Source organism: Periplaneta americana, chromosome 9 (genome assembly GCF_040183065.1).
Source record: "Periplaneta americana isolate PAMFEO1 chromosome 9, P.americana_PAMFEO1_priV1, whole genome shotgun sequence".
Classification (NCBI taxonomy): Eukaryota; Metazoa; Arthropoda; class Insecta; order Blattodea; family Blattidae; genus Periplaneta; species Periplaneta americana.
The window spans coordinates 8,800,516-9,844,491 of NC_091125.1; the positions used below are offsets into that span (position 1 = coordinate 8,800,516).

General features: G+C 35.5%; 4 protein-coding genes, 2 long non-coding RNA genes and 2 pseudogenes across 11 annotated transcripts in view; 3 read left to right on the plus strand and 5 right to left on the minus strand.

Moving 5' to 3' along the window:
• Positions 1–215,115, minus strand: part of Cht6 (Chitinase 6) — a 572,389-nt gene extending 357,274 nt beyond the window's left edge. For all 3 annotated transcript variants that reach the window (XM_069834392.1, XM_069834390.1, XM_069834391.1), the window contains exons 1-2: positions 214,980–215,115; positions 128,960–129,111 (exon numbers count right to left, since the gene is read on the minus strand). The gene's annotated coding sequence lies outside the window, so the exon portion shown is untranslated. The remainder of the gene's footprint in view (positions 1–128,959; positions 129,112–214,979) is intronic.
• Positions 215,116–260,521: 45,406 nt separating this feature from the next.
• Positions 260,522–342,770, minus strand: LOC138705766 (zinc finger protein 354C). Of its 4 annotated transcripts, XM_069834395.1 has the most exons (8): positions 342,183–342,560; positions 336,544–336,792; positions 332,177–332,349; positions 328,345–328,533; positions 285,482–285,592; positions 283,585–283,719; positions 271,226–271,308; positions 260,522–271,031 (listed from the first exon to the last, which is right to left on the minus strand). In XM_069834395.1, exons 3-8 carry the CDS (start codon positions 332,237–332,239, stop codon positions 270,659–270,661), a joined length of 954 nt encoding a protein of 317 aa, XP_069690496.1. In that variant the 5' UTR covers positions 332,240–332,349; positions 336,544–336,792; positions 342,183–342,560; the 3' UTR covers positions 260,522–270,658. The 4 variants fall into 4 exon arrangements, with proteins under 4 accessions (XP_069690496.1, XP_069690495.1, XP_069690497.1 ...); XM_069834394.1 differs by lacking the exons at positions 336,544–336,792; positions 342,183–342,560 and adding an exon at positions 342,653–342,770; XM_069834396.1 differs by lacking the exons at positions 336,544–336,792; positions 342,183–342,560 and adding an exon at positions 342,663–342,752.
• Positions 342,771–368,622: 25,852 nt separating this feature from the next.
• Positions 368,623–893,324, minus strand: Rab23 (RAS oncogene family member Rab23). The gene is made up of 7 exons (XM_069834397.1): positions 892,920–893,324; positions 458,355–458,438; positions 434,194–434,315; positions 417,721–417,883; positions 389,501–389,580; positions 382,569–382,753; positions 368,623–369,843 (listed from the first exon to the last, which is right to left on the minus strand). The coding sequence occupies exons 2-7, from the start codon at positions 458,385–458,387 to the stop codon at positions 369,716–369,718; spliced, it is 711 nt and encodes a 236-aa protein (XP_069690498.1). The 5' UTR covers positions 458,388–458,438; positions 892,920–893,324; the 3' UTR covers positions 368,623–369,715.
• On the plus strand, positions 496,507–502,064 carry LOC138705763 (uncharacterized). The gene is made up of 5 exons (XR_011333753.1): positions 496,507–497,037; positions 497,144–497,394; positions 497,657–497,781; positions 498,008–498,215; positions 498,420–502,064. It is a non-coding gene; the product is annotated as an uncharacterized lncRNA (long non-coding RNA).
• LOC138706840 (U6 spliceosomal RNA) lies at positions 676,758–676,852 on the minus strand (annotated as a pseudogene).
• Positions 871,158–875,835, plus strand: LOC138705764 (putative nuclease HARBI1; annotated as a pseudogene).
• Positions 893,325–894,064: 740 nt separating the features above from the next.
• On the plus strand, positions 894,065–895,465 carry LOC138705634 (uncharacterized). The gene is made up of 2 exons (XR_011333703.1): positions 894,065–894,329; positions 894,918–895,465. It is a non-coding gene; the product is annotated as an uncharacterized lncRNA (long non-coding RNA).
• A 51,886-nt stretch (positions 895,466–947,351) lies between these two features.
• Positions 947,352–994,410, minus strand: LOC138705769 (BAG family molecular chaperone regulator 2). The gene is made up of 2 exons (XM_069834398.1): positions 993,890–994,410; positions 947,352–950,235 (listed from the first exon to the last, which is right to left on the minus strand). The coding sequence occupies exons 1-2, from the start codon at positions 994,143–994,145 to the stop codon at positions 949,898–949,900; spliced, it is 594 nt and encodes a 197-aa protein (XP_069690499.1). The 5' UTR covers positions 994,146–994,410; the 3' UTR covers positions 947,352–949,897.
• Between the last annotated feature and the right edge of the window lie 49,566 nt (positions 994,411–1,043,976).

Genomic DNA, 1,043,976 nt, shown 5'->3' on the forward strand with positions numbered 1-1,043,976 from the left:
TTTGATTGTATTATCGACAGACCGCTGCCCTTTAGTCCGGAAAGTACTAATCCTATGAATAACTGATGTACTGTACCCTTATATTCTTTTTTTTCTCCAATATCTGTCGAATACAAAAAATCTGGTCAATATTCAATCTATTACACCTAAAACCACACTGATGATCCCCAATAATTTTATCTACATATGGAGTTAATCTTCTCAAAAGAATATTGGGCAAAATTTTGTACGTCAACAAAAGTGATATTCCTCGAAAGTTACTAGAGTAAGTCTTGTCTCCATTTTTTAAGATTGAAAAAATTATGGACTCCTTCCATTGTTCTGGTACAATTTCCTTTTCCCAAAGAGTAAGTAAACAGCAAGTGGTTTATAAATTTCGCTAGATAATGCGCTACCACTCTTTTGAATTAATTCTGCTGGAATTTAATCGATAGCTGGAGACTTGTAATTTTTCAGATTTTCTATCGTAATGTCGACTTCAGAAAGTGTGGGTTCGAGTATATGTGGCTCAGCATTTGTATGTGAATTTCTCCCGATCATTTCTATTTGGCGTATGTACATTTAGTAGTTTCCCAAAATAGTTTTTCCATCTGTTCAGGATTGAATGAGAATCTGCAAGCAAGTCACCATTCTCATCCTTGACCACATTTACCCTGCCTGATGTCCATTCTTAAATTCCTTTATGCCCTTATATCAATCTCTGTTTTTATTCTCACTACTTGTTTCTACCTCATTCAGTTTTTCCTTCAAGCAATGTCTCTTTTTATTCCTTGCTTCCCGTCTTTCATTGAATAATTATCTTTATTCTCCTTAACTGGATCCTGTAAGAAATTCAATTTTCATTGAAATCCGCCAATAATATTTTCATGTTATATCTACAGGTCTTGCTAAATGTAAATAAATTCGGTAACAGCCGATAAGCTGGCTCGCTGTATATCTGTTCCTCGGTGTTAGTCTAAAAAGCGAAATATATTTAAAATACAATATGTACGCTGAGGAGTAATGATGACAGTGATAATAATAATAATAATAATAATAATAATAATAATAATAATCTCAATTTAACTTCTTTCGTAGTGTAATTTTACTCATGTTCACTGTGACCGAATGTCCCCCCCTCGAAAGATTTACTTTAAGCTAATTCAGGTAGCAGTGCATCTTTGAATTCATTTATCAATTTTATTTGTTACTTACATAGTCATAACATGGTGGCTGTGATGTAAAATAGAGTAATGTCTCTTGAGATTCAATATCTTTAACAGATTTAAAGTCCTCTTACATATTAAATAGTTTGCACTTCTTTCAAATTCAATAAAGAATTCTCTTCCTAACTACACTTAAAAATAGGTGTAGAATAGTAGGTCTCCGCTTATCGCTTAGAATTGGTTCAGACATGTTATTCCACTGTAGGTCTATTAATGTAGTGGTTGGCGCTGTAACTCCACTGGTCTCATGGCAGCTTTGCTTATGAAAACTGGTAAATATAGCTCATTTTGTTTCAATTACACTGAACGGTAGGTAGAACGGTATCAATTTTCTCTCTGCTGAAATTTTTGTAACTCTTATAAATTCAGTTATCCTGAGTAGGGATATGACCATAAAATTCTCATATTAGCACAGTTGTTTTAGGAAGAGATTGTTTGATCCTTACATTTAAAATATAATTATAGAAACTCCTGAGTGATTCGAGAACTGGGCGCAAATGTATCACAATGTAGGACTAAAACAGATCCTTACGCACACAAAACTTGTTATACCGTCGAAACTAAAGACGAATGAGCGATATAGTATAGTGAAATGTAATACTATTTGAAGTTAACAAATTTTAATATCTGTTTTGTGTTGCGTTTATTTATGAACGAATGAAAGTCAGAGATGGAATAATTTTACAAATATACAAGTATTAATTATTCATTGAGATACCGGTACATATATTTATTGCTTAATTACATATTTGGATGAGCTACGTTAATGTACACTTAAATTTTATTTGGTCCATATAAAATACTAATTTTTACTAGATTTTATTTTTTTGTCCATGGAACAATCGTCTTTTTAAGAATATCTTAATAGACGAGTATTTCCCATGTACCAAAACTAAAATACGAATGGAGTAAAATTTAGTAATTTACCTTGGAGCTCACTGGAGTTGTTCATTTTCTTGATTTTATCCGAGTCGTTTTACAAACTGCTAAGAAGTGACGTTGTTGTGCTCATCATTACTCATATTTATTTCCTCTGGTTCTTAAAATAACATTCATGAACCATGTTACCTTTAATGTGCTTTTTTATCCTTGAACATTTAGGAAGATGCAGAATTCTAAAAAAAAGATGATTCTATACATCAAGAGTACTGGAGTGTTAGAGGGCTAATGGTTTCGTTGCCAAAGATCCAGGAATTTGAACAACAAGAACAATATTAATGTATTTTATTTATGTAACCAAAGATGCGCATTGGAGCCAACAAAAAAAATTAGCTTCGTACACAATCCACGCTATATGTATATTGGTTTGAAGTGATTTGTTAAGGAATTTATTCAAGAGTACTTAGAAATGACTATGTTCAACTAGTTCTTCTTACACCAAAAACGGTTGCTCCTTAGACCAAATAACCCTATTTGAATTGTGTAATTACTTAATAGCTTCATCTGGTATTGTATGACGCTATGATTGAGATACCTATAGTTAAATGTATTTATTTATAGCAGTAGACCATAATTGACCGATTATATTATAATGTCTCGCGCTGACAGTGGTAAGATGTTGGTTTGTTAAATACGAATATTTAATGTGGAGTATTATGCAATACAACAGAACTGTTACCTATAAAGTACAATAACCTTCTCAGTGATCACATCGTGTCCTTAGAGTGGTGTGTTATAATTCTGAGGTTAGTTTCAATTGCTCCTATGTGTGGTATGCGAGGATATCGACGTTTCACCTTATTTTGTTACATAGATTGGACAATACTAAATTATGTGTCCCATGTTCTAGCTTCTATACACTGCTGAGCGTTCGCTCACATAATGCAGGTCGACCGGGTGGCGCGCGATCGGCACGAAGGCCATGCAACACGTGGCAAACCGTCTTACTTTGATTATAAGAATTGTTGGAAATAATAACCTGCTGCAACACACCTCTGAGATCTCTTAAGGAGAGAATCGTTTGAGAGAGAGATAGAGAGAAATCAGTGCTGAACGTTCTCTCGAATAAGGGTGTAGCCAATACGTTTTAGGGGAAAAAAGAATAATTTTAGGGGCATATTTCGTTAGGCCTATATTTACTAGCAGAACCATCTGATTAACCAAGGATACAACTTTATTCAGCTATTGGATGAAATCATTTATTGTTGTAAATGAATGCTTAAAAATTACTTTTTCTACCGAAGTCACATATTTCATTAATTTGATGTTACACCCTTTTTCGAGGGAGGTCTTCAATTAACGAACAACTAGAGCGTATTACTAGAACTAGAGAGCGTAGTCGAGAGTTAATACGCAGTAATAATATGTTAGCATTCCATTGCGATCTAAATATCAATTACGCTCATTTTAATTGTATTCATATAGTCTAGGTAAAATGGATAAAATACAATAAATTCATTGCAAAAAATGGGATAATGAACCAAACGGATTATGTTGCGCTGCTGGGAAAGTTTTTTTTTTCTCGTAAGATTCAAGTGCTCCCCACAACCAATTAAGAATTACTTATAATAGTACATCCTTTATCAACACAGGTTTTAAATTATAAAGACAGTACAACACATTATTTCAAATGGTATCGTTTTGTGACAAAGCCATCTTCCAGCTCAGAGAAAAAAAGCTTCAATTCTTACAACTGTAGTCTGTTTCAGACGCCGTTAAGTCTAATATAGGCACCTTGCAAGCTCTTCTGGTGGCGACTGTTGTTACTAACTGCAGGACAGCAGCGATAGAGTTGTGCTTGAAGCGTATGAATATACTTAACATCTCAGGTTAAATGATCAGAAATATGGATGATCCTAAAAAGCGAGAAGGTAACGCAAATTGCTGTGCTCTTGAGTGTAATAATGCTTATAGGAACACACCAACCGATATTGTGTTTATTCATTCCCAAAACAGAAAACTGAAGCGCAACGACGCTAATTGTGGATCCAAGCAGTACGCAGACGAAAGTAAGTAAGGCTACACTGCTTGTAATCATAGTATTATTATATACTAGCCTAATATAAAAAATAGAATGTATATAGTATTATGTTTATAAATAACCATTAAGTTATCAACGACAGGAATTTATAATTTAAATTTTAAAAAGTACATAATTACTGAGTTCTTTACATATTATGTATAATATTAGCAACAATAAATAATAATATACTTATTTTTAAATGTATTCATATCGATATTTAATTCTTGATTTCAAGTGTTGATGGTTCACCTTGGAAACCAACACCCGCAACAAGAATTTGCGGTATTCATTTTCTTGGAAACGAGATCAGGACACCCCAAAACTGGCATACCGTTCCCAGTATTTTTACAAAAAATTACAAGAAAAAGACTGCCTCATCTCAACTAACTCCGCAAAGATACGAAAGAGACGTAAAAAGAAGAAGAAAAGATGAAAATTTAAGTTTTATGGAAGGCGAATGCTCAAGAAGTGTTATTTCGAAAAATGAAGTAGCCATACAGGCAGAAGTAAATGAAACCATTCTTAGTGATTTTGTTTTTTCTTTCACAATTGAATTGTGTGAATTATCTACTCAAGTGTCTATTCCATTACATGCCGAACTGAAGTCACATAAGAAATGTTATGACAAGAGTTCAGGAACAAATGATATGTTTAATGAAATGCAAGGTTTCCGAGATTATTCTACAATAAAATAATATCAGAGAGAACTACCAGACTTAATGGGACTGGCATTTATGGTTTCGAATATATTGTTAAAATTGCTGCCAACTGAAACACAATCATACCCGTAGAATCATAATAAGAAATATTTTCAATTCTATCATTTAACCCAAAAATAGGTTCCATAGATAGTCGAAACGCCCCAAGATGTAAACCATGCATATTCTTTTTTTCTGTTTTTATTAGTGGATTTCACATCGAAAGCTTTCGAAAAATTCTGTCCAAGAGTAAGATTAGTAAAGAAAATCATCTACTCATATTTTCAAATTAAAATGAAAACTGGATTGTCGTATTCTGCTATGAGGATGATATTCGGAGTTAATCGTACAATTATAATTATGATGTATTTTTACCGCCACTTTAATGTTGTTGACATCTACAATGGTTACTGTAATTTTGGGTTTTGGCCTAGCAGAGAAAGTATTCAGGAAACAATGCCTGCAATATTGAAAAATGTAGAGTGACAATTAATTGTTCAAAAGTGGAATAGCCACCCAACGTGGATCAGATGGTGGTCTTCAAATCTAAATGCTACCGTGGCAGATCGAGTGATACATTCATAGCAACTGATTGCGGATTATTGACGTTATTAGAAGGTGGTGATGAAGTCAGGTTTTCCCGGAATAATAACAAACCTCTCCGATAAAGGGATCATTGTTGTTACTCCACCGCATTTGCATGATGGTAAATTAACAGCTGAAGAAGTCGAAACTACTTACAGAGTTGCCAGTGTTCGAATTCATGTTGAAAGGTGCATTCAGCGAATTAAAATATACAGTATAACATTTTACACAAACTATCAATTGAACTGATTCCGCATGTTGATCTTGTTGTTTATTCAACTGTCCAAAGAGAAGTTTGAACCTCACAAGTGATATCAACAAGGCACCACTTGCACCACTTATGAGGCAACTAGGCCAGAATATCATGGGGTAGGGTGGCCAGTTCCTTTTCCCTTCCATTGCATATATCACCGACTAGATACATATTACACTAGTCAGACTTCAGATGCATACAAATAATATTGTTCTTCCTCTGACACATATCGTCAAGTGAGATGTACAGCCTGATAACAGTTGTACATATCAGCCAGAACCTCAATCAGAGGTAGTATGTTGATGATATTGTTCATATGTGTTGTGTTTTAGAGAATTTGCAGTCGCCCATTATTCAGGAAGTGTAATTAAGACTACTTTTAGAATTAAATCACATTAAAATACGTAATTTGTAGAGACATTATACACACATAAATATTACACACGTCATGACATCAAATATAAGTATATCAATGTTTTCGTAATATGACTGTTCACCCTCATTCAATGGTCTGAAATCTGATTTAAATGCCAAATAACACTGATATTTCAGGAACTTTGTAGTTAATATTTTACACTCCTCTAGCAGTACTGAACTTTCCACTACGTCTATTAAATAATTAAAGACTGGAGATTGCTGGGTTTGCAGTGAAAGACCTGCCCTTGGGCAGAACACTATGAATCAATGAACCCATTCTTACTAATATTACAACTTTTTATCGGCAGAAAGCCGCACGTAATTTCTATATCACACAGACTAGTCAATGACTGCGAGCCTGTAGTTAATTAGGAATTGAGGCACTGGGCGGCGCCACCAGTACGATTTTGAGACCCATGCACGGTGCCTATAGTACCAAGCTTAAAAGTAGAATAAAGTGAACACACTCCATAAAGAATTGTATGGTAATAAAAGTTGCATTCATAGTTCTAAATACAACTTTGAAAATAATTCAGGAGTAAATACTTATAACTCATAATAAAGTAAATTGACTAATAATAACAAAGCTGTCTTTGAAAAAATAATGGATATACAGGGTGATTCATACCACCAGTAACAGTCATTTATTTCGGAAACTAGTGCATTAAAAATTTTCGAGAAAAAAAATACTAAACCACATGTGAACTTTCACTTGAGCTTAATTTCATCAACCAGCTCTAACAGGAAGCAGGGTCAGTGGCGTATCACTTTAAAATTTCATATGGGAGTCTGGGTAAAATAGGGTACCGTTTGATAGCGCTCTTCAAAACAAACAACTGTCATAGGAAACGTTTTTATTAATTACTATTCTTTCAACGAGAAAACGTACGAAAAGGCAATGGGTGATTCGGACAACATATGTCATTTATTTCGGAAACTAGTGCATTAAATTTTTCGTGAAAAAAATATTTATAACTAAACGACATGTGAAATTTCACTTGAGCCTGATTTCATTAATCAGCTCTAACAGAAAGTACGGTCAGTCGCGTATCACTTTAAAATTTAAAATGGGAGTCCGTGTGAAATGAGGTACCATTTGATACAGCTCTTCAAAACGAACAACTTTCATAGGGAATGTTTTTACCAATTCCTACTATTTCAATGAGAAAACGTACAAAAAGATAATGCCATCAATATTCAGAACTGTTACAAGACGAAAATGTGAACAAGACAATTAATGTTGACATTTTACTGAGAGACTGGACAATTATTCCATTAATTTTTATAAATGTTCAAGCTGTCTGCAGTTATAAACAGCACACACCCGTACTCTTCTAACACTGTCAGTGACTTGTAACACATCGGCGTGGTCAAGTGACTGGCAGATCTCCCGGATTCGCTGTTTTATGTCATAGCTCTATCAAATGGTACCCTATTTGACCCGAACTCACATTTTGAAATTTTAAAGTGATACGCCACTGACCCTACTTCCTATTAGAGCTTATTAATGAAATCAAGATCAAGTGAAAGTTCACATGTCATTTAGTTACAAATATTTTTTCTCGAAAATTTTAATGCACTAGTTTCCGAAATAAATGACACGTGTTGTCCGAATCACTCATTGCCTTTTCGTACGTTTTCTCATTGAAAGAATAGGAATTAATCAAAACGTTTCCTATGAAAGTTGCTTGTTTTGAAGAGCTCTATCAAATGGTACCATATTTGACCCACACTCCCATTTGAAATTTTAATGTGATACGCCAATGGCCCTACTTCCTGTCAGAGCTGATTGATGAAATTAAGCTCAAGTGAAAGTTCACATGTGGTTTAGTGATAAATATTTTTTCTCGAAAATTTTAATGCACTAGTTTCCGAAATAAATGACAGTTACAGGTGGTCTGAATCACCCTGTATGTCAGTGAAATTTATTTATAACAAGTACAGCGAAGCGCACGGGTATGGCTAGTTTAAAATGTAATGTATTGTAAACGTTGCAGATTTTAAATTATTTGTCTTTGAGTGTAAAAAAAGTATACTGAAGAAGCTCAGGACAGGGATATCACCGAGATCCTCAGAGAGGATTTTTACTGCTTCGTTTTATCAAGCATCGGAGGGAACTTGTATTAGATGAGAGGAAGAGAGCATTTGGACATCACGTAATGTAACAATCTACGGATTGCATACTGCGTGCGTGTTCCCCATGTCGCAATGCTAATTGTTCTCACGCAGTGTGACGCCACCGTTTCCATTATTTTCAGACCTCTTTGCTTTGCTTAACATCTAGGTCGCGGCAAGAAAACTGACGAAAAATAAACAATAACACACATATGCAGAGATTTGAAAACATATATAAAATCATTATTGTCTTGATCATTGCAGAACTGAACGAATAATTCTTACACTGTGGAACAAATTTTAACTTCTGAGTTTTAAGCGTTATTTCCTAATTGCTTATGACACAAGAGAATAGAACATTCTCATTATACTCCAATTGCTTTTTGACCTTGCTGGAAAGTTTGAATTATGATAAGTATAGCTGAGAAGTAATCGAAAACTTCAAAATGATAGGGTTACTAATGGATGTGCAATAAAGTTTTACCAAGTTTCTGTGCTAATTTCGTCTCTGGGATAGCAGGAACACCAAGACGCACTACACAAATGAGACTTACCACAGCTGACCGAGTTCTGTGTGAAGACGAGTAACGTCAAGTTAATGGAAACCATTGGTGGTGAAGCCCAGGTGCTCTCTCTCCACTGATCATCATGTTGGACCTTATTAAATAATTTATTGGAGCTCTAGTTAAGGAATCGGCAGCCCTCAAGTATCTTCAAGAATTATTTCCTTATTTGTCTGAGACAAAGGCTAAAGTCGATATTTTCGTGGAATCACAGGTAAAAAGATCCTACAATGGAAAGAATTCCCAAAGTAGCTAGCTAAGTAGAGTAAATCTGATTTATGCTGTAGTTTGGAACTTCTTGGGCAATCACAAGGCCGAAAAATATTATTATGAAGCTGGTTGGGACTTGGGTGAAGAACTATAGCACAATCGGCTGCAGGGCATGTAACATTTAATTTTTTATGGTGGTACATATTTAGTTAGCCTGACGAGTTACTACCTTGGTTTGAATTGTAAATTATTTAAAAATAGCGTGTAAGAGGGTCTTAGACTAGAAATGTTTAGTTTAAATGTAGTTCTGTTTATAAGAATGCATAAGAGTGTAATTATTTGTCTTATTTGAACTGTTGTATCAGTGAAGCGTGGTGAGTCAGTGAAGTTATGGTTTTACAGTGCAGTGAATAGTTCCGATCAGTGATAATTTATAGTGTCAATGAAATGTGTTCTATAGTGTCAGTGAAATGTGTTGTACAGTGTCAGTGAAATGTGTCCTAAAGTGTCAGTGAAATGCGTCATAGTGCCACTACAATGAGTGAGATGAGAGTAAAGTGAAAGACTATTATCAGTAGGCTACCAATGTGAAACTTATGTAGGGCCTATACATATGTAGGTTGTATTGTACAATTAGGCTCACTCAATCAGGTTATTTTATGTATTATTATTAATTGTAATTATTGTGTTAAATTGTATTGTGTATTCTTATTGCATTGTGTATATAATTGTATTGTGTATTGTACAATTGTCTTATGTATTGTTTATATTGTGTATACCACTGCCACCGGGTGCTTGCCCACTTGCAGTGTAAATAAATACATACACACAGAGGATGTTCCTCTTGATAAATTCAAGGAGAGCATGGGACACAGCAAACTAGATAAAAGATTTGTCACAGCTACTTGGATCGTAAGATTTTACTATGTCACTATCATTCCTTATTCTATTGTAAAATTTTAACTTATTGGCACTACAAGTTAGATTGCAAGAGTTTTCACTTCTGACTGAACTGTAAAATATTCCTATTTGACCAGTGAGCATTTAATTAACTTTATGCTCGACCATGCCGAAATGTAATAATTATACACCTGGTAGTAGTCCTTTAATGCATGTCATTAAAGTACACCTATTCATTAAAGTTCAGGTTTTCGATTATTCTCGGATATGCAATCGAAAGACAACTAGCAAAACGTCACGCAGGCTGGAAATCCAATACCGTCGCATAAGGTTATGTTCTGTTACTATAATAATTAGCGTTAATTGTAAATAATATTCAAATAAATTCAATTTGTCATCTCGTTTTTCAATGTCGAATTCAATTTCAAGGTTATATCAAGTTTAACGTTTATCTTACGCTCTAAGTTATATCAAGATCGTCGACATTCGTTGCCCGGAAAAAATCAATACTTTCGCGTCTGCGCACATCTCACAATTTACGAGATTGTGACAAGGTCAGTTCGCTCCCCAGTCACATAAGAATAACATGAATACTTATGAATAGACTTCGTTGAATTGCCACACGCAGCATGCCATCAGGTTGCCGATGTACGATAGTATAGAGGAGGTGAGCGTCCGCCCGGTCTCGTAGTATAAGCAGTTCATGTTAAGAGTTGTGACCGGTCCAAATAGATTGAGCAGCTACAGCTAATGTATACCTATGTAAGCACTTGTTTTTGCATTACTGTGATTGGAATAGTCAAAGCTTATCATTTGTTCAGTGCAGACAAGAATTCAATCAGACATACTGCAATGAGAGTGTTGCTGTTCCAAATAATTGCCCCTGGAATACCCTTACCCCCGCAGCCAGTCTTGACCGGTTGGGGAACGTGGTTGGATGCTGTTAATTATTATGCAAAATAATGGAGGTAATTGATGCATTGGATAGCACAGACAGTTCCGCTGTTGCAGCTGTAAAATCATTGCCTTCTGAACAGCTATTGGAAGATATTCTGTTCATTGATCCTAATTTTAAAATCGTGCCCAAAAGCATCATCCTGTTAGAATCGTCTAAACTACAACTCTCAGAAGCCCTTAATATAGTGAATAAAGTATCACAAACCGTTATCCAAAATAATAATTCACTAATTTCAGAAAAAATGAAATCTAAGTTGAGAAACATTATTGCTAAAAATTCTGTCTATTCACAACTTCGTACTATAAATGATGTACTACCAGATCACGACAAGACATCTGAAGTTGGTGTACTAAAAAGTAGTGATTTTCCTTTCTTCAAATATGTACGTATTACATCGTGTGATGTTGAACGTACATTTTCCCAAAATAAAAACTGTTTAAGTGACCATCGGAGGAGGTTACTTTGCAGTCGCTCAAAATGTGCGCAACTCTTCACTGCAATGCACATATTCAAGGATGATGTGAGTATATTACATTAAATTTTAAGAGTTAATATATCTCACTATAAAATAATTGTGTATTTACATGTTTAGACATTTCCTACTTCAATGATCCATCATTATATTTCTTGAATGCGGGGTACAGGTTTTATTGTAACCGCAGTATACTGCTCAGTGTTTACATCAGAGGCATATTCCATCCGTTGCACGGCCCCTTCTCATACAGTATATACCGCGTGCACAGTAAACCTTGCGATTCTCGTGGCAATTCCACGAAGTCCACTTATGAATAATTTCAAGTTAGAAATATGGTCGAGCATAAAAAGTCGTATGAAACTTGCCTATAATGGTAATTAAGACGCTCGTATGAAAATTATGAAACTCGCTTGCGCTCGTTTCATAAACATCCTCGCGTCTTAATTACTATCATTATAGGCTCGTTGCATAATGTACTATTATTGTCTTAATGAGCCAAGTTTGTAATAATATCTGCTACAGCTAAGAATATTGAAGTTGATCTAAGATTTTAAATACATTTACGGCTGTGCAGCCCAACGGTTGATTAACAACGGTCTAGCCCACTCAGCCATCTTAAGGACTTGTATCGCCATTAAAAGTCTGTCTAATGGGAAGTATATTAGGCGTTCTAAAACAGAAAATAAAACAAAATATTACACCACATACTCCCTCATGCTCAGAAATAGCCGGAAAACGTAAACAAGATCATTTGCGCTCCGAACCTAGTGTTTGAGACAGAACACTAGTGAGGTTATGCTGACAAGTAAACACGGCAGACCCAGTTGCGGACTATAGGAAAGGAGCTAGCCTTATCATATTACCTCTGTACGACAATACATTTAAAGCCATGCAAAGAAAAAGACCACAAATTAATCGAATTAAGTCGTAGCTCCTATTCTACAGTACGCCACTGGGTCTGTCGTGTTTAATTATCAGTATAAACGCACACGTGTTTGTCTCAAACAGTAGGTTGGAGCACAAATGATCTGTTTACATTTTCTGGCCAATTCTGAGCATGAGGGTTCAATTAAGTAAGTATTAGCAGTTCTATTAGATATGTATAAACACCATAGAAATAATTATTTATTTATTTATCTATTACCATAACAAAAAACATCCCATTACTAAATACTTTCGCGTTTGTAAAGTTAGCTTTTATTCAACATTACTTTATTCCACTAGTGAGATAAAGACTTTATCTTGCAGATTAAACTTTATCTCACAGTTCATTAGTATTTTCCTAGTACCCGGGCACACACATATACTTTTCCATTCAACTGTTACTCAAGAAGTTAATATATTAGTTACTAAATGTCACTACCTCTACTTCTTTATTGCCATTTCTTAAATCTCCATATTCTCAATCTCCTTCTCGTTGCTCTATCTACCACTACGATTACTACGTCATAATTTGTGCATTGCATTCATATCTAATAAGTATTTTTTTTCTTTTTTTTTTACATTTTGTAATAATTTACCTTTTGGGATGCGAGGAGACTTGAACCTGCGAAGTTGGGTTTATAAGATTTAATAACGACACGCCTTAGTCAACTGAGTCACGATGATTAATTACGTTTTAATATTCCTCTTAAGTTTATAGAAGTAAAATGTGAAATTATTTTAATCACATTAGTCCCGTGAACACTTCTAAATAATCCCTTAAACTTCAAAAAGATGAAAATACATGTTTAAAATGAAAAAAAAAAAAATAAAATTATATAATTAATTATAATTTGTTATTTATCCAACGCTTAGATACCATTCTTCACTATTCATGGCCTCCTCCGTCATGACCTACCTAGTACACGTATCAATTCTAAAATCCATGCCATGATATCTGATTATATGAGGTCTTATTTTCAACATACTTTCTTTTATAAAACAAAACTTTTTGTTATGATCATGGATAAAATTACGTATGGTACTTGTGAGCGTGATCTTCATTGCGATCGTGTAATTTAAGCATTCTGCTGTCGCCTCGTGCTTAAATCTTTACACTCGCGCAATAAAGAAACACCTCACAAGTATCATGAATAACTATTATTAATTAATTAATTTATTTATTTATCTATCTATCTATTATTTATTTATTTATTTTCTATGTAAAGTGGAACATTATTGCACTAATGGAAGGACCTGTATTCTCAACACGAGCACTAAGCGAGTGCTGAAATTGCACGTGTGAAAAAAAAAATCACGTTATGCACAAGTTGTATATTTAATTGTCTTTGCTGACACAACAATTGTATACATTTTCCAGGAAAGTTTATTCTTCTCTGATAATTACAGCTTGGAAATTCCAATTTTCTGTTCCGTGCGCATGGCAGGTTACAATAAGGCCATGGATTGATAATTAACACTTTTTGTCCAATGGTGGATACTTCAATTTGCGTTATTCGTCCAAGCATCTCAATCTAATAGTGAAGCCTGCACCTCGTACTGTTCCCGCTAACTACAGACGATACGCAGTTCACAAACAACGCACACTATCATTCTGTGGAGCTGTGTAAAGTTGTAAATAGGTTGAAAAATATTGTTAATTTATATTAATAGTTCAAGTTTTGAACAAAGTCAGCTATTATCTTATCATTGTATTATTTACGTAATGTTAATTATATGCATGATTCCAAAAAAGTAAACTCCTCTGTTATTAAATAATTAAGCAAACAGGAGTGTGTAACAAGTTTATTTTTTCGTTAAATGTTGACGTCTCGTGCTGCTATGCATTCGATTGCGTTACAGTCCAAGTTCAACATCAGCATTACGATACGAACTTCCTAGCTGTCATAACAGAAATGAAGAATGTTCTTGAAAACAATTACGGGTTTAATATTATGTGCCCCATACGAGATACATTATTAGCAGGGAAAGGATTTATATGTAAATACATATTTACTTATAAAGCTAATATAATTTATATTTTGCATTATCTTTATGTTTCACAATGTGTAGGGTTGAAAAATCCTACTTTTATTTTCCATATTTTTCCATATTTTAGAGTTTAGTACATATTTTCGTTAATTTCCATATATTTTACATATTTCATATAAAACAGTCCATATTATATTAGGTTTAACAATAAAACAAAACAAAATTCCATTAACTTTTAAAAATACATTTCAACAATAGAGATTTAAACACATGTTCAGTAATCCCTTTAACATCAGAGTTATTTGAAAATTAGCAGTCCTATCAACAATGGGAAAGTAAGTTACAAAACTGTATTAATTTAATTTAAAATTTTTAACAGACTTCAGTTGTGCAGCTCAACAGTTAAATGCCAGTCAGAATACACATAGGTTCAGTTTTGTAAATCATACTATAAAGACGGTAAATATGCCAAAAGTACGTCATTCAGTCAATTTAAAATCAAAACTAACAAGTTACATTTCAGAATTTAAAGAAGATGGTTTATCAACTGACAATAAAATATTATTTTGTAATTTGTGTCAGTGTGCAGTATCATCTACACAAAAGTTCCTGGTGCAACAACACATTACAACTAGTAAACATCAGGCCAACAAACAACTAAATTCCAAGCAGAGACAATTGTTTTTAACACAACCAACAACATCGAATGTAAGATCTGAGTTTAACATCGACCTGTGCCGTTCTCTCATCTCTGCTGATATTCCTCTCTACAAACTAAAGAATAAGGTCTTCAGGGAATTCCTTGAAAAATATACTCAACATACAATCCCGGATGAGTAAACACTTAGGAAGACGTATGCTCCATCCATCTACGATGAGACAATACAGAAGATAAGAGATGAAATTAAAGATAGTTCAATTTGGGTTTCCATTGATGAGACTCCCGACAAAGAAGGTAGACTTGTTGGTAATGTAGTTATCGGTTTGTTAAGTGAACAATATTCTGAACGAATTCTTTTACATTGTGATGTTCTAGAAAAGTGCAATAACAAAACTATAGTTAAACTGTTCAACGAAGCTATGGGTATCCTGTGGCCAAAGGGTATTATGTACGATAATGTGTTATTCTTTATTAGCGATGCTGCCCCTTATATGGTCAAAGCTGGACAAGCATTATCTGTTGTATATCCTAAATTGACTCATTTTACTTGTGTGGCGCATGCATTTCATCGTGTGGCAGAAGTGGTCAGAGACAATTTCCCTAAAGTAGATTTGTTGATTTCATCAGTGAAAAAAGTATTTCTCAAAGCTCCCAGTAGAGTTAACGTGTTGAAAGAAATGTACCCTGAAATTCCATTGCCACCAAAGCCAATTTTAACTAGATGGGGTACATGGCTAGAAGCAGTTGAATATTATGCCGAACATATAGACTCTATTAACAATGTTCTCCTTGCATTGGACTCTGAAGATGCAGTCTCAATTGATACTGCGAAAACAGTTACCTGTGACATAAGTGTGAAGAATGACTTAGCTCACATTCAGCATACATTTTCATGCATCATAAAAACGCTCAAAAGTCTCCAAAATAGGCACCTTTCACTATCTGAAAGTTTTGAAATTATAAATAGTACTGTGGAACAACTGAATCGTGGTAGAGGTAAAGTTGCAGATGCAGTAAGAGCTAAGGTGGACACTGTACTTTCAAAAAACCCTGGATATGAAGAACTACAAAAGGTTGTTGCTGTGATGAGTGGTGAATCAACAGTGAAGATTAACTTGGACTTATCCCCAGCAGACATTGTGAAATTGAATTATGTACCAGTTACTTCTTGTGACGTCGAACGCTCTTTTAGTCAGTATAAATCTATCCTCAGAGACAATAGAAGAAGATTCACTTTTCAGCACTTGAAAGAAATGTTTGTAACCTATTGTTATGGTAACAGACAATAAAAATTGTGTTTTGTTGAAACTACATTGGAAGATAAGGTACGTCCATTATATTTTTTGTTTAGTTTGATTAAAATGTACCAATATTTAACGTACATAGTCATTTTTTTATAATTTTAAGTCCATATTTAATTCCATATTTTGGTAAAAATCCATATTTAATTCCATATTTTGGTAAAAATAACTACATATATATTTACATATTTCATATATTTTTAGTCCATATAAATCCGTTCCCTGATTATTAGATTCAAAAAGTTGTTGTTCACCTGATGACAGTAAGAAATACTGTATCATATTTCAGATTTGCTCCAGTAACGTCTTGTGACGTAGAACGAATAATTTAAGACTACGAAATAAATATGGTTCTTAATTTTTCTGAAAATCAAGGAATATATTTTCTCCTAATAAAATGAAAATGTACATTGTTATTTATTACAATGATGCTAAAATCATAATTGTATACTTTGTATGTCATTTTTATATGTATAGGTAAATTATTTTAAATTGAGTGTTATGAAGTTTATAATTACAAATTACTGTTTTTTTTTTTTTGTATTATCCGTTTATTATTTTCTTGTTCTAAGGCCGTGGACGATTGGATTTGGTTACCACCCGGATGTACTACATGTTTGTCGTTCTGGTGAGAGTTGCTTTACTGGACTTTCCATTCTGTTGTGATATAGTCCAAGCTCACACAACTTAACAGTTCAGGTACCAACTTCTTAGCTCTGATTAAAAAAATTGGAAATCTATTATAAATAAGTATAACAATTATAAATCTATTGGAATGAAAGTGGAAATTGATAAATGGTGTAGTTGCTTTGTCCAAGGCTTTGCACTAGCAATATGAAAAACCCGCTGGTACGTATCCTCATCCAGGATGAGATCATCTCATGAAATTTGATCAGTGTATGGAACCCAATCAGTATGATGATGAATTTGGAGCGCTACAGTGAGCAGAGAATTCAAGATTCGTAAACCAGCTGCAACGGCTATGGAGATCATCGTTCTTACCGCACTTTATCCCTGTACTAGTTGGGTGACTTGCCCATGACTCTCCAACACAAGTCATGTTGGAGGATACTCGTCGAGCTCTAAACCAGTTCTCGAGTCCAACGGAATAGCAAAAAGTCACAACTTCTTTATGTTTCGCTTTCAAACACTTATAATTGTGTCATCATATTGACTACTATAATTTACAATAGTTCATCTCTGCTAAGGCATGCGAACGCAAGGCCAGCAGGCGGCTGGTCGACCTCGGCCCACCATGGGATATCAGGCCAGGAATTTTTTGTTCAATTAATCGTAATGTAAATAATGTAAGATATATAATACACAGTAATAATTTGGTATCATTCGATAAGTCTTATAATAATAATACTTATTTTGCAATAGAGAACAGAAATAGGGTTCTTTTTATGTCATTCCATCAGACAGGAATATCGAGAGAAGAAAACTGAGAAGATACTGAAATAGCAGCATGATGATATAAATACAAAGCATGTTAAGGGGACACTATGTATGGTGAAATAATGATGAAAAATTAAGCAAATTCAGTCAAAAATCTATTTAGACAAAGCAGAGAAAGTTAATAATTTATTCTCATGACTATTTTCAAGCTTTTGAGCCAATATGAACTAAACATTTTGAAAAACTTTGTCGCAAGGAGCCTTTTCAGTGCGAATAGCCTATATAAATTAAATTTAAAAATATAATTTCAAAAATATTAGCCCTAATGGCACCAAATTTTCTACAAACGATAGTATTGTAGGCACGTGAGTGTAATTTGAAATTAATAAATTTTGGATGAAAATTGTAGAAATTGTAAGAACCACATAATTCTCCCCTCAAGAAATGAAATAAAAAAAAAACTAACCACTAAGTATTAACACAATTTCAAATAAAGAAGTCTCTGCAAATCAAAGCATAGCAGAATTGCTCTTCTGAGATCAGAGCATATACATATATCTACGAAATATATTTAATATGATATACAGTATAATTTGTAACAGTTACGTCAAATTCATTAATACGCTTCTGTAAATACCTACTTGATAAGTATATCAGTATTGAGGTACATTTGAAGCGAAGTATCCTTCAAGTTGATGGAAATAATATTTTTAGTTCTTTGGTAGAATAAAATACAACATAAATAATTAAGCGAAGAAAACTTTAATCCTATTAAGGCGCATGCTAGGGAATCAGTTGATTTAGTTATCTTCACAATATATTTAGCTGGTGTTTGTTAATTTGTATTTCAACAACAACACATTTAATATGAAACAAATTAATATAAAACTGTCAAAGAGAAAGTGATTTCTGGTTTCTTGGAACATCATGTAATAAACTGGAGATAATTCCGAAATCCGAAAGTTATGAAAAATATATAAACATTTTCTCAATCTTTGGATCGAATCCACGACCTTCTAGTTCGCTGTAAGTCTCCAGATGGAATGATCTAACACCAACAGTGTTATCAATTGTGCTGATTTACGAGGCGCATCCAGAAAGTAAGTTTACCTATTTTTAAAAAAGAAAGAATACACACTTTCAGGAAAACATTTATTGGCAACAGGTACAGCAATGTTTAAGCTATTTTTCAACATAGCCACCATCAGAATTGAGACACTTGTAGTATCGTGGGATCAACTTTTGTATCCCTCGGTCATAGAACTCTGCCGCCTGTGAATGGAACCAGCGTGTGACAGACGTCTTCAGCTCTTCGTCGTTGCCAAAACGCTCACCGGAGGACAGGAATTTCTTGAGGTGCAAGAAAACGTGAAAATCGCTGGGGGCAAGATCAGAACTGTAGGGTGGGTGATCAAACAACTCCCAGCCAAATTGCCAAAACAGCTGCTGTGCGCCGAGCCGTATGTGGATGAGCATTGTCATGGAGGAGCACAACACCTGCAGTAAGCATTCCACGCCTCTTGTTTTGAATGGCACGTCGCAATTTTCGCAGTGTTTCACAGTAACGGTCAGCGTTCACTGTTTCACCTCTTGGAAGGAAGTCAATGAGCAGAATGCCCGTCCTGTCCCAGAACACCGTGCACAACACTTTCCGCACCGACGGCGTCTGTTTGAATTTCGTCCTGACCAGAGATCCACTATGCCGCCAATGCATTGACTGCTGCTTGGTTTCCGGGGTGAAGTGCGAAATCCAAGTTTCATCGCCCGTGACGATCCTGTCAAGGAACTCGTCGCCGTCATCGTGATACCGTTGCAGAAATGTCAGTGCTGCTCCTAAACGTTGCATTTTGTGTTCGGGTGTCAGGTTTTTCGGCACCCACCTGGCACACACTTTTTTTAACAGCAGGTGCTTAGTGACAATCTCATGCAACAAGGATCGCGATATCTGCGGAAAATGGCTGCTCAGCTCCGTAATCGTGAAGCGACGGTTCTCCATGATGCACTGCCGCACCAACTCAACATGATCATCATTGATGAGAGACGGTCGCCCACTGCGCTCTTCATCATGGACACTTTGACGTCCTTCGGAAAGCTGCCTACACCAGCGACGCACCATCTGCTTACTCATGATGTTCGGCCCATAGACCTGACAGAGCTGCCGATGAATTTCAATTGGCGCAATGCTTTGTGCATTAAAGAACTTTATCACCGACCGAACCTCTTAGGCGGCGGGAGAAGGAATAAGACCTTCCATTTCGGACCACTGCTGCCACGCTACTGGCACCAGGCGGGACCTGTCCGGCTGGAATATGATTGATACGTCATAGATCCGTTACGCATGCGCAATTGACACGGCTAATTACGTTTACTTTCAAGGGGAAAAAATCGGGAAACTTACTTTCTGGATGCGCCTCGTATTATCCACAAAGCTGGTTGGAGGGTGTTTGGTTTATATACTTTCTGAATTGTTATCCGTAATCAATTGTCACTCAATGGATAGTGCGTGCTTCCTAACCAAGAATCCCAGGACGGAAGACCCATGTGAGGTCCGCCATCGGTTCAATGAAATGCCAAAACATCTAACATGATATTAGAAAGGGTGATTCACGAGGATTTACTGACATTCTGAACAAAAAATGTCATATAAACATTTTTGACCTAATCTCAATATTTTCAGAATTACACTACTTTGAAGTTGTTTGTAAAATACCATTATTCTTCAGTTTTAAGGGGTAAAAGAATATTATAGATAAAGTATTAACTATTCTGGAGTATCATTTCTTTAATTGGCTGGTATTCTGAATTCCATAGTTGTTTCATACAGATTTTTTTTTCGATTTTTAACTAGTTACAAAATTACATTTTCTTATGCATTTATCACAACAGTAATTGTTACAAATCACGCCACTGTTGTAAATTCTTTAAGACTGTACAGTAGGATGCATAATTAAACTATAAAGAATCAAGTTCTTACAGTCGTACGATTTGTAACAATTTTTTAGATAAATACGTAAGAATGATGACAGTTTTAGTTAAAAATTGAAACATAAAATCTGTACAAAGCAATGAACAACACATTTTTAGCTTCAGAACACTAATTTGACAGACATTGTTGTTTTCATATAAGTTAACAATGAATCAATTACATTAGGTTACTCTTCAGTCAATACTTATCACTTACAACAATGAATTATATTATTGAGTATAAAAATATATCAATCAATCAATTCACTTTCTCAATCAATTAAACAATTTATAGATCAATCAATCTCCGCATCATAGCTGGACTGAGCACTAGACTTTTTCATGAAGTACAGTAAAAACGATTTACAAAATATTCCGCAGGCTCTTCAAGGCCATCAGAGTATCCTTGCTGTGGCGTTGGCAGTTGACTGGTTGACCCTGACTCTCCAATTGGAGGATACTCATCGAGTCCTAAACCAGTTCACGAATCCGACTGGATAGCAAAATGTCACATCTTGCTTATTTTTCGCTCTCAACCTTTTATCATTGTGTCAACACATCGACTATACTTTATAAATAAAAATATAACATATTTGTGATACAGTAAATTAAACGCTAGAGCAATGTAAAATAATTAAATAAATTAAAAGTTTTATTATCTCTTAGCTCTTATAGAATATAATGGATTTAAATTTAGACAACAGAAAATAATAACAGCAGATTACAGACAGGAGAAATGAAATTTTTAAGATGATCTATAGTGAAAAATATAGGAATATCAACAATGTGATTAAATTTATATTTTAACAAACTACACGGCCCAGTACCTTTATAGTAGCAAAATCATAACTAGTGTCTACCAAATAGCAATTTAAGTGAAAATTGTAGGTCTATGTGTTCAATTGAATATGAAATGTTGTTCATGACTGAGTCTCGAGGGGCAAATTGGATTGAATGTTCTCTAAGTACATTTTTAAACAATATGTGTGTTCAAATACTACAGAATTTTAACTAACACGTACATAACTACAAAAAAATATATCATCATCGTCGTCGTCGTCTTGGTCACCGAGGATTAAAATAATCTACAGTTCCAACTTCTTATATCTTGTACAGAGTGGCTGTTTCATCTGTTTTTTTTTTTTCAATTTTTTATCAAGAGAAGAATAAAAATAACAAAAGAGGACAAAATGAGTATCACCAAGGTGACACACGCTTTGCCATCTGTTTTTTTCACGACTGTGTTTTTGCTGTATTTACAGCTGCTGTTATTAGGCCTTGAAAGAATTTTCACAAAGGAACTTGTTGCTAGGGAAACCATTCTTCTTAACATACAACTATTCTGAAATAGATCCATTACAGTGCACTTATTGTTACTTAGTTACCATTATGTATTTTAACTTAATTCTGCTACATAGTTTGTATTTCAGTGTTTAAGTAATAGTTCATAGTATTTTGTTGTTTAATTCGTAAATAACTCTTGTTTGCATGTAGCTCTTATCTAAATCAAATTGTTGAATTCTTTTTAAGTTCATACATATGTATGTATACTTTTTGCTGGTTGAGTGGAAGAGAAGGCCTTACTGCCTTAACTCTGCCAGCTAAAATAAATTATTATTATTATTATTATTATTATTATTATTATTATTATTATTATTATTATTATTAGGGTGCAGTTTTGCGAAGACTTGGGGATAATATTGCTCTAAATGTTCAATGCAAAATATATTTTATTTGCTATATTAAAAATATGATCGTGCAAAAATTGTACAATACACATTCGTGAAGTGCATTACAAAATCTAGGAAACTGAAAAATTCGATCTGATCATTTTTCAAACTTATCGTGCATTTTGTAATAAGCTCTTCCCAACCTTGTATGGTATCTTTTCTTAACACTTCAGTTTCATTATGATGTTTCGCTTTGCGTTATTGTTATTAGTTAATACTCTTAATTATTATTCAGAAGGCATACATGCAACTAAATGAAATCATTTACCATGCACCGTTTTCTTTGTATTGCACACTAAAACACATTCTTTGCAAACTGCATATATTTATTATTTTCTCTTAGGAAATAACTTGCTGTCGACACTACCTTTCCCATTTCATTCGCCAGTATATACTAAGTAATACAACAAATTCACGAATAAACGATTTTTGTAGCATCGTAATAATTCAATTTTATAGTCATATTGATAATATATTAAGGGAAAACAAATTTGAAACTATGGCTAAACGAGTTTGTAATACCCTCTACAACAGTGCCGCGAAAGAAAAAAGACAATCAAATCTCCAGGCTATGAAAGTGTAACGTTTCTTTATTTATTCATTTACAACAATTATTTTAGATAGGTATGTCTGGAAACGTATCTTAAAATAGCATCACTTAACTTACATTTTATATCTAGAATCCCAAATTATAATAAATATTACACAGAAAGGTCAGATTATTTTTCGGCCGGAAGAATTCGAGAACGGGCGCAGTGTGATTGTGCCTGCATCTCGGGATTTTTTCTCCGTAACGTTCCGCTCACTTTTACGTTCATTATGTGAAGCATGCAAAATTATTTATTGCGTAAACGAGAACTAACTTATATTATAAGAGTTGCTCAAAGTAGTGGGCGTCTTGACATACACATGCCTGACATTTTGTGATGAAATTTGCATCAACATGCAAAACATTTTGTTAAAACAGTTATATTACTGGTTGTTCTGTATGGTTGTGAAACTTGGACTCTCACTTTGAGAGAGAAATAGAGATTAAGGGTGTTTGAGAACAAAGTTCTTAGGAAAATATTTGGGACTAAGAGAGATGAAGTTATAGGAGAATGGAGAAAGTTACACAACGCAGAACTGCACGCATTGTATTCTTCACCTGACATACTTAGGAACATTAAATCCAGACGTTTGAGATGGGCAGGGCATGTAGCACATATGGACGAATCAAGAAATGCATATAGAGTGTTAGCTGGGAGACCGGAGGGCAAAAGACCATTAGGGAGGGCGAGACGTAGATGGGAGGATAATATTAAAATGGATTTGAGGGAGGTGGGACATGATGATAGAGAGTGGATTAATCTTGCACAGAATAGGGACCAATGGCGGGCTTATGTGAGGGCGACAATGAACCTGCTGGTTCCTTAAAAGCCATTTGTAAGTAAACAAGTAGGCCTAAGCTTATATTGTCTTTCAATTTATCCATGTTGTTATGAGTTACTACTACAGACTCGGTTCTTCAGGGATTCCCGTAAACAATAGTCGCATATGGCAAGGTCTGACGAAAGTGCGAGCCATGAAACTTTGAAGATAATTACGCCATTAAAAACTTTCGTATATCTTTCAGAGAACCGTCAGCAGTGTGGACTGTGGCGGAATCTTTGTGAAAATACCGATATTCTCTCTCAGTATCTGACTAAACGGAAAGAAATTTGAGATTATTTGTGTGCGGTACCCCTCTGAATTTATTGTCAGCTCAAAAATGGAGGGCTCTATTATTCTTCTAGCAGTAACAGGACATCAATTTTTGCATCATGTGAGGGAAATTCGTGAATTCTCTGGGGGTTTTCCGCGCCTTAGTACTGTTGTTTTGTGTAAAGGCATTACCGTGTGAATAAAACCACGCCTCGTAAGAGAAAATAATTAATTCTGGATCAACTGTACAGTCACCAATATATAGTCTGTAAAGTACCATTACAGAAATTCATTCAAATTATGTAGTCACATGGATGTAATTCCTATACGACACTCACCCTATCGGTTTCAGTTTTAACAATTTAGATGACCAGTTTAGCTGATCCTTTCGAAAAGCCTACTTCTTGAGCAAGACAATACTTGAATACCTTGAAGTCTCGTGGCCATTGAAAATCCGGAAACTTATTTATGAACTAGCTTAAAGTACCCGGCGTCGCGGGTTTTCTTTTTATTTGTAGACTTACGGAGATCTCAGCATCTCAACTGTTGAGAACCAAAACGAATTGTCTTTATTAAGCTTTCCTCATCCATAGAGATGAATCTTTACATAGCGTCACTTAGCGTACATGAATTAATGACTTTAGGCAAAATGCCTGACGGGGTTAACTCAATTTAAAGCAGCTGAAGAAGATGCACCGGAAATAAACATTACATCATGTGTCTTACGCTAGAGTGTTTTTGTTTTTAGTTAGCATTATCTTGAAATTGAGCTAAACAGAAACACACCCTTCGGTCCCCATACGCCCAATTAGCATTAACTCAATGTTTTACATTGATATGAAGCTATGCTGACATGCATTTCATGTAATTTCCTGTCCATATGTGGTTTCAATCGAACTTTAAGGACAGTTCCCAGTCTGACCCCTTGGTATGAAATTGTGAGCTAAAATTGATCTCTTTGTTAGTAATACCAAAAATAAAAATATATAATTTAATATATATAGGAGGAATTTTCAGGCCTTAATCAGTGTATGCCCGCTTATATCATACCCGGTTCTTAAAATATGACATGAATGTAACATCTCATAAATCCAGAATATATTATTTAACTAGTCATACCCAAGTGCTTCGCTGCACTTGTTAGAAAAAGTATAAATTAATTACATATTAAAATGGGATATTTGGTCCTGGGAACATCCGTGTTTGATAGAAGGATAATTTGTTTTAATATGTTACTTAAATGAAATTCTATTTAAATAATTAAAATACGTTCATATTGGTCCAGAGAGCACTCATTTGGTGCAAAGAAAATCCTTTTAATATATTTTCTGCATTGTTAATATATGCAAATAATTAAAATAGGATAATTTTGTTCAGAGAACATCCACTTTTGGTGCAAAGATAATTTGTTTAACATTTTTCTAAATTAGTCTTAAATGTATCCTTTAATAAATCACTTCAAATTAATGGCAATATAGAATGATTGTGTACGAAGATAACTGTTGGCCTTACTGTGCATTTTTATTTTCTTTTGTTAAGTTTATTTATACACAATTTAAACATCTGTGGCCATGTCGCATTTCAGAATGTGTGGGTATACCAGTAGACCGTTTGTACTCCTATTGAGTTCCTGTTTTTATGTAACTGATTATAGATGTTCATTAATGTTTATAGTATTGGTAATTCAGGCGGTGATGAATCATGGCATGTAAATTTACAATCTTACTTTTGCCTTTGTGACTAAGGGAAACCGTGAAAAACCCCAGTCAGATTGGTAGGCCACAAAGTTTGAACCCGTGACCTCCCGGATGCGAGTCTCAAACGTTACCGTCTGATGGTTATTGGTTATTAATGGTTATTACCGTCTGATCCAACTCGCTTGGTTGTGCATAATTCCTGACGAAAAAAAAAATTAAAATAAATGTGGTACATAAATATTATTTAAGAAAAACAGGAAAAGAATACGGATAAATTATGAGCGCAGGAATGGCATTTCGTGACACTTTTTAAAGTAACTCAGCTACAATGAGCTCAACGATAAAATACTAATTTTTACTTCATATGGTCCACATCTGTGGAGTAACGGTCAGCGCGTCTGGCTGCGAAACCATGTGGCCCGGGTTCGAATCCCGGTCGGGGCAAGGTACCTGGTTGAGGTTTTTTCCGGGGTTTTCCCTTAACCCTATACGAGCAAATGCTGAGTAACTTTCGGTGCTGGACCCCGGACTCATTTCACCGGCATTATCACCTTCATCTCATTCAGACGCTAAATAACCTAGATGTTGATACAGCGTCGTAAAATAACCCAATAAAATAAAATAAATACTTCATATGTGTTGTATTTTTGGTCGAGTAAAAGTACTCATCATTACGACAAAACTCTTAAAAATACTATGTTCTGTGGACAAAAAGAAACTGTACTGTATAAAATTAGAGTATTTTATGTGGACCAAATAAAGTTTAAATATACAATATTTCGACAAAATATCATGTTTTCTGTGCGTAAGGAACTATTTTAATCTTACCTCAGTCCTCATATAGCATTACATCCATCTAGAGAAACTATACTTTCAAATAGTGAAGAAATTATCCAAATCGGTTAAGTAGCTTCTGAGATTATTTCATACAAACACACAAACATTATCGTATATTAATCTTGATTAACATTTAAATATTTATATATTCCCTTCATAGAATACAAATACATATCCATATAAAATGGTATTAAATGAATAATATTCTCCGTTCGTAATGTGCAAAATGCCTTAAATAGACGGAATCATTTATTTTCATTTCATTATAGTACCAGGCGACACTGATAAAACTTATTCTTGGCTTAAAACTCGTGTATCTCGATTGTCAGCCCTATCAAAATTTTGCATGTAATAAAACATACCGAAAATCGTTTTTAAAGAACCTTTTGTCATCTAATATTTTTTACGAAAATTGATAATAAGCCAGATATTTCGATTTATTTATATCTCCTCTTTTAAAAATATTTTCAATGCCACATAGCCTAAAATCTAAGCTAGAACGAACTTAATTTATATTCAAATTTTCATAGGAATCCGTTTAGCTATTATCGTATGAAAAGGTAACAAATAGACAGACAGACAAAAATTTGATTTTCGATCTCACTTGGTTAAAGGTCTGCGCACACCGACGCGGGACGCGGGAGCGGTAGCGAATGCGAAACCGATGCGAATTATTGTGAGTACAGCGGGATATGAATCCATTCACACCGCAGCGACACAATCCCGCCTAGATGGCGGGACTGCAGCGTCCTACTCGCAGTTCGCTGCAAGCAGCGTTTTCCCGCGTCCCGCGTTCATTTTGGAATGGCGACTGAACAGTTAATAGAGTGTGCTAGGAGCGTTGCTTACGAGATTATACAAGCTGGCGCAGAAGAGCGTTATTACAATTTCTGCCGCTAGGTTCGCCTCGCAATGGTGAATAGTTCCATTACTAAGCATTGTGTATCGTAAAAATTCTTTGATTAATTTTGCATTACTCATCGAGTACGAAGATTATAGACATGCCAAGCATATTACAGTCATATTTGAGATTTATTGATGACTTGTTAAATAATAGTATGCCAGTTTTGAGTGTGATTTAATGGAATTTACAATTTTATTTCTCGTAAGTTTGGATTTGTTAAATAAAAAATTTTTCTTTCAAACTACATTCTTCATCTGGTTCATTTACTTTGGTAAGTTGATTGTTTTCAGTTCCGTGTTTTTCCTTCAGATTTCGTTTCTTCTAATTCGTTTTAATTGTGAAAGTGAACTACCGGTGTCTTCTACATTTCAGACATTATTATTATTATTATTATTATTATTATTATTATTATTATTATTATTATTATTACACGGTAGTTATTGGTGCAATAATAATATTAATGATTTACGTAAAATGTTATTCAAGCAAGAAAAAACAAGAATAGATATTGCAAAAAAACTATAATACAATGCAATAATTATCAACAAGTATAACAAAATAAAATATGTTAGCAATTTAACATACGTAATCAAGACAACCACGGATTGAATACCACTGTATTAGAGGATGCGTGCTAAAGAAAACTCTACAAATTTTTCATGATCAGTGAAAGCAAAGACTTTATACTAACAAGACGGACATCTTTGCGAAATATTGAGCGACATGAACAACAGTGCCTCTAGCGGCTTGACCTTGCGGAGAGTCAACAGTGTGCTCTGTATGTGCCATTAAGAGTCAGCTACTCAGTAATTAATTTCAATTTATTCATAATGTTTATGCAGTGTAGTAATGTAGTGTGTACAAAGAAAATCCGAAGTATGCCTGGAAAGTACTATGCAGTATACGGTTGCAATAATCAGGAAATACAAAAGGATTCCCGATCTTTCTTTCGATTTCTGAAGAACAAGCCACAGTAAGTATCTTGCCACTTTTGTAACGATTTTAAATAATAATTATTACAATGGAATATAAAATTTATATTTAGCCCTGTAGTTTCCATGTAACTCTGTAATTTTCCCGTTAAGTTAATTTTTTTCTGCTAATTTAGATCTTCCTTGTAGTAAAAGCAAATAAAAAGTTGATATTTTGTTATTTTCCCACTTATGCCGTAATGCGTTGGCAAATAAGGTGAAATGCAGAAAGGTCACAGCACTCATTTTCTATAAAGAGTACTGTACTGGAAATATGTGCTTCCTAATGCTGTTGCACTGTACGTACATTGTAATTTGTGTAGGCCTATAATTTACAGTTTCTTCAGTTTTTAGAGAGCAACTGGAACAATTTAAAAGCCTAGTTGAAACAATGCATCCAAATTCCTACTTGTGTAAATGTTATTTGTTGTTTGAATGTTTTTACTGAAATGTGTCATTGTACTAAATCAAAAGTCACTCAAAAAGGAAAGGGAAGAAGGAACACTAAAAAGTGCATCAAAGAATCCGAAAGCTAAAAAAGTAATGCATGATTAATGTTACTTACTTACTTACTTACTTACTGGCTTTTAAGGAACCCAGAAGCTTATTGCCGCCCTCACATAAGACCGCCTTGATCCCTATCCTGAGCAAGATTAATCCAGTCTCTAGCATGATTAATGTTATGCATTAGAATCAATAAAGTGAAGAAGAATTGTGTAACTTTTGTTTTTTAATAATTTTTCTTTTCAAATTGAGTTTCCTCTTACATTTAAACTAAATACCGAACAAAATATATATGTTACGAACTCTAATTTCCTCATCCAGTTCCGTAAATTAAACGAAGAGTTTGAATTCTCGTCTGAGAGCGCTAGGAGCGCCACATGTAAGATGTCTCCCTATTATATCGTGCGAAATACTGTAAGATGTCCGTCTTGTCAGTATAAAGTCTTTGGTGAAAGCCACAGAGCACGCAGTAAAGAATGAGAACATATTGTATGAAGAAAAGAATTTCTGAGTTTCGGTTAACCAAGGTTCTACTGTGACAGCAAGAGTGTAGTAGTATGAACGAACCTATGATAAAGATCAACTGCAAGAAGCAGAAGTACTTCTTCATAAGAAGAATCCTATTCGCGACTGCATCCTGCTTTGGTGTGAAGACAACGGCGAATTTTCGCAGCGATCGCGTTACTACAAGTTTCGCTGACCTTAATTATACATGTTAACACCAATTATTTTTAGCGAAACGAAAATTACCAGAAAATATTTCAATTACAGATTTATTATTAGTATAGATTGTTATTTTTTATTTTGTACAATAGAATACACATATAGTAAAATCCTAGAATTTCATTTCTTGTCCTAAAGCATATTATTTGGAGATACGTGGATCTAGTTTAAAATGAAGTGATTGTTTTATCCAGTTGACTTAACATATTATAGGGCAATTACAAATAATTCATCAGGTTTTAAGTAAAATATTTGCGAAATCTTTATATGCAATATGTTTGCGCTAATCATTAGTGCAACCCAAAAGCATAACAGCACTTTAGACATAAGATTGTTACCTCAAACATGATTTTGGTTATCAAAATGTCTCGATGAAACAAATGTTAGAAGCACAATAAAGCACAATTAAAAAAAATAAAGCATAAAAGCATAATATCTAAAATAGAGCATAATTCTTGAAAAATGAACTGCATGCTTCAATGCACTATTTACAACAATTGTGACAAAAATTAATATTAAAAATACTCATATTAACAATGAGAAGCTAGTTTTTCAACAATGGAAATTTCAAACTTAAGAATTTAAGTTATATTTTAAATTCTTAACTACAGTTATATTTGCAGAACAACAATTAAAATAACTTTACAGAGTACAATTTTAACGGTTTTATGGCCAGTTCACACTCTGAATTAGAAGGGTTCACACCTATTTGATACCAACATGCCGAAAACATCTGCAACTGCAATACAAAGAGTTCGTGAGTTTCCTACAGATAATTTTGTGGCTGAAAACAGAAAACGTTTGTGTACCTTATGTTCAGAGTGTATTAATTTAAAAAAAGTTCCATTGTACAGAAACATGTGAAAAGTTTTAAGCATAGATCTCAGAAACAGAGTGATTGAGAGGGTTCAACTTCAGGTGGTCCTAGCAGCATACGTGCCAGCACGATACCTCAAGTATGGCAGCGTTTGGAAAATCCAAGGATAATATGAAAGATTTTGTGGAAGCATTTACTTCTGCTGATATTCCATTACATGTCTTTCGTAACCAACGATTTCGTCAGTGGATAGCAACAGCTACATGTATGCAGCCGACTCTCAGTGAAACCACTCTAAGAAGGTATCTTGCAAAGTGTGCTGAAACTAAGTCAAAATGCGAGGAAAATTCTGTCTATCTAGTGGTTGATGAAACAACAGATATAAAGAATCGGACGGTGGTGAATGTTCTTGTTGCTACACTGAGTGTTGTGAATGAAAAACTCGTCTTGTAAAAACCAAAATTGTTCAACACTGCAATGCCGATGTTATAATAAATTTAATACTTGATACACTAGAACTTATTGGTGTTCACAGAAGCAATTTTATTGTTCTAATATCAGACAGTGCACCATATATGCTTTCTGCTGGCAGGCGACTGGCAGGAGTTGCACCTTAGCTTTTACATTCTACATGTTGGGCTCACGTATTGCATCTTTGTGCTGAAGAGATTAGATTTTCATTAATGAATTCATTGTAGCTGTTAAGGCTACTTTAGCGAAAACTCCTTCCAATCAACACGAGATATTTCCACAAACATACATGGAGTGCAAGATTCATGGAGTGAAAGACATTGTCCAAGTACCGTATTGCTGATTATGTTAACCTTTCAGATGAAAACCACGAGTCTGTAAAGAATACGATGTTGGATGTGGTCATTTTAATTGTAGCAAAAAGACATATAATGGAGAACGAAATAAAAAAACATGTTAATAGTAAATTTATTAACGGCAGAAAGTATGACGTTTTGTATGATAACGAATTAAATAATTCGATGGTATTCGGTTAAAGGGAGATAAGTCATATTTTGTGCACTTGGAGTTTTGTTTCCAAGGTGAATACACAAGTTAACTTATACAAGTGTGCAAGAAACAAGATAATATTGGCATTTGATGTGTTTTATTTGTGTATAAATTATTTGCAAAAAGGAACGGAAGTTAAATTTTCATTTATTTCACCTTATTTTTATTACTTATCTCCTTTTACCTAAAAACCATCCAATTATCTGGATGAATAACATAAATTCAGGATAGGAAATATTGAAGATCACTAAACAACAAGCAGAAACGAAAGTTACAAACGAAGAAGTCTGAAAATACGGGATAAACATAACACAAAATACCTAAGACTATAACATTACGAGGAACGTTCGTCCAATGGAAAATAATAACAAGTTTGACTCTCTAATATTTGAAAACTTGTGAAAATTGATAAATCTTGCATTCAGAAAACAAACATATCAGAAAATCTTTAAGCAGAATAATATGGCGATTAAAAACATCACAAAACTGAGCAAAGGTATGCCCGACCTTTCGGATTTAGTTCGACTTTTCGAGGGCCTGAACCAAGCACCTAGGCATTCATTGGCCCATTGTGCGCTCTATATTGCGATGACTGTTCAAGTTCAACTGGTGGCCTGAGTGGTGTTTATGAATTCGAAACCGATAGGCGGGCCATCCTGCCTCAGCCCTGACAGAGCCACTTACCAACCCAAGACGAGTAGGTGGTAAGCTCCAGGACCCGGATCAAGCCCATATATCTTACATCAGCATTGGAGATTTCAATTCAGTCTGTTGTCAATGTAATGTAGTGGGAGGTAGTGAAATGAAAGAGGAAAGCCGTACTAGGCCTCCCTCGATCGTCTGTTTTGACCATCCAAAATTCCATCATATCCAGGCCGGGGATCCAAACCTGGCCGCATGGATGAAAGCTGTTTACCTCGCCTTCGTTCATCGTTTTCTACGACGATTCGCACGTCTCTTGACATACGAGTAGAATTTGCATTTATCTGCCAGCATTTTTAAACCTATTATTATCCATTCTCTGTAAGTGACTGGCCCATTTCTTCAGTTTTCTTTTTCTAGAACTTTGGTTATCTCAGTAACATTATCTCGTTCTGATATAACAACTCAATTAGCAAAAATATTAAATTTGGCTCATGAATTTGTTGTAGATTCAAATTTCATTTTTTTTAAGTTGAAAATTTTAATCCACCGTCATTCAAATATTTATGAACAAAAGTGAACGCACGATGAAATTAATTTTATGAAAATATATTATCTGTGAAGAAAGCCGTCTTGCTGTGCAATAAAGTCACTATATGAAAATTTCGATGCTTGTGTTGCGTGTGAATGAATATATGGAATGGATAGCGGTGACGTCAACACCAGTTGTACTTTGAATTATTTACGTCCGTTCTCTAAATGAGACGTTCTAGATCTGTAGAATGAACATAATTTAGGGGCGGCTCTGCTTTCTAAATCCTCCGCATTGTTACACATACATACGTAGTTTGAGTTATATGAGAACGAACAGGAAATTATAGCGGAAACAAGACGCAAGACATAGGTGTACTCTCTGCAGGTGTACGCATAAGGTCTTGCCATTGTCCAGTTCAATGTAGGCCTACTTTTATAAAAAAAATATATATAGCCGTATATTTTGTGATCACTTACAACTTGTGATCTCCGATTTATTTATATTTATTATTATTATTATTATTATTATTATTATTATTATTATTATTATTACTACATGAAAGAAAGTTATTTTATGATGTGGCGTGATTTAATTACAATTTTTCTGAAACTGAACTGTAGTTTTTTTTTTTTACTTTAATAACATTAAATTTTTGTAGTATGTAACATACGTAAATTTTCATAGTCATTATCATCATAATCATCAATATTGTCATTTCACCATTTCATCATAAACATCATTAGCCTGCCATTCAGGTTCTGTCTTGTGACTCTTTCCGAATTAGTCCAGCCATGTTCGTCACAGTCCTCCATTATTTTTTCTTTTATTGAATTTGTACAAGGCAAATGTCTTTAATATATCTTCCATTCTTAACATATGTCCTTCATATAAATATATACCAGTGCTGTCCAAATGTTGGCCGACAAGCCTTATCAAACGACCCGGAAATCTGTCGCTTATTATAATGCAACTTAATGTTTCTTTTCTTTTTTCATCATATTGTTAACATTTTTCAATACGATTACAGGAATTTACATTCCTTTAAGAAACAATAGGTTTTGTTTCAATAATCTATTTATAGCATTTACTAATTAGTAACATATTTCTATTTATAAAGCGGTTTTGTATTATAATAACCTAGTTAATCGAACATTCGAAATATTTCTGCAGTTAAGGATTCTACACTATTTTCAACATACGTATTTACACAACAATGGTAATGGAAAATTAAGCTGCAGACAAAAAGTCTGCTTTAAGGTTCAGTTTAATATGTTCGAGCCAATTTTATTACTATTTTGGAAGTTTAAATGTGAAAGTTTGACAGAGGAGTGCATGTTATTGTTATTGGATTTCAAGCATTACTATTTTCTGTGTTAGTGCTTCTTTGAGATAGCAAGTTAAGGAAACAGTAAAAACGTCAGTGTTAGGTAATTAAATTTAATTTACTCTAAGTGTGGTATGGGTTCTGCTACTTTCTGAGATGAGTGTGAAGAAGCGTAAGATAGAGAATGAAAACAGGATGTAACAGGAATGGTCGGAAAGTTACTATGTCATTAGTGTCATTACGAATCACAAAGGAATACTGCAATGTTTGATATGCATATTTCGCTAACTTGTGTGATTTTGGTCGAAACATTACGTCAATGTTTGCAAGTACTACTTATTTGTGTGAAAGTGCATTCTCCATCATAAACTTTGTCAAAAATCGCTACAGAAGCTGCCTCGCATAAAAGTAAACTAAAAAGTAAATCCATGGCGCTACAGCCCGTGAAAGGCCGAGACCAACCAGCCGGTTGCTGGTCTTACGTCTACATGCCGAAGCAGAGGTGGACGATACCTCCATCCAGGATGGAGGTATCGTGTGGTTAACACGATGATCCCCCAGCCGTTATAGCTGGTTTGCGAAACCGGATTTTCGCTACCTATCGTAGCTTCCCAAGTGCATCACGATGCTGGATGGGCACCGGTCCCATACAATGGCCGAAATTTCATGAGAAAATTTCTTCCCCATGAGGACTCGAACCAGCGCGCATTCCGTAACGCGAGTTCGAGGCAGGATGCCTTAGACCACGACGCCAAGACGCGGGACGGCTGCCTCGCATATTCTTCGTTATCTTCTACATCTTCTACGACTCCCCACTACTAATGCGCCAAAATTTCTGACGACGCGGAAAATATGCGAACCACTACTATAGATCGACTGACAATATTTGGCCGACCTTTCACCCAGCCGCTAAATTTCAACTCATCATTATCAGCTTATTGAATTTCTCTCCGGTGTCTCAAGTGCTGTCGCCTACTCTCGATTAATGGTCAACATAAAATATTTTTCACTATCCTTAAATACATTTCATCAGACGTGGCAACACAGAATATTATACGAAATGTAAATATAAAAATTGGAAATTTATTCTTTGAAAAGTGGAAAAATTCAAATATCTTGGAGCAACAGTAACACATATAAATGACACTCGGGAGGAAATTAAACGCAGAATAAATATGGGAAATGCCTGTTATTATTCGGTTGAGAAGCTTTTATCATCCAGTCTGCTCTCAAAAAAGCTAAAGTTAGAATTTATTAAAACAATTATATTATCAGTTCTTCTGTATGCTTGTGAAACTTAGACTCTCACTTTGAAAGAGGAACAGAGGTTAACGGTGTTTGAGAATAAGGTTTCTAGGAAATTATTTGGGGCTAAGAGGGATGGAGCTACAGGAGAATGGAGGAAGTTACATAACGCAGAACTGCACGCATTGTATTCTTCACCTGACATAATTAGAAACATTAAATCCAGACGTTTGAGATGGGCAGGGCATGTAGCACGTACGGGAGAATCCAGAAATGCATATAGAGTGTTAGTTGGGAGGCCAGAGCAAATGAGACCTTTGGGGGGCCGAGACATATTATTAAAATGGATTTGAGTGAGGTGGGATATGATTGTAGAGTGGATTAATCTTGCTCATGATAGGGAATGATGGAGGGCTTATGAGAGGGCGGCAATGAACCTGCGGGTTCCTTAAAAGCCATAAGTAAGTAAATATTATTATTATTATTATTATTATTATTATTATTATTATTATTATATTAGAGTGTTTGATTAATATTGAAATATGTTAAAAAGGAAGTGCTTTATATTTTCTATTTGTGTTTATTCGATTTATGTTGCCTCATGAGTCACCATTTTATTTGTATTTATTTCTACGATTTATGTTACCTAATTACTTCAATTTATCAATAATATTACTCTTCACCAAAGAGAACATGGTTGTATGGAAGGCTAGTCATGTTATAAAATAAATAAACATTATGATCTAAATGAGGGGTTGGAAAGCAATGGTGGATCATTAATGTTTAGGTGAGGGGTTTGGACTTTTTCCATTGCTGGTTGTCACAATCAAAAAATTAAGACACAACGTTTCGAAGGGTGGTTCTCCCTTTATCTTCAGGAGGAAGGAAGGAGACAGTCATACAGAATAGCTGTACGTAACGATCCCAACAGTAGGTTTTTTCCTTTCTCTCCTTCCTTCCACCTGAAGACGAAGGGAGAACCATCCTTCGAAACGTTGTGTCTTAATTTTTTGATTGTGACAACCAGCAATGGAAAAAGTCCAAACCCCTCACCTAAACAAATAAACATTATGTTCTTCAGTTCAAGGTTCCACATTTATTGATTATTTTATACACTTTCCGTAATAATAAATAATTATGGTATTATTTTCAAGAGCTTTATGTAGCGCTTCATGGAGCCCGTTTCTTTCTATCTTCCTTTTTATTTAGCTGCAGTGTTTAACCACAGTCTAGTATATACAGTCACGAAGCTTAATACTTACTAAATATGCAAAGGTAAACAGTTGAAATATGCATCCATAGATAGTTGCTCACCACCAGGATCGCTACTATCGCCTCATCACAGACTCTTTCCCTAGCAGACCATAAAATGTATTGTACTTTCGATATCGCGTTCTTTTGAAAAAATTAACATCTTCCTTCCACTATTGAAATATGAAACACATAAGGTTTATATATTATTTTCATAAAATATATATTATATTTTATAAACTCACCTTCCTGCATCTTTCAGAAGGATAACTCTAACCTATTTTTCTTACAATTTATAGTACTACAAATGTCTCCTTGTCCCATATTATTATTCAAATTATTGCATTTTAGCCATTTACAGTTATTACAACCGATAACTAACTTTTCACAAAAATGAGAAATACGTCACAGTCAATGCTTTTTCGATCTAGACCAGGCCGCAATGTTTGTTCGGGTTTTCAAATTCAGTGTATGGAACTCAGTGAAATATTATATTATAACTTTATTGCTTATCATTGCTAGGCTTTATTTAGTGTAATTTGTCCATAAGTTCCGTTTACTTCTTGTTGCATAATATGTTGCAGAAATAATTACAAAAATTTGTTATTTTAACGTGAAGAGAATTTTACATGTTAACATAATCTGTTCGCGTCAACATTTCAAGTTTAGAATGGAAGCTATTTTGAGGTTTAATAAAAAAGAATTTATTTTGTGATTTAAATTTAGTACATCTACCTTCTTTAATTTTAGACAAAACATTTACCATACCACTCCTATGAAATTAGTGTACGTACAATTGTGTTACTTCATCTCTTAAGTAGTAATTTCAAAGGCATATTGGTTCCGTTAAGTTCAATGTTAATTGAAAAATGAGTTCTATTCAGTCAATACTTAACATAAACACAATAAAACATGTTATAATAACATTTACACAGATTTTAAAAACAAACGTTTTCGCCAATTTTGATTGGCATCTTCAGGTCGTGTAGGTCGAATGGAACATGCTATAAAAAGTGAACACTTGGTATATGACGTTAAAAACCAAAGTTACAACTGTAATATCACTTAAAAACAGAGAATAGAATATAACAAAAAGCTATTCTACACACATCGTGGAGGCTTTTTGCTATATTCTATTCTCTGTTTTTAAGCGATATTACAGTTGTAACTCTGGTTTTTAACGTCATATACCAAGTGTTCACTTTTTATAACATGTTCCATTCGACCTACACGACCTGAAGATGCCAATCAAAATTGGCGAAAACGTTTGTTTTTAAAATATGTGTAAATGTTATTATAACATGTTTTATTGTGTTTATGTTAAGTATTGACTGAATAGAACTCATTTTTCAATTTCTTAAGTAGTAGATAAATACAGTAATTCAGTACTCAATTTAGTATTAAAATACAGACAAATTGAATGTCCGCGGTATCATACATGACATTATGCTTAATTATAATGTATGACTGCGAATTTAAGAATATAAGTTAAATATAGTAAATATAACCTATAATTTCATATGACTGGCAAGGCATTGGAGATCGCTAAATTTAGACAGAAAGGGGCAACTGGTACAGTAAACATAACCTATAATTTCAACATATCTAAATATCCGTGCGGTGCAATTGAAAATTATTGAATCATGCATAAATGAATGTACAAGAATTTCGCAATATTTAATCGAAATAAAGGTAGGTATTACACATATGAACAACGTAATTTTCACACCATAAATAATATTACATCTTAACTCGCAAGTATATTATGTCTGAAGTGTCTCATAATCATTGTTTTAAATTTTATTAATGGAATTACACTACATTTTAGAGAAACATATGCTACTGTTTATGCATTCCAACTAATTTATATGGTTGAAACGCCGCCCTTCGTGATCGGGTTAAGCGAGTTACATGGTCTGTCTTACGGCCTGTATTAGATCATGATGGCTGTGGCACAATCTATTGTTCCTAGTACTCATAGCGCTCCAAGCGGCTAGCAACTATCGCGAGATTTGCAAAAAATCACACCAAGCTTCATGACTGTGGTTTAACGTTTACCTCACAAGTTAATTTTTTAGCTGTTAGTATCATAAATGATTTTATCAATTTTATTTCATCTGTCATATATAACAACATTGAAGGTTAAATAGGATTTTCATATAAAATAACTCCGCAAATAGCTGTAATCAAGTAAATAAAATTTGCAACCGTCATTTTGCAATGAAAAGAAGCACTTTTTTCTCGTCAATTGGCAAAGCCAAAGCGCTTTACTGCAACGCTTTTAAAACACACTTCTTTCACTTCCAAAATAGGTTCTAAAATTGACTTAATCTATCCAAATTTTTAATCTTCCGCCACCAATTTTTACTCGGTACTGTACTCGGATCAACCGAGTAATGACGTCACAGTACCTACTCCCAACCGAACCGCTCCGTCCCCAGCCCTAAACGGCACTAGCGCTCGATTTTCTAAGCCAAAGCCACAGAAGTTTTGGTAGTACAGTACAAGAATTGATGTAGACATCCCGGCCCTTGTGAATGCTGCCGATCGCCCTGATCTATCACATTGAAGAAGTAGTATGCATGTAAAATAGGTAATTATTCATTTATTGTAACATTTGTATCCTATCTATTAAGGTTTTGAATAAGGTTTGTTTGTTTTTAATGAGTAAATTAAGTTTTAATGACCTTACAAAATAGTCTTTATTATTCAACTCCCTTCTAGAAAGTGAAAATCTTTATCAGCAAAATAATGTAACTCAGTGGTCGCCAACTCGATGCCCTGTGGCATCATCTCAGTTTGCTCTGAAGCCCGCTGCGCTCGTGTTTCGCTGCCGCGGGCACGCGGAGGCTTGCGATGATGTCTCCTTTTTCGTGATAATAAATATTTCTCATATTGATTAAATTAAACGTAAAGTAATGTGAATGCCTAATACTAGTATTTACATATATGAAACCAATTGGTTGGTAAGTTAGGGATAAAATGAAAGCTAAATGAAACTAAATACTGTACTACAGTTTCGATTTCTGTAATGGTAATTTTACTGGATTTTTATTGCGTAGTCTACTAAATGCTCAATATTATGCACTATGATCTGGGCAGTGCATGAACTGAGAAAATTTTGTAGACTGTAGTCAGACCAATTAGCTACTTCTGTGGTGAGATTTATTTATTTTCATAAAGAAAAGAATGTTCATATACGAGTATGTATTGGATCCGAATATGCATACTCTGTCGAAAGCGTGCTGATGAAACCTGAGAAATCTGACTAATGGAAAATGTGAATGAAATTCACTGATTTTTTCCTGTTTTATATATCACCATCAGTTCATTATCACTAGGGTTGGATTTTGATGAAACTGCATCTTTTTTCTGGTAAGCCAGAAACAATGCTGCTTTAGTATTTATATGTTATGTGATAAGCTGAGTCTTTGAAACATATTTGTTACGGCATTTTTTACCTCTTACAACTCATAACAGCATTTTTTGTTTTATTCGGTCATTTTTGGGGTATTTTCATTTAATGTTGGCCATAAATCCCCATTATTTGTGTAAAATATTATTTATTTCCTTTCATATTTTCTCTACGTATTTTTGCAATTAATACCCATTATTTTGTATATTATTTTAATCGTTTTTTCTACACAAATATTGCCATTTTAACGTAATACACCCCACGTAATGAATGGATCAGTCCAACCACCCCTTCAATATAGAGTATACCTGCTAGTTTCGGATAAGAGTGGCCTTGTGGTGGACTACATGGAACTACATCAGGTAAAATAATTAATTAAAGTGTACTACTTACAAAAATTATGTAAAATTAAACAAACTTGAATGTTGGTACTAGAATTTAATTTAATTATTATTAGTCTAAATATTAATATTCCTACTAAGCCAATTATGTAAGATCAATTTTTATGGAATTTTTAAGGGCATTTTTGAAAGATTTTTAGTTCATAAATGCATTGTTTTAGGACATTTTTTCGTTATTTATAGGTCATCAAAATCCTAGCCCTAATTATCACATTATCAGTCTGTCATTTCTAGCTGAAGCTTAGCAGGAGCACCATCTACATCCACAATTGATGGGTCTATGATAGAGATATGGAAAAATAACATAACAGTACTTTCGGAATAGTTCCGAGAAAATAACAGTTCCAAAAAAGAACTGTAGGTCGGAAAACACTGTTTCAAAATAACAGTAGAAGTTTCTGACAGACTGTTCCTCATAGGAACTGGAGTACTGTGTAACGTACCGTCCAACCATCTTGTCAGCAACATTCCAGATACTCTCTCAGAGACCATAAAAGTTCCTGCCTAAGTTTTCTCCTTGGATGTAAACTAGTTCCTTCACAGGTGAGTATGTTGAAAGGAGCACGAAATTTTTTACTACAATGAATTTGCAGGGCGCGTTACAATACTGTATTAAACAAATTGATTGGCCATTTAGCTTCAGTTATATTGTTTGCTATAAATATAGCAACAAGAATAAAAAAAAATCAAAGTGTAAGGTAATATCTATTTAATTATTATTATCATTATTATTATTATTATTATTATTATTATTATTATTATTATTATTATCATTATCATTATCATTATTATTATTATTATTATTATTATTATTATTATTATTATTATTATTATTATTTCAAAGTTATTGTTTCATTATTTGAAATGAAGAAAAAATTATACACATTTATATACCGTATTGTATTGTGTTATAAAATTTTTATATAGTAACATTTGCCTTCTGAAGAATGCACTGGAAGGAATGGTGAACAGTAGAATAGTTCGGGGCGGTAGAAGATATCACATGATAGACTACATTAAGATATTATATGGATCATATGCGGAAATTAAGAGGAAAGCAGAAAATAGGAAATCTGTAGAATACTGGGTTTGCAGTGAAATACCTACCCTTGGGCAGAACACTATGAATGAATGAATGTAATTAATTAATTAATAGTAATTTAACAGTGCAATTCTAGCCCAACTAATCTCAATGTTTATTACAAATAAATTATGAAGCTTCAATAGAGACTATTGTCACGTATTAGTTAATATCCTTTATTTAACAGATGGAATGATAAAACTATAGCGACGTTTTATAGCGTGTATATTATATTACTGTTACACATGACTGTAACAGATGTCGTGGATCGAATTGCATTATGGTCTAAGATTTTTGGAAACGGAACTAGTTCCGAAATAATATAATATTTTGGTGATTACGTTGTGTCAGACGCTTTCTGTTATTTCTGAACTGTTTTTTGGAACTAGTACTTTCTCGGAAACGATACTCATGGAAAAGTTAAAAAAAAAAGAACGATTTATCCCAACGCTAGGCTACGAAAATCTTGAAATCTGACACCATACGTTCAAGTTTTGAAATTGTGAATGAAATTCTTCCCGAAGGAGACGACGACTATTGAGACATACTTCTTGAGTCCACTGCAAGAATGATGGATGTCACTTTCTTGTCTAAAATGAACCAAGACTCAAAGCATAGCTTAAGATATATAGAATGTACATACAGAGTCATATGGCATTAACACTGATAGTCACTGTCCAGTAATGATCGGAAAATCACAGTTAAGCTTTGAGCGCTAAGCATTTCAAACTTTCAATTGCTTCTCCTGCAAAATGTATTCCAAATGACATCCATCATTCTTGCAGTGGACTCTTCACTTCTAATCAACACTGCAGCTAGCTTCTGCCAAGAGCCGCTACTGAACGGGAGATTGGGTTGTATAATGCCGAGGATGAGGTTATGCACGCTTGCCTCGCACGGTAGCAGTATTGAGCGCCGTGTCCGCTTTCGGCCCATCACGACGTAACTTGAAGAATTAAAGTTTGTTTAATAATTTGTGAAAAATATCACACGGGTGCCCAAAATTAAATAATTGAGATTAGCGACTAAAAGCATTTGTAATATGAATTAATAATTAATTATTAAATATTTTTCAATTTTTTCTGCGGTCATCGATTGCCCTCTGTCAGAATATATTATATATTATTATGATGTACCGAAGTACATATGTCAGAATGTTCTTATAGGTGAAAACCACCTCTCAACTTCACACGAAGTAACTGGCGCATATTTCAGATGAGGAATGATACTCGGAACAATGTTCTCAGAGAGCTGCACACACTTACCTTTAAGTGGTATTTTGCTCATAACGGAAACAACTGTGTATGCTGTATTATTTTTCAATACGTCAATAAATTTTACTGAAACAAACTCGCCGATTACTCCCGGCACAACATTCTGTTTATTGGTTGCACCTTCCACTATTGACACATACACTTTGCATTGCACGATTTTACCATCACCAGTAAAGACATCGTCAATTGAAATCCTGTTTTCACTAGCGAAGTCATAGTCAATTGAAATCCAACCTTTCAACTTGAATGCTACTGGCGCCAAAGCAGTAGACTAGCTAGCTGTATCACCTGATGTCAGAATAAGCTTCTCAAGAAAATTAAAAAGAAACTACTGTTTTGTTTCAGAGTAACTGACTGAGGGTACTTGTGCCAAACGATCATACAAACAGGGCAATTTTCACTGTGTCCTTTACAGCGATAACAGTACAATGAGGAAATGACCCACTCTTCGCATTGGTATTTGTTCCTACTTTACCGTTACTTCTTAAGAGGTATACAAAATGTTAGCATGGCAAAGGGATGTTGAATTTTTGAGAGAATGCATTATTATTTTCAAATTATTAAATTATTTTTATGCATTAGAGACTAAGGGACAAGCTTCATAAACAATTTTCAAACGTATAATTTATGAATTAAGTCGATGGAAAATTGGTGTGATTCGCCGACATTTTAGTTTTCTTATAGCTACAGCTATAGGAACACACTATGTAATTAGATAAAATCCTGGATCTGATAATTAGGAATATTTAATCCAGACTTTTGAGATGGGCAAGGCATGTAGCACGTATAAGTCAATCCAGAAATATGTATAAAGTGTTAGTTGGATGACCTGAGGGGAAAAATCTTTAGGAGACCGAGACGTAGATGGGACGATAATATTAAAATGGATTTAAGGGCGATGGGATATGATACTAGGAACTAAATTAATGTTGCTCAGGATAGGGATCGATGACGGGCTTATGTAAAAGCGGCTATGAACCTCTGGGTTCTCTAAAAGCCATTTGTAAGTAAGTAGGATAAGGCTATAACTAATAGCCCCATGTTTCTTACACACAATTTCAATAATCGGAGACATAAAGGCCCGGTCAAACAGAACGCGGACTTGGCGGACCGACCGCCGCGAACTCTGTATTACGTTAGAATGCATCATCCTAGTCAAACAGCGCGCGGCCCAACGCCGCGGTCTAGTCTGGTTCGCGGCGGACTGAGAGGGAGTTGTGTTTTTCCACAGAGTTCGGGGCGGACATCTCGTAGAAAATGGCCGATGAAACGGAAAAATTAATTGAATTTGTGCGGGAATATGCTCATTTATATGATACGCGGCATCCAGTCTCCACCTCCATCGTCTCCTTTTTTCTCAATCAACTCATCGTGGTCAGATAATCCTAATTATATACATAATCCTTCCAATGAAATTAATTATACCGACTTGGAGGTAGCTACCACACCTCCAATGTCATTAGGTTTTTTGCCACTATTGTTTCTTCTGCAAAAGATTTGTACGAAAACGTACTGCAGCTCGTCAATAACCAGCAAGAGGGAAATAACAGTGCTTCTCAATAGTAATTTTGTCTGCGAAATAATACTGTTTTCTGAGCTGTGTTTTCTTTTCTATATTCATACTTATTTTTCAGTTGATTAGTAATAAATACAGTTTAAAATACAAACGAAAATCTTTTATTCACCTCAAGCAGATCGCTAGTCTTTCCTTCGTTCCAATCGGTCTCCTATAGTTTGTTGTCACTTTCAATATTTTTGGTTCTATAAGGTTATGTAATTCCTCAAACTCTTGTTTAGACATTCGAAAATAGTCGTAAAAACGGTCTTCAAACGAATTCAGTTCATTACACAGACTGTGAAATTCGCCTAGTTCATCATTTATTTCATGCACCCACTTCCTTTTCCTTTTCCGCTTTGATGAACGGCTTAAAGCGAACAGAAGAAGCAATTCTTCATCTGAGGAGCTGCTGGACATGTTAATTAATCCAGGAGAAAAAACGAAAGTAAAAGTACAATTTCAAACAAATTTAGAAACAAATCGAGAAAATACGATGAGTAGTGCACTTGGCAACAATTGTTTCCACACTGGTTCGTCCTGCACTGTCCACGTTGACTTCCTCAGTCCGTGGCGGACTGCGATCCTCCCGTCCGCGCGGACAGTCAGCGTCCTGTTTGACCGGGCCTTAAATTTCGAAGAACAGAATTATTATTATTTCTTTTAAACAGGCTCACGCCTATGTGCCAGGTTTTTAATAGAATGTGCCAATTAATAACAGTGTTCTACGTTTTGCACTTCATGCAAACAAACTTCTTAGGTTCTACATAGTTCTTAATATTCCGTTGGAAAAAATAGTGAAACTTGACGTGTCTAGACAGAGAGTATCCACATCTGTGCACTTATGCAAAATCGGGCTTTTACATTAATTAAATGTTGATAGGAGAATATCCTTTATTTTTAAGTTTCGTCCCTCCACCTCAATAGTAAAGGCATCCATGGCCTCCGGATATATTGCAATTGGACACCTCTGTTCTAGACTATACCTTCATCAGAAAGTAGCCTTACTGCTGTCTTTCAATTTTGTCATAATGCTGAATGGTAGCGGGATTTTTCTTGCTGCCAAACTTCCAGAACGAATTGAGTGCCCATTCAGCCTCCTATAATTTTTTTTGCAGGAACTTATTCGGGGGTAAAAACACAGTCGCGTCGAAGTGTGGTCTGATCACATCATATCATTATTGTGCCAAGAGCATCAAAGCATGAAGCTGAAAGCATGGAGTTCTACTTTCATGCTCCTCGTGCTTCTTAATTGCTTCTAAATGGAAAATTTTAACCAAATTCTGTTCATTTATTCCATTCTCTGCGTGGAATATTGGAGATTAAGATTTTTTTTTTTTTTCATTTATTACGATTTCAGTAATATTATGACTTCCTTTGTAGAATACCAGTTTGACAACCTAAAATTAATATTGGTTTGGATGAATTACTTCATTTGCATAATTCATTATATTTAAATATATTAATTTAATTCCTGGTTGAGTGTTAGAGGGGGGCCATATAGCCTTAACTCTACAAGGTTAAATAAACCATTATTATTATTATTATTATTATTATTATTATTATTATTATTATTATTATTATTATTATTTTATGTCATTAGGAAAGTTCAGGATAACAGACAGGATTTGGAATTGAACGGGTTATATCGGCTTCTTGTCTATGAGGATAACGTGAATATGTTAGGACAAAATCCACAAACGATTAGGGAAAACACGGAAATTTTACTTCAAAGCAAGTAAAGCGATTGGTTAGGAAGTAAATCTCGAAAAGACAAAGTATATGATTATGTCTCGTGGCCAGAATATTGTACGAAATGGAAACATAAAAATTGGAGATTTATTCTTCGAAGAGGTGGAAAAATTCAAATATCTCGGAGCAACAGTAACAATGACACTCGGGAGGAAATTAAACGCAGAATAAATATTCTTGTTATTATTCGGTTGAGAAATTTTTGTCATCTAGTCTGCTGTCAAAAAATCTGAGTTAGAATTTATAAAACAGTTACATTACCGGTTGTTCTGTATGGTTGTGAAACTTGGACTCTCACTTTGAGAGAGGAACAGAGATTAAGGGTGTTTGAGAATAAGGTTCTTAGGAAAATATTTGGGGCTAAGCGGGATGTAGTTACAGGAGAATGTAGAAAGTTACACAACGCAAAACTGCACGCATTGTATTCTTCACCTGTCGTAATTAGGAACATTAAATCCAGACGTTTGAGATGGGCAGGGCATGTAGCACGTATGGGCGAATCCAGAAATGCATATAGAGTGTTAGTTGGGAGACCGCAGGGAAAAATACCTTTGGGGACGCCGGGACGTAGATGGGAGAATAATATTAAAATGGATTTGAGGGAGCTGGGATATGATGATAGAGACTGGATTAATCTTGCACAGGATAGGGACCGATGGCGGGCTTATGTGAGGGCGGCAATGAATCTGCGGGTTCATTAAAAGCCATTTGTAAGTGAGTATTATTATAATCATTATTATTATTATTATTATTATTATTATTATTATTATTATTATTATTATTAACTTTATTGCCAATAATCTTCTTTCAATTTTTAAATTGTTTACCAAGATATTGAAATAGAATAACCTCATCTATTATTCGTCTATTAATTATTGTTTTGTATTCTATTATTTCACCTTAAGGAAACACAGATAATTACACTGACAACGTAAAACTATGCGAGATTTGGGCTTAGGACCATGGCTTTCACGCAACAATAAAGTCGCGCACCTTAGCGTTTGTATACACAGTAGTCGCCTATTTTACACCAGCTTACCTACATACAAGTACTGTAGGTACTAGGAATAGATATGCATAACAAACATAAATCAATCCTTAAAAATTAGAAAGAAATACGGTTAATACGAAATCATATATTACTATATGGAAAAATCGTACCGGAGTGAATAGGCGTCCGTAGCATACGAAGTTCTTGCCTTTAATGGCCGCATCAGGGAGACGGATTTTTACAAGTCGATATACTTTTTAACATATTACCTTTCTGTCCTTAATTGAGACGAATTTATCCAAAGTTTGTCACTATATACACATGTGTGTGTGTCTATATATATATATATATATGTATGTATATATATATATATATATATATATATATATACACATTTTTCCAGAGCCTATGAGTACAAACAATTACTTTTATTCTTTTCTTCATTCTTCACTGTCTACTCACAAGTACATTTTATTTAATAGACTTCTCCTTCTTTTAATGCATGAAACGTTTCACGAAAATACAAGTTTTTCAGCTTCGCATAGATAAAAAAAAATTATTTTTCGGCATGACGTTTTCTTCTCTGTCTCTGTAAATTAATTTGCCCTAAATAAATATGGAACAGAATTCTAAATTAAATATCTAAGATTATTTTAACTTGAAACAAAGAAAATAAAAAATCATTTCACTGAAAAATGATTAGGTTCTTTTTGAAAAGAAAAATACAATTTATTCGAAATGGGTTATAAAACGACTTTTCGTGGCATAAACAAAACAAGCATACTGGCGTATGCCTTAGAAAATTCAACAATTAAAAGTTAAAAAACCAAACCAAAAGCCACGATTCAATATTTAGTTTATCTTTCTCCAATCTCGATCACATTTTGCAGTCGAGTGGACATGTCCTGGACAAGCTTCCACAAATAATCACAACGTCATAGAGGGAGATTGGGCCAATTATTTCCGCATATTATTATGCTTCTTTACTTGTGCCCCCGTGGCTCAGATGGAATAACGATTGAATTCAGATGTCAACGTCTCAGGCTCAAATCCTCGTCGTTCCTTTTCATTTTATTGTGTTACAGGATAGTATAATGTAATAATATAAGAAGAAAAACGAACTCCAATATTATGCTACTGTATTTTTCCAAGTATAACATTAAATTTATATTATTTATATCGCTAACGAACAAGACAGTATATAAATGATAACTTAAATATTATTTATTTCGCTAAAGAACAATAACAGAATAGCTATAAATGATAATTTGAACATTATTTATATCGCTAAATAACGATAATAGAATATAAATGATAAGTTGAATATTATTTATAACGCTAAAGAACTACAACAGAATATAAAGGATAATTTGAATATTATTTATATCGCTAAAGAACGATAACAATATAAATGATAACTTGAATATTATTTATATCGCTAAAGAATGATAACAAAATAAATTTATACCTTGAACAAGGCTCGAACTCACAATCTTAGAACCAGTAAGCGAGCATCTACTGCTACTCTACGAAACGTAGATATCGAATGATTCCATAGTTCCGAAACTGCTTCGACAAGCGCGAACATCGTGTAACATCACCTTGATCCGAAGTGGACTTAGAAAATATTCGCTGTTCACGAGTGTGGCCACTTTTTTTGACATGGGCCTATAGCACTCGGGGCATTACGCGTTATCGATTGATTTCATATTTATTGATTCGGTCAATTTGGACCGAAGTTATGGCGGAACATTACCCAAATGCATGTTTCGCCATTACTTTGGTCTAAATTGACCCAATCAATTAAACGAGAGCTCTTTTGATAATGCGTAACATCTCGAGTGTTTCAAGTCCAAGTCCGTTATCGTAGCGCTATTAGATCTCGAGATATTTTAGTTTAAGTATAAGGTGAACAGCTTATCAATTATTATAATATATAAATATTCACTGAAATATAATTTTTTATGTTAATTGTTAACTCTCTATCATCTACCAGTGCTTTCTCGTTGTGTGACTGATGAACGTTTCTTGTCAACAGCATGACGTTGGAATTTATGTTCAGATTTCTGTCCAGCGACAGTCCCAGACTGGTTGATTAATAACCCGCACACTCGCAATCACATTGACATTCATACAAATTTCCTGACTCTTGACCGCCGCCTCACAATGGTCTAGAATGCAAATTTAGCGGGACATATTAATAACTTTTCAGCTACTTAACAGATTTTTATGAAATTTTACACAGTAGTTACAGGTAGCATATGTTATATATATATATATATATATATATATATATATATATATATATATATATATAAAATTTTAATGTACCAAAGTACATATGATATTTCCATGCAGATATTCTGCGTCATCATACGATGAAAGAGTAATGGAACGGAGAAAAATTCTCTCCGGCACCGGGATTTGAATCCGGGTTTTCAGCTCTACGTGCTGATGCTTTATCCATTAAGCCACACCGGATACCCATCCCGGTGTCGGACAGAATCGTCTCAGTTTAAGTTCCAACTCTTGGGTTCCCTCTAGTGGCCGCCCTCTGCACTTGTCATAGATGTCAATGAACGTAGGACCGAAGTCCACACATGTGGACGATTCTGTCCGACACCAGGATGGGTAACCGGTGTGGCTTAGTGGATAAAGCATCAGCACGTAGAGCTGAAAACCCGGGTCCAAATCCCGGTGCCGGAGAGAATTTTTCTCCGATCCATTACTCAGCATATGTTATGTATGCAAGCTCTCGTTACAAGGGGAACTACCCCTTATAGGGGGGCGCATTTAGACAAAATTAGTAACTTTTCTCTTACGTGACAGATTTTTATGAAATTTTACAAAGCAGTTACAAGTAATATATATGTTTTGTATACAAGGTCTTATTACGTTGGTATGAGGGGAACTACCGCTTATAGGGGGCACAGTTAGACAAAATTAGTAACTTTTCTCCTATTTAACAGATTTTTATGAAATTTTACACAGTAGTTACAGGTAGTATATATGTTTTGTATACATGCTCTCATTACGTTGGTCTAAGTGTAACAGCTATCCCTTATAGGGGGGGGGCGCAATTAGACAAAATTAGTAACTTTTGTCCTATCTAACAGATTTTTATGATATTCTATACAGTAGTTACACTTAGTACATTTGTTTTGTATACAAACTCTGTTTACGTTGGTATAAGCAGAAGTGCCCCTTACAGGGGATGCATTTAGATACAATTTGTAACTTTTCTTCTGTCTTAACAGATTTTTATACAACTTTATACAGTAGTTACAGGTAGTTAACTTGTTTTTTTTTATTTTATTTTATTGGGTTATTTTACGACGCTGTATCAACATCTACGTTATTTAGCGTCTGAATGATATGGTGATAATGCCGGTGAAATGAATCCGGGGTCCAGCACCGAAAGTTACCCAGCATTTGCTCGTATTGGGTTGAGGGAAAACCCCGGAAAAAACCTCAACCAGGTAACTTGCCCTGACCGGGATTCGTACCCGGGCCATCTGGTTTCGCAGCCAGACGCGCTGACCGTTACTCCACAGGTGTGGAATAGTCAACTTGTTTTGTATACAAGCTCTAATTCTCTGGATTGTCTTTGTTTCGACCTCATACTTGCTGTAATGGAAAAGTTTTCTTGGGCAGCCACGACTTTTTTCAGGGGTAAGTTTTCTATAAATTTTCATTACTATCACGATGAGAACTAATTTAATAAGTAGCTCACTAAGCCAATGTCCATTCTCTTGCTCTTCACCGACAAATTATCTTATGGGGGAAAATGTAACATTTTAGGTAGGCTACTACTGCACTTTTTGGACACTCAGGAAGCTTATTTGATACATAATTAACAAGCTGTCATCTTGAATTCCCTGAATTGTACTGCGGAAGCAGATTCGGTTCACAGATATTGAAATAACTGCAACCGAGAAAATTTGCACTACTGCACCTCGAAAGAATAATGTTCATAAATTATTACATCCTCAAATCTGCGCACCTTAAGACTAGATTTAAAATAGAGGTAAATACTGAAGGAAGTGAAAAAAAAATATTTTTGGACGAAACAAAGTTTTTTTTTTTTTTTTTCCTCTACCTTAGCAAAGTCTGCACTCAATGATTATATTTATTTTTTGTCCCGTGTCCATTGATGCTAATTTGACATATTATAATAACATTAAATGTAACAAAAATAAACAGTATGACATACCCAAAGAACTACTTGACATTTTGGTACTAAATATGAAAGGAATCTACCACAACAGAGTTACAGCACAAGGAAAACGGCAGACTCGATGCGCTTGCTGAGTAAGAATGCTGGGTGTCTAAACGTGGCATGTTACAGGCTTCTTATCTCGCTATGCAGCCACCTCCGCTGATTAAGATAATCAATTGAGTGTTACCCAGTTATATAGGAAAAATAATTTAAGGGTTTAATTTCATTGTTTTACATGTCATTTTTCTACATTTGTCCTCCTAAATATGGATTTTAGACCAGCGCCTGTTCGAATGCATCCGCTCTAAACAAACAGAAAACTGATCTACTTCAAGGATAATTCCCAGAGAGTCGAAGTCGGGACCACCAGGTCTGGAAGACAGTATAGGTACTGACCACCAAACCACGGATATAAGAAATATATATTTTAATCTACACCTACTTTTATTTGTTCATATTTAAATACGCTATAACAATGTAACTTTGATTGCGATCGAAATTCTACATCTGTCTTTCTTGGAAATATTTACAACAAAAGCAGATAAATTCATTCGCAAAAATCGAAGTAGTTCTTACCATCTTTGTAAATTTTACATCTTCTAGAGTTTCCTGTGAATTTCATTAGCAAAATAATTGCACTGACCGTTCGATATTGAACATTTTGATACATTAAATGCAGAGAATTACTTTGAGAATTAAACCAGTTCCTTTTATATAGGCATAGGCGTATATACTATATTACATACATACATACATACATACGTACATACATACATACATACATACATACATACATACATACATACATACATACATACATACATACATACATACATACATACATACATACAAATGACTTTATTAATTATTTCCATTGTACTTATTAGACTTGATGTTAGGTGACCTCTAGACGCTTCAGAATTATTTGGTCGTTGTAGTGTAATTTTAATCTAAATTGTACGAAAATAATTTTTAGCACTTAAATATTAATGTGTCAAAAACTGTTTCATTATCCTTTCGGTGATACATGATGTTGCTCTCGAATCTGCAAGAGCAAATATTATATTCCGAGAGTGACTGAATCGAATTCGTATTTCATATCACGCTTTCTCTAAGTCGAAACACAAAATCTATACTTGCAATTTTCTAAACGTCACATTTCTCCCTGAACTCGAGATATTTTTTAAAGCCTTATTCATCCAATAACTCACCATTATACTATAATTCTGCATTTAAAAGGTAAGTTACTAAATTATTATTTACTAGCCGTACCCCTGCGCTCCGCTGCACCCGTCAGAAATAAATATAAAGTAATTACATAATTAAAATACGACATTTGATCCAGGGAACATTCGTGTTTGATAGAAGGATAAATCGTTTAATATGTTACTTAATTGCATCCAAATAATTAAATTGCGATCATTTTGGTCCAGAGACATTCATTTGGTGCAATGACAATACCTTTAACATGTTTCTTAATTTTTATTACATGCAACCATAGCTTAATAAAGATTGACATCATTTAGATTTAATGTGTATATTTTATTTTACTTGTTATAGGTTTCCATTAAATTTTGGTAATAACTTAATTTTAACCCTTGTTTTCTACGTATTCTGTAAATGGCGCTTGGCCCACTATGGTTCTGAACCCTTCAAATAGCTTAAATTATATTATATTATATTATATTATATTATATTATATTATATTATATTATATTATATCAGAAGTTACTGTAATAACATTATAGCATTATGTCCATCTAGAGAAACTACACTTTCAAATGGTGAAATAATAATTAATTATACAAATCGGTTAATTTAGCTTCCGATATTACTTCATACAAACACATAAACATTCTCTGTAGGCTATGTATCATAGCTTTCGATTGTAGCTGTCCAAGGCCCCTTATAGACGAAGTCATTTATTTTTTAATTCATTACACGGCCTTAGATGGCAGTTATTTTAATTTTAAAACTCATTTATCTCATTAAATATCAGTCCTATCAAACTCTTTCAAGGAATAAAACTTATCGAAAATTATATTTAAAGAAACTTTTGTTATGTAACATTTTTCACAAAAATCAATAATAAGCGAGATATTTCGATTTATTTAATTCAGGCCCCCTTATAACCCCCCTTTTAAATAACGTATTTTGAATGCCATATAGCCTAAAATCTAAGTTATAACGAACTTAATTTATATTTCAATTTTCATCGAAATCCTTTCAGCCATTATCGCGTGAAAAGGTAACAAACATACAGACAGACAGACATACAAACAAAAATTTCAAAAAAGCGATTTTCGGTTTCAGGGTGGTTAATTATATATGTTAGGTCCAATTATTTTTGGAAAATCGAAAATTACCAGAAAAATTTCGGCTACAGATTTATTATTAGTATAGATTTAGAGAATATGAAATCCTCTTGCAGAAGGAAAAGTTACATTTGCTTCGATCAAATTTCAGCACATTTGAAGGACAAAAATAAAATTCTTTCTGTCATTTATTATCGTAATACACTGCTCTCTTAAATTGACTGAGCAAATCTATAATAATAATAATAAATCTGTAGCCGAAATTTTTCTGGTAACTTTCGATTTTCCAAAAATAATTGGTCCTAACATATATAATTAACCACCCTGAAACCGAAAATCGCTTTTTTGAAATTTATGTTTGTATGTCTGTCTGTCTGTCTGTCTGTCTGTCTGTATGTTTGTTACCTTTTCACGCGATAATGGTTGAACGGATTTCGATGAAAATTAGAATATAAATTAAGTTCGTTGTAACTTAGATTTTAGGCTATATGGAATTCAAAATACGTTATTTAAAAGGGAGGTTATCAGGGGGCCTGAATTAAATAAATCGAAATATCTCGTTTATTATTGATTTTTGTGAAAAAGGTTACATAACAAAAGTTTCTTTAAAAATCATTTCCGATAAGTGTTATTCTTTGAAAAAGTGTGATAGGACTGATATTTAATGAGATAAATGAGTTTTCAAATTAAAATAACTGCCATCTAAGGCGGTGCAGTGAAATAAAAAACAAATGACTTCGTCTATAAGGGGCCTTGGACACCAATAATCGAAAGCTATGATACATAGCCTACAGAGAATGTTTCTGTGTTTGTATGAAGTAATATCGGAAGCTAAATTAACCGATTTGTATAATTAATTATTATTTCACCATTTGAAAGTGTAGTTTCTCTGGATGGACATAATGCTATAATGTTATTACAGTAACTTCTGAGTGAATTGAGTACAGGTAAGATTAAAATAGCTTCTTATGCACAGAAAACTTGATAGCTATTCTGTATATTCGTTTCCTGTATTTCATTTTATCATTTTTCTTTTTCCTTCTTAGCTTTCATTGATTATTTACTTGAAATTTTTCTTTCTTCTGTAAACTGCCATTGTTTGTTTGTGTATTTGTTTGCCTTTTTTTCTTACTCTTTTAGTTCTCATCATCTATTTGTTCTTGTATTGTTTCGTATGCTTTGTCTAATGGCAGCCTCTAATTTGAGGAAGCTCTGATAAATAAATAAAAAAAATAAGTTGTACATTCATTTTAATCTCAGAGAATTAACGAACAACGAGAGTGTATTGATTTAGTATGCAGTAATAGTATGTTAGCTTAGCATTCCATTATTTTATAATCCAAATTTTAACTATGCTCAATTGAATCGTGTTTTTATTTTTTTTTATTTTAGTAGGTTATTTTACGACGCTTTACCAACAGCTTAGGTTATTGGATCGTGTTAAAATACATAAAATACATATGCATTAAATGCAATGCAAAAAAATTGGGTAATGAGCCAAGCAGATTATGTTGCGCTGTTGTAAAAGTTGTTCCTCCTGAGATTCAAGAGCACTCATAACAAATTAAAAACTTACTTATCGGAGTACATCCATTATCAACACACTTTTTACATAATATAATATAATATAATATAATATAATATAATATAATATAATATAATATAATATAATATAATATAATATAATATAATATAATATAATATAATATAATATAATATAATATAATATAATATAATATAATATAATATAATAATTATATACTTAAATTATTTAATTTATTTGAGGGGTTCAGAACCATAATTGGGCCAAGCGCCATTTACTGAATACGTAGAAAACAAGGGATAAAATTAAGTTTTACCATAATTCAATTTCGTTTGAAATATCTCAAATAATGATACCATGAAATTAATATTTTATAAGATTGACTCTGTACATATGCAAATAGGTCTATATATTTCGACAGACCTACAGTTCTCAACAGCTTTCTAACTTGTTTTCTTGTTTTATTTCTAAGGACTCGTACTCTGCTCAGATCCTGATAAACTGTAGCCTATATCTGATATCATGAATTCAAGAGACTTTAAGGTCTCACCAGATATCCTGCAAATGTGAATTTGCAATCTTTATTGAGATGTTGGCTCTTAGAATTATTTGTGCAGAAGGCAAGTAACTTAATTCGAAAAGGAACATCTGACTGTCACCGGCGCTTGGCGTAGCTCAGTTGGGTGAGGCGCTTGTCTGAGTTGCAATCGGACGTGGTTCGATTCGCGGTTGGGCTAATTACCTGGTTGGGTTTTTTTTTTTCCAAGGAAGATGTCAGGTATTTTATGGAGAATTCTCGGCTTCATTTCTCCAAATACCATCGACGCTGAATAACCGAGTTGTGGATACAGCTTCTTTAAATAATTACGTAAAACATTTGACTGGCAATTTGTCTTAGAGGGGTTTGAACCTTTGAATCTCTAATAAATGGCAAGTATGGCTCCTGTGAAGCCACTAAGGCCATCTCTATAATTATTTACAAATTTCTTATTCTGTGGGATTACATATAGTTTCAAAGTTTATAAGAATGTAGAATAATTTATAATATTAGAAAAATACTTCCTGGTGTAGAGTGAGTCGTATAAATGAACCTAATAGGAAGAGTTTAAATTAAGATAAAAAGAAAGAAAGAAAGAAAGAAAGAAAGAAAGAAAGAAAGAAAGAAAGAAAGAAAGGACAGAATGAACAAAATTTCTATTATCCTTGAGAAAGGCAGCAATTAAAGTCCATATTCCGCCTAGACATAGATATATCATTTTTCCAATCATATCTATTCGAAGACTCTAACAGTGACAAATTTATCTTATTTGTCTTTATCGGAGACATTGTGTCATAGTTTCCACATAATAAAGAAAAATGGATATATTTCTACTAAAATTCGAACACATTTCAAAGTTTAGGAAAAGTAAAATAATTTATAATATTAGCAAAATACCTGTCCGTGTGGCATGAGTTGTATAAATGAACCTAAAAGGAAGAGATTAAACAAAGATAAAGAAAGAATGAATGAATGAACAAATTGTCTATTATTCTTGAGAAAGGCAGCAATTAAAGTTCCAGACAATTAGTTTTCGTCCGTCGGTGTTTCTATGTGGATAGTCTGTGCATGTATCAAGCAAGCGATCCGATGTTCGATTCACAGCGTAGATAATGGAATAAATATATCATTCGCCAGGGATTGGGACTTCGTCTGTTATCTTGTGATTACCCTATAATGTCTCACCGATATTCCTGCGTCATATCGATCTCACGTCCAGGAAAATCCGGATTTTTTAAATATCTAGTGCACAGTCCGATCAAATATGTCTTTAATTTGAATGAAAATAGAGATTATAGAAAATAAAAAAAGAAAGATATTTAGTCTTTTAACGGTAGATATCAATCAGTGAGGTATGATTTCATGGTAATCTATGCGGTAGAAATAACGGCATAAAATTAGTATGGTCCTTAACGAGTACTGACATGCCCATATTCCAATTAAAATAAAAAAATGCAGATGCAGATACTAAACTAACACATAGATACATATGAGAAGATAATTTTGAGTTTATCCATCAGCTAGTTTATTAAGCGTTAGTTCTACAATCCTAAATCCTAATTTCATAGGATGGTGATTAACCCCTAGTGATACTTTGGTTTAAGTGTGGATATTAGTTGTGGAACTTTGGTAGGATGCACCAGTCTCCTCTTAACACTTAAAACTGACTAAAATAAATTAAATCTAAAGACAACACAAACAAACACATAAGTTAGGTCATCTAGAGTATGTCAAAGAACACTTTCTAACCAAAGAAAAATCCCTTGGAAGAGCCGAAATTGAGCTGGAGACCTCTTGGTGGGTAACCAGCGTTGCTAGCCACTTGACCAAGTATTATATCTGAATTAACTATTAAGGCCTCCTCATACCAACGCGGTATATTCGCAGCGGTGACGGCGACGAGTATTTCGCGTGTGCAGCGGCAACGAAATTCGCAGTTTCTCCACACCAACGCGAAATATTCGCAGCGGTGGCGAAGACGAAAATTTCGCGTACGCAGTGGCATATCATGTCGTAGCTCCTATGATTGTCAATCAATCACAATGTTATTTTTATGATTGGTAGGTCAATGTCTGAGGAAAGCATAGAAAAAGATAGAAATCAAAATCGTTTTTAAAAAGTGAGACTAAATAAGTACCAACTTCGAAGTGGTCTGTTCAAAGCAGATATTTGCACCTTAAAAAGTTGGTTAGCGGCAAACATTTTTATTTTTCACGTTAGATGGGGGTCAAAGCGAGTGAAATGTTGAGAAAGAATGGAAATTATTTTTAAAAGTTGCTGCTGTTCAAAATCTTTACTGGTTTCCAAGTTACGGCGAGTTAAATAAAAGAGCATTTTACCTCGCGAAGAACTTGAAACATCTTTTGTTTCTTAATACAGAAATCTTCGCTCTGATTTAAAATGTGCTTACAACATATTTCCATCGCTTACATTTTTTCAGTTAATCGTGTGTTTTGAAAAGTAATAATAAATATTGAAATAAATGTAATTAAAATAAATGTAATTAAAACATTTAAAAACGCAGTTAAATATTAAAATAAATGCAACTAAAATATTAAAATAAATTAAAATATTAGAAGGAAAGAATCAAAATAGCGGACTATGATACCTAGTAGTTAGAGAACCTTAGATGTTGTGCTTGCGGTTGCAAACGTTGTCAAAGAACTGACAGTTCTGAAGGAGAGAACACATAGAAAAAAGAAAGAATTGTGGATGAGGAAGTAGAGTCTACGTTTCTATTGTAACGTTTTTTTTTATCCAATACCACCAAGTTGTCATTTTGTCTATTATAATGTAATGTAATGCGTCTAACCTCCCCCCCCCTCAATAACAAAGGCTATATTTTTCGATTTTATTATAATGCGTCCTTCCAGAGAAGGAAGACAAGAGATGATGCCGAGTCTGAAATCTGGAAGGGATTTGTTCCGCAAGTAGTGATATTCGTATGTAACTAATAGAATTATCCTATTTATGTGTAAGTGTATTCTCTAAGTGTGCATGAGCAATAAAGGCAACTTGATGCAGCAGTGTCTGCTAGATGTATATTCTTGCTAATTATTCCTTTAGTATTTTTATTACTAATGGCGGGTACTTAACTTTTCGTTATTCACCCATATGAAGCCAGTTATGTAGAACAACTTACCGACAGAGTCGTTCCCAGGGTGCGCCATAGGAGGCTGGTTACGTTACACCCACAATGGGATAAGATGTCGACAGAGATTTGTTGGGATGTCACAGGAGAATCGGAGCTCTCCGAGAAAACTCCTATGTTACCTGAACGACGGCTTGCCTAACACAAGTTATAAATCGCGGATATTCCTGGAATCGAACCCGAATGCATAGGATTATAAGTCCAGCGGTCTAACCAACAGACCATCGTGGCGGCTAATCTTATAATATTATGTTTAACATTTTAAAATTAATTGCAAGTCGCTTATTTCAATATTATCTATACAAATATTGCATAAGAAAATAGAAATTTAAGTCCAAAACATTGATTTATTAATTGACCTGTAGTGACATTACACGCGAGTACTAATGTTAGGGAGTACTGCGCGAATTCATAAGGATTAATGAAAACAATGAATAGGCCTATTTATGTTTATTGAAACCACTCTTCATAATAGCTAATATAAAAGTTCCTAGAATATTTCATAGGAATAAAAACAAATATGAATGAAAATGGTTTCGGTAAAATTGTTATTAAATGTAGATTTATATTTGCTTTTAAGAATGAAACCTTTCGTAAAGGAAGAAAATTGAGATAATGATAAAAATTTGAAGTTTATGATTAGACGACAATAAAACGTATTAAACGTATTGATTACTAGATTAAACACCTTTCAAAATGCATGGTGGTATTTACCATTTGTAACACACTTCTTGAATAAATTAGTTTTGAACTTTAAATTAGCTCTCCTGAAAATCTTGACATTCCCCCTTTTCTTCCTGTAGTCTTCAAATGTAATACTCTAGTAACATTTCTGTACTAAACAATGTTATGATATTCTGAAGGGCTGATAAAAAGACAACAAAAATGCGAATATGCAATTATTGATTATAGATAGGCCGTATGTAGGCCAGATTTTTTCTCTTAAGATATGTTAAAGATGTAGGGGAGAGTCGGGTAGTATCGGACAGTGCGTTTCTTTCATCTGCCACCATATGGTAGTACCTGAATGACATGGTTACGTTTCTCTATGCCACATCACAGAAACGTAACTATGTCAATCAGGTACTATCATCGTTTGGTAGATGAAAGAAACTCACTGTCCGATATTACCCGATGTCCGATACTACCCGAGTCTCCCCTAAATAACTTACCAATTTATTTCAATTCCAATTGGAATGCATCTCATATTGTCCTTTTCTTGACGTACTTTTAATCCTCTAGAATAAATCGTATAAAACCGGACGTTTTCTTACAATTTCTCTCAGGACGCCATCACAAAATTCGCAGCCGGCGAATCTAAATTTCAACGCTGCAGTTTCGCAGACGTCCAGCGATACTTTCGCGTCTGTGTGGGCACACTCATATACTGCAATGTACACTGAGGAGGTGGCAACTTATCGAAGCAAAACATTCGCCACCGCTGCGAATATTTCGCGTCGGTGTGGGGAGGCCTTTATTCCGATAGCATTTTGTTGGCTCCATTACCACATTACGTTCAATTATTATTATTATTATTATTATTATTCATTATTACTTACTTAATTACAAATGACTTTTAAGGAACCCGAAGGTTCATTGCCGCCCTCACATAAGCCCGCCATCGGTCCCTATCCTGTGCAAGATTAATCCAGTCTCTATCATCATATCCCACCTCCCTCAAAACCATTTTAATATTATCCTCCCATCTACGTCTCGGCCTCCCCAAAGGTATTTTTCCCTCCGGTCTCCCAACTAACACTCTATATGCACTTCTGGATTCGCCCACACGTGCTACATGCCCTGCCCATCTCAAACGTCTGGATTTAATGTTCCTAATTATGTCAGGTGAAGAATACAATGCGTGCAGTTCAGCGTTGTGTAACTTTCTCCATTCTCCCGTAACTTCATCCCGCTTAGCCCCAAATATTTTCCTAAGCACCTTATTCTCAAACATCCTTAACCTATGTCCAAGTTTCACAACCACACAGAAGAACCGGTAATATAACTGTTTTATAAATTCTAACTTTCAGATTTGTTGACAGCAGACTGGATGATAAAAGCTTCTCAGCCGAATAATAACAGGCATTTCACATATTTATTCTGCGTTTAATTTCCTCCCGAGTGTAATTTATATTTGTTACTGTTGCTCCAAGATATTTGAATTTTTCCACCTCTTCTAAGGATAAATCTCCAATTTTTATACTTCCATTTCGTACAATAGTCTGGTCACGAGACATAATCATATACTTTGTCTTTTCGGGATTTACTTCCAAACCTATCGCTTTACTTGCTTCCAGTGAAATTTCCGTGTTTTCCCTAATCATATGTGTATTTTCTCCTAACATATTCACGTCATCCGCATAGACAAGAAGCTGATGTAACCCGTTCAATTCCAAACCCTGCCTGTTATCCTGAACTTTCCTAATGGCATATTCTAAAGCGAAGTTAAAAAGTAAAGGTGATAGTGCATCTCCCTGCTTTAGCCCGCAGTGAATTGGAAAAGCATCAGATAGAAACTGACCTATACGGACTCTGCTGTATGTTTCACTGAGACACATTTTAATTAATCGAACTAGTTTCTTGGGAATACCAAATTCAATAAGAATATTATATAATACTTCCCTCTTAACCGAGTCATATGCCTTTTTGAAATCTATGAATAACTGATGTACTGTACCCTTATACTCCCATTTTTTCTCCATTATCTGTCGAATACAAAAAATCTGATCAATAGTCGATCTATTACGCCTAAAACTGCACTGATGATCTCCAATAATTTCATTTACGTACGGAGTTAATCTTCTCAAAAGAATATTGGACAACATTTTGTACGACGTCAACAAAAGTGATATTCCTCGAAAGTTACCACAGTTGGTTTTGTCCCCCTTCTTAAAAATAGGTACAATTATGGACTCCTTCCATTGTTCTGGTACAATTTCCTTTTCCCAAATAGCAAGTACAAGTTTATAAATTTCGCTATATAATGCACTTCCACCCTCTTGTATTAATTCTGCTGGAATTTGATCGATACCTGGAGACTTGTAATTTTTCAGATTTTCTATCGCAATTTCGACTTCTGAAAGCGTGGGTTCGGGTATAAATGGCTCAGCAGTTTGTATTTCAGTTTCGTCGCGATCATTTCTATTTGGCCTATGTACATTTAGTAGTTGCGCAAAATAGTTTTTCCATCTGTTTAGAATTGATAGAGAGTCTGCAAGCAAGTCATCATTCTCATGCATTATTATTATTATTATTATTATTATTATATTACTATTATTATTATTATTATTATTATCATTATAATTATTACATATTAACATAAATTATGTAGATAAAATTAGAACACATCCAAGAACAAAAATATTAATGTCTGATTATCTTTCATTTTACTTCATTATTATTAAAAAACACATTAACTTTACAGTAGTTATATGTTGTCAAAGCTGTGCGTCAAAAATAACTTGGAACTTCACTCAGTGCAATTTCGGAGGTAATTAAGATTACTTAATTCAAAGATACCGAGAGTCAAACAAGTCTTCTTGTGTAAAACAGTGGCATGAGTCTTCCCTGACTATGTAGATCCCAAAGATTCCACAAAATTCCGAGAATCGAACTGGGTACGTGTTGAAACACAAACGCAGAGAAAGCGTGGGAGCCAGCCACTTCCGTGGCTTTGTTGTTATTACTTTACATATGAAGTGAAATTGCCATCCAGGTATAAAAAGATTATTCCTTTTCCCTTCATTAAGATGCGATCTCGAACATTTCTACCTCTTAGAACCGCTACGCCTCACGGTCTCCTTGTCTGCTAGACGTGCGTGATGACGGACCACATCCCACATACGTTAACAAAGAAACCTCGAAGCTGTTCTCTTCATTGTACAAAACTAAATTCGTATAGTGAACGAGAATGCTTTGGGATGAGAAAGCCTCGTGGTGTGATGCCACTTGTCACGACGAAACACGAAAAAGAGACATGATGAAACTTTTAGCTACTTAGATAGCTCAGTTGACAGAGTGATGATTTCACGGTAAAGCGGACAGGGGTTTAAATTTCGGTAATGGTGGAGTTATATTGTGGTGGACAAGGCTAAGTTTGCGACTTTTTCTCGGAGATCTCCCGTTGTCATTCCACCAACATTTTCATTCGCATTATCATTTTCTTTTTGAAAAAGATACCACGATTAGTGTTTGCATGACGTCTAATCGATCGTCCTCCATAGTAAGTGTTCCTCGCAGTTTGTCCGAAGATTGATAGTTGTCAGTGATGGTGGATTGTAGGCGACTCATAAATCTGCATACACGGCACCAAAGTCCCCCATTCTTACAAGACGACTCACGTAAATCTATGTTGCATGGCAAACAATGACTATACGGATCTGATGGCTGAAGAGGAATGTGAGTGTAGCGGGTGCTGAAGCCGAGTAGCACAGTCGACAGGCAACTGATTCTATCACGGATGCACATGGAACCTAGTAGCCTAACGTGCTTAGGAATGCTCCATTTTCCCAGAATCTGTGGGTATCCAGAGTAACGCAATCCTTAGCGCCGATAAATGCCGACATATCAGTCATTGCTATTCCAGCACCCCCTATTCCCGTATATTGTCGTATAGAAAATAGAGTAGCGAAAAATTGCGTGCTGTTGTGTTCCAAACTGTTCACAGAAAACTTTAAAAGGTTGGAGTTTGTTTTCTCTGCTACAAGGCGAAAGAAATAAGACAGAAAGGGGTGAAATTCATCCATTCATAGTGTTGTGAACGAGGTTACGTCTTTCACTGCAAACCCAACATCCTCAAATTGTTCCTTCCCCTTAGTGTCCTATACGATCCATATATATTAATCTTGTCTATCATCTGATATCTTCTTTTGCCCCACAACTTATTTTCTACTGAGATCAAGAAATCATATAAGCCTACCTGGTGCTGAAGAATTTAAATTTTCACAACTTATTTCAACATCTACGTAAAGATTTGTTATTTCAACTTCCCAGTTTCTCAGTTTACCTGACCATGGCAATAATTATGCAGTAACTGATTGTTAATATTTCTGATTTATTTTAAACTCAAGGAATGACCACAATGACTATGATGATACAGTAGCTTTCATGACGACAATGACGATGATTTGGGTAAAGACAATACCTGAATTTTTGTTTAAGTTGCAACACTAACATCACTGACTGTGAAAAGATATCTTCATATTATTTGTTAGAACGTCCTCGCAAAAATACAAAAAGAATTATAAAATATATTAAGGTTTGTACGGAAAAACATTAGTATTGTTGCTCACATTATTCAAATGAAATCCTTTAAAGCAGGTCCTTTGGTTTACCCTTCCCAAGAAATGTTTGATAGAATGAAAGCAAAAAATTTATTTAGAAGAAACAGCAAAAGTGTGATTAATAATCTAAGACAGCCATGGCGAAAATGCAACTCACGAGTACATTGTGGCTCGCAATGATAGCTGTGCATGTCTCTTGCTCCCCCAACCCCCACCCTCTCACTCACTGGAGTCAAACTCCGTTCCATTTGTATTTGTCTCTGACCTGCGAGTGGCGTATCGTCGCAATGTCTCTCTCGAAACCATGTACCTCTACAAAAAAGAAAGATTCAAGTAGGATGGGAGGACGCATTTTTTTGTTGCCAATATGATGAGAATATTAAATGTACGATTTGTTCACAAGTATTACGAGGAAAACGGTTGTATAACATAAAAAAGCATTATACTACATGTTACTCATGAAATATTAAAAGGTTTACTGCTGCTGCTGCTGCTGCTGCTACTACTATTATTTCGATCCTTTTTCAGCAGATGTACGAAAAATGCGGTTAGGTCTTCAATTTAAACTCACAGATTTACAATGTAATGTTACTCGTACAATGAAAGCTATTATGTAAGGACTTGACAAATGTTGAACTTTTCAAATCTTTGACAGAAAATAAATATCCAAAGCTTCGTTCTTTCGCTTGCTCTGTTGAAGCCATGTTCGCTACAACTTACGTTTGTGAAAAATTATTTTCAACAATGAAAATAGTAAAAACCTAATTTAGATTACGGACTGGTAGACAAATACCTTCGTGATTAACTACGACTGGCAGTAAGTGAAATAATTCCTGATTTTGAAACTCTGTCGCAGACACATTCTGAACACAGTTAACTTTAAATTCTGATAATGTCTCCTATGTTTTCTTGTTCATTTCTTTCTTTGTTACACGTACCAAACATTAGTTTGTAACCTTATACACTATAAAATTATATTTAAGTGCTTGACGTAAGGAAAATGAAAATCCATTAATAAGTCAGACAGTTGCTTCACTTCCCCTACGGGTGTCCGCCTCCCTCCATAGGTGCTATGCACGTTGCAGGATATACAGTGACTCGGCGCACGATTACATTTTCGCCACGGCTGATCTAAGGCTAGAGATTTAGCACCACAAATTCTCAATTAAAATTCTAATGGCTCTTTCCCAGAACAGCATAATATACACAGCTGTTGAAAGTTCTAAATTCATTCTTCAGAAGAAGGCTGTATTTTTAATTGGATTAGAAAATACAAAGAGAGGCCATATAAATCCCATTACATGTGGAAGCCGAAGCGTGGGCCCGAGATTATATATATACAGGTTGTTTAAAAAATACGGGGCATAATTTCAGGTATGTATTTCCCACATGTAGACAATCAAAATATTTCATTACAACATGTGTCCGGAAATGCTTCATTTCCGAGTTATGGCCTTCACAACATTGAAATTCACCGGAACGTTTTTCTTTCCGCAGGTCGTTGTCATTACAGAAGATGTTCAAAATGTCCACCTCCTGCTTGAATACAGACCTCACGTCGATGTCTCATTGATCTGCGAACACGAGCCCAATCTCCAGGAGTATTGCGTATGTCCTCAGAACATGCCAAAATTCGATTCCGAAGGGATTCCAAATCAGGCACCGGAGACGAATACACCAATGATGTTAAATGGCCTCACAAGTAGAAATCGAGAGGGTTCAGATCAGGTGAGCGTGGAGGCCAAGCAATTGGGCCACCTCTACCTATCCATCGATCAGGAAACCTTCGATCCAAGTACCGGCGAGCCGTACGACTGAAGTGTGAAGGAGCGCCATCATGCAAGAAGTGAATGTGTTGACGATTGATCAGTGGAGTGTCTTCTAAAACACGAGGTATGGTGTTTTCCAGGAAGTTTGTGTACGCCTGCCCCGTAATTCTGTTTACAAGTACATGGGGTCCAACTAATCAATCACCAATGATACAGGCCCACATGTTGAGGGAGAACCGCACCTGGTGATGAGATGGAACAGTTGCACGTGGGTTTTCATACGCCCATACATGCTGATTGTGGAAATTTGTTATGCCAACTCGTGTGAACTGTGCTTCATCTGTAAATAATAATAAGGCAAGAAAGTTCGGATTTACACCACACTGCTGCAAGAACCACTGACAGAACCTAACTCGTGCAGGGTAATCTGCTGGTGACAGGGCCTGTACACGTTGCAAATGATAAGGATACAATTGATACTCTTTCAACAGTCTCCAGACTGTCGTATGAGGAACATTGACTTGCAACGCTACCCTTCGTGTGCTGATAGAAGGAGTCATGTTCACAGCCTCCAGAATCTCCTCCTGTACTTTTGGAGTTGTAGATCTTCGTCGTCCCCTTCCCAAACCAGGAGAGTTAAATTTTCCATACTCACACAGACGGTAATGGAGACGTACAAACGTCTTCCGATCTGGAAATTGTCGCTGTGGGTACCTCTCCTGGTACAAACGACGAGCCAGCGCAGCATTGCCGTCCGCCTTACCGTGCATGAAGTGTATCTCTGCCAGCTCTTGATTTGAATACATTTCGCACAGTCTAACGCCTACACAACACTGAATGTAACCTTCGCCTCGGAATGAACTGTCAGAGTGCCCTCTTAATATCTCCTTTGACGGCAACGACCTGCGGAAAGAAAAACGTTCCGGTGAATGTCAATGTTGTGAAGGCCATAACTCGGAAATAAAGCATTTCCGGACACATGTTGTAATGAACTATTTTGATTGTCTACATGTGGGAAATACATACCTTGAAATTATGCCCCGTATTTTTGAAACACCCTGTATATTTTATTATTTTATTGAGTTATTTTATGACGCTGTATCAACATCTAGGTTATTTAGCGTCTGAATGAAATGAAGGTGATAATGCCGGTGAAATGAGTCCGGGGTCCAGCACCGAAAGTTACCCAGCACACCTTGTGTATATATATATATATATATATATATATATATATATATATATATATGTGAACAGTATGTATGAATAGGCGTTTCTTTCTAGCGGAACGTACTGGAACATTGTTCCGACACCTTTTTGTTGTATTTTTTCATCTCGCAACCGAGAAATGTGTAAATAATTAAGATTTTAATTTAATTTTTCTTTGTGCTCCACTTAGACCTTAAAAGTCTTAAAGTTAATGAAAAGAGGTTAAAAACGAGAAATTCCCGTACACTGAACAATAATCACCTTCCCGTCCGCTTTAAATTCTACATAGTGTCACCACCTTTTTTCCAGAAGAAAAGCATTGAAAGGAGGAATAGATTACATAAAAATAAACAAAAAAATGTATTATAGCTCTTTGAGATTAAGTGTATGGTTAATTAAATAATTACATCGAAGTTTAAGCACGCTGGCAACATCGCAATGTCCAAGATTCGGCACGGAGGCATTGAACTCATCCAACGTGAGATGTAAACAAAAGGCTACGTATTGCAAAATCAAGCGACTGCTTTGGCCCGGATTTTTCTGGACCAGATTTAGAATCTCCTCTTGTCTTTCAACAATTTTGTCAGTCGTTATCGACCCCATTTGCGAAATGTTTGAATTCTGCTGCCCGTTTCACAGATCAGCAGGCAGACAGCTATGATTACCGTACTGGAAATTCCATGAAAACGGGGATTCAAAACGATCTGAGTCTCAATGCCAATACTCCTAAAATGTGGAGTCAGATCGACTGAATCGTATTCAAATTTGCATGAAATGCGTATCATATTCAATACGCTAAGTGCGTGATCGATCGTATGCCAGCTGTTTTACAAACAACGAGCTCAGTTACGTGTGTTTAAAAGGCATGTTGTAACAGGTGGGCTTATGTGAGGGCGGCAATGAACCTTCGGGTTCCTTAAAAGCCGTAAGTAAGTAAGTATAGTGAATATTCAAAGATAAACCACACATGTTGGGCCAATTATACGGTGTTCATAGATTTGATAAGAAACGTAAAAAAATATATATTACAGTTATATGAACACTAATAAATATAATATAATTATTAAAAAATTAGTAAAAGTCAGACATGTTTAGGAGATGCTTCTCCATCCTCAGTGACTTTACCACGATGGCTGGTTCAGGTGATCGAACCGCGTTGTTGTTTGGCTTAAAGGAGACTGGGTTTCAAGGCCACCTTTAAGCAGATTTTATTAAACCAAATTTTTTTATTTAAAAGTTATATTTTAAGACGCACGTCGTAGTAAAAGTTGACCAATTTTTCTTCACTAGCTTTTTTCATATTCAAAGATAAACCACACATGTTGGGCCAATTATACAGTGTTCATAGTATAGTGAAATATAAATTTTCCATATTTTTTGGGCTAGAGACTTGAACTTTTGTACATACAGTCCTCTTAGTATCTAAATATAGTACCTAAAGTTTCATATTCCTAACACATATAGCTTTTGAGATATTCCTTTTTTTTATTAAAAATGCCCTTTTTGCAAGATCCTACTCCTCCTGTAAAAATATAATACTATACATGGAAAATATATATATATATATATATAATGTTTGTCTTATATATAAAAAGGGTCATCATTTCACATTTTGCGAGTAGGGCCTCGTTTCAAAAATAAAAAATAAAATGTAATGAAACTTCCAAATTTTTACAATATTTTGTGCTGGATAGGCTACATATACTGTAAGTTATATCGAATAATTAATTTTTGAAAATTTTAGAATATTACAAATCAACAATGACCAAGTGATTTAGCATTGTATATTGAACAAGTAAGCAAAATTTCAGCTTCCTAGTGCTAAATTTGTGGAACTCTTTGCATTTTTCATGCAACAAAATATGCAAAAAATAGAAACAGAAATGAGGTTAAAGTTTTACATGTATATTATACGGAATCATCATACATATAGTACCATAAACACCCAGCTTCATATGAAGGACATTCTGTCTGCCTCCTTTGCTCTAAATCTGGCTAACTTCACAGTACGTCGATACTGCTAAACTTCTGAACTGTTCGACATTTTGTCTTCTTTACACACGTCTTGGGATTCTGTGAACAGGGATTGCTCTTGAGGAACACTAGACATCATCTTATAAGATCCAAAATTGCTGCCGCATTAAGAAATAAGGGCTGGATAGTAGAAGAAGAAATCTCCTGTCTAGCTGAAAATGGGTCAACGAGACGAGTAGATATTTTAGCGTACAATGCTAACATTAAACAGGGCGCGGTTCGCTCACTGTCTTATGTGTGAGGGTTAAGATAGAGAGTACAGGTGTCCCCGAATCACCGTTCACTTCTGAGTTATATCTCGTAGTTGTGCATGGTGCGTCTGTAATGATGGTTCCATGCTACAAAATCAGGGGTGGTAAAAATTATATTCGTATTCAGATATGAGTTGTGGTTCTTTAAGTGTAATGGTGTGTGTTCGTCAAAATAAGTTGTGACGATCCTAAATACGACTAATAAAACTACCTTAAATTTCGTCGAATTTAATGAATGTGGTGTATACTACAAGCAATGCAAATGGTTTCTTAGTATGGTATAATATCACATCCCTAACATGTATCTATTTTTCTAATTCTACTCGTAAGAATTAATAATTCTGAAAAGTGCATCAGCCTCGGTTTTCCGCTTATATCTTGTGCGTCGCGATGAGACCGGTTACCAGTTCAAGGGCCCAGTGTCATCGGGTCTGGTTGTGATGGTGTAATGTGGAGTTCTAGTAAATGGGTATTTATCGTGTGTGTTCTCTTTGTTTGTGTATTTTAGTATGATTTTTCCTAATTGCCGCCTTAAGAAAATGAAAAATGTTAGGGATGTGACAATAATTGATTTACGCGGGTTTCTAGCAAATGATTCACGCACCTGATCCACAGTCATTTCGGCCACATGCTTTTTAGAATGTTTCCCTGTCGTTGAAATCAAGCTTACATTATCTCGTAAAGTTCTATCCCTCTCGTAAGTGGATTTGCTTGTAGGAGGATCCACATTCCAATTCCTCCTTATGCGTAGGATTGCCATATGGTAACATCACCAAAACCGGAGATTTATTATTATTATTATTATTATTATTATTATTATATTATTATTATTATTATTAAAAGTGAGTGAATGTGAATATGGTACAATGTGAAAACGATAAGAATTATAAACTGTAATGAAGATTTCATGCTATAAATTTGAAGTTATAAAGGAAAGATACAGCTTTTAGCTCCATCAGCTAATAATATCTAGTGGAGAAGTATATGGCCCACATAAATCTGAATGTCATAAAGTGGCGAACAGTACAGAAAATAGTCGAGCATGTGGTTTATCTGAGCCAGATGTTTCAGATATTAGTAGGTATTCATGAGACATTTATATATGACCTATTTCATTTTAACACGATGACTTAAATAAGGCGAAAGATGATAGTGATCCTATTTCTGACGATCCTAAAAGGTGGATTATAAATTAATCCCTTCACAATCATATCGCTAAATGAAGTTATGTTACTCGAAATATGGACAACAAGCCGCCGGAATAAATACGAAAACAAGAGCGACGACCAGGGTGCGAATTAACGGGGGGATGGAGGAGATTTCCCCCCTTGTTGGAAAGTTATCCCGTATGCGCCGCTGAACACGCGTAACTGAATTCAATTCTGCAAACCAGAACACGCTTTGAACTTTTTGCTATACCGTCCACATTTCTATTGACAAGGAACTAGACTGATAAATGCAAAATTTTGTTCATGCACCAATAAGATTCAAACGAAACATTTCACACAATATTGGCCATGCAACAATAAGCTTGAAACAAAAACATTGCACACATGAAATGGCCATGGAAAAGGTATGAAGCAAAATCTTGGAGAGTTTTTCTATTGATTGAACTTTATCTTAAGGAATTATAATGCAAGGTTCTGAAATTACAAGCTATTATTTCTGTATAGTCTTAGTGTGGAAACGGTGTACATCTATCTCTTTGCTTTATCTTAAGGAATTATAATACAAGGTTCTGAAATTACAAGCTATTATTTCTGTATAGTCTTAGTGTGGAAACGGTGTACATCTATCTCTTTGCATGGAAAATACAGCAATGAAGAGAAACAGTCTTCTGAAAAACCTGAGTGAAGTATACGTAATTCTTTTTCTATATATGAATAATGTTGGTATGTTGCAATATCCCTTGCAGCAAATGAATTGCTTATAACGATCATTCTACTGCAGTCCAGAAATATGTAAATGACTAAAACCTTGAGATATGTGGAAGAACAATATTTTTCAAATATAGGACTATATACCTATTCACACAAGTCACAATAGTCATTTAAGCGAATATAAAAATTGATCTTGAAAAGAATGATGGGCTTAATATGATGTGCCACAAACGAGATGCACTATCAGATTCACAAAGCTATTGTTCACTTCAGGGATGTCGAACAGCGCTCTCAAACTGTGAAACGATTAATACTGTTTCCTATCGTAGCTGAGCTGAAACGACAGTCGGTCAGCTCGCTGTAGCAGTGTTCTGTACGCAGTGTTTATCAACTCTGGCGGCTGGTATGGATATGGAACGACGATTCAATAGTGAGTGGACAGATAAATATTTATTTATCTTAAAGGGCAGAAAGGCACATTCCTTAATATGTAGAAAAGAACTTTGATACATTAGCCATCATAATATTAAAAGGCATTTTAATTCTACACTTCATGCTGAAGCTTATGCACCAGATAAGTTATCCGGTTTCACTCGTGAAAAGGCTGTAGAAGAATTAAAATCAAGATTGAATTCAGAAAACCTTCCATCATCATCGGGTGTTAGTAGAACAAGTTTGGTTCGTGCTAGCTACAAAATTTGTGAAATTATTGCAACGGCTTCAAAGCTATTTACTAACGGAGAATTTGTGAAAGGCTGTCTCATAGCTGTTGCAAAAGGGATATGTCCGGAATACGTTAATGATTTTAAATCTATATGTTTGTCTCGTAATATTGTTGCAGAGCGCGTATCATAAATGGGAGACAACTTGGAGGAACAACTGATAGCAAGAATGAAAACTTTCAATTATTACTCACTATAGCTCTTGATGAAAGTACCGACCGGAAAGATATGGCGCAGCTAGCTACAGTGTACTCATAAGGAGTGTCGACTCAGATTTTAATGTTCATGGCGATCTTGTAGATGTCATTTCACTAAAGGATCGAACTCGAGGAGGAGATATTTTTGAATCTGTAACAAAAACTATGAACAAATTTCAAGTCACGCTAAAAGCAATTAATTTTATACATCAAAACAGTTTACGTTTCTGAACTTGAAGTTGCACTGCTACAACACATACACACAAAGTTGATATTTTAAACATGATATTAACAACATTATTATTATGATTTACCTATTTCCGTCACTAACGAACAAAATTCATGGAATGGCCCAGTAGATAAAACTCTATTATTATTATTATTATTATTATTATTATTATTATTATTATTATTATTATTATTATTATTATAATCATCATCATCATCATAATTCATCCTCATGTGGGCTACACTCTTTGTTTATCAGAGTTCAAGTGCAAATCTAAACTGAGTTCCTAATCAATTGGTAAGATATATAGAAGTTATCAAAGTACCAGCCGCCGCAGTTTCGCTTTTGTTTACGATCATTCGGCCGGACTGCCTGCTACCTGTGTTCAACCGTTGCACGGTAAGGGAGGAGTGAAGGCTCTGCAGTTCACAGCTCGAGAGCGCTGTTCGAAATCTCTGGTTCACTTGATAACGTAAGCCCCAGTGAGAAATAGTGTCATATTTAAGATTTACTCCAGTCACGTAGAAAAAACATTTTCCGCATACATTTTTTTCTAATATAGAAGGAGGATTTGTTTAGATAAGCTGAAATGTACATTATTAAGTTTTGTAACAAGTGTAGAGACATAACACTATGTATTTGATTTATTACTTTTATACTTACGCGTAAGTTTTCTTAGACTGACAATTAAGAAGGTTTTAATTGAAAATTAGTGTTCTTTTTATATTTTTCCCGTATTTGTTTCTTGTTTTATGGCCATGGACCGACCATTGACACAAAGATAAGTTTTGTTACCAACCGACTGTAAATGTCGTGTGCTGGTTTGTTGACATTATAAGCTGCTTTACTACTGTTCATTAGAAAGAGATATAATCCTTGCTCACACAACTTAATAGTTTCGGTACCAACTTCCTATATCTAATTATTATTATTATTATTATTATTATTATTATTATTATTATTACGAAATATTTAATTAATGTCCATATTATTGTAGTATAATACTAAAGGAATTAACTATAATAAAGATACATCGTACCTCTGATTGAGGTTCTGGTTGATAAGTACATCTACTATCAGGCAGTGCATCTCACTTGACGATATGTGCCAGAGAAAGAACAATTGTTTGTATACATCTGAAGTGTAATTAGTAGGCTCCGTATTCCAGCTATCTAAAGACTGAAGTTAAAGACACAGTGGGTATATAGTACGCCGAACACAGGTAAGGCGCGTCTCGCTGCGTGTTCGTGGAGTACAGTCAACTCCCAACATTGTGAAGCTACACAAGTAAACACATGCTTGAGCCATGGTGTTCATTTTCGTCGTGATCTCTGCAGTGAATAATAACGTGCATTCGTAAGTTACGGAACTTGAACACATACGGATGTCACTTGAAATGATTTTATATTGCAAGAAATTCTTTCATTAGCACCTGGCGTTATTGGTGCATGATGTAGTACAAGATATTTCTATTGGCTGATATTTTTTCGTGTTTCATTAGGACACTGCATATGTCGTTAATCACTGAAAACCCACTAATTTTCTATGCAGTTTTCTAGAAATGCCCTAAAATGTAGATTATTTAATTTATTAATTGGGATGTTGGCATTGAACATCATGTTAGGCTACACAAATCCATGCTAAATGTGGAGTTAATATCTTCACAATTTTCAGATTTTGATGGTACTGATTCTTTTGGATTACGTTCAACACACTTTCTGTGCCTTATGGTATTGCACTGCCTTTCAGTGCACTGTTTTTTTTTCTTTTTTTCACTTTTAAGTTTATTTTACACAATGTATATGTAATGTTGTCTATATTGACAGTGAAAATATTAGTTCAAATATCCTCAATTATGCCCTGCAATATTACACCCTTGAGCGTCTTACCTAAGGCATTTTATCTCTGCAATGAACCTTCAATCAGTCACAAAGATGTAGTTATTTAAATAATACCACTAGTAAGGCAGTGATCGATAAGACTACTCGCCATGACTGCGTCCTGATTTTGACTTTCTAGAGGAAAAGGGTAGAGCAGGGGTCGTCAGCACAGAGCACGCTGGGGCTATCCTCTCTTACCCGCGGAAAACGCAGTGCACCATGGTGCACTCCGTAGCTGTTAGCGGGTATGCTCTCTATCTCTCCCTGCTGCACGACGTGCACACGGGACGGCACCGCGTACCCGTTGCACATTTCAGCGAGTGTTGACGACCACTGGGGTAGAGGATTCTAAACTATTTTGTATACGAACATACCTATACTTGCGCTGTGATGTCATATATACAGTATGTACTTCGATTGTGGTAACTTCATTTCAGTTTATAGCTGCAATACAGACCCTAGTAATTAGTGTAATATGTTTACTAGTCAGCGATGTATGCAATAGAGGGGGGAAACTCTAAGATATGGTTTTTTGACGATGCTCGCAACTGCCGAGGTTATATCAGCATCGCAGGTTTGCCAGAATTTTCTCCCGCAGTTATTTTAGGTGTCAGTAAATGAGCCGTTCAGAGCAGAAGTGGCATAAAACAAAAATGGGTAATGAGTAGGGCTAGGATTTTGATGAAATTTCATCTTTTTTCTAGTAAGCCAGAAACATAGCTGCTTTAGTATTTATATGTTATGTGAAAAACTGAGTATTTTAAGGCATATTTGTTAGGGCATTTTTTGCATTTTTTGCCTGTTTCAACCCATAAGAGCATATTTCGTTTATTCGGTCAGTTTTTAGGCATTTTCATTTAATTTTGGCTATAAATCCCTATTATTAATGTAAAATAATGTTTATTTCCTTTGATACTTTCTTTACATAATTTGTCCATTAATACCCATTATTTTGTATAATATTTTAATCGTTTTTCTACACAAATATTGCCATTTTAACGTAGTACACCCCATGTAATGGATCACTCAACCACCCCTTCAATATAGACTGCTCTATACCTGCTAATTCCGAATAAGAGTGGCCTTGTGGTAGACGACATGAAAACTAAAAGTGGCGCTACAGATCGTGAAGGGCCAAGATCGACCAGCTGACGTCCACATGTCAAAGCAGAGGAGAACGATCATACATGGAAACTACATCAGGTAAAATAATTAATTAAAGTGTACAACTTAGAAAAAATATGTAAAATTTAATTTAATTACTAGTCTAAATATTAAGTAGTACAAAACCTCTTTTCCTACTAAACCAATTATGTAAGATCAATTTTTAGGGCATTTTTTAAAGAATTTTAGTTCATAAATGCATTGTTTTTAGGACACTTTTTCATGATTTATAGGTCATCAAAATCCTAGCCCTAGTAATGAGTAATGAGTAAACATTCTGTAAAATACAGCGCAAAGTAGCAATTAATATTCAATTTATTTAAACTACTAGTAGTCACTGGATAGCAAGAAGGACATATTAATTGCTACTTTGCGCTCTATTTTACAGAATTTTAACTTTAAACCTCATTACCCAATTTTGACTTACACCACTTTTGCTCTGAACATGAGTGACTAGGTACCCGGGGTCCGACGGAACATGACTCCGTCTTGAATTACAAAGTGATTACTTACGCTTATCATATTACTATAATGTACCGAAGTACATATGGAGTTTCAGTGCGCTAATTCTGAGATTCCATATGGTAAAGGATCGGTGGAACTGAGAAGAATTCTCTCCGCACCGGGACTCGAACTCGGATTTCCAGCTTTACGTGCTGCCGCTTTATCCACTAAACCACACCGGGTTCAAGTTCCGATGCTGTATTGAATCTCTCTCATTTTAAGTTCTACTTACTGTGTTCCCCTATGTTGGCCTACCCTCGTGTTCCGTGTCACGGTGTGTGTGACAGTAAACACAATGTCCAACCTCAAGTACAGAGGTGCACTCATTATGAGTGATTACGTGGTCGGGGTCCGACGGAATATGGCGCGCCGTCTTGAATCACAAGTGATTACTTCGCTTATCATATTACTATGAAGTACCGAAGTATAGTCGTCGTATATATGGTGCTCACAATAGGCCAGAGTAGGACTAAGAGCAAGGATTAGTTCCGGGTCCGGCATTCGAAAAGAAACAAGTCAAACCAATCGTGTGAACTTACCGAAAAGTAGAAGACAGTGTTGTAAAACTAGATGTTGACAGAAAATCCTCAAGTAAAGTTGACTTCCGATATAATCAATATTCATTCTAATATTGCTTGAATCAAAACTCACAGACACCATCAGCCAGAAGAGATGCATCCATTTAGCAAGTTCTTTGTCGCCCGATCTGTGGAGCTGCTGTTGTGTACCAGTTGCGGTCAGTCACAATGAAAACCAGATCGGCGACACGAATCGGAGTGTGCTACGATTACCGGCACATGGAATGTAGGTTACTGCAGTGAAACTGAAAGTATCTCGATTCCAGGACATTAGGACTCGCAAGTTCCATTGCACTTAGCAACATAAAGTCATAGTTTTTATTTTAAAAATATCTATTGGAAAACATTGGCGTGTAACTGATAGTTTTCTTTTAAAATTTCAGACCACGAATCCGGGTTAGGCTAATCTTACATGAAATATTAATCATCTGATCTCTGGATCACATGCTTCAAATAATATAGTTTTCTTTTAAAATTTCAGACCACGAATCAGGGTTAGCCTAATCTTACATGAAATATTAATCATCTGATCTTTGAATCACATGCTTCAAATAATATAGTTTTTTTTTTTAATTTCAGGCCACGAATCAGGGTTAGGCTAATCTTACGTGAAATATTAATCATTTGATCTTCGGATCACATGCTTCTAATAATCATTCTCTTGCGTCTCGTACATGCTTAATACAGTTTCTATCTACTCGTGTATTCATCAAGAGAACGCACATTCTTGTATGCTTAAGCTTCTTTTTTGGCGGGGGGGGGGGAGAAAAGAAGGGCACGATTGCATTCATTAGTCCTTCGTTTCAACGTTTGTGTATGAAATCCACGTTCTGTTTCCAATTATAATAATTATAAATAAAATAAATACTTTCTTTTCGAAACTCTGCAATATTTTTTTAGTTTATTCCAGGGTTGGCTTTTGTGTTGGTCAGGAAACATTTTCGATACACATCTGGCGCATGATGTTCTATTTATAGCCTAATTTTTCTGTCACAATTTCGTAAACTATGCCTACTTGAAGAAATTACAATAGAAATTTCGGATAAGTTATTGTGAAACGAGAATTCCTATCACTTTCAGGTTCATATGTTTTGAATTATATCTTTAAACAAATGACATCAATATCTAAACTTAAAGTCACTCAGTACTTTAGGGCTACAAACCTAGGAAAGCTACCTGCTAATTTCTACAGTAATTTTATTTTTCGTTACAGAAAGTTATATTGCAAAATGAACTTTAGAGTTTATGTCATTGTTTTTATATCACTCACAAATCGCTCACAGAAAGACCGAACAACAACACAACAGGAAGAGAATGGCAAAAAGTTAAGAGATGACTCAGTTCAAGTTACTTTGCATATGCTATCCTGCCCTATATGTTGAAAAGTTGTAATTACAGACAGGATGCATCTCGTATATTTACAAAATGAAGAGTCCACTGCAAAAATGATGGATGTCACTTTCTTGTCGAAAATGAACCAAGACTGTCAATGCATAGCTTAAGACATATAGAATGTACATACAGAGTTATATGGCATTAACACTGATAGTCATTGTCGAGTAATGATCGAAAAATCATAGTTAACCTTTGAGCGCTAAGCATTTCAAACTTTCAATTGCTTCTCCTGCAAAATGTATTCCAAATGACATCCATCATTATTGCAGTAGACTCTTCAAATATTAATTATTAATTTTCTAGTGTCGTATTCGCAGGCCATGTTAGCCGCTTCTATAATGTAGAAATACTCTGAAGACAATGATTAAGACATGCAGATGATATGATAGGATGATCATGAATATGTGACGCCAGAAGAGGTCTTAAATCTAAACTTTACTTAAATTCGAGGCCATGGACGAACACAGGAATAATTCCCTTTAAGTAAGGAAAAGACCTCATGCACTGTAGCCTGAAGCTGAGACCACTAGACCATGAGGCTGGCCTCTTTGTGCATACTACGGTCTTTGATTGTAGTCTTGATAAAGGTATGGACATTTGTCCATAGACAATGCAGTATCCTATTTAGACGACCGACATCGTACCTATGCCAAGAGCATATTCTGTTTGGTGTTAGGGTTGTCATTCTCTGTAGTGACAAATTCTCGTTAGATCATGAATCTATCACGCTAGCGACGACCCAATGCTAAATATTCATAATAAAAGCAATTGCCCTAATCCATGTTTTGTTCAAGCGCTTACTCGAATATGTAGCTCCTTACATATAACAGGGGAAAGAAGTTGATGTATTCATGCTTTGATATTGATTTATAATACCAGTGTGGTACACATTTTGGATATAAAATAACATTAGAACCAGTTAATTAAGGCTGAAAATATAACAATTTATCCATTTGTAAATTTGCCTTAACATCTGAAATGTTTTGTAGTGAGAAGTCGTTTATGTTAGATATCGCATTTGTTGTCTTCATATTCTGTTTATTAGGCTATTATTTCAGCAGAACAGTAAGACTAATAATGAATAAAATTGGATTTACATAATCATTGAATCGATCCCTAGTAAAAAAGATACCTAATTAAATGAAATCTCAAAATGTAAATATTTATCTAATCACAGAAGTAACAGATCAACTATATCGTACCGATTCATTTGTTTATAATAAAGGAAACGTTGCATTCACATTCATTTTATATGCTTCTGACAATTAGTTATCAGAAATTACATAACTTTATAATCTAACTCGTACAGCATCAACTTTTGTAAATTAGATTCTCTTGGGCCGATTTTTATAGGCTAGTAAAGAAATCGAACATGCGTTATGGAGTGTAAATGGGTGGTACTGTACGTCACCTAAGTTTAATAAAAATCGATACATGAATATTAAACTAGCATTATTAGGAAACTCACAGACACACATACAAAGAGCCATCTTCTAGAGATCGTTTCCGTTTCATAAATGGAATTAAATACTGCAAGGAGATGCTATAATATTATAATAATACGAAAATATAAAGTCTTAATTGTTCAGTCTTTGACTTATTTATTATATAGCAAAATATCAAAAAGTTATTTTTACTAACACATAGGTAGTGAACGTTTTCGCCCTTATTATGAGTATCATCAGACTAAAATGTAGATATCTACTGTATATAAAGGTAGGTAAATCCATATTAAACATATTACAATAAACAAGTTTAAAAAGTTAATATAACCATCAATTAAAAATAAATGGTTAAAAATGATTGACAGTGTTACATGTGAAATTTGTTGGAAATTATACATATTTAATAAAAACGTATTAAAAAATTGTCTATATAAGACAATCATATTAATTTGAAATAACAATCAAGATAAAATATGAGACACACACCATGATCCATACGTTTGAATGGTTAAAATATGTGCATTAATGGGCACCAGAACTATGAACACAATAAATGTATATTCAAATATTGTAATTTGCAACTCTTCACATTCACAACATTCTACCTTAGTTTTATATTTTATTATTTTTATTTTTTATTCTTTTATATCAAGTTATTTCATTATTCCATGTGTGAAGACTTGCAAACATATATACTTTGCAACTTACAAGTGTATTTTAAATAATTGACAATAAGGGCTGTCATATAAGAATGCCAAAATGTATCATAACCATGTTGATTTTAATAAGGTTCAGTTTGCATGTCACTAAATATGTATTGTATTTGTAGAAATTATGTAGAGATTATTGATATTATTGATATTACCGAAATGTACTTCGTATCTGTTGATGTTGGCCCTGACCAACGAAAACGTTTATACATCTCTTAAACATGTAATGTAAAGGTTTAACACCTTAAACATATGTTGTGAAGTCAGTGACTGAAATAAATACTTTTAATATAATATATTATATAAGATGAGTTAAAAATTTTTACGAACCAATGCTTTTCTATCACCACTAGGCTGGTCATGGGTGAATTATCTGGCTAAATAACACTTATCTACAATACACCTGTATATTAACTAATTTATGACATACTTTTGTAATTTAAGAATTATCACATAATTTAAATATTTTAGTCATTCTGATTTACATGTATCTCTATTTGAACAATTATACACACTCACTGTCAACTTATCTTACTTCATAGTTTGTCACACACTATTTTCACTCTATGCTGTGCTTCTCCACCCATGTTCATTACATTAATTTCAGGATTTAGTTACATTTTTTCCTCACTTGTTTTTCCAGATATTTAATGACAGAATTCTTTTGCAGATATCTTTGTTCTTTATAAACTTTGTAGAAAGTATGCATATACTATTCAATTTTCTCCCCATTGCTACATAAACAAGATAAAGAAGTGGTCACTTACAGGTTTTTTTTTCCCACATTCATACAATTTGTTGCGTAAAGTATATATTTAATAATTCACCCATGACCAACCTAGTGATGATAGAAAAGCATTTTATCTTATACAGACAATTTTTAATGCGTTTTTATTTAATATGCGTAATTTCCAACAAAATTCACATGTAACATTGTCAATCATTTTTAATCATTTATTTTTAATTGATGATTATTTTAAACGTTTTAAACTTGTTTACTGTAATATGTTTAATACGGATTTACTTACCTTTATATAGATATCTATATTTTAGTCTGATGATGCCCATAATAAGGATGAAAACGTTCACTAATAAGTATTATTAAAAATAACTTTTTGATATTTTGCTATAATAAATAAGTCAGAGACTGAACAATTAAGACTTTATATTTTCGTATTATTATTACTATATGACTTATTGGAATACACATAAAAATGAACTCAAAATTCAAATCTATAATATTATGTTCCAAAGCAAACGATTAAACGGAAGGAAGAAATTTGTTGGAAAACATCGGACAACAATGTAGTCAGTAACTTTTACATAATAATAATAATAATAATAATAATAATAATAATAATAATAATAATAATAATAATAATAAAGTATTATTATTAATAACAATTTATTATTAATAAGTTTACTATACCGAGAGCTTTGACTACGTCACGAGGTGGGGAAGGTGTCTTACCTACAAGGTACAGTCATTGTACGCACAGAGCTCTCTGATGTTATATGTGCTGTCTTAAATAGTTTTCAATACCTGTGCATTTCCTGGCGTATTTGAATTTCCTGTCTTCTTCATATTCTTCTTTATTGGTCCTTCTACACTATTTCCTCTATTTACTTTTTTCCTATCGCAGTCCTTCTAATTAGTTCTACTTGTGTTTACCGTAAGTGCAAAGCATTTATTTGACTTTACGTTACAACAAAGTTTACGATATGCGGAAAAAAAGAAGTCTCGGCATGTACAATTGCGGCGATTTGTTGAGGAGTTCGGATCGCAGCACTTTTCCACGGATGGTGAAAAACCTGAATGCAAGGTATGTAAAGTCGATCTACTGGGCAACAAGAGATACCATGTACAAAAACACTACAACTCTAAATGACACAAGGAATGTTTTAAGTTGTTGAATTTGAAGAAAGTTGAAGCTATTCCCACGAGTTCAAATATGAAAAGCGATTTTTACCAAGACTTGGGCCACATGTTCGTTAGGGCAAATATTCCATTTAAAAAACTGAAACACCCATGTGTCAGATCATTTTTGCAAAAATATAGAGGTAGAACACTATCCCGACAATCTACTCTGCAAACGGGTTATTTAGCAAAATTTTATGAAGATGTCTTACGTGAAATTAGAGAAACCTTAAAAGATGAAAAATTGTGGGTATCTATATAAGAAACGACAAATATTGCAAACAGATCCGTTGCTAATGTTATTGTTGGGGCACTTCAAACTGAAGGTGTGGGCAAAATGTTTCTATTGACATCCGGAGAGCTAGAGAAAGTAAAACATGTTATCATTGCAGCTCTGTTTGAAAAATCAATGCGATTATTGTGGTCTGACGAAATGAAAGCAGAAAAGCTGTTTGAAAAATCAATGCGATTATTGTGGTCTGACGAAATGAAAGCAGAAAAGCTCTGTTTGAAACATCGATGCGATTATTGTGTTCTAACGAAATGAAAGCAGAAAAGCTCTGTTTGAAAAATCAATGCGATTATTGTGTTCTGACGAAATGAAAGCAGAAAAGCTGTGTTTGAAAAATCAATGCGATTATTGTGTTCTGACGAAATGAAAGCAGAAAAGCTCTGTTTGAAAAATCAATGCGATTATTGTGGTCTGACGACTTGAAAGCAGAAAAGCTTAATGAAGTATATTGTAGTGCACTTTAACAATTAATGCAGTCATGAAGAAGAGCAAAGTAGTACAAAGTAAAATACTATGTTTTCTATGTTGTTGTATTTATATACAATATATTGTTCTTGTGTAGCTACATTAATATCATGCAACACAGAACTATGTATGTTGTAAATTAAATGTACAATATAAACAATAGGTTATTTAATATTATAAAGTGAAATTATTGAATAGTAAAGATAATTTTCTGCAGGAACTGTACTCCAGTCGTCGTTATTGTAGCGACACGATGACATTCCCCCCCCCCTCATTTCCTTGCCCCCTAATACATTACGAGTCCATACCTGTGGAGTAACGGTCAGCGCGTCTGGCTGCGAAACCAGGTGGCCCGGGTTCGAATCCCGGTCGGGGCAAGTTACCTGGTTGAGGTTTTTTCCGGGGTTTTTCCTCAACCGAATACGAGCAAATGCTAGGTAACTTTCGGTGCTGGACCCCGGACTCATTTCACCGGCATTATCACCTTCATATCATTCAGACGCTAAATAACGTAGATGTTGATACAAAGTCGTAAAATAACCCAATTAAAAAAATACATTACGATATAGTGCATGTAGCAGTTAAGCCAACGGTTTACGTACACCAAATGCTCCCTCTGTTCATTACTATCCAAATATTCGTATATATCGAAAATAAATGTGGGATGAAATGTAAACGTCAGCAATACATATAACTTATTAGCAGGAATTCGAAACGGAGAAAAATACATTGCGAACAAGACTTCGGATTCTACAAACATGTCATATTTAATTCCTGTGATGCTAAGAATCTAATTACAGGTTCCCTTCTCAGGACTGTATTCCTCTAGGCCAGTAATCATCAACAAGACCGAAAGCGTGCAATGCTCCCGACAGGGCAAGGGGGCATTCCTCATCCTAGGCATTCACCGTTCAGTAGCGATCCTTTGCAGAAGCTAGCTGCAATGTTGATTAGAAGTAGTATATCTCAACAGTCGTTGTCTCCTCCGGGAGGAATTTCATTCACGATTTGAAGATTAGAACGCACGAAGTCAGATTTTAAGATTTCCATAGCGTGGTGTTGGGAAGTCGTTCTCTTTCCGGAACTTTTCTGCGTGTTCCGGATCCAAAAAGAGTTCTTATCTTGAATTATTTCTTTTTGATTACTTTGTAAAATAATGTAAACAAAGCTAACCAATCGAAGCTACCTAAGTTATTATTATGTGGCTTACTGCATGAATATATAGATCAAATTATAAGTAATGATATTTGTCTCTGTTTCATTGGGAACCATGAGAGGATTTAAAAAAATCAGTAGTTCCTTCTATATGCCGTACAGAACATGAAAGAGAAGTTATTAATGATTGCAGAATAATATGGCGGTCACATTTTAATTTCATATTACACACATTTCAAATAATGGAATATCTATTTTTTTTTTTTACAAAATGTTGTTTTCTTTTTTATAAAACTGCTTAATTCAACATATCCTGATTTTTAAATGAACTCAAGTGTAAAATGGAATCAACTTCAGACGTCTCTTACCGATACCTAGTTATTGGAAAATATTACCTATTAGGCTATAATATGCACTAAATGTAAAGCAAATCTTGTATAATGTAACTACCACTACCACTACCACTACCACTACCACTACCACTACTGCTACTGCTACTAATAATAATAGTAATAATAATAATAATAGTAGTAATAATAATAATAATAATAATAATAATAATAATAATTTTATAATCATATATTTTGTCATTTCTTCTTAAGCAATGAGGCACGCTGTAGCATCGCGATTAAGGTGCAACGCTGCAAGTCGGAAGGTGACGAGTTCGTTTCCCGATGGGGGCCATGAGTTTTTTTTTTAATTGATTTAATCATTCCGGCAGCACCGTAGCCGTGTTGTTTACTCAGCCTATAAAAAAAATGAGTAGCAGGGAAATTTCCTGATAGTAATGGCGACGGACACGTAGGACTGGACTAATATCACTACTGCCATTAATGACGACTGTCTGTACAGGTGGTAGCCACTTCCTACCACATTCTGGGCTTTCATGGTCTGTAATGTGGGTGACTTTATTAACAAGCTATATGGGAAGCACGTCGCTGCTGTAGATTTGTTGTTGTCAGTTAATGATTAAATTATAAACCTACCAACTTTCTCGCATAGGCTAATGCGTGAGTCACCCGCAATTAGCTCACGATTTCCGCTCTGTCGCATTGACACGATAATCTTCGGAATTTAGAGGTGATTGAGTAAGTTTCATATTTAATGTTATGTTTTCGACCTAAAATAATAATAATAATAATAATAATAATAATAATAATAATAATAATAATAATAATAAGCCAAGTTCCGATTACCGACGACAGGAGTCCGAACTACTGAACTCGTTGCATGTTTCCTGTTTGTTGTGATAGCAGCGACCTCAGCGTAAGAAGTTGGTGGGCATCTACCTCTAAAGTCACACATTATTTATATCACAGCGACAACAACAGATGCAACAGAAATCTACGTCCTACTGAAACTCAAATAACACTGAGACACTACTGAACATTGTTTGATATGATAGTTAAGTTACGCATGTGAACTCTAAGTAGTATCAAATATCACAAGCACTGATAAAAAAACAAGTTACTGTTATATATATATATATATATATATATATATATATATATATATATATATTTCCACGCTATTTCTCCCTCTGTTTTACTGCTTATATCACCTAAGTAGGCGACCTTTACTGTAACAATGAATCCTTGAAGATAGAAACTGTACTTTCGAATTGTCCACATACTAAATGAATTGTTCCAAAAACTAAATTATTCACATTTCAGCGCGTATATATATTAGTGTTGTGGAATTTAATCGTTTAATCGATCAATGTCTGTTGTAAGATTAATGGATCAAAAATATTTAATCGAATAATTGAGTCGATTAAAATTAATCGTTGTGGTTGATATTAATTATTATTTCATTAATACAAACTCATACTAAAATTCCGACAATATTTCTCTCTCGGAAATTGCTTACTTAAAAGCACAATAGTAGGCTTACTGTTATTTTGTAACTGTAAACCAGATAACGTAGTGAAAATATTTGCACAAACACTTCGGAAAGGGATGGAGATATGACAGTGATCTAGTGAACATCCATTGAAAGTTGAAACACAATCCGAAACTCTTATTAATTAAGCTTTATGGTTTTCCAAAAAAAATTCCACCTTGTTGCCAGTCTCTTCCTAGCATATGAAATACATACTTTTCTGGGATTCGTCTCCCTCATTCCTTATAAAATAGCCATGTCTACACTGTGTGCAAGTGAGAGCGTAACTGTCTTCTTCTTTTTCTAAAATCTGGTAATTCGGATTACAATGGAGGCCAGTCTTCTGTTTCGACTATTGTACTTTTGCAGGTGCTTGCAGTTTCTGTACTGAGTTTGTACATGACGGTTGTATGTTTAGTTTGATAAAGAAAACAAATCAGTTTTTGTGGTCTGTGAAAAGTGTAAACTCCATTATGTCATATGAGAATTTGAGAGGTGAACTCGGTGAAACGTTTGGATTTAAATTGAACGATCGCAGAGAAGTGCTTGACAGAAAAAACGTTTTTCGCGTTTAGAGATGCAGGAAACATTGTTACTAAATGTAGAGCGGCACTTAATTCGGAGAATGTGAATGCACTCACATATTTAAAATCATGGATGAAGCAGTATTAACTTAGTGAGTCTTCATGCTTTTTGCTATTTATGTTTGTCTCAAAAATTTCAGGAGAAATTAAGACAATAAATTATAAGCCTCATAATAAATATGTTAGTACGTAAATAAAATAGTTGTTTCGTAATATAACGATACAATATATACAGATATACAATATTTAATACTTATGCTTATCAACAAACACAAGTTAAATTTAACAATAATTGTGTATTACAGTATATTAAAACATTTTTTCAGCTAGATCAAACCTCGATTAATCTATCGATTAATCTCGATTAAATTCAAATAGTTAACCGATTAAATATTTTGATCGATCGACAGCACACACACACACACACACACACACACACACACACACACACACGTTCTTTATTCACTTTATTCAACTGTCCAACAAATACAGGTCTGCACCTCTCAAGTGATATCAATATGGCACTACTTATGAGGTAACTAGGCCAGGAGATAATGGGGTAGGGTGGCGAGTTCCTTTCTCGCTCCATTGCATACATCCCCGATTAGCTACCTATTACACTAATCAAAATTCAGATATATACAAACAATTGTTCTTCCTCCGACACTCGTCAAGTGAGATGTACTGCCTGATAAGAGATACATACATACACACACACACACACATACATACATACATACATACATACATACATACATACATACATACATACATACATACATACATACATACATACATACATACATACATACATACATACATACATACATACATACATACATACATACATACATACATACATACATACATACATACAGACCTAGCATGTTTCAAAAGTTCCGCATATTGTCTTTTACATTCAAACGCATAATTATTTCGAAAACGCTCGAACATGTCCAACCTCATATTTTAAAAGACAATTTTTCACAAAAACAAACATTTTTAAATGGCACCCTATGTTTTTATTCATACCATCTGAAAGAGAATCTTCATAAATATATGTAAACAGAAGATCCCATACTTTAAATAGAAATTTACGTTTGTAGAACGTGTTGAATTTACAAACAATACACATCTCGTAACACAATTTTGTTACAAATTGAAATGCGTAACTCCATTATCTGTCATTATAATTGAGGACAAAGCCGTTAGGAATTGATTTAAAACGAATGAATTAATTTCTCTGATGATTCAATACAGCAAATGTTCAATTAATTAATGTTCAAAATGTTTCGCAATTAGATCTGGCAATGATAAAGAAGGAGCACAAATTTCTTCTTTTTTTTTCTTCTATTTCTGCTGGTAGTATCCCTCCAATCATCGTTAGAATCTCTCTCATTTTCACTTAAGGATATTTTTATTATCTGTTAATTTCAACAATTAAACTGCTCCCATAACACCAAGAAACCCAATTATTTCGGCATATGTAGTTCACTGATTTCGCGTGTTAAATATTAGGTACTGTACCTAATATTTAACACGCAAAAGCAATAAACTACATATTCCGAAGTGATATAATGTTAAAAGTTGTGCAATCAAGATGTATGCCCAATTATTTATTTGGTTACCATAGCAACGATTAGTATAAAAATAATTGATAGTTTGTGTGGAGATACAGAAAAAAAAAACAATCAGATGATGCAAAAAAATATGGGATGCCATTTAAAAAAGTTTCCGATGACATCACAACAATGAACATAAAAATGGTTTCTCAGTGCTAAGAAGGTCCTTCAAAATAATATATAAGATTTGACTTGTCCGAACGTTTTTAAAAAAATACCCGTTTAAACGTAAAAGACAATATACGAAAGTTATGAAACACACTGATACATAGTTATTTAATATGACGTGGGAAGAATTTGGGGAGTAGAACAAAAAAGTTCATAAAATGATAAGTTGAATTTTTCTTTGTTTCTTAACTACTACAGGAACTTTATAGTTCATACGTGTTTATTTATTACAACTATCTTTATTACATCCATGTCTAATTCTACAGGTAGTGCTCAAAATGGCCACCATGAGATCTAACAGACCTACAGACTTGTAAGTGCCACATATATTGATTATCGTATTCTCTCCCATGTTCAAGCTGTCTGTTGTACTACTGCTGACATCCTTCATCAACACGCAGGCGAAGAATTTTATTGTTCTGAAGAGGCCTCGAATACATATTGGCTTTTATGTTCTCATAAGTAAAAGTCCAACGAATGTAAGAGTACCAATACGACGATGTATCACTTTATTAGGAAATCGCTGAGTTAAAATAGTTCTAACAACTACAGAAAAATGTGCTATGTTCCGTCATGCATTTTGAAGCTTCCACTATCGCTTTTTTCAATTGCCTGGGAGCAGAAATGAGCAGAAAGAATATATCCTAAACGATGCAATATAACTGCCGCCATTTGTTATGTTGAGCCTGAGCTTATTTGAAATGTACCTGCTAAAACGGTTTAAGTATATATTATCGTTAGTGCACTAGCTTTATTTATGGTGTGGTAGCTCCTTTACTTGTCTCTGTCTTGCGCATGCGCAGTGTCACATCATTGGACTTTGAAAATTTTCTTGCAGGACACTAGGTGCAGTTTCTACGGATTTTATAAGAACCTTCTCTCTTATAAGAGTCATATGCCTTTTTCAAATGTATGAATAACTGATATATTGTAAGCTTATCTTCCATTTTTTTCCAATATCTGTAGAATAGAAAAAGTGATAAATAGTCTAACTATGCCTAAAACCACAGTAATGATCCCCAATAATTTCATCTACAGATGGAGTAAATCTTCAACTATCGTATTTTAGTGTAAATAAAAGTAATGTTGTATTTTCATTATAGGGTTGATCAAAGCCTCTCGCTTGGCGTAGTTGGAAATTATACAGAATGTTACAAAAATTCATATTCACACAAAGTTAACCTGTGTTTTTAATGTGATACGGTACTCTATATTTCATTCCATAAATTTGTCGCACTCTTCTCCCTGATTCAAACTATAGAAGCATGAAGTACCATAATTTTGTATTCAGGTAACTGACAAAAGAAAACAACTTAAAAAACAAAACGTGCATTTATACTGCAGGATAACAGAGAGGGTTTGGAATTGAACGGGTTACATCAGCTCCTTGTTTATGCGGATGACGTGGTAGGAGAACATCCACAAACTATGAGGGAAAACATGGAAATTTTACTTGAAGCAAGTAAAGAGATAGGTTTGGAAGTAGCCTAAATCCCGAAAAGACAAAATATATTATTATGTCTCGTGACCAGAATATTGTACGAAATGGAAATATAAAAATTGGAAATTTATCCTTTGAAGAGGTGGGAAGATTCAAATATCTTGGAGCAACAGTAACAAATGTAAATGACACTCGGGAGGAAATAATATAGGTAATGCGTGTTATTATTCGGTTGAGAAGCTTTTATCATCTAGTCTGCTCTCACAAAAGCTCAAAGTTATAATTTATAAAACAATTATATTGGCTGTTCTTTTGTACGGTTGTGAAACTTGTTCTCTCACTTAAGAGAGGAACAGAGGTTAAGGGTGTTTAAGAATAATGTTCTTAGGAAAATATTTGGGATTAAGAGGGATAAAGTTACAGAAGAATGGAGAAAGTTACACAACGCATAATTGCATGCATTTCATTCTTCACCTGACATGTTTAGGAACATTGAATCCATACGTTTGAGATGAGCAGGGCATGTAGCACGTATGGGTAAATCCATAAATGCAAATAGTGTGTTAGTTGGAAGGCCGGAGGGAATAAGACCATTGGGGAGGCTGAGACGTTGATGGGAGGATAATATTAAAAATGATTTCAAGGAGGTAGGATATGATTGTAGATAATGGATTAATCTTGCTCAGAATAGGGACCGATGGCGGGCTTATGTGAGGACGGCAATGAACCTACAGGTCCCTTAAAATGCGTAAGTAAGTACAGTCATATCCTAATTAGTAATGAAAAGAATAAAAATCCTGATGCCTTGTTTTTAATTCAAAATCCTTTAAGTTAAATTTAAATAAGTTATTCCCTCATAAATAATGTTAGCTTGCATGTTACTATGAAAGGTATAATATTGATCCACGCAATAAAAAATGCAAATCTCCTTGCCCGGTCTCCAGATGTATGAAAACTACCAATGTAATCCCTTAGTGTACAGGCTATTATAAATTGTTGTAATTTGTTTAATGGTAATATACTTACAAGGGACACCTTTGACCTCGAACGATCGGAACCGCACGAAAACATGCTTTGAATAACAATCGATCATAAACAATCAGTGGTGTGTGTCATTTCCATGCAAAACTCCGCACTTGTCTGCTAGCGCCATTAGACGGTGGCATATTGTAGCTGCACTAACCAGTGCTGCAGTTGCGTGAATGGTATCGCTGCAGTACGTATTTGTCTCTTGGAGTGTTCGCAAGCGGGTTACTGTGTAAACTGTATACAGTAGGGTGTATCGAAAAAAAACTTTTTGAAAAATGAAGTGCTGAAAAGTTGCGACTTGTGGCAGAAAGAACGTAGAAAAAAAGAAAATGGTAATTCAACAATATCCTGTGTCTCCGCATCAGCTCTGAAGTTTCGCGAGCCTAATGCTCTATCGGACAGTGGCCAGAATGAACGGCTTGGCAGATCCCCAGAAGATACTCCTAGTCAGTAGGCCTACTAAGATCGGAGATCTGTTCCTCGCTAATTTTGTTGATCCAGGATACTTCAATGACTTTGAAATTCGTCACTGATTTTGTCTCACAATGGAGTAACTCTGTCCAGAACGCGTTCCTGGACCTTTAGTGATATCAGCGAAATGTTTCATGAGATAGTGGAGTGGAAGCTCATTTCCATGGAGAATATAAATTAATCGTTGGAGTGGTCTGCCTATTTCCTTTTCGATGCACACCATCGATCCGTTCTTTCTTCATGTATTTGTAGGGGCTCCATCTGAACCAAGTACTGCTACAGGCGATATATCAAATTTATTTGCCTTTAAAATTTGAAGTACTGCTCTTCCAATCTGATGTCCACGTCCAGATGAAAGAGAGACATATCCAATATACTTTGAATGTAGTTCTTCTAATAAAATTATAATTATGCTTCTCTTCTTTCTCTCGGCAATATAATCGGCTGTCCTTTCTCTCCTGTCCTTTCGACCATCAAAATATATCGCTCGAATGAACTTATTATTAGGTGTTTCTTCTTTCTGAATTTTATCTCCAATCTTCATTTCTCTCATGATCATCTATTATAAGACCCTTATTCCTAGTATATAGGCCTATTATTCTTGCGTCTTGTAACAGCTATCGCAATTAGAGTCGCATCTTTCCTCGAGGCGCCTGTCCTGAAGGCTGCTGAAGATAATTTTGGTAGAGACAAGCGAGCCTGAGCGGCAGAAGGCTTAGATTCGAAGTCAGAATCCGCACTGCTTCACTGCTGTTCCGAGTGGTGCGAAGGCGAAGACTCAGAGATTGTAACTGATGTCTGTTATCTCTTCCTTGGAATACAAGTCGCATTTCTTCAGATCGATGGCGAATGGACCTCTTCCCTTCTCTCTCTTGGTCGTCACAATGTCGATATTATCAATAATCATATTTCGTTAATTTTCTGGCTTATTAGAAAGGATAGTTCTATCGATAGAAGTTTTCTACTTAACTCACATTCACAGAGGCTTTTCGGATCCGGGCACTTACAAGTGCATATATCAAACAATTTTCGACCTTTATTAATAAAAGCCTGCTCATGCGCCCTTGAAATTGGTCCACTTTGTTAGTGCGATTTCAGAATATTCTGATATTTACTATGATACAATTTCATCTTTTCCACTACTCTACGTTTCCTGATGGTAGTTAGGCTTGCTGTTTTTCAAACCTCGATAAGTTTGTCGGCAGTAACATGAGCGATATCTTTTACTGAAAGGTGTTTTCAACCTAGGTTGTTTGTCTTTAACTCTCTGATCCAAAGAAAATGTGTTATCACATCCTTATAGGTTGGAAGTTGCGACTCTCTTATCGGTCCTGATGTACCGAACAAAGGACTGTCAGCAGTACGGCGAGTACCGAATTATTTTTTCCATCATGACAACACGAAGCATAAGAACTATTGCATGTACCACTAAACCACTGATACGATACACTATTTCACAGGAACAACAGCGATACAAACCTGGCCAGCGTAGCTTACCAAATACGACTGCTGGGCAGACGCTACATGACTGCCAGCATTCCCCCTCTTCTATCACTCCACGGAAGATACTGGTGCCAGATGCTTCTCTTCTTGTACCATCTTTGCTAACTTATGAAAGATCTGCTTGACTGGGAGTAGCTGTATACGTTTGCAGACTGTCGGTATAATAATTTTTACAAGTATGTGTTATAAATTCGAATCCTCAGTAGTGATGCGGAGACACAAGATATTGATTAAATTCAATTTTCTTTCTCCTGCAGTCTTTCTGCCACTAGTCGCAACTTTTCCCCACTAGCCACCTTCATTTAAAATAATAATAATAATAATAATAATAATAATAATAATAATAATAATAATAATAATAATAATAATGATGATAATAATAATAATAATAATAATAATAATAATAATAATAATAATAATAATAATAATAATTTCGATACAGCCTAGTGTACAGGGCAGTGATATCATGAAGAGAATTAATCCTACGGATGTGGTCCAAATATTAGGGACAAAGTTGCGACGTGCTAAATATGGAAATGACATCGGGGCCGAGGATATGGTGTTCGCAGATATATTATATAACATAATATTTCAGAAATATAATGGGGATGACACAGAAATACATGACATTACGCTGGATAGATATATTAATTTTGAAGGAGAGGAGGAACCTGAACCTGAAGGTGGCTGCTCAAGCAGCACACGACGTTCATCTCCAGAGCAACAGGAACAGTCAAGTCAAAGTGAGTACGAACTCTCTCCACCCAAAAAGTCGAGGTCCAGTGTATTAGAAGATATTGATGACGACATACTAGAGAACATTTATGAAGACTATTACAATCATGGCTTCAATTCCTGTAGCAAACTAATGAAGCGCTATAAGTGCATTAAAAGTAAATCAAATTGCTCATTAATTCTAAATTATGTGTCTAACAAACGGTGAGCAGGAGCTCGTTTCAAAGGAAACAGACTGTCGCAATTACAAACTATAAAAGAGCATGTAATTTGATAGTGCAAGGAGGTATGGATCTACAGTTCACTATGGCAATGTGCTGATGTGGGCTAAAATGGTTGGCTTGGACAATTTCCAAGCTTCCATTTCCTTTATCGACCATCTCAAGCGTGAATATGGCATTTCATCCAGGCATATTACTACATTTGTCACACGTAAGGACATAGAAGACGATAATAGTATACGTCAGAAGGCACAACAGTTTGTAGAGGAAGTGAACATGTTTGTGGAGAAAGATAACGTTTGGAACAGTGACCAGAGTCAATTCCAGTATGAAGTGTCTTCAGCATCAACACTGTCCCACAGAGGAGAGAAAACTACAGCTAGTGTGTGTCTCTACATAGCTCTACCCACAGCTATACAATTGATGGGCTTTATCAATGACAGGCAAACAAGTTGTACATCTGTTTCCAAGAGACGCGAGGCACTTTCGGCCCAAATATTTCAAAGAAACTTGAAACAACCTGTCCACGAAACAATCATGTGGAGGCAAGCAAAAGTGGAAAAATGACTAAAGATCACATGAAACGTTTTCTAACTTCAGTCCTTGGCGAACATATAACAAGTGAAAAGAGCCTATTGTTGTGTGATTCCTGGTCAGGTCATACAGATCGTACCATTCTAGATGAAAGTGTTCCAAACAAAGATGTAATGCCGAAGATATTGCCAACGAAAACGACAAAATATTGCCAACCCCTTGATGTTTACTTCTTTCGGCAATATAAGCCCTATATCAGAAGGATTACTGATTTTGTAAGACTACAATGTGCCAAACCATAAGTGAAGATACATGATCGTTATTTCATCATGAAACTTCACTCTGTGATTTACAATCAATTTGCTGCATCTACGTATAAGCCTATGTTGCAATATGCTTGGGGAAAGCCAGGTTATGACATTGACATACCAACATCTTCATTTAAAAATGTAATTAGTGTGGCTTTTGATATTGGTCTACGTGAATGTGAAAGTGATTTAGAATGTGATAACGTGGCTTTTGTGAGGTGTGCACATTGTTCTCTTCCACTTTGTTTTAAGCACTTCATCGAAATCCCGCATCTGCACTTTGAGGACTAATATAAGCACTATCAGGTGTGTGGTACCGCTGTATATGTGTGTTTTGCACTATTATAAGTACTTTAAGCAGAGAGTTTTTGGCACTGTTGATTGAAAATGTAATGATACACTGACGTCATTGAATTACGTATAATTTCGCTTCTATGGTATTGATATCTTGTTACTTTGTTTCTCTCTATTAAAATGTCACTTCAGGTAGAATGCAACGTTTTGCATGGAAATAACACACACCACTGTTTTGTTGATGATCGATTGTTATTCTAAGCATGTTTTCGTATGGTTTCGATCGTTCGAGGTCAAAGGTGTCCCTTGTTAGTACAACCATTATTATTATTATTATTATTATTATTATTATTATTATCATTATTGTTATTATTGTCATTATAGTGTCCTTCAAAAAATGACTTATTAAGAGATCTGTTTCGCGTGATTTAGACGCACATCAATTAAAACGTCTCAAATTACTAACAAAGGAGCTACCGGCGTACCAAACCAAGTACCCATAGTAAGTTCCAAATATAACTGTAGAAAATAACACGAGTAATAATAATAATAATAATAATAATAATAATAATAATAATAATAATAATAATAACAACAAATATCACCGTGATTCAAATAGTCGAATTTATAGCCAAAAAAAGAATATTCGGTACTAAATTAGATATTACTTCTCAAAATCTGAAATTGTGTACTTGAGGAGCTTATTTCCAAAAAGACCATTGTCCATTCCCACAACTTTGTGGGAAATCACGAAAAAGATGTTTAGGTCTAAAATTTCTTGCCAGCTAGCAAGAGACATTATGAAACCAAAGAGATTGGGTGCATTTAGAATCAAATGGGGGCATGAGATTCTTTGATTCCAAAGCTGGAAGTAATATTTTGTCGCAATTTAGCTGTTTGGAAGAGCCAGTTTGATTGCAATGGTCACTTTTAATTCAAGATTTTAGTGGTTTAGAGGCGTTCTGAAACCAACTCTTGACAGCTGTTTGTAGAGTTATATTGAAAGAATACATTGACACAGAAAGCTCATTTTCGTTATTAGGTGCACAAGAGACTTTTGAAAATGAGCTCCTCGCTTTTCTGTACTCTTTCCTTTGTGTTGAATTGTCTTAGGAGATGTATTATAGTCATGCTGGACTGTTGTCTAAGGATTTCCGCTCGTTCACAGCTCTCACAAGATTGAGAACGGAACGGTCCAAATATCCCATTTTTTTAAGGGAAGACAAGATAACAAAAATAGCCGTGTGTCCGGATATGCCGTTTCTGTGTATAGGCGGTCGCAATGATGGTGTTCTTGGGCTCGTCACGGAGGATGCTGCTCATTCACAAGGCATTGTTCTGCGTGTCTCAAGGACTCTTCTACAGGAGATGAACGTAAGAAGAGTGTGAGCTCAATGGTGTGGAGCTGATGCTTCCTCTTCAATTTCTTTAACGTTTACTTTCGTTTTTTATCATTGTGTTTAGAATCTTTTCAGCGAATATCAAAAGGAGAATTCCCTTTCTCTGCTGTTCGTAATCATTGTCTCAGATGAGAACTGCGTACTACACCATCGACTATCAGTTTCCAATAATGGGGCGAAGTTGTGAAAATAGCAAAGAATTAGTGAAATGGTGCCTTTTTCAAGCATTGTAAGGTGCCTAATTAAAATAATACGCAAAGGCATAGTTTGAAACTTTCACAGCGTTCAACATATTTTGCACAGTGCCATAGCAGAAACATACGTACGTTTCGAAATTTCGTAGGAAAAGGGAAAAGAGAACATAGCTATTGCATACGTTACCACGAACTACTATGCAGGACTGACCAGTTCGATCTCTTACTAAGGACTGGAGACTGAAGAGTAGCTCCAACATATAGTTCGTCTTTCCTTGTCTTCATTTATGATGGAGCCGATAACTCTAGAACTTTGGTTCATTTATTACAGAACAATTCAACAATATCAATGTAATGATCTTTGTTTTCCTAGATGTACTACGCGTCATCAAAGTTATATCATGTGCTAAGTGAAAAGAAAGTTTGTAAGTATTGCGGAAGAGTAAAGGTAGATGTAACGAGAGTTCACTAATAACATATTGAAAAGTCATCAACCTTTCTACTAATAATTACCTACCTATTCTGTGGATGAGTTCGAATCAGCAAATCATGAACATTATGAATATGCTCTAATCATGTCCATTCATTACAAGAATTGTAACATCAAAATGAAATATAAATATTTCGATCAGGAGGAGATGTCACAATTCAAGTCTCACATAGTTTGTGTGCTCTCAATTTTGGGTTTCTTGTCAGCCCACTTGAGGTGTGTGGATATAAAGGGAAAAATTGAGACTGTATCGGGTGTAATTCCTGGGTAGCTCAGTCGGTAGAACGTTGCTGCGATAAGCCAAAGGTCCCGGATTGATACCCGGCCCCGGAACAATTTTTTACCTTGAAATTATTCAAGTCTGCTTCACAGGGAGCTATACCTAAAACCCAGATTTGCATAATATACGTTAGTGTAGGTACGTTAACAGAAAACCACAATTCAAGTCACACACAGTTTGTGTGCACTAAAAGTTGGGTTTCTGGCGTCTTGTCAGCTCACTTGAGGTGTAAAGGAAAAACATTAGACGGTATTGGGTGTAGTTCCTGGGTAGCTCAGCCGATAGTGTGTTGGTGCGCTAAGCTAGAGGTCTGGGGATCGATACCCGGCTCCGGAACAATTTTTCCCTTGAAATTATTCAAGCCTGTTTCACAGGGAGCTATACCTGAAAGTAGGAGCAGATGTAATTCAGTGACTTCAGCATACAGAGTAATATTCCGTCAATGAAACAAAATGAAGATTACAACTTACAAATGACTTTTAAGGAACTCGGAGGTTCATTGCCGCCCTCACATAAGCCTGCCATCGGTCCCTATCCTGTGCAAGATTAGTCCAGTCTCTATCATCATATCCCACCTCCCTCAAATCCATTTTAATATTATTCTCGCATCTACGTCTCGCCCTTCCCAAAGGTCTTTTTCCCTCCGGCTTCTATATGCATTTATCGATTCGCCCATACGTGCTACATGCCTCGCCCCTCTCAAACGTCTGGATTTAATGTTACTAATAATGTCAGGTGAAGAGTACAATGCATGCAGTTCTGCGTTGTGTAACTATCTCCATTCTTCAAATGAAGATTATCGAATGGAAATATTCAGGAATTGTCTGGGAAAATTAATATATACACATTTATATACATTGCATATAATATATACACTGCTCATACACACATGAATGACTAAATGAATGAATGAATGAATGAATGAATGAATGAATGAATGAAGTGCACTTAACTTATTGATACATAATACATACAAACACATGTATATATGATCCTTCGCACGAGCCTGTACGGCCATTCGTGCTACAACTATGCACAGTTTGAATCTTCAGACAAAAAGTATTGAAATTAGTAAGAAATAATGAAATAACAACAATAATAATAAATATTATATTCATTATTATTATCATCATTATCATTTTTTACAATTACGAGTAATGCAATTTGATACCAAATTTAAATAAATAATCCAATGTAAGAAATAAAATGAAATAGAATTTATTAAATTCAATTTTCTAGGTAAACATACACAAACGAACGACTATTATAATACATACATACGAGTACATACATAGGTACTGCGCGAGCGTGCGTGCGTGTGTGTGCGAGCGCGCGCGCGCGCGGAGGCGAACTACTGAAATTTTCGCTCATCTGCTCTCCACCTTTCCCTAGTAACGAAGTTTTTATTTATTGTATACAATAATTTGATATATTGTGAATTCAGTGTTGTGTTCATTTCTGCAATAGATTCTCACAAGAGAAGAGAAAGTTTTTATTGTCTAACATTATTTCCGGGCATAAGAAGAACTGAAATTACATACATACTCTGATAATCAGGATGTCATTATAAAATGCAAGGCGACATAAAACTGATCCCGTACGAAGGAGCTTCTCGAAGATAGCTAACATCGTTGTGTTATTTGGTGCCGCTCTACCCATTAATGGCCGCAATTCAATTTTTTTCTTGTCAATTATTAAACAGTTTATTCCTTTTAGGTTTTTTACACTAAAAATTAGTATTTTTATTTAATTTTTTACAATTTATACGTTTTTAATTAGGTATGAAATTTCATACCATGGCCAAATGCAGGAAGTATTTGTACTATATTATGAAATCTTTTTTTTACTTGTTATTCTTGGTTCATCTCATACATTGTTGCTGAACACACATAGTATACATGTTATACATACTTATATTTTGTCAGTATTTTGAAATTGAAAATTCTTTAACAAATGATTTTAGTGTCTTTTTTTTTTTTTTTTTTTTTTTTTCATAAAACATTGCAACAAGTATTTTCACTGTTTTTTCTTCAAAATTAGAAACCTAGGCGTAACTTAACGCTTCAAATGATATTTTGTAGATCCACATTACACTTTATGCCTCAAATGTTCTACATTTCTTGCACTGAGCACATTTTCTCTGTTTCACACATGCATCTACCAAGAGTCCTGTCTTGTCATAGCGAGTTTCTTCCAGTACATGTTTGTAATATTTTGGCCTCGCACCTTTAGGTCTTTGCACAATCCTCCTGGTAAATTCCAAATATTTATATCTTTATCAATATATCTGTACACGAGCCATCCGTTCACAACTGCACCATTGAGGCAAAAGCGGAACAAAGGGTAGTAGCCCTACCATTTTTTGTTTCTTATACTAATTCGGTATACATCTCGCAATCGGTCGAACAAGTCGACGCCGCCCAACGACTTGTTGCAGTCTTTCGTTAAACTGGACATTGGGAGAGAAACTTTACCTTTCTTAGCTCGACTCCATCTCTTGCAGACTGTGAGACCTCTGACGTAGTCCTTATCTAAATTTGTAGGAACAATTACTTGATTTATTGTCATGCCACCGTATGAGTTATGACAGATTCTTTGTGTTGTAGTGTGTGATATGAACCTCGTTCTTTCTTCTTTAGCACATGTAGTGGAGCCTTCTCCACTCTGTCAAAACGAATGGAGCTGATAACGTATTGGTGCTGCTTTTTAAGACTTTCAAGAAGTGCAATGCTGTTGAAAAAATTTTTAATAAATATGGTGCTATTCTCAGGCAGATATTCACTGCACAATCTCTCAATCACACTAGCGCCAAGGATTTTACCTGGTTCCCTTACTTCATTTGCTCCTACATATGGGACAAACTTGATGAGGTAATCACTTGGAGTAGTCAAGCAACAGGACTTGAACCCATACCTAATAGGTTTCCCACGCATGAATTGCTTCATGTAGTGCTTTCCATAGTAAGGCTGCATGGTTTCATCAACCGAGAATTTATTACCTAATAGCTTCACTAGAGTTTGAAATTTGTCATTCATGTGCTGTATTATAGGCAATACTTTATAGACTCTGTCTGTTTTATCAATTTCAGAATTATCATTGAAATGTAGATACCTATGAATTTCACGGAATGGACCCCTTTTCATTGAATTAGCTACAAGGGCTTTGTATGTATCAGGTCGCTGCTCCTAATACATATCTCTGTGTGGAGCAGGGGAGTAACCAGATAGAATCAATATTACAATATACGTATAGATATCTTCATGACTCGTTTGAATCTGGGCTCCTTTCTGCATTGTATATATACTGTAGTAGTCTGCCAGCAAATCGTATCAACTAACTAATCATCAATAATATCTTTGAATATATCAATCGGTGAAGCATTTTGCCTCTAAATTCTAGAATAACAGATGGTTCACGTTCAATATAATGATCATTGTTACTAATAGAAGCCTCAAGGGATACTTCTTGCCACACTTTCGTATTTTTATCGGTAGACCTAATTCTTTTAGCTAGTTGTTCTGTAGTTGCAAAATGGCTAGGAATATTCTGCTTTACGAAAGTGGTATTGTCAACTGGTTCACTGTCTTCGAGCTGCTCGCGGATTATACCATCATCGAAACTCGACAATAACCTTCAAACTTTCACAGATTGCTTGAGAACTCCCCTTCCTATGTCACAGGTGCTTGCCGTCTCTCCTTCCAAATCGCTACCAGCATCGTCTTCGTCACACACAGCTGTATCAAGAGAAGGTTGCAAAACAAATTCAAGCTGATTTGATTGCTGTATAAGCTTAGCCATCTCATCACCTTAATCTAGATCCTCTAAAATCTTTATTATGGTCTCAGCATCGTTCTCTATGTTTCGTCTGAAGAAAATTAAATAAGTTTCCTTTATTGGCCATGGTATGAAATTCCATACCCCAATAATAAACCTCATATTCGAGGACACTAACACATAATATAATTATAATTATGTCTCTGTTTACTCTCTTGATCTATATTTATGAATAATTATTCAATAATAATTGTTTGAATTGAATTGAATAATAAACAAAAATACTGATGCGTCATCATGAAACATGTAGAAATACACGTCTGTTGACACACTGGAATTAAACCAATGAAGGAAATCAGCTTATATTAGTCTTTTTTATGTGTTGCCAACCTTCTACTACACAAGAAAACTTACCATTAATTCACAACTAAGAAATTTTCATTTATAAACTGGTATTATTTATCTTATGTACTTGGTATGAAATTTCAAATCATAGCCATTAATGGGTGTCGCGCAAGCTCGGCCCGTTCTGACGCAATACTCCGTAACTTAAGGAACCCGGTATTTCTCGGGCTTTTTCCTTTATGCTTCTCTTTTTAATTAAAGTGATGTTTACACTATCAGAGATCTCGGTAACTCAACAATAGAAAACCAAAACGAATTGTCTTTTATAAGCTTTTCTCGTCTTTACATATCATCACTATGAATTAATGATCTTCTTAGTCAAAATACCTGCTAGAGTTAACTCAATTTAAAACAGCTGAATATCAGGCACCGAAAAGAAAACATTTCATCATGTGCTTTACGTTGAGCTGCTTTTGTCTCTAATTAGCATTGTCTTTGAAGTTAAGCAAAGGAAAAAAAATACCCCTCGGTGCCTATACGCCCGCTAGCGTTGACTCAATGTTCCACATTCATCTGAAGCTGTGCAGATATACTATTTCATGTAATTTCACGTCCATATGTGCTTTTACTTGACCTCAAAGACAGCTGACGATAAATAGGGAATTTTCTTGACCCCAAACTGAACCCCTTGGAATGTCATAGTGAGCTAAAATTTACCTTCATATTGGTCGTACCAAATAATTATTTCATTTAGACTTGAGAATTTTTTACCCCTTGACCGCTGTACATCCGCTTATGTTTTACTCGGGTTTTACATAGAACTTAAAAGATGGCATCTCACAAATTCAGAATATATCAAATATTTTTTTATTTTATATACAGAATACAAATAAAATATAATCTAGGATAAGTATGTTTGGATACAAAGGGTAATATTTTCAGTTATGTATTTCAGAAATTAAGAGATTGTTTTTTCCAGTAGGCTTAACATACTGCATTCGGAACATGATTATTCGAATACAATTTCGCTATAACTCATTTTACGATATGAACAACAATATTTTGAGAGACATAAAATTAGAATATTAATACACTGTTATTCTCAGTGGGCTTACATACATTCAATACTACATTGGCAATATGGCAAACGTGTAATTGAATTGGTTTTTGATCCTATGCACAATTATTCTTTGTTTCCCTCTCTATTGAATATTAAAGAAATAATGCATATAATGCAATATTGAATATTAAACAAATAATACATATAAATGCAAATCTCGCTTTCAGATATAGGTCCCTGTAAAGCTGATTTGAATAATTTCAAGGTAAAAATTCAATACATATAAATGTTTGCTACATAGTCGACAATTTTGAAAACAATGAGCTTCTAAGTTAATGCCTGCAACTTTGAGCGACTGTTTTTGAACTTTTTTTTTTTAAATAGTCACTACGAATGCAAATCGCACTGGGAATTACAGTTGCTTAAAATCAAAAGGCAGTATCAGTAGGTGAGGATTAGGTAAGCCTTAATTTCCTTGCGCAGATGGTGTCTGTGGTGTTTTTAGGGGAATTGTAATGTCTTTTTCAACGTGAATTTCACATCAATTTTCTGCTAGAACCAGATAGTACTGAAACATTTTATTCTGTAGTACGTGAGGATGTCAATTCTCCTACGTCATTAATTTTAATCTATATAACCTTTAGAAGGATATGCCAAACTAATTGATCTTCAATGTTTGTATCGAGAGTTGTGACTTTTCCTATTTGTCCGATATCAATGACAATTGAAATATAAAGTTTAATTAAGATTGGTTCAATGGAAGATGAGTAGTTTCATAAAAGGAGGCAGACATTACTTACTACAGTTATGGTTTTTAAGGAACCTGGAGTTCCATTGTCGTCCTCACATAAGCCCGCCATCGGTCCCTAACCTGAGCAAGATTAATCCAGTCTCTACCATCATATCCCACCTCCTTGAAATCATTTTTAATATTATCCTCCCGTCTATGTCTCGGCCTCCCCAAAGGTATTTTTCCTTCCGGCCTCCCAACTAACACTCTATGCAATTCTGGATTCGCCCATATGTGCTACATGACCTGCCCATCTCGAACGTCTGAATTTAATGTTTCTAATTATGTCAGGTGAAGAATACAATGCGTGCAGTTCTGCATTATGTAACTTTCTCCATTCTCCTGTAACTTCATCCCTCTTAGCCCCAGATATTTTCCTAAACATTTTATTCTCAAACACCTTTAACCTCTGTTTCTCTCTCAAAGTGAGAGTCTAAGTTTCACAACCATACAGAACAAAGCAGGTAGACACACAGAGGAAAAATAGATAGACTGTCAAACTGGCACTAAACGCTCAATGAACGGTTACGATTTCTACTGAGACAAAAAAAAAATGGATAGTCACAGAGACAGCCCCACAGGTCGTCTAAGATTGACCACAAAGGAAAACCGTAAGTGCTGAGATCTCACCAAAGCTCAGTGTCAAAATATCCCCAAGTTACACCTTAATTCAAAAGACAACAGCAAACCCGAAACAAATAGAACTAGTTTTTAGGATAATCACTAACCTGTAAAATGTACCTATATGCAATAATTTGTGCATCTATTAATATCACGCAAGTCCAGTCGAAGTACAACAAACTAAAGATGGTAGCCTATCTTATATTTCATGACCGAAAAGAAAAGTGTAACTCGCATATTTTATTGTGTATGTTCCATTCTATGAGCGTAAAACATAAGTTGAAGACACGAGATTCTCTTACTCAGATTATAACAAACAAAACGATCACACAATATGAAATAAACAATGTAATAGCAAAGACGACAAATTGACACGACTATACAAAACAACTTCAAAAATATTCCACTTGTACAAAAAATAACACAGCCCCTTCACTCGAACACCATCGAATTGTACTAAGCATTCAGTATTGGACAGTTTGATAAATTATATAAAGAGATGTTTAAAAAAAATTAAGTTAGTTCCTATTACATAATGTGTACTGTATGTATTAATGTATAATACATGTAATAGGGCCTTGGACACTATGAATTTTATTACTTGAAAAATCCATTAAACTGTCCAAATATTACTGTTTTAATACAGTATACTGCAGACCTACGTACCGGTACTTTAAATTCACATTTAAGTACGCTATAACCAATGCAACTTTTGATGGCCTTCGGAATTCTACATAGGCCTAAATGCCCATCTTAGGAAAGTTTGAAAATACGAATGTATTTATTTCCCAAAATAAAGTAAATTTCTTTAAATTTACAGTTTCCAGAGTTTTCTTCTGAATTAATTTGGAAAATTGCACTCAGAATTCAATATTGAACATACATTATATTCAGTCTTTTTCTTCTTTTTTTAGAATTAGTTCAGTTATGACACACACACACACACACAGATATACATATATATATATATATATATATATATATATATATATATAAAGAGATGTTGGATAAAATATTGTATTATGCTAAGGAATTTAGGAGTAGTACCGCCCCTAGGCACTGCTAAAATTCCCCGTCCCCTCGCATAAAGAAAGAAACTAGAAAAAGAATTAGAGATCGTGGACTGGTCGACAGAACTGTTGCAAGTGTACACGACCCCATTTGTTTACACTACTTGCATCTTAGTCACAAGACACAAGTTCTCGCAATGTTACAGACCCTTCGCAACTCTTTCAACTGTTGAGAGACAGTTTTGTCACGGTGTTGCCTCTGTACAAACGCTCATTCAAACCTACTGAAGACAAAGCAACTACAAAAATGTCGTTCAGCAATTTGTCGCATCCAGGCACGGACTCCATCTAAATAAATTTGGGACAACCACTTCAGCCAGAAAATAAAACAGTTAATCTGTCTCAAAGAGGGATATGTGGCGGGAAGAAAGCCAAAGCAAAGTATTCTTTACTCGTGGCTACTTATATCCACAACAAGTAAATTAAACTTCTCTAAATCTATACAACAGCAAACTTTCTGTACAGATGGATAATAAAAAGAGACAAATAGACACCCAGACACCTCCTTATCTACCATGCACTACAACTTTCACAGTTTGCGAAGAAAAGTTCCACAATTAGAAACCAATCAGAAATGACAACTTGTGCTGATATTTTGTGCATTAATGAATATCTACAAAGCACCTTATTGATTTAATTTCTATTGACATCTTGTAAACCAGGCATGCCAAAACCCTGCACATTGTGCAGTAGTCTCTGTGCGATGTGCACTTTCTATTTCCCTACCTGGAGGGAGTGAATCGCCTTGGAGGGGAACGCGACAGGGCTATACAGACCTGCAACAGCATATCAGCTTTTCTTTCAGTAACGCAGTTTCAGTACGGGTGCTGATTTGGGTGTGTCTGTGAATGAGTTATAATAAATAAAGTGAGGAGTTCACAGATAACGAGGAAGAGAAATTACGAATCATATAACATAATTGTTACAATGTTTTCCTCAGCCAACAATAATTATTTGAAAATGAAAGGCTTTCATCAGCCCATGTCGAGGTAATAGTGTTGTGACAGTTTAGATCAGATTAGTAAAGTTCTCAAAATATATTGCCAGCGCTTATTTCTTAATCAGTACTCTCACGGCAAAACGAACTTGACAATGGCGTTGTTTTGGATTCTGTAGGCTACTAACACAGCCATCAAAGATTAAACGACTTACGACTTTAATGTCATAAGCTGGGAAGTGATGAGAATATAGTGAAGAATACATATGAGGCTCTTGAGGTTGTAAGGAGAGAAGAAAGCAACTATTTGCAAGGCGAAAAAATTTTCTGGAAAAATATATAATGGCAAATTTTCCATCTCACGTCATTATATTACGCTAATATGCTTACATTAATAAACCTTTAAGCCTGACAAATAGAATATCGTCGCTTCACAGCTTGTGAACTACACTTTTAATTTCTTTCAGTAACCCTTCCAACTTATCGATACTTGCTCTCAACGTTTTCCAAATAAACTATATGTGAATATAAATTCTAAGCTTAATAAATTTATATAATTTATTAATATTAATGTTAATTTATATTAACATACAGCAAGGAAATTATTTCAGTGTAAAACCTTTACAATACAATGTCCTACTGCATGTAATTAATTGGGAGTAGGCTATAATATTTTCTTCAATATTTGTACCAATAGTCCTCGACGAACAATGTCCTACTGCATGTAATTAATTGGGAGTATAATATTTTCTTCAATATTTGTACCAATAGTCCTCGACGAACAATGAAAGAGTAGAGGCTATTACTTTAAAATAATTAGTTCCTACTACGTAAAATGAAATACTTGTTCGTTTTTTGTTGTTTCGAAATTACTGCAATATTTTTTTCTTCAAATACTGTATAAAATCATATTAATAAATTATGCTTCACAAACCACTACTACGTGAAGTATAACTGAGTAAGCCTAAAGTTTCTTGTATTACAATGTCAAGTATAGACACTGATAATAACTGTGATTTTTTTCTTCTGCTAAGTGTGTTTATAATGTCCAAATACCTATTTAATCCAACCCTAGAAGCGCAGAATAGATTATTGTACACCCCTCCAGCTAAGAAAGGATAAGAGCAACGCTTGATTGATGCAGTCTGCACAGACCGGCGATCCGCGCACAAAACTGCACATTTAGAGTATGATTTCTGGCATGCCTGTTGTAAACTAATAGCTCTTACTGTCATTCGTCTTTTAAAAGAGGAGGTGTGGCAACATTTTGTACACATAAACTATCTTGCATTCTCATTTCTACAATATTAGAATTCTGCACAGACAAACATATCGAGGCTGCCGTCACTCTGATCACAGATTCAAAAACAGTAATTCTCGACATTTGTAGGTCCTCTACTGAACATATTTTCTCTCTGTTTATTTATAAATTACAATTAGTCTTAGATACTCTAATGAAAAAGAAAATAGTACAGTTCTGTGTCGTTACTTCAACGTAAAAGTTTTTATAAATTGTGTTCATAACAGAAGTAAGCATATTTTGGTTGATCTCCTCTCCTGCTATAACTTGAAATAAACCATATTCAGCCCCATCCGGGTGGACGGCGATTCCAAAACTATTATCGATTATATTTTCACAAACTTTCCTCTCCATGAATTAATGTCTTACAACTCCGAACGTGGAATTTCTGATCATGTGCACAATGTTTAAAAATCTATTTAAAATTCAAGTCCAATAAAACATATCAGAAATTCATTTGTGTGGGAGGGCTCCTTTTCCCTCGAAGCAATCAGTCATTTCAACATAATTTTTAAGTTCCGCAAACTGGAACTTTAAACGAACAAAACAAATTACAGAGACACAATATTCTCGGATTATTTCAGCCCTGTATTATGCTGTTTATATATTGCCAGATAATGGGAATGTCGCTTGGCCCGAAAAGTAACGCAGCGTATTGCTCGGCTACATGTTTTCATTTCAGAGGCCATCCATGTATTTGCTTTTGAGCGCTGCAAGCAATTTTTTTCTTTTTGTAAGGAAATGCAGTTTCAAAATTCGACCTGAAAAGGCTATTACAAAAAAAGTAGACAAGTTTAAAAATCTTTAAAACAAAAACTAATCATGGTACCTGGAAACACTTTGCACTGTTTTGTAGCGGAACTCTTGAAGTTTAGTTTCTGAAGTCACAAGTGTTCAATGTGTGAGCCTTGCGTCACTCGACACACATTAAGACGACAATCAAGTTCATTCCAAACCCGATGTAACATAGCTGCATTGACACTTGCCATAGCACTTCTGAAACGTTCTTTCATTTCATCTAAATCATGTGCAAGTGGAGGAACGGAAACTCTGTCTTTGACAAATCCATAAAAGAAAAAGTGAGATCGGGACTCCTTGGTGGCCAAAGTGCAGAGCGTTATTGTCGTCTGTAGCATGGTCAATACAACGCCGTGGTAGAATTTCATCCAGATAAAGTGTAACATCTGTGTGTCAGTGGGGCGGTGCTCCATCTTGTTGGAAGATAACGTTCAACTTTCTCTTCTGATACGAGCGATCTTCCCGGGCTCTTTTATTTGCACAAACAGCCTGTTGTCTCAATTTTCTGTGCCAATCATAGATCGACTGTCTAGTCCGCGGCAGTTTTTGGAAACCTGTTTTAAAACGTCGTTGGACAACAGCTACAGAATTACTTTTAGCAAATTGTAGCAAACAATATGCTTTTTCCACAGGATTCGTCATTTCTGCTATTTATGCTTCTACAACAACAATCACATATAGGATTAACAACTGCAACATTACTATGCAAAATTTCAGAATTTCTTAACATAGCACCGAAAAATATATGTTGATATCACATATAGTTTTTGTCTTGTAGGACTTCAAACTTGTCTATTTCTTTAGTAGTAGCCCTATACTTCTTACAATAAGATGTCAACAAATGCACAATGTGAACTGGTACGAAGACAGAATAACGCGTTCGCCTCGCCCAATAAAAGAGATGTGAAACATTATTAACGAAGAAAGTTAAAAACCCACTAGTAAAAATCTTCTAGAAATAAACGAATTAGAACACAATGGATTTAAAACTACCTGTCCCCTTTTCTATTGCAACGTCATTGAATGTACGAATTCTTAACGTTTCCACTCCTCTTATTCATTCATTCATTTACTCATTTACTTATTAACTTATTTATTTACTCATCTATTTATTTATTTATTTACCTATTTATTTGTTTATCTATTTAATTATGTATTTATTTATCTATTTATATTTATTTATTTATCTATTTACATTTATTTATTTATCTATTTATTTATTTATTCTGGTGTAGTTAAAGTCATCAGGCCTTCTTTTCCACACCACCAGAAATACAAATACAATAATAGAAATAAAAAGAAAAAAATCATATTATAAACAAATCAAGTCATACAAAAATATACACAGGTTGCAGTCACACAAACTTTAAATGAGTGATCAATTATCGTAATTAATTGTATCCTAACTAATTAACTAACATAAACAAGAAACTTGCAATTTTAATCTAGAGTAAAACAAAAACCACAAGTCAACACTACCTAAAAACCATTAAATAAGACAAAATTTTCCAATTTAATTTTGAATTGTGATAAAGTCCGGCAGTCCCTGACGTCATTAGGTAATGAATTCCAGAGGCGAGGTATTTCTACAGTATTGGAGGATGAGTATAAAGACGTTCTATGATGAGGGATAGAAAGACGTGCTTGATGTCGGTTTCGAAGAGTTGTAAGAAATTTAAAGCGCGATAACAGATAATTCGGAGTAGAAATATGCATTATTCTAAACAGAAGAGACAGTAAATGTATTGTTCTTCGTTCCTTCAGACGCACCCAGGAAAGTAACTGGAGGGAAGGTGTTATATGATCAAATTTACGAGTATTGCAGATGAATCGTATGCACACATTATGAACACGTTGTAGTCTCTCAGCTAAGAGTGAACTTACATTAGTTAGCAAGGAATCGCAATAATCAAAATGGGGCATTACAAGCGTCTGAATAAGATTCTTTTTCAGACTAAATGGTAGAAGTTCTTTCATATGAAACAAGGAGTGAAGTTTAGAAAATATTTTTTTGCAAGTGTGTGTTACTTGAGTGTTCCAATTTAGATCTCTATCCATAAAAATGCCAAGATTTTTAACGGTTTCACTGTATTTAACAATAATCCCATTCAATATTATATGTGGTATAGTACTACTATCAAGAGTGCTACGTAGACGATTATGTCCCATTACTATTGCTTGCGATTTCTCTGGATTTAACCTTAATCCAAATTTGTGTGCCCACAGTGAAATCGAATTCAAGTCTTCGTTTATTTTATTTACTGCGTCACTAGTCTCGTCAGGGTGGAAATCCAAATAAATTTGAAAGTCGTCAACATACATATGCAGTGTTTTATCATATTAGTCACGTCATTAATATAGATCATAATGAGTAAAGGTCCGAAAACTGATCCTTCTTGAATTCCAGATTTCACGACACGCCATTCTGAAGAATAATCGCTTGCAATAACACATTGTTGACGTTCGCGAAGGTAGGATTCAAATCAACTAACAGAACTTTCAGAAAGATTCAGAAGTCTTAATTTACATAATAGAAGGTCCGTGTCTACTGTATCAAATGCCTTACTGAAGTCAAGTAATGTCAGTAATGTTAATTTACGTTCATCCGTGGCTTCACGTATATCCTCATTCACTATGTCTACTAACGTAAATTATCTTCCTATTGTTACCTATGAGAATTCAATGGCATATCACGAAGTTTCGGAAAAAGAAGTTTTGCCAGCAATTAAAAAGCTATAGGGTACCTTCTCACCTGGTATAGACGAAATACCTCCGTTCCTAATTAAAAAGCTTGGTCAACTGATTTCTAGATCTCTCACCCCACTCATAAATCTGTCCCCTCTACAGGCGTGTTCCCTTCAAAGACGTTGTAGTTATATATCTAGACACACAATTGGCCCTGGTGTGCTGTACATGATTATTATTATTATTATTATTATTATTATTATTATTATTATTATTATTTTAGTAGGTTACTTTACGACGCTTTATCAACATCATAGGTTATTTAGCGTCTGAATGAGATGAAAATGATAATGCTGGTGAAATGAGTCCGGGGTTCAGCACCGATAGTTACCCAGCATTTGCTCGTAATGGATTGAGTGAAAACCCCGGAAAAAATCTCAACCAAATAACGTGCCCCAACCGGGAATCGAACCCGGACCACCTGGTTTCGCAGCCAGACGCGATAACCGTTACTCCACATGTGTGGACTTTCTGTACAAAATTCAACACTCTCGCGCAAGTGCGCATGACGCCATGTTTTGGGACCACAAATGATTTTTTCTATAAAGCATTCGGAGTTTGGAAAATACATTGGGTATATAGCCGTCTTCTTAGCGGACATCCCCCTTCATTGTAATATAACTGAACTTATTTACGTATTTTATAACATAGGCTATAATATAACATAACAGAAGTAAATCTAAATACTGTAACTAAGCATTGCTTTAAATATATTGCTTTATACTGCTCATAAATATTCTTATGTATTAGTTTATTTCTATTTCCAATGACCGAATACATGGAATATTTTTACTTGTGTTATTTTATGTACATTACAAAATACGTAAATAACTTATTTAAGTTATATTACAAAGAGGGGAATGGCCACTAAGAAGATGCCTATAAACCCAATATTATTTTCCAAACTCCTAACGCATTGTAATAATAATCCTCAGTGTTCTGAGAATCAGAGGCGATGCGGCCCTTTAGAACTTCCAGCTGTACACAATCATTAGTCACCTTATTCTTACATAATTCTCAGTGACAGTATATTCTGAAAATATGACTGCATGCATTGCTGGCTTCGTTGTTAAATCATTAAGGAAGTATGGTATTATAAATCTAAAGACTCAATTTATGATACCAGCAGTGAACAAAATATTCTCTTTTTTTTTTTTTTTACGAAAGAATAAGGGATCATACCATCATCTGGTATTATAGAAATATGCCGCTTAAGTGAATCAGTGATTATACAGATGTTGATACAGAACAATGGCAAATTAGATCATGTGCAAAATAATGTGATCCAACACTTCTACAATCTTTTTACAACTATAGGAAAACATTTTAGAAAATGGATTCTCAGATTCTTCCGAGAATCACATTTTAAACTTGTTAAACTGACCATAGAAACACATAAAGAGCTACCGGCCTAGCTCAGTCGGCTAAGACCTCCCGATTCGGAGTTGCGCAAGGGTGTGAGTTCGATTCCCGCTTGGGATGATTACTTGGTTTCCTATATCTACAACCGTAAGGCGAATGTCAGGTAATCTATGGTGAATCCTTGGCCTCATCCCGCCAAATACCATCTCTCGCTATCATAAATACCATCGAAATTAAATAACCTAGTAGTTGATACAGCGTCGTTAAATAACCAACTGAAAGAAAAGTACATAAAGAGCACATCTCACTACACACCTTAAAGTTACTGGTACAACACGACTTTACATAAAAAAGTTCTAATACAACATTTAACGAAGTCAATCTTAATAATAATAATAATAATAATAATAATAATAATAATAATAATAATAATAATAATAAATCAATAGGTAAGATGTTCTGTACATATATGAACTTGGAGTAAGGCCACAAAAGGAGAAACACTGGAGGAGAGAGATTCGATCCGGTGTTGTAGATTGAACTTCGACGTAGCTCAATGGTTAGAGCGCGTAGTACCATGGACCCGGGTTCGATCCCCGGCGCCGGAGCGAATTTTTCTCTAATATTAATATGAGTTTAGTTTTGGAACTATTATTTATGAGCTGATTCTAACATACCAGTTGTGAAAATCTGCAATATTTCGAAAAGAAGTAGAGTAGGGTTCTTGTAGGTACAAATTTTTCGCAAAGAATAAAAGTACTGTACAAATATTGTTACATGTCCGTTAGATAGACATAACGGAAAATCACTGAGGACAAGATATGTCCGATCACAGAACCCCACGGCACCCGTTTGGTAATTTATTTGCCTGGTGACCGGAAATTTCCACTCCTGTGATTTATTTCAACAATTTGATACTCGTATCTTAGTCTAACCTAGCATGGGGGAAATTCTGGGGACTCAAATTCCTGCTCATAGACAAAGATATTAATATACAATTAAGACTGGAAGCCCTACGGACCTGTATCATACCGACCCTAACATATGGCAGCCAAACCTGGTCGTTGACTAAAAAGCAAGCACAGAAGATACAGGTATGCCAACGCAAAATGGAAAGAAAGAGATTAGAGATTAAACTACAGGACAGAGTAAGAAATGAAGAACTGAGATTAAAAAGCGGTATCGAAATGGCCTGCAAGACAGCGAGAAGACTAAAATGGAAATGGGGAGGACATGTAGCGAGACTACCCGCCGACAGATAGGCATACGCCACTACAGTCTGGGACCCAAGGAGAGGAAGAATAGGAAGGGGAAGACCAAGAAGGAGATGGGCACAGGACTTCGTTAACGTGGACGCGTATTGCGAAAGACAGAGAAAAGTGGAAAGACATGATTTTAGATTTATAATAAGTAACAGTAGAACACAAAACAGTGAAGTGAAGTGAAGTGAAGTGAAGTGAAGTGAAGTGAAGTGAGGAGAAGTGAGGAGAAGTGAAGTGACTCAACTTTGAGTAAGGCCCACAGGGACTAGCTCACCCCGTGAGCAAAAGTAGAGCTGCCCTACCGATGGTAGGAGGCCCTTGCCTGCTAAGGATGTAATGGGCTTTTCTAATTCTAATTCTAATTTCTAATCTTATTTAGCAGTAACCGTTTGTGTACCGAATCCCGGACGCTACAATTATGTATATTTTACAGAAGAATTTAATAATTATTAATGCTGTCAAGCGCTTCTGATAAATTCATGAATGTAGTCAGTGTTTTATATCCTTAATTCAGGTCTTGATAAATTTTTCAAGAGCTGAACATACTGCCATTGACATAGATTTTTTTGGAGATGAAGTCATGTTGATTTCCATTTAAGCAGTTCTCATATTTGAGAAAGGAGACAAATTTGTCAGGCATTACTTTTTCAAGGACCTTCGAAAGTGCTGGTAAAAGGGCAACAGGGCTATAGTTGTTTGGATCTGTGTTCTCTCAACCATTGTAGAGGGGTTTATGACAGCTACTTTAATGTAGAAGAAAACCAAGCCCCTACAGCCGAGGCTGCGCAGAAGTTTAGAGTAAGGAAGCTTGCGTCCGCCGCCATGTTTTGGGAGAAGCACCAGGTACTATGCAATGTTGAATGTTTAATATACAGGATGTTTAAAAAATACTGGGCATAATTTCAGGTATGTATTTCCCACATGTAGACAATCAAAATAGTTCATTACAACATGTGTCCGGAAATGCTTCATTTCCCAGTTATGGCCTTCACAACATTGAAATTCACTGCAACGTTTTTCTTTCCGCAGGTCGTTGTCATTACAGAAGATGTTCAAAATGTCCACCTCCTGCTTGAATACAGACCTCATTGACCTGCGAACACGATCCCAATCTCCAGGAGTATTGCGTATGTCCTCAGAACATGCCACAATTCGATTCCGAAGGGATTCCAAATCAGGCACCGGAGACGAATATACCAATGATTTTAAATGGCCCCACAAGTAGAAATCGAGAGGGTTCAGATCAGGTGAGCGTGGAGGCCAAGCAACTGGGCCACCTCTACCTATCCATCGATCAGGAAACCTTCGATCCAAGTACCGGCGAGCCGTACGACTGAAGTGTGCAGTAGCACCATCATGCAAGAAGTGAATGTGTTGACGATTGATCAGTGGAGTGTCTTCTAAAACATGAGGTATGGTGTTTTCCAGGGAGTTTGTGTACGCCTGCCCCATAAGTCTGTTTACAAGTACATGGGGTCCAACTAATCGATCACCAATGATACAGGCCCACATGTTGAGGGAGAACCGCACCTGGTGATGAGATGGAACAGTTGCACGTGGGTTTTCATACGCCCATACATGCTGATTGTGGAAATTTGTTATGCCAACTCGTGTGAACTGTGCTTCATCTGTAAATAATACTAAAGCAGGAAAGTTCGGATTTACACCACACTGCTGCAAGAACCACTGACAGAACCTAACTCGTGCAGGGTAATCTGCTGGTGACAGGGCCTGTACACGTTGCAAATGATAAGGATACAATTGATACTCTTTCAACAGTCTCCAAACAGTTGTATGAGGAACATTGACTTGCAACGCTACCCTTCGTGTGCTGATATAAGGAGTCATGTTCACAGCCTCCAGAATCTCCTCCTGTACTTCTGAGTTGTAGATCTTGGTCGTCCCCTTCCCAAACCAGGAGAGTTAAATTTTCCATACTCGCACAGACTATAATGGAGACGTACAAATGTCTTCCGATCTGGACATTGTCGCTGTGGGTACCTCTCCTGGTACAAACGACGAGCCAGCACAGCATTACCGTCCGCCTTACCGTACATGAAGTGTATCTCTGCCAGCTCTTGATTTGAATACATGTCGCACAGTCTAACGCCTACACAATACTGAATGTAACCTTCGCCTCGGAATGAACATTCAGAGTGCCCTCTTAATGTCTCCTTTGACGGCAACGACCCGCGGAAAGAAAAACGTTCCGGTGAATTTCAATGTTGTGAAGGCCATAACTCGGAAATAAAGCATTTCCGGACACATGTTGTAATGAACTATTTTGATTGTCTACATGTGGGAAATACATACCTGAAATTATGCCCCGTATTTTTTAAACACCCTGTATATGTTTGATGTATCTTATAAATCAATCTGAATGGATAAATTAAAAATAATCATATTAACATTTAAAGCAACCACGTTATGGACATAATAAAGCTTAGTTAACGTTAGTTTGACATGAAACGAAAGAAGACTGGAACAAATTGATAGCGTAACCAAAGATGTTGTATAGCTATTTGACAACATACAGAGCGAACAGAAATATAAATGCATATTATAGTAATAGTTCAAATGAAAATAAATTTATCAGTATTAAAAATTATCTGCAAAACACTGTAAGCTATGAAAGGCAGAACAATAGGCCTATTTTGTAAACACTTGTTTGCTTTGATGTGGACGGAAACAAATAACTATTGTTTATCTGCTTCCATATCGCATAATATACACCTGTAAAATAAAAATATGTACCCAATGTTCAGTTTGAAATATAAGTAGGCCTACATTATTCATTAACTTATTATCACAGCAGTAGTATGAAATAAACGTCACATGCATGAATTAGTCATATAATGGAACTGTTAATTGTCACTGGAAATGTGTCTTGTTGTTAATTTTAGCTAGCTTGTAATTTCCCACTTACGAGTCCTTAAACATTTATTTATATAGTCCACGTTAAATTTAGTTAGCTTGTAATATGCTATTTATTTTAAAAATCCAATTAGACTACTGTCGATTTGGTTAGCTTGTGATTTGCTATTTATTTTACAAAATAATTTTACTGGTAATTTCAGTTAGCTTGCGATTCGCTATTACTTTAAATCCCATTTATACCGTTATCGTTAATTGTAGTTAACCTCTGATTTTCTATCTGTTTTAAACATTCATATATACTGATGAATTTTACTTAGTCTGCAATTTGCTGTTTATTATACGTTCATTTGTGTCTATTCTATTTTGTTTGTAACTACGATTTATCAATTAGTATATTATTGTTTAATTGCAATATTTTATCCTATATATATATTATATATATATATATATATATATATATATGTCCAAGCACTGAATCTGTGTAGTAAAAATTAAACTACTACCACTGGTCTCATTCCTACATGCCTGAGCAAAGCGAATGATCATGCAATCAATATAGCGGTAACGAGCACTGTGGTCCTCTAGCTATTGCAAGTGGCTGGATTTCGCTACTTTTTATTTATTATTTACAAATCTGTGAGCACGAAAGTGTGCTTTGATTATAGTAAATTATACTATAAATCACAGATGTATTAGCACATGATAACACAATTAAATTAAGAACTTTTATCACGAAGATTAATAAAGTTATCAATGTGATAACAGACCTGTCAATCAACCAAACAGAAATTCGTTTCCGAAAAGCATTCCTTTCCAAATAAAATAATTGTTTAGGAAATTTATTATCCTAAGATAAAAATTCGTAATTCTACATTGACTAATTCAGTATAAATTTGGGGAGAGGAAGTGTGCCTAATATGTGGAGCAATTTATTTTAGGTTTAATTATAGGAACGCAAAATATTGAACAATGATTTTAACTTCAAAAATGATTTCATACATCTTATAAGGAACATATTGGGTGTCAGGACTTTTTGTACAATACTTATTTAGGTAATTGTAGCAGGATTTGTAAAATAGTTGCATTCTCCCCATATTAGGACACTATGTACCTATTATGGGGAAGTTTTATCAATAAAAGAAATAATATAAATTTGACACTGTGGTATGTAGTTTCTGAACTCATTTTAAAATAATATAATATATAATTAATCCTTGAAGTAGAATAATCATATACCCTGAATATCAAATTTCAATAATTAATATAAAAATGAAAACCTAAAAAATTCTGAATTATAGAAAAACAAAGTTTTGAGTTAGTCAAGTCTTTTACACAAACCACATATAAAAACCTTGTCATCTGAACCTGCACGAAGTGTCTGGCTCCATTTGTAGCATTTGCAACAACGAATCGAGTCTTCACCTTTATTGTCTTCCGAAAACCCTCCAGCGCAGAACAGACATACGGCGCACAGTGGTCCGAATCGCTTAAAACCCGGACAAAAGTAATAACTTCTTTTCTAGTGGCCATATTAACTTGAAATTTGGTACACTTATTACTAATAACATGTATCTAACGTGTGCAAATTTTAATGTCATTTGGAAATGAATAACTACCCTTATTGAGGGGTGAGATAATTATGCGTTCATTAATAAGGGCCAAATTAGATAGTTTTATCACACTGCTGTTATTTTATTGCAAAACTCGATAAATGCAATAATTATAGTCATTTTATGTACACGATTTTATCAACAACCCCTAATATAAGGGTTGAAAAGTTACATAAGTTACGTAATCCACAAGTTTAAAATTATATATAATCTGTATAAGTTATAATCGAAATTCAATTAAGGATTGTATTTTTGTGGGTGAGTACATTCTTATATTTAGTAACATAAAGAATCCGTTAATATTTTCGTAGTTTTGTAGCGGTATCCAAAATGTTACGTACCATTTAATACTACTGGTAATATAACTTGTATGAACTTGCACACTTGTAAATTCCATTATATTATTGTGCTAAATTATATTAGAATATCTACAATTTTATACATTTTGTTATGGAGTTTATGGCTAAGCAGAAATAAAGTATGCATTTTGATACTTACAAAGGTGTTGAGCATTTGCATCTGAGAAGTGTGCCTTGGATGCACTGAGTAGTTTCATTATTGTAAATGCAGACAAGTTGAAATACAGAACTGTTTGAAGGTCGCAATTCAAACACCAATCAATCAATCAATCAATCAATCAATCAATCTTCTTAATGTATCCAGATGTTTGCTGACGACATAAAGTCCACTGTAGTCTTTTCAGTTTTTGTTTTCATGAGAAATGAGGTGTATATTTGATCGTTCATTGTAGATTTCTGTTGCTAGTAGCCAGAGTTGGGGTGTAGTCAATATATACCTACTGCAGGACTGTGTCTTCTGCAACTGGTACTGATGATTTTAATTTACTTCTTTTGTGGTTTATGGATGGACAGTATAGAAGAATGTAAATTCAATCTTCACTTCTGCCCAATCCGAAAAGATAAAATTACTCAGACATGCTATCTACTGTCCGTCCAATTGGTTTTGTCGCAGGGTTGTAGAAAGGGGGGAACTCACATAACAGTTAATTAGTTAACGAGGCCCTTTTATTTAAGTTATTTTAAACAGTTACACAATATTACGTAGACGTCCAATTCCTAACAGAAATTAATGTTTTCAGAAAAGAGCTAAGACAGCCCAGCCACTAGTCTTTACAGAGGGAAGAGCAGAAGCGAGTGGGGGAAACCAGGATGCTCGCTATCAGATATAAGTGTCAAAATTCTGCTAGGAGGCCGTGTGGTCCAATAAATCCTGAGCTTTCACTTCACATGCACTCTCATAAGCACTTATATTGATCGGATAAGTTGCGTCTTTTGCTTTCAGAACTGCATAATAGCTCGGATACAAGTCATGATTGTGTTTAATTGTCATTTTTCTAATAGACATGTATTGATGTTTCGATAAATTTGTACGTACTATCACTGATAACGCTTCTTCTTCTTCTGACAGTTTCGTAGCTTGTTTTCTTTTCTTCAGCCATGATTCACGAATTTTTTTACCTCTGGTAGGTGTCGTTGTGGTAATTTCTTTTAATAGTTTTGCTGAATTGTCGTCACCTCTAGCCCTCAAATTCATCACTGTGGCATATGAAAGCTCCTCTTCCTCAAATTCTTTATTCTTCCTCAAATCCTTTATTTTCCTCCTCTTACTTCTCTCACATAATTCTTGAAATTCTTTTGAAGGACGTCCAAACGTTTCTGAAGAGGAAGAAGCGGAAGGAATGCCTGTAAGTGGTAATTCAATTTCTTGTCGTAACCAGTCTGAATATTTAGGAACAAACATTTTTTCGCTGCGATAACATTTCTTCCAAAGCTGATGGCACGGAAGAAAAAAGCGCCTTCTTATTACACTTCGTAGAGAATTTGTGCCACGGTTGTTCAAATGTAATTCAAATTTGTTCTTCATATAATCCACAACATATTCTTCTTGTTGCATACGAGTCCCACTGTTCTTTCCTTGAATTATGTCGTAAATTTCTCGGCGATTCACACGTAAATTAATTTTTCATACACTGTATTCACACATTATACACTGAACTGAGACCGACAGAAACCCTCTGGACACTGAAAAGTCAAGGGCCTGTGCTGTTTACATCCAATAAATCATCCCTCAATATCTAAATATAGAAACATAAATTTTACTGCGTGCTTATCTCGCAACATGTGTTGACGGACCACGCGCATGGGGATGATTTGAAGGTCACGATTCACAGTTCTGCAGGGTTCCGCAGATAAAACCTTCAGTAACGAACTTATAAATGTCTACCAATATACAATATGTAAGTTTCACGGTGTACACTCGTGAACATTTTTTTAAAACTCTAAAACATTTTTTATTTTTTCGCAAAACACGAACATTAAAATTTGTATTTATTATTAGAACTTAGAAACAAAAACAATGATAATTATAATTTTTCCCTATACATAAGACCGTAATACATTCATAAAAAATATTCTCAGAATTTTATTTTGCATTGTTAAGGCAGACACATTGTTAAAAATTCAGTTACAAAATCGCAGAATTAATCACGAAAGATTTGTATCACTTTTGCTCGTAAGTATTGACCAGAACCTTTGAAGTATTCTTCGAAAAACACTTGGTCTCATTAGAATGACTATTGAGGATTATTATTGAGGTAATTTTGTATTTTTAATATGAAGTTTGAAAAATTACTTTTGTCCGGCTTTTTAGCGATTCGGACCACTGTGCGGCGTCTTCTTCATCTTCTGACAAGTCTACATCCGAATCCTCATGCTGGACAACACCATCTTCGGAATCAGAAGTGTCGGTAAGAAATGGAAGTCGCCTTTTCGACCTGCCACACTGTGATGGCGACGTAGGTCGATTTCCACGGGAAGTTCCTCCTTTAGCACGTTCATCTTCTCTCTGCTTCCTTTTCTTGGAATTCATGGGTTTCTTCTGTTCAGCTTCCTTCTTTTTACTCAGAGATACTTCAGTCGTTTGCTTGTACGGAGAGCTGGTAATAACTTGAGGAGATCCTGATCTGGAGCTGCTATTGGCTGTTTGACTTAGCAAGGAAGGCACTGGACTCACATCTGCTGCTTGAACAAGTGGAACTGATTGAGAATAAGTAGGAGTTGAATCAATTTCGTTAGCTGTTCCTCGCTGAAGTGGTGACATTTGTTGAATTGGCGATTCAGTTGTGTTGGAATGAGGAAAGTTATGTTGCCGGAAGACATTCCTATCGCACGGATAGAGTCCTGCTCTCCGAAACCCATTCAATGCACTTTCTACAGTAGCTGCTCAGGTAAAAGCTTTCCCAAGCAATTCTGAAACTTGGTAAATAGTTACAGCTCCGCCACCATTATGTCTAATCCATTGTTCTATCTCTTGGGCATAATAACCCTTGAAAAGTGACATGAAGCTCAAATCCAGCGGCTGCATCTTGTGGATTGCATGTGGCGGGAGGCATATTATGATGAGGTTATGTTCTCTGCCCAGCACAATTACATCTAAATTCCTCGTGTGTGAGCTGTGACCATCCAACACGAGCACGGCGGGATCTTGTGCACTAAGTTTGACGTGCTCAATAAAATTTCGCAGCCACTGTGTAATGAGCTCAGTCTGAATCCATCCTGAAGGGTGACAAGCGTAAATGGACCCTGGTGGAGCTCCATTCATCAGTTCCAGCTTCATATTTTTGTGTGGAAAAATTATGGGCGGGGAACATAGTGACCTGCCGCACTGAAACAAGTGCCAACTGCGACGAGACAGCCTCTTTCAGTTGCTTGTAAGGCAGATATCTGGCCGATCACCTTTGTGTGTTTATGTTGCACTATGCTTATTCCTGTCTCGTCACAGTTGTAAATCCTGTGAGGTAGATGTTTAATTTTTTCCATAGCGGGTTCAAAAATATCAATTTAATTATAATCACCCTGTACGTGACTGCAACAGCTAAAGCAGAACTTACATTACTTCGAAAGGAGCACACATATGAAGACACATTTTTAAAGATGGAGGTTGAGAAACCGGCCCATTTCTTAACATCCGCACACCCAGCTTATTTTTACGACTTTGTCAAATACACCAGTTGCATGAGCAACCACAATGTACAGATCTTTACAGATGGATCAAAACTATCTGAAGAAGGTGCTATTGATCAGGTCGGCCAAGAAATATACACACAGACGAATAAACTTTTACTGAATTCTCCATTGTGCAAGTCAATCAATTAGCTATTAAGGAGGCACTGATATGGACTAAACTTCAAAATTACAATTGTTCTATTTACAGTGGTTTTCAAACTGCCCTCATATCTATAGATAATAAGATTAACTTAAATCCTCTGGCAGTGGAATCAGAAGAAATTTAATACCTTGCGACAAACACATTTGCTTCTCATGGGTGCGAGGTTCACAGTGGACCAGCAGGAAATGAAAGAGCTGATGAACAGGCAAAAAGTGATATAGATTCAAACTCCAATTTCAGCTATAGTCTATGCCCTTACGCAGATACGAAAAGAAAAATAAATGAGTACATAATGAATAGATGGAGCAATCAGAGGCTATACAGTACAAAGGGTTCAGTTACGATAGAAATCTTTTTTCTTAGGGTCGACACCCCCTTAAGTGGCAACAAAATTATACCGGATTATATACTAACGCAATTTTTGTCGGGTTATGAAAAATATGGCTCTTATTTAGAACGATAAATTACATGACCACCTTTTGTTTCATTGTCCAGTATTCGAAAACAAAGATTTCTTTTGGGGCCTACATTTACAATTTTGTAATGTAATATATGACAAATCATTATTCATTGTGTTCAGGAGAACATGCTGCTATAAACAGTTTAGTAACAATATTATATGTAATATATTTAAGAACTTGTAATTAATTCAAATATAGCAGATACTGCATGTGTTAATTTTAAGTAGCATAGACTGGGTACCCACGTCAAATGTATTCTTATTATAATATAAACTATCAGTCTATAACTATGACCCTAATGTACTTTCGGGTAAAATAGAGTTCAAGAAATTGTATATTCAAATAAATAAATAAATAGATAAATAAATATTGTCATTATTATTATTATTATTATTATTATTATTATTATTATTATTTACTATTACTAGACTATTATTTCTTAAAAATAACAATATTTTGTAAAGACAAAAGTTAAAATCATGAGTATTTTACTTGTTCTATGGGCTTGCAGTATTCATCAAGTGTGGATTTAGTTAATATTCTTATTGCGTTGTTCTGTAAAATAAATATTTTGTTACTCTATGCACTAGGTATTTCCGTAAGATACTATTCAATTTCAATAGTGAAATGAAAATATGCATAATAACTTGATTTAACTTAAATTTTTGGTAAATATGTCCTTACATTTCCTAATAAGTTTAGTATTTAGATTCCATATGTAGATGAAATTATTGGGGATCATCAGTGTGGTTTTAGGCGTAATAGATCGACTATTGATCAGATTTTTTGTATTCGACAGATATTGGAGAAAAAATGGGAGTATAAGGGTACAGTACATCCGTTATTCATAGATTTCAAAAAGGCGTATGACTCGGTTAAGAGAGAAGTTTTATATAATATTCTTATTGAATTTGGTATTCCCAAGAAACTAGTTCGATTAATTAAAATGTGTCTAGTGAAACTTACAGCAGAGTCCGTATAGGCCAGTTTCTATCTGATGCTTTTCCAATTCACTGCGGGCTAAAGCAGGGAGATGCACTATCGCCTTTTTTACTAGAATATGCCATTAGGAAAGTTCAGGATAACATAGAGGGTTTGGAATTGAACGGGTTACATCAGCTTCTTGTCTATGCGGATGACGTGAATATGTTAGGAGAAAATCCACAAACGATTAGGGAAAACGCGGAAATTCTAGTTGAAGCAAGTAAAGCGACAGGGTTGGAAGTAAATCCCGAAAAGACTAAGTATATGATTATGTATCGTGACCAGAATATTGTACGAAATGGAACTATAAAAATTGGAGATTTATCCTTCGAAGAGGTGGAAAAATTCAAATATCTTGGAGCAACAATAACAAATACAAGTGACACTCGGGAGGAAATTAAACGCAGAATAAATATGGGAAATGCCTGTTATTATTCGGTTGAGAAACTTTTGTCATTTAGTCTTCTGTCAAAAAATCTGAAAGTTAGAATTTATAAAACAGTTTTATTACCGCTTGTTCTGTATGGTTGTGAAACTTCGACTCTCCCTTCGAGAGATGAACAGAGATTAATGGTGTTTGAGAATAAGGTTCTTAGGAAAATATTTGGGGCTAAGAGGGATGAAGTTACAGGAGAATGGAGAAAGTTACACAACGCAGAGCTGCACGCATTGTATACTTCACCTGACATAATTAGGAACATAAAATCCAGACGTTTGAGATGGGCAGGACATGTAGCACGTATGGGCGAATCCAGAAATGCATATAGAGTGTTAGTTGGGAGACCGGAGGGAAAAAGACCTTTGGGGAGGCCAGACGTAGATGGGAAGATAATATTAAAATGGATTTGAGGGAGGTAGGATATGATGGTAGGGACTGGATTAATCTTGCTCAGGATAGGGACCAATGGCGGAGCTTATGTGAGGGCGGCAATAAACCTCCGGGTTCCTTAAAAGCCAGTAAGTAAGTAAGTAAGTAAGTATTTAGATAATCTTGCAACGATTTATTTCTATAAAAATTGCAAATTTCACATATATTTGCATTGTGTAAATACAAATTAACATTTTGTAAATATATAGACCTACATATAGGTACACATAAACAAATATAGATACATAACAATAGATATAGATTATTATTATTATTATTATTATTATTATTATTATTATTATTATTATTATCCTATAATAATAATATTGGACACTTATTGTGTCTCTAAACAATTTTTGTACAGACTTTTGCCCATTGGGCGCTTTACATATTATTATTATTATTATTATTATTATTATTATTATTATTATTATTATTATTATTATAAATGGTTTCTTCTTATTTTTCGATGTTCTACTAATTGTGCCTCACAAATTTTTAGGAATTTGAACCTTATTATTATAGAATAATAATAATAAATAATAATAATAATGATAATAATAATAATAATAATAATAATAATAATAATACATAAATATAAAAAGGAACATAATATTGTTAGAAATATTTTAGGACCGAATGATGAGTGAGTATGCTCTGTTTGAGAAATTAAGTAATTAGGTAGTTTATATGAGCTAGTTTTGTACCGATCCACATACAAATTATTTTAATCAATTTCTTCTTATGAATATGCCTAGTAGTAAACAATGATATTCCTGTTTTCAGATTTAATAAAACATCATTAGCAATAAACCAATTCTGTGCCTGTAGCAATGATAAAGCAGGATTACTCGGAAGTTACTTTAAATTACCATGACAATTAAGAAGAGTAGTGTCATCAATGTAAACCTCTAATTGGGTATTCACATTGTTCATTTATCATTATTAGATTACTGCTACTCCTAAAGTCCACCACGTTGCTGAGTGGACATCGATGCAGTACACAATGGGACATACGGGTAATCTCTATAGCCTATTTAAGAAATTCACATCTCTCTTGACAGATTTCAATGAAACTTTGTATATTAGTCACAATTAGCAAACTCGTTTAGTGTACGAAGCCTGAAAACGTATTGATAAGGGAATGGAATGGAATGAAATTTACGGGATAGTGACACTATGATCCAGCACTGCGACCTGTTACGATCTATTGCGCTAACCTTCAAGCTAGACGCATTACAAACCTACACCGGCTGATTACACTAAGGTTCGCTGCGTGCCCAGGTTTCGAGCAGGCAACCCCTTCGTCACTAGAACAGCCCCCTCCGTGTCGCCAGCCGGCGATCGGTGATGCTATGGAACTATGACGAAATTGAGAAATGTTGACAGAATGATGTAGATGCTTAATATGGGGAAAAACGGAACCCCTAGAAAAACCCCCCCTACGACCTTGTCCGCCATGTGTATCACTACGGATCTTTCAATGAAAAATCTCAGACCTGACTGGGACTCGAACCCGGGCCGCCTGCGTGACAGGTCGCAGGTTCACCATTCATGAGTTTCTTCTGTTCAGCTTCCTTCTTTTTACTCAGAGATTCTTCAGTCGTTTGCTTGTACGGAGAGCTGGTAATAACTTGAGGAGATCCTGATCTGGAGCTGCTATTGGCTGTTTGACTTAGCAAGGAAGGCACTGGACTCACATTTGCTGCTCGAACAAGTGGAACTGATTGAGAATAAGTAGGAGTTGAATCAATTTCGTTAGCTGTTCCTCGCTGAAGTGGTGACATTTGTTGAATTGGCGATTCAGTTGTGTTGGAATGAGGAAAGTCATGGATACCGCAAGGAAACTATCCCTTTATTTGGGACAAACGTATACAAAAATAACTTCTCATCCAACAGATGTTAAAAAACACTTTATAGATCAGCTACAAGTATCATACTTGTTTTGTATGTAAAGTCTGATTACGTTTGGACGAGGGAAACTACGCGTTTATAGGGGATGATTGTATACAAGAATAATAACTTCTGTCCTATCCAGCAGATGTTCATAAAACTTTATACAATAGTTACAGACATAGATAAAATACTTATTATGTGGATATGTTGCAACCTTTCCAATTTTTGTATCAATAATTACGAACTGAACATTGTATAATTCTTAATATTAAAATATAAATTAAATAATTTATAATGAAGACTTACTTTCTATTAGACTGCTTCTGAAATGTTCATTAAGATATTATATTTTCAACTATGAATTTATTTTTATTTCCAGTTTGAAATTAGAATTTCAAAAGTCTTAATTTACTATGTACTTTTTTTTTTACTAACCATGACAGTATTTTGGACAAGTTGCACACTCACCTCATTCTGGTATTTCACTTCGATATATTCTACATGTCGTACCTATGCAGTCCGGTCAGTGCCCATTTCTGTCTACGAGTATGTGTTCGACAGCAATTTTCTATTAATAGATGAACATCATTATTCACTTTCTTTCCGTCTATTCCACGCCAAACGCCAAAAATATGTCGATGCACAGGATGCCAACTCACCAGGTATACCAACAGCAAAAAACACACTAACTATAGAAACGTGGTGATTTCTAGCGGGCACGTTTGTGATTAGATTGCTTTTAAGGCACCAGGAAATATTTTATTTGCAAGATATATATGAAATGTCCGAGAATCATTTCTATAGATAAAGTTTCTGAATGATCAGTTTCTTATGAAAGATAGTATATAATTATCATTTACTCTACAAATAACGAGTTCAAAACAAACAACCGACTTCATTGTTATAGTACCTCTTTCTGCAGTGGTTCCTAAATTCTTTGGACTCGCGAACCCCTTTCACAAAAATCTGAATTGAGTGAAACCCTTATTAATATCAATAATATTAAACAACTTCAAATTAATTTAAAGTTGCTGTAGTAACGGTAAATAGGTTTACTTTACGATTTTCCTCCAAAAATAACGCAGCAACGAATAAAATATCGATATTACATAAGTTCAAATAATTATACATTTATTGAACATGAAAAAATTAAAACCGAAATTAAATAGGTACCGGTAATTTATCGCTTTTAGCGCGGGTCAGAAATAAGTATTGCGCTTTATGATAGACTGCAGGTTCTAGTTCCTGTCACTTATTCAATCACATAAAGCCATAGCATAGCGGACTGTCTTTGTACCCGCCTGCCTGCTCATCCCTTCCATTGCCTAGTACGTATTTCCGTGTCCACAGTCAGAATCTTCTCCATATCTGTCAATCGATATCTAAATACATGCTTCATTTCAAAGAACTGAAAACAATATATAATCCATATGGAGTCATAGTTTATACAATTCGATATTCCAAGTGTAACTTATACAGTCACGAAGCTTGAGTTGTGAGGGTGCTAGGAACAATAGACTGTGCCGATACTATTTCGCATTGTCTGTAATGAGGCGATATTAGCGAACCTAGTGCTTAGCAACTATCTATGGATGCATATTTACTACTTATTGAGCTTCATGACTGTATATACTAAACTGTGATAATACCATAACAATAAAAACAATAACCTCAAAATCCGGCAGTAAAAAAAAAATTATGGCGAACCTCTTGCAAAATAGGAGGTTCGCAGAGGGTGTTCGCAGATTCACAGTTTGGGAAACGATGTCTTTCTGGATATAAGAGCTATTTCATCTCAAATCGACCGAAATATAGAGAAAATTGACCTTACAATTTATAAATACAATGAAACTTTTTTTGTACGTAGAGAACTGTGATACAATGCTTTGTGCAAAGTTTGAGGCATCAGAACTTCATAGCGTTTAAATTTAAAATATTTAAATTTATCGTATTTTCATAAAATCAGCAACTTTAAACTGTTGTAGCTCCGAAACCCTTTCACCCAATGATCAAAATCATGATTTATTTTGATGCTGAGATATTAAAAACAGAATTTCTTACTTTTTATGGAAATGGAGAAATTTAGATGTTTCCTCATTAAGACGCCTTTGCCAAGGAAAAAATATTTTTAAAATATATAGTTAGATTCCGCATTGAAAGTAAAAATAAACACATTTTTACTGATGGCATGTTGATAAAGTATTGAAAATATCACATAAAGAAAATAAATAGTACACGCGTGAACTAACCAGCTGACTGTGAGACGGGAGCTAGCCGAGATAAGCAAGGCCAGGAGACAAACACGTGATGTTTCGTCTAGTAGCGCATAGCTGGGCTAGCTTTATCACAAGCTTTCATAAACACAGGAGTAAAATGACGCCCAACGCTCGCTTATCTTCAGCTCTCGGCCAGTGCATGCGGTACTGCGCCGTTCAACTCCAGGCGTGTGAAAATAATCTATTTAATACCTCGAAACTTATTGCCACTAAGCAAACAATCCCGAATCCTTCTTAATAATGCAAGGTTCTTCTCAATTTTTTTTTTTTTTTTTTTTTTTACATTTTTACAAATTGTCAAAAAGCCTAAAAGTAAGTAAAATCAGATTATCTGTCTCTCTGTGTACAATAAAAATAAGGATTACTTCTTAACATAACCTACCAAAGTCAGCTTTAAAATGAGCTCCCGTTCAATGTTCTGCAGTAAATGGTTCCAGAGTTCTGAGAGCTGAAAGAGGCTTGTTTTTATAAAATACGCTAAATTTGTCGCTCAACAATACGAAAACCGTTTGACTTTCGATAGTATAGTTTTGAAAATGCACTCTCCTCAGCACCTGGTATAAATAGGGAAAAAATTAGAATATAAAAAACGAGGTTTTTTACTGATCGATTTCATATGGAATAGCCCATAAGAAGGCCTAAGGAACTTTATTTTTACCAGAAGACAATACTGTCAACACAGTTGAACTCTTTTAGGATGTTTCAATTAAATTAAAATTATCTATTTTTAATACTACAAAAATATAAATAAAAAAGTGAACATAGACTCTAACAAAGAAGAAAAGACAATATGTCTGTGAATACTCACGTTCACGCGCAGATCCGCAGGCTCGAGCTGTACTTCTCTGTAGACGTAGATGCTCTGAATTCTTGATTAACCAGCAGTGCCGTATGACTACGTGAAAGTGGCCGGTCACCCGCCACTCCAATACGTTCTAGATCGTTTGGTCGGTTCGTACACTGCATTGTAAATGAAGGAAAAGTGAAGGGTCAGTTCATTCTTGTGGCCGGAATGAAGGAATGCTACCGGAGAAGGCAGCATTCCAATCACATGCTATGCGAATATGTGAAAGATGATAGTGATGATGATTATTATTACTACTACTACTACTATTATTATTGTTGTTGTTAGCATTGTGATTGTTACAATAATCATAATTATCTGTATCCGTTTAGTTGTAAAGCACGAGTAAATTATAACTGTGTTGTAGTAAGTATGTGAGGGTCATTGTTCCGGCCAACCTTGAGAACACACGGTTATCCTTGTGCTCCATGTTGGCGGATGTTAATGCAGTTGGAGTCCTATATAACAGTACAGAGAGGGGGAGTTGTCTGCCTCTGAGCCCCTGAAGTAAGGACTGTATATGCACTTTAGACAGATTTTGTAAACACATGTAATGTAAAGCGGCGAAAATTAATTTTTGTTTGGAAAACGCTTCTTTAGTTGGAGTGATTTTCCACAAAAGTAAAGGTCTACCATAAAAATTATGCAACCCCATAAAATGTTGTAATAAATAGAAGAATAATTACATTATCTCCAGATCTTTCAATGTCATGTAACTTATAATAACAGCATCAGCAGCAACAACAAAATAATAATAATAATAATAATAATAATAATAATAATAATAATAATAATAATAATAATAATAATAATAATACTAATAATATGTAAAGCGCCCAATGGGCAAACGTCTGTACAAAGGTGCTTAGAGATACACTAAGTGTCACACTGTTCACTACACAATGGGAAGAATGTCTGTATGACTCTAGTCTGTACAAAATTGAATCAGCGATACTGATCTCTTTGTAATCCCTAGGTACTTAATTGTCATTTCGGCGCCATCGTATATCCTCCGCAGACGATGCAGTCATCTTTACTCAGTCGTCCTCCTCTCCTAAATACCATTAGTTCGATCTTCAATGCATTCACTGCTAGTTCGTTTTCATCTGCCCATTGGGTAATGAGATCCATTCCTTTCTGCAGATCCTTTATGTTATCGGAGGCTAGGACCATATCATCTGCATATATGTACACATTTAGGTTCTTTACACCCTAGAGACAGATATAAAGCATTATGTTTGTTTAACTTCACAATTACATTTTCAGTTCATTTTAGAGCAGTGAGACGAAAACAATAACCAGTAAATGGAAAGATAATCTAATATAAGAAGCTGAAATGGGAATTTTGAGGCCAGTGAAGGGCTGTACGAGACTAATACTATGTAAAAATCAGAACGCTTGATAAGAACGAACTACAAAATAAATGGTGCCATCAAAATTACACACCTTCTAATCTGTGTATACTTTTTGCATTCCGAAACAATTTAGATCCTCAAGCTATCGGTTACATTACTGTTTACGTTTAACAACCACATTCTTACATTCTACTTTGCATTCCATTTCACTCGAAAGGTACACGTTTCCGAGCTCACCTACGGTGTCGAAAACTCACTTTAAACGTATATTCATAGAAAACAGATACAGAGGAGAAGGAAGAATGAAAGGAATGAAGAAATAAATAAAGAAATAACGAAACAAAGAGAGAAGGATATTACATACGAGGGACGTCCAGAAAGTAAGTTTCCCTAGGTCGTCAAAAGAAAGAAAACACAATTCCATGAGCAAATGTTATTGTAGCAGATAAAACAAATGTTGCACTATTTTTTCACACAATCAACCCCAGAATTGAGACATTTATCACATCATGGAATTAACTTCTGTAACCTTGTGTCGTAGAAATCTGCCGCCTGGCATAGGAAACAGTGTGTGACACCCGCATGCAACTCTGCATCACTGTCATGCTTACCGAACAGCAATTTCTTGAGGTGCAAGAAAAGAGGAAATCTCTGGGGACGAGATCCGGACAATAAGGTGGATCACAACACCTGCACTGAGCATCCCGCACCGCTTGTTTTGAATGGCCCTTCGCAAATTCGGCAGTGTTGCACAGTAACGCTATGCGTTCACCGTCTCACCTCTGGTCAGGAACTCGATGAGCGGAATGCCCTTTCTGTCCCAAAAGACCTTGCACAACACTTACCGCTTCGACAAAATCTACTTGAATTTGGTCCTGGTTGGAGATCCAATGTGACGCCAATGCATTGACTGCAGTTTGGTTTCTGGTGTAAAGTGTGTAACCCACGTTTCATCGCCTGTGACGATCCGGTCCAGAAACTCGTCGCCGTCATCGTGGTACCGCTCCAAAAATGTCAATGCTGATCTCATGAGCTTTGATTTGTGTTTGGGTATCAGTTGCTTCGGCACCCACCTGGCACACATTTTCTTAAACAACATGTGCTTTGTGACAATTTCGTGCAATAAAGAGCGGGAAATCTGCAGGAAATGGCTGCTGAGTCCCGTAATCGTGAAGCGACGGTTCTCCACAATGCACTGCCGCATTTGCTCCATAAGATCATCAGTGGCGAGGGATGGCCACATCATGCGCTCCATGTCATGCACATTCTGCCGACCTTCTGAAAATTGCCTGCACCAGCGACGCACCATTTGCTTGCTCATGATGTTCGACTCATCACAACGCCATATCATCAGCAAATCTTATGCACTTTATTCTTCTTTCTTATATCATTACCCCTCCCATGTCCTGAAAGCAGTTCTTCACAAAATCCTCCAAGTATATGTTGAAGAGGGAAGATGATAGGGGCATCCTTGTCGTATTCCTCTCCCTATTCCAATTCTCTCTGAAATTTCTATAAAACTTTGACTTGTTCCTTCAGATAAAGGTTACAGAATAACCTCTTCTCTTTCCTATCCACACTCAGTTTCTTCAGGATCCTGATGCGTTTATTCCAATCGATTCTGTCAGAAGCATTTTCCAGATCCATTAATTCTATATTTTTCTCTTCATATATTTCGCCGATTGTTCGCAGCAGTCATTTTCATTGTTCACTATTTTGTACCATGTAAACAGATGTCTAGGCATTATAGCTCACAAAATTTGCAGTCCAGGAATTAAATGATTAATACTTTCTGCAGAAGCACATCCTACCTTGGTAAACAATATCTATCGGTACGTTTATCATTTTGACTCCTCAAATATCTATTAAGGATTTAGAAGTAGCTGCAATGAATGTTGTACGAAGAGTGTTTCCGAATGTAGAAGTACAAGCCCACTTGTTCCATTTTTCTTAGAGTCTATGGCGACATGCAGTTCAGAACCAACAGCAGATAAAATGTTCCATATAGAGAAAGCGGCCAGAGAGCTGTGAAGCCTTCTATCAATGTTATATTTTTAATTCATCTCAAATTGAGACCATTGTCGATAATTGAAGACCTCCCTCCAATAAGGGTGTAAACAACAAATCTATAATACACGTTTCAGGAGCAAAGGAAATAATTTCAGAGGCATATTTAGTTAAGTTTATATTTACTACCAGAACCATTTGATTAATCAAGGATACAGGTTTATTCAGACGAACTATCCAGGAGAACCACAGCATTAGATATAATACACCTGCGCTATCCTGAAGAAGAATGGTTACATGTATATACAGATGGTTCATTAATTAAGAAAGATGTAAATGTAGGTATAGGAATTCATAGCAAAATCTTTTCCTCTAGTCAGACTGTAGGACATTATAACAGCAATTTTGAAGGAGAAAGTGAAACCATCAGAGTTGCATTAAACCAATTGAATAACTTTATGAACACTTTTCAAAAGGTCGTCATATTTTGTGATTCCAGAGCTAAAATACAAGCAATAGTCAAAATCCATGATAAGAAAACAAACCAGGTGAAGAAAATTCAAAATTGCAGCAAAATAACAAGACGATCATTATAAAATGAACACCATCTCACTGTGGCCTTGGTGGTAATGAAAAGGCAGATTATTTACTCGCGAACAAAGGAACCAAAATCCAACAATTAAATAAATGAACAATTCCTTATTTTGGAATTAAACTTAAATGGCAAATTCAAAGACGAACTGAAACACCTCAATCAAGTATTTTGTGAGGGAGAAATTTGAAAAAATCTAACTGGCGACAACTCATCAGTACCAGATGGACCAAGAAGAGAGGCTATTGCAATCTTCCGGATGACTACTGGACATGACTGTTTGGCTGCCCGCTTGCACCGAATTTCTATCCTCCCATCTTCAGAGAGTCCTCTGTGTCATGACAGTGGCTCCATCATGAACAAAGAACATTTAACCAAATGTGCATAATTAATTGATTGTGGTCAGAACTTAACGACATTGTATTCGGAAGCAATACAGCGGATGACAAAATGTCAAGTGCTAAAATAATAATAATAATAATAATAATAATAATAATAATAATAATAATAATAATAATAATAATAATATGATAATGGCAGCGAAATGAGTCCAGGATCCAGCGCTGAGAGTTACAGAGCATTTGCTCTTAATGGGTTTAGGGAAAACCCCGAAAAACTTCAACCAGGTAACTTATATCAACCAAGATTTGAACTCGGGCCCGCTCGTTTCACGATCATACATGTTAATCGTTACTCCACAGCGGTGGACAATGAACTAGAGTTCCAGGTTACTGACCTCCATTACTTCCGGTAATTCATTCGAACTCTTCATATTAAAATCTCCATGTCTTCTATCTTTTGAAGCGATGTGCCTACACCAGCCGTGGCGAAAATGTGACTCACGAGCACATTGTGGCTCGCAATGATAGCCGTGCATTTCTCTTCCTTTCTACCTCCCACAACCCCCACCCTCTCACTCACTGGAATCAAACTCCGTTCCATTTGTATTTGTATCAGATCTGCGAGTGCGTATCGCCGCAATGTCTCTCTCGAATACATGTACAGTACATATACAAAAACGAAATTTTCAAGCAGGATGGGAGGACGCATTTTTTTGCTGTCAATATGATGAGAATATTAAATGTATGATTTGTTCACAAGTATTACGAGTAAAACGGTTGTATAACATAAAACGGCATTATACTACATGTTACTGATGAAACATTAAAAGGTTAAGTGTTGTTATTATTATTATTATTATTATTATTATTATTATTATTATTAGTATTATTATCTTTGTACGTCGATCCTTTTTTCAGCAGATGTATGAATAATGCGGTTAGATCTTCAATTTAAACTCACAGATTTACAATGTGATGTTAAATGAAAGCTAGATGTAAGGACTTGACAAATGTTGAACTTTTTAAATCTTTGCCAAAAAAATAAATATCCGAAGCTTCGTTCTTTCGCTTTCTCTTTTGAAGCCATGTTCGCTATAACTTATGTTTGTGACAAATTATTTTCAACAATGAAAATAGTAAAAACCAAATTTAGATCACGACTGACAGACCTTCGTGATCAACTACGATTGGCAGTAAGTGACATCATTCCTGATTTTGCAACTCTGTCAGAGAGACATTCTGAAGACAGTTAATTTTAGGTTGTGATAATGTGTCTTATGTTTTATTGTTCATTTCTTTCTTCGTTACACGTACTAAACATTAGTTTGTAGCCTTGTACTGCATAAAATTGTATTTAAGTGCTTGACGTAAGGAAAATGGAAATCCGTTAACAAGTCAGACAGTTGCTTCACTTCCCCTTCGGGGTCCGCCTCCCTCCATTGGTGCTATGCACGTTGCAGGTTACATAGTGGCTCGGCGCACGATGACATTTTCGCCACGGCTGGCCTACACCATAATGTTTCCTCGTGTTACTTAGCTACTCGCCGCTCCGTCACAGATTCCAGAGTGCACTAGTCATCTAAATTCCGGTCCATCAAGTAAATCTTTGGAGGTGTGGAGCGTCCACATAGCTCAGGGTTCAGTCTCCATTCAATTCTAAAAACTGCACTGTTTTACAGTCCACACGCTCCTTCTTACTTGCAACGTTTTGCATGTGCAAGTAAAACGTCAAGAAAGTTTTTGCGTCTGGACCGAGCTTAAGGTAGTTGACGGTTTTCATTATGTGCATTTTGTCATTACGTTTCCCACTGTTTCCACCCGCATCTTTTGTCTTTATATTTTTGCTGAACTCGTCATTCTGGTAATGAATATGTATCTGTGTAGTGGTACGTATTTTTATAACTTTAGCCGTTCTACGTGCCTTGCTGTAATTCAACTATCAATCCATCATTCAGCACCCTGGTTAAGTCAGTTACCAGACTTATGGAGACCACAGACCCGAGTTAAAATCCAGACGATGGAGGAATAGTATTTGTAGTGAACAAATCTGAGATCGTTAGGGTCTTTCTCGAGTTTGTACCGTTTTTCTCTCGTCGAAACAACGACGCTGTCCACAGTTTCCCTTTCATTATCATCTTCGTCCCTCGCCACAAAAAGATATCCTGTGTTTTCATGATGCCGAATCGGCCCTCGTCTATGGCTGGTGCTCCTCGGAATGGTAGATGGCAGTGATGGTGAATTCTAGATGACCCATACACCAAATGAGCGGCACAGGAGTCCTACAGAACCTCAGAAAGTAGTGCGATATGAAATATAATGAGTTAATATCTCCTCTTGGATAATATTAATAGGCGATGGAGCGGGACACGAAGCATCCCCAAGCGCTTCAAAACAGGAAGGAGAGAGTGATTAGCTAAGTAAATACAATACTAACTAGAAAATAGTTAGGCGACATATGGTTATTTTCTGAATTTTTACATGACTGGGAAGCAATCGATAAGAGTATTTTTCGTCTAGAGCGCAGAACATACCCACGGCTGCAGAAAAAACAACGTTTCCATGAGTTTTGATGAAAAATGAAGCAGATCTTCTATTGCGAGGGATGACACAATGCGGAACACGATTAAGTTGTAGATTAATATTCGTTTAATGCAAATTTCAAAGAGGAAATTATTTAAGAGATTCATGTGTTTAAACTAGGACGAGGGCGATTGACTTTTCTAGGCCATAAAAATCCCTTTATCATTCCTTCGCATGGGAAATGAAGTAAAAGAACCGGTATACTTGAATCAGAGGATTAAGAGATGTGGACACCATATATCGAAAATAATAATAATAATAATAATAATAATAATAATAATAATAGTAATAGTAATAATAATAGTAATAATAATGGTAATAATAATAGTAATAATAATAGTAATAATAATAGTAATAATAATAATAATAATAATAATAATTATTATTATTATTATTATTATTATTATTATTATTTACACCGTCATTAATTACGAATTAGGCCTTCTGATATCTTCCAACTTAGTAAAACTCGTAAATACTGAAATGCAATATTAAGTAACTGTTAATATTGACTTCTCCCCTGTTTCTTTTTGAGTATATTACTCGCTGCATCTTTATCTCTAGCTATTTTATTGTGTTACTTATACCTATCTGTTAATTAGCCTAAGTTGTTGCCGAATATGTCTACCATGTATACCACTGAGAATGATAAAGCTGTTTCGTTATTAATTAGCTTCCTCTTAGCACTTACAGTCCTGAGATTTCGCTCTACCGCAAAACCAGAACCCAACAGAAACAGGAGAATTAAAATTTTACTAATTAACATTCACTGCAGTCGTTGACCTCGGTAGCGTAGTCTGTATATCGCTGGCCTTCTGTGCTCGAGGTTGCGGGTTCGATCCCGGCCCAGGTCGAGGGCATTGAAATGTGTTTAAATGCGACAGGCTCATGTCAATAGATTTACTGACATGTAAAAGAACTCCTACGGGACAAAATTCCAGCACACCGGCGACGCTGATATAACCTCTGCAGTTGCGAGCGTCGTTAAATAAGCCACAATTTAAATTTAATTTTTCACTGCAGTCTTGTTAGAGAAGTCCATTCAGAGTAATTAAAATTGAGAGGCTAGGTGGTGGAAAAAGTAAAATGTGACAAAACTGTCCTTTTTTCATAAAATGTATCATTTCATTGCATGTAAGGTCCCAGTGGATAATAAAGCCCATCGAGAAATAAGGCCCAACTTTGAAATTCGCGGATCAAGGCTAAGAGGAAGAGTGATCACTCTGTAGTCTTGTTGGGGAAATATAACATCTGCCTAATAATTTGCGCGCAGCTTATGTTGGTAGTAATGGAGTAACAAGAAGAAAACGCGCCGAAACACTGTTGAGGAGACAAAACTATAATACTGGAAGTAAAGTTAAATGTAATAATATATTTCAATGCTCATAATATTGAAAATGTTATTGCATGTTATGCTTGAGAGATATTTCATCGTTCCAGATACAGGTACAAAATAATTTTTCCAAATCTCCATGATTTCCTGACAACTATTAAAATTTACAATACGATTAAATAAGTTAATTATATTGTTGAGTATGAACTTCCACTTCAGATTGCAAATATTTTAATAATAATAATAATAATAATAATAATAATAATAATAATAATAACAACAATAAAAATAAATATATAGGGAAAAAATTTAAGTAGGCTATATAAATAATTTACGTACAGATTACTACTTTGCTCGCAGACATTACATTTACTCTTATGTGTTTGTGAACTGCAACCACTTGATACAACAGTCTATAGATCTTTCGAACAATATTGGGATGAAACATTGCTCAGATACTGGGATCTTCATCCTGAAAGGCGACTACATAAAGAGAGATTCTCAGCAATATTTACACCTGTCTGGGATAAATGCATGACCGTACAAAATGTCGCCAATGGTTTCCGAGCCACTGGCATCTATCTTTTTGCGCCAGATGTTATACCAGAAACAGTGCTCCAAGTTTGGTCACTGAACGTCCACTGGAACAACAGGAGTCAGAAATACCAACAGCAACTCATTCACAAATTACAACTGAATCATCTTTATTTGGTATAGAAAATAAGGCATTTGGCTCCCAGCCTTCAACACCTCAATCAACTACGATAGAAGGTAGCCAGAGTGATGACATCAGGGTGCCAGCACAAGTGGAGTACAAATCAAAAATACTGATAAGATAACAGGTCCATTCGCAACTATTCCGAGCACACCGAAGAAAGTAGCAAGGGGGAAACGGGTAATCAGTAAAAAAGCATTAAATTATAAAGCAGTCACACTTACAAAGGAATTCTTTGTGAAAGTAACCAAAGAGAGCGAAGAAGAAAGATATAAAAAAGACAATAATAAAGGAATGGGAAATAAGAATCCAACCCCTAAAAGGAAAAACACTAAGGAGGAAGGTATTGAGAAAACGAAAACAATTGGCTTGAAAAAGACCAATATCTCCCAGTCGAGACATGATATTAATAAGGACTGGTAATTACTGTTTTGTCTGTCAATCAGCTGAAGCATTGGATATGAGACAGTGTGCATCATGTTCATTGTGGGTCCATGAAGTTTGTGTGGGCCTCACTACCTCTGATAAAGATGTCCTTGTATGCCCTAAATGTTTGGAATAGTCCGATTTTTTCTGTGACACACTGTTTCAGATTTTCAGAAGTTTATTGTCACTATTGTTTACAAATACGATTGTTCAGGTTTTCCAGTTCATGTAATTGTTGCTTCTATTCATTTCACTTTATGTTATTGTGATATTAACTCTGTTTCCTAATTTGATGAGTTAATTGAAATGTATTCTCTTTGGGCTCTATTACCCTACGGCATGGGCCTTATTAACAGACTACTCGGGAAATAAGGCCCAGTTGTAAAGATTTGCTAAATTTGGAATAACAGGGAAACATTTTGATATATCAGTCTGTTCTTTTTTGTATTTTGTTACATAAATAAGCATCTTTAGACATTACCTCATTAGTATATTTCTAAACCAACTTCAGTAGCAGTCATAATAAAAGATCCGTTAGGTGGGCCTTAATACCCACAGTGACCTTATTACTCTTTACAAAATTGTTCACGAATTATTTAAAAGTACCAGTTCTTTGCTAAGTTGTAGCTCATTTTATGTCGCAGGAAAATGCCTTTCTTCCACTGAAAGTAGAAAGTAGTTAATTTCGACAACGACAACAATACCGGTATATGTTTGCATTTATTCTTAGCATTATGAAGCATTCAGATCTAAATAATTGATTAAATGGCGATCTTACTCGTGTTAATTATGTAAGCATGTGCGGCTTACAGCTGTTTCGGTGCTACTTGACACCATCCTCAGACCCTTCTGTGTCTCGGCGCCATCTCAACTTCGCTGCCTGTTGTGTGGGTGCGTTCGTGTGATGAAGAGTTGTGTCAAATAGTATGTGTGTTCTGAAATTGATCTGTGTGTTGAGAATTTGATTAGGGTGTGTTTTAGTGTGTCTGTATATTTCATATTGTTCTAGTGTGTTGAGTTTGTGGTTTTTGGGTTGTATGTGTAGGATTTCCATGTCTGTATTTATGTTATTGTATGTGTGGTTGGTATTAGTTATGTGTTCGACATATGTAGATGTATTGTGTCCTCTGGTTATTGCTTTAATGTGTTCTTTGTATCGAGTTTGGAATGATCTACCTGTCTGTCCAATGTAGAAACTGCCGCAACTATTGCATGTGAGTTTGTATACGCCTGTGTGGTTGTATTTATTTGTTTGTGTTGTTTGTGTGTTGAGATGTCTTTGTAGTGTGTTTTCTGTTCTGTATGCTATGTTGTATTTCTGTTTTCTGAATGAGGATGCGATCGTGTGTGTTTTTGTTTTCGTATGTTAGTGTGATGTATTTCTTGTGTTCTTGTGTTTGTGTTGTGTTTTGTGCGTTTTTGTGTTTGTTGAGTTTTTGTTTTGTCTTCCTTATGATGTTGTCTATTATGTTTGGGTTGTAAACATTTTCTTGTGCTATGTATTTGATTGTGTTCACTTCTTCATTGTAGTGTTGTAAGCCGCACATGCTTACATAATTAACACGAGTAAGATCGACATTTAATCAATTATTTATATTCAAGTGTTAAAAGTAGTGTACGAAAGATTCAACATAGATCATTTAGATCTGTTAGTTGAATCTCAGAAATGAGTATAATCCGAACACTTCAACGTGTTTTTATTCGTGCAACACGACGACTTTTTATTTTCCATCTTAAACAAAGTACCTAGAGAAAAATACAAGGATTGGACCTTCGGGCTGCATACAGTGATCATGATGCACCATCAGACAATTGTTCGGTGAAATGCTTTTTTTTTTAGCAGTTGTTCCAGTAGGAGATGTATGAGCGAGATGTGCTTCCGATAACACCGAAACGGATGACAAATATTGTCAAATATTTTGAGGCAGCTACATTGAAATTACTGCAAGAGGATGTGGAGCTGCTGCTGAAGCTCCATAGGTATCCTCCAATCAGTTTCAAGCAGCTACAGCCAATGAGTCACTCACAAACAATATCACAGAAGCTAGACACAACTGCTTTTATCACATTGTGTCTAAAAAACATCCAACTCTACACGTACCAACGAATAAATTATCTAAAGAATGAGCAATGTGATGTTCACACTACGCTACAAGAGTTAATGTAGGCCTAAGACGAAGAATATAAGAACCCCGAAAAGGGATATACAGTAAGTTATAAGAACTTGAATAGATCACTGCAAAGTTAACTATCTAGGTATGGTAATTTTAAAGACGAAGGATGTGTTATTAATATTTGTGTGTCTGTTGCTATAATATGGCAATTTAAATTGAGTATTGAAGCCTTTACTTTGCAAAAAATATTTATATTATAATACACCTTACTGACTTGACGATATATCAGAGGAAAAAACCAATTGTTTGTATACATCTGAAGTCAGATTATTGTAATATGTAGTTAATCAGTGTTCTATGCAATGGAGGGGCAAAGGAACTGACCACCCTACTCCATTATCTCTTGGCCTAGTTGCCTCGTAAGTGGTGTGATGTTGGTATCACTTATGAGGTTCAGAGCTTCTTCGGACAGTTGACTAAACGACAATAACAACAACAATACCTTATTTAATCAATTACATTGTGAATTTTCTTTGGTGTAGTTTTATTTTCGATCTATTTTTTTTGGATAGGTTCTTCAGTGGTTGACTCATACCATGGTCAAATTTCATTTAGGTGAAAGCTCCCTGGTCGAATTAGCACCGATTCGGGGACTAAACAATTTGCAATTTTGTCTGAAGCACATTCAGATTTTGTGCTACTCGTGTGGTATGAATCAGAGAGGACTACAGAGACATCCTTGTGAGTTTGTGGATAGCGGAAACAAAACTGAGTCAGAAATGTCTCATAGGTAAGAGCAGAACATTACACATGATATAAACTGGTCCAACTTACCCAAAATATGAAAACTGAAATTATGTCTTGCGGACTTCGTTCTCTAATCGTACGTACATATCCAGTCCCAACCAACGGAAATGCGCTTGGAAACGTGAGATCTTCGTGTGACTCAGTCATGTCAATTGATGCCCATAGGCGCAAGCGCATGCTTTAGAGCTCAGGAGAGCCTGAGCGCTTTACAGTGGAAAAGAAAGAGACAAACGAAAGAGGTAGTATATGCCGCTTGGTTGAGCTTTGTACAGGGATGGCCAACCTGATTCAATGGATAAAGGGAAGAGAACTTATTAAAACTATATCCAATGTTAATTTTTAGATTTGTCTGAAAAATATAAATGCATTATAAAAATGTAAGTTTTAATTTTAATGCACATTTTTCACAAGTTTGTTTTTTATTCATAAAAATATTTTCTCAACTTCTTTAATAGAAAAGTAAAATTTTCAGATATAGGTCTATTTATTCAGTAGCCTTACAGGTAATGAAACAACGTTTTCGTAAATCTAATATACCGTAAATACGTTTTACTAAAGATAGTGTATTACAAATTTTGAAAATATTCGCATAGAAAATGTTTGTAAGAAAATGAAAATGAAATAAGAAAACAACTCCTGTTACATAATATACAAAAGATATGTGCCCATATGTTTTAAAAAATAATGTCTGCTCTATAGCTTCAGCAGGTTCCGAGAAAATAAGTTAATTTAATATTGTGGTGATACGAAGTTGTTCACCAATATCACCTTAAAAGCATAATGCGATATGAGTTTTGTTATGGAATATTAATTATACTTAAACAAATACAGTACCTAGGTAACTTTGCTTTGTACTATAATATTGTTTTGATTTGTTCATTAATTGATTTTATAAGGCTATAGATACCATCAATATCAATTCCAACTTATCATGTCATACTCAATCTCTTTTTTTTTGCGGGGGGGGGGGTGATATCACTTTCTTTATGAATGATGTGTTTCATCCACTTAGTAAAATATAGTTGTATTGCTATGGAATTAATGTGAGTAGTTCTTCTTAACTCTTTATTATCTTATTAACGTTTAAAACGCAACTGCAATATTAAGAAACTGGTGTTAGTACTTTTGTTTTACAGACAATATATGTAGATAATATCAAACAGAAAGAAGCCATACAAAAATAACGACATAAAATTTCACGTTCCGTTTGAAGTTTGTGCACCACTGTTTTCTTAATCCAACAGGCTGCTTATTCCTTCTTCCATACTAAGCGCTTGATGCCCGCGCACAACGTCAAGGTCAGAAAAATACGCTTTCTTTGACATCATTGGTGTAACTGATGCCGTTCAGTCGGTGATCTGCGGCATTATAATTCGTAATTTTCCGCTACATATATCATTCAAACTTAAAACTGTTCTTCTTTCATATGAAGTTAAGTTTCAACAAAGGATTGCCCTTCTGACATCAAAGAGGTTTTGGCAGAGAATCTTTTCTGTGGAAACAACTGGATTCTTTTTTTACGTATTTGGCACTTATTCCACTAGTGAAAAGCTCAGAAAGGTACAAACAATGCGGTCAGATTGAGGCAAATAGTCGCTCGCTTAGAATTACATATGAATAAAGAGACTGAACCTTCACCGCACTCTCACGCATTGACCATTCGTTTCACGTTACGACTTTTAATTAGAACGCACCGTTGCAGAGCCGACTTTCCAGCCCTGGGATTCGTGTACGGATCCCAATGAGCTTAACTACCAGAATGGGGTTATATGGAAAGCTAATACCATTTTAAATATCATGAGTCTTGATAGCTCACGACAACTGGAGACACGAATTAAAATCCCGGAAGTGGCGGAGCTGTATTCTGGTGAACAAATCCAAGGCAGAGGGAGTTTTCTCGCTGTCCTTTCTTTTCTTTTTTTTTTTCGTCATTCTGACAACTCTATCGACAACTCTCATTTCCATATCATCTTTGTCTAAAAATATAGGGTATCCCCGATTCGATCGTCAGCTCTGGTAGGTGTTATTACCGGATTTTTCGAAGATTGGTATGTGGCAGCGATGGTGGATTCTATACAACTAACAGACATGCAAAAGAGGGTTCGGACTCCATCCCCAAGGTCTAATCTTTCTTCTGACGGAGACATGACGACTCAGGGAGTTCTATGAGGTATGGCAGACTGCCATCAGACATATTGTATAGGGATGTAATGGTTGAGAGGAATGTTTGATGTGTAGGATGTAGGAGCGGGCTTAGCAAGGCAGCACAATTGGCAAGCAAATCAATTCATACTGGATAAACAAAAAACCTATTTGGGTATAAGTATCAGTACTTGTAAAAGCTTCATTTTCCGACAATTAATCACATTCATATCTGTGTCTATTTAAAATAACACATTTTTAAATCTTTTACTGTGTAAAAGAATCGCAATTAGAATGCATATTCTTCTTCAAATTGTTAGGTTAATATTTCATAAGGAAAACATTAAAAAAAAACTATTTTTTCCTTTTATCATTAATTTATGAATAACTATGCGTTTGTTATTTCATTATAATAATGTTGGTAGTAGTTTTATGAATTCATAGTTGGACCATATACCTTACTACCGGACAGCTAGCAGTTTTACGTGCGAACGACGCTGGTGCTGCTACCTAGGCGGCGGTGTGGTGATACTCGCGAAACAAGCTGTAATCAACTGCAATGTATATTGTTGCTTGGCTAGTTAATAGTTTTATGAATTAGTACTAGTGTTAAAATGTCAGGGTGTATATGTGCTGTTTATAATTGTTACAATTACAGCATTATAAATTGCTCCAAATCGTACTTTCGATTTCCGAGGGATCATAAAACGTGAGTCAACAACATTCTTTAGTAGGCCTACTGCCTTTGTCTTTGTGTTTATAGAAAAATAAAAATTAGCTTTTTTTATTTAGGCCTAATAAATTAACAGAAGTTAACATGTATTGCAAATTTTAAGGTTTTTATCAAATTAAGTTTTATTGTTCTCCACATGGCTTTATTAATTATTACAAGCATCAGATTACTATCAATTTTATCTTTGCAGTTGTCAGCAATGGGTAGGCCTATATAAAGCATTATTGTAAATTCATTCTTAATGTCAGAATTGATTTTGTCTCACTAAACCAAAGAAAAAATATGTAACAATTAATTACGGAAAGTAATATGAAGTATGCAATATTTCTCATAATATGCAGCTTTGATATAAGATAATAATGTTACATTAAATATTATTCAACATATCTTAAGTGTTTCATATTCCACATTAGTAACTCACGTTTTAAACAATAGTCTGAATCCCGCTATGTTAATATTTGTATATGTGGACGTAATTCCATCCCACTCCGCTAGATGTCTGGTCCGCGAAATTTCGCACTCACGCCAATGCTGCTAATATAGAGCTGTCAGTATTATTATAGTAAGGTATTTGGTTGGAGTATTGCATTTTATTTCTAGTTTTATAATCAGTTCTTCATCATGACTTTAGAGAATGATGGTTTTGTTATATTATCTTATTATATTTTCTCGAAACATGTATCCCTTCACTAAATTGTGGTTGAAGTTTATTATAATTGTATTACAACCACTTCAAATATTAGAACCCGATGAAACTTTATATCAATATTAGCTTTATGTTTAATAATCCAATGAAGATATTTTCATTGTATTTTTGCAGACCAATAGTTTCAATGTACCGTTTCATGTCAATTTCTAGAAACATCTGCTCAGGATGTATTTACAAAAGGTGATTGTTGACTTGTTATCCCATTTTTATTCCAATTATTAGAAATAGCTTTCATTATGCATTTATAAAACAGTGACGTCTATGCTCTTTTTATTCTAATTATTAGAAAGAACTGCTCATCATGTACACGAATGGTGGTCTTTTTTTGGCTCCATGTCTTGAAAGTACTTTCAAAAGCTATGATTTTTTTATCATTTACATCTTTTGTAAGTGGTTTCTATTAATTAAACTATCCCATACTTTACAAATAATACTTAATCTTTTCATAATGGTTAAGTTAATAATTATTCCATAATTAAAAATACGTATATACATAGGCCTATGTCTTTCATGTCTCACAAAACAATCTTCTGAACTTTGTCACTCTCTATGAAGACCATGTGGAAGAAAGTTGTTGAATGACTTAGTCAGCTGACAGTAACAGAATTGGGACATTGAACACTGACATTAACGTGAGAAAGATGTTCGTTATAAGAGTGCAACTGCTCATCAGTGTGTATTTCCAATACATACATACGTTAATTAGGGGCTACCTATATTGCACCTAGATTATATCAAGGTAGAAGCCACACATTATTTACTTTGGAAACGATAAGGCAAAGATTATTATTCAAACGACGATTGCACAAATGGACAGTGGATTATCAAATACAGTAAACCGTCACTATTTCGGATTAATGAGGAAAAGATCGGGTCCAAATTAGTGAAATTCCGAAATATATAAATATTTTATATTCTAAAATTGTTTTCTCTAAGGACTATAACAGTGTGCGTGTATACTCTTGTGGTTAAATAAAAACCAGATGAGCAGCAAACTAGATATTATGTGAAACACTGCGCACTACATTGTTAATGCAAAGACAACAAATATCATAACAATACAGTAGGATTAAGTAGATTAAAGTTACAATATTCAAAGTTATATTAACATAAAAATGGAAAATTCTGTATTGCAATTTCATACATTTGGAACAGTAATGTACCAATCATTTAGTGCCGCTATCTGAATCTTCATTGCTATGGTCCACAGTAGCCGAAGAGCCGCCACCGTTTGATATTGAAGCCACGGCAATGTTGTCATCCCCCAACATTTTTTGATAATGATTTAAAGAAGAAATTTATTTTTGATTGAGACAATTTTTTGTAGCCTATGGTTCTTTTATCATTTGCTGGTGCATCTCTTTTAACTTAAGATATTGACAATACTTTTGGTAGTTCGGATTAAAGTAAATGAATATGATAAGAGTATCCAATAAAATGCTATAACCTCAAATACTTGTCGACTTTGGACGATTCAATGCAAGAAAATTAAAATCCCTTACAATATTTGGTGTTTTACTACACGACATAAAGGAAGCCAAATTATCACCAATTCCAAATTAATGGACTTCGAATTAGTGAGATTTCACTGTATAACATAAAAGAACGGTAAGGAATTGGGCGTGAGCGTCAGTTCCTAAAACTTCACTTGGGTGCATTCAAGAGTTTTCGAATAGTATTCTACTTTGTGGTGATCGCAGTATTTTTTCTCATTGATAGAAGAACTAACCTAGATAAAGCTGTTTTCATTTTTATAGCTCTAATGACAAGATATTTAAATAACATAAATTAAGTGGTTAAATATTCATTTCAATGCATATATTAATTTGTTACCATATTTAATTTTACCGAGTGCAGTAAAATATAAAATGTGTTTCTCCTTATATCTATGTTATTGTACGAAATAGAACTATAAAAATTGGAGATTTATTCTTCGAAGAGGTGGAAAAGTTCAAATATCTTGGAGCAACAGTAACAAATACAAGTGACACTCGGGAGGAAATTAAACGCAGAATAATATGGGAAATGTCTGTTATTATTCGGTTGAGAAGCTTTTGTCATCTAGTCTGCTGTCAAAAAATCTGAAAGTTAGAGTTTATAAAACAGTTATATTACCGGTTGTTCTGTATGGCTGAGAGACTTGGACTCTCACTTTGAGAGAGGAACAGAGATTAAGGATGTTTGAGAATAAGGTTCTTAGGAAAATATTTGGGGCTAAGAGGGATGGGGTTACAGGACAATGGAGAAAGTTACACAACGCAGAACTGCACGCATTGTATTCTTCACCTGACATAATTAGGAACATTAAATCCAGACGTTTGAGATGGGCAGGGCATGTAGCACGTATGGGCGAATCCAGAAATGTATATAGAGTGTTAGTTGTGAGGCCGGAGGGAAAAAGACCTTTAGGGAGGCCGAGACGTAAATGGGAAGATAATATTAAAATAGATTTGAGGGAGGTGGGATACGATGGTAGATACTGGATTAATCTTGCTCTGGATAGGGACCAATGGCGGGCTTATGTGAGGGCGGCAATGAACCTGCGGGTTCCTTAAAAGCCAGTAAGTAAGTAAGTAAGTAAGTAAGTAATCTATGTTACTTTCAAGATTTCCCATCCAAGTGAGCTAAAATAGCTAAAATTGTACGTTTAAAGTTATGATATTATGTTCGAATTAAAAATAGATTAACATTTAACAAGACACTCTTGCATAATCTTCAGGTTTAAACAACACTTTAAAAATTGTATAAGGGAAGTAATAATATAATGGAAATTAATAGTACAGACAAATAACGTAGCTTCAAAATGGACATTAAATGGGTAGGGAATTAATTACAAGTGTTCAACTAAATAAGACACTAACTAATAGTCTTGTTAAATTATGACTTATAAGTTACGCGAATCAGCTTTTCCCGTATCTAAGACGTGATACATTTTCTTTGCTTCTAATAGAATATTATGCACAGGTCTACTGATTTTTATATCTTTTCATACACGCAGAAACATCTAGTGTCGCGGATAGCAGCTCCATAACGAAGGAAACCAACGTATTAGATCCGTTATCAAGATTGGAGAACATTTCTTTGTTACGCCTTTCCTGAAGATAGAACCGATACGGAATTCCTATTTGTTGGACATTTCTGCATCTATGACATGATGCAAAAGCCCACAAACTTCGCTCCACGTTAAATGCTGTGAAATGTTTAAATCACAAATGACTCATATTGAACTGCTGGCAATTAGAATTTTAGAGGCAAAACTTCATTTACAGTAACTAAAGGGTAACAATGTTCTAATTCCTAAACCATATGGACAATAGTTCACAGGAAAGCGTATTAAAAGTTTAGAGTCCAATGCTATTAGGTGCAGTATTATAATTTCTTCAGCATAATTTCTGTTATTTGTTGAAGAAATTATATAATATTTTAGTAGTAGCTTCCCCATATGTGTAAGAAATGAACTCGCTCAAAAAACTATTTTTGTTAAAAAACTATCTCATTCCTACACCTTCCTTATTATTTACATACAAAGTCTCTAAGCAGTTTCGGTACGATGTTTTGGAGAGCTCCCTCGTAAGTTGAAAACTTGTGACAAGAAAATGTGCTGTACATATGGGTCCTTCTTCATATCTCTTTCATGATTATTAGACATTATTTCATAAGAGAATATGTAAAGGACATTTTAGATAATAATAATAATAATAATAATAATAATAATAATAATAATAATAATTCACAGAATTTGTCCATCTTCTGTCTAGAATTAAGTAACAGTTTTAAATGCAATACCTTACAGTAATTCATGATACTTGTTAATATAATTAAACGAAATATTATTTAGTGAGTAATTTCTCTCCTATATTATAGGAGACTGTGATGACGGTAGATAACACTGCTATAATAATAAATATGTTAATGATATTATTATTATTTTAATACAAAAACAAGAAAATCATTATTGCTATCGTTTAACCCTTCGCAGCATAATTTTTTTTATGTTTTTCATATCATGGATCATAACAAAGCTTCGATAAGTTTTTTTCAACATTTTAAGTCTGCACACAATATTAAACACAGATGGCACCTCTATGTATCCTCAAGGGGTGGTTGTATGATGGAACATCTTTGCTATAATTGTAGAGAAAGAAAGAAAACGGTTCTTCTGAAGAACCACTATGCTGCAAAGGGTTAAAGCTGCGGAAATGTGGATGTGACGCAGAATGTAAAAAATAAGATGAAGATAGAAAGTGTGAAATATTGAAGTTTAAAGAGAGTAAATGAAAACAGCTTATTAATAAGAAAAAATAAAAATCATTGTTCAAAAAGTCGGACTAGTTTAGTTGACATAATGCAATGACTAAGTGTTAAGATTTCAGGCTGTCAGCCTTCGATCCCCGGTCAGGTATAGTGACGCTTGTGACGGACAAGGTCGCAGTTTGGGAGTTTTCTCTGGGTTCTCCCGTTTCCCCATATCATTCCGTTAATATTTCCCCATTTCGTCGTAATTCCATAGCATTTCCGTACGTCGGAAGGCGACGTACGGACGGAGTGGCCTAGGGAAGAGTAGGGTTGCTTCCCTGAAAACTGGTACTCAATGAACCTTAGTGTAGTCAGCCGTCTCGGTCTTGGAATTCGTCTAGCTTGAGAGCTAGTGCAATATATCTTCAAAGGTCGCAGTACTGGGTCGTAGTGCTCCCCTCCAGAAATGCCATTTCATAACATATTGCAGCGGAAAATACTTTGGCCAGAAAGCAAGAGAAAGACGGAGCACAAAATAGATCAAAGTCACGCTCTGTAGAATAAAGTACTCCAATTATGGAGAGTTGACAAAAGGATAAAATTGGTTGAAGCGGCAAAAGAAGCCTTTATTATTATTATTATTATTATTATTATTATTATTATTATTATTATTATTATTGTCCTTGTCGACATTGGAACCTCTTCTGTATTCACAGCACAACACAGTGGTTCGAAATGCGAATTTAACGGAACAAAATTAACTTTGGTCACTATCGTGAAAGTGTATTTAATTGACTATTTCGTTTATATGACGTCATTCCATTTTCGACCAATGAAGTCTAACCTAATGAAATTTCTAATTCCAACCAATCACAGTCACACTTTGCGATAATTTTTGCAGCTAGATTTATCGCTATCAATTTATCGCATGGTCGTTCTTTTGTTTCGTCGTTGTCGCCAACTGTTTCCCCGTAAATTGATGATCATGAATACATTAAGATGCAACTACACGGTTAAACTTTTCTTTGAACTTTAAAACAATGAACGCAAGATTGATATTTAATATTAATTAATATATTTACGCAGTGAAGACGACGTTCAAAACGGCGCACCATGCAGACACAAAATCTTCAGGCATCTTAATTGAACGTACCTTTTAAATTCGATTCTTTCAATATTCTTCCCAGATTGCATGCATACGCGATTGGAATATTGAACTGTGTAGATGTAGCTTTAGTTCCGTTACACACTACAGCGAGAATGCGTTTGTCGAGCTATAAAAAAATGCTTTCGTGTAGCACTGATTGTAATGGTCGAAATAAGGCACAGCTGACATCGGTCCTGCTCCCACAGGTAACGTAACCTATAAGGCTATAAAATTTGTTTGTTTTTTTTTTTTGTGAATGAAATGAAACAATTAATAGAAAGTCAGATGTTCAAATTTATGTAACATCATCGCATATCAAACCCAAAGACCTTGCATAGTAATAATAAGGTCTTTGACCAAACTGCTTTCCGTATGGCTTAATAAAATTCGTCTTTTGATTAGGCCTATCTATACAGAGATGGCTTTACTGTGTAGCAACATGTCTCGCTGTGAATACATAAGCATTGCTATATAGCTGTTCCCACTGTTACTGTTAAATTAAATTATGAATTCAGCAGATAATGAAAATGTATTTTTCTGTTATAATAATAAGAGAAAAGTGCAGTACATGTAATTAACATTGTTAAACCTGTATTTCAATAACAACATCTAATTTCTTTATTGCATAATCGATATTCATCTACGAGTATTTCAACTTCACAATGTCTGAATAGGTTATTAACATTTTGTGATCGAATTTTAGGGTTATATTATTTACATTTTTATTTTGTTCACGAAATAGTCTTAATAAATGTCACTCGAGGTTTGAGATTTCCCAGATAAATCTCAGACCTCTCGTGACATTACTACAGATAAGTTAGTATTGTAAACATATCGAACTTTCATAATATGTAATCTAAACTGCAATAAACAGCGACATATGAGCCCCATGTTGTCGTGAAGTTGGGCCTGCAGCCAACTGACCTTGCATGTAATGCGAGACAGTTACTCGATGTGCAAGAAAGAAGGGGAAGTGTTCGACATGTTAAAGGACTAAATGTCAAAATACTATTGCCAACTTTAGCTTAAGATATTTAGTATGCTTTAACGTAATATTGGATGGAATACGGGTACTCGTGTGTGCATGCTGATACCTAGCAGTCATTAAAGAAAAGTAATAATTCTGTGTTCATTATGAATATTGAAATAGGGTAAACATTGGTAATTTCGTGGCAGTGGTTATTTCGTGATACTTTTTCTTTGCTCTTGTGTGAACTAACCAATTGTGTTACGAGATCCAAATTTCCGCCAAGGGATTGCATATGTTGTCCAGTTTCCAGAAACATACACCTAAGCTTTGTGTGACTATTGTAGTTGCTTCAGTGAGCTTTTATGTTTGGAGAGAGCAAGTTTGCGTCGACTTCTCAGGCATACAAATTTTGTGGATGTTTGTAATTACGTTACTGGCTTATTACTAAAGGTAAGCATATGATATTTGGTACAAAGATTTATTGTATCTGCATGAAATTTTAGGAAATGTTTTTGGATTTTTAGATACATCTGTAGTCGCCATATAGGCTTAGCTTTACTGATAGAAATCTTAGCTTTTGAGGCGAAATTTTGTTGAGCATTAAGTGTTACAATTTTTAAAATAGTATAAAATGTATTACAATAGGATTTTTAGAAATCTGAAGACAAGATGTGATAACAAAAAAGAAAATGGAGACGCAATGGGTTCAGTATAGCTTCTGTTTGATTTGTTATCATGCTAAGTGCCAATGATAAGTGCTAGATGACTTGTAAGAATTGTGACAGAAGATGGAACATGGCTCCACTATTTTGGACCGGAGACAGAGGCAGACAATGGAGTGGCATCATGCAAATTCACCAAAGAAATAGAAATTCAAAAGTACACCTTCGGCAGGAAATGTTATGGCTACTGTGTTTTTTCGATTCAGAAGGACTCTTGCTTGTGGACATCATGCCACACGGAACCACCATTAATTCTGACGCGTATGTGGCCACTCTCAAGAGACTTCAAGTTCGAGTGAGTCGTGTTCGACGACATCGGGAGAAGCAGGATGTTCTGCTATTGCACGACAATACACAGCCATATGTCAGTCACAAGACCACAGACCAGATCAGAAAATTCGGATAGACAACACTGAAACATCCGCCTTACAGTCCTGAACTGGCACCGTGCGATTACCATCTCTTTGGTAAACTGAAGGATCCCTTCGCGGAACGAGGTTAGAAGATGACTCCCTTGTGCACGCTGCTACAGAGTGGCTCAGACGTGTTGGTCCAGACTTTTACCGTGCTGGTCTACAGGCCCTCGTTCCTAGGTTACGTAAGGCAGTTGAAAGAGACAAGGATTATGTGGAAAAGTGGCATTTTGTTCCTTAAGGATGCATCTACATTCTGTGACAATAGCAAAGCTGTAGGATAAAAATATAATTTTTAACAAACGTTATGCATTTCTTTTGGAGTTACCCTAGTAATATAGGCTATAGTAAAGTCCGTAATAAAAGTGTTCACCCTTTCAGGGCAAAGAAGATGCCTTTTCAATTTCAATTTTTACTTTGATTTCATTCTTATTATGTGTTGATATGTATTTTTATGTTTTCTTGCTATGAATATTAGACGGAATTACTATGTTTGAAGTCTTGTAACAATAAATGAGAATTTCATTTGACTGACTTTAATGAATTTTTCCACAATTCTTCTACCTCTCACGAAATTATGAATGTAATATCACGAAATTACCAAGGTTATCACGAAATAACCAACCTTTCAGCTTAAGTTGTAAAAGTGGTTTTTGGCACATATTCAAGAACCTATCCAATCTATTTATGTCTCCAGATTTGTACAGCAAGTTATCGTCTTTTAAATGAAAAAATCGGAATAAGGATATATTTACACATCTGCATTTTAAATTAGTTTTCATGAAATTATCACGAAATTACCAACGTTTACCCTATACTTTTAAAATGAACGGATCGGATCGGATAGACGAAACTTCTTTTGTATTACTTTATAACTACCCTTGAAACTGAAAACATTTAAGGTGCTAGGTACGGTAACCCGCGGGTTTACATGATATATGCCATTCTTCACAATACTGTAACAATTGCAGGCCTTACTAATGTAGGCCCTAATATTATTGAAGTTAATATACTACGTAATAATTGCATTAAATGCCATATATCTATAGATGTTTCTTTTCGTTCTCATTATGTAATAATTCCTGCATGTAATTTATCTATATTACATCGAAATATAAATTTCTTTCAGGTAAAATTATGTCGCGCATAAAAGTATTTGAAGTGCTGCGGGGAAAGAAAGTGACAATAAATGAACTGTGTGATTATGTACAGAAAATATTTAGATTACAGGGCAACCACATTTAAAGCTATCAAATGGACAATCAACTATTTTAAACCTGATTTTCGTACGTTCTGAAAACATTTGAGTAGGAAATAGCATACATTTTATTGAAACCCCAGATTTGGCTAATTGTGAAGTACAATTTCCTACACGTATCACAATATTATCGAAACCATTTTATGCAACAGCCTACTGTCTACTTTCAAAAGTAGGAATACTACGTAAATTTTTTCATGGAGATAGTGCCAAAACTAAGCGCAAATTGATAGAATCCCTTGTCTAAGAAACTTCGAAAGAAGAACTGTCTTTCGCAAGTTAGTTGGCTTTGAGAAAAAATGTATGCTACCTGTAACTCCTGTACAAAGTTTCGTAAAATATGTTAATATAAGAGGTTATTAAATTTCCTTGATAGCACCTTTAAAAAAGGGGTAGTTCCTCTTAGACATACGTAATCAAGAGTTTGTACACGAAAAATATACGCTACTAGTAACTTCCGTATAAATTGTCATAAAATCTGTTAGATAAAAGAGAAGTTATTAATTCTGTTTAAATGCACCCCTGTAAAGGACAGTTCCTTCTATATAATCGCAGTAAGAGTTTGTACATAAGATATCTGCTACTTGTAACTTCTGTACAAAGTTTCATAAAAGGAGATACGTTATTAATTTTATTTAAAAATGCACCCTCATAAAGGGATAGTTACTCATACAAACGTAATCAAGAATTTTTACACGAAAAATATATATGTTAATATGCTATAGGGGAAGAACTTAGTAAACTCCGTTGGTCTGCGCATGCGTTAATCTTAAAGAGTGACACAATATACTATTCACCTCCTCCTTCCTAATTTTCAGGAAATAACGGAAAAAGGCGTTACTTTCGTAGACTTTCAATGAAGCAGAATATTTTCGCATTTTTTATACTTGATAATAACTCAAAAAGTAATAGTTTCTAATAAGAAGAACTGCATGTTGAAGAGTATTGTTTGCAGATTTTTCATGTGTTTGAGTCTCCGTAATATAACAAATGTAAGACTTCTTAATTGAGATTTGTTTTATACTACTGTAGTGTGAGAAAATATGTTTTTGAGGTAGAAAATCGATCAGCGATAAACTTTTTTTCTTGAAGAGATAAGTGGGTAGTTGTATTGTATGAAATCGTCTAAATATATTCTACTTTATGTAAAAAAAAGCCATGTTAAAAGGATGAGTCAACAAGATATCATCACTTATTAAGTTTATGTCTGATTGCTGTCGGTCCATCAAATAGTGCGTACATAAACATTATCTTCAAAACCCAACCAAGCTTTAAAAATAAGCATTTATTGTTTTGATTGATTTAATTTACTTCAAGGGACAGACTGAAATGTTTAGTCAGTTGTCTCCTGTCTTTTCAATTTGATGTTTGTAACAGAAATTGGGTCCCCACTTAACGTAAAGTAACGATTGTGTGACTCCCTTTTCGCAGCATATGGTAAAGACAAATGGGAAGAATGTATTGAGCACGTTAAAAATAACAATTCAGGAAAAAAATACTATCAGAATCACAATTTTTCTTTCCGAGACAAAAAAATTATTTTATATGGATTTTGAATTATCAAATATAAATGCAATACGATATTTCCAAAATGCAAGAGTGAGTGGATTGTTAAGTCGTCAGTCTTGGATTGCGAGAGATATATCTTTGATGGGCGATCATAAGAGTACAAGTCAAAAAACCTTATTTTACAGAAGAGCAAAAAAACTGTTTAACATCGTACATGATTTTGAAGATACTGTTATGTGCATCAGAGAATGCGGCGTTCTACAGCAGGTTTTGACTTGTATTCTTTTTACCAGACATAGATATCGAGCTGATGATGACAAAACTGTACATATCTCAATTTCGCCAAAAATTGACTTGTACTCTTATGATCGCCCATCAAAGATATATGGGCATTCAACAACACGAACTCCGAGAACAGATAAGTTACAGTTAGTGGCTATACCATTAGTTCCTTTACAAGATATCCAAGAAACTTTCGATTCCATGTATGAAAATGTGCATGGAGACCTGGTGGATTTTTACGATTACGTCGATCATACGTCTTATGTAAGCGGTAGACGTGGTCGAGGAAGGAGACGAAGTATGCCCTCTGTATTTCCTCCTCCTATGTTGAATGTGAATGAAAGAACTTTACAGGAAAAGCACAGAGCAAACAATTTTGTTGAAGGATTCAATTTAAAATTTAAAAAAAACTGTCACTATCCATCATATGAGTGTATGGAGGTTTTTTCTTTTTTTTTTTTTTTTTCAAATATTCAACAAGAACAGCATGACAACGAAACCCTTATTTCCCAGCTCCAAGCCGGATATCCGGATATACAAACATCAGAGCTCCTTTCTATAGGAAATAAACCACAAATCAAGATATTGTCCGAAGATACCCACAATACAAAGCAAAGAACAATATTCCTCCATATCTTAGAGAAATTTCATACCACCTAAAAAGATACATTGAAACTCTAAACGAAGATGAAACCAATTAAAAATGTAATAATGTAACAAAATGTCTTTATATGATATTTCGGAACATTTACCAAAATTGTACATTTATATAAGCCATATTTTAAACATTAAATTCCGCCTAAGTCTTGAATTCTGGTCTTTTATTATTGTAGATATTTGAGGAGTCACAGTGCAAAACGTCACATATTCGAGGGTTCACAATTTCCAGTAGAACTTATTTTTTATTCTCGTTATATGAGGTGCCCCAGATTCTTGACAAGTGATGCCATTTGTAGGGATGGTCTTAGGAAGTAAATTGGGCTAAAGGAAAGAAATCAAACCATTACAGTTTCAGCTTTGGAGGAAAAAAATATTATAGATTTGTAACATTTTGAGTCACAGCTATGAATATATGCCATTTTGACCCGCACGAACATCTGACAGACAGTTGATTAGATTTCTCAAGTAGTTTTCACTCATGTCCAATCCCCTGAAACTTTCCCACATCTCAATAGATACTTTGAGACTTTAGGAATCAATATTTGCTCACTTCTAAGTTTGTTCTGGACGTGACAGTTTGGTCCATAAGGAACTGCAGAGATATGACAGTTTGCTTTGCATCGCACTTTTAAACCTTTGTTTAACATGCGAGAAATTACGTTTTGTACCACACCGATTGTTTTCAATTCTTCGTTTGTGCCAGCCGTTAGCATTCTGGTACATAACTCAAATATTTTTTCCACTGACTTTTCCTCTGTGACTCCTCATTTATGAGTATGAACTTTTATTATTGTGGAGATTTTTACATAGATATTTTTCTGTGGATCTTTTGACCTAGTATCAATTGTTGCTATGGGTGAATCCAGAAATGCATAGAGAGTGTTAGTAGGAAGGCCTGAGGGAAAAAGACTTTTGGGCAGGCCGAGACGAAGGTGGGAGGATAATACTACAATGGATTTGAGATGAGGTATGATAGTAGGGACAGGATTAATATTGCAATGAATCTCCGGGTTTCTTAAAAGCCATTTGTAAGTACAAGAAATGAATACATACACGGAAGAGTATACCAACATCGATTATAAAGGGACTTTACAAAATGACATATTTTTAAATGTAAAAGCCTTTCTATTAATGCACGTATGTGCTATGTATGATTTTGGTGACATGAACGTCAGATATGCCCCCACTTCCGAAATATTTGTGTGTAACGTGTAACCTTTGCGACGCATTTAGCTAAATCTATTGAACAAAATATTATACCATGATGCACAAAGAGTGTTTCTGTGAATCATTTTATTAAATTAGAATTATCGGTATTGCGATTGTGCTACATAAGTTTAGAGCGAAAATTCAGCAAATTTTATTGACCTTACTATTCACAGTAAACAAATGAAAACAGGTGTGGGCTATTTACACATTTTCCTCTCAATAACATCATCATCAATATAATCACCATCATCGGCTTTATAGCCAAGTTTCATAATTGTATATACTTATTTAAAAATGGCTTTTAAGGGACCCAGAGATTCATTGCCGCCCTCACATAAGCCTGCCATCGGTCCCTATCCTGAGCAAGATTGATCCATTCCCTACCATCATACCCCAACTCCCTCTAATCGATTTTTATATTATCTTCCCATCTACGTCTCGACCTCCCGAAGGTCCTTCTCCAGTGACCTTCCAACTAACACTCTATATGCATTTCTGGATTCACTCATACGTGCTACATGATCTGCCCATCTCAAACGTCTGGATGAGGAATACAATGGGTGCAATTCTACGTTGTGCAACTTTCTCTATTCTCCTGTAACTTCATCCCTCTTATATCCAAATATTTTCCTAAGATCCTTATACTCAAACACCCTTAACTTCTGTTCCTCTCTCAAAGTGAGAGTCCAAGTTTCACAATTATACAGAACAACCGGGAATATAATTGTGTTATAAATTCTTTCAGTTTCTTTGAGAAGAGACTGGATGACAAATGCTTCTCAACCGAATAATATAAGGCATTTCCTATATTTATCCTGCGTTTAATTTCATTCCTAGTGTCATTTATAGGCTATTTGTTACTGTTCCTCCAAGATATTTGAACTTTTCCACCTTTTCAAAGGATAAATTTCCAATTTTTATATTTCCATTTCGTACTATGTTCTGGTCACGAGACATAATCATATACTTAGTCTTTTCGGGGTATACTTCCAAACCTATCTCTTTTCTTCCTTTAAGTAAAATTCCCGTGTTTTCCCTAATAGTTTGTGGATTTTCTCCTAACATATTCACGTCCTCCACATAGGCAAACAGCTGATGTAACCCGTTCAATTCCAAACCCTCTCTGTTATCCTGGACTTTCCTAATGGCATATTCTAGAGCAAATTTAAAAAGTAAAGGTGATAGTGAATCTCCTTGCTTTAGCCTGCAGTGAATTGGAAAAGTATCAGATAGAAACTGGCTTCATAATTTTATAATATATTGAACAAAAGTGGAATATCGTCTGAATAGTGTAATATATAGCTAATCGTCGATGTATGCAATGGTGGGAAAGGAACTGACCACCCTACCGCATTACCTCCTAGTCTAGCAGCCTCATAAGTGATGTCTTGTTGGTATCACTTGAGGTTCAGAGCTATCTTCGGAGAGTTGACTGAACAACAACAACAACAATGAAACATTTTTTTTTTAATTCAGACCGGCCAGAGGCCGTTTACCAAAGTTATCAATTTTGTTTTCTGTTTTCGTTTTCATTTGTTGCCTTTGTTTTACTTACACTAATACAAACACAACACACATGCCCGAGGCGGGACTCGAACCCACAACTCTTCGGACCAAGCGATAGGGGCATGCCGTGCCCCTACCGCTTGAGCCATCCGGGCCGGCTAACATTCAATTCCATAATAATAAATATATTTCATTTCGAATAACACGAGCCTTAGCCTTCAAAATTCTAGATCTCTATTCAGTCCTATCCATCCTACATCGACTCATCTTTTCAAAAATTTCCCAACATGTCTATTTCCAAACATCTTTCCTTTCATGGCCATCTTAGGAAGGCTCAAATCTCCCATTCATTGAAGGTGTCCCGTGGATATTTCTGCTTCCTTATATTGTTGATATAATTCTTTGTTTGTTATATTTGATTCTCCAGGTAAAATTTTGCTCCCAATATAACTAATATTTAATCTGACACAGCTCCATAAGAATAAGAATAAGAATAAGAATAACGAATTTGTTCCATGTTCTTCTTTAACTGTGTTTGATTTGTAGAGCAAATTCTCCAAGTTCATTCAAATTCCCTTATCATGTACAGCAGCCATGTCAACTGATGCCCATAGGCGCAAACGCGCGCTTTAGAGCTCAGGAAAGACAGAGCGCTTTACAACGGAAAGGAAAGAGACAGACGAAAAGGTAGTATATACCGCTCGGTCGAGCTATATACAAGGATGTCCAGCACTGATTCAATGGATAAAGGGAAAAGAACTTATTAAAACTGTATCCATGCTAATTTTTTGGATTTGTCTGGGAAGTATAAATGCATTATAAGAATGTAAGTTTTAATTTTAATGCTCATTTATCACAAGTCTGCCTTTTTTATTTAAAAGGAATATTTTCTCAATTTTCTTTTACAGAAAAGTAAAACTTTTAGATATGTTTATTTAGTAGCCTTACAGGTACTGAAACAATGTTTTCGTAAATCTAATATAGGCTATCGTACATACATATTACTGAAGATAGTGTATTGAAAATTTTGAAAATATTCGCATGGAAAATGTTTGTAAGGAAATGAATTAACAAAGCAACTACTGTTACAACATAAACAGAAGATATGTGCGCATGTGTTGTAAAAAAAGTCAGCTCTATAGCTTCAGCAGATTTCGAGAAATAATTTAATATTCTGATGATAGGAAGTTGAGCACCAATATCACCTTAAAAGCATAATGCGATAAGAGTTTTGTTATGGAATATTACAGTTAAAACATATATTATACCTAGGTAACTTTGCTTTGTATTATAATATTGTTTTGATTAGTTTATTGATTACTTTTATAAGACTAAAGATACCATCAATATCAATTCCAACTTATCATGTCATACTCAAACCTCTTTCTTTGGGATATCACTTTATTTATGAATGATGTGTTTCATTCACTTAGTACAATATAGTTGTACTGCTATAGCTGTTATGTGAATATTCCTTCTTAACTCTTTATTATGTTATTAACGTTTAAAACACAATTACAATATTAAGAAATTAGTGTTAGTACTTTTGTTTCACAGACAATATAGATAATATCAAACAGAAAGAAGCCATATAAAAATAACGACATAAAATTTCACATTCTGTTTGCAGTTTGTGCACCACTGTTTTCTTAATCCAACAGACTGCTTCTTCATATACATAATCTTTCCCCCTACCTAGCGCTTGATGCCTGCGCACGACGTCAAGGTCAGAAAAATGCGCTTGCTTTGACATCACTGATGTACAGAGTGTTTCTAAATTAGACCGACAAACTTTTGGATCGGTTAGATAACCTTCTTTCAAACACTTTTTGTTCAGGAAACCATGGACTCGGACGCTTTGTTTCAGTGCAAGAGAGGTTTAACGCTACTACCTAGTTTGTTTACTCCGTCAGCGCAGTATCATTCTTCGACACAGTTTGTTTATTCCCTGAGATCGGTATCATGCATTAACCCAATTTGATTACTGCCTGTGGTTGATGAAACCCTTGTTGACTCTGAAGAAGATCTTGCAACACGCATTATCTGCGCAGTAGCTGAATTCAGGGAAATGCCTAGCGCCTTTGTTAGGGTGTTAGGGTACGACAAAGTATGGCACGTCGATGCAATGCTTGTCTGGAAGTCAATAGACGTGTATTCCAGCACTTGTAGTGATGAGACAATAAAGCAATGGATCCATACTGCCAATTTAAGACTGAAGTGAGTGTTTTTCCTTTACATTCGGTTTGTTTTCTTAGTGTTTTTCTGTATATTGGTGTCAATAAATTGTCCCTATATCATTAACGATTTGGTTATTCACTTTTCACGTATCTAGTTACTTCAATTTCTTCCTATACGATCAAACCATGTCATGACATAAACCTCTCTTGCTCTCAAAGGAAATGTCCCAGCCCATGATTTCCTTAACAAAAACTGTTTTAAAGAAGGTTACCTATCCGATCCCAAAGTTTTTCGATCTAAGTTAGAAACACTCTGTATATTAAATGTCCCGTTCTGTAGTGGAAGGCATTGAGTGATATGAATAAACGCGAGCAAACACTCATCACTCTAGAAAATGAAGGAAATATTTGTAATTAGATAAATAAAATGTTATTTCTCATTGGTGTTAATTCCAAAAATGAAAATTTGCACTCAAAAGAGTAATCACCAGAGTAAGCCCTCCATTTTTATATGATTGAAAAACGATTTAACTCAGTGCGACGAGAAAGCACTCTAGTTCTTAAAAGTTACCTTAGTAGCTGACTCTATTTGAAAGTGACGGTTGAATGGGAAAGTATAGAAAAAAACGTAGAATTTATTCGAGGCTGATTATAAAAATCTGTATAGATTCTAGAAGAAAACGAGGAGTGGCTAGCAGAACATTTTCTCGGGCAATCCCAACAGAAAAGAGGAAGAGCGCGACAAAAATGAAGAAAGAAAGAGAGTTTTGTTACATTACATAGGCGAACCAGGTTTCAAAACTGGAGTGGGTGTTGACGTACGTATTAATCAATGGGTTATAGGTACCATGTGCCTTGTTTGTAGCTGTAGATCTCAACGCGCAGCTCGCATTTCCTCCCCACTCGTCACTTGCAGACAGACATACGCAGTGGTTGTTTATTTATTTTTATTTTAGTAGGTTATTTTACGACGCTTCATCAACATCTAAGGTTATTTGGCGTCTGAATGAGATGAAGGTGAAATGGGTCCGGGGTCCAACACCGAAAGTTACCCAGCATTTGCTCATATTGGGTTGAGGGAAAACCCCGGAAAAAACCTCAACCAGGTAACTTGCCCCGACCGGGAATCGAACCCGGGCCACCTGGTTTCGCAGCCAAACGCGCTGACCGTTACTCCACAGGTGTGGACCAGTGGTTGTTAGCCACCATCAGTCTGTAATTGTGCATATCAACGCATGCATTGAAACGTGATAACTATTGCGAAAATATTCCTTCCCCACTCGTCTCCCGCTGTCAAAAACCACCGGTTGGTTCAGACTCACAATGCATGCGGTAAACTTAATGCTACCAGCTTGTTAGTGTTGGTTGTTTTTCAATGGCTATATCTGAAATCATTTAATCCATTTTGTTGTTTGCTTTCTACTAGAGACACTCAGATTTTTGGTTTGTTGCATCTCTTTGCTGAGTTTGGTACAGTTGTCAAAAGAAAAAGTGGCCGCTTTCTTGAAGCAAAGTTCCCTTCGGGTATCTTCGCTACAATTCGGAGACAGGAGATGTTACATTTGTTGGACCACGCTGCCTGATATCTACAGTTATAATTGAAGAATTCTGTGTGTTACTTGGTAGCGTAATGGTAGCGTTCCGGCCTCTTATTCGTGAGTTTCTGCGTTCGAATACAACCTCGTGCGTTTGATGTTCTTTTTTGTTTTATTTTTAAGAGAGAGAGAGACAAAATATACATAATTGCTTCTTTCTCTTTTACGAATATTGTAGTAATTAACATCAGGTTCACTAATGTATTATGCCATGACTTTACCATTATGGCATTGTGGCTGCAAATGGAAAGAAAAAAGATTTTATTCTCAACGCTGGCATAAACAAAACAAACTTACTGGCGCCTGCCTTAGAACATTCAAACAATTAAGAGTTCAAAAAACAAAACAAAAAGCCACGATTCAATATTTAATCTATCTTCCACATATCTCGATCACATCTTGCAGTCGAGTGGGCATGGAATCTACTAGTCTTTGCAAATAGCGACTGTTCATAGACACCACATTCCAGGCATTCTGAACATACATACATAAGTGGTCTGCCCATGGGCAGGTCTTTCATTGCAAATCCACCATTCTCCAATCTTTCCTATTTTCTGCCTTCCTCTTAGTCTCCGCATATGATCCACATATCCTAATGTCGTCTATTATTCTTCTCAATCAGAGACCCAACCAATTCCTTTTTCTCTTTCTAATCAGTTTCAGCATCATTCTTTCTTCACCCACTTTTTCCAACACAACTTCATTTCTTATTCTGTCTGTTCACTTCACACGCTCCGTTCTTCTCCACATCCACATTTCAAATGCTTCAATTCGTTTCTCTTCATTTCGTCGTAATGTCCATGTTTCTTCCCCATACAATGCAACACACCACACAAAGCACTTCACTAGTCTCTTCCTTAGTTCTTTCTCCAGAGGTCCGCAGAAGATGCTCCTTTTTCTATCAAAAGCCTCCTTTGCTCATGTTTGCAGTTTTTTTTGGGAAGGATAAATGTGGTAACTTCCCTTCGCTTTCCACACACCACTGTCTCTTTCGCATCTTATTAGATCCCAGGGGGCCCAAGAGTGGAGATGAGGAGAGTGGATTTGACTAATTGGACCCTCCAGACTTCACCGAAATTCACAGCAAGGGTTAAATATTAGTTCTATCAGGATTTTTGACCCGATCAGAGACCGGGAAATCCCAATTAGCCTTTGCCTCCCACATCCGGACTAGCTTCTACATATCATCAGAAAATCTTGTAGGGGGATTGGGCCAATTTTTCAGCAAATGTTTACACACTTGTGCCGTCGTAGCTCAGCGGAAGAAATTCGGAATTAGATGTTAACGTCTCAGGTTCAATTCCTCGTCAGTCTTTTTCATTTTATTGTGGTTCAAGATAGTATAATGTAATAATATAAAAAGAAAAACTAACACCAGTATTATGCAACTGTATTGTTCCATACCTAATATTAAATTTATGTTACTTATATCGCTAAATAACGATTACTGAATATAAATTATAACTTGAATATTATTTATGTCTCTAAAGAACGATAAAAATACAAATTACTTGAATATTATTTATACAGTATCACTAAAGAACGATAACAGAACATAAATTATAAATATCGGTTTGTTTAATTATTATAATATATTACATAATATATATTTAATTATTTAAATAAAATAACCTATTTTACAAAGAAAAATGGTTATTTGTATTATAATAATTACTTACATAAAATACAGATTATTTATATCGCGAAAGAACAATAACAGAATATAAATAACTTGAATATTATTTATATCGCTAAAGAACGATAACAGAATATAAAAAACCTGAATATTATTCATGTCGTTAAAGAACGATAACAGAATACAAAAATGATGACTTGAATATTATTTATACATGTCTAAAGAACGATAACAGAATACAAAAATTTATAACTTCAATATTATTAATATCCCTAAAAGAACGATAACAAAATATAAATAACTTGATATCGATAAAGAACGATAACAGAATATAAATGATAATTTGAATATTATTTATATCGCTAAAGAACGATAAAAAAATAAAATGAGAACTTGAAGAAGGCCCAAACCCACAACCTTCGAATCATTAAGCAAGCACTCTATCGGTAGTCTACGAGACGCAGGTATGAGCAATATGGAATACTTCCATAGTTCCGGAACTGCTTCTACAAGCACATGCATCGTGTAACATCGCAGTGACCCGAAGTGGATTCAGAAAATATTCGCTGTTTACGAGTGCAGCCACTTTTTTTTTGACAACTGTACATTGGAGAACATTTTCCTTTTCCAACCTAGTGAACTGCACAATATAAATTCTTCTGTCCTGTAGATTCCTAGCCTACAAAGGTGTGTTGGAAGGCAGTCTTGTTCTGTATTAAACTGGAAGTTTCCCGCGTCTTATTTTGTGAGTTTCTTACTATTTGCCTCTCATTATGCACTTATTTCTGCTCATTTCCTACTGTGTGATTTCTGATTGGCTTTATGGAGTATTTCCGTCTCTGATTTAGCTTTGATTTTGTTAACTAGTGTTTGTGTAATTAAGATTTGGTTAAATGATAGATCTTGTGTCTTTTTTGCTAGTTCATTAGCGTTAGCTTCCCCATTTATGCCAACATGTGAATGCATATTTTCCAGTTCGCATTTTCAAGAATTTAAATTAATTTTCTTATTTAAATTATATTTTTAATAGTAGTTCTTTTATTTGAAACTATGGTTTCCATTGCTAATTTCAAATCTATTACCAACACAACTTTATTATACATATTGGGTCTGAAAATTAATTGTTTCAATAGCAATTTGGTTTTATCACTAAGCTCGCATTTATGCTCTTCTGAATGAAGACAGATTTCCTCTTACAAGTCTAACTTTCCTGACAGACCATTAAATAAACTTAATGCCAGTCCATACTTATATTAAATTATTTGACTTTGTTAAGCTAAGAGATGAGATGATTGCTCTCTAATCTTCCTCTGAATATGAACTAATACCATATATTAATCTCAATATTATTCATATTTTCAGTGAATTCACTAAGTCTGTTAGTACCGGACACAATTGTACCAGCATTAAGAAGAATACATAATTATATCAGAGCAACTCAGTCACAAGCAATATTAAGTTCCCTTGGGATATTATTAATTGAAAAAGAACTGCTTTTGAAACTAAAATCATTGCCCTCATTTTAAGGAATTTTGTACTGAAAATTGATTAGCAGAATTCACATTTAAATAAACTGTTATTTCGTTAATTTGATACAAATTATTCTCTCAATTTTGATGTGTATATAGGCAAATACTTTATTGCATAAACTAAGTATAAAACTGAATATTTCAGCTGCAATTATTTCACCATCACCTGTAAATGTGTGTTAACCATTTCTTCATTTTCCATGAAAATTCCAGAGAATGCATCAATATTGGTGAATTATAGTTTATTATTTTAATTTTATGTTTTAATTGTTACGTTCTTTATTGCGTTATTTTGAGTACAATTTTTTGTGGTTAACTAGTGAACAGATCTAGTACTTTGGTATAGAGCTATCTCTATCGATCAATGTACATTTAAAAAATTGAGTTAAGCGGAATCCCCTTTAAAATTCCAGGACACGCCCTTGTAATTAAGTGGGCTTAAATGAACCTGTCCTCACAATAACACGCATGTTCTTATTGTTCAAGTATGGTTTTATTTATAAGAAGCCTTATTTTTGTGCTACTGAGAGTGAGAAAACAATTCCACGCTCGGGAAAAAGGCGGAGTTATTACAAGTTACGTATACTTAATCTGGGGATATGATGAGAAAATCGAAGTTTCTCACGAAGCATGCATTTCCTCAATGCATCCTTCATTCCTCCTGATTATCGTCTGGCCTAGTTTTAGGAAGAAAATAAAAGTGTCACCACATTACTGATGCCTATCTACATACTTTGAGGAATTTGAATTTACACCACTCAAGTCACTATCTCCAGTAAGGTTTGTGCGGTATCCAGTATTTTCTGGAAGACATTTCTGGGATATTTATTTATAATAGACCTCAATTATATTAACGAAGTTGTACACCTATCTGTACGGCTGGAGATCACTCAAATCTGTATGCGCCTTAGCAAAGAAGTGACGTCGACTCACTTATCAGTAGGATTTTATTTATCGACATTTTCCACAGCAGAGGATAATCAACGTCGAATTTCAACTCGGGTTAGTTAATTTTTTCTGGAGCCCTCTATCAGATACTAAGTTCTTTTACGTATACAGCTTTACTTCCCTCTCGTAGGAAGTTATACTAATATGTTTATCTCCCCAACTGCTTTGGAACTCGCACACCACTAAAAAACTAAGTTCATAGTAGGTATGTTGGTGGGAATAGGAATGCCAAAACGCTTTACGTACGAACTGCCCATATTATTCCTCTCTTCAGATATTATGATGATGATGATGATGATGATGATGATGATGATGATGATGATGATGATGAAGAAGAAACACACTGCAACGCTTGTGATGCAAAACTACACTTTGATCAAAATTTCTAGAAGATGATTACTGTTCTTTTACCAGTCAGCGTTCATGGACTCCTATAAGACTATTCTGGCGATCTACCTCTATCTAACATTAGACAAAAATCAAATTTTTATCGAGATTACCGCAAAGCATTACAAGAACGGAACACAAACATCCATGCCGCAAGACAGTTTCAATTTCACGACTTAAAATAGCATTAATAAAATAATAATAATAATAATAATAATAATAATAATAATAATAATAATAATAATAATTTCTATACAAGGCTTTCATTTCAAAACTTCCCAGTCTAAACAACTAATTATTTAAACTGAGTTCAATTTAAACAAAAAAAAAAAACACGTCAATTTAGATATTGAGGAGGAAGTCTGAAACCAGGTTTAATTTCATCTTAGATTTCACAGTCCATCCTCAAGTCACCCCCACTTTGAAATTTCAAATGGCACCTCTATATTTTTATACTTAAATATGAAAGAGCATTCAATTGTTTATACACCTCATTCATTTGTTTTCGCATCTTTTGTTTTCTATCGTCGCCTGGCAACCTGTATTTTTCTTATTATCAGTTAATTGTAGGATTAAAACACAGCTTATTTTGTGTAATTTCCTCAATTTAATCATTAAGGATGATTTATGTTCTCTCTTGAAGGGTATATACCATGTTAAAATAATTTAATATACAAACACAACCATTACATGAATTGCTCAATAAGTTTTTGTAGCTTTATTTTCTTCAGCTCTAATCAACAATAACAACAATCCAGATTGCCAGGCGACGATAGGAAACAAAAGAAATTAAAACAAATGAAGGACGTGTATAAACAATTGAATGCTATTTCATATTTAACTATAAAAATATAGGGATGCCATTTGAAATTTCAAAGTACGTTAGCTGGGGGATGGGGATGAAATCGAAAATGCAATTAAGCCTGGTTTCAGACTTCCCCCCTCAATATCTAAATTGACGTGTTTTTTGTTTAAATTGAATTCAATTTAAATAATTAGTTAATTAGACTGGGAAGTTTTGAAATGAAAGCACTGTATATTAAAATAATTGGCAAATCTGTTCACCTTTTACTTAAACTGATGTATCACGAGATCTAATGGAGCTACGATAACGTACTTGGGCTTAAAACAATTGGGACGTTACGCATTATCGATTGAGCCATAAGTTACTTGATTCGTTGAACTTGGATGTTTCACCATAACTTTGGTACAAATTGACCGAATCATGTAAATTTTGGCTAAATCGATAATGTATAATGCTCCGTGTGTTATAGGCCCATGTACATTATTTTAGCTTCATTAGATCTCGAGATATTTCAGTTTAACGTAAATGGTAAACGGATTATGCCAATTATTTTAATATGAAACTAATAAAGCTGAATTAGTAAGTTGTCTTTTGTTTTCATGCATTATTATGGAGAAAGTTTAGGAAATTGGAATAACGTACATGATTATAGAAGGTACTGAGTGCTAAAATTATGAAAGAAGGAAATGTGTCATTTTTCTAATTTTGTGTTTGACGTGACTGCGTAAACACAGCGAATTCTTTAAACCGAAGCGGGATTTAGTACAAGTTTGTCATTTTACATACAAGTAATGATGTTGAAGAAAATCTATACAAAAATAAACAAGTGAAAGGCGATTCGCGACAGTTCTACAGTAATAATTAAGATTGGTCTTGGTGTATAAACGAAAAAAGCTAGAAAAAAATGTTTAAACGACATACGACTTTGAAGAATTCATAAAGGCTTATCCTAAATAAGAACGATATTTCTTTTTAACTAGTGGCGGGTACTAAACTTACGTAATTCACCCATAAGAAGCCAGTTATGTAGACGAATTTACCGATATGGTCGTTGTCCAGGATGCGTCATAGGAGGCTGGTCTACGCTACAGATTATGGAGATTTGTTGGAATGCCACATGGGAACCGGAGCCCCCGAAAAAAAAAAAACCTGTGTTACCTGGACCACGGGCTTGCTCAATAGAAGTTATAAATTGGAGGCACGCCAGGGATCGAACCTGGATCCACGGGATTATAAGTCCAGCGCTCTAGCCACTAGACCACCGTTGCGGGATGAGCATGATATGACTTGCAGTAAAATGCGAGAATTGAAACGAAAACAATTATTTTCCTACATGTGTATCTTTTTTTCTTAAGAGCAATCATTAGTTTTATTATGTCATTTAACTTGAAGCAGTTACATAGAAAAAAAATATATATACTACATATATTATTGATGTCTACTGTTGGTCATTCAAATTCAGCACAACTTGAAACCTATGCATAGTTCCTGATCTAAAACCTTGGTTTGTTGAATCTAATTCTCACACTCTACAATTTGGCATGGATTCCATCATAATATGGAGTTCCCCATTCGCGATCTTTCCAATATAAGTTACATTACACTTAAATGCCCCTTAAAGTGTGCCGGACAGGCTAATGGGTGTAAAAAACAATAAAGTTTTAAATGCACAGAGCAAAATGTTTCAGGAGAGATATTTTTCTCCATCCAAATTATGTATACTACTCATGATAACTGTGACTGCATACATTAACTAGGGCCTACTCCACTTCAGATTTGAACATACGATTTTAGAGTAGATTATGGGGCTTCACACATACAAACTGTCTGGCAATTATTTAAAAATGACAAATCTCTCCCTTACAACATTTGTTGTTTTACACATTTCAATTATATTATTCAAGATAAGTCGTTATGAAGTACTCCTAAAAATAGGTATTGTCCGTACGAGTGGTTATGTCGCGTCCCGGTTTCTCCTCTCCCGTTTCCTTTACCCCTCAGTAAAGGCTAGTGGCTGGGCTGTAAGGCTCTTTACTGAAAATATTTTCTGTATGAAATTGGAAGTCTCTGTAATATTTAATCATGTAAAGAAAAGGTGCACCGTTAAGCGAGTAACTGTCACGTGATTTCTCCAGTCTCAACGATCCTACGACATAACCATTCGGACAGACAGTATAGCATTCCTTTGTTTACATTTCACTCCATATTTATAAATTTCTTCTACTTTATGATGCGTGATGCAATAATGCAACACAGTCGTAGTTCGGTTAGTTACCCCAAACATGAAACTGAGAATTCTGTTGCAGCAGATCTTGAAAGACTTGTGGTTGACACAGTGATCAAAAAGCTGATTCCCTCTAATTTTGTATCCGGTGCGATTCTGATTCCACAATTTCTTAACTATTTCCATAATATCATTATTCCCTCATTTCAGAATAGCCTCTGTTACTGTTTTGAGTAACCTTGAATATTGAACAAAACATTACCAGTTACAGTTAAGAGTTGCATAGAAAAAAGTTCTAAAAATAGGTAAGGAACTATTATGTCATTATCTTGTATATCTGTAATATAGCCTACACTCCCATCTTAAGCTATACAAGAACCTGCAATTCGCCCCCACTAACAAACCACATATCTTTCGATGAAAGAACACACCTCTGTCTGAGTAGATGCGGCGTGCTAAGTCACGTGCACATTATGTTCGTGTTAAAATGTTTTAATGATTTATTAAACATGGTGTTCCGCAGGGGTCAATTTTAGGTCCATTGTTGTTTCTAGTTTATATTAATGATTTAGCCTTGACCATAAACAATTCATCCCATGTAATTTTATTTGCAGATGATACAAGTGTAATTATTTCAAGCAAACAATACGATCATTTTATAAACACTTCTAATACAGTGCTGAATCTAATGAATGAATGGTTCCATGCAAATAAACTAGCACTTAATGTTGATAAAACCAGTGCAGTCAAATTTAGTACACACAATAATGCTCAGGTTTCCTACAGTATTCGATTAAATGGAACTCATCTCAAAGAATCTATAAGCACAAAGTTTCTTGGTTTAGAATTGGATAATCACTTGAACTGGAAAACGCATATAGAATGTATTACTCGTAAATTGAGCTCTGCCTGTTATGCATTAAGATCCTTATCTACTATTGGTGATATAAACTTACTTAAAATGTCATACTTTGCATATTTTCACTCTGTAATGAAATATGGATTAATATTCTGGGGTAACTCGTGTGAAGCTAAACACGTTTTTGTTTTACAAAAGAAAGCTATAAGAATAATGACCGGTGTGCATAAAAGGACCTCATGTAAAAATATTTTCCGAAACTTAGAAATCTTGACTTTACCTTGTGAATACATTCTTTCCCTAATGATGCTGTATATTTAGAACCAAGATAAATTCAGTACTAATCAAGACATTCATCATTTTAATACAAGACATAAATCAGATCTTCATCTACCCTCTGTTAGTCTAAGCTGTTTTAAAAAAGGAGTTCGCTATTCATGTATAACAGTCTTCAATGCACTGCCTAATTATCTTAAAGATTTGAAGAACAACGAGAAAAGGTTCAGAAAAGAATTAACCAAATTTCTACATACTCATACCTTCTACACAATTGATGAATTGTTTATGCTTGTGAATTGAATTATTCTACTTAAATGACATGTACAATTTTATATAGCTCAACTAAAATATGTTTTTATATTGACTTAATCTGTTTACTATGTATTGTATTTTTTGTTTAGCATAACTGATGAATTGTATGTACTGTAAATTGAATAGTATACTGTATAGGTCAACTGATGAATTGTTTAAGCTTATAAATTGAATTAATCTACTTCATATGAATTGTATAGCTTAACGAAAATAAGTTTGTAAATTGAACTAATTTGATTGTATATGTTTGTATAGTTTGGCTGATGAATTGTATATGTTCTTAAAATGATTACTAGTCTGTGTAGCTCTACTGATGAATTGTATATAGACCTACTGTAAATTGAATGGTAATATGTATAGCTCAACTGATGAATTGTTTATGATTATAGATTGAATTAATCTACTTGATATTAATTGCACAAATTTGTATAGCTTAATGAAAGTATGCTACTTTGTATTGTATATATTTGTATAGTTTTGGCCGATGAATTGTATATGCTTTAAATTGAATAGTAATCTATATAGCTCTACTGATAAATTGTTTGTGTTTGTAATTTGAAGTAGTTTGCATGATATGTATTATCAATTTCTGTATATCACAACTGGTTGAATTGTTTATGCCTTAAATTTAATTAAATTGTTTTGTATTATAATATAGCTCAACTTATGAATGATCGTTTGCGTTTGTAAATTTAATAATCTGATTGGCTATGTATTGTATACTTTTAGTAGAGCCATCGATGTAGCTCAGTCGGCAGACTCGCTGGGCTGCTGTTCCGGAGCTGCGTTCGGGCTTGGGTTGGATCCCCCTTTGGACTTTGGTTTCTTCCGAGGTTTTCCACAGCCGTGGGACTGAAGCCGGATGGTCTATGGCGAGTCCTTGGCATCAACACCTATGATTTGATTACCCCCTTTGATTTGATTACCTGGTTGGGTTTTTCCGAGGTTTCCCCCACCGAAAAGGCAAATGCCGGGTAATATTTTGGCGAATCCTCGGACCTCATCTCATCTCACTACATCTCGCCAAAATGTAAAAAAATTGTACAACATTGTAAAAATTGTAGAAAATTACTAAATTGTAAAACTATAAAAATTTGTAAAAATTGTAATTGTAATATTGTAAAATGTTGACATGTTCCACATCTTAAAGCTTCATTGCTCATGTAAGATCTATGGAATAAAAATAAATGAATGAATGAATGAAATGTCACTGTAGTGCGAGAAAACAAGTTGATAGGTCAAAGCTGCTGGTCATCAGTGTAGATTGTGATACAGAGAAGATTATTTAATTTAGAATTTGAGGATCATCCTACAACTAGATTTCCAAGAAAACAGTTTTATGTTGTATATTAATATTTTAAAATTATTAATAATAAAATATTACCTTATTTGCAGAAATGGAAAACGTGTGGAGAAAAATCTCCAGCTTAGCAGTAAGTTTGCAAAACTAATTGTGTTGGATAGCGACACTAGAGGACATCGCCGGTTCATCCTCTCCTGGCATTATAATACGCACAGGGTTGGAGGAGTGACATGGGAAAAAGAAGACTATTTCAAGATGGGAAACATAAGCACAAAGTAGTGTTTAGGGTGAAATCATGGCATCATACTGTCCGTTGGAGTCAACCAACGAGCTAGAATATTCCCTACAGTACCGACTTACATTTGGCCTACTGTACAATGTAGGAGAGAAAGGGTATTGTCTCTCAATCCATAACAAGCATCTACACATTGTGGGTCTCCTTGATTGTGAGATTGGCACAACACTATGTCACCACAGAGACATCACAAGACAATTATAAAATAACGGACAACCATCCAGTTCTATTTACAAATGATCAAGATCTCCCATTGCCTACGTCAGGTATAGAACCACGTACCACTTGAATAGCGGCGGTGGCCGGGTAATAGTGTAATAATAAAAAAATCATGTCTTAATAATAGTGCAATAATACAGGGACATCATTTTATTTTTACTTCAATTTTTATTGTACCTGAGTTTTTTAATGTACTTCACTCCCACCCCTTCTACTAATGAAGTTCAACCGTCCTCCACACAGATCTAAGACCGCATATACAGTCATAGTAACCTTACCATCACAGTACGTTCCAAAAATATGCTCGCGTTTTCCAATGACGAAAGAGCTTTCAACATTGCATCATTTTCGCACAGGTACTGTCGTCCATTTGCCTACGTCGCATTCCAGTTTTCCCCACCAGCTTCTATTCGCCTCTCTGTAAAGGCTAGTGGCTGGGCTGTCTTAGCTCTTTTCTGAGAACATTAATTTCTGTTAGGAATTGGACATCTACGTAATATTATACCCATACAACTGTTTAAAATAACTTAAATAAAAGGGCCTCGTTAAGTAATTAATTGTCACGTGATTTCCCTCCTTTCTTCGATCCTGCGACATAACCACTTGGACGGACAGTAGATAGCATGTCTGAGTAATTTTATCTTTTCGGATCGAGCAGAAGTGAAGATTGAATTTACAGCACGTAAGGTACTCTTTTACAGAGTAGGTAGGCCTACAGAATTATTTCAACATGAGTTACTAGTACGAAGGACGAAACTGGTAATTGGAATTAACACATTAGAACTGAAGCCTGTATCAAAATGAACCGCCACCATTTTGAAAAATGTGTTTAAATATCCATATTATGATTATTTTTCAATTTAACTTCATTCTCTATAGGCCCTAGTGTACGCTAATGTGTTATAGACAGCATAATATACACTGCATAATGAATACGTCCATATGGACAGCTCAGTTCGTGAGTAAAAACACTCACTATTAATACTGTACTGTATTCTGATTAAACAAAAACCCAATGAAAATTATCAAACTCAAAAGCGTGATATTTCCTAGTTTACGTAAATGGATGAACTACTTTTCTTCCCTCCTATACCTAGTAAAGTGATTTGTTTGTATATTACGCCATCGAACTCCAGTCGTGGAAGGGGCTAGCAACCGTTGATCCAAAGGTATAGCCAGGTTAATATCAGAAATGTTAGTAAAATAAAATGATGTCCCTGTATAAACTGCAAGCATAAATATCTTTCGCAGCATGACAGAGAAACTGATTTGAAACGCGTGGAACATGGTTTTATTTTTTCTGTCTTTCTTTCTTTCTCTCTTTCTTTCTTTCTTTCTTTCTTTCTTTCTTTCCTTCCTTCTTTCTTTCTTTCTTTCTGTCTTTCTTTCCTTCCTTCCTTCCTTCTTTCTTTCCTTCTTTATTTCTTGGAAGGGTCGAATTCGCATAGATTCAGGCACTTCGGCTCGTATTAACCCATTATGCGTACTATATCCAGTTATTTTCGAATTCCGAAAAGTAGCCATTGAATATCATTAGTAATCCGACGCTGACAGGCAGACAATCCTGCCTCAGCTTTTTAAGGTAGGATCCCAACCCGAGACGAGACTTTAGAATCCTAGGGTCCGGAGTTCTAAACATTTATAACCTATACCAGGATTGGAAACCAGTACAACCCAACCTATTTGTAACTATTGTGGATGATGGATGAAACAGGGAGAAGTGAAGAGGGTTAGTGGAACGAAAGAGGAAAATTGGAGCACCCCGAGGAAAATGCTCCACAATATCAGCTTTGCCCATCACAAATTCATCACGAACATTCAGGAGATAAAACCCGGCTGCCTGAATGGAAAATCGGCATACTAGTACTGACCCACAGACGAGGCTTGGAAGTATAATAACTAGACAGTGGATGCGGGATGACATCGTTGAATGTAGGTGTACATTTACTATGTTACATTGTTTTCATTCAGACCATTGGCTCAACAAGTTTTAAACGTAAACAGACGACGTCAACATGCTACTATATCTCCGTACAGTCAGAAGGAAAAGAAAAATAACGTACTGTAGTACATACTTTGCAAGGTTCAGTCCTCGTCATCATTGATGCAATTACCAGCGTTGCAGTAAACGACGACATATTCTCGTAAGTTGTCAAAGCTGAATCGTCTTCGCCTATCGCTTAAACAGTTTTTGTATCGAGAGAATTTCTGAAGAAAAACTATAAAATGGGGACCACTCAATTTCTTTAGAGGAATATTTGCACTGAGCATCATGTTGCACGTGTCGTTTAGACCCGCACAACTAAATGATGATGATGATAGCCTAATGATGATGATGATGATGATAGCCTAATGATGATGATGATGGTTCCTCAGATTTCATTTCAACGCATTTCCTGTGCCACGTACTATTGCAATGTTTCTCTATAGCCTGAGTTGTTCTGGTGTTTATTTCAATTTTACATACATTACACACGATATTGTCTTCGTGAATACATAAAATGTCACTCATACTTTTTAATTGCATTTCGCATCTCTAAGCGAATTTAACGTTTTGACTTCGACATTATGAATGGATCAGCACTACACTATTCAACTCGTACTAAATACTTGAGCAGGATAACATAACTGCACACAATGTGGACCGGGGTTCCTTCGTTATGTACGCTGCTGTACTCGCCAGGTACACAAAAGACGAACGACGCGGCACGTGCCATATACTCCGATACGAAACAACTTCACTTTTCCTAAGTCATCCCGCATACACTATCTGATAATAACGATATACGGTACATATGTGTCACGTTCACCACATTCATCTTCTCTAACCTGCTACTGTGATTTGTCCATTCATCCCCATGTCCACTAATAACCTCAAGCATGCGTCCAATGCCGTGAATGAGATTTGTGGACACTATAGTATCAGTGAAATTTTTCTGAAATATTTATCTTATGTATGGTAACCATTAACAGGAAATCTGTCGAATTGTGGCGAGAAATGAAAGTACCTCTCACAAAATTTCACAAACATTATGTAATATATCTACTGTGGATTCCATTGAGATTCGCTGATTGGAACTGGACCCCTACACTAACGAATGTGTTCGAAAAAAATGTAACTATTTGAGTTAATTCAGTAGGCTGCTCTAAGTTTTCCCACTTGATGCGAAAACGAATTTTGATAGTTTGCGGGAACTTTTGACTGGGATAGAGGCTGTGAATATTAGCTGAATGTGCACCTTCGAGATTACGGACTGCTTGTTGTTTTATTGTAATATATCCGTACCCGACATTCGCTTTTTACTGTATCTATTATTTATTTTTATCCTTGAAGCTGCGCCTGTATTCTGGCGTTGGAGTTTCTCCAAAGAATATTACCGTTTTCACCGGAGATGCTGGCCACGGACTTCGATCCGAGGACCTTAACAATAAAACTACAAAGGAAGGTAAAGGCGATTAGGGTTAGGCTATATGGGCCAAGCACAAATGCGTAGGAATGTGCGAAAGTGTTACTCAACACTGTGTGAGGAATCCTGTTCTGTTACGCAACCAGCTCACGGTATACCTTGTCGGCTATGAAGAGAAAGTTTGCTGCATGATGAGAGAAATTACTTTCACCTTTAAGGAGCCTTGTTAACACTGAAGCGTGACAGTGTTAAGAAAAGAGCTCTGCCGATTGTTCCAATAAACCAATGCTTTCTTCCTTCAGTTTATATGTGTTCCTTACTTCTTACATTTTTTACTTTCCACTCTTATTTGTCTCATTTCGCTTTCTCTGACAGCGAAAATAAAACACTTCATTTTAAACATTCTAAACATTCTAGTCTATTCAATTTCTTGTTTCATAATTTCTTTCTTTTCATATTTGTTCCTTCAATTACTCCATTTCTTTTTTCCTTCCTAATTTCACTCCTCTCTTTATTTCCTTCCATTTTTGTTTCCTTCGTTCTTATGTTCATACGTTCTTCTTCTTCTTTTCTTTCGTTATAATGAAGTACTCTATTTATTTATTTATTTATTTACTTACTTATTAATTTATTTATTATCCATATATTTTCCTTAGTTTTTATTTCTCCTTGCAATTCAATTATCTGTTTCTATCCTTCTTTCGTCTACTCATTCTTTATTCTCTTACTAGCTGAAAGCACCCGGCGTTGCCCGAGTTGTTCTTTTTGCTTCTTTTTTAAATTGAACTGGTTGTTAGACTTTTCGGTCATGCCAAAGAATCAATATATACATATATCATTTAATTTATATTGGAAGATTTTTTACCCCTTGACTGGTGCACGCCTATTTTTTTTAAATATGACTTGAGAAACTATATCTCACAAATTCAGAATATATTAGGCCTACATTAATTCTTATTTCAGACACAGAATACAGATACAATATAAACTCGCAATAAGTCACTTTTTAACATAGAGACTAATATTCTGAGAGACGTATACCAGTTTTTTAGAAATTAAAAGATTATTTCCACAACGCATAACATACTACAATGGCAACGTGATTATACAGTTAGAATTTCGCAGTAACACATTTTCGGACATTAACAACAATATTTTGAGAGACGTATGATATTATTTTTATTTTTATTATCTGACCTGACAGTGTTCTTTTCAGTCGGCTACATTCACATACTACAATACCAATATGACAAAAGTATCATTGGATTTCTTTTTGATGTGTGTAAAATCTTTTTTTTTTCTACTTCTTTGTATAAAATATAGTTGAGAATGTGAAAAACACGGAGTTTTTAAGTTAATGTCTGCAACTTTGAGCGACTGTCCTTGAGCTTAATTTTAATATTACCATTAAAAATGCTAGTCGCACTGAAATTGCTGTTACTTGAAATCGAAACGCATGTTAGTGGGGATCATAAGAATGCGTGGATAAAAGCATCTTCTTTCGTTTTGCCAGTTAATATTGTCACTTCTATTACTACGTTCTGAATGAGTTTTTTCACACCAATTCTTGTTTCATTGCATAATTTCAGTATTTCACAATAGTACTATTGGTGATTCAATATTAATTATTAAATTATATGGTAGCAATCCTTGTGGTTTCAAAGAATTCAAGAATTCAGTTGGATAAAACACAGTCGGCTCACTATGTACAACTGCATTGAGAAATTCATAATACGTTCCTGGGCTGAGTAAAGATATTTATTGCATGAATTATCTAGTTTTATTCTTCATGATGTGTAACAACAATGTTATTTAATTTCGTGTTATAATTTCCATGGCCTCGTGAAAGTCGATGTTGAATATAACAGACAATAATAAAGAATAATTTACTATAGAAAATTGCATTTTAATATTATACATGAATGTTTGATCGCATATAATTTAATTTTTTATTTTTTTATTAATTTAACTTCCATTTGCAGAATTTTAATGTAGCCTATGTTCTTCTCCTGGTTATGAAGGTTAAATGTGCAAACTTTGGCAAATATCGGCCAAAGCATGTAGATTTGTATAGAGTACGTACGTACATACGTACATATATACATACATACATACATACATACATAGCCACATTGACTTTTATATATAAGATTACGAGACATGCCCACATGCTAAAAATTCTGAACAAATTGCATATTAACCGCATAGGCCTACTATAAAATATTCAGTAACATTTTTCCTATGCTGAGAATATTTTTAGGCTTGTATATGCAGTACCTGACCGTTGGTAACTTGCCCCGACCAAGATTTCAACCCTGACAGAGTAGACAGTCAGACGTACTAACAGTTATTCTACAACAGTGGACTATACCCTCGCCTAGACAGCACCGACTTTTAAGTCGGTAAAAGGGGGCTAATAACGGCAAAGATTTTAAACAGAATCTTCTGATGCATGTAAGGCATCGAAGAATGTCATATATTTCTCAGTGTCGAAAAAATACATTTTCCAGAACTTACTGAACAGTGACCTCTCTATTTTTACCAATTTGTATTTTTATGTAGCCTATATTCTATCTCGCGGCTCAAGCGATGATTTTTCCGGCTACGTAATTTTGAATGGATAGGAATATGCCTCATGGAAACGAAGTAAAATTATGGCAACGAGAATTGGAGCATACTAGACATTCTGCAGCAACACATCTTCCTGCATCAAAAATGCCACTTGAATTTTCTGATTTTCAATCTTGAGTTTCATAGTGGAAATGCGACGATCTAACTAATTAGCAGTGCGCTTAATATCTGTTACATATTCATAACTATTACAGTAAACTTTACAGGCTCATTAAGTATAAAAACCTCTAATTATATTATTTATTCCTTATTAAAATACTGGTTCAGTTTTAAATTATTTCAAGCAATAGGCCTACATGTTTATCATTAATATACTATATATATATATATATATATATATATATATATATATTAATTTGTAGTCTTTATTTTTATGACTGCCATTATCATTACCAGTCAAATTAAGATCCAGTTTGGCTTCATCCAGCTCACTATGTGAAGGTCTTCCATTACGCCTGCAACTCAAATTTTAACGGTGTTACTAATAAACCGTGTATAGTTTTTATACGAGACTTATGCAGAGTTGAGACAGAAAACGTTACTAATAAACCACGCATAAGCGATTGATGTATAAACAGCCTGTAACTATACAATGGGAATTGCTTTGCAATAGTTATATACACGAAACCCCTTGTTTAAGCGTTGTATATGGAGAAAAAATGACCGCCCCTCTAACGGCTGTTCGTATCGACTGTCATTTTATGATGATGGTTGCCTTGTAACCACAGGAGAACAAACCAAAGAGCACAGAATAATTAGAATAATATTGCTGTAGCTTGTACTCTTTGACCAAAATATAGTGTGGTAATCGATCAGAGCCAGTTGTACTATCGATACTTAACACGGCACACTAGAGCGCTCAACGGGATGCAATAGAGCACCTCAGATATTCTATTACCTTTCGTAATGAAGTAATGACGAAATTATGATGTAGCTGTGTAACAGTTATACACGACGTATGTAGTGATTATTAGTAAGGAATTTACACACGACGTATAAATGAGCTACTCATTATATAAGTATAAGACAGTTAAACGTCTTAATATAGAGTTTTTATTAGCAAGACCGTTAGGTTATAACCTCTTATTACTGTAGGAATTGTTTTTGTTTATTGTCAAAACAATTGGAATACAATTATTTCCATATTTATTTTAATGTGTTTGTTCTGGCTCTACATTAAACTATTACACAATTCATCATTTCTATTCTAATCCTGCTGTAAAATTTCATTTCAGCTTATTTCAGTCCATTATTATCCCTTCGTTTGTGAGTCCAAATTTAACTGCCATACAGCATACAATTATTGTATATTTTCATTCTAGAATTTTCCCCCTAAATTAGGTCTCAGAGTGTTTAGTATTCCTAAGATATGTGTACGTTTTATAATTCTTATTAGCATATTTTTATTTCCTTATATGTCGCAGTCGAGGTAATTAAATATTTACCAGTTGTTCCAAGAATATGTAGTTTGCTTCCTTTTGAATTCAGTTTAAAAATGCAACTTTTATTGTTACAGTTACAATTCAGTCCCAATTGTTTTGGTATCATTTGTAGTGTGAATATTTCCCTCAGTACGTTGCCCTTTGAATTGGTTATTAAAGCCTGATCAGCTATAATTATATAAAATAGGTTAATGTTCATTTTGTAGAGTGGTATTTCTTTTATTGAAATTCGTGGTAAGTTGTATAATGTATTATTTCGATGGGTTTATTATCGTAGATAACAGTGAGGCAAAGCATAACACTCAATGTCAAGCCAACATAGCATGGCGACAAATGCAATTATTATGCAGTCTATAACGGGACTCCACTGAGAAACAATTTTACCGATGTCTCGTTGAAAGGTTACTCTGTCGTAACGATAAGCACGGTCTCAGGCTGCCAAATGTCAGGTGTCTCGTCTCTCTGCTCACGGTAAACTCTGACAAAGAGGACTTTACACTGACTTTGAATAAATCGATCCAACCTGATTTTCCAGTTCCTCCGTGTATATCGATAACGCAAAATTACATATTATGCCGATCTTCATGCAAATACCGTATCTGCACCTATTTTGAAAGTTGTAATTTATTTTAAGTTTTTCATAATATGATTTTTGTTAAATATCTCTCCAACATGCAAATAGAAAATAAACGTTAACACCACTGCTGTAACGTGCTTTTCTGCAATGTCACAAACACAATGAAATTTCATTTCATCAGCAGTATCTTCTAGTACTCGCGTTCGTTTTATTTCTGATTACCGTTTCTATTCCTGAACTACCTAAGTTATACATTTTTAACAGAGATGTAAGGAAGAAATGATCTGTGGTCTAAAAACTGTATTAAGATATAAGTAGAATCATTTAGGCTATGGCATTTTCATTTTCTACTCACATTGTAATGGTACGGATAATAAATTATTAAAATTCTATTTTCTATTAAGTTATTAAATATTACTTATCCAAAGAAGACTATAGAACAACGTAAATAATAATAATAATAATAATAATAATAATAATAATAATAATAATAATAATAATAATAATAATAATAATAATGCGGTAATAGCTACACATACAGTACAAGACTTTGAAATAATAAGAGGAAATGATATTGAGGGACAAGTTACTAGGACTAAATGACAGCTGTTAGCAGTATGGGATGAAGATGAATGGAAACAAGACACAGACCATGATTATCGGAAAGTAAACGTTCGAATTCGAAATGAGGCAATTGGAGAAAGTGGACAGTTTCAAATACTTGTGGTGTACTATGAAATGCAACATAGGTGCTGCCAGGAAATAAAATTGGGGACAGAAATGCAGAGGAAACTTTTAATAGACAAGGAAGCATCTTCTGCGGATATCTGGAAGAAGCGCTAAGGAAGCGTCTAGTAAAGTGCTTTGTGTGAAGTGTGGCATTGTATGGGCAGAAATATGGGCATTACGACGAAGTGAAGAGAAACGGCTAGAAGCATTTGAAATGTGGATATGGAGAAGAATGGCGCGTGTGAAATGGACAGACAGAATAAGAAATGAAGCTGTGCTGGAAATAGTGGTTGAAGAAAGAATAATGCTGAAACTGATCAGGAAGAGGAAAAGGAATTGGCTGGGTAAAAGGCTGAGTAAAGACTGCCTACTGAAGGATGCACTGCAAGGATTGGTGAACGGAAGAAAATGTTCGGGGCAGAAGAATGGTATCAGTTGAGAGATGACATTAAGATACGTGGATCATAGACGGAGACTAAGGAGAAAGCGGAAAATAGAAAAAATTAGGGAATTTTGGGTTTCCAGTGAAAGACCTGCCGTGGGAAGAACAATATGAATGATTAAATATAATTGTAAAACAGATAAGAGAAAATAAGGTTATGTGTTACCATGTCTTTTTCTTTACACCAAAAATACAAATTGTACGCTTTCCTGGTGATTAAGATTAGTGTTTTATTGTTATTTGAAAGTAATTTATTCCGATATATAGTAAAGTTTATCATAGTTATTAATAGACTTTCGCAAAGTTTACGTATTTTAACGTCATATAATATCTCTCATTTAAGCCCTCACAACAATGTTTCATTATTAATATATTACGGAAATTCTAAAACATAATTAAACTATAAATTGCACACTACACAAAATAGGTGTTTGGCGAATAAAAGCCACAAGTGTGAGTCGACAATTCCGAAAATGGCTGAAGACCGTAACAGGACACTAGGCATATTACTTATCCGGCTGATGATGATGATGATGATGATGATGATGTCCAGCTAAATGCCTAAAAGAATAACTGACGAATGTATATTAATAACCTTGCAATAAAATCTGCCACAATCTATTAAAACGTTGTTTTTAAAACATACAGTCCATCACAGTTCTGAAAATTACGAAAATTGAATGAAGCTGCTCGCATTGTGTTTCTTATAAGAGAGAAACAGTCAAGAAAATACAGACCATTTTTCATGTTTAGCGTTTTAATATTAGTAAAAATGACTAACTTCAACTCCTACACGTTTTTTTTTTTCTGTTAACCAACGTAACTCTAATTTCGGTCAATTAAAAAGTGGTAGTGAAATATTTGTAATTCCTAAAATTTCCAAAATTGCCCGGGGAAGCACTCAGCCTCCTATAAATTTGAGTACCGGTACCGGGTCTTTCGCGAGAGTAAAAGGCGGTCGAAGCTTTTTAACGACTATAGCACCTCATTCTAGTGCCGAGGCAATAGAAGCATGAATCCCTGTTCTCACGCCTCCCTACACCTTCATGGTATGTAAAGAGGCTATCTTTATGACGACCTTGTCATTTAAATATCTCTGTACATATGTCACAAGAGTTATATTTGTTTTTTTTTTTTTCAAAGATGGGATATGACAGTTCAGCGGCGGAGCTTGGAACTACAGTGCTATATTGCCAATATGGACTACCATGTCGCCAGCTGATGGAAGCTAGCAATTGACGTTAAGATGGCTGACGTTAAAATATTAATTGACAATTGACGCGAAGGTAAAAAAAAAATACAAAAATTGACAGAGAATCAAACACGAAACGTACCAATGCTAACATTGTGTGCACAATAAATTTCGCCAAGAGAGCTGTTAAGCACTCGCCACGTGAGAACGGTAAGTTTGGCAACTCAACCGTTGTTACCATAGCAACAGGCCTACCACGCTATGTGACATTCAGTTGTTTTTCCAATCGCAACGCTCCTGTCATGTCCCATCTTTCAAAAAAAATAAGTACAGTCTCTTTTCTGCTAACCTTGTGTAGATAAAGGCTGGTACACAATAAACCGGAAACGGAAACGACAACAAGAACGAGAAACGGAAATAATGTTAAAATGTATTTAAATGTGAGCATTCACAATAGTTAATTGTGAATACTCACATTTAAATGCATTTATTTTAACAATATTTCCGTTCTCGTTCTCGTTGTCGTTTTCGTTCCCGGTTTATTGTGAACCAACCTTGAGTCTTTGCATTTGCACGTGCATTACAAGAATATCACATTATTTCCCTTTGTGCAATTTCCGCATTGTAAGGAGAAATCCCCTCTGACCTCGTCAATAAGATAGAAAGCTAAACATAATATTGCTAAACAGTTGTATTACTGTATTTTTATATGGTATTAGCTTAAAGCACCCGGCGTTGCTCGGGGTTTGTTTTTTGCTTCTATTTTTAATTGCAGTAAAACTTCAATTCTGTGAATGGTTTAAGTGTACCGTGGCTTAGTAAACAATGATTATGCCACCAGCACATCATAGACGGTAAGCGATGTCTGTCAAGCGGACATATATTTAAACATACAATAGAAACTGCAAGTTATTCATCGAATTGCAAATGGCGAAAACTTTAAACACATCGCAAGTAATTACAAAATTACTACTCCCATGCAATATACAATGTCGCTACCTGCTGAGCTAAAATTTCCACTGAAACTCCAAAAACAAGCTGAAATAAATTACTTACATATGAAGTCGAAAGGGCGACTTCTGAATAAAGAAACCTTTATGTAAAATTCACCACTCATTATGCTGCAGGCACGACTCCTATCAGAGCCGTTTGTAAAATAATATTCATTTTTCTTTAACAGCAGAGTAAAACTTTACGTATAAATTTGTTAGGAACACTTTCAGTCCTAAAAATATTGTTGTTTAGTCAACTATCCGAAGACAGGTCTGAACCTCACAAGTGATACCAAAAAGCACCACTTATGAGGCAACTAGCCAGGAGATAATGGGGTAGGTTGGCCTGTTCCTTTTCCCCTCCATTGCATACATCGCCGATTAGCTACATGTTACACTAATCAGACTTCAGATGCATACAAACAATTATTCTTCCTCTGACACATATCGTCAAGTGAGATGTACTGCCAGATAATAGAGGTACATATCAGCCACAACTTCAGTCAGAAGATCTAGAAATATTACAGATCATAAAAGAAAAAACTGTAGCCTATATTTGACATATGAAGACATAATTTGTGTTTAGTATTAAAGCAAATTGATGGTGTTGAAAAGCAACATCGTATCTTGATATATAAAAAATTTGAATTTTAGAGGAAAGCGAAGAAATATATTAATGTCTTGATAAGAAACAAATGTCTGACATAAGAGGGTATTTAAATCTCTTTTTGTGGAGTTTGTATCCGTGCCTTGACTCAAGATGTGTTTGCAGAAAGTTCGGCAAATTTCTTTAATGGGATTCAAGTGAAATCTCACTGTGTTCATTTTTTTAACATACGAGGTTGCTGTTTAACATCATCGAAATGTTACATCATGAAACACTGCGTACTTATTTGTGGTACTATCATGATTATAGGTCGTTTTCCTAGTACGCCTGCATCGCTGCAACCTCGGCGAACCAAAAGAGGTGTGTTCTTTCTGTGAAGGATTTTATACAGAATTGGAGTTGTACTGTAAACTGATTTCTACAGTTTTCGAAGAACTCGGCAACTCAACCACAGAAAACCAAAATGAACTGTCTTTACCACACTTTCCTCGTCACTGAAGATGAATCTTCACATAGCGTCACTTACATATTTAATTAAACTTATTGCTATTCTTTTCGGAGAACTCGGCAACTCAACAACATAAAATCAAAACGAATTGTCTTTACTAAGCTTTCCTAATCACTAAAGATGAATCTTTACATAGCGTCACTTGTATTAAGAATTAATTACCTCCTTAGCCAAAATGCATGCCAGGGTTAACTCAATTTAAAATAACTGAAGACCAAGTACCGTAAAGAAAATAATTCATCAAGTGCGTATTTTTATCTTGTACGGAGAAGGGGTCCGAAGGCTTGCACTGCAGCCTGAGGCTTATAGTGCTTACTACTCCCATTCTGTGAATGACTGGATAGCCGTACGGCCGCTCTCTTGTACAAATATAGCACGCCGCACCGTTAACTTAACCGGGCTGTTGTATGAATAATGGCGAAATGAGTCAAAGGTCCAACGCCGAAAGTTACCGAGCAATTCTGATTCAACCGGTTAATGAAAATCCGGGAAAACCACAATCAGGTAATTTGTCCCAACCAGGATTTGAACCCGGACCCTCTCATATCACTGTCACACGTGTTAATCGTTACGCCACAGCGATGGATATCAAGTGCCTTGCTTTCAACTGTTTTTCTTTTTAATATTAGCATTGTCTTGAAGTTCATCAAAACAGAAACGCATCTCCACAGTTCCTACACGCCAGGGTAGCGTTGGCTTAACGTTCTACCACAGTCTAGTATATACAGTCACGAAGCTTAATACTTACTAAATATGCAAAGGTAAACAGTTGAAATATGCATCCATAGATAACTGCTCACCACCAGGATCGCTACTATCGCCTCATCACAGACTCTTTCCCTAGCAGACCATAAAATGTATTGTACTTTCGATATCGTGTTTTTTTTTTTTTAAATTAACACCTTCCTTCCACTATTTAAATATGAAATACATAAGGTTTATATATTATTTTCATAAAATATATATTATATTTTATAAACTCATCTTCCTGGATCTTTCAGAAGGATAACTCTAACCTATTTTTCTTACAATTTATAGTACTACAAACGTCTCCTTGTCCCATATTATTATTCAAATTATTGTTTTTTAGCCATTTACAGTTATTACAACCGATAACGAACTTTTCACAGAAATGCGAAATACGGCACAGTCAATGCTTTTTCGATCTAGACCAGGCCGTAATGTTTGTTCGGGTTTTCTAATTCAGTGTATGGAGCTCAGTGAAATATTATATTATTACTTCATTGCTTATTATTGCTAAGTTTTATTTAGTGTAATTTGTCCATAAGTTCCGTTTACTTCTTGTTGCATAATATGTTGCAGAAATAATTACAAAACTGTGTTATTTTAATGTGAACAGAATTTTACATGTTAACATAATCTGTTCGCGTCAACATTTCAAGTTTAGAATGGAAGCTATTTTGAGGTTTAATAAAAAAGAATTTATATTGGGATTTCAATTTAGTACATCTACCTTCCTTAATTTTAGACAAAATATTTACCATACCACTCCTATGAAATTAGTGTACGTACAATTGTGTTACTTCATCTCTTAAGTAGTAGATAAATACAATAATTCAGTACTCAATTTTAGTATTAAAATACAGACAAATTGAATGTCCGGGGTATCATACATGACATTATGCTTAATTATAATGCATGATTGCGAATTTAGGAATATAAGTTAAATATAGTAAACGTAACCTATAATTTTCATATGAATGGCTAGGCATTGGAGATCACTAAATTTAAACAGAAAGAGGCAATTGGTACAGTAAACATAACCTATAATTTCAACATATCTAAATATCCGTGCGGTGCAATTGAAAATTATTGAATCGTGCATAAATGAATGTACAAGAATTTCGCAATATTTAATCGAAATAAAGGCAGGTATTACACATATGAACAACGTAATTTTCACATAATAAATAATATTACATCTTAACTGTCTGAAGTGTCTCATAATCATTGTTTTAAATTTTATTAATGGAATTACACTACATTTTAGAGAAACATATGTTAATGTTTATGCATTCCAACTAATTTATATGGTTGAAACGCCGACCTTCGTGATCGGGTTAAGCGAGTTACATGGTCTGCCTTACGGCCGGTATTAGATCACGATGGCTGTGGCACAGTCTATTGTTCCTAGTACTCACAGCGCTCCAAGCGGCTAGCAACTACCGCGAGATTTGCAAAAAATCACCCCAAGCTTCGTCACTGTATATAGTAGACTGTGGTTCTACATTGTTCTGAAGTTAAGTTGACATACATTCCACGTAATTTCATGGCTATGTGTGCTTTCACTTGTCCTTCAAAGACAGCGACGATAAATGGAAATTTCCTTGTTCCCAATCTGACTCCCTTGGGGTGTCAGGTTGAGCTAAAATTTACACCTATATCGGTCGTACCAATCAATCAATATTATATATATATATATATATATATATATATATATATATATATATAATTTGTATTGGAGAATTTTTCACCAGTCGACCACTCTATGCCCGCTAATATCAGTTTATATAATATGACTTGAAAAATGACACCTCAAGACTTGAGAACATATTAATTATATAATTTTTATACAGAATACAGATACAACATAATCTTTTTCAGACGTATAATATATTACAGAAATTATCCTTTCCTTTAGGCTTAACGTACTACATTGGCAAAATAATGATATACGGTATATACTATCCTAAGTGTATATTTATATAATTTGGCATTTACACATTTATGAATATGAACGAAAATGGTTTTAAAGAAATAAATCAAGTACAACTACTAACGCGGATTACTTCACCGCGTTACAAAATATAGAGCTTTCCCTCTAGAAGGAGGCCATTGCCCTTAAAGGGACAAAATAGGCTATCATTATCTTTCATGTCACATTTTATAATTAATACACTACTATTTTTCAGTGGGTGCAGGTATATTCTCATAGCATCATGGCAAAAGTATCATCAAAATGCATTTATATATGCGTAAAATTATTTGTTTTCCCCTCTATTGCATATATATATATACAGGGTGTTTAAAATACGGGGCATAATTTCAGGTATGTATTTCCCACATGTAGACAATCAAAATAGTTCATTACAACATGTGTCCGGAAATGCTTCATTTCCGAGTTATGGCCTTCACAACATTGAAATTCACCGGAACGTTTTTCTTTCCGCAGGTCGTTATCATTACAGAAAATGTTCAAAATGTCCACCTCCTGCTTGAATACAGACCTCACATCGAGGTCTCATTGACCTGCGAACACGATCCCAATCTCCAGGAGTATTGCGTATGTCCTCAGAACATGCCACAATTCGATTCCGAAGGGATTCCAAATCAGGCACCGGAGACGAATATACCAATGATTTTAAATGGCCCCACAAGTAGAAATCGAGAGGGTTCAGATCAGGTGAGCGTGGAGGCCAAGCAATTGGGCCACCTCTACCTATCCATCGATCAGGAAACCTTCGATCCAAGTACCGGCGAGCCGTACGACTGAAGTGTGCAGTAGCACCATCATGCAAGAAGTGAATGTGTTGACGATTGATCAGTGGAGTGTCTTCTAAAACATGAGGTATGGTGTTTTCCAGGGAGTTTGTGTACGCCTGCCCCATAAGTCTGTTTACAAGTACATGGGGTCCAACTAATCGATCACCAATGATACAGGCCCACATGTTGAGGGAGAACCGCACCTGGTGATGAGATGGAACAGTTGCACGTGGGTTTTCATACGCCCATACATGCTGATTGTGGAAATTTGTTATGCCATCTCGTGTGAACTGTGCTTCATCTGTAAATAATACTAAAGCAGGAAAGTTCGGATTTACACCACACTGCTGCAAGAACCACTGACAGAACCTAATTCGTGCAGGGTAATCTGCTGGTGACAGGGCCTGTACACGTTGCAAATGATAAGGATACAATTGACAATCTTTCAACAGTCTCCAGACAGTCGTATGAGGAACATTGACTTGCAACGCTACCCTTCGTGTGCTGATAGAGGTGTCATGTTCACAGCCTCCAGAATCTCCTCCTGCAGCCTACTTCTGGAGTTGTAGATCTTGGTCGTCCCCTTCCCAAACCAGGAGAGTTAAATTTTCCATACTCGCACAGACGGTAATGGAGACGTACAAATGTCTTCCGATCTGGACATTGTCGCTGTGGGTACCTCTCCTGGTACAAACGACGAGCCAGCGCAGCATTGCCGTCCGCCTTACCGTACATGAAGTGATCTCTGCCAGCTCTTGATTTGAATACATGTCGCACAGTCTAACGCCTACACAACACTGAATGTAACCTTCGCCTCGGAATGAACTGTCAGAGTGCCCTCTTAATGTCTCCTTTGACGGCAACGACCTGCGGAAAGAAAAACGTTCCGGTGAATTTCTATGTTGTGAAGGCCATAACTTAGAAATAAAGCATTTCCGGACACATGTTGTAATGAACTATTTTGATTGTCTACATGTGGGAAATACATACCTGAAATTATGCCCCGCATTTTTTAAACACCATATATATATATGCCAGCTCGAGAGAAAGCTACATAGTTGACAATGTGGAAAACATGGAGTTCCTTTATTAATACCTACAACTTTGAGCGGCAGTCCTTTCCCTTTATTTTATTACAGCCTACTCGTACAGTTCACAAAAGGCTTTTAGAGAATTCGGAGGTTCATTTCCGCCCTAAAATAAGCCCGCCATTGGTCCCTATCCTGAGGAACATTAATCCAGTCTCTACCATCATATCCAAATCACTTTTAATATCATCCTCCCATGTACGTCTCGGGCTCCCCAAAGGTCTTTTTCCCTCCAGCCTTCCAACTAACACTCTATATGCATTTCTGGAATCGTCCATACGTGCTACATGCCCTGCCATGATCAACTATAGTAGAAAGTTGGAAGGCAGAAACTTGGCAACATGCGAGTCAGTCATCAGTCTTCTCAAGAGCGCGATTGAAGAAACACGTGGTATACTATTTAATCCTTGGTTTTGCGTATTGAAGAGTATCTACAATTTATGCTGACTTTTTCTTTTAAAGTTCAGACATAAAATCAACCAAGTATGGATTTATAAAATGGTCCTCAGAAACCTTTGAAGCAGCAGAAGATATATAACCGAAAGAAATGGAATATTAGATGTAAAGCCCATTTTTAGAGGTAGCCAAGACCCTGATTTTTTTTTTAGTTCTGAGCATATCAGATTATGCCTATTTCAAGGTACCCTAAAAGTTTCACTGTTCTCTTTGTATTTATTATTTGGTAGTGAAAGAAACCAAAATCAAGATATTTATTTTGACACTTTGAATCGAGAGGACTTACTCTTTCAGCGCTAGAGAAGGCCCTATGACTTTAACTCTGCCACGTTAAATAAAACCATTATTATTATAATAATAATAATAATTATTATTATTATTATTATTATTATTATTATCATCATCTTCATATTTTTAACTTTACATTGCAACAATTGTCTACTGCACTCTAATTCATCGATGTGGAAATATGCAAATCAAAAAAATTGTTGAAGTTACTCTCAAAAACTGGCTTTGTAAATGTAAATAATGTATGCCAATGTGGGTTGAAATATGTTGAACTTGCTCAGAAAATTCTTTCACTCATTATGAACGTAGTCAAATACAAGAAATGATATCACAGCTGCCAGCAAACCACTCTAGCAATTGTACAGTATGTGTTTGAGTATTGCACGTAATGTAATGGAATAATGTTTTCATAAACAATAATTACAGAACTGCCATATAGATGTTGGAAATAAGTTAAAAATATCTAATAGTAGTAAAGACATGACTCCTTGTAAATTTTCTACAGCGACTTTTTATAAATTGACATTATTGAAGTTTGAAAAAGTTGGCCTAGCCTAACTAGATTAATCCATTAATTCTGGCTGATAGCCAACGTAGTCCTATACCTAAACAAAGTACAATGTTACAAAATGTGTTAATATACACGCCCATGAATTTTACATGTTTCAATTTTTTTACATAGTATAATGGAATATTTTTATAAAATAATATACAACTACAGCATGTGGGAAACAACGAGAAAAATAATGAAAACATGATATATCCCTGACGAATCCTTGCATTAAAATGCAGCAATTTTTTTACGAGTTGACTTCATTCAAAATTTTAAAGCTATATAAAACGATAACTTTACTTTATTGCAAAATGTACTCGTATATATCTATCCATAATAAGTAATGTATTGTACTGACTCCTTGGACGACGTATGATTAACTTTTTAACTGTTCTCTTTCGATAGTAACTTCAAAACTCTTTGGTTCTGTTGGTGAAGTATGACAGAAGTATGACTGACATGAGTACACGACACAGTGTTGCCAAGTTGAGCCTTCCGACCTTCTATTATAGTCGACTGTGGCCGTGCCCATCTAAGACGTCTGGATTTAATGTTCCTAATTTTATTATGTCAGCTGAAGAATACAATGTGTGCAGTTCTGCGTTGTGTAACTTTCTCCATTCTCCTGTTATTTCATCCCTCTTAACCCCAAATATTTTTCTAAGTACCTTGTTCTCAAACACCCTTAGCCTTTGTTCCGGTCATACAGAGTACCGAAATTCAAACATACTCTGAAAATCAAGATGTCATTATAACATGCAAGGCGACATAAAACTGATCCTGTACGACGAAACTTCTCGACGATAGCCAACATTGTCTTATTTGGAGCCGCATTGTTAAATCGTTATTGGTACTGCTCTTTCACGTGGCGCAAGCTTAGTCAATTCTGACGCCCCACTACGTGTGACAGGAAATAATGCTCCAAAATAAACACTTTCTCCTCTGTTGTGAGAACCATTTTAGCAAATCTTCACTATATTATGTAATAACAACACAACAATGAGCTCAGATAAACAAATTTCACCCTGGATACGATAAGTACACGCACAGTATCAGTGCGAGAATTTAAATACTGTTCGTATTGGCGCAAACTAAGTTATAACTGTTTTATAAATTCTAACTTTTAGCTTTTTTGAACGGAGACTGAAAGATATTTGAATGTTTCCACTTCTTCAAAGAAAAATCTCCAATTTTTATATTTCCATTTTGTACTATGCTCTAGTCACGATACATAATCATATACTTTGTCTTTTTGGGATTTACTTTCAAGCCTATATCCTTACTTGCTTTAAGTAAAATTTTCGTGTTTACCTTAATCGTTTGGGAACTTCCTCCTAACATATTCACGTCATCCACATAAACAATCAGCTGCTGTAACCCGTTCAATTCCAAACCGTTTCTGTTTTTCTTGACTTTTCTAATTGCATATCGTAGAACAAAGTTAAAACCTAAAGGCCATAGTCCACGTTCTTGCTTTAGCTCGCAGTGAATTGGAAAAGCATCAGACAGAAACTGGCCTATACGGACTCTGCTGTACGTTTCAGTGAGACACATTTCAATTATAATCAAACAAGTTTCCTGAAACTGATGTACTGTGCTCATGTAGTCCCATTTTTTCTAGAATATTTGTGCAATACAAAAAATCTTATCAATAGTCAAACTATTACGCCTAAAACCACATTGATGATCCTCAATAATTTCATCTACGTATGGAGTTAATTTTCTCAAAGGAATATTGGACATTTGTACGATGTCAACAAAAGTGATATTCCTCGAAAGTTACTACTGTAAGTCCTCTTTTTCTTCTCAAAGTAGGTATAATGATGGACTCTTTATATTGTTGTGGTACAATTTCCTTTTCCCAAATAGCAAGTACAAAGTTATAAATTTCGCTAGATATTGCGCTTTCACCCTCTTGTATTAATTCTGCTGGAATTTGATCGACACCGGAGACTTGTACTTTTTCAGATTTTCTATCGCAATTTCCACTTCAGAAAGTGTGGGTTCGGATATAAATGGTTTAGGAATTTGTATTTGAAGTTCTTCCTGATCATTTCTATTTGGCCTATGTATATTTAGTAGTTGTCCAAAATAGTTTTTCTATCTGTTCAGGATTGAATGAATGTCTGCAAGGAAGTCACAATTCTTATATTTGATTACGTTTATTATACTCCTAGTCATTACGAATGCTAGTTCCACTGGAAACTGCATTTGCTTAAGATCGAAAGGCACGTCACTGGTTATCGTAGGGATAAGTGGGATAAAAACATCTTCTCCTTTCGTTTTTCCAGTTAATATTGTCCGTTCTGTTACGTTTCACATGAATTTTTTCCCCACCAACTCTTGTTTCATTGCATAACTTGGTTGGTCTAGCTATATTTCGCAGGGGGGCAAAGGCTAATTGGGGCTTCCCGATCTCTGATCGGCTCAAAAACCTTGATACAACTCATATTTAACTCTTGTGGTGAATTTCGGTAAAGTCCGGAGAGTCTAATCAGTCAAATCCACTCTTCTCACTTCCACGCAGGGGCCCCCTGGGATCTTTTTAAGATGTGAAAGTGAGAGTGGTGTGCGCAAAGCAACAAGAAGCTACTGCATTTATCTTTCTCAAGAAAAACTGCAAACTGGCTTGATGAATCTTTCCACGGTAAAATATTCCCCTCATTCGGATGTCCGGGAGGGGGATGCTGGGGAAGGACACATTATGAAGCAATCCAACAGAGGGAAGAAAAGAAGATTGATAATCGGAACGTTGAATGTAAGGACTCTTCTGCAAGCAGGTAAGTTGGAAAACTTGAAGGAAGAAATAAGAAGAAACAAAGTGGATGTGATGGGAATATCAGAAGTTAGGTGGGAAAATAGTGGTGAGTTGGTGAGAGATGAATTTAGGTTGTTTTATTCAAATGGTGAGTGCAAAGGAGGTCATGGTGTCGGTGTATTAATAGGACCTCGTGTGAAAGATAAAGTGATGTAGATGGCCGGATGATAATGGTGAGAAAACAAGGGAAGTAAATGGACGTAGTGCTAATGCAAGTTTATATGCCACATAGTGGATTAACAAACGAGGAAGTGGAAGAAAGCTATGACAAGATAGAAGAGCTAGTTGAGAAGGAGAAGAAGGGAGCAAGCCTAATCCTAAAGAGCGACTGGAACGCAGTTATAAGAGGAAAACATTGAAGAACAGTTGGAAAATACGGATTGGGAAAAAGAAACGATAGAGGAAAATATTTGGTGAATTTCTGTAAAAGAATTGGAATGATTGTTGGAAATACATTATTCCAACAACATAAACGAAGAAGATACACATGGACTTGCCCAAGGGATGAAAGGAGATAGATATGACACAGTGCATGAGTGTAGGTCACTAGAGGGAACCCAAGAGGTGGAACTTAAACTGAAAGGATTCAATCCAACATCGGGATGGGAATCCGGTGTGTCTTAGTGGATAGGGCGTCAGCACGTAGAGCTGAAAACCCGGGTTCAAATCCCGGTGCCGGAGAGAATTTTTCTCCGTTCCACTCATCCATCATCATATGATGACGCAGAATATCTGTACGGAAATATCATATGTACTTCGGTACATCGTAATAATATATGATATGCGAAAAATAATCAGTGATTTAAGACGGCGCTTATTTCGTCGGATCCCGGCCACTTAGTCACTCATAACGAGTGCACCTCTGCACAACGTGGACACTGTGCCACTGTCATACATCTATGACGCAGTGCATGAGGGTAGATCAATAGTGGGAGCCCAAGAAGTGGAACTTAAACTGAGAGGATTCAATCAGACATCGGAATGGGAATCCGGTGTGTCTTAATGGATAGAGCGTCAGCACGTAGAGCTGAAAACGCGGGTTCAAATTCCGGTGCCGGAGAGAATTCTTCTCCGTTCCACTCATCCATCATCATATAGTTAAGTTGATCATACGTAACATTAACCCTTTGAGTGAATCGACATTTCATAATTTTGCTAGAAGCGCCGATCACGATCTAATAGTGATATAGTTTCCATTTTTCTGTTATTCTCCAGACGACAAAGACCTCTGTTGTCTTGTGCTAAGAGCATAAAGGAAGGTTTAGTGGAACGGTTCACTTGTGTAAATTTACTTGGTATTTTTCACATAATACTACACAAAGGGGGTCGACACTAAGAGAGTTAAATGAATATGGGCTTATCACAGCACCTTGTGGAATTCCTTTTTCTTGTTTGTCTGTATTCACTTAGTGTAGTTTTTATTTTTCTTGCACAAAATATTTGGTGTGTGAAGACACAAATCCAGTGTAGCATTCTTCCAGAAATTCTTAACGATGTTAACTTATCTAATAATTTGGCTTTCCATATGTTATCGTAAGCACCTTTTTAAGTCCACAAAAAGAGCCAAAGTCGTTTTTCTGTTACCCACTGCGTCTTTCACGTCCTGTGATAAATTTAAGATGTGGTGAGTTTTGAACTAAACTTTCGGAATCCTGTTCGGTTTGATGTCAAATGGTTTGTTGTTTCTAAATATCAAGTCAAACGAGAACTAACCATTCACTCTATACTATTAGCTAAAATATTCGTCAGTGATGTGGGTTTATAATTATCTATGTTATCTGCGTGCTTTGGAATTATTATGGACTTCTTCCAAGATACAGGCATTGTTGAGTTCCAAACTTTATTTATAAATTGTAATACAGTTTCAACAGCAATTGGACCTGAATGCTTCAAAAACTCTAGAGCAGCGACTAATAAACTATTTCTCTGATATAATAATTTGTGAAAAGAAAACACTGAAATACTCAAAACTTCAACTCATTCATTCTATCTTTTGAGTAAAAAGATTCCTTTTGGACAAACTCCCAGTGAATTACACATTCAAAATTGCACCAAACACATAACGTTACTTTGAGGCAGAACAGATTTTTTTTTAATGACGACTTTGGTAGACTTACGTGGATAGAGCCACTATTTTGAGTTGTCAAGGTGGCGGTAATTATCCATTTGTATCACATGTGACGATTCTAATGATAAATTTATCATCTATAGGATTATTGTTAAACTTAAAACGAATATTCACTCTTTGTTGAATCTGTTCATGTGTCAATTATAATGCACAGATCTTCAACTTTTATATGATCTTCTAAGCATCTTAATGTGGCTATGTATTATATCTTTTGAATCACCAATTTCTTCTGACAACCTGCAAGTGCTTTCTTTTTCTTTCAAAACTCTCCGTGTATTCTCAATATTCCATACTTTAGGTCTTCCAGGACGTTGTAAATCTTTAATGCCTCCTTCTGCATTATTGAAACGCTAGAATAATCATTGTGCTACGCACTCACTATCGATACCTTTACTGTCAACTTCACATAGTCTTTGAGCAGCTGCAGCAGCTTTATAATCTTGTTTCCAATAGTGCTTTAGAAGGACTCTAACCTCAAATTTTACCACCTACATTTCATATTTTTGTATTAACAATTGACGACTGTCGTATGCTTACAATATGCAATAATAACCTTAGCGTCATGTAAATTTCATTTCCCAACTAGAGAAAATCCGTGAAATCTTATAAAACACCAAATTTAATAAACCGAAATTACTTGTACCTATGAGAAGATCTATTATTAGTATATTATTATTATTATTATTATTATTATTATTATCATCATTATTTTCATCATCATTATGTTTTATAAGAATTTAAATTGCAGGAGTTCACACAGAGTCGGTGAAATTTCGCATAAACCTAATAGGAGAAGATGATAATTATTGTTTGGAGTTTTCTATGGGGCGAGAAAAGATTAGTACGTTCGCTGGAGCTCTCTCATTCAGAAATAAGCATATGTTTCTTCTAAGTGCAGTACACCTATGACATGGACCATCCAGCTTTACTGTCTCTCAATGGGACTTATGTTTTAAGCAAATTTTGAAGATAAAGCCGCTAAATTAGAATCTACACCTGAGAATAGTAATGAGTACTGGACTCATCTAAAAAGCTGTGTACAGACAACAGCAGAAGAAACAATAGGATACACAGAAAGTGTGAGAATGAAGAAGTCTTGGGTCACAGGGAAAATATTGGAGAAAATGGAAAAATATCAAAACAGAAGAAGTAGAAGAAAATTCAGGAAACTTCACAAGAATTAAGAAGAAAAACTGATAAGCCAAAGGAAAACTAGATCAAAAAGAAGTATAAAGAAATGGAGGATCTAGATAGAAAAGGAAGATATAATTTAATGTACCGCGAAGTAAAATTAATATGTTTGCATTTCACATCTATAAGAACAGCAAACCTATGTGGTTGATAAGAGAACGAAATCGGAAATCAACTAACTGACAAACCAGGAATATTGAACAGATGGACGAAATATGTAGAAGAGTTATATGAGACAGGGCATCGTCCAGATGACTTGGGTGTAGAAGACGAAGCAGCCTTATTAGAAGACGAAGAATGATTTTCAGTTTTAAGGGAAGAAGTTGAACTAGCACTGAAGATTGGGAAAGCAACAGGAGTCGATGGAATCCCCAGTGAATTCGTGAAATGCTTGGGAGAAAACAAGAAGAAAATTCTGTCATCATTATGCAACGAGATATATGAGAAACGCGAATGGCTTCAAGATTTTACGGAGACAGTGTTGCTTCCAATACCGAAGAATAATAATGCCAATAAATGTAACTAGTTCAGGTCTATGAACGTGATATCACACTTAGAGAAGATTCTCTACGAATATTGAATCGACTTTATATTCCAAGATGGAAGAATAATTGGAGGAAGAGCAGTTTGTCTTCAGGAAGGGAAAAGATACGAGAAATGGGACTGGACTGCTACGAACGATCGGCGAAAGTGTATATAGTATTTGTGGACCTAGAAAAGGCGTTTGACACAGTGGATAGGAATAAACTGATGGGGATTCTAAAGAAAATTGATGTGGATTGGAAAGAGAGGAGGCTATTCATATGAAACAGTGAAAGTGAAGATAGATATTACAAAATGTAAGTGTAGCTGAAATAAATTTGAGAAGAAATGTCAGAAGGAAGGGAAATAGCGGAAGGAGTACATCAAGAATGCACTTTATCACTTACCTTGTTGCACATCTGCTTGGACGATTCAGTGAAGAACTATTTTCAGAACATAGGAGGAGTGATAGTAGGAGAAAGAAAAATAAAGTGCTAATGGTATGGCGTTGTCAGCAGAAGAGGAGACGGTACTAATGGAAATGCTACTAGAGTTAAATGACAGCTGTGAGCAGTATGGGATGAAGATAAATGCCAACAAGGCGAGGACCATGGTCATAGGAAGAAAACTGAAGAAGGTAAACTTGTGAATTCTAAATGAGGCAGTAGAACAAGCAGATAGCTTCAAATACTTGGGGTGTAGTACAAGCAGTAACATGAGCTGCTGCCAGGAAGTCAAAAGAAGGATAGCAATGACAAAGAAAGCTTTTAATAGAAAAAGAAGCATCTTCTGCGGACATCCAAAAAAGGACTAAGGAAGAGACTAGTGAAGTACTTTGTGTGGAGTGTAGCATTGTATGGGACAGAAACATGGACATCACGACGAAGTGAAGAGAAGCAACTAGAAGCAATTGAAATGTGGATATGGAGAAGAATGGAGCGAGTGAAATGGACAGACAGAATAAGAAACGAAGCTGTGTTGGAAAAAGTGGGTGAAGAAAGAATGATGCTGAAACTGATCAGGAAGAGAAAAAGGAATTGGCTGGGTCACTGGCTGTAAAGAAACTGCATTATGAAGGCTGCACTGGAAGGAATGGTGAACGTGAGAAGAGTTCGTGACAGAAATATCTATCATAAATGATTGACGACATTAAGGTTTATGGATCATATGTAGAGACTAAGAGGAAGACAGAAAATAGGAAAGACTGGAGAATGCTGAGTTTGGAGTGAAAGACCTGTCCTTAGGCAGAACACTACGAATTAATGAATATTCAAAGTGTTCGAGATGGAACCCGCTGCCACCGGCATAATCACATGTCGATTTAAAATGAAAGTACTGTACGTGGTCTACAGATGAAACGCAGCAACTCATGAGAAAATAAACAGAGTCAAATGATGATGTGAGCCGGGCCCGTAAGATCAGGAAACAAAAACTTCCACATGATGAATGTTTAAGTTTCGCTCATTTTCTAACCTCGTCTCTGTTACATCATGTTCCGTATTCCAGCGGCACAAACATCGGGAGTTCATCTCTTCTTATGCACGCGGTGTTAGCGTGCTAAAGGACCGGTTTTGCTGAGTCATTAGTTATTAGTAAGTAATTCTGTCACCTACATATTCTGTACAATTGTAATTGTAAGTTTATTTAAAGTGTGAGTTCAGCAGCCTGATGACTGGCCTTATTATTAGATTCTTTCAGATCCCATGTAGTTTACAAAACTTTAATCTCAAGACAAAGTTACAAACATTTCCTTTTCTCTTCTACCTGGGTTTATTACAGTTTTTGCCAATAGGAAAACCGTATACTTTATATCAGAGGCCTTGCTTATTAAACTTTAAGATCAATAAACAATAATAATAATAATAATAATAATAATAATAATAATGATTTTACAAAATTTAGAAATATTGCCCATATATTATGAGCTGATTGCGGCCTAGGGTCACCAATTCGCGAGACTGAAGTTTGGAATGCACGGAGTATGCATGACGTCATGACTCATGGGGTGGGATGGGACTGTGAGTACAGTTGGTTTCGTAAGAAATTACATTACTGCCTTTCTATTTCTGCTTGGTGTAGATCCTTGCAATCACCACACGTAATTGAGATCCTGTGAGTAAACAAGTATGTTTTATTTCTTTTCATTTATTTATTTGATTATTTTCACATGCATATTTGTGTTATTGTTAATTTAGCTGTTTTATAATTCACACTACTGAAGAACATGTCGAAAATTATGAACATCAAGCGTTTCCTTCAGAACGAACTTATAGAGAAGTTCGGAAAGGAATATTTTCTTATTAAAGGAAAAACGCACTGAATTTTGCAAATTGTTAAAAAGTATAAGTACAGACAGAACTCGATTCTTCGAAAAACAGTGTAATACCAAAAGGTACAGTTTCCCTGGAAAAGGATGAGACGATTGAATATTCCTAAGTTTCAGATGTAAGACACTGCGCATGATCGGAGACCAGAGCACCGATACACAAGATAACGAATATTGAGTTACTTAAATTCAGGCTATTTGGTTTGTTACTAGCATCGTTCCGAAATTCAATTAAAAAACTGCAAAAAATATGATAATATTACGTAAATAAAAGATAAATATATACATAAATCGTGTAGTTAAATCGACAATGGACCTTCATGACTAGATCGACACTCCGCACAGAAAGGAAAGCTTTCATGCCGTTTCCATAGCTCAGACGGTAAGACTTCTGCGTGTTGTGTAGAAGAGTGCGAGTTCGATTCTTAGTCTACACAACAATTTTTTTTTGTCTAAATAACGTTGAAATAGCTAAGTCACGTTGAAATATAGTTTTACAAAGTCCTGAGATTAAGTGTTAATGATCGCAAACAATACAAAATTACAAGTTATAATATTATAAACGTTAATCTAATGAATGCATTTATACACACACATATATACAATGTAAATGCATATATATTAAAAACTAACAATTAAAATGAAATTTAAAAAATATATAATAATAGACAAACTTTTACAAAGGTTTAGAGTCCTTAGGCTATGTCATTTGTTGAGTAATTATTACAATGATTTATTAATAGCTTTCCCATATGTGTAAGAAATGCACTCGCAAAAAACAATTTTTGTTAAAAGTATGGCTTTGGATTATTTCATTCTCACCCCTGCAGTTAATTTTAACTATTTTATCTACGTGTTTGCATTCAATTTTATTCATGTTATGATTGAATGTATAAGCACTGTTGCAGTTATTGACTAATTACATATATTAATAATAATTATTAAATACATCTGTTAAGTAACCAATTGCAGTATCTTTTGCAAAATCTTGAATGTTTAAGTTGTCAATAATATTTCTGTACTATATACTATAATACGTTAAAAGAATTTGCAATAGATTTGGGATCCTCTACTTTATAATCATTGGTTTTAATGAAAAAATATTTTCTTTCTTAGGATATCTACAAGTTTAAATTTAATAATATTATGAATAGGTTTAATTCCATTATCTGAATTTTGTACTTTTCTACTCAAATATATTCTATTTCCCTCTGTCATAATTTTTGATAAATTACACTGTACTTCTTGCAGTATTTAAGAACATGAAGATCATTACATTGCAACTCATTACATATAGATTCTCCTTTTTAATACATGAGATTTTGAAGTCCCTGCGTTATCTACATGTTTTAACTTTTGAATTTTTTCACAACATTGAGTGGAGAACATCCACTGAAGTGATTATGAAATTAAGTGAAAAATTCAATATATTTACTCTTAATATCAGTAGTACCAGTATCATATATGTTTTTTCAAGATTCATTTTGTAGACATAAATGTAAATAATCACTAGATACAGCAATTACGATCCTTTCTTAGTTTTTAAATTAATATTTTGAAATTGTTCAGTGACATTGGAAACACATAGGATTTGTTTATCATGGTCAGAAAGCCATTGATTATAGGTTCTGTCGAATAGGAATTCAGTCTAATTCTGTGTACAAAACGTTTATCAATGGCTGTGTTACTTCAGCTTGTATGCTATGGGAAAATGACCCTACGAATAAGGTTTCCAGTTTCAAGGAGTGAATTTAATTTACTTTTACGGAAAAGTTCCGAGAGATAATCTATGTTTATGTCACTACAGATCACAAATTCCATATGAGATTTCTAAAGTCTTTTCTTTACAAATTCAATGTTGGCTATAAATATTCATAAATAAGAAATATGAATGATTGTAGTTATAAGTCTGATTTACATTATAAAAAGCAAGAAGTTACATTCCTCGGCAAGATTCGAATTTTCGATGATTGGTTTTGTCGTCCAACGCACAACCACGGACCTATTCAATGCTTATGTTAATAACATACAATTTAGTTGTAGCAATGTGGTGTCATAACTTGGGGTTTGTTTATTTAATGTAATTAGATTTAATTTGATTAGTTTCGCAACAATTGGACTTCCTGTTATATCCTTTTCTTTAGATATTTAATTTAGGGTTGATTTATTAACTCTTACTATGCAAGATGCCTCTTATTTCAATAATTCTGTATCATGTTAAATAGTCATTGTCTACACTAAAGTATTATCGTCATCTCTCATTTCTCATCGTAATGGCGAACCGACGTGACATGAGACAGCGAGTTATAGCTCTAGTTGAGGCTGGATATGGGGCTAGATCTGCTGGCCGTTTGGTCGGTGTTCCTGGAAGTACAGCCGCGAGATGGGTTCATCGTTACCAAAATTTTGGGGAGGTCGAAAATCGCCCTATTCCTGGGCGTCCGCGGATTTCTTCATTGGAAGAGGATGCTCTTTTATTCGAGACAGTTCGACAGGACCCCTATCTGACTGCTAACGAAATAAGAGCAGCATCTAACTTTCCCGGCTCTTCACAGACTGTGATCAGCAGGTTGAGGAACCGCGGTATTAGGAGCCGGAGGGCTGCGCAAATGGAAATATTGGGGGAAGCACAAGCTGTCGACCGTCTTGCCTTCGCTACCAATCGAGTGGATTTCGATTGGAGAAATGTAATTTTCTCCGACGAAACAACCATCTCGAGTGATTACGAAGGTCCTGTCCGTGTCTATCGTGAGGATGGTCTCCGACATGATCAGCGCTATGTGCACCGACGTGAAAGATCGGGGCGCTTTAGCATATCGTGTTGGGGGTGGATGTCTTACGATGGACCTGGCGTTATAGAACGCATCGATGGCCGGTTTAATGCGGAAACTTACGAGCACATTCTGGAAAATATATTCCTTCCCTCCGCCCGAGAACGTTTTCCCGAAGGAACATTGCTGTTCCAGCAGGATAACCATCCCGTGCACTATGCTGCAAGCATTCAAAGATGGTTTCAAAGGAGACCCGAGATCGAAATCATTAATTGGCCTCCGAAGTCACCTGATTTGAATGTCATCGAAAATTTATGGGCGGAATTGAAAAAGAGAAGGATAGCCACCTATGCCCACCGACGCCCTCGAAATCGAGACGAATTGTGGGATCAAGTTGTTGACACCTGGGAAGATCTCGCCGGGGATCATAACTTATTCCACAATCTCGTGACATCCATGCCGGATCGACTTAGAGCTGTAATAGAAGCTGATGGCATGTGGACAAGATTTTAAGTTAACAGGTCTCTTTTTGTTTCTTATGATTTTTGTTTGAGGAAGAATACTTTTAACTTCCAAGTAAGATTTATTTTTTTTTGACGAGGTTCAGCCCACTTGTAAGACCCAGAAATTGGGCATAAATTATTCCATATTTTTCGACAAATTAGACAGTCGAGGAACTCTGAACAAATTAATTACACCTCAATAAAAAAAAAGTTTTACCTGGGATCGAACACGAGACGTTTCGGTTATACAATGGAACCGGCACGCTACTATATGAGCTACCGAGACAAGACAGTGATAGCAGCAGTCCAGAATGTAGATCCCTTAGCAGGCATTTGCCATTCGGTACAGTGAAGCAATGATATTTTGGGACTCGAGCTATGTTGTGAAATCCTGGCCTTAAATGGCAGTCTTCTTCGTGATCCTTATTCTGGTCCTTGTCCTTGTTGTGGTCCTTGTAACAATTCTTGTACTATCTGTCATGTTATGTATCCCTACGTCGATATCGAGTGAACCGCGCTGTAGAACTTTAACTTCCGACGACCAAGAATCGTCTCATTCTTTTTCAGGATAACTGTACATTAAAAATATTTAATTATACAGTCAAAACTGGCTTTCAACATCAAAATCAGACATAAAACATGAAAAAGAATTTAATCGAAATGTGTATAATGTTGGTACATGTCAATATCCCTTTAGCGTTTCTTCAAAAAGTTATTTTGAGTGAAAGTAGGAGATACTTTTCTTTTGATACGTTTTGAACGTACCTTGTAATTCGGACATTGAATTGTGAAAAAATGTATTTTATGTAAGTACTGTATATTTTTTTCTGCTCACACACAAATGATTATTTTACGATATATTGTTAAAACTTGTACAGTATAATGTAAATTGAGACATGTAATGTTAGACAATTACTTGTACTAGAAATGCACTGTCTATATTATATATGTAACGTGAACATTTATTTTGTGCCCTATTGTGATTGAATGTTTACATGTTGAAACAAGGAGTAGCTGCACTCTCAATCTCCCATTCCCCTCGATCTACACAACACAGTGGTCCATGCGATCGTAACTTTCAATGCGTTTCGGTACCCTACGCAGCACTCTGCTTATGAGTAAATTCTTCCCCTGATGATTTTTTTTTTGCCAAAAACCAAGATAGATTTAGGACTAATCGAAACATTCTTTTTTTGTACAAGATACAAATCAGGCCTTCATCTACAATCTGTTAGTGACATATGAAAAGGGAGTTCACTATTCATGTATTACGGTCATCAGAGCATTGTCTATTTTCCTTAAAGTTCTTTAGTGACATGAGAAAAGGTTCAGAATAGAATTAACAAAATTTATCCGCACTCTTACTTTGACCTCAAATGATTAATTGTTTATACTTGTAAAGTTAATTAAACTGTTTGCTATGTATTGTATATTTCTGTATAACTTTTGAGTTGTCCCACATCTCAAAGTCATAATGATGATGATGTAAGGTCTGTGGTATAAAATAAACAAATAAAATGAAATGGAAACGACTGTGGGGATCGCGAGATCAGTCTTAATGCATGAAAGAAATCATTAAAATATGCTATTATATCCACAAACAAGAGTCTGTGCTGTCACTGGTAAACACTTCGAGACTTTCCTTCCTGCTACGATGCACTCATGCTACGCTCTATCAACTCACAAGGTTATTTTGTATCAACGGAGAAAGTGGTCGACAAATTCCATGTCGATATTGTAAACGTTCCAAGCGCAAACATGTTCTAAACAAAGAGCCCGCGAGGTTGTGAGATTCATTACAAATAGCGTAAGCCTAGAGGTAGAGTTTTACTCTCACACAAAGCCAGTAAAACAGGTTCATTAGATCACACAGGATTTTCTCGTCAATTCATCACTCTGCAAGCATCAGGCTTATACAAGTATGAAATATATAAGCTACCTTATGTTTATTTGTTTGCCACATTCTTTCTGTTCAAAAGTACGGTCTGCGAGTTCAAGCGGTTCTCGAGGGCGATTTTCGTGATTCTTGTAGTTCTTCCAAAATGCCTACATAGAATCTCAATACAGACTATGTTGCTTCCTCAGATATCTGTCTCAATTTAATTGTGTCCTGGCCAATATAACACGATTTTCAGTCATCTTTTTTTCTGTTTATTTTCTTCCATGACTACTTTTATTTTGTTATCTGATGATTTCATCATTTGGTGGCTTAAATCTTCATCTAATTTCGATATTATTATTATTGAAACAAGCTTCCTACTTACCCAATATCGGCTAAAAGAACCAAGTACCTATACAATAAAAATTACTTTTCTGAAATAAAAAAACTTATAACAATCTCAAATTTAAAAGAAATTTCTTATAGAACACAAAGAAGACCCTAATAAACTATATAACTTAACAATGAGAGTAACGATGAAGAAATTACCAATAATGTTAATTAAGTCCCGCGCCGTGGCGTCTTGGTCTAAGGCATCCTGCCTGGGACTAGCGTTACGGAATGCGTGCAAGTTCGAGTCCTTATGGGGGAAGAAATTTTATCATGAAGTTTCGGCCAGTGTATGGGATCGGTGCCTACCCAGCATCGTGATGCACTTGGGGAGCTACGAGAGATAGCGAAATCCGGTTAAGCAAACCCGCTATAACGGCTGGGGGGCTCATCGTGTTAACCACACGTTACCTTCATTCTGGTTGGATGATTGTCCACCTCTGCTTACGGCATGTGGCCGTGAAGCCAGCAGCCGGCTGGTCGGTCTTGGCCTCTCCTGGACTGTAGCGCCACGGATTATTACTATTATTATTAATGTTAAACAAAATAAATACATTTTAAAAAGTAATAAATAACTGTTTAGTTACTCATTTGGGAGAGAATTGACCTACGATGACTAAGGATTCGGGTTCGAATTTCGTTGATGGAGGAGTTCTATTTGTGGTGGACAAAGCCAAGGTTCCTGAGGGTTTTTCTAAGGGTTCTTTCTTTTCTAATTGCCTACATCATCCGATAGTCACTCTCAATGTCAATATTCATCATAATTTCAATATTAACACAGTACGCCGTGATGTTTTGTCACTGGAGAACAGCTGGAATTATTCTGAGAAATCGCAGTACGCTTTCGGAAGGTGAATGAAAAGGCACTTTCATGAGACCCTTGAGTCTACATGGCACAATCGTCAGATGGCCCCACATAGCTAAGTAACAATATCTACAAAAAAAAATCACAATCAACCCTCAATAAACAGGCCGTAAGGCACAATAAGCCTATTCGAGAATGCGGGCTAGCCTTCCAGTCCCTCCTCCGTACAAAGAATAATAATATGGTCAACAAAATTAAACATTTGTTTGTTAAAGGATAAAGAATGGGTGATTCTTATCGCGTTTTTCGTGCTGATTTCAGATCTGTTTTCAAAATTTTGAGTAATGATACGAAATGTACTTCAGACTTTTCTAGTATTGATTCTAGTAACATTTTAGGCCAACATAAAATCATATTTATTTACCTAAAATGTATGTGAAATAGATTTTTAGGCTATTCTTGGCTTGAGAAACATCTCTTTTGAGTGTCCAGCAGTATTCTGATAGAATATTTGGGCTTCACTTTTCCTGTTAGCGCCTTTCCGTTTCAGAAAAATTCTGATGAAAACGCTCCCATGTTCGTCGCCCGCTATCTGAAGGTTTTGAAAAAAGAAAAAAAAGTTGGGAATCCAATAAATTATTTTGAGAAACATATTACACTCCATCACGTTATAGTTCTGAATAAGCTCGCTGACAAATTCTCTGTAATCTTCTGATCTGTGGTTGCTAGAAAGTAACAGTCTGTTCAATGTTACTTAGGTTCCCGGCATATAATTGCAACTAGAAAAGGCATGTCACGGGATCCTTTTAGCCAACTAGTTAGGCTAATAGAATTACATGGAGCACAACAGATTTTAGGAGCCCACTTCCTGTCCTCATCTATTTTGCAATCAAAAGAACATCCGAAATCTCTTTTAACTAGTGTAGTAAAACTCACTTGTGTGCTTTCAAAGTTAATTAACCACAAACGTAACAAAAATTGTTTCTGATTTTCACTGTATTTCGAGGTAGGCCTATGTTTCACTTTATAAGATACTTTTACCACACTTAAAATTAGGTCAAAGAAAACATGGGTTGTGAAACTTGTTTGAAATACTTTCTTTCCAGTAGCATATTAAGGACTGTATATAGCAATAAAAATAAATCAATTTTTCTAAAATTACAAAATAAAATGGAAGGTGGCAGAAAAATTCTGACTTCGTTTTAGGAATCAACAGGTGAAGAACAATATAAATAGTACATTTAACAAAATCACTGTTGACCAGTGATATAATTTATCGTTTAAGTATAGCATGAGACTAAAAGCAACCATTATCTTCTCTATAATGCAACGTTTAAAAAATACATAATGCTAAACCATCATCGTAAGCAAGAAATTAAAGAAAACAGTCAAAACATTTCATTATTATTATTATTATTATTATTATTATTATTATTATTGTTATTATTATCATCATCATCATTATTATTCTTATTTACTTACTTATGGCTTTTAAGGAACCCGGAGTTCATTGCCGCCCTCACATAAACCTGCCATCTGTCCCTATCCTGAGCAAGATTAATCCAGTCTCTACCATCATATCCCACCTCCCTCAAATCTATTTTAATATTATCCTTCCATCTACTTCTCGGCCTCCCCAAAGGAGGCCTTTTTCCCTCCGGCCTTCCAATTAATATTCTACATGCACTTCTGGATTCGCCCATACGTGCTACATGCCCTGCCCATCTCAAACATCTAAATTTAATGTTCTTAATTATGCCAGGTGCAGTTCTGTGACGTGTAACTTTCTCTCTTCTTCTGTAACTTCATCCCTCTTAGCACCAAACATTTTCTTAAGAGCCTTATTCTCAAACACCTTTAACGTCTGTTTCTCTTTCAAAGTGAGAGTCCAAATTTCACAATCATATAGAACAACCAGCAATATAACTGTATTATAAATTCCAACTTTCAGGTTTATTACCAGCAGACTGGATGACAAAAGCTTCTCAACCTAATAATAACACGCATTGCCCATATTATTTTATTGTGCGTTTAATATCCTCCCGAGTGTCATTTGTATTCGTTACTCTTGCTTCAAGATATTTGAATTTTTCCACTTTTTCGAAGGATAAATTTTCAATTTCTGTATTTCCATTTCGTTCTATATTCTCGTCACGAGACATAATCATATACTTTGTCTCTTCGAGATTTACTTCCAAACCTATCTCCTTACTTGCTTCAGTAAAATCCCCCTGTTGTTCCTAACAGTTTGTGGATTTTCTCCTAACATATTCACATCATCCGCATAGACAAGTAGTGATGTAACCCGTTCAATGCAAATCCTCTCTGTTATCCTGAACTTTCGTAATGGCACATTCTAGAGAAAAGTTAAAAATTAAAGGTGGTATTGCATCTCCTTGCTTTAGCCAGCAGTGAATTGGAAAAGCATCCGACAGAAAATGGTCTATACTAACTCTGCTGTACGTTTCACGAGACACATTTTAATTAATCGAACTAGTTTCTTAGGAATACAAAATTCAATATGAATATCATAAAACTTCCCTGTTAACCGAGTCATATGCCTTTATGGAATCTAGGAATAACTGATGTACTGTATCCTTATCCCATTCTTTCTCCAATATCTGTCGAATACAAAAAATTTGGTCAATAGTCGATTACTCCTAAATTCACACTGATGATCCCCAATAATTTCGTCTACATATGCAGTTAATCTTCTCAAACAGAATATTGAACATAATTTTGTACGACATCAACAAAAGTGATATTCTTCGAAAATTACTACAGTTAGTCTTATGTCTCTTCTTAAAAACAGGTACAATAAAATGGACTCTTTCCACTGTTCTGATACATATTCCTTTTCCCAAATAGCAAGTACATGCTTATAAATTTAGCTAGACAATACGCTCTCACCCTCTTGCATTAATTCTGCTGGAATTTCATCGATACCTGGAGACTTGTACTTTCTCGGCTTTTCTATCGCAATTTCGACTTCTGAAAGTGTGGGTTCGGGTATAAATGGCTCAGAAGTTTGTATGCGAATTTCGTCGCGTTCATTTCTATTTGGCCTACGTACATTTAGTAGTTGCCCAAAATAGTTCTTCCATCTGTTCAGGATTGAATGATAGCCTCCAAGCAATTCACCGTTCTCTACCTTGATCATGTATACCCTTGATTGATATCCTGTTTTAAATTCCTTTAAGCACTTATATAAATCTCTAATGTTTTTTATTCTTACTATTTGTTTTTATCTCATTCAGTTTTTCCTCCAAGTAATCTCTCCTTTTATGCCTAAGTGTACGACTTACTTCCCGTCTTTCATTGAAATAATTATCTCTAGGCCTATTTGCCTCAACTGGGTCCTGTAAGAATTTCAATTTTGCTTGTTTCCTTCTTTCTACCATAATGGACCAATCTTCAATAAACCACGGCTTCTTTTTCTTAGTTTCATAATAACCTATGCTCTGCTCAGCTGCAATTTTGACGTTATCTTGGATATTTTCCCACACGTTATTAACATCTAACTCTTCCTCAACTTCGTCGGAACTTCGTAAAACGGCAATATATTTGAAATTTGGACTTAATGTTGCTTAGTTTCCCCGTCCTTTAAATTTGGAATATTCAATTCCTAATATTAACTTGTTGCTCTACTCGCTTGGCTACTAATAGTCTTTCTCTTAATTCTCCAATTACCAAATAATGGTCAGAATTGCAATCTTCCCTCCTGAATGATCGAATGTCTACGATACTAGTATGTCTTCGTTTATCTATTAAGATGTGATCTATTTGATATGTGTCAATCCATCTGGAGAAGTCCAAGTATATTTTTGTACATATTATTATTATTATTATTATTATTATTATTATTGTATGTATCCAATGCCTACCCAATTCACTTTACGTGGCAGGACTGTGACACATTTTCTAGTTGCACACCACTTCGGCCGGTCAAGCGGTACATGATGTGTATCTGTTGAGAGTTATTTCTTCTACTAGGGTGAGTGGATGTGTAAGTGTTCGTGTAGTGTATTGTATGGAATTATTATTATTGCTCTTATTATTATTATTATTATTATTATTATTATTATTATTATTATTCCAAAAACCTTTAATTATGTATTTATTTTGTTTAAATAGCTCTCTTATGTTTCACCGCAGTCAACGCCAGCGTACAGAGTTAATTCCGTGTAGCTGAAGATATCCGAGTAAAAATAACTTTTGTATTAAAGAGAAAGCATGATTCATAAGAAATAGATACGGACCCTCCATTATCAACTCATTTAAGCAATAAAACCATGAATATACGTAATAAGTAATATATTTAAATATAACTTCGTCGTTTTAAAGCATTTGAAGCCAATGAAATAAATAATTTTGAAAAATAATTCAATTCTAAAAATTAAAATCTAAAATATTAAAATGTTTAATTGGACTATTCCAGAATTTATTTATAAACAGTCGGATTAAAATTAGAGTAAGTGATGAAATCTCAAACTTCTAAAGAAGCCAGAGTAATTAATTACATAAGGTACGACGCAATGCTATACGGTTACCCTAGCATTATATAATTTACTATACGTAAGTAAAGATTAAATTACTAGAGAGAAAAAAATTTCAAAAACATTTTTAAATTCTCTGATCGCACTGCCACTTACAGATGACAAACTTCGCTTGATGGGTTTGAGTACAAAAATTACATAAAATTTCAGACAGCATAACTTTAAATTTTGGCATAATGCTAATGGATATCGTAGGTCAGCCGTGGCGAAAATGTCATCGTGCGCCGAGCCACTGTGTAACTGCAACATGCATAGCACCTGTGGAAGGGGGTGGACACCCGAAGGGGAAGTGAAGCAACTGTCTGACTTATTAACGAATTTTCATTTTCCTTACGTCAAGCGCTGAAATATAATTTTATACAGTATAAGACTACAAACTAATGTTTAGTACATACAACGAAGAAAGAAATGAACAAGAAAACATAGGACACATTATCACAACCTATTAACTGTCTACAAAATGTCTCTGCGACAGAGTTTCAAAATCAGGAATAATGTCACTTACTACCAGTCGTAGTTGATCACGAAGGTATTGTCTGTCAGTCGTAGTCTAAATTAGGTTTTTACTCTTTTAATTGTTGAAAATAATTTTTCACAAACGTAAGTTGTAGTGAACATGGCTTCAACAGAGCAAGCGAAAGAACGAAACTTCGGATATTTATTTTTTGGCAAAGATTTGAAAAGTTCAACATTTGTCAAGTCCTTACATCTAGCTTTCATTTAACTTCACATTGTAAATCTGCGAGTTAAATAGAAGATATAAACGCATTATTCGTACACCTGCTGAAAAAGGATCGACGTACAGAGATAATAATAATAATAATAATAATAATAATAATAATAATAATAATAATAATAACAACAACACTTAACCTTTTAATTTTTCATGAGTGATATGTAGTATAATGCCGTTTTATGTTATACAACCGTTTTCCTCGTAACACTTGTGAACAAATCATACATTTAATGTTCTCATCATATTGGCAGCAAAAAATGCGTCCTCCCATCCTACTTCAAACATCCGTTTTTATAGAGGTACATAGTTTCGAGAGAGACATTGAGACGACGCCACTCGCAGGTCAGAGACAAATACAAATGGAACGGAGTTTGACTCCAGTGAGAGAGAGGGTGAGGGTTGAGGGAGATAGGAAGCAAGAGAAATGCACAGCTATCTTTGCGAGCCACGGTATGCTCGCGAGACGCATTTTCACCACGGCTATCGTAGGTATAAATTTCCTCAGAGCAATAAGTACGAAATTTTAAAACAAGTCAATTCTTTTCTCCACCTAATCTAATCTGTAAGGCATAAGGTTTTGTCCACGATCTTAAGCGAGAATGATGAATATAAGAATTGAATTCTGAAGTGGAGAGGAAGCTTAATAAACATAGGTTATTACTGAATAAAACAAATTACATCTCATAAGAGCCGAACTCAGATTAGAGTCCTTCACTACATCTAGCAGGGGGCACTTGGCAACATACGATATATTAAATAACGCTAAATTCTGTGAGTATGTGGAAAAATTGATGACAAAAGTTCGACAGCTGAGGGTGGAACTGGCCGAGGGGGAGGGGGCCGAGAAATAAGGGGAAGAGTTATTAATTAGTGTTGCAATGAGTAGTATCAACACTGAGCGAATAAGGTAATTAAGGTATATTGTTTTTTTTTTATTTATTGTTTTTTTTTGTCTATTTGCTTTTTATTGCGCGTATATATGTTTTTTATGTCTTACATTTATATTTATTACTTGGATTATTTATTGCAATTTCAATAAGGAATTGAATTTAACTGTTTATATAGCCTATTATATGTTTCACTGTATTCTTTTTCCTTTCATTTTATTTTATTTTTATTATTTTTGTGAAATTTGGTATGAAATTAGATTAGTTGTAATTGTGATAATTAATGATAACGGTAGTAATAATAATAATTTGTTGTTTCACTATTTTATTATTAGTAGTATTCTTTTGTTTTCTTTAGAACGAAAGGCCATACAGGCTCGTGAGAAGGACCTTGTGTACATGAGTTTGTATAATTTTGTACCAATAAATGCACTTAATTAATTAATTATTAAATGAGAACACAACACAAAATAACTTATTACCTCTAGTAAATTAGTTTCCGATTAAACATATTCAATAATGGCTTAATTCCATTCTCCTTCCGCCGCGTTCTCTTACAATCAGATGTAGAAGTGTTTGCGTGACATTGTTGAGCCGATAGTCCAGGTTTGCCATTAATTATATATTATATATATTAATAGATTTACTGTATTTCTACTGACAGATTTAAGGGCATATACCATTACTGCTTGTATTGCATAATATGTACGTGCGCGAATGCAGTAATTCAGAATGTTTTTGTTACCGTGAGTTTAACTTCATTCAGTCGGAATTATTATGAATTCAATATGCCTTCTTGTAGTGCTTTTGGTTGTTCTAATAGGCCTAATATCAGCAACCCTGATAACAAAAAGCTGGGGATATTTCTTCATAGATTTCATAATTGTAATTTCTCACCGTCATGGTTTAGAAAATGGAGGGAATACAACAAAAGGAACAATTTTAATCCTAAACTGGAGCTAGATTATGATTATTACATTTCACTGAAAATGACTTTGACCAGTCCCAATTATTAGAAATGAAATTTATGAGAGACGAAAACTCTACAGTCCCAAACTAAAGCCCGTGTCTGTACTTAATGTGAAATTTGAAAATTATAATTTAAAACAAAGTAGCCTATTAATGACAATACTTCAAATCACTGTGACAGACCGTCAACGTGAATACAGATGCGATCTGAGAAATATAAACTAAAGCAGAGAAAGGAGTTGGTTTAAAAGATTTTAGGTAACGAAGAAGAAACAATACAAGACATTGCGTGTGTTGAACTTTCCCATCACACGCCACAGCCAGATCAGAAAAAGGTATTAGATATTGGTATCCTGACAATACAACATTATATTATTATTATTATTATTATTATTATTATTATTATTATTATTATTATATCATCATCATAATCACCATCACTATTTCTAATCACTTCCAACGCTCATGAGCTGAAAATAAACTTTAGCTATCAACATTATTGTAGCAATAAACAAATTACATGTTTCGTTATACCTTAATTTCAAATGCGAAATTGAGATGGTTTAAAAACAAATCTATTGATAGGACTATTGTTACACTCTTACGTGTCTATTATAACACGACACTATATTCGTAAGTTGTATGTAAAGACGAGCAACTTCACTGAAGTTTATGTCTACTTTGGTTTGTACTCGATTACTGAACAATGAGAAGTAGCAAGAAATGACCACATGCACTCGCTCGAGTACTCACGTTTGCAGCTCTACTGCTAAGCTCCTCACAACAGTACAGCACTACAACGCTGAACTCACTCACAGTCACTGCATCTCCACTCTGCAGTGGAAAGAGAAGGTAAGGAGTTGGAGAAATCGTCGACACCCATTCCCCCCTCTTTATTTTCTCCCACTAAGTCTCAAGGTGTGGTGCATTCTTTACGGGATCACGATGTAGGGCGTTCTATCAACTCCAAAGGTTATTTGGGGATGGATTGCAGAACACAGTCCGCTGTTTAGAGCAAATTTTAAACCAGTTAATTTTATTAGTCTCCCTGTTTTAAAACATGGATTTATTATCCCCCATTGCTAATTATGAGTATGTACTGTAAGATTAGTGACGGTCGTCATTTCACGAAGGAGAATTGTTTGCATTCAAGGTCCTATACCGCACACACAAAGAATTTATTAAGCCGCTTCTGTAACTCAGTGGTAATGCGCGCTGGTTCGATTCCCAGCATGGTCGTGATGGAATTTGTGGCAGACTTTTAGAGAACTTTTCTAGAAGTACTCCCGCTTAACTCGTTCATTCCACTAATATGCCCCAGATCTCCCTCATATTTTCTGTCATATGCAGTATTTAAAAATAGACTGGGATGAAGTCTTGAGGGTCTCTGTGCTGATTAGAATTTAGCGACTTTGAGATCCGAAACCTGCGATTTATCACGTACTCGTCTTAGGGTTGGGACCTCGCCAGCCTGTCAGCTTCTTATTCATAATTGCCACAATCTGTCGACCTGGAACAATGGTCGTATATAGGGCGAATAATGAGTTAAAATGAGCCGCGTCTTTGGCTACAGTGCTAGCGCGCTGGCCATCCAGGCGACTCGGGTTCGATTCCCAGTCAAGTCTAGGAGGAATATGTGATGGACAAAACAGACGTTGCAAATCAAGCTTTCAGGTATAACTCCCTGTAAAGTTGATTTGAATAATTTCGAGGAAAAATTGTTCCGGGCCCAGGTATCGAACCCGGGACCTTTGGTTAAATGTTCCAACGCTCTACCAACTGAGCTACCCGGGAACTCTACCAGACACCTTGAAAGCGTGATTTGCATAATACACGTCATTGTTCGTTAACAGAAAACCACAATTTAAGTCACACAGAGTTAGTGTGCACTCAGTGTTGGTTGTCAGCCCACTTCGAGGTCTGTGGATATAGAGAAAAAATTGGATCGGTGTCTGGTAGAGTTTTCGGGTAGCTCAGTTGGTAGAGCGTTGGTACGTTTAACCCAAGGTTCCGGGTTCGATGCCCGGCCCCGGAACAATTTTTCCTCGAAATTATTCAAAACTGACGTTTCTGGGGTATACTCTCGTTTCACTCTTTCATTCCACCAACACATTCCATTTCTTCCTCGTTTTGTCTTACTTCTCCTTCAGTTAAAAATAGTTAATATTTTCGAAGAATCGAGTTCTGTCTGTACTTATACTTTTTAACAATTTGCAAAATTCAGTGCTTTTTTCCTTTAATAAGAAAATATTCCTTTCCGAACTTCTCTATAAGTTCGTTTTGAAGGAAACGCTTGGTGTTAATAATTTTCGACATGTTCCTCAGTAGTGTGAATTATAAAACAGCTAAATTAACAATAACACAAATAAGCATGTGAAAATAATCAAATAAATAAATGAAAAGAAATAAAACATACTTGTTTACTCACAGGATCTCAATTACGTGTGGTGATTGCAAACACGTAGAGCTGAAAACCCGGGTTCAAATCCCGGCGCCGGAGAGAATTTTTCTCCGTTCCATCACTCTTTCATCATGTGATGACGCAGAATATCTGCATGGAAATATCATATGTACTTCGGTACATCAAAATATATATGATATGCGTAATAAATCACTTTGTGATTTAAGACGGCGCCCATACCGTCGGATCCCGGCCAATCAGTCACTCATCTGAGTGCACCTCAACACATGTATGGACTTCGGTCCTGCGTTCATAGACATCTATGACGTAGTGCAGAGGGCGGCCACTAGAGGGAACCCAAGAGATGGAGCTTAATCTGAGACGATTCTAAACGGCGTCGGGATTGTATCCGGCGTGGCTTAGTGGATAAAGCATCAGCACGTAGAGCTGAAAACCCGGGTTCAAATACCGGCGCCGGAGAGAATTTTTCTCCGTTCCATCACTCTTTCATCAATTTCTTTTAACTTTTGTATTGCTTAAATATGGGTTTAGCGAACATTTTAGCACCCCATAGTGACAAAATTTAATCTTTCTTTGTTGATAATGAGAAATCTAGCGACTTTACAACTACTTTTTGGCGACTTTCCGTACACACTGTTGGAGACACTGGTTTATTTGTGCAATGTAAATAATGGCGGACAATAAGAAGAAGGTTGACTGTTCTCCAAATTGTTATCATGTTATGGTGTTTGATACTGCTAAACATAATAAAGATTTATAAAACGACAAATTGAAAATTTATGAATGTACCTATCACAATCATTAATAATTAATGGTTGTTATAAACATAATATAATTATAGGTTATGTTATTTGATACTGCTGTACACGATAGAGTCTTATAAAATATAAGATTGTTTGTGTATTTAGGCAAGAAATTGAAAAAAAAAAATATATATATATATATATATATATAAGTGTAACTACCATATCTATTAATATTAAATGGTTATTCTATTTGCACAGTCTGCCACTCGTATGTTTCAAACAGGCCTAACTGAACTTAGATCATCTAACTTAATCGGAGAAATTTCTTCAGTCAAAGTTGACTTTAGTTTGAGACAAATTAATCTCAGATTAGACTTTATACAACACAAAATTCCAAGTTCAGCTAGAACAAGGATCAATTTAACCTCTGATCTAAGATTAAATGGTTTATACAATCGGCCCTAAGAGTTTTACTGCAGTCATAATGGCATTGTAACGAGCAATGGTCGTACTTCACTTGAGAACCTGTTATACTGTATATAATGTTTGTGTTACAATATTCACTGTTTAAACATTCTGAACGATCTGTCTGTTTTAAATATCGTACCGGTATATGAATTATTTTCTTGGAAGATTATAGTGATTAATACTGTAGTTGTGTTCCCCATTATAACTACTAGAAGAATATATGCAATCTTTTGAACAAAGCCTGGCTGTCCCGAGCGCTCACGGAAATACCCGATTTCAACTTAGTCTCTCAGACGCAGGCCACTTTCATTTTGACCAAGTGTACAAAATGAAAACGGAAATGTCGTCGAGAATGATTAAAGCTGTATAAGCAATATACGAGAAAATGGACTTTTGTATGAAGTACGATCGTTACAAAGTTTCGAAAAATGTGGTTACTCGCAGAGGGATTAGATAAGGGTGCATAAATTCACCCCTTCTTTTTAATAGATTTGTAGACGACATACCAGAGATGGTCGGTAAGATCGGATATGATGCACTAATCTTAGACAGGATCCTCATACCTTCACTCTTATATGCAGATGATCTGATTTTGATATCTCGATCAATTAGACTGTTGCTACTAGAAGAGTTACTGTAGTCAATGAGGTATGATTTTTAATACAGACAAGACCAAGAAAATTACTTTTAAAAATGGATCTGTATATAGCAAGGATGAGACATCGACATACGCTGGGCACACAATGCAAAATGTTAATCATTTCATATATTTAGGGGTTACTTTTTCAATGAATTGGAGATGGACTAAGCATATTGGCATAACGTAACGCCTATATCCATACAACCCCTGACTCACTCAATGACGCAATACACAATCTTAACGAGGACCTTGAATCTATATCTGCATGGGCCAGAAAGTTTGGTTTGACTCTCAATGCAAGAAAATCACAAGCAATCCTAGTGGGATATCAACGTCTATTATGCAACATTACTCCTGCTCTTCCAGTCAAGTTAAACGACACAATAATCCCTTTTGCTTCCTGTGTTAAAAACCTTGGAGTTTACTTTGATACGCATTTAAACTGGAATAACAATTGACTGACTTCAATATCAACCAGTCGCAAATATTACAACGTGTTCATAATTCTTGTGTTCGCTTCGTCTGCGATGTCCGTCGCGCTGACCACATTACCCCATCCTTCCAAACTCTAAACTGGCTACGGCTTAAAGAACGTAGAAATTTTCATTCTCTTGTTCTCCTTTTCCAAGTCCTTCACACTTCTACACCTACCTAACTACCTTGCCTCCCGTTTCAGTTACCTGTCATCATATCATAATCTCTTCACACGCACGCAAAATAGCCGCATACTAGCCATACCAACACATAAGACATCATCGTATTCATCATCATACATAATCTCGCTCTCGCGCTTGTGGAATACCCTACTCAGTGACATCAGAGACTGTCGGAATTTAGTAGCGTTCAAAAGCAAACTTATTAAGCATTTTCTTACTGCCTAGCGTAGGTTTAATTTGTACTTAATCAATGAGAGAAATACATCTCTCTTCTTAACTTTTACAATAAACTGTCTAGCTTTTATTAATCAGTTAATCTTTTAGTACTTTGATTTTTATTGTATTTGTAAATTTAATATTAATTGTAATTATAATTGTAATTGTATTCCTAATATTGTAGTTGTAATCCCCTGGTAGAGGGGAAGAGAATGCCTGATGGCCTTATCTCTACCAGGTTAAATAAATAAATAAATAAATAAATAAATAAAAAAGAGAGGGGAAGTAATGGAATTAATCACTAAAATACCAGATATTCCTGCAATAACATTAGAGCTAGTGGAATTGTGTGATGTCATCTATATTATATAAAGCAGAAATTTGGGGTTGCGAAAATGCGGGAAAATTTAATAAAATACAAACGGATTTCCTAAAATGATTACTTAGCATTGGAAAAAATACAGCGGTGTGTTAGACGAGTTTGGACTTCAAATCGAAGAAATTCACATGAAAAACAGAGTGGTCAAGTACTGGCGGAGAAATGTATATGTGGATTAACCCCTTGTACGGACGATTTGTTAAAGATTTCAACAAAGAAAGAGATGGCAAAAATGATAGTTGTATAAACCTCTAAGAGTGGTAGATCATATACGAATGGGTTGGTTGTGGGAATAACGAGCAAATAATAGAATATGCGTTTAATTGATATCGAGAGGCAAGAGATTGAGATCCAATGCTCGAAAAAGTTCTGACTGCATTTACAATCAGACCTCATGTTTAACTGGGGTAGAAGACAGTATATAAATTCTTATAGCAATGCTAGTAGAGCGAGTTTGGTGTGGCTAAGATTGGGAGCATAGAAGGGTCATAAAATTGTAAATAAAGGTGAACATAAGCCTATCTGTCCATTATGTGTGGAAAAGGTTCTTGGGAATATCATCTATCGCATTGCTCAGTGGGACAGATTAGAGTCGTTCGCAACCGGTTAAGAAAAATATAAATTTATAGATTTTATTAGCGTTGAATATTCCACAAGCGAGAAAAACTGTAGTTTCAATAATTTTGTTGACTTGCATCGAACATTAAAACTTTTGATAGAAAATTTTGCAGACACATAAATTTAACGTTTTCTGGAAGACTCATTAGAATCGTATGGAATTTATATATTTCATTATACTTTCAACATTTCATAAAATCGCGAAGTGTAGAATAGCCTAAATATTTTTGTTCCTCTTCATCGAACCCTGGACCTTTTGATAGGAAACCGTGTAACTACAAGAATTTATTACTTTCTGAAAGAATTAGCACAATCGGTTGGAATTTGTAGGTTTTATTAACATTTTACAGATACCGAGTTTTAGTCCCTAAAATACATGTTTTTTTTTTCCTCCCCAATTTCGTATAGCTATGTACATTGACAAACTTATATTCTTCTGCATTTGACCATGAACCTTTTGACACAAATGTGTGGAGAGATAAAAAAAATTAACATTTTTAAGGCCTTAGAAGAATCGGTTGTAATTTATCATTTTTATTCAACTTTTCGTGTCTGAAAATCCCGCAAAATACAAATCGCAAGGTACATAACTCACATTTTTGTTCGTCCTCACCGAACACTGAAACTGTCCACACCTGTGGAGTAACGGTCAGCGCGTCTGGCCGCGAAACCAGGTGGCCCGGGTTCGAATCCCGGTCTGGGCAAGTCCCTTGTTGAGGCTTTTTCCGGTGTTTTCCCTCAACCCAATACGAGCAAATGCTGGGTAACTTTCGGTGCTGGACCCCGGACTCATTTCACCGGCATTATCACCTTCATTCCTTTTATATGCTAAATAATCTAGATGTTGATACAGCGTCGTAAAATAACCCAATAAAATAAAAAATAAAATAAACACTGAAACGATTGATAGAAAATTGTATAGACAAATGAATTTAACACTTTCTGAAAAAAAAGTGAGTACAAACGGATGGACTTTATAAATTTTAATGTAGTTTGATCATCTTATAATATAGCAAAGTGTAAAATAAAAATATTTTTGTTCCTGATCACTAAAACCTAGAACTTTCGATAGAAAACTGTGTAGACGCATGAATTTTATACCTTCGGTAAGAATTAGAAGAATCGGATGGCATTTATAGATTTTGCAATAGTGTTAATATTTTTGATAAACTCGCGAATTGTTGAATTAAGATCACAGTTACTGTTCACTGAATCCTGGAACTTTTGATAGAAAATCGTGTTGACACACGAACTTAACACTTTCTGAGGGAATTGAAGCCATCAATTCCAAAACAGCACAAATCCACATTTTGACGCTATATGAGTTATGGGTATCACTGGAATCGTCTTGCCATAAGCTTTCATATGACATTCAGAACAGCACAAAAATTCTCATTTTCAAACATGATTCTCGAATGATGATAATCAAAACATCACAAAGGCATGAATAAAAGTTGTTCTGACTCCCAACGCAGATACTTGTAGTGAGCGCGACTGTCTTCCAGAACAACACAAGTATACATCCTCCACCCGCTTTTGCTGAGCGGAGCTGCTTCCGCATCAGCTGTTACATTGTATTTCCGCGAAAAGTTTCTTTTTTGGATCATTTTATTAAACATTACGTTGACCGAGTGTAAAAAAACTGTATATTTTCATTGATGCATGTACAGCTCAAAACTGAAACAATACTGTTGTCAAATATCTATATCATTTAGTGGAAAGTGGATGTTTTCAATACATGAGACATGTCTTTTTAATGCATTATTTTACGACGCTGTATCAACATCTCAGGTTATTTAGCGTCTGAATGAGATGAAGGTGATAATGCCGCTGAAATGAGTCCAGAGTCCAGCACCGATAGTTACCCAGCATTTGCTCACATTGGGATGAGGGAAAACCCCTCAAAAACCTCAACCAGATGACTTGCCCCAACCGGGATTCGAACCCGGGCCACTTGGTTTCACGGTCAGACACACTGATCGTTACTCCACAGTTGTGGAGGGAGACAAAAGGTCACTCCTATTTACACTGCGATAGGGATTTTGCTCGAATAGAGTTAAAGAAGATGAAGCAGGATACTGTATACACTCCTCGGCAATGGATGGGTATGGAGAAGAGTGCAAGTAATATAAACATTGTTCACGTCCATCAATCCATGACTATGGATTACGAAACCTTCTTTGAAAAAGTGAAAGAATCTGTGCCACTTTGGAAACATGAAGAAAAGTGGAGAGTGACAGCATACAAGAATATTCAGTATCCCAGGACTAGTGACACAGACTTTTCAATTCAAACAAAATCGTGTTTCTAATTTGACAATTTTTAAGAGTAGTAGAAGCTTATTGACATTTCTGGCTTTAAACCAGAGGCCGTTTTAGGGTCTTATAAGCGCAGAACGCCCTCTCCAGCCATTGTACATAAATAATAAGAATATATCTATATAGGCCTAGACACACACATACATGAGACTATTTCTGGCATAAGTGCCAGTAGGTGTGTGAGTGCATTGATTGATTCCTTTTATTCCGATGTAGGCCTAATTTGTTAATTTGCGATATTTCTAGGAGATTAGTGAGAAGGAATATAATATACATATATACAAGGAATGGTAAACGGGAGAAGAGTTCGGAGCAAAAGATATCAACTGATAGACAACATTAAGGAAAATATACATACCATATGGGGAGATTAAAAGGATAGCAGGAAATAGCAAAGAATGGAAAATGCTGGGTTTGCAGTTAAAGACCTCCTCTTGAGCAGAACACTATGGATGTGTGTATGTACTCGTATATATATAGGGGAAAGTAGCCTATATCGTACCGGCGCCGAAATCGTACCACTATTAATATTGAGGAAAGTATTGCATGCAGGAACCATCTGAGGAATTTTTCATGAAATACAAATAGAAACTGACACTCGTTCAGTTTCCCGCCTTTCACCCAAGACAAAGCTGTATTAAATCGTGCGTAATAGTAAGTTCCGATTTATCATATAAGATTTTCTTGCTCTTTCGTAAGCTTTTATTAAAACAATGAGTTAGTTTAATGAGTGTGTTTTATTACACCTAGTATTTAAGATTGTTTGCATTATTTAAACGGTAAAAATAGTCACTGTAACAGTTTTGTTTAGGTTATAATCTGAATAGTTTGCTAGGAGTGCTAGTTTCCTAAATCGTACCTTTGAAAGGTTGCTCATATCGTACCAGTACGATTTTGGCAACGTGAACAAATAACGTTAGGTGCATAATATTTTCAAATTGCAGAATAGGTAATGACCAAACAAGAGTATGGAAAATCGGAACCAAGTGCTTTACTTAAGGCAGTGGATGAATTTCGATCCAGATTGAATGAATGTTGCCGTAAGTACAAAATCCCAAAATCGATTTTCAAGCGATATTTGATGTGCAAGGTAAAGAGAGGTCTGGATCGTCCTGCAAATGGATCCGTTAACGGAACGCTTTGTACAAATTTAACGTTGACAGAACGAGTTTCTCCCTAAACCAAAGATTCCAGCTCAAACGAGAACGAGAAAAAGTGTTCAGTAAGCTGTTGTGCTAACTTCAAGTCCCTGTAAGAATCAATTGCAGCAGCAGAAAACGAAAGGAAGAACGGGGGGGGGGGGGGACAACAAATCAGCTATCAAAAAGAACGAAAAAGGCATCTAAAATTATTGATGTTAATGTAAAAGAAGAGGACTGCTTTATTTTATCTGAGAAGAAGCTGTCATGATTCCTTACTCTCTGTGGAATCAATGGGTGCATGAGACATGTGCAGGAGTTTCTACGGCTCAAGAATACGTTCTCATTTTCTCTGTGGCGTGTAACGACAGAATCTGACAAGTAGGTACCTTTCATATGTGTTAAATAAGATTGAATCTTAAGTGACCCTTCGAGTTTTCGTTTCACTAGATCTTGATAATATTTAAAATTTATATATCACAAAAATCTTTGTATCTTAAAACATCTGTTTCTCATTTCTATTAATAAAATTCCATATTAAATGATAATAATGTAATGAAATATGTTATTTTTATGAAGTTCTTATTGTGAAAATTATGTCTTTTATAAATGGGTACGATTTAAGCAACCTATAGGTACAATTTAGGAAACTAGGCGCATAAATCGTACCACTTGCAAGAGTTTTAAATAATGTCCTTTAAAACAATTTATAATTATTTAAGAATTCTGAAAAAAATATATTTTGTGTCCCAAGGTACTGTCTCAATGTCTAACAGTACATGCAATTAAAATCCCTTCCCATTTCTAAATAACTGAAGAAAAACTGAAAAGTGGTACGATATAGGCAACCTTCCCCTATATATGCACATACATGCATATATAAATATACATTACTTACAAATGGCTTTTAAGGAACCCAAAGGTCCATTGCCGCTCTCACATAAGCCCGCCATCGGTCCCTATCCTGTGCAAAATTAATCCAGTCTCTATCATCATATCCCACCTTCCTCAAATACATTTTAATATTATTATCCCACCTATGTCTCGGTCTCCCCAAAGGTCTTTTTTCCTCTGGTCTCTCAACTAACACTCTATATGCATTTCTGATTCGCCCATACGTGCTACATGCCCTGTCCATCTCAAAAGCCTGGATTTAATGTTCCTAATTATCGCAGGTGAAGAATACAATGCGTGCAGTCTTGCGTTGTGTAATTTTCTCCATTTTCCTGTAACTTCAGCCCACTTAGCCTCAAATATTTTCCTAAGTACCTTATTCTCAAACACCCTTAATCTCTGTTCCTCCCTCAAAGTGAAAGTCCAAGTTTCACAAATATGCAGAAAACCGTAATATAACTGTTTTATAAATTCTAACGTTCAGATTTTTTGACAGCACACTAGATGACAAAAGCTTCTGAACCGAATAATACCCATATTTATTCTGTGTTTAATCTCATCCCGAGTGTCATTTATATTTGTTCCTCTTGCTCCAAGATATATGAATTTTTCCACCTCTTCCAAGAATAAATCTCGAATTCTTATGTTTTCATTTCGTACAACATTCTGGTTTCCACAAATGTGGAGTAACAGCGCGTCCAGCTGCGAAATCACGTGGCCCGGGTTCGATTCCCGATCGGGGCAAGTTACCTGGTTGAGGTTTATCCGAGGTTTTCCCTCAACCCAATATGAGCAAATGCTGGGTAACTTTCGGTGTTGGACCCCGGACTCATTTCAAATAACCTAAGATGTTGATAAAGCGTCGGAAAATAACCTACTAAAATAAAAACAATATTCTGGTCATGAGACATAATCATATACTTTGTCTTCTCATATATATATATATATATATACACACACACACACACACACATACACACACAAACACACATATACATACATACATACATACACACACGTACAGTACATACATACATACATACATACATACATACATACATACATACATACATACATACATACATACATACATACATACATACATACATACATACATACATACATACATACATACATACATACATACATACATGTACACATACTTTGTTGACTTTTAAGTTTCCCTTTCCGCTGGCAGAAGCGTCTGAACGTTTATGGAGACTTTCATGGGGTAGAGCTATTTTATTGATCTGCCTCTCTGTTGCTGTCGTGTGTCCTCTCAGACAGTATTCAAATTTCCAACTCGTGTTTGCGGTTTTGTTTGTGTTTTAGTTTGGTGGTTGGGGCTGGTGGTAGCTGTAGAGGAGTTTCTATAGTATTGTTCTGTTGTTTGTGTTCGTTGGATTTGCGAAGGTGTGAAGAAAGCTTAAAAAAGTGAAATTACTAGTTTTAAACCTGCGAAAGCAAGATATATTTTGAAGTATATATCTTCCATTGATGCACTGCATCGGCCGTAGTTTGAGCGTCTGTCTCATTATGGAAACTCAGGCAAAGATAATACTGCCTCAGAAAGAGATGCCTGGGACTCAGAGTGAACATTTTTACTGTCATGTGTCTTCTGAAATCTTTGTAAATATGACTAAACAAAAACTGAAGAGTTGCAAGCCACAAAATCGTTATAATATCTATACACAGAAAAAATTAAAGTAATAACTTTATTAGATTTAAATATATACAAAACAAACTGTTTACCTCAAATGTTTGTTAAGTGGACTTGTGCTTTTATGAAATTCATGGCTTCAATTATCAAAATTGATTGCATTTTTTTAGGTTTTATTAACGTTTTACCGATATCCACCGATGTGTATATACACATATCTAACAAAACATTCATGGTCCCATGCCGAGAAACAATTTGTTAGTGTAGGACTAATAAATTGGGAAAAGCATTTCTTTCAGGCGACGAAATTGCGATTTGTATAAACGTTAATAAAATCCATAAATCCCGAAAGATTCTGAAAATTCTTTCATAAAGCATTAAATTCGTGTGTCTACACCAGTATCTATCATAGGTTTCGAGGTTCGACGGAAACAAAAGAAATAGTGAAAATTCAGTTTTGCGAGTTTTTTAAACATGAAAACATGAATAAAAATTACAAATCCCAACAGATTCTTATAATTCCTTTAAAAGATGCTACATTCATGTGCCTGCAAACATAACTATCAAAAGTGTCACGGTCACATGCAGTGAAACATCAGTTTGTTAGTGTATAACTATGAAATGCAGAAAAAGGTTCACTTCAGGCGAAGAAATTGGGATTTATATGAACGCTAATGAAATCTATAAATTCCAGCCGATTGCGCTAATTCTTTCAGAAAGTGTTAAATTCGTGTGTCTACACCAGTATCTATCATAGGTATTCTGGGTTCGACGTAAAGAAAAAAATTGTGAAAATTACGTCCGCGGGATTTTTAAATAAGGACCCATAAATAAAAATTACAAATCCCAAACAGATTCTTCTAATTCCTTGAAAACATGTTAGATTCATGTGTCTACACACATATCTATCAAAAGTTTCATGGTTGCATCCAGATAAAATTAAGTATGTTAGTGTATAACTACGAAATGGGAAAAACGTTCGTTTCAGCGACGAAACTGCGATTTGTATAAACGTTAATAATATCTATAAATTCCAACCGTATGTGCTACTCCATTCACAATTTGCTGAATTCGTGTCTCTACAACAGATCTATCATAGGTTTCGACGTTCGACGAAAAGAATAAAAATTATGAAAACTTATTTTTCGCGAGCTCTTTAAAAACGAAAACATGAACAAATTTACAGATCCAAACAGATTCTTCTAATTCCTTAAAACAATGTTAAATTCATGTGTCTGCATACATATCTACAAACAGTTTTATAGCTCTCATAAAAGTGAATTTTAAGACATTTAAAGATATTACATGTAAAATTTGGGAAACAAACCTTCACTCCAAGTTGTAAGCCTGGAACATCCCAGTTACAAAGCGAAATATCATATTTTTCACTAAGGTATGGAAGACAAGGAAATAATTTGCTCGCTTGTCATTATTTATCTTCAGTGTCTGACTCGGGTCTCGCTCAAAGCAAATCGAAAGGTCTAATACTATCCCTTTCACGGTTCTCCTAATTATATCCACCCTTCTATGAGAATCATCTTCAAACACAATGAATAGCTATCCGCATGTACTTCCCATCCTCTCTTTCTTAGCAGGTTGGCAATTGCTGTACGGGGATCAAAATTTGAATGAAAATTACAAATCAAACACATTCAACTAATCCCTTATGATAAGTTAAATTCATATGATTCCACACATATCTATTAAAAGTTTCACGGTCCCATGTGAAGAAACATAAGTTTGTTAATGTATAACTACGAAATGGTGAAAACGTTCATTTCATGCGAAGAAATTGTGATCTGTATAAACATTAATACAATCTATAAATTGCAACCGATTGTGCAAATTCTGTCAGAACGTGTTAAAATCGAGTGTCTACACCAGTAGCTAACATAGGTTTCAAGGTTCGACGCGAGGGAAAGAAATTGTAAAAATTTAGATTACGCGAGATTTTTAAATAATGAAACGTGTATAAAAATTGCTAATCGAAACAGATTCCACCAATTTCTTCAGCAGAGATTATATTCATGGGACTACATAAATATCTATCAAAATTTTCATCGGCCCATTCAGAGAAACGTAAGTTTGTTAGTGCATAACTACGAAGTTCGACGTAAAGAAAAAATATTGTGGAAATTTAGATTTCGTGAGATTTTTAATTACTAAGATTTATTCAAAATCATCCGTCTTTAAGTGAGGTTGACCACAGGGATCCGCAATTAACATAAGTAAACTGTTTAAGAGAAATGATGTAATTAAGATTATTATTCGATTTGTACAGTAAAACAAAAATTTATGTGTTGACATACGATCGATGTGTAGAATTTGAAGAGAGGGTTCCAGGATTTCCACCACAATATTTTGAACCTCATAAAAAGGGAATTTTAAAATATTTAATGATGTTACATTTTTGTGCCTTCACACACATGTATAAAAAATTTCATGGTCCCTTGCAGAGAAACATAAGTTTGTTACTGTACAACTACGGAAAGGGGAAAAACGCTCGTTTCAGGCGAACAAATTGCGATTTGTATAAACGTTAATACAATCTCTGAAATGCAACCGATAATAATCCTCTCAGAAAGTGTTAATTTCGTGTGTCTACAACAGTAACTGTTATAAGTTCAGAAGTCCGACGCAAAGAAAAAAACATTCTGAATTTATAGTTTTCGCGAGACTTTTAAATATGGAAATATGAATAAAAATTACAAATCCCAAAATATACCTCTATTTCCTTCAAAATATGTTAAATACATGTGTCTGCACATACAAGCATTAAAAGTTTCAATATCGCATGCCGAAAAACTTACGTTTGTTAGAGTAAATACAGGCAATGGGAAAAACGTTAAGGTGAACAAATTATGATTCGAATAAACGTTAATAAAATCTACAAATTTCAACCGATTGGCCAATTCCTTCAGAAAGTGTTAAATTCTTGTGCCTAGACCAGTATCTAGCACAGTTTTGGACGTTCGACAAAAAGAAAAAAAAACTGAAAATTTAGCTTTCGCGAGAATTTTAAATATGAAAACGTTAATAAATAACATAAATCCCAACAGATACTTCTAATTCCTTGATAAACATGTTAAATTCATGTGTCTGTACACATATCTATCAACAGTTGCATTGCAAGCAGACAAATATAAGTTTGTTACTGTTTAACTACGTAAAGTAAAAAACGTTCGTTTCTGGAGACGAAAATGCGATCTGCATAAACGTTTATAAAATCTATAAATTTCAACCGATTGTGCTAATTGTTTCAGAAAGTGTTAAATTCGTGGTTGTACACCATTTTCTATCATAGGTTTTGTGGTTCGATGCAAAAAAACACAAGTGCGAATATTTAGTTTTCCCGAGATTTTTAAATAGCATTAAAAAATTCCAAAATCCAAATGGTTCTTGTAATTGCTTACAAAAATTAAACTCATGTGTCTACACACATATCTATCAAAAGTTTCATGGTTGCATGCAGAGAAACATAAATTTGTTAGTGTACAACTACAAAAGGAAAAAATGTTCGTCTCAGGCGACGAAATTGCGATTTGTAAAAACGTTAATGAAATCTATAGATTTCAACCGGTTGTGCTCTTTCAGAAAGTGTTAAATTCTTGTGTTTAGCACAGTTTTCGACGTTCGACCCAAAGAAAAAAAATTGCGAAAAGTTAGATTTCGCGAAAATTTTAAATATGAAAAGGTGAATAAATACCACAAATCCCAACAGATTCTTCTAATTACTTAAAAAGATGTTAAATTCGTGTATCTGCATACATATCTACAAACAGTTTCATAGGTCCATGCGGAGAAACGTAAGTTTGGTAGTATATACCTACGTAATTCGAACAACTTTCATTTTATGCGACGAAATTGCGGTTTGTATAAACGTTAATGAAATCTATAAATTCCAAGAGGTTGTGCTAACTCTTTCAGAAAGTGTTAAATTCGTGTGTGTCTGTAAAAATGTCTACCATAGGTTTCGGATTTCGACGGAAAGAAAAGATATTGTGAAAATTTATTTTTCGCGAGATTTTTAAATATGAAAATATGAATAAAAATTAAATCCAAACAAATTCTTCTAATTATTTTTTTAAAATGTTAAATTCATGTGTCTGCTAACATAGCCTATCTATAAAAATTTCATTTTCGCATGTAGAGAAACATAATTGTGTTAGTGTATGACTACAATATGGGTAAACGTTCCTTTGAGACAACGAAATTGCGATTTGTATAAACGTTATACAACAGTATGTGTTAATTCTTTCAGGAAGTACTAAATTCGTGTGTGCACTTCAGCGTCTATCGTGGATTTCGAGGTTCGAAGCAAAAAAAAAAAAAAAAAAAAAAATTGTGAAAATATAGTTCTCGCGAAATTTTTAAATACGAAATCATGAATAAAAATTGCAAATCCGAAACATATTCTTGTAATGTCTTAAAAAATATTAAATTCATATGTCTGCACACTAATTGTAATTTTATTGTTCATATTGTAGTTGGAATCTCCTGGTAGAGGGGCAGAGAAGGCCTGACGGCCTTATCTCTACCAGGTTAAATAAATAAATAAATAAATACTACTACTACTACTACATATCTATCGAAAGTTTCATGGTGGCATGCAGAGAAACAAAAGTTTGTTAGTTTATAACTATGAAATGGGAAAAACATTCGTTACAGTTGACAAAATTGCGATTTGTATAAACATTAATAAAATTTATAAACTCCAACCGATTGTGCTAATTCTTTCAGAAAAAAAATTGGTGTACCTACATCATTATCTATCAAAGGTTTCAAGGTTCGACGCAAAGAAAATAAAAGATAATTTCGTTTTAGCGACAATTTTAAATGTGAGAATACGAATCAAAATTACAAATTCCAACTGTTTCTTCTAACTACATTAAACATTTAAATTCCTGTGTCTGCACACATATCTATCTAAAGTTTCTTTGATCCATGCAGAGAAACATAAGTTTATTGGTGTATAACTACGAAATGGGAAAAATTTTCATTTCAGGCTACAAAATTGCTATTTGTATAAACGTTAATAAAATCTGTCAATTCCAACAGATTGTGCTAATTCTTTCATAAATTGTTAAATTCGTGTGTCTACACCAGTATCTATGATAGGTTTCGAGGTTCGACGAAAAAAATAAAAATTGACAAAACTTATTTTTCGCTATATTTTTAAGTATGAAACATGAATGATTTGACAAATCCAAACAGATTCTTGTAATTCCTTAAAAATATGTTAAGTTCATGGGTCTTCATACATATCTTTCAAAAATTTCATGGGGCCATTTAGAGAATGTTAAGTTTGGTAGTATATAACTACGAAATGCGAAATACTTTAATTTTAGGCGACGAAATTGAGGTTTGTTTAAACGTTAATATAATTTATAAATCCCAAAAAGATTGTGCTGCGTCTATCAGAAAGTCTTAAATTCGCGTATCTACATTACTATCTATCTTAAGTTTCGAGATTCGACGCAAAGAAAAAAAATTGTGAAAGTCTAGATTTCGGGAAAATTTTAACTCCTAAGATTTATTTCAAATCATTCGTCCTCAAGTTAGGTTGACTACTGGGATCCGGAATTAACTAACGTAAAAAGACAAAGGGAAATGAAGAGTAAAATTATTATTCGTTTTGTACATTAAAACAAAGATTTATGTTTTAACATACAAATGATGTTTTAGAATTCAAAAAGAGGCCTTCAGAATTTCCATCACTATCTTCTGAATCTCATAAAAGTAAATTTTAGAAGATCTAAGTACATCATATGTAAAAATTGGTAAACAAATGCTAGCTCCACATATGTAATATCCCAGATGTATAGCAAACTGTCATATTGTTCACTGAGGTGTGGAAGACAAGGTACATAATTTGCTCGCAAATCACCTTTTAACTGCAGTGTCTGATTCGTGTCTCGCTCAAAACAAATGAAGGGTCTAACACCATCCCTTTCACGGTTCTTCTATTGATGGCAATTATATCCACCCTCCTATGAGAATCATCTTCAGACACACAATGAATTTCCTCATGTACTTCCCATCATCTGTTTCTTAGTAAGTAATCAAATTGCTGTACGGGCATGAAAACATGAATGAAAAATACAAATCAAAACAGATTCTTCTAATTCCTTAAGATGTTAAATTCATGTGTCTGCGCATATATCTATCAAAAGTTTTATGGTCCCATAGAGAGAACCATAAGATTGTTAGTGTATAGCTACGAAATGGGAAAAACATTCATTTCAGGCGACGACATTGCGGTTTGTATAAACGTTAATAAAATCTATAGTTTCCAACAGATTGTGCTTATTCTTTCAGAAAGAGATAAATTCGTGTGTCTACACCAGTCTCTATTGTAGATTTCGAGGTTCGACGCCAAGGAAAATAATTGTAAAATCTTAGATTTCTCCAGAATTTTAAATATGAAAACGTGAATAAAAATACAAATCCCAACAAATTCTTCTAATTCCTTAAAAGGATATTAAATTCATATGTCTGCACACATATCTATAAACAGTTTCATTGTCGTATGCAGATAAATGTAAGTTTCTCAGTGTAAAACAAAGTAAAGGCAAAAAGTTCGTTTCTGGAGAAGAAAATGGGATTTCTTTCAACGATAATGAAATCTATAAATTCCAACGGATTGTGCGAATTCTTTCAGAAATTGTTAAATTCATGTGTCTACACCAGTATCAATCATAGGTTTCGAGGTTCGACGAAAAGAATAAAAATTGTAAAAATTTAGATTTCGCGAGATTTTTAAATACGAATACAAGAATAAATTTACAAATCCTAACAGATTCTTCTATTTCCTTAGAAAGATGTTAATTCATGTGTAAGCATATATATCTATGGAAAGTTCCATGGGCCCATAAGTTTGTTAGTGTATAACAACGAAATTCGAAAAACGTTCATTATAAAGGCCACAACATTACAGTTTGTATAAACGTTAATAAAATGTATAAATTACAACCGATTATCCTTACTCTATCAGAAAGTGTTAAATTCGTGTGTCTACACCACTATCTATGTTAGGTTTCGAGGTGCGACGCAAATTTAAAAAAATGTAAAATTTAGTTTTTGCGGTATTTTTAACTGCTAAATAACACTCACTTAAAATCATCCGTCTTCAAGTGAGGTTGGCCACAGGGATTCGGAATTATCAAACGTAAAATGATAAAGAGGAACAAAATAAGGAAATTTATTTTTCGATTTGTACATTAAAACAAAACTTTATGTGTTAACATATAAATGGAAATGTAGAATTCGAAGAGAGCTCTCAGAATTTCCATCACAATCTTCCGAACCACATAAGAATTTTAAAAGATTTAAGCACGTTAAATTTCTGTGTCTTCACATAAATCCATCAAAAGTTTCATGGCCCCATGCAGAGATAAATAAGTTTGTTAGTGTATGATTTCAAAAAATGAAACAGTTTCATGCGACGAAATTGCGATTTGTATAATCGTTAATTATATAAATTCCAACCGATGGTGATAATTCTTTGCCAAGTGTTAAATTCGTGTTTCTACAGCAGTGTCTATCAGAGGTTTCAAGGTACGACGCAAAAGTAAGAAATTGCGAAAATTAAATTTTGCGAGATTGTTTAAATATCAAAACGTAAATAAAACCTACAAATCCCAAAAGATTATCACAATTCCTTAAAAAGATGTTAAATTCATGTGTCTCCACACAAATCTATTACATGGAGAAAAAGAAACGTACGTTTGTTAGTTTGTATCTACGAAATGCGAGAAACGTTCATTTCAGACGACGAATTTGCGATTTGTATAAACGTTAATGAAATATATAAATGTAAACCGATTGCTCTAATTCTATCAGAAAATGTTAAATTCGAGTGTCTAAACTAGTATCTAATATAGGGTTCGAGGGAACACGCAACGAAAAAAATAATTGTGAAAATTAGTTTACGCACGATTTTTAAATATGAAAACATCTATACTAATAATAAATCTGTTGCCTAAAATTTTCTGGTAATTTTCGATTTTCCAAAAATAATTGGACCTAACATATATAATTAACCAACCTGAAACCGAAAATCGCTTTTTTGAAATTTCTGTTTGTATGTCTGTCTGTCTGGATGTTGGTTACCTTTTCACGCGATAATGGCTGAACTGATTTATATGAAAATTGGATTATAAATTAAGTTCGTTATAACTTAGAATTTAGGCTATATGGCATTCAAAATAGTTTATTTAAAAGGGGGGGGGTTATAAGAGGGCTTGAATTAAATAAATCGAAATATCTCCCTTATTATTAATTTTTATGAAAAATGTTACATAACAAAAGTTTCTTTAAAAATAATTTCCGATAAGTTTTATTCTATGCAAAATTTTGATAGAACTGATATTTAAGAATATACAAGACTTTTAAAATAACAATATAATACATTTTCACCGCCGCCTCAGAATATAGCGCTGTTCTTCCTGCAATATGTGCAAAATATAAAATTTTTGAGTAGGAAGAAAAAACACATTTATTCATTCCATGGCAATGGTCGTGAATTCTTACATTTTCGAAAGAAAGAAATATAATTACATATCACTATATATGCTGTATCACTATTTAAGTTATTCGAAGGGTTCAGTACCATAGTGGGCCAAGCGCCATTTACTGAAGACGTAGAAAACAAGAGTTAAAATTAAGTTATTAACCATAATTCAATGGAAACATACAGCAAGTAATATAAAGTATACACATTAAATCTAAATGATATGTCAATCTTCATTAAACTTGGTTGCATGTAATAAAAATTAAGAAACATGTTAAAGGAACTGTCATTGCACCAAATGAGTGGTCTCTGGATCAAAATTATCGCATTTTAATTTTTTTTTAAATATAATTTAAATTAAGTAACATATTAAACGATTTATCCTTCCATCAAACACGAATGTTCCCTGGATCATATGTCATATTTTAATTATGTAATTACTTTATATTTTTTTCTAACAGATGCAGCAGAGCGCACGGGTACGGCTAGTGAATAATAATTACAAATACCAACAGATGCTTCTAATTCCTTAAGAAAGTGTTAAATACATGTGTCTGCACACATATCAAAAGTGTCATGGTCCCATGAAGGGAATCGTAATTTAGTGTATATCTACCAAATGTGGAAAAACATTCGTTTCAGGCGATGAAAACGTTAATAAAACGATAAACTATAACCGATTGTGCTAATTCTTTCATAAAGTTTTAAATTCGTGTGTCTATACCAGTATCTGTCATAAGTTTCGAGGTTCGGCGCAAAGAAAAGAAATCATGCTAATTTAGTTTTGGTGAGATTTTTAAATATGAAAACACGAATAAAAACACAAGTCCCAACAGATTCTTCTAATTACTTAAAAAGGTGTTTAATTCATGTGTCTGTACACATGTCTACCAAAAGTTTCATGGTCCAATTCAGAGAAATAAAAGTTTGTTAGTGAATGACTTCCAAATGGGAAAAAGGTTCCATTCAGACGACAAAATTGCGATTCTTATAAACGTTAGTAAATTCTATAAAATCCAAACGACTGTACTAATTTTTCAGAATGTATTAATTTCGTGCGTCCACACCATTTTCTATCATATGTTTTGAGGTTTGACAAAACGAAAAAAAAAAAAATTGTGAAAATTTATGTTTCCCGACATTTTTAAATATCAAAACATGAATGAAAAATAAAATTCAAACAGATTCTTTAAATCCCTTATAGAGATGCTAATTATTTCAAAAAGTGTTAAATTCGTGTGTCTCCACCAGTATCATCATAGGTTTCGAGTTTTGACGCAAAGAAAGAAATTGTGAAAATTTAGTTTTCGCGAGATATCTAAATATGTAAAGAAGAATAAAAACTTCTAATCCCAAAAGATTATTCTCATCCTTAACAAAGTGTTAAATTTGTGTGTCTGCGCACACATCTATCTAAAGCTTCATGATCCCATGCAGAAAAACATAAGTTTGAATAATTTCAAAGGAGAAATTGTTGAGGGGCCGGGTATCAATCCCGGGACCCTTTGCTTAGATCATGAATGCTCTACCGACTGAGCTACCCCAAAAACTATACACGACACCGTCACAATTCTTCCCGTTATATCCACACAATGCAAATGGGCTGACAATACGTCAGAACCCAACTTTGATTGAACACAATTCTGTGTGAATTACATTGTGGCTTTCTGTCATAAGCCTGCTTCTACTTGAAAGTCTGATTTGCATAATATATTCGTTACTGTAAGTACCGTAATGTCCCATAACTATGGTCCAGGCACCCAACTATGGTCCAAAACGCATTATGTACTACTTAGTCCCCCAAGAGTTCGGTGTTTGCCATTTAAGGCGCCACTGTGATGGAATTATGTTCCCCATAGATGCTTCTATCTACCATTACACGTGGCAATGATATGGATGCTTAACAAGGTCAGTGTGCATCGTTCTATTGAATGTATGAAGACACGAAATCATTCATTTTGTGATTGTCTGTTTCATTAAGCTCTCCTCTGTAGAACTGGTACGTTATAGATATATGATTCTTTGTACAATTAAACCTGGCTATATAATGGTTACTTTCACGTAATAATTACACTGGCAGAGGTTAAGGACTCTGCGTGAAAAATGTTTAACCTCAAGGCTAAAAGTCAGTCCTCAACTATGTACCACAATTTTTCGTGGACCATAGTAGTATTTCATTTTGAAATATTTGTTTCAATAAAATATGATCAAAGTGATTATTTACTTCTGCAAATACGGTATCTCAGTATATTCTAAAACACCATTTAACATTATAGTCAAGTAAACAAAGAAACAGGCTGTTCCAGCATCAGTGGTACTAACACGAATGATAGTCCAGTAAAACGAAAACTTCAGGGTAGAAGGAAAACAACCGTCCCTGTAAGTGACTAGGAGAGCGATGAAATTGAATTGGATACAGATCATGATGTTTTCGATGTTATTTCCATATTTACAGACAGTGAGTCAGATATGGAAAAGAAGACGAAATCTGTTAAATTAATAATAAAGACACATAGTTACTGTATATGATAGTTATGGGGAGGAATTGTGGCCAGGGAAAGTTTTGGAAGTGAAGAATAATGGAGCTGTTGTTTCATGTATAGTAAGAAGCGGTAATTACTGAGGTGGCGAGAAATGGAAGACATTTTATTCTAAAGAAAGGAAAATATAATAAAACAAATTGAAGACCCCATATGCGTCTCGAAAAAGACAGATCTATTTTCAATTTCAGAATTACAAGAGAAGTGGAGATTCAAAGGATCGAAATAAGTCTAATGAATGTAGTTCTCAGTACGATAATTAAACATTATCAGTGAATTTATTTGCATAATATTTTGCTAAGAATGTGTTAGTTAATTTTGATACCGTACTTTTGTTCTTTAATATACACTCACTTGCAAAAAAACCGGGCCAACTACATTTTCATTAAAATTTTTGAAAATTGTAGGATTTTTAAAATAACTTGTAGGTGTGTTCAGGTTCATTTAGTTATTCATTTATTTTGTGATACGTAACAATGTAATACTGAATACGTAATAGCCAACAATGATCTGAAAAGAAGATTCGTTCTTCTTGTAATATTGTGTGTAAACTTCTCGGACTCAATTCGAGCTAAGCTGAAGATGTCTACAGACTGGTAAGCTCTTTTGAGGCAGTATTGAAGTACTTCATTGTATACAAATGTCACTAAGTCCTACCGATTCAGCAAAAGTGGTTGCATTGACAGAAGGTGGGAATAGTCAGCGTTATGAGGCTGCAGTTCTTGGGATTCCTCGATCGACCGTACAACAAGTGTACCATCGCTTTAGAGAGACAGGAGGTTATTTCAGGAGACCCGGTTCAGGGAGAAAACGAGTAACTTCGGCTCGTGACGACCATTTTATTGTCCTAAACACATTAATAAATCGCCATTCCACAGCTCTTGAGACCAGAAGAGCCTTCCAGAAAATAAGACAAGTTAACGTGAGTGAGAAAACTGCAACAGGACATCTGGATGAATATGGGCTGATTCCAGAACGCCAGCTAAATGCCCAGAATTGCTCCAGCAACATCATGTTGAACGATTACGCTTTGCTCACAATCATGCTAATTGGAACCTGAGGGAGTGGCGACGAGTGCTCTTCACAGATGAATCGAGATTTAGTTTACAGATGAACGTGAAAGAGTGTGGAGAAGAGAAGGAGAACGTTTTTCTTCATGTAACTTCAGTTCACGTGTCAGTTTCCAAGGTGGATCAGTAATGGTATGGGGTGGCATTTCGTATGAAGCTCACACAGAACTTGTTTTCATTAATGAGACTGCTCCAAGATACATCGAAGGAGGTCTAATTTAACATGTGGTACCATATGCCCCACTTCTTGGTGGAAAGTTCCTGTTAATGCATGACAATGCTTGCCCTCATGCTACAAGAATCGTGGATGAGTTCCTTCACGACGTTTGATTGAACAGGATGATATGGCCAGCAAGAAGTCCTGATATAAACCCTATTGAACATGTGTGGGAAATGCTAGAGAAGCAAGTTAGAAGTCGTCTAACTCCTCACAGCAACTTACAGCAGCTCCGAAATGTTCTAAGTAAAGAATGGAATAGAATCGACCAGACTGACGTCCAGAATCTGATCGAAGGGTTGATTCGGCGAATGGTAACAGTCATACAGTCACGGGGAGGCAATAGCCGCTATTACCAACATCTGGGTGGCCACAAAATCAGTTGAACATTTGGAAGAAAATTTATATACTTTGTAAGTTTTTACAGCTTTTAATTATATCCATTCTTTGGCGTTGAAAATAATAGCGCAAATGATAATGAATAAGTTTTTTTTTTCTGGGAAGCAATGTTTTCTTCATTTCATAAAGGATTTTCTGATTCTCACCTCATAAAAATTTGAGAAACTTAAGGTGGCCCGGTTTTTTTGCTAGTGAGTGTAGTTGTTCATTATTGCAGAAAAATGACTTTCAGATTTCACTTGTTTATTGAGTGTTTATGTTATGTGTACTAATAAAAAGAATCCATGTACTTTTCATTTATTTTTAAATATTTCTGTGCTAGATTATGTTTTTATCCTTAAATTAGAAACTCAATGTATTGATTTATGAATAATTACAGCTCCAGCTATAGTCCATTCATGCTTTAAAGCATGAATCTATAAGTGGACCATAGTTGGGCAACTCAGAATACAACTATGTACCAATGCTTATTATTTTTTAACACTTGTAATTAAATAACTTCAAACACATATGTCAATATTTATTTAATATAAACTTACAAGAGTCCGAAGCCAAACTTTCACTTAATCTGGATGAATAGTATTGAATATACAAAGAAAAATGTGACAAATGTGGACCATAGTTAGGGGAAACTACGGTACGTCAACAGAAAGCCACAATTAAGTCACACAGAATTGTGTGCACTCAGAATTGGGTTTTGGCGTATTGTCAGCCCATTTGAGTTGCGTGGTTCTAACGGGAAGGATTGTGACGGAGTCTTGTATAATTCCTGGGGTAGCTCAGTCGGTAGAGCATTCGTGCGCTAAGCGATCGATATCCGACCCCGGAATAGTTTTTCCCTTGAAATTATTTAAGCCTGATTCACAGGGAGCGTCTACCTCAAAGTCAGATTACAAAACAGAAGTTTGTTAGTGTATGACATCCAACTGGGTAAAACGTTCGATTCAGACGACAAAATTGCGTTTTCTATAAACTATAATAAAATCTATAAATTCCATCCGATTATACTATTTTTTTCAGATAGTGTTAAATTCCTGTAGCTACACCATTATCTATCACAGTTTTCGATGTCCGAAGAAATGAAATAAAATTGTGAAAATTTAGTTGTCGCGAAAATTTTAAATATGAAAACATGAATATAAATTAATAATCCCAACAGATTCTTCTGATTCCTTAAAAAAATTTTAATGCACCTGTCTGGACGCATAACTATCAAACGTTTCATGGGCCTATACGTTTGTTGGGTATAACTATGAAATGCGAAAATCGTTCATTAAAGGAGACGATATTGCGGTTTGTATAAACGGAAATAAAATATAAAAATTTCAACCTATATTGCTTATTCTTTCAGAATGTGTTAAATTCGTGTGTCTACACCACTATCTATCATAGGTCTCTAGATTCGACGCAAAGAAAAAATGTGAAAATTTAGTTTTCGCGAACTCTTTAGCTGCTAAGGTTCATTTCAAATCATCGGTCTTCAAGTGAGGTTGATCACTGGGTTCCGGAATTTAAAAAACGCAAGGAGATAAAGAGAAACGAAACGAGTAAACTTATTATTCGATTTGTACAGTTGTCAAAAAAAAAAAAAAAAAAAAAAAAGTGGCCGCACTCGTGAACGGCGAATATTTTCAAAGTCCACTTCGGGTCGCGGCGATGTTACACGATGCATGTGCTTGTACAAGCAGTTCCGGAACTATGAAAATGTTCCATATCTGCACCTCGTAGACTAGCGGTAGAGTGCTTGTTTAATGATTCAAAGGTTGTGGGTTCGGGCCTTCTTCGAGTTTTCATTTTATTTTTTAATCGTTCTTTAGCGATGTAAATGATATTCAAATTATCATTTATATCCAGTTATCGTTCTTTATGGATGTCACGTTATTAAATATTTTGTTATCGTTCTTTAGAGATATGAATAAAATTCAAGTCATCATTTGTATTCTGTTATCGTTTTATAACGATATGAATAATAATCATTATTATTGTACCTTCAATGGGGGTTAGCCCTATTTTACATATGTATGTTAGGGCTATAGTTTTATACACAAAAAAGATAAGCATAAAGAGAAATGGAAAAGAAAATTACATTAGCTTACGCGATGTAAACAAAACATAAACAATCCGTAAATTAGGCATTGCGATTGCAAAACAAATATCAGTTATCAATTTGAAACATACAAAAACATTAACAACACACATACGTAACACTTCTATAACACAAATATGCAGCTTTCCGTGCCATACATCATAAATTAATACACAATAGTCACATAAACACAATCAAACTATAATTACGACATTGCGACGACATCAAGCATCTCATAACTGACTCACATACATAACAAATCAAGCATCCGTTGCAACACATACACTTCAACATAGTAACCACACTTTCAAAAGTTGCAAATTTGGCTCCAAGAAGAATAAATAGGACACTGTTACTAATTACTATTCTTCTACAATTTCTTAAATACATCTGTAATAAATCTGTGAAATTCCGATGTGAATAATATTCACGTTTTTTATATTGTTATCGTTCTTTAGCGATATAAATAATATTCAAGTTATCATTTATATTCTGTTTTCTTTCATTAGCATTATAAAATAATATCAAGTTATTTATATTGTTATTGTTCTTTCGCAATATAAATAATCTGTATTTTATGTAAGTAATTATTATAACACAAATAACCATCTTTCTTTGTAAAATAGGTTATTTTATTTGGATAATTGAATACGTATTTTATAATATCTTATATTGATTAAACAAACTGATATTTATCATTTACATGCTCTTATCGTTCTTTAGTGACACTGTATAAATAATATTCAAGTTATTTATATTGTAATCGTTCTCTAGCGATATAAATAACATAAATTTAATATTAGATTTGGAAAAATCCAGTTGCATAATACTGGTATTAGTTTTTCTTTTTGTATTATTACATTATACTATCTTGAACCACAATAAAATGAAAAGGAGTAACGAGGAACTGAACCTGAGACGTTGACATCTAAATTTCGACATTCGTCCGCTGAGCTACGAGGGCAAAAGTGTGGAAACATTTTCGGAAAAATTGGCCCAATCACACTCTAAGATTTTCTGATGATTTGTAGAAGCTAGTCCAGGATGCGGGGGGCAAGGGCTAATTGAGATATTTCCCGGTCTCTGATCGGGTCAAACATCCTGATAGAATTAATATTTAACCCTTGCCGTGACTTTCGGTGAAGTCCGGAGGGCCCAATTAGTCAAATCCACTCTCCTCATCTCCACGCTAGGGCCTCCTGGAATTTAATAAGATGCGAAAGAGATAGTGGTGTGCGGAAAGCAACGGGATGTTACCGCATTTAGGCCTATCCTTCCCAAGAAAAACTGCAAACATGAACAAAGGAAGCTTTAAATAGAAGAAGAAGGATCTTCTGCGGACCTCTGGAAAAAGAACTAAGGAAGAGACTAGTGAAGTGCTTTGTGTGGAGTGTGGCATTGTATGGGGAAGGAACATGGACATTACGACGAAATGAAGAGAAACGAATTGAAGCATTTGAAATGTGGATGTGGTGAAGAACGGTGCGTGTGAAGTGGACAGACAGAATAAGAAATAAAATTGTGTTTGAAAAAGTGAGTGAAGAAAGAAAGATGCTGAAACTGATTAGAAAGAGAAAAAGGAATTAGTTGGGTCTCTGGTTGAAAAGAATAATAGACGACATTAGGATATGTGGATCATATGCGGAGACTAAGAGGAAGGCGGAAAATAGGAAAGATTGGAGATTGCTGGGTTTGCAATGAAAGACCTGCCCATGGACAGAACACTTATGTATGTGGGTATGTTCAGAATGCCTGGAATATCGTGTCTAAGAACAGTCGCTATTTGCAAAGACTAGTCAATTCCATGTCCACTCGACTGCAAGATGATCGAGATAAGAGGAAGATAGACTAAATATTGAATTGTGGCTTTTTGTTTTGTTTTTTGAACGCTTAATTGTTGGAATGTTTTAAGGCCGACGCCAGTAAATTTGTTTTGTTTATGCCACGAAAGATATTTTTATTGAGAATAAAATCTTTTTTTCTTTCCATTTGCAGCCACAATATCATAATGATAAAGTCATGGCATAATATATTAATGAACCTGTTGTTAATTACTAAAATAATCGTAACAGAGAAAGGAGCCATTATGTATAGTTTGTCTCTCTCCAAAACAGAAAAAAAAAGAACATAAAAACCACGAGGTTGTAATCGAACGCAGGACCTCATGAATAAGAGGCCTGAACGCTACCGCTACGCTATCGAATAACACACAGAACACTTCAATTATAACTGTAGATATCAGGCAACGTGGTCCAACAACATGTAACATCGCCTGTCTCCGAATTGTAGCGAAGGTACCCGAAGAGAGCGGCCACTTTTTCTTTTGATAGCTGTACATTAAAACAAAAATCAATGTGTTAACATATAAATGTAAATGTAGTCTTTGACGAGAGTCCTTCAGAATTTTCATCACAATCTTCTGAACCTTATAAAAGGGAAATTTAAAAGATTTAAGGATGTTAAATTCATGTATCTTCACAGATATCTGTCATAAGTGTCAAGGCTCCATGCAGAGAACATAAGCTTGTTAGTGTATAACTACGAAATGGTAAAAACGCGACCAGGCGACCAAATTGGCGTAGTGGTAAAGCATTGGGTAAATGTTCGTGAGATTGCAAGTTCAAATCTTGGTGGAGTTACTAAACTCCTTCTTTCTTTTTTGCCTTTTAAATACATCAGTGAAAATGTAACAGGTTTTCGTCATTTTTTATCCTTATAATACTTTTCGCTTTATTATTTTGGCTCCCATCTCTGGCCAACACGAAACTTAAAGGGAAGAGGGAACATAATTTGTTACAAATATACACGATACCTATCTGTGGTATAAAATAAGAGATTGAATTTCTTAAATAGAAAATAAAATCGTTAATTGTAGTGTATAACAAAAGAAATACAAAATAAAAGGAAACAGAAACACCACATCCTCAATATCCACTCCAGTAGCCTTCTGCATTTATAACGTTCCTGAGTCTGTTTTCCATAGAATTCACTATTCATGGGAAATAGTTTCTTTTCCTGCTACTGCCTCCCACGAAACGTCTCATAAATCATCTTCATTCCTCAGAGGTGGGTTGAAAAGTTCTTTCGTAAATGCGTTTTTACTCTAGACCAGACGTTTTCTATGGGATTCAAGTCCGGCGATTTCGGAGGCCAACATATCACATCGATATCTTGTTTCTCAGAAAACCACTCCTGAATCACCTTAGACGTATGGGCTGGGTGGTTGTCCTTCTGGAATTCAAGAATTCCACCAGGAAAACGATCCCTGCGTAAAAAAGCATTTCATGTTCTAATAATAGTTTGTATTTAGGCTCATTTAATTTTCCTTCGATACGGTGAATCGTTCCAGCTCCCTCTTGAGAAATCCATCCCCAACATGAGACACCTACCCTGCCACTTCTGGCATTGGGAGCAGTGTATTTTCCTAGTGTCGGGTACCAGATGGACAATAAACAAGAACAGGGCCGTCATAGCAGTGGAAAATCGAACCTTGTCTGAAAAGATAAATCTACTTCAGTTGCGGTCAAGATTTTCCTCCGCAAATGCCAGCCGATCTAGCTTATGTCCGTCTGTAAGGATATCTTTAGGAGAGGCCCTTCGCGATCTTATTCCAGTCCTCTTTAAATGGTTTCTAACATTCTGGATGTGGCCAGGAAAATTAACAACAGCTTTCAAGGTTGTGGAATTATGAAAGGGGTTCCTTTCAACCTCCTCAACCAATCTAGCATCTTTCTGTGGCGTGGAAATACGCCTTTTACCACTACCAGGTTTGCTTTGGAAAGTACCGGATACCAAATAATGTGTAACCCACCTCCAAGCACTTCGATCTGGGACATTAAGCTGTCGTCCAGCTTGAGCAGCTGAAAATCCACCCTCAGTAACTAGGTGGACTAATGCTTCCTCGTTCCTTCGTTTCTGTGTGCCACGGTGGTTGCTAGTCAAATGAACTTACGTCTAGCCCTGACCGATTAAAGGCTTCCACTTGAGTAAGTAGTGAGAATTTCGCTCGCTAAGTGACAGTGGTATTACAGTTTTTCGTGTTAATAGAAACTTTTGATGCTGCTTTCATATTAAAATGCTGTGTTGATTATTTTATGAATCCCTGCTGCTTTACACTCTATTGCCTAAGTAGCATTCAGTAAATATGTTGATGGTTAAATAATTGACAATAATTAATTTGCAAGTTGTGCTACAGGGAATGATTATTATTATACTAATTTCAATCCATGATCATCAGGGCCGAAACGTAGTAATTGTAAACAAGAAGAAAAACCATAATTCTGTGACAAAATATATCCTGATTTCCTAGAATTATAACCACAAATTTTCACCAATTTTGTAATTATCTCTAAGTAACATGAAGTAACATAAGAAAAATTATTTGACTATATTACACTAAAAAAATTGTAAAAAATGAAAGGACAAAACAAATAATTCAATACGGAAATTCGAACTCGAACTATCTATATAGAAGTTAAGTAGCTTAACCACTGCTCCACGCCAAGAATGCTATGGAGGTATTAAAATGCTATGTTAATTAATTTATTAATCTCTGCTGCTTTAGACTCTATAGCCTAAACAACATTCAGTAAATATGTTGACGGTTAAATAATTGGCAATAATTAATTTGCAAGTTGTGTTACATAGAATATGATTATTCTTAGGGGGCGGATGTTGATAAAAAGTCATCTTATTTTTTACATTAAGACCATACCTATTAATATAGAAATCATTTCTATGTTAATATCAAAGAAAAAAATTAATTTCTTACATTGCATTTTTGGACGTTTTTGAACTAATAGGTCATTTTTTATATTTCTTTCGGCATTTAATAATAATAATAATAATAATAATAATAATAATAATAATAATAATAATAATAATAATAATAATAATAATAATAATAATAGTTTTATTTTCCCTGGCAGAGTTAAGGCCATCAGGCCTTTTCTTCCACTCAACCAGGATCAAATCACATACAGAAAAAATACATACCAGTATACAAATATGAACTTAAAAATAATAATAAACATAATTAAGTAGAAAAGAGAGATTGAATACATACACACAATCAGTATTAACTTTGAAATAACAATAATAAAAAAATATATATGTTAAAAAAAAAAAAAAAGGAGACTGAATACATAATCACAAACAGAAAAATACATTCTAGTATACAAGTATTATTGGTCATTTTTAATACTTTCAAGAACTTATAGATCATTTGGAATGCATTTTACTTTCTTCTTTACCGATAGGTCTGTTAAATCATTTTCTAAGCAAATAGGTCAGTAGTAATTACCTACTAAATAAGTGAATAACAGTGAAGTTTGAGTTTTGTAGTTTGGAATAGACTCTAAAAGTCCATCCCTCATTCCACTGAAGGCTTCACTTCACACAACGGAAGTATTGTAAAATGCTTGACAACAGCTTAGTTTAAGTGAGGACTTTACCACAACTGTTCTTTTGTCGGTACGAGGGTGTCTTTAGAATTTATGTTTGGAAGGGGGGAAACTTTCACCGTGTCCTGCACAGGACTTGGTTCGGAAGGGATGTCTACTGTAGTAGACAATATTTTTAACACAAAGATTGCATAATGCACGCTGCTCCCACAATTTGTTTTGTCATCACACTCCCTCATTTGGAAGATCTGGTAACAAAAGAGGAGCGCGGAAGGATAAGGAGGCAGAGAATGAAGACACTGACATGAACCACCCCTGATTGAAACACACTGTAAACGCTCATTAAAATCTATAGTTTTCAATTAAAACCTTCATTTTGTCGCATGTTCTTTTCCTTTATCTTAGCTAAATTCCAGGAAGTTGCCTCCTCTCTCCAAGTTATGCAGGGCATTCATTGAAACGTGACAATTTTTAAGAAGTTGTGGTGAGAGTACGGTGACTAATATTTAACTGCCATTTTCTTTTAATTTCATGTCATTTTTTCGTTAGTTTAAGGGCATTTTAATGATCATTTTAAGTAGATTTTTAGGTCATCAACATCCGCCCCCCAATTATTATACTAATCTAAATCCATAAATATCAGGGCCTAAACGTAATAATTGTAAACAAAAAGAAAAACCATAATTCTGATAACAAAATATATCCTGATTTCCTAGAATTACTGTATAACCACAAATTTTCACCAATTTTGTAATTATCTGTAAGTAACATGAAGTAACATAAGCAGAATTATTTGACTATATTACAATAAAAGAAGTTGTAAAAAATGAAAGAAAGGATAGAACAAACAATTCTTTACGGAGATTCGAAGCATGCTGTGGAGGTAACCCAAATCAGCGCCTTGTATAATGGGGTTAACTAAAGCGGCGCACGGAGGTTTACGGTAGTGAACTGCGCGCTCACCCGAAGGGACTTCACTGCTCGAGAGACCGGCCACTTCCATTTTGACCAAGTGTACACAACGCAACATTATTGCTGGTGGCCTGGCTTCATAGCACCATGTCATTATCAAGACTCTTGAAAAATCCACGGAGACGTGAATTTCCGCCAGAATATCTATTCTTGTAAAAGATTTATCAATTTTATTATACTTAGGTTGATACTTATAAGTTTGTTTTCTGTAATTTCACAATTAAACATTGATAATGATATCACTTTCATCCAGTATGATTCGCGCACAAGCACTATGGAGCAAAACAACAAATATATGAAAAATGTTATGGAGTTGGTTTTTGATTTTATAAACCAAATAAAATCGAAGTCATTAAAATATCGGCAATTCCGAAACCTCTTACAGGATATGGGGGAAGAATGCAAGATTTCCCATAAATGTCTGTAAGATGGGTTAGACGTAGATAATATATTTCATCGTTTTTTTTTTTTTGACACACGGAAAGTAATTTCTGCTTTTATGAAGGAAAAGATGCAGTAATATTTACATATAACAATACAGTTTAAGTACTGGTAATTGTCGCCTATGTTTGAAATACATTTAGCTGACCTAGGATTTCAATATGTTAATAAATAATTAACTGTTAATAAGACATAGAAACTCCCTAGTTGGGGGACGGAAATTGGCTGCTAGATTTGGCATTCTGCCGAAATTTCAGAACACTTCAACAAATTAGATCGGTAGCTTCAGGAGTATAATAAAAATATCGTTCATATCTACGACAGCATCAATTCCTTTCTTTATTTGTAGACATATGGAAACAAAATTTATCAGGAAAGAACATATTCGTATTTAGTTTTTCTTGCTTACACTCATTCACCAATACGAGATATAAAATTACATCGACCTCTTGAATGAACTACAATAAACAAATTTCGTAACAAAAGATTCCTTCTATTTAAAATAATTTTCAATTGTATGAAAATCCTTTCGGCTTAGAAATAAAGAAAATAAGGCCTGAATTACAAGAGGAAATTGTACATTTCTTAAACGACATATTTTTGGAAACCCAATGTAAATAACTGGAAGATGTTAATATTTTCAATTGCTAAACAAACTATCACCATCATCATCATCATCTTCACAACACGGAGTAGGCAATATTGCCTGTTCCGGCTTCACAGTTTATCCCTCCATCATCCCTTAGGTCGTCCTACGTCTCTTCTTCCAGTCGCTTTGTAATTTAATAAGAGTTTTGGTAGTCTGGTATCCTCCATTCTATTTATATGTTGGAACCATCTATCTCTATGTTTCTTTATTCTTCCATTCATGCTAAAGATGTGTAGTTCCTCTCTGATATCTTCATTTCGAAAGCGATCAGATCTTGTACATCCTTTTGTTCTCCTTAAAAATGTCATTTCAGCACTTTGTATTTTATTTTGAATTCTTTTTGTGTTTACCCAAGTTTCTGATCCATAAAGAAGAAGAGGAGTAGCCATTGTTTTATAAAATTTAATTCTGGTATCTTTCCTTGTTTTATTCTTTAATGTCCAATGGATAGTGCCGCACATCATTTGAAATTTTGATACTTTTTTGTTAACATCATCTTCAGATCTATTTCTTGTATTTATGTCACAACCCAGATAGTTAAAATTTTCAACTTGTTCTAGCGATCTTCCTTCTAAAATAATCTTAGAACGTATTTGTGATTTTCCCCAAAATGCTAAAATTTTAGTTTTTTTCTGTAGAAATTATAAAATCATATTCTTGAGAGATAATATTTAAATAATACAAAGGTCTCTGTAGATCATCTTCATTATTTTGAATGATGACCACATCGTCAGCATGTAATAAAATATTCACATTTGTATTAAAATTTACTTTTATTCCTGGATTTACTAAAATTTTCCACTTCTGTATTAGATCGTTAATATAAATATTGAACAAAGTAGGTGACAATGTACACCCTTGTCTGACACCTCTATTTATAAAAATTTCTTGAGTTTTATTTCTACCAGTGTTTATTATGATTTTTGAGTTGCAGTATAGACTCTTTATTGTATTTATGAGATGTTGTGGATAACAGCCATCTTTCATAACAGTCCATAAAAGTCTCCTATTTACTCGGTCGAATGCTTTAACAAAGTCGACAAAGGCCACATGGGTTTGAAGGTTGAACTCTCTTCGTTTTTCAAACAACTGTTGTAATATAAATACATTGTCACTTGTGGAACATCCAGTTCTAAAGCCACATTGCTCTTCACTTCAAACATTTTCTGATATAACTTTAAGTCTTTTATTTATAATTTTAGCATAAACCTTGTATATTGAGTTCAACAAGCTAATCCCTCTGTAGTTCTCACAGTTATTTCGGTCGCCTTTCTTAAAAAGGGAAATTATTTCTTCTGTTGTCCATGCTACAGGTATTTTACAATTTCTCCAGCACTGATTTATTAAATGCAGCAGTCGCAAATGCAAGAGAATTCCACTGTATTTCAATAGTTCCATATTAATTCCGTCAGGGCCTGTAGATTTTCTATTTTTGGTTTCTTTAAATACTTCATCTAGTTCTTTTGTAATGGGATCGACATCTATAACTTCCACATTTTCATTTTCTGTTACTACATTATCTTCATTTTCTTGAAACCACAATTCTTTATAATGTTGCATCCACACATCTTGTTGTATCACATTCATTCTTGCCACATCTTTTTCTGATTTGTTTAAATGTTTTAAAACTTTGTATGAAAATGTTTCATTACCATGTATATCATTTTCAATTTCACTTATAAATTTATTCCATGATTGTTGATGTGCTTCTCTAACAATTGTTTTCGCTTTATTTCTTTTCTCCTTATATTTATCTTTTGCGAAGTCTGTTTTTTGTTGAAGCCATTGCAAATAAGCCTCCTGTTTATCTTTTATTGCTTCCTCTATATTTCTGTTACATATCCTCAATCCTTTTCTACTCCTTAACTTTTTCTTTTTTCCCAAAACTTCATTTGCTGCTTTTTCTATACAAGTTTTTATATTCTGCCATTCGGCTTCTAATATGCTATCAGTTGGTGTATTGAGAATATATTGATTCAACCTTTGTTGATATAAATTTCTTATACTTTCCTGGTTTAACAGATATATTTTATATACGTCTTCTTGCAATGGTCTTTCTTTAACTTTACTATTCTTTCATTTTGTCCACAATGAAAATCTTGCCATTACTAAGTGGTGATCAGAGTTAATATCACAACCTCTGTATACATGTACGTCCTGTAATTGTGGTCTCAATTTACCATTAATTAAAACGTAATCAATAATAGATCTTAATCCCCTTTCACTCCATGTATATTTATTTATATCTCGCTTTCTGAAGAAGTATTTGTAATTTTCAAATGGTTATTAGTAGCAAATTGTCGAAGTTCTTGACCCTTACTATTAATAACATCTTCTCCAAAAATGCCAACAATATCTGGAATAAGTGAGTTGCCTATTCTTGCATTAAAATCACCACTTATTATTAGAGAATCATTCTTATTAACGTTTTGGACTATTTTTTGCAGTGTATCATAGAAAATTTCTATCTCTTCCTTTTTAGCATTTGCTGGTGCATAAACACCTATTACAGTTAAATGGCCTCTACCAATTCTTAATCTTATAGTTAGTATCCTTTCATCCACATAAGTATAAAATTCAATTTTGGATTTCCATTTAGAATCTACCAGTATTGCAACTCCACTCTGAGCTCTTTTATTCTGGGGTACACCACTATATATCATTACATAATGATTTAAAACTTTTGTTTCTTTCAATTTTTTCCACGTTTCAGTTATAATAGCTATATGTACATTTCTAGCTCTAAGAATTTCTTCTAGTTCCGATTCTTTTGTTCCAAGCCCTTTAACATTCCAGGCTACGATGTTCAATCTATCCGAAATTCCGAGTCATTTATCCTTTTCATGCCTGTGTTGTCGTCTATTAAATCCGTCCGGCTGTGTCCTGTGAAGCTGTTGAGTAAGTTATATTCTCTGGAAGAGTTACCAGCACTTCGCAGAGGTTGACCTGGCAGGGCTGCTGCCTTATGGCTTAAGTCTAACCATGTTGTGTACTATCCCCACATGAAGGGTTGCCTCCTCCGCTGACTGTCCACCGTTGAGGTCTTCGCCCTTGTTACCCCGGGCATGGGCTCTCCATATTTATGTCCCCTGGAGAGAGGGTGTCCCAGTATTTTAAAGCCCCCAGGAACTGGGCTCCTTGTTGGTCCATGGGTCCTTATTACCATAGCTATTCGGACCATCCCACCATATCCGGTGGGATCCCCCATTCGCCACCTAGGGGACGCGCCCGATAAAGGTTACAAAGTCCCCCACGGGACAAATTAAAATACGTTAATCTGAGGTCTTATGCAGCCAAAAGCACAGCAATATGGCTCCAAATTTGTTTTTATAAAAAAATGAACATTTTAAAATCAAAAAGAATTCGTATTACAGCTGAGCTTCTTATTTCACAGCTAAAATTAGTCATATGTAATTTTACTCGTGACTTTAATCAATTAATCAAATGCCATTTTTCAATTGAATAACTGTCCCGGTTTTGTTTTGTTTTGTTATACTTTATCATTACCGTAGTTGTTCTACGAAGTTTGTCAAATATGAAAAACAAACTAAATTAAAACATACCAATAATAACCACTGTGTTCAACGTTGCACTCCGGCACTGCACATTGAATACTGTGGTAAGTAGAAGCGTACCCATCCTCCTTTCACCCTTTCCATTTGAGTGCTGAGCTTGTTGGGTTCTATTGGTGTATTCGAAAGGTACGTTTTGCCTATGTATGCTTTGAATGATAACACTGTACAACACGAAATTTGTGCTTTTTATAAAAATATGCGTATTCGATGTATTTTGTGATCGCAAAAACGAATCTGCAGTTAGTTTTTGTCCAGCACGTACTGTTTCTCCAAAATAAAAAGTTATTTAATGTTAGTGAAATGTTGCACTACTTTCGCCTTATGGGATGCAACATGTCACTGAAAGTACACTCTCTTGACATCCACCTGGACTTCTTTCCAAAAAAAACCTTGGTGCTGTAAGCGATGAACACGGGAGAGGTTTCATCAAGAAATATCTACTTTTGAAAAGCGCTTCAGTGGAAGGTGGAATGCAAGTATGCTGGCTGAATATTGCTGGTCAATCATTAGAGAGACTGCAGAAGCTGTCAACAAATGTAAAAGATAAAAAAAAAGACATTTTTATTTGTGAATTTTGGCCAAACAAAGGTTGCTTCATGTGCTAGTATAACAAATTTGTCTAAATAAGTGAAGTGTGTGTACCATAAAAATAGTACCCATATGTGTTAGAAAATTTTGGTTTTCAGAAATGAATTCAGCACCTCTCATTTAGTTAAAATTATATAGTTTCATCTGAAGGACAGAAACAAAGTTTAAATTTGTTGTCCAGTGTAATTATTGTTACGTGTGGGCCTTCCAGTAAACCTGCAGTACGTCACGGTCAAATTGGATGGCAGTATGGAACTTCCATGAAATCTGTCGTACAGCAATATACACCAACTTATGACCTGGCTGGAAGCCCGAGAAAATTTCGAATATAGCTTTTATTTATTTATTTATTTATTTATTTATTTATTTATTTATTTATTTATTTATTTATTTGTTTGTTTATTTATTTATAACATATATATGCCTTTTTTGTTAAGTAGGTTAAATTAACTTTCCGAGTTTTTAATACTTGCTTTCTTACTTACAAATGGCTTTTAAGGAACCCGAAGTTTCATTGCCACCCTCACATAAGCCCGCCATCGGTCCCTATTCTGTGCAAGATTAATCCACTCCCTATCATCATATCCCATCTCCCTCAAATCCATTTTAATATTATCCTCCCATCTACGTCTCGGCCTCCTCAAAGGTCTTTTTCGAAACTGTCAATAATAGTCTAATCTAATGACACTAGAAATCAGACGGATAACAGGGACAATCGTATTATGTTAAACAAAATAGAGGAAAAAACAAAGTCTGCAGCATAAACGTTATACAATGTAATATGTATGTTTTTCTATACACACACAACAGCTGATAGAAAGCCGCGTATTATTAATTCCACATCCCTCCACTACTGGCGTATGGCAGGGTCTCACCTTCTCTGTCTTTCACAAAGTAATTGCAGATGTCACGTGATCATGCATTGAATGTCAATGGTTATTCTAGAGCGGGAGTCGTGACGCGAGCTGTGAGCTGTTTGAGACTCGCGAGCTGAAGGAGCAGGAAGTGCCTCGCGATCGACCAGCTCCCAACGAGCGAGCTAGCTCGTTACTAGCTCGAAGGAGAGCAATGAGTTAGAAAGAGAAGACTCTTTCTAACTCGTTGAAGGAGAGAGTCGTTGAAGAGAGTCAGTTCATCAGCAAACGACCCATCACTATCTCCGTAGTGTAGTGTTGCTTGGATCGCACCATTATGGAGGATCGTACACTACGTATAAAATGGACCTATTTTGGATTATTTTACCTAAACTCCGTCTACAGTGTTTTATTTAGAGGATTTTAAAAATCTTATAAGAAAGTGATTAAAAATTAAATATAGGAAGATGATTAAAAATTAAATATGGAGGCATAAAATGATTTTTAAACACTTTGTTGTCTGCTTACACTGGGAGAAGGCATCATCATCTTTCTGTTCAGGAGAATTAGAAACAGAAGACCCGGAACCTACATCTAGCCCTTCCATATTTTGTTTCATCAGTGCACAATTAAGCTTTAAATTTAGGACTAGTTTACCATAATTTTCTGTAATTTTGTTTCCATTTTTTTTCATAAATAAGTGCACCCGATGTAGATTTTTAGGGGTTGGACCTACTAGGACCACTATCACTATCTTCTGATTCCATTGCCACTATTTCACATCAGAAATGTGACAATGACACGTAACTGTCCTGACACTACCACAAAACACAGCTGGAACGAAGAAGTAATGTTACAGAACGCAGACTTCCGTGTTCCTTTGTATGTAGGCTATACCGAAATATTCCTTTTCTTTTTCTGTTCCGGTGTTCTCAAAACATATATTCAACTTACTCTATGCTTACGTGACACTAACAACAGTAATTAATTAATGTTTAGTCTGTTGTGAGGTTTGGAGATATCATTTCCCTGAGATGTTTGGGAATAAACGGAGGAATCATTGTTTGTATCATTTTTGAGTAGCCACAAGTAATGAAATTCTTAGGCCCGGTTGCAGAAACACCGATCAAGATATGATTGGCAATCAAGGAGGGTTTGATTGGCCATCAGTTCTATTTCTGTTGCAGAAAGAACAATCAGTGTTTGATCGGAGATCAGTCTTCCATCAGATTTGATCAACAGATTTTTGCTGGTCAAGTCACTGATCATCGATCAAGTAGGCTATTTATGTTGTTCTGTTTGTAATGCAGTTACTGTAATTATATAGTAAATAGTTATAGCGTAACAATATTGTTTTCGACATAATGGATTCTTCTGATGAAGAAATTTTAGAATGAAAAAAAAATATTATTAAGAAGAAGGCGTTTCCGTGATGGACATGAATTGTCTTTATGTATAATGACAGAGAATTTGAGCAAAGATTTAGGTTAAGTAAGGATTCGTGTGTTTTGTTACTTTCAAAAATTGAAACAAATAGGCCTATATGCAGACAGACAAATCGAAACCTTTCACTTTCTCCTATGAACCAAGTTCTAATAATGCTGAGATTTTATGCTGTTGGAATTTTTCAGATGGTCTTGGGTTATCTTGTTAGGGTCCACAAATCAACTATTTGCCGAGTAGTTAGGAATGTTACGTATGAAATTGCTTTGTTATGGCAGGGTCTCATAAATCCCCAAACTTCAAACAGGGAACGATTTGAAATCCAGAGAGAATTTTCAGCCATGTCAGGATTTCCAAGAGTAGCCTAATATTGGTTGTATAGACTGCTCACATCCCCGTCCAATCACCTGGTTGAAATGATGCCGAACTTTATCGAAATAGAAAAGGTTTCTTTTCTGTGAATATACAGGCAATATGTAGTCTACACCATCATTGAAATTCTGGAATGTTGTAGCCCGTTGGCAGGGTGCTACACATGACAACACAATATTTTTAATGAGTAGGTTACGAGCTCCATTTGTAAACAGAGGGATGGGAAATGGAATTATTTTAGGTTATGGAGGCTATGCATATTCCAATTTCTTGTCGACTCCCCTAGCAAATCCCACAACAGAAGCCCCCTCACGTTTTTTTTTCTTTTTGCTTAATTTTTTTTCACTATATTGTAGTCTATATACAAATACAATCCGCCTGTTTCCTTTCTACAAAAAGCAACAAACCAGCAAAACATTCACTTGTTTTCCTAGTCACCGCCCACTTGATGCATTCGTTTCGCGACTTTTAAAGAGCATCAAATTGGCTGTGGTTGCTAAATAGCGCTGTTGTCAAATGTATTTCTTTCCCAAATCAGCAATTAGTAAATTGAGAGAAGTTGATTGGAGATTCACGTTTGTGCAACGCAACGAACAATCAAATAAATCAGACATCAACTGACTGGCGATCAGGGACTGATTTGATTTGCGTTTCTGCAACCGGGCCTTAATGCGTCACTACAAGAATATGAGCTACTCCATCTCAAATCGACCGAAATATAGAGAAAATTGACCTTGCAATTTTTAAATACAATGAAACTTTTTCTGTCCGTAGATAACAGTGATACAATGCTTTGTGCAAAGTTTGAGGCATCAGAACTTCATAGTGTTTAAATTAAAAATATTTAAATTTATCGTATTTTCATAAAATTAGCAATTTTAAACTGTTGTAGCTCCGAAAGCCATTCACCCAATGATCAAAATCATGGTTTATTTTGATGCTGAGAAATTAAAGTTTATATTGACATAAAAACAGATTTTCTTACTTATTATGGAAATGGAGAAATTTAGATTTTTTCTCATTAAGACGCCATTGCCAACGAAAAAAATATTTTTAAAATATATGGTTAGATTCCGCATTGAAAGTACAAATAAACGCATTTTTACTGGTAGTACGTTGATAAGAAAGTGTTGAAAATATCAAATAAAGAAAATAAATAGTACGCGCGTGAACTAACCAGCTGACTGTGAGGCGGGAGATAGCCGAGGGAAGCATGGCCAGTAGACATAAACACGAGAAGTGTCGTCTAGCAGTGCATGGCTGTGCTAGCTTTATCAGGTTTTCATAAACACAGGAGTAAAATGACAAAAGAAAGAAGACTGCATCCAAACATTTACTAATCAAATGTTGCTATTTCTTGCAGAGAACTTCCACGCCCCCTTCTGCAGAAGAATATGTTTTAGTTTAGTTTGGGGATACTTTTTCTGATATATTTTCTTCTTTTTCACGCCAATCACAGTGACTGTCTCGTTTAAAATAGTGCTTGTCAACACATTCCATTTCTCTCTTACCCGATTCTTCATTATTACTGTTGCTGTTATTTGTCTACCGCTACTCTCAACTTGAACACTGCAAGTTGGCTGAACATTTTCTTCTATGACTTCTCTTGATTGAACTGCGTTATCTAAAGAATGTGATTTATTTACATCTGCAATATGTACATAATCGAATTATGTTTTGGTACTTTTCAGGTACGTACGCCAAATTTTTCTGCAATCGAACGGGATACTTTCCGAAGCCCTTTAACATTGACCCTTTTGCGACGCGTAAGTTGACGGGGATTGAAGTAGCGGTCACCTGAGTAAGATTTGTCCTCCATTATAAGCAACCTGTGAAATAAATTTTGTTACAATATGGAAAATGTTTATATTACGGAAGTGCTCACGAAAGACACGCATTTAACTCAATAATTTGATCAATATTGTTTTGAAATACTTTATCTTACCATAATGGTTCCACAGGTACGGTATGCCTTAACGAATAACTTATAATAATAAATATAAACTTGAAAAATATTGGGTCACAACACTTGCACTTATAAAATCCACACGCAACTTGGCTACTTTTGCTCGCGTACTGGAGACTAAATATGTCACACCATTGTCTCAGAGAGTGGCATGACTACTCCTCCCAACGCTCGCTTATCTTCAGCTGTCAGCCAGTGCGTGCGGTACTGCGCCGTTCAAGTCTAGGCGTGTGAAAATAATTTATTTAATACCCTCGAAACTTATTGCCGTACCACTAAGCAAACAATGCCGAATCCCTCTTAATAATGCAAGGTTTTTTCTCAATAATTTTTTTACATTTTTACAAATTGGCAAAACGCCTAAAAGTAAGTAAAATCAGATTATCTGTCTCTCTGTATACAATAAAAATAAGGCTTACTTCTTAACATAACCTACTAAATGTCAGCTTCAAAATGAGCTCCTGTTCAATGTTCCGCAGTAAATGGTTCCAGAGTTCTGAGTGCTGAAAAATCCTTGTTTTTATAAAATACGCTAAATTTGTCGCTCAACAATACACAAACCGTTTGACTTTTGATAGTATATTTTTGCAGATGCACTCTCCTCAGCACCATGTATAAATAGGGAAAAATTAGAGTATAAAAAATGCGAGGTTTTTTACTGATCGATTTCATGGAATAGCCCATAGTAGTCTACGAAAATTAGACTGCCGCATGAACCTGGAGCATTATGGCATTATGATGGCATTGTTTGAACAAATCGATTATACAGAACTTGTAACTTAGAAGTGCTACATGCAGAAACTACTTTAATTGTATAAGTGTAACACTGCAGAAATGTATAGATCATAAGTGTAATACTGCATAAATGTATAGAGTATATAGCCTTATTTCATATTTCCAAGTGTATCAACAGTAAATAAACACATGAAAGAAGTTTTTGTCTCTCATTATCTCATATTAAAAGTTAACTGTCGAGAAGGGAGGCGTGTGCTGCTTTCCGAAGCTCAGGGAATCCATGAGAGCAAAACGTTTGAAAACCCCGGTTGTAATTGATATATATTTGGTTATGAGTACACAGGGTGATTCACGAAGATTGTACAATACGCTAGGATGTGATTTCTGGCATTATTCTGACGAAAAAAGTTTATATAAACATATGTCATATTTTTTAAATTGGGTGAGTTACACCCTCCTGAATGTTAAACATAAACGTAGATATTATGAAGGTTTAAGCATTTAAATTATTTACAACAATGGTATTGTGTGTATTATAAATCCATTAAAGAACATTCACGTTATTACTCACCTGAAAAATCTGTATTAAAGCCGATTGTCAAAGACCCCACCTTCTGCAGCAATACATGTTGCTTGCCTGAGTGTGAATTGCGAGCGCTGCATTCCCTGACTTCTGTTGTTCAGATACTAAGTAGATATGTTGAACCAGTGTTGAGTTATCTCTAACCCTGACCTTGATGTCACGAGATTTTGTGTCCTGCTATCAGCTTACTGTAACACATACAGCTCCAGACGACCAGAGACAGAGAGAGAGTTCACAAGACTGCGTGCTATGGAAGAAAGAAACATTATTTTATCCGAAACTATTCAAAATCGAACACATGTATATATGAAATTTTTTCATCAGAATGATGTCAGAAATCACATCCTAAAGTATTGCACAATCTTCGTGAATCACCCTGTATATATCTATGATCGCATTTAGTACAAGAATTTGGTTATCTTTTTGGATTTCATAATATTAAATAGAAGTTCTCTATTCACAATGTCAGAAGCTTTTTCATAATCTCTAAATAAAAGGTGGGTTTCCAGATTGAATTCTCTACGTTTTTTAATTAATAATTTTAAATGAAATGTTAGATCTGTGCATGAATGACCTCTTCTAAATCCATGTTGTTCCTCAGTTAAGAACTGCTCTGAATATGTTTAGTGTTTGAAATGATGTATTTTTGAGTAGATTTTATAGAAACTATTCAAAATACTTATTTCTCGATAATTTTTTGGTTTTCTTCTATCATCTTTTTTGTAAAAGGATATGGCAATTCCATTTCGTCATTCGTAAGGAATCTGGTGATTTGTGTACATTTTGTTTAAAAATGTCATTAATATAATTTTGAACTCTTCTGAAGCATACTTGTAGAATTCTAAATTATTAATATTAACTAGCAACAACAATAGACCTAAATTGATCCCTGGGGTACTCCATGTTTAATATTTCTGAATTTTAAATAAGTAACTTTGTGAATTTTTTTATTTTATTGGGTTATTTTACGACGCTGTATCAACATCTAGGTTATTTAGCGTCTGAATGAAATGAAGGTGATAATGCCGGTGAAATGAGTCCGGGGTCCAGCACCGAAAGTTACCCAGCATTTGCTCGTATTGGGTTGAGGGAAAACCCCGGAAAAAACCTCAACCAGGTAACTTGCCCCGACCGGGATTCGAACCCGGGCCATCTGGTTTCGCGGCCATACGCGCTGACCGTTACTCCACAGATGTGGACTAACTTTGTGAATATTTAGTATATTTATTTCTATTTTTGTTTGTTTGTTTGTTTGTTTGTATTTAATAAGTAAGATGTAAATCAACCTAACGTCCCATCTATTGTTAGGGGGCGGTGGTACTATCATCCACTCCTCCTCTTTATCTTTCTTATATTGGCTGCTTTCGCCAGGTGGACGGCACATTGAAAGGATTGGGTGTGCGCAGTGGAAGACTTTTAGAAATGAATAGTGTGAATTTGTAAAACAAATATAATTAACAATAATAAGTAACAATGTACATAAATGAAAAATGAAATAACAATAAACATGAAATAGATGAGTGAAAATAGGACAAACTAATCTGAAATGATATCCTCAGGATATGTAAATCATGTAAGTATCACAAGGCTGAGGCCAACACGCTTATAAGTGATTAAACCTTCTAATATGGCCGTCTCTCGACCATCAGTGACTAACCTATTAAGCATATGTTCATGAACCACTCTCTAAATATATATAAATATATATATATATATATATATATATATATATATATATATATATTAACTATCTGAGTATGAATCTGAACACAACACCCAGCCAGCACATTAACTTAATACATGATCTATTCGACCATAGATACCACTCAGTCTGACTAACCAAACTAAAAATACATGTACACTCAATAAGAGACAAACTCTACCCAGCATAAGGCATTACATGACAGATCACTATACATTACCCATTGCACATATTGCTCACATAAACTGTGCAAATAGCACTAACACAAATCTCTGCACTTTACAAAATGAACACCCAACGGAGAGAGAGAGAGGGATGGAGACAGATGCACGTAATAAGTAACGGACGATAATTCCAATCTCAATGATCATTTAAATAGCAACTAAACTCGACGCACATGATAAGAGAATAGCGGCGAAGGAAAGCAACAATCAAAATGGAGCAGGGAAAACACTAAAACCATATGTGAGACCGTAATCGCTGCCTTATCACTCTAACCATCTCGGAACATGAACTCACATTTCAAATCATATCTCCTTACATAATTCCCAATACAATTTACCTCAAACACATATATCTCACAAATATGTTACTAGATGCAAATACTAAAACTTGCCCCCAAGACGTATCACTAGCAAGTGATATTTCAAACTACGATCCACTAAAATCCCAAACACACACGACGCAATTTAACTACTCCACTGATCTATCTCCAGCATGTACAAAGCCCGAGTCACGTTGTCTATATCTGCCGCGTACCAAAATGCTAAGTCTTGTTAAATGTTTCTGCCGCGTACGAGAGCTTGAATCTGAGCCAAGTGTTTCCGAATATCTCCCGCGTACGAGAGCATAAATCTTGTTAAGTGTATCTGCCGCGTACCGGAACCCAAGTGACGTTCCGTGTATCTCCGTTAAAACAGGTAAACTCTCTCCCCCTCTATCCTCGTGAGACGTACTGACCCGGCCAATAGGATTATTTGGAAAGAACAAATGAAGGGATTGATAGCACTATCTATACTGTGACGTCTGAGAGTGCTCTGACAGATGAAGTGACGTACTAGGTGAACGGCCGTGGTAGTAGGCACGGCTCACTATAATGCCATAAAACTTCAATTATTTTTACCAATATATTGTAATCTACACAACATTTTAGCCAAGTCACAAATATCCCTCCGATATGTACTGTAATTTAGTACTTCATCCACCAGTCTATAAGCAGCATTATCTGTCGTTTTTTGTTTTCTAAATCCAAACTGTTCCAAAACTAATATATTGTTGGATTCGAGATAATGATATAATTTATTATACATAACTTTCTCTGACACTTTTGAATATAAATTTTGGTAATTCAATTATTTAAGTTATTTATTGAAATTTCTCGACACTTGGTCTTAAAAACGTACTGTCTCCATGGTAGGTAGAACCATTGAAGGTAGAACCAACTGAACGGTATTGTGATCGAATTATTATTTTTATCTTTCTATAAAGATGTAGAAGTTTATTTGACATTAATAAACATTGTAGGAGTGAAAATAAAGGGAACGCTCCACTTACTAGTGGTGGGGATGTGAAAAAACGGAAATGTCATACATATCACGACAGTTATTTGGACTTTGGCTTTACATTGACATATGTCAATGATGAAGAGCGACCATAGTATGTAAGCCTACTGTGTACGAAAGTTCTGATACCAGAGTGCATACTTCCAAGTAAGTTGGAGTGCCATTCATCGAAACATGGTTGGTACACCTCACAACTATTTTATCAAAAAATTAAAGGAATCAAAATAGGCTTACTTTTTCTTAGCAGGTGTCCATACAAAGCTATTTTTTTCTAACATCATACAAGATTGCATATAATGTCGAGAAGTGTAAAACCATTGTGGAACAACTAATTCTACTGGCTGCTATAGATATGTTGAACATTATGATCGGTGAGTCTGCGAGAAACTGCTTTCAAAGATGTCTTTCTATAACAATATTATCAGTCGCAGAATTCAGCATAATGACAAAGTAGACTAATTGAAAAGCAGAAGTGAAGGAATTTGGGTTGAAGCTGGATGAGACCACAGACAATAATATGGATGTAAATTTTACTAGCTTTGTACAGTTAGTACAGATGGAAATTACATTGTAGAAACTTTCCCTTAACTATTTCGAGATCCTGGACCGACGCTGGTATTATATCCGGCTGTTGTGGAATATTTCTAGTGCTTATTCGAAGAAAAGCTCTGGATGCACAGCGGAGAGATTGGATCATTCACAGTAATCGCTATGTCCTCCACTGAATCTGGCCTTAGAATGTGTAGTGAATGTGGTATACTTTATAAAAACTCAGCCAGTGAAAGCAAGGGTGTTAAAAAAATTGTGTGAGGCTAAGGGAGCTCAATACACGTCTTTGTTTTAAACTGCAATTTCACGATGGCTCTTTCTTTCCATACATTTGAATTACGACAGAAAATGAGGGCTTTTCTTGCAGAGAAAAGTATGATATGCAAAACACTTCGTGGAAATAGATTTTAGTAAAACTAGTAAATTTTTGTGATATCTTTGAGACATTGAATGCTTTAAATCTTTTTCTGAAAGATGGCAACATGCACATTTTAAAGGTCGAAAAGATTTCAATTTTCAGAAACCAAAAATTGTAACTATGGAGAAGAAATATGAATGAATATGGCGGCAATAATTACATCCCCTCGCTGCAGCAGTTTGTGATCTCCAAAGATGTTGATTTCTCTAGCAACATAAAATCTGTTTTTTGAAGAGCACATACATTAGGTTGTTTGAAAAATACTTTCAAAAAGATAAGGTCGTCAGGTTCGTATGAATTCAAGATCGTTCAGGGCCAAACCTTCTGTAGAAGCAGAATATCTTATTGAGCTGTCTTGAGACAATACATTGAAGGGAAAATTTAGTTTAGCAGCAGAGTTTTGGATATCAGTAAAATATGAATGTCCGCTGCTAAGTGATCCCATCTGCGATGCCATATTTATACGCAGCTGAGTTTTCGGTGGTTTCTCTGATAAAAAAAATATTGTACAAAAATCAATGTGGAACAAAAAATTAGGGTAGCTGTGTCTAGTTTGATTCCAAGATTTGAGAAGAGGTAAACTGTATGCAATCAGTATTTATTCAGTTATATAATTGTCTAAAATATGTACTTAAATTTTTACATAAATTGTTTGTGAATTTTAAAGAAGTCTTTAATTTATCTTTCTTAACCAACCTAGTTCACCAACTGTGCACTGCAACTGTTATTAGGCCCATGTTCTAACTTGGGCTCTAAGGAAAAATCCTGATATACTAAGGACATTGTGAACCAGAAAAAACTGAAATGGCACTCTTATTGTAATACAATTTGCTTAGCTTGCCTTAGTGCTTATTTAAATAGTAAACAATTTCAATATTCATTTAAATATTGGCCAGGGGGGGAAGACCATAATGAATGTTTGTGGGAAGGCCAGCAATTCCATGGGCAGCAGTACACAACTGGAGAACAAATAACTATTTAAAACATTCTCCAGGTGTACAAGACACATACTTACTTACTTACAAATGGCTTTTAAGGAACCCGAAGGTTCATTGCCGCCCTCACATAAGCCCGCCAGCGGTCCCTATCCTGTGCAAGATTAATCCAGTTTCTATCATCATATCCCACCTCCCTCAAATCCATTTAATATTATCCTCCCATCTACGTCTCGGCCTCCCCAAAGGTCTTTTTCCCTCCGGTCTCCCAACTAACACTCTATATGCATTTCTTGATTCGCCCATACGTGCTACATGCCCTGCCCATCTCAAACGTCTGGATTTAATGTTCCTAATTATGTCAGGTGAAGAATACAATGCGTGCAGTTCTGCGTTGTGTAACTTTCTCCATTCTCCTGTAACTTCATCCCTCTTAGCCCCAAATATTTTCCTAAGCACCTTATTCTCAAACACCCTTAACCTATGTTCCTCTCTCAGAGTGAGAGTCCAAGTTTCACAAACATACAGAACAACCGGTAATATAACTGTTTTATAAATTCTAACACATAAGACACATAACTATTTAAAATATTCTCCAGATCTATACAGTTATAGGACACATAAGAACTCTTACTCTTGAATAAAATTACTTATTCATAGCTAACTTAGCTACAAAAATTAACATGCCCTATTTTCTTTATTGTCCTGAAAATAAAAAAGAAAAAGACAAGAAAATATTACTGAAATTAAAGTACAATAAATCTACATTAGTTCTCATAATTTTATGCTGACAGTAGCTCCAAATTCGTCATTCTGAGGTTCTGTCTAAGGTCTATCCAAACCAAGAGGATCCAAACACATGAAAGTGTGGAAAATAAACATCTACAATTATTCATGTTAGAGCGTTGACATTGAAATTCATAATGCTCTCTTCACGCAGAAGCCAGCTAAAGTACCAGGCAAAGGTGTGCAGTGCTCCAACTCGTAAAATTTAAAAGTGAAAGTATAAGATAGCCAGAAGATCCCTATTGGGCAGTGGCCTCCTACTCAAGGTAGGTGGCTCCGTTGATCTCTCATGGTGAACTAAATCATGGAAGATGTCTAGTGTTTTTCCCTAACTTAATTGGCTATAAATTTAATTAATTAGATCATTCATTTACAGTTCTCTGCCCAAGGGCAGGTATTTCACTGCAAATCCAGCATTCTCCAATCTATGCTAACTGTGAAGCATCGCAGAAGTCTGTTACCATGATAAACTGTTGATAAACTGCGAGTTCTAACCCAGCCGAGGGCCAAGGATTTTTGTTAGGCAACAAAATTTGACCAAGTTATTGTTTACCTAATTTTTTTAGGGTTTATTGCTTTATTTTATGATACTGATTGTGATTACTGCATTCGGTTTTCCCTAATGTCAATATTTTAATTACAATAATGTATGGGTATGTTTGCTAACATCACTCCCATGGACGACATTTTTTACTGTCTATGATATTAATCCCACTACATATTCAGTGCATTCATTTTAAATAACAAAATATATATGTATAAGAGAATAAATTAGTTATGTCTATGTATATAAACACTCATATGTAGGACTTCTATATGTTGTAAAAGTTGGATGTATTTATATTCATTTTCATTTTTGTATTTGTATTTTATGTATTGTTAATATATATTAACACATGAAAGATATGGTACTGGCCTAAATCCTTGTATAAATTAGCTGATTTATAAAAGTTTCGAATATAGCGTATTATTTATAAAATGTTGTCACTTTTTATTGTGAGACAAGTCACACAATGTTATGCAGATGTTTATGCAAATAGGAACATTTTGGGAACATTTTTATTGTAAAAATCATTATGACAACAATGTATTCTTTGATGACATTTCCTTGCAGCACATTAGAACAAGCAATTCTTTTATTTTTCACATGTACCGATATGACTTAATAAATTAGAGTTATAGTTCGACAACTTCAAGTGAAATCCCGTAAAACACGCCAACTTCTGGAATCTCTCTCTTTCTTTCTTCTCTCTCCTTCGCTCATCATTCAGTCACCAATCACCACGTAAATATCTGAGAGGGTGTGTGTGGGCATCGCGACCAATAGAAGAACACTCTCCAGTATTACCACAATAACGGATTCTTCATTTTTGCCTCAACTGTCGGCTAGGAAGGTTCCATTATGCTAGCATTGCAGGCAACTAGTCAACCTTTTAATGCTTTTGTTAGCAGGTTTGACAAACTGCGAGTGGCCCTGCAAGTATAGTGCATAGTGCTCTCTCCCTTCCCCCCCGTGCTTTCTCACTTGCTCCTCCCCAAGACAGCCAGAGCTCACGTAGTAACTCGGTCAGGGTTTCAGTTCGATTTGTCAATCTATAATAATAAATCTAAAAATTCTTAAAAACAACTAAAATTAATAAGCTAAGTTGATATAATTAGTGACATAGTTAGCCATAACCTATAATACGCTCTATAGTAGTTTGAATAAAAACTAAAATAATGTATAAAACTGAATATTCAATATGTGAGCCACTGGCATAGCTGAGTTAGTTTGCACATTTGCCTGCTGATCCAAAGCTGTGAATTCAATTCCAACTTGGACTGATTATCTGGTTGTTTTTTATTAGGTTTTCTCCATCCATAAAACGAATGTGAATGTCAAATAATCAATGACGAATCCTCAGATTCATCTTATCAGTAATACCATAGACACTAAATAACCTAGTATTTGATATAACGTCAATAACCAAATAAAAAAATTGAACACCACCTTTATTAAAAATGTATGTGAGAACCACTTTTCCATTTATGTACATTTGGCTCCGAACAGCCCTTAGAAGATACTCCCCCCCCCCCCCCACCAATAAAGTGAATCTCCTGATGAAAGCGTTTACTGTGTTCCTCACTTACATCACCTAAATACTGTCTAAAGAAGTCAATATGAGAAAAAAAATAATGCATTTTGACTGACATTCTACATCAAGCACAGTATATACTCTATATATTGTAACTGTGTATCAAATTCTCAATCAGATTCTTGCAAATCTCACTTCGTTTCTTTCCTAAAAACCACTGCAGTAGCATTCTAGAAGCTTCCCCTGCATTACGTTCATAAAGAGTCATTGCACATATAAGTACTTTAGAATGTAGCATCAACTCGCATCTGAGGTTTGGTAAAAAAAATACCTCCTTTTATTTATTTATTTATTTATTTTTATTTATTTATTTATTTATTTTTTTTTTTTGCTTCAGAGAACTTGGAGAATATTTATTTGATAACGTGCAGAACTTCAGAGTTACTATCCAAACTTTTGGTCATCTGTTTAACGAGTCCAAGTTTTATAAGTAGTAGAGGTAACAAAATCTTCTCTGGACACAAGGGGTTCATGAATGAACGTGAAACCAATTCTTTCCTAGTGTAATGCTGATCGTCTGCCCTGCTATCCTACAGTCAGAGGAAGTACGAAGACTTAATGTGCCACCTTGAAGCCCCAGAAGAAATTCCAATATCTTAAAAATTTAAATTGTTTTAATTAACGATGCTCGCAACTACCAAGGTTATATCAGCGTCTCCAGTGTGCTGGAATTTTGTTCCACGGGAGTTCTTTTACATGCCAATAAATATACTGACATGAGCCTGTTGCATTTAAGCACACTTAAATGTCATCGACTTGCATCGAGATCAAACCCTCAACCTCAGGCACAGAAGGCCAGCACTATATCGACTGCGCCACCCAGGCCGACTCCTAATATCTTAAAAGTTCTATAAATGTTCCACTTATAGCATCACTATTTATGTTATTCCAAGAGCTACTTGACATTTTCATAACTCTCTTTGAGATGAGTTACTGCAATGGAAGGAAACTTGTTCCCATTGTACAGTAGGACAGCTTGAGCTATGTATAAAAGAACCCATTGGTCTGGTTCATGAGATATCCATATGGCAGCAAAGAGACTACTCACATCGCAACAATAACATAAGTTTCGTTCATTGGTAAAAGCAAGAAAAATCATTATGCCTTCCCCTATATTTTGTTATTTTGCAGGATTTATCAAGCAATTTATATTCCTGAAGACGGGATGTCAGAAGTTCAGCCTTTGATTTGGTTAGTTGCAACTCCCTTGTAAGGTCATCCAATTTCTTTTGATCAAAGAAATGTGGTTCTTTTGAAATACTCTCATCACTAATGTTGAAATCAATGTTGTCATTCGATTTTATTACTTCCTCTCGAGATATAGCAAATTTTGGTGGTGAGAGAATTGGCAGCTCCTGACTGTGTGGTACTGGTCCTGAAGCAATGGGAAATGGTAGGTATACTAGGATATAGAATTTTTTTCTATTCTTGGTACTTTCATAATATGTAATGTTCACCATCCAAAAGTAATAGGTTGCCGTGATGATTTGTAGACTCTCTCAATATTCGGGAAATTGCATTTGGTATATATATATACTTTCTTGTTCCAACTAGCCAACTCTCTAAGTAAGTAGACCAATAGCTACCACAAGACAAGAAGAGCCTTTGAAAAATTTGGTCTCCAATTGATGCTACAAAATAAGCTTGGTGAAAATCACAGAACTTTGTCGGAAATACAATTTTATGTTTACTCGTTCAGATTCGATATAATGTCCACAAACATAATAAAATATGTCTGCTAATAAATTATAACCTCTGGATATTGACATTTTCCATTTAAAAGACAACAAACAAAAGTACTTAAAACAGAACTTGAGCTAAATTCACAAACAAGAGAAAGACATTTTGTGAAAATCGGGGGAGTGTGGCTCCCTCAGATAGATGGCACCTTGGTGAGTCGTGAAATCAACAGTGGGGGTGTCTCTCTGGTTAAAAATGCAGCAGATTCGTCCACGTGAATAGTGAACAGATGCCAATGATCTGAGGAAGCCGCAGAGGAATATCATACGGAGGCAGAGGGGGTGTTCCTATTCATGCAGACTCTATCAGACCTGGATGCTGTGGCTGAATCGATAAGATGGCACCACAGAGTGAATCACGTGTTTGATGAGCGATCATAAGAACTTAAAAAAAAATCATCCCAGTAAAAAGGAGGTTACACAATAAGCCTTAAGGCTGCAGTGCTTGCCTACGGGCCTTCCTCTGAAGGAGAGAGAAAGAAACATAATTTTTATTACCTACTGATTGGTAAATAGATGGACAGATAGATAAAAGGGCGAAATGCTGGTCAAGTGAGTGACTGGAGGACTGAGTGATTAGGGAGATGTACAGATGAATAAATGTGTCGAAGTGTGGATACACTTGCACACCATTGTATTCTAGAAGAATAAATCTATGATTTTGTAACAAATTTTACTTCTGATCACAACAATATAATTTTCTGTAAAAAAAATAATGTAATATATCTCTTTTGGTAAAGGACATAATTCGAAGAATAAAATGTTACAAGTCCAGGTTTTTAATGAATTCACTTTCAATTTAATGTGGTTATGGGGTTTACTGTGCTTAGCACATGGAGAAAAATGGCGGACAAAACTTACTGGAGTAGTCCATCAGAGTCATGGTTCTTTGCATGCTGTAAATTTATACACTGGGCTTGCCAGCATTAATTTTTCACTCAAATATGTTAAGGAATATACTGCTCCTTAAAATTAATTACTCTTAGTCAGTCATGAACCGCGGATTCAAAGGCTGGCATGGTAATCACTAGACAATAATAGTTACAGAACTTGCCAATATGTCAATCGAAAGACTTCAATGTAGGGCTATGAATATGTTTGTGCTTTCTAAGAGTCTGAGATAGTGAAAAGCACTTGCTACAAACGTCACATTTGAATGGTTTTTCACCCTTATGAGAGCGTCTATGATCCATGACAGAATTTCTTGTTGTGAAAGCCTTCTCACAAATGTCACATTTGAAAAGTTTCTCACCTGTATGTGTTTGCAAGTGTCTTTTCAGTATTCTTATATTTAACAAACCTTTGCCACAGATTTTGCACTTGTATGCCTTCTCCCCTGTATGAATGGTCAAATGAGATTTGAAAATATCTGAAGTCGAAAACCTCTTATCACAAGTATTACATTTAAAAGGTCCTTCGTTCGCGTGAGTGCGTACATGTGCTGAAAGATTTTTTTGAAAATGAGAAACACTTGCCACATTCTTCACACTTGAATGGTTTTTCTCCCGTATGTGTATGCTTGTGCTCATCTATGTATTCTATTGTTGTAAAACACTTTTCACAAACGTCGCATTTGAAAGGTTTCTCGCCAGTGTGCGTGCGCGTATGTTTTTTCAGTGTGTCTAAATTAACTAATTCTTTGCCACAAATATCACATTTACATTTACATTTCTCAACAACATGCGTACTTAAGTGGCTTTCCAGATCGTTTGAACTTGATAAAGTCTTAGAACAAATACTACATTTGAATGTCCTCTCCTCTTTATGTATGCGTACATGTGATACAAGATTCTTTTCAAACGTAAAACTCTTGTCACAAACATCGCATTTGAATGGTTTCTCACCTTTGTGAGTGTATATATGATTCATAACAGAATATTTTGTTGCGAGAGCTTTCCCACAAATATCGCATATGAAAGGTTTCTCACCAGAGTGCATGTTTAAGTGCCTTGTCAATGATTCTGAACTTGCCAAGTCTTTGCTACACAAGTCGCATTTATAATGCTTTTTATCTGAATATATTTCTAACTGCGATTTTTTTTGTGATTATGTGTCATCGGTATGTAGACGTAAATGTCTGTTTCGAGAACTAGACTGTGCAAAAGTCTTTTCACAAATGTCGCATTTAAAAGGTTTCTCACCCGTGTGAATTCTGAAATGAATTCGGAGTGAATTTGGATATGCGAAACCTCTGGCACAAATGCTGCACTTGAAAGGTTTTACGCCTGTACAAGTTTCCAAATACGTTTTGGAACTGTCCGACGACGTTAAATCTTTGCTGGAAATATTACGTTTGAATGACTTCCTTCTTTCTCCTTGAATACAGATCTCAGGCTTTTGCTGGGTGGCTGTTGGCTCTTGCATCTCCAGGCCTTGTGACATTTCTTTATTTGACATTTCATTTTCCAGATTTCCAACACTAGGACAAAATGGTTATTTAATTTTACTTCAAATATCTAAGGTGGTAAAATTTTGTGTCATCACATGAAATCACGCTTATATCAATCTCGTTTCTATAAAGAAGGCATTTTGAATATATTAAAAATGTATGCCCCTCAGTCAGCATTGACTGAGAGGAAAGACTGGAAGTGAACATTTGCACAATACACTCACCTCTGAGTCAAGAAATCACTATTCCCTGTAGTTACTTCCAGGTTCAGCTCCTCTTTTATTGTGTCAACGGTCCACGATTCTTCCTGATAAAGGAAAATCAATATGTCAGAGAGGTGTCATATACTGAAGTTTGAAAAAGTTAAGAGAATAAGAACATCTACTTTTCAAATGCCCTATAAAGGACAAAGTAGTTCAAATTCGATATCATAACATGCCATGTGTAATAGAAAAAAGTAATTCTGATATTTGAAAGTAGAAAAGAAGAGCACCAGAATCGTCAATGACCAATAATGACAGTACAATAATTCTTATGAATCATGCACAATGTGCTTATAAGTTTCAGAGTTATAGTAATTCTTTGCAGTAGTCCTACTAATAGATTTTCGCCCTCTCTGTAACTAGTGAGTGTATGATACCTATTACAATCTATTTTTCAGTATATGAATTCCTTATTAGCACAATTTTGAAACAAAAGCTAAGTATTGCTTGTCTACTTGTTATACATCTCACCCAATAATGAATATATGAGAACCAAGAACTCTACTGCGATAATGGTCAGACTTAGGAAATGGATCTAATACAACAGTTGTAGTATCTACAGAAGTCATTGTAAGTCCAACAAAAAGGCAATGTAACGAATTTGTGACATCGCAATAAACACACAAGCAATTTTATGTTATATTTAAGAATTAACAAATTAGGTTCATACACAACAGGAATTTCACTTCCTAATTTAACTGCAGATTATTTTTTTTTTTTTATATAATTTCTATTCCTAAAGGATAAGTAAACTTAGAACAGGAAAGAATACCACGCATATTTACGACATGAAACTCAAAATTCGACCGCAATGATTTAACAAACTAAAGGATAGCCACAGTTCGAAGTAAAAAGTGACCTAATAAAGAGCTAAAACATGATGCAGCCTATTTCTTACTGTGTTTATATGGACAACAATCTGAAAGAACTGGAACCTTCAGTATATCTAGGAAATAGGACACCAGATGGCCACTGCTCAAAAAGAGGACATTGAGACCTGTAATGTAATGTAGGACTTTGCACCAAATTTTAGGACACTTTATCCAGCAACAAAATTTTACCTTGAACACTAATTAATTTGAAAAACATTAATTTTCTTATGATGAATAGGCAACTTCCTGCTGATGTAATGTTTGCCAATAAATGAGTTTTATTCATCACATAGGTCCCGCGCTGTGGCGTCGCGGTCTAAGCCATCCTGCCTAGGACTCGCGTTACGGAATGCACGCTGGTTCAAGTCCTCATTGGGAAGAAATTTTCTCATGCCTCAAACATTGAGTGTGACATCCACAGAATGTGCAGCCAGAACTTCATTTTTGATTTGGCCTTTGTTCTTGCTCAGGTAACTTTTCTCGCCATTTCAGGATTGGAATAAATAACAATGAACTTTAGTGTACAATCCATTGATAGTATGAAGAATGACGCTGCACATTATGGAAAGCTAGTGTCTATCACCTTTACTGCTTGCACCTTTTGAACAGATTTTGTTGTTGCAAAAGATTCAATGATATCCAATGAATCACAATCTCTGAGACTCTACTTATGGTTTTGTGAATTCAGATGAACCTCTAGACCTTTAACATCTCTATAAAATGATAACCAACTCTAGTTAGCTAGAAATAACGCAAACATGAAAACTCTAACCCATAAACTTATGAAACTTATACAGTAGATAATAAATTGCGTGCCTTTATTAGTTATGGACACCATACATCCATGATGAACATACAGGACATTGTTTCATTTTAATTTCAATGTTGTTCATAAGTTTTGTACTTTCCTTGCAATTTATCATTACATTTACACAACCTTTCAGGCATGTTATTGTCCCACAAATTAAACAAATGTTTATGTAGTTAATTTACTTAAATAAATAAAAATACAGTAAAACCTCGCTATCCCATGTAATACGCCTATTTTGTTCGGTCCCTGTACATTTCATATATAATGCCTTTATAAAATACCCTGTATGTTGCGCTCTAGTCCCGCATAATACGCTGTTTTAGTGGAATATATTTTAGATGCATTTTACAGATATAAAACATTTTGGCTATTGAACTCACTGGTGCCATTAACCTGAAAAGTGTTCTACCCTTTACCTGCGCATTAAAACCTGTACAATAACCCATCCTCTTGTTACACTCTCTTATTCGACTCTTTACCTGCACGCTTAAAGCCTACATACAATTACAATACCTCATCCTCTTGCTACCCCTCTCTCTCTCAAACATTCCTCACTCGGTCGTAATAAAATTCTGGAAATTCTTGCTGATCAGTTTGTTGTCCTTAGTGTATTGAAGTGTCTGTGAGTGTGATTACAGTGTTAAACAAACAAACGGTTTCTCTGTCAGAAAAATTGGAAATCTTAGAAAGTACGATGAAAACAGTACTCTTAAACAGAAACAAATTCTCTGATTCATTAGGAATCGCATCATTGACATTAAGGACGATAATAAAAAATTGCGACTCAGTCACTGCAGCTGCGACATCGGGAGGATCTAAGTGCAGGAAAGTGAAGTGTGGTAAACATGAGGACTTGGAGAACATTTTGGTCGATTGACTTCATCAGTCTCGAAGTGCAACCATACCCATAAGTGGCCCTATCATTCAAGAGAAGGCGTGCAAAATTGCATGCAAATTAAACTTCGACTTTTCTGCTTCCAATGGTTGGCTTGACAATTTAAACAACGACATGGAATTGTTTACCACTCGATTTCCGGCGAGTCAGGAACTGTCGGTGAAAGTGACGTTAGTGAATGGGCAAGCAGAGTCTGCCTAATCTGATTTCAAGATACGAACCGTGATATTTTTAATGCAGACGAATGTGATTTATTCTTTAAGCTCATGCTCGACAAATCATACGTTTTCAAAGGAGAAAAGAGTCAAGGGGGAAAATTAAGTAAGAAGAGGGTAACAGTGCTCGTTGATAGATCTGAAAATCTGGCACTGGTCGTGGTGGAAAAATGAGCAAATCCGCAATGTTTCAAACGTGTAAAGAACCTGCCATGTGTTTATAAGAACCAGCCACGTGCATGGATGACCAGCAATTTGTTTGTTACGTGGTTAAAGAATTTGAACAACAAAATGGTGAGTACATTTTTTTTTTAATTCATAGGGTTCCGATAATTCGTTGCCTGAAAGTAGTCCCCCATCTTAACGTAACTGATGATGAAGTTGACAATGAGGACTGGGTCGCTGTGCGCGAAAAACTGGGCGATATTCACTTGGAGGATTTCATATCTGTAGACGATGGTGTTGTGTCCTCTGATATTCTTGATTTAGATGAAATCATAGAAAATCATGCCAAAGGAAGAAGAGGAATCAGTTCAATCTGTTTCAACACGACAGGCGATGGCAGTGATAAGACAATTTATCAGTGCTTGTTCTGATGGTATGTCAGTTACTGTAAATTCATATTTAAATCGTGTTGAAAATGTGATTATCCATTGTAAGGGTTCACGGACACGGCAAACAATAATAAACGGCTTTTTTTCGAAATAATTAAGTGCAGTACATATTGTAAATGTTTTTGACGTACAGTAATTGCATAATGGAGTAATACTGTATTACTTTTTATGAATCATGTATTTCAATAAAGAAAAATGCTAATTATATACTGTATATAAGTCAAAACTAGTATACCTGCCTAATACGCGGTCCAGATTAATACGCGGTTTACACATGGTCTCTTGAACAGCGTCTTACTGGGGTTTTACTGTACACAAAAAATACATTTCCAGGTCTTCCAGGATATAAAACACGAGAACTGATCTTGAAACAACTCTTGCAGTGGCTGAGTGATTGACCTTCAGCCTGTTATGCAGGCAGTCTGGGTTCCAGTCCTGTTAGGCCTGGGATTTTTCATGAAAAATCCATAGTGACACTTGTGGAAGACAAAACCGCAGTTGGGGTTTTTCTTGGGTTCTCCTGTTTTCTCCTAAACATCTACATCATTCCTTCAATGTCTCTCCATTTCATCATCATTCCATAGCATTCCCTGAATGTCAGCATGTGGAGTAGGGTTGGTCTAGGGACAAATGGGTTGCCTGCTCGAAACCTAGGTATGCAGAAAACCTTAGTGTAGTCAGCCAGTGTCAGTTTGTGAATGCGCCTAGCTTGAGAGTGAGCAAAATAGATCTAATAAAATCGCAGTGCTGGGTTGTAGCTCCATAAATTCAATTCATATGCATGTTCAGGAAATGTAGGATCACCATATCAAGAATTGAAAATAAATCAAAATACTTTTATTAAGACATTAAATTTTGCTGATTAACAGATCTAATTATTATTGGGATGAAAGGAAAAATTACAGATCTAAATATACCTTTTAAGTGAAATATCTAATACACAACTTTACAGTATTAAAAAAAAAAAAACAAAGAGAAAATAAGTCTCTTAACAGAAGAAATTGTCGACCTGGTTGGCGAGTTGGTATAGCTCTGGCCTCCTATGCCCAAGGTTGCGGGTTCGATCCCCGGCCAGGTCGATGGCATTCAAGTGTGCTTAAATGCGACAGGCTCATGTCAGAAACAAAATTCTGGCACATCCGGCGACGCTGATATAACCTCTGCAGTTGCGAGCGTCGTTAAATAAAACATAACATTAACAGAAGAAATTACTGCTTGACCATGTTCCTTTCAATCCTATGCGTGAGAATATTCTAAGAACAGCAGTCAGGATTGTAGCAGAAGTGATCATACAGCAAACCATTAAATCAATGCGTCACATGAACAACCATATTCTTCAAACCCTTAAGAAATTTCAAGGCTGGAGTTTTAAATATGAAAATGATATAACAAATCATATACACTGTAGAGCACATGTGGTACAAATCAACACAGAACAGTCGAGATCAGAGTCAGTGTTTCAAAAAATTCTTTAATGGTAAGGTGTTATAAACATTGTGCTTACTTACTTACTGGCTTTTAAGGAACCCGGAGGTTCATTGCCACCCTCACATAAGCCCGCCATTGGTCCCTATCCTGAACAAGATTAATCTACCATCAGTTTCTACAGTTTCTACCATCATATCCCACCTCCCTCAAAACCATTTTAATATTGTGACAGCCGGGAAACGATCTCACGACCGGCAGAAGGAGGGCAAGGTCGGCCGTGGCTTGGCACGGCAAATGAAGTTGCACGCGCATCTGCTTCCTGGGGCATGTGCTGTGGCGTAAGGAGGAGAGGAGAGACGGCAACCGCGGCAGAGAGGGGGGAGTAATGCGCCTGCGACTGAGGGAAGAAATCCAGAGAATTCGAGAGGTGCCATCTTCTGGACATCCGTAGAAATTTCCAACATCGTACTTTCCTGAAACTATGGTTTAGTTATAAATATGACACGCGAGTGAACTTGAGTTAGTTGCAGTCGTTGCTAGTTTTGGACAGCAAGGCAGTCTTGTATAGCAGTGAAGCCAGCTTCGAGACCGGAGTTCGACTTGAGTTGTGTCCGTAACTGTGGGAGCCGGAAGTCCTGAGCTTGAGTGCAGTGGACCGCAGTTGGGGGACCTGAGTTCGAAGTTCAGTGGACTGTCTCTGAAGGTCTGGGGTTCGAGATACTATGAACTCGAGTGACTGAGCTAGAAGAACTAGCCAAGGCAAACGAACTGTGAACTGAGAACTGACAGTTCTGATTTGTAAATAGTGCTTTGTGAACATTAGTTAAGATTAGCACTACATTGTTGTTCTCAATAATCCAAGTAAATTGTCATTGTCGTCTGTGGAGTGCAATAACGAATACTGTGTTACTGTGTGGAGTGGAAATCCCATTGTTGACGGGAGTGTTTACATTCAATTATAGAAAGTGATTATTGTCGTAACAATAAAAGTTACATTCTCGTTTTGTATTAAAGTTACAATATTATCTTTCCATCTACGTCTCGGCCTCCCTAAAGGTCTTTTTCCCTCCGGCCTCCCAACTAACAGTCTATATGCATTTCTGGATTCGCCCATACGTGCTACATGCCCTCCCCATCTCAAACGTCTGGATTTAATGTTCCTAATTATGTCAGGTCAAGAATACAATGTGTGCAGTTCTGTGCTGTGTAACTTTCTCCATTCTTCTGTAACTTCATCCCTCTTAGTCCCAAATATTTTCCTAAGCACCTTATTCTCAAACACCCTTAACCTATGTTCCTCTCTCAAAGTGAGAGTCCATGTTTCACAACCATAAAGAACAACCGGTAATATAACTGTTTTATAAATTCTAACTTTCAGATTTTTTGACAGCAGACTGGATGATAAAAGCTTCTCAACCGAATAATAACAGGCATTTCACATATTTATTCTGTGTTTAATTTCCTCCCGAGTATCAATTATATTTGTTACTGTTGGTCCCAGGTATTTGAATTTTTCCACCTCTTCAAAGGATAAATTTCCAATTTTTATATTTCCATTTCGTACAATATTCTCCTCACGAGACATAATCATATACTTTGTTTTTTCGGGATTTACTTCCAAAACTATCTTTTTTACTTGCTTCAAGTAAAATTCCCGTATTTTCCCTAATCGTTTATGGATTTTCTCCTAACATATTCACGTCATCTCCATAGACAAGCAGCTGATGTAACCCGTTCAATTGCAAACTCTGAACTTTCCTAATGGCAAACTCTAGAGCAAAGTTAAAAAGTTAAGGTGATAGTGCATCTCCTTGCTTTAGCCCACAATGAATTGGAAACATATCTGATAGAAACTGACCTATGAGGACTCTGCTGTACGTTTCACTGAGACACATTTTAATTATTCGAACTAGTTTCTTGAGAATACCAAATTCAATAAGAATATCATATAAAACTTCTCTCTTAACCGAGGCATATGCCTTTTTGAAATCTATAAATAACTGATGCACTGTACCCTTAAACTCACATTTTTCTCCATTATCTGTCGAATACAAAATATGTGATCAACAGTTAATCTATTAGGTACGCCTAAAATCACACTGATGATCCCCAATAATTTCATCTATACATATGGAGTTAATCTTCTCAAAAGAATATTGGGCAAAATTTTGTACGACATCAACAAAAGTGATATTCCTCGATAAACATTGTGCTAAGTCTACAAAATCTCAGTAATAATTAGACATCGGATTTTTAGGCACTAAAAATTGCAGTTTTAGGCGCCTAAAATGAGCTCAAAATTTGTAAAATTAGACTCTATTTTAATGAAAATAGGCATTTTAGGCACATCAAGGTATCATACTTATTTCTTTCACTGAAATTTTTAGTTATACACTAAAATACGCACAAAAAAGTATGTTTAAACATTAAAAAAAGAATACTATATTATATTTATAAACAGAGCTGCACAAATTTAATATATTGAAACTAATGAAATAATGATTATTGATATCAAGATTACTCATTTTATGTTATTGAAATTCAGTTCCATGCTCAGACTTTATTATAATTATCTGCACAGTACATCACCAGAATTTTTTTCTAAATTCTCCACAGTTAACCTTTGCCTTTTGTCACTGAGAATCATTTTGAAAGCAGAAAAACTTCTTTCAACCGAAACTGATGTGAGAGGCGCAAATTTTAAATTAGGTACAATAGAAACATCAATACTTACTGGAACATTTACACTTTGCCCCGATATCACTCTTGATACTTTTTCCAACAATGAAAATCCTACATTCTTATTTAATACGTTGTCCCACTTATTTTTAACTTTTTTCCCAGTTTCGCCCAAAGCAGAATGTATGTTCACTTGAGCTTCCTTTACTATTGCTATTTGGCTACAAAGAGATTGTTTTTCACGTTCTAATTGTTCAATGCTTGCAGGTATGAAAGAAAAGTTTGATGTTATGTAGGCAATATCGTTTTTCACTCGTGAGTCATTCAGACAATCTTTCACTGCTTTCACACATGCTGCACTATCAGTTTCAGGTAATTTATCAATAACTGTGACCACTTCTTTAAAATACTTAGAATAATACACCACTGACTGAATCCAGGTTCCCCATCGTGTAACAATCGGCTGAAGTGGCAGTGGGATATCTGGAAAGTTCTCTCTGAATATTGAAATCCTGGATGGGGCTTTACAAAAACATTTTTTTGTGTTAGAAATAAACGAATTGACAAGAGGAAATTCATTCCGGATTGTTTCAGAAACCCTGTGAAGGCCATGTGCTAGACAGGTTATATGCGTGAGGTTAGGATAAAATGTTGTAAGAAGTGGAGCTGCAGCAACCATGTATGAGGCAGCATCAGTACAAAACAACAGAACTTTAGAACCGTCTATATTACCTGAGTATAAAGACTGTAGGCCTTTATTTACAAAATAAGCAATGGCTTGGCTATTCACTTTCGAAAGTTCCTTAACACATACGAGGTGTGGAATCGAAGGTCCATCAGGACTAAGTTTTCCTACTACCATATTTGCTATATACCTATTCATAGGATCTGAGGTTTCATCCACAGAGACCCATATGTAAGAATCACCTATATCCTCCCGAATGGAAGCTAAAGTTTCATTGTATATTCTGTCTAAGTAATTTTTTCTTAGGGTCGACTCAGATGGGATATTTTGTTTGCAGTATTTTTGTAAAAACTGTCTTAAAACCTGATTTTCAATTGCATTCCAGGGAATGTTAGCAGCAACAAACGCTCTGGTTAAATCAGCATAGAAATTGCTGCCGAGATTGGATGAAGTAGGCTGTGTTAGTAAAGTTTGTTGCAGTTGATTTTTCTGCTGAGCTTTAGCCTTATGAGCCGCTCCTTGCACATGCTGCTTTAGGTGGCACTTCTTTTCTTGCGAAATCTAAAAATGTAAAGTAAACTGAATTAAAATAAAATCCTAATTGTTGTATTGCCGTATTTATATCACAAAGTTAGTGGGTTCGAACAATCAAAATTTTAATGACCTGCAAATACTTTAACTATCGGAATTTAAAAGGTTAAAGTGTAGTGGTCTTAAAAAGAATTATACCTCAGGATAGCTCAGTCAATGTATAAATATTATAGGCCTACTCATTAAAATTAATAGAATTTATATATTTCAACTATTGTTACATACCTGTTTGCTACAAATCTTGCAGAATAGTATTTTTCCATCATAAGTTAATTCTGAATATTCTGTTAGCCATTGCCGGATCAATGTAGATTTTGCACTTATATTTTTTGGCATTATCGCGTTAAACTTCACAGGAAAACGTCCTACCGCTCAAAACTTCTCAACACAAATAAGGTGAGGGAAAGAGCAACTGTTAACGAGCATTCAAATGAACCGTTGTTATTGAGATTCAATTGGACAAAAATACAAAGTTCCACTTATTGTTGCATTTCCTGGTAGTGTTAACACTAGGAGGGCCATTCTTTTAAATATTTTGTAACGGTTTACCCTACTAATTCGCAGTTTTACGACTTTTCATAAATATTTCAAAAACACTCTTTCTCCAAAAATTGTGATTTTATGACACTCTGAAGGGCAGTACAGCTAATCGGTTTCAGACCGAAAACAGTCATTTTTATAGTATAGTATATCTCTGAATCGGTAGCAGCACATGTTGTGATTGTTGCCTGCTTCAAAACTAAGGTTGGTTCTTTGTCGGCATTTATGCCTCCAAGCATGTTAAATTCGGTGAAATCTATTGCGAGTGTCGTGAGATTCAAAACATTTTGTTTCCTTTATCAATGGTTTCATGGCCAGTGTGAAGCAAACTTTCCACTTTTTAAATGCCTTAAATTTCGCAGTGAATGTATGTATAAATTATAAAAAGTAAGAGTAAAATGCGAAACTTTACAGTGAGTTAGGCATTTTTAGGCGAATATTAACAAATTAGGCTCTAATAACCGTTTTAGGGCATTTTAGGGCACTATAAAACTCTTTGAATACCTTTCAATTTCCATGAAACACAAATATTAATAATTATTTTTACTTTTCTCCTAAAGAAACAAAATAGGCATTTGCCCTAGAATCCGATGTCTGGTAGTAATATAAAGTGAATGAATAATACACGTAGATTAACTTAAAATATTCTGTAAAGTATATGTAGACTTGCCAGACGTTCCAATTTATAAGAGATTTCCCGTATTCGAGTAAGAAAAATCTTGTCCCTTACAACTATCATATGGGACATAAAAGTCGTATATTTCATCTTCTGAGGTTTTAAAACATTCCTGGCTCAAGTGTCTATGTAGATTATTTTCAATTATAAATACGAAATGGAACAATAAAAGCGGTAAAAAATGTTCGAGTGCCACAAAGAGGGTGATTTTGTTATTTGAGGCAATTTCTTAGACGAAAAGAAAATAGGTAAATAAATTTACACAACTAGGTGATAATTCTTTTTTATTATACATACATACAATCAAAAATGCTCTAAGCCTATATAAAATACAGGCTTTTCCTACGAAATAAGTGAATTTTAACTCAATAGTAGGCTTATAAATAAATCTATTGAATTAAATCGAATATACTTTATTTTAAGCCAGTGTTACAGAACCCTCTCTGGCTTTCAAGAGGAAACAAGACATTCTTCAGTTTTCACTCCTATGGTTGCTCAAAAGTAAAAATTGAAAAAGGTAAGTGTACCGTGAGACATCCTGAAAATATGGCAAATTTAAGTATATGACTCTACAAGACTGGATTAAATGAGATAAATGGTTAAGGGAATGAATGATCCACCACTGTGGGATAACGGTTAGCAAGCCAGACTATGAAACAAACAAGCTCTAGGCTGCAGCAGCACTTAGTAAATGATTTCAAACAGATGTAATCAATCTGAGGAGGCTGCAGAATATCAACAGGGAGAATCTGCCAAACCTGGATGTTGTAGCTGAGTTGATAAAATGGCACCAAGAAGTGAATCACGTACTTACAGGACTAAGGACTTCAATAATCATCCCACAATAAAGAGATCAGTACAATAAGCCTAAGGCTCCAGTGCAAGCCTTTGGGCCCGTCTCAGAAAAGATAAGAAACAAAAATGGAATGAATTCAAAATATATTTAGCAGAGTAAAAACTTTCAAAATATTGTGGGAAATAAGACACAATATTAATGGTATAAACAAAAGATCAGGAAATGATGGAAATATCTGCCGAGTTAGAACAGGTAAAAATATCTGCACCATGAGATATAGAAGAAAAAGATTATCTTTCTCATGTCTTTGGAATTACCAAATGTCTTCATAGTAAAAACTCACGGGGCTATAATCCGAGTAAATATTCAGTTTTTCTGGACAATGAATATCAGGCCGTGTCTCAAAGCTACATTTTCAGCTGAAGTGAACTAGATTGTTAACTAAATAGCCGGATGTGATGTCAGAAGTCATGATCCAAAGCTACATAGTGCATAGCAATCAAGTCCGTAGTAGCTAGTCAACGAAAATGCTTGCTTGATTGATGACTTGTTCACTAAACAAACATGGATACCTCATCAGCAAATGGGGTTATGAAATCTGAAAATGCTTTGGAAGTGAACTAATGTAAATATAATGTAAAATAACACGTTAACTTTGAACACTGACATTGTTAGTACCTTCTGTACGTTTTAAACATTACTGTAATATATTAAGCCCTTATCTTTTCCATATAACGGTGATATAACTCGTAATGAAACTGCATTAGGACACTGCCTTCTTAATTTAGTGCTGCACTGTGATGTCATATTTTTTAGAAAAATAATCTATGAAGAAGGTCATGTTTCAAGCATACATTTCCAAAGCTCCCTAGTGTGTAGTTTACAAGTCACCTAGTTGCTAGTCACTAGTGTGTAGTATGGACTAGAGCTTTGAGACACGGCCTCACATCACAGTTATAACTGCTAAAACACTATAGTCGCGACGCTGTTATTTCCGGCGTGACTCCGCCTCTTTGCTTACGTCTTAGGAAGTGAAGGCTCTATAAAGTCTAGGTCGGTAGTATCGTTCGCCATTTTTGTTCTTTCGTTGTCGAGCTACCATACGAGGAATCTATTTGCCACACCGTTAAACATTATCATGTTGTAGCTCCTATGATAATAAATCAAATGCACTGTAATTCAGCAAATAATTGAGCGGCAAATAACGTCTTCGTGTGTTTTCTGCGAACGCCAACGAAAGAGCCAAAATGGCGGGCGATTATATTAAGTATTCATCGAGCCTTAAGAAATGAATAACGTCTTGATAAGCGACTCATAAGACGCACACGTTTAAATGTAACCGACCTGCAACGTGATTGGCTGCCGGAAATTAGAGTGACGGGACTATAATTATGAGCGTACTGATATTACTAAAGGCTATACTACTCACCACAAAGCACTCTTAGTGAAGTTCTTCAAAGGAACTGTATGTGATACACACAAAGGAATCATGCATAATAATCAATGAAGTCCACTCACCTCAGCTTCAGATTTTAAAGTGCATGGAATTAGCTCCGGAGTTTCCTCAAGCTTTATCTCCGATATGGGACCATCAGTGGAGTCCATGCACTCTACCTTTATCCAAGCCAAATGCAGATTCATGGGATTATCTCTCTATAAAACACACAGACAAAATAAATTACTTATTCTCGGTATGTGGTCTAAGCTCTGGATCTGCATGCCAGTCCTTGACTACTACGCAGAGTCTCAGCGATTGTTGAGATAATGTACATTGGCCATTCAGCGGTGTGACCCCTACACTACTACTGCTGCTGTTTGTCTCCACAAACGTTTGACTTCAGCGGATTAAAACTGAAGTACTACATATTAAATAACAGAATTTGGTACTCAGCTTCCTTACAATAGCTACAGGAAGTGTCGCCCATTTTCTCTTTATTTACTGGAACTATGTAGTGCTTTTATTAGTAATTTTGTTGTTCAACATGCAGATACTTTAGAAATTAATCCTGTTTTTCAACGTCTTTCGAGGACTACATTCCAAGGCATGAAGTTTTCTTTCAGTAAGCACGCTGGTTTTCCTGATTATTCACAGAAGCTACAAATCAAGTAAATTTAATATTGTGTTGCTACATGAAACTTGACTGTCAGGAAATTTAGACCTATGTCTAAACTTTCGCCTTGTTTCTTCACATGATCGATTATTCATTATGTACGTTTTGAACACGTATAACAAATAAACGTGTTCACCCAGTGAATATGTAACCATTGCACAACACAACAGAATAGACAAAAATAAACTGAACTGCATCACAGTCATCTCACAACTGGCTTGTGTGTGCTTATTGAAACCAAGCCACACATGTATCTACCTGCCAGCATAAGAGAGCTGCTTGCAGTGGCAATGGCATATGCAATGATTTGCTTGCCACATAATGTGCCACAATGTTCGCTGAGACTCTCTGTACTTGCAGCACAAGAGAAATAACTACTATTACTATTCTTATTCAAATTTTACATTTTCATATGATCATCAATATTCTCATATTTCATTTCAGCAGTATCTTTGAAGTTCTGGTCTAAGAATGATTAGTAGTCTCAACAACAAACTGTCAAACATTTAATTTGTTCTGAAATCATAATGTAAAACATGCAACATGTGCTATAATATTAAAAAATGTATATCCTGTCTTCCATTGGATAAGAAATTTGGGACATATATGGCAGTGATTTCCTGTACACTTATGTATGGCAGCAAAGAGAAAATAATAGGGATGGGACAATATTGCTTTTTGTCGATTCTCGATACCGATACCAAAATTTTGGCACTGATACCCAATACTCAGTTGTTAAAAATATTTTTGTAAATTTTTCTTCAGATGATACACAATGTACTGCATGCTGTTGAATGGTTAGACACAAATTACAAGTATTGTAACTAGTTCTACGAATCTACAGTATTCTTCTTTTATATTTACAGTATTCCTTATATAGTTATTTATAACTTAAGCTGTTTTGACAAGTTGACAGCTATAAGCTGTTTCTGTTATTCAGTATTCACTAACTGAACCGACTGGCAATAGGAAAAGGATAGAGGCAACACATGCATTGTAATGGGCAGAGAACAGGTATATTTCTGTTTGGTAGTCACTAATTGAGGGAACTGTAAGTAACAGGTACAATGATTTTTGCCTTTTGGAGAGAGGATCTTAACATAATCACTACGTGCTGAAATTCTTGGATTTAGGATTGAGTATTATTTGAAATGCAGAAATTGAGAGTATCGAAAAGTTATCGAGGACTTATCCTGATGTATTAGACATGCTTCAATAATATTGAGTATTGTAGGTATTGAGGTATCACAAGTATCAAGGTCCCATCTCTAAAAAATAAGCAATTAAAATACGTTCCAATTTACCTCTGACATAAGTTTCTTCAGCTCTATATCTGAATCATTACTCTCCTGCATAGAGAATGGATCAATTTCATGTTCCGTCTTCATAACATCCATCATTATTGAAAGGATAATCTGAAATTTACATTGCACATTATGACTGATGAAATAAGTATTCTTAATAATGTTGTTGTTCAGTCAACTGTCTAAAGACAGGTTGGAACCTCATGACACCAATAAGCCATCACTCATGAGGGAACTAAGTCAGGAGATAATGGGGTAGGGTGGCCAGTTCCTTTCCCACTATATGCAATATGAAGGGTGTTGGGGAGGGGAGAACAAGGAATGTCCATTTTTAGAGATTTTATTTTATATATATATATATATATATATATATATATATATATAGATGGCAACTGGGACTACACAGCTGTCCAATCATAAATTATTTAAAAGTGGAAGTGTCCCTGTAAGATAATGTTAAACATTTGGTAAATTGGTTAAAAACCATGAATGTCCAGGTATTAAAATTTCTTTTTCCCGATAATTATGTTTTGTGATATTTCTTGTTTTCTCCCAACATCCTTCATATACAATGAATAGTAGCTAATAAAAGGAAGAGTTGAGAATACAGCAACATTACACTTTTAAGCCTGTAATGCATTTAAATGCCAAAATATAAGGTAAATTCTTTTAACTATGCTTATTTACTTAACAGTCTTTGAACTGTATGCATTATTTGTCCACATTTGTTCGTTCTGACAGAGTTTTTACAGACTCCATTTACTCTGACTCCTTGCTGCCCTGGACCAGTACACTCCTGCGATTTTCTTGAAGACATCTGCCTGTTTAGTTGCTGGTCTGCCTCGATGTCTCCTACTGATGCGAAGTCCCACATAGTAAATATCTGTGCCCATCTGCTACTCTGAATATATATTTTTTACATCCTATCCTACACAGAACCTGCTGGGTAATATATTAGTTTCTTTGCCTTTATTTCAATGATTAATATGCCATGCCAGAACTTATTGGGGGGTTATGAAGAACAGATTTATTTATTATGCTTTCAGCAAGAGTATGTATACTTAACAGAACTAGTCAATGATTTAGTATAGTTCACTTGAAATCAGGTCAGTCATATTGGACTCCTATAGAGCTCAATTAGGTATTTATTAGAAACGCATTGGCCTTTGGTTGCGAAGATGACGAATTCATGACCTTTTTATGTTATGTGTTATTATTTTCATGCATTTTTGTCCCATTTTAATGTTTAAGTTATATGAAATTGGTAACTTGTTAAGAATAATGGTCACCTGGCACAGTATAGGTGGCATATCATACTGTAGGCTATATCCAGACTCATCATTTTGAGATATATTAGATGAAATTGCTAATCAGTTTCCTTTACTGTATTGTTTCATATTTGATGAATAAATTTTCAGTAGTGAGCACATGCCTATTTATTAGAGTCTACTAGAGTAACTTCATTGTGAAACCATATCCTACTAGAGTGGAACGCAGCCGGGAAGGCGGTTTCGAACTTTCGCCAGCGCAGAGAGAGACAGAACTATGAGATGCGGAGATGCCAAGTTACTTACTCGTAACAGCACGAAGCGCGACACCAAAAGCTGTGTTAAATTGCGAAACTAAAGTACTTTTTGCAGTTGTATGTAGGCTATCTTTATATTAAAATTGAGAATCCGTAAACATGTTCATTTCATAATGCAACCAAGAAAAAAATAAATTAATTTAACAATAGACACAGAATCAAAACAAAAACCATGGAATAATAAATACAAAATTAAAAACTATAATAAATTAATAAGTAGACAATTACCTGAACATTAATCGGAAATATCTCTGAGATCGTTTTCCGTATCATCGTCGTCTGCATTATCGTCTTCACTTTCTTCGTCACTATCTTCAAGATTGATGATGAAGGGCTCCATTATATCATCCCTACGAATCTCTCGTGCATAATCTTTCTCTTGCAATTTTTCCGCATGCCGTACACAGTTTTCCCAAGCCTCAATTGATATGGTTTCAACAGCCTCATGTGTCAATGTCTCGACGTCGGCGATTTTAAAAGTATTGTTTTTCTCGGCAACATACGATTTCATTTGTGCCCAAATGAATTCAATAGGATTGTAATGGCAGTGGTAGGGGGAGAGGCGAACCACTTGATGGCCATGTTGTTTGGCAATGCTGTCTATTTCATATGATACTGTCTTCGACTTGAATAGTTTTACCAACATGAGGAGTTCTTCTCTTTTCTGGGAAGATGTGTGAGGAATATTGTGCCTCAAAAGCCAAGACATTATATCTGCTTTGCGGGTATTGGTGGATGAAGCTCGGTCTAGTTGAACTGAATGAATACTGGCGTTGTCCATTACTATTGTAGAATTGGGTGGAATATTAGGCAATAATTTCTCCACAAACCATTTCTTAAAGAGTGAATAGTCCATATCTTTATGGTAATCTGAATTTGATGTCTTGGATTTTGAGCGGAATATAAATTTGCACTGCGGGATGAAGCCAGTAGCAGATGAACCAACATGCAACACAATGAGGCGGCCACCCTTACCAATTGGTACCCGTAGTCCTCCAGAACCATCACTCATTTGCCAACAGGCACTCCTGCTATGATTCTGATTTATCCAGGTCTCGTCTAAGTAGATTATCAAAGACTTCCCGGCTTCTCTTATCTTATGAATTATTCTTAAGAAGGCTATTCTAGCTGTAACAATGTCAATCCTTTCCAAAAGAAATTTCCTCCCGTCATTGCATTTTTTAAAAAAGAAGCCCATTTGTTTCAAAATCCGCAGTATCGAATCCCTACTGCCATTAAATCCCACTGCTTCTTTCATTTTTCGAACAAATTTTAATGCAGTAGGATATTCACCATTCTTATACACGTCAAATATTGTTGTACGCAGTACATGTTTATCGAAGTTATCCACGTCCGTGACTGGTTTTTTTCTCTTAGGATTTTTCCCTGGCGATTTGAACACTGCATTATTTTTATTTCCGTAGCTTGTTATTCTTTGCACTGTTCGTAAACCGATACCACATGCTTCTGCTGTCTTCTTTTGAGGTGTGGCAACGTCGCGTTCCTTACATTCACCACATCTCGCCGTCTGCTGCTTGATGCTTACGAAGTACAAATACACTTTAAACACTATTTCTCTCGCCTGCCGATGTAATACTTGCCGTTTTTCTCTTCCTGGATCCATGTTTCTATAGTACACACACAAATAATAACCTAAATTTGTTTATCGTAATACTTTCAATAAAACTCTTAAAACATCCACTCGTGAACCGCACACTCAGTCGTCTGTTACTGAAATGATTCTATTGGCTCAACGGAAAACACGTCATACCACAAAGCGCGCGAATGCTATCGCGCAACCGTCTTCACGCCGCCTTCCCAGCTGCGTTCCACTCTAATACCTAATATCCTAATGATTCTGACCTGACCTCTTCTGTAGGTCGACTTTTCAGAAAACTACACCTGCGTTTCTTAAGATGAGATACACAGTTTTCATTGTGTTCAGGCGCAGATCAGTCTATTTATAGCTTCTCTTTGGCAATCTGGAAAGCAACATTCCATCATTCTAGCCTCTGACCACCTTTCGCATACTAAGGACAGCATCTATATGGACTTTATTCGGGAAGGAATTCCACCAGAAGTGAAAATTTTTATTTATTTTATTGGGTTATTTTACGATGCTTTATCAACATATAGGTTATTTAGCATCTGAATGAAATGAAGGTGATAATGCCGGTGAAATGAGTCCGGGATCCAGCACCGAAAGTTACCCAGCATTTGCTCGTGCCAGAAGTGAAAGAGATGAGCATTTGGTCAGATGGGCCAAGCTCACAATTCAAAAACAGATACACAGCAGCCGGTCTTATAATTCTTGAGGAGAAGTATGGGAAGAAAATAGTGTGAAATTACTTCGCAACATCTCATGGTAAAGATCCTGTAGATGGAACAGGGGGAGCTGTGAAGAGGCAGGTGAAGAATTCCGTGTTACAAAGAGAACATGCGGTCTTTAGTGCGTCAGAGTTCGTCATGGCAGCCAAAAAAGTATTATCAGTGAATGTGACAGAGGCTTCTGTAAATGATATTGAGGTATGCAACCAAGGCATAAATTTAGAATATTATTTAAAAATGCGCCTACCATAAATTGCATATCTAAGGTTCATGCAATGAGGGTAAACAAGAACGAAGTTAAAACATTCATTTTGTCACAATGTCTCAAATCTGCGGAAAGTGTCACATATGAAAAGCCTCCAAGTTCCAAAAGAAAAAGAGATCCACAAATGGGGCATTTGTGTTAGTGGCGCTAGAAGGAAAAAAATAACTGAAAAAGTTCCGACATTTATTAGTGTGTGAGAGTGCAGTAGATGAAGGAATGTGAAAGTCACATTTTTTAAAGAGGTAGGAGAAGTGGTACTCTCTTTAGGGTAGGTGAAACTGACAGGTCATTTGTGAAATTCAAACAAATTCTGTATTAGCTGCCTGTGCCACAGTTAGAGATGAATGATAATAGAATAGTGTTATGTAATTACCTGTAAATATACTGAAAAATTAAAGTGGATTGCACTATTAGTCAATTAAAATAATGGCTAACTAAGAAGTTCATTATTCACATTAATTTGATATTTATGGGACTAGGAAATGAAGACATAAGTGAATAATAAATAATTAATCAATGAATGAAAGTGTTTCTTTTTTTCTATTTGCCTTCATTGTTTAAACAAAATTAATTTAATATCTAAGTACTGTTAATAATGAGATTTTTCTTGCATGTGTATTATTATTTTGTTTTTATGTATGGTAAGTTATGTTTTACTTAAAAACATATTTTTTTAATACTATTCACACCTTTTTCTCTAAGATGCTAATGGATCACTTTCATTGTACTGGTACCTATTTATTAATAACATAATTCTCCGTAACTGTTGTGATGCAAGTTACATTTACGTATTTTAGCCCTAAAATATGTGAGAGAAAAGGTGACTATGTAGCATGAGTGACCCAATAAAAAATTTTAATCTTAGAATTGTAATGTGTTAGAAGTATGATTATATAAACATAATAATCTTGAAACACTAATGGCTTCAATAAAATCTTCTAAGAAGATGTAGCCTACAAGAGCAGGAATTTGAGTTCTAACCTCTCTCTGTAAAGTATAATGTCCATTTTATGTAGCATGAGGTACCATTGTAAATGATACACTTTTCTGTTTCAGCAAAATCTAATGATTGAGAAAATATCTTACATATCAAAAGAAACAAAGTGCTTGGGAGATTAACACATACCGCTCATTCACTTTTTAATTGTTTCAGTTTGATTACCAGATTTAATACAAATGACAGATTACTGTCAAAATGCAGCATGAGTCATCATGGAATGACCTTGTTTTTGTTTTTTTTTTTTTTTGCATGTACCTAACTTAATTAAATATATGGTCACTCAATTTGTAAAATCGTTGTGTCATGAGAATAAAGATATGTGACAAAACATGTCAAATAGACAATTAGCCTATGTGAAACTGGAAATTTAAAAAAATATGACAAAATTGTCCGATTGCAAGTCTTGTCAGGATAGGTTTTATCTCAGATCACATCTATCAGATTGCTCAACCATATGGGCTTTGACGGCAACAACTTTGATCAATTACACTATGCTGCCATCTAGCCAATGCATAAGAAGTTACGTTATAACTCTCATTTGAATTGCATGGAGCAACTGTACTTCCATCACAGTCTACTATATACGGTCGCGAAGCTCAATATGTAGTAAAAATGCAAACATGGGTAGTTGCCCACCACTAGGATCGCTACTATCGCCTCATCATCACAGATCTCTCCTAGCAGATGACAAAATATGTTACACTTTCGTTGTCGTGTTCTTTTGGAAAAATTAACACCTTCTTTCCATTATTGAAATATTAAATGGATAAAGTCCATTTATTATTTTAATGAAGTATATTAAATTCCACCATAAACTTGAAGATACCTGCAAGAAATAGGTTAATATTATTTTTGTTTGTGCAAAACGAACTGAAATTTACTATAATCGCTTCACTCATTCAAGATTATAACGATAATGAACTATGAAACCAACAAATATTAATTCGCATTTCCCTTTACAACAATAATATAATAACAATAATAATGGAAATATGAATTAATGGGAGTAACTTACGTGTACCGGTACTTGTAATGTAGGCTTACGTAGTTAACGAAGTGGGTTGAGGTTAAGCAATAATAATCACACCAGAATTGGAAATAAAACGTGATCAATAAATTTTATTGTAACAGACTTACTTTTTCTACGTCTCTAGTAAAGTAACAAATAAAAATAACAAAAAAATTAACAGCTATAATTAAAAACATATCCTTTGAAAAAAAAATAGGCCTAAGTTGTCTGAAAATGTACAATTATTCAAGGAATCAGCTGATACAGACGTAGAATTAGTGCAAAGCTTTTGTTTCTCAGCTGCAGGTAATAACAGAACAGGTTTATTTAAAACATCAAATAAAGTTGGAACTGCATTCCAGATTAATTTATTTTTGTTTTCATTCATAAATTGTGTGTTTTCGAAATGAAGAGAGCAAAACTTTATATTATTATAAAGATATGCTTCATTCTTTGTCATTAGATCTTCCCTCCTGTTGTTTACAAACCACTTTTTGCATCTATAAGTAAAATAAGAAATAGATGTTAGGATTTTTCTTCACGAGCATCAATGCGAAATACGCAACGACCTAGCACTCGATGGAAATACGACTCAGTCCACTCTAAATCCAAAGTCGACCGTGAACAGTTTATTGTTTCTAGTTGCTAACCGCTTGGAGCGCTTTATCGCGAATTTGCAAAAAAATCACCTCAACTTCGCGACTGTATATAGTAGACTGTGCTTCCATCCAATGGTCGTTTCCAATCGACGGTGGCGATCCTGTTGGTTGTTCTCTTTTACATGTTACCGATTTTAACAAGGGGATGGGCAATCTGTTTTATGTGATCAGGGGTTTTATGAAGCAGAAAAGTGAAAAGTTGTCAGTTGTTCCTGTGCCAGGAAGTATAGTCTAGAAAACAAAAAATTGTCAAATTCTGTAAATTCTGAATCATTTACCTGTCAACTGATGAATTGAAACCAAACAGAGCAGACCACTTAACATAAAATCATGCACCGGTAATGCCATTAGATGCATCTAGGATGCCGTGATCATGATTTCCTCCCAATTTTCTTTGTTTCGAGTCCGACTCTTTTTGTTGCCGGTACGGCATTAATTTCGTTGAACATTATCCAACGTATTTATCATAATTTCTAGGTAACTGCCTATGGCCAACTTCTTGATATCTGTATCCGTCTCAATTTTGAAATTGCAATATTCCATTGAATGAACCATCACCAGTCCAGCACCTCTATCTCTATCTCTCTCTCTCTCCGTCTCCCAATGTGTGCTTTGTGTTATCTGTGTTTGCGTCGTTGGCGTTGCTCGTTAATATTATCGAGTCTCAAAATTTGCTCAGTACGCACACGATGCAGCTTTATTCTCAGTAGATGCAGCGCCAATGGGAACCCTTAGAAACCTAATCTCCTCTCCAAACTTAAGACGACCTATGTCCGAGTGGAGAGGGCAGCTTATTTTGCTGTAAATGTTTATATTAATGCAGGTGGCCGTGCATTAATAGCTCTAGACTTTACTAGTCAAACTGTCGGGAGCCCTTCCGTACAAGGGCAGTGGCATTTCCTCTAAGGTTAGTGCCCAGTTTAGGTGTGAGTGTATTCGAAAAAATATCCTATAAACATGCGTCCTGTTATCAATATTTTCTAGCCCCTAATTTTCGAATAATACACACACACACACACACACACCTAAACTGGGCTCTTAGAGAAAATGCCACTGCCCCTGTACCCAAACTATCTAGCATTTCAAATGCGATGTTGTCACAACTCTCTTGTACTGTCCAATACAGATTTCTCAGAGGTCGATATTGCAGTCAATGTGCAGTAATGTGTTGATGTAATGCCTTATAGGCGTGAGAGAGAGAACTCGTAGGTATACTAAAAAAAAATGTACTTAACTCATTACAGTGGCTGGGCTAATTCAAAGTCAGAATCAGATTTAGCTTGAGGGAGGACAAAAACGTGACCACTGACTAACAGCTAACAGGCACGCACTGTATGATTTATTATAGTTTGGGTCAGCCATGAGTCTGGAGAGAAGTGGGAGTGAGGGCGGCTAACAGGGTGCGAATTAAGGTATCTGATGAGGGAGGGATAGAATCTAGATAAAGAATACCGTACATAAAATAATTATTATTATCTTCATTCGATACGACTCCAAGGGCGCCCACAGGGAGTAGCCAGTGGTAGCAATTGCTACCAATGAAATTTTAATTTTTACGCGTTTTTTTTTCTCTACGTACTCGATACATGTGTTCTCAAACTCTCCATAAACAATTCAACAAAAGCGGGTGCTTTAAACTATGAATGCGTGCACAAGGTAATTTAGATTTCAGAACTGGCTATTTTTCATGTTCAATTTTCTCTCTCCTCATCCATCCATTTCCTCTGATTTTCTAACCATCTTGCTACCACTGAGATTGAATCATGCAGGTGCCCTTGTACGACTCAACACTTGGTCACAATGAATTGCTTGTCTTGCATCTTGATCATAGTAATAATAATTATATCCATGAGAAGGCTTAAGATAAGATGTGTAATTCCTAAGTTATTGATTGTTGCCAGTTTGCCGGTAATGATAATATATCAATATTATTTTCTTTGCTTACTATATAAAGTATACTCGTATTAAAAAAATTATATTTTGTGAGGGAGTATAGAAGTTATCTCTGGCAGGGATGTTAATATGAATTTATGAGAGGGGGATAACTTTCCAACAGGGGGGGGAGGAATCCCCTCACCCCCCCCCCCTGTTAATTCGCACCCTGCCGGCTAAACTTGGTGAGAACTATACAAGCTGATATTGATAAATTTATAGTATGGTCCAAACTTTGGACGATAAAGTTAAATATACGGAAAAAACAGAAACTATCTGTTTTACAAAGTGTTTTGTTAGGCGAATATAACCACTTCGTATTAACAATGCATTGCTCTATAAATATCTCCCTATAAAATATCTCAGAGCGACTATGGATAAACCCTATTTTCTATAGCACAAATACATACTGGTAAACCAAGTCAAATCATCATCATCATCATCATCATCATCATCATCATCATCATCATCAACAATTGGAGCTACAGACCCTTCCGAGTCTTGGCCTTCCTCAAAAGTCACCTTCATACTTCTCTTTCTCCAGCCTCGTACATCTAATATTTCTCTGGTATCAATTTGAATGGTACCTTCCCATCGTGCCTTCAGTCTTCCCACAGATCTTATATTATGGAATTTCCCATTCAAGATCTTTGCGGTATTCTTTCATTATTCATCCTTACTATGTGACCTGTCCATCTCAATCTTTTAATTTTAATATCGTCCACTATATTTAAATCTTTATATAGGACATTGGAGAAATATTGGTAACTTTTTTAACTAAACTTTTTACAAAAATTGAAACTGGAGATGATATTCCAGAAGATTGGAATATATCATATATTACCCCTATTTTTAAGAAAGGTGATAAAAAACTGTGCTCCAACTATAGAGGTATAAGTGTTTTAGCTTCAACAGCAAGGATTTTTAGTAAAATCATAAATTTTAAACTCAAAGAGACACTAGGCCGATTAAGAGAGGAACAAAGTGGATTTCGATGTGGAAGGTCATGTATTGATATATTCTGTATTAGGCAATTACAAGAGAAGATCCTATTAAAAAATGGAGAACTACATATGACTTTCATTGATTTAGAAAAGGGATATGATAGTGTTCCTCGACAATTATTGTGGACGGCAATGAGAAATATGAATATACATGATAAATGGATCAATATTGTTAGGAAAATGTATAGTAATACAAAAGCCAAAATAAAAATACAGAACAAATTGACAGAAAAAATCAGATTGAATAAAGGCCTTAAGCAAGGATGCAGTTTATCACCAGTTCTTTTTAATATTTATATATATCAGGCTCTTAACCCATGGTACAAGAAATGCTCTGAAATGGGTATTCCTATAGAAGATAAAACACTACATTCATTATTATTCGCCGATGACCAGGTGATATTTGCGGGGGATGAAGATGATATAATATATATGGTAAATAAACTAATGGAAGAATATAGAAAATGGGGACTAAACATAAATCTACAGAAAACAGAATATATGTGTTTAGGAAGAGATGTGGGTGACCTCATACTTGAAACAGGAAAAATTAAAAAATGTGAATCCTTTAAATATCTTGGATCAATAATCACAAATATAGGTACATGAGAGAGAGACATTCAAAATAAAATTGCCTTGGCAAAAAATGCTACCAAGACTTTCCATGGAATAATCTGGAATAAAAATATTACAAAAGAAACTAAAATTAAAATCTACAAGAGTATAATACAGAATATTTTATCATATGGAAGTGAAACTTGGTCCATGACAGAACTACAAAAAAACAAAATTAGAACAGTTGAATTCGACTATCTTAGGAGAAGTCTTCAAAAAACAAGACAGGATAAAATTAGAAATGAACTCCTTCGGAAAGAAATGAACGTCACCACATCTGTTGTTAAGAGAATAGAAAATCAAACTCTGAAATGGTATGGACATGTACAAAGAATGGGCAACGAAAGATGGCCAAAAAATATATATCAATGGTCACCCCCAGGAAAAAATAAACGTGGTAGACCAAAATTGAAATGGAAAACCCATGTCAGAGCAATAATGGATGACAGGAATTTGGAAGAAGGAGATTGGAACGATAGATATATATGGAAACTGAAGATGGCGAACCAATAAGTGGGAAAAAGCTGAAGAAAGAAAGAAGATATAGGACATACAGTTCTTTGTTCCATCTTAGATGCCAGCATCCATTATCTTGTATTAGTCCATAAATCCTCCTCAAAACCTTCCTTTTCAAGGAGTTCAATGCATCTTCCATAGATTGTGCTAGTAAATTAAGTCATTTCCTCTATTAAAATCAGGATATAGCTTATCTCAGTAAAAAAGAAATTACAGCTCTACAAACCCATCATTTTATCAATATTAACTTACACTACTCTTGTGTGAGCATACTATATGACGAAAATTTAATGCTTAAACAAATGCACATTGCGCAAAATAAAGCCATAAGATTAATATAGGCCTATGACAGCGATTGGTAAACTACTACAGTTCAAATCCACGAAAATCTGGAAATGCCATACTGCTACTTGAGGGAAGAACTCAGAAAACAAATTGAGAAACTTTTACACCACCATTGACTCAGACCGTATCCTTTAGCAGATAAAAATCAGAATTTTGAAACCTATGGTTATACTAATAATAAAAATGGTATTTTACATTTACAAACAAATTTCTATAAAATTGAAATTGAGGTAAAATTAATTTACCTGTGGTCGAACTGCAAGAATGGCATGAGTCCTTAAATGCAGAGAGCACGCATGTGCGAGTACACACAGAGAGAGGGGGGGGAGTGGAGAAGGTAGCGAGGGAAGGGAGGGGGAGGGGTGAAGAGGAGAGGAGGAGGGAATGGGGAGAGAGGGAGTTATATATACAGAGTGTTTCACGAGGATTTACCGTCACTACAGAGCTTATTTCCAAAGACATTCTGAGCAAAAAATGTCATATAAACGTGTCCTAATCTCAGTATTTTCAGATTTATACTAATTTGAAGTTGTTAGTAAAATACCTTTTTTCTTTAGTTTTAAGGATAAAAAAAATATTACAAATAGAGAATGAACTATTCAGAAGTATCATTTCTTAAATTGGCTAATGCTCTGAATTTACTAAAGATGTTATTAATTGGTCCAACAGAATAATATCTGTTCTAGTGACAATATTTGAGGAGAAAAATTCGCTCCGGCGCCGGGGATCGAACCCGGGTCCTTGGTTCTACGTACTAAGTGCTCTGACCACTGAGCTATGCCGAATTCAATCTACAGCACCGGATCAAACTCTCCTCCTACAGTGTTATATCCCTTTTGTGGCCTGACTCCAAGTTGGGCATATACACTGATGTTTTAGTAAATATGTCTAGCTAGCAGTGCATGATTCTGTACAGATTGCTGTGCACTTTACTGCGGAATCCCGACCATTAGTCACTCAGCTGAGTGCGCTCCTTGTATAATGGCAGTTGACTTGAAATATAAACATCAACGTACTGTATATGCCCAATTTGGAGTCAGGCCACAAAAGGGAAATGACACTGTAGGAGGAGAGTTCGATCCGGTGCTGTGGATTGAATTCGGCATAACTCAGTGATCAGAGCGCTTGGTACGTAGAATCAAGGACCCGGGTTCGATCCCTGGCGCCAGAGCAAATTTTTCTCCCCAAATATTAATGCTCTGAAGCTAGAAATGTGTTGTTAATTGCTATGTACAGATTTGTTTTTCAATTTTTAACTAAAAATTACATCATTCTTACCCACTTATCACAAAAATTGTTACAAATCATACAACTTCAGGAACTTGATTCTTTACAGTTTAATTATGCATCCTAATGTATAGTCTTGAAGAATTCACAAGAGCAGCGTGATTGTAACAACTGTTGTGATAAATGCGTAAGAAAATGTAATTTTCTAGTTAAAAATCGGAAAAAAAATTTTGTACGAAGCAACTATGGAATGCACAAGACATTTTTAGCATAAGAATAATAGCTAATTAAAGAAATGATACTCCTGAATAGTTCATTCTTTATTTGTAGTATTCTTTTACCCTTAAAACTCAAGAATAATGGTATTTTACAAACAACTTCAAATTAGTGTAGCTCTGAAAATATTGAGATTAGGACAAATGTTTATATGACATTTTTTGCTCAGAATGTCTTCGGAAATAAGCTCTGTAAGTGACGGTAAATCCTCCCTGTGTATGCGTGTGTATATGTGTGTATATATATATATATATATATATATACACACTTACTGGCTTTTAAGGAACTCGGAGGTTCATTGCTGCCCTCACATAAGCCCGCCATTGGTCCCTATCCTGAGCAAGATTAATCCATTCTCTATCATCATATCCCACCTCCCTCAAATCCATTTTAATATTATCTTCCCATCTACGTCTCGACCTCCCTAAAGGTCTTTTTCCCTCTGGTCTCCCAACTAACACTCTATATGCATTTCTGGATTCGCCCATAAGTGCTACATGCCCTGCCCATCTCAAACGTCTGGATTTAATGTTCCTAATTATGTCAGGTGAAGAATACAATGCGTGCAGTTCTGTGTTGTGTAACTTTCTCCTTTCTCCTGTAACTTCATCCGTCTTAGCCCCAAATATTTTCCTAAGCACCTTATTCTCAAACACCCTTAACCTATGTTCCTCTCTCAAAGTGAGAGTCCAAGTTTCACGACCATAAAGAACAACCAGTAATATAACTGTTTTATAAATTCTAAATTTCAGGTTTTTTGACAGCAGACTGGATGATAAAAGCTTCTCAACCGAATAATAACAAGCAGACATATTGAACTTAAAATTAACTGTGATTAAAAAAAACAAAGCGAAATTGACTATATTTACATGGACTGTTTTGCTTGGTTTTAGGTCCTCTAGCCACTCCCCAAAGATTATATCCTTATAGAATATATGGGAAATCTTTGGGGGGGGGGGGGTGGCTAGAGGACCTAAAACCAAGCAAAACAGTTCATGTAAATATAGTCAATTTCGCTTTGTTTTTTTTTTAATCACAGTTAATTTTAAGTTTATATATGTCTGCTTGTTACAAGTTCATTTTTATATACTGATAACTGTTTACAAAGTCCATGCAAAATTCTACAGATAGTGCTATTCAACACAATGACAAAGAATTTCAATGTTCTCAACAGGTCTTGAATTACTTTTAAATAAATAAATGTATCCATAAGAAAAATCCAATGAGGTCAGAGGAAGAAGCTGGCCAGGATAACTTATCCATTTATTAGGGAATCATCGGCTTATAAATCATTGTAAGAGGATGAGAAGAATGTGTGATGATCTGGTAAGCATCTCAAAGCTTCCATTAACCCTTGTTTTCAGTTGACAGGTGAGAATAATGAGTATGTACATAACTCTCTAATGTAAGAACTGAAGTACATGAAATAAAAAGTGTTTGTAATTTAAAAACAATGCAAAATTGACTTTTACATCAATTTTTTTTAATGTCCATTCCCCAAAGATTTCCCACGCATTAGTTAATATGCCATATTATATATATATATATATATATATATATATATATATATATATATATATAGACACACACACATAATACTGTATTGTGTAATGTTATACTAAGAACAATAGTAATACATCACATATTCATTTTGTATGAGGTCTCGCCCACCTCATTGAATACTACACGACTACTATGAAGTAGCCAATATGTATTATTACTATTTAATACGAGAAAAATTCGTACCGGCACCGGAAATCGAACCCAGGACCTCTCAGCTCTGTGTGCTGAGCGCTCTTTCCAACTGAGCTATGCTGGGACACAATCCACGGCACCGGCCGAACCCCTCTCGTAATAATTATGCATATAAGACTGGGCTCTAATAAAGATACATGAAACATATCATGGTACATTTGAGAAAGATCTTGGCACATTTTGAGCAATGAAGAGTGGGGAGGAAGTATAATATTGAATTAAATAAACTATATAGTGATCTAGACCTCGTTAAATATAGGCCTATTACAATTGGCAGAATGTATTGGTTAATATTAGAGGAGAAAAACTCGCACTATTGCCAAGGATCGAACCCGGGTCCTTGGTTCTACGTAGGAAGCGCTCTCACCATTGAGCTATGCCGAAGTCCAACCCATAGCACTGATCGAACTCCCTCCTCCAGTGTTTTTTCCTTTGTGGCCTGACTCCAAGTTGGGCATGTATGTTGACATTTTATTAACCCTTATATTCACAATGTATCCTATAGAATACAACAGGTTAATAGGCTATGTGCTATAATTTTAATAGAACAGAAAAAAATTGGTAGGATAATTAAATTTAACCAAAATTTCACAATACTATAATATTGTACAACATATAAAATATGGACATTGCAATAGTTGTTTTCTTTATAGTCTAACACGGTTTAATAAACTAGTGTAAGAAATGAAGTTTTGCCAATTTAAGAAAGTCAACTGCCATTATACAAGGAGCGCACTCAGTTGAAAGACTTGGTGGCCAGGATTCCATAAAGGGAAAAACAATGGAGGAGGGGAGTTCGATCCAGTGCTATGGATTGGACTTCGACGTAGCTCAATGGTGAGAGCGCTTGGTACGTAGATTTTTATTTTATTGGGTTATTTTACGACGCTGTATCAACATCTAGGTTATTTAGCGTCTGAATGGTATGAAGGTGATAATGCCGGTGAAATGAATCCGGGGTCCAGCACCGAAAGTTACCCAGCATTTGCTCGTATTGGGTTGAGGGAAAACCCCAGAAAAAACCTCAACCAGATAACTTGCCCCGACCGGGATTCGAACTCGGGCCACCTGGTTTCGCGGCCAGACGCACTGACCGTTACTCCACAGGTGTGGACGGTACGTAGAACCAAGGACCCGGTTTGAACCCTGGTGCCGGAGCAAATTTTTCTCCTCTAATATTAATTGTTACCATAACAGATTCTGTAGGACTAAAAAATAATCTTTAGTAAAGAATGTATTGGATTGGACATGTTCTAAAACTGAATTATATTCCAGTAATAAAGGAGTGCTTCTTGTCATATCAGAGTGAAAATTGTGAAAAGAAAAGTGAAACTGAAGAAAGCAGTGGATCATGATGATGAAATGATTATCAAGGGAAAATGAAGGAGTCACAGAAGTAGCCAATTGCATTGGAGGGAAGTATAACATGCGACATAAATCACATGAAAAATATTAGTATTGCCAAATACCATGAGGGAATGGATTTAGAGGAGAACAAAGGAGTATTGTGACTTCATATGATATACTATTAATGAAAGAATCGTCAGTGTACTAATGGACAACATATAAAGCAGGAAATAACCCAGTAGACCAAACAGAAGATAGAGTAACTCGATTTCAAGATGAAACAAGCAATGTTGCATTTCTAAAGATGAAATGAGAAGGCGGTGATGGCAACACTGGTGATGATATGTGAAGTCCTTTTTGCTTGAAACATCTTATTTGAAAGTGTTGTCATCAGTGTGAATGCGCATGATTTTTAGTGGTTTTTTTATAATTGAATCCACTGCCACAAATGTTGCATTTGGCTTTTCCTTGGAGTGAGTGAAAATTATGATTCTCTAGGCTAAATTTGATTCTGAACTTTATATAACTAAAATCATATTTGAAAGGCATCTCCCTGATATGTATAAGCATGTGATATATCAATGTTTCGTTGAAACCACTGCCATGGATGAATATATAATAGGATGCGAAACTTAGTCAGTTTTCCATAACACATACTAGAGGCACTGTTGTAGAAATTGATCTTGCTGCCACCTGTTGGGAGGAGGGGCGTTATTACATCTAGCAGCGCGCCAAGTAGCGAAAAGAGTAACTAATTACTGCATGCATTTAGCTGCAAACCTGGTGGCGAAAATGTTAAACTGTGCAGAAAGTATTCCCTCCCACCCTCATTGATATTCAAAACTAACCCAATTTAAAATAAAACATTTACATTTTTATTCCTCACAGCATCTTCTACTGAAAATTCTTACCAGAGACAACAGGAAGATAAAAGGGACGATCTATTTTACACTACCCAATTAAAAAAATAACCAGAGACAAAAAAATAAAGCGAAAGGTTAGATAATTGGGATTGTATTCTTTGGGTATTTACTGTACAGCGCAATGGAAAAGTCTGCAAGAACTACTTAGATAGTTCAATTTATTATATTACTATTACTTTACAATATATTCAACAACACTATTTTTACAACGTCCATAAACATCACTGTTTAACATACACTGCTTATACACACGTAGTATCACTTTATGTTCACTTATTAACAAGTTTCTGTCTGCCATCTTGTCTCTTCGAGCAATATCTCAAAAATAGAGAACTCTGGGTAATGTACCCAACACGTAGTTGTAATGTTCACCACCTACGACTTTGGGCGCTGATCATCTTATTTCAGCCCCCTGCCACCAGATGGTGCTGACCGCAGTTTCGCATCCTATTATATATTTATCCATGCCACTGCCACAAATGTCGCATTTATGTGGTTTTTCTCCTCTATGTAGGTGTAATTTGAGACTTCGTGGTATGAAAAACACTTCCCACAAAGATCCCATTTGAAAGACTTCTGCCCATTACGGATAGATATATGGTATTTCAAGGATTCAGTGATTGAAACGCTTCCCAAAATTCTCACATTTGTACAGTTTCACATCCATATGTATCCTAGAAGTCTATGGATATTACGAAAATGTGACGTAGCCATGTAGCAAATCTTGCACCACTAATGTCAGACTTAAATGGCTCCTTTCCAATATAAAAACGAAAGTGAACCTTTCGAGAACCTGATGTGTGCAAGTCTTGCCACAAAAGTCACAAGGCTTCTCGCCTGTGTGAGTACTAAGGTGAGCTCTGATGTCGATAAACCCTTGCCACAAAAGTCACACTTAAATAAACTAAGAGTGTGATAATGTGTCTCCTTAAACTGTCCTTTCTTATAGAATTTGTCGCGTATGTTGCATTGCCACACATAATTTTCAGCAAACTTCTCAATGGCTCTATGTTTTGGCTTCACACAACAGTAATATAAGAACTGCATAACTTTACTGTCCTGAGCCTCTCCAATATTGAGACAATATGGTTGCATTTCTCTGCAAAACACCAAAATATTTTAAAACTTTAAACAGAACAGATCCCCGTTATAATTATATGGCTTAGATTCTACAGCGTATTTTGATATCCTAAAGTGTAGGTTTATTTCAAATTCGTCTTTATTTTTCTTTCGTTTGCAATTGTGTGTGCTTGGATTTTGAACTGATGCATCAATCTTAAGAATCTTAAGGTATGTATTTTGTAATAATATTAATTAAATAATTTCTATTTTTCTCTTGCTTTCTGAATGTTCAAGTACAATGAAATCCAATAAATGCTGAAGTAAATTTCTAATGCATTTAATTTATGAAATTTTTCAAATTTCCAGGTTACAGGTCATTGCCACAGCAGCCGAAACTTTAGTAAAATTTAATATCTTTTCATACATTTTTAGTAGCATCCACATAAGTATAATTGCATTTCTCAATTTTACTGTCTTGAATTTCACATAGCTCAATTGGTATGGCATAGGGACTTTCCAGTTCGTTTCAGGGTTCAATTCCAGATAGTGGCAGGATTTTGCTCGCAACTAGGACAGCTCCAGGGTCCATTTTGTGTCTTGTCAAATGAAGTATGGGATCTTTCCAGATGTAAAAGGATCGGAATGTACTGCTGACATTACGTCGTTCTAGTGCCAAGGTCATGAAAGGAACTCTACCTACATGCTCCCATGCACTTTCATGGTGTGTAAAATTGGATTCCTATATCTTTATCTGTCTTGAATCTTCATGGAAGAAATAATACGAAGAAAGTAAGTGAAGATGGAATGTATTCTGTTATGCTAACGTTAATAATTATTTGCATGTTACAGTTCAATAGCATTTTAAAACTGATCTTATATGAATAACTACTAAGGTCAAAATAAACTTGAAGCAATAAGAATTAACGAGTTTCTGCCAAATTTAATGTAAATTGAAGGCCATTTCATTTAATTTCATTTTCCTTTGTGGTATGAAGAAAATGTTTTAGCACAAAGAATTTGTTTTGTTAACACTTAATGAATCAGGAGAAAATAATGAGTTAACAATTCTCCTGCATTTGCCGAGATACCTTCTGTTTCACTTTATTTTTGTTGACTTCCCATTTTCATGTCTTTTTTGTCATTTTCCACATTCTTTATAACATGTAAAATACGTAGTAACTACTGAAGGAGGGTGCTGGGGTGCCATCCCATGCCTCCATGGAAATAATTTTTAAGACGCTTCTTGGATGAAGAGTCAGTGCAAATAAATAGCAGTTTTCACCCTGCAAACATCTTCATTTTTTCAATGAAGAAATTCTTTAACACTTTATGCCCGGCCATGGTAATATTACAGTGTGTTTAAATTAGCCAAGATGCCAGACATGGTACTATTATCATTACAAGTTTAAAAAGGTACTACGCTAACAGTTTGAGTTTTCAACATGAATGTTGCACTGTACTGTAGGTCTGTCTTTCTAGTATTAGTTTTATATAGCAAAGACATCAATTTAATTAGACTTTAAGTTATGCCCTCTGGAACAATGTATTGCAGCTTCTTCAGAGCTCAGCGACTTATTCAAAGCTCATAAGCAAAGTTCGAACATTAGTTATGAGAGAAACATATGAGGTATAGTTATGAATCTTATGCCATATTATAGCTCTGTTCATATAGTATTAGTTTGATAAAGCAGAGGGCTCTAGCTTATGATATTTACATGCTGTGCCATCTGGAGTTCTGTGCTGTACCTCTGGTAACTTAGCATAAAGAGAAACATTTTTTGAAGTAATGTTTATGTCAGCATTCATATGATAACATTCTCCAACTGCAATTCTACGACCCCAGATTAAATTTACAGTGTGTCCCATTTATTTTGTGCATCTATTATAACTTTCTTGTTTGCATAGGTATTGGAATTTTTATTTTTAGGAGTTATGTTAGGACGAGGGGATAACATGAGTGTAGAGATTTGGTGCATATAACTACATTATGGTACAAGATACACGTGACGTCATCAATTTTTCAAATCACACTACATACTTTAATCATGTTACATTGATTACACACATTAAGACAAGTTCAAAAATCTATCACAATGTCACCTTCCCAATCAATAACAACAAAATGCAAAATGAATGCCATCAGAATGTGCCATTTGTTGTGGTACCCCATTCATCTTGTTTATTAACTTACACAAAACGAAAGACGACTGACGTCCGTACACGTCATGTGTTGTGTGTTTGCTGCCAAAACATGTAAACAAACCTGTAAACAAACCACAACAACTGTCGACGCCACAATCCACGTTCATTCAGTCAGTTGCTTTCCAACGTTCATACTGATCACGTCGTATGGTAGTTTACAGTGTTCTGTTATGATGTATTCTAAGGACGAAAATGTTGATATGCTCCTCATTTATGGGGAATGTCAACGCAACACCATGCAAGCAGAGGACCTTTACAGAAGGCGATATCCTGTGAGAAACCACCCATCTCGAATGATGTTCACTAGTCTTGCTTCCAACCTCTGTGAAACAGGGACTATTTTTGCTTGGAGAAGAAATCGTCGCAGAACTAGAACTGGTGACAATGGAGAAGTCGCAGTGTTGGCTGCAGTTGCAATGTGAGTACGAGAGGTATTGAACGTTTTACTGGCATAACAAAATCACGTGTCCATTACATACTTCAATGCCACAAATTTCATTCATACCACGTGTCTCTTCATCAGGAACTGTATGGTAATGATTTTCAGAACCATGTACAATTCCGTGAATGGTGTGTGCAAAAGTAGCAAACAAATCACAATTTTTTCTCAAATGTCCTCTTTGCCGACAAAGCACGTTCACGAATTATGGAGATGTGAACACCAGAAACATGCACTATTGGGCTGCAGGGAACCCACGTTGGTTTCGTCAAGTGGATTTTCAAAACAGGTGGAAGCTAAATGTTTGGTGTGGCATTGTTGGTTACATTATTGGGTCATACTTCATTGACGGTAATCTAGATGGTAGAAAATACCGTACATTCCTACGACGAATTCTGGCAGGTTTCTTGGAAATTGTACCATTGAGAGATAGAATGTCAATGTGGTACCAACAGGATGGCTGTCCATCACACAATGCCCGCAAAGTGCGTCAAGTTCTCCAGAGAAAATTTCCTCGTCGATGGATTGGTCGATTTGGACCTGTACAGTGACTCCACGTTGTACGGACCTGTCGCCACTCGACTTCTTCTTGTGGGGAACTGTAAAGGACAGTGTGTACCAGAACATTCCGACACCAGACGACATGCAGCAACGTATTCGACAGGCTTGTGCGTCCATTCAGCCAGTAACATGCTGGACAGTCATAGTCTTTCGGGGAACGCCTTCGAATGTGCATTAATGTGAATGGTCACCATTTGGAACATCTTCTGTGACTCTCAAAGTATAACATTATCACATTGGAAGTACGTTTTTGTTTCGTTTTGTTGTTGTTATTGATTATGAAGATGACATTGTGATACATTTTGGAACTCGTCTTAATGTGTGTAATCAATGTAATATGATTAAAGTATGTAGTGCTATTTGAAAAATTGATGAAGTCACGTGTATCTTGTACCATAATGTAGTTATACACACCAAATCTCCACACTCATGTTAGTCCCTCGTTCTAACATAACACTCAAAAACAAAAAGTCCAATATATATATATATACCAGTGGCGTATACTGGTTAAAGGGTTTGGGCTACCGCTGACCCTATTATTACACAAAATATATCTAACAATTACTTTAATTTTAATTACTAATGGTAAAACTAATAATACAAAATTATTACATTATGTTATATTATAAACTTTTTCTTTTGTAGCCCGCAAAATACGCCCCTGATATATACAGGGTGTTTCAAAAATACGGGGCATAATTTCAGGTATGTATTTCCCACATGTAGACAATCAAAATAGTTCATTACAACATGTGTCCGGAAATGCTTCATTTCCGAGTTATGGCCTTCACAACATTGAAATTCGCCGGAATGTTTTTCTTTCCGCAGGTCGTTGTCATTACAGATGTTCAAAATGTCCACCTCCTGCTTGAATACAGATCTCACATCGATGTCGCATTGACCTGCGAACACGATCCCAAAACTCCAGGAGTATTGCGTATGTCCTCAGAACAATTCGATTCCGAAGGGATTCCAAATCAGGCACCGGAGACGAATAAACCAATGATTTTAAATGGCCCCACAAGTAGAAATCGAGAGGGTTCAGATCAGGTGAGCGTGGAGGCCAAGCAATTGGGCCACCTCTACCTATCCATCGATCAGGAAACCTTCGATCCAAGTACCGGCGAGCCGTACGACTGAAGTGTGCAGGAGCGCCATCATGCAAGAAGTGAATGTGTTGATGATTGATCAGTGGAGTGTCTTCTAAAACATGAAGTATGGTGTTTCCCAGGAAGTTTGTGTACGCCTGCCCCGTAAGTCTGTTTACAAGTACATGAGGTCCAAATAATCGATCACCAATGATACCGGCCCACATGTTGAGGGAGAACCGCACCTGGTGATGAGATGGGACAGTTGCACGTGGGTTTTCATACGCCCATACATGCTGATTGTGGAAATTTGTTATGCCATCTCGTGTGAACTGTGCTTCATCTGTAAATAATACTAAGGCAGGAAAGTTCGGATTTACACCACACTGCTGCAAGAACCACTGACAGAACCTAACTCGTGCAGGGCAATCTGCTGGTGACAGGGCCTGTACACGTTGCAAATGATATGGATACAATTGATACTCTTTCAACAGTCTCCAAACAGTTGTATGAGGAACATTGACTTGCAACGCTACCCTTCGTGTGCTGATAGAAGGAGTCATGTTCACAGCCTCCAGAATCTCCTCCTGTAATTCTGGAGTTGTAGATCTTGGTCGTCCCCTTCCCAAACCAGGAGAGTTAAATTTTCCATACTCGCACAGATGGTAATGGAGACGTACAAATGTCTTCTGATCTGGACATTGTCACTTTGGGTACCACTCCTGGTACAAACGACGAGCCAGCGCAGCATTGCCGTCTGCCTTACCGTACATGAAGTGTATCTCTGCTAGCTCTTGATTTGAATACATGTCGCACAGTCTAACACCTACACAACACTGAATGTAACCTTCGCCTCGGAATGAACTGTAAGAGTGCCCTCTTAATGTCTCCTTTGACGGCAACGACCTGCGGAAAGAAAAACGTTCCAGTGAATTTCAATGTTGTGAAGGCCATAACTCGGAAATAAAGCATTTCCGGACAAATGTTGTAATGAACTATTTTGATTGTCTACACGTGGGAAATACATACTTGAAATTATGCCCCGTATTTTTAAACACCCTGTATATATATATATATATATATATATTGCGTAATGGATAAGCCGGGGATGAGTACAAATGTGCAACCCTCGCTGCCACGGTATGTAGCAAGTGTCGAACTGTGTGAAATTTTGAATGATTCAGATTCAGAATATGAGGTTGAAGAATCTAATTGTTTTGCTACAGAGCAATATTTTATTCTCCCAAAAACAGAAGAGCTAGAAACAGAATCTGTACCAGTAGACCCAGAAACAGAACTTGTAGGCCTACCAGTAGAACCACAAGAAGAAGAGAGGGGACGAAAAAAAAAACAAGCTGCTTCTAGAAATTCCACAGGAATATATTCAAAGTGGAACAAAATATTTAGTCAGTAAATAAACCTATATTTTCTGGAAATCTGGAACTGAACCAAGATTTGGAAATAAACGATGAAAGCTCTCCCGTTGATGTATTCATTTATTTGTTGACAATTCAGTATTTATGGAAATTCAGTCAGAAACAAATAAATATGCATGCCAAATAACAAATCAATATCATAAAAAATGAAGGCCGTATCAAATCAAAATCTATATACAGTGAAACCTGCCTTTGCGGTCACTTCATTTAAACGGCCACCTGGCCAAAAGGCCAATTTTCTCTGGAACCAATTAAATTTGCCATAAGATCAGTACAAATTCTCTCTTTATTTAGCGGCCACCTCATACTTAGGCCAGCGGCCGGGGTCTGTTTGGATTGGAACCTGACTATAACGGTCACTGTATAACAAAAAATTTTTTCACGGATACTGTCTGACCTATTTTTTCGATATTTTTTCGACGGTTAGAGGACAGAGAGCAATATCACGAGGACAATAGCTAAGTGTACAACAGTACACCCCCATATCTTGGGGTTAGTTGGTTACTGTTTTATGACTCTTTTGTCACTTTCCACTCCGACCCTGCACAGCTATAAATTCTTACTTGTTTTTAAAGGATTGAAACACGGACGTTTTCTATCGAAAATGTCACAGTATGTTTTAGGTCAGTAGTTAACCATTCGAATTTTTTTTTGTTTCCCCCCTCCCTCTTTCCATCTTTTTCTATTTGGACCAGCTTTTACGAATTTTTCTTCTTTTCATTCAGTTGATTCAGAGGAACTGTGAAGTTAGTTTGAGAGAGAAATCATGTCTAAGAACAAATCTAGAGTGGTGGTTAGAGGTGAGACGAAAAATGATTGAAGAAAGTGAGAAGGGAACATCTGCGAGAAGAAGGGAACATCTGCGAGAAAAATTGCAGAAATATTCAAATATGGAAGGACACAAATAAACGGTATAATTAAGATGAAATATTAAAAGAATGGGAAGAAAATATGCATGGTGGCCAAAAAAGAAGAGATAATCTGTGTTTAGTAATGTGAATGATTTCGTTTACGAATGGTTCAAGTGTGCGAGGGGGAAGAAAGCTCTTGAAATTGCTAAAGAACTCAATGTAAGAAATTTTGTTGCTAGTAATGGGTGGTTAGAGTGCTCTAGAAAACGGCATAACATTGCATTTCGTTCTGTGTCTGGTAAAGGAGGTGACATTGCAACCAATGTTATTGAAGAATGGAAAAAATAGACTGCCTTCAATTCTTGCGGATTCATCACTCAGACATTTACAATGTTGACGAAACAGGTTTCTTTTTCAGGGCCCTCCCTAACAAAGCTTTAAGTTAAGAAAAAAAGAGTGTAAAGGGAGTGGGAAGTTGACAAAAGACAGAATAACCCTGCTCTTTTGTTGTAATGCTCCAAGAGAAAAAGAAACACTCTTAATGATAGGGAAATCATTGAAACCGAGATGTTTGAAAAATGTTGACATGGGCTTATTGGGGGTGAAGTGGACTGCCAACAATAAAGCTTGGATGACATCATCATTGTCTGAGAATTAGCTATGCGATTTCAATTCCAAGATTAAACGACAAAATCACAATGTGATCCGTGAAATTGGTGTTTCTTCCCCCAAATACGACATCACACCTCCAGCCCCTTGATCAAGGTATTATCCAGTCATTTAAACTGAGGTATCTCAAGCGAGTTTTGAAAAGGCTAGTTGCAAGAATGGAACAGGCTGACATTAATGTGCACGATTGTTGTACACACACAGTACTAAAAAGTCAGTGAAATTCAGTACTTTCATGCTGATTCTTAAAAAATCGCAACTTTAATCAAGCGGCCACCTGATAAAATGGCCATTTTACAAGGTAACTTCAGATGGCCGCTTTAGACAGGTTTCACTGTATGCTCAATGGAAAAACGTATCTTTCAATGAAGTAAAAATATTTTTTGCAATAGTCATTCATATGTGCTTAGTAAAGAAGCCATCTGTAAGGGATTACTGGAATTCAGAGCCAATTCTACGTACTAAACACAAACAGTTGGGATGTCTCGGGATCGATTCCTGGCAATTTTCACAATGCTGCACCTAAATGACAATGAGAGACGTGTCGCCAGAGACCAGCCAGGCTACAATCCTCTCTACAAAATAAAGCCATTCTTGAATATCCTCACAGCGAGATTTCGAGACATGTACACTCCAGATGAAAATCTTACAATAGATGAGGCTATCTGGCCATTTCGGGGTCGAATATTTTTTTCGAGTTTATATAAAAGGGAAGCCTCATAAATATGGAATAAAAATCTATGAACTGTGCGAGGCTAACAGTGGATATGTTTACAGTCTCGAAGTTTATGCTGGTGCACATAAAACAGATATAGATTATAATACTGCTTTCAGTGTTGTCAATAGATTATGTGAACCAGCAACAAACAAATGGCACATAGTCTATATGGACAGATATTTTACAAATCCAAAACTTTTTGATCACCTGTGGACTGTTGAAACAAAAGCAGTAGGAACCATTATGGCAAATCGAAAAGAAATGCCAAAAGATATATTTTCAGAAAAACTAAAAAAAGGGGAAAAACTGACTGCACAAAGAGATCATCTCCTAGCTATAAAATGGGGTGGTGTATGAGATGTATATTTACTAAGCACTGCCCATGATGATCACATTGTTGAAACAACATCGAAAGGAGAACATCAAAAAATAAAATCCATTGCAGTTGTGGACTATAATAAATTCAAAATAGGAGTAGATAAATCTGACCAGATGCTCTCTTTCAGAGGAAATCGTTGAAGTAGTGGAAAAAGATGTTTTTTCACCTCTTTGATCTTGTGAATGCGCATATTTTGCATTGCAAAAAATGTGTAAAGAAATTGACACTTCACAACTTCATCGCAAAAGTTGCAGAGAGTCTCGTTACGAGTGTAGGGATGGAAATGACAATATAATCACGTCTAAGTACTGGTGGTAGGCTTGTTGGAAAAGAGAATTTTCCTCACAGGATTCCTGATACAGGATCGAAACAAAAAGGTCATACTCAGCTTACATGCAAAGTTTGCTCAGACAGAGGCAAGCATCACACTGGCAAGGCTACACAGAAGTACACGACCATCTATGGTGTGAGATGCGATGTGGGACTTTGCATCGGGAATTGCTTCGAAATTTACTGTACAACTACTGGGAATAGCAGTGAAAAGAAAATAACGCTAAGATAATTGAATATGAAAGAGTGTAATATTTAGTTCAAATGTGTGTTTTATATGTATATAATTAGTGTGAATTATCTATGGAATCTTGGAATGTGCCAAAATCTGCAACAACAAGACACTCTCAGGATGAAATGTAAGTACCAATATAACTATCATATACAAAAGTAGATATGTTTATTTAATACCTGTTAAAATTTCATATTTTTCTTTCTAAATTTATTGTTTTCTTTTCGAACCCTTAAAACTTTCCAGCACACAGTAGGTAACAGAGGTATTTAAATGGTTCTGGACTCAAAGCATTAAAGAAAGATATTCAAGTAAGAAATAAAAATTTATATCAGGCAGTGGAGTTCTAGATGTTTGTAAAAATAGAGAGGCCCGGATTGAAACAGGAAGTAAATGTCCAAGTGCAAGAAAAATTTAAAGGTTGGCCAAAGTGCATGCAAAATTAAAAAAAAAAAAAAAATCATGAAATTTTAATTTCGCACTTACTCGCAGAAACTCCTATATTTCACATTTTGTCGGGGATTAGAAAACCACTGTAAGGTATGAAATTCCCTCTCTAAAGCACAATTATGTGATTACATAGCATTTGGAAACTTTTCACATTTATTGTGACTGAGAAAATCTACCATCTCTAATATAATTATTAACGACAAATATTCTTGGGGTCAAAAAGACCCCAGATAAGTTGCATGAAATTCTAGAGCAGCTAAGTTGTGAGGGTTAATAACTTATCAAATTTCAACAAAATTCGCTTTATTAATATCTATCATTATCGTCATCTGAAACAGTTCGTGATGACCTCTAACAAGCAAACATTGTGATGGAGGCAGAAAAAAATTTAAATTTTTTTCTTCCACTGTTAATAATGTCAAAACAAGTGCTTATACAAATTTTGGCCACTCGACCGTAATCACGAGGCCGTCCACAAAGTGATTTTCCCTGGGGCCATTTGCAGAAAAAAAGCACAATTGCATGGAAAGATTTATTGAAACAGATACAGCAATTGTTGCGCTATTTGTCAATATATTCCCCACTGGAATTGACATTTGTCATACCATAGGATCAATTTTTGTATCCTTGTGTCATAGAAGTCAGCCACCTGGGATCAGAACCAACGATTGACAGCCGTCTGCACCTCTCTGTCAATCCCATGATATGACAAATGACTGAATTCCGATGAGAAATATGTTGAAAAATAGCTCAATAATTGCTGTGTCTGTTCCAAACAATGATTCCAATGAAATTGTGTTTTCTTTCTGTTAACAGCCCCTGGCAAACTTATTTTTTTTACGACCCTTGTAATTGCAGTCGAGTGGCCAAAATTTGTATAAGCACTCCTTTTGACATTATTAACATGGTGAAAGAAAAAAATTAACTTTCTTATCTGCCTCCATCAGGAAGTTGCTTGTAAGCCCAATGTCTTGCTGAGCACAAAGTAACGTGACCAAAGCTGAGCGGTTAAGCAATATGTCATCTTTGTTTTTCTCACTTAGCTTTGAAATCACTGTGCCACCACATTCATTTTCCAGAAAACTGGTCCATTTTACTACTGAAGATTTATGATATTCACTAATCATTATCAACATGCTTTGCAAGTTTTTCTCCTATTTTTTTTCAATTGCAAAATCCAGATTTAGTGAAAACATGTTCAGCATTGCTTGAATCAGATTGAACGAAATGGCAGCAAGGAAAACTGCATATTTCTGCTTAGAGTATTCAATGAATTTACACCTATCAAATCGTTTACTGTTAAAACTTCTGTTCTTATTATGTAATACCGTTTGTTTGTAAACTGACTCACATGGTTTGCATGGACCATTGTAGAGGGATGCACTGATATCAAATGGTTCGTCTATATTAGAAACATTTGCACTCACTTTTACGTCACGGAGTTGGGGAGATACCGATGCATTTATACCACATGGAGGTTTGTCTACATTAGAAACATTTGACTTTGCCTTTAAGTAAGACATTTCGGTTCACTGGTTCACAAATACTTTCATCGCACTTGCGCTTATCACGGAAAAATAAACTTCAAAATATTACATTGTTTAGACAAAACGCAACTAATATAAAAGCATTACTGGCATCAGCGACTAAACATTTGCTACTTACAACTGTCACGAAATGACGAATAATTATTTTTGTGATTATTATTAGACAGTCGACACTGTCAGATATACCACATTTTGAATGCAAAGATCATTGTTGGTTGTATAGAACTGTCTAAAAATGTTGATTGTGGTGTGCATGTACTGGATATACTATGCATGTTAAAAATACTTCCTTACTTACAGCTTTTAAGGAACCCAGAAAGTTCACTGCCACCCTCACATCAGCCCGCCATTGGTCCCTATCCTGAGCAAGATTAATCCAGTCCCTACCATCATATCCCACCTTCCTCAAATCCATTTTAATATTATCCTCCCATCTACGTCTCGGCCTCCCCAAAGGTCTTATTCTCTCCGGCCTCCCAACTAACACTCTATATGCATTTCTGGATTCGCCCATACATGCTACATGTCCTGCCCATCTCAAATGTCTGGATTTAATGTTCCTAATTATGTCAGGTAAAGAATACATTGCGTGCAGTTCTTCATTGTGTAACTTTCTCCATTCTCCTGTAACTTCATCCCTCTCATCCCCAAATATTTTCCTAAGAACCTTATTCTCAAATACCCTTAATCTGTTCCTCTCTCAAAGTGAGAGTCCAAGTTGCATGTTAAAAATATTTGTTCAAACTTTATTTCATCTTTTATATTTTTTAAGCAGAATAAATAAACTATGTTAAAAATAACATATTGTTACCTTAATTCCAAAACCTCGTAACTCCCTTGGATGTCGATTTTCACTTTTTGCGCGTTTTTGAAAGTATATCCACAGATCAATCTACTGACAAAGCACTGAAGCTTAATTTAAACAGTGGCAGTCCACCCATAAGGGCACTTGGGGCAGTGCCCTATCTAACCTTTAATGTTAACATTATTTCAGTATTTGAATATCGAAGAACATTAATAAGATATATTCTTTTTATTTATTCCCCATTCCTATTGTGATATGCATACAGTATTTGGATATTTTGCTTCATTCCTGAAAGTTAAGCAGCACTCCTAGAGTAGTAGAGCCTGCCTTCATCATGGAATGTAGGCTGCTCCGTCTTGATGAAAGTGCTCTGTGTTGGGATCTGAATTATGGAAGAGAAGGATGGCGGGGCGGAAGAAGATATATGCAAAAATAACAGTGTTTGGGGCACACTCTCCAGGACCCCACTATGCCAGTCTGTCTAGACAGAGAAAGAAACCTACACTTCATCTCTGTCATTTTGAAGAAGGGACGAGTTTCTGACCGTCCACTCCATATAGTGGTATTCACTCCACCCACCCAATGTAGCAGTACTTTAACGACATCCAGATTTGTTGTCAGGCAGTCATGTCAACTTTCCAGTTCCATTGTGTGTTTAGCTAAAGTAACGAGTGAATCACATGTGTTTTAGTGCTTGTAGTGCAAACGAAAGATTTGTGTATATGTGTAATTACAATAGGCTATAATTGTGGACAATGAACAGTGTAAATGAATTGAACATACCATTTTTTCCAAGGCGATATGAAGAAAAACTATAAATAAAAAGATTGGGACCCGATAGGACAACTTACATATAACTCAATTAGTGAATAAATGATAGGTAAACTCACTAATCAGCATTTCAATAAGGAATGGTACATCAAAATATGTTCCTGGTTATGTGGATGTCCAGTAAAAATTGAATTGTTTTATTTTCCATGCATTTTGTTCGGAGGCGATAGTAGTTGGATAAAAGTAGGGTAACCGACATGAAACATTCATCTAAAAGGATTTCTAAGCTCGAATCTTCAAAATCGCATATAAATAATGCTACTGACTTGGCACTTAAAGACAACGTCAACATAGATAGTCAACTTGAAACTACGTATTAGCAATTTGTAAGACTTCACAATCAAAAAGTAGATAAAAACAGACACATTATTTTGAAAATGAGTGACTGCGTACACTTTTGCAGTATGTTTGAACTCGCACTGTGTGGACATGACGAAACACAAGAATCACAAAGTCGCGGTATTTTTCTAGGCTTAGTGAATTTCATTTCGGAATTAGATACATTGTTGAGTGACCATCTAAATAATTCTACAGTATTCAATTTTGACAGCAGAAAAAGAATCTTTGCCATATTTCAACAAGACAACTATTGATAGATTTTCGCAACTGAAAACCAGACGAATGAATTTCTTGTACAAATAAGTTATTAGTGTAATTGAATGTAAATAGTGTAAATAATATGAACTGTGAATATATTACCAGTATTAGTTATGTGGACAAGTATCTCATAAATTGCAAGATCAAGGAAGGAGAAATACAACGAAAGGAGAAACACATTGAAGATGAAACTGTACGTATTGTAGCATCGTAGCTAGTCCAGATTTATTTAACATAAATAATCTGTTGGTCGTGATACAGTTTATGCATGTATAAATTTGTAATTAAGTATATTTACTTACTTACTTACTTACAAATGGCTTTTAAGGAACCCGAAGGTTCATTGCCGCCCTCACATAAGCCCGCCAGCGGTCCCTATCCTGTGCCCAAGTGCCAAATCTCAAAACCTTATTCCTTTGCTGTGGTCGTGCCAGAGAATCAGTCCTATTCCGAGGCTTATTATAGGGATACGTAACAAGCTGTTTTTTACGGTGATGGGTTGTTAGCCCTTCGCCCAACCCCCAAGCTGGAGGACCACCCCTTATCGGCTGTCCACGACTGCTTATTCAATATATTCGCAGCTACCCTCCATATCTGGAGGCCGTCTCCTCTATCCGCAACCTGAGGACGCGCCATGCCGTGGTGATAGGGACCCACAATACATGGAATTAAGTATATAGGTCTAATTAAATATATACACATAAATTGGACCTAATTATACAAGTAGCAGTAGCAGTAGCAGTAGCAGTAGTAGTAGTAGTAGTAGTAAATACCAATAATAATGTTGCATGAATATGAACATAGACCTATTTATATTGCGTGAATAACCGAATTCAAAATAAATTATTGAGATGCCCCACCAAAAAATATATGCACGAGCTGCCACTGAATTTAAAATACCTGCGCCAATATTGGGCTACTACGAAACCATTTAATTTCTTTCTTTGTGAATACACTTTCAAAATGTGCAAAAAGTGAAAATCGACATCCAAGCAAATTACGAGGTTTTGGAGTTAAGGTAATGATAAACAGAATAAATAAAACTAAAATTAATGTGAAATTAAGTTCATTAAATGTATTAGTTTGCTTTGTATCAAGTGAATACGCTATTTACTCAGCAATAAATAAGGAATTTTAAAATAACTATTTCATTAAAACTGAGGGGGCCCAGGCCCCACGGCCCAGGGTTAGAACTGCCTCTGATATTAGGACTTCGGAACTCAGTCACAATTTGTGAGAGATTATATACAGATAATATATTTGAATCTTTCAAAGACAAAACTTACACATAACTGAGTCTATTATTGTCAAACTTAAACCATTTTTCTAAGTATTCTATCACTACTACTGTCAGAAAAAAAAAAAAATTACTTTCTCCTTGAACTTTTTAACAGCAGAATCATTAGAGAATCTGCAAATAACTGAGGCAGCAAAAGACCCATAAAACTGCTCTTTCCTACGATTCATAAGACCGTTTTTCAAATCGTGCAATTATGTAGTTTTCTGATTGTTTTTCAATTTTCTTGCTGAAACAATACAGGGGTTTATAAAAAATTGTGGGCATTATTTCAGGAATGAATGCCCCATATCTAGATAAAAAAAAAAATTATTAAAACATGGGTCTGGAAATGCTTGGCCATCATCAGAATGCTTTTCTTGCCACAAGTGTTTACAAGTATCAGAAGATACTAATCTGAGACATTCAGGTAGTTTGCAATTCTGAGGCAAAGGGTACACTGAATGATACATGTGGTGATTGAAAATGTACTGTGCAACATGTACTCAAATCAAGAGCTAGCAGATGTGCACTTCATGTACTGTAAGGCGGACAGCAATTCTGTGCATGCTCGTCGTTTTTGCAAGGAGAAACACCCACAACGAAGATGTTCAGATTGGAGGACATTTCAACATATCCATCGATACCTGTATGAACATGGAAATTTGCATCTCATGGTGTCAGAAGAGGACGAGCAAGATCTACAACTCCAGATGTAGAGGAAGAAATTTTGGATACTGTGCACGAGACTCCTTATGTCAGCACACAAAGGTTAGCAGTGTAAATGAATGTTCCTCATTCGACTGTCTGGAGACTGTTCAAAGAGCAACAGTTGTATCTGTACCATCTGCAATGTGTACAGGCCTTGTCACCAGCAGATTACTCTGCACAAGTACTATTCTGCCAGTGGTTCTCGTAGCATTATGGCACAAATCCGAACTTTTCTGCCTTAGTGATATTCACAGATGAAGCACATTTCACAAGAGATGTGCACTACGTTCACCCCGAGAGTGAGGGAGGAAATTAATCTTTTGCTTTTCAACACCACATGCGATTGTGAGTTTTATGTCGAACTTTAAATAACTGGTTTTGCATGCAAAAAGTCTTCATTTCTATAATATAATGGAGGATATTTGAGCAACTTCTCTGAAATTCAGGTAAGATTCTCTCTTAGGTAATTGATTCACTAGTCATGAAACAGCAAGAATGTTATCTGTGAAAACTGGCAATCTGCTTGACAGACTGCAGTGCCAAGAGATAGCAGAAGTGCTCGTCACTTAGGCTTAACTCATTCTGTACTGTTTCGTTCTCACCAATTCCACCAATGCTAAATAACACACTAGTCGATACAGCATCTTTAAATAACTGACAAAAAGCAGAAAAAATGTGGAAGAAAATAGTAACTTTCTTCTGGTATTAGTGGTCATGTTGCAACAATTCCGTCATCAGGGACAAAGAACAGTTACTTCACAATGGTACACACAACAGTTTGTCTCCCAAAAATTTTTTCATGAAGTGCGTAAAAACTACCAAGAACAGGATTAAGGGGCATTAGATTCCATCATGTCAATGCCTCTGCTTACACAAGCAATGACATTTTTTAATTTTTTGAGAGAACTCCCATGAAGCTTGTCAGCCATCTTCTCTACAGGCCCAACCTGGCACCCTGTGATTTCTTTCTGTTCCCTATGGTGAAGAACCAACCATGTGGAAAGTGGTTTTCAAGCCTGGAAGAGACTTTTGCAGCATACTAGGCTCACCACCATTGAAGATATTGAGTGACGCCAATGCTTCAAGTCATGGTTCAGAAGGATGGAAATGTGCATACAGCCGGGGGGGAGGGGGGGGGAGGATATTTTGAGAGGCTGTAATGGTTTTAAAATATCATTAATATTTTTGGTCCATAACCAGAAACTTTCTGAGTGACCTTCATACTGCATGATGCATCAATTAAGAATGCAGAATTGCAAGTAAATCTTTTACTAAATGGTTACTCAGGTTTATAAAAAAAATATTCTTTCATCTGAAGACCGCTAGTTATCTGCATTTCTTCCGCCCACCCCCCCAGAGAGCTAGCTATATATTCTGTTGAAGACCAAGTCATGTATTTGTAACTGCACATTAGATCATTGTAATCACGTGGTGAGATCTGTTCCCTGTGCTTGAAGTCATACGAAATTACATTGTACTAAAATCTTATCCATTTGCCTGGCGAGGAAAATAGTTATAAATATCTTAGGACCATTTTCAATAGCAATGGTACTTCAGGAAGCAAAAAAAAATCATATGTTTCGCATTCAAACAGGTGCATAAAATAAAGTAATATTAAAACAAGCACACATGCCCAATCATTCTTGTGCCAATTACATTTTCTACTTCATTTTACTGCTTTTAAAAGTGACAAAATCATAGCTTTAAATAACATGAAAACCACTTCATAACTCGAAAACCTACTGCAGTGACCAACCACAGTTAAATATTCAGTTTATCATTTCATAATTGTGTTCATCTTTCTGTTCACAAGAAATAACTACAGAATAAAATGTTGAGTAGGCCTACTATACAGTATTCACTATGACTTTGTGAGTTTCCAAACCACACATTTTAATTGTTGTGATATTATCATCATCCTGCCATGTACTAGGCCTTGAGAGCTGCTAGTGTCCATCCATCTCTTCCAAGGTTGGCTGAGTGATATTATCCCAACAAAGTACTATTTAAAAATTATCTTTGATATTCCATTGTAATAAAATGTATTTACACATATAATTATGTAACATTTTTACAAAATTCTATATGTATGTATACATTTTTATTAGATGTAACATTATAAATAGAGATAAAATTGACTTTTATTGATCAACATTGTCCCTGAGGCTAAACCAATTCTTCGGTGAGTTTAAATGTTCTTCCACAAATGCATATTTATGTGCATAATGCAAAAAATAACCGACTTGTAAGCATTCATTTAATAGAGATAAACCATTATAGGAAGTTTCGGTCCAATGTTGTACAACCAAAGCTAACAGAAAGTGCAACAAAATTACTAGAATAAATTTATTAGAAACTTCTCTCGAACATCAACATCATTGAATACAAACAATTTCGCAGTTCTCTTGAATGGCGACGAGACATTCCTTTCAGTTATTCTAGCAGCCAGAAACTACTATGTGACATAAATTCTCTGTGTCAATATCATGAACAAAGAGCTGCTGTCTATTTGGATCAGGCGAAAGTTTCCGCATTTCAAAGTCCAGGTGCAAAAAGGTATGAGATGATAAAATGATATAATGTCTCCTGTCTCTCACTAATATATCAACTATCTTGGTTAAAATCGAATTACATTATTAATTTAAAAGGTTTAACATATATATACATTGACAGCAAAATTTTACATGTTTCAGAAAGTAACAGAGTGATTCTGAAAAAGATAGTAATATAATAAAATCAAAATAAGCTAAAAGAGATTGAAATGACATATTATACTCAGGCCGTTGTAACCTTGCACTTGACAGTTGTTATTTGTGTTGGCAATGCTTTCTATGAAAAAGTTGAACACTGTGCAGTAGCCTTTTGAGCCAATCAGAATGTCAGTATTTTCTATCTGCTGCATGCTGTGTTATATGGTGTTATTACCACGTGCTAATTTGTGTTTAGTATTATAAAGTTATAAATAAATTTTTAGCGCTGCTGTAAAATATCGCAAAAGAAACTGATAACTCCTGTAGTGACAGTCCTTTACATAAATAGTCAGACGTCAGAATTGGTGTTTAGGATTCGTAAGTTTTGCGAGCAGAAGGAATTTGTCCATATATATGGACAGCCCTCCATTCCTGCAGGTAATGTAATACAGTGGACACCAAAAACTTTAGGCCTTTCTAAGAGAGCAGTAATAAAGAACGGAATTACATCATAATTACCATTTGAATTAATGATGCAGAATAACAAACTCTGCATAAGTGAAGTCAGCTGTTGTGTAGTGAACATAGTGGCAGAGTCGCATCTCTTGTTATCAACTTTATGCAAAGTTGTCAGGTGTAATGATACAACAGCCTGGGTATAATGTCCTATTTCATTCACTATATTATTTGTATACTCTTTTATGGGAAAAGATAAGCTCTTTGGTTTTATGTGCACAGAAAGCTATCACAATTCTAACACATTTCGAGAAGAAACATTCTATTAATAACTTATTTCTTCATGATAGCGGAGTTGTAATGAATTAAGTTTTGATTTTTGGCGGGAATCTGTACAACCAAACAGTGTCCAGGCCTGTTCCTAGAATAGCATCAGGCACCCATTTTGGGAATGGAAATCGACATGCTACTACATGTGTATCATTCTGCAGCTCTTTGCTAAGTTTGAATTCCAACTCTTGCATCTGAAATGGATTAAATACACTTTTATTAGTCTGAAAATAGTTCTCTAAAAGTTTCCTTATGTAATACCTACTACGCGCTCAAGATAAATCTGCATCTGGAAAAAATGTGAATCACCATTCCCTCTCCCTCTGGCCTTTGTGACCTATGAGTAAATACTGAGCTGATAAAGAGGTGTTTACTGTTCGTGCCAGCGAGTTGTATGAGATAGTGGTGAATACACGTGTATATGAGGTGCTGCAAGTGTTGTACCCGTATAAATATTGTGAAAGTGTTAATATCATTTACTGTATTTCTTACACACATTATATATCGTCAATACATTATGATGGCGGCCAGCAGCTAAACGCACGAAACTTGCGCTCGTGATTATCCAGCTCTTAGCAGGTGTACAGTGTTACTAGCAGCTTGTGTGAATATATATTTTAAAGCATTCGTGTTTTTGTCAACATTTTTCACCACAATTTGAAGGAAAATGCCACATAAAGGTAAAGAATCCAGCAAAGAATCTATCAAGGAAATCGCGAAGAGGATTGCCATAGACATTTGCAAAAACGAAGCCATGCTTCATACTCTTGCCAACTTTGTGAAAGACTCAGTGGTGGCCAAACTTAGACTTGAAAGAAACACTGAAGTTATCAAAAAGCTGCAGTTGGCACTAGCTGAACGTGATGACAAGATCTCAAGTCTAGAAAAGAAGACTGATGAATTAGAACAGTACCAGAGACGGCAATGTTTTCGCATATTCGGCATGTTGGAAGAAGAAGGAGAAAACAATGATAACATCGCCATCAGTGTTGTTGCTCAGGTTGGTGTGAAAGTCGACCTACAAGACATCGACAGGAGTCATCACGTGGGCGACTGAATACGGGTAAACCTAGGCCTATAATTGTGAAATATGTTAGTTACAAAAAAAGAAGTGAGATTTTCTGTAATAAGCGCACCCTAATGGGGAGCAGTGTGACCATTCGTGAGGATTTGACTAAAATTATACATAAGTTGCTTCAAGATTGTATTCAAAAGTATGGCCTAACCATAGTATGGATTATGGACGGTGTGATTATGGCCAAGACGGACAGTGCTAAACTTAAAATTACTTGTGCTGCAGATATAGTGTAAGATAATCAGCACAATGCACGTAATACAAATTTAGTAAAGTTAGCCAATTTTTTAATTGTAATTTGAGACTAAGTTTATATTGTTATATATAATTAATTTTATTGTTAATAATTATTAGTTTTACAAATTAACTAAGCAGGGTTAAACTAGTGATTTTTAGTAACACTTAGAATCATTATAACCTGTTAACAATAGTACTCCATAGTAGTTTTAGTTATCTCATTTTAGTTTAGAACAAAATTTGTTCTTGGCTTAGATAAGGTTTTAAGTTGGCAACTATTACTATTAGAAACAGAAATGGTCTGCCAGTTTCTGACTTTGTGGAATGCAACGACCCCTGTTCACCCCCAAACAATAATGCATGCCCTCCAGTCAGTAACTTTCAGGTACAAACCAGTTCTCTAAAATCCACTCTCTCTCTCTCTCCACCCTCGCACTATACCTGGTCCACATTAACACTCAAAGTCTTTTAGCCCACTTCGACGAGTTCTATGAGATATTTTCTCCACTTAATCTTCATGCCTTATTGTGAATCGAGACTTGGTTAAAACCTTTCCTTTGTTCGGTTCTAGTCAACATAGATGGCTACACGTTATTGCATAATGATCGCACAAATAAAGGTGGTGGAGGTGTTGGAGCATATATTAGGTCAGATCTACAACCCAAAATTATATATTCTACCCCTAGTGAGTATTCTGCAGCCCCTGAAATTCTTTTTATTGAAATAACTGCATATTTTAAAAAATGTCTTCTTTGCGTAATATATCAACCTCCAAACATCAATAGAATAACAGATATTGAAGAGCACCTAATAAACTAATTCGGCCCGAACTATAGCCTACAGGTATGGACAAGTTAATTCTATATCAAAGATACTAGTTATATATATACTGCATGATTCATTATGAACACACTATTATCATGGGCGATCTTAATACAAATCTGCTTGCTACCCAATCAAACTGCACGACACAACTATTGACAACGTTCCAAGCATGCAACTTGACAGTGCTTCCCCTCAATCCTACTCACCACACTCCACATTCTGAGACTTTACTGAACGTAATGGCTACAACAAACTGGGACAAAGTACTGACACATGGAGAAATTCCTGCACTGGGAATCTCGCACATGATATTATCTACCTTGCCTAGTCCCTCAAATGCCCTCCAATCATTCGTAAAACAGTAACATATTGAGACCTAAGATACAATGACCAGACAGCTTTAATATCAGACACAATCATAATTCCCTGGCACACGATTTGGACTACTCCCACTCTAGATGACAAGGTTTCGATTTTTAATGATTACATTACCCAACTGTACGATAAACACGCATCACTGAAGTCGACACGAATGAAAAGACCAGCAGCCCCATGGTTAAATTCCTCAATACGCACTATGATGACTGAATGTGACGCAGCTTACTGTAAATACTGAAGGACCAGATCTGAGGACAATCTGAGTACAAAAAATTACGTAACAAAGTTACCCATGAAATAAGAAATTCGAAACTCCGACACATGCATGACATTATTGGACCATCTTCAAACCCATCAGCACTATGGCGAGACTTGAAAACAATGGGCATAAGGAGACAGAAGGACCAAGCAAACGACTTTTCTATTTCACTAGACACTCTTAATGACCATTTTACCACGAGACACTCACAACCAATTGACCCCAAGGAGAAAGAACACACAATGCATTAACTACTGCAAGCGACCTGTCAAACGAACGAGAAATTTTTCTTCACATATGTAACAGACTCAGACACAAAGAAAGCTATAAAATGGATAAGTACAAAAGCTGAAGAAATTGACTGCATCAGCATTGTTCTACTGCGTAAAATCATAGACGTAATATTGCCAACTGTGACACACATCTTTAATGCCTTGCTTATGACTTCGATAATCCGACCTTATGGAAGAAAGCTTATGTACGTCTCTTTCCTAAAAATAATAATTCTTCAAATCCAAACGATTATCGTCCTATAAGCATCCTGCCCACCCTGTCAAAAGCATTGGAATGCATTGTTCACAAACAACTGACAGACTTCTTGAACGAACACAATTTTTGATGAATATCAGACAGGCTTCAGAACTGGACATAGTACAAATACAGCATTACTTAAAGTTACAGAAGACAAACAAAAATTGACCATTTTGACACTTCTTGACTTCAGCAAAGCCTTTGACTCAGTTGACATAGATCTGTTACTATGCAAGCTCTGAGCCCTTAATCTATCAGAAAATTCAGTGTCGTGGTTTACCTCCTACCTTCAAGTACGCCCAACAATATGTGCGGGTCTGTGATTGTTTTTCTTCCTGGCGTACCTGGATGCAGGTGTACCACAGGGTTCAGTTCTTACGATCTACATAAATGACATATCAAAATCTATTAAACACTGTAGACATATCATATTTGCTGACGACTTACAAATATATATCTCTGCACCTACAATGGCACTAAATTATGCAATAAATGAAGTTAACAATGACCTAAAATCAATTATTTCATGGACGAAAAATTTTGGACTAAAACTGAACTCGGAGAAATCACAGGTAATTATAATGGGACACCAACAACTATAATAATAATAATAATAATAATAATAATAATAATAATAATAATAATAATAATAATAATAATAATAATAATAATAATAATAATAATAATCCGTGGCACTACAGCCCATGAAGGGCCTAGACTGACCAGCCAGCTGCTGGCTTCACGCCCACATGCCGAAGCAGAGGTGGACGATCATCCAACCAGGATGGAGGTATTGTGTGGTTAGCACGATGATCCCCCCAGCCATTATAGCTGTATTTGCAACCAGATTTCGCTACCTATCGTAGCTCCCCAAGTGCATCACGATGCTGGGTGGGCACCGGTCCCATACACTGGCTGACATTTCATGAGAAAATTTCTTCCCCCATGAGGACTCAAACCAGTGCGCATTCTGTAACACAAGTCCTAGGTAGGATGCCTTAGACCACGACGCCATAGCGCAGGACTCAACAACTATTAAGTAAATTAAAAACAGGTGACATCTCCTGTTAAAATGAATGAAACTATTATCCCTTACAGTAATAGAGTAAAAAATCTGGGAATCTGTATGGACAAAAACTTAAGTTGGAATACTCAAATCACACACGCATGTAAAATAATTTTCATGAAAATTCACACACTAAAAAGAATCCGAAATTTCCTCCTGTTGGCTCTCAAGAGGAATTTAGTACAGTCGCTTTTGATGCCTCATTTTGATTACTGTGACACTCTCTACACTGACCTTAACATGAGAGTAACAGACAGAGTATAGCGTGTTCATAATGTATGTGTTCGATTTATTTGCAACGTCTGTAGATTTGACAGTATCTCACCTTCACTAAATATGCTGTCCTGGGTCCATCTCAAAGAACGAAGAACTATTCACTCTCTCACATAACTCTTCAAGATTCTTCAGAAATCTAACCCTAGCTACTTAGCTTCTCGTTTTCAACACTTGTCCTCATATCACGAAATAGATACTCACTCACACCACATCACACTCTCCATTCCTAAACAAATAACATCCTCCTACTCTTCATCTTTAACCATCTATGCAGCTCATCTCTGAAACTCTACCACAACATGTCAGAGACTGTCGGACATTGTCTAGTTTCAAAAATAAACTAAAATTGCACTTTTTCAGTTCAGATTCCTTTCACTTATAAGCCCTTTTTTCTGCGACAGTTTTGTAAAAAACATGTTTCTTTTTCTTCCTTTTTCCTTTTTTTTTCTTGTTCTCTTAATCGTCAGATAAATTTATTATCATACTCTTTTTATTGTTGATTCTATTTAAATTTCGTATTTTTCTTATTGTATTACATTCCATTTGTTGTATACCCTATTAACTATTTGTACTAATTGAGTTGCTTTTATTATATTCCAATCTTTAGATCTGTATTTTACTTTCTTGTTTTCTATTATATTATTTTCATATTGTATAGTGTCGATTTTGTTATGCTATTATTTTTTGTAATATGTTAGTATCCTGTTCTTTAACTTTTTGTTAAATTTTCACTGCTAGTATATTTTGTCACCTGGTAGTGTGTAAGAGAAGGCCCTATGACCTTAACTCTGCCAGAATGAATGAATGAATGAATGAATGAATGAACGAAGGAACGAACGAATGAATGAATGAACAAACAAACAAACAAACAAACAAATAAATTATTATTATTATTATTATTATTATTATTATTATTATTATTATTATTATTATTATTATTATTATTATATATTACCTCACTCTTCGCATTATCTCTTGTAACATGACTTCATTCACGACGAAACAGTAGGTTGTATACTAACAACTAGAGCAATTAGAGCTACTAGACTCATCTCTTGCATTCACAAGACGCAAATTTAACTGGAGGAGTAATACATATTGCATGAAGGATTATTTAGCAAGAGACAGCAACAAAGCAAGGTCACGACTATGAATATACAAAATACAACACATCAAAATGTTTTGATCTGTACCAAGATAAACACAAGACCAACTGAATTTTTTATGTATTTGCAGTAACAGGACAATACTGACACTTTTCAAACAACGTAAACTGAAACATGTCATAAAGTTGTAAAAGTGCATTATTTTTCATCAAGTTTGTAACCCAATGTACATGCCAGATGCTCTCTTACAAAGCATTCATGGAAAGAGTGATTCTAGTACACCTATATCAAAAACCATTTTCACATTGGGCACACACGAAGACATATAAATCACAATGTTTCGAGTTGAGGCAAATTTCATGTTCTACTGTGTATATATAGTTTCCTCTATATTATGCAAGAATGAAACCTAGAAGTGTGTACAGAAACTGCAAGAGAATAACGCATTTTACAAAATGTTAGAGGTGTAATCAAATCTGATTTCGCATTTAATTTGTATGACAGAGTATTTCATATTCAGAATCACAGCATGTCAAATACATAAAATCATCACTTTCATGTTAAGGCAAAAAGTTAAAATTTGTTGTCATGTTTTTTAAGTATTATTTTGGAATGTTTTCTCCATGTTCAAGAAATTAATAATATAGTATTTCTAGATACTCACCATTTCCTCTACACCAAATATTACAATATTTGGATAAGGTTTTAACCTGAACTTCCACAAATCCTGACAATAGAACCTTGCATAACTTCGGAGTCCCATCTGGTAAGCTTTGAGCCTGGAGTATGCAACAAGCCATGGATTTAATTCCACACCATCAGCAGCAAAACCAGCTTTTGCAGCAGTAAGTACCTGATAACATTATGGATGACATACTTCACATCATAACTATTGTTATCATCAATATCACTGTCATTATAGTCATTATCATTACCATTCTTTATGCATTACACATTTAGCCTACTAACTATATCACTTTACTTACATTTTGTTCAACCCAATGTTTCTTCGGGAACTGTACAATAATTATTCTATTATCAACTTGTTTACAGTTTTGACATTTTGTGGTTAATCTTCAATCTCGAAATAATTCAACTTTTCACGCCATCTTACTTAATTCTTGTCAGTTATTGTTAGATATATGTCATCTGGAAGGGTATCCCCTATCAACGTGATAAAATTTGGCACTTACATATTTGTTTCTACAATCTTAGTGATCTATGTATAGTCACTGTAAGAAACTATTGTACTGTACCTCATAAAATCTGTATGAAAATGTACTCATACTCTTATTTGCTACATTTCTTACGATCAGAAGACTTTTTATAGTTTATAGTTAATACTGCATAGTACAGAACATAGTTATGGTGCAGTTGTGCAGTGTTCATTTTATATTGGAATAGAGACAATATAATAAAATTAATCACTGTCATATTCTGAAGGATGACAGTAAAACATGGATTGTGTTCACTTTATGTAATAGATGTAAATTTTAGGATTAATCTCTTATATGTTCAACACTCCGAAAACTTACAATTTAACTTCACAATATTTTGCTTTGGGGTGATACATACTTATAAGTTATTAGATCTCATTATCAAAGAGTCGTTTGTAACTGTTTTAGTAAAGGCAACAAGATTTTATGCTTTTAGCAGTTACATCATCTATAAATAATCTCCAATGTAAATGGACGACCATGATTGCCTTTGGTGAGTGATGAATCTGGCAGGAAGGCTTAATTATTAGAATGCAGAATGTGAAAAAGTGACTTCAGTCAGATGTGCATATTGTTCAGTTTCACTTTGTTTTGACCATATCATTGAAATCCCACACCTGCACTATGAATACTGAATAGTTCCCCCCCCCCCCAGTCTGCATGCTCCATTACTGTGGAGTAATACTACATGCATTGGTTTACCTTAAACTGTGTTCATATATAATTACTTTACATTGTTCTAAGAGTTATTTTATAGGCAATATAGATGGATGAATTTTGTACTTTTCTTTCATTGTAATTTGTCAAATTGTATATTGTTAGTAAATTTGATCAAGTTCTTATGGTATTTGTTCACTAGTTTGTCTTTATTCACTGCCCAGTATTCAGTCTTTACAACTGCCGCTTTCAGAATGTCTCTTTCTCTCTCAAGTAATTTACAATTGTATAACAAATGATCTATCGTTTGTTCGTCATTGTTGCATGGGCTATCTATTATATTATATTTATGTAGATAAGATTTTATATTTCCGTGCCCTATTATTATAGTTGTGAAGTTTGGGGTTATGTTAAGTTTCAGTTTTAACCGATCGTTTATATTTGAGAAGAGACCAGCCTCATGGTCTAGTGGTCAGAGCTTCTGGCTATAGTTCATGAGGTCCCGGGTTCGATTCCCGGTTAGAGCACAAGAATTTTTCCTTAAAAGGAGATTATTCCTGTGTTCGTCCATGGTCTGGAATTTAGGTTAAGTTTAGATTTAAGACCTCTCCTGGCACTACATCATCATAATCATCCTATCACATCATCAGGGTAATGTAACTCTGCCTTCCAGGTGCCCCAACCTCAGAAGTGGGTTACAATTAAGCCACAGCCAGGAGAGAAGGCCAGAAATGTCGAAAAGACAACCTGGTGGCATTGGATATTATAAAAAAAAAAAAAATATTTGAGAAGAAAGATTTTGTGATTTGTCCTTTTGCTGTGTTGTCTCATTCGTTTTGCCACTTCACTAAACTGAGAGTATGTATTTCACCTTTCACTGCACTTTTTGGTGTCTTGCTGTAGCTCTCTTGAATATCTTCGGAGCGTGCTGCCTCCTTCGCAAGTTGATCTGCTAATTCATTCCCCTCGTGTCCAGCGTGGGCCTTAACCCAGTTGAATTCTATTTTCCAGTTCTTCCTCTCTGCTTCCTTTAATTCTCTTCTAATTTCTTGTATAAGATGCGTATGATTTGTTTCGTTTCTAAGGGAGTCTAATGTTATCCTGCTGTCTGTAAATATTGAAATTGTTTGCTGTTGACTTTCCAGGGTCTGTACATGTTGAATAGCTTTTAATATGGCTATTTATTCAGCCTGATTGAACATTTGCCATTCAGCCTGTGTTTTAGCGCTTCCTCTAGGTTGCCTTCTTTGAATATAGCTATTCCTGCTCCAACACCGAGTTCACCTTTGCTCCCATCTGTGAAGATATTAATTACATTACAATCGTTGTCCTCTTTTACTTCTCTGATGTTTACGTGGTCAGCTGGATGTTGCCAATGTTTTAACTCCAAATCATGGTCAATCTGATTCCTGTTCTCGTGGTCATGTTGGTTACTGCTTCTTTTGACAACTTAGTAATACTCTGCTGTCTCCTCTATTTGGAATAGCTGTGCAACACTATAAGGTCAGTAGAAAGAAAGTTTGTTGTTCAAGTATCGTAATTATTTTAAGCAGAGGCTTTGTGGCACTGTTGGAGGGAAATGTAGCAATATAGTCACGACACTGAAATATGTGTTTTTGATCCTGTTATATAGATATTTTGCTTCTTTGCATTACCAAAGTTCTTCTCTTAGACCTTGAATAGGTGATCATTCAAATGTCTCTCGTGGTAAGACGAGGAGTTTTGCATAGAAATGACTCATCCACCGTTTTTGTGTTGAGTGATTTATAAGCATGTTTTTGTGTGGTTCTGAGCATTCGAGGTCAAGTACATCCTTTGTAAGTCCAATTCGGGCAGTGTCTGTTCACATGACTAGAGCAAGAATGTTTATTTTGCACAATTTACCAATTGAATATAACTCTGTCATAGATTAGCTATAACATTCGATCTATAAATAGACAAAAAAAGCAACAAACACATAAAACAAAGTAAAAACAGAGAGAAGTCGTGGATAAGAAATTCGTTCACATGTAAATCTAAGCAAAAGAACATCTCCTTTTCTGTGTTAAACTAAACCCATTGAAACAACAGAAGAGCATGATCTTCCATATATACTGGGATGCTGGATTCCAAACGAGCTAGAGGACTCCAACCAGACGATCATAAGAAAAAGATGATGATGATGATGATGATGATGATGATGATGATGGTGATGATTATTGTGTTTGCACTTTAGCTTAACAATAAATGTTAGAAAGAGGAAAAGATACTCATCCTTTCACTAGCACACAACGCTGTTTAGAGCCATAATTTAAAAGAGGATCTTGTATTGTGATTCAATAGAGATAGAGCTGTTGTTCAGGTCACAGCTCCAACTTAAAACAAAAAGAGAAAGGCCTTTCGAAGATGTTCCCTTGTTTAATCAAACACACTGGACATGAGGAAAGGTAGATTTTACAACTTGTTTCTGCATACAACATGTTCATAAGCTGTAAATGCATTATGAATGTAAAGTATTTTCAAATTTTTCTTCTATAAACATTTCCCTCTACAGTACGGACACCTTCCTGTTATGGACAAAAATAATTTCCCTCAAGTGAAAAAGATGACAATATTAAAAACTACTTTCTTACATTAACTTACAATCCTTCCATCTCCACTGCCTAAATCGACTAGTCTTCCTGACCGTCCAGTTAGTGCACACATGACATTCTTTATCTGTGCACTAGTTGCTGGAACATATGGTAGAGCGATTCGACGAAAAGCTGGTGAAATGAATGGAAGACATACAACACTGAGCACAACAGCAGTTCCCCCTGAAATATAATTAATGTATAAAATACGAATAACACACATAAAAATATTCCAATATTTTAAAGACAACACATGATGATGATAATGATGATGATGATGATGATGAAATTAATGTAATTTCATATAATCTAATTTTAATTTTACTTGTTTGCTACTTTTGCAAGGAACTATTTAAGCATACTTAAAATGAGCAGTCAGTGACATGGAATGCTCAAAATTAATGTAAGTTTGAGCAAATCCGTGTTCAAATGTCCATATGCAATATATACATACAATGAAAATTGTAGGTATGATTTAAGGCTCTCTACACTGTGTTCTACTTCTGATTGAGGTTCTGGCTGATACATGTACATATATTATCAGGCAGCAGGCCTACATCTCACTTGATGACATGTGTTAAGAGGAAGAATTGTTTGTATACATCTGAAGTCTGATTATTGTAATATGTAACTAGTCAGCGAAAATTCGTCACTCCTCTGGCAAACTAGCGAAAGTGACAAATTAGCGACCCTGCACTTAAGGTTTATATTGCACTATTAAATAGTGCAATATAGACCTTAAGTGCAGAGTCGCTTATTTTTCACTTTCGCTAGTTTGCCAGAAGAGGAACGAATGTAATGGGAGAGGAAAGGAACTGGTCACCACACCCCCTTCTCCTGGTTTAGTTGCCTCATGAGTTTCTTCGGACAACTGACTAAACAACAAATCTGTGTTCAATATAGTGAGAAATTTTTTAGCTTTTCACAGATGTAATAATATTAAACTTTTTCAGTTATGTATCTCAAAACAATTTATGTTCTAGAGTACCTGTAGCTCTCAGTAATTTAATCCTGAATTTTCTACATCAATGATATGATACAGAAATGAAAAATGTTCGTATCACAACTTGAAGTTTGCTGAACATTGCTTAAAGCCTTATCATATGGCAGCCTTGCTATCACTAAACCTGGGATTTTAGGGTAGAGTTGCCAGGGCTGGGCAGTATTTGAAATACATGATTTCAAATACATATTTGAAATACATTTGTATTTTGTAACTTGTAAGGATTTTCGAAAGTATTTTGTATTTTATATTTAAATACATAAAATTGATGTATTTTGTATTTCAAATACTCAAAATACTTTTTTCTTCTTCTTGTTCTTCAAGTTTTAGATTTCGATTTGAAGAATGAATTTTTGTCTTATTTGCCTACCCATTTCAGTTGTGCTAGCTATACACTTAGTTTTCTTGCCACAACTTGATTTGCTTAATGCCATGAAGAAATCTCCAACAGCATCAAGGATCCATCACCCAACACTTGCTAAATGTTTAGCATTATGGAATGCGTCTAGGAGACTCAAATACTCAGAAATTATATCAGATGTCTTGAAATATTCATTAAAGTTTCATTGTCCAACTCGATGGAATTCTCTTTGTGACTCAGTCTCTCAAATATTGCAATTCAAACATGATATAAACAGTATATGTGAAAAACTGGGATTGCCAACCTTCAAAGATGTTGAGTTCCAGTACCTTGAAGAATATTGTGCAGTTCTGAAACCCATTGCCGCCATAGTCCTTAATTTAATGCAAATGAGAAGACGTGCTATTACGGCCAACTTTTGTCCACATTAATTTCCCTTAACAACAGATTACATATTCTGTTACCTAGTAATCTACGCCATCTATTCCAAGTAACTCCAATCCTAATAAGTTCACTTTCATCAAGATTTAAAGTGATGTTTGATCTGATCCCAGAAGAAAATTGAGCTATTTTGGCAGCTTGCTCCACCCATCTTTGAAGATGAGATGGCTACCTGACATTTCCGTACTAAGTGATAAGAAGAGGACACAGAATATGTGTTGTGAAATCAGCTGAGCAGTTGTCTGCTACATCTTTGGTCAGTTCAGACAATGAAGACGATGAAAACCATTTTTATGTTTTCAACTCAAGTAAAACAGACTTTAAAAAGCAAAAAGAAAAGGACTTGTCTGCTGTGGAGTATGAGCTCACACAATTCTTCAATGGCTAAGGGACAACCCTGTGCACTCTAGAGAATTACCCAACAGTGAAACAAGCTTTTATAAATATAATACAAGTTTGTGTTCCTCTACGCCTGTAGAAAGACTGTTCTGTTTTGCAGGATTTATTCATTCATAAGCAAGGGAATCCTTATCTTATGAACATTTGAGGAACTAGTTATTTTCAAAGGGAGCAGTAATTATTCATATGTAGCATAATTTCATTGCTGACTGGAAAAAGGAAGAAGTTCAGTTACAGTATTTATATAAAACTTCGAGGTAAAAATACTTTTAATGTTAATATAATATTTTAGATTTTCAGTAATATTCTTATTTCTTTAGGCCTATATATTTTATCGAGTATTTGAAATACAAATGTATTTTGAGTATTTGAAATACAAATGTATTTTGAGTATTTGAAATACAAATGTATTTTGGTTAATTTTTTAAAGTATTTTGTATTTGTATTTCAAATACAATTATTTGAAGTGTTTTGTATTTGTATTTGAAATATTTGGATGTCAGTATTTTGCCCAGCCCTGAGAGTTGCTTATTTTGTTGCTTAAGCATTAATATAAAAAAATTTTAAATATGTCCACGTTTCACGAAAAGTCATGCTATTTTATGGAGTTTTGTAGTACCCTAAAATGCCTAATTGGGTCGATAATGCCTATTTCATGGTTAATAGTGCCTATTTTCCTAAACGGTAAAAACTGTCTTACAATTAGACTACTCAAACTCAACGATGCACATTCTATCACATCTCTAATAGAAAATGCTGACAGCTGTTTGTAATTTTCAAATTGTGATATAGAAGTATTGCCACTTATACACAACTCAGTGGGGTAGCATGTTGGAGAAAAATCCTGGATTTTTCAGTGCTGAGATGTGCGAATCTAGTCATGGATGTGGAAACTGAACCTCTCCCAGATAAAATTGAAATAAAATATATGTCAGTTTAGCTATGCTACCCTAACTTCTATTTGAGTAGACCATTCTTTCACAGCTTGTAAAATGACAATGAGGACAAAAGAGAAAGCATAAAGGAAAGTGAACTTCTGTTCATTAATTCTTCATTAAATATTTAAATACTCATAAATTCATAATAGGCCTATTATGCCATTACAGTATTCACTTATTGTTTTTATCTACTATTTAAATTGGAGTAACTTATTATGTTTCTAATATATATACAGGGTATAAACGATATACACTGCCAAAAAAAAATACTGATGATAGAGCATAACTTACTGAACAAAAAGTCTAATAAAATTTTTCTGAACTTTTGTAAAAAATGTTATCTGTGAGTCTAATGCTTTTGGAAATGATAGTAAACCGTCATTATTTACTTCGGTCCACCACATACATTGCAATTGTGGTGATATTACTGTTTACAAATCAGGGTACAGGTACTCTGTTGTCTCTCTATCATGGTGGTGTTAGTGTGTGCTGAACGGAAGGTCACTGGCAAAGACGCTCACATTTAGGCCTACTCGAACAGTAAATATTAGACTACTATCAATCCTAAAAACATTATATTTTAGGAATTAAAAACAAAAATAGAAGAAAAACAAAATTTCGCTACATATCATGCTTAGTAGATCGAGATGTACAGTCTATAATTTTGGCAGTTTATATCATTTGCACTTTGTTGTTGTTTAGTCAACTGTACAGCTATATCTATATATAATTCGATTGCTTAGTGCACACATGTGTTATGTACATTTTCCGGTCAAATTGAGTTAAGTACGAAATTGGAGTCCTTTGAGGTGTATCTTTACTGTGCACAAATGTGGGAAGTGAATACTGGTACTAAGAATTTCCTATGTTATGTTTATTTTTTGAGAATAGATGTTAATTGAAGTGTAATTAAGTATTGAAAATCGAAACTTTCCCTCAAAATTAAGAAATTAGCACTTACAACATGTGTGCACTAAGCCATTATATACCGGTATATATATATATATATATATATATATATGGTGATTCACGAGGAAAGGTAAAAAAAATTAGGATGTGAATTCTGAAGTCATTCTGAGTCAAAATATTCACATGAATATGGGTCTGTTTTTGAACAGTTACGGAGATATGGCTATTTGATTTCACAAAAACTTCTGGGATTCTATTGTATTAACTCGCATTTAGAGACAGATAACAGACAAATTTAAAGTTTATATTCGCATATGCATACATACCTAATATTCTAGATGTTGGGGTCGATGTTTCCGCACATTTTCAAAGGTACTTCTGCTTCAATGTACTGTTGCGCTCGGGCGTGAATCATGCTTGTTGCTCGGGAGAGTTACTTGTGGCTGTTCTTTATGCGGCGTGCAGCAATTCAAAATACGGTCAATTAGTGTCTCTCTCGTTTCCACCTTCCTTTGGTATACCAAGTCTTTCATTTAACCCCAAAGACAGCAAATACTCTTCGATCTAGTACCCTTCTGTTCGGAAAGCGTCATTCATATTCAGCGATGGCACACAAAGAACTTCCATCGCACAAACCATAAACATACACAATATTGGCGTATTCTGCAGTCGAAAATTTATAAGGCATCTTGAAAAACCCCTATCTGTGATGACAAGAGAGACAGGTCTGAACCCCACAAGTGACACCAACAAGGCATCACTCATGAGGCAACTAAGTCAGGAAATAATGGATAGGGCAGCCAGTTCCTTTCGCCCTCCATTGCATACATTGCCAACTAGCTACATATTAGGCCGGGAATACATGGGTGCGCCGCGGCTGTAATGCAACAAGAGTCGAACAGAATTCGGGACTTCGCTTGCTCGTTTGTACGCGATTTCAAGCACACACTGAGGCAAAAACGCGCACACCTCAAATGCCGCGTAGCGATCCGTTCCTCTCGGTTTTTCTCGCGAACACAAAGGGATTCGTTCCCGCAGTGTGGACAGGTTCGTTGCCGTTTGTCTCGTGAAGTGCGCACACCTCAAGCATGGAGTGGTCTGAAGTAAATTGGACTTCATAAATTATGTCCAATCTTGTGGAATCCTGGTGATATTGACTATTATAATGAAAACAATGGAACGTGCCAGTGAACACGCAAGATGAGACAGGACTTCAAAATGAGCGAAAAAGCAGGATAGTACAGAATTACTGGCAAACGCCGTTGGAATTAAGCAAGCTGCTGCTGGAACGTTAATTTTTCCTAATTGCTTATTTTTACGACGCTCTATCAACTACTAGGTTATTTAGCATCGATGAAATTTGAGATAGCGAGTTGGCAATTGACGAAATGAGGCCGAGGATTCGCCATAGATTACCTCATATTCGTCTTACAGTTGAGGAAAACCTCGGAAAAACACAATCAGATAACAGCCCAAGCGGGGATCGAATCCATGCTTGAGTGCAATTTCGAATCAGAAGCAAACACACTACCGCCTGAACCACGCCGATGGCTTCTGGGAGGTTAAAGATCACTGTTGAACAATGTGAAGTTAAATCATTTTGTACGTTCCTTTCATTGAAAATGATATCATATCGTGCGACTACTAGAAAAGGGATTCAGCAAGCTATTTATGAGATTCACGTGAAAGCAAAACAAAACTTCTTTGAAATGTCAACTTACTATGGGTAAGAACGTTTTCATTCATCTGCACCTTCATTTGATATCTTCTTCCCAAATGGGTTATCTTAGATAACCTACTCAACCATTTACTCCCTCAATGTCCTATGCCTCTGCTCCTGAACCATCACAACGTCCTCCGATTCGAGAGTTTTCTCAAGCAGACCTTTCAATTACAAAATCTCCAATTCCATTCTTACTACACTACACCCTGTCACTTCCAGATATGAATCAAATTCTCTTGGCTCTCTTCAACATCATCCAGCCAAAACTCTGTCCCAGAATGTTCATCACATAGACTACTCCAATAGTCAAAACCAGCATGTTTTAAATCTTCTGTTCTTTCGTAATATTATTTTTAATGAATTGAATAATAATTTTTGTAGTATTTGTTGATATACAGGGAGATTATTGTACTGCGGAACTCCACTCCACGGCATTCGTCAGTAGCTTATCAGCATCTGCCTTGCATTTCATATGCGCTCCGTTCCACAGCATAATAACCTCCCGTTATTTTGCATTGCTATGTTTTATTCTAAAATAATTTTCTTTTGATGATCTAAAATACTCGTTTTGACTGTACACATAAATTAAAAATATCATTTGGCAATCAAATTTTGATAATGCAAAAAAGAAAATGTTTGTAGTTTTATTGTATGTGTTTCTTTATTACAATGCGACTTCGAAATATTACTGATTTTTCTTGGTGTGGTATTTCGAATTTTTTAACTGTAATTTTATTCTCTCAATGTTTCATTATTTGTATTGCAATTAAAATATCCGCATTAAAGAACCACATTATGTTGGTACTATGATTTAACTCATCTTAATATTTTTCTTTAATGCGCTGACAATTGCTGGGCAAACTTCTGGGATTATTTGTCCAATAGCATGTTCTGAAATTCGCAAAAGTTATTGAAGGCTTGTAAGCAAATCCCCTGTCACCAAGAATCGTAAAGTCAGTGCGAACCTGGAATATTGACATATACAGACAGTCAACCAAAAATAGTGTTTTATATCATCCAAGTAGTCCTAAGGTTTTTATACTGGCCGCTGGTTTCTTGACAGTTTATAGCACTTAAATTACTGCCTAGCCGCTTCTTGTATAGCTCCATAGGTCTACGTTTCTTTCTGTTCAAAATGTATGCTGTTACTACCAAAGCTCAAATAGCAGTTAGCAAAGCTTCCTTGTTTTCCGTGGTCGTGCATTCTGTGAGATAGAATGGAATTAAAAAGGAGTTCCAGGCTTGCGCTCTACTCAGATGATTTGTATCGCGCACACTGCTTGTTCACGAGTGCACAATTTACTCTGCGCATTACATGTAATGCCGCGTTACTGCCGTGGCGCATCCTTTTATTCCCGGCCTTACACTAATAAGACAACAGATTTAAACAAACAATTGTTTTTTCTCTGACACATATCGTCAAATGAGATGTAATGACTTGGTAACAGATGTACAGTCGCTCCAAAAAAGATTGAGTGCACTCTTGATAGTGCATTTGATGGATTTCCGATTTTGTGTTTACACGAGCACATTTTCTACATTTTAAGGTATGTTTACATGTTAATCATGTCCTTATTGGAATATGGAAGAAAGAGAAAGAACACGGCAGAGATCTAGGTAATAGCTACGCAGTTAGAGGTACAGTACTGATTGGAATTGACCAGTGACAGTTGGAGATTGTAGGTTCAAATCCGCCTACCAAACTTTTTTTGTTTTAATTTAGCTCATTCCACGTTGTTATGAGAGATGTGGACGATACCAAAAGAGAGTATAAAAAATATTATGAGTAGGCCTATACTTTACTTATAAGTTTAAATAATTTTTGGTTATGGGCTCTAGAACTATACAAGAAAGAAAAGAAAAGAAAAAAAAAAAACAAGGGGAAAAATAAATTCCAGCCTTAAGACGCGATTTCTATCTCTACCCGAGACAAACAAACAAAAATTAATAAGATGTTTGTCGACCTTGTTGCTGCATGACCTCTCGAAGTCGATCAGGCATAGAAGCAGCGAAGTCTTTGAAGTAATTCTCTTTGAGAGCGAGTTTTTACCAAAGCATGAGTGCCATCAGCCAGAGCTCTTCCTTGGTTGTTGGTCAGTGACAGCATTTTTGAAGAGTCTTCTTCATTAGGCCCAGACATTCTCAATGGTGTTTAGGTCAGGAGAATTTGGAGGCCAATGTATCGCTTTGATCCTTTGCTGCCGATCAAACCACTGCTGAACTGTCACTGATGTATGAATTGGATGATCATCCTGCTGGAAGTAAATAAACTGTCCTTTGGGATAATTTAGGTGAAGGGCTGGAATCAACCAAAGACTCAGGTCTTGATATACCGTGGTATTGAGAGTTCCCGGAAGTATCAGTAGCATCCCGGCACTGTGATATATCATTCAACCCCAGCAGAGAATACTAAAAAGGTACTTCTATGAGTAGTGGCAACATATTTAGGATCATATCTGGCATTGGATTCACGGTATACACGGAGCTGCCCCACATCTGCAACTGAAAACGTGACCTCATTGGAGAAGTTTACATCCTTCTACATCCTTCCACACGAAGTTTAGCATTTCTGTGTTATATGCGAGATCAAATATTCAAGCATTTGTCAAATAGACCTTTTTAGAGATGACGTAGTTTTTAAGTCCCACATCCCTAAGTCAGTTGCGAACAGTCTGCACCGAATCAGGATATGAAGACAAAGACCTCAGTATGATAGCAGGTAGAAAGGGGTTCACCTCACCTGCTACCAAGAGGGCCTCATCTTGCCCCCTACTAGAGATGCATGGGTGGCCTGTAGAATGCCTCTTTGCTACCTGAGCACTATCCCGATAAAGTTTGGCCCATTACCTAGCTGTAGAAGCAGGTAAAACATGTCTCCGACCAGCCTCAGTTGCCAAAAACCCTGCCCTCACAAGAGCTAAAACTGCTGACCTTTCTGTGAACTCCACCATTTCATGGATGATCATAAACAAAGTTCTGCTGCCATCTAGCGACAAATATAACAACACAAAACTATAGGTTCACTGTTTTTAAATATTATTCAAATATTCCATTACAACGTACAAAAGAAACCTGCTCATCTATTCTAAACTTTCACATCTTAAAGCTGATGCTATGTATCATATAACTGAACGTTGACAGATAAAATCAAACTGTGTATTTCTTGATATAAGCGATTAAAATGGGCTAATTTAAAGATCATTAAATTAAATTCAACTGTTTGTTCTCCAGAATAATGTAATGAAGTTAGGGACGGAAGAAAAGACTTTAAATAACACTACATTATTTTCTATGGTGCGAACTGATCGAGATGGTATAACACATGCGCAGATGTGCCCAAGAGATACTTTAAAAATATTATGCATTCAATCTTTTTTAGAGCACTGTACATATCAACCAGCATCTCAATCAGAGGTTCAAGGGATGTTATCACCCCAATAATACTTGTGGAAATTCACTCGAGATACTGTATATGTCTTAACTTAAACTAAATTTTACAAACATAATTTCTTAAATGGACTCCAGACACAGATGGTTTTTCTCTTTGGTCCACTGAGAATTGATGAGAGAGAAAAGCAGGACAATTTCTCATTTTCTAGAATGCCTGACCAGACATAGGACACACACCTGAAGAGCAGGACATAACAGGCGAAGTTCGGACGTCTCCAAACCCAATATTACCATTGCAAATGAAACTAGTGCTGAGGTAGTTCCGGTGATTTCGAAAGTGAAAATCATTGAATTTATAAGATTTTTTTTTTTTGGTGGAGATGCAGTTGATCGTATATGCAGGACATAATACAAACCTAAACTAACCAAACCTGTCAGAGATTCTTTATGCAAAGTGTATAAGCGGATTATGAAGGGAACTACCTCAGCGCAAATTTAGCTGCATCACTTCCTCACCCCAGATTACATATATAACAGATTGACTGTCCCCATGTTAAAATCGGTAACATGTGGAAGAGAACAACCACCAGGATCGCCACCGTCGATTGAGAACCGCTAGATGGAAGTACGGTTGTTCATGCTATTCAAATGAGAATTATATTATAACGTGATTTCGTATGCAGAAGTTAGATGGTAACATAGTGAAATTGATAAAAGTTGTCATCAAAGCCTGTAAGGCTGATCAATCTGCTATAAATGTGAGCTGGGCTCAAACTAAACATTCTTCGTAACGATTATAGCTAACTATGTTCCAAACATTACTGTGTACACTTAACCTTAAATTTTACGTACCGCTTAAACCAATTAGTGCCAGTCCCGTTTTAGAGATTTTTTTTGTTGAAACATCTTCTATCAAATAGTTGTTCTCGAGAGACATTTTTGAATGACGTTAAAAAAAGATCCTTTTCTTCGGCTCTTTAATTACAAATACGCTCACTCTTATTCCTTTCCCTCTCGAAACAATATTATTGGCTGTACAAGTGCACAGCACAGCTGACTACACTCGTCACGGCCGTCTGGGTCAACCAAAACAAAAGAGAATCGAAAATTCGTGACTATTCCAACCTTCGAACATAAAATGTTAAAGCGCGATAACGTTATTTAATTATGTATATTTCGGAAAACTTCAATGCGTGTACGAGTCGATTTCCTCACTGCCAGCAATTTATCTTAAAAAAGGAGCAGATTTGTGTGTGTTTATCGAATGCGCATCATTACGCTTACGAATTCAAATACAGAAAAACAAATAGGCCTAGGCTTACTTCAAGTTACCAAATTATCCTATTCGTTTCGTGTTCCTGTTTCAGTTTTGCAATCGAATCTTCAATACGTCTCAGGCACTGCCATCGTGATCTAGACCAGGCCGTAATGCAGGATGTGTGACGTCACTCGACGGGTCGGGATTTTCTATTAGAGTATACGGAGCTCAGTGAAATATATTACTTTAATGCGTGTCGGTGCTCAATTTTATTTAGTGTAATGTCCGTGAATTGTGTATAAGATACCTTCACCTTCTTATTAAAATCCGATATGTAGTTTAACATAGTCTTTTCAATGGACAGCGCAGCTAACGTCAGTCTCTCTTCTCTCATCGTATTTCTAAGATAGGATTTTACTCTTTTCAAACACGGAAAGCAACGTTCTGGTTCGGAAGTTGTCATTGGTATGATGATAGCTATGCGTAGTAGTTTCACAACTTCTGAAAATGAGGCCTGCAAGTTCTCAGATAGAAGAAACTTCAAGAGGTTGACGGTGCCACTGATATATTTTTAATTCTTGTCTCTGATACAACACTGTGAGTCCGTTTTTAGTTTGTCTTTATCGAGCATTGGAAAAGCTTCACACATACATTTAGGTCATTTTCAGGAAATGAGCTTTTGTAACCTTAGCATTCAAATTTTTCTTGACATAGAAGAGAAGATACTATCAGATCTATGTACTGGAATCAGGTGTTAGTTTGTGTGATAATGAGGTCACATATTTCCTTGGCTGCTGTAACCCTTGTGAGATTCCCATCGACCTTGCTAGGGTTTTTATTTTCACAGTTCTCGCTGCTCAACTGTGCACTATTCCATATTATTGTCTCTATGGCATTAACAAAGCTTGATATGTAGATTTGAACCTTAGAAACATCTAACTGGCGATGTTGTAGTTGATTGTATAATATATCTGCATGAGACATCAATAAATGAAAAAAAAACTGAGCCAGAAATTGAATTCAGGATCTTCAAGAATACGCACCGAGCGCTTCCTTATTTATTGTGATGTTTGACGTTTCAGATTCCATTATGGCTTCAAAACATTCTAGCAATGGCTCCTTCTTCTCATGAACAACATTTACTGTTCTTATTTTAAAATTCCATCTTGTTGCCTCAGCTGATGGAGTTCTCTTTGAAACACATGAATCTAATACAGACTGCCTATGTGGAGATCGAGAGAAGAAAGCAGGAATACTGGATAAATTAGCAAATAATGTGCGAGCCTTTGTATTTTGTTTAGCGGCTATTTCCATTATGAGATTCAACTGATGGGCATAGCAGTGCACAAAATATGCATATTTGTAACAATCTCTAACTTTTGCTTGTATCCCATTTAGTATACCATTCATCACAGCTGTTCCATCATAGCTCTGTCTTTCTTTTGTTTTAAAATTATTTCTAGCTGTGAAAGTATGCACTGTGATATTGCATTTGCATCTTGTCCATTTGGGTTAAAGAAACCCCAGAACCTCTCCACGGCTTTTCCTTCTCTATTACAATACTGAACTGCAATCACAAGCTGAAATTTTTCAGATATATCTGTGGTCTCATCATCAAGAACAGAGACAAATTCGGTTTCCTCAATCTCTGCTAAAATTTCTTCTCTGAGTACGTTCAATATATATTCCAATAAGTTAGTTAATTTTGAATACTTTTTGATAGGCCTTTAAATGGCGAAGAGCTCTCCAAATGGGACTTGAACATCGAATCTATTTCACTTGTCTATTTCACCAAATTGAGAAATATTCCTTAATTGTCAGATCCTATCTTTTCATGATGATGTCTTAATTCTAACTCATTAGTTCCACAAAACTTGATACAGTCAATAATTCTAGACAACACTTCTCTGTTTTTTTCTCACACCATTGTTATGATGTTCAACAGCTGGTATATGAGCTGAACTTAAACTCTCCTGAATATTCACTTTTCCCAACACAGCCAAGTTCAAGGTGTTATTTGTGTGTTTCGCCGAATTTGCATGTTTATTAATCTTTTCATTTGGTTTTCTAAGATCGGTTATGCCTTTCTGAGTCCAGCTAGAATCGCCACCAAACAAAAGACATGGAAAACAGAATAGCGCATTTTTAATATCGCAGCCTGTCAACCACACAAACTTCTTATACACATCACAATTGAATTTCCTCGTATATTCTTTTTGTTGGCTTGTCGAACACTGTTTTATATCTAGACAGATGTAGATCTTCCATGACACTTAATTTCACATTTCTCCTTAATTGTTACGGTACTGAACTAAATAGTCTGTAAATATTGTACAGAATTAAACATTGTTGCACTTGTTATACCCACAACATTAAACAAAATGTATTTAAAACTGCTCACACTGCTTAAAAGTGAAAACTAAATAGAAACACTCCCGATATTCATATGTCTCCTACAAGCATATACACACTACTGACAAACTGACATTGCAAATTTTGCAGCACCTGTGACTTAATTTATGGGAATTGGAAGCAGGGGGAGGGGTGAAACTAACGCACAAAGCTTCCCGAGATTTCAGACTGGCAGCTCCAGGGAAGCAAGTGGCTTCACCCATAGTCTTGGTCTCTGGCTTCGGTCTGGCAGCACTAGGGGAGGAAGTGACTAACGATTGTGTGCATGTCAATTAGAGCGAAATTTTAAAAATTCGAGTAGCAAAATAGACTGTATAATAAATGTATTTCACAACATAAAACGAGACAATGAGCCACAAATGCTTGGGGGTGCTGCAGTTCCGCAGCCCCTCTTTGAAAGCCGCCCCTGTGTACATCTATTATCAGGCAGTACATCTCACTTGACAATATGTCAGAGGAAGAACAATAAATCTGAAGTCTGATTAGTGTAATATGTAGCTGATCGGCGATGTCTGCAATGGAAGGGGAAAGGAACTGGCACCCTACCCCATTATCTCCTGGTCTAGTTGCCTCATAAGTGGTGTCATGTTGGTATCACTTGTAATGTTCAAACCTGTCTTCGGATAGTTGACTAAAAAACGACAGTAGATAATTTAGGCCCTTAGATCTACATATAAAGTACATTCGAAATAATACAAATGTAATATTACATGGGTTGTAAATAAAGTAGTGGCACACTGCCAGGAATGGGTCATGCACATTCACATGCGATACGAGACAACTGGTGATTGTAGTTGGATATATTGTCCATGTATTGAATGATAAAACTGGTTGCTATGACAACATATGTTGTTATTGTGTGTGGTTAAATGTAGAGCACATTTTTAATTGGTCTAAAGCATGTTTACTAAATTGAGTAGTGATCGTGGATAAAAATCGAGGTAGCCTGTGATAGAAATGCACGCCAATGTCATCAAGGATTACTTGAAGCTTGTGGCAATGATGCACTACCGTATCGGACGGTTGCAAGATGGATCTCTGCATTTTGTAGGGGTCGAAATGAGACGGCACATGTGGCTCGCACAGGTCACCAGTCCATTTGTGATGAACAAGTGGAGTAGTGTGAGGCCTTCTTGCTGTTGACCATTGCTGAACTGTACGAGAATTATCCATCGAGGTTGGACTCAGTCATCAAACTGTGTGGGACATCCTGAAGAAAATCTTCACATGAGAAAAATTGCAGGACGCTGGGTTCCTCATAACCTGACAGAAGCACAGAAGTGGCACCGATATGCAATAGCTGAATTCCACCTATAGAGATACCATAATTAAGGGAATGTATTCCTGTTGCCATTGATGAGACATGGGAAAAGGCATACGAGCCTGAACTAATGTGTCAGTCTAATGAATGGCACCACAAAGGATCACCACGTCCAAAAAAAGTGCGATATGAACCCTCTAGGAGTCATGCTGATAGTGGCATACGACAGTGAAGGTGTTATCATTAGCCATGCTGTACCTCAAGACCAAAATGTCAGTGCAGCATACTAGCAACATTTTCTCGAATGCAACCTACGTCCAGCTATGCTGCAAAAAGGTGTACATTTCCTGAGATACAATCTACCTTTCATCTTGCATGATAATGCTCGTTATTTCGCAGGAGCAGTGGCTGAATTGCTACAAAGATGGGATTGAGAAGTATAGGAACATCCTCCATATTCCCCTGACATGAGTCCTTGTGACTACGACTTGTTTCCATGGTTGAAAGAACCACTTAGAGACAAGAGGTTTCCAGATGTTCATCAGTGCTTCATGCAGTAGGGCAGTCCAGCAGAGAGATCAACAGAAACTATCTTGCTAACTGCAACAGTTGCCACAAATGTAACAAAAGATACAGAAACATACTGGTGATTATATTGAAGGGACATGAATGTATTTTCCATGTAAGTTCAATAATATGTTCGTACTGTCCATGTTGCCACTACTTTATTTATAATCCTAATATAAAACATTAGTAATAATAATAATAATAATAATAATAATAATAGTCATTGTTAAGCATTATAATTAACTTATGATACAAGTCTATAAGTTACATTGATATCTCTGAATTTACGAGGGGGATCCAGAAAGTAACGACCGTTTTGTTGTAATAATAAAAAAATATATATTTATTTGAAAAAACAAAGTCTGTTACATAACTGAAGCTTCCTTTACTTCTCTACATAATCACCACCTACATTTAAACATTTGTCGTATCTGTTCACTAGCTTTAGAATTCCCGTGTTATACTCCTCTGCCGCCAGTTCATTAAGCCAGGTGTTCACTGTCTTCTTCAACTCTTCATCACTTCCAAAACGCGTACTACCCAGAAAGTCTTTCAGCAATTCGTCGAGTGATGTGCGCCTGTCTTGCAAGATTCTGTCGTTCACTTTAGTCTTCAGGTCTTTTGTGATGAGTGATGGGCGTCCGGGTCGAGTTTCATCGTGGACATTTGTTCGCCCATTGTTGAACATTTCGCACCATTTTCTCACATTTCTTTCATTCATTACAGTATCACTATACACTTCTTTCAATTGCCGGTAAATTTCTGCAGGTTTCAAATGTCGGGCATTCAAAAATCGAATCACACTCGTCACCTCACAGTCGGCGGGATTATCAATCACGTCGTTCATTTTGAAGTAACACAAAATGCACAATGGCGACTTGTTGCAACCAGTACTCACAACATTATGAGAACACATGTTAAGGAAGCCAGTTGACCTTCAAACAAGGAAGGGGAGTCAGCTGCGCGGCGGGTATGCGCGAACGGTCGTTATTTCCTGGATCCCTCTCGTATATAAAATAAGAAAGACAGTTGGCCTACATTACAGTAACATGAATCATATGAACTAAAAGAAAATCCCGTTTAAATTATTTACATGATTCTACATTTAAGTCAGTATTAATATTATATCATTTTATAAACATAAGTACAACTTAACAAATAATATATCTGAGATCTCACAATGATTTAGGTCTAAATCTATAAATTGTTTCATTCACAGTTAAACTATTGCTGTAACTATGGCTCCTCTAAGTGCAAAGGAAAGAAAACGAAGAAGCCGAGCTAAACAGAGTGAAAAAATGAAGTTAATAGAAAGAGAAAAGACTAGGAGAAGTATGCAGGCATTATGGACTAAGAGAAAGGATGATAAAAATATTCAGAAAAAAGAAAGGGAAGCAGCACGTTTGCGAATGCAAGCTATGAGATTAAGGAGAAAGGAGGCTGGAGAAAAGTCATTACCATTTATGTCACCATACAGGTGTCCAAGGTGTTCACAACTAGCAGTGAAATATGCAATCCGGGCCCTTCCATCAAGCCCAAAAAAGAGACAGAAAGTTGTTCAGGAATTATTTCTAAATAAAAGAGAAAACTGACTCTTCAAAGAGAAAGCAAAGAAATTCATTGAATGAAGAAACAACGACAATGGTTCACAACTTCTACCGCAGTGCAGTGACACTATAATATATCGACAGTATCCTGGTAGAAAGGATATGAAAACAGTGAATGATCGACAAATAAGTACAGAGCAGAAGATTCCAAAATGACTTCTTCTGTTTACTCTAAAGGAGGCATATCACCTTTTCAAAGAGAAATGTGGTGCAGACATTAAAATGGGATTGTCAATTTTCTGCAGTCTGCACCCAGAAGAAGTCCAACTTTATGAAGCTCGAAGACATGAAGTTTGCTGCCACCCTTATTGCAAAAATTTTAATTTCATTTTGAAGACATGTACTCATGAATCCACAGATACCCCTTTTATCCAGAGATTTCTTAGACAGATGGTTTGCGATATACACACTATAAACTTAGACTGTATCTTGGGTTCCTGCAATATTTGTAAGTCTCAATTGGATTTTTTTAAATTGGTTATTTTACGTCACTTTATCAACTGCTATGGTTATCTAGCATCTGAGTGAGATGAAGGTGATAATACTAGCAAGATGAGTCCAGGGTCTGGTGCCTAAAGTTATCCAGCATTTGCTCTTAATTGGTTGAGGGAAAACATCGGGGAAAAACCTTAACCAGGTAACTTGTCCCAACAAGGATTTTAACTCGGGCCGCTAGTTTCATGATTAGATGTGCTAACCTTTACTCCACAGTGGTGGATCCAGTCAACTGGATTCTGTTTTAGAAGGGATTTCTTTTAAGGTCAGTGACTCTGAAAGTAAGGATTCAATGAAACGCCCATGTGTAGGCCTAATGCTATATCAGTGGAAGCTGCAACAGGTAAAGTGGGATGTGATGACTTCACGAAATAAACTACGGTGTCAAACTGAGAAAATGAAGAAACATAGTTATAACATTTTTCGCCAATGAAAGGAATTATAGAACCATAAGAGTAGCTTACAACCTGGTATTACCCGAATTTCTCCATACATTTTAACCAACTCACAACGCATTTTCAACACAACTCTATTCATCAACTTTCAACTCTTAAAATAAACATTAAAAACAGATTTGGCAGAGAAGTTTGCAATAAAACATCAGAAAGAGGCTACAGCAGCGCATTGGAGAAATGATAGGATGCTTCCATTACAATATATACAGAAGTTTTGTATTACAGGGAGAATGTTGCTGAAAAGTTGCAGCATCAATCTTATGATGCAATATCAGATTGCAATAGGCATTTGTCAATTGAAGTTAAGCTGTTTAATCTGATTTCATGTAGAGTGGTCACTCTGTTGTTAATGTCATCATATAGAGTGACAGTGCAGCTGCTCATTTTAAGAACAGGTACAGCATGGAAGTACTTGCATCGTCTCCTTAGTATGTGTCTTCTCCAAATCACATCATGAGAAAGGGTCTCATGATGGAGTTGGAGCTGTGCTAACGCAACATATATGGAAATACAACATGAAGGGAGACAGTGTCTTTAATATATGCAAAGCTGCAGATTTTCATAAATTAGTCACTGAAACAGATTTGGAGATATGTTGTAAAAAAAAATTCAGCTGAAGCTAAGGAGTTAAAGGATTTCTTCAAAGACATTCCTCCTATCAGTACCATTCAGCAAGCTGACTGTGTGAGAGTGGTAGGAGACCTGAAAGTGTCCTTGTACCGGAACACAGGTGACTGCATGCCAATAAATGGTATTATATCACTGTCAAAAGAACAGCTGCAATCTAGATATTCGGGTAACTTGGAAGCTTCAAGGAAAAAAATATTGCAACAACCAGCTTGCTTCATACATTGAAATCGAGTGATTGGTGTGTTGTCACATGAAAACAAGAGATATTCAGGTGAAGTCACGCCAATTGATCTCATCCAGAAGAAAGTAGAAGTTTCAGTGATGAATGGATGTAAGTCTTGCTTCAGTTGGCCTCAGTCAAAGGACAAAATTTTTTGAAGAAACATTGTAAAAAAGGTGAATTCTCCAATAGTTGCTAACAAAAGAGGTTATTTTTACATTTCTTGGTGAAATTTAAATGGGTACTATGCATTGTTGTTGTGTTATATGTCTTCAGTAATTTTATAACCTTGGTCCGTCATTGGTTTGCTGTTTGGCAGTAGAGGTTCAATCACAAAATTCACATGGAATTATCTTAAGGACCTTCACATTCCTTTTGATTATGTAATGTCTAGTCTTATAAATATTATCAAGGATTCTCTTCAAATATTACATCATCATCTCTATTTCAATTAATCAACTTATATTTACCTTCAACAATTAACTTTCTTTTTTCTTTAATGTATCACATCACATTATTGTATATGTTTATTGTATTCAGGACGCTTGTGGTCACTCAAAATTCTTTGAGCTGATGTCTATAATTTAGAATTATTATTAGCACATTAAATTGTTTAATGATCTATCTTGACAGTGTTATTTAAAAATGTACAGGATGTTACATTAGTAACATTTGTTAAACTCAGCACATTTGTCTGAATATAATTGTTTTATTGTCTTATAATTGGTTTCATGTCTTAAAACTCTGTACTTAAAAAATTTAGGTATTAAAAAGAAGTCTGTACTATTTTGAATGGTATGCAGCATTATCTTTTCAATACTAATTGTCACATTAACAAAATACCGGTAATAAGTTAAATTAAATAAATAAATATTTTTTCCGCATTGTTGACTGTTCATAGTATGTACTGTAGTCATTTATTGTTATTAAATAGGTAAAAGTGTTTTTAGCATTTATGAAATCAGTGTATATAACCTCTTATCTCAATGGATACTTCAATGGAATGACCCTATATCTCCTTATCAAACCCAACTTAATCTTACCACTGCAGTCTAGAGACCTGCACAGTATGAAGACATTTTTGTCAAAGTATGAAATTTATTTTGGCAAAATATGAAAAATATATTTCAGTGCTAAAATATTTTCATTCATAAACCATCTGAAGCAGGTTTACATAATTATTTGTAAAATAAGCCCAGAGAATTAATATTGTTGTCCAGCAGCAGCTCAAGGGTCAAGTGGCAGATGAGGCTAATGTATTATTATTATTATTATTATCATTATTATTATTATTATTATTATTATTATTGTTATTGTTATAGCTAGGGTTCCTTATTGCTTATTAAGTCCACACCTATGAAGTAACGGTCAGCGCGTCTGGCCGTGAAACCAGGTGGCCTGGGTTCGATTCCCGGTCGGGGCAAGTTACCAGGTTGAGGTTTTTTCCGGGGTTTTCCCTGAACCCAATACGAGCAAATGCTGGGTAACTTTCGGTGCTGGACCCCGGACTCATTTCACCAGCATTATCACCTTCATTTCATTCAGACGCTAAATAACCTAGATGATGATACAGCGTCGTAAAATAACCAAAAAAATAAAAAAAATTCACTACATTAATCATTGACTATTACACAAAGAACACACTTAAGGAACGAAATGTAAAAATTATAAGCAGTCATTTCAGAAAGTCACCATTATGCCTTCCACTAAGGATGACACAGTGCTTCTTGCTTCTTCCAATAGGTGGCTCTCGACTTGGTGTCTAGCAGGGATGGTGACATCTCAAAACAAAATTATACTAAATGTGGGGCCTACGTTAGGGATTAGTGACATTAGATTCGAAATTAGTGACAAGTTAGGTTAGTTTAGGTGTATAATATTATTCACCCATAATTTTTTCGACCACACATCATGCTAAAAGCATACAGCTTATTTCGAATCTCAGTGCCGAGCAATCAGATGGCATCATGTCCTCCGAATTTCAGCGATGTTATTGATGCTCCAGAGCTGTAGCAATGCTTCCATCAGCTTGCAGAGGTGGTGGCTGTGTCCATCAGCCGCCATCAATCAGCGTATTCCGAATCTCACCGGACCGGTGGACAACAATGACTTCACGCTGCAGTGAAATAGGAACAAAACTGCTGGAAGAATCGATGGCTATCATGGCGACTGTATAAGTTGTTTTCTGTGCTACGCTAGCAAAATTTTGCGAAATTTCCGTACTGCCATCTCGTTCAAAGAAAAGAGAGCATATGCAATTTATTGAACCAGTAGTAATAACTGGTCCATTGACATGTTCGCTCATAAGCCATTAACATATTGTTTTTACATTGTGCTCATTACAAACAGTACAGCACAACTAAAGCAGAACACACCACCATGACACAACAGTGCATGATGTCATTCGTTTGCTAATTCCCGCTCTATACAAGAACCAATCAGATACACTGATGGAGACTGCCACTACCTCTGCAAGCTGATGGCACCGGTGCGACACTGGTGGAGCATCAGTGACGCCATCGGAACACTGTGAACACTGTGATGCCATCGGATTGCTCAGTGCTGAGATTCAGAATACGCTGAATGAATCTGATTAGTTCTTGGCAGGAAATGGCAGATGAATGACATCTTGCATTGTTGTGTCATGGTTGTGTGTTCAAAGAAGGGCATGTGTGTATTTGGGCAGGTTCGGTGAACACACAGCTCTCCTACTGATCACATTCAATCTCCACTATTCCATACAATAAATGCTAGCGATTTTCCTGTTATATTTCGAATGCAAATCAAGCTTTCAGGTGTAACTCCCTGTGAAGTTGATTTGAATAATTTCGAATGTTTTCTAATGGCGCAGACAGATTCAACCTTTGCCTTATTATGTCAAAAAACCAAGTTACATTCGCATGATCATACTTGTAATGAATGCATTCATAATATTCCCTAAGATTTTTTTTCAAGTAAATTTTCTCCCAAATTATGCATGAAAATTATTAGAATGAAATACGTAGGGTAGCCTATTTTATGATAGCTTTGTCACACCAGTCCTTCCCAGATATAATTAATATTAACATTACATTGGAATAAAGTATGCAGCAAAAGTAACAACATGCAAGCAACAGGAAATCAATACATAATCAATGTCATCGTTATATATTTATCATTCCAGAAGAACAGTCCTTCACAATGGAAAGGAACAGAACTAGTTGGGATTTGTGGTAGTAAAAAGCAGAAAAAATTATGAGGAATCGGAGAATAATAATAAAAAGAGTATTGTAAATAAACTCATATTAAATATAACGTCTCCCTTATTTCATTACAAACTTCAAGCCTGAGGGGGTAGACTTTAAGGGTCTTTGAAACTGAAGACAATGTTAAGTAACCACAGTAATACTAACAACACGGGGTTTTCCCTCAACCCAATATGAGCAAATGCTGAGTAACTTACGGTGTTGGACCTCGGACTCATTTCACCAGCATTATCACCTTCATCTCATTCAGACGCTAAATAACCAAAGCTGTTGATAAAGCGTCGTAAATTAACCTACTAAAGAACTAACAACACAGCACGAATCTTCTTACATACATAATCACACATAAAATAGTACTATGTGCCTATTTTATGTCTCTACAGCTAAGTGATACTTTCTTCTGTCATGCGACTCACAACATAGTCACAAAAGAATCTCCTGAACAATCATCATCCTCAAAAATTGTTATTCCATTAAAAATACACATTTATCTCTCTCTCTCTAAATTTTATAACCAGTTATGCACAGTAGGTGACTAAAAATTATGATGGATGGGAAATTCTCTGCGAACCTTTTTTGTTCTTGTCAGACAAAGTTACCAAGTAATAGCAGATGAAAAATATGAATACTCACTATTGTATAGTAAACAGAGAATTCAATTACACAACAGCTACAAAGGAAACTCTAGCTCATAGGTACCGGTACTGACTGCCAGACTGGCAGAAAACTTAACCCATTTTGATAGGGACTTGTGCATAATTTATGAAATCTGACATGAAAACACTGATTTGATGACAGTGAATCTCTTTAGTCTCTACTTTCTCACATCATAAATATTGTACAGCAAAATGATTTAACAGTAATGCATGTTTGATGAAAGATATTGTTGTAGCAGAAGATTTCTGTGTTATCTTATTATCACAGGCCTCAATTGTAGCCAGAGTACACAACGTGAGATATGTAAGGGAAACAGGAGAGGAGTTAGTGCCATATAGGCGTAAGAAAAGAAAATTGTGTACTGAATATTGAATAGTTCCTATCACTGCTACTGATTTGCACATATTTTAAACATCTTTCTTTTACTGTAGACTAAAGTTTCAGAATATACACGTTTCCTTTCCTTGACTCATAAGTCCATACTCTTAATTTTATTATGCAATAGAACCTCTCACCAACTATTTTCCCCATTTGGACTATTGTAATGTCAGAAGTTTTAAAAATTAATAAATACAATTATTTCTGTGAGTCATTTACTCAACTATTGTGCTTTCATCCAATCTGCATTACTGTCATATCATTTTGCTGTATAATATTTAGTAGAAATTAAAGGGATTCACTATCATCAAAGTCAGTTGTTCACTGAAATGTACAGTAGTGGCAAAAAAAAAAAAACCGGACCGACCCTTGTAGCTGATACAAAAGAATCCTGTGCTGTGTATTGTGTCAAACTGTGGTAATTTCAATATGGATAGTGAAGCCAGAGGTATGTACTGCTATTTAATGTAAAAATACGCACTTATCTTTGCCGAATAGAGGTAGAAATGTAATATTGATGCTAGATGAAAATAAAACTCTCAAAGTTTTTTCGTCTGTAAGTTTGAGGCACTGAAGGAAACAAAAGACATTAAGAATCGAACAAATGCAATAAATTTCATTCTTACAAACAAGATGGATGTGTTTTGTGGCTAGCAAAATTTGAATCTGTGACTCTGAAATCAGCTACAAGGGTCAGTTCGGTTTTTGTGCCACTTCTATACAGTCTTAGAAAAAAGTTTTGTCGTACAGATACTTTGTAGTTTCAGAAAGGAGGCAGTGTGCATGATCAGACATACGACGAAACAAAACTAATTTTATTACCTCAACTAGTCCTTCTCTTGTGAACCAGGTCGCTTGTCTTCTGATCATGTGCACTGCCTCCTTTCTGGGACTTACAAAGTATCTGTACGACAAAACTTTTTTCTAAGACTGTGCGTATAATAATAACAAGGACTTCATTATCTTCTAGAATTCCTTAAACTATGAACTGTATCTGAAGATTCGTAAATTTGCAGCGAAAATTAGTATATTACGATTTTCAGCAGCACATACGTACCAGTGAGTTTTCATGAATCTAACAAAGCCAAGATTAAGGGCCAAGCTATTCGAACATGATAAGCACCCTGCGCTTAGATTTGCTTCTTTATATAACTTTCGCGAGATGTAATAAGGCTGGTGTGAGGTAGAAATTGAAGAAGAGATTCTGGTGAAATTTTATTTTAAAAAAGGTTTATTTTCGCATAACAGTATTGCTATTATGGCGATAATGATGCAGTACTCCAGCTGTTTCGAAAGTTGTATACGTGAACTCAGTTATTTTTAAGCCATTCTGTATTGTAATGTACAAGAAACATTTTGTTAGTTATTCAAAATCGTACACATGTAACATCTTCTGCTATGAAATTGCATTTATTAAAAAAATGTGTAAACATACGTAGGTAGGCCTACAAGTTATTGCATCTCGACCTCATAATGTTAATTTTGTTCACTGTTGCCTTTGTTCACTCCTATTTGTACAGCATATAGTAGATATATACTGCAGCCAGGTAGTATACGAAAGAATCGAAGGTCGTTCATATGCTATTTCTTATACATCCCTGATGTAAGATATCGTATATTATGCTACTTTTAAAAATTACATTCTCAGTATAGACCAGTACATGAAGATGCATACTTTTATCATGAATATGTTCTTGTTGTTTTCTAATGCCAGGCATTTGACAATAAAGTCATTTGGCCTCTTGCACTCCAATATTTTTCAAAGATATTGTCATGGTCAGCCACTGAAGCACGGATTTTAAGGTGTTCCGAATCCATTTCTTGATTTGAATTGCACAATGAGCAGTTAGGGGACTGACATATTCCAATTCTGTGCAGGTGTTTGACCAAACAATCCTGGCCTGTTGCCAATCTAAATGCAGCTACAGACGATTTCCGTAGTAAATCAGGAATTGACTGTGGATTATGATGCAGAGAGTTCCATTTCTTCCCCTGAGATTGTGTTATCAAATTTTGTTTGTTGAAGTCTAAGTAGGTAGATTTAATAAATCTTTTCACAGAGTAATACGTAGATTTAGTAACAGGTCTGTAAGTAGCAGTGCTGCCCTTCTTTGCTAAAGCATCTGCATTCTCGTTTCCCAGGATTCCACAATGGGATGGTATCCATTGGAATACAATTCTTTTATTGAGTGATATTAATTGAGAGAGCATTTTAGTTATTTCTGCTGTATCATAAATATATTGGAACTAATCCTTCACTTTCCTTTTTCAACGCTATGACAGAGTCATTACTAATCAATGCTACATAAGAAATCCGACATTTCATGACCTTAAAATTCTCCAAGTTTGTTTCACGAATATGAAAAACCTTAAGTTATAAACATTTTACAAGAATCTACGTAAAGATTATTATTTTTTAGTCCTACAGAATATACCGTATCTGCTAATATTAATATTGATATTAATTTTACAAGAAGCTCAATAACTTCTTTAGTTACCTTCTTTTTTCCTTAACAGAGTTTAGGCTATACAGTTTGTTATGAGGCTAACTTTTAAAACTCATCTCTCCATCTACTTGTCAGTCTATCAGTTCCTCTGCATCCATTCCGTTTTCAAAACTGTGCTTGCCAAGGATCTTTAGAACAGACAATTCTCAAAACGTGATCTGATCTTTCCATTGTTTATAGTATCTTTTGATCTCCTACATTATATTATTTATACACAAATACATTTTCATAAATTTAAAATAATTGGACCTAGATTTATACTACACAATCCTGAGAGGTAGCATCAGTAATAGTAAGGATAGTTGTATTTTATTTAACAATGCTTTTAACTGCAGGGGTCATTCAGCATCGAAATTCAAAGTGAAAAATGTCCAACAAATTTTGCCTCTGGAAAATTTTACTTTTGGAGGCATAACTTCATATTTCTTAAGCAAGTTAAAGCTTTTTTCTTTTTTTGACACCTGGTTTTTATGATTAGGCAGCTGCATCATCCAATTTCAACCCTCAACATGAATGGAGGACCATATCTACCATTGATCAGCGGGTTGCTTCAATCTAGCCAGGAGGACTGTGATCACATATCCACTGACTATATTTCCTATTTGCCATTTAGGAAACGCTTTAATGCAGCCAATTTTGATGGAGAAGTTGAAGCTATATATTTTCCTTCAAAATTTATTTCCTTGGATTTATCATTGCAAGAATATAGTCATATTAAGTAACTCTAGAGCCACAATACAATCAATAAATCAACCAAAAATGGATAAATAAAAGAAATCCATTCAATGATTAAACAAATCATAGTTCTTCAGTGGATTCCTGCACATGTGATATAAGTGAAATGAGAGAGCCGACATTTTAGCAAAGAAAGGCACTAAAATTGAACAGAAACAAAACTATAATTTTTCATATTATTCAATAAAACAAGTTATTAAAAATAAAGTTAAAAATAGTTATAATGTCCAAATATTAAGTACTACAGAAAATTCCCATTGAAAAAATTTACTAGAAAGACTTTATTTAATTTCAGACCTACCACGTAAATCTTCTGTGGCCATGTTCAGACTTCTTACAGGTCATGATTGTCTGAGTAAACATTTACATAGGATTGGCATCCTGCCTACACCAAATTGTGTATTGTGTTCTCAAGAGGAAGAAATGATATGAATAATTTAACACACTATGAAACGCTTCAACAAAATAAAAGTCTTACATCTAAATACTGGGAAGCAAGGGAGAAAATAATTCGATTGTTAAATCAAGAGCATTAGATACCTATCTACAAATTTTGCCTGCCATTCTGTATCACGAACAAGGTTCTTTTACGTGCCATAAATTTACAACACAGGCCTCTCAGCTTCATTTCCCTTCTAAACGAAGTGATACTAGATTTTTGTTACCTTTGAAAATCCACTTTTTCGGTTGGATTCGAACCTAAGAATCTTGGATCCTGGTAACTGAAATGCTCCTCCCTTTATATCACCATGCTGAAATTTAGTGAAGAATTGTATCATAAAATCTAAAATAAATATACACTTAGTTTAACAGTTACACATGAAAATCTACGACTATGACTGCTACTATCACAACGATGATGATGATGATGATGATGATGATGATGATGATAATAATAATACGTTGTAGTGAAAAGCCATGCTTCTGATAATTTTATCTTGCAAAAAATATTTCTTCTTCTCCTTCCCTTCAAATATGGCCTGTTATGATCGCACTGTTGGATTTTCGACCCAGCATTTCATTGGACGACCTAGAGATCTTTTCCCTAATGAAACATGGCTTTTGGGCTCCTATTTACATGCATGCAATCAGATAATTATCAAATTATTAAGCTAGATAGCTTTAGATAAAGCTCCCTGTGAAGCAGACTTGAATAATTTCAAGGGAAAAAATTGTTCCGGGACTGGGTATCGATCCGGGACCTTTGGCTGAATGCACCTAGGCTCTACCGACTGAGCTACCTAGGAACTTGACCTGACATTGTCTCAATTTTTCCCTTTATGTCCACAAAACTCGTGTGGGCTGACAAGATGCCAGAAACTCACATAGACTACACACATACTATGTGTGATTTGAAATTGTGGTTTTCTGTTAACGTACCTACAGTAACATATATATTATGCAAATCTAGCTTTGAGGTAAAGCTCCCTGTGAAGGAGACTTGAATAATTTCAAGGGAAAAATTGTTCCGGGGCCGGGTATCGATTCTGGGACCTTTGGCTCAATGCACCAAGGCTCTACCGATTGAGCTACCCAGGAACTTCACCGGACACCTATTCAATTTATCCATTTATTTTGGTAATGTAGTATGTAATGCGTTATAGGTTCTAATTGTAATTCTTCCATTACATCTTCATTATGTTTTTGATCCCGTTTGGTATATCCTGCCGAGTATCTCAAGAATTTAATTTCATTAGAAGTTATTGTGCTTTCGTCTTTCTTCCTTAAGGTCCATACTTGACTACCGCAACAAGGTACTGGTCTCGTCAAGGTCTTGTATAGACAAATTCTAGTATATCTTTGTACTAAGGAAGGTTTCATAATATTGTTAATATTTAATTATCTGGTTAATACATGGTCTTCATATATGACGCTCCCCTAATACTGCAATCTCTATGGCATTTTCTGTTACATGCGTAGCACAGTTACAGCAAAATCAGCAGTTGTTCCTATGGTTAGTAACTTTAGTTTCTAATACCAATTTAGGAGGGAATTGTTTACAAATAACTTAAGTGTCATCCTGCTTCGATACTGTGTGTACCAAAAGTTTCCACACATAGGAAGACTGTTTTTTCTTTGCAGCTGAGACTAAAATCCATTGACTTGTGACGAGAGCATCAAGATCACCCTCCTGACTGAGTTGGCAGCATCAGGCATATTGCACAGGTGTTCAATGAGAAGCGTGACCCAAGAAAGACCACCCCCACGACACTAGTAAAATGGATCACAAAGTTTCAAAAGACTGGGAATGTAGGAGACCAGTCGATGGAATGCTATTGATGAGGGAACCAATGATGGTTAGTTAGCCAACAACACAGTAGCATGATGCATGACTACACTCACTAACACAGCTAGCTTCAAATGTATGCTACTGAAGATGGGATGCAGACACTAAATAACCCAAGATGTTGATAAAGCGTAAAAAAAAAAGATGGGACTCAAGGTCCCGAAACATGTATAGTGATCAAAAATGAATTCTAACCAGTTTTAAGAATCTTAAAATTTAAAGTGTTTTTATTACTGTTCGATCACATTTATATAAAGATTTTATATTTTATGAATGAAAACACTGTAGTATTGTACGAATATGTTTATATGTGAAAAAAAAAAAAAAAAATGTCGTGAGTTATTTGAAGTCTCCAATTTCGTATTTAATAAACTTTGGTTAACCATTTAGGATTGGTGCACCGTCTGTGGTTACAGAGACTAACTTATTTAATGGCAGTTCCATATGTTGAAAGGAAGCTTCAATGGACCTGAAAATATCATCTCAGTTATTGTCCTTAATAGAATGAGATCCAAAAATTTCTCAGTAATGTTGAGTCTGTGATCTCATTGAACAAACATAACCAGCTGAGCAGTGCCAGACACATCCATACATCACCAAGACACAGAGAATAACTAGTAAAATATTTACACAAATATTCTGATTGTTTCTCTATTTCTTGAGCAAGACCTTGTATATGGCCAATGGCCAATAACAGTATACTTAGACAATGAAATGGGCTTGTATTTGTATACTTCTGTGGGAGACAAAATGTTAACTGTTTCTACCACACATTCGTGTATAAATTGACATTCTGTAAATGGCAACATGTTTGTGCAATTTTTAGGGAAAACTGGTAACTAGCCTGCAACACCTGATTCGTTGTAGTAACCAGTAGGCTACCTGTTATTCATGCATTCATTCTGTAAGTAAAATAAATACTAATAATAAATCTGTAGCCGAAATTTTTCTGATAATCTTAGATTTTCCAAAAATAATTGGTCCTAACATATATAATTAACCACCCTGAAACCAAAAATCGCTTTTTTTAAATTTTTGTTTGTATGTCTGTCTGTATGTTTGTTACCTTTTCACGCGATAATCGATGAACGGATTTCGATGAAAATTGGCATATAAATTATGTTCGTTGTAACTTAGAATTTAGGCTATATGGCATTCAAAATACATTATTTAAAAGGGGGGTTATAAGGGGGCCTGAATTAAATAAATCGAAATATCTCGCTTATTATTGATTTTTGTGAAAAATGTTACATAACAAAAGTTTCTTTAAAAATAATTTGTGATAAGTTTTATTCCTTGAAAAAGTTTGATAGGACTGATATTTAATGAGATAAATGAGTTTTAAAATTAAAATAACTGCCATCTAAGGCCGTATAATGAAATAAAAAACAAATGACTTCGTCTATAAGGGGCCTTGGACAGCAACAATCGAAAGCTATGAAAGATAGCCTAAAGAGAATGTTTCTGTGTTTGTATGAAGTAATATCGGAAGCTAAATTAACCGATTTGTGTAATTAATTATTATTTCACCATTGGAAAGTGTACTTTCTCTAGATGGACATAATGCTATAACGTTATTACAGTAACTTCTGATATAATATAATGTAATATAATATAATATAATATAATATAATGTAATATAATATATGTAATGTAATATTATATAATATACTGTAATTTAAGTTATTTGAAAGATTCAGAACCATAGTGGGCCAAACGCCATTTACTGAATACGTAGAAAACAAGGGTTAAAATTAAGTTATTACCATAATTCAATGGAAACCTATAACAAGTAAAATAAAGTATACACATTAAATCTAAATGATGTCAATGTTCATTAAACTATGGTTGCATGTAATAAAAATTAGAAACATGTTAAAGGAATTGTCATTGCACCAATGAGTGGTCTCTGGACCAAAATGATCGCATTTTAATTATTTGGATGCAATTTAAATTAAGTAACATATTAAACGATTTATCCTTCTATCAAACACGAATGTTCCCTGGATCAAATGTCCTATTTTAATTATGTAATTACTTTATATATATTTCTAACGGGTGCAGCGGAGCGCACGGGTACGGCTAGTATACAATAAATGTAGAATCTCGACAAAACAAATAGTTATATAAAATAAAATTGCTATTAATGGACATTTAAAACGGGCTCTTGTTCTTGACCCTACTATCCGTTTCGAAAGGAACCTAAATCAAACCACTGAAGTTGATATTGAGAAGAAGTCTATATATGAACCTTGTCTGCCGTATCTTTCTCAAAAGTACAACGTCCCTCTTAAACAATGGTCTGTCATTGGTTTGCTGTTTGGCAGTAGAGGTTCAATTACAAAATTCACATGGAATTATCTTAAGGAACTTCACATTCCTTTTGATGATGTAAAGTCTATTCTTATAAATATTATCAAGGATTCTCTTCAAATATTACATCATCATCTGTATTTCAATTAATCCACTTATATTATTTGTCTTCAACAATTAACTTTTTTTTCTTTAATATTTCAAATCACATTATACTATACATGTTTATTGTATTCAGGACCCTTGTGGTCACTCAAGTTCTTTGAGCTGATGTCTTTAATGAATAAATAACTAAAATAACAATACTAAATCTAACCCATTTTGTTAAAATGATGGCTTGATATATTAACATATACCGGTACTATTTGAGGTTCTATTTGTTGTTTACTTCAATTTATATTTTAATATCAAGTATCTAATACTCACATCTGCAGATAATTCACTGGTAAGTTTCTTTCTTTCAGCATCTTGACAATTTCTATATTTTTTCTCGTGCAACACATCTAATGTATTTTAATACTACCCACTCTTTTCTTCTTCTTTTTTTTTTTCTTCACAAAACATGTTTTCTTTTTTACTATTATAATGCACTATGCATCACTTCCATGCTCTTTTCATTTGATGTTGAACTGGTTATACAATTTTTTACCTTCAAATGATTCCATTATTCTACTTGACTTAGGCATGAACAATTTCTGAACTAGTGCATACTAGTAGCTAGAAAGCAAAGGAAGAGAAGTAGCTCGCATGTGGGGAAATCTGCCAGTCATGTGTGCTAGCCCATATAGCCTTAATATGCGCTGCTGATGTAGAGTAACATAAATCGGTTGAAAATTTGTGTAAAAAACAAACATGGTAAGAATAGTTCCTATAAACATGTATGATTTTAAATTGTTTCAGAAAACAAATCACACTCCTGTGAACTGAGTCGTAAACAAGCAACCCTTAATAGTTCTGTTAGAGACATTGCTAGGTGCATATGATCTTCAGAATCTGACAATTTCAATTCATAATAGCATACAGATTTTTTATAATGTCGAGTACGCGAATATAATTTTTTTCTATCCATTGTGCGATGGAAATGCTGCTCCTGCTGTTGTGGAATGTCAGCATTGATTACTGCACCTGTCAATAATTTTGTAAAATCATAGTAAATAAGTTTATGTGTACGTTGACATTTTATGCTTGTATTGTATACAGTGAATTTATTATTGAGTTAATCTAGTACATTTTAGTAATCTTTCATTTTCGTATGCTCTACAGTCGCAACCTTGTTAACTGTCACCTTATTAATAAACATATTGTATGGGATACCGGTACCCTGATGAATAAACTGAAGGCTAGAGTGCCTCTTCTGATTGATGGTCACCGTAGTCACCTCACAGTCAGTGTTACCAAATTGTGTGAAGAAAATAAAATTCTTCTTAGCTTTGCTCCCAGATGCTACACACATTCTACAACCAGCTGATGTTTATGTGTTTCGACCCTTAAAGGCTGGTGGAAAAAATGTAATTGAGGACTTTTCATATGAGAATAAGGGACATGCAGTATCAAGGACAAATTTTGGTCAATTACTGGAGAGAGAGTGTTTGGACAAGGAGTCACTGCAAATTGCATTCAGAATGTTTCTGTAGATGTGGCATCTTACCATTTGATGCAAATGCAGTAAATTATTCTTGATGCAGTGAGTCATAAGTCTAGATCTATTGATGGAAATGGAAGTATGAGCATCAAGAGTTCGAGGAGCTCTATTTGCCGCACATATCAACTTTGTTCTCACTACACATATGGCGGGGTTATGGCAATGAGAAAGTTGGCGGAATAGAATTTTAAAGCCTTGGTATTTTTTTCGAAAATCAGCTTGTGTTCGGGATTCCCATTTTGATGCCAATGTGTCTGAAATGGGTCAAGGGGGAATACAACACCTCATCCTGTTCCTCGATATCGCCATTATTTTCAGAGATTAGAGACCGAAACGTTTTAGGTAGGCAAAAAAAAAATAAGGCTAGAAAATCAACGGATTTTCTCCATTTTATTGGTGATTATTAGTAAATATGCGGAGATGCTATAGTGAAAAGGGCGGGTCTCTGAGCCACTTCATTCTGCTTGTATTCAGAGCTTCTGCAGTTAATGAAAAATGGGTTGGAGATGAGGCAGCATCTGAATTCTTCTATATTTGGTTAAAATTGCGGAAAAGATGCATACAACCCATGAATCCAACAACATTGCTGATGATGCTATATTGATCTGTCGGGAAAAGAATGGAGTGCAGCAGAATGAAGAAGTACAGACAGAAAATACAGCAGAATGGAAAAAAAAATACTGACTAAAGGAGTTTGGAGAGTTTTTTCCGATACCTGTAAATGACTTTGAATGACGCCCATGTGCGTCAGGAGTCACACAACAACTGAACTGTGGCAAGAAGTGACAGTAAGTGACAGTGAGTGATTTCATAGTCAGAGTGCATGGTGTCTCACAGCAGCAATGCCCAAAACAATTGAGCCTTTTTGGGAGGGGTACATTCTGATGCCAAGTACAGTTACGTGAAAATCATAGGAGCCTGCAAAAAACGCGGTTTCGTTATTTTCAAGAAAGACATCTTCTGTGTACTTAATAAGAATGGCAAAGTTCGGATGGGATTCATTTCAGAGGGCAAAAAGCAAGCAAATTCACCTCCTGCCACAAGCTGTAACTCCCGAGATGATACAAATTAATCCCATCCAAGCTTTACCATCTTATTCAGGCTTCTATTATTTTCACTTGACTGTATTTAGCATCGAAAAGGGTCGTAATGTACTCTTCCCAAAAACATTGATTTTCTTGGGCAATACTGCTGTAAGGCACCATGCACTCTGACTATGAAATCACTCACTACTGGTCTGTCACCTCTCGCCACATTTCAGCTGTCGTGTGACTCCTGACGCACATGACATTATTCAAAAATCGTTTCCAGAGATTGAAAACAACCCTCTATACAGCAGAATGGAGAAGAAATGTAGATTGAGAAAGTTCAACAGAATGGAGAAGGAATGAGGAAGAATGGAGAAAATTCATCGTCTACTGCTGCAATTCAGTTTTCAATTGAAGAGGTGTATTCCAAAGTGTCCTAAGTCCTTTTTTTAAGATTTTAACTTACTTCATTCACGTTCTAATTTATTCTTTTCAAGCCTATATATATATATATATATATATATATATATATATATATAACTGTGCAAATTTATTTAATAGGCTCTCCTAAATCTTGACTTAGTGTCTGCATAATTATGTTTTTAAAATGGATCTAAGGGCGTCAAATTTATTTTATCAGTTTTTGTCATTTTTCTCATAACTTGTCATTTGGACTTAGGCCAGTTTACAATCCACCTTTTCAATTGCAAGTAGAAGTAGAACACAGTTATTTAGCCCTGAATTTCTCAATCGAGCTGTTTGGTCAACAGTCACCACCAGTGAAATCAACAAAGAAAATAAAAATGAGTTTACCATATGGTATTACATGTCATCAGGATTTTGATGTTGACAAGAAGAAAGGAAGAAATTCAAACGTGGAAGGAGGTGAAGAAGCTGGCACAGAATAGAATCTGATGGAGACACTTTATGGATATCCTATGCTGCTGCTAGGAGATGAAGGGGATGACGATTATTATTATGATCAATCAATCAATCAATCAATCTTCTTAATGTATCCAGCTGTTTGCTGACAACATAAAGTCCACTATAGTCCACTGTAGTCTATTCAGTTGTTATTTTTCACGAGAAATGAGGGGTAGTTTGATCGGTGTTCATTATAGATGCCTGTTGCTAGTAGCCAGAGTTGGGGTGTAGTCAATATATACTGCAGGGCTGTGTCTTCTGCAACTGGTACTGGGCACTCACCTTGTCATGGTGAGGGGGCTTAAACTTGTTAAGCTAACAAGTAACAAAGAGGTACCCACATGAGCTGCATTAACACCAACGCAGTCCCACTATATTTTTCACTGCTTATGATTCATGGAGTCCCGCAGTGTAAAATTCTCTGGAGGTAAAATAGTCCCTCAATCGGATCTTGAGGTAGGGACAGCACTGAGAGATGCCAAGAATCGTACTAAAGTACTTATTTGGAACACCAAAAGTCACACAGTTCAGTCAATCAGAACCAAGTTTAATATTGAAAAATGATGATGATGATGATGATGATGGTGATGATGATGATGATGATGATGATGATGATGATGATGATGATGAATAAGAAGAAGTAAACACTTGCCTTGAACGCACTCTTATGCCATGTCACTCTTTGGAATTAAATATTGAGACAGTTAATAAAAACTACATTATAACTTACTGTCTATGACACTTAAGAGACATAAAAATACAGAGTGTGACGAAAAAAAACTGGCAAAACTTCAGATATGGATTCCTCACATGTATAAAGAAAAAACTGGTTGTAACAACATGGGTCCGGAAATGCTTGATTTCTGAGTAGTGCTTGCAAGTATGATCCAGCACGTTTGTTTGCTGGGATTATTATGCAATACACTTTTAACACCTTGTATCACTTAAGAATTTTGTTATAACAACTTTCTAGTTTAATACTAGAGTTATTGTGTTATTAGCGGGCGAATTTTAGCATATTTGCATGTTTTCTTCCTTAGTTACAAATCATATGCTACCATTATATAAATTAATTTCAAGTTATTTGTAACCAAAGATCAAGATTTTATAGTGCATATATATATATATATATATATATATATATATATATATATGCATATTTAAGGGGTTCTGTTCAGTAACCTTTATATGAAACATTGAGTGAAAGTCAGGATAGGAGAAGAAATGTCAGGAGGAAGTGAAATTGGGAGAGGAGTACGTCAAGGATGTCCTTTATCATCTACCCTGTTCAACATCTACTTGGAGGATTTAGTGAAGAACTGTTTTCAGAACATGGGAGGAGTGATAGTAGGAGGAAGAAGAATAAAGCGCATAAGATTTGCTGATGATATGGCATTGTTAGCAGAAGAGGAAATGATAGTAAAGGATATGCTACTGGAGCTAAATGATAGCTGTGGGCAGTTATGGGATGAAGATAAGTGCAAATAAGACGAAGAGTATGGTCATAGGAAGAAAAATACAGAAGACAAACTTGCGAATTCTAAATGAGGCAGTAGAGCAAGTGGACAGCTTCAAATATTTAGGGTGTACTATAAGCAGTAACAGGAGCTGCTGCTAGGAAGTCAAAAGGAGGATAGCAATGGCAAAGGAAGCTTTCAAATAGAAAAAGGAGCATCTTCTGTGGACCTCTGGAAAAGGAACTAAGGAAGAGACTAGTGAAGTGCTTTATATGGAGTGTGGCATTGTATGAGGCAGAAACATGGACATGAAGACGAAGTGAAGAGAAGCAAATAGAAGCATTTAAAATGTGGACATGGAGAAGAATGGAACGTGTGAAGTGAACAGACAGAATGAAAAATGAAGCTGTGTTGGAAAGAGTGGATGAAGAAAGAATGATGCTGAAACTGATCAGGAAGAAGAAAAGGAATTGGTTGGGTCACTGGCTGAAAAGAAACTGCCTAATGAAGGATGCACTGGAAGGAATGGTGAATGGGAGAAGAGTTCGGGGTAGAAGAAGATATCAAATGATAGGCGACATTAAGATGTATAGATCATATGAGGAAACAAAGAGGAAGGCAGAAAATAGGAAAGACTGGAGAAAGCTGTGTTTACAGTGAAAGACCTGCCCTTGGGCAGAACATTAAATGAATGAATGAATGAATGAATGAATGAATGAATGAATGAATGAATGGATGAATGCATATTTCAGCTTTTCGCGCATATAAAAGCATATTTCGTTATTTTTTGTTAGCAATATGGTGCTTAAACCAAAATTAAGAATATGGAAAATCGGAAAAATGGAATACAGAAGAAACACAGACATTGAAACACATTACAAGAGTTATATTTTACTTATTGCAATCTGACAAAAATTCAAGCATTTCCGGACTCATGTTGATAAAATCATTTTTTCTTCCATACATATAAGGAATTCACACCTGAAGTTTACCCACTTTTTTCGTTACACCCTGTATTTTAACTTCTGACAAATTAAAGGTAGAGATTAAATTATATATTGCCAGCACTTAAAAGTTACTTTCAACAGTTTTTCATTGGAAATAATTTAATGTTGTATATTCGTTTTTTTCTAACACATGCAATTTTTTTTTCCTTTCTACATAAGAGGTAAAAGTGATAATTAAAAACTCTGTTATACTTCGTTACACAACAATTGTGTTAGATTTTGTATTTAATCTTATTTCATGTAAGACTATAAAGCCTACGACGTTACATTTTTAAAAGTTTAATCAATAATAGGAAGTAGTATTCAGTGAAATAATAATACATATGTTTGAACAGCTACGTTCATACTTGTAATATTCTCTTGTCCAACCCTAAAAGTTACTGTTGATTTTATGAAAGAAAACGAAGATTCTGACTGCATTTCAGGTTTGAGTGACAGTAGGAGGTTGAAGGTATCCAATGACAGTGCTCACTGTCTTTCCAAAACACAGTTCTTTTTATATTTTCATTTCTAGGAACTAACGATCAACAATTTCACAATGAGTAGCACACCCCAAATCTCTCGACTGATTGACAGGAACAATGTGAGGCAGGACATGTTAAGACACTATTCACTGGTAATCAAATTCCATACAAATTCAACTGTAACTTTTACAGGTAAAGAGTGAATTCGAGAATAACATAATAATAATGACGCAACTTGTTTCTGTATGAAGACAATATCATGTTATATTTATACGGTAGGAAGGTACAACTCTGCATACTTTGACTTCAGCAATACATGATATGGTAAAATAAGTTGTCTCTCTTTCTAACCTGAATCATTAAAAATTATATTTTCCCAGAAGAGTTTTTCTGGACACTATACCGGTAGTGATACAAAAAGGTCTTACTAATAAGGGTCAACGCAGATTTGTGTGAATCATTCACTTATGAACTGAGCTATCTTGGCTTTACAATTAAAAATATAAAACTACTTGTTAACATGTGGTTATGTCATTAACAATGTTAAATGCATTCTTATTACATTTGGACATATAATAACGATAATGAACAAAATAATAATGAAGTACAACGTTATTATATAAACGTGAGTCAAGTCGTTTGAGTTCTTTTGGAAAACTAAGATCCCCGCATTCAATGTCGTAAAGTACAGTGCTGCGCAAAAGCAGTGCAGCACTTCAGTTAGTAAATTATTGCGACTCGCTTCTCTGTTTACACTAACTCTCAGCAGCGTGCTGACACACAGAAGCACTACATCTCTAAGAGATACACACTTTAGTCTTCATTCATTCACCATGTCATAAAATTCTACAGGCATTCCTAAGTACATTTTTCTTCTTGTGACTCTTCTGTTTTCCGGGCCGCAAGATAATGGTTCCATTCCCATGGTGAGATTTTCCGTTTTGTAAGGTAGGGCTGAAGGCACCTGAAAAAGAAAGGATTTTATAAATATATTGTAAGTTTCATAAATATCATCTCCAGAGACGAGACTTCTTTCCTTCATTGAAGATTCTGTATTTGAAATAAACTACTATGTCGTATATTGATTTCTCCGTGTCTAGAAAATACATCAAGATGGGGGGGGGGGGAGTGTAAATTGTCTTTACTAATACCGGCAGTTTTATGATTTTATTAAGACATATTGAAGGAAGAGGTGAGCTTACAAACTACCCCTTAACAACAATCGAAGCGTTGGGCTGAATAACGGTCTATGTTACAATCTGCTAACTGTGCAATAGGAACAAAAATGTTACATCGTAATTCCGCTCATAAATTTACTATCGGATGGGCAACATAGACCGTTATTCCATCAACATGTTTTGTGTACTAAGCGAAGTATGGTATATGATTGTTTGTTATTGAAAGTCATATTATACATCATAGAAGTTTGCAACATTTTTAACTCCACAGAAATGCTGCTAGGGAATACAGACAATAAACTGTTTTATACAATCAGAATATTATGAAATATACAAAATTAATAAAAAGGTTAAATTATGAACAAATTGATTATGATATTTATTTTTAAATGCTATATATTAATATGAATTAACAACATGTTATTTATTAAAGTTACACTCAAAGTCATATTATGAATAAACATACAATATTGATGAAATAATACCACTATTATTAGAAAATAATTCCAGTATTGAGATGTAGAGACACCATTAAATTAATGCAAATTGTAACAATAACAAATGAATAAAGAAAATTATATATTACAGTTGAGAAATTATTGGGGGATGGAATTTGAACCCCTATCCCGAATATTCAGTATCCATCCAAACAGATGGCTTATCTGTTAAGTACAAATTTTTATTAATAATGAAGACAATACAATCACAGTTTTTAATGCTGACTGAAAGAGTTATACATTTTAAACAGCTCCTTTCTGACTTCAAGAGCAAACTGTGAGCACATCTCCTTACAAGAATTTCCACAAATCTGTTCCTGAAATGAAATACAGTACCTTGATAAAATTCTAAGATTAACTATAGTGGCAAAACACAACATAGACTAACTAACACCAGGTAAAGTGTAAATTAAAAATTGAGAAACAATTTTTCGTGACAGCTATGTAAGACTATACAGAGTATTATTCCATTAAAAACTGGATTTTGAAAAATTGTAACATAGACTATTACTCGACCCAGCACTTCAATTATTGCACTCTTGGAGCTGTCTTTAACTTAGGAGGGATTATTGCCATTATCAGAGGTACATGAGAGCAGGATATCCGGAGATTATAATGTCTTGTTTAGGCCTACTAACGAGTTCGCTTTACTTCTCCAGATAGACAGGAGAGTGTGTAGGTAGAAAAGGTCAGATAAATGCTATTCTTCTTGCAAATTTTCTCTTCCAGAATGGCTTGCAAGGAAGATCCATTATGGTCTGGTCCGGTTGCTGTGCTGACGTGAAAATTCAAGCTGTGCAGGTTTGATTCCTGGAGACATTCCTGACTAGATTCTGAACCTGGGTGACAGTTGTATACCACTCTGTAGCACCTGCTACATTAAGAACTTGTCGTCCTTCTTGGTTATAGCACCACTCTGAGCAGATTCTGACCTCCTTAAAAATGAATTTGTTTCTCTGGAGCGTATAACAGCTCTGTAAATACTTTCAATTGATACTCGAAGTTCTTCAGTGATATATACTTCAACCAGGGCAAGGGCTCTTGCAGAATCATCTGAACTTAACGGTATGTTGTTCGTATTGAAGCCTGCTTTCGACAGAATCAAATAATCAATGGAGGGTGACTTTTCCTTAATAAACTGTAAGAAACAAAATGTATTTTCATAAGAGGGTGGGGGAATCTGTAAAATGTTCACACAGATTGATGTATTGCTGACAATAATCCCACTCAGGTCAAAGATAGCAAAGAAACATTTTTACAGTAGTTGTAAAGGAACTGGTTCCCAAATTCGCTTTCTCTTTCAAAACGCTACATGAAACCATAAAATTGCCTATAAGCTTAAAGACAAACTTCACCTTGTCACCCCACTGTAATACTATTATCCGTATGGACCAATAATGAATGACCGCACCATGTTTGAAATCACTTTCTCATTTAAAATTAATAATCCACAACTCATTTTGTAAACTCTCTACAACCTGTAAATGCCCTTGCCTGAAAGAATTTGTAGATGTGAAATACCTGGGAATTATTGTTGATCAGCACTTGAAATGGGATAGACAAATCACCTTTTTATGTAACACGATCCGTAAAACAATTTACAAATTTGTAAATCTTCGCCATTACTTGCCTAGTCATGTATTACATTTGGTTTATTTGGTTATAGTTGAATCTGTTATTCAATATGGTATAACTGGATGGGGAGCCATTACAAAAACTGCTCTTTTTCTTCTAATTATGTTGCAAAAACGTATAATCAAAATATGTTTGAAAAGGCGGCTGGATTATCCAACAAATTTGATCCATTCCGAATTGAATGTTTTTAGAATTGACCAAATTTATAAATACATTTAATGAAATTCTATCATAAAAATAGAATGAAATTTGAAGCTCAGCCACATGATCATAATACAAGACGAAATGAAATTCTTAATTTAGTTGAACCTACTGTAAATGCTTCACACAGTACAAATTATGGTTCACGTCTATATAATTCGATAATCAAATTTCATCCAGAATTGACTACTTTAAGCAATGAAATTTTCAGATCCAGAATTAAAAAATTTATATGACAGACTTCCCTGTATTATATTATGTACCGGTACCATGTATTGTAAAACGAGTTTATTTCTATCCTAAGTATATTTTTTCTATCTTATCTTGGTTACTATATCAACATGACCGGTACTAATTATTCTACTAATAATAATTTAATATTAATCCACCAATCTCAACATCGTCTCTTTGTTCAGTCAGTTATTACTAGTATTATTACTAATTTTATTATCGTCTTTATGTGACCTTTTTTCTTAAGTATTTTGTCTACAAAGTATGTATATTTATGTAACGGAACTGTTCCCAAACACGAGCTTTGCTCTTTCGGGGCTCTCTAATGTAACGTTTTTATGTATATGTTATTATTAAATAAATCTAAATCTAAATCTAAAAATGTACATAGGTTGGATAAAAAGTTATGGCAACACTGCTGTCACGTGACAATGGTGCGTTCGAGAGCTGCCAGCTGTGTGGACATGAACAAGGACTGTTAGATGAGTTAGTGCAGCCTGCAGCGACAGTATTTTGTCAATCTACTGCAGTGTGTAGAATGTTGACTTTCATAGGGATAGTGCGAGTGCCCTAAGACCACGTTTACAAAACTAGAGCAATGTTCCTGGATCAAAATTGAAGTGATTCGAGGTCGTAATGCACAAGAATGTTTTCAGGAACTGCGTGAAGCATGTGTCGATGCAGTGTTGCCATATCGCACAGTGGCACGATGGGTTAAAGCGTTCCGGGAAGGCAGGGATGCCGTTCAGGACAACCTCCGTACAGGACGACCCTGCGTGGAGAACACAGTTCAACTCCTTGCTTCCCTGTTGGCTGATCGCCGATGGACTGCGCGTGAGTTAGGAGCAGAAGTCGGAGTATGTCACAAAACTGTGCTCCACATTCTGCAAGACATTCTGGGTTACCGCCAAATTACAGGATACCCCATGAAATTTCCGAGGTTTAACAATGGCACCGCTATACAGTCGCACAGGCCTTGTTGGACTGGTACCAAAGGAAAGATGACGACTTTCTTGGATGAATTGTCGCTATGGACGAAAGCTGGGCTAGGTCATACGAACCAACCAAACTTGAAACGTCAATCACATGAAAGGAAGCATCCAGGTTCTTCTCGTCCGAAGAAAGTGCGCCCTACACAAAGTGCTGTGAAGGTGATGTTCATTGTGGGCTATGACATTGATGGGGTAATACTGCACCACGCTGTACCTCCAAGGCAGACGGCAAACGCGGACTACTACTGCAGGTTCCTGCAGCACCACCTTCGTCCAGCCCTCAGGAGAAAACGACGACACTTGGTGGTACAGAATCCCATCATTCTTCATGATAATGCAAGGAGTCGCACCGCTGCTGCTGTCAAGGACCTCTTGCGCCGCTGGCAATGGGACATCCAATGTACTCATCCGATATGAGTCCATGAGATTACGATCTTTTCACAAAAGTGAAAGAACCACTGCGAGGGACCCGGTACAATGCCAGAGATGAACTTATCCATGCTATAGGGCGGTCAATATGGAACATCAACAAAGATGGAAGCGCTGATGGTGTACGACGCCTTCCAAACATTTGGAAAAAGGTAATAAATAAGGGGGGGTGACTATATACAATGTACATAAATGTTGTACCCCTGTGAATAAAGCCATGTCAGAAATATCGAACTGTTGCCATTACTTTTTATCCAACCTTAGTAGATAGCTTTACGGTACCTAGAATAATAACTAAATAAAATTGGACTATTCGTAATATTTTTTCAGCATGCTTATGTTTGTTTCACAGATGACTAAAATCACTACTACCTTGAGTGTGTAGCACTTATCTCTCAGAACACACTCCTGACTCACAAGTAGATAAGTTTTTACTTCATCATTATGAAGCTTTTTTGCTAATGGCGGGTACTTGCTTTACTTGACTTTCGTCATTCCCCATATGAAGCGAATTGTGTAGACCAATTTACCGACAGAGTCGTTGCCCAGGGTGAGCCATAGGAGGCTGGTCTCGATACATACGTGATGATGATGATAATGAGAATTGTTGGAATACCACAGGGGAACTGGAAATTTCGGAGGAAACCTCTGTGATAGCTGGACCACGGGCTGGTCCAACACAAGTTATAAATCGCGAGTACGACGGGGATCGAACCCAGGTCCACAGGATTATTAGTCCAGTACTCTAGCGGCGGCTCCTCATTATGAGGTACAAAGACTATGTAACAGAGGGATGCTGCAAAAATTAGATTTCGAGATATTCATGAAAATACTATTTTTATCATGCCTGATAATGAAAAAGTAGTTTCCCATGCATCTTCTATCTGTCTGTCCTTCTGTCTGTATATAGCAATTTTCCTAAAACTATTGGACGAATTTTCTTCAAATTCAATATCTACAAGTTAAATTCTACTTCAGAATAACACGCATGAATTGCGTTCTTTTTACATAAAAGTAATGGGTTTTTCTTCTTTTAAAGATAAAGTGATGAAAAGATATTATAATTATATTTACAATACTCTGTATACTCCCAAAAATATTCTTGTCAGAATAACTACATTACTTACTTACTTATTGGCTTTTAAGGAACCCAGAGGTTCATTGCCGTCCTCACATAAGCCCACCATTGTTCCCTATCCTGAGCAAGATTAATCCAGTCTGTCATCATATTCACCTCCCTCAAATCCATTTTAATATTATCTTCCCATCTACGTCTGGCCTCCCCAAAGGTCCTTTTCCCTCCGACCTCCCAACTAACACTCTATATGCATTTCTGGATTCGCCCATACGTGCTGCATGCCCTCCCCATCTCAAACGTCTGGATTTAATGTTCCTAATTATATCAGGTGAAGAATACAATGCGCGCAGTTCTGTGTTGTGTAACTTTCTCCATTCTCCTGTAACTTCATCCCTCTTAGTCCCAAATATTTTCCTAAGCACCTTATTCTCAAACACCCTTAATCTATGCTCCTCTCTCAAAGTGAGAATCCAAGTTTCACAACCATAAAGAACAACCGGTAATATAACTGTTTTATAAATTCTAACTTTAAGATTTTTTGACAACAGACTGGATGATAAAAGCTTCTCAACCGAATAATAACAAGCATTTCCCATATTTATTCTGTGTTTAATTTCCTCACGAGTATCATTTATATTTGTTACTGTTGCTCCCAGGTATTTGAATTTTTCCACCTCTTCAAAGGATAAATTTCCAATTTTTATATTTCCATTTCGTACAATATTCTCGTCACGAGACATAATCATATACTTTGTCTTTTGAGGATTTACTTTCAAACCAATTTCTTTACTTGCTTGGTGAACAAAATTAAACCTTTTATCTTTTTAAAGAAAAAATGGATGATCATTACACGCTTTTTCGCGCTGAATTCATATCTGTTTTCAAAATTTGTCCATCACTGAAGTTCTTGAGTAATCGTGACTTTAAAAAATATAATTTTATTACTATATAAAATCAATGCTGATTAAACTTCTTGTCTAGTAAAAGATATATTATTGTTTATTTTTAAAGCCTTACGCTGATTTCAAATTCTTTTACCAAGTTTTTCTATTGCTTGGAGTTTTTGAATTAATATTGAGTTTTTTTTACAATTATTAAATGAATGAATGTGCACGATATTTCCATTGCATAAATACATTCTATGCAGATTAAACTTTTATTTTTTAAGGAGAAAGAATTATTAATCCCTATATACTTTTTTCTGTTGATTTCAAATCGATTTACTAACTTTTTTCCATTGCCCATGGTTTTTGAGTTATTGCATGACTTATTTCAAGCCTCACCACTTTAATTTTCTTGAGTCAAAGTTAACCTGATGGAAAAGATGTAGGAGGTTCTAATCCATTCTAGACACAGGTCTAATTGATGATAACAGAGATGGATACATAACAGTATGTTTAGAGTTAGACCATGAAGTTATTCCATATATATACTGTATATTAATCAAGAAAAAGTAACAGTCTGTTGAATGATTCATAGGTTCCACTGTATCATCATCGGAACTGCAAAAGGCATATGACAGGATTCTTTTGGCTAGTCAGTTAATAGGGTTACACATAGGGATCTTTCAAGATACGGAATAGAGTGTGGTGTGCGGAAAGCAACGGGAAACTACCACATTATCTTTTCCAAGAAAAAGTTGCAAATATGGCATGATGAGTCTTTCCATGGTAAAAGATTTTGGATATAAACTATCCTTTAATTCGGACATCCAGGAAGGAGATACTGGGAAGGACACAGTATGACGCAAACCAACTGACAGAAGAAAAGAAGATTGAGGATTAGAACATGGAATGTGAAGACTCTTCTGCAGGTGAGTAAGTTGAAAAACTTGAATAAATAAGCAGATGCGATGGGTGTATCAGAAGTGAGGTGGGGAAAAAGAGTTGAGTTGGTGAGTGATGAATTTAGATTATTTTATTCAAGTGGTAAATGCAAAGTAAGTCATGGTGTTGGTGTACTATTGGGACCATATGTAAAAGATAAAGTGATATCAGTGCATTATGTAGATGACCAGATGATAATGGTGAGGCTACTAGGGAAGGAAATAGACTTAGTGCTAGTGCAAATTTACATGCTACATAGTGGATTAACAGATGAGGACGTGGAAGGAAAAAAAAAACTAAAATGACTTTCTTCTATTAACATTAACTTAATTAGTTAATACTTATATAAGTATACCAGTATTAAAATATGCTACAAAAATGATAAATTTGCTTTTGAAGGGAAGAAGAGTTAGGTGGTCCACGGAACTGTTCTGATTTAAAAAAGTGGACCCCATTTCAAAAAAGTCTGAGAAACACTGGACTGGAGCATTAATGCAAGAGCTGTGATTGGTTGTCGTGGAGCTATGAGTATGCGCAAGAAGCAGTATAAGTAGCAACGATGTTCAAGTCAATATATTTCGTAAATGAGGAAAAAGCGAAACGAACGACTAACACCACGTTTCTTAATGAACAAAAATTAGCTTAAATATCCATTTTCATTAAATTCAAGCTTTACGACCTGGGACAGTTCCCTTGTTAGTTATAGAAGATGAATCTGCCTATCAGAAGAATAAAAATGATCTTCTATTCTAAGGGTAGAAGTTGAGCTAGAGCTTAGGGAAATAAAGAATGAGGAAGCAACAGGGGTGAAGGAATCCCCAATGAATCAGTGAAAAGACTGGGTGAAATATAAGAGAAAGGCGAATGGCCCAAAAATTTCACGGAGACAGTGTTGCTGCCAATACTGAAGAAAAATAATGCCAAGAAATGTAACGAGTTCAGGACTATCAGCCTGATATTACACTCAGCAAAGATTCTCCTGCGAATACTGTCTCGACGTTTATATCATAAGATGGAAGGATAGTTAGAAGAAGAGCAATATGGCTTCAGGAAGAGAAAAGGTACGAGAGATGCAATTTGACTGCTATGTACAATTAGCGAAAGATATCCAGAAAAAAATGAAGGTCATATAAGAGCTCACAAATCTAGCCTATAGAGAATGGATATTAATCAGAAAAAAAGAGTATTTTCGGCGAAAAATTTTATTTTATTTTATTTTATTTTATTTTATTTTATTTTATTTTAGTCCCTAGACAGACCAAGGGAAGGTCAATTTATGTCCATACTTTTTTAGAACTATTGCTATAGTATAGAACATGTTCAGACCATGGTGTTCTCATTTTGTATCAGAAATAGTATAAAGTTAACGATTCAATAAAGACAATCAACTTTTTTTGATTGAAAACCTAATTATATGGACTAAATTTCGAAGTGGTCACAAAATAGCCATCCCTTGGTCCAACTTGTAACAATTTTATTCGAAATTATAAACATATGTTACAACAAAGGACTTATTATTCGAAACTGCAAACATATGTTGTAACAATGGACTTATTTGGAAACGAACATTATTATTACATTGTTGGCATTGCTGCATGGATTGAAAACCTCATTTTATAAACAGTGTTATTCTGTCTCTGACCGTGGTATGATTCAGAAATACGAGCAAATAATATATAATACGGAAAGTGAATCGGAAGCAGTTTTAGAACATCACGAGGAAGAAAGTGTGTTAGTGAACCTGAAGATGGAGTTCATCAGATTGAAGACATGGACTGTGATTATGATAATGGGAATAATGGTGATGTTGCAGAACCCAATTTTACTGTATCCACTTCAAGTGACAGTGAAACTGATAAGAATATTAGTGATGTGATAACAACAATAGTGCAAGTGTAAGAATTGTGAAGTATGTGACTAGAAGTGGAAGGGTTTATGTACCTAATCCGCCTCGTCCCACGCGAAGAACTGTTGCAAATATAATACGTGGAAAGCCTGGACTGCCACAAACTGGTCAAGTAACCACAATAAAAGAATCTTTTGGAAAGTTCTTTACTGTTGAAGTTGTGTCTAAAATTGTGCAACACACAAACGAGGGAGCAGAGAGAAGGAATGTCGAAGAAACAAGTCCAACTGAAATCCTCGCATTCATAGGTACTCTCATTTTCATGGGAGCAAATAACGACAACAACCTAGATTACCATGACTTATGATCCCAAGAGCTTGGAAGGTTAGTATACATAGCCAGCATGAGTCGGAACAGATTTCGTGATCTTCTGTCATCAGATTTGATGATAAAAACACAAGGTTGGTTAGGAGATCTAATGACAAATTTGCCCTTTTGAATGACATATTTCCCAAGTACTGCACAGCTGGTAAAAACACTATCATAGATGAAATGCTTTCCCTGTTTCGAGGCAGATGCCCATTTAAAGTTTTTTTTGAAAGAAAAACCGGGTAAATATGGGATCCTCATCACGCTTCTTGCTGACTGTGACTGTCGGTACATGATGGCAAACAAGAAGGAACAACTCCTGAATCAAGATGCCCTAGAGAAGTTGTCAAAAGGCTTGTTGCTCCAATAAACGACAGAGGTCATACGCGACTACTGACCAGTTCTATACATCAGTCGAACTTGCTGAAGTTCTGTACGAGTGTAAAATTACTTTAGTTGGTACCATGAAAAATAATCGCAAACATATTCCTGAAGAACTGAAAACCATAACTGGAAGAGAATTGCACTCAAGCAAGTTCGCATTCACTGACCCTGCATCTGGAAAACCACCTGTCACATTAATGTCGTATATTCCTAAACCTAAGAAGAACCTAATCATGCTGTCATCACAACATCAGGATGCCAAAGTTTCTGAAGGTGGAAAAAAAAAAATAGATATAAATTTATTCTATAACTCAATCAAAGGCTCTGTTGACACCATAGATCAAATGGCCAGGATTTATACTACTAAGAGAGGTACCCGTTGTTGGCTGCTATCAGTATTTTACACCCTAATTGATATTGAATGCATAAATTCTTATACACTGTACATTATGAATTTCCCAGACTGGTACAAAAAGAAAACAAACAGGCGGTGCTTTTATCTACAGAAACTGGGGTTACAACTAATCAAACCAAATGTGGAACATCGTGCTGCAAACATAATTGGACTGCAGAACAGTATCATCATGTCAATGGAAGCCATCCTCAAGAATAAAATTACCAAAACAATGCAGAATCAGCAGCAGTCATCAGGAAAAGGGAGGTGCCATACATGTAGCAAACAGTGTCGCATCAAGAGTGAAAAACTAAACAAATTAGCAAAAGCAACCATTGTTTGTGGAAAATGCAACTTGTATGTTTGTGGAAAACACAGTCAAAAGACAAACATATGAGTATGTGAATGAGATGGATGAATCTGAATGAAGATGTGAATAATGTATAAGAATTTGTTCACGCATTAACTTTCAATAATTAATTTAATTTGACAATTTTCAAGATGTAAAAAAATATCTGTTTCTTAATATACAATATTTCTTACTTAATTCACTTAATAAAGGCTAATAATTACTCAAAAATTGTAAATACAACCATAAAGGTAAAATATAATGGTGGACATTATTTAGTTCTCCCTTGGTCCAACATGTTACCAGCAAATAGGGATTATAAAGAATGGACACTGAGCGAATTTTCCTGTGTTTTGTTTCTCTGTGTGCAGCGTTTAGTTCCACTTTCAAGCGCTAGAGGTAGTGTAATCGAGCATACGCTAAGATAATAATTGAGAATAGAATTGAGACACAGGATCCAAACATCGCCTACCTTATTGCATAATCCAGTAATGCTTTGCTTCAAATAAATTCAAGTTAACAGCTTTTCCTTATTTCTCAGTGACAAACTAGTTATAATAATATTTTATATTTCAGATATAATAAATTATATTATAAAATAATATAATACATTATAAAATTAAGTATCGAATTCGTTTAATATTTGTATATACTGTAATATAATATAGGTATATGGTTTTACTTCTCATAAGAGTTTTGTTTTTCCATTTTCAGCGCTATCAAATCATTACATATTTTAATTGTTGTTGGGGTCAACGTCTCAACTCTGATTATAAAGGAACTCTAGAGTCTAGACATTACAGTTAATGACGGATTTATTATTTTATGAATCCAATTTATTTTATTTGAGTACATAATGTAACTAGATGTATTAATTATATGTGTTATATTTCCGCTGTGTCGACTGCTAGCTGGTGTGATGTCAGCACCAACTCTAGGGAGAAAGCAGAATCTCACGCTGTAGCTGGCTTGAAGGTCATTGAAATCAGTCCGGCTACATCAAAGGTACCGACGTGAAGTGTCCATTCTTTATAATCCCTATTCGCTGATGTTACCAAAAAGAGCTTGATCCACCTAGAATGTAATGATAGCCAAAAGAACATCATCACATTATAGTGTTATTTTTGTTGTAGTAAACAATATAACATCACCTCTTTCTGTTATTGGTTTTCTTGTATTATCATAAAAGAATTTTATTTGAAGGATGAAAGCTTAATACGATATTTTGTTGACTATTTGCATTAGAAACATGCGGTAAACCCCATTATTACTCATATTATAATTTTATTTAGTTTAATTTCTGCTACACTTATAGCTATTGTTACATTAAAAAATTAAACTTTTTGCTGAAAATACTCTTTCTTTCAATATTCATTTTTTATAGACTAGACTTGTGAGCTCTGATGTGCCCTTGAATTTAGTGAAAATAGCTCATTGATAACAGTAAGAGTATGTGACATACCATATTTAAGGCGGTAGTTTTAAGTGTCTCACTCTGTGTATGTGTGTGTATATACTGTGTGTGTGTGTGTGTGTATATATATATATATATATATATATATATACATATACATATATACATACATACATACATACATACAGGGTGCATCGAAATTAATAGCAAAAACTGAACACTTGAAAGTATACGATAATAGAAGCAAAAACGTTCCAGTGAGATAATTGTGAATATTTGGTTCCAAGCCGCCACTGACTTCATTCTTTGTAAACATCATAATGCTTTACTCGTTGCGTACAGGAAGCGGTCCGTGATGTGCTCTTGTTTATAAACTGAACATTGCCGAGAGGTGGAACACCTCCTCTTTAACTGATAAGAGTGTAACTTACAGTAAATTGTAACATGTAATGTTCTGAAGTATATTGTACTCCTTTTTGAGGTAAGCCATGAGTGAAATTTGAGCAAAATTAGATGGAGAAGTAAACGAAAAGTCTTCATTTCAAATAAATTTGTACTAACTAGGATTATTTCATAATGAAATCAGTGGCAGATTTGGTTACAAGCCGTTTCAGTTTTAGATATTAATTTTGATGTAGGCTACTCTGTATATATATATATATATATATATATATATTATCATATATAAATTGTTCTGGTACATAAAATATTATTTATTAAAGCTTCTAATACTATGGGTATTATAGGAAGCATTCCGACAACGGTTACATCATCAAAGAAGCAGGTATTTCCAAGAATGTGAATGTATATGATTACGAAAAAACTGTTTGAAATTCTCGTATTTTCAGTCGTTGCAGACTACTTACTGATGGTAAGAGGGTGCATGCCATTGGTAGCACCAGACAGAGCGTATTCTTCTTCTTGGAGGTGCAGCTCGGCCAAGCAGCAAGCTGCCAGATGTCGGAACACTGCGTTCACGTTAATGTCTTCTTTGACTGACGTTCGCAGTAGCCTGCAGCCAAGAGCTCTGGCCAGCAAGTCTGCCTCTTCCCTGTGAATCGAATTTCACACTTTAAACCAGAGGTTCTTAACCTATGGGTCGCGACCCAAACAATGATTGCTGTAGCTTCCCGAAAGAAATAAAATTAAAGAAATGTTAATTAAAGTACTTGGGATTATGATTATATTTTATAATTATTGCTTATTATGAAATATTACAACTCTATATTAATAAATAATTGCTACGCTTATTTACTTGGTTTTATTACAATAGCACTGTTTAACTTCAAAATAGGCCCATGGTTTGCACAAGTTAATTCCCAGTTAACTTTGGATCTTGGCCAAAAAAGGTTAAGAACCCCTGCTTTAGACCAAGGATTTTCCAATGTAAGAATATCGGTATAACAAAATAAATTTACTGGTACTGGTGACATTGCTAACTATAGTTTTTACCATTTCAGTGTTGCAAATGTGTCAGTAAGTGAGTGAATCCTCAGGGTTATTTAAGAAAATATACCAGCACTTATTTGAGCTTATTTCTATATCACTTCGAATAAGAGAGTTCATATAAAAGCGAGTTATGTATAATTACGCAGTTATTAACTACGTAATTGAAAACTTCTCTGCTCATCAAATGTAGACTAATTCAAATAAAATTATATGTTGTGCAGAGTAAAGGCACCAGATGATTCACATACATGCCGTCTTGTGCACTAAAGTGAAAAATTAGACGAGTTTGTCTATATTAGGATGAATACTGTTACTACACAAATATAAACCAGTTACGAATGATAGACAGTTAGAGGTGTACACGGAATATTTTTCATCAGGTTCATTTTAGAAACAAAATTGTTCCCGGACATACGTGAACTCAGAGGTTGCCAGAATCTTAACTGCGAAATTATGTAAGTTAGGAGACTTGTCATTAGATAATAATTCATATTATTCCCTGCCTGTTTTATCTGATATTTCAAAAGGGGTTCTATTCTCTATGACTCGTCTTTGTGTTTGAAATACGATAAATTGATCGGACTGAATTTTCAAGTAGACAGTAGTGATTGTGGGTTGGCTTTGCCATGAACTTATTATTGTGGCAGATTCTTGAAAACGTTCTTACTATTTAAACCTGCACAACGAATTAAATTAAAATAAATTGCTTTATCGCATGTAACAATTATTGTTTTATTAATATAAACCATTTTTAACAATCGTATTTAAACTCTTACCTATAATTTTATGTTTGCCAAAATTCTTTTGTTCAAGATGAAAGTACCGTCTGATATTATAATGTTTTATATAAATCGCTACTGAACACTTGAGGCATTGCTCTTTACCTTTATTCATACTAACAAAATAGTCTTGTTCCCATGTTTCTTGAAAATTAAAACGAAACCTACAATTTATTCGCCATATTCCACCACTTTATACACTCCTGATTAGAACGCAATGGTACCGGATTCAACCTTTGCTTACTGTACGTCCACGCAGACCAGTAGGATATTATTGTGGAGGGAGAAATGAAAGGGTGGTGTACAGGATTGTTTCCGATTTCTGATAGTGAATTTGAATGACATCATGTGCGTCAGGAGTCACACGACAGCTGAACTGTGACGCGAGGTGACAAACAAGTAGTGAGTAATCTCATAGTCAGGGTGCACGGAGACTCACAGCAGAAATTCCCAAGAAAATCGAGTCTTTTTGGGAGGGGTACATGACAACCCTTTCCGATGCCAAGTACAGTTAAGTGAAAATAAAAGAAGCCTGTAATGAACGAGGTTTCGTTATTTCCAAGAAAGGCATCTTCTGTGTACTTAATAAGATTGGTAAAGCTCGAATGGAATTAATTTGTATCATCTCGTGGGGTGCGGTGACTTGTGACGGGGGTGGATTTGCTTGCTTCTTCCACTCTGAAATTAATCCCACCCGAGCTTTGCCAGTCTTATTAGGTACACACAAGATGCCTTTCTTGGAAATAACGAAACTACATTCTTTCCAGGCTCCTATGATTTTCACGTAACTGTACTTGGCATCGGAAAGAGTTGTTATGTACCCCTCCCAAAAAGACTTGATTTCCTTGAGCATTGTTATTGTGATACACCGTGCACTCTGATTATGAAATCATTCACTACTGGTCTGTCACTCTCGCCGCAATTCAGCTGTCGACTGTGATTCCTGACGCACATGACATTTTCAGAGATCGAAAACAACCCTGTATACAGTGCCCGTGCAGAAAAATATTGCCCATGCCTGACTTATCGGTACTAATATTTGTACATAATATATAAAAAGATAAATATGTCTATAGATAGGACACAGTAAAAATTAACATGTTATTTATATAAAACATAAATATTTATTATTTATTACTCCCAGAAAAATAATCTCAAAATTAAACTCAGACAATTGCGTTTAGAAATATGTTACAGAAAGTATGAAATCAACTCGTTGCAAATCCGCAGTTCAAACGTGAAGGGGGTCAGTTGTTAAAATTTAAATCAAATAAAAAAATATATATATTTTATATATATTATATAGAATTTTTCTCTGTTCCACTACTCTTTCATCAAATAAAAATGCTGGAATTTTAGACTGGAAAATAATGTATGATGAAAACATGCACTTCAGTTATTAGAAGAAAAGCGCGCGCGCGCACGCACACACACACACACACACACACACACACACGCTCGCACGCACGCACGGGAGTCCACCGCTGTGGAGTAATGATTAATATGTATGACCATGAAACAAGCTGAACCGGGTTCAAATCCTGGTTGAAAAAGTTACCTGGATGAGTTCCCCCCCCCCCCCCCAGGGGTTTCTCTCAAACCATTAAGAGCAAATGCTGGGTAACTTTCAGCGTTGGACCCTGAACTCTTTTCGCTGGCAATATCATCTTCATCTCACTCACAAGCTAGAAAACCATCATAGTTGATAAAGAGTCGTAAAATAAAACAAATAAAAAAAACACACGCCCACGCGCGTGCCAGTTTCAAAAAAGTCAAGCACATTTAAATTGACTCCACGCTCTTTTCTCTCGACCAAACTCAAACACACTTTTCTTCTTACTCAAGGTTTTTAACAGTCTCTTAAGGGGAGAGGATGATATTTTTTGGTGAAAAATGAGTAAATTAAAAAAAAAAATATATTTTTTAAAATACTCTGTGATATGTGTGGAATGCATAGCATAACATTTTGTGGGTCTTTGTGCCCTTATCGGATGTTGAGTCGCCATTTTTAAACTTCCTGCATTATGGATTTTAAATCACTCGCCCACTTTTATTGTTGTTTCCGGTAAATTACATTTTCAAAAAAAAAAAAATTCTTTAAAATACCCTTCGATATGTATGGAATGCATTGCATAACATTTTTTGGGTATTTGTGCCCTTATCGGATGTTGAGACGTCATTTTTAAACTTCCTGCGCTATGGATTTTTAAATCACACGCCCGCTTTTATTGGTTTTCAGTAACTTAATTTTTTTTGCTACATTGCCAGACAAAAATGGATATAATTTCTGAACTGTTAAAGATACATGCATGAAATTCAGAACACACATTCTTTAGACTATTAGAAAACTTTTCTCTGTAACAGAAGTTTGTTAATTGATTTCATTTTAAAAATACGTCCGGTTGTTTGCAAGAAAGGAAATCAGAAAATTGTTATTAAATTTTAATTGTTTATTTTACAAACGTAGGGACTAATATCAAAATTCTGTTACAGACAGTTTGTAGAACATGCTTTTGCAAATACATTGCAAAAAACTGTTTGAATCTATCTTTAAAAATGGTTTAGATATATCGGTTTTAGTACAATCCCGCAGTGGGTATATTTTTTTCAAATTTGGGCCCCCAAATAATTTTTTTTTTATATTTTTATTTGGTTGAGTTGCCACAGCTATGAGCTCTCTACATACAAAAAATTAATATTTTACACCAAGTAGGAAAAAAACAGTTTAAAAAATACCATCCTCTCCCCTTAAGACATTCTTCAACATATAAAAACAAAGTAAATGTCAGGTTCGTGTAGCTCGTAGAAATTTTCGCACACCATCTGATCCGTAAGCTTACTAGAAAATCTCTCGAATTGGAAAACCTTGGCTGCTAACTGCCACTTAAGGGAATCAACTTATAATAATAATAATAATAATAATAATAATAATAATAATAATAATAATGATAATAATGATTTATTTAACCTGGCAGAGTTAAGGCCATACGGCCTTCTCTAACACTCAACCAGTATAGTACTAGCAGGTACTAGTACAACGCCTTGATAATATATCCTCTAAACAGCTAATTATTTTAAGTCATGCTTTTTTAAGCAAAAAAAAATAATAATATGAAGTTTTCAATTGAATCTGTGTATAACACAATTAGCATTGTGAACATACACTTTTGGAGACATATCTAGCATTTTATGAAACTGTTGTTCCTGGAATACATGTATTATATTTTCGTGAATGGAAATTACATAATCCATCTGGATTGCGAAGCGCACGGACTTAATGGCGCACCATAAACTAGGTTTTTGTTACTGGTATCAGGGACTCCCATAACGTATTTTTCCGTAAAGTACCAAAATGAATGTTTCGTATCACCACAATGCACACAACTTCTATACTCCTTATAGTCTGAAAGTAACAAGTTTTTAGTAATCATACAAACAGAGAGGCATAAGGTACTGCATATTTTTGTCTATGAGTCAGGAAATACGTCAGATAGGCGTTATATGTTACGTAGATTAATAAGTGAATATAATTGCCTACTTCAGAGTAGAGTAAAATAGACTCGAACTAGAGGCTGGCTAGGTTAGTCCTGAACACTTAACCTTCTGTGTTTTAAACGGTATGTCAAAATAGTGTGGTCCTGAGTCCTCAATTAGTTACAGGAAACTACTAATTATACTGGTGGTATTCTCCTCTACATTTATTTAGGCTATAATTAATATACAGAAATTACGATTATCTTCTGAAGTTTGATAAAATCAGATTAATAGATTATATTATATCAAGTTGTCTCCTCTTATATCCTTTTCTAGTTTAAGAGAGCAACATTTTGCGTCTCCTTATTTAGTTTCGCCTGGCCAACAAGGTCTTTAAAAGCAATTCCCGTCCAATCTAAAGCCTAACATGAGAAGAGGGCTTGCAAAACTCTGTTCGCAAAGAAATCTGGACTGGCAAGATTTCTTCAAATGCAGTGCGATCAGTTATGCTTTCCTCCGCGGCGTGGGGTTTTTGCTATGATCAAGCCCCCACTCGCTTTGCGCTCACTGGAGGGAGTAGCAAGCCTGCTTGCTTACTTGTTGACCTTGCAAAAGTATTGCAGCGGTCTTCACAATAGATTTTTCAATTCTCACTTTAAAAACTTTTAAATTACTGTCTAATATTGTCCAAGAATTGTTTGCTGACTGTCGCAGTCGTAGCGCAGCTGTTCCCGAGTGTGTGTTATGTTGTTCGTTTCTTAATTCGACGGTATATATAAAGTGTATTATGCCTCGTGAGTTTACAACGGCACAGCGTGTCTTTATTTACGATTCATGTGTTAACTCAGCTTGTGAAATTCGAAGACGGTTTCAAAAAAAATTCCCGGGTGTAGACGCTCCAAATTGTAAAACAGTCCATAATCATTATCGTAAATTCCAGGAAACTGGAAGTGTCAAGTCTAAGAAACCAAAAAAGCAGCGTAAGATTCTCACCGAAGAAAGATTACATGACATTCGTCATCGTTTAGAAAATCATCCTAGAAAATATCTTCGTTGTCTTGCACAACAAGTGGGACTTTCATATGGGTCTGTGCAAAAGGCTACTAAATTATTGCACTTCAAGCCGTACAAAATAACTGTGGCACATGCTCTTCAGCCAGGTGGCCCTGTACGTAGGCGCACATTGTGTAAGTGGATTCTGGAAAATTTAGCCTATATAATGGATAAATAGACTCACATTTAATTTTTTCTCAGACGAGGCCTGGTTTCACCTCCATGGTTATGTGTGTACTCAGAACAATCATTACTGGAGTACTGATAAATCTGACTTCGTACATGATGACAAAATAGGTGTATGGTGCGCCATCAGTGGTGAAATAATCATAGGACCATTTTTTTTTTTTTAAGAATACAGTTGATTCTGTTACTTATGTGAATACTATACTAACCCCCCTTTTCATAGAATTAATAGACAGGGAGAGTGATCATGCATTTTTTCAACAGGACTCGGCCACTGCTCACACTGCGAATATTTTCATAAGAGAAATTCACAATGTGTTTCCACACGAAAGAGTTACTTATTAGTAAGGATTTGTGGCCCCTCGGTCCCCCGATCTAACAGCCTGCGATTATCTACTCTAGGGTAAATTAAAAAATGCCGTGTACAAGACGAACCCGAACACCATACAAGAACTCAAAGATAATATTTGTCAGTAAATTGTCCGGATTTCTCAAAATGAATACAGCGAGTGATGAATAATTTACTAAAGAGATGCCAAAAATGTGTGGAGAATGAAGGCGGGCAGTTTCAACATCTCATTTCATAATTTGGTAAGTAATGAGCCTCTTAAATTTGTTTGTGTATTATTGTATAGTTGATTTGTTTTCTTGTTTTAACCTCCTGCTAATCACCGAGACCCGGCTAACTGGCTAACCAGTTAAAGAGCGGCGCGTTCGCCCATAGGCAAAACACTCTGGCGGAAAGCAAAACTGATCGTACTATACTCACAGATTATAGGCTCTACTGCAATGCTTTCTGCCTAGATAAACCTCCACAATAATCACACCTTCCTGGATTTCTTAAAGTGAATACTTACGGATCAACGACGCTCTGATCCAGCAGGTCTATTTTGTTCTGCACCAGCACAGTCGGGATTTCGCCACACTCGTCCTCTACCTGTCGAATTAAACAGTCCATTAGTGTCCAAACATCAACACTTATAAATAATGATGTAACAGGTTTAACTCTCTATTGCCCGAATTACAGCCTTCCACAAAGTAATACCGATAACATGGCGGTCGCGGTGTATGCAACGTCTTCAGAAGTCGTCCTTTCATATCTCATCTAGAGCATATTATGATGACAATGTGATATTCTATGCTTTCTTACGTAATGGTGCTGTGTGATGCCCATCCCAACGTTACAGGTTTCCATAGTTTCTCTGTATAGTTCAGGTCCAACAATGTGGGAATAGAGTAAAACCAGCAAGAGTTATGAGAAAACTTCCAGAAATAAATGGATAGATTAAACCAGCCACATTCATTAGCTAGACATGAAAATATGCATTGTACAGACACATACATAATTAGATAGCCTACTTACTGTACATAATACATATGTACATATACAGAGGTACAGACTGGTTAACTCTGAGCTGTCTATGAAGCAATTCAAACACTCCTCAGAGATTTTTTTTAAATATCTGTAGTGTTACATTTTGCGAAATTTAATGCAAGCTTATTTTCTTGCGTTTCTACTCTTTTACGATTATTTTAGGTCCCCATACATAAATTCGCCAAATACAGGAGGAAAGAAAGGAAGTGTCATTGTGAGTTGCGTCACTAACATGTTCATTGCAGCAGCTGACCCTCTGTATGGATTTGAAATAACCATTATTTGGCCTATGTCCTAGTTCATCTATGAAACAAATTAATTTTTTCAAACATGAGGAACCTGTCTCTGAATTATATTGGGTCTTTGAATCTCTCTTCGAATTATATGGAGGAGCCCTCTATTAATTTTATTGGGGACGCCACGCTCCTTCGTGGAAAGTGTCTTGTCCTCTAAAGTCGGCGCCTACACATTGCAGCAACTTGCACAGTGGCTTTATGAGACGATAAATACGAGTATATTGATAGTCGGAACTATTTCTCAGTGAAGCTTATTTCCTTCCTCTCACTTTATGAAGCTATTTTAGTACAATCAGTCCTATTTGACTTGACGAATAAGAACAAACCATGAAATCAACGAAATCCTTGAGAATGAGGACATAGTACGTTTTGTTAAAGCACAGCGCCTTAGATGGTTTGGGCAGGTGGAGAGAATGGCAGAAGAGCGAATGCCTAAGCGCATTTATAAGTCGAGCATGACGGGAAGGCGACTAAAAGGTAGACCACGTAACTGTTGGAAGGACGAAGTCGAAACAGACTTGAGAATTCTGAATGTTAGAGGATGGAGGAACGCTGCATTAGGCCGAGAGAACTGGAGGAGCGTCATGAAGCAGGCTAAAGCTCACCCAGAGCTGTAAGGCCAGAAGAAGAAGAAGAAGAAGAAGAAGAAAAAGAAGTCCTATTTGACACCCAGTCTTTACCGGTTTGTAACCTAGGCCCATAAGTTTTTTTTTTTTTTTTTTTTTCATCTGCTTTACCTTTCCTTCTATCCGACTTACACATCACTGCGGGTAGGGTAGGACGATTCATTGGATTACACATTAGAAATCTCAGAAAGCCGAAGCTTCCTGGTCAAGGGATCAGCAGGTAAAAGGCCACTGCCGAGGCATCATAGGAAAATCACAAGACAACGGACGAAAACCCAGTCTCGTGGATCGAACATAAATATTTTCCACTGCGGATACTGGGAATTGAACCTCGTAATGTTTGGTTGGGAAGCGTACCCGTTATTCACATAGCCACAACAGCGGACCATATAACCTGTAAGTTCCGGTAAAAATACCGGTATCCACTATTTTGCCGGTAACAATAAAGGTTTTTAATTATTACAGTAAGAGTAAAGGTATGTGCAAAACCGGTATTTGTCCGCATGTAAATTACTTCGGTATCATAACTCTGCTATTTCCTTCTTTCTTAAATACAAGATAGTGTAAATATCTCCAATAGGCCTACTTGACAGAAAGTTAAGAAATTAAATAAATAACTAGTGGCTTGTGCAGCAAATGGTGCAAACTAAGTTTATTAGACGTTCAAATAAATATTTTTCAGATTTATTTTCAACTAGCCGTACCCGTGCGCTCCACTGCACCCGTTAGAAATAAGTATAAAGAAATTACATAATTAAAATAGGACATTTGATCCAGGGAACATTCGTGTTTGATAGAAGGATAAATCGTTTAATATGTTACTTAATTTAAATTGCATCCAAATAATTAAAATGCGATCATTTTGGTCCAGAGACCACTCATTGGTGCAATGACAATTCCTTTAACATGTTTCTAATTTTTATTACATGCAACCATAGTTTAATGAACATTGACATCATTTAGATTTAATGTGTATACTTTATTTTACTTGTTATAAGTTTCCATTGAATTATGGTAATAACTTAATTTTAACCCTTGTTTTCTACGTATTCAGTAAATGGCGTTTGGCCCACTATGGTTCTGAACCCTTCAAATAACTTAAATTATCTTAATGTATAAAATTGAATGTGGGTATGTATGTATAAATGTGTGTGTGTGTATGTTCTCTATACAAATCTATACGCTTTGACCGATATGTGCCAAAGTTTGCACATTTAACCTTCATAACCAGGAGAAGAACATGGGCTACATTGAAATTGTGCAAATGGAAGTTAAATTAATTAAAATTGTAAAAAATAAAAATAAATAGATCAAATATTCATGTGTAATATTAAAATGCAAAATCTTCTACAGTCAACTGTTTTTTATTATTGTCTGTTGTATTCAACATCGACTTTCATAAGGCCATGGAAATGTTAACACGAAATTAAATTACATTGTTGTTACAGATCATGAAGGCTAAAACTAGATAATTCATGCAATATGTATCTTTACGCAGTCGAGGACCGTATTATGAATTCCTCGATGCAGTTTTGTAGATAGTGAGCAAACTGTTTTATACAACTGAATTCTAGAATTCTTTGAAACTACAAGGATTGCTACCACATAATTTACTTAATATTGAATAACCAATAGTACTATTGCGAAATATTGACCCACCAAAATTATGCACGAATAAGAATTGGTGTAAAAAAACTCATACGAAATGTAATAGAATTGGTAATATTAACGGCAAAAATAAAAGGAGATGTTTTTATTCCACGTATTTCTAGGATACTCATTCAATTTTAAGCAACTGCAATTTCAATGCCACTAGCATTTGTAATGGCCATATTAAAATGAAGCTCAAGTACAGTCGCTCAAAGTTGCAGGCATTAACTTAAAAACTGCGTGTTTTTCACATCCTCAACTATGTTTTATACAAAGAAGTGAAAAAGAAAAAAAAGATTTTACACACATCAATAAGCAATTCAATGATACTTTTGTCATGTTGCTAATGTAGTATGTGAATGTACATAAGCCCACTGAAAATAACATTGTATTAATTCTCAAAATATTGTTGTTCACGTCCCAAAAATGTGTTGCTGCGAAATTATATCTGTATAATCATGTTGCAAATTTAGTATGTTAAGCATTGTGGAAATAAAAATCTCTTAATTTCTAAAATACTGGTAGGCTTATACGTTTCTCAGAATATTAGCCTTTATGTTACAAAATGACTTATTGCGAGTTTATATTGTATCTGTATTCTGTGTATAAAATTACAATTAATATAGTATGTTTTGAATTTATGAGATATAGTTTCAAGCTATATTTAAAAAAACCTGGGTATAATATAAGTGAATGTACAGAGGTACAAGAGGTAAAAAAAATCTTCCAATATAAATTAAATTATATATGTATATATTGATTCGATGCTGAAACTGATCAGAAAGAGGAGAAGGAATTATATTTTCGTTGGGTTTTACTTTGTTTATAGTTTGATTTTTCTATTACTTTATTTGTATTTCTGGCGGTGTGGAAGAGAAGGCCTAATGACCTTAACTACACCAGAATAAATAAATACATAAATAAGTAAAAACAAATTAATAAATAAAAACAAATAAATAAATTTAAAACAACAGTTTAACGTCAGGCACATAATGAAATGTTTTCTTTTCGGTGGCTGATTTACAACTGTTTTAAATTGAGTTAACCCTGGCAGGCATTTGGCTAAGGAGTTCATTAATTCATGTAAGTGATGTTAAGTAAAGATTCATCTTTATGGGCGAGGAAAGCTTAGTAAAGACAATTCGTTTTGGTTGTGTACAGTTAGGTTTCCGAGATTTCCGAAAATTTAATAACCAGTTTAATTAAAAATGGAAGCAGAAAGGAAAACCTGGGCAATGCCAGGTGCTTTCAGCTAGTATTATATAATATTACATTACATATATTATATTATATTATATTATATTATATTATATTATATTATATTATATTATATTATATTATATTACATTATATTATATTATATTATATTATATTATATTATATTATATTACATTATATTACATTACATTATATTACATCAGAAGTTGCTGTAATAACATTATAGCATTATGTCCATCTAGACTAGAGAAACTACACTTTCCAATGGTGAAATAATAATTAATTATACAAATCGGTTAATTTAGCTTCCGATATTACTTCATACAAACACGGAAACATTCTCTGTAGGCCATCTTTCATAGCTTTCGATTGTTGCTGTCCAAGGCCCCTTATAGACGAAGTCATTTGTTTTTTATTTCATTATACGGCCTTAGATGGCAGTTATTTTAATTTTAAAACTCATTTATCTCATTAAATATCAGTCCTATCAAAATTTTTGAAGGAATAAAACTTATCGCAAATTATTTTTAAAGAAACTTTTGCTATGTAACATTTTTCACAAAAATCAATAATAAGCTAGATATTTCGATTTATTTAATTCAGGCCCCCTTATAACCTCCCTTTTAAATAATGTATTTTGAATGCCATATAGCCTAAAATCTAAGTTACAACGAACATAATTTTTATTCCAATTTTCATCGAAATCCGTTCATCCATTATCGCGTGAAAAGGTAACAAACATACAGAAGACAGACAGACAGACATACAAACAAAAATTTCAAAAAAGCGATTTTCGGTTTCAGGGTGGTTAATTATATACATATGTTAGGACCAATTATTTTTGGAAAATCGAAAATTACCAGAAAAATTTCGGCTACAGATTTATTATTAGTATAGATGAAGAAGACATTCTGAAAGTTATTTGCTTCCATAATAATGAAACATACTCCCTCTGAATGGTTTTTTTATGCCGAATACTTTTTCTTGAACCTAAACACCTTCAGTTTTTTAGTTTGAACGCCAAAATGCAAGTAACAATGTCAGGACAATCAGTCAGTTTTTCATGTGGGAAGTAAAGCAGTAGCTATTTCAGGTCATTGCGGGTTGTAGGTGAAAGTTAACAAATATGTCAGGTTTGCTATGCTTTCGAACAATAGACATAGCATCCTGGTATAACTGCTGCATGTTTCGTAAACTACCTTGAAATGTAGAGGGTAAAATCATTTTATCCTGTTAAGAGACCTTGCTGAAATGATCGGGAGATTACAAAATCTTGTAGGTCTTTTATTTTATCAGTAAGTAATACCTTTTGGTCTTTCCTTAGGAACTCTAATTTTTGCGCTCTCTCGAGCCAATATTGAAGAGAATCACGCATATAAACATCTACACCACACCGCCATTAAATATATGAAAAAGACCCAACCCCACTTGATTAATAACTATAAAATATTTAATTTTTAATAACAATATTATTATCTTACATATACTATATAGCCGCCACTCAGTAAATTATAGAAATCAAGATCTAGTTTAAGATATTCTCTACATCTACTTATATAACCCCAAAACGTTTCACTTTCATATCACCAATATAGCATTAATATGTATAATTAATGAAAAATAGTCACAGCATGGCATTAATTATAATAATATTTCATTTCTAATGGTAATAATGTCATCATACCACCTCAAGTTTTGTAGTTTTTAATATCCAATACACAGCTGTACTCAGAAAATTACACACCACAGAATCAGAACTGTAAATTATTTTTAGTAAGTCTTGAAGTTTTTAATAATTTAATTTGAGCTCTAAATATGTCAGCATTCTTGCAGATCATGGCCTTTGTGTAATATTGTTTACTGTAGTGTGTGTTTTGCTTTATTCTGAAATGCAATTAGTTAGTGACGACAGATGATTTTATAAAATAGGAAAATTATGTTGAAAACTTGACATTTCACTGAAAACTACTATTTTTCTGAAAAACTTTGGGTTCCAAGCTTCAAAATGAGGGGTCATATAATAAAATCCGTTCAGGCGTTTTCCCGCAATTTCCATTACCAGTTCAAATTATATATATAGATGTTAACATAAAATGATGTTGACATTATTGATGATTGATGAACAGTGTTCAACAACTTTGTTGTGGTCACATCTTTCTTAAGTCATAGGACAAATGCAAAAGGTACAGTAGTCCTGATCAGCTTACTTAATACCCTATGGGTGAAACAACCATTTTTCCACCATTTCTACATATGATAGTGGATTATGGTGATTTTCTAGTTCTGAGAAAGCTGGTAGTGATTTTCTGTTATGTTGACAGCAGTCACAACCGCTGACAGTAGTGAAATTTTATAAAATTAAAATAGTTCTAGATTTCTGAGCCGATTACTGGAAGCTAGTGAAATTTGAACATAGGGTAAACTAGGGTCTGTTGGACAGTGGGGCATATTGGACACTTTGTACATACTTTAACGTGTTACCTCGCCACTTGTGGGCACCACATTCTGCTAGAAGTCAATGACGGAAGTAGTCACGAGTGGGGCTACTTCCGTCATTGACTTCTAGCAGAATGTGGTGCCCACAAGTGGCGAGGTAACACCACAGTCTACTATATACAGTCACGAAGCTTGAGTTTTGAGGGTGCTAGAAACAATAGACTGTGACGGTACTATTTTGCATTGTCTGTAATGAGGCGATATTAGCGATCCTAGTGGTGAGCAACTATCTAATGTTTGCATATTTACTACGTATTGAGCTTCGCGACTGTATATACTAGACTGTGGAAACACGTTAAAGTACAAAGTGTCCAACATGCCCGACTGTCCAACGACCCTAATTTACCTTACTAATAATTAATTAATTAGGCCTATAGTCGGATGGCGGATAAGTGTAATTAAATATAATATACGGTGTGATACATGCACTTGGATGATTGACAGAAATGCCATTTCACATTTTAATTAATTTTTTTCGTGTTTAGATTTTTATTGCAATAATGCCTAAGAGAGAAAATAGCATGGCAGTGACTCCTCAAAAAAAGAAAGCGTGTGCCATTCAGACTGTCCTTCACGAATCTATAGTTCATATCTATATAATGAAATGAAGACAGACGATAATGAAGAAGGAATTATGCGCAAAGAGACAGCAATTATAACTATAACAGCAAAATTATTCTTAAGCATACATTTCAAAGTGGCATTCGGTTTTCAGAATGTGTACTAATTATTTCAAGTGATCAAACAAAATATGATACATTTTTAGGTTAAGTTTCGTGAATCGTAAAATGTTTAGAAAAAGCAATGAATTTCGTGTTCTCAGGCAAAATAGATTTTAATATTAGATCATAGTAATCTACTAATTACCAACATAATGTGCGAGAAGTTTGGGAGGAAAATATAGGTCTATTCTTTCACAAATTATTGAGCCATTTAGAAAACACTCCCAACATAAAGGCGGTATGTGGTAAATAAGCAAGACATCGTTATTGTTAATACTATATTGTTATTGTTATTATTATTATTATTATTATTATTATTATTATTATTATTATTATATTATTATTACTGTACATAACATTGTTTTTTATCCTTTTTGGTGGTATCTGGTATTAGTTGACATCACTGAAGAGACGGCCAAATTGGCCTTTTAGGAACTATTCTTACGTGATCCCAGTGTTATAGTTGGAAACAAATTTTAGGGAGTACTGTTGAAATCTCCTTGGTCAGACTAGACTCTGTATGGACTCGTACTGGACTTATTTTCTAAAGTTACTTCTTCGTCATGCATCCGCCATTGCAGACCTCCTTCCAGATCGCAACCACAATTGCATATAAGGCGAAAAAAGTATACCCTAATATTGGTGGCCCAACACTTTTTAGGAACAAAAGCCTGGAAATTCTTTTACTAGAAGAGTATTCCTTTTCTTAGCACAGATATCGTTCATTACAGTAGGCCTAATGTTCATTCACATTCTATAGTTGAAATTGAAATAGAGTCTATAATATGTAACTGGACTCAAGATTCATGAACGCACAAAAGTAACAAAATTTTCCTCCTGCTAACATTACGGCAGAGCGAGTTTTAAAATTAGAGAATCAGTGCAGTAGAATTCTTGAGATGCCATATAATAAGATTAGTTAGTGTAATGCAATGACATCTACGCAAGTTTTCAAAGTAGCGAATCAGTGTAGCAGACTTCTTGAGACGCCATGCCACAAAGTTAGTGTTAATTACCAGGACGTTATGCAAGCTTGAAATCAACAAATCACAACTGCTCCTGAAGTGCCAGAACATAGTTTTCGAATGAACAAGCGTTTAAGCCAGTGATGCGATTATTACTAGTAGTTACGGGCGCGAGCTTTTTTAAGCTCTCTCCATAAGCGCGGAGCTTTTCTGCCTGAGACACAAGGGTGTACAGCAGTGGCGGCTCGTGATTTTCGAACTAGGTGAGGCACAAAAAAATTACTTACGTAATACTACTTGTTGGTGGTGTTGTCGTCGTCGTCGTCGTCTGCGTCGTCATCAGTATGTGCTGTGTTGTTGCTGCTCAAGTTGGTTGTGTGTGATGTTGAAGACATTTTATATACTGGTACACTATTTACAAGTACACTTAGTCTCACTATACATAAGTGAACACTTATTTACATTTCGCAGATTATTTACACTTTACACTTTTGTCTTGTCACATTTTGTAGGTAAAATCCAATCTTCTATCTTTCATTGCGACGAATGTGTCAATTACTTTATTATTGAAATCAGGTATGTCCATGACCAGATTTCGTTCTATTGACAACATGGCTGGGGAAGATAATTTGTCTTGATGCATCGTGTTGCGCAAAAATGTCTTTATTCTTTTTAGAGTTGAAAATCATCTTTCTGCTTCAGATGTTGACATCGGAATTATTATTATTTGTAGCAGTTTTACGGTTTCTTCAAATATGCTAATGGTATTTGTATTTACTATAAATTTCAACATTGGAATTGCACCGGACACGGATCTGAACTCCTCCCTTCTGTACACCACGGCAAGCTCAGTTTCTAGTTTCTTTTGATCCAGAAAGGGGAAAGCTTTTACAGTTGATATGAGGTGTTTCGTTGGAAATGATGTACAGTACTCAGGAAACATTTCCGATACGAATAAGTTAGAAGCGCTGAGATGGCCAGTGAAACTGAATCTTTCACTTGCTTGTGTGATTATAACATCACAAACCTCCCTTGCTTCACGCAACCTATTTCCGGACATTTCTTCGTGGTTTCGTTTTCTGGACACCCCATTCCCTTCTTTCACCCCTGCAGATCTCTCTATATTGTCCCTTGTCATCTTGATGTGATTCTAAAAAAACGTTTATGTGTTCTTTCACTTGAACAGGATCTGTTACTCTCTTCTGTAGTTGGTTGAACGGAATGTCGACGTGTGGCATAATTCTATAAAAGAAATGAAGCCAGAATTTAAATTCTTCATCCGACAAAATTAACTTCAACCCACTAGCTTGTGAAATAGTGGAAAGCTGCTTAATGTCATTCAGCGATTGAATTTCATCCATGCATTCTATTAACTCTTTATGGTATTCATAAGCAGTAAGAACGGCCCGCGAGTGAAGATTCCATCTCGTAGGAGCTGCCCTTTGAAGACGTCGACCAACCACCTCATCCAGAACCTTAGTTCTCTGTGGTGATTTTGAAAAGAATGTACTTATTCCTTCCAGATTAGAAAAAATATGCTCACGCCACGGTTTATTGTAGCCGCGTGAGACATGACCAAATTAAGTTGGTGAGCATGACAATGCACATAAAACGCTTGAGGATAATGCTCTCTTACTCGTCTTTGGACACCCCGTTATTTTCCACTCAAAACCGCAGCTCCATCGTAGCTTTGTGAAATTAACTTATGTGGAGTGTCTCTTAATTGAGCATTAACATCTTTCAAAATGCAGGCGGAGAGGGGCTCTGCATCATGATTGGACGGGTTCAGAAAACGCCAAAATCTTTCTACCACATTATCATTTACAATGTAACGATATACCAGGACCATTTGAAAAATATTTTAAACATCAGATGTCTCATCTGCTATAACCGCCACAAAGTTGGCAGCTTTAATTTCTTCGGAAATATATTCGTGACAAACCTGAAGCATACAATCCAGCAAATCATTTTGGATTGTTTCTGAGGTTCCTTTAAATACGGTTGCTTTGTCTAAATGGGTTTTCAGCGACTCGTTCAAATCGACAAGTCCACGAAAAATCCCTGGATTAGTTGAAGTGTCCGACTCATCATGTTCACGCAGAGCAAGTTCGTAAGCACCATAGAATCGAACACAATTAATAAGCAGAGACAACACATACCTGTTTTCTCTTACTTTCTTGTTGTGAAGTTCAATTTGCTGACTGTAAGCAGAACTCAGTCGACTTGCAATATTCTGAATCCCCAGTACGGCCAAATCCATGACATTACTCTTGTGGTTTGAAGACGCAACATGTTTTTTATTTTTTCAGATAAATGTTTCAGATCCGTAACACCTGTTTTAGTCCATGAAATGTCACCTCCAAACAACAAACACGGAAAGCAAAATAGCGCATTTTTACCTCACAACCACACAGCCAGTCATGTTTCGAATAGATTTCCGAGTTGAATGACCTCTTCACCACCTTGCCTTTAACCAAATAACTTTGTTCTAATTTAATATCAGGATTCGGCCTACCCAAATCTTTAATTACAAGTTTATCATTCAAGGGATGAGTTGAGAATGGTTTATTAATCAAATAATTGACTGTATTCATTTTCTGTATTCCGTAACAAACAGTAAGATTTAAAACGACTAACACATTTTCACTGCACGCGTAACGCTGTCGCTGTAAACATCACTACCAAAAAAACACGACGAACAATGCGGTACCGCGGTTTGCTTTCTGCCTTCCCGCTTCTTTTAAAATTTATTACCAACACAACGGTTACTAGGGCATGCTACTGAGCTGTATTTGTAAAGAGGGAATTATGTTCTTCGTAATACCAGTGGTTACCCTGCTGATGGGCAGTTCAAGGCTCTTGCCCCAATGCAGGTTAAATTACTAGCGCTAAAAGCATCACAGTGGCCAATGGCAAGCAGCAAACACAGTGCGCATGCCTCACCATTACTAGCAAAGCTGGGCAAACTAAAAATTTTTGTACCTGCACATGCGCAGTCTGCTCATTTCTTTAGTTACACAAATCCGTGCAACAGTGAAACTTGTACAAATACGTAGTGTAAGTGATAGATTTGAACCGAATATTAGCAGACTGTTATTTGTTTAATAAATCGTGGTAAAATATAAACCTCTTTTTCCTCAAGAATGTTAGGGTAGGGCATATGCTCTTATGGACGGACCGCCCCTGGTGTACAGTACATACAACGTTGCAGACCATGACAGATCGCAAGCGAGATTACAATACAGATATTAATGATAAGTAGGAGGTTTAGTTTTTATATAATGAACATGGCGGTGAAGTAATTTATGTGTGCTGGTATAGTAATTCATGTTATAGAGGATCAAACCAGAAATAAGTAAAATAAAATCAATCGCTAAAAAAACTCTAAAACGAATTAACAAACAAAACTCCCGCAGTAACTAAAGTCAGTGTTTAATAAGTAAAAAATATATACTACATTATTTGTAAAAAAAAAAAAAAAAAAAAAAAAAAAAAAAAGTCAAACGTCAGTACGAAACACAACACAACACAGATGTAGACATTATTCCCGGAGAAGAGAGAAATTGATTTCAGAAAGGAAATAATGCTGAAAAATTAAGAAAATCCACGTTTTTTGTTTTTATAATCGTATTTATATTTGAGATTGTTTAAAATGATCGAACCATATAAATCATATATGGCCAAACATGCGTGAGTTGAGAGAATTTTTTTTTTGTTTTTGTTGTTTTTTTATGTTGTTTTCTCGACTTAAACATTTTAAGCAGTTTACCGAATAAAAAAAACTCCTTGCACAACAATCATTGTCATATTGGTCTGAAACTTCTCACAGAGGTTAATTAAATGTTGATAAATAAAATTTAATTAGCATTTATATGAAATATTAATATTATGTTTCTTCGGGGAATATTCATACTGCACTTAGATTAAATATGCTGTAATGGTAAATTCATACAGTTTAAAAATTTGTCTCTCTATTTGGACTGAGATCAAAAATCTAATTGATTTTTATTCCCATAACTATTTTCAACATTTTGAGCAAATATGAATTAAAAATTTTGAAAACTTTGATGCAAGGAGCCTTTTTAGTGATGTGAATATAAAATATATTAAAAAATATATAATTTCAAAACCATTAGACATAATTGCACCAAATTGTGTACAGATTATGGTATTGTAGATCTGTTTATATAGTTTAAATTTCACAAATTTTGGCTGAAAATTGTGGAAGTTTTAAAAATCATACATATCCCCTTAAATGATTGACCTAAAAAATTACGATGGCTCTTCAATAGCATAATTAAATGAATTTGTTTTTTTGTGTTATGTGCATCTCACAAATCACATTAAGAAACATCATTACATAATCACGACTGGAAAGTAAGGACTACATTTTCACAATCACTTAATCAATATACTCTACTTCAATCAATATTGTCATTATTTTTTAACAAAAGCTCAAAAGTAATTAGAGATCACACATGTCGAGCAGGTAGGCCCTATTAGTTTCTCCTAACCAATGAAGTGAAGTTTTTACAGAATAAAGAATTGCTTTTAGCAAAAAAATGGTTTACTTTTCCTATTTCTCTTTTTGTTCTTAAAACCCCTTTCCTTTGTCAGCTATTGTAATAATTGCTGCCTTTATTCGATGTATATGCATGTACATCCCTGATGTCTACGTTAAGACGCTATGTAGTGGATGCGCTATGCGCTCGTGATCAAGGTCGAGCTCTTATACCGTGATTGGGAGCTAATATCGTCTCATCCCTGGTTTAAGCGAAGGATGTAAAATGCTAGCCGCTACTTCCATGCCAGATATCAAAATCAAAATGTTTTTCAAATAACTAACATCCTTCATATGAAAGTATATTAAAGACTGTTTAAACATAATTAATATATTTTCGAGTTTATATTTTTTCCGGTACGATAACAGTAATTTTTTACTTTACACGGTACGGCGTACCGGCTAGTACCGGCCCAACTACAGCACTGCGTGATCCTCACTATACATAATATCCAATCTCCCATTTTCCGTACTCAGTACGAAACTCAACTTCACTAGATATGTATCCAGAAGCGCTGTGACTTTGATCAGAATGAAAGAACGACAAATCAAACTATGGAGTCTGTGCGTATTATTGACCATGGACACTCAACTCGCACTGAAGTCCCGTGCGACGTGTGCCAAGCAAGGTTCAAGGCGGAAACGGTTCACCGCAGTGACCTTGAGGGTTCAGTTTGCAGCAGTCCATTGAGAAACCCATGGTAACTGCTTTGTCACAAAGGATTTCTTTCCTATCAGCGTATTCCGAATCTCACCGGACCAGCCTTAGAGCATTAAAGTACTTTTATGTTGGAAGGGACCGGTGGACATCAATGACGTCAAGCTGGAGCGAAATAGGAACAAAACTGCTGGAAGGTTCAAGGGTTATCATGGCGGCTGTACGAGTTGTTTGTGTATTACACTATTAAAGTTTTTTTTTTTTTTTTTACAGTCGTCTCGTTCAAATAAAAGAGAGCACAAAGAATTTACTGTTTCTTGATCCAGTAGTAATAACTAGTCAGTTGACATGTTCATTCATAAGCCACTAACATTTTACATTGTGCTCATTACAAACAACACAGCAAAACACACATCTATAACACAACAGTGTACGATGTCATTCGTCTGCCAATTTCCGCCCTTTACAAGATCCAATCAGATTCACTGATAGAGGCTGATGGACAAAGACACCACCTCTGCACGCTGATAGAAGAGCTGGAGCATCAATGACGTCATCGCTGAAATTCGGAACACCGTTATACCATCTGGTCCATCGTTGTGAAGTAACGTTTAGCACGTCTGACCATGAAACGAGCGGGCCCGGGTTCAAATCCTGGTTGGGTCAAGTTACCTGGTTGAGGTTTTTCCGAGGTTTTCCCTCAACCAATGAAGCAGAATTGCGCTTTTGGTTCTTGGCCAATTGATGTGCGCCAGTCAGATTTCAAACTACACGTTAGCATGTTCGAGCACGTTTCAGTAAAAGCTTTTTTGACAACAGCAGCTTTGCTGTATTGTGAGTTTGCGCCCTGTACTACACTTAGTTTCATGTCTGACAGAAGTAAACATTGCCGGCAGAGGAGGAGAGAAGTATAATTGCTATTCAACCAATGGCAGAGATCTTATGCCACTCTTGTCTCGAAGTTGGACGGGGGTAGAACGCTTCAGTCCGCCCAACTTCGAGCTGTCTGGAATGAGACCTCTGCCATCGGTTGAATAACAATTATACTTCTCTCCTCCTCTACCGGAAATGTTTACACCTCCTGTTAGGCATTATGGAACTAAGTATATAGTGGACGTAAACACAGCTATGCGGTTTGCTACAAGAGGAGATCGCAGAGTCAAACAGTACAGATCTCCGAAACCAAATTTATAAATTATAATAATGTTTCAGCTTGGCTGCTCGGATCCGTACACTCAGGCACGCTTTGGCTCATTGTGTGTCCTAAGTCTATACAGAGTGAAAGTGAAATAATCCTGCAGATTGAATGGGGCGATAGGTTACACTTAAAGGAATAGAAAACCTATGTTACGTTTCGTGATTAAATGCACGGTTAATTACAAAATTAAGTTGGAAGTTTTAGCATTCTGGCAATACTGCCGCTAACAGTCCTCTTTCTGCAAATCTGACTTTCAGGTAGTAGCTCCCTGTAAAGCAGATTTGAATAATTTCGAAGGAAAAATTATTCCGGGGCCGGGTACACCAGGAACTATACATGACACCGTCACAATTCTTCCCTTTATATCCACACAACTCAAATGGGCTGACAAGACGCCATAAACCCAACTTTGAGTGCACACAATTCTGTGTGACTTCGTTACCGTAGATAGGTTAACAGAAAGCCACAATTTAAGTCACACAGTATTGTGTGCACTCAAAAGTTGGGTTTCTGGCGTCTTGTCAGCCCATTTGAGTTGGATATAAGAAGGAAAAATTGTGACGGTGTCGTGTATAGTTCCTGGGGTAGCTCAGTCGGGAGAGCATTCGTGCGCTAAGCGAGGGGTCCCGGGATCGATAACCGGCCCCGGAACAATTTTTCCTTGAAATTATTTATTATTGAGAAACTTTTATCATCCAGTCTGCTGTCGAAAAATCTGAAAGTTAGAATTTATAAAACAGTTATATTACTGGTTGTTCTTTATGGTTGTGAAACTTGGACTCTCACTTTGAGAGTGAAACAGACACTACGGGTGTTTGAGAATAAGATTCTTAGGAAAATATTTGGGGCTAAGAGGAATGAAGTTACAGGAGAATGGAGAAAGTTACACAACACAGAACTGCACGCATTGTATTCTTCACCTGACATAATTAGGAACATTAAATCCAGACGTTTGAGATGGGCAGGGCATGTAGCACGTATGGGCGAATCCAGAAATGCATATAGAGTGTTAGTTGGGAGGCCGGAGGGAAAAAGACCTTTAGGGAGGCCGAGACATAGATGGGAAGATAATATTAAAATGGATTTGAGGGAGGTGGGATATGATGATAGAGAATGGATTAATTTTGCTCAGGATAGGGACCAATGGCGGGCTTATGTGAGGGCGGCAATGAACCTCCGGGTTCCTTAAAAGCCAGTAAGTAAGTAAGTAAGTAAGTAATTAAGTAAGTAAGTAAATAAGTAATATTATTTAGTCATCTTTCTTCTCGTAATACAGATGTAAGACGTCAACGAACTCAGGTCTATCTCCTTACGCCAACCTCCCTCTCTGACTAAAACGCTGCAATCTGCTTGCATCGTTCAGTAACTTGAAATGAGTGGTTTTTAAATAAAAAATACACGAAAACCGTCCACGCTATTGAAATACGCCAGAAGGATAAATGATTTTTTGTTAGATTTTCTATCGCTAGGGATAAAATTCACGATCCTAGTCGCAATAGTTACCGAATAAGAGGGTGTTAAACATTTGGTGAACATTTTTTTTTTTTTTTTTTAGAAAACTATGGACTTTCCACCAATATGGTATTACACTAGCTATTCGCTCTAAAAATCTGCAGTGTTAGCCTATTTCATTTCCTTCCTGTATATACGGCGATTGTCCAAGTCCGACAGGACTTTGGCCTTGGTGGCATTCCTGAATCAGAGGCGGACAGATAGGCCATCCAGACTCAGCCGCTGGTTGAGCCAGGACCCATCGGCACAAGCCCCAGAGGTCCGAAGCTCCAAGTCCTTCCCATATCAACATCGGAAACATATACTACCCCCAGGATTTCACCCCAGCCTATTTTTACTATTGCAGATGACAGATGAAGTCAGCGGGAGGTGGAGAATGTTGGTGGATGATAGAGGGAACCGGGAGTACTCAGAGAAAAATCGTCTGCAATTTCTGCTTCGTCCACCACAAATTTCATCACTTCATCCTGCTTCAGCTCTGGTGAAGATAGGTATCCTCACCAAACGAGTACCTGATAAATAGGGACCGGATTTTTATGTAATATCAAGGTGTGAAATATGTACATATTTATGTAAGAAAAATAAGCTGAATATGTACCAAAATATGTAAAATCATGAAAATATTTAATATCAATATCTGGCAGGTATAGGATAGGTAAAACTCTCCAGTTGTGTTTTCATAGAGCACCCGAGTTTTTTTACCGCACACTTGACACATTACTATTTTTCCATCTGTAATGAAAGCTTCGTCCATCACAATCCATGATTTTATTTTTGTCGTTAGGGTTGAAGATACAGGGGCCATTTTAGTTAGTTAAAAGCAGTAGATAAACTCACTTGCACTTTATACTGTAATTACTAAAACTATTTATAGAGAACTGAGTGAAATCAATGACACAACAGGACTGCAAGCACTGTTTCGCGTTACTGGATTAGGAGAAAATAAGAGGAGATGTGGGACACATGCATTTTAGCTGCTCCCTGTAAGAAACAAAGTACCTACTAAAACCTCAAACTATAGGTATTTACAAACTGTTGTTTGAAAAATGACATTCCTGTCTCATTCAGACAAGTAGGATTATTCAAGCCGAGAACTATACTTTCTAATTGCTCGAAAAATCCCATTTCCGTATAGGTCTACTAAATTTAAAGTAAAGAGGTCAAACAATAACCTGAAAAGCTATTTATTTTAATCTTTCAACATCTTTTCAGTCTGTTCCTTTACTCCAGCTACTTTTCAAAAGTCGACTACTTCATTGCGGAAACCTAGATGTTAATACAGCGTCGTAAAATAACCCAATAAAATAAATAAATAAATACGTAAATAAATAAATAAATTTATTTATTGCGGCTCATGTCAGAATTGACACGGATTTTCCCTGGAAGGATTAGAAAGAGGGTGGGTAAGATTGCAAATTGCATGGGAACGGCTTGTTAAGAAGTGTGCAGAACAATTATAATTCGAGACAAATCATGTCATCCTCGTCCCACTCCACCGCATGAAGTCAACGGTCCTTTCTGTATGATTTGTACAATACTAGGTAGTTTTATGAGAAAGGTTGCCTTTTGTACACTCACATTCACAGTGGGCGGTATGGGGTGAGTGCCTCTGTTACTTCCTGGAACTAAGGACGTTATGTTTCGTCCCGAAATATATCCTTTCTCGGGTAGGTAAAAAGGCTTTTTAAATCTGTGGTATTTCAAATTGTAAACTTCCCCGGCAGAATTTTGTTTTTCCTCTTAGAGAAGTGAAAATGAATAAAACCCCTAAATATGTAGATTTATGTAATACCAAGCAACAATATATAATTTGGGGTAAATATGTAAAAATATGTAGTATCAAATTTTAATATATGAACGGTAATTACAAGATTCGTAAATATTTCTTATTTATATACGGTTAGGTTGAAAGGAATATAATATGTAATTACATAAAAATCCGGTCCCTACTGATAAACCCTCAGGATCCGGAGCCCCAAAAATTTCCTATACTCATATCAGTATCGGAAAACCCATACGCTACACCACAAAGACTTTTTTCCAACCTTCTAACAATTGCCTATGACAGATGAAGTGATGGAGAGGTAGAAGAATGTTTGTGGAATGAAAGAGATACGAGAGTATCCCGTCTGCTTTGTTCACCACAAATTCCACCACGACCAGGCCGGAATCGAATCCAGTCGCACTCATGGTGAGTGAGTCACAGACGTAACAATACAGATGGGAAAAGTTGAACGTACCTTCTCTTCAACTGCTCTACGTAGGCTATTCCGATTCGACTGAAACCTTAGATCTCAAGTAAGAATTTTGAAATAACAGTTTAATAAAAGAATTGTGAACTGCAATAGTATTATACTATTCGTAGTAGGATGTCGAAAATAAATTTTAAGAGAGTTTGTGCCGTATCGACAGACACAACTCAAGAGTGAAACTAGTGATTTTAACAGTATTGAAAGTTCTGTTTGAAAAATGAAATGGGTAGGTAGTTTTACTGTGTATTGTTTAGAAAGTGAAGTCGATTTTAAGATTTAGATAATATAAGTGGATTTTTGAACGACGGATATTTAAACAAAAATACCAATTACATAAAATAGTTAACTGTGTATTTCTACGGTTACTGTAGCCAGAACGAAAGTTATGACGCCAAAACGTCTAATAACCCATTTGCCGCGTGTGTGACCACAATGGGCCAAAAGTACCTACGTGCAAGGATCCGACTCTCGAAAAGGCAAGCCAAGTGCATCTCTACAGCGCAAAATTCGCAATTTATGTTAGGGTAAGGGGGTACATTTTGAACATAGTACAATTCTGAACGCACTAAGATTTTTTAACATTTGCGAGTTTCATATGTTCGTAACTATGCTTGAGTTATATAGCGTCAATAATCAGTCTTCTATAAGTTTGTCTCCTAAAAACCTGTGTTGTAAAATGTTATTACATACCACAAATAAATCATTTTTTTCAAATAAAGGTAAGCATTTCGGCTACAGAATATGCTGTGTTATAAAATGGCTAGTAGTTTCCCGTTGTGGTATTATATTACAATGCTAATATTGGTTTGTATTTGATTCTAACCTGTTCTGTGGTCTTCGTTATACATGTCACCGGCACACCAGTGTTATCTATGAATAGTGTAGAAAATTATTTAGTCATTTTTCAAGGATAGCTGAAGTACAATGTCGAACATTATTCAAGTACAATTCTGAACGCTAAGAGTACAATTTCGAACAGTTGTTTTTAACCATTCTAAATACGTCATTTATGTTTGTTGGCATATTAGATACCACGAAGGAAAACGGGAAAGGAAAAAATGCTCAAATAGAATTCTAATGCTATGGAAAAGACAATGGAAATGTAATTCCAGGGGATATTTCATTGAAAGAAGCATCCGCGTTGTATCACTTTCCACTGAGCACTCTACATGAGAGAGTAAACAAGGAAAAGGAAAAACAGGCTGGTTTTACTCCACGAGTTACAGGGAAGATTGAACATCCCACAATACTGTCTGGAAACATGGAAAAGACTTTGGTAGATAGGCTCCTGTACTTAGCAAATAGGGAGTTAGATCTTACCCCCTTGAAGGTTAAACGTGCTGCTTTTGATTTGGCCGTGGCCAATCAGAGTCCTTCAGAAAATTCGCAAAACTGTCCTTCTGATTGTTCAGAAAATGCAGTGAGTGCCATTCTTAATTCACCCGAGAAAAAAAGCTTGTTTACGTCAAAGAAAACTGCTCACGTTACTCCACCACCTTACTTTGCAAGAGCATATCAACGAGATACGATCTAAGAAATCCTCTGCAGTTAATACTCGGCCTAAAGGAAAGAATAAATCTATCCTAAATCTGCACCCAAGAGAAGAGTGAAACAAAGGGCAACATTGTCCGCTTCATAAAATGAAGACGAATGTGGCCTCTGCCTACTGAATTATTATTCAAAGGAATCCATGTTGAAAGGGGAGTGGATCCGATGACAGACGTGCAACGTGTGGTATGACCACAGTCTATTATATACAGTCGCGAAGCTTGAGGTGTTTTTTTGCAAATCTCGTGATAAAGCGCTCCAAGCGGTTAGCAACTAGAAACAATAGACTGTCCATGGTCGACTTTGGACTGTGTCGTATTTCTATCGAGTGCTAGCTCGTTGCGTATTTCACATTGATGCTTGTGAAATGTTCGTTATTGGTTATAATGAAAATGTTAATGGCTAAAATATAATAATTGGAATAATAATATGGGACAAGGAGGAGACGTTTGTAGTGCTATAAATTGTAGCAACAGTAAGAGAAAGAGGCCAGAGTTATCCTTTTTCCGATTTCCGAAAGATTCAGAAAGGTTCCTGGGTTTCCACAAGAATGCTGTGCAGAAACAAAACTGTTAATTTGAAGTTCTTTGTGACTGTTAGAATACATTATATCCTTAAATTTCACAATGAAATGTTTCAGTCTAACCGAAAGGACATTAGATACCGGTTAAAGTACTGTCACTTAGGCTGCTAAATTTCCAGAGAAATAAAGGTTAGGTCTACTTTTTTTTCCAGAGGATATATTTTTAATTGTAGCTATTAATTTTGTTATTATTTTTATGTGTTATTTTACTAAAGACGTAGAAAAATTAAGTTTGTTTTAATGAAATTTATTGATCACGTTTTATTTTCAATTCTGGTGGGATTATTATTGCTTAGGCCTACTTTTTTCTTCAAAGGATAGGTTTTAAATTATAGCTGTTAATTTTGTTGTTATTTTTATTTGTTGTTTACTAGACACGTAGAAAAAGTTTGTTACAATAAAATTTATTGATCACGTTTTATTTCCAATTCTGGTGTGATTATTGTTGCTTAACCTCATCCCACTTTGTTAACTACGTAAGCATACACTACAAGTACCGGTACACGTAAGCTACTCCATTAATTCATATTTCCATTATTATTGTTGTAAAGAGAAATGCAAATTAATATTTATTGGTTTCATAGTTAATTTCGCTATAATCTTGAATGAGTGAAGCTATTATAGTAAATTTCAGTTCGTTTTGCACAAACAAAAGTTATATTAACTTATTTCTTGCAGGTATCTTCGAGTTTATGGTGGAATTTAATATACTTCATTAAAATAATAAATTAACTTTATGCATTTAATATTTCAATAATGGAAGGAAGGTGTTAATTTTTCCAAAAGAACACGACAACGAAAGTGTAACATATTTTGTCGGCTGCTAGGAGAGAGATCTGTGATGATGAGGCGATAGTAGCGATCCTAGTGGTGGGCAACTACCCATATTGAGCATCGCGACTGTATATAGTAGACTGTGGTATGACGAAGTGTGCGTGGGTGCCAGAGGATAAAGCAGTTTTTTTTGTGGTAAATGCCTTTGATTGAAATTGTACCTGACCTGTTCAAAATTGTACCCGTGTGGTATATTTTCGTATGTTTTTTGTTTATTGAAACATTTACAACTATAGACAATGTAAACATTCTTTATTTCATATACTGTTGTGAAACGACAACTAGGTCTTGAACATTGTATTCACAATAAATTTATACATTTCTTATACTTATTTTGCCCACAAAATACAAATATGCGTTTACTGTTCGAAATTGTACCCTCTTACCCTATGTCTTTTGCTGCTCTCAGCCAAAAGAAAAGCAATTACTTTTATCTGACGGAATTGTCAATGGTTTCTTCCTTAGTGAAAATAACTGATAGTTTTGTGAATATTTATTTCCATTGAATTGTTCTCTGAAGGTCGACTAGGTCGATTGCGATATTTGTTACCTGTATTATAGAGCTCGTTTTGGGGCGATTATTAATAAGTCATTTGAGTCTTCCTTTCTGTGACCAGTCAGTTTGTGTCAGTGCTTTCATATCATATTAGTGTACCTACTGCTTCCATAGAGTAAAGAGTCTTCTTGGTATGAATAACAAGATAAATTACGTTATTTATACATACTACTGACTTGACATTCGCTGATTATACAATTACATTAGCAAACATGCATCACTTTCTCCAAATATGTGGGCTGCCGAACCGACGGAAGATCCTCGAACAACACATGGGCCAGAAGCATTACATAGTCATTTCGATGCGCAGTTCTACTCACCACAGTCCAACATAAAACAGTTGTTGATGTCCTTTTATCCATACAGGCAGAGACAAAATTAAAATGAAGCTCCATTTCCCGAAACATATTCACTGTTTAAAGGCACGGAGAAAGGAAGGACCCAGACTTCTATGATCGAAAGCTGGAATGACTACAAAAATGGCAAAATAACGTTACGAGAATACTTCACGCAAAAAACCACAAGTTATAGGTTATAATAAATAGGACGTTGAAAAAATATCCAAAATTATATCCAACAACCTATATATTCAAATTCGATTTTAAATTAAATGTTTACAAATTTAGTAATGTAAACTTTATATAAATAACAACACAGTTTGTGCATGGATGACATATTCATCCATGGCTTGTATCTTGGCAGTCCCAAGTCCGTGTAAAAGAGAGGGAAAATGTTTACATCGCCCAAAACGTTCCCTACTACAATTGCATACTTTTAGCCCCATACTTCCGGTCTATGTTGGCCCAAAAGATATTTGCCCCAAACGTCCTATGAACGAATTGTTAGATGACCAATTCTGTAAATGTACCACACATGGTTGGACTGTGTTTATGAAATTGTTGACTCTGATTTTTTGCCTAGACAATCACATCATATGAAAAAAGAGGAAATCTTCATTTCATTTTTTTTAGTAGTTGTATCACTGATATAAATATTATTATGTGTAGTGCAAGCCTCGATGAGTCTGTTTGCATTCAGATAAATTGTCTTTTTTGTAGTATTAAATAGTTTGAAAATAAAATCATTCGATATGTTTCAGAGGAAGAATAATTGTCTGTAGATTATACATCTGAAGCCTGATTAATGTAACATTATCTCCTGGCATAATTTCCTCATAATTGGTGCCTTGTTGGTATTACTTGTGAGAATCAGACGTGTCTTCGGACAGTTGACTGAACAACAACAACAACAACAATAATAATGAAATCATTGATCCAGAGTAACATTTTACCTTGAACACTTAAAGTTTGTAGTTTCGCAAGTAATTTGTATCTTCATTGTTATATGTTACTTGCAAATGAATGAATAATACTAAGATGGTTTTTATGCAGTATTAAAACTATGAGTATCTCCAAAAGCTTCACTTTAATTTAAAATCTGTTATCTTCAGCTAGCCTGATTAAAGGAAATTAAGCTATCGTATTCATAAACATTCTTAGGGCGGGCTTCCGGTGGATGATCAGCGAACTAACTTTTTTCTTATTCATAAACCAGTGTTAGCGATATGATATGATATGATATGATATGATATGATATGATATGATATGATATGATATGATATGATATGATATGATATGATATGATATGATGATATATGGTATGATATGATATGATATGATATGATATGATGTGATGTGATGTGATGTGATGTGATGTGATGTGATGTGATGTGATGTGATGTGATGTGATGTGATGTGATGTGATGTGATGTGATGTGATGTGATGTGATGTGATGTGATGTGATGTGATGTGATGTGATGTGATGTGATGTGATGTGATGTGATGTGATATGATATGATATGATATTATATATGTTATGATATGATATATGATATGATATGATATGAATCTTGTACAAGTAACCAGTCGATAGCTGTGGCTAGTTTAGCACGCTCGTAGCGCGGACTAGCGAAATGTCTATGAATAGCACCCTAAGATTCCAAGAACCAATTTAATCTATATGAAATCATCTTTTCCATTAGGAAACTAGTAGGTAAGCGATATCTGTCGATAACTATAAAAAGTATTAACTGATTTATTGCTTTTGATATTAGACCTATCTTAGTTTTAACTTTAACAGAACATGTTAAGAAATCTGATTCTTATCCAGACATTTTCAAACGTTATCATAGTCACTCTACGAGATAATGTCTCATGGGAAAGAACAATACCTGCTGACTGAAAAAGAAATAAATTAGCTAAATAATATTCAATATCAATTAACTCTGAGAGGCTGTGTTTTATTAGTAAAGGTTTCTTTAATTGAGGAAGTTATGTTTTTCTGTTTGATGTCTCGAACTAGAGTTTGAAAGCAATGCTATATTTTTAAATACAACTCTCATTTTGTCCAAATGTTACAGAGTAATCTTATTAAATTCTCATACTGTGTGATAGCTGCTTCTTACACTTCATATTTTATATTTGCATTATTCTCTGTTAAAACTTGCATAGTATTTTGGTGTAGTTTTAATAGCTCCTGATATTAATCGGGGGATTTGATTTTGTGGTTTATGAAGTTTTTCGCATTTAAGATTATTGGGAGTACAGTAGCGTGTAAATTAAACCGAACAACGTAATTACTTATGTAAAAACACTCAAACGGGATAAAAAAAAAAGGATCTAAGACATACCTCAGTAATCTATGTGGCCTCCCTTGTTCCTAATAACAGCTCTGAGACGATATGGTATGGATTCCACTAATTTCACACAAATATTCTTCATTTCTTCATCGCGAAACCATACACCAATGAGGGCAGAAATCATCTTCTCCTTTGTAGAACAATCCATTTTTTGCATTCTTCTTTTGCTAATTGACCACAAGTTCTCAATGGGGTTGATGTCTGGTGAGTTGCCTGGCCAGGGGAGTACCTGAATATTCTTCTTGTTGAAGAATTCTGTAGTTTTTCGAGACGTATGGCATGGTGCCAGGTCTTGTTGGAACACACCTCTGCCATCCGGAAATGATTTTTGCAGCTGGGGTACGATTCTGGTTTCCAATAAGTGAATATATTTGTCAGAATTCATCATTCCCTTGAGAGGTATTAATGCTCCAGGCCCTTCATGTGTAAAACAACCCAAAAACATTACTTTAGGGGGGTATTTGGGTGCTTTTTGGAGATGAGCTGCTGTTACTTTTTCGGATCCTTTCCGTACGTAAGAAACACGGTGGGCGTGGACCTCGAAATGAGACTCATCGGAAAAAAGTACATTCTTCCAGTCATTCACTGTCCAGTGTTGATGTAATTTTGCCCACATTAAGCGTTTTTTGCACATAACAGGAGTTAGCAGTTGCTTCTTAATAGGCTTACGAGCCCTTCGTCCAGCTTCCAAAAGCCTACGCCGCACTGTTGTGACGTGAATATTCGCCCCAGTGGTAGCCATTAACTCGCGGGTTAAGTCGACAGCAGTTAATCTAGGATTTAATTTACTTTTCCTCACAATTAAACGATCATCTGCAGGTGAAGTCTTCCTTTTCCGGCCACAGTTTCCTTTTTTCTGGGGTGTGATGGATCCAGTCTCCCTGTATCGTTTTATGATCGAATTAACAGTAGTCAAACCGATGTCACATTCTGCAGCAATTTGCCTCTGTGTCATAGAAGAATGCTCTGCTAATGTTATAATATTACACCGTTTTCGTGGAGTTGTATCCATTTGTGAAGACGACAGAATGTACACAGAATTGCAGTATTAAGTCTTCAACACAACTGAAATGCTTATAAGTACAAAAGACAGGCAAAATGTCACATATTATAAAAAAATAATAACGACAGACCTTCAACAATGGAATTACACGTAGATTAGATTTAGATTAGATTTATTTATTTAACCTGGTAGAGATAAGGCCGTCAGGCCTTCTCTGCCCCTCTACCAGGGGATTACAACTATAACATGAACAATAAGATTACAATTAATATTAAATTTACAATTACAATTACAATAAAAATTAAAGTACGACAAGAATACCTGATTAATGAAAGCTAGACATTTTATCATAGAAGTTAAGAACAAAGAATATTTTTGTATTTACTAAATTACAAATTAAACCTACAATAACAAAATTCTATAGTGATGAAATTACCGGATATTGAGATACACGTACTACAGATGTCAATTAAAACGGTATGAGCAGCTGTGAGGCCAACAATGACAGTAAATGTAAAAAATATGTCTTGTTCGGATTAATTTGCACGCTACTGTATTTCTCCACAATATTTAAAATCTGCATTTATATAATTACATTTTGTAAAATATATTAAGATGTGTGTAGAACATCAGCACCTTTTCCCTGTCAATGGTTAAGGCTTTTTTCTGCCTTTTTACAAAATACTTAAGATCTCTCTTCCATAATAATTTTGTGTCAAAAACCACCCCAAATATTAAATTTTGCCTCACATGTTTCATCCATCCAACTGATTCCGCCTGAGCTACATCGGTGAAGATAATATGACCTTCTCTACAAAGTGACGTTATTTGTTATGTATGTTGATGAAATGGTTCTTATGTTAACGAGACGTTAAGAAATTCACAGTTATTAAATTGACGTTCAAATAAAATTTAACGAACGGTGGTGGAAGCAGCCGATAGTTTGTCCTTATTTGGTTAGTTGGTTCGGTATTCAGTAGTTATGTTGGTCAGTTTAGAACAGCTGAAAGGAGAGCAGCCGCAGCACGACGGTGTGTTTGCTTACTCACATACGTGGAGGACGCTCCGACATTCTTGTGGTTCGTGGCTGTGTGGTACCGTTGGAGATAGCTGCTGGTCGTGGGCACAATATAAACATCTATTTCAGAAGCCCATTTCCATAACAGGATCTTGAAGAATGGCAGACAGGTGCCGGTTGATTCTCTGTGGCATTCCATGCAGGCATGAATATTGCCACCGCAGATTTTCGTGGAAGTTCGTTGCTAAATTAGATGCACTGCATAGCTATATCTCTAATTTTTTTCGCTTTCGCTTTAGAACCATTCTATTTTTTTTATTAAGATGTTATATTCTGATCTTATTATTCTTTTAATAGAGTGGTAAGATACAGTATAGGTGACTTTGGCGTGAAATTCCTGGGATATGTACACAAATCCCTACAGTTTACGTTAGCGCCTGAATCATCTAAGTTCGGCACAATCATGATGATTCATGCATTTGAAATGTGGATATGGAGAAGAATGAAACGTGTGAAATGGACAGACAGAATCAAAAATGAATCTGTACTAGAAATAGTCGGCGAAGGAAAAATAATGCTGAAATTAATAAGTAAAAGATACTGACTAGAGTCACTGGCTAAAAAGAAACTGCCTACTGAATAGGCCTGTGCACTGGAATAAAAGATAAACGAGAAAAATGTTAGGGCCAGAAGAAAATATTAGATGATGGATAACATTAAGATATATGGATTATATGCGGAGACTAAGAGGAAGGTGGAATATTGGAAAGATTGTAGAATGCTGGGTTTGCAGTGAAATGCCTGTCCTTGGGCAGAAAACTATGAATGAATGGTGATTCATGTCTGCAGCCTGTAACCTACTCTACAAACTATCGTATGTATAGAGTAAGTCAAACAGATTCCAGCCAATCCAGACTGTGTCCTTGGACTTATTTTCTGGTTCGTTTTGTCCAGGTTCCTCAACTGTACGTGAATGTCAGGTAACTTAATGGCGATTTTTCGGACTTATTACTACCACTAATTTCACCTACTCTAGATAGACCCTACCGTCACAGTTGATATATTATTTGTAATATTGCAGTTAAATTACATATACTCGAGTTTCATTTTAGCACGTAATATGCTGGTGACAATCTTAATTCTCTCAACAAACTTTGAATCTTGCGCTACCATGTGGCAACAGATCTTTGTCTGACAGAGGAAACACGTTGCTTCCGGCGTTGTAGTTTCAGAGACTGGAAACAGCTGTAATAGCGTAATCAAAAGCTGGTCGCCATATGAGATGAGCAATCATACAGCAAACGTACCTTCATTTTCCAGGAGTGTGCCGCCTCGAAAGAATCACGGTCCGTCGTGGAGAACGCCAGCACGCAGGCCTGTGCGCCGCGGTAGTACGCCTTGGTGATGGCATCGAACTCTTCCTGGCCCGCAGTATCCCATAACATAAGGCGCACCTCTTCGCCATCCAATCTGCATAAAAACAAGATTTATTATTATTATTATTATTATTATTATTATTATTATTATTTAGTAAGGCAGCCAGTAACATGAAAATATCTATACATTAAATTTAATGGCATTTTAAATATTCTTTCCATCAAAAGTTAAAATTGCATTACAAAAACAAATTAACGAGGAAAGTTGATACATGTAAGTATCGGGAATATGATGTTAATATAAAACGAATTATGAAACATACGTGAAATGGAGTCCTTTCAATTAATTTCATGGAATTAACGAAACCATATAAAACAAAATGTTCACTAATAGACCCTACTTTTATTTTATAAAATTATGGTCGTTCTTACGCTGTTTTATGACAATATAAACAAGGCAAAGTAACAAAAAAAAAAGCTGTAGGCATAAAAGTTTTTAAAAATTATATGTTGATGGAAAATTGAAGCTAACATTTTTTAAGAATTATGTATTAACATGAAGAGGAGTTGAAGTTAAGGAGTTCAGGGCAGAACTAAAAATATACGGACAAATGCCTATCAGTATTATTGAAGGAAAACATGTTGTACAATAACAATGGGAAAAATATGTGGATTTTATTTACGTTGAAAGTGAATTATATTACGGAGAAATATGATATAATGCCATAATTCGAAAGCATATCTTTTATGAATAAAATGCAAATAAAACTTGTACGTGTCCCGAATACACTATTTAGTAACAGGTACGTGTCCCGAATACACTATTTCACTCGTATTTCACTACTCACTTCAACATTTTTATCCGTTTCCTGAGTGGCAATTTTTTGTTTCGTTTTTACATTCCTACCACTTTGTTGCTCTCCAACCTTTGCAAAAATATACTATGACATTTATATATACTTAAAAGATGAACACGAAGTAGTCCCATATCTGCTATATTGTGCAAGTGTGGAAAATGCATCGCTTTATTTACTTGTGCTCCTAGCATGTTCTGCATTCTCAGCATATTGACACTTGACAGTTTCGCGAATGGTTGAACGTCCCCGTCAACATTGTCCGCATATTTTTCTACCAGAATTTCTTACATAATTTGAGAAAAATAAATTTTATAAAAGTCTCACACTGTAATTAAAGACAGAACAGATTTAGTTAATGTGTACATGTATCCTATTCCTGTTTTCGTGTATAAACCTAGCTATGATATAGACAGGACTTGGGGTTCCCTGGGGCTCATTAGGCTACTCGTGTATGGACGGAATCTGATTATATCAGGGACTGAGTCAAGATGGCCCATCTGTCAGCGTCGGCTAATAAGGAAGGTCTTCAGGCTCCGAGCCCCTGGGGCTTCTTAGGCTAGTCGTCTGCGAAATGGGCCCTGGCTCATCAGGAGCTGAGGTAGGATGGCCCACCTGTCAGCGATGGATTCACAAAAGTCACCCAGATCACCTGTCGGACTTGGACATTCATTGCACATAGAGAGCGCACAATGGACCAAAGCCTGCCTAAGTGTCTGAGCCCTTCCCGAGTCCAGCCCTCGAAATGCCAAGCCAAGCTATGAACACATCTATCTCCAGTGCATTCGTCGGTCTTATATTCCTGTTGTTGAATTTAAACGCTAGTGCCAATCAATAACAAAGGGGGTTGGGATGTGTTACTTACTACCGTTTACCTGTTTGACAAGACATTCTTACAACGTTCTTTATTATCCTCCCTTAGTCTAGGCCTGCTTGCAACCTAGTTAACTTCAATTTTTAAACACGCCATTTACAATTACTATACATTCACGATTATGAATATTGAGATTAGTGTGATGGTGTTGGTGTGCTTAGGATATTAATACACTCTGATACCAAGAAAGTCGTGTGTCGTATTTATGTGTATTTCCAGAGCGAATATAACAATGCAAGGAATGAAATACAATTTCCGTTAATCGTGTTTTGGAGAGAAGCGACGGGTGTGTCCAAAATTACGGTATATAGGTTACAGGAAAGAAAATGAATCGGGATAAAAGCCTAAAAGCACATCCAATAAACGCATTCTCGTGTTACAACATTGGACACATTTAATCAGGCACTTAAGGACAGTAGGGTAAACATTGGTAATTTCGTGATAATTTCATAAAAATTAATTTAAAATACAAATGTGCAAATATATCCTTATTCCGATTTTTTCATCTAAAAGACGATAATTTGCTGTACAAATCTGGACACATAAAAGATTGGACACGTTCTTGAACAAGTGCCAAAAACCACTTTTACAACTTAAGCTAAAAGGTTGGTTATTTCGTGATAACCTTGGTAATTTCGTGATATTACATTCATAATTTCGTGAGAGGTAGAAGAATTGTGGAAAAATTCATTAAAATCAAATGAAATTTTCATTTATTGTTAAAAGACTTCAAACATAGTAATTCCGTCTAATATTCATTGCAAGAAAACATAGAAATACATATCAACACATAATAAGAATGAAATCAAAGTAAAAATTGAAATTGAAAGGGGATCTTCTTTGCCCCGAAAGGGTGAACACTTTTATTACGGGCTTTACTATAGCCTATATTACTAGGGTAACTCCAAAAGTAATGCATAACATTTGTTTAAAAATTATATTTTTATCCTACAGCTTTGCTATTTTCACAGAATATAGATACAACCTTTAGGAACAAAATGTCACTTTTCCACATAATCCCCGTCCCTTTCAACTGCCTTACGTAACCTTGGAACGAGGGCCTGTAGACCAGCACGGTAAAAGTCTGGACCAACACGTCTGAGCCACTCTTTAGCAGCGTGCACAAGGGAGTCATCTTCTAACCTCGCTCCGCGAAGGGATCCTTCAGTTTACCAAAGAGATGGTAATCGCATGGTGCCAGTTCAGGACTGTAAGGCGGATGTTTCAGTGTTGTCTATCCGAATTTTCTGATCTGGTCTGTGGTCTTATGACTGACATATAGCTGTGCGTTTTCGTGCAATAGCAGAACATCCTGCCTCTCCCGATGTCGTCGAACACGACTGAGTCGAGCTTGAAGTTTCTTGAGAGTTGCCACATACGCGTCAGAATTAATGGTGGTTCCGTGTGGCATGATGTCCACAAGCAAGAGTCCTTCTGAATCGAAAAACACAGTAGCCATAACTTTTCCTGCCGAAGGTGTACTTTTGAATTTCTATTTCCTTGGTGAATTTTCATGATGCCACTCCATTGTCTGCCTCTATCTCCGGTCCAAAATGGTGGAGCCATGTTTCATCTTCTGTTACAATTGTTGCAAGTAAGTCATCTAGCACTTATCATTGGCACTTAGCATGGTAACAAATCAAACAGAAGCTACACTGAGCCCATTGCGTCCCCCTTTTCTTTTTTGTTATCACATCTTATCTTCAGATTTCTAAAATTCGTATTGTAATACAATTTTTAAAATAGTATAAAATGTAACGCTTAATGCTCAACAAAATTTCGCCTCAAACAGCTAAGATTTCTATCAGGAAAGCTAAGCCTATATGGAGACTACAGCTGTATCTAAAATTCCAAAAACATTTCGTAAAATTTCATTAAGATATAATAAATCATTGTACCAAATATCATATGCTTACCTTTAATAATAAGCCTGTAATGTAATTACAAACATCCACAAAATTTGTACGCCTGAGAAGTCGACGCTAACTTGCTCTCTCCAAACATAAAAGCTCACTGAAGCAGCTACAATAGTCACACAAAGCGTAGCTGTATGTTTCTGGAAACCGGACAACATATGTAATCCCTTGGCGGAAATTTGAATCTCATAACACCATTGGTTAGTTAACGAAAGAGCAAAGAAAAAGTATCACGAAATAACCACTGCCACGAAATTACCAATGTTTACCTTACTTTCTTTATATAAATAAGGCTTATATCCAACTTAGACATATTTTTCCGCACTAAAAGTTATTGGATTCTAGTACAGCAGAAAAGAGAACATTAAGAAATATTTAATGGAACGTGGCGATATTGTTGCTCGTCGCAACGAATTTTTAAGAACAATGAGAAAAAAGAGGAAATTAGGAAAATCTATATAATTTTTAGAAGAAATTATTTTAGTATACTTCTGTATTTTGCGTTCATATATTTCTTTAGTTGAATTGGTTTTTTCAACTTTGTTCTGAAACTTTCTCTACAGTAGCTCCACCGCGAATTGGATTTGGTCAGACAGTTTGAAAGTTTACCGGGAAGCTTCCTCTGTGTAAAAAGAGAGTATTCTTACTTACAAATGGCTTTTAAGGAACCTGCAGGTTCATTGCCGCCCTCACATAAGCCCGCCATCGGTCCCTATCCTTTCCAAGATTAATCCAGTCTCTCTCATCATATCCTACCTCCTTCAAATCCATTTTAATATACTCCCATCTACGTCTCGACCTCCACAAGGTCTTTTTCCCTCCGGTCTCCCAACTAACACTCTATATGCATTTCTGGATTCGTCCATACGTGTAACATGCCCTGCCCATCTCAAACGTCTGAATTTAATGTTCCTAATTATGTCAGGTGAAGAATACAATGCGTGCAGTATAAAAAGAGAGTATACATATTTTATCTTTTGCCTGGCAGTTGAAGGCGCAACGTCGTGGTCAGCATTACAGGCAACTTTTAATTATTTTATTAACCTATGATAAGACGATATACTGACAAATTTACTAAGTGCAAGGAAATAAATATTCATATCGAAATATTATTATATTATATTTTTTGTATTTCGGTTTTATGTATATAATAGTCTTTAATGTATATTTGTAATGCAAATAAATAAATAAATAAATAGATGGATGGATGGACAAAAGGACGTACGGACAGACAGACAGACAGAGAGACGGACGGATGGATGGATGGATAGATAGATAGATAGATAGATAGATAGATAGATAGATAGATAGATAGATAGATAGATAGATAGATAGATAGATAGATAGATAGATAGATAGATAGATAGATAGATAGATAGATAGATAGATAGATAGATAGATAGATAGATAGATAGATAGATAGATAGATAGATAGATAGATAGATAGATAGATAGATAGGTAGGTAGATAGGTAGATAGATAGATAGACAGACAGACAGACAGACAGACAGACAGACAGACAGACAGACAGACAGACAGACAGACAGACAGACAGACAGACAGACAGATAGATAGATAGATAGATAGATAGATAGATAGATAGATAGATAGATAGATAGATAGATAGGTAGGTAGATAGGTAGATAGACAGACAGACAGACAGACAGACAGACAGACAGACAGACAGATAGATAGATAGATAGATAGATAGATAGATAGATAGATAGATAGATAGATAGATAGATGGATGGGTGGGTGGGTGGGTGGGTGGGTGGGTGGGTGGGTGGGAGGACGGGTGGGTGGGTGGGTGGGTGGACGGGTGGGTGGGTGGACGGACGGACGGACAGACGGACAGACGGACAGACGGACAGACGGACAGACAGACAGACAGACAGACAGACAGACAGACAGACAGACAGACAGACAGACAGACAGACAGACAGACAGACAGACAGACAGACAGACAGATAGACAGACAGATAGATAGATAGATAGATAGATAGATAGATAGATAGATAGATAGATAGATAGACACAGTCATTTAGAATAATAAACAGAATGAAATAACTGAAGAGATGGAAGTAAACATGGACCTGAGGCAGGGATGTGGACTATAATGTTCGATCTCTACATACATGAATAGGATACTGGAGGATTGGAAAAGTAAAAACCCAAGTGATATTGAAGTGGAACATAATAAAGTAATAAATTCTACACCGTTTGCTGATTGTCAGATCCTTATTACAACAGAAGTTGCGTTACAAAAATATCGTGCTTTGAAACAACATACTGCAAGATTATAATTTATAAATTTCACATAAGACGATGAAATCTATGAGTATAGAGAATAAAAATGCATGAAGATGTTAAATAGTAATAAACAATAACATAATCGATTAAGTAAACACATTTAAATAATTACGTAGTGTATTTCCTTACAGAAATGTAGCATTGATGTAGGAGAAAACATACAGAAATACAAAAGGTTAAATGGATGCATACAAAGACGTTTAGGGAAGTATGTAGATGAAATTATTGGGGATCATCAGTGTGGTTTTAGATCGACTATTGATCAGATTTTTTTATGTATTCGACAGACATTGGAGAAAAAATGGGAGTATATGGGTTATTCATAGATTTCAAAAAGACATATGACTCGGTTAAGAGAGGACATTTATATAATATTCCTATTGAATTAAAATTTTGGTATTCCGAAGAAACTAGTTCGATTAATTAAAATATGTTTCAGTGAAACTTACAGCAGAGTCCGTATAGGCCAGTTTCTATCTGATGCTTTTCCAATTCATTGCTGGCTAAAGCAGGAAGATGCACTATCACCTATACTTTTTAAATTCGCTCTAAAATATGCCATTAGGAAAGTTCTGGATAACAGACAGGATTTGAAATTGAACGGGTTACATCAGCTTCTTTTCTATGCGGATGACGTGAATATGTTAGGAGAAAATCCACAAACGATTAGGGAAAACACGGAAATTTTGTTTGAACCAAGTTAAGCGATAGGTTTGGAAGTAAACTCGGAAAAGACAAAGTATATGGTTATGTCTCGTGACCAGAATATTGTACGAAATGGAAATACTATAAAAATTGGAGATTTATCCTTCGAAGAGATGGGAAAAATTCAAATATCTTGCAGCAAGAGTAACAAATATAAATGATATTCGGGAGGACATTAAACGCAGAATAAATATGGGAAATGCCTGTTATTATTCGGCTGAGAAGCTTTTGTCATCTAGTCTACTGTAAAAAATATGAAAGTTAGAATTCATAAAACAATTAGCCTATAGACTATTACCGGTTGTTCTATATGGTTGTGAAACTTGGACACTCACTTTGAGAGAGGAACAGAGATTAAGGGTATTTGAGAATAAGGTTCTTAGGAAAATATTTGGGGCTAAGAGGGATGAAGTTACAGGAGAATGGAGAAAGTTACACAACGCAGAACTGCACGCATTGTATTCTTCACTTGACATAATTAGGAATATTAAATCCAGACATTTCAGATGGGCAGGGCATGTAGCAGGTATGGACGAATCCAGAAATGCATATAGAGTGTTAGTTGGGAGGCCGGAGGGAAAAAGACCTTAGGGGAGGCCGAGACGTAAATGGGAGGATAATATTAAAATGGATTTGAGGGAGGTGGGATATGATGATAGAGACTGGATTAATCTTGCACAGGATAGGAAGTGATGGCGGGCTTATGTGATGGCGGCAATGAACTTACGGGTTCCTTAAAAGCCATCTGTAAGTAAGTAAGTAAGAAGGGGCATGAAAACTTAACTTCCCGACAATTAAATAGGCCATCTAGCACACCATGTTATCAGTAGTTTAATCTACAAAGATATTCCTAATCTCCAATGTCCGGACGAATTCTGCACAGAACCCTCATAGTAAACATTATGAACATGAATTGTTCTGTGTGACTTGCGGCTTTCTCGGCGTTTGATATAAAATAACTTTCCTCTGTTTCTCAGCCAGGTAAGTTGCATATTTACTTCCAAACTTTCGATGACTAGCTCTGCTATCTTCTTCAGGGAATGAAGTGTCGTGGGACCATGTCTATCCGGTATATATATGTCAGTAAAGTTCTCGCTACGGACCAATCAGGAGCTAGTTCCTAGTCCCGACTACCTGCCGCATTCTGATTGATCGAAGCGATGGCCAATCAGGAGCTAGTTCCTGGTGCCGACTGCCTGCCTTGTACTGGTGGTCGAAGCGTGCAGATGGCAGGTTTCCATGCTGTACTCAACTCTGTTGAAATTATTGCCATCTACTATAGCTGGATTTCGATGGCTTCCTTGATGACGAGGTCCCAATAACCTGATGTATTGTCCAACGTGGTGGTGGCGCCGAAATCTATCTTTTGGCCCGTTTCCAGACTGTATTGCGCTACTGCAGACTTATAGGAATAATGTCTTATGCGGCGCTGATGTTCCTTGCAGCGTTTCATAATGGTGCGTCCTGTCTACCCAATGTAGCATCCTGGTACTACTAGCGGATCCATCAGACTACCACAGTCATTATGTTCGTGGACTGGACGCATATTGTCGCTGTGGTGCACTACAGCAGACAGATGGCGCCGCGGTATTGTTCCGTGTCAGTTATTCTCTCGTCCCAGCACGAGACACTTGTGTGCTGATAGTGTACTGTTCGCGCAACTTATCTGGGCAGCTAAAAGAGCGGGGAAGCGGGATGTAGCGAGGTTGCTTGTAGCGGTAGCGTAGCAGAAAAGGGAAGTAGAGGGGCAGCGAGAGAGCACTAGGGAACCCAAGTGCCTGGATAAGTTGCGCGGACAATAAGCAGAACTATGGTCTTTGTTGTGAAGGTGTTTTGAATGCGCACGTCGGAACTCGGAAATGTCGCGGTTTGAGCAACGAGTAAAGTTCAAAATTCTGCCAAAAATTAGGTACATCCGTTAGCGAAACGTTTCAGATGATGATGCATGTTTATGGTACAACACCTTGGGCGCAGTGCTTTGTTTAAGTGGCACCAACGCTTTTCGCAGGGAAGAGACAGTTTGGAAGATGATAAGCGTACTGGTCGGCCACAAACAATCCGATCTGAAAGCAATATCGATAAAGTTGCAATGTTGGTGAGTGCCAACCGCTCCCAGTCGGTAGACGATATCGCAACAGCAGCAGAGATCCGCCATGATACGTGCCACAAAATTCTGTATGATGACCTGAACATGTCGCATGTTACCCAGCACAGTGTGCCACGCGTTCTAACGCAAGACCAGCGTGACGATCACATGACCATTTCCGGTGACCTGATCAGTAGTGCTGACGATGATCCAGCGTTTCTCAACTGGATCATAACAGGAGACGAAACATGATGTTTTCTTTATGATCTGCAACTGAAGCGACAGTCGGCCACGTGGAAATCGCGATTATCGTCACAACAGAAAAAGCCGCGAGAAGACAGGTCAAAAGACAAGGCGATGCTTAAACTGTTTTTTGATCATTGGGAATTGTTCACATGGAAATCATACCAGACGGAGTAACTGTAAACAAGACCTGCTACAAGGAGATCCTTCTCCGTCTACGCGATTCAATTCGTCGTAAGCTTCCTGAGCTTTGGCGTAGAAAGAATTGATTGTTGCTACACGACAACACCCCTGCACATCGCTCTGTGCTTGTCCAAGAAGAACTTTAAAGAAACAGGTCACCATTCTGCCACATCCTCCGTATTCACCTGATCTTCCACCATGAGAGTTCTTCATTCCTCGTTTGAAAGCAAAGCTACGTGGGCATAGGTTTCATTCGCTCGAGGAGGTCATAACTGCCACGAAAGAAGACGTACTGGATTTTCTTGCCAATATCTTTGAGGAGTGCTTCCATTAGCAGTTATACCAACGTTGGCAGACGTGCATAGCGGACAACGGCGACTATTTTGAGGGACGATGTGAATTATTCTTCTTTTCTCTTACGCCCCAGGTGCCAGTCCAGGAACTTAGTGACTCTACTACGTATAAGACGCTTAGCCGCGATCCCACGAGCTCCGTAGAAAGGCTCACAACAGCCTTACTAAAGAAGGCCAACGAGACAGGTGAAGTGGCGAAGTCTTTGACTCTACATTCAACAAGACCACCTACACTCTACGCGTTGCCCAAAATCCACAAGGAAGTTCCATTGAGGCCTATTATCAGCGCCATAGGTTCTCTCACCTACCGGCTGGCCAAACACCTTACCAGTCTTCTGAATCCTCTTGTGGGAAAATGCAGCCACTAAGTGAAGAATTCAGCAGAGTTCATGAGAACTTTACAGAGCATCAGAACAAATCCATCCAGACTCTCACTCAAGGAAACGGAGTTGTTGAGAATTCTCTTTCCAACTGAGGTCATTGGACTCTTTAACCATACACTCAGCTCCACTTACTTCATGTACAAAGGGCATATTACGAGCAATCCGACGGCGTAGCCATGGGCTCGCCTGTCGCCAGCCACAGCCAATTTATACATGGAAGACTTCGAGCATAGAGCCCTGGAGAATGCGCCGTTGAAACCAGCTCACTTCTACCGCTATGTAGATGACACTTTGGTCATCTGGCCTCATGGAGGATCAAAACTTGAGGAATTCCAAGAACACCTGAACAATATTACCCGAACATCCAGTTCACGAAAGAAGTAGGAAAAGACGGCTGTCTCCCTTTCTTAGACATTCTCATCTCCAGGAAGTCGGATGGCACACTGGGTGACAGCATATACAGGAAACCAACACATACCGACCTATACCTAAATGGACTCAGTCATCATCACTCGGCACAGAAACGAACGGTCCTGTCGATTCTTCTGCACAGGGCGAAGGGGATTTCGAACTTAGAGAGTCTCCCTTCTGAGATCCGTCACCTACGCAAGACGTTCCAACAGAACAACTTGCAACAGAGAAATCACTTTGGCCCTCATAAGGGCTTTCTTGAACAAACCACCCGCCCAGAAACAAGAGGAGGCGAAGGGCATGGCATACATCCCGTTCTATGACTCCATCTAGGGCAAGATTAGCAGATTGCTAAGAAAACACGGGATTAAGACCATCCAGAAGCCGCCCACAAAGATTCAAAACTTGCTGAGACCAGATAAGGACGACCTTGGGTTTAGGACACCATTATGGAACGCTGCAAGGAACACCAACGCAGCAGAAGACTACATTACCCCGATAAGTCTGCAGTAGCGCAACGCAGCTTTGAAACGGGCCACAAGATAGATTTCGGCGCCACCACCATCTTGGACAAAACATCAGGTTATTGGGACCTGGTCATCAAGGAAGTCATCGAAATCCAGCTAGATGGCAATAATTTCAACAGAGACGGGGGCCTACAGTTGAGTACAGCATGGAAACCTGCCATCAACATGCTTCGACCACAAGCAAATGGCAGACAGTCGGGACCAGGAACTAGTTCCTGATTGGCCACCGTTGGGACCAACAAGAATGCGGCAGGTAGTCGGGACTAGGAACTAGCTCCCGATTGGCCTGCGGCGGGAAGCCCTACTGCCGTTATATAAATACCGGATAGACATGGTCCCACGACAAGTGCTAACAAAACTGTGACCGCCATACTCTCTAATCCTCGTTACTCCCACAATCTTTTCCTATATCTACTATTAGTTATGAGATAAACTGCTCTTTTGTTATCACTGTTCGACCTGTGATTGCTCATTTATGATGACGGTGATCTTAGACAGTGAAACAGTGATAAACAGTGATTGAACTGCGAACTTGTCTGAGGTGAACACTGAACATCAGAGCGTCTCACTGTGATGTTTCTATGCTCTAGATATTTCGCACATGTAGGAGAAGACGAGACATGTTGAAGTTATCCGTTTGTACTTCATAGAAGTCAAGTGTAAGCACAATACTGAGTTGTAAATATAGGTGTTTCATGATTTTAAAAACAGATTAAAGGTTTGAAAGTCAGTTTTTATTTATTTATTTATTTATTTAATATTATAGGCAAACTCTGCATTTGTTGTCTGGATACCGAATACAATGATTGTCCATTTGATCTTGTACACTATTCCTGAGTGAAATATTATATAGGTAAACGGAAAACTAGTAATTTTGACATAATTCACACTTCACTCAGAAGATGAATGAAACATTGTTATTTTTTAAATCATTGTCATGTTTGATAACATTCTGTTATTATTGTAGTTTTAGTAGTTGAATAGTGTAGATATTTCACTGCTTAAAACAATGGAGTCAATTAAGCAATATAAAACCCTGCCATATTTTCGGCTGTCGGCTGACAATAGTTTATTTTCTGGCTGTAAGAAATTGAAATCTACCAGGATCAGCCTGAAATCTATTGAGGTGGCTACATTGAATCGGGCGTTCACATTCAGTGAGCTCAGTATAGAGTTCACAGGCGTAGTTGTTCCCAGTTTTGTCACTAGGTCGCATAAGCACACCAGCGCAACGCACACAGTGAGTAAAGAACCTGAGCTGTCCCAGCTGGTGAACAGTTTAGTCTTCGAACTGTGATCACGTTTAAAGAGCTGGAGCTCAGTATAGAGCTCACTAGAGTTGGGCAACACGATTCTTTTTCAGAAGTCGATTCCAACGATTCAATCACACATTACGAATCGATTCTAACGATTCGTTCACGATTCTTCTCAGTCTGCGATTCCAACTATTCTTTTGAATCGTCAACGAGTTCACGATTCTTCCCAGTCTGCGATTCCAACTATTCTTTTGAATCGTCGCAAGACACTTTCCTTTGCAAACCAAGCGTAGAACAAAAACGTTCTACATCTCTCTCATAGATGGCATAAGAGGCGAGACATTGGATTGTCTCTTTCTCATTGGCTGGAACCATTCAGTATGAACTCCATTAGTCCACAAAATTACCCAAGATAATGTCTCTAAATTATAATTTATCAACTGAACCTTATTATGAAGTACATTTTTTGCATTACATCTCTATTTAACTATGCAAATTTCAGGTTTGTGTTCATTATTTTCCATACTTAACAAATGCAGTACATATTTTGATTTCACTCTCGCTCGGGAGCATTCGACACGGTTCGGAAATGTCCGTTGACAGGTTACATCAAACAACGAATAGAATCGTGGGTTACGATACCATGCCGATTCCTTCATATTCTTTTGAATGACGATTCGTTACGATTCTTTTGAACGACGATTCGTTGATACCACGAATCGATTCTTACGATTCTTTATTATTAGTCGTTCGAATGAACGATTCGTTCACGAATCGACCCAACTCTAGAGCTCACTGCTCACAGTTCGCAGGCGTAGTTGTTCCCAGTTTTGTCACTAGATAGCATAAGCACAGCAGCGCGCAGCGCAGCGCAATGCACGCAGTGAGTAAAGAACCTGAACTGTCTATCAGCTGGTTATCAGTTCAGCCCCGAACTGTGATCACTGTTTAAAGAGCTGTTTAATCGTGTGATCGTGATTTTTCGATCACCGTGATAAAATCACAGGTCGGTGATTTTCTGCTCATCACTATCTACTATACTAAAATACATATTTAAAAGAAATCCACCAGAATTTTTCGGGCGGGACAGCGCTTTGTTGGACTCTGTGGATGCGCCACACTCACAGCACATAAACCAATGCTTCTCGTCCTGCCAACACACGTCTATAACACAATCATCCCGCCTTGAAGAGGGAAAGTAAGTCCTTAAAACAAGCGGTGCTCCTAGGGACGCCAATACATCCCACATCGCACGACACTTCATTCCCTGAAGAAGATGGCAGAGCTAGTCATCGAAAGCTTGGAAGCAAATATCCAACTCACCTGGCTGAGAACCCGAAAAGAGTTATTCATTATTTTTCCTTATTATGGATTCTGATGAAATATTTCTATGGCAATATTTTTCCAAGAAGTCTTTAAAATGAGGATTCTAAAGGACGTGAAACGGGATATTTGATGCGACGATTGCTCGGTATAGCTCAGCAAGAAATTCAATTTTTGTTTCAATAATTATTTAATATCTCTTTAATTTTTAAATTTCTATTTCAATTTTTTTTCCATGTTTTCCTTGTGTGTAGTGCCTTGCACATGTTGAGTTAAATGGGATTTTTTTTGTTACTGGCTATCTTCACACAGAAAGAGAAATGAATAACAGCTTAGATAAATAGTTCCATATTTTAAATAATCAGAACTAGTTTTAAAAGCATTGTATTTATTAAACATTTCGAATTGCCAATCAGATTTTAGTAACGCAAATTTTAAATTCAAGTCTCAGGAAATATTGTCACTTCATTAGGTAGTACGCTGGCCTGTGACAAAACTGATTTAACATTTTAAGGAGAAAATTATGTCATTTGTCGCAACAAATAGCGAAAAGAACGAAAAATAAACACACGAACGGAAATTAATTTTCTTTCTGCTCGTGAGCAGTCTTTTACTTGTATCAATTAAAATAAATATAATTTGTTTGAATGCTCAATTTCGTTCAATGCTCACAAGTGTTTGCTGTAAGCTTGGCAGTATATTATCCATCCGACATCAAGTCCGGAAATTCTTGGAGCCATTAATGTATCACGCAAACCTTTGGAGTCTCAATTTTCGGCATTACACAATTCATCTATTCACACACTATACTTCACACTTCGAGAACTTAAAACAGAATACACACTTTATTTGCAACAAATGAGAAGTTACCAACTATGAAGGATAATTGAGTGCGCTTTCTCTTTTTCCAAGAATCGGATGTGTGGCCCTTATTTTTTGTGCGTCGCAGCACTCCGAATGCTATAAAGTAATAAAGCAACCCCTGACCAAACTATCAAATATGATACATAGTTAAAAATTAAAAGAAAATTAAAAATAAATGTTGAAATTTACATTGAAAGTTTTCGAAAAAGAAAAAGTGGGTGTTTTCACCTTTCAGAGATAAAACTAACCAAATAAGCAACATTTGGTTCTACGTATCGTCAAAACAGGCATTTTTTAGGTTAGATATAGTTTTCTATGAAACGTGTACTTGAAAGTTTTTTATGCACTTACCATTTAATGTATAAAATAGGCTCTTACCTAAAATCCGAAGTCCAGTCAATACACAGTTTACACAATAACGTTATTTTATAAAATCTATGACCACCATCTGTTACATCAGTTTCTATATGGTGAAGAATGGGCAGAACGGAGAAAAATTCTCTCCGGCACCGGGACTCGAACCCGGGTTTTCAGCTCTACGTGTTGACGCTTTATCCACCACGCCACACCGGATTCCAGTTCCGATGCCGGATCGAATCCCGCTCAGTTTAAGTTCTACCTTCTCTGTTTCCCTTAGGTGGCCTACCCTCATGTACTGTGTCACAGAATATGTCCAACACTATGTACAGAGGTACACTCATTATGAGTGACTGAGTGGCCGGTATCCGACGGAATAAGCGCCGTCTTGAATCACAAAGTGATTACTTACGCGTATCATATTACTGTGATGTACTGGAGTACATATGATATTTCATATAGTTAAAAAGTACACTGTACAACAATAATTACCCATTACTGTGTATAATTATTTTTGTGATATGAAATTTCTAAATAAATAATTTGCTGATTGATTAGAATTTTTTGGTAGTTCTACTTTTTAAAAATTCTCCTTAGAATTAAAATTGAAGAGCCCACTGAAAAAAATATACTAAAACATTTTAAAGAAAAACATAACCATGATACTTTTAATTCTGCAGCGCCTGGGAAAAGTGACATAAGTCAGTTTCCACAAACCTTTTTTGATTATTTATTGACAACTTACGGAACATCTGCTTGCTTGGAAAAAGAGACATAAGTATTTCTCCCATTACAATAATTCATACAGAAAAAAATCAAATCGACATAAACCAGTGTAAGTTGTCAATAAATTATAAAAAAAGGTTTGTGGAAACTGATTTGTCTCTTTTCCCAGGCACTGCAGAATTAATCTGAAGAAATGTTGAAACATAATATGCTTTCGATTAGTAAGAAACTTTGAAGACTTTGGTAACGAGCGTAACAACGCGATCGTACTCCAAGACCAGGACAAAACGTTTTTAATGTTTATTTCGTGTCGTCCATGAATGCAAGTCAGCGTCTCGTGTTTGATCTCACTTAGTACATGGGTTTTTATTTTGTCCGCTGCGCTGCGATGTTCGAGATTATCTTAAACGAAGGCATGAAATAACGGAATACCGCTACGTATCTTTCTAATGTTTAAGTGATACTGTCATAAGCGACCGAAGACCTCCGACAGGGATAGCACTCTAAGAAAATAGGCGAGAAAAAATAAATTAAATGGAGGAAAAGTAAAGAAAATGCACGAAAAAGGAAAAAGAAAGCAAATAAGTAAACATAGGAGTCTTGAAAGACAGAGAAGCAAAAACGAAAGAAAGAAAGAAAGAAAGAAAGAAAGAAAGAAAGAAAGAAAGAAAGAAAGAAAGAAACGAAATAAAATAAACTAAGAAAACTGAAAGAGTGAACGATAAAACGAAAAAGAAAAGACAAATAGACAAAAATAGAACATGAAGAGAAAATAGAAGAAAGAAGGGATGAAAAGTAAAAGGAAACAACAAATGAAAGGATAGAAAAAAGTAAAGATGAATTTCTTTTACATTAACATTACTAAGTTCCACATTATTTATGTAGTATAAGAGATTGAAGCGGGTCGATTATCATTATGTTGGCCAATCACGGATTTGTTACTCCTGCAATTATGACACCAAGGGAAAAGATCTGAAAGGAAGAGAGCGTGATCTATTTCAAGTTAATATCTCACTCAGTGTGGAGTACTTACTCTATTTGCCTCTCTAAGAAATCGACGCCGATAGTCTTCTTGTAGTCTTTGGTGAAAGTGCCCTTGCAGTAGCGCTGGATCATGCTGGACTTACCCACGGCGCCGTTGCCCACAATCACCACCTGTGACACAAACATCAACTATCATTTCACAAGAAATATTACATTGCCGGCGAGCAGAGATTTCGGAACATGATCTTGTGAGCAGATTTTATAGTTTCTGCAGTTACAATTAGAGCCTAAGTCAATTCTGAATCATAATTTAGCACTATTTATTCAAATATTTGATCTGAATCCAATCTCACTTGCGTATTTGACTAAAGAATTCCAGAGTTTTCACACTTTCAACTTCCTGGAACGCAGTAACGATATAAGAAAATATAAATTCCATTACATACGTGTAGTTTCTAACATGAATTTTAGTTTCACTTACTTTTAGTACGTGTCCAGTTATTGTTAACGGGACTCCTAAACTATAAACCTCACTGCATCTACGATTTTGAAAGCATGGATAGACATAAAGGCTCGGTTAGAAAAACTAACGTACTATGGTAGGAACTATCATGATTTTAAAATCAAATGTAGCAAACAGAAAACGGATGTAGGTAAATTCTCATTTTCAAATTTCAAAATGACTGGAATGACCTACCTGCAGCGGTCTTTGAGGGCTGTCCTTCCTTAAGGAGATTCAAGAATAACTTAAAAGTTGTGTATAAAGTGTAAATTAAAATTAAGGTGACATTTAACATTTAATTTTTTAAGATGACATGCATTTATTTAGCCTGACGAGTTACTCCCTTGGTTTGAATTGTAAATTATTTAAAAATAAGGTGTAAGAGGGCCTTAAAGTAGAAATGTTTAGCTTAAATGTAGTTCTGTTTATAAGTATGCATAAGGGTGTAAGTATTTTTTCTTATATGAGCTGTTGTATCAATGAAGAGTGGTGAGTCAGTGAAGTTATGGTTTTACAGTGCAGTGAATTGTGCAGTGAATGATTCCGATCACTGATAATTTATAGTGTAAATGAAATATGTTCTACAGTGTCAGTGAAATGTGTCCTAGTGCCACTACAGCGAGTGAGATGAGAGTAAAGTGTGCAGTGAATGATTCCGATCACTGATAATTTATAGTGTAAATGAAATATGTTCTGCAGTGTCAGTGAAATGCGTCATAGTGCCACTACAGCGAGTGAGATGAGAGTAAAGTGAAAGACTATTATCAGTACCAATGCAAAACTCTTGTAGGGCCTATACATATGTAGGTTGTATTGTAAAATTAGGTTCACTTATTAATTAGGTTATTTTATGTATTATTATTAATTGTAATTATTGTGTTCTATTGTATTGTGTATTCTTATTGTATTGTGTATATAATTGTATTGTGTATTGTAATTTTATTGTGTATTGTTTATATTGTGCATACCACTGCACCAGGTGCTTGCCCACTTGCAGTGTAAATAAATACATATTGAGATACCGGTAGAGAATTTTCAAACTGTTCCTATCTCCATTTTAAAAAACAAAGGGAGAGTAAAAAGAGAGAGAGAAGCAGAAACTGGAAACGGACGATAACCAATTTCCTTACTTTTTGTTACGGAGAATTTTTTCTCATGATTTTAATGGGTGGAATATCGTGAGACTTTTTCATGTACCGAAAAATCCACCGCTCTTTGTGGTTGCATGCACAGACGACCCATAGACGAGTACGGTGACCGTTAGATCACCATGTTTTGAATTATTGAAAGCCGAGAAAAATTATGGACCTGATAAGAGTTCAATAGCTTAATCTAATATCTATATAGTACAATAGATGCCCGCTATTTCTTATGTCGGCTGCCGGAAGTGATTCAAATAACAAGTTCTTAGGATAGCGACAAAAGAGATCAAGGTATTCCGAGAAAACTTAAGTTACTCCCATCACCGATCTCTTCCCTTACAAGACCCACTCGATTATAATTAAATACACGATATAGGGGCTTCTTAGGCCTACAGCCTACATATTACCGCGGCTTACACTGTTCATCAAACATCCACACTCGGCTGTCATGAAAACTAAAGGAACAGTAAGTGTTCCTTGTGGAAAGGTTGTATTACGTGAGCATTATTCTGCATGCAATTGCGCATATCATGTACTTGAAACGAATGCTTGATTACATTTAATGCAGAATTAGCCGTAATACCACAGTCTAATATATACAGTCGCGCAACTTCAACACTTTTTTTGCCAACATTCGCGACACTAGCGCCCAAGCGGCAGGCAAGGCACTGGTCATAGGGTTGATACAGCCAGCACGTGCTTTAAAGGGGATGCGAGATGTTATAATAACGTTTTAATCATGCGTCGGAATAAAGGCAATGTGTGCAATGACGAAAATTTCAGTAGCTACAAGTTTAAATCTCCGAATTTGTCGTCCTTCAGATTCCCTAAGACCAAGAGAAAATCATAACTCAGTCATAACCAATAATCCACGTTGTAGGTAGCCTACGTATTTGTGTTCTATAAAACATTTATTACTTATCAGTTACCTATTTGTATGTCAGGAAGGATAGTTTAAATAAAAACAAAGTAAATGCCTGTTACAGTATATTATTTTTTTGAAGAGATCATATGTTTAAATGTGTAACCATTCCGATTTTGGATAATATATCTACAGTTTTTAATGCAAGTAATTCCATAATTTTTGTATTCGTATTTTTTTCTTTATTTTTTTTCAAGAATGTTCTATAGCGTTCAAGTAGGCATCATGGTGTTAATTTTGCAAGAATTCATGGAGTATAGTAATCCTTTTGCAAAATATTCACTTCTTGAATAAATCCAGACTGTGTCGAATAAATCCAGACTGTGTCGATAGTGTCGATAAATTTCTGATGTGTTGGTGTAGATTCATGTGGCAGACGTATTAAGTTCTCAAGAAATAAAAGAGCCTTTTTAATTTAATATAAAAAGCAATCTTTTCTGTAATAATTTGCATGACTGTTATTGGTGTTGATTTTACATTCCCAGTGATTATTTGAGCCGTTCAGTGCAGAAGTGGTGTAAGTCAAAATCGGGTAATGAGGTTTAAAGTAAAAATTCTGTAAAAATACAGCGCAAAGTAGCAATTAATATATCCTTCGTGCTATTCACTGACTATTAATAGTTTAAATACATTCAATATTAACTGCCACTTTGCGCTGTATTTTACAGAATGTTTACTTTAACCCCTAATTACCCATTTTTTACTTACACCACTTCTGCTCTGAAAATAAAATTAGGCCTACATTTTCTGAGTTAATTGAAGTTACAATTTTTTCAACAAAATTATGTGTTCATTTATTTGTTCTCACCTACGTCATATTAACAGTAAGTGCATGTAAATTACGTATTATATAGGTAGGATAAGTTAAAATTAGGCATTATGTGTGAAAACTGGAAATATAATGTAAAATGCGGTAAACTTGCCATAAAAATTTAAACCATAACATCAGAGCTATTTGTGACTCAAAATAATAAAGGAAATACCGGTTCTTAAGAAATGGAAAAATAATGAACTTCATATTAATGTTTAAATCCTCCCCTTTTCTTTATTTTCAAGTTTACCTCAGCGGCCGAGTTTACTCCAATTTGCGGTATGAAAAATCGTTAATTTCTCAGGAAAAAGGGAGAGGAGTTCACCACGCGATGTACCCTACCAGATATGCCCTACAATTTTGAAGCTACTAATTTTTACTCTTCTCACAGGAAATACAAAGTTCCAATGATTCATAAATATATTTAGGAATGAATTGAATTAACCGACCACGCACGAACAATTATATTATTTCAAACCATGATACGTGATCAGGGCCATGATTCAGTTGTAAGGAGCAGAAAGAATTACGTTTATTCCCAGCTTCTGAAACTTGTAGATCAACTGCGTGTGAAATTCTTCCAGGATTCTAAAGTAGAATTAGTAAGAACCATATACACTTATTGCATAGCATAAACATATAAAATAAATTACGCAAAACCCGTTTTCTGATGTGTTATCATATGTCGTGTGCACACTTTTAACTTGCCTGCCGCTAGAGGGCTACAGTCGCGCCAGCTGTCAAATGTTGGCATATTTTATACGTATGAGTTGCGGTGACTGTATCTATTAGACTGTGGTAATACTTAGGGGAGAGTTGAGTAGTATCGGACATCGGGTAATATCGGACAGTGAGTTTCTTTCATCTACCACCAGATGGTAGTACCTGAATAACATGGTTACGTTTCTGTGATGTTGCATACATGGTTACGTTTCTGTATGTGACATCACAGAAACGTAACCATGTTATTCAGGTACTACCATCTGGTGGTAGATGAAAGAAACGCACTGTCCGATATTACCCGATGTCCGATACTACCCAACTCTCCACTACTTATTTACAAATGGATTTTAAGGAACCCGGAGGTTCATTGCCGCCTTCACATAAGCCCGCCATCGGTTCCTATTCTGAGCAAGATTAATCTAGTTTCTATCATCATAGCCCACCTCCTTCAAATCCATTTTAATATTATCTTCCCATCTACGTCTCGGTCTCCCCGAAGGACTTTTTCCTTCCGGCCTCCCAACTAACACACTATATGAATTTCTGGATTCGCCCATACGTGCTACATGCCCAGCCCATCTCAAACGTCTGGATTTAATAATCCTAATTATGTCAGGTAAGAAAAACAATGCTAATAATAATTTATTATTAATAGGAAAATCGAAGAAAGCTCTGTTTATTATAGCGAAAAGAGGTCTAACGTTACTGCCGGCTATGTTTGTGGTTGAGTGATGTCACACTGGTCTACCATCCAGGCGGCTCGCTTTCGATCTTCATGTTAATGGAATTAGTGGTGGACAAACAGGAGTTGCACAGGGTTTCCTCGGCGTACTCTCTTTTCCCTCTTTAATCCTTCCAACACTTTTCATCTTCCTCACCATAATCTACCATCTGCAATACTTTAAAGTAGGCTGGTGTGAAGTAATGGGGGTAATGCAATATAGGCCTCCGATTGTTGATAATATACCGTACTCGTAGCATTCAAGGACTCGGAATTCCGGGTCCTGGGGTTCATCAGACACTTCTCTAAAGATGGAATATAGTTCTATCAGGATTGAACCAGGATGGCTCACCTGTCAGCATCCGTTTCCCGAACCACCAGTACCTAGGACAGGAAAAATCATGGTGCACAATGGGCCAATGTGAGCGTAAGTGTATGTCTTCACCCGGGGTCCTATTCTCGTCAGCGTCGTTATTACGGACTGACACTCAATTTTTGTCCAACGCACCGTAATCTATGTTGGTAGTTTTACATCCATGAGATCTAGTCTACTGTTTACTGAAAGTAAAAGAGTAGCACAATTTCTCTCACTTGAAATGCTACCTAACCCAACCCAACCTAACCTAACCTAATCTAATCTAACCTAACCTAACCTAACCTAAAGTTTGATACAGCGTTAACAAAGATCCACTCTGTCACTATGTGTCATTGTTTCTATCATCTGCCGCACTCGTACAGGGTTAATCTACGGGTTACAATCGAGGCAAATGTAGTAGAGTAAGCAGAGTAAAAATCTTGCGGTTGTTGCTTTCCTTTTCTTGGTATGTTTGTGTTCAATCAGTAGGTATAAATATTCCTGTTAATCATTCTGCTGCAAAATACTATTTTTGTAAACTTTGACATATCATTCGGCGCTTTAAAATTAGACATATTATGTAATTTTTATCTATTAATGTTAGTCATAAAGTATAGTGTTAAGATCACGACGTGTGTTAAGTTATTATTATTATTATTATTATTATTATTATTATTATTATTATTATTATTATTATAGTAATATAAAGTGCAAATACATTTAAAAATGCAACTCAAACGCATCCTCTTCACTTAAATGTATTATTCAAATTCGCATAATTTACTTTATTCTAAGTTATAGAATAGAAACCTTGTTCAGGACTATCGGCATAGGGTAAAGTGGTACTTTTTTTATATAGATACTAGTTCGATCGAGTTAAGAAAAACCTCCGTATTTCGATTTATAAAGTTGGTAGCACTTAAACGTGAACAGCTGATGAAAGAGCTAAGGTTTTTAATTGTGTGTCTGAAAAATTAAAGCTGTTTTATGATTATTTTAGAAGATCTAAGAGCTTATATTTAGCGAAGAAAGTGCTGCATGCTTCTATTTTACGTTGTTATAACTTTTTATTAGGTTTAATACCAAGACGACACCACCAATGAGGTAACTAGGCCAGGAGATAATGGAGTAGGGTGGCCAGTTCTTTTCCCCCTCCATAGCATAGGTACATAGCCGATTAGCTACATATTACACTAGTCAGACTTCATATGCATACAAACAAGTGGTGAGTTGGTGAGTGATGAATTTAGGTTGTTTTATTCAAATGGTGAGTGCAAAGAAAGTCATGGTGTTGGTGTATTACTGGGACCATGTGTGAAAGATAAAGTGATATCAGTGCGTTATGTGGATGACCAGGTGATAATGGTGAGGCTATAAGGGAAGAAATGGACTTAGTGCTAGTGCAAGTTTATACGGCAGAGGAGAATCTTTGGTAAATTTCTGTAAAAGAAATGCAATGATTGTTGGAAATACATTATTCCAACAAAATAAACGTAGAAGATGCACAGGGACGAAAGCAGATACCACAAAGATTACATACTGGTACAGGAAAGATTCCGAAATTTCTTAAAACTGCGAAGACTTTACCAGAAGCACACATTAACTCAGATCATGTTCTCCTGAAGTAGATATTCATCTGAAGAAGGTAAGAGGAAGACAATTGAAATTTTGGTTAGTACTATATAGGCCTAACTGAGGCAGTATATCTTAAGAAAATTATTTACTCATGAGCGATGGTATTCTTGAACGAAAACTTTGATTTCTGTCTGTGAACTAAAGTAATCACGTCCTTCTGTAATATCTGAAACTGTAGTCGTTTCCAGCCAGTACAGCAAAGGCTATCTTAGGCATGCATTTCGAATAAGTGAGGATTTCACAACCTTTCACACAATCCGTCTTTCACATGAATCAATGTTGTATGTCGACAACATCTAGATTAGAATGTAACCTTATCAATAATTGACGAAAACGAGGCAAATGACTTACAAATTATCCAGAAGACCTTGTAATATTTTTTACAAAGTTTCACAGCGCTGTTGACATACTTGTCTTGACGATCTCATTACGCAACACGCAATAATGTTCAGCTCTTGATATGTGGTCAGTTTTACAGGCTACATCTTGCAATTAGAGCAGTTGCCCGAAAAGAAATGCTGCGGCACATCAGTACGAACAATTATCTGCTATGTTTTCTATAGTGAATTACGCAAAAGAAATAAGGTTTATTAATACTAACTAGACTGATTCAGGAGTTCTTAGTCATGAAAACATTAAATTAAGAACTAATTCAATAACAAACACAGATTGCTTTGGAAACAAATTATGTTCGGTCACAGTATGTCATCTAGATCAGGTAAAATACCATTCGCCCTTCAGTTCTTAAAATTATATTGGCTTGCGTCTTAAACTCGATCGATGACGCGTTGCCATGTTGATGAGGAATTCATTTAATTGACAAAAGACAAATAGTGATTAGTGATTACAGTTCGGTTTGCATTACGAAGGATATTTTCAATAAGATGGTGTAATTCGTAGGCCTATCGAAGGAAAAACGACTTCATTCTACAGAATAATGTGTGTTCTCATTATGATTTTACTCAAGTTTTACCTCCACCAGTATAGAAGAATCGTTACAAAAGACTACACATAGGGGCACCAGTTCCTATTTCTTAAAATATTAACGGTAATTAGTTCTAAACTCTCCTTATTATGTGCGAGCGAATGTCTTCAGAAGTTTTAATTCCAAAATGTATACTTCAATGTTCTGATTGCACAATACTGGTGGTTGTTTAATAAGAAAGAGCGAGGCTTATAATTTAAGTATAAATCACTGCTATGTTTTAATACATGCATCAGTTTCAAATTTTGGTAAATGAAACAAAAATATTAGGAGCGCTTGATATATTGTGACTGAAGTTATACATCTCACTTCTTAGGGTAGTAAGAAATGTATTTTATGTATCACATACAAAAAGGAAGTTTCTCTTGAATCCATATTAATGGTTTCGTTTTCTTTTTAATCAGCTGTGTAAATATCTTGAACTACATAATATTATTTCTAATAGACCATTTGGCTTTAGATCTAGTATAATACTAGGTCTATTGGTGCTGTTAGTGATTTAGTCAAATAATTCTCTATGATTTTTAAGATCACTTCATAACCATGGCCACTTTATACGATCTTAGTAAAGCCTTCGACTGCGTAGACCATGAAATGTTACTTTAAAACATGCAATATTATGGAATTCAAGGTTTATGGAGACGTATTTTATTGGGTTTTTTTACGACGCTGTATCAACATCTAGGTTATTTAGCGTCTGAATGGGATGAAGGTGATAATGCCGGTGAAATGAGTCCAGGGTCCAGCACCTAAAGTTACCCAGCATTTGCTCATATTGGGTTGAGGGAAAACCCCGGAAAAAACCTCAACCAGGTAACTTGTCCCGACCGGGATTCGAACCCGGGCCACCTGGTTTCGCGGCCAGACGTGCTGACCGTTACTCCACAGGTGTGGACATGGAAACGTATGTTCTTTGAATTACGATTAAAACATATATAAAAGGAAATTATACTTATAATGTGATATACAATAATATTGTCTAATAGCTTAAAGGAAATACATTTTTACGAAACATGCTGAAAAGATGACTTAGTGTGTCATTTTTGTTATACCGACTTCATATTACACCCAGTCACAAGAGGAATATATAGGTTAATATATCGACGAAAATACTCTCTTGAAATTTGAGGAATCTTTAAAAAATCAGGCAAACTATTTCAACTTTATGCACAACTTTTTGGAACAATTTTTTTAATTTGTTACTTTACGACGCTTTATCCACTGCTATGGTTATCTAACGTCTGAGTGAAATGAGGTGATAATGCCAGCGAAATGAGTCCAGATTCAGCGCCGAAAGTTACCGGGCATTTGCTCTTAATGAGTTGAGGAAAAACTCCGGAAAAAGACATCAACTAGACAACTTGTCACTGATAATACCTTTCTTCTTCACTAGGAATATATTCTTTATCTTCATCTGATTCAGAAAAATCAGTACATCACTTGATCAATTGAACAAACGCTTCCTAACTCTTAAATTTCCTGAAACATATGCTACATTACTATCCGTCATCATGGATATTGTGACATAGCACTAATGAAACATATGAAAAAGAGATGCTCCAAGAATATGTCAATAATCTGGTCTGCCAACTATTGAAAACAATGACCAGGAATTTCACCAGTGCCTAGTCATTATCTATTACAGTACATATATCAAATATCTATTAAAAATGGCTTGTCACTATCTAGCTCAGGGATGCAAAACTGTGCTACAATTGAAGCACGTGTCAACCTTCGCGTCATTGTACGGTAAGGGGAGAAGAGAAGAGAGAACAGTGTGTTTTCCAAACGTCACAGAAACGTAAATGAAGACTCCGGCCTTGTGGATGAGGGAACGAACTCTTTCCCCATGCTTCCGCCTCTTTCTTCCCCAGTTCTGTAACCTTGATCTAGCCCCAAGACCTTCAATTTATTCTCGTCTCTTGTGGAAAATAATTAACTGCAGATGTTAACAAATAGATGCTGAATTATCAATGGATCGAATTCAATTCAATGACCGTTTTCAGTTCATGGTGTAAAATTTGCAGGTCCATAGTATGTGAAGGTTGTAACCACAATCAAGAAGTCATATATTCTATTGTTCATATGCGCCACCATAAGAGCCATTGTTCTAGAATTTTCAACCGACATAGGTATCTATTGTAATTTCCTATTAGTCTTTCACCGCTTTGTGGACAGACGAGATCTACTGAATACAATTTATTCAAACAAAGCTCGTACTTTTCAAGTTAGCAAAAAGAAAATATCAAAACTTCAGAAAGTGTTTGAAGATTCGAAACTACTCCCACCTGTGACACTACCACATACATGAAAATTCATAACAGCAAGAGCAGCATGGTCGGGACGCTTTTGGAAAAAAATGGTAGGTTTTATCGAAGACTGTCACACTTGGACGAGCCCAGGTGGATGAACAAGGAGCCGCTGTAGCCTTTCTTAATTTACGTCCAACTGCCCAAGATTAAGAGAACTCTGATATCTAAACCTTGACACTTCCATCACGATATTTCCCACTGACTAACAGGAGGAAGATTGATATCCTTACCAAATAAAACAGAACCAGGAACATGTCAAAACATGAGAAGAATGTATCGACACAGACAAGGGTTCTTTGAACGCCATGAGAAAAGATGGGAAAGATAATATTTTCTTCAACTGAGGAGTCATCAAACAGTGAAGCAGGTCAAGAAAGAGACAGAATTCAGCGTAAGAGACATAGTTCTTCCACATGAAGATTTGAATCCCAGACTTATGTTTAAATGAGATCGATTTCCCAGTCTACGTCGAAGAAAGGACAGCAAGACCTGACAATCGTCCTCAAGCTAATAGAAGTTGATCAATCAGGATAGGGAAGATGTTACGGATTGTGACTTTGTTTTGTTTGTCAATGTGATTTGGTTTTTATGTACTTTAACGGCGAATGTCATCGGAAATGAACTTTCGGATATTTCTACCGTGTCCTGGAACAATACTTCCAACGTTTCGGAACTACATGGTATGACATGGGTCGTCTACTCTGTTGCACTTGTTATGTCTAACTACTGTAGACGATTTAAGAAATAGTTACTGTAAACATAACAGAGACACCGTCAAACATTTAACTCAATTGACTTTTGCAGAATGCAATAATGATTAAAGTGACTTCCAAATAGTTTTCTTCTTGATGCTATTGGATATCGAAATGATGCTTTAAATTGTAGCTTTTAGCATCTCACGCAATGGTACAAATTTTGCAAGGAAGTTTATTAGTTATTTCTTATTTCATATTTGCATTTTTATATGTTAAACGTAAGAATTGGACATGTTCTTTATTCTATGCTATAAAGCAATATTTGCATTTATATATGTTAAACATAAGAATTGGACGTGTTCTTTATTCTATGCTATAAAGCAAATGTAAGAATATTATGGAATGAATAATCCATCCATCCATCCATCCATCCATCCATCCATCCATATTTAAAATTGTTCACATTTTGTTTCAGATGTTTATTCGTAATGCACACTGTAACACAACAACTGTGTGTTACGGGTGACATCTATGCCTTTATATGATTATTTTATCTCTGATCTCTATGACAAAGGTTACGGCTTTGAATTCTATTGTAAATTCCTTTATTGATTTATATAAATTTTGGGAACAACTGGATAATACGCACGGCAGACCAATATCGATAGTCGACTCTACTCGCTGGCCACTAGTCACCGGGCCGTACCGAGCCGTATCAAACAAAATATAATCGAAATGGTGGTAGTCAAATTCGCGACTATATTCTTAAATAATTCACTCCATTAGTCAAGTTCAAGGTTTTATGTAGTACAACGTCGGTTTTTTGAATGCATTAAAAGAAAATGAAGATGTAATAAGATAATAAACTAGGTTATCACAAGGAAATTAACGGGATAAAGGTGTGTTTCACGGAATACAATTAAAATGACGGAAAGTAAATTTCCGGTTAATGTTCGCCAAAGCGTAAAGTACGTAATTATGACGGCGTTGCTGTTTTATATCTGGCCTATAGAAAAATACTTAGCCTTTTACGAAAAAAAAAATTTAAGGACCATGAAATTATTCACCGCTTTCATTATAGGCCTATTATTTTTTAACCAAAGCTAATCTAACCTAACCTAACCTAACCTATCCTAACCTAACCTATCCTAACCCAACCTAATTTATTCTAAACTAACCTAACCCAACCTAACCTATCCTAACCTAACCTATCCTAACCTAACCTATCCTAATCTAACCCAACCTATCCTATCCTAACCTATCCTATCCTAACCTATCCTATCCTAACCTAATCTATCCTAACCTAACCTATCCTAACCCAACCTAACCTATCCTAACCTAACCCAACCTAACCTATCCTATCCTAACCCAACCTAACCTATCCTAACCTAACCTTACCCAACCCAACCAAACTTAACCTAACCCAACCTAACCTAACCTTCTCCCATTCCTCGACCTCATATCACTTATCACATGCGGCTCGCGACAGGATATTGCCTGTCTGCGCATGCGCGGACTTGGCTAATAAAAACCTAAACTAACCAAACCTAACCTTCGTATATCCAAGGTCTGTAACCGGAACAAGAAGGGATCTCAATCATTTAATCTTCAATGTACACGCGAAAATAATTTCAAGGATCACGCTTCCACTGCATGAGAGGTCCGCGCATGCGCTACAGCAAAACTGTTTCTGTCGCGAGCCTCTCATCTAAGCCACTCGTCATAATTTACCCGCAATATTTGCGCAAATACACCTTGTACCTAACAGTGGTGCTTAACATTTAATAAAAAAAACAAATATAGCAAAACTGTTTTGTCTCGAAACTCTCATCTAAGTCATGTAATAAGTTTCAAACAATTATAAAATACGATAATTTGGTCCAGGGAGCATCCGTTTTTGATGCAAAGATAATTCGTTTGGCTTGTTTCTTAAATGAAATTACGAAATGGCGTCCCTGTGCTTAAGTCACGTAATCTACTTGCAATATATTTGCGCAAATATACCTTGTAGCTAACAGTGGTGCTATCTCTCAGTAATGTTCAGAACGAAGGAGGCACAGAAAGAAAATAAACAAATTTCTCTCTCTAATGACGCCACACACCAACATCGTGTTCTTATGTTGGCGAGATTGTGTATTTAGTAAAATTTGGCGCTAAACGTAACGGCACGGTTCAATGATACCGTGGGAATTCTCCAGTATAGCGAAATTTTTGTTACAAAAACTTATACCTTGAATTTGAAGAATTACGAAATACAAGCTCACATTTTCTAATTTAAATCGTAGCATTTATAAACAACGGTCATAAAAGGGACGTAATATTGTTAAATGAACTGTAACTCCAGTGTAGATTATCTCATTATTTCGAGAAAAAAAGGAATCGTAACATATTCATTACAGCAAAATATTTGAAGAAGTGATGATAAAGTGGTACAACTTCCAATAGACTAGTCACAGAAAAGAAGCAAAGTAACATTAGTAGCTGTTTTTTCCAGACAAAAATGTGCTATGGCAGACCTTGCTTTTTTCCGCCTGTGCAACTAAAGTACACCGTGTTCCACTTAAAACACCAATAAAATAAAAGTCCATAGCTGTAAAGAAAAACCCAACTGCGCCCTACACATGATCTAAATACGAGTTGTTTTCGTCAATTTTGTCCAAAACACTCGCAGCAAAATATAGCCTGTTATCTTTATCACCAGGCTTGACCTGCTGTATGATTTGAATTTTGTATGCCCGAAGACGGAGCCTTTTGTGTAGAACATTATGGACAGTACTGCGAGGAATCTGGAGTTGCAAACTTGCTTTTCGGATTGATTTTCTTGGACTTCTTGTAAAGAAGGTTCGTACGAGTTCAATGTTTTCTTGAGAAACTCTTTTCTTAGCATGCTTACCACTGCTCGACAATAAATTTCCTGTTTGCTTCAACCCTGCATCCAGACCATTATTCTCATACAGTCAGGAATGGAATCATGCCTTTGAAGGTTGTATTCCCGACGAAATCGGCGTTGAACATGCTTCACAGACTTCGTTTCTGCTAACCAAAGAACACGCGAAACTTTCTACTTAACAGTCCACATGCTAGTTTTACAGAATTACTTAGCTGTTATTTATTTATTTCTCCATGGCATTCATTGTTACATTGTTATATAAGTTGCAAGATCTGCACTACCAAACCTGACTAGATATATTTCTCTTTCCCATATATATTTAAGTGTTACAACCATTTATTTTATTGGTGTTTTAAGCGGGGCACGGTGTATAACTAGACTGCACATGCAGAAAGAAAAGAGAGTGAAACGAAATAATAGTAACAACAAGGTTATTAAAAGACAGTGATACTGAATTTTACGTTTTCAAAATTGTTTAAGAAACATTTCAGAATTTAAGAAATTAACAAAACTTTTATGCCGAAGGGCATTAATTTATTTGAATAATTTTGGTGTTTTCAATTACTTCATTCATACACGAGCAGAAAATGTTCTTAGAAGAGGGTGGAATGATATCATTAACCCTTTCTGCTCGAATGAATCCATTTGGAATCATTAACATTTCTGTAATCTCTGACTCATATGATTTGCTTGATGAATTCATTGGATATTCTCAGAAGTAGTTTCCTTTTTTACCGAAAGAGTGCAGCACCCGCCAGTTCCTTGCAGAGTCCATAGATGTCAATGAGTTATATTACTTTAGAGAGGCTACAACGTCTTCTGGTTGAAGACAATTTAACATTAGTCCGCCATGTTTTGTTTGGTCAAAACAAAGGGGCGTGGCTCCAATGTTGTAGGAAATGACAGTGTAAACTTCATGTTTTATAAGATCTGTATGTTTTATTAGTTTCACTAAATGCAGCTCAGATATTAAATGAGAAGTAATACTCAATGTAACATAACCAAAAGCATCTAAAGACGGATGAATGTATTTTATTTACCTTAGTAGGTTATTTTACGACGATTTATCAACATCTAAGGTTATTTAGCGTCTGAATAATATGAAGATGATAATGCCGGTGAAATGAGTCCGGGGTCCAACACCGAAAGTTACCCAGCATTTGCTCATATTGGGTTGAGGGAAAATCCCGGAAAAAACCTCAACCAGGTAACTTGCCCGGACCGAGAATCGAACTCGGGCCACCTGGTTTCGCGGCCAAGCGCCCTAACCGCTACTCCACAGGTGTGGACGGGATGAATGTATTCGGCAAAAGAAAAATACGTAACTTTTGGCTTCGTCACAAATTTATCTAATCTAACCTAATATAAAACCATGTAATTCAGTGCTCAAAGTGATTTTAAGAGAAGCAACGGTATGTAACTAATAGGAGTAGCCTAAAATATAGTAAAGGTGGTGGCGAAAATTTTAAAAGATTCAATAATTATTTAGAAAATATTTAAAACTGAATATAACACAGGGACTTCTAGAAAAACTGCACTTATTAAAACTACAAATAACCTCTTAGCATGCAAAATAATAATATTAAAGAATGACACTAATAGAAAGTTATTCATAATTCACCACATTTACTGAAACGATAAGACACTTGCGGATAACATTGTTATCAGAAACAACAGGAGTCATAGTTTGCTACACTTCTTATCGCGTGTTGGACACATCGTGTAGTCTAATATAATTTAAACAAAATAATAGGCCTATATTGATCTCACACGTGTCTCGCAACTAGGCTGAGGCTTTTGGAGAATAAAATTGCTCCTACATTTGACGCGATAATAACAAATTGTGTGTGATGTAAATGCTAAGTTTCCTCTTTGTTAACAAAAAGAACCTTACGCATTAATAAACAGAAAATTCAAAATTAGGCCCTATAAACACAATAAATACTAAACTCTTGATCGTACTAACTTATTAAATATATATATTTCGCTTATGCTCAATCCGTATTATCTTATAATTCTCTGGGGCAATGAAACCTGTATTGAGAGAGTTTAATCTTCCAGAAACGAATATTACGATTTATGGTTCCTTTAATTTAAATCCAAGGGAGTGAGACATTTTTAGAATTTTTAAAGTGTTAATCATTACTTCTTCATTTATTTATAAATCAGCTTTTTACAAAAACAATAGCGAAATGCTTAAATTACATATTAATGTATCCTAAAAATACAATAATAATAATAATAATAATAATAATAATAATAATAATAATATTTACTTGCTTTTAAGGAACCCGGAGGTTCATTGCCACCCTCACGTAAGCCCGCCATTGGTCCCTATCCTGATCAAGATTAATCCATTCTCTATCATCATATCTCACCTCCCTCAAATCCATTTTAATATTATCTTCCCATCTACGTCTTGGCCTCCCTAAAGGTCTTTTTCCCTTCGGCCTCAAAACTAACACTCTATATGCATTTGTGGATTCGCCCATACTTGCTGCATGCCCTCCCCATCTCAAACGTCTGGATTTAATGTTCCTAATTATGTCAGGTGAAGACTACAATGTGTACAGTTCTGTGTTGTGTAACTTTCTCCATTCTCCTGTAACTTCATCCGTCTTAGCCCCAAATATTTTCCTAAGCACCTTATTCTCAAACACCCTTAACCTATGTTCCTCTCTCAAAGTGAGAGTCCAAGTTTTACAACCATAAAGAACAACCGGTAATATAAGTGTTTTATAAATTCTAACTTTCAGATTTCTTGACAGCAGACTGGATGATAAAAGTTTCTCAACCGAATAATAACAGGCATTTCCCATATTTATTCTGTGTTTAATTTCCTCCCGAGTATCATTTATATTTGTTACTGTTGCTCCAAGATATTTGAACTTCTCCACCTCTTCAAATTTCTAATTTTTATATTTCCATTTCGTACAATATTCTCGTCACGAGACATAATCATACACTTTGTCTTTTCGGGATTTAATAATAATAATAATAATAATAATAATAATAATAATAATAATAATAATAATAATAATAATAATTTTATTTTACCTGGTAGAGTTGCGGCCTTCTTTTCCACTGACCCAAGTCTACAATTAATAATAATAATAATAATAATAATAATAATAATAATAATAATAATAACAAAAGAGTTATGAAATACTATTATTGAAACTATATCATACAAGGATATGGAATGAAGTAATCATTGAAAACTACGGGACATCTTATTATTCAATGATTCCCGTTGTTTCCATTAGCAACATTATAACCAAATTACCACTTGACATAATTTCAAATTTGTAATACCTAAGTTTAACGCGGTGTTAAAAGACTATTTGTTTTCATAATATTTACTCGCATCGAAAATTTCATTGTAATTAAATGTACTAACATGTCAATCCGTAAATTGTATAAGCCTACAAAATAATATACACCAAAAGAACTATGCTTTACGAAGCTTACGCCCTTATTTAAAATAAGATATATCTTCTGTTTCGTTGGTTCTGTGTGTGCAGTTACATGCTGAACACACAGCCGGCATTGTTCCAGCATTAAAAAATTATTTTACACCGAAGTGACAGTGTTAACACGTGTTAAGCACAGTACATTCTGTTTTTCTATAACCAAACAAAAAATGGCGTCCACAGTACCACCAGCCTGCACAGGGAGCGCTTATCAAAGGTATACTGCCTCTCTATAGTATTATAACTCGTTGGTGGATATCCAGAATACTGCAATCCTTTGCGCCGACAAATCGGTCATTGTTATTCCAGCGGACTATGCAGTATATCAGTGGTCGTCAGCACTCGCTGAAATGTGCAAAGGGTAAGCGGAGCGGTCCCGTGTGCCCCGTCGGCGTCGTGCAGCAGGAAGAGGTAGAGAGTATACCCGCTAGCAGCTACGAGTGCACCATGGTGCACTGTGTTCTCAGCGGGTAAGAGACGCTAGCCCCAGGGTGCTCTGCGCTGACGACCGCTGCAGTATACAGTTGTATAGGGGCGAATGTAATATAAATGCGAGAAAAATTCCGTATTGTTGTGTTTCTGTTTATAGAGAACTGAAAAAGGCGCACATTTGTTTTCTCTGTCGCAAGGTGAAAGAAAAAGGAAAGAGGAAAGAAGTGATTATAAATACGAAAACTAACGATCCGTTACCCAAGCGAGCATTACATTAGACATTAATGAATTAATGTATCTTGATATTTCCTTTTTCAAAATTTGGGCCCCAAAATGTTTTTATAAAACTAATCTAGAATTTGAGCTGTTGCAGCAATGATATTTCTACATAAAGCAAATTAAAATTATGCATCAATTAGGAAAAAAGTCAAATTTCACCATCTTCTCCTTTGAACATCAAACATTTTCTGTATTCAGTCCTAATTGCTGTTTGTCAGAATGCCATAATACTGTACAGTACAGTTGTTAAAAGGTCTGAATTCATTCTTCAGAACAAGACTGTATTGTTTAGCTCGATTGGAACATATGAAAAAAGGCCGTAGAAGCATGGGCACGAGGAATGCTGTTGGGAATGTTTAGATTTAATATTTTTTTGTTTGAAACATTGTTGTTTTCATTTATTACTTGTAATTTATCAAGTTTATGTTGCTGTAATATCTAGTATATAATTGTGATGTGTATGAAGGAATGTATTTGAACACTTACAGCTCGATTCAACGTTATTGGCCCCTGTCCTTGGTTTTTTGGCTAGTGAGCGAGCTGTGTGTTGCGTCATAAGAAAGAAATTTAATCACAGATGTGCATAGGAGGAGAAGAGAGAGAAGAAGAATGATAATAATATCTATGCTCGAAGCTGAGGGACACTCATGTCAAGAAAATATAAGTCATCATGACATTGTTTAGTCAACAGAGGTAGTGGTTGGACATGTGGAAGAATATTTTGTTTCAAGACGGAGTGTATTGCGACATGATAAGAAGGAAGTGTTAGGTATTATGACTGCGCAGCCTGACCTATGTGACCCAGCCTGCCAGCAGTGATGAGTAATTCACTCACCATTTGGGTGCACGCAACAGAGACAAGCGATCGAGACAGGCGACAGGCGAAAGCGACATAACAACTCTTTCAGTATTCTGTAAGAGTTCGTTCAGAAAATACGTGCAAATATTCTGTGAAATATGACTACAAAAGTGTTTAATTTCTCAGCAATATCCCTCCAGATTGTATCACGAGTATTTCCATCCTTGTACTACTCGACCTCTGGATCAAACAATGGTGGGTTTCTGCTACTAATCCTACCAATTGTTCGTCTTCTTCGCCAGTGAATTTAATTTCTGACATTTTGGACAGGTATTTTACTCCACAAAACACGGGCTGCATAAGACTGTCGCGAGACACTACTGGTCCGTAAGCGGTCCGTAAGCGGTCTCGTGCGCTTTGTCTCGGTCGTCCGTCCCAGTCGCTTGTCTCTGTCTCGCGCTCTCAAATGTACTTCATATAATTCTACAGCATACCTGCACAAACAGCGCTCAACGAGCGCGCTCGCTCTTTCGGAGCGGGAGAGCGGTGTTTACCGCTCGCCGAAATGGAGAGGAAGATACGTCAGAATGACAGATTTGCTATAGGTAGAGGAGAGGGAAACGACCACTCAGCTATCTAGTGGAGTGCAGTGTGTATTCTCAGTAACTGTTCAACGTTGCTTACCTACTGCTACAGTACAGTATGAAGCAGGGGCGGCTTTCGAAGGGGGGCTGCGGAGGTGCAGCACCCCCAGACATTTGTGGCTCTTGTCTGGTTTTATGTTGTGAAATAAATTTATTATACAGTCTTTATTTAGCGGCTCGGATTTTTTTTTTATTTCGCTTTCATTGACACGCACGCAATCGTTAGTGAAGTCACTTCCTCCCCTGGTGCTGCCAGAGCGAAACGAGAGACAAGGACGGATTGGTGAAGCCACTTCCTCCCCTGGAGCTGCCAGTCTCGTCTCGGATGCTTTGCGCGTTAGTTTTACCCCTCCCCCTGCTGTCCCTCGCCTAGAATACAGAGTTTCCAGGCGCTGCAGAATTTGCAGCAGTTTGTCAGTAGCGCGCAGTTTTCAATACATTTTCTTTAATGTTGTGAGTATAACAAATGCAACAATGTTTAATTCTGTACAATATTTACCGTCTATTTAGTTCAGCACCTTAACAATTCAGGAGAAATGTGAAATTAAGTGCCCATCAGTTGAATCTCAATAATGGAAAGAGCCGCTAAACAAAATAGCCTACAAAGCTCGCATATTTTTTGCTAATTTATCCAGTATCCCTACTTTCTTCTCTCGATCTCCACACAGCCTGTATTAGATTAATGTCTTTCAAAGACAATTCCATCAGCTGGGGCAACAAGATGGAGTTTTAAAATAAGAACAGTAAATGTTTTCATGAGAATTGCTAGAATTTTTTCAAACCATAATGGAATCTGAAACATCTAACATCACAATAAATGAGGCAAGCGCCATGGTGCGTACTCTTGAAGATCCTGAATTCAATTTCTGGCTCAGTTTTTTTTTTTAATTTATTGATGTATAATGTAGATATATTACACAACCAACTACAACATCGCCAGTTAGATATTTCTAAGGTTCAAATCTGCATATAAAAATTAAATTATGGTTTATTTAACGACACTCGCAACTGCAGGGGTTATATCAGCGTCGCCGGTGTGCCGGAATTTTATCCTGCAGGATTCATTTAATGCCAGTAAATCCACTCACACGAGTCTGTGTCATTTAAACACACTTAAATGCCATCGACCTGGGCCGGGATCGAACCCGCAACCGACTATGCTACCGAGGCTGTCTCTGCATATCAAGCTTTGTTAATGCCATACAGACAATACGGAACAGTGCACAGTTGAGCAGCGAGATATGTGAAAATGAAAACCCTGAAAAGCGTCGTAAGGTCGAAGGGATTCAGACAAGGGTTGCGGCAGCCAAGGAAGTGTGTGACCTCATCACATAAGCTAACACCCGATTCCAGTTCATAGATCATCTGATATCTTCTCTTCTGTGTCAAGAAAAATTTGAAAGCTATAAAAGCTCATTTCCTGAAAATGACCTAAATGCATGTGTGAAGCTTTTTCCAATGTTCGATAAAGACAAACTGAAGACGGAACTCACTGTGTTGTATCAGAGACAAGAATTCAGAAATATCAGTGACGCAGTCAAGCTCTTGCAGTTTCTTCAATCTGAGAACTTGCAGGCCTCATTTTCAGAAGTTGTGGAACTACTACGCATAGCTATTACCATACCAATGACAACTTCCGAATCAGAACTTTGCTTTTCGTGTTTGAAGAGAGCAAAATCCCATCTCAGAAATAAGATGAGAGAAGAGAGACTGACTGCATTAGCTATGTTTTCCATTGTAAAGACTATGTTAAATGACATCGGATTTTAATAAGAAGATGATTCAAAAGTTTGCAACCTACAAGACAAGGCGCATGGAACTAATCTTTAAATAAGGTAAGTTGCATGGTTTATTTTTGTATGCAGCCCCCCTGAATTCAATACCCACGAGCCGCCACTGATGAAGGAATCTAAAAGACGGAAAAGTGGTGATCAGACAAATTCTTTCAATGTTGCATGAAAAAATGTTTATTTTTTCATAGCTGCTGGAGTAAATACTCAGTGCTTTATCTGCCACAACATTTTGAAAGGTAGAAAGAAATGTAACATAATGCGTCATTACGAGTCCAGACATAAAGATACTAAAGATATTAATCTTCAACAATTTAAATATCTCTCTTCAGGGAAAAGGCCAGCTCAGTGTTGATATGTTGAATAAATTACGGGATTTCAGTCGTAAACTTACACTTTTCGTAAGTCAGTTTCGGGAAGGTACGAGTAATATGGCTTACTTTCGAACGATAGAAACTGCTCGTGATGAAGCCATGTTAAACGATTATGTGCAAATATTAATTGAAATTCAAAATGAATTGAATTCTAGGTTCCAAGATCTTGTCTTAAGGTCCACACCTGTGGAGTAACGGTTAGCGCGTCTAGCCGCGAAACCAGATGGCCGGGTTCGATTCCCGGTCGGGACAAGTTACCTGGTTGAGGTTTTTCCGGGGTTTTCCCTCAACCCAGTATGAGCAAATGCTGAGTAACTTTCGGTGTTAGACCCCGGAGTCATTTCACCGGCATTATCACCTTCTTCTCATTCAGACGCTATATAACATAAGCTGTTGATAAAGCGTCGTAAAATAACCTACTAAAAGTCTTGTCTTAATTGGAAAGAAGTTTAAAGTTATCATAATAAATTCCTTCAACACCAGTTGAAACAATGTCATATAAGTTATAGGTGGGCCTGGTTGGCGCAGTTGGTATAGCGCTGGCCTTCTATGCGCGAGGTAGCGGGTTCGATTCCGGGCCAGGTCGATTGCATTTAAGTGTGCTCATATAACCTCGGCAGTTGCGAGCGTCGTTAAATAAAACATAACATTTAACGATTTACAGCTCGGACTTATTGATCTTCAATGTGGCCTAAGGGCTAAAGATCGTTTGAATAATACTACTAGCCTGGTTGAGTTTTACAAGACTAAACATTAGCAATAATATCCACGACTACACAGGCTGGCTGTGAAAATGATTGCTATGTCTGGCTCAACATTTATATTTGTGAGAAACTGTTTTCTATAATCAACATTAATAAAGGCAGGCATCGAACATCTGTAACTGATGTTTCATTACGATCAGTAGGCTACTTTTTCTTTCAGCTGCCAACAGCATAAAACCTCGTTTTCATGTACTGATAAATAAAAATATAAGAAAATAATATTGCATATTTAAGTAGGTATAAAATTTCTATTATTTCTGTAAAATAAGTATTTCTGTATTAATTAATAAGTCCAAGATAGTTTTGCAAACACTGAACGGGAATTAATTTAATGAACCTCGTAATAGTACTTGCTTTTGTGTACATTTTGTACGAGATCACCCCTTCTTCCAGTCCACCCTTATACAGAGCGCAGCTAATACCTGCACTCCGCTCATGAGCTGTGAGCCGGCTCGGAGAGCGCAAACCTTGTGTAGGCCTGTTCTTTAGGAAGCAGACAGAAGGCGACTAGTCTCGGTCTCTCGTCTCTGTCGCCTGTCTCGGTCGCTTGTCTCTGTAGCGTGCACCCAAATGGTACCTTTAATCTATCCACTTACTTTTCGCAGAGGCCAAAATCCCAGAATCAAGCTGTAAATGTAGCCTATATTTAAGCTGTAATAATTATTAATTGAAGTTTTTGTGCATTAGTATGTTCACTGACAATAATGTTCTAAAAAAAATTAAGATCCTTTTGAAGTTTTTTACCTTAAAGTTAAAAATATCTTAATTTCACTTTAAATTTTTCTATTCCAAGCGTGTTGAATGGAATAACAATGGCGGCCGACTCGGTGATTGCTTTATTCTACTGCATACACTGAGTCTGGTTCCTTGGATGTTATTAGGCAGAGGGTTGCTTTGCTCTTTTGTTTCTCCATGATGTCTCTATGACTTTGTGCACCCATAATTGTGGAAAATAAGAAACAAATTCAGGTCAGAAAGGGTCAAGGTAATTAAAAAAATTAGTATTTGGAAATTCGTATAAAGGAAGTTCAAGGTTATTGTTAATTCGCCTTAAAGACGTTAAACAGCAATAATGAACTCTGCAAACTGCAGTGACGTTAATGTATGAAAATACAGCAGTCTAAAACTGAACAAATTAGGCTTACATTATAATATCCGCTACTATAAGCTAAAAATTATGCGTATAGCTTTTCTATTTTTAATTTTATGAAGAAACTGTATACAGAGGTTGTAGGCAATGCTGATCACACGGCCAGGGAGACTCCCAATGCGCGCCTGTCTAGTGTTAGTTCAAAGACATACGTTCCCTTACACAGCATTTGGATTGTAGTCTGTATGAAAGATTAGGTAAAACAAGATAAAGAAAGAAAAAATAACATAGAAAAATGAAACAAAAAATAAAAAAGAAGTAGGAACTTCTCTATTCTTTCATTCGGAAGTCTATTCATTATCCTTGAATTCCTTACATGAGGTTGTCATAATATTGGTTATTATTCCTGTTTCATCTTGAAAATGGAAAGTAGGTAATGCACAGAACAAAGTCCTCAGTCATCTACAATTTATAGTAAATTGCGATTTTCACAGGCGAAACATTTTACTTTCTGCCTAACATCACCAGACAAACAAACACTTTTGAATCGAGCTTGCGCTCTTGGACATGGGGAGGACTGCCAGAGTGCCGAGAATTGGCTTATGCAATTTCCATTCAGCATAAATGCCAATACATGGATCATACATATAATTCGTGCATTGTGAAGTTAACATAGAATGTTACATGCAAAGAGAATAAAAACTATTTTACTTCCTTGCTAAGTTCCGACATAATATAAGAAAATACATAACATCATAATAATTACAAGTGACGGATATTCAGGGTCTATGCTGTGTGAAATTCTTCGCATTCCAAGCAATTCTATTTGCTCACAATTACTAAAGAATAAAATTAAAGAACGAAGGTCATACCTTGATGGCCACTTCCAGTTCCTCTTCACGCATTCTGGATGTTCTTCAGGGTTGTGCAAACTAGCTGCTAGTTTTCATCTCATCCTGGAAGCAAAGAGTTGAGCAGTATTAATGTAGAGAAAAAAAATCTAACTAGGCCTACAGACAAAAGAATTAACCCTAGGATGCATTGCTATTTGGACTTACATCAATGCATAATGGGGGCCTCAAAGTTCGATTTCAATGTTGTAGTATTTTTATTCACTTAGTCAATCAATACAGTGCTATAATAGAATAATTATACATCATGTATATATTTTGAATATCTAAGTATAATAAAAATTTATCTACATGCACAAGTTCTGAAATTATACTTCCATTATATAAAGTGAAGCCCAATGCCCTTTTACTGAAAACAGTCTTCACAAACAAGAACACTATGCTCATTGCACACATTCTTAGAACATTTTGAACAACACTGAACAATTTTTCTTTCTAAGTCACGTGGGCACAAAAAGCATCATCTTCTTGGCAATTTATTTGCGCGGATGAAATCTATATCCACCTACTGGGGCCGTTTGACTTCACACCGGGCAATTGCTTGAAGGACATTCATGTTCAAGTTTGGATTATTGACTCTGTGCTCCATATGTGGTCGTAGGTTGAAGGTAGTAACATCGCGCCATATTTGTATTTTATGGCTGCTAAACGTCGTCCCTCCAGTTTTGTGCAGTAGACTATTAGTCTACAATATTAGCTGCAATGAAGTAACTCCATGCATCCTTCGGTACTGACGTATTTGCTCCTCTTACGAGACCTGGAGAAATTTTGATAATATTATGAGTATACACTCTGCTAGAAGGTGGTGGTGTTTATTCCATCACGTACGATCAGAATGTTCGCAGGCTGGGGTGTATTTTCTGTATGATTGATGTCAGAGCTTCATCACTACTTACTACGCATTCTGAACTATCTGACAAAAAAGACCTGTATTCAGGTTCATTCTCTGAAGCTTCGCTAGATTCATCCAACCATTCAGAAATTGCGGTTGAAGAGATATATTTATCTGTGTTTATTGTAGTACTTGTAGCAAGACTACATCGCATTTCTCGAACCACTAGTTGATGCCATACTCTATACAAAAGAATAAAACTTTCTAAGTTTAGAAATAAATGTGTGAATAGAAATGAGAATAAACATTTGCATGATTTCTATCTGTAAGACACAAAAAAAAAAAAAACACAGAGTAATAAAAATACTTACATTTCACAGCTCTGAGAACAGCAGCTTACTCTGCCAATGTCAACTCCAAAAATGGATAGTAATTAAAACGTTGCAATAAGTAATAACTTGGCACTAGGATACAAATATCAGAAGTGCCAACATTCACATATTACCAGTAAAACATATAATTGTACTGATGTATAATGAATAATGCAGGACAGGCCTGAGAGGCCCCCGCTGTGCATTATACGTATAGAATTAACAGAAATTAATTTTAAACAGTTTATTTTAATGTACCTCCTTAAATGATCATACAGTATGTTCTTAGATATATTTTAGAAGATTACATGAAGTTTGGTGGAATTTAATAATATTTTAACACTCTTAAAAGAATAATTAAATTGATGTAAAGCCTCACAGACTCCCGCCATGCATCCTAGTGTTAAATGTCTATTATAATAAAATTTACCGTAAATAATGAACCCTCCTACAGCACGCCTACAAGCAACTTCAGTACCTACATTAGTAACGACGTTATCCCAATCTGCAATCAAAAGTGGCCGCCATACAGTTTTTATTCCCATAAACAAATTCAGCGGGTTTAGGTTGGATTTCTGGCAGGTAAATAAACAATGTGCTCTCTTTATCAGAAAGTCAGAGTTTGTATCCCTCACCTTATGTTTCTTCTTAGCTATCTTACTAGGCCAGCGAGTCCTGAAACTTTAAAAATCTTGTTTTGATTTTTTTTATCCCCATGGCAGGGATGAAAAGGACCAATCTTTTGATGATGGATTAGTCTAAAAATCGTCGATACATAGATATTAATTCACATAGGGCCATGTAATAGATATTTAGTTGTCAGAGTTCCAGTAGCCCTAAGCTTTAAATAGCCTATTTTCACTAATAATAATTAAAACTTGTTAAATTAACAGCTTTTATACTTCATTTTGTTAACGCATGAATCTTAGGCCTAATATGGTAATTTACCTATTGACTAGTTTCGGCGTAATTTGTCGCCATTTTCAAACTTTTAGTGAGATTTTGCGGTTTCTTTCGGTTTCTTCTTGCATGATGTCATGTGGGGGATGTGTTGGTAGTGGTGGAAGTGTGTTTGCGATGAGTAGTGATGTCGAAAACGATGTTCACAAGAGAATGGATATAACCCCAACATATAGACAAAACATAATCACAAGAAACAAAGAAGCGCAACACAAGCACAAGATAATAAGTAGGATATCACACAAACATACGGAAATAAAGACACATACAAGATTGCATCTTCCTTCAGGAAATTAAACAACATTGCATACAGAACATAAAACACACTACAAAAGCATCTCAACACACAAACAAATATACAACCTGACAGGTGTTTACAAATTAATGTGCAATAGTTGTAACAACTTCTACCTACTGACAAACTGGGAGGTTTTTTCAAACACGATAAAACGAACACTTCATAGCCATAATCAAATCATACAACACATCCATCTACGCAGAACATCACCAACTCCAACCACAACTACAGCAAGAGATATGAAAATTTTACATATTGTACTCAAAAGCCAAAAACGAAACATGCTAGAACAATACGAAATATCCACAACAAAAACACATGCACAACATATCCTCAACACTCAACTCAATTTCAGAACGCACATCATTTTCGACACAACACTATCAATCGCAAACACACCCCACCACTATTTACACATCCCCCCACATGACACAAAGCAAAAAGAAATCGGAAGAACGCGCTTAAACCAGCTTAACATTATTGGCAACATGTGTTGAAGTGTATTTACACGGTGCAACATTGTTGTCAACATATCTATGAGCATTAAGTTTTACATGAGCCTCAAGGTTGTGTGCTTGTAACTTATTCATTACTACTTATATTCCAAAATACTGTAGAATGGGATCGAGAGAGTATACATATAGTTACTTTAATAGGAATGCACAGAAATAGGTCGATTTATGGAGTGTTTAGTGTGAGAGATATAAAAATATAAAAAAGAGACATTACGCATGACAAGAAATTTCGGAAGTGTTACATATGGAAAGAGTTGAGGTAGAAAAAAGTGAACGATGTCATAGAAACTCAGGAAGCGAAAACGATGCTTATTCCTAAAAGTTGTTCGAAATTATAGCACCTATTACTCTCTCAGTTAACTGAACTCAGCTAAATTCTGACAACAGTATTGATTTTGTTCAAACACCTTGTTGCAGAAAAAATTTGAAAATTTATTCTTGTCAACATACGATTTGTTGCCAACATTGTTACGCCGATGCAAATGTATTTTTTGGCCTCTGTAAGCTAATGCTAAGAAATTTCTTAAAAAAAGACTACGATGATCGCCTTAAGAATCCTTTTATGTCAGACTAAACCTGTACACATTGTCCTAATTTGGCTGCATTATTGCTCTGCGCTTTAACCTCTCTTACGGATCTTGGCAAAAAGCCAACAGGTTTCGAGTCACACACGCTGCATATTACTACATAACACATTATTTCGAGATATATATATATATATATATATATATATATAATATATATATATATATATATAATATATTATTCCATCGGATCCCGGTCAACTAGTCACTCATAACGAGTGCACCTCAGCACATGTGTGGACTTCGGTCCAGCGTTCATAGACATCTGCGACGTAGTGCAGAGGGCGGCCACTAGAGGGAACCCTAGAGTTGGAACTTAAATCTAAGACGATTCTGTCCGACGCCGGGGTGGTATCCGGTGTGGCTTAGTGGATAAAGCATCAGCACGTAGAGCTGAAAACCCGGGTTCAAATCCCGGCGCCGGAGAGAATTTTTCTCCGTTCCATTACTCTTTAATCGTACTCTTTCATCACATTATTTCGAGCCTACGGCTAAGAAATCATGCCTGGACTCGATTATGGAATGAGCGCTGGTTCGAGTCCTCATGAAAAAGGAATTTTCTTATTAAATTTGGGCCAGAGTATGGAATCCAACATCGTAGCATATATGGGGAGTTACAGTATGTAGCGAAATCCGGTTCCGAAAACCAGCTGTACGGCTGAATCATCGTACTGACCATACGATACTCTTGTAATGGTTGAATATAATTTAACTCTGCTAAGGCATGTGGACGTGAGGTCTGCAGTAGGCAGTGGTCGACCATGGCTTTTCGAGGTCAGTAGGATTGCAATATATTTTTATATGAAACAACGGGTCAAAGTCAGGATAGGAGAAAAAATGTCGGAAGGAAGTGAAATAGGAAGAGGAGCCGACAAGGATGCCCTTTATCACCTATTCTGTTCAACATCTACATGGAGAATTTAGTGAAGAACTGTTATCAGAACATGGGAGGAGTGATAGTAGGAGGAAGAAGAATAAATTGTATAAGCTTTGCTAATTATATTGCATTGTTAGCAGAAGCGGAGATGATACTAAAGGATATTCTACTGGACTAAATGACAGCTGTGAGCATTATGGAATGAAGATAAATGCCAACAAGACGAAGACCATGGTCATAGGAAGAAAACTAAAGAAGGTAAACTTGCGAATTCTAAATGAGGCTGTAGAGCAAGTGGACAGCTTCAAATACTTGGGATGTACTATAAGCAGTAACATGAGCTGCTCCCAGGAAGTCAAAAGGAGAATAGCAATGGCAAAGGAAACTTTTAATAGAAAAAGGAGCATCTTCTGCGGACCTCGGAGAAATAACTAAGGAAGAGACTAGTGAAGTTCTTTGTGTGGAGTGTGGCATTGTATGAGGCAGAAACATGGACATTACGACGAAATGAAGAGAAGCGAATAGAAGCATTTGAAACGTGGATATGGAGAAGGATGGAGCGTGTGAAGTGGACAGACAGAAGAGATAATTATTGTACATATTTAGTGAACTCTCCTGGAACTAGATGTTCGTTAACGACATAATTCTGGAACATGTATAGCTATTTAGGGTTCCTGTTGGTAATTTCATATTGTTGTGGTGGCTTCTTTCAGATTTTCTTGTTTCTAGATGAGTCCATCACTAATGCTTCCTTGTTTCTTTGCGTAACATTTTTCCACACATACACAAACGCACACAAGCACACACAAGTCACAAACACACTATACATGTATGATAAAAATTGAGTAGAGAGTTTTTCCCGACGCAGAGTGGTATTGACAACTTATCATCCTAAAGACAATGTAAAGAAAGCATATAACGTTTATCCCCCTTCTATAGTTCACAGCAGTATGTAGCTTATAATTGTATGGACGCTTTAATAATATATTTCTATTTTATCATTAAACGAAGTACAAGAATCTATTGTAATGCTGCAGTAAATCATTTTCGCTATAATGACGAAAATTAAAGTTTTTCTACTTATCTAACAGTGGAGAAGATTTTTAAACAATTTTATTGTAGGCCTACGGTTTTAAAGTGCATATATTTTAATGTTCCCTCACTTGCATGTGTATAGCTGCTCTGTGCACTGCCCCGTCCGCTCTACATATGCATTGTACATTCTAAACTACCGAGCTATTTTTATTCATACCTATGAGAATTACACATTTGAACTACTGTAATAATTCGTATTGGAGTAATATGGGACCTGGATTCTCAGAACTGCATTAACAACCGATTATTCAAGGCCGGCTCTAATAATTTTTATCATTATTCTCTTAAAATTGTATGGTTCAGAATGGTTAGAAGATTTGCTAGCATACTCTAACAGGCAAGACATTTCAAGTCTTTAAGTTGGGTATACTGAGGATGTGAGGAGCGAGTTGAAAACAAAACGGCTGGGGATGTGAGAAGGCATTTGAAAACGACTGACGATGTAAGGGACTGTTATAAAAGCTGAAGTTGTGAATAGCTGGTTAAAAATGGTTGATAATGTGACAAGGTGGTCGAAAACTGATGAACATGTGAGGAGGCGATTATTAGAAACAGCTGCGGTTGTGAGGAGGCGGTTCGAAACGTGTCAGCTGTTGAGAATGAAACACTTGCATTATTGTGCTGTATAATAGGTAGGCCTACGAAACTCCTGTAATAGGAATTTTATGACTTTCAAAAGAAAAAAAATCTGTAATAAATCGAGTCTCAATAATATTAAAAATTTATATTGTACATAGCATTAATGTTAATAGATTCATAACATTAGTGTGTGGCAGAGCAACCTGTTTTCAGTTCAACGTAAATTTGTGGAATTTTAAAGTTAAATAAGTCTATTAATACAAAGTTGACGAATGACACATACCATGTTGTTTATCAAAACCTTTCGTCACATTAAAATTAAGTTCACTTAAATTTATCTTACATTTCACATTCGTGCTTGTAGTCTAGGTCTGAAGCTTCCCGTTGACTGTCTTGTTATGCACTTACAGGTCATCAGCGGTCTGAGGTCTATTAATGAATACGTTATCATTGTAGCCCCATACAAATTAATTACAGACAGAGATAAGGCAAACGTGAAAACCTGGTAACATTACCACTGTTCGGAAAAGGTATGATAGGCTACTTCAAAACAAGATGGCCAAATTGAAATTACTTTCATAGAATTATATATATATACACACACACACACACACACACACACACACACACACACACACACACACATATATATAATATATACAGTGTGTTTAAAAAAATACGGGGCATAATTTCAGGTATGTATTTCCCACATTTAGACAATCAAAATAATTCATTACAACATGTGTCCGGAAATGCTTCATTTCCGAGTTATGGCCTTCACAACATTGAAATTCATCGGAACGTTTTTCTTTCCTCAGGTCGTTGTCATTACAGAAGATGTTCAAAATGTCCACCTCCTGCTTGAATACAGACCTCACATCGATGTCTCATTGACCTGCGAACACGATCCCAAACTCCAGGAGTATTGCGTATGTCCTCAGAACATGCCACAATTCGATTCCCAAGGGATTCCAAATCAGGCACCGGAGACGAATAAACCAATGATTTTAAATGGCCCCACAAGTAGAAATCGAGAGGGTTCAGATCAGGTGAGCGTGGAGGCCAAGCAATTGGGCCACCTCTACCTATCCATCGATCAGGAAACCTTCGATCCAAGTACCGGCGAGCCGTACGACTGAAGTGTGCAGGAACGCCATCATGCAAGAAGTGAATGTGTTGACGATTGATCAGTAGAGTGTCTTCTAAAACATGAGGTATGGTGTTTTCCAGGAAGTTTGTGTACGCCTGCCCCGTAAGTCTGTTTACAAGTAGGCCTACATGGAGTCCAACTAATCGATCACCAATGATACCGGTCCACATGTTGAGGGAGAACCGCACCTGGTGATGAGATGGAACAGTTGCACGTGGGTTTTCATACGCCCATACATGCTGATTGTGGAAATTTGTTATGCCATCTCGTGTGAACTGTGCTTCATCTGTAAATAATATTAAGGCAGGAAAGTTCGGATTTACACCACACTGCTGCAAGAACCACTGACAGAACCTAACTCGTGCAGGGTAATCTGCTGGTGACAGGGCCTGTACAGGTTGCAAATGATAAGGATACAATTGATACTCTTTCAACAGTCTCCAGACAGTCGTATGAGGAACATTGACTTGCAACGCTACCCTTCGTGTGCTGATAGAAGGAGTCATGTTCACAGCCTCCAGAATCTCCTCCTGTACTTCTGAAGTTGTAGATCTTGGTCGTCCCCTTCCCAAACCAGGAGAGTTAAATTTTCCATACTCGCACAGACGGTAATGGAGACGTACAAATGTCTTCCGATCTGGACATTGTCGCTGTGGGTACCTCTCCTGGTACAAACGACGAGCCAGCACAGCATTGCCGTCCGCCTTACCGTACATGAAGTGTATCTCTGCCAGCTCTTGATTTGAATACATGACGCACAGTCTAACGCCTACACAACACTGAATGTAACCTTCGCCTCGGAATGAACTGTCAGAGTGCCCTCTTAATGTCTCCTTTGACGGCAACGAACTGCGGAAAGAACAACGTTCTGGTGAATTTCAATGTTGTGAAGGCCGTAACTCGGAAATAAAGCATTTCCGGACACATGTTGTAATGAACTATTTTGATTGTCTACATGTGGGAAATACATACCTGAAATTATGCCCCGTATTTTTAAACACCCTTTATGTATGTATGTATGTATGTATGTATGTATGTATGTATGTATGTATGTATGTATGTATATTATTTCTCGCAAAAATTGAACTTAATATTTTTCAATTGTGTAATAACAAATGTACCTACTTGATCGTAACAGTCCAAAGAGGTAGCGTAAATTAAAAAGAAAATAATATTCCTCTGTAGAACCTTGCGTGTAAAATGAGAGAGCCTGCGTCATTAAAACTGAATGCGGAAATATATCAAAGGACTTCATTATAGCATTCTTCTCCAGTTATACGATAATACATAAATACTGCTTTAAATTTATAAACCTGCGAGGCCATTCCTGCGGCTACAGCATGAATCTAATCACCGATGATAGAGAACTCATTTAGAAATTGTAATTTTAAATTTCAAGGTACTGCCAACTTGTTCGTCGACACTATAACAATGCTACGAGTACCTTCGTGTTTACGACGTCAGTATAAATTGATTCTAATCATACACAAACTCTTGAAAGTGACAAAGTACATAATAAGACATAATTTTGGAGAGTGTCATATTCAGCCCAATCCCACCACGACTCTTGATTAATGACGCAAGCCGTAGTAACGGTATCCAGGGTAAAGAACAGTCAACTGTTTCACGATCCCACGTGCATGTGCAATGGTGTCGTCGAGCCAGACCTCAACCTCCTTACCAAAGCTAAGATGCACCGTGTGGTTCGAAGGCCACCGCGACACGAGATGCTGTATTTGTGTCAACGGCACAGCATGGCAGAAGGCAAAGTCTTACGCAATTTCCTACAAATTGTACGAGCTGTACGGGGAGATAAAAGTTCTTTGTGAATTCGTAGAAACCTGATGAACAAGGAATTTTCAAACTCCTATTAAATATACTGTAACGCCACCTTAACACTTAAGTCACTGTTGCTTTGGAAATAAGTTACGTACAAAAACAAAAATTATGACAAAGAAACTTTAATGTTATCTTTAGAAAACAGCACAATGAAAATGGTGATATTATATACTGGAAAAGAATTACATCTCAAATAGGAAAACTTTGTATACTGTATATTAAGAACAGCTTGTCCAATTAACGCCACCTATTTTCTAGTAACCTATACACTTATAATTATTAATGAATTAATTTTCCTAAGCAACACAAGTTGAACTAAGCAACTACATTTGAGTTTCTGTTAATAAAAGGTACAAAATCACTAATGAAATATTCTTGATCTGAAGCTGAAACAGTAGATGGATTAGGAAAATACGTTTTCCGGTAACTTCTTACTTTCAAAAAAAGAGACAACGCGACACGGTAGAAAGTTATAAACACAAAAGCATTAACCTTAGTTCAATATGAATGTTTTCCACGAGTAAAACAAAAAAATTAAAAGTTTGATAAGCAATTGAATCAATATCATCACTGTGCACCTTCTGGACATTTGAAGTTGAAAGGTTAGTGTTTTTCCTAATGATTCCACACTTGCCATGTAAATACCTCATACAGTATGAATATATAAGCAATGAAAATACTATTAAAGACTGAGGACTATCGTTAAACAAATGAGTATTGTATTAACATAACTTAAAATTTTACCTGTAGACCTAACACCACGTGGCGTTAAAGTGCTACAGAGTACTTGATAACATTCGTTTTTGTTTAGGTAACTCTAGTGACGTGCTTGATATGCGTGAGGTATTCAAAAGTTTGCAGGTGGATTCAGAAGTGGTTCTCCTTTCTGTATTTTTAGTCGTTATTTAACGACGCTGTGTCAACTACTAAGTTATTTAGCGTCAATGAACTTGCTGGTAGCGAGATAATACTTGGCGATATGAGGCTGAGCTTTCGACATGTGATTATCTGACGTTCCCCTTACAGTTACGGAAAATCTCAAGAGAGAATGATTGAAATTCATACCTAACTTATGATTTATCTATTACGAAATCATCGTATACTCCACGACATCCATAACCAACGAACATTCATTTCATATAATATCTCAACAAATCTGATTACACGTAAAAGTCATTTATAATCAATAAGATGTCACCAAGTCAGATAATAAATTAAAACAGCAATCTCCAACATAAAATAACATTTAGTTCATTAGCGAACGTTTTTCAATGAAACACATAACACACGAACATCAGCTACGCAAATTATCGTATATCCTACGACAATCCTCAACTAACGAGTACTCTTAAAATATCTATTTTATCAATCATCATTATAAATTTTAAAATTTTAATATTATTGACAAATTTTAATCATAATTGTATATTTTATTTGTAACATGAGCTATATGTATAAAATATCCGTCCAATTCAATTTCAAAATCTAAAGATTATATCAATAATTATCCTGTATTATGTCACATTTTACATAAAGCTCGTGAATCTCGTGCATTGCATACATACATTGTTCTTTATTCTTTGTTATTTGCATAATTTATTATTATAGGTTCAGATTATATGTTTTTGTTATATCTGAAGATGCCCCAAACGGCGAAAACGTTCATATATATTATTAAATAGCAAATAAACATTTGCAAGTTGATATGTCTTAAGATTAAAATTTATTATATACTTATTTAACAAGAAATGAAATGCAGGACACAAGGTAAATTATCATATATTTCCCATCTTTAACAATTTTGTATCATTTTTGTAATATCGATAAAACAGTTCTGTGGTTCAGAGAAACTATATTAACAAAATAAAGGAGCATTTGTAACATAATCTGCAAGGTCATCCATTACCGTACTCTTTACTCAATGTCAAGGACAGGCGCAACTAATTGATACGAAAATATGAAGCCAATTTGTCAGACAATTTGTCCCGAATTGAATTCCTTTCATTTATTTCCTACAATTTATAATGCTAAGATGCCATAAAGTATTGCATCCAACTCGTAGGTAATCTTATTATGGCACTCGTGAAAATTGTCGCACTCACTATCGTTCATGCGACAAACATTCGCTTATGCCATAATCATCAAGATTATCCACTTGTTACATAAATAAATGTTACGGAATACCATTTTCATTTGTAAATTTCCATCTTTTTAAATTTAATTACGTTTTTACTAATAAAATGAATACAGTATTTCTATTACACCGCTGTGTCTGTTATTCGTGTGTGCACCGGTACGTAGAGTAGTTAACAGTAGATGGCTTTGGTCATTTCTAAATAAATACTTTTACTGACTTCTCCTTTACGAATGGGAGTAAAATATGATACAGTGTAAGTAGCCTAAATAGTATGTATTATTATCTTCATGTTGTTAATTATGTATTTATTATTCTATTACATATTATTTTAAAATATGAACAACTCAACGTATTTATGGGAATCATAATTCTCTTTAGCATATTCGTCATTGATGCTGATTTTGTCGAGTTCCAATTCCAGACAAAAATTATGGATTTGTAAGGTCCATAGTGATTTCAACTCTGGTTCTTGCCTAAAGAAACAAACAGTGGGGCTTCTCAGGATGAGAAAGAGGTTGACTGACAAATTCTACATTCTTCTTCTCAGTGTAAAAACTATATTTCCGAGACCGTCTTAAAGCGACGACAATTGCGAAAACCATGATATTTCCTTAAAGAAACCCCCTTCTAGTGATATGCAGCATTCTTAAATCAGACGAAAAGCTCTACTCTCGACTAGATCTTCAGAGTCCTCCTGCATACCTATCCTTCTTCTTACATCATCATTATGAACAGCTGTCGATTCTAAAAACTCTGGACGCTATATCGATGGTAATTCATCCACTAAATTCTCCTCGGGTAGATAATCGGTTGTCTGCCTTTGTACACTCAAGATCACAGTTTTATGTAAACTTCATCTTACGATGTTGGATGACGTATATACGTCCGTTGATGTGACATATTAATGAATATTTAAATACTTATATAGTCACAATCATGCCATGTTATGAAAGAAAAATTTCACAACCTCGAGCGGGATTCGAACCTGCGACTTCCTGTACTCCGGTCAGGTGCTCTACCAACTGAGCTATCGAGTTCGTTTCACGCCAAAGGCTTGAAATTCTCCTCTCATACTGGCGACTCTGTTATAGAGTACTGTCCATAGCGTCTGATCTACTCAGCACTGCTTATGGGTGGAAAGAAACATTGTAAATGTAAGCTTCATCTTACGATGTTGGATGACGTATATACGTCCGTTGATGTGACATATTAATGAATATTTAAATACTTATAAAGTCACAGCTGTGAAATTTTTCTTTCATAACATGGCATGATTGTGACTATATAAGTATTTAAATATACACAGTTTTATGTCTCCTAAGCCATCCAATAAATAACATAAGCACAGTATAGTTCTCGAAATAGTTCTTAACAGGTGAACAGTTATCACAGCAAGCTTAGAAGCGACTCACTACAGTCGCGCTCAAACCTCCTGACTTTTCGCGAAAGCCAGTAACATGCGAGCGCGATGTTGTCACAACTACACTCTCCGTCTCTGTCTCAGGGCAGTACTTTTAAAACTGTGGAGCGCGACCCTTTACCTGGGGCTGGTTTGATAGGGAGATGCAGAAGACTTAATAATAATAATAATAATAATAATAATAATAATAATAATAATAATAATAATAATAATAATAATATTTATTATTATTATCTTCAGACTGCATCGAATGAAATTAAAATATAGAAAAATTAGTTGAGTCAGACGTAAGTCGCTGAATTTATATCAGTTTTGTGAGTTTTACTTTTATTAGGGTTAATAAAGTTGTCGAATAACACAAAGGCGCAGTTTGATCGAATGAATTGAATGATAGGATTAATTTTAAATAGTAATTTTCTGTACAAATGAATTGATTAAATTGACATGGCCCTAAATAGCATTATGTCCATGCTGTCAGAGCACATTCTTACAAAAATAGCGGTTATTATATGTCTGTGTTTCGTTCAAGGAAAATGATGAATTAATAAAACGTACCTTTTGTGCTGCAAATTTCTACTCCAGTGGCAGAGCTAATGGTGAGCCAACATCGTCGTCGTCAGCCCCCTCACCATCAGTTTTACTGTCATCTGTGTCACTGTCTTCTTGTAAATTAATGACCACTGGTTCTAAAATGTTTTCCCGACCTAACTCTTTAGCGAAATCTCCCTCTTGTAATTTCACCGCGTGTTTCACGCATTTTACCCAGTTCTCAATTGTCACATTATCAAGTTCCTTATTTACAAGTTCTTCCACATCCGACATTTTAAAATTTTGTTGTTTCTAGCGACCTCCATTTTCACCCGGATCCAAATTAGTTCTATTGCATTATACTGCCAATGATAAGGTGGGAGTCTTATCACTTCATGCCCCATTCCATTGGCCGGCTGATGAAGTTCATACATTTTTTCACTGCTTTTGAAAGGCAACACTTTTTCCAAAAGTTCTGACTTAGTTTCTGATGGAGAAAAACTAACACCTTTATTTTTCAGCCATTCACGGATTTCATCTTTTTTAGAGGAGGTATTTGGTGTTCTATTAATGCTAACGGAATGGTATGGAGCATTTTCCATTATAATTATACTCTCTTCCTCTAGATGATTTAGAAATCTGTTTAAGAACCAATCGCGAAATGATTGTGCCGTCATTTCTTCGTGATAATCACTGGTTTTCTTTGCTCTGAATACCCATTTACTACCTGGAACGAAACCTGTTTCAGCTGATCCTAAATAATAATAATAATAATAATAATAATAATAATAATAATAATAATAATAATAATAATAATAATAATCCGTGGCGCTACAGCCCGTGAAGGGCCTAGACCGACCAGCCGGCTGCTGGCCTCACGCCCACATGCCGAAGCAGAGGTGGACGATCATCCAACCAGAATGGAGGTATCGTGTGGTTAGCACGATGAGTCCCCCAGCCGTTATAGCTGGTATTCGTAACCGGATTTCGCTACCTATTGTAGCTCCCCAAGTGCATCACGATGCTGGGTGGGCACCGGTCCCATACACTGGCCGAAATTTCATGAGAAGCTGATCCTACATGGCAAACAATAAGTCTACCTCCCTTTCCTAAAGGCACTTTAAGACCTCCATTTGTATTTGAGTCTTGCCAAACATATTTCAGAGAATAATTTTTGTTGACCCACGTTTCATCAAGGTAAAATGTGGGTCGAGTGTCACCTGATGATCTGATCATGTGCATTTTGCGCAGAAACTTCAGTCTTGCGGCAACAATATCATTCCGTTCCATTAGATATTTTCGCCCATCAATGGTTTTCGTGTAGCGGAATCCCAACCGATTCAATAATCTTTTAGTGGAAGAAACTGAACCTGAGTAATTAATTTTTTTTCTAAGCAGTACGGTTAGTTTGTCAGCTGTAGGAAATTTTCCGTTATCGTAAAAGTAAAAAATTGTACGTCGTACAACATCTTTTTGGAAGTCGTCTAGATTTGAAACTGTTTTAGGAACATTTATATGCTTTCTAGGAGAATGGAACAATTTATCGGCACCCTGTGTTTGCGCTCTTTTAACTTCTCTGCATACACGGGACACTATAGAGACACTTAAAGAACACGCCTCGGCAGTCAGTGTTTGACATTTTGAAAAGTTAAGATTTTTACGCATTTCTTGAGAAGAGTATTTCCTAAATAAATTATAAACACTAAACATCATTTTCGGAATTTTATTCCCATATCCACTCGATCCACCATGCCCAATTGTACTGGGCTCACTAAGAGACATATTAATTGTTTTGAAAATGTCAAATTGCCAACACACGAAAAAGATATTACATTAACTTTCATATACCGTACTTTAAACAGAGCTAACTGCACACAACACCATCAGAAATCGAACTGACATTTCAATTTAGTAGTCTCTCTTCTCTCCTCTCACAAAGAGATAACTCTGTTTATATTCTGAAGAGACCCTGTTTGAAGCTGTAAGTTTATGGTTCTCAAAATTCTTACATATGACAAACATTACTTATCGCATCGCAGCTGTATAAACATCGTCCACTACTTCATTGCTGGAAGTCAGCACGAAAGCACTGAGACAGAGGCAACTGTGACGGAAAAAAATGGAAATCTTACGAAATTAATATGAAAACAGTACTCTTAATCAGAAACAACTCTCTGATTTATTAGAAATTCCATCATCCACATTAAGGACAATAATAAAAAATCGCGACTTAATCTCTGCAGCTGCGACGTCGGAAAGATGTAAGCGCAGGAAAGTGAAGGTGATAAACATGAGGACTTGGAAACACGCACGCAACAAATAACTATAAATTACTTTGTTCAAAAGAATTGAGTACAGTATATATTGTAAATGTCTTTAACGTACAGTATAGTAATTACATAATGGAGTAATGCTGTATTACCTTCCATGAAGCATGTATTTCAATAAAGAAAAATGCTAATGAATACTGTATAATATAAGTCAAAATTAGTATACCCGTCTAATACGCGGTCCCGATTAATACGAGGTTTACACGCGATCCCTTGAACAGCGTCTTATCGGGGTTTTACCGTATTAACCCATAAAATTGGAACTACTGGGGTAGAAATGTGATTTTTTTTTTAAACATTCATCATATATACATTGAGGGTCCCAACAACATACCAGTTTTCCCAGCGCACTTGTTATTTGATTTTGAGATTTCTAAGCGGCAACTATGCGGCGGGTCTGCGTAGCCCGTATGTTCCAACGCAGCACTGCCGCTATTGGCTATCGCTGATAAGCAGACACACCTGCAAACGTCAGGAGGTTTGAGTGCGACTGTAATCACAAAAGTGCAACCGCTATAAATATTATTGAATCACAGTAGACAACAAACATTTCATTCTCGAATTGACTTCAGTGATCTTTCAATTATTCCACTTATGACAATCATTATCCGAGTCTTACTTCTGTCAGTAAGGCTGAGCTATAGACCAAATACTGTGATCGACGAACTGCGGATTTTAATTACTCGTAAATAATACGTTAATGGAAGGATAGGAATATAAAAGTGCGTCTTCTTATCATTAATCATACACTGATGCAGGTTTGGTTTGTGTGGAGGGTCCCAGGTCATGTCAATCAAGTGGCTCGCAGACTAAAAGTGTACCCGTAAGACTTCTATCTGGGTCCATTAACATTCCCAGTTCTTTCGCGCCAGAAGATTTTTGGCGATGTAGAAAATATTTCGTCTGAGATGTATTTGACACATAAAAATGTTAAGAGACTAAAAAAAATTTGTTACTGCAATGTATGGAATACAGATTTACATATTTCAAATGTGCAATACCTCTTGCTAGTGGTGGACATATTGTTCAACCTGTACCTGCAGCTCTTTCCATCATACTACAGTACACAGCTATACAGCATTTTTTAGGTTTTTTAAATTTCTAACAATTTCTGGTTAGTATGCTTGAAACAGGACGAATTTTAGAGCACAACTTTGTTATTAACATGTATAATTTTAGCATGACAGAAATCTATTACAGTGGAATCCAACCTAGACACACGATCACAACACTCCTCAATATTATCCATTCCCTCCCACCGAACATCCTCATATTCATCTTTTTTCACTGTGGCTGTTCCTCGGCTTTGGAATTCCCTACCGAGTAATGTCAGGGACTATCAGACATCAAACCAATTTAAGAATAGACTAACGAAATATTTGCTAACAATTATTGTTAGCAATAATAGCTGTTTCAGGTTTCTCAATGTTTAATGATTATATATATCACAGAATAAATATTAAAATTATCTCATTATTATTATTATTATTATTATTATTATTATTATTATTATCACTATTTCTTATCAATGTTTATTATTGTCACACTAACATTAATTATCCAATTTTCATTATTTACTTTCATGTTGTTTTACAGTCTAGATATTAATGTAATAACTACTGTATGTAACCAATTGCATTCAATTAGAATTAGAGACTAGCTGGGCGAAAGAAAGGCCTACTGGCCTTAGCTCTGCCAGATTAAATAAATAAATTATTATTATTATTATTATTATTACTATTATTATCCAACAGTTTCGCTAATACCGTATGTCCACAAAACACATATGGACATAATTATGTTTTAGCGAATTTTTTCCCCACACCTGTTTTCTTTCCTATATTCTTTCTTATTGATTATTTTCTGGTTGATCCATTGTGATTTCTTTTCGCTCTTTATGTAGTTTCTTCTTTTTCCGATAGGTGGCTCTCTCTTTGGTTTTTCTATTTTTCTCTTTGCTTTATTTATTTAATATACAGGAATGCGAGAATGTTTTGGGTAAGAGATTAACTATCTTATTCGCTGGTTTGAATTCCTGGCGGAGTCGTATTGCTACCAGCCGAGAGCGCAGATCGGTAGTCGACCGAGAGTGGAGTCGTAATGCTACCACCCGAGAGTGCAAGTTCGGTAGTCGACCGAGAGTGGAGTGTTTTGCTACCAGCCGAGAGTGCAGATCGGTAGTCGAGCGAGAGTGGAGTCGTATTGCTGCCAGCCGAGAGTGCAGATCGGTAGTCGACCGAGAGTGGAGTCGTTTTGCTACCAGCTGAGAGTGCAGATCGGTAGTCGTCCGAGAGTGGAGTCGTAATGCTACCAGCCGAGAGTGGAGTGTTTTGCTACCAGCCGAGAGTGCAAGATCAGTAGTCGACCGAGTGTGGAGTCCTTTTGCTACCAGCTAAGAGTGCAGATCGGTACTCGACCGAGAGTGGAGTCGTTTTGCTAAAAGCTAAGAGTGCATATCGGTAGTCGACCGAGAGTGGAGTCGTATTGCTACCAGCCGAGAGTGCAAGATTGGTAGTCCACCGAGAGAGGAGTCGTATTGCTACCAGCCGAGAGTGCAGATCGGTAGTCGGCCGAGAGTGGAGTCGTATTGCTACCAGCCGAGAGTGCAAGATCGGTAGTCCACCGCCAGTGGAGTCGTATTGCTACCAGCCGAGAGTACAGATCGGTAGTCGACCGACAGTGGAGTCGTATAGTTACCAGCCGAGAGTGGAAGATCGGTAGTCCACCGAGAGTGGAACGTATTGCTACCAGCCGAGAATGCAGATCGGTAGTCTACCGAGAGTGGAGTCGTTTTGCTACCAGCCGAGAGTGCAGATCGGTAGTCGACCGAGAGTGGAGTCGTATTGCTACCATCCGAGACTGCAAGATCGGTAGTCGAGAGTGGAGTCGTTTTGCAACCGGCCGAGAGTGCAAGATCGGCAATTGAGCGAGAGTGCAGTCGTTTTGCTACCAGCCGAGAGTTCAGATCGGTAGTTGATCGAGAGTGGAGTCGTATTGCTACCAGCCGAGAGTGCAAGATCGGTAGTTGACCGAGAGTGGAGTCGTATTGCTACCAGCTGAGAGTGCAGATCGGTAGTCCACTGAGAGTGGAGTCGTATTGCTACCAGCAGAGAGCGCAGATCGGTAGTCCACCGAGAGAGGAGTCGTATTGCTACCAGCAGAGAGTGCAAGATCGGTAGCCCAACGACAGTGGAGTCGTTTTGCTACCAGCTAAGAGTGCAAGATCGGTAGTCGACCGAGAGTGGAGTCATATTGCTACCAGCCGAGAGTGCAAGATTGGTAGTCCACCGACAGTGGAGTCGTAATGCTACCAGCCGAGAGTGCAGATCGGTAGTCGACCGAGAGTGGAGTCGTATTGCTACCAGCAGTGAGTGGAAGATCGGTAGTCCACCGAGAGTGAAATCGTATTGCTACCAGCCGAGAGTACAGATCGGTAGTCGACCGAGAGTGGAGTCGTTTTGCTACCAGCCGAGAGTGCAGATCGGTAGTCGACCGAGAGTGGAGTCGTATTGCTACCAGCCGAGAGTGGAATATCGGTAGTCCACCGAGAGTGGAATCGTATTGCTACCAGCCGAGAGTGCAGATCGGTAGTCCACCGAGAGTGGAGTCGTTTTGCTACCAGCCGAAGGTGCAGATCGGTAGTCGACCGAGAGTGGAGACGTATTGCTACCAGCCGAGAGTGCAAGATCGGTAGTCCACCGAGAGTGGAGTCGTATTGCTACCAGCTGAGAGAGCAGATCGGTAGTCGACCGAGAGTGGAATCGTATTGCTTCCAGCCGAGAGTGCAGATCGGTAGTCGACCGAGAGTGAAGTCGTATTGCTACCAGCCGAGAGTGCAGATCGGTAGTCCACCGAGAGTGGAATCGTATTGCTACCAGCCGAGAGTGCAGATCGGTAGTCCACTGAGAACGGTGTCGTTTTGCTACGAGCCGAGAGTGCAAGATCGGTAGTCGACCGAGAGTGGAGTCGTATTGCTACTAGCAGAGAGTGCAAGATCGGTAGTCCACCGACAGTGGAGTCGTATTGCTACCAGCCGAGTGTGGAAGATCGGTAGTCCACCGAGAGTGGAATCGTATTGCTACCAGCCGAGAGTGCAGATCGATAGTCCACCGAGAGTGGAGTCGTATTGCTACCAGCTGAGAGTGTAGATCGGTAGTCCACCGAGTGTGGAGTCGTATTGTTACGAGGCGAGAGTGCAGATCGTTAGTCGAGATTGAAGTCGTATTGCTACCAGCCGAGAGTGCAAGATCGGTAGTCCACCGAGAGTGGAGTCGTTTTGCTACCAGCCGAGAGTGCAGATCGGTAGTTGACCGAGAGTGGAGTTGTATTGCTACCATCCGAGAGTGCAAGATCGGTAGTTGACCGAGAGTGGAGTCGTTTTGCTACCAGCTGAGAGTGCATATCGATAGTCGACTGAGAGTGGAGTTGTATTGCTACCAGCCGAGAGTTCAAGATTGGTAGTCGAGATGGAGTCGTTTTGCTACCAGCCGAGAGTGCAGATCGGTAGTTGATCGAGAGTGGAGTCGTATTACTACCAGCCGAGAGTGCAAGATCGGTTGTCGAGAGTGGAGTGGTATTGCTACCAGTCGAGAGTGCAAGATCGGTAGTTGACCGAGAGTGGAGTCGTTTTGCTACGAGCCGAGATTGCAGATCGTAAGTCATAGTTAGTAGGGTCGTATTGGCATCAGCCGAGATTGGAAGATCGATAGTCGACCTAGAGTGGAGTCGTTTTGCTACCAGCCGAGAGTGCACATTGGTAGTCTACCAGGAGTCAGATGGCCACAAGACCCGAGTTGAGATCGGAGCTGGACAGGCGTAGCCCAGCGGAATTTGTGATTAGTCATGTCTCATGAGTTAATATTGGTTCCACCACAGTCTAGTATATACAGTCACGAATCTAAATCGTGGTAAATATGCATCCATAGATACACAATGCCAAAAAAAAAAAAAAAAAAAACGCAACACTTGAATAAGTTTGAAATATCAAACCAAGCCATAATGCAAATTATAACATTACTGTGTGCTTCTATGGATCTGTTTTTGTTAGGCAAGTGTTAATTCATGTTTTGGGAAGGAAAGCATACCCATTGGGTGATTTGTGACACCCTCTTTGTCACTTCTTGTCTCTTACTCTATATTTATTGCTGTGCCATTAAAATTTACAACCCTAAACACAAGCAGCCACAACAAAGTTACAACACTATTGTTTCCTTTTTTGCTTATAATGGAATTATGTGATATGGAACTCGGTTTTAAACAACATTTAAGAGAGTAGATGTTAAACTCCTAGAACGCCGCTAGAGCAGTCGCGTTGGCAGAGGGTACAGTCGCGCCCGCTTTGAATTGAATTGAAAGAGGTGAATTGGGAGGACAAATTTAAAAGGTACGCAAATGCGTCCTTGCAAGGGGTTCGGGGCTGCAAGAAACTAAATATGTGAGCTCCAAGCCTGTTGGCCACTAGGCTCACTCCGGTTTACGCTGCTTCACTGAAGGAGCTCTAGAAAATTTTGAAGGGGAAAACCGAAAATAGACGTAACCTCTTAGGTACCACATACGCGAGGGGGACAGAAATGTGATCAAAATGATCACGGGACGGGACGAGGAGGAGATGGCTGGTGTAAACCTGCACATTGAAATGAACTGTGTCATTTCGCAGTGCAGAAGGAGTGGAGAAGACTCTGTCGTCTGTTGTTCGACGACAGAGGATGTTCGCAGCTTACGTTATATTGCTCAGGTGTAGCACACAACCCCGTCGACGGTTTCACGTACAGTGCAAAGGTACAGGGAACTTCGTTCTTGTTTTCAAAGACCGGGATATGGTAGGAAAAGATCAACTTCTTGCAATAGATGACCAGTTCTTGCGCCTTCAAGTGCTGTGTAACCGTCACACCACTGCGGTCTAAGCCAGAAATCGACTAGAACAAGTGCGAGATGTGAATATCAGTGAGTGGACTGTGAGGAGGAGGTTACATGATGCTGGCCTGATCTCCAGAAGACGTGCTCCTGGCCCAGAACTTACAAGACAACATCGTCAAACTCGCTTACAGTTCGCAAGGGAACATCAAGAATGGGCTGACGAACAGTGGGGAACAGTTTTGTCCTCATAATAATCCCGATTCTGCCTCAGATCCTCAGATGGAAGAGAAATAGTGTGGAGGAGGACTGGAGAAAGGTATTTTCCATGCTGCTTCTCATCAAGGACAGTATTTCATGGCAGTGTTCAGTGATGGTATGGGCAGCAGCAGTTTGATTGTACGAATGGACCTTGTGTTTGTGGAGGGTGAGTCTCTTACTGCTCATCGGTACATTGAAGAAATCCCAGGGGAACATGTTCTTCCCTTTGCATCATTTACTGGTGACAATTTCGTGCTCTTGCAGAACAATACACGTCCTCGTGTGTCGCGATATGTCCTTTAGTACTTCAATGAAGTAGAGATCCAACTCATGAAATGGCCATCACACAGTCCGGATCTTAATCCAATTGATCATCTGTGGAACATTTTAGGAAGAAATATCCGTCACCAAGCTTCAGATACTCTTCAAGAGCTACGGGGGCATGTATGCAAACCTGAGCCACATAATATCAGCTACGATCATCCTCTACCAACGCGACTGTTCTAGCGGCGTTCTCAGGGCTTAACGGCATTTTAACTTTCTTAAATGTTGCTTAATACTGAGTTCAATATCAGAAGAATTCTATTATAAACAAAAAAAATAAATAAGTAAAACAATATTGTTGTAACTTTGTTTTAGCTGCATGTGTTTAGGGTTGTAAATTTTAATGGCACAGCAATAAATACAGGGTGAGTGACAGGAAGTGGCAAAGAGGGTGTCACAAACCACCTTATCGGTATACTTACATTCACAAAACATGAATTAACACTTGCCTCACACAAACATGTCCATAGAAGCACAGAATAGTGTTATAATTTGTATTATCGTTTGATATTTCAAATTTATTTAAGTGTTGCGTGTTTTTTGCTCGGCAGTGCACTTGCTAACCACTAGGATCGCTACTATCGCCTCATTACAGACAATACGAAATAGCACCTGCACAGTCTACAGCATGGTGGAAGAATACTGGTGAGGCGGTGCGCAGATATCGTCCCCTGTCACTTGCACAGATGACGTGACGCTGGGACCAAGATCCAGACTTGCTTTCAGTGACAAAACGTAAAGCATTACATTGAGGCGGTTCTGATCATAATTATGTTACTCGAAGGCACTGTTGATAAAAATAAATATTTGTTACGGGACATTATAATTACGAACAATTATAATATGCTGACGATACAGCAATAACTCTGTGCACTGAAGGTGAAAAATGAATTAATGGACAATCGCAAAAAAAAAAAAGCAGTGACACAGTTCAAAAATCATTGGTACCGGTATATTACGAACAAGTATTGAACTCTCTTTTAATTTTGATAATTATTATATTACAGCTGTGAATAGTACCATGTTTCTTGGAATTTTTGTCGACAACACTTTAAAATGGTAGGCTTATGTTCATATTTATTTTATCTTTTATGGGGAAATGCTATTAATATTAGTAGAGTCTTTATTGCTTAGAAACAAGTTATTAGAACGATTTTATTATTAAAAGTACTGAATCTTGTCAATCTTCTTCTTTTTTTTTTAAAGAATACAAAGTATTAGAATGTTGTATCCTCTTATCTATAGCCAATGCTGTTTAAGCGTAATGAAACTGAATATATAATAAAATATTAGATTGTCATGATTCTAATACACGTAATGAAGAACTATAATAACAGAACGTCACAGATTAAAGAAATATAAAAGTCTTCTAAAATTATTGTTTAATAAGTTAATTTCTAGGGAGTCGGCCATGGCAATGACGGTGATCTGAACTGATTTCGTATCGGTATACTGAATTTAGTTCAATTAATAATCGACAGTGACTTCAGTTTTGTGTTAATATAGAGCAGTGGTTCCCAACCTTTTTTGACTGACGACACACTTTACTGAACGCCTACGATATCGCGACACACTTATTTGTTTTTATTAATAACAATATAATAATAACAACCAGTGTTTATCTTCTGGAGAAAAAGGTTATGGAACTCTGTGTAGAATATTTTATAGTGGACAGGGAAATGATTGCTGTTCACTGTACAGGAATTTTGTCATTTTTAACCTCCTTTACGCCCAATTAAGACTGTCAAGGTCTAAGAGAAATTCAAAGAAAAATTATATTGAAAACATAGTTATTCACACATATTTCGGTTCCATGATGAAAAATGTAACAAAAATGTGCCCGAACGCCGTTCCAGCGCGTTTCGCCAGAGAAAAGCACTGAAAACAACTATGTAGTGTCGGATATCCAGTGTTGTAGACAGGTCGATGTTAATACGCAATAAAAATAATTAAAAAAAAAACAAGCAGCAACTTGAATGGCATTAGAAAAAAACAAAGATATGTGTAAAAAATTTCAACCTATCTATGCTGGATGTCCGATAAAAGATTTTTATGATCGTTTTTGAAAGTCACCTATTTAAATTAATGTGAAGTCTGCGCTTGGTAGGTTGCAAATTGTTTCTCTATACGTGGCTTTATGGTTGACAGGACAACACGTAAATAATCATCACGTAATTTGTTTATATTTCACTATTTTCATGGTAGAAAAATGTTGATTCACACAATTATGACCAGGGAACGGATTTATATGGACTAAAAATATATGAAATATGTAAATATATATGTAGTTATTTTTACCAAAATATGGAATTAAATATGGATTTTTACCAAAATATGGAATTAAATATGGACTTAAAATTATAAAAAAATGACTATGTACGTTAAATATTGGTACATTTTAATCAAACTAAACAAAAAATATAATGGACGTACCTTATCTTCCAATGTAGTTTCAACAAAACACAATTTTTATTGTCTGTTACCATAACAATAGGTTACAAACATTTCTTTCAAGTGCTGAAAAGTGAATCTTCTTCTATTGTCTCTGAGGATAGATTTATACTGACTAAAAGAGCGTTCGACGTCACAAGAAGTAACTGGTACATAATTCAATTTCACAATGTCTGCTGGGGATAAGTCCAAGTTAATCTTCACTGTTGATTCACCACTCATCACAGCAACAACCTTTTGTAGTTCTTCATATCCAGGGTTTTTTGAAAGTACAGTGTCCACCTTAGCTCTTACTGCATCTGCAACTTTACCTCTACCACGATTCAGTTGTTCCACAGTACTATTTATAATTTCAAAACTTTCAGATAGTGAAAGGTGCCTATTTTGGAGACTTTTGAGCGTTTTTATGATGCATGAAAATGTATGCTGAATGTGAGCTAAGTCATTCTTCACACTTATGTCACAGGTAACTGTTTTCGCAGTATCAATTGAGACTGCATCTTCAGAGTCCAATGCAAGGAGAACATTGTTAATAGAGTCTATATGTTCGGCATAATATTCAACTGCTTCTAGCCATGTACCCCATCTAGTTAAAATTGGCTTTGGTGGCAATGGAATTTCAGGGTACATTTCTTTCAACACGTTAACTCTACTGGGAGCTTTGAGAAATACTTTTTTCACTGATGAAATCAACAAATCTACTTTAGGGAAATTGTCTCTGACCACTTCTGCCACACGATGAAATGCATGCGCCACACAAGTAAAATGAGTCAATTTAGGATATACAACAGATAATGCTTGTCCAGCTTTGACCATATAAGGGGCAGCATCGCTAATAAAGAATAACACATTATCGTACATAATACCCTTTGGCCACAGGATACCCATAGCTTCGTTGAACAGTTTAACTATAGTTTTGTTATTGCACTTTTCTAGAACATCACAATGTAAAAGAATTCGTTCAGAATATTGTTCACTTAACAAACCGATAACTACATTACCAACAAGTCTACCTTCTTTGTCGGGAGTCTCATCAATGGAAACCCAAATTGAACTATCTTTAATTTCATCTCTTATCTTCTGTATTGTCTCATCGTAGATGGATGGAGCATACGTCTTCCTAAGTGTTGACTCATCCGGGATTGTATGTTGAGTATATTTTTCAAGGAATTCCCTGAAGACCTTATTCTTTAGTTTGTAGAGAGGAATATCAGCAGAGATGAGAGAACGGCACAGGTCGATGTTAAACTCAGATCTTACATTCGATGTTGTTGGTTGTGTTAAAAACAATTGTCTCTGCTTGGAATTTAGTTGTTTGTTGGCCTGATGTTTACTAGTTGTAATGTGTTGTTGCACCAGGAACTTTTGTGTAGATGATACTGCACACTGACACAAATTACAAAATAATATTTTATTGTCAGTTGATAAACCATCTTCTTTAAATTCTGAAATGTAACTTGTTAGTTTTGATTTTAAATTGACTGAATGACGTACTTTTGGCATATTTACCGTCTTTATAGTATGATTTACAAAACTGAACCTATGTGTACTCTGACTGGCATTTAGCTGTTGAGCTGCACAACTGAAGTCTGTTAAAAATTTTAAATTAAATTAATACAGTTTTGTAACTTACTTTCCCATTGTTGATAGGACTGCTAATTTTCAAATAACTCTGATGTTAAAGGGATTACTGAACATGTGTTTAAATCTCTATTGTTGAAATGTATTTTTAAAAGTTAATGGAATTTTGTTTTGTTTTATTGTTAAACCTAATATAATATGGACTGTTTTATATGAAATATGGAAAATATATGGAAATTAACGAAAATATGTACTAAACTCTAAAATATGGAAAAATATGGAAAATAAAAGTAGGATTTTTCAACCCTACACATTGTGAAACATAAAGATAATGCAAAATATAAATTATATTAGCTTTATAAGTAAATATGTATTTACATATAAATCCTTTCCCTGATTATGACGTTGAAAACCATAGGGTAAATTAGGGTCTGTTGGACAGTCGGGCATGTTCGACACTCTGTACAACCCTACAAAGGCCAAGGTGGGGTCATGAAATGCCCGCGCTTCAGCATTTCGTTAATTGTATAAAAACGAAACATGAGAATTTGCGCTACATTTTTCTAGTTGTCAGAAATAATGTACTGAGTAATTCCTATGTTCTAGAATTTAATTATGCAACAATTGTTGTAAGAAAAAAAAAATGTTGTACTTTGGCGGGCAAGTTTCGACCCCCCGTTAGACCTTCATGTAACTTTTATTTTGCACAACAGTTTTTACTTTTCCGTTATTTTATTATGTAACAATGAGAAAATTACATATCCTCAATTCATTTGAATTTCAAACAACAATGGAAAATAACATTTGACATGAAATCCAGTTGTTGATTTGAAGTTACTTTCCTCTCAGAACATAACCGACCACTTCTTACATCAGTATTCTTCAACTGTTTGATGTGAACACATCTAATTATAATGAGTAGATTTCTGTCAGCCGAAAGTCTTGATGAAATGGTTAACAATAGTGATACGGATAAGAGTGACTCAGATGAAGAAGATGCAGCTGCTGTTCAGCCTGACAGTGATAATGACACTGAAAGTGATGTTGGAACTAGTGCCTCTGATACCGAAACAGTTTGTGACTCTGTTCGTGTTACTGTAAGTACTGCTAGTGAAAAACTAACAGCCAAAAGTGGCCGTGAGTACGTACCTGATCCACCAGCACAGCATCGAAGAGGGTTGGAAAATATTGTGCGTCCACGTGAAGGAATTACAAATGAAGGTAAAGTTAACAATATATGTTATTCGTTCAAGAAGTTTATTACAGAAGAAATAGTAGACATTATTGTTAAGCACAGTAATGAAGAAGCTGATAGGAAAATAAATATAAAACACACCACTGCTACTGAAATATATGGTCTGATTGGTCTCCTAATCCAGATGGGTTCAAGTTATGTTTCGAAACTATCAACAGACATTCTGTGGTCCGCGATTCGAGGAAGAAATATTTATACCGGAACAATGAGTCGTAGTAGGTTCAAGGAACTGATATCTATAATGAGATTCGATGATAAGAATGCAAGGGGTGAGCGTCGAAGAATTGATCAATTCGCCCCACTTCGATACGTTTTCAAAAAGCTGAACTAAGTATTCAAGAAGTACTACGTACCCAGTGCACATACGACGATAGATGAAATGCTTTCATTATATCGTGGAAGGTGTCCCTTCAAAGTGTTTCTAAAAGACAAACCAGGAAAATATGGTATTCTAATTCGAATGCTTACTGATTCGAACACACGATATGTTGTGAACATCGAAGTTTATGCAGGGAAGGACGAGAGAACAATAGAGGAAAGGGGTCCAAAGGCAGTAGTGAAAAGACTAGTGGAGCCAATAAATGGAACTGGAAGAAATGTGACTACAGACCGCTACTACACGTCCGTTGATTTGGCAGAAGAGTTGTATGTAGAAAGAAAATTGACTGTGGTTGGAACCATGCAGCAGAACAGGAAACATATACCTGAAGAACTAAAGAAAATTACAGGGCGTGCATTATACTCTTCAAAATTTGCATTCACTGATCCCACAACAGGTAAGCCGCCTGTTACTCTTGTTTCATATATCTGTCGGGAGAAACCAGCAAGAAATCTAATTTTTTGTCAACACAACATTGTGATAATAAAGTGGATAACTCAGAAAAAAAGAAAAGCGACATCAACCTTTATTACAATTCCACAAAAGGGGGTGTGGATACTGTGGATCAGATGGTGAGGCAATATTCTGTGAAAAGAGGAACGCGGAGATGGCCCATTTCGTTATTTTACACACTTATTGACATCGCTTTTCTGAACAGTTACACACTCTTTTCTCTGAATGAACCCGACTGGAACAAAAAGAAGAACAATATGCGCATGTTATTTCTTCTTGAACTGGGAGAAGAACTAGTGAAATCTCAGGTGAAAGAAAGGGTGAAAACTTACAAGGTTTGCAGAAGTCTACAATATTGGCAACGGAAAGCATTCTTGGACAACCACTGCAACAGAAACTTCCATCAGTAACTTCAGCAACGGGGGATAATAAAAGAAGAAGGTGTTATCAGTGTGTAAGAGAACTGTCATCAAAGAAACTTAGAGACAACGTGACAAAAACAACTACTGTTTGTTCAAAGTGCGCGAAAAATGTTTGTAAAATTCATTCTGAAAAAAAAAAAAAATTGTGTGTACAAGATGTGATGATTGTGATGATTACGATGTGTGAGACTGCTGACAAGAACATTCTGAACATTGCAACAATTCTAAGTAATGTTATATCACAAAATTAGTCATTGTACAGCTGTCAAAAAAAAAAGTGGCCGCACTCGTGAACAGCGAATATTTTCAAAGTCCACTTCGGGTCGCGGCGATGTTACACGATGCATGTGCTTGTACAAGCACTTCTCGAACTATGAAAGTGTTCCATGTCTGCGCCTCGTAGGCCAGCGGTAGAGTGCTTGTTTAATGATTCAAAGGTTGTGGGTTCGGGCTTTCTTCAAGTTTTCATTTTATTTTTTAATCGTTCTTTAGCGATGTAAATGCTATTCAAATTACCATTTATATCCAGTTATCGTTCTTTATGGATATCACGTTATTTATATTTTGTTATCGTTCTTTAGAGATATGAATAAAATTCAAGTCATCATTTGTATTCTGTTATCGTTTTATAACGATATGAATAACAATTATTATTATTGTATCTCCAATGGTGGTTACCCCTATTTTACATATGTATGTTTGGGCTATAGTTTCATACACAAAAAAGATAAGCATAAAGAGAAATAGAAAAGAAAATTAAATTAGCTTACGCGATGTAAACAAAACATAAACAAACCGTAAATTAGGCATTGCGATTGCAAAATAAATATCAGGTATCAATTTGGAACATACAAAAACATTAACAACACACATACGTAACACTTTTATAACACAAATACGCAGCTTTCCGTACCATACATCATAAATTAATACACAATAGTCATACAGACACAATCAAACTATAATTACGACATTGCGACGACATAAAGCATCACATAACTGACTCACATGCATAACAAATCAAGCATCCGTTACAACACATAGTAACCACACTTTTAAAAGTTACAAATTTGGCTCCAAGAAGAATAAATAGGACACTGTTACTAATTACTATTCTTCTACAATTTCTTAAATAGGCCTACATCTGTAATAAATCTGTGAAATTCCGATATGAATAATATTCACGTTTTTTATATTGTTATCGTTCTTTAGCGATATAGATAATATTCAAGTTATCATTTATATTCTGTTTTCCTTCATTAGCATTATAAAATAATATTCAAGTTATTTATATTGTTATTGTTCTTTCGCAATATAAATAATCTGTATTTTATGTAAGTAATTATTATAACACAAATAACCATCTGTCTTTGTTATTTTATTTAGATAAATAAATAAGTATTATATAATATCTTATATTAATTAAACAAACCGATATTTATCATTTATATTCTGTTATCGTTCTATATTGATACTGTATAAATAATATTCAAGTTATTTATATTGTAATTGTTCTTTAGCGATATAAATAACATAAATTTAATATTAGGTTTGGAAACATCCAGTTGCATAATACTGGTATTAGTTTTTCTTTTTGTATTATTACATTATACTATCTTGAACCACAATAAAATGAAAAGGAGTAACGAGGAATTGAACCTGAGACGTTGACATCTAAATTTCGACGTTCGTCCGCTGAGCTACGAGGGCAAAAGTGTGGAAACATTTTCGGAAAAATTGGCCCAATCACACTCTAAGATTTTCTGATGATTCGTAGAAGCTAGTCCAGGATGCGGGGGGCAAAGGCTAATTGAGATTTCCCGGTCTCTGATCGGGTCAAACATCCTGATAGAATTAATATTTAACCCTTGCCGTGACTTTCGGTGAAGTCCGGAGGGCCCAATTAGTCAAATCCACTCTCCTCATCTCCACGCTTGGGTCCCCTGGAATTTAATAAGATGCGAAAGAGATAGTGGTGTGCGGAAAGCAACGGGATGTTACCGCATTTAGGCCTATCCTTCCCAAGAAAAACTGCAAACATGAACAAAGGAAGCTTTTAATAGAAGAAGAAGGATATTCTGCGGACCTCTGGAAAAAGAACTAAGGAAGAGACTAGTGAAGTGCTTTGTATGGAGTGTGGCATTGTATGGGGAAGGAACATGGGCATTACGACGAAATGAAGAGAAACGAATTGAAGCATTTGAAATGTGGATGTGGTGAAGAACGGTGCGTGTGACGTGGACAGACAGAATAAGAAATAAAATTGTGTTTGAAAAGTGAGTGAAGAAAGAATGATGCTGAAACTGATTAGAAAGAGAAAAAGGAATTTGTTGGGTCTCTGGATGAAAAGAATAATAGACGACATTAGGATATGTGGATCATATGCGGAGACTAAGAGGAAGGCAGAAAATAGGAAAGATTGGAGATTGCTGGGTTTGCAATGAAAGACCTGCCCATGGACAGAACACTTATGTATGTGGGTATGTTCAGAATGCCTGGAATATCGTATCTAAGAACAGTCGCTATTTGTAAAGACTAGTCGATTCCATGCCCACTCGACTGCAAGATGATCGAGATAAGAGGAAGATAGACTAAATATTGAATTGTGGCTTTTTGTTTTGTTTTTTGAACGCTTAATTGTTTGAATGTTTTAAGGCCAACGCCAGTAAATTTGTTTTGTTTATGCCACGAAAGATATTTTTATTGAGAATAAAATCTTTTTTCTTTCCATTTGCAGCCACAATATCATAATGATAAAGTCATGGCATAATATATTAATGAACCTGATGTTAATTACTAAAATAATCGTAAAAGAGAAAGGAGCCATTATGTATAGTTTGTCTCTCTCAAAAACATAACAAAAAAGAACATAAAAAGCACGAGGTTGTAGTCGAACGCAGGACCTCATGAATAAGAGGCCTGAACGCTACCATTACGCTATCGAATCACAGACAGAATACTTCAATTATAACTGTAGATATCAGGCAACGTGGTCCAACAACATGTAACATCGCCTGTCTCCGAATTATAGCGAAGATACCCGAAGGTAACTTAATTTCAGGAGAGCGGCCACTTTTTCTTTTGACAGCTGTACATATAGAGACTACAGCAATAGCTAGATATTCAAGAAAAAATAATACAAATTGTAACTAATATTGCTACAAATCCTATTTTTATCAGTTAAGACCCTTCTATTATCAACACATGCTTTAACTTTAATATAATATTAATAAATGTGAAATAAAAAACAGATAAAACATTTTTAAAGAAGGAAAAAGAGTGCGGGCAGTTTTTGCTCTTCCATGGCCTTGGAAGTAATAATTTTTTTGTTGGCCTTTGTAGGTTTAACGTGTTACCTCGCCACTTGTGGGCACCACATTCTGGTAGAAGTCAATGACGGAAGTAGCCACGAGTGGGGCTAATAATAATAATAATAATAATAATAATAATAATAATAATAATAATAATACGACTTTTGAGGAACTCGGAGGTTCATTGCCGCCCTCATGTAAGCCTGTCATTGGTCCCTATCCTGAGCAATATTAATCCAGTGTGTACTATCATATCCATTTTGATATTATCCTCCCATCTAAGTCTCGGTCTCCCCAAAGGCCTTTTTCCCTCCGGCCCACAGTGTGCAATTTTCCAATCTAGCTGGACAAAATTCATTTTTCGACTTATTGATTTCACTGTTATTTTTATGAATTTATGTTCCTAATTGTTCAAAGCATCTTGTGAAGACAATGCGCGATCTTTCTCCCGGATATTGATTTGTTTTACAGTAGCGTAAAGATTGCTATCTGCAAAGGGTTGAATCCACGCTCCTCAATCGCAATAGAGAGCGCTTTGTTCAAAGTCATATTAAGAGCCAGTAAATTGTGTTTTATTGTCTTCTTTGACATGGAATTTGTAAATTCAAATATGTGCTTCAATATAATGTGCAATTTAGCTACATTACTAAATTAGAACATCCAATACGGCCTTTATTTCATATGAAGAATATTTATATAATTTTTTCTATAAACTCTGGCTTTAACATGAGTAACAAAATACTAGCCATTAGTTGCTGCCAAAATAATTGCATATTTATATTCCGACATCATTTCACGTGTGAAATATTGTTTGGTTGGTTGCGTATAGCTGCGAACCTAACCGGTATTAATTATTTTCAGTGGCGTGGCGGGCTATACGCCGCCGGCAGCTTTTTGAAGTTTGGTGCCGGAGTAGTGCTGAATCAAGGAGGTTTTAAACAATATTATAGCTCCATTAGGGTTGAAAGACATTCCCAGTGACATTGAAAATAAAATTTAAGAACACCATCAGCCATTTTTCATCGAAAATTCTGTCCCGCTGGTTAAAGTACTGTACCATAGAAGTAAGAAAAGATTTTAAAAATATAATGCTGACTGGCTAAATAATGACTTCAATTTCCCTGAAGAAATTTGACATTTTTTTGCTTTTATGCCTATGGATGCGACATCTGAGCCGAGTAGGGGTCGTCCAAGAAAACTATTCAGTGAAAGCAGCAGTAAGAGCAAAAAAAGGAAAGTTCAAAATTTAATAGGAGACCTTAGTCCGGAGGAAATTTCTTTGGCTGCAGAATCAACTTTAAGAGCAGCGGGAAAGCGATATGCAGCAGACATTGTAAAAGAATTTTATTGTCTCTCCACAAAGAGCAACTAGAATCAGCAGTATCTTACCTTTAGACTGTAAAAAGCTGCTCTAAATTTCGCAATATTGTACATATTTAATCAAATTACTTCATAAATGAGCAAAGAATAACTGATTTTACTCCATCTTACGTTCGATTACCTTCAACTTTCAAACATTAATCAATATGCCATGAATTGCTAATTGTTTATTTAAAGTAAATTTTCAAGGATAAGGGACATCTATATTAAATTTAAATATATTTAATTATATTCATAATATTAATTTACCCCATTAAAGAGATAGTTTTTTCTTATTTAAACATAATCAGAGTTTGTCCACAATTCAAATATAGTACATTTAAGTTGTTCATAAAGTTTAATTAAATTATGTTAGATAGAAAAAAAAATTAATTTTGTCTAAATTCACCAACTATAAAGGAGTAGTTCTCCTTACATAAACGTAATCAGAGTTCGTAATGATATCAAATACATTACCTTTAAGTTCTGTATAAAGTTTCATGAAAATATGTTAGAAAGAAAAGAAGTCATTAATTTCTTCTAAATTCACCCCCTACGAAAGGGTAGTTCCCTCACAGAAACGTAATCAGAGTTCGTAATCATATTAAATACGTTACCTTTAAGTTCTGTATAAAGTTTCATGGAAATCTGTTACTTAGAAGAGAAGTTATTAATTTTGTCCAGCTAGATTAAGGAAATTGCACACTGTGCGGCCTCCCAATTAACACTCTATATGCATTTCTGGAATAATAATAATAATAATAATAATAATAATAATAATAATGGTAATGATAGTAGTAATAATAATAATATTAATAATAATTGTAATGGTAATAATAATAATAATAATAATAATAATAATAATAATTTCCACATAAATAATATTTAATATATTTGTAAATGCGTACATTCAAATGTTTCTACTGTCATGAGAAAGACTTTAACAAGTATTTTACTTTTATGAAGTTATTGTAATGTCAGAACAAACATTCTTGTTTTAAAAATCGTAATTTAGCGTCTTATAAATTGAATTTGTCCGCCCTTCGACAAGCAGTGATCCACGAGCTCGCTAGTCGCTACGTCTTTGTCCTTCGGAAATCCGTAGTATCTTATGTTGGTTCATTTCGTTTTCTTCGAGTGGCTGTTGCAGCCATACATAATACAGCCCGGCATTCTATTGCATATTTCTTTCGCATAGATTAAAAAAATTTGCGCAATCTTTGTCACCATAACTATGTAAGTTTAAAGCGACTGTTGTGCTCTGACCTCCCAGTGTGACGTCACATGCTCAGACCCGACGCATTTGTGTCAACGATCCGCCACACCAGTATTCTTCCACCATGGTCTACAGTATTGTTCATAGTACCCACATCAACTCGAGCTTCGTGACTGTATATTCGTCAGTATACGGGGATCACTCTCCGCCGCTTGGATAGGAGAACGGTGGCGTCTGTTGTGATTCCAAGTTCTACATTTCTACATGGTGGATTCACGAGTTATAGTGCAGTGTCTACAGTTGGCGGTATGGTGTATACCGTGTTCTGTACGACAGCACAAACTGCTGTAATGTGAAATATGGTTCTATGAGGCCTAGGAACTGGGTTTAAGTGTTGCAGGCCAAGCATGAATATCAGGAATTTCAGTTACTGTAGGGAAAGTATCTGACCCTTGAATAGTCACCATTAAAATATCTTGTGGACATTAACATGGAAACCTTATTGTATTGGGGGGAATACATTGGCCGTCGTACTGTGCAGATGCATCATGCTGTATGAGGTCAGGGATAATATGGCGGTGGAGAGTGAGTCATGATCATTTTCCCCTTTTTGGATATGGTGGTAGTTGGTCGACTTTTGGGGTTAGGTTTTTTTATATTTGTGTATGTTATTTTTTTAACTCTCATACACGAATGATAGAGTTGGTAGTGAGTGGCTTTTCTGTTGTTAAATTTTACCTCATTTTGGGAAAGTGTCAGAGTATTCAATGTATTAAGAGTTCTATTAGATTATTAGATGGGAGGATAATATTAAAATGGATTTGAGGGAGGTGGGATATGATGGTAAGGACTGGATTAATCTTTCTCAGGATAGGGACCTATGTCGGGCTTATGTGAGGGCTGCAATGAACCTCCGGGTTCCTTACAAGCCATAAGTAAGTAAGTATTAGATTATTACTTGATTGTGATCTAATTTAGTTTGTTTTGGAGTTACATTACTGTCTGTCTTTATTTATTTTAATAAATTGTTAGTGTTATGGTACATGAATTGTCAATTATTTTCTTTCGTCCAACAAGACGCTTCGAACGATATCCAACTTTCCAGGGACGTTATTGGAGGATGGACAAGAAGTGCGTGTCAATGTTATTTAGAATAAATTTTATCTTTGCAATGATATCGTAACAAAGACAGTTCATTCCATCACCTGCTACTTCTTTTCAACTACTTAAAGAAAAACTTAAGTTATGCTGCAGTTTCTACATCACGAAGATTTCCCACACATTACACATAGCAGTGCTACAGGGACACGCTCAAGTGTACGATTTTTTGTATCCAATAGTGTATAATATGTGTATATCGGGGATATCAGGAGAAAATAGTCAGACGCGATGTACGCCAATGGCCAATATGCGTAGGCTTAATATTGTATGGAAAAGACAGTCGTAGATTCGAGTCCGTATATGGCATAGATGTTTGTTCCTAACCATATTATTTTCTTGGCTTGGCTTTTACGAGGCCTGGACCCCGGAAGGGTCCGTACACTCAGGCACGTTTGGCCCACTATGCGCCCTTATATGCGATGTTTGTCCAAGTCCGACTGGTGGCCTGGGTGGCATTTGTGAATCCGACGCTAACAGGTAGGCCATCCTGCCTCAGCTCCTTATAGACCTAGGTTACGTTTCGCGGACGAGTAACCTGATAAGTCCCAGGGGCCCGCAGCCCCAAGCCCTTCCTGATGAGCCGACACTGACAGGTGAGCCATCCTGCCTCAGCCCCTGATAGAGTCAGGTCCCGTGCGCATAGGAGTAGCCTGATGAGCCCCAGGGGCCCGGAACCCCAAGTCCTTCCTATATCAGCATAGGAAATCCCGTACTACCCCGTCCCCCAAGACTTCACCCCAGCCTATTTTTACTATTGTGGATGATAGATGAAATGAGGGGGAGATGGAGTGTTGGTGGAATGATAGAGGGAAATGGGAGAACCCTCTGCAACGTCTGCTTTGTCCACCACAAATTACATCACGACCTGGCCGGGTATCGAATCCGGGTCACCTGGATGGAAGGCCAGCGCGCTAGCCTGTAGCTACAGACGCATCAGAGTTTTGTCTTATTGTCTTAAGAGGAGGTTCGATGTCGTGCTCTTCCCCAGTGCTACGAGTCCCGTCATGTTTCCTTCTAATGAGTCAAGAAATGGACTGAGTGAACTCACAGGAGTGTGAAAGCTCTTGACATGTACATCAGCATAAAATTATCGTCTGAAGTAATGCTAGCATGCACTCCTCGTAAACTGATATTAGTTTGTACACTGTGTCAAAATTAAACTAGCCGATATCTTGAGCAGTGAATTTTGTTTACATCCTATTCGAGTGAGTGCGCGATTCAGAAGCGGCAACTTCTCCGCGCATTTCCGTGCACACAATAATATGAGACACTCTTAGTGACAACCTCCACAGCGTGCTTGTAGACCTAATATAGGGAAGACCAGGTAACTTGATACCCTAAGGGTGAAACCTAACCATTTTTCCCCCATTACTACAAATGCTAGTGGATTATGGTGATTTTCTAGTTTGAAGGTTGAATTTTCTTTTGCCAACTTCGTTTCGAATTTCGATACTGACAAATACTATAAATGGTAGTGATTTTGTAACCGGTATGTTGGCAGCTGAGGCAAATATCGACAATATTTGCCAGTACTGGAGTTCCATGAAATTAAAATTGTACTAGATTTCTCAGCCGGTTACTGGAAGATAGTGAAATTCGAACTTATTAATAATTAATTAATATTAGTATTAATATTAATACATAATAGTTATGTTATGTGTTGCGTTGTGGTTATAATTCAAGAATAGTCAGATAAGTACGAATGAATATAATATACTTGGGCGTGATAATGCACGTGGGTAATGGATAGAAACATTATTTCAAATTTTAATGAATTTCTTTCGTGTTTAGATTTTTATTACTATGTCAAAAAAATGAAATAGTGTTGCAGTGACTCCTCCAAGGAAGAAAATGTGTGGCATTCAGAGTACGCTTCAGAAATCTGTAGTTCACGTGTATAATGAGTTGAAGAAAGAAGATAATGAAGAAGGAATTATGCTAACGGAGACAGCAATTACAACCAGAATAGGACAATTATTAGGAGTAAGTATTCTTAAGCATACATTTCAAAGTGGTATTCAGTTTTAGGAGTTTGCACTAATAATTTCATGATTGTGGTCAAACAAAACAAATTTTTAGGTTAGGCCTAATGTTTAATCAAGTCAGTGATTTTCATATTGCCAAACTAAATACATTTAAGATACTGTAATACTGCAGTAGGTGATAGCTTAAATACATTTACAAATTAGACGAACAAGTAATCAAACAGCACGAAAGTAAATTTCCAGTTTTCTCTTTTGGTATTAAATTAACCGTTCAGATCACAATTTACATGCCACATCGGCCGAAGAAAATACAAGTCATATTGTAATTATTAACTTGATATTGCAGCAAATATTACATGAATGTTGGCCTGTTATGGTGCTTAAAAATAATTCAGTTTTATATAATAACTATATAACATACTCTATAAAGCATAGGAACGTTGACTCTGGCTGAATAATTTATTCATGACTGGTCTAAGTAATATTAAATATGGTGTTTCTTCAGAAAAGCTACCCCACCCAAAGTACTTGTTAAGATATAACACTCGAGAGGACGAGGACGCACTACTGGGAAACTAACCATTTCTCTTCGTCCTGGACCTCTCGCATGTTATATTGGTAATTAGTAACAAGTTTGAGGGAGGGACTACAACAATGCATTAGAATATACAGGTAAGTGTCAAAGGATTTTTGTGCTGAAAGTATTTGTGGCTGTGCACTAAAACCACGTGTTCATCACTATGTAAATATCACAGAAATCAATTAAACAAAATAAAATTATGCCTTCTTTGGTGTAGCTTTTCTGGAGAATTACCTAAATATTAGCCTACTTAAACCTATCGTAGACCCAACCTAACATGTTGATCATTTTCTATTCATATAGCTGTAAATGTTGGTATTATGCATGAATTTTATGATATAACAATTTTTAGAAGTATTATGTTATTGTTTGTTATTACAGCTTGGCTTAACTACAGCCACGAAAGTGATAAATTCACACAAGGGGACCCCACTCGTGACACCAGGAAAACATAGACTACGTAAACATCCAGTGACTGATGCTGATGATTTTACGAAAGATGCAATTGCGAGATTTATTTATGACAAGTTACATAAAGGTAGGGAAGTTACAGGAATTATTGTGTTGATTTATGCAATGTAATTCTGATATTAGTCATAGGCCTATGTATAAAAATATGGCATAATTTTCATTTACTGTTACAGGGGAAGTACTAACAGCAGCAAAAGTTCTGGAACATATGAATGATGATTATGAAACATATTTATTTAGAGTATCCTTATCATCGGTGAAAAAAATTTTGAAAGAGATGAAATTTCTATGGAGCAAAGGGGATCCTTATACACATGTATGAGAAAGTGATGTTATTCGTTTTTAAGAGAATATATAAGAAATGTGGAGCGTGAGAACCCTAAACCCGTAGTATTCTTGGATGAGACTTGGATTTTTATGAATGGTAAATTTCAATGTATTGTGAGACATTGAGTGATTGAATTTTTTACTAACAAATAGATTAACACTTATGTGGAATATGAAATTACAATTAATATAGGCTACTAGTAATGAATTCAGGTGGGAACAACATGTTTTGCAATTAATAGTTTCATATTATAACTAGAGGTTAGTTATAAAATTCTTGAACAGTTTTCCTGTCTTTAAAATTTTTGTGTCTCTTAGAGTGTCAATGTGAATTGCTTTTCTCTCTCTGTTTTTTTAAGTATGATCACCCACTTATTTATGAATAAACCAGGTGAAGTTTCCAGTGACATGAATGGTGTTATTCATAGACCAACAAATGAGGGTGGAAGATTAGATGCCGGAACGAAAGGTGGATTTATACTCGGTAAGTTATATTGATTTATATTTTACATAAATTTGGCAAGAGTAATTTTTTAAATCAGGGTACAAAAATATAAAAATTGGTGACTAAATAAAAACGTGGGAAAGGCTTTCACCAAAGAGGATCTCATGTCATGTCATGTTATGTTATGTTATGTTTTATTTTCTTTATTTAAATGCTGTGAATTCATGTGACGTAATTATATGCCCAGGTATAATTTTTATTGCAGGTGCTGATTTAATTTTTTCATGCAATTGAAAGAAAAGTCAGGACTACCATAGTGCTATGAATAGCCCTGTAGTTGAGAAGTGGGTGCAAACACAGTTGTTGACCTGAGAACATTAGGGCAATGCGTTATTGTCATGGATAGTGCTGCATATCATAGCAGACTTGTGAAAAATCAGCCAACAACAAAATGAAGGAAAGAACAGCTACTGGTGATTGCAACTGAATATAATAGATTTGTTGTACTAAATGATAAGAGTTGTACTAAATGATAAGAGTTGATGGTGTGAAATCACCTTTTGATATTACATTGCAATATTAATTTCCATACTTTACAGTCATTATTATTATTATTATTATTATTATTATTATTATCTTTACTACTACTACTTATAGATGCTACTTTTTTCTTTCAGGTGAAATTGAATCTACATAAGAATCCTAAAACAACAGAGCCTTGCCAATTACTGTTCTGAAGCGGCCTTGTCTTATGTGTTGTGTCTATATACAATTAATTCTTTCAGTTTTTTTTCCCCTTTAATGTAATGAAGTTGTTGGTTGATTGATACCAAGTGTTCAGCAGTTGATGTCATTTGTTATCTTGCACTCCAATATTTAACCAGATGATTGAAAGCTATGTAAAGTTAAACAGTCAATACAATGATCCATATCTTTATTGAGATTTCAGAAATGGCATGGGGAGATTCTGAAATATCAGTTCTTTGTAAATATTTGAGACAATCATGGCCTGTGATAATATGAGTACTGCCACTGTAGATTTTCATAGAAGTTCAGTTATTAAATTAGGTGTATTATTTTTACTATGTATTGTACTATATTTTTGTTTCGCTTAATTGATGAATTATATATGCTGTAAATTGAATAGTAGACTGTAGGTCTATAGCTTAACTGATGAATTGTATGTGCTGTAAATTAAATAGTAGGCTGTATACCACAAGTGATGAATTGTTTATGCTTGTAATGTGAAGTAATTTGCATGATATTTATTATCAGTTTCTGTATATTTCAACTGATTGAATTGTTTATACTTTTAAATTGAATTAACTTGCTTGCTATGTATTATATTTTATAGCTTAACTGATGAATAATTGTTTAGGTTTGTCAATTTAATAATCTGAGTGCCATGTACTTCATATTTTTAGTGGAGCCACCAATGTAGCTTAGTCGGTAGACTCGTTGGCCTGCAAATTCAGAGCTGCACTCGAGGGTAGTTTGGATCCCCCATTTGGTCTGATTAGTTGGTTTCTTCTGAGGATTTTCCTCCATCGTGGAGCAGATGCCGGATGGCCTATTGCAATTTTTTCATTTGCTTTAGAATCATTCCGATTTTTGTTACCACATTGTCATGTACTGATCTTGTTATTCTTTTAACAGTGTGGTAAGATGCAGGTATAGATAACCTTACAGTAATTTTGCTACCTTTCAGCTACCTCATTACCTCCCACTCCATAAAGTTCATGGATCCACGGAAGTACCAGTCATCGATGTAATTCGACCATTTTGCTTAAAATATTAAAACACTGTAAAATATTGAGATTTCATGCTGTTACGTCCATTACTGCAGCAAGAACATCTGATTTTGAATCTGATAGTATGACAGCCTTCTCAGATTTATGAAGTCGATACTGGAGATTTTGTAAGCTTAAAAGTGTATCTAAATTTTCACTATCAAAATTAGTCAGTGTTTGAAGTTAGTTAGTTAGTTAGTTAGTGGCGTTTAAAAAGGGCGCGTCAGCTACTATGGCTATTTGCACCCTTATCTAAAATCTTTCACTAAACACAATACAATAACCGGAATGTTTAAAATGCTAAAAAGCATTGTCACGGTTAAAATAGGGCAAACAAGTGTTTGAATATAATTCCCTGTAAAAGGGAATATACTGGTATTGTACTACAACACCACTACATCTATGGCTTGGTAAACAGGATCCATCTATAAAAAATACTGTATGTAGTCACTCACTGACCAGATCATTTATCGTTTCTAATGATTTTTAAAATGTCTGGAGAAGTATCACATTTCTTAACATCATCTGTTAAAGTTAACTTATATACTATTCATTTTGAAATAACTTGGGATTATGTTTTATTAGTAAAGTTTCCCTTAATTGAGCAAGTTTGAGTTCTCCAAGTAGAGTCAAAAAGTCTGTTGGGATTTTGGCTCAGTTTATTAATATTTGTAGACTGTGATTTTTTGTTCTAGACAACCATATTATCTGCAAATGATGAGATTATCATAAGATCTATTTCTTTAGTTAGACCATCGACATTAATATTGGAAAATGTATTCCTGAAAACAACAATGTGGGAAGCCCAGATGAATCTGTCTCTATTTACATATTTGTGACAATGAATCAAATAATCAAGTCACTGACCCAGTGTAACACTTTATCATGGACACCCTAAGTTTGCAATTTCTTAAGTGATTTATATCTACAGAGCCATATGATCCTTGAAAATAAATTAAAATTGTTAAGTTGTTTTGTTTTCTGTTTAAAATATCTTTAATATCTTGACTAAAATTTAAAATCTGTCCATTTGTTGAATGCAATTCTCTAAAGTCAACCCAATAAAATGAAAGTTAGTTACTAGATTCCAGGAACCAATTCAATCTATGAAATCATCTCTTCCATAATTTTGGCTATCATACTAGTAAGTGGTATCTGTCGATAACTCGAAAAGATATTAGTTGAATAATTGCTTTTCAAAATTGATGTTATGGTAGATTTTCTCCAGACAGATATTGTATTTTAGATGAGATTACAAGATAAAAGTAGTGAGTTTGCTTGTTTGCCAACATGTTTAAGAAAATCAGCATGTGTATTGTCTGGACTTGGAGATATTTTGGGTCTTATGTTATTAAATTAATAGTAATATTCAGTTCTTGATTAAATATTGTTATATAAAGTAGATAGTAGATTTAATATTTCTTTCAGTTTTTCCTTAATAGTCTGACGTACACAGATAAAACTAACAACCACACCACCAACTAATCTAATAGAAATTAAAATATAATTAAATGTAGAAAAAGTAATTAAAATTATAAATACACGTAATAAACCATAACCCCCTAATTTCAACAATATACTATTTTATTCCCTTTTACAGCTTGTAGATAATTATTAATTGTAGTTATTACTTATTAGCATAATATTTATTGAACTTATTGGCTATTTCACTTCGTTTGAAAGATGTTATTGTGTACAAAAAGCATTTTTTGATGATCGTTTCATGCTGTATGTTGTGTATAAATCTATGATTTCTGGCCATCTGTTCTGTGTAATCCATCTTTTGTATAGAATTAATAAAATATTCTTTTGGTAGTAATTATTTTATTAATTGAGTATTTAATTTTCACCAGCTCACATTTCTTGAATCATTTGTTTTTTCTTATTTAAATTTAGGACACAAGAGCCAAAAAGAGACTTCACAGTTATGTATCATACATTTTTTCAATGACAGACGTGGAGTTGCAGAAATAATAAGTGTAAGTGTAGCATTATTAAGCAATTTACAAACAAATGAAATCTTTAAAAAGGTATCTAGAAGTGAAATTACTTATGGCTTTTAAGGACCAAAATAATTTTTTAAGTTGATTTATTATTATTTCAGTTTTAGCCTAGTTGTATTATCCATTTCCTTACTAATTTCAAAAGATAATCAGAAGTTCATTCGAATTCCAACCAAAAGTCAATTGGTTATTAATTTATCTACCTTTAGGAAGTACAGTATATGTACGCTGGAATCTTTGAAGTGAAGTGACAATAATTTAATTGGTCTTGGAACAGATTTGATTCTTGAATATTATATACTATACTTTGTTGTATATTTACGTCTAGTAACCTATTAATGCTAATACTAATAATAATGTAAAGGAATAAAAGAATAGAACATAGCAATACATTTCTCATTATTATTGAAACTATTTAGAATAACCTTCCAACATTAAGGTAAAGTACGGTGAGTAAAGAAGTCATTCAGTACATAGGATCGTGATTTTACTACATGTGGTGATATCTGGTAACAGTTGGCAACACTGACAAGGCGGAAATATTTGCTGTTTGGGAACTGAACTTACGTGATCCTCACTATAAAAGTGGTGGTTATGTTGTTGATTTCCATGCAGGAAAGTTAGTATCCGCATTCGATCATCCTCTGTTGATATCTTTCTTATTATTCTTACCCAACTGATTCTTCAACCAATATTTTGAGCTAAATTTGCTGAAATTAGTTCATTTTATTTACAGGTGATTATAACTATGATTAACATTTGTCGTTATAAAGTAAACTGTTCACCTATCGGGTAGAATGAGTACGAATTCGTCGCCTCTCCAATCTGAATATGTCACAATCTACCAAAAAATCATATGCACATATTTTGCTGTCTATCGCTATAATGGGCTATAAAGTCACCTACTATCAGTGAAATGAAAGTAACTCCGCCACTTTATTTGTCATTTGGCTTGCAACCACTATGGCAGAGAATATGATTTGTGGGACCTTGTCCAGAAGAAGAAATTATTTCTCAAGGTTAGTTAACCCATGACAGAGAAAGTGAAAGGAGTTACAAATGCAGAAGACTATTTGAGTTAAATATGTATTAATGATTATTGTTTTTATTTAAGAAATTAAAGATTTATTTTACAAGTAGGCTACAATAATGTTTCAGCTACAAATGAGCCGTTCAGAGCAGAAGTGGTGTAAGTTAATTTTGACTTACACCACTTTTGCTCTGAACGTCTCCCATAAACTAGGCTAATGATTCGGTCGTTATTATACAAATTTAAATGACATGAATATGTATTTTGCCTGTAAATGTATATACGAAGAACAGGGAGATTGAGAGAGAGAGAAAAAAAACAAAGAAAAAGTAGGAATTGTATTTTGTATATTATTTATTTGAGCCGTCCAGAGCAAAAGTGGTGTACGTCAAAATTGACTTACACCACTTCTGCTCTGAACGGCTCAAATCATATATTATTATAAGGATAAAATAATAGAGTAATCTTTTCATTTTTTCATTAATTTATTAAAATGAATTAAAACAGCTTACATATAGAACCAAGGTGATTTGAACGTACAACCTCAACAACAAGAAACTAACTCTTTACGAATGAGTCCAACGATCTATGAAACTGTAGTTAGAACTTGGATTGTAATGAATACACAAATGTAGATTACTTGACTCCAGAACCGTAAGCGATCAAGTGTAAATCATAATAATCACCACTTTGAGGCATTCAATGTTCTGTTTCTCATTTATGAAACATTTCTTCACTAGATTGTTATGATTATAAATAGCTATCGATCATTACATCTACAAAAACTACACGCAGTCTGTGAATATATCTTGGCTCTATCGAAAGATCACGAAAGCATCCGATTGACACTGCCTTATAGACACGATCACTTTCATTTTGACTATGAGTTCAGGCTAACTTGTACATACAGTATATAGGACATAATGCATAATTTTAAGAAGCCAAAGAACAGAGTGCTCGCGGAGCCTAGTAGGCCTAGTAGGCCTACCACACCCCGTTCCTGCAGTCATGAAGTATTATGTCTTCCTGTACACGACATGAAAATTGAGAGACCCCGGGCATTCGCAAGCAAAGCAATGTTATGAATGACCACTAGTCATATCATCGCTTGGAAGATAATTATCTACGTATATGAAGCAGATAGGATGGTTAATTGACGGAAAAAACTAACAATCTAAAATATGTTCAATATATTGCTATTCACGCCAATTCCTGCTACGAACCTCTGCGAAGAGTTGATGCAGTCATGCAGCACACATCCAGAGGTTTGTATTGGGGACGGTGCTAAAAGTGAAGACTTCGATAATGAAAACCAAATGGATTAAATAAAACTATCCAAATAAATTTATCAGTTTTTTTGGTTGGCTATTTTACGACGCTTTAACAACTGCTATGGTTATCTAGCGTCTCAGTGAACTGAATATGATAATGTTAGCGAGATTAATCCATGGTCCAGCATTGAAAGTTACCCAGCATTTGCTCTTAATGGATTTAGGGAAAACCCTGGAAAAAACCTCAACCAGATTTGATCCAACCAGGATTTGAACCCGGGACCGCTAGTTGCATGGCCAGACGTGTTAATCATTACTCTACAGCTGTGGACCGTATCAGTTTACACAGTCTGCTATAGAAACTGAGAGTTCTCTGACGGACAAAGCAGACGCTATGGGTCTTCAAATGTGAAGTTTAGGGAATGCAAACCGAAGCCTATTATTTTAAACGATTTATATTAAGTATGATATTGGTGGTGTATTGGAAAAATCAAATGAAGGAAGCAGTGGCGGATCGTGAACTTATGAATTAGGGGAAGTTGCAGTAGATTTTGGTACATACAAATTTCACTTCTTGATATCATTACTAATAAGTATAGGACAAAAATAAATGCATTACATATCGAAAAATCAAAACTTCCTGACTTAGTTGGGATTTGTCTGTGGTATCATTTGCCATAATAGCTAAAAAAAACTAATACCATCGATTTCAGTCTGAATTTCAAATCGGCAGAAACTCAATATGCAATCTACCAGTTCATCCTGATTTGTTTTAGAATTACCTTTAAACAGTGGCATGTTCCAAATGATTTTTGAGAGGCTCGTTTAAATTACTCACGAAATACACCAGAGTTCTTCGAATCGTTTTTTCATCGTCCCTAAGGGGAAGTTCATATTGGCCACAAAATTTGATACAATCAATATTTTTTAAAATAATTTCACGATTTTTTCTCATTTCTTGATTATGTTTGAGAATGTTTGTTCTGTTCATTTCACTTAGTTGCGCAGCAATATTAGTTTTTCCTAACATAGCCAATGAAACAACATTTTTCAGGTGAGACTGCGAAGATTCGTGCTTTTTACCTTTTAGGGGCAAATGTCCTAAATCTGTCACACCACTCCTAGTCTATGCAGTATCACTACCGAAGAGGAGGGAAGGAAAACAAAATACAGAATTTTTTTTCGTTCACATCCACGTAACCACAAATGTTTAGCTAAATTTCATTGTTATACTTCCTTACATATATGCACTATTTCGGCTGGATGAAGGTTGAGTAAGATTTAAGTCGGGTAACGGACGACCCTGTAATTTCACTTCATTACATCAATCTTCTCCGTGAGGGAAAGTTAAGAAAAATAAAATTAATATTCTGGAATTCACACACACTCATGCTTGCACATTTGCACTGGTTGTTACGTCACACCAAAGCAACACTCAGATATATTGATCACAGTATATGTTCTCTATACTGTTTACTGATGGTCAACAATGTTCTACAACTGGAAAAGAAGTCGCTTTCGTATTTTACGTAATATATCAAAAGGATTCTATTCGTGCAATCATTTTGAGTTAAGGCAAATCCTTAGGTTCTACTGGAGGCTGGATATATACGTAATAATAAGGCAAAAAAGAATATTAATTTCAATAATTTCAAGGGAAAAATTGTTCCGGGGCTGGGTATCGATCCCGGGACCTCTGGTTGAACGTACCAGCTCTCTGCCAACTGAGCTACCCGGGAACTCCACCCGACACCGTCTCAACTTTTCCCTTTATATCTACACAACTCGCGTGGGCTGACGAAACGCCAGAGACCCACATCGAGTGCACACAAACTCTGTGTGACTTAGAATTGTGGTTCTCTGTTAACGTACACAGTGACGTACCCGGCCCCGGAACAATTTTTCCCTTGAAATTATTCAAATCTGCTTTACAGGGAGCTTTACCTGAAAGACTAGATTTGCAATATTAATTTCGTTATATTAACTCTATAAGATTCTACAACAATAAGTATGTGAAGAGAAAATAAAAATGTTGACATTAAGTTTCAAGGGAATAGAGAATCCATTTGACGTAGCATTACAATAGCGGTGTGGGAGTGGAGGAAAGATCTTCCCTTGTGGCCTGGTTCTGTAAGACACTGCAGCGAAATATGGGTTTTAAACAGCGGCTGGTTCCATCTGCTTCCCTTCACCTCTCTACCCCCTTACCTAGCAAGACACACTCTCTATGATCTGTCCCACATGCAGATCCCAGGACGACTTTGAATGCAGTGTCAATTCCAATACAGTCGATGCGCAAAAAGATTATGTATAAGATAATAGTACATATTTCCGGCCAGATGAAATATAAATCAATTTACCAATAAAAGCTGCAACAATTCTTCTACAAATTAAAATAAATATTATTTCTATTTTCCTGTCAAAGCAGGGAGTGATGCAGCTCCGCAGCTCTTATGGACGGGCCGCCCCTGGAAGGCAGCACTGAGAGAAGCCTGAGGATTTTTCCCGAATTGGCTATTTGGGATTGTCGAAATAGCTGCCTTACTTAGATAAAAGGCCCTTGCCCCTAACGGTTTAAGAAATTTAATGACCTAATTATAACCCTCATCCTCATGATATTGGTGTTATTTTAGTGTAGGGCAGGGGTCGTCAGCACAGAACACGCTGGGGCTAGCATCTCTTACCCGCTGAAAACGCAGCGCACCATAGTGCACTGCGTAGCTGCTAGCGGGTATGCTCTCTATCTCTCCCTGCTGCACGACGGTGTACATGGGACAGCGAGTGCTGACGACCACTGGTATAGGGAGTATTATAATCCTGCATATATGACACTTCCTTCACACCGCAAGCTCAGCTGCATTTTCTGTTTATGCTTTTCACAGTTACCGTGAAATCTACCGCCGCCGTCTCTACGGTAGTAACTTAAGTTTCTAAAATCTGTAGCGGGAAAAATGTCTATACACGACTTAACTAAGAAATACAGGCGCATCTTACCTATGTCACAAGAGATTTTCGAAATGTCCTTCTGTTTTAATATAATTTTTATAGCATATATCAGAAGATTGTTCTGAAATACTTCACTAATCTCTTCTTGTGAAGTGTTTGAAATAACTATTTGGATATTTTCTTGCACTTTGCTCGTAACTTAAAACTAAAAGTCTCGCTGCAATCTGCTATACACCATTCTCAAACAATTTTAAAAACAATAACTTGCACTACGCACGAATGAGTAAATTCCTTCAGTCTTCTCAAACAATTAAAAAAAAAAAACAATATATTTCACTACTTTACGCGAATCAGTAATTCTTTCAGTATCTCATTACAGATCGAGGTGAACTGCACTCAAGCAACTCCCGTCAAACGCCCTTCAACTTCGGGAATACAACAGGCACACTGTGGGAGACAACGTTTCTGTACGTCCCATGGTGACGTACGGACGACTCTGTATAATATACCAGTGGAAGAGAAAATTACTGGGATTCGTAACACATACAGTAAACGATTATTATTATTCCTATTATTATTATTATTATTATTATTATTATTATTATTATTATTATTATTATCATTATTTAATATTTTGGCATATTTTTCTTTGTACACACATTCGACCTAATGGAAAGTGTACAGAACTTAAGACCTAATGGGTATGAGCACATACAAAGAATGGAACCTGATAGAATGCCGCATAAAGGTTCTACTATTTCATTATGAACCCAAGGGTAATCCATTAACAAGATAAGATGACTCAATTTATTGATGTTAAAATAGGTCTAAGGCCTAATTCTCTGAAGAAGAAGAAGAAGAAGAAGAAGAAGAAGAAGAAGAAGAAGAAGAAGAATTTTTCTATCATGCATAAGTTGGCTACAGTCTTTTAATTTGTACTCTCACTTTCTTTCTTCCTATTGTCGGATTCAGGATAGAGAGGAATGGAGTTTGATTTCTGTGAGGCAGCGACAACTGTTCTGATATCGGATTGATTAAATGATTGATTGAAGTGCTATTTGAATATCTGTCAGAAGTTGTACTGAAACCTGTCGCTAATCCTTTTGAGCTATAGAAGCAAGTCTACTTAAGGAATACTAACATCCGACACTATGTCAGCCTTTTTCAGGCACAAGAAAATAGTGGTAACCACAGGAAGAGAAGAGGTCTTAATATTCTTTAACTACATATCATAGTCGTTAGGAATGTGTTTTGATGAGGGCCAAGGAAACTTTATACGGCACTTTGGAGAAATAACAACTGCTAGGTATGACAAGAATCATACCGAACCACAGTCCACCTCTGTGGAGTAACGTGAAACGACCAGCAGGATAGCCTAACTCAACTCAAGCCTCACAAGCATATTTTCCAAGTGTTTGTTTTGTCAGAGCACGTTTCGGACGACGTTTCTTCTTATCCAGAACGGAACATGTTTCTCGCCACTTATTAAGTAGTTTAACAACTCACTATTTCGATGATTGTAGAGCCTCTGGAAAACGTCATCGAAACTTGTGTAAACAATCGTATGACAGTAAGCCTATGTTTTAAAGAGTAAAATGCGCTGTTTTACTATGTATTTAACCAGGGTTAAAAATACGGATTTCTCAATACAGTTGACACAATTGATTGAGATTTAAAATATAAAATGTAAACAAAACTGTATTAGGCCTACCAGCTTAGTGTAACAACCATTAACGTAAGCTCACGCATTACGTTTTTTGCAGGGCTTAAAGCCAATAAGAGGCCTAGAAAACCAAATTAGCCGATTGTCAAAAGCAATCTCGTGGTTCGGTAAGAATGCTGGTAACTCAGTTTGACTCGCTCTATATTATGTCATAGTCGTCATGCGATATTACAGTATCAGATATTATACTCTTATTCCAGTAGAATCTGTAATTCTTGTTTTTAGCTTTCATTTGGATTAACTCAAAGTCAACACAGTTTTGAATAGAATTGAAAATTACCGTTGTTGGACTCAACACAATATATATTTTATGGAATGGGCAGAGCATATTACCATAATAAATGCCGAAATACCAAGAATTTAAGGTCGACCTCTCAAGAAACTCCTAGACCGATGCATTGTAAGATCGGTACAAGGTATGGAACCTATTACCCCTAGTATGATGCATTGTAAGATCGGTAACACATACAGTAAACGACCTATTTCTTCTAGGACGATGCATTGTAAATTCGGTACATGTCATGGGACGTATTTCTCCTAGAACGATGCATTGTAAGATCGGTACAGATCATGGGACCTATTTCTCCTAGACCGATGCATTGTAAGATCGGTACAGGTCATGGGACCTATTTATTTGCTTGCTTTATGGTGATGATGATGATGATTATTATTATTGTTATTATTATTATTATTATTATCATAATTGTTAGATTGCAATCTTTCGAGCATAGATGAAAATTTTAGGGAATATCAACATTTTATAGCGCTGGTACCATAAGAATATGATTCGGTGCAACAGAAGCTCGTTGCCTCATATATGAATGGTATCAGTGATAGAGAATTATGAATAAACGCTGGACTAATGTGGAGACAGAAGATGCTGAGGAATACTTGTCCCTAACCATCTTTGATTTGAACCTCGGAATAGATGCATTATAAGATCCACCATAAATATAAAATTATGCAAAGCCGCAAAAACAATAGTCAATGGAAGCAGCGTTTCGATAAATTAAATTATCGATATATATTGTTTTCATTATGTTGCCAATGAATCAATATTGTTGTAAATTAGTTTGATCATAATCAAGGCGGCAATTTCGAATGCTATAATTAAATATCAAAAAGAAGTTAATCAAATTCTCCCTGTTGATTTAAAATGTTGGAATTATAAATATGAACTTTTCAGTTGCTTTATCCATGAATACAGATATGTACAGTATGTTCTATGGTTTTTCATGCGATTGTGATTTAGTTAGGAGTGAAATGTTTTGCGAAACATGTAATTCTGGGATGAGATTAAAGAAATGAACTCATGTGGAGATATCAGTGGGAAATACAGAGTATTAGATGACAAACGCAGGAACGTTGTATCGTAGTACTTTGTAAAATCACCCGGATAATGGAGAAAGTGAAACGAAACATCTCCAGTGAGGTCCATGGTAAAATGCTAGTTTTTAAACCAGTTTTTTATTTAATTTTTTGTTCCAGAGGAAATAATAGTAAAAATATGTTTTTTGTGGAAGGCTAATATTTTCCCTGGACCAAAAATACATTATAAATGGAGTAAAATAAGTATTTTATAATATATTATAAATATGACTAATATGAACTTAATTTCATTGTTGTATTAATACCAATGTTTTATTGTTCTAAAATTCTCTGTTACTGTGTTTTAAGTTTAGCTTTGGTTTGTTTCTTTAACTTCATTTTAAACAAAATATAATAGGCTATATTGTATAACAAAGGTGACTAATATGAGCTTAATTTCATTCTTGTTGGTTTTATTAAAAGATACATATTTGTAGTATGTTTTTAGTTTTGTTAAGATGGCATACTTGATATAATAATCGAAAATATACCATATATAATCGATACTATGAAATACTCGGGGTGGGTCCTATAATGCATCTGTTCGGAAGCCTCATGTTCTAAGCTTCAATTCACATCAACAAGTAGTTTTATAAAAATACGAGGCGCATCCAGAAAGTAAGTTTCCCTATTTTTTTTTAAAAAGAACACACACTTTCAGGAAAACATTTATTGGCAACAGGTACAGCAATGTTTCAGCTATTTTTCAACATAGCCACCATCAGAATTGAGACACTTGTCGTATCGTGGGATCAACTTTTGTATCCCTCTGTCGTAGAACTCTGCCGCCTGTGAATGGAACCAGCGTGTGACAGACGTCTTCAGCTCTTCGTCGTTGCCAAAACGCTCACCGGAGGACAGGAATTTCTTGAGGTGCAAGAAAACGTGAAAATCGCTGGGAGCAAGATCAGAACTGTAGGGTGGATGATCAAACAACTCCCAGCCAAATTCCGTCAAAACAGCTGCTGTGCGCCGAGCCGTATGTGGACGAGCATTGTCATGGAGGAGCACAATACCTGCAGTAAGCATTCCACGCCTCTTGTTTTGAATGGCACGTCGCAATTTTCGCAGTGTTTCACAGTAATGGTCAGCGTTCACTGTTTTACCTCTTGAAAGGAAGTCAATGAGCAGAATGCCCTTCCTGTCCCAGAACACCGTGCACATCACTTTCCGTACCCACAGCGTCTGTTTGAATTTCGTCCTGACCGGAGATCCACTATGCCGCCAATGCATTCACTGCTGCTTGGTTTATGGGGTGAAGTGCGAAATCCAAGTCTCATCGCCCGTGACGATCCTGTCGAGGAACTCGTCGCTGCCATCGTAATACCGTTGCAGAAATGTCAGCGCTGCTCCTGAACGTTGCATTTTGTGTTCGGGTGTCAGGTTTTTCGGCACCCACCTGGCACACACTTTTTTGAACAGCAGGTGCTTAGTGACAATCTCATGCAACAAGGATCGTGATATCTGCGGAAAATGGCTGCTCAGCTCCGTAATCGTGAAGCGACGGTTCTCCATGATGAACTGCCGCACCAGCTCAACACGATCATCATTGATGAGGAACTGTCGCCCACTGCGCTCTTCATCATGGACACTTTGACGACCTTCGGAAAACTGCCTACACCAGCGACGCACCATCTGCTTACTCCTGATGTTCGGCCCATAGACCTGACAGAGCTGCCGATGAATTTCAATTGGCGCAATGCTTTGTGCATTAAAGAATTTTATCACCGACCGAACCTCGCAGGCGGCGGGAGAAGGAATAAGAGCTTCCATTTCGGACCACTGCTGTCACGCTACTGGCACCAGGTGGGACCTGTCCGGCTGGCATATGATTGATACGTCATAGATCTGTTACGCATGCGCAATTGACACGGCTAGTTACGTTTACTTTCAAGGGGGAAAAAGTCGAGAAACTTACTCTCTGTATGCGCCTCGTACTACATATTATAAATCTCATAACAGTGACTTATTTGCGTACACCTGCACATTCAGTGAGAGCTCTATTTGTACGATGCAATTACTACATCAAGAGACGGAATTAAAATGATTTGGTTGTTAATGAAAGTGAAAGCATTTTCTCTATAAGCGCGCGTTATTATAAACAGCCGAAATTATTGACCTTAAAATATAGGTATTATAGTTACGGTATAACGCAACATCACGTTTTTCTGTTTCTTGTGCAATTTTTTCTCACGGTATATCTTTATCCACTGCTTCTAGGAAACGCAACATTCTCGATTGTGATTCATTCCAAAACTATTATATACGAGAAACATAAGCAAAGTTTATATGGCAGTTATGATTACAGAACTTATAAACTGGTTTTTGTTTCTGTAGTAACCCTGTTTAAAATAAGATCAGGACAGTAATTATTACAGAATCTACTTCTTTCGAAACCTGCCAAGAATAATTTATGTATACCAAGCTATAAATTATGCATTATACATTATAAGATACCATTCATATTTCTTGGATCAAACATCATGACCATCAACTGTAGCAATTGCAACTATAATAACAATAATATGAACAATTATACGATTATATCAATATCAACAGCTCCTATATTATCGCCTCACTGCATCCAAATTTCTTTCCTTAGAAAATTTTGAAAAAAAACTATGGTAATAAAAATATAGTCTATTATGATATATTTAAGATGGTAAATTATTTTCTCTAGGAAATTAGTCATAATACTTAGCCTATTATAGTTTTCAAATGTTACAATCATGTACTGAAATGTAACCCACATTGGGAAAGATTCCAGACTGAATTTATGCAGAAAAATCAGGAATAATCGACCTGTTCTCTTTTTAGGGTAGTAAAGTAGGATTGTTGCCTTTCTCGTACCCTAATGCATGATCTTCAAATATTGTCACATACAAATGTTACTTCTTAAATACAATATACAACTCTTTGGATAGGACCAACTATTTGTGTTAGCTGAGATATTTCTTGAGCAATTTATTTCTGCCAATGGGCAAGCAAAGCTCTAATGAAGCTCCAAAATTTCACCTCCGTGTCACAGAAACTAAAGTGCTACATATTTGGATTTGAAAAGAAACCGTTTAAATCTCTAAAGGATGTTTACACAACAACACAACGAATGAATACCGCTAACAAACACAGTGTGTGGAGTGCGAGTTACTTGTACTCGTTAAGGCAAACAAACTTGAGTTCCGTCGTGTTTATTCAATGAACTCATGCATAATTCATTCTATTTAAGTGTATTTATTTAATCTAAAAGTAATTAACAATTTACAGAAATGCAATGTAACAATTTTAAATATATTCCGTTGATCGTTCTATTAAAATTTAAAATGTTACTGTATACGTCTTACTATTTCTCTGACCGAGTCACATTTCAAGAGCCGTCGGCGACAACTCTGACGTAAGAGCTTTCCACAGTTTCACTCCTGATCAGATTGAGCAGTCTAATGAACTTTTAAGACAACCGCTTTCATCAATTTCACTATGCTGTCATCTAGCAACTGCAAAAGACGTTACGTTATAAACCTAACCCTTGTGGTATTGCATGGAGTAACAGCTTGAATCTAGCAGTCCTTACCAAAAAATTCATTTTCGACAGTGGAGATTCTAGTGTTTGTTATCTTTTTTTTATGTTGTCATATTATAACATGGGAATGGCCAATCTGATATGTGATCAGGGGTTCCACACAACATTCGCTGTGAGAATCCCAATAGAGTGGAGCAGTGAAAAACTGACTAGTGGAAGTCGCTTCCCTAGCTTTCTGCATCGATGATAGGGATAACTTAGAATTACAGTACATAGAGATAGTGAAATGACAGGAGAATCAGGAATATATCGATAAAGTGTGCTGTATTTATACACCAAGCTTCAGATTGAACTTCCCAGTAGTTGAAGTGGGATATTCTATGTGGAAAACCAGCAATTTAGTCTTGTGAATATCTTTTAGTAGGTTATTTTACGACGCTTTATCAACATCTTAGGTTATAACAATGAAAATGTTTCTTGCTCAAAAATAGCTCATTATTATGTATTTCCACCTGCTGAATTAAAAAATCACCATAAAAATGACATATTAGCTCTTGCTTTGTAGATAAAGTGACATTTCATTTTTTACAGTCAACATTTTCAGTTTGGAGGAAATTTGGGGGAAATTTTGTTTTGGGAGTTGGCACACATGTCAAATAACAAAACACAAATATTCTTCAGCTGTTTGTAAGTTACAAACATAGGTATTGTTGCTGTCACTGTGAATTTCATATTGTTTCTGCTGTAATGAATGCAGAATTTCTGGTTTGGGAGTGTTTTTAAAATGTAAAATTTGTAAAAATGCCACGAAAATTGTGTGTTTGAAGTAGAAAACGAAGACAGTGTGGAAGAAGAAGAAGAAGAACAAGAACAAGAACCCAACAAGCCTTCCACATCCCAGGACCCTGATCTTGAGGAAAAAGATGATAAAACAGCACAGACTGAGTCAAGCGGAATTGAATGATCTCATTAGAGACCTTGACCTGTCAAAGGATAAGGCAGAAATTCTAGGGTCAAGACTACAGCAATAGAATCTTCTCGAACGTGATGTCAGGGTCTCACAGTACAGACAACGTCACAGGGATCTGCTTCCCTTTTTTTTTTTTTTAGAAGAAAAACAATCTTGTTTGCTGCGACATTAATAGCTTGATGAAATGTTTGAATTTGAACCATGATCCAATTGAATGGAGGTTATTCATAGACTCCTCCAAGCTTAGTTTGAAAGCTGTATTACTTCACAATGGCAACCGTCTTTCTTCTATTCCTGTTGGTCAAGGAGTTCACATGAAGGAGATTTATGCAAATATGACAGCCCTCTTCAACTCAATCGAATATCATGAACACAAGTGGAAAATCTGTGGTGATCTAAAACTCATTGCTGTACTCTTAGGAATGCAACTGGGGTACACAAAATATTGCTGCTTTTTATGTATGTGGGACAGCAGGGATAGGAAATTACATTATATTCAGGCAGACTGGCCTGCAAGAAATCATAACCCTAGCGAGAAAAATGTTGTTGCCGAGCCTCTCGTGGACCCAAAAGATGTACTTCTTCCACCCCTGCATATTAAGCTGGGTTTGATAAAATATTTTGTCATAGGTATGAACCAAGAAGGACAGGCCTTTAAGTCCGTAAGAGAGAAATTTCCGAAATTAAGTGATGCCAAAGTCAAGGAAGGTATTTTTTCCGGCAACAAATTCGAGAACTTGTAAAGGATCCTGCATTTGACCAAGTTTTGGCGGGGAAAGGAAAGGAAGTTTGGGAAGCCTTCAAGGGAGTTATTCATGGATATTTAGGCAACAAAAGAGATGATAACTACACTCAGTTGGTGACAGTGCTCCTGCAAAATACCATCAACTCGGATGCAAAATGTCCCTTAAAATCCATTTTCTCCACTCCCACCTAGACTTTTTCCCTCCTAGTTGTGGAGCTTTCAGTGATGAACACGGAGGAAGGTTCCATCACGATATTTCTGTTATGGAACAAAGATATTAAGGCCGCTGGAATGAAACAATGCTTGCGGATTACTGCTGTCTTTGTGTAGGGATGCTCCGGAACTCACTTACAAGAGGCAAGCTAAAAGACGACGATCTCATGAAGCCACACATGATTCTCTTCAGACCCAACCATCTGCCAGGTATTTTTCCATAAATTTAGAACTCTTAGAATGTAACTGCCATTAAAAAAAAATTAAATGCACTTTCAATGTTGCTGGCATATGTAATTAAAATGTATCGTTTTCTCTTAATCCGTTAAACTGAAATACTTCCACCTATTGTGTATCACAGAAACTAGAGCTAAGAAAAATTTTTTCATTGTCATATTCGTTTTTCTCAACCCAAAATTAGTAAGAATTGACTCATGAAGTGCAAGAAACATTCAATTTTTTTTTTTTTGGCCAGTGTTATTTAGCGTCTGAACGAGATGAAGGTGATAATGCCGGTGAAATGAGTCCGGGGTCCAACACCGAAAGTTACCCAGCATTTGCTCATATTGGGTTGAGGGAAAACCCCGGAAAAACCTCAACCAAGTAACTTGCCCCGACCGGGAATCGAACCCGGGCCACCTGGTTTCGCGGCCAGACGCGCTGACCGTTACTCCACAGGTGAGGATCATGTGAATAATGATTAAAATCAAAAACTTCACTAGAAGACTTTACTTCTGGAAGCATTGTTTTTGGACTATCAAATAATTTGATTAAATGTTGATCCCAACTCCTAACCCAAAACTTTTCCAAAGAATACTTTTGTTTTGACGGTTTTGTTCATTGCACTTCTCTTATTTTATTCGGAACTTCCAGAATTTTTATTGGGGAGCAAATTAAAAAATTCGCATGATAAAATACATGCATAGGCAGTAGCTCAGTGTTATGAAGTATTATCCTAAGCCAGGTGTTATCCCCGATGTTGTGTTGGACGAGATCCGAGAACGAGGATTTTCTCGGGGATCTTCCATTTCTCCAATTTAACACATTTCTTTTCGCCAATTCTCTCTTTTTCATTTAACTCTTTCTCCTCACATCATTGCCATTTAATTCACCTTAAAAATGTCACAGAGTGATGTATGATACCAACTAGAATTGGCTAGCCAGACTGCTCGCAACTTGTATGTGCATAGTTTATGACGATGAACCGGTTCAAATGCCGCAAGAAATAAACGGCGATGAAAGCTGGTACACGGTGTTGATCAGTTAATGTAGTCACCGTTAGAAATATGTCTCTGCCATCTCTCTAGTATCGCCGGGCTGATAATGTACCCAGATGGTTTTATTTAACTCATATCTTCTCTATACGCACAATATATCTATTGATCACAATGCAGAATTACTTTGGTCTGCCCCTTTCGTACCTATAATATACCGAAAGTAAAGTCTTAATTTAGGGGGTTATTCTTTGAGATATTTCAAACAAAAAAGTTTAATACAAATCTGCTCTTTTTTATTCCTTTTTGAGATAAATATGTTTTATATGAAACATTTAATAGCATGTTTTAAGAAAGCCATTGATTTAATTTGATCCAAGCAGTGTAACTTTTCGTTCTGCAAAAGAATTTTACAATATTAGATTTGTTCGGATCAAATTTCTACAGTATTGTGATAGTTATTTTAAAATTTACATTTTATTTCTATCGTGCCAGGATTTTTTTTTAAACAATTTTTCTCAAATTTTTAGAATACACTGCACCGAAGGTAATTGGTATCATTCGCTAATTATTATTTCCGTTTTTAAAAGCTTTTCATTTTTAAAACATGATGAAATAAGGGGCACAATTTAATGGCATTTTTTAAATTATTTTCCATTTAAAATTCCACTAAGTTGTATTAAAGTCTGTCAATTTATTTTACTACTGTAATCACGCAGATCTATTTCTTTTGTAGTCACAACATTCCCACTGCAGGATTGTTCTACTTGATTTAACTTTTAACCTACGATCCTTCCAACTAGAGAATGAAGTAGCAGTAATAAGGCCATGTGGCATGACAACATGACACTTCCTTCTTCGCTCACTCAGTATTTTACACCCACGAAATAATCCATTGCTAGATATCAAAATATAACCTTAAAGGTATGTTTCAGAAAAGTTTTAAGTCTAAAATGTTGAAAGCTAAAACTTTTTTATTGGTCCAAAATAATGTTACTCTCCTCTGTTTGCGTAAACTTATAGTAAGTGTTGTGTACAAAGTATTATTGAGAGGAGAAGTCACGAGGTGTTTGAAGCAGTGATATGGCTGTCCATGCTGTTCTGCCAAGTAGGCCTATTGTCAAACTTAAGAAAGGAACATCACTAAACAGTGAAGAAAAGACTATAATATTAAGTGCACTAATACAGTGCTGAATACTAGCTAACTTTCATATATGTAAGTTAATTTTTAAACGTGATGCTGTGTTGTATTGTATTTATTTACATTCCATGTTATTCGTACATCGCTTCACAGCTAGAATATGGAACATGTGAAAAAATCTTAATATTACTACAAATTCTTAATCATAGCCGCAGTCTAGTTTAAATATTTGCATAAGGGTTTTGAAATATAATAGTAAAATACAAGGGATTAGTATTGATACTTTGTACAAGACAGAAATATTAATACAGTGCTGTTGAATGTCATGAACTCATCTACAGAATAGAAGGCGTGAGAAATTAGGTCCTAAATAATCTCATGTTTTCAGTTTGATTTTTTTTATATCCATAGGAAGGTTATTACAGTTTTTTACTGCCATATAAACGACAGACAACAGACTTGTCGATGGATTATGAAAGTCGTTTTTTGACGAATATTTATATTTATACTATGAACTGTTGAATTAGTTGCAAAGTTTTCACTATTAAATAGAACGAAGTTTATTAATGAAAAAAAGACAAGTCATGGTCATTATTTGTAGTTTTCTTAAATAGTTTTTACACGGTTCCCTAGATTTGGCAGCTAGTATTATTATAATTACTCTTTTTTGTAGTAGGAATATGCTGTTACTATATGTAGAATTTCCCCAAAATATTATTCCAAAACTCATTATCGAATGGAAGTATGGAAAATATATTGATTTTAAGGTACTTGTATTTATTGTCTCTTGCATAGATCTAATAGCAAAATATGCTGAATTTAATTTCGGGGTAATTTCTTTAATAGGATTTTTCCAATTTAATACATTATCGATTTGTAAGCCAAGAAATTTGATTGTTGTTGTTGTTTCTATTAGGGGCTGTTCTAATTAGGCCTATTGCGCTTGAAATTTCATGGTTGAATTTGGGCCAGGATTTAAATTTGATTATGTTAGTTTCGTTACAATTTAATTCAGTACTAATTTATTGACTGAGAACCAACCACATATTTTGAGACAACTACCTCTGTTGAAGAGGCTGTATTTATACTACCACATAAATACGGTAGGTTCAGTCGAAGCGATGGATTTCCTAGTTTCGTTTACTTAAACGATGTTGTCTGCATTTTGTCATGCCACAAATCACGTGCGTACGTGGAGTAAATACAAACGACTTCTTTTCGTTTCTTTTTTCTCAAGTTTGCTCATACGGAAATTTCAACACTTCAAAATCCGGTAACTTTTTGCTACGAGTGAATCATGACACTATCTCTGAACCAAATATGTACATTTGAGAAGGTATATGTAATAAAGGAAGGAAGAATAAAATCGACCACCGGCGTAGCTCAGTCGGTTGAAACGCTTGTCTGCCGATTCGGAATTGCGCTCGGACGCGGGTTCGATTCTCGCTTGAGCTTATTACCTAGTTGGGTTTACTCCGAGGTTTTCCCAATCGTAAGGCGAATGTCAGATAATCTATGGCAAATCTTTGGCCTCATCTCGCCAAATACCATCTCGTTATCACCAACCCCATTGACAATAAATAACAGAGTAAAAAAATAGGCCTAAATAAAATCGTAGAGTCGATTTAGAATAAATCGCAATCTTCTGACACAACATTTCAAATACACACTTGTTCTTTGAAGTAAAATTTGTGTTCCATGCATATAATTTCGGAATAAATTGAAGTTGTAGACAATTAGTGAGAACAAACTTCGTCCAGTAGTTTGAACAAAAAGCTGTAGGCCTACTCAAAGAGGAAGATTTGCAGAATAAATGATGATATAAGCGTTTATTTCCATAAAAATATGAAAATATATTTTGTAGTGTCACAGATGTTATTAAAACGTTATTATATAATAAAGAGAATAGGGACGTGAATATTCATATGTGAAGGATTCTTCAATTGTACTAAGTACGTAGCTGTAAACATTTCCATGTGCTAAGAATTACGAAACCAGATCGTAACTAAACGGATTGTAGAAAAGTACGCAGATTAAGGAAAATGTTCTTATAGAAATATGCTATCGATATGAGTGAGAATTTTCTCACAGTTGTACAGTGACATAATATCTAAAGCGATTCAAAAACTTCAAAAATTCAATAATACAGTATTTACCAAGCTTATTCACATTACAATTTAATATTCAATACTTGAAATGTAAGCTTCAAATACCTTTAGTGCAGTAGTGGTGTCTTAAAAACATTTTTGAATAAAGTAACACGCGAAGGGTATGAAAATAATTCGCAGCCATTTCTGTAATGTCGGAACAACGTGAAGGGGAGAGAGAGACAATAACCAATGTTATGACACAAACCATAAATCAGTATGAAGTATGGCAGAAAGGCATGTTTCCATAATAAGAGGGGCAAGTAAGCTGATTTTATTGCACTACAATCTACAACGATCTATAGTTTTTACCACACAGACCAAGCATTAACATAGACTGCGTAACATGGATCACTGTGAAGTGTGAGCAATACAGTTTTACGCATTAACAAGTAAATACAGTTTCGCTTTCCTATCGTACCTTACGGTGGCCACGCCTCTTCTGGCTTTTACTTTCTTGCTGCGCGAAGCAGGGAATAAGTCGCAACGTTACGAAACAGCAAAACACTGCACAAGATGATGATACTACTATTACTACTTACTTACTTACTTACTGGCTTTTAAGGAACCCGGAGTTTGATTGCCTCCCTCACATAAGCCCGCCATAGGTCCATATCCTGAGCAAGATCAATCCAGTCTCTATCATCATATCCCACCTCCCTCAAATCCATTTCAATATTATCTTCCCATCTACCTCTCGGCCTCCCCAAAGGTCTTTTTCCCTGTGGCCTCCCAACTAACACTCTATATGCATTTCTGGATTCGCCCATACGTGCTACATGCCCTGCCCATCTCAAACGTCTGGATTTAATGATCCTAATTATGTCAAGTGAAGAATACGATGGGTGCAGTTCTGTGTTGTGTAACTTTTTCCAGTCTTCTGTAACTTCATCCCTCTTAGCTCCAAATATTTTCCTAAGAACCTTATTCTCAAACACCCTTAATCTCTGTTCCTCTCTCAAAGTGAGAGTCCAAGTTTCACAACCATAAAGAACAACCGGTAATATAACTGTTTTATAAATTCTAACTTTCAGATTTTTTGACAGCAGACTGGATGATAAAAGTTTCTCAACCGAATAATAACAGGAATTTCCTATATTTATTCTGTGTTTAATTTCCTCCTGAGTATCATTTATATTTGTTACTGTTGCTCCCACGTATTTGAACTTTTCCACCTCCTCAAAGGACAAATTTCTAATTTTTATATTTCCATTTCGTACAATATTCTCGTCATGAGACATAATCATATACTTCGTCTTTTCGGGATTTACTTCCAAACCTATCTCTTTACTTGCTTCCAGTAAAATTCCCGTGTTTTCCCTAATCGTTTGTGGATTTTCTCCTAACATTTTCACGTCATCCGCATAGACAAGAAGCTGATGTAACCCGTTTAATTCCAAACCCTCTCTGTTATCCGGGACTTTCCTAATGGCATACTCTAGAGCAAAGTTAAAAAGTAAAGGTCATAGTGTATCTTCTTGCTTTAGCCCATAATGAATTCGAAACGCATCTGACAGAAACTGACCTATACGGACTCAGCTGTACGTTTCACTGAGACACATTGTAATTAATCGAACTAGTTTCTTGGGAATACCAAATTCAATGAGAATATTATATAAAACTTCTCTCTTAACCGAGTCATATGCCTTTTTTAAATCTATGAATAACTGATGCACTGTACCCTTACTCACATTTTTTTCTCCATTATCTGTCGAATACAAAATATCTGATCAATAGTTTATCTATTACGCCTAAAACCACACTGATGATCCCCAATAATTTAATCTACATATGGAGTTAATCTACTCAGAAGAATATTTTTACAAAATTTTGTACGACGTCAACAAAAGTGATATTCCTCGAAAGTTACTACAGTTAGTCTTGTCTCCCTTCTTAAAAATAGGTACGTTTATGGACTCCTTCCATTGCTCTGGTACAATTTTTTTTTTCCCAAATAGCAAGTACAAGCTTATAAATTCCGTTAGATAATGCGCTTCCACCCTCTTGTATTAATTCTGCTGGAATTTGATCGATACATGGCGCGTCCTCAGGTTGCGGATCGAGGAGACGGCCTCCAGATATTGAGGGTAGCTGTGAATATATTGAATGAGCAGTCACGGACAGCCGATGAGAGGTGGTCCTCCAACTTGGGGGTTGGGCGAAGGGCTAACATCCCATCACCGTAAAAAAAACAGCTTGTTACGAAACCTTCAAATAAGTCTCGGAATGGGACTGATTCTCTGGCACACAACAGCAAAGGAATAAGGTTTTGAGATTTGGTACTACTACTACTACTACTACTACTACTACTACTACTACTACTACTAATAATAATAATAATAATAATAATAATAATAATAACAATAATAATAATAATAATAATAATAATAATAATAATAATAATAATAATAATTACAAAATCGGTTTGAAGGATTACGCTCTTAAGGAAAATTTGCACTCTATATTTACCTTTGCTGGACTTGAGATATTGATCCTGAAAATGACTAATCACGTAGGCCTACGTATTTCTAAGTATTCCCACAGCTACATACAGTACATATCTTATATTTTTATAAAAGCTTCTGAATTTTTTAATGTCAAGAAAACTTGGAAGTGGTTATTTGTAAGTATGTAAGAATGAGTAAGTAGGACCTACTTATCCTATAGCAGCAAGTGGACAAATTGGAAGAGTCGTGGATAAAAATATCGAATCAGTGTCATTTTAAGTGGTTATTTAACGACGTTTTATTAACTGTACTGTTATATGGCGTAGTAAAATTGGTGATAGCGAGATGGTATTTGGCGAGAAGAATCCGAGGATGCGCCATGGGATTATCTTACATAAGTCTTACAGTTGAGGAATACAGAATTACCACTCAAGTAATCAGCCCATTACAACATGTAGCAACGCTGCAGAGTATAAAAAGAGTGCGTACTCTTTCACTTACAAAACTTATACCGGAGGCATCCTGGCTGCAGGTTTGCCGGTTTTCCACAGTCACGTTATACAGTTTACAGGTGAAATTTGCAATTGAGGAGTTAGCTGTAAGAAGGGCGTAACTCAGAAAATTTAGTTTTGAGATAATCAACAAAAATTATCTGCACTCCGGATCTCTTGCTGAAATATGGCATTATTCATATATATTGTAGGGTAATACGTTCTCTTATGAATACAATGAGTTCCACGGTTAATGTTCAAATATTGTACGAGAACGAAGCATTCATTTTTTTTAATTACGCCCTTCTTCCATAAAAAGAAGGTTGAAAATACTGCAATACTGTTAACTTTTCTATATTTCTAATATTCCTATAGGAAAGGCTAGATGTAGGTTACAATAATGAAGATAATTATAATGTATGTTCTACAAAAACAAATATATAGGCCTATATGTTCTTTTACTAAATTCTTATCACAACATTAACAAATATAATAATCCCACTTATTTCACGTTTTCATTTTAACTGAAAATACCTAGGATATAGGCTTACAAACAATATACCACTTTAAGTGATCTAATAATCTAACATAAACAACATCTAGAATCTTGTGGGGCCTATTGGAGTGTTTGCCTCTCATATCTGTCATTACAGTATCACCTAGTTTCACTATATTTTGTACAGTTATCACTCGTTTCTTAGATATTTTAAACAATGGCAGAATAAAGGATTTGCATAAAAATTCTTCTCTGTCATGATACTATATACCCAAGAACATTCTCGGTGCTGTGGTTTTATAGTTGTTTGACTTTGCTTAATGGTCCTCCTCTCCAAATATCCCATAAGAAAGTATCCTGTTGGTTTTTGATTACAGTTTCCAAAATCTTCAATGGAAAATGGCTTCTTCCTCTGTAGACATCTCAAATTTTTTTCTGGTAGCAACTGGCTTAAATGTTTTGCTGCTATTCTGTCAGAAATATGGTGGTTCCTAAATGACTGACTGCTAGCCTGGATCTAACATTGTATAGCACTACATACGCCTTTATTATTAGTACCTCATATTCATTTTTCCATTGTCAAACATAAATAGTATTACTGTATTTCTTTCACCATTTTTCCTGACCTACTTGTGTAAGCTTTGTCGTAATTTCGTCGTTGCTTTCTATATTCATTCATTCATTCATTCATTCATAGTGTTATGCCCATGGGCAGGTCTTTCACTACAAACCCAGTGTTCTCCAGTTCTTTCCTATTTTCTGTCTTCCTCTTTGTCCCCTCATATGATCTATATATCTTGATGTCGTCTATCATTTGATATCGTCTTCTGCCCAGAACTCTTCTTCCAATGCTGGGTAACTTTCGGTGATGGACCCCGGACTCATTTCACCGGCATTATCACCTTCAACTCATTCAGACGCTAAACAACCTGAGCTGTTGGTAAAGCGTCGTAAAATAACCTATTTAAAAAAAAACTCTTCCTCCGTTCACCATTCCTTCCAGGGCATCCTTCAGTTTTAGCATCATTATTTCTTCATTCACTCTTTCCAACACAGCTTCGTTTCTTTTTGCTAGATTATTCTTCCATAATTTGTTAAACCGTTTCCGTTTTCCACCTTTCCGTATGTAATTCATTTTCACTGATACTTTCAACATCAGAAAGGTTATATTCGCTTCCAATATGCGAAAGATAAAATAGATCAGAACATTCGTCAGACAACGCGAACACCCTTGCACTTATCTTCGCCTGTCCTCGAACCACAGTAGCGAGGTGGAAGACGGATGCAATCCAATAATATCTTTTTATTGCAAACTATTAGGAGTAGAGGCATAACATTGTGGTGGTTGGTAGAAACGCCGCCAAAGAATACATATAGCCATTTTATGAATAAACGCCGTAATTGGAATTACGCCCTTCTTCCAGCTAACATCTCAATTCCTTTTAGATGGTTAATTAAAAGTGTACTTTCATGACAAAAGTACTGCTAAAATATGAACATACGAGGGGGATCCAGGAAATAACGACCGTTTTGTTGTAATAATTACAATATATATATATATATATATATATGAAAAAAACAAAGTCAGTTACATAACTGAAGCTTCCTTTACTTCTCTACATAATCACCACCTACATTTAAACATTTGTCGTATCTGTTCACTAGCTTTAGAATTCCCATGTTATACTCCTCTGCCGCCAGTTCGTTAAGCCAGGTGTTCACTGTCTTCTTCAACTCTTCATCACTTACAAAACGCGTACCACCCACAAAGTCTTTCAGCTTAGTGAAAAGGTGAAAATCGCTAGGAGCAAGGTCTGGACTATAGGGCGGATAATCAAAGATTTCCCAACCGAATTGATCCAGCAATTCTCGAGTTGAAGCAGCAGTGTGCGGGCGGGCGTTGTCGTGAAGAAGCACAACTCCTCTCGAAAGCATTCCTCGCCTCTTGTTTTGGATGGCTCGCCGTAGTTTTCGTAAAGTCTCACAATAACGATTTGCATTGATCGTAGTGCCTTTTGGCATGAAATCCAGCAAAAGAACACCTTTGCGATCCCAAAAGACAGTAGCCATGACTTTTTGTGTTGAGAGAGTCTGTTTTGAATTTTGTCGGTTTCTTGGGTGACGTGATTTGCGCTTGGTCTCTGGGGTGTTGTGAGACACCCAGGTCTCATCACCAGTCACAATTTGATCAAGAAAGGCGTCTCCATCTGTGTGATATCGCATCAAGAATTTCAATGCTGAGGCCATTCTCTGAGTTTTGTGTTGGTCACTCAGTTGCCGTGGAACCCATCGTGCACAGATTTTGTGGTAGCCAAGATGTTGCGACACAATTTCACCAAGCAAAGAACGAGAAATGTCAGGAAAGGCAATATGCAATTCGTCGAGTGATGTGCGCCTGTCTTGCAAGATTCTGTCGTTCACTTTAGTCTTCAGGTCTTCTGTGATGAGTGATGGGCGTCCGGATCGAGTTTCATCGTGGACATTTGTTCGCCCATTGTTGAACATTTCGCACCATTTTCTCACATTTCTTTCATTCATTACAGTATCACCATACACTTCTTTCAATTGCCGGCAAATTTCTGCAGGTTTCAAATGTCGGGCATTCAAAAATCGAATCACACTCCTCACCTCACAGTCGGCGGGATTATCAATCACGTCGTTCATTTTGAAGTAACACAAAATGCACAATGGCGACTTGTTGCAACCAGTACTCACAACATTATGAGAACACATGTTAAGGAAGACAGTTGACCTTCAAACAAGGAAGGGGAGTCAGCTGCGCGGTGGGTATGCGCGAACGGTCGTTATTTCCTGGATCCCCCTCGTAAATAGGTTACTGTACAACTACACCATATTGCTGAACATCTAATCGTAATTTTAAGAAATTTCATGGAATCCACAATCAACATTTTAACACAAATGTATTTTTTCTCTAAAACCATCCGCAAAGGAACAAATTGTTATACGTTTTCCTTCATTATATTTCGAAGTATCGTATGTGAGAAGGATACGTAATACATTCTTTCCACTCTGTATGTTAAATGATTTATTTGCTATATAAAAGATATTTGTCATTCTTTAAGTGAAGATCTACCACTTTTATTCATTCGTTTTCATTTGTCTCATATGAATTATGCCTACAGTCTGGAAAAAAAAGACATATTTTCAAATCGCTGAAGTTGTTACCAATTTATATGGAACGATGAAGTTAGAGAACTGTTACTAAATAAACTGACAAGTTGTCATAGGAAAATAATACGAAGAAAGGATATTAATCCTCAAAATTCTTCCACATTTCTTCCTTCTAAAAACAATAATGTATTAAAAGCGTGAGTTGTAAAAATTATTTAAAAAGCCAATACGAACAGCTGATAGGAGACGGTTCGAGTTTTCTATCACGAGCATAGACACTTCTTGCATACCGGCACATAGAACTGAAGAGATACAAATTTGATGATTTGCTGCATACTCCTGTGTAGCTTCAATCATCAAATTCTCTACAAAACAGTGTTCTCCTTACAATTAAGGATTTAAGAGGAATTTTATTTTGAAAATACTGTAATAGTATTCTAGAAGAAGATTTTATTCATATTTAATATTCTATGGTTACACATTATCCAGAAAATTATGACGATGATGCTGATGCTGGTGATAATGGTAATGGTAATGATAATGATGATAATATTAACAAGTTAATACTAATAATATACACTAGTCAGTTCCGTTAATGTTCATTTGGGGATACAATATTTGGCAAGCAGCTCATGTAGTCGTCATGATGTAGTACGAGTGGTACGAGTATGACCACATAAGGCACAGGTTAGATTGGATCGGGGGAAGATGCCTGACTTTTTCTTTGATTGAAAATTTGAGATACTGTTCATTTAGTTTTGAATTTCATACTGAAATATCAAAGACTGGAAGGTATTTTGAAACTATACTTTTGGTACAAAATAGAAAACATTAATTACCTTGTTTATAGACACAGGTTTTCTTCTTACTTGCACTGTAGGCATCTTTCCCCGGTAGTCGGGTAAGATGGCAAATGCAATTAACACACTTACTGATATATGTATTTTACCTGAACTTGGTTTGATACATGTATATAACAAAATTGACTTAATCTAAATCTCATGGACACTTTCTCACTCGTTTATCACCAATTAGCAACACAATCATTGCACACATTTTATTGCCGTGTACAAGACTCGTGAAATCACTTCTTGCACACAATGAATTCACTCCAGTATATTTTTCTGTCATCATTCTTTTTTAGGAGGCGTTTAAGGGTACGGTAAGAAATCCCGTATGCTTGCGATGCTCTAAAACAATTCATATCCTCTGTTATAACATGTTCCATCGCAAGTTGAAGACCGTCCTCAATCCACTGACTTCTGTCAGAGGATCTTACGTAATGTTTACATATTCTCTGCAATAAAGCAAAAAATAAAACTTTTGTAATAAGTTGCCATCTTACCCCGAAAAAAGTGATCATCTTCCCCAAGTAACGGGGTAAGATTCCTAGTGCTGTGACGCAACCTAAGATGGCGTAACTAGATCGTTGATTGTTAACAATACATCTTTAGAACCTTTACTACAATATCCATTACAAAGGTTTGACAGTTATTACGAATTCAAGGATGTATTAAAATTTTAACATACCTTTGCAATTATTTTATAGCAGAAAAATGAGCTGTTTTCTTGCTTTTGTTCTTTTCACAACAAGAACACGTGGCAAAATGAATTAGTTTCCACTTTACAGGCATTCAAATGTCTCAGTGATCATGAAGACATGCGCGTGGTGTTCTCTCCTGGAAGAATGTGAAACTACAAAGAAATAAGCATCTTCCCCCGATAGTCATCTCCCCCCAATTCACTCTATAGAAGACACACTTAGTACTCGTGCAAGGTAAATTTGTGTTACATATCGGAAATCGAACACGAGAACAGCGAATTATATCCATAAATTACCATTTTGACCACAGAGGGAAGCGTCCAGAAAATATGCTGATGATATTAAAAATAGAATTACTTTACTGGGCAATAACGACAGTTTTCATTCAATTGCTGGCTGTATAGCGTTAATTAATTTATGTTAAACATCAACTCTCAGAATGTCCTCCTTAATCTTTTCCTCACAGAAAGAAAGATCTCATTAATGTTTAACTTACTGTATAATTTTGAAGGTACGCCTATATTTATGTTCACTAATATATACAAATAAATTTCTATTTAACAAAACGACTTTCTTTCGGCTACAACTACTTTTATCAACAACTTCAAAGTACTGGCTGTACGCACAACCATAATTTTGCGATGAAGAAAGGTGGTGATGCTTACCCCTGCAGGTAGAAAGCGATCTCCAATACAAGAACGAGTGAGCGTTTCCTGCTCCAGACTTCCTAGTGGACAGCCTCGAAATAAGACATCAAATCCCTACATATCAAATCAAGATGTATATTTTTTTCCCTTTTTGTGTACAAACTACGAGTATACAGGTGTCTTAACAAATACAACAAATAAAATACCTATACATTAGCTGTGTGGTCCAGACTGTGAACCTGTGACGCAGGAGATCCGCGTTCGAGTTCCTGTAAGGTCTAGGGTTTTTCATTGACGAATTCCATAATGACACTTGTGGTAAACGAAATCGCAGCTAAGGTCGGGCCACCATGATTGCGCTACTTGTAATTGCGCCAAATGGGTTGCTGTATATCCGTATTGCGTTTGCGCCAGTAACTCAAACGTAATATGCAACTTTTTTATTCATAGGTTGGTACAAAAATAACATTTAGTGCAAGACATTGGTTGCAATTCAGTTACAGCTTCGTGAACTTCTAATAATGTTGTTGGTAGTTTCGTCATATGGTGACGTGGTTCTCTGTAGATTGCTTCTCGTAATAGTTTAACGTCAGTGAAATGGCCGCCTACAATTTTCGTTTCACTGTTTAAGATTATTATTTTGGCAGGACAATTCTTCACTGTACAACGCCAAAGTATAAGTCCATCTATATATGTTTACGGCTTGCGAAAATTAAAACCATCTCTTACAAATAAGTCCTATCCTCTATTGCTGCACCTTTGGACTACCTCCATGACAACCTCCACTAATCACTAGTCTCCCTCACAATGTTTATGTCCTCCCACTCAATGGTACTACTAAAACAAAATATGCCACCTGGGTATCGTGCACTAGTAGATTTCGTGCTATACCAACTTAGGAAAAATGAAAATTCTTACCCAAAACTGTCGTTGGTGCAAATCCATTACCCTTAAATATGACCGTACTTTTCAATTGCAAATAAACAATAAATCTGGTGCAAATGCATTGCACCCGCTAAGGTTTCTCTCGGATTCTCCTGCTTCCCCAGTATAGCCATCGACATAATTCCGTCAATATCTCTCCATTCCATTATTATATCCATCAGCATTTCTCCAATAACTGGTTGGCGACGTGTGGAGGAGGCAGCTCCAGGAGCATGCGTAGTTGCCTGCACACACAACATAGAGAGCCTTAGCATAATCTACCGGTACGGGTGAGAGTGCGCCTATACAATGGAGAATCTATTACGGAACAGTATAAACTTTCATCCCGCGAAGGGAAGCAGAGCCCTTTCAGTCGGCTGTGTTCCACTAGTTGCAGAAGTGATAAGAATTGAGGCGAAGTGACCCTGCAGCCCTTCAAGAAATGCAATCACTCAGGTATCATTAGACAGCAGTCCATTATTATAATGAGAGATTAATAAGAGTCCGATAATTAACAGAAAATGTAGTGTAAAACAGAATCCGCCTACTTATGTCTATCCTAACGGGAGGGGGTGTAGATTTGTCTGGAGACAATGTTACACTTACATGTCGTCAAGAGTCTGTGTCATTACACTGAAGTCAAATTATCACTATATTTGCCATCTCGAGTGATAATATGACTCACCACAATGTCATCAGTGGGATATTGAGTTTTACGGTACACATTTCAAATTTTAATTACATGGCCACATCATTTTTTCATTTTATACCGACAGGCAACATAATATTTTAATGAGACATGCTTTACAATGCAATAAGCAATCACATTCACCGACTTCAATTTTCTCAGAAATAACTGTAGCCTACGATTTTTTTCCCCCTGGAGAATACATTTTTTTCGTCATGACTCTCTTAATATTTTATAAATTGTACATTCAGACTTTTCATTAGTAGCAGCGCTTTAGGTACCATGGGACGCTTTATTTTTCCGATTGAATTTTTCCTTCAAAAGCTTTTCCGATTATTTCACGATCCTCCATACGAACAGCAGGTAGTATTAATTGTTGATACCATGTTCTTTTTTGAAACACTCGTAGTATTAACACACGTGAATCACATGTTACAAGGAAGAATACGAATGTCTATGAAATTATACAGATTCTACAGGTCTACACAATTGCCTGGCCCATGCAAGAAATAAGCAGTCCCACTCTCAATCTCACCCACGCACAATGTTGATTGCTGCGGCTAGCTGGTATATTTTCCGCATGTTTTGTTAACTTGACCACACAGTAAGTGCTGGATCGTCATGAAAGCCTCCCAGTTATAAATTGATGAAGCAGTAGATTCATACAAATTAATAAAATAAGGAAGATGACATTTGCCTACCCTTTACTCTCTCACCCAATGGGTCTATTCTGAGTACTTTAGTGAAAGTAGTTTGACGCAGTAAAATTAGATTTTCCCGTTGTTCACACCTGTCGTATTTGTCTCTTTGTCCAAATACAGCCTCCTCTCATAAATTACTCTGACAAATTTCTTCATATTTAATAGCTACAAAGCCACCGACGTGGTTCAGTCGGTTAAGGCGCTTGCCTGCAAGTCTGAAGTTGCGCTCGGGCGCGGATTCGATCCCCGCTTGGGCTGATTACCTGGTTGGGTTTTTTCAGAGGTTTTCCCCAACTGTTAGGTGAATTCAACCTGAATGATATTTCCTATTTGCATACGCAATTTTACGATCAATTCCAAATAAATTAGGAGGTGTAATTGCCCTAGTAATATCAATCGCAATTTTGTCCAGGCATTCTGTAGCGAATCCTCGGCCTCATCTCGCCAAATATCACCCATGTTTCGGAACAATAGATTAGAGCGGGTATAGCCTTTTTTATATAAAATATCAGTCTTGTTTCCTTATTGTTTCATTTTTCAAGGATCAATGGATAGTATCACTCATCATTTGGAAATCATACTTCATACGAAGTATGTCTTATTACTATGATGTACCGAAGTACATATGATGTTTCCGTGCACAAATATGATATGCGTAAGTAATCACTTTGTGATTCAAGAAGACGCCTTGTTCCGTCGGACCCCGGCCACTTAGTCACTCGTAATGAGTGCACCTCTATACATAGTGTTGGACATTGTGCCACTGTCAGATATTCTGTGACACAGTACATGAGGATAGGCCACCAGAAAAAGGTGGGAACAGAGAGGTAGAACTTAAAATGAAAAGGATTCAATCCGGTATCGGAACTAGAATCCGGTGTGGCTTAGTGGATAAAGCATCAGCATGTAGAGCTGAAAACCCAGGTTCGAGTCCCGGTTCAGGAGAGAATTTTTCTCCGTTCTACACATTCTTCATTATAAGTGTGTCCTGTTCTCCATGATTAATTTAGTAATTCCCGACTAAATAGTTTACATTTCTTATCTGTTATATAGGTGAGTCATCAAGTATAATATTTATGTCACTACTGATTTTCCCGAGAAAGCCATTATTTTTAGTTTTCTCTGTTGACATAAAATCATAATTTCTGCTTATTTTATTAGATGGTAAAGGGAAAATTGCGAAACACCTTCATTTTTTGTATTAACCTTTCACTATATCGTCAAACTTTTAAAATTTGTTTTGTACGCCTGTCGAAAAGCACCAGACTTAATGTCCCCATTTTTAAATTATCCTACTTTTAAGAAAGTCTGTGTGTACAAAATAATGGGAGCTCCGAGACGGTTATGATTTTAACAGAATGTCAGAGAACTGCAAATCAAGTTATTTTATTAGAAATGCAGAACGTACTTCAATAACACATACTTCAATATCTGTAAACAGTGCGTATCCATGATAGGCGACCTTGTATTCATGACGGAAGTGGCTAAGAAGTCAGGAGGCAGGAAGGAATGAAAGTGACTGTTCTCAACGACTAATAATGATGGAATTCTGAGTTGTAAGCAACTTTCTAGTGATCGGATCATTATTCACAGGCCTGTCAAAGGCACAGCCCATATTTATACTAAATGAATATAAGAATTTATAATTAGTAACTAATAAATAGACATTGGATTTTAGGGAAAATGCATATTTTGTTCCTCTAGAAAAAAAATCAGATCTTTGCTTTTCATGAAAATAGAAAGCTATTCATAGGGGTTTAAAGTGCCTTAAAATTCCCTAAAATGATTGTTAGGGCCGAGTAATTATTGTTCGATATTCCCCCTAAAAATGTCTAAATCAATCTAAAGTCTCATAGCTTTATGTTTTTATTCACTTTCTCATGCTATACAATATGTTCGCAATATTGAAATCTAAAGTTTCATTTTTTTTTTCTATTCACTTGCTCATACATGTTGGCAATACTGATGGCCTGTTAGCTCGCGCTCTCATTTGTATAGAAAGGTTTCAAGAACTGGTAGGACGTTATTCTGCGCGATGGTTACAATAATGCCGAAAGACATAAATACAAAATTTGTACTCAGTCAACAATGGGCAACACAATTTTTTAATTTAACTTAGGATGGGAAAATAATAGGTTTGTTCCAGCAAGCAATTCTGAAAGCGTTCTGAACTAATACCGAACTTCTTTCGATGCATTCCACAGTTGTGTACAGTGTTAGAACTCGTTTTACTTTGTTGGAACGTTTCTTGAATTTTTATTTCTATCTTTCACGGTCTATGGAGTTTCTGCTCATATTAAAATTATGTTCATCTTCCGAACTTAATTCGTCATAAAATATACCACTATCACCTTCGAAATCACTCATGGCCAACTATTTTTTTTATTTTAACCTGTCTAGTCTCGAAGCATTTTAACCATAACTTCAGATTGAAACATCTGCGCATGAGTCAACAGTTCAGAATTCCCAGTTCTGCTCTTAATCGAGGATCATTTTCATTCGTTCCGAACGAGTTCTGAAGCACGTTGGAACAGGGAACTGGGAGTTCAGTATCTGTTCAGAATTAGTTCTAGTCTTGTATGAACGCACATTGAACTACTGCGCATGAGCAGGCAGTCCAGAATCGATTCCGAACCGTGCTAGAACAAATCTAATATTTTAAACGCTTTGTAACAAACAGGTATGTAACAACAGTTCTATGAATAGATCTATGAGTAAGGTTTATGTAGCCATGGACAGACTTGTGCTCAGGTTATGAAATTCTAAAGAAATAGGCCTACAGTACTGCTACAGACCCACTATATTAACTTATTTTTATTAATTTAAATTGTGTGTACAAATTTAAAAATAAAATTCTGATAGTTAAAGCATTCACGGTTCATGAGGTTATTGGTTCGAACCCAACAAGTTCAGTTTGTAATCGAAATATGACAATACAAAATTTAGAATTCTAATTCAATTTATTCCTGTATATTTTAGATTTCGCAGGAAAATGCAGTGTTAAGAGAATTTCTATAAAAATACTGCAAACAAAATAATCCTTCTGACAAAATGTGTAGAAAGAATTTACAATTAAAATGTCTCATCCATTCCAAAGGATATAGGTGATTTTTTTACATACCGTATATGTCTTTGTAAATGAAACCTTAGGGTATGAACAGGCATATAGCAGGCCTTATTGTAGGAAGATTTATCTTGATGAAATTATGATGTATTGTGCAGCTAATTATAAATAAAAATGATTATGCAATTGGATGTCAATAAAAAGAAGGAAAATTGAAATTATTTAATTCCTTATTTTTTCTATCCACCTAAAAGATTTGAACCATATTTAGTGTAGAATTTCAGGAAAATTTAATGCCTGAAATACCTAATTTTACTAAATTAGAGCCTAATTTATTAAATATTGAGAGTATTTTAGGCGCCTGAAACTGCAATTTTACTGTCTAAAAATCCGATGTCTATGCAGTGAGGATAACAATTCAAAGTAACACCACAGTCTAGCATATACAGTCACGAAGCTTGAGTTTATGAGGCTACTAGGAACAATAGACTGTGCCGGTACTATGCATTGTCTGTGATGAGGTGATAGTAGCGATCCTAGTGGTTAGCACTATCTATGGATGCATATTTACTACGTATTGAGCTTCATTACTGTATATACTAGACTGTGGTAACACGTTTCATTCTTCATTGTTAGCCGTACGACCAAGTTGTATTTGCACAATATGAAGTAATATATTCTATTCCTACATGGTTAGGAAACTTATAGACGAGTACAAGAAATTGGATGTTACTATAAATTTCAATAGAACATGATAATGTATATACGAAAATATATGGGACAACATTTTTACATTGAAATTAGTGAAATTAAAGCAACTAGCATTTTAAATATCTTGGCCCAACATCATCAAGCGACCGCACGAGCAATATAGATACATATAAAAAGTAAAATTGCATCGGCAAAATAATCAATAAGAGCCAGCCATGCATGTAATCCTTGGGAATAAGGAGATGAGTAAGAAAATAAAATAAAATATAGAATGGAAGTGATATAGGCCTAACTCTGCAGAGTGAAGAGGGCAATGGAACATATTAAAATAAATACAAAATATATTATACACACATACACTCGGTTTGAATAGCAATGTTCCGTCCCTTAGTCAATGCAGCAGGGTTGTCAGACTTCCTAATGCAGTAAATAACGACACGCGTTAATATTTTTATTTAATTTGCAAAGGGATAAATAATTTCTTATGAGTTTCTCTAATGATAAGTATAAAAATCAGAATCGTATAAATAAAATGTATCGAGTACAACAGTGTTAATATTTAAGGGGAATTTGGGACTACTATGGTACTCGTATTAGAATTTTTGTTGTACTTTATGCAAGGAATAAACTATTGAAACCAGCAGAGTTATATTACTTCCACCTCAAATATTTAGCAGAATTACACAAAATTAATCTATTGTATGGCGGAGAGAATGCTGTGGCCTCTGGCAAAACAGGTAGGAAATAACTAAAATAATAACAGTGAAATTTATTATCTTTAGAAGGAGATTACAAGTGACACGATAGCAAAGAGAAATGAGATGATTTGGGAAGCTACGAATGTTATTTCCTTAGTTATTAAGAAATTGGAGAATAGAACCATTAAATGATATGGCCATCAGTGGCGAAGCTCTTAGGAGGCTTTTGAGGTTTAGCCTACTCTGAAAATTTTGAGTTATTATACCTAGTAAAAGTAGGCCTATAAGTTCGTAATAACGATGTATCGTACCACTTGGCTCCACTTCGATCTTTCCATATATTTATATATTTGCACTGTTGACGGTCATTCCAGGATGGAGAGTTCAGTGCGAGAGGCTTGTGGCAGAAGCCTCTAAAGGCATGGTTACAACCCTTGACTTGCAAACGTTAGGGGGGGACCGGGGAGAGAGTATCGATTCGCTACATCTCTGTACGAAACGCAGCTAGCCTGAACAATAATACGTTGAGCTATATTGGTGTCTCGTGAATGTGCTGCTGCGTTATTGAGTGTTAGCTTAGTCAAACGTGCATGCTTGTGCGTGTATGTACGTTACATGTTTATTTTGTGTAAAATGACTCATACTAAGAGAACATTGAGGTCATTATTTGTAGAATTAAAGAGAAACCGTTTACAAGTTGGACGTATGAATCAAAATGTGCTTACAAAGATAGAAGATCGACGCCATATTTACATGTTAATATAGCGGGTGGAGGAAGACAAAATAGAAAATTTCAATTTTCATGGTATAAGAAATATCCTTGGCTAACAGGGTGCTCTTAGACAACTAGGCTAAATTATATTGTTATATATGTATTCTGCTTGAGGGTAAAAATGAGTAGTCATCCTCTTTTTGTAGGGTCTATGTCACAAAAAACCTTTGAAAGAAAAGCGGAGAAACATCTGCTCTGTAAAAAGATACAAAGTAAGCAAATTTTTTCAGCCTGCCCAGTATTTGCACCTTAGCTTCGCCACTATTGGCCATACGTATGGACGAAAATAAGTGGCCTGAACATATATTAAAGTAGTCTCCTACAGCGGAGAGAAAACGTGGTAGACAAGCTTTCAAATGGAAGGCATATTTTAACGACCTTTAAGGAAGAAAGTCGCAAAAGAATAGATATAACCAGGGCGTGGATTTTGTTGTACTAAAAAACCTTAAAAATTACCTATAAAAAGACTAAAAATATGTTACAAAATAACCTAAAATGCTGAAAAATGACCTAAAATTCTGAAAAAAAAAAAGACTTAAAATGCTGAAAAAATGACCTAAAAATAAACAATCCCATACAAGTAGTAAAAATCCTACCTCATATTAAAAGCTCTCCTTTCCATTGCAATAGATGACAGTGTACATCCATAGATTCTGGAATATGAACGAAGGCAGGAAGAAGATTCCAGGTTCGAGAGGTGTAGATTGTGAATGATTGATAATAACGGCATTTTCTGTGTTCTGTGCTTAGGTATAAGAATAATAGTTTGTTGTTGAGACCGGGTACCAAAGCTGTGAGGAGATGAGAGATTCCGAAACCGACATGACAGGTATGATGGACAAGAAATGTACATGATTTGGTACAACAGCCATAGTGAATTTAGTTTTCTGCGTTTCTCAAGTCGGAGCCACGACAGCTGTTCGAAGTATGGTGAAATATTTAATAAATATGATCATATTTCCGAATGTTGCATATAAATCTAATGCACATAGTATGGACACGCTGTAGCTTTATGGCTAATTTTGAAGTTATATCAGTTAATAGAACATCGCAATAGTCAAATAACGGCATTATAAGAGACTGAATAAGGATTTCTTTCAGAGAAAAGGGAAGATACTTCCTAAAATCATGACAGTACCATCTTCTCTCTGCTTAATGATGGATATTAATTCAAAGACAGAAAATATGATAGAGCTCAGAGCAATGTGTTCAATGATATTCTTGGTTGGTTACTAATTTCTGCTGATACCATCTCTTAGACTTCTCAGAACTCCACTAGCGTAGCAGTGCTAATAATTCCATTTCTGAGATGGGTGCACTTCAAGGAGAAATTTATTACCACTGGTGATAGGATGATAAAAATGTTGCCTGGACTCCTTCAATGCACTATAGATCTATGTCAGAGCTCCATTGTAACATTCATTTCCGTCGAAGGCATGTTAATAATCTGTATCGTTCTGAACACCAGAACAATCGATCATGCAAAATATGGATTGAGCACTTTAACATAATTCATATGTCCTCATTTTCCCGGACAGGTCCTCGTTTGCAAGTGTTAAATTACCATCCAGGAGAAATTTTCAAAATCAACGTAAATATTCGGAATTTGAACCTGTAGATTTAATTTTAAAAAATGCTTGGCTTATAAACAACAAAAGCTAAGCTTATCGACATACAAATTTGCTTAAGGTGACGAACTTACGGAGGCTCAACTTATATTAAAACAGACATTTTAACCACGATCCAAATAGGACATATAAGGTCATCAATATGCCACTACTATCGTGAATAGGCCTATAGTGTTAACGAAATACAGATGCGTGGACTACGAAAACTTTCCAATTGCTCACGAGTTAAGAGCTCAGAATGGCACTGGACACTTTTTGAATATTTGAACTACAGAGCTCATTTCACTTTCGTTTCCTTATTTTTTCCGCTTTTCTCGCCAGTTCGCACACGACTCAGACGAGGTTCATATTACCTCAATTTGCCTATGTAATTGGTTCACATGAGCTTTCAGGCGAGAATCGCGAATTGTTTTCCAAGCTCGCCGAGTATTTCACCAATTCTTTAATACAAATACAAATAAGGAGAAGAATCGCCTTGTTGTGGTGTCAGTGAAAGGACTAGCAATAGTTAAGGGGAGTCTGTACACCGAATTTTGACAAGAAAAATGAAATTTTGGTTTTTATCGTTTTTCAGTAGTTTAATATGTGTAAAATGATATGATTTTATTTCTTCTAATTGTAAGCTTTTAGCCCTATCTTCAGCAAAAATATTAGAGTAATTCTTAATACAAAACATTTTACCAATGAAAATTTTTTTCTTGCCAACTGCTCAGTGGAATTTTAAATCTATTTAGCCAGTGGTGTACATAAAAGTTTATTACATATGCCCTACTTTTTCTACATTTCTATCTTTTATCACGTCTGAGAAAAATGGGCCCAAAATTGAGGAATTTGACATTGCAAGATATGGAAACTATGATAACATTTTTCTGTACTTTCTTATTTGTTTGTGACACTGATACACTTTTCTCAGAAAATATTGTATCCAGTAGGTTGAAATTATTGTACAATATCAATGTGATGGCATTTCACACAGTAGGTTAAAAAATTAAGTTTATTTCTATCTTCAGAAAATAAAAATAAAAAATAATTTGCAGTCATTCTTAATGCAAAAATTGTTATCAATGAAATTTTTTATTTAACCGCTTGTATATTTATAGTTATGTTATATATGCCCTATTTTTCTACATTTGTATCTTTTGTAACTTCTAAGAAAAATTTGCCCAAAAGATATGGAAGTACAGACTCCCCTTAAATGTAACCTTCGCCATTTCAGGTACTGTTTAAATGAAGTTATCCTCTATTGGAATACGAGTGTCTGAAATTTGATTGAATTATTAAGTTCATTCTTGCTGTTTTATGTACTTCTCAGAGTATGATCATTTATGAATTCGGTATCAGATCGTGCAGAATGTTGAACATTTGAGTTAATTTTAATTCTTCATTCTTGGATACACTCTTTTAACACCGATGAACATTACTGAACAAGTAACAACTACTTCACTGTGTTAATATTATATATTTTTGGTGGTAAATTACCTGGTGAATTAGTTCCGACGTGGTTTGCGTCATCTAGAATTCAGAAATCAAATAAACTATGTCAAAACTAGTCCATCAGGTAATTTATCACCAAAATTTACAATAGTAACACAGTGAAGTAGTTGTTACTTGTTCATTAACGTTCATAAGTCATTTTAATTCTTTGAAGTTAAACGACTTTTTCTCGTTGTGTAAATTTATATCTGTAATATGTTATTTAAGGATTCGAAGGGTCCGATTAGCATGATGTCCTTAATTTTTCATTTATAAATATGGTAACCGTAATAATTCATTATTATTTTCAACTATGCACCTGTTTATTTACTCTTGACAGGGAACAGGCAACTAACGGATCTAGGAATTCTCGTCACCGGAGATGTTGTCATTTAAACTTCGTGTCACCGATTATACTTTAGTCACCGGCGTTCTGGCCACCGATTACATTTCAGTCACCGGCGTTCTGGCCACTGATTACACTTTAGTCACTGGCGTTCTTTTCACCATTACATTTAATAATTTATTAATGTTTTATTAGACAAATTTAGAATTTAGATAGAAAGATTAGTAGGATCACAGAACAATACACCGATTATAAGGAAAATGGAGATGTTCCTACGTACCTCAGAATCATCGGACACATTTGGGTGGCAATTTTGAAACATAAAATTATGCAACATTTTATGTAGTGTGGCAATTTTGAAACATTACATTCTATATAGTGTACCTATGGATATTTTATGTGTCAAAATAAATGACTAAAATATCGGGTGAAAGCCTCATCCGTCGTTACACCATTTCCTAGGATTATTAAGAAGTGAAGCTGAAAGGATTCATGAACATATTGAATGGGTAGAAGAAGGTCACTTGCCACCCCGTAAAAAGAAGAAAGAGGAGGATTTAGTCAGAGGGATTAGTAGGATCGGAGAACGATACCCTGATTATAAGAAGTGATGTTCTTACGTACCTCAAAGCCATCGGACACAATTTGGGTGGCAATTTTGAAATGTAAAACATGTAACATTTTATGCAGTGTGGCAATTTTGAAACATTAATCACATAACATTTTATACAGTGTACCTATGGATATTTTACTTGTCAAAATAAATTCTTATTTTTAACTGGTGAACAAAATATAGGCTGACCAAAAAGTTGAAGTGACCAAAACACCGGGTGACAAAATTGCAGTGACTAGGTGGTACAATGACAGGAGTTCCGGTGACGAGAATTCCACTTCCCGCAATTAAGAAGTCTAATCAGTTGTTATTACGAGTTCTTATTAAAGACCTTGAGTCTATGTAACGGAGAAACTGTGTTTAGTTGTACGAGTAAAACTAAATTAATATAGGCCTAAACTTTGTTTTTACTAAATTTAACTTCGATTACTAATCACGCACGCCAATGAAATTCTCAAGTTCTGCGACTGTGTAAGAATCACGTCTCTGGAATGTTGGCATCAATATAAGACAAGCTCTTGAACATTCCAGTTTGCATGCTATTGGATTTCGCAATATTTATCATTATTTTGTTCTCTAGTAATTCTACTAGGTCCCGCTCGAACCTGTTGACGCATAAATAGCAATTATCTGGTTGAGCTTCACTTTAATTTTAGGATAACTTTATACAGCAGACTGTCGCCACCTATCAGTTATACATACTTTCACGAACGCTATAAAAATTATAGGCAGCTAATAAAAAAAAGTGGAGATATAACTGTAGTAACATAGCTGCAACCTAAATCGCAAGAAGTGTTTGGTCATGGTTTCCACACAAGAATTTCTACAGCTGCTATACTTGTCGGTTACGACACCCTATCTTACCAACAGAACCTCGCATCATTCCATATTCTACTGTCGATGGCTGCGATTGCGTTGGAAGTGATAAAATTAAATTAATACACATTTTCTCTTTATAAAAATGTACTCGAGTAGCTTGAATTTTTATACACAATCCATCTTGATGTAGGCCTAATACCTTGTATTATATGAAAATATATCACTCTTTCACATATCTACTTCGATCGATGACTTTACATGCATTTTATCCTTCTTCTAAGTACATACATAGGTCATTAGAAAATTAGTGGCAACACTGCTAGTATTAAGGTCCTCTAAAGGTGACTAATGTAAGCTAGGAGTATGAGGAGTGGTCTCTGATATGTGTTATCTGTAAGTTATAGGGTAATAATCAAAGGCCATAAAAATGTAGATAAGAATATGAGTCTCAAAATTTTAGTTATTGTTTGTTTATTATGAAGATGGATTAATCACTCATTGTGTTCCAATTGGAATGTCTGTGGATTCTGCATATTACAGTCACTTTTTGGAATACTATTTATGAACAGCAATGCGCAAGAATTGCTGAAATCTTTAGAATACCCATTCTATTATGCTTCAAGATTGTGCTACTTAACAGGTGAAACTGGGAAATTCTAGAGCATACTCCGTATTCCCTGGTTACGAGTTCCTGTAACTACGATCTTTTTCCTATGATGAAAGAATCACAGAGAATGATACGCTTTGGAATTATACAAATCATTATAACAGCTGTAGAGCAGTCGTCGTCTTCCAGAGGTGTGGAGAAGGATATGTGACAGGCCTATTGGAGGAGATTACTTTTAAGAACTGTAATTATGTCAATTGTGAATAAATAAGTTTTTGTTATTAATTAGAGCGTGCATGTTATACTATTCATAAACATGATACAAACTTATCCTTCTAGATACCTATTAGATTAATTAAGAAAGCGGTAATGAGTACTAGCTAGAAGATGTAAATAATTTTATAACTTGGCGATCACGTAAATTTGAAAATTATACCTTCTTCTGTTTCTCTAAAATGAGTACTACTAACGCCTTGTGACGTACAAAAAAATATTCTCTATACAACATTTATATAACATTATTCAGAGACAGAAATTTCGCCAAAGGGACATTCACATTTATTGCATTGGAGACAACTATAGTAGTATAGACATAGAGGAGAAAAAGACAACTCCATTACTGTGATGGCTATTATTTATTCGTCATCGTTATCATCAACAATGTCATTGCCATAACCATTACCAAAAATATTAAATGAATTATTTTACATCTTGAATTATTTGTTTTAAGACTGCGCACAGTGGTCTAAAATCCATATTTAGGAGGAAGAAAATAGAAAAATCATGTCAAAAATGAAATAAAACCTTTAAATTATTTTCTCTATATAAATGAGTAATCTTCAATTGATTATTTTGATGAGCGGAGGTGGCTGCAGAGCAAGATAATAGGCCGGCAACATACCACATTTCGACCACCCAGCATTCTTACTCAGCAAGTCCCGTGAGTCTACTGTTTTCTTTGTGCTGTAACTTTGTTGTAATTGGTCGATTCCCTTCATATTTGGCATCAATATGTCAAGTACTTCTTCAGGTATATAAAACTGTAGACTATGTTTCTATTACACTAGATATTTCATATCACGTCAAATAAGCATGAATGGACATGGGACAAAATATAAATTTAATCATTAAGTGTAGACTTGGCTTAGATAGAGAAAAATAATACCCTTTGTTCCGTCCCAAAATGAATTTGTTTCACTTTCTCCAGTACTTATCTCTATTTTAAATGAAGTCTTAAGGTGCGTAGATTTGTGGAAGTAGTAAATTATAAGCCATGTATTGTGGATCCCTGTCGTCACGGCATGGCGTGTTCTCAGGTTGCGGATAGAGGAGACGGCCTCCAGATATGGAAGGTATAATAGGCTATATTGAATAAGCAGTCGCGGACAACAAATAAGGGGTGGTCCTCCAGCTTGGGGGTTGGGCGAAGGACTAATCTTAAAAAAACAACTTATTACGAAACCCCAATATAAGACTCGGAATGGAACTGTTTCTTTGGCGAGAGGGAAAAAACTTTTGGGAAAGCCGAGGTGTAGATGGGAGGAGGATAATGTTAAAATGGATTTGAGGGAGGTGTGATATGATGTTAGGAACTGGATTACTCTTTCTCTGGATAGGGGCCGACATCTGGCTTATGTGAGGGCGGCAATGAGCCTCTGGGTTCTCTAAAAGCCATTTGTAAGTAAATAAATTATGGGCACAATTCTTTCCAGTTCCAACAGTGCAATTTTTCTCGATAGCAATTTATTTTAATAAGAACCGAATCTCTGTTTCCGAAGGACAATTCAGGGAATGCAAAGTGACAGCTTGTTAATTACGTATCACATAAGCTTTCTGAGTGCCCAAAAGATGCAATAGTAACTGAAATATTCAATTTTTCCCATAAGATATTTTATCACTGGAGAGCAAGAGGTTGAAAAATATGAGATTTCTAACGAAATGAACATTGACGTAGTACTTACTTATTAAATTGGGTCCTCATGATGACAGTAATGAATATTTAGAGAAAACGTACTCCTCGAAAAAGTCGTGGCAGCCCAAGATAGCTTTTCCATTACAGCAAATATGTACGAGGTCGAAACGAAGACAGTCCAGAGGATTAATTACTTTGCCTAGTTCAGAAGAACTAGTTCTTGCAACGCAGATAAGTTTTGCCAAGGAAGGTAAATGACATGTTTCCTTTGTTAATAAAAAGGCAATAGTAGGAACACCAAGTACAATTCCACCATTAAAAAGAAGTAGACCTGCTAGTATGCCTACATCTATTCACGCTCGTTCGTATACTCCAGAAGAATCTCTGACATTAATAGTGGATCTCAAACTAACCAGACATCGATAAGTGTGTCTAACAAAAGGGCACAGAAGTAGGAATTTTGACATATGCCATGCTTGTAACAAAAATTTAGAAGTAAAGAACATTGTTACCCCAAAGAAGAACCATTGACCTACTGTTACAGAAAAAATTACAGGTAGGATTACGAAAATTGTTGGGTATATATATATATATATATATATATATATATATATATATATATATATATATATATCCATAAGTGGGGATCTGACGGTAGTTCCTGTCGCTCCCTTTACAAGCAAATATTTTTGGAAGATTTGAATGTGACGGAATCTTATATGTTACTAACATCTGTGGCTCCATTGAGATTGGTAACCAAAACAGATTCCACTGAAAAGATACTTCGGAAAAATCCAAGAACATCCTTCACGTACTACTGCCGCCCAATAAGATTACTATTTGTGAAACATGGAAAACGAAGAAGCAGTTCAACCTGAAGAATGGCCTAGAACTTCGCAGTCTTCTGTGCGAATCGCTTTAGAAAATCTTACAAAGGTTCTTCCTAGCCCTCAAAAGAAAACAACGCAAAAACCTTCTCGAGCTAAGCAAACAGCCTGTCACAACACATCACCAGAGAATGTAGCAGCTGTTAAGACAAAGAAAGATGTGCAATTAAAGGACAAACAAACTCGACTTCAATTCAGTGACAGGCATTAAAACGCTGTCAAACAAAGTGGAAGAAAAAATAAAAAAGCTAAAAAGGCATGTGAAGAAATTACGACTATAAATGTGTGTTTTGCATGATCAGTTACTACTCCAAGTCATCAACTCTGAAAGGTGAATTATTCGCTCCCAGAAATGTAAGGTATGGTTTCATGAGAAGTGCGTGGGAGCACAAGGAAGAAACAATTCGTTTTTGTTAAATTCTTATAAAATTAATAAATTTGTTTCAGTGCATGAAAATACCAACATTACATAGCATTTTCATTGCTATCCATATTACCCCACAACAGTATCCAATTAGCTCCTCTTAATTTCTTCATTTCCAACTGGTCGGGTAATTCCGATAGCTTAATTACAGTGTCAATAGTAATTTCTCTTCAGTGAAATTAATTCCACAGTAGGTCAAAATAATGTACTATTTGTATGTTTACTTGTTTTCTCTGTACAACACCAAACTTTTTCTGAGTTTGAAAATTTTTGTTAACCTATCCAAATTACCCCTCTATACCCTCATTTGTATCCCTCACTGAAGTGAGAAATACATGAATTGTAAATAGACTTCTTTTCATCGTTAACGTTATTGGCTTGTTGATCATCCTTCTCAAAACGGACAGTGGAGTCAAGAATGAGGCTTCTTTGATTCCGGCGATCGATAGCTATAATGTCTGCTCTTCTCGTCGACCCATTCTCAGCCCTGGGGGTACGCGTATCATATATTGCATACCACTGTCGTGGACCATATGGTCTGTCACAGTCTGAATCCAACGTTTTTGTTGATATACTCAAGATTGTGACGCTCTCATGGTAGTGTCGCTAGGAGTGACATACTCAAAATATCTTTAAATTAATTAACAAATTTTGTTAAAACTCTATGTGGTCTGTTCTTTGAAGGTACTTTTTATTATGTCCGTTAGTTATCCGAATTAAAGAAAAATTAATCTTAGGGACTGGAGATAACTTACGCATTAAGAAATAATATCGGGACTATAAGAAGAGCAAATGACGCAATAAAACACTATCCAATGATAAACGCGACTATAAGAAACGTTGGAAAACCGAAAATTGACTGTACATGTTTAAAATAACATCCTAAGAAGACATTCTCATGGGCGCTAATACACACCCCTGATTCCGCCTATGAAACTATTAAATACCTCCCAAATGTCTGGACTGATATTTGAGCTACCTGAACAAAACTGAACGGCTTAAATCAGACACCCTGTACAGTAAGCAACGACCACTGTAACAAATCTACATCGTCACCGAATGAATTGATCACTTCCGAGTGCAGCGGATATCGCAGATAGGACATTCCGGGCAGGTTTTTGTTATGCTTCCCTGTATTACTTACTAGTATATTAGTCCTCAGTCATAGAACTTATAGAGCATGTTGTATTCGGCTGGTGATCACAATGGTAGGAAGTGAAATGAGAGGTAAAATGAAACTGACAGTGAGGATTTCAATTTTTTTAAGTTGGGGAAGGAAAAGACCTCATATCCGATTTCGTCCACATCAAATTAATACTAATCCAGATAAAGCCGAGGATCACAAATAAGTTCACGGTATAGGTAATCGAGGGAATATTAAGATATTAACTGATAATACGTATTCTATAAGTACTTAGAAATTATCATGATTGTAACATCAGCGTTCATGATGATGACAATAAAGATGGTGGATTTCTGAAGAAAAAGAAGACGAACATTTATGAATCCCTGTAAGGATGTCTTAATACACTACGTACTTTCGTATGCAGGCTTCCGGCTTAAGTTTTCTAAAGACGTCCAGATGTTGTCCCCCCCTCATCTGCTATGTTATTAGAAAGTATATACTGCATTTACGTTATCTGAATTATGAATAGTTAGGTAATATTGACACATGTTACGGATAAATTTTATCTGAATTATCTTCCACGCCATACTGACAACATAAAACACGCAAGAGTGTCCTTAAATAGCAAAAAAATATCATCTTGAACATATTCTAGTTCTTTCCTACCGAGCATTATTACTGTATTTCAACATAGTAATTAAAAAAGGCACTAAATAAAAAAACCTAGATCACCACTAATGGCCTATAGGTTTCCGGATGGAAGGTATCCAAAATAATATATAACAATACAATACAATATTATTATTATTATTATTATTATTATTATTATTATTATTATTATTATTATTATTATTATTATTATTATGTAAAAATGAAAATGCAAGGATCCACAAAAAAAAACAAAACACTTAAGAAGATAGTTTGGTCTTACGAAAAGGATGACAGAAGATAGACTGCTAAAGAACAGGTGTATGAATAGATTCTAACAGGAGAAAGGAAGAGAGGAAGACCAAAATTGACATGGACACAAGAAATAATTAGTATAATGAGGGAAATGTTATGGAAAGATAGAGCATGGGCCAATAAAAAAGAGTGGAGAAACGCTATAGAATCCTGAAAATGGTACAGAAAGATGTCTTAGGACATTGTAAAACGTGATGATGATGATGATGATGATGATGATGATAATTATTATTGTGGCCATTATAATCGTCATTAATAGCAACATCATCATAATCGGGATCTTCTCTACTTAGATAAAGACCGGTTTTGTTATTGCGGGTATCTAGTACCCCTAAATTGATCAAGAAATACTGCACTCGAGTCTGGTAATCTGTTATGCATCGTTGTGCTACGCGTGAATAGCACCATCTGTTTTGTAGATATAACAACTTGTACACCTATTATTTTATAGTTTTTAACAAGACTGTATTCACCAAATTACACTTCGTCTATATTATTTTTATTGTCGTCGTGACTTTGCGAAGTACAAGAGCTACTCTTAAGGGAACGATCGTTAAATCAGTGGGTATATCACAGTTCCAGGAGATTTTGTCCATATCTTTAGTTTTATTGGTTGATATGTGAGGAAGACTCACATGATTAACATTTAATTATTAGTTTAATAATAATAATAATAATAATAATAATAATAATAATAATAATAATAATACCAATAATGAGTGTGTAGTCTCTGCGCGAGGCAGGAGTGAAACTTCTTAAAGCTGTGAAAATATGTGTCGTAATCTTTTTAAATGTTGGTACAATGAGAGACGATAAACTGAGGTTAAATTTAACACTTTCAGAATTAATAAATGAAAAAATTTGTTTAAGATAATTATAATATGGTATGAAAAACGAAGCAGACGAAACCGAATTCATTGTTCATAACCTGCTTTCCAAATATTTTGTGTGTCCTTTATTTGATTTCAAGTTTCATATGTTGAACTATGATTGAACCTAAACCGCTGACACGAGTTGGATCAGACATTACACTCGTTTATTGTTTGCTGTGTAAAAGGTAAAGGTATCCCCGTAACATGCCATGAAGGCACTTGGGGGGGCATGGAGGTAGAGCCCCATGCTTTCCATGACCTCGGCACTATAATGAGGTGGTGTGGTCGGCACCACGCTCTGACCGCCTTTTACCCCCGGGAAAGACCCGGTACTCAATTTTATAGGAGGCTGAGTGAACCTCGAGGCCGTTCTGAAAGTTTGGCAGAAAATTATCAAACTCAAAATCGCGATATTTCCTAGTTTACGTAAATGGATGAACTACTTTTCTTCCCTCCTATACCTAGTAAAGTGATTTTTTTGTATTTTACGCCAGTATCATCGAACTCCAGTCGTGGAAGGGGGTAGCAAACGGTGTTTCCGGTTGTTAATCGTTGATCCAAAGGTATAGCCAGGTTAATATTAGAAATGTTAATAAAAATAAAATGATGTCCCTGTACTATTTTTTGTTGCTTTGTGAGTAAACAACAGAAGTTAGAAAAAAAGTTTCAGGTAAAGTTTTTATAAGTAGTTTTCAATGGTACCTTCAATGACCTATGATCTGATTTGAAATTTCGAAGTTCACCACAAGTACCCCTATTTCCGGTTTTTACGGGAAATGGTACTACCACCAATCGATTCTTTACATAGGTTTTTGTTATCAAATTTTTATGAACAACCAGTATCATATAGTTTTCGAGAAAAAGGCTGATGCGGGTGGTCTGAAACACCTATGTATGTATAGAGGGTATAAACGTAAATATACCGAAAATTTACTGGTGATAGGAATGGTGTTCATGAACAAAAAAGAGTAATAATATTTTTCGAAATTGTCAAGTTAGAATTAGAAAAAAAAGTACGCCTATTACATGTTTTGAGAACAGTAATAAAATGTATAATTCTTCAGAAACACACTGCTGCTTAAAATGGATCTAAATCACACATCAAAACAGATAATAGGCCTATAACATTCCAATTTATCATTTTAAAAGATAATTTGGTACAATTGATATTCAAAAGCTGAAAACTAAAGTCACTTAACTATCAATTTAATTTATCTCAATTCATTAATAAATTAATAATTAAATAGGTTATTTAGTCGCAAATAAATACAATATTAAATAATTACCAGGCTACAAATACAATTAATTTCTTGCAATATCAACCAAGAATATCAGATTGTTCGTTTTTATCCAAAAGTTAATTCTATTGTCTTTTGTCATATTCTAATTTAATCTACTATCTTTTCTGAAAGTATTATAGTTAGAAATTATAGTCAATTGCAGGGAAACTACTAGATTCGAATAAACTGTATTAGGACTTTTTGTTTGGAATTACGATATCTGCCAGGTATATAAATTTCGGTATCTATATATCGTTTATATCCTGTATCTACAAAAAAAAAAAAAAAACAATGAGATAAGCTGACAACCTTTCTATTCACAGAGCATTCATTCTATCTGAATACTTCTGGCTTAATAAATGTGTATCTGTACATTATATCTTACATATTCTGATAGACAGATAGAGGTACAACACTGAAATAGCCACCGGCGTAGCTCAGTCGGCTAAGGCGCTTGCCTGCCGATCCAGAGTTGCGTTCGGGCGCGGGTTCGATTCCCGCTTGGGCTGATTAACTGGTTCGGTTTTTCCGAGGTTTTCCCCAACCATAAGGCAAATGTCAGGTAATCTATGGTAAATCCTCGGCCTCATCTCGCCAAATATCATCTCGCTATCACCAATCCCATCGACGCTAAATAACCTCATAGTTGATACAGCGTCGTTAAATAACCAAGTAAAAGAACACTGAAATTAGTTATATTGTGTAGTTTGCAGTACCTTACAGAGAGGACCACTAGGAATTAAACTTGTTACGTTCTTAAAATTGGTAGGCCTACATAATTTAATGCATCGTTTTCTCTTTGACTTAAGTCGTGTGCCTTCTTCGGTTCAGTATTCTACCATTTTCTCTGTCCTGAATTCCTTCTCCTAACTAACGGGTACTTCTATGTCACAATTGATAGACGAATTACAAACTGATTAAAAAACTGAACTTCAATGAAATAATGTACCTATAGAAAAGGCTGAAGTTGCTCAAGTGTTGTTCTGCAGCTGATTGCACACTAATAGGTCATAGGTCATCGATGTTAGAAAAGGTCTGCAGATCATCAGTTTATGGAATGGAATTTCGGGAGGAGGGCACTACGACCCAGCACTGCGATCTTTCAAGATCTACTTTGCTAACTCTCAAGCTAGTCGCATTCCCAAACTCACACCGACTGAATACAGGAAGGTTCGCTGTGCACCTAGGTTTCGAGCAGGCAACTCTACTCAATCCTAGCCCAGCCCCTTCCGTGCGTTATGAGCCGACATTCGAAGACGAAATGGAGAAATGTTAACGGAATGATGTAGATGCCTAATATGGAAAAACAACAGCTCACCTAGAAAAACCACAATTGCGACCTTGTCCGCCACAAGTGTCACTATGGATTTCCATGCCTGACCGGAACTCGAACCCAAATCGCCTGCGTGACGGCTGATGTCTGACCGACCATTCAGCTACGGCAGGTGTATCACCAGTCTAAATTCTACTACACGTATTTCTAACTACTGGCTCTGTGACGACACACGTCTCTGCTTTCGATCTCCTTGAGAGAGAAGCATACTGCCCGTGTCTCACTTCCTGAGCCGAGAACTTCCTAGTGCTTATAGCCACGCCTCTTTGGTCTGCTCGGATCGTCACGGTAGTTGCAGTGTGCGGTACGGTAGCATATTACATGTGCTGAAATTATTATCCTATGCCATTCCAGGGGTCTTTACTGTTTATAATACTGAAGACTCTGATTACCACTATCGCTATTATCTCTGATGGCGATTTCCAAAAATGTATGTACATACTAGGTCACTCTTCGTTCAGTCTGGACAACTGCTGAATTATCATAGAAGAGCATTTCTCAAAGTATATTGCCAGGGTTCCGTGAGTCTTATATGGTTTTAAATTTTATTTTATGGAGCTTATAAAATATATATATAAAAGTTACGAAAACCGAGCGGGCTAGCGGAGTGGTAGAGGGCTGGCCTTGCATTCGGGAGGTCCGGGGTTCGATCCCAGGGGCCGGCAATCCTAACTGAGGTTTTTCATGCTTTCCTCAGTTATTTCCAGGCAAATGCCGGGATTGTACCTCTTGAAAGTCCGGCCATGGACGGCCATCTTTCCCTTAATCCTTTCATATGTGTGAGTGAATGCTGTGTAATGTCTTAAACGTTTGTGTTGTATCGGAGGTGGCCCTGGTACTGAGCTGATCCCTCGTCCGGGGAGGCCCTCCATGTCCTTGTGTGGTCAAAAAAGTATGTATGTGATCCACAGTTTAATTCCTCTCCCGACAGGTCGCGGCCCTGTAAGGCCCGTGTGGTGTGGGTCGTGTAAATGAACCTACAAAGGAGAGGTTAATCTCAGGGAAAGAAAGAAAGAAAGAAAGAAAGAAAGAAAGAAAGAAAGAAAGAAAGAAAGAATCAATAATAACATGAAACATCATCGATAATAATAGTAATAATAATAATGATAATAATAATAATATTAATAATAATAAAAGCGTAATAATAATGTTATCCCAATAATAATAATAATAATAATAATAATGTTATTATTATTATTATTATTATTATTATTATTATTATTATTATTAAACATCTAAAATGTCAAATAATCACTGGATTCTTCGTATATGTGTCCACTAAAACAAAATACCGAACAGACAAAATGCAGAAGTATAAATGAGACTACAACATTCCGCCATAAAACCAGATTACAGGCTTAAAACCAAACACATTCGTCTTACTGAACAGAATAAAATTATTGAGATACTAGCTTTCACTTGTCTGTTAATTATTAAATGTGTACTCATAAAGTACGTATTACAAGGATTCCGCGTTATAGACTACTTTACATAGGTTAAAAAGGAGTTTCGCGGTGGAAAAAGTTTGAGAAACATTGCCATAGAGAAAAGAGTTTATGGATGTGTACACACGACAACCGAGATCGCGCTTAGGTCGACAATCTCTAGTAGAGACCAGAGCAGTGTATATTGGAGAGTACCGCATTCTTTTGATCCGACAAATGCCGACGCGGCGGCCATATTTACTCCTGCGGAGACAGTACACCGCAAGACTTGCGTAGGAACACAGGTTTCTAGTGTGATTTTCCATCGTTATCATGAAGAATGCCGTGTTGTTGTGCAGTTAATCAATGTGTAATCAATTGCTGTTGTACTGAATTAGCATTACAGCTTATTGTCTATGCGGGTGACATGAATATATTAGGAGAAAATACACAAACTATAAGGGAAAACACGGGAACTTTACTGAAGCAAGTAAAGCGATAGGTTTGGAAGTAAATCCCGAAAAGATAAAGTATATGATTATGTCTCGTGACCAGAATATATGAAATGGAAATATAAAAATTAGAAATTTATTCTTCAAAGAGGTAGAAAAATTAATATATCTTCGAGCAACAGTAGCAAATATAAATGACACTCGGGAGGAAATTAAACGCAGAACAAATATGGGAAATGCCTGTTATTATTCGGCTGAGAAGATTTTGTCATCTTTTCTGGTATTAAAAAAATCTGAAAATTAGAATTTATAAAACAGTTATATTACCGGTTGTTATGTATGGTTGTGAAACTTGAACTCTCACTTTGAGGAACAGAGATTAAGAGTGCTTGAGGATAAGGTTCTTAGGAAAATATTTGTGGCTAAGAGGGAGGAAGTTACAGGAGAATGGAGAAAGTTACACAACGCAGAACTGCACGCATTGTATTCTTCACCTGACATAATTAGGAAGATTAAATCCAGACGTTTGAGATGAGCAGGGCATGTAGCACGTATGGACGAATCCAGAAATCCATATAGAGTATTGTTGGGAAGCCGGAGGGAAAAAGACCTTTGGGGAAGTTTGCGATTCTGAACAATTAGTTGAGTTTCTAGGTATAGATGTAAGTAAACCCGAAACAGAAAGGTCTAGTTAAGATGAATCTGAGCAAAAGAAATTGATATAGGCTAAATTTTAATTTAACTGAAAATGGAAATATTGACTTGACTGAACAACAAGCTCTTTACTATTTGTTGGGATCAGTTTTGTTCAAAATAAAACAAAGTAAGTTATATAATATTTGTGAAAACTGCATTTCATATCTAATAACTGACAACAGGGATGAATCTATAAAATTATTAGCATATTAGTGACTCTCAAGTCGTACATGGAAATGTCACGTATACTCTTATAAATTCGTGTTTGATATAATTCTAAATGCAGAAAAAAGTGAAACGTTGGTAGAAAATGTATTGACACTAAAGGATTTGAAGTCTTTATTCATTAACACTTCAACTCATACGTTCTCAATTCGTTATAATATATTTGAAAATGTCTTATCACTATTTTAGAACTAGAATATATTTATTGTTAAGAAAATTGTCTGTTATAGCAAGTGCACGACAACAATTTGCTAAATGTGGCGGTCAAAATGTTGGTATGAGAATGGCATTAGAAAATTGTTGATGTTATCCCTATTGAAATGGACATAACATAAATAATCAGGGAGTATTTTGCGGACTACCGGGGCTACCAGCGGTAGCCCAAGGAAATTACAAAAGAAAAAGTTTATAATATAACATAATGTAATAATTTTGTATTATTAGTTTTACCACAATAATTAAAATCCAAGTAATTGTTAGATTTATATTCGCTCTCTGCTCTCGAAAAGAAACAAGTTGTCAAGGCGGCATCACTGGAGAAACCGCTTGCTACGTGAGGTAGCCTGTGACCGTACCGCGCACGCTGTCCGGTCGCACAACTGCCCATCCCTCCGCTCTCTTCTGTTTCCATCGTGCAGTGTAAGGCCGGGTGAGTTGCCGCTCTCGTGATCGGTTTCTTCGCAGGCGCGAAGCAACAATACGCTTAGCACGCTAGCTCATGAATGTAATTGTGTTCTTGCAGTGCAGTATTTTAAATTTGTGATTTGTTCGAGTGTCTAAGAGTTATATTAATTGTGAATTATTAAGTTTTTAATTTCCCAATTAAGTGATATTGTGAAAAATATGGCAGAACAAGTTTCTGGAGAGGTTTGTGTTGAAAATGACTGTGTAATAGAAGGTTTATTAAAAGTGCATTTTAACCGTCGTACATACGAGGAAGTTGAAATTGTGAAAATGGAAAGATCAACTCCTGAGTTAAATTTGTCCATGGACGTAAAAGAAAAACAGCGTGAGTACACACGCCATTTCACTTCAACATCATATGGTAAGTGGAATTGGTTGTGTGGTAGTTCTAAACTGTCTAAATTATTTTTGGCCATGTTTGTTATTTAGCCGCGAAACTAATGTGTGGTCAAAAGAGGGTTTTCTAATATCAACTCCCTTCGAACGGCAGTCCTAAAACACGACAAATCAAAAGCTCATATTTGTAGTAGCATGAACTTTGCAAACTTTGGGAAGACAAGAATTGATTTACAGCTAGATAAGCAAAAAGCTCTACATATCAACCAACACAATGCTCCTGTGGAAAAAAAAATCGGGAGATTTTACTGCATCTTATTAACGCAGTCTGCTTTCTAGGAAAACAAGAATTGGCTTTTCGGGATCATAATGAGAGTGTGGAATCAGACAATAGAGGAAATTATATTGAATATTTAAGTTCCTTAAGTGAATTTGACCATTTACTGGCCAATCATCTTGAGAGTTCAACAGTATTTCGTGGTACTTCTCCCGCAATTCATAATGACTTAATATTTGCTATAAGTGGGGTTATGATAAAGAACATAAAATCTGAAATAGAAGAAGCACCTTTTGTGGCCATTGTTGTTGATGAAACAAGTGACTGCTCTAATCAGAGTGAATTGTCCACTGTTTTAAGATACGTCGATAGTACTGCCAATGTTCAAGAACGGTTATAGGATTCACAAATGTCAGTTCGGGCAAAACTGCTGCTGCTTGGTTTCAGCATGTGGAAGGTGTTATAGCAGAATACAATGTCGGCCATATTAATTGCACAGACATACGATGGTGCTTCAGTTATGGCAGGAAATATTAATGGCTTAAAAACAAAAGTTCAAGAAAAGTATCCTCAAGCACTATTTGTCCATTGTTACAGCCATGTTCTCTATTTAGTTTTGCAACAAACTACTTCATCCATTCCAGAATGCCGCATTTTTTTTCAAAACACTGTCGGGTTTAGCTGCATTTTTCTCATCATCTCCTAAAAGATCAGAAAAACTCAAGAATTTATGAACAAGAAACTCCCAAAAGTAGCACCAACTAGATGCAATTTTACATCTCGGCTTGTAAATACAGTAAAGTAATACAGAGAACAACTGACTGCTTTCTTTGAAAATATCATTTGTAATGACTCTGAAGAAAACTGGGTTGATGATGTAATTGTGCAGGCTCAAGGATATTTGTATTTTTTTCACACAGTTTCAGAATATATTTCTTCTTGAAGTCAATGCTAGAGTGTTCGCACATACAGATGTGCTCTACAATATTCTTCAGACAAAAAGTCTAGACATAGCATACTGCTTGCAAGAGGTATCAAAGTTAAAAAATACTAGGCTATATCCGAGTTCAGACGTAGTGGGTTTCCGTCCATATGGAGTAATATGGAAAATGACAATTCTTCAGCCAATACAATGGAACCACCATTAAAGCGAAGAAAAGGAGATGATGAATTGAAATACAGGCAGCTGTAATACAGGATACTAGATCGTATTCACATAGAAATTACTGACAGATTTTCTGATTATGGAAAGCTTCAGTTCACATATCTTCTAGATTCTCAAAAATTTTCTGCTTATAGAGAAAACTTCCCGAATGAGGCACTAAACAAATTATTTCAGTCCTATAACAGTCACTTTGATCAAGTACGTTTGAAAAATGAATTAAGTGTAATATATTCAGCAGAGGTCTTTGATTTTTCGAACAAACCTATCCATGAAATATTATCTGCCATATATGAAAACCAGCTGAACCAAGTTATTCCTGAAGTCCTTAAATTGGCAACATTAATTGTGACAATACCAGCTACGTCAGCATCAGTAGAAAGAACATTTTCTGCGTTGAAGAGAATAAAATCCTACTGTAGATCAACTCATACATAAGAACGTTTATCCGGCTTGGCACTGATGTCAATTGAAAAGTCATTTCTACAGAAACTTCGCAAGCGGCTCAACTGTAATTTCAATGACGAAGTCATCAAAGTATTTTCGTCCCAATCAAGACGTCTGGAATTCATATATAAATAGGTAAGGCATTTTATTATAGGGACTTTAAAATATATTTTGTGTAATAATAGGGTCAGTGGTAGCCCAGGCCCTTAAACCAGTATACGCCACTGTAAATAATAAAGTGTTATCTCCCATGAGTCATTTCGCTATGACAATAATGTTTGTTAATTCTTGTCTCCTGTGCTCAATAAACTACAACATGTATGATATCGCCTTTAATCACCATTGTTCTAGCATTACCGCTTACGCTTCTGTGCCGAGCAAGGGGTAAATATGTCTGCCTCCGTCGAGAATGCGGTACTCTCTAATATACACTGCTCAGGTAGAGACTGTAGTCTACCACTGGTATTAGTGTTTAGAATTGATGAGAAGGACATAACTTATTTTGTAAGGGAATAGTCTACACATTCGCATATCGATGGTTGATCTTACTCCATAGCTAACGAAAGGAATACTGAAAAGGCCGATGTGTTCAACCCTAGATCATATATACTCAGATAGGCGATTTCTATGTTAATTTCGGCAGCATGTGGAAAATAATGGACGCTATGCGACGCCACAGTCGAGAAATGAGCTTGCGATAACCAACGCTAGATGGCAGAGTACATAGAGTACTGAGTAACGTGTACGTTCAAATAATCTTTTGCACTATGTTCAATCGGTGTCATTATAGGTAACACAAGATGTACAACTTGGTGAAGCTACTTTAGCAACGACCAGCAATGGAAATGGATGTCAGTATGAGTAGGCCTAGGCCTCACATCAGCAGAGTTACGAACCTAATGACTCACCATGTGTTACTCTTGACGATGAGGGAAGTTTATGTATTTGTGTGGCTTGTTTGTTGTATTATTTATATCTCTCATATTCTTATAAGCCTATAAATACATAATTTACAGATACAATGTGTTACAACGACTATACACCTTGGAAGATTACAATTAAAGTAATGGAAGGATGTCCAAAACGAGAAAATTTGTTGTGAAGATCGACATTTCTATCTTGGAAATCACATATTAGGTATGTACGCATTAAGTTATCTTCTGTAACCTATTTGTTAAAAAAATTGATGAACATTGTTAGTTTTGAATATGTTCGAAATGCATACTTTGCCTTGTATTCAGATATGGACTTATTTTGTGGGGAAATTCTAGTGATATCACAGACATTTTATTAATTCAAAATAAAGTTATTAGAATACTGACAGCTTCAAAAATTAGAACACACTGTAGACCTCTGTTCATACAGACAGGTATTCAGACCGTCATAAATCTGTACATATATGATGTTCTAGTGTTTATGAAAGAACATTTGCAAGATTTTAATATGAGAAGTGAGGTACACAATCATACAACGATGAATAGGCAATTATTAGATTATCCACTTTGTAGACTTAGTGTGACAAAAAATACTATAAATTGACTGGAATCAAATTATTTAATAAGCTTCCTATAAACATTCAACTTCTTCCTGTTCAAATTTATAAAACAAAATTGTACAGTTGGTTAATTAAAAACCCACTTTACTCAATAAATGAGTTCTTTGAAATTGATATACATTTTTAAACAATGCAGTTTTAAAAGTTTTAAATGTTATGGTTGTTGTTTCTTAATTTTTTTAATAATGAGATTCTAAATGAAACCTAGTGGTAAATCAATTTACATTTAAATTTCAATGTATTAATGAACAGAGCAAATTGCACTACCTTATGTTGCATTTTTAAAGTTTATTATTAGCATCTGTTTGTAGTATTCTTAATTAGTTATTAAACATATGACAATTAGTACTTGATACTGTCTTTTATCTAGTAAATATAGTACTTTTAACTTTATTTTATGTAATTTGATAAATATCTACATTGTTTTTATAATTAAATTTTTATTTTGTATATCTATGAAATGTATTGCAGTAAGATTGTAACATTTGACAATGTCTATAATGAAGTTTTTCATTCGATGAAAATAAAGATTATTATTATTATTATTATTATTATTATTATTATTATTATTATTATTATTATTATTATTATTGGGGAAAACAAAATCAACTGAGTCACAGTTGGTGAAATTAAATTGGAGAGGAGCAAACTATTTGTCCTTCAGATGAATACTAATCATTCGCAAGTAGATTTAATTCAAGTTGATATTAAAATCAAACATCGAGGAAAACCACCAAACAGCGTTCATTCGGCTAAGTTCTGTTGATTTCTCTATGGCCTGAAGGAAATCCTATAAGTAAGGAAAAGCTTAAGGATATTGAATTTATTCGTCTCTTGTATTCCAGGATGTCTGGCATTTTGATCAGAAACTTCATTCCAGTACACAGGTTAAAAACTACATACAGTAAATAATGCAGACTTCGCAATGTATGTTCAATGAATGCCAATGTGTATAATTACAAAAGTTGTATTCATAAGCTTCTCATATAATGTAACTGTTTAATGAGTACATTTTTTTGTCTATTACTTTATATTCTGCAATTCCTATGTTAACTTCCAGTAAACGCTTGTCAAACTGTACTTGGCTTTTTTTTTAAGAAATATAATTTGAATTTATTTAAATAAAATTAGCCTTTTCAATTGAAGAAGCTATGAAGAGAGAGGAATAGTTCATGTAATGTATAATGGCAAAACAGTTTAAGATGTATCTAAAGTTATCCTAATATTGATTTTTGAATTTTTGTAATTTTTTAAAACAAAGATAACTTTGAACAACCTTTTCTCAGTTTTGATTGAATGGCGCTTGGTGCCTTTTATATAAAAACCGTCCAAATAGCCTTCACATCACGTGAACTGTAACGAGAGATGGAGAATTTCTTAAGCCGAGTCAAAAATGTATATATAAAAGGAAAGAGAATCATTTCAACACGTTCTTGGATAAATTAGATGAGTAAAACACTTTTTCTTAACACCTCACCGTCAATATCCATGACGGACGGCGAGCGACGTAAGGAAGACAATAGAGCGAGTATGGAGAGCAAAAACCCTGCAGTTGAAAAAGCACACATTGATAATGGACGTAGATAATTATGCAAATTCTCATCCAAGGAAGGTGAATTGCTATGGACAATAAGAATCCTGAACATGGCTTCGAAAGAGAAGTAAAGTGGGGTGGTCAATAGATTTACGTAAATAAGAGAAAAACATTTCTGAACAACATACATACCGACAAAACTTTACAGGACATTTCTCGCTCATGTCATTAGAAAGCAGCGAATTAGATCTAAAAGGCCATGGGCATATCTCAGGCGATGGCGCATTTGTTTGCAGATCCATGGTTGCTCTCGGACGTGAGTTCAATTCCCGCTTGTGCCGATTACCTGATTGCTTTTTTTTCCAGAGGTTTTCAACTATAATTAGAATGTCAGGTAATCGATTGCGAATCCTCGGCTTCATCTCTCCAACTAACAACTCGCTATCACAAATCCCATCGACTCTAAATAACCTAGTAGTTGATACATCTCGTTAAATAACCGACTAAAAAGTAGTCCTAAAGCCTTTGGCGATTGGGTTTCGCCACCATTTTCCTTTTCCTTCCTCCCCCCTCCCGCTTTTATTGTAGTTATTTTTATTTTATTTTATTCATTTGTATTTTCATACGTTCTTTCATTATCTCTTTATCCCGATAGGGTGCGTCCGGGATGCGGGATTTAAGCTTTTCCTTCCTTGCGCTGGATGGCGCTGACGCGTTTCGACTCTTTTGTAGTCTTCCGCTAGGTTGTGCTTAGATTATATATCAGGGGGTCGAGATTAACTGCATTTGTTTATTTTCATTGGGTTTGAAATTAATCATTTTCATTGGTCTGTTTTAATCTTAACGGCTTTCTTGCCTTTCCTTAAAAATAGTTCGCAACGAAAAGTAAAAGTAATTGTTTATTATTTATCCTAAGAAATAAAAAGATCACGAAGAGACGTCTGACTAATCTTGAATGTGAGCACCATTACTTGTTTTTAGTTTGAAACATACATCCAGTAATTTTTTACTGTAACGTGTAAGCAATTATGTTCCGTGTGCATCATTGCTGGTTGAATAACTTCATAGAATCGGAATATGAACCAAATCCAAATCAATACGTACTTTAAGAGAAAATACTGTACACGGACAGGCAGAGAAATCCATAAACGCGTGCCAAAAAGCATTTTTTGATACTAGAGAACTGAGCACTTGCATTTTCGCTAAAATCTCGCAATCAATTTTGTTGCAGTATCGCAATCAGGGAGCAAATTGACGTGGGGGAGGGGATGCCGGGAATTGTCCCCCCATGGAGAATATGATGTCCCTTGCTGAAAAGGTATTTATTTGTCTCTTCTGGGACACTTATCCCCTTTAGCTGCATAAATTATAGATTCCATACTTCATATGTTACTAATACATTATACAGAGTGAGTCATAAGTATGTTTGAAAAATGCGTGAGCGTGCTCCTGGATAAAAAATAAGAACAATTCCTAATATGAAAACTTATTATGCTTATTTATTGGAGTAATAGTGACTTTTGTTTTCATAAATCTCTGATCATATTATTGTGTTGTTTTTGTTTTGGTTTTGTACCAGTATTTGTTTACAAACAACACAGTGACAAGACAGTAGTACATTGTTTTTGTTTTGATTGGACATGGTAGGCCAGTGCCTTGGCCACCCAGATCACCCGACATCACCCCATTAGATTTTTTCCTTTGGGATCTCTTGAAGACTGTCGTTTATGCAACACCAGTGAATGATGTAGAGGAGCTATTGCAACGTGTTGAAAATGCATGCCAATTGATCCGTGATGACAACATGGTGTTTGAGCGAACTCGCCAGTCGTGTGTACGTCGTGCTCAGGCATGTGTAAACAATAGAGGGGGACACATTGAGCAACTTTTGTAAACGTTAAATGACAAGTTTCCAACATTATACTTGTGACACAACAAAGAAAGAACAAAAACAAAGTACGATCATTTCTCCAATAAATAAGCATTTTCAGTCAAATTTTCATATAAGGAATTGTTCTTATTTTTGATCCTGGAGCACGACCACGCGTTTTCCAAACATACTTATGACTCACTCTGTATAACAACTATTCTCATTTCTTCTTTCAAATAATTTACATCGTTACGAGTCGGCCAACACTGCACATTTTTATGAACAGTATTTTTTTTTACCTGCAATTAATATTTTAATGTTGGCCCCTGGAGAAAATATTCAATTCGCACCCTAACTACAATATTTTCTGTAGTGATACACTCAGAAGTGAAAGAAAACTTTCCTCGTCCGCAAGGATTGGATAATTTAAAAAGCAGTCAATGAAACAAACACTGCAACACAGTCGAGCCAGTGACGAAACGTTCTTAGTGCTGTGTGCACAGTTCACATGCTGCACCGCTTCCTGCCTGGCTGCACGCGCGACAGCGTGTGACGGCAACCAGAAAGTAGCCATGCTCGAGATTGTACTCCTCTATGCTAGATTACGCTCTTATTATTCGTTTTGTGCTCGGCCACCGTCAAATATAACTCGTTGTACGCTCTGCCACTTGGAGTAACATCCGTTGTGTGTTCAGTCACATTCAAGTAATATCCGTTGTATGTTCAGTCACATTTCAGTAATATCTATTGTATAGGCTAGTCAGTCACTTTTTTAGTCGGTTCGTTAACGACGTTGTATTAACTTCTAGGTTATTTACCACACTACTAATTAATTAAACGGTCAACGCAATTACAGGAAGTCTACGAATCCCCTGCTATCTTTTGTTTCAAGTTTGTTTTATATACGTAATTATAGATACATGATAAAATATTTAACCCAGATTTTGACGAAATTATACATTGCGGCGCAATTTATAAGTCTCCGTGACGCAATTTACTTATTTCATTTTGAATAATTCGCCAAACTTGGCACAATTTACCTTCTACGTCTGTGGAATATTCGATGAATTTATAGTACGAGTAATATCGATTAAAATGTTGGGCCACGTGCGAAGAATATTCTTGTATGTTTAATCAGTTTGCAGTTTGGTGAGTAATATGCCTAATACAGTATAGGCTTACTCCTGTTTCTAATAGTACTCACATTATACTCGGTCTGTTCTAATAATACTCCCAGTATGCTCGACCAGTTTCTATTACCCACAGTATGCTCGATCAGTTTCTATTACTCACAGTATGCTCGATCATTTTCTATTACTCACAGTATGCTCGATCAGTTTCTATTACTCACAGTATGCTCAACCATTTTCTATTACTCACAGTATGCTTGACCAGTTTCTATTACTCACAGTATGCTTGACCAGTTTCTATTACTCACAGTATTCTTGACCAGTTTTTATTACTCACAGTATGCTTGACCAGTTTCTATTACTCACAGTATGCTTGACTAGTTTCTATTACTCACAGTATGCTTGAACAGTTTCTATTACTCACAGTATGCTTGACCGGTTTCTATTACAGTATGCTGGACCAGTTTCTACTACTCACAGTATGCTCGATCAGTTTTTATTACTCACAGTATGCACGACCAGTTTCTATTACTCACAGTATGCTCGATCAGTTTCTATTACTCACAGTATGCTCAACCAGCTTCTATTACTCACAGTATGCTCAACCTGTTTCTACTACTCACAGTATGCTTGACCAGTTTCTATTACTCACAGTATGCTTGACCAGTTTCTATTACTTACAGTATGCTCGGCCTCCTTCTAGTAATATTCACAGTATCCTCGGGCAGTTTCTAAATAATATTTGCAATATGCTGGGCTGTTTCTAGTAATAATCGCAGTAAGCTTATTGCTCAGACTTTTCTAACATTAATCGCAGTATGATTAGTGTAATAGGCTATGTTACTATTCAATTACGTATGCAATGAAGGGAGAAAGAAACTACCCCATTATCTTCTGCCTTAGTTGCTTCATGAGTGATGCCTTATTGGTGTTACTTATGAGGTTCAAACCTGTCTCTGGACAGTTGACTAAACAACAAAAATCACAGTATGCTTGGCCGGTTTATAATATTTATGGTATACTTGACCAGTTTCTAATCATACTCACAGTAGCCTATGCTAGACAAGTTTCTTCTAATAATACCCACTGTATACTCGGCCAATTTACAGTGTCACTCAATGTATGTCAGTTTATAGTAATATTCATAATAATATAACATATTATGTTCAGCCGCTTTACAGTAATATCCACTTGCGCTCACTCATTTTCTAATTATATTCACTGTATGACCAACTACTTCCTGGTAATGGTCACTGTATTCTTGGCTAGTTTCTAGTAATATTCACAGTATGTTTGACCAGTTTCTGATAATGTTCATTCTACTGTTGGCTAGTTTCTAGTAATATCCACAGAATATTCGACCAGATTCTGGTATGGTTACTATATTGTTGGTTAATTTTTAGTAATATTCACAGTATGCTCAACCAGTTTATGGCAATGTCATCTGTATTTTTAACAGTTTCTAGTAATATTCACAGAATGTTCGACCAATTTTTAGTAATGTTTACAGTATGCTCGACTACTTTTTATAATGTTCACTGTAATCTTGAATAGTTTATAGTAATATTCAAAGTATGCGCAGAAATCCCGAGACAGCTGTTTATGTTCGCCACAAATCCACAAATATAACTACGTCATTACCGTAATATTTATTTTCCATAATGCATTTTTCTTTCCTGTGACAAAACATCTTTCTACATCCATATTGTGGAGTAACGGCTAGCGCGTCTATCCGCGAAACCAGGTGATCTGGTTGAGGTTTTTCCGGGATTTTCCCTATGAGCAAATGCTAGGTAACTCGGTGCTGGACCACGGACTCTTTTCACCGGCATTATCACCTTCACTTCATTCAGACGTTAAATAACCTAAGATGTTGATACAGCTTCGTAGAATAACCCACTAAAAAACATACATATCCCTCAAGCATAAACTAGTCACTAGGTGACTGAACGCATGATGTGTCCTTTCCTGTGTATTATAACAGAACGTTTCAAAACAAAAATTCATACTCAATAGTAAATTTCCTATCTTTAATCATGCTTGCCGGATGGGGAACTGCAAGCTAAAAAGGATATGCCCGGTAAATTGTTCAACTAATATTCTGTTCTAACGAAATTCGTTTTTTTACAATGCGAAGTGTACTCACAAACACATTTTCAGTAACAATAAATTGATCCACTTTTTTTTTTTTCTTATATTCTTGTGGGGTTAGCAGGCCTCCAACTCTTAAGAGATTCAAGGCGCAGTCATCACAAAGGAACATAATGCTGTTTGTTTTCTGGGACAAATGAAGTGTTATTTTGATTGATTGTCCACAGGAAGGAGCCACAATAACTGGTGCATATTGTGTCATTTTAATATTAAAGTTGCAAGAAGAATTAAGGAGAAACGTCACGGCAAGTAGAGGTAAGGTGCGCTTCATCATGATCTTGTGTTGCTATGGCTACCATTCATAAGATAGGGTTTGAATTGCTCGAACATCCCACTTATTCGACAGACCTAGACCCCAGAGATTACATACAATCTGTTCCCCAACCTGAAATAAAACTTGCGTGGAGAGAGGTTTTATCTGATAATGAGGTAATGAAGGTAGTACATCGGTGATTTGCAGAGGTTGGACAACCATTCTACTGGGAGGATATAGAAATGAATGGCTCAGAGCACAAATGGTGTAACTCAATCTGGGATATTTATGTGAAAAAAGTAGACTTACTTCTAAATGTGAATACGTCTAGAGAACAACCAGTAAACATATAAACTAAACCTACTCACATCTGAGATCTATGATAATTGTTATACATATTTCCTTGTAAGATTGAAAAATAAGGATAATCTTGCTACCCTATGCCAATAGTTCTATTTTGATAAAAAGTGGAATTATACAATTTGTGCTCTAGGCTTCTCAAATGTTGGGGCATCAATGGAAGAAGTGAATCTCTCTTCAAGCGGATTATGCCGAAAACTGAAATATTATCGGTTGTTAATTCTTTGTGCAGAAGAGGGTCAGATGTTTTCAAAACTCTCTGACAGCAGAAATGTGAGTTTTACGTTCAGTTTGTACAGGGAGATCTGCTCAACTATTGAACGGATTTTGTTTGTACTATGTATTCAGTATTCACAATTAATTTATCAGGAAATAATGCGCAGTAAAAATTAAATTTGTAGTAAATATCTAGTGTTAACAGTGGCAGTCTACCCAAATTCTGTTGTAAATATTTTATTCATTCTCGGTCTATATCCTTATAAAAAACAGACTGACATACCAAACGACTTTGGCATTACGTTTCCAACATGAACAAAGACTGTGGTGAAGGCACATGATTCTAAAACGAAGTGGATTCGATTCACAAAGGACAACACGTCACTTCTGCAGTAAAGGGTCTATTTCAACTCTGTCCCGTTCACACTAGTACAATGTCTCCTCTATATGCCTTTACAAGTCACGCTGGAGCCTTCCAGTTTCTACTTTTTAAATCAATATTCTTAGTGAAGAACCTACTATGCCTGATCATTAGACATCGGATTTTTAGGCACTAAAAATTGCAGTTTTAGGCGCCTAAAATAAGCTCAAAATTTGTAAAATTAGGCTCTATTTTAATGAAAATAGGCATTTTAGGCACATCAAGGTATCATACTTATTTCTTTCACTGAAAGTTTTAGTTATACACTAAAATACGCACAAAAAGTATAAACAGAGCTGCAGAAATTTAATATATTGAAACTAATGAAATAATGATTATTGATATCAAGATTACTCATTTTAAGTTATTGAAATTCAGTTTCATGCTCAGACTTTATTATAATTATCTGCACAGTACACCACCAAAATTTTTTCTAAATTCTCCACAGCTAACCTTTGCCTTTTGTCACTGAGAATCCTTTTGAAAGCAGAAAAACTTCTTTCAACCGAAACTGATGTGAGAGGCGCAAATTTTAAATTAGGTACAATAGAAACATCAATACTTACTGGAACATTTACACTTTCCCCCGATATCACTCTTGATACTTTTTCCAACAATGAAAATCCTACATTCTTATTTAATACGTTGTCCCACTTATTTTTTACTTTTTTCCCAGTTTCGCCCAAAGCAGAATGTATGTTCACTTGAGCTTCCTTTACTATTGCTATTTGGCTACAAAGAGATTGTTTTTCACAATCTAATTGTTCAATGCTTGCAGGTATGAAAGAAAAGTTTGATGTTATGTAGGCAATATCGTTTTTCACTCGTGAGTCATTCAGACAATCTTTCACTGCTTTCACACACGCTGCACTATCAGTTTCAGGTAATTTATCAATAACTGTGACCACTTCTTTAAAATACTTAGAATAATACACCACTGACTGAATCCAGGTTCCCCATCGTGTAACAACCGGCTGAGGTGGGAGTGGGATATCTGGAAAGTTCTCTCTGAATATTGAAATCCTGGATGGGGCTTTACAAAAACATTTTTTTTTGTGTTAGAAATAAACGAATTGACAAGAGGAAATTCATTCCGGATTGTTTCAGAAACCCTGTGAAGGCCATGTGCTAGACAGGTTACATGCGTGAGGTTAGGATAAAATGTTTTAAGAAGTGGAGCTGCAGCAACCACGTATGAGGCAGCATCAGTACAAAACAACAGAACTTTAGAATCGTCTATATTACCTGAGTATAAAGACTGTAGGCCTTTATTTACAAAATAAGCAATGGCTTGGCTATTCACTTTCGAAAGTTCCTTAACACATACGAGGTGTGGAATCGAAGGTCCATCAGGACTAAGTTTTCCTACTACCATATTTGCTATATACCTATTCATAGGATCTGAGGTTTCATCCACAGAGACCCATATGTAAGAATCACCTATATCCTCCCGAATGGAAGCTAAAGTTTCATTGTATATTCTGTCTAAGTAATTTTTTCTTAGGGTCGACTCAGATGGGATATTTTGTTTGCAGTATTTTTGTAAAAACTGTCTTAAAACCGGATTTTCAATTGCATTCCAGGGAATGTTAGCAGCAACAAACGCTCTGCTTAAATCAGCATAGAAATTGCTGCTGAGATTGGATGAAGTAGGCTGTATTAGTAAAGTTTGTTGCAGTTGATTTTTCTGCTGAGCTTTAGCCTTATGAGCCGCTCCTTGCACATGCTGCTTTAGGTGGCACTTCTTTTCTTGCGAAATCTAAAAATGTAAAGTAAACTGGATTAAAATAAAATCCTAATTGTTGTATTGCCGTATTTCTATCACAAAGTTAGTGGGTTCGAACAATCAAAATTTTAATGACCTGCAAATAAACTATCGGAATTTAAAAGGTTAAAGTGTAGTGGTCTTAAAAAGAATTATACCTCAGGATAGCTCAGTCAATGTATAAATATTATAGGCCTACTCATTAAAATTAATAGAATTTATATATTTCAACTATTGTTACATACCTGTTTGCTACAAATCTTGCACAATAGTATTTTTCCATCATAAGTTAATTCTGAATATTCTGTTAGCCATTGCCGGATCAATGTAGATTTTGCAATTATATTTTTTGGCATTATCGCGTTAAACTTCACAGGAAAACGTCCTACCGCTCAAAACTTCTCAACACAAATAAGGTGAGGGAAAGAGCAACTGTTAACGAGCATTCAAATGAACCGTTGTTATTGAGATTCAATTGGACAAAAATACAAAGTTCCACTTATTGTTGCATTTCCTGGTAGTGTTAACACTAGGAGGGCCATTCTTTTAAATATTTTGTAACGGTTTACCCTACTAATTCGCAGTTTTACGACTTTTCATAAATATTTCAAAAACACTCTTTCTTCAAAAATTGTGATTTTATGACACTCTGAAGGGCAGTACAGCTAATCGGTTTCAGACCGAAAACAGTCATTTTTATAGTATAGTATATCTCTGAATCGGTAGCAGCACATGTTGTGATTGTTGCCTGCTTCAAAACTAAGGTTGGTTCTTTGTCGGCATTTATGCCTCCAAACATGTTAAATTCGGTGAAATCTATTGCGAGTGTCGTGAGATTCAAAACATTTTGTTCCCTTTATCAATGGTTTCATGGTCGGTGTGAAGCAAACTTTCCACTTTTTAAATGCCTTAAATTTCGCAGTGAATGCATGTATAAATTATAAAAAGTAAGAGTAAAATGCGAAACTTTACAGTGAGTTAGGCATTTTTAGGCGAATATTAACAAATTAGGCCCTAATAACCGTTTTAGGGCATTTTAGGGCACTATAAAACTCTTTGAATACCTTTCAATTTCCATGAAACACAAATATTAATAATTATTTTTACTTTTCTCCTAAAGAAACAAAATAGGCATTTGCCCTAGAATCCGATGTCTGCTGATCATACACCAGAAATAAAATATAACGTTTCAATATCTTTATGATTAGTTGAGAATATGAACCTTTTCACTTTTCACTTGTGTCGCTAATAGAGTATGATCACTGGTAGCAGACATCTAGCGTAAATCCGGTAGTGATGTTGTAATTTTTTTAATTATGTTTATAACTTCTCTTCAAAAAATTCTCAAAACTGCTGAAAATTCTGAAGCAATATATTTAATATATGGGTTTTCATAATATATAATATACGTAGAACAGGTGTAGAAATTAAACTTTCGTGGATGTAAGAACAAATTAAAAAGCTGGATCCGCGGCGTCTCTCCCGATTATGCCGGTAGAGTTACCGCGTCTGTTCAGGTGAGATGCCGCGCTGTGAATTAAATATAAAAACACATGTAAATGGAAATACAACTATTCTAATTTATTGAAAATATTTCTATTTACTAATTAAGTAGGCTAGAGGTAGATAGGGTTCACCTGTTTATAATTTGGATGTTGACTACTTAGTTTGTTAGAGTTGAAAAGATTGACTTCATATTGGCGCGGTTTAATTCTCGTGATTTTTTCACACCACAATCGACACACATTTTGTCTCCGTATGAAGAGCAAGACACATGAAACCATTTTCTAAAACCTATACTACACTCGATCCATTCATTCATCTTTATTGTAAACAAGTAAGTAGTTTTTCAGCACTAATCACTTGTTGAACTTTCAGGGCCAATCTTTTCTTGATTTGATTTTTTGGACGACTCCTCACTCCACTGAGCCTTGCTCACATTCGCCTTTATTTTATATTCAGTAGACATTTTGTGTTGTAATCTACTCCATCGCCATTTTTATAATGATCGACTTACTAGCAAGATAAAATAACACACAAAGAGATTCATTGAATAACCTTCAAGATAGATATACAGGTGTTTCAAAAATACGGGGCATAATTTCAGGTATGTATTTCCCACATGTAGACAATCAAAATAGTTCATTACAACATGTGTCCGGAAATGCTTTATTTCCGAGTTATGGCCTTCACAACATTGAAATTCACCGGAACGTTTTTCTTTCCGTAGGTCGTTGCCGTCAAAGGAGATATTAAGAGGGCACTCTGACAGTTCATTCCGAGGCGAAGGTTACATTCAGTGTTGTGTAGGCGTTAGACTGTGCGACATGTATTCAAATCAAGAGCTGGCAGAGATACACTTCATGTACGGTAAGGCGGACGGCAATGCTGCGCTGGCTCGTCGTTTGTATCAGGAGAGGTACCCACACCGACAATGTCCAGATCGGAAGACATTTGTACGTCTCCATTACCGTCTGTGCGAGTATGGAAAATTTAACTCTCCTGGTTTGGGAAGGGGACGACCAAGATCTACAACTCCAGAAGTACAGGAGGAGATTCTGGAGGCTTTGAACATGACTCCTTCTATCAACACACGAAGGGTAGCGTTGCAAGTCAATGTTCCTCATACGACTGTCTGGAGACTGTTGAAAGAGTATCAATTGTATCCTTATCATTTGCAACGTGTACAGGCCCTGTCACCAGCAGATTACCCTGCACGAGTTAGATTCTGTCAGTGGTTCTTGCAGCAGTGTGGTGTAAATCCGAACTTTTCTGCCTTAGTATTATTTACAGATGAAGCACAGTTCACACGAGATGGCATAACAAATTTCCACAATCAGCATGTATGGGCGTATGAAAACCCACGTGCAACTGATCCATCTCATCACCAGGTGCGGTTCTCCCTCAACATGTGTGCCGGTATCATTAGTGATCGATTAGTTGGACCCCATGTAGGTACTTGTAAACAGACTTACGGGCAGGCGTACACAAACTTCCTGGAAAACACCATACCTCATGTTTTAGAAGACACTCCACTGATCAATCGCCAACACATTCACTTCTTGCATGATGGCGCTCCTGCACACTTCAGTCGTACGGCTCGCCGGTACTTGGATCGAAGGTTTCCTGATCGATGGATAGGTAGAGGTGGCCCAATTGCTTGGCCTCCACGCTCACCTGATCTGAACCCTCTCGATTTCTACTTGTGGGGCCATTTAAAATCATTGGTTTATTCGTCGTCTCCGGTGCCTGATTTGGAATCCCTTCGGAATCGAATTATGGCATGTTCTGAGGACATACGCAATACTCCTGGAGTTTGGGATCGCGTTCGCAGATCAATGAGACATCGATGTAAGGTCTGTATTCAAGCAGGAGGTGGACATTTTGAACATCTTCTGTAATGACAACGACCTGCGGAATGAAAAACGTTCCGGTGAATTTCAATGTCGTGAAGGCCATAACTCGGAAATGAAGCATTTCCGGACACATGTTGTAATGAACTATTTAGATTGTCTACATGTGGGAAATACATACCTGAAATTATGCCCCGTATTTTTGAAACACCCTATATTTATGTATTTATAAAAATATATATTCTTTTATATTGCGGCATCTCTATCAAACTTCAGGTAGAGATGCCGCATCCCCATACTTGTCATATTGAATTTTGTACAAGACGGCAACATCACGTGAAGTTAAGAGGAAGAATGTTAGAAACCTCTAATGCATTGCAATTTCACGGGGAACTGCGATAGGAAATACGTCAAGCACTTTATATGATAGGTAAAAAAAAATTAACGCTACATTTAAGAAACTTCCCGCATAAAATCAGTTGTAACTTACGTAAAATAACACAAATATTCAACATATCCACTTTCAAATCATGCTTCAACTGAATGAAGAACATAATGTGCTGTCATCTACCGAAAATGACCTGAACCATCAGAACTCGAAAATGCGACAACTCTCTCGCCGCGGCATCACTACCGGATTTGGGCTACATCTTCGTATCAGACCCGATTCTGATTGGCAATACTGATCAATATTACATTTTTTGACTAATGGAGGGTACTTGACTGTTCGTCATTCATCCATATGAAACCAGTTGTGTAGACTAATTTACTGACAGAGTCGTTGCCCAGGATGTGCCATAAGAGGCTGGTCTACGCTACACCCGTGATGAGGTGAGATGAGATGATTATGGAGATTTGTTTGGATACCACAGGGGAACCGATACATCCGGAGAAAACCCCTGTTTTCTGGACCACGTGCTTGCCCAACGAAAGATATTACATTTAGAATAACTATTACAATTGCTGCCATCCATGTTATCAATATTTTACTGAACCGTCAAAGCAGTGTAATACTAATAAATAGACGACATGGTTCCTGTAGATTCTTCTACAAACTCAACCATGCTGTGTTCTCTATCAGCCCATCATACACTGTGCTGCGAGGTACTGCTAAAGCCTTGGTGTTCCTGAACCGACGCGACGCATGCAACGTGCAAGTGAGTGGTTTCTATAACTTCGAGATGCGAGGTCTGCGCATCTCGCAGCCATAGAAACCACTCACTATCTATCGTGTAGTCCGGATTTGTGCGAGGCGGGCCTCGCACCTCGCACATCGCATGCGTCGGTTCAGAAAAAAACAAGGCTTTACAGTCCACCGCTGCTGTGAAGAAACAATTAGCAGATCTGACCGTGAAAAGAGCGGACCCGGTTCGAATCCTAGTTGCGACAAGTTACCTGGACCCTGAACTCATTTCGCTGGTATTATCACCTTCATATCATTCAGACGCTAGATGACCACAGCAGTTGACAAAGCGTCGTAAAATAACCCGCTATAAAAACGATACTGCCTACACGCCACGTCCAGGTCAATTTCCTGTGTATGTCATAACATATATTTTATTATTAGGGAAGTTAACTACGTCGTATATTATACAGGGACATCATTTTATTTTTACTAACATTTCTAATATTAACCTGGCTATACCTTTGGCTTAAAGGTTGTGAACCGGAAACACCCCTTCCACTGGAGTTCAATGATACTGGCGTAAGATACAAACAAATCACTTTACTAGGTATAAGAGGGATGAAAAGTAGTTCATCCATTTACGTAAAGTAGGAAATATCGCAATTTTGAGTTTGATAATTTTCATTAGGTTTTTCTTTAATCAAAATACAGTAAAATATTAACAATAAGTGTTTTTACTCTCGAACTGAGCTGTCCGTTCGGACGTATTCATTATGCAGCGCATATTATACTATCTATAGCACATTAGCGTACAATATAGAGAATGAAGTTAAATTGAAAAATAATCATAATATGGATATTTAAACACATATTTGAAAATGATGGCCGTTCATTTCTATACAGGTTTCAATTCTTTTTTGCATATTATCGCACTATATACAGTACTATTGTACCTAATTCCAATTACCAGTTTCGTCTTTCGTACTACTAACTCATGTTGAAATAATTCTGTACCTACTCTATAAAAGAGTACCTTACGTACAGTATATTCAATCTTCACTTCTGTCCGATCCGAAAAGTATTCAGACATGCTATTTATTATCCGTTCAAGTGGTTTTGTCGAGAGTCGTAGAAAGGAGGGAAATCACGTGACAGTTAATTACTTAACGAGGCCTTTTTATTTAAGTTATTTTAAACAGTTGTATAATATTACGTAGACGTCCAATTCCTAACAGAAATTAATGTTTTCAGAAAAGAGCTAAGACAGCCCTGCCACAAAGGGACGGGCAGAAGCGGGTGGGGGAAACCGGGATGCGACATAGGCAAACTGACGACAGAACCTGTGCGAGAATATGATTCAATATTGAAAGCGAACATATTTCTGGAACGTACTATACTCTCTAACTCAGTACTGTTTGTGTTTACTAAGACCGTAAGACGACTTTGACTGTATACGCTTGGTTCTGTTTGGAGATCGGTTGCAAGTTCACTAGTAGAGGGGGTGGGAGTGAAGTACATTCGAAAACTCAGGTACAATAAAAATTGAAGTAAAAATAAATGATGTCACTGTACAAGTCGTGCTGTGTACATCAACTCAGGGCAGTACAGGGACTTCTACAGAGCACTGCTGTGCTTGAATCAAAACATTGCTCGGTTTAATCAGGTGACTAAAACAAGGAGGGTAGGCTATAACACACATTTATGAAATCCACTTACTTCATTCTCTTCTGTGTATCAAATGGTGATACATTCTAAGTAATAATTGTGTACTTTAAGTGTCACTAATTTTGTTGCAATGTACAACTGTGTACATTCGTAAACTGTCAAATATAAATCTGTTTCGATTATTTATCATTCAAACAAGAAAATGCTCTTTCAACATCTCACGATGTTCACTAGGGTGGAGTGAAAATATGGAGTTTATGGAATCAAAATACCGGGGAAAAGTTGTGGGGTGATATCATAAAGAACAATGCAAAATATATTTTCTCTAGATTAATATTTAGAGATTCCCCAAGAGCATCATATTTTGAAATTTTTATAAAATTTTGAGGTCCAGATTTTTTAGCGAGAGAACAATCTCCAGTTATTTAATCTGAACAGGATACCAGGAACATGATAAAAAAAATACATGTTAAAAGACTCGGCATATTTTTGGTCCCCTGTTGTTTCATTTTGAAGTGTCACAAAAACCTCAATTTATAAGAAAATTGGGAATAATCATAAAACTCTTAGGCATGATATAATTAATATAATAAAATTAATAGAAATTCATTCTTCTTATGTTGCAGGGTATTTAAATCAGAATATCTCAATTAACTCTCTATGTCCCAATGTCACCTACAGATGACGCTCCCTAACAAGCTGTCCAAAATTACCAGTAAATATATTTAAACATAAATCGCCATCGACAATGCCTTAATAGATATCTGGCAACTGAATTCCAACCATTTTTTGCGACTAGCTCGTAAATCTGCAGCAGTAGAGAAGAAAACATCAGCATGGATGCAGAAGAATTTCAACTTCGTGCGCACTTCACATATTGGCTTGTGAAAATAGAACTAAGAGTTAAGTAGTTTTATTTTTGTTTCCATATATACATTACTAAACTATTGACATTTTATATGCAATTTTCATAAACAAGTAAAAAAAATGCATATAGTGTACACAGGGACTACAAAGTGTCATGTCACCTCCAGGTGACATTGGTCAGATACATTAAACGTCTGATCTCATTATATTAGTTTAGTTATGTTACTTATTATTCTTCTATAGTCTGACTGTGTATGAAATACTGGAGATGATGGACGAAGATACAGTTGGAGCATCGTCTGTAAGTGATATTACCGTATTTCCACCGGTTGATGGACTAGTTATCGATGAGGAAAGTGGTGACGAAACAACCAGTGACATCAACCATCTTCCAGGAAGAATACCCAGATCTACATTTGAAGTCAACTTTACTTCTGCCAATGACGCACTAATAGATAATGATGAAGGAAATAACCCGAGACCATCAACAATTGACGAGATAACAATTTCAAATTCTTATATTAAGGAAATAAACACTCAATTTTCAACAGACAAAAACCGAATTCAGATATTCAGATATGAATATACATGGAAGAAATAATTATGGTCTACGAAAGAACACAGTGTTATTCTAACATTTCTCGCGATGAAAGACAATCCATTTCTAGTATTAGTCAGACTTCAGCAGAGAAAAAAAAACAAAATAATCTACTTCTAATATTTCTTTTCGTAAAAAAGAGTGGTCTGACAAAGAAGAAATCTTTACTTGTAAATCTGGAAGAGGCGACCTAGATGAAACATTTACAGATTATAATGAATCAAAACTTATTCCTGTCTAATGTTTCGAGCTCCTGTTCAGTAAAGAAATACTCGCTGTCATGTGTAAAATGTCAAAATTGTATGCCCTCCAAAGGAATCATTCTATTGAATTGGACAAGAATGATATAAAAAGTTTACATTGCCATTCTCTTACTGACGGGCTACATGTCTCCCCAAAGCATAACAATGTTTTGCGAAACAAAATCAGATGTACACAATGAACTTGTATCCAATACCATGAGGAGAAGTAGGTTTACAGAAATCCATAAATATTTACATCTTTCGACAATTTCAATCTTCCTCCTAATGACAAATTTGGTAAAGTCCGAAGATACTTCGAGATTCTAAATGATAATTTTGGCCAACAGTTTGAAAAGGTATGGTCGAGTCACAAATCTATTCATGAAATAATGGTTCCCTATTATGGGAGACATAGTGTCAATCAGCATATTCATGGAAAGCCATTGCGTTTTGGATATAAACTTTGGATATAAACTATTGTTAGCAGCTACACGTCTTGGCTATCTCGCTGCGTTTGAACCATACCAAGGAGCTAAACAGGCCAAGCAGAATATGGGTTAGCTGCTGTTGTGTTGGAACTTGAAAGCAGATTACCGGCAGCTTTTTCACCTTAGTTTTTACTTTGACAATTTCTTTATAAGTCTCAAGTTGTTGTCAGTTCTTACTGAACACAAATGGAGGAACAGAAACCATTAGAGTAAAACCCATGGGAAAGTGTGTGGTTGAAAAATGATGCTAAGCATATGAAAAAGCGCAATCGTGGTGCAATACCTTTCGCTGTGACACAGGATGATGCTGTTGTTCGATGGCATGATAATAATATTGTCACTCTTGCTTCAAACTGCCACAATGTAACTCCAATTTTGAAAGCAGATCGAGTCAGTGTTATTGTAGGGAAACGAAGCAAAATTCAAGTGGATTGCCCTTCGGTTATTGAATAGTACATCAAATACATGGGAGGAGTAGATAGATTTGACGAAAATGTTCATTCTTTGAAAGTGAGCTTTCATGGAACGAAATGGTGGTACCCAATTTTACATTTGATCTCGATGCAGCCTGTCATAATGCGTGGTTAGTATCAGGAAGAGATGCAATACAAAAAGACTTGACATATTGTGAATTCCGGCGAAATATCGTGCAAGTATGTTGTGGTCTCTATGGGAAAGATCCATACAGACATCCAGCCAGCGATTCAGTCTCATCCAGTAGTATTATTACATATATGCTATTTTAAATATTCTCCACTGAATAAAATATGATATTGCAGTCATTAAATGTGACAATAAGATTTATTGCCCAATGTCACCTACAGGTGACACCCCTACAGTCCGTTTGTAAATATGATTTTCCATGAATTCTCAATAAACAAGACTTCTATAGGTTATAATTAACATTATTTAGTCATTTATAAACAATTTGTACATTTGTAATGAGTTTGAGCTAAGACGGGTTTACAAGAAATCTGACCTTCTACCCTGTATTCGCAATGCCAGAGAGGCTGAACCCATCACAATTGCCTACCTATCACGATGTAATCAAATATTATCTATGGGTCGAAAATTAATTAAAATCGGACTTCAAATCAAAATAAATCTACTATTGGAGAAATTTCAGAAAGAGTTGCTATCAAAACTTCGGAAATCAAAGTAAATGCATAAATTCCGAAAGTCAGTCACACAAGAATATTACAACTGATTCGTGCTTACCATGATCAATACACAAACTTAAGAAACCTTGTAAGAAACGACAAAGTGAGGTAACTAAAATGGGAATATTGCAAAATTCAAAGAAGAAGCAAACAAACTATATATCAAATAGTTATTTGGTATATATAGTTGCAAATACAAAAAAAAATAATACTGTAGGCCTAATTGTGTTAAAGACCGCCGTGTTCCAAACAAGAAAGAATGTTTTACTACGGTAGAGCAAAGAACAGAAAGAAGGATAATAATTGGATCTGTTAATTCAGTTACCACTCAGTAAGAAATGAAAGAGAAAACAAGTTTAAATTCTAACTAAAAAACTAAATGGGCCGAAATGGAATTTTTGTCCTATTTTATGTAAAATACTATATACTTTGTCCCTTTAGATCCCCTCAAAAATATTGTTACTCAAACCCCAATATAGAGTCTTCCAAATAAAGTTGAAATGTGTGAATGTTGATAGACCAAATATGCAAAGAGGCAAAAAAATTATAATTTTAAGAAACTTCAAAGCCTTTGGGGCACCTCAAAAATTAAATATAGAAACTTCATACTTTTCACATTCCTAAGTTAAGTGAAAATACAATATTTTTGCAACTATTACATTTAGAAAACAGATAAAAAAAATTCATGTATAGATTTATTCTACCCCAATGTTCATTCACTCATAGTGTACTGTCCAAGGGCTGGTCTTTCACAGCAAATCCCACACGATGTTATTGGTGCGAATTTGAAATAGTTTATATTTATTATAATCTTGTGCCTGTTCATTATTTACAATTCCGAATAAGCTAGATTTTATTTTCAAGAACACTCTTCAGTTTTGCTGTGACACCTTTATTATTACCAACAGCTGATGGTATAGAATTTAAAGTTATTTCATAACGCGGGGGTAAATATTGTGTACATAGGTATACTTTTCAATGAAGTGTTTAAATGTGGATTCTCAGTTTATGGAACGGAATATTCGCACATATCAGCATCAGAGACAAGTCATAATAAAAAGTGGGCTGATATGAAATCAAATCACTAAATAATTTCAGATGTTCAATATCTCTTTTAAAGTCACTATGGTTTCGTAAATCATAATATATTTATCGTCCTTGACTGAAAAATAATCATCTCCGACAATTCTAAATAGTCCCAGGCAGTGTAATTTGGTAGAACCTTGTTGAAAATATGCGTATTCTTTCTCATTACCCGACAACATTTAAAATTACTGTGCAAGAGTCTGTATGTGGTATTTCTCTAAATTAATGTATATATATATATATATATATATATATATATATATATATGGACCCTATTATTCCCGTTTGCGGTTAGATCACACCATAAGCCGATATTTTTATCGCGCAACGGAACTTCATGTATTAATTGGGACTTATCTGTATGTTCTGTGAACCAACATGACACGTAAAATACATGCTTCAGCTGAGAAAATTATATTACAATAATAATTACGGAAGGGAAACTTCAGCGCACCAATGAGGAATTTATCAAAACATGTCAGAATATCTAAAGGCCCGGTCAAACAGAACGCAGACTTGGCGGACCGTCCGCCACGAACTCTGTATTACGTTAGAATGCATCATCCTAGTCAAACAGCGCGCGGCCCAACGCCGCGGTCTAGTCTGGTTCACGGCGGACTGATAGGGAGTTGTGTTTTTCCACAGAGTTCGCGGCTGACATCTCGTAGAAAATGGCCGATGAAACGGAAAAATTAATTGAATTTGTGCGAGAATATGCTCATTTATATGATACGCGGCATCCAGACTCCACCTCCATATCGTCTCCTTTTTTTTCAATCAACTCATCGTGGTCAGATAATCCTAATTATATACATAATCCTTCCAATGAAATTAATTATACTGACTTGGAGGTAGCTACCACACCTCCGATGTCATTAGATTTTTTGCCACTATTGCTTCTTCTGCAAAAAATGTGTACGAAAACGTACTGCAGCTCGTGAATAAATCGCAAGAGGGGAAATAACAGTACTTCTCAATAGTAATTTTGTCTACGAAATAATACTGTTTTCTGAGTCGTGTTTTCTTTTCTATATTCATACTTATTTTTCAGTTGATTAGTAATAAATACAGTTTAAAAGATAAACGAAAATCTTTTATTTACTTCAAGCAGATCGCTAGTCTTTCCTTCGTTCCAATCGGTCTCTTCCATCACTTTCAATATTTTTGGTTCTATACGGCTATGTAATTCCTCAAACTTAGTTTAGACATTCGAAAATAGTTGTAAAAACGGTCTTAAACGAATTCAGTTCATTACACAGTCTGTGAAATTCGCCTAGTTCCTCTCTTTTTTCATTTATTTCATGCACCCACTTCCTTTTTCTTTTCCGCTTTGATGAACGTCTCAAAGCGAACAGAAGAAGCAATTCTTCTTCATCTGAGAAGCTGCTGGACATGTTAATTAATCCAGGAGAAAAAACGAAAGTAAAAGTACAATTTCAAACAAATTTAGAAACAAATCGAGAAAATACGATGAGTACTGCACTTGGCAACAATTGTTTCCACACTGGTTCGTCCTGCACTGTCAGCATTCTGTTTGACTTCCTCAGTCCGTGGCGGACTGCGATCCTCCCGTCCGCGCGGACAGTCCGCGTTCTGTTTGACTGGGCCTTAAATGCAGACGGACATCACTTTGCACAGAAAGTAGTCTACTCATGAACCAAAAATTTAATGGTGTGTTATTATTATTATTATTATTATTATTATTATTATTATTATTACTACTACTACTACTACTACTACTACGATCATCATAATTATTATGGATCTCTGAAATATCTTCTTTAACAGAATGCATTAATGATTATGATAGGATCTACTACGTATATCTCCAATAAAAGGAAGTCGCAATGTGGAAGTGGGATATTTTAACTAAATCAATATCAAATTGCAGGGTCTTCAGATTGCATTAAGTCACACCTGAGCTGCAGTATATGCATAGACGGTGAGTTCATTCAGTTGCTCTGGTTTTCAAGACTCAGCATGATGCATAAAAAAGCAAAGCTATGGCAAGGACATAGTTCCATGTCATCTACCTTGCATAAAAAACATCTCATGCTGGGTTGTATGGTTGGTTAAAATTCGCTCCTATAGAAGCCAAAAAATCAGATTCAAGGTGACAAATAGTAGGAGTAAAAACTCGTAGGAATATTTCGCATCCACTTATGTCAAGTGCCTGGAGCTGTTAGGAACTTCACTAGGAGAATATTACTGTATTGTTGTTCATTCACGCTACGAAGACATGTTCAGCCAATGCACTAGAAAGATTCTTGCGTCCACCAGTGCAAACATGCGAACGATTCAGTAGCAAAATAGTACTTAACTAGTATTGTATGAGCGAAAAAAAAAAAAATATGGTTTAAATTGCTACGCTAATGTTTAGACTTGCATGATGATTACATGCAGCGTCATTAGCATCGTCAAATCCTCATCTACATCGCCCTTATTATTACGAAGAGCAGAGGGAAAATAAGAATATGATGGTGCTTCTGCGGATGACGCTGATTATGACTGTAAAAACCTAATAACAATTTCTTTGTCTGAGGTAGTTAAGCATGACGGATCAACAGGGTAGGAGTCACCGGCATTAGCTCGGGAATAAGGAGCTGGTTTTCGAAATCAAGGCTGCAGTCGGGACGGGGTTCCAATCCCAGTGAAATATTCCCCAAATGTAGAGCGAGTGTCAGGTAACCGTCGGTCTTATCTCATCAAATTTCTTTTAATTATCAATAATTCCACAGGCGCTGTCCAAAGTCGTTAAATAACGGGCTGAAAGTAAAACCACAAAACAAGAATTAGGCGAAATTCTATATCTAGCGGATGAAACTTGTAAATGTAGTTCCGAAATATTTGAGCATTTAAATTTCTACAGAAGGTTGTGAAAGCCAAAAATATCGTATAACAAAACCACTACGATAAACCATGACAGTAACAATATAATTATCTGTATTATCTCAGACCTCGAGTGACATTTATTAGGACTATTTCGTGAATAAAATAAAAATATAAATAATATATCCCTAAAATTCGCTTACAAAATGTTAATAATTATATAGTTATGAATACTTATCTATTTAGACATTGTGAAGTTGAAATAGATGAATATCATTACCGCAATAAATAAATTGGATGCTATTCAGTAATGCCAATTGAGAAAAGCAAAATACCGATTACATGTAGCTACTGCGCTTTTCTCTTTTTATAACAGAAATACATTTCCATTATCTGCTGAAATCATAATTTAATTTAAACATTTTATAATGAATTACAAATAATCTGATTAGTATATTAATTAAATGAACAGTTGTTGAAAACGCTATTATCAAATCTGAATGAAGGAGTGTCATTTTCTTTATATACAATGGACATGAAATTAGAAGATGAAGATGTGGAAGTAGAATTTCACACTTTATTTAGTACTTCGTCGTTACATTACACACTACACACTATTTAATATTGTGTGCGAACAGCTACATAGCAATGCTTATGTATTCACACTACAGCGAGACATATGTTGCTAAACAGTGAAGCCATCTCTGTATAGACAATTAAAACAAGTATTTTATTACCATACGGAAGGCAGTTTGATCAAAGGTCTTTGGGTTTCATATGCGCTAATGTTACATAAATTTGAACATCTGACTTTTTATTAACTGTTTAATTTCATTCACGTAATACAGATTTTATAGGTTACAATTAGGTTAGTTACCTGTAGGCGCGGAACCATGTGTCTGCTGTGACTATTTCGACCGTTACTCTGTTCTACAGGAAAGCATTTTCCATAGATCGACAAACGCATTCTCGCTGTAGTGTGTAACGGGACTGAAGCTGCATCTACACAGTTCAATTTACCATGAGCATATGCATGCAGTCTGGGAAGAATATTGAAATGATCTAGTTTAAAACATACGTTCAATTGAGATGCATGAAGATTTTGTGTCTACATGGTTCACCGTTTTGAACATCGTCTTCACTGCGTAAATATATTAATTAATATTAACAATCAATGTTGCATTTGTTGCTTGAATGCGTGAAGTTGAAAGGACAGTTTAACCGTGTATATGCATCTTAATGGTTTCATGCTCATCAATTTACGGGAAAACAGTTGGCGACACCTTCTAAACAAAAGAACGACCATGTGATAAATTGATAGCGATAAATCTAGCTGCAAAAATTATCGCGATGTTTGACTGTGATTGTCTGAAATTCAAATTTTCATTACACTTTATTGGTCGAAAATATCATGACGTCATATAAACGAAATAGTCGTCATAACTTTTTCTTCATGCATTCTTCGACATAAACGGTACAGTAGTTATGTCAGTTTCAGATAATATGCATAACAGGCAGGAGGTACCGATATAATATTTATTCCACCAAAAGTTCTTAATGAAACTATCGATGTTGCATGTAGTCATAGTTGTTTAGTCAACTGTCCGAAGACAGGTCTGAACCTCATAAGTGATACCAAGAAGGCCAGGAGATAATGGGGTAGGGTGGCCAGTTTCTTATCGCATACATCGCCGACTAGCTACGTACATATTACACTAGTCAGACTTCAGATGCATACAAACAATTCCTCTGACACATATCGTCAAGTGAGAGGTACTGCCTGACAATAGATGTACATTTCAGCCAGAACCTCAATCAGAGGATCGTAGTAATAGTAACAGTAGCAATATACATCTCTCTGAAATAACGTCATTGTGTCTGGCCAATTCTGGTTGGGACAAGTATCTGGTTGTGGTTTTTCCCTCAATCCATTAACAGCAGAATTCCTAATAGAAAAATAGACACAGTCCAGAACTAACTTAGTTGACTCTACATGGATCGAGGAACTTAACTTCCTCAAGGATATATTCGAGCATCTGAACATTTTGAATTGGAGATCGCAAGGAAAGAATTAATTAATTTGTGTCGACAGATATTGTTAAAAGCTTTTAGATGTTGATTTCATTGTGGATGTCACAGATCTCAGAGCACAATTTTTATAATTCTAACGCCTTCAGTCATTGAAATCCTGTTCAACAGTGTAAAATACTGCAATGTTTTAAAAAATCTCTGGGAAGAGTTCCATAGACGATTTAAAGATATTGACCTATTCCAGCCCAAATTGAATTTGTTTTGTGATCCTTATTCATCAATCCCAGAAAATATATCAACAGTTACAATTCAATACCTGAATTGACAAACATACCAAGTCCAAAATTTACCGAATTCGACTTTTTACCTAACAAGTTGTGTTTTACATAGGCTAACATTCTGTAAAAAAAGAACAACCTAAGTTCGACTAGGCCTGTGTTTTTGGCTCATACAAATATTATTTCAATACTCATAATGCAAGCCTATATAGTTTCTTTGCGGTCCTGAAAAATTTACTTCAATGGACTTGGAATGTTAGCCAATTCAGGTCTTCCATTAGAGATTATTTTTTTGCAGGAAACAACATTTCACCGGTCATAAGAAGGCTGGGGTCGGCAAGAATAAAAAAAAGCAAAGTGATTATTTTTCGCATATCATACAGTATATTATTACGATGTACTGAAGTACATATGATATGTCCGTGCAGAAATTCTGCGTCATCATATGATGAAGGATGAGTAGAACAAAGAAAGAACTTCTCTCCGGCACTTTATTATTATTTAAGACGGCGCTTACTCCGTCGGATCCCGGTCAGTTAGTCACTCATAACGAGTGCACCTCTGCACATGTATGGACATTGTGCCACTGTCATGCATCTATGACGCAGTGCATGAAGGTAGGCCACTAGAGGGAACCCAAGAGGTGGAACTTAAACTGAGAGGATTCAATCCGACATCGGGATGGGAATCCGGTGTGGCTTAGTGGATAGAGCGTCAGCACGTAGAGCTGAAAATCCGGGTTCAAATCCCGGTGCCGGAGAGAATTTTTCTCTGTTCCACTCATTCTTCATCATATGATGACGCAGAATTTCTGCACGGAAATTTCATATGTACTTCTGTACATCGTAATAATCAAAGATCCGTGCCTTATTCTGAACTACAAGGTCAACACACATTCAGCAGTAAACAACCCTTCTTGAGTTTTGATGTTTCTGTATACCTCCATCTTCTGCTACTAGCAACGAAACCTCAGGGTATACTCTTCGTTGCAGTCAACTTAACTCATCGGTTCCCAAGATGCTATGTCTGGTGATGACTAATTTCTCCACCTCCTCTGAATTTTTAAATAAGTTATATAATTGGACGGAGGTAAACTACACACACTTTCCAGGTATGTTTTTTCCCATACCTTTGCTGTACATTTGTGGCATTTAATCTGCACACACAACTAAACCTAGGTAGTAAGGGTCGTATGTAAACAACACACACAGCATAACTCGGATTATTTTTTTTAATAAATGACATAAAAATCGAACGCAATGTCAACCAATATTATAAGCGATAAACACAATTGACAATTGTAATGAAAGGAGAGAGGTACTGTATGAATTAGACTGACTCAGATGGATAGTTACACAGCAGTTCAACATAAAGTATCGGTCCTTGAACACAGTTGTTTATAAGTGCTATCTATGCTGCAATAAGTATTGTATGGAGTGAAGCCAATGCCATTGGATGTACATACCACCTAAGTCAATCTTGGCTTCGTCAGATTAAAAAAATATGGTTTAATAAACAAATATAAAAGTGATTCTGAAATCGGCAGGCGGTTAAAATTTGTATTCGCTCTACCATTTTTAGACCTACATGAGGATGGCGACTGTTTTGTATCTGATTTAGTGGCCATTAAGCCACAAGATGAAAAGCTAGATAACTTTTGTGAATATTTATTTTAGTAGAGACCTATGTAGACGATGACGCTACCTTTCCTCCTTCAATCTGGGCAGCTAAAACAGAAAGCTTGCAGCGTACAACTAATTAATGTCTGTGAGTATTTTCATATTAGATTCAACAAGACATTTTACTCTGCTCATCCAGATATGTATACTTTTACAAACAGGTTAACTGAAAATACATGAAAATTCAGGGGATATCTACTGCAGCAAAAATAAAAAATAAGGCTCCATAAAGACGAAAGAATCTATGGAGAGAAATATAAAATATTTTACTGAGAAGCATATATCCCGATTGGAATTCATTAAGCGAACAAAATACCACCTACTAATATAAATTATTGGTTATTACGTTACTATTGTAGTAGGAGTATGTTCAAAGGAAATACATGCCATTATAGCTCTGTGTGCAATTTACATCCTGTTCTTATTACCTGGGTTGTCTGAGTGTGCGGATTACATATCCAAAATCGGTGTGTGCAAATTACATGAGCGTAAATTACCTTCTTTTAGGTCATATACCTGAAAAGTATGTGCAGTTTACCGCCCCCGATATAATGGCATTTTATCAAATGCGAGATTACCTAGCCCCTATGGAATTTATGACAGGGAGACGGTATTTGACGAGATGAGCTAATTGTTTATCATTCCTTATTTAAATTTACCTATAAAACTATCTGCTGCAAAGAGGACCTTGGTCGGTACCTATGTTCTCAATAGAATGCATGCTCCAGTTCATTTTAGCAAGTTGGTAGTCTTCTATGTATGAACATTGTTACAACGAAGACTTGTAAGTTGAGAAAATGTAGGTGCTGTATAGCAAGCTACGAACGTAAAAACTGGAACCCATTTCCAAAGATGTGTGGTCAAACCTGTTCCGTCGTCGCTAGTTGCAGCGAAAGAAGTGCTCGCGCTTGAGTCATCTGTCGTTCAGGTACCGCTAGCCGTCGCGAGGCGCGGCATTATGCAGACAAGTTGAAATCGGGTGGATTTGTCAAGCAGTATTTTCATCATCATATTGCGATTTATTTATTCTTCATATAATAATTACATACTACACTTCTACTGTATATGTGATATGCCGGATGAATTGCACATTAACGAACGTTTAAACATTTCGCACAAAGTTACAGTAGAGGATAACAGATTTCTGTTTACTACACATCCCAGTTCCGCGGCTCTGATAGAAGTGTTTTAGAATTTGTGCAGGGTCAGGAGGAACGAATATCAGGCCACATGACATAGCCCTAGAATTAGCTAATGGGTTACAACAAAAATAATACAATATAAACATCCTACAGTTTAGTCCTTACAAGGAAGCACTCGTCAGATTTAGTTCAATGTGTGAACAAATTAACATATTCGGTAATGAATAGTAGGAAGCGTAGTAAGAAGTCTAATGATAAGGCGACTGTAGTGCAGATTTTTCGTGTGATGAGGTGCTGCATATTACAGACTGGGTTATGAAAAAAGTTACTCTGTAGGACTGGGGTTAGTAACACTGGTTCTAGTGGCGACTGTGAAGAGAGCTGCAGTTCTGGAACTTCATTGAAAGAATTCTAAAAATTCTGTTCTGAAAGAAGAACACTTAAGCGAGTTATTCCCACTCTATGCACTTTTCTCAGTACTAAGTGACGTCACAGCTGAGCTAGAAACGGAACTCTACTGAAGTATGCACATACGTGAGATTAATAATTACTTGTTTTGAGAAAGAGTGTCCTAATTATGGTAAATGACTGCAAAGGATACATACAACAGCTTACACTTCAAAGAACAGGATACTGTGCAGAGTCCAGATGATAAAAAAGAAATGAAAATACAAACTTTATACGTGGACTGAAGTTGTAATGGATAGAAATGGAACCTGTTTTTTAGAGTACTACTACTACTACTACTACTACTACTGCTAATGCTACTGATTATGATGATGGTGATAATAATGATGATGATGATCAGGGCCTATCATAATCGAAATGGCCATCATCAATAAAAATTTCCTTCAAGAACAGAACCTTTTGACCTCTACAATTGACACACTTTCAACCAACATCCACTCTCACAAGTAGCAGGATCCTGATATTGTGATAAAATGGACCATGACTATTGCGTCAAGACAACGCACAATCGGAACAACAAACGTGTCATCTCCGTTAAACGTGCATATATCCCCACTTATCTGTTGGAAATCGAAAGCATATTTCTGCAATGCTTGGGAAAAGTGGCATAAGTCAGTTTCCACAAACATTTTTTATTAATGTATTGACAACTTACGGAACATCTGCTCGCTTTAGAAAAGAGACATAAGTATTTTTCCCATTACAATAATTCATACAGAAGAAAATCAAATCGACATAAACCAGTTTTTTTTATTATCAAATTTAATAAACCCTATTTCACCCTGAGGTATTTTAGGGTTATAGTTGGCATCAAAATACATATTTTATAACGAATAAACAATAGTAAAATTATAATGTAAAATAGTGGTCAAAGTTACAATTCACATGAATTACGTAGAAGAATGCACCTTAATGAAAGAATGGATTCTGTTAAAGATTAATGAGATGTTTGAGGAATAATCAATGCAAAAGATATACAAGAATATCTAACCGTTTCAGAGTAAATACACAACCTTAAAAAGATAATCAATAGTAGATTAATATAACAAAGTTTGACTTTCACTTTCAAATTAATACTTAATTCATGAACAATGGAACAGTTAAGAGTAATAAAGGGATATTACAAGCAATAATTTACGGTTACAAGTTACATATGTGATTCAGAACAAGTACAATAATTAAAATAATAAAACAAGTAATGACTTACAACTAACGCATAATGAAATTCTTGAAGGGCAATATATAACAGTAGGGGCAATACAAAAGATTTAAAAACAAATGTAAACAGTAAAGGAATAGAAGAAAAATTGACTTAAAATTACAAGTTAAACACACACTTTTTAAAGCAATAGGTAACAACAAAGAGATACTAATATCAATACACTGACTGTAGTTACAGATTAAACACATTATTTTAAAAACAAACACGCAAAGGATCAATAGCTATTTTCAGGCATTATATACATGGACCATGTCTTTAATTTACATTTTCTTGACGTTACTTCATGTATATTATTTTGTGTTTCAATCTATTTCAATTTGTTATTTTTCACTGTAACAATAAAAATATGCGTCATAAAGCCTCAAGGCATTTCTCTATATTTATTGTATCTTTGTCAATCCTTCTCCTGTAAAATTAACATTTTTGACTTGTGCCACTTTTCCCGAAAACTACAAATTGCCTCCTAACATGACGATAGCATCTAAATAATTTTCATTGCAGTATAGTTCAAAGAGTATCGAAATTGTTAGTTCTTTATATCGAAAAATTGTTATAAAAATTGCTATGCTTACCTATTGCTCACATCCCAGAGATACTGCAAGGAAATAATCCATGACAGCAATCGATGCCGGTTGTAGCATAACAAACTACGTTGTCTCACTAATGCTTCCATTAAAAATGCGTGTTCTAAGTGGTTTTGGTTCTGCCGGACGTACCCATATACCTTACGCAACTGATCATAAAGCTCCTCTCGCTGTCTCTCTCACATCCTTGACATTTGCATAATACGGACCGCGTAACTTGTGAAGATGATACGAGAACCGAGATTTTATTTCGAGACCAAATACCTCTAAGTCCGCAATTTTACCAACAAATCTTCACTTAGCCTGAAGTGTTATTATGAAGAATAAAAACTTCATTTATTCCAAGAGAACTCAACAATTAAAAAAAAAAAAACTGAAGATTGCTTAGTCCATAATATATTTTGACCTGAGATTCCATACATATACTGACAGAGTTATGTCCCTAAAAGTCTCGCAAATAATAATTCTATTAAGCTTTACAACCCTGTTTCTCTCAACAGGACTTGATCACCTTTCACAAAATGTTAAAAATGAGTATCACAAAGATTACACTGTCCAGCCGACATCTGCCGTATTGTTGGTGCACCTCGGTCCTCCTCAATAGGGCCTATACCAGACCTGCAGAACTGTAGCTCCTCAGAGCGACTGCTTTACTCCCCTTTCTTACCCCACCCACCTTTTCTACCAGAGCGGTCATGGCATTCTAGTTACGCTCGGCTGCATCAATATTATTCTCGCGGCGGCAGGTATACAATACGCTATCAAGAATTACACATGAACAGATAACAAAATCCTTAGGAACATACTTTTAGAAAGTAAGAGAAAAATGAATAAGGGAAATAAATAAATTAAAAGATATGTAAAATAAATTTAAAAATGTATGTGTGCATATGACGTAAGAAGATCTACCTATGTATATATCGTCCTATTACTAGTAAAGCCGATTAAATGCACTTTTTGTGTAAAATAAGTTAAGTACAATCCCAGACTTGTCTTTCAGTGCTCTGTATTCTACTAAAATGAAATAAGTCCGAAATGTTGCTTGCAGGCAACAAACCTATTACTTTATTTGAAAAATTTATTATGATTTTTCATGCATTAATAAAGTTTTAATTCCTGTTTTTTACAAAACTTGTACTACTGGTCTTAACTGGTTTTACTAGTAATAGGACGATAAATAAATTGTACGTTGATAAGTGAGTGATAGCTATATGACCGGATGTCAATGCTGTCATTAAACATTGTAACGCACTCCTGCTAAATGAATGAATGAATGAACGAATGAATGAATTAATTAATTAATACACGTACTGCAGTTTAAAGAGAACTGGAACATAGCAAAATCTAAACCCGTGAAGAAATACTACTTCCAAAGGAAATGGGAATATGATTATTTTGTTGTTGAAGACGAAAGAATTGCTTGTTTACTGTGTCCCATCCAATTTATTTCTACTCGTCATTTCAACATTAAACCACATTTCAACGAAGTCCATATTAAGAATTATGGAATGCACAAACGTTCGGGTAAGTTCATTATTCCGAACTTTATATTGATTATTTATTTATATACTGTAAAATTAAGGACTTCACTCGTTGTGTTCATTTTGAATTGAAATTAATAATGACTTTCAACGTTCATTACTTAAATGCTATAAATTTATGTTTCCGTAGGTGATGATAGGAGGAAAGTTTTCGAAAATCTAAAGCAGATTGGGTGCAAAGAAATCTCAAAGAAACTACCGACAGGAAATCTAGCATAATTGTAAACCTTGAAATGAGATAACGCATTATAAAAACAATGAATTTATTACAATCCTTCTTGAAAATTACATGCCGCCGCTGATGGACCTTTGACGCCAGAAAATGTAAACAACTCTACGCGGAAGTAGATCATCCCCAATAGAAGTGGAGTGAGGCTGACGTCATATTTCCCCTACTTACGTAGTTCTGCAGGCCTGGCCTATACAATGCGCTGTCCCTACAATTCAGTTCTTGCAACATGTTTCAAATTATATTACCGTTCGTAGTTCATTCTTTAAACTATTACTTATTATAAAGGTGCACGAATGAAATTATTTAATATACAGCATACTGTATTCGAATAGGAAAACGGCCACTGGCGTAGCTTCGACGGTAACGCGTTTGCCTTCTGATTTCCAATCTTGCTCGGACGCGGGATCGATTCCAACTTGGGCCGAATACCTGATTGGATTTCATCAGAGGTCTATCTAACTATACGGAGAATGTCAGGTAATCACATAGCGAATCCTTGGCCTCATTTCGCCAGATACCATTCCATTATCACCAATTCTATCGACGCTAAATTATCTAGTAAATGAAATAATCATTAAGATAAACATAATTACAAACCACGTAAAAACTTACATATAAAATAATTTAAAAGCAAATAAATATGCAAGAATAAGACCCATTAAATAAATTACAAGATAAAAATTGAATCTAAATAAAAAACTAAAGATAACATACAATAAAAAAGTAGAAACCGAATTTCTCCATACATTTTAACCAATTTAATTTAACTTTCACCTCTCAACTTCTCCATCTTCTCAACTAAACTCATAAAATAAATATTAAAAATCACGGAACAAAAAAAAAAAACTGAAGCATTGATTCTCAGTGCACAATAAAATTATCTCTTCTCTTTAACAGTAACAGTATAACTGCAGATCTCATTTAATAAGTTAAAAAAATGATATAACGTCGTTAAATAACCGACTATGAAAAACATTGTCGCCGTGTTGGCTACAGTTACATATAATATTGCAATCACGTAATAATATAATGTAGAATGGTGCATTATTGTGTCTTCAGTGCTCAGTCTCGCTGGCTACATTCATTATGAAAGCAATCATGTAACAAGTTATAAAGCCGTGTATTACTGTATAATGCTGAGTCGTATTAGCTAGGATAATGACGTACACATTCATGTACAGTAAAGAGGAATTCCGAGTGACGATGTCATAAATTTGATAAAGAAATAAACTAAATGCAGACAACAAAAATAAAAACTGAATTAAACAAGAGTTCGGGTTAGCAGATAATTAGTTCAAAAATATTTATTTTCCTGCTACTCTCTTCAGGTGTCAATTTAATGTATCGGATTGTTAGGATCATTTCTTAAGTCTGTAAGCTTACACTAAAATATAAAACAAATGCTAGAAATTATAATATATGCATGTTGCACAAAATAAAAAATGAAATAAATTATAATTCAATATAAGAAAAAGGTTACGAAGTCGAAATAATTAAAATAATACATTGCAGAGCTGAAATTTTTTAATCATCGTGGGAAAATGATTAAAATGAGCGTGGGTAATCGTCGCACAGTGGTCTAAAATCCATATTTAGGAGAACAAAGGCAGAAAAATGACATGTAAAAAAATGAAATTTAATCCCTTAAATTATTTTTCCTATATAACTGAGTAACACTGAATTGATTATCTTTATCAGCGGAGGTGGCTGCATAGCGAGATAAGAAGCCGGTAACATGCCACATTTCGCCACCCAGCATTCCTACTCAGCAAGCGCCGCGAGTCTGCCGTTTTCCTTGTGCTGTAACTCTGTTGTAAGTGGTCGATTCCATTCATATTTGGTACCAACATGTCAAGTAGTTCTTTAGGTATGTAACACTGTTTGTTTTTGTTACATTTAATGTTATTATAGTATGTAAAATTAGCATGAATTGACACGGGACAAAATATAAATATTACCATTGAGTGCAGACTTTGCTAAGGTAGAGAAAAAAAAAACCCCTTTGGTTCGTCCAAAAATGATTTTTTTTCACTTCCTCCACTATTTACCTCTATTTTAAATCTAGTCTTAAGGTGCGCAGATTTGCGGAAGTAATAATTTATGAGCACTATTCTTTCGAGGTGCAGTAGTGCAATTTTTCTCGGTTGCAGTTATTTCAATATCTGTGAACCGAAACTGCTTCCGCAGTATAATTCAGGGAAGTCAAGATGACAGTTTGTTAATTATGTACCAAATAAGCTTCCCGAGTGTCCATAAGGTGCAATAGTACCTAAAATGTTACATTCTCCCCCACCCATAAGATTTTGTCTAAATGCATCCCCCTGTAAGGGGCACTTGTGCTCATACCAACGTAAACAGAGTTTGTACACAAAACAAATGTACTAAGTGTAACTATTGTATAAAATTTCATAAAAATCTGTTAGATAGGACAAAGTTACTAATTTTGTCTAATTGACCCCCCCCATAAGGGGTAGTTACACTTAGACCAACATAATGAGAGCTTGTATACAAAACATACATGCTACCTGTAACTACTTTGTAAAATTTCATAAAAATCTGTTAAATAGGAGAAAAGTTACTAATTTTGTCTAATTGTGCCCCCTAAAACGGGTAGTCCTCCTTATACCAACGTAATCAGAACTTGTATACAAAATATATATGTTCCTTGTAACTGTTTTGTAAAATTTCATACAAATCTATCAAATAGGAGAAAAGTTACTAATTTTGTTTAATTGCGCCCCCCTATAAGGGGTAGTTCCCCTTATACCAACATAACGAGAGGTTGTATACAAAACATACATGCTACCGTAACTACTTTGTAAAATTTCATAAAAATCTGTTAAATAGGAGAAAAGTTACTAATTTTGTCTAATTGCGCCCCCTATAAGGGGTAGTTCCCCTTATACGAACGTAATCAGAGCTTGTATACAAAACATATATGCTACTTGTAACTGTTTTGTAAAATTTCATAAAAATCTGTTAAATAGGATAATTTTGTCTAATTGCGCCCCCCTATAAGGGGTGGTTCCCTTATACCAACGTAACGAGAGCTTGTAAACAAAACATATATGCTACCTGTAACTGCTGTGTAAAATTTCATAAAAATCTGTTAAATAGGAGAAAAGTTACTAATTTTGTCTAAATGCGCCCCCCCCCCCTATAAGGGGTAGTTCCCCTTATACCAACGTAATGAGAGCTTGCATACAAAACATATATGCTACCTGTAACTACTGTGTAAAATGTCATAAAAATCTGTTAGGTAGCTGGAAAGTTATTGATATGTCCCGCTAAATTTGCATTCTAGACCACTGTGCGTCGGTAGAAGAAGGGAATGGATTGGATTCTTACTAACGTTATTGAAAGTGACTATGATACAAATATCTGGATCTATCACTGGATATACGTGTCGCAAATAGTTTGGAAACATTTTCCTTTCCGGTGATTTATGGTATCCACGTCGGTATTTAAGGAGTTTTGAAAATTATGAGTTTCTTATATATCTCGTAATATAGTTAATATTTATAAAACAATTAACTAAATGCACTCAATGATTTTAATAGTTTAATTGAATAAACAAATTAAAACGTAGACACACTGTAAATTTATTTATTTTATTTTATTGTATCAACATCTAGGTTATTAACCGTCTGAATGAAATGAAGGTGATAATGCCGGTGAAATGAGTCAGGGGTCCAGCACCGATAGTTACCCAGCATCTGCTCGTATTGGGTTGAGGGAAAACCCCGGAAAAAACCTCAATCAGGTAACTTGCCCCGACCGGGATTCGAACCCGGGCCACCTGGTTTCGCGGCCAGACGCGCTGAACATTACTCCACAGATGTGGACTAGAGAGATTAAGTTGAAAATGATCTCCGACGAATCTTGTAAGCAAATAAAGTAATTTCCAAAAAAAATCTAGGTGTAGTAAACAGTACTGAATCTTTACAAACCCAAGAGAGGAAATATAAATAGTACACAAATACATAAATAAATACAGTATGTATAAAATAAAATATTTTTCTAGCGATCTCCTAATCATTGGTTAAGCCCCAGTGGCGTATAAATGGACTTCTTCCTTACAACACTAACTTGACGGTCGTATGAAATGCAATAGAGAATGGCTGCCAGTAACTGGGTATCTCAAAAAGTACCAACTGGGATGTGTGATCTCTCAAGGCTTAATCCTCAATGATGGGAGATTTCCAACCGCACTTCGTAGTGGTGGGAATGGGCACACTGGTGCTCAGAACGCGGTTCTGGAGACCGGATGACTACCGGTCCCTCTATGGAGGACAGATCGGTGGATGGCGGAAAATCGACTTGACTGCGGATGATCAGGTTTTATAGCGAAACAGATTATGAATCTCAACGTCTAATATGAAGAGTGATATTGTAACACCACTTACGGAGCTTATTCTTGTGATTATGAGTATAAGATCATGTTGACACAAGTTAAATACTCAGTAATTGCCGTGCTTTCAAATGCCTGAAATGCCTGAGCCTCGAAATAATAAAATTATTGTCTTCTTCTTGATGTAGGCCTAAATACCTGTTAGCTCCAGGGAGTCGCTCCATCTTCTTTTAGGAATACCGGGACTCCTCTTGCCGACTGGTATGCTGTCTCTTACTATTCGAGTCATACGATCTTCAGGCATCCTTGATACGTGTGCTGCCCATTGTGATCTTCGTGTTTCTACCCATTCACCTGTTTCTTGTATTTGGCATTGGTTCCTTATGTCCGCATTTTTTATTTTATCTAGTCTTGTTTTTCCCACAATTTTCCTTAATGTTTTCAGTTCTACAGTATTTATCAATTGTTTTGATCTAGTGGTCTCGGCTCTTGTTTCAGCACCATATGTTAAAATTGGCCGTACTACTGTTTTATATACCGTATACGGGTTTTCGTCTCTAATTGAGGCGCTGACATGGGAGAGGTAGTAACTGCCAAAAACAAAATTTTTCAGGGGAAGCAAAAAACAAATTTATGAACACTTTCTCACTTACATTATTACAGAAACTGCTTTAAATGAAAGGCATTCACTCATGTTTGTGTTACATATGAAATTTGAAAAGTCTGGCACAGATTTATTTTTGAAATCCTATTTTATGAAAATAAAACATTGAAATCACTCCTTAGCCAAACTGAGAATTAACGTTATTTATACATTATGCACAAATTTTTCGGTAAAATGCATGATACTTTTCATCGAGGAAGTCTAACATAGATAACAAATCTCTCTTTTTGGCATCAGGGACGACTGGTATTCTTTCAAGGCGTTGCAAGCACTGCAAGGTAGTGATTGACGTTAATGACTGTCCTTTCTTAAAAATCCTGTGCTCTGTCCACACTTCAAGGTCATTAAATGACTGTCTTGTTTTTATTAGAGGAAAATCAGCTCTTGAGAGTCCAATCCAGTTGAGGGTGCTGATTTTGATAGGAGTTGTATTCAAAAACTTGTCACATTCTGCAGAAAAGTCGAAGAAACTCTCATCCTTCATCATTATTACATTATTAAGCCTTACCTCTTCTGGAACCATGGTCTTGCATTTTTTTTTATTTCCTCTATGATGCCAAATTCCCTATCACATGGCATGTAGGAAAGTTCTGAAACCAGGAATTTCAAGTCCACTGAATCAAAATGTTTCTTGGCAATAATGTAAATCAGAACCATTAGAATCATCCGATTCTTATTCTGCCCTGCACAGTTATCAGCCCATATTTGTCTAGACACACTCTGATGTAAAAGGAGTTACTACCTTCTCCGCGCCAACAGCTGTGCACAAACAACTTACAACATCTAGTGACTACGTTTCCAACCTCGTTTCATTACATACGGACACACTATCTTCTCTGTGCCATTGGCATGGCCATTTACTACCTTCTCAATGAAAAACCTAAAAATTCGAATTTTTGGCAGTTACGACCTTTCCCATGTCAATGCCTCAATTGTAGATATCTATTATTCCAGATGGTATCGTTCAAGGATCCTGAGATTCGTGATGCTTTCACTATCTGTTGATTAACTTCAGCTATTAGGTCTTTATGGCTTGTTATCATAACACCAAGATACTGGAAGTGATTCACTTGTTCTACGACCTTATCATATAATTGCAATTTACATTTGATTGGTTCTTTAGAAACAGTTAATATTTTAGTTTTCTTTGTAGATATTTTCAAGTTACATTTTTCGCATGTCTGAGCAAATTTATAGAGAAGTCGTTGAAGCGAATCCTCTGAATCAGCATAACATAATACGTTTACGTTCTTATTTCCTATTTTAAAACCACGAAGTCCTTTCAATTCTAAAATTATATCATTCATTAAAATATTAAAAAGGAGTGGGCTGAGAGAGTCTCCTTGACGGATTCCCTTATTTGTTGATAGTAAAATTGTTGTTTATTTCTGAAACAAATAATATCCAATACAAAACATGTGTTTATAAAAGTACTATTTCATTCAGTTACAAGCAACTTACGTAGAGCCTACTTATGAAACACAATATTGATTTATTTCCAATTTATCTTATACTCTTCTGTGTGCTTTACTATCAAGACTAGTTATGACATTTTTTTTTTAATTTCCACACTTTAAAATAAAATAATCAGTATATGGTGAATGGTATATTTGTATACAGTAGAGTTTGATCCTCCTTCACAAAATATTTACAGCAAATTAATTTAATAATAATAATAATAATAATAATAATAATAATAATATACATACATACATACATACATACATACATACATACATACATACATACATACAGTCGCCCTGGTTGGCAAGTTGGTATAGCGCTGGCCTTCTATGCCCAAGGTTGCGGGTTCGATCCCGGGCCAGGTCGATGGCATTTAAGTGTGCTTAAATGTGACAGGCTCATGTCAGTAGATTTACTGGCATGTAAAAGAACTCCTGCGGGACAAAATTCCGGCACATCCGGCGACGCTGATATAACCTCTGCAGTTGCGAGCGTCGTTAAATAAAACATAACATTAACATTACATACATACATACATACATACATACATACATACGGGCTACTCCATCTCAAATCGACCGAAATATAGAGAAAATTGACCTTGCAATTTTTAAATACAATGAAACTTTTTCTGTCCGTAGACAACTGTGATACAATGCTTTGTGCAAAGTTTGAGGCATCAGAACTTCATAGTGTTTAAATTAAAAATATTTAAATTTATCGTATTTTCATAAAATTAGCAACTTTAAATTGTTGTGGCTCCGAAACCCTTTCACCCAATGATCAAAATCATGGTTTATTTTGATGCTGAAAAGTTAAAGTTTATATTGACATGTAAACAGTTTGTCTTACTTTTTATGGAAATGGAACAATTTAGATTTTTCTTCATTAAGACGCCTTTGCCCACGAAAAAATATTTTAAAAATATATGGTTAGATTCCGCATTGAAAGTACAAATAAACATATTTTTTACTGGTGCACTGTTGATAAGAAAGTATTGAAAATATCAAATAAAGAAAATAAATAGTACGCGCGTGAGCTAACCAGCTGACTGTGAGGCGGGATCTAGCCGAGGGAAGCAAGGCCAGGAGACAAACACGTAATGTTTCGTCTAGTAGCGCATAGCTGGGCTAGCTTTATCACAAGTTTTCATAAACACAGGAGTAAAATGACGCCCAACGCTCGCTTATCTTCATCTCTCGGCCAGTGCGAGCGGTACTGCGTCGTTCAAGTCCAGGCGTATGAAAATAATTTATTTAATGCCCTCGAAACTTATCGCCGTGACACTAAGCAAACAATGCCGAATCCCTCTTAATAATGCAAGGTTTTTTCTCAATATTTTTTTACATTTTTACAAATGGGCAAAAAGCCTAAAAGTAAGTAAAATCAGATTATCTCTCTCTCTCTCTGTATACAATAAAAATAAGGATTACTTCTTATCATAACCTACCAAATGTCAGCTTCAAAATGACCTCTCGTTCAATGTTCTGCAGTAAATGGTTCCAGAGTTCTGAGCGCTGAAAGAGGCTTGTTTTTCTAAAATACGCTAAATTTGTCGCTCAACAATACGAAAACCGTTTGACTTTCGATAGTATATTTTTGCAGATGCACTCTCCTCAGCACCTTGTATAAATAGGGAAAAAATTAGGGTATAAAAAAATGCGAGGTTTTTTACTGATCGATTTCATATGGAATAGCACATACATACATGTGTCCTGCCCAAGGGTAGGTCTTTCACTGCAAACCCAGCTTCTACAATATTTTATATTTTCTGTCTTCCTCTTACTCTCCGCGTATGATCCATATATCTTAATGTCGTCTGTCATCTGATATTTTCTTCTGCCTTGAACTCTTCTCCGTTCACCATTTCTTCCAGTGCATCCTTTAATAGACAGTTTCTTCTCAGCTAGTAACCCAATCGCTAGTAAGAATAAAATTGAATATATAGAATGTACTTTTTTTTTAGTAAATACTCATGTTAGAAAGAATAAAACCATTGAGTATCTACTCTTTCTTGAGTACATACTCATATTATGAAAGCATAGTAGAATATACACGAGTCTCCATCTTGCACAGAATATATACTCATCTTTGACAAGAATAAATGCTAGTATATTCTCATTTTTATAAGTCCATTCTCATGTTATTTTGAGTATGGTCAGTAGCAGGCTCAAGTCTTATTATTTGTGATTTGTGCTCAGTTTGAAGTTAAGTCTTAAAAAATGGCAGAGTTTATGAATGATGTAGTGCCGCGTGGAAAAATACGAGTATACAGAGAGATATGAACATGTAGATTCTAAAAACTTCAAAAGCCTTTATCGCTTCACAAAAGTAAACGTAGATTGGCTAAACACTTATTTGTTTGGACCGGAGAAAATCGAAACAAGAGGAGGTGCACTTAAGAACATTGTTAAATTAAAGACCTTTTTAAGATTGGTTGGTGATCCTGGATTTCAAGTTGGCATTGGTGAAGATCTAGGTATATATCAAACGACTGTATCAAAAACCATTGTTGAGGTTATGGATGCCATCATAGATAAAGCCGCAATTTGGATTAAATTTCCTCAGACATATATTGAATTTGATGCTGCAAAACATGAATGGCAAGAAAAATTTAGTTTTCCCGCAGCTGTAGGTGCACTTGACTGCACTCATGTTAAAATTAAGAAACCAAAAGATTTTGGAGACGAATACATCAACAGAAAAGGCTATCCAAGTATTAATGTGCAGGATACTTGCAATGCCAAGGAAGTTTTCACCAATATTGACGCATCATGGCCTGGCTCTGTGCATGATGCAAGAATTTGGAGAGCTTCAGACATTCGGACTACACTACATCAAAACGAAGTAAATGCACTGCTTCTAGCAGATACTGGTTATGGTATTGCACCATGGCTTATGATCCCCTATAGAAACCCCGAAACGCCACAAGAAATGGCATATAATAGGTGTATCACTAAAGAGAGAGTGATAATTCAACGCTGCTTTGGACAACTTAACGTTTTCCAATTCTACAGAATACTGTACGTTTATCTACAGACAAAATACCAAGACATATTACCTGCTGTTTTACCTTGCACAATATTGCAAAATACTTACAAGGTCCGGAACCAGAATTACCACCATATTATGGTGAAAACTTAGTAGTGCTGGAAAATGGAAATGACGAGGCAGCAGCAGCAATCAGGCGAAATGGTGAAGTCAGGCGAAATGAAATAGCAGAAATAATACATCGAAATGCATAAGATCCACATTGCATTTCCAGCATGAAAAGAGGCATGTACATAGGATAAATTTATTTGGTGGCGGTAGTGGTGGTGGTGGTGGTGACAGCTCATACAGTATACAAATTTTTCTATAATTTTCCAACTAACTCAGCCATACATAGTATATATACCCGCAGAAGGAATGATTTTCATACGCAATCTTCAAATTTATCATGCTTTCAAAGGGGAGTACGTTACATGGCGATAAAAATGTTCAATAGTCTTCCTGAAGACATTAAGAATCATAGCCAAAACCCTGCATTATTTAAGGTAAAACTAAAAAAATACTTAATATCTTACACTTTCTATTCTGTAGATGAATTCTTGACATTTCACAGTACTGTGTAAATGTTATAATACTATTAAATGGTGAACATATTACATTGTATAAAATATTATTGTTATTAAGGTATTAATTCTGTACATATTTCATATTTGCATTTTATATGTATTACATTTTATTGTTAAACGTAAGAACTGGACATGTTCTTTATGCTATGCTATAAAGCAAATGTAAGAATATTATGGAACGAATAAATCAATCAATCAATCCATCCATCCATCTATCTACCTCTGATGGCTCTCTCTCGTTCCCAGTTCACTTTCGATTGGGACAGGAAGGACGGGATTAATTTCGGCCTGTTGGTGTGAACCATACGTGCAACCTCCTGGAAATCGGACACATAAGTGACAATGTTATTCATTTAGTGAAACATCTAGTGAAGTTTATTACAACATGAAAAGAGAACAATGTTATTTTTTATATTTTCATGAAAAACATAACCTAAAAAGTATTAACAAATTATCTAGTTACATAGTATTGTTAACCGCTAATTATAATTAATAATTAGCAATTGTAAAATATTAACTGCAAAATGAAATTATTTATAACACTAAATGTATTATAGGCCTACCAGTATATAACTACGCTATAATAAAAATACTGTTAACATACCTAGAATTCTTGAAAGTGTCGGATTGGAATGTCCATCCAACATCTCGTGGATGACAATTTCCCAGTCTTTGAGGACTATCTTCTTGTTCCCTGTTTTATTGATATCACTTTTTTGTTTAACTCTCATTTTCATGTTGTTAATTTTTTTTGTGATTGAATTAATATCAACAGTCTTCCCGCACGTGGCTTCAATTTTCAATTTCATTTCTTGAAGCACATCGCTTTTCTCCTTCCTTACAGAAGGCAACTGCGATTTACTAAATAAAATGGGATATTCTCTTAAAATGTTCGCAAATGTTATCGATGGGGCAGAATCCATTATCAGAATTTATTAATCCAAAACGCAAACAAAACTAAACCTACCAACAGCACTTGAAATCTACAAACAGTTGAGCATCGGAAGCGTTGTGGTCAAAGAGCATAGGTGACTGGAGTATATACTCACATTTAAGCGATCAAGAAAGCTGTGGACATGAGTATTATATTCGTGTGAGGTAGAAAGTTTTTATTCTTGAAAAAATAAGTATGTTCTAGAGGTTTTGAGTATATAATCACAGAAAATGCTCATAATCATGAGTAAAAACACTGAGAAAGTACTCAAGTTTTATTCTTACTAGCCAATCAATTCCATTTTTTCTTCCTGATCACTTTCAGCATCATTCTTTCTTCACCCACTCTTTTCTAACAACTTCTTTTCTTATTCTGTCTGTCCATTTCACACGCTTCATTCTTCTCCATATCCATATTTCAAATAATAATAATAATAATAATAATAATAATAATAATAATAATAATAATAATAATAATAATAATAATTTTCAGCTTCATTGAACCTGGTCGCATACACGTGAAGAACAAGCGCTCAAATATATACGGACTAATCAGTTCATCTTAGGGAACGCTTATAAATTTTAATTACAGCTTTAAGGTAGCATAAGTGCAAACGAACTAGTTTGGTTTGTAGTGATACACTTCCAAATTAGATTAGTATATTTTGTAAATACTCAGAATTATGCTTATATTCTTATGAACTTCTCTTTATTCAGAATGACTGTAGGAATAATTTCTATAAATTTCAGTAGAATCTGTATAAAGGCTGGTTCACAATAAACCGGAAACGAGAATTCGAACGAAAACGAAAACGGTAAAATTGTTAAAATGTGTACATTTAAATGTGAGCATTCACAATGAACGAAAAGCTTGCCGGAGCCCGGGATCGGGAACAGAGTGTTGGCCAAGTTTCAACTTTGGCGTTCACGTTTCCGTTCACAGCCCACTAGATTCATTCTATTTCCATCTAAAAGCTATTTTATCGTCGTATATTTTTTAGCAAGAAGACCGTGACATAACCTATGCATTATTTTGTTCTGTGCTGTGCATCATGGAGCAAGTTTTATTTGATGAGATTCTAATATTGAGTGTTGAGGAAAATCCTCACGTTTACGATAAGCGGCGCGCCTCGTATAAAGATGAGAAAATGAAGGAGAATACATGGCTTTCAATAGCTGCATCTTTGAACACCGATCGTAAGTGAATTATATTTTATTACTGTATTGGTTGTATTACACACTACATATTCATGCTTCAATTCAATAACTACTGTTGTGTTCATTTTTGTTCTATTACAAATGTTTCTTCTCTAATTATTTTACGTTATGTTAGACGTAAAATAGGTTGTGATAATAAAGATGCATGGGAATATTTATAGTACCGTACCTAATGAAATGTTTCAGTTGAAATTTCGAAGTTGGTTAACCTGTGTTTATGTTAGCTGCCTTGTACTCATGAGCAGAGAGAGCATTTGGTGTACGTAAACCGTTGAGTTAATTGCTACATGCACTATATCGTAATGTATTAGGGAGCAAGGAAGGGAGGAGAGAGAATGTCATCGTGTCGCTACAATAACGACGACTAGAATACAGTTCCTGCAGCAAATTATCTTTACTATTCAGTAATTTCACTTTGTAATATTAAATAACCTATTGTTTATATTGTACATTTAATTACAGCATACATAGTTCTGTGTTACATGATATTAATGTAGCTACATAAGAACAATATATTGTATATAAATACAACAACATAGAAAAAATAGTGTTTTACTTTGTACTACGTTGCTCTTCTTCATGACTGCATTTGTTACAGTGCACGACAATATACTTCATTAAGCTTTTCTGCTTTCATTTCGTCAGACCACAATAATCGCATTGATTTTTCAAACAGAGCTGCAATGGTAACATGATTTACTTTCTCTAGCTCTTCGAATGTCAATAGAAACTTTTTGCCCCCACCTTCAGTTTGAAGTGCCTCAACAATAGCATTAGCAACATATCTATTTGAAATATTTGTCGTTTCGTCTATAGATACCCACAATGTTTCATCTTTTGAGGTTTCTCTAATTTCACGTAAGATATCTTCATAACATTTTGCTAAATAACCCGTACGCAGAGTAAATTGTCGGGATAGTGTTCTACCTGTATATTTTTGCAAAAATGATCTGGCACATGGGTGTTCCAGTTTTTTAAATGGAATATTTGCCCTAACGAACATGTGGCACAATTCTTGGTAAAAATCACATTCCACATTTGAACTCGTGGGAATAGCTTCGACTTTTTTCGAAATTCAACAACTTAAAGCATTCCTTGTGTCTTTTACATAGAGTTGTAGTGTTTTTGTACATGATGTCTCTTGTTCCCCAGTAGATCGACTTTACATACCATGCATGTAAGTTTTTCACTATCTGTAGGAAAGTGCTGCGATCCGAACTCCTCAACAAATCGCTGCAATTGTACTGTACATGCCGAGGCTTCTTTACTTTCGGCATATCGTAAACTATGTTGTAATGTAAAGGCAAACAAATGCTTTGCACTTACGGTAAACACAAATAGAACTAATTAGGACTGTGATAGGGAAAAAGTGAATACAGGAAATAGTGTAGAAGGACCAATAAAGTAGAATATGCAGAAAACAGGAAATTCAAATACCCTAGGAAATGCACAGGTATTGAAAACTATCTAAGACATCACGTGTAACATCAGAGAGCTCTACGCGTACAAGGACTGTACCTTGTAGGTAAGACCCCTTCCCCCACCTCGTGACGTAATCAAAGCTCTCGGTATAGTAAACTTGTGTCCACTGATAACGTACCCCATCTGCTCTCTTTGCTCATGAGAGAACGCCATTCGTCAATTATACACAAATAACATCAGAATGCGTAATATCGACTTTACACATCGTTATTGACATGCATATCGATATGCATAGTCGTCTACGTTCTCGGTTTATTGTGAATCAAAAATGTTCATATTCACGTCCTCTGCTTCTCGTTTTCATTCTGGTTCTCGTTCCCGGTTTATTGTGAACCAGCCTTAACCGGTTAATCACTTACCGTACTTTACCGCAAATTGCTGCGGACTGACATGTAAATATTCATAAAGATAAAATGCTAACATCATTAACCTGTAGGGCAAAGATTCTTAAGAGGTAAGAACTGCATTAATATATATACATATATATACATACATATATATATATATATATATATATATATATATATATATGGAAATGAACACTTTTCATTAATTAGACATGTTTATTATAGTATTCAAAAGATGACAAACAAAATATGCCACATAAAATATGTCGACAGGTGCATATCTTAATTAAGTTGCGTATCTTTACGTATCTACTTGGAGGATTTAGTAAAGAATTATTTTCAGAACATGAGAGGAGTGATAGTAGGAGGAAGAAGAATAACGTGCATAAGATTTGCTAATGATATGGCGTTGTTAGCAGAAGAGGTAGTGTTACTAAAGAATATGCTACTGGAGCTAAATGACAGCTGTGAGCAGTATGGAATGAAGATAAATGCAAATAAGACGAAGAGCATAGTCATAGGAAGAAAAATACAGAAGATAAACTTGCGAATTCTAAATGAGACGGTAGAGCAATTGGACAGCTTCAAATACTTCAAATTCAAATTCAAATTTATTTACAAATTACATTTGAATTTACATTTGGATAGATACCCGAAATGAGCATATGCTCGTGCTCGGGTGAACTACTCTTATAAGCAGTAACATGAGCTGCTGCCAGGAAGTCAAATGGAGGATAGAAATGGCAAAGGAAGCTTTTAATAGAAAAAGGAGCATTTTCTGCGGACCTCTGGAAAAAAAAAATAAGGAAGAGACTAGTGAAGTGCTTTGATATAAATGTTATGTTTTATTTAACGACGCTCGCAACTGCCGAAGTTATATCAGCGTCGCCGGTGTGCCGGAATTTTGTCCCGCAGGAGTTCTTTTATATGCCAGTAAATCTACTGACATGAGCCTGTCATATTTAAGCACCCTTTAATACCATCGACCTGGCCCGGGATCGAACCCTCAACCTCGGGCATAGAAGGCCAGCTCTATACCAACTGCGCCAAACAGGCCGACAAGTGCTTTGTATGGAGTGTGGAATTGTATGGGGCAGAGACATGGACATTACGACGAAATGAAGAGAAGCGAATAGAAGTATTTATAATGTGGATATGGAGAAGAATGGAACGTGTGAAGTGGACAGAAAGAATAAGAAATGAAGCTGTGTTGGAAAGAGTGGGTGAAGAAAGAATGATGCTGAAACTGATCAGGAAGAGGAAAAGGAATTGGTTGGGTCACTGGCTGAGAATAAACTGCCTACTGAAGGATGCACTGGAAGGAGTGGTGAACGGGAGAAGAGTTCGGGGTAGAAGAAGATACTAGATGATAAACGACATTAAGATATATGGATCATACGAGGAAATGAAGAGTAAGGCAGAAAATAGGAAAGATTGGGGAAAGCTGGGTTTGCAGTGAAAGACCTGGCCTTGGGCAGAACACTAAATGAACTGAATGAAAATCTTTACGTAGAACTACATGTAACGGTGTGAGAAATAAAACAAGGCGAATACAAGAATAATGGGAAGACAAAGAGAACAAGGAAAAACCAATGATAAGAAAGAGATGACAAGGAGAACGAAGCGAAGACAAGGAGAACAAGCGACGAGAAGGAAAACAAGGGAAATGCAATGGGAACAACGGAAACACAAGGAGAATAAGTGGAACACACGAGAAGAACAACAGAAACACATAAGAATCAAGTAAATACATTATTTATTGATTTATTTATTTAGTTAGTTAGTTACTTTTTATTTATTCATTTACTATTTATTTATTTAGTAATTATATTGTACTGTACAACAGCCTGGGGCCAATAACAGTTCAGCACAAGATAAAAGTTAGCGCAAGATTTACAGTAAACAAGGAATTACAGAAACAGTGCATATAAATAATTATTAAAATTAGAGACAAATACAAATAAGCAATAATGACAAAATAAATAGATAAGTGCAAAATACATGATACAGAAAATCTCAAAAACAATTCAAACGAATGAAATTGAAATGACTGCGATTTTGATGAGTATGCTTAATATATGAATAGACAAACAACAAACTATACATTAAACGGATTTGAACTAATAAAATGTAAATTGGCAGCTTTCATGCATCTGACAACTGGAGAGAGAGAGATTTCGGCTTATAGGTATATTTTTTTTTTTTTAATCTTAAATATTCGAAGAGGCATGAAGGTAGATATTGCTCGGAGAAAAACGATTCTAAAGTTGTGAGTATCAATATTGTTTTCAATAAAATTTAGATACAGTGAAACCTCGATTCTGCGTTTTTCAGGGGACAGGACAAATTATACCCAGAATCGAGAAAAACCCAAAATGGGGGTTTTGCCAAAATTGAAAAAGAAACGCATGAACATATTCAAAAACTAATTTTTATGGTCTAACCTTAACTAAAGGAACAAAAATACTTTAAAGAGCTTCACAACATTAAGTTCACTGGTTGATTGCATTAAGTTTACTTGTCATTTCTTGAAGAAATCAAGAATGTATGTCTGCTTTGCAGTCCAGGCAGTCTTGTTCTTGTAACTGCATTGCAGTGTGTGAACATTTTTAAAACACCTTGGTTTTTCATATTTGCCAATTCACTATTTGTGCATGTATCAGTTTTAATATTAAGTTTATGTACTTTTGAACTATTAATAAATAAGAACTATTAATAATAATACTAATACATATTTGCCAATTACCAAAGGTTTCAATTTCTCAGAACCACCTGTATTTATACAGAGAATAACAGTAAGCCTCTCTTTACTTTTCTTCCCACAATGGCAGGTCTCTCCTTTCATGTGGATGCTCTTATCTGGCATCAGGGAGTAGAAGAGTCCCGTCTCATTGGCATTAAAGATATCTTTGGCATCATAGCCTTCAATGAGACATGAGAGAACCTCATCTTTCCAATGATCCACTGACTCATCTGGAACACTTGAATTTTCACCACACACACATTGTATGTGATGTCATGTCGCTGCTTAAAGCGATGTAGCTATCCATTAGAAGCCTTAAAATTGTCCACTTTCAATCTTATTGCGATGTTTTGTTGTGAACTGATTCTCACGTGATTAACGCATGGTTTCTGACTAGCATGTGGCATCACGTATCTTGCATGGGTACATATGGCAGGTAAGGAAAGGGATGGGAACTGTTACTGAAACGATCTTAAACAAGGATATAAGCATTTAGAGCTGGAAAAACACACAATCGAAGCAATTTTTCCTTGTTAGGACAAAAAATTTGTTTCTTAAATGCGAGTAAAACACTAAATCGAGAAACATTAAATTGGGGTAAAAAAAAAGCATTGCGTATATGGGACTTCTGCCAGGACCGCAAAATAAGAACGCAAAATGCGGGTAAATCTTAAATCGAGAAACCCAAAATTGAGGTTACACTGTAAGACTTTAGACATTTTTAGCGCGGGATTCCGGTGGATGATCAGTGTTTTTCATATTCATAAAACAGTGTTAGCGATAGGATATAATTTGAATTCTGTACTAGTAACCAGTGGATAGCCGGGGCTAGCTTAGTATGCTCGTAGCGCGTGCTGCGAAATGTCTATGAATAGCACCCTAAATGTTTATGATCTGTATCGGGTGGGAAATAATGATTACCAATTAACAGATTACAACCATCAGGAATTTTAATTTCAATCCAAACGCATTCATTAATAAATTCTAAATCATATCTCCGACGTGTAAAAGGTATCTGGTTACTAATAGCAGTTAAGACACCACCGCATTTTATTTTGTTAGTATTTTTAAACAACCTGTCAGCACGAAACACAGTATAATTATTTATTAGGAAACAAATTTGTATTTACAACAGATTCGGATAACCATATTTCGGTGAGACAGATAATGATATCATTATTACTTACCATATTTTGGAAAATTTCATAACATTTGTTATTAAGTCCACGAACATTTTATTAAAAAATCTCAAGATGATTATTGGAATAGCACATTAATAATTAAGTGATAGCAGTTAAGAATAAGAGGCATTTCCCTGAGAATCGACTGAATCTGAATTCGTAGAATGCGAGAAATGCTGTTCAGGTTTGAGTTTTCCAAAAAAAAAGTGCAATTAGGCAACCAGCAGCCCAAACTTCAGGATTATTTATGAAATCAAAATCCCTTTCATCCACAGCTACATGGAAGGAAGAATAGGTTTGAAATCTGGTTTTGAGTTTAGTTACCAAGAGAGACCTAAGTACTAAATGATTTTTAAGAGAGTCCACTATATTCTTATAGCTAACTTTGAAACAGAATCTGGAAACAAACAGAGATTAGTGCTGAGAGACAGTGCCGGCTCGTGCCGGATAAATTATGTGAAGGTCAATAGAATTCTAAGTAATTTCCTGGAATCGTTATATAGCCGTGACGTCGCGAATGCTTTTGTAACCTATACGATGGCCATATTGAATTAATGTAATATATTGAGCATTTTCTTAAGTTTCATGAAAAGCACAGCATATAAAATAAACAAATTTTCAACATTTTCGGAAGCTACGTCCCCTTAGTCCCGAAGAATTCACTGTCCCAACAAAACTTCCACACAACATAATAAAACAACCACAAGTCCACATGGCATAAAAAAGACAAAATCTAACACATTTTATACAACGCATCAAATTAAAAGAGTACACAAGAAATAGGACCCATAACAAAATTCAAAATCACAATCATAATCGTAAACTGTATTCATATTTTAAATCAACTTCGGAACATGCAACTTCCAATATAAGCTTACTTATCCAGTAAAATCAAGTAGCTACGATTAAATCAAAGCAGTATTCTGTTGAAGAGAAAACTTACACTTGAACGGAAAAGAAAGGGGCACTAGTAATTTCATCTCTTACAAGTTCATTGAAGCATTCAGAAATACAATCAATTATTTCACTTTGAATCGTTTTAGATTTCCCAGAAAGAACAGGTCTAATTTTTTCATAGTGATTTCTAATTTTCATAGGGCCAATGAAATGAGAGCCTATAATTCTTTGAAATTCCCCCTGTTCTGTGACGAAATACTCTCATAATGACCGCGAAAAGCCAACTCCTGCTTGCTTAGAAACAATACCGTATTGATTACGGTGTGCATTAGCAGTCTATTTAAACGTACGTTTTCATTAAATTGACTTACGTATAACCTATAACTTTCCTTTAGTGCATCCGCAATGGTGTTCATGTTCTTCTGCAGTGCCTTTAATTGCAAAATACATTTAATATGTTCAGCTGAATCTGCATGGCTGTGAAGACCGCGATTGACATTTTTGAAATCGCAAAATCCAGTTCAATTCAAAGCGAGTTTCTTGTTCTCCAGAAGAAGACAAGGCCAACAATATAACTTCTCGTTATAGTGACTCCCACATAACCAGTTGCAATCGGCATACCACGAATCTTGAAACTGAATATTGTATGACCGACCACCACTTTTCACTTTTTTCATAGTTATATTAATGTGACGTGTTGTTCTGCGGTATTTTAAAATATCTTGCTTATCTTCTGCACACCAACGAGAGAACAGTGTCTTCAAAAGATTACACACCAAATCGTTTAACGGATTCATGTTTTCATCGCATTAATACACGTAGTAACACCTTCACACTTCGCTGCACTTGTCACAACAAAGAATACGTAAAGCGAAATCGTTGGTCAGCGCGGGTCAAATGTACAAAGTAGTTTCAAATGTTATGCCAACTTTCTTTATTACAGGGTACTCAAATTATTTCAAAATCCATTCAAAACATAATATTCAAGAGGTGCTAACGTTAAAAAAATACCAAAATATATACGTTATATACTAAATTTAAACAATATTTAACTTCTTTGCAGAATATTTTATGTTTTCTTATTTAGTTGCAAAATATTACAGTTTGCCACCCTGACTCAATGTTTGGACGAGAGAGAGATTCTGTCTTTCAAGAATAGAGAAAGGAGATGAATGCCTGCTCCACAGACCTTCATAATAGCCTCGCAAAAGGGACCGGTAATTCATAGTAAGCAACTCGTTGTCATGGCAACCGGGTGTGTTTACTGAAGGCGAAAAGGAAAGTCTCATTCGGATCTTCAGCTGGTCTGCTAGCCACGTGGCCTGACTGGAGAGAGGTTCGTGTGAAGTACTGCAGTCAACGTTAACTGAGCGGATTAAGCCGAACAAGATATTAAAAAATAAAGCAAAATATGGTTTAGTGAAGAATTCATTTTATTTTAATTTATTGATAAGATATATTTTATTAAAGCACGAAAAAAGGGGTGAAGGTAGCCTTCATGTACTTCACTTGAATAACCGCCACTGCTGAGAGGCAAGGTGTTTACTACCTTACCACTAACTCTGAGCACTGAATAATCACCGATAATAATCGTCAATGACAACATTGCTTTACTTTAACAGTAATAATGATTTGGAGTATTATTGCAATGAATCAGTAATGGAGCCATCGCATGTTTAACGAAGTACAGGTTTGCCACGAGCTCGGACCCAGAGCCTCTCGTGGCCCGAGCTGCTAGCACAGGCAGCTTTAGTGGCGGAGACGTAAGAACTTCAAGTCCAAGGAAAGGCTGCGTCTAAATCCATTGCCACGATCCGCGCTGAATCACCTACTTTTAAGTCCAAGGAAAGGCTGTGTCTAAATCCACTGCCATGATCCGCGCTGAATCACCTGCTTTAAGTCCAATGAAAGGCTGTGTCTAAATCCATTGCCATGATCCGCGCTGAATCACCTGCTTTAAGTCCAAGGAAAGGCTGTGTCTAAATCCATTGCCATGATCCGCGCTGAATCACCTGCTTTAAGTCCAAGGAAAGGCTGTATCTAAATCCATTGCCATGATCCGCGCTGAATCACCTGCTTTAAGTCCAAGGAAAGGCTGTGTCTAAATCCATTGCCATGATCCGCGCTGAATCACCTGCTTTAAGTCCAAGGAAAGGCTGTGTCTAAATCCATTGCCACGATCCGCGCTGAATCACCTACTTTAAGTCCAAGGAAAGGCTGTGTCTAAATCCATTGCCATGATCCGCGCTGAATCACCTGCTTTAAGTCCAAGGAAAGGCTGTGTCTAAATCCATTGCCATGATCCGCGCTGAATCACCTGCTTTAAGTCCAAGGAAAGCCTTTATCTAAATCCATTGCCATGATCCGCGCTGAATCACCTACTTTTAAGTCCAAGGAAAGGCTGTGTCTAAATCCACTGCCATGATCCGCGCTGAATCACCTGCTTTAAGTCCAATGAAAGGCTGTGTCTAAATCCATTGCCATGATCCGCGCTGAATCACCTGCTTTAAGTCCAAGGAAAGGCTGTGTCTAAATCCATTGCCATGATCCGCGCTGAATCACCTGCTTTAAGTCCAAGGAAAGGCTGTGTCTAAATCCATTGCCATGATCCGCGCTGAATCACCTGCTTTAAGTCCAAGGAAAGGCTGTGTCTAAATCCATTGCCACGATCCGCGCTGAATCACCTACTTTAAGTCCAAGGAAAGGCTGTGTCTAAATCCATTGCCATGATCCGCGCTGAATCACCTGCTTTAAGTCCAAGGAAAGGCTGTGTCTAAATCCATTGCCATGATCCGCGCTGAATCACCTGCTTTAAGTCCAAGGAAAGCCTTTATCTAAATCCATTGCCATGATCCGCGCTGAATCACCTGCTTTAAGTCCAAGGAAAGGCTGTGTCTAAATCCATTGCCATGATCCGCGCTGAATCACCTACTTTAAGTCCAAGGAAAGGCTGTGTCTAAATCCATTGCCATGATCCGAGCTGAATCGCATAATTTTAAGTCCAAGGAAAGGCCGTGTCTAAATCCATAGACATGATCCGCGCAGAATCACTTACTTTAAGTCCAAGGAGAGGCTGCGTCTAAGTCCATAGACATGATTCGTGCTGAATCACCTACTTTAAATCCAAAGAAAGGCTGCGTCTAAATCCATAGACATGATCCGCGCTGAATCACCTACTTTACGTAGATTTTTAATATACGTAGAATAGGAAAATGTGTTGTTATGTAGGGTTGTAATAAATCATATACAATGCATAAGAAATTATAATATAAAACATTATGAGTTGAAACACCAAGCGGACTTCGGAGGATTTGATGGAGAAGAACGAGTTGTTCTAGAATAATGTCTAAAAGTGGATAAATGTGATGTAAGTAGTTCATTCAAGCTGTGCGATATTACAATTATTTGTCTAACAAGTTAAATGCTTTTTAGCGAGTAGATTTACTGGCATGTAAAAGAACTCCTGCGGAACAAAATTCCGGCACATCCGGCGACGCTGATATAACCTCTGCAGTTGCGACCGTCGTTAAATAAAACATAACAGCTTTTTACCTTAGCATAGTTTTAATAATCCGTGGCGTTACAGCCGGCCGACCACCCGGCTTCTGGCCTCACGCCCACATGCCGAAGCAGAAGTGGACGATCATCCAACCACAATGGAGGTATCGTGTGGTTAGCACGATGATCCCCCCAGCCGTTATAGCTGGCATTTGCAACCGGATTTCGCTACCTATCGTAGCTCCCCAGGTGCATCACGATTCTGGGTGAGCACCGGTCCCATACACTGGCCAAAATTTCATGAGAAAATTTCTTCCCCCATGAGGACTCGAAACAGCGCGCATTCCGTAACGCGAGTCCTAGGCAGGATGCCTTAGACCACGACGCCACGGTGCGGGACAGCATAGCTTTACCTGCATTTCGATGACCCAAGGAAATATAAAACTGATCATTAAATTTATACTAGAGTTTGAAGGAAATTACCACAAATTTAAAGAGATATTTATTTTTTTTTTCGTACAACACTGAGGTGTATTGTGTTGATGCTGCAAGAGCAAGTTATGAACTAGCACGCATGATTCTCGCAAGAAATGGAATTCATTCAGACGGACAATTTATTAAGTACCATAATTTCCCATAACTATGGTCCAGGCACCCAACTATGGTCCAAAACGCATTATGTACTACTTAGTCCCCCAAGAGTTCGGTGTTTGCCATTTAAGGCGCCACTGTGATGGAATTATGTTCCCCATAGATGCTTCCATCTACCATTACACGTGGCAATGATATGGATGCTTATCAAGGTCAGTGTGCATCGTTCTATTGAATGTGTGAAGACACGAAATCATTCCGTTTGTGTTTGTCTGTTTTATTAAGCTCTTCTCTGTAGAACTGGTACGTTATAGATATATGATTTTTTGTACAATTAAACCTGGCTATATAGCGTTTACTTTCATGTAATAATTACACTGGCAGAGGTTAAGGACTCTGCGTGAAAAATGTTTAACCTCAAGGCTACAAGTCAGTCCTCAACTATGTACCACAATTTTTCGTGGACCATAGTTGCATTTCATTTTGAAATATTTTTTGTTTTAATGAAATGTGAACAATTTGATTATTTACTTCTGCAAATACGGTATCTCAGTATATTCTAAAACACCATTTAAGATTATAGTCCAGTAAATAAAGAAACAGGCTGTTCCAGCATCAATGGTACTAGCACGAATAATGGTCCGGTAAAACGAAAACTTCAGGGTAGAAGGATCACAACCGTCCTTGTAAGTGACTATGAGAGCGATGAAATTGATTTGGATACAGATTATGATGTTTCCGGTGTACATATTTACAGACAGTGAGTCAGATGTGGAAAAGTAGCCGAAATCTCTTAAAATAATGCTAAAGGCACATAGTTATATGGTAGTTACTTATGAGGAGGAATTGTGGCCAGGGAAAGTTTTGGAAGTGAAGAACAATGGAGCTGTTTTTCATGTATAGTAAGAAGCGGCAATTACTGAGGTGGCGAGAAATGGAAGACATTTTATTCTTTAGAAAGGAACACATAATAAAACAAATTGAAGACCCCATATGCGTCTCGAAAAGGAGAGATCTATTTTCAATTTCAGAATTATAAGAGACAAGAGAAGTGGAGATTCAAAGGATAGAAATAAGCCTACTGAATATAGTTTTCAGTATGGTAAATAAACATTATCAGTGAATTTATTTGCATAATATTTTGCTAAGAATGTGTTAGTTTATTTTGATACCGTACTTTTGTTCTTTAATATACACTCCCGGCAAAAAACCGGGCCAACTACATTTTATTTAACATTTTTGAAAATTGTAGGATTTTTTAAATAATTGTAGGTGTGCTGAGGTTTATTTAGTTAATCATTTATTTTGTGATACGTAACAATGTAATACTGAATACGTAATAGCCAACAATGATCTGAAAAGGAGATTCGTTCTTCTTCCAATATTGTATCTAAACTTCTCGGACTCATGTCAAGCTATGCTGAAGAAGTCTACAGACTGGTAAGCTCTCTTGAGGCAGTATTGGAGTACTTCATTGTCACTAAGTCCTACAGATTCAGCAAAATGGTTACATTGATAGAAGATGGGAATAGTCAGCGTTATGTGGCTGCAGTTCTTGGGACCAGAAGAGCCTTCCAGAAAATAAGACAAGTTAACGTGAGTGAGAAAACTGTAAGCAGACGTCTGGGCTGAATTGCAGAAGACCAGCTAAAGGCCCAGAATTGCTCCAGTAACATCGTGCTGAACGATTACGTTTTGCTCGCGATCATGCTAATTGGAACCTGGGGCAGTGGCGATGAGTGCACTTCACAGATGAATCGAGATTTAGTTTACAGATGGACGTGAAAGAGTGTGGAGAAGAGAAGGAGAACGTTTTTCTTCATGTACCTTCAGTTCACGTGTGAGTTTCCAAGGTGGGTCAGTAATGATATGGGATGACATTTCGTATGAAGCTCACACAGAACTTGTTTTCATTAATGGAGGTGCTTTGACTTCTCCAAGATACATCGAAGAAGGTCTAATTTAACATTTGGTACCATATGCCCCACTTATTGCTGAAAAGTTCCTGTTAATGAATGACAATGCTCGCCCTCATGCTACAAGAATCGTGGATGAGTTCCTTCATGACGTTGGATTGAATAGGATGGCATAGCCAGCAAGAAGTCCTGATATAAACCCTATTGAATATGTGTTGGTATTTCACGGCGTTTGATTGAATAGGATGGTATGGCCAACAAGAAGTCCTGATATAAACCCAATTAAACAACATGTGTGGGGGCTGCTAGGGAAGCGAGTTAGAAATCGACTAACTCCTCACAACAACTTACAGCAGCTCCGAAATGTTCTAAGTACAGAATGGAATAGTATCGACCAGACTGTCATCCAGAATCTGGTCGAAAGGTTGAATCGGCGAATGGTAAGAGTCATACAGTCACGGGGAGGCAATATCCACTATTAATAACATCTGGGTGACCACAAAATCAGTTGAACATTTGGAAGAAAATTTATATACTTTAAGTTTTTACACCTTTTAATTATATCCATTGTTTGGCGTTGAAAATAATAGTGCAAGTGATAATAAAAAAGCGTTTTTTTTCTGCGAAGCAAAGTTTTCTTCATTTCATAATGGGTTTTCTGATTCTCACCTCATAAAAAATTGAGAAGCTTTAGGTGGCCCGGTATTTTTGCCGGTGAGTGTAGTTGTTCATTATTGCAGGAAAATGACTTTCAGATTTCACTTGTTTATTCAGTGTTTATGCAATGTGTACTAATAAAATGAATCCGTGTACTTTTCATGTATTTTTAATATTCCTGTGCTAGATTATGTTTCTATCCTTAAATTAGAAACTCAATGTATTTATTTACGAATAATTACAGCTCCAGCTATAGTTCATTCATGCTTGAAAGCATGAATATATGAGTGGACCATAGTTGGGCAACTCAGAATACAACTATGTACCAATGCTTATTATTTTTTTACACTTGTAATTAAATAATTTCAAACACATATGTCAATATTTATTTAATATACACTTACAAGAGTCCGAAGCCAAAATTTCACTTAATCTGGATGAATAGTATTGAATATACAAGAAAAATGTGACAAATGTGGACCATAGTTAGGGGAAACTACGGTACTGCATTTTAACAACAGCAAAGAATATATGTCCCAATGAATCTCGAAGTTCGAGACCATAAGCTTGTCGGTAAAAACTGTAGCTAATCGTGCACAAGAAATTTCCCTGGTCTTACATTCGCACAATGTGATCGGCCACAGAACACTGAATGCAGGTACGATTGAATTGTCGTCTGCTTTACATCATTTGCCTCGAGTCTGGTAGGCCTACCGTGCTCTGTATAAGTTTATGGTGCATTGAGTTTGCTGTCACTGTTGTATGAGTTTCAACCCACTAATCCCACGACCATATACGCGTCTTAAGGAAGTCAAATAATTGAGTCATATTAAGAGTAAAATAATTTTTCTACATTAATCTGAAGATTCTATTCTCACCTAAGTGCCTCACATTCAATACCTGGCATGGTTATACGAGAGTCGAGAACCTACAGTGAAGGTGACCTAAATTTATTAATGATGTCATATGTCCAGAAGCAGAAGGGTGGAGGCTCCAGCACTTAGCTATGTGCCAAAGCCTCAATTATTTATCCCTCACTAATAAGTAATAATCAGAGGTTAGAGGAAAGCCAATGATTTTAAGTTATGTATTAAATAGGAACGAGTCCACACCTGTGGAGTAACGGTCAGCGCGTCTGGTTACGAAACCAGGTGGCCCGGGTTCGAATCCCGGCAAGTTACCTGGTTGAGGGTTTTTCCGGAGTTTTCCCTCAAATGCTGGGTAACTTTCGGTGCTGGACCCCGGACTCATTTCACCGGCATTATCATCACCTTCATTTCATTCAGACGCTAAATAACCTAGATGTTGATACAGCGTCGTAAAATAACTCAATTAAAAAAAGTAGGAAAGATGTAAATCACAGAGACAAAAATATGAAATCGTAATGAACAGATAAAATAGGAAAAGGAGCAATAATTGTAAGAGAGATGCAGCCAGAACATTGGAACAGTCATGCTTAGATGATAGACAAGTGAACATGAGCTACATACTAAATAGGCCTACGATGCTTAATATGTGAATAAGTCAGTTGTTCGTTCAAACTGAAGGTTATATATAATTCATTATGTATGCCCCGGGAAACTACATAAAAGAAGAAATAATGAGTTATTTTGAGAAAATAAGAGTATAATAGACCTAGAAGACGAATAGCACCTTATTCTGTGATTTTGCTTCATTAGTCATGTACTGTCGATTGAATTGGTCGTTACAATTGTGACTTTAATATGCATCGTTATTAAATAGTTCATTTGATAATGAGTTCATTTCGTTTGCAATGCCACTACAGTGGTTGCGGAGAAAGATGCAACTTCTGACGTCTCTAGTAAAGCACGTGAAATGTACAGAGCCAAAGCGCGACGTTGCAACTAAAGAGCATTCCCCCGGGTCCGTACATTTAGACACTCTTTGTCCCATTGTGCGCCCTATATATTATGTTTTGATTGCACAAGTCTGACAGGTGGGCCATTCTGTTTCAGTCCCTGACGGATCCAGGTCCCATTTCGCGGACGAGTAGCCTGATGAGCCCTGGGGACCGGGACTACCCGGAGCCCTAAACCCTTCCTATATCAGCATCTGAAACCTGTACTACCCCCAAGACTTCACCCCAGCCTATTTTTACTTTTGCAGATAATAAATGAAAGTAATGATCTACAGGGACATCATTTTATTTTTACTTCAATTTTTATTGCACCTGAGTTTTTTAATGTACTTGACTCCCACCCCTTCTACCAATGAAGTTCCAATTGTCCTCCACACAGAACCAAGGCCGCATATAGTAAACAGTACTGACTTAGTGAGTATAGTAGGCCTACGTTCCAGAAATATGTTCGCGTTTTCCAGTGACGAAAGAGCTTTCAATATTGAATCATATTTTCGCACAGGTACTGTCGTCCGTTTGCCTACGTCGCATCCAGATTTCCCCCATCTGCTTCTGTTCGCCCATCTGTAAAGGCTAGTGGCTGGGCTGTCTTAGCTCTTTTCTGGAAACATTAATTTTTGTTAGGAATTGGACGACTACGTAATATTACACAACTGTTGAAAATAACTTAAATAAAAGGGCCTCGTTAAGTAATTAACTGTCACGTGAATTCCCCCCTTTCTACAACCCTGTGACTAAACCACGTGGACGGACAGTAGATAGCATGTCTGAGTAATTTTATCTGTGCGGGTCGGTCAGAAGTGAAGACTGAATTTACAGTAAGTAAGGTACTTTTTTATAGAGTAGGTACAGAATTATTTCAACATGATTTACTAGTACGAAGGACGAAACTGGTAATTGGAATTAGATGCAATAGTCTATAGTGCGATAATATGCACAAAAGAACTGAAACCTGTATCGAAATGAACGGCCAGCATTTTCAAAAATGTGTTTAAATATCCATATTTGATTATTTTTTTCAATTTAACTTCATTCTCTATATTGTACACTAATGTGCTGCAGACAGTACAATATACACTGCATAATGAATAAGTTCGCATGGATAACTCAGTTCGTGAGTAAAGACACTTATTGTTAATACTGTACTGTATTTTGATTAAACAAAAACCTAATGAAAATTATCAAACTCAAACTTGCGATATTGTCTAGTTTACGTAAATGGATAAACTACTTTTCTTCCCTACTGTACTAGTTAAGTGATTTGTTTGTATTTTACGCCAGTATCATCGAACTCCAGTCGTGGAATGGGGTAGCAAACGGCGTTTCCGTTTCTCAACTGTTAATCCGAAGGTATAGCCAGGTTAATATGAAAAACGTTAGTAAAAATAAAATGATGTCCCTGTACATGTGGCAATGTCGTGTACATTTCGAGTTTGGTGCCAGAAAGTCTTGTATCGTAATATGAGCGACAATAAGAACCAGAATATCTGTGCAAAAGTAATAATTGAAATATTCATTGAGACATTCATGGCTTTCATTTTCCGTCCAAAATTGGTAGTATACATATAAACCAACCAAGCGTTAAGTCGTCGCGAGGAATGTTCGTACTAACAATGTTTACTCACGACGTGTAGATGTGTCCGCTGCCATTCTAGAGTTCATTGTGCGTGCATAATGTAGAAAGAAAGAAAATTGTGTGTAATATACGATGTGATTCAATTTTGTGACATAGAGGAGACTGCTGAGTTTACAATACCTGTAAAGAACGCAACATTACGTCCTGCAGCAATTGTGAAGAAAAGCAAGAGCACTATTAGCAGAATACGAAAAGAAGGTAAGGCGGCAGAAGAGGCAGATTGCAGTATTGCAACTCCAAAGAGACGTAAAAATCACCTGCCAATAAAATTGTTCTTGACGATATGGATAAGTGTATAATAAGACGAAATTTCAAGAATATTATGAGACAAAGAAAGAAATCTCAACATTGAGCAAGCTTCACAAGTGTTGTAAGAAAAAGAACTTAGATTTCGTGGTTGCAAAGAAACTTTAAGGAAAACTGTCATATGGACCGGATTTAGGTTCAAAAAATGCAAGGACAAGCGACATATTCTAATTGAGCGCTCTGATATAGTGGTAAAGCGGGCATGTTATCTGCGTACTTTAAAACGTAATGAATCTGGAGATAAAAGATCAGTAGTTTACTTGGACGAAACGTGGTTTCATACAAATTACATGGTACGGAAATGCTAGAAAGTTGAGAATATAGCAGGAGTACACACCAATCATAGTACAGGTCAGAGACTTACAGTAGTTAATGCTGGAGGAGAGATAGGTTGGTTCCAGATTCATTTTTAATGTACGACTCAAAATCAGAGGTAACTATTATCATAGTGAAATAGACAGTAATAATTTTACAAAGTGTTTAACGAATCAGTTAATTCCTGGTCTGGGTGTTTGGTTATTTTAGACCACTTGTGGTCCTCGAGGTCTGCCCTTGCGGTCCTTCAAAAAGGACAGAAGAAAAAAATAAAATGCAAACGAATTGCGTATGACACTAGAGCTGAAAATCTCAGAGTTTGGAAATGACACATGGTAATTGCCTTTCACTTTTTCTCCCAGTACTAACATTTTATGAAATTTATTACCCTACCCATCTACCGACTTCCCACTCTACACCCAGCAACAAAAGAGGGATTTAAAGCACTATGAACGTAGTGTTTCTCGCCATCTTTTCCCTGCACATCAGCTGATGACATGTGGCTAAGTACATTGGCGTATCTTTCAGATGTATTCTCAAAACTAAACGAACTAAACCTCTCTCTACAAGGTAATTCTTTGACTGTTCTCAATGCGCATGAGAAAATAAAAATACGGTATTCGAGAGGAAACTTGGTTTCTAGGTCAGTTCCGTAAAACAGAGGATTTTTTTTTTTTCACTATTTCCAACCCTAGAGTCTTTTTGGTTGAAAATGATCTCGTTATTGGAAAACAATTGTGCAATGAGATATGTTCGCATCTCGAAACTCTGAGGTCATAATTTGAAAATTATTTTTCAAGTAAATATGATGAATTTTATGGGTTCGTATTTCCTTTCACTGTCTTATTGAAAATAACAAACTTTCATTGAGTGAAAGAGAACAGTGTATTGAACTCTCGAATGACACCGGACTTAAAGTGAAATTCCAAGCGGAAGATATGGTTAATTTCTGGACTTCATCACAAGTGAGAAGAGAATATAGTGAACTGTACAATGGTGCTTTACAGATTATAATTCAGTTTGCATTTACATATTTGTGTGAGAAATGGTTTTCATCACTAACTGTAATAAAAACAAAGTACCGAAATCGACTCGATGTATGTGACGATCTCCGACTTAAGCTTCCCAGAATACATCCAAATATAGAACAACTGTGCAATAATTGGCAGGCTCATCCATCTCATTAATGTGGGCACGAACATTTATTTATTTTGTTTAGTTAACATGTTAAAGATTATCCAAACTCTAATAGCCTTGATTTATTAAAAAATCAAAAATGATTTTTTTCTATTGCCAGTAACTTAATTAGTTAATACTAATATAAAATTAAATTAATTAAATCAATTTTAATTAATTAATTCTATTTTAAAATATAAGTATACTGGTATTAAAATATGCTAAAAATTATAAATTTTCTTTCGAAGGGAACAAGAGTAAGGTGGTCCGCGGAACTGTTCTGACTTAAAAAGATGGTCCCCACTTCCTAAAACTTTGAGAAACGCTGTTTTAGACGATGTTTCTTACCACAACAAGGAATTAAATAAGGCATCCACAGCAAGTTAACGAAAATGTGACATACAAAATTGTGGTTCAATAATCAAAACATATTATATAGTGCAGAATTAAGAAAAAACTAACTGCTAGATCTCGTCCGACTGCACAGACCGAAGCCGATGTATTCAGTTGATAAATTGTTGAAGGAAAGGGATTTTTTTCCTGTACGATTGCCTCCATACCATCCAGACCTAAATCCAATACAGCATATCTGGAATATGACAAAGGAGAAAATTTCGGAACAAAATGTGAATTCTGTTTCTCTAAGTTCTTTGAATAGAATGGTTCCCGAAGCAGAAGATGGCGACGATAGTGGAACAGAAACAGCGGACGAAACAGGAAGCACAACCGACAGCGCGGGAGAAGGGGAATGCATGCACAGTGGAAGGGGTAGTGCCACCTTAAATATACAGGTAAGACATATAGAATTCAATGTAAATATTGATGCATTATATATCTTAGCGCAGACAAAGTAAGTTGTGGCGTTCTGGGTGCTTCAGTTGTCACGAGATACAGACTGTATCACAATGTTTTGATTAACTAGGCCAAAACGACTGCTCGAAGCGTCCTCAGTCGATCCGCCAGTTCGCTTGGTTGGATTATACATACACACATACATACACACATACACACATACATACATACATACATACATACATACATACATACATACGTACATACATACAGTACATACAGTGCTAGGAAACTTACTATGTTTATATAGGGAATGAATCTCGCTCACATTTGCAGTAGAACAATTTGTTGTTACTCAAACGTCTTCCATACTGCCGGTGTGGCCCTGTTGCATGCAGTAAGGGTTCTTAAAATTAATATGATGCACTCTAATGCGGCCGTTGGTCACGCAGGTTGCCCGTTTTGTATGTTCATTTCCTGGCTGCTCGCACCCTGAATAACGAGATCGGTACGAATTTCCTATCTCTGTTTATTACAATATTATTATTATTATTATTATTATTATTATTAGAGCCGTTGAAAGGGAGCAGTTGTTCGACACACCGACAACAGGGCAAGGGTTGTAAAGTTACCTTGTGTACACGCAGAGATCTGACTGCAGTGCACAGGATAGCTGCAAGCAGTAGGTACAGCGTAGTAAAGCAAACGTCAGTACTGAAGGAATACTACAGCAGTTCAGTTCTATTGATACGATGGCTAAGGAGGAGCAAGTTCGTTCGGCAAAGTTTAAGAGACATTTCCGAAAATGGTGATATTTTTTGTCGCAACGAAGATAAACTTTTCTGCAAATTGTGTAAAACAACAGTTTCAGTAAATAGAGCATATAATGTTCGAAGATAATTATGTAAATAGGGATGTAAACAAACGCGTTCTCATGAAGTTGAAAGAAAGACGGAAAATGTGAGCAGGGTCATTGTGATCTATGAAGAAATGTTTTTAGCAGCAGATTTTCCTCTTCATAAACTTAATAACAAAACCTTGTGTAATTTTTGGGAAAATATCCTGGTAGATCAATTCCACAGCCATCAACATTGCGCAGGACATAAATATGAAAAAGTAACGATAAGTGTATATATAAAACATCAGAAATACATTGAGAGACAATAATATTTGGGTGCCAGTTGATGAGACAACAGTTACGGTTGATCGTCATGCTTTTAGTGTTGCCGGTGCAATGGATGCAAGAGGACCTAATGGACCATATCTTCTTACATGTGAAACAGTAGATGTAGTGAACTATAGTTCAATATGAACTGTATTTGAAAATGCTATGAAGTTACTGTGACCTTCAGGTGTTGAGAGCGAGAACGTTTTCTTATTTGTGACAGATGCAGCGCTGTACATGATAAAAGCTAATAAATACCTGAAGCTCAATTTCCCAAATATGATTCATGTAACGTGTCTCGCCCATGCCTGTTCTTCGTACTGCAGAAGTAATTTGACGTCAGTTTCCTGGTGTTTATGAACTTATTGGGGCTGTTAAAAATATTTAATAAAGAACCTGCCAGGGTAAAAGCATTCAAGAAGATATGTCCTGGTGTGTCTCTTCCTCCAACTCCTTACTCGTTGGGTTCCTGGTCGAAGGCCTGCAGTTATTACTGTAAATATTTCGACCAGGTCCAGAATGTTATTCAATCATTTGATGTGAAAGATGCATTTACAATACCAATAGCCCAATGTCTGTTGATTGAATCAAGCATAAAACAACTGGAATACATTGAATCGAATTACGGGTTTATTCCCTATTTAGAAAAGTCTGGTACAAAACGGGTTGATCAGATTTCCCTATTGCGAAATATCCCGAAAAAAGTGACTCAAGTAGAAGATAAACTGGCAAAATAATATCTGCGAAAATAACAAATATGTTGAAAAATAATTGTGGATATTATAAACTTTGCAAGATTAGTAACAGTATTTCTGGAGATAAGGATTCCTTTGAAGAACTAATAAAAGTTGAAGAAAATGTTGTACAGGATTTTACGTATGCCCCAGTTGTTTCAACAGACGTAGAAAAAGCTTCTCCACATATAAAGCCATGTTATCAGATAAACGACAATCATTTTCTATTAATAACTTACAAATGTCATTTGTTGTGGATTGTAACAATATTTGGAAGAAAACTGATAACGTATCACATGTGCATTAATAAATCACACTAATTGTAAAGAAAAGAAAAGACAAAAAAAAAAACAATTGTTCAAGTGCTTTTGCGATTAGAATATCATGAAACCATTACAAATAAACAATGGTCTTGTTTGCGTACTGTATGAAATCATACATGTAAAATATATATTATTTGTTTAGGATGAAATGTTTAATTAGTTTTGTAAATTTATAATCATATTTAAAGTATCTTTAGAAAATTAATTGCAAAAAAGTTAGGAAACTGTGTCATTTCTATTGTGTCGTCTGTACGCCAACACATCGTGTCCTTGTACACAGGGAACACGCCGAATAACGTTGGAACACTTGCTATGATGCCATCCTGTCTGTCATGTGCTCCGTCTGCACCGGCCTAATTATTATTATTATTATTAACAATCTTGATAACATGATTCGAGAACGGTATTTCAGTGATATGTCGTCTTAGTGTACAGATACGGAATTAAATTTGGAGCGAGTCTTGATGGGAGTTCACCTATATGTAGGCAACAATTTCACACGACTGTTTGTTTACAAGTAGCATATATATATATATATATATATATATGGGCTCTTGTTTAATGCACATGCGCAGTGTGTTGTAAGCGAAACACAACAATAAGGGAGTTCCAAATTCTATTTCCGTATCTGTACATTACAACAGATTTTTTTTCCGACAGGTATTTAGACCTACATTCCTGTCAATTGTTTGTCATCTTCTGCAGAAGTTAACTATGACGTCTATTTCTACTGCAAAGATGCAGATGAAATGCCAACGTGAAGGAGACACTTTCCAGAACTGGACAAGTATGAATTCAACATACAGGGTCCCCTTGCCTTGCTTTGCCTGATGACGGAGCAGGTACGTAGTTCCAAAACGTCGAATGTCTCTACACTATGACACTATGTAAGAACTAAAAAATCCAATACCTCAGTACGGATTTTGTATCTTCTTCATCGATGAACATAACACTCATTTTTCATATGTATTCGGGCTATAGTGGCAAATTCATCAGTTTATTACGTAAGCTGCCTCGAGAGAAATAAAAAATAGGTTGCAGCCGCCAAATTACTCTGAAGAGTAACGACCACTCATATAAATTGAGGGAAAGAAGACAGAGGACGGACACTGGAAAGTTTTCTTTTCTCAATCGTCAGGGACTGGAATGCTTTACCTGAAGACTAACTAAAGGCTTTACCATTAACCAAAAATGTATTTAAAAATAGGCCTAAGGACTTTACTAATAGACGGTAGTATATTATACACACTATTTTAAGGGTGTCTGGTTCGAGTTCTCATGGAGGAAGAAATTCTCACGAAATTTCGGCCAGTGTATGGGACCGGTGCCCACCCAGCGTCGTGATGAACTTGTGGAGCTACGATAGGTAGCGAAATCCGGTTGCGAATGCCAGTTATAACGGCTGGGGGATCATCGTGCTAACCACACGATATCTCCATTCTGGTTGGATGATCGTCTACTTCTGCTTCGGCATGCGGGCGTGAGGCCAGCAGCCGGCTGGTCGGTCTAGGCCCTTCACGGGCTGTAGCGCCACGGATTATTATTATTATTATTATTATTATTATTATTATTTAAAGGGTGTAATTGATATTTGTTATTGAAGAGTTGTATCAGTGAAGAAGTGTGTTGTGTCACTGAAGTGTGAAGTGTGTTGTGTCAGTGAAGTGTGTTGGGTAAGTGAAGTGTGTTTCTGTCAGTGAAGCTTTACAGTTTATAGTGGCAGTGAACAGTGAAATGTTTTTGTACTCGTGGGTTTAATTCGAACTTAGGGTTAAGATACAAATTAGATTTACCTTAAATGTTATTTTAAGTGATCGTACTTCATTTAATTTAGGATGCTCCCTGTCATTATTATTATTATTATTATTATTATTATTATTATTGTATCTTTTATTAATTGTGTTTATTATTGTCATTATTGAGTGTAATTAGTTACCGCTGCCACCGGGTATATACCCATTTGCAATGTGAATACATACATACATACATACATACATACATACATACATACATACATACATAGGCCTAAATACATACATACAAGCTGGTTATTTTCCCTAGGGAGTGTGATCCCATGGTAAAATGTAATATTCATAAGGTGGAATGTGAGTGCACGTCGTTTCCGAACGGCTCCATTCTGGTACAATGCAGATGCACGTCTCCTTATGTACCACGGGTAAAATCGATGACGGATTAATAACTAAACGTTTCAGTGCAATGCTCCTCGAGGGGAACAGCTGAGGTAAATTCTTGTGAATTAAAGTGCCAAACATTAAATAAAAGAATTTGAGAAATATGTATGGTTTATTGCCAGTACTTAACTTTCAGTTATTATTTTTACTTCACTGTTATCCTAATACATCCACGTTATCGTCTGTCTCATGTAGATTAGTCATGTCTGGTTTGAAACTCTTCTATTCTGTTTAATTTGTACTTAAGTAACTAATTTTTCTTCTTATTAACTTCTACAATAAATTTTCGTCTTTATTAATCAGGTATAATGTTTTAGTATTTATATTTTACTGTAATTGTAATTGTAAATTAATATTAATTGTATTTCTTAGTTTAATTGTATTCCTGATAATGTAGTTCTAATCCCCTGGTAGAGGGAAGAGAAGATGTGATCGCTTTATCTCTACCAGGTTAAATAAATACTAAATAAGTAAATACTATAGCAATTGCATTTTTAAAAAATGTTAATTTGTGAAAAACGAGCTTCACTCTGAATATTAAGTTAACCCTCAACTGGTACATCTATGGATCAATATAGACCCATATGGATAGATATCGTTAACGTACATTTAAAAAGCAATACCAGTTGAGGGTTAATTAACATCCTATATTCTTGCGTAGTTCCGTATATGCTCGTACACATATAACGTTCCTATTCTTATGCAGTCTACAATACCTTTAACCCAAAAGTACTGTTATGGATTTACTGTACCAGCATATGACATAGCATCTGAAACCACAAAGCTCACATTCCTTGAAGATCGAAATTGGAATGGAACATTAAAAAACTCATGTACCTGTGATGCGGTAAAGATAACTACTGCAACATAGGGTACCTACTAACCTGTCCCCGAGTATTCCAACTCCATCAAAAATCCTTATTTCGTAAACATTGAATGAGGAGAAACTTTGCTCACTTTTTCAACTGCACATTATGCTACAATTTCTTTGAAAATTAAAAAAATAACACTGAAATAGCAAGCACGCAGTAAGGATCGAAATAGCACAGTATTTGGGAAAGGAATCCTGTGTTTCAAAACAATATCCAATTATCTGTTTTCGTTACCAATGTGAGGAAGTGTTAATGAGACTGATTATGTCACTCGGCGCTAGCATGTTGATCTTCCTTCCAGGCTGTCCGGGTTCGATCCCCGGCCACGTCTTGATGGAATTTGTGGTGGACAAAGCAGATGTTGCTACCGTCCTAGACCGGATTTGAACTTGAAAACTTCATATACCATACGTATTTCAATATTGCTATACTAATTCTGTCCAGTAACAAAGAATAATTTGTTGGCTGGCTAGCGTTTTTGTGACAGCAGCAATATCCTCCTCATCTTTTATAGATTGATTCAAAGTTTATCAGCATTTTAATTCATAATATGTTATTTTCCTGTCCTTAGCGAGCTATCACAGGACTCTGTGATAAATATCCCTTCTTACTTCAAGAAATCCAAGAAACTTTCCCTCCTGGCTGGGGCTTACGTCAAAAGCCGCCTTCACTGCTTCAATGAACTGGTCAGTGACTTTCAAGCAACTTCTAATAGTATGTTCTGTACAAAGTTGCAACACATGAACCCAACAATCGGAATGGAGTAGTCTAAGTAGTAAATCCAGCTAACTGCACGCCTACAGCACGCGTGTATGGTGTATTATAGAAGATTAATACAACAAATTGACTTCTATGAAGCCTACCGAGATTCAGTGTTTCAAACATTAACTACTGTTTCTGTTTTCACAAGTCGAGGTTTTCATTAAAAATAACCGATGAAGAAGCAAGAGCATTCAAACCTCACGATATTTTTGTAAATTATTTCATGAAACACTTCGTACGCATCATGATCCCGGTACACATCACATTTGTTTAATTAAATGTAAATCTTCTTCAGTGCACTAGAGAAGATATCCTCTGAAATTCACTGAAAGCTGATGTAATATGATTTGATGTTGTTATCCATTCATTAAAATGTCTATTTTCGAAGACATCAAGCGGAATATCTGTAGATGTGAATAGTTATACCATTTTTATATGTTCTTCGGAGCTCGCCAGTGCTATTAGACGGGCTAATTTTATACCAGAGCTCACTGCCGAAGGCACATCGCGTTGATCAGTTCGTCGAAATCTTTCTTTTCTTTTTCTGTTCTTTGAACTTTCTACGTTTTTCTGTACAATGGATTAGTTTAAAATAATGTAAACATTCCAAACAAACTGTTCAGAAGCACGCTTGGCTGTTCTACCGTTCTGGGATTTCACATTCCCAACATTTCGGAACTGCATACAAGTTTATCTTTAGGGTCATATAACAAGACCTTGACCTAATAGCCAGGCATAACGGCCCCAACAGAGTAGATGATCCTTCACGTCTTGCCACACTGCACTGAAGATAAACCTGTATGCAGTTCATACGAGTTGGCGCTGCTATATGCCCAAAAGCTTACTTCTGAAGAACAAAACTTTCCCGTTTTCTACTATAAAGTGGCAAGTGCGGAACTCTCAAACCATTTGTTCTGCATTTACAGATTTTTTCCTTGCTTATTCGCACTAAAGATGTTTACTGCAGTACATCAAAAAGTATACTTAATCTTAAGTGTTTGTTTGGCTTAAATTCAATTGCTGTAACTATATTTTCTTTCCATGAATTTGTGCTCACATTGTTGGAAAAAAAATGTTTTGTTTCATTTTGCAATAACAAGGTAAAATTAACATTTCTGAGCGATATTATTTATTATTAGCCATACCCGTGCTCTTCGCTGCACTTGTTACAAATAAATATCGTTGACTTAAATCTATTACATTTTCAAATAAAGCTTTGTTATTACTTAGTGAATAATAGGCTAACTCTAAGCTGTAAGTCCTGAATTATTTTCAAACCTGTAAAATCTAGTTGGACCTAAGTATTTGCATAACAAGTTTCATATAAATCCGTTCAGCCATTATTCAGTCAAAAGATAACAAATATACAAACAATATTTCAAAAATGGGATTTTCGGTCTCAGGATAGTTCGTTATAAGCCTGCATGTTAACACCAATTATTTTTGCAAGAGCGAAAATTGTTAGAAAAATTTAGGTTACAGTTTTATCTAGAAATTGACCTATCAAGATTTTCTCCTCTATATTTTAAAAACATATAAAAACAGTTTCCATGGCCGAAATGTTTCATTGCTGTTTCAGTAGATTGCTAAAAATTACATCGAAAATATTCCACAAAAATAGCGTATTATACTGGGCTTGAGCGCAACAAACGAGATATGTTATAAAGACATTAGGCCTATATATAAAATGTGCAGGCATATAATAACCGATATTTTTGCAAGAATACAATATGCTTTGATTGCGTGGACATAAGCTATTTAGGACCATGTCAATTCATTTGCACAGAAAATTACTGTTTCAAATTAAGCCTATCATTCAATTTATTTTATCACACTACGCTTTTCTGTTACTCGACAACTTTATTAATCCTAACAAAAATAAAACTACTACAAAAACTGATATAAACTCAGCGAGTACGATTATTTACGTCTCATTCAACTAATTTTTCTATATTTTGTGACTTTTAATTTCATTCGATGCTATCTGATAATAATATTTATTATAATTATTATTATTATTATTATTATTATTATTATTATTATTATTATCATTGTCATTACTGTTATTCTTCTGCATCTCCCTATCAAAATATCTTAGATATAGAGTCGCGCTCCACAGTTTTAAAACTATTGCCGTTGAGAGACAGAGACGCAGAGGGTAGTTGTGACTGCTCTGGTTGTGACAACGTCACGCTCGCATGGCTCGCGAAACGTCAGGAGGTTTGAGCGCGATTGTACTCAGACTTCAGAAGCATACAAACAATGTTCTTCTTCTGATACATATCATCAATTGAAATGTACTTACTGCCTGATAATAGATGTACAGGTTTTACCAAATGTTTAAGGATACCCCTCCATAAGTGATGTTTCACTCCTGTCCTTATATGAAATTCTTTGAAATTTATACAGGGACCAAATGCCTGTGAAAAGTGAAGTTTTTTATTGCAAACCCAATCTATCTTCCAAACTGTACATTACATAACAATTTTCTTTTTTGAAAAAGTATGAACATAACTTTGTTAAGTATATTTTAAAGAACATGCAGTAAAAATGTCAGCTTCCTAGTTTAAAAATTGCGAAATTCTTAGCAACATGAATGCAGAGAAATAGAGAAAAAAAAGTATGGGAAAATAGTTTAAAAGTTTGCATGTATTTTAAACTTCATGGTCGCTGTCTTTTAAGATAGTATAATTAATGACACAACCGCCGTAGGATTCTAAAACTTCGTCAAAGTGCAAAGTCTAAGTAGTCAGCATAGATTCATTTCCTTAAAAAAAAAATTCTCCCAAAAATTACCAAATTTTCATCCATCCCTTTCCTTGTGGTGCTGAAGTCTACGAGTCAAAAAACGAAAAGGATAATTTAAATCCTGGCCCTTCTTTTCAGAAGACCGCCACAAAGAAAAAGGACCCTGTTTGTTATTGGAGAAGAAGCGAAATTGCTGACACATATTGTACTATGAAAATAGTGAAAAAATTCAACATTTTTTTGCGTAGTTGATAATGGGAGCGTCTAAATAAATAAATATTTAAATCGGTTAACGGCGGATGCGACAGGTGTACGAATTATTACGGTATAACAAATTCATCCATCAAGCTCGACAACTATCAGGCTCAGACTAAAAAACACAAGAAACGAATCGACGGCTTTTCTCGTGACCTATTATCATTCCTTGTAAACACATGCTACGCGTGATTTAAATCATTAAATTAAGCTTCCATATTCATCTGCTTCCATTAATACTTTTGAAACATGAGGTTTCTTGCTTGATTTATCGAATTACCACAGGTTGTTAATTGAGAAAAATTCGCTCTGGGGCCGGGTATCGAACTCGTGACTTCCAGTTACACGCACTAGGATCTCTAACCACTGAGCTACGCCGAGACTCAATCCACAGTATCGGTTCGAATCTCGTAGATTATCGAATTATGTATTTTCTTATTTCAGCATACCTATTCTTTCGGTTATTTATCCAATGTGTCGATTCCTGTCGCTTCCGCAACTTATTCTCGTACTTGATGAATGTTTGTTATTAATGAAGACAATTCGACACAACTCATATCTATTTAATTATCGCCTGTCGCTTCATGAAGTAATGAACATTTGCAATAATTTCTTGGTTCTGGTTATGCAATGCTTTTTTCCTCTTAATTTAGAAAATGCAGGAGGCGAACGAAAGTGATTTACGGCACTCCCATGAATCGGACTGTACTGTGGTGTGTTTATTAATTAATAATGACGATACGAGAGGCGAGTGTGAACATATAAACAACGACAGACAGCCTTATCGCAATTCATTCTTGCAGTTCTCACAAAACATTGGCTCTCCTACTAGAAATGTCATTGAGGTCATCTGCCAAAATTGCTGCCTCCAACTATAACTTGAGTGACCACGCACAATTACGCCACTTCCCCTAGCTACGGACAAGATGGCGAAGACATGTATAAAATTGGCAGTGCGGCGCAGTCTCTCTCAGTAATACCTCGGCATGGAGAAGAGCGACGACCTGTGCCACCACTAGTTTGATTTGTAATCGCGAGTTATACAATACTGAAGTGAAAACAAACACGAACGATACACTTTGAGTGAACCCTAGTAAAAGAATTTTTTGTGAGCTGTGACTAATTTCGAAATGTTGTTTCACATGAAGAGAAAGTAGGCTATATTGGATTCCTTTCGGTAATTGCTTCTCTTATCACAGGCACACACTCTTCATTTGTAAACCAAAACAAAAATAAAACATTCAAACCAACACAACTATAATAATAATCCCAAAATTAGCGACGCATTATACGTGCCGGTATATTTCTGACATAGCGCAGAATTTTTATCAGGATGCCGAAAATGTTATTTCTGTGAAAATATCGAGACTGAGTTCAGTAACATCATGATAATTCCTTTTTATAATTTGTAAACTAAGAAATATAAATGGAAAGCTAACTGCAGAGCTAACATTGCGAAGAAGACAAACTTATAATGGATACCATCACACACAATATTTTTAAAGGATTATTACACAGGCTGCCTGGCAATAAAGCCAACATTCATCCAGTAAAAAAATTCGCAAAAGAAAAAAAGGTAACTAGTAGCATATTTAGACTACACACAACGCTACTGTTTAGCAGCGCATCTCCATAAAATAAACATTGAAGGTTCGCCACACTGCATCACCTGCAATAACAGAGACGACAAAATGACAAAGGACCGCCTTCTTCAGTGTGTGGACACAAAACCTGAACAAAGCCGTAAGGGATGCGGGATAAGAACAGTAGAAAAACACATATCAGCATCTTTGGGAGAAAGAGTGAATCGGCGCTTATAGTAGTATAAAAATACACAGTAATGTTGCAATATAGTATTCATTTTCATACTTATCCTAACACTGTTATTTGCTTGATTCATTGTTTTATCTATCACAACAATAGAGTAGCGGCTAGTGGCCAAAATACTGAGTGTGATACAATTTAAGAGATATTTAAGAGAGATAGCAGCCATTAAACATATATATAATTTGTATAGAGTAGACCGATAGTGACGATATATATCGGTCTACTCTATACATTTGTATTTATCTTAATTTGAGACTCGCCTAGTGATAAAATATGAAATCCATACGAAGCTCCTTCCTAACTTGTCAATTACCCTGGTGTTCAATTATCCATACTGGACATCATACGCTTTTCTATTGACAGTATTGCAAGAGTAGTGAGACAATCAATGGGACATAGTGTTCCTTAAAAACGATTTTATGCGTTTCAAGCAAGAAAAACATCTTTCTGGCTCAGCAGTGTCATTGGTGTTATAACCAAAATATTTAACAACTTCGTTACTTCACAGAATGGATACTGTAAATTGTTGAAGACTATATATTGTAACAATTGAACAGCTCCATCTATAGTTCGGAAGTCGGGTCTTCCGTATAGAACTCCAAGTTGTGTCTTGAACCTCTTTTTTTCAATACAGTATAGCTGTTGAGAGCTACTTCAAGTTCGCGTTCAGGAAAATTATGCGAAAAATTGTCAAACAAATTTGAGGCGTCCATTTCCAAATGCGCCCTTGTCAATAAATTTTAGAAATTGAGATATTGTTATCCCTGCATTTAGGTGATCATTCTCTATCTAAATCTACACGTCTTGTCGGCCTGGTTGGCGCAGTTGGTATAGCGCTGGCTTTGTATGCCAGAAGTTGCAGGTTCGATCCCGGGCCAGGTGATGGCATTTAAGTGTGCTTAAATGCGACAGGTTCATGTCAGTAGATTTACTGGCATGTAAAAGAACTCCTGCGGGACAAAATTCTGGCACACAGGCGACGAAGATATAACCTGGGCAGTTGCGAGCGTCGTTAAATAAAGATTACATTAACATTATACATGTCTTACAGTTCAAAAACGCATTTAAACCTGTATAAAAAGCATTTGAAAATTACGAACAGATTCAAAATGCCCCTTGTCCACAACAGAGAATCAATCATGGCTGACTATAACAGCAGTCATCAATACAGCAACAAATGGAATCTTGTCCAATGACAGAGCTTATGAAGGATGTGATATTTACTTCCAAAAGTCCCTGTCCATTTCTCATTTGGATTTGTCATCTTAGGTTTAATGCTTAATTGTACAGAGAATTAAACATCTGTATACAATAATTTAGTACCGGTATGCTTCTGTTGGTAGTACCTCAATAGGCACAGAACATAAGAAACACATAAATGTGAACGACTAGTACAGCTGTGAAACATATTCAAAGTTGTCTTGTTTTGTTGAGGTAAGTGGTGGATTGTAGGCTTTTATTTCTCTTACCGTACTTTATTTTTACTCACATATTCTCAGTTTAATCATTGCATTAATTATTACGTTTTAATTCGTCATAGTTTTTTTTATCAAGAATATGGATTAACAACAGCAGCCGTCTACAAGTTTTGAGAGTGAGGTTAGGCGAGTATCTGGTGCAGTGACACCCTCACTTAAGGGAAAGGATCCATCGCTTACTGAGCCTACACTTTAGAGAGGTCTGGGATAACTTGCAATAGTTGGAATTTACAAACAACTTAAGACTGTCTGTGATGTTCCAGTTGAGTTACCATCAGAAGATGAAAATGAGGGGGCTTTCATGGAAGATCTTGAAACTGCCAATGGCTAGAGACAATGTAAATGATATTAGCTATTAAGAGATAACTATGATTTATCAAAATTCTGAATTGTGTTGCATTAATTTTGTGTTAATTTTATTGATGGCCTTTCTTCTTTGTCTTAGTGGAGATGACCAAAGTATACATTTCTGTTATTTAGGCTTCTCAATTGCGTTTATTTTTCAGTATTTGTATAGTAAACAAGTTAACATAGAATCATTATTATTATTATTATTATTATTATTATTATTATTATTATTATTATTATTATTATTAATGCTAGACGGTAGAATATTGTGGAAGAAAACGGGGGAGCTTCGGGTAAATGTCTCAGGAACTATCTTTGAGTACCACTAACTGAACATGAACTTAGAATCAGTGCAAAAAAAAAAATGTTATGGTTTTTAAGCACACTTAAATGCCATCGACCTGGCCCAGGATCGAACCTGCAACCTTGGGCATAGAAGGCCAGCGCTATACTAACTCGCCAACCAGGTCGACAGAATCAGTGGATCTCAATCCGAATTTTCGTCATGGGTTGCTGTTCGCCTACTGCACCTATATGTCATATTCTTTAACGTACCATTGCAGAAAGCTTTATTTAACTTGGACTAAACAAAAATCTTCGTCCCTGAAAAATCAGTGAACTTTAAATAATGGAGGTATTCACATGAGAAGAACGGCACATTCACGGGCATTGTTGTTACTATGAAGTGTCCAATAACAAGGAAGAGGCGAGGGATTTCGCCTCTGGTAGCCGCCAGCTTGTAACATGACTGACTTAATGAGCCGCTCGCAATTACGTAGCGAAGTGAGGAGTTTCCTTCCGCAACCTGTACCGTAGTTCTTCGACTAATCGCACTTCCTGATTTGCTCAAGAAGAACCTGTTTCACAACTGCAGGAAGTTCATCGCCAATCCTTCAGCTTCCTTACCATACAAGCTACCGGTGGCCATTCTCGTAGAGAAGAAAGTAGGCAGAGAAAGAAGTGGAAAAAATAAGAGAAGAATAAGAAACAAAAATGAATGTGAAAGGGAATGAATCAGAGACAGAAAGAATTAAGGAATGGAATAATAAGAAAATCGAAGAGAAAGAAAGAAATATAAGTAAAGGAGATGAAGAAATAAGATGAAATTAAATGAGGAAGGCAAGATGAAAATGAAGAAAGAAAATGAAACTGAGAGACAAAAAATTTGAAAAGAATGTGGAATGAAGAAGGAAAAGAAAGAAATGAAAACAAGACAGAAAAGTAAAACAAAAGAGAACCAAACAAAACAGGAAGGAAAGGGACAAAAAGTCTAACGAAAATAAAGAACGAAGCACAGAAAAACAGAGGGAATGAAAGCAGTATAAGCAAAATGGAAGAATTGGAAAATTAAAAAGGAGGAAGGAATTATAGGAATGAAGGAAAGAAGAAAGAAAAAGAAAAAAGGATGAAGAAAGAAAGAGAAATAGTTGGAAGGAAAAGGAAAACTAATGAAAAGGAGGAAATAAGAAAGAGGACAGTGGGAATAAAGAGAAAGCGAACACAAACAAAGAACGAAACAGAGAAGAAAGGATAGTCTGTCTGATTGCTCAGCAGCGTTTTGAAACGCACTTGACAGGGGTAAAATGGTTGTAGCGTAGTATTCATAACATTTCATACAAACAATGAACGTCTACAAAATGGAAGTTAACGAAGTGCTGATTCGATGGTTTCGATGGGGCATGACAATAAATAATTGCGACTGCTTATGTTCCTTCAGTAAAGGTTATGTTTCTTTCCTGTCTTCATTATACTGCGGTATATGCTCCAATGTCTTATAATTTTAACATTCGTCAGTAAGTTCAAATGTAGGCTAAACTCGTCATTTACTTTTTCTCTCACTCTTGTTACATTCTCAGCCATTAGATCTGAGAAAGGAACATATCTAACTCTAGTATTACGACGAACAGTGACGGATTTTCTGAATTTCCTACATTTAAGTGTAACGAATGTTTGGACAATTAATTTGTAAAACAATCGCCATTAAAAGATATGGGCTACACTTGCTCCATTATTTTTGTGGTAAATTGTTTCCTTTCCAGAAATGAGGTTATTGTACGTTCTTCCTTGAAGTGCTTGTGGACCTTCTCATGGGTCATGAAAGAACAAACAGCAGCCAATATTGCAAGCGTACACTATGCGACCTGGATAAAACTAACTACCTAGATAGCGTCTACTTCAATGGATAAATCCTGCAGTCAGTCCTGTGGATCACAAGCAAGAAATTCTCTTACTCTCAATGGACAAAGTCCACATAACGCACAGATTCCTGCGATTGAGTGGAGGAAGAAAACTGTGTGGAATTAATTAGTTGTGCTCTATTCAAGTGTGCGAAGAGAATACTGAAAAAAAAAACGAAATTAATTAATTAAAGAGAAAATAGTAGCTAAATAAAGACTGGAAAAGACAAGTAAATATGGTTGAGAGAAACGAATGACAGTAGTAAGAAAGAAAAATTGAAAGAATTAAGACGCATCTACACCGGTTCAATTTTCCATGCATTTACGCATGCAATCTGGGGAGAATATTGAAAGAATCAAGTTGCAAACGAACGTTCAATTAAGATGCGTGCAGATTTCGTGTCTACACGGTGCGCCGTGTTGAACATCACATTCACTACGTATATATATATATATATATATATATATATATATATATATATATATATTAATTAATTAGTATTAAATATCAATATATCACTTAGGACTAGTTGATTCGCAAAATTGTGGTTAAACACTCCATAGGCACTCGTACTGCGATAATCTTCAATAAAGTTAATCATACTTGCCGCCATTTTCAGCTTAAAAGGTCCACCATCACCACATAAAAGAACTGACATTTTATTCAGGGCCACTTAAAACAATCAACTGCTTGCTACATGCTACTGTTGAACGAAATACACACAAGATACCTACCGGCGATGAGTAGCTTTCAATTTCCGCATGCACTCTCATCTTTAGTGGAAAAAAAGCATGCACAATTGAATGCGTTTCGTTCACTAACCGTGTAGATGCACCTTAAATGAATGAGAGATGAAAATAAATCGATAAACGAGAGAGAAAAAAAAAATCTTTTTTTTTTTCAAGAGAAGAGAATGAAAGTATCATCTGTGCAATATTGAGTGACGAACAGGGTTGCAGTTGAGATTCTTCTCACGGTTGTTCTATTTCCCACTAGGCATCAACATTATTCTTTCCGAGCTCCATTCCATTATCATTATTTCCATAGCATTCCCGCTAGCACGATGGTGACGCATGGAGAGGACTGGTCTAGGGACGAGCGTGGTTGCCTGCTTCCAAACTCTCTTACACAGCGAACTTTAGCGTAGGAAGTTGGTGTGAGTTGGCAATGCGCCTAACTGGATGGTTAATTAATAAAAAAATACAAGTGCTGGGTTGTTGTGATCCCCCTCCAATGCCACCAGCATCAATATCACTACCAGTTCTGCTAAATGACGGGCAGTCGAGACCATAAATAAGCTGTTTTTCCTTGGCTCTACAACTCTGGCTGCATTCTGATCTGACATATCTAGACTTTCTATCGATCAAACGAAAGACGAATAAGAAATTTAAGGTAACTTGGCGTCAACATTGTGCCTCACCTCTAGGGATGGAAGTTAGTACACAGACACTATGAAGTTAACTACGTCGCGTGTAATAAAAGTCATGGTGTTTACTTCAATTCAGAGTAGTACACGGACATGAACAGAGTACCGCTATGCTTGAATCAAAACATTACTCGGTATAATCAGGTGACTAAAACAAGTAGAGATATTATAACACACATTTAGGAAAGCGACATACATCATTATTTTCTTTGTAGAAAATGGTGAAACATTTTAAATTAAAATGAATGATGTACTTTAAGTGTCACATTTTGTTCCAATGTACAACTGCGTACGTTTGTAAATTGTCAAAACCTATTTGGATCGTCACTCAAATGCGGAAATGTTCTTTCGAAATTACAGCATGTTATTGGTGCGACATTTTGAAATAATTAATATTCTTTATTACAATGTTGTTATGTATTATCTTGTGCCTGTTCAGTATTTAATTCATATTGCACTTCACAGAATTTCGAATATGCAGAATTTTTTTTCAAGAACACTCTTCAGTTTTAGTTTAACCCTCTTATTGTTATCAACGGCTGAACTTACAGAATTTAAAGTTATTTCTTAAAACGAGGGTAGGTATTGCGTACGCATGTTGTTGAAGTCGACAATTTCATAGACGTAAATTTCTCAATGAAGTTTTAAAATGGGGATTCTCAAGTTTATGAAACGAAATATCAGCACATATCATCATCAGACACAAGTCAGAATAAAAAGTGTACTCATACGAAATCGAATCGCTAAACAATTTCAGATGTTCGATGTGTCTTTTATAGTCACTATGGTTTTCTAAATCATGATGCCTATTAGCTTTTATGTCTAACTTATGAACTTTACAACGTAATATATTTTCCGCCTTTACTGAAAAGTAGTCATTTCCGAAGTCTTTTACAAGCACAGGCAAAGTTATAGACTTTATTGGCGGAATTTTAATACATCTTCACTGTACCGTCACTAGGTCACAAGTGCTCTCCTTACGAAATGTTTACTTTTGAAACAGAAAACAGGGCAAGCTGTGTCGAAACAACCTATTAGCTGCAGTGAACAATACAAAATCCGTACATATTAAACTTCGAATGAACAGAGTCTCTTCACGCGACGTCTTTCATTTTGCATACGAACCTGAAGGTACAACAGTAAAGTAAACAGCTAACGCCATCCTATAAACCTGTGATCATGTTTTGGTATCTAAACTTCGTTCCCTAATCATGTTCTACTAGCAGCGGTCTCAGCCTGTAGTCCGCGGACCCTAGGGGTTCGCGAATGATTCCAAAAGAAACTCGGAAACAAGGTACCCATGTTTTCAAATGGTATTTTATTTAAACTTAACTTTATCATGTCCAACGCTGTAGAATAACAGTTAGTACGTCTGGCCGTGAAACTAGCGGGCGCGGGTTCAAATCCTGGTTGGGACTAGTTACTGGTTGAGATTTTTTCTGGGGTTTTCCCTCAACCCATTAAGAGTAAATGCTGGGTAACTTTCGGCGCTGGACCCTTCTCGCTTGCATTATCACCTTCATCTCACTCGAACGCTAGATAACCATAGCAGTTGATAAAGCGTCATAAAATAATCAATTCAAGCTTTAATATGTTCTTTGACTTTTGTCAAGCTGTTGGAATATTTGTTTGCTTGTGTCAGACTTTTGAGACACAGTTTAACAGGAAGGAGATCGCCTGAGGGGAAGCCATTTCCGTGGGTCATCTTCTTGCATTGAATGTACATGTGCAAGCTGTAATTTGGGCCGATTTCAATAATTTACTAACAGATCCTCTACTAATACCGCTCTCTCGAGCCACATAACGCACTGATCTTTTAGGGTTGACCGACATCTTTGAAATCATATCATTTAATGTTGTTCGTCGGTAGCCGATTCAGAACGACCTCTTCGATTCATGTCGAGCACACTAAACCATTAGTATATAATAAACTGCCTACACATTGGTGTGCAAGATTATTTCATGTTTATATTATCTTCCCATCTACGTCTCGATCTCCACAAAGGTCTTTTTCCCTTCGGCCTCCCAACTAACACTCTATACGCATTTTTTGATTCGCCCATACGTGCTACATGCCCTGTATATCTCAAACGTCTGGACTTAATGTTCCTAATTATGTCAGGTGAAGAATACAACGCGTCCAGTTCTGCGTTGTGTAACTTTCTCCATTCTCCTGTATCTTCATCCCTCTTAGCCCCAAATATTATCCTAAGAACCTTATTATCAAACACCCTTAACCTCTGTTCCTCTCTAAGTGAGAGTCCAAGTTTCACAACCATATAGAACAACCGGTAATATAACTATTTTATAAATTCTAACTTTGAGATTTTTTGACAGTAAACTACATGACAAAAGCTTCTCAACCGAATAATAACAGGAATGTTCCATATTTATTCTGCGTTTAATTTTCTCCCGAGTGTCATTTATATTTGTTACTGTTGCTCCAAGATATTTGAATTTTTTCACCTCTTCGAAGGAGAAATTTCCAATTTTTATATTTCCATTTCGTATAATATTCTATAGGGACCGATAGCGGGCTTAGGTGAGGGCGGCAATGAACCTCCGGGTTCCTTAAAAGCCGTAAGTAAGTACGATGAAAGAGTAATGGAACGGAGAAAAATTCTCTCCGGCGCCGGGATTTGAACCCGGGTTTTCAGCTCTACGTGCTGATGCTTTATCCACTAAGCCACACCGGATACAACCCCGACGCCGAACAGAATCGTCTCTGATTGAGTTCCAAATCTTGGGTTCCCTCTATTGGCCGCCCTTTGCACTACGTCATAGATGTCTATGAACATAGGACCGAAGTCCACACATGTGCTCAGGTGCACTCGTTATGAGTGACTAGTTGGCTGGGATCCGACGGAATAAGCGCCGTCTTAAATCACTTCGTGATTGACGCATATCATATATTATTTCAATGTACCGAAGTACATATGATATTTCCATGCATGGAAATATCATATGTACTTCGGTACATTGAAATAACGTAAGTAAGTAAGTACACATTGGTGTGATGGTTTTCGAATGTCTAGATGACGACAATGGAACTCGTCTGTAACTTTCCTTGTTCTGTGATTGTTCTAGCTCCTCTCACAGTTCAGGAGTCAATATTATCTATTCTTCAACTCTCAGTCAATATCAATATAATAATCTCTCCTTCAGCTCTAGGTAACTCCAAACAATAAACGAAACAAAACAGAAACTGTCTGTAGCAGTCTTATTCACCAAGGCCTACTTCAAGATTAAATTACAAAACATAAATATGAACGAAAGACAGCAGTAATTTCCAAATAGAATAATGTATCCCAATTCGTAAGTGGCTTTTGTGTCACACAGTATTTATGTTGCATTATTAAAACGCCAATAATCACATGGAATTCTGAACATTTCATCAGCTATTCAGTATATCTGCTGTTGACTACAGTACAAGATTATCCACTTTGTAGTACTTTAAAGGAAGTTAAACAATTGACATGTATCGGCAATGTATGCGCAATTACAACAGCATCCAATTTCACCACACTCCACTAACTATCGAGAATAACTGGAATTAATCTCGCTCGCTATCGCACTTACATGCTATTATATAGCATATTTCGCCTACGTAATCTTACGCTATTCGAAAAAAATCTTAATTTCAAGTGCATGCTAATCTTTCAACAAGTAAGTCAAGCAATACACACATGTAAATGTTGGTTCATTTTATAAGCGTATTTTTATATGCCTTTGTGTTCTCTTTACTTTTAATTTCTGTCGTCCTAGGTGAAGGAGTGGCTAACAATCTTGTTATTACATCCAAGATTCGCGTCGAGTACTATAAATTTTTCCAATATGTTTTCCGTTGGGAGGAGAAAAAAAAACGTAAAATTGAAGACTTGTACCTTAGATTTACGGCGAGCAATAAGAAATGTGTACTGAACGAAAATGAAGCGGGCAATATTCATAGATCATTTCCTGTCCATAACAATCATTTTTTTGGTCAGTCTCGCGCCCTAGCCGCGTGGTATAAAGCGTCTTGCTTTGGATTAAAGGCAAGAAAGGAGCGCTGGTTCGAGTCCTTATGGGAGAGATATTATCCTCATGAAAGTTCGGCCACACGTTACCCAGTACTAGTTGGATAATTGTTCACCTCTTCTGTGGCCTGTGGAAGTGAGACCACAGTCGGTTGATCAGGCTTCATTGGCTGTCACGTCATGGATTATTATTATTATTATTATTATTATTATTATTATTATTATTATTATCATTATCATTATTATTATTATTATTAAATCTAAGGGGGTCAAATCTGGTGACCTTCGAGGCCATTCAATGGGACCTGACCTTCCGATCCACTTATTTGGAAATTGTGTCTTGAAGTAGTCTGGAACTTGATTGGCGTAATGTGGAGAGGCATCATCTTGCTGGAAGAATGACTCATCCGGTATTTGCGGGACTGCATATTTCTCCAGCATATCTAGGTATGTTCCCTGTCACTGTGCTTTCAACAAAGAAGAAAGGCCCGATCACAGTATCACAAGTCAAGGTTTATTGCATCTATTATTTATCGTTAGAAGTAAATTTACGTTTATTTTTTTATTGTTGTAATTATTGTATTATTGTAATGGTATTATTGTACAGGGACATCATTTTATTTTTACTTCAATTTTTATTGTACCCGAGTTTTTTAATGTACTTCACTCCCACCCCTTCTACTAATGAAGTTCCAACTCCACACAGAACCAAGACCGCAGATAGTAAGCAGTACTGAGTTACTGAGTATAGTATGTTCCAGAAATATGTTCGCGTTTTCCAGTGACGAAAGAGCTTTCAATATTGAATCATATTTTCGCACAGGTACTGTCCGTTTGCCTACGTCGCATCCCGATTTCCCCCACATGCTTCTGCTCGCCCCTCTGTAAAAGCTGGGCTGTCTTATCTCTTTTCTGAAAACATTAATTTCTCTTAGGAATTGGGCGTTTACGTAATATTATACAGCTGTTTAATTTAACTTAAATAAAAGGACCTCGTTAAGTAATTAACTATCTCGTGATTTCCTCCCTTTCTAAAATCCTGCGGCATAACCACTTGGACGGACAGCAGATAGCATGTCTGAGTAATTTTATATTTTCGGGTCGGGCAGAAGTGAAGATTGAATTTACAGTACGTAGAGTAGGTACAGAATTATTTCAACATGAGTTACTAGTACGAAGGACGAAACTGGCAATTGAAATTAGATGCAATAGTCTATAGTGCGATAATATGCACAAAAGAACTGAAGCCTGTATCGAAATGAACGGCCACCATTTTCAAAATTGTGTTTAAATATTCATATTATGATTATTTTTTCAATTTAACTTCTTTCTCTATATTGTACGCTAATGTGCTGTAGACAGTATAATATACACCGCATAATGAATACGTTCGCATGGATAACTCACTTCGTGAGTAAAAACACTTATTCTTAATACAGTACTGTACTTTGATTAAAGAAAAACCTAATGAAAATTATCAAACTCATAATCGCGATATTTCCTAGTTTACGTAAATGGATGAACTACTTTTCTTCCTTCCTATACCTAGTAGAGTGATTTGTGTTTTACGCCAGTATCATCGAACTCCAGTCTTGGAGGGGGGAGCAAGCGGTGTTTCCGGTTCTCTAAAGGTATAGACAGGTTAATATTAAAAATGTTAGTAAAAATAAAATGATGTCCCTGTATATTATATATTACTGCCACCGGGTGTATACCCAATTGTAGTGTTAATACATAGCCTACATACATACATACATACATACATACATACATACATACATACACACTACACGTTAACTTTGGGGCTATCACGTTCATATTCCATTACACGTGGGTTTTCTTCTCCCTATATTCTACAGTTATGGCGGTGCACTTTACCACACGTGTGAAAGGTTGCTTCGTCTGAGAATGCGACGTGGTTGAGGAATCCATTGTCATTATCAATGCGGGATAGCACTGTATTAGCGAACTCGGTCCGTCTGGGTTTATCATTTCGCGGGAGCTTTTGCACAAGTTGTATTTTGTATGCTCTAAGTCGCAATCTTTTATGGACAATGTTGTGAACAGTCGACTTCGGAATACCCAGCTCTGAACTGGCCCGTCGAATGGATTTCCTTGGGCTGCGCTGAAATGCTTTAGTTGAGGACACTGCTTTTTTGCCGCTTCCCTTCTTCCTTAACACGGAGCCTGTTTCCAACAAGCTGATTATACCATTTCACAATGGTATGACGCTCTGGAACATTTGCACCATATTCCTGCCTAAATCGTTTTTGCACTGCAATTGGAAACTTCAATTCGGTTAATCAATAACATTTCACTTTCTGCAGCACCGTGAATTCCGCCTTTTAACTCTATGTGTTGTCATATCCCGCGCATGTGCACTAAAGTCATAATTTTCATTGTTACCAAACTTGGAGAGCTTCTACATAAGACAAGATGAGAAACATTTCTAAATGCACTGAGTGACGAGATATTTATATTTCTTTGTGGTAGTGATTCTACGGGACACAGTGTATGTAATCGAAATATAAATAACATACGTATCTGTCTTATTTTGAGTTACTTCTTACATATAGGTATAGCCTATGTAGTATGTGTGTGCGGGATTGTGTGTGCAAAAGACAGACAGCAGAGCTGTTATCCACTGAATGAGGTCCATGAGTACTTCTCTCTGAACATCAGATTCGTGGGGACAGTGTTCATCTGTCTCAGTTTATAGACGATAGAATGAGAAACGTGAGTACCTCGAGAAACTCTTCCCAACGCCTACGTTCATCACGAATGGTTGAAATATGAACGCAGGTCTCCCGGAAAGAAAGTCTCTATATTGCTGTTCATAATATTATTCTTACCGGCTAAATATTTCTTAAGTTTCACGCTACTTTATGATTTCGTTACATTTTATTCACTAATGTTTTCTGTAATCTTAACTTAGGTGGAGCTGATTAAGTTATAATTTATAATTTATAAATTATTAATATTCTATAAAATTAAATATATAGATTTTTTCTGTCCAGAATTTCCACAATAATATTATAATAAAGAATATCAATTTCTACGGTTCCTTCGCACGCACTAAAAATATTTGTTCTGATTCTGATATAGCGCTTTTAGCATAAATTCCTAGCGTTTGTTCATCAAATCCAAAATTATTTATTTTAACATAATTATTAAACATAATACATAAACTAATACATAATAACAATAATAATATATTCTCCTGCGTATGACTGACACGTTCAGGCCGTTTTCCGATTCCACGCCTCAAGATATCCGGGGTTTGGAATTGAAGAAATCGTCAAACCAATTTAGAAAAACAACTTCGTCATTAAAGCAGAGTCCCCGGAGATTGTTGGATAAAGAGCAGAAATGACAAAAGTCTGACGGAGCAAGATCAGGAGAATACAGTGGAGTGGGTGCAGAATAACCTCCCAATCGATCTCTTGGATAACCGCTTCTGTAATATTAGTAGTAAGCTGCAAAATTACTTGTTGAGTTACATGTTTCTTCCACCATGTTAATAATGTCAAAACAAGTACTTGTACAAATTTTGGCCACTCGAACACAATTACGAGGACCGTAAAAAATAAGTTTCCCGGGGGCCGTGTAGAGAAAGAAAAAAAATTTCATTGAAAACATTATTGGAAAAGGTACAACAATTGTTGAGCTATTTTTCAATATATTCCCCATTGGAATTGAGACATTTGTCATACCACGGGATCGACAGAGAGGTGCAGACAGACGGCTGTCATTCACTGGTTTCGGTCTCAGACGACAGATTTATACGACAAAGGGCTATAAAAGTTAACTCCACGGTATGGCGTCTGAATTTCGATGGAAAATATGTTGAAAAATATCTCAACAATTGCTGTATCTGTTCCAATAAATCTTTATATCAAATTGTGTTTTCTTGCTGTAAACAACCCCAGGGAAACATTTTTATGGCCCTCGTAATTGCGTTCGAGTGGCCAAAATTTGTACAAGCACTTGTTTTGATATCGTTAATATGGTGGAAGAAAAAAAATGAATTTTTTTGTCTGCCCTCATGAGAATGTTTGCTTGCCAGATGAAAGTTAAGAATATATTTATTGAATAATATGGGGATTAATATGCAATAAAAATATGAAAATATAAATCCTTTTGTCTGGCGGCGTTAAGTAACTTGTGACCTTCTTCTCCACTCAATCAGGCCTACAATAAATACCAGTACAAAAGTTATAGTATAATAATAATAATAATAATAATAATAATAATAATAATAATAATAATAGTGACTAACACCAATAATATCATTTTTCTCAATTTCAAAGTATGTCATACTAGTGTTTAATCAGCATAGATGTTATTTATATAGGTACTGTACTAGGAATATTTTAATTACATTTCAAAACTCACGATTAACAATGGAAACATTTTGAACACAAATTTGGAATCTGAGCGATAATTTCTATGAATATCCGCAGTTCTACCAGAAAAAGTTGTCACTCTGCATACAAAAGTCCGCCACACAAACCTCCCCATTTCACTCACCGTAATTCGCAAACCGGTATAGATTTTGAGTAACAGTCACTTTTAAAAGCAATTTCCATTTTTTCTAACCATCTCTCACGCTTTGACCCCCAACCAACGTGAAACATAAAAAAGTTTGCCGCTTATTACTTTTGAGAATGTCAGTATCTATTCTGAACGGGTAACTTCGAAGTTAATAATTTTTTTCTCAGATTGATTCCAAATTTTTTCTGTGCTTTCTTTAGACAATTATCTATGAACCCTAAAAATTACAGTGCAATTGATTGTCTCTCATAGGAGCTACGACATGTTAATATTTAACGTTGCTGCTAGAGTCTAGCAGAAAAAACCGTCCATGTAGGCCTACAGGTTCCGTCACGTCAACGTCAAAACATTCTCCTCGAGAATCCCAAACGGTCCGTGACGTTGCCTGTATATGTGAACGTTACCATACAAAACGCGTTGTAACGCTGCCGGTCCGTGACGTAATGTTGACGTTCCGTATAATGTGAATCGAGCTTAATACTGTATACGGGACATTCCTTGTGAAATCGGACAGCAAAAAACCTTACAACTGTGTAATTCCTCGAAAAACATATTTGTTTACGTCAGACGTCACCCGACTCGGAACTTGGACGTTTATACTTATGTCAATATTTAACGAAATTATTTTTTTACAGAAGCACTTCTTTATGCAATACCGAAATTAAAATTGATAAAATATCTTCAGAGAGAGAGAGAGAGAGAGAGAGAGAGAGAGAGAGGAACCAGTTGATAGTTTTATGTAGCAAATGTTTTCCATAGGAACTTCTATCGAATATCGATATATCCACATATGCTCCTGTTAAATATTAATATAAAATATGGTGTGTGCATAGTTATGAAAATCGTACTCTCAGCTACAGAGTGAGTCAGCCAGGGCAGGATTAGCGTCAGCGGAAAGTCGTATGCGTAGTAACTGCTGCGCCATCGCTATGATCAAACCTCTTGCTCGCGTACGTTTCGTGTTTATTTACGTAAACACGTTTACACAGTGCGAGTGCAGCTGTATACCGTACATTTAAGTGCAGTAGTGTGTCCATTATGAAATATAGCCTTGAACAACGAGTGTTTATTTACGACAACTTTGTGAAATACGAATCTTGGAGAATAGTTGTAACAAACTTCCATTAGTCATTCCTGCTTCGCCAGAGCCTTCAAAAGCAATGATTTACAATTTAGTGAAGAAATTTCATACAATTGGATCAGTATTGGATAAGAAACGAACATGTGTGAAGCGTGTTCTCACTGAGGAGATGTTAGATGAACTTGGACACCGACTAGAGAGAAGTCCTACGAAATCACCCCGCCGTGTAGCTCAGCAGGTAGGGGTGTCACAGTCTTCAGTGATAATAGGTACGAAACAATTAAAATTAAAATCTTACAAAATTCGTGTAGTTCAGAGTATAACGGAGCCCGATTATCAGAGCAGACTTAGGTGTTGCATGTGGTTCCAACAGTCAGTGTATGATGGACTACTTGACCCCACCTTCATTTTTTATAGTGACAAAGCATGGTTCCATCTCAATGGTTACGTGAACATTCAAAACCATAGTTACTGGGACAGTGAAAATCCTCACCGTTTTCACGAACACCCGCTACATGACATACATTCGAGCCATTTCGGAGAACGAACTGCGGCGAGTTGCTGGACATGTCTTCAGGAGATGTGCAACCTTTCAAATATCACAAGGACGTCATTTCGAACATGCGTAGTGAATTCGGTAAGCACATCATTACCCAATATTAACAGCAAAATTGCGGAACGAATCTTCCGCATATGGTAGCGGCGGGCGTTACGTATGAATCAGCCGCCGTGAGTGCGGTTGGAAGTCTAGCCCTGGCTGGTTCACTCTGTATAATATGAACTTTTGTTGTTATATCTATCATATGTCGTTTCAAGATTATGCCCTTTGAAAGTGGAGAGTTTTACGGAATTACGATAAATTTAACTTATTAAAACAAGAAAACTAATGGACTTAAACGAGAACAGACTTCACACAATAAAGTATCTCCTACCTCTCTATACATACATATATTTATTTTTCTCGAGTAATTCAGAGTTGTAGGTTGCGGGTTCTATCCCGGGCCAGGTCGATGGCATTTAAATGTGCTTAAATGCGACAGGTTCATGTCAGTAGATTTACTGGCATGTAAAAGAACTCCTGCGGGACAAAATTCCGGCACATCCGGCGACGCTGATATAACCTCTGCAGTTGCGAGCGTCGTTAAATAAAACATAACATTTAAAACATTTCACAGTTGTAAGGTTTTTTTGCTGTCCAATTTCACATGCAATATGTGATATTCCATTTAAGACGTGCAGTCCCTAATGGAATGCTTCCATTGACAGACAGCTGTTCTATACCACGGTTGTGTGTCTCGTTTGAAATGCTTTATTTTACTTTTCTACGTTAGTTTTCATTACATAATTTATTACAGGAATAAAATTACTTATTCATTTGATTTACACTGTGCTATTAACCTGTCAAAAATAGCATCACCTTCTTTTGGCAATAAGCGATTCGAATCCAACCTGAGGCATGGACCTTTGCCCTTTGTTAAAGTGATGCATTTGTTGTCAGAGATGGAGGCCCGGCTTTATACTAAGTTCACGCTGTGGTAATCTCGCCAGCATGTGTCAAGTGTGTAAGATTAAAAACACCTGAGAAGGCTAAAGGCCAAACTCTGTCTAGAGTAAAAAGCGTTAGAAAGAAGAATATATGGAAAAAAAATCAGACTTTCTGGACATGGGTTATTCCTCAGTATTCATCCAAACCCATTAGAATCTTTTATAGTTCGTTAAAGTATTTAAATATGTTGCATTCTTTTTGACATAGCTAGATACGAACATGTATTCTAGTTGTTAATTCTCCATTCTAGTATATTGACATAAAACCTTAACTTATTAACAAAAACTTATCGCATAGTATTTCAATAGTAAAAGCACTTACAGTACTTACTCATAAAAGCGATGGAGACACGTACCTGCAACAAACGAGAATTTATTAAAACACTATCCACAACAAAAAAATATTTGATATGCAAATAGCAAGATTAAATTTAAATGTATATTGTAGTAAGTTTCTCGGCAGAAGATTTTATCCTTGCCCCATTACTGACGGTTCGTGTACATGTTTTTAATAACTGAATAATGAAGTACAGTTTACTTGTCATAGAACGGAATATTCCACCGTGAGTACAATACTTTCTTCCATCAGAAATTCGGAGAATCTTTCACTATCAGCTAAGTTACTCGATTTCTTAGTTGAGTAGTTTCTTGTACATTTGCTAACGAAACCGTACTCGTAAGAGAATATGAAGATACATTTAAGCATTATCTAATACAGTGACGACCAACTCAGCTGCTCTTACGAAGCACTATGCGCATTCACATGCACGAGCAAAAAAAGGAGCAACGTTGGAAGCATTGGAACGATCTCCTCTCGCATACTGCTCGGAGAGCTCTTGCACAAAGAGCGCGAAAAATCTAAAAATCGAAAGAGAATTGGGAGGACAAATTTAAAAGGTACGCAAAACGCGTCCTTGCAAGGGGTTGGGGGCTGTACAAAACTAAGTATGTGAGCTCCAAGCCTGTTGGCCACTAGTCTCACTCCGGGTTACGCTGCTCCACTGTAGGAGCTCTAGAAAATTTTGAAGGGGAAGCCGAAATTGGACGTAACCTCTTAGGTACCACATATGCGAGGGGGACTGAGATTTGATCAAGTAAAGAGCACGAATTGGTCACCACTGATTAATGCAGATTTTTATAACACAAAGAAGAAGACTGTAGTACAAGAATTTACAACAATATAACGAAAGTGACAGGCTCTTACAAACGACAAACACAGTGACAAGTTCCGTATTTTGTATCATTTATGTTGATTCCTTTCAACTGCGGTATTAAAACGTTCAGAAGTGCAATGTACAAAATGATTTGTAGGACGTGAAGCAAGAAAAAGGAAACGAAAACATAAATTGCAAGATTATGAAGATATTGTCGTAATTGAAATAATGAAAGAATTCTAAAAACAAAATCCAGTACTCTGAAATAAAACGCTTACGAATTAAATACTGTTTCAGACTGAATAAAATAATAAATAATAAGATAAACTTTTATTGCAAATGATTTCTTATGTTTTCTTATCATTTATCTTAATGTTTTTTTCTTTCAAATTGTCACATAATTGTTTTTAATCATTGTTCATTATGAATTAATTAGTAGGCCGATCTATTGAACCCTTATTTAGGGCGGCTTTACCGTTGTAAAGTTTACTATTTACTATTTATTCAACAATGTTGCTGCCGGGAAAGACACACATTTCGTAGCAGTTATAATAATGTATTATTAATACTTTTCATTAAAGAAACTTATAAAATGAATAATGATAGTATGTCACAAAAGGTGTGGCAATACGTACGACTGGAAGGAGGGCTGGAAATAACTAAGAGGAAAATAAATGAAAGAAGGGATTGTATACTGTGAACACAATTAGATTATCAGACTCGAGAGCTGATAGGGTAAACCTTGGTAATTTCGTGGCAGTGGTTATTTCGTGATATTTTTTCCTGGATCTTTCGTGAACTAACCAATGGTCTTACGAGATTCAAATTTCCACCAAGGGGTTGCATATATTGTCCGGTTTCCAGGAACATACAGCTACGCTTTGTGTGACTATTGGAGTTGCTTCAGTGAGCTTTTGTGCTTGGAGAGAGCAAGTTAGCGTCGATCTAAACTTACAAAAATGTGATTTGTTATTGTTTTTCATAAATTTACTTATACGTTATCGTTCTGTTTAAAGTCTTTACGTACAGTACCGGAAGATTTTTCCTTCAATAACGTTTTTGTTTTATTTTTTTCATCAATTTATTTTGTAAGTTATCGTTCTGGTTTAAAGTATTTACGTACGGTAGTGGAAAGACCTTTCCTTCAATAACATTTTTTTTTTTCATAAATTTATTTTGTAAGTTATCGTTCTGGTTTAAAGTCTTTACGGACGGTAGCGAAAATATCTTTCATTCAATAACGTTTTTATTTTCCTTTTTCATAAATTTATGTTGTAAATTATCGTTCTGGTTTAAAGTCTTTACGTACGGTAGCGAAAATATCTTTCATTCAATAACGTTTTTATTTTCCTTTTTCATAAATTTATGTTGTAAATTATCGTTCTGGTTTAAAGTCTTTACGTACGGTAGCGAAAATATCTTTCATTCAATAACGTTTTTATTTTCCTTTTTCATAAATTTATGTTGTAAATTATCGTTCTGGTTTAAAGTCTTTACGTACGGTAGCGGAAAGATCTTTCCTTCAATAACGTTTTTTTTTCTTTCTTCCATAAATTTATTTTGTTAGTTATCGTTCTGGTCTAATGTCTTTACGTACGGTAGCGGAAAGATTTTTCCTTCAATAACGTTTTGGCTTTTATTGCTTGTGGTATAAAATAATAGTGCATAATATAATTTCATACTTTTCCCACTACTTATATGTAAAGAGGGCTTTGTTTAGTCGCTCATAGCAACCTAAACAATGACTTTAATGCAAGAGTCAATAAAATTTGTTTTATTCACTGCTGATATTTTATTTACTCCTAGAAGTACATTTAAAAAGTAAAACAATTACTAGACTAAAGACACAATAAAATCGACTACAAGCAAGAGCTCTTATATTTTTTCAATATTTCTGAAAGGTAGGCCAATATGATTTCTTCGTTAACACCTTTCACGTTCCTACTTTCTCGCCACTCACAAAATACTTAACGTATATTCTTCCTGATAAATATATGCAAATTACTGCGAAACTAACGTGGACACAGCCGCTTTGGCGACATTAAGGACTTGATCCGGCAAGTACACGACATTTTACTTCTGAAGAACAAAAATTTTAAATTTATTTATTCTGTAGCTATCCAACGCGATTCACATTGTTGTCTTCATTGCTATTCTTTAAATCATAGCCAAGTGTACATAATATTTACTTGAACTTACCATGGACAACAGTTGGCCTTGAATCAAACAATAAGAATTAAGCCTAATATTTAAATTTCAAATTAAAAGTTATTTTCACAGAAATGTTACTTCCATATTAGTAGTGGAAAATATATTGTATGCAGCACGAGATTTAATACATTTTATTCACTCGTGGGTTCGCCTCAGGAGATAAACTTTCCACTCGTGAATAAAATCTTGTCACATACACATATTTATTGCAGTTTGAATTGAAACGTTCGGATTGTTAATTGACAATATTATATGCATTTATCTTTCTACATAAAAAACTATTTGCAGGCCTTCAAATTAAATACACATTCGATTAGAATATAATAAAATTGAAAACTAAGAAATAAATGTCCTTGTAGTTTCTAATTATAATTTGCTGTCCATTCTCTATTTAAATGCCTATTTTATTAAATTTAATTGCCTTTCTTTCTACTCATTTTTAATGTTTAGTAATTTGCAATGATGATGATGATAACAATAACAATAATAAAAATTAGTAAAGAATAATATAATTGTTCTATGAAGTCTGATTAGTGTAATATGTTACTAGTCAGCGATGTATGCAATGGAGGGGGAAAGAAACTAGCCATCTTATTCCATTTTCTACTGACTTAATTGCCTCACAAGTAATACCTTATTGGCTTCACTTATAAGGTTCCAACCTGTCTTCGGACAGTTGACTAAACACACACACACACACACACACACACACACACACATATATATATATATATATATATATAAAGGGCTGGCGGAAAGAAGGAGCTAACCCACACATTTTTTTTTTAACTGAGAAAATGTGTGCATTACACATCGTATTAGTAGTTTTACCGTATCACATCAGATAGTATTTGTACTAATAAAAATAACTGCGCAATAACCACACCTTTTTATTCCAACCACATTCCGGTGTTATATTCCTGAACAAAAAAGGAGTTAACCCACATTAAAATGGCGGATAGTAAAGACGAAATGTAGTGTTCTAGTGATACAAGAAATGATTTTGACATTGATAATAGTGTTAATGATCCAGATTACACTGAAGATTCTTCTGACAGTGGAGAAATTCACCACAGCTACATTTAATACCATAATTTCGATAAAATATCTTTTGTGGTTTAACGCCTTATTCCATCAGAGATGATGTACCAGCGGATGATTACAGTTTTATGGAATGAACTATAGCCATCTTGAATAATAATGATTAATTTGTAATTAAATCAGTTATATTTGTTGTTTGATTAATTATTTAAGCCCTATAGACTTTCTCAGAATTCTCTGTTCATTATCTAGGTAGTAAATGCATCCTGATTGATTCAGAAGTCTGTTGTTGAGATATTAATTTTATTTTATTTCTTGTAGCCAGAAATGTATATTTCACGAAGTATAGAGCAAAGCCCTGTCAAAGGTTCAGTAAATAGAAAGAGAAAGCGTAATGTTGAAAACTGGCAGTTAATTAGGAATTTAATTTGATTTAGTCGACCTGGTGTTGCATCAGCTTTGACACCAAGTCTTGGGATTGTTCATGAGTGTAAAAAATCAACAGCTGTTAACAATAATGCGAACAGAAGGTAATATTGTTCGATTTTTTAAAATAATAAGTAAAACAGAAGAGGCCAGCAATATGTTATATCTCAGAAGAAGTTTATAGTTTTGATTTATCACAAAGATACTTAGAGCCAATTCTCATCGACAGTAGGAAGCACGCTGATTTTACTGACACTTCTGCGATTGATTTCTCCAGAATATCACCCATTCTATGAAAAGTTGATGTCATCAGGACAAAGTATTCCTGATAATGAACCTGAAATGGTCGGACAGCAGGATGAATTATCAGATGAAGTAAAACATATAATATGTGAACTAAAAGCTATAAAACATGTGCAACACAATGTATACAATTCATTCATAAACAACTATTAATCAATGCATTATTTTCAAAAACTCTGAGGAAAAAAGAAGGTACCGGAATTTTGTAATACCTTCTCCTTTTAGGTATTATTTTACTTGTCTTAAAAAGAGTATTTACATAGAAACTCTCCCCACAACAAACTGAATATTCCACATAATACTCCAGCAGAGTTTCATGCACAGTCACACAAAATCCTGAATTATAGAAGTTTTCAAACTTTCAAATAGCCTTTTATCGAAACTAACTTACTGTGGGTTAGCTCCTTTTTTCCCCAAGCCTTATCTGCTGTGGTTGAGAGTACATTCGTGTTCCTTCTCGGTCGGCCTGTACACTAGGGAGTATCGAAAATAATTCTGAAATTCAAAGCGTAAGGGTGCTCAAAAGTTGTCTTGTAGTCTCTCCTATAACCAGTAAAAAAAAATTGGTCTCTGATTACATTTTTCACAGAGCCGCAAGAGATCTAAAGATTGTCGTGTAGGCCTATCTAAAGTAAAATTTTTATTTATTTTTTTATCGTCATAATTCTTCGGTGCATGATCAATGGGGCCCAAGTCACTTCTTTTTTTTTTTTTTACAATTTTTAGTATCTGAAAAGCTATTAAAAAGAAAGAAACATAACTTTTAATTTGACATTAAGAACTTGTGTCTGGGTCGAATGCAAGACACAATACAGTAAATGATAATTTTGTCTTAAGTCTTATTTTCTAACATTTTGTCGGTATTAACGGTTTAATATCGATATATGGCCTTACTATCATCACTACATGATGTTCTGGAGAGGCCTGCAGAACTCGTAAGTAGAAGAAATATGACGTCAGCCTCACTCCACTTCTGTTGGGGATGATTGACTTCCGCGTAGAGTTATTTACATTCTCTGGACGTCAAAGGTCCATCAGTGGCGGCATGTAATTTTCAAAAAGGATCGTAATAAATTCATTGTTTTTATAATGCGTTATCTCGTTTCAAGGTTTACAATTATGCTAGATTTCCTGTCGGTAGTTTCTTTGAGATTTCTTTGCACCTAACCTGTTTTATATTTTCGAAAACTTTCCTCCTAACATCACCTACGGAAACATAAATTTATAGCATTTACGTAATGAACCTTGAAAGTCACTATTAATTTCAATTCAAAATGAACACAACGAGTGACGTCCTTAATTTTACAGTATATAAATAAATAATCAATATACAGTTTGTAATAATGAACTTACCCGAAAGTTTGTGCATTCCATAATTCTTAATATGGACTTTGTTGAAATGTGGTTTAATATTAAAATGACGAATAGAAATAAATTGGATAGGACACAGTAAACAAGCAATTCTTTCGTCTTCAACAACAAAATAATCATATTCCCATTTCCTTTGAAATAGTATTCCTTCACGGGTTTAGATTTTGCTATGTTCCAGTTCTCTTTAAACTGCAGTATGCGTATTATTTGTTTGTTTATTTGTTTACTTATTTAGGCCTACTTATTTACTTATTTAATTATTTATTTATTTACTTATTTATTTGTTTGTTTATTTATTTATTTACTTATTTAAAGGTAAAGGTATCCCCGTAACATGCCATGAAGGCACTTGGGGGGCACGGAGGTAGAGACCCATGCTTTCCATGACCTCGGCACTAGAATGAGGTGGTGTGGTCGGCACCACGCTCTGACCGCCTTTTACCCCCGGGAAAGACCTGGTACTCAATTTCATAAGAGGCTGAGTGAACCTCGGGACCGTCCTGAAAGTTTCGCAACGAGAAAAAACTATATATTTACTTTTTTATTTATTTATTTATTTTTTTACTTATTTACTTACTTATTTTCTTACTTACTTATTTACTTACTTATTTACTTATTTATATATGTATTTATTTACTTATATATTTATTTATTTGGCTGGATTGCGTTACAATGTTGAATGACAGCATTGACACCCGGTCATATAGCTATCACTCACTTATCAACGTACAATTTATTTATCGTCCTATTACTAGTAAAATCATTTAACACCAGTAATACAAGTTTTGTAAAAACGGGAATTAAAACTTTATTAATGCACGAAAAATCAAAATAAATTTTTCAAATAAAGTAATTGGTTTGTTGCCTGCATGCAACATTTCGGACTTATTTCATTTTAGTAGAATACAGAGCACGGAAAGACAAGTCGGGGACTGTATTTAACTTATTTTACACAAAAAGTGGATTTAATCGGCTTTACTAATAATAGGACGATATATACATAGGTAGACCTTCTTACATTATTTATGCACACATACATTTTAAAATTTATTTTACACGTTTCTTAATTTATTTATTTCCCTCATTCATTTTTCTCTTACTTTCTAAAGGTACGTTCCTAAGGATTTTATTATCTGTTCATTTGTATTTTTGATAGCGTATTGTATACTGCCGCCGCGAGAATAATGTTGATGCAGCTGCGTAACTAGAACGCCATGACCGCACTGGTAGAAAAGGTGGGTGGGGTGAGAAAGGGAAGTAAAGCAGTCGCTCTCAGGAGCTACAGTTCTGCAGGTCTGTTCTGGAGAAATATTAGGTTGACCTCTTAAGATTTTTATGAGTCTGTACCTAAACTAACAGGTGTCAATATTGTATTAATGAGGAAGCTTGTAATATTTATATTTCCACTGCTGTTACAATCTAGAATATGAAAAAAATAGCATTAATGAGTTACTGAAAGCGTTGTTAAGATGTTCTATAGTAGAAGGAAAATGGTTCTTCTTGTACAAAGCAATAGAAATAGATAAATGTTTTAATAGGATTATTTTCTGTAAATATTTCTATTTTTAATATAAAATAGGCAACTTGACTCTCTGTAAATTAGAATCAATTTAAAATCATGATTTTAGTGATTCATACTATTTACTACAAACAACTGATTCCGTATGGGTTATATGTTGTTTACTACAATAAAATTTTCTTCAATTCTCTTCGTTCTGGGTGTGACAGAAACTACTGTGTCTATATAAAAACAATGAACATTATTGCAGTGAATTAAGTTCAAAGTGTAATTACTCTATAATAGTGATAATGATAGTTATACCACAGTATACAGAAGAAAGAGTAGGGACAAATCTTGTCGGCAGCTTTGATGTTGTTGGTACTAAAATCAAGCTCAGGACACGGCCGACTGATGTTCCTTTCGCTTTTTTGTATACGGCCTTGACAATAGTAATATTTTCCTGAAATTGGATAATTTCTCAATTCCACCACGAGGCGCTGTCTGCCAAGCCCTGGTGTCCACAGAAGAAATACTCAATATGAATTAAAATAAGTTATTAAAGAGTAATAATAACACTTAGGCCTATACATAACGAATAAGGAAATAATAAATATTATGTTTAGTTCTGTTAATTATGATAAAAGCGTGAGTTTAAAAGCAGGGAAGGTACCTCATAGTAACCTGTTCATTTTAAGTAACATGATGACAGAGGTGTAATTTTGTAGTTCATTCGCTGAGTAGCACCCCTAGGCTGCGATGTTTCAAAGTAATCACTTGGGTAATTATTTACCATAACTTGTACCGAGTTTTATAATTTCACTCACTGCACTGATACATTCCACTTGATATTGCAGATTCAAGAATCATAGTTTCAAGATTTTGCGACTCAGTGGATTATAAGCCGCATTCTTCGAAGTAACAAGCTTTTCAGTTAAAGCTGCTGCAAAGTTATCTAGAAGTGGCCTAACAAATTTCACAGTAATGATATTAGCAAGTCGGTTTTGCCGTCTTCATCACAAATTGGCATTGCAAGAGAGGGCATCTACACAGTAACGGCTCAATTTCTGAACACAAATTTTCTAATATAATCTTGTTTAGTATTCCCTTTCGATGATTAAGCAGCTGATTGAGAATCAATTTTGCACGAATACTGCCTTCATCGGCCTCTTTCCATACATTTTCCCGTTCTTTATGAAACGTATCTCTTTCAATTAGTTGGAGTTTTTCGGTTGTTTTCGTTATCTCATCTTGCTTCCCTTTAAAACCTGATTAAGTTGTGTAATTTTCACATGCAATCTGTTAATTATTTCTTTTTAGCTTCACAAAGTTGAAAACGTCTGTTTGCGTCGCTTTATGGTCATTTTCAACTGGTAAGAAGGGAATGTCATTAACTGATGCTGGGCCACTCGGAACATCTTGTTCAAATAGTGAAAAATCAATATTACTAAAATATTTGCGTTTCTTTGGTAGAGGGAGATCAGTTTTAGTAACTGTTCGTCATGGTCTTCTGATATCTGTCACTTTATACCTAGGATAATGAGGGAATATTGTTGGCACATCATTTGGTTTTAACAGTCTAAATTTCCCATAATTAGAATAATCTTCTTCCCTGAAATATAAACTACAAACGACTGAAGATAGGGAGTTGCTTTATGAAACAGTCTCTCGGCGTGAAATCACTTTAAGCCAGTTTCGCATCTTTCCCTTACTTGCTTACTTTTAAGGAACACGGAGGTTCTTTGCCGCCCTCACATAAGCCCACCATTGGTCCCTATCCTGTGTAAGATTAATCCAGTCCCTATTATCATACCCCACCTCCCTCAAATCCATTTTAATATTATCCTCCCATCTACGTCTCGGCCTCCCCAAAAGTCTTATTTCCTCTGGCCTCACAATTAACGCTCTATATGCATATCTGAATTCGCCCATACATACTACATGCCCTGTCCATCTCAAACGTCTGGATTTAATGTTCCTAATTATGTCAGGTAAAGAATACAATGCGTGCAGTTCTGCGTTATGTAACTTCCTCCATTCTCCTCTAATTCCATTGCTCTTAGCCCCAAATATTTTCCTAAGAACATTATTCTCAAACACCCTTAACTTAATCCCTGTTCCTCTCTCAAAATGAGAGTTCAAGTTTCACAACCATACAGAACAACCGGTAATATAACTATTTTCATAGATTCTAACTTTCCGACTTTTTGACAACAGACTAGATGACAAAAGCTTCTCAAACGAATAATAAGAGGCATTCCCATATTTATTCTGCGTTTAATTTTCTCCCGAGTGTCATTTATATTTGTGACCGTTGCTCCAAGATATTTGAATTTTTGTCCACCTCTGTGGAGTAATGGTTAGCGCGTCTAGCCGCGAAACCAGGTGGCCCGGATTCGATTCCCGGTCGGGAGAAGTTACGTGGTTGAGGTTTTGTTCCGGGGTTTTCCCTCAACCTAATATGAGCAAATGCTGGGTAACTTTCGGTGTTGGACCTTGGACTCACTTCACCGGCATTATCACCTTCATCTCATTCAGACGCTAAATTGCATAAGATGTTGATAAAGCGTCGTAAAATAATCTACCAAAATAAAATATTTGAATTTTTCCACCTCTTCGAAGGATACAACTCCAATTTTTATATTTCCATTTCGTACAATATTATGGTTACGAAATATAATCATCTTTCCCTGTCACTCGGAAATTCGTGGAATGATATTGCTCCCCCACTCTTTTTTTTTTCTATTCGAAGTACACAAGAGTACACAACAATACGTCATTTTGAATCATATCACAATAAACTCACATACCAGTAGAAAGGAGCGCAATATTACTAATTATAATCGTACAAGAAACCATACACACATTCCTCAGTGAACCTTGGGAGTCAGTGCCATCTGGCGGGAATTTCATATTTTCTCGATTACAGCTTTAACACAGGGATCAAAATGAATTTTCAAGGCCGGTAAAGGAGAAGCGAAGCGAGCACAAGTCAGCCGTGCTCAGGAAGGCCTAGTTCTCAATGAATCCAACTATGTCGCTTGTATCGGCAGAGCTAACAGCAGATTTTAGCGATCAGCTGTTCAGACATGTTAAACTTTCAGATGAAACATTGTATTAACTGTTGTATTCCTTTGTTCTATAGCGATATTTTTGTCTTATTATGTAGCTGTAATGAAAATTCACTTCTTCTTTTCAAAATACCGGTACATGTAAAATTCCAGTGTTCATGATTGAAATAAAATATTATACTATTATGTTTACCGTTTTATTATGTATCTTCATATCCATTGTATTTCGTCTTGGATCACAATATGTTGTAAAATACATACGCTAGGGAAACATTTAATAAATACCTACACTAGATTTTGGATAATCTATTACAATTAAAAATGTGTGTTGACTGCATATCTGATGTAGGCTACCAATTGTAGACCTAACTACCTAGGTGTTCAAAGAGGGCCTAATAATTATTATCACCGCAACTTTCTATCACATAACTATGTAAACCTTAAATCATTATGGACTGCTACACTTGGTGGGCAATGCTTAACTGGCAACAGTTAAATCCTGGTAACTTCTTTCACTTTTCTTTTGCTGTAATAGGCTACGTTTGAATTACAATATTCTTACCTCCTTGCATTTTCATAAAAGATAGAGTATGTTACAGTATACATCTGGATTAACAAATTCTAACCTTCTTCCATTCTCGTAAAGGATTTTTTGCAGTCAGTAAACAAATTCTTAATTCCTTCATAGGTAGAATCAAGAGCCCTACACCAAACCCTAATTACTCGTACGTCTTATAATTTTATAAGAGTCGAACTCAGGAAATAATTCCCTAACAAATTTGGCTTATTACTAAGGGCAAGAATCATTATGTACGTAAATTTTGACATGTTTTAACTCCTTCATACGCATACTAATTACCAGGGAACGGATTTATATGGACTAAAAATATATGAAATATGTAAATATATATGTAGTTATTTTTACCAAAATATGGAATTAAATATGGATTTTTACCAAAATATGGAATTAAATATGGACTTAAAATTATAAAAAAATGACTATGTACGTTAAATATTGGTACATTTTAATCAAACTAAACAAAAAATATAATGGACGTACCTTATCTTCCAATGTAGTTTCAACAAAACACAATTTTTATTGTCTGTTACCATAACAATAGGTTACAAACATTTCTTTCAAGTGCTGAAAAGTGAATCTTCTTCTATTGTCTCTGAGGATAGATTTATACTGACTAAAAGAGCGTTCGACGTCACAAGAAGTAACTGGTACATAATTCAATTTCACAATGTCTGCTGGGGATAAGTCCAAGTTAATCTTCACTGTTGATTCACCACTCATCACAGCAACAACCTTTTGTAGTTCTTCATATCCAGGGTTTTTTGAAAGTACAGTGTCCACCTTAGCTCTTACTGCATCTGCAACTTTACCTCTACCACGATTCAGTTGTTCCACAGTACTATTTATAATTTCAAAACTTTCAGATAGTGAAAGGTGCCTATTTTGGAGACTTTTGAGCGTTTTTATGATGCATGAAAATGTATGCTGAATGTGAGCTAAGTCATTCTTCACACTTATGTCACAGGTAACTGTTTTCGCAGTATCAATTGAGACTGCATCTTCAGAGTCCAATGCAAGGAGAACATTGTTAATAGAGTCTATATGTTCGGCATAATATTCAACTGCTTCTAGCCATGTACCCCATCTAGTTAAAATTGGCTTTGGTGGCAATGGAATTTCAGGGTACATTTCTTTCAACACGTTAACTCTACTGGGAGCTTTGAGAAATACTTTTTTCACTGATGAAATCAACAAATCTACTTTAGGGAAATTGTCTCTGACCACTTCTGCCACACGATGAAATGCATGCGCCACACAAGTAAAATGAGTCAATTTAGGATATACAACAGATAATGCTTGTCCAGCTTTGACCATATAAGGGGCAGCATCGCTAATAAAGAATAACACATTATCGTACATAATACCCTTTGGCCACAGGATACCCATAGCTTCGTTGAACAGTTTAACTATAGTTTTGTTATTGCACTTTTCTAGAACATCACAATGTAAAAGAATTCGTTCAGAATATTGTTCACTTAACAAACCGATAACTACATTACCAACAAGTCTACCTTCTTTGTCGGGAGTCTCATCAATGGAAACCCAAATTGAACTATCTTTAATTTCATCTCTTATCTTCTGTATTGTCTCATCGTAGATGGATGGAGCATACGTCTTCCTAAGTGTTGACTCATCCGGGATTGTATGTTGAGTATATTTTTCAAGGAATTCCCTGAAGACCTTATTCTTTAGTTTGTAGAGAGGAATATCAGCAGAGATGAGAGAACGGCACAGGTCGATGTTAAACTCAGATCTTACATTCGATGTTGTTGGTTGTGTTAAAAACAATTGTCTCTGCTTGGAATTTAGTTGTTTGTTGGCCTGATGTTTACTAGTTGTAATGTGTTGTTGCACCAGGAACTTTTGTGTAGATGATACTGCACACTGACACAAATTACAAAATAATATTTTATTGTCAGTTGATAAACCATCTTCTTTAAATTCTGAAATGTAACTTGTTAGTTTTGATTTTAAATTGACTGGATGACGTACTTTTGGCATATTTACCGTCTTTATAGTATGATTTACAAAACTGAACCTATGTGTACTCTGACTGGCATTTAACTGTTGAGCTGCACAACTGAAGTCTGTTAAAAATTTTAAATTAAATTAATACAGTTTTGTAACTTACTTTCCCATTGTTGATAGGACTGCTAATTTTCAAATAACTCTGATGTTAAAGGGATTACTGAACATGTGTTTAAATCTCTATTGTTGAAATGTATTTTTAAAAGTTAATGGAATTTTGTTTTGTTTTATTGTTAAACCTAATATAATATGGACTGTTTTATATGAAATATGGAAAATATATGGAAATTAACGAAAATATGTACTAAACTCTAAAATATGGAAAAATATGGAAAATAAAAGTAGGATTTTTCAACCCTACACATTGTGAAACATAAAGATAATGCAAAATATAAATTATATTAGCTTTATAAGTAAATATGTATTTACATATAAATCCTTTCCCTGCTAATTACTTAGATATATACAAGACTCGAACCCAGGAAATAATGCATCACGAAGTTCAAACTATGGCATGTTACTATATCGGCAAGGGTCATTGCTCATATCAATTTTTGTATCTTTTGAATCACTCCTCCATAGTTAGACCCCATAGTTACACCAACGTAATCGGGTAATGACGAGTATTATGTATCGGTAGCCCAGGTTTAGGATTCTTTTACTTATTTAGAGACATTCTATTCAACAGATACAGTGTGAAATTTTTACTTGTATGTTAATTCCAATTTGGAGACCAAAATCAACATCAATATACAAAATATTACTGTCAATAATACGAATAATCATGTAGACCTAAGTATAACGTTACTGGTATGAAATAATATCCATCACTAATAATAATGTTATTAGCTGGTCAATAAAATTTTATTATAACCATTGTTGACGTCCTAACTTCACCGAAACGTATGACATGATTTATGTAGGTAATGAGCCAATATTACCAACATACGCATCAACCAGTGACTTGAACTTTAGCGTAGGATTCCCAGACGTCCCGTAAAATACGGAATCGTCCCATTTTTCGCGAATGCGTCCCGTTGTCCCAAGAAAAGTCCTCGGGACAGCTTTCTAAATTGAGAAAAAAATGGAAAAGTTACAATCTCTATTACACATTACAAATTACAAACATTGCACTTCATCATTGCATTGTAGATGAGCTAATACGAAATCATTATTGTGAGTTATTAATTTCTTATGGCGAGTGATGGCAACACCAAACGTTTAGATCAAGTCTGGATGGATCTTTTTAAAAGTACAGTACTGAAGGAGGACTCTCAAATTTGAAGAGGATAGTGTAGTTCATTATGTGTATCCCTGGAACAAATGTGTCGAAAGATTATTTTCTCACATGAACGCTCTATGGACTGATGAAGGAAATAAATTGACTGTAAAAACGTTACCTACGGTAAAAACCGTTATTTACAAGATTATAATCTCGTAAGCAACGGTGAAAACAGTAAAATCAATGCTCGTTGCAAAATCATTCTTCAGTGAGGATTATGTTGCTTTTCAACATGATTCTTCAAAATAAACAATTGTTAAGTGAAATTAATTCTTCAGAGAAATATTGTAAGGCCAAGGCGGATTGATTTATATATTGTCAATGAGTAGTGTATTTTGTAGCTATTTCTGTAATAACTTAGTAAAAACAATTTGAAGACAACTTACATAACGCCTACTTAGGATCAGAGAGACGTATCTACAATTTTCCCATTTTTTAACTGACACAACTGTAAGAAATCAGGAATTGAGGTCTATCTGAGGATCAGACAAACGTATCTGTATCTTAACTAGTTCCAATTTTAGGTGCTAGCGTATCTACATTTGATGAATAATAGCACGGATCAGACAAACGTAAGAGCTTATCCGTCTTGGATTCTAAAAAGCAATGCCAATATTTGAAACGTAACAGCGCTTACGTTTCTCAACGTAACAGCGCTTACGTTTCTCTAATCCTAGATAAATAGTTATAGTTCGAGTCATTCCTCTTAAATGTATCGACTACCCATGTTCTTTCTGAGCAATGCATTAATTTGAATGATGATTTGTATCAGGAAGAGTGTCGTGCAGAAGGGAAGGTAGCAGAAAAATTATGGTTCTATCGGCAAATATTCAAAATAGAATTCAATCTGAAATTTCATAGGCCTCGAAACGATATGTGTGATAAGTGTTGAAAATTTGCAAGAAAAAAAGGACGCCTGTTTGGAAAGGGAATAGGGATATCACATTAAAAAAAAAAAGAAATGGCAAGAGACTTTAAAAATGTTCAGAATGTAAAGGCAAAAAAGGTAAAAGTGTGTTAGTCGAATTCGACTGACTTGGGATCTGTGCTTTGCTGTCCAAAAATAAATGCAAAGGCAATATTCTGCAGAGGAGATTATCTGTTTATAACCTTACTGCTCTATAGTAGAGGTAAACAAAGCATATTGCTACGTGTGGGACGAAACGATCGGAAAAAGAGACTCGATAGATGTGTATGGAATTTCCTAAAAATCACAGAGGTGGGAAAGAAGTAACCTTGTTTTCCGTCATATGTGGGGGCCAGAATAGGAATGTGAACTTCAGTATTATGTGTTTACATGCAGTGATTGTAATGGATATTCCTATAATTAACCAGCGTTTCTTCGAGCCCTGACATTCACGTATGGAAGTGCACTCTGTCCATGCGAACATAGAAAGAAGAAGTAAACATGTGATGTATTCGATTTTAATGGATGGTATACTATTGTGGGAATGAGATCAGGCAAGCATACGGTAATAAAGATGGATAAAGCTCACTTTTTAGATTTCAGCCAACTCTATAAGAATATGATAAACAATAAGGAAACTGCAGAAAATGGTGATACTGTAATGTGGTTGAAGATGGTTTAGATAAAAATAACGGAAAAAGTTCCTTGCACGATTCTCTACTAATATTCCTACACTGACGCATTCCAGATTCTACGAACCAAGAAAACAGCTGGTCTACGAAGGTTATCAGAGTCTGAAAACAATATTATTCTTTGCCCCACTTATGACGTCCCCCTCTGCATAAGCAGAGAAAAGAAAAAATATTTCCTAGATTTGTGTCATAAGGGTATAAACCCCTAAGGCACCATGCATTCTACCAAGGTCTTAATATTTGTGACCTCGTGGGGGATGAGTCAGTTGAAGATAAATAGGAGTAAAATACACAGTCAGTTTTATTTTAGTTTTCATTACAGATTTATTAAATTAATTGGAAGTATTATTATTCTGATATTAATTTATTAGTTTCTCAGTGAAGTATGTAATATTCATTTAACTATATTCTGTACTTTATTAATGCTTATTTTTTAAGTTTGGGTGAGGTATCAATGAATGATGTAGTAGAGCCTAAATAATATTAACAAATAATTTTGTTTAGCTAAACATTCTGTACTATGTTAGATACAAAACCTGTAATGCCATTTACTTCATAATTTATTATCTCAAGTTCAAAGTCCTGTAGATTATTAACGTTTATGAAAACAATTCAATCGTATGGTATAAAAACCAATTATATTGGAGAGGAAAGCCTTTGTTACTGTAGTTCAGTCTCTGAATCTCACAGACTCATGTTTATACAATTCATGATCAACAGCTGCAATGAAATCAGATCTCTACACTGCGTTCCATAATGACTGACAGGAGACGTAAACATTATCGGTAAAGGTAGGGAGGCGCATAATTGCTACGCAACCAACGGCAGAGGTCACAGTCCAAGGCTTATCTTGACATTGGGCGGACAGAACGCTTCAGACCGCCCAACTTCAAGATAAGCGTGGGATGTGATCTCTGCCATTGGTTGTTAAGCAATTATACGCCTTCCTACCTATGCCGACAATGTTTACGTCTCCTGTCAGACATTACAGAACGCATTATAATGTTACTTAATACAGTAATACCCTTGTTTGATTGCCGTAAGTTGAACTGCAATTTTGAATTTGTTAAGAATCAGACAAACGTATCTACATACATAAATTAAAATAATAGTTTATTACAACTTATTAAGTGGCATAGGAATAAGACTATCAAGTCATAACATCATAACATTAAGTGTAATGAAGATTTACAGCAGAATATTCGATGGCAAAATATTACAAAGCATCCAAATTCTAAGAGCAAACCTTTAAGTCCATTTATCTCAAAACTATGATTTTGTAGATACGTCTCTCTGATCCTAAGTAGGCGATAAAGAAGTTTAAACTTAATGCAAATATGCTCCCTAACAATTTTCTTTACTATTTGTTTACTTACTCTTAGTTAGTTAGTAAGTAAAGTGTTTGTGTAGTAAATTTTACTACACACACACACTTTGAAAGATTGGCAAATTTGATGGGTGCGCATACTAAACTTACTCAGTGAAAACTGGTAAGTGTCTCGTATTTTTTTCCAATATGTCTGGGAACCTACGTCAGCTTCAATTAGGGAATATTTTCATGATGTTTACATACGGAAGTAATTATTATTATGGTTATGTTATCATTTCTTTGCCTCATGTCTTTCAAACTGTTAAAAGATGAGTAATAAATGTTTTCAGTTAATATTAAATTATGCCAGCTCTGTCAGATTCCTTTTGTAGATGGAGAACTATCTGGTGGAGATTCCAGATATTAGACTCTGTTTTGTGACATGCGCATTCAGAATTCGTTCCCACGAAATATACCAATTGTCCCTACTGATTCTTCTTTGTAGGCTACTGTGATTATACTCTTTTTGTGCTACGAGTATAAATGCATCGGTGGAACGCTATATATTGTGTTTAGTGAAATATATTAATTATAAGAAGTAACTAAAAATATATGTAACTAAGTAGTATATGACTAATAATTATGAACTTCTTAAATTTAATTAATTATGTAATGATACAAGATATTTTTCGTATGTCCAAGCAAAAATGATGCCATGAAATCTAGATAAATACGTCGCGTGGTCACATCATATCACGTTGCGTTAGTATCTGGTGCCTCTATATCAGGCTGCACAAGATTTGCGCTCTTCGAGCCAGCTCACAGCTCATGAGCGGAATGCAGGTATTAGCTGCGCTCTGTATAGGGTGGACTGGAAGAAGTGGTGATCTCGTACAAAATATACATAAAAGGAAGTACTATTACGAGGTTCATGAAATGAATTCCCGTTCAGTGTTTGCAAAACTATCTTGGACTTATTAATTAATACAGAAATATTCATTTTACAGAAATAATAGAAATTTTATACCTACTTAAATGTACAATATCATTTTCTTATATTTTTATTTATCAGTAGGGGCCTACATGAAAACGAGGTTTTATGCTGTTGGCAGCTGAAAGGAACAGTAGCCTACTGATCGTAATGTAACATTAATTACAGATGTTCGACGCCTGTCTTTATTAAAGTTGATCTTTAGCCCTTAGGCCACATTGAAGAGCAATAAGTCCGAGCTGTAAATCGTTAAATGTTATGTTTTATTTAACGACGCTCACAACTGCCGAGGTTATATGAGCACACTTAAATGCAATCGACCTGGCCCGGAATCAAACCCGCAACCTCGGGCATAGAAGGCCAGCGCTATACCAACTGCGCCAACCAGGCCCACCTGTAACTTATATGACATTGTTTCAACTGGTGTTGAAGGAATTTATTATGATAACTTTATACTTCTTTCCAATTAAGACAAGACTTTTACTAGGTTATTTTACGACGCTTTATCAACAGCTTATGTTATTTAGCATCTGAATGAGAAGGTGATAATGCCGGTGAAATGAGTCCGGGGTCCAACACCGAAAGTTACTCAACGTTTGCTTATACAGGGTTGACGGGAATACCCCGGAAAAACCTCAACCAGGTAACTTGTCCCGACCGGGAATCGAACCCTAGCCACCTGGTTTCGCGGCTAGACGCGCTAACCGTTACTCCATAGGCGTGGATCTTAAAACAAGATTTTGGAACGTAGAATTAAATTCATTTTGAATTTCAATTAATATTTGCACATAATCGTTTAACATGGCTTCATCACGAGCAGTTTCTATCGTTCGAAAGTAAGCCATATTACCTTCCCGAAACTGACTTACGAAAAGTGCAAGTTTACGACTGAAATCCCGTAATTTATTCAACATATCAACACTGAGCTGGCCTTTTCCCTGAAAAGAGATATTTAAATTGTTGAAGATTAATATCTTTAGTATCTTTATGTCTGGACTCGTAATGACGCATTATGTTCCGTTTCTTTCTACATTTCAAAATGTTGTGGCAGATAAAGCACTGAGTATTTACTCCAGCAGCTATGAAAAAATAAGCATTTTCCCATGCAACATTGAAAGAATTTGCCTGATCACCACTTCTCCGTCTTTTAGATCCCTTCATACTGTATTGTAGCAGTAGGTAAGTAACGTGAAACAGTTACTGAGAATATGCACTGCACTCCACTAGATAGCTGAGTGGTCGTTTTCTTCTCCTCTACTTATAGCAAGTCTATGCCTTTCTGACGTATCTTCCTCTCCGATTCTGCGAGTGGTAAACACCGCTCTCCCGCCCTGAAGAAGCGCGCGCGCTCGTTGAGCGCTGTTTGTGCAGGTATGCTCTATAGCAGCGTTGTCAGACACAGCCTAAACGGAGCGGAGCGCTCCACTATAACTCGTTGCGTGCTCCGGTGCTTCTACAGACATAAGCAAGTTCACGCTCCGACTGGACGTCTCTAGCACCACAACCGGTTTCGGAGCTTACAACTCTGACACTACTGCTCCATAGTCTCACTGTACCCCCTGCAGGACGGTATCATTCCTAAACAGAACAAGTGGTGCGCTCATCTCCCAGAATCTCACTTGCCTTGGACGGGTAATAACTGCTTACAGTGCATGAGGGTTAAGTTGGCGTGATTTCTACTGTCCTTGTCTGCGGTCCTTGTCTATCGACTGTCAACAAATGTAAGGGGGAAGAGGTTTTCTTTTGTAGAATTCTTGGAATTCCCTTCCCTCCTTCTCCCTTGGCCCTTCTAGAACACACTTTTGCAAACCCAATTAGTGGATCTCTCAGTGGCGTCTTGGCGTTGTTCGAGTTCATTTATTCAGTAGTATTTTTGAAGTAAGTGTGTGTCTTGTTGTGTCAATTTAATATAATATACAGTAATTCACAATTTAAACAAAATGTTTTCGGAATTGCATGGTTTCCCTGTTATCTTAAACATTGTAATGTGTGTTGTGCTCTTGTTTTTAATAATCATGGTAGGCAATATGGGAAAACGCGGGAAAGCCTTGAAGTCGGACAGTATGAACATGGTTATTAATGTACACAAATTCTTTACTGAAGAATATGAGGCACTGAAATGCGGAAAGCAAACAATATCTGTGTCGAGTGTTATCGAAAGAACTGCTGCAGCGACAGGTATATCGTCTCGTAGTGTTAGCAGGATTTAAAAAAAAAAAAACAAAGGGAGGTACTAGAAAGTGGAAGTGTTCTGCGAACTCCAGGAAAGAAACGCCCAAACAGGACCCCTCAGAAAACTGCAATTGACTCATTTTCTGCCGCCGCTATAAGACGAGTAATTTATTCTTTGTATCGGACTGATTTTTTGCCTAGTTTGAAGGATATAAATGACGCATTAATTAAGGAAAGCTTATTCACTGGAAGCATATGGAGTATGAGAGAAATTCTTAAAAAAATGAAATTTAGGTATGTTAAAAATACTCAAGGCAGAAAATTTTTAATGGAAAGGTCAGATGTTATTTTAAAGAGATTTAAATTCTTAACAAAAATGAAAGAATTACGCGCCACTGGACGCGCCGTTATTTATCTAGACGAAACTTGGGTTAATGTGAACCATACGAAAAGCAAAGTTTGGAAAAGCGATGATCACGAAATTGACTTCTCACTTCAAACTCCAATAGGAAAAGGTCAACGGTTTATTATTTTACACGCCGGATGTTCGACAGGTTTCATTCCAAACGCGCTTCTAACTTTCAAATCTAAGTCAACCAAGGACTACCACGAGGAGATGGACAGCACTGTATTTAAGAACTGGTTCATTAATCAATTATTACCTAACATTCCTCTCAATAGCATCATTGTAGTGGACAATGCCCTCTATCATTCAACAGAACTCAATAAGGCACCAATTTCATCAACACCGAAATCTGAAATGCAGTCCTGGCTTCGTAACAATAACATTGAATTTGATTTACGATCCACGAAACCTGTATTATATGAACTTGTAAAAACTAAAAAAGATAATTTCAAAACATACGAAATCGACCAAATTGCGACAATGCACTCCCATACTGTAGTGAGACAGCCACCATACCATTGTGATTTAAACGCGATCGAATTAATATGGAGACAGGTTAAAAATGACGTTGAGAAGCGTAATATTTCGTTCAAAAGTAAAGATGTGAAATTGTTGTTTGAGAGCGCTCTTGCAAAAGTGACGGAAGATAATTGGAGAAAGGCCTGTGAACACGTGGAAAAAGTTGAACAATTTTATTGGGAGAAGGACGGACTAGTAGACGAAATTAGCGATCGATTCGTAATAAATTTGGACGACACGGACACGGACGAGGAACTTTCTGGCGGAGAGGAGTCAGAATTTGAAGAGGAAGAGAGTGCCGCCGCTGCTAACTCCTGGTCGCTGGAAGGAGTGTCGACCATACCGCCGTCACCATAAATGAGGGTAGAGAGAGATGGTGAGTATTCTTTCTCTTTCTAAAAGGGACTAGACAAGTAAATCCTCATGGACTGTAGGTTTTATATTACATTTGGGGCGAGGTTTACCCACAGTTTAGTATATACAGTTGCGAAGCTCAATACTTACTAAATATGCAAACATAGACAGTTGAAATATGCATCCATAGATAGTTGCTAGCCACCAGGATCGCTACTATCGCCTCATCACAGACTCATGGACAGGGAAAGGATTTATATGTAAATACATATTTACTTATAAAGCTAATATAATTTATATTTTGCATTATCTTTATGTTTCACAATGTGTAGGGTTGAAAAATCCTACTTTTATTTTCCATATTTTTCCATATTTTAGAGTTTAGTACATATTTTCGTTAATTTCCATATATTTTCCATATTTCATATAAAACAGTCCATATTATATTAGGTTTAACAATAAAACAAAACAAAATTCCATTAACTTTTAAAAATACATTTCAACAATAGAGATTTAAACACATGTTCAGTAATCCCTTTAACATCAGAGTTATTTGAAAATTAGCAGTCCTATCAACAATGGGAAAGTAAGTTACAAAACTGTATTAATTTAATTTAAAATTTTTAACAGACTTCAGTTGTGCAGCTCAACAGTTAAATGCCAGTCAGAGTACACATAGGTTCAGTTTTGTAAATCATACTATAAAGACGGTAAATATGCCAAAAGTACGTCATCCAGTCAATTTAAAATCAAAACTAACAAGTTACATTTCAGAATTTAAAGAAGATGGTTTATCAACTGACAATAAAATATTATTTTGTAATTTGTGTCAGTGTGCAGTATCATCTACACAAAAGTTCCTGGTGCAACAACACATTACAACTAGTAAACATCAGGCCAACAAACAACTAAATTCCAAGCAGAGACAATTGTTTTTAACACAACCAACAACATCGAATGTAAGATCTGAGTTTAACATCGACCTATGCCGTTCTCTCATCTCTGCTGATATTCCTCTCTACAAACTAAAGAATAAGGTCTTCAGGGAATTCCTTGAAAAATATACTCAACATACAATCCCGGATGAGTCAACACTTAGGAAGACGTATGCTCCATCCATCTACGATGAGACAATACAGAAGATAAGAGATGAAATTAAAGATAGTTCAATTTGGGTTTCCATTGATGAGACTCCCGACAAAGAAGGTAGACTTGTTGGTAATGTAGTTATCGGTTTGTTAAGTGAACAATATTCTGAACGAATTCTTTTACATTGTGATGTTCTAGAAAAGTGCAATAACAAAACTATAGTTAAACTGTTCAACGAAGCTATGGGTATCCTGTGGCCAAAGGGTATTATGTACGATAATGTGTTATTCTTTATTAGCGATGCTGCCCCTTATATGGTCAAAGCTGGACAAGCATTATCTGTTGTATATCCTAAATTGACTCATTTTACTTGTGTGGCGCATGCATTTCATCGTGTGGCAGAAGTGGTCAGAGACAATTTCCCTAAAGTAGATTTGTTGATTTCATCAGTGAAAAAAGTATTTCTCAAAGCTCCCAGTAGAGTTAACGTGTTGAAAGAAATGTACCCTGAAATTCCATTGCCACCAAAGCCAATTTTAACTAGATGGGGTACATGGCTAGAAGCAGTTGAATATTATGCCGAACATATAGACTCTATTAACAATGTTCTCCTTGCATTGGACTCTGAAGATGCAGTCTCAATTGATACTGCGAAAACAGTTACCTGTGACATAAGTGTGAAGAATGACTTAGCTCACATTCAGCATACATTTTCATGCATCATAAAAACGCTCAAAAGTCTCCAAAATAGGCACCTTTCACTATCTGAAAGTTTTGAAATTATAAATAGTACTGTGGAACAACTGAATCGTGGTAGAGGTAAAGTTGCAGATGCAGTAAGAGCTAAGGTGGACACTGTACTTTCAAAAAACCCTGGATATGAAGAACTACAAAAGGTTGTTGCTGTGATGAGTGGTGAATCAACAGTGAAGATTAACTTGGACTTATCCCCAGCAGACATTGTGAAATTGAATTATGTACCAGTTACTTCTTGTGACGTCGAACGCTCTTTTAGTCAGTATAAATCTATCCTCAGAGACAATAGAAGAAGATTCACTTTTCAGCACTTGAAAGAAATGTTTGTAACCTATTGTTATGGTAACAGACAATAAAAATTGTGTTTTGTTGAAACTACATTGGAAGATAAGGTACGTCCATTATATTTTTTGTTTAGTTTGATTAAAATGTACCAATATTTAACGTACATAGTCATTTTTTTATAATTTTAAGTCCATATTTAATTCCATATTTTGGTAAAAATCCATATTTAATTCCATATTTTGGTAAAAATAACTACATATATATTTACATATTTCATATATTTTTAGTCCATATAAATCCGTTCCCTGCTCATGGATAAATATATAATATATCCATGACAGACTCTTTCCCTAGCAGACGATAAAATGTATTGTACTTTTGATATCGTGTTTTTTTAATTAACACCTTCCTTCCACTATTGAAATACGAAATACATAAGGTTTATATATTATTTTCATACAGTATATATTATATTTTATAAACTCACCTTCCTGGATCTTTCGGAAGAAGGATAACTCTGACCTCTATTTCTTAGAATTTATAGTGCTACAAACGTCTCCTTGTCCCATATTATTATTCAAATTATCGTATTTTAGCCATTTACAGTTATTACAAACGATAACAAACATTTCACAGTTTTACACAGCTTTTCACAACAGTGCGAAATACGGCACAGTCAATGCCTTTTCGATCTAGACTAGGCCGTAATATATGTTCGGGTTTTCTATTTCAGTGTATGGAGCTCAGTGAATTATTATAACTTTATTGCGTATCATAGCTAAGTTTTATTTAGTATAATGTGTCCATAAGTTCCCTTTACTTCTTGTTGCACAATATGTTGCAGAAATAATTACAAAACTGTGTTATTTTAATGTGAAGAGAATTTTACATGTTAACATAATCTTTTCGCATCAACATTTTAAGTTTAGAATGGAAGCTATTTTGAGGCTTAATAAAAAAGAATTTATATTGTGATTTAATATAGCACATCTACCTTCCTTAATAAAGACAGAAAATTTATCATACCACTCCTATGAAATTAGTGTACGTACGATTGTTACTTCGTCTTTTAGGTAGTAGATAAATACAACTCAATTGTAGTATTAAAATACAGACAAATTGAATGTGCGGAGTATCATACATGACATTACAATGTATAATTGCGAATGTAGGAATATAAGATATAGTAATCATAACCTATAATATTTCCATATGAATGGCAGGGCACTGGAGACCACTAAAATTAGACAGAAAGGGGCTACTGGGACAACAAACATAACCTATAATTTCAACATATCTAAATATCCGTGCAATGCAACTGAAAATTATTGAATCGTGCATAAATGAATGTACAAGAATTTCGCAATATTTAATCGAAATGAAGACAAGTATTACACATACGAACAACGTAATTTTCACACCAAAAATAATATTTCATCTTAACTCGCAAGTGATTTATGTCTGAAGTGTCTCATAATCATTGTTTTAAATGTTATTAATGCAATTACACTACATTTTAAAGAAATATATGTTACTCTTTATGCATTCCAACTAATTTATATGGTTGAAACGCCGCCCTTCGTGATCAGGTTAAGCGAGTCACATGGTCTGCCTTACGGGCCTTACGGCCTGTATTAGATCACGATGGCAGTGACACAGTCTATTGTTCCTAGTACTCACAGCGCTCCAAGCGGCTAGCAACTATCGCGAGAAATGCAAAAAACATCCCAAGCTTCGCAACTGTATATACTAAACTGTGGTTTACCTTTGACTCAGAGTACATTTGTCATTCTACTGCAGTGATGCATATTCAAGCCCGTGCGGTCTTAAACAGATTGCTCTGCGCGCGGGTTTAAATTATTACTAGAACGTACCGAAAGAGGGGTAATAGTGCGATGGTTGTCCGTGCGTAGGCCTACATTAAGTCGAGCAGGGATGTATAGAAAAAAAGAAGACATACCGTCTTTAATATGTGGAAAACATTGCATTATTAAGAAATTAAATATTCAGAGACGCTAAATGAAAATGACTCAACACGAATTAGAGCTCTTTTGTCGCCTCCATTCCACAAATCCAGGAAATTTTCCTCCAGAGTTTCAGCTAAAATTAATTGATCTTTCACATACTGCCCTGCTACAATGTACGTATAATGACAAAGACTTCTTTAGCTTTTATAATTCCTTAAATTATTAACGGTGTCCGAGGATTTGTAAATTTGCAGCGAAAATTAGTATGTTACGATTTTCACCAGCATATACGTACAGGTAGGTTTTCATGAATGTAACAAAGCCAAGATTAAAAGCCAAGCTATTCGAGCATGATAAGCATCCTATGCTTAGGTTTGCGAGACGTATTAAGGATGGTGTGAGGCGGAAATCGAAGAAGAGACTCTGGAGAAATTTTCTTTTAAAGGGTTTATTTTCGTATAATAGTATTTATTTTATGACGACAATGGTGTAATATTCCAGCAGTTTCGAACGTTCTATATGTGAACGCAGTTATTTTTAAATTATCCAATCCGTATTGTAATATACAAGAAACATTTTGTTGATTATTCAAAATTGTACATATATAACATCTTCTGTTGTAAAGTAATATTGTATTGAATTTATTAAAAATGTGTAAACAAAAGTATAAAGAGTTATTGCATCTCGACTTCATAATGTTAATTTTGTTCATCCTTGTCTTTTGGTCGCTCCTATTTGCACAGGATCTGCCAGGTAGCGCGCGGAAGAACCTAAACTCGTTCGCGGGTTGTTTCTCATAAAACCTGATCTACTGTCTCTTGTATACCTCAGCAAAAACAACATTTTAACTTCGTTCATCACCTTTCTAAATTTGTAGAAATCTTGTAGAATTTTCACAACAGTGCCCGAATCTGAGTTGTATTTTCCTTATTCGAGTACCAGAGTTTGAATCACACTCAGAGATATGCAGAAACAACTATCTATTTGTGTAATGTAAGAAATTTGGACGACGAAACGGAAGCAGCGATTTTTCCTACAGACTCTTTATTCAGACACGAATCACTCTCATGTACCGGCACAGGTCTACCAGTTTCGGTTCTTCCTAAGGAAACCAAACTGATGGTTTATACTCCTTTAAAATCCTATAATTCCGGCCGGGATTGAATCTGCAATTTCGCATCCACTGGTACCGTTCGGTCACCGAGGAGAACTAAAAATGTGGGACGCTTCACGATTTTGCGTGTCATCCTTGCGCGAGGCATGCCAATCATCTTGTATCGTTCCAAATTTTTTGTACGCACCAACGCAGCGAGTTTCTAATGGTGGTAATGCTTACAAATTGGTGTCACGAATATAATCTTAATTTGGCACAAGTTCGTGTTCTGTATTATTTACTTTAACGTTTACTTTTTTAAGCCCGAAATGAAATTAATACATAAAGGCAACTGCTTCTGACCAACTACTTAGGTATAGTATACTGGTTTCCTTTAAGCAGCAATTTAGCATACAAAAATGTTACAATTTCTCACAGTCACTGAGACTTAATTACAGTTTTCAATTATTGTTATTGTTGGTGTTCCAGCCCAACAACTAATTAGTCTGCCTGATAAGGCTAATAACGTGTGAGCATACACATTCATGTCATGTTGCTAAAATCTGTTCCTCCATGTGACACAAATACGAAACAAGTGTTCAAACGACATCACGTCATCATGATCACCTTAGAAGTCAACAGCGAAAAGTTTCGGTCATTTTCCCAAATTACGTAACGAGGCAGAGGTGTGACATGAACGAGTTTTCAACTATGTCGTAATTTTTATTCATTGGGTGTGTAACCTTTATTTTTTATTTTTATTTTGGTCAGCGTACAATCTTCGCTACGTTATCATGTCTTCTGGTGAAACTTTGTAACGTTCATTTGTAATGAAGAATTGCGAATTGAATATTATACAATCTACATAATATTAAATCTCAACGGATGTAGTTTTCAATATGTACTTGTGATTAATTTAGTGGCTACAACTTGAACCTGCAGCTGAAGCACACAAAGTGATAACAACTACTGCTATGACTGATAGTGTTCAGAAATAAAATTTACGATATTTCACTGTGGCCTAGAACTTAACATCTCTAGGGTTTTGCAACTACATAAAATTTGCTTTGATGAATAGTCCGAAACATTGAAGCTATTAACTTCGAGGGCACCAATAATGATGCTATTACTGCTACTACTCCTACTGCAACTGTTACTGATGCAAGAACCACACCACCACAACCACACAACTACAACTACAATCACAAATTACAACTACTACCACAACTATTACAACTACACCTATGTATTACAGGGACTATATTATTACAACCACTGCAACAACAACAACAACTACTACTACTGTTCCTCCTGTTGCTAGTACTACTACTACTGTTCCTCCTGTTGCTACTGCTACTACTACTACTACTACTACTACTACTACTACTACTAGATAGTACTGCTACTCCTACTGCTACTGCTACTGTTCCTCCTGTTGCTACTACTACTACTACTACTACTACTACTACTACTACTACTGTTCCTCCTGTTGCTACTACTACTACTACTACTACTACTACTACTACTACTACTACTGTTCCTCCTGTTGCTACTACTACTACTACTACTACTACTACTACTACTACTACTACTACTGTTCCTCCTGTTGCTGCTACTACTACTACTACTACTACTACTGTTCCTCCTGTTGCTGCTACTACTACTACTACTACTACTTCTATTTTTCGAGATCATGAAACTGTTTTAGTATAATTCATGTGCAGTAGAGCAAGAAGATCATTCTTTAATCAAGGGCAAGAGAATTCAAGAAAGTAGTATTGTAGTTTGTGCTGAAATGTTGTCTGTTGGGTTCGCTATAGTTTTAAACTTCATTAATAATAATAATAATAATAATAATAATAATAATAATAATAATAATAATGGTTTATTTTAACTGGCAGAGTTAAGGCCATTCGGCCTTCTCTTCCACTCAACCAGTAGGATAGAAAATTACTACAATGCTATGAATATAACATAATTAATACAATACAATTCAAAGCAATACAATACTACAATACAAGACAATACAATATAATGACAATTATTTTCATCTTCACAACACCAATAAAATAATTACGTAATAAAAATAAAATAATAATAATAATAATAACAGTAACAGTGATGACAGTCATACCTAAATTAAATTAAATTAAATTATTAAACTCGATCACAATTATAACTTCAATTTGACTGCGCCCGTAAGAAATCGTTTAGCCTTTTCTTGAAAGTGGTTATTGTCTGGCAGCCCCTTATTTTCTGAGGTAGAGAATAGATGTAATATCAGTCTAATTATTATTATTATTATTATTATTATTATTATTATTATTATTATTGCTGTTATTATTAGTCTACTATTATTATCTTTGATACTACCACCACCTCCACCACCATTACTAAAACTACCAGCACCACTACCACTCTCTTCTTAAGTAATTGAGACGGTTCGCTGCAGTTTCAATTGCACTCTACTCCTTTCCACACGACCTATAAAGCTTCAGAAATTCATGTTATCCAAAAATCTGAAACAATCCTCGTACTTTTCTTCCCTATTCCAATTTAATAACTAAAAAATCTGTTTAATCTTCATGCTTCTAGAAGCTCTGATGATGTGGCCATTACGTCGAGTCCCTTGGCCTTAGTTCTGACAAAAATAGCAAGTAACTTATGAAAATTATAGATCTGAATTTATTTAATCCGAAATTGCCCTCAAAATTTTACTTTGTACCTCTCTTTCGAATAGTTATAAATTTACTGGTTGACTGTTTCAGATGTATTATTATTATTATTATTATTATTATTATTATTATTATTATTATTATTATTATTACCATAACGTACAGTTTCTAGGCGCACCATTAGTGAGTCGCTTTCCACGTTGAAGATCGGAGTTCAGGTTTCTGCGACAAATAGTTTAATTTGCGGGGATGAAGACGGGTTCTTCGACGTATCCTGATTCTCCTACTGTTAGTGCACCACTTATCAATCACATTCACCATAAAAATGCACAAAACCACAGAATTACGTTATCTTTCCTAGAGGAACAACTGCATACATTCTATAGCCTACAGCGAAGAAAAATCATAAGAATAAGTGGACCTGGCGCCCACTCCTGCGTATTAGGATATAACAAAGCTTAATACATATTCAATTCGAACTTCTTAGAGATGCTATAACATGTCACTAAAACTTACCAGGATGTCCCGCCTCCGGAGTTGCATGACGACGGAGAGTTTTCTACGCAGCTAGAAGCATAACCATGTTACGTCTCTCCTAAACGCACTAAGTAATTGTAAAGACTTTATGCACTCTATTACAAGCAGGCGTAAAACCAAGCATTGTTCAGGAGAGAACAATAAGCTGAGAACCAATCCCATGTAGCAGCACACCACACTTACCAGTTCTGGTTCCTTTACAGAAAATGCTTCAGTAAACGTACAATGGCCATTTGGCCTGGTTTCAGGAAGACCCTGTGTTAGTGGTTTATGTTAAACCCCTCCTTTTTCGTCTCATAATATCTCACGCCTCCTCATGAGAACCTGAACGAGTGTAAAGAAACAGGAAATAATCCTCAAATTTCTCGTTGTGGATTAGCCTTTGACCTCTCTCGAGAGAGTTTTCTCGGTCTTCTGATACTTCCTTTGCCTTCCGATTTGTAGTCCCTTACCATTTGTCATTCTACGAGTATTCACGTCTCTGCAGTTTTCATTATTGTCATTTGAAAAGCAACTTATTTTACATATTTAGTTATTTCTTTATATTGTATGTCGGAGATAAAGGACACTATGTCACAAATACTGAATTTTACAGTAGAGTTAAATGAAAGTGCTCTTTAAATCGGTACCTTATGGCACATACTACCCTTTCCAACAGACTAACTCGCTTATTATTACGCGCAGAAGTTAAAGAAAGAAAGCGAAAAATTAAATAGAAATACGCAAAAAAAACTTAATTTCGTATAAAATGGACACAGTGTCGATATACAGAAATATTATTTATTTCCGTTTCTATATTGGTGAATGCAAAGTCTCACTGATCTCAGAAACCTCATCTCTGCCTACATAGGCGTATGTTTTTATTTTCCAAATTAAGTTTCCTTTCCCTATAACAATGTATGAGCAGCCACAAACTTGCAAAATTGAATGCCATTAATGTGTCCTATTTAAGTTTATTTTATAATTCAACACATTAACTGACCTAAATCCAAACTAAGGCACAGTTATTGGATATATGGATAAAGAAACAAAGAGTTAATTTTGGAACAGATAAATTTCAGGTGTAATTGAGGAGCTGGGTGCAATAAGAGCTTTAGAGTGCCATTGCGTATATAATTATTCTTAAATATTATACATTATAAAATTTCTAATTTTATTAATGTATAACACATAATATAAGATTATTAACTATCAAATGTAAAAGTTTTGATTCTAACAATTTAAAAATTCTATCTAATTTTTCTGAAAAGAGAATTTTTACATTAACTCTGTTATTCGGTTGAGAAGCTTTTATCATCTAGTCTGCTGTCAAAAAATCTGAAAGTTAGAATTTATAAAACAGTTATATTACCGGTTGTTCTTTATGGTTTTGAAACATGGACTGTCACTTTGAGAGAGGAATATAGGTTAAGGGTGTTTGAGAATAAGGTGCTTAGGAAAATATTTGGGGCTAAGAGGGATGAAGTTATAGGAGAATGAAGGAAGTTACACAACACAGAACTGCACGCATTATATTCTTCACCTAACATAATTAGGAACATTAAATCCAGACGTTTGAGATGGGCAGGGCATGTAGCACATATGGGCGAATCCAGAAATGCATATAGAGTGTTAGTTGGGAGGCCGGAGGGAAAAAGACCTTTGGGGAGGACGAGACATAGATGGGAACATAATATTATAATGGATTTGAGGAAGGTGGGATATGATGATAGAGACTGGATTAATCTTGCTCAGGATAGGGACCAATGGCGGACTTATATGAGAGCGGCAATGAACCTTTGGGTTCCTTAAAAGCCAGTAATTAAGTAAGTATTGCACCTATCTCATGAATTCTATTGGTACACCGGTCATGGTTTTATATTCTGTCTCAGATGTGGATGCTTGTCCTTACTTTTAATATGTTTTTTGTCGCCTTGAGGTGTAGGCTAGGCTTACATCACGGGAAGTCCGTCACTTGTCTGACAATGAGTACAATGTAAAGCAGAAATAAAATGCCAGACCAAAGGTTAATTTGTGGGTCACAGTGACTATCCGAAAAAAAAATTATATTAAAAATTGATAAAAATAATTCATTTAAAATTATAAGCGTATCCGAACATTTTTACGAAGAAAAATGGAAAAAAAATGTGTCTCTGTATAATAATAATAGTACTAATAATAATAATAATAATAATAATAATAATAATAATAATAATAATAATAATAATAATAATAATAATAATAATAATGCAGTCTTCCCCGCATATTTATATGGTTTTATTATATCAGCACTATTTAAGTTCAAAACAGATCCCTGTGTCGAGCGAGTTGATAGCCTAGTTGACTTTGGGTCTTGGCCAAGAAAGGTTAAGAACCCCTTGCTGAACTAACCCATGACACCCGTGGAGTGTATAAGAAATAGCTACTAGAGGGAGACATTAAAAGCCAACATATCATTGAGGACCTTAAAGAATAAGCAGAACAGACTGTTAAATGGTTTTTTGTGCGAGTTCATTTCTTATACATATGGGGAAGCTACTAGTAAAATATTATACGAAATTACTCAACAAATGACGTACAGTAAGTATACGCCGAAAAAAATTATGATACCGCACCTAATAGCATAGGACTCTAAAGATTTAATAAGCTCTTCTGTAAATTTTTTTCTGAGTGACTTAGGATTACTGTATATCATTCTCATACCTTCATTTCTTCTTCTTCTTCTTCATTATTATTATTATTATTATTATTATAATAAATTAATAATAATAATAATAATAATTGTTATTATTATCATCACTTCGAGCATTCAGTCACAACAAATATAATTATAATAAAATATACTTTATACCTTAACCTCTGGTCTTGTGATATACAGGGTGATTCACGAGGAGTTACCGCCACTTTCAGAGCTTATTTCTGAAGATATTCAGAACAAAAATTGTCATATAAACATGTGTCCTATTCACAATAATTTTTGAGTTACACTAATTTGAAGTTGTTAAAAATACTCATTTTCTTTGGTTTTAAAGCTAAAAGAATGTTACAAATAGAGAATAAACTATTCAGAAGTATACTTCCTTCAATTGCCTAGTATTCCGAAGCTAAAAATATGTATTAATTCTTTACTTGCTTTGTATAGATTTTTTTTTCAACTTTTAACTAAAAATTACCTTAGTCTTACACACGTGTCACAACATTGTTACAGATCATACGACTTACAGCAACTTGATTCTTTACAGTTCAGTTTTGCATCCTAACGTACAGTCTTAAACAGTTTACAAGAATGACGTGATTTGTAACAATTGTTCTGTTCAATGCGTAAGAAAAATGTAATTTTGTAGTTTAAAAAAATCTGTGCGGAGCAACTAAGCAATTCACAACAAATTTTTAGCTTCAGAATACTAGCAATTAAAAAATGATACTTCTCAATAGTTCATCCTCTGTTTGCAAGATTATTTTGCGCTTAAAACTAAAGAAAAAAGGTATTTTACAATAACTTCAAATTAGTGTAACTCAGAAAATATTTAGAATATGACCCATGTTTATATAACTTATTTTGCTCAAAATGTCTTCGGAAGTATGCTCCGTAAGTGGCGGTAACTCCTCGTGAATCACGCTGTATAAGATCACTCAAAAGTCACTTCAAATTTATAAGCGTTAAATATTTGAGGTAGGAAAATACATCACTGTGTTAGGTTTTACAAAATAATGCGAATAAGTCCGCGGTGCTCTCGTTCAATAAATGCCATACTTTCTGTGACACCATGCACAACATTTTGCAGACAATGTCTTGGAATATTCCCAAATTTTTGCGAGATAACATTCTTTATTGCTGTAGGATTGTTGGGAGTGCCAAGAAATCTCGTTCTAAGCTAACTCCACACCAAAATTCGGCTAGATTGAGATCTGGAGAGCATGGAGATCATATTGTTGAAAAGTACTTACTGATGGGACGATCGTCAAAGATGCGTGTAATTAATTGTTTTGCAGGGCTGTAAATGTGGGAGGGTACGCCACCTTGCATAAAAATAATGTTTTGCTGGTGGTAATTCCTCAATCTAGGGGTGACGAAGTTCTGTAGCATACTGTTACTGTTACGGATGAGGAACAGCCAGCAGAAGTGGATAATGAAAAAAAGAATATCTACAATCCTACCATTCCCTACTACCTCCAAAAATACCAGCTAAAAGAGCTTGAAGTAATCGGACTTCTGGTTGGAGCAAGAGGTACCGCTACTCTCTTCATGAAAGATATGTTTAAGAGGCTTGGAATACCTACATCTATTATTCCGATTGTAACCTTAGCTGCATTGAAAGGATCAATTGCTCTCCTGAAGCATCACCTATATTCGAAATCAAACTAAGTTCAGTAGCATTCTTTACTTTTTTGTAACACCTCTCTAAAAATAGGTAATTTCCACTAATCTCAAAAAATTATTTGCAGCTATGTACTTGCAGGAGTTTTATTGTTAAAACAAAATCAATGGTTCAATGAACTTGTAAAAATTTCTATGGTTACGTATTCTTTGTCCTTTGTGGCAGCTCACGAATGGTGAGAAGATTTATAAATTTACGCTCTCCGTTTACTGCGGCAGTCTCTATTCTTCCATTTTGTCCTCGACGACAAAATATGTTCTAATGATGAATTGAGAAGTGAAGTCACATCATATAGTGACTTTCAAACCATGAATAATTAAAACCTGTTGAATTAAAACTTGGGGTTCTTTTTAATCCAAATTCTGAAATTACGTTTGTAAATTGTAAGTTACCACACGGAAAGTCACTAGAACTCAAAGGATAATGGATATTATATCGAAACTAGTCAATCAGGTAAAATAACCCTAAACTTTAAATATTGTCACAGGGAAGTTCTAATTTATTTAATTAAATAACACAATGAAGTTGCTATTTATGTAATAAAAAAATTAAATATTAACACAGTGAGGTTATTTATTTAATTTTAATAACTTAATAGTTCATCAGTGATTATATAAGTGTTAAAGGAGTGTAATCAAGAATAAATAAAGATTCAGTTCTTTCTGATAATAATGTTAAGTACTATTTATAGCTTATTTTATTCAATTATTATTGAAGCGGCACACGTAAATGAAATGTGTGATTTAATACGCACCTATCTGGATTGTACACAAAAACCACTCTTTACAATCCTTACAGTGAGTCATTTGGCTTCATTATACATTTTATGGTTTAAGCATATGTAAATAATCAGTTTCTTAGTACGTAAAGTAGCTGTAACTATATTGCAATCAATTTTAATATTACTTTTATATGTACTTGCGAAAATTGACATTTAGTAGGGCAATCAATTTAAATATAAATGTATTAGACCTCTCTTCATCGGATGAATTACGCGTAATAAATTGGATGTATAAAATGTCCCACAAATCTGGAACCGTAGGCTAAATCCCTGAAATACTGTTTCTTCTTTTTTTACAGATACTTCTGAAGTTTGAGTGAAGTCGTTAAGTGAAGAGGAATGGCATTCAAGTAATCCTGTCTGTTGGAAGCCTCAATCACAGGGAGGTTTCCCTGGAATTTAATCGGATGCACCCAGAACGTGCGCCAATTATACACAGTTGAGTGAGAAAACTCATTAAAAATTCCAAGAGACGTGGTTGACAACCGCGCAATGGACCATCAAGCACGTCAACATGCGAGCAGAGAGTATGTATGTAATCGGTACTCATTTCGGGTGCAACCGATTAAATTTGGGGGAAACTTCCCTGTGACTGCGGGTACCAATGAAGATGGCCACTTGAATGCATTCTACATCACTCAGACTTCAAAAATTGCCTGTAAAGAAGAAGAAACAATATTGCACATATTTAACTTATGATTCCACACTTACGCTATGGGACATACTGCACAGTAGGAACAGTATTTCTCTAACTGGACGAGTTAAAAAAAATGCACCGAAAAGTGAATATATATATATATATATATATATATATATATATATATATATATATATATAGGATAATTACAGCGCTCTTTCTGAACGCGATTTTATTTACTTATTTATTTATTTATTTACTTATTTATTTATTTATTTATTTATGTATTTATTTATTTATTTATTTATTTATTTATTTATTTCTGCACTTATGTACGTAAGTATCCATTCATCCATCCGTCCATCTATCCATCCATCCATCCATTTATTTAATTCCTTATTTATCCATATGATAGCTAAAAGCCCTATGACTTGTCAAACAGAAAAATAAAAAATAATTAAAATTACAATATTATTGGCACCACACATGTATTTCATTTAAATTGTAGGGACAGAGGGTTGTTAAAATTCTGTTGATATTTATCTTTTAAAATACCTTAAGACCCTTAAGTCGTTCATATTTTTAATTTGATCAGGCAAACCATTATAATATATTTTCAAGCCCTAGACTATTTACATTTTATTAAAACTAGTTAAACGATGTGTTGGAATATTAAAATTATCCTTAAAACAAGTGTTGCAATTATGAAAATCATTATTTCGATAAAAGTGGTTATTATTAGTGCGTATTAATTTCATATGCTTAAAAATATATAAAACTTAATCTATTAAAATATTAGGACCATTAAAATATTCCCTATATGATTTAAAATTATCAACACTTGCCACATGCTTCTGAGCAATAAGAACATCACTCGTGTTATGGCGCATATTCCATATTGTCGGTTTATAAGCAAAGCATATTAAGTAAAAAATATTACTTCTGAGAATAGGGCGTATATAATGTACATAATGTATCTGTATAAACGTAGAATTGGAAAATGAAATACACATACAGAGAAACAACTTACTAAAAATAATATTTTGAGAATTCAGTTTTGTCAAGAGCTTTCATAACGTATTCTCAGAGGTAATATTTTTTACTTAATGTGTTTTGCTTGTAATCCAACGATATGATAATCTCGATTGTACTTCGGTATAATAAAAAGGACCGAATGATTTTATGACAAAGATTAGATCTCAGATTTCTAATTTGGTAGCATAAAACATATATTTTTTGAATTAGGCGTAAACAATGTAATTTCCAATTCAAAAGATTTTGTTGAATGTAACTGAATCACTTCCTGCACGTTAATACCAGTAGCGGACGGTGGGTTTGAAAGTTGAGGAGGCCAAGACGTGACTGATGAGAATACAAAAATATAAGGCCTGTGACGTACAGTTTTCCTGGAAAAGAATGAGACGATTGAATACTCCTAAGTCTCAGATGTAAGACACTGCGCATGATCGGAGACCAGAGCACTGATACACAAGATAGCGAATACTGAGTTACTTAAATTCAGGCTATTTGGTTTGTTACTAGCATCGTTCCGAAATTCACTTCAAAAATTCCAAAAAATATGATAATATTACGTAAATAAAAGATAAATATATACACAAATCGTGTAGTTAAATCGACAATGGACCTTAACGACTAGATCGACACTCCGCACAGAAAGGAAAGATTTCGTGTCGTTTCAATAGCTCAGACGCTAAGATTTATGCGTGTTGTGTAGAAGAGTGCGAGTTCGATTCTTAGTCTACACAACGATTATTTTTGTCTAAATAACGTTGAAATAGCTAAGTAACGTTGAAATAGTGTTTTACAAAATATATAGTCCACACCTGTGGAGTAACGGTGAGCGCGTCTGGTCACGAAACCAGGTGGCCCGGGTTCGATTCCCGGTCGGGGCAAGTTATCAGGTTGAGGTTTTTTCCAGGGTTTTCCCTCAATCCAATATGAGCAAATTCTGGGTAACTTTCGGTGCTGGAACCCGGACTCATTTCACCGGCATTATCACCTTCATCTCATTCAGACGCTAAATAACCTGAGCTGTTGATAAAGCGTCGTAAAATAATCTACCAAAAAATCTATATATAATGTAAATGAATTATATTAAAAACAACAATTAAAATGAAATTAAAAAATATTCCTTAAAAGTTTAAATTTAATAATATTCCGAATAGCTTTAATTACATACCTGAATTTTGTATTTTTCTATTCAAATGTATTTATTTCCCTCTTTCATAATTTTTGATAAATTACACTATATTTCTTGTAGTATTTAAGAACATGAGGATCATTATATTGCAACTCATTACATATAGATTCTTCTTTTGAATACACGAGATTTTTAAGTCCCTGCGTTATCTACATGTTTTTACTGTTCAATTTTTTCACAACATTCAGTGAAGTGATTCTGAAATTAAGTGAAAAATACAATACATTTACTCTTAATATCAGTAGTACCAGTATCATATACTTTTTTCCAAGATTCATTTTGTAGACGTAAATGTAAATAATCACTAGATACAGATTTACGACCCTTTTTTAGTTTTTAAATTAATATTTTTAAATTGTTCAGTGACATTGGAAACATTTAGGATTTGCTTATCATGTTCAGACAAGCCATTGATTATAGGTTGTATCGAATAGGAATTCAGTCTAATTCTGTGTACAAAACTTTTATCAATGCCTGTGCTCCTTCAGCTTGTATGCTGGTGGGAAAATAACTCTACGGCTAAAGTTTCCAGTTTCAAGGAGTGAATTTAATTTACTTTTACGGAAAAGTTCCGAGAGATAATCTATATTTATGTCACTACAGGTCACAAATTCCATATGAGATTTCTAAGGTTCTTTTCTTTACAAATTCAATGTTGGCTATAAATATTAATAAATAATGTAAGAAATATGAATGATTGTAGTCAGAAGTCTGATTTACATTATAAAAAGCAAGAAGTTACATTCCTCGGCAAGATTCGAACTTTCGATGTTTGGTTTTGTCGTCCAACGCATAAGCACGGACCTATTCAATGCTTATATTAATAACCTATAATTTAGCTGTAGCAATGTGGTGTCATAACTTGGGGTTTGTTTACTTAATGCAATTAGATTTAATTTGATTAGTTTCGAAACAATTGGACTTTCTGTTATATCCTGTTATTTAAATATTTAATTTAGGGTTGATTTATTAACTCTTACTATGCGAGATGCCCCTTATTTCAATAATTCTATATCACGTTAAATAGTCATTGTCTACACTAAAGTATTATCGTCATCCCTCATTTCTCATCTTAATGCCGAACCGACGTGACATGAGACAGCGTGTTATAGCTCTAGTTGAGGCTGAATATGGGGCTAGATCTGCTGGACATTTGGTCGGTATTCCTGGAAGTACAGCCTCGAGGTGGGTTCATCGTTACCAAAAATTAGGGGAGGTCGAAAATCACCCTATTCCTGGGCGTCCGCGGATTTCTTCATTGGAAGAAGATGATCTCTTATTCGAGACAGTTCGACAGGACCCCTTTCGGACTGCTAACGAAATAAGAGCAGCATCTAACTTTCCCGGTTCTTCACAGACTGTGATCAGCAGGTTGAGGAACCGCGGTATTAGGAGCCGGAGGGTTGCGCAAATGGAAATATTGGGGGGGAGCACAAGCTGTCGCTAGCAATCGAGTGAATTTCGATTGGAGAAAGATTGGGGCGCTTTAGCATATCGTATTGGGGGTGAATGTCTTACGATGGACCTGACGTTATAGAACGCATCGATGGCCGGTTTAATGCGAGAACTTACAAGCACATTCTGGAAAATATGTTCCTTCCTTCCGCCCGAGAACGTTTTCCCGAAGGAACATTGCTGTTCCAGCGGGATAAACATCCCGTGCACTATGCCGCAAGCATTCAAAGATGGTTTCAAAGGAGACCCGAGATCGAAATCATTCATTGGCCTCCGAAGTCACCTGATTTGAATGTCATCGAAAATTTATGGGCGGAATTGAAAAAGACGCCCTCGAAATCAAGACGAATTGTGGGATGAAGTTGTTGACATCTGAGAAGATCTCGCCGGGGATCAGAACTTATTCCACAATACTCGTGACATCCATGCCGGATCGACTTAGAGCTGTAATAGAAGCTGATGGCATGTGGACAAGATTTTAAGTTAACAGGTCTCTTTTTGTTTCTTATGATTTTTGTTTGAGTAAGAATGCTTTTAACTTCCAAGAAAGATTTTTTGACGAGGTTCAGCGCACTTGTAAGACCCAGAAATTGGGCATAAATTATTCCATATTTTTCGACAAATTAGACAGTTGAGGAACTCTGAACAAATTAATTACACCTCAATAAATAAAAAGTTTTACCTGGGATCGAACACGAGACGTTTCGGTTATACAGTGGAACCGACCGCTACTATATGAGCTACCGAGAAAGACAGTGACAGCAGCAGTCCAGAATCTAGATCCCATAGCAGGCATTTGCCATTCGGTACAGAGAAGCAATGATATTTTGTGATCCGAGGTATGTTGTGAAATCGTGGCCTTAAATGGCTGTCTTCTTCGAGATCCTTATTCTGATCCTTGTCCTTGTTGTGGTCCTTGTAACAATTCTTGTTGTATTTTGTCATGGTACTTATCGTTACGTCGATATCGAGTGAACCGCGCTGTAGAACTTTAACTTCCGACGACCAAGAGTCGTCTCATTCTTTTTAAGGGTAACTGTACCTCATTACCAAGCGCATAATTTATAAGTTTTAAGAAACTGAAATTAGATTTTTCAATCTATATTTTAGGATTTCTTTAGAATTTTAAATCTTATATGTAGGAATTTATATGATTTTATGGAGGAAAAAAATAAAAATAAACAACATAGGTACTGTTATTATATATTACAACGGCTCGGTAAAGATTACCTCTCTTTAGGACATTTTAAGTCCTAACCTACGAATTAAGTATTTTTAGATGATATTAAATTTAAGAATGTACTCGTTGCTATATAAGACGAATAAGAAAAGCAATATTTCGAGTGTAACGAGAGAGCAACAAAACTGATTCGAACTTAAGAAACCGGGGCTTGCTCATTACTATTACATAGCCTACTTGTACACCAAATTCACTCGACGATCCTCTTTCTTCGCAAACCCATAAATTATGTCACATCATACTGAACAATTGCTACTAGAAGCTAGAGACAAATCTGCATTTGTTAAAATCTCGATATACACTGTATACATAAATCTCGTAACACAAAAGAATAAAATGACAGGAACACACGCGAACAAGAAAAAAATCTATCAACATAAGATAAAACTTTTACGCAGGGAGAGAAAACTAACAACACGTGACTCAATTTTCAAAAACCAAGGAGAGAAATCTTCCCAATACAGCTCAAAGCATCCGTGACTATAAGCAGTAGAGCAATACAGTTATCAGCTGTGGGTAGGACGTCTCCAAATTCGGCTCCCCTCGCGCGTTGTAGTTAAGTTTAACGCTCCGCTAGCCAGCTATCTTATTGGTTGAACTGCTGTTGTCATGGTTACCGTGGAGCAGAGTGATGTAACTGTCTCCTCTCTCCCGCTCTCGTAGGCTATAGACATGCATGCTGCTAGTTGTCGACTATACGGGTTACATTACAGCGCTGTTATTTTTCGGTATGAATTATTTGTACTATCCACAGTATAGCGAGAGGGCATCACCAACTGGATGTGGTCGACTTGTCTGTGATCTTAATTCGGCTGGAATTAATACAGTCATATTGTGTTCTGATAAAATATTAGGGGAGGCACGGCCTCCCTTGCCTCCCCTGAAAATCCGCCGCTGGTTAATACTAATATTTAAAGTATTTCCATTTTTGTTTTGAATATTGTGAAACTGAATAAAAGATGTTTTATTAATATTCAAATAAAGCATATTTTCTATAGGCCATAATTTAAAATCCTTCAAGAACTGATTACACTCATGCTGTAAAGCTATTTCGCTTTCAGTACTCACAACAACCGTAGTATCATCAGAATAGATAGTAAGGAAATACTTATTTCAAATAAAGATTCAAGTTAACTTGAAATGTTTAATTAAACAGTGCACTGTACGTAACAGAACACATCAATACTAAAATAATTGTGGCCTTCGTATTAGACTGGATCACTATTTTGTTCCTTTTTGATTTCAAATAGCGACCCATTAAATTTCTACTAAAATAACTATAGTCTACTTCATATTCATAATTTTCGGATGACTCTAAAGTTAAATATAATGAACTCTGACCAATAGCTTAGGAAAAGTCTGACAGATAGAGAAACAGACAGAAAGGTGGCATTCTAAAAACTTTTTTTCCGTCATCAGGGTTGCTGAAAACATGTATTCTGAGAAAATCTCTAAATTGATTTTGTTCACTACCATAATACTTTCCCTTAATACCAGTACTTCGTATAATGAGACAATAGAAATTAAGCACATTTATTTCTTGGAAGAATATTTAAGAATGGGTTTAGCTACAAAAAAAAAACACTCGAAATATATAACCTATAAAACGACTATTAGCCTATGATTAGTCACCGGTGGCCAGATATTATGAAGACAATCTAAGAAGAAGGCAAATTTCCTTTATACAAAACCAATTATTTTGAATTGCAAATTCACTTGAAACCTAACCTCTTCAGAACATGATTTTATGTGATCTATACAAATATTATTACTGACGATAGTCATGGAATAAATGAACTTATTTCCATATTTAATATGCAATATATGATATAAAGGTGCAGTCGGCCTGGATAAGCAGTCGGTAGAGTGTTGGCCTTCTGTGCGTGAGGTTGTGGTTTGATCCCGGCCTAGATCGATGGCATTTAAGTATGCTTAAATTCGACAGGTTCATGTCAGTAGATTTACTGGCATGTAAAAGAACTCCTGCTGGAGAAAATCCCGGCACAGCGGCGACGCTGATATAACGTCGGCAGTTCCGAGCGTCGTTAAATAAACCATAATTTACAATTGTTTACAATTTATCAAGGTGTAAGAGATGCTTTCATTGAGAATTAAAACGTATAGAAAAGTATGTTTAATAAACATCTTAAAATGAAATTTAGTTCTCAGGAACAGAAAATTGGAGGTAGGGCCTATATAACTTTCTTCTATTGCAGCGGAAATTCGAAAGACAACCAAAAAGACAAAAATAAAGAAATCGGCAGAAAAATACTTCTGAAACAAAAAAGCAGATTATACTGTCTTAGATTACAGAAAGAGAGAGAGAAATAAATTCGTCCGGCCTTAATTAAGGATGACCACGAGGATCCGGAAATTAATAGCAAATAAGAATATAATTAATTAAATATGAATATTGTTATAAAAATAAAATGTAACAATTAAGCACCACTGATTATGAATTATAAAATAAAATCTTAGAAGATGACTTTAAAATTATACTTATAAATAAAAGATTTTATTTAAAATTAGCATATCCTTAATTAAGGCCTTCTGAGTGGTATAAATGAAATTGTATAATCTGCAGGGAATCTTTACGAATTTGCGAGATGATTTTTTGAATTTCAAAAGATGATATTGATAATTGTTTTAAAAAATTGTATGTAAATTTTGGTAAAGATCTCCAAGCACCAAAAAATAAACCTGCCACTGACCAATTAAAGAGAGGGATGTTGTACTTGGCACTAAGGTAGGGAATACAAGGCTCGTAAATGGCACTCTTTTCATGATCAACCTGATGAGCTTGGTTTAGATTTCTCTCCATGCGTATAGATGGATCTATGATAATAGCCTTTTGTTGTTGCCTGTTTATTGCTATTATATCCGCTCTTCTGTGAGAGTCGTCTTCAGAAATACAGTGGACCTTTTCATGAACTTTCCAACCCTTCTTTGATAATATCGTGGTCTTGTCATGTTTTGATGGTAATAGAAAGGAACTTGTCTACCCTGTTTGCAGCAACTAGGACTGTCTTTATTTTGTTATAATAACAATATAGGAATTAAAAGGACACTTAATCTTTCGAAACTTTATCAAATACTATGCAGAATTTGTTAAGGGAGACATTCCGAGTAACTAATAGAACGTCGGGCAATGAGAAGAAGAGAAGGGTTCACTTGAGAATCTTGCTACATTGAATTAATTTCGACTGGTTTATCATTACTCGATTAGTCAATCGAAAAAGATCCACCTTGTACCTAGTCGAACCAAGTTGAAATCTCAGTTAGTCCAACTAATTTATAGTGGACAAAGTCAGTCCTTGCAGAAAGTTTTTCGTCAACATTTAACTTTCTTTCCATTAATAAATAATTCATTATTTGTATTTATTTGCTACTTATATTTTGTTTATTTCCTATTTTAATCGAATTTTAAGTAATAGAAAGTTGTCAATAATACGTTAGGACAATAGAATCCAATTCAAATCACAATAATAATATCACTCAACAACAGATAAAGTACAATATAAGGTTATTCAAACGTCAGTTCAAACAATATCATTTTTAAGTTAAAGAAAAAACGAAAATATCATTTTGTTAGGTACATAAATCTTCGTGGTTTATTTTACAACATTATTTTGTTCATCTCTCCATTTCAAAAGATGACATTCTATTGAACAAAATATGATGAATAATTTTGTAGTACATAACAAAAATTTGAAGTTATAAGCTATGGTTCTATTGTTAAATGTTAGGAATACAGCTTGTCCAATGCTATTATGAAACAGGTAGGAACGTTTCTCAACGCCTAAGAAAATTTTGGACATGTAACAATTTAAGAGAAGATCCACGTCTCATTCGCAATTATGTGAATTTAATGAGCAGGTTTAAGGAAACAGGTTCTGTTGCTGATAAGAAATCTGAACGATGCTGTAAGATGCTGTTGCTACTGAAGTGCTTCAAACAATAACATGTAATTAGTAGAAATAATTGTTATGGAATTAGCTAATCAAGTGTCCAAGCACCTTCAAATAAAGCACGAGAAGTCCTTAGTTTCTATATATACAAACAAAAATCGGTGTTTGCATTTAAAGAAAGTGGCAGGCAAAAATGTTATGATTTTATTTTATTTGTCCTAGCAGAGATTCAAATTAATATTAATTTGCAAGACAAAGTTTTCTGAACGAATGAACCACGTCTCTTTCTGAATGATGAAGTTAACAATTATATAATTGCAGAATTTGGTCTGAAAATTATCCCCATGTTATAATTCAAAAGGGTTTTCATGATATGATAGTCACTATATGGTGTGACTTCATTTCACAATCCATCTATAGCTCGTATTTCCTAGAAGAAAATAATACGTAATGGAATAAAATAGGCTGTTACAGTAAACAGAAAGTACTATTTCAGTATGCTTCAGATCTTTGTCATCTCCAGATTGAGGAATCACGGCCTGGAAAACTTCCCTGAAGAACAATATACATTAGAGACCTCTTCGGCGATCGTGTTATCAACAGACACATTTCTGCAATATGGCCTCCACGATCGTCAGATCTCAAGCTGACCGACATTTTATTGTGGAGTTATCTCGAAGAAAGAGTTTTCATAAGGTACTCAAGAACCCTACAGCATATGAAGGGTGCAATTTCGCAAGATCTTACGAAGATCCTATTTTCTACAAAATGTTGTTCATTGTTGAATAAGAGAATAGCGGCCTTATTTACAATGTTCTGTTATTGTAAAATAAACTGGAGAATCTACGTTACACAGTGATGTTTGGTTTTTCCCCTCTCTAGAATATTGTAACATACAAAGCTCTCTCTCTCTCTCTCTCTCTCTCTCTATATATATATATATATATATATATATATATATAGCCAACGGCGTAGCTCTGTTGGCTAAGGCGCTTGCCTACCGATCCGAAGTTTCGCTCGGGCGCGGGTTCGATTCCCGCTTGGGCTGATTACATATTTGGGTTTTTTCCGAGGTTTTCCCCAACCGTAAGGAAAATGCCAGGTAATTTATGCCGAATCCTCGGCCTCATCTCGCCAAACATCTTCTCACCACCACCAATCTCATCGACGCGTAGTTGATACAGCGTCGTTAAATAACAAAGTTAAAAAAAATACAAAGCTATGAAGTTTGAACTGACATTTCAATAAGCTTATGAATTTCTAGAATAACTAACTAGGCCTATTAAGAGATTAAGTCATTCGTACTTATAACATAAAAGGATCATAATTATGACTACCTGTATATCTCAGCTGTTTAGAGCATTTGAACAACGCGAAAAAAATTAGAATTTTGTATGCGAGAAGTTTGTGAGTCCTCATATCTTTCATAGAAAGACTTAAGACATTCACAGAATATATCATATTTAATGACCTGTATTATCAGGAATATAAACTGTAGCACTTGGACAAATTATTACAGATGCTTTCATAACTACTTTTTGGAGCGAGCAATAGCGAAGCGGTTAAGACATAATGCTGCAAAGCCGAAGGTCGTGGGCTCGATTCCGGATGTGATCATAGATTTTCACTTTCGGTTCACTCAGCCTCTAATAGAAATGAGTACCAGAGGAATTTCTTTGGTGGCAAAGGCTGCGGGCACTAAGACTAATATTCTCACCGTCATTAATGCTGAATCTCCCGCCATCCGCTGGGCAGATTTGGCCTGTACCTACAGGTACTATACAGGAATCTGTACAAAAATATGGACATAGATCTGCGCTGAATGCTTTCTAGTTTGACAAGCAAATTATTAATACAAGTAACTACAGGTGAAAATTGGACCCTATTATACCTAACATTCTATATTATTAAACATGAGATATATTGTTCATGTCTTTACAATTAAGTTTGCTATGAAATAACACACCAAGATCCTTGACATTATCATTTTTGTAGATCTGGTGTTGTTTCAAATGTAGTTTAATTAATAATGATAATAATAATAATAATAATAATAATAATAATAATAATAATAATAATAATAATAATAACACTATTCTATTATTAATATATTTGACATTATTACTTTTGTAGATTTGGTGGTTTTAAATGTAGTAATTATTATTATCATATTATTATTATTGTCATTATTATTGTTATTATTATTATTATTATTATTATTATTATGCAACTTAAAATTCACGTTGAAAGTTCATTTCGGGTAAAAGAGAAAGAAAAAGAGATTTGACGTGTTATACAGGGTGATTCACAAGGAAAGGTAAACAAATTTGGGATGTGAATTCTGAAGTCATTCTGAGTGAAAAAGTTCATATGAATATAGGTCGGTTTTCGAACGGTTACGGATATATAGCTCTTTGATTTCACAAAAACTTCTGAGATTCCATTGTACTAACTCGCATTTAGAGACAGATAACGGACAAATTTAAAGTTTATATTCACGTATGCATACATACCTAATACTCTAGAAGTCGGGGTCGATGTTTTCGCACATTTTCAAAGGTACCTCCTTCTGCTTCAATGCACTGTTACGCTCGGGCGTGAATCGCGCTCATTGCTCGGGAGAGTTGCATGTGGCTGTATTTATGCCGCATCCAAAATTCGGTCGATTAGCGTCTCTCTCGTTTCCTAGTTTCTTTGCTATACCAAGTCTTTCATCCAACCCCATAGACAGTAAATACTCTTCGATATGGTACCCTTCTGTTCGGAAAGCGTCGTTCATATTCAGCGACGGCAAGCAAGGAACTTCCATCGCACAAACCATAAACATACACAATATCGGCGTATTCTGTAGTCGAAAATTTATAAGGCATCTTGAAAAACACAACTTAACACTTCCGATAACTGTACCTGTATAACTACTGTACTGCAGGTAGCTGACTGAACTGCTGTGAACCGATAAGTGATAGCGTATTTGTTGTGACATTTGTAATGCCCCACCACCCGGTTTGTTTCTCTTCTCTTGTCTACATCGCTCACAATGAGGTTCCAATGTTACGTCATTCATCTCACGTCAGCAGCATATGGTAACGTCTCATTCACTTGGGGCGAGACGTTTTACCAAAAAAATGCACCTAGCTCCGCCGTCGTTCGAAAACGGACCTATGTTCATATGAACTTTTTCACTCAAAATGGCCTAAAATATCGTATCCTAAAATTTTTAACTTTCCTCGTGAATCACCCTGTAGAGGAGAACGCTCGGGTTGAAATAATAACGTATTAACAGTACTGGCCGTTGGGAAATAAATAGTCTACATATTTTAGATGCCAAAGAGAACACTCAATAACTTACTGTAAATTCGTTAAACCACCATTACCACTACGATATGACTGGAAGACGAACGTATATAATCTGGCATCGCAACTTATGGGTTAATGTGGTGTGTTTCGGGTAGTGTTCTGAGGATTCCTGAAGTGGACTAGGACAGTAGTGTCCCTACAATTAGTAGTAACATTAAGCGGAATTTAATGTATAATAAAGTCGCCACACTTTCGTAGTAATCACAATTAAATATGCAACATGCAATCTGCCTAAATTAAGGAAACGGTACTTTTGTCCCACATAATGAGGCTTGATATACATTTTCAGACTCTCACGTTTGTTTTTCAAGTAGCTCGACAGGCATCCCAACACGAGTCGGGAATTGTCATTTTTCACGGCAAATTGGTGCCTTGGAAACGCTTCCCATAACAGTCTCGTACAACAATTACGTTTTGTTGAGCAATTAGAAGCATTTAATCGTGACCCTAATCTGAAACAAGCACACGGTAAACTACGTGCCCGAGGCCTTGTTTTGCTCTTTCCGATACGTTGACCTTTCACATAAAGAAAGGCGCCTACTTTTAATCCCCCAGCGTGTGACCAGTTCCACTGTCACAGATGAAGCGCATCTCATGCCGGTGACGTGACGTCAGTGGCTATTACGTACACTTAATGTTACTCTCAAACTCTGAAATAAGTCACTGGAACTGATTCCATTAAAGTTCTACGGTATTAACAGATTTTACGTCATAATTTACACTTGGCACATTTTTATACATACATACATACATACATACATACATACATACATACATACATACATACATACATGGACATGGGAAAACTGGTGCCTACTTATACAGATTGAAGTGAGGGACAACCCGTCGTGTACGTGGGGAACAAAGGAACTGACCGTCGACCACCTCCTTTTCGAGTGCCCGAAAATGGACAAAGAAAGACTAGCGTTCCAGCGGGAAATGTTAAGGAAAACTGGTAAATGGACTTTCACAAAGCGTAAACTAATGCAAGAACATGCGCATACATTCATAAACTATGTCAATGTTATAAATTTAGACGAGTACACTTAAGACAATTTAATCTAGGATAGATAAGAGTAGGCACTAGATATAGTGAAAGACTCAAATTTTCACAACAAAATAACAAACTTACATACGCCTAGAGAGTGACGGAAACAAGGCATAATGTGTATAGTGTAAACATACAGCTAGCAAGGCATGTAATATTACCTTTATTGTAATGGGACATGCTGTTCAACCAATATAAAAAATACATACATACATACATACATACATACATACATACATTACGTTATATTATATACATACATACACACATACACATACATTACATTACTGTATTATATGCTTAATATATCTATAAATCTACCTTCCTATACCTATTTACGAGGGTCATTTCATAAATAATGCACAGGTTGGCAGAACTGTGAAGTGGATGACGCAACACCAATGAAAATTTCGTCAGTTGAAGGATCTCTGTATTCAGATAACGAGAGTTAGAAATGGAACATAGACATCTCTCGGGTACTGTGAAGATTGAAGATCAAAGATCGAATCTTTATGTGGCAAAACCTCACAGAACTGCACAGCTGAGCGGAGTTTGCGGTAAGCTTACAGTGGACCATAGTACAGTTTCTCGTTGGTCTACTCATTTTCGTGTCAGCTTAGACGATGATGCAAGACAAGGAAGGCTGGAAAAAATTAACACATGAAAAAGTGTGAAACTTGTGGCGGATGCTCTTCAAGATCGTCGAGCGATGTGCGAGGATCATTCAGAAGCTAGGGGATTTTACCAATTTCAGTAGGTATTCCGTATTTTGACAAAGAATTTGAAGAAGAGAAAAATTTCTGCGCGAAGGGTTCCTCACTGCTTGAATGCTGAACAGAGGCAGAAATGCCTGGATATTACAAACTTGCTCACAGGACCATCACGAGAACGAGTAGCCCAACGAGAAACTGTATTACGGTCCACTGCAAGCACTGTGGAAGTGTGGATTTCTGTGGAAAGAGGGGGGTTTGCCACGTAAAGATCTTTGGTCTTTAATCATCACAGTACCCGAGACACGTGTAGACTCCATTTCTAGCTCTCGTTACCTAAACACAGAGTATGCTATGGATAAATGAACACACGTGCTTCTTCCTCAATCTTTCAACTGTAACTGACGTAATTTTCATCTACTTCACAGTTATGCTAACCTGTGCGTTATTTATGAAATTACTCTTTACTTTAGCCCCTCATCAGATGAAGGGATAAAGGGTAACTGATATGATAAAGTCGTAAGCCACACAGACAAAATTTTACAGGAGAGCGTATTAAATGTTTATAGAGTCCAATGATATTAGAGCGGTATCATAATTTCTATGGCATATACTGACGTCATTTGTTGAGTAATTTTTATAACATTTTACTGGTATATTCCCCATATGTATAAGAAATGAATTCTCACAGACACACAAAAAAAAACATTTTTATTATAAGTGGCTTTTGACTATCTCATTCTCATTCGTTCATATATCAGATTGGCAATTAACATGTTATGAAATGGCAACATACGTAAAAAGAAATAACAACTACTAGGATCTCCACTGTCGAAAATGAATTTTTGCTAACGACCGCTGGATGGAAGTACTGCTGCAAGCTATTACTCCATGCAATTCCATCAGGGTTATAATGTGACTTGTTTTGCAGTCCCTAGATAGCGGCATAGTGAAACTGATAAAAGTTGAACAATTTTTCCCTCGAAATTATTCAAATTAACTTTACAGGGAGTTATTCCTGAAAGCTTAATTTGCTGATAAAAGTTATTTTTAGAAAACGCATTAGGCTGATCAATCTGTTATATGTGATCATAGCTTTTGCGAAGTTATTTCAAGGCCATTTTCAGTGTCCGATTAATCGCTAGGCCAATTTAGGCCGTGGCCTAGGACATGCGACTTAATATGACCGTAGTATAAGGTGAGTTCCAAAATTGCGAAATATTTCCCAGTTGAAGCTATCAACATAGTAAATGAAAGCAAGGCCAGTTTTCCTCTAAGATTTCTCGTGGCGCAAACATCAAGTTACATTTTATTAACCCAGAAACTTACTGCTAAACTCTGGGGAACAAGCCAGTTGTGGAATCAAGATAATCTCTTAAACTCGTCGTCGTTTTAAATATGCCCGCCAGTCAACAATCGACGAAGTATGAAAGAATATGAGAAATATGTTAACTACTATAATTATGTAAAATAAAGCGTACTGCCTTGATTAATGGGTTTTAGAGTAATTTACAAAGTGTCCCTCGTCCGTACTCGTCATTTTAATGGATTTTATTGAAAATTTAAGTAACAAAGAAAGCTAAATAACGGCAGAATATAAATTTATTTTTTATGTTGTTCTTTTCATTTAAAGTAAATTGTTGTTACCAATTTACTACGCCTATTCAACATCAAATAGCAAATTCCCTTTCCACTGATTATAAAGTTATGACAAAGTACATTTGATAATTTTAATGAAGAGTACGTACAAGCTAAGAATGATGATGCTCGATTTTGTGAGTTGGAGAGGGAGCACTCCAAACACGGCTGGTCTTGGGCCGCACCATCTTAAGATCCACCATTGCTCGTATTAATTTTTGGCATGATACTAAATGTACATGGAGAATTTTCTTAATGTGGAGACACCAGGACGCCACACAGTGGTCCAGAACCGGTATGGCATAGTTGCGCCCCGCGGTCAATTGGGAGGCCTAGGCATGGCATAATTGCGCCCCGAAGAAATCAGGTAGCAGATGGGACATGGCATAGTTGCACCACGAAGAAATCAGGTAGCAGATGGGACATGGCATAGTTGCGCCCCGAAGAAATCAGGTAGCAGGATGGACATGGTATAGTTGCGCCCCGATGAGCATAGTACACACGAAAGTGATTGTCATAAAATAAATAAATTACTTAAAAATATTACAGTGATAGCTGCATTGAAATCAGGTAGGCCTAGCGAATGATCAATTTTGCTATTTAAAATAACACTTTTTTATTGATCACACACAATAAATGAGCTGCATTTTTTGTTTCTACATCGATATCTTAACCCTATGGTACAGGGTTTCGAAAATTGAAACTTAGAACCATTATCAGTTTATTATTAACTCTTCACCCTTTTCACTAAACGTAACATTCATTTTAAATTAACCTCACTATACGCCACAGACGGTGTGAAAATCACTAATAAAATGTCAAGACTACTAAGGCCCCATATTCCAACGGCTCACTCATTTGAATATGTCAGTTAATAAAGTACTGCCAACTTCATGATGTTCATTTTAACGGTAGGTCACTGATAATCACTGCATAAACAGTAGAAAACAGTTAATAAAGTACTGCCAACTTCGTGGTGTTCTTTTTAACGGTAGGCTATCGATAATCACTGCATAAACAGTAGAAAAACAGTTAATAAAATACTGCCAACTTCATGGTGTTCATTTTAACGGTATCGATAATGAATATAAATCGAATAAGAAATCAATAAGGTTGGTTGATTACGAGGCTCGAGTTTCCGTAGTGTCTTTTTCTCTACCTATTTCATCGGGGCGCAACTATGCCATGACCTTTTCTCTACCTGAAGGGAATGGGGCGCAACTATGCCCACAAAACAAGGACCCTTTTTTATATGCTGCATTTTATCTGACCGTGTAGCGCAACTATGCCCTGCCCGTCCAGAACAACGTCGAGTATTACAAGCGCTGTGTTCGGTTCAAGTTTGTCGAGCATGATGAAGTTCGATATTCGCTCTGCAGAAAGAGACCTGTCGTGTTTCACCTTGTTATAAAAATATTCTCTCTTCTCCATTTCCACCCCTTCATGTTTTAATCTCTTAACAATTTTAGCACAGATCTTGCGATTAGTGAAATAGACTGAGTTTGTAATGTCTTTTTAAGTGTGCTTAAATGCGACAGGCTCATGTCAGTAGATTTATTGGCATGTAAAAGAACTCCTGCGAGACAAAATTCCGGCACATTCAGCGACGCTGATATAACCTCTGCAGTTGCGAGCGTCGGTAAATAAAACATAACATTTAACATTTGTAATGTCTTGGTTGCCTCCCTCATACACGTATATGTAGGCCTACATTGCAGGACACTAGTCCACATGGAGTAAAAATGAGGACAAAAATTAATTTTCGGACTCTGTAGGAATAAATTTAACATCATGTAATATTTGAGCCGTTCAGAGCAAAAGTGATGTAAGTCAAAAATGGATAATGAGGGTTAAAGTAAACATTCTGTAAAATACAGAGCAAAGTAGCAATTAATATTCAATTCATTTAAACTATTAGTAGTCAGTGGATAACAAGAAGGCCATATTAATTGCTACTTTGCGCTGTAATTTACAGAATTTTTACTTTAAACCTCGTTACCCAATTTTGACTTACACCACTTTTGCTCTGAACGGCTCATTTATACTAGGATGTCAGTCCTTTATACAGTCGCATATTTAAGAAGGTATACATTATCTACATTTGATTATTATTTTTTTATGTCAGAATTTACGTCTACTTGTTGGTTTCCCTTTCACATAGTTCGAAACTACAAATTTGGATTGCTCTACCTAGTAATTTGAGGATATTCTGTGAGTACTAAAGCGATTGCTGATCACTTTCATGTTTATGCTTAATATTAGTCATAATTTTAAGTTATCAATTTGTAACATTTTGTATACGAAAATTATTTATATTTATTTTGTAAGCAGTAGTTGTTATTTTTACATTAATCGATTTATAAAAATGAAGCAAAAATTGCATCGAATTTTTTGTATATATTGAAGAAAGATTACAGATCGCATCCTGAAGGTTTCATATTCCTATGTCTGCCACTTGTTGAGTTACAGAGATAAACAGATGCTCCAGTGAAGATTATAGATCGCAATCCCGAAGGTTTCATGTTCCTATGTCTGCCACTTTAAGGCCGGCCGCATATTGAAGGCAGCATAGGGTAGCACAACATGATTGGGGGTATAGATCTTTACGAGCAGAGGAATACGGCTGGGAACAACTACCACATAATGAAGCCAGTCTAGTCAGAGCCTTCAAGAGGGATGACAGATATTCATTCTCGCCGCTTGGATTTGGAGTCCGAATCAGATGACGACTGGTTAAATTTTGTGACTTTATTATTGGCCAAAGAAAAGAAAAACTCGAGCGAAAAGTAACTTTTTAAAGAAAAGGGATACTCATGGCGAGTTCGTTTAAGTACTAATTAATTTTCTGATGCAGAATTTAAGGCATATTTTCGTTTAAATAAAACTCAATCCGACGAAATTCACAATTTCATTGAAAGCGACACCAATGGAAGTGTATGCAATGCTCAGCAGTCTATTGGGACAAAATAAAAAGATCGAGGACATTATTGACCTAGCGAAGTGTTTCTCAAACTTCTACCTTTTCTATAGTGTAATGGTGTAGAGTGTAATCCATTTTCTTTATTTTGATATTATTATTATTATTATTATTATTATTATTATTATTATTATTATTATATTATATTTTTATTTATTTATTGAAGTGGGTGTAGCAACGACATTGGAATTGGGTTAATAATGCATATTCACTGTCAAAATCTTGCATTTTCAGTGAAATTACAGATTTGGTATAAGCAGTACCGGTAGTATAAAATTGTATACAAATTTAAAAAAAATCTTTATGATACAAAATTTATTGTAATTTTGTTACTATTTAATAATTAACAAATATGAAAGCTAGTGCCGCAATAGTTCGTTCAATGGGATGAATGTGTTTGTTTCTTAAGCCTGCAATTATGTTTATGTCTGGTTTATGGCGGAAGATTGTAACCCCATTTCTGCTTTTGAATTTAGTCTGTTTCCGTATTTCCTTTTTAGTTGACACATAGTAGAAAATCCGGCGATAAAAATGATACCTGAGAATATATTATTTACGTTTTATATGTTCAATGATACCACCACCACCACCACCACCACCACCAATAATAATAATAATAATAATAATAATAATAATAATAATAATAATAATAATTAGATATTTCTCATACTATTATAATCATTCGTGATGAGTAATACTTTTTATTCATGATTTCATAATTTTTATATACATTTAAAGCAAATTTTAAGTATTCCTACATAATAAAATCTAAACACCCCTTCCTGGGATTCCGCGGAACACATTTTGAGAAATGCTGACTAATGAGTAAGATGAAAAACTAATTTGTTTGTTTGTTGAAAATGGTGATAATTAATCACAATTCTAAAGTTTTTGATAACTAGACAGAAAAGAAATAATACACATTGTTGTTTGACTTACAATGTTGCGTCAAATGGAAAGTCTGATGGCAAATATACCTTTCTTTTTAATAAATTTCTTTAGAACTTGCCTTTAGAAAAATGAAGTTCACTCATATCTCATCTTTTAGCTACTCTCTTATGTAATCTCCATGGCGGTGTCATATAACGCTGGGTATTCTCTCACAGCTTCTATACTTGAATGTTTTCACGGGAAACTGTAAATTCGTCCGATGGAAATAATTACCTATAATGTGACATGTAGATTCGTCCGCATTCCTAGTAAATATCAGTTTCATGCAAGTGTAAACTCATCCGCTTACTTAATGTCAGTATCATAAAAATGTAAACTCATCCGAATGCTAATGAGAACATTTTTCTTCCCATTTTATCCAGGTTTAGAACAGACAAGTGGCATGGTTAAAAATGTTTCTCATGAAAAGAAGTAATTTTAATATAAATCTACTACGGACAAATATTAAAAAAAAAACCTCAGGTACAGAGGCCAGGTGTCTTAACCATCTGCGCCACCCAGTCCAACTGGACAAACTTATCTTGGATTAAAATGATGGGAAGTAATTTTAATAAAATCCACCATGGACAAACTCCCTGTTTTATAATTTTTTAGGACTTTGCATATACGCAGTTGCTTATTCCTGGTAGCTCGTTTAATTATTCTCTGTGTATTTTTCTTTGTAGCTTTATGTACAGTTTCCCTGGAAAAGGATGAGACGATTGAATATTCCTAAGTCTCATATGTAAGACACTGCGCATGATCGGAGACCAGAGCACTGATATACAAGATAACGAATATTGAGTTACTTAAATTCAAGCTATTTGGTTTGTTACTAGCATCGTTCCGAAATTCACTTCAAAAACTGAAAAAAATATGATAATATTACGTAAATAAAAGATAAATATATACATAAATCGTGTAGTTATATTGACAATGGACCTTCATGACTAGATCGACACTCCGCACAGAAAGGAACGCTTTCATGTCGTTTCAATAGGTCAGACGGTAAGACTTCTGCGTGTTGTGTAGAAGAGTGCGAGCTCGATTCTTAGTCTACACAACGATTTTTTTTTGTCTAAATAACGTTGAAATAGCTAAGTAACGTTGAAATAGAGTTTTACAAAGTCCTAAAATTAAGTGTTAATGATCGAAAACCATACAAAATTACAAGTTATAATATTATAAACGTTAATCTAATGAATGCATTTATACACACACACATATACAATGTAAATGCATATATATTAAAAACTAACAATTAAAATGAAATTAAAAAAATATATATAATAATAGACAAACTTTTACAAAAGTTTAGAGTACTTAGGCTATGTCATTTGTTGAGTAATTATTACAATATTTTATTAATAGCTTTTCCATATGTGTAAGAAATGCACTCGCACAATACAATTTTTGTTAAAAGTATGGCTTTGGATTATTTCATTCTCACCCCTTCAGTTAATTTTAACTATTTTATTTACGTGTTTGCAATAGTGTTTAATTTAATGTGCATTCAATTTTATTCATGTTATGATTGAATGAAAAAACACTGTTGCAGTTATTGACTAATTACATATATTAATACTAATTATTAAATGCATCTGTTAAGTAACCAATTGCAGTATCTTTTGCAAAATCTTGAATGTTTACGTTGTCAATAATATTTCTGTACTATATAATATAGTACGTTAAAAGAATTTGCAATAGATTTGGGATCCTCTACTTCATAATCATTGGTTTTAATGAAAAAATATTTTCTTTCTTAGGATATCTACAAGTTTAAATTTAATAATATTCCGAATAGGTTTAATTGTATTATCTGAATTTTGTACTTTTATATTCAAATATATTCTATTTCCCTCTTTCATAATTTTTTATAAATTACACTGTACTTCTTGCAGTATTTAAGAACATGACGATCATTACATTGCAACACATTACATATAGATTCTTCTTTTTAATACATGAAATTTTGAAGTCCCTGCGTTATCTACATGTTTTTACTTTTGAATTTTTTCACAACATTGAGTGGAGAACATCCACTGAAGTGATTATGAAATTAAATGAAAAATTCAATACATTTACTCTTAATATCAGTAGTACCAGTATCATATATGTTTTACCAAGATTCATTTTATAGACGTAAATGTAAATAATCACTAGATACAGATTTACGATCCTTTCTTAGTTTTTAAATTAATATTTTGAAATTGTTCAGTAACATTGGAAACACTTAGGATTTGTTTATCATGTTCAGACAAACCATTGATTATAGGTTCTGTCGAATAGGAATTCAGTCTAATTCTGTGTACAAAACATTTATCAATGGCTGTGCTACTTCAGCTTGTATGCTGTGGGAAAATGACTCTGCGACTAAGGTTTCCAGTTTCAAGGAGTGAATTTAATTTACTTTTACGGAAAAGTTCCGAGAGATAATCTATGTTTATGTCACTACATATCACAAATTCCATATGAGATTTCTGAGGTTCTTTTCTTTACAAATTCAATGTTGGCTATAAATATTAATAAATAATGTAAGAAATATGAATGATTGTAGTTAGAAGTGTGATTTACATTATAAAAAGCAAGAAGTTACATTCCTCCGCAAGATTCGAACTTTCGATGATGGTTTTGTCGTCCAACGCACAACCACGGACCTATTCAATGCTTATGTTAATAACCTACAATTTAGCTGTAGCAATGTGGTGTCATAACTTGGGGTTTGTTTACTTAATGTAATTAGATTTAATTTGATTAGTTTCGCAACAATTGGACTTCCTGTTATATCCTGTTATTTAGATATTTAATTTAGGGTTGATTTATTAACTCTTACTATGCAAGATGGCTGTTATTTCAATAATTCTATATCACGTTAAATAGTCATTGTCTACACTAAAGTATTATCGTCATCTCTCATTTCTCATCGTAATGGCGAACCGACGTGACATGAGACAGCGAGTTATAGCTCTAGTTGAGGCTGGATATGGGGCTAGATCTGCTGGCCGCTTGGTCGGTGTTCCTGGAAGTACAGCCGAGAGGTAGGTTCATCGTTACCAAAATTCAGGGGAGGTCGAAAATCGCCCTATTCTTGGGCGTTCGCGGATTTCTTCATTGGAAGAGGATGCTCTCTTATTCGAGACAGTTCGACAGGATCGGACTGTTAACGAAATAAGAGCAGCATCTAACTTTTCCGGCTTAGGAGCCGGAGGGCTGCGCAAATGGAAATATTGGGGGAAGCACAAGCTGTCGACCGTCTTGCCTTCGCTACCAATCGAGTGGATTTCGATTGGAGAAATGTAATTTTCTCCGACGAAACAACCATCTCGAGTGATTACGAAGGTCCTGTCCGTGTCTATCGTGAGGATGGTCTCCGACATGACCAGCGCTATGTGCACCGACGTGAAAGATCGGGGCGCTTTAGCATATCGTGTTGGGGGTGGATATCTTATGATGGACCTGGCGTTATAGAACGCATCGATGGCCGGATTAATGCGGGAACTTACGAGCACATTCTGGAAAATATATTCTTTCCCTCCGCCCGAGAACGTTTTCCCGAAGGAACATTGCTGTTCCAGCAGGATAACCATCCCGTGCAAGCATTCAAAGATGGTTTCAAAGGAGACTCTAGATCAAAATCATTAATTGGCCTCTGAAGTCACCTGATTTGAATGTCATCGAAAATTTATGGGCAGAATTGAAAAAGAGAAGGATAGCCACCTATGCCCACCGACGCCCTCGAAATCGAGACGAATTGTGGGATCAAGTTGTTGACACCTGAGAAGATCTCGCCGGGGATCAGAACCTATTCCACAATCTCGTGACATCCATGCCGGATCGACTTAGAGCTGTAATAGAAGCTGATGGCATATGGACAAGATTTTAAGTTAACAGGTCTCTTTTTGTTTCTTATGATTTTTGTTTGAGGAAGAATACTTTTAACTTCCAAGTAAGATTTATTTTTTTACGAGGTTCAGCCCACTTGTAAGATCCAGAAATTGGACATAAATTATTCCATATTTTTCGACAAATTAGACAGTCGAGGAACTCTGAACAAATTAATTACACCTCAATAAAAAAAAGTTTTACCCGGGATCGAACACGAGACGTTTCGGTTATACAGTGGAACCGACACGCTACTATATGAGCTACCGAGACAAGACAGTGACAGCAGCAGTCCAGAATGTAGATCCTTTAGCAGGCATTTGCCATTCGGCACAGTGAAGCAATGATATTTTGTGACTCGAGCTATGTTGTGAAATCCTGGCCTTAAATGGCAGTCTTCTTCGTGATCCTTATTCTGGTCCTCGTCCTTGTTGTGGTCCTTGTAACAATTCTTGTACTATTTGTTATGTTATGTATCGTTACGTCGATATCGAGTGAACCGCGCTGTAGAACTTTAACTTCCGACGACCAAGAATCGTCTCATTCTTTTTCAGGGTAACTGTACATTTTTGTCTGAAATTCTTTTAAAACGTTGATAAAATAGTAAATGTTTGGATGAGCAGTATTAAAATTCTTGTTGAAATTTGCATGAAAAGATTCACGTGGGTTAGTTGTGTGGCAAACGCTATTGGAGTTAGCCCATATGTAAGGAGGGAATGTAGGCCTAGCATCTTCTGATATATATTTATCAACCAAATAATCAGAAAATTTTCCTATCCGTTTATCTTCTGGTCGTATTGATGACAGCTCAATTCCAAAACCTTCGCCCACATTCTCAGGTTCCAAGTAGACAAGGCCAAAGCAATATCCTAACCATTTCCCTATATCAGTCTTATTATTGTATTGCATAGCTAATCGAGGATGTTAAATATTTCGCCATCAGGTGTGTGAAATGTGAAATCGACAACCTTTGTGTTCGATATGTGCCCATACGAACTTAATTGCAGAGTGTATTGCTATTTCAAAATCTACTACAATAGTATTTGAAGAGAATTTCAATCCTTGTTTATCACACTCAAGTTGAACGATCTGAAAAGTATATTTGTAAATGCTCGTAGTAGTAGTCATATCAGGTAAGATACAAAACACAAGAGGTACAGTAGTGGCAAAAAAAAAAAACCGGACCGACCCTTGTAGCTGATTTCAGAGCCTTGTTCACTCCAGAGCACGATAGACTGGTAACTAAGACTTTCGTGGTTCGAATCCTGCCTGGGAAGGAAACTCTTTTTGTTCCTTATTCAAATTTACTCCCAATACTTTTCGATTCCTGGTAAAATTCATGTTCTGGGAATAATAAGTTAATTAAGTAGTAAAATATCGCTGCAATCGAAAAGTATTGGGAATAAATTTGAATAAGGAACAAAAAAAGTTTCCTTCCCAGACAGGATTCGAACCACGAAAGTCTTGGTTACCAGTCTATCGTGCTCATAAATATGTCCATAGTATAATCAGAAACTAGATTAAGACTTAGAAATAAGATACTACTACTGCTGCTGCTGCTGCTGCTGCTGCTACTCTGAGTGAACAAGGCTCTGAAATCAGCTACAAGGGTCAGTCCGGTTTTTTTTGCCACTGCTGTACATAGTGTCCATTAAAATGTGCATGAATTGTAAACAATTGGATAAAAAACTTGGTACAGCATTTAAATGTTCCATCTACAAGCACTGTTCCTGATTGACATAAATACTCTAAATTATTTTTACATGAAAATATGAACAGTTTTAATGATTTATTATTCACTAACAAAAATTGTTCTTTTCGGTTGGTTAGTATGGGCTGAAGTTCCTCAATTTTAATGTGAACTTCTTCTTGTGTTTTAGGAAGGAGTGGTAGTAATTTTCTCATAACATTGTACATATTTCGCTTAATGCACGACAGATCTTCATTTGTTAATCCTTCGTTGGTATGTTTCCCAGTTCGGTTCGTAACACTTTCGACGACCTAACGAATATGTTATCCACCCCTTTCCGTTTCAATTTTCCGATAAATCATCTCGTTGTAATTTTAACGAGTAAGGGCGTGGGTGATTATGCACAATATTCTTCCGACAGACTACATTATCATCTCCAACTGTATATACACTAGCTCGACATTTGGAATTGGCCCTGCATTTCCATTTACTTTCTCCATTGGACAACGTCGAATGAAAAGAATGCTTATAACTAGAGCCCGGATGTTAGGCAAAATGCCTTTTTTAAACTGAGTGTATGTATGAAAGACCTATTAGAGATGAACATGTTTCCGCATATTTGGGGACGATAGGCCAAATTTTTATTTTTCTCTTTTTGCCTATTGTAGCGCCAGTTGCCTATTTTAAGGTTAAATGCCTTTTTTTTTTTGCCTTTTTACGTCGTTATTGTACATTTTCTATACTTTTAATGCATTTAAAATAAACCGCACATAAATTGTATCAAAAAACAAAAAAGAACGGTTGTACAAATTAAAAATATATATTCACCTCACACAAATATTTGCTAAGAATCTCATTCTCCAACAATATATATATGTTTCCAAGAAGTCGTACACTTTTCTCATCTATCGATTCCATATTTTATGTCACTTAACAAAGATGTATGAACAGTATAACCCTCAGTGCTCAGGTCACTTCGGGGTTTACCAGCGAAAGAAAGGGGATGAAGGAAGTATTCAAAGCAAGTCCCCAGGTTCCGTTACTGTTGTCGCTTGCACAAGTCACACGTACTTTGAAGTCTCTAATCCCTTCTCACACTCCTCTTTTTGAAACAATATACAGTCGGGTTTTCCCGATCTCTGAAAGAAAGTAGAGACAGTCCTTCTGAAATAAGTTGTTTTTAAGGTTGCTCCAATCACTTCAGTAGAAGTAGAAAGATTTTTTTTCACCATGAAAAAGTTCTCTCTGACAGGCGACTCACTATGACAGTTGACAACTTAGAAAAGCATCTTGTTGTGACACGAAACCAAGGAAATTGAGTACCATATGGGATAGTTTATTAAGTATTTGTCTATTTTTTGTCTGTTTCCATGAATAATAAACGCCTATTTCACTGTCTGTTTTTACTAATTTTAGTGCCTATATGCTTGGCTATTTTAACCAAAATAAATGCCTAAACATCCGGGCTGTACTTATAACCATCTTCTATCAATTGACTCTTACCTCATTCACTTGTTATCATAACTGCTGCCATGACCCTTGCATACAAGTCACAGTCTACTATATACAGTCGCGAAGCTTGGGGTGTTTTTTTGCAAATCTCGTGATAAAGCGCTCCAAGTGGTTAGCAACTAGAAACAATAGACTGTCCATGGTCGACTTTGGACTATCGAGTGCTAGCTCGTTGCGTATTTCACATTGATGCTTGTGAAATGTTCGTTACTGGTTGTAATGAAAATGTTAATGGCTAAAATATAATAATTTGAATAATAATATGGGACAAGGAGGAGACGTTTGTAGTGCTATAAATTGTAGCAACAGTAAGAGAAAGAGGCCAGAGTTATCCTTTTTCCGATTTCCGAAAGATTCAGAAAGGTTCCTAGGTTTCCACAAGAATGCTGTGCAGAAACAAAACTCTTAATTTTGAAGTTCTTTGTGACTGTTAGAATACATTATATCCTTAAATTTCACAATGAAATGTTTCAGTCTAACCGAAAGGACATTAGATACCGGTTAAAGTTCTGTCACTTAGGCTGCTAAATTTCCAGAGAAATAAAGGTTAGGTCTACTTTTATTTTTCAGAGGATATATTTTTAATTGTAGCTATTAATTTTGTTATTATTATTTTTTTTTTGTTATTTTACTAAATACGTAGAAAAATTAAGTTTGTTTTAATGAAATTTATTGATCACGTTTTATTTTCAATTCTGGTGGGATTATTATTGCTTAGGCCTACTTTTTTTTTTTTCAAAGGATATGTTTTTAATTATAGCTGTTAATTTTGTTGTTATTTTTATTTGTTGCTTTACTAGAGACGTAGAAAAAGTCCGTTACAATAAAATTCATTGATCACGTTTTATTTCCAATTCTGGTGTGATTATTATTGCTTAACCTCATCCCACTTTGTTAACTACGTAAGCCTACACTACAAGTACCGGTACACGTAAGTTACTCCATCAATTCATATTTCCATTATTATTGTTGTAAAGGGAAATGCAAATTAATATTTATTGGTTTCGTAGTTAATTATCGCTATAATATTGAATGAGTGAAGCTATTATAGTAAATTTCAGTTCGTTTTGCACAAACAAAAATAATATTAACTTATTTCTTGCAAGTATCTTCGAGTTTATGGTGGAATTTAATATACTTCATTAAAATAATAAATTAACTTTATGCATTTAATATTTCAATAATGGAAGGAAGGTGTTAATTTTTCCAAAAGAACACGACAACGAAAGGTTTGTCATCTGCTAGGCGAGAGATCTGCGATGATGAGGCGATAGTAGCGATCCTAGTGGTGGGCAACCACCCATGTTTGCATTTTTACTACATATTGAGCTTCGCGACTGTATATAGTAGACTGTGATACAAGTCCTGCATGCACACATCACCGCTGCTACTCTAGCACACTTAAATGCTATCGACCTGGGCCGGGATCGAACCCGCAACCTCGAACATAGAAGGCCAGTACTATATCGACTACGCTACTGAGGGCGACCAAGCGCAATGAACGCGTTCTGAAAGCATATACACAACACCGCTACTTCTCTAGCCAGAAAAGTTGGTTAACGATTTGTCCCCATTGTAAACATATACCTGGCCCACGTGCTGTCAACACAAACGCAGTGAACGCGTTCTGAAAGCCAATTCACACGTACTCGTATCTAGATGTTAGGAAATTAAATAAGAACTATTGTTTCATTTTCATCTAAATTACTGTAATTTCTGAAATAGCTCCTATCTTGGCAATGTTAATAAATAAACGCTTGGCGGACGATTTTACATGTTCGATTAAAATGTCACACCTTCGAAAAGCGATATGTTTATGTCAGTTTCGGACGAATTTACATTTCCCCGTTTTCACACCGTGTCCGTGTTCCTCCCACAACCAGACCCAGGTCCCTGTCTGCTTCCCCCTATTCTCCACCTGCGCTGGGTCCAACCTGCGGTGCCTCATTCCACCCTATTGTTCATAGACTTCTTGGCTAGACTGGTTCGTGGTGCACTGCGCTGGGCTGCCTTCAATATGCGGCCGGCCTAACAGATGCCCAGAGGTTGGTACTGGTCGCTAAGCGCTTCACTTATCGCAGCCCGTGCCATGAATATTACAATGTTATGTTTAAAGTAACTACGACCGAAGGATTTTAAACATATCCTGACTCCCTATAAACAGATCAATTGTGTGTATGCCTGAAATCCATATCGTTGATAGTGTTGTGTTTCATATTAGACAATATCGTCTAACTGGAGTTACAATGAGACTTCATAAACTTCATACGAAAATTAGGGAGAAGAAAAGTCAATTGCAATACGTTCAAAACAATACAGTTTTTAATTATATGTTAAAAATTTATTATGTAAGAAGATGCAATTAAAGAAACTCTATATAAACACTTGGAAATTACAATGAAGTCTGACAAATCCTGCAGAGAAACGGCCAAGTGCTTCGTCACTTTGTCCCTTTTTATTATTATTATTATTATTATTATTATTATTATTATTAAGTGCCATCAAATGTACATACAATCCTAATGTATGGTTCTGCTGCTATAAGCGCAGCTATATTGCCTACCGGAATGCTCTCAGAAGACGCACTGAAAGCCAGGCAAAAAGACCTAAGATATAGAGAACATCACACCACGAAATCGTCACGTATCAACACAAATTCTCACCTTTCCCGAAGGCTACCTTCAAGTTCAGATCCTGCGATCTCAATAAAACATTTTCCAATGCAAAAACCAAAAACTGCCATTAGCAGCTCGTGAACTCCTGCTAGTCAGTGGTGAAGAGGACAACATGATAGTGATAGTGATAGAGATAGAGATAGTGATGGTGATAGTGGCAGTGACAGTTGTGACACAGAAAATGTGATAATTTTTGTGATTAGTTTTAAAAAAAATCGTCCACACCTGTGGAGTAACGGTCAGCGCGTCTGGCTGCGAAACCAGGTGGCCCGGGTTCGAATCCCGGTCGGGGCAAGTTACCTGATTGAGGTTTTTTCCAGGGTTTTCCCCTCAATCCAATACGAGCAAATGCTGGGTAACTTTCGGTGTTGGGCCCCGGAATCATTTCACCGGCATTATCACCTTCATATCATTCAGACGCTAAATAACCTAGATGTTGATACAGCGTCGTAAAATAACCCAATAAAATAAAAATAAAAAAATCGAGCTAAATTTTTTCGGAAAGAGGCAGAAATACATTCGGTAATTTGGAATGTAAGATGCATAATTTTACATGATATATTATTATTATTATTATTATTATTATTATTATTATTATTATTATTATTATTATTATTATTTACCGAAGTACATAAGATATTTCCGTGCAGGAATTTTGCGTTGTCATATGATGAAGGATATACAGAACAGAGAGAAATTCTCTCCGGCACTAGGACTCGAACCCGGGTTTTCAGCTGTACGTGCTGACGCTTTATCTACTAAGCCACACCGGATTCCAGTTCCGATGCCAGATCGAATTCCCTCAGTTTCAAGTTCTATCTCTCAGTTTTCCTTTTGGTGGCCTGCCTTCATGTATTGTGTCAAAGATTATGTGACAATGGCACAATGTTCAACGCACTATGTACAGAGATGCACTCATTACGAGTGACTAAGTGGCCGGTACCAGAGAGAATTTTTCTGTTCTATCCATCCTTCATCATAATATGATAACGCAGAATTCCTGCACGGAAATATAATATGCACTTCGGTACATCATAATATGATATGCGTAAGTAATCACTTAAGCCTTGGTTTTTCTGAACTGACGCATGCAACGTGCGAAGTGCGAGGTCAGCCTCGCTCAAATCCGGACTACAGGAGAGATAGTGAGTGGTTTCTATAACTGCGAGATACGAGGTCTGCGCACCTCGCAACTATAGAAACTACTCAATATCTCTCCTGTAGTCCGGATTTGAACGAGGTTGGCCTTGCACTTCGCACGTCGCATGCGTCGGTTCAGAAAAACCGAGGTTTTAGTGATTCAAGATAGCGCTCCTCCCGTCGGATCCCTGTCACTTAGTCATACGTAATGAGTGCACCTCTGTACATAGTGATTTGGACATTGTGCCACTGTCACTTAATCTGTGACACAGTACATGAGGGTAGGCCACCAAAGGGAAAACTGAGAGGTAGAACTTAAACAGGATTCGATCCGGCATCGAAACTGGAATCCGGTGTGGTTTAGTGGATAAAGCGTCAGCACGTAGAGCTGAAAACCGGGTTCGAGTCCCGATGACGGAGAGAATTTTTCTCTGTTCTATTCATCCTTCATCATATGATATATTATAATTTGGTTCCTCATTCTTAAAAAATCACTTTTTATCACGTAAAATTGTTTTTTTTTTCTTCATAATTTGTTTTACACTTTGGAATGAAAAAATAAATGGAAATAAACATTTTTACATTAAATAATACGTTCTGTAGTAATTTTATTTACGCACTGTAAATTGGTCACCCCTGAAAGATTTCGCTAAAATGCATATTTCATATTCATAGCGTTGTAGGCTATAAAGAAATTATAATTGACCTATACAGTAAAATAAATTAGGAATATAGAGACATATGTTTGTCTGTTTTTTTTATCGCAATTTGGATCACTGTACGCCAGGCCTTAATAAAAATAACGCAGGCAAATACTCATATTTGTGGCAGGATACAAGCCAGTTAATAGGGCTTTCTTGTAAGTTATACTGCGTTTCTTAGCCAATAATGAAGTATGTGTAATGGCCGGTAATAATGTGAATGGTAATTCGTGTTAACTTCAGATATCGTGCAGAACTTTCAGATGGTAACCAGTGGCGTATACTGGTTAAAGGGTTTGGGCTACCACTGACCCTATTATCACACAAAATATATTTTAAAATCCCTATAATAAAATTCCTTACATATTTATGTGAATTCCAGACGTCTTGATTGGGACGAAAATACGTTGGTGACTTCGTCATTGAAATTACAGTTGGGCCACTTGCAAAGTTTCTGTAGAAATGACTTTTCAATAGACATCAGTGCCAAGCCGGATAAACGTTCTTGTGTATGAGTTGATCTACAGTAGGACTTTATTCTCTTCAACGCAGAAAATGTTCTTTTTACCGATGCTGACGTAGCTGGTATTGTCACAATTAATGTTGCCAATTTAAGGACTTCAGGAATAACTTGGTTCAGCTGGTTTTCATATATGGCAGATAATATTTCATGGATAGGTTCGTTCGAAAAATCTAAGACTTCTGCTGAATATATTACACTTAATTCATTTTTCAAACGTACTTGATCAAAGTGACTGTTATAGGACTGAAATAATTTGTTTAGTGCCTCATTCGGGAAATTTTCTCTATAAGCAGAAAATTTGTGAGAATCTAGAAGATGTGTGAACTGAAGCTTTCCATAATCAGAAAATCTGTCAGTAATTTCCATGTGCATACGATCTAGTATGCTGTAGTACAGCTGCCTGTATTTCAATTCATCATCTCCTTTTCTTCGCTTTAATGGTGGTTCCATTGTATTGGCTGAAGAATTTTCATTTTCCATATTACTCATATGGACGGAAACCCACTACGTCTGAACTCGGATATAGTATTTTTTTTTTAACTTTGATACCTCTTGCAAGTAGTATGCTATGTCTAGACTTTTTGTCTGAAGAATATTGTAGAGCACATCTGTATGTGCGAACACTCTAGCATAGACTTCAAGAAGAAATATATTCTGAAACTGTGTGAAAAAATTCTAATATCCTTGAGCCTGCACAATTACAGCATCATCCCAGTTTTCTTCAGAGTCATTACAAATGATATTTTTAAAGAAAGCAGTCCGCTTTTCTCTGTATTCCTTTACTGTATTTACAAGCCGAGATGTAAAATTCAGTCTAGTTGGTGCTACTTTTGGGAGTTTCTTGTTCATAAATTCCTTGAGTTTTCTGATCTTTTAGGAGATGATGAGAAAAATGCAGCTAAACCCGACAGTGTTTTGAAAAAAATGCGGCATTCTGGAATGGATGAAGTAGTTTGTTGCAAAACTAAATTGAGAACACGGCTGTAACAATGGACAAATAGTGCTCGAGGATATTTTTCTTGAACTTTTGTTTTCAAGCCATTAATATTTCCCGCCATAACTGAAGCAGTATCGTATGTCTGTGCAATTAACTTATTGCCGACATTGTATTCTGCTGTAACACCTTCCACATGCTGAAACAAAGCAGTAGCAGTTTTGTCCGAACTGACATTTGTGAATCCTATAAACCGTTCTTGAACATTGGCAGTACTGTCGACGTATCTTAAAACAGTGGACAATTGACTCTGATTAGAGCAGTAACTTGTTTCATCAACAACAATGGCCACAAAAGGTTTTATTTTCTTTATCATAAACCCACTTATAGCAAATATTAAGTCATTCTGAATTGCGGGAGAAGTACCACGAAATACTGTTGAACTCTCAAGATGATTGGCCAGTAAATGGTCAAATTCATTTAAGGAACTTAAATATTCAATATAATTTCCTATATTGTCTGATTTCACACTCTCGTTATGACCCCGAAAAGCCAATTCTTGTTTTCCTAGAAAGCAGACTGCGTTAATAAGATGCAGTAAAATCTCCCGATTTTTTTTTCACAAGAGCATTGTGTTGGTTGATGTGAGAGCTTTTTGCTTATCTAGCTGTAAATCAATTCTTGTGATTTCCAAAGTTTGCAAAGTTCATGCTACTACAAATATGAGCTTTTGATTTGTCGTATTCTAGGACTGCCGTTCGAAGGGAGTTCATATTAGAAAACCCCTCTTTTGACCACATATTAGTTTCGCGGCTAAATAACAAACATGGCCAGCAAAATAGTTTAGACAGTTTAGAAGTACCACACAACCAATTCCACTTACCATATGATGTTGAAGTGAAATGGCGTGTGTACTCACTCTGTTTTTCTTTTACGTCCATGGACAAATTTAACTCAGGAGTTGGTCTTTCCATTTTCACAATTTCAACTTTCTCGTTGTTATGTACGACGGTTAAAAGGCACTTTTAATAAACCTTTTATTACACAGTCATTTTCAACACAAACCTCTCCAGAAACTTGTTCTGCCATAGTTTTCACAAACTTAATAATTCACAATTAATATAACTCTCAGACATTCGAACAAATCACAGATTTAAAATAATGCACTGCAAGAACACAATCACATTCAGAGCTAGCGTACTAAGCGTATTGTGCTTCGCGCCTGCGAAGAAACCGATCACGAGAGCGGCAACTCACGGCCTACACTGCTCGATAGAAACAGTAGGGAGCGGGGGGGGGGGACGGGCAGTTGTGCGAAGGACAGCGTGCGCGAAACGGTCACAGGCTACCTCACGTAGCAAGCGGTTTCTCCAGCGATGCCGCCTTGACAACTTGTTTCTTTTCGAAAGCAGAGAGCGCATATAAATCTAACAATTACTTTAATTTTAACTACTATGGTAAAACTAATAATACAAAATTATTACATTATGTTATAATATAAACTTTTTCTTTTGTAATTTCTTTGGGCTACCGCCGGTAGCCCCGGTAGTCCGCAAAATACGCCTCTGATGGTAACACGGCGAAAAATTATGAGAGGGGAATGTTCGGAGAAAGCAGATAGTCCTATTCTAAGAAAATGTGCCAGTACCAACTTTTCCAAACACAAGACTGCAGGGAAATGGCGCAGGTACTTTGAGGAGGGGTCTCACAATTGCTTGAATACAGTTTGACCAATCCTGGAAGGACGGCCGTCATCAATATTATACTAGCATTAGTGCAATTCCATTCACATCGTCTATGCTTGGTGTCATATCCCAATATTATAGATTTATTAATTTGTCCTACAGAATAATATCCGTAATATTGACAATTATGCACTGCAGTGCATATATTTGTACAGATTACTGTGCACGTAACTGCGGAATCCCGGCCAAACAAGTCACTCAGCTGAGTGCGCTCCCAGTATAATGACAGTTGACATTGGACATATACGTCAACATACATGCCTAACTTGGAGTCAGGCCACAAAGGGAAACATTGAAGAAGGAGGGTTCGGTCCAGTACTGTGGGTTGAATTCGGCGTAGCTCAGTGGGCAGAGCGCTTGGTACGTAGAACCAAGGACCCGGCTTCGATCCCCGGCGCCGGAGCGAATTTTTCTCCTCAAATATTAATTGTCATATCCCAAATTTACCGACTTTTATTGTAGCCGAGAGCGATGCAGTTTTAATGGGCGATAAAAATATACAGCGTGGATTCCTTTGAAAGGATAGTAAAGCTAAGGTATCGTGTCGTAGATTTAAATGAGGCAAAATAACTCTGCTCCTAACCGAAATGGTTGAAGGCAAAACTACTGGACAGCTGTTTCGTCACTACATCAAAGTTTCCTACTTTGAGCACAGATATCTCTGCGGGTCAAGTCAAGTCAGACCGTAGTGGAGGGTCTAACTGCTAAAATAAGGAACACAGTTATGATGAAGCTAACATGTAAAAGTCTATCCTAGCCTGGATAGTGGACGGATATTTTTATTTTAGAACTTGTGTTGTTCCTAACTGGTATATTTTGTGCACTTATTGTCTTATGATGTTCATGTAAAATTACTACCTTTGCTAATTATATTTTATATTTATATGTTTCTGTTTATATTTTAATCTGAATTTTTCGTACTTGTACCATAATAAATGGTTAATTTCGTACATTTCCTTCATCCAAAGAAATGGAGCTACTCACTGACTTATGGGCTAGTTTCACTTGTCACTTGCTGAGTAACAGATTGCCTGCCACCTGAATCACTGGAAATGTAATATATCACAAATATAAATGTAAACTGAGATATTGCAGTACTTGTAATGATATTGTTTATTCCATCAACCAATAGTAAGCAGGAAATTTACGTTTAGGCCTATATTAGCGCTAGTTATATTAACACAGCTATAAAGTTAAGACAAATATTTTTCTATAACATATTCAGTGTCCAGCTTAAAACACAATAAAATAAAAGTCCACATCTCTAATAAGAAACATATTTAATTAAAACTGTTAGTCTAACATTTTCTGATATCTGCAAATTTGTAATTTTAAACTTCAATATATTTCAATATGAGTACTTATGGTAGCATGGCATATGTCGAACCTGTACTCCACTAACCAGATTTTTCTCAGCATATCAAGAGTGACATTCTGAATCCCATAGAGGATTCTGTGCTTCAAATCGCCGAGGTAAGCCACCGGTATTCTATCGTCCTGAGTCCTAAGATTATGATATAAAATGTATGTGCAGAGACCCGAAGTATAGTATAATAAACCTCCATTAGTACCCTAACTGTATCCTGCAGAATTTTTCCAGCATTTTTTCTCGTGTCAGTAACTTTCTTTTTGAAGTGTACAATTATATTGAACTTTAAAAATAAAACAACAAATGTCTCAGGACTCAGGGGGCTATATACTTAATCCTTTACGAATCTCCACAAGAAAAAGTCCAACGATGTTAGATCTGGTGACCAAGCTATGGTCTTAGATACTTCATCTGTCATTCACAAAATTGCGTATCTGGCATGTAAAGCGAGGAGGAGCGCTGTCTTGCTGACAAGTTGTTCTATCAGCAAGCTGTGCCACAACATAAAACTCAAGCATGTCTAGGTATGTTCTGCTAGTTATTGTTGGTTCAACGAAAAATAAGGGACCTATCACAGGATCTTCCATTAAAACGCACCAGATATTCATTTTTGGTGAATCATGTTCATGTTGGAACTCAGTATTTGGACTTTCGGTTCCCCATATTTTGGAGTTGTGTTTATTGGCTTCTCCTGATACATGGAAAGTTGTCTCGGAGAAACACACATGATCGAAGTTTGAGTGTGAGTTGTCTTTGCCAACTTTTACTAACACTCAGCAAAAGCCAGCAACTTTACCTTCAGCCGTGACCCGACATGTCATCTGAACTTTTTATGCTTGCAGACATAACCTTTTGTGCAACACATTATGAATCGCATTGCGAGAAAGTTAGAGCTGATTTTCTTTGACTTCTTGTAAATGAGATTCGATTCCGTTCACCACATACTGGTTTTCGTCAACAAGTGTCTTCTTTGCTTGAGCTTTGTATCCAAAATCATTATTCTCTTATAGTCAAGAATGGGATCATGTGTCTGAAGTTTAACCCCCAATGAAACCGGCGCTGTACACTTTGTCCTCCAAACCAAGAACATACATGAGATTTTCTCCTGAAGCGTCCACATAGCTGCATCTTTATAGTAGTAGTAAGTAGTCAGTTTATTTTTCAATCTAGTTACGACTCCATGACAACCAGATCTTTGTTACACATGAGGTGCACTACCAACCTTGGTAGATTTATTTTTCTTTGTCGTCTACATTTTTAGTTAGGATCTATAATAATTTCTTTAGTGGATGTTTAAAGCTAGACGCGTTGTATTTATTTTCTCCTGTCTCTTAAAATCATAAATCATAGGCCTAATAATCGCTCTCGGTTACAAAAGAGAGAATGTGTAAGAACATGGTCCAGAGAAGTGACGATTCTGGAACTATTATTAAAGAGCGGCATAATCACAAATTGTCCTCCTAAAAAAACCAGACGTCAAGTTAAACCAATTGCAAAATGTACCGCGTGGATCAACTGTGTCAGGAACTCTGCACCAAATTCGAAGGGATGATAAGCATCACAGGAAACATTATTTTTGTCGGACAACCCATTTTCTATGACGTGTCGTTTAAGAGGTATGCACTCTTCTTACAAATGCATTCCTACGTAGGTATACATTGGTTTGAGTGGCAATGTTTACCGAGTCACGCCCACTTTTCCTCGTCCCTACTCGGACGTCTGTATAGGCCTACACTAAGCTCACAAAAATTTTTAAGCTGGAAACGCTGTAATTTATTTGTTATGATCGTATCGCGATACGAAGGGACATGTGGTTTCAACATGATGGAACCCCATCGCACTTCACTTTTTCAGTGCGAGCACATCTCAGTAGCACGGGGAGCGATGATTAGGGACAGCTAAAGGACACCTTGTTTGACCAGTACGATTGCCAAACTTAACGCCCCTTAAGGGACTCTATACTGAAATTTCCAATTCCCATATTTTTAAGGGTTCACAATAGTGAAATCGATAACTACCATAATTATGAAGCTAGATTCACCTAATTTTAATCACTGGTATATATGGTTAATAATTGCAAATTTACAAAATTTCATTCGCCTTTGATCAGTGGTTTGCATTTCATAATAGGCCTATTTTATTAAAATATTGAATAACTTTATATAAACAGTCCATTGCACCACAATTTACATTATTCTTATGGATCCTTACAGGGTGGGATAAAAACTTACTATAATGTTTTGCTGTAAAATTAATCAATAAATTACTAGAGATTTTTAATTAAAAAAAATTAAAAAAAAATATTAATAATTATCAAAACTTCCTAGTAATTTACCAATTCAATGTACAGAAAAATCCAATAGTAATGTTTGTTCCATTGTAGTCTATAGGCTATACATATAATTGAATATAAGTTAAAAATAATGCAAATTGTGACGCAGAGAACTTATTATATAAAGCGATACAATATTTTATTAATATATTAATAAAATGCAAAACACTTAGCATAGAGGGATGAAAATTTGTACATGTGTTATTATTAACTAGATACACAAGTAGTAAAAGTTCTGTGAATTTAGCTTCAAAAGCTGGAAGTTAGTAATTATTTCAGTACAGAGTCCCCTTAAAACCAGAGAGGCACTGATTCTGCGGATACACGCTGCCTTTGACCAACTTCACCAGAGACCCCACATGATGGAGAGAGTTTGATGTCTGAGCCGTGTATGCCGGCTCAGTCAGCGAGGTCGGCTCACATCCATTAACGCCATCTTTTTCAAGCGGCATTCATTTCATATCTATGTCGTAGCAGCACAGGTACATCGGTAAGCGAGGAGAGGGGAATCAGAGTCTTCTTGGGGCCGATTGTATAAACCATTTAATCTTAGATCAGAGGTTAAATTGATCCTTGTTCTAGCTGAACTTGGAATTTTGTGTTGTATAAAGTCTAATCTGAGATTAATTTGTCTCAAACTAAAGTCAACTTTGACTGAAGAAATTTCTCCGATTAAGTTAGATGATCCAAGTTCAGTTAGGCCGATTTCTTTTCTGTTTGAAATATACGAGTGGCAGACTGTGCAAATAGAATAACCATTGTTATTAATATTAATATATTAATAGGTATGGTAGTTACACTTATATATATATACATTTATTTTTCAATTTCTTGCCTTAATACACAAACAAGCTTATATTTTATAAGGCTCTATCGTGTACACCAGTATCAAATAACATAACCTATAATTATATTATGTTTATAACAACCATTAATTATTAATGATTGTGATAGGCACATTCATAAATTTTCAATTTGTCGTTTCATAAAGCTTTATTTGTTTAGCAGTATCAAACACCTTAACATGATAACAATTTGGAGAACAGTCAACCTTCTTCTTATTGTCCGCCATTATTTACATTGCACAAATAAACCAGTGTCTCCAACAGAGTGTACGGAAAGTCGCCAAAAATAGTTGTAAAGTCGCTAGATTTCTCATTATCAACAAAGAAAGATTAAATTTTGTCACTATGGGGTGCTAAAAAGTTCGCTAAAGCCCTATTTAAGCAATACAAAAGTTAAAAGAAATTGTTATTGAAAAAAGAGTTAAAGTCGCTATATTGGCAACATTGAACAAACTTGTACAACATGGTCGGCGCATCACATATTTCACCTGTTTATGCGATGTTGCCAAATCCTTTTCACGTGAACTTAGACTGCATTTGAACCAAGGTAATTTGATCGCAGAAAAGTTTTATACAATATAAGAAGAATCTGAACTCGGTTCACTTTTCGATCTTCGATCAAAGTTGATCTTTAGTCAGGGAGTTTTATACAATTGGGCCTTGGATAGCTAAATTTTAAGTTAGTCACTCGGAATTTTCACAGCATTTGGGATACTACTCGGACGGGAGACAGATACTCGGAAGGGTGAAAGGAGCTTGAGATTCGTCTATTATCTGTGTATTTCGAACTGGCGGATCAAGGTAACATACAAACGTATAAACCACGCACGAGTCACTGAAATGAAAACTGTGAACTGATGCACTGGTAATTCCGGCTGTCCCACCTGACTTCAGTTGAGGAAAGTGGTCCAGAACTGGGGTAAGCACACGTGGCAATCCATTGCTTGACCTTGAGCTGGCAGTTCCAAATGCACAGATAATAGTCGTAATGTATAGACATTTGTACTATAATTTGATGGAAACACTGTTTTTTATTATTTTTTTATTTTATTGGGTTATTTTACGACGCTGTATCAACATCTAGGTTATTTAGCGTCTGAATGATATGAAGGTGATAATGCTGGTGAAATGAGTCCGGGGTCCAGCACCGAAACTTACCCAGCATTTGCTCATGTTGGGTTGAGGGAAAACCTCGGAAAAAAACCTCAACCAGGTAACTTGCCCCGACCTGGATTCGAACCCGGGCCACCTGGTTTCGCAGCCAGACGCGCTGACCGTTACTCCACAGGTGTGGACCGGGAAACACTGTTCTCCTCGTTACCTATTTAATGTCTAAAGTACTGTAATACCATACAGGGTTATATTATCTTTTCTTGATTGTAAGTCGACAGTAGATTTTGTATTGTAAGTGGCACAGTTGAATACAGCTTCGAGAAAGTTCTGTGCGCATCGGCCGTTATTGCGTTTGTGACATTTATATTCATTTTCCTTAATATTTTTAACTTAATTTTTACTGTCATATTATTATATATTATATTTATACTTGTTTGTATTTCCTATTTAATTACATACTAATTAATATCTCGCTTTGGTTTATTTCTACTCGTTTCCACTGCGCCATGTTGGCGAAGAAAACTAGACATAAAAATGGTTTTGTTAATGAACCTGGTAGCAGCACGGTATTGTGAATTTAAAAGTGACATTGACAATATAAACAATTGGCCCAATCTTCAATATACAAATTATTTTAGGGGTGTCAGGAGAGCACTTCACGTTTCCACTTCACGTTGCCGCGAAAATGTAAAACTTCTGTAAATACTTGTGATTTGTGTTTGATACAGAAATGCGTGTATGCACTTTTATTCTGCTTGCCAACAAGCGTGGTATAATTGGTCTATTGTGAACTACAGTTATTTTTTAACTGTTAAGTAGCTCTTATCAGAATATGATTTCTTTTCCACTTTTCAGTACTGTATGAGTGTAGCCTACATTTGTGACAAGATAGCCTTGCATCTTAAGTTATGTTCAATTTATTCCGTGCATTCTGATTAATCATATTTGCAAGCCTATTGATTCCGATCAGAGATAAACAATAGATCTATGTAGATCCTTAATATTTTACATGAGTTCACAGTACTCCGTTCAGTAAGCGTCCCGTTTCTATAGTCCGGGTCAGCTTACTTCATACCGTAAGGGTGAAACCTAATCATTTTTCCCCCATTACTACATATGTTAGTGGATTGTGGTAATTTTCTAGTTTTCAGGTTGAATTTTCTTTTGCCAACTTCATTTCGAATTTCGATACTGACAAATACTACAAATGGTAGTGATTTTGTAACTGGTATGTTGGCATCTGATACAAATATCGATAATATTTCTCGGTACTGGAGTTCCATGAAATTAAAATTATACTAGATTTCTGAGCCGGTTACTGGAAGCTAGAGATATTTGAACATACTAATAATTAAATAACATCAGTGTTAATATTAATACATAATAGTTATTTTATGTGTTGCGTTTTGGTCCGGTAAGTTTTCGGAGTTAGTACTAATAATTTCATGTGGTCAAACAAAATACACTTTTAGGTTAGGTCTCGTGAGCCAATTGTTTAGTCAAACCAATGAATGTCGTATTGCCAGACAAAATACTTGACATGTTGATCCGTTTCTGGTATAGTTTGCCTACGAAAATATGTTACAAATTATTGAATTATTTAGAATAACCTTCCAACATAAAGTACGGTAAGTAAATAAGTCATTTAGTACGTAGAATCGTGTGATATCTGGTAACAGTTGGCAACACTGACATGACTGCAATATTTGCTGTTTAGAAACTGTTCTTATGTGACCCTCACTATTGAAAACTGATAGGCCTACTGGAATGTGTACTAACTTTGCTGTCTTGATAGCTGGGTTGCGTACTTTTTAGTTATGGTTCCCAGAGCACCCATGTCTATTGATATGACTCCAACTCTGAATTGCATGGTTGGATTTTTGTACTTCAGTATTTTTAGTCTGTTCCGGAATTAAGTTCATTATTATTCCCACTCCACAAATTCAAATACCAAGCACATAGATGAAGCACGTCCCTGTTCCTAGCAATAAATCACGCTACGTATTTACAGACGTCTTGTCCACCATTTCTTGTTCAACTTCCGGAACAACCTTACGAGGTGATTTGTGATCATCTTACTATTTATCATAAACGCTGCCGTACGCTGCAACCTCGAACTGAATCCACCGTTACCTCATGCAGTAAGATGAGCATCTATCCAGTCGACTTTCAAGCCGACAAGTGGCAGACTGTGGTTCAAAACTGGATAACAAGGCCAACCAGCGTGAGGATACGTGTGTACAGCAAGTTCTCGACTCTCGAACCTTGCCAAGCATCATCGCTACAACTCCCTTCCATTAACCGAAGACGGGCACTTGCCTCGTGTTGACATGGATCTCAAGAGTGGCAAACATGGCGCGGTATGATCTGGCACAGCTCTCAATCTTTCAAGTTCCACAAGTATCAAACTGAATTCCACTTATAGTTTCTTCATTCAAGGACACCGTCTTCTGTCTTCCGCTAGCTTTCGTGGTTAATATCCAGAGGATCTTGCTTCGGCTCCCTTTACTATTAACACCAAAACCCCGTTATACCGCGGAATCGGATAGGTATACAGCGAGTGCAATCATGTTCCCCAATATTTAAAGAATTTATGTACTTGTGATACACAGTACGTATCTACATTCTCCTGAGTTCATGCCGTCAAACTTTACTATTCTTTCTATTTTACAATTGCGAAATGAAATGCGAATCCCGTTATTTTTAACTGAGGATACAAGCAGTTGGATCTACAATAACATATTGCATTGTATATACTGTATAGTAGGTAGGTCAAGGACAAAGCAAGGTTACGAACTGCTGTCTATCAGAGTGCAATTTGCGAGTGCTCTGGTTTAAGTGGGTGTAACAGAAATGTCAGTAAGGAGTGTACGTCATATAGGGAATAAGTTACTACTGTAATGTAAGGTTAATACTAGGCCATACATAGCCCTACTAGGATTATTTATTTAGCAAATTTATGTTTCGACAATCATGTTAAACATTTCTTTGGAGGTAGGCCTATACTTGACAATAATTCTTAATACCAGTACAGTTATTTTACAATATAACACAAACACTTCGAAATATTACTATATTGTGAATGACACTATACATTCATGAATTGCGTAGACTGTATTCTTATATACTGACGAATTTTTCAAAATAAAACTAAAATAATTCGAATCTCTCTTGTTTTTACACACATACACAAACATCCTGGTTTGTCCTTATTATTATGAAAGTTTCAGTCTTCTACATTTTTGTAAGTTCTCTAGAAGTAATTCTTCCAATGTCAGTCTTGCTGGAAAGTATCATCATAATGGACTGTATGTGAGAATCTGTCAAACATGGTCTCCGTCTTGAGATTCATTTGTTAAAAAAAAAAGACTGTTCGCACCTATAAGAGCTTCCAAATATTGACATTATTTCTGCTGCAAACTTATGATCGAGATGGAATTTAAACAAATAAATAATAACCATAGTAAAACTTTTTAAATTTTTAACAATACAGTCATAAACTTCTAGTTAGATTTTCAATATTTTAGTAAAATTTTGTACTAATAGTTTCAATTAATGGTTTTTTTTACAAACATTATTTTCATCCTATCGTCCGCGACGTTCTTGTAGTCATAAGAATTATATACATAGTAATGTCGCTGTACATTAAATTTCTTACAAATAATATGTTTTTTACACATTATATATTGTGACTCTCCATCGTGATTGAGGCTTGAAAGCTTGAATAACCAATTTTCACGCTAAAATTGGATAACATCTATTACTGCTGATTCTAGAACTAGTATTATAATTTGAGCGCCAAATAAGTCTACATAATTACACTGATATCCATAACCTAATTTAATTGTGTAATTAATGAACAAAAAAGGATGATCTTCGCATAATTGAACGTATAAATATAAAAAATAATCACTTAATTCTACCCATTATCCCAACAAAATAAATTATATATTTTAAAATAAAATAATCAAACATAATACATAAATATATAAAACTCTATAGAGTCTCACTAACATTTGCCATCGTGTTGTTTACAATGGGTACTGTAAAAACAAGCACTCGTATGTTTAGTATACCGATATATTTATTCACCCCTGTCACCCCTCTTTCGGCGAAAGAGGAGAAGATAAGATGCTCGCGAGCTCGACTGTTTACACGGTGGACGTCGTACTCATATCGAGCTTAAAATTTGGTGTCTTCGTGTGTTCTTATCTCTTCACTAGGTCTGTCGGCAAGTTGCGTTAGAGTTCTGACACTTTATCTGTGTGTTCCGAAACAGTTATTGTGCGAGAGAGAATGAGCATGAAAGGCTATGAGCATGCGTAGACATCACTTCTGTTATTGTATCGTATTTCCAGAAACATCAGTTATTAAAAAATATATATTACATGTTTAATTATAAGATGTATATTAAAATAACGTGAGAATAATGCCAAAGACTTAAGAATAGTTTACAAAGCCCCTTTCATCTTAGAAATAGGTAAATTCCTCTTGTTCCGAAATCAACGCTAAGCATACGTGCTTTTATATTTTAGTTATGAGCTGTGTTGAAAAATTCCCTCACCGTTCTGACGTCATCGGAGTGTTAGACCTCTACCCTTTTGCTTACTGATAACACTGTGGAACGAATTTACGCTTTTTTGTACTTGGTCCATGAAACTGGGTCTTTCTCATTAATTTTGAGCCTCTAAATTCAAATTTGGCATTATAATTAATATCCTATCATCTAAGGATTTTGAGAAACAGATACTTTATTTTTTTTTGTTAGTTTGTAATACATTTATATTACTAGACATGCCATAATATTACTCTTACTCTGCATTAATTTAATTTATGTCTCCTTAGACTTACTATGACTTACTACTGGGGTTATATTAATTTACTCAGCTAGTCAACATTGAAACATATATAACTAACTACATTAATTGAAAACGCACTGCTATAAAATATGTTCTTCACACCAACAAGCATAATGTGTATTTTAACTGAATTTTTTTGCATATGACTTTTTCTTGTATATAGTGTGTGTGTCTCCTTTAAGTTGCCAGCGGTAGTCTGCAATTATTCCTGGAATCTATTTCTCTTGGAAGCGCAATTCCATGGTGAAGATCTCTTGGTGAAATCTCTCAACATCCTCGTTACTGACGTCTAGAAGTTAATTTTGGAAAAAGTCTGGATGACTGTGAAAAAAATTAATATTCAAGGACATCTTGCAGCCCATGTTCCTGTATGCTTCAATCATGTGGTCAACTGTTTTTTCGTAGTTGAGTGCCATATCCTTACCAAGAAAATTTTCAATTACTGCCTTGAAAGTCTCCCATGCTATCTCTTCATTTCTTTGGAACACTGTATCAAAATTCTTATCTTTCATAAGATTCCTAATTTGAGAGCCAATGAAGATGCCTTCATTAATTTTGGTTTCACTAATTTCAGGAAATTTGCTTTGTATGTATTGGAATGTCCCTGCTTGACGTTCCATCGCCTTTTCGAAATTTTTCATCAAACCAAGTTTGATATGTATTTGAGGCAGAACTATCTTCCTTGGGTCTACTAGAGATTCATTTCTCACATTCAAATTCCCAGATTCATAATGATTACATTTGGGCCAATCTCTTACAGCATAATGAGAAGTTTTTCCCTGCTAGTCTATTGGTATATGAAGCAGCAGAACTTCGTGTATCCTAGTTGAAGCCCAACAAGCAGAGCTATGAACTTTTAGGTCGTCATGTATCTGCCAGTTGTGTATGTTGTAATTAACATTCTGTAACAGAAGTTGCATACTCTCATAGACCCTAAGACTCTTTCAAGGGGCGGCTTTAGAGGCAGTGCCATCGTGCCATGGCACTACCAGAATGCAAGAGAAAAAAGGAGAATTCATACTTTCCGAGCAAAACCGAAGAGAAACAAGTTACGCTTGTGCTTGCAAACTCTACCATCAATATTATCGTTGCCACCAACCACGTTGTAACCAGTGTTTGTAGCATGGATCTGAGCCAGGTACTATGTCCCATAAGAAATATAATGGGATGCGCGCGCAATTTTCGTCTTCTCCAGTTTATTTCAGCATCTAAAATGTGCCAGGCACAGTTCACCGCTTTTGTTTTTAAATGCTTGGGTAGCTATATACAATCCTATTTAATATCTCACTCCCTTATCTCGCACCCTTGTCTGTTCTCCCGATTTGTCGTAATAAGTTTCTTAGAGGGGAGGATGCAAAAATAAGATAATAAAATCCTTGCCGGTTTTTTTTAAGTACAATGTTTAAGAATGCTTTTATTTCAGTATGTTACTCACTGTAGTGCGAAACTGTAAACCAGTGAAGTGTTATCGTGTTATGTAAGTTGTGAAGAAATTAATTCAATTATCACTTTATTAAAATCTCCACTTTCAATATTAAGATATTATGAAAACTAAATTCCTGTTAAATAATTTACTTACACGGCGTTTAAATATTCACCAAAAACAGCAACGTCCTAAAGTTAACAGATCTGTCAAATTCAAGTTGGATGTTTATTAGGCCTATAAAAAATTGGTTGTGTGGATGAATATGGAGAAGTGTTCTTCTGTTTCCCGTGTTTTCTGTTCCGAGGTGAACGTAACTAGTCAAAAAGGGGTCTTACAGATTTACTACACTTAGGGCTAAGGGATAAACTAAAACACAAAAAATCAAAGATTCATATGACTACCGTCTTCAGTTTGTCTGTGCTGGTTAAAGAGAATATTGAAATTCAGTTAAACTTACATTACAGACTCGCGATTGCAAAACACAACAAGCAAGTTGAAGAAAACAGATTTAGTATTAACAAGGTACGATAAATCCGATAACTTAGAATACAGAGGCGTGTTTTGTGAATTAGTTCACTTCAGTTCTGAGTTAAATAAAGACTTAAATAGTTAAAAGAGCACTTAACCAAGTCAACAGCATTTAAGGGTACTTCTAAAATCATTCAAAACGAGTTCCTTGACTGCATGTTGAAAGTGTCCCATGTACAAATAAAAAGGAATGAATGATTATAGACTAAGTTTCTATCATTGTTTACCATACTACTAATGTTTCAACTCCTCCTACTATTACGTTACGAGCCACCGGTGTAGCTCTGTTGGCTAAGGCGTTTGCCTGCCGATCCGGAGTTGTTCTTGGGCGCAGGTTCGATTCCCGCTTGGACTGATTACCTGGTTAGGTTTTTTTCCTAGGTTTTCCCCAATCATAAGAAAAATGTCAGGTAATCTATGGCGAATTCTCGGCCTCATCTCGCCAAATATCATATCATTGTCACAAATTCCATCGACGCTAAATAATCTCGTAGTTGATACAGCTTCGTTAAGTAACCAAGTAAATAAATTACGTTATATTATTGATGAAATGCCTGTCTGTTAACTGACAAGTGTGCATTTTCCCTCTAATTTGTCTGGATTGTGTATACAGTTGTATACATTTTATGAGTTTAATAATAATAATAATAATAATAATAATAATAATAATGATAATGTCATTATTATTACTGTTTATTTTTATCCTTATCTCTAGCACTAGCCATTTAATGTTTATGAGCCGCCACTGCTCTTTAATACGTGTTGCATCTTTAAAACAACGCTTCTTACAAAAAAAAATAGTATTTCTGAAAAACTGTGGGTAATGAAAATAAATAAGAGACATATTTAGTGTTAAATTGGTAGGCCTATAGGCCTATGTTCTGAATTCCAGCCATAGTTTTTGAGGAAGCAAAACCTTTGTTCCACAGTGTAATGAGTCTGCCGCACAGATGCGTCAGTGAAAGAAGCATTATTGTGGCATTATTCAGTGAGAGGCCAGGTAAGTACAGCAGGTGTACTCACTTAAGAGATTGTAATTTAACCACACAGTATTAGTTGAGTGCCAATAATGGCTGCAAGCACTAAGAGAAATACTTACTTTACAAGAGAAGTTAAAAACAGCCGAGAAAGTTAAAAGTAGCGCATCTAAAGCAAGTATATATTGTGAATATGGAGTACCTACTGCTAGGAGAAACAATACGGGGCTGAATAGAGAAACTACGTAATTGTATTACTTGTACAGAAAGTGGTGTAGATTGAAAAGGAATATTCACAACAGGTTCCACAGATCAAATTAAGCAATTCAGTTATTGTATTACAAAGTTGTAAGTGCAGTTCATTAACGAATATTTAATTATTTTTTATAATTAATGAGTAAAAGTTTCGTTGTACCGCGGGTATGTTATAACGCGGATGTAAATCATGTCCCACTCACCTTCGCATTGTAACTACAATATCATAATTATGTTCAACAACAAACGTATTCGCAATAAACACTCTGACATATTTTTGTTGTGTTGCCAATGTCGTCTTCCCCAAGCATTGTCGTTGTACAGGGACATCAATTTATTTTTACTTCAATTTTTATTGTACCTGAGTTTCTGAATATACTTCACTAATGAAGTTCAACTGTCCTCCACACAGATCCAAGACCGCATATACATCATATACAGTCATAGCAGCCTTACGGTCATAGTAAACAGCAGTGGCGTAGCGTCAATGTAAGCTAAAAAGCTTAGCTTCCCCAGTTAATAATAATTTCGTAATAAACCTGCAGTTTAAGGAGAAAATTATTTATTAATTTCAATACAATTTATATTTACGCGTTAAATATTGTGATGCGGCAGCTCAGGATGATTTGTGATGCAGCAGTAAACAAGAAGCCTGCACACACCAGCTTCCAAGCAGACTGGTTTCTTCTGTGTAATCCACCCCGCAGATTTTCCATCCCTTTCTAACTAAACTACCCTAGTCGCAAGAAGCTAGCTTTAACATTTAAAATAAGTAGTTTCCGAGTTATCCCTTTTCATTAGTTGTGTTCAGTTGAAGTGTTAGTGTGCATTGTGGCTGATATAATAAATAATGAGCGAAATAACAGTTCCTGACACTAATTTACTTGACTTTTTTTTAGGACAATTGTATTATCAAGACTGACGAACAAAAGTGTGATCTAAAAAACAAATGACCGACTCCCTTGCTGTCAATGAAGGACACAACCAAAAGACAGACGGATACTTACATAATGATACTAATATTGTGATTTCTCTAAGTATGACAGGGAGTGAGCTAATGTTATACGTATACATGTCTATTTATTAGAGATATGTGTAAACCGTGAAATCATATTTTACTACGTATCATTTGAGATCATGCCTTATTGGTGTTACTTACGATGTCCCAACCAATCTTCGACTGCTGACTTGAAATTGACTACTATTTATTTTAAGACTGTATTTTTGTAACACGTTTTCTCATACTGCATTAAAGACAACTTGAGTTAGCTTCCCCTGCTCAAAATTTCATGCTACGCCACTGGTAAACAGTACGTTCCAGAAATATGTTCGCGTTTTCCATTGACGAAAGAGCTTTCAATATTGAATCAGTTTCGCACAGGTACCTTCGTCCACTTGCCTACGTCGCATCCCGGCTTTTATTCGCCGCCCTCTGTAAAGGCTGGGCTGTCTTAGCTCTTTTCTGAGAACATTAATTTCTGTTAGGAATTGGACGTCTACGTAATGATATACAACTGTCACGTGATTTCCCCCCTTTCTAGGACCCTGCGACATAACCACTTGAATGGACAGTAGATAGCATATCTGAGTAATTTTATCTTTTCAGATCGGGCAGAAGTGAAGATTGGATTTACAGTACGTAAGATACTCTTTTGTAGAGTAGGTACAGAATTATTTCAACATGAGTTACTAGTATGAAGGACGAAACTGGTAATTTGAATTAGGTACAATAGTCTATATTGCGATAATATGCACATTAGAACTGAAGCCTGTATTGAAATGAACGGTCACCATTTTCAAAATTGTGTTTAAATATCCATATTATGATTATTTATCAATTTAACTTTATTATCTATAGTGTACGCTAATGTGCTGTAGACTGTATAATATAAACTGCATAATGAATATGTCCGTATGGACAGCTCAGTTCGTGAGTAAAAACATCCAGCGTTAATACTGTACTGTATTTTGATTAAACAAAATACCTAATGAAAATTATCAAACTCAAAAGCTTCCTAGTTTACGTAAATGGATGAACTACTTTTCTTCCCTCCTGTACCTAGTAAAGTGATTTGTTTGTACATTACGCAAGTATCACCGAACTCCAGTCGTGAAAGGGGGTAGCAAACGGTGTTTCCGGTTGTTAACTGTTGATCCAAAGGTATAGCCAGGTTAATATTAGAAATGTTAGTAAAAATAAAATGATGTCCCTGTACAACGTAGTGAACAATTTAGATTCGCCTGGATGTGAATGGGGTCTCCGATTCACAAGCTCTTTGTTTACAGTGTATCTACCGTGTCATAAAACTACCTTAATGCTAAAGCAATGACAGCTTATCTTCACGCTATCATAAGATTTCGGCAAGAGGGTAGGCCAATTGTGTACAGCGACAAAACGTATATTCTTAGTTCACATACGACGGGCTCACGACAGTAGTGAAGGTCCCGAAAGTCCAGTTTTAACGAACAATGATTCATAATATTGAACATACTGAACTAAAGACTGGTTTCATTCGCAGCACTTTTGATATCGAAATCCAATGAAACAAGGATGGTTATCAATTATCATAAGAATACGAGTAGTATGAACTTCCAGTTATGGATAAAGGAAAAGTTTCTTCTTAATTTGTCTCTTAGTTTTGTGGCAGGGTAGATAGAACAAAATAGCTGTTTAATTGATTTTTATGCTGAAAACCCCATTCACAATCAGGTGACTAAGTTGTTGAATACAATGTATAACGAAAGCCTAGATCATATATACCCAGATTGATCTGCGTTATAGGCTTTGACGATAACAACTTTTGTCAGGTTTACTATGCTGCCATCTAGTTGTTACATAAGGAGTCACATCATAACTTCCATTTGAATTGCATTACCGACTGTACTACCATCTCGTGTTAGTTTACGGCGGACGGGTGGCGATCCTGGCTGTTATTCTCTTCAAAGTTCAACCGATTTTAACATAGGAATGAGCAATCTACATGTGATCTGGGAACGAAAGTATTCGGGGAAGTTACCTACCTTGTGTTTGTTTTCTATTACATCAGCCGTTATATATTACCCTACCAGTCTATTTGTATTAACACACAGAGTGCCGCTGTTACTTCACCTATGCAGTACGATCGCTCTCTTATTCTAGTCATATACTATGTCTGTCTCTTTCCTACAGAGCAACAACATAAGATTGTAAAATTCCTTTGAAGAACGAAAAGTTACATTTGCTCGGGTCAAATTTCTGCACCTTTAAAGATCAAAACTAAAATTCTTTCAATAATTTATTATCATAACACACTGCTCTCTTAAACTGACTGACCATATTGGAAATTAAATCAATCGTTTTCCCAAAACATGCTATGAAATGTTTCATAAAACAATTTTTAACTCGAAAAGGAAGCAAAAACGAGCAAAATTGTATCAAACTTTTTTTGTGTGAAATATTTCAAAGAATAACCTTCTGAAATTAATGACATTACTTACGATTCACTCAGCATAGTTTCAGTATATGTTTTGTATTGTGCAGGCTGTACTTGTGGGCAAATGAAACTTTAGTATTAGTATTAGTATTTATATATTTAACCTGGTAGAGATAAGGCCGTCAGGCCTTCTCTGCCCCTCTACCAGGAGATTCCAACTACAATATCAACAATAAAATTACAATTAGTATTAAATTTACAATTACAATTACAAACAATATTACAATTAGTATTAAATTTACAATTACAATAAAATCAAAGTACGAAAAGATTACCTGAATAATTAAAGCTAGATAATTTATCATAGAGAAACAAAGAATATTTTATATTTACTGAATTACAAATTAAATCTAGAATAACAAAATTGTATAGTGATGAAATTACTGAATATTGAAATATTTTGTGATAGATTAAAGAAACTATTTACAAGTAATCAATTACTGACCAAGTGCCTAGTAAGTTTTCGTTTGAATTCAATTTTATTTCGACAGTCCCTGATGCTAGCAGGTAGCGAATTCCAGAGTCTTGGCAGGGCTATTGTGAAAGAAGATGAGTATGAGGAGGTGCGATGGGATGGTATTGTTAGTAATGTTTCATGACGAGAGCGTGTGTTCAGATTATGGTGGGAAGAAAGGTAAGTGAAGCGAGACGACAGGTACGAAGGAATAGAAGAGTTCAAGATTTCGAAGAGAAAGAGAAGTGAATGTAAATTTCTTTTCTTATCTAGTTTAAGCCAACCTATTGCTTCCAGGGATGGGGTAATATGATCATATTTACGAACATTGCTTACAAAACGTACACACAAATTATGAGCACGTTGAAGTTTCATTTTGTTGTCGCTGGAGAGGTCAGTCAGTAAAATGTCCGCATAGTCGAAATAGGGAAATGCAAGTGTTTGCACAAGGAACTTTTTTAAGCAAGAGGGGAGATGAACATTTATCCTTTTTAGCACATGGATAATAGAATATACTTTTCTGTGATTTGCATGTCCCAGTTGAGATTATTATCCATGTGAATGCCAAGATTTTTTATTGAAGAACTGAAAGGGATATGCACTGTACTTACTTTAACGGGGGAAATGTCGAGGTGTTTTACAGCGTCGGTTTGCCGTTTGTGTCCTAATATGATTGCTTGTGTCTTTCCAGGATTGTTTTTAAGACGGAGTTTCTTTGTCCATGTCACAATCGAGTCAATGTCTTCGTTCAATTTATCTATAACGTCATTTACTCGGTCTAAGCGGGAAGAGATGTAGCATTGAAGGTCGTCAGCATACAAATGATAATTACAATGCCTTACAAGAGATGTAATATCATTGACATATATTGTGAACAACAATGGTCCGAGTACCGACCCCTGTGGTATACCTGATGTTATGTCAAGCCAGGAGGAGCTTCGATTCCCGGATACAACACATCGTTGTCTTTCCCGTAAGTAGGATTCGAACCAACTCATAGCAGTCTCTGACAAATACATATTTCTACGTTGGGTTATAGGCCTTAAAAAGACGTGATCGCAAAGAAAGGTTTCACTGTAGCAGCAACAGCAATATTAGCAGTAGCCGTAATAGTAGTAGTATAGTAATAGTATTATTATTATTATTATTATTATTATTATTATTATTATTATTATTATTATTATTACATACAAATGGCTTTTAAGGAACTCGCAGGTTCATTGCCGCCCTCACATAAGCCCGCCCTGAGCAAGATTAATCCATTCTCTGCCATCATATCCCACCTCCCTCAAATCCATTTTTATATTATTCTCCCCTCTTCGTCTCGGTCTCCCCAAAGGTTTTTTCCCCTCCGGTCTCCCAACTAACACTCTATATGCATTTCTGGATTCGCCCATATGTTAAATGTTATGTTTTATTTAACGACGCTCGCAACTGCAGAGGTTATATCAGCGTCGCCGGATGTGCCGGAATTTTGTCCTGCAGGAGTTCTTTACATGCCAATAAATCTACTGACATGAGCCTGTCGCATTTATGCACACTTAAATGCCATCGACCTGGCCCGGGATCGAACTCGAACCCGCAACCTTGGGCATAGAAGGCCAGCGCTATACCAACTTGCCAACCAGGTCCACTCGCCCATATGTGCTACATGCCCTCACCATCTCAAATGTCTGGATTTAATGTTCCTAATTATGTCAAATGAAGAATACAATACGTGTAGTTCTACGTAGAGTAACTTTCTCCATTCTCCTGTAACTTCATTCCTCTTAACCCAAATATTTTTCTAAGCACCTTATTCTCGAATACCCTTAATCACTGTTCCTCTCTCAAAGTGACAATTCAAGTTTCACAACCATACAGAACAACCGGTAATATAACTGTTTTATAAATTCTAATTTCCAGCTTTTTTGAGAGCAGACTGGATGACAAAAGTCTCTCAACAGAAAAATAACAGGCATTTCCCATATTTATTCTGCGTTTAATTTTCTCCCGTTTGTCACTTAGCCTACATTTGTTACTGTTGCTCCAAGATATCTGAATTTTTCCACCTTTGCAAAGGATTATTATTATTATTATTATTATTATTATTATTATTATTATTATTATTATTATTATTAATGTAATATACTAGGTCTAAATACCTTTAGAGTCACAGATTTGTGTGGGTTTTTAACATTTTGATCTGTTACATTAAGTAACTTTAAATGTTAAATGTTATGTTTTATTTAACGACGCTCGCAACTGCAGAGGTTATATCAGCGTCGCCGGATGTGCCGGAATTTTGTCCCGCAGGAGTTCTTTTACGTGCCAATAAATCTAGTGACGTGAACCTGTCGCATTTAAGCACACTTAAATGCCATCGACCTGGCCCGGGATCGAACCCGCAACCTTGGGCATAGAAGGCCAGCACTATACCAACTCGCCAACCTTAAGTAGGCCTAACTTTCTAACAATTTGTTAGTTATTGAATGTTATTGCATTTCATAACGAGATGAAGTTTTGCATTCATATTTTAAATCTTGGGGCGCGTGTGCTGTGAATTAGTGTATTCTTTACTCATTAAGTGATGTCATTAGGCCCTAAATTATATTCGTTTCCCAAATACATTTCTGTTATAACAATAACAATAATTGTATTATATAATGTAGTTCTAGTTTGCTTTTCACCGTGTGTAATATCTGGCCTATCGTGATGAACTTTATCTGTTGCGATGCCTCTAACAAAATATAATTGACGTGTTTAATTTCACTTTCTAAAGCTGTCTGGGGGAATGTTTGTAGGACTCTTTACTCTCATTCTCTTTCGAGTTGTACTTGTATTGGGTAGATATATTGTAACGAAATATATTTTCAACTTTATAGTTTGCCACTTTTATTACTAATTTTGAGCCACCGGCATAGCTCAGGCGGTAGCGCTTTTGTCTGCTGATCGGGGCTGCGCTCGGACGTGGTTCGAGGTCCGCTTGGGCTGATTACCTGGTTGGATTTTTCTAAGGTTTTCTCTAAGTGGGAGGCAAATCTCAGGTAATATATGGTGAATCCTCCGCCTCATCTCGCAATCACCAATTCAATCGACGCTAAATGGCCTAGTAGTTGATACAGCGTCGTTATATAGCAAAGTGAAAAATTACTAATGTTTACAGGTCATTGAGATGTATTGCTGCAATATACACTTGTAGGTCTAGTGGTTAACGTTCTTAACAGAACGACATTCGCACCTAACCTGCACACACACAGAACAAATACAAACAAGGACGCAAACACAGTCCTTGCGAGAGAGAAATAGATGTCCAAATCATTTGGGGGCATCGAAGCCGAGTCTCTTGAGTTTGTAGTCATACTCGCTAAGACTAGAACCATAGAGAAGGACGAAAATTACGACAGATCTTAAAATGCCATAGCCAGTGAATTGCTGTGCTGAGATGGGCGACGTTCTCTTAATAAGGAATGCTTGTGAACATGACTGGTAGATTATTGTTCACCGGTCACTCAACTCAACATCTGTGCGAAGCCCAGGTATGAATTGACACAAGCGTTTGCATCACTTTGAACAGCACTTCGCGAGATGTGATATCTTCCTACAAACCAAGCACGCGAATTCATTAGATCCCGCGCCTGTAGAAGATATTTTTTGCCAATACATTATTTCCATCTAATTTCTCATCCATCAGACTGTAGGTAAAATAGTATGATGCATAAAATCGAGACTTGGGCAGAATAGCATGTTTTGAGGAGTCTTGATACGCCTTTGTTTATTTTCTCATTGTACGAAGTATAGGAAGCAAGTAGGCCTACTGTGATGTGAGGAATATATTTTGCGAGTTTAACAAAATATATGCGTTTTTAGCGCCTTGATACACATAAAGTGGGTTTTAAATGACTGGGCGAATTTTGTTTGTAATGCTACAAAATATTCGCCGGAGAAGTATATACAAGAAATGTAGTAATAGACCTAGTTACTTCAATAACAACACGGCGTTATTTTAAGATATTCTGAACTAAAAAAATAACTATGATTTCTTCAAAATCATCTATAATCATGTTATTTATTACATTCCATTTCACAACAATAGTCCCATATGAAACAATGTAGTTCAAATATCCTCAAACGTGTAAGATGTAGTAGGCCTAATATCTACATTTATGGTGTCCAACGTGCTGTGAGGTTTTTGGATATTTACATCGTTTGAAAGGACTTTCTTGTGCAGCAGGCCTACTCAATATGTCATTAATGGAAACTTTTGAGATGTATATGTATTGCAGGAAGCTCAAGATTTCGTGGACGGCGAGAATAAAAATGAAGTGTTCAGGTGAATATGTAAGAAATGTGAAATGTAAGAAAGCTGCGTACTTTGTCACATCTTTCGTGATGATAAATATCCGTTTCTTAGGCTTATTATGAAGAACAAAATAGGCCTATATGGAAAACGTAGATTAGATTCTTCTAGCTTCGTAATCTTAGAGAATGGCTTGACATCGGAAACATTGTCACAGTGATACGGTTGGCTCAGGAGAGTGAATATAGTCTTTTAGAAGACGGCAGACTAAGAAGAACAACAAAAACAATAACATTGCGTCGTATATAGATTGTTTTTGTATTATTAATTATGCGACTACAAAGGTAGGGTACTTCATGCTTATACCATCGGAATCAGGATATGTTACTATGACATTATGTAACACTATATAATTGCCACCACTCCAAACGATAGGCTTTGATCAACGCTATAGCGTAAATACATAACTATTTTAGATACACTAAAATATGCCAGTTATGGGAGTGTCTCAAAGGTTATGGGGACACAGCATAAGATAATAATTCGCAGCTGTAGGTATATCACCTCCATAACCAGGAAAGACAAGGAGAAGAACGACAATGTGGATATTTGTGCATTTATGACGAGATGCGTAACATACTAGATTCTCGCGCTATAGGGTAGCCCGAGGCTATATCGATCAGGAAGCTCCATCGATCACTGAAAGAATATTTTGTCCTAACGTATTTTTAATTCTAAGCCTACAGAGTGTTAGTTGGGAGACCGGAGGGAAAAAGACCTTTAGGGAGGCCGAGACGTAGATGGGAGGATAATATTAAAATGGATTTGAGGGAGGTGGGGTATGATGATAGAGACTGGATTAATCTTGCACAGGATAGGGACCGCTGGCGGGCTTATGTGAGGGCGGCAATGAACCTTCGGGTTCCTTAAAAGCCATTTATAAGTAAGTAAGTAAGCATACCTTCCTCTTTGACGCCATCGAGAGCGAGAACTTCCGTGGTTGAGAAGTGGAAGATATTACTAGGGACCGTACTTTGTCCCACGAAGCTACAAGGATAAGTAGGCCTAACTAGGCCTATTACTGGAATTTTTAAGTGAACGACGCGCTTGTATATAAAAGCGAAGTATTTGACTGGTTGCTCACGCGACTTCTATTTGGTCAAGTTGGGCATAACACAACATGGACCACTTTAACAATTACACCAATATTTATAATTTAAATAATTTGCACTATGTACACTAGAATACGCCATTTTTACTATTTAAACTTCCACAAAGAATGTAGGCCTACATTGATCACACATTATTTACACTCCTATATACAGTGTTGTGTACTGTAATGCAAGATATTTTATTTAATAATACAAGGGCCTACTAATTAATACAAGAGAGTGGAAGCGCATTATCTAGCGAAATTTATAAACCCCTTGTACTTGCTATTTGGGAAAAGCAAAAGGAAATTGTACCAGAACAATGGAAGGAGTCCATAATTGTACCTATTATTAAGAAGGGGGACAAGACTAACTGTGGTAACTTTCGAGGAATATCACTTTTGTTGACGTCGTACAAAATTTTGTCCAATATTCTTTTGACAAGATTAACTCCGTACGTAGATAAATTATTGGGGATCATCAGTGCGGTTTTAGACGTAATAGATTGACTATTGATCAGATTTCTTGTAATCGACAGATATTGGAGGAAAACATGGGAGTAGGGTACAGTACATCAGTGATTCATAGGTTTCAAAAAGGCGTATGACTCGGTTAAGAGAGAAGTTTTATATAATATTCTTATTGAATTTGGTATTCCCAAGAAACTTGTTCGATTAATTAAAATCGTGTATCAGTGAAACGTACAGCAGAGTCCGTATAGGCCAATTACTATATATGATGTTTTTCCAATTCACTGCGGGGTAAGCAGGGAGATGCACTATCACCTTTACTTTTTAACTTCGCTCTAGATTATGTCATTAGGAATGTTCAGGATAACAGACAGGGTTTGGAATTGAACGGGTTACATCAGCTTCTTGTTTATGTGGATGGCGTGAATATGTTAGGATTTTATTTTATTTATTTTATTGGGTTATTTTACAACGTTGTATCAACATCTAGGTTATTTAGCGTCTGAATGAAATGAAGGTGATAATGTCGGTGAAATGAGTCCGGGGTCCAGCACCGAAAGTTACCCAGCATTTGCTCATATTGGGTTGAGGGAAAACCCTGGAAAAAACCTCAACCAGGTAACTTGCCACGACCGGGATTCGAACCCGGGCCATTTGGTTTCGCGGTCAGACGCGCTGACCATTACTCCACAGGTGTGGACCGAATATGTTAGGAGAAAATCCATAAACGAATAAGAAAAACATGGAAATTTTACTTGAAGCAAGTAAAGCGATATGTTTGGAAGTACGAGTAAATACCGAAAAGACAAAATATATGATTATCTCTTGTGAACAGAATATTGCACGAAATGGAAATGTAAGAATTGGACATTTATCCTTCGAAGAGATGGAAAAATTAAGATATCTTGGAACAACAGTAACAAATATAAATGACACTCGGGAGGAAATTAAACGCAGAATAAATATGGGAAATGCGTGTTATTATTCGGTTCAGAAGCTTTTATATCTAGTTTACTGTCAAAAAATCTGAAAGTTAGGATTTATAAAACAGCCTATATTCCCGGTTGTTCTGTATGGTAGTAAAACTTGAAATCTCACTTTGAGAGAGGAACAGAGATTAAGGGTGTTTGAGAATAAGGTTCTTAGGAAAATATCTGAGGCTAAGAGGAATGAAGTTACAGGAGAATGGAGAAAGTTACGCAGAACTGCACGCATTGTATTCTTCACCTAACATAACTAGGAACATTAAATCCAGACGTTTGAGTTGGGCAGGGCATGTAGCACGTATAGGCGGATCTAGAAATGCATATAGAGTGTTAGTTGGGGGACCGGAGGGAAAAAGACCTTTGAGGAGGCCGAGACGTAGATGGCATTATAATATAAAAATGGCTTTGAGGGAGGTGGGATATGATGATAGAGACTGGATTAATCTTGCACAGAATAGGGACCGATGGCGGGCTTATGTGAGAGCGGCAATGAACCCGCGGGTTCCTTAAAAGCCATTTGTAAGTAAGTATGGCCTACTAATTTTGTAAATACTGTAAATATGTTCGATCAATGTAAGTCTACGTCCCTTATATAATGTAAACAATAAAAATAACGTATTGCATTTTACATAGTGTAAAGGAGCTTTCAGACATTGACTACTTTCAAAATCCGATTGTGAAAAAAACTTTTCGTCTGTGTAATATGCTATTTCTTGAAACATTACTTTTGTAGAATATGCTTTATATTTTTAATATACCAATTTTCCTTAATTATGTTAACCATTCTTTTGGTCCAAATTACATTATTTAACACCAAATTGTAATTATTGTTTAACACGTTCTAAACACATCAACATTTTGCTCTTACTTATTATTATTATTATTATTATTATTATTATTATTATTATTATTATTACATACATACTGTACATACATACATACATTCTGTACATACATGCTGTACATACATACATATATACATACATACATACGCACATACATATGTGTTCTGCCCATGGGCAGGTTTTTCACTGCAAACCCAGCATTATCCAATCTTTCCTATTTTCTGCCTTCCTCTTAGTCTCCGCATATGATCCACGTATCTTAATGTCCTTTATCACCTGATATCTTCTACTGCCCCGAACTCTTCTCCCGTTCACCATTCCTTCCAGTGCATCCTTCAGTAAGCAGTTTCTTCTCAGCCAGTGATCCAACCAATTCCTTTTCCTCTTCCTGATCAATTTCGGCATCATTCTTTCTTCAACCACTCTTCCTAACACAACTTCATTTCTTATTCTCTCTGTCCAATTGAAACGCTCCATTCTTCCCCATACCAACATTTCAAATGCTTCTATTCGTTTCTCTTCATTTCGTCGTTTGTTTACGTGGTTATTTAACGACACTGTATCAGCTATGAGGGTACTTAGCGTCGATGGAATTGATGACAGCAAGATGGTATTTGGCGGGATGAAACTGAGGATTCACCATAGATTACCTGACTTTCATTTCGTCGTAATGTCCTTGTTTCTGCCCCATATAATGCCATACTCCACACAAAGCACTTCACTAGACTCTTCCTTAGTTTATTATTATTATTATTATTATTATTATTATTATTATTAATATTGCGTATTTTCTGTATTGTTATTTATATTTGCTATCTACTTTTATACTGGTTAGTAGAAGAGAAAGCCTCAAGGCCTTAACTCTTGTAGTAAAAATAAATTAATCTCATAAATGAATAAATAATTTAAATTGTAGGAAAGATCATTGTAGTACCATTCTTTTTATTGTACCGCACACCCTCTGGAATTGATTTATTTTGTTGTTAACATCGTTATTTTCGCAATAGGATACGTTGCAACCCAAATAATTGAAACTACTCACCTGCTCAATTATTTTATCCTCTATTACTATTTTGGTTCTTAGATCCCTAGTCCCCAGAAAGCCCATTGCTTTAGTTTTTGGTAAAGATATTTTAAGACTATAATCTTTAATAACTTTTAATAACTTATTTGTTGCTATTTGCAAACCGTCCTCTGAATTACTGAAAATTACTTGATCATCGGCAAACAAAAGTGTGTCTATGCTCTCTTTGCCGACTATAAAATATTCTGTTAAAATACTTTGTCATTCTTCAATGACTGCGTCTATATATACATTAAAAAATTGCTGGTGATAATGGGCATCCCTGTTTCACTCCCTGCTTTATTTGCACCATTTTGTTCGTAATTCCTTGTCCATTTACTATACTTATATGTGTTTTCCTATACAGACCCTGAATCACCTAAAGTATATGTTTTGGGTATCCTTTATTTTCCATTATATTCCATAGTTTATTTCTTATAACACTATCAAATGCCTTCTCATAGTCTGTGAATAGAATATATGTTGGCAGGTTGAATTCTCTTCTTTTTTGTATCAGTTATTGCATTATAAATACGCAGTTGGAACAAGAACATTTACTTTAAATAGTGGTCATTTTAATTACTACGTACGATATATGTGGTATTTGCAATTTAATTCTTAATTTCGTCTGTCGGAATATATAACATTTTCATATAAATTGTTGTATGAAAAGGATACATGTAATAATTTTGGAGAAAAGACTGCACGTGTGTGGACATATGGAAAAATAGACATACGGCTTTCCAAAAATCTGTCTTTTCCGAAACACTGAAATCGTGTAATTCCTCGAAATTCTCGAAATATAGCCTATGTTCGCAACGCTACAACGCAATCTCTGTTATTCACATGAGAAAGTAAAATGAAAATAAGATTACTAATAGAAAAAAATTAAGGGATTAGATTTTAAGTCGATCACTACGTTTTACTTTACATGTGTAAAATCCTGTTACTTCTTCTATGTAAATGGTACACGGCCCACATTGCTAGGAGGCCAATAGTCTCCGAAAGTTCATGTAGATAACTCAAGGAAACGAATGGACGTTTATGAACCATAATTTATACAAAAAGATGAAGCCCACTCGTCTTGATTTCCAGAAGCAACTACCTAAATTACAATCCCATAACATGTTGAAAGTTTATCTCATCTTCATGAGTTGTCTGCAACTGACTTTCAGACTCAATCCATTTGCTTACACTAATTTTGCATATTGAGCTTTCCGATTAGTGAACTTCTAACTCAAAGCACGTGTGCTCTGTACACTTGTGATAACTCCTATGCACTCCTTAGCTAGTAGGGCAGTGGTTCATAGCTGCACACACAGACTCTCTCTAAGAAGGTGGAGAGTCTGTGGCTTAACTTGCCGCAAACTTACAGTATTCTGCACCACGTTCACAATTACTTTGACTTTGTTACAAATTCTACTCTGATAGTAAAACAGAGGCGCGTGCAGTCGTCGACAGGAGAAAGCGAAAATCATCAGTGCTACCACCACCACCACCACCACCACCACCACCATTACTATTACTACTACTACCACCATTACCACTACCACTACTACTACTACCACTACCACTACTACTACTACCACCACTGCTGCTGCTGCTTCTACCATCACCACCACCATTACCACCGCTTGGGCTGAGTAGTGATTAGATTACATAGTTTATCTTAGATTTTCTCAACAGTAAGGCTAATTTCAGGTGATATCGTGAAACTATTATCAGGAGTACATTTCACTTGACGACATGTGTTAGAGGAAGAGCATTGTCTGTACGCATCTGAAGTCTGATTAGTGTAATATCGACGGCTGAGAACCAGACTCTTCTAAGTCCAACTTTTATAAGAAAGAAATCTGTTTTTCATTGTGTTCCAGTTCGTCTCTGCATTTGCGAATCGAACAAAATTATAAATATTTCTCTCCATAAGGTTGTCATGAAGCTATTTCAAATTGTTTCACGAAGCTTTGAATGTCAGCAGCTTAAAATAGCTCTTCTGAAAAAAAAATAGTAAAATGGACTTGGAATAGTCTGGTTCTGGGCCATCGATATGTAATAATCGACGATGTATGCAATGGTGGGGGAAAGGAACTCGTCACCCTAGCCCATTATCTCCTGGCCTAATTTCCTCATAAGTGGTGCCTTATTGGTATGACTTGTAAGGTTAAACCTGTCTTTGGACAGTTGACTAAACAACAACAACAACATCGTAAATCCTTGCCCTTCTCTCACCATCACCAATTGTATCAACGCTAAATATCCTAACAGTTGATACAGTGTCGTTAAGTAGCCAACCAAAATCATGATCATCATTTTATTAGTACCTTCATTGTCACTTCATCTTCACAACTGCAATGTATCTGTTGAAAGTAACACACACACCGCTAGCTGAACAGCTGGTGTGTAGAAATTCGTACCGAAGAACCCGATTAAAATTCCTTGAGAGTTTAAGAGGAATGTATCCTGGACAGTCACGGTATTTGGAGGCACTCACGTTTCCTTTGCCGACATTCTACCATTACTCCATTACTGCTCCATAACCATACTGGACCAACAGCCTATCATGATATACCGTGGACAACATTTAATAAACAAATCTACAGTTTCCTATTAGAGGTCAACGCCTGAGTGATAAGTAGTGCAAACCAAAAGCATAAAAAGAATAATAGCACTTTAGACATATGGTTGCTATCCCAAACATGATTTTGGTTAACAAACTGTCTCGATGAAACAAATGTTAGAAGCACAATAAAGCATATTTTTTTAAATAAAGCATAAAAGCATAATATTTAAAATAGAGCATAATTCTTTGGATATGATCTGTCTGCTTCAATGCATTACTTATAACAATTATTGTGAGTAACAATCAATATTAAAAATACTCACATTAACAATGAGAAGCTAGTTTTTCGACAATGGAAATTTCAAACCTAAGAATTTGTTATATTTTTAATTTTTAACTACAGTTATATTTGTAGTTCTGTGAGGAACAGGACAACAATTAAAATAACATTACAGAGTACAAGTTTAACGGTTTTATGGCCAGTGCACACTCTGAATTAGAAGGGTTCACATCTATTAATTCATAAAGACATGCCGAAAACATCTGCAACTGCAAGACAAAGAGTTCGTGAGTTTCCTACTTCAATTTTGTGGCTCAAAATAGAAAACTTTGTGTATCTTATGTTCAGAGTATATTAATTTCGAAAAAATAAATCCATTATACAGGAACATGTGGAAAGTTTTAAGCATAGATCTCGGAAACAGAGTGATGAACAGGGTTCAACTTCAGGTGGTCCTAGCAGCATATGTTCCAGTGCGATACCTCAAGTATAGCAGCGTATGGAAAATTCCAAGGATAATATGGAAGTTCTTGTGAAAGGATTCACTTCTGCTGGTATTCCGTTCTGCTGGTAACCAACGATATCGTCAGTGGATAGCAACAGCTACGTGTATGCAGCCGGCTCCCAATGAAACCACTCTAAGAAGGTATCTTGCAGAGTGTACTGAAAACGACTTTCAGGAAACTAAGTCAAAATGTGAGAAAAATTGTGTTTATCTAGTGACTGATGAAGCAACTGATATAAAGAATCGTAAGGTGGTGAATGTTCTTGTTGCTCCACTGGGTGTTGTGAATGACAAACCTCGTCTTGTGAAAACCAAAATTGTTGAACACTGCAATGCCGATGTTATAGTAAATTTAATACTTAATACACCAGATCCTATTGGTGTTCATAGAAACAATTTTATTGTTTTAATATTAGACAGTGCACCATATATGTATTCTGCTGGCAGGTGACTGGCTGGAGTTACACTTCAGCTTTTACATTTTACATGTTGGGCTCACGTATTGCATCTTTGTGCTGAAGAGATTAGATTTTCACTAAAAAATTGCTGATGAATTCATTGCAACTGTTAAGGCTGCGTTAGCGAAAACTTCAGCAAGAAGGGAGAGATTGCTGGACTGCCTAAAAGAAGCAGGAACATTTGTTCTACCTCCAGTTCCTGTAATAACTCGCTGGAGGACATCGGTGAAGGCAGGAAAATATCATTGCATCAATTTCAATGCAGCCAAACATTGGATTGATTTGCAAGATGATGAAGGCAATGCTGCTGTAAATAAACTTAAAATGACTGGTTGAAAATAAAGAACTTGTACTTCACCTCAGATCTATAGCCTACTTAAAATTTCTGATGGACTTTTTTTTTATTTTTCTTGTAAATTTTATTTTAAATCAAATACAGGTTTTAGAATCAGATAATCAAGATGCAACAAAGACCTGGCTTCTTCTATTATCAGTTCTTCAGATGGTTCAAAGTTCAGGTGCAACGTGTAAAACATTGGCAAGATATATGAATGAACGTCAATCTGCTCTAAATTTTTGCAAGGAAATTCAGAATTTAGATCCAACATTAGCTGTTCCTGAGAAGATTTCTTCGGTTTTTACTTCAGGTGAACTGAAACGTTTCTCTGCCATTGATGTTCCAGTGGAAGAAATATGAACATATGCAGCAATGGCACATGGAGAAAATTTGTCTTCAACTTCTGCCTTATCCTTCTGGCAGAAACATTCCACAAAGATGCCCATCCTAAGTAAGCTGGCAATGAATGCAATTATGGTTCCTCCAACATCTGCTTCAGTTGGGAGAAGCTTTTCTACTTTCAATTGAATTTTGAACTCTAAACGGTCATGTCTGACAGAAGAAGATCTACAGTCTCACAACTTGCAATTAATAAAATCAACTTCAAGAGGGTGTTGTTCATCTAGAGAGTGCGATTGACAGTGACAAGGATGGCTATAATTTCATTCATTTCATGACAAGTTTAATTACAGTGTGTTCTTTTATAAACTTAATACCTATTGTGCACATTAACATTAGTGACCAAAAAAATCAGTTTGATGTTATACATAAACAGTATTTGACTTAAGTTTATTGATATAAAAGACATTATTACGCATTATTTATGTTAAAAGAAATTTAAAATAAAGCATAATTTGAAAAAAGACAGAGCATAATTATAAAAAAATAAAGCATAATGTGGGTGGCTCTAGTGATGAGCAACAAAATATCCACTATTCCATATTCATATTATTCAAGATCCACTCCAAATAACATGCAGTTTCTGCTTCCCAAGAAGTAGGTACAATGAATGTGACGTTTCTGCAAAATTCTCGGAATAAGATAATCAAGGCAATTCTATACAGTATACTGCAGCGATTCTCAACCGGCGGGAGGGGGCCAGCGGCCTCCTGAGAGTCCTCAATACAGTAAGGGGGGGGGCCGTGAAACATTTTAGAAAGCTTTCATAAGAATTTCAAGTTGTGAATTTCACACTCCAAATATACTTATATTATATATTACTTATGCTAACAACATAAAACAAAAGGGATCATAATTATGTCGGTTTAAGGCTTATCTTCAATTTATATTACAAGTCAGTGGCGTAGCCAGACTAATTATTTTGGGTGGGCCAGATATGCAGGGTTTAGAAAGTACCTGACCCATCTCCTGACAATGCCGCTGCCGTCAACTCTCTTGAAACTCATTCTCGGATGTCTTATTTAATAACATGCAAAATTATGATAATCATGCAAGGCATATCTATACAAACGCTTCATAAGGTGAACTGGAGCTGTCGAAATTTTCTAGCAACGTATCTGTCGATCGCTAATGATGGCTCCTTCAACAAATCCCAACTTTTCTCCTTCTCAATGGATAGAATTGCTAATTGCTAGACTACAAAGCCTTGTGCTTGACATGATTGTCGAATTTTTATTCGTTTAAGAGCTCTGAAAAGTTTCACATCATTGCCTTAATGAAGGACGAACATTTACTAATATCCATTTTTGGAGACTGAGATGCTTCCAATAATGAATTTGCAAGAGCAAGAATATCGACTAAACATACCAAATAAAATAAGGTGTCAAATTTTTCTAGCTGATCGAACAATTCAGTAGCCTCCACGGCTTCCTTCTTTTTATCGCTGCCAGATAATTTTTAGGCCCAATACAACACAGTTAAATTGGCTCTTGAAGAAATCAACGCATTTTTTTACATCTTCCCTTAATGCTATCGACTGTAACTATTGCTCTGCATCATGGTTTAGTTTTAATGTTGAAGATTTTCCATAAAAAAAAACGCAAAAAAATCGCATATTTTTTGGGTGGGCCTGGGCCCACCTGGTCCACCCGCCGACTACGCCACTAGAGTAACAATATAAAAATGAAATCTCGAATGAAAAACAACTGCAACAATCGGGAATTTGCAGTGAAATATTGTATGAGTACAGGTGTTTGAATGAGAAACGATTTATTTATTGTTCATTGTCGAGACAAATTGTAACTTTTTTCCCGTGTAAACCGCACATGTCTTTCAGTCTGACAGAATCACTGCGTTGTTGTGCTACCCAATAAAAATGGATCCAAAAAAATAATCTGTACAAATATTTCAAACGTGGAAGAAGTAATAAGAAGACAGAAGTATGTGGAAATAATAAATCAATCAGTGAATTTCATCAAGGCGATTCTGAAGAAAACCAATGTCTTGAAGATAATATGGATGCTGTAGCAACAGATGATGCTACATCTTCTACTGCTGACATAACTACTACGCGAACAGAAGATTGCATTAAGAGAAGTTTGAAGAGCAAAATGTGTAAGTACATGGATTCATATATTATTAACTAATATGAAAGTAATGATTGCATACATTTCCCAGTATGTGTCATATGTAATATAAAATTACCTAATGACGCTCTGAAAGCAACGAAACTAAAACGCGACATCTGGAAAGTGTTCAACCTAATCTTATTAATAAGCCACCTAATTATTTTGAAAGAAAACGAAAGACTTCAGTGTTCAAAAGATGCTCATGAAAAGATCTCTAACAACTGATGCTGCTTTTATAAAGTCTTCATTCTTAGTAGCTCACGAAACTATTAAAAATTAAGAGCGTTTACAATAGGTGAATCATTTGTTAAGCCATGTTTACTACAAGTTGTAAATGAGTTGTTTGGAGAGTCACAGGCAAAGAAAGTTAAAGATCTCCCACGATCTAATGACACCATCTAATGTCGTGTTAATATGATGGCGAACGATACAAAGTCTCAGCTAATTGACTGTATTAAACTGTCACCGTGGTTTTCCATACAGATAGATGAATCCACAGATATGTTTTGACGTGCTATTTTGATGGTCTATGTTAAATAAAGAGAGGACTACGACAAGAATGGCCTTTATCACCTACCCTGTTCAACTTCTACTTGAAGGATTTAGTGAAGAACTATTTTCAAAACATGGGACGAGTGACAGATAGTAGGAGGAAGAAGAATAAACTCTATAAGATTTTCTGATGATATGACATTGCTAGCAGAAGAGGGGATGATACTAAGGGATATGCTACTGGAACTAAATGACAGCTGTGAGCAGTATGGAATGAAGATAAATGCCAACAAGACGCAGACCATGGTCATAGGAAAGAAGTAAAGAAGGTAAACTTGCGAATTCTAAATGAGACAGTAAAGCAAGTGAACAGCTTCAAGCATTTGGAATGTACTATAAGCAGTAACATGAGCTACTGCCAAGGAGGCAGAAGGAGAATAACAATGGCAAAGGAAGCTTTTAATAGAAAAAAAAAGGATCTTCTCCGGATCTCTGGAGAAAGAACAAGGAAGAGACTAGTGAAGTGTTTTGTGTGGAGTTAGCATTGTATGGGGGCAGAAACATGGACATTACGACGAAGTGAATAGAAGCGAATAGAAGCATTTGAAATGTGGATATCGAGAAGGAAGGAGCGTGTGAAATGGACAGAGTAAGAAACGAAGCTGTGTTGGAAAGAGTGGATGAAGAAAGAATGTTGCTGAAAATGATCAGAAAGAGAAAAAGGAATTGGCTGGGTCAGTGATTGGGAAGAAATTGCCTACTGAAGGATGTACTGCAAGGAATGGTGAACGGGAGAAGATTTCGGGGCAGATATCAGATGAGAGACGACATTAAGATATATGGATCACATGCGGAGGCAAAGAGGAAGCCTAGATTATATATGTAACAGACAGGTCATCGCTATGTTAAAATCGGCAGCACTTTGAAGAGAACAACCGCCAGGATCGCCACCCGTCCGCCGTAAACGAACACGAAATGGCAGTACAGTCGCTAATGTAATTCAAATGGGAATTATGACGTGACTCCTTATGTAACAAGTAGATGGCAGCGTAGTAAACCTGACTGTAGTGAAAATACAATATAATAAGTAAATGAAACTCAAGAACAGTTTTATTTCTCGTCAGAAAGATACAAATCAATTAACAACAAAACCGTTGCCAAGGAGAGCAAAAAATTTCCATAGCCCACTGCGTTGTATAATGAACATAGACTTAGGCCAGTTGTGAATGCAGAACTCAGAGCCCTACATGTTCTCCCGTCCCAGTGACGTTGAGTCACGAAACTTTTCTTGTACCAGGATAAATTCTGAATAGTGGGGGATTTGAAGAACTTGGTCGTTGATGATCAGAGGTCTTGTTCCCAACATCTTCAGAGGAGACTTCATAGAAAACTGGGTTGTCTTTCTGTGGAAATGGTTTTAGGGATCCCGTGAATATCGAAAACGTATATATCCTACGGTCCTTCATACGGTGGTACAAGGGATCCTTTAGTTGCCACACGAACAAAGACATGCGTACACGTATATAGTGTCTTATGCTGAAAAGCTCTTCTGTTACAGTGGTGAGCAGCGGGGGTCGATCTGACAGTGCGCATTAACTGTCTGTGTTTTTCAGCGAATGCTCGCTGCGACAGTTCGGTTTGGTCGTCGACGAAAAACTCTCCCGGAAATCTTAGTGTCGCTCCGTAAACCATCTCTGCGGGCGAAGCGTCACAATCTTCCTTGATACTGGAGCGCAATCCAAGTAGGACAGCTGGTAAGATATCGATCCAACATTTAGATCCCGTGTGACACATGATAGCAGCTTTCATTCATCTATGCCAAAGCTCTACCATGCCGTTTGAGGCGGGATGAAATGCTGCCGTGCGTATTTTTTGTAGTACCAATGAGATTACAAAACGCTCGAAAAATAGCAGATTCAAATTGCGAGCCTCTGTCTGTTGTAATAGTGGCAGGTGCGCCGAATCTTGCGATCCAAGTCCTGAAGAATGCGTCTACAATAGTCTCTGCAGAAACTTCAGATATCGGGACCGCTTCAGGCCACCTAGTGAATCTATCAATCATTGTCAGGCAATACTGAAAACCTTTGACAACTGGAAGCGGACCAATGATATCTATATTTACGTGAGCGAACCGCGCGCTTGGCATAGGAATGTGTAGGGGCACATTTTTGTGGTGACAACTTATTTTACTTCTCTGGCACTTAAGACACATACGAACCCACAGCATAATTTCTTTATTCATTCTAGGCTGTATAAGTTTCTTAGTTGCTTTACTGCTAGGGTGAGACAGGTTGTGAATGTTATCGAAATCTTTCTTGCGAAGACAAGATGGGATGTAAGGTCGAATGACCTGCGTCGAAAGATCACAATAAATTTCTTCCTTTGATTCAGTCAGCGGAATTTTTGTTATTTTTAAGCTGGTCGAATCAGATTGAAGAAGATGTTGAAGTTCTTCATCAGCAGCCAGTGCAGTCATGAGTTCATCTGCTGATATTACAGTCGGCATGTCTATGGCACCTATACGTGACGAACAGTCTGCTACAGTGTTGTCTGTGCCCTTAACGTGGATGATTTGCGTCGTAAATTGACTAATGAAATCCAAGTGACGGAGCTACCTAGGCGAAGCTTTGTCTGCACTTTGATTAAAAGCGTGAATCAATGGTTTGTGATCAGTTACAATTATCAGTCTTCGTCCTTCAACCATACAACGAAAATACTTAAGGCTTTTGTAAATTGCTAACAGTTCACGATCATGTGCTGTATTTAATTTCCGCATTGGTATGCTTCTTAGAGAAAAAACCCAAAGGCTCCCAACGACTGAAATTGTATTGCTCAGCACAGCACCAGAAGAAATATCAGAAGCATCCGTGCGAAGAGCTAGAGTAGCATTGTTCCGTGGGTGAACTAAGAGAGTTGCTTTTGCTAATTGTTGTTTGCATAGTTCAAATGCTTCTTCAGCCTCTCTATCCCACGTAATAAGACGCTTGTTACTCTTTTTTGGACCGTGAAGATGAATATGTAGCGGGGCTTGTATCTGCACCGCATTGCGGTAGAAACGCCTGTAAAAATTAATAATACCGAGAAACTTACGCTAGTCGGCAATGGTCTTAGGCTTGGGGTAGTCTGCAATTGCCTTAATACGATCTTCAAGCGGCCTAACACCACGTTTATTGATTGTGTAGCCTAAGTAGTTAACTTCACTGGCGCCGAAAGAACACTTGGATAAGTTAATAGAAAGTCCATGTTCACGCAACTCTGGAGAACAAGACGAAGATGCTGTTCATGCTGTCCCTCTCTTTCGATGCTATCAATAAGTCGTCGATGTAACACGTGCAGAAGTCAAGTCCACGAAGTACGCTATCCATTAGACGTAGCATAGTCTGCGCAGCGTTACGTAATCCAAAAGTCATGACGTTGAATTCGTAAAGACCGAATGGAGTTATTACTGCTGTCTTGGCGCGATCGTCTGGAGGTATGGGTACTTGGTGATAGGCTCTGGTAAGGTCAAGAGTACTGAAAATGGTACAACCGTTTAGCCGTTGAGTTACATCATGTATATGAGGAACTGGATACTTATCAGGGATAGCTGTAGCATTTAAACTACGGTAATCCCCACAGGGTCTCCATCCTCCGTTCTTTTTAGAAACAAGATGAAGAGGATTAGCCCAGGGACTGCTCGAGGGAGTACAGATACCTTGAGACAGCATATAATCAAACTCTGCTTTAGCGGCCTTAAGCCTCTCAGATGTAAGACGTCGAGCACGTTCTTTGATAGGTGAGTCCTTCGTTTCGATGTGATGTTCCACACCATGTTTTGCTGGACCAGTAAATGGCGGAACCTTAGTTATGTGATTAAATTCTCGCAATAATAGCTCGTATTTTCCGCTAGCTATCGTAGAAAAGGTTGACAAGCAACTGTGGTTAACTTGCCAATTGTAGCTCTTGCCGTTGAAGGGTCTGTAAGCTTTCGCTGCTTGAGATTAACTAGAATGCCGTAGTGTTTCATAAAATCAGCTCCAAGTATAGGCTGAGAAATGTTACCAATTGTGAACTTCCATGGATATTGGCGTCCTAGATTAAGGTCCAGTGTAATGAGTAGACATCGGATTTTTAGGCACTAAAAATTGCAGTTTTAGGCGCCTAAAATAAGCTCAAAATTTGTAAAATTAGGCTCTATTTTAATGAAAATAGGCATTTTAGGCACATCAAGGTATCATACTTATTTCTTTCACTGCAATTTTTAGTTATACACTAAAATACGACTTAAATCACTTACAACTGATTTCACCAATTCTACTTGAGTTGACATAGGACATCCACGTTGTTCCAGGGAAGTGATAATTCGTGGCAGAAATCCAAAATTAGATCTTATGTAGGCCAATTTCCCTTGAATTTCTGAGTGAGAGAGAAGGTCCTGGGATATTTTTTATGGATGCTGCACTGTCACTATCAAAAGAATCTATGAATTTTTTCACAATTTCAAAATGTTCACAGTAATAATTACAGGCATCTAACCAGGTTCCCCACCTAGTGAGTATTGGAGCTGGTGGAAGCGGTATCCCGTGGGCTTCACTTTGAAATATATTCACACGAGATGGTGATTTCGGAAATATTTTTTTCACATTTCCGATTAATTTATCCACATCTGGAAAATTACTCCTTATTTCTTCTGCAACTCTGTGGCAAGCATGCGTCAAGCAGGTTACATGTACCATCTTTGAATACAGCGCTTTAAGGGAGTTTGCGGCCTTAACCATATATGGCGCTGAGTCCGTAAGGAAGAGAAGCACAGAATCATGTTGAACACCGCTAGGCCACAGATAGTTAATTGATTTGTCAAATAATTTGGCTATGGTGGAGAAGTTTGCTTTCTCCAAGACTTGACAATTTAAAAGGAAAATGTCACCACTGTTTTCTTCATTCATTTCCCCAACAATTACATTTACAACATAGCGACCCATGCAATCTGTGGTCTCATCAATTGAGACCCAGATTTTTTTCCCGTCCAGTTTTGCTCGTATGGCATCAATAGTTTTGTTGTAACATGATTCAATATAATTTTTTCTAACTGTCGACTCATCTGGGATGGATTTCCAGTGTATTTCTGCAGGAAATCTCGGAAGACATTATTATTGAGTTTGTGGAATGGGATGTTTGCCGAGACAAAAGCTTGACATAGCTCTTCGTAAAACACTGAATTCGCTGAGTTTGCACTAGTGCACTGCCCGAGAAGCATCTGTTATTTTTTTTTCTTTCTCCTGCTTGAAGACCGCGTTTATGTTCCTCTCTGTTCACATGTTGGTCCACGGTGAATCTCTTCTCTGCTGAAACCTTCACTTCACAAATTTGACATTACAATATAGTACCATCACTAGAAAATACAGTGTCGCCATACTCCGATACAAACTGTTTTAATTTCGCGAAATTGCTTGTTTTTAATTTCGGCATGGCAAAATAGAAATATTACTTCAGTACCTCTAAACGACTACATTCCGCTCTGTGAATGACTGAATTGTAACCAGTACACAAGAACCCGTGACAGTGCGAACCTCAAGCAGGTAATTTCACCCCCACATTTCTTTAGAGGACAAAGTCTGTCTTAAAATAGACATGACCGGTTAGTTGGACGAGTCCAAATGTTTAACAGAACATGAATAGGGGAGGCCACAATGCAACAGATTTCCAAGAATTCATAGATTTCGTGCTTCAGAAACATAATTTTACTAATATTAACAATAATGCAATCAAAATCGCTAAAAATGAAAAAAACCCGGATTTGTTCTTAAAATATGACTAATAAAAAGTAATAATCCGTAAAAAGATGCCCTATCAGAGAAAAGTGTCCAAAAATGCATAACAAATGACCCATCAAAATGGTTTAATTTCACTGAAGATGATATGAGCTACATTTATCTTCCATAGAGCATTGTCCTAGCATCATCAGAAAACATATGCAAAGTCATCCAAATCCGGGCCCTAATAATAAGTAAATGAAACTCAAGAACAGTTTTATTTCTCGTCAGAAAGATACAAATCAATTAACAACAAAACCGTTGCCAAAGAGAGCTAAAATTCCATAGCCCACTGCGTTGTATAATGAACATAGACGTAGGGCAGTTGTGAATACAGAACTCAGAGCCCTACATGACAAAAGTTGTTAACGTGAAAGCCTATAAGGCCGACCTGTCTGGGGTATATATGATCTAGGGAGGAAGGTAGAAAATAGGAAAGACTGGAGAATGCTGGGTTTGCAGTGAAAGACCTGCCCCTTGGGCAGAACACTATGAATGAATGAATGTTTGATTTATAAACCACTATTGTGAAAGAAAAGTTGTGTTGTCTTGAACCTGCCGATGCTACTGCAGAGGAAATTTTCCATGTTTCGAATACCTAGTACAGAAGGATTAGAATGGAAGTATTGTGTTGGTTTGTACACAGACGGGACAGCAGCAATGGTTGGCCAGTATTATGGTGTTGACGCACGAATTAAAGCTCATTTTCCTTATATGAACACAACTCATTGCATTATTCACCGAGTACATCTTGCCAGTAAAGATATGTCACCAAAGTTACATGTCGTCTTAAGAGATGCAGTTGAAATAGTAAATACGATTAAATCGTCCCCAAAAACCTCAAAGTTATTGAGCAGCTTTCTGTTCTGAAGTTGGAGTCCAACATTCCGCTTTGTTACTACATTCTGAAGTAAGTTGGCTGAGCCGCGGAAAATTATTATCAAGGTAATTGGAGCTGAGAAATGAAGTTGAAATAGTTTTGAATGATAAAGTATTGGGAGAAATATTAATGAAATTATCAAGAACATTTGGAGAAACTAAGAGAGAAATTTGAATACTATTTTCCTCCTTCCAAGAAAAGAATGAGTGGGTTCAATTTCCATTTAACTCTCTTCAGTCATGTTAGGAAGACAACTTGATAGAGTTATTATCTGACAACATTCTGAAAAATAAATTCTTGGAAACATCATTATCAGAATTTTGGGTAAGCGTAAGCAGAGAATGTCCTTCGCTCAGCAGTGTGGCAGCGAAAAAGCTTCTTCCATTCTCAACTACCAAGTTATACAAGACAGGCTTTTCGGCAATGACTTCAATATGCTCAAAGGAAAAGAATCGGCTAGGGCTACAAAATCTGCAAAACTGTTTGCGACTTGGTCTGAATAAAACATTGAAGTCAGAATTGATGTTCTTGTAGAAGGATTACAAAACTAAGTATCACATTAAGTTTGTTATAAAAGTGAAGCGTTTCATTTATTATCTTCAACTCAAAGATTGTATTATAAACTGTGAACATGTCAAGAGTTTAATACATTACGGCATGACAATTTTGTAACATTTATTGTTACACGTTTATTAATTTAAAATATATTTCATATGTAGTGTTACCTTAGTTTTAATTTTTTTTATAAAGCACACCTAAACACTTCAAGGGGCCGCATGAATATAATGTAACAGCAAGGGGGCCGCCCCACCAAAAAGGTTGGAAAATGCTGCAGTATAGTTTCGTGCAATAGGCGTGTCTTATATTTTCCAATATTTTTACCGTATTCTTGTAGTTTTGTTAGGCTTTGTGCTAGTTTACATGTTGTGTAACCAAAAGATTAAGTTATGAGCCTAGACCGATGATTCGCATGGAAATGCATATTTTGATTGATACGTCATATTTAAGAAGTACTCGTGTATATTTACGTTTCGAACGAAGAATAATCTAATCAGACCAATTTTATTTTGCATATTTCAATATTTTTGGTGTATATGGTATGTATGTATATATATATATATATATATATATTAATTTAATATTGCATATAATTGCCTATTTTTTTCATGTTTTCCACATATTTTTACCATGAACTTAAGAAATTTCTTGATGTGAGATGGATTATTGCCACAACCACGTAAACGGAATTCGTGATTCATTGAGATGGTCGAGCATTCCAAAATGGATCGTTGTTTATGCGCTTGGTTCAAGTTGGCCCCCTCACCCAAGAAGAGGAAAGAAACAGCTTATTCACAGTTCAGAAACGGACGACTATGGATAGTTCCTATAGAAAGCAAGGAACTGATTCGTCTGGCTTGTAGGAGAGCTTGAATTTCTAGTAGTACACCACTCGTTCCTGCCTAAGTACAATGAAAAACTGGAGACCAGGATTCTATTTCTCCTTGACTTCTTGATGGTAGTTGAAGATACAGAAGAGCGGCTGAAAAGAAAGCGGATAAATTCACTGAAAAATCCATCATAGTGTGTAAGAAAAATAGTGGTTTAAGTCATTTGCAGAAAGTAACATCTGTGTTGAAAGGGCAGATATACTCTGGGCTATGTACCCTGTACAAATGCCCCTATTTTCAAGTTTGCCACAATTGCATCCTATGATATTGAATGTTCATTTTCAGCATAAGCTTACAAACTTGTATTAAGTGAAAAGAGACGTTCCTTTACAAAAGAAAATCTGGTTTAACTCTCACATGTTACTGTCATTTAAATTAAGCAAAAAGCAGTCACATTAATACAAGTGAACTTATTTGACATTTGTATCAGAATTTTTTAGAAGTAAAAGTATAGTTAGAAGTTACCTGAACCCTTAATTAGAAGTGCACTAAAGCGTTTTATAGTCAGTTTAATTTTAGTGCACATTTCTAAGATTTTTAGTGCATCCTGTAGTTGCATGCATATTTTAGCAGTTTTTAGTGCATATAAATTCTTGGTCTAGTTACGACTGACACAATTTCAGCTTTTACACTTAACACTTTGCTAAACTACTGTATATTGTCAGGTCTTTAAATTTTAGTTACTTTTCAATCTCCTTAGACACCAAGTTTTGGTTGCACCGTGCAGCCAGTGTTAAATTTCTGGTCATATAAAACTGCATTACGTTCCATTGGCTTTGTCCAAAACATAAATTAGATTTATGCATGTCACTTGGTTTACAAGCTTTAAAAGCTTCAGAAATTGATGAAGAAATAAATATAAAGACATTTTAATTTTCACTAGAAAACTTCAGCATTTTACGTAAAATAAAATACACAAGTATTATTTTGTTAAACGAAATGTGTAGGCCTAATTAGATTAATAGCGGTATGTGGTTACCGAATACCATTGCATCCTGGCTGTTCCTACATCCTCAGAAGTTCGAAGCTTGGGCTCGGCTATACTTAACATCCTACAACCTTTAATGATGCCAAAGTGCTGTATGTATGAATATTAACGAACGTCCAGGAATGATATTCATGGCGCGATTGGACATGCAATGGCCGCAAGGTCGTGACCCGAGATCCTGCAGAGGCACTCCTGCTGGGTTGGGAAGTCAGTGCCCTCTTTAACAGTGTAGCTCTGATAAACGCTTACCTTAAAATAACCCAGTTTGTTACCTTCATTCTGGAACTTACAATTTCTCACCGACGAGTCATCTTGCGATAATGCCAGCATCTCGCATGCACAAGGTACTGTAAGCTGCTAAGCACTTAACTCCAGGTTTGCATGTCAAGTCATCCTACACGCTCTACTCTAATAACCAATATCAATAAATATTTTCCATAATTTTCGCGAAATGTTAACACAACACAGTTTCCCCTATCTACTTAAAATTGAGGATAGAATGGAACAAGGACACACGTAAGAAGATGAAAGCAGAACTGTTGTCTATAAATGAATTAATTGTGAACATACTATAAAATATAGCTTTAGGTAAAGACAATCAAAGGAATGCACATTTTGAAGTGTCCTGGATATTGGTAGTGGTTGCTTGCTTGCTTGCTTACTTTTGGCTTTTAAGGAACCCAAGGTTCATTGCCGCCCTCTTATAAGCCCACCATCGGTCCCCATCCTCAGCAAGATTAATCCAGTCTCTACCATCATATCCCACCTTCCTCAAATCCATTTTTATATTATTCTCCTATCTACGTCTCGGCCTCTTCAAATTCTTATTCCATCCGGCATCCCAACTAACATTCTATATGCATTTCTGGATTCACCCATATGTGCTACATGCTCTGCCCATCTCAAACGTTTGCATTTAATGTTTCAAATTATGTCAGGTGAAGAATAAAATGCAGTTCTGCGTTATGTAACTTTCTCCATTCTCCTGTAACTTCACCCCTCTTAGCCCCAAAATATGTTCCTAAGCTCCTTATTCTTAGCCTCTGTTGCTTTCTCAAAGTGAGAGTCCAAGTTTCACAACAATACAGAAGAATATAATTGTTTTATAAATTCTAACTTTCAACTTTTTTGAGAGCAGACTGGATGATAAAAACTTCTCAACCGAATAATAACAAGCATTTACCATATCTACAGACGTGGACAAATTATTAGCAAAATTGAACATTTTTATTATATATTTTTACAAAATATGATTCTTCAATTTAGACTACAGTTGACATTTTTGTGTATTTCCAAATTATTAGCAAAATTGAAGATTAGTGTTGCATATTTTTCAAAATATAACTCCTCAATTTGGACTACAATTGATATTTTTGCATATTTACAAATTATTAGCAAAACTGAAGATTTTTATTGTATTTTTTTTACAAAATTCGATTCTTCAATCTGGACTACAGCTGACATTTTGGATATTTCCGAATTATTAGCAAAACTGAAGATTTTTGTTTTATATTTTTACAAAATTTGACTCTTCAATGCAGTTGACATTTTTGCTAATTTACAAATTATTAGCAAAATTGAAGATTTTTATTATATATTTTTACAAAACTTGACTCCTCAATTTAAACTACAGTTGACATTTTTGCATATTTCTCTCTACTGTAATGATGGAAATATCCAAAATTTCAACTGTAGTCTAAATTTAAAAGTCAAATTTTGTAAACAAAATATCATAAAAATCGTCAATTTTGTTAATAATTTGTCCACGTCTGTATTCTGAGTTTAATTCCCCTCCCCCGAGTATCATTTATATTTGTTTCTGTTGCTTCAAGATATTTGAATTTTTTCACCTCTTCAAAGGATAAATTTCCAATTTTTACATTTCCATTTCGTACAATATTCTGGTCACGAGATATAATCATATACTTTTTATTTTCGGGATTTACTTCCAAACCTATATTTTTAATTCCCGTGTTTTTCCTAGTAGTTTTGATATTAGTATGGGAATTATGGCTGAATGATTAGTCGCTCTACCTTTCATGTGATGACCCTGGTGCGATTTCCTTCTGAGTCAAAATGAAATTTGAAGTAGGCAAAGTGAGTCCTGAGGGTTTTTTTCAGAATTCTTCTTTCCCCTCACCATTACCATAGACCTAATAATTCTTTCGACCATCATTCACAAACACCCGTCACTCTGAGAGGTCCTGGGCCAGGACTTCAGAAAAAAATATAAAAAATGAACAACACACTGTGTTTAATAAAAATATTTGTCCACACCTGTGGAGTGATGGTTAGCGCGTCTGACCGTAAAATAGGTGGCCCGAGTTCAAATCAAGGTCGGAGCATGTTACCGGGGTTTTCCCTCAACCAGTAAGAGCAAATACTGGGTAACTATAGGTGCTGGACCCCAGACTCATTTCACCGGCATTCAGGCGCTAAATAACCTGAGATGTTGATACAGCGTCATAAAATAGCCCAATAAAAAATAAACATAATTATGATATCTATGCGGATCACTGGATAAACATCTTGTAGTCACTACGGGCCGTATTCATAGACATTTTTAGCGCGGGCTTCCGGTGGATGATCAGCGTTTTTCGTATTCATAAACCAGTGTTAGCGATAGGATATGATATGAATTCTGTACTAGTAACCAGTGGATAGCCAGGGCTAGCTTAGTACGCTCGTAGCTCGTGCTGCGAAATGTCTATGAATAGCACTCTCCAACTCTTACCACATAATAAACTAAAACATCTTAATCTATCACGTTACAAAAATATCCACTCTCATTAGTCTAATGATTAGACTAAGTTTCGAATAGCTGATCATAGCAAAGTATACAGTTCAAAATCCATTTCACGCAAAGCACAGCAGAAAAAATATATATTTTAGGTTCAAATGTTCAAAGTACGTTTTTTTTACAGTTATAATGAGCTCCTTAAATGGTAAAATAGCATCGAATTAAGTTCAAAATCTGTACCAAATTTCCATTGCCATTGTTTACAGTATTACTAATTAGGCAACCATTTTTTAAATTCTTTAATGGTTTCATTAAAAGTTACTTTACCAAATATGTCAGGTGTTTAAAACTGCTTTTAAATAAATGAAGTTGACAAATATAACAACCGCAAGATAATTTTACAATACAATGCTAAAATCTGCTTCCTAAGAAACTTGTATCTCTCGAAGGATCTGAACACAAAGAGATCCCCCTACGGATGATGAATTAGAAACTGTGACCTCTGAAAATTTTCAGAATGCTTTCTAGTAGTACAAGTGATGTGCAACCGATGTATCACCAGAAGTCTGAAATTTCGAAGATTGTACTCAAGCATTAATTCGTGACAGTAATTCCTACTGGGAAAAATTAAGAGCTGTGTGTATAGAAATCAGTTCATTGTCATGTAGCCAACCTTTTGCGGAATTACATTATATCTTTCTCATCTCATGGGCTACTTTTGGGGTCAATACTTATGAACAGTCTTAGGAAGTTCGCACCAAAACATTGTTTCAGGCTGAGTGCAGCAGACCTACAGATGCATTGCACTAGCATACTACATTCTGTCCATATAAACAACTCCAGTATATCAGCAACAATGGGTGGATGACTTGAGTTACTACATTACAATAATATTTACAGTAGAGAAACAGTTTTAATAACGTATTAACGTTCGGAGTAGATTCATGCAATTTATTGAGCTGTTTTCAACATAACAGCAAGTCGTACACTTAGGAATAAAAAGAGAAATTACTTGAAGGAAAAACTGAATGAGATAGAAACAAATAGTAAGAATAAAAACATTCGAGGTTTATATAAGGGTATAAAGGAATTTAAAAATTGATATCAGGCATGGGTAAACGTCATCAAGGATGAGAATGGTGACGTGCTTGCAGACTCTCATTCAATCCTGAACAGATTGAAAAACTATCTTGGGCAACTACTAAATATACATAGGCCAAATAGAAATGATCGGGACGAAATTCAAATACAAACTGCTGAGCCATTTATACCGGAACCCACACTTTCTGAAGTCGAAATTGCGATAGAAAATCTGAAAAAGTACAAGTCTCCAGGTATTGATCAAATTCCAGCAGAATTAATACAAGAGGGTGGAAGGGCATTATCTAGCGACATTTATAAACTTGTACTTGCAATTTGGGAAAAGGAAATTGTACCAGAACAATGGAAGGAGTCCATAATCGTACCTATTTTTAAGAAGGGGGACAAGACTAACTGTAGTAACTTTCGAGGAATATCACTTTTGTTGACGTCGTATAAAATTTTGTCCAATATCCTTTTGAGAAGATTAACTCCATATGTAGATGAAATTATTGGGGATCATCAGTGTGGTTTTAGGCGTAATAGATCGACTATTCATCAGATGTTTTGTATTCGACAGATATTGGAGAAAAAATGGGAGTATAAGGGTACAGTACATCAGTTATTCATAGATTTCAAAAAGGCGTATGACTCGGTTAAGAGAGAAGTTTTATATAATATTCTTATTGAATTTGGTATTCCCAAGAAACTAGTTCGATTAATTAAAATGTGTCTTAGTGAAACTTACAGCAGAGTTCGTATAGGCCAGTTTCTATCTGATGCTTTTCCAATTCACAAAATCCTTAGCCCACTACTTCCACTTCCACTACCATTACTACTACTTCCACTATCACTACTGCTGCTACTACTGCCACTATTACTGCAACTACTGCACTATTACTACTGAAAGCGGCTGAACACTTTCGTGCAATTCAGTTGCTTTACACCAATTGATCAACAGCTCTGGCAGTTAATATCTGAGACCACAGATTTTACTTCAAAGTAAGGCCGACGAGGAAACGGTTGAATGAACAGGACACTGACTCCCATTGTGAGAAGGTGGGAAAGCGCCCCTCATGACATGCACTATATTATATACTGTGTGGGCTATATGAATACCCTGCGTGACTTCATTCCAACAGTGTGTCACCTGATCACACTGTGGACACTGTAAACTGTTAAATCAATATGTATGTCTGTTGATTTATTACCGCAATGTTTTTAAGCTTCCTCCTAGTGGTCAAGTGCATATCGTGCTCTCCGTTAGGTCGTAAGGCAAACCTGCCTGAAGGCGATATAAATCCTTGGCTGGCAGTCCCTTGTCATTTATTAATCTCCATAAATAATACACGTGGCCAGTAATTCCAAAAGTGTAAGACAAGACCCTCTGGGGGGTCGTGTAAAGAGTTAGTATAATAATAATAATAATAATAATAATAATAATAATAATAATAATAATAATAATAATAATAATCCGAGGCACGACAGCCCATGAAGGACCATGACCGACCAGCTGGCTACTGGCCTAATGTTCACATTCCGGAGCAGAGGTGGACGATCATCCAAACAGAATGGAGGTATCGTGTTGTTAGCACGATGATCCCCCCAGCCCTTATAGCTAGCTTTCGTAACCGGTTCTCTCGTTTCCCCTCAAAGAGCCAGACATCAAGAAGAAATAAAAAATGGCTGAAAGTTGAACACATTCTTCTTTAATAAAGACTATTAATATTGTAATATCTCGACCTTCCAAAGTACTACCGTATTCAATGCGTTTCAAAAGTCTCAGCAAGGAAAGTTAGTTTAAGAAGCCAAAGAGAATTAGAAAATAGGTTTGTATATTTCGATTTATCTCTTGCAAGTATCGGTACTGTACGACAGAAGTTCTGAAAAACTCTTTTCAACACGTTACCTCTTGAATGCCATCTTGTTTCCGTGTGATAAAAATGATTTTCTTATAACAAATTTTGCTGAAAATACCAGTTCACAAAGCTCTTGCTATCAATGAATTTACCACTTTAATGACAGATTCTAAAACACAAACCATTTCAGACGGTAATGATTCTCTTAAAAACAGTATAGGCACGTAGCTTTTATCATTATCAGATATAATCTGATAACAGACTACTTCGATGTCCCGTCATTGCATTGGTACCATCTGCACATATAGGTATATACCAATGCATTTCGTCCAGTCAATATTGTACTTGCGGTCAACCTTGATTATAGCGTTGTTGCTTTGTTTTCCAGCATGGGGTGTTGTGTATGGGATGTTGTGTACTATACGGAACTATTACTGGGTAATGTAACTTATTTGGGGCGGGTTGGTGAGCTAATAGTTTTGGAAGTGATCACATCGTGTCTCAAAAGTAAAAAAGTTACATATTTTGAGATTATGTTCAGTGATTTAAGTATTTTTTTCTTGCATGTGTGGTGTGGGGGGATATCGAAATTTCATCGTACTTACTACTACTTTGCATAAAAGTGTCGAATAAATATTTTCAGAGAATATGAACTCCAACCTTCTACCAACTCGTCTTCCATTAACTATTACAAGAGTTTGACTTTATAAGAATGATATTTAGTACTGTGCAATAATCTTCAAGTACTTGCTTCCGAGATATTTTATGTAGATTCTATTTCACGGAGAGTCTCTTTGACCATTAGTAAAACGTCAAGTTTTCCATTGTTGGCAATGGACGATCTATCAGATCTTTTTATGTCTCCGACATATCCATGTTTTCTGAGTTTCGCTTCTATTCTACTAACAGTTGGCGGGCGTTCTGAATAAGCTTCGTTAAAAGGAAGTATTACCTCTTGTGTGAACTTCAAATCCTATCATCATTAGGAACTCAGTTCTCTCATTTTCTGTTAAAAAGATCTTGTTTTATGTTACGTTCATCAATAAAACTGCTTTCATAACAAGGACCAACAAAATGTAGTAACAATAAAATTGTTACCATAGTAACCGTAACCACAGTGCTTCTGTAAAACCAAATGAAGTACCTGTACCTCATAAGAAATAATTACGCTCTCTCACAGGATATAAAAAACTATAGGGTGTCATTTAAAATATTCTGAATGACGTCATAACTAGGGACCGGATTTTTATGTAATATCAAGGTGTATATGTACATATTTATATAAGAAAAATAAGCTGAATATGTACCAAAATATGTAAAATCATGAAAATATTTAATATCAATATCTGGTAGGTATAGGTCAGTAAAACTCTCCAGTTGTGATTTCATCTAGAGTACCCGACATTTTTACCGCATACTTGACACATTACTATTTTTCCATCTGTAGCGAAAGCTTCGTCCATCGCAATCAATGATTCTATTTTTGTCGTTAGGGTTGAAGATACAGGGGTCATTTTAGTTAGTTAAAAGCCGTAGATAAACTCACTTGCACTTACACTGTAAGTAGGCCTACTAAAACTAGAGAACTGAGTGAAATGAATGACACAACAGTACTGGAAGCACTGTTTCGCTTTACTGGATTAGGAGAAAATAAGAGAAGATGTGGGACACTTGCATTTTAGCTGCTCCCTGTAAGAAACAAAGTACCTACAAAAACCTCAAAGTACCTACATTGTTTGAAAAGTGACATTCCTGTCTCATTCAGCAGGGTAGGATTATTCTAGCCAAGAACTATACTTTCTAATTGCTCGGAAAATCCCATTTCCGTATAGGTCTACTAAAAATAAATTAAAGAAGTCAAGCAATAATCTGAAAAGGTATTTATTTCATTCTTTCAACAACTTTCCAGTTTGTTCCCTTATTCTAGCTTCTTTTAAAAAGTCGGCTACTTTATTGCGGCTCATGTCAGACTTGACACGGGTTTTCCGAGGGTGGGTAAGGTTGCAAATTGCATGGGAACGCCTTGTTAAGACGTGTGCAGAACAATTACAGTTCGAGACAAATCATGTCCTCGTCCCACTCCACTGCCTGAAAGCGACGCTACTTTCTGAGTGATTTTGCAATACAAGGCAGTTGTATGAGAGAGGTTGCCTTTTGTTCACTAATTTACAGTGGGCGGTATGGGATGAGTGCCTCTATTACTTTCTGGAACTAAGGACGTTATGTTTCGTCCCGAAATATATTCTTTCTTGGGTAGGTAAAAAGGCTTTTTAAATCTGTGTACTTCAAATTGTAAACTTCCCCAGCAGAAGATTTTTTCCCCCTTTATGTAATACCAAGCCATAATATGTAATGTGGGGTAAATATGTAAAAATATGTAGTATCAAATTTTAATATATTAATGGTAATTACAAGATTCGCAAAGATTTATTATTTATGTAAGTTAGGTTGAAAGGAATATAATATGTAATTACATAAAAATCCGGTCCCTAGTCATAACTCGCAGAAAAATAGTCTGAAAATATTTTCTTTTCATAAAATATAGTCCCTTCTAAATATAAAGTTTGAGGTGTCTGAGCTTTATGTCCAAAATCCCCTCATCAAATTTTAATTGTAATTAATAACTATGTCTACTTTTTAAAAACCCTGTGGGCCTACAATACAATATTCATTGTCTCGGTCTATTTGCAGGTTCCATAATCGGAACAGTATTGCCCATGATCCAACGTATCGTCTACCTACTTGGGCCCGTTACGTCTTATTTTGTCCACATAACTCGAACTGGCTAGCCGGGAATAACGGACCCAGTGTAGAAAACACTTCAGAATTTTGGCAATATTATCCTAATTATGGAACATGTTCTGAAATGCTGAACATATTAAATTGTAACATGCTATTGAAACCCCAAAGGAGCTTTAATTCTCGGGGCACAGTCATTGTAAAAGTCTTATAATTATCTAAAATCTATGACAAGAATATGCAATTGAAAATAAATTATCACTAATTATGTTGACCGACATTAGTTTCTACACACACTATAATGTAACTTATAAACCCGTTTTTATCCGCTGCTTCATAAAATTATTAATTTCCCCGTCTATGACCTCCATCGTCCTCTCTTAAAGGAACCTTTAACCTGTCACAGGGATAATTATAAATTTTCCACTTCTAACGGGTCCAACAGTGTAGGTCATGACGATGTCCCGAACTCAACTAAACTACCCATACATCTTTGCGCAGCTACATTCTTATCAGATGAAGTCATTCGTGGAGCTTTGGAAGACGATGAAAAAGTGCATGAATTATTAATATGTATTTAAGTTGCCAAACATTCACACGCCAATCGGTGATCAGCAGTTTTTAAAATTTCATTCTGTTTCATGAACACTTTATTACCGTCAGCAAGGGGCCATACAGTTGGAAAAATCTCAAACGAACCATTTTCAGGCATTTACCAACGTTTCAGCTATTATGTATGTTTTTTTTTTTTTTTCGATAAGTTCGGCTACCTTATAGCTAGATTCCTGTAATTTTTGTGAAACCTGTACCGACATTGTCATGAGCGTCACTTGTTTTTTTTTTATTTTGTTCCAACAACAGACGATAATAATATAGGCTACATCTTTGTTTGACAGAAGGAAATGTTTTGTTAACAAATGTCGTTTCAATTTACTGGGAACCATAGCATTACTGTGATTTTCACCACACACAACACACTCGGGGATTGGGCATGTTTCGTTAACACAACATTTTAATTTCAAGTAATTTTCGCATCACACCTTTCTTCTTGTTACAGCGGTTACGGAACACTGTTCTATTTCACTAATGTTAGCTTATCAAAACGTTTGAACGGAGCCGCCATTTTCTTTTGACTATCTATGCGCTAAACAAATGACTATCGTAAAGCATGTTTTATAGTACCGCAAAGAATTTGCATTTTGAAATGTTAGCAAACAAAGAAACAAATTCTAGGGGAGTGATCAAAACAAGCAAATGCTAGGGAAGTGATAAAATTATAGCGATAAACAGCCATGATTGGTTGAAACACGTCCTTTCGTACCGTTTTATTGGACAAAAGTAGTATGAAGAATTAAAAGTGTATTACTCAATGAAAAATCCTAGGTCTGAGCGGGACTCGAATTGGACCGCCTGCGTGACAGGCTGATTAGGATTAGGCTACACCACGCTCGTACTGCAAGGACTTTCAGTTGTCATTGTAGGGAACTTGTTTAAACACTGTTGTTAATCCGTTGGAACTTGTGTTTCTCCAAGATCTTTTTCTGAAAATAATTTTTATATTTCCACAAAATTTATTGCCCTCATTCGACACTGTTATGGAGCTACTCTGTGCTGATCCTAGCCATCTAAATGCTACGTTTTGTAAAAACAATAGCAACTGTAATATTGGGTGCGTAATGCACACAGAGAAGACGTGGCTCGGACATCGGGCGGAGGCATGATGCCTTTTCGAGTCTCTCCCATGTAAACAAATGTATCAATGCATATAGAGAGGACGGGGTGGGGGCGCGCCACTCCGAAGCCTGCGCTGCGTCTCTTTCCAGTCACGAGCGACCTTTCAAAGCGACACGTGGCATCTGACTTCATAACAAAATGCGCAACGATTTTGAATTTAATATTCAATTTTGTGAAGTATCCACCATTATGCGATTATTGTAACAGAATTGTACAGGACAAAGCATGGCAAACGATCGCAAGAAAATTAAACGAAACAAGTAAGTTTATTAACAATGTCTTATTAGTTTCATTGCACACAAAGCATGCATTCGTGTTTTTATGAGAAACATCACAAAATGCAAGTGTTTAATCGACGCAATATCTATCTTGTAATGGGATAGGCGTGCGCTCTTTTAAGTATTTGCAAAGTTATTCCCTGATGTATTGCAGAACTAGTCTTCTTGGTTGTGGTACGTTCATGGAGTTTCCTATTATAACACTGTCATTACGGGGTCTTGAAAATGTTCCATCACACTTCCTTATGACACTGTGCAACACGCACATTGCTTGAATGATCACATCAACTTTAGAAGGGTGACAACAAACGCAGGTAGTCAGTGCCCTGAATTTCGATGTCAATATACCGAATGCACATTCTATGGATTTTCGTTCTCTAGACAACCTAGTATTAAATATTCTCCGTTCGTCCGTCCGAGAGGTTTCATGCACAATGTTTCATATAGTGGAGTGTCCTTTCAGAAAATAGGATGATAGTGTTTTAAATGAACATCCAGCCGCATAGTACCTGCAAAGGAATAAAGAATGCTATTTAATTATTTATTAACATATTTTAAAATTTATTGATGTATCATTCTGCAAAAATAGTATTTAAATTATTAATTTTTCGATACATAAGTGGATTTCATTTGTTTTCAGTAAGCGACTGCAAGGAGCGCTGGAAAAATATTAGAGGACGATAGTCTACTCCAAGTACAATAAGAAAATAGCTCAGCCCTCAGGTTCTGGAGTTAAACCACTTAAAGGGTCTTATTTGGCACCACATCTACAATATTTGAAAAACTTTTTGAAGTCTCGCCCTTCCAAAGGCAACAGAATGACAAAACAAATGCAAGAGAAATCAAACGACGATGACGATGATAATGATAATGATGAACGTGATCCGTTGCCTCAATCTCTTCTTCCAACAACATCATTTCTTTCTTCTCGTATCATTCCTCCTAGAAAGCCGTCTCCACCAGTAGCCAGTGATAAGTATAGGAAGAAAAGAACACGAACTTTGAGTGATGTAAATGATACTGCCTGTAACTACTTTGAAGAAAGAAGAAAAAGTTTGTTGAACAAGAACGTTACTGAACATGATCCAGATATGGCATTCTTGCAAAGCATTTTACCATACATGAAAGCCATGAATTGTCATCAAAAACGGAAATTTAAAACGGGAATCCTCAATTAGCAGAACAAATTCTTGAACAAAATGCTTCTAATTATTCCACGGACAACGGTTCTCTTAGCAGGGAAGTGATCGCTCCATCAAGGTGTGACGTCATAAGTTTGGAATCAGTCAATGCAACTCCAACATGTGCCACTTTATCAACATCGTCTGCAAACAGCACTACTTCAGGTCAGTCATCAAGAGAGGCATTTATTTCTATGAGGGAGAATATGACAGAAAATAGTTTCAACTGAAGTGAATTTTTAAGTTATAAACAATAAAACAATCACGATTAAGAGGTGTGAAAGTTTACTCCTCAGAACAATTTATTTCTTCCTAGGAGTTCAGAGATGCTGCAAAAATATGGTACGGGACTTATGATTTGTAGAAGGTGATACATCCTGAAATATCCAACTTTCTTTTGTCAAAAAGAATGGAATAAGTAAAAATAAATATTAGGCTGATAGTAACATAAAATGGCAATTCTTATAGTAGTCTAATATAATGTTTTGTTTACAAATTTACACCTCTAACCAAACAATTCTACAAAATAGGAATTTCACCCAACATCACCCTGAAATGTATTGTAATGTATTACGTAATATAAAAATAAAATAAATGGGAATTAAGGGTTTCGTTTAACTTACCTCAAAGTTATCAAAATCCTCTCCTCTGGACAGATAGGCTGTCTCCAATTTGTAGCTTTTTTTAAGGCTGTCCGTTAAGTTGTGTATTATGGCATAGAAGCATTGATGGGACATTCGATAAAAAGTCTGGAAACTGTTCGGATACACGTTCAATTCTTTCATCACATCGAATATGCATACTTCCTTCCCTTTTTCAACCACAAAGGGTGAATCCAAAATCTTCTCTATGTTTGAATATTATCCAGTTGTACGAGAGCCAGAGCATCCTCATCTTCTGAAGAAGACATTACGAAAGCTGTGCGGCGTGCAAGTGTCGCAAGGACTTTTGACTCTTCAGTATGCTTTGCTCACGTCATGTCTGCGTCATGTCTCCGCCAGACGTCCGAGCCACGTCCTGACCACGTATTCTCTGTGTGCATTGCGCATAAGGTTTCTTGAATTCTTCGCCTGCACAAAGTTTTGGAAAGAACCCTTAACTGTATCGGCAAGCTTTTAGGCCATTAAGAGTACCGGTACGAAATCATCGAAAGTCAGCTGCAGTCAGTGAGTTCGAGAAGAAACTTAACGAGCTGGATTTTGAGAAAAGATCAAGAGCGAAGTATTGTAGCCAGTGAAATGGAGTTTCTAAGATGTATTGGAGGCTACACAGTAACGGTTAAGAAGAGAAACTTTAATATAATAAAGAAATACAATATAAAAAGTTTAACCAAAACAAAAAAACATCAGGCTAAATAGAGAGACCGTAAAGGTTGAAAGCCTGGAACACGCGTCACACAAGGCGTTTTACAATATGAGCCAAAAGGAAGAAGATCTTTTGAAAGACTTAGGAAGGGATGGTGATACCAATTTTCAAAGGATATCGGATGAACCCTAAGGCCTAATCCCTGTTCGCAGATGATGATGATGATGATTATGATCATGATAAGCTCGTTATAATGACAACTGAATGTTTACATTTAAAAATATATTTATCTTTTTAAATAAAAACTTTCCAATCTTCAAATTTTCATAGAAATTAAGAACGATATGAACACTTTGCAGTAGCCGTCAAATGTTGCAGAATAATCAATAATGTGAAATTCTGATTCTTCAAGAATGGTTTGTTGCGTAACTCTGCTCCTTTCCGTTTCTGTAATGTTTTGGTAGTAGACTACCGCTATGTTTGCATTTAAGCCATTATCGTTTCATTAACATGTGCAATAAATAGCGACCAAGCATGAGTAACATGACATCAATTCATTACTGATTCAAGAGGATAGTGTAGTGTAGTATATTTATTTATTTATTTATTTATTTATTTATTTATTTATTTTAAGGATAATCCTATTTTACTCTAAAATATTTAGGGTTGTAGGTGATTATTATTATTATTATTATTATTATTATTATTATTATTATTATTATCATTATTATTATTACACATACTAATAATCTAAACTAAGCCTTCGAGAATAAAATAATTTAGAAAAGGACTTATAATATTAGCGATAAACATAATTAAAGACTGGTTCACAATAAACCGGGAGCGAAAATGGCAACGAGAACGAGAACGGATAAAACGTTAAATTAAATGCATTTAAATATGAGCATTCACAATAATTAATTGTGGATGCTCACATTTAAATACATTTATTTTAACAATATTTCCGTTCTCGTTCTCATTTCCGTTCCCGGTTTATTGTAAACCAGCCTTAAGTATAACTGCTGTAGGGAAACACCGAAGTTCTATTTACATTGAATTAACCCACCAAAGCTCTACATATTATACTGAGTTCACAAACCTAAAAAAAATAATAATAATAAATAAAAAAAATAAAAAAGAAGAAGAAGAAGAAGAACTGTAGAATATGTAATCCTGGGAACTTAAATCAGTTTATTTCTCTGTCGCCAAATAGCGAACATTCACACAGGACATTCCTTACTGTTTGGTTCTGCTCTACAGTTACTTTTTTCTTGTCTATTACTTGGACCTTGCAAGGTAGTCTCCAAATGTATCGTGACCCCAAGAGTAATAGTGTCTAACAACGGTGTATCAATCGCTTTTTTTACTTCAATGTGTCGCGCACGATCGGAATATACAAGCACCCTTGTCGAAAATACTATTGTGTTGCTTATCCACTGTTGGTCTGACTATTCAATAACAGTCTTTCACTCGATTTTTAAAGAACGGCAGAGGGTACAGGTTATAATAAGACTGGACGTCGGATTTTTCCGCTGATTTTATCAATTCGTCAGCTATTCCGTTTTCCAAAGAAACTACAGACATAGACAAAAGTATTCATACACAATCACGATTCAAGTCTAATATCTATTATCTCACATAATCATGTTTATCAGTGAACAGTTTTATAGTAAAATACGGTATCATAGTATGAATTATATAAATAAAATACAATACTTTTTCTACATTACAACAATAAAGTTATAAGACGAACTTGTATTTGTTTACGACGATTTTTGACCGGACAGAATTATTTGTACAGTGCAAGTTAAAAGGGATAAATGAACTAGTGAACACTGACCACTCCTACTCAGTTGTCTCAGTTGAATACTACATGCTCATAGAGAAGGTTTTGTTGCTTGGAGAGAGACTGCTCTGTTGAAATCGGGAAAAAAGTAAGGAAACGTCTGTTGAGGAGAGGTGAATAATTCTCTCGCCTCAGAATGAAGAAAAAACATATTCCGAGATAGCAAAAGCAATTTTAAGGAGCCGATCTACTGTCCAAAGCATAATAAACGGGCTCAAAGGTAAAGCACTGTCAGTACGCTTTCTTCTAACCGTGTACTAATAGTCAATTAAATCCCACTCGAGTTTTAAGTTTTCTAGATAAATCAAAACCTCTAGTGAGATTACTGTAGATAATTTGTTTTTAGTTTTAACTTATTTATTTACTTATTTATTTTTTCATATAACCTCTACCACATCACCAGAAATGAAAACAAATGCAGAGAGGAGAGTTAATAAGAAAAATAAATAGAAGTAGCAATACACATACAGAAAACATAAATGCAACTGAGGGGAGGAGAAAAAAATAGGTACAAAGATAAAGTCACAATAAGTATAAAAAGTTCTAATATAATATATTAATTGCTTAATAACGTTAGTGATTAAAGAAAATAACTAGACATCTAAAAATAAGTACCTGATTATACAAATTTCAAGAGAAACAAAACTGTAACAATTTCGAAACATTTATAGTAAAGTTAAAATATTCAGTTTACGAATCGGCGGCTATAATACTGTTCGACAATTGCTCCTCGTCATTCACCTACTGCAGGGATGAGACGATATTAGCTCCCAATCATGGTACAAGAGCTCGACCTTGACACAACAGCATAGCGCATCCACTACTTAGAGTCGTAAAGTAGACACAGGGATATACAGTTTCCCTGGAAAAGAATGAGATGATTGAATATTCCTAAGTCTCAGATGTTAGACACTGCGCATGATCGGAGACCAGAGCACTGATACACAAGATAACGAATATTGAGTTACTTAAATTCAGGCTATTTGGTTTGTTACCAGCATCGTTCCTAAATTCACTTCAAAAACTGCAAAAAATATGATAATATGACGTAAATAAAAGATAAATATATACATAAATCGTGTAGTTAAATCGACAGTGGACCTTCATGACTAGATCGACACTCCGCAGAGAAAGGAAAGCCTTCGTATCATTTCAATAGCTCAGATGCTAAGACTTCTGCATGTTGTGTAGAAGAGAGCTCGTTCGATTCTTGGTCCACATCAACGATTTTTTTTGTCTAAATAACGTTGAAATAGAGTTCTACAAAGTCCTCAGATTAAGTGTTAATTATCACAGACAATACAAAATTACAAGTTATAATATTATAAACGTTAATCTATTGAATGCATTTATATACATACACACATATACAATGTAAATGCATATATATTAAAAAGTAACAATTAAAATGAAATTTAAAAATATTCCTAAGCCACACAAAAAACTTTTACAAAGGCTTAGAGTCCTTAGGCTATGTCATTTGTTGAGTAATTATTACAATATTTTATTAGTAACTTTCCCATATGTGTAAGAAATGCACTCGCACAAAACAATTTTTGTTAAAAGTGTGGCTTTGGATTATTTCATTCTCACCCCTTCAGTTGATTTTAACTATTTTATCTACGTGTTTGCAATAGTGTTTAATTTAATGTGCATTCAATTTTATTCATGTTATCATTGAATGAAAAAGCACTGTTGCAGTCATTGACCAATTACAAATATTAATACTAATTATTAAATCATCTGTTAATTGACCAATTGTCAATAATATTTCTGTACTATATACTATAACACATTAAAAGAATTTGTAATAGATTTGGGATCCTCTACTTTAAAATCACTGCTTTTAATGAAAAAATATTTTCTTTCTTAGGATATGTAAAAGTTTAACTTTAATAATATTCCGAATAGCGTTAATTGCATTATCTGAATTTTGTACTTTTCTATTCAAATGTATAATTAATAATTTTTGATAAATTACACTGTACTTCTTGTAGTATTTAAGAACATGAGGATCATTATATTGCAGCTCATTACATTTAGATTCTTCTTTTTAATACATGCGATTTTTAAGTCCCTGCGTTATCTACATTTTTTTACTTTGGAATTTTTAACAACATTGAGTGGAGAACATCCACTGAAGTGATTCTGAAATTAAGTGAAACATACAATACATTTACTTTTAATATCAGTAATACCAGTATCATATACGTTTATCCAAGATTCATTTTGTAGACATAGATGTAAATAATCACTAAATACAGCATTTACGACCCTTTTTTAGTTTTTAAAATAATATTTTGAAATTGTTCAGTGACATTGGAAACAATTAGGATTTGTTTATCATGTTCAGACAAGCCATTGATTATAGATTCTGTCGAATAGAAATTCAGTCTAATTCTGTGTACAAAACTTTTATCAATGGCTGTGCTACTTCAGCTTGTATGCTGGAGGGGAAATTACTCTACGACTAAGGTTTCCAGTTTCAAGAAGTGAATTTAATTTACTTTTACGGAAAAGTTCCGAGAGATAATCTCTGTTTATGTCACTACAGATCACAGATTCCATATGAGATTTCTAAAGTCTTTTCTTTACAAATTCAATGTTGGCCATAAATATTAATAAAAAATAATATAAGAAACATAAATGATTGTAGTTATAAGTCTGATTTGCATTATAAAAAGCAAGAAGTTACATCCCTCGGCAATATTCGAACTTTCGATGTTTGATTTTGTCGTCCAACGCACAACCACGGACCTATTCAATGCTTATGTTAATAAACTACAATTTAGCTGTAGCAATGTGGTGTCATAACTTGGGGTTTGTTTACTTAATGTAATTAGATTTAATTTGATTAGTTTCGAAACAATTGGACTTCCTGTTATATCCTGTTATTTAAATATTTAAGATAGAGTTGATTTATTACCTCTTACTGTGCAAGATGCCCCTTATTTCGATAATTCTATATCACGTTAAATAGTCATTGTCTTCACTGAAGTATTATAGTCATCCCTCATTTCTCATCGTAATGGCGAACCCACGTGACATGAGACAGCGAGTTATAGCTCTAGTTGCGGCTGGATATGGGGCTAGATCTGTTGGCCGTTTGGTCGGTGTTCCTGGAAGTACAGTCGCGAGGTGGGATCAACGTTACCAAAATTCAGGGGAGGTCGAAAATCGCCCTATTCCTGGGAGTCCGCGTACAGTTCGACAGGACCCCTTTCGGACTGCTAACGAAATAAGAGCAGCATCTAACTTTCCCGGTTCTTCACAGACTGTGATCGGCAGGTTGAGGAACCGCGGTAATAGGAGCCGGAGGGCTGTACAAATGGAAATATTGGGGGACGCACAAGCTGTCGACCGTCTTGCCTTCGCTACCAATCGAGTGGATTTCGATTGGAGAATTGTAATTTTCTCCGACGAAACAACCATCTGGAATGATTACGAAGGTCCTGTCCGTGTCTATCGTGAGGATGGTCTCCGACATGATCAGCACTATGTGCACCGACGTGAAAGATCGGGGCACTTTAGCATATCACGTTGGGGGTGGATGTCTTACGATTGACCTGGCGTTATAGAACGCATCGATGGCCGGTTTAATGCGGGAGCTTACGAGCACATTCTGGAAAATATATTCCTTCCTTCCGTCCGAGAACATTTTGCCGAAGGAACATTGCTGTTCCAGCAGGATAACTATTCCGTGATGGTTTCAAAGGAGACCCGAGATCGAAATCATCCATTGGTCTCCGAAGTCACCTGATTTGAATGTCATCGAAAATTTATAGGCGGAATTGAAAAGGAGAAGAATAGCCAGTTATGCCCACCGACGCCCTCGAAATCAAGAAGAATTGTGGAATCAAGTTGTTGACACCTGGGAAGATCTCGCCGGAGATCAGAACTTATTCTACAATCTCGTGACATCCATGCCGGATTGACTTAGAGCTGTAATAGAAGCTGATGGCATGTGGACGAGATTTTAAGTTAATAGGTATCTTTTTGTTTCTTATGATTTTTGTTTGAGGAAGAATACTTTTAACTTCCAAGAAAGATTTTTTGACGAGGTTCAGTCCACTTGTAAGACCCAGAAATTGGGCATAAATTATTCCATATTTTTCGACAAATTAGACAGTCGAGGAACTCTGAACAAATTAATTACACCTCAATAAAAAAAAAAAGTTTTACCTGGGATCGAACACGAGACGTTTCGGTTATACAGTGGAACCGACACGCTACTATATGAGCTACCGAGACAAGATAGTGACAGAAGCAGTCCAGAATGTAGATCCCATAGCAGACATTTGCTATTCGGCACAGAGAAGCAATGATATTTTGTGACTCGAGCTATGTTGTGAAATCGTGGCCTTAAATGGCTATCTTCTTCGTGATCCTTATTCTGGTTCTTGTCCTTGTTGTGGTCCTTGTAACAATTCTTGTTATATTTGTCATGATGCTTATTGTTACGTCGATATCGAGTGAACCGCGCTGTAGAACTTAACTTCCGACGACCAAGAGTCGTCTCATTCCTTTTAAGGGTAACTGTACATGCACATGCAGCGAATAAAGGCAGCAATTATTACAATAACTTGCGTCACTAATTTCTGGCTATGTAATAGGGCTAATTATTCAGTTGTTTAATATACATGTACATATATAAACAAATCGCAAAGGGAAGGGTTTTTTAGGAACAAAAAGAGAAATAGGAAAAGTTAATTGTATGTAAACCATTTTCTTGTTAATAGCATTTATTTATTATGTAAATACTTCACTTCATTGGTTAGGAGAAACTAATAGGGTCTACCTGCTCGACGTGTGTGATCTCTAAGTACTTTTGAGTATTTGTTGAAAAAACAATAATGACAATATTGATTGAAATAGAGTATATTGATTGTGTGATTGTGAAAATGTAGTCCTTACTCTCCAGTCGTGATTATGTAATGAGCTTTCTTAGAGTGATTTGTGAGATGCACGTAACACGAAAAAACAAATTGATTAAATTAAGATATTGAGAGCCTTCGTAATTTTTTGGGTTAATAATTTAAGGGGATATGTATGATTTTTAAAACTTCCACAATTTTCGGTCAAAATTTGTGCAATTTAAACTATATAAACAGATCTATAATAATATCATCTGTAAAAAATTCGGTGCAATTAGGTCTAATAGTTTTGAAATTATATTTGTAAGTATATTTTATATTGACGTTACTAAAAAAGCTCCTTGCATCAAAGTTTTCAAAATGTTTAGTTCATATTTGGTCAAAATCTTGAAAATAGTTATTGGAATAAAAGTGAATTAGCTTTTTGAACTTAGTAATTGTATAAGTTAAAGTGCAATCAAAGATAAAATATTATTCCTAAATTAAAGAAACACGTAGTTTAATAAAAGTAAATATCCAGAAACAAGCAACAAATAAAACATCAACAATACATTTAAAATAGAGAAATAAAAGGAATCTAGATACAATCTACTGACCCAAATGTAAATTAATTTATCTTCGATGTCAATTCCGAAATCAATTTATTTCTCTCTTCTCCTGAATAATGCCTATTTTTTTTTTGCCGTTTCATGTTGCTTTTTTTTTTTTTTTTTTTTTTTTTGCAAATGATATTCTTTTACACAACAAACACTGCTGCACTTCATCACCATGTTCGAAGCATAAATATTGTATCTTCCACTCTTCCTTGAAGCTTTAAGCGCTTCCGCTCCGTCATGATGCGCTGTGTTCTAAGATCTGTACATCCTTTAGCAATGTTTACAGGTAAAAGAGCTCCGCGCGCGCGCAGCGGGCATAAAAGAGCTCTAGCTCGAAATTATTAGTCACCATCGCAAGACTCACCTACAGTATGTGGCGTACACTAACGTAGACTACCCAGGTGATCTCACAGGAAAGAGAACAGGCTAGTGAGGTCATGTGATCTACGTGGCCAAACAGGAACTGGCGAAAGAAGCGAATGAAATGTACTAGAGTCGACGGCAATTCGGAAGGCGGTTGTCTGCTAGCGTTTGCGTCGAGAGAGACAGATAGAGAGAGCAAGGCAGCGTACAACATTGCCACATCGTACTTCACGAGCACGTGCAATACAAATAGCGCAGGAGAGAATTTAAATTATCAATAGACAATAATGACCTTAGCCGTTGATTACTGTAAGCATGACACCAAACAAACCCTCTTTCTTTCACTAACAATATTCTTTGCATGGTTCTCAATCCCACACCACATGCTTCTGCAGTCGTTTCTTGCATGTTGGCAACGTTGCTGCGAGCATCAAGATGGCCGACAGCGTTCTGCTCGTTAACGTTTTTAAAATAATTATACACCTTAAACACTATTTTCCGCGCCTGCTTGTGTAATACTTGGTCTTTTTACAGTCTCTTCTTCCATTTATTTACCTTACATACACACAGTAAAGGTTAGTTTTACTTATTCAACGTATTGAAACACTCGCACGTGAACAAACGAACTCGGGAAGTGTTTGTTATAGACTGATTCGGATTGGTTCTACTGTACAAGCTTGTGACGTCACATACCAGAAATGCTACGGCGCATGTAGAAGCTAACCGCCTTCCGAAATGCCGTCTAGTCTAGACAACTATCATATTCAAACCACATAATCTTAGCAAGAAAATGGCGTCATTCAAAAGAAAAAAAGGACTCGTAGGCACACTCTTTATAAATGGAAAACAAAGATTTTGAAAACATGTTCACAGTAGGCTATTCCTTTTTTTCACACCATGTAATTTTTTAATATAATTATAGTTTCTTCATAAAATTAAATATAGAAAAGCAACAAGCAGTGTTCCGTACTGTTTACTCACCTGGTATAACTTATTTGCATGTTATTAAACGTTCTATAAATTCTACATTAATATATTATTTAAAAGAGTAACCTGATCATGTTTATTTTATGACTTTAATTTTAAAATCAATGCAAAGTATTGACTGTAATGTCTACAAAACTTATAGTCCATCTAGTTGATTATCAAGGCCGCTTGATATAGAGAACACATACAAAATCTACCGGGCGTCAGATTACATCGATACGCTGAATGACAATTTTGCTCTCCAGCAAATAAAACCTTATATTGATATACTGCAGGCCTGTAATCAGTTACAAAGTGGATGATACTGATCCAGATGTAATTAAAACCCAACATGAATCGAGAGAGAAAATTTAAATATCAGAGACAGAGTAGACGAACTGTGCCAGATTCCAGTGGGCGAAAGGAAGACAGATGAAAACGGAAGATTTTGAAGACGAAGGAAGCCAAAGAAGTTTGCGACATAATCAAATGCGAAGTAAAAAATAGATTTAAATTTACTGGTCGTCATGTTGCAGCATCCTTGTTTCTTTCAGAGAACAAAAGCTTTCGAGAAAAATTGTTCAAACTTTCTATGATTGTTAATAACTTATTTATGAATTCTAAAAACCTTATAACGAATGTCTTTAACTGGTTATTTAACGACATTGTGTCAACTACTAGGTTATTTATCGTCGAGGAGATGGTGATAGCGAGATGGTATTTGACGAAATAAGGCCGAGGATTTGCCATAGATTACCTGACATTTGCCTTACGATTGAGAAAAACTCGGAGGAAACCCAATCAGGTAATCAGCCCAAGCGGGAATCAAAGCCACGCCCGAGCGCAACTCCGTATGAGAAGGCAGGCGCCTCAGCCGACTGAGCTAGACCGGAGGCTCCTTAGAACGAAACTAGGTGTAATTTACACCGGGGAAGAGTCCAGAAACATGTCAGGTTATATAAATCTTTTGAATTTCATTAGGTAGCATGATCTTCCAGAAACTCAGAGTGAGTGTGTCAAACTATTGATTGTGGTAACTACAATGTCTAGTACGATATCGAAGATAGAGAGAATGTTTTCTACATTTAAGCCTATAAAACCGCTTCTTAAAAATGTATAATCCCACTGTATACAATTCCTAGGATAATATCGGGAGTAGTTTTGTACATTTAAGCCTATAAAATCGCTTCTTAAATATTTAACATCCCACTGTATAACTTACACCTATAGTCGCGCTCAAACCTCCTGACGTTTGCAGGTGTGTACGCTTATCGGCAATAGCCAATGGCGGTAGTGGTTCGTTGTAAAATATGGGCACGCAGACTCGCCGCATACTCGCCACTTAGAATATCTCAAAATCAAATAACAAGTGCGCTCGGAAAATTGGTATGTTTTAGGGACGTTGCATGTATATATGATGAATGTTAATATTTTCTGAACACAAAGAAACAAAAATCACATTTATACACTCAGTGGTTCCAATTTTATGGGTTAATAATGTAAAACTTCGATAAGACGCTGTTCAAGGAACCGCGTGCAAACCGCGTATTAACCGGGATCACGAATTAGGCGGGTATACTAATTTTGACTTATATACAGTATCTATTAGCATTTTTCTTTATTGAAATACATGAGTCATAAAAGATAATACTGCTTTTCTCAATTATGTAGCCTAATTACTGTACTGCACGTCAAAGACATTTACGATATGTACTGTACTTCATTCTTTCGGAAAAAAAAAAAGTAATTTATAGTTGTTTGTGGTGTGCATTTTCTCCATGTTCTCATGTTTACCACACTTCACTTTCCCGACGTCGCAGCTGCAGAGATTGAATCGCGATTTTTTATTATTGTCCTTAATGTCGATGATGGGATTCCTAATGAATCAGAGTTGTTTATGATTAAGAGTATGTCTACTGTTTTCATCTTATTTTCGTTAGATTTCCAATTTTTCCGATGTAGAAAGCGCTTTTCGTATAACACTTATTGTAATTACACTAACAGGCACTTCAATACACTTAAAGACAACAAATTGACCAGCAAAAATGTTAATTTAATGGCCAAAATGGCGAGTATGATTATATACGTCTCATTCAACTAATTTTTCTATATTTTGTGATTTTTAATTTCATCCGACGCAAACTGATGATAATATTTATTATTATTATTATTATTATTATTATTATTATTATTATTATTATCCCGCGCCGTGGCGTCGTGGTCTAAGGCATCCTGCCTAGGACTCGCGTTACGGAATGCGCGCTGGTTCGAATCCTCATGGGGGAAGAAATTTTCTCATGAAATTTCGGTTAGTGCGTGGGACCGGTGCCCACCAGCATCGTGATGCACTTGAGGAGCTACGATAGGTAGCGAAAATTCAGTTTCGCAAACCAGCTGTAACGGCTGGGAGATAATCGTGCTAACTACACGATACTTCCATTCTGGTTGGATGATCGTCCACCTCTGCTTCGGCATGTGGACGTGAGTCCATCAGTTGGCTGGTCGGTTTTGGCCCTTCATGGGCTGTAGCGCCACGGGGATTATCATTATTATTATTATTATTATTATTATTATTATTATTATTATTATTATTAAGCCTTCTGGATCTCTCTATCAAACAAATCTCAGGTAAAGGGTCGCGCTCCACAGTTTTAAAACTACTGCCGCTTTGAGACAGAGACGGAGAGGGTACTTGTGACAACGTCGCGCTCGCATGTTACTGGCGCTCGCGAAACGTCAGGAGGTTTGAGCGCGACTGGAAGCTCTAGCAATGCTGTCAGATACAGCGAGACTCCATCCTGAATATTCCGCCCGGATTTCAAGTAGCGGATAATCGGGAGATTTATGAGCGGCAAGGGGAGAAAAGCAAAGTGTGGAGTTATTAAGATGTATTAATCACTTCTAATTTTAAGTTTTTGTTTTATACTTTCATTAAACAATGATTTATTAACTTGCATTATAATTCCATATGTATTTTTGTGTAATGCAACAGCTTTTCATTAAATCCTAGACTGTTGTACACCATTTGGTTCAGAACACACGAGCCGCTATTTATGGCTAATATAATTGTATCGCTTACTGTAGAACATTTTAAGCATGTAAGTAACACGCCGTTACATATTACACAGCCATTTGCAAACGTGAAATAATACGGTACAACGGAAAGGAAAAAGGAAGTGGAGCCCTGAACTTTATTATCAGTTCGAAAAACTTTTCAGCTACTGAAGGGGAGAGGATGGTATTTTTTGGTGAAAAATGTGTAAATTAAAAAAAAAAAAAATCCTTTCAAATACTCTGTGATATGTGTGGAATGCATAGCATAACATTTGGTGGGTATTTGTGCCCTTATCGGATGTTGAGTCGCCATTTTTAAACTTCCTGCGTTATGGATTTTTAAATCACTCGCCCACTTTTATTGTTGTTTCCGGTAAGTTAAATTAAAAAAAAATGTTTTTTTTTCTTTAAAATACCCTTTGATATGTGTGGAATGCATTTCATAACATTTTCTGGGATTTGTGCCCTTATCGGATGTTGAGACGTTATTTTTAAACTTCCTGCGCTATGGATTTTTAAATCACACGCCCGCTTTTATCGGTTTCCAGTAACTTCATTTTTTTTTTTGCTACATTGCCAGGCAAAAATGGATATAATTTCTGAACTAATAAATATACATGTATAAAATTTAGAACACACATTCTTTAGGCTATTAGGAAACTTTTCTCTGTTACAGAATTTTGTTAATTGATTTCATTTTAAAAATACGTCCGTTTGTTTGCAAGAAAATAATTCAGAAAATTGTTATTAAATTGTAATTGTTTATTTTACAAATGTAGGGACTGATATCAAAATTCTGTTACAGACAGTTTGTAGAACATGCTTTTGCAAATACATTGCAAAAAACTGTTTGAATCTATCTTTAAAAACGGTTTAGATATATCGGTTTTAGTACAATCCTGCATTGGGTATATTTTTTTCAAATTTGGGCCCCCAAATAATTTATTTTTTCAAAATATTTTTATTTGGTTGAGTTGCCACAGCTATGAGCTCTCTACATACAAAAAAAAAATCATATTTTACACCAAATAGGAAAAAAGTTTTAAAAAATACCATCCTCTCCTCTGAAGTTACTTTCGAGGAGTGAAAAAGTTACGAAAGAGACGACAGGTCTCTACTTTCACTGCAAACAACTCAGAAAAATTCTAGTAATTTGGCTTTACTTTACTTCGTTCTATGTTGATTAACTTTCATCCGAAACGGGATCGTCAAAATCAGGAACCCCAGAAACGCGTTGTTCCTCTGAATGATATGGTTTATAATAATAATAATAATAATAATAATAATAATAATAATAATAATAATAATAATTCATTTTCGTGGGTAGCAGTAACGTGTAGCCTAGCTAGGGTGATGTTTACTATTCGTATCATTGCGGCGTCCCCACAGCCCTTTGAACGTACCTCGCAGCCATTGATCGAGTGTCCAGCCCATTCCTCGACCTGTCGTCCGGTCGTGACCCTCCGCCGTCGAGCGCTCTTCCTAATGGTCAGCTCTACAACCGGAAAAAATCAACTCCCCCCTCACCGCCGAAGATCGCGTGCTGCATATCTGCAGACCACGGAGTTTCGTGCACTACAGAGGCGGAACCTGCCCTGGACAACCACCCTCTCTCTCATTTCCTCTTTAAGAAAGACGGAATCGCTCTTCTTGTGAAAGTGTTGGTCAAGACAACGGAACAGCCTTGCTTTATCACATGCGGCAATAAGAAAGAAATATCGCTCCAAATTACAGACATCTGAAGATAGGAAAGTACCCCTTGCCACTTATCACTAGGGGCCGGATTTTTATGTAATATTAAGGTGTGAAATATGTACATATTTATGTAAGAAAAATAAGCTGAATATGTACCAAAATATATAAAGTCATAAAAATATTTAATATAAATATCTGGCACGTATAGCATAGGTAAGACTCTCTAGTTGTGATTTCATAGAGCACCCGACTTTTTACCGCACATTTGACACATTACTATTTTCCCATCTGTAGTGAAAGCTTCGTCCATCGCAATCCATGATTTTATTTTTGTCGTTAGGTTTGAAAATACAGGGGTCATTTTAGTTAGTTAAAAGCAGTAGATAAACTCATTTGCACTTTATAGGTATTGTAAGTACTAAAACTAGAGAACTGAGTGAAATGGACACATCAGAACTGCAAGCAAGGTTTCGCTTTACTGGATTAGAAGAAAATAAGAGAAGATGTGGGACACATGCATTTTAGCTGCTCCCTGTAAGAAACAAAGTATCTACTAAACCTCAAACTATAGGCATTTACAAACTGGTGTTTGAAAAGTGATATTCCTGTCTCATTCAGAAGGGTAGGATTATTCCAGCCGAGAACCATACTTTCTAATTGCTCGGAAAATCCCATTTCCGTATAGGTCTACTAAATTTAAAGTAAAGAAGTCAAGCAATAACCTGAAAAGCTATTTATTTTAATCTTTCAACATCTTTCCAGTTGTTCCTCTACTCCAGCTTCTTTTCTAATTTCGGCTACTTTATTGCGGCTCATGTCAGACTTGACATGGGTTTTCTCTGGAAGGATTAGGAAGAGAGTGGGTAAGGTTGCAAATTGCATGGAAACGGCTTGTTAAGACGTGTGCAGAACAATTATAGTTCGAGACAAATCATGTCGTCCTCGTCCCACTCCACCGCAAAAAGGCAACGATTTTACTTTCTCATTACCTACACCAAATGTAAAGAAATGATTAGAATGCTACAAAAATCTTCATCGAGATTTTTCAGAAATGTTTTAAGTCTCCAAACATCTCTCATAACAAGAAAACTTATCTCCTGTTTCTTACTCTCGTGATAACTTTCGTCGGTTTCTTTGTCTAAATGCAAACTTTCTGTTACACAGTTGGGCTGACTTATTCCAATAGCAAACAACATAGGAATATCTAAGTTTTGCGTCGACATTGTATGAAACTAAGATTTACTCAAATTCGGCTCTAAGGATCCATATTCAATTTTCATAAGAAAGAAAAACACACGAGCAGTGCCAAATGAAGCAGTTCTTCCCCAAAAATGATCGGTTCTGGTATGAACAATAATTATGTGTAGGTACAATACGTTGACTGCAGAAGTAAATTCATGCAATAGCGATTAGCATGTGTAGAGAACTCTCGCAATGAGCATATCGTCACTTTTTAAAATTGGAGAAATTGTGACAATCCGGACATTCCATTGGCAAGTCTTCATTTAAAACAATTATTATTTTAAAGTTCCAACAATATGTACAATAGAAATAGCCTATGTCATTAAAAAATCATACTCATAAGCAGGACCGGATTTTGATGACCTAAAAAATCTAACAAATGATTTATAAATGACCTAAATATCAATAAAATGATCTAAAAATGACAAATACTTTTGTCTTCATTTTAGGGTATGGCAGTACAGCACAGTTCTTACTTCTGAAACGTTGAACTGAAGTTAAAAACTGATATTAATTTAAACTCGCGAATTTATATGTTCTAGGAATGAGCACGTATAAAAAATATTACCTTATTCAGAATTATTGCAGTAGGTAAGTAATCACCAGCATGCATTGGGTCTCTAAAGTTAGGGAAAGCCTGTTGTCGGAAAGCACATTTTTGTACTGTGAGAAACTCCTTTCCACATCCGCTGATACAACTGGAGCATGTTTACTATGCATTGTATATTTTTGTTTAGCATAACTGATGAATTGTATGTGCTGTAAATTGAATAGTATACTGTATAGGTCACTGATGAATTGTTTAAGCTTATAAATTGAATTAATCTAGTTCATATGAATTGTACAATTTTGTATAGCTTAACGAAAATAAGTTTGTAAATTGAACTACGGTAATTTGATTGTATATGCTTGTATAGTTTGACTGATGAATTACTAGTTTGTATAACTCTACTGATTAATTGTATATACTGTAAATTGAATAGTAGTCTGTATAGCTCACTTGATGAATTGTATAGGCCTATGCTGTAAATTGTATAGTAGTCTGTATAGCTCAACTGATGAATTGTTTATAATTATAAATTGAATTAATCTACTTGATATTAATTGCACAAATTTGTATAGCTTAATGAAAGTTTGCTTGTAAATTGAATTAATCTGCTTACTTTATTTTGTATATGTTTGTATAGTTTTGGCCGATGAATTTTATATGCTTTAAATTGAATAGTAATCTGTATAGCTCTATTAATAAATTGTTTGTGTTTGTAATTTGAAGTAGTTTGCATGATATGTATTATCAATTTCTGTATATCACAACTGACTGAATTGTTTATACCTTAAATTTAATTAACTTACTTGTTTTGTATTATACATATAGCTCAATTGATGAATGATCGTTTGCGTTTGTAAATTTAATAATCTGATTGGCTATGTATTGTATATTTTTAGTAAAGCCATTGATGCAGCTCAGTCGGCAGACTCGCTGGGCTGCTGATCCGGAGCTGCGTTCGGGCTTGGGTTGGATCCCCCTTTGGTCTCATTGAATGGTTTCTTCCGAGGTTTTCCCCAGCCGTGGGACTGAAGCCGGATGATCTATGGCGAGTCCTCGGCATCACTTCATTTCACCCCTTTGATTTGATTACCTGGTTGGGTTTTTCCGTGGTTTTCTCCAACCAAAAGGCAAATGCCGGGTAATCTTTTGGCGAATCCTCGGACCTCACCTCATCTGACTACATCTCGCCAAAATATTGTAAAAAATTGCACAAAATTGAAAATTACTAAATTGTAAAACTGTAAAAATTTGTAAAAATTGTAATATTGTAATATTGTAAAATTTTGACTTGTTCCACATCTTAAAGCTTCATTGCTAATGTAAGATCTATGGAATAAAATAAATGAATGAATGAATACTTGAAATGCGCTAAATCACTGGCAGTGACATCTTCAATGCAGGAAGTATCAAATGCTTCACAAAAGTCTCTGTAAAAATCTGACGATTTATTCTCCTTCATGGATAAACTTTGTTGCAGTAAAAGTTGAAGTTGCGTGGATTTCTTCTTTACTTGCGAGTTGCACTGCCGTATGTGCTTAACGCGACTCACATATTGTTCAAGAGTAAATTTTCTTTCGGCTAATACTTTTGTTTCGCGCAATTTACAAACTAATACTTCACCGTCCGTAGAGAAAATATCATGTCCAAATTCAGATATAGTCTGTTTTAAATGACAAGATTTATAGAATATTCGGACCTTAAATTGCAGTATAGCGCTTATGAAATGCGTTGTTGCAATGTCAACTGCAGAAAAGTGCACGCAAGAGTGGCTTAAGCGGAACGTCACAACTACACATTAAATATCTAAAAATTAAAGTTAAATCCAGACTGACATTTACCCAAGATTCATCTGTGTAAATTATAGGTTTATTTTGTGCCCTTAAACGTTCTATCTCCCGTAAGTATCTGTGCCTCCAAGTAATAATTTAATTGGTTTCGATGAAAGCAGTTTTATTACCTCTTCTTAAGTACAGGAAGCCTATTCTATCACGCAAGAAATGATATAACGTAGTTCTGGAAAATTATGGCAAAGAATCGTCTTCACTTACCGTTTTCAGAATTGTTTTCAATGTCGGAGGTATGTTTGCAAATAAAAGAGAATGAAGCACTCGACGTACGCCAGTCGCATCATATTTAATCTGTCTCCTGATTTTCGTCTGTCCTTCCTTTTTTTCGTTTTTTCTTGGAGAGAGTTCGCAAAGGATCCTGTTTTAGTTCCTTCCTTATAGCATATATTGTTCATTCAGAATAACGTGTCGCTTTAGCAGTTTCTTTAACCGAGCTACTGGCATTCATTAGCTTAAAAAAAATAGTCCAGGACGTTCATAACAATGCTGCATTCCTTCCCCTAAGCTTACCTATGGAACGTTTCTTCTTAATTTGAGAATCCATTTTACACTCTGATATCTTATAGGCTTATATCTTATTTTATCTTGCACAAGTTTTATTTTAAGAAACTCCAAGCACATGTATAAGTGCACAGTGCACACACACACAAAATTACTCTCCTCACTTGTATATAATTGGATATATAAAAGTTACTAATGATTGTCAATGCACGTGACCGTCTCAAGATTAAAATGTATAACTCCGAGATTACCGAATGTGTGTATGTTGTACGATAGCAACCTTGAGCTAACGCGGCGCATCAGAACGAAATAGAACAGATATCCACCCTTTCCTAAATCATCCTAGAATTAAATGAGCTACAGATTTGGGATTTGTTTTAAAAATAACTTCCATCTTCGAAGGACATTTCTCCCGCTTTGACCCCTTGTATCAGTCAACAGCAAAAGTGTTTCGCTGGCTGAATTTTTCGTGTTTTCGTGTAAAAATTTCTGGCTATGACTGAAAAGAAAGAGACATTCTGCATTTTCGTATCATTCAAATGTAGATTTAAACTTACGTACGTGGAGAGTGAATGTTTCTTTATCAAGAGTAAAAAGAAAAAATTTCTAACGGATTTAATATAGGATTTATGACGTGATATGTTTCGTATACCGAAGATTTTGCATGTGGGGTAAATTTTCATTCTATTGACATTTTAACCCTTAATTACTATGCAAGATATTTTTCATTAACGCCAACAGATGCAGCTTCAAATTTTGTACGTAACTATATATACACGTGTTTTTATCGAATACTATATATTTTACGGAAATGTGGCAACCTTATTTGATTAGAAAAGGATAGCTCTTATGGTGAAATTCATGAGATGGAAAGAGACGAATAGATTCCATTCTCTGCTCTACTGCAATTTAAGGTCCGAATACTCTATAGATGGCTTTATTTTAGGCATGGCTGAATGAAACTATGAAAACTGAACACCAAACATTTTTCTCTGAAAATCTGTAATTAACTAAATCTGTCTGTAATAGTGAAAATAACGAATCAAACGCTTGTGCCACAGGAAGTAGCAAAATAGTTACCACTTTCAACATGTACAGTATGTACATTGTCGAGCGGCTACCATATGCAGAGGATTCATTCCGCGCTTTTGCGATTAGTATTGCGTTATGATGTAATTACCGAATTCACAATTCATGTTCGAAATGACGTCCTTGTGATATCTAGTAGGGTACACTTCTCCTAAAGACATGTCCAGCAACTCGCCGCAGTTCGTTCTCCGAACAGTTGTTCGTGAAAACGGTGAGAATTTTCACTGTCCCAGTAACGATTGTTTTGAGTGTCACTATAAAAAATTACGGTGGGATCAAGTAGTCCATCATACACTGACTGTTGGAACCACGTGCAAAACCTAAGTCTGCTCTGATAATCGGGTTCTGTTAACCTCTAAACTACAAGAATTGTGTAAGGTTTTAATTTTAATTGTTTCGTACCTCTTATCACTGAAGACTGTAACACCCCTACCTGCTGAGCTACACGGCTGGATGTCGTAGCACTTCTCTCAAGTCGGTGGCCAACTTCATCTAACATCTCCTCAGTGATAACACATGTTCGTTTGTTATCCAATACTGATCCAGTTGCACGAAATCTCTTCACTAAATTGTAAATTATTGCTTTACAAGGGTCTGGCAAATCAGGGAATGACTGATGGAAGTTACAACATGTTCTTCAAGATTCGTATTTCGCAAAGTTGTCGTAAGTAAATACTCTTTGTTCAAGGCTATATAATAATAATAATAATAATAATAATAATAATAATAATAATAATAATAATAGTTTTATTTTCCCTGGCAGAGTTAAGGCCAAAAGGCCTTCTCTTCCACTCAACCAGGATCAAACCACATACAGAAAAACACATACCGGTATACAAATATTAACTTAATAATAATAAATATAATAAAGTAAAAAAAGAGAGATTGAATACATATACACAATAATAATAATAAAAATGTATGTAATAAAAATAAAAAAGAGACTGAATACATAATCACAAACAGGAAAATACATTCTAGTATACAAGTATTAACTTAAAAAAAAAGAATTAATACATATGAATATAATCTCACAACTAAAGGAATAGTACACCTGTGGTGAAACGGTCAACGCGTCTGGCCGCGAAACCAGGTGGGCCGGATTCGATTCCCGGTCGGGGCAAGTTACTTGGTTGAGGTTTTTTCCGGGGTTTTCCCTCAACCCAATATGAGAAAATGCTGGGTAACTTTCGGTGCTGGACCCCGGACTCATTTCACCTGCATTATCACCGTCATCTCATTCAGACGCTAAATAACCTAAGATGTTGATAAAGCGTCGTAAAATAACCTACCTATCAAAGGAATAGTACAATTAGTATGATCAGCACAGCACGTGTTACATTGAGACAATGACAATTACCTAGATATTAGTGTTAATGGAAAAATAAAGTAATGACTGTGTAAAATAATAATAATAATAATAATAATAATAATAATAATAATAATAAATAAAAATTATACCTAAAAAACCAATTCTATGCATTTAAAATATTTCTAAACAACCTAATTTTAAACAACTGAGGACTAAGACTACCCCTGATTTCCAGCGGCAGCGAATTCCATGAGAGGGCCAAGGCTATTGAGAAAGAACTTGAGTACAGAGATGTCTGATGACGTGGTATTGATAGCAACAGATTGTGCTGTGAACGTGTATTTCGATTATGATGTGAAGCTAGGAGAGTAAACCGAGAGGCAAGGTAGTTGGGTGTGGAATCATGTATAATTCGATATAGCAGGCAAAGAGAATGTACTAAACGTCGATCTTGCAAGCGGAGCCAGGAGAGTCGTAGAAAATATTCCGATATATGATCATGTCGGCGGATATTGAAAATAAATCGGACGCAGACATTATGTACACGTTGAAGTTTTTGAGAAAGTTAGGTCGCTATATAAAACATCGCAATAGTCAAAGTGAGGCATTACAAGGGTCTGTACTAGAATTTCTTTGAGTTTAGTAGGAAAGAAATTTTTGATATTGAATATACTACTGCACTCTAAATGTACAATGTACAGCTGCACCCTCACTGTGTGAACGTTTTTACACAACTAAAAACAAAACGTACGTGAACAAGATCACGTGATCACTGCGATGGTGCAGCAGCCCCCTATGACTTTACGCTGACGCCGGACTTGCCCTGGCTGACTCTGTACTTTGCAGTCCATCTCCAATAAAGCGCTATTAGTAATATTTTACAGCGAATTTATAATAAAGAACTATTTGTGATATTTTAAAATAGACCCCTGTTTGTATTAGTTCACAGTGCAACTCTAATAAAACGCTGTTTGTATTATTTCACAGTGCAACTCTAATAAAGCGCTGTATGTAACATTTTACACAGTATCTCCGATGAAGCGCTGTTCGTAATATTTTACAATGCATCTCCAATAAAGCGGTTTGTAATATTCTCGCCTAAGAGCTTAAATCAAACTCACGTAAGTTAGTGTAAATGTAGCATATCATAATTACGCAAACTTATTAATTTATTATTTAGATACTGATCAAGAACAAATTACGAGCATGAGAATAAATGTAGGGGAATAAAAAGCACTTTCTCGACATCTAAGATGTGGAAAAAATGTTTTACTAAAAGCCTAAAAACATTACTTAAAAACATAGGAAAACTGCTTATACAGATCTTGTGAAAGATGTGAAAACTGCTTCCATTCAGTATTGGATGGTTCGCATGATTCTGAATACGATGCATAGTGGCGGAGCTTCATGTAGACTACTCCTTCAGTCTTTCACAATAAATAAGAGTTAGAAAATAAGTGTTCGGTTGGCGTTACTGATGATTTAAGCCACAGCCGCTTCCTGTGACGTAACTCACCCACCTTCGTCTTGGCCGCATGGATATGCGATAGCCATCTGTATATTTGCACCTGCACGCTATTCCAACGTCAATACGTCCGGCTCACACTTGGATGTGTCAGCTAGGTTCCAAGAAAAACCCGCAAGAATGAGCTGTTACAACATTTCTGAATTTTTCAGGACAATGGAGAGTCAGACTGCTGCTTACACTGTTTCTAAATTATAATATTTTAAATCGTTATACGTAGATTATTTTTAACATTGCTAAAGGAAGTTAAATGAAACTTTGCCACAATATAAAACAACTTAAGAATGAATATAGTGGGCGATATTTTCCCATAGGTTTATTTGTGAAAAGAAAAATTCTTTCAAAGGCTGCATTCTGAATTTTTATACACATTTAGGTGCACTTGTCTCAGGAACTATTTGGCATACCTTAATAAAACTTTTATCGTACATTTTTTTAAAGAATAAATTGTACAATTTAGAGATAAAACTTATCAATTAACTTGTTTTAGTTGTTTATTTGAAAAATTATTTCTATACTAGCCGTACCCGCACGCTTCGCTGCACACTTGTTTTAAATAAATATCATTGACTTAAATCTGTCATATTTCCAAATACAGTTTTGTTAGTATTAGTGAATAATTAATTTATTATCAGTTATAAATCGTTTGCTCCTGAATTACATTCAAAGTTGTATTTAGAACTATGAATGTAACTGTTATTACCATGCAGTAGATTCCGAAGTTGTTCGATTAATTCTACTTTTAAGCTTGGTATTAAGTATGTTAGACCTAACAGCGTTTGAAATAGAATATATTTGTAAGAACTGAAGGTTGAAATAAGGTGTTGTATTGCGCTATATTATTTAAAACGTGTGTTGATAACGGATGTACTACTATAAGTACCTACCTAAGTTTTTAATTCGTTGTGAGGGCTCTTGAATCTCAATAAGAAAAAACTTTTCCAGCAGCGCAACGTATTCAAGACTAATTTACAAACATGTTAAACGAATTATTCTTGCAACGAAAACGGATGCTCCCTAGACCAATTACTCGTATTTGAATTATTTAATTGCTTCATAGTTTCATCAGGTATTGTATGACGTTATGACTGAAATACCTATGTTATTTTATTGTTTTTATTGATAACATTCGGCCATAACTGACCGAGTACATAAGATCTCGCGCTCAGGGGGGTGGAGTTCGGGGTTTGAGATGGCCTACAAACTACAAGTCATGCTAAATATGTTGGTTTGTTAATTATTATTCAATATGGAGTATTGTGGACTACATAGAACTGTTACCTATTAAGTACACATTACCGTAGCTCACCCAAACAAGTAATTAAGCAATAAAAATATGTACTGTTATGTTACTGAATAATTAATACTTAATATGTGCCGCGTGTATATTTTTAAAATTATTCCATCTCTGGCTTTCATTCTTTCATAAAAAAAACACAACGCAAATCAGACATTAAATTTCAGTACGGTACCTTCAAATAGCATTAAATTTAACTGCAGTACATATAGCTAATTATTAGTTTCGATAGTATATAAAGTTTTCTGTGAGTAAGGTTGTGTTTAGTCCTACCTTAGGCCTACAGTAAATGGATTTGTGCCCAGTCCTCGATTCACTCATGAGCTTCTGTAATGACATAAAGCCTACGTCCATCTAAAGGAACTACACTTTCCAATGATGAAAGAATTGTTTAAATCTATTAAATAATTTCTTGAGAGTCCCTCATACAAACACACAAACACTCTCTCTTTATAAATAATATTTAGTATCACATTATATATATATATATATATATATATATATATATATATATATATATATATATAAATAATTTGAACTGGTAATGGAAATTACGGGAAAACGGCTGGACGGATTTTAATAAATGAATCCTCATTTTGAAGCTTGGAACTCAAAGTTTTGGAACTCAAAGTTTTTCGGAAAAATAGTAGTTTTGAGTGAAATGTCAATTTTTAACCATAATATTCCTATTTTCCAAAATCCATCTGTCGTCAGTTTTGAGAACTAGCTAATAGTATTCACGGCCGACTTGATGCTAGCTTCGCTTATCCTTTACAAAAAGCGAAGGGTATATCAAGTCGACCATGATATACCCTTCGCTTTTTTGTAAAGAATAAGCGAAGCTAGCATCAAGTCGGCCGTGTTGCATTTCAGAATAAAACAAAACACATACTACAGTAAACAATATTACACGAAGGCCATGATCTGCAAGAATGCTGACATATTTAGAGCTCAAATTAAATTGGTTATTAAAAAAAATAATTTACAGGTTCGATTCTGGGGTGTGTAATTTTCTGGGTATAGCTTGTATTGGATATTATAAACTACAAAACTTGAGGTGGTTTGATGACATTATTACCATTAGAAATGAAATATTATTGTAGTTAATGCCATGATGTGACTATTTTTCATTAATTATACATATTAATGCTATATTGATGATATGAAAGTGAAACTTTTGGGGTTATATGAGTGGATGTAGAGAACAACTTAAATTAGATTTTGATTTCTATATTTTACTGAGTGGCGGCTATATAGTATATGTAGTATATGTTACTGAAAGCTATAAAACTTACGTAAGATAATAATATTATTAAAAAATCAAATATTTTTATAATTATTAATCAAGTGGGATTGGGTCTTTTTCATATATTTAATGGCGGTGTGGTGTAGATATTTATATGCGTGGTTCTCTTCAGTATTGGCTCGAGAGATAGTATCTTTCATTGTTATGGAAGCAAATAACTTTCCGAATGTCTGGTATTCTTCATTAAAAATAAATCTGAAAAATGTTTATTTGAACGTCTAATGAACTTAGTTTGCAGCATTTGCTCCACAAGCCACTAATATATATATATATATATATATATATATATATATATATAATTTGAACGAGTAATGGAAATTACGGGAAAACGGCTAAACGGATTTTAATGAATGATCCCTCATTTTGAAGCTTGGCATTCAAGGATTTTCAGGAAAATAGTAACTTTCAGCGAAGGGTTAGTTTTCCTACATGATTTTCCTATTTTCAAAAATTCATCTTTTGCCAGTTTATAGAACTAATTGCATTTCAGAATAAAACAAAACACACACTACAATAAACAATAGGCTATTATACGAAGGCCATGATCTGCAGGATTGCTCACATATTTAGAGCTCAAATTCAATCGGTTATTAAAAACTTCAAGACTTGCTAAAATAATTTACAGATCTGATTCTGCTGTGTGTAGGCCTCATTTTCTGAGTAGGCCTACAGCTGCGTATTGGATATTAAAAATCTTCAAAACTGGAGGTGGTATGATGACATTATTACCATTAGAAATGAAATATTATTATAGATAATGTCATAATGTGACTGTTTCATTAATTATACATATTAATGCTGTATTGATGGTATGAAAGTGAAACGTTTTGGGGTTATATAAGTAGATATAGAGAATAGCTTAAATTAATCTTAATTTATATAATTTACTGAGTGGCGGCTGCAGTATAGTAGAAATACAAAATTTACGTAAGATAATAATATTGTTATTAAAATAAAAAATTTGTATAGTTATTAATGAAGTGGGGCTGGGTCCTTTTCATATACTTAATGGCGGTGTGGTGTAGATATTTATGTGTATCATTCTCTTCAGTATTGACTGGAGAGAGCACAAAAATTATAGTTTCTAAGGAAAGACCAAAAAGGTATTACTTACTGACAAAATAAGAGCCCTATAAAATTTTGTAGTCTCCCGATCATTTCAGCAAGATCTCCTAGCAAGATAAAATGATTTTACCCTCTATATTTCAGGCTCTGCATGCAGCAGCCAAGATGCTATGTCTATTGTTCGAAAGTATAGCAAACCTGACTTTTTTTAACTTTCACCTTCAATCCACAATGACCTGAAATAGCTATTGCTTTACTTCCACATGAAAAACCCACTGATCGTCTCGACATTGTTACTTGCGTTTTCGAGTTGACACGCTAAAACTGAAGGTGGATAGGTTCAAGAAAAAGTATTTGGCATAAAAACATTCAGAGGGAGTATGTTTAATTATTATGGAAGTAAATAACTTTCAAAATGTCTGGTATTCTTCATTGAAAATAAATCTGAAAAATTTTTATTTGAACGTCTAAAGAACTTAGTTTGCAGCATTTGCTGCACACGCCACTAGTATTATCATATATCCGTATATTAATCCGATTGTTGTCCAAGGACTGCAAGGCCGCTTAAATAAATGCAGAGTCATTTGTTTTATCTTTATTACTCGTATATTCGTGGTTAACGTCGTATATTAATGTCACGTGGCCATGATATAAAAAGCATTGTTATTTTAAAACAAATATACTCGTATCTCGCCATATGATAATGCAGAATTCCCGCACGGAAATATGTACTTCGGTTACTTCATAGTAATATCAGTCCTATCAAAATTTTGCATAGAATAAAAGTTATCGGAAATCGTTTTTAAAGAAACTTTTGTTATGTAACATTTGTCAAAAAAAAAAAGAGTAATAAGTAGACAGTGGATGCGGGATGACTTAAGGAAAAGTGAAGTTGTTTCGTATCGGAGTATATGTCACGTGCCGCGTCGTTCGTCTTTTGTGTACCTGGCGAGTACAGCAGCGTACATAACGAAGGAACCCCGGTCCACATTGCAACGCAATGTGTGCAGTTGTGTTATCCTGCTGAAGTATTTAGTACGAGTTGAATAGTGTAGTGCTGATCCATTCATAATTTCGAAGTCAAAACGTGAAGTTCGCTTAGAGATACGAAATGCAATTAAGAAGTATGAGAGTGACATTTTATGTATTAACGAAGATAATATCGTGTGTAAAAAAAAAAGGTAAAGGTATCCCCGTAACATGCCATGAAGGCACTTGGGGGACATGGAGGTAGAGCCCCACGCTTTCCATGACCTCGACACTAGAATGAGGTGGTGTGGTCGGCACCACGCTCTGACCGCCTTTTACCCCCGGGAAAGACCCGGTACTCAATTTTATAGGAGGCTGAGTGAACCTCGGGGCCGTTCTGAAAGTTTGGCAACGAGAAAAAAATCCTGTCACCACCTGGGATCGAACCCCGGACCTTCGGACCTTCCAGTCCGTAGCCAGCTGCTCTACCAACTGAGGTACCCGGCCGGTCAATATCGTGTGTAATGTATGTAAAATTGAAATAAAAACCAGAACAACTCAGGCTATAGAGAAACATTGCAACAGTACATCGCACAGGAAATGCGTTGAAATGAAATCTAAGGAACCATCATCATCATCATCATCATCATCATCATTTAGTTGTGCGGGTCTAAACGACACGTGTAACATGATGCTCAGTGCAACTATTCCTCTAAAGAAATTGAATGATCCCCATTTTAGAGTTTTTCTTCAGAAATTCTCTCGATACAAAAACTGTTTAAGCGATAAGCGAAGACGATTCAGCTTCGACAACTTATGAGAATATATCGTCGTTTACTACAACGCTGGTAATTGCCAAAGCTCGGAACTTGGGGACTTATGTCTTTGAACGTGGCTAAGCGACCGGACTTCAATGTCAACAAACTTCCGCTTCCAGCACAGAGGTACTGTCAGGTCTGCTATAAAAGTGGTTCCTGGCTGGAACAACATAATGATAATATTATGGTAGGTTGAAACACGTAATTTTATAGCATATATATATATATATATATATATATATATATATATATATATATAAATAAACATGCAAAATACATCAAATTTACAGTTCTGCTCTGTACATTTCATTACAGTGTATGACTACATACATTCGAAGATTTTTCGAACCCATACCTTCTTCGTCTATTAGTTAAACATGATTTGAAACGAAAGAAACTTATTTCCACGTCACATGAAGTGACGGGAGCAAAATTAATTTTTTTATTTTATTTATTTTAACTAGCTACCTACTGAATACAAATTACATTTATAAAACAGAAATGTTTCTAGCCACTACCGTAAGAGCCAGGCTCGTGTACGGTGTGGTCTTAGTCAATGATATAACATAAAATTTACAAGGACAGTTTACTAAATACAGTAAGTAACTTAATTCAAACCAATAAATACAACACAAGAGCAAGAATAAAGAAGAAAGAGAAAAAGAGAGAAAAATACACATTTAATATAAATTGACAATTGGACAGAAGCCAGTGATATTCAATAAAAACAAGAATATAGTAGACAGAAATAAAAGATAAAAAATACATTTGTTAATATTATATTATATAGTGGATAATTTTACAAATTTATTTTTTAAAAGCTTCAATTTTAAAAAATTTCAAATTTGGAAAATGGTTTGTAGTTGTATTATAAAGTCTTAGGCCGAAATAAAGTATTGAATGTTTTCACTGTCACCTGTTCGATTTTCAGTAGTTTCTAGCTGATCTCGTATCCTAAATTTGTCTCGAAAATAGTTTTCAATTTCTATGTCACTACTAGGGAAGGTTCCAATACGACTTGATCCATGGCTATGGACAAATTTTCCACCGATTTAAGGGACTGCAATGTATTTCAATGAATGCCCGTTTCCAATCTCTAGTTTGTGTTTGACACAAGTTACAAAATATAAACTCTCCATTCGAAGAAAATAATGTATCGCCTCAGAATTCCTCCACGAAATTCTGTACCTAAATTTTAAGAAATATATTTTCAAACGTATACAATACTCATTCGAATAATACGTATTTTCTTATTTTCAAACAGACCGTTTCCCTCTAATTAATTATCTGAATGTCATTGGCTTCGACACGACACAGTTTCCTCGTCCGTCTTCCTGTCATTCGATGTGACCACTTTCTTAGTACACACGACTGTCCCTGAGCGCTTGCAGCGTGAGCTTTGTGTACGTTGTACCTGTAACCTTACTCATGCACACGACACACAAGTCCCCAAGTGCCGAGCTTTGGTAATTGCATCAATGATGACGAGGACTGAACTTGCAAGGGATATGCTACACTACTACAGTACATTATTTTTCTTTTCCTTCTGAATGTACGGAGATACAGTAGCATGTTGAAGTCGTCTGTTTACGTTTAAAACCTGTTGAGCCAATGGTCTGAATGAAAAAGTTTAACATATAGTAAATGTGCACCTACATTCAACGATAAGTCATCCCGCAGCCACTGTCTAGTAATAAGCGAGACACTTCGATTTATTTAATTCAGGCCTCCTTATAACCCCCCTTTTAAATAAAGTATTTTGAATATCATATAGCCTAAAATCTAAGTTACAATGAACTTAATTGATATTCCAATTTTCATCGAAATCCGTTCACCCATTATCGCGTGGAAAGGTAACAAACATCCAGACAGACAGACAGACATACAAACAAAAATCTCAAAAAAGCGATTTTCGGTTTCAGGATGATTAATTATACATGTTAACACCAGTCATTTTTGGAAAGGCGAAAATTACCAAAAAAAACTTGGGTTACAGATTTATTATTAATATAGATTACAAAAGGTACACTTTCTAAACAAGATATTACTTTTTACTTTAATTAATACGCGTATTATTTTTATAAAATTATAGCTGTAAATTGTAAGAAATGTCCTTTACTACAAAACATAAAATCAAATAGTATCTGAAACACGTAGACTACATCTAAATCAGTGAAAACAACAAAATATAATTCGAATGCAAACCCTGAAGAAGTATTTTTTCATAAATAAACATATGTAATGGCTTATTTCCTTACTATATGCATTAAAGTATTTTTAAATTGCTTTATACTGTGGCAAAGTTTCATTAATTTATATTTAGTAGTGTTAAAATACAAAGGTTTAGAATATAATTTATAATCACTCGAAGTCTACTTCTGTCTATTCATTGTCCTTAGGAGATACGTGTTGTCTTAATAATGGTCACATAATATGCTATATTTTATAGAAAATAAAATTTCGAGTTTCAGGAAGTATCTGAGTCGTAATTATGCAAGTTCACCTAAAAGCACGAAAATAGACTAATTGAATTTAATAATAATAATAATAATAATAATAATAATAATAATAATAATAATAATAATAATAATAATAATAATGTGTGCATACGATTCATCTGCAATACTCGTAAATTTGACCATATAACACCTTCCCTCCATTTACTTTCATGGGTGCATCTGAAGGAACGAAGAACTGTCTCTTCAGTCTCTTCTATTTACAATCATGCATACTTCTACTCCGAATTACCTGCTATCGCGCTTTCAATTTCTTACAACTCTTTGAAAGCTGCATCAAGCACTTCTTTCTATCCCTCATCATAGAACGTCTTTATACTCATCCTTCTATACTGTAGAAATACCTCTCTGGAATTCGTTACCTAATGACCAGGGAACGGATTTATATGGACTAAAAATATATGAAATATGTAAATATATATGTAGTTATTTTTACCAAAATATGGAATTAAATATGGATTTTTACCAAAATATGGAATTAAATATGGACTTAAAATTATAAAAAAATGACTATGTACGTTAAATATTGGTACATTTTAATCAAACTAAACAAAAAATATAATGGACGTACCTTATCTTCCAATGTAGTTTCAACAAAACACAATTTTTATTGTCTGTTACCATAACAATAGGTTACAAACATTTCTTTCAAGTGCTGAAAAGTGAATCTTCTTCTATTGTCTCTGAGGATAGATTTATACTGACTAAAAGAGCGTTCGACGTCACAAGAAGTAACTGGTACATAATTCAATTTCACAATGTCTGCTGGGGATAAGTCCAAGTTAATCTTCACTGTTGATTCACCACTCATCACAGCAACAACCTTTTGTAGTTCTTCATATCCAGGGTTTTTTGAAAGTACAGTGTCCACCTTAGCTCTTACTGCATCTGCAACTTTACCTCTACCACGATTCAGTTGTTCCACAGTACTATTTATAATTTCAAAACTTTCAGATAGTGAAAGGTGCCTATTTTGGAGACTTTTGAGCGTTTTTATGATGCATGAAAATGTATGCTGAATGTGAGCTAAGTCATTCTTCACACTTATGTCACAGGTAACTGTTTTCGCAGTATCAATTGAGACTGCATCTTCAGAGTCCAATGCAAGGAGAACATTGTTAATAGAGTCTATATGTTCGGCATAATATTCAACTGCTTCTAGCCATGTACCCCATCTAGTTAAAATTGGCTTTGGTGGCAATGGAATTTCAGGGTACATTTCTTTCAACACGTTAACTCTACTGGGAGCTTTGAGAAATACTTTTTTCACTGATGAAATCAACAAATCTACTTTAGGGAAATTGTCTCTGACCACTTCTGCCACACGATGAAATGCATGCGCCACACAAGTAAAATGAGTCAATTTAGGATATACAACAGATAATGCTTGTCCAGCTTTGACCATATAAGGGGCAGCATCGCTAATAAAGAATAACACATTATCGTACATAATACCCTTTGGCCACAGGATACCCATAGCTTCGTTGAACAGTTTAACTATAGTTTTGTTATTGCACTTTTCTAGAACATCACAATGTAAAAGAATTCGTTCAGAATATTGTTCACTTAACAAACCGATAACTACATTACCAACAAGTCTACCTTCTTTGTCGGGAGTCTCATCAATGGAAACCCAAATTGAACTATCTTTAATTTCATCTCTTATCTTCTGTATTGTCTCATCGTAGATGGATGGAGCATACGTCTTCCTAAGTGTTGACTCATCCGGGATTGTATGTTGAGTATATTTTTCAAGGAATTCCCTGAAGACCTTATTCTTTAGTTTGTAGAGAGGAATATCAGCAGAGATGAGAGAACGGCACAGGTCGATGTTAAACTCAGATCTTACATTCGATGTTGTTGGTTGTGTTAAAAACAATTGTCTCTGCTTGGAATTTAGTTGTTTGTTGGCCTGATGTTTACTAGTTGTAATGTGTTGTTGCACCAGGAACTTTTGTGTAGATGATACTGCACACTGACACAAATTACAAAATAATATTTTATTGTCAGTTGATAAACCATCTTCTTTAAATTCTGAAATGTAACTTGTTAGTTTTGATTTTAAATTGACTGAATGACGTACTTTTGGCATATTTACCGTCTTTATAGTATGATTTACAAAACTGAACCTATGTGTACTCTGACTGGCATTTAACTGTTGAGCTGCACAACTGAAGTCTGTTAAAAATTTTAAATTAAATTAATACAGTTTTGTAACTTACTTTCCCATTGTTGATAGGACTGCTAATTTTCAAATAACTCTGATGTTAAAGGGATTACTGAACATGTGTTTAAATCTCTATTGTTGAAATGTATTTTTAAAAGTTAATGGAATTTTGTTTTGTTTTATTGTTAAACCTAATATAATATGGACTGTTTTATATGAAATATGGAAAATATATGGAAATTAACGAAAATATGTACTAAACTCTAAAATATGGAAAAATATGGAAAATAAAAGTAGGATTTTTCAACCCTACACATTGTGAAACATAAAGATAATGCAAAATATAAATTATATTAGCTTTATAAGTAAATATGTATTTACATATAAATCCTTTCCCTGCTAATGACGTTAGGGACTGCCGGACTTTATCACAATTCAAAATTAAATGGGAAAATTTTGTCTTGTTTAATGTTTTTTAGGTATTGCTATAAGTGTTGATTTATGCTTTTTTTACTCTAGATTAAAATTGCAAGTTTCTTGTTTATGTTAGTTAATTAGTTAGGATACAATTAATTGTGATACTTAATCACTCATTTAAAATTTGTGTAACTGCAACCTGTGTATATTTTTGTGTGGTTTTATCTTTGTTTATAGTGTATTTTTTCCTTTTTATTTCTATTATTTTATTTGTATTTCTGGTGGTGTGGAAGAGAAGGACTGATTGCCTTAACTACACCAGAATAAATGAATGAATGAATGAATGAATGAATGAATGAATGAATGAATGAATGAATGAATGAATGAATGAATGGACAAAAAAAACAAATAAATAATAATAATAATAATAATAATAATAATAATAATAATAATAATAATAATAATCAAGCAAACGCTTTCACAATAAATTTCCTCGTTCTAGTACCTACATACTTTGTATGCAATGTATAGGCCTACCATACGCAGAGAATACAAATAGTTTACGTTAGAATCAAGTACCAACATTAAAACGATTACTATTCCCCTGTCATCATTAATTACTGTAAAATAAACAGCTCAGTTTTTAAAGGTATAAATTTAATATTAGTACAACGTGCAATTTTATTTCATAAGTATAAAACTATAAATGCAAAATAATTGCCAGTGAAAATATGAGTATATTTATGTATAAAAATACATATAAAATTGTCGACAAAGACATAATTTTAAGGAAAATGACTTTTCGTATGTTTCAGAATGTTATCCGACTTCTAATGTCCAATTTCTATCCAGTACAATAATTATGTATTTAAAAAACTTCCGCATTTTTCTCTACCACTGAGAACTCCAAGAATACATAATACTTACGTCTATAAAACTTTCTGATGCTAGATTACGGTACTCAAATTGCTGTAACACCCGAGGGGCTTTGGCGCGAAACGCGACACTGGTTATACCCGTACGTACCTTCCACTTGTGCGAAGTGAAGCCTAACCCGTTATGACAGACGCTTTCAAGTTGCGATTCCTGGCAAGAACTGACAAAGAAAAAAGAGAGAGAACATGATGGCCACGTGTAACGTTAATTGGAACGCTCGAGAGTTGGAAACGATTGAATACGGACAATTTCGTGTATTTCTATCTCGATATTTTTACAGAACTATGTAAAGAAGATCGTACGTTCAAGCCAAGTGTAGACTTCAGAACCGTTCCGAAGTCCATTCCGACTCCAATAAAGATGAGCATCATACATTTCGTGGGGATAAAAAGCGATGATCAGATTGTGGTAGTGACCACCTCACTTGTAGTCTTGTAGAAGATCACACTCCATATACCTTGGAAGCCTGAATGGTACACAGAGGCCTTCACCTTCAAAGCGCTTCAAATCAGAACGGCATGTAACTTGAAGGTATTAACATGACAAACTAATGGATCGTTGCTTGTCTTCTTCTTTCATTCCTTAGCTTAGAAGAATTTTGAACAAACATTCGATATTCAAGAAATATGCAGAAATGTTTACTTCTGTGGCCAGCATAGTGCAGGCCCACCAAATACAGTAGAAGAATGAAAATAATTCTTCACCTTCTTCATACAATAACATAAATACAGACATGGAAATCCTACACATACAACCCAAAAACCAAAAACTCAACACACTAGAACAATATGAAATATACAGACACACCAAAACACACCCTGATCAAATTCTCAACACACAGATCAATTTCAGAACACACACACTATTTGACATCACATTTCAACACTTTTCAACAATCGAACGCACCCACACAACAGGCAGCGAAGTTCGAGATGACGCCGAGATCTATTAGGCTCTGAGGATGGTGTGAAGAAACACCGAAACAGCTGTAAGCCGCACATGCTTACACAATTAACACGAGTAAGATCGCCATTTAATCAATTTAGTTATAATTGTAATATTCTGAGTACTCTTTGCAATTTCCAGAGATCTGCTGTGCGTTTTCCCTCGAAACTCACTTGCATGAAGTAAATATCGAGGCAGAAATATGACTATTTCGTTCAAAACAAGTTAAGTCAATAACCCAATTTCCATCGTCCCTCATTTGTGCAGGAAATAGAAGTCTTTTGCAGCTTTACATTTGTTCAGAAAGCAGAAGTCCTTCGTGCATTAGCATTTGTTTAGGAAACAGCTGAGTATGAAGATGGCCGCTCCCAGCCAAAACATGGAGAACGACAAGGGTTTCCATAGTGACAAATCGGAGGTTATAACTGAAATAGACACTGGCGATTCATATTGTCGGCCAGAAGATATGCAGGAGACAGCACGGGAGTATGAGATGAGTCAAAGTATCATGTTTACATAGTTCCGCGTCCTGCTAGAATAGAAGTTTCGTCCTGTTATTGTCAGATGTTCGCCGTTGACCGTAGGCCAGTAGATAGAATCTTGTTGCATGAATGTCGAGGTGTATGATGAGAATTTTGTACAGGGACATCATTTTATTTTTACTTCAATTTTTATTGTACCCGAGTTCTTGAATGTAATTCACTCCCACCCCTTCTACTAATGAAGTTCAACCGTCCTACACACAGATCCAAGACTGCATATATAGTCATAGAAGCCTTTCGGTCATAGTAAACAGTACGTTCCAAAAATATGTTCACGTTTCCAGTGACGAAAGAGCTTTCATTATTGAATCATTTTCACACAGATACTGTCGTCTATTTGCCTACGTCACATCCCGGTTTCCCCCACCAGCTTCTATTCGCCTCTCTGTAAAGGCTAGTGGCTGGGTCGTCTTAGATTTTTTTTGAAAACATTAATTTCTGTTAGGAATTGGACGTCTACGTAATATTATACAACTATTTAAAATAACTTAAATAAAAGGGCCTCGTTAAGTAATTAATTGTCACGTGATTTCGCCCCTTTGTACGACCCCGCGACAAAACCACTTGGACGGACAGTAGATAGCATGTCTGAGTAATTTTATCTTTTCGGATCGGGCAGAAGTGAAGATTGAATATACAGAACGTAAGGTACTCTTTTATAGAGTAGGTACACTCTTAGACAAAAAAAATGACCGGACTCTTGAAGCGTAAATTTTTCTAAGTTCCGTTCGGCTGTGCGCCTGATACACAAGACTAAAATCAGAGTAGTAAGGACGAAACCAGTGAGATCCAAGAACATACTTTTATATCGGCAAACAAGGGTTCGAACTGTGTCTGTGTCATAGCTCCGTGGTAAAACTCGGACTTCACACGCAGAAAACCCAGGTTCGTATGCGCCTTCGTATAAGTATATATATTTGTTTCGTTTTATTTTTTCTCTAGCTAGAAACAAATGATACATTTATGAACGTGCACAGGAGTTTGGATTAGTTGAACAATTAAACAAAAACATTCAGTAATATCGGAGACTTCTTCCTAATTACCCTTGAATTAAAATAGATGCTCAGTTCTTGGATCTTCTCCCCTCTCCATAAGGAATATTGATCAGTTACTATAATTTTTATAAGTAATAATAATAATAATAATAATAATAATAATAATAATATTCATAGTATTACAAACACAATAATAATAATTAATAATAATAATAATCATAATATTAATAGTATTGCAAAAACGAGTTGAATAATGTTAAAGACAAAACCAATGCGTTCCAGATATTGGCTACACTCGTAAATAGTGCCGTTACATATCTGCTTTGTAATAGCTCCGTGGTAACAGCCTTGCTTCTTGTGTAGGCGATTCAAGGTCGTGTACCCCGTAAGGATGTAATATTGATGTGTAATTTATTCAGAGACATCTGGAACTTCTGAAAACACAGTTCTGCGCACATGTAACTCTGCATATTAAACGTGAAACAACCATTCTCTCTTGTCATTATCAGGGGTAACATGGCTGTCAGAAGACGTAGGCCAGATACGTGTAGGCAAGCTCTTCTTTCTCTTGTGAGGGAGGCCGGATTTTCCGCTAATGAGGCAGGTAGGCGACTGGGAGTGCACGATTCCACAGCTAGAAGAAGGGTGAGATTATCCAGAGAAGGAATTGAATATCGTCAACTTGGTTCTGGTAGAAGACTTGTTTCAACTCGTGCACAGGACGCTGCTTTAGTTGCAGAAGTAGAAGCGAACCCGCATCAATCTGTTTCTTCAATTAAAGTAAATGCCCGTTTCCCTGGATCTTCTCGCACTGTCATAAGGCGTCTGAGGAACGTAGGACGTTATCCAAGAGTGGCAGCAACGAAAGGGTGCATTACTGATGGCCACAGATTATTCCGCCTTGCATTTTCGGAGTAAAATGTTAATTTCGATTGGAATAAGGTAATATTTTCAGACGAAGTTACTTCCTCTTGACAATTACGGGAGGCTAATAGTCTGCCGTTCACGGGGATCCCGATACGATCCTACGCATGTGGCAACTCGCTTTCGCAGTGGCCGTGTATCTGTTCCACTTTGGGACTGAATGTCCAGTGACGGTCTGGGTGTTCTGTGGCGGCTCGACGGAAATCTTAATGCCCAACAATACAAGGTCTTATTGGAAAATGTTATGCTTCTCTCTGTACGGATGATACATCCTGATGATGATGAGATTATATTTCAACAGGTTAATCATCGTGTTCACACATGTGCCGAGGTCATGAGATGATTTTCAGAGAGGCTATATATCAGACTCATAGAATGGCCTCTCTGTTCACCAGATCTGAATGTCCTAGAAAATGTGTGGTCGGAGGTGAAGAAAACTGTGAACGCGATGATAAATACAATGCCACGTCGGCCGACCACAAAAGATGCACTCTGGAATATTATCGAGAACGCTTGGGATCGTGTATCTTCACGTCGACAGTACCTGAGACGCCTGATCGCAACCATACCCCGTAGGATGCAGGCGATTATAGATGCGGAGGGATTACATACTCGGTATTAAATTTTTTTTCTATTTTAATTTTTGTTTATTAGTCTCAGAGATGTATTTCTCTATTTTGTTTAATACAAAGAAAAGGATTATGTTTGTTTATTCCTATTCGAGAAGGATTTCTTTTACTTAAGGTTTATTATTGTTTATTTCTATCGAGAAGATTTCGTTTAGTATTTAGTATTTATTTATTTATTTAACCTGGTAGAGATAAGGCCGTCAAGCCTTCTCTGCCCCTCTACCAGGGGATTACAACTATAATATGAACAATAAAATTACATAAGATACAAGGGAAAAGATTGCTATTATGTATCTAACTTGCCCTTTGTAAATATTAACTTTCTGTTAAATATTTCACAACACTGGTTATTATCATTATACAAGAAGTAAAAAATGAGAATGAAAAAAACAACTCGAACTCGTACGACAACTCAGTTCGTGAGTAAAAACACTCATTGTTAATGCTGTACTGTATTTTGATTAAACAAAAACCTAATGAAAATTATCAAACTCAAAATCGCGATATTTTCTAGTTTACGTAAATGGATGAACTACTTTTTTTCACTCCTATACCTAGTAAAGTGATTTGTTTCTATTTTACGCCAGTATCATCGAACTCCAATCGTAGAAGGGGGTAGCAAACTGTGTTTTCAGTAGTCAGCCGATCCAAAGGTATAGCCAGGTTAATATTAGAAATGTTATTAAAAATAAAATTATGTTCCTGTATAAATGTAAGGTATAACATAAACATGTTTTCTACTGACTTCTGGGATTTTGGTCAATAGAAAGCCTCACACAGAATTAGTATTAATTTATTTCTTTAAAAATAGTTTTTTAAAACGTAGATTTAAACTGAGGATTTATTATTTTACCTATACTGAAAATATATATTTGTGTACAGCAATAAGAAGCTATCACGAGACATTCAGCAGAAATCAAACCAGCATCCACAATTTCTTGTCCTTCCAATCAAATAATGAAAATGGACGTAACTCGTTGTGGGAGACAGTTCAATTTGTGAAGAATGATAATGATGATGTTGATTATGATGACGATGATTATGATTATGATGCCACTTTCATTAATATCATAGGTTAATTTGCGAAAAGATGGAAAATATAAGTTTATTATTTGTCACGCAATAATGAAGGACAATGTAATGTTAAACTGTTCTTGAAGTCTGATATAACTTTCTTTGATGTCTTGTCTGTTTTTTAGTTGGTATTTGGCGAGATGAGGCCGAGGATTCGCCATAGATTACCTGGAATTCACCTTAGGTTGGGGAAAACATCGGAAAAAACCCAACCAGGTAATCATCCCAAGCGGGGATCGAACCCACGCCCGAGCGCAACTTCAGACCGGCCTTAACCGACTGAGCCACTCCGGTGGCTGCCACGTCTGTTAGCGTAAGGTTGGAAAATATAAATTTATTCTTAATACAGCAATCAAAGAGTACTGTAATGTTAAGTCCTTCTTGAAGTCGAACTATTTGCTTTAAATATATATTACAATTTGGGTAATTTATATTTGTACAAAATTTCTGTAACCTTGGAACGCACAATTGAAATCGATAAATTTGGGGTGCATTGAATCCTATCCTGAGCACTGACTTTCCATGCTTATTCAGTTCACTCCCAAAGTTGGGCAATTGAAAGATGCACAGATGTGGGCGAGACAGCATCGGCAATGGGTGAAGAAAGAATAGCGGTGAGTGCACACTAGACTAGACAGGATACCCACGCCACGCGATCCTCAGAGTAACATATAATTTAAAACCTACCGCGAATAAGCGAAGAGAACAGCAGCACAAGTCCTCTTCTCGTGAGAGACAACCGGTATTACTTCCCAACTGGACAGACTTTTAAGACACATTCACCAACCACGTGGTGACATATCATGTGTGAGTCCTTTATTACAGACTTCTCACTATTTCGCGGCACGATACCAAATAATTTTGTAACTCTATTTTAATTATATGAATGGTGAATTTGCAAAACGACTTAAGTCCACATTTTGAGGGTTTTGAGATGAGGCATGATTATGTTACTGTGTGCAAGGGGCATCGTTTAGTAACAGAATGACTTAAATCCACGACTTTTGTATAGTTTTTCTCAGCAGCAGAATGTATGGTTAAGGGGTAAAACGACTTTACTCCTGGACTTAAGTTGTTTTGCCTGTCAAGTACTGAAGAAACTTACATAATATGTAATTTTAATCATACAATCAGCTGACAAAATGTTTTTTGTCTGTTGTCATTGGTAATTCTTTAGTTGGGAAAATGTATTACATTTGAAGAACAGAGCATGGAAATGAAAACCAATATCCTCAGTAATCGTGCTAAACTTGTAGCTGAAGTAAAAAGTATTGCAAAATGGAGCAAAGTTAAGCATCGAGAGAGAGGATTTTTTTGCTGTCATATTTGACTACATGAAAAATGTATGCTTGCCTAAACACCAGTTCAGGATATGTACTACTATCGACAGCTTACCGTCCCAGCTTTCTCTGTGCACAACACGAAAACTAGTGAAATGTCCTTTTGTGTTCTACCATGAGGGACAGGCCAAGGAAAGTCTTAATGAGGTATGTAATTTTCTCCTGCACACTACTTCAATAACTGTCCCCCATCCAGTATATTAAAAAACTGTGTTTTTTTGCAGACAATTTTCCTGGACAAAATAAGAACAACACATCAATCAAATTCTTAATGGCAATAAGTGCTCAGAAACATTTGTTCAACATCATAATTTTCTCCATCAGAGGTTTGTGCTCTTGTGATTAACAAATTGTTCAAAATAATGTTGTTCAACAATTGCAATAAGGCTATTTCATGATTTGGGTATAAATACATTTAGTTAAACATGTTTATGTATCAGTAACATAATAATTATGACGCAGGATTGAAGTTAATTTGCAAAACAACTTAAGTACTGAAGATAATTAAATTTTTTGCGGCCTGAAAAAGAGAACTAAAACTATTTCTCTTACATATAAAAAATTATATTGTAACAATATATGGTTCAGCGAGGCCAGAAACTGTTTTTTTCTAATTTTCTCTAAACTACTTTTAGGGACTTAAGTCGTTTTGCAAATTCACCATTCATATATAATTAGTGCTCACGTAGTGAGAAATTAGTACACGACTTAAAGAAATGCATCACATCACATTATATTGTACATGTTTATTGTATTCAGGACCCTTGTGGTCACTCAAAATTCTTTGAGCTGATGTCTATAATTTAGAAATTTATTATATATAAACACAATAATAATTCACCTTCCTTTTTATTTTCATATTGTAGCCAACTTTGTGGCATCAAAAAATTTAATTGTCAAAAGTATAACATTCCCCCATAAGGATATACATAAATTTACTTGGGCTTCTACAGATAGATTGACACACAACCAAATAGATAACATCTTTATACGAAGACATGCTAGTATAGTAGATATTCGAACCTTCGGGGGGGGGGGGGGCAGACTGTAATTTTGACCATTATTTGGTAATTGGAGAATTAAGAGAAAGATTACCAGTAGCCAAGTGAGTAGAGCAACAAGTTAATATGAGTAGATTCAATATTCTGAAATTAAAGGACGAGGAAACTAAGCAACTTCATCCGGTCGAAATTTCAAATAGGTTTGCCACTTTAGGAAGTTCCGACGAAGTTGAGAAAGAGTTGGATGTTAGTAGCGTGTGGGAAAACATCAGAGATAGTATCAAAATTCTTGTAGTTTTTCTGTAAATGTATATGCTTACTCAGATTATAATAATTTGGGAATTAGGTATCAAAACATGCAGCATATTAAACATCTCAGTTAATTTTAATTGTTTGAATCAAATCCAGTTAGTCATGTTCCAATGGAGGATAACTTCATGTAAAGAGTCCATGAATATTTCTCTGTTGATCTGATTTTATTTAAAATGTCAGGAATGTTTAGCAAGTACGAATGAAACGCTACACAACTGAAAGAACGAAAGATGTACTTCACTACAGTTAAGTTCTTTCACTGACTCCACAACAAGGCTATTCCTCTCCTTAGACCACTGCATTTGAATTGAAGAAATGACAAAATGCTCGGTGAGTGTGGCAAATAACTCGCGATCCTCGTCTGAAAGCTCGTATGAACTGGTAACTAAAGCTGAGACATGTAGGACTGCAGGACAATATCAAGTATTGCGATGTTTGTTGAAGGTAAATAGTATGAAGGGGTGGGGGAGTGGTTGCATATAGGCATGCGACTCAGGCAACAGAACATATTTACGTTGTGTAGTGAACAGACCTCCAGGGTTGTATTATCTATCTTACTAACGTATAATATTTATAATGGCAGAATCATCAAGTATATGAATAATAAACAAGTTGATGGAGGAAATAGACAAATAACATTTCGCAGTAAGTGGGGTATATATTCTACGAAAATTATGTAGCACAGAAATTAAAGGTAAAAGACGTAAATTCGTAACACAACATTGTAACACGAAAAACATAAAGCACTGATGACAGTTTCAACTGAGGAAGAAGGACAAGAATCGCATTTAAGTTTGAATTAAATGTGTAGGCCTACCACACAGAAAGACTTTTTTCACGATTTATGTAAAATGATGGTATGTGTCAACATACCAATAAATAACGTTGAAAATACACACTTTAGAAGCTTTATGCGGAAATACGTGAAAAGGAAACTCCCTAGTCAATCAACTTTACAGAAATATTATACACCAAAATGCTATTACAATGTTATAGCCTACCTCGCATACGACTAAGTATAGGAGATAGTAAAATATGTATTTCATTAATGAAAGCACAGACGCCGCTGGACAATTTGTTTCAAACGTCGTTACGAACATTCTTTCACCACACAAACCCAATAAAACTTTTTTATTAACCTCTGAAATTCTTGAGAAAGTGGATCATTTAAATATAATCAAAGTTTTGAAACACCTATTACCCTCTTATGGCCAGACGAAATAAAAAATGATAATGTATAGTTATTTTCATCACGGATGCTAGCCTATATGTTAAAAGTTGGTAAGGAACTTCAACTACTTTAGCCGAAAGTTATCCTAGCCCATAGACTATATCAAATACTCGAAGAAGTTCGCTCCTGCTACAGTGATGTGAATAGTTTCATATCGAATGTCAAAGAAATATGTTTAAGGCACTAGGACGGGTTATTAAATTCAGTGAAATACCTCCTGGAGCCCCTCTACCGCCGCAACCAGTTGTAATTAGATGGTGGACATGGCTGGATGCTGCAGTCTATTTTGCTACACATTATAAAAGGGTTGAAGACGTAATCAAAACGTAGGTAGTGTTTACTACAACAGACTCGAAAATCCAGTAATGATGACATGACCTGAGCTCCAGTTTATTTGTCATGTGAGTAGACACCTTATTCTCTGTTGTTTACTCTATAGGACAGCGTACAAAGTCTGTACACTGACCTCCCCCGCTCACTCTACTTGCTATGCTATAGTTTGGGTGCACGTAACTTAACGACAAACGTCCTAGATGTCTCAGCTTTATTGATAACGTAGGAAAATTGAGGTAACCGGGCAAAGAGAACCTCTTATAAGTCGTGTGCGAACCAACCAGAAAAGTGCTAAGGATAATAAAACAGAAATTAAATGAGCTCTGCACTTCAGATTTTAAAAAAGTCATTCAAAGCTCCTGACTCATGAGTGAAATAAAGATGCAAGTAATATCGAGAATCTTAGCTTTTTTTAAATTAAATCCACAGGTCCAAATATTCCGGATATTCGCCCTGATTTTGAAAATTGCTCCAAGACACTAATTTAACCCTTGAAAATAAGGACATGTAAGGGAAGGTGAGGACATATGGTAATCCTGTTTGCCACTTAACACCATTCTTCCCACACTGATCCTCTCTACGAGACTGCCAGAAGCTCAGTTGGTAGAGAAAGTGTGAAGATATGTTTGTTAAATCTTATATCCAACTTCAGTTCACTTCACGTGACGATAGGATGGACTTGTTTACAGCGTGTCTCAGGTGCATTGATCGTGACTTTCCGTTAGGAGTCACGCCTCCATCGTGCTTCATCGCACAATGACGTCATCGCACAAATGTCATACCGCTGACTACAGGTAAAAAGCTGTTATCTATTAGCAACGTATTTATTCAACAAACCGCCCGAGTTATTGACCAGCCCGACAGACAGACTTTAACGTCACGACCAATCTAATATTTATGCAATGTGGCAACGCTGGAGATGTTTTCACAAATCGGCCAGTAAATATTTAATAGCAATACATGCAATGTCAACAAAGATTCGGTAGAAATAGAAATCTAAGACCAGCCTCAATCGAAGAGCAAGCGAATCGATTTGTGACGTAGATGGATGACAATGGAAAATTAAAACCGTGACAACTGCGTGGCAGGAAAACAACTTGCGCGAAATGTATGACAGTTTCATGAAGGCTAGCCTGACATTTTTACGTGTGAATAAAAGACAATTCTCTCTCACCTATTGCAAGAAACATTATCTCACGTAGTTATACAATGATCGTCGAGGACGTGGTCAGTGGCACAAGCTCGCAGTTAACTGAACATTCGAAGTTAAAAAAATATAGTATATAATAAGAAGGCTACACACGCTTGTTGATTTCCTGTTTACCTTGACGTCAATTTCAAAATTTCATCTCAGTGTAATAATTGTTCATATTTTGCTATTTTATAGACAATTTTATGCATAAATCTGGTACGAACACGTACTTGTATTATTATTTGCTTTTATAATTTTCGTAAACATACACAATTTTTTTTTAATTTTTGCCCTATATTTTAATTGATTTGTTATATTCGAACTATTATGCATATTTGTTTCCTTAATGCAGTGATGTCAACTGATGCCCATAGGAACAAGCGCGCGCTTTAGAGCCCAGGAGAAACTGAGCGCTTTACAGCGAGCTATATACAGGGATGGCCAGCACTGATTCAATGGATAAACGGAAGAGAACTTATTAAAACTGTATCCATGTTAATTTTTAGATTTGTCTGAGAAGTATAAGTGCATTATAAGAATGTAAGTTTTAATTTTAATGCTCATTTTTCACAAGTGTTTGCTTTTTTATTCAAAAGGAATATTTTCTCAACTTTTTTACAGAAAAGTGAAATTTTCAAATATGTTTGTTTAGTAGTCTTACAGGTACTAAAACAATGTTTCCGTAAATCTAATATATCGTAAATACGTATTACTGAAGATAGTGTATTACAAATTTTGAAAATATTCGTATGGAAAATGTTTGTAAGGAAATTAATTAATAAAGCAAATACTGTTACATTACAAACAAAATATATGTGCCTATGTGTTGGTAAAACGTCAGTTCTATAGCTTCAGTAGATTTCGAGATAATTTAATATTCTGATAACAGAAAGTTGCGCACTAATATCACCTAAAAGCATAATGCGATGAGTTTTATTATGTAATATTAGTTACATTTAAAACATATACCTAGGCAACTTTGCTTTGTACTATAATATTATTTTGAATACTTTTATAAGGCTAAAGATACCATCAATATCAATTTAAACTTATCATGTCATATTCAGTGTTTTTCTTTGGGATAACACTTTCTTTATGAATGATGTGCTTAATTCACTTAGTACAATATAGTTGTAGTTATTATGGAATTTGTGTGAATATTCCTTCTTTACTTTTTATTATGTTATTAATGTTTAAAACACAACTACAATATTAGGCTAAGAAATAAGTGTTAGTACTTTTGTTTTACAGACAATATAGAAAATAACAAACAGAAAGAAGCCATATAAAAATAACGACATAAAATTTCACGTTCCGTTTGAAGTTTGTGCACCACTTTTTTCTTAATCCAATAGGATGCTTATTCCTCCTAGCATACCTAGCGCTTAATGCCCGCACGCGACGTCAAGGTCAGAAAAATGCGCATGATTTGACATCACTGCCTTAATGTATCCCATAGACAAGCATCACAAGGTCACGAGTCAGTGTTGTTTATTCTCTTATCAATAACATTCACCCCGTTCTTTAATAGCAACTAATGCACCTTGACCACGTTGTATGGCTCTGGGGCCTGTTTCATAAACACAGTAATAATATTAAGTAATAGCATTACAGTCATGAAAATAATTTTATTAACCGACTAAATTCTGTTTCATAAACGTTTTGCACGAGTCATAAAATACGTACAGTAATATTATTAATTTCTTAATGAGCGCATTCTATTACACTTCGGTTGCGAATGGTTATGCATGGTAAACAGTGGTTATAGTGTGTTTGTATTGTTTGCAGCCAGATGATTTGAGGTTAAGGCTGACAAACATAACCTAGTTGGTCTGCATTCTACAGCTATTTATATTATCCTCTCTGTTAACAGTTGTTGAATGAAATAAGTTTTGAAGTACTATGTTTAATAGCAACAACAGAGTAAATCGTAATATGTGTAAAGGTTTGGGAGACAATTTATTTCAGATAAGATTGTAAATCATTGCAACTCGAAGTTATTGTTTCTGTTATTTGATTCAGTTGATTTACGAGTAAAAGAAACAATTTGATAAATCTAAAATATTGTGAATATATATTTATCATTCCTAATTGTTCACGTCTCTGTTGTTGTAAAGTTTGCAACTCCAAAAACAGTGTATCAGTGTACAGTGATAGAAGCGTGTGTGTCTAAAACTTACACGCTCGTTATCTAAAGAAGTACCGTATGAAAATGTTAAGCAGTGAAAACTTTTGATGATAATATTGTAACAGCCTTACGGACAGTGTTAACAACAGGGTTAGTGGACCCTATAAAGCGTCTTATGCAAGATATTTCAAGTTCCGTTATACTTCGGAATACTGCGCAAGTACTTACATAAAAAAAAAGCTGAAACAATTATTGGTGGAAGAGTAAATAAATACAAATGCAATAACGACATACGTACTTACGCGATGAAGTTCCTAGAAAATATCGTATTTGAGTTTGAATGTGTGGATGTTGTAGAAGATTAATGTTATGACGAAATTAATAAAAATACTGAAATTGTCTTAATGGGTTTTTATTGCTGATTATGTTGTAAGTAGTATTTTCAAGAAGTTACCTGACTATACAAAATTCAAATATGTTCTAATTAGAGATTGTGATGTGGAATTGTAGATACGGTACCTATAAATCTCGTAAGTTAATTTTGGTTTATCAATAGGGGTGGTTTAAAGTAGTTCATGTATTTTGTAATAGATCCACTTGTTGATATATATCTGCACAAGATCTTGGCTCATCAAGATCTTCACAATGCTAATTAGTCAAGAGTACCTATATAGATCCAGGTTGTCACAAGTATACATTGAAAAAACATTTCAATAGGTACAGAAAATGTTAATATTACTGTATTTTGTGATGTAAATGTCCCATAGGCATATATTTTTGAACAATTATTATAATTTAAAAAAATGACGAGAAAGGAGGGGAAAAACGTTAAGTTCAGTCATTCAAATAACATAAAATAATGTAAATTATACAGTAATTACTTTCTAACAGTCCTATACTGTAATTTAATTTAATTTAGGTTTGACCCTTTCCAATTGTTCCTCTTTTACAATTGGATAAGATAGCTTTCAATTTCAGCATGGTCCATCTACATTGGCGTCTATGACAATTTGTAAGTATGGAGAGGGACTTGGTTAGTCATTCATATTGTCTCAGATGCTTTTTAAAATGGGGAAAAGATTTGAAAATAACTTGAAGAAACAGAGTTTCCCCCCCCCCCCTACGGATTGAAAGGTCAACTATTTGAAGGTTTTCACCAACAGTAACAAAAAACTCTAAGAAAGAAGCTTGGATGGAATTGTGGGATTTTGCTGTGGCTTGGTAACGAGTGATAAAGATTATGTATGTAACGCAACATGGCCAAACATGAGAACCAGGACTGTGTTAAGTACGTAATATTTTTCTTTGTCTACAATTGTATTTTAGTCTGTTTTAATTTAATTCCATGCATGTCTGATACACAATGATATTGTCCACCACTACCCAACCAATGCAGAGCAATTTGTAGCTGTTGCTGAGAAGTTAATGCTTTATTCCTTTCTGTGGGATGTTCTAACAAGTTATCAATTCTTTGACGGACATATCCAAATGTTTCAAAATTTAAGTGAAACATTTCATTATATTCGTAACTTTCTTGCACGGTTGTAGGATATTCGTTGTCAAAAATTTCTTGGACGTCTGACAAATACTCCCTCTTCGTCACTATTTGAGTCAGAATTATCCATTTCAAATGTTTTCACAGTTTTATCTTCAAAATCTAACCCTACATTGGCATTTACTTTTTACAAATTATTAAACTATTACTTAAAATACAGTCATGGAACTAAGGTTCATATTATTAATAAATTTAATTATCTTTGCTGCTTTATGAAACAGTTTAGTAATTTTATTATTTATTTTAGTAATATTATGGGCATTTACAGTAATAAATAATATTATTAACTATTACTTTTATGAAACAGAACAGTAATAATATTACCTAATGCTATTACCTTTTTAGTAATGGTATTAAATTATTACTTTTATGAAATAGGGCCCTGGTTAGAAAAATTCAGTTACATTTTGTATTAAAAAATGTTGCTTACTTTTTCACGCGCCAAGATATTTTAGATAAAATCTCTAATTTAGCATTAATCACATCAAGTTTATTTTCGCCGAGTGTACTTCTTCCCTAACAGGTTTCCTGTCTAAGGGTACGTAGGCCTACACGTTGGAGCGACGATAAACGATAAAAGAAGCAGCGATGCTATATCAGAGAGAATTGAAGCATGCGTTGTCATTGAGGTGTGCATATTGGAGCACCGATAAAAGCGAAAATACACAATAAAAGCGACGAAAAAGAAAAGTTCCATTTTCTTTGCTCTTGTCGTTTGTATGATCTCTGATTAAAATAATATTAATCTGTATAATTACCGGTGGTTATCAATATATCCGAATATTAATCGATTTATTATTATTTAGGCATATTAAATTAATTATTGTAGATATTGGCAAATTGATCAGTTGTGTATTTATTGGTCATGTGTTATGTGATCACAAGAACCAATCACAATACAACGAATTTATACTATCTTTGGGATGAGAAACGGGTTTAGTTTTGTACATATTTAAGTTATATTAACCTTGAACTTAGCAGCTGATATTTCCTATATATCTTCTTTCATTAAGTGGATGCATAGAATATCTTCTACTATAAATCAAAATGTTCGCTTCCCGCGTCCTCGTTGCTCAGATATGAATATTTGATTCTTTGATAATACCAGAGAGTCGCTAGATCGTTTCTTTTATCGTTTATCGTTGCTCCAACGTGTACGTAACCTAATGCAGATCGAATTTCTCGAAACATTTTACTAGTTTTATAGTATCTCTATGGAAAACTTATCTTACAGATTCTGTTTTAACACACGAATTACATAAAGAAAGTTCTTACTAGTGTGCAATACTGCGATCATTAATTAATAATAAAAGGCACAGGAAAGTAAGTCAAACTAAACAGCAAAATGGCATAGTATAACTTTTTAAAGCAAACTGTAGTGCTGCCGAATCTGTGGTTGAGAACTGAACGCAAGTTTTCCACTCAGGCGGCCCGGGTTAGATTTCCGGCGCGATTGTGACTGAATTTAGTGGGAAAATCAGACGTTAAAAGAGGGGTTTCTCGGGACACTCCCGTTTTCCCCTTCCATTCCACCAACACTCCACTTTCCCCTAATTTTATCTATCATCTTCAACAATTAAAAATAAGCTAGAGTGAAGACTTGAGCCCCAAGTCTTGGGAATGCAATCTGTCTCTATCAGGACTGAGAAGGAAATTTCCACCTGTCAGCATCGGACTCACTAATGCTACCCAACCACTTGTCGGATTGTGACAATCATTGCATATAGGCCTAAGGCACACAATGGACCACTGCAAGCCTAAGACGTTCAAGATCCGGACTTCGAGAAGCCAAGCCAAAGAAGGTAACTACTGCTACGGATTGTATAAGGAAGGCTCATCGTGGAAAATCGATAGTGCTATAATTCCCAAAAGATATGAAACTAAAATATTAATTTTGTATGCTGGAAATGAACCGTACCATCATTATGTGACATATCTATCTATAATTAAGTCGATATCAAATTTCAATGCAAGAAGACGCTTTGAATTGCATCATCATACACAACATGAAGATCATATGTTGTTAGATAGGTGTGTTCATTGTCCATATTATGAATATGCTACTGCTACTAGAGAGCCATCAAATATACGTTCATCCGTGAGCGTAAGACTGCACGTGGCGGCTAGAGACACGTTGTTTGCCGGAAGAGTCGGATATTCATAGCCCCTTAAGTCAAGCTCGTAAATTACTCATAAAAATTACAATTTACAATAACCATCCTATCTTTGTCAAGGGAGTTGTTGCAAATTATGTCCTTGTGTCGCCACAAATCTCTCAAATCTTTCCAGAAAATCTGCATTGACACGCATTAGTTCTTCTGAAATTGTTGCAATTTCCCTTCTTACATTGTCTTTCAGTTTCTTCCAACGTATGCGGGCTATTACGATACACTTCATTTTTTGAGTTCCCCCTAAATAAAAATTGCATACATTAAGACAGTGGTTCCCAACCTTTTTTGACTGATGACACACTTACAGAACGCCCATCATCACTTATTTGTTTTTAATAGTCTAATAATGATAATGATAATAATAATAATAATAATAATAATAATAATAATAATAACCAGTGCTTTCTTCTACAGAAAAAGGTGATGGAACTCTGTGTAGAATATTTTATAACAAACAGGGAGATGATTACGTTCATTGCACGGAATTTTGACGTTTTTAACCTCCTTTTCGTCCAATTAAGACTTTCAAGGTCTTTCGTCCAATTAAGACTTTCAAGGTCTAAGCCGTTCCAGCGCGTTCCGCCAGAAAAGAAAGCACTGATAACTTCTATGTAGTGTCGGATATCCAGTGTTATAGATAGGTCGATGTTAACACGCAATCGAAAATTCTTAATAAAAAAAAATAAAAAAGACCTAGCAGCAATTTGAGTGGCATTAGAAAAAAATAAAGGTACACTACCTGTGTGTCAAAAATCCCAATCTGTCTATACTGGATGTCCGATAAAAGATTTTTGTTACCGTTTTTTAAAATTCACCTATTTAAATTAATGTGAAGTCTGCGCTTGGTGGGTTGCACAGAGTTTCTCTATACGTAGTCTTATGATGAACAGGCCAATACATAAATCATCTTCAAGATGCAGCAGTCTATTCCTTTTTTTAGATTTCACTATTTTCATGGTAGAAAAATGCTGATTGACACAAGTATGAATTTGAAAACGGCAGTTCTAAATACATTTTTAATTTATTCGGCACCATCAACTGATTTGACAAAACGTTTCCCCATATAAGACACTCGTAATTTTGTTTATATTCATCTCCACATCATGTAAAACCATAATGCAAGTATTCATCATTATATTTACGAAACGCAGTACGTTTTTATGAACTCTGAAGGGAATTTTCGTTCACATTATGTGAATTAGCATTGCTATCATCTAACCCAGAACTAGATTAAGATTGTCTTTTTCGAATTAAAAGTGTCCATGATAAAATCTAAATAAAGTACTTTTGATAAAATAGTCGCACTATCACCCGCTCACACGTATATACTAAAACTGACCAATATGTTCTGACGATACTAATCTCTGTTTTTACGAAGTGGGAAGAGTAAACGAATTACATAGCATTATTTTAGGTGTTCACTTTCATCGCAATTATCTCCAGGCAGAAAAATTAAACTGAGCATTGTTGCAGATGTTTACGTTTCATTGGTAAAGTATGTCCCAAAATAAAATGTATTGTATCGAAGACTTCGTTGTAAATAAAAAATGCGTTGTAAAGAGAGTTTCTGGATGGCATTAAATTTATTTTTCAGTTCCAAAATTCCGCGACACACTCCATGGGGCTGCGCAACACACCGGTGTGTCGAGACACACCTGTTGGAAATTTCTGCATTAAGATCTGGGGATCACTCTGGCCATATTCCCTTACTGATGTTGACTAAAGGTAGGAATTTATACCACAACATGAGGATATTAGGTTAGTTGTACTTAGCCTGTCGTTACGTCATGAATGACGTCAAGCCTGAGGTAGGGCCAGGTTACAACTGAAATGTGTTGTATGTCGCAGCAATTGAATGGGGTTACATTTCTCGTGCGTAGGATTCAGCGTTGTGCTCCGGCAATTGGTCTGTCTACATCAACGGTGGCGAAAATGCGACTCACGAGCACATTATGGCTCGCAATGATACCTGTGCTTTCTACCTCCCACAACCCCCACCCTCTCACTCACAGGAGTCAAACTCCGTTCCATTTATATTTGTCTCTGATCTGCGAGTGGCATATCGTTGCAATGTCTCTCTCGAATACATGTACATCTACAAAAAACGAAAGTTTCAAGTAGGATGAGAGCACGCTTTTTTTTTTTTTTTTTTTTGCCAATATGAATGAGAATATTAAATGTATGATTTGTTCACAAGTATTACGAGAAAACGGTGGTATAACATAAAACGGCATTATACTACATGTTACTCATGAAACATTAAAAGGTTGTGCTGTTGTTATTATTATTATTATTATTATTATTATTATTATTATTATTATTATTATCTCTGTACATAGATCCTTTTTCACCAGATGTACGAATAATGCAGTTAGATCTTCAATTTAAACTCACAGATTTACAATGTGATGTTAAATGAAAGTTAGTTGTAAGGACTTGACAAATGTTGAACTTTTCAAATCTTTGCCAAAAATAAATATCCGAAGCTTCGTTCTTTCGCTTTCTCTTTTGAAGCTATGTTCGCTACAACTTACGTTTTTGAAAAATTATTTTCAAAACTGAAAATAGTAAAAACCAAATTTAGATCACGACTGACAGACAAATACCTTTGTGCTCAACTACTACTGGCAGTAAGTCACATCATTCCTGATTCTGAAACTCTGTCGCAGAGACATTCTGAAGACAGTTAATTTTAGGTTATAATAATGTGTCCTTTGTTTCATTCTTCATTTCTTTCTTCGTTACACGTACTAAACATTAGTTTGTAGCCTTGTACTGTATAAAATTGTAGTGCTTGACGTAAGGAAAATGTAAATCCGTTAATAAGTCAGACAGTTGCTTCACTTCCCCTTCGGGTGTCCACCTCCCTCCATAGGTGCTATGCACGTTGCAGGTTACACAGTGGCTCGGCGCACGATGGCGTTTTCGACACGGCTGGTCTACATTGTACTGCGATTCGTTGATTGGTTAACCACATAAAGCTACAATTTCACCATGCTTATACGCCGGCAGAGTTCCCTAACAGGTACCCATGCACCTGCATTGCTAGCTACACTCACTCTCTCTTTCAACAACGAATACTCTATACATACCTAACCTTGTAGTCTCTGTGGGTAAATTCCTATTTTTACTGATGACTTGGGGGCGGATGGTGATGAAAAGTCATCTTATTTTTCGCATTAGGACGATGCCTATTAACATAGAAATCCTTTCTATATTAATATCAACGTAGAAAAGTAAGTAATTTCTTATATTGCATTTTTTGACGTTTTTGAACTAATAGGTCATTTTATAATTTTCTTTGGCATTTTTCGGTCATTTTTAATACTTTGATGAACTTTTAGATCATTTGGAATGCATTTTATTTTCTTCTTTACCGATAGGTCTGTTAAATTATTTTCTAACCAAATAGGTCAGTAGTAATTACCTACTGAATAAGTAAATAACAGTGAAGTTTGAGTTTTATAGTTTGGAACAAACTCTAAAGTCCATCCCTCATTCCACTGAAGGTTTCACTTGACAGCAACTTAGTTTAAGTGGGGACTTTGACCACTACTGTTCTTTTGTCGGTACGAAGGTGTCTTTAGAATTTATGTTTGGAAGTGGGGAACTTCATCATGTCCTGGACAGGACGTTGTGTTCTCAACATGGTTCGGAAGGGCTGTCTACTGTAGTAGAGTAGTAGACAGTATTTTTAACACAAAGATTGCAAGAATGCACGCTGCGCCCACACTCCCTCATCTGAAAGATCTGATAACAAAAGAGAAGTGCGGAAGGAGGAGAAGGCAGAGAATGAAGGCACTGACATAGACCACCCCTGATTGAAACACATTGTAAACCCTCATTAAAATCTATAGTTTGCCTTTATTTTGTTGCATGTTCTTTTCCTTTATCTTAGGCAAATTCCAGGAAGTTGCCTCCTCTCTCCGAGATTTGCAGGGCAGTCATTGAAAAAAGGTGACTAATTTTTAAGAAGTTGTGGTGCGAGTATGGTGAATAATATTTAAATGTCATTTTCTTTTAATTACATGTCATTTTTCCATTAGTTTAAGGGCATTTTAATGATCATTTTAAGTACATTTCTAGGTGATCAACAGGCTTCGAGACTTGAGACCCGATAAAATAAGTTTACTGTGCATGTACTATAGGTTGTTGACTTGCTGCAGGTAGTGAAAGGTAGAGATGTGTTGAGGTAACAACGTTGCTATTTAGAGTGGAGTACGGTAGTATGGGGAAACACACACGTATGTACATTCTGAAAGTAAATATACATTACACAATGGCAATGTCAAAAGAATGTGAAAAGCATTTATTCTCTTGTCTTTTATAAGCATTTGTGTTTAATTATACACAATGTTAATGGTGGAAATAAACATGTAGCGATTTTAATTTATACATTTATCCTAGTGGTCGTCTTTAGGAAGTGCAGTTACAGTACCGAATTGCAATGTACTACAAGTTACATTTTCAGTGTCTCAAACGTAAATCTTTTTCGGTTATCTGCCAAACACAGTTTGTACTGCGAAAAGCTGCGCTCTACGTCGCATGACGTGATAGGAACAAAACGAAAAAATCTAACATTATTGCAGTCTCTAAGAGATAGTTCTTTACTCTCGGATGACTCTATGTCCACTAATTTGGTGTTTATATTACACAATGTTCCATATCCGTTATTTTTACATAAAATTGATTTCCATTTCTCTTTACACGTTCAATAACCGTTGTACTTGGTGTCTAACTCTCTATGTCCTTTCCTCAACTAATTTCAGGTTTTCCAACATCTCTTGCTCTGACTTTTCTAACCGTGTAATAGTTTCAGACACAGTTTGAAAATAGATTTGTATGAAAACCAAATTATTCGTCAGAATCTTCAAATCCGAGCGTTTTCCTTTGCGTATTTGTTGGCATTCATTCTACAGTACCCCAACCCTCTGTACGCTTTACCACTATACTCAGTACGCCGTTATGCGGATTTCCCACTGAACTGCTCTATCGGGTCCGAAGTCTCGAAGCCTGGTCATCAACATCCGCCCCTTACTGATGACCCTATCTTCAAAAATGTCCGCAATTCATACTAACGAAAGATCAGCTGTATGCACTGTAGTGGAGTCTAATTGAGAAAATGCCTGTCTACATTCAATATTCTTCTAGGATTGGTGTGATTGTTATCCCTGTACCTCTGCATATTCACGGTATTTTAAAAACATGTAGGCCCTATAATTCTGTAGGCATTCACTGCGCATCACACACAAATTTTTTGGTCATGCAATGGCATTTCGTGTACAAGTCTGGATTTTCCTGCACTCCAGTATCTGTTGTTATGTTTCGCTACGAGAACATGTTAATAAAATCATTCTTCACCCGTGAAAAAAAAAATTAAAATGGATCAACAGAGCTATTATTAACATTATTCAACACACAATTGCAGAAATTTACTCTATCGTGGCTACAATTCCTGGACAAATAAAGTGGTAAGGGCTATTTTTTGATTTGGTTATTTAACGATGCTATATCAACTACTAGGTTATTTAGCGTCGATGGGATTCGTGATATCGAGATGGTATTTGACGAGATGAGGTCAAGTATTCGCCATATATTACCTAACATTTGCTTTACAGTTGGAAAAAACCTAAGGAAAAAACGAACCCGGTAATCAGCCCAAGCGGGAACCGAACCCACGCCCAAGTCCAACTCTAAATCAGCAGGCAAGCGCCTCAGTCGACTGAGCTACGCCGGTGACTCATGGCTATTGTTTATTAGAACAGCTCAGATTTCTATGCACTATCAAATCTTAAAACATGCATGTATTCATGCACTATCATATGACAAAACATTCACAAAGAAGCGAAGGAACAGTAAAAATATGCACTATTAAAGTTGAATTATATACTATGTTACATTTTTATTTTATTTTCAAACAACGTATTACAACTAAGTTTTCAAATTTTTCTTCACTTAAGCTCATGTGTTTATCTGAAGCTTGTTCTTGAGCACAAAAAAAGTTCTTTCTACGTCACAAGAAGTGACAGGTACATACTTAAGCGAAGAAATTTGGGACAAAGTGAGGTGGAATTGCAAGTCTTTTGCATTTCCGTATGACCATAATCCCATCCAGAATCGAACCCGCAACCTTCCGACTTTGCAACGTTACGCCTTAACCGCGACGCTATCGTGCGCCCCAAAATACATAAGTACTTACATCTATGTTACAACACTCACAATAAATTACAGCACAGTCTTTACAAATTCCCTTCCCTCAATCCATTTCGATACAAGGTCTCTTCTTGCAGTTCTAACAGGAGCTATAGCAACACTTCACAATTCGATACAAAGATAGACTACATTGCAGTTTTCAAGCGTACTGCTTCTGCCTTCCTTTCCTTCAATAAATAAATAAATAAATAAATAAATAAATAAATACATAGAGAGAGGGGGAGAGGGAGAGAAGGAGGGGGATGTGGAGAGATAGAGGGATGAGAATGGTTTAAGGGGAGGGGTTGGAGGGGTGGGGAGGGATTGGAGGGGGGGAGAGAGAGAGAGAGAAAGAGAGTGTGTTTGTGTTCCTACCCACTTCACTTCCGTGATTCGGGTTCTACATACTGCGGATAGATGGCAGAACTGTGACCCATTTTCAAGTTGCACACCACTTCGGCGGGCCACGTTATGCATGATGTGTATCTGTGAAGAGTTATGTCGTGTACTAGGGTGAGTGTATGTATAAGTGTTCATGTAAGTGTAGTGTAGGGAATGTGTGTGGATGATGATGAAAGTAAGGAAGGGAGAAGGGAAAATCCGGTGCCGGCACGTAGCGTATTCCTGTCGAATAGCACCAAGGGGACCTCAGGCTTAACGTCTCCATCCGACGGACTAATCACTATCAACAGTGACATATGCCTTCTCTTCATAAGCATTGCGGAGAGATTTGGGATTTAAGCCAGGCATATTGGTGCACAATTTAGTTATTAGAAGTTGTGGCGCTAGTGTCGAGGCGATCAGACGTAAGATAGAACTGTCAGTACTTAAAGTTACATTTAAGCATTTTAAAACGTATTTTAATTAATATTCTAGTCTAAAACTACTATACAAGTATAACTATATAATCACCATTATAAGTTTCTGAGAGACTAATTTTATTTCTTGGCAGATATTGAAATATACATACAGTAACTTCGTCAGGCTGCCATTTTGAATTGAATTCATATTGTACAATACTGTTTCGTCTCCTTTCACTAGCGTCACAACTGTTTGTATATCTTTTCGTTGATTTGTATATATTGTATTTTAATAGAGTAATTTATATTTTTTCTGCCTTTTGTTAAGTACCGTCGACCGGGTATACTTTACACAAGGGGGGTAACTTTACACATTTCTAGAAAAATGGTGTATAACAGTTTTAATAATGGCACACACTTCAGTCTACCACACATATGTGCTGTTGTCACATAGAATCAGTTCCACGGAGTTGCTACACATTGTCTGTAATGTGCTGCCTTCTAAACATTTTTCTATAAATGTGTAAAGTAACCTCCCTTGTGTAAAGTATACCCGGTTGACGGTATTTTACATTTTAGCTTAATTGTATATATGATATTTTTCAATTTAAGCGCTGTGATTTTAGTTTAAGCATAGATTAAGCCTAGGTACCGTACTGCAGTATTTTTGGTTAGTTTGTATAGGTTGAGTTACAAATTAGATTAATTACTGTAATATCTCATACCATTGCATGTAAGTAGTGATTGTAGTGCTAGTGATAGTGCCTGAGTGATATAAACTGCTAACAATAGGCCTAAATGTATAAAACTAGGTAGTGTGAAGTTTAGGCCTAATTGTTTTCGTGAATTGTGCCAGTGACATGAGTGCTAAGGTATGTGATTTGAGTGGAAACTGTGGTGCGTGTCTTTGGAAAGTTAGTCAGGGAGTATTTTGTGACAGTTGTAGAATGTGGTTTCATTATGATATAGTAATACTATTAGTGATAAGTTTAGTCTATGTGATAATTGGTCATGTGAACTCTATCAATATAAATCACTAGTTGTAAAATAGGAGGAAACCATCGCTAACTTACGAAATGAGCTGGAGCTTTTCAAAATTCAATTTGGAAGCAGAAATGTTGCTTCAACTTTCAATTCAGATTTGCCTGATTTTAAGGTTGTACCCAGACGAAATCGTAGGAGGAGTAAAAAGTAAAGTAAAAGCCTTTTTTGTGGTTTTTGATTGAATTAGAAGAAAGCACTCATATTAGTGACACTGCACAATTAATTATAATTCATTGGGAGAGTTGCATCTGATATTAAATTCCACAAAGAATTGTTGCATCTTCTGATATTAGTTCAAGACTGAGATTTACGTCTAGTTTCTAATCTCCCAATTTCATTGACATCTTATGAACTGAATATAGACAACATATTAACAAGCAGACAATATAATCTATCTTGAAGTGAGCCTGAGTAATATTATACGTAAATAGGTTTACCAAGTATTTTCAGTTCTGTTGCGCTCCAGTTACAAATTGATGTAAGTGCAAATGTGTGACTGTGATGTAAGTGGTTAATTGTCTTGTAAAAATTGAAGAGGATGAGGAGGAGGTTTGTTAGTATCCATGGCTGATGTATGACAATACTTACCCTCATAAACGCATCAGAAACATGGACAATAACCACAAAAAATACTTTTACAAGTCGCAGAACTTAAATTCCTTAAAACCATAGCTGGATACACAGGACCAGACATGAAAAATAAACTGATGTACGACAAGAATTAGAAATAGATGAGCTAATTCAAACCATTAAAGCATGTAGGAAAACTGGGGACAAGATATAGAACGAACGGTAAACAGAATGCCTAAATAACTAACCTGAATAGAAAAGAAGCCTGGGAAGACCAAAGAAGAGATGGTCTGATCAACATGGAGCCAGACCGGATTAAACAGTCGAAACCATGAAGGAGAAGAAGAATAAGATGATGAAGAAGAAGAATATGAAGAAGAATATGAAGAAGAAGATGAAGAAGATGATGATGAAGAAGAATAAGATGGTGATGAAGAAGAAGATTATGAAAAATATGAAGAAGAAGAAGATGATGATGATGATGATGATGATGAAGAAGATGAAGAAGATGATGAAGAAGATGAAGAAGATGATGAAGAAGAAGAAGATGAAGAAGAAGAAGAAGAAGATGATGATGAGGATGATGAAGATGAAGAAGAAATTGATTAAACACAAGACTAAGGCAAGCCACAACTCACTCGCAATGATCACGGTGCTTCATCATTCTGAGCAAAATCCTCGTTCGTGGCTAGGTCAGTCCAGGGAATTTTACATAGCGTTAAGTCCAGAATTCAAATGCCTCCGGTGTAATCAATGTTGGCAGCTAAGCCCACTCTCCTATGGCATATATATGTTTTATCTGTTCTTGCGGTGTCCAGTTTATATTCTGTTTAATTTCCCCACACATAAGACTGACAAATGACGGCACTTCCGTGGTGGTGCTTTAGCACGACGACGATAAAGAAACACAGGAAATCACAATGAGAAATGCACAAACACCATGCCCTAGGAGGGAATCGAATTCATGACCGTGACTTTTACGCAACAGTGAAGTTGCACGCCTTATCCGTCACGTAGGCTACACAGCGGATGGCGTTATATTATAATGGCATTCATTCATTCATTCATTCATAGTTTTCTATCCAAGAGCAAGGACTTTCACTGCAAACCCAGCATTCTTTAAACTTACCTATTTTCCGCCTTCCTCTTCCTCTTAGTAACGATCCATTTAGCTTAATGTTGTTTATCATCTGATAACTTCTTCTGCCCCGAACTTTTCTCCCGTTCACCATTTCTTCAAGTGCATTCTTCAGTAGACAGTTTATTCTTAGTCAGTGATCCAGCCAATTTTCTCTCTCTTCCTCATCATTATCATTCTCAACATTATTCTTTCTTCACCCACTCTTTCTAGCACAGCTACATTTCTTATTTCGTCTGTCCTTTTCACACGTTCTATTCTTCTCCATGTTCACATTTTAAAAGCTTCTAATCGTTTTTCTTCACTTCGTAGTAGGCTTAATATCCATGTTTTTGCTTCATATTGTGCCACACTGCACACATAACACTTCACTAGTACCTTTTTCAATTCTAAAATATTTATAAAATCGGATTCTAAGAAATACATCACGATCTACTCGTACTCTTGTGTACCTACTACAAATTATATTTGCATTAGACGGGAGTTGAACTTAGGTCTCGAAATTTGAAAAATCTCTCTTCAGTTAGAAAACTTAAAATAACTGCGTATTTATATTACGTATAAATTAAAGACAACCTTTTAAAATGTATTCAACCCACTTCATTTAAGATTTTCTGCATACAGTTAAGATTTCTATTAAAATTTCTCTTTTATATAAATACATTTATTTAATAATGTCGAGAGAAAAAAAAATACATTTTCAAGATCATTACAATGTACATTGATGACAGCATGGAATGTACTGTATGTGAACTGTACAATCTAGAGCAGCGTTTCTCAAACTATGGTCCGCAGACCACCTGTGGTCCTCAAGGTCTGCCCTTGTGATCCCTCAAAAAAGGCAGAGGAAAAAATAAAATTCAAACGAATTGCGTATCATTCAATAGCTGAAAATCTCAGAGTTCGGAAATGACACATGGCAATCGCCTTTCACTTTTTCTCTCAGTACTGACATTTTATGAAATTTATTGCCCTATTCGTCTACTGACTTCCCACTCTACTCTCAACATCAAAAGAGGGATTTAAAGCACTATGAACGTGGTGTTTCTCGCCATCTTTTCCCTGCACATCTGGCGCCGCCCCTGTAACCCAGCCAGATGTCCACAGCTGTAGAGTAACGGTCAGCGCGTCTGGCCGCGAAACCAGGTGGCCCGGGTTCGATTCTCGGTTGGGGCAAGTTACCTGGTTGAGGTTTTTTCTGGGGTTTTCCCTCAACCCAATATGAGCAAATGCTGGGTAACTTTCGGTGCTGGACCCCGGACTCATTTCATTCAGAAGCTAAATAACCTAGATGTTGATACAGCGTCGTAAAATAACCCAAACCCAGCCAGGGATCATCAAATTCATAATAGAGGACCGAACCGTTTCATGTATTCATGACTTTCTTAATAGATTTTCCGACACCCAGTCTGCACATTTAAATGGTTACGTACTGTACGTCGTACACCAATAATACAACTCTGAGGTCACAATTTGAAGCCTATTTTCCAAGTAAATATGACGAATTTTCATGGGTTTGTGATCACTTCCATTGCGATATTGAAACTAACAAACTTTCATTGAGTGAAAGAGAACAGTTAATTGAACTCTCGAATGAGACCGACTTAAAATGAAATTCCAAGCGGAAGGTATGGTTAATTTCTGGACCCCATCACAAGTGAAAAGAGAATACAGTGAACTGTACAATGGTGCTTTAGAGATTATAATTCAGTTTGCCTCTACGTATCTGTGTGAGGAAGGGTTTATCACTAACTCTAATAAAAACAAAGTAGGCTACGAAATCGACTGGATGTATGTGACAATCTCCGACTTAAGCTTACCAGCATACGTCCAAACACAGAAAGAATCGGCAGGCTCATCCATTTCATTAATGTGAGAACCAACATTCACTCACTCACTCACTCACTGATTTATTTATTTATTTATTTATTTATTTATTTATTTATTTATTTATTTATTTATTTATTTATTTATTTATTTATTTATTTATTTATTTATTTATTTATTTATTTATTTATTTATTTATTTATTTATTTATTTATTTATTTATTTATTTATTTATTTATTTATTTATTTATTTATTTATTTATTTATTTATTTATTTATTTATTTATTTATTTATTTATTTATTTATTTATTTATTTATTTATTTATTTATTTATTTATTTATTTATTTATTTATTTATTTATTTATTTATTTATTTATTTATTTATTTATTTATTTATTTATTTATTTATTTATTTATTTATTTATTTATTTATTTATTTATTTATTTATTTATTTATTTATTTATTTATTTATTTATTTATTTATTTATTTATTTATTTATTTATTTATTTATTTATTTATTTATTTATTTATTTATTTATTTATTTATTTTTACTTAACAAGTTAAAGATTAACCAAACTCTAATAGCCTTGAATTATTAAAGAAACAAAAATTAATTTTCTTCTATCAACATTAGTTTAATTAGTTAATACTAATATAAATTAATTTAATTATTTTAAAATATAAGTATATTGATATTAAAATATACTACAAAAATAATAAAATTGCTTTCGAAGGGAACAAGAGTAAGGTGGTCCGCGGAACTATTCTGACTTTAAAAAGTGGTCCCCACTTCAAAAAAGTTTGAGAAACGCTGAATTAGAGGCAACATTTTTCAAGGAAAGAAACAGAGAATGACCAAGACTAATGCCGGAACTTCCAGAGCTCCAGTGTCGATTTGCAACACTAAAAGCATGCTTATGCAATATAAGAAACTAAAGAGAAAGTAGGTAGCAGGTGTTGGCTTTGGTGTGTCAAAGCAAAGCGTTCTTAGTACATCTGCGAAGTAATGAAACTGATGGATGTATCGATCAGAGTTAGCTGCTACTGAAGAATATTTTTTAATCAATAACAACATTTAATAAATTCGACACGTCAGCACTTCATTTTTACGTCACTTGTCATACAGTATATTTGTTTTGGCGTACCTTCTTCGTTCTGATCACAAATTCCGTTAGAAAAAATGAGTCACAAACGTCGGAGGAAGCAATGTGGTAGGATTTATATAATTCCCTACTTCGTGGAGAGTTGAAATATCGCTCCTGTCAGCGTGGTGCGCAACTTGAGATTCAGAGTGCCTACCGCTGTCTCTTGATTACAAACTACTACGGCGGGTTTTTCTAAAAGAAAACTGCGTTCAAAATGTCAAAACAAGCATGTTCTGGTTCACCATTTCTTCTCTAGCGTATTACTCTATTTGACTTCATATTGCATTATGTCACGATGCTATAGTAAAGGAAATGTGATGCTTTAATGTATCTCTCTAATTTGGAAGGTTTAAATCAGATGTCTACACCGGACGTTTTCGCTCGTGCGCCAAGTAGTTCATAGCATAGGCTAATCCGATAGGTAGCGCACATGCATGATGGGTAAAATTGTCGCGAGCGATAAATCCTCGAACGGTATAAGCCGAGCATTAGACATTCGTTCTTGTTACAGTGATGAACTGTGTAGTAACATCATAGATGTTTATCATTTCAAAACTTTGCAGTGTTTAACTAACCTCTCCATAGTACAACTACAAAACTTGCTTTAAAATGTAATATAAATGTTGTAGGAAATTTCCCCCACCCCTACACAGGAGTGATTTTGATTTTGCCACATCTGATAGATGTTATTGGATGTAAATGTAACACAATCACGATAATACAAGACAAGAACCGTATCAAGTTTTCTAATAATAATAATAATAATAATAATAATAATAATAATAATAATAATAATAATAATAATAATAATCTCTAATAAATAATTAGTGTATTAATCTTTGCGTTTGTAACAGTTGTGCAGCATGATTATTCGTTTTATTATATTTTCTGTGACGTTATTTCTGTACAAATATTGTTATTAATCTACTGCTATATCAATAATATTTTGTAAAACGTTTCTACATTGTCGCAGAATATAGGCGGAACACTATGTATGGACCTATCATATTATATGTGGTAAATCAAATATTGAATAATTAATAATTAACAATAATAACTGTATATCGAATTTTTTCATACTATTTTATTTATAACTTTATATTACTGTTTTGGTACGTTCCATTCACTGATCCATTAAACGTTTGTCATACCGCAGATAATAAAGCCGTATTTTTACCGTGTGAGCAAAACATATGTGTATCTTATCTGTCGCCTTCCATACAAGATAAGACATGTCGGTGAAATGACCTTGTAATGTGTTTCTATTTATTACGAGCGTATGACGACCGATCTTATCTCACTCGACTGTGCGACACTTGACTGAGTTCAAGCGAGCGATTTAACTCCAATGCAGCACTCTGGTTTGAATAGTAGACTATACTACAACACATCTATAATATGATTTTTATTGCTGTTGTTGTTAACATTTCTTTATTGGAAATTTCAGCTTATATGCCAACAGCTAATCTAGCAGAATCTGTAACGTCGTAGTACAGCATGTGTGTGATCCGAAGTTAGGATTTCCCTTCACCAAATCCGCATTTTCCGCACAGATTTTCATCGGAATACGATTTAGCAAATGTTATGATATCTTTCGTTGCATTACTTCGATATCTTCCTAAACGATCTATATTAAGGTTAATAATAATTTGACTAAAACCAAAACCTTTATTGAATTTTTCCTTAATTATTACTCAACATGTTCTTGAAATGGCGGCATTTCAAAGCTACAAATTTATAGGATATGGGTTTGTGACTATAACATGTTATCGTAAGCAGTGACCTTGCCCTGTGAATGTAAGAATCTTAGTTAAGAATTCGAGCAAATATATTTGGCACAAATAATTAATAAGAATTAAAAATAATAAATCCATAAATATAAAAATAAGTTATTCCAAAAAAGTACAGTTTTGCCAAAAAAAAAAAAGTTCTTCCTCATAAAATGAATTCTTAAAATTGTTTCTCATTTTCCTTTCTCCATGTAAATGTAAAATGAATTATACATTCTTCTAAAGTTCTAGACCATATATTTGCAGTGTTTGGTCAAGACATGATAACTCCAAAAAACCTGTTCTGAGATAAAAATGCTTTCACTTTTCCTATAAAAATCATAATTCTAGATTACATACAAATGTGAATGAAAATAACATAATATTAGATGGAAATGTTATGTTATGTTTTATTTAACGACGTTTGCAACTGCAGAGGTTATATCAGCGTCGCCGGATGTGCCGGAATTTTGTCCCGCAGTTCTTTTACATGCCAGTAAATCTACTGACGATTAGATGGAGGTATCACTGTTATACCAAGCGAAAGAGAATTGTTTCAGCTAAAAAAGGTCATTTTTGGAGTTATCATGCTCTGATCAAACACCACAGATATAGCCTTTTGAAAGAGGAAAATAAATACATACATTTGCTCTATTGCATTCTAATTCTTGTAAAATTTTGAACAAGCACTGGATACTGACGAATTGGTCTAGTTCTGCTCCCTGCTCATGTGTTCAGCACGACATCAGACCACTACTTTTAAGAAGAGAAGCAGAAATAACACTGAACAGCCCACTATGCCACGGACAAATATTACTTCGCTACCATATCTGATGAACTTTGAAGCGTAAATGCAATCATTTGAGCTTCATCCCAATACTATACATCTTACAATATACTCCTGATGTGCCTACCAGTTTAGATACGAGCTTAGCCACATTTTCAGACGACACAGCTATTTTGGCAGTTCATGATAATCCAAGTATTCCACCACAATACGTACAAGAATATCTGATCCAACTACTGTCCGTGCAAGTGGTTATGTCGCAGGATCATTGAAGCGGTAGAAATTACATGACAGTTACTTAACGGGGTCCTTTTTTTTAAGTTACTTTAAACAGTTGAATAATATTACTTAGAATTCCAATTCCGAAAAGCATATGTTTTCAGGAAATAGCTAAGACTGGCCAGCCTTCACAGAGGGGCCAACAGAAACGGGCGGGGAAAACCGAGATGAAACATAACCACTCGGGCGGACAGTGGCAAGCTGGCTTAAAAATGGAAAAGTTAAATCAATGAAACTAAAAGTCAGCACGTTACATTTACACTACCAAGGAGTTCCTGTCCACCTGTACAAATCAACAACCAAATTATACCCGAAATTGAAGGTGTGAAATACTTAAGAATGCATCTAGATCGCCGGCTAAATTGAAAGAAACTTATCTGGACTAAACGGAAAGAAACTAAATCAAATTACACTGGCTAATCGGATGTAACTCATAATTATCTGCAGCAAGTAAATTAATCCTGTATAAAGTCATAAAACCTGTTTCAATCAATCAATCAATCAATCAAACTCCTGTATCTCCTCATGAGGAGCATAGGACATTCACAAAGTGCCTCCATCGGACTCTATTTGTAGCCAACTTCTTCACTTCGCTCTATGTTTTCCCCTCCCTAGCAATTTCCTCCAAAAGTGTTCTCTTCCATGTATTTTTTGGCCTTCCTCCTGTTCTACTACCCTGGGGGTTCCAATCCAAAGCCATTCTTTCTACTGCTCCATCTTCTTTCCTGATTGTGTCCCTTATCCAATTTCACTTTAGTCTTTTGATTTCTGTTGTGATTTCTTTCTGATTTGTTATCTTCCATAGTTTTCAGTTTGTGATTATATCTGGCCATCTAATTGTTAAAATTCTTCGTAAACATCTATTAACAAATATTTGCAGTTTATTTTGTATAATTTTACTTGTTTTCCATGTCTCACGACCATATAATAAGACTGATTTCACACTACTGTTAAAGATTTCAATTTTTGTAGATCTAGATATAATATAAGATTTCAATATTGGGTACAACTGGACAAATGCACTATTTGCATTTTTTATTTGGTTCTTTACATCCTCAAAGGCTCCACCATCCTTGCCAATTATACTGCCCAAATATTTAAATTCTTGAACAGTATCAATGTCATTATTATTTATTATAATTTTATCTGTCTTTTTACTATTTAATCTCATTTCTTTAGTTTTCTTTACGTTTATAAAACCTGTTTAGATATACGGAATTCAACTTTGGGGCACAGCAAACAATTCTGACATAGAGATAGTGCTTCCAATCAAAAGACACTGCGAACAATTGACAGCATCCCTTGATACATCAACAATAGATAGCCTACATCTATTGTGATTTTCGCACACCAACAGTCAAACAAGAGACAGCCTATCAGTCTCGCCTATCAGAAACGTTTAATAATCATCCTAATTATTTAGCAATAAATTTATTGGACAACACTACGCCTACTCTTCACTAGAGCTGGGGACGGAGCAAGTAGAACTGTTGAGTTATTCGGTTCTATCGGTTTATGTGCTTGGCAGCGGAGCACCGAAGTGACTCGGTTAACCGTAGCCGTTACCGGTCAATTCAAACATCCAAACAGAGTTCGCGTGTTTTACTTAATTCTAGCAGACAACAACGTAGGTATTGTTGTATTTAAATATTTTCTGCTGCAGGACAAATTATTTCCTTATCCCCAAGGCGGGCTGAAAGGCCTCCAATATTGAAGAGGACTTCATCCTATTATATGACCAGTCAAGTGGACCTAATGAACATCGACAGTCTGAACATATTACTATACAAAATAATAATAATAATAATAATAATAATAATATAACAATACCGGTATATTATTATTATATAACAATACCGCTATATTATTATTATTATATAACAATACCGGTATATTATTATCAGGGAACGGATTTATATGGACTAAAAATATATGAAATATGTAAATATATATGTAGTTATTTTTACCAAAATATGGAATTAAATATGGATTTTTACCAAAATATGGAATTAAATATGGACTTAAAATTATAAAAAAATGACTATGTACGTTAAATATTGGTACATTTTAATCAAACTAAACAAAAAATATAATGGACGTACCTTATCTTCCAATGTAGTTTCAACAAAACACAATTTTTATTGTCTGTTACCATAACAATAGATTACAAACATTTCTTTCAAGTGCTGAAAAGTGAATCTTCTTCTATTGTCTCTGAGGATAGATTTATACTGACTAAAAGAGCGTTCGACGTCACAAGAAGTAACTGGTACATAATTCAATTTCACAATGTCTGCTGGGGATAAGTCCAAGTTGATCTTCACTGTTGATTCACCACTCATCACAGCAACAACCTTTTGTAGTTCTTCATATCCAGGGTTTTTTGAAAGTACAGTGTCCACCTTAGCTCTTACTGCATCTGCAACTTTACCTCTACCACGATTCAGTTGTTCCACAGTACTATTTATAATTTCAAAACTTTCAGATAGTGAAAGGTGCCTATTTTGGAGACTTTTGAGCGTTTTTATGATGCATGAAAATGTATGCTGAATGTGAGCTAAGTCATTCTTCACACTTATGTCACAGGTAACTGTTTTCGCAGTATCAATTGAGACTGCATCTTCAGAGTCCAATGCAAGGAGAACATTGTTAATAGAGTCTATATGTTCGGCATAATATTCAACTGCTTCTAGCCATGTACCCCATCTAGTTAAAATTGGCTTTGGTGGCAATGGAATTTCAGGGTACATTTCTTTCAACACGTTAACTCTACTGGGAGCTTTGAGAAATACTTTTTTCACTGATGAAATCAACAAATCTACTTTAGGGAAATTGTCTCTGACCACTTCTGCCACACGATGAAATGCATGCGCCACACAAGTAAAATGAGTCAATTTAGGATATACAACAGATAATGCTTGTCCAGCTTTGACCATATAAGGGGCAGCATCGCTAATAAAGAATAACACATTATCGTACATAATACCCTTTGGCCACAGGATACCCATAGCTTCGTTGAACAGTTTAACTATAGTTTTGTTATTGCACTTTTCTAGAACATCACAATGTAAAAGAATTCGTTCAGAATATTGTTCACTTAACAAACCGATAACTACATTACCAACAAGTCTACCTTCTTTGTCGGGAGTCTCATCAATGGAAACCCAAATTGAACTATCTTTAATTTCATCTCTTATCTTCTGTATTGTCTCATCGTAGATGGATGGAGCATACGTCTTCCTAAGTGTTGACTCATCCGGGATTGTATGTTGAGTATATTTTTCAAGGAATTCCCTGAAGACCTTATTCTTTAGTTTGTAGAGAGGAATATCAGCAGAGATGAGAGAACGGCACAGGTCGATGTTAAACTCAGATCTTACATTCGATGTTGTTGGTTGTGTTAAAAACAATTGTCTCTGCTTGGAATTTAGTTGTTTGTTGGCCTGATGTTTACTAGTTGTAATGTGTTGTTGCACCAGGAACTTTTGTGTAGATGATACTGCACACTGACACAAATTACAAAATAATATTTTATTGTCAGTTGATAAACCATCTTCTTTAAATTCTGAAATGTAACTTGTTAGTTTTGATTTTAAATTGACTGAATGACGTACTTTTGGCATATTTACCGTCTTTATAGTATGATTTACAAAACTGAACCTATGTGTACTCTGACTGGCATTTAACTGTTGAGCTGCACAACTGAAGTCTGTTAAAAATTTTAAATTAAATTAATACAGTTTTGTAACTTACTTTCCCATTGTTGATAGGACTGCTAATTTTCAAATAACTCTGATGTTAAAGGGATTACTGAACATGTGTTTAAATCTCTATTGTTGAAATGTATTTTTAAAAGTTAATGGAATTTTGTTTTGTTTTATTGTTAAACCTAATATAATATGGACTGTTTTATATGAAATATGGAAAATATATGGAAATTAACGAAAATATGTACTAAACTCTAAAATATGGAAAAATATGGAAAATAAAAGTAGGATTTTTCAACCCTACACATTGTGAAACATAAAGATAATGCAAAATATAAATTATATTAGCTTTATAAGTAAATATGTATTTACATATAAATCCTTTCCCTGATTATTATTATTATTATTATTATTATTATTATTATTATTATTATTATCTTCATCACCATCATATCAGAGTGTTTGATTAATATTAAAATATGTTAAAAAAAGAAGTGCATTATATTTTTCTTCTATTTGTGTTTATTGGATTTGTGTTACCTCATCAGTCATAATTTTATTTGTATTTATTTCTACGAATTACGTTACCTAATTAATTCAATTTATCAATAATATTACTATTCACCAAAGAGAACATGGTTGTATTGAAGGCTAGTAATCTTATAAAATAAATATACATGTTCTACAGTTTAAGATTCCACGTTTTATTGATTATTTTATCCACTTTCCGTAATAGTAAATAATTCTGTGTGTTATTTTTAAGTGTTTTAGGCAGCGCTTCATGGAGCCCGTTTCTTTCTATCTTCTTTTTTAATTAGCTGCAGCGTTTAACGTTTACATCATATGTTAATTTATTAGCTGTTAGTATTATAAATTATTTTATCAATTTTATTTCGTCTGCCATATATAACAACACTGAAAGTTAAATAGGCCTTTCATATAAAATAACTCCGCAAATAATTGTAATCACGCAAATGAAATTTGCAATCGCCATTTTGCAATGAAGAGAAGCACTTTTTTCTCGTCAATTGGCAAAGCGAAAGCGCTTTACTACAACGCTTTTAAAACACGCTTGGTTTCACTTTCAAAGTACGCTCTAAAATCGACTCAATCTATCTAAATTTTAAATCTGCCGCCACAAAGTTGTACTCTGTACTGTACTCTGTTCAACCAAATAATGACGTCACAGTAACTGCTCCGAACCGAACCGCTCCGTCCCCAGCCCTACTCTTCACCTAAACAGACTTAACAGGCTATAGGTTTACTGTTTTAACCTGTTTTAATCTCCAGGTTTAAACACTAATCTTAATTTTAGAATCGGTTTGTATGTCAATGTGCTGCATTTTGTAATACTGTTAAGGTTCATCATTATTATTTATTGTTCACATTGTTGAAAAGATTGTGATTCTGTTGTCAAGCTAATCAAAATCGAGCATCATCATCATCATCATCATCATCATCGTCATCGTCGCCATCATCATCATCATCATCATCATCAAAATATATATAACCATTATGTAAAAGAACTAAAACGGAGACAAATTGATCCCTAACCACACACACACAATTTTATTTACGAAAAAATATGTATGTCCATTGCACTATATACAACATTAATTTAATTAATGGAAATTAGTAATTCAATATAGGCAAAAATTACAGGGAAGAAGTAAAGTAAGAGGAAGAAAAACGGGTGGAGAGAGAGGGAGGGAGGGAGAGATAGAGAGAGAGAGAGAAAGAGAAAGAGAGAGAGAGGAATCGAGGTGTCTGTGGTCGACTCGGTCACAGTTCAGTGCCAGTCACATGTAATAACCCGGAAACCACCGTCTCTCACAGGAGCTAGAATTAGCTGTTGTTTCGTGGCATAGGTGGCGATCAAAAACACAACCAATGTTGCTGCCGAGCGTGTTCCTTCGAATACTTCGATTCTTGCAGTCGCTTTCGTTCTTAGTGTTAAGAATAGGATCAAAATTTCGGCACTCCTTACTAACTCTATCCTCAGAAACTTAGGAATACACCATAAACGCTGGACTCAAGGCAGTGGAAGATCATTTTAGAACAGAGGCGTAATTTAGGAAGGGGCAATTGCCTCCCTCTCGAGTTTAAAATAAAAAAAAAATTGTAATAATTGAGTAATAATAACAAAAATATGACGACTGTACATTTAATATTAAAATATTCTACTTTTATGAACGGTTAATCAATAAAAAGAACAAGCTAGTTAATGATCTTGCTCAAATAGAACCAAGACATTAACCTTTGCTACATTAGTGGTTGTTACCTATTGCAAATAAAAGTGTAATTTTATGTTCACTGAAATTACAATTTCTTTATTAATAAAATTGTGTGTTCATTTGTTCGCATCTACGTTATATTAACAGCAAGTGCCTGTAAATTATGTATCGAACAAGTCGGGACTAAAGATATACTGTAAAGTGGGGTAAATTTGATCGTAATTCAAAGGATAAATAAACTATGATAACAGCCCTGCTTGTGAATTAAAATAATGAAAAAAATACTTAAGAAATGGAGAGAAATTAATGAACTCTAATAGTATGTTCGTCCCGCGCCGTGGCGTCGTGGTCTAAGGCATCCTGCCTAGGGCTCGCGTTACGGAATACGCGTTGGTTCGAGTCCTCCTGGGGGAAGAAATTTTCTCATGAAATTTCGGCCAGTATATGGGATCGGTACCCACCCAGCATCGTGATGCACTTGGGGAGCTACGATAGGTAGCGAAATCCGGTTGCGAAAGCCAGCTTTAACGGCTGGGAAGATCATCGTGCTAACCACACGATACCTCGATTCTGGTTAGATGATCGTTCACCTCTCCTTCGGCATGTGAGCGTGAGGTCAGCAGCCGGCTGGTTGGTCTAGGCCCTTCACGGGCTGTAGCGCCACGGGTTATTTATTATTAATAGTATGCTTCAGTGTATCTAGTATCATGCTTTAAATCTTATGGTCAAGTTTACCTTAGTTAACGTATGAAAAAAATAGTTTAATTAAGGTGAAATGAGGAGAATGTACGCCAGCAATGTATCTACAGGATGTAACAGGACATCACCGACAAGCTTTGAGGAATGACAGATTACACAGAAAGGGTAATTTTTTTGTTAAAGAACATATGCTCGATGACACGTCTTTTAAGAGTTATGCCTCCTTTTTAGAAGCGCATTCCGCATCACGTATGTAACATAAGTGTGCGCCTTAAGTCCTTTTCATCTCAATTATAGCCTACTGCTGTAGTTTGTTATTGGTCTCTCTGGTGAACCTTCAATCCGTCTTACTATACAACAATTCAACAAAACACTGCCATGCTTAACAGAGTTGTATGATGAATGCTGCTAAGATGTAAAAAATGTAATGACGTACTGTAACAGGGTATGTAATTTTAACAGCTGTTGTAAATTATCAGAACATGCATGGAAAATTAAATTTCATTTCAATAAAAAAAAATACTGGGCATCTAACTTCTGGATGCACAGTTCCTAAAGGACGTGTCATCAAGCATACATCCCTTAGCAAAAAATGATTCTCTCTGTGTGACTTATCATTCCTCAAAGTTTGTCGGTAAGGTCCTGTTACACCCTGTACAAGCTCTTCCCTAAATATCTTGCCGCGCAAAGCAAAAACTGAAATGTCTCCCCTGATTTAGGAATTTCCAAAGAATTTGAAATGAAACACCAGCTGTAAGAGACAGGTTAAATTCAACACTGAATGTTCTATGACCCGACTTTGATATATCTTTTCTATTAGGACCCACTAGGTGCAGGGGATTAAATGTGGTGGTTGAAAATTCACTATTGTCTGAAGAGATATCTACATGGATAATACTGATGACAGCATGTACGTATATGCAAATTCGTACTGTATTGTCCCTTGAATCGTTGCAGATAAGACTCACATTGGGCCAAATAATCGGCCGATCATATAAAACTAGTTTTTGCCTGTATACAATGAGCCAACATCATCATTTCTCCTAGATTTCAACTAGAATTCACGACGTTCTTACTTTTGGTTTAGTAGTATTGTCGGACCAACGGATCTGTGCCCCTTCAGCGCTGTCGTCGTTCTTGAAAAAGTTAACGCCTGTACTCACTCCATTCCACCCGCTTTCCTCCCACCACGTTAAACAGCAAGCCACGAACCTTGCCGAATAGGGATGTTGCCAAACTTCCGTCAAACGGTATCATAAATAACTGGTCCTCCATGCTACAATATCATCTCTTTCAATCAAAATATATCTTGTATTTCTACATTTTTAAACCTAAATCCCATGTGTCGAATCACTTTCCGCAGCGTTTCTCTCCAAGCTTGGAAAATATTGTCTCTCGCAATCTTCAGTAATTTCTTCAATGTCGGAACTTCATTCTACACGGTATAAAATTCTTGTATCTTTCTTCTTAAAATACATCGGTTCATATCATCGACAAGAATTAAAGATTCCCTTGGTCTGTTCTTCCCTGGTGATTCTAGCTTTTCATCTCTTGCACAGCCTCCCTCTCTCCTGATTTTCTTTGTTAGGCGCTCTGACCTGGATCTATAAATTACATAACATGTTGTATTAGTATTAGTTAAGTAAGTAATTTTAATACGTAATCAATTGAAATAAAATAAGCCCTACCTATGATCGTAGCTGCTCTTTTCGTTGCCTGATTTATAGGAAACAGATATTGACCTGTTTGTTTCTCTTCATCGCAAAATGCTATTACGTACTTGCTTAATAATATTTCTTTCGCCACTCCGTGCTACAGTGTTCATGTTGAGATGACAACACTGGACTGCAAGTGCAAATAAACTGTCCCGCAAGAAGGCTCAAAATTGTGAGTAGTGGGGGACAGAAAGGGAGAGAGATAGAAATGCAGGGAGAGAAATGAATTACCGAGGCTGAGAAGGAATAATAGGGTTCAGTTCGCATATCTTACGGGGGCACATATCCGATGGTGCGACAATACATCCTCTTTGTTTCTTGACATAAGAAAATAGTCCATTGTTCTGAGTCCGTTATGCCAGGAGAGCTTCGACGACAGGACCTTCAACAGACATCACAGACAGGCCTGAGCAGTTACCTGACGTCTGCTCACCGAAGGGAATAGAACTTCAATTGCTGCACATTCTGTAGGATTTATGGTTGAAAAGGCGACTGTTAAGCAGATTTTCGTTGAGTAGTTTACTTGGGTTTTCTTGTTCATTTCACCATTGTTTCACTATCACAGATTCATCAATCCACAGTCTCTGAACAGACCTTCTCCCATCGTGCACCAAATGCAACTCTACGGCCTAAAAAGATCCAATTATGGTAAATAATTAAATTACATAAGTTAGGTCAGATGCAACAGTGTTCATGAGTGAGATAATTATATACAATAGAAGTAATTTAATACAGTTGTCTGAACACTTTTTAATGATTGAATAAAATTAATAAAATCAGTTAAAAACCAAACATGTTTCGGAGGAATGCTCCTCCATCTTCAGTGGTAGTACCACGACTGTAACAGGAAACATAAATTGTGTAAAGCTCGTGGTTAATAATAAAATTTTACAAAGATACATAATCTAAAAGTCAACAATTGTTAAAAATAAAATGACCTAAATGTTGTTTAATTCAAATGCATATTACAAGCTTAAATACAAATTAAATTGATTGAAATAGTTATTTAAAAATTTAAAAAAATGCAATATCTAATAAAAATTGAGTACAAAATGATTAACCAGAAAATATATAAATTGTGTATGATATTGAAATTAACAAGCAAGAAAACTTGGTGAACCAGTACCACGACATGCGTCTCCAAATTGAACTGCTAAACAAAAAAATTTGGTTTAACAAAATATGCCTAACGGAAGACTTAAAACCCAAATACATCAACATTACACCTAACATACATTCCCGTAGTGCTAAATACATAGACAAATTTTGCACAAGAACTTGGTTAGTAAATGAAATCAAATCAATTTTTATACAGAAAGATGAAATCAACTTGAAATTATATAAGTGTCACCTTAATATACTCAATGCTATGCATCCCATAAAATGGGAACTAATCAAAAAAGAAATTTTTCTACGTATTAGTAACAAAGTCAGATTTCAATTTCTCAAGCTACGTAAGAAACTTCAAAATCTACGTGCTTCACAAAAACCGAAGAAACAAGAATCCAACTTCAAACCCTTGGCTCAGCATTCTTTTCAAGATCGAATAGTTAATTTGTCACATGTCACTTTTGATAACAAAGAAACAAACTTGTTAAAGAATGGACAAAAATAAAATTTAGATGAAAATCATACTAACTCAACTCAACAACTTGTTCTAGATTCACAAATAGCCTTGCAAAACATCTGTGATCCCCAAAGAAACATATTACGCCATAAAATTGCAGCTAGAATTAACAAAATACAGTTCAATATCAAACAAAACAAAACTCTTAATCAAGCAAACAAACAAACATTGAAGAATTTACGTAACAAAATTACAGAGAATGAGTTGATTATCACTAAAGGGGATAAAGAAAATGCAACAGTAATATTAGACAAATCCCACTACATTGAAAAAACTGAACTTTTCATTTCCAATAACAATTTTGAAATTTTAAAGAAGGACCCTACTAACCAATATCAAAGAAATTTAAAAGACACCCTGAAATCCATAGAATTCACAATTACGAACAAAGAAAAACGTTCTCTAGTTTCAATGAATCCAAAAGCACCTACTATGAAATCACTACCTAAAATTCACAAACCACATATCCCCATTAGACCGGTTGTTAACTTTCGTACAGCTCCAACATACAACACCGCTAAATTTCTGCAAATTTATTTGAAGAACAATTTCAAATTCCGTAACAATCATAGTATTAAGAACACTAATGAGTTGATCGACACATTAGAAAATCTACAAATCAATTAGGAATGTAAAATTTCTTCTTTCGATGTCACCAACATGTACACCATATCCCTATTAAAGACACGATCCAGTTAATTGAGCAAAATTTAAAGGAACAAAATATTAGCCAGATAGAGCTAGATGAAATAACCAGATTACTACGAATATGCACAGATCAAAATTACTTCACCTTTAACAATAAATTTTACAAACAAACTGACGGTCTTCCTATGGGCTCTCCACTGTCAGGAATCTTGGCTGAAATTTTTCTCAACAACTTAGAAAATAAATTCATTGACTCCAACACTCAGAATGTTTTCAAATGGATACGTTATGTTGACGACACTTTCCTAATATACCAAAACACCACTTCTCAGAATTTACTAGACAATATCAACTCCATACACACCAACATCCAATTCACTAAAGAAGATGAAATTAATAATTCTTTGCATTTCCTTGACTTGACAATAGAAAGGAACGACAAGTTTTGTTACAAGATATACAGGAAACAAACCCAAACTACACACTTGATCCCCAGTCATTCCAACTATCCCATTCAACACAAAAAAGCAGGGTTATATAGCTTAATTAATAGATTACTCGACATTACAATGTCCAAATCAGACTATGATAAAGAACTAGGTATAATTTATTCTATAGCATTAGACAATGGCTACAACACGAAAATAGTAGACAAGATCATTTATCAGACCAATCGGAAAAAACAACTAAAAAATTATACCGATCTCTCAAACAACAAAGAGCAAAAGGATTACGTTAGTTTTGTTCACACAAACTCACATGTTCATAATATTGCTTCCATTTTCAAAAAGCTTAACTTTAACATAGCTTTTAAAACAAACAACTCTTTAGGTAAAACCTTGTTTAATAAATTTCCCACAAGTAACTTCGACAAATTTAATACTTCAGGTGTATATAAATTAAAGTGTCAATTTCCAGAATGCGAGGCCACATATATAGGTCAAACAGGCAGTAACTTTAATATAAGATACAAAGAACATAAAAATATTTCTCATGAAGTCTCGCATTCAGCCTTTAGTGAACATATATTTAATAATCAACATTTCTTTACAGACATTAACTCTAATATGGATATCTTACACACTAACAGGAAAGGAAAATTATTAAACAGTTTGGAATCAATTGAAAGTTATAAAGATAAACATGTTAACCCTCAAAATCTAAACGATAAAGCTATTTATGACAATAACATCCTTTTTGATCTTTACATCACTTCCGAGTTGAACAGGAAACGATCAACGTAGTATTGGTCACGCAATCTGCGTCATGTTCTTCATCGTAGTCAGTCTTCATTAAGCTACGTTACGCGGTTGAACATCTGTACCAGCAGTGAGTTCAATATCTTGATTGTAATTCTGTCCATTCTTCCTACTCAGCTTTCATTGTACTTATTAATATAAATACAAGTTTTATCTTTAGGTAATATATTTTTAAGACATCTTAAATGTCTATTTCCTCATTCTAATTGTATCACTAATCTTAATTACCACATATTTTGAAATGATTAACACTCAGGTTTTGTCATATTTTTCATTTTTAATAATCTTGACATTTTAACATTGCTTTTTGTTAATTTCAATATCATACACTATTTATATATTTTCTGGTTAATCATTTTGTACTCAATATATATTAGATATTGCATTTTTTTTATTTTTAAATAACTATTTCAATTAATTTAATTTGTATTTAAGCTTATAATATGCATTTGAATTAAACAACATTTAGGTCATTTTATTTTTAACAATTGTTGACTTTTAGATTATGTATCTTTGTAAAATTGTATTATTAACCACGAGCTTTACACAATTTATGTTTCCTGTTACAGTCGTGGTACTACCACTGAAAATGGAGGAGCATTCCTCCGAAACATGTTTGGTTTTTAACTGATTTTATTAATTTTATTCAATCATTAAAAAGTGTTCATACAACTGTATTAAATTACTTCTATTGTATATAATTATGGTAAATAACTTCTAGAAGGAATGGTTGGGTGAATGCGCGAAGTCAAGTACTCCTATTGGATCTAAGAAAAAATATTGGTGTTTATATAATTTTCCACGACTCTGTTAGACATTCCGAGCGATGTGTCATGTATAGGGACCGGATTTTTATGTAATATTAAGGTGTGAAATATGTACATATTTATATAAGAAAAATTAGCTGAATATGTACCAAAATATGTAAAATTATGAAAATATTTAATATCAATATTTGGCAGATATAGGATAGGTAAGACTCTCCAGTTGTGATTTCATAGAGCACCCGACTTTTTTACCGCACACTTAACACACTATTTTTCCATCTGTAGTGAAAGCTTCGTCCATCGCAATCCATGATTTTATTTTTGTCGTTAGGGTTGAAGATACAGGGGCCATTTTAGTTAGTTAAAAGCAGTAGATAAACTCATTTGCACTTTATAGGTACTGTAAGTACTAAAAATAGAGAACTGAGTGAAATGAATGACACAACAGTACTGCAAGTACTGTTTCGCTTTACTGGATTAGGAGAAAATAAGAGGAGATGTGAGACATAGCCTATGCATTTTAGCTGCTCCCTGTAAGAAAGAAAGTGCCTACTAAAATCTCAAACTATAGGCATTTACAAACTGTTGTTTGAAAAGTGACATTCCTGTCTCATTCAGAAGGGTAGGATTATTCCAGCCGAGAATCATACTTAATAATTGCTCGGAAAATTCCATTTCCGTATAGGTCTACTGAATTTAAAGTAAAGAGTTCAAGCAATAACCTGAAAAGCTATTTATTTTAATCTTTCAACATCTTTCCAATTTGTTTCTTTACTTCAGCTTCTTTTCAAAGGTCGGCTACTTTATTGCGGCTCATGCCAGACTTGACACGGGTTTTCCCTGGAAGGATTAGGAAGAGGGTGGGTAAGATTGCAAATTGCATGGGAACGGCTTGTTAAGACGTGTGCAGAACAATTATAGTTCGAGACAAATTATGTCGTCCTCGTTCCACTCCATCGCATGAAAGCAATGCTACTTTCTGAGAGATTTTTACAATACAAGGTAGTTGTATGAGAAAGGTTGCCTTTTGTTCACTCATATTTACAGTGGGTTGTATGGGGTGAGTGCCTCTTTTACTTCCTGGAACTGAGAATGTTATGTTTCGTCCCTAAATATGTCCTTTCTTGCGTAGGTAAAAAGGCTTTTTAAATCTATGTATTTCAAATTGTAAACTTTCCCAGCAGAAGTTTTTTTTTTTTTTTTTTTTTTTCCTTTTAGAGAAGTAAAAATGAATAAACCCCCTAAATATGTAGATTTATGTAATATCAAGCCATAATATGTAATGTGGGGCAAATATGTAAAAATATGTAGTATCAAATTTTAATATATTAACGATAATTACAAGATTCGCAAAGATTTGTTATCCCTATACGGTTAGGTGGAAAGGAATATAATATCTAATTACATAAAAATCCAATCCCTAGTCATGTACAGCTGTCAAAAAAAAAAAAGTGGCCGCACTCGTGAACAGCGAATATTTTCAAAGTCCACTTCGGGTCGCGGCGATGTTACACGATGCATGTGCTTGTACAAGGAGTTCCGGAACTATGAAAGTGTTCCATATCTGCGCCTCGTAGACCGGCGGTAGAGTACTTGTTTAATGATTCAAAGGTCGTGGGTTCGGGCCTTCTTCAAGTTTTCATTTTATTTTTTAATCGTTCTTTAGCGATGTAAATGATATTCAAATTATCATTTATATCCAGTTATCGTTCTTTATGGATATCACGTTATTTATATTTTGTTATCGTTCTTTAGAGATATGAATAAAATTCAGGTCATCATTTGTATTCTGTTATCGTATTATAACGATATGAATAATAATAATTATTATTGTATCTCCAATGGGGGTTAGCCCTATTTTACATATGTATGTTAGGGCTATAGTTTTATACACAAAAAAGATAAGCATAAAGAGAAAAGGAAAAGAAAATTAAATTAGCTTACGCGATGTAAACAAAACATAAGCAATCCGTAAATTAGGCACTGCGATTGCAAAACAAATATCGGGTATCAATTTGAAACATACAAAAACATTAACAACACACATACGTAACACTTCTATAACACAAATATGCAGCTTTCCGTACCATACATCATAAATTAATACACAATAGTCACACAAACACAATCAAACTATAATTACGACATTGCGACGACATCAAGCATCCCATAACTGACTCACATACATAACAAATCAAGCATCCGTTACAACGCATACACTTCAACATAGTAACCACACTTTTGAAAGTTACAAATTTGGCTCCAAGAAGAATAAATAGGACACTGTTACTAATTACTATTCTTCTACAATTTCTTAAATACATCTGTAATAAATCTGTGAAATTCCGATATGAATAATATTCAAGTTTTTTATATTGTTATCGTTCTTTAGCGATTTAAATAATATTCAAGTTATCTTTTATATTGTTTTCCTTCATTAGCATTATAAAACAATATTCAAGTTATTTATATTGTTATTGTTCTTTCGCAAAATATTAATTAAACAAACCGATATTTATAATTTATATTCTGTTATCGTTCTTTAGTGATACTGTATAAATAATATTCAAGTTATTTATATTGTAATCGTTCTTTAGCGATATAAATAACATAAATTTAATATTAGGTTTGGAAAAATCCAGTTGCATAATACTGGTATTAGTTTTTCTTTTTGTATTATTACATTATACTATCTTGAACCACAATAAAATGAAAAGGAGTAACGAGGAATTGAACCTGAGACGTTGACATCTAAATTCCGACGTTCGTCCGCTGAGCTACGAGAGCAAAAGTGTGGAAACATTTTCGGAAAAATTGGCCCAATCACACTCTAAGATTTTCTGATGATTCGTAGAAGCTAGTCCAGGATGCGGGGGGCAAAGGCTAATTGAGATTTCCCGGTCTCTGACCGGGTCAAACATCCTGATAGAATTAATATTTAACCCTTGCCGTGACTTTCGGTGAAGTCCGGAGGGCCCAATTAGTCAAATCCACTCTCGTCATCTCCACGCTTGGGCCCCCTGGAATTTAATAAGATGCGAAAGAGATAGTGGTGTGCGGAAAGCAACGGGATGTTACCGCATTTAGGCCTATCCTTTCCAAGGAAAACTGCAAACATGAACAAAGGAAGCTTTTAATAGAAGAAGAAGGATCTTCTGCGGACCTCTGGAAAAAGAACTAAGGAAGAGACTAGTGAAGTGCTTTGTGTGGAGTGTGGCATTGTATGGGGAAAGAACATGGACATTACGACGAAATGAAGAGAAACGAATTGAAGCATTTGAAATGTGGATGTGGAGAAGAACGGTGCGTGTGAAGTGAACAGACAGAATAAGAAATAAAATTGTGTTTGAAAAAGTGAGTGAAGAAAGAATGATGCTGAAACTGAATAGAAAGAGAAAAAGGAATTGGTTGGGTCTCTGGTTGAAAAGAATAATAGACGACATTAGGATATGTGGATCATATGCGGAGACTAAGAGGAAGGCAGAAAATAGGAAAGATTGGAGATTGCTGTGTTTGCAATGAAAGACCTGCCCATGGACAGAACATTTATGTGTGTATGTTCAGAATGCCTGGAATATCGTGTCTAAGCCTAGTCGCTATTTGCATGCCCACTCGACTGCAAGATGATCGAGATAAGAGGAAGATAGACTAAATATTGAATTGTGGCTTTTTGTTTTGTTTTTTGAACGCTTAATTGTTTGAATGTTTTAAGGCCGACGCCAGTAAATTTGTTATGTTTATGCCACGAAAGATATTTTATTGAGAATAAAATCTTTTTTCTTTCCATTTGCAGCCACAATATCATAATGATAATGATAAAGTCATGGCATAATATATTAATGAACCTGATGTTAATTACTAAAATAATCATAAAAGAGAAAGGAGCCATTATATCTAGTTTGTCTCTCTCAAAAACAGAACAAAAAAGGACATAAAAAGCACGAGGTTGTAGTCGAACGCAGGATCTCATGAATAAGAGGCCTGAACGCTACCATTATGCTATCGAATAACACACAGTATACTTCAATTATAAGTGTAGATATCAGGCAACGTGGTCCAACAACATGTAACATCGCCTGGCTCCGAATTGTAGCGAAGATACCCGAAGGGAACTTTGTTTGAGGAGAGCGGCCACTTTTTCTTTTGACAGCTGTACCTTTGTCATTTCTATATGATACATCACATAGTAAATTAACATAGAAATTATATTGACAATGACGCGACGGATGACATTTCATTGGATATTCTAATTAAAATTTATATACGAACAATCTGATGTTGAATCTTTATTTACTATGTAAATTCTACAGCGAACCGGATGTCAGTGACGCCTAACAACGAACAGACAAACCACACACTCCATACCGAACCAACCAAGTCCGCAGCAAAGTGTTGCAAATTGTGGACTGGAACTGATCGAACTCCTGCAGAAGCAATTAATCATCTTGCCGATCAATGAATGTGAGATAGAACTTAACTGCTTCGTTATTACGACAAAGAAATGAAGTGATCTCACAGCTTATGAGTATAGATTTATAACGGCACCAAACAAATGCATTTGTTCATTATATAATTATATTACAGTACAGTAAAAACCAAATACCATATGGACCGTTTATACTTACTGTTACTATCAAAACCGCTGAAGTTGATCAAATTCAGGTTACCGTGCTAGCACCAACAACTCAGCGAGACATCTTTTACTTTTTCATTATAGGAAGTAGTCTATAGGCAGAAAGTACTCAAATAATATTTTTGATAGAATAATACATTTCCGTCATCCCTGATGAGGGAAAACTAGATTTCAGTATGTCATCCATCTGTCAGTCACAATATTTTCAAGAATAAAAGAATAACAGAAAGGTGATTTACTGAAAATCTTATCTAATAATTTTCCAAACAGAGTTGGCAGAAGAAACACACACATGCCTTCAATTATTGTAAAATTAAAATAAATTTTGAGATGTTTAAATGAACAACTCTAGCCGTTCGAAAAACAGAACTATAATATATAATTATATACAGTGTGTTTAAAAATACACGGCAAAATTTCAGGATTGGCTTCTACACATGTAAAGGATTTTAAAAATTTTATACAAACATGGTCCCGGAAATTGATAATTATTATTTTATGTTAATACGTTACTAACTCCAGTTTCGTATTACAATGATGCACCATGTTCAGTGCCTTACAACAGCTGCTCGAAATGCCCACCCTCTGTCATACTGCAGGTCTCTGCTTATCTTCTCATTAAACACGCTCAAAATGCCGGATGTTGTACGTATTGTTCCACAACCCTACACATTTCTTGCATGAAGTGTTGGTTCATCCTCCACTGCAGTTGAGTATATCAACGACTTTAAATACTCCCACACAAAAAAGTCCACCTGGTTTAGATCAGGTGAGCGTGGAGGCCAAGCATTTGATCCACCTCTACCTATAATAACGTTCATCCAGGTCATCACGGACATTAAGACTAAAATGTGCAGGGGTACCATTGTGTATGAATTACATCTCTTGTCGGACTGCTAGTGGAATATCTTCCAACAAATGTTTCATAGGTCAATAATTATCAATTTTCGGATCCATGTTTATATAACATTTTTTGTCCTCATATGTGGAATCTAACCCTGAAAATTTGCCATGTATTTTTTAAACACACTGTATATGCAGCCATTCCGAAATACAGCACTTACAGCCTTCATTCTGCTACATTATAATAATATGGTAGATCTATTTCACTCTTCCATTATTAAGAGATTGATAAAAAATTATGAATATGTACAGTTACCTTCAAAAGGAATGAGACGACTCTTGGTCGTCGAAGTTAAAGTTCTACAGCGCGGTTCACTCGATATCGATGTAACGATAAGTTTCATGACAAATACAACAAGAATTGTTACAGGGACCACAACAAGGACAAGGACCAGAATAAGGATCACGAAGAAGATAGCCATTTAAGGCCACGATTTCACAACATAGTTCGGGTCACAAAATATCATTGCTTCTCTGTACCGAATGGCAAATGCCTGCTATGGGATCTAAATTCTAGACTGCTGCTGTCACTGTCTTGTCTCGGTAGCTCATATAGTAGTGTGTCGGTTCCACTGCTTAACCGAAACGTCTCGTGTTCGATCCCAGGTAAAACTTTTTTTTTATTGGGGTGTAATTAATTTCTTCAGAGTTCCTCGATTGTCTAATTTGTCGAAAAATATGAATACTTCATGCCCAATTTCTGGGTCTTACAAGTGAGCTGAACCTCGTCAAAAAAAATAAATCTTACTTGGAAGTTAAAAGTATTCTTCCTCAAACAAAAATCATAAGAAACAAAAAGAGGCCTGTTAACTTAAAATCTTGTCCACATCCCACCAGCTTCTATAACAGCTCTAAGTCAGTTCGGCAAGGATGTCACGAGATTGTGGAATAAGTTCTAATCCCCGGCGAGATCTTCCCAGGTGTCAACAACTTGATCCCACAATTCGTCTCGATTTCGATGGCGTCGGTGGGCATAGGTGGCTATCTTTCTCTTTTTCAATTATGAAAGAGGGAAATAGAATACATTTGAATGGAAAAGTATAAAATTCAGATAATGCAATTAAAGCTATTCGGAATATTATTAAAGTTGAACTTGTAGATATCCTAAGAACGAAAATATTTTTTCATTTAAACCAATGATTATAAAGTAGAGGACCCAAATCTATTGCAAATTCTTTTAACGTCTTATATATAGTACAGAAATATTATTGACAACTTAAACATTCAAGATTTTGCAAAAGATACTGCAATTAGTTACTCAACAGATTCATTTAATAATTAGTATTAATATATGTAATTAGTCAATAACTGCAACACTGCTTTTTCATTCAATCATAACATGAATAAAGTTGAATGCACATTAAATTAAACACTATTGCAAACATGTAGATAAAATAGTTAAAATCAACTGAAGGGGTGAGAATGAAATAATCCAAAGCCACACGTTTAACAAAAATTGTATTGTGCGAGTGCATTTATTACACATTTGGGAAAGCTACTAATAAAATATTGTAATAATTACTCAACAAATGACAGCCTAAGGACTTTAAACCTTTGTAAAAGTTTGTCTGTGTGGCTTAGGAATATTTTTTAGTTTCATTTTAATTGTTAGTTTTTAATATATATGCATTTACATTGTATAATATGTGTGTGTGTGTGTATAAATGCATTCATTAGATTAAGGTTTATAATATTATAACTTGTAATTTTGTATTGTCTGTGATCATTAACACTTAATCTGAGGACTTTTTAAAACTCTATTTCAAAGTTACTTAGCTATTTCAACGTTATTTAGACAAAAAAAAAATCGTTGATGTAAACTAAGAATCGAACTCGCTCTCTTCTACACAACACGCGGAAGTCTTAGCGTCTGAGCTATTGCAACGACATGAAAGCTTTCCTTTCTGTGCAGAGTGTCGATCTAGTCATGAAGGTCCATTGTCGGTTTAACTACACGATTTATGTATATATTTATCTTTTATTTACATAATATTATCATATTTTTTGCAGTTCTTGAAGTGAACTTCGGAACGATGCTAGTAACAAACCAAATAGCCTGAATCTAAGTAACTTAATATTCGTTATCTTATGTATCAGTGCTCTGGTCTCTGATCATGCGCAGTGTTTTACATCTGAGACTTGGGAATATTCAATCGTCTCATTCTTTTCCAGGGAAACTGTACATAAACAGAGGTCGAAGTGAAGAAGAACAATTTGAGAACAGAAGGAAGTTGGCTTATGCACAGCTTTCGATTCTCACACCGAACACATCTTGTCTGACATGAGTAATTAATTTTTCTTAAACGCAACATTGAGTAGGTATATGATTTTGAATGTTAAATAAACATGGCTCTGAACTTCAGCACCAAGCACTAGAAAACGAGATCATATTGTTTCTGTCTTGCCTTGTTGTTTCCTTTCAGAATCAACACTTCTCCGTATTTAAGAGTTCTCGTATGTCATTTGCCGAATTTGTATAACAAATGATGTCCATAAATTCTTACCCTTCCCATTATTGCATTTATAACGACAGAGTTATAAATTCCTAACAGTGAGTAGTTTCAATACTAATGTAGTAAACGTCACAAGAATTATTTCCTTCATGTGAAATATTTCACGAGAATATAATAAAATTCTCATACTGACAGCTAAAATACAATGTCCGTACTAGTTAAGTTTTTAAAATGTAGCATGATTATGTCCAGTTAAAGGTTTGTTTAATAATATAATTGAGAAAAAAATTAAAGAAACATTTGGTATTATAAAAACTTCTTCATTTATGTCTGAGTTTATATTTCCTCAAATATGATTACATAATTACTCTAGTCCAGTAAGTAAGTCAGGTCTGTTACACTATTCTGTTCCTATGGATACACAGTTGAAAAAGAAATCCGACAGATGTCAGCACAAGCCAAGATGATGCACAAAGACCCATTTTGGTTGTACTGCTATGTTCACTCATTTTGATTTGGCGAGTTTCTATGTCAAACTCTTGCTTTGTGTTTTAGTCTAAGCGTGCATTTTTACTCTGTCAGATCTGTTTGTGTTGTGTTTTCCACAAATAACAACATATAAAGTCAAGATCAAGAGGATATAATAGTACACGTGTCCAGTAGTTAAGTTGCTATTTTGAAGATTTTTTAAGCAAAAACATTTTAGGTTCGCACATGCTTGTTTATTTTGTCATGTCTGTTACCTGTCATATCTGTTACTCCATGTCATGTCTGTTACATCATTCAAAACAGTGCTGTAAAGCAAGGTGAGTGTACAGTGGCTGATCACTATGGCAGAGACATTGCACTACATTAATACATGCAGAATATGCACTAAATAGTACTTTAATTTTGACGTCATCAATCGTCCATTTGTTTACAATTTTTGCAAATGACTTCAATGTGAAATGAAATGAGGAAGCATGTGCCATTTTAAAATCCCACCTTTTTTACAGTTGTTTTTTGTGAAAATTAGCACATGCACTGTAATTTTTAGAAGGAAATAAAAAATTGTACATAACATAGTACATTTACTTTAGACAAAAAATAACAAAGAAATTAAAATGTGTTTTAGGTTAGGTTAAAGCAGACGAGATTAGGTTAGGTTATGTTACATTAGGTACAAATTCGCATTTGTTTTTTCTCAACAACCATATAGTTTCTAGGTTTTACTAGGGAAAAGAATTTTGACTCAATAATAGTCTTTGCTAGTAATAATTTGTGTCAGTTGATTTCTGGATGTAACCGGTACTTTAAACAGTAGTAGCTACCAAAAAGGGATATAAAGTCTCGCTTCTTAATTTATGAGTTGTTACAAATAATTAATGTGAAATAAATTTCATTTATTACAATATAAGTATCATATACGGAATCCAATTTCAAATTATTTGAACAATGAAACTTCGAAACATCACATCATATGAGGATCACATTAAACAAATCTTAGTATTAAAAAAAAAAAAAAAAAAAAAAAAAAAAAAAAAGCAACTTCATTGCGGCTACAATATTGTCTGAAACTCTTCCATGGTGGGCTGTATCAGTGTGAACACTAACTGTAAACGTAATTTAGAGGTGACTCGGCGTTGAGGAAGTGCCGTTACTTGAATTATGATATTCATTTTGTATTTTGCAACACAAGAAATAAATAAATTTTAATCCTCAATAAAGTACAGCAGAGCCCCGATTATCCATCACCCTATTAACCGATCAGCGGATTATCCGACTGTCTTTCGGTCTTCTTTTTGTTTTTGCTGCAAAAAATGTACTGTACAGTACTTTACCTTAGTACGTACTTTTTGTAGAGTGTGTTACAAGCCTTCACACTTACAAAGTATTGCTGCCATTCGTGCCAATAGAAAGAGTTATTTGTGAGTGTTTTCCAAACTTGTAAAATAGTAATTATTTGCTTTCAAAGAAATGACACCTAGAACTTCCGAAAAATTTATAGCAAACCTGTGCTCCATTCAGCCCTTGTCCTATTATTCCAGTGGCCGTACTATGAAACTTCTCTGCAAAATATCTTCCACGAGTGTAAAATTCGTGTTTGATAAGTATAGAAAAAAAGTGAAAATAATTTAACAGTTTGGGAAAAGAGAAACCGTAACTCGTCTCATATCAGAATGCAAGATTGGCGTTACAACTGTGCGCGGTTTAATAAAAAGGGACAAAGTATATAAAGTATATAAATCCACAACACGAGACCTGTGCTAGTCTAATCTTTCCGTAAATAGCCATCACAAAGAATTTCCTTGACTCTTAAAAAGCCATCGTTGACAACCAGACTTCCATTAGTGAACTTCTAATCCACTTTTTAGCATGTTAAAAACAACACCACGGAGGAAATTACGAAACTGTATGTAGTATGCACTTAATTTATGTTAATATATTATGGTACGGATTATCCGCTTTTCGATTAACCGTTCAGTCCATATCCTTCATTACAACGGATAATAGAGGTTTTACTGTATGTATAAAATTTGAGTTTCAATTGTTCAGCTATTAAATTATATATACTCATCACCATCATCGTCGTCAATTTAAGGGTTGAACCATTTTTCCTCTCCGTCCGCACTCATTTGAGAATACTCAGCGAACACAATTTCTACAGTGGATGAATAAAAAATTACATTACGCAGTTAATGAATAGGATCTTACATTTCAATATGGAAGAACTATGTTTTATAATCTCCTCACAGAGTCTCTATGATTTCCTTCCAGTGAGATCTAAGAGAGTGTTAGTGTGAAATATTCTGAGTACAAATGTTCATATAATCATGTGTCCAATTTTCAATAGGTGTGCAGATACAACTCTTTGAATGTTGCGCATAACAAGCCTTACAAGTGGCAAGGAGAGACATATTTATATTTTTCATTAATATTATGTTTAATGCAGTTATAGATTAATTGCGTTTACCTACATGAATATTTAATACATATTAATGAAATGTTCGTGATTCTTGTTATGAAGTTCATCGAGCAAAAAAAAAAAAAAAAAAAAAAAAAAGTCCATATGAATAGTACAAGGGAAAAACAAGCAAAGTCACAATTCTCATAAAGGTGATGTAATTATGTAATTCAGTATATTATTGCGAACTTCAGTGCTTTTTCTTATCAAAACTGGTAAAGGAGAATTATCAAGGATACAGACATCCTTTCCTACTTTTCACTAGGAACAGCAATAAATTTTGCAGTAATATACTGAATTAGATGATGATATCACCCTTATGACAATTGTGACTTTGATTGTTTTTTCCCTGTACTCTTCATATGTATTTTATGTGCAGCAGTGGGCCTAATATACACATCTTTCATAAGCAACGAGTCTATCGAAAAATTAACTATTTTGGAAATTTTTTGAAATGATATTCATCCTAAAGAGAAAGAACCCTTCTCGGTACCGTACAGTCCATTTGGAAACAAACACTCCCTCCCCTCGCAGCTAGAGCTATTAAATGAAAGAATGGTTTGTGTTTTAAATCTTTATTAAAACACATAAATGTAAACACAGTTTCAATTGTTGACAAATCATGGTGTACAATTTCCAAAATGTCTTCCGTTCTGCTGAATGCACAAATGTAAACGACGTATCAACTCTGGTGAGCATGTCATGCGTAACCATTTGTATCGTGTGTTCAATTCGTTCCACTAATTCAGGGATGGTGCGTGGCTTAGTCGCATAGACACAATCCTTGATGAATTCCCAGAAAAAGAAATCCAGGGGAGTCAAATCAGGTGATTGCGGAGGCCAACGGATTGGACCTGTGCGACCGATCCACCTGCCTTAAAACACTTCATCTACGGAATAAACGCTTAATTTGAGCGACACTGTTTCCAAGTTCAACCCAGGCAGCAATTTTTCTCTTCTGCAATAACATTAAGTGGCTGCGTGGAATTTTATCATTCAAGTCTATCACAACAATGTGTATAGGCATGGTCGTGTGCCATTATCCTTGGCGTATAGAAGGCCATGCTCCAGGTCATTTTAAGTCCTTGGCGTATAGAAGGCCATGCTCCAGGTCATTTTATGTTTGCTTCAAATGCACATTATACATGGATAAGCAGCTTCCTCTGGTGGCAGGGGGAGGAGGTGTTTGTTTCAAAATCGACTGTACGGCATCGGGAAGGGTTCTTTCTCGTGAGGATGAACATCATTTCAAAAAATTACCCTAAATATTTTGATTTTTCGATAGACTCGTTACTTATGAAAGATTTTGCATATTATGTAGGCCTACTACATTTATATTTTTTTCTTAGTTGGTTATTTAACGACGCTGTATCAACTACGAGGTTATTAGCGTCGATGAGATTGGTGATAGCGAGATGGTATTTGGAGAGATGAGGCCGAGGATTCGCCATAGATTACCTGGCATTCACCTTATGGTTGGGGAAAACCTCTGAAAAAACCAACCAGGTAATTAGCCCAAGCGGAGATAGAACCCGCGCCCGAGCGCAACTTCAGACCGGCAGGCAAGCGCCTTACCCGACTGAGGCCCGGTTTTATAAATATAGTTAATCTAAAGATTATGTTAAACCTAAGTTAAACCTAACAATAAGTTTAACTCAACGTGCCGTATTACAGAGTCTCGGTTAAGTTAAACCGTAGTGGAATACGATTGGTACTACTGCTAGGAAAGAAAAGACGATAGCAGCTGTTTAATTATATTATTGATTTAAAATAGCCGACGCTCGTGGAGAATCTTCATTAAGAAACATCTTTGTTCTTCGATATCAGAGAGAGTATCATAAAAAAAACCTAAAGAGGACCACTACCGCGTACTTCAGTATGCTTGTCAGACTTAACCTCAAATAGTTTCTTAAAGCTGGCTACCAACGTTATACTCCCAAATATAATGCAATCAAACTAAACCTTGCATGACCATCCGCGACGTAACTCCATACAGAATCAACTGAGTAATGAAGTAATAATATTAGCGTGCGTATTTTATGTGTTGCCTAGAATATTTTTGAAAGAAAATTCAGTCAAACAAAATTATTTTTACGAGTCTAGTAAAATTAGGTAATATTATTAGTGTGTTTTAAATCGGACACCATAATAAATCTTACCAGGAGACTGTCTGCCATACCAGTACAATGCGCAATAGGTTTACGGAGACCTCCGAAATCTTCCATCGTTTTCAGTGTATCTACTACCACAGGAAAAATAGCGCAGCGCAACTAGTAACTGATGCAGAGATTCAACAGAATGTTTTCCAAAAATAAAAAAGAAATCATTTATCTTTTCAAATAATCTTTAAATTCAAACCCAAAAACACATATTTTTGCACTGTCTCATTTTTCTGTTGCATGTTGTATCCGAGTTTTAATTTTTCGAAACAAGGTTAGGACTATAAGCCTAATTCTGAAGGTTAGCGCTGTTTGCTTCGAAAACTTATGTTCGTAACTGTTTTAAAACTTATGTTCATTTATGTATATTTCAAAGTGGTGCACTCTACTTCGAAAAATTCTTGGCCGCCGTAGTCGTTCAGTAATATTTATCATTCACATATCGTCACTCATAAGTTCTTGGAAAACATCTGCAATACCCATGTATATTGCGGGAACCGCCATCTTGCACTGCTGACCCTTGAACTGCAGTTTAAACGGCAGAGAACTGCCGATCAAGTTAAACTCAAGTTAACTCAAGATTAACTGGTAGTTAAGGTTTATAATACGAAGCAGAAAGAAAAACCTCAGTTTAAACTGAACGTAAGATTTAAACGGCGTTTATAATACCGGCCCTGATCCACGCCGGTGGCTTACTTAATTTATATCGGATATTAAATGATAAGAATGGAAGTTCCAGTATGTATCAATTTTTTCCTTGGCTGATGGAAAAACCAATGAATAGCTACAAGTTCGACAATTCTAACGCTGAACAGTAGCTGGGACATAAGTGGAGGTCGGGGGTTTATTCTACTTGAGTGGAGCTCGAGTCTGCGCAAGGTGCGATGTCGCTTACGATAGCGAATGGACTATATACTGTTGCGGGTTGCTTAACGACTCTAGTTAGATAATGGGAGTTTTGGCTATTTGCGTCCTGACTCTAGGTAACCAAACGCAGGACACTACGTATGACAATGGACAAAACACATAGTAAGCTGTAAAAAATATTTGAAACCCTGAAACTGACCAGAAATATTGTTTCCTACATGAAAATCCGCTATTTATAAACAGGCCACAATGCAACGCGGATGATATCCAGCGTTTAGACCGCAAGCAGACCACTGTTTATGCAAGCAGACTTGTGCCATGCACAAGCCATATCGAGAGAAGGAAGTAACCAGAAACTCGTACGTTTGACACACTTCATTTAACAAGCAGCTTCTTGTGTTTACATCTTCTCTACACTTATTTCCTCCTACTAGTACTTTGCAGCTGTTACAATAATCAATTTTCACACTGGATTCTGCAATAAACGACTTCTTACTTTATTCGGTATATTAATAGTACCGGTAGTTTAAATTATTCAACGCTTTCTGTATAATTAGAATTGTTAAGACGACAAAAAGTAACTTACTGAAAAAAACACTTCCCCATACACAACACATAGGGCTTACGGAGAAAGTAACACAAAGAACACTTCAAATATTAAGAAGAAAAACGTACAGTCTGTGGTCCGTGAACATGTCTTAATACTTTCTCAATGATACTGTACTACAGGCTTGTGTATGAGTAGAAATCTTGTGGTTACGATAATTAGCGCTTATTAAAATATCTAGACATAGGCTATATAGGCTATAAGACTATATAGATGGAATATTCATAATTTTCTTCTGCTAAATCTTAATAAATGTTGCTTTATGACGTATTCTAAAAATAAGACAGATGCTCAAAATTCGTATGAAATTAATGGTGTGAAATTAACCTAGAGTAGAATCATTTAAGAATTGGGTATTTATTTTACACACAACTTATGTTTTAAAACGCACTTAAATCACGTGGTACTTGATGCATATAGAAAATTAGGATTTATAATCAGAAATACAAAAGAATTAAAAAATATAAATACTATTGATAGCCTACTCTATATAAAACTCTAGTTGGGAGTGAGCTATACGGGTATTATGCGTCTGTAATATGGTCACCTCAGTTCCTGTCCCATCAGATGCAAATAGAAAGGATACAGAAAAGATTTTTACGTTATTTATATTTTAAAGAAACATCACGTGTCGTCTTACGACAAGCAAATTTCATATAATCAGTTACTTTTTGAATTTAATTATAAAACTCTAATAAAATCTCGACGATTAATAAATAGTCAAATTTTACTCTATAAGACTGTTAACGGTATATTGAATAACTGTGATTTTCTTAACTTCCTTCAGTTCAATGTAAAAAAAACAAAATTACGTCATAGGCAACCTTTTGTTATTCCCATTCCTAGAACTGTTTTCTTCAAGAACTCTCCATTGTTTGTTATGTGTAATACTTACAACTCTCTGTCTTTAAATTGTGATTCTCAATTAGATTCCAGTTTAACAGTTGAAAAATTTCATACAATATTAAAAAGAATTGTATTTCCTTAGTTATTTAAATTATGAAGGAGTGTATTATAATGTTTTTACTCTAGTTTTTACATAATGTTGCATCATTAAATTGACATTTGGCACTATATTAACTGCAATATTATATTCTAGCACTACTACCGTTATGTATTTTCTTTCTTTCGTTTATGTTGTTTGTTTGTTTTTTTTCCCCCTTATTATGTATTTTGTGTATGTATCTGTGTAAGCCTGTTTCTGTTGGTGGTGGATTTAAATAAAATAAATAAATAGTAGGGCCTAATTAAGTAACACAAGACTTTTCAACAAATGGTTTTAAATTCGTATTTAGGGAAGTTCTCCACATCGCTATTTAAGGACAAATGAAGGGTTTCAAGCTACACGTCATTATTCCATAATATCACAAAAATTAAATTGATCTTAATTACATTTTCTTATCTCAATACACCATATCGTAAGCATGAATAACCGTTTCCTTAACTGCTGAAGACTAAAATTCGTTGCTTTTATGCCAAAGTCTCGTAACTTCAGGAAACAAGAACTTACTTTACTTTTTAACTTTGCTTTGGATTATGCCATTAGGAAAGTCCAGGATAACAGAGAGGGTTTGGAATTGAACGGGTTATATCAGCTGCTTGTCTATCCGGATGCCGTGAATATGTTAGGAGAAAATCCACAAACGATTAGCGAAAACACAGGAATTTTACTGGAAGCAAGTAAACATATAGGTTTGGAAGTAAATCCCGAAAAGACAAAGTATATGATCATGTCTCGTGACAGAATATTGTACGAAATGGAAATATAAAAATTGGAAATTTATCTTTTGAAGAGGTGAAGAAGTTCAAATATCGTGGAGCAACAGTAACAAATATAAATGATACTCGGGAGGAAATTAAACACAGAATAAATATGGGAAATGCGTGTTACTATTCAGTTGAGAAGCTTTTAGCTTTTATCATCCAGTCTGCTGTCAAAAAATCTGAAAGTTAGAATTTATAAAACAGTTATATTACCGGTTGTTCTGTATGGTTGTGAAACTTGGACTCTCGCTTTGAGAGAAGAACATAGGTTAAGGATGTTTGAGAATAAGGTGCTTAGGAAAATATTTGGTGCTAAGAGGGATGAAGTTTTAAGAGAATGGAGAAAGTTACACAACACAGAACTGCACGCATTGTATTCTTCACCTGACCTAATTAGGACATTAAATCCACACATTTGAGATGGGCAGGGCATGTAGCACGTATGAGCGAATCCAGAAATGCATATAGAGTGTTAGTTGGGAGGCCGGAGGAAAAAAGACCTTTGGGGAGGTCGAGACGTAGATGGGAAGATAATATTAAAATGGATTTGAGGGAGGTGAGATATGATGATAGAGAATGGATTAATCTTGCTCGGGATAGGGGCCAATGGCGGGCTTATGTGAGGGCGGCAATGAACCTCCGGGTTCCTTAAAAGCCAGTAAGTTAGTTAGTTTAAGAACAAAAACATTAATGGAGCGTAAGCAGATGCTTTCACAAAATATAACTACCAAAACCTCGCATTGACCAATTTCCAGATTCTGTATTAACAGAATAAAGCACAGAAAGCTCGAATATCCAAACATTAACTATACGAGGCATCTGAAATCTGATTAGTGGAAATGTAGCTAATCGGCGATGTATGTATTGGAGGGGGAAAGGAACTGGCCAACTTACCCCATTATCTCCTAGCGTAGTGGCCTCATGAGTGATGCCTTATTGGTGTTACTTATGAGTAGGCAGTGTATGCGGGATGACTTAAGGAAAAGTGAAGTTGCTTCGTATCAGAGTATATGGTAAGTGCCGTGTCGTCCGTCTTTTGTATACCTGGCGAGTACAGCAGCGTACAGAACGAAGGGACCCCGGTCTGCTCATAGTAACATTGCAACGCAATGTGTGCAGTTGTGTTATCTTGCAGGATAGACGAAGACGATTCAGCTTTGACAACTTACGAGACTATATCGTCGTGTACTGCAACGCTAGTAATTCCATCAATGATAACGAGGTATGTGCTACAGTACGTCATTTTTCTTTTTATTCTGACTGTACGGAGATACAGTAGCATGTTGAGGTCATCTGTTTACGTTTAAAACCTGTTCAGGCAATGATCTGAAGGAAAAAATTGTAACATATAGTAAATGTGCACCTACATTCAACGATAAGTCATCCCGCATCCACTGCCTACTTATGAGATTCAAACCTGTCTTAGGACAGTTGACTAAACAACAATTATACGATGTTTCATATTAACAGGTATGCTATCATTCCACTGTATAGTACTGGAGAAAACTAATAGGCAGCTTGAATATTCTATGTCCCAGATATAAGATACTGCTCATGGTCAGAGACCTAGAGCACAGACACACAAGCGATCGCTGACGGAGTTATGGAAATCAGTTCATTTCGAGATTTGTCGCAACCCTTTCTGAAATGCATTTGAAAAGATGCGAAGAAAATGGATTTGCTGTGAATAATAGATGGATATATGTGTATTAAGAGGGATAAGCTCTTTAACATATTTTTCATAATCTTAATTATTTTTATATATGTTTTAAAATAACTACCAATTTAAGTTTGTTAAATGTTATGTTGTTGATTTTTTTTAGTGGCAGATACTTGACTACTCGTCATTCACCTATAATATATGAAGCCACAGAGAGTCGTTGACCAGGATGCGCCATAGGAGGATGGTCTACGCTACACCCGTGATGAGATGATAATGGAGATTTTTTGAGATGCCACAGGGAAACCGGAGCTCCCAGATAGAATCCCCGTGTTACCTGGACCACAGCCTTGCCCAACATAAGTTACAAATCGGGAAAAAGCTGGGGATCGAAACCGAGTCCACAGGATTATAAGTACAGAGCTGTAGCCACTAGACCACCGTGACGGCTTTGTTGATTTATTATTATTATTATTATTATTATTATACTCCAGGTTGGAGGTTGATGCAGTGGGCCAGCTCCTCACTCATTCTAAAAACTTACTAATGCTAAAAGACCAAGAATCACAAAGCCGGACGGACACAACAATAAACGACTTCAACATTAAAAATGAAGAAATTAGGCATAGAATGGATGCTGATAAGACAGTGTTAAATAGAATAGAAAATAAGAATTTGAAGTGGTTTGGTCATTGATGAGAATGGGCGAAGATAGATGGCCTAAACAAATTTGCCAGGGGAAACCTCAAGGAAGAAGAGGAAGAGGTAGACCAAAAAGAACTTGGGACAACGAAGTAATGGAGGTCATGCACAATAGGGGGTTGAGGCCAAGGTTTCTAAACTTCTCATAGGTTGCATTATTATTGAGCTTGTTGTGGCGAGGGATCGACGGGGAAAGGAGAGCGATTCTGACGTTACAATATAGCTAAGCGCGCCAAAGCTCAAATGCTTCAAAGCAGTATCTCGTGTTTTTTCTTGTTTATGTTGTTTCGAATGCATTATGCTAGGTCAAAGATGTGCTGTTGCGGTATGCAACAATTCTAACGATAAAAATAAAGAGTTTTCTATCTTTAACATTCCTAAAGATTTAGAAATTAGGAAAAAAAAGTGGGTAATTGCGTCCAAAAGACAGGATAAATTCAATCCTGATGCAAGCAGATTATGCTCTGATCATTTTAAAGATGACGATTTTGTTCCTGATTTTCGAGCAGCTTTAATGAAAATAAAGCCGAAACGACCGACAATGTTAAAGCCTATAGGTAAGTTTAAATAAATAGGGATTATAAAGAATGGACACTTCGCGTCGGTACCTTTGATGTAGCCGGACTGATTTCAATGACCTTCAAGCCAGCTAGAGCGTGAGATTCTGCTTTCTCCCTAGAGTTGGCGCTGACATCACACCAGCTAGCAGTCGACACAGCGGAAATATAACACATACAATTAATACATCTAGGTACATTATGTGCTCAAATAAAATAAATTGGATCCATAAAATAATAAATCCGTCATTAAAGCGGGGTTTTCCTAGCAGCGCACTTTTTATGTCGCGTATAACGTAAAACGCCAACGTAAAACGCATTACTCATTGCGCTGCGTACTGTGTTCTCCTAAATACTTCTAAAAACGCAGCTGATATCGCAGACTCTCAACAGCTGTGATTGTATGAAGAGTATGAACTGAACTTCAAAATGAGTTGTGAATTAAAACGGAAAAAACTGTGTTCGTTATTGGTGTTACTTGACTTTGAGGATGTAGAAGAAGAAATCGATTACCTGGTTCGTCATTATGCATTAGGAAGTCTGTTAGTGAAGTATTTTTCTGTAGAGAAGAGGAAGGAGTTTTCAGAATACTGATCGAAAAACATCTACTAGACGATGAAGTGAAATTTAAAGCATATTTCAGATTCACCCGAGAACAGTTCTATTTCCTTGTGAACCCCATTCAAGATGATTTGTCTACAAAACCATGCAATAGAGTGAAAAGGCCTATCTCACCAGCCGAAAAATTTGCTCTAACTCTGAGGTATGTATTAGGAATGGTGTACATACAGAATGAGTCATTATTTCACCTCTACAGTACACACACACAAAGTATTTACGCGTAATAATGAATCACCCTGTATATTGTATAGCTATAGCTTATATATTTTTTAATGAATTTTGCATTTTTCGTACAACTACATAGGCCAAGTTTATTTATTAATCTTATACATAACACATTTAAGTTCAAAATCCCCAAAAGTGTCCACTCATATCTTCAGAACATTTGAAATTGTAAACATTGTATTGTTGTCACAAGTAGATAACTCAAAAGTTCTGCTGGCTGAGTCTTGTGACTGCAAGCCTACTGTACTGCTGACGGTTCACCAGTGCTCCAGTTCGAGTTGTAGGATGCGTTTGAGCTTGGCCTGGAGTTCTCCGAATCAAATGTTGAAGCATTTCCCACACGTATAGACCTGTAACTACGGACTTCCATTTCAGTCACAAGACTAAAAATTTTCATTTTCGCTTCAGTTCTGACTTCAGGATCAAATTTTTTCACAGTCGCAGCCATGGTTCTGAAGAAGAGATCAGTTTCGGCTTCTGCTTCAGGCTTCATAATTTTTTCCAAGTATTCTCTGGTGTGTAGTCGCTCTTGTTTTCTTTCATTAAGTAAGTTCACAATGTTGTTCTTTCTGACTTTTTTCGTTTTTGTCTCAGACGTCTGGCAAGTTGAACGTTCTGGTAAATTTTCTTTCTTTCTTTTTTCTTGATTTTCAGATTCATGTCCTGTGCTCGTAGCATACGAATCGTAAGTTAATGGATCATCCGTTGCTTCGGAAGCAAGACCACAAATCGTTTCTTCCAGGGTTTCATTACTGTTTCCGCTTTCAGTTTGCGTATTAGAAAAACTTTCTCGTTCATCTTCCACTGTATCAAGAAATCTTAGCCTATCCCAATGTAATGCCCTTTTCTTCGTAGCAGCGGACCCTGTTCCTGTATTCTTTTCTTGTTTCCGCTCTCTCTTGTAATGGTCCCTAATACTTTTCCATCGCATTTTGCATTGTCCATCTAAAAGAAAAAAAACAAGTTATACATACGAGGATTTTCACATAAAATATACGGTACATAAATTAACGTTTTTCCATTGGGACATTTCCTATTTAATTTTTTCTTTCCTTTCCAGATTTCTTGCAACTGGGGAGTCATTTCATTCATTGGCATTTTTATACCGCATATCTCCTTCTAGTATCTCCACATTCGTACCACAAGTACTTCAGGCGCTCAAAAGAAAACTGCTGCCAAGATTTTTACCTAACCCTAATAAAATTGATTGAGAGACAAAGGCAGAAGAATTCTGGGATCGCTGGGATTTTCCTAATGTTGTTGCGGCACTCGATGGGAAGCATGTGAGAATTGTAGCACCTAACCAAACGGGGACTTTATTCTACAACTACAAAGGCTACTTCTTAATAGTCCTTCTCGCTATGGTAGATGCTACCTATAAGTTTCTTGTCGTCGATGTTGGTTCCTACGGAAAGGAAGGGGATGCTGGGATTTTTAATAAATCTGAAATGGGTCAGCTGGTAAAAATGGGATCAATATTTCCACCACCACGAATTTTACAGCAATCAAACATTTTGTTGCCCCATGTTATACTAGGTGATGAAGCCTTCATATTAGATGAACATATCATGAAACCTTACTGCAGACGATAAATATTGGAAGATGAAGAGAAAAGACATTTTAATTATCAATTGAGCAAAGCTAGAAGGGTTTCTGAAAACGCATTTGGCATTATGTGTTCTACGTTCAGAATTTTTTTCACGCCTATAAATGTCAAGCCTGAAACTGTAGATTTGATAGTTACAGTCTGCTGCTGTCTGCACAATTTACTGAGAGATGACTATATTGCTAAACACCCATGTGATGGAGAGACACAAGACATAATTGATGAACTTCCAGCGGACAACATGATTCTCTTAGCTGGGACTGGCGGTTTCGCAAAATCTGAAGGTTTCAAAGTCAGAAGCAAATTTACTGAATACTTCAGCGGTAAATACTTCAAAACTAAAGCCTCGAGTAAAAGGAACAAAAGAAAATTAACATGAATTAGTGCATTGTTTGTAAAAGTAATTTTAAACGATGGAAAATTTAATTTTCTCATGTGTTTCATTATTTTGTTGTTCATTAATAATGTAATTATTCTAGTTCAAATTTAGATGTAAGTTAGCTGTTGAAAGACTGGGTCGGTGATATGTAATATGATTGCATTCTAGAAATTTCAATTCAATATACTTCAAAAAACCACACACAACTTCTCTATTACGCAGCGCACGACGTATTAGACTCCTCTAGTTCGAGTTGGTTTACTGCGCCAAGCGCATTACGCTGGCGCACAACGTACTGCGCATCCTTACAAAACACTTCAATCATTTTTTGTTGTCTGAGTCTGCAGCGTATTACGCTCCACGTGTTACGTCGTACGTAACGCAAAATGTGCGCTGCTAGGAAAATCCGCCTTAACTGTACTGTCTAGACTCTAGAGTTCCTTTATAATGAGAGTTGAGACGTTGACCCCAACAACAATTAAAATATGCAATGACTTGATAGCACTGAAAATGAAAAACAAAACTCATATAATTAACAATTACAGTTTATTTTGTAAACTTTGAATTGTAAAATGCAATTACTTGTAACTTTAAAATTATACATATATAACTGCTCCATAATAAAAAAATACAATTAGCATAACTGGAATTCTAGAGTAATCTCTATCCAACATCCCGTAATGACGATTTCCCAGTACTATTTTCTTTTTGCCTGTTTTATTAACGTCACTTATATGATATGATATGATTCACTCTCTCTTTCATGTTTACTTATTTATTTTATTTAACACATTTATTTATTTAATTATTTGTTTGTTTATTTATTTATTTATCTATCCATTATTAAAATTTACAAAAAGCAAAACATAAACCACTAGGCCTACAACATGCAGATAGCATTGTGAAAGTCTATTTAAAAAAAACTGAGCATCACAGTGCAATGTGGTCAAAGAGGATAGGTAACACGAGTATATACTAAGTTTTAAACGATTAATAAGGCTGTAGAGATGAGTATATATTCGCGTTAGATAGAATGTCTTTAATCTTACGAAAATAAGTAAGTTCTAGTGGTTACGAGTATATAATCACAGGAAGTGCTCATACTCAAAAGTATAAACCTTGAGAAAGTACTTAAACTTTATTCTTACTACCCATTATGTTAGTTGTGCTTAGACTACCGTTACGTCATGAATGACGAAGTCTGAGGTATAGCCAGGTTACAACTGAAATGTGTTTTATAACGCAGCAATTGAATGGGGATATATTTCTCGTGCGTACAATGAACACTCTATGTATACCTAACCTTATAGTCTCTGTGGGTAAATTTCCATCTTTACTCATAACCCAGTATTAACCCTTCGTTACTGTGGTGGAAAATTTTAACATTGTTGCTGTGGTGGGGTGTAAGAAACCCCGGAATGATTTTAACTTTTATAAAGGAAAGAATGAGGATATTAAGACGAATATTGGTTTGTTTATTTATTTAAAGTTTCAAGAACATGTCCTTCACAAAAGTCCACAAAATTATACATAATGTTCCATAGATAAAAAAGAAATCACTTAAAACTTGTACTAATATTATTACATTTATGGTGAAACAAATTTTACAAATTAATATTGAAAATCAGACACATTTTTTACATTAGTAAATATATCTTAAATTGAAATACATACAAAACAAATCTATACTCAAATTCTTCACTTCCATTTACACACCTTTGACAGCTTGGAACAATATGCTTTAAACACAAAAATGTATGGCATATATGGCATTGATATTTACTTTTTGTCTTAAGATCTAGGACAAACAGTGCACCTGCCTTCTGATTTTTTTTAGATCTTAGCTGGAGGTCGATCAGAGTTGCATTCATCCGTCTTTATCATTTTCATTTCAAGCTCTTCTGGCAGAAGGCTTGATGACTGTGCTCCTCGTACAAGAGATTTTTCTATCATTGTCAGACAGACATTCTTCAGAAATTCCTTTCGCTTCAATTGGGAACCAGTGTTGAAATTGAATATTAGTAGTATATTAATTGCAGCAATGTTCTTCATTCTGAAAAATACAGTTAGGGGCCATATCCTGGAATTTCTTGGAACATCATAATTGGAACACATTTGATATACTGAATCAACTCCTTTGGTCATATTATAAAAGGAGATTATTTCTGGCTTATTTGCGTCAACTGTACTCTCGTCTATTTTATTGTCATCATGCATAGTTGACAGCAAAAGCACAACTTTGGCCTTTTTTTTGGAACATACAGTAGGACAGAAGGGTATGTTTGTTTTCTTTGAAGCCAAAAATATTAGAAGCTACTGGTCTCTTCTTTACTTCAACAAATTCTCTTGGAATTTCACGTTTGTTTTTTCTAATGGTGTCTAACATGGTCAATAGACGAGAGGAAAGAAGAACAGTGGTGAACCAATTATCCATGATTACATTCCGCCCTGAACCTGATATAACGGAGACCATCCCTTCAACCACGTCACTAAGAGAGTTACTAACTTCATTGCAGTTCACTTGAAATCAAGTCAGTCGTATTGGACTCCTATGAAACTCTGATATTTGTTGGAAACGCGCTGATGTTTGGTTGCAAATGAGGTGAGTGCAGGACCTTTTGTTTTTTGTACAATTATTTTCATGCGTTTTTGTTCCATTTTAATGTTTAAGTTGTATGAAATTCGTTGTAAACTTACATGTATTATTATTATTTATTTATTTATTTAATGCAGAATAAATTTATTAATTGATTTGTTGCGTAAAAATACTGCAATTAAAGCGGAGAACGTTATTTGAATAATTTCTGTAACTTGTTTTCGAACTGACAGTGAGTAGCGAAATAAAAATTTGTTTTCCTTTAGTACAGTATTTATACGTATTATGTACCGTACTATACAGTAATTCCTGAATATTGCTTACTTCCTCCTCTAATGAAGACAAAAAGGGAAATTTCTTTGTTTCTCATCTATCCATTTTGTTAAGATATTTTCTATTAAACAGAATAATGGTATACACTATGTATACACTATTTATATAAACTACAAGTTAAATGATAAACATACTGTGACTTTCCAGAGTAATGGTTATGCATTTTTTTCTCAAAGTACAATCCTTCTTCACTCTTCTAAATAATTCTTGTCATCATTATGTAGGCCTACATTTAAAAATAACCAGAGCTTGTTTTTTTTTTTTTTTAGTTACAACACTAGTCTACCTTAAGTTAAAAAAAAAAAAATATCTGCTGAAGTTTGAACTTTCGACCTCATTCTCGGACAGAAACCAACTACAATGTTTACCGATTGTGCCACAAATACATAGCAACATGTATCCGACACATTTCCAAATGTATCGTTATACCACGAGGATAACAGAGAGGGTTTGGAATTGAACGGGTTACATCAGCTGCTTGTCTATGCGGATGACGTGAATATCTTAGGAGAAAATCCACAAACGATTAGGGAAAATACGGGAATTTTACTTGAAGCAAGTAAAGAGATAGGTTTGGAAGTAAATCCCGAAAAGACAAAGTGTATATGATCATGTCTCGTGACAGAATATTGTACGAAATGGAAGTATAAAAATTGGAAATTTATCTTTTGAAGAGGTGGAGAAGTTCAAATATCATGGAGCAACAGTAACAAATATAAATTATAATCGGGAGGAAATTAAACACAGAATAAATATGGTAAATGCCTGTTATTATTCGGTTGAGAAGCTTTTATCATCCAGTCTGCTGTCAAAAAATCTGAAAGTTAGAATTTATAAAACAGCTGTTATATTACCGATTGTTCTTTATGGTTGTGAAACTTGGACTCTCACTTTGAGAGAGGAACACAGGTTAAGGGTGTTTGAGAATAAGGTGCTTAGGAAAATATTTGGGGCTAAGAGGGATGAAGTGACAGGAGAATGGAGAAAGTTACACAACACAGAACTGCACGCATTGTATTCTTCACCTAACATAATTAGGAACATTAAATCCAGACGTTTGAGATGGGCACGGCACATAGCACGTATGGGTGAATCCAGAAATGCATATAGAGTGTTGGTTGGGAGGCCGGAGGAAAAAGGACCTTTAGGGAGGCCGAGACGTAGATGGGGAGATAATATTAAAATGGATTTGAGGGAGGTGGGATATGATGATAGAGAATGGATTAATCTTGCTCAGGATGGGGACCAATGGCGGGCTTATGTGAGGGCGGCACTGAACCTCCGGGTTTCTTAAAAGGCAGTAAGTAAGTATCGCTATACCACGTGCAGGTTCAACCAGTGGCGCACTGGCCCCACAAACATTTTACACAATTACGTGCAAGTTTCAATCAAAACCCCTAGTTCCCCATCTAAAAATACACATCTAGGACCTTTCCACAATCTCTTAAATGTCTTCGGTTGAATTCTAAAACAGCCTATACATACACACATATAGATCGTGCAGTAAAATCTAAATTTGGGCATTCGTGAGGATATTGACATGCCGCGCAGAAGTGAAGTCTTCCCATTTCGTCTCTAACTCAGACGGCTCAGACATGTCTGTGTCATGCGGAAGACAGTGGGTTCGACCCTCATCACGGTGAATTGTTTTTATTTCCTGAATAACGTTAAACTGGAGTTTTACAGAGTTTTTGTATCGATGTTTTAGTTTAACAAACAAGTGGAATGATTACTGCCGAACTTCTATCAGTTATTATTTGGCTTGACCCGGCTCCCACATCTTCCCAAAAAAACAACTGGAAGATGGTCTTCTCAGACGAAACAAATTTAAAGAAACACAATTACGGGAAAAAATCTCTAAAAGTCAATTGCAACGTTATTCCGGTCGTAAACTAATCTGTCCAGAGTCAGTAAGTTTTTGTCTACTCATAATTACTAATAATGCCTCCACTTTTAGTCCCTTATATTTCTCGCTGCTCTCCTCAAACAGTTTCCTAGGATGTTCCTCTGCTGGAACCAGGTACCCATCCAGGACAACATACTGGAACTTGACAAGGTCTAATTGCATTTAACACATTTTCCGGGAAAGTTACAGTACAATTCTACCACTCATTATTCTCACAAGGAAACGTTCTGATGGAGGCAGATAAAGAAGTTAAATTTCCTTCTTGCACGTGTTAATAATGTCAAAACAAGTGCTTATACAAATTTTGTCCACTCGACCGCGATTACGAGGCCGTTCAGAAAGTGATTTTCCCTGGGGCCGTTTACAGAAAAAGCACAATTGCATGGAAAGATTTATTGAAACAGATACCGCAATTGTTACGCTATTTTTCGACATATCCCCCACTGAAATTGAGACATTTGTTATACCATGAGATCAATTTTCGTATCATAGAAGTCAGCCGCCTGGGATCGGAGCCAGCGTTTGACAGCATATGCATCTCTTCCTATCGATCCCATGATATGAGAAATGTCTCAATAATTGCGGTGGAAAATATGTTGAAAAATAGCTCAACATTTGCTGTGCCTGTTCCAATAAATTTTTCCAATGAAATTGTGCGTTTTTTTTTTCTGTTAATGGCCTCTGGCGAATTTTTATTTTTTTACGGCCCTCGTAATTACGGTCGAGTGAACAAAAATTTGTATAAGCACTTCTTTTGAGATTATTAACTTAGTGAAAGAAAGAAATTTATTTTTTTTATCAGCTCCCAACAGAATGTTTGCTTTTTAGCTAAAACTTTTCTAAGAGTTCATTATTTTTATACCATTTTTTAACACTCCATAAGTATAAATTGACATTAATATTCCTTACAATTGCAACGTAAACAGTACAGTTCACTAAATCTAGTTTCTTCAGAATTTAGTCAAGAACTTGTCCCTTCTTTTCAGAAAAACCACTTTGTCTTCGCCAGACGTGTAAAGTCAAGCCTAATAATACTGGCATTGGACTCTAATTATTCCACTTTTTCTTAAACAAACTAAAACATTGCTCCCAAGACTGTAAAATTCCATTACAACGTTATTCAGAAAAGAAAGAAAGAAAGAAAGAAAGAAAGAAAGAAGAAAAATTGAAAGATGGAAAAAAGGAAAGAAAACGAAAACGAGAGAAAGATAAAAACTCACTGGGACGAGGCTAGAACCCTCTCCCTTCTGCATGACAGGTAGAAGCCATTTGACATGACGAAAGGTCACTCTTCTGACCTGCATGTTGATCTGCTCACGAACATTATCGTGTGAATCGCGCTATGAAACGACCTCGAAAAAGCTAGCCCATTCCTTTTTTCTGGTATGTAAGTAGTATTGTATTTTCTAATTTGCGGAAAATCTATTCTTCATTCTTCTATAACCATTAAGAATCGATATTTTGCAACTGTTAAGTCCGAAACCTCGATTTCAGTTGTCATCGGATATATATGATATTTTGGAATAAGACAGACGAATTGAGAGACTGAGGTCGGCAGCATAAGCATATTATGGATTTAACCGTTCATAGTTGAATATCTCCGAAACCATTTAATGTTAATTAGTTATATCTGGTTTCAGTATGATAATCGTGAGTCCATTTCCCAGTTGTCCAGTTTGGAGATAGTCTTGAGTCCATTTCCCCTCCAAAATGTTCTAGAGCTCCTTCAGTAGAGCAGCGTAACCCGGAGTGGCCAACAGGCTTGGAGCTCACATATTCAGTTTCTTTCAGTTCCGAATCCCTTGCAAGGACGTGTTTTCGCGTACATTTAAATTTCTCCTCTTTCATTTTAATTCAATTCAATCATGAGTTCATTGTAAGCACCGCATTGCTAGGCACTACATTATAAAAAAGTATGATCACGAAGACTCCAGTAGCTAATTAAGGAGTAATCTTCTAAGTTATATGAGTTTTTAGGATTTCACGGTGACTGAGCATAGGCTAAATAGATTTCTGAGTATTCTGCTGTGTCCTGGAACTTGACACTTCCAACGTTTCGGAACTACTTACAGGTTCTATCATCTGGATTAGCCTGGCGTAACAAGTCCAAAAGGATAGGCGATCCCCTCTGGTCTTACTTATCTACCCTGACGATGGAACCTGTAAGTACCACCTAAGTAGTTCCAAAAGGTTAAAATGTGTTCCAGGACACGGTGTCGAAAAGCTAATTTTGTTCTTCTATGTTGTTGCTAAAGAGTTCATTAACGTAAATATTTTTATGCATGAATACAAGTTACTTCTTGGAGTGATTGAAGTCTGTGTTCACTCTCAGAAGTACGTATTTTATAGTAAAACAGTAGTATTCTCGAAACACAGATCACTTTAAAGAGCCTGCGATTTAATATGCAGCTGACATTTGTGGGAATGATTTTTGAGTAGTAGGCCTACTATACAAAAATTCTTCAGAATAAAACGATATTATATACTCTTCTTTAAATCTGATAAATGTTAGTTTTATAAATATCTGTGTTACTGATTGACATGAAATAAGTTTTCAAAATAATTTTGACCTTAATTAACTAAAATGATTATAAGTTGCTACTTAAAAGTCCATTAAACAAAAATTTATTGTAAAGGATGCATACTTTACAGAAGGATGGGTATTCTGAACGGACCTTGAATTTAGAGTACTTTCAGTAATATTATACTAAAATACTTTAGATCCTATTATAGGTAGGAGTATTATTATTATTATTATTATTATTATTATTATTATTATAAACAAAAAAATACCATTCTGTTCCTGCGGAAGACCTATACTGGAGCACAGCAGAAGAAGTTTCATTTCAAATTGTGTCAACTGTTATGAGCAGACAGAAGTTCAGAGATATGAAAAAGTTTTTTCATCTAATGGACAATACTCAAGTGAAGGCAGGAGATAAGCTTGGTAAAGTTACCCCAATATATGATGAATTAGGAAAGAATCTCCAGCAGTTCGGGATATTCCGCAATAAACTGAGTATCGATGAATCCATGGTTCCATATTATGGGCATCATTCTTGCAAAATGTTTATAAAAGGTAAACCCATACGTTTTGGATTCTAAATTTGGATGTTGTGTTCCAGTAGCGGGTATCCTTACGCTATGGAAATCTACTCAGGCAAGAATTCTGAAAATCAAGGACCATTAGGAATCTGTGTGGTCACTGCATTACTCTCAGTTGTACGTGATCCGCTTCAGGTAAAAATATACTTTGACAACTTTTTCACATCATACCTATAATTTGCTGAAAGAATTGAAGGATACGAAAATCAACGCTATAAGAACTGTACGTGAAGGGAGGACTGACTCTGCTCGCTTACACCATCTCAGAGGTCGGAGAGTGGAACTTTTGATTACTGACGTGATGGCGATGAGTACATATGTAGATAGAATGACAATGTCGTTGTCACTCTAGCAAATGCAGTGAATATGGCTGTTGTAGGAGCTTGGCAACTTCATCGGGAGCTTCATGGGAAAACTTCGAAAGAACATCTAGAGTTCCGGAGAGAAGTGGCTCTTGCCTTCCTTAGCTATTTTACGACGCTTTATCAACATCTTAGGTTATTTAGCATCTGAATGAAATGAACGTGATAATGCCGGTGAAATGAGTCTGGAGTCCAACACCGAAATTACCCAGCATTTGCTCATATTGGGTTGAGGGAGAACTCCGGAAAAAACCTCAACCACGTAACTTGCCCCAACCGGGAATCGAATCCGGGCCAGATGGGCTAACCATTACTCCACACGTGTGGACATGTGACAGACGTTACCTAGTAGAATCCAAACAGGGAAGCTGTGTGCAATGCAAAAGTAATGCACGTCCTCAGTGTCGGGAATGTTCGAGAAATATGAATTTGCATTGTTTTCCATTGTTTCATGGATTTTTGTAAATAAAGTAATTTACCAGTTCATTCTATTTTTTTTCAGCTTCGTGTGTGTTTTTTAAAGAAATAAATTAGTTAATTGTACGTTATTGTACTATTATAGAGATAGAATAAAGTTTTGTTAAAAAAATAAAAAAAAAGAATGATACCTGCCAATGTTCCCATTTGGGAACAACAAAATAAAGTGCGAATTTATAAAAAAAAAAATAAAATAAAACACCACTATACTGTACCTTCTTCAACTGACTGGTGTTTAGCCATATGACATGAGAAAAATAAATAAACTCATCTGCAAATGAATTCGGCAGATAAATGGTTATAACGGATTTCTTGCGCATGGTAACTCCAGTATAAAAACTTGAAATAAGAAAGTAATATTGACGAGTGTACAGAATTTTTGGAAACTTTCTGCCATGTTTAATAGCTACCAGTAATTTAACACACGTTATAAAGTTTCTGGTTTCGATTTCAATGCCACTGCAATAAAATAATAGTCTTAAACAGCAAAATTATTAAGCCGTAAGTCATAGTGATCAAAAGAATGAGTCGGCCTGGTTGGCTCAGTTGGTATAACGCTGACCTTCTATGCCCGAGGTTGCGGGTTCGATCCCGGATCAGTCGATGGTATTTAAATGTGCTTAAATGCGACAGCCTAATGTGTACTAAATCCAGAGATGCTGTAACTGTGATCATCTTTGCTAAGAATGGGCTGCTTAATTATTATCGTTTCGCAGCTAATTCAAATTGTAGATAATAGAATTTCGATAATTTTCTCTAGAAAGATAACAAAAAAGATGGAAGGCAAGAATTTCACTAATTCGATGTCGTGTACTGGGAGACTCTCATCTAAAAGCAGTTCTTTATTGATTATTAATTTATGTACGTTATTTATTATGCTCTCAATCAAAGTTGTATGTTTAAATAGTAATTAACTATTTAAATACCCAAATAATTTTCATTCTCTTTATTTTTGGCGAAAGTTTATACTACAGCTCTAGTTTTATTATTCATCTACTCTGTCACTTTCTATCTTAATCTCATTGACGTGAACAGTCGATCATGTCTTTCTTCGGTATCCAGGAGACGTTGGTGAGCCTACGCGCATGTATGAGAGACGCACTTATCAGTACATGCCTCAATCCGCTGACTACTTCTGACCGTTCCGGACTCGTGTGAAGTTTGTTGGAACGCCCGACTGCAGTACATGTTTCTGGTTAAAAACTGGTTTGGACCGTGTTGGAACGCTTTTTCTGTACTGCGCATGCTCACGATAGTTCGGTGAAATCAGGAATCTAAATGCTCGCTATGCTTCCTAAGTCAGAATTTCCAAATCTATGCGTATTTGCCTCCTGTCTAGTAAACATATTTGCTTCTACATAATGCTTCCAAATTTGAACCAGATTTTAATGCAAGAAAGAAGTATCAAAACTCTAAACGTACAGAAAGATCTCAGGAGTAAGTTTATTTCCGTGACATAAAACAATTACTTCCTTGAATTTGTGATTATTTAAGAATATAGAATAATATCTTCTGAAAATAGAGGAATACTTTTTAATGTATAAAAACTTGTAAACTCTCATGTTCTATGTTTCAAATACAACACATATTAACAAACAGTGTAATAATAAATAAGTGCTGTAGCTACTTGTGTATTTGTTGTAACTTGATAAGACTGTGTTCAATTTATGTTTTCAGTACTACATAATATCGTATTCTAATTAAGAAAGCTTGGCAATAATAGAATTTTAGTATTGTGTTTAACTACAGTTTGTATAAAACTATTATAATTATTGTACCATGCGTCATTCTGATATACAAATCATGGATTAGATATTACGAGCCGCCAGAACGCACCATGGCAGTGAACTGCTTCTGCAGCATAACTACAAACAACTTATAACTGCTGCGGCTGGCTCCGTCTGTCTTTCTTTACGTAAGTTTTTAGCACTTCGTAAGCACGAGTTGCTCATCCATGCCCATGACTGTACCGTTTGGCGCTAAATTAAAAAAAAAAAAAAAAAACATGGTCGGCCACTTTACGTATGGTTCCGTGAGTGTACGTATTCCCGTTAAGAGAAGGCCTGATCTGAACTCCACCAGAGTAAGCAAGCATGAGTGAGTGAATCTAAAAATTCTATACATCACCCAATTGATCCACACGCAACAAGATAAAGTGAGAAATATATATTTTCTCCAAGTCCCTAAGTTTAGAAATCTGATGAATTCCACACCATATTGGAAAATAGGCCTAAATGAAAGCGGTGGTTTTCAAGTCAGTTACCAAAATATCCAGATGGTTTCATTACTAACAACACTAACGATTTTTTAAGTTTTGCTTAACTACTGGATCCCTTTGACCCGTTCCGTAAGAACTGAGAACCATCAGAGATCACATGAATGGAGGAACTCATTTCATTCTAATCACAATCAGGATGATGCAAAATCAACGCTTAAAGTAGTAGCCTACAATAGCAAAGCAAAGGACAAACGACTAACTAGTCCTAATGGGAAATACACTTTCATTTCCTTCTCGAAAACTGAACCCGGTCCTAACTGTGCAATTTGTAGATTCCACTAAAGGTGCAGAGGAGGACATTATTCTTCATTTCCTATGAAATAAATTCATTCTCACTATTTACGTTGAACTTACTAGCACAAAATCTATTCCATCAGAAACCTGAAAAAGATCAAATTATTCCTAACATAAAATTTGAACAGCGCAGTCTCCTTGACCTGCTACACAGTCACGCAGTTCAAAGTCAACAAAGGCTGTAGACCTTTATAAATAATTATGAATGAGTGGTGGATATACTCAACCTGCAGTTACTAAGAAAATGTAATTTCATGATGATATTAGCCTATAAGGTTATGTAGCATACAGAAAACGTGCTTATCGCAAGCTGCCGATATAGCCTACACCCGATCCAAAGCATATTCAGATACACGTTTAGTTTCATGGATTTCAATATTATAGTGACTATTACACTTTTACTACGTCATACTACTTTTGACCAATAAAACGGTACGAAAGGACGTCTTTCAACCAATCATGGCTGCTTATCGCACAATTTTATCGCGTCCCTAGCATTTGTTTAATTTTATCGCGTTCCCAGCATTCGTTTATTTTTATCACTACCCTAGCATTTGTTTCTTTGTTTGCCAACATTTCAAACTGCATTGGTCTGGACGTTAAAAAAAAAAAAAAAAAAAATTACAAACCACTCCAGTCGATACACAGCACTTTCAAGTATGACTCGCATTGGCATTCAAGAACAAGAATTAATAAAGATCACTGGTCATAGTTATGCATCTTCCCTGAAATCCTATTTACAAATAAATGAAGAGCACCATTCGGAAAGTTGAGGAAGACAGTACACCATGTACATCAACGAGTTCCACTTCTTTTACGGACACATCCAATATAACATCAACTGAACCACCAACCCCTAAAACATTCAAATTTGAAAACTGTACTTTCAATAATTGTTCCCTTTAAAATTATTCATGTTTATTTTTTATTTCATGATCCGTAATTAAAACTTACCTTATTTCATCATTCCTAATTATAACTTTTCAAACACTTTTTCATTACATTTAGGTTATGTTATAGCTATTATGGATAGTCACGTATCAGAGATTGTTTAATGCTAAGATTTATTGAAAATCATCGGTCAAGTGAGGTTGATTACTGGGATCCGGATAATTGAAGTGGAATGCAACTGTTTTAACAAAAATGAAACTGAATCAACAAAGCCTTATTGTTCCCTTTAAAATTATTCATGTTTATTTTTTATTTCATGATCCGTAATTAAAACTTTCCTTATTTCATCATTCCTAATTATAACTTTTCAAACACTTTTTTATTATATTTAGGTTATGTTATAGCTATTATGGATATCACGTATCAGAGATTGCTTAATGCTCAGATTTATTGAAAATCATCGGGGTTGATTACTGGGATCCGGATAATTGAAGTGGAATGCAACTGTTTTAACAAAAATGAAACTGAATCAACAAAGCTTTCTTGACTAGTAACCTCCACAGAGTTCAATGAAGATTCTATAGTTGGCACAACTGATAACAAGAAAACAGCTAATCATAACACACTATTGCCATCTCGGAATACAATGGTACAATAATACATTTGAAGACAGTTCAGTGTTTTCGTAAGTCAATATTTTATTGTATTAGAGTACTTCGTTACTTCTAATCTTTATATACTTTCTTCTAATCGTGTAATAGTCAATTAAATCCCACTCGAGTTTTGATTTTCTCTAGATAAATCAAAACGGTATGGCATAGTTGCGCCCCGCGGTCAATTGGGAGGCCTAGGCATGGCATAATTGCGCCCGGAAGAAATCAGGTAGCAGATGGGACATGGCATAGTTGCGCCACGAAGAAATCAGGTAGCAGATGAGACATGGCATAGTTGCGCCCCGAAGAAATCAGGTAGCAGGATGGACATGGCATAGTTGCGCCCCGATGAGCATAGTAGGCCTACACACGAAAGTGATTGTCATAAAATAAATAAATTGCTTAAAAATATTACAGTGATAGCTGCATTGAAATCAGGTAGGCCTAGCGAATGATCAGTTTTGCTATTTAAAATAACACTTTTTTATTGATCACACACAATAAATGAACTGCATTTTTTGTTTCTACATCGATATCTTAACCCCACGGTTGATTACGGGTTTCGAAAATTGAAACTTAGAACCATTATCAATTTATTATTAACTCTTCACCCTTTTCACTAAACTTAACATTCATTTTAAATTAACCTCACTATACGCCACAGACGGTGTGAAATCACTAATAAAATGTCAAGACTGCTAAGGCCCCATATTCCAACGGCTCACTCATTTGAATATGTCAGTTAATAAAGTACTGCCAACTTCATGGTGTTCATTTTAACGGTAGGCTATCGATAATCACTGCATAAACAGTAGAAAAACAGTTAATAAAATAGTGCCAACTTCATGGTGTTCATTTTAACGGTATCGATAATGAATATAAATCGAATAAGAAATCAATAAGGTTGGTTGATTACGAGGCTCGAGTTTCCGTAGTGTCTTTTTCTCTACCTATTTCATCGGGGCGCAACTATGCCATGACCTTTTCTCTACCTGAAGGGAACGGGGCGCAACTATGCCATGCCTTTTTCTCTACCTGATGGGAACGGGGCGCAACTATGCCCACAAAACAGGGACCCTTTTTATATGCTGCATTTAATCCGACCGTGTGACGCAACTATGCCCTGCCCAATCAAAACCTCTAGTGAGATTACTGTTGACAATACGTCGTTACATGGCAGCGGAACCTGGATACAAACGTAGAATTATGAAATATTATACAATCTCATGAAATGACATTATTCTTTGACCCAGTTATATAAAAGTCACTAACTATAGATTACTTTTAACAAAGCATTAGTAGTTCTAGTTTAGTTTGTACATATGTTGATAAAATTAACTTTTGAACATGCAAACTAGGGTTAGTACTCATATTTGCAGTAAAATATGTGGCAACATCGCGAAACATGAATGAAATTCGTGTGTAAAGCCAGTTCATTTTCAACGGTTTCACCAATGAGACAGAAAATATAATCATCACCGCCTCTTCAATTTGCGCCTCAATACGTGAGAGAATAATCATGAACACTGGATTCAGATCTTGATTTAGTTTTGTTTGTGATGTAACTGAGAATGTAACCATTATTCAAGTTATTCCACTACAAATGTTGGTAATCGAAAACTAATTTTAAACCGTTTGTAATCGAGTTCAATGAACGGATTTTCCCGCTCGTGGAGAACAACAGGAGCACGGTAAAATTCGATACCATCAGATAAGGTATCACAAGCTTGGAAACAAATATTGCATATTAATTTGTAATTTAACTTAACCTAGAAAAAAATAATAAAAGTGTGTATAGGTCTAACATGTTCATCAGAATCGAAACTTTAAACAAAAGACTGTATAAATAAAATGAAAATAAACTTCACTCATCATTTTAATTATGAGGACAAACTTTCTCTCCTTTTCTTTTGGAAATATTTTCTGTAAACTTCAGTTAATGTGATTAACCTAAGAAATTCGTCTGTTATATGTATAACTGAAAGTTAAGACGAAATAACTTGGAGTTAGCATTTATATAATTCATAGTTAAGTATAATAAAAAATTAATTTGATGTCTTATTCTGAATTTAATTCTTTATATAACTGGCTCCTAAAAGAGTTAAATGGTGAACTTTGAGTTGCCAATTTTACCAGTAAGTCGAAATTTTCATATTTGTTTTCCCTTCATTTTCTTGTACAACAGCGAGAATGTTTTTTTCTCGACATTCATCCAATATTTTGTAGTTGAAGCTCTTTATATCCTTGAGGAAATGTATCGGCACGCAATGCTCATGCTTAATATTATTTACACATTTGTTGATTGAAATACAAGAAGCATTTTAAAGAACCTTTTGCTGAAAAGAACACTTAAAATTCGGAACAACTGCATAATAACCAGGTAGAACAACGCCGACTACGTTGGCCTTTAGTCACCAGGCTGTACAAAAGACAATCGAAATGGTGGTAGTAAAATTCGCGACTATATTCTTAAATAATTGACTCCCCAAGTCAAGTCCCAGATTTACGGAGTATAACGGCGGTGTTTTGAATACACTGAAAGAAAAAGCAAATGTAGTAGGATCTTACAGTAGATTATCACAACGAAATAAAAGGGGAAAAAAAATGTGTGGTTCACGGAATATCATTGAAATGAACGAAAGTAAATTTGCGGTTAATGTTCACCACGTAATCTACTCGCAATATTTACGCAAATACATGTCGGGGGAAATTAAAACATAGTCCAACACAACATATTACGTGCGGCTCGCGACAGGAATAGTTTGGCTGTGAGATGATAACTGCGCATGCACGGATTTGGTTAATAAAAATCTAAATTAACCAAACCTAACCTTCGTGCATGCAAGATTGTAACCGGAGCACGAAGGGAACTTCTTGAAATGTGCATGGGAAAATAAATCCAGGTAAGGATCACGCTGACATTGCATGAGACGTCCACGCATGCGTCACAGCCAAACTGTTCCTGTAGCGAGAACCTCCTAAGATTTTTTGTTAATAAAAAAGTAACAGTATCACTGCTAACGTCAATATACTTGAAAATATTGATAAGGGACAACATAATTCTAATGAGAATATCTGTAGTGACCCAGCCAATTCCTTTTCCTCTTTCTGATTACTTTCAACATCATTCTTTCTTCATGTGGACTGTATGACAAATGTTCTAAAGCAATTCTGACAATTTCTGTAAGAGCTTTCAATCTTACTACCGGTACTCTCTTAAAATCGCTTTTAAGCAAGTTACCGTAATATTTTCCATTCAAATGTCCCAACGGAACATTAGTTGTAGCTTATCTTCAACTGAGGACATACGAGTCAATGCATTGACGGGATATACTGTATTGGACTGCGTCCGAAATGAAGACATTCGCCAGAATTGAATATGGAATGCATAACTGCAATAATTCATAAATACCGACAAAACTGGACCGTTTAAATAGGAAGAGTAAATATAAATTTATCATTAAGGATAGCTTTGGCAACACAGACCACGTGGGCGCACATAGGATACCCAGGAGTCCAAGAAAAGGTTGGAGAGACAATGAGACTACCAGCAGTAGTTTAACAGGCCTGTGCCTTCAAGTTAGTGATGATTTTAGGTGGTGTTTACCGCAGTCTCTAGCTGTGTTTGCATTATTATTATTATTATTATTATTATTATTATTATTATTATTATTATCGATCATTGGTGGAATAATGAATGAAACTGTTGTACCACACCCGTCTTTTTATTGAGGATGACGGGACCTTGACACGTCGGTTGTACAAACGATTAAAAAGAAAGATATATATAACAAAAATGGAAACTAGTCATTTCCATTGTGTGTGTAAGTCATCGCAATTAACAAGCCGCCAAAACAGAAGTTTGTCATAATAGGCATACTTTGACATATTGTTGTTGATTGGTGACTGGGTTATTTTTTCCCTTAGTATTCAAAAGATGTATAATAATCCTATGGGACAATCAAGTAATATAGGCCTGTGAATGTTTAAAACAAATCTCTTGAGAAGGTACCCTACGGCCGGATGGGACGGTGAGAGGGCGGAGAGCAGAATACCCATTCTTTTTTTTGTCCATGAAACAACTGCTATAATTTTCATGGAAAAACCTGTCCCGACACCTTAATCGAACACAAATTCAATTTTAATTAGCTAAATTTCAACCCCAATCCCCGGCGTGGCTTTAGGAGTAACATGTTAAATTATTCTGAAATAAAGGTCAATAATTATAGTAAAAAACGTATGAGGAAATATGTCATTTAGTTCTCCAAAAAAAAAACGCCAAGTTTCGTCGAGTTACGAAACAAACATATGGTGCACAAGTTAATATTTCTTTCCTTTGTTCTTTGCGACTGTCGGCATTGTTCTTAGCCGGCTCGGCTTCTTCGTTCGTACTGTGGAACAAGTCTCGTGTTTTGCAATGCGAGACCGGATATAATTATTTTTTAGATACATGCAGCGAATTTTATTGTATGGATCATGTCTCATATGCTTACACATTACTTTACGTAAAATTAACTTTAGCATTTAAGACCTAACGTAACTTCGCATCAGGAGTCAGATGAAATCTGACAATTGCCAGACACATTGCTGGATATAATCAAAAAAGTAACGAGTTCACCCATCAAATGACTCTTCTACGGTGCGGTTAACAAGTTACTTAGCTATTGTTTAGGAATATTTATTATCGAACAGCTTCTGCGCAATGTTATGTTGATTTCCACAGTTATAGGCAGTAAATGCAACTTCTTTCAATTTTAATTCATCTGAAAATACCAGTTTCTCCGCAAAAGCGAAACAAGAATTGTTGTATATTTCGAAGTTGTTGAATTTAGTTACGCATTAGTGCATGCGATATACGCGTAGTAGCGCCTAAGGCTAGGTCACTCACCTTACAACTACTAAGCAACCAGTGACGAGGAAGACGAAATAGAAGACACTATTCTTCATCAATGTGGATCACTGATCGAAGGCGACAAAGAGCAGGTTGTATAAACACCAGCAGCAATTTCTGTGATGGTCCGACACACTTTGTAAAGACAACACAACTTTAATATTTACCCACTTTTTCAACAATACTCTTCCTTCCCTACAAGTACACTAGCTAATGATTTAAAAATCGGTAATATTATATTCGTTTCATCGAACAACACTCGCATTTAATTAATCCCATTGCTTACGTGAGCGAACTCTGGGATAACACGTCCGCCTCATGTGTACAAAGAGACACAACTAACTCGCTTATGCTCACCTGCGTGCATTAACTTCGGGATCTGAACGACCGTGAAGAGCGACGCCTCATGCTTCTCCTTACCGTCACTAGATACCAGCACCTGAACTGGTCTGTATAGGTATGGAGGAGGAGGATTCGATTGCTCGGCAAGTGTAGAGGGGTGGTAAAAAAGAGTGCGGTGCCTTAAATGTGATCACTGATCAGTGTCGTATTAGGCCTTTTTCTCTGGGACAAAAACATAAAGCACGGGGAGTAATAGAATAATTCGCTTTGGCCATCATAATGTAAAATGAATCCATTAAAAATATAGCATTACATTAAAAAAAGAAAAGTACTTTTTCGAACGTATTTTTAACTGTTGTTGAAGACAGGTCTGAACTTTGTAACACCAATAAGACATTACTTATGAGGCAACTAGGCCAGGAGATAAGAGATAGGGTGGCCAGTTCCTTTCCCCCTATCCATTACAGACATCGCTGACTAGTTACATACTGTATTCTCTAATTATACTTCAGATGTATACAGTCTCAACTGTATGGCCCGTTATTTTCAACCAGAATTAATTCTATGCGTGCTCTACAAATAAGACTGCAATTTAAACTAAGTTTTACTCCGATTTATTTAGCATACAGTTTTTCTCTGTAATGTAAGCCAAATATGTTATTTAATTATTATATTTAAAAGTATAACTCGTATGTATTCAGTTAAAATTGAAGCAACTACTATGTTAATCTGCAACATATGTGTGTGCTAAAATCGTTGCTTACGAGATTACACAAGCTGGCGCATAGCACGATCGAGAGTAGGTCTCTGTGAGTCATGACAATTTCTGCCGCTAGGTTCGCCTCCCTGCCCTATGAAATGATGAATAGTACCATTACAAAGCATTGTGCATCGTGAAAATAGTTCGATTAATTGTGCATTACTCATTGAGTACGAATATTACAAATATGCCAAGCATATTACAGTGTTATTTGAAGTTTGTTCAGCTAAGTTATGTTCGAAAATTGTCTGTGTTTTGCTATGTGAAGAACTCTGTACCAACAGGTCGTATCTTTATAGGTTAAGGTAAATGTCAAAGTTCTCTCATATAACAAGCAATGCTATGTTAAAAGTAGCGAATTGCATTTTCCGACTCTCGAATGATGTGACCCGAAATGTAAAATAATTTCATGCATTGTTTCACTTACCAAGCATTACTGATATAGGCCTAATGAAAATGTGAACGACGTGATGTAAACATTGAAGATAATGTTGTTACTGTTTTCCCTTTCTCTTTTAGAAAATACCGACAAAAGTAATGAATTATCTTCATGCTGTACTTATTAGGTAATTAATGTGTATTTGTCTGTATTTTAGACCTGTGTATTGTTACGTAATTATCAGTGAATTAGGTTAGAGAACTTAACAAGGTTAGTATGAGATTAGGTAATGCACCTCAAACTGGTAACTAATAATGGTTGCTGCGAAATAGGCTGAGGTGGTTATCGTGTGAATCAAATTATATCTAGAATATCTAGTTTTATTATATACGGATACGTAAAGTTTTTTTTTTTTTTAGCATGTGTTTGTTATTTTGTGAGGTTATGTCTAGCCTAATTTCTTTTTATTCTTGTATCATTACCAATACATTAATCTATTTTATATTCATTTCAGGTGTTACGGAGGTGTTACATCTATGGTGGCAACTCTACTTATGTTAGGATATGAAGTAACAGTATATATTCAACTTCATCATTTGCTAAAAATTAAAGAAAACTGTATGTCTTCGACTCATTCCATCGTCATTTCTTCTTATGTATGTGAACCACGTTCATTCTAAAAGTGCTACATTAAATGAACACTATAGACAACATGATGGAACAATTTACAAGTTACTGTTAAAGTGCTCAACATTTTCAAGTGGTGCTATACCCATTGTTTCAAAATGTATATACATATTTTTACATTTCTATAAGAGGTGTCATAAATTATTTCAGCATATTTGTAAATTCTTCAAAATTAATTCTTCTAATTAATACCATAAAGTAATGAAATAATATAGCCTAGGCCTATATGTGATTTTATACTACCGGCATTGATGTTGATCTTGGTAAATTAATCCAATTTCACAGTGTTGTCTTTTGTATTGTGGTTCATAACAATTATAACAGTATGTACGTGGAAATGTTTTTAAAATAATAAATTCTAGCTCATGATTTTAAGTGGTCGTTTCAATGGGAGGTTATATTCGAAAGATGATCACAAATGGATAATTTACTGCAAGATACAAGAACTGAATATAAGTGAGTGTTCCGTTGAAAGTGAAAGTGAAAATTTCGTTTTACAAGAGCTAAGTAGGCGTAATATTTATTTTAGAAATTATTTGAAAGCTACAGAATATGAAGAATAGACCTGTAACGACAGAAATCAACTGCGAATGGTGAGTGGCCAGGTTTCATTAATAATTGAAAGGAAGTAAAAATTATTTTCTTCTTATCAACCTGTTTTCAATATTTAAATTTAAGCACCTTTCTCTTCCTTGTTATTTCGTGAGAGATTACTTCATACTATCACATAAGCTAATTTTTTTCTGTACAGATAATAAAAATTACATACATAAGTAGGCTACTTGAATACTGACGATACAAACTTCATATACATACCTCATCAGGTATATTCAAGAAGACACCTAATGTACTGTAACCAGCACATGATTAAAATACTGATCAGATGTCCAACAGTTTCTTACTGCACTCTTCACTTCAAAAGTTTGGCACATAGTTAATGAAAATCTTGATCAGGAAATCATTCATAAAAAAGTTAAATGTACACGTTTAAAACTTTCCTATAACATAGGGCATCCTCATTGTTACTTTTAAGTTTTAGGAATGTACGCTTATAACTGTATCACAATCTGAAATAATCATAATATTTATAACACGAGGGTCCTTGTAGATAGTCAGTTCCAGTGTTCTATATGTAATTAAGAAATGGCCCAGTTTATTGCACTTTCAGCACTTTTCTATTTAGGGGCTTCTGATTAAGTTTCCTAATCACTTCGTATTTACTGGAAATATCTTTGGCAATATTGTCCAGTAGTGGCTTCACAAGTTTTCCTAAAAGAAAGAGGGACATTTCCTCATCTTTACATATGTCGCACTTCAGTTCTTGCGAAAATCTTGGCTTCAGAAAAGAATACTACAGCGTTTACTATTACTATGCTCAATAGATTAATCAGTAGGCCTATAGAAATATTTTCACCACTGCAAGAAAAAATCGCGTAATAATTATACTTCTCAATTATTGTGACGTTCGTATTTTTTTTAAAAGAGAGGGAAAAGTTACGCCTTCTTGCAAATGCTTAATTATGAATTCAAGGAAATTAAAGATAATGCAGTACCTTAATTAGTTGCAATATCTTATTTAATAACAATATTAATAATATTAGGCGAAAAGGATAGGCTATAGTGCGTATATGTAAGATGTCAAGTTAATTTATTTCCGGAAATGTTTGGTGTATGAACTGAAGTACAGAGCAGACAGTCCCTCAATTTATATGTAATATGTTTTAATATCAAGAATGATAGCCTTTTATTGTAATATAATTGAGGAATAGAAGTTTGCAAATTACGTCTATTGTCCATAAAATATTGTACGAAGCATTTAATAAGCAATGGTGAGTTCTTTAAATGTGCCAAATGTCAATATCTTTTAAGTGTTCTGCTATGAATATATAGGGCAGAACAGCGCTCCGAGCGGCGGAATTGGCATTACGAGGGAACCACTTCAGACTCGTTTTTCAAGCTCTATGCGCCAGCTTGTGTAATCTCGTAAGCAACGGCTAAAATACTGGCAGTACAGAACTTGCATCTACATTTATTTGAAATCATCAGGATGAAGTCTCTTTCAAGAGTTGTAGGCTACATTGATAAGCTGCCAATATGAACTGGACGTCAATTTTAAAAAGTAGCTTAACATCTGCATTTAAGTAATTTAATCCTTTTGTCAGGCTTCCACGATATACTTTCCATCCAATAGTCCTGCAGGATAAATACGCATAAATATTCTGTTTTTAACTTTCTACAGAGTTTTCAATCTGGATCGCCCTCAACACGTACCGGCCGTTTCCCAGCCTTTCACCAGCCATAAGGGGACACATTTTTATCGTGAAATAAGTGAACAGAGATCATTATTCAGATCTATGATTAAATTAAAGAATAGGGATGTAATTCAATGGTAACACAATGCTTAAACTTACCTTAAATTAGCCTATATCAAATGTTTGAAATGATGTCCACCCGATCGTAGATAAATTCCACATTTCTTCAGTAAATAGCTTTTTTCTTCTAGCTTTCATAGGTACTTCTGTGGAACATTCTGGTTCATATGATATTTCGATCAGTTACATATTTCCATTTTAAAGTATTTTATTTTAAACTAGAACGTTCTAGAATTTAGGAGTTCGAAATTAAAGAGTACGAAAAGAAAAACCTGAGATGGAATCCTCACAGGAACCCATTACTCTAGCTCAGCCGTGGCGAAAATGTAGTTGTGCGCCGAGCCACTGTGTAACCTGCAACGTGCATAGTACCTATGGAGAGAGGCGGACACCCGAAGGGGAAGTGAAGCAACTGTCTGACTTATTAACGGATTTTCATTTTCCTTACGTCAAGCACTTAAATATAATTTTATACAGTACAAGGCTACAAACTAATGTTTAGTACGTGTAACGAAGAAAGGAATGAACAATATCACAACCTAAAATTAACTGTCTTCAGAAGGTCTTTGTGACAAAGTCTCAAAATCAGGAATTATGTCACTTACTGCCAGTCGTAGTTGATCACGAAGGTATGTGTCTGTCAGTCGTGATCTAAATTTGGTTTTTACTATTTTAATTGTTGAAAATAATTTTTCACAAACGTAAGTTGTAGCGAACATGGTTTCAACAGAGCAAGCGAAAGAACGAAGCTTCGGATATTTATTTTTTTTGGCAAAGATTCGAAAGTTCAACATATTTTGTCAATTCCTTACGTCTAGCTTTCATTTGACATCACATTGTAAATCAGTGAGTTCAAATTGAAGAGCTAACCGCATTATTCGTACATCTGCTGAAAAAGGTTCGACGTACAGAGATGATGATGATGATGATGATATTATTATTATTATTATTATTATTATTATTATTATTATTATTATTATTAACACCTAAATTTTAATGTTTCATGATTAACATGTAGTATAATGTCGTTTTATGTTATACAACCGTTTTCCTCGTAATACTCGTGAACAAATCATACATTTAATATTCTCATCATATTGGCAGCAAAAAAATGCGTCCTCCTATCCTATTTGAAACTTTCGTTTTTGTAGAGGTCATGGTTTCGAGAGAGACATATGCCACTCGCAGGTCAGAGACAAATACAAATGGAACGGAGTTTGACTCCAGTGAAAGAGAGGGTGGGGATTGGGGAAGGTTAGAAGCAAGAGAAATGCATAGCTCTCACTGCGAGTCACAATGTATTCGCGAGTCGGATTCTCGCCACGGCTGCTCTAGCTGAGAGCCATGAAGTACGTTGAAAGATCCACATATTACAAATGAATGTTTCTTTCCTCAAACGCAGCCTACGGTAATTCAATAGACACAGGAAATTACCTTGGAAAACATTGTGATAGTATTCAGATAAGTAAAAATGCAATATAATATAAGAATATTTATTTCATAAGTTCAGTCGTACGCGAGAAACAGGATATGCAGCCACCAATGTGTGTTTTGTATGTGGAAGGGACTATCTGGCGTGAACTTCTCGTATTTTTTCTCTTGTTGCAAAAAGATCAAATGCAATTTTTTAGTAGGATGATATAATATGATCGAAGTAGTATCACGATTGTTAGTGGATTTTGTAGGTTAAGGACATGCAGTTTTGAATATCCTCCCGAATCCTGAGACATTTGTTGATTTATTTTTAAAGTTCAATATAATTCAACACTTAAAAATATCACTGACATGAGGAAAAATACTATACTATACTATACTATACTATACTATACTATACTATACTAAACTATACTATAATTTCAGGACTCAGGAGGTTGATAAAGACATTATTCACAAAATTCATTTTTGGAATCAAGGTTCTCCTACTTCCTTATTTTATACATAGGCTATATTATTGACAGGCCTATATTTTGTTTCACTACGGATCGTCCTGGATAATGATCATCCCAGTCAATCGAGAGTTTACTGTAGGCTTAGTATCGTCCCATTGTAAAATTCAGGCGTAAACTTCGGAGGCTCCTACAAGTACTGAATATAATGTAAGCTAACTTAGCTTACTGTCGAGATTGCATATTTTTATTACAATTTTTCTTTGCCCTCTTCCAAAATGAAACTGTAGCCAGTAATTCCTTACTTGAAGTAGTTATTTTTTTAATAGCTAGCATTTTTGAGGCGTAATTTAATTAGTTATTTTTTTAAGGTTAAAAGCACATATTCCGAATTTTTCGGGACCTGATTGAAGGCAAAATGCATTTTGAGTTATTTTAAGAGTATAATATAATAATATACTACGTAAATCCTCAAATGTTTATATACTGAAAAACAAATGCACACGCAAAGCGCAACCCTCAAAGTACACGCGCGCTATCTGTTGGTGCTAGTTCAGGATATCCCTAATACACTTTTACTACGTCATACTACGTTTGATCAATAAAACGGCAGGCCTACGAAAGGACGTGTTTCAACCAATCATAGCTGTTTATCGCCACAATTTTATCACTTCCCTAGCATTTGTTTCTTTGTTTGCCAGCATTTCCAACTGCATATTCTTTACAATACTACATAAAACATGGTTTGTGATCGTCATTTGTTTTCCGCATAGATAGTCAACTGAAAATGGCGGCTCCGCTCAAACATTTTGGTGAAGCTAATCGTGTAATAGTCAATCAATTAATCCCACACGAGTTTTGATTTTCTCTAAATAAATCAAAACCTCTAGTGAGATTACTGTTGATAGAAAATGACTATCCATGTTAAATACATTATTAGTACAGTTTAATCAAACTAAACTAAGAATATAATGGACGTACCTTATCTTTCATTGTAATATATTGTTATGTGAACTTAAAAAAAACACAATTTTTTAATATATTGTTGCACCAGGAACGTTTGTGTAGACGATATTGCACACTGACACAAATTACAAAACAGTACTTTATTGTCAGTTGATAAACCATCATATTTAAATTCTCAAATGTAACCCATTCCCTACACTACACTTACACGAACACTTAACATACACTCACCCTAGTACACGACATAACTCTTCACAGATACAAATCATGCATAACGTGGCCCGCCCAAGTAGTGTGCAACTTGAAAATGAGTCACAGTCCTGTCATCTATCCTCAGTATGCGGAACCCGAATCACGCAAAATGAAGTGGGTAGGCATTAGACACACTTCTTAATTTTAAAGTGGTTGAATGTGATACTTTTGGCATATTTATTATCTTTATAGAATGATTAACAAAACTGAACCAATATGTATGCTGACTGGTATGTAACTGTGGAGCTGCACCAGCGTTGCCAACCATGAGGCTTGACTGGAACGCACAATTGGTTCCAAATTATCGTACTTTTGATTGGAGGATCGTACACCACATACAAAATAGGCATATTTTGATTATAATTAATTGATTAACTAGTGGACTTACTCGTGTTAATTATGTAAGATTTGTCCGGCTTACATCTGTTTCAGTGCTTCACGCACCATCCTCAGAGCCTACTAGATCACGGCGTCATCTCGAACTTCTCTGCCTGTTATGTGGGTGTGTTTGATTGTTGAAAGGTGTTGAAGAGTGGAGTCAAATAGTGTGTGTGTACTGAAATTGATCTGTGTGTTGAGAATTTGATCGGAGTGTGTTTTAGTGTGTTTGTATATTTCGTATTGTTCTAGTGTGTTGAGTTTTTGGTTCTTGGGTTGTATGTGTAGGATTTCCAAGTCCGTATTTATGTTATTGTATGTATGGTTAGCATTGGTTATGTGATCGGCGTATGTAGATGTTATTGTGTCCTCTGGTTATTACTTTAATGTGTTCTTTGTAATGTGTTTGGAATGATCTGCCTGTCTGTCCTATGTAGAACCTAGCTCAACTATTACATGTGAGTTTGTATACACCTGTGTGGTCGTATTTATTTGTTTGTGTTTTTTGTGTGTTGAGATGTCTTTGTAGTGTGTTTTCTGTTCTGTATGCTATGATGTATTTCTGCTTTCTGAATGAAGATGCGATCTTATGTGTGCTTTTGTTTTCATATGTTAGTGTGATGTATTTCTTGTGTTCTTGTGTTTGTGTTGTGTTTTGCGTGTTTTTGTGTTTATTAAGTTTTTGTTTTGTCTTTTTTTACGATGTTGTCTATTATATTTGAATTGTATCCGTTTTCTTGTGCTATGTATTTGATTGTGTTCACTTCTTCATTGTAGTGTTGTTGGCTCATGGGTATGTTGAGTAATCTATGTACCATTGTCCTAAATGCAGCATGTTTGTGTTGTATGGGGTGGTTAAATGTGTTGTGTATGTGTGTGGTGGTGGTTGGTTTTCTGTATATTTTGTAGGTGTGTTTGTTGTCGATTTTTGTTATGGTGATGTCTAGGAAATTTATGGAGTTGTTTTCAAGTTCTAGTGCGTATTGAAGTTTCGGGTGTAATTTGTTTATGTATTGGTGTAGTTTGTGTATTTGTCTTTTGTTTCCTTTGTATAGTATGAGTATGTCGTCTACGTATCTGTGCCAGTGTATTATGTTGTCTGCATATTTGTTGTGTTCATTGTTGAGTATGTATGTTTGTTCTATGTTGTGTAAAAATATCTCTGTTAGTATGCTGGATATGGGTGATCCCATTGGCAATCCTTCTGTTTGGGTGTAGTATTTGTTGTTGTGTGTGAAATAGTTTTGCTTTGTTATGATGTCTGTGATTTCGATGATTTCTTCGATGTATTTTTGTGGTGTGTTGTAATCTATGAGCATTTGTTTTAGTATCTGGTAGAGGAGAGGAGAGGAGAGGAGAGGGGAGGGGAGGGGAGGGGAGGAGAGAAGAGGAGAGTTGAGGGGAGGGGGAGGCAGGGGAGGGAGGGCCGGGGAGGGGAGGGAGAGGAGAGGAGAGGAGAGGAGAGGAGAGGAGAGGAGAGGAGAGGAGAAAATATGTTGAAAAGATGTTGGTGACAATTATTATAAATATCAACGACTATTATAGAAAAATATTTCATTTTAACTTTTTCCTTATCAACAATTAAAAGCCTCATAAATACCAGTAAAATTTATAAAAGTTTTTCATTCTTCAGAATATTGATTTGCCATTTAACTTCTGAGAGGCAGATTTCTTTTTATTTATGAAGCTGAAAGTTTGAAGGGTTTGCATTAAATTTATATTACTATGATGAAAAGGAAAGTGCAAGTAATTTATAATAACTGTTGGGATTTAATGGATATTATGTTGACGAGAAATAGTTTTCTTTGTCTTTATTAACGGTACGTTTCAGAAGACAACAAATTAAGTTTTCAGTAGTCAGTCTATATCTGTAGGCTTCCTGTCAGTGTTGAATGACTTGGTTGATATTTATTATGCATCTGAAAGCAGCACAGTGTGCAGCAGGTTCTTTTTTTCAGGTCCCAGTTTTTTTACTTCAACTTTTTATTACAGAATTACAGAATACAAATAGTTACATAATAAGAGTAAGACAAATACAAGGATATAATAAAACTGTACAAAACAGGTTTAGTAATAATAACATAAATAACAGTAATATAAATAAATAATATACAAAATATAATTCAGACTTTCTCTTTGTTGTTTTTTTTCTCTCTGATTTTTGTATATACATTTACAGGCAAAATATATATTCATGTCATTTTCATTTGTATAGTAAACGACCGAAACATTAAATTATATACTACTACGTAATCGTCCAGTCCATCGCTCCCGCACCACACGGATCCGGAAGAAACCATCAATCTATATTGTAAGAGGTTACTGTGCTGTTTGCTAGAGGAAATAGAATGCAATAAAATAAAATAATCAAAAATTTAAAATTTTGAGCAGTGAATAAATAACCTATTTCACATTAACTACAATCGCTATGAGAATGGTATAAATAAAGATAGCCGGTATAATTTATGAAACGAAGCATTTCATAAGAAATTAAAGGCCGACAAATATTGATCATGACGTCTTTGTCTGTGAAAAAACTTAAGTTTTTCAGAACACATATAATCAATGTAAGTCTCCCTGTTTATAATCTCATGATATTGAACAGTAAAATACACAGTATGAGCTATCGTCCAAAGAACCGCAACATGTTTATTAGGTGGTGAAATGTGGAAATCAGAGTATATCAGGTGATAGTGTTTGAACCAGTCGGAGAATTTCGACTCAATTCGGCGTAAATAAATTAACAGTCGCTCCCAAACCGACACAACACGAGAGCAATAGACTAGACGGTGAATAATCTATCTTGTTCACAACAGGCCGTGCATCTATCAGAGTCAGTCATATGGATGCGATGTAAACGTTCTTTAGTTGGTAAGATATCATGCGTGACCATGTACCAAACAGACAGAATATCAACAGGAAGAAAGTGGGAGGTGATATTTTTCCAAACTTATGACAAATGAACACTTGGTGTCATAATTCTTGCTATACGCATTTCTGATTGAGGTAAGGAATTAAGGGGAAGATTGTAAATATATTTAGTACATACAGAACGAACGTCCATTTTAAAAAGATCTAACTCGAGAAGCAGTGTTTTTAATTGTACATTATATACTGGTAACTGACTCAAGTCTAATGGAATTTGAAGATCACGCTACGATTTCCAGTAATGCAACCATGACGACGAAAATGATGCACCTCCCTCTTGTAGCTTAAGATTCCTATTTAAGAACAAAGCGAGACATTTATATTTAATATTAAACAGACCAAGTCCTCCACTTTTGACAGTACGTTCAAGTGTAGATAACGGCACTTTGAAAATGTTGCCATGCAGATAAACCACAAAATAACACTGGTTATCTCTCTTTCATTATTATTGGGAAGTACTAATATCTGTGTTTTGTGCCATAATTGTGACAAAACATATGTATGAACTGCCCAAATTCTTTCACAGAAGCACAAATCCCTATTATATAATTCCTTGGCTGTGAACTTAATTCGTTGAGTTAAAGGATCCCAATTTGCAGCTTGCATTTTTTGTAGGGATGAATAATATGTGATACCCAAAATTTTGAGGTTTTCAACAATTTGTAACAGTGGGAATGCAGGTATAGGATTCCAATTGCAACCAATTGCTTGTGACTTTGTAGCATTAATTGTAAGCCCAGAATTTAAATCAAAAGACTGAAGAATATCACAGGTATTCCGAATAGCATTGTCAGTAATAAGAATAACACTAGCATCATCAGCATACGCTAATATTGATAATCTATAACCATTTAACGAAATTCCATTAATATTGCTATCCAGTTTAAAAAGTAGCGGATTAAGAGTTAGAGCAAAGAGCACCATCGACGCCGGACAACCCTGCCGTACCGATTTATATATCTGAATAGGTGAAGTAAAATATCCATTAATTTGAATAATAGCTGAAATATCAGTATAGAGCATCTGAACTTATTGAATAAATTGATTACTGAATGCATGCCATTTAAGTGCATTAAATAAATAGGAGTGACTAACACCATCAAAGGCACGCTGGAAATCTAGTGAAGCTAATATTGCCGATTGTGTTGTATGTTGACAATAGGCAATGCAGTTTCGTAATGAGCATGTGACATCGAAGATATTTCTTCCAGTAACACCACATTTCTTTGCAGGATGTAAAATCTCTGTCAATAAAGGTCGTAATCTATTCACAGGAATCTTAGCTAAAATTTTGTAATCATAATTTCAGAGGCTAATAGGTCTATAATTAGTGATATCAGTAGAGTGGCGATTTTTCCTAATTAACGTAATAATTCTCGCTTTTGAGATTCGCACAGTTTATTACGTACCAAAATGATGTTGAAAATCACTGTTAAGTCATCACCAGTGATGTCCCAACAGTTTAAATAAAATTCCTGCGGAATCCCATCAAGACTAGGCGTTTTACGAGTAGACTTTTTACCCTGTAAAATAGAAGTATAAATTTCATTTCTTTATATTGGTTGTGTCAATGCCCTATTATTTTCCGCATTAACCGATGGTAGTGGAGGTGTCTGAAAAATATCAAAAGTAGTATCACTATTGGAAGACACAGTAAAGAGGTTTGTATAATAACGGTGGAAGCATTGACTGATATCAAATTGCTTTGTGTAATGGTTACCATCCATATCTGTGACATGCAACAACATATTGGAACGGCGCCTCTTATGCACTTTCATAAGATGGTATAAATTAGTACGTTCATTGTTTATTTTTTTTTGGACATGACTGCATATTTTTAAACCTTCCATACGCTTTCTATAAATTGAAATAATTTTAGCATTAAAGCTATTAAGTTTACTACGTAATTGTGACGAAGGTTCATAGTAATCTTGTATATCAGCTATACAACGATAATAAAAGTATAATAAATTCTCTTCATCTTGATAAAGATTCCATGAATACTGCTTAAAGGCATATTTAATTTTGGGTTTCACAAACTTATCCCACCAATCCGCTATATCAATATACTTATTTTTCTTCAAAGTCCATATAGACCATAATAATTATATTAAAATCACGAAGAAAATTAGGATCCTTTAAAATACATAATTAATTTCAATACCTTAAGAAATGTTTAATATACAGAGTGTTTCAAAAATACGGGGCATAATTTCAGGTATGTATTTCCCACATGTAGACAATCAAAATAGTTCATTACAACATGTGTCCGGAAATGCTTTATTTCCGAGTTATGGCCTTCACAACATTGAAATTCACCGGAACGTTTTTCTTTCCGCAGGTCGTTGCCGTCAAAGGAGCCATTAAGAGGCACTCTGACATTTCATTCCGAGGCGAAGGTTACATTCAGTGTTGTGTAGGCGTTAGACTGTGCGACATGTATTCAAATCAAGAGCTGGCAGAGATACACTTCATGTACGGTAAGGCGGACGGCAATGCTGCGCTGGATCGTCGTTTGTATCAGGAGAGGTACCCACAGCGACAATGTCCAGATCGGAAGACATTTGTACGTCTCCATTACCGTCTGTGCGAGTAAGGAAAATTTAACTCTCCTGGTTTGGGAAGGGGACGACCAAGATCTACAACTCCAGAAGTACAGGAGGAGATTCTGGAGGCTGTGAACATGACTCCTTCTATCAGCACACGAAGGGTAGCGTTGCAAGTCAATATTCCTCATACGACTGTCTGGAGACTGTTGAAAGAGTATCAATTGTATCCTTATCATTTGCAACGTGTACAGGCCCTGTCACCAGCAGATTACCCTGCACGAGTTAAGTTCTGTCAATGGTTCTTGCAGCAGTGTGGTGTAAATCCGAACTTTCCTGCCTTAGTATTATTTACAGATGAAGCACAGTTTACACGAGATGGCATAACAAATTTCCACAATCAGCATGTATGGGCGTATGAAAAGCGACGTGCAACTGTTCCATCTCATCACCAGGTGCGGTTCTCCCTAAACATGTGGGCCGGTATCATTGGTGATCGATTAGTTGGACCCCATGTACTTGTAAACAGACTTACGGGGCAGGCGTACACAAACTTCCTTGAAAACACCATACCTCATGTTTTAGAAGACACTCCACTGATCAATCGTCAACACATTCACTTCTTGCATGATGGCGCTCCTGCACACTTCAGTCGTACGGCTCGCCGGTACTTGGATCGAAGGTTTCCTGATCGATGGATAGGTAGAGGTGGCCCAATTGCTTAGCCTCCACGCTCACCTGATCTGAACCCTCTCGATTTCTACTTGTGGGGCCATTTAAAATCATTGGTTTATTCGTCTCCGGTGCCTGATTTGGAATCCCTTCGGAATCGAATTGTGGCATGTTCTGAGGACATACACAATACTCCTGGAGTTTGGGATCGTGTTCGCAGGTCAATGAGACATCAATGTGAGGTCTGTAATCAAGCAGGAGGTGGACATTTTGAACATCTTCTGTAATGACAACGACCTGCGGAAAGAAAAACGTTCCGGTGAATTTCAATGTTGTGAAGGCCATAACTCGGAAATGAAGCATTTTCGGACACATGTTGTAATGAACTATTTTGATTGTCTACTTGTGGGAAATACATACCTGAAATTATGCCCCGTATTTTTAAACACCCTGTAGTATTTGTAGTTTATTTTTAATTTAAGGTATTTAAAGTTTCATTTGTAAAATGGAATACCGGCCACTTTAAGTGTCTTCAAGGTGGCAACCCTAGGGGTCCGAGAACCCTCTTGCTCTAGTGCAATGGTGGGCATTCCTGCGCAAGAGGAGTAGAATTCTACTCCTCTTGTTCCTACGGCATTGCCGCAGTGACGTCAGACCTCAGCGAAGCATAACACGTACCCCCTAACTTCCCCTTCCCCCCTCCATGAAAATACTGCGCGTGTACATGGCGGATTATACTGGATTGCTGTACTTCGGAGTTTCATTAGTGACACAATGTCTTTCGCAGAATCATATGAATCGAGAGGACATCACACTTACAAGAAAGGCGGTTCTTTCATTTCTCATATTTAGGATTAGGACGCGAACTTAAATATGTACATTCTTAAAATAGATCACCTGTTATACGAGTTCAAAGAACACAGATTCATTTTATTTTATTGGGTTATTTTACGACGCCGTGTCAACATCTAGGTTATTTAGCGTCTGAATGAAATGAAGGTGATAATGCCGGTGAAATGAGTCCGGGATCCAGCACCGAAAGTTACCCAGCATTTGCTCGTATTGGGTTGAGGGAAAACCCCGGAAAAACCTCAACCAGGTAACTTGCCCCGACCGGGAATCGAACCCTGGCCACCTGGTTTCGCGGCCAGACGCGCTGACCGTTACTCCACAGGTGTGGAACACAGATTCAGTGATTTTCAAAAGATGGAGAAAGATTTAAATATTCTTGCCACTCCTTTTCATGTTTAAATTGAAAATGTTATCCCAGAATTGCAGTTAGAGGTACTGGATTTGCGGAATGATGGCTTCTTGAAAGCAGAATGTGAAGGTCTACTGGGGGCTAAAATTTTTTAAAAGATGTCCAGTACTACATATCCACTGCTTTGACAGTTTTCTACAAAAATAATGAGTACCGTCATTTCCCATAACTATGGTTCTGGAACATAACTATTGTCCACGATACAACTATTAAAATTTTGTACTCCATAATGTAGTACCTCGTTTATCTATATTCTTGCTGTACTGTAGTTTGAATTCAAGTCACTGCAGCTATCTACGAACGGTCTATGTTACTTCTACAATGATCTTTGAATGGTTGTATCGTGGACCATAGTTACGGGAAATGACGGTATGTATTCATCAACCTACCAGTGCGAACAGCTGTTTTCTAAAATGAAATTTATAAAGTCCAGCCACAGATCCCGCTTAAGCGATGCTCATCTTCTTGCGCAATTGAAAATAGCATACACAGAAATCAATCCCAATTTCGAAGAAATTGCTTTGAAAATGATTAATTAAATATCACGTGAATGGACTATTCTAATTACATATGGTAGGTAGGAGTGTAGTGGCGCAACTGTCTGTAAATCCGTCACTGCATTGTGGAGTGCAACCCCTCCCACAGTATGTAGTTGCCATTTAAATCCTGTCTTGTGGGTTGCGTTCATTTTGCCCACCACTGCTCTAGTGGAACACCAAAGAGACTTGGAAAAAGTTACTGTTTGGATGAGGTTAATGCACAATGCAATTATTGGTTCATTCTTCTTCTTGGAGAAAACCGTGAGTGGGCATAGTTGCCTTGATATGCTAGAAATTTTCGCTGTCTCAAATCCCTCTTGGATCAACATTTCAACAAGAAGGTGCTCCATCACATTATCACCATGATATCATTCCTCGTCTTTGGATTGGAAGATGTGGACCTAAATCATGGCCACCAAGGTCTCCTGAATATCGTTTGGACATTTGCAGAGCAACAAGAGATGCTCACATTGAGATATAGGGTGCTGAACCGGATGTAAAACTGGGAGAATTTTATATAACATTAAAACAATTTTTCAGTTAATTACTCTCATAAGTCAGTTTAAATTTAAGAGACATGAATTAGGGATGAGCAGGATCCGTCTATGCTTATCTACTTAACAAATATTAAATGTTAAAATACTTGTCACATTTTATTAGCTTGAACGTTTTCGGCTTGAATAAGCCATCTTCAGAAAATCATGACTGAGAATACATATAAATGTAGATTGGTACATGCGTGTTATGTAGTACAATGTGAACAATGAGTTAATTATGAGCCTCTGCTGTAAACAATAATTCAATATCGTGTGTGTGGTGATGGTAGTTCCGTAATCAATGGTGGTAGAGAGACAGAGTTGACTTTGAGCTTCAGGCTTGGGACTCATTCAAGGAAGTTTAAAACAAGTTTTTGGGTAGTTAGAGATGACCAATATGAGTATATTGTGAAAAACATGCTCGAAAAGTTAAAGGCACTCGGATGCAAATTGAGCTTAATGTTTCATTTTCTGCATTCGCATCTTGAATATTTCCCGGAAAACTTGGGTACATTGAGGGAAGAGCAGGGAGAGCGATTCCACCAAGACAAAGGAGATGGAAACGAGGTACCAGGGTCGAAGAACGCCTTCATGATGGCTGACTACTGTTGGTGTTTAATAAGAGATAACCCTCGTCAGGACCTCAAACGCAAGTCAACTCAGCGTTCGTTTTCAACAAAGTGGAGGAGAAAACAATTTTTATAAGGTATGTTTGAAGTTTCATAGTTCAGTTTAAACTGTTGCATCTTTAGAATTGAGATTTTGTCATGGTTTGCATGGTTTCACGCATTTCAAATTGCACTTAAGAAATAAAATTCACTCAAATATTAAATATTTGTTTTTACATGAAAAAAACGGTACTTAATACGAAAAAGTGGAAAGCAGATTTGAATTCAGCATACCGAAATTAAGTTTAGAGACCTGTTTAACCCGTGCCGCAAAATAAAAATTTAAATTCACAGGCCTGTGTAATCTGTTAAGTATAAATTTTAATAATTATTATTCTTTATTTATTTATTTAATCTGGCAGAGCTAAGGCCAGTAGGTCTTCTCTTCCGCCCAACCAGACTCTAATTCTATTAAATTTTATTAATAATGAAGACAATAACAATCACAGTTTTTAAATGCTGACTGTAAGAGAATAAAACATTTTTAAACAGCTCCTTTCTGACATCAAGAGCAAGCTGTGATCACATCTCCTTACAAGAATTCCACAAATCTCTTCCTGAAACGAAATGCCGTAATAAAATTCTAAGATGAACTATAGTGACAGAACACAACATGGGCCAACTAACACTAGGTAAAGTGTAAATTAAAACAAAACTCATAAAATACTCCAAAAATAACAGACAGGAACTTACATTACATGGAGGATCTTTCTCACTAACTTGCGACTTCGTCTTCCTTGTTGTATACTCAAGACCACCACTCTTAGCGGCTTTCGTGACAAATCTTTTCACTTATTAATATTAATTTGTCTGGATCCTTTTTTTTTTTTAGATTTACTTAGCCGGTAAATATCTACCGTAGAAATCGCCACTGTCTTGTAGTTGTCCATTTTACGTAATAGATCAACCGAAACCTGATACACAGAGTTCAAGTACCCAGTATTCGTAAAGAGAACGAACTCCCGTGCAATAACTCCCGATACGATGTAAGCAACTGGATACACTAGAAGCACAGTCTAGTATATACAGTCGCGAAGCTCAATACGTAGTAAATATGCAAACATTAGATAGTTGCTTACCACTAGGATCGCTAATATCGCCTCATTACAGGCAATGCAAAATAGTACCGTCGCAGTCTATTGTTTCTAGCACCCTCAAAACTCAAGCTTCGTGACTGTATATAGTAGACTGTGCTAGAAGTGACTAGTGACATAGACCATTGTTCCAAGCAAGAAATTGAAGGTTGTAACTCGTGTAGAACCGCCTCTTGTACAGATATTGAAAAATAATTTTTCTGACAGCTGTGTAAGACTATACAGAGCATTATTCCATTAAAAATTCGATTTTGAAAAATTGTAACATAGACCAATATTCGGCCCAACGTTTCTATTATTGAGTAATGGGTACAAGCCATATATTTTTGAAAACCAGAAGAAATGAGTTTCCGGATGAGGTAAATATATTATTTACCAAATTTTGAAAAAAAATCTGACATTTCTAGAGTCGATGAATACTTTAACCGATAGTCAAAAACCAAATATACATTTTAATGCATTTGACATTATTCTAGGTTTCCTCGGCTTGGCTTTCGACAGTACGCAGACACTTAACATCTCGGACGATTCAGAAGTAGGGTCTACTTTCTAGTATATCAAAAGGGCCATGCTCAAAAAACTGAAGACTGCTTAATCTCCAAGGTCATCTGGCTATACAAACAAATAGACACTAGCTAGCGACGCGAAAGACTTAGCACAGTAGACAACCCTTCAAATTACTAGGACATGATTTTAAGAATGGAAAATATACAGCAATTAGTTCTTAAACAATTAATAAATTAATTCTGATTGCATTATTGGAAACTCGAAATTTATTTTTCTAATGTGTGAAGTACGTATTAAATCCAGACGTTTGAGATGGGGAGGGCATGTAGCACGTATGAACAAATCCAGAAATGCATATAGAGTGTTAGTTGGAAGGCCGGAGGGAAAAAGACCTTTGGGAAGGCCGAAACGTAGATGGGAAGATATTATTAAAATGAATTTGAGGGAGGTGGGATATGATGATAGAGACTGGATTAATCTTGCTCAGGATAGGGACCAATGGCGGGCTTATGTGAGGGCGGAAATGAACCTCCGGGTTCCTTAAAAGCCATTTGTAAGTAAGTAATGTCTGAAGTACGTAGGCTGACTAGTTATCCTGAGGAGCCAAAGAGCAATTTTGAAGGGTTTTTTATCCTGTCGAGTTATCCTAATCATACTTCAATATAATTTTTTCTGAAGAAACTGTGATATTTTTATTCCCTTCCTTTAATGGAGTTTGTTAATTATTAGCGTATGTTTCTGCTTCTTTTAACCTTCTTACATTTTGTGAAGTTTAAACACTAAATTAAAAACTATTACTAAGATTTTATCCGAATGTAAAAATGAGTAAAGTTTATACAGAGTGGAAGCATTTCGGTGATACTCATTTGAGAGACGACGAATACTGAGCATGGTGTAACTGGAAAACGTCTCTACCATATCATTCCCTTGGGCTTATATTTATAAGAAATAATTATTATTTAGACAGTGGTTTCATGACGACGACTTTTCGATTCTCATTTTAGTATCGAAAAATCATTGAATTCATATCTATATATAAGCTTGCTAAAAAGTAAATTTCCGTGCCTAAAAGTACTTTTAATCACGATAATTGGAAATCCTGAAAACATGAATTCCAACTATTTATTTTATATAAATATTCACAGCACAAATAATTTAAATAGGAAATTACAACATTTGGAGATTTGATACATGAATTATTCACTTCTGAATCACTCATCTTTCTAATATTGCATTATCACTTTCATTGTAATAACTGGATATTCCAAATTACATAAAACGCAGAAAGCAACTGTCCACACCTGTGGAGTAACGGTAAGCGCGTCTGGCTGCGAAACCAAGTGGCCCGGGTTCGAATCCTGGTCGGGGCAAGTTACCTGGTTGAGGTTTTTTCCGGGGTTTTCCCTCAACCCAATACGAGCAAATGCTGGGTAACTTTCGGTGCTGGACCCCGGACTCATTTCACCGGCATTGTCACCTTCATATCATTTAGACGCTAAATAACCTAGATGTTGATAAAGCGTCGTAAAATAAACCAACAAAATAAATAAAAAAGAAAGAAACTTCATAACAACCAACAAAACAATCACCATAACCTACTACATATCCAAAGGTCGTGAGATCTATCCCTTACTGTACGAATGTAACACTCTTTCGTCTTTAGCATCAGAAGTTCGCCATTTAGAGAGAAGGAATCAACAATTTTATTCTAAAATATAAATACATTTAGGATTGTCGAGCGACTGTCTGAAATATCTTGTATGAAACACGTGCGAAACTTGCGTTTTAAGCACTCGCTGTGTTGTTCATCTCCTCTTCAGGTCGGTGAACAGTCTTCACTTCTCATGCTTAAAAAGCTATTATTTCGCAGATTGTTGCGTGAGTAGCTATTACAATAATTATAATTATTTTTGTTCACTTTATCTTTTAAACACATTTTACAAACACATTTTGTAAACACGTCTACACTACACTTTTCAGTTGCAGCAAATAATTTTGCATAATGTTTTTGTTACATCTGCGGCTTAAGAGTAAGTATTTTAATAGTTTAATTAATAATAAACCAGTTTTAGTAATGGATGTTTTGCAACGCTGTTACAAGACGCGTGCTTTACCCTAAGCCTGAACACCGCGGGGACAGGGTGTAATGCCAGTCTCCTCGTGACTGCTATCAGTACTGCTAGGAACAGTGTTTCCGTTTGTTGGCAAGTGTTACATAATTCACTGCCATGTAGCAATTTTTTCTAGAAACAAAATTGATTTCTTGATATTATTCTTCTCTAGTGTTAATATTATATTATATAATTCCATTGCCGCTGTAATTTAAATTTTAGTTCCTATTTTATTCTACTTATTTATTTTATTATTATTATTATTATTATTATTATTATTATTTTATATATTTCTCTTATATTAATATTGTATTATATAATTTCTGTAACTGTAATTTTAATTCTATTTCCTATTTTATTTTATATTCTCTTATAGGTCTATTAATATTATATCTGAACTGCGAAGGAACACGAGCGCTGCTCATTCAGTCTCAGATTTTGTTAATACTATTGTATCTCCTTTTTTATATTGTTTGTATTAATTTATTTTTATTTCTCTTGTTTGTTTGTAATTATATTCTTCTGTATATTTAAATTTAAATAAATAAATTTAATTCTCTTAAATTTACTAAATAAAAAGAAAGGACTCATAATGGCAAAGGAAGATTCTATTCCTTTTATCTTAAGGATTTAGTGTGTGAAGTTGCTGTTATTGAACACCTTCCACTCTGTATGAATTTTCGTACCACCATTCACAGAAGAGATGCAGTTCTTTGCTTGTTTCTGTCTCTTCAACTGAAATATCCCAGAACTCACCACGTGGAGGTGGCTGCATGTCGAGTTCCGCCTTGCCCATCCCAACCTCCCTACCATGTGGACAAGTGCATTCCATTGTTCATTCTTTGTCATTTTCAATTAAATGTTCATACACTTCAACTTAAATCAATATTTATGTTATTATTTCATATCTTTTTTTGTTTTAATTTATAAAAGTCACATTATTAAGGTACTCAGTACAATCAATATAATCAATCACTGCATCTCAGTAAAACGAAAAATATGAATAAATGCTTGCTGTCATTCTTTTCGTCTGTCATTTTTTTTTTTTTCCATTTGTAGGACCGTGCATATAAACGTATATACAATAACTAAAGTGTAATATAACTTTCGGTATGATGGATAATATTTTTGACACGAATTTAGTAAATTTTATTTCTTGTTCCTCTGTTTTATGGTTTTCTCTCTTTCTTCCATTTCGTCTCTATGTTTTTGATATGTATTGAAGTTTCTCTCTTTCTGCTCTTGAAATACTCTAATAAACAACACTGATCTTCTTTATGAAGGTTCTGTGAGGAAACTGACAGTTTGTTGTGCATACTTTCCGCACGAACTATAAAAAACTATCATCAGAAGTATGGTGAGATATTTTGAAGGAGAAGGGCTGCCATTACTTGCGGTTTGTGATGCCAACTCCCACCATACCGGGGGACACTAATCGCAGGGGATGACTTTATTTGAATTTCTTGCATCAACTAGGGTCGAAATTATTAACAATGTTGTTTCAATGCAAACAGAGGACAAGAAGATATTAAGCTTATCTTCTGCTGTCAGGATTTTAGAGATAAAATTCATGAATAGCATGTGTCCGTAATTGATTCATTGTCTGCACATCGACACATAACATTCGATCTAAATTTTGCTGCTTGATTTAATGAAGGCTGTCGAAGCCCCAGATACGTGAATTGAGAACATCTCTCGAAAGGAACTGAGTACCAGTATGGTAATTTTTCCAGCTTTCAACTGCACTAATAAATTGGAGTTAGAAGCATCCGCACAGATTCTGACTACCAATATCACCCTACCTTGTGAGAAAAGCTGTCCTCGTCATCAGAGAATTTGCAACTGTAAAATATCCTAGTGGACCAAGGATTTGAAGAATCACAGAGGATCATTAAGAAGACTATTCAACAACAAAGCCAGAGGAGATTAATGCACTTGATCCAGCAGCAAGACTCTCAAATTTCTTTCAAAGAATCCGTCTACTAGACTAGAACCTATACCATTTCCATTGAAACCAACCGCTGTAAGTGGAACGCTGTTAAAAATAAAGTGTCATTTCAAAATAGTGAATTTGCCACCACATCTGAAGAGACGTTGAAGCACCTGATGAAAGAGCATTCCCCTGGTCATGATATTCAGCAAAATATATCAGAAACAGAGAACAGAAGAGGAACACGTCATGTGGATTTCAAAACGCCTTCTAAAGTTGTATCCTATGAATGGATTAAATAGGCTATTCGTAGGTTTCGCCCTTCAAATGGCTAGCGGAGGATAGTATATATCCAGTCCTTCTACAGTAAGGGCTGGTGACTGTCTTAAAACCGAATTTAGGAATAGTTAAATTCTGCATTGTAACTGAATACATTCAAAATCCTGGAGGAATGTGAGGTTCGTATTCAGATAAAAGGCATGGAAAAGCGACTTTACCTAAGATAAAAGATACAGACTGATTAGCCTATAGTATTTTATGTTAAAGTCAGTGTAAAATATTGGTCGACAGATACAAAAGAAGAAATGCCTTGAAAGCACATCCACTCCATGACATACAATATGCCTTTCAGTCTATGAAATCCACTGACACTGCCCTTCATGACTTTTGTTTCAAGGAATGAAGGAGCACTAAACCAGGATCACAGTGCTTTGGTGGTTTCCCTGGATATCGAAGTAGCATTTGGTAATACATCCTTTCGCTTCGTATGTCAGGCTACAGAAAGAAGAGGTATCGAAAATATCTTTCTCTCATAGAATTGTTAAAGCATGTCTTAATCATAGCATAATCACAAGAGTGCCCCAAGGGAGGAAATATTATCATTCTTATTGTGTCTAGTGATAGACGACCATATAGATAATCTTAATAAGACTGAGTTTTACACTCAGGCCTATGCTGATGATTTAGTAATATTATTTTTGGGAGTCATGTCAACATGCTATTTGAGCTTCAAATGGAGGCTTTGAGCAGATGCGGGATTAGTGCATGAGGGGAAAATTAGGTGTAAATCCTAATAAATCCAAAATGGTTTAGTTCAAGAAGAAAAGATAACTAGGAAATGACCACGAGTTTCCTTATTTGACAAGAACCTGGTATTAAATCATTTAAATATTTAGGAGCAATAATCCTTTATGCAAACTGATGGGAATCCTGTAGAAAATAGATGTGGATTGGGAAGAAAGGAGGCTATTAAGTAGTCTGTATGTGAAACAACGAGACAAAGTCAGAATAGAAGAAGAAATGTCTGAAGGAAGTTAAATAGGAAGAGAAGTATGACAAGGATGCCCTACATCACCTCTGTTCACGATCTATTTGGAGGATTTAGTGAAGAACTGTTTTCAGAAAATAGGACGGGTGTTAGTAGGAGGAAGAAGAATAAAGTGCATAAGATTAGCTGATGGAGCTAAATAACAGCTGTGAGGAGTATGAAATGAAGATAAATTAATGCAAACAAAACGAAGAAGAAAAATAAAGAAGATGAACGTGCAAAAAGCGAATAATAAATGATTCAGTACAGCAGATGGATAGCTCAAATACTTGGGGTGAACTAAATGCAGTAACATGACCTGCTGCCAGGAAATCAAAAGGAGGACAGCTACGGCAAAGGAAGCTCTTAATAGAAAATGGAGCATCTACTGCGGACCTCGGGACAAAGAACTAAGAGACTAGTGAAGTGCATTGTGTGGAGTGTGACATTTTATCGAGCAGAAACATGAACAATATGAAGAGAAGCGAATAGAAGTATTTGAAATGTGGATATGGAGAAGGATTTAGCATATGAAATGTACAGACGATAAGAAATGAAGCTGTGTTGGAAAGAGTGAGTGAAGAAAGAATGGTGTTGAAACTGATCAGGAAGAGAAAAAGAAACTGATTGGGTCACTGGCTGAGAAGAAACTGCCCACTGAAGGATGCACTTGAAGGAATGGTAAACGAGGGAAGATTTTTAGTACATTATTTTACGATGCTTTATCAACATCTTAGGTTATTTACCGTCTGAATGATATGAAGATGATAATGCCAGTGAAATGAGTCCGGGGTCCAGCACCTAAAGTTACCCAGCATTTGCTCATATTTGGGTTGAGGGAAAACCCCGGAAAAAACCTCAACCAGGTAACTTGCCCCAACCGGGAATCGAACCCGGGCCACATGGTTTCGCGCCCAGACGCGCTAACCGTTACTCCACAGGTGTGGACACGAGGGAAGATTTCCGAGCAGAAGAAGATAGCAACTGTTAGACGACGTTAAGATATATGGATCATAAATGGAGACTAAGAGGAAGGCATATAATAAGAAAGATTGAAGAATGCTGGATTTGCACTGAAAGACCTGATATTTTGCAGAATATGTATGTATGTGTGTATGTAATCCTTGATGCACAGCTGATTTGGAAAACTCACGTGGAGTACAGGCGACTACTGCTTTTTAGGTCTACTGAGAAGCCTTTTAATATAATTATATACAGTCACATCGAAAATTCTTCATGGGATCCATTGCGCTACTCTACGCGCCATGTTTATGTATGCAACAATGGTATGGTGGCCTCTGACTTCGATTTCCCAAGCAACGAGCTTGTTATACATGTACTGGATCTCGCAATCTAAAATGTAGTCATGCAAGCTGCCTCTCAACTCCATGTTTGGATAATGTCAATTGATATCAACCCTGTTATTGTTACGAGACAGGATAGTATGACTCCTGCTCAACATGTAAATCATCTTGTTTGTATTAGTCCTGATAGGGAAGAATGGCAGGGAGATCATCTTAAACAATTTCCACATCGTAGTCTTGTGTGGTTCACGGATGGTTCCAGAACTGACAGCAGTACTGGAGAAGGAATTTATGGCGTAAGATCAAGGGCTAGAATATCTATCCCCGTTGGTCAATACACTACGGTTTTGCAAGTTGAAGTGTTTATGATATTAGCTTACTCTCAGGAAAATCTAAATTGATTGTGCCAAGGCCTGAATATTTTTATTTGCTCTGGTAGCCAGGCTACACAGGGTGTGCTAGGTGCGCACAGAGTCGACTCCAGGCTGGTTGAAGAATGCAGAACTACCGTAGCTTGGAAAATACCTTTTCAAATGTCCTAGGACACAGTGGAATGTATGACAGTAACAAACCGGCCTATTTGCCAAGCAAGGGACTTCCATCCAATGCTATGGCCCGGACCCTGTGTTGGCATCTCTAATAATCAAGGAGGTCTCAAAAGAAAACTTAATGAAAGGTTTACTAGGAGCCTGGAGATCTACACCAGTCATATAACAGGCTAAACTCCTTCTTGACAATCTAAACCTGATAAACTGAACAACTACTGACATTGGAAAGGAGAAATTTTAAGATGGTTAACTGGAATTTTGACCGGAAAGTACCTACATAATTATGTTGGGCCTTAATGATGAACTTGTAGGAAATGTGGGATAGAGACCGAATTATCAGCTCACATTTCGCTTGATTGTCCAGATCTAAGCCAATCAGGCATCATTATCTCGGGAAACAAACATTGTATCTTCCGAGAAAATTAATTCCAGTAGCACAGCAAAGCTGGAACCCATTGCGGTCTTGTGGGTTGATCTCCAGTTTTTGGGGTGCACGCAAGGCCATTTGTGTCCACATATAACAGCAGTAATCTACACCCGTAACTTAGAAGGACGTTATATTTAGTTCAGTTATTGCGCAAATCATTTCCAATTCCATATTTTCTACTAGTTTTGAGCCAATTCTTTCCTCGGTATGTGTCTTGATCATCTGAATTCTGAAGATTTCCCAAAATATATTCTTCCCTTAATATAATGGCAGTTATTACATGTTTATAATAAATCACCTTACAGACTTTTCCGCCTGCCCTAGAGATATATATTTTTACTAATCATTTTTGTTACATTTCAAACATATGACATATTCGTTTCCTTTAAAGAAAGCTTTACGTTATTTAATGTTCTGTGGCACTGTCTTAATACATTTTATTGACCCTTTTCACACCAACATTGTTCTTATTACTGATTCAACTCGTCGTACTGTACAAGATGGTCCTCATCCATAATAATACCAGGAGTTATATCGAGGCGATGGAGATGTCTTTCCACGAAGTTCTCACTATTTGCCAATATGAATAAGGCAACTGCTTCTCTTCTTGTTTTACGACTGTCTTTCATCCAGAGGTCATTTACCCTTATGTTAAGTCACAATTTTATTGCACATTATTGCAGTTTATTGCAACTTCGGTTTTGTTACATGTTTAATAAATTCTTATGAGTTTTCTGTTACAGCAGAAGAATCGTAATTTTGGATTGTCAGGATAAAAATTCGAACGAATCTCAGTGTTAGATGTTCTAACTTTCTTAAATAACTGGAATGATGTAAAGTTTAAAGTTGTCATTACGATGGCGTAGGTCAATAAATTATCAACTGTTTAATATTTCAACTTTGTATATATTATGGAGTGTATTTCTCTGTTGGTACAATTTCAATTCTGTTACTTATTCTAATTTCCATTATTACGTCCATATATTTCTTCAGTAAAATAAATGCTCTCGAATATAAGATTATTAAATCTGTATAATGTGCAATGACATTTCTCCAAATCATTCCTCAAAATTTAGAGAAACCTATGTGTTATGTTATAAAATTTCAATGACAGATGTGCTACTATTCGGTGAAACAATTTATAAAACGAAATTATATAGTCTACCTTTATCTGAATTTAACTGGGCATTTTACTATTGCTCATCCATGTGAAAACGAAAGCATTAGTCTCTTTCCTTTATCGATCACACAGTTGTATCCAAAGAAACTACAGACTGAGCCCTACTGCAGTCGACGAGTTTTATTTTAATTTACTAACAGTTTACTATCAAGTACATTGGTTGGATGTGTAGAATTTCCACGTCTGTGTTGATTCTTTGTAGGTGTAGGTGTGTAGCATTTGTGACGTGTTCTGCATATGTGGGTGTGTTTTGTAACTTTGTTATGGCTGTAATGTGTTCTTTGTAACGTGTTTGAAATGATCTGCTAGTCTGTCCTATGTAGAAGTTTTTGCAGGTGTTACATTTCAGTTTGTATACACCTGTGTGATTGTATTTGTTTGTTTGTGTGTTGAGATGTTTTTCTAGAGTATTATTTGTTCTGTATGCGATGTTGTAATTTGATTTCTTGAATGAGGTTGCAATCTTGTGTGGTTTTTGTTTTCGTATGTTAGTGTGATGTATTTTTTGTGTTGTTGTGTTTGTGTTGTATTCTTATGTTTTTTGTGCTTATGTTTTGTCTTTCGTATTATGTTGGGGTTCTATCCGCTTTCTTGTGCTATGTATTTGATTGTGTTTAGCTCTTCTTTGTAATCATATAGGTTCATTGGTATGTTGAGTAGTCTGTGTACCATTGTTCGGAATGCAGCTTGTTTAATATACAGACACACAAAAACATATCCAAATGAAATTCTCAACACACACACTCTTTGACTCCACATTACACTACACAAACACACCCCCACAGGAAACAAAACAAAAGGCACCAAGACCAGCAACAACCAGTTCTGAAGAAGGTCCATACAAGGCCGAAACATGTTAACCAGGTACGACAGAATTTAACACGAGAAATACATATCATACACATTCCAAAGTGATATAGTGTTAAAAGTTGTGTAATCAAGATGTGTAAAATTATTTAGTTACTATGCACAGTCCTCAGTTCAAACAGAAAAATAAGTAAAATTCATAAAACGTACTTGTTTTTGTCAATGAATGTTCGCCACAAAACAATAGGCAAGGAAAAGAAAATATAACGTATTTTATATTGAAGCCACACATTGCATTTTTCATAAGTTTGACTGTTGAATTTTCTTGTCACTTCTCTATTCTTGCTCTTCGTCACTTATAAGTTTAATTCATGTGTAGGTCTATCCATCTTCTTTATTTTGAGTGTAAAGATCTTACAGAAAATTACATATTTAAAAGATTTTGCACACTATTCATTGTAACATTTATGATGGAACGAGCTAACAACTACTGCAGACAGGTTGAGAACACATTTGAAAGTGCTCTTAACTCCTCTTATGTACACTGTACTGTCTCCCTACCATGCTCCAAAGCCTGCCAGTGAAACAGTACTACTGCGTATGCTCGAATGGAAGTGTGCTGCAAGTGTCGAGCAGTAAACGTAGGTCCCAGGCGCCAACAAAAACAGTACACGTGCAGTGTTATTTTTACATCTTAATATATAACATTGAATGTGGGTATGTATGTATGTATGTATGTATGTATGTATATATGTATGTGTGTATGTTCTCTATACAAATCTATACTGCCCTCCCAAGCCAAAAGGGCGTATCTCAAGGATTTTCTGAAAATCAGTTTTTGAAATAATTGGATAGTTCAGATGCTAATATATCTATTTCCTAAAGGAAATGGCCGTTTCTCAATAAATTGTGCCTTTAAGATGTGATTTAATGAAAGCAGTATCTCAAAATTAATATGAATTCCTAAGCAAATTCGGCGGAAGTTCATTTTTCTAAGCAAAAAGGCTGTTTCTCAGGCATACGTTCTTTTCACTTAGTATTTCCTATTTGCCATTCTAGTCAAATTAGACGTAACTGCATTAGTAACAAATCCTTCGTATTTTAATCCGTTCTCAGCATGTAATCGCCACTACCCGAATGCTCAGTTCCCTTAGTTTAAACATTGTTCTTATAATTAATTCATTGTTGATCATGAAAATTAATATGCAAGGTGTGTTACGATTAATTTTTCTAGCTTATTATTGAAAACGTGTCAATTTTCATTTGCTTGTTAATTGTTTTATAGCCAAGACGCAGAATATTGATTTTACTGAACCTTATTTTAGAAACACCATTATAATCACCATGTATGTAAAATAATATATATTTTTATCACTATTGGACTGATAGTTCATATGCACATATGTTTTAGAGACAACGAAATGGACAATGAAATTATTCGTAGACACATAAATTCATTTCTGTGCTTCATTGGCTGGTCATGATAATATCTTTGAAAAATATTGGAGTGCAAGAGGTCAAATGACTTTATTGTCAAACGCCTGGCATTAGAAAACAACCACAACATAAATTCATTTAATCCTGCCATATCACATTAGTACATTACCGGAGGGAACATGCATCTAATCATCTTTATTTACCAAGTGATATAACTCTGACTGCCATGCACCATGATTTTATTTCTCAGAATGTTAATTACAAATGTTCACATGAAAAGTACAGAACGGTAGCCAGTGAAATGGACATATCTTTTGATAAACTGTGAAATCTTCAATGTGCATAATAATAGCCACACAAAGGAAAATTTGGACACTAATTTTTAAACTTGTAAAATGTGGAAACATATTGAGAGAGCTTCAAAATCTCCGGCCAAATACAGAGAAGATGCTGAAAAAATTGAAGAGGTTAACAAAATAATTTATTATGCAGATCTTCAAAAAGTTATCTTGTTGCCAAGACTGGACACATTTAAGGTAGCTATATTCACAAGTGTTTGACTGTCTACATGAGAGCTTCGTTCCTGTTGGGGGGGGGGGGGGGGGACAAACAAACAAAAAATGTGCAAGCCATTTGCAGCTGTCTAGCACGAGGCTCTCTTTAAAAGGAGCAAAGAAGAAATAGTAAGCACTTTCTACAATTTTTTCAAGTACAAGAGAGATTGTTCAAAATTACTCTATGGTTGAAAAACTGCACGGTCCAGAACAAAAATTGGACATTCTTTTCATTTTTGATTTACATTGTTAAGTCAAATGAAGTAAGTACTAATGAAATTTTGATAAGATATTTTGAACCAGGCCATTCGTTAATAGCTTCTGATCCTTTCATCACAAAGTAGAACAGTCAGTGAAAAGACGTGGATATAAAGCATATGATTTTGCAGACTTTGAAGGTGCAGTAAAATCAGCATCTTACCAGACTGAGGTACTGCCAGTGGAGCTTCAGTATTTTTTTCATTTGGTCTGACTACTCATCACAATATAAATTGAACCTGATTTATTCAAGAACCTGTCTGCATGATATGGTTAAAATAACGGTTTCCAGAGGATCATACAGTATGCAGTACAAAAATGACTTTGATGGTACATCATTCAACATAAATTTCCTGACTGGAAAAATAAACTGAAGGAAGGAACAGTTACCACGTCCTGAGCAGGAATGAAAACCTCTTGGATTCCCTGCTTAGAAAAAAAAGAGTGCCATAATTCGTAATTTGGGTGGAATAATGACAAACAGACTGACATTTTGGGAGAATCTTCCAGTAAATGATGACTAAAATGTTATTATGTTCAAGTATCAATTATTTGGTATTAACTAACTTTTCAGGGTTTTGTTATATTTTTAGTTAATTTATTTACCTCAGTAATTTATGTAGAAGTGTTTTGTGAATTGTGTACCTTAGTAAATATAACCAAACATTTATTTTCAACTTCAATGTTGTACCTTTGTATCATTAATATAGACTATTAACAGAATGATTGGTAAATAAATTGCTGTCTCTTTACTAATTTTCTAGATAATATTTGTCTTAGATTGCAGTATTTTTTACAATACTGCTATGCAGTATGTGTTGTAATTTATTAAAATAATAAAAATAATTAATAAAATAAAACAGAATTAATTTCACTTACTGGTTTTTTATGTAAAATATGAGATACGCCTAATTTGCTAAGCATATCAGTATCGTTAACAATTAATATTAATACTTAGCAAATTAGGCGTATCTCAAATTGTCCACAAAAATATACGCTAATTAGCCTAAAAAATTGTATTCTATATATTTTGAATATATTTCAATAATGAATACGCTGAAAATTCCAATAAATTAACTTTAAGTAGGCGCGCTTTGATCATTCACTAAATCCTCAATACTGAAAAATATTGAAGTTTTGAGATACGGCCTTTTGGCTTGGGAGGGCAGTATACGCTTTGACCGATATGTCCCAAAGTTTGCACATTTAACCTTCATAACCAGGAGAAGAACATAGGCTACATTAAAATTGTGCAAATGGACCATAAATTAATTAAAAAATAGAAATAAATACGATTAAACATTCATGTATAATATTAAAATGAAATCTTCTATTGTCAACTGTTTTTTATTATTGTCTGTTATATTCAATATCGACTTTCACGAGGCCATGGAAATTATAACACGAAATTAAATAACATTGTTGATACACATCATGAAGGCCAAAATTTAGATAATTTATGCAATAAGTATCTTTACGCAGTCCAGGACCATAATAATAATATTATGAATTTCTCAATGCAGTTGTAGATAGTGACCAGACTGTGTTTTATCCAAATGAATTCTTGAATTCTTTGAAACCACAAGGATTGCTACCATATAATTTAATACTTAATATTGAATCACCAATTTGTACTATTGCGAAATAATGACCCACCAAAATTATGCAGTGGAACAAGAATTGGCGTGAAAAAACTCATTCAAAACGTAGTAATAGAAGTGGCAATATTAACTGGCAAAACGAAAGGAGAAGATGCTTTTATCCCACGCATTCCTATGATACTAACATGCCTTTCGATTTCAAGTAACAGCAATTTCACTGTGACTAGCATTTGTAATGGCCATATTAAAATTAAGCTCAAGGACAGTCGCTCAAAGTTGCAGACATTAACTTAAAAACTCCGTGTTTTTCACATTCTCAACTATATTTTATACAAAGAAGTAGGGGGAAAAAATTTTACACACATCAAAAAGCAATTATTCAATGACACTTTTGTCATATTGCTAATGTATGTGAATGTACGTAAGGAGACTGAAAATAACACTATATTAATTCTAAAATATATGTCTCTCAAAATATGTTCATGTCCAAAAATGTGTTACTGCGAAATTCTAACTGTATAATCACGTTGCCAGTTTAGTATGTTATGCGTTGTGAGAATAATCTCTTAACTTCTGGGGGGGAGGGGGGGAGAAGGTATACGTCTCTCAGAATATTAGTCTTTATGTTAAAAAAATGACATTGCGAGTTTATATTGTATCTGTATTCGGTGTATAAAATAAGAATTAATATTATAATACAGTATGTTCTGAATTTGTGAGATACAGTTTTTCAAGTCATATTAAAAAAAAAATAGGCGTACAGCGGTCAAGGGAAAAAAAATCTTCTAATATAAATTAAATTATATACGTTTATATTCATTCCTTGGTACGACAGATAGAGAGATAAATTTTGGCTCTTAATGACACCTCAACAGGTTCAGACTGGGAACAAGGGAATTCCCTGAATTCTCTGAAATTCAAGTGAAAGCACACAGACATGATTACGTGAAATGCACAGCTTCAGATCAATGTACAGATCTTCTAATTATTTTATCTCTGCCTCTGTGCAATGTCACATTTGCGGGGGAAGAAAGGAGACGGGAGAAAGGTTGTAATGCTTTTTAATACGTTGACTGGCACGACTAAGTCACTTGAAACTTAACAGTCACTGATCGGCAGGTTTTAGTTTATTTACAGTTTGATATTTTTATTATTTTATGTGTACGTATGTAATACACACATACATACATACAAATTAACGAACATTTGAAAGTAAGGCACGTGATAAAATGTTTTCTTTCGTTGCCTGATCTGCAGTTGTTTTAAATTGAGTTAATCCTTTCAGGCATTTGGCTAAGGAGTTCATCAATTCATGTAAGTGACGCTATGTAAAGATTCATCTTTGTGGACGAGGAAAGATTATTAAAGATAATTCTTTTTGATTATTTATAGTTGAGTTTCTGAGATTTCCGAAAAGTCTAACAACTAGTTTAATTGAAAAAAAAAAAAAAAAAAGCAAAAAGGGCAACCTGGGCAATGATGGGTGCTTTCAGCTAGTAGTATTATAATAAAGAATTAAGTCACTCATATTGCAGCTCATTGATATAAATTTAAAAACATGTGTTATTTGAAGAGGTGATGCACTGCTCCTGTGCTCCTTAAGAGAAATTGCCACTGCTTTATATGCTAAGGTGCATTAGTCCAGTGTTCCGCAACCGGCATGACGCGAACTTTTACCTATTATTGCAAGAAAATTGATAAAATTAATTTAAATTAAATTGTTTTCATAAATATATTTCTGCATATAGATCATTCAATATCTCGTAAAACCTATGTGTGCATGAACCTACATACCCGCCAAGTTAGTGACATGTCCAGTGACATCAAAGTCATTGTGAAGGAGAAAATAAAGAGCAGTCAGAAGTTGTCACTTCAGATCAACGAGTCCACCGATATTGACGATGACACACACCTTCTTTCCCACATTCAGTAGATTGATGAGGATGTAATTGGAAGCAATTAATTTTTTTGCAAAGAACTGCCCCAGCGAGCTACCGGTGAAGAAATATTTCGTACAACTAATGAATACGTGGTCCACAATGAATTAACATGGGAGGATTGTGTTAGTGTTTGTACAGACAGAGCCGTTTCTATGACAGGCTGAGTGGCTAAAGTATGTGAAGTAAATCCTAACATATGGAGCAAGCACTGTCTCATTCACCACGAAGCCATTGTTGCTAAGTCTTTGCCATCTCTTCTGAAAATTGTGGTGGACGAAGTAGTAGAAGTCGTGAACTTTATCAAATCGCTGGACCTAAATACGAGGCTTTTTCCGTTTTGTGTCAGAAAATGGATCAGAGCACATTACACTCCTGCTACATACAGAAGTGCGATGGTTTTCAGAAGGTAAAGTGTTAACACGAATGTTTGAACTTAAAGAGGAGCTTAACAAAGAAATGCAAGGTAGGAACGAAAATATTCTGACTAGTATGGATGAGAATCAAGGATTTGTGAATAAACTAAAGTTGTGGATACAGATTATTTAAAATCGGTGGTTTGAGATGTTTCCAACTGTATTGCCCCTTGCTGACGGTAGTTAGATGTTGATGGACTTAATTAAAGAACACTTAGTAATCTTGCAGCAGAAGTTAAAGAATTACTTTGGAGAATGTGTTCAAGATTTCGACGGTGTGTGATCCATTCACTGTGGATTCAAACCATCTTCCGAATAATATACTCGTACAAGAGGAACTGGCAGATTTAAAAGCAGAGAGAACACCGACATTAAAACTTCTCGAAGTGCCTTTGGAAACATTTTGGATGTCAATAAGGAATGAATACTCAAGTTATCTTCGAGATGGCAGTTAATATGCTATTGCCAATTTCAACTACATATATGTGTGAAGTGGGCTTCTTGACATTAACTGAAAATAAAACATCAAAGAGGGAGAGACTCAAATCCATTGATGAAGAAATTAGGTTTGCACTGCCAACGATTCCACCACGGATCAACCACCTGTGTGCAGTTAAGCTGGCCCAAGTATCATATTGAAGATGTGAGTACAGTTATTTACTTTAATATTAGTAACAGAAATGTGTATTTTCTACAGTGAAGTTCATAAATTGTTAATAAATGCAAAGTGTATTTGTGTTTTATAATAATAAGTAATAAAATTATATTAAAAGAGTCACATTATATGTTTTTGAGCAGATTAACATTTTGGTGTGCCATGTTGAGTCTAGGCCCATCTAGAGTGTGCCATGAATAAAAAAAAGGTTGCAGAACACTGCATTAGTCGAAGTCCATGAATCTCAAAATCTAAGTTCCTCAATATTAGAACTTTAAATCAGTGAAACACAGACATTTGTAATTCGGATTTCCCGAAAATACAAGAGTAAATTCCATGAAATAAATCGCTTACTACAATTTTCATTGCAATCTGTTATAAGAACTCAAAACGTGACCACATGAAAATTATTAGCACTGAGCCCTTTCATACCTGACATATAAACCTATAACCTATTCATGTCTGAAAATTAAAAATAGAATGCTCTATAATTCAGAAGTTTTACAGTATAAGTATCGGAAACTGCAAGAAACTGAATACCAAATGTTTTTAAACCTCGAAGATACTAGGTACTGGTATTCATTCTGATTGCCTATATTAAACCCATATACCTAATCCACAAACTCTGCTCAGTCAAATTTATTCTTAAGACTGAGTGTTCCTTAGGATGGAAAATATACATTATAAAAATTCTGAAACACCAAAACTCTAAGACTGTAAACCCAGACAACATATTCTTACCAACCGAAATTATCTATAATTCTACAAATGTATCCACATATCTGAAAGTCTAAAACTGGAGAGCTCTAAAGTTCAGGAATCCTTATATTCTAAATGCCTCAGACACACGGTATCCAAAACGAAAAACTCCAAATCTCAAATACGTAACTTACAACAGTGTGAGACAATCAACCATTAGAGCCTTCTACTCATTCACAGTCAAGTTTCATTCTTAAGATTCTAAGTTCCTTAAGTCTAAATCTACAGACTGCAAATCTTTCTCACTTTATGAAATTCTAAAACTCTAATGGCCGGTTTGTCCAAGTATTGTTAGAACACTTAGCAACTGTTAAACCTTCAACAGTTTGTTAAATACAGTTTTTCCATTTGTTCAACACCAGTTTGGCTTAACAGATTCTTAACCGTTTGTTAACTCTAAATGTAGGATTTCAGGCCATTAACTCATTTAACAAACAGTTAAACATGGCGGATAACACCACAGCTGTTCAGACAAAAGTTGTGAAAATAACATGTTATGTTTCTCTTTGAGGAATGTTTACAGTAAGGGCCGGTTTCACCAAGCTTCAGTAAATCAGTCCAAATGAAACATTAGCTAGTACTGAACAATAAAATATTTACACGAGTATGTTTATATGTGTGCTGTCTCCCTAGACTTCAAGCCGAGCAGCTATATGTGCCTTGTCGCGCTAGTTACGTCATGACTCTTTGATGGAGTAGTCAGCAGCGAGTTGGATTGCCATCCCAGGGGCCCGTGTTCGATTCTCGGCGATAATTTTTTTTTATTAACGTAACTAATTTTTATAATGTTACCTTTCTTCATTTTTTTAATTTTGTGTACTGGAACGAATTATTTCGCAACTCTGGCTCTACTAGGAGAATTTAAAAAAGTCTTGGGAGATCAATTTTCTTCCCGAAATAAAACAAAGATAAACAAACAAATTAAATAAAAATGAAATAAATACACATGTGGATCTAATACTTCATCCACATGCCACCAGCGTCTATCACTGCCTGGCATTTTCGGGGCACTGAGTCCACCAGATCGTGGAAATAGTTCTGGTCCTTAGCGAAATCTTTCCAGGTAGCCAGAACTTGATCCCAGAACTGATCTCGATTTTGAGGTGGGATGTCTTGATATTTGTCAATCCTCCTCTTTTCCATGCTTTTCCGTGAACCGTCTTTGAACGTTTATGGCGGTGTGCGCGGCGTGATTATCCTGCTGGAAAATTAAATTTCCATCGGAAAGAAAACGATTATAAATTCCAAGAATCCAGCTCTTTCGCTTCTGTTTTAAAGCCAGTGCAAACATATCTTATCGCTAGCTGTAATATAATTCTAATAAATGAAAGTTAATATACCAATTAAGTTTTGTTATGTTTGAATGCACATTATGTATTAATTTACTAATATTTCTTAGGTACCGGTATGTAGTTATAATAATCACTTTCATGTCTTAAAATAAAACTCAGTTGTATGCTACTTAGTTGACTAGTTTCAGCTTTGTCTCAGCCGTTTTTATGATGTTCTAACCTATGATCAGTTTCTTCTAAAATTTTTAGTACTGGTACCACGATCTTTGTGACACGGTATCTTTTGTGAATTTTTGTGTCATTCAAATTTTCAAAATGATCGGTTTTTAAATGGTTAACATTATCTCCATTTGACTCTTAATTTTCGAGCTGTTCCAGATATAACAATTCTGCGTCGAAATGTTCCGCATTTTATATTGCAACTAATGAATAATTAAAAATTTAAAGACGGAAATTTCTATCACTAAATTTAATGATAGTTTTACTGGTTCGTTAGGCTAAAAATACTTGGTGAGATATAAAAATGATTTAATGACCCAGTAAATAAATCAATGAATCATTAAAACCTTAATGAAGCTTTGTGAAACTGGCCATAAGACTGGTAATATATAATTTAATAGATATTTTGGAATATTAATATAATAATAATAATAATCAGTGGCGCTACAGCCCGTGAAGGGCCTAGACCGACCAGCCGGCTGCTGGCCTCACGCCCACATGCCGAAGCAGAGGTGGACGATCATCCAACCAGAATGGAGGTATCGTGTGGTTAGCACGATGATCCCCCCAGCCGTTATAGCTTGTATTCACAACCGGATTTCGCTACCTATCGTAGCTCCCCAAGTGCATCATGATGCTGGGTGGGCACCGGTCCCATACACTGGCCGAAATTTCATGAGAAAATTTCTTCCCCCATGAGGACTCGAACCAGCGCGCATTCCGTAATGCGAGTCCTAGGCGGGATGCCTTAGACCGCGACGCCACGGCGCGGGACACAGAATATTAATATAGGGAAGATAATCTTTATAAGTCAACTGATTATCATACTGACGCTTATTTCGATGCTGAGCTATTATCCATTTAATATTAAGGAAATGTGCGATCTCAACGTGGCAAGAAATTGAAGTCAGATTTGAATATCCTACAAACAGAAATAGGCCACTTGTTCCAATTCACCAGCTACTATTAACTCTAGATTCTATGTTACTGGCTCTTCAACTATAGCCAATGTCAATAGTACTTCAAAATACGCAGTGAGTAAATAATAAAATGTTTCAGCAGCAATTGCTTCTTTAGGACGAAATTACATATAATTTATACATGGACCTGAATTAGAGAATTTTATATGATACGGAATTCTCCTCGGGATTTTGTGTACAGTTGACTACACACATTCGTGTAATTATTGTCACCTGGTGGTCATAATGCTGAGATTTTTCTAAACAGAAATTCATATTTAGCATTATAAAATATAATCATACTTATTATTATTCAATAGTAGTCTTCATTTATCAACTCTCTGTACCGTATGAATCATGGCTACTGTAACAGGTTACGATTTTACATATGTTTCATGACTTACTCTACAGTACAGAATTTAAATAATAATAATATCAGCCAATAAGAAGTTGTCTTATATATGCAAAATCATTACCAACTGCTGTTGAGTAGTTAGAATATTAACAACAGTTAAAGTTAAGTGTTGGTTGTTTTAAACAAAATTATGTTGGAAAAATGGAAAACATCTTAACAAAACGTTTAAAATAAAGCAGCTGTTAATTTAACGTTTGTTAAGCCAAATTAAACATTACTTGGAAAAACTGGCCATAAATCTGTTAAAACTTAGAAATATGTAAAATATTATTCTCCGAATCCCCAGCACTCTGTCTCCAAAACTTTAGATATCAAGCAACATAGATTACGACAATTTCAGATGCTAAATTTTAAGAACTTCATACCTTCACACAGTAAAATTTCAATCATTAAGCACTACTATCCTGTAGTCAAATTCCATAAAACTGAAGTCTCTCTAAGCTTGGGTGGGGAACCCAACAAAGTTCTGAATTTCAGTAAGTCTTATACTACACTCCAAAACAAGACATGTCTGAAATTAAAATACAGGGTGGCACAGGGAAAGAGAAATTTTGAATTAACGTAAATGGAATGAATAAACACAGTACAAATGTGGACACTACAACTAAGTGAAGAGAAGCGAATAGAAGCATTCGAAATATGGATTTGGAGAAGAATGGAACGTGTAAAGTGGACAGACAGAATAAAAAATTAAGCTAAGCTGAAACGAATGGGTAAAGAAAGAATGATGCTGAAACTGATCAGGAAGAGGAAAAAAAATTGGTTGGGTTACTGGCTGAGAAGAAACTGCCTACTGAAGGATGCACTGGAAGAAATGGTGAATGGGAGAAGAGTTCGGGGCAGAAGAAGATATTAGATGATAGACGACATTAAAATATATAGATCACATGAGGAGATAAAGAGGAAAGATTGAAGAAAGCTGGGTTTGCAGTGAAAGACCTTCCCTTGGGCAGAACACTAAATGAATGAAACATTATTTATTGATGAAAGTGCATGTACATAATATGCCATTTATGTTGCCATTATTACACAATGTCACTTGTCATGTTACTTCTTAAAGATGACTTCGGAAAGATGTGCTCCATTTCGGTGTACACATTTTGATAGATTGGTGTGGAAACTCTGAAATGCTCGGTGTATCATGTCTCGAGGAATGCCAGTGATTTTGTCTTCAATACTCTGTTTTAGTTGAGCAATGGTTGCAGGACGTGTGCAGTACACGTAAGATGTCCCCACAGGAAGAAATCGCAAACACTGAGATTAGGGGATCTTGCAGGCCATGGAATGTCACTGTTATGTGCGTGACATGTCGGGCCTTACAAACAATTGGTGAATGGCTTCCATTGATTATCGAAAAGTATGTTGCTATGCTTGAAACATTCTTTGCACTGAGACTGCACGATATTAACATCGAAAACATGTGATTTCAGCAGGATGGAGCCATGTCACATACTGCTGAGAGAGAGGGGAGGAGGGGGGGGAGGGAGAGAGAGAGAGAGAGAGTACGCGCTATTTGTGGTAAATAAGAAGGAAAGGAGGAGATGGTATGACTGACACTTAGGGTTTCTCTCTTTATGGTCACCCACCCACTCACTGTACAAGAGGTCAGGTCAGAACTAAAAAATCACATTTACTATGAGCATTTTTTATTCTAACAACTCTCTTTTGTAACTGTATGCACAATTAAAAATGGTTTTACCATCGATTAAAGAAAATGCAATAAAAATTAAGAAATTGTGCTTGGTTAGGACTCTATAATGAGAATTACCATACACTCAGTTTAGAGCTAAAATAGATAAATATTGAAAGAACCTGTGTTTCTTGATTAAGTAGAAAAATTTTGAATAATCTGTTTTCCTTGATTAAGTAGCAGTACTTCTTTTATACCATAAAATATAAACTACCTGCAAGCTTTATAAATATTTAATTCGTAACAATATATATGTTCCAGTTTACAAACAAATTAAAATATAGAGCATGACAGCAAATTGAGGCTAATTTTAAAGAATTAATATTGAAACTGATGTCCTAGGTAAATGTAACAGTTTCATTTCATAATAATAATAATAATAATAATAATAATAATAATAATAATAATAATAATATCACTAATAATGCTTTTTTTTTTCTGGAAGAGTTAAGGCCGTGAGGATAAAAAGGAAATACATGCTAATATTATAATTCTAGTAGAACAGAAAGTTAAAGACATACCTAAGAAAAGATCTAAACAGAAAAAATATGCATAAGCTAGAAGATTATCGAACTTAAATACCTACTTAAACTACTGTAGATTCATATTCACAAGCAGATCTTATTATGTTGATGTAGTCGAGAAATTCACATGAACTTTCTGTTGAAAAATCAAGACACAGAAAATCACATTTTGATGTCATTTTTTTTATTGTATGGCAGCAGAAGTGTTGACAATGTTTATGACCAATATTATCAATTTACAGTGGTTTTACATGGCGTGTTTCTGTGTAGCTAATGGAATGTGCAAATTATATAAAAATACTGTATATCAGTCTAATCAGTTAATAAGACAAAAATGTAACAAACCATATATCTGTACCTCAGAACGAAAAGGATGGATGTCCAATTTTACTGATTTTGAGATAAGCGCATAATTTTTATCAGAATTTCTTCCTCTATCAGGTGGAAAAAGATAGAAGTGCACAAAATCCGTATTCTCTTTCAATTCAGATGTCAAAGGATGCAAGGACCATTGCTCTTCATATACTTGCTCTGGTTTTTTTTTCTTTCCTGAAAAGTTATGTTTTTGTAACTTCCAACCATTTTACTCTGAGATAAGATATAATACATGAAGTTCTGAGGAGAAGTAACTTATGACTGTGATATTAACAGATTGTGCGGCAGTTCTATGACAATACAGTAAACTCCCAATTATTCATAATGTATAATTTGCGACTTCCATTCATCAATCCTTGTTTTGGGTTTCAAGTAAATTAGAAAGGGAGTGTTGATATGTGCATGATTAGAAGATGAATCTGCTGACAAAATATGTGCGAGAGAGAAGGGGGTAGAGGCAGAAAAAGAGGAAGTTGTTTGAGTCAGTATGTTCCTTTCAAAGTACAACAATATTTTTCCTTGCTCATAAAGTACTTTTTATTACCTATGTAACTGAATTATCTGTAATTTTCCAAAAGTACTGGTTGGTTGATTTCCAATGTCTTCAGATGTTATCCCTACTAATCTCATAGTGTGAGATGGAAGTACATGTAAAGAGGAATTCATTATCCTCACATAAAATGTAGGCAAATTATAGGCAGTTTTAAATTTCAATGGAGATGAAAAATGGTTGGTGAATACAAAATAATACTGCCTTAAGCTTTTTCATTCAAGGACAATGTTCCTTACGTGTTGTAAGTTTTTGATATGGGGCTCTCATCTTAACTTTTCTTAATAAGGAAGCCGCTAAGAACTTTTCCTGCCTTTAAAATCCTATACCCTATGATGTTTTTTACTGATAATCAGTTGATCACCAAAAGTACGGTAACTATTTTCGAATAACTATGTAAACTTCGTCCACTCATCATCGCAAATAATGTGGTGTTTACTGTGTACATGTCCAAACCTGATTAAGAAAGAAGACTAATGAAATTACAGTTATGTACAAATCAACATAAATAGTAGTATTACATAATACTGCATAATATTCTGAGATTCCTTAAACACTTTGAAAACAAGGTTACAGCTCAGAAATCTCGCTCAGAATCAATAATTACATGAAACGAAAATAAAGAGAATACAATTATATTCTTGTACACTTCAATTAAAATACAAATTAAAGATAACTACAATTGATTTGTGGTTAGGCTAGAAAACATCATCTGTAGTACTTGTTGTTGCTGATAAGTTTACTGCATAGTATCAACTTCATGTATACTCCTCACAAAAGAGAAGTGTCAATATGAAGTCAAGGGGTACAAGGAGGCTCATCTTTAATGATTAGTGGATAAATAATGGAATAATAGCAAGGAAAGTGGAAATATCCTGATAAAAACCCCACTTCAACATATTTTTTACTACATATTTCACTGGAGTTGACTGACAAATAAAATCAGGAGGCCAGTGCACAAACCATTCAGCAACAGTATACCGCTTATTGTATTTAAGTGTACTATAATAATCACTGAACAAATATCAATGGCAAGAAAATAGCACTTTGGTTTGAGAAATAGTAATTTTATTTCTCTATGTAACACCAACAATTGTTAGGAAATGTTTAGATATTTTCCCCAGTCTTTTCATCCATCACGATCATTATTTTCTTCACATATGAGAAGTGTATCATAACATCACTGTCATACAGACATCACAACAAAACAGAACTCAATTTCCTTTTCTTTGCTTTTACACGAAAACACAAATTTGATCAATATATTTTGCTAGCTTTTCAGGCACTCGAAAATGTTCTTCCAATAGAACATATCATGCAGGCAGTGGCCACACAATATTTAATATTTTTGTATTGGCTCGCATCTGATCCTTTATAAAACCAATCAGGGTATGGTGATTAGGGCATACGTTTCCATGCATTCAAATCCTGATTCTTTCCACGCAAAGATGAAAAGTGTTAGGCCTAAATTTTCATATTGGAGAAACATCCCTCCCTTTTCTTGACATGTGTTGTACAATGTGATGTTATTCAAAAAGCTAAATTGTGCATTATGTCACAAACACTGGAAGAGAGAAAAAATAGTTCTGTAACATAACTGTGCAAAGACTTCACACTTCATGCCTCTGTGAATCTGACATCCACAAATTATCATCAGATTTCATACTTGACTTCATATGAGGCCACCACTTGAAAACAAATGAAGATATTCAATGCACTGCACATAATTTTCTGTAGAATAATGAAATCTTATGAAGAGGGGAATTTTGATTTGAACAAAAGATGCCAAAATGCGTCAATTGAAATGAAGATTTTGTGTGGAGTAGTTACGAAAGGTGAGACTTCTTTAACATCAATTATGTTCTTATGGTTCTCTTTTCTTTCATTATGATATTAATATACTAGTGACAACTCCTGTGTCCAGCAATATTGTGCACTGTATCTTACAATTAACATTTTTCCTCTCTCCATCTGTACACTTCACTATCCTATTACATCTGTAACAACAGGATGAATCCATTTACCATAATTTATCATTTATGACAAAGAAAAGTGGACAACTTACAATGTTTCAGAATATAATTGTTTAATGTAGAGGAACTGTACATGATATTTGAGTTATAGCCTCGATACTTCCTGCAAGCTACTTAAATCCAGTTATTATGAAACATTCCTTTCAAAAACATTTTTTTTTATATTTTAAAATTATTTATACCAGTTTTCTTGGGATATATCAGTGATGAAGTCATTTTACAGACAAGTTATACGAGAGGTAACATGAACTCACAACTATTAGAAAAAAAAAGTGTGATAAGCTCTGCCAGCACATGTGCAAATTTGAGCAGTAGGCTACAGCATGTACATAATGCATGCATCTGTTACATTACCAACATTCGTAAGTATGATCATGTTTCCCTGTCTTTCCAAACTCTGTCTTGATTAAGGCTGAGCAATTGACGAACCCTGCATTCTCTTATTTCAAATTCTATGCACCACTACCCCAACCTACTCGGCTTCTTGTGTTCAAATTTATCCGCAAATCATCAGTTAAGTGCCAGGTCTGATTACAACAATTTGCTCATTATACCCTGTCACAAGACATCTTTATATTTTCATCCTATACAGTCTCAGTTGCTAGAAATTGGAACTCACTTTCGAGTGAAATATGAGTTGTTGGACAATGACTTGCTCTTAACAGATTAATTACTTAATAATATTTGTTATTTAAATAATGAAACTAACATATATCCATTCTTATTATTACCATTAATAATGTCTTTAAATAGAATACAAAACATTTAATAGTTAAATCCCATTACATTAATATTACTATCATTATATCAGTATATTTTAGATTTATATTTTAATCCCTATAACATAGTTCTAGTAAACTAATATTAAATTAATTTTCATCATTTAAGAAACTAGCTAACTCAACTTAATTATATTTCTATATACGTGTATATTGCATATAGATTGAATTGTATCATATTAACTCATAAATTATTACTTTTTGGTATAGGTTTTATCCCAAAATAAGTAAAAACACATTAGTCGTTAAAATTTAACTCAAGGTTATTGCTGTAGAATCTTTAGTCTATTGTAAATATTCATAATTTAAATATGTATGTCATTACTGTATTGATTAAGGCTGGTTGAGTGGAGGAGAAGCCTTATGACCTTAACTCTGACAGCAAAAATAAAACATTCTACATTCTACAATACGTCTTGAATAAATTGTGTGATGATACTATACATGATAGAGATCTGCAGCCCCTCAGATTCAAGGAAGTTAAAAGTTATCCTTCTTGGAGAAAGTACGCCATTTTTATGGTCAACTGGCATCCATCATTCTGTAGTATATGTCAAAACCATTGGTTGAGCAGTTTACTGATTCTTCATTATCGTACAAAGCCTATTAAGTTTAATTATTATTGTGTTTGGTTTCAGGCAAAGTACCTAGTCACTGAATCTGAGGTTCAAAGGTTAAAGCCTGGGCTACGACTGAATTTTAAAGGATTATAAAATTCTTATTGTGACTTCCTTCAAAAGCAGGGGCTGTGTGACGAGGGGAGCCTTTCACATCCCTTACAGAATCTTCATAATGTAATCTTAGTATTACAGCATTTTAGTCATGTCTAGAATGATTATGAATTAAATGTAGTAATTTTAAGTTAAGGATTATTTTGAGATAAAGAGAGAGTCCTTCAAAGTTTATTTATTTTTATGCATCATTAAAGGAATATTATTTAAACTTTAATTACTATAGATATTCCATTCACTCATCTGAAGTTTGATTGTCAGTCTTTCAAAACAAGTAAGTTATAACTATTGTACTGAACACTGTTTACTATTATTTTAAAATGTTTCATTAAAAATCTGATATGTTGATTCTAGCAGTTCTCATCTAAGACCATTCTAAAGAATAACGTGCAACCTCCAGAAATTAAACAATAAATTTGCAATGGTGTATTATAAAGTGACAATTGGAGTGTAATGATTTTAAATTATCGTGTATTTTGTGTACTATCGTTTTACTAATTTTTGTTTGAAGCCTTCAGTAGGCCTATGTGTGACAATCATAGTTGTGCACTGATAATTCAGCATACTGTAAACAAACTGTTCTCGACAATGTTTAGTTAATACAAAACAAATATGATTTCAGTCTTCTCTGTGCTCAACCATACAACTGGTCTGATGGAATAAAATGTTCAGTGTGGTATAGTGAAGTAAGTTTTTGATTATATATATCTTGAGGAATTGCTTTACGAAAAAGAAGAAGAATCTCTAGTAAGTGTCTGAAATGTCAGATCAGGGCAGGAAATGCAGTATTTCAGGCTTTTTTTTTTTTTTTTTTAGAGAACTGCTACCAAACAAAGAAAAATTGCTGAGGCCTCCGCATTTGAAAATGTTTTCGAATTCGAGAATTATTTGGCAGATGCTAGTGTTCAAGAAATGGCATTCCCTTGTGATATTGAGGCAAATGTTTCTGTTGAAATTTGACAGTCTATCTTAAAAGTGTTCAAAAGATACAATATGGTAATGAAAAGAGGTTTTTCAGGCAGATTGGTACAAATCTGATGTTCGGTTGAAATATAGTGTAGTGAAAGATACTGCTTATTTTTTTCTTTGTCGGTTTTTTTTTTTTAGCATTCACAGACAAGATTCGATGTTCATCATTGTTGAAGGAAACTGGTTATACAAAATGAAGAAAAGTCCTTTCCACTGACTCTGGTCTCAGAACACATAACAGAGAAGCTCACAAGAAAAGCTGTTCTAGATGGGAAGAATGTAAGAGACCGAAAGAACAAGAATGTCATATGTCCATTGTTTTGCTGATTAGTGAAGCCCATGCAAAGGTGCAAGAGATTGGAGCTTACATTGGTCACATCATTGAAGCCCTTAAGTTCATAGCCATCTAAAGTATCGCTCAAGTACATAATGAGAGCCCAAAGAGTGACAATCGTGGAAATTTCCTGGAAATCATGTCATTTTTAGCAACACACAATACTCTTGTGGAGAAGAAAATCAATGAACCACAAAATGCAAAGTACACCCACCATTCAATTCAAAATAAAATCATTGATATCCAAATAGCACCCTTGAAAGTGTAAATGCAGATGTAAACAATGCTGTATACTACACTTTGATTGTCAATGAGTCTAAAGATATAAGCAAAACTGAGCAATTATCTGTGGTGATCCGATTCTATTTGAGTGGTAAAATATTGAAAGAGTTCTGGGATTTCATCCTGCTGCATCTCTCTAGATTTCCTTTCACTGCTGGCTTATGTGAAGGAAACTTTAGTAAGTAAGTAAGTTTTGAATGTTTAATTCAAAACTGCGTGGCTCAAACTTATGATGGAGTGAGCGAATGTCATGAAAGGTTCCGTTAATGGTGTGCAATACTCATTGTGCCAACCACCGCCTAAACTTAGTAATAATGGATGTGTGCAAGAATGTCGAATAGTGTCCACAGAATAGTTGATGAAACAAAAGAAGCACTCCTGCTCAAGAAGCGATAGGTTTGATTAATGGCTTAGACCAGCCGTGGTGAAACTGTGACTCACAAGAACATTGTGGCTTGCAATCATAGCTATGCATTTCTCTTGCTTCCTACCTCCTCCAACCCCACTCTCTCACTCACTGAGTCAAACTCTGTTCCATTTGTATTTGTCTCTGACCTGCGGGTGGTGTATCGTCACAATGTCTCTCTCGAAACCATGTACTTCTACAAAAACGAAAGTTTTTGCTGCCAATATGATGAGAATATTAAATGTATGATTTGTTCACAAATATAACGAGGAAAATAGTTGCATAACATAAAACGGCATTATACTACATGTTACTCATGAAATATAAAAAAGTTAAGTGTTGTTATTATTATTAATATTATCATCATCATCATCATCATCATCATCATCATCATCATCATCATCATATCTGTAAGTGAATACTTTTTCAGCAGATGTACGAATAATGCTGTTATATCTTAAATTTAAACTCACAGATTTATAATGTGACGTTAAATGAAAGGTAGATGTAAGGACTTGACAAATGTTGAACTTTTCAAATCTTTACCAAAAAATAAATATTCGAAGCTTCGTTCTTTTGCTTGCTCTGTTGAAGCAATGTTTGCTACAACTTACGTTTGTGAAAAATTATTTTCAACAATGAAAATAGTAAAAACCAAATTTAGATCACGACTGACAAACAAACACCTTCGTGATCACTACGACTGGCAGTAAGTGACATAATTCCTGATTTTGAAACTCTGTCGCAGACATTCTGAAGACAGTTAATTTTAGGTTGTGATAATGTGTCCTATATTTTCTTGTTCATTTCTTTCTTCATTACATGTACTACACACTAGTTTGCAACCTTGTACTGCATAAAATTATATTTAAGTGCTTGAGATATGGAAAATGAAAATCTGTTAATAAGTCAAACAGTACCTTCACTTCCCCTTCAGGTGTCTGCCTCCTTCCATAGATGCTATGCACGTTGCAGGTTACACAGTGGCTTGGCGCACGATCACATTTTCACCACGGCTGCCTTAGACAAAAAGTTTTTGGTACATTTTTTAATTTTCAGCGTACTTCTAAAAGAAATTAAAATTATATCAGATATGTTGCAAAGCCGGGATAGTGATATTGGACAAGTCCTTATCATAGCTGCAGCCACAAGAGATAAATTAAAATAGCTCCATTCTTCTACTGATTTCAGTTCAATCTGGCAGAAGTAAATGCCATTGAAATTGAATTGGAAATCAAAGACAGAGATCAACGTCCTCACAGCAAGAAGACTTCCAGAGCATCTTGTACAATTTGTAGTGATGGAATGTTCCTATAAAGAACTTCAGACATACCTTTCGTCCCATTCTGGACAAGATGCTAGTGGAACTGCACAGAAGATTTGACGAAAACAATCATATCCTAAAAGGTAATATGTGTAAACATCCTTCTAAAGAAACATTTTTAAACATTGATGAACTACAACCTTTAGCGCAACAATACTCCATACAACTATGTCATGGATGGTGTTCAAGCAGAAGTCAAATTGATTCCCAAAGCCATACATTATGGTACATGTGAAAATAATGTCATAATATTTTCCAGTTTGTGAAGTTCCTAGATGAATATAAGCTTGTTTTTCATGAGCTCCATAAACTCACAACTGTAGCCATAATAATTCCTGCTTTGAGTGTCAGATGTGAGTGTACTTTCTCCTGCATGTGTTACTGGTATATGTGCAACAGAATGTGTGACTACAGTCTCAGCAACTTGGCCACTTTGGTGATTGAGAAAAATATAGGGAAAAAATTGTATACAAAGACTCTAATTGATAAATTCGACGGAAAACATGAAAACTAGCACACAGCACTATATTAACATCACATCACACCATGTTAAGGTAATGTTCTAAATACATGTAGCCTTAAGTTAATGTATGTAGGTCTGTGTGCTGTATGTAGGCTATTCATATCAGTATGAGTATAATAAGTGCCAATTTAAATCAGGAACATAAAATATTAAGGTACATTTTCGTTTTATATATATTACTGATATTACTAATAGCACCTTTCATTGTATGTAGGAGGAGGCTCCAGGTATTTGGAACCTCTCCATTGGGCAGTACAGTAGATCCTTACATAGAGATGAAAGTCCTGGAGCTTGGTAAAAGCCCAGAACTATATCCTCTATGAAAGGATATGGGGTAGCACAATAAGCCTTGCGGCTGACATGAGAGAATCAATGTAAAATATGTAACATATTACGTAAGAAATTAGAGAATTAAAGTTTGTTTCTGTAATAATGCAACTACTTATTTAGGCCTATTTGAATATCATGACTTACAGCCCATACCATATTTAATGTAGCAATAGATTTATTATTATTTGGTTATTTTATTATTTGATTTAAATATAATAAAGATTAGAGTACCTATAATTGAGGTTCTGGCTAATACGTACATCTATTATCAGACAGTGCATCTCACTTGATATATGTCGGAGGAAGAACAACTGTTTGTATACATCTGAAGTCTGATTAGTGTAATGTGTTGCTAGTCGGCGATGTATGCAATGTGGGACGAAAGGAACTGGCCACGCTATCCCATTAGCTTCAGGCTTAGTTGCCTCATGAGTGGTGACTTGTTGGTGCCACTTATGAGGTTCAGACATGCTTTCAGACAGTTGGCTAAACAACAACAAAGACTGTGGAATACTGGATTTGCAGGGAAAGACCTACTCTTGCGCAGAAAACCATGAATGAATGAATACTGAATTTAAACTGCAAACATGGCATGATGAGTCTTTCAGTGGTAAAAGATCCCAGATGTAAACTAATGCTGAAACTCATCAGGAGAAAAAGGAATGGTAAACGGGAGAAGAGTTAGGGGAATACGAAGATATCAGATGATAGACAAAGATTCTAAAAGGAAGGCAGAAAAGAAGGAAGATTGGAGTGCTCAAAACTGAATATGAATGAATACTACATTTAAAAACAATTTTTCATGAATTACATACATAATTAATTTAATAGAATGAAATTAAAATAAAACAAACTCTATATAATTAAAATGTCATTGTACACAGTGAAAGGACTATCAGAGGCATTCACCAATCAGGACAGTACTTCAGAAAGTGGACAGCTTCAAATACTTGGGATGTACTATAAGCAGTACAGATGTACTACAGCATGAGCTGCTGCCAGGAAGTCAAAAGGAGGATAGCAATGGCCAAGGAAGCTTTTAAAAGAAAAAGGAGCATCTTCTGCAGACCTCTGGAAAAAGAACTAAGGAAGAGCCTAGTGAAGTGCTTTGTATAGAGTGTGGCATTGTATGGAGCAGAAACACGGATATTACACCGAAGGGAAGAGAAGCATTTGAAATGTGGATATGGAGAAGAAAGGAACGTGTGAAGTTGATAGACAATAAAAAATAAAGCTGTGTTAAAAAAAGTGGGTGAAGAAAGAATGATGCTGAAACTGATCAGGAAGAGGAAAAGGAATTGGTTAGGTCACTGGTTAAGAAGAAACTGCCTACTGAAGGATGCACTGGAAGGAATGGTGAATGGGAGAAGAGTTTGGGACAGAAGATGGTATCAGATGACATTAAGATACCGTATATATAAAAAATATGTCTCTTAAATTAAGATATATGCATCACATGTGGAGACAAAGGAAGGTAGAAAATAGGAAAGACTGGAGAAAGCTAGATTTCCACTGAAAGACTGCCCTTGGACAGAACACAATGAATGAATGAATGAATGAATGAATGAATGAATGAACTTATCAATATGGCTGTTGGCCAAAACTTTTCTTGTGGAGTGACCAAAGAACAGAACAGGAGTGGTAAGCACAACAAGCCTCAGGCTGCAGTGCAAGGTAAGCCTTTGTGCCCCTCCTCTGGAGAAAGAAAAAAAAAAAAGTTTAATTTAGTTAAAGAAAATAGCAAGTGTGCAGCCTTTTGTATTGTGTCACAAAACTTCAAAGAATATTGTTGCAAAATGGCTGGAATCATACAGGTGATAATCTTATTAGTACTAGTACGCATGTCCTAGATCATTAGGTTGTAATGGACACTTACTAATTATCCATGAACAACATTTTGATTTCCTACCATATTCGGTATTTGTTCCAATAGACCTATATTTCTGGAACATTACAATTTTATTGCACTTCTATTTTAAGTTTAAAACATATTTCCCTCTCAAATGAAATATTTGGAAATTTGTAATGTTATATCTAAGAACAATAATTAAAATAAAGGCCAATAATATTATCTAAATTCATAAAGGTAGCTTTCTGAAAAACATCTTATTGAGTGTGATGTGACTACTGTAATCAATACTTACGTAACCTATTAAGTTCTGTCAATATTAAAACCATGAACTTCACTAAGAGTCTCTGTGTCACATAAAGTAACATCTAAGTTTAATTTTTTGTTCTTTAGATTTTATGCTGTTATCCATCATCAGCTGCTACTTCATCTGCTTCAACCTTCGAGCCTACCCAATATTGCTTTGAATTCCAAGAGAAGGTTTGCAATAATTATTGATAGTGGTGAAGATGTAAATGACACCAGCCTTCTCACTTTTCTCAAATTTATAAATCACACTGATGAGGCTTCAGACTCCTTATCTAGTGACAATTGTCTTCATCAACAAATTTATCGGGACTACTTCTTGCTATGTCTATTGCCTGTACAAGTCAGGAGGTTCTAAGTATTAAGAATAAACACTCAGATCATAATGATAATGCTGATGAAATTATACATACAGAAAGGAAGCTGATCAATAGCCAGCCTTTGTTGATTTTATGTCAAAAATAAAAAATGAAATTGTCAATTGAGCACTGGGAAAATTTATACTTGGCTGCAACATTCCTCTAAAGGTTGTAGAATCACAACACTTAAAAAATAATAAAATAAAAAAGAACTTTGTTAAGATATCACATCTCTCATACAAGCCTCCAGTTAGAAAGACTCTTGCAACAATTTCTGACAAGAAAATAAAACCTCTATAAATTTTGGGGCATATTCTATTCTCCTTATTGATAACTGGAAGAATGAATCAGCAACAACAAAAACTGTAGCAGCAATGATTCGCAATGCAGGCAGGTGATGTGAGTTTTTTATGCTTGGAGTCTTTCATCAGGCTACAATCATGTACCATAGAAAAAATCATGTTTCTTTTCCGCACATGCACGCACACGCACACGCGCGCACACACACACACACGATTTCTACAAAAGAACTCCAGCATTTTAAAAAACCATAACAGAAGAAATAAGTACGATGAAACATCCTATTTTTCACGCATGTTCAGCAACTCAAAATGTTTGGTGTAATATGAATGGATCGTTAGCTGGCACACCTGGAGCTGAAATGTACAGGCATTTGTTTATTTTTACACTTCATTGTTATCACTATTATCATTAGTCAGAATGGCAATGCCACAGCAAAAAACACAGGCTATAATTTGGATGATTGAAACACAGTCAATTTGTAACAGTTCAACTGAATTTTCGTCAAGAATGCGGTGGTGATGCTCCAACTGACAAGACTATTCATCAGTGGTTAAAATGTTTCAAAGAAACAGGAAGCGTTTGCAAAGGGAAATCACCTGGCCAGCCACGTGTATCAGAAGATGATGTGAAAAGGACTTGTGCTTCCTGTGTTTGGAGTCCAAAAAATCATTAAAATGACGCAATTTAGAGTTGGCCATTCCTCAAAGTACATGTACAAAGTGATATATAAAAGGTTTCGATTACATGTATATAGGATTCAAATTCTCCAAGAAATTAAAGACACTGATAGGCTTAATAGTGGAGAGTTTGCATAGGTGATTTTAGACAAGACTGAAGAGAGTGAAGAGTTCTTGAAAAGTGTAATTTTTACTGACAAGGCGACCTTCCACATTAATGGTACAATTAGTCATCACAATTATCGAATTTGGGGAGATGAGTCATCGGATGAGATCTTTCAACACCAGAGCAACTCTCCTAAAGTGAATGTCTGGTGTGGGTTGATGCACGACCATGTTATCAGACCTAATTTTTTCATGGAACAAACCATTATTTACTGTGAAATGATGGAAAATTTCGTGTTTCTACAATTGAACAATATTAAGACATATGCTGGATTGATTTCTTTCAACATGATGGGAATCCGCCCCACTACAGTCACGTTGCTCATAGTGTTAAACTTGTGGTTCCTAACAGATGGGTTGGAAGAGGAAGGCTGATCCTATGGCCGCCACAAAGTCCAGACAATACCAAATATGTCAAGAACTGGGTGTACTCTGAAAAGAATCATGACCATCATCTACATGAAAGGATAATTACAGGCATAGCAGACATAACTCCCAATATGCTGATCACACATGGGAAGTGACTGAATATCGTTTGGATGTATGCAGAGCTATGAATGGAGTAATATTGAAATCTACTAAATGCCAAAAAGAAAACATCTGTATGTATTGGGGATGAGCAGGATCCGTCTATGCTTATCTACATAACCAATAATAAAGTTATTTGTCACATTTTATTAGCTTGAACGTTCTCAGCTCAAAGGAGCCATCTTCAGAAAATTATGCCTGAGAATACATATAAATAATGGTTGGTACATACATAACATGTATGTACCAACCGACAGATAACTTTATTATTTGTTATGCAGATAAGCATAGACGGATCCTGCTCATCTCCAATTCAATGTATTAGCTTATCTGTTCTCATCATGTCTCCTAAATTCTGTATGTATGTTTTCATGTCATCTATATATGTAAGTTAACTTTTTTTTTTGTTTTGCCTGAAACCCCGGAGTTCTTTTGTAGAAACCCTGTATATTATGTATGAAGAACACTTAGGTGTTAAATATACATGCAGTAGGTATGTACACATGTCTTTTAAGATTTTATTGCATTTCATATAGTACAACAGCGCTCACAGTGAAAGGATTTTAGTTGGTTTGAGTACAGATAGGTTCCTTTCTGTTTCACTGGCAAAATATTAAACACGAACATCTTCTGGAATGCATGGAGCTGAAAAATTGGCTGGCTAGCAAAAAATTGATATAATCAAAATTCCTTACATTACATAAACAAAACCAACATGAGCAAAACTTTTCAGTCACCCCTCGTATTACTTTTATGTTTGAAAATAATTCATACAGGATATGGAAAAGTATAAAACCTTCAAGAAATTATTTCTATAAATTAAAATGAAAGACAAATTTGCAATGCTGAAACCAAAATTATCTTAACTTCCTACATAGCTATTTCATATACTCTTTTCAATAATGATTTCATGTGAAGAATTATTTCCATGTTATTATTAATGGATAACTTACATAGTATTTAAAAATCGATGTCGAAAATTCATTGCACAGACTTTTTCTCTTACACATCTCATACAGTGAGATCAAGAAGTCCTTCCACAGCTTGGGTTTCAGAAAATCGGTCACTGATATCCCATAGAAGTTGGCAGCTACGCATTTGCCTACAAGATGGTCAGGGACAAGTGAAAGTTGTCTCGTTCTTGAAGGTGCATAAGAGAGAATAAGCGAACAGTGCGAGACGACTATTCTTGAGTGCAGTTGCCTCGTTATGTTGAAGTGCATTTACGATTATCAGTAATGTTTTCTGTAGAAGGACGAGTGTATTTGATGAAATGTTTTTCAAGAGGGTAGTAATTACACGCAGAATGTGAAAGAAATGTTCGATCAAACATTTCCGACTCTAGGTTACCAAACAGAGATACTGTTAATGATCTAATAAATAAATTTCGAGAAACGGGATCAGTACATAATGCTGTAAAGTTGGGTAGGCCCTCAGTGTTAACAGAAGATAAGCTCTTGGATATTTTGGACAGGCTGCTACGGAGTCCGAGAAGTCACTGAGGAAGCTTGCTCAACAGAGAGGCATTTCTTATGGTTTGGTTCAGAAGGCAGTGAAAATAGAACTTAAAACTTTTTCCGTATAAAATTTCAGTTGTACATGAATTGAAACAAACCGACCATGAAAAACGCATTTATTACTGTGAGTGGTTTCAGAGGATGATTAGGTGACATAGGGTTGAAATGTTGAACAGAACTTTTTTTTTTACAGACGAAGTCTGGTTTAATCTAAATGGTTGTGTGAACTCTAGAAAAAACGCGAATATGGAACTCAGAGAATCCAAATTCAGTAATTGAAACTTCACTGCATCCAGAGAAAATTGGTGTTTGATGTGCTATATCCCGATCACGAAATATTGGACCAATTTTCTTCAATACAACTGTTGACTCAGAAGTTTATTATTCATTTTTCCATTCATAGCAGAGTTAAGTGAAGTTGATATTAATAGCAGATTTTTCCAACAGGACAATGCTACAAGATCTCCTGATCTTACTCAACCAGATTACTTTCTTTGGGGTTCTGCAAAATCATGTGTATATAAGGACAACTCCCTATCCATAGATGACTTAAAAGTGAGAATTAAAAATTACATAAATTCCATTTCGAAAGAAATGTTAATAAAAGTGTTCCAGAATAAAATTAGACGTGTGGACTTATGCCTTCAGGAAAATGGAGGATATTTTCAGCATCTTCTGTGAATCAGTGAGTACAATGCTCTATTTCTTGATATTTAAGCCAGTCCCCCAATGCCACAGTCTGATAGACAAAGATGGAGATATCTGTCGGAGCTACCAACCGAACATGCGCACCTGGCAAGGTTTTAAAGGTTACTTTGCTGCGGAAGGACTTCTCGACCTCACTGTAAGTCTCATTGAAGTAATAATCTAAAATGAAATGAAATAAACTATGAACAAAATATTAAGCACATAATGAAAATTGAACACAAACTTAAAGCCTAACAATACATTATTTGGAAAATAAGTCTTAAACTGTATTGCAGAGTGAGAGAAAATAGTGAGTTTTATTTCTGTCAACATCACAGACTGTGGAAATGTTGGTCTATCCACAACACTAGAGTACTTTAATTAAAAATACTTTTCTATCACTCAGTTAAGATGAGATTTTTATTTCTAAAGCTATGACAATAGACTACAAATCTGCCTAATGTTTCCCTCTGTATTTTATTTTGACTTTGGTGGGAAAAGTACTTATTAGTTGCCTGAATTTTAAAACACAATCTGCAAGTAATATATTTTTCGTGGCAATGCAATTTAGTCGAAATAATTCAACAATTTCGACACTTGTGCAAAAATGTGAGCTGTAAAAAGTTCTCATTCAAAAGTATTTATTTATTTTACTGCATTAAAACGTGACATCTTAGTGCCAACCAAAACAAAATAGTTTAATAATACCACTTAATGACACGAATTTACTAAGAACTTACATGCTTAAATCCACTATCAGGAAATTTTGTATTTAATGTTTAACAATAAAACATTAATCTTAAGTAAATGAAGGACAATGACAGTCTTTCTGCATTTCTTGTATGGTTAAAAATTGGTAGCTTGGTCTATGTAGTCCATAAGTCCTTGCAACCGTTTCTTCACTCGTTTCTGATCATCTAATGTACAGCCCAAGATAGCAGTTTCAAAATTTTTATCAGTTGCACCACGCGTATGAGAGGAGCAAGCATTCATGAAGGCAAGGCATCTCGTCTTGGTACCAAATGGATCATCTCTCAGACTCACAACCAAACCGTCAATAAAACTGTTCACCTGGTGCAAAGCATCCTCCTGTGTGCAATCACGAGTGGTCTTCACAAGCACATCCACTGTCAAGCAGCGGTTGGCAATGTGATCTGCATAGTGCAGCACATCTTCACGTTCACCTTTAAAAAAATTAAACACACTGAGATGTTGAGCTACTACAAATTCACCGTTAAGTAAGCTGGAATGAAAAACAAAACACAAGGACATATCTTGCAAAGAGAATTACACTTTTTTAAAATTTGATGTATGAATGCAGCTGAACTAATGAAAGAGACTGCCAGAGTTGTTATAGAAGGCATTCGATAAGGGTGGAGAAACATAAAAACACCTTACAAAACGTGGCTCTATTATCTATCAGAAGAAACTACGTAAAGATTCATTTTTTAGTCCTACAGAATTAATCTGTTACGATAGCAATGATTATTAATGGAGAAAAATTCGCTCCGGTGCCAGAGATTGCACCCGGGTCCTTGGTTCTATGTACCAAATGTGCTAACCACTGAGCTACGCCAAAGTTCAATCCACTGCACCAGATCGAATCTCCTTCCTCTAGTGTTTTTCCTATGTAGTCTTACTCCATGTTCGACATATATGTTGACATATAAATTAAGTCAACTGTCATGGTACAAGGAGCATACTCAATTGAGTGACTTGGTGACTGGGATTCCACAGCATATATATATATATGTGTGTGTGTGTGTGTGTGTGTGTGTGTGTGTGTGTGTATATATATATATATAATATATATGCACTGTTGAGCGAAGAATCTACGTAAAGGTTAATTTTTTAGTCCTACAGAATTCATCTGTTATGGTAAAAGGTAAAAAGGTAAAGATATCCCTGTAATATGCCATGAAGGCACTTGGGGGGCATGGAGGTAGAGCCCCATGCTTTCCATGACCTCGGCACTAGAATGAGGTGGTGGTCGGCACCACGCTCTGACCACCTTTTACACCCGGGAAAGACCCGGTACTCAATTTTATAGGAGGCTGAGTGAACCTCGGGGCTGTTCTGAAAGTTTGGCAACGAGAAAAAAATCCTGTCACCACCTGGGATCAAACCCCAGACTTTCCAGTCCATAGACAGCTGCTCTACCAACTGAGCTACCTGGCCGCCCAATCTGTTATGGTAACAATAATTATTAAAGGAGAAAAATTCATTGTTACTCAATTGAGTGTGCTCCTTGTACCATGACAGTTGACTTAATATATGTCAACATATATGTTGAACATGAAGTAGGGTCACATATGGAAAAACACTAGAGGAGGGAGATTCGATCCAGTGCTGTGGATTGAACTTTGGCGTAGCTCAGTGGTTAGAGCACTTGGCACGCAGAACCAAGGACCTGGATTCGATCCCTGGTGCCAGAGCGAATTTTTCTCTTCTAATAATCATTATCAGAAGAAAGCTGTTAAAGTGTTAAGGATTAAGTCAAGGTATTTAATCTATTACGGAAGGAAGACATTTGTCTCTTTTTACAAAAAATATATTAAGAACACACACATTACATTTATACACCACATTTTCCTTTAGTAACACACTTCAAACTGTGGTCTAAAACGATTTACATCAGAAGCCTAAAGGGGAAGAAAAAGTGTTCTATGTTACGGAAGGAATTGAAAAAGACACGGATTACGAAGTAATGATGCCAGATGTCTGATCTGTCTCTGGCCAAAAGGGTGTTTGCATATTTTAGCAATGAAGAACTAAAATCGAAATTTAGAGTCATGTTATGGAAGGAAAAAATGTTCAACCTCTTATTAAAGTGTCTGTATTTGGAGATTAGAATAATCAAACCTTTACATTACTAGAATACCTAAATTGAATTTAATGGAGGGGGCACTATGACCTAGCACTGTGACTTGCTAAGATCTACTGCACTGACCGTCTGGTGACGCATTTCCAAACCCACACTGACTGACCACATATGGTTCTCTGTGTGCCCAGGTTTCAGGGAATGCTACGGAATGATAACAAAGTGGAGTCAGAATGACGTAAATGCCTAATTTGGAGAAAAACGGGAGAACCCCGGGAAAAACCCCAACTACGACCTTGTCTGCCACAAGTGTCACTATGGATTTTTTCAATGAAAAAATACCAAAAAAATCGAACCTGGGACAGTCTGAAGGTGTGACCATTCAGCCACCGCAGAGGGTACTAGAATACCTACTTGAATACATATGAAAGTTCATGTTAAGCTTCCTTAATATCAATTGGAACATTAAAATAACGCACACGTTTTTTTCCGACCACTCATGGTTTTGTAATATTGGCTATGTTTGTTTTTGAAATCAGAGGAACATCATTCACTGCATTTTAATAGATCTGTGTGATTTTAATCCAGACACTTTAGTTCCATAACTTTTTATATTCATCATCTTCCAGCACTTTCTGAACATTGAATAAATAGGACCTAGGCTACCTGAAGAAAGAATCTTGTGTGTGAGAAGAAAATTTTGTCACAACATACATAATCCCCTGAAATCATTTTTGCACTATTCCTATGAATATATTTAGATTCACATTGATCAAAATCTTCAAAAAAATTGTACTACTTTGCCATCACTCTTTTTCTGAGAAAAGCAGGAGTTCTCCAAAAGCAACAGTGTGTTATTATTTTCAGCCACACCAAAATGATTATTTCGGATTTCATGGACATTGTTACATTTCCCCCAACGTGATTTTAGTTTGGCTGTATTTATCTCGTGAATAATGTTCTGTGGTACAAATATATTTACCGATGAAGTCAGTTCCATTGCTGCTTAACAAACTCTTTAGCAGTGTTCACAGTTATTTTCTTCTGCAGTTATGCTCTTAATACTACCCTCACTACCAATGCCATCATGTTGGGGCCTTCCCCATGCAAAGTGCAAAAATAGCTTCTGTGCAGCCATAATTTTGTACATGAAAAGCAAATCCCCAAAATTAATTTGCTCTTGAAGTGACTTGCAGCTCTATCTGTAAATAATGTACCTATGTGTGATAAGTTGAAATGTAGTTTATCAACAGTAATCTCACTAGAGGTTTATCTAGAGAAAATCAAAACTCAAGTGGGATTTAACTGACTATTACACGATTAGAAGAAAGTATACAAAGCTTAGAAGTAGCAAAGTACTCCAATACAATAAAATATTAATTAGCTTACGAAAATACAACTGTCTTCAAATGAATTATTGTACCATCTCAACATTACACTAGATGTCAGTAGTGTATTATGATTATGTTTTCTTGTTATCAGTTGTGCTAACTATGGAATCTTCATTGAACTCTGTGGATGGTTACTAGTCAAGAAGGCTTTGTTGATTCAGTTTCATTTTTATTAAAACATTTGCATTCAACTTCAATCATCTGGATCCCAGTAATCAAAGTCACTTGACAGATGATTTTCAATAAATCTTGGTATTAAACAATCTCTATCCATAATATCATATAGCAGAAGCTATAACAATCATAACCTAAATAATATAAACAAGTGTTAGAAAAGTTTTAATTAGGGATAATGAAATAAACAAGAAACGTCTTAATTAACGATGGTGAAATAAAAAATAAACATGAATAATTTTAAAAGAAACAATTATTGAAAGTACTATTTTCAAATTTGAATGTTTTAGTGGTTGGTGGTTCAGTTGATGTTATATTGGACATGTGCGTAAAAGAAGTGAACTCGTTGATGTACATGGTGTATCCCTGAACTTATTCAGAATTTCCGAATGGTGCTCTTCATATATGACCAGTGATCTTTATTAATTCTTGTTCTTGAATGACAATGCAAGTCATATTTGAAAGTGCTGTGCATCGACTGGAGTGGTTTGTAATTTTTTGTTTTTTAACATCCAGACCAGTGCAGTTTGAAATGTTGGCAAACAAAGAAACAAATGCTAGGGTAATGATAAAAATAAACAAATGCTAAGGATGCGATAAAGTTAAACAAATGCTAGGGACGTGACAAAATTGTGCGATAAGCAGCCATGATTGGTTGAAAGATGTCCTTTCGTACCGTTTTACTGGTCAAAAGTAGTGTGATGAAGTAAAAGTGTAATAGTCTCTATAAAAAGTGAAGACATGCCCAGAAAAATGGGGCAACCATCAAAATTAAAATTTTCGAGATAAGTGCTGTTGTTGGTTATGAAAAACTACCATTTCTTACATTGGGCTATGCTCAAACCAACATATTAGATATAATACAGCAAGTAGAAGTTCTTGCATTTCTCGAAAGAGGTTTTCTATAATGGCAAGAATGGGCTAACCAACCACTGCATCACACCTGCTCTCTAGTGGAGAGTAGAGCAACTATTTGATAAGCAGGGTAAGCAACATAGTCGAAATGAAAAATACAATAATAAACAACTTTTAATAAGTTTGAATAAAGTATTAACATGATACTCGTATAATGTGCGAATGTTAAGAAACTAATAAATAGTAACCACATCAGCTGTGGTGTTTGAACAGTGTTTATGTTGGGGCACTGAACTTAGAATGTAAACAGAAACAATGGCGGAAATGGAAGGAAATGTTGATGAAAACGTGAAAAGTAATGGCAATTATAAATGGATGGAATTAGTTCGGAAAACAAGAGTTAGGTACCCTTTTAGTGTTGTTAAAATGACAACTGACATGTTTATCATTACAAAACCTCTTCTAGATAAGGTACAAAAAATAAACAGTGTCCGAATCCAGGCAAAAGGTGTTGTTAAGTAAGATCACATGTCTGAAAGTAACCAAGGACCACTCTTATAAATTTTTTTTTAAGTATACACATATGGAAAGTCCTATGCCATGGCATCGTGGCCTAAGACAGTGTTCCGCAACCGGTGTGCCTTCAGGAGGTGAAGGTGTGACGCGAACTTTTACCTATTATTATCAGAAATTGATACATTTAATTTAAATTAGATTAAAATTCAATTGTCTTCATTAATATATTTTCGCATATACGCCATTCGGTATCTCGTAAAACCTACATGTGCGTGAACCTACATACCCACCTAGTTAGTGACATGTCCAGTGACATCAAAGATTATTATGAAGGAGAAAATAAAGAGCAGTCAGAAGTTGTCACTTCAGATCGACGAGTCCACTGATATTGGCGGGCACGCACACCTTCTTTCCCACATTCGGTACATTGATGAGGATGTAATTTTAACTAATATATTTTTTTGCAAAGAACTGCCCAAGCAAGCTACAGGTGAAGAAATATTTCGTACAACTAATGAATATGTGGTCATGTAATGAATTAGCATGGGAGGATTGCGTTAGTGTTTCTACAGATGGAGCCACTTCTATGACAGGGCGAATGAAAGAATTCACGGCTGAAGCATGTGAAATAAATCCTAATATACGAAGCAATCCTTGTCTCATTGACCGCAAAGCCATTGTTGATAAGTCTTTGCCATCTCCTCTGAAAATTGTGATGGAAGAAGTAGTAAAAGTTATGAACTTCATCAAATTGCGGACCCTAAATACGAGTTTTTTTTTTTTTTTTTCAGTTTTGTGTCAGAAAATGGATCAGAGCACATTACACTCCTGCTACATACAGAAGTGCGACGGTTATCACGAGGTAAAGTGTTTGCGCGAATGTTTGAATTTAAAAAGGAGGTACCGTACTTGAATTTTTTACTCTTGAGGGCAGGAGTACGCAGATTTATTTGCAGATGATGAATGGGTATCTAAGTTGGCATATCTTTTCGATATTTTCGTACATTTGAATGAGCTGAACAGAGAAATGCATGATAGGAACGAAAATATTCTGACTAGTATGGATGAGATTAAAGAATTTGTGAATTAACTGAATTTGTGGATACAGATTATTTAAAATCGGTGGTTTGAGATGTTCCCAACTGTATGTTCCCTTGTTGACGGTAATAAAGTGTTGATGGACTTAAAGAACATTTAGTAATTTTGCAGCAGAAGTTAAAGGATTATTTTCGAGATAATGTTCAAGATTTCGACTGAATTCGTGATACATTCATTGTGGATTCAAACCATCTTCTGAATAATACACTTGTAAAAGAGGAACTGGCAGATTTAAAACCAGACAGAACACTGACATTAAAACTTCTCGAAGTGCCTTTGAAAACATTTTGGTTATCAATAAGGAGTGAATACACGGTTATCTCCAAGATGGCGGTTAATATGTTATTGCCAATTTGAATTACATATATGTGTGAAGTAGGCTTCTTGACGATAACTGAAATTAAAACATCAAAGAGGGAGAGACTCAAATTCATCGATGACGAAATTAGGCTTGCAGTGTCAACAATTCCGCCACAGATCAGCCACCTGTGTGCAGCTAAACAGGCCTAAGTATCACACTGAAGATATGAGTAAAATTATTTACTTTAATATTAGAAATAGAAATGTGTATTTTCTACAGTGAAATTCATAAAATATTAATAAATGCAAGAGTCTATTTCTTTCTTATAATAATAATAATAATAATAATAATAATAATAATAATAATAATAATTATTATTATTATTATTATTCTAGGGTGTGCTGTGAATTGAAAAAGGTTGTGGAACACTGGTCTAAGGCATCCTGCCTAGGACTCGTGTTAGGAATGTGCTGGTTCGAGTCCTCATGGGGGAAGAAATTTTAGCCAGTGCATGGGACCGGTGCCCACGCAGCATCGTGATGCACTTGAGGAGCTACGATAGGTAGCGAAAATCCAGTTTCGCAAACCAGCTATAATGGCTGGGGGGATCATTGTGCTAACCACATGATACCTCCATTCTGGTTGGATGATTGTCCACCTCTGCTTCAGCATGTGAACATGAGGTCAGCAGCCGGCTGGTCAGTCTTGGCCCCTCATGGGCTGTAGCACCAAGGATATATATGGAAATATTGAACTTTATGACTCTGTAGATATTAGGAGAAAATGAGTACTTGGTAGACCCTCCCTTAGTTGTATGATATTTCCTCCTAAATATGATGGTCCGAGACCTATCAATCCTGGCAAATTCAAAGATTTACAGGAACTGATTAATTATGTTCCACCAATATATCATGGTTATTACAGAACCCTTACATCTGCCTCAGAATTTGAGAACATTAGCGATGAGTCATTCTTTGATAATGCTGACTATTGTTAAATGTCTTCTTTTCACACTTTTCTAGCCAAAATAATATCTGAAAAATTTTATCAAACCTAGTATGACATGTTAACAAAAGACTAGTTGCAAGATTTAATAAATATTGTAGAGTTAGTAGTGAACAGAAATATTTTTTATGCAGAACTTAGATTTTGTGAATGTTGGAACAAGTTCTCAAATCATTTTTTTTCTTTATTATTTTTCATTTGTAGGGATATAATAAAGAACTTTTTGGTAACAAAAATATAAATTTATACTGTCTGCTTGAATCTCATGCTCACAAATATGAATAAAGATTATTATTAATATTTTTTTCAGCCTCATTTATAAAACACAATTTTTCTCCAATTCAAAAAAGTGTGGGTTAGCCCATTTTTCCAATCATGTCTTCAATTCCATTATAGGGATTCATTGAACACAGTAGCATTGTGGTGCACGGAGTCTAGTCTGACACAATGCAATACCTAGTTCAAGTGGTTTAAATTATTGTCACTGTCCATTATACAACACATGTAAACAATGTTATACTTGTATAATGCCCATGAGCTGCATGATTTCTAACTGATGGCAGATACCATCATGTTCTGCAAAATCCTGTACAATTACAATTTTATTTGCTGCGCAGATTTTCTTTATATTTTCTTTCTCTATCCCCTCCCCCTTTTGTCTTCTTCTATAAATGAATAATAAAATTTAGCTTTCTTCTTGCTCTATACTCTAATTCTTTGTGCAGTTGAACTTATCCTGGAAATTTAAATGTTAGGTGTTCTCTCTCACTAATGTGTAATGACTAAGAATAGGCATCGGAAGTTAAGGCACTAAAAACTGGTATTTTAGGCGCTCAACCTAATATACCATACTGAATTATTGATTGAAACAGAGCTAAGTACACAGTAAGCAGAACATAAATAGATAAATAAGACGTAGAGTGGAAAATTTGTGGATTGTTTTACGCAATCTGTTACACAGGAAGGAGATATGCTTGTCCCATTTTAAATGTTGGTCAATAATAATGCCTAAATATTTAACTTGTGAGGATATACTCAAAGCGTTACATGAGCAAGTAGGTAGGTTACAATCATGTATTGTTACATTTCTGTTATTATTTATTGTTAGTTGTTCAAGACCATGTGAAGTTAATGAAAATGGTATTAATTTTGTTTTAGAAACATTTAAAGAAAGTAAGAGAGCATCCAGCCATTCTTTAATAATTCTAATACCACTGTTTGAATTTTGATAAGTTTCATTGCAACTCGAACCATTAAATATAACCACAGTATCATCAGCATGAGAATACAGAGTACCAGAATATTTCTCAATGTCGATTTTAAGTAAATCGTTGATATATATTAAAAACAAAACAAAAACAAAACAACAACAAAAATAGGGCAATAAAAGGCACTAAAATTATATTGAATCACTCATAATTAATAAAGTAAACATACATAAGATTATAAGTAACTTAACAAAGTCCACTGGAAAATTAGTTTCTTTGTTATATAGACTTGTTTCACTTGCACTTATTCATCCACAATTTCACGTCCATAATTTGAGTTACAATAAACAAGCAACTTTTTAAGATTAATGCACAAACTTCTGTCACGTTTATTGGACAAAATCAGTTTATATGCTGAAAAAGATCTCTGAACGTATACTGATGTGACTGGATCATACTTAAACAGTGCCATTCTGGCTATATTAAACCCCTCAGGAAGCTCATCACCATTCCCACTTAGCACAATATACACAGAATTAATTGTTTCATAGCCAGGGTTTCTTGACAAAACATTCTTTAGCTTTTCACATATTGTAGTAGCAGTCTTACCAGTAGCTTCTTGTAATCCTTCCCCCCCCCCCCCCAGACAAAAATAGGGAGATGGATTCACACAAGGACAGACTACTAGCTTCCAGTTGTTGAATAGTATCTACAACAAAAGTGAAATGTACATAGATACATGCCAAATCTTCTTTAAGTCCTTTTTTCTTTAAACATACACTGAGCTACTTTGATTGACAGAGAATCCTCCTCAGAAAATTCGTTCACAATTAGTGCTATTTATTAAAAGTTCTTGGCATAGTATTTTACTGCTCTCAACCATGTCCTCCATCTCGTAATTACTGGTTCAGGGGGTAGGGGACATGGAAAAGCATTGTTGGGGCGGTCAAGGCTGGAACCTGGCTGTAGAACCAAAGAAGAAGAAGAAGAAGAAGAAGAAGAAGAAGGGGGTAGGGGAGTGTCAGGTAACTTATCTCTGAATACACTAATCCTTGAAGGGGATTTAAGAAAAACTTTCTTAACCAATGAAATTAACATATGGAAATAACTTCCTTACTTCCTCAGCAACTCGATGCAGGCTATGGACAAGACAATGTGAAACAAAAAAAAAATGGTTTTTAAGGAACACGAAGGTTCACTGCCACTCTCACATAAGCCTACCATCAGTCCCTATTCTGGGCAAGATTAATCCAGCACGGGCGTATATTGTGGATGTTCAAGGTGTGTGCTGAACACTCTGTAAATTCGGTAATCTCATTTTTTATTTTAAGTTGTTTTATATAATCCAACAATAATTTTAATTTATCACAATTTAAATGCGTGGTAATCTCATTGGAAGTTGACTATATAGTTCAAGACTAATTTTAATTCATTACCATTTAAATATTTTAAATGCCTGCTGGTTGAATGTGCACACCATCCCCAGAACGGCTTTCGTTTTATAACGTACGCTCTGCCTGACGAAGGGGGATGAGTTCTGGTTGTCCTGTCCGTACAAAAGAACATCCCCTGCTGAGAGCTACTGCTGTAATGCTCTGCGCGCAAGGTGGCATGGTGGGGATACTCGCTTCTCTCAAGATCGCAGGTCGTCCAGTATACAGGCAGCTCAACTTGTCAATAGCGTTACAAAATATTGTTTGACGTGTGTGTTTACTGCTTGTGTGAGTGAATTTACTGTGTTTAGGTTTTACTAGGGTTCATAGTTGTGTGCCAGCGCAGGTGAACAATTTAAATTACTTATTTAATAATAATAGCACTTGGAAATGTACTCTGTAAAAGATCTTTTGCAAAAGCCATTCTCTTCTCGCCCACTAGGAGAGAAATTACATATAGTGAATAAGGGTAGACCTACCCCGCCACTTCCGAGTTTAGTGCAACAATATAAAACAAAAAGCGAACAATACACTAGACATTTTTCTATTTCACAATATGAAATTGTAGATTAGTTAGCGGGTTGTGGAACTTCCAACAGGTTATTTTGCTGGCCATGGTTACTGTTTGATCATAAATAATGCAATTTTGAATAACGTTATTTGTAGTTGCCTCCTTTCTCCGGCATTTGCAGGGCAGTCATTGAAACAAGATGATTAATTTTTAAGAAGTTGTGGTGCGAGTACTTTGAATAATATTTAAATGTCATTTTCTTTTAATTTTATGTCCATTTCCTTTAGATTAAGGGAATTTTAATGATCATTTTAAGTAGATTTTTAGGTCATCAACATCCGCCCCATAGTTATTATTTATAAATAATACTAAATTATATATTAAAAATGACAGTTAATGTTGACCCGATATTTCACTTAGGCCTATAATAATTGTGCGAGATAGACTAACTATATATTTTTAACAGAACACCCCAAACTCTAGGTTCAGCATACGCCACTGTAATCCAGTCTCTACCATCACATCCCACCTCCCTCAAATCCATTCTTATATTACCCTCCCATCTACATCTCGGCCTTCCCAAAGGTTTTTTTCCTTCAGCCTTCCAACTAGCATTTTATATGCATGTCTGCATTTGTCCATAAGTGCTATATGCCCTGCCCATCTCAAACATCTGAATTTAATATTCATAATTATGTCAGGTGAAGAATACAATGCGTGCAGTTCTATGTTGTGTAACTTTCTCCATTCTCATGTAACTTCATCCCTCTTAGCCCCAAATATTTTCGTAAGCATCTTATTCTCGAATACCCTTAACCTCTGTTCCTCTTTCCAAGTGACAATCAAAGTTTCACAATCATATACAACAACTGGTAATGTAACTGTTTTACAAATTCTGTCTGTTTTTTTTTTTAGATTGGAGCAAAATGGCTTCAAAAGTTGACATGCTGCAATCATATATGCTGCTGCATTTTTTAACAGTAAAAACAGTACTCATTGCTCTTCAACACCATTTGGATATAACGTTTTCAATTCCGAATTAACAAAATACGCAATATTTTTACAATTTGCTTTCTGAACTTCTTTTGAACATAAAAAAATTGGGCCCTTCCTGAAACATTTATATCCATTTTCTATGGTTATTATAAGAACTGCAATTTCCTCATTTTCGAATGCAGAAATAAATGCAGTATCGTTGAGTGAGTAGTCATATAAAGAAAAATGCAAAAAAGTATATATATATATATATATATATATATATATATATATATGACAAAAAGTACATATTAAAGCAAAAAAAAGGCATAAATGGCAAAATCTAACTTTATCAGAATGCTTTATTTCCCATGATTTGTGCACATTTACTAAAAGCCGTTAAATATGAACATTCAAATAAAATAGGCATTTTCCTGAACATCCGACGTCTACTAATGAAGCATGTGATTTTCTCTTACTGCAGAAATATATTGACCCGTTAAAGAATTGTACCACTGTAAACAAACACTTCAGTAAGCACATTTCAATTAAAAAATAAATAAAATTGTTTTCCTTCCGTAACACTCAAAATTCAGGTTTTTCACTTTTTTTTTTCAGATTATTTAACATTACTTTATTTTGAAAGTCAATGTTAACACTGCAAACTTCAAAGGTTTTACTAACTAATTTAAATATCCATGATAATTTAATAATTTTAAAATAATAATAATAATAATAATAATAATAATAATAATAATAATAAGCCGAGTTAAGACCATACAGCCTTCTCTAACACTCAACCAGGACTAAAACTATGATACAACACTACCAATTTACAAAGTACACTACAATTTTACACGCAAAACTGAAGTAGATAATCATAATATTTATTATATGTTATACAGTTATTTATGATATTATTATATCATAGATAATGTTATTTTTTTTTTTTTTAATATAATGCAAACAGCAAGTCAGTAGAAATCAGACTTAATATATAACACATAGAAAGAAAGGAAAATGCATAATAAAATGTGAACAGTAGATCGAAATAAATGAGACATAGAAAGTATGAAAATATAAGACAATAATAATAATAATAATAATAATAATAATAATAATAATAATAATTTATTTTATTTATTTAGAATATTAACGTGCAAAAACAACAGCACAAGGCCAATTACAGTTTTGCACGATACAAAACAGAACAAAACAACAAATGATGATGAGAATGAATGATAGAAAATGGCAATGAGATGAAATAAAACAATATAATGGTCTACATCAATCATTGATCAAATAATAATTATAAAATTATAAAATTAGTACAATGAGAATTGAAATAATGGAATGGTCTACATGAATCAATAGACCAAATGCAAGAAATATATGGACAAATAATTATTAAAATTAGATCAGTGAGTTAAAACTCAAAGATATACTACACATTAAATGGATCCAAGTTGAATCCATGCAAATTAGCATATTTAATGCATCTGCAGACCGGAGAGAGAGATTTAGGATTCTTATTATAAAACAATTTATGAAATCTTAAACCATTAGCAGGAATACGAAGACTGATATTGCTTATGAAAGATTCACAATCAATATCACCCTTAATGACTTTGCAAAAAAATAAATAATCAAGATCCTGACGTCTGGTGAACAAACTACCGCAATTGAAATAATTGCATTTAATCTCATAGTTATAATCGGAATTTGGTAAAAATCTATAAGAACACAAGGAAATAAATTTTCTTTGGATATTCTCCAATTTAGCCGAGTCAGTGGAAGTAATGGAGTTCCATACAACAGATGCATATTCAAGCTTGGATCTAACCAACGTATAGTATAAAATTAATAAACACATAGGAGTGGAAAAAGAATAAGTTATAGACCTAATTAGACCAAGCATTCTTAACGAATGGGTATAAATATATTGCACATGATCATGGAAATATAATTTTGAATCAAGTAGGACACCAAGATCTCTAATACAATCTTTCCTAGTAATTACGACATTACTGAGAGAATAGTTAAATTTTAGGGAGATAGTTTTCCGTGAAAAGGAAATAACAAAAGTTTTGGATTGATTAATTTTCATTCCATTTTCAACAGACCATTGTGAAATTGAATTAATGTCATTTTGAAGAATTTGACAATCAACCAAACTATTAATTTTGCGAAAGATTTTGAGATCATCCGCAAACAAAAGGCAGCTAGAACTTATTCTTTTACTTATATCATTTATAAATAATAAAAATAAGAGAGGTCCCAAAGTAGACCCTTGAGGAACACCGCATAAACTATTAAATGGAACCGAGAGAGAATTACCTAGTCGAACACAAGACTGTCTATCTGTTAAATAATTTTCAAACCAATTAACATAGTTAGTGGAGAGACCAAAATTACTTAATTTATTTAATAAAATTTTGTGAGGAACAACATCAAATGCTTTGCTAAAATCAAAATAAATTGAGTCAATTTGACCTTGATTTTCAACAATAGGCATTATGAGATTAAGATAGGAAACTAAATTAGTAGTAGTAGATTTCCCTCTTATAAATCCATGTTGGTCCGAATTGATCTTATTTTTAACATAAAATGAAATGTGTTTGTGGATAATTTTTTCAAAAATTTTAGAAAAATTGTTTAGGATAGAAATGGGTCTATAATTAGTAACACTGTTTTTATTACCATTTTTGAAAACTGGAATAATGGATGCTTCCTTCCAAAGTGACGGGTAAATTCCTGTTTTTAAGCTAAGATTGAACAAAAAAGTTAAAACAGGCAAGAAAATATTAGAGCAACCCTTGATTATAAAATTAGGAATGCTATCAGTACCTTTACATTTATTAGGCTTTAGCTTTTTAATAGCTTTATTTACATCATCGAATGTAATATTAGGCAGGGACAAACAGTCAGTAATATTAGAATCATAAGTAATGAAATTAGAGTTACAATTTTGTTGAACAGATTTAAATTGACTAGCAAATGCATTTGCAATTTCTTTTTCATCTGTGATGTGAACGCCATTTATTATTAGTTCTGTGGGATTACTATTAGTTTTTCGAAAAGTTTCTACATATTTCCAAAATTTATTTGGTTCATGCTTTAGGTTATCATCAATTGATTGTAACCATTTGAATTTATCAGATTTAATCATGGCTTTGACTTGTTTTCTAAGATTAGAAAAAATTTGATAATGATGATCAGTTTTATATTTTTTGTAATTTTTATGAGCTTTATTTTTTTTTTCTTTACAAGCTGACGTAAATCGTTTGAAAACCATTTAGGATAGTGCGATTTTTTAACAAAGGTGACAGGGACACAAAGGGATATAGCATTGTTTATAATTTGAGACAAGGAATTTGCAGCAGTGTTTACATCAGTAGTCTGATATATGCTAGTCCAATCATAATTGTATAGAATAGAATAAAGGTTCAGATAATCACCTTGAGAATAATTTAAATAAGAACTGATTAGAGAGTGCTCCGGTAACGATAATTTTACTTCAATATAAATAGAGATAGATGGGTGATAAGTATCCTCTAAAACTAGAGAGTGATCGGCAAGTTTAACTGTACTGTTTTTATCATTAGTAAAAACCAAATCAAGAAGCTTTTTACTCGTAACGGTAGAGTTAATTTGAATTAATCCAAGAAGGCAGGACGAGGAATATGAATCCTTAGCCTTAATTTTAGAGTAATAATGAGTATCATTAAGATTGGAACCAGTTGACCAGTCCATACCAGGAGTATTAAAATCACCAAGGATTACTATTCTAAAATTATGAGTGTCGAGATTTTTTTCAAGAAAATTAAGATAAGATTTTAAGTGAATGTGATCTGTATCAGGAGAGAAATAATGGTTACCTAATAACAGATTAAAACCATCAGTCATTCTAAGTTCAACCCAAACGCATTCACTAATAATTTCTAAGTCAAAACGTCTTTTTGTAAAAGGTAACTGGTTGCTAATCGCTGTTAGGACACCACCACCTCTTTTTTTGTTAGTGTCTTCAAACAGTCTATCTGCACGAAACACAGTATAGTTATTTGGAAATAAATTAGAATTAATAACTGACTCAGATAACCATGTTTCAGTGAGACAGATAATGAGATCATTATTACTCACTATATTCTGAAAAATTTCATCAACTTTAGTGTTAAGTCCACGAACATTTTGGTAGAAAATCTCGAGATGATTAATAGAACTGAACATTGAAAATGAGAGCGAGCAAGACTAAGACTAAGAGGCATTTCCCTGAGAATCAACAGAGTTCGAATTAGCAGAATGCGCAAAGTGCTGCTCAGGCTTTAATTTACCATAAAATGGTGCAATTAGGCAACCAGCAGGCCAAACTTCAGGTTTGTTAATGGAATCGAAATCCCTCACATCAACAGTGATGTGAAAGGAAGAATATGATAGATATTTGGTTTTTAGTTTAGTTACAACAAGAGATCTTAGCTGAAGTTGATTCTTCAGGGAGTCCTCTATACTGTTTGTGTTGACTTTGGAACTAAATCTCGAAACAAATAGAGATTTAGTTTTAATTCTCTCAGGGGCCATTTCAATGCTACTCATGGCCAATGTTCCAACTTTAGGTTCTCTTTTTTTATATTTTTTGCGAGTAACTAATTGAAAACCATCAGATACGTTGGCAGAAGTTGAAGCATTGGCCTGATTTAGTTCAATATTGTTATGTCTATCATTAGCAGGAGGAGTTGTTGACACAGATTTCCTTGTTGCTGACGCATCAGAATTGCAAGTATGCAAGTTGTCAGCAGCTTTGTTCACAGACACTACCTTGCTATATGATTTCTTAATAGGGTCATTAGACTGACCCATAGGAGAAATACTATGAGATGATTTCGGGGGGCAGCACCCCTTTGATAACATTTCTGCCATTTGGACATTTAGGATCGAATTTTCATTAGCAAGTTCTGCGTAAGACTTCCTAGGGCCCTTAGCTTGCACAGATTCATATTGCATTGATTCAGAAGGGACATTACCCTTTTTAGTGAGTACATTAGAATTAGTTTTCACAAAAATTTTTGCCACCTGAATTTTCAGAGCCGCATTTTCGTTCTTAAGTTCTATCATCTCCTTTTGGAGACTCTTCACATATTCCAAAATGTCGCTCATTGTGTCCAGAATGTTCACACTATTTAAACGAACAGTTTCAACCTGGACGGAAAGTGAATCTACTGAAGGCAGGCTCGGTAGGTTGAGATCCCTTGAAGGTGAAACGACTTTCTTTGTAGGTGAGATCACCTTCTTCTCACCTGGAGCAGTAGGACGCACTGGCGTGTTGTCCCCCTGTGTTGATATCATTGCACTCACACACTTTTTACACTTAAAAATAGAACTGCCACTCTGCATGTAGATATCATACTCGGCCTCACCAATATTTAGGCAATCGAGATGATAACGAAGACCACAAGGCCCTGCACACTTCAGAAACTTTTGCCTTCCAAAGAAAGGCAAGTTACACACAAGACAGACGTCTTTACTAGGCGCCATATCCAAATTACAACTTCGATGCACCTGCTGTACGCTGCAAGTTACGGGAGCTACACGCACACACAACCGAACAGCATGACGGCTCACGACCGACAACAATAATAATAAAATAGTGAAGTACAAAGCAGACAATGAACACAATATTTCTAGGTATACACAGTAAGGAAAATTATGATTATATATAGCTCAAGTTATCACATTATAGATATAGGCCTACCATTATCAGGAAATATGATAAAAACAAAAAGATAAAATATCACTAGAATATTTAAAAAAATAATAATACTTACTTACTGGCTTTTAAGGAACCCGGAGGTTCATTGCCACCCTCACATAAGCCTGCCATTGGTCCCTATCCTGAGCAAGATTAATCCAGTCTCTATCATCATATCCCACCTCCCTCAAATCCATTTCAATATTATCCTCCCATCTATGTCTCAGCCTCCCCAAAGATCTTTTTCCCTCCGGCCTCCCAACTAACACTCTATATACATTTCTGGATTCGCCCATATGTGCTACATGCCCTGCCCATCTCAAACATCTGGATTTAATATTCCAATTATGTCAGGTGAAGAATACAATGCGTGGAGTTCTATGTTGTGTAACTTTCTCCATTCTCCTGTAACTTCATCCCTCTTAGCCCCAAATATTTTCCTAAGCACTTTATTTTCAAACACCCTTAACCTTTGTTCCTCTCTCAAATAATAATAATAATAATAATAATAATAATAATAATAAAATAGTGAAGTAGAAAGTAGACAATGAACACAATATTTCTAGGTATACACAGTAAGGAAAATTATGATTATATATAGCTCAAGTTATCACATTATAGATATAGGCCTACCATTATCAGGAAATATGATAAAAACAAAAAGATAAAATGAGTTAAATATCACTAGAATATTTTAAAAAATGTAGTGAATACGTGGAAACATGCAATACAACACTTCTCATAACAGTTAGTTTGGCAACTCGTCATAATATAAGTTTCTAACTTGGATTTGAAAGATTTCATGGTTCGGCAGCCCTTGACTTCAGGCAGCAGAGAGATCCAGTGACGAGAGGTAGCAACAGTGAAAGATGAGGACTACACAGATGATGTGTGGAGTGGAATTTCTAGCGTGTTATGGCGTTACGATCCAGTATTAATATTATGATAGCGAGAGAGAGTATGAAAACGGGTGAATAAATAGGCATAAGAGGGGGATGAAATGTGCATAATTCAATATACGAGAGAAAGCAAGTGCAGATTTCTCCTCTCATGTAATCTAAGCCATGATAACTTCTCGAAAGAAGGTGAGATATGATCATAATATCGAACATTCCAAATGAAGCGGAGGCAGGCGTTATGAGCATGCTTTAGTTCCTGAGAGGAATAAATCCTGAGATCACTAACAAAACGTCTCAATGATCAAAGTGAGGTAGAATGAGTGTCTGTACCAGCATCTGTTTTAAGTTAGATGGATAACACTGGGTAACAACGAAAATGTTTCTCTCGATATTTCAATTGTTTCTGATTCAGTTTTTCGCGCTGATTTCAAATCTGTAACTACTTGTTCTGAAATGATAACCGTTCTGGAAATAAAACGATATTCTTAATTATGGTTGTTTTTGGTTGAAGCATGACTTCTAGAGGTGATTGCAGGAATTCACCAGATTCTTTCTGTTACGTTTGCGGATACTACATCAGTACAAAGCATAACATAACACCGGGCACCAAATATTATATAGCTTACAACACTTACTTTGGAGTACCAATAGGAGACCAGGAATAATCATGGACACCACATGTGTGCTGTGGTTCCTGTAAGTCAACATTGGAAGGATGTCTACGAGGATCTTGGAAATGCATGAATTTTGCTGTTCCCAGAGTTTGGAGGGAACCAACCAACCATCGTGACAATTGCTACTTTTACATGGTCGATTTGTCATCTTTGAAAAATTTAAAACATCGAGGGAAATTGCAGTATTCGGATATCTCATCTTCCATTGCTCCTGTCCCACATGGTCCGGGTTTACCAGTTCCTGAACCACCAACCATTGACTCAAACGAATCTGTATCGCCAGTGCGGCATGTACCTGTGACCAAAAGTGACTCACACTACAGTGACAGTGACCATTCTAGTCAGAATCATCATTTTCCAAATCAGCAGGAACTAGATGATTTAGTACATGATCTTGAATTACCTAAATCGAAAGCAGAGCTCCTAGAATCCCTTCTACAAGAATTGAATTTGTTGGACGGAAGCTGCAGGATCACAAAATATAGAAAGCAGCATCACACATTCGCACAATACTATAGTAATGATGGTCATCTCTGTTACTGTAGTGACATCAGTAGTCTCTTTGGTGAAATTGGAGTAGCTCACAATCCCACTGAATGGCGTCTCTTCATAGACAGCTCACATACTAGTTTGAAGGCTGTGTTACTGCACAACGGAAACTTATATCCTGTTGATCACTCTGTTCTGTTGAAGGAGGACTACAACAATGTTAAACAGGTACTAGAAAGGATCACGTACAAGAGCTATAAGTGGGGTGTTTGCGGTGATTTCAAGATGATAGGTTTTTTACTGCGACTCCAAGGTGGATTCACTGAGTATCCATGCTTGCTCTGTTTATGGGGCAGTCGAGCAACAGGAAAACACTATATCCAACGAGAATGGCCTTTACATAACAAACTTGTTCCAGGACAACTGAATATCCTACATGAATCTCTCATTGAGAGGGAAAAGATTTTACTACCTCCTCTCCACATTAAATTGGGAATGGGAAAGCAGTTTGTTAAAGCTCTGGACAAATCGTCAGATGCTTTGCAACATATTCACTCCATGTTTCCACATTTATCTGATACAAAGATATTTCCTGGAGTTTTCACTGGATCTCAAATTAGACAGATGCTGGAGTCCACAGAGTTAGAACAAAAAATGACATCACTCGAATCAAGTGCCTGGCAAGCATTTCGTGATGTTGTGCACGGCTTCCTAGACAATAAGAAGAGTCCAAATTACCGAGAGTTGATTGAGAACTTGTTACCTACATTTCATAAGTTAGGTTGCAGAATGTCAACAAAACTGCATTACCTGCACTCCCATTTGGACTTCTTTAGACAGAATCTAGGCGATGTGTCTGAAGAACTTGGAGAACGATTCCACCAAGACATGCAGATTATGGAATTGCGGTATTAAGGAAAATGGGATACAGCCATGATGGGAGACTACATGTGGGGTTTGAACAGGGATAGTATTCAGGAACACAATAGGAAAGCACGATCACATCTGCATTTCTAACATAATTAATTCAAGACTAAGTAATTGATTAACTAGTGGAACTTACTCATGTTAATTATTTGTCCAACATTCTTTTGAGAAGATTAACACCGTATGTTATCAATCATCGTATGAATTCAGTTTAGAAGCTTGGAGAGTGCAGTCCGATTTTTGTGTGCTTCGCGTTGCGAGTTACTATAGTTATAACAATGGGCAGAAACAAGCGTGCAAACTGTGAAGGAGGAAGTGGGAAGGATCAGGACAATCAGATTATTTCCACCCTCAAACTTATGTTTGAGGATCTTAAATCTTCGTTGCAGATGGAGGTGAATGAACTAAGAAAATCAGTTCAATTCATGTCTTTCAAGTTCGACAGTCTTAGAGAGGAATTGGCGCACACAAGACATGAACTCAACTCCATGCAGGAGGAGATGAAGAGGCTAGTGCAAGAGAATGACCATCTCAAACAAGAAATGAGTGATCTGCAGCGGTACACACGCAGAGACAATATAATGCTATTTGGAGTTCCGGAGATCGATGAACTTATGAAGTCATTGACCAAATATCGGAAGTCATAGGCAGTAGTGAATTGGTGCAACATGATGTAAGCATAGCACATCGTATACCATCCAGGCCAGGAAAGACGCGCCCTATTGTCATCTGCTTCACAAAGAGGAGAAGTCGTGATGAATGGCTCCAGCGGTTCAGAAATGAGGCCAAGAAAAATGACAGCGGTCCTGGGACAGCGACAAAAAAAGTCAACAGGGAACTTCCGGAAGGGAAAATCACAACAGGTCACCAACTGACAGCAGTGACCAGAGACCTTTTGAACAAGACAAGGGATACAGCACGGCTGAAGAATTATAAATTTGTCTGGCCAAGAGATGGTAAAATATTTACAAGAAAAGATGAAGCCAGTCCCGTGAGTAAAATCACTAATGTTGACGATGTAAATAATTTGTAAATAGTATTGTGTCAGTACCCACGTTTAATTATAAAAATATAATTGACTTAACAATGGCTAGTAATAATATATTAAATGAAATCCATCATTGCAAATTTAATAATAATAATAATAATAATAATAATAATAATAATAAAAATAATAATAAAAATAATAACAATAATAATAATAATAAGTCTAATAATAATAATAATAATAATAATAATAATAATAATAACACAATAGTTTTTAACGATTTACTTCAGTGCAATGAGTATATTACCAACATACTATCAGATCTTAAAATATTTCACTTAAACATTCATAGCATAAACAAGAATTTTTCCGAACTCTGTTTTACTTAATAATTTTTCCTTTTACTTTGATATTATAAGGCCTAGTTCTAACTGAAACCTGGCTTTGATCATGACTCTGGCTATGATATTAATGGTTATAAAAAATTTGTTAAAAGTAATTTAAGTATAATAAATATGATGGTACAGTTGTATATTTTAAGGAAAACATTGTAGTGTCTTTAAGTAATATTGACATATCCCATTGCAATGTTATACATTTTCAATTAACACATATTAATGATGCTCTTGTTAACTGCAATTTACAGATCTCCAAAACTATGCAAAAATGAATTTGTGAAAAATTTTGAAAGCTTGTCAATATACAAAAAGGAGTAAAAAACCATGTTATTCTGAGTGACATAAACATTCAAATTTTAGAAAATAGCTTGGATAATTTTGGCAACATGTATTTAAATATCATGCATGAATAAGGATATGTTAAATACTTAAATTCCATTACTCGTCCATCATCTAATTCATGTCTTTACCGTATTTTCCTAAAAACTGGAAATAACTTAAATTTTATACCTAGAGTTTACGCAAATGCAATAACAGATCATTATATGACTTTTGCATTGTTGTCAATCAGTAATAAAAGTATTAGCAGAGAAGCCACTTAACCTTTGGACAATTATAAGCTAATTATAAACCATAAAAGCCTAATATCTCATATTAATAATATGACTTGGGAATCTATATTCTACAATGAAGACACAGATACAGGTTTCGATATTTTTATAAAATACTCCGTAACCTTATTTGTAAATATTCTTATCATGTCCCTCTCAAATTCTCGAGCACCACAGATAATGTTAAATCAATATGATCTAGGTAGGCCTATAAGTTAGCTAAGCAAGTTAAACGTAATCCATAAAACATTGTTTTATTAAATTACTAACTGTACCTGTGCACTTTGCTGCACTTGTTATAAATAAATATCATTGACTTAAATCTGTTATATTTCCATTATACAACTCTGTTATTGTTAGTTAATAATTAATTTATTATCAATTATAAATCGTTTGCTCCTGAATTACTTGCAAAGTTGTATTTAGAACTATGAATGTAATTGTTAGTACCATCCAATAGGTTCTGGAGTTGTTCGATTAATTCTACTTTTAAGCTTGGTATTATGTTAGACCTAACAGCGTCTGAAATAGAATATATTTGTAAGAACTAAAGGTTGTTACTCTCAGCTGGAAGAAGGTTTTGTCACCAAACGATACCATTCGAAATAAGGTGTTGCACTGCCCTATATTATTTAAAACGTGTATTGATAACCGATGTACTACTATAAGTAACTACCTAAGTTTTTAATTGGTTGCGAGGGCTCTTGAATCTCAAGAAGAAAAAACTTTTCCAGCAGTGTAACGTATTCAAGACTAATTTACAAACATGTTAAACGAATTATTCTTGCAATGGATGCTCCCTAGACCACACAGTCATATTTCAACAAAATTATGTAATTACTTCATAGTTTCATCTGGTATTGTATTACATTATGACTGAAATACCTATGTTGTCAAGTAGCAATAAATTTAACTGCAGTACATATAGCTAATTATTAGTTTTGACAGTATATAAAGTTTTCTGTGCGTAAGGTTCTGTTTAGTTCTACCTGTATCTTATATGCATTTGTGCCCAGTCCTCGATTCACTCAAGAGGTTCTGTAATGAGTAATGACAAAGTCTACGTCCATCTAAAGGAACTACACATTCCAATGATGAAAGAATTATTTAAATCTATTAAATAGTTTCCTGAGATTGCCTCATACAAACACACAAATGCTGTCTCTTTATAATATAATAATAATTAGTATATTATAAACACATATCATATCATCTGTATATTAATCCAATTGTTGTCCAAGGACTCCAAGGTCGCCTTAAATAAATAAATGCAGAGTCATTTGTTTTATCTTTATTACTCGTATCACCGCCGTCTGGATCCCCTCGCCTAGCATCTCGTTGTTAACTGCCTGCTCTATGCTATAGTTCAACATGGAACCCGCCGTACACATGTATTGACATAATTCTCCACTATAGATGCCACCCAACGCACACATATCAGTACAAAGGTGTGGTGTATAGCAGTGCGTATCTATACATGTCAGTGTTTGAGCTTCACACACAGATTTACATAGTCGCAAACGTAGTAATGGTTGAAAATGGTTAATTGTTGTGTACCTTTTTGTAAATCCAAACAGGGAAAATCTATTTCAGTAGGAATAATATTTCATGACATTCCCTCGGCAGAAGAACTTCGAGAAAGGTGGCTAGCTGTCATAAGAAGACAACGTGATGCCAAAGGAAGTAAGTGGATTCCATCCGATTATGCACGTGTTTGTAGCCTTCATTTTCAAGAAGAAAACTATAGGGAAAATTGCAAAAGAAAGATTTTAAAGCCTGGTGTTGTACCAACCATATTTCTTCATTATCCGAGCTACCATCAGAACAGCAAGAACTCCACGGAAAATACGAGAAAGGATACATCGAGAAGAACAACAAACAATCAACAGTGGAATGAAAGGCACGTAGAGAGTGGCATTGGAATTCAAGTTGATTTTCCGACAAGAAATAATGCTCACCAAAGGATAATAAATAGTAAGCTTTGATCCAGAATACAGAGACTGCAAAAACAATTGACAGACATAAAATCTGAACCTGAAAATGCACAGAAAAAGCTCGACGAGTGTCCAGAAATAAAGAAAATTAATATAATAAAAGAGGCTGCAAACGAAAAAGAATCAGAAAGCTGTGTACCTATTGGACCAAATTCATAATTTCGAAAGGAAAAAACCGGAGTGGTCAGAACAATCTATTTGATACTGTGTTGCGTGGAGAGTAGCATCCCCTAAGGGTTATGAGCATGGTAGAACTTACGGATTTATTTTCTGCTCCTTCACGAAGTACTCTAGACAAGTACATGGGATATACTATGATGTGGGCATTTCAAAGTTGGTAAAGGACAGGCTTAAAGCTGAGTGTGAGACCCTGCAACCAACAGAGAAGATTGTCTCAGTTATCGTTGAAAAAATGGCAATAAAGGAACACTTTATCTATGATAGGACAACTGATAAATTCATTGGAGCAGTCAATACTGACGGGTTGTATGACTCAAGCATAGGAAAATATCCTATGTTAGCAAACAAGCTACTTTGTTTTGTGGTAAACAGTTTGTCTACAAAGTACACAATTCCCGCAGCTAATTTCCTAGTTAGAGGTCTGCAGGGCTGCGATCTCTACCTTTTTTAATTAAGGAAATGATAAATGCTGTAGAAGACTGTGGTTTCTATGTACTTAGGATAGTGACAGATAATCATAGGACTAATGTTTCTATGTTTAAGCAATTTGGAGGCGGAGAACTCAAGATGTGTGTCCCTCATCCATGCAATCATAATCGTAAACTTTAATTCAGTTTCGATTATTGCCATGTACTTAAGAATACCAGGTCGCAGTTCCTGGAAAGAGAACTCATGGACGGCAATGTGTAATTAGTCCTAAATATCTAAAGGAAATTTATCGATTACAGAGAGATCTGACTGCGAAGCCAGTTGGCTATTTAACAAAAAAACATGAACCCAGTAACTTGGAAAAGATGAATGTTCTGTCCGCTGTTCAGATATTCTCTCCTGCTGTAACGGCCACAACAGAATTCATGAAGAACAATCAGTCCCAGTTAAACTGTAAGATTGATTCTTCAGAGGCAGATTCAACAATCCAATTTATGGAAGTCAATGTTCAGATCTTTTACGTTTAATGATATCAGCGACAGAACTCAGCATCTTAGACAAAATAATGAAGACTGCATGCATTTTTATTCCGTAGCTGATGAAAGGCTACAATGGCTAAACGAAGATTTCAGTGAATATATTATGAAAATTCAAACTGAATCGAAGCGTGCGAAAATGAAGGGCTTAACCAATGAGACCGCAGAAGCGCTCTTGTTTACAGTGAAATCTACAGTAGAGTGTGTGACTTTCCTGCTGCAAAACGGATTCTTTTATGTCCTTACTAGGAGATTTTCCAGAGATCCCGTGGAGGCTGTATTTAGCGCAGTCAGAATGAGAGGTGGATCTAATGACATTACAGATGCACGTACAGCAGCATGTGCCATGAAAAGGATGCTAAAATCTGGCATCATGATTTCTTCTAAAAGTGCCAACGTTGCTAGCAGGAGTCAAAATTACTGTGATGAAAGCTTGCCAAGCATTATTTCCAGTGCTGAATCTGCTGATGAAAATATTCTTCCGGATTACATAACTATCCTTCTCAATAGAATTCGAGAGCCTGAATTACGGTTTTCATAAAACAGCCACTCAAGCACTGGTTTGTGGATATTTGATTCGTGTTGTGGATGAAAGACTAAATTGTGACATATGTGTTAGCAACATTTCAATGTCAAATTCATCAATACCACTCATGGAACTAAGCCATAATCAAGATAGAAGAGGCCTTCGCTATCCTAAACAGTCCTTTGCAGGGCTAATAAAACATGTGCAAGAATATGTTGAAACTGCTGCGCCATACTGTAAGAAATCGAGCCACATATTGAAAACTATGCATAAATACTTGATTTCACGCCTTTCATAGAGTGATTTATTGAAGTGTAGTGTCTCAGGTCATCAAAAGATAGTTAGCGAAATACTCATAGTGAAATTTGTTAGCCCATTGTTAGCAAATATTGGAAAAAAAAAGAAACAGAAAATGTGTTCTGATATATGTGCTAAAGTAAACCACTGTCTAGAAAGGTCCTGAAACTGTGAATTATGCTAACAGGATGTGTGTTAGTTCAAATTTAGAAGATCAAGTCAAATGTAATTTTCTTGCATGTTTGTAAAAATAATATTCAAAACAAAAAAATTGACATTTTTATGTGTTACCGGATAATTCACACAACTCTTGTACTGTACATGATTGCGTGAAGGGGGTGTTAGCTGCTGCCATCTATGATACGCAAAATCAGCAGCATAGAGCAGGCAGTTAACGAGACGCTAGGCGAAGGGATCCAGACGGCGGTGACTCGTATATTAATCTGACTTGGCCATTATATAAAAAAGCATTGTTATTTTAAAACAGATATATCTCGCCATATGGTAATGCAGAATTCCTGTATGGAAATATTATGTACTTTGGTACATCATAGTAATATCAGTCCTACCAAAATTTTGCATAGAATAAAATTTATCGGAAATTGTTTTTAAAGCAACTTTTGGTATGTAATATTTTTCATAAAAATCAATAATAAGTGAGATATTTCGATTTATTTATATAAGGCCCCCTTATAACTCCTCTTCCAAATAAAGTATTTTGAATGACATATACCCTAAAATCAAGTTACAACGAACTCAATTTATATTCCAATTTTCATATAAATCGGTTCAGCCATTATCGCGTGAAAAGGTAACAAACATCCAGACAGACAGACAAACAAAAATTTCAAAAAAGCTATTTTCGGTTTCAGAATGATTAATTATGTATGTTGGACACCAATTATTTTTGGAAAAACGAAAATTACCAGAAAAATTTCGGTTGCAGAGTTATTATTAGTATAGATTATAGAAAATATAGAAATATTCTCACTAATGTAATACAGAACTGGAGAATCAAATATTAGCCTATTCTGAAAAATTTGACAAAAATAAAAATAATCCAAAGCAATTTTGGCAGACTATAACCGAAGCTACTGATACCCAATGTAATAAAAATACTATATTAAAGACAATTATAAGTCGAAATTGAATAAAAATTTAAAATAAGGAAACTATTGCAAACGAGTTTATGATCATTTTACTAATGCAGGTCATAATATCGTATCTAATATAAAAAATAAAGTATTTAATACTAATCATTATAAGCTTACTTATAATAAAAGTTTATCATCTATGTTTATGTTTCCTGTAAATGAATGTGAAATCGTTAATATTGTATATAGTTTTAAAAAATAATATGGCTCCTGGTATTGATGGTACTACAACAAATATCCTGAAACTTATTAACTTACCGAAGCTATTTCTAAACCATTTACCTTTATATTTAATTTGTGCATATCTCAAGGTGTATTTCCCTCAGCCCTAAAACATGCTGTGATGATACCAATGCATAAGTCTGGTGACAAAAATAATCTTAATAATTATTACAGACCCATTTCACTATTACCCAGTCTCTGTAAAGTATTTGAAAAATGTATAAAAACATGGTTAATACAATTTTTTGAAAAAAAAAAAAATAAAAAATAAAAAACTACTAAATGATAATCAATTTGGTTTCAGAAAAAATTTGTGCACTGATGATGCTATTACGGCAGTTACTTCAAAAATAATTCAACAATTAGATGTAGGAAATAACTGTCTAGGAATTTTTCTAGACTTACAAAAAGCTTTCGATACAGTCAATCACAATATACTTTTGAATAAAATGGATAGCCTTTAAAATTATTTAAATCTTACTTAAGTAACAGAACTCAATCAACTAAAATCAATGATCACCTTAGTGAATCACGTAACATTGATATAGGTGTACCTCAGGGGACGACTTTAGGTCCTGTTTTGTTTTTAATATATATCAACGATTTAACGATTTACTTAAAATCGACATTGAGAAATATTCTGGTACTCTGTATTCTTATGCTGATGATACTGTGGTTATATTTAATGGTTCGAGTTGCAATGAAACTTATCAAAATTCAAACAGTGGTATTAGAATTATTAAAGAATGGCTGGATGCTCTCTTACTTTCTTTAAATGTTTCTAAAACAAAATTAATACCATTTTCATTAACTTCACATGGTCTTGAACAACTAACAATAAATAATAACAGAAATGTAACAATACATGATTGTAACCTACCTACTTGCTCATGTAACGCTTTGAGTATATTCTCACAAGTTAAATATTTAGGCATTATTATTGACCAACATTTAAAATGGGACAAGCATATCTCCTTCCTGTGTAACAGATTGCGTAAAACAATCCACAAATTTTCCACTCTACGTTCTTACTTATCTATTTATGTTCTGCGTACTGTGTACTTAGCTCTGTTTCAATCAATAATTCAGTATGGTATATTAGGTTGGGGAGGAATGGCAAAATCGACTCTCCATCCTTCAAATTTGCTCCAAAAAAGAATTATAAAAATTTGTCTATATAAACCTTTTCATTACTTACTTACTTACAAATGGCTTTTAAGGAACCCGGAGGTTCATTGCCACTCTCACATAAGCCCGCCATCAGTCCCTATACCGCGCAAAATTAATCCAGTCTCTATTATCATATCCTATCTCCCTCAAATCCATTTTAATATTATCCTCCCATCTACGTCTCGGATTCCCCAAAGGTCTCCCAACTAACACTCTATATGCATTTCTGGATTCGCCCATACGTGCTACATGCCCTGCCCATCTCAAACGTCTGGATTTTATGTTCCTAATTAGGTCAGGTGAAGAAAACAATGCATGCAGTTCTGCGTTGTATAACTTTTTTCCATTCTCCTATAACTTCATCCCTCTTAGCTCAAAATATTTTCCTAAGAACCTTATTCTCAAACACCCTTAATCTCTGTTCCTATCTCAAAGTGAGAGTCCAAGTTTCACAACCATACAGAACAACCGGTACTATAAGTGTTTTATAAATTCTAACTTTCAGATTCTTTGACAGCAGACTAGATGACAAAAGCTTCTCAACCTAATAATAACAGGCATTTCCCATATTTATTCTGTGTTTAATTTCCTCCCAAGTGTCATTTATATTTGTTACTGTTGCTCCAAGATATTTGAATTTTTCAACCTCTTCGAAGAATAAATCTCCAATTTTTATGTTTCCATTTCGTACAATATTCTGGTCACAAGACATTCGGGATTTACTTCCAAACCTATCGCTTTACTTGCTTCAAGTAAAATTCCCGTGTTTTCCCTAATCGTTTGTGAATTTTCTCCTAACATATTCACGCCAAACCTTTTGATTACCCCACGAAATTAATTTTTCAGGAATTTGGTGTATCAAATCTAGAACAAATTTATAAACAAACATTGCTGATTTTCCATAAAAATCACAATAAATTTAAATTTATTTCTCATGAATATCATAGAAGACAAAACTACAGTTTCTTTCTAAACTCCCCAAAATGCCACACAACTGCTGGATTAAAACACAGCAGAAACTTTGGACTCAGAATATATAATGCATTAATTTCAGCTTACCCTGAACTAAGTACACTGAAAACACATAGATTTAGGAAACAAATTAGATTAATTATTTAATTGTTTTGTCTTTCCTTAAGCTATATGATTTTAAAAATGTAATCTAATACTTGTGTACTTTGTATTTTCTATATTTGCATATGTCATTACATGGTCTATATTTTACTATATATTAATATTATTGTGATGAATTAAAACTCTTCAATTTTATGTAGTAAACTGAACTGCGCCTGAGGACAAGCTTCTGCTCTTTCGGACTGCAATGCCTAATGTAATGTAAACCTAGTGTATTAAATAAATAAATGTGAATTTGAAAATAAATAAATTTGCATCTTGAGTCTTGCGTACACTACTTTTAACACTTTATTACAGAAGATTGATAAATGGGCAACTTACTAGTGTTATATACTTAAGGACGTGGGCTTACAGATGTTTCAGTTTATACACCATCGTCAGAACCTACTGGATCATACCGTCATCTTGATATCGCTGCCTGTTGTAAGGGTGTGTTTATGTGTTGTAATGTGGAGTCTAATAGTGAGTGTGTTCTGAAATTGATCTGCGTGTTGAGAATTTGATTTGGGCATGTTTTAGTGTGTCTGCATATTTCATATTGTTCTAGTGTGTTGAGTTTTTGGTTTTTGGGTTGGATGTGTAGGATTTCGATGTCTGTATTTATGTTATTGTATGTATGGTTAGCATTAGTTATGTGTTGGGCATATGTAGATGTATTGTGTCCTCTGGTTATTGCTTTAATGTGTTCTTTGTAGCGTGTTTGGAATGATCTGCCTGTCTGTCCAATGTAGAACTTGTCACACCGAAATACGCACAGATACACATAAAAAAAACCACACACAGCTCAAAAAAATCCAAACCCAACCACAGAAATTACACATACATAACAACATCAAACACCTACATTACATGAAAAACAAACATAACACAAACACCTACAAAGCATACCTACATCTAGCACACATCACACACCATACAGAACTAGAAGAAATCATAACACACACCAACAAAATAATATCCAACATCAGCCACAAAATAAAGAAGCGACACAATACCAAGGTAGCAAAACTAAAAACACAACAAACAAAAACATACAAATCAGAACACAAATTACACCCAAAAATACACAACACAACAAACATAACCTTCAACCGCAATGAAACTATACTATTGGAAAAAGGATTAAAACGGAACATACCACACAACAACACAGGACCAAACAAAGAACACAAACAATCATCAACACAGAAACAGCAATATTAAACACAAAAACCGAACACCAAGAATACATCAGACAAGACATCACAAGACACATAAACAAAATACATGAACCCAATACAAACAAAAGAGAATGGAAAACAATAAACCCACTAAAAGCAAAACAACAACATAACCTCACCTTTACCGAAGTAGACAAAGGCAATTGCATAGTAATACTACACAAACAAGATCTACACAACAAAATAGAAACATACTTTAAATAAAACAACATCAAAGAACTTGAAAAAGACCCCACCACACAATACCACACCACAATAAAAAACACAATCAACAAAAGCAAATACATAATAAAACACCACAAGAACACATCGAAGAAATCATCCAAATTACAGACATCATCACAAAGCAAACTATTTCACTTATAACAACAAATACTCTACTCAAACCGAAGGATTGCCCCTAGGATCGCCCATTTATAGCATACTAGCATAAATATTTTTACACAACATAAAACAAACACACATACTCAACAACGACCACAACAATATGCAGACAACATAATATACTGGCACAGATACGTAGACGACATACTCATACTATACAAAGGAAAGAAATGACAAATACACAAACTACACCAATACATAAACAAAATACACCCGAACTTCAATACACACTGGAACTTGAAAACAACAACTCAATAAATTTCCTAGACATCACCATAAAGTTGACAACAAACACACTTTCAAAATATACAGAAAACCAACAACCACCACCACCACCACCACCACCACACACACATAACACATCCAACCACCCCATACAACATAAACATGCTGCCTTCAGGACAATGGTACACAGATTACTCAACATACCCATGAGCCAACAACACTACAATGAAGAAGTGAACACAATCAAATACATAGCACAAGAAAACGGTTACAATCCAAACATAATAGACAACATCATAAGACAAAACAAAAATTTAATAAACACAAAACACACAAAATACAACACAAACACAAGAACACAAGAAATATATCACACTAACATATGAAAACAAAAACACACATAAGATAGCATCCTCATTCAGAAAGGAGAAATACAACATAGCATACAGAAACAGAAAACACACTACAAAGACACTTCAACAAACAAACAACACAAACAAATAAATACAACCACACAGGCATATGCAAAAACTCACATGTAATAGTTGCGACAAGTTCTACATTGGACAGACAGGTAGATCATTCCAAACACGCTACAAAGAACACATTAAAGCAATAACCAAGGACACAGTACATCTACATATTATGCCGAACACATAATTAATGCTAACCATATATAACCCGTGGCACTACAGTCCGTGAAGGGCCTAGACCAACCAGCTGGCTGCTGGCCTTACGCCCACATGCCGAAGCAGAGGTGGACGATCATCCAACCAGAATGGAGGTATCGTGTGGTTAGCACGATGATCCCCTAGCCATTATAGCTGGCATTCGCAACCAGATTTTGCTACCTCCCCAAGTGCATCAGGATGCTGGGTGGGTGCCAGTCCCATACACTGGCCAAAATTTCATGAGAAAATTTCTTCGCCCATGAGGACTCGAACCAGCACGCATTCCGTAACGAGACTCCTGGGCAGGATGCCTTAAACCATGATGCCACGGCGTGGAACGCTAATCATATATACAATAACATAAATACAGACATGGAAATCCTACACATCCAACCCAAAAACTCAACACACTAGAACAATATGAAATATACAGACACACTAAAACACACCTAAATCAATTCCAGAACACAGTCACTATTTAACTCCACATTACAACACACAAACACACCCTTACAACAGGCAGTGGTATCAAGATGACGCTATGATCCAGTAGGCTCTGATGATGCTGTATAAACCAAAATAGCTGTAAGCCCACGTGCTTAAACATATAACACTAGTAAGTTGCCCATTTATCAATCTTCTGAAATAAATTTGAATTTGAATTTAGATGAAATTATTGGGGATCATCAGTGTGGTTTTAGGTGTAGACTACTGATTAGATTTTTTGTATTCGACAGATAGCCTATGGGAGAAAAAATGGGAGTACAGAACATCAGTTATTCATAGATTTCAAAAAGGCATAAGATTTTGTTAAGAGGGAAGTTTTATATAGGCCTAATATTCTTATAGAAGTTGGTATTCTGAAGAAACTAGTTCGATTAATTAAAATGTGTCTCAGTGAAATGTACAGCAGAAACCGTATAGGCCAGTTTCTGTTGGATGCTTTTGCAATTCAATGCGGGCTAAAGCAAGGAGATGCACTATCACCTTTACTTTTTAACTTTGCTATAGAATATACCATAAAGAAATTCCAGGAAAACAGAGAGGGTTGGAATGGAACGGGTTATATCAGCTGCTTGTTTATGCAGATGATTTGAATATGTTAGGAGAAAATCCACAAGCTATTATAGGAAACACGAGAATTTTACTTGAAGCCAATAATGAGGTAGGTTTGGAAGTAAATCCCGAAAAGACAAAGTATATGATTATGTCTCATGACTGGAATATTGTACAAAATGGAAATATAAAAATTGGGACTTTATCCTTCGAAGAGGTGGAAAAATTTAAAGATCTTGGAGCAACAATAGCAAATATAAATGGCACTGAGGAGGAGATTAAATGTAGAATAAATATGGGAAATGCCTATTATTATTCAGTTGAGAAGCTTTTGTCATTTAGTCTGCTATCAAAAAATCTGAAAGTTAGAATTTATAAAACAGTTATATTACCAGTTGTTCTGTATGGTTGCAAAACTTGGACTCTCACTTTGAGAGAGGAACAGAGATTAAGAGTGTTTGAGAATAAGGTTTTTAGGAAAATATTTGAGGCTAAGAGGGATGAAGTTACAGGAGAATGGAGAAAGTTACATAACGCAGAACTGCACACATTGTATTCTTCACCTGATATAATTAGGAATATTAACTTAAGTCCAGACATTTGAGATTGGCAGGGTATGAGCGAATCCAGAAATGCATATACAGTGTTAGTTTGGAGGCCGGAAGGAAAAAGACCTTTGTGGAGACTGACACGTAGCTGGGAGTATAATATTAAAATGGATTTGAGAGAGATGGGATATGATGATAAAGACTGGATTAATCTTGCATGGGATATGGACTGATGGCGGGCTTATGTGAGGGTGGCAATGAACCTCCGGGTACCTTAACAGCCATAAGTAAGAATATTTTATTGTGACAGTAAATGTTCCACGTTTAAAATAAACTTTTTTTGTGACTTCATATGAAATAAAATTCCATGTATTTTCTTATTGTATGATCAAAAGTTACCTTCAATTTGAACGGGAATATAGCGAATTGAATTTAATAGGAAAATACATAGCTACATGGTACAAAGTTTCCCCAAATAGCCGTAAAATATGACGTTTGATGTTCATTATGTCTCAACCCATAAAATAAGTACTAGTTATCTTAAATAATTTACTTTTAAACATCAATTTCAATAGACACTATTTTAGGTAAGTACAAAAATATGATAGGCGCAGTACAAAGTTACCCCAAATGGTTGTAATATCCTTTACAAGACTATGCCTACGATTATGTAAATGATTTTATGTTAGGTCTATATTTAGGCCTAGAGTCATTCAGGTCTAGTTACAATCTTTTCTGAATTAATGCCTAGCCTCTCCTCTTTGTGTACTCCATAATTAATAAAAATACACTACAGACATACTTTATGTGGTGTTGGGTAGGATAATATCCTAACACTAGTCATACCTTAGCACTCATTCCGAAAATACACAATAAAGCAACGTAGTCTATGAAACAAATGAAACAGTAGTTTCACATTATTTGAAGGGCTTGGGGCAATAACAAGACAAGCCACATATTGCATGTTTTGAGATATAACCATTTTTATGTTATGAGAAGTTCTGTAATTATGAATTTTACTTTAGAGTTGTTGTAAAACACATTACTTTATACATTATTTCATGTACTTTACTTCAGTTGAAATTAAATTGCATATTTCGTGATTATTGATGGACATTTCTATATTTTTATAGATAAGTGACAATTATTTTGTGGCTTGTTATATTATTGCCTCTTTTTATTTTGCAATAAATTTTAGGTAGGAAAAGAAATAAATACACAAACGGTATTATAATTCTGAACAAATCTGTATTTAATTATGGCATAGCTCAGTTGGTAGAACATTCGTGCGCTAAGCGAAGGGTTCTGGGATTGATATTCGGCCCCGGAACAATTTTTCCCTTGAAATTATTCAAGCCTGCTTCACGGAGAGCTTCAAATTTTCATAAAGTATTTAATTATGTTTTACATCATAAATACTGCATTTGACAAGATACTGATTTATCATAGAAAAAAATAATAATCGTTCTTATACAGAGTGTGGGTGCAAGAAGTATGAAAACTTCTCACATTACTTATTTTAACTTTGACGAAAAAAAAATACTAATTAATATAAACAAGGAAATATGAGAGATTGTACTCGTACGCCATTCATAGAAAAATAACCACCAAGCAATACAATCTTCATTGTATAAGTTCCACTTCGACATCATCTTCCAGTATGTTGTCAGGAATTAATCCAGTGTGATAATCATGAAAAATTGGAAGAAGTTACGTAACAATGCTTAACTTCTTGTGCCTGATCTTGAGTGGTTCTGGGTACTTCTGCTGAATGCTTTTCAACATTATTCGTGATGGTCTGCCAACTCTGCTCAACTGTACTTCTTTGTAGTCACCATTCAGGACATGTTTAATGTAAAAACTGGTAAGATTTTCACAGGTAAATTTGAAAGCTATAGCTGTAGAAAAAAAGCAACTAGTGCATCATATTTTGTTACTTTGGCTTTTGTTATATTATGTAACAAGTTACCAACATAAACAAAATGTTCCCTTTCCATATAAGTAAAACGAAACAGATTTTTCTTATGTGTCTTTCTTATAATGTATATCTGCATTTTGGAAGAGTAGATGTCTTGAAATTTCTTTTTATATTTATCAATAAATCCAAAGTCTCTCTATCTGAAGGCAGATGGGTATGTCCACGTATGAGGAAAAAATGCTCAATGCGCTTCAGTCACTTTTCTTTTATTAACTGATGTCCATGGATAACAGTTGTCCAGTTTTTATTTTGTCCACAACAATAATTATCCGTGAACACTGTGAGCTCTTCTACTACAGGTTTTGTTTAGAAACTGAGAAATTAAGACTGAAAAAGTGTAAAAAAATATATATATTAGCCTACATAAATTACATTATTTTCATTTAGTTACATTAATTTTTCGTCCCGCGCCGTGGCATCATGGTCTAAGGCATCCTGCCTAGGAATTGCGTTATGGAATACGCACTGGTTCGAGTCCCCATGGGGGAAGAAATTTTCTCATGAAATTTCGGCCAGTGTATGGGACCGGTGCCCACCCAGCATCATGATGCACTTGGGGAGCTACGATAGGTAGCAAAAATCTGGTTTCGCAAACGAGCTATAACAACTGGGGGGGGATCATCGTGCTAACAACACGATACCTCCATACTGGTCAAATGATCGTCCACCTCTGCTTTGGCATGTCGGTGTGAGACCAGCAGCTGGCTGGTTGGTCTTGGCCCTTCAGGGCTGTAGCGCCATGAATTTTTACATTACTTTTTCATAGTTTATATTCCTTCTTATAAGAACTGAAAATTGTTGTACAAGAATGTGACAAGCCACAAATTAATATTAATAGTAAGCTTACCTCATTACATGATCATGATTCTGGTTCTGATGAAATAAAATCTTTGTCCATAAAATGGTCATGAAATTGTGAACTTCCATTTTCACTTTCACTATTAAGATCAGCATTAAGTTATTATCAAAAAGTTTCCTTTTAAACAGCAGTCTTTGTCTATTGGGTTTCATTAGCTTGTTGTGGCTTGTTATGTTCTTTCACAGAAACTGACAAATATGATTCACAGAAACTGACAAATATAATCTATTGGGCAATAGAAGAACTTATTGAATGGTGGTGCCATCTGTTGAGGAATCATGAAATATTTTCACAGATTGTATGGGAAATTTCCCTCCACGTTTTAATACAAATAGCCTACCTCAATTTAAGCAAAAGTGTGGCTTGTCTTGTTATTGCCCCAAGCCCTTCATTTGTAAGATTAACTTTACATTAAAAAGAAAAAAATGTCATATAAAATTATAGATATTTTTTTAAAATAGCATTACAACATTAAGATACATAGGCCTATACGTATTTAAATTTTTGTGTCCTACACAAGTCATTGATATCGTAAAGAAAAAAAAAATTGAGTGTCGACGCAAATTTCACACCTAAAATAAGGATTGAAAATTGCTGTGAAAGTGAGGGCAAGGGAGAGATGCGAGCAGGAGGAATCACTCCATCAAAGTGGAAGGAGCAGGCACCAGTGAGGGCCAGCACATATATTTCCGTGTGTTTCCTTACTGAAACTGGAGAGAAAACGAGTTTTCGTAAGGTCAAATCAGTGGTAGGTTAGGTTAGGTTTTTTTTTTCGATCGTAGTGAATATTGATGGGGAAATAACTTAGTCATAGGTAACGTCATAAATTATGACAAATGTGTCAAAAATATATTCCTTCTTTCTCTTTTCTTTTCCCTTCTTCATCCTATCCATTCCCTTCTTTTCCCCTTTTTTCTTTGTACCTTTTACATTTCGGCCTACTTTATATTTTCTTAATTGGTCAATTCCATTGTGACGGGTGTTACTTTCAGAAAGAGATTCTTCGAAATTTAATTGGAATACAGTAATTAATAAAATATTTTTACTAGTTCTTTTATACTCCAATGAATCTCCACTCCTTGCTTGTCAGAGACAACTAATTATTTTTTTTCTAAACATTATTTGTCAGGTGATATAAGTGAAATAAACAATGTGACGGGTGTAACATGAAAAAGACATGCATAAATTAATGATACAGTTTAACTGATAACTCTGTGAAGTTCACAGTTTGAATTAATTGTGTTACCTATTTTCAGTGAGAGGAAAGTTCAAGGAATCGAGTGATATAATGGATGTAATTAAAATATTAAGCCCTACACTTACAATTTAATTATGTGACGGGTGTTACTTGTCTGAAGAAATTTCACATTTGGTTTTTTTTTTTTGGTTCAAATCATAGAACATACATTTTCTGTAGTTCACTACATAGACTTAAGAGTACTGGTAGCCTAATATCAATGGTAGACATATGTTTTCAAAGTGTGCAATTTTTTTTCATATGTTTTCAAAGTGTGCAATTTTTTTTTAAGTTAACTTTCACTTGGTAAATTACAAATATGATGTTGATAGCTTCAAAATTGTACTTCTGGCGCTCTAAAGTAAATTAATACAAATATTTAATAGAAACAATAAAAAATACAGCCATAAAATCAAAATAGTGTGGCTAGAAGTACAGATTCGCTTTTGATATTAAACTGTTGTTCCTAACATAAATTTACTTTTTAGTAGGCCTATATATGCTCACTTCAACAAATGCTAAATATAAATTTATATTTCTCACAATGGAATTTAATAAATTTTACTAAAACTGTAATTACAAAACAAAATACAACAACTTAAGCAGCATCATACTCAGAGCTGTCTCAATTTTTACTATTTGGACAGCTTTTCCTAGTGACTGGAATTTCGTTTCACTGAAAACACTAGTGTTTATTAATGCAGCTTTTCTTGCCCTTTAGTTTCAAACTTTCAGTTTTGTTTTCTTACTGTGAGCAGTAAATTCTTTTCTTGATAGTGTCTTTGTTCTCCTAAGCTTCTCTCTCTCTCTCTCTCTCTCTCTCTCTCTTTCTGCAAATAGTCTTCATATCTGTGTTGTTTGGGTAAAGGGAGATGTCATAAAATGAGCTTGGTGATAAATGAAAATTAAACTTGGAACTCTTACTGAAAATACTTTTCTACACAAAACACAACAACTGCTAGTATTCTTTTCATTTTTGCACACTAACTTGTATAATTTAACTTGTGTGTTCATCTGGGGAACAAAATTCCTTCTGCACAAAAAATTACTTATCCCCCTTTACTCGAACACCACAGAATTTTATCTTTATTTAATTTTCTTTGCCTAGGGCATTCAGGTTGCCTCTCAGCTGCTGATTTCCCCATTCTGCAATTAAATATATACGGTATCCAGCTATCTCAAAACGTTAAAATTAATAATTGCATGGTTAACATGCAGCTTCGTGTATCCTAAAAATGCAGCAGCTTAATCTGCATTTATTTTTAGGATATGCTAGTGGTTAATATCTTCAGTAATTCATTCCTTGTTAAGTAAGCAAGAAATAATGTTACAGAATAGAAAAGTACTATGATTAACTAAAATAGAACATAAGTACATTTACCTTTGTAGCCTATAACTTTTATGTAAATCAGAACTTTCGACCAAACATTCAGCTTAATGTAAATTTGGTGGGAAATCTTTCAGACAAGTAAGATTTTGGAGGAAACAGGTTTTGACGACTGTTGATAACTTAAACTTCAGATTTACCAACATTTGAAACCTATTTAATAATGTGTTGTGGGAACTACCTGCAATAAATCAAAATACAGAATTCCTGTGTTCTCCGTGCTCTAATTTTGTAACACCCGTCACATTAAAACACTTGTTATTTTTAGTTTAAAAAAAATTTAAAAAATACTGTACTTTTGGCATCATGTTTGGACTTTGCTTTCAAAAATTGGTGCCTTTAGGACAAAAACTGAGAGCAAGAGAGTAACTTTAAGCATATTCTGTGATGGGTGTTACATAAAAACACTTATTTTAAAAACAGCAAATTTTTAAACTCACTGACATTCATAAAAGTAAATTGACACTGATTTTAAAGTCTTCTCTTTCTGTTAATAGAATTACAACAGAGAACAGCCTTGTTTATTAATTTTAAGTTATGGTTTGGCAACAAACTGCCAAAGTAAATTTGACAGATCAAAAGTACACACTAAAAATATTCACTTCGGATGTATGTAAAACAAAGATGAATTAAATAAATCGAACTTTTCTGTTAATTTCTGTAAATATGAACTTTCCCGAAGAAAATGATATAAAGAACATATACTGAACACGAAATTTAATTTTTAACTTCAATGTCCAACCTATCGTGGAATTGACCAATTCTATTTTCTAATGTTACATATTGTAAAATTATTATAGGCTATTTTAAATAGCCTATATTTATTTACATGGACGAGAATCGGACCACAGTGAACCTCCAGTTCATTCTCCATACCAGTACTCTACTAAATGAGCTATTAGAGAGAGTTGGAAACTTACATGAAAATGTTTCCATTGGCACTACATAGTCAACATAAAACATACAATGACGGTATTAATACCTTAGTTTTGATTTTCAAAAATAGATAATGCTACTTAAATGTAATTAAACATATGGAAAAATTTCCAGCTCATTGAAAAATACTAATCGAAACCTCTTTTCAGTCGCTTAGTGAGTGTCTGATAACTATGCATCAGCTCAACCAAGTGTATCTACAGCAGAAAGAAGATTGTGAATGTACATGCAGAGAAGCTTGGTTAGAATTATGAGGATTAATAGGGAACACTGGAAGTTCTATAAAATTTGCTCAGCTTTTGTGGATTAATTCCAATTGCAATAGAAAAATATTGTGAAAATTATGGTGCTAACGACAAATTTTCTAAACAAAGAAAATTGAATCAAAATATTTAGCATCTTTTCAAGAGCTTATGTTGCAGGAAAACTATTTCGGTTGCTATTAATACATGGTTTGAAAACGTCTAAATTAGAGTAGGCCTACAGCAGGCCCTAGCACTAGTATATTGGTTAGGCTACATAATTTTAGGTTAAAAATAACAGAATCTGAAATTGACTTTAATATAAATACAGTTCAGGCCTATGTTCATATTCATTTTCCTATTTTTATGTACAATAAAATAACACTATTAAATAATTTATGATAACGCTGTTGTTGTGAAACAATCTAGCTATGACGTCACCAAAGAGTTTGTAATATGTAACTAGAGACACCAACGGCACTAGTTTCGCGTACAAAGTTGAACCACTGTTCGGCCGCCATTAAAGGGAGTTGATACTTCGCCGGGAGTGCGAGCAGTTCATGCTTATTGAGGAGTACGAATAAATATAAGTACACTTGAAGGGAAATAATAAGAAAATGGTGAAATACTGCGCCGCAAATAATTGTTCGAACATAGCTACTATTGTAGGATGCTCAGGAAAGCATGCATATCTTAATATTTGGAAGAATGTTCCAAATGCAGTTCCTCCTTTGAATGTGTTTACAGAATGTCGGAATATTTCTTGGATAAAGTTTTTCCAGAAACACAATCAGGTTTATATGGTTGGTTTCAACAGTGTATGTAAGGGTTAGGTGCTATCATATTACAGTGGATTATAATAGCAGAGTGCATAAGAAAATCCTCAGACTATATCTGTCTAAAACTGTTTTGTTTCACAATAAATGAATTAATCATGTAATTTCCGTATTGTACAGTACGGTATGTACTTCTAGTTTTTGGTTGTATTAAATGCAAAGAAATTAATGAAAATATAGCTGATGACCTAGCTAGGCCTATTATTACCACTACTACTAGGTCTACTATGATCACTACTACTAGGCCTACGAATTACCACTACTACTAACTAGGTCTCACTACTACTAGACCTACTAATACCAACAAAACTAGGCCTACTATTACCACTACTACTAGGCCTATTATTACCACTACTACTAAGCATACTATTACCACAAAAACTAGGCCTACTATTATCACTAATACTAGGCCTACTATTACCACTACTACTAGGCCTATTATTACCACTACTACTAGGAACACTATTACCACAAAAACTAGGCCTACTACTATTACTACTAATACTAGGCCTACTATTACCACTACTACTAGGCCTATTATTACCACTACTACTAGGCCTACTATTACCACAAAAACTAGACCTACTACTACCACTACTACTACACCTACTATTACCCCTACTACTAGGTCTACTATTACCACTACTACTAGGCTTACTATTGCCACAAAAACTAGACCTACTACTACCACCACTACTACTACACCTACTATTACCCCTACTACTAGGCCTGCTATTACCACTACTACTACTACTCCTACTATTACCACTACTACTAGGCCTATTATTACCACTACTACTAGGCCTACTATTACCACTACTACTATTCCTACTATTACCACTACTACTAGGTCTATTATTACCACTACTACTAGGCCTACTGATACTACCAAAACTAGGCCCCCTATTACCATTACTACTAGGCCTATTATTACCACTACTACTAGGTCTATTATTACCACTACTACTAGGCCTACTATTACCACTACTCCTAGGCCTACTATTACCGCTACTAATTGTATTAAAAAGTCTGTACTTACCTCTAACTTGGTGGTCATCAACTACACAATGAATAGATTGTTCTATGATAAAATTTATTCTCATTATATTTTAAATCAGTTTCTAGAATGTTTATGATCTCATATTTCACCACTAAATATTTTCTAAGCACCATATACTTTCCTCTTCCTTTGCATGAAAGGACTGAAATATAGATCATTTTAAATATTATAATATATATCCATTATTATGTCCTTTAATACTGAAAATTAATGTTGACATTGCCATTATTCAATATTTCACATACTTATCCCGAGTGTACAGTATATGGGTGATTTAATTTATTTTTTAGAATATCGCCAAAGATCAATCATTATAATACTTTAATAAATATAGCGCTCCTCTGCCATTCATGTTTATTTCATCACGACTCATCCTTTGTAAAAGATGTTTAATACAGTGTCTATCACCAGGCTACATCAATGTATTGTGGTACTGTTATCGAATTTCGCGCCGCAAACACTCCCTTTAATGGCGGATGCTAGCCAATTCAATTTGTGACATTTTTCTTGCCTGCCACTCACGGGTATGTGTCTCTAGTAAGTATAACAAACTCTTTGGACGTCACACACGCATGACATCATAGAGGACTCTTCCCGTAAGCAAGCATCGTCTTCTAGGAAATTACCAACTTTTCTATGCCTTGCACATACTTTCAATTTTTTTTTTGCCTAAGAATGTACCCACTCTTCCAAGACATATCAGAAGCCTAAACTAACCTAACCTGACACTGATTCAACCTTTGGTCGAATCAGTGGCTGCGTTCAGCTGGGACAGCACTGAGGTAGTGCTGAAATAGCGACAGTAATAGAACGCCTTGCTGACCGACAGTTTTGGGCCGCCATTTTTCGTAGCAACATTTTTTTCGCTGCAAGTCTGCTGAAAGCCAGCCAAAGTGGAGGGGATAGGCAACAACCAATGGTGTCTTATATTCCGGAATAGACGGAACAACGGCGTCTTTCTTTGTAAACACAGCGGACGTTTTGCAATCTGGTAGTTCAGCAAAAAATTAATAGCTGAATTAGTGATCCCAGCCGAACACAGTCAGTGATAGATTAGGTTGGTTTAGGCTTTTGCTATGCCTTGCATTTACCCACAATTGTCTAAGAATGTGCCCTTCCTTCCAAGCATACCAAAAGCCTAAACTAACACTAACGTGTCACTAATTCGACCTTACGAAAACTCGCCTTTTCTATGTGAATCAGTATGGAAATCACGGAAATGAGGTGCCTGTGCTTCCCTTCCCTGTCGCCTACCCCTTCCACCTCGCTCGAGTGATCCCACCTGCCTGCAACTCTCCGTCGGCCAGCATTTTCACAGCAACTTTCGACCTTATTTCGAGTATGAAATTGACACTGCGACACGTCGGTTCTCAATTTTTTTTTTCGTACATAACTCGATTACAACCCAAAAATGTAAATACATTTTTACATATACCCATATTTATCTTAACGTGGTAACACTATAGTAAAGAATATCCTTTTACAACAAAACTACTGTCATTAACCAAAATGGGGTTATGTTAGTTATTCCGGTACTTACTGTCACTCAGCTCTATCAACATTTCTGAATTTCGCAGAGTGTCCAATGTAGTCAGAAGTGTGTCTTTCTCTTCTTCTAATTTCAATGCATCTCTACGTAGCCTTTCTACATGCATTTCTACTTGATCTAACAAGTCAACTAATCTGTCTTTAGGAGATTTCTGCGGGCTTCCCGGATTTGATTCTACAATCTGAGTTGGTTGTGTTCCACTATCAGTGTCGGCATCAGAAACTGCCTGCCAATTGTCGACATCCATTTTATTCACGTTTTCCGCGAACGGAAGTGGAATTGCTGGTTTGGAAGCCACTTTTGAATGTTTATATACACTATTTGTCAATAACCACTCTACCACACTCCGTGTTGGTATTCGACAATGACCAGGAGAATTGGTACTAATCAGCGGACCCCGCACCCGCCACCAACCATCAATTCTTGAAGCTTCTAGACTTCCGACACGGCCAACTTGATGCTCACTTCGCTTAGCAAGACGAGACGGTCTTGGCGTGGTCTTGCCTTCGAAGGCAACGAGTTACAAAGAGAATATAAAGCGGCCATGTTGTTCTGTACAGCGCTCTTTGCGGTGCCACCGCGAAACACGGCAGAAATGAGCATAGACAAATGACTGAGGATATGAGCGCCATTGTCAACATAGAACAAACCGTTGCTTACGAGATTATACAATAATACATAATATTTTATGGACAATAGATGTAATTTCCAAAGTTCTATGTCTCAATTATATTACAATAAAAGACTGTCATTCTTGATATTAAAAGATATTACATATTATAAACTAAGATACTAACTTTTCTGTTGTTCAATTCATACACCGTACCTTTTCGGAAATAATGAAAGAAACTTAAGATAGGTATTTACATGAACACAGTAGTCTACCCTCTTCACGTATTCATTTATTATTATTATTATTATTATTATTATTATTATTATTATTCCAATGAATTAAAATACTGTATTATCTTCCATTTCCCTGACTTCATAATTTAATAATTTGTAAGTAAGCTAACTTATCCCTTTCTTTTTTTTAAATATATTGACGTTGAAGTGTGATGATTTTTACTAAAGCAAACAGCAGTCACATTACATGATTAGTACAAGAGTGCGATTTTTCTTGCACAATTTGCAGCGGTGAAATAAATATCTAATAGGCCTGCTGATTAACCTGCTACTTACGAATGGCTTTTAAGGAACCCGCAGGTTAATTGCCATCCTCACATAAGCCCGCCACCATCGGTCCCTATCCTGTGCAAGATTAATCCAGTACTGGGTAATAATAGCAAATGCTATGATATTTTAGTGTGTGTAAACAGTTTTTAAATTAGGAGTTAGAATTAAATTAATTAGGAAGTTAGACTGCAATATATGTGATTAGAAATGGTTTACGAATTTGACCATTTCCCAAAACATAAACAAATATCTCAGGAATCTCAGGGACAATATTTTTTAGAATTTTCCGATCATAGGCACATGCGCATCTGCTCTCCCCAATCCCCATTTCATTTTTAGTAATGTCTGAATCTCGCTCCCCTGAGCTATTTTCTGTCGTCACTCATGACATGTCAATTTAATGAAAACATAAAGTAAAATCTTCGGTACACTATGCAGTGGTAATTGTACTTTATCATAACAAATCATTGTAGTAATTATTATTTATTTATTTATTACTCGTAATGTCGTAATAATATTTGATTTGGCTTGGAGGATGAGGGGAGTACGTTACACTAAACTCGGCATGCTCAACATTAAAATCGCATTGCTGCGTATGTTGTATCCTAAATAATCAGTGGCGGCTCGTGCCTTTCTTGAATGGGTGTTCACAAAAAAATATGAGTAATGAACACACTGATATATTCTCGTATAGCTGAGTCACACGTCAGAGATAAACGAGTTCTAATATTCATGCACCAAATCTACGCATATAAACCAAAATTAAAACCATTAAACAAGAGTAGAGTAAAATTAATTCATAGGACTCATCTTCACTGCTGTTGTAGATGGTGTTGAAGATCTGGATTTATTTGTAGAGAAACTCCATGCGCCTAGTTTTGAGAGATGCAAACTTATCAATAACTTTATTATTGAAGTCTCTAATCTTGTTAAGAAGTTTTTTTTTTCCACTGCCAACATAGCCAATGTACTTAATCGGTCTTCTGTCATGGTGTTACGGAGGAATGTTTTAATCCTCTTTCAATTTAAGACACTCACAATTTCACAAACGTCCGTTTCCAAACTTGAAATGTTACTGTTTCAACTCTCAATATGCACCAATGCAGCTTGAATTTTCCTTACTTTGCTGAACAAAAGACAACAGAATTAGCCCCCGCGCATAATGGTATTTTGAAAAGAAAAAGTAAAGAGAGAAAATGAGGAAAGAGGGAGAAAGGAACAGGATGCCAGACCCAAGAGAGATGGAGCATCTCTGTTTCTCTGTCACTAGCACGTTAAGACTTGTGCGAGCCAGAGCTATTGTAACCATTGTAACAAACCAGAAAATATTCTCGCCTCAGGCTATTCCACCCTGCTAGAGGAAAATTGTGCGAGCTGCTGTCAACCAGTCCAATGGAGATTTAAAGACACACGACACACGAACGGGACATTCTCTCGAGACGAAAAATGTAGGAACGTCATTGCGCATTGGAAAGTAATGGATGTACCGGTAATAATATTATTACAGTAATACGTATGATTAATGTTGGTTTTTAAGGTGTTCACATGCTCCTGTGCTCATATAGAGGAACCGCAGCTGTAAATAATGCAAATCATATATGTGTCAATATTCAGCAGTAATAATTAACCATTGTCGTGGAATATTTCGCCACTATAAATGATGATGGTAAATCATACTCTTTTCCTCGAATAATGCTACTGATTGCCTTAAGGCAAGACAAGCTAAGAACTAAATTAATTTGATTTTGATGATAATGATGATGATGGTGATGATTATAATGATGATGATAATAATAATAATAATGATAATAATAATAATAATAATAATAATAATAATAATAATAATAATAATAATAATAATAATAATAATAATAATGTCTGAAAGTAGTAGAAACAGGTAGTTCACTTTCAGCAATTATAACAAATTACAGGGAACGAAATCTGAAGGAAAAACACGGAACTGAAAACAATCAACTTGCCAAAGTAAATTAACCATATGAACAATGTAGTTTGGAAGCAAAATTTTAATTCAACAAATTCAGACTTTCGGGAAACAAAATTGTAAATTCCATTAAATGACGATGAAAATCTGCATACTGATATTTAACAAGTCATCAATAAATCTCAAATAAGACTGTAATATGCTTGGCATATTTATAATTTTCGTATTCGATCAATAATGCACAATTAATGAAACTATTTTCACGATATACAATGCTCAGTAATGGAACTATTCATCATTTCTTAGCACAGCGAGGCGAACCTAGCTGCAGAAATTGTCATGACTCTCAGAGACCTACTATCGATCGTGCTATGCGCCAGCAAACATACATACTCAACTCTGACCACAACATTTTATTTATTTATCAGAGCTTCCTCAAATTAGAGGCTGCCATTAGACAAAGCATACAAAACAATACAAGAACAAAATAGAAGATGAGAGCTAAAAGAGTAAGAAAAAAGGCAAACAAATACACAAAAAACAAAGGCAGTTTACAGAAGAAAAAAAATTTCAAGTAAAGAATCAATGAAAGCTAAGAAGGAAAAAGAAAAATGATAATGGTGCGTCAATTTTTTTCCATACACTGAATTAGAGTCCATATACGTGGTTCCGTAAAAGTTTGACTGACTCTTTAATTATGAGGAGGGCCAGTTCGTTCAGAAAAGATTTGTGCAGACCTAGGGTCTTACAGAATTGAGAAGAGAAGTTGGGTATCGTTCCTCTTGCTCCAAACATCAATCCCGTAACACTGATATCGTGAAGTTGGTATTTATCTTCATAATACGGGATGGTTGGAACGTAGATTGCTCGTTTCTCCTCATGTACGTCTTCGGGCTGTCCTTTGTACGTTTCAAACCTGATGGTGGGGTCGATTATCATACCCTGAGACAGGGATTCGCTAATGGCGATTATGTCAATTCGTCTGTTACTGCCATTGTTGGCAGTTCCGTGGACTTCTTCATAGACTGTGTATTTTAGTTTTCTAAGGGCATCGGCCAATTTAATTCTAATTGCATGGTGCCTATGTATACGCAATGTTTCGCCATAAGGGCAGGCTCCCAGGACATGTCCAAGGGTTTCTATCTCACTGAGGCATCGCCTGTAGTGGTTGTCCTGAGACCTACTGGGTATGGCTCTTACAGCGCTTACGTTGGCAGTCATCTTGATAGCCTCCTTCCATTCACTGCTAGTCATTCCATCGGGCTTAGTTATCCATTTGTTAGAGGGAGTGAATTCACTGTACAGAATAACGCCTTTTTCCTTTTGAGGTAAGTTGCACTATGCGTTGTACTCTCACTGGCGTAATTCGGTCCTAATTTTTCTGGTGTTTATTACAACACTCATAGAAGTTAGGTATTCGGTTTCATCGATTTGAAGGTTGTTCAAACAATGTTTAGCTTCCTCCATTAGACATCTAGTGTTGTTTATGTACATATTATTACACATATTCAACTTCATGCAAGAGTTGACATGTTGCAAGTAGGCTTCCCAACGTGCGCAGAAAATACCTAAGCCTTTAAATTTTTTGTCGGAATACAACATATTGTCTGGAATATCTCCAGGAAGTTGTAGGATGTCCTTAATTGAGCTTTTAATAAGAAGATCTACATCTTTGAGGAACTTTACAGGTAATTTATCGGGAGGGGTTGTTTGAAAAGGGTATACAAGCTTCGGACAAATGAAGGAAGAAACCACGTTGTATTTTTGGTAAGGCTGGAGCAAGGGTGAGGTGGTCAGACGTTCTAACTGAGATTGGAGGGCTTCCATAGTTCTAGCGGAGTGGAAAACGGTTTCGTCATTGTAAGTTACTCCAAGATATTTGACGGTTTCATTGATGTCTAATGCGGGCATTTCTGTAGTGGAATCGAGATAAATAGAAGACGTATTAAGTTTGCCATTTACAATAGAGATGCATTTAGATTTTTTCGCGTTAATCTCCAATCCATTTTCATGAAGTCTTCTAGTTGCTATTTCGGCAATATGTTTGGCAGCTTCAGAGTCTTTCCCAACAATTACCATATCATCAGCGAAGCTCAGAACGGTTACATTGGGAAGACCTGATACGAGTTTAAAACCATATTCTTCGGCAAGTTCTTCGGAAGTAAGCTCATGAAGGATGTGATCCGTCGCAATGTTGTATAATGAAGGCGATAAGGGTGAACCTTGCATCACACCTCTTGATATTACTATAGGTTCCGTTTTTCTGTGGTTAACCTCGATCTGAGTGGTATTAACTTCCTGTAATTTAGCGATAAGTTCGGCTAAGGGAGATGGCACATTGAGAGAGGATAAAGTGTTTCTCAGATGGAGGTGGCCAATATTGTCAAACGCCTTATGAATGTCCAAGAATACCAAGATGGTGTTCGTTTTTCTGGATTTGGCCTCTTTTAAAATAGAATTAAGTAAGGAAGTGTTTATTAAAGTACCGGGGCTATTTGTGAACCCACGTCAGAACTCGTGAAATGTAACAATTTTCCTAAGACGTTTGTCGAGTACACGCTCGATGATTGCCCCACAGTGGGGGCAAGGCGTAGTAGAGGAAGGCATGCTCTTACATTGTGAATTGCATTGAGTATTATCCTGTGTGGAAGAATTTTGAGTGCAGTTAGGTTCGTTATATAATGTTAAAACAGGAGATGTCTAGAGTTTAATTTGCAATTCATTGTATATGATCATATATAAAATTAAACGACTTTGTAGAAGCTAAGAAGAAATCATAAAGTTGTTCCATGTTTTCTAATTATTATTTCACACTAGATCATAGCTTTTTCCTGTTATATTTAATATGCACATATACAGAAAGAGTTATATAATTTCCGCTCACTTTGTATAGCTGTTTGCATTCATTTACTCGTTTCATCAACTGAATTATATGTAACCCATTATTAGCTGGAGGAGGAATAATCATGGCAATGAGATTTCTTCGAAAATTCACAAGAATTTCTTCAAGATAGGGCAGTTATAACAGAATTTAAGTGTTTTAAAAGAAATAGCTTGATTCTTGAAAAGTGAATGAATATACAGTAAATAAAATGAAAACGTAAAATATTTCAGAGTTGTCCTTGATTACAAGCGTAAACAGATTGTAGCAATGTCTTCTTTTAATATTTAAAACACTATAACATAATGAAAAACACTCCTAATATTTTCAGGAAGCACTGACGCACTATTTCACCAATACACAGAATATCCACCAGAATCTTCGAAGAAGAAAGCGTTAAAATTGAACTAATTATTGTATGCAATAGGAATCTTGCAATAACAAGTCATGGCCTACTATATTGTCTGGCACAGATACGTAGACGATATACTCATACTATACAAAGGATATAAACGACAAATACACAAACTACACCAAACATAAACAAAATACACCCAAAACTTCAATACACACTGGAACTTGAAAACAACAACTCCATAAATTTCCTAGACATCACCATAAAGTTGACAACAAACACACTTTCAAAATATACAGAAAACCAACCACCACCACCACCACCACCACACACACATAACACATCCAACCACCCCATACAACACAAACATGCCGCATTCAGGACAATGGTACACAGATTACTCAACATACCCATGAGCCAACAACACTACAATGAAGAAGTGAACACAATCAAATACATAGCACAAGAAAACGGTTACAATCCAAACATAATAGACAACATCATAAGAAAGACAAAACAAGAACTTAACAAACACAAAAACACGCAAAACACAACACAATCACAAGAACACAAGAAATACATCACACTAACATATGAAAACAAAAGCACACATAAGATCGCATCTTCATTCAGAAAGCAGAAATACAACATAGCATACAGAACAGAAAACACACTAACTTACAAAGACATCTCAACACACAAACAACACAAACAAATAAATACAACCACAAAGGCATATATAAACTCACATGTAACAGTTGCGACAAGTTCTACATTGGACAGACAGGAAGATCATTCCAAACACGCTACAAAGAACACATTAAAGTAATAACCAGAGGACACAATACATCCACATACGCCGAACACATAACTAATGCTAACCATACATACAATAACATAAATACAGACATGGAAATCCTACACATACAACCCAAAAACCAAAAACTCAACACACTAGAACACACACCCTGATCAAATTCTCAACACACAGATCAATTTCAGAACACACACCGTTTGACTCCACTTTTCAAGACGCAAACGCGCCCCCACAAGTGAAGTTCGAGATGATGCCGAGATCTAGTAGGCTCTGAGGATGGTGTGAAGAAGCACCGAAACATCTGTAAGCCACAGTTGCTTATGTAATTAACATGTGTAAGTTTGCCAATCAACCAATCATTTATATTTAAGTATTAAAGGTAGTGTACGCAATATTCAAGATGGAATAATGTAGATGCCTAAGATGGGGAAACAGGAGAACCCCGAGAAAAACGCTAAATACAACCTCTTCTGCTGCAAGTATCACTATCGAGTTTTCAATGAAAAATCCCAGCCTGACTGGCATTTGAACCTGGACCACCTGTATGACAGGCGGAAGGTCTGACCACCACAGAGGACTGTCCATAGCCATACTGCCAGAACTACTGGTCTGGTATCTTTCATGTTCAGCAGTACCGGTATGTACAGTATTTTTTTGATCACACGATCAAAAGACTTTTAATAGTTGATAATAACAAGACTTCATTTCAGGCATCTAGGAAAAAGTACGGGTATCACAAATGTAATGGCAATAGTTATATTTTAGAAGTATTTCCTTATAAAATATAGTTCGAAATAGAATATGTGAGGGGCTCAGTGAAATAGTGATACAAATGATTTGTTGAGAAAATCGAAATAAGTGCAGGAACTAATATCTCAAATCGATATCATTTAGAGGAAAAATAGTCGTGTTATGTTATGCTAACAGTGAAATCTTGTGGGTTGTGTGTTCACCTCTGATAGGACCTCGCTGTCTGGGAAGGGAAAAATGGTACAAGTGCATTTGTACCACTTCAGTAATTAACAGTAATGCTCATAGATGATGTACCAGTACTTGTACCATTTAGGCGGCTGAAAACCCAAAATTTTGATGAAGGATGATTTATTTTAGATAATGAAAAAGAAGACAAAACTACACTCTAATGGATTATATTGTAATTGATATTCAATATACTGTCATTTTTAGTCAATAATAATATTTCAAATCTAACAGCATAGATTTAAAAAAGACATATGACTCGGTTAAGAGAGAAGTTTTATATGATATTCTTATTGAATTTTGTATTCACAAGAAACTAGTTCGATCAGTGGCGTGTGGTGATAAATAATCCTGGTGGTGCACAAATATTTATTATGATTATGATTACCATATTATTATTATTATTATTATTATTATTATTATTATTATTATTATTATTATTATTATTATTATTATTATTATTATTATTATTATTATTATTATAGATACTACTGTAACTACGACATAACTATTAACATATGTTATATAGGTATAGATTTACATAATTTTGTTAGTCAAGAAATTGCAGTTAATCATTTTCCTATGTAGGTCCATTAATAGCAAAGTAAAGTGTTCAATTTCTATTGCAGCACACCGTAAATAATATTGTTTTCACTATATTGCGTTTTATAACAAAGTTCACACGTTCACAAGCATTCAATACGTCTGTCGTCTCATCAGCCTTAACTGCTAAAAAGTCAGCAGCATTCTTTATTTCTTTGAAATCTCATCATGGCATACATCCAAAATGGCTTGAAGGATTTCGTTCTGTATAGTGTTTGATGTGCTCTTAAACACTGTTCCTCTTTCCAAAGGTTCCTTAAGAGTGCATCTAATTCAGAACTAACATTGACGAGGCCAAGAAAAATACTAGCGTTTAAAGATGAGTCTCCATCATCATGACCTCTTAATGCCAAATCAAAAGCTCCACAAAACCGCACGCACATATCTGTTGTTCGAAAGTTTAATTGAATCCAATTGTGTCTGTATGTTTGTTTGACCCAACACTGCTAATTTAACATTATTGTTGATGTGTGCAGCTGAAGAACCGTGTTTCTTAATTCTTTCATTCATGTGCTTCAAATCAATCATACCTGCAGAACGGTAATCAAAATTATTTTGTTACTACGCACAGTCCTAAATTCAAACAGAAAAATAAATAAAATTCATAAAACGTACTTGTTTTTGTCAATGAATGTTCGCCGTCAAACAATAGGCAAGGAAAACAAAATACAGCATCTTTTATATTGCAGCCGCTTATTGTGTTTTTCGTAAGTCCGAATGTTGAATTTTCTTGCCACTTCTCTATTACTGTTCTTCGTCACTTGCAATTTTAATTCCTATGTACGTCTACTCATCTTCTTTATTTTTATCTTTTCGTGTAAAGGTCTTACAGAAAATTACACATTTAAAAGATTTTGGACACTATTCATTGCAATATTTATGATGGAACGAGCTAACAACTACTGCAGACAGCTTGAGAACACATCTGAAAGTGCTCCTAATCCCTCCTACGCACACTGTACTGGCTCCCTACCATGCTCCAAAGCCTGCCAGTGAAACACTACTACTGCGCATGCTCCAATGGAACAGTGTGCTGCAAGTGTCGAGCTGTAAACGTAAGTCCCAGGCGTCAACAAGACCAGTAAACGTTCAGCGTTATTTTTACATAGTATTATAATAAAGAATTATGTAGCTCACATAGTCTATTGCAGCTCATTGATATAACTTTAAAAACATGTGTTATTTGAAGAGGTGGTGCACTGCTTCTGTGCTCCTTAAGAGAAATCGCCACTGAGTTCGATTAATTAAAATGTGTCTCAGTGAAACATACAGCAGAGTCCGTATAGGTCAGTTTCTGTCAGATGCATTTCTAATTCACTCTGGACTAAAGCAAAGAGATGCACTATCACGTTTACTTTTTAACTTTGCTCTAGAGTATACCATTAGGAAAGTCCAGGATAACAGAGAGGGTTTAGAATTGAATGGGTTACATCAGCTGCTTGTCTATGCAGATGACGTGAATATGTTAGGAGAAAATCCACAAACGATTAGGGAAAATACGGGAATTTTACTTGAAGCAAGTAAAGAGATACGTTTGGAAGTAAATCCAGAAAAGACAAAGTATATGATTAACTCTCATTACCAGAATATTGTACAAAATGGAAATATAAAAATTGGAAATTTATTCTTTGAAGAAGCGGAAAAATTCAAATATCTTGGAGCAACAGTAACAAATATAAATGACACTTGGGAAGAAATTAAACACAGAATAGATATGGGAAATGCCTGTTATTATTCGGTTGAGAAGCTTTTATTATCCAGTCTGCTGTCAAAAAATCTGAAAGTTAGAACTTATAAAACAGTTATATTACCAGTTGTTCTTTATGGTTGTGAAACTTGGACTCTCATTTTGAAAGAGGAACAGAGGTTGAGTGTTTGAGAATAAGGTGCTTAGGAAAATATTTGGGGCAAAGAGGGATGAAGTTGCAGGAGAATGGAGAAAATTACACAACACAGAATTGGACGCATTCTATTCTTCACCTGACATAATTAGGAACATTAAATCCAGACATTTGACATGGTCAGGGCATGTAGCTCATATGGACGAATCCAGAAATGCATATAGTGTGTTAGTTGGGAGGCCAGAGGGAAAAAGACCTTTGAGGAGGCCGAGACATAGATGGGAGGATAATATTAAAATGGATTTGAGGAAGGTGGGATATGATTGTAGAGACTGGATTAATCTTGCTGAGGATGGGGACCGATGGCGGGCGTATGTGAGGTCAGCAATGAACTTCCGGGTTCCTTAAAAGTCATAAGTAAGTAAGTAATAATATTTCAAATATACTTGTATCACTTTTTGTCTAAACAACTTTACGTGTAGAAATGGTACAAGTGAGATAACCTTGTTGGAAAAAACAAGAAAAGAAATACTTCTATAAAATAATGTTCTCATGAACCCTTGAAATACTTGTTGCGTAGAAATGTCCATAATTTATTTATTTAGAAACATAAGTTACAAATTTTTCAGCCATTGTTTAAAGTTACACACAGTTTTCCAAGAATTATACCCCTGTTACTTGTAGCACTTTTCCACTGATCCCCTCATATATTATATACATTTTGTATAACTAGAAGAGATGTATGTAATTTCTTCGTAATTTTTAATTTAATATACAGAGTGTGTGTTTATGTGTGTGTGTGTCTAATGCCTACCCAGTTCACATGCGTGATTCGAGTTTCGCATACTGCAGATAGATGGCAGGACTGTGATCGATTTTCAAGTTGCACACCACTTTGGCGGGTCACGTTATGCATGATGTGTATCTGAAGGGTACACAGGTAAAACGAACAATGTCACAATGCTGTTAAGGGTGATGCCATTATCTAATTCACTGTATTACTAAGAACTTTAGTGTTATTTTTACCAAAAGTGGTGAAGGAGAATTAAAACCACGGATACACACATCATTTCCTTCATTTCAAGTAGAAACACCAATAAATTTAGCAGTAATATACCGAAATAGATCAATATCTCAACCTTAATGGGAATGTGACATTGTTCGTTTTTTCCGTGTACCCTTCATCTGTGAAGAGTTACGTCGTGTACTAGGGTGAGTGTAAGTATAAGTGTTCGTGTACGTGTAGTGTAGGGAATGGGTGAGGATGATGATGGAGGTGAGGAAGGGAGAAGGGGAAACCCAGTGCCGGCACATAGCCTACTCCTGTCGAATAGCACCAAGGGGGCTGCCAGGCTTAACATCCCCATCCGACAGACAAATCACTATCAACAGTGACATATGCCTTTTCTTCATATGCACTGTGGAGATTTTTGGGATTTAACCCAGGTATATTGATGCACAATTTAGTGATTAGAAGTTTTGCACTGCCATCTCTCCTAGTCCTGAGGTATAAATTTTACATGAAAATTTCTGATCCTCCCGGGAATCGATCCCGGGGCGGTTAGTGTGGAGGCATACGCGCTACCACAGAGCTAATTCGGCAGACCAATTTAATATACAGAGTGACTCACATAAAACTCATACTTTTCAGTTGTGTTTATTTCAACAAGAATGATGCTAGTAACATTGGGTGGTATTAATAAAAGTGAACTGCGTCTTAAAAATGACTTTTTGAGCCATGTCTCACTTTTGTATTAATAGAATCGATCGTCTCAAGCTTGATACGACTTTCAAATCCATCAGCATCTCAGTTCCTCTTACGCTGAGACGTGCCTCCCCTCATGCTAATAATAAAACAGAGCAACAGCTCACATTTATGAGACACAACTTACAGTTTTTTGAGCCACCTCTGTTGGTGTCTTAGCACAAGAAAATCATAATGGTAATGATGTTTGTTTTCTCAATGGACAAGAAAGATTTGTAAAAGACGTAAGGATTATGATGTACGAAATTGTAAGGGATTGTATAAATTTAGAAGAAAGAAAAACATGTAGAATGATTTAAGCTGTTTCACACATACATGGCGACCGTCCAAACAGTACTGTTTACATGGAATGCCGACACTTCATATACAACTGATCTTATCCAGAGTCAGTTATTTTAGTATATTGTTGCCAACATGGATCTTAGACGCATTATAGCAATGCTGATTTTATACAAGTGCATTAAAAAAGATATGGTGAAAGATACCTAGAGAAGAATGAAGAAATGTATATAGTATTCGTAGACCTAGAAAAGGCTTTTGACAGAATGGGTTGGAATAAACTGATGGGGGTCGTAAAGAAAATTGGCGTGGATTGGAAAGAGAGAAGGCTGTTTAGTAATCTTTATATGAAACAACGAGTCAAAGTCAGGATAGGAGAAGAATGTCGGAAGGAAGTAAAATAGGGACAGGAGTACGTCAAGGATGTCCTTTATCACCTACCCTGTTTAACATCTACTTGGAGGATTTAGTGAAAAACTATTTTCAGAACATGGGAGGAGTGATAGTAGGAGGAAGAAGATTAAAGTGCATAAGATTTGCTGATGATATAGCATTGTTAGCAGAAGAGGAGATGATACTAAGGGATATCCTACTGGAGCTAAATGACAGCTGTGAGCAGTATGGGATGAAGATAAATGTAAATAAAACGAAGACCATGGTCATAGGAAGAAAAAAAAAGAAGGTAAACTTGCGAATTCTAAATGAGGCAGTAGAACAAGTGGAAAGCTTCAAATACTTGGGTTGTGTTATAAGCAGTAACTTGAATTGCAGCCAGGAAGTCAAAAGAGGATAGTAATGTGAAAGAAAACTTTTAATAGAAAAAGGAGCATCTTCTGTGGACCTTTGAAAAAAGAACTAAGGGAGAGACTAGTGAAGTGCTTTGTGTGGAGTGTGGCATTGTATGGGGCAGAAACATGGACATTACGACGAAGTGAAGAGAAGCGAATAGAAGCATTTTAAATGTGGATATGGAGAAGAATGGAATGTGTGAAGTGAACAGACAGAATAGGAAATGAAACGTTGTTGGAAAGAGTGGGTGAAGAAAGAATGATGCTGAAATTGATCAGGAAGAGGAAAAGGAATTGGTTGGGTCACTGGCTGAGAAGAAACTGTCTACTGAAGGATGCACTGGTAGGAATGGTGAATGGGAGAAGAGTTCGGCGAAGAAGATATCAAATGAGTTATTCCATACAAAATAAGTTCTGGATTTTTTCATTATTCTAGTAAATGAATGTCATAGTAATAAATAGTTAAATGGCCTAATATGAGCTTCATATCACCAATGGTTGAAAAGTTATGGATGAAATATTCGGAGAGTTGATATGTAGACTATTGTTAAAAATATTATTAAAATGGCATGCTTCATTGTATCGACGTAAAAATTGTGCCAATACAATCATGACTCTATATACTATATTTAAACTTACCTTTGAGTTATTATGGATTTTTATTTCGAGTATGTATTAAAACTTACAGTAAAATAAATAAATGTTAATATTTTGAAATCAAATATTTTTTTCACTATGCTCTATTTTTTATGGTGAGATAAACAATTTCTTAATCGATTAAAAAAATTTTATGATAACATCTCTAATACTTTGGGAAATATTAAATAAACCAGAATTGAAAATGTTGTCATTAAAGTTCAAAGTCGCATGCATGTATTATGTCACGCGCTCATACCAGACACCCACACCCACATGCATGCTTAGCAATCGATATGACAAATGCCAGATGTTATGAACGTGCTCAATTGTTCACTAATAGATTTCACGTGAGGGTGTGTTTTTTTCCTGTTATAATCTCGGTGCAACTTTTCCCCTTCAGTTTAGAGGGTGATTTTGTTCTGTTCTGTCATTGTAACTTCAGTTTAGAGGGCGATTTTGATCTGTCCCGTCATTGTAAGTTGTAAGTGTTCAATATGCCTAAATTAAAGACGAAAAGTTGGCGTCATCTGTGGTGTTGCAACACTTTCGGACTTGAAAAACATTCGTCACAAGTCTGTAGAAGAAAAGTGACAAGTAGTATGTGTAAAAAGGTCTCGTATTTGGTGGTAGGTGATACTATTTGCGAATGCTGTTGCCATAAGATTTCAAAAATTGAAATAATTAGTGAAGTTGCTGGGACTGAAAGTGAGGTCGGCAAATCAACAAGTGAAGACGAATGTTTACAAACAAAGGCGTGAAATTCAACAATTGAAGAAGAATATGCTCCTGAACGTAAGAAATCTATAAATGTATCTATCAGAAATATTGACGTCATTGTTACAGAGAAATTCAGTAGAACTTTAGTACAAGGAATAGACGACAACTGACAGGCCAATATGATTTTAGTGAAAAGTGACTGTGTAGATTTCATTAATAACTTCATTGGCTGGCTTAAAAAATTCAAGATACACAACTTCATTGCAAAGTCCCAAGCAAATTATTTAAAGTAGCTGACAAATGAAATAAAACCCAGTGAGTTCATTATCATTGGTGATTTTTCAGAGAATTACAATTTCGTTATTCAGGATGCTACACAAGGTCATCACTGGAGTACCTTTCAAGCAACAATACACCCATTCACCGTATATTACAGAAATTCAGTTGGTGGTAATTTAGAGAACCTTTGTTTTTCAGTAATTTCGGAATGCTTAGTTCACGATAGTGCAACAGTTCATGTTTTTTTTTAAAGGAAAGTGTTAGAACATCTGAAACAAAAACATACCGAAATATCTCAAATATATTATTTTAGTGATGGAGCAGACAGTGTAAGGTGTACAATCAAGCAACTCACTGGAAAAGCCAGCCTGCAAGGAACTCTACTTTCAACTCCTAAAGAACTGTATGATTGGTCAAAATGCAATATACAGGGAATTATTGTGTCATTCACAGCTATTGAAAAACATGAAGAAGTAGTTACAAATTTAAATCCTCAAAGATTTGCCAGCCTGAAAACTGTTCCCGGAGCAAGAAGTGTTCACTGTGTGGTTCCAGTTAATGGAAAGTTAGCAATAAAACCCTATTCTGCTTCACCAGAAGTACCGAAACTAGTTGAAATCAGACATGTGACGTGCACCAGTCGTCAATGGGGAAATGCTTCTCGCAGTGAGCAGCAGCAGTGATGGTGCATGGCGCAGCAGCTAAGATTACCCTTTACACTGCGAGTTGTTTTAATTTATAACTTATTATTATTGTTATCCAAATATTGAAACCCTACTTTACCCTTGGTATATTAGAGTTGTAGTTTTTTACATGTGAAATACATTATGTAGAGATAATACACAATTTTAAAGAAGTAGTAGTAGGCATGAGTCATAGTTACAATATAAATACATTAATTAATAGACAGTAAACAATACTAAATACATTGTGCAATAATTACATTCAGTTAAAACAAAATTAAATAAAATTAGAAATTATAATCGAAGGTGTAGAGAGATTGTAATAATATGACATAAATTTGCGATTTTATACATAATTTTTAAGCAATAGTAAAGAGATAATGCACAGAATTGACTTAGTTACAAATTAAACACCGAATATATACCGTACGTAGGCAGTAACAATTAACAATAGGAAAGAATACGGAAATGATACTCAGTTGCTATATAAATACCTTAATTACAAACAGTGAGGCAATAAACAGCAGCACAAAAAAAAAAAAAAAGATAACAGAAGAATTAACTTAGTTGCAATTTTCGATGCATGGTTTGCGATAGTAAAGAAATAAAAACAAAATTACTTACGGTTAAAAACTATATACCTATCATCAAATACTGAACAATAGTAAAATCCATAATACAAACATAGTTATTGTTATTACTATTATTATGCCCCACAGAGAGACTGCTTGTTTTAGATAGTGCATTAGGATTTTATATCATCATTAATTTACATACACTTAATAGCTACAGTCTTGCGTAGATGTGGTGTATAAACTCTGTGAATTGTTTATAACATTTTTTCCTAAGTAAATGGTAAAGGGGTGTGCAGTAATTTAAATTGCAGTCCGAGATATATCTTAAAAAGTGTCTTTTTCTTTCGAACATTGGATAAAAATCAAATGTTCAACAGTCTGATTGTCTTTGCATATGCACATAGATATAATTTATAACTTCCTTATTTTTGAAGGTCCCATTATGAAAATTTGACAGCCTAATGAAAATGCTCTGTAAATTGTCATTTTTTTATGTGACTTGAAGTACCGGTATTCGATTTTATGTAATGGATTTTTTTAAAATATATTTTTAAATTTCTTTAAACACAATTTTCAGAACTCCACTGAATTATTGTATCTTAATAACCTATTTTGTAAGCTATCTAACGATATCTTTAAAGAAAATTTTTGTGATTATTTATGGTCAGAAAACAAATTGAAAATAGGCCTATGTGCTCAAATAAAAATATTTTCTCTACAATTTGGAATTTCTCGTTAGAGATTTTTTCTTCTCCACTCTGTCCTACAGTAGTGATCGACAGAATTTTTGTCATCATACTTCTCTAGCTGAAGAGGCAAATTGAAGCCGAAACAGAGAAAACGCAAAACAACAAATAGAGTTTACACCTTAAAATACAAGTTTGTGTTTTCACAGATCTTTGCCGAAGGTTTAATCCTTTGATTGCGTTTGGTATTATCCTTTGCAATCTTTGGATTAATATATATATATATATATATATATATATATGACATAAGTAGTTGAATGTAACATTTTTAACAAATTTGGAGATATTAATGTTTTGGGTCATACTGTTTTGCATGGAATTACGCAGATGACATATGACATTAAGATAATAGTTATATGGATGAAATGCGGAGACAAAGAGGAAGATAGAAAATATTGGAGAAAGCTGAGTTTGCAGTGAAAGACCTGCTCTGGGCAGAACACTGTAAATGAATGAATTAAAAAAGGAGGAACAAAATTCAGTGGATCCATTCATTAAATATGAAAAGGATAGAGTTTGGGGCATTTTATGTTCTTTCTGTGGAGTTGAGAGAAGACGAAAACAAGTTTTTAAATTACTTTAGGATGACAATATCCACTTTTGATGAATTACACCAACGTCTGAAGGATTCTCTTCAGTGCCAAGACATATTCATGAGAGAATGCATCCAGCCTATCTAAATGTTGGCCGTTAAAATTAGGAAATAATACCATATATTGGTCAAGAAATTAAAGTTTTAATATTTTTTTCTCTAGTTATACATATATACGAAGTACAAGAAGCTTGTATAATAATGTAGAGAAATATTTTTAGCATAGAAATATAGCATAGAAAGGCAATATATAAATGCAGTAGCGGTACTTGTAATACAAATAAGAACAAAATAAAATATTTAGAAAAACATTTTATGTAGAGAAATCATTAATTCATTTAGTGTTCTGCCCAAGGGCAGGTCTTTCACTGCAAACCCAGCTTTCTCCAATCTTTCCTATTTTCTGCTTCCCTCTTTGTCTCCTCATATAATCCATATATCTTAATTCGTCTATCATCTGATATCTTCTTCTATCCTGAACTCTTCTCCCATTCACCATTCCTTCTGGTGCATCCTTAAGTAGGCAGTTTCTTCTCAGTCAGTCACCCAACCAATTTCTTTTCCTCTTCCTGATCAGTTTCAGCATCATTCTTTCTTCACACACTCTTTCCAACGCAGCTTCATTTCTTATTCTGTCTGTCCACTTCCATGCTTCTCCATATCCACATTTCAAATGCTTCTATTTGCTTCTCTTCACTTCGTCGAAATGTCCATATATGAGTCTAAAGAACAATCATAGATTTCTGATGGGCTACATGATGATGCAGTTGCTGGTGAAAGATGTAAACTAACATTTTCATAGTACTCACTCACTGTTGTAGCTACCAAACTTCTCTGTTGCATTGTACCCAGACGAATTTGTTGCATTGCGTGATAGGAACTGGACTGCTGACCGTTTGAATCAGTTGAAATACTTGGCGTTTGGATCAACATTGGTTTGTAAGTTTGCATAGTAGTTAACAATTATTGAGGCTATCAAGTGCAAAACTCACCTTATCCAAAATAAAAAAAAAATGAGTTACTGTACATATGGGATGTTGCACTTCTTGCAGCTCTCTCTCTACTGATATACGGTAGTCGGTTTGTGCAACTCTTGTCTAATTCCTCTTCCATAGAACTCAGAAAACTACTATCAAATGCAAAACTGTCCATATCCATAACGGTTTTTCCTGTTTTGTGACAAACCACTTTACCTGGATATGGCGAGTTTTGCATTTGATAGCCTCATTGTGGACTAATGTTGATGTTGTCACGTGCTGACTGGTGTTTATGCATATAGGATGAATTTCAGCAGAGGATTGATTGTATGAGTCCATTTTATTCCATTGCTTTATGGATGTTAATTTTTGTAGCACCAACATCTGGAATTCTAATATTTCGTTATCATCAAAAGTGTTCAATGAAGGAATTATTCCACTGAAGAAAGACAAATGACGATCTGGTTGTTACTTAAGAACTTGAAACATTTCTAGTTCAACAGCATCTAATTTACGTTTTCGGGTTTCTGGTGTTTTGAAATCCTTGGCAACTGTATAACTTCGTTTACAGGATTGTTTTGGAGTGTTTCCTCATCTGTTGCTTCGGATTGTCCAATATTGGACGATTGGGTGTGTCTGTTTTGCGTTCCTAGAATACTTTCCTTAGTAATACAATTGTAACTGTGCATTAAAAATGTGCGTTTTTGTAGTTGACTTTCCAGCTCCCGATCTTGGAGTCTGTTTTTGTTTTATAACGAATTTTGAGAAGCATCTCTAACATTTGTCCACCTCTTCATCACTTCTTTAACTACGAAAATAAAATTAGAATAAACCAATATGCCATGTGGTACAGTAGAGTCATACGACTCAACTACTAGAATTATTATTATTATTATTGTTATTATTATTATTATTACCGGTATTATTATTATTATTATTATTATTATTATTGTTATTATTATTATTATTATTAGCATCTAAAGATGGCCTCCAATGTTCTGTTTTACAATTCCAACTCATTTCTGAGGTATACGGGATGGAAATTTTAGTTAATAAAACTAAAGTAATACGATTCCTCAGAAAAAATTATCTCTGCAGTAAAATTTGCCTTTATAATAAACCTGTAGAACAGGTTTCATGTTTTAAATATTTGGGTTATCATTTAAGCTATGGACAAGAAAAAGATATTTCTAAAAATTTGAATTAATACAGTAACTATACAATGAATGCCATTAATAACATTTTCAAACCTTCTCTTGTCCAAAAACATACACAAATTAAAGCCTATAAAACACTGGCAAGATTTGTTCTCATGTATGGAAGTGAAGCTTGGACCATACGCAAATGTGATGAACACTGAATCACTGGCAATGAAATGAAGTTTTTAAGAAGAACTGCTGACTATACTAGATTACACAAGAAGAAAAATTTGGATATTTTGAAAGAATTAAATATTGACCCAATTTTATAGAAAATTCAAAATTATAAACAGAAATGGAAATCTCATACACTCAGGATGCCTAGAACAAGGATACCACTCCAAGCATTAAATTACCGCCCTTTAGGAACAAGATCTTTGGGCCATCCACTGAAATGATGGAGTGAGACAGTAACAGGTCACCAGGCTTAATACGTGATAGGAAAAAGAGGAAGATTATTATTATTATGATGATGATGATGATGATGATTATTATTATTATTATTATTATTATTAAACCAAGCTATTATAATTACAAGGAAAAATTGTTCTGGGGCCAGGTATCGATCCCGGGACCCTTCGCTTAGTGCGCAAATGCTCTACCGACTGAGCTACCCCAGGAACTATACACGACACCGTCATAATTTTTCCTTTTGTATCCACACAACTCACATAAGCTGACAAGACGCCAGAACTCAACTTGGGTGCACACAAATACTATGTGACTTTAAATTGTAGCTTTCTGTTAACGTACCTCCAGTAACAAATGTATTATACAAATCTGGCTTTCAGATAGTAGCTCCCTGTAAAGCAGGTTTGAATAATTTCAAGGAAAAACGGGACCCTTCACTTAGCGCGCGAACACTCTGCCAACTGAGCTACCCCAGGAACTATACACGACACCGTCACAATTATTCAAACCTGCTTTACAGGGAGCTACTACCTGAAAGGCAGATTTGTATAATACATTTGTTATTGGAGGTACGTTAACAGAAAGCTACAATTTAAAGTCACACAGTATTTGTGTGCACTCACAGTTGAGTTCTGGCATCTTGTCAGCTCATGTGAGTTGTGTGGATATAAAAGGAAAAATTGTGACGGTGTTGTGTATAGTTCCTGGGGTAGCTCAGTCGGTAGAGTGTTCGCGCGCTAAGCGAAGGGTCCCGGGATTGATACCCGATCCCGGAACAATTTTTCCCTGAAATTATTCAAACCTGCTTTACAGGGAGCTACTACCTGAAAGCCAGATTTGTATAATACATTTGTTATTGGAGGTACGTTAACAGAAAGCTACAATTTAAAGTCACACAGTATTTGTGTGCACTCACAGTTGAGTTCTGGCATCTTGTCAGCTCATGTGAGTTGTGTGGATATAAAAGGAAAAATTGTGACGGTGTTGTGTATAGTTCCTGGGGTAGCTCAGTCGGTAGAGTGTTCGCGCGCTAAGCGAAGGGTCCCGGGATTGATACCCGATCCCGGAACAATTTTTCCCTGAAATTATTCAAACCTGCTTTACAGGGAGCTACTACCTGAAAGCCAGATTTGTATAATACATTTGTTATTGGAGGTATGTTAACAGAAAACCACAATTTAAAGTCACACAATATTTGTGTGCACTCACAGTTGAGTTCTGGCATCTTGGCAGCTCATGTGAGTTGTGTGAATATAAAAGGAAATATTGTGACGGTGTCGTGTATAGTTCCTGGGGTAGCTCAGTTGGTAGAGCATTCGCGCGCTAAGCGAAGGGTCCCGGGATTGATACCCGGCCTCGGAACAATTTTTCCTTGAAATTATTCAAACTTGCTTTACAGGGAGCTACTACCTGAAAGCCAGATTTGTACAAGCTATTATAGTAACGGTTTCATTTCATATATCTGGCAAGGAAGATTGTCAGAGATATATGTAGCAGAATTAGGTCTGTTATGCATTTGGAATGTATTCCCATAGTCACTAAGCACCATTGGAAAACGATCTCTGAAAATTTTTAAAGAAGAGCTAATTTTCCTCTGTTTAGAAGCAGTGGAGGATGGGAAACATATTAGAATAGTCAACCCATTTGACTCAATGTATTTCAGCTACAAAGGTTATTCTTTATGTGGTCTTGATGATGGTGGCAGACTCGGATTATCGTTTTGTCTATGTTGATGTTGAAAGTTACGAAAAAGATTGGGATTCTAACATATTTAAAACCTCCTCGCTGTGGTTATCAATACAAAATGAAAAATTGGAAATTCACGAAGAAAAATGTTTCCCAGCATCAACATGTCCTAAAGTTCCGGTACCTTACTTTTTGGTGGGAGATGAAGCATTTGGACTACACAAACACTGCTTCGTCTGTATGGTGGACATAATTTGACAGTAAAAAAAAAATGAGTTTTCAATTATCGTCTCTCTAGAGCCCGAAGGTACATAGAATGCATGTTTGGAATATTAAGTAATAAATGGAAGATCTTTCATGAACCTATAAACTTAGAACCTGATTTCGCTGTAGATATAGTCAAAGCTTATGTTGTTTTACAAAACTTTGTTCAGAAGAGAGACGTCTACAAGGCAGAGGATACATTAACAATTACAGATGGTTACTGTATATGTGTGAAACGTCTTATTCAGCACTTTCTTGCCAAAACAGAAACATGAGGTGAAGCCCTCAGTAGGGATGAGAAATTTTTGCAACAAATAGGATACCCCGAGTTTCAGTAAAGTGCTGCAAAAGATATAGATGTATTTCAGAGTACAGAGTTAAAGTGCAGTAGTAACTGTAATTAAAGAAAAACATTGGATTGGATCCAATTTCATGCAGGTAAAACTGAATGAATGGCACTAATGCTACACATTCCCTGATACCATTGCATAGTGGGCCAGATTGCAAATCTAGCAGGAAAAAATTATAGACATAATATTTTCGAATCTGAAGTGCATGAAAGCTACCATAAGTGAATGTTATGTGATTCTGGACTTAAATTGAGATAAATATTGCAAAGCAAGATAGTTTTACAACTCTGTGGATTAGATCACTAAGTTTAAGCATTACAAATAATAGCCCTAATAGAAAAATATCTGATTATCCTTTGCTGTCATCATCTCATCAGTGTCTTCTTCAAATTTCTAGTTCTCCTTCTCATTATGATCATTATCTATCTCTTCTACTCCTTCTTCTCTTTTTCCTTTTTCTTCTGGGTGTCCTTTGTTTAGTATTTCATGTTCATTCAAGAGATTTTTCACCTCTTGAAGTAGAGATTCTTGCTTCTTGTTGAGAAAGAGAGCAATGCTAGATATTGCAAGGTTTGATGTCACAACAAACAGATTAAGAATGTTTTGCATGTTTTCTTTTTTTCGTGCATGTTCTACACTGAACCTCTTCGCACCCTTATGTCCAGCCTCTTGTGCCTCTTCAGTTAACATGCCTATTGATAAGATGGCTGATTCTATTATATATCATCAATGAGAACTTTATGTACAATAAGGTTCAAAAAGAATGGGCTGACGAGAAATGATGGAGACGAGGAGCGCCCACCTGCTGGTTCTACGGCAGACCGGGACACTTAAGGAAGGACTGTGACCGATCTGGCCACAGACAGGAGAGAGAGGTGGCGACATCGAGGGGAGCCAACAGAATTCACCTTAGTGACGGAGACGACGGATGCCCACCTGCTACTCCTGCGGTGAATCTGGGCACTTAAAGAGGGATTGCGACCGATTTGGCTAGACAGGAGAGAGAGGAGACCAATGCTAGGAGGGGCACGTCAGCGCCATCATTGCCGTCCCCTTGGCTAGTCCTGCAGCAGATTAACAGAAGATGCGACGATGGGCTGATTGCAGAAGGATGGATAAGAGGCCGGCCATGCAGAGTACTGGTAGACACCGGGGCGATGCTCACTATCGCCAGGCCAGACGTCGTGTGTTGCCTACTTGGGAGGACGCCGCTGCGCCGATATGAGCTATGTACTGCTTCAGGCGAGAGCTTGCCCATCCAGAGAGAGAGGTCTTCCTGAATCTGACCTTGGGGAAGAGGAGATTGGAGATGTGTGTGTTCGTCGCCAACATCACTGAAGACGTCGTCCTGGGACTCGACGCCATGCGGTTACTCGATGCAATGGTGGACGTCCGGCACCGTATACTCCAACTTGGTCAGGATGAAGTGTTCCTGATGGATGCCGAAGACCAACCCATGGCCAGCGGGCTCTCCTTGGAGGATCAAGTAGAAGAGCAAGATGGCACCCACGCAGTACGAGCAATCGCCGCCCAGCCAAGCCCAGGATAGGATGACACTACCATAAGGAGGGAGCAGCTGGAGGACCCAAACACTGGACCGTCTAGCTGCCTACCAAGGGACTGTTCGGGACGAACAGTCCTAAGGAGAGAGCAATGTAGCGGTAGGCTGAACATTCTAGTCGTGTCTGGCTGCGTCGGGGAGTTTCGGGCGCGTCTGGGGTGCGGGAAGAGGAGACGCGAGCTTCGCCAGATGCTGGGGCGCGGCGCAGAGAGAGGGGAAAGAACTGTGGTTCCGATGCGGAGCAGAGGAGACGGGAGTAAGGAAACGTCTGGAGACCGATTGTTGTAGAAACTTCGCGACACAGTACATTCGAGAACATGTGATCTAATAATAAAAGGGCAAGTAAGCCGCAAAAAGTCAGTCAGTGAATCAGCAGCATGCGAGCAAGGAAGCCAGCCTTCGAGACCGGGGTTCGACGTGAGGAGGACCGCAACTGTGGCAGCGACCAGGCGAGGATCTGAGTTCGACGTGTAATGAACTTGAGTGGGTCCGCAACTGTGGCAACGTCCAGGCGAGGATCTGAGTTCGACGTGCAGTGAACTTGAGTAGGTCCGTAACAGTGGCAACGTCCAGGCGAGTGCGGCGTATCCGGAAGTCTTGGGTTCGAAGTGCAGTGAACCGTATCTTGAAGAGTTAGGGTTCGATGTACCATGAACTTGAGGAAGTGAGCTAGAAGAACTAGCCAAGGCGAACGAACTGTGAACTGAGAACTGACAGTTCTGTTTTGTACATAGTGCTTTGTGAATATTAGTTGAAATTAGGAGTACATTGTTGTTCTTCTCAATAATACACGTGAATTGTCATTGTTGTTCGGTAAAGTGCAATAATGACTACTGTGTTGCTATGTTGAGTGGAATACCCATTGTTGACGGGTGTGTGGTTGTTGCTGAAATAAAAGTCACATTGTTGTTGTTTAAAAGTTAAATTATTAACACTAGGAGGACCGGACCCGTCATTCTGCTGCATACCATGGGTTTAAATAATTAATTATTAGACGATAGTTTTTCTTTCTATGACTCCCATGCTTTACGACTTTCATTTTATCTTTGTAATGCATGATTCCTGAAAATATTGGACTTTTATGATCTTTCAGAAGGATGTTATAAGCTATTATTATTAGAGACACCCCATCCCGTAATTTTGACGGGTGCCAAGTTTCAGACCAGCCCACAGTGTGCAATTTTCCTACTCTAACTGGACAAAATTCATTTTTCGACTTATTGATTTCACTGTATATTTTTATGAATTTATGTTCCTAACTGTTCAAGGCATCTTGTGATGACAATGCGCGATTTTTCTCCCGGATATTTGTTTTACAGCAGTATAAACACTGCTATCTGCAGAGAGTTGAATCCACACTCCTCAGTTGCAATAGAGAGTGCTTTGTTTAAAGTCATATTAGGTACTAGTAAATTGTGTTTTCTTGTCTTCTTTGACATGGAATTTGTAAATTAAAGTATGTGCTTCAATATAATGTATAATTTAGCTGAATTATTAAATTAGAACATCCAATACGGCCTTTATTTCATATGAAGAATATTTATATAATTTTTTCCATAAACTCTGGGTTTAACATGAATTAAAAATACTAGCCGTTAATTGCTGCCAAAATAATTGCATATTTATATTCCGACATCATTTCACATGTGAAATATTGTTTAGTTGGTTGTGTATAGTTGCGAACCTAACTGGTATTAATTATTTTCAGTGGCGTGGCGGGCTATACGCTGCCGGCAGCTTTTTGAAGTTCGGTATTGGAGTAGTGCTGAATCAAGGATTAACGAGATTTTAAATAATATTATAGCTCCATTAGGACTAAAAGACATTCCCAGTGATATTGAAAATAAAATTAAGAACGCCATCAGCCATTTTTCATTGAAAATTCTGTCCCGATGGTTAAAGTACCGTACCATAGAAGTAAGAAAAGATTTTAAAAATATAATGCTGACTGGCTAAATAATGACTTCAATTTTCCCGAACAAATTTGCAATTTTTTTGCTTTTATGCCTATGGATGCGACATCTGAGTCGAGTAGGGGTCGTCCAAGAAAACTATTCAGTGAAAGCAGCAGTAAGAGCAAAAAAAGTAAAATTCAAAATTTAATAGGAGACCTTAGTCCGGAGGAAATTTCTTTCGCTACAGAATCAACTTTAAGAGCAGCGGGAAGCATCTCCACAAAGAGCAACCAGAATCAGCAATATCTTACCTTTAGACTGTAAAAAGCTGCTATAAATTTCGCAATGTTGTACATATTTAATCAAATTACTTCATAAATGAGCAAAGAATAACTGATTTTACTCCATCTTACATTCGATTACCTTCAACCTTCAAACATTAATGAATATGCCATGAATTCCTAATTGTTTATTAAAAGTAAATTTTCAAGGTTAAGGGACATGTTTATATTAAATTTAAATATATTTAATTATATTCATAATTATTCATTTACCCCTTTAAAGAGGTAGTTTTTTTCTTATTTAAACATAATCAGAGTTTGTCCACAACTCAAATATAGTACGGTACGTTTAAGTTGTTCATAAAGTTTAATTAAATTATGTTAGAAAAAAATTAATTTTGTCTAAATTCACCAACTTATAAAGGGGTAGTTCTCCTTACAAAAACGTAATCAGAGTTTGTAATCATATCAAATACATACCTTTAAGTTCTGTATAAAGTTTCATGAAATTATGTTAGAAAGAAAAGAAGTCATTAATTTCTTGTAAATTCACCTCCTACGAAAGAGTAGTTCCTCTCAAACAAACGTAATCGGAATTCGTAATGATATCAAATACATTACCTTTAAGTTCTGTATAAGGTTTCATGAAAATATGTTAGAAAGAAAAGAAGTCATTAATTTCTTCTAAATTCACCCCCTACGAAAGGGTAGTTCCATCACACAAACGTAATCAGAGTTCGTAATCATATCAAATACCGGTACGTTACCTTTAAGTTCTGTATAAAGTTTCATGAAAATATGTTAGAAAGAAAAAGAAGTCATTAATTTCTTCTAAATTCACCCCCTACGAAAGAGTAGTTCCATCACACAAACGTAATCAGAATTCGTAATCATATCAAATACGTTACCTTTAAGTTCTGTGTAGAGTTTCATGAAAATATGTTAGAAAGAAATGAAGTCATTAATTTCTTCTAAATTCACCCCCTATGAAAGGATAGTTCCCCTCACACAAACGTAACCTGAGTTGGTAATTACTGTATATCAAATACGTTACCTTTAAGTTCTGTATAAAGTTTCATGGAAATCTGTTACTTAGAAGAGAAATTATTAATTTTGTCCAGCTAGATTAAGGAAATTGCACACTGTGCGGCCATGCCTACACACCAGAAGCGGTTCAAATTTCTATTGTTGCAGCAAAGTTTAGTTCATTTCGATCTCTACATTACAATGAAAACATAACACGGTGAACTTAAAAAAATGATAACTCTCTTGGGAACAGAATACACAACACTGGAACTTTATAGTAACAAGAATGAACCTTACTTGTCAGTCAGATGTTAAATGTGATACCGTTTGTAACATAATAATTATGTACTGTAAATATGGTTCGATAGAATTTATATTGAGTGACAATGTGAGGTAATTTTACATTCATTATTAGGTAATAGAATATTTATAAACTTTATAATTCAAGAAAATATACGTTTATTGGCGTTGTATAACGTCTTTTGAATATTTAAAATTTAATTTAACAATTTCTGATAATTATTTAAGTTTGATCATTATTTATATTTCCTCGTTATTGATCGAAATTGCGCGTGGAGCGGGAGAAATGGAAATATGAGTTCCAAGAAAGCCGATCGAGTGAGAAGGAAGAAATGAATGAATGCATTGTTGCTTTGGAAGTTTGACTCTGTGTCAATTATTATTATGTTCCATTAAGAATTAAAATAAATAAGAATGCGGAAATAGAAGAAGAAATAACACGTAAATAAAATGAAACATAGATATCTGACTGAAAAATCAAATTCTAAATACTGGTAGTACTCGTAGACGCGAGGCCTTTTTAGGCGTGAGGCCCTTTCAGCCGCGAGGTCCTAGGCGGCAGCTTATTGCGTCTTTATGTTGTGCCACCTCTCCTCTCCATTTATTATTGTAATCTTCTGTTTATTGAGATAGTATATTCAATTATTGTAATTTCCCCTGTGTAGCATGTACAGTAGGTACTTATATAAATAATACTGCATACAATTATTAATTTCTGCGTAGTATAAGGATCTGAGAACATTATTATTATTATTATTATTATTATTATTATTATTATTATTATTATTATTATTTTATGATAAAGGTGCTATGGTGAATACATGAAACTGACTATAAATTTTGTTTACTTATACTTTATGTGCTTCTGATTTTCGAGAAAGCAAATAAATTATTAATTTGGTATACAGGCTAGGTCGTGCCTAATATACGAATGATGGGCTGTAATGTTTGCATGACTTGCATAACCAAGTTTATTAACAAATTCCACTAACACTTGTCATTAAAAATATAAAATAATACAATAAAAAAACCAACCCTGCCGAGAAGCGAACTTAACCTCTGGGTCCGAAATCAGAAACCTTACCCCTACACTAAAGCACCTCGTTGCATTTGTTGCATTGTAGGCGGATCAACCGGAACAATCATCACAGCATTGCCTTCGAACATTTTAGTAGTGTGAACCTGACTTAAAAGCTTTACATTTAAACTACCAATAGTCCCATTCTTTTTGAACCCAATTGTACATTGACCGGGATGTAGTACCAAGGACATAAATATAAAAAATTGAAGTGCTAGTCTCATCAACTGAACATTATTAACAATAAAATATGTTACTAGAACTTCATTAATCTGATAATACCGCGTAAAAGAAACACTCTGTGATGCTTCACTCCTCTAGGACAGTGGAGTGAGTTATGAGTACGTACGTTTTGCACCATAACTGATAACACCGTTCTGCATGGATTTTGTTGTTTTGAAATAAATGAGCGTTTCTGATTCACAATTTCACACTGATTGCAAAAATGAAATCCGTTTTCACGTACCACGTCAGAATTTTTTACAATTCAAAATTTTATGCTTTCAATATGTTTCGTAATATAGTAATATTATAGTGTGCTTGTCGTTTGTTAAAAACGCACGACAGCTTATAATTTAAACTTTATTACTTAAAATGTATCATAATATATTTTATTATGTTTGTATTTGATATTTATTAAAATCTACTGATCGTATCTGCCCTTTGGGGATGTACAAAATTGTTCCCTTCCCCTTCAAATGAACCGAAGTTAAGATATCCATTGTTTATTCTTGGAGATTTTTATCTATCTGCACCCAACGTTATCTATAAACAGGAAGTTGAAATTTTTAGTGTCTCTGGTCATAAAAAATTATGAAGGAAATATTTACTTTTAGAGATTGCTATTAAAACTAACAATGAATTAGAGAAATTACATAGGGTCCCTGTATATATATATTTATTTATGGAAGTGCAATCCAGCTTATGATGCTACAGATTTCCTTACTGAGATAATAAACCTATCCCATTTTAAAAGTTGTTTTAAAATTAGAGGTTCAGTTTTGTGTTGTTGGTTGTCATGTAAAAGTGAAGTGTGTAAGTTCTCATTTTTCTGCGAGAATACAACATAATAGTGTTGTTTCATTGAAATGTCGAAACGTGGTTGTGTAAATGATCCAAATTTGTTTTGCTATATATGTGAGTCATATACGTTAGTAAAACAGAGACAGAATTTAACAACTTTTGTAAAGAATACTTACTTTCAATATTTTGGCATTAAGTTAGGAGACCAGAACAAATCCTGGTGCCCCCATAAAGTATGTAAAGTATGTCGTAGTTGTGTTGAAGAGTTGAGGAGTTGGAAAAATGGAAAAAGGAAGTCATTGCCCTTTGGTATCCCTATGATTTGGAGGGAAACTACAAATTATGGAGACAATTGTTATTTTTGTACAGTTAAGGTAGCTGGATATAATGCTAAACACAAAAAAGATATTCTATATCCTAACATTCCCCCTGCCATTCGGGCCGTACCTCATGGTCCTGATATCCCTGTTCCGCTACCCCCTGAATCAGATACACTGCCATCTGGATCCAGAAGCACTGAAACTGAATCTCCAGTGGATCATACTTATGAACCAGCCAATACTGGTGATGATAGATGTTTCAATCAAAGTGAGCTTAATGATTTAGTGAGGGATTTAAATTTGCCTAAGGAATCAGCAGAACTATTAGGTTCTAGGCTAAAAGAAAAGAAAGTATTGGCTGAAGGTAAATATTTTTCAGAAGGAACTTGTCCCTGTTTTTGCTGAAGAAGAAAATTTAGTGTATTTCCAAGACATCCTTGTCGTCTTAAAATGTTACAACATAAACTACAATTCCAAAGAGTGGAGGTTCTTCATAGATTCTTCTGAGAAAAGTCTTAAACGTGTTTTGCTTCATAATGGAAACATTGCGGACTATTGCTGGATGTTAAAAAGGGACTGCTCTGAACAACATGCAAGGAGGTCAAGGAGGACAAAATTTGAAGTGCAATATTGAGGTAAGTTTATGAAAGTGCTTATAATTATTAATTAATATTAATTAATCTTTAATTAGTGACAAATAACAAATTGTGGCCTAGTTTTTCTCACAAAATTCGTGTTGAAAATAATTTTTATGACGTTTCACAAAGCTATAATTTCATTTGTAGTTATTCATTAATTGTCCGAAAACCTGACGTGATGGGGAAAAAATGGAGATTATTTTCGAATTCAGCTCAAAAAATCCGTTTAGAATCGCCTATCAGATTGAAAACAACAGAAAATAAGTCCTGAAATGCAGAATGGTGTAACCTTTCTAACTGCACGATAAAAATCACATGACTTGACCGTGTCTGCATAACTATGCTGTTTACTGCTAGTACAGGTATTCTAGTTGTAATTTGTGGTTGTATTTGCATACTACTCTGAATCAGTAAGTACTTGTAACATGTTGAATACAAACTAAATCTTGGGTTACGTTAGTCACAAAAATGAAATATTTTTCAGTTCCTGAAACATGTATAATATTTATTGAACTAAAATGCTACATTCTCTTAGTACTACACATACTGAGTGCCATCAGCCATAAATTAATTTTAAATTTTAAAAAAGTTTTTAAGTATTACTGTGACTAACATAACATCCAATTGTGACTAATGTTAACATTAAAATGATGTTATGTTAGTCACGCCTCATGTTGAAAAGTTATGCTAACAAACGTACGCTTTTCCTGTCAAAGTCTTGCTGTCATTAAGTACTTTAATAATGGGTTCTAGAGCATGGCAAAGACTTCCAAGAGAAGAAAACAAGACAGTCGTGCACTCAGGACTGCAGATAAAATAGCCGAAGGAAGGTATGAGACATAGAGAGAAAAAGGAAGAAATAATGAGTTCAAGAAGAAGGAAGCAGAAATAGGAAAAATCTGTATGTATAATACGAGGGAGAAAAAAAGCTAATTAAAGAGCAGGTGTTCATAGCTCTTCATTTCCCAAAAAAAAACCACCACAAACATTTGGGAAAACTGTAAGAGAAGTTCCCACTTCACTTCCAGCAAGTCCATGCAGAGAAAAGTTGTCCCGAAAAAGCTTCATGTGTGGAAAATGAGGAACAAACAAAAACTGAGAGAGTGGACTCCATATCAGAAGAGCCTAAAAAATTGGTACACGACTTTTATCAATATGATTATATATCACGTCAGAAAGGCTGTAAAATTGTAACAGATCCAGAATAAAAAAGTAGTTAAAGATTCGAAAAAGGGTCTTGATGTTTAATTTGAAAGAAGGGTTTCAATTATTCAAGTCAGAGTATCCCCATATACAAATTAGCTTCACAAAATTTCAGGAATTCAAACCACTACTTGTAGAACTGACATCATGTAATTATCATGTAATTTGCTGCTGTCCCTATTGCAAGAATTTACCATTCCTGTTAAAAAGTTCAGCTTTCAAATCAAATGCTATAATTATTAGAAAATTAATTTGTATGGCTGTTTATAATGAAAGTAATCCAGAATGCACGCCGACACGGATTTGTCAGAGCTGCAGTAACGAACTTGACGATATTATTTCAACAGGGGCGTATTTTGCGGGCTACCGGGGCTACCGGCCCAACTGTAATTTCAATGACGAAGTCATCAAAGTATTTTCGTCCCAATCAAGAAGTATGGAATTCGCATATAAATAGGTAAGGAATTTTATTATAGGGATTTTAAAATATATTTTGCGTAATAATAGGGTCAGCGGTAGCCCAGACCCTTAAACCAGTATATGCCACTGTATTTCAACTGCTATAAAGAACACAGACGATTGCAATGAAGCCAATGGTATTCATCAGTGAGTTGGAGGGATAACTGAGGAACAGACCACACCTGTAGATGAAGTTTTCGAGATGGAACATAAAAATTTTGGATCAAAATTTTAACATAAAACGACAAGCACTCGAACTGAGAAAAAAATAAAACTCTCGAAGCATTGGGCAACAAAGCAACAATTGTCTTGATAGACTTTTACCGAAAACTACCAGATTAAGCACCAGAATGAAGTTATGGTTGCCCATTGGACAACACATCAACATAAATGAGTTACAATTCACATAAATATACGCACTGATTACAAGACCGATAAGAATGACGATTTACAAATTGAAACCAATGGTGTTATTTCAGACACAAGATCGCACACAACATCAGAAGTAAACGTATTTAACTGGCACATTGTGATTTCAACAAAAGGCATAGTCTTGTTCAGAAAGCAGTCTTGTGGTCTGATCATGCTTTAGTTCATTTTAAAAATCGCTACTCAATGACAACACTCTCATCAGAGCAAAGATACATTTCCTGTAACTTCTTCGAATCCTACCTATGGGAAGAGTCCCCATGATGATGTTGGTGCTACACTGAAACATTGGCAGTATGTCCTCAGAAATGAAAAGGTTGTTATTACCAACACCAAGACCTTTTATGAAAAAAGTCACTACTTTTAACATAAAAATTAACTGCTTGTGTATACCTCTATCTAATATGGAAGATGATGAGAATGAACTTGGAAATATGTTTGCTCAAGTTAAGTCCATACACAGAATAAAGACATGTCAAAGTGTAGTAAAAGTAGGACATCTTTATGTTAACCTCTACCGGAATACAGGAGACGAGGTAGCAGTTGCAACAGATGTGAAACTGTTAGATTCTGGCCATAGGAATGTCTGTTTCCGTATGGATATTAATTATTGTTTGACCGGTAGCCCCGTAGTCTGTTGGTCAGCATGCTGGCTTCCAGATCAGGAGGTCCTGGGTTCGATTCCCGGGCTCGGCTCTCAGTGAATTTTTCTTGAAGAAGAAGAATTCCCTGGGTGTCTAGAGTCTGGAAATTTGTATGATTGTGAGTGTGCTGGGTTAATATTAATTAACCAATCATCACAAATATAAAAATACATCAGGACTGTTGCTGGGCAGTAACCTGAACACACGTTTCAGCATCACATTGTTGACATGTAACTCCATCTGTTAGCACAATCATAAAGCATCTAATAGATGCTATAGAGTTACCAACAACGAAAAAAAAAATGTATTGTCTATTAATTGATTAAGTAGTCTATTCATTATAAAAACTTGCAGATATGAAACCTTAGCTGGAACATGTAATGTTATTCATCTTACTTAGTAGTAAAACTTGTCCAGTAAATGCGTATTAAGTGACTTTTGTGCATGTTACTTTCTGTTACTTTAGTTACACACATGTATTGACATATATTCATATACTGGGTGACCTATTCATAATTAAAATATAACAATTTCACCGAAGCTTATCTAGGACACATTATTAATCATGCAATTTATAGTTTCAGTTTGTTTAAACAACCAAATCACAGAAAAATTGTTCAGTGTATGTCTCTATTTTTAGAGAGTAATAAAAATGTTATGTTTGTCACACTACCTAAAGTGAGTATTGTATAAACAGAGTTGACATTTAAAATGTTCTTTTTAATTCCATCAATAGAGCTTTATATATACTAAATAATATGGTCCTAATACAAAGATACCAGCATTCATTATGTTTCATGTACATATCCACAATTTATATACAATTGTTACGTTAGTCACTGTGAAATATCCCACCATGGATAAAGCCTTAGGTAGGTACAGGTTTCTTTTATCACGTGTAAATGAATTAAAGACCTCAAGATTAATGGGAAAGCTGTTTGATATTGCGCGCAGAATGATATAACATTTTTTACTAATAATTCTTTATTTATACCTGTGATAATTCTGGATATTTGAAAAATTGACGTGCTGTGTAGTCATAATATGTATTACCGCTACCCCTTGGTACAGGGTGATCAACTAATAGTCCCATTTACAATCTAAATTCACCCATCATTGTCTTTTCTTAGCAGCTAAGATTTTCTATTTTGAATCTTGCGTACACTACTTTTAACACTTGAATATAATTAATTGATTAACTAGTGGACTTACTCATGTTAATTATGTAAGATTTGTCCGGCTTACAGCTGTTTCAGTGCTTCACGCACCATCTTCAGAGCCTACTAGATCACAGCGTCATCTCGAACTTCTCTGCCTGTTATGTGGGTGTGTTTGATTGTTGAAAGGTGTTGAAGAGTGGAGTCAAATAGTGTGTGTACTGAAATTGATCTCTGTGTTGAGAATTTGATCGGGGTGTGTTTTAATGTGTTTGTATATTTCGTATTGTGACCATTGCTTATCTGACTGACAATACGAAATATACAAACACACTAAAACACACCCCGATCAAATTCTCAACACACAGATCAATTTCAGTACACACACACTATTTGACTCCACTCTTCAACACCTTTCAACAATCAAACACACCCAAATAACAGGCAGAGAAGTTCGAGATGACGCCGTGATCTAGTAGGCTCTGAAGATGGTGCGTGAAGCACAGAAACAGCTTTAAGCCAGACAAATCTTACATAATTAACACGAGTAAGTCCACTAGTTAATCAATTAATAAGATTTTCTTTTCTCCTTGGTTTCGGATTTGCCTAACTTATTTGGGAATTTCAGGCTCTCCTGCAACCAGTTACAATACTTTTTATTATTTTCTTTCCATTGCTTATCTGACTGATTCTTGTAACAGTAAACATTATTCTTGTATATTAAATTTATTTTGTACATAATCACATAGATCTTGGGGTGACTTTTTCCCCAAGAAAATTAGGTCATATGAATCCATTCTTGTCACTGTCGACAGGAACCATAATTCTTTCCCTCAAATAAAATAGTTTTTTCTTCAAAGGCGCAAAGATCGACAAATCTAAAAATAAGCACTGTAAACACCATGAGTTTCCCTACATTTTGACCTAAAAGAGTACTACTTTCTGGGGGCCTGTCATTGTTAGAACTCTATCTGAAAAGGATACATTCGATTTCGTTTACACTTTAACAAGTCTGTATATATAACCGGATTTAACTATATTTTATGCTACCTTAAATGCGATAAAAATTATATAAATTCAAAATACATATCGGTGGGTAAGATATCCATTTCAAAGTAATACAATATAGCACTTTAATAGCTTTCACAATGTATGCATACTATACACATTAAATCACATCTGGTGTGCAGTAGATGCATCCTTATCTGTAAGCCCAATTCGAGGTCTCTCCACGCTGGTGTATCCTATCAAATCTTAATTTCCTTGAAGGATGTTGACATATAGATGTTTATCCAAATTATAGACATAGAAATGATCGATTTTGTGAGGGTCGGTAAATTTAGTTTTTTCCTGCTAGATTGAGCACCTTGCCCATTGTGCACTGGAATTCACGCATGCTCTAATAAAAAAAGCCATATTAACATGGTGAAGAATACATTGATAGAAAAATAGTAGCCAGCTTTAAAGCTCAAGCTGTGTGCATTGCAATAGATAGATTTACTTATAGGGTTTCCAACTTTCTACAGTTAAAGTAAGGAATCAAGTAGTGGAGAGACATTCTAGGTTTAACCAACATTTATAATAACACGACTTGTAGGATGCAAACTATTGTAGTTACGAAATTTATTGCTGTAATTATGTTTATACAAATAGCCTACCAAATACCTCGAGGGAACACAATTACAATATAAAATAATTTCCACTGCATACTTATCTCATCTGCATATGTTATACACAATATACAGTATTGCAGCCATGTGTGATACTAAATTCACATTTACACATTACAAAATGTTTTATGGCGATTATTTTTTTTATACATTAAATCCACGAAAAATTATTTTCCGAACGATAGGGTTTTTTTAGTCTTTTTTTCAGTGGTGAGTTGTTATTTTCTTCACCACTACTTATACTTGAAAGTTGAGTTGACTAAGTGCTACAAAAGATCCTACTTCACACTAAACCACCTGCTACAAGCTCTTCTATCCAAATGAACAATCATAAAGAGAGAATAAATGCAGCTGACGCAGAAAAATAGCTTCAATTTGCGTCAGTGATATCATTATAGGCGGATAGAGAACCGTTTCCTTGGGGGGCAAAGCAAAACAGTAGAATCTCCATATAACAGGGTTATGGGGGACATCATTTATGTATGTAATCTTCATCTTACGATGTTGGATGACGTATATACGTCCGTTGATGTGACATATTAATGAATTTAAATACTATTATAGTCACAATCATGCCATGGTATGAAAGAAAAATTTCACAACCTCGGGCAGGATTCGAACCTGAGACTTCCTGTACTCCGGTCAGGCACTCTACCACTGAGCTATCGAGTTCTTCTCACGCCAAAAGGCTTGAAATTATCCTTTCATGCTGGCGACTTTGTTATAGAGTACTGTCTACAGCGTCTGATCTAGTCAGCACTGCTTATGGCTGGGAAGAAACTTTACAAATGTAATCTTCATCTTACGATGCTGGATACGTCATTATAATACTTGAAAAAATGTAAAAAGTAATAATAAATCAAAATTGCATTTCTAAATTTTACTATAGATTCATTAATTCAAGTAACACATGACTTGGTTGTTATGTTACTTATTTGTACACATTGGAATTTCATGTTAGAAAAATTAAATTTTAAATTATGGTTATTTAACGACGCTCGCAACTGCTGAGATTATATCAGCATTGCCAGTGTGCCAGAATTTTGTCCCGCAGGAGTTCTTTTATATGCCACTAAATCTAGTGACATGAGCTTGTAGCATTTAAGCACACTTAAATGCCATCAACCTGGGCAGGGATTGAACCCGCAACCTTGGGCACAGAAGGCCAGCACTATACCAACTGCGCCACTCAGGGCGACTAATGTTTGAATGTTTAATAGTTATGAAGGAATAGAATTTGACTAAAATATTGTAAAAATGAGATTGGTATTGAAGAAGCTGTTGGGTGCTACGTCATTTCCAACTTGTACTGTAAGTATTTCAGACCTGTCAAACTAGTATTGTAAGTATTTCAGACATGAATCACATTACCTACCCCATGTGTTATCACAATTGAGCCTTTAAAAACGGTAAAGTTAATGTAGATAGGTTTATTCGTGTTGAATATTACTGTACAGTTCCTTGTGCTAACTGTACAAAACTAATGTTTTATATATAACATTTTTGGTGTTATATTATTATTATTATTATTATTATTATTATTATTATTATTATTATTATTATTATTGAATCATTTAGGAGAAAATATATCTAAGTGAATCAAGCACTTCCGCAATTAATTCAAATGCTAAGAAGCCAGGCAAGGAAGATTCTTTTTAAGGTTCACAGTTTTTCTAAAGAAATTAAATCTGCGGAGAAGAGTCACCAGCTCAACTTTGCATTCTGTAATAAATTTATGCAGTCCACCACTGTGGAGTACAGTTAGCACATCTGACCATGAAATGAGCAGGGCCAGGTTCAAATCCTTGTTGGGACAAGTTACCTGGTTGAGGGTTTTCCCTTAACCCATTAAAAGTAAATGCTGGGTAACTTTTGGTGCTGGACCCTGGACTCATCTTGCTAGCATTATCACCTTCATCTCACTCAGACATTACTTAATCACAGCAGTTGATAAAGCGTCATAAAATAACCAATTACAAAAAATAAATACACTTACGATACAGTGACTTAGAGGACAATGACAATATGAAGCTGACAAACTGACGAAAGTGATGATGATTTGAATATTGGCAGTGGAGACTATTCCATTGGGGTAAAAAAGAAAAACAGGTATGTGCTACATATTATGTCATAAGAAAATAAAGTTTTATTTTAGGCCTAAGCATCTTTAAATCATTCAGTGAATATCTTGATCACAATGATGATAATAAAATAAAATTAATAATAATAATATTAGGGAGTAAACAATAAAGGCTGCATGTTCCACACCTGTCTATTTTTACTGACATGTGTCAAACACAAATACCGGTACCTACATAGGTAAGTTATTTTGGAATAATGTCTAATCAAGAAGTAAAAATATGCAGTTAAGGGTGACACTTGTATCAAGTCCAACTCTGGTTTAAGAATTTGTTTTATGTCCTAATTTGTTGTTGTTCTCGACAATTACTACCTTCGTTGTTTAAGCTGTTTTTCTATTATTATTATTATTATTATTATTATTATTATCATCATCATCATCGGCACATTTTGGTGAAGGTAAATTATGTTTAACAATTGCTTTTACTTTACAAACATTGAGAAAGCAGCAATACTAATACTAATAATAATAATAATAATAATAATAATAATAATACAAATGACTTTTAAGGAACCTGCAGATTCATTGCCGCTCTCACATAAGCCAGCGTTATCATATGATGAAGAATGGATAGAACAGAGAAAAATTCTCTCCGGCACCGGAACTCAAACCCAGATTTTCAGCTCTACGTGCTGAAGCTTTTCTGGATTCCAGCTCCGATGCTGGATCGAATCCCCTCCATTTAAGTTCTACCTCTCAGTTTTCCCTTTGATGGCCTATCCTCATGTACTGTATCACAGTATGTGACAGTGGTACAATGTCGAATGCACTATGTACAGAGGTGCACTCATTACAAGTGGCTTAGTGGATAAAGCATCAGCACGTACAGCTGGAAACCCAGGTTCGAGTCCCGTTGCCGGAGAGAAATTTTCTCTGTTCTATCTATCCTTCATCAGATGTTATAGTGGTTGCAATGCCTGTAACTTTGGCACTGTGCAATGGACGCTGATGTAGCTACCTAGGACGGAAATTCTGTTTGTTGACAAGAGATGGAAATGGGCTTCATCTAACATCCATAAGTTGTTAATAAAATCAGCGTCCTTGTTTATCTTGACCAACATTATTCACAGAATTGTCGACACAAGTGGTCACTGGTTTTTCATTTTCTTGGACTACCTGTAACTTGTAGTGGTGGAGCTTCATCTCATGCAGTATTCTTTACATGCTCCTATGGCTTACCTGTATAGACAATGCGTGTTGTCCAACTGAGCAGTGAGGGCTTCTTGTGACAGCTTGTCGAACTGTTTGAATATTCTCTACTGTACGAGAAGTTCATACAGCAACTTGTGGTTTATTCTTCTTACTGAACCAGTTTCTTCGAAATTACGAACAGAACACGTCCATGACATTCTAATATTGGTAATGACACCGAAATTCCCTTTTTTGCGGCTGTTACACTGCCACTTTTATTATGAAACGTTTTCACTGCAGCAGCACTTTGTATGCCATTTCACTGCTCCATAATTCTCTAATAGCAAGCGTTCTAAATGAGCTCACATCTGTCTCAAGGTTTGCCATGCCCCCAGACTGCCAACACTATTCCCAACATTTCCTATTTCTCTGTGCCACCTTGTACGTCGAAATGTATGCTCTTATAATAACTGTAATAGAATTGATTCACAAATAAATGTTATGCAATAATAATATATCCCTTATGCATTTACAAGAGATCTTGCAACGCCATTTTGAGTTGTGAGTGGCAAAGATATGAACTAAGTCATGTGAAGGAATTATAGTGTGTATGGGATCTCATGACAATGAATACATTGCTATAGTATGAGACAAAATAAACAAGCAAACAGTTGCAAGTTGTGAAACAGCATACTCCTCATGCTCTGGCATGATACATGAAACTCCAAGATCACCACACAATTGCACAGTGGGTCGAAATGCAAATCTAGCTAGACAAAATTAATAACTTGTATTCTATCTAAAAGATTTTCATGAAATTTTACACAGGAGTTACAAGCAGCATATTGTGACGGCCACGTGAGGTTCGATCTCACGACCGACGGAGGAAGTGCATGGTCGGCCGGTGCAGAGGTTGCACGCGCAACTGCTTCCTGTGGCATGTGCTGTGGCTTAGGGAGTAGATGGAGTGAGGAGAAAGATCCAGAGAAGTCTGGATAGCCGTTATCTGCTAGACATCTGTCGACTGACCGCGAACTCTCCAGAAACTATGGCTTAGTTATAAATACAACGCACAAGTGAACGCGAGACAGTAATTCAGTCAGTCAGAGAGTAAGTCAGTGGACAGCAAGCCAGTCTTGTGTAGCAGTGAAGCCAGCTTCGAGACCAGAGCGCGACTTGAGTTGTGTCCGTAACTGTGGAGCCTGAAGCCCGGAGTTCGAGTGCAGTGGACCGCAGTTGGGGGACCTGAGTTCGAAGTTCAGCGGATCGTCTCTGAAGGTCTGGGGTTCGAGATTCTGTGAACGCGAGTGACTGAGCTAGAAGAACTAGCCAAGACAAACGAGCTGTGAACTGAGAACTGACAGTTCTGTGTTGTAAATAGTGCTTTGTGAATATTAGTTAAGATTAACAGTTCATTGTTGTTCGCAATAATCCAAGTAAATTGTCATTGTCGTCTGTGGAGTGCAATAACAAATACTGTGTTGCTGTGTGGAGAGCAAATCCTATTGTTGAGATAATAAAATTACATTGTTGTCTAGTAATAAAATTTACAATATACTTTTTTTTTGTACAAACTCCCATTACATTTATGTAAGAGGAATTATCCCATAATAGGGGGTGGTTTTAGACAAAAATAATAACTTTTCTCCTATGTAACAAATTTTTATGAAACTCTGTACAGGAATTGCAGGTAGCACATACTTTTTATATAAAAACTCTGATTATATTTGTATAAGAGGAACTACCGCTTTATAAGGGTGGTTTTAGACAAAATTAATGACTTTTCCCTTATCCAACAGATTTTCATGAAAATTTATACAGAAATAACAGGGATCATATATTGTTTGTGTACAAACTCTCATTACATTTGTGTTAAAGGAACTATGTACCCCTTTAAAGGGGGTGGTTTTAAAGAAAATTATTTTCTCCTATGCAACAGATTTTCATTCAACTTTGTACGGGAGTTACAGGTAGCATTTTTTTTGTGTACAACTTCTCGTTACATTTGTGTAGGAGGAGCTATCCCTTTATAGGGATGGTTTTAGACAAATTTAATAACATTTCTACTGTCTAACAGATTTTCTTGAAAACTTGTACACAAGTTTCAAGTAGCATGCAAACTCTCATTGCGTTTGTGTAAGAGGAACTGCCCCTTTATGGGGGGTGATTTAGAAAAAATTTAACATTTTATTAACTATGACTGGCATATGGTACCATACTTGTTGGAAGAAATGATTGGAAACGGATAGGAAATTGTAGATAAAATAATTTAGAATCATCTTATTAGTTCATTAAAACCTATAATGTTAGAAGACAAAACAGGATTGTCAAAGAAATGTTTGGCAGTGTTACCATCATTTGATGTTCTGGTGCCTCCACTTCTTGGTTGATCTCTGATCGAAATTTATTTTTGTCTACCTTCCACTTTTATTTTGTCGTCAGCTTTCTTTACTTACCACTTTTTAATTTCAATTGTGCATGGAATGTGCAAGTGATATTCGAGAAACAAAATCAAGCAATGAAGGGTGAAAGTTCAAATTTATAGTTCTTGAGTACACTGTTTTTTCCGAAACATCAGTGTTATTGTCTTTGGTCCAGCACCTGAGCCGTGCCCGACATGTAGCTGTTCACCTAGTACGTCACTTCGTCCGTCAGAGCGCTCTCAGATGTCATATTATAGATAGCGCTATGAATTCTTTCATTTTCTTATCCAAATTATCCTATGGGCCGGTTGGTTACGTCTCACAAGGAGAGGGGGAAAGCGAGTTTACTTGGTTATGTGCAGTCATATGTTACCTCACTCAGGACTCGGACGCCGTAGACATAACATCACTCAGGACTCGGACGCCGTAGAGATAACATCACTCAGCAGTTGAAGTTGGTAGAGATAACATCACTCAGGAGTTGGAAGCCGTATGGGTAACATTACTTGGGAGTTGCAGCCCGCATCGATAGTTTCATTCAGGCAATTGACGTGCACTCGAGAAATGGAGCTCGAACTGTTTTCTATTCTACTTTGGTAACTTAAGTTTATCGTGATAGATTGTTCGAGAATAGGGTGTCATTATATTTCTTTTGAGTATTTACGGATTATATGGAACCTTGTTTCAGATGTATATCTCGTGATTTAGAGTGCTCTACTTGTGTCAGATTTGTAATCAGTGAGGTAGGTAAATTTGGATTTGATATTTTTATTTTTGGTTGTATGTCTTTGAGAGATTCTGCTGGATCGTATTTTGAAAAATCGCTCGCTGGTGATACGTCTTGGGTCAAGTAATTGTGATTACGTGGAGTTACATATAATGTGATATAGGAGGTTATATTGTATTGGGGATTACGTGATGAAATATGATTTGACATGTGAGGTTTTGATGTTCCAAGACGGTTTGTGTGGTAGCGTAGAGATTACGATCTTTGGGTTACGTCCTGTTTGACGCTGTTATGAACTAGAATAGTATGGGCCTCATTTAATTGTTCTAATATTTTCCCGACTCCATTTGATTATTGGTTCCCACCCCGCTATTCAGGAATCGAGTGCATTGACTTTCCGTTGCTATTCAAATGATCATTGGGATTTGAAATTATCGTCGGTTACTTATCATATACCGTATCTCTCTCTCTCTCTCTCTTGGGCATTGTTTGTTGTAAAGTACAGAGATTCTTGTTTGTCCAATCTGCATAGTTTATGTAAGACATATTGGTAATTTATATAGTGATCAGTCATGTGACGCTTTGTACTGGGTAAAGTCATTGTGTTATACTGAGTTTATGTGTACGTTGAGTTTGGTTAGTCAGATTGTATGGTATCTATAATTGAATGGGCCATGTATTGAGTTAGTGTACTGACTGGGCGTTTGTGTTGAGCTTTATATCTAGTTTGATATACACACACATATATATATATATATATATATATATATATATATATATATATATATATATATTTTCATCACTAGATGATTACTAGGTCAGTTATTGATTATTGAGAGATGGGCATATTAGATTGTATTATGATCTATAAGTATGTTTGCCCAGTCTAGTTAAACTTTCACGATTCAGATATCGCTTTGGTGCTTATTCAAATTAACTTGTGATATTTTCATTCGCTTATTTCATATTTATTTGTTATTTCATTTATCATTCATGTATACTGTTATCCATTATTGTTAATTATATCTGTTATACAAATTCACACTATTTATTTCTAAAAGTCTTCCACTGCGCACATCTAATCTTCCAATGTACCATCCACCTGGCGAACGACAGCCACTATAAGAAATGTAGAGGAGGAGTGGCTGATCGTACACCCTCTTACACCATATACATAACACCATTGCGCCGACATGTCTGTAATAGCGTTACAGATTTTTCCATCTACCATCATCAGTAAACAGTTTCTGATGTTCCCCACTCTCTTCGTGATTAACTGTTATTGTAGAAGGTTTATGAAACATGATTTGAATTTCAAATAATGAATAATAATAAATAATATTAAACTGCCCCCCCATTGAGGGTAGCCCTTATGGACTCAGTATATCCTCAAGAAAAAATTATTATACATATGTAAACATAGATATTAAATTTTAAAGAAGGGAAACAAAGAAAAGGGCGTGAAAAATTACAATTGTTGTTAATGTGGCACCATGTGATTAATTAGGATTTGGCAGGATTTTTTAACACAATTATCACAATGTCATCCCTCAGAGATGTTGGCAGAGCAAACTGCCGTCGAAATTCTTCGAAAAAAGCTGGTATAGAGTCATTCCACATCAAATCGCACAGCAATAAAACACGACCTTCTCGGAAATGGTCGAATTTTTTTTCATGAATTCCAGACATCAAATAAGGAGACCCGTATTGCTTTATTTTCACAATTATTAATTATTTGTGTAGTTATGACTATTTGAAGTTACGCAAATTATGCGCACACTGTTACATAAACTCACTTGGAACTGTGTGTCTACATATAATTAAGATTTGCGATTTGGCGCATTTGAAAGACTAAATAAAACACTTTTTATTACTTTAGGCCTATCACAAATAAATTTAAAATTTGGCCTGTTTTTTTAATCATTTCTTTTTCAAAGCAAAATTACTATATTAAATAGCCAAGTTAAAAATCTGAAAAAAAAAAAAAAAAAATGTAGACTTGTTCGCTGATGTATTATCTGTGAACTACTACATTTATAAATATAGGATCGGCACCCATACATTTGTAACAATTTATTTTCCGGAGGCATGCATGTGCTCGCGATTCCCAGCTAATGAACTGCTTAAAGCCATAGACTAGAAGGCTGCCCGGGGAAAGTTTTACGAAATCTCCCTTTGCATCTGATGTCACCATACTAATCATCAAATGATTAATACCTTAAAGAACAGTAAATATCTTATCTAAAGTTATTTTATTATTGTCAGCTCAGCTAAGAGGGGAAGCCCTTCACAGTGCTATATATTTATACTGTAATATAGCCAAGTGTTTGATAAAAGCAAGCCTGGGTAAGGCAGTAAACAGATGGCAGGAGACAAAATATAGAAGAGAAAAATAATCAGTTTGGGTTTGAATTTCACGGAGTGACGTGACTTATATACAACATGAGTGATGGTAAAGATCGCGTAATATATAACTAATGTTTAAATCCATTTACCTTCCTAATCACGCTTTTAAAAACAAAAGTACACTAAGACGCGTAAGTCGCGACTAATTGATAAAGCTCAATTTAAAGGAGTCTTTGAATGTGCAAATATGTAATTCGTTCTGTAAAAATCAATCAATTTCCGGATAGGTCAGGTGAAATTATATGTGAAGCCGGTAATTCTTGTAATATTAATAAACATGAATCAAATGAAAGTGCGGACAGAGAAAGTGATTATTCCAGTTCTTCTTCTAGCAGTTCTATGGATACAGTGATAGAAATCACTAATATTGAGGAATTAAACAAGAGTTTGATGTCAATAGAATCCCCTATTAAGAAAAGAAAGCTACAACAAAAACGATACCCCGTGAAAAGTTAAAAAAAGTAAAAGGCTCCCTAGCATGTAAAGTTTTTCATGTAGAAGATGCATTGTCATCCCTTCAAAAGTCAGCCATATTTTATTTTTGACGGAATGCAAAGAAACGTACAACCTGAAAATTATTCATTTGTAATACAAGATTCAATACAAGGTGTGCATTGGAACATATGCCAAGCCACAATACATCCTTTCATAGTATATTTCAAAGGAGATACAGAAATTCGTCACAAAAGTATTGTCATCTCAGAAACCATGAAACATGACACCGATCCCTTTCACTTTTTTCAATCCGAAGCAATCAATTTCTTAAAGCAAGAATTCAACGATATGAAAAAAATCATCTACTTTTCCAATGGATCAAGTTCATAATACAAAAAAAGAAGAATTTTAAAAATAATTGGTTACATGAAGACGATTATGGAATTAGTGCCGAATGACACTTCTTTGCAACGTCGCATGGTAAAGGTCCATGTGATGGCATTGGAGAAACTGTTAAAAGACTTGCCACGAGAGCCAACCTATACAAGATCCTATAACAACACAAAAAAAACTATTTGATTGGTCACAAAAAAATTTCTAACGTGTCATTTATATTTTGTCCATTGAATAAGCACAAAAACCACACTGAAAATTTGCAGGCCAGATCCCATAATCTAAAACCAATAACTGGTACATTAAAATTACATTCTTTCATTCTGTTGTCAAAAACTGAAGATTTAGTAAAACAATTTTCATTCAAGAAAGAATGTAGGCGAATGAAAATTTAAAGTGTGAATGAAAAGAAACATTTAAAAAGCATAATGTACAAATATTTGAAGATATCATAATAAGTAAATTAGCAGCGTTTCCTCGAGTGACTTGATCTGTACTGGGTGTAATGTTCCAACGTTTACTCAATCATCCAGCGCAAATAAACCTCCCAGAGCACTTTAACGCTTCCCGTCCACTGCTGCTGCACCGACCGCTACACAGTGTGTTGTAAGTAATTAAATTTCCATTAAACTATTGGAGATCCCATTCTGATTTTTTCTGGAATTATTAAGAATACTTCAATGCACCTAGTAAGAATTTTTTTAGATTTTTAATAGGGCTATTTCACATTGATATATAACTTTAAAAAATTGAATTATAAAAAAATATTTGTAATAATTATATTAAAATTAGTTAGTAAATATTTAATAAAAGACAGTACTTTAAGCTTTTAAATGCATTTTTCAAAAAAATTTTAAGATCAATATCGTCAGAAATATGACGCTTTAAATGTTGCATTGTGTGACATTTTTAACGAATTTTAACATGTAATATTTTAAAAACATGTGGACTTAGGAGGAAATAAAAATACACTTGTTGGTTTATTAGACCCATAGAGTTGGTAAAAAAAAATATAAACGGAATCAGAAATATGAAGGTCAAAATTTTTATAATTTTGTGCGATTTGACGTGGAATGACTCTATAGTCCCTCGAGCACCAATGAGCAAGCCGAATACCTCAACGTCAATTAAGGCATGAAATAGTTGACTGTAGGCTCATAGATCGACTTCTTCTCAAGGTGGACCTCGGTTGACTGATGACATCCTACTTGAAAACGTATTGTGGGGTCCACAATGATACCCTGTTTAGTGTCAGCATTGTACGCTAAAATGTCTACTCATCTTGTTGACCCATTTTCAGCTAGACAGGAGATTTCTTCTACTATCCAGCCCTATTTCTTAATGCGGCAGCAATTTTGGATCTAACTTCCTTTCTCGCCAATTCGGTACTTTCCTTTTAAAATTTAAGTTTAGTACTACTTTCAGAGAATGGTTTCCTGGGTCTTCCTAAGGAAGAGGTGGGCTCTTGCTTTTTTTTTTTTAGAGAGTATTGCATCATATACCGATTTAGAAACTTTTATTAATTTTTTTCAACCAATCAGAATACTTGATACGAATTTTTCTTTTCTTCTATGAATCTGCTTTCATTGATGGCTGAAACTGTCCACAAAATCCTTTAGATCCCTTTCTAAGCATTTTTCTACACTTTCAGAACATTCCTGTATTCCTATTTTTATTTTCATATGGTTGGTAAGAGTTTCTTTTTCCAGAATCTTGAGTCCAGTCCTTCAAATAGCTGTAAGCACATAATAACTGGTTGTGCACTGACCTCTAAAATGTAAAATAACTAAGTACCGTAAGTTGCAAGAATGTGCAATAATTTGATACTTGCTGTAAACTACTGCATGTTCAGTTCAAAGTGTGTCATGGCTCGCTGTATGTCGTCATGTGGCTAGCCGATGAGCCTAGAGAATTCAATCTTCCTACATTTCCTCAGAGGTGTATTACCTATGTGACAGAGAAGTTGTCTGGCAAGTATGGCGTTCATTGAGAAGAGTACTTATTCGATACGTACCCTAATGCCAGTAGTGGCAGGAATGTGAACTGTTTGAAAACACATACTGAGGCGAGTTTTTTTCCTTACTGGCGGGATATAGGGAGAGGGTTAAGACGATTACTTACGTAGAGTATTTGTTGACGGTCAACATGGACATGGAGCATTTGATTTGTATTGTGGAATGTTGCTGTACGCAACCGATGATAACAAATACCCTGGGAATGACGTGCCCGCGCAAAACACAGTTCGAAAGAGGTTATGGTAGCACACAGACCGTACAGACCGCCATCTGTTGCTACGACGTTCAAGTTATACCATACACGTTCTCAAGTTCAGATTGAGCGCCTTGAATAATAGGCAACTTCTCTGACATAAAAGCTGAAACTTGCTTCAAATCGCTGACTCACAACAGTGACGTCATGACACACTTTGAAATGAACACCCAGTAGAGATCTTGCACTACATTTTAAAAGAATTTACATTGTGATGTGATGTAACATAGTATGTTAAAAATCTCGTCAAAGACATTAAATGTGAAATAATTGTTAAGTTTCTTACAGAAGTAATGTTATTAAAATTATTGCGTACCTATTGTAAATAATTACTGAATCTCGTTAAATTACCATATCCTTCAGCTGCATGCTCTATGTCAAAACATCACTATAAACACTCATATAACATAAATACAACTCTGCGAAATGACATAACACATACAGAGATACCTCAGATTGGGGACGTGCTGTGTTGTCAATATTGCACTGAAATGGGTTTCTAGTGTTGGAAACTAAGGAAAAGTTACTTGTGAATAATATACCTACATGGAATAAAACACGATTTTTTTTATGATGAAAAATATTTTTGTCCAGCCGGATTCGTAATTTGACCCACTGTGAATTGTGATGTAGGCCTATTCCTATTAAAATGAATGAATAAAGAAAAGCATTAGTTATATCTGAATCACTCTGTATAATACTTCAAAGAATATTTCATGCAAAAGCCATAATCTTTATATTATTTACAATTTCAATACATTTAAAAAAATAAATAAAAGCTAAAATACAGTATTATAAATGCCAGTTTCAAATAGTTTTAGACAATTCTATAAAGCATTAGGTGGGTTGATCAATTTGTTGGTTACTGACAGACTCCAAATATGGTCATTTAGATCTTTCTGGACTCTTCTAGTATGGAAGTGTGAAGTATTCCATTTCTGAAATGATAACATCTGTAAGTTAGTATTCATTATCCCAAGTGAAAATCTCATTGATAAAAGTGATGACTAGAAGAGTTTAATTTTGACCTGAGTGAAATGACTAAATGTTCTTTTATATACAGCAAATCTACAACATAGGCCTCCTTTGAAGAAAGCTAAGCGAAGGATCTTCATCTTTAAAAATCCATTGCCCTTGTTTGGGTTTGAACACACAAACTCTGGCTCTAATGACAAGGATCATAATCACTAAGCACTAAAGCCAACAACACTTGGGTTAGGATTGGCATTATATTTAACTATAAAACCATTCCTGATGCAAGTAAAATATATTTAAAACAATGTGCATTCGTTGGCTTTCAACAGCCACCAATTAGCTGTTCACTGACAGGAATTTTATTTTTGGCTTAGGAATTTTCACTTGACAGTGGAAAAATTTAATTATCAAGTTAATACACTGAGGTATATTTCTCTTACATTTAACCATTAAAATTTTGTAATTACACCTTGGACCCAATATGGCTGAAGGATTATACAGGGTGGATGGTAACTTTTGCATCAATGAAACTGGTAATAGGTTAGGAGAGAGTTGAAAAATCTAAATAAGTTTTTTCTCTAACATTCACCATTTTAGAGGAAATCACTATGTTTGTATGAAGCATTTGGCAATGTCATGGCTGCTGCAATAACTCTAAGCAAACGTAGCCTGCACTTCTTACTTTCCCCTCCTCCTCTGCTGTACTCAGCTGATAACATGCGATGTGCACTGTGTTGCAAGATTTATTTAAATGATTTTTGCTAATATTCAATTTAAATTCATGGCTAAACAGTTTAATTTGCATAGTAATCAGCCATTTCTTTCAGGCCATTACTGCAATAGAGTGTTGCAAACATTGGACAAAGACAATTTCTTCCTGCTTAATGGTGTTTCATCAAAGGAAAAAACGTGTAATAAAAAGTTTTGTTATATTTAACATGCAGAATCACCAC

Bases quoted from the DNA above. Each gene is read 5' to 3' on its own strand.
- LOC138705769 (XM_069834398.1), bottom strand. From the start codon at position 994,145: ATGGATGTCGACAATTGGCAGGCAGTTTCTGATGCCGACACTGATAGT. The intron at 950,236-993,889 runs GTAAGTACCGGA...ATTTTTTTAAAG, and splicing joins GTTGATAGAGCTGAGTGACA to GTGAACGTGAAGATGTGCTG.
- LOC138705766 (XM_069834393.1), bottom strand. From the start codon at position 342,267: ATGTCTCTCGAGAACAACTATTTGATAGAAGATGTTTCAACAAAAAAA. The intron at 285,593-328,344 runs GTGAGTATCTAG...TGTAAATTTCAG, and splicing joins TATTTGGTGTAGAGGAAATG to ATTATCCTTTCAATAATGAT. The intron at 271,309-283,584 runs GTGAGTGGACTT...TTCCTTTATCAG, and splicing joins CTTTAAAATCTGAAGCTGAG to GAAGAATCGTGGACCGTTGA.
- Rab23 (XM_069834397.1), bottom strand. From the start codon at position 458,387: ATGCGTGAAGAGGAACTGGAAGTGGCCATCAAG. The intron at 434,316-458,354 runs GTATGACCTTCG...TTTGTGTCACAG, and splicing joins AACTGGAAGTGGCCATCAAG to GTGGTGATTGTGGGCAACGG. The intron at 382,754-389,500 runs GTAAGTATTCAC...TTCGATTCACAG, and splicing joins GATCAGAGCGTCGTTGATCC to GGAAGAGGCAGACTTGCTGG.